At 40.6% G+C, this 859,008-nt stretch overlaps 2 protein-coding genes, 2 long non-coding RNA genes and 1 pseudogene across 17 annotated transcripts; 1 reads left to right on the forward strand and 4 right to left on the reverse strand.

Moving 5' to 3' along the window:
• Nucleotides 1–10,918: 10,918 nt before the first annotated feature.
• ICE2 (interactor of little elongation complex ELL subunit 2) lies at nt 10,919–109,468 on the reverse strand. 6 transcript variants are annotated; one of them, XM_077128077.1, is made up of 16 exons: nt 109,336–109,468; nt 108,228–108,346; nt 106,247–106,351; nt 99,989–100,250; nt 98,903–99,022; nt 93,269–93,406; nt 92,609–92,725; nt 92,293–92,452; nt 91,146–91,327; nt 60,831–61,833; nt 59,943–60,118; nt 54,571–54,700; nt 27,176–27,260; nt 24,261–24,311; nt 20,418–20,676; nt 10,919–11,680 (listed from the first exon to the last, which is right to left on the reverse strand). In XM_077128077.1, the coding sequence occupies exons 2-16, from the start codon at nt 108,266–108,268 to the stop codon at nt 11,552–11,554; spliced, it is 2,958 nt and encodes a 985-aa protein (XP_076984192.1). In that variant the 5' UTR covers nt 108,269–108,346; nt 109,336–109,468; the 3' UTR covers nt 10,919–11,551. The 6 variants fall into 6 exon arrangements, with proteins under 6 accessions (XP_076984192.1, XP_076984193.1, XP_076984194.1 ...); XM_077128078.1 differs by having other exon boundaries at nt 109,320–109,456; XM_077128079.1 differs by lacking the exon at nt 109,336–109,468 and adding an exon at nt 107,461–107,553 and having other exon boundaries at nt 108,228–108,336.
• On the reverse strand, nt 27,268–29,892 carry LOC143656204 (ribosome biogenesis protein NSA2 homolog pseudogene; annotated as a pseudogene).
• An 11,758-nt stretch (nt 109,469–121,226) lies between the features above and the next one.
• RORA (RAR related orphan receptor A) lies at nt 121,227–839,133 on the reverse strand. 7 transcript variants are annotated; one of them, XM_077128083.1, is made up of 11 exons: nt 838,953–839,133; nt 292,141–292,170; nt 152,896–152,981; nt 138,404–138,545; nt 135,497–135,892; nt 130,181–130,302; nt 128,367–128,499; nt 127,590–127,697; nt 126,868–126,978; nt 125,820–125,932; nt 121,227–123,945 (listed from the first exon to the last, which is right to left on the reverse strand). In XM_077128083.1, exons 1-11 carry the CDS (start codon nt 839,116–839,118, stop codon nt 123,781–123,783), a joined length of 1,572 nt encoding a protein of 523 aa, XP_076984198.1. In that variant the 5' UTR covers nt 839,119–839,133; the 3' UTR covers nt 121,227–123,780. The 7 variants fall into 7 exon arrangements, with proteins under 7 accessions (XP_076984198.1, XP_076984204.1, XP_076984201.1 ...); XM_077128089.1 differs by having other exon boundaries at nt 138,404–138,534; nt 838,953–839,005; XM_077128086.1 differs by lacking the exons at nt 292,141–292,170; nt 838,953–839,133 and adding an exon at nt 208,999–209,019 and having other exon boundaries at nt 138,404–138,534.
• Nucleotides 243,356–293,017, forward strand: LOC143656205 (uncharacterized). 3 transcript variants are annotated; one of them, XR_013162427.1, is made up of 5 exons: nt 243,356–243,452; nt 244,035–244,322; nt 246,755–246,833; nt 291,304–292,196; nt 292,263–293,017. It is a non-coding gene; the product is annotated as an uncharacterized LOC143656205 (long non-coding RNA). The 3 variants fall into 3 exon arrangements; XR_013162426.1 differs by lacking the exons at nt 291,304–292,196; nt 292,263–293,017 and adding an exon at nt 256,211–256,593; XR_013162425.1 differs by lacking the exons at nt 291,304–292,196; nt 292,263–293,017 and adding an exon at nt 247,502–248,932.
• Nucleotides 725,255–811,308, reverse strand: LOC143656200 (uncharacterized). Its single transcript, XR_013162424.1, has 3 exons — nt 805,849–811,308; nt 739,123–739,266; nt 725,255–739,034 (listed from the first exon to the last, which is right to left on the reverse strand). It is a non-coding gene; the product is annotated as an uncharacterized LOC143656200 (long non-coding RNA).
• Nucleotides 839,134–859,008: the final 19,875 nt, after the last annotated feature.

Here is an 859,008-nt window from a genome sequence, read left to right on the forward strand (position 1 = left end):
TGAGACATATGGCTAAATAAACCTCAACTCCATAAAATACAAACTAGGCATAAAATATGTTCTATTTCTTACTTGCATAGAAATTTTAACTTAATCATTCAATAAAACTAAGTAGAACCTAATCACTTAGTCATTTATTCTGAACTCATTTCTCACTTTCAATTGAAAACTCGAGGAACAAATTTATATTCTCGTGAAGAATTATGTAGTCAGTGAGACTGTTTCTGGACACAATATTCTATTTATCTGAGTATTATCTAACAGGGTGAAAAGCAAAAAGCCTCACAGTGTACTTTTGGGAGCTTAAGTTGGGCAGAGTTTGTTGAAAGACCAGTTTGCAAAACTGTGGACAACTTGTGTTTATTTGGCAATTGAGAACATTATCTGTTTTGGTTTGCTAGAGCTGTGCGAATGCAACATATCAGAATGGGTTGGCTTTTTCAAAGGGAATTTATTAGGTGGCCAATTTATACTTTTAAGGCCATAAAAATGTCCAGACTAAGGCATCAACAAAGAGAAACCTTCTCTGAAGAATGGTCGATGATGTCTGGGGTTCTGGTGTCACATGGGAAGGTACATGGCGCCTTCTCTTCTAGGTTGGTTTCAGATGGCTCCCTGAGCTCCTGTGGGTCCTTCTTGTTTCTCCAAGGTGTCTTCTTTCTAAGCAATCTCTCTCTCTCTCTCTCCCCATGAGCTTCCTTAGAGGACTCCAATAAAGGAACAAGACCCACCTTGAATTGGACGGGTTACATCTCCATGGAAACAACCTAATCAAAAGGTCCTACCCACAATAGGTCTGCACTCCTAAGAATGGAGTAAAAGAACATAGTCTTTTCTGGGGTACATAATAGATTCAAACCAGTACATTATCTGAAGATGGTGATACCTCAAGAGTTGTGTAAAAGAGCAGGAATCTTCTTTCCAGCACAGCAGTGATTGGATGAAGGTCATTCCCTTTGGTAAAAGATAATTTTTTTATTGTTGTTAATCCTGCTCCAGAAAGACTCACAGACTACCTACTCATGTCCATACAAGAGTTCTAGCTGTCAGGTAGAATGTCTTCAAGAGGTTTGAAATATGTTATAATCCAAATGTTTACATCTGACCAGATTTGTACTTCTTCTGTTGCTCTTGAATAAGATACAGTAACATTAAATGAGTTAGACAGTCTTATAAAAATGTATCCAAAACATGGAGCTTTATTCTTTCTTGAGAGGGAACACAAAACTTCCTTTTTCTATGAAAGTACTATTTCTTATCTTGTGCAAAGCTCACAGCTGCCCATGGTGCTGTCCTTGTTGGTAGGGATGTCTAAAATTGCAGTGAAGATAACTTAGCTACGTACTGGTTCATGGGGAGTGCTCAAGTATTAGCACAATTCAACACTTGTTGACTGAGCAGCTACAGTTTGCCTAGCCCTGTGATGGGTCTTAGGTTAGATACACAACTGTATATAGGCATTATCATTGCCTGTGAGGAGCTCACAATCTCTTCAGAGATCTATACAAAATACTGGAAAGAGAATAATATAACATTTGATAGAATTTGTAATATTATAATAAGCTCAATAGGAATTTCGAAGAGAAAACACTTTTGTGGGCTTGAGTTGTAAGAAAAGTTTCATGCTCTAGACCCTAAAAACAGGACTCCCTGAATTTCTCTGTTTCATCTCTTTGCTTTTGTCTTTAAACTCTGCACGACTTTTTTTTTTTTTCCCTCATCGGTAGGCACCGGGAACTGAACCTGGGTCTCTGGCATGACAGGTGAGAATTCTGCCACTGAGCCACCATCACACCGCCCTACATCCACTTTTTAAAAGACAATTTCCTCAATCTTTCTTTTCAAATAGGATGTTTCTGGTTGTAACAGAAAAGTCTATTCAAACTGACAAACAATAAAAGAGGCATATTGGGTAAAGGAACCAAAAGTCCAGGGATTGTCAAGTGGTTTGAATAGTAGACCCCCAAAATATATGGAATCTGTGAAGATGACCTCGTTTGGTAAACAGCTGCTTGCAGATCTAATTAACTTAAAAATCTCAGGTGAGATTATCCTGATTTTGGGTGGGACCTAAATCCAATGACAGGTCTTCCTAATAAGAAGCGTAGAGGATGCACAGACACAGGGAAGAAGGCCATGTAAAGACCCATGTGAAGATGGAGGCAGAGATTGGAATTATGCTGTCACAAGTCAAATATACTTGGAGCTACCAGAAGCTGGAAGAAACAAGAAAAAATTCTCCCTTGGAGCCTCCAGAAGAGAGGCTGCTGACAAATTTGGTACCTCTGACATCCATAACGGAAAGAGAATACAGTTCTGTTATTTTAAGTCAACAAATTTGTGGTAATTTGTTATAGCAGCCATAGGAAACTAACACGGGGAGAGCTTTAAATATTTATCAGGACTCCAAATCTGATTCCCAATAAATTTCTTGCTTCTTCCTTCAAAGTGTGGATGTCATCTTCATGTTTCCCATTCATAAAATATGGCTGGAAACACCACTTTGGCTATGGTGCATCTTCATTCACAATGAGAGTGAGTGCCTCATCTCTTAACCAGCTAATAAGAGTCCTTTCTAGTGATTAGGCACCACCTTTATACCATTTCCTCAGTCCAAGAGGTTGCCAGGTACTGACAGTTTTATCTGGGTTACTATCCAAATCACAATGGCAAGGAGATTGCATGCACCGAGACCTGCTCTTGTGGCTGGAGGTGGGTCAATTCACTCAGATTACATAGCAGCGATTCAACAGGGGTTGGAATAGATATTTTTCGTTAGGGGGTGGAAGGCAGGAATTGGGGATGAGAGACTTTTTCCAAGTTGAACCTTTATACTTAAGATCTTGATTTTATTTTCCAACTCCATCCATACTCTTTTCCAAGGGTTCCCAGTTGGTTCTCTATTAATTATTATCCCTTCAATTTGCATCTTCATACTGTTTTCGTTTATAGGTGTATTTCTCTTAGTCTGTAATCATAAACAAGTTCACACCATTCTGAAAAGTCTTTCTTCTGTGTTCTCCTTCCAATTGTCCTACCTTCATTCTTCCATTCAACAAACTTCTTAAAATGGCCTTTCCATGCTGCCCCCACCTTGTACCCATGTCTCACTCATTTTCCAGCCTATTATAATCATTGTTGATTGTCCTCCATCACTTCACTGATTCTGCTGTCATTATCAAGTCCAATAGCCCTTTTCCCCAGTCTTCATACTCCTTGACCGCCTAGACCTGGAAACTCCTATAAGCTAACTCTATTTTCTTTCGACATGCCCCCATTATTCTTTGAGCACGTTCTTACTTTCTGGTGTTACATGATGTTTCAAGGTCATCTCGTAAGTTCCTTGCCCCAGTCTCATAATTAGTAATTTATCCAAGGAGCATCTAGAGTCTAGAGAAGAATGAAATTTAGAAAGCAAGATCGGGATGTTGAGTGTGCTTATCACTACTGGAGCTTCATTGCTTCTAGACTCTTCTAGAAGAGTTAGGAAATATGTATACATATGTACATCATAGGTATATATGTTTCTACATCTCTCTTTATGTATATACTAAGTACCATGGATCCACACTGATATCTCCAATTCCAATCCAATACCATAGGGTTTATTTTTGTTTTCCTCTTTCCCATTATTCTCAATGCATTTATTTCTTGCTTAGTTACCCTGAAATGTAACCAAACTTTCAGCCCCATGGCTTAAAGAAAGGGGAAGAGGAGGAAGGTTTAAAAGGAGAGAAAACAAACTTGTTCCCAGACATATCAACCCTACCTTGCCTGGTGCATTGGCCAAAATATGAGCCAAAACATGCCTAACAATTTCTCCTCTTCCCTAACTTGTAGACCCACATATCCAGGGCTCTATTGGACAGTTCTTTATTTGTTCTGCTAATGTCTGGTTAAAAAAATCTGTCATTTCACTTCATCCTATTCTTCCATTATTATTTTCATTTAGGTCAATATGACTTGCCTCTAATATTTTCAGCAACATGCAGGCATCAGTGTGGCTTTGTCCTCTTGGAGTGTGACTCTTCAGATTAATATGTACATACTCTCTTAGATGTGGTTTTTTTGAAAAGCAAAATCTAGGATAGGGAATATAGGAAAAGATTCCTTTTTTCTCCCAAGAAATACATAGTCTCAAGAAAGGGGTGGAAGAATTCAATCCACGAATCACAGAATCTTTAGGGTTCCTTACTTTCAAACAGCAATCAAGTTATAAACTCATTTTTCCCCCATTTGTTAGAAAATTAAACAGATTATACCATGTATGGAGAGTGTGCCAGTTTGAATCAGTTGTGTAGTGCAGAAAAAGCCAAGTTCTTTAATCCTTATTCAATATTGCTGGGTGGGAGCTTTTTGACTGGTTTCCATGGAGATGTGTCTCCACCCATTCAAGGCAGGGATTGCTTACTGGAGTCCTTTAAGAGGGAACTGTTTTGGAAAAAGCTCAGAGCAACCAGCGCCACGAGAGCCCATGCAGCCAGAGATCTTTGGAGATGAAGAAGGAAAAGTTCTCTGTGGGGGGAATTTGATGAAACAAGAAGCCTGGAGAAAAACCAGCAGACGTCACCATGATTACCATGTGCCCTTCCAGCTGAGAGAGAAATCGTGAGCATCATTGGCCTTCTTGAATCAAGGTATCTTTCCTGGATGACTTAAATTGGACATTTTGCTTTAGTTCGGACACTTTCATGGTCTTACGCCTGTAAACTTGCAACTTAATAAATTCCCCTTTTTAAAAGCTGTTCCATTTCTGGTATATCACATGCCGGCAGCTTTTAAACTAGAGCAGAGTTACAAACTCTTTTGCAGCTCCTTGCTTGATCACTTTATTTTTTTGTATGCTGTTTGGGGTGGGGGTGGGGGGTCACATTTCATTATTTTCCCATGTGAGTATCCCGTTATTGCAGCACCATTTGTTGAATATTCTGATTTGTTTTTGCTTGTTTGTTGGATTTTGGGGAAGTGCATGGACCAGGAATTGAACCCCAGTCTCCCACATGGCAGATGAGCATTCTACCACAGAACTACCCTTGCACCCCCTCTTGATCACTTTTTAACAACTCAATATTTAAAAACCACATATACCAATTAAGGTGGACCTTTGACTGTTTGAATATTTTTATTTGATGGGGTGATGTAGAGACCCAACCTGGAAACGTAAGCCTGGGCCTCTGGACTCTTTAAGTAAGTTTTGCTGTTAGATGGCTACAGGATAAACCCAAACCTCAAATTGATGGCTTGTGTGTTTCTGTCCTTAGGTATTTTGTTAAGAAGTCTGGGCATTAGCCGAGGGAACATGGCAAGAGCTTGGAAAGATCAATGCATTCCCTCTACCCACCTTACTTCTACACCTCAATGAGAAATTCAATAAATCATATCAAATACTCTTAAGATTTGATTTAAATAGACTACATACCTTTAGCATACAGCAAATGTCTTCTAATACCTGCATATCTATCAGGAATTTCAGATTAAGCAAGTTGGTAAAAAAAAAAAAAAAAACATCAAGAAGGGAAAAAAGTATTCTTTTCCCTCTTTCTACTCTAAATCTTATATTCCCCCAAATATTCATAGCATCCAAACTTAGAATCCAAGTAGAAATGAGTAAAGGAAATGGACATAACTTTCTGAATAGCAAAGTTATTTCTACTGATCAGCTGGCAATGAAGAATTTCACCGACTCCACCTCATGTCCTAATTATATTTTAATATTTATAAATTTGAGTTCCATGCTAACCACTAAGCACTTTGATGAAACTTCTCTTTTTGAGGCCATGAAGACTTTTTAATTGCCAGATCCAATGGCTTCTTCCTTTCATTGAAGTTCTATGGTTTTCCCAAGGGATCCATTCATGACTCTCTGCTCTGTCATCTTATCCTTTTTCTGGTTTTAAATCACCAGATATAGCAGTGACTCTCAGATCTGTATTGGTAAGGCTTCTCTCGAGTCCAAGATCCAAATTATCAAACTATCTTTGATATCAACCATCTCTACCTCAGATTTAACATATTGGCAATAATACATTAAGAAAAAAAATCCTCTCCTTTCTCCTCACTCTAATCTGCTTTATATCCCAAAAGTGTTCATGGTATCTGTGATAGTTTAAAAATGTGTTCACAAAAGAATACTCCTTTCTAGAAGTGGAGTTTAAGAGCGTAGGCTTAGTTACCTATTACTAAGGATATGGCAGAAGTGAATGTTTGACTTCCAAGACTAGGTGATAAAAGACATTGTGGTTTCCTCTTTGCTTGCTCCCTCAGATTGCTCATTCTGTGGTAAGCCTGGTGCCATATCGTGAGGATATTCAAGCAGATATATGGAGAGGTACATGTGGCAAAGGATCTGGGGCCTCCTGCCACCAACCAGTGAGAAACTGAGACTTCCCTTCAACAGCCATGTGAGTGAGCCTTCTTGGAAGGAGATGCTCCCTCCTGCCCCAATCAAGCCTTCAGATGACTGCAAGCCTGGCTGACAGATTGATTACAACCTTATGGGACTGTGTCTGTTAAGTAGCAATGTTACGGGCTAATTGTTACACAGCAATTCATAACTAGTGTATCATCCTCCCAGAATCTAAGGAGTAGAAATGGTTGAAGGAAATGATCATCTTTAGTGAACTTTCTTCCCATTCCAACCATACCCTTTTTCCTATTTTCTCAATGAATAGTACCATCATTACCCGTTAATCATAGTTGACTCTCTCTACCAAACACATCACCAAGCTGCCATTTTTTCCTCTTCTATCACTTGAATCCATCCCCACTGTTATTAATTCAGGGCCTTACCATTTTCCAATTACTACAAAATACCTAACTTTTCTTCCTCCCTGCAGTCTTTCCCAGTACCATTCTGTTTTCTAGACTAATGTCAACAACAGCTTTTCAATCCCTATTTGATAGCTATTTCACCCAAATCTACTATTTGTTTTCACAGTGCTAAAGGACAAATTCAAATATTTTAGTATGGCATGTTGATTACTGACTTACAGCTTTCTTTCCTATCTCTCAAATTCATATCCTATGATCTGACCATTTTTCAGTCTTTGCATATGCTGTTCTCTTTTTTGGTGGAAAATCTTTTCTTCCCACCATGTGTAAAAGACTCAGCTCAAGCTTGTCTTAGAAAATCTTCCTTTACCAATAGGTTCAGGTTAGATATCTTTCCTACATTACTTTACTAGAGCACTTAACACATAGACCAGTTGTGTTAGTTTGCAAGCTGCCAGAATGTGATATACCAGAAATGGAATGAACAGCTTTAAAAAAGGGGGAGTTTAATAAGTTTCAAGTTTACAGTTGTAAGGAAGTGAAAGTGTCCAAATTAAGGCACCAACAAGAGGTTACCTTCACTCAAGAAAGGCCAATGGCTCTGGAACACCTCTGTCAGCTGGGAAGTCATGTGGCTGGCGTCTGCTGGTCCCTTGCTCCTGGGCTCCATTGCTCTCAACCTCTGTTTCTGTGAGGATTCCTCACTTTGCTTCTCTGGGGGCTGGCTTTCATCTTTTGGCTTCCCTTGGCTCTCTCCAGGTTCTGGCTTGCTTAACATCTCACGGTAATGTCTGCTGGGCTCCAAGCATCTCTAAACATCCACGTCTGTTTTCTGAAACAACTCTTCCCCAAGCATCTACATCTGCTCTCTCTGTGGGCTCTGAGGCTTCTGTCATTTCTAAGTCTCTCCAAAATATTTCCTCTTTAAGAGTACTCCAGTAAACTAATCAAGGCCCACCCAGAACAGGTGGAGTCACATCTCTGCCTAATCAAAAGGTCACATCTACAACTGGGTGTGTCACAGCTCCATGGAGATAATCTAAGAGAAAGTTTCCAACCTACAGTATTGAATCAGGATTAAAGGAAATGGCTGCTTCCATAAGATTGAGTCAAGATTAAAACATGGCTTTTCTGGGGTACATATTTACAAACTGGCACATCAGTGTTATTTATTTTCAAGTTTGCATCCTCCACTTGAAGGTGTGCTCCTGAAAAAAAAGCTGTTTTTGATAAGTACACACTCATCTATTCATGCATCCAACTAATAATCTACTGCGCAGCTACATGACAGAAACTATGTTAGGTGTTTGTTATATAATGGTGAACAAAAGAAATATACCCCTGTCCTTGGGGAGCTTGTAGTCTATTCAAGTAGAAAGAGAATAAATATTATGATAGGTGAAAAAGGAATGTTATGAGACAATAACTTTAGATTTTGTGACACACAGCTACACTCAAAAGCTTACTGAATTAAACTGTTTTTCAAGAGGTGTGTGTAGGCTTCCATCACCAAAGTATAACTTTTTTACCAACACAAGGTTTTTTTTTTTTTTGCATGGGCAGGCTCTGGGAATCAAACCTGGGTCTCCAGCACAGCAGGTGAGAACTCGGCCACTGAGCCACTGTTGCCCACCCCCAACACAAGGTTTTAACCTTTAAAAACTACTTTGCTCCTACCATCAATGTTGGTTCTCTGTATATATATGTGCTTTTTAACGATTTTTCTTTATTGTAAGACATGTATACAAAAACACAATAAATTTCCAAGTACATTTTAACAAGTAGTTATAAAACAGGTTTTAAAGTTTGGTATGGATTACAGTTCCATAATTTTTTATTTTTTCTTCTAGCTGCTCCAAGACACTGGAGACCAACAGAAATATCAATATAATGATTTAGCAGTAATACTCAAATCCTATCTTCTCTGTTATACTCCTCCTTCTCTTTAAATAGCATACATACATAAAGGTAATAAATTCAAAGTACATCGCAACAATTAGTTGTAGAACAGATATCAGTGTTTGGTATGGGTTACAATTCCACACTGGCAGGTTTTTATTTCTAGCTTCTCTAAGGTACTAGAGAGTGAAAGAAATATCAGTATAATGATGCAGCACTCATATTTATTTGTTAAACCCGATCTTCTTTATATAACTCCCCCATCACCTTTGGTCTTTCTTCTACTCTTTAGGGATATCTCGAACTTTTTCATATTGGAAGGGGCTGTCAATAATACGGGGTAGGGAGATGGAACTATCTGATGTTCTGGAGAGGCTGGTCCCTCTAAGTTTCAGGACTTATCTGGTCCAGGGACCTATCTGGAGGTTGTAGGCTTCTGGAAAGCTACCCTAGAGCATGGACTCTTTGAAGAATCTTATATAATGCCCTAGGTATTCTTTAGGATTGGCAGGAATGGTTTTGGTTGTGGTTTGGCAAGTTATGATAGGTAGCAATGTCAAACTGAAGCACATGTAAGAGTCACCTCCAGAGTAGCCTCTCGGCTCTATTTTAACTCTTTCAGCCACTGACTGATACCTTAAATGTTACACTTCTTTTCCCCCTTTTGATCAGGATGGTACTGCTGATCCCATGGTGCCAGGGCCAGGCTCATCCCTGGGTGTCACCTCCCATGAAGCCAGGGAGACTTTCACCCCTGGATGTCATGTCTCACGTAGTGGGGAGGGCAGTCGTTTTACTTGCAGAGTTGGGCTTACAGAGAGTGAGGCCACATCTGAGCCACAAAAAATGGTCCTCCAGAAGTAACTTTTAGGCATACCTATAGGTAAGCTAAGCTTCTCTGCTACCTACACAAGCTTCACGAGAGCAAGCCTCCAGATCAAGGTCTTGACCTATTGATTTGGGTGTTCCTAATGTTTGGCACAGTATCTGGGGCTTCCCCAGTGGTAAAGTTTAATAGTTCCATAATTTTTCTCCCATCCCTCAAGGGACTTTATCAATAGTTTTTTGACTATCTGTGCAATATACTCTCGGATGTATCCAGGCATTACATTGAGCTGTAAAGGATTAAAGGCTCTCATTCTTATTCTGGGCTCCCTGTGTTTGGATTGTTGAAATGATCTATCCAGACGAGTTAGATTATGCGCTACAGAAAATTTAGGTTCTGGTCATAATAAAACTTTCTTCCTTTGGTCTCCAATGTATATATATTTTTATTACCAAAAGTGAAGAAAAAGTACATGACATGATCAAGCATAAGCACAAGGATATATACTGACTTACTATATATACTATCAGTTAAGAGAATTTCAAAATAATTACTTGCAAGACCAATATATTATTATAAGCAACATTAAGAGAATGAAAGCCAAGACTTTCTGGTATTCAGAAGTCTGAAGCAATCATTGTCCAGCTTTATAAAAAGAGCAAATTCCAAGGGAATCCTTCCCTGTGCTCCCTTGATTCACTGCCAAATGATTCACAGCTGAAATATTTCTGGGATCTGTGGAAAAATGACTTACATGAAGTTAAAAAACTATGACTGAATTCATTAAAAAAGAAAAGCTTAATCATTTAAAAAAGAAATGCAGGACAAGTAAATGATATATTAAAATACATAAACAACTTTAATAATTACTGATTAAGTGATCAAAAATATCTTACAACCGACAAGAACAAAGCAAAACAAAATTTGGTGGTTGAAGACAAAAATTCTCAGCTGTTATTTATTACTGTTATTATAACTGTTATTTAAAACTGTTGAGAACCTTTTCAATTTAATTTTTTAAATTAACATCAACGCATAAAAAACATTCCCTAAATAAAGCAAGTATTTCCTTGGACCGGAAAGCCTGTATTTTACAAATAGTATCCATATTTCTGAACATTTTAGCGCACATTAAATAATGGATACAAAATTAAATAAGTCTGTCACTTCTTAAGTAGAAATTGGCTTCTGTAACATCAACTGACCAGGCCCTTTTCCAAATCCATCTCTTTAAATCAATCAACATAGATTAGAAAAAAATACTGTATGCTTTACCATATATTGACTTTGTCAGTTGGACTGGTGAGATTTGTGGAGGACATGTTCATTTCTTTCCTTTCACTAGTGCATTTCAACACTCAGGATATGTGCTAAGAGGTAGAGGCATCTGTCACTAAACCTGTTACCCCACAACAGTTTTTGTTTGTTTTTTTTTTAACAAAGTCATGGCTACCCAAGAAGAAAATGTTATTTGTGACTTTTAACATGCATTTTTTTTTTTACTTTTTATTTTTGACTTTTGTAATGTAATTTTTTCCAAGTTTTCTAAATTATTAGCTTTATTAACCTGCAATAATTCTCATTTTAAAGTAGAATATAAAAATTCTCCCAATAGGTCAGAAGAATGACTTACATTGCTCAAAATTATTTCTCACAGTGCTAAGATTTCACCATCTGAGTCAACTGAGATACAACTCAAATTAGTAACATAATATATAGTGGTAAATGTTTTGAAAAAAGCAAATGGTTTCTTATAATTTTTAGAAAAGGTCTACTATAAAAATATTGTTTTCTTCCTCATATATTTCTTGCCTTGATAATGTTAAAATATATCTAGATTCTCTTCAGGGTTAAGAGTAAAACATTCCACTACAGATCATTCTTTCATATGGCCAATGCATTTTTCAAGGCACTCTTAAAAATTTAGCAAGATACTAAAATAAATGCTTTCAACTTGCATACTGATCTTTTAGGCAAATTTCCCCTCAAACTTTTCTAAACTAAACATTAATGTAACTATTTTTTTCTGAAATTACACTTTCCATGATACAGTCCTTAGGTTATTTTTCTTTTATTTGGAGCCACTCCTTCATTTTCAACTTGCTGAGCAGGCAAGCAACTGCTTTTGGTTTCCATGGAAACTGGATTCCTGTGGCTGCGTGTAAGCATTCTTGTTCCACCAACCTAAGAGATGAAGCAAAGAACAGAATAGCTTAACAAGTTTATAACATACTTCTACACAGTCAGTTCTGTATTACTTACACATGTTCCTTGTGAATGATCCTTTCTGTATTTCTAATCCCCAGACATCTGGCTACTTCTAAAGAAGTTTTACTCTGACAGAGATTTTAAGTCCTAAACTTTTGAATAACAGAGAAGGGGATAGAAGATCAGAGTAGGATGGAGGGAAAAGACGGGTGGAAGATACTCTCCATGTTAAACATAGAAGACGTTAAAATGTTGAATTTGAAAATAAGGAAATGATGGGTCTTTTGGATAATGTGTTGCCTGCAATAATGAAGCTGTAAGAAAAAGGAAAGGAAGAAATGAGAAATATGAAGGGAGGGAAAAGAAATATAAGAAGGAATTCAGAAGTGGCAAAAAGGGAAAGAAACAACGTGGATAAAACAAAGAATAGAAAACACGATAAGGAAGGGAAAAAGAAGATGGCAAAGAAACAGTATGAAAAACAGAAGAGTCAAAGAGGGAAGAAGAAAAAAATGGACATAAAAGAAAGGAAGGGAAAGAGAACTCAAGAAAAAAAATTAAAAACTGAGGGGCTAAAAAAAAAGCAAGAAAGAAAACAGGAAGGAAAAAATTAGAAGAGGAATACAGAGCCACAGGAACGGGGAAGAAGAGAGGTGGGAGAAAGAGATTTGGTTGTGGTGCTGGCTTAATTATTAATGTCTACTCTTCCTCAGCGCAGACTGCTGTTCCCCTCACTTTCAAGCTCACACAGCCACAGGAACAGAGAAGGTCTGTTCCCAGGACATGATCTCTTGCTAATCTTAGTCTTTTGAAGATGAGATCTGGAAATGTTGTTACCTACTTGGTCTCTAAGAGAGGATGACATTTTTTAAAAGGGTAAAGGAGAAGGCCAGGCCTATGAGAGAAGCAATAAAGCTGATATATAACCTGAAATGATTTCCCCAGACCTGCCCATATCTGCCTCTATTTTCCCTACTCTGCTTCTTCACATCCTACCCACTGAATTCCAGGCTTGAAATGGTGGATGATACTGTAACTCCAACTATACTCTCTCTTATTCCTAGCCCAACAGAAATAATACTGGCATTGCTCCAAGGAGGTATTGGCTTACTAAAGAATGGATCAGATTCCAGCTTTCTTACCCAGATTTTCTGTTTCAGTAGGGGCAACTTTTGGTTTACAATTAGACGACTAGAAAGGATCAATCTGAGTGGGGATTTAAGTCTGCCTGTATGAATCTGGTGAACTTTTTAACATATTCATTAGAAAACTGTTCCGACCTTTACATTATCTATAAATGCACAAATCAATGAGTACTCAGTGATATACATATTACTGAATTGCTTAACTTTAATTTATATGCTCAAATCTTGCACATGTGGTATTTCTCCTTGTTTTTTTGTTCTACTAAACCATACTTTGGATCACATATTTCATTAAAAAGATTAAATTATTAAAGTATTTCCAAAGCATAAAGCACCCAACATCATTTTAATGTCAGTCTTTTATCGATAAGAAAACTATAAGGATATTACTTCATTTTTTAAACTATGTGTTATGTAAACATAACACATTTTTATTCTCTTTTAAGTTTTAAAAGTGTCAAGGTATTAAACTCCATTTTCATGAAGAAGGAATAAGCCACTCTCACAAAGAATTATGTTTATGGGTGAGAGACTATAATCAGTTTCCAAATTAAAAGGAAATCATTCTCCTGGAAAGAACATAAATATTTCAAAAAGAATTCTCTGATTATTATTTTTAAGTTAATTGAGACCATTTTGTCTTACAAGTTTATAAAAATCACTAATGTTATTAATTTTAATCTGGAAACAACCAACCAAAACTGTACATAAAATAGCTTAAAATGCGGTGGCGAGTTCCCCAGGCCGCGGCGGCCGGCACCCCTCCAGGGAGAGGAGGGAATTTCCAACAGTGGCAGGGACTGGGTCCAACCAAACACCAATAGGGGCATTAATAAAGGAGCCAAAGGGTCCCCTCAAGCCACGGCGGCTGGCGCCCCCACCACGCGCGGCCCCCGGGACCAACTGAGAGAATTGGATCGGAAATTGCAGGCTGCGGAGAACGGTGACCGGGGGGATCCCTTCCAAACACGTGAGACAAACGTGTGCCACGAGCGCCACCTACTGGGCAGGATAAAAAAAACAGAACCCAGAGATTTCACAGAAATATCTTCCAAACTGTTGGGTCCAACAACCAGGGAAATCTGACTAAATGCCCAGACGCCAGCAGCAGAAGATAACAGACCACGCTCAGAAGATTGAAAATATGGCCCAGTCAAAGGAACAAACCAATAGTTCAAATGAGATACAGGAGCTGAAACAACTAATGCTGAATATACGAACAGAAATGGAAAACCTCTTCAAAAACGAAATCGATAAATTGAGGGAGGACATGAAGAAGACATGGGCTGAACATAAAGAAGAAATAGAAAAACTGAAAAAACAAATCACAGAACTTATGGAAGTGAAGGATAAAGTAGAAAAGATGGAAAAAACAATGGATACCTACAATGATAGATTTAAAGAGACAGAAGATAGAATTAGTGATTTGGAGGATGGAACATCTGAATTCCAAAAAGAAACAGAAACTATAGGGAAAAGAATGGAAAAATTTGAACAGGGTATCAGGGAACTCAAGGACAATATGAACCGCACAAATATACGTGTTGTGGGTGTCCCAGAAGGAGAAGAGAAGGGAAAAGGAGGAGGAAAAACTAATGGAAGAAATTATCACTGAAAATTTCCCAACTCTTATGAAAGACCTAAAATTACAGATCCAAGAAGTGCAGCGCACCCCAAAGAGATTAGACCCAAATAGACGTTCTCCAAGACACTTACTAGTTAGAATGTCAGAGCTCAAAGAGAAAGAGGGGATCTTGAAAGCAGCAAGAGAAAAACAATCCATCACATACAAGAGAAACCCAATAAGACTATGTGTAGATTTCTCAGCAGAAACCATGGAAGCTAGAAGACAGTGAGATGATATATTTAAATTACTAAAAGAGAAAAACTGCCAACCAAGACTCCTATATCCAGCAAAATTGTCCTTCAAAAATGAGGGAGAAATTAAAACATTTTCAGACAAAAAGTCACTGAGAGAATTTGTGACCAAGAGACCAGCTCTGCAAGAAATACTAAAGGGAGCACTAGAGTCAGATACGAAAAGACAGAAGAGAGAGGTATGGAGAAGAGTGTAGAAAGAAGGAAAATCAGATATGATATATATAATACAAAAGGCAAAATGTCAGAGGAAAATATTATCCAAACAGTAAAAACACTAAATGTTAATGGACTGAATTCCCCAATCAAAAGACATAGATTGGCAGAATGGGTTAAAAAACAGGATCCTTCTATATGCTGTCTACAGGAAACATATCTTAGACCCAAAGATAAACATAGGTTGAAAGTGAAAGGTTGGGAAAAGATATTTCATGCAAATAACAACCAGAAAAGAGCAGGAGTGGCTATACTAATATGCAACAAATTAGACTTCAAATGTAAAACAGTTAAAAGAGACAAAGAAGGACACTATATACTAATAAAAGGAACAATTAAACAAGAAGACATAACAATCATAAATATTTATGCACCGAACCAGAATGCCCCAAAATACGTGAGGAAAACACTGAAAAGGGAAATAGACTCATATACCATAATAGTTGGAGACTTCAATTCACCACTCTCATCAATGGACAGAACATCTAGACAGAGGATCAATAAAGAAATAGAGAATCTGAATATTACTATAAATGAGCTAGACTTAACAGACATTTATAGGACATTACATCCCACAACAGCAGGATACACCTTTTTCTCAAGTACTCATGGATCATTCTCAAAGATAGACCATATGCTGGGTCACAAAGCAAGTCTTAACAAATTTAAAAAGATTGAAATCATACACAACACTTTCTCAGATCATAAAGGAATGAAGTTGGAAATCAATAATAGGCGGAGTGCCAGAAAATTCACAAATACATGGAGGCTCAACAACACACTCTTAAACAACAAGTGGATCAAAGAAGAAATTGCAAGAGAAATTAGCAAATACCTCGAGGCGAATGAAAATGAAAACACAACATATCAAAATTATGGGACGCAGCAAAGGCAGTGCTAAGAGGGAAATTTATTGCCCTAAATGCCTATATCAGAAAAGAAGAAAAGGCAAAAATGCAGAAATTAACTGTCCACTTGGAAGAACTGGAGAAAGAACAGCAAACTAATCCCAAAGCAAGCAAAAGGAAAGAAATAACAAAGATTAGAGCAGAAATAAATGAAATTGAAAACATGAAAACAATAGAGAAAATCAATAAGACCAGAAGTTGGTTCTATGAGAAAATCAATAAGATTGATGGGCCCTTATCAAGATTGACAAAAAGAAGAAGAGAGAGGATGCAAATAAATAAGATCAGAAATGGAAGAGGAGACATAACTACTGACCTCACAGAGATAAAGGAGGTAATAACAGGATACTATGAACAACTTTATGCTAATAAATACAACAATTTAGATGAAATGGACGGGTTCCTGGAAAGACATGAACAACCAACTTTCACTCAAGAAGACATAGATGACCTCAACAAACCAATCACAAGTAAGGAAATTGAATTAGTCATTCAAAAGCTTCCTAAAAAGAAAAGTTCAGGACCAGACGGCTTCACATGTGAATTCTGTCAAACATTCCAGAAAGAATTAGTACCAACTCTCCTCAAGCTCTTCAAAAAAATCAAAATGGAGGGAAAACTACCTAATTCATTCTATGAAGCCAACATCACCCTCATACCAAAACCAGGCAAAGATATTACAAAAAAAGAAAACTACAGACCAATCTCTCTAATGAATATAGATGCAAAAATCCTCAATAAAATTCTAGCAAATCGTATCCAACAACACATTAAAAGAATTATACATCATGACCAAGTAGGATTCATCCCAGGTATGCAAGGATGGTTCAACATAAGAAAATCAGTTAATGTAATACACCATATCAACAAATCAAAGCAGAAAAATCACATGATCATCTCAATTGATGCAGAGAAGGCATTTGACAAGATTCAACATCCTTTCCTGTTGAAAACACTTCAAAAGATAGGAATACAAGGGAACTTCCTTAAAATGATAGAGGGAATATATGAAAAACCCACAGCTAATATCATTCTCAATGGGGAAAAATTGAAAACTTTCCCCCTAAGATCAGGAACAAGACAAGGATGTCCACTATCACCACTATTATTCAACATTGTGTTGGAGGTTCTAACCAGAGCAATTAGACAAGAAAAAGAAATACAAGGCATCAAAATTGGAAAGGAAGAAGTAAAACTATCACTGTTTGCAGACGATATGATACTATATGTCGAAAACCCGGAAAAATCCACAACAAAACTACTAGAGCTAATAAATGAGTACAGCAAAGTAGCAGGTTACAAGATCAACATTCAAAAATCTGTAGCATTTCTATACACTAGTAATGAACAAGCTGAGGGGGAAATCAAGAAACGAATCCCATTTACAATTGCAACTAAAAGAATGAAATACCTAGGAATAAATTTAACTAAAGAGACAAAAAACATATATAAAGAAAACTACAAAAAACTGTTAAAAGAAATCACAGAAGACCTAAATAGATGGAAGGGCATACCGTGTTCATGGATTGGAAGACTAAATATAGTTAAGACGTCAACTACCTAAATTGATTTACAGATTCAATGCAATACCAATGAAAATCCCAACAACTTATTTTTCAGAAATAGAAAAACCAATAAGCAAATTTATCTGGAAGGGCAGGGTTCCCCGAATTGCTGAAAACATCTTGAGGAAAAAAAACGAAGCTGGAGGTCTCGCGCTGCCTGACTTTAAGGCATATTATGAAGCCACAGTGGTCAAAACAGCATGGTATTGGCATAAAGATAGATATATCGACCAATGGAATCAAATAGAGTGCTCAGATATAGACCCTCTCATCTATGGACATTTGATCTTTGATAAGGCAGTCAAGCCAACTCACCTGGGACAGAACAGTCTCTTCAATAAATGGTGCCTAGAGAACTGGATATTCATATGCAAAAGAATGAAAGAAGACCCATATCTCACACCCTATACAAAAGTTAACTCAAAATGGATCAAAGATCTAAACATTAGGTCTAAGACCATAAAACAGTTAGAGGAAAATGTAGGGAGATATCTTATGAAACTTACAATTGGAGGCGGTTTTATGGACCTTAAACCTAAAGCAAGAGCACTGAAGAAGGAAATAAATAAATGGGAGCGCCTCAAAATTAAACACTTTTGTGCATCAAAGAACTTCATCAAGAAAGTAAAAAGACAGCCTACACAATGGGAGACAATATTTGGAAATGACATATCAGATAAAGGTCTAGTATCCAGAATTTATAAAGAGATTGTTCAACTCAACAACAACAAAAAGACAGCCAACCCAATTACAAAATGGGAAAAAGACTTGAACAGACACCTCTCAGAAGAGGAAATACAAATGGCCAAAAGGCACATGAAGAGATGCTCAATGTCCCTGGCCATTAGAGAAATGCAAATCAAAACCACAATGAGATATCATCTCACACCCACCAGAATGGCCATTATCAACAAAACAGAAAATGACAAGTGCTGGAGAGGATGCGGAGAAAGGCACACTTATCCACTGTTGGTGGGAATGTCAAATGGTGCAACCACTGTGGAAGGCAGTTTGGCGGTTCCTCAAAAAGCTGAATATAGAATTGCCATACGACCCAGCAATACCATTGCTGGGAATCTACTCAAAGGACTTAAGGGCAAAGACAAAAACGGACATTTGCACAGCAATGTTTATAGCAGCGTTATTTACAATTGCAAAGAGATGGAAACAGCCAAAATGTCCATCAACAGACGAGTGGCTAAACAAACTGTGGTATATACATACGATGGAATATTATGCAGCTTTAAGACAGGATAAACTTATGAAGCATGTAATAACATGCATGGACCTAGAGAACATTATGCTGAGTGAGTCTAGCCAAAAACTAAAAGATAAATACTGTATGGTCCCACTGATGTGAACCGACATTTGAGAATAAACTTGGAATATGTCATTGGTAACAGAGTCCAGCAGGAGTTAGAAACAGGGTAAGATAATGGGTAATTGGAGCTGAAGGGATACAGATGGTGCAACAGGACTAGATACAAAAAGTCAAAAATGGACAGCACAGTAATACCTAATTATAAAGTAATCATGTTAAAACACTGAATGAAGCTGCATCTGAGCTATAGGTTTTTTTTTTTGTTTGTTTTGTTTTGTTTTACTATTATTATTACTTTTATTTTTTTCTCTATATTAACATTCTATATCTTTTTCTTTTGTGTTGCTAGTTCTTCTAAACCGATGCAAATGTACTAAGAAACGATGTTCATGCATCTATGTGATGATGTTAAGAATTACTGAATGCATATGTAGAATGGTATGATTTCTAAATATGGGTTAATTTCTTTTTTTCCGTTAATTAATAAAATAAAATAAAATAAAAAAATAGCTTAAAATGCTAACAACTATCTCTATTCTCTTACTCATTCCAACTAGTCAACCATACTTATACTTTTCTTGGCCAAGCTCAGTTAGGAATGTGGAAGGAGTTCTCATTTTAAATGGATTCCCCAAAAGATTAACATCAGGGAGAAATGAAAATTAGGAGCACTGAAAAACATATAAACAACTTCATTTGTTGTAAATTACATACATAAAAAATTCCTCAACGTCGCATTTTAGCTATCTCTTAAAAAAACCTGGAAATATTTACAGATTGAAAAAACGACAGAATATCCATATGATACAAAAGTAGGCAACCTTTTTGTTGACAAAATGGTCTCAACTAACTTAAAAATAATAGAAACTCTGAGGCAACCACACTGAGGCAATTATAAAACTCAGACAAGAATTTTGATTCAAAGTTTTTTGGTAACAGGGAAGGAAAATAAACTGGATTTTTATTTCCTAAACACTCAGATTCACTTGCTGGGAACAAAACTTTTTGTACAACTAAACTGAAATTAGAATTTCTTATAGTATAAAGAATGAATGACATTGTGGAACACATCACCAGCTATAGCTTTACAAGATTTTGAGACAGGGAAATGTCATTGAACTGGTATTTCTGGGAAGGATTCTATAAAGGATGATACATTATAACTTGACAAATATTTTCAGTTATATAGTACTTAGCAAAAGACAATTTAGTCCTTAATACTTCAGTTTTATCCTTTAATAAGATATGCATTCTCTAATTATTCATATTTCCTTTTATATTTTTCCATATCTTATTTACCAATTTCTAATTATATATATTTATTCTATACATTCTTCTGCAATATATGAAATGAAACACAATATACACAAATAAAAATTACAGGAAATATACCTTGTCTTTAATAGAAATGTAGAGATTTAACTTTGTACATACTCTACCCACTTCTCTACTGGCAAGTCAGTAGAATTTTACACAATCAGAAAGTTCCATTGACCTAAAGACTGGACTTAGTACAGCATAAGACTTTATCTAATCTTTCTGTGATTTTTAGAATGCTACTTTTTAGTTTTTAGAATGCTATGATTAATACGAGAAATGTGGACATCAGATTGAAATAATGCATAGTTGGTGAAATGTCTAAAAAATCTAATGGAACATTTAATTAAAAAAAAATCTTACCTTTTGTTGTGCTGTAGGACCTTGTGATATGGGTGGGAAAGTACAAGGTATTCTTCCGTGATGGATATGATATGGTAGTAAGAGACTGGGATCTAAAGGAACCCAGGGAACTGAGAGACTGGAAGGTATATCAGGAAGAATGCAGTGAGTTTTATGCAAATTATATGCTGTCCTAGTAACTTTTCCATCAGAGCTCTTGTAGATCAGGAGTGAAGAATCTTCTGCTGCATGAGACAGTAAGTAGGAACCTTCCTGCAAGCTAAATGCACACAATGAAACTTAATTCATTTGCTCACTGTGCCAATTTTAATAGCACTTTCTTAATTAATCATGATCTATTTAGTAAAACTGAAAACGATTATGGGAACGGAACACCCATCTTCAACATACTTTTATAACCAAATAAGATTTCTGAAATCTCTTAAACTATTTTTATGCTTTCTTAGGCAATTAAATTTAATTCTTACTCAAAAAGTTTAGAAAATCTGATTTTCTTTACTGTCTTTACTATTACATCAATTTGTAAGATGAGATTTTAGTATTAATGGGAATTAAATAATCTAATTCTCTAATCCATGGCCAACATTTAATTACAGTGAAAAGCATTCCGACTGTATATACAAAGCTACTATACATAGTTATTCACTCAACAAATAATGATTGGGCACCTACATCATACCTGGTATAGGTAAATGTGCCACATCACAGTTGAATAGTTTAAAATAACGTGGCAGAAGCAATCACTGAAACAATAACAATATAATATGAGGTATTATGACAATGATAACAGTAACAATAGCAGCTAATAGGTATTGAATAATAACAGGTACTGAAAATTAATTCGAGCAAACTACTATTATAATGAATCACATGTATTTTCTTATTAAGTCTTTCACAATAACCCTACAAGTATTTATTATAAATCCCATATTAGAGATAAAGAAACAGAAATTAGAGGAATTGAGCAATTTTCCAAAAGTTTGGAAGTGGTAGGGCTTGGGTAAACCCAGGTAGTTTAAACCTTACAGGATATACCCTTAATCACTGTACTCTGTAACACAATAATCAGAGTTATGTCAAACATCAAATCTATATTTTCTGATTCCTTAGAAAGCTTAAAATAATTCAACATTTTACCATAAAGAGTTAAAGGGACAGGATTAATATATTGAGCTTTTTTGGGATTACACACTGCTTTTGATCAAAGGCAATAAAGAGAACACCAGTTCTTTCCTTCAGTATATCATTAAAAATAAAGATTTACCATACTTTAGTTATACAGGTCTGCCTACAAGTCTAAAAAGCTAGATTTTTAACTTTTTAAATGGAAAAGAAATAGGTATTGACGGAAGTAGTTCACAGAATTATTTGCATCCTTGAGAATTTCTCCAAATAATCACTTTTACACTTCCATATAAGGAAAATAATAATAACCGATTTGGTAGTGGTAATACATAACATTTCAAAGAAAGATCAAGTATTTATCAACAAAAATCATGTATCTTAACTACCTTCACTATAAATGAGGAAAGCTTTGGTTTACACAGGAATGTATTTAACTCACTGAAAATAATAAGACACTCCTAGAAATGTTAAATGCCAAACAAGAGCAACGTACAGTGATACAAACTGTGGTAGGCAGAATAATGACCTCCTTACAATGTTCACATCTTAACCCCCAGAACCAACTGATGTTATGTTACATGATGTGCTGGTTTGAAAGGATGTATGTCTCCTAGAAAAGCCATGTTTTAGTTAAAATTCCATCTCACAAAGGTAGAATGTTTGAAAACTGTAATCAGATCATCTCCCTGGATGATGTGATTTAGTCAAGAGTGGTTGTTAAACTGGATTAGGTGATGACATGTCTCCACCCACTGGGTGGCTCTTCACTGGTTTACTGGAGTCCTATAAAAGAGGAAACATTTTGGAGAATGAAGGAGATTCAGAGAGAGCACAGAAGAATAACATAGCCATGAGAAGCTGAGAGCCCACAAGCCAGTGACCTTTGGAGATGAAGAAGGAAAATGCCTCCCGGGGAGCTTCATCAAACAGGAAGCCAGGAGAGAAAGTAGCAGATGATGCCTTGCTCCCCATGTGCCCTTCCAGATGAGAGAGAAACCCTGAATATCATCGGCCTTCTTGAACCAAGGAATCTCTGGATGCTTTTTATTGGGCATTTACTAGCAACTTATTAAATTCCCCTTTTTAAAAGCCATTCTGATTCTGGTATATTGCATTCCAGCAGCTAGCAAACTAGAACACATGACAAAGGGGAATTAAGGTAACAGATTGATTTAAGGTTGCTAGTCAGCTGACATTTAAAATGGGGGAAATTATTTCAGATTATCCAAGTGGGCTCAATGTAATCACAAATATCCTTAAACATGGAAGAGGGAAGAAAATCAAGTGAGATGTGACTATGAAAAGGTCAGTGAAGTGACATGAGAATGACTTAGCTTTGTCAGATTTGGAGATGGAAGAAGACAGCTACTAGCCAAGGAATACAGGTGGCCTCTAGAATTTGGAAAAGGCAAGAAAACAGATCATTTCCACAGCCTACCTGCAGATGCCTTCATTTTAGCTCAGTGAGACCCAAGTCAGAATTCTGACATACAGAACACAATAAGAAAATAAATTTGCATTGCTTTATGCCACTAAATTCATGGTAATTTGTTACAGCAGCAAGAGAAAACTACCAATACACAAACCAAAAAAGATATTAATATGATTTCAAAAAGGATCTAATAAATTACATATAAGCACTGCATATACATATAAGCACTGTATGTGATAACAGAAAACATAAAATAAAAATCCTGTCATAGAATCACAGAACTGAAAAGTATGTAGGCAATTATCAAGTACAACACTGCCATTTATGAATATAAGGGAACTGATACTCAGTTATACAGCAATATGGTTAAATGGGTGACTTAGTTCTAGAATTTTGAGATTTTAACTTAAGTTCAGGCACTTGAATTGTTTTCCATCCTCTCTTTTGGCAAGGGCAAAACAGAAGTAATGCATAAGTTCATATAACAAAACCATCTGATAAATTATTAGGTGGAGAATCTATATTCTAAGATTTGCCATGGACCTAATGACATTTGACCATTAGCTCTATTTTGCTTCCTCATTCTGAAAATGAAAACACTATAGCTTATGGTAGGTCCAAAGTGTGCATATCCTAATCCCCAGAACCTGTGAATATATTATCTTATATGGCAGAAAGGTCTTTGCAGATATGATTATGCTAAGATCTAGAGATGGGAAGATTATCCTGGATTATCCAGTTAGGCCAAATGATGTAGTCACAAGTATTCTTGTAAGAGACCACAAAGGGGACACTACTACAGAAGGGGAGAAGGTAACATGATAATGGAAAAAGAGACTGGAGAAATACTCTCTGAAGATGGAGGAATGGGCCACAGGCAAAAAATACTGTGGGCAGTAGAAGCTGAAAAAGACAAGACAACAAATACTACCTCAAGAACCCCCAAAAAGAACCACCCCTGCTCACGTGATCCCAGTGAAACTGCTTTTGGAATTCTAACCTCTAGAACTGTAAGAGAATAAATGAGTTGTTAAAAGCTACTAAATTTGTGGTAACTTGTAAGAGCAGAAATAGAAATCTAAAACAATAGCCTCATAGGAAAATGTAGTTGCAACTCATCAAATATGATACTATCATATTATCAGTTTACTTATATTTGTACAAATGAACTCTGATAGAATAAAATAAACCCTGTTTTTCTAAGATTTTCTATATATCCCTAACAGAATATTTTCAAGGTTTCTGTGAATTTTCAACCAAGAAATATGTTAAAAAAAAATACTTACCTACTTAATTTCCTTAGGATGTGTTGGAGGATATTAAATAAACTTGAAATCCTGTTAAAGAGAAGAAATCTACATAAAATGACACCACTCAAAACTAACTCTTAACAATTACAGTTCCTCAGGAAGAGCACTGCTCTCAATAACAAAAGGGAACAGTCGATAAATGACATAAGCCAGAACAAAAGGACAAATATTGTATGATTCATTTATATGAAATATCTAGAATAGGCAAATACATGGAGACAGAAAATAGGTTAGAAATTACCAGGGTTGGAGAGAGAGGGGAATGGGGAATTATTGTTTAATAGGTACAGAGTTTCTATTTGGGGATGATGAAATGTTTTGGTAATGGATGATGGTAAAGGTGGTACAATGCTGTGAGTATAATTAACATTACTGAACTGTATACATAAAAATGGTTCAAATGGTTGAACCATTTGTACTGAATTGTATACATAAAAATGGTTCATGATTACAATGAAAATATTTTTAAAAAGGAAACAGTAAAAGGATAAAACATGAAATATCAAAATTTATTTTGATGTAGATTGAATTATAATATTTACTGCCATTTCTGCCATTTCTGGAGTTCCCTTCATAGTCATAAAGTATTAATTTGGCTTTGTGCAAGTCAGAGCAGCTGTAAAGAGGTCACTATTTTATGTTCAAATTATGTACTGTTAAAAATGTTCAGGGTGCAAGGTGGTTCAATGATAGAATGCTCACCTTCCACGTGGGAGACCCGGGTTTGATTCCTGGACAATGCACCACCATCCCCCCCAAAAAAAGAAAAAAAATTTCAGAAGTCTCTAGCAGACCTAAATCTGCAGGAGAATTTTTCTTTTAGAGATGGCAGCGAATTAGCTTCTGAAGAAACTGACTGGTACTTTAAATGTATGCTGCCAGAGAAGCTGCTGATTAGGAGCAGGATAGTTAAAGGGAAATGAAAAATATTACTCTAAATATTTCTTCAGTATCTCTTCTAGGCCTGAACTCTTTATTATCTTTTTTTGAAAAATGATTTTCACTTGGGTGAGGAGAGTAGAAGCAAGGAGCAGGGTATTAAAAAGATTCTCTACTCATATCTGAAAAGAAAAGTTAACTTTCAAGGGAAGCAAACTAATAACAGAAGTGGATATATTTACATACAAGCAGAATTCAAGGTTTAAATCTGGGACCCTTACAAAACTGTATCAGGACCCAAAGTCAAAACTATGCAGCAGGATTACCAAGGCTGTCGATCTAGCTGAGCTGTGTGCTCTAGGGCAAGTCACTTGATAAGTTAGTTTCCTCATATATAAGTGGAGATACCACCACCATCCCTTCTTTGCAAGTTGACAGATTCAAATCAATAATGTTCATAAATTATATTCTTTTGCATTTAGGCACCTGGAGCACTTAACTAGAATAAATTCATTTCTGTCTGTTAAATAATAATACCTGACTTAATATAATACCTGTATACATCCCAGAGTATGTTGGACAGATAATTAAAAAGTATCGGCAAAGTCCCTTAGGGACTCGAGAAAAAATATGGAACTATTAAACTTTCCCACCAGGGATACCCATGATACTCTCTCAAACATTAGGGATTCACAAGTTAATAGGCCATGCCCTTAATCTCGAGGCTTGCTTTTATGAAACTTATTTCTGTAGTGAAGAAGCTAAGTCTACCTATAATTATGCCTTAGAGTTACTCCCAGAAAACCTCTTTTGTGGCTCAGATGTGGCCTCTCTCAAAGCCTAACTCTGCAAGGAAAATGACTCCTCTCTCCTCTATGTGGGATATGACATCCACGGTTGAAAGTCTCCCTGGCAATGTAGACATCCCAGGGATGAACCTAGCCCTGGATGTAGGACTGACAATGCCTTCAGGATCAAAAGGGGGAAAAGAAATATAACAAAATAAGGTATTAGTGGCTAAGAGTTCAAATAGAGTTGAGAGGCTATTCAGGAGACTACTCTTATGCAAGCTTCAGCTAGATATGGCTAACTGCCGAGGTCTGCCAAATCCCAATCAAACCATTCCTGTTAACCTAAAAGAACACCTAGGGTTCTATCTGAAATCCTAAAAAAGTTAGATGTACTAAATTTACTTTCCAGACACCTATAACCTCCAGATGGTTCCTAGGCCAGATAAATCCTGAAACCCAGAGGGGCCAGCCTGTCCAAGAACATCAGCTAGTTCCATCCCCCTAGCCCATATTGTTGACGCCCCTTTCAACATGAAAAGTTAGAATGGGCATAGCCCAAATATCCCTAAAGGTTGGGAAAAGGATCAAAGGAGTTATAACAATAAAGATAGGATTTAATAAATCAATGACTGCTGAATCATTATATTGATATTTCTTTTAGTCTTCAGTGTCCTAGAGCAGCTAGAAGGAAAAACCTGAAATTATGGAACTGCAAACCATACCAAACTTTGAAATCTTTTCTATAACTGCTTGTTAAAATGTTTGGAAATTTATTGTTGTTTTTTTTTTTTGTATATCTGTTATATTTCACAATAAAGAACATTAAAAAAAATGCTTGGCAGAAGAGCAAGCATTTAGAAGTTAGGGTATCCAAATCAGTGTACACAATCCTGAGACCGACGAGTCAGTGACTTTCTATCCTTTACCTGCCCTGCAAAGGGGTAGGTAAATCCTTTTCTATGCACTTCAGAAGATGGTGAGTCCCTCTCATTCTTTTCACTTTTTTCTTAAGGAGAAGGACTGGAGCTACTGGCATTATACTTAATATGGAGATGGAGATGATAATATGGATTACACATTGGGTCAAGGGATCATAATTATTTAAAATAATTTAAAGCCTTGAGAATAAATGATTTAAATTTAACCAATATTTAGAAATAAAGGAAAATTAGGATCATATTAACAAGGTTTCAATTCCTACCGCAACGAAAATGTTCTTACTTGAGGGCTGAAAGCTTTTCTTTTAATTCTTCTGAGGTAATTTCTTCAAGCAGGAATAGCTTTGAAGTAAATGCATCAATATGCCCTAAAATAAAACATTAAACTTAGAAGAAAAAATAATTGTAGGATTTAAAAAGCAAAAAACCAACAAGTTATCCAATCTCCCTGAAGATGTTTTTAGAAGACTTCAATGACATTAAAGGAATTTTAAATACATTCTAGAAGGAGGAGAAATACACATTTTTGTGAAGTCTAGTAACTAAGGCTGTAAATAAAAATGACCTAAAAATTCAGAGTATAAGGAAATATGTATTAACTCTAAAATACTGGCTAAATGTAGAATTCACACATATCCACACAAAAATTATCTCTAACAATGACAACTGTTAAAATGCTGGTACTTCAATTGGTAATTCAATTAAAGTACATCTTTAAAGATTTTCTAGAGAAATATCTGCCTATTATCAAATCAAATCAGATAAAATCAAATTTATAGTATTTGAATGTTCTCTATATCTCTAAGACATACTTGGCTCTTAGGGTAAAAATTAGATTATTAAAATCTGGGTTATTTTAAATGAAAGCACCCCATAGGATTTCCTATGCTTTAAAAACAAAGATAGATACACAAAAACACCAGTCTGCTCAAAGTCTTACTTTTTTACAAACATGAGCTGATTTTAGAATTCCAAAAGACAAAATAGCGAATTTTCAAGGTGGTGCTTCTATTTGAAAAAGTAGTATGTTGACTCTAAGCCCAACTCTGTACATGAAATCATAGCTCTCCCCCCTATGTAGGATATGACTGAAATCCAGGGGTGAAAGTCTCCCCAGTGGCATGGGAGATGACTCCCAGTGATGAATCCAACCCTGGGATCAATTCCATCCTGACTCAAAACAGGGAAAAGAAGTGTAACTAATAAAGTATCAGTGGCTGAGAGAGTTGAAATAGAGTCAAGAGGCTACTCTGAAGGTCACTCTTAAGCAAGCCTCTGTTAGATATTGCTACCTATCATAACTTGCCAACCCCAACCAAAACCATTCCAGCCACTCCTAAAGAACACCTAGGGCAATATATAAGATTCTACAAAGGTTCCATGCACTAGTGTAGCTTTCCAGAAACCAATAACCTCAAGATGGGTCCCTGGACCAGATAAGTCCTGAAACCTGGAGGGCCCTGCCTCTCCAGAACATCAGATAGTTCCATCTCCCTACCCCATATTACTGACAGCCCCTTCCAACATGAAAAAGTCAGAATGGCCATAGCCCAAATATCCCTAAAGAGTGGAATAGAAAGATCAAAGGTGAGGATGGAGTTAAACAGAGAAGGTAGGGTTTAACAAATGAATATGATCAATGAATTATTAAATTGATATTTTAGTCTCCAGTATCTTTTTTTTTTGTCCATTTTAATCCTTTTTTTTTTTTTTTTAAATAATATAACAGTTTTCTTGACAACTGCAGATATGTAAGACTGTTTGGTAGTATTCAGAAACATTATAGCAATGGTGGTTTTCCTGATTGGTATGTAGTCTTCAATAATTAGAAGGAGTTACTTGTATGAAACTGCTGTTAAACCAGTAAAACTGCATTTATGCATCCATCAGGGTTGTTGGTAACCTGGGCATATTTCCCCCAAATAACTTTGCCTCCTTGTGTCACAAGGCCCAGCTTGTTCACATTCACTTCAATGACAGCATGTATATAGCGGGGATGAGGGAGTCTTCTTTACACCAAGTATTGGCAGACAAAAGGTGGCCTTATATTCAGGATGTGTTATGTGTGCCTTCTTGAAACATAATCCCATTGGTCTAATGAATCTTTCATATTCAGGTGGTTTTCAGGGAAAGCCATCTCCAACAAAGCAGACTTTAGTAACCATCCTCTTCCATGTTTTCTTTTTTCTCTTTCCTGTTCAAATAACTTTTAATACTTCTGTTTCTCCCTGGGCACAAACTTTGGGCAGAGGGACTTCCCATTTCCCTGCTTTCTCTTTTCGTTTTGTTTAATCATACTGGAAAGTACTTTAGCTCGGCCCACTCTCAGTTCAGCAGATAAGCAGGTACTGCACCATGGAGTCTTCTCATCACTCTTTTGTTTGGTATTTCTCTTTTCATGCATTTTGATAGTCTTTTTCATTTTATTTTCTCAGCATGGCGCTGTTTATGGTAGAGTTTAGCCTACAGACCAATCATCTTTTTTGCCCTTACTGAACGTTCATGAGCTTCTCAACATTCTTTCTTTCTCTTTTTCTCCTGGTAATCCAAATGATAGCCATAGTGTTTACGGTGTAACTTAATATATTCATTTTGTGGCATGGTGAAGCCAGAGAGCCGCCAAGCGCAGGCATGGGGGTGTGAAGCACCACTCAATTTTCGGGACTTGGAGACCCACAAGCAGACTCCACGCAACCTATGACAGGAAAGGGTCAGTCTCCGGTATCTTTGAGCAGCTAGGAGTAAAAACTTAAAATTGTGGAATTGTAACCCATGCCAAACTCTGAAATCTGTTCTACAACTAATTGTTGTGCTGTGCTTTGAAATGTATTGCTTTTTTGTATATATGTTATTTTTCACATAAAAAGAAAAAAAGTTGATTGTGATGATAAAAAATATTTATTCCTTCTAGCTTCCTATATTTTGGAGCAGCTAGAAGAAAAAATCTGAGATGGGAACTGTAACCCATACCAAATTTTAAAATCTGTCCTATAACTATTTGTTAAAATATACTTGGAAATGTATTGCTTTTTTGTATATATGTTATATTTCACAATAAAAAAATGTAATACAACAACCACATTATTGTAACATAGTTAAAAACAAATTAGCATGAAGAGGGTAACATTAAATGCTGAAAACAATCATTTTTTTTTTTATTTTTTAAACTTCCAATATTCAGAAGAAATTACCTGGAAAGCTGATGTCAATCCTTGGGAGAACAAAAAGAGCACATAATCTAGCATCTCATTTTCATATCTAGCTCCTTTTAATAACTGTATTTGCTTTGTGAGCATAAAAATAATTTAACTAGAAACATTTTTATGAGATGCCTTCCTTATAACAAATCCATTTGTTCTTACACCCGTTTATTATTTCCTGTGTCAAGTTTTCATTTCACCTCTGGATTTCTAACACTGATTTTACAGTGATGTTTCTAATAACGAAAATATATTTTAATAGGTTATAACTGTAGAAAGGGGATATTAAGTACAATAAAATATTTTTAGATATTAACTAAATACACCTTTGAGGACATTTACTAAAAGTTCTTACTTCAAAAAAAAAATCTCAAAGAGAAGTATATATAGCTCAAATATGGTCGTTCAAATATAACTATAGAGAAAATACCACGTATAAGTACTTTGCTGACCTCCTTCTTCAAGGAGTTTACAATACTTCTAATATTGGAGCTTTAAAATCTGTGGAGCCCAAATGAGTTATACGTGTGCTTAAGATATTTATCTCCTCAGCCACTGGGGCAGCTGAGCAAGGCTTGGAGTGGCAACAGCTTCCATGAATAATTTCTCTTGTATATCATTATACTGTAATTAATTATGTGTGCCAAAGCTGGGAAGTACTTCTTCATATAATATACTTTTCATACACAGTTAGTTCTTGATTATTCATGGTAGTTATGTTCTATAAAGTTGCTGTGAGTTCTGAATTAGCAAACACTGAACCATTGCTTCTAGGGAAAATATAAAGGTAGGTTCTGCAAGCCTCAGGTGACAACACTTTAACTGTCATAAACATAACCTTGTTTTACATGTGTTTTTTCTCAAAGACACTTGACTTTATATTGTTGAGTCATTAACATTGAATTCTTGACCAGCAGACCTACAATCATGCCTGAAAGAAGCTAGTCTAACATATCTTCTCCATATAGCATATCACAGCCTTCTTGCATTTAGGCACACTAGATAGCAATTTTAGCACTGGGCCTGGGGGCCATTTTAGATAGTAAAATCACCAACAAAAAGCACAAAAATGCAAAAAATATGACAATAAACATATCATGAAAAGGAAACTTGTTTACAATATAAGACTTGAAACAAGAAGCCAAGAATAATCATTTTGTTCAACCTCAGCTGGGAATGTGTGTGTTGGTGACTCAACTTTTTTGCTCCTCTGGGCTTGTTCACAAATGACTGCAAAAGCACCATGAGTATTGATTTGAGGGTAACAAATTTTAGTACGTAGATAAATTCGCAAATATAGAGTCCATTAATAACAAGAACAGATGGTATGTGCACACATGCATATATTCACACATACATTTATATGCATATATATAGGCAGTCTTTGCTTTGTATGACACTGTGGGACCATAAAAATGACCATGCAAGTTGAAAAAAGGCAAAGTGGTCTCATTTAACAACGGAAAAAATTACAACTATTCCATTACCTTAAAAATTTTTTTGTCAAAACATTTTAAATTCTGTTGATTTTAAATGTATAGGGAAATGAAAAAATAGTAAAACAAATATTTAGTTAGTACACTGATTTAATACATTAGAAATGTTGAGAATTAAAGCATTTTATTTCTTTGTTGAAAACTTATAATCAAAAGTAATTTGAACAGTGCTTGCCATCTTCTTGTCTTTTAACTGATGCTATGAAGTGACTATCTTTTCTATGCTTTGGTGAATTGTCATACTCCTCTATAAGTGAGGATCAGCTTTCAACATTGTATCCTTTGTTAGAGCATCTCTGAGAGTTCATTTAATGTGAAATTTTATGTCAGTGCCACTTATGTGGAACACCTTCATCTTATCTACAAATACTTTTTCCATTTATGCCAATAAGTTTGCCTTTAGTAAGTTCCTTTAGTTGCATATCTACAGTTTATCAAACCACAGCAGTGTCAACATTCCCGCAGTAAGCTACTTCTTCTATAACTCCAGTTATGTTTGAGTCAAATTTCACTTCCAGCATTATCACCTTTTATTTCTTTGATGTGATTTAATCTTTGTTAACCAATTCTGTTTCTATTTTACATTTCTATAAAACTTCACCTGGGTCTATCACTGGGAGAGTACAAGACAACATAAAACTACATGTTTATCGCCCATGCAAATAACAGATGTGCAGTGATGAATCACTCAGACTTTGTGACTGGTCACTGATCAATATGTGTCTGTTATTTACATAGTGATTTGTGGACTCAAGAGCCAGCAGTAAAGTTTGTACTTTATGCAATTATAGTAGATAATATACTGTGGTAACTGAAATTTGTGCATATCAGAAATGTGCAAAATGAGAACTACCTGTCTGTCAATTATATATAATTTATATATATAAAATAAGACTGGAGGGTGGATACGGAGGTATGATTACTACTTTGTAATGACATTAATTCCATTCTCCAGGTTGTGCTACCATCACTACTACCCACTACAAAACTTTTTCATCACCCCAAAGAGAAAGTTTGTAACTATTAAGCAGTACCCCATCTTCTTTATCCCCCAGCACCTGAAATATGTGACTGAAAACTGAATTTTTAATTTTACTTAATTTTAATTAATTCAAATATAAATAGCCATATCTGCTAGTGGCTACTGTATTACACAGCATATTTACAGAGTAACCATTAAAAGAGTAGTAAAGAGTGTATAACTCTCTTGTCATATAATTATCATGTTAATAAAGGGAAAATAGGAAATAATGAAAAATAATCAATCCACAAGAAGGCAGGCACTAAAAGGAAAAAAAAAAAGGTCCCTAAATAGATTAGCCAAATAGAAATCATCTATTAAAATGGTAGACATAAACCCACATTCATTTGCAATGTGTAGCAATTACTATGGGTACTACAAATATTAAAAGAAGATACTACAAAGACTTTATGCCAATAATTTTGAAAATTTAAATAAAATGTATACATTTTTTCAAGAATAAGTACCATGAGTTACCAAATTTCAGACAAGAAATTAAAAATAGGAATAGTTGTATGACTATTAAAAAATTGAATTTGCAATTAGGATCTTCTCACAAAGAAATCTTTCGGTCAAAAAACCTTCATGGGTAAATTCTACCTGGTATGGAAGAGAGAGGTAACAGCAATCACATACAAATTCTTTTAGATAACAGAAATAAGAGGAAATACATCCCAATTCATTTTATGAAGTCAATATAATCTTAATACCAGTAGCTGGCTAGGAAAATTACAAGCTACTCTTGCCTATAAACAGAGACAAAATTAAAAATAAAAATACTAACAAACTAAATCCTTCCATATATAAAAAAGAGTAATAAATCATGTAATATCTGAAAATCAGTCAATATGATTTATCATCTCAATAAATGTAGAAAAAATACTCAGTAAAGCTTTTCACCCATTCATGATTAAAATTATTAAAGTAGGCATAGAAAGGAACTTCTTCATTCTAATGAAAGGTATCTACAAAAAAACCTATACAAAATGTCACACAAAGACTTTCAGGGAAATAAAGGATTAGGGAAGGAGCTGCAGAGCCTCCCCAAAGCAGTGAGTAGGCAGGCAGAAACTGTCCAAAACAACTGTTTTGGGGCTCTGGAGACCAAGGTGCTCTGTAAAACATCCAGAGAAGTTGGGGACAAAGAGACTGAGAAACTATGGTTAGAGACTGTGTGAAATTCCATCTGCGGCTCCTGGCGCTCATCCCCTATCCTCAAGGGAAGCAGTGATGGGTGGCCCAATCCTTGCCTGGGGGGCAGCTATGGACTAGGATGGCTGCAGACGTCCTCCCCCACAAGTACAGAAGGGGACAGGGCCCAACGCTGAGCCAGACATTAGCAGGCAAAGTAAGAATGTGGGAGGCCGCTGGCCCAGTCTGACAATGTTGGTGCCACTGTTTAAACTGCATCAGAGATGGAACTGGCAAAGGGCCAAAACAACCTGCCTTTGTAAGGCTGAGGAAAATAGGCTGCTGAAGAGTACCGGCTACTGGACAGGTAACAAAGTGCAGCTTGGAGACAAGGATGGAAAAAAATAAAAAAGTTTTTTTTTTTTTGAGTTTTTCCTGACCACCTCCCGGAGCCCTCTGTATCTGGCTGCATCCACTGTACAAGTACCAGACCCTGTTATGGCTGAGAAATACTGATGAACTACCTTTCAAAGAAGAGCCTTAAGAAGAACATAATCAACCAAAAAAATCCCAGACAAGAGAAGAAACTAATCTTCAGAATAAACCAATCAAGATAATCAGATAACTAGATATCAGCAAAAAAATCACAAACCATACTAAAACTCAGGAAGATATGGTCTACACAAAGGAACAATTAAAAAGTCAGAAGACATACACAATTTGAGACAATTAATCAAAGATGTTCAAACACATCTAAATCAATTCAAGGAAATGGCTAAGGAGATAAAGGATATTAAGAAGACACTAGTTGAACATTAAGAAGAATTTGAAAGCATACAAAGAAAAATAACATCTTATGGGAACGAAAAACACAACAGATAAAGTTAAAAATACACTAGATGCACACAACAGCATATTTTAAGAGGCAGAAGTAAGGATGGGCAAGCTAGAAGACAAGCAATGAATCTGAACAGACAAAAGAACAGATGGAGAAAAGAATAGAAAAAACTTGAGTAGGGTCTCAGGGAAATGACTGACAACAGAAAATGCACAAACATATGCATCATAGGTGTCCCAGAAGGTAAAGAGGAGGGAAAAACCAGAAAGAATATTTGAGGAAATAATAGCTGAAATTTTCCCAACCATTATAAAAGACATAAATATATCAAAGAAGGCCGAAGTACTCCAAACAGAATAAATCTGAATAGATCCACATTAATTACTAATAAAAGGGGCAATTCACTAAGAAAAAATAACAATTGTAAATATCTATGCACCTAAGCAGGGTAACACTGGTAGAACTGAAGGAAGTAACAGAAGTCTCTACAATGATGTGGGAGACTTCAACACACTACTCTCAGTAAATAAAACATCTAACCAGATGATTAAAAAGTAAATAGAGAACTTAAATAATATGATAAGTGAACTAGACTTAACAGACATATACAGAACATTGCACCCCCAAAAAGCAGGATATAAATTCCTCTCAAGAATTCATGGATCAATCTCTAGGATAGACGACATGCTAGGGCACAAAACAGGTCTTAAAAAATTTAAAGATTGAAATTATACAGAGCTCTTTCTCTGATACTAATGGAATGAAGCTGGAAATCAATTACAGACAAAGAACTGGAAAATTTACAAATATATGGAGGTTAAATGAACACTCATAATCAGTGGGTCAAAGAAGAAATTGAGAGAGAAATCAGTAAATATATCGAGATGAATGAAAATGAGAACACAACATATCAAAACTTCTGGGGATAGGAAAGGCAGTGCTGAAAGGAAATTTATAACAAATGCCTACATTAAAAAGGAAGAAAGCTAAAATAAAAGACCTAATGGAATGCCTGGAGAAACTGGAGAAAACAGCAAACTAATCCAAAAGCAACTGGTGGAAAGAAATAAAAAATATTAGAGTGGAAATAAATGAAATTGAGGACAACAACAACAACAAAAAACAATACAATCAATAAAATCAGAAGTTGGTTCTTTGAGAGTATAAATAAAATCGACCCTTAGCTACAATGACAAAGAGGAAAAGAGAGTAGATGCAAATAAAATCAGAAATGAGGGGGGGGGGGTCATCACCATTGACCCCACAGAAATAAGAAAAAATCCTAATAGGATACTGTGAGTAACTGCACGCCAACAAATTAGACTATGTAGATGAAAGGGACAATTTCCTAGAAAACAAGAACAAGCTACACTGACTCGAGAAGAAATAAAAGACTTCAACAAACCAATCAAAAATAAAGAAATTAAAACTGTCACACACAAAAAATCTCCCACCAAAGAAAGGCCAAGAATGACCAGACGGCTTCAGAGGTGAATTCTACCAGTCATCCTAAGAAGAATTAATATAAATCCTGCTCAACCTCTTCCAAAAAACTGAAAAGGAAGGAATGCTACCTATTCATTCTATGAAGCCAACACCCCCCAATATCAAGGTCTGATAAAGATACTACAAGACAAGAAATTACAGATCACTCTCTCTAATGAATATAGATGCAAAAATTCTCAACAAAATACTTGTAAACTAAAACCTATAAATAAAGTCAACCCTTGTAGGTATGTAAAGGTGGTTCAAAACAAGAAAATCAATTAATGTAATACACCAAATTAGCAAATCAAAGGGGAAAAACATGATCATCTCAATAGATGCAGAAAAGACATTTGAAAAAAATCAAGCACCCTCTCTTGATAAAAATACTTCAAAAGACAGAAATTGAAGATTTTCTCAACATGATAAGGGTATATATGAAAAACCTACAACTAACATCGTACTTAGCAGTGAGAGACTGAAAACTTTCCCTCTAAGATCTGGAAAAGATAAGGATGTCCACTGTCACAGCTATTATTCAACATTGTGCAAGAAATTCTAGATAGTGCAATCAGGCAAGAACGATAAATAAATGGCATCCAAATTGTAAAGGAAGAAGTAAAACTTTCACTGTTTGCAGATCACATGATCCTATATTTAGAAGGACCCCCCAAATTTACAAGAGTTACTAAACAAGTTCAGCAAAGTGGAGGGGCAGAAGATCATGCAAAAATAAGTAATGTTTCTATACACTAGTGTGCTGGTTTGAAATGATGTATGTACCCTAGAAAAGTCATGTTTTAATCTTAATTCCATTTTGTAAAGGCAGCCTTTTTTTCTAATCCCTATTCAGCACTGTATATGCTTGAAACTGTAATTACATCATCTCCCTAGAGATGTGATTTAATCAAGAGTGGTTGTTAAACTGGATTAGGTGGAGGCATGTCTCTACCCATTTGGGTGGGTTTTGATTAGTTTACTGGAATCCTACAAAAGAAGAAACATTTTAGAAAAAGGGAGATTCAGAGAGAGCAGAGAATGACATAGCCATGAGAAGCAGAGTCCAACAGCCAACAACCTTTGGAGATGAAGGAAAATGCCTCCCAGGGAGCTTCATGAAACAGGAAGCCAGGAGAAAAAGCTAGCAGATGACACTGTGTTTGCCATGTGCTCTTCCAGATGAGACAGAAACCCTGACTGTGTTCACCATGTGCCTTCTCACTTGAGAGAGAAACCCTGAACTTCATTGGCTTTCTTGAACCAAGGTATCTTTCCCTAGATGACTTTGATTGGACATTTCTATAGACTTGTTTTGACTGGGACATTTTCTCAGCCTTAGAACTGTAAACTAGCAACTCATTAAATTCCCCTTTTAAAAAGCCATTCCATTCCTGGCATATTGCATTCTGGCAGCCAGCAAACTAGAACAACTAGTAATGAGCAATATGAGGAGGAAATCAAGAAATAATTGCATTTACAAAGCAACTAAAATAATCAAATATCTAGGACTAAACTTAGCCAAGGATGTAAAGGACTTGTATACAGAAAACAACAAAACGTTGCTAAAATAAATCGAAGACCTATGGAAAAAGATATTCTGTTCTTGGATTGAAAGGCTAAATGTCATTAAGATATCAATTCTACGCAAATTGAACTACAGATTCAATGCAATTGCAATATCAATATCCCAACAGTCTTCTTTATAGAAATGGAAAAGCCAATTATCAAATTTATTTGGAAAGGAAAATGACTATGAATAGCCAAAAACATCTTGTAAAAGAAGAATGAAGTTGAAGGACTCGCACTTCCTAACTTTAAAGCATGTTACATGTGGTCAAAACAGTAGTAATGGTATAAAGATAAACATATTGATCAATGGAATCAAACTGCAAGATAAGAAACAGACCTCAGATGTATGGGTGACTGATTTTTTGTTGTTGTTTTGGTATGCTGTATGGCAGGGTCACATTTCATTCTTTCTCCATGTGAGTATTCCATTATTGCAGCAAAAAAAAAAAATCTGCTGAATTTTTGTTTGTTTTGTTTTTTTATTTGTTTGTTTTGTGAAGTGTATGGGCTGGGAATTGAACCTGGGTCTCCCTCACAGCAGGTAAGAATTCTACCCCTGATCTACCCCTGCAACCCCCCAACTGATTTCTGACAAAGCTCCAAAGTTCACTCAATTTGAACAGAATAGTCTCTTCAATAAATAGTACTGAGAAAATTGGATATCCATAGCTAAAAGAATGAAAGAGGGCCCCCATCTTACACCCTGTATGAAACTTAACTAAAAATGGATTAAAAGACCTAAATATAAAAGCTAGTACCATAAAACTCCTAAAATCATGCAGAATGATGAAATGGTGAAAGCCTTTCCACTTAAGATTAGAAAAAAAGCAAAGGGGTACATTATTCACTTTCTATTAAAAAATGTTCTGGAAGTACTAGGCTGTGAAGGCAAGAAAAAATTAAAAAGCATAAAGATTGGAAAGGAAGATATAGAATGGTCATTATCTGCAGAGAACAAGATTGTAAACTTAAAAATTCAAAACAATCCACTGTTAAGTTATTAGAAAAAGTGAGTTTAGTAAGGCATACCTGCTTCAAACTATGATGTACCCCCCAAAAGCCATAACTTAATCCTGATCCAATCTAGTGGAGCCAGATCTACTGTTTAGGGTGGGAAACTGATTGGATTGTTTTCATGGAGATGTGACATACCCAATTGTAGGTGTGACGTTTTGATTAGATGGAGATGTGACTCCACCCAATCAAGGTAGGTCTTGATTAGTGTACTAATCCTTAAGTGTACTCCTTTAAAAGGGGAAACATTTCAGAGAAACCTCTGTTGCAGACACCTGGAGAACAGTTGCTTCAGAGCTGACAGAGACACAGATGTTTGGAGATACTTGGAGCACCAACAGAGAAAGCAGATGCCCAGATATGTGCAGAGTCCAGCAGATGTTGCCATGTGCCTTCTTATGAGATGCTGAGCAAGCCAGAACCCAGAATTGTGTCCTGGAGGAACTAAGTGAAGGTCCACTGATGCTTAGAGAGGAAAACATTGGCATCAGAAGTGGATGCAACGAACTAGGAACAAGGACCAGCAGATGCCAGCTACATGTCCTCCCAGATCAGCCTTCCTTGAGCCAAGGTAAACTGGGACACATTTATGGCCACAGAACTGTAAACCTGTAACTTATTAAATTCTCTTTTAAAAGCTGTTCCTTTTCTGGTATATTGCTTTCCAGCAGGATTAGCAAACCAATACACAAGGTTATTGGATATAAGGGCAATATACATGATTAATGTGCAAACAGATTCTCTATACTAGGCACAAAACCATAAGAAAATAAGATTTAAAAATGAAATATTCATAATATAAATATATCAAATATAAATAAATGCACATTACAAAAGATGTGCAAGATCTTTATTTACATAGGAAAAAACCCAACATATTATGAGAAATTACAGATATAAATAAATGGAGGAATATATAAAGTTCATGGACTGGAGGACTCGTAAGAGTGTCACTTTGTTCCTCTTTCATGGAGTCAACGCACTTATTAACAAAATCCCAATCTTTCATTGTTGGTAGAAATTGACAAGCAGATTATAAAATTTGGAAATGTGAAGGGTAAGATAACAAAGAAACTCTTGAAGAACAAGTTGGCAAAACTTACTCTACCAAACAGTAAAACATTATATAAAGCCAAAATGATTAGGATCATGTGGTCCTACCTCAAGGACGGACAAATAGAACCACATATGTGGTATGCAGAAAAACTAAATCTAAAAATAAAAAGTGTATTGGAGTGGCTAGAGGGAAGTACTTGAAACTGTTGAACTGTGTTCTAATAGCCCTAATTCCTGAAGACAACTGCATAACTATACAACTTTTACAATGTGACTGTGTGATTGTAAAAACCTTCTGTCTGATGCTCCTTTTATCCAGGGTATGGATAGATGAATTAAAAAAATAAGGATAAAATAAATAAATAATAGGGGAGATAAAGTGTAAAAATTGGGCAGACTGAAATAATGTGGGTCAATGAGAGGGAGGGGTAAAGGGTATGGGATATATGAACTTTTCTTTGGAGTGTTGCAAATGTTCAAAAACCAATCATGGTGAAGAACATACAAATACGTGATAATATTGTAAGCCACTGATTGTATACTATGGTTGGACTGTACATGTGTGGGTATTTCACAATAAAAATTTTTTTTAAAAAAAGGTAAAACATAGGCTTCAAGAAGACAATGTAGAGGAAGGTGCCAAGATGGCAGATTAGCAAGGTGTGGGATTTAGTTCGTCCTCCAGAACAGCTACTAAATAACCAGAACAGTACAGAACAGCTACCAAATAACAAGGAACAGTACAGAATAGCTACTGGGGCCATGTCAATGACTGGACACACAGCGTACCCCAATCTGGACGAGCTGGACTGGCTGCGAGCCCCCCCCCAGAACCGTGAGTTTCCCAAGCCAAGGTAGCTGGTGCCCCTCCCCCACAGGCTGCTTCCTAGGAAAGGAAAGAGACTTTACCAGCAGCAGGGGCTGAGTGCAACTAAGCTTCAAGTGTGGAATTAATTCACAAATTGTGACTACTAAAAATGGCCCCCAGCTCAGGTGAACCTGGTCAAAGTGGAGGTTGCTCATTTTTGCCCTGGCGCTAAGGGGGCAGGGCTGACAGAAAAAGAAAAAAAAAGAAACAGGTTTTTGTGGCTGTGTTTCTACAAAGGCTTCACTGCATTTGGATACAGCAGCAGGGCTTCTCAGGCAGCAACTGCCCCAGGTATAGGCAGAAACAAGCCTGTTTGAGAGCTTGTCAGGAGCCTGTGCTTTCCCCAGGGGAGGGGTGAGGACCAACTCAGGTGGAATCCCTCCCTCAAGTAATTCAGACCCCAGAGCTTGGTAATTTGAAGCCATTAAAACCAGCCTATAACCTCTCCTCTGTCTCCACCACATCCCAAGCAGGGAGAGTCTGCCAAAGTTAAAGGTCCCACATCATCTTATGCTGATGGGACCTGCAGGCAGACAAGTGCCACATACTGGGCAGGATAAGAAAAACAGAATCCAGAGACTTCACAGGAAAGTCTTTCAACCTGCTGGATCTCACCCTTAGGGAAAACTGACGCAGGTGACTCTTTCCTCCTGACAGGAGGCCAGTTTGGTCTGGGAAAATCTGGCTTGGGGTCTATAATACCTAAGTAGATCATCCTACAGGTCGGGGAAAAAAGGCACCATACAAGGAGGGCAAGAAACAAGAAAACAAGAACTGAAAAATTCTCCTCTGTTAAACAAAACCTAAGCTAAAGGTCCAGATAAAGCTGAACGGAATGTCAAAGAACAGATAGACAACAAATTCACCCAGCAAGAAAACCCTAGGTAAAAAAAGTGACAGCAATCTCCAGAATAAACTAATTAAGGTAATTAAATGCCTAGACGCCAGCAAAAAATAACAAATCACAATAGGAAAATTGAAGATATGGCCTAGTCAAAGGAACAAACCAACAATTCAAATGACATACAGGAGCTGAAACAATTAATTCAGAATGTATGAACAGACATGGAAAATCTCATCAAAAATCAAATCAATGAATTGAGGGAGGATATAAAGAAGGCAAGGAATGAAAAAAAGAAGAAACTGAAAGTCTGAGAAAACAAATCACAGAACCTATGGGAATGAAAGGTACAGTAAGAAGAGATAAAAAAAACAATGGAAACCTACAAAGTTAGATTCTGAGAGGCAGAAGACAGGATTAGTGAACTGGAGGACAGAACATCTGAAATCCGACAAGCAAAAGAAAATATAGGGAAAAAAATGGAAAAATATGAGCAGGGACTCAGGAAACTGAATGATAATATGAAGCGCATGAATACATGTGTTGTGGGTGTCCCAGAAGGAGAAGAGAAGGGAAAAGGAGGAGAAAAACGAATGGAGAAAATTATCACTGAAAATTTCCCAACTATTATGAAAGATTTAAAATTACAGATCCAAGAAGTGTAGCATACCCCAAAGGGAACAGATCCAAATAGACGTACTTCAAAAATGTCAAATGTCAAAGAGAAAGAGAGAATCTTGAAAGCAGCAAGAGAAAAGCAATCCATCACATACAAGGCAAGCCCAACAAGACTATGCATAGATTTCTCAGCAGAAACCATGGAGGCAAGAAGACAGTGGGATGATATATTTAAATTACTAAAAGAGAAGAACTGCCAACCAAGAATTCTATATCCAGCAAAATTGTCCTTCAAAAATGAGGGAGAAATTAAAACATTTTCAGATAAAAAATCACTGAGAGAATTTGTGACCAAGAGACCACTCTGCAAGAAATACTAAAGGGAGTATGAGAGGCAGATACAAAAAGACAGGAGAGAAAGGTGTGGAGAAGAGTGTAGAAAGGAAGACTATCAGAAAAGGTAAAAAGAAGAAAAACTAAATATGAAATCCAAAAGGCAAAATGGTAGAAGAAAGTACTACCCACACAGTAATAACACTAAATGTTAATGGATTAAACTCCCCAATCAGAAGACATCCACTGTAAGAATGGATTTAAAAACAGGACTCATCTATATGCTGTATACAAGAAACACATCTTAGACTCAAGGATAAACATAGGTTGAAAGTGAAAGTTTGGGAAAAGACATTTCATGCAAAAAACAATCAGAAAAGAGCAGGAGTAGTTATACTAATATCCAACAAATTAGACTTCAAATGTAAAACAGTTAAAAGAGACAAAGGAGGACACTATGTATTAATAAAAGTAACAATTCAACATGAAGACATAACAATCATAAATATTTATGCACCAAGCCAGAAACCTCCAAAATACATGATGCAAACACTGAAAAGAGAAATAGACACTTCTACCATAATAGTTGGAGACTTCAATTCCACACTCTCATCAATGGACAGAACATCTAGACACAGGATCAATAAAGAAACAGAGAATTTGAATAATACAATATATGAGCTAGACTTAACAGACATTTCTAGAACATTATACCCCACAACAGCAGGATACATCTTTTTCTCAAGTGGTCATGGATCATTCTCAAAGATAGACCATATGCTGGGTCACAAAGCAAGTCTCAATAAATTTAAGAAGATTGAAATCATACAAAACACTTTCTCAGATCATAAAGGAATGAAGTTGGAAATCACTAATAGGCAGAGTGCCAGAAAATCCACAAATATGTGGAGGCTCAACAACACACTCTTAAACAACCAGTGGGTCAAGGAAGAAATTACAAGAGAAATCAATAAATATCTTGAGGCAAATGAAAATGAAAACACAACATATCAAAATTTATCGGATGCAGCAAAGGCAGGGCTAAGAAGAAAATTTATTGCCCTAAATGCCTATATCAAAAAAGAAAGGGTAAAAATCAAGGAACTAACTGTCCATTTGGAAGAAGTAGAGAAAGAACAGCAAACTAACCCCAAGGCAAGTAAAAGGAAAGAAATAATGACAATTAGAGCAGAAATAAATGAAACTGAGAACACGAAAACAATAGAGAAAATCAACAAAACCAGAAGCTGGTTCTATGAGAAAATCAATAAGACTGATGGACCCTTAGCAAGATTGACAAAAAGAAGAAGAGAGAGGATGTAAATAAATAAGATCAGAAATGAAGAGGAGTCATAACCCACAGAAATAAAGGAAGTAATGACAGGATACTATGAACAACTTTATGCTAATAAATACAACGTAGATGAAATGGACAACTTTCTAGAAAGGTATGAACAACCAACTTTGACTCGAGAAGAAATAGATGACCTCAACAAACCAATCACAAGTAAAGAAATTGAATCAGTCATTAAGAAGCTCCCAAAAAAGAAAAGTCCAGGACCAGATGGCTTCACATGTGAATTCTACCAAACATTCCAGAAAGAATTAGTACCAATCCTGCTCAAACTCTTCAAAAAAATTGAAGAGGAGAGAAAGCTACCTAACTCATTCTACGAAGCCAACAGCACCCTCATACCAAAGCCAGACAAAGATATTGCAAAACAAGAAATCTACAGACCAATCTCTCTAATGAATATAGATGCATAACTTCTCAATAAATTCTAGCAACACATTAAAAGAATTATACATCATGACCAATTAGGATTCTTCCCAGATATGTAAGGATGGTTCAACATAAGAAAATCAATTAATATAATACACCATATTAACAAATCAAAGCAGGAAAACCACATGATCTTCTCGATTGATGCAGAGAAGGTATTTGACAAAATTCAACGTCCTTTCCTGTTGAAAACACTTCAAAGGATAGGAATAGAAGGGAAATTCCTCAAAATGATAAAGGAAGGTTTTTATATGAAAAACCCACAGGTAACAGCATCCTCAATGGGGAAAAACTGAAAACTTCCCCCTAAGATCAGGAACAAGACAAGGATGTCCACTATCACCACTGTTATTCAACACTGTGTTTGGGAGTTCTAGCCAGAGCAATTAGACAAGAAAAAGAAATACAAGGCATCAAAATTGGAAGGGAAGAAGTAAAACACTCACTGTTTGCAGATGATATAATACTATTATGTCGAAAACCCTGAAAAATCCACAGCCAAACTACTAGAGTTAATAAATGAGTTCAGCTGAGTGGCAGGTTACACAATCAACACTCAAAAATCTGTAGTGTTTCTATACACTAGTAATGAACAATCTGAGGGGGAAATCAAGAAAAGAATTCCATTTACAATTGCAACCAAAAGAATAAAATATTTAGGAATAAATTTAACTAAAGAGACAAAAGACTCATACAAAGAAAACTACAAGATATTGTTAAAAGAAATCACAGAAGACCTAAATAGATGGAAGGGCATATCGTGTTCATGCATTGGAAGACTAAATATAGTTAAGTGTCAATTCTACCAAAATTGATTTACAGATTCAATGCAATACCAATTAAAATCCCAAAAACTTACTTTTAGGGCAGGATGCCACAAATAGCTAAAAGTATCCTGAGAAAAAAAATGAAATCGGAGGTCTCACACTACCTGACTTTAAGGTGTATTATGAAGCTACAGTAGTCAAAACAGCATGGTACTGGCATAAAGATAGATACACTGACCAATGGAATAGAACAGGGTGTTCAGATATAGACCTTCTCATCTATGGACAATTGATCTTTGATAAGGCAGTCAAGCCCACTCACCTGGGACAGAACAGTCTCTTCAATAAATGGTGCCTAGAGAACTGGATATCCATATGCAAAAGAATGAAAGCGGACCCACATCTCACACTCTATACAAAAATTAACTCAAAATGGATCAAAGACCTAAACATTAGATCTAAGACCATAAAACTGTTAGAAGAAAATGTAGGGAAATATCTTATAAATCTTATATAGGAGGTGGTTTCCTAGACCTTACACCCAAAGCAAGAGCACTGAAGAAACAAATAAATGGAAACTCCTCAAAATTAAACACTTTTGCACATAAAAGAACTTTGTCAAGAAAGTAAAAAGACAGCCTACCCAATGGGAGACAATATTTGGAAACAATATATCAGATAAAGGTCTAGTATCCAGAATTTATAAAGAGATAAACTCTTTTCAACTCAACAACAAAAAGACAGCCAACCCAATTACAAAATGGGAAAAAGACTTAAAAAGACACTTCTCAGAAGAGGAAATATAAATGGCCAAAATGCACATGAAGAGATGCTCAACTTCCCTGTCTATTAGAGAAATGCAAATCAAAACCACAATGAGATATCATCTCACACCCATCAGAATGGCCATTATCAATAAAACAGAAAATGACAAGTGCTGGAGAGGATGCGGAGAAAGAGGCACACTTATCCACTGCTGGTGGGAATATCAAATGGTACAACTGCCTGGGAAGGCAGTTTGGCAGTTCCTCAAAAAACTAAATATAGAATTGCCATATGACCCAACAATACCATTGCTAGGTATCTATTCAGAAGACATGGGGGCAAGGACACAAATGGACATTTGCACACCAATGTTTATAGCAGCATTATTTACAACTGCGAAAAGATGGAAACAGCCAAAATGTCTATCAACAGACAAGTGGCTAAACAGTGGCATACACATATGATGGAATATTATGCAGCCATAAGATGGATTAAGTTATGAAGTATGTAACAACAATGGATGGACCTAAAGGACATTATGCTGAGTGAGATTAGCCAGAAACAAAAGGACAAATGCTGTATGGACTCACTGATATGAACTGACATTAGTGAGTAAACTTACAGAATTTCATTGGTAACAAAGACTATCAGGAGATAGAAATAGGGTAAGATATTGGGTAATTGGAGCTGAAGGGATAGATTATGCAACAGGACTGAATGTAAAAACTCAGAAATGGACAGCACAATACTACCTGTAATACAATTACGTTAAAACACTGAATGAAGCTAAATGTAAGAATGACAGAGGGAGGAGGGCTGGGGGCACAAATGAAATCAGAAAGAAAAATAGAGATCGTATAATCTAGGAATGCATAGAGTGTATAATGATAGTGACTAAATGTACAAATTTAAAAAATATTTTTGCAAGAGGAAGAACAAAGGAACGTTATTACTGCAGGGTGCTGAAAATAGATGGCAATTAATATTTAAAAATTTTAACTTACGTGTGAAACTAAAGCAATAAAAATGTTTATTTGGTACAAAATTTATACTTTGACTAGTGCATTTCCTAATATAACTTATGTAGACAGCTTAAGTGAACACCTAAGTACATGGAACTTTCAGTAGGATGAGATTTTGTTGGTTTGTCCAGAGTGATGCCCCAATATATCCCAGAGTGATCTGAACAGTGAATAAAAAAGTATTTGCAAAGTACCCTTCGGTGAATGGTGAGAAAGGGGGAAAATTCAACTTCCCCAAGTTGAATTCTTGATATTTTCACAAGCAGTGTGGACCACCAAAGCTATAGGCTGAGCCCCCAATCTTGGGGTTTGTTCATATGAAAGTTAACCCCACAAAGGATAGGTCAAGCCTATTTAAAATTAGCCTAAGAGTCACCTCCAAGAAACCTCTTTTGTTGTCAGATGCGGCCTCTCTCTCCAGCCAACACAACAAGCAAACTCAACACCCTCTCCCTGTCTATGTGGGACATGACTCTCAAGGGTGTGGACCTTCCTGGCAACGTTAGACAGAAACCCTAGAACGAGCTGAGACTCAGCATCAAGGGATTGAGAAAACCCTTAGAATGAGCTGAGACTCAGCATCAAGGGATTGAGAAAACCTTCTCGACCAAAAGGGGGAAGAGGGAAATGAGACAAAATAAAGTGTCAATGGCTGAGAGATTCTAAACAGAGTCAAGAGGTTATCCTGGAGGTTATTCTTACGCATTAAGTAGTTACCACCTTGTTAGTCAAGATGTAATGGAGAGGCTGGAGGGAACTGCCTGAAAATGTAGAGCTGTGTTCCAGTAGCCACGTTTCTTGAAGATGATTTGTATAGTGATATAGCTTTCACAATGTGACTGTGTGATTGTGAAAATCTTGTCTGATGTTCCTTTTATCTGCCGTATCAACAGACAAGTAAAACATATGGAATAAAAATAAATAATAGGGGGAACAAATGTTAAAATAAATTTTGACTGAAATGTTAGTGATCAATGAAAGGGAGTGTAAGGAGTATGGTATGTATGAATTTTTTTCTGTTTTCTTTTCATTTCTTTTTCTGAACAGATGCAAATGTTCCAAGAAATGATCATGATGATGAATATACAACTATGTGATGATATTGTGAATTACTGATTATATATGTAGAGCAGAATGATCAAAAGTTAAGAATGTTTGCACTTGTTTGGTGTTTTTTGGTATTTTAAAAGAATGTTTTAAAAAAGTGCATAGGAAACATAATAAAAGAATGCACTAAGATGCTAATAATGCTCAAAAAAAAACAGAACACAACATAGAATATCCTCGTGATCTTGCTGCAGGGGAAGATTTCTCAAACAGAGCAAAGAAAGTATTACCAATAAAGCAAATGGGTAATGAATTTAATCCATTAAAGTTAATAAGACACCATTAAAAGACTAAAAAGGCATATTACAGAAGGGGAAAAAATTTTGGCAACATATATATAAGCAATAAAGAACTACCAAAAATAAAATATAAAGAGGAAAAAACAGAAAAAGGAAAAGAGGTTTGAATAGGCAATTCAAAATATGGAACATCCAAGTTGATTAATAATCACACAAATTAGCATCTGACCTCAAGACAAATTAAAACAATAATAAGATATTAGTAATACCTCTCCACCAGGCTAACATTAAACAGACTGACAAGGCTAAATATCAGCAGGGATATGGAGAAACTGTAACACTCATACACTCCTGATATAAGCATACACTGAAACCTTTAGAAAACTTTAAAAAGTTTTTTTTTTTTAATTTTATTGCAAATGTTCTTATTGTTACAACCGACAACTTGGGGAGCAGTTTACTTTCTTTTTTTTGAATCGTTTTTTTAAAAATTTATTAATTAAAAAAATAAACAAAATAAAACATAATCAGTAATTCACAATATCATCACTTAGTTGCATATTCATCATTTCTTAGAACATTTGCATTAATTCAGAAAAAGAAATAAAAAGCAATAGAAAAAGAAATAAAACGAACACAGGAAAGAAAAAAAAATTATACCTACCATACCCCTTACCCCTTGCTTTCATTGATCACTAGCATTTAAACTAAATTTATTTTAGCATTTGTTCCCTCTATTATTTATTTTTATTTCATATGTTCTACTCCTTTGTTGACAAGGTAGATAAAAGGAGCATCAGACACAAGGTTTTCACAATCACACAGTCACATTGTGACAGCTATATCATTATTCATTCATCCTCAAGAAACATGGCTACTGGAACACAGCTCTACATTTTCAGGCAGTTCCCTCCAGCCTCTCCATTACATCTTGAATAAGATGATATCTACTTGATGCATAAGAATAACCTCCAGGATAACCTCTCGACTCTGTTTGGAATCTCTCAGCCATTGACATTTTGTCTCATTTCACTCTTCCCCTTTTGGTCGAGAAGGTTTTCTCAATCCCTTGATGCTAAATCTCAGCTCATTCCAGGGTTTTTCTCAATCTCTGGATGCTGAGTCTCCCTTCATTCCAAGATCTCTGTCCCACGTTGCCAGGAAGGTCCACAACCCTGGGATTCACGCCCCACATAGGGAGGGGTAGGGTGGTGCGACTGCTCGTTGAGTTGGCTGGAGAGAGGGGCCACATCTGAGCAACATAAGAGGCTCTCTTGGGGGTGACTCTTAGGCCTAAATTTTAAGTAGACTTGACCTATCCTTTGTGGGGTTAAGTTTCATATAAACAAACCCCAAGACTGGGGGCTCTGCCTATAGCTTTGGTAAAAAGAAAAGTTTTTAAAAAATTATTACAATTATAATTAATGTAATCATTCCATAATGTATTGCCCCAAAAGTAGACTTCTCATTGGTGATAACGGGTACTCATAAGACAATGGAGTATACCTCTGTATGTTTTTCTACCGAGAGAAAAAAAAAACAAAACTGTCAGCCTAGAATTTAGATAAAAACATGGATAGAGCATAAAGATCATCAGATCTGATGATGAACCTAGAATTCACTAATCCCACTCCTAGGGGTATGTCCAACAGAATAAAAGCAAACTGTACTAATAAACACTTACAAAAACATTCACAGCTACATTGAAATGGAAACAACCCAAACATGCTTCCAGAGTTAAATGAACTGCTGTGTTATCTTACAAAGGAATAAGTCAAAACAATAAAAATAAACTATTGTTATGCACCAACATGGATAAATCTCAAAAACAATGTTAAGTGAAAGAAGTCAGAAACAAAAGAATACTACTTTATGATTACATTTTGTATATGAAGTTGGAAAAGTAAAACTGTTATAGGACAGATGAATGTTATTGTTGGAAAAGAGGAAGAGGACTCTGCTTGGGAAATGTCACAGTTGGGGCTTTTGGGACAGCAGTTTTTTACTTCTTGATCCTGGTTGCTAGCCTATAGGTGCTGACTTTGTGATAATTCCTTAAGATGTACATTAATTTTTTTTTCATTTTTCTGAATGTGTTATATTGAAATTGAAAATGGGAGAGGAAAATATAATATTAAATCAATGGTGCATTTTATAACTGATAATATATTAGAATGGAAGAAGTAATACATACACATTCCTTTTTAAAATTATGCATAAGTATTAAGAAGTTAGTGGTTTGGTTTTTTTTTTTTTTAGTTTGTGCTTTTATTGGCTAAGAAATCCCTTCCTATTCTAGGTCATAAATATGATCTATCCATATTTTTATCTAAATTCTAGGCTGACAGTTATTTTTTTCTCAGCACAGAAACATAGAGAGGTATACTTCATTGTCTTGTGGACACTTATTATCACCAATGAGAAGTCTACTCTTGGGGCAATACATCATGTAATAATTGCAATAAAAAGGATTTGTACATATAATCCTTGAGGCAGACTGGAGAAAGTATTATATCCATTACACAGATGAAAAAACTAAGGCCTAGGAGGTGTAATTTACCAAGGTAAAAAAACAACTGTAAACTATAAAGTACTTATACATGTATCTTCTGACTCCCACATTCAGCATGATTTCCGCTATTCCATTATAGTGGGAGAAGCATGGGCTGTATCCAGATGGCACTTATGCCAAATAAGCCCTGCAATCCAGAGCTATCAGTTTCTCCAAGAACATCAACCAGTTTTATTCATCTATCCCATACTGTCAACACCCTTTTTCAGCATGAAGAAGTTAGAATGGGCATTGCCTAGTTATCCCTGAAACCTGAGAGAATGTTCAAATGAGGGAGGAATTGTAACTGAGAAGTTAGAGTTTAACAAATGATTATGATTACTGACTCATTATACAGATATTTCTTTTTAGTTTCTAGTGTATTAGAACAACTAGAAGGAAATTCCTGAAAGTACTGAATTGTAATCTAGTAGCTTTGACCTTTGCTAATGACTGTATAACTACACAGTTTTCATCTTGTGACTGTGCGATTGTAAAACCTTGTGACTAACACCCCCAATATTCAGTGAACGAGTAGATGAGGAATAAAAGGCATAGTTGAAAAAAAAAGGCTATGAATATGGAAAAAAACCCAACAAATTCAACGCAAACTATGGATAATAATTAACAGTACTACTTTACTAATCTTTCATGAAGTGTAACAACTGTAATTACTATTAAAAAATAGAATTACCAAAAAAAGTACTATCATCAATTGTAACAAATCTTTCTCAGCAATGCAAGTGTTAGTAGTGGGGATGTGTACTGGAATCCTGTACTTTATGCATGATTGTTTCGTAAACACAAAACTTCCCTTAAAAAAAAAGGTATGGGCTGTGGAAACAGAAAGATATAGATACAAATTCCTGTGTGAACCTGACCAACAAACCATCTAAGCTCAGTTTCCTCTGCTGTAAAACAAAGATAATCATCACCTATTTTACAGAGTAGTAGACTAGCAATAATGGATATATAGTCCTTGGCTCACAGTAGGTACACCATAAATGAGAGTAACATTGCTTTATTATTCTTTCTCTCTGTGTGTATATAGAATTTTTAATAGTTTCTAGGAATGACTTTGAAGCATTTCAAGTGTTATCATATATTCTATAATTCTGTTTATGAGCAGTAGGTACAAAATGAACCAAAAGAAGAAGAAAAAATCCCAACAGTATCCTAGGGGCTATACCTTGGGAGGCTGGGGAGTAGCAGCAAAGGGATGGTAGAGCGAAGAAGACAAACATATTACAGAGAAAGTTAAAGAATAAAACATTTGAAAAGTAACATATTACTGCTCAGGTATATACTATAATTCAAATCAAACAAAGTATCATAACAGGTAAAAATAATCTTCAGTTAGCCTTTTATTTGGATGTTAAAGGGCAATCCCTGCTTCTGAAGTGAGACGTCATAGGTTCCTTTAATTCTTGACAATCCATGAAGACAGGCACCTAAACCACTATAAGTCTAAACTATATTAGGTATCACTATAAAATAGACTACTTAATGAGTCATACATACTACTTTATACTCATATTTGATATAACCTATTTTCATTATATTCAGTCATTTAGGCAAATACTACAAAGATAAAATGACAGTCCTTTTCTGTTTTTTTGTTTTTTAAATCTTATTTCCAGAAAGTCAGAACAAAAAAAACTTACTAAGAAGCTCTTTTTCCTCTATTCCCTTTCTGGTGCAACACAAAAAATTGAAAGGATAATATAACAACATTTAAACAAACCCTAAACCCATTCATTCTTTTAAAACAGCTTTTTAAAATGCATTTCCCCTCAGCCAATATATTCCCCCAAATACAAACTACATTTTTTTGCTAATATAACAATATAATATACTTGATATTTTACCAAAGAGTTCTCATAGAAACCAAATACGCCTTCACTTTACGTGTAAATCATAGATTCACTGAGGATAACTAACACATGGGTTAATGATTACGAATTTTATTTTTTAATTGTGGCAACATATGAATAATAAAACTTCCCATTTTAACCATTTTTAAATATACATTTCAGTGGTATTTATTACATTCACAGTATTGTGTGACCATCACCACCATCTCTAATCAAGACTTCTTCCTAATGTTAAACAGAAACTCAGTACCTCTTAAATAATAACTCTCCATTTCCTCCTCCCCCCAGTTCCTGGTAACCTCTAATCTATTTTCTGTCTCTTTTAATACTTTATTTAACTGGAATCATACAATATCTGCCCTTTTGTGTCTGGCTTAACTCAATATAATGCTTTCAAGGTTCACCAACATATCAGAACTTCATTCCATTTATGGCTGAATAATATTCCACTGTATGTATATATCATCTTTTGTTTATTCATTCATCTGTAAATGGACACTTGGTTGTAAAGTATTTTATATATATATATTTGGATATACTTTTGGATATTGTGAATGCTGCTGCTATAAACACTGGTGTACAAGTATCTGAGCCCCTGCTTCCAATTTTGGGGGGTACAGACCTAGAATTACTAATGACTTTAAGGAATACTTTAGATGAAGCATGCCATTCAATTGTTGTAGTTTTTATCAGTTAAACCACAAATTAAAAACAAAAATAACCCAAAAAACTTTAAAATGTCACAGATCTCTACCATTTGTCAGTATATATTTATCTGATAAGTTTTTGTTTGATCCTTTCCAAAAATGGATGTGACCGGTAACTGCTTTCAAGACTGTTGGTATGTTTGCTAGCAAGAGTTCTTTTGCAGGAATACTGAAATCGTGAATACTGGTTGAAAACTACAGAAATTTCTGGAAGACAAGATTAAGGGGTAATGACTCCACTAATAGTCAAGCAGTGCAAAACCCTTTTTTGGGTTAAGCATAGTAAGCAGACCCTTTATCTTACTAATACTCTCATAAAGTATGAAGACAAAATATTAACTAAAATAAGGAAAAAAATTTTAAGCAAATATATATATTCTTTGATTAAGCAGGAAAAACACATGCACAGCATTTATTATATTCAAGGAATTAAGTTAAGCACTGTAAGAATACAAAGTTTCACCAGAGATGGGATAGGTGTAACAGGAACAATAAAGCGGAAAAAAACAAGTCATGAAAGAAATAAAAAGCAATGAATTGAGAGATCAAAAGAAGAAAAAAATTGATAAAGGGGAAGCTTGAGATGGTTGGGATATACAGAGATATAAGGGATGAAGTGAGATGCCTGGGATTAGGCAATCCAGTTGGGGGGAACAACATCAATAACGATGAACAATCATCCATCATGTGAAGTATGTTAAGTATAAATGGACCTAGCCAATGCAAATTAAACCCTGTCAACTCAAAGAAATTTGTTAGAAAACATATTTATTTTTTTCGTTAATATATACTACTAATTAAAATAAAAATTTAAAAAATAAAATGATTATGTTGCCATTTATATATAACTAAAAAATTTAAATCAATTTAAAACATTTGATTTGTGTCTGGCTTAACTCAATATAATGCTTTCAAGGTTCACCAACATATCAGAACTTCATTCCACTTATGGCTGAATAATTTTTATTGTATGTGTAATCATCTTTTGTTTATTCATTTATTCATCTGTAAATGGACACTTGGTTGTAAAATATTTTATATATATATATATTTGGATATACTTTTGGATATTGTGAATGCTGCTGCTATAAATGTGCTGCCCCACACCCCACCATTTAATCATTGGTGAAGGAATGGTGATTTAATAAAATGAAATGTCAACACAATCGGAAAATTAAACTTACAAGAGTATAAAATGGAACCACTTACAATGGAGTTAAATAGTATTATTTAGGCTGGTCCGATGGTAGTGGGTTATCAGAACTTATTAACATTAGTGTCACTAAAGTTGGTATACAACCCCCCACTGCTAAATTTGACTGGCTAAAAAAAAAAAAAAAGTATTATTTACAAGGAAATTAAAATTGAGAACAAAGCCTCTTATATAACTTACCAACATAAAATGAGCAGTTGGAATGCAATAAACTTTCAGTCCATAAGCGACAAAGTTCATTTTCAGTCAGAGCTTCAACTCCATAACAAGCCTGATACTCCACTTTTGGCAATACATAAACTGGAAATTGCTGCAATGCAAGGTTATATTTTTCAAAGCTCTATTAATTTGCTATTAACAGCAAATACAATTTATCTATGTGGTGCTTTGTGGTTTTTAAAATGCTTTTATGTAATTTTATTTCACCCTTTCAAATAGAGCAGGTATCAGACAGGATGGATACACTTGACCCAGATGGACAGAAGAACCCTTGGTAAAATGTGCAAGACATGGACTGGATAATGGATTGGATAAAAGAGATCTCTTTCTCACCCCAACCACCAACCAAAATCAACATACTTCCACATATATGCATATACTTTATTTCTGTGAGAAAATATGATTGACAGTAGAATCCTACAGAACATAGCCTTTTGATACACAATTACCCAAAGGTTCAAAGTTGGATGTGGAAGCAATAACTACAATATATATTAATTCTAAAAAGGATGAAAAAAGGTGGGAATCCAGGTTTTCATATCTTTAAAGCATTAGTTACATTGTTTCAGGGCTCAAGTACTCTGAACACCTTCTTGTTTTCATTCTATGAAAGTTATGAACCGTAATTCCCACATTAATCCTTGAGGATGTCCTTATCTTTATTAATAAAAAGGTTTTATTCCAGACATTAGAATCTGAGAAATTATCCGGTCAGAGTTTACTGATCAAAAGGAGGATATATAAGGAAATACATCTTTGTCTCTGTGAAATAATATGTTAGCTATGCTCAACTGCGCTCACGCTACTACATTTTTGCCAAAGAGAATTCTGCTCTTAATAAGAGTCTCTCCTTCCAGTTGTGGAAAGAGAAACACATGATTTAATGAACTGACTCAAAGTGATATAAATAATGGGCACTTTTAAAAATTATTCCAAGCTTTCTAAATTCATATATATTTGAAAATAATTCATGAGTATTTTTGAATCCCTGATTGTTGCAAAGTAACAAATTTAGTGGGTTTGGTGAAATGGTGTTGGTAAGAAAAATTCAAATTCAGCAAACTTTCTGTTATCAATAGCAGTGAGCTTCATACAGTTAGAGTCTTTTACAACTTTACAGCAAACAGGAGCTAGAGATAAAGAAAAGCAAACTGAAGATGCAGAAGGTTAAGAAATAAGCTCAAGGAGACACAGCTGGTTATAGAAGAGTTGGAAAAAGAACAACTGATAAAGAAGATCCCTATTCTGGATCATGAATGGATAACAATTATTTCTAGTTTTCTTTTAAAAATTAAAGAAAATATAATATTTCTGGAAAGAAAATACTTTGGAGGACTTTCTTTGATCATACTGCCCTATGTACAAAAGTAAGCTCAGAACCTGGTTTTAATTTCTATGTGTATTCTGCTGCCATCTCCAGGAAACCACAGAAAAGAAGAGTGAATATTTTATACTTCCTTAGTATTCTAAAATAGAAATAAAATTTCAAATACAAAGTTTTCATACTATAAAAATCAAGTTTAGGGCACTGCAATGGTGGCTCAGAAGGCAGAATTCTCGCCTGCCATGCCAGAGACCCGGGTTCAATTTCCAGACTCTGCCCATGCGAAGAAAAAAAATCAAGTTTACTATTTCCTTTTCCCCTTGATCAGTAGCTTCTATTCTCCCCAAGTAAAAGCTTTTCTTGGTTCTCTATTTCCCAATTTCTCACATAAACCTTTTACACATTTACATACATTTCTAAATAGATATTATACAATTAGTAACTTCTCACTAATCCCATTATGTACCTTGTATTCTTTCCTAATACTTGATATCTTAAGGATTTGTTTTCCTGGACTTAGAATGCCAATATAAATGTTAAATTACTGGATCTAAATGTTTGAGCTATTTTAGAATACAGCATTTGAGAAACAGTTAACTAAGACATAAGTTAACTGAGATAGACAATCACAGATAATACTGAATCATCCAAAGTTACTCAGTTTAGATTTCAAAATGAACCCTCTTTACTTCATTCCACCCTATGAGATTGGCTGCTGTTTAAATTTTCCTCTGAAATACAGTTCTCATGTATAAAGCAGAGGCTTTTGTTAAGGAAGAATAAATGTCACTGGATATTAAAATGTTAACCAGTATAACACAGAACTGAACAAAGGAAAACAAAAGAGAGATGAGGTTGAGTATTAGGTCAGAGGCTGAAGAGAATTCTAAGTATTCTAAAGCTTTATCTAAAAAAAAGTTGATTTTTATTATTAATGGGTATACTTTCTTAGCTTATTAAGAGTTTAAATAGTACCCCTTATAAAATTTCTTGAACTAGTGGCCTTAGCCTCCCTTAAGTTCTCTTCTTTAATACTATTCCTTCTCACTACTCAATTTTTCTTTTGCTCAATACCTATTTATTGAGGTTCTGTGGTATAAAATATTTGAGAGAAACAGAAGTGAATAGAACATTATTCCAAGGGGCTTACATTTTATTAAGGGATTTAAATCATGCATATTAAGCTATTATGTAATGACAGGTATTATATGATTAGAATTCACTGAAAATTAAAAAAATTTATTTTGGATTTAGCACAATAAAAAATATAAGGTATCAGATAGGTCTTGAAACTCAGACCAGCTTTCAAATTTATCAATTAATTACATCCTCTTATCCTTTAGTGTGGACACCCCTTCTCAATATGAAAATGTCAGAATGGGCATTGCCCAAAGATCCCTATAGATTGGGAGAAGGATTAAAGGAAAAAGAGGAGGTATAACAGAAAAAATGAGATTTAATAAATGAGTATAGCTGTTGAATCACTATATTAATATTCCTTCTAGCCTCCAGTGTTTTGGAGCAGCTAGAAGGAAAAATCTGAGCTGGTGGAATGGTAGTCCATGACAAACTCTGGGATCTGTTCTGTAACTACTTGTTGAAGTGAGCTTTGAAAATTATTGCTTTTTTCACTCTTCACTTTGTATGTATGTTCTATTTTACAATAAAAAACATTTTAAAAATATAGGGCACATATTTACATATTTTCAGGTGTTTGGCTTTTTAAATTACCAAGTTGTCTCTATAAAGAATTAAACAAGTATTCAAAATTTCCCTGGACTATTCTTATTTAAGAGATAATGGTCATTAACAATTTCTAAATTCTGGAAGGTGATAGATAAATACAAAGCAGTATGAACTCACAGGGTAGAAAGTGAAAGAAATAAACTTAACCCCAAAGTAAATCAGACAGAAGGCAAATAAGAATTAAAAATAAAACCCTGAAAATACAATCCATAGCACTGATACCATATGCATTCAAGATGTTCATGTTTATGACCATTAAATTTATTATAGTTTAGACGAGGAGGGAAAAAATTAGCAAATAAAGTTTTTTAATAGAGGGAATATTAGTATTTACCTGTGAGGAGACCTAGGATATCAAACCTATAGCAGTCACTCAACTTTCTTTTGTAAAAAGCAGTTCTCAATACATTCAGTCCAAACACACTTGGTTTCTAATATTTCAAGTTTGAACCAATGATGAAAACCAAATTACAGGAAGTGGGAATTTCATAATTTAGGAATTTCATAATTTATGCATAATCTTGCTATTTAACAAAGGACAAATACAGTATCAAGTGAAAGATATCCTATCCTGTGCACTGGATTCTGATGGCAAGGTGTATGTCCTAGATCTGGATGGGGTAGCCTTAGGTTTTTCATTATTGTCTGATAATGGCAACTTGGAGAGACTGACACTTCCTTTTTTTTTTTCAGTTACTCTTGAATAGGATAAAATAGCCAGAGGCTTGATCCACAGGGCCAAAGCTAGAACATCACTATTCTTAATTCATCTGATTCCTATTCTAAAACTCATTGACATTCTGAAGTGGTCACTGATGAGTCTTATTGGATGATGGGTTAGAGAGCAAGAAACAGAGACACTAAAACTTGAAAAGAACTAAGTGTATTACGACAAATGTAACCAAAGGAAAAATTCTTAAGAAAAATTAAATAAAGAATGTTTAATATTTTCTACATAATTATTAACAATATAAGCTCCCCCTCTATAGTCATATACGAAAATGTGAACAAATCTCAAAGGGATTAAAGTAAAAATATTTTACTTTAAAATATGTTTCTAAAGTAAAAATGAAAATTTCTAAATTTCTTAACATGAAAAACAGCTTTAATTGTTGAAAGAACCAATTATTGAAATTGTGACAAAAAACTTTTTTTCATGGATTTTTACACAATTTTATTCTGATACTATCAATACAATTTAACATTTGTTCTTTTAATCACATTTAAATATATATTTCAGTACTGTTAACTGCATTCATAAGTTGTATTTCTATTACCAACATCCATCATTCCAAATAAGAGCCCTATATATATTTTTAACCTTTTTTTATTGTATAGTATAACATACATACAAAGCAAAGAAATTAAGAAGGAATAGTTTTCAAAGCGCTCTTCAAAAAGTGGTTACAAGATAGATTCCAGAGTTTGTCATGGGCTGCCATACGATCCGCTCATATTTTTCCTTCTAGCTGCTCCAGAATATAGGAGATTAGTGGGCTTAAATATGTTATCACAATCGACTTTTTTTTCCCTTCTTTTTTTTGTGACCAACAATATATATACAAAAAAGCTACAAATTTCAAAGCACAGCACCACAGTTAGTTGTAGAACATATTTTAGACTTTAGGTTTTTACTTCTAGCTGCTCTAAAATACTGGAGACTAAAAGAGATATCAATTTAATGATTCAGCATTCATATTCACTTAAGTCCTATCTCCTATGTATAATTCCACCAATACCTTTAACCTTTCCATATTTCTCACTGGGGTTGTTTGGGCTATGGCAATTCTAAATTGACAAAAACTTCTTTAACTGAGGAAAACATTTATAACAAGCAGCAAAGGAAACAGCAGGAGAAAAAGAAAGATATTTGGTCTTTTAGCAATTCTAGAAAGATTCTTTAGATATATATGAAAGCCCATCTTTCAAAACTTGGACTCCTAAAATAAGTGAAGGAGTAAGAGAGAAAGAGACTTATTTGGAAATCCAAATACACCGAGAAAGCAGAAATATGTATCAATCTAGGTGAAATTCACAATGGTACATTTTTTTCACAAAGCCTGTATTTTCCATGTAAAATGTAATAGACATTCATGACTATTATATGCAATTAAACAATTCACCTTATTAAAATTGATCTCAGTATTTTACTAGAAAACTTCAACCAGAAAAACTACCAGTGTGATCAACTACTTAAAACAGAAGTTCATAAAATGGCATGTTAAATATTTACCACATTCTAACTCCCCAAAGAACAACTTACTCTTCTGATTTTCTTCCGTTTTTTAGAACGTGGTCTTGTCTCTATTCTCTGGACACTGCATCGCACGAGCAACAATAGATCTTGCAGGCTAAATAACTTATAAACAAAATTTCCTTCCTGAGGAGCTAGATATTCTGATGTATCTTCAACATGATCCTGAAGTTCATATGGCAATCCTTTGAAAATAATTATATTTTCTCATTTTCATTTAAAAATATTATCCATTTATCCATCATAATCCAAGCTAAAACAATTCAATTATCTATTAATGGGTTATTCACATAACAGAAAAATCTGTATTTTAACTTTCTACTTCCTCTACCCAGTTGACCCTCATACTATTAACAATTTCTGTTTACTTTTACTGGAATTTAGCAAATGTGCCAATTAAAACTTTAAAGTAGTCATCCTTTTAACTATGATGGTCACCAACCTCAGGCAAAGTATAAATTAGTGAGACAGTATATGAAGTGAGAAGAAAAAAAAGAGTTCAAAATATAACGTTATTCTGAATTCTGGAAGAGCTGAAGAGAAGTTTATATTTATTTTGCAAAATGGAAAAAGTACGAAACTACAGTCCAACATCAAATATAAGTAAATTGTATCTTAATCAATGTTTATGATGATTTTTGATGCACTCCTCCAACACACTGCCTATGGCTTAGCAGACACTGTATCTACTGGACAAACATAGGCTACAAAACCCATATACCTTTGGGTATACACGTAAAGAGGAGGTTTTGGAAGCTAAAATACTGATTAGTAGACTGATAAATGAAACATCAAAAGTACAACAAAGAGAAAGTAAGTGGATGAGAGATAAAAACCCAAGAAAAAGGAACAGACAAAATAGGTAATATAAAAAGTTACTTAAAAATATTTACTTACGTCCTTTTGGTTTTTGAAATGCAGAAGTCTGCCATACAGACTTTGGCCAACTAGAGGCATCAGAAGGAGTAGAGGATTGCTCAGAAGCAGGAGGCTGTTTAGAATTTTCTACATTCATTAAGGGCAATTCAGGCACTTTTCTGGAAATTGGCTTTAAGAGTTCATCCTGCATTTTTAAAATTTCTCCAACTGGATCAAATTTTTTATATACTCTTTTGATCGGTTTTTTTAAAACACATGATTCTTCAAGACTACATATATTATTAGTCTGGTTTCCTACAGAAGCCTGTTCTGAGGAAGAATTTGGGCTGGCTGGTCTAGAACTTAAATTAGAACACAGAACAGCTGTCTTTCCATTACTATTATTTTTATACTCTGTATCAATGATTAAACGGTCTTCATCTGTATCACTATGGCAGAGATTTACATCTTCAGTCTTAGCTCCTTCTAATATAATAGTCTTTTCCTTTGAATTGTCTGAGTGCTCTAGAATATTTGTTCTTGTATCAGCATATACTTTATCAGCAGTCATATCATTTTTATTAGAGGTTTCAATTTCCTTTGCCTTAATAACTTCCAACTGTAAAGCAGCAGAGGTTTTCAATTCACTATCTTGCAACAAAGATTTGTCAGGATTTGATGCCTTATCACTACATGGTATAAATCCCTGGTCATCTTTCTTTTTGAACTCCTCAGGGCTACCATCTATACCAGTCACTAGTTGTTTCTCCTTTTGCAGCTGTTCCATCAGAATCTGAGATAAACTTCTAGAATTAGCAGAAATGTCTGGCACTATTGGTGCCATGGGTTTAGCTGCAACTTTGGAGGCTATGGGAGCATTTGCCACGCTGGGTACTGTGGAAGTACTTGTTGGACTTGGTGACTTTGATGATTTGGTGGTGCTTACTCCAAAAGTTTCGAGTTCTGTGACATCATCATTAAAATCCAGATCAAAATTTTCAAGAGTCTCAATTCTTCGGCATTCATTAACTTCATAAGATATCTGAAGAAAATATATTAATAGACTATTAGCAAAAATTAGCAACAAACTGTAATTAAATAATTTAACTTAACCTGCCCCCACCCCCACCCCAAGTGCAGCCCAATCCACCTCTCTGGCATCCCTCTGAGCACTGCCACCCCTTCCCTGTTCCCTACAGGCTGCTGCCAATGCATAAAGGCTGCGGGCACTGACCTCCGTACCTAGGCTACCCCTGTCCCCCTGCCCATAGTGTCACACAGCCTCACTCCGTCCCTGCTGAGCTCTGCGCATCCATTCATGGCACTCCCAGGCCCACGCATGTGCAGTCATGTCATTCAGCCCTGGGAAACTGCACTTTACAGCAGTTCTAGAACTATGCATGTACACAGCCCTCAGCCACACTTCCCAGCTCTGAGAAAGTGCCGACCTGTGCAGCCAGGTCACATCTGCCTCCAATCCATGAAGGCCTAATGCCAACCTGCTGCCACAGCTACAGGCATGCACACAAAGGGCCCATGACTTAAAACAGTGCACACCAGGGTTACACCCCCCAGACAGGTGCACCCATATAGCTACGTCCTCCCTGTTTGTTGGGCACACACATTCACAAGCATTAGTGTAACATCCCCAACCCACATCAATACCTGCCCTGTAATAAATCACTGCCCTGGGTGCCCCACCCCATGCCCTGCTCCCTGCTGTACAACAATCCTACGAACACAAGGCCTTAGACTACTGAAAGAAATCAACTCCTAAAGCAAATCCATCAAGATCTTTACACGCCATGAAGACAGCAGAAGATCACTAAGCATATCACGATGCAGACAGATATAGCCTTGCTCAATGACCAAAGTAAAACACCAGTGGAGACACAGACACTGGAACAACTAAGCAAAGATGTTCATACAACTCTATTAAATAAAATAAGTGGGATAACAAATGACAGAAAGGAGATCAAGAAGACAACAGAGGAACATAAAGAGGAATTTGAAAGGATAAATAGAAAAAAGCAGGTATCACAGAGATTAAAAACTTTCTTGACCAAATAAAAAACATAAAGAGGCACACAATACCAGATTTGAAGAGAGAGAAGAAAGAATAAGTGATACAGAGGACCGGATAATTGTCTTCAAAGACTCCAAACACCAAATGGCAAAAATGATGGAAAAAATTGAATTGGAACTCAGGGAAATGATAGACAAAACAAAGCACAGAAATATAAGAATGACTTGTGTCCCAGAAGGAGAACAGAGGAGTAACGGGCTAGGAAGAGTAGTTGAGGATATGATGGGGGAAAACTCCCCAACCCACTTAAAGGACATAAATATACAAGTCAAAGAAGACCAAAGAACTCCAAACAGAATAAAACCAAACAGGGCTTCCACAAGGCACATACTAATCACTCTATCAAATGTTTAAGAGAAGCAGAAAATCCTAAAAGTAGTAAAAGGAAAACAATCTACTAAAAACAAGAGAAACCAAATAAAATTGAGTTCAGACTACTCAACTAGCACCCTGGAGGTGAGAAGGCAGTGGTATGATATATTCAAGATCCTGAAAGAGAAAGATTTTCAGCCAAGAATTCTGTACCCAGCCAAATCGTACTTCAAAACTGAGGGAAAGATTAAAGTTTTCACAGACAAAGAAGCCCTGAAAGAATCTGTCAACAACAGATCGGCCCTACAAGAAATTCTAAAAGGAGTTCTGCTGCCTGAAGAAAAAAAAAACACAAGAGAAGGAGGTCGGCAAGAGGGGACAAAATTGAAGAGTATCACTAAGGGTAATTTAAAAAACACAAAGAGAAAGAGGGAAAAGAATATACAGATCTGACAAATAAAATTAAAAAGATGATGGATTCAAGAAATGCCTTTTCAGTAATAACTTTGAGTGTTAATGGATTAAATTTACCAACTAAAAGATACAGATTGGCAGAATGGATTAAGAAACATAATCCAGCCATATGCTGCTTACAAGAGATTCATCTTAGATACAAGGATACAAACAGACTGAAAGTGAAAGGATGGAAAAAAATTTTCCATGCAAGCTATTACCAAAAGAAAGCAGTAGCTATTCTAATATCAGACAAAATAGACTTTAAATGTAAAGACATCATAAGAGACAAAAAAGGACACTATATACTAATTAAAGGGTCCATTCACCAAGAAAATATAACAATCATAAATGTTCATGCTCCCAATCAAGGAACTCCAAAGTACATGAGACAGACATTGGCAAAACTGAAGGGAGCGATAGATGTTTCAACAATAATAGTAGGAGATCAATACACCATTCTCCTCTATAGATAGAACAATCAGACAGAAGATCAACAAGGAAACAGAGAGGTTAAATAACTTGATAAATAAATTAGACCTAACAGACATATACAGGTCACTGCACCCCAAAGCACAGGGATATACATTCTTCTCTAGTGCTCATGGAACATCCTCCAGGATAGATCATATGCTGGGGCACAAAACACTGAAATTATTCAAAGCACTTTCTCTGATCACAATGGGATGAAGTTGGATCTCAATATCACCAAAGAATGAGGACATTCACAAATATATGGAGATCAAATAACACACTCTTAAACAACCAAACAACCAGTGGGTCAAAGAAGAAATTGCTAGAGAAATCAGTAGCTATCTGGAGATGAATGAATATGAGAATACAACTTATCAGAACTTATGGGATGTGGCAAAGGCTGTGTTGAGAGGGAAATATATTGCCCTAAATGCCCATATTAAAAAACAAGGGCAGGCGGGTCATGGTGGCTCAGGGGACAGAGTTCTCACCTGCCGTGCAGGAGACCCAGGTTCGATTCCCAGTGACTGCCCATGTAAAAAAAAAAAAAAAAACAAGAAAGAGCAAAAATTGAGGACTTAACAGCACACCTGGAGGAACTTAAGAAAGAACATCAAACTAACCCCAAAGCAAACAGAAGAAGAGAAATAATAAAGATTAAAGCAGAGATAAATGAATGAGAGAACAAAAGAACAATGGAAAGAATCAATAAAATGAAAAGTTGGTTTTTTGAGAAAATCAATAAAATTGATGGGTCACTAGCAAGACTGACAAAGAAAAAGAGAGAGAGAGGTTGCAAATAAACAAAATCAGAAATAAGAAGGGGTGCATTACCACAGACTGTGAAGAAATCAAAGAAATCATAAGAGGATACTATGAACAACTAATCACCAACAAACTAGACAACTTAGATGAAATGGACAAATTCCTGGATACACAAAACAAGCTACAATGACTCAGGAAGAAACAGAAGATCTCAACAAAACAATCACAAGTAAAGATATTCAAACAATGATCAAAAATTTTCCTACAAAGAAAAACCCAGGGCCAGATGGCTTCACACAGGAATTTTATTGAACATTCCATAAATAACACCAATGCTGCTCAAACTTTTCCAGAAAATTGAGGAAAAAACTCTACCTAATTCATTTTATGAAGCTAATATTTTAATACCAAAACCAGGTAAGGAGGCTATAAGAAAGGAAAACTACAGGCCAATCTCCCTAATGAACACAGATGGAAAAATTTGCAATAAAATATTATAAAATCGAATCCAACAGCACATTAAAAGAATTATACGTCATGACCAAGTGGCATTTATACCAGAAATGCAAGGATGGTTCAATACAAGAAAATCAATTAATGTAATACAGCACATTAACAAAACGTAAGGGAAAAATCACATGATCAACTCGATGATGAAAAGGCATTCAAAAAAATTCAGCATCCTTTTCTAATAAAAACACTCTAAAAGATAGGAATCAGAGGAAACTATCTCAATATGATAAACGGAATATATGAAAAACTGATTAGCCAGCATCATACCCAATGGAGAGAGACTGAAAGCTTTCCCCCTAAGATCAAGACAAGATACCCACCCTGATCATTATTATTCAACATTGTGCTAGAAGTTCTAGCTAGAGCACTCAGGCAGGACGAAGAAATAAAAGGCATCCAAATAGGAAAGGAAGAAGTAAAACTCTCATTATTTGCAGATGACATGATACTATACTTGGAAGATCCTGAGAAATTTACAGCAAAGTTACCTGAGCTAAAAACAAATTCAGAAAGGCGGCGGGATATAAAATTAATGTGCAAAAATCAGTAACATTTCTATACACAAACAATGACCTAGCTGAGGAGTCAGTTAAAGAAAAAATTCCATTCAAAACAGCAACTAAAAGAATCAAGTACTTAGGAATGAACTGAACTAGGGATGTAAAGGACTCGTAGACAGAAAACTGTATAACATTGCAGAAAAAAAAAAATCAAAGGAGACCAAAATAGGTGGAAAGACATTCCCTGCTCATGGATGGGAAGGCTAAATATAGTTAAGACATCAATTCTCCCCTAACTGATCTACAGATTCAACACAGTACCAATAAAAATTCCACCAACCTACTTTGAAGATTTGGAAAAGCTAACTACCAAATTCATCTGGAAGGGAAAGAGACCCCGAATAGCTAAAAGAATCTTAAAAAAAAAAAAAAAAAGAACAAAGTGGGAGAATTAACATTCCTTGACTCTAAAACCTATTACAAAGCCACAGTGGTCAAAACAGCATGGTACTGGCACAAAGATAAGAGCACTGACCAATGGAATCAGGAGTGCAGAAATAGGCCACCAAATCTACAGTCAACTGATTTCTGACAAGACCCCCAAATCCTCTGCACTGGGACAAAACAGTCTTTTAACTATTTGGGCATGGAAGACCTGGATATCAATAGCCAAAGGAATAAAAAGGAGCCCTACTTTACACCCTACACAAAAATGAACTCAAAGTAGATCAAACACCTAAATATAACAATTAGTGCCATAAAGCTTCTAGAAGAAAACATAGGGAAATATCTTCAAGATCTAATAATTGAAGATAGCTTCCTAAACTTTAGCACAAACCCAAAGCACAAGCAACAAGAAAAAAAAATAAATGGGAACTCCTCAAAATCAAAATCATATGCTTCTGTACTTCAAAAGACTTTGTCAAAAAAGGTGAAGAGGCAGCCAACTCAATGGGAGAAAATATTTGGAAATCACATATCAGACAAAGGTTTGATTTCCTGTATATATAAAGAAATCATATAACTCAATAACAAAAGAACAAACAATCCAATTATAAAATGGGCTAAAGAAATGAATAGGCATTTTTCTGAAGAGCAAATACGGATGGCTCAAAAGCACATGAAGAGGGCAGGCCATGGTAGCTCAGTGGTAGAGTTCTCACCTGCCAGGCCTGGGTTTGATTCCCAGTGCCTGCCCATGCAAAAATAAATAAATAAATAAAAGCACACAAAGAGAAGCTCGTTTTACTTGGCTACAAGGGAAACACAGATTAAGGCTACAATGAGATACCACCTCACACCTATAAGGGTAGTTGCTATGAAACAAATAGGAAACTATAAATGTTGGGGAGGATGTGGAGAAACTGGGACATTTATGCACCGCTGGTGGGAATGTATAATGGTGCAGCCACTATGAAAGACTGTTTCGCAGTTCCTTAGGAAACTAAATATCAAGTTGCCCTATGACCCAGCAATAGCACTACTTGGTATATAACCATAACAGCAGAAAGCAACGACACAAACAGACATTTGCACACCAATATTCATAGCAACATTATTCACAATCACCAAAAGATGGAAACAAACCAAATGCCCAGAAACAGATAAGTGGATCAACATATTGTGGTATATATATACGATGGAACATCATGCAGCAGTAAGACAAAATGATGTCCTGAAGCACATGACAAGACGGATGAGGCTTGAGGATATAATGCTGAGTGCAATTAGCCAGACACAAAAGGATAGACATTATATGATTCCACTTTTATGACCAGCATAAGGGTTTAATCAGAGGCTTACAATACAGAATATAGGGGATTTAGAGATACACAGAAGCTAGAGATGGGTAAACTGTTAGCTAATGAGATTGAACTACAATGTAAAGGAATAGATAGGAGTGAAGGTGGTTCTCTAGTGGGTCTATAAGTAATATTACCATATTGAAGATGAACAAGATTGAAAGAGGTTGTATAGACCTACGTGTCCCACTGATTAACACTAGAAATATGAATGAGTTCTAAGAATTACTTCAAAGATATGATTCTTGTATAAACAGTGTTGAAGTCCAGGGTACAGGGGGAAAACTGCTATTGCATGCTATGAGCTATGTTCAAAAGGAAACCATTAGCACTACCACAGCAACAGGAGAGGTAAATGATGCAGGGAGGGACAAGACTAAAGAGAAGGTTTAGATCTCCTATTTGGTGAGGGTATGTTAACTGGTTTTCTTTCTCTTGGGAACAATGAAATTATCTAAACTTGAGAATGCTAATGGACTGTGGACCTTGGGCCCTCTACATGATGCCTGATGAACGCAGGTGGTTGAAGGATGCACTGATGGAGAAGTAGATCGGTGAACAATGGTGTATACTTATGAATGAAGGTTGTGCTGCTACAAAAAGGAACAAAGTTGTGAGGCATGCAACAATGTGAATGAACATGTGGGACATCTGGTGAGACAAAATAAGCCAGAAACAAAAGAACAATGGTATGGTCACCTTTAGAAAATGCTTATAAGAAAACAGGGGCTTAGACTATAAGCTCTTAGAGCAGACACATTAAGTCCGGAGTAGTGATTATTATTCCTGGATTTGAGAGGCTATTTTATATATATAACCTGACATTTAGAGATAAGAACAAAGCTGAACAGGTTGGGGCGAAAGTGATTCAGAACGTGGGGCTAAAGTAATTCAGAACGTAGGACAAAGGAAGATAGTGCCTATATTTTAGAACCACACATACTCTTTGACACCAATGGAAGAAAAGGTTTATTTGGTCTGGAACTGAAATCTTCTGTAGTGAATAATTTAATTCAACCTATCTGTACAGCTCATTTGAACAAATGAAACACAGGGAGTACAGAATAAGAAAGAGGTCCTTTAATTCTATATTGATTATTGTAACGCCTACATACATCCTAGAGCATATTAAGTGATAATCAAAAAGTATTGGCAAAGTCTCCTGAGGGAGGGGAGAAAGAATATGGAACTATTAAACCTTACCATCAGGGAATCCCCTGATACTGTGTCAAACTTAAGGGACATCCAAATCAATAGGCCATGCCCTCAATCATGAGGCTTACTCTTGTGAAGCTTATGTAGGTAGTGGAGAAGCTTAGATTACCTATAGGCATGCCTAAGAGTTACTTCTGGAGGACCTCTGTTGTTGCTCAGATGTGGCCTCAGTCTCTTTAAGCTCAACTCTGCAACTGAAATCATTGCTCTCCTCACTACGTGGGATATGACATTCAGGGGCGAAAGTCTCTCTGGCAATGTTGGAAATGATACCCAGGGATGAATCCAGACCTGGCACTGTGGGATCAATAATTCCATCCTGACCAAAAGAGGGAAAAGAAGTATAATTAATAAAGTATTAGTGGCAGAGAGAGTTCAAATAGAGTCAAGCAGCTACTCTGGAGGTTGTTCTTATGCAAGCTTCAGTTAGACCTTGCTACATATGATAACCTGCCAACCTCCAACCAGGACCATTTCAGCCAATCCTAAAGAACACCTAGGGCAATATGTAAGATTCCACAACTGTTCCAGGCACTAGAATAACTTTCCAGAAACCTACAACCTCCAGATGGGTCCTGAAACCTAGTCCAGCCTTTCCAGAACATCAGACACTTCCATCTCCCTACCCCATATTAGTGACCGACCCTTCCAATACAAAAAATCCAGACTTGCCATAGCCCAAACAACCCTATAGAGGGGGATGGAAAGATCAAAGGTGATGGTGGAGTTATACAGAGAAGATAGGATCTGACAAATGAATATGAATGCTGAACATTGAATTGATAACTTCCAGTCTCCAGTATTTTAGAGGAGCTAGAAGTAAAAACCTAAAATTGTGAAATTGTAACCCATGCCAAAGTCTGAAATATGTTCTACAATTAATTGTGGTGTGTGCTTTGAATATAGCTTTTTTTGTATATATGTTATTGGTCACAAAAAAAAAGAAGGAAAAAAGTCGATTGTGATGATAAAAACATATTTAAGCTCTTTGACCTCCTATATTCTGGAGCAGCTAAGAAGTAAAAATATGAGAAGACTGTACGAAAGCCCATGACAAACTCTGGTATTTGCCCTGTAAATACTCGTTTAAGAGTGCTTTGAAAACTATTGCTTTTCATTTCTTTGCTTTGTATATATGTTATACTATACAATAAAAGAAGTTTATAAAAAAAAAAACAACAAAATTTGATTCTTTAAAGAAAATCAATAAAATTGAAGGACCACTAGCAAGGCTGACAAATAAAAAAAGAGGCACATAAACAAAATCAGAAATGAAAGGAGATTGTCACAACAGACCCTGAAAAAATAAAGAAATCATAAGAGGATACTATAACCAACTATACGCCAACAAACTAGACAAGTCAGATGAAATGGACAAATTTCTGAAAACCCACAAACAAGCTACACCGATTCAGGAAGAAATAAAAGATCTGAACAAAACAATCACAAGTAAAGAGATTCACTCAGTCATCAAAAATCTTCTTACAAAGAAAAGCCCAGGGCCAGATGGTTTCACAGAGGAATTTTATCTAACATTCCAAAAAGAAATAACACCAATTCTGCTCAAACTTTGCCAAAGTATTGAGGAAAAAGGAACACTACCTAACTCATTTTATGAAGCTAATATCATTTTAATACCAAAACTGGGTAAAGAGGCTATAAGAAAGGAAAACTACAGGCCAATCTCCCTTATGAACATAGACGCAAAAATTCTCAACAAAATACTAGCAAATCAATTCAACACATTAAAAGAATTGTACACCATGACCAAGTGAGGTTTATACCTGTTATGCAAGGATGGTTCAACACAAGAAAATCAATTAATGTAATACAGCACATTAACAAACTTGAAAGGGAAAATCATCCGATCATCTCGACTGATGCTGAAAAAGCATTCAGCAAAATTCAATATCCTTTTCTGATAAAATACACTTCAAAAGGTAGGAATCAAAGGTAACTTTCTCAATATGATAAAGGGAATATATGGCAAACTGATAGTCATATAGCCAGCATCACATTCAACAGAGAGACTGAAAGCTTTCTCCCTAAGATTGGAAATGAGACAAGGATGCCCTCTGTCATCACTATTATTCAATACTGTACTAGAAGTTCTAGCTAGAACAATCAGGGAGGAAAAAGAAATAAAAGGCATCCAAATTGGAAAGGAAGAAGTAGAACTTTCATTATTTGCAGATGACATGATACTATACTTGGAAAATCCTGAGATATCTACAAAAAAGTTATGTGAGCTAATAAATTCAGCAAGGTAGTGGGATATAAAATTAATGTGCGTATATCAGTAAGTTTCTATACACAAACAATGACCTAATTGAGGAGTCAGTTAAGGAAAAAATTCCATTCAAAATAACAACTAAAAGAATCAAATATCTAGGAATGAACTTAACTAGGGACATAAAGGACTTGTACACTAAAACTACATAACATTGCTAACAGAAATCAAAGAAGATTTCTTCTTTGAAACAAATAGGTGAAAAGACATTCCTGCTCATGAATAGGAAGGTTAAACATATTTAAGATGTCACTTCTACCAAAATTAACCTACAGATTCAACACGGTACCAATCAAAATTCCAACAACCTACTTTGAACACTTGCAAAAGCTAGTTACCAAATTCATCTGGAAGGGAAAGAGACCCTGAATAGCTAAAAGTAGGAGGATTAAGACTTCCTGATTTTAAAACTTATCATAAAGCCACAGTGGTCAAAACAGCATGATACTGGCATAAAGACAGTACTGATCAACAGAATCGAATCGAGAGTACAGAAACAGACCACCAAATCTATGGTCAACTGATTTTTGACAAGGCCCCCAAATCCACTGAACTGAGACACAATGGTCTTTTCAATAAATGAGCATGGGAAAACTGGCTGTCAATAGCCAAAAGAATGAAAGAGGACCCTTACCTTACACCCTACACAAAAATTAACTCGGGGTGGTGCAATGGTGGCTCAGCAGGCAAAATTCTCGTCTGACATGCCTAAGACCCACATTCGTTTCCTAGAGCCTGCCCATTAAAAAAAAAACCCAGAAAACCTCAAAGTGGATCAAATACCTAAATATAAGAACTAGTACCATAAAGCTCTTAGAAGAAAATGTAGGGAAACATCTTCAATGCCTAGTAATGGGGGTAGCTTCCTAAACTTTACACCCAGAGCACAAGCAACAAAAGTAAAAAAAAGGGAACCCTTCAAAATCAAATGCTTTTGCATCTCAAAAGACTGTTGTCAAAAAGGTGGAGAGAGGATGTGTAAAAAATAAACAAATAACAGGGGGAACAAAGGTTAAAGGAAATCGAGCAGATTGAAATACTAGTGGTCAATGAGAGGGAGGGGTGTGGAGTATGGTATGTATGAGTTCTTTCTTATTTCTTTTGCTAGAGTTAAAGGTTCAAAAAAATGATTACGGTGATGAATACACAACTAAGTTATGATAATGTGAGCCACTTATTGTAATCATGTCAAGAATGTTTGTATGCCAAGAATGTTTGCATGTTAAGTTTTTACAATAAAAATATTATATTAAAAACAAGGTGAAGAGGCATCCGACACGATGTGGGAAAATATTGGGAAATTACACATTGGACAAAAGTTTGATATCCTGCATACATAAAGAAATCATACAACTCAACAACAAAAGAACAAACAACCTAATCATAAAACGGGCTAAAGATATGAATAGGCATTTTTCTGAAAAGCATATACAGATGTCTAAAAAGTACATGAAAAGATGCTGGCATTAGATATAAGGGAAATGCAAATCAAGCCTACAAGTGTTACCACCTCACACCTGTAAGAATGGGTGCTATTAAACAAACTATAAATGTTGGAGATGATGTGGACAAATTGGGACACTTATGCACTGTTGGTGGGAATGTGTAACGGTACAGCCGCTATGGAAGACAGTTTGGCAGTTCCTTAGGAAACTAAATATCAAGTTGCCTTATGACCTGGCAATAGCACTACTCAGTATATACCCAGAAGAGCTGAAAGCAGTGACAAAAACAGATATATAAACCGATGCTCATAGCAGATATGAAGGAGGTTCACTAGTGGGTCTCTAAGTAACATTACTATATTGAAGGGAAACATGATTGAAAGGGGTTGTACAGACCTATGTATCCAACTGATGAACACTAGAAATATAAATAAGTTCTTGCATGAACTACTTCAAAGGTATGAATCTTGTACAAAGAATGTGTAAGTTTGGGGTACAGGGGGAAACTGCTATTGCATGCTATGGGCTATGTTTAGCAGGAAAACAGCAAGAGTACCACAGCAACACCAGGGGTAAATAAAGGAGGGAAGGACAAGAATTAAGGGGAGGCTTAGATTTTCTATTTGGTGAGGGTGTGTTTATTGGTTATCATTCTCTTAGAAACAATGAAATTATCTAAAATTGAGAGTATTGATGGACTGTTGACTTTGGACATTATACGTGATGCCTAAGAATGGAGGTGGCTGAAGGACACATAGACTAAGAAGTAGATTGGCGAACAAAGGTGTAAACATATGATCGAATATTGTGCTGCTACAAAAAGGAATGAGGTTGTGAGGCATGCAGCATTGTGAATGAACCTGTAGGACATTTGGTGAGGCAAAATAAGGCAGAAACAAAAGTGCAATTATTGTATGGTCCCATTTAGAAGATGCTTATAAGAAAACAGGGGCCTTGATTATAAGCTCTCTTAGCAGTCAATTTAGTCCAGAGTGGTAATTATTATTTCTGAATTTTGAGAAGCTGTTTTATATATGTATTATCTGGTATTGAGAGATAAGAATGAAGCCAATCATGTCAGGATTAAGGTAATTCAAACAGGGGTAAGGAAGACACTGACTGTATTTCAGAACCTTGTCTACTCTTTGAGACCAAAGGAAGAAGGTTTATTCTGTCCAGAGCCTAACTTTTCTATAGTACATAATCTAACTCAAACTGTCTGGATAGATCATTTAAATAATCCAAACACAGGGAGACCAGAATGAGACTGAACACCTATAATCCTGTATAGCTTAAGGTAATGCCTAGACACATCCCAGAATATATTAAGCAGATAATCAAAAAGTATTGGCAAAAAAAAGTATTGGCAAAGTCCCTTGTGGGATGAGAGAAAAAAATCTGGAACTATTAAACTTTAAGCACTGGGGAAACCCCTGATACTGTGTCAAATGTTAGGGACACCCAAATCAACAGGCCAAGCCCCTGATCTTGACACTTGCTTTTGTGAAGCTTACATATGTAAAAGAGCTTAGCCTTCCTATAGGTATGCCTAAGAGTTACTTCCTGAGGACCTCTTTTGTTACTTAGACCTGGCCTCACTCTCTTTAAGCCCAACTCTGCAAGTGAAGTCACTGCCCTCCCCTATGGCTGGGACATGACATACAGGGGTGAAAGTCTCCCTGGTGGCATGGGAGATGACTCCCAGGGATGAGCCTGGCCCTGGTTCCATGGGATCAACAATGTCATGCTGACCAAAAAGGGGAAAACAAATGGGACAAGTAAGGTTTCAGTAGCTCAGAGAGTTAAAATAGAGTCAAAAGGCTATTCTGGCGGTCGCACTTATGCAAGCTTCAGTTAGACATTGCCACCTATCATAACTTGCCAAACCCCAACCATAGCCATTCCAGCCAACCCTAAAGAACACCTAGGGCACTATATATGATTCTACAAAGCTTCTATACACTAGGGTAACTTTTCAAAATACTACAACCTCCAGATGGGTCCCTGGACCAGATAAGCCCTGAAACCTAGAGGGTCCAGCCTCTCCAGAACATCAACCAGTTCCATTCCCCTACTCCATATTATCGACATCCCTTTCCAATATGAAAAAGTTAGAATGGGCATAGCCCAAATACCTCTAAAGGGTGGGAGAAAGATCAATGGTGACGGTAGAGTTAAACAGAGAAGGTAGTGCTTAATAAATAAGTATGATTGATGAATTATTATACTGATATTTCTTTTAGTCTGCAGTATCTTAGAGCACCTAGAAGTAAAAATCTAAAATTGTAGAATTGTAGCCCATATAAAACTTTAAAATCTGTTCTATAACTAGTTGTGGTTATGCGCTTTGAAATTTATTGCTTTTTTGTGTATGTTATTTTTCACAAAGAAGAAAAAAAAGTCAATTGTGATAATAAAAAAGAAATATTCCTTCTAGCCTCCAATATTCTGGAGTAGCTAGAAGGAAAAATCTGAGATGATGGAATGATAGCTTATGACGAACTCTGGGTTCTGTCCTGTAAGTATTCATTGAGGAGTGTTTTGAAAATTACTTCTTTTTCCTTTCTTTGCTTTTGTATATATGATATATTATACAATTTAAAAAGTTAAAAAAAAATAGGACATGACATCAAGAAATAAAAGAGAATAATAACAATATTAGTGTTGAAGCAGAATTCAGTGCAAAAAGCAGGAAATAGGAAAAGGAGGAAAGCTATGTTGAAAAAAGATGAAATCCATAATGAATAGATACTGGTCATGAATTGTGATATGCTAAACAAAATCATAATATGCAATCAAAATTTAAAAAGAAACACAATTATACTAGGTCAATAACACACTGACTCTAGGGAATAATAAATAGGGATATAGAAGGTATGAATACTATTAAACAACTGAAAAAATACATTAAATGACTGAAAAAATAATATATGAATGACTGCAAACATATGTGTAAGTCCCTCCAGAGAATCCAACAGGTATTTTTAAAAGTGGACTATAAATTAATCTACAAAGAAAACCTTAATATAGCAAAAAGCAGATGAACTACTAAGGTCTTATTCTCTGTTTAGAAAGAAATTAGAGATCATTTAAGAAAAGTTTACATAAAGAACAGTAAACCTCAAGCACTTGGAAAATAAAAAAGATGCCAAATTGTTGGATAAAAGAGGAAAGCAAAATGATAATCACAGAATATTTGGAAAACACAAGATTTTAAACACTTGACAGTAAAACTCATGAGTTGAGACTAAAGCTACCTTCATATAAGTATCATAAGTATTCATTTAAGTATCATTCATAGCCTTCTCAAGAAAGTAGGAAAATGATAAAATGAAATTGAATAAATATATAATAAAAATTTAATGAATTAAACGTTTTTCTAATTTCCAGCAGAAAAGACAAATACAATGTGAATTTACTGGGGGAAAACCTTTGGCAAATCTAGACAAAGAAAAAAAATAAAGAAAATACAAATACAGAAAATATGGAGCAACAGAAGGGACAGAAACAGATGAGTTTTTTTTTGTTTTTTAAATAAGAGAAGATTGTATAAAACACCATGCAGATACATTTTAAAATCTTGAAATGGAACAAGACCTGAGGCAATTAAATTTTCATTCAAGATTACTGTCATGAAACTAAACACATAAAATTTCTGGTCAAACAGGAATCATCAAAACTGACTAGAAAATTAGAATATTCCAATAACCCTGTGAAAAAAAGTGTGAGGATGGAGGAAATTGGCTTAAAATACTTTCAAAAATAGCACTGGGCTCAGGAGTTTTTATCGGTAATTCTTTTCAATAGCATACCATATGAGATGGTGTCAAAACAAACTGAAAGCTTCAGAATTTATTCTATGAGGTTAGTATAACCTTGACACCTAAACTTGACACAATGTGAAAAAAACAAAAACAAAAACTGGAATCTATGGACCAATCAGGTTTAATGTAAAAACCTCAAAATATGCAGAAGAGTAAAATTTAGCAATGTATTTAAAAATAATACATCATGCGTGACTTTAGGATTGCAAAGACAGCTTAATGTCAGAAGATATATGAACATAATACCTCATATCAGTAACAAGAGCTGCTACTTATTGAAGAACACTATATGCCAGACACTTTTCTAAGCATGTGTATGTATTAACTCATTTAAATCCTCAAAACAACTCAATAAGGCAGGTCCTTATATTATTATCCACATTAAATACTTAGAAAACCGAGACTGAGGGAGGTTAAGAAACCTGTGCAAGGTTACACAGTTAGTGAAAAGTAGTGTCAGGATTTAAACCTAAATTATAGTTTGGCTCTCTTTATTGATCACAACAGAGCCCAAGAAGGCATTTATTTAAACTGAATACCCACTATTGATGAATGAAACAATCAACAAACCCTTTTAGTAAACTAGGATGAATACTTACTTAATGTCGATAAAAGAGTAATTTATTTACTCTAAAAACTAAAATCTTGCCTATTAAAATCCAGTATAAAAAAAAAATCCAGCACAAGATATTCCTGTTCACTAACATCACCATTATATCTGGAAGTTCTAGAGACTGCACAAAGATATAAAGCAAAAAAAGAGATAAATCTGTTGGAAAAGAGAACATTATCAATATTTGCATTTTTTTTTTTTTTTAGTCTAGAAAATCAACCAACAAATTATTTGAATAAGATTCTTCAGTTAGTACACAGATTAAAAAATGTACAAAAATTCCAAGACACTTCCAGGATGCCACATATCATTGGCCCCCACTTCCCTTCTATATTCTCTGATTACATCTTCTACTATCTGTTCCTACATTCTATTCCAGCCACAGTGGCTTCTTTACTACACCAGATAATCCAGGCTCTCTTCCATTTTAGGATCTTTCCAATAGCTTTTCTTTCTGCCTAGAATCCTTTTACCTCTGACAGCCAAATGGCTAACTGCCTTACCTCCTTCAAGTCTCTGCTCAAGTGCCATCTTTTCCACAAGGCCTTCCGGCCCCTATTTTAAACGGCATTTTGTCTATCAGTCTTTCTGTCTCCTTACGATTTATGCTTTGCCTGCATCAGCATATAGTTGGGCTTCATTTTTTAATCAAGTATAGTAATTTGTCCTTTATCTGGAGTAGTTCAGACCATTTACATTTTATGTGATTACTAAAATTTTTTAGCTTAAATCTAAAATCTTAACTATTTATTTTGATCTGTTCCATCCTGTGCGGGTTTGAATCTATGGTGGACTCCAGAAAAGCCATGCCCTTTAATCCTCATTCAATATTGTTGGGTGGGAGCATTTTGATTGTTTCCATGAAGATGTGACCCACCCAATTGTGGGTGGTAACTTTTGATTAGTTGATTTCCATGGAGGTGTGTCTCCAGCCACTGAAGGTGGAGTTGCTTATTGGAATACTTTAAAAGAGGAAACATTTTGGAGAGAATCTTTTTGGCAGAGCCATGAAAAAGTTAGCAGGCACCGCCATGTTTGCCACGTGCCCTTCCAGTTGAAAGAGAAACGTTGAACGTCATCGGCCTTCGTAAACCAAGGTATCTTTCCCCAGATGCCTTAAACTGGACGTTTCTATAATCTGTTTTAATTGGGACATTTTCTCAGCCTTAGAACTGTAAACTAGTAACTTATTAAATTCCCCTTTTTAAAAGCCATTTTGTTTCTGGTATATTGCGTTCTGACAGCTAGCAAACTAGCACACACCCCTCCTGCACTTCTTTCTCTTCACTTTTGCCTCCTTTTGGACTGAGAGAATTACTTATCAGTCCACTTACACTCTTAATAGTTAAGGCATGATGCACTCTTTATTTTATTGATTACCCTAGAAATAACTATATGCATTCCAGAATATCAAATGCTAATGTTAATTAAAAGCTTTACCCTCTCTTATATAAGAATCCTAATATCCATGATCCCTATTTCCCTCTTCTGACTCAATATGCTATTGTTTTATAGTTTAATAATATATGAACATTTAAACATTTTGAACCTTAATTCATGCTTTATACAGCAAATATTCCTTTTGATTTATCCACTTTTAAAAATATGAAAAATTTCAAACATACATAAGATTAGAAAAAGTACTATATGGCCAATCTTGTTTTTTGTTTTATCTATACCTTACCCTGTCACTCTTCAATTTTAAAGCAAATCCGGACACCCTACTGTTAACCTATGTTTTAGTATATAGCTATACAAGATAAGGAATCTCCTAAAACATAATCCTATCACACCAATGAAAATTAATAATTCTTTAATAATATAAAAATATCCAATGTTAAAATCTCCTAGTCTCACAATGTTTGTTTTTTACTAATTCTTTATTGGAATCAAGATCCATACACTACATTTGGTTATGTCTTTTAATTTTCTTTAGTTTGTTAAATGCTTCACCCCTTCCTCCACGCCACCCACATCCACTGTTTATTTGTCTAAGAAACCAGATCAGCTGTCCTGTAAGATTACCTACATTCTGGATTCTGTTGACTATATTCCTGTGAGGCCCATTATCATATTCTTCTACCCTCTGTATTTCCTATTAATATGATCTAGCAGCTGGCACAGATTCAGGTATGATTTTTTAACCTTAATTTGTTTTATGTAGTACTGTGTATGCCTTGTTGTAATGAGGAGCTTAATGAACTTTGGTTGTCTTTTTTTGCGATACACTTCATTAGTGGGTTCAAGTATTGTCAACCAATCTGCCCATCATGAAATTCCTCATTGGTCTTTATGATTTTACTAGTCGTCAATGATAATTGCCTAGATTCACTACTCCTTTGGAAGCAGCAAAATGGTCATATTCTATCATTACCCTGTAGTAAGTTCATATTTGAAAGGCATGATAAATACTTGTTTTTTTTTCTCTCTTTATCAGTTTCAGAATAAGCTGACGCATTAGAATCCTCCAAGGGTGAATAGCATATTTTTATTCTTTCTTTTCTTTTGAAATATCATTAGGATTCATGGATTTTAACTATTTCAATCTATATATTTCAAGGTCAAACTCTCACATCTTTGGCCAGTGGGAGCGCCTTCAAGTTGGCTCCAGCATCTTTTGATACAATTCCAGTGTTTTTTGATAGTTATCTTGCTTTCTGGCTTGACAAAATGTTCCAGGACCCTCTTGTGCATTTCTTATCACAGATCTGGAATTGACCAAGTATTTAGGGAGCCCTGATTCCTCCTATTGGAAGATGGTATTTAGAAGTCTTAATCTAAGTATTATGCATTTTCACTGTTACTAGGTTACTCAATGCATATAGGCTTTTTTCATGGCTAGAGCTGGGAATTACTCTTTCTCTTCTCTTTCCTTTCCTTTTCTTCCTCTTTCCATTACTTTACTTCCTTCAATCCTTCTTTTTTGAAATAAAAAATTCATCATAAATTTACACAAGTATTTTCCTATAGAATTTTTTTCTTAACTTCTTTGATTTTACATTTGTATCGCTCAGGCTGAAATACTTGGCTCCTAATACAAACATGGCTACTTATTTGCCTTAAAATGCCGTCTAATATGTTCAAAATACAGTATCAATAGCAATACCAATACAATTAGTAAATACAGCTTAAGAATTTTTTGCAGGTCTTTTTGAACTTAAGATATAAACCATTATGGATGTACAACCAAATTACTAAATTTCTAATCCCTTGAAGTAATTCTTTGAGTAGTTAAACCACCAATTTGATATATAGTAGGCTCATGTGGTGAGTTAAGCTTTCATTTGTTTTGTTTTTTTTTTTAATTTTTTTTATTAATCAAAAAAAAGAAAAGAAATTAACACAACATTTAGAAATCATTCCATTCTACAAATGCACTCAGTAATTCTTAGTATCATCACATAGATGTATGATCATCATTTCTTAGTACATTTGCATCGATTTAGGAAAAGAACTAGCAAAACAGCAGAAAGATATAGAATGTTAATATAGAGAAGAGAATTAAAATAATAATACTAATAATATATATATATAAAAAAAGGAAAAAGAAAAAAACAAAAACAAAAGATACAAACACACAAACAAACAAAAAACCATATTTCAGGTGCAGCTTCATTCAGTGTTCCAACCTAGTTACATTACACCTAGGTATTATTGTGCTGTCCATTTTTGAGTTTTTGTATCTAGTCCTGTTGCACAGTCTGTATCCCTTCAGCTCCAATTACCCATTATCTTACCCTGTTTCTAACTCCTGCTGGTCTCTGTTACCAATGATATATTCCAAGCTGATTCTCGAATGTCGGTTCACATCAGTGGGACCTTACAGTATTTGTCCTTTAGTTTTGGGCTAGACTCACTCAGCATAATGTTCTCTAGGTCCATCCATGTTATTACATGCTTCATAAGTTTAGTCTGTCTTAAAGCTGCATAATATTCCATCGTAGGTATACGCCACAGTTTGTTTAGCCACTCGTCTGTTGATGAACATTTTGGCTGTTTCCATCTCTTTGCAATTGTAGATAATGCTGCTATAAACACTGGTGTGCAAATGTCCGTCTGTGTCTTTGCCCTTAAGTCCTTTGAGTAGATACCTAGCAGTGGTATTGCTGGGTCGTAATCCATTCTGCCATTCTATGTCTTTTGATTGGGAAATTCAGTCCATTAACTTTTAGTATTATTACTGTTTGGATAATATTTTCCTCTACCATTTTGGCTTTTGTATTATGTATATCATATCTGATTTTCCTTCTTTCTACACTTTACTCCATACCTCTCTCTTCTGTCTTTTCATATCTGACTCTAGTGCTCCCTTTAGTGTTTCTTGCAGAGTTGGTCTCTTGGTCACAAATTCTCTCAGTGACTTTTTGTCTATAAATGTTTTAATTTCTCCTTCATTTTTGAAGGACAATTTTGCTGGATATAGGAGTCTTGGTTGGCAGTTTTTCTCTTTTAGTAATTTAAATATATCATCCCACTGTCTTCTAGCTTCCATGGTTTCTGCTGAGAAATCTACACATAGTCTTATTGGGTTTCCCTTGTATGTGACAGATTGTTTTTCTCTTGCTGCTTTCAAGATCCTCTCTTTCTCTTTGACCTCTGACATTCTAACTAGTAAGTGTCTTGGAGAACGCCTATTTGGGTCTATACTCTTTGGGGTGCGCTGCACTTCTTGGATCTGCAAATTTAGGTCTTTCATAAGAGTTGGGAAATTTTCAGTGATAATTTCTTCCATTAGTTTTTCTCCTCCTTTTTCCTTCTCTTCTCCTTCTGGGACACCCAGAAATATACAACACGTATATTTGTGCGCTTCATATTGTCATTCAGTTCCCTGATCCCCTGCTCAAGTTTTTCCATTCTTTTCCCTATAGTTTCTGTTTCTTTTTGGAATTCAGATGTTCCATCCTCCAGTTCACTAATTGTAGCTTCTGTTTCTTTAGATCTACCATTGTAGGTATCCATTGTTTTTTCCATTTTTTCTTCTTTGTCCTTCACTCCCATAAGTTCTGTGATTTGTTTTTTCAGATTTTCTATTTCTTCTTTTTGTTCAGCCCATGTCTTCTTCATGTCCTCCCTCAATTTATTGATTTGGTTTTTGAAGAGTTTTTCCATTTCTGTGCGTATATTCAGCATTAGTTGTCTCAGCTCCTGTATCTCATTTGAACTATTGGTTTGTTCCTTTGACTGGGCCATATCTTCAATTTTCCGAGCGTCATCCATTATTTTCTGCTGGTGTCTGGGCATTTGATCAGATTTCCCTGGGTGTGGGACCCAGCTGGTTGAAAGCTTTTTCTGTGAAATCTCTGGGCTCTGTTTTTCTTTTCCTGCCCAGTAGGTGGCGCTCGTGGCGCTCGTCTGTCTGCATGGCAGTCGGCCCGGGAAACCGCACGTGGAGGCGGGGGTCGCTGGCCGCCGCGGCTTGGGAGAGTGCCGGTCCTAATTGCCCAGCTGGCCCGAAACGCCAAGCGTGACGGGAGGGCCCCGCTATCCAATGTTCCCAGTCAGACCGGGGAGCCACGTGTGTGGAGGGGACCCCAGTCGCCAGCCGCCCTGGCCGGGAGAACGCACGCCCCTCGGGTATCTCACCGCAGCGGATTCTCCCTGCCCGTTCAGCTGTTCCAGAATGGGGTACGCTGTCTTTTTGGTCTCTGTCGTGACTCCGGGAGCTGTTTCGTATTGTTTCTGTTTCTTTAGTTGCTTTTCTGGAGGAGGAACTAAGACCCGCGCGTCTTACTAAGCCGCCATCTTCTCCGGAAGTCTCTCATTTTTTTTTTTTTTTTTTTATTTTTTTTTATTTTTTAGAGAGAGGGAGGAAGGGAAGGAAAGACAGAGAGAAGGAAGGAAGGATGGAAGGAAGGAAGGGAGGAAGAAAGGGAAACATCTTTAAACATTTTCTTGTTTTATTGTATTTTGTTTGTTTGTTTGTTTTTTACATGGGCTGGGGCCGGGAATCGAACCGAGGTCCTCCGGCATGGCAGGCAAACACTTTGCCCGCTGAGCCACCGCGGCCCGCCCTCATTTGTTTTTATAAATTTTTAAAATTTGTTTTATAGACATGTAAAACATTTACATGGCTCAAAGGTCAAAACTATTGAACTAAGCTATATGCAGAGAAATCTAGTTGTGATTCCTGTCACTTTTACTTTGTTCCATCTCTTCCCCACAGTTAACACTTTTCCTTAACTTTAGGTTTATTCTTCATTCTGTGGATTTTGCCATTTTTAAATACAAGCAAATATGTGTATTTAGATTTTCCCCTTTTCATAAATAAAAAGTAGCATACTACACGAAATGTTCTCTTTTCTGCTTTTTTTGCTTTATATATCTTTGAGATTGCATCATAGCTGTATATTTAGATCTTCCTCAATCCTTTTAATGCCATAGTGTTCTAGGTCAAGGGGTGAACACGTTAGTTTTTTTTCTTTCATTCAACAAACATTTATTCAATCTCTCCAGAGCTCCTTTTTAAAAAAAGTTTTGAGATACATTCATGGATGATAGTATGGTATAACATACTATCCATCTAAAATACGCAATCAATGGCTTTTAGTGTAATCAGAGTTGTGCATTCATCACCACAACCAATTTTAGAACATTTTCATTACTCCAAAAAGAAAAACCCTATGTCCCTTAGCATTCACCTCTCAATTCCTCCATCCTTCCCCAGCTCTGCATAACCACTAATCTAATTCTTTCTCTATAAATTCATTAACATTTACATTTTATATTAATATAATCATAAAGTATTAATATTTTATGTCTGGTTTCTTAAACTTGGTATAATTTTTCTTAATTACTGTTATTTTTAAATTAGAGTTATAGGTTTACAGAAAGTCATGTAAAAAATATATTCTCATATACCCACTATAGACCGTTTGCATTAGCGTAACTTCATTATAACTGCTGAAAGAATATTAAAATATCACCGTTCACTGTAGTCCACAGCTTACAGTAGGTGTACTTTTTCCTATGTACCACCATATTGTTAATACCTTGCGTTCTAGATTACTAGCTGCCAGAATGAGATATACCAAAAATGGACTGGCTTTTAAAAAAGGGAATTTATTAAGTTGCATGTTTACAATTCTAAGGTCGTGAAAATGTCCCAGTTAAAGCAAGGATATAGAAAAGTCCAATTTAAGGTATCCAGGTTGGATACATTGGTTCAAGAAGGCCGATGATGCTCAGGGTTTCTCTCTCAACTGGAAAGGCACGTGGCAAACATGGCGATGTCTGTTAGCTTTCTCTCCAGGCTTCTTATTTCATGAAGCACCACTTGGGGTGCTTTCCCTCTTCATCTACAAAGGTCTCTGACTGTGTGGGCTCTCTCATTTGCTCCAAAATGTTTCCTTTTTTTAAAGGATTCCAGTAAACTAATCTCAAGCCACACTGGGAATGGGTGGAATCACATCTTCATCTAAACAAAAAGTTAATACCCACAATTGGGTGTACCACATCTCCATGGATACGGTCTAATCAGAAAATTCCAGCCCAAGTCACCGAATAGGGATTAAAAGAAGGTTGCTCCCACAAGATTAGATCAGGATTAAAATATGACCTTTCAAAGGTACATAATCCTTTCAAACCAGAATTTGTGATAGGATTGTATGTTTGTTTTAATTCATGAAAGAATATTCTTATATTTGTACCATTGATCACAGTCCATTGTCCACAACGGATTCACTGTTTAGTCCCGTTTGATCTTCTAACTTTCCTTCTAGTAACATACACAATCCAAAACTTCCCCTTTCAACCCAATTCACCAACATAATTTGGTATTGTTGCTTACACTCACAATAATGTGCGATTATCGCCACTGTACATTTTCAAACATTTACAATTAACCTAAATGGAAATTCTGCACAAAATAAGCATTAGTTTCCCTTTCTCTATTCCCATTCTATCACCTATATTCTAGATTCTGATTCTATGAGCTTGTTTATTATAATTGTTCATATTATATATTTGTCCATTTCTGTCTGGCTTATTTCACTCAACATAATGTCCTCAAGGACCATCCATATAGGTGCATACATCGGGACTTCATTCCTTCTTACAGATGAATAATATTTCATTGTACATTTCTACCACATTTTGCTTATCCACCCATTGCTTGATGGACACTTGGGTTGCTTCCATCTTTAAGCAATTATGAATAATGCCACTGTGAACACTGGTTTCAGTTCTGCTTTCAGTTCTTCTGCATATATATCAAGCAGTGGGATTGCTGGGTATACTTAGCTTTCTGAGGAACCACCAAACTTTATTTCACAGCAACTGAACCATTTTACATCCCCAACAGCAGTGATTAAGTTTTCCTTTTTCTCCGTATCCTCTCCAATACTCGTAGTTTCCTGTTTTTTTAATAGTGGCCATTCTAGTAGGCATGAAATGATATCACAGTGTCGTTTTCATTTGCACTTCCCTAACAAATAGTGACACTGAGCACTTTTTCATGTACTTTTTAGCCATTTGTACTTCTTCCTTGGAAAAATATCTATTCAAGTCTTGTCAACTTTAAAATTGGGTTGCCTCTTTTTGAGTTGTAGGATATCTTTATAAATTCTGGATATTAATCTCTTATTGAATATGGGATTTCCAAATGTTTTCTCCCATTGAGTAGGTTACTTTTTCACTTTCTTGACAAAGTCCTTTGAAGAACAAGTTTTTAATTTTGAGGAGATCCCATGTAGCTGTTTCTTCTTGGGATCAAGAAGCTAAATGTAGCTGTTATTTAACAAGACTTGGTAGCCTTGTTAAATAGCAACTGGCCATAGATGTGTGGGTCTATATCTGAACTCTCAAGTCAATTCCAATCGTTACTATAACTATCTTTCTGCCAGTACCATGCTGTTTTGACTGATACAGCTTTGTAATATGTTTAAAGTCAGGAAGCGTGTGTCCTCCAACTTCTTCTTTTCCAAGATGTCTTTGGCTATTTGGGCCCCCCATCCTTCCAAGTAAGTCTGATAACTGGCTTTTCCATTTCTGCAAAGTAGGCTGTTGTGATTTTGATTGAGTTGCTATTGTAAATGGATTTTTTTCCCTTAATTTCCTCCTCGAAATGCTCATTACTACTGTATAGAAACACTACTGATTTTTTTATCTTGAATTTTGCCACTCTGATGAACTTGCTCAACTCTAGGAGCTTTACTGGACATTTTTCAGGGCTTTCTAAATATAGGATCATGTCATCTTCAAATACAGAAAGTTTTTCTTCTTCCTTTCTAACAGGGATACCTTTTATTTCTCTTTCTTGCCTAACTCCTTTAGCTAGAACTTACAGCACAATGTTCCAGATCTGAAAGGGAAAGTTTTCAGTCTCTCACTGTTGAGTACAATGTTAGCTGTGGGTTTTTCATACATGCCTTTTATCATGTTGAGGAAGTTTCCTTCGATTCCTACCTTTTGAAGTGTTTATATCGTGAAGGCTGATGAATTTTGTCAAATGTCTTTTCTGCATGTACTGAGATGATCATGTCATTTTCCTCCCTTCGATTTGTTAATATGGCATATTGATTTTCTTGTGTTGAACGACCCTTCTACACCTGGGATAAAACCCATTTGATTATGGTGTTTAATTCTTTTAATGGACTCAGTTTACAAGTATTTTGTTGAGGATTTTTACATATATATTCATTAAAGAAATTGGTCTGTAATTTTGTTTTCTTGTAGTATGTTTAGCTGGCTTTGGTGATAGGGTGATGTTGGCTTCATAGAATGAGTTAGATAGTGTTCCTTCCTCTTCGATTTTTTGGAAGAGTTTGAGCAGGATTCTTATTAATTCTTCTTAGAATTAACAGAATTCACCTGTAAAGTCATCTGGTTCTGGGCTTTTCTTTGTTGGGAGGTTTTTTGAAGATTGATTCAATCTCTTTCAATTGGTCTATTTAGGTCTAATATTTCTTCTAGTCAGTGTTGCTAGTTATTTGCTTCTATGAATTTGTCCACTTCATCTTAGTTGTCTAATTTGTTAGCACACAGTTGTTCACAGTATACTCCTATGATCTTTTTTATTTCTCTGGGGTCAGTAGTAATGTTCCCCTCTCATTTCTGTTATTTATTTACACTTCCTTCTATTTCTGCTTTAATCTTTGTTATTTCTTTCTTTCTGCTTGCTTTGGGATTAATTTGCTTTTTTCTAGTTCCTCCTGGTGTGCCAGTAGTCTTTGTTTTAGCTCTTTCTTCTTCTTCTTTTTTTTACATGGGCAGACACCAGGAATCAAACCCAGGTCTCTGGCATGGCAGGTGAGAATTCTGCCTGCTGAGCCACCATGGCCTGCCCTCTTTCATCTTTTTAACATAGGCATTTAGGGAAATAAATTTCCCCCCTTAGCACTGTTTCTGCTACAGTGTATCAGCCTTTGACCTGCTCTTCCCTAGCTGTACAATGCTTCCCTGGGCTCTGGAGTCCCAGGACAGTTGTTTCAGAGTTTCTATACATCTACCAGTTGTTTTTGGTGGAGGAATGAGCACTGCAGCCCCTTACTCTGCCATCTTCCCTGGAAGTTCTCAAAACAGAAAAAAGTTTTTTTTCTGTTTTGAGAAAAAAGTTTTTCCTGTTTTACAGACATGTCTTTGTAGCTTGCCTTCCCTTATTATAGGAATGTTACAGCAACTAAATTCTTTTTTTTTGACCTCTGTAAAGGCTTCCATCAACAAGTCTATTCTGTTTGTCATACTGAAGTGAGATGGGTTTTCCCGCTCCTTTAGGAGAAGGCTCCTAGGTAAGGGATAGGCCAGGATAGCTTTCCTAGCTTCTTGATTCTATGTTCATCTTTCATAATTATCAAAAAACATATACGTATGTATGTTGCTTTGTGTTTATACAAGATCTTTGGTACTTTCTGAAATCTGTTTCCTCTTTCCCTTCCCCACAGTTATGTGAAAGTTTCTCTTTTATTTACCCTTAATGTCCTTATTCCACTCAATTTGGATTTTTATAGCCAGTAATTTCTCTTTAGTGCAGGTCTTTAACTTGGAGAGAACTTTGGCTGGTTAGTTTCTAGAGTTCTTAGGGCCAGGTTATCTCAGTACTTAACCTTATTAAGTACTCCTCCATTCACCTATAAATCACAGCCTAGTCACGTTACGTTCACTTTTGTTTTTCATTCCTTCTTACATTTCACCATCCTCTATCTGGGATTATTTTCCTAAATAATATCCATTAGTGGAGATCTGCTGGTGGCAAACAATTTTTACCTGAAAATATTCATTTTTATTCTTGAAGAATATTTTCACTGATAATAGAATTTTAGTAAGTGGGTTATTTTCTCTGAACCAAAATAGATATTGCTCTACTATCTCCTGGTTTCTGTTGTTGGTGTTGTAAAATCATGTCAGTCTAGCTCTGCTCCCTTTATAGATAATGTACCTTTATTTTTTTTAAAATCCGACTGCTTTCAACATTTTTTTCTTAGTTTCTAAGTATTGGTTCTGTCCCATTAGCTCTCTCATACCAGAACTTCTGAGTCAAACTACACATATGTTAGACATTGTAACCGTATCCTCTATACTTTTTTGCCCTATCTTACATATTTTCATTCCTTTTGTATGTCTGTGCTTCATTATGGACAGTCTTCCAGTTTATTGATTTCTCTTTGGCTTTATCTAATGTGTCAATAACACCAGTTACAGAATTTGTTAATTAAACTTACTGTATTTTTTCATTTTCCAAATTGCTATTTGGTTCTTTTTCAAATATGCTACCTCTTTTTAAAGTTTCAAGTGCCTCTGACATTTTCAAGCAAGGATTTAATTTCCTGTAATGCTGTATAATTAAACATTTGGTTTCCAGCAATCCCCATGTGTCTTTCTTTGGGCACTGTGTTGATGATTCTTGATCACAGTATCTAGTCTTTTCCCACGTCAGTTATATTTAAATGTTTTCTGGATACTGTATTTGCTATTGTAGAAATAATTTGAAGTTCAAAATGACATCTTTAAGAAGTATTTTCATTTGTTTTTTTCACATCGCAATTTTGTTTATTATACTCTATTTTCAGTCACTTTTTATTTATATATGCCAAACATATCTACTTTTAGTTGTTATTATTGTTGATGTTGCCATTGATTTCCATTCCTTTCTCTATGATTTCATCTCCTTGAGAGATAATTTTATTGCTCTTTGAAGAAATCACTTTAGAATTTTGTCACAGGCAAAATAACGGCTACCCAAAGTTATGTCCACATACCAGACTCCAGAACTTGTGAATTGTTTTAAGGTAAAGAGAAATTAAGTTTGCAGATGAAATTGATGTTGCTAATCAACTGACCACATACAAGAATTATACAGATCATCCTGGATAATGTGGGTGATCTGAATGTAATCATACAGGTCCTTAAAAGTGGAAATAGGAGGCTTGTACTAGTTGTCTGGAGATATTAGCAACTCAAGAGCATTCTAATCCCAGTTCAGAGCCTGAAAACACAGGTTACAATCTATGAGAAAACTGACTTACTTCTGGTTCCCCTCATTTCTGGGGTGTAGCCCAGCAGGATCCAGGCCCTTGGTAGGAAACTAATTCTGACTTTTGTCTCTCCAGTCCTGCGCTGCTGCCAAAAGCACAGGTTCATCTTCTTAGGTGCCTCTCCAAAACTGGCAAATATTATCCAGGGCAAAAATGAACCCAAGGATTTACCTCCCCGGATTCCTATCTTCCCTAGGATTTCAGCCCTGTAATTCTTTTTTTCTCTTGTTAGCTCTTTGATGCTTTTAGGAAAGAAAGTTCTGTATTTTTTCCAGTTATTTTAAGTTGTCCTCAGTAATGAGGGAGATCCAAATTATCTAGGCTGCCATTAACGAAAGAAGTCAGTCACTCTTTTATCATCCTTCTTATGTCTTGTTTCTTCAAGGCACCTGTTACTTCCTGACATTTATCTCACACCAATATAATTTATAAGTAGATTAAAAATCAAAACATACAAGAAGAAACATTTTTTAAAAGTTGGAAGTGCTTTACAGCTTTATGACATACTCATTATTAAAATATTAAAGAGCAAATAGCCAAGAGAACATAAACAGAAAGACAACAGGCTAATATCCTTAAAATAGTATTAGTTCTTAAGTATAAATAAGACAAACATTTTTATATTTTACTAATTCTGGGTTTGCTCCCTTACTTTATTCAAGTCTCTGTTCATATTTCCTATTCTCTGCAAGGTCTTCTTGATGATTTAAAATAGCACTATCCCCACTCATCTTTCTATTTCTCCTTAGCCCATTTTATTATTCTTCATTGCATATATAACTCTGTGGTTTCTTGCAATTGTTTTAATAATTATGTGCACCATTCCCCATTAACATAAACGCTAAAAGAAAAGAGATTTTGTTCTTATTTATCGCTGTATCCTCAGGGTCTAGAATATTACCTGTTTGATAAACATTTGTATAATGATTGCATAAAATTTTTTGCAAACAATGTCTTATTTTAATAATTATGGAAAAATACCTAAAACCCCACGAAATAATAAAAACTAATATTTATGGAGTGCCAATCACTGCTTGAACTGCTTTATGTGTATTAACTTATCTAATCCCCGTACAATCCTGAATTAGGTACAATTATGATATCCATTTTATAGATGAGCAAACTAGACACAGAGAAGTTTTATAACTTGCTCAATATTACATTGCTGAATGTAATACTGCACCAACTGAACTCATTTGTTCCTTTTACACCTAAAAACTCTTGAATATGAAGGAGACCAATTACATGAAACTTTAAATTAACCACCACCATGGTTACCAACACTATCACTGACCGTGGTCTTAGTACATATATGCTAAAAACTATACTCGGCATTTTACATATAACAGCAAATTTATTCCTTACAACAAACTTGTGAAGTAGGTACTATCATCTTTATTTTATAAAGGAGAAAACTGAAGCTTAAGGAGTTCAGGTTTGCTGCCTAAAGTCTGCCTAAGCTTGTGTTCAATAATAAGTTTGACTCCAAGGCCTGTATTTTTAACTACTAGGGTTAGAGACTTGCAATAAAACTTTATGCTTCAAAAGAATAAACAAGCACACTACCCTAGGGAAAAAAAGAAAGCATTACATACATCCATCTCAGAAACATATTCTTCAGGCTTGTCCATAAATACTGCAGAGACGGGAACAGACGAGCTTTTGGACATCATAAATTTTAATGGAACTTCATGGAAGATTTGATTTCTCTCTCTCATTGTCATTTTTTTTTTAGGAAGTGGTGAATTAATATAAATTACTTTAACTGGCTTTGACCCTTAAAACAAAAACAGTAAAAAAAGGGTCGATTAGTTTCTAGTAATAATATTAAAAAAACAAAAAGAAAAAGCAGAATGCATGACAGAAGGATCACTAAACACAGAGACATAGACAGGAGAATGGGAGAATATGTTTCATATATTTGCCTTGAACTAGAAGATCTTTAAAGTCTTTTAGAGATCTAAGGGCAAAAGAATATGATTGGCAAGAGAAATATATTCTCTAACATAATTTTTTAAAAACCACCTGTTTTTACTATTATACATATATTATCATTATTATCCACCTCTTACAAATGGGTTATATTTTCAAAAAGTGATGAAATTTTTACCACAGAGAATATATTACATTAACTCTATAGATAGTTTTGCTTCACTACACATATTCTTTCATTTGCTATAATTATGTTGTTATATATAACAGTATTAATTCTAGAAGGTATGAAAAAAATTATTAACTATGAACCAAAACAGTAAGAGTGGAATCAGTTGTTGTATAGAGGAATTTCTATGCAAATGTTAGTTTTACTGTCAAAAGATAGACTATTGCACTGTTTATATGTATAGATCTACTTTAATTCTGAATTCCAGTAACAGCCAAGTAAGTCCTAGAAACTCACCCATTTTGGGTTATCAAGTAAAGCACTGAATTCCTTTTATTTCAGTGAAAAGACAGAAGAATCCCACTATCATTTCAGGGATTTCTAGCCACCTCAGTCCATAATTACTTCACCAACTATTCTTCACTTCCCAACATGATCAGAGATACTGTAGACCTAATAATTCAATTATGAGTGCCACTTCTATAAATGAAAAAGTTTCACTGAGCACAAATGTCAAATTAATATCCTCCTTAAATCCAGACTTTTCATTTTTGTGCTTGACAACTACATGTTTAGGCAGCTGAAACGGAACCATCCCAACCTCTTCTTGAAAGCATTACTTGACTTGGCAAACCACAAACCTGTAACAGGTATTACTTGAATACACACTGGAATTTCCCATTGTTCCTTGTAGTTTGGTCCATGATTATTTAATAAGGTAAATAATGATTGACTAGTTAGAGCTATCTGAGGTTGATATCTTGAAACAAGCTTCTCTGCATTTGGATCTTTACTAATATCCTGAAAAACAACACATAGCTTGTTACTTTATTATGAATTATTAATGAACAGAAGGAAAAGCTTGCAAAGGGGATTTTAGAATAATCAAGTTATATGTACTTTGTGAGGTACAGAAGTTGACTTGGAAAATCGAAAGATTTCCACCTTGTTACTTACATCATGCATAGCCGCAGCTATTTGTTCTGGTGTTTCAGTGGTAGATATGCTATCTTTTGAGAGCTGCACCTTTGCAGGCATTGAGGGAAAAACTGTTTTCACATATTGTACATTGCCCTAAAGGAGAAAAGAAAAATGTTTTATTGTGAAAATGTTAATGTAACTTTTTTTCCTAAGGAAAGTATCTTTTCATTATTTGAAATTCTTAACTTGAAATTCTTCACTCTAATAAATGCAAATGTCAAATTTATAGTCTCCTCAAACCCAGACTTTCATATTTTTCTTGACAACCTCCACACATTTTGTTGTTTTTTTTAAAAAAAAAGGTTCAAGAAAAGGATGTCTGGGTACTTTCTTTGCCATTTTAAAATTTACCTCTTGTTTTATGAAGTACAGATCATAATAGGGTAGAGTAGTAATTCTAAAATAGCCTATCCATATATACTTATTTCTTACAGATTACAAACAGAATCCTTTAAAAGAAAAAGGCTTTTCTGCTTGTATTCTATTCAGGAATATTAAGGATGATGGAAACTAAGAACAGAAAATCTTAGTTACAGCTCATTATTGTTTAAGATTTATTTTAAAACACAGTATCTACATAATACAGAAGGTATTTCAGACAAAAATAAATGTATAATTTCATATGGTAAACCTTACCAATGCAAGAAGAGTTTTTTCTAACTTTAATCCCATTTCTGTTCTAAATGGGAAGAATCCCATTAAGCTAGAGACTTCATGGAGAGTATAGAATTCTGGATATTTTTTCACTTGTTCAATGCAAGCTGTTAAAATTTGCTAGGAAATAAAAATTAAGAAAAGTTCACTTGCATTATACAGCTCTAAAAATGCAACAAAATATTTTAGTTACATGTACTTATATATTATTCATTTGAAAAATTATCATTTCTTTAATCTAGCCAACTAACAATTAGGCATACTGTATATTTCTTTATTTGATTTATTTTTCATAACAATTTCTTTTTAACCTAATTGCTTAAAATACTAATACTTAATAACACTAAAATTAGCAATCCTATTAAATTTTAAAATTATAAAGAGAAAACACTGTATTTTCTATTTTATTTAAAAACATGTCAAAGAGGGCAAGTAACATGAAAATTTCAACACATTTTACTGCTATAAAGTTACATGAATGATTAGCAATAAATAATATCCTAAAAAGATTCCCAAACACAATGAATTAATGAAGTAATCATTTTATAGGTTAAACAACATAAAAAATAAATGAAACATATTAATTCAAATGATTATTTAGTATTTTCTTCCTCTCCAAACTGTTTTCAAAATATTAATGTCATACTAGAAGACGTAATCAGGAAGGAAATAAAATTCATAGCTTTACCCAAGAAGAATAGAAGTCACTTACTTAAGAGAAGCATAGCAGTTTGGGAGGGTGGGATTATAATTAAAATACATATATTATCTTCTAAGATATTATTTTTTTATTCTGTCAATGAGCCCTCTGAACCTTCAGGAATGTATTTTATATTACAAAAGTCCTTGGCAATAAACATATCTTTGTAAGAGAGCTATACCCCCCTCACTCCAGACATTGGTAAAATGTGTAAAGTTACAAATAAATAACTTTACTCCAGTTTATTTTTTCATCCATAGTTTCATACAACCTTCTTCTCTTCCCTAACCCTTATCCTCTGCTATCTTTCACAAACCGCCCCCTACCTCCTCCATCTACTCTTTTCCAAGTCTATCTTGATATTTAGTTCAGGATCTCACTTACAATTATAGTGCAAAGATGCCTGTGGGCTAATTTGAAAAAGCTGTTTATAGTAACTACGGTCAACTTCAAATTTATATCTGCATAATCTCTTTGCTCCTTATTTACAAGGTTAGTTAATTTTCATGCTTAACTCTCTCCTCCTACGGCAGTCATTATAAGAATTTAAGCATGCAAAGGAGAGCTCAAACATAGGACACAGACTATTTTGGTTGGGTATTTATTTTTTTTTATAATAATACTATAGTTTATTGTAGAAAGTAAGTACAGAATTTTGGACAGAAAGGAAGATATACAACAAATAACTAATAATTTTTCTCTATTTACTTTCAGTCTTTTTTTAAATATATGTTTTATTTGTTTATTTGACATAGTTGGAATTTTCTAAGTTTGTAAAATTACATTGGAATCACTTCATAAATACTATTTCTGAGGATGGCAAAATATTTAAGTGAATACTTAAATATTTACGTAGCCATTTACTTATCTTTGAACATTAAGTTTATTTTTAATGCTTTGCTATTATTAACTATGCCCCTGTTAATTTCTCTATTACATATTTTTCTATGTTAGCACAAATTTGCTGAATTGGAATTAATAGGGCAGATAGAAGAATATTTATAGAAGATAATATATTGCTAAATTGCAACTCCTAGCAATATATGAAAATGATATTCACATTGCTTATCATGGATTTCATTGTTTTAAAAATATTTGCTAATTATTTAAAAATATTTACTTGCTAATACAGTATATCTATCTCTGTCTATAGTTATAAATACATAAAGTCATTTTATGTAGCATTTTTTACATTTTATATGATGTTGGATAGGTTAGGTATTTTTTGAGACATATTTCTTGGTTTAAACTGTCCTGGATGTTAAAGCGCATTTAAATGAATTATACTTGATTTAGTAATTATGGCAAGGAAAAAGAGTCAAATGAAACTCTAAGACAGTGTTAGACCTGTCAAACAAAATCTATTTTTCTTCAAAAAACATGAACTATAAACACAGGGGATTTAGAGATTCAGGTTCTTTCCCATCATTCAGCTCCTTGAAGGCTATTTACTACTCACTTAAAAATACAAAAAAAGCATATGCAGGTACACAACAACTCAAATCAACAACAAAGAAAGCTGAAAATGACTGTGCTCCCAAAATTTTATGTGGGGCGAGAAAGAAAAAATATGGGCACTATCAAACATGTTTTGAAACTTAAATATTTAGGAGACGCTACTTCTGACATTACAGTAGGGTGCATACTTTGAAGGGCCTTCCCATTTCATATAAAACTAGATCCCTGATAAACATACCTTACAATTTTTAGGTATTGCTGGCTTTAGCAAAAGCAAGGAGAATCTGTAAGGACCATAAATAAACCAAGGCACCAAAAAAAAGAGTAAGCGAAAACAGGAGAAGTGAACAGTTTGAAAATCCATGAAAGATAAAGGTAACCTGAGGGCAAATAGCTCAGCCAGTTCTAAGATCGAGTGGGGAGCTGAACATGAGACTCCTACATTTAAACCTGGTACCCTTACAGGAACTAAGTGGTTGAGAATCAGTAATGACGTGGTTACTAGCAGAAGCATACCCAATTGAGGGACTCAGCATTGTCACAGATTAAGTTCAAGAAAATATAAACTCACACATACATGCAATTATCAAGTATACAAGAAACAGACATGTGAGTGAGGACTGGAAGAAACAGCAAACAAATACAGAAGACTTCATTTGGGGGAATTATAAAATATAGCATTGTAAAACAACTTTATACATGAACTGCTTAAAAAAATAAAAGACGGAAACAAAAATTTAGCCAAGAACAAGACATTATTAAAAAAAAAATGGCAAGGGAGTTTATACAAGATTAGACACAGGTAAAGACAGAAATAATGAACTGGAAGACAGATTTTTAAAATGTAGCTTGTAGTCACTAAAGAGATGGAAAATATGAAAGACAGGTTAATGAACACAGGGGAACCCTGTAAATTAAAAGATACTTTTATCAAATAAAAGAATTTGCAACATATAAAACCCATACAGTTTTTGTATTTATTTAGAACACACAAAGAACTCCCACATACCACTAAGGAAAGGATAAATTCAGTAGAATTAATCCAGTTGAACAGTCAACTCAAGAGGAGATTTAAATCTTCAAAAAGCATATGAAAAGGTGCTCAACCTCATTTTCACCACATCCTCTACAATGACTTAAAACTGAAGCAACTATAAGTATCAATTGTTGAGGATGTAGAACAACAGAACTCTCAGACACTGCTGGTTGGAGTGTAAATTGGTATAACCACTTCAGAAAACATTATCTACTAAAATTAAAGATATGTACACTCTACGATCCAAGAATTCCACTCCAAGGTATATTGCCTAACAGAGATGTATACACATGTGAACCAAGAGATATAAGAATTTTCACAGGACTGCTTAGAATAGCTCCAAACTGGAAACAACTCAAATGGTGAGCAACAGAATAAACTGTAGTTTATTCATGTAATGAAATGTACAGAAATGAAAATAAATTAACTACAACTACATACAACAGGTAAAATTTCACAAATGTAATGCTGAGTGAAAGAAAGAAGATACAAAAGAATTCTGTTCAATAAAATCCAAAACCAGGCCAAGAAAGGTAGAAGAACAACCAAAAAGATGGAAATTATCACCAAAAAAATCGAGATAGTGATTATCTATTCAGGGAGGGAAAATATTATCTGGGAGGGTACATAGGAAGTTTTTGGGCTGCTGATAATGTTTTTTTACTCCTAGACTTGGATAGAACTTATGTAATTGTTCACATTACAAATTATTTGGTAATGCTATATATATATTTTTTCCAGGTACTTTTCAATATGTAAACTACATTTCATGATATAAAATTTAAAAATAGTAAAAAAAATTTAGAAAATATCAATGAGTCTTTTTGAGAGAGAGTTTAAAACAAACAGAAAATGTTGCTGCCAACTCAATGTGGCTAAAAAATAAGGCAATGTTTACTGTTTGCTACCTAATATATGTTGCAAATAAACTTTCGTATTCATTCAACAAGTATTTACGTTGAGTGCTAGGATACTTACCATGTGCCAGACACTATTCTAGGCAATGGGAATACAGAAGTGAACAAAACAGACTTACATTCACGTGTGCGGAGAAAGACAATGAACACCAATAAAACAGAATAAAGGGAACAATGAGGGTAATACTATTTTCTATAGAGTAATCAGGCATGTCCTCATTGATAGGCGACATCTGAACAAAAAGAGACCTAAAGGAATGAAGGCACTGATCCATGCAGATATCTGGGGGAAAAGCTTTCCAAGAAGACGGGAACAGCAAATGTCTCATTGCAGGATGATGCCTGGAGTATTCAAGAAACAACAAAAAAGGCCAGGCAAGTAGGCTGGAGGGGAACAACCAAGAGGGAGATTGGTAGAGGATGAAGCCAAGGTAATGGAGTAAGGCACAGTTCATGTAGAGCATTGTAGAAATTTGCAAAAGCTTTTCTGAGATGAGAAGCCATTTCATAGCAAAGAAATGAAGGATATGATTCATATTTTTCAAAACCTCACTCTGGTTCTCTCAGAGGCACTATTAAAATAGGAAAAATATAACATTCCTTTTGAGTATATCACAACTAGTTTCAGAAAAAATAAAAATAAAAATTCTTCCTTTTAGGCTTTCCTATTCTTCTGGTACATATTAATAACTGAATCCTAATTTTAAAAGGCTTTGTTTGTTTTTTAAACAGTAAAACAAATGCCTCCTCCACCATACTTTATTTATAATGACCAGTTTTAAAGGCTTAAAAATTCAGACTGGTACTAACTAGTGTTTGTAGATATACTCTATCACAAAAATATATCTTAGTAGTTATTATTTAAGTAGTAGGCTCTACATTTCTCCCAGACTCACGGAATGAATACAGGTTACAAGGCAGAGTAATTTACATGCTTGGCTAATAAATATGCATAAATAACTTAAGTGTCAAAAAATAAACTCACTGGTAAAATTTATCATTTGGTGGTTGATGACTATGAAGATAATGAATAGAGGTTTACGTGATTCAGTTCTAAAGAATGATTCAGATTTTTAAGAACCACAATAAGTCCTCCAATATCACAAGGGATATCAGTGAATCAGATAAAATCATCCATGCGACTAAAATATAACTTTCAGATACAACAGTTGGGTCATTGAAAAAAACCCACCACATTAAGAAAGTAGTATAGTAAGTGATTTTAAGGTATTACTATTTATTTTATTTAAATACATGATAAATAAAAGACCTACATATAATTTGGTTAGTAAATTAATAATATTGATATCATTTCCATATGCTTTTTTTTCTCAGCATGGGCAGGCTCCGAGAATCGAACCCAGGCCTCCGGCTTGAGAAGTAAGAATTCTTGCCACTAAACCGCCACTGCACCACCCTCCATGCTTCTGATAGGATCATCACACATTTTAGAATAATACTATTGCCTACTACTTGGCAGTTTGTGGAAATGTGATTGTTTTTACCTCTGTGAAGAGGCGAGCATCATCAGAAAGCATATTATAATCCTGTGCACATTTCTTTGCAGAATTCTGCAAGAACTTTAGGAACTCAGTAACTTCTTCATCCACGTGTTTTTTCATATCCTGATTAGAAAAATGACACATCTTGGAATAAAAATTTTGGATAACAATTAATTCTCAATCAGTGCTCTATTAATTTGGATTTAAAGAATCAAGTCTTACATTCAAAGCAGAAACAACAAAAAAGTTAATAAAAATCATTACATAATAATGGTAAACTTGTTATTAAAAATACCACAAAAATAGAAAAGCAAATTACTAACACTGCAATACATGCTTAGGGATTAATAAGCTTACTTATAAGATGTTCTTACGATAAAAAAATGGCAAACACTACAATGGAAAAATGGGCAGGCAATACGAATTGTCACAAATGAAATAAAAATTGCTCAGAGGACACTGAAAATGCTCATTTTCACACTATTCAAAGTAAATTAAATTAATGCAAAACAACAGACCGTCCTTTTTCACTAACAAATACAGGCGAAAAAGGTAATGTCCAGGATTAATGAAAATATTTTTTAAAAACCACTTTCATACAACAGTGGTACAAACAAATTGAACTTTTGACAGAATGATTTGCCAATATGTAGATGTAGATCAAAACCTTAAAAACATATGGTCCTTGATCTGGCAATTTCATTTTAAAGAATTTATTTTAAGGAAACAATCACAGACATACACAAAGACTTTGCTACATAGATGTTTTACATAGTATTATCTTTATAATCGAGAATTTGGAAATTATTTAAATGTTCAATAATAAACAACTGGCTCAATAAACTATGTAAATTCTATTGCTACTACTTAAAATGAACTGCAGTGAGATAAACTCAGAAGTAGGGCAAAATGCCTGAAGCATTAAAGAACCAACAGAAGAATTAAGAGCACCAACATGCCCTCAAACTCCTTAAAATTCAAGCTGTTAATATGATTGCTTGATAAAACCAAAAAAGTCAATTTAAAATAAAAATATTTCCTGAAGAATTTTTAATTTTTTTTACTGTAACTGAAGAATAGAATACATACCAAGTATTGCAAATAGTCATTTTTATTTACTCCAACAGCTTTGGAATTGGAAGTAATTTTTGCATACTTAACCAACAAGTCCACATAAGTTTTCTGTTCTCTCTGGGAGAAACGAGAGAAATGAGGATAGGGAACTCTTGGTTTTGGAAGAAGAACCATTCCAACTGTGGTTTTAACTTTTTCCTTTGCTTGGGCTGCTGAACTAACTGCCGGCTCATTTTCCACAGAACTTGCTGAGGCATTCAGATTTTCTCCTATACGTCTGGAAAAAAAAATACAATCACAATTTTCACATGAAGATTACTATCATGGAACTTTATGATTCTCAATCACCAAGGAGAATACAGCCTGATTAACACAGTAAATTCTGGATTATCTTCTAACTCTGCCACCTGCATTTTGACGTTCAGTTTTTTTAGTGTAGATTAAATATTCTGCAGGATAAGACCATATTGCAAATTCACCTTCAATTACCTGATGGAGAGGAAGAGGCAGACATATTAGACTAGTCACTCAACTTGAAAGTTTTTTTCCTTTTTATTGAAAAAGGACAAACTGCTCCTGCCATTTATATATGCAGGTACCTCGTGCTTACATTTTATTGCAATGCACTTCCAAAAAATGCCTAACTTCCCTAGTAAGATACACAAGTTAAAACAGTGAATGAAAATCTCCCACAATAAGATACACTGAGGTTACAGACTTCAACAAATTCACTGTGATTCTAAATTTTGTGGTTTCCTCTGCTTGTCTTAAGAATTTCTTAAAAATTCCAAATGAGTACTATATCTTATGAAAGCAGTGATGGTTCTAGAAAAGTTATGCAATCCTCTTATCAATCCTGCAGCACATGCCTGGATCCATGACTCAAAAGCAAAGAAATTGTCTTTATGTGTTTTATGGATGTAAAAGAGAAATCTGGTCATATCTATAGTGTAATGCACTGGAGGAGGAAGTAATGAGTAGCTGGAGAATGTTACCATATCTATTTATGAAATTTTGCCCCTTTACTTTATGAAAAAAGATAATCTAAAGGTCCACAAAAAACTACATTTCCTTAGCCAGCACTGAGTTCTGTGACTCTAACTTCTACCACAGCCACTGTTTCCCATGAGCTGACTCCAAACTAAGTAACAATTCACAGAATGAATTTCACTCATTAAGTGAAATTAATGAGTGACAGACGTCTGTTGATTCACTCTTCATTTCTCCATTTGCTAATGTTTAAGTGACTACCATGTGTTAACTGTATGCTACGTGCTGGAGATACAACATTGAATATGATACAATCCCTGATCTCCAGGATTTTACACGCAAGTGGATCACACAAGTGAATGGGGAAGAAAGAAAAGTAAATACACACATGAATTCAATGTGACCATGGAAATTCTCAGGTTTCCAAACTGAACACGCTGAACCTGTGTCTGAGAATAATCTTAAAGACATGATTAGGGAATAAGAAAGAGAAAGGGGAAGGGATATCCAGAGTCATGTTTCTATATAGGTCAGTACTAATTTTTTAGGGACATTCTGGAAGCCTGTGGGTGCATGTGAATTTTTACAACAAAAGGAGATGGGAGTAGAGATTAAGGCATTTAGAGACCAAGAATACTAGATGCCTATAACGTATAATAGTGGCCTGCACAGTGAAGAATAAAGGCCTGCACAACTTTCAAGGTCTCCCTTGAGTCTTTCTCTTATCATATACAAATAAGTCTGGACTGTTATTACTTATCTGTTACTATCTTAATAACATATCTTACTCTTTTATTTTTCCTGTGAATCTGTTATGGTTTAGCTTATCTTTTACGTCTCTTAAATCCAACCTTACTCATTTTAACTGGCACATCTTACTAAAGTTTTCTACAGCAGTAATATCTATGTATTTATATCAATTTAATATAAATTATATATAATATTTATAATATAAATATATTATACATATTAAACTATTTTACTATAAATTATTTTTAATTTCACTTCTACATGTATAGGGCATTATGTAATGTTTAAAATTAACTTTGTGGTTATAAATATCTATGAATCTTATTTTAGGCTAATAAAGGACATGTTTTATTTCTTATAACTGTTTGCTATAAAGGAGGAGGGTTTTAGTCTGATAAGGGTGAGAATTACCAGTCCCGATAAGTGTCTGGGCAAAGGGGGAGTTAAGTCCAACTCAAACCTACCAGTGATTGTTTTAAATCGAACCTACAATGCTAGAATAAATGTAGTAAACATTCTAAAAGATGAAAACTGAGTTTTTAAAAAAAGATTTATACCCCAAAATTAAAGCAAAGTATTTAGAAACATGCTCTTCAGAGTTAAATTATGGCTGAAAAATTAATAAAGAGAAGAGGTTAGTAAATGGGAAAAGAATTTTGGAAATTAAAAGGAGGATGCTTTGGGTCAGCTCTGAAAATAAAGGTGAAAGAAGACATACTTAGCTACTAAACTTTCTCCAGTAACAGTATAAAAATAAGCATATTTTAAGTTAACAAAATGAATATTAACTGCTGATCTTGGGAGAAGGGTATTACAGCAAATTGATTTCTCACTAGAAAATGTCTTGAGAGCTATTCAAACCTAAACAGCATTGTGCCCATAACTCTTTAACAATACTGCTTCACAGCTGTCGCTCTGAATATGAGAACATGTCTGTCCTTGTGGCATAAACTGGCAAATTTAATTAAGCTTCTGCAGCAACAAGATGCTGACTCAGATATGTCAGCACAGGAATGTCAAGAAACTCTAGCAGTTTAAATTGCTACATTCAGCAAAGAATGAAATGGCAGCACATCAAGATCATTTCAATGTGCAATACTGTCAAAATCTTCATCAGGGTGCAAACCAAAAGCATCTGACAGGGTTTTTCCTACCCACATTACAGCATTATCTTTTATTTCATTGGATAGTTTCAAGTTTCTCCCCCTCATTTTGTCAACTATCTATTCTCCTTTCTTACTTAAAGTTTCTATGAAAAAAGGATAGAATTCAAAACTTAGTTTCTTATACTTTAAATCTACTGGTTTGAGCAGATTCTTTAAAAGCAGAGCTCAGAAATTATGTTTCTACCCTCCATCTAAAATCTACCTATGGCTTCTGAGTCTTATCTACTTTTCTATTTTAAACCCGTTAGAATTTCATAATTTTCTATTGTAAGCTACTTTTCCTCTTGCTGGTCTAAAATTCTGTTATAAATCACTGACACTAGAAATTTCAATTTTAAAAAGGCAAATTAGGAACGTATAGTTAAATGTTTACAGTGATTATTCAATATGCACGGCTCACAGGATATTTCAATTTTCTCCTTTATTCTTAGGTTTACTTTCCAAATATTCTACATGAAGATATTTCTTTTAGGTGCTTCACGGAAATGCAGTACCATATTAATTTCTTAACATTATTCATATGTAAAAACACTATTTAATCTGTCCATTCATTTTACAAACATTTATGAGGTACAGAAAGTAAAAGGAAAGCTTATCATCCTGTAATTCAAGAGTAAAAAGCTTTTCTCTGGTATGGAATAAAAACCACACATTTATGAAAGCAGTATAATTAAAGCTATCAGTATTTTCCCAAAATGTTAGAGAATACAAACAAAAAAATACAAATTTAAGTATAAAAATGTTATATTCTTCCTGTTTATTTATTTATTTTTGCATGGGCAGGCACCAGGAAACAAATCCGGGTCTCCAGCATAGCAGGCAAGAACTCTGCCTAAGCCACCACCGTTGCCTGCCCTCTTTCCGTTATTTTTTTCCATCAAGAAAACAGTTGCAAATTAATACTGTCTGAAAATCTACTTCTTACTGTAAAAAAAAAAAAAACTTAAAAACTTAAGGTTAGGAAAAAGACTGGAAATACAATAATTGTCATGTCTCTTTATTCTTTTCTATACTAAAAGGCAAATAAACAAATACCAATACATTATTTTCTGCTATACTGAAATCTAAAGTAAAATAAGCATATTCCAAGAAAAAAAGATTTTAGGAGTTAAGTATACCCAACTGCCAGCGAAATGTCCTCTCTTATAAAGTTTTGTCTCAAGGAAGCCTGTGAACTGAAAAAGAGCCACTAAAAGAATTAAGAAGCAGTGGCAAGCTGAAGATTAATAATAGATTTTTAGCTTTGAAAGATAAAATCTGACATAAATGTTCATTAAATGGTGGCAGTTAAAAAAAATGTTAAGACAAATATGTTCACTAAATCCCAGGACACTAAGATTGGTGAGTAACTTTTTACTCAAATAAACAAAAGTGATTCTTTATTTGGTTAAGAGTGGAAATTTTATGAAATTATTATCCCCAAGAGTGGTACAAATTGAACAGAAGTAATTTTAAAAAAAAAGTCCATAGGTGCAAATTTATAAGGTGTCCTCAGTATCATCTTACCCTTCTGTAGCTGGCATTAGGAAAAAAAATGCCTCCCACTGAGGATTTCCAGAGGCATTGTACTGAGCTGAGTAAACAGTGATTCTACATTATAGTTATGCAAACATTTATTTTTTGATAGTATTACAAAAGATTTTATAGGCTTTAATGCAAGCTAAAGCTTTATTTAAAAATATAAAAGAGCCTTACAGAACAAAGATTAAGAAATAAATTAAGACTCCTATTGGGCTGCACTTGGGAGGTTACGTCTCATTTGCTTTGATCCTTGGGTCCTTGGGATTTCCACTGGATGAAATCAAAGAAATCTCTCTCACTATCCAGTGGCTGAGGTTCTCCAGCAACTTGTGACTCCCAAGGGATGGATCGTGTATTCATTGATTGTGAAGCTCTTTTCTATAGCAGGAACTCATATATTCTTACTGGAAATATCATTCCCACTGAAACAGAGTATGTGGATACTCCTTTTCATCATTTTTATTGAGAAGCTGGGAAACACTGTTCTTAGGCATTAACAAGATCCAACTCAATTTCTACCTTCAAGTTGATCAGTTAAAAAAATTAGTCTTGAAAATGTCTGTGTAATAAAACTTCTGCTTATTTTCTTACGTGAACTTAGCTATTCATCTGATGGACTAAAATGTCTCAACAACCACGAGTTCACTGATGATACTGAGAGAAGCAGTTTTAATAGAGTACTGAGGACAGAAGTTGGATTAGAGTGGGGTGTTCAGTGAAAGGCAAGTGCAATGAGATTTGCAGTAACTTGAAGTATAGCTAGCACATACAAGTCTCTATAGAACTAGGGCTGAACAGCAGGAGAGGTAAGAAAGAAAGGGAATATGGAGTCCACAGATTTATTTAAGACAAAAAATCTTGAGTATGTTTATATATTAATCAAGATGATTAGAAATGGGAGAGAAGGGAGAACAAAGACACAGGAGGAAGATGGAATGATACTTGACAGTTAAGGATTCTGAGAAGGCAAGAAAAGATGGATTCTCATTCACAAGCAGGTGCGGGCTGTGAAAGAAGAAATAAATGCTTCCTCCATCATAAAAGGAGAAGAGAATGCATGAAAGTAAATGTTGAACTCCCCTAAGGGAACTCTGTAATTCCTCATTTAGCATATTTGCACACTGTTCTCGTAAACCTGATTACTTGATTTTAAGATTTATCCATAATAGATTATAAACAGGCAATTAAAAAAGGAAAGAAGAGCTGCTTACAGACAGGTAAGCAGTGAAAAGTTATATTATTACCTAATAGAAACCTTTGGCAATTTGGAAATATCTATTAAAATATAAAATGTATATACCATCAGGCCAAATAATTCTATTCCCATGAATTTATCTTGTAGAAATAATTACCCGAAGTTTGTTTATAATTATTTAAAAAAAGAAGAACACCAATATTCAGCAATGGAGGACTGGGTAAATGAATTAAAAATACATGTATATAATGAAGTAATATGCAACCACTAAACAGCTTGAACTAATACAGAGAGACAAGGAAAGATAAATAAAATATCCTTTTAAATGACGAACTAATGAAGAAGGACAAGGAAGGATAGACAAAATATTCTTTTAAATAAAATCACAAACTGCCAAAGTGTTTTATTGTATGATCCCATTTTTGTTTTAAAGTGGTAATATGTAAGTATAGATATATATAGTACTTCACATAGGGAGAAAGGTCTGAAAGTATATATACCAATGTGGTACTATGTACTTCTGTTTCTTATTTTTTACATTTCTATTGCTTGAATATTTACTACTGCATACATACATATGTGCATGTATAAATAGTTACCAGAAAAATAATCAAACATGTAAATAAAAAACCAGATAAATAAGTTTATTACCTGTTAGATAAAATACATAGTTCTTTTAAACTTGGAGCCATGGAATGATTGTTATAATTTTCTCGAGAGAAAAATGTCTTAAGGCCATTTTGGGGGGAAACATCCCTGTGAAACAAAGTAATTTATTTGCATTGGATAATTCAACATTTCATGCCAGACTAAGAAACGTAACAGTACAATTGTAATTTATAACCACTTACCTTCCACCCACCCCCTTTCCTGGACAATCACATTTTAATAATTTTAATTTCACGTACCAGATCTTGAACCTGGATGTTTTACCTTTTGGATAGTTTCTAGCCCAGGCCCATTCTGAAATTCTCGTTTGACCTTGCTTTTCTTTTAGTGCCCAATTTTAAAAAATGCCAGAACACTCGAAGGTAAAAGTATAATGAACAGGGTGCATGGATAGTTTAGTGGTTAGAATGCCCGCTTTTCATGCGGGAGACCCGGGTTTGATTCCCTGACCATGCACCAAAAAAAAAGAAAAGAAGAGGACAATGAAGTGAAAAGGACAACGAAGGAGCAGGGTTCACCTCAGGCTTTAAGGCTTAACATTAAAATGTTTGATTTCTGAAGGAAAATGCTCCCCAACTTATTTTTGTTCCATGCATTATTGTGCCAGGCCAAAAGACTCTACAAAGACTGAATATTCTACCTATTTCCATTAACTTGGCAAATGGAATAATGTACCTTTGCTAAAACCACCCTAAGGTGATAAAGAGACTAACATATTATAACCCTTAGTCAATGCTTTCCATATAGTTAACATCCAATAAATGTTTGCTGAATGAAGGAATTAAAAAATTCTAACACTGAGAACCATTCTTTGGAAGGACAAAGAGTTGCAAGAGTCTGTGGGAAAGGAGTCCTAAGATTTCCACATCTGTGTAAGCCTTAAACTACATTTGGCTTCACAATGTCAGTGGTATATCAGAGAATCTGCACTGTCTCGGAACACAAACTTTATAGTAATGGCAAGGAATGCAAACGTTCACATTTCTTGAAACCTACAATAGACAACAGAACGATCTACTCAAATGGCAATTTCTGGCTGGCCCATTTCAAAACCCAACTAGTATGCAAAAACTCTAGCATATTTGCTTCATACTCATTTCATACTGTACTTAAAGTATTTATCTGAAAAAACAATAAGATATTAATTGTAAAAATTAGAATTTATTTGCTATGTACTAGTGAAGAGTTTTTATTACCTTGTCACGGTGCTGTATCTGTGATGTCTCATTAAATTTTAAGGTTTTCGCATATACACAAAGCAAGTCATAGGCTGCAGAGACTGTGAGCTCCTTGGGGATGGGAATATTGTGTGCAACAAACAAATACATATTGAGCAAGTACTGATTTAATCTTCTTTGAGATAGGTACTATTTTAATCATCTTTGTAACCTCTTATGAGTCTTATATCCCTCTTGGTTGAAGTGGTGCGCAATAAATGAATGTTGAATTGCTTTAAAATGACATATGCATTAATTAGACCTCTACAAAACCAATACATTATTTAAATAGATCTTCTATTTGCAAAGTTCTCATACGCTCCTAAAATAAAGTATACAGATTTACATTATTAACTGATACAGACTCTGATACAAAAACAACAACAACAAAAAGCTTGTTTATTTTTAAAAAGAGTCCTTTTATTACTTGTATGGAAATAGGCAAGGCTCTTGGACACAAGAAAATTCCAGCATCTCTCCCTTGCTGAGACCAACAATAAATATATGATGGAATGAGACCTAATAACAATCTGAGAGCTTACTATTGGTCACATTAGGAGTGGAAGTGCAATCAACTATAACTCAAAAGTGCTCAGTATGTGAAGATGAGAACAGGGTAAATTCTGAGGCCCTGAACTGTCTATGTCTTTCAAATTTCTTCAGGCCCAAATCCCTCTCTTTCCGACTCCAACCACCAGCACCCCCTTCAATCCTCTTCAAGAGAATAACAAACAGACGCAACTTACCAGTTCAGTCTTGGTTCACCCGAGGCCATCTTGGAGCTCATTCCTAATATTCTCCTCACAAAAATGCTGCCTGGCAGTTTAGGCTCCAGCTGAGACAAGAGGAGAAGTCCCTCCAGAATCTACGCTCACCCAAGGAAAAACAAAAAGACAAAAACAAAAGCAGGTGATTGGCTTGGCCAGGTGCTGTTAACTCAGGTGAGGAAGATACTCTCCTCAACTCCTACCCCCAAATGATTCGGCACCCGACACAGAATACAGCGAACAAATGAATGTCCCCAAAGTTCTTTGTACCAGAGCAGAAATGATAATGTAGACTGAGTTCTCCATTTCATTTATGGCTAAGAGTGACATTCTTAAGACACTCGCTGAAACAAGGAAATAGGAGCTGAAGCATCACAGTTTGCATACGAGTTCACTTGATGGCATGGAGCTGTAAATTCTAACTCAGCTGTCCCCCCACTCTCCCTTACTACCAATATAAATCAAGCTTCCGGTTTCCCAATCACACGCCGATACGGGCAGATTCTGTTAGGTAATGCAGGACAAATGCTCCCTGAAGATCAAGAATCTCAGACCTGGCGGGGCCTTTCGAAGACGGCGTCACATTTGAAAGAGGCTGAACTGCAGGTAAGTTACGCGACATTTCACAGGGTCACTTATGGCATGATTAGTACTGTGAATCTGGTTTGACAACTCCCTGTTAAGTATTTTCCCGGGGTGAAGTGATAAAGCGGTATACGAGAAACTAGCCGTCACATGTAACATTCTCCGGGCACACCACGCAGCTGACCAGTTCTCCCTCAATCCCCCTCTCAAACTCCACCGAGCGTGGGGCTGAGGACGAGGGAGATGATGAAGGCAAAGGAAACGGCTGAGAGAAGGGGGACGAAAGGCGAAGGGAACGGCTGAGAGAAAGGCCCAAGAAGGGAGATGAGATAAAGGCGCTAGCATAGCGGGGGAAGGAGACGGCGCCAGAGCGGGCAGGGGGCGCTCAGAGGGGGCCGCCATGTTCCCTCCTCCCGTCCCGCACGAGCGCCGCGCCGGTGCGGCCTCCCGTCTGCGTGTCAGCTACAACACAGCCTTTCCGCCCACCTCTCGTCAGCCGTACCTCCGGCCGAGGCCAAAGCCCCAACACTTCATCCCGCTCCTCACATGGGTGCGCGGGGCCGGGGAAAGGCCTCCTTTAAAGGACGTAGACACGCCGCCTCGGCCCTGCGTGATGACGTCGCCGCGACGGAGAGGGCGGGGCCTAGCTCCTGGCAAGGGTTTACCGCATTGGGCGCTTGATTTGTCAGCTGATTTGAAGAAGTTGGGTATGTGCGATGCGGGACGAGGGCATTCTGGACAGAAAGACCAGCACGGGGAACTGCTTGAACCCATTGCCTAAACAGAATCTCGTTTGTGTGCCATCAAAAAAAAACATGTTCTAAATTTTGGAATGATTTCTGGAATTACTAAATGTTGTTAAAAATCTCCCTTGAATACAGATACCTTTCAGTAGCTCATTTAAGCCGAAATGCAAGATGTTTGAGGGGCAGTGAAGAAAAAAGGTTTGGAAAAACAGGTTGATTGCAGACCACGGTAGAGGAGTTTTGATTTTATTACGAAGGCTACAGAACGCTTGAGAAATGGGGTGGGTGGGGAAACTTATAAGCAGAGGAGTGATGACTTGGTAAAAGCTGCTACAAGAAAGTTTACCTGGCAATTTAATGGATTGGAGGCAGGAGGCTGGTTAGGAGACAATGCTTGCATGCTTACATATGTTTGCAAATCAACTGGTGCAATGTCTGGCGCTGTGAGGTAGCATTTGTTATCAGGTGAGCTGTGTGGTAGGAACAGGGATGAACAGTTAACGCCAATGTAGAAATTCAGGTGTGGAGTGTTATCTTACAAAGCATGCAGTCAGGGAGAGTTGGGAATTCCTGTCCTAGTCTTTAATAACTGCTGTAATTGTTTTAAAACTCATGCTGCTGCAATGTACCAGTCATAGTGGTGTATGGTAGCATCATCAAACATGCCCTGTGTTGAGATTCCAGATTATCATCAAACTGTATGCTCTGGTCCCGTGTATCTGCGTTTGGGTAGTTGCAAGATAGCACAAAGAATCAGAATTTTTAGAGGCAGAAGGAACTTGGAGATTATCTAGTTCAATCCTCTCCTTTTTCTGATGAGGAAACTGAGGGCCAGATTGTCAAGCGACTTTTCCAGCATCACATAATAAGAGAGAAAAATTGGTGTTAAGATTCAGTTCTCAGAACTTTTGCTATTACAGTATATTAAGTATAGCATCCTTTCGTCTTTGATACCCTACCTTGTAAACCAAAAAACTTTAGGTGAAAAGAGCACTGGCTTTTGGAGTCCAGCAGATGTAGGTTTGTATCTTAGTGTTCCTGCTTCTTAGCAGTGTGATACTAGGCATGTTGCATCTTGTCTTTGAATCACAGCTTTCTCATCTGAATAATGCAGACAGTAACATCTCACTTACAAGATTGTTGTGAGAACTAGGCGTATGTAAAAAGTACATGACAAGGAATCAGTGTTCAACAAGTGGAACTCTAGTATAGACTTTTTCTGCTGAAAAAAATTAATCAACGGAACAGTGAAGATGGCTTTGTAAAGCAGTGATTGTAATACAAATAAAAAATGGTATAAATATGCACACATATATAAGTTCTACGTGAACACGAGAATAATTTAGAAATCACTTCAGAGAGAAAAAGTAATTGAAATTGTTTCTTGAAGGATCAGTAGTAGTTTATTGGGCTTAGAGGGGGGTGTGAATTTTCAAGCTAAAGGAAAGCACATGCGAAAAGCACAGTGTAAAGCATCTCCACCCCTTCTGGGGAAGGGGGAAAGGCTACTGTGTTGTTTGGGGGAGATGGAGGCCTTTGCCTGGAAAGGGAGAGAAGGGCCAAGATGTGTTTTCATACCATGCTAAAGAATTTGTACTTTATTCTTTGGGTGACGGGGAACCACTGTGCCTGTGTGTGTTTCAAACAGCTTTATTGAGGTATATTAAACATATCATAAAGTTCACCCTTTTTAAGTTTACTGATTTTTAGTAAATGCGCAGAGTTTGCCACCATCAACACTATCAAGTTTTAGACATTTCTGTTACCTTGAAAGATCCTTTGTGTCCTTTTATAGTCAGTCCCCATTCCCAACCCCTGCCCCAGGCAACCACTAATTTACTTTCTGACTCTATGGATTTGCCTTTTCTGAGCACCTCATATAAATGAAACCATACAACATGTGGTCTTTTGTGACTGGCTTATTTCTCTTAGCATAATATTTTTAAGGATCATTTGTGTGGTAGCATGTATCAGTAAGTCCGTCACTCCTTTTTGTTTCTGAATAGTATTCCATTTTGATAATATAAATTGGCTATCCAAATGAATGTTATTCAGTGAGTGGACATTTAGATTGTTTCCATTTTTAGCTGTTATGAATCATGCTGCTATGAACGTTTGTGTATAAGTCTTTGCGCAGATATGTTTTTATTTTAGAACCTTAGGAGTGGAATTGCTGGGTGGTATGGTAATACATGTTTAACTTTTTAGGATACTGTTAAACTGTTTTCCAAAGTAATTGTATCATTTTATATTGTGGATTTTGAAGCAGAAGAAGGGTTAGGGTTCCCATTTCTGCTAAATTAAGAAACACACCCAGAAATTGAATAAGCCCATTTAATTTTAAAATAATTTACATTATTTTAAATGTGTTGAGTTTATAAAATGTTTCATCTGACTAAAATTTCAAAAAGAGCTCTTAAAACTTTAGCAAGCGTCTGGCTAAGTGAAGTTATTGTAGTTGTTAATAGATGTGTATTTCTTTTTTGTAGACCAAAATACGAGACAGATGTGCAAGATCATCTATTTTCTTTTATAAGGACTGTCATTTTCCCAACTCTCAGCCAACAAGCTTCCTTTGCTTGATTTGAGGTGATCTTGGCTTTAGAGTGTATAGCTTGATAACTACTTCACCCAGGTATTTTCAAAATGAGAATCCAGAAGAAGCTCTCTAGCAAAGAGGTTTCAGTCTAGTAATTGATTTCCGAAATATTGGGAAAATTATTGTTGCTAATAGCAGTTTGTTCGAATCAAGCTTTTCCACAACAAGTGGTGTTTCAAGGGGGAGGGAATCATCATTAGTCCTGAAAAACCAGCAAAACGATTTGGCCCAGGAAATGCTGTGGCAGAACAGAATGGATGTTCTGTTCAAATTTTTATATGCAAAAGATAACGCTTTCTAAAAAAAAATTCTGTTGGGTCCTATATTACATGGTCCATGGTCTGAAAAAGACCCAGAAGTAACTGTTGAGCTGAATACCGGCCTACGTCTTCCACAGGGAGAGGTTAATGATAGCAGAGATAATCCCAAGCAGGAAAATTTAAAATTTGTTTATTTTTGTCTTTAGAATGTAATCCATATTTCATTATGGAGGTAGAGAGAGAATGATAGCACAGAGCCATTGACAGATGAGGCAGCTGTCCCCACAGAGAGGAAATCATCCTGGAATTTAAAATAGTACATAACAAGTCCAGTCCACTAAGTGGATAAACAACAAATGGATTGCTGAAAGGTGACTACATTTTACTGGAGTCAATGTTTCTCCTCCTATGGGGAAAGAGCCAGAACCAAATTAAATGTAGAAAGACTAGTTTCTTACCTCTTTACTCCTATACCAGAGGTAGGATTTTCCCCAGCTCCTAACTGGTGGTACAGCGAAAGGACAGAGTGCTTATTAATCTCCTAGAAGAGGCTTCTGCCACTACTGGGAATCTAGGCTTGCCTTAAAAATTGGGAGAGAGGCAGAAGTGGTATGGGGCAGCCATTCAATATGACTCTTCTGGAGTCCAGGAGAGGTGTCCTGACAAAAATCCCCTCCCCTGCCCCCATGTTTCTGAAACTCCTTAAGCATGGAGACATCTTTTTTATTCTTCCTTTCTCTGGCCATTTATGTGACATTAATGCCTTCTCTTGGGCCATGGCCCCATTGTCAGTTTCTTGTTCAAAGAGGGAAGCCAAGGAGCCGAGCCGAGCCACGTCTCCGCACACTAGTGGTTCCCCTCTGCTCCATGTTAGAAGTGGGAGTCTAATTTTCAGGGGCTCAATTGCTTAATTGTGCCCCATGAAACAAAATTTAGTAGCAACAGTAGCAACCAAGACCTTCTTGTGGTCGGGTCTTACTGATTTGTCTGTGGTTATTGCTTTTGTTTTCTTCTCTGATACTTCTAGTTCAGTAATAACCTGACACTTGCTCTCCTTTTGAATTTTCCCTTGAAGTCATTATAAACAGAACTGTGAGTCCTTCTTCTACATTTAAGCTGAGCAAGCTAATCCAAGATGGAGAAGTAAGTGTAAAACACTATTTTTAGGGAGGAGTTCAGGCATAGGTTGGGCAAAGGTCCAGAGGTGCTGGATTACTTACTTTGAACTCCATCGTTTTCCATTGATTTCAATTTCCAGAGACAGTGGGAAATGGAGAATATAACTATGTAGAACTTGACAGTCTATGAAGATTTTGCATGCATAATCTCTCATTTTTCCTTGCCCCAGATAGTTGGCAGTAAAAACAGGATTAGGAGCTGTTTTGGTGCATGCACAGTTTTGGGGATCAATTCAAATATTCATTGAGTTCTCCCTGTGTGCAGGGGACGCACAGGTACTGCAGTATGTATGTGGAGGAATATACCAACTCATTTCCTTTATTCTGACTTCAGAATATCCTACGTTAACTTGAATGTCTTTGAAGGTTACCTAAAAAATAACTTACGAAGTTTTGTACCGTTAAAACAGTGTGATACTTAGTGATGTTAAATTTATCAGTTCATCCCAAGTACTGTAATTGAGAGAAGGGGTGGGCTGGAATTGGGCACTGACAGCTCAGGTAAAGTCAGGTTTTTAGTCTTTGGAATTTCTGACATTCCATTTTAATGACGTATAAAGCAAAGGTGACAAATATACTGTGCATTTAGGATTTCTCCCTCCTACACTCAGGGCAGACATCATTGATCAGTCAGAGCACCCTTTTCCATCGAGACAGGAAGCAGCCTCAGAATCCTCAATTCTGCATTTCAGGCAGCTGCTTCCATTCAGTTGACTTTATCTTTCAAGTTAAAAATACTTTTCTTTGCCATCTCTGATTTAAAGGATAGCTTTAACCTCACAGACATTTTTTTTCCCTGTAAAATGAAAAGTAAGGTTTTTTTAAAAAGTACTATACTACAGACCAGTGCTTTTCAAATTTTAATGTGCATCTCAATCACTAGGGGGATCTTGTGCATCTCAATCACTAGGGGGATCTTGTGAAAACTATATATAGACTCTGATTTGGTGTGTCTCACTGGGATTCTGCATTTCTGACAAGGTCCCAGGTGATGCTGATGCCACTGTTTAAGGACCACGCTTTGAGTGAGCCAGGTTCTCCTAGCATTCCCTGGAGCCAAGATGCTAATCTGGAAGAGTGCTATAGAAAACTATGCACAATGTAACTCTGTAACTAAGAAAAAGAAGGGAAACAAGGCAAGTGTTCCATTAGAAGCTGAAGTTTTATTATAGGATAACAGTACATAAAGCACATCTAAAATTGATGTGTTCAATGCACTTTTAATAAAGGTAATGTAATATTAAAGGTACAGTTTCTAAGTACAATATAACAACATTCATATTAGAATGAAAATTGGAGTATTTAAAAGACAACATTAAATCTCTTTTTCTTTTTACAGCTTGTATTTACAAAATGAACCAAAATATTTTTTTTTTAATTTAGGACTCAGTAAAATAACAGAGCTGGAAATAAGCAGACTACTGTAAGAGTGAATTGAAAAGAAAACCCAATGTAAGTGAAAAGTTGGATGATCCTCTAATAAAGATCATTAGCAAAGTTTTAATACAATACTATTTTTAGGATTCCCGTAAATGGCTTGCATTTTTAGTGTGGAAGGAAAGGAGTTTTTTTACATACTGTACACAAAACAGACAGCATATATTTATAGGTACAGTATTACTGTTTCCAAACTTGGATGTATATTTACAGAAGGCTGAGTTTGTTACTCACAGAGTTTTGTGAAATTTGTGTGCTTAATCCTCAAGACCTACACACAATTAGAGTCAGTATTTCATGTGGTCTTTTTAAATGTGGCTTTTATACTTGGTTGTAGAAGAAAATGTTAACCATAAGGCTTGGCATACATTATAAATTTACCAAAACAACCCAGGAAAAAAGTTTAATTGGGGCACACTTGTTGTCATTTAACATTTATCAAATGCTGACATGTGCTGGCCATTGTGCAGATGCAAAGAGATATAATCTCTTTTCAGGAAACTTAGTATGCTAAATGGTGCTTTAAAAAAAAAAAAGGTTTCAATCTAAGGGAAGCAGTAAAGAATGATGCAATTTGTATTAAAAGAGATTTCTCCCTAAACGGTTGCCAGTTCACTTTAAAAGGTTAACTATTGGCATTAGCTCTTACTAACCACGTATGATTGCATTTATAATTAAGGTAACAGCAAATCTTCCATAAAAATGGAAAATGTCTAGAATTGTGGTAAATGTGCAGTGCATGGAAGCCAAAAGTCCTGGCTTGAGAATTTATCACCTTCAAATTAGAAAAAGTGCAGTAAACAGAAACATTTGCTCTATATTTATAAATTGCTCAAAAATCTTTGCTAAAGATCTTACAAATTCAGTAATATTACAGAACAATTCTAACCAATATTTAATAAGGCTAACTACATCCTTAGTTAGATATTTGATATGCTTTGACTTTTAACAATGCCAATAGATCTTGGGGAAAATAGGTGAAAAAGTTTAAGATCGGTATTAAATGAGTTTTTAAATTTAATAGGTCCTTCACTCAGTTCATAGAACTGGTCAAGGTCTTATGAAAACAGGACATCCTTTCTCATATTTGCTTTAGTGCCCATGTCCTGCAGGTGGATATCTGCATACTTCTTTTGAATCTGGTGGGAAAGGTTTATTCTGCCATCAAGTCACCAAGGATATTTTATATAAATTCCTATTATCTATAATAGGAGCTAAGCACACAACTCTGTCAGGTACCAATAATATAATTCTTTAGGAAGAAAAAAAATAATTACTCCATTAAATTAGAGTGTTTCCTTAGGATCTTGAAGGCCTGACAAATTATTTTGTGGCTCAGGAGATATGGTATACAGCCAAGTAGCAAACATAACATAACTGCTAATAAGTTTTCATATATCCATATTTCTAAACAAATTCACCCTATAGATGTCAAATATCAATACTAAGGAAGTAATTTTATCCTAATTAAATACACTCTAGAATAATTTATATAATGATATTATGTATTTAAAGAGAAAAGCGCGTCCCAAATCCAGCACTCTGATACAGCTGCCAGTTGGGCACAGGTAGATATATATATATATATGTATATATATACAAATATATAGTTTATACTCAGTGAAATTAACAAGACCCAAAGGTGGTATTGTCTAGGAATAAAAGGGATTTTTTTTTGTTCACAAAAGTAACTTATCTAGCACCACACATCAGAAAAACACAAAAATAGCACACTCTAGTTCTAAACAGCTATGTCTAAAATAGATTATAGAGTAAAACCGGTATTATACAGCATATTGTGGTATTTGATAAACAGATAAATATTTGCACTGAGTAGGCTGTTTATAATATAATATTTTCTTATCTATACAGAATGAAAGCCAAAAAGTTAACTGTATAGAGATGTGCAGAACAACATTAAATATTATGACTCAAAAGCAGGGGTGAAGGTAAATTTGAAAGAAGAGGAAGAGAGAAAATGTTTACAGGCCATTAAAAGTTCTTAAGTTAATAGTAAATAAGGAATCAATTGCTCAAGTTGAAGAAAGAAAGCAGTAAACAAGAGATTGCATTTACATGCAGATGTCTAAAATTTGTATTTTTTTCAAATCTATGCACAAAAGTCATTTGTTTTATTGCTTGACATTCATTTATGGCTAGATTATTTAACCTATTTTTTTTTTGTACTTTGGAAACAAGAATATTGTTAAAGGTGCCATAAAAATGGACAACATTGAAAACGGTTTGCAAATAAACCACCTAACACTGCAGTTCTTTATACATTTAAAAGCCTTGTCTGGGGTTTGTCATATGTTAAATATATTTAAATTGGGAAAATATGTTGTAGCTTGAAGCCTCCCATTGGCCCAAACATCCAATACAAAAACACGTCTCCACAAAAGGAGCAGGCAGACAATACAGGTACATTTAAAGAAGCAGCCAGCTAATGTCCTAATGTTTAAAAATTTACCACTGTTTTATATGAGATTTCAAACCACTGTGGATAAGAAGAGAATTTGGGGTTTAGGAAGATGTGTACAGTACATAACAGATTTTGTGTGTGTGTGTGAAATCATGTTCACTATATTGCTCAAGAATTATCTGCATTTATATATGCAATCTGTACAATGATAATCAAGTTCCCAGAAATAGTATTCATCCACATTAAAGTAATAATGAGTGATAAAGGAATGACGCATGAACACTGATAGGACTTAGTTGTTAGAGAACAACATAATGGCATGTGCAGCAGGTCAACGCTAATGGTGCGCTATCTTTCATTAGTTCATAGAAAAAAGAAACATAAGCATACTGCTAATATTACAAAGCACATTAAATGTAAACAGCAAACACGATTCTCTAGGCCATCTATTTAAAATGTTCATATTCACTCTCTCAATACGAGACTTCATGTTATGTTGCATCAGTGAAGAAAAAGTTGCTTCTATTTGGATTGAATGGTCTGTCATTCATTCATGAACAAATGACTGAATGTATTTATTGCTCTAAGTTCGGAGGGTCTGGTTGAACATGGCTATCCCCCTGTTTATAATGGCTGCTTGGTATGAAGCCAGATGTCTGGGTTGTTTCAAAAATTATTCTGAGAGCCTGGCAAAACGGATCTCACTTTAACAAGCAAACAGACCCAGGAGTGAATGAATTACTGTGTGGAAACATTGCTAGTTAGCCTTTTCACCTCTTAAAATCACATGGCATATAGGAGGGTCTCTTGCATCAAATCCAGTGGAACTTCTTTATAATACTAGTGTTAATAGATAGAATGAAGACCTGTATCACAGACTGTTAGAAATAGATGAAAACTTACTGTTACAACTGTATTTCTGAGTACACAGTTCAATCCACAGTAGACAGTTGTTTTTATGGGGTTCTGCTGTATATTTTTACAAGATGTGGCCATTACGTGTTATATGTAAAAATCTTAATAGCTTGTTTATTTATAGATTTCTGCTATTTTCATGTTCTTTATTATCAAAAACAATGTGAAAGTATTTTCTTGATCTGATAGACATGGAGTTTTCCCAAATTATGTTCTTCCTATGGTAGTAAGAAACTATTCAAAGCTTCTTCTGAATATGTATTGCAGCGGCAGAAGACTTGAGGTCAACAATCACGCTGAGGTTGACTAACTTTAAGCAAAGTACTATATGGGAATATTAGAACAGGCCTGTATTTCAAAAATGTAAAATGTAACTAACAAAGCTGTGATACAGACAGGTTTTGTTTTGTTTTTAAACATCACCTCTTAAATTAATGCCAAAGATATAAGCTAGAAATGTGGATATAGAATTGCTTTACATGAAGGGATGTTTTGATTTGGTTCTAGAAGAGGACACAGTACGAATGATAGTATTTGCTGGTATTTTTAAAAATATGTTTCTTCTTTTACTCATCTCACTGTACCAATAGGCAGGTCTCTCTTCTGATCACTGGTTTTTCAAATTTTCTTCAAGAAAATGTAGAATTTGAAATTGTTTTAAATATATAACCCTACAAATATATTTACCATGAATATTTTAATTATCAGAGAAATGGTAATGGAGTGTGCACGACTGCACTTGGAATGATCTTCTTTGTTGGTACATTACAAATTTATCTTTCAAACACACTGGCATCACTTTGCACTGCTTTGGAAGTTATTCAGTGTTTCTAAAAAGCACACAAGACTGAAGAGCACATAAATTTCAAAGTCAACAAAATGAGACGACAGAAGAGTTTACATACACACACGCACGCACGCAGTTCTACACAGTTCACTTGTGCCTTGGAGGGATAGTATTATCATTATTATTAATAAGAAAAAAAACACAATTTGTCCCAGTAGTACTGGCCACCCTGTTTTAAGAGTTTTAGAAGATCCCTGAGCACATTGTTTCTGACTCTTAACCCCAACTCCAAAATGATAGGGCTTCTATTGTTGATATCAAGATGGATTGTCATTCACAGTAAGTCAATCATAAGGTGCTTATTTACCCTTTTTTTTTTCCCACCAATCAGCACAAAGAACTGTCAGAAAATAGCTTTTTATTATTATCTTAAAATAATAGCACTGGAAGGACATACTTAAACAATCAATGTTTGAAACAGTGGCTTTAGGATTATTATCTGGCTGCCCCTCGACAATAACAAGTGATTCAATCGACATTCCTTAGCCAAAAACAAAAAGGAAAAAAAAGCTGTACAATTATGTATTTTTTTCCCTGAGGGATCAAAGTTCACCCGCAAGTGCTCTATGTACATATTGCACTAGAGAGGAATGAAGAACATGTGCAAAAAAGCAACGATGAGAGAAGCTTACATACTACTCAAACCTTTTCATGAAAGAATCTACTAGGTTGTTTTGCATTTTGGAATGTCGGAACACAAACAGCTATTCCTCAGTCTAAAACTAAAAACATACCTCTATATGGCACATTCAATGAAATAAAAAGTTTTCCAAAGACAGATAGACAAATTCCATCAAGAAAATAATACAAAGTTTGTTTGTTTGTATTTGTTTTTTTAGAAAATTACATTACTTTCTTTCATTGTTTCACATTACAAAATCTTTTTTTTTTCTTTACACAAATCACATTTTATTGCAGGAATAGTTCAAGTGCCATCAAATATTTATAGAAGGGTTAAAAAAATAGAAGTCTCTCTAAAGTGGTCCAGACAAGGCTTTGTATAGAATAAATCTTTTTTTTTTTTTCCCATCTTCTAGATTTAAGTATTTTGAATACATTTTCTTTTCCATTGACACTTAGTAGCCTAGAAGCGGTCCGACGCACGCTCATCATATGCACGTACATCACACACGCACGTGCACACACACACACACACACATACACACTCATTCTCCCTCCTCATCTGACTCCTACCCTATCCCCTATGCTCAAAGAGAACTGGGTATCCACACTATAAAGAACAACCAAACTTAGAAGCAGTGTCTTAAGTCGTGTTTCTTTAAGTTAGGAAGGGTGAATTAGGATGCTGAAGACTTTTAAAAAAAAACAACATCGCTTTAACGCAAATTAGGATGCTGAACACTCAATAAAAAAAAATCAATACTTTAACATAATTTGAAAACAGTCCAAAAAGCACTTTCATCTGCACTTCTGTTTTCATTGTGACCAAGGCCAAATTTTTCACAATCTGTTACAACTGTTTGGGCACCATGTAACCAAAGGTATTCAGGCTTTCTACAAAAGCCTTATCTACCCTATTTAAAGTTTATAAAATGTATAAAACGCATTGTCGAAGCAAGATGACAATGACATGGTTCCAATCATGAAAAGACTGTTAGACATTTAAGTTTAGGAAGCTTTTTAACAACTATCAAGAATAATTGTTCTGGTATTATCAAACAGTTTGTATCATCACACAGGTAAGGAATAAAGGACTGCAAAAATTTCTACCTCCTTTTCTGGATTCCATATTTTTTCAATTACATTTTTTGTTTAGCTTCAGATCCCAATTTAGATCGAAATAATAGTTAGTTGTTCCCTCATTTCACCAAGCATGTCTCTACTATTCTGTTCCTATACAGTATACCTTGCTCTTAAATTCTACACTTGCTGTCTTTTCAGAAAGACTTATTAGCAGCATCACATTATTTATCTTGGTTTACACTAAAAGCAATGTCACCACGAGGTGACTATTACTGAGATTAGAGCTTCTTTTTTTTTTTTTTTTTTTTTTTTTGCCTTAGGTACATACGAAACCTCTCTGGAAAAAGGAATTTTTTTTAAGTTGAACACTAAGTTCTCTCTCACCCTTAAAAAGTTCAGTGAACTCTTATTATCTCACAAGTGGACACTGGAATTAGGTTTAGTTGTTCTTTAATGCGCTAGCACCTGAGGCTGGTCATATTCAGAAAGCTTTGGTTAAAAAGAAGTTAATATACTTTAATAATACTATCCCCAAATTTAGTGAATCAGAATGATAAAAACAAAACACAAAACCCCACCATTTCCCCCCAAAGGAGAAAGAAAGATAGAAGAAAATGGACAAATAAATAACTGAATTAAGCTTGGTACTCTTTTCGAAGTATAAATACTATGGATCTTTAAAGGAACTATTCTTCCTTAAATTAAAAATTTGATTTAACTCTTCTTGTCCAAATATAAATACTCTATGCTGACAGCTAACCCTCTATATAAACACTTACATAAAAGTTTATATGTCCATAAGAAATTTAAGTAAATATTATTCTTGTCTTCTATTTATGGTTAAACCCTTACTATGTTTTTGAAAAAAAGAATATTTTCGATGTTATTTAGGCTTCATACACACTCTGTGTAAATAATCCCTTTCCCCTTTCCCATTCCCTCAGGAAACAAATCAGAATGTCAGTGGAGTTAAAAGCAGAGTGCAGGGACCTGGGAAGCCCACGGCAGTAATCATCTCCCTGGGAAGATTCTGGAGAACCCTAGTGGCAGAGGAGACCCTTTCCCGTCTCTGAAAGACTGCTCAGAAAGGTGTTCCCCTTTCTGTACAAATGCATACAGTGGTCTTTGATGTCAGATCAGAAGTTTGAATCCCAACCCTGGTTTGATGAAAATCCATCTTCTAACTGCCTCTATTCCCAACAGGTCACCTTGTTTTAAAAATATCCCACTGGGGACTTTTAAAAATAAAAACAAAACTAAACAAAAACAACTCAGTATTTCTCACCTGAACACACAAGCCAAACGATCTTCTAAATATTTAATAAAATAAATTACAGTCCACAGTTTTCTAGGAAGATAAATACAAGAGTAAATGTTTGCAGCTAGCATCAACTTCACTTTAAATGCTTAAACTATTTAATATTTAAATAAGAGAACCTGGTTCAATACTGCCCCCTTAACGTTCCTGTCTATGGGCTTTAAAATTTGGAGGGCAGTATTCTAGAATTACAGCATCTAGAGGCATTTAGTTTAGAATTAGTTTACTCTGGATAAATCATGATGGTTCCTAGATTATACCAAGAACAGAACAGTCACCAAGTGTATGCTTCATGTTTTCACATGTGGAGTGTGCTTGCTCCAGGTATAATCTTTGCATCCTCCTTATAATAAACGTTAGATTCCAATAAATACTCTGGTTACTGGTTTGTTTCAAAGCATAAGGATTTCAAGTTGAGACTGAATCCATATAGCTACTAAATCGTGTAAGATAAGCTTCCCCTTCTCCACCTCTTTGAGGTGGGAATTTTAAAAGCTTTTTTTTTTTTAAATGTATTTTTAATGTGCATGATGGTATAAATCCACAGCACCAATTGATCATTCAACTTTGTATGAAGCATAAACACATCTATCCTTAAACTTACCGAAAAGTGAAGTTTTATTTAGGGAGAGTTCAGTTTCTAATTCTGGATTCATGTGTTAGGAAAAAAGAATTCAACATGATGATTTCTAGATATGACCAGCCAGTCTTTTAAAAAATAATTTTGTAAACAGCAGCATAAATACCTCCTGACGTACCTTCCGAGCCTTCGCAGTTAAACTTGTGTTTCTGGTGCACATGCGACACGACAGTGAACACGCTAGCATTTAATTTAAAGGAAAAAGGTGCAAAATGAAAGTGCCTTATCAATTCAACAGGAAAAGCTACACCAGTAACTACATTTTTATATTAATTAAAACAATATATAAACAATATCTCTTTTAGCTATATATAGTCTTCATGCCCATTTACCCTGTAATATATTATAATGCTATTGTTGATAGTGCTAGGGACCCTTTTCATGCCATCCTGCGGACAGGCAATAATCGGTGGGGGGGAGAAAAAAAACTTCCTTCATGAAACAAAGAGCAAGTTGTGCAAAGTAATGCCGCAACCTCCGCTATGCACGCCAGTCACCGATTATTGCTCAACGCTCTGCTGTTACTGACAGATTGGCGACTCTGTAGAAAGTCTGTGGGCAGTGAGCTACAAGGAAAGGAAATCCTCCGACTTTAGTACCCTCCTCCTGTGTAAACAGAGGTCAATGATCAAGAAGTCGAGACAGAAAAAGGGTCCATATTTGTAGGCATAATGGAAATCATATGCATGAGAAAAACAAGTTCAACTTTTATTTGTTTTCATTGTTTCCCCTCCTTTGCCTGACCCCGATCACCAAAAGATGTGCAGTGTGTTGGCGCTCCAGGTGTGTGCGGGGCCGTATAAAGTGTCTCGGTTAATTTTTTTTTTTTTCATTTTTCATGTTTGTACTTCGGACATTCTGGAAGTGCTTAGGTGATACATTTACCCATCAATTTGCATGGCTGGTTCAAATTCTGAAGTGAACAACTCCTTGTATAATGGAGGAAAATGAAGCCGTACAATGTCTGGGTATATTGCTTTAAATGCCATAAGCTTTTCTGTATGTCGTCCACATAAGGCTCTTAATGTAGACACCTTGCATATTAACTGTAAGGAGAAGAAAAGACATATTGTCAGGAGGGAATAAGGGTGGGTCACGCTGGCTCAGCAGGCAAGAATGCTCGCCTGCCATGCCAGAGGACCCGGTGCCTGCCCATGTTAAAAAAAATAATAAAAAAGAAAGAAAAGAAAAAAAAGAGTGAAAAGTAAGGAGGGAATAGGCATGAGAATCAAAAATCAGGGAATCTGGATGATCTTCACAGGATTCCGTCTAATGCTGAAACATTTGAAGCAACATAATGCCCACTAATAGAGAACTGTAAAAATAAATGATGATATGGTCATATACTAGAAGACCAGGTCTCAAGCCAATATGATTTTTGAAGATGAATAGCTTAATAACACAAAAAAGATGTTCAGAAGCAAGAGTTGGCAAAGCTTGTTAGTGACAGTGTTGAAATGAGAACCCGAGTCTCTTTCTCCTTCCTCCTATTCCAGTGTACTTTCCGCTCGGCCATCCTTTCCTCCCTGCCCTCTGACAGCGTGGGAAAGGAAGAGGCCTGGTGATGGAAAAGAGGGCAAGGGGCAGCATGGGGGTTGGAGGCCACCAGCGAGGCTAGATGACAGCATCCTCTACACATTCATCTACAGCAGGTGCTAGTCACCTCCAACGACAACACATTTCTTCTCCATTTCGGGGCTAAGCAAGAAGCTCCAAGTGAAAACGAAATAGTTATGGCCTGGATAATAACCATTTACCACGTGAGCATAACTACAGGATTTGCAAAAATGCTCTGTTGACGCTAAAGCACTATACAAATGCAAAATACTTATTATTTCAACCCAAAATAATCTGAAAAATGTGTTTATTAGATCTTATCCAGGTGGTAAGTGCTCTCTATAATAAAATAATGAGAATTGGAAGGGAGAACTGTTAGAATCATGTAGGCAAGAACGAGGAGAGAGAGCGGAGCGTCTGACAGTTCTTCCTTCCAATTCCCTTTTTTGCCGCCATCTCTCATTTAACATGTGCAAAAACAAAAACAAAATAGCAATTAACCCCCAATTTCCCCTTTTTGCCTCAACCTTTGTTATCTTAAACCTCCTAAACTATCAGGAGAAAACCAAACAGGGAAAAAAAACACTTCTCAATTAAATACATAAAATTACCTAAGAAAGAATAGGGGTGATTTTTTTTATCAAGCCACACACCTGATAAAGCAGCACCAGCTACTGGCATGAGCACTGAGGAGTATTAGCATATTTAAAATTGAGATCCTAATGATATTTATTGTGAAAGACAATACTTAGCAAAAATGAGCTTATACATTGAATACAGACAGGGTAGTCATGAGAAGTTGAAAAAAGTCATTTATTTTTTTGTGACTAGTACTGTTGACTACTGATAACTTTAAATGGAGTGAGAGAGAACTAATATTAAAATATATGGTTAATTTGGTTAATTTTTTAAGTCCTTTATACCTTCTTCTAAATTCAAAAGACTTGTTGTCCCCAGCTTTGATAAAATAGGAGAATATATTAATGATTTTTTTTAAATCTGCTATTGGCTTATCATTGCAAGACATTTTTTTTTTTTTTTGGCATGGTCAGGTTCCGGGAATTGATCCTGGGTCTCTGGCATGGCAGGTGAGTATTCTGTCACTGAGCCACCATTGCATCGCCCTGCAGAACACTTTGTAAGCAGTGATAATAAATTAAATTTAACCTGAATAGTCAGTTTGGGCCCAATGGTATTTTTTGAAATGGAGATAATTCTTTTGTTTTCAGGAGCTTGTTTCCTTTGTGATACTTTTGGGGGCTTGTCAGAGGAATCACCTCTTTATCTTAATAAGGGTAGCTAGTGCATGATCTGTGCCAAGAAAGAATTCAGGCCCTGCCAACTCGAAACCTTTGCCTCTCACCTTCGTTAGTATTCCATCCTCTCGGTGATTCTTCTGTAGGACGTGTTGGAGAGCTAGCTGAATTTTCTGTTGCAGTTTTTCAATCTTTACCTTCTCCTGCAGCCACGAGCGATCTAAAAACGGAGAATGATACTTCTTAGTGTTCTTTCTATATGGGGTCAGAAAACCCCATTCCTCCTGATTCATAGACACTGATTATTATGCCATAGGGCATACTTAGAGACTAATGGGGCAAATTCACTCCTCTTTCAAAATGAGCTCCTGAAGGAATGGAAATCTGATTGATGACATCATAAAACAGGATGCTAAAATTTCCTATTTTTACTGATGCTTAAAGGAAGGGAGGCTCCTCCCCTTCCTAAAAGGATAGCCATCGAAATAAAGGTCGTTCCTGTACAAGTGCAAATGGCCCCTCATACCTTCCAGTAATTACATTCCTGGATGAAATACTCATGTTCATCCTGCTGGCCTTCCTGGGAAACAGGAAAATTGCCTTATAACCCAAGGCAATTAAAGATGTCAGCAGAATTCCAAATAACTTAAAGGTAGTAAATTCAGGGTCAAGTCTTTATGTGTAAGAATTCCAAATAGAAGATAGTAAATATGTAAAACTGATTCTCCCCAAAAGGTAGTATTGGATGAAAACAGATTAAATCCAAATAAGCCTGTGGGTGACACCTAAATGGATTTTAATTTTAAAAATATCTTAAAAACCACATCTTATCTTGGAGCTTGGGATTAAGAAGGACAACTCTACCCTACTACAGCATCCAGATTAATTCTGGACTGGGTTTTATTCAATTCTTGTTTTCTATGATTTTATCTAAAAGGCATGAGGTCTGAAAAGGATATAGGCACACACATGTGTATGTGTATATGTGTGTGTAAAGAGGGGTGTTACCTGAAAAAATTTCATTAGGTTTAATAAGGGTGGCAGCCTCTTTTGGTAGCCTCCCACACATTCTATAGTCATTAAAAGTGATGTCCCTTGTAAAAATTCTTTACCTGAACAATTTTTAAAGCATTTTATTTTTATTGATTATCTTACCTGCTGACATCAGGACAAATGCAGAAAATAATGCAATTTCATCTTCAGTCAGGTGCATAGAACATAAACTCTTTCCAAATTCAAACACAAAGCTAATAAAATCTTCACAACCTGCCCAAATTGAAGACAGTTTAGGGATTTGATTATTATCTTAGAAGAAGAAAATGGAAGAAGGTAAAGCGAGATCTAATGGTTGAAGGGCAGAGGGGAACGAATAGCATTTCTACAGTTTAATAGTTTGAAATCTTAAAAGAAAAATCTGTTGCGTCAACCTCACGTTTTACCATCAATATTCCCCTCACCATCACCATCCTCACCGCCATCCTCACCGCCATCCTCACCATCGCCCACTGTCATCACAACATCGCCACCGTCATCATCACTCATGATAAGAGTGAACATTTGCGGTATGTTTACTAAATGTGAGGTACCTCTCTAAAAGATTTCTTCTATTTCAAGATGGAAGGGCATATAACCTAAATTTCTTTGATTACCAGGCAGATAAGATGAAATTCTAGACCCTTACATGTAATAGAGTCAAAGAGCTTTGGCGCTATGTAAAGTTTCTACAGTGTCTAACTACAAAGTAAAATAGGTATACATCCCATAAATTTTTGTGTCCAAATAACCGGTTTCCATTTTGTTCCATAAGAACTTTCATCCAATCTACATCTTTTCCTAGAGCCTTGACTTAAAAATAAAGCACGTTGAGATCTCCTTACCTAAGGATTTGAAGACATCTGGGCTAGCATACTTCCCATCAAAGTACACGGTGTTGTTTTGAGAGTCAAAGGCACGGCACATTCTGATAAACACCACCTCGAGAGAACCTGAAAACAAAGGCAGAAATGGCCTGGGTGATTATCTCTTAGTGAGTTTACTTCTAAGGAGCTAATGTTAATGTCTTTCTCAGACAGCACAGTGGGTGTCGTGTGCAGTTTAGCCAGTGGGCACTTGAATCACATCATCTACCTATCCAGAAAGGATAAGGTTTACTACTGTAATTAAAGACTATTGTGCAGAAGCTAAGGCCTGTTTCATAGAAGAGAGGTTTGATTTGCAAATCGCTTTCTTGGCACCATTCTGTCTTGCCATGTGGAGTCTCAAGTTTGCTAGGAAAACTTCTGTTCATACTGATTAAAGAAAAAGCAACAGGGATGTTTCTCTGAGTCCCACAAACAGCCTTCCTCCTAACAGCTTATCATAACCTTCAGAGGATCTGGAGTACAGGGAAAAAAACACAAAACAAGTGACGGTAAAATTGGGGAGAACAGGTGTCCTTCGTATTAGTCTGTCTACCCTGAGTGGGAGAGAAGTAGAGGGAATGTTTCCTGAAAATAGCTCAAAATCTTTCAAAAGGACTCTGTTCCTGCTAAGAAAAACCTGAGCTATTATCATTGAGAAAAACCATTCCTGACACCTTCCTTATCAAGCATTTTTTTAATAAGCCAATGAAGGCAGGTTAGAAAGAGATCTCAAAATTCTCCAACAAAGCATACCTGCTTTTAGAAGCACAATTTGATCATTTTGACACAGTTCCATAAATCCATCAATACGTTTGGCGAACTCCACGACATACTGTATAGCTTCTGTGATTTTGATGGCACACAATTGCCACATCACCTCCCGCTGCTGTGAAAAGAGAGAAATACAGCAACACATATTTTTATCCATACTGTTGGCACAACTGGCTTTATCGTTCCTATTTTGTAAAATCCTTCTTTATAAATAGATTTAAAAAGCCTAGAGGGGGCGCTGCAATGGTGGCTCAGTGGCAGAATTCTCACTTGCTATGCCAGAGACCCGGGTTTGATTCCTCATGATTTTGGCATGAGCCTGCACATGCCAAAAGAAAAAAGAGCCTAGAGGATTTAAAAACAAAAATACTGAAGCCAGATGACCAGTTTTACTTTTGGCTCTAATGGTTGCATCAACATTGTTTCTCATCTCCTCCAATTCCTCTCTTACATTTTTGATGGCAAAGGGAAAGCATAAGATGTTATAAACATAAGTAGCAGAAGCTGAAGACAAGAGCTAGGAAAAGTAACATGTGCCATTGCTTTAACCCTGGGCTGCTGAGAATAGTAAAGCAGGATCTTCTTTTGAAAAGTTATTTTGCTTTGGGGAATTTAATACTACTTTGTTGGGGGAAGGGAAGGAAATGCAAGCCTCAATTTATTGTACCTTACAATGTGCCAACTGCTTTATGACATCCTGGTCTTATTTCATTTTTATAAGACCATTTTTCTATTTTATAGAAATGCACACTGAAGCTCTCAGAAGTTTCACAGCGAGGCCATATGGGAGCTGTGATTCAAATCCAAACAGGTCTGACTCTGAAATCCCATTTCCCATGCCTTGCTGCTTTCTTGCTTCTTCTTTGTAGCTTTGGCTACCGGTATTACCTGCTACTCAAAGGCAAACAAAGTGATATGTTGCTGTTTCCCAGTCTTTCCTGTTCAATTCCTCTTATAAACTCACTGTCCAGTTTAGTTAGAGGGTGACCTGGTCCTGTTGTGTGGGTCATTTGCTTCTCCAATCTTATAAGATTGTTTCCACCAATATGATGGGGTAGAAGAAACACTGAATGAGGAGACAGGAGTCATGTGTTCCATCTTGATGTTTTCACTCTCTAGCCATATGCTAAGGGAGGATTAGCCTAGATCATCTCTAAGGTCCTTTCCAACCCTAGATTTCTCTGAGTATCAGGAAAAACCACATCATTTTCTTCTATCAAAGGCAGAATAAATAATTAAGACTTGCTATCTTTAGCCTTGCCCTTCTACCTCAGTGGCTTGTTGATTAGAATGTTTGATAGAAAAAAGCAAGAAACAGCACTATTCATCAGTCTCACATTACTAGATTCATATTGGAGATATGATCATAGTTTGCATGTCTTTTAAATATACATTCTCTAAATTCTTTCTTCTTAACTTCTGAAAATCTGAGGCTGAGGTTATTTTATTCCAACTTCCTGACTATAAAACCTTCCACTGTGATACTGGGACAAATCCCAATTCATTTAGACATTGGCAGCCGCTTAATCTATCCCGTTAACAAACTGAAGGAGCTATGTGTATACTTATAAGCACAATCGAATTCATTCATTATCTTTGAAATTGCACAGGCTGGCATTTCAGTAAGATGCCAAAGCCTGGAGTACATGATAAGCTCTGGAGAAAGATTTTAAAATAAGAAAACTGATATCTGATGAAAGTCGTTCTTTCTGTTGTGTACTCTTGACCAACTCTCCTGTGCCAACACACTGTTTTTAATGATGCCTCAATCCCAGGCAAAAGTCCTTGGATTATACCTTGTTTTGATAGTTTTCAATCTCTTCCTGCAGGAAGGTCTGCCACGTTATCTGCTGGAGTTCTTCTCTCAAATATTGGCAAGTTTCCAGATGGGACTTAGATATATTTTGTGCAAGATGTTCTAAGGAGAAAAGAGGAGACCACAAGAATGAAAAAGTTTTTCTCTGGATAATCACTGTTTTTCCTATGTCATAGTTGATTGAAAAACAACCCATATAAAGCAACGTGCTTGAAACAGTTTTGAGTATCCTTACACATTTAAACACTGCACTTATTTGGACTAGTTGTGTATTTTGGAGCATGAGACGGGAGGACGAGCACTTTGCAAAACCAACATTTTGCAGTGAGGCCTGATAACTTCAAAGACCCTCCTGAGTGTGACCTTGTTCTGTGCCTTTACACAAGTGCTGGGAATGAACCAATGTCACCTAGATGTGTGTGGGAAGCAATTGGCACAGCCTCTTCTTGGTATTGTATGACGATGCAGCGGCAATGCGTATTGACCTGGGAAGTATTACTCTTGAAAAATAAGGAAATGATACTCTTCTGTGATGACAACTATGCATTTCTTTTGTTTATCCTGCAAATAAGAAAGTGAGCATTACCGTGGGGGCATCCATATAACAGTGTATAATGTAGTGATTAAGAGATGGACGTTGGAGCCAAAAGCCTGGCCTTGAATCTCAGCTCTGCCACTTGCTGGCTGTGTGACCTTGGGTAAGTTACTCAACCTCCTTGTGCCTTGATTCCTCATCTGTACAATGAGCAAAACAGTGTCTGTTTCATAGCATTGTTGTGAGAATTAAATGAATCCAGCACTCACAACAGGGAGAGTTATTTGTGTGTGTAAGGGGCTTAAAGATATTGAAGAAATAAAATAGATGTCAAAGAAGTTTCTTTGGGAACTTAGAGTCTGATAAGTATGTACGGATACACTGAAAGGACAGTTCAAGACACTAGATGATAATTAAGTAAAACGTTGAATTATATGATAAGAGAAAGAAAAATAAAATGGGTCCTATCAGAAATGGAGAGGCCACTGTTGCCTTGGTGAAATTAGGGGATTCTTCCTGGCAGAAGAAGAATGCTTGAGCTGATCCCTGAAGGTTGGGTAGAATTTGGCAGGCAGAGGCCAGTCACACTTAGGAGGATGGTAGATGAAGGGACAGAGATGAGATTTAAAGAGGGTGGGACCGCTGTGTTAAAGTGATGGTGTCAGAACAGAAATCTGGGTAGGTAAGGATCCAAATTGTGAAAGAGCTTGCCTGTCAGGACAGAGATGGGACCTGAGGTAACCAAAGGAATCAGCAGGATTCTTAAGGAGAGGTGACATGTTGGAAACTGATCTGGGGAAATAGTACCAGAAGTTTTGTGCCTGGTGGGCTGGAGCAGAGACAGGCTGGAGGCAGGGCAACCAGTTAGAGGGCTGTTTGGGATCTAGATGTGAAAGACTAAGAACTTGGAGCAAGTTGGCAATAATTTTATGGAAGGATGAATTTTAAAAAGTTTCATAAAAGAAAACCTGGCAAGATTCCATGAATATAAAACCTCACCTTCCAAGGGTCTTGAATACGTAGTAGAGACGTTATTGAAAAGAATGGTGCTGAATGCAAACTTGGCAACACTAGTAATACCTATTTATTTGGGAATCTGCTACTACTTGAGTCAAACAGAACTAGACTTGTTCGTGTGAAAACAGAGCAGGCTCACCTAAATGAAGCTTGAAACTGGAATCTCCTTAGAGACGCTGAAACATCACAAACCTTAATGGCCCTACCGGCCAGCACACAGACAGCACACACACAAAACAACATAAATAAATAACATAAAAATAAAATATAAACAGAAGGACAGAAGCTTAAATGGAAGAAAGAGGTGGAGAGAAAAAAAGAGAAAGAGGGAGAAGCTAGTAAATTCTATGTCTTAGACTCAATGGCACTTGTGAAGAGGGGAATAAAAGACATAGATGATGGGGAATCAGAAATATTAAAACAGATGTGTAAATAAGTTAGGCAAGAAGATGCTTGGAAAAGAAGGGCCTCTATTTAGCACTTCCAAGAGGGTTCCCAGAATGTAAACCGATTTTTGCAGATAAAAAAAAAAAAGATGAAAAAGTATTCATAAGAAGCAGTTGTCAGGAGGTGCCCTAAGGAGTGAATAAACTCATAGAATTCTCTTTGGATTACATTTATTTTCCAGTTAAGATGGTCAGCATCTTGTTGTTTCACTTAATCTTAAAAAAAAGGGTTCCCAATTCTCCCACCTTAAATAGGTCCATCTTTTAGAAAAGCCAGTAAGAAAGGATAAGGAATGATGCAGTGTCTATGAATAACCAGTAGAGGGCAGTGGCTACATTCTCAGTGACTTACAAAGCCTTTGATTTCAAGTCACAGTTGATTTGGCAAGTCTAAGATATTGGAAACATTGCTATTTTTAAATCTTCATTTCAGCAAAGAAGACTATATCCAGCCTGAGTTAAAGTTTGAAAGAAGTTAGTATGGTCTCTCAGAGGAACAGACTGGAATAGTGAAATACCTTGGAACTATGAGTTAGGAAGCCTGGTTCCTGTCTGAGCTCAGCTGATAACTCATTTTGTGATTGGGGCGAGTCAGTTCACCTCCTCAACCATGATTACTTACTTCATCCGTAAAACCAAGGCCTAGATTCTTTAGCTGTAAAGTCCTGGCCTCTGAGTCACAGATTTTTACAGTGGCAAGGAGCATTAGATGTCCTCTAGTCCAAACTCTCCTCATTTTACAGTTAACATTAATGTAATAATGATGAGAGTAGTTTAATACTTATGTAGCATTTACTATTTGGCCAGGCCCATATTATATATATCAAATATATTTAATACATTTACTATTATATATTTATAGTTCCGCTTTCTTAATCCACATAACAACCCTAGTATTATCACCATTTTACAGATGAGAAAACTGAGGCACAGTGAAGTTAAAGGACTTTTTTCAAGGTGTCAGAGCTGGCAAGTGGCAGAGCCATGATTCAAATCCAGAGAGTTGTGGATCAAATCTAGATAGTTTGGATCTAGAGTCTGTGCTTTTTACTGTCATATTCTATACAAGTGGGAGCTGAGGCTTGCAGAGGTTACACGATTTGTTGGAGTTGTACAACTTGTTAAAAAAAAAAAAAAATCTGGGGCCAGAACCCATAGACTTCTTTTCTCATGCTTTACCTAACATATTGTTTCTTAAGCACAATTAGCTTTAACTTTTTGTTTTTAAATGAACCTAGGTTGTTTATCTAGAATGTATAATTCAAATACTAATTGTATATCAGGACCAAATTTCCTCGACAAAGATGCAGAAGTATTCCCATTAAAATAATGGATTGTAGACACTATTACTGAAAAACAGCATTGGGCTTAGGATATGTTGGTTTATAATTTTTTGCTCCTATTGTCCAGGTTCATTTGTTTAAAATCTGATGACAAAATCTAGCCTCCAGTGACATCAGCGATTTAGTTACAGGAAAAGGAGGACTTGAACGCCAAAGGAAAGGTAAGGAAAGTGTCAGGATTTCCAGACCGTACTAGGAGGCGACAACCGTGGAAGAGGAAACTGACTGATGTGTGGAGTCTGGGGGGTCAGTCTCAGCCTTTCTAAGCTCCAGTTAGGAATTAGTACACTTTTTACCTGATTGTGCCGTAGTCACAGCAACACTTTGACTAAGCTGTAAGGATGCATTTCAGGGTTAAATATTTCATGAGCAAACGGGATAGATTCACTAGTATTTATGATCAGGTGGGTAAACCTAAAGTGAGCCAGGTCATTTTTCATAGTATCATGTCAGTTTTCAATCAAATCCTTATTCATTTTGGAAAATTGGACTTCTATTACAGTTCTGCTTAAGGCTCAGCCATCCAAGATCGCATGGGTTAAAAAAAAAAAAAAGGAAGGTTTTTGTTCTAGTTCAAGGAAAAAAAAAATCAAACCCACCTCTGCTCTGCTTGGCTTCTAGTTCAGAGGTTTCTCTGTTAATCAGAAGAGCTGCCATACACCTTTAATACTGTTTGGTGGCTAAGGACCAGCTTAAAATGTCCCTGCTCTGGAGGATTTAAATTTAGACCCATAAAGAGGTACTTGTATAAAAACCATAAAGAACAGTCAGTTTGTTCTATTTGGAGAAAGATTTTACTGGAAATACAAATTTTCACTTAAAAAATATTTTATGGGGTACAGAGGAGGAGAAACCATCTAAAGACATAACCGCTACTTCTGTGAACTGAGGATTTCTGTGCTGAACACAGAACCTGCTGGGTTTTTTTCTGTCTGAAGTCTTCATTCTCTCCCTGTGTTAACTTAGTCATTGCCACAGCAACTAATTAAAATGTTCCAAAGGGTTATAACCTTATGTGAGGGATCACTGGGAGAGGCAGCTCAAATTCTAAAATGGAAAAGGGTCTTATCAGAGTTTGGCTAGTAATAGTGCCGTGCTTAAACATATAGCAGAGGATGTTAACACAGCTTCCTTGAAATAGAAGGTTTCCCACTCTCTGTGTTGTGACCCAGAAATATGGACATCTCCCGAACAGTGGCAATCTCATGGCAATAAGAAAATGACTTTTTTTTTTTTTACATGGTGAGCCTTATATGAAATATGCCAGTTTTGTCACCAGTATCTATCACCAAAACTTGCTGGCAAGTAAAGAAGCTAATTTTTCTTTGACATGGTATAGTTTACATTATGGTTGAAAACTTTGCTGAGAGGAGCTGGACCTGTCTGAAGGGGTCAGCTGCAAACTGGTACCAGCCGGTTGTTAACTGTTCACACGCCCTGGCCCAGTGTAACCCATCATTTTACTTCTTCTCTCCTGCAAGAACCTGAACGTCTGACCTTTTATGTGTCATTGTCAGGATTTTAAACTTTAGCAGCTGATTCAAAAATTTAAAAACTCGGCTCAGGTCAAAGAAATCTGTAGTCGGGCCAGGTTCCATTTGTGGGCTGCCATTTTGTGGCCTTAGGGATAAAGCAAGACTTAGAAAATAACTGAAATTAACATGGGCATTCCCTCAACCTAAAACTATCTTTGGGATTTATGGACTGTCTTAGTTCCTTCTGTCTCATCTTTGATACTGAGAGAGCAATCCATTTATTGCATATACCATAGGAAACGAGAGACAGCCAAAAGCAAGGGGCGGGATGGAATTACAGGGTAGCCCAATGGTGAAGACGAATTGTCTGTCCAGTTGTATCATTTCGATAACAGGAGCCACTAGTGGAAAACCAAACATATCACTTTTACTTCAAAGGGCATGAGTCGAGCTTCCCAGTAGAAGCATCTGTGCCATTACCTAGTTCTGCCATAGACACGGTTGGGGAAGTCTCTCCATTGGTGAAAGAACAGTAGGGAAAGAAGCCTGATGCTGGTGTGTAGTCACAGATGGGTTCTGGTTTGATTCCATTGATGTCAAGCCCTGACTGGTCGGGGGAAGGCTGTATGTCCAGGTAGAAGCTGCTGACTGCAGAGTCTGCCTTGCTCCCCTCGGGGGTGTGCCCGTCGATGTAGCTGCTGAGGTCGTCGTGGAGTTCCGTCAGCCCGTTGGCCGAGATGTTGTAGGTGGGCGTCAGCGGCTCGGCCTCTCCAGGCTGCTGTTGGTGGTCGCGCTGCTGCTGCTGCAGTCGGTGCTTCTGCACTTCCGCGTACAAGCTGTCTCTCTGCTTTTTGGACATTCGGCCAAATTTGACAGCTGGAAGAAAAAAGTCAGACCACACCCTAGACAATGCTATGTCGGTCACCTTCCTCTCTGGCATGCTTTAGGGTTTGTTTTGAAACCTCGGACAATCTCCAATACCCCATGACCACAAAATGAGGACAGAATTCAAAGGTGAAAAAGAGTCCCACCCCACAAGGGGCTTGCTCCACCCTGTACAGCAAAACAGTTCCCAGAGGAAAAGCTGTTTCAGAAACAGACCTAGACGCCCTGGAACGATGTCTCCCTGTGTTTTCCTGTTTCACAGACCTGAGGCGCCCTGGGGGCCACTGATACGCAGCCTAAAGGGCTAGTGCGCCCTCCTTCGTGCAGCTGGCAAAGACCACGCCTCTCTCCTCCCCATGGTCAGCCCGCTGTCCGGGACGCACAGGCTTACAGGCGCACATCCAGACGGAAGCAGTCAGACCTCACATCTCATTCAGTTCGCTACTCTGGACACTCGAATGAGTTTCTTCTCAAGCAAATGGCTGAATCTGGGGATTTGGGGAGAGGCCTGAATAGATGGAAGAGACCTTTGTAGTTCCCTGAATTACATCCCTGAATCTACCTGACTTAAGTCCCCTCTTCCCACTCATGGGTCATTGTAGTACCTGTGAAGCCCTTGAGCCCGATATTTAAATGACACTTTCTGTGGCTGTCATGGCCTCAAGTAATATGAGTATCGGAATTCTGGAAAGGGCAAACACTGTATCCGATCACTGCTGGGAGGATTTGCGATCACAACGCTCCTCCTTGGGGTGTGTCCCCCTATTTAAAGTATAGCAACAACTGGAGTAACTTGGCAGCTCATTCAGGACCCCAAATTATTTCTCCTGAAATACCCAGGAAATTGAAAAAAAATCTATGATTTCTCGGTGTGAATTCTCCCACTAACCTATTTCATTTCTCCACTGGACTTTGTAAGCACAGAAAAATCCTCTGCTGGAGGGACTTAATTCTAATTGATTGTGGTTAAATTTATACCTGAAGGGGTAGAGGAATTCTTCTATTTGACCATTACCATAGCTATTTGAGTCTAGGGGCAGGAGGTGGGATAGATGGAAATGAGGTTGGGAACCAAGACCCGTGCACTGGCCAGCTGGTGGATCCTTTGTTCTGCCAGGGATGTACTGTCCTTTCACACACAGGAGACTAGAAAGCTGGAGAACACTGGTCAATTCTCAGTTTCTGCGATTCAGGTACCAATTACACACACATTTGGTTGAGGCTGGTTAGACAGCAATCAGGCTGATGTGGGCTCTGAATTTAAAGTCTGTAATTTTACGTCCCCCAATTCATTCCAATAACTTGTACTATTTATTCTACGTAAAATCTCCAGAAGGCATTTTATCATTTTTTTTTTAAAGAATACTCTAGAACATGCAAGGGCAGCAGTACCCAAAGGTCAAGTTTGTTCTGCTGTGATTGTGCAACTGTGTTTTAACTCTTGCACACACCACTTGTGATTTTAATTTAACTTACGAGTTCTTAAGGGCTACCAGAAGATGAAATCCGTGCACTTGCATATCACAGGAATTTCTAAGGATATGGTATGTGTTCTACAACTTCATCTTCCAAAACCAAAAATGTCACTTTTACGCCTACATATCTAAGAGGACACCCTGGGTAACACTAATGAAGGAACATCATAACAGGGCCCAGGCCCGAGGTTCATCTGATACTGGGGAAGGCTGGCTCTCTGAAAGCCTGCCTGGATTTCAGAAGAATTTTTTTCCACCGGCTGGTGCTTTCAGAAAGAACACCACTGGAAGAGTCGTTCCTTTCAAACGACTCTCTTAAAAGAGCCAGCCGGTATATTAGAAAAAGTCGTTAAAATGTACCCGCTGTACTTTATGCCGAGTTTCCATGCATGAGCATAACCGTCTTGAAATCTGTTGTTGATTATTCAATGTACTTAAGATAGTTTTCCAGGAAGATCTTGAAATGTTTTGTAATTGGATGGTAGATGGTCTCTATTTCTTAAAATAGCTTCTTCGAATGAAAAGAACATTTGTCACTGAGCTACGCCTTGCCCTATTTTCACATATTCTGTATGCACAAATATTTGACTTTGGCATGTGATTCGAAATATCCAGTTAGCTTAAAAGCGAATTCATCCCAACTGCCGATAAGTTTACTAGTGTAAAGCACAATTAGCTATATGGCTTTGGGGAGGTGGATCCCACTGGGGACAGGCCCACAGGAGGCATATATGTTAAGGCCCTGAGATGATGCCTATAACCGAGTCACCCACCTGTCGTGTGTTAAACATCAGAACCCAAAGATGCTCTCACCACATGGACACTTGCACCCCCAACCAGTCAGCTGATGCCAATGGACTATGGAGGGGCCAACAACCACTGTGAACTCCACAAAGTCCAGGGGAAACACAGGGTTGGGGATGGGGTTATAGATTTTGTCAGGTCTGCATCCGTGCTGCAGAATGCATGTTTGCAACTCCCACCCTCCAAATGATACTACGGCATAATTCAAGCCGTGAGAGCTCACCATCTCGAGACATCCCTACTGCGAGGCATTTCTGTAATCGGCAGTGCTGGCAGCGGTTTCGACTAGTTCGATCAATCAAACAGTTCTTCTGACGAGGGCAGGAGTAGGTGGCATTGCTTTGCTGACTCCTCCTGAAAAAGCCCTGTGATTCAGTTATAAAATATAAAACAGGTTAGTGTCAGTCTGAGCTGTATGTTACTAAAGGCGCAGTAGACTAAGCACTGAGTGGCATTAATATTTAATGGAGAATTAAACTTGTAGCAGAAGCATCCAGGAGACCATTAATGAAATTAAAGTCACTTCTTTTTCCTTCAGTGAAATTGATCCCCAGAGCCTAATCCGCTGTCCGTTACACATGTGAAACTTTTTTTTTTTAACTTCCACAGTTGCCTATGTAAAAGGTACAGGATCAGCTCTGTGTTTGGTTGTATATGATCAAAGGCAACTTGCCTGGTGGGACAGCAGAGGGACTTATCCTTAACCTTTATCTCTAAGATATTTTTAGTAAAATAAACACAGAAGGCTTCTTTGGGATGTCTTGAGAGGAAGAAAGCACTTCCTGATGTTATCCACCTTCCTTTAGGAATCTCTTAGTCCTACTGTCCCAGGCAGTTAAATGGCAGCTGGTCGGATTATTTGGGCAAATCTGTCAGATTGGGAACATTCCCCAGCCATTCACAGTTTGGAAATACCACGTGCTCAGATTCGTGGCCTTGACAACTTAACAAATCTGATTTGATTCCCGTCAAGTTCTTATTACATGCTGAGTACTGTTTTGGAAATGAGAGGATGTATCAAAACACTTAAGGAGGAGCTACTGACCTCTAGGACTTAATTTTCTGGTTATTATTTTTTTAATGTACTGATTTATCTGTTTAATTTTGCTAACTTCTTGAGCTGGATGCTTAGTTCATTAATTTTCAGTGTTAATATTCCTTAAGCTGAAAGTGTTCCTTTTAGTTGTTCTAGCAGAAATCCACCAGTTCTGCTATGTAGTATTTTTTTATTCTTCTGATTTTCAAAATGATTCAGTCTATGACTGATATATTGTATGTCTTAATTTCCAAATATACAGGGGTTTTCTGGTTACCTTTTATTGAATTATCTCTTGGGGGGTTTGTAAGCTAGGGAGATAAGCAGAGGAAAATAAGGTAATAGTCATTGAAACAGAGCCGTAAGCAAAAATGAGTATTCTTTATATATTTAATGATAAAGATAAATGACCCCAACAAATGGGGGCACTGGTGGAGAGAGAAAAGGTACATCCTAAAGAACTGACAAGATCGTGGGCAAAGAGATAAGAGTACTCTGCACCGCCCCCCCCCCCCCAATGTTTTTTCAGGAGAACAAACTACCAGTTGTACCAAAATCCTTAAAACATGCCTACCCATTGAACCAGTAACAACTCTTTAGGGAACATCTCTTAAAGGAATATTAAGAACGGTGCAAATGTTTAACTAAGGGATATTCATCACAGCACTATCTGTAATAGTAACAAAAAAAATTAGGAAAACCCTAATGCCCAATACCAGTTGATTGGTAGATCATATTATAAACCCATACAAGAGGCTATTTGGCAACCATTAAAAATGGTATTTCAGAAATATAATTATCGACCTAGAAAAGTGATCAACATAATGTAATTCAATTTTTGAAAAAAAAATTAACATAGACGAAAGTTTGGAAAAATTATATCCCAAGATGAAAAACTTGTTGCTTCTGGTTGGTGGAACTGTGGACCACTGACATTTTTCTCTTAGTTTTTCTGTGCTTTCTCATTTTTGTATAGTGCAGAGCAATATTCAGCTGGAAAGGTATGAGCTATGGGGGAAGAGCTGTCTGAGCACATCTGCCTTCTCTCGTGGTGGCGGGAGACCTTAGTGGGCCAAGTCAACGTGGATGACCTCAGGTCCCAGGTCTTTCCTTTTGAAAATCAACCTGCGATGGGAGGGGGCAGGACACAGACCTCTTCTGTTTGCGAACCTCCCTCATCATGCACGGTTTCCTGCAGGGTTTCAGCCTGTTTCTCTGTTGTCCTTTTTTGGGGGGGAGGGGGGCAGTGCATGGTGCAGGAATCAAACCCGGGTCTCCTGCATGGAAGGCGAGCCTTCTACCACTGAGCAAGTACACTCTCTTTTACTTTAAATCTGCTCTATTCCAAGTCTGGTAGTCTCTTTTTTTCTTAAAATATCTAAAGCAGTGTTGTTTAGTTTTGTTTTAGCCTTGTTTTTCATTATCTGTCCTTTTTCCCCTGTGAAAAGGAAGTAGAAGTAGTAAAGCTTTTTCTGGGGCTTAATGGAGAGAAGTGAAGAAAATGGTGATAGTAACAGAGACAGATAATCCTTAGAAAGAGACACCAAGTGATCTCCTGTCTAGGTCTTCATATTAGTCTAAGACCCATAATCTCTGTCAAAGCTGAAAGGTGTTTATCTCTTTCTTGAGACTGTCTTACCACTCAGCCCGCGTGATCGTTATCGTGGAAGTTTTATATAGGGGCTAGGATCAGGGGTTTATTTCTTTTCCTCTAGTGGGGCCTATATTTGGCTTGCTTCACATTAAACCCATTCCATTTTTTCCTTTTGATGACTGACTACAGAGAATGTCTGAAGAGTCGCTTTTTCCCCTTAAGAGGAACCATATATGGTACTTGAAGCCATGTGCTGCATTATCTCTTCTGCAGACCGAACCACAGCCTCTATCACCTTTCTTTCTAGATTCTCTTCCCCCTTTAGTATTTTTTTTTCCTCAGGATCTTCTCCAGTTTCTCCATGTCTTTTAAAAATCTGAAATCCAGACCAGCTCTTGAATGATGGTTGGGTGATTAACAAAAAGGATGCGACGTTTTCGCTACCACCCATGAAACTCAGGCTAACATCGAACACCACTGATAAAGCGCTAGAACGGGAGCACGGAAGCCACATCCAACCACCGGTTTACTACAGCTGAACTCCGAGAAGGCATAATCAGACTGACGATGATGACAGGTGAATCCTCTCGAGCACGTATTACGTGCGAGGCGCTCTGCGCTTATGTCGGTTATGGCCTCTAATCTTGACAACGGTAATGTGACGAGATGCTGTCACTTCCCCAGGTGTAGGGCTGAGGAAACTGAGGCCTAGAGAGGTACAGGGACGTGCTCAGAGTCCCACCTCAGGAATGGGGAAGAGCCAGGGTATGAATTCATGTAGTTTAATTCCAGGGCTCACCCTCTTAGACCCTTTATCTGTTTTTCTGCTTCCCTTGCATACCTAAAGAATTCTTCCTTGGTTGTTTTCATTGTGAGAGGACAACCATCAAATTAGGCGGTGTAAAGGGAGAAGGTATATCCATCAGCAAGGCTGATCTACTCTCAACTTATTGTTTTCCTTCACATTAGCCCCTTCAGCTGACACATGCTGCCGTTACTCAGATGTTTAATCAAGTCTTATTCTCCAGCTGCCTCCTGAAGCAGGGTTAGAAGTCACAAGAGAAAGTCAATCCCTTGACTTCATAATCTTCCCTCATTTCTGAATAGACTTATGGTCTCTTTTATTCACCATACTTATTTCTACATGACTCTGGCTCATTTATAATATATTATATATACTATTATATATATATAAAATTAAAAATATATATATATATTACATCAAGGACATAGGATTACTATCATTAAAGACGTCTGAGTAATTGTGCCATAAATTGCAAAGGTAAATCCCCAAGAGGCCTTCCACGTGGGCTCTGAGTAATTGACACCATGGCTGGGACTAATGTCTGGTGTCCTAGGTGCCCTCTTTGAAGAGGACTCCACTTATTTAGAAATCTGTGGGTTGAAGGGTTTGGGGTCAGCAAGCAAGTAGACAGTCCTTACTTCCTACCATGCCATTTATTCCTCAATTGAGTCAGCTGAACAAATCCCTGCTAAAATATTCTGGGAGTGGCACAGCTAAGAGCCAGAGAAGAGTTCTCTCCTTTGGAATAAGTCAACAGGGGCATATCCACAAGGTGAGCCATCAAATACCAGATGGGTGGGATCAAGTGGGGTTTAAAGCAGAAAGTGGTGAAAGGAGAGACAGGGTAAGGTCTCTGTGACTCAGACAAACCGGGCTTTGCATTTCAGACAGAATGCAGGCTTGGTGTCTGTGTCTCTTTCTCTCTTTCCTTAAACCCTTCTTTTGAACATTCTTTGTGAGTTTGCAGAGGTTAAAGGGTCTGGGAAGTTAACCTGATAAAATACTAAAAGCTAAGGAATACATATAAGGGAGAAGGATAGAAGAGAGAGAAGGACAAGGAAGAAAGGTGGAAATTTGGTGAGAAATATGCCCATGAGTGCAGGAGCAGCTTTACTGACTAGAAAGCAATCCTGGAGAAGGTCTTGCAAAGAAGTAAAAAGTGAGCTGAGAGATGAGTTTGCAGGGGTTGAGGAGTCTGTGGCCACAGAGAGAGCAAGGTCAGCACAAGCCAGTGAGTGGGGTTTGCGGGTGGAATAGAAGAGGTGTAATAAAGGAGAGAGTGCTGAAGCTGTTAGTTTAACTACGAAAGATATTAAACACCTAATTTTAGAGCTGTATTATTTCTCAAAGATGAGCTAATTAATTCCTGCTTTGGCTTGCATAAAAGTTTGCTTTTTATGGAAGTCCACATACAAGGCGATGTGCAATTATAAACATGGTGGGCTTAGCAGAGAGCCACCATGATGGATTTCGGGGTGGCACGTACTTAGTGTGACTGTGGCACACTACCACCACCTAGTGGCAGCATCTTGAGATGTGGTTATTGCAAATAATGAATTAAAATAATACAAATCAAGACGTTTAGAGCTGGAAGAAAGTTGAGAGAGTAACAGTAGTTTTTGTTTTTTTGTTTGCAAGGGCAGGCTCCAGGAATTGAACCCAGGTCTCTGGCATGGCAGGCGAGAATTCCACCACTGAGCCACCATTGCACTGCCCTCACAGTAGTTTTTAAACACTGTATCAGCATCACCTGTGGAACTTTAAAATATAAATATACTTTACATCTACCTTAGATCTACTGAACCAGAACCTCCAGGGATATGTTCCAGGCATATGTATTTCTCTGAATAATATGATGCTGGCTTTGGTTAAAAAAGAAACAAAGGTCAATTTTGCATGGTAAATTTTTTTTTTTTCTCGCCTGGGCAGGCACCGGGAATCGAACCTGGGTCTCCGACATGGCAGGCAAGAACTCTGTCTGCTGAGCTACTGTGGCCCGCCTGCATGGTAAGTATTTTAACAAAGCACCCTGATGACTCTAATGCTCTAATGCCTTCCTTTTGTTAACAACCCGAGATTTATTCTAGTTTTCTGATTTTGCAGAAAACGGAAATAAAGCTCAGCTCGGAATGTTAAGTGACTTGTTCAAGGTCTCTGAGTTGGTAAAAGTCAGCCCTGGCACCTCAGGGTCATGGTTTTAAGTCCAGTGCCCTCTCCTCTCAGTACGTCTCCGTAAATGTTGGCCTAACAAAAACTAATGTCATACAGTCTCGATTTCCTGACACACAGACTCTTGCCTATCGACGTTTTGTCTCACTGTCTCAACACTAACTCTTCTCCAGCGTGTCCTCCCAGAGTTCACCAAGACTTTCATTAAGCTTTACTTGTGATTTCTGCCTTCCTTTCTCTAGAAAATTCTATTGCCTAATTTTTTCCTTTGCAACTATGTCTGTGCCCTATGAAATAGTTCGTCTATCCCAGCAGCCTGGAGCTCCCCAGGCTGGAACTGAAGCAGTGTGTGCAGGGAAAGGCCTAGATCAGGTTGCAGGAGCTGACTGCTAAAATTGTAGGAATTTTGTGAGCCAGGTGTACAACATAACCATTATTAAAAATTAATTTATATGAACTTATAATTAAATAAATTATGTTAAAAACAAAGGTAACATTCAAAACTCATCACCTTCTAATGATTTTACTGGAAGTAATATTTTATAATTATTTCGTTATTATTTTACTATTATCTATGTTCTTGGGGTTATTTACACTGATTCTATCTGGATGGTAGAAATACAAGATGATGTGCTACTGTCCGACTCTTCTCAATCCTTTACTCAGTGAGATGTCATGTGGGTAGCTTGAAATTGGCCACATGGTGGGAGAATTTATACCACAAAATTGGCACATGCTACAAAGCAGGGCTTGATTTATGGTTTTGCTTACTGTCCAGACTTTAACACATGAAGAAAATGATAATGCAGATTAAACTTTAAAGTATGTCATGTCTGTTACTTTCACATTGTGAATATCACCAAAAAAAATTAAGGGAATATATTTCTAGTACTTAAAAACTATTATCTGTTTCAGCAAAGAGGCTGTTCATGTCAGTGGTGAATAGGTCAAGTTCCAGAACATGTTTCGGTAGTTCTGTTTCCTCTCATTCATTAACGAAACCAAAAATATCAGTCAAAGTTCAGAGTTCAGAAAAAATACAAAGTATAGTAGCAATCATTTGTAGGTATGAAAATTTTAAGAGTACTGTATATTATTAACTATATGAAATTATATGTATATTATTTGTAAACTATATGAAATTACATCAGTAAAATATATGCCAAAATTATATCTGCACATGTACAGGCTTTCTGTCTTCCAGAGAGATGGTTAACACTTACCAGCCTGTATCTGGCTATGCTGTATCTCCTGCTCCCCATCAGCCTGTCTGAATGAAATCCTCTCTACTTATAGTACACATTTACCCAAAGTTGTGGTTTGGCCTTCTAGAGACCCACCGTCATACCCCCAACTCCCTCACAAAAACTTCAGCTAAAATTTTTTTTTTCATCCCAGAACAAAGTATTCCTTGACCCACTTCCCATCTTCGAGCTTTATCTCTTTCGCTGTTTTCTTGCTAAGTGAAGGGTACCACCTTCCCCCTAGAAAGATGGGTTCCATCTCATCCTTGCCTTCTCTCCACCCACATCCAAGCAGTCACCAAAGTAGGCCGCTTTTTGCCACCTTTCTATTTCTCAAATCCATCCCCTTTTCTCCATCTTTACTTCGATTATCTGACGGCTTCATCTCGATCACCTCCTGAATTGGTATGTGACCACACAGCCTTCCAAGTATTTCCCTGCTTCCACCTCACTCCCTCCAATCCATTTTTTCATACATTCACCAAAGATCTCTTTCTTCAACTCGAATATGATCAACCCACTCCCCTGCTCCTTAGCGCTCAGTGGCTCCCTACTGATGATGGAGCTGTGACCTCCTGTCCAGGCCTCTCCTCCTAGACTCGATCCTCCTCTCAAAGTCACACCCTGATGGAGCCCAGCTACTAGGCTCGCAGTACCCCAGGGCAAACCCCACACTTGCTGGCTTCCCTTCAGGAGTCACGGGCTAATTCACTTTCTTTGGAAGCCTTCTCTGACTTAGAGCCTGCTACCCTGGCCTTGCTGTATTGATCGATCAATTTACTAGTCTGTCTCCAGTACTGATTGCCTTGTTGGTTTGTTTCCAGCAGCTAACCCAGTACTTAGAGAAGTCAACAAGTACTTGTTGAATGAATGACAAGAGGAAAAAATAATGGTAGTGATAAAAACAGTGGTAAAGACCACGTACTGACACATATTCTCTGCTGGACATCCAGGTAAGACCCTTTGCCAATGTTATTTATTTGAAATTCACATCTATCCCGTAAAGTAGTTATTTTTATATCTGTTTATATTTTACATCTGTTTACAAATGAGGAAATGTAAGTGCAGAGAGGTTAAGCCATGTATCCATAGTCACATAGCAGGTAAGAGGAACAGCCAGGATTTGAATTCCTAAATTCTAGGTGCATTTTATTCCCAAGGCCATACACCTGCTTATGCAACACACACACACACACACACACACACACACACACACACACACACACACACACACACACACAAACACTGAGACAACCAGGGAGGGCAGACTGAACAGACAGGCAAACAAAACAAGCGAAAACACATCTTCAGTTCTGTCATCAAAGTTCCTTATAATGGTTCTGGCACAGGGTGAGGGAAATGGCATTTTATAAAATATTGAATACCAAGTTTCTATGTGGGTAGGAAAACACTTTCATTTACTAGATCTACTTAATGAAAAGCTTTAAAATACACATGGCATTTTCTACTGGGGTTGAGGTTTTGCCCCAAAGTGTGGGTTAGCTGGATGCTGAACCAGGAGTGCGGTCTGGAAGGTACTCGAAGGGTCATGCCCTGGGGGCGGGGGTCCCCTCCTGCCTGGGGCTCCCCCTGAAGCACAGGCTGAAATGCTGATCTGATGTTTGGTCTTTTGACAATTTTCACTTAATGAATTGATTCCTACAGTTCATTAACATACCCACTTCCACTTCTGTATACACATATGTCTTAATTAGCTGCTCATTGGCTGTTTAATTACAAGAAAACAGCTGACAGCTGCCTTGCTGAATCCTAATGGCAGACGCTTTGGAACGGCTACACATTTGCTTTTGACAACCAAGATTTATTCATAACTCTGTGATATATTGTAAATGCTCGGATGCCTGCCCGGATTATTATATTTTCCAATACAACTAAAAACGCGGAATTCGGGGGGCTGTTGAAGTGATTGCACGTCTCTCTCCCCTTCTGTTTCTGAGGCTGACAAAAGCAGGGCATCCTATATGAAAGGATGCACTATGATGCAGTCTTATCTTGGGAATTCTCTGTTGAGAATGTTCAGAAGCATGGGGGTGAGGAAGAAGAAAATATCTTTGGGTAAAATGTGGGCAGAAAGTGAAACTATCTGGATAAAGGGGGGAAAGGAGGATAATCGTTCACTTAATTTCAGTGAGGGGTATAGAGAGGGCATGGACTAAACTCAGGGAGAGAAGGAGGCAGAGGAAATGATAAAATTGAAAAGGGGCAGGAATAGTCGCCCCAGGGAAGTAAACGAGGAAGCAGATCTGTTCTTTACAAGAGATCAGGCAGCCTCATTCGCACAAGTTAGATGAAGCGGTCCCACGCTCCTACAGCTGGCAGCAATAAATCACAGACATGCATGCCTCCTGAGCTACTTTCTCTTTCAATAATGACTGGCCTCCCTGTAGAATTGTATGTGCAAATGATCTCTGATTAAAGCTGACCTCATGTGTCATATGTGGTAAGTGTAGATGTCTGCTTTTGACTGGGATTTGCCACACTCAGAGCACGCTCAGCACCAGCCCTTCGCCCGCAGGCCCGGGGGGGACCCCCTGAGTGGACAGCGCTGAGAGAGGGCACCGGCCGCCGCAGGCCAGGAGCCCCAGGGTTTCTGCGAGTGAAGGGAGGGCGGTGGTTACTGAGACATGATTAAGAACAAAACAAACAAAACATACCCCTCAAGATCCGAATCATCTTGACGCAAGTTGGGGGTCTGACCCATGCTTACCCATTTGTCTTTCATCCTAGGACTGAAAGATTTAGCTAAACAAAAGTTCGTGTTTATCATCTGTAGAAAACAGAACTGAAACTTGGATGCCGCAAGGATGCAATAACAGCTGGCCCTCCCCAAGTCTACTTTTTTTCCCCCCAAGTCTACTTTTTTTTTTTTTTTTTAACATGGGCAGGCACTGGGAATCGAACCCGGGTCCTCTGGCATGGCAGGCAAGCATTCTTGCCTGCTGAGCCACCGTGGCCCACCCCCCAAGTCTACTTTTAATTTTAAATAGCTTGCCCTAATCCTGGGGCTGGCTGTTATAAAGCATTAAAGTAAAAATGTTGACTATGAATGTATCAATGCTGAAAAAGTGAACAAAATTTATCCAGGGATAGAGACATTTCACAGCTGAAATAAAAATATTATAGCCCTCAAAAAGACAAATTAGGTCTGAAAGAAACATGAGTGGATTTTTTTTTCAACACTAGTAAATAATAAGTTCCATAAATTGCTTTTTTTTTTTTTTTTTTAAAAGCATGGGCAGGCATGGGGAATTGAACCCGGGTCTCCGGCATGGCAGGCGAGAACTCTGCCTGCTGAGCCACCGTGGCCCCCCCATAAATTGCTTTTTTAACGATTTGTATTCAGGAAAAAGAAAAGCATCCAAGTATGCTCTCTAGATAGCTTTGAAAAGACGTCTCACCGTTCATTTATTTCATTTTATTTCCTAAATTTCACTGTTAATTTTTTTCACTGTTAATTTTAAAAAACTTTTCGCTGTAAATTTTAAATATAGTTGTTAATGTAAGGAAACTAGTCCAAATTTACCTTTTCTAGGTGAAGAGAGGTTTTGCATAGAACATTATCTTAAATGTATTAAGTGCTGAGTAAATATTTGACCAGCAAATGCTACACTGTTCTTAAGACCTCCATCTTTTAAGAGCAAAGGTCCTAAATATAATCAGAAACCAATTCATTTATCCCAATGTGTGATCATACATTTTCATTTAAAAAGCTGTATTTGAAATAAAGACAAAAAGTCTAAAAGGATATGGACAAGAGAAGGTTGTTTTTTAAATCCTGAGATAAACTTCTCATCAAAATCCTCTGAACAGCAGCTCCTCTATCTTACGATGAAGCTGAATGATAACTGGGAATATAGCTCAAAAGAAAACCTCAACTGTTTAGCAGTTTTCTCTAAACATTTCAGGGTTTTTTATTCATTTGATGACCGAATTTTAACCTTAACATCTACAACTCTTGTTTTATTTCTGGCTTTTTCTGCTGCCCATGTGTGCACGGCCTGCCCTAGCTTCCCTTACACAACCTCACATCACAGCCTACCTGGACTGACCGCTGTCCAGGTGCTCAGATACACAGGTGCTCAGATACACACCTCCACCGACAGGACTGAGCCTTTGCATGCTGGGATCCCTAACACCTGTTCTTCTCAAGTGCAATACTGAGGGCTGAGCAGTCCCACTGCACAGTTCCCTCATTCTTTCAAAAGAATAAGCAAAACACCTTTATAATGAAAACTTTGGTATAACAGAGCCTGTAAAAGTTCAGGGATGGCATACCTGCCTCTGCCTATCTTCCACGACCCACTCAAAGTGACCCTTTGCTCCAGTCACACTGGGTTGCATGCTAGTTCCCTAAACATAACCAAAGATTCCCCCATTGTGGGACTTTGCCTGTCACATGCGCTGCTCCTCCCTACCATCCTGCACTGCCGGAATCCTCCTCGCCTACCTCCCCGTCCCCATCCTAATGCTCGTGCGTCCTCAATGAGACCTCACTAGTCACATCTCTCCTCGAAGCCACTGCTCTTGTGTTACATCCGATTCGTAGTCTCGAATCATTGTTTAGTTCTGGCATTGCTGTTTAGCCTTTCCTATGCATGCCTCATCTCTCTAACCAGACTGCCAAGTGCCTGAGGGGCAAATGAGGTCTTCGGGTCTCACATAGGACTTACCCAGTACCTGATTTCAAGAAGGTACTCATGTTGTTGCTGTTTTTATTGACTGATTCTATATAACAGATGGCAAACAATTATAAAAATCAAGACTGGGCCCAGAGATTTCCTGGAAATAATAATCTGACTTTACAGAGCAATATTATGAAGGTACTAAGGTTTGGCTGATACTGATACTGATACTGATAATCAGAGCCAACACTGAGCTTTGTTACGTGTCAGGCCCTCTTCTAAGTGCTTTACTTAAATGTGTGTGCTAACCCTAGAAAGTGATTACAATTACTGTCTTCAGTTTACAGGTGGGGAAACTGAGGAACAGGTAGACACAGGGAGCTTGGGTACTTGCTCAAGCTGGTCAGTAGCAGAGCTAGGACTGAAACCAGAGTCAGAGTTTAATTAAGCACAGCATGATAACCACCTAATAGGGAGCAGCGGGGACTAGGAGGGGACAAGCTGGAAGCACCCAGGAACAATGGAAAGCTACCAAAGCTTAGGCCATTTGGCTGTGCTTACCTGAATAAATATGGGGTCTTGATAATTATTTTAGCAATTATATGGCTTCAGGTCGTTGATTTCAAAATGTAATTTAAAATACATTGACAAAATGATTAGCTCAAAAAATGACTGAGTCACTTTCTTTCCTCTCATTAGGTATCTGTTTAATATATCTCATTAGAAATTTGCATATGTCTAATTATACTATCACACAGATAAATTATTTACGTTCGGTCACGATAAACCTTCACCTGGTTAGAACAAGATAAATAATTAACATCAATGGCGAAAATAGAAGTCTCTTTACTTTATAACTAGGAGTAAAAGTACTACATAAAACAGAAAGTATAATGGAAAACAAATACTATTTGCATCATGTATAACACATAACATTGTATATGTTCCAGGCTGGGCATAGGCCCAGTACGTCAATAAAATGGACTTCTGTTTGTTGTGTGGTTTTCATCATATAAAGTCAGTGAGACAGAGAACTAGAACTATGGAAAGTTGAAAACTATTTGGGCATTGAGGCTGTACCTGGACAAAATCTAGAAGGACTCTGGAAAAATGACAACTGTGCAACAATAACTGCCTTTTGTTTCCCTACTGCTTTTATTTTTGCCATAAACAAACCTGCGGGGTGGGAGAGAAAATGTGTGTTTGTGCCTATGTAAATACAGCGGTGCTCAGCCAGTCAGCTGCCAGTCAATTTTATGGCAAAAATAAAAGCAGTAAGGAAACAAAAGGCAGTTATTGTTGCACAGTTGTCATTTTTCCAGAGTCCTTCTAGATTTTGTCCAGGTACAGCCTCAATGCCCAAATAGTTTTCAACTTTCCATAGTTCTAATTCTCTGTCTCACTGACTTTATATGATGAAAACCACACAACAAACAGAAGTCCATTTTATTGAAAGCATGTTAATCTTCTGAATTGTTGGGGCATTTCATATGAAGTAGCTGCCACCCCCACCTTGCCCTGCCCCAGACCCAATTCCTAAATACTTGTTTCAGTTTGTCACATAAACCAACTGAAATACTCTGAGAAAGTGATCCATTTCTTGGGTGAAATGAATGTACAAGTAGCAAACTGGAATCCAGGATTGTAGCCTAGGACCCCGTCCCCTTAAGAAAACACCTAGGTGACATGCAATGCACAAACACTCAGTTTTCTTGGAATTCCTGGTAAGGAGGCACTGCTGTCTCTCTCCTCTTGTCATCTCCTACCAGGGCACAGTTTTGGGAGGTCTGCATGCATAGTGGCAAGGCTGGAGGGCAACTGACCTGTCCAGCCACATCAGCCTTAGATCCTGGGCCGGCATAAACCCCACAGTTTATTTTGTTTGCTTGCTAGTTTGTTTTGAATGTGCAACAAGGAAGAAAAAGGGCATGAATTTTCTTTTTCTTTTTTACCTTTGATAAACCAGAACCCTGAGGCCTGGAGGGATTGTCACAGAGACTAATAATTAAAAATCCCCTTTACATGTAGCAAGCTCCCCACACCTAAGAGACAGGTGATTTTCTTTCTGTTTTTTTATTTAATTGTGTTAGTTGGTGTGCAGAAATCACAATAGGAAAGCTTCACCCATCTAGGGATCAACATTTAGCATGTGTACATGTGCAAAGAAGCAATATTATAATGATTAATAGTAAAATGAAAAATTAAAGAAATCACGTGGATAATTTCCCTCCAGTCTGTGATTTGTGTCAGTAGGTGATTTTGCATTTTATGACATTGTACTTTCTAACTTCATTACAGCAAAGCTGACCAAGTTCATGGATTTTATTTCTTGCCTCGGCCTCAAAAAGCCTTAGGGCTAAGTCAGGTCTGGTTTGAACAATCGGATGTCTCCGAGGCCTCCTGCATGTTTAGATAGCCTTTCTCTTGTTTATTTTGTACTGTTTTAGCCTATAAGCTGTCTCAAGGCCCTTACAGTATAAACAGGAGGATTTAAATCTTAATAAACTGAAATTTGACTAACAGAAGCAATCTGGGTTTGGCGGTCTCGAATTATTAGAATAAATATCTCTATTTCTCATTCCCACATTGTACTTATGCTGCACATACTGCTCTAAAAGAAGGTCAGCAATAATAAAAACAGAAATAATGATGATAATATTTAGATTTAAGTAGCACTTCAATTTACAAGGACCTTCACTTATAGTATTGCATTTTCATTCTTGGAATAGTTCTAAAAGGTAGAAAAACCAGGTGCTATGCCTACTTTACAGACAAGAAACTGAGTTACTAAAAGATTAAGACATAGCCAAGATTATATGGAAGGTGGTGGTGCCAGGATCAGAACTCACTTCTTCCCACCGGGCTCCCCATAACTTGAAAAGAACGGTCAACGTTTGTGTGCCAACAAAAAGACTTCTAATCACATTCTGATTACTTACTGGGATACGACGAGATTGTTCATCAGTTTAATCAGTTCTGGGATTGAATGTGAAAATCAAACATCACGAACAATACCCAACCCTTTTGCTAGCCTTCTGATATTTTGGAGGAGGTAGCTAAACTATATATAACTGACTTGATTGTAATTTAAGAACAAAATAGTTATCATTTCCCATCACTCAAATTTCCAAGGAGTTGAATTTTTAGAGATAGAAGTAAAAAAAAAAGAAATCACAAAGATTCTCACATAAATAGAAACAACAACAACAATTTAAAAAGCTTACCTTGCAGCCTTCACATGTAATGACACCATAATGGATTCCTGATGATTTGTCTCCACAGATCTTGCATGGAATAATTTCAATTTGAGCTGCAACAGAAGCACGCAACCAGTTAATTACATTTTCTTTTAAACACCTTATAAAAGTGTTCCCTGATCAGCATTTGTATAGTGAAAACTAATAACCTGCTAAACATTATACTGCATTAACTATTCATTGCTGAACTGTGAGGGCCCCCCTAGAGCCCTGGACTAAATTATGGCTGCTCGTTATATAATAGCTTTCGGGTTATTAAAATGGGTCATTTGAGAAGGTGTTTAAGAATCCACAAGAAGGCTGGAATCAGCATTTCAAAGCCTTCAAGAACTGGAGAGCTCGCAGTTTAGGCCTCAGAGCAAAGCAGATACTAAAACGTTTCCTCCGATCTCATTTTCCATCATTATTTTTAAAAGGTCATAAATCTGTCTTGGCTGAACAGTGTAGTTCGACTGGTAGAGAAAAATATACTCCAAAAAGTCAGGTCTACTTAGGAAAAGAATTCAATTGAAATATTAATACGTTACATATGATAAGCATTGCTTACTCATCTTTTTAAAAAAAATTGATATAGTTGCCATGTGTTAAAAATTAGTCCATTTGCGTAGGAGCAAAACCTTTCAACCATAAAGTTAATATCCTATCTGAATTTAATAATGATGAATCCTGACAAATCGGATATGTAGCTTCTCAGTTATTTACGATGGAAGTGGATTTCCTGGTACAGTGTGCATGTGTTTCTGCCAACTGATTACTTAAAGAAGCCTCATGCTGGAAGATTAACCAAATAATTAAAACAGATTGCCCCAAAGTTCCCAAATATGACAAAGCACGTTTCTAAGCAAATGTATTATATCTCGAGCAGAGTAGGAAGGAAAATAATTAAGAATTTAAAAAATAACCTAAGGAATAGAATGATTAGGCAAAACAAAGTACTTGGACCACCTATTGAATAGAATTTATGTGTGAAATCAAGACAGGATGGCAAGGTTTGCAAATTCACCTGGAATGTTCTATTATGCTAAACTCATTAGTCTACGGTTTTTACTATTGGATGCCATGTCACGTTATCTACTAAATTACACACAAATATAACTGCTAGGGCTCAAGTCTGTTATATTTTGTTTCTTTCCGGGTTTTTTTTTGGGGGGGGGGCAGGGGTGCATGGTCTGGGAATCGAACCCGGGTCACGGAAGGTGCACATTCTATCACTCGACCACCCGTGCATCACGTTACATTTTTCATAGAGCCCGTACTTAGCCCAGGCCTTGCACTGAGTCATGACTATCCCAGGACTACATCGCACGATGGAATTAACACACATATACACACACACAGCCCACTCTTTCACCCCATATCCTAGGATAATTTCAACAGCCACTCTGAATTTGACATATGTTGCATTCAATAGCTACAGAAAGCACACATAAAACTACTGGATTTAACCACCTTGTAACCTAAGTGTACCTGATAACTTCCTTTCAAGGGGATTAGTAAAAGTATCCTGGCAATTTTAGGGAGTGAACCCTATTGTAGAAGGAAGGTTCTTTCTTTATCAACCACTTTTCCCATCATTAATACACTAAGTTACCATGTCCAGATTTAACTATTGTTCAAGATCTCACATCAACATATTTTCCATAACTCCGAAGCATTCTAACATCACAATAATAGCATCTTTGTATACTACCTAGTATGTATATTCTGAGTTATGCATCTTACTGTATTTAAGAGTACATGTAAAAATTATAATTTGCAACTCTGCCTCCCTATACTAGAGCCTAGGTTGATTTTTTTGTTTCAAGAAAAAATTCTTTATGAACACTACAATAATGCCTCACAGTTTTGACTCCAATATTTTTAATATCATTAAGGTAAAGTTTTGTGCCACAGATTGTCTGCAAGTCTAGAGAGAGATGGTTACACCCAACATTTTTCAGACATTCACAAAAGTCAGGTATTGTTAGAAAATTCTGAAAGCTAATATCAGTTGAGAGTTATTTTCTGGATTTTCACACCTGAATTAACTAGTTTATAATAAGAACCAGTTTCCCATAATAATTATATAATATATAATATAATATATAATAATAATATTCAATTGAAATAGTAATACGTTACATATGATAAGCATTGCTTGCTCATCTTTTAAAAAAAATTGATATAGTTACCATGTGTTAAAAATTAGTCCATTTGCATAGGAGCAAAACCTTTCAACCATAAAGTTAATATCATCAAGGTAAAGTTTTGTGCCACAGACTGTCTGCAAGTCTACCCCTAAGTCTACAGCCCTACCCCTAAGGATAGAATAATTAGGCAAAACAAAATGCTTGGCACACCTATTAAATACAATTTATATGTGAAATAAAGACGGCCAGTACTGAGCTGCTTTTGCTTATTGCCTCACCTCAAGTGCAATCACAGAAATTAGAGATGGACAAACTTTGAAAGGCCCCATGGTTTAAGTTAGCGTTAAAACTACCTATGGCAATTAAAGCAATACTATGCATTGGTCTTCCAAGAATCATCTTAATTCTGTCTGAAGAACAGGAAGATCAAGCATATCTATTTAGTCTTTTGTAAGAATATGATGGTCCTGGGAAGGCCATATTGGGACTGCTGGGTAAGCCTGTATTAGGAGCAAATCTAAAATGATTTATTGCTGTGCAGCCTGATTGGACTTTTAGTAGATTACCCATGCGAATGGAAATGATGGCATTAAAGGCAGTGACCAAAATGCCCGCCAATGGCTCCTCTAACCCTGCAAGTTATAGGTATGGAAGTTTGGCATGGAGGGGTCTGCTTGCATTGAGAGGTGACCCCGGGAGCGCCATCCTAGCCACAGCACTTCTGCCTTTGGGATAGCTCCCAGCTGTGGGGTAGGTATAGCACAGACCCAAAATTTGGTGCCTCTATGGCAAGGGACTGCTGGTCTGTGTGAAGCTCGCAAGCCCTTGAGCTGCAGCCATACGCAAGCTTCCCGGGGCTTTGAGTTCCAGAGGACATCTGAACTGAGACAGATTTCACAAAGCATATGGAGACCAGGAAGCTTAGTATGAATGGATTCATTGTAAACTGAACTGTATTTCCTAGACCTTTGTCCCCATTGTATTTGTGCTTAGTTACAGTGGGCAAGGTTGGCCAAAGAATCAGAGTATTCCTTGGGTGGCTCCCTTATCTCAGAAGACAATTTCAGTTGCAAGTGTTCTTTAGGAAATGACTAAAATCCACCTGCTCCAAAAAGCAAACCCTTTGTATGCGCTCTAATCACATGTGTTGGTATTTGCAGAAGGCAAACATTTGCAGATTGGTACAAGGCACTTATTCAGCCTTGCATTTAATCCAACAATACACAAAGTACCCCCTTCCGCTTTAATAAATTTACAGAACCGATGAAAAAATGTCGTCAAAGCCTTGCAAATTCTTCAAAAAGAAGACCGTTTCATACATTTGAATTTCAGTCCAATAAGCAGGAAAAGACAAGAATCCCTATGCCCTTTGCTTTCCACTTCTCAGGCTTCCTCATTTCCTAACACAGAGTGTTGTGTCTTCTCAAAATAATCTTCTTTTAACACAAATTATGAGTCTTGGCCCATATATATACTGCACACATTAACTCAGCACTTCAAAGGATAACTTCTGCCAGACACCACTACTGTCAACATTCACAAGTATATTATTAAATTAGTCCACATACATATTCATCACGGCAAAGACGTTTATTGTGTAGTGGAATATCTGAAGCAAGACATGCACATATAATCATGAATTCACTTAACAATGAACAATCTTGCTTTGAAAAATTCGAATTTGCCCACATTTTCAGCTCTGTTGCTTAAATTATTTGCTCGGCATGCACCCTGAGTAATTCAGGCAACCTCTCCACGCTTGCAAAGGCAAATCTCTGCCGTTTCAAAGAGCTAAAAACAAGAGGTAGACTCCTGGAATGCAAATGTGCTAACTGACCAAGTGGTCCTTTGGCTGGGATGATATTTAGCACTGGACTTTTAGAAAAGGTTTGCTGTTTATTTTAGACTAGAAAAGGAACACGGGCACTGGCAATCTTAACACCGCATTTATTCCTCAGTATCTACCTTGGGAGGTATCTTGGTACAGAGAACAATGCCAGTTTTCCCAGAGAGTTATAAAAAAAAAAAATCTGTATAAGAAATGCTACCCATCACTTCCTTCTGTGGGTGAGTAGTGAACTCCCAATAATAACCTACAGGATTTATGATAATAATTAATAACATCTAACATCTGTTTGTACTTATAGTGTGCTGGCATTCTCTCATCCACTCCAACAACTATGAAGTAGGTATTATTATTATTATTATGCATTTTAGAAATGAGAAAACTGAAGCTCAGGGAGAGGCTATACAACCCACTCACAGTTGGAAAGATGGTAAGCTGCAAAGCTGGAATTGAGACACACTGTGTCTTTCTAGCTAACTCAAAGGTTTAGCTTTTGCTTTTTTCTTTTCCTTACCATGCTGCATTGCCAAGCTAAAGCACACTGCTCTCGGTATGCAACCATTAACCCAGGGTCCAAATACATTGCATAAGCAATTTGATCAAACTTACACCCTACTTAGGAACTGATGTCAAGATACCTTTCTGGGAATGATCTGGTCAGTTTATAACTGCAAGTAATCCTCAAATGCCTTCAATCTACTCTTCTTGATTTTATAAAATTCTGGGTAGAGGTGGGCCACGGTGGTTCAGCAGGCAGAGTTCTCGCCTGCCATGCCAGAGACCTGGGTTTGCTTCCCAGTGCCTGCCCATGTGAAAAAAAAAAATTCTGGGTGGAGTTTTGACAAAAGTAACAAATACAAAGATTTCACAGTTCTTCAGGCTCAGCAAATTACTCAGCTTCTCTGAGCTTCAGTATCATATTTGAAGATTAAATAATATGATGCATAAATGACGTGCTGTATGTACGACCACTTGATGTATATATGATTATTTGATAATACTTATAAAATATATTTGTGCACACAGTTCTTAAAAATAGTTGGCACCTAATAAATAGTAGTTATTATTACTGTTGTTGTTGATAAGAAATCCTGCCTTATAGCCAAATGGAATTCTTTTCTAGAGACTTTAAGCTCTTCCCAAAGTGGGGATAAAGGAAAGCTGCTTATCCTCCAAATAATGACTGGCAGTTTAGACCAGCTACTTCAGCAATCCTGTACAACACTGGCACTTAGCTGTTTGCTGCAACACCAGTGGTATGTTGAGCTCAGTTGCGGGAATTTGTTACTGACAATATTTCAAAAAAAAATTTTTGAAGTTTAAAAAACATTTTAAAGTTTTTTATTGGCTCATGTAAAAAATAAAATAATATGAACACAAGGTTACCCATTCACTGTAGTTCACTAACATAACTGTATATTTTCTTAAGTTGGACTAAACAGGGTGGGGTTGCCAGAAAATGGCCAAACCTTGAGTATTCCCATGAGAGTATGTCCCACAAATGAATGTCAACCAGTTTTGTGTGTCTTGCAAAAATATTCAAGAACTACTGTTTTAAAAAAAACAACTATCTTTTGCTCCAATCAGTGGACAATTTTTTTTTCCAGAAGGGTTGAGACCATGGAGGACTTTTCACTTGCTATGTTACATATCTCTCTAATGTTTGAATTTTTTTACAACCAGCACATATTGCTTTTGTAAGCAGAAAAACCAATAAAGATTAAAAAGAAAAACCCTAAGGCATTTGATTTTATTTTCAGCAAAATGGCCCAAGTCCTTTATGGATTAGTCACTTTATTTTATCCCCATTTAAAAATTGCTGGGGTATTAAAGGCTTCTGCAGCCGCCTGGATGGCAGCCTGGCCTGTGTATCAAGGCCACTGGTGGAGCGCTGAGGAGGCAGCACCGTGCTCCCTGGAGGGGCTCTGGGAGTTCCTGTCTCTTAGACTGAGGATCTGCTCACTAACTAGTTCCAGGGCCTCCAAGGATGGTTGTGCAAATTATGCATGACCTTCTAGAGCCCAGCTGAGGGTGAAAAGGTAAGGGCTGAAATTCACCAGGCACTGAGCCCTGAAATAGCCAGGAGCCCTTTTCTATTTTGTCTGTGCAAGAGGGCTCCTTTTGTGTAACTCACCCTTTCAGAGGTGGCATTGTTTTCTATATTATGCAAAAGTGCTGTATGTGCTAGACGTTGACGCTTCAGAGCCACCTACTGTAAGGGTTTGCAGAGAGCTCCTATTGCATCTCCATGGTGGAACAGACCCAGGAGGGGAACAGACTGTGGGATGGACCTGGGGCTTGGAGTACTGCAAAAATACATTCCAAACCTCAGGCATGTTCCAGGGTCTTCTAGGAGAGCTGTGTTCCAGTTTGCATATTATGCAAACTAATAATCACCATATTTTGCCATTTTGTCTATTAAATAGGTATAAATATTACTAATATGTTTCCTTAATACAGTCTTTTCTTCCACTGTATTTGGATTCTTACAGGACAGTACTTACTCTTTGCCAGAAATCACCAAAACAATCAGACTCTTAATTAGAAAACTCCTACTCCTCTGATAAGCATTCCTATCATCATTTCTGGCAACAATAATAATGCCTGATATTTACAGAGATCTATAGAATTTTAAAAATTTTTGTCCTTATTGGCTTGTCTTGAATTTGGTGCTCACAAAAACCGTGAAGTAGGCAGATAGATGGGTATTATTGTCTTCATTTTATAGATGTGGGAAGTGAGCCTTAAGAGGGTTGAATGGCTTGTTCTTTATGTCTAGATTTTCCAGGGTTTAATTGTAAGAGCTACAAAATGAGACTCACTCTATTCTATGTCTCTCTCCTATTCAGGATTATTTGAAGCCTTTAGATTTTATGTTACCATATGATCTGGGGCTCTGAAGGGGACATGACCCACCCCAGAGAGAAAAAGCTGTTGGTGGACTCAGCTAAGAAATGGAAGCTGGTACTCCTCTGATGCCTACTCACTGGGTGGCCTCAAGCAAGTCACTTACACCTCCACCTCCACTTCCTCCATCTATAAAATGGGCATAATTCTTACCTCCCAGGCAGGTGGTGGTAAAAAAATGCTTGCAAAGCTCTTTGAAGATGAAAAGATCTATAAAGATGGAAAGCTTTAGGAAGCTTGGCATATCATTCTTGGCAAAGACCAGGACGCTGTGCCCTTACTACCCTCAACCAGCTCTGCCACAAAGAGAATAAAGAAAAATACGTAGTACTATAATTTGCATCTGCCTGTTAGATTTTAAAATGTAAAAAAAAAAAAAAAAAAAAAATCATTGGTTTCCAAAATCTCTTCCTGAGGAGCTAGATGCTATTATTTTAGTCTCAACTTGAGAGGAAAAGAACACTTGGATGGGAAATTCATCTCTCTTATGACAGCTGTCACTTGCAAAGAAACAGGACTAAATTTAAACCAGGGCTTGTACAATCTTGCTAAGCATCATGAAAACAGCATGATTCCCATTCATTAAACACAATAAATATAAGGGTTACCCTCTGACATCCTGAGCTGTGCTATTTAGTTGCTATCTGATTCAAAAGAACCCTGTCAAATTATTCCATTAAAAAAAAAATCCTCCTGTACCTTATCCACGTCCCCCCATAAAAAAAAGTCTTGTACTTTACCGATTAGTAAAAGCCACTTAAAAGCTTTAATGGATGCTTGTGATTCTACTGAAAACATACCACCTTTTTAAAAAGACATTTTCAAAATAAAATGTGTTGCCTATTTAACTGTCAAGCAAACACACCTCATGATCAAGAGACCAAGCATTTTCAAATGAAAGAGTTTAAAAAGAAGGCAAAATTGGAGTTTTGGAACTTTGACAATTTTATCCATCTTTATATGTGTAAGACTTGGGTATATAGGAGTTAAAACACTGGGCCAGAATGCCCAGCTAAAGCTGAGCTGTGTATGCAGGAAATCTCTGAAGATGAACGAAGCCAGGCGCATCTTTCATGTGGCTTTCTGTGAACACACAGGTAGTTCTGACAAAGGGAACTGAATATTAATCCTTTGTAGTACTGTGTTTCTCTCCTTACTAGATTAAACTTTCCAGAGTAACTGACTCACACTTCCTGATGGATCTTTGCTAAAAGCCAAATCCAAATGAGCACTTTTGTCCCTAGACAGGGAAATTCTGTCATATCAGAGAGGAAATAGATTTTTCATATAGAGAAACAGATTTCATATAGAGAAATCTTTGATTTTTAGATCCAGTTCTCCCTAGAATTTTCCTACTGGCAGTTAATGCACAGAAATGCCTTAATTTAAGGTGACTGAGTCTTCACCCCTTTTGGTAACTACCTGATAACTGATTAAACCTTGAGTAAAATCCTTGAACAGCAGGAGAAGCAGCATCCGTAATACTTCATTTTACCCATCTAGTGGATCAAATGCTGAATAAATACTCACCCAATAAAAGCTGATGCTACTAAGATCAGCAATTCAAATGCTATTTCTTTTTTGTACTTCCCTACTCTAACCACTCTGTGCCTTTATAAACAACCACATTTGTTGTTAAATATTTGTGAGGTTATGTGAAATCAGGGATGACAACAAAGGTAACTGGCCATTCAGCTGATTTTGCTCAGCTGAGTCAAGTCCCTTTACAATTCTAGAATTAACTATATTTTTCAATATATAGTTCTTGAAGCTCTTCTAGGAACTTGGGTTCAGAATCAAAACAGGTACATCTAACAAAATCCTTCTCTTGAATCTCTCAGTGTAGGTTAACTGTCATTTCATATAGGCCAGAAAAAGAATCTATTTTATCTTACTAAGTGGTTAGAACATGCTCAAGGGAAATTCCTAATAATTTCTTTTCTAACAATAGGTATCCCTCATATAATTCCAGATAATACTAGAAACAAATGCCATCTGACTCACAGAACTACATCTAATCTTTCCTAGTGATCAGCCTCATTCGAGATACCACTACCTTTTCCCTCTTCATAAGAACACTTGTGCCACATTTAGGGTAAATTTTCCTTTGCTTAGGAGAAACAATGGGGTCAACTCTTTGCTTTCATCACTCAAAGTCTGTTTTTCATACGTGAGAAAAGAACGTCTTTAAAACCAAACCAAATCTGGAGATTTTATCTACTTTCTGTGTAAAGTAGACACTTTAATCTTAATGATTGCACTTTATGAAACAATCTTACTTTACATAATTACCCCCAAATTCTCACACCCAATCACTTATTTCACTGCTCTCTTAACTTCACATCTGCCTACGTATAGCTTGAATTATACCCACTGTTCAGTTTCTGGTATTTCAAGTTAGAACTCTCTATTTTTTAAAATGGGTACATGTAGTGTTACAAAAATGAACAAACCTGGTGATTCAATTTCAAGCCCAAAACACAGAAAAATCTTATTGACACAGAAATGGGATTTATAATGCATAGTTTCTTTAGCTTCATTTCTTCTATGACATCATATGAATCTGGCCCATTGTATGTTTAGCACGCAGCATAGTTCACTGAATAAATCAGTTAAAACATTCTGCTTATCTGAGACTACTCCTTAAAAGGCCAAAACCTTCTGCCTAAATGTCAGCCATTGATTGCCAGTTCCAACTGCCCAATTTCCATGACCCCCTAACCTGCCATCACAAAAATCAGGTGAAGTAAAATGTTCAGAAGTGGGTTAAAAAATAAGAATCAAGATTAAGTTATAAGGATTAGGCAAAGAAATCCATTTCTTCCTTCCATTACCTTGTATGGTCTTTTGAAGATCAGTCACTGTTCACTAATTAGTAGATTATGACATTTAAGGTTTATCTCTCAACCAAATCAACTTTGGATTCATAGCAAAAGATTGGAAACAAATTGTAACTTTAAACCTTGAAAATACATTTACATATCTCTTAATATGTAATTGAGATATTTACATATCTCAATTACATACTAAGCCACAGAGTGTTGAAAAGACAACACATCCATCATCACAGGAGCACAGAGTAATGACATTGACTTTTTCTTGATTCAAAGATCATTTTAGTAGGTGAGAAGGATGGAAAGGATGATTCCACAGCCCCTGTCCCTAGCTCCACCTCTGTGCTGTTTTCCATTTCCAAAAGACCCCCCTAGAGTTAACAGGAAGAATGGGGCTTTGGATGAGAGACCAGGGAAAGGTCTGAGTTTTATTAAAAATCAAAAGCAAATTATTTAGGCTTGCCAGAAGCAGAAGTGTAGATGTTACCAATTTACTCATTTTAAGGCTGTAAGACCTTGAAGGATTAGTGATCAACTGCTAGAAGAAGATGCCTACTAATTTCTCCACCTCCACTTTCTAGGACACAGCCAGTACCATCTAAATAGTAGAAAAGGCAGTTTTAAGCTTTCAGATACATCGGAAATGTATTTCCGGTTTGCAGATCAACAATATTTTTAAAAATTCTCTCTTATAATTCTTCTCTATGACAACAAGTTCAGCCAGGCCTAGGAATGACTAGACAAATGACCAGAAGTGATTTTTTCTTGACTCCCTCTCTAGATTCATGTCCTTAAACTTGCTTATTAAAGGAACTCTTCCATTCTTAATAATAATATATTTGATCAGAAAGAGAAAGGATAACAATATTTGCTGCCAGCTAAGGCTTGTTTCTATGTTTATTCCTAGGGGAGAAAGCTGGAGCTGAGAGTTATTTCTTAGTGGGAAAGGGAAATGCAGGAAAAGGCAGCAGAGCCTTGGGGGATATTAAACAGTTGGGAGACACGAGGAAAGAGAATGCTCTGGTCTAAGCTAAGAGATTGCCAGATTTATTCTAAGAAGGTATGGCATCGGAGCAACTATTCACAGACTAGAACACCTAATGTCATTTTTTTTCTTCCCACAGAAAGAAATGCATATCCCAGGTGTTTATCTTGAAGCTACTGATTTTTATGTGAGTCATGCACTAGAAGTGAAGTAAGAACACCGAAGCCATGTAAGATAACAAAACAAAGTACATGGATCCTCCTATTTCATTTTGAGTTTCTGTTCCTATAGCACAAGGGGCTTCTTTTACCTGCAGAGACAAATATTTCAGATGACATTCTATGACTATCCTGCACATTCGCCTATCAGCTACTCAGCATTTAATCATCTGTGTCTTTGTCACTGGAGATAACATAAATGAGTGTGACATTATTCTTGGAATAAGTGAATGCTTCTAATCTGTAACAAAAGTATACCATCCACACACTTTGGTACTTCAGCATGGCAAGGTTTTGAAATTCATTTCACAAGTGATGGCAGCATATTTCACATCTAATGGAAACACACTCTGATTGCTAACAGCTGCTACGGGCACATTTCACTGTCACAGCTAGAGCTCAGAATAGCAGGTCCTTTGTAATGCCAATGGCTGCCACAATCTTAAATCACACCACACACATACACCATGCACACTCTTACACACAGGTACATCCAGCTGCAAGATCTAGCACCACTTGTTCAGAAACTGCCCAACCAGTACCCGGGGCATGAATAGGGCAGATAGAACTCATTGGCATATTTCATCTTGTTACATTTGTTTCCGGGCATATGAATTAAGGGTATAAGGAAAAACTTTCAAAAAAAGGAGAAGGGAGAGAGTTGAGCATAAACTTGAAGGTAAAGTGTAGAATTTGCACGAGCAAACTCTAGAGCAGACTACCTGGGATTGAATTGCTACCCTGTCATTTACTAGCCATATGAACTTGGGAAGCTTTCTTTTTTATAACAGCACTCTTGTTGGGCAGCTTACTCAATCTCTCTGTGCCTCATTTTCCTCATCTTTAAAATGATACTGAACTCATAATTATAGGTGCACAAGTGCAGGGCCTGTGGAATCCATGACTAGCACACAGTAAGTGCTCAGTAAATGTGAGCTATTAGCATTGCCATCATTGTCAACACCTGTGTTTTAAGGAAGGCAGGGACTGCAGCTGGAATTGAGGGAACTTGCAGAAGAATGAAGAGGGACAGGTGATTATATTTCTTTTATGCATATAAACACATGGAGTTTAGCCATCTGCTAAGCAGAAGGCTGCAGTGAGAAGTAATACTAAGCAAGTACAAAGTGTAATTGAGAAGGAGCGGGTGAGTATCATGTCAGTTCCCAACGCTCGTGAGCCCACAGCAAGGTGGCATCGTGGAGAGGTGGTAGAGTGGAGGAAGGGGGAGAGAGCCCGCTAGGAGCTGGGTGGTAAAATGGAGAAAAGATTGAACTAAAGGGTCAGGACAGAGTTCCAATTTCCAATCACCTGTGACACTCTGTGCACCTCTTTCTCCAGGGGTGGTCTCCCTGTCCTGCTCTCCTATACAGTGTTGGGCTAGGGACTCTTCGGATCCAGTCCAGCTCTATTCCACTGTGATATGATGGCTCAGAGTGAGCTGAACTCTCATTTCCCCATCAGTAGGGACATGTGTTTATAGTAAAAACTAGCAAGGTGTCATCCCAGGCAAAGAAAGGTGGTGACGGAGAGTGGAGGAGAAGTTCACCTAGTAAACAATCTGTCCATTCACCGCTGCATTTTCATTTGGGAAAGACAATGCACTGAAATGTTCTTTTTGAGAACCAGAGTAAAAGTGCTGGCATAGCCCAAATACCTCTAAAGAGTGGGAGAAAGATCAAAGATTAAGAGTGGGAGAAACTGGAGTTATACAGAGAAGGTAGGGTTTAACAAACGAGTATGATTGCTGAATCCTTATATAGATTTTCTTTTAGTCGCCAGCATCTTAGAGCAGCTAGAAATAAAAACCTAAAATTGTCGAATTGTAACCCATACCAACTCTGAAATCTGTTCTACAACTAATTGTCACGACATGCTTTGAAATAATAATAATAATTTTAAAAAAGCTTATTGGAGCTAGAACACACTGAGTCTATACCTGGCCTCTAACCCCCCTTCTTGCTTTATTTTTTAAAATAGTGTTTACTACCATCAAACAAAGAGAATTTCTTTCAATAACACATCCTACAATTATATAGAGGAGACAGAGTGATGCAATGCTAATATGGTGCGGATATGAAAATAAAAGTTTTTTTCACTTCAAGGTAAACAATTTCAATTATCCCTGGGACTGAGTTGGGTTGTTTTAATTTTTCTCTCAATCTTCAAAGGCTGCTAATTATGCACTTCTGCTTTAGATCAATAGACGGCAAAGCCCACGGCAGGTAGCATCAGTAATGCAAATCTATTTCCCATCGTTATTCATTTTTCAAAACAAACCTTCCATAAGTGAAGCCTTGTAGGACCTCAGTTACGTGGTTCCCAGCTACAACTGAGGCATTACATGTCAGGCCAAGTCAAGGACCATTAGGACATAGAGAAGTAACTTCTGAGGCAGGCCTCGCTGGCAACACAAGAAATACCAGCAGACAGGAGCCTTCCCTGTGAGATGTTGGGGAGCCATATCCAGAGGGTGACTGGAGTCCCCTAAGAACCCCCAGAAAACTAGCCTAACTCCTCTTTATCGTGGCCTGCCCTGATTTTGCCTTCATGGTTTATTCAAAGGAACCTGGAGCAATTGCTGAAAGCAGTTTCAAGAAACAGAGTATGAAAACAGAGTTAAAGCTTAGAAAAATCATTTGAATGAAGGACTATGCTTCCGAACTGAAACTCTGTATGGGGCATGATTTTCTTGGGTGTATGTATGACCTTTGGTGTGTTTGTTTTTAAAAAACCAGTCACACCTCAAACACACCCACCAATAATAAGCAGAAGAATGGCTAGGCACCTATGAGGAATTATTATTCATTTAAAATATCTTTTGAAATATGTCAAAAGGATTAAGTGTGACAGGTCCTTACCTAATCCCACCTTTAAAACAAACAAATAGTATTTCTACTGAAGCCAATTTCCTGTTCTTCGAATCAGTTCTTTGAGTTGTCAGTTGGATTAGATGCACTGATTACGTTACCATAGAACTTGTCAATAGCAAAGTATATCACTCTACCAAAGCAATATCAAACATTTCAAAATGTTTCTTGAGAGTGAATGAATGCATCTATGAAAGATTTAAGCCCTTCCCCTCTGCCCGAGCTGTTGAGGTAAACGCTGTTGAATGGATCCATTTCACAACCCAATTACAATACAATTGAATCAGCCATTTTCCTTATTCCTCACATTTGGACATTACTCATTAATTTCAAAGCTTATTTTCTTTGGGCCATCATTTTACCTGTAAATGACAGGGTAGCGATTCAATCCCAGGTAGTCTGCTCTAGAGTTTGCTCTTGCAAATTCTACACTTTACCTTCAAGTTTATGCTCAACTCTCTCCCTTCTCCTTTTTTGAAATATTCTTTTGAACCCATATCAACGTGCAAGGCACTATGCAAAAATGCAGTGTCATTAGTAAGACAGAGGTGCCCACTCAGGAACAGTGATAGCAATGGTTTTAAAAGGTCTGTGTGATTTTTATTTAAATTGTTCCAGGATAAAGGTGATTTAAAGAAGACTTGAAGAGGGAGAAAGAAAGATTTGGAAATGGCTTTCAGTCTAGCCTGAGGGACTCAAGAGGCTGTGCAGCTGTTGGCCCACCATCCGGTCCCACCTGCTCTTACAGGGTCTCACTCCCCTCCTAACCGGCCAACAGTGGTGACCATCCCCATCCCTGTTACCCTGCCGGGCCCCATTCAACCATAACTGAAAAATGGGGGCTGGGGGAAGGCAAAGAAGGATTATGTAAGAGAAAGTTGAAAGCCCTGAAGGTCAACTAACTAATTTCCAGAAATAATTATGTACTTTCATATTCTGGGGTTTTAAATGGGCATTTATTGTCATTTGAATTAATGCCTGGTCTATCTTTTGAGAATAATTGCTAAACTGGTGCAATTTGTCGCAAAGACTGTAGGGATGGGAATAAATGGCTGGTGGGTCAAAGAGCCTGAGATCATGAGCGGTAAGTCTAAGAATGCTTTCTCCAGGAATGTCGCCACTCATTTCAATCCAATGGGACTATTTTCTGCAAATAGGTAGCAGGTCTCCACACTCTTCACTGGCATCTAGAAACTAAACTAAAAAACGAAAGTTTAAGAAAGCCTATTGTTATTTCCCCAGTTGCACCAAACCGAGAAACAGAATAAAACAACAGCCAGAGTTCCTGAAGGTCTTCTCACGGGGAAAGTTTCAATGCCACCGCGGAAATTTACATCAAAGTCCCCAGGGCAGCCTTGCCGTGAGCCCCACAGCTGAGTAACTGAGCTCTGCTTTGCCAGAAACAGGGAAGGAAGTCTGTGCTGACTGCAGTAAAAGCACTGAGCTGCCAAGTGACAGAAGCCTGCAGCATCTAGGTGATTTCTGAGTTGATAAGTGAGGTCAGAATTCTCCTGAGACTACTTGCAGATTAGGTCAATGACAGTCACCAATCTGCTGTCCTCTTGGCCTGGAGTTTCCTTTAGCTTTCTCCCTCCAATCTGCGTGTCACACTCATTGCTAATTGTACATACAATCCTGTGAGTCAAGAAAGTCATAATTCTGACACAACAGAAAACACGTGGGAGGAAGGCTGGCGTTCTCTGGACGTGTGACATATACCATGCGTGTAGAGACCCTCCTATGCCCCTGCAGAAGGCAGCCTTTGAATCCCCTTTGCTGCTGTTGCCGGCATCTATTATACTAATTTGGGGGAAGAAGAGAATTAGGGGCAAATATTTTCTTCCAACAAAATCACTGGGATCAGCCTTGACACCAAAATGAGAATTGCTCTTCAAATAGCAATGTTGTCATTGCCCCAAGTAATTCTGAACTGCTCCTTTTGCAACTGCTCTCAGTGCCAATGAGATGGGAAAGATGAGTTTGTCACTTCATAGTCACTTTTTCTTTAAAGAAGGAAAATGGCTGGGCCTGGTTTCTTCACATGCCTTATTCAACAAATCGACTATTGGTCATTTCAAAAAATCAAATCCACTTCTCCGGGAGAGCAATGGTCACCATGGAGAATAATAAAAAGTTGCTAAAGGAGTTGAAGACAATCCCAGAAGAGGAATTTGATACTTGGTGGTTTGGGCAGTGAAAACATAATCGGCACAGATATTTCGCCTCCCCACTTGACATTCACATGAACGCATACCTTTTAGTACATTTGTTAAAGTAAAATCAGTCTCGACACCTAACAACTTAAATCCCTTGTGGGTGGGTGGGTAGGAGGTGTCTGCCTGCCATATTCTATTTTTCCTCACCATGTTGTTTAATGAGTGGACTTGGCGGAAATTCTGGTTTCATTACCCAACACCACTGCTTTCTGATGTCATGCTTTAGAATCAACTAAGTTGTCTGCTACAACTACCTACACACAAATTAGAAAATTATATGACAAGGAGCTTAATACAGCCTGCAGCTGGGACACAGGTTATTACTCAGAGTGGCCGTCTGCATGGTTTCTGGTTTCACAGTAAAAGAAGACGACTTGAAAGGCCTCAGTGGTTTTGATGCTCTTCTGAAATGAAAACATCCAGTGACTGCACGGCCCTGTGCTGTCATTAATGTCAGCCAAGCAAGAACGCTGTCCCCATGCGTACTCTGTCATCCTGCCATGGAGACAGGACTTTCCACCCTCTGGCATTTGGGGCATTGTGCTCGTACTTTGGGCAATCCATTCTCGGTAATCAAACACACACACCACTCATAAATGCGAGGCTGGCCTGAATTTGCTCAAGTCGGCCAATAATTTCCACGGGAGAACATGTCCTTTTCTGAGAAACACTTTGTGTTGATGATGAAATCCTCAAACTTTGGGAGGCAAGAAGTATAAATATTACCTTTAACGGTCCCTAGTGTTGGTTCAAAACAATGTGGTGGGTAAAATAGAAGAATATCAGAGTAGTTTTACATTGCTTCTGTTGAACTTCTTGATATGCACAGTTTGACAAGGTCTTGGCAAAAGGAGAAAACCCTCTGGTATTTTTGTTATGTTTGATTAAACATAGTACCTTTTACGTTCTGTGTGCGTCGCCTGGCTAGATTGTAAACAAGCACGAGGACTGCCGTACTTCATGCCCCAAATTATGAGGAAGTAAGCCCGTTAGATTGGGTGGTATTAATAGAATAACATTCCAAATCAAATTTGCCTTTCACCCTTTCATTCTATGAAAATGAATTGAGCAGAAGAAAAATAAAACTATGTTCTTAGGTAAGGGTGTAAGATTTAGGAGTGGTATTCACTATCCTATGACCAGGATGAAATATATTTTTGTTGTTTTTGTCTTTTCCGTCTCCCATTCCTGGTCCATGAATTAATTTAAGAAGCAAACAAGACATCAGGTAACAGGCTAAATGTAAAAACAGTATTTGCTCTATTTAGTTTCAAGTACTGTAGGAGCAAGGTACCAAACTTTGGATGACAAAAAATATTGTACAATTTCTCAATATATCACGTATTTGTTGTACTTCCTGCAGCGATGGTGTAACATTTTTAATATCACTTTTCATTATAATGATTTTTAAACACCCAAGGTGAATTCTCACAAAAATAATTGCCTGAGGCCAATGGTTGGGGTATCTGGTTTTATTCTTCTGGCATATTTGATTTTGCTTATTTTCTGTGCTTTCAAACTAGAGGTTCAAACTGCAATGCCACACTCTACCCCTTCTCATCTCCTTTCCAATCTTCAAAAAATCAGAATTCATAGTTTATTATTTGTATTTTGAAGCTGCCACCAGAGGGACCACAGATTTTCATAAGTCCTACTTTGTACAAAGTGCCCGATTTTCTTCTGGCTATCTGTTAAATCTCAAGGACAACACAGTTCATTTTATAAAACAAAATATAACTGAAAACTAAACGGCTAAAGGATATAACTATTTATATCTGAGGTGCTTTTGACCTGTTAAAAAGTATAGTAAAGGGACATCTCAGACTCAAAATCTAGATGGGAATTTCAATGTTTTAAGCTGTTCATATCCAACTCAAAACACATGCATCCCACAAAACAATATTAAAGCCACAGAATTTATAAGAAACATATCAGTGGTTTTTCCCTTTAATGCTCACTAAAAAGAAACTTTTAATTTTCATTTTGCTACAGCATCATATCCAGAAAATATCAATGGGAGTATATCGGTTACCAGCGCTCCTCACTTGTACATTAAAAGGATTAAAGTTTCTGACAGCACATAGACGGACAGGCTTTCACTGGGAAATAATTAAACTTTTTTGTTGTTTTTCTCCAAGTACTGTCAGGAAAGGATATAAACGGAGGTATACGCCATCACGTAGACGGTGGCACTCAAAGGAGACAATGAGGAAAAACACAAATTACGCTACCTTATGTTGAAATAATTAAAGCTCCCAACCAATGAATGACTGAATGGACACTTCAAAATTATACGAAATGCAGATGTGCAAAAAATAAGTTAATTATTTTACTTATAAAAAAACAAAAGAAGCATTTTGCAAAACCCATGCTGGTTTTGCCTGTTTTTTCAGCTAATTTGTGCAGAAGATTCACTGCGTGGGTCACTTGTTCTTCCTAACACTAAACCAACATCTTCAGGAAAGATAAGACAGCTGCCAATTAAATAGTATTTTTTTCACCTCTCTCATTTCTGCAAGGAGATTTCATTGGATTCCATAAGTGAAACAATTAAGTAATGACTATAGCTATACAGGGAATACACAACACATCATTATGTCCATGTAGAATATATCCATGCACATTTTATTTTTCAGCATTTGGAAATCACTGGTGAGCGTGATTCAGTGCCCTTTCCTGTTTTGATAATCTCATGTGTTTTGAATAAAAGGAAATATATACGGAATAATAGCTTTAACATCCTGACCTCAATATGGAGTAACATCACTGATAAAAAAAAAAAAGTAGAAGGCAGTCACTTACACAAGTGATTTTGAAGCTTTGGCTCATTCTCGTCTCTGCTCAGTTTCCCGCATCCTCATCAGCCAATTTGGCTCACTTAGTTATAAAACCTACTATTTCTAAGTTTTAAAAAAATTAAACACAGTTTGGGTGTACAAAGAGGCATCTTTGTCCTTATCTCGTTAATAACCTCAATAAGAGTTCATTTTGCACACTAATTGTCCTCAGGAAGGGAAGTTAAAAGATCTCGAATAATTTCTCCTCCTCCTCTACAATGATATCTCCCTGGCCTCCTTCCTTGTCTGAAACTCCTTTTCTGGGCGGTGGAGGCACTGCCTCTAGTGAATCACAGTTTTTGTTTGGTTTAGCTTGGTGTAAAGAGCTAAACCAAACCTTCAAATCACCGAATTCCAAACTTGTAAAAACTACTGCAATTACCCAGTCAAACCCCTAACTTTTTTAGTCCAGACACTGAGGCTAAGAGAGGTAAAACGACTGCCCCAAGATGACCACGCTGGGATGAGAAGGAGACTAAATTACAACTCAGTCTGCTCATCCATCTGTCATCTCTTCAGCCAGGTTTACCCACCCTCCCCATTTCACAGGTGAAAAAACAGAACCACTCTGAGCAGAAGAAATTGACCTGGGAGAGGCATAAGCAGAGGTTAGTCTAGCCAGGTAGGTAGCTGAGGACATGCGGTCTCGGGGGAACTGACCTTAGCAGGAATCACAGATGGTTAATCGTTCGTGGTTAGGGGTGTTAAGGAGAAGCAGGGGCTTTGCACCAAAGGCAGAACCCTGGGGAGCTGGGGGTGCCAAAGGAGCTGTCAGAGGATGTCCTGGGCAGACTGAGAAGAAGATGGTGGTGCCAAAGAGGAAGACTACACTAAAATAAAACTGGTTTTCGTTTTCCCTAGGCTCAATCCTTGCCGCAGGTGAACATATCTAGATCTACAGAAACCTGCCTTTTAAAAATCTCCCTAAATATTTGTCCTACGACCCAAAGGTAATCAACAACCGGAAGCACCCCTAGCCCTCCCCCTCAAGTCACATGCTATTATACTACTGGATTCAGTCTTATTAGGATTTATCACTGCCCGGAATGCTATGACTTATTAGCCACCTCCACTTGTCAGAATGTAAGGCACAGAGTGCAGGAGCCTTCCTTCCTTCCTTCCTCATCCTGTATCCTCAGTGCCTCACTCAGTGCCTGGCATATAGCACTGAATTTTGAATTTATTTATTCAAACGGAATAAATAAATTAGGAGAGGAGCCCTACCACCTGCTTCTACCATGTAATCTCTATCACCCCAGAGGGGAATGAAAGGGTTATTAAAGGCATCCAAGGACAGCCCTAGGCATTTATTTCCTTGCAGCATGGAAATCTACAATATGAACCCAATTAAAGTGTTTCTAATTTATTATAAAAGGAAACAAACAAACAAAAATATCAACTAAGAAAGCATTCTCTTCTGAACTACATTTACTAGAGCCTGTCATCTAAAAATGCCCAAAAAATCCACAGGACTAAACAAACAAAGAAAAAGGAACAGGGGAGGGACTCCCATTGCAAGAAAGACTATAACCAGTCTTCTGATATGTAGGGCTGGGCCACAAGTAGTCGACACATGGGCATCGCCGTGGAGCTGTTAAGATGTCAGGAAGAGTGGCTCTCGGGGAGACAGACCTGGTCCAAAAGCTAAGACTGTCATGCTTGAGTGCTGTGATCATGGGCAGGATATTTGCCTAACCCCCAGCCTTCCTCTCTCTTCCACGGTGATAATGGTAACTACTTCACAGAGTTGTTATGAAGATCAAACGTCAGGAAAAAAAATAACATATCCAAATACAGCAACTAGCTCAGTGCCTGGCACACAGTGATAGTTACTAGTACTAATACTGTATGAGTTATTGGTGTTTTTATTTGATCTCAGATAATGCTCAATAATCAAAGTTAATCTCCATCTGCTTCTCTGAACCAGGAATTACTGCTTTATCCTGGGATTACTGAAAGGTCAAATGGCAAGTGGGTTTCAGCTCATTTGCCATGTCAGATGGATCTGTAGCGGGTAGCTAAGGATGCTTTGAGGTGCACTGTGCTGCAACTGATTGGGACGTCTGCCAAGGGGATGGAGCCAAGTCCCCAGATTTTAATATCAGAATTGGTAAGCCTCTTCTAAGATCACAGAAACCAACAGCTATTTTCATATTGTATAAGGAAGTGTCGAGAAATGGTGAGAATGGGTTAAGAGTTAAGTGGCCTGGGTTCAAATTCCAGCTAAGTGATTTTGATCTAGACGCTTTTCCTTCTCACATAAAATCACTTCCTGTTCAATTCCTGTGATTTGTCAGTACTCATTTATCCTTTACAAATTGTACGTGAATATATATATAGGACAGGGCCTGGCATACAGGAGGTCCCTGATGGATATTTGTTGAGATCATCTGAAAGGAAAATAAAAGCACGAGGCTATCGTACAGAAGTGGAACAGTTCAGTACTTCCTGTCCCCATTCAAAAAGTTAGCCTCTTCCTATTAATGAGAAATAGATTTGAAAGGAGAAAGAAGTTACAGGTTTGGTACTAAGAAAGAGAGTCAGCTAACGCTTAGAGGTTCTCCCAAAAAGACAAGGCTGTTGTGACTATGGCAGCCCTTTAATATCCAAGGCGCTATTTAAAAATAGCTGGAATTAATTACGGGGCTAATGACCCATTGAAAAGCATATTTAAACACCCAAGCCAGAGCTGAACAATCATGGGAAATATGGCTTAAAAGAGTTTTAGAGGGCAGAAACCAGGAACAGCAGTTGAACAAAAAACACACTATCCTAGAACACTAAGCTACTCTGGTGAGAGACACCCAGGATGTGAGAAAGCTCTGGGGAGTTCTCAAGCTGGCTAAGAGAAGCCACCAGCATCCACAGAAAAGCGAGAAGATGACACACAACACGGCCACCTGCTTGGAAAAGAAGGGCCTCTATTCAGCATTTACCGAGAGGGGACACTCCCTCCTCCCCCACTGCCATTCCCAGGCTTGCTTTCCCCCACTCTCACTCTGCTTTTCTGACGTGTGCACCCATTTTTAACCATGCCATAGGATAAAATTAAAATTTCCACAGAGGGGGAAAAATATATTTTAATAAGTCTTTGTGGCTATTTTAGAGCGGCGTTATGTCCAAGAGTTTCCTGTGTCTCAGTCGTCTGTGCCCTGCGTCCAGACCATCATAAGCCAAAGAGGAGGTGATAATCTTCAGCATGGCCTACTTGCCAGGCAGAAGTGATATCGCTGCAGTTCTTAGCTTCTCTCTGTACCAAAATGGCCTTTGTGTACGTCAGTATCCGGGAGCACACCAGGTGGCCAGGGCTGGAGCCGTTTCATTACTTCATTCATGCCCATTTATTAAATGTATTACTCTCACCCTCATTCACCGCAGCCCAGACGTGCCTGGAAGTTAAAAGTAAAATGGAATCTAAAGGTTCCAAAGCCCTTGAGATCTCAAGGTGAGGATGTGGGGCTGGGAGTGAGGCCTCGGGAAGAATACGGGTTTCAAGGAGCAAATATAAGTTTTGGTATAAATTGCTGCTCACAATAACGCTTTTAAACCAGCAATTATTTATACTGTACTACTCCAGAACCCTATAATTATTCTGAAAGCTCTTGCCAAAGTTTACCCTGTTCCGTGATCACCGACATAGCCTCATTCAAAAGAATTAGTGGCCACGTTAAAATTCTGTTTGGTATGAGGTTACTGTTTGAGACAAGAAGTGATTCTACAATTTCGTGATATTCAAGCAAAATGAAATCAATAAAGTAGAATGAAACTGTCTTATATTTACTAGTGGAAATTATTTTACAGGAGAAAACACAGGAGGAGGGAGGAGATTGGGAGGAAATGCGTGTCGCTTGAATTTTTTATTTTTTTTTTACTCTTTTTCCAAGAAATGCTATCATTTGAGTAAAATGACTTTAAGGGAAATTAAAGAAAATGCTTTCATTTACACTTTCCAAAAATGTTAGCTGAAACAAAAGAGTGATAACCCGTTTTTCTCTCTTCCTCACTACACCCTGACGAGAAGTTATTTTTCCCACTTTGGGCTTTTACTCCTGACATTCATAAGCAAATCTGGGTAATGATTGTGGAACTGTGACTTACACGTATCAAAACACTCCGCACTTGACTTTGTTGACCTATTTTCTGCCATTTCTTTCTATTACACAAATCTCCCCTTCTTGAAAGAGTTGCAGTCCCTCTACTTTCCAATAAAGGACAGACAACAAAGAGATTTTGTGTTCTCTGCAATGAAAGCATTTGGAATATCTGGCATTTCAGGGGAGTGTAGAGTGAAAAAATGGGATGCATCACGGCTGCCTCTTTTTTCTATTTCATGCTCTCTCTCCTTCACAGACCCACCACATTCTGGAAGAGGGGCTCTGTGTTCCCCATCCATCCCAAAGGGAACACACGTTTTCTAAATCTACCCTCTAAACTGAAAGTGCTGTGGATAGTATCATAAACAGAAACAGGAAGGAGAAAAATCAGACCTAAGTGACAACTTCTGGATTCACGTCATTTATTCTCACCATTCCCCCAACCCCATTTGTGCCCTGCTCTTTCTCCTTTCTGAACACAACACAGAAAAGAAGAACATAATTATCTGAAAATAAGTTTTGAATTACTTACTTAAAATATTTTAGGGAAATGCTTTTTCCTTACTCCGTGTGGCCAGGCTATTTTCTCGGTTCTTGGGGTGACTCTGCAGGGGAAGATATATCACTGACTGCACCCCACATTTTTGAGTGAGCACATGTTGTCTATGGGCCATAAGCCAAAGCCAGCACCTCTTGTGGTGTCAGAAGTTTGAATCTATTGGCTATGAATCATGTTCTCTGTGCCTGGAAGCTCACAGCTTCCTCTTTCTCTTCATCAACTGAGGTTCCACTAGAGGCCCCATCTTTGATTCAAACTTCACTTCCTCCAAAAAGCCTTTTAAAACGAAGAAACCTTGCAAATTACAATAGCTGTTTCCCCTCACCACTCATATGTCCAGTCTGTACTTCTCTATCTTCCTTTTGTGGATATGCTGGTTTCCCATTCTCCTCCCAGGAACACTTCCTTGTGGTCTCCAACTCAATGGTGAATGACTAAGCACATCTGCACATTACATCTCCAGATGTGTGACCCGCAATAAGTGCTCAATGAGTTCTTCTTAAGTGGCAAATTTCCACTGTGTGATTTAATCCTGCTGTCACCAGATACGTCTTTTTTTTCCCCTCCCATTCTAAAAAATCTTCTCCTACCTCTTGGGAGCAGGGATCATTTTCTAATATGTGTATTCTTTCTGCCTATTTATTCTCTGGTTCTGTGAAAGCTGACCTTCAGATTGTCGTGGAAGAATTTGCATTATCCCTTTATAGTCATACCTAAAATCACCCACATTCTTTTACTAAGATCTAAAATGCACATAACTGTTATGCTGACCTGGGAACTTAAGAGTGGGGGTTTTTGGTGCTAGAAGAGGATGTGTAAAATGACACAAGTGGTTTGGCCTGCATCTGAAAGCAGCGAAAATCACAGAGGTGGTGGCTACGTGACAGGAAGGGCCAGGGGAGTGAACACTGTTTTAGCCAAGTTACTTTGTACCATTACGTAATGAGATGGAAGGTCAGCCTTGCTTGAGTTTAAATAACCAAGGAGTCAACAGTTGCAAACTCTGGGATGGAAGCATAAACATAGGAAATGTTGTACGTGGTCCTTCAGTTTGTCAGGCCAACCATAAAAAATGAACACATTCCCTTGGGGGTACAAGAGAAATATCCTGCAAACTGAACACAAATAACAGTCATTTTCTGGATAGTTCCCTCAAAGAATTCAGTGAAATAAATATTCCTAACTTTAGAAACCCTTGTGAATATGATGTATTTCAGGGCTTAACTAGGGTAAACAATAATAAATCTCAGCTCATTAGATGTTTAGTAAACGAAGCCGAGTTTGGGGTGGCTGAGTTTTCAAATAGCTGGATTTTCATCCAATTAAACACATCAAAGAAGAAAGAGTGTAGTTATAAATATTTTTGATGGAATATTTCTCAAATTATGACATATTTCTCTTTTTAGTGTATTTTGAACATGATTTACTTTCTTGATGATGAATCATTATAAAAACTTATTTTAAAATGTATTAAAGACTGGGCGGGCCACGGCGGCTTGATGGCAGAGTTCTTGCCTGCCATGCGGGAGACCTAGGTTCAATTCCTAGTGCCTGCCCATGTAAAAAAGAAAAAAAAAATTATATTAAAATATATTAAAGACTTACCGAAAAAGTAAAAATTTTTATCTGCTATAACGTTCTTAAGACTTTCTGAGATTTATATGGCATTTTGTCCCAAAACTAAATAGCCCAAGTCTGTCATGCTTTTAATAATTTTTTTCCATCATCTGTTTTTCCCTCCTTCCAGTCATATGCCAGCTCTCCTGAAGCTTTCCCTCTATTTGTAATTAATAGTTCCTCTGAGACGTTATTATATGCTTGAAATCCAGCTAGACAACCAAGCTTGTTATGAGGACCTGTGTACAAACTCATTACGAATCCGGTGAATTGGGTCTAAAGGGATTTCCTTTGAGTCAAGTGTATGAGCTTGAATTCCATGACACCATTTTGGCAGCCCAAAAGCCTTATTTGCTTACTTCCTAAGTTCTCCGATGGCTCTTGATAGAGGAGGTTGCAAGAGGACAGATTTATCATAGGTGAGGTACTGCTGTAGTAAGAAGGCAACAGAGGTAATTGAAATACCACGTTCTCCAAATTACCAAGAGAAAGTGTAACTCAGAGAGTAGGGCAATCCCCTTTCTGTTAGTTGCATTACAGTTTCATAAGCATCAATAGCACATTCAGCCTGAGAAAGTTTTCTGGTCTCTTCCCAATGATATGTTTTAAAGAGTGGCAAACTGACTTAATATTTATTCAAGCAAGGCAAATTCCATGCTCCAAGAAAAAAAAATCCTAAAACCAAATATATACATTTGTTCAAATTTTGCCTTTACAACAGGTAAGGGTTACTACAGTTGTTTTTTCTTTTCTTTTCTTTTTAATTATTTAGATGTATTTATTTTTTAATTATGATACGTAACCATATACAAACACAAACATTCTTATCATATGATCATTCCGTTCTTGTTATATAATCAATAACTCACACTATCATCACATAGATGTATATTCATCATCACAATCATCTCTTAGAACATCTGCATTAATTCAGAAAAAGCAATAAAAAAACAAAAAATTCACACACATGTGCACAAACATGCACACACATGTTAGCGTGACACCTTAATATATGTGTTTTTCTACATGGAATGTTTTTTGTTTGTGTGTTTGTTTTTACATGGGTAGGCACCGGGAATCGAACCCCGGTCTCCGGCAGGTGAGAATTCTGCCACTGAGCCACCCTTGCACTGCCCTACATGGAATGTTTTAACTTGTATTTTTAAGTATTAGAAAATGCATATTTATTATAAATAATTGAGGTATAATTGTAATTGCAAGGACAAGAAGGTAATGAAAAAAATGTTTGAACTCTTTGAATTTTGAAACTAATGCAAAATTTCAACCAGTGTAGATCCAGGAATGAGGATGATGGCTTAACAACGAGATGGTTCCTAGGGTTTTGTTTTTTTGTTTTTTTTTTTACATGGGCAGGCACCGGGAATCGAACCCGGGTCCTCAGGCGTGGCAGGCAAGCACTCTTACCATTCCCAGGGTTTTTGAACTTCCAAAATGTAATATATTCAAACGTGCAAAATACCAATATGTTTTTTATAGGGCTAAGAAATATAGAATGAAAGTAAATGTCAATCCAAAACTATACTCATATAATTTGAAATTTTCCCAAAGCAAACATGAGAGTCAGCCTGCCAAAGCAAAACCAAAATGAGGTAAATATTTGAATATTTAGAGAAAAACCCGTTAGTGAAACAAACCACAAATATTTGCTTAGCACCTACTATGCACAAGGCCTGACTATGTGCAGAAACCAGGTCTGCCAGAAAAGAGTCCAGTCTTCCAGGCTCTTTTGTCTAACTAGACCCATCTGCAGTTTTCCACATGGGATTCCACTTCCTATATTTTAGCTGAATCATATATTTATTCTAATGTATGGAGGATATTCAGTAGACCTTGAATTAGAAGGTGGCTTCCTTCACTTCAAAACAAAGGCCTCCTTGTGATTTTAGGTAGGGAAGCCTCATGAAATTGTAGCCCTTATGTATATTTTCAAGTATTATAGTGGTTAAGAACACTTAGGAGCCCACTTCTGTCTCTTCTGCAGGTCTTAGGGAAATTTCTTTGGGCCTCAGTTTCTTCATTGGTTATATGGGGATCTTACTACTTACCTCATCTCACAGTGTTGTTCTAAAAATGAAGCAGAACAGTGCCTGGGGACAGAGGAGATTCAGTAAACAACAGCTCTTGTTATTATGCCTTAAAGACAGCACCTCAGAGATTCCAACCATGGCTTTTCCTGTGTGGTCATATCACAGATATTGTTGATCAGAGGACACGGCCCCTAGCTCGCTAGGGTTCATTCTTAGTGGTCACTGAGAAATCTGCGATAGTACACATAGGTAATGATGATCGATATATATATTGAACATAAAACACAGGGGCTCAGGTGGTTCAGTGATAGAATGCTTGCCTTCCATGCGGGAGACCCGCGTTCAATTCTCAAACCAAACACCCAAACAAACACGGGACTCGGTTTTGAATGAAACACCTAATAGTGTTCCATGGGCAAGGATCCAGCTTTCACTTTTTCCTATTATGTGAAGCCTTCATCACGCCTCCTGATTTGAGTGTGTTGTCACTTGCTACTTTTTCCCTTTACTCTGTGACTTATATGTCCAGGTGATGAACCAGTGTCTGAAAACCATGCCTGCTTACCATGATTCGGTCCAAGGCGTGGCTACACAGACATGGTTGAAAGGCTCTGGAGTTACAAAGACCTAAATTACAACCCAGTTGACACTGCTGTGTAATCTCTAATTGCTGTGTGACCTCTCTGATCCTGACTGTAAAATGGGGACAGCAGTTCCTACATCATAGAGTTGCTTAAAATTAAATGTGATTTTGCATATGGAGTGGGTGCCTGGCATATAGAAAGGATGCAGTTAGTGTTAGTGCTGCTCTCGTTACTGACTCTATCCTACTATGTGCTCTTCACATTTGGCTAACAAATAAGATCTGCTTTTAGAATTGTTTTTTTACTGCCGAGGGATAATAATTTGGAGAGACTCAATCACATTTTCTCAACTACTTTTACCTTTAATTATGAGAATGCTGACTAAAGTTGGGTAAAACAGAGGGCTGTAATATATTGTTTTCCTGTATTTGAAGCCTGCTGGTCTGTAATTGAATCTGATTTTTTGATCTCATTAGCACAATCTTCTAACCAGGAAAGTTGGGGGCCCAGGGCAGTTGATCCTCACTAGAAAAAGTCATCTTTCGAATTTATCTTTCAACAAGTTTTTCTTCAAATATATTTGGGGGATGGAGAATCAGGAAGAATCTAGCTTAAAACCATTTTCTCAATATAACATAATGATTATTCTAAGAAAATTATACAAGACCATAAAAGAACTGGTATTTAAATGACTTAGAACCCTAATAACACCCGAATTAAAACCCTGTAGTCGGTAGGATAATAGCATTATCATACATTTTTGTTTCACTCTTGAACTGCTCTGGGCAAGCGATGACCTTCGGTGAGCACTGTGGGTATTACCTATTGTGTTCTACCACTATCTCAGCAAAAAGACAGTGTTCCTGAAACCTCAGTCTTTGCATTCATCCATCAGAGCTCTGAAGAACATTGTCTTCTTTTCATGGGGGCTGATTTCAACTAACAACAGAGGACAACACAAACGGTTTTAGATAAAATTGTGTATTCCCAAGAATTCTGCCAGAAAGGTAAATTCCACAGATAAGGCACTGACGTTTCTTTCTTTCTTTCTTTTTTAGTTTTAAAGGTGCTCTTTCTTGCAACCAGAAGCTCAGATAGAGTTGCTGCTCAAACAGTGCTGGCTCCAGACAGTGGTAAAGGTGGCAAAAATAACTCTGCAAATGCGACTCACAGCATGCACATTATATATAATCTATTTCTGTGTACTCACTAGCAGAGACATTTGGAATACCAAGTTGCTGAATAGTAAGATAAACTGCATTTGTCCAATATCTCTCCATTTCCATCCTTTATAGTCAGCCTTGAGCCTAAACCTATGTTATTTAACAGCCAACTCTTTCATTCGTAATGGGTTTTCTCCAGATGGATCTGTTTTATCTTAAGATGAGTGATAAAAGTAGTTTTTTTAGGGATATCGGCAACAGGAACTTCCAAAATCATACCTGAATGGGGATAACTTAATTATTAACTACATCACCTCCAAAGAACCAGGATTATAATAAAACTCAGTTTGGCTCAAATATATACAGACATCACCTCTGTTTTTTTTTGTTTTTTTTTTTAAGTTAATTATGATGTGACCTGAATTGAGAAAATCAACACATCCCCTAAAACAACCACTCAAACACTTAAGGAAAATTAATTGTCCTTGGACTCAGGCCAGGAAGTTGATGGCTTTATAAATGTCACTCACCTCCTGGCTAGAAAAGAGAAGCTAATTCTGATACAAGTTGCTTGCCCACCTACCCCCTTGATGTCGGTACATTGTTAAGTAAGCATTTGAGTAATCTTATGCAAAGTTAATAACAGAGCTCTGTAATTAACACACACTCATATATGCACTCTAAAAATAGGGTATCAACGAAAGTCTTCCTATTAGGCAGTGTGATCAAGAATTAATTGGTTAATGTCTATATAGCTCAACTATGTCTAAATAAAATGTATGATTATTATAATTACGGATAACCCATTTCAAAATCCACTTCAAGTTCAAAGAATAGTAATTTAAACATCTAAGTATAGACGCAAATATTTATGTGTAAAAATACTTATTTTAATGTTATTCCAAATGTTTAATAAGATTACTCATCTCTCTCAAGTTTTGCTTTTTCTTTCTTAACAAAAGGTCTTAGACGATGCAAAAAATAAAAAAAGTCCCTGAGCCATTATTTTAATGTTAAATTTTTTTTTTGAAAAATTAGTCACAGGAAGGGGAAAAGGACATTTTGACCTGTGTAAAGGCACAGGCTGCCCTGTTAATCACAGTGCATGCTAGTGAGTACAGAGTAAGTGATGTAAATTTATTGACAGCTGAATTTATATAGAAGAGAGAGTGAAAAATAAATTAGGTTTCTAGGCACAAAGCCTCATGTATTACTGGGGGAGCAGAGATGAACATGGGCATTGTGTCAAAGAGAGGTTCACTGTGTCTCAGATGAGGGTGGGGTGAAGAAAATGGCATGATGCATGGATACACATTAGGTAGCTAGGCTGAGTAACCTAACACTTGAATCCTCTGCTAAGGAGTTCGGACTGATGTTCTATGTAGCTGAAACTTTTTGGAACAGGGAAGTCCCTGTTCAGATCAGTGTTTCGGAGCAGAGATTTTGTCTATTCTGCCCAATGTTCAATGATACGGAGCTTTAAAATTCTGTTTCTAATACATAATAACCAGAGGATTTCTCACATTAAAGTCTAGATTTCCAGACTCTCACTCAAAAAAAAAAAAATCAAGAGACCTGGCAATGGTAGACCAGTTATTCTAAACCAGGCCAGTTGCTCAGAGCCAAGGGTGGACGCTTCTCCTAGATGACATGCCATTCAGACATTCAGGTGCCTCCCTTGGCTGCCATCCTCACCTCACCTGCCTTTTGGAATTGCATCTTCTCTTTTGGAGAGATGTGTCTTTCACCTAGAGGGGTCTCTCTACCATTGCATGCAGCATAAATTAATTTAAATGAATTAATTTGTATTGATTACTTCTTGCTTCTTTTGCAAATGCCTTATTTCCATTTTTTTTGGGGGGGGGGGTCCTCCATGCCAATGAGGTTTCCCATTTATTCCTTTATTTATAGATGAAGATCAGTACTTTTAATGGTAATTTATTTGGGAAGAAGGTGCAGATGCTGTGTATGAGAGGCCCGTGCTGAACATGAGGTAAAGAGCATGCTCTAGGATAGGGTTTCTCAGTTTAGGCACTACTGACATTTAAGACGGATAATTCTTTGTTGCGGGGACTGCCTTGTTCTCTGTAGAATGTTCAGCAGTGTCCCCACCCGATCCACTATGCCAGTAGCAGTTCCCAATTGTGACTATCAAAAACGTCTCCAGATATTGCTAAACATCTCTGGGTGGGGGTCCCCATGTGAGAACCCCTGCTCTATGGGGAGGAGGGTTTCCAGGAAAATAAGGTCTGAGTTAGGGGAGTGGGGGCCTTGCTGGAAAATGGACAGGATGATGTCTTATACCTCACACTTTTACCTCTGCACCTGGGCCCCTTTCCACTTTGTCAGTAAGAAAGTTTGCCCCAATCACGTGGAGGTAGGACAGTCAGGCAGCCTCAGCTGGTGAGTCCAAAACAGGCCCCAAAGGCCTCTCCTGCCTGCGAGAATCTTCAAACCCCTCCGTGAAGTGGCAGAGCCTCAAAATCCCCTCTCTGTTCTCTACTGTTGACGTAAAGAACATCAACAGTAGAGAAGATGCTTTCTTCTCTACTGTTGAAGAAGAAAAGACAGGAACCAGCATTATCTACTGGAAACCCAAACTTCCCCACTCGCACACTCAGGCTAAGTGTATGCAGGAATGCCTCTGAGGAAGGAAGATGCCTCTTCTCCCCCAGAAGGCAGTAGCCAGGACTTATCAGCTCTAGCTGGGGACAGCTCCCTGCTGCTCAGAGCTGGGAGGCAAGGAGGCAAGGCAGGAACAGATCTCAGAACAGTTCAGACCGAGTCCCGAGGCCTCCCCCTAACACAGAGCTCACCCACCTGAGAACTTCTTTCACTTTTCATGCAACAAAAATTCATCTTGGATCTAAGTATTATTGTTATATTATCAAACTGTCACTACAGTTTCGTATGTTTTCCTACTGTTAGTGAAAAAAGATCAGCTTCTTTTGCGGGTGAGAAGCAGGCAGCTGTTGAATGACAAAGCTGAGAAGTAGGTAAAAGTTTACTGAATAGTTTTGATGGTTTTCATATGGATTTTAGTTTGGATTACTTTTGCCCTAAGAAAAATACCAAGATTATGACATTTCCTGTAGGGTTACAGAGGTAGGCTGAAGACTTGATTTATAAAAGGCCTTTTGCGGTTAGTGTATTTTCACACCTCTTTCTTCTGGCATTTAGTATCTAATCATTTCTCTGTGGTAAGTGGTATTCTATATAGAAAATGTGTTGACTTGAATTAATCAACGAAAGTGGCTTTTTCATTTTGGACCCTTTCTGAAAAGAAACCAAAGGCTCAAGTTTTACAAAATTCAAGTCTTCTGAATGTGCTTTAGCAACTAAATAGTAGATGCTCAGTATGGTTTAGCTAATGGCAACAATAATTCTGGTCCTCACAATAACTTGGGGTGTTAAAGTAAAAAAGAGGGGGTGCAGGGGTGGTTCCGTGGTAGAATGCTCACCTTCCATGTGGGAAACCTGGGTTCAATTCCTAGACCACGCACCACCACCCCTCACCCCCGAAACAAAAAAATTTAAAACGAGGACAACGGCAAAGGAAAATGGCAATTCGTCTCCTCATTCAGTAAATAATGAGTAAATGAAACAGCCGTCATCTCTCAAAACAAGAGCTCATGTTTACCGTAACAAGTCAAAAGGATGGGTGAACTGGCGTGACTAAGAGAGGGTGAATGAGGCAGGGGTGAAAGAGGGACACAGACAAGGAGGGTTTTGAGTAAGTTAAATCTACTGGCGACAAAGAATGTACAGAGAGCAGGGCCAGGCGACTGAAGCATCCTTTTATTCGCAAATCAATGGAACCTATGCAAGCTGATATGGTTTGATTTAGCAGATATTAACTGCAGCTAAAGTGATACAAATACGTCAGCAAAAGGAAAGTAAGATAAACACAAGAAACCCATACTGGTTAGAAAAGGAGACGAGAACAGAAACTGACATTTAAAGACCAGATTAAAAGGATAGGCAAAACTAGAGAAAAGTAAGAAGTAAGCATGACATCCTTAGAGAAAAGAGAAGGGTAGGGGACAGGTCCAGCGATTCCCCTGCTTATTAGCTTCAGAGAAAAGAGAGAGGCTAATTGATTGTGGACTCTAAGTAGCATAAATACAGCATGGGCACCCAATAAATACTTCTTGAATGACTAAAAGAACATGGAATAGTCCTTCCTTTCTGGATTTGAAGATAAATTAGTATTTTATATGCTATCTTATTAACAAGTTTTTGTCCTTTGGAGATGCTTACCTTTTCAAGAAATTTCCATGAGCTTCATCTTGTACTCCTGACAGTGGTCCTGACATCTATTCAATTAGAGGGTCATGGTATAGTAGTTGGAGCACTGGACTGAGAGCCAAGAGACTGAAGTTCTAAAATTGGCTTTGCTGCTAAGTGTTGGTGCTGGGTCAGCCACTTAACCTTTCCGAGTTTCAGTTTCCTCAGGAGTAATCAGAGTGGTATGGGTCAGATAATCTCTCAGGACCCTCTTCCGAGCCAACACATGCAGTGAAGGACATTATCCTATCATTCACATATTTTGGTCTCTCTTCCACCTTGCATGCCCAATGTTGATAGCAGATAAAAGTTCTTTTTTTTTTTTCCTTCTCTTCTCATTTTGTCTCCTAGTGGCTTATCAAAGTACTTTATATAATCAATTCTGGAAATGTTTACCCACCTGTGTTATCTGAGGGTTGTTATTTACTGTTCCTGCTATTATTTTTTTTCTTGGAGTCAGGAAGAGGAATTTCGATGTACCCCCCAGAGGGAGACCACAGCAAACAACAGGCATACACTTTTACAATCACCAGCCTGAAGGGACACCGTTTTGTTGGCTTTTCTGACACAGCCCGAATTTATTGTAATGGTATATTTGAAGTGGTTTCCTGTGTTTTTGAAGACTAATTTAAGCTGGGGTACCTAGGGGTCTTCTCTTGTGCTCTAATTCTTGGCTGGAATTAATTTTTCTTCCCTTTTCTATGCAAATAAAAGCGAAGACCAATTGGGCCTTTTGATAAAAATGAATGGCCTAGTTAGGAAAGAGTTAAATAGACCTAACATGTCACTCAGAGCACTTTTTGATAGAATAATATTACATATAAACTCTTCAGCGCTCGGAGATGAAATATGAACAGCGGAAGACAAGTGGGCTAAGAAATCAGAGTCCCTTAACCTGCCACTAATTTACCCTGGGCAGGGCATTTACTCTTCAACTGTCTGATCTGTAAAGTAAATGGGTTGGACTAGAAGACTCCTAAATTGCTTAGAGGTACAATGTTCTGTCAAGTGATCCCAACAAGGGGACTGCTGTGTTAAGCTACGGCAACCCTCACATCCAAAATTCTGCTCCAGACGGGGGAGTTAGCAAAATTCATTTATCAGAACACTGTGCAAACCACCTTTCTGTCACATTCTCCTTAAAAAGCAATAATCCATGCAAAAGTGCGGCTGTGAGGGTGATTTATAGAAATAGAACAATATCCTAATTTAAATATACCAGCACATATTGCAGAGCACATGTGAGTGGTTCGCAGATGGGGAGAAGAGGCTTGATGTTTAAGTTCATGCATGAGATTCTACAGCCCTTCCTTGGTATCTGCAATTTGAATTTGGGGACCTTAAAATTACATAGCAAAACTAAGTAGCCTTAAATGTAGACGGCAGCTCAGTAAGTGGGTCCAACAGTGGGTTCACTTGTTGGAGATGGTGATTTCCTGCATTTCACCTGGAGGACATGGGGCAGGGAGGGGAGAACTAGAATTCTGTATGTCAGGGGAAAGAACCCCTGAAGATACCAATCACAAAATGAGCATGATGCCCCATATTTGCATAGCTTTCCAGGACTTTCCCAAACACTTGATTAATTTGAGCATATTCAGCCGCAAGAAATACAGAGAGTAAAAAGGGTTTAATAGACCCAAGGCTATTACAGATAGCTGGATAGAATTGCCTTTAGCATTGGCAACAGGACAAGGTGGTGGATATTTAAGTCATGTTCCCTCCAATCGTTTTTAAATATCTATAAATAACATTGAAAATAAAGCTACATTTATTAAGGACTGACTGATGGGCCAAGCACCTTAAAGACATTATTTCATTTAATCCTCAAAACAATCCAACAGGGTTGATGCCATTATTATCTTCATTGACATGAGAACAGAGCAAGTAAAGCAACTGACCCTACAGCGAGGAAGTCAACCCAGCCTCCATTCTGGAGAAATTTGCCAAGCGTTTATCTTGAATACATGGAGGAGAGTCAACCGGAGAAGCAGCTGGCAGTGCTGCTTCTACCTCTTCATGGTTTGGGCATAACTCCTTTCTTCACATGTGTTAGATTACCAACCATATCTTTAAATAAACGTATGCTACAGCAACTCAAATTCAAACAATCTTCAAAGTAATAATTACACTAGCTGTGACACGAGCTCAGCTGAGAGTGTGTTTTCATTTTAACAAGCTTGAGTAATTGCATGAGTGTGGGCTGGGCTTTTTGCTCGACAGTCAATACTTGAAAGCTGGCTCCAACCTTTAATTTAAGCATTCGCTTGTAGCACCAACAGGGCTACAGGGCTTCTAGAATCAAAGACGCACGTCTCCATCCTTTCATGGCCCTACTTCTGTAAGCAGCGTGACTGAACTGCGGCACCAGAGAAACTTGTTTTCCCTCCTCCTGGCATCACAAGCCAAAACACTACTGCCCCATTCATCTTGGCGACATCATAATGAAGTCCCTGAATCGACTTATAACAAGCAGAGTGCAAAAACCCATTGAAGGAGTCGTGTGGCAGGGATGCCTTTCATACGTCTCTCAATGGCACACAAGAAGCAGTGTCCTCACTGAGACCCAAATCACGCCGAGGAAAGCTACATCCAAAAAACCGCCCCACCCCGAACTGATTATGGGAAAGAAAGCTACTGAGGACATCTGATTGTTACTAATGATTCCAGATGCCTTAGAAATCTGTTTGGCGGCCTCCCTGGGGGGCGTCCCATCACCTTCAGTGGAGAGAACAGCTGGCTTTGAATGACAGTGAGGGCCTTTCATGGTGTGAGCCCTGCCAGCCCTGGCTAGCCAGTCCCCACAGGCCACACCGAACTACTTGCCGTCCCCAAACTCGTCACGCTGTCTAGCCTGTGAGAATGTCCACAAGGTTGTTCCCTTTGTTGGGAATAACCTTCCTTAGCTTCAAAGCTCAGCTAAGCCATCACCTCCTCCAAAAGGCTGTTCCTAAACCCTCAGTCTGATGAGGGACCCTCCTCTGTGTTCCCATTGTATCCCGCATTACTGGAATCAACAATTAGGCTGCATAAGAACTTTATCTCCATCTTTGACCCTCACAGGCCTACAAGCAGCTTGACGGCAGGGACCAAACCTTTCATCTCTGTTTCCAGCACTTCTTAAACTTCCCAACACGCACTCAAAATCTGTTTGTATTTTGCCTACCCTCAGGCTACGGAAGTGTGCAGAAAGAGACCCACCCAGTGCGCACAGGGGCCGAACCTCGGAATCCAGGACAATGTAGTTCTGGGACACCCTCACGGTGCTGCGGCTGGTCGGGTCAGGAGAGCCAAGGGGTTAGACGCGCGGCCTTTGGAGTCAGACTCGACCTCCAATTCCAGCTACCTGCTAGCGCTGTGCTCCTGGACAGCGACTCTGCCTGAGTCCCCACCCGCCGAGATGAGGAAGGGTGACGTGAATATGAGATGTGGTGACCCACTTCACGGTGCTCGGCACACAAGGAGCACCTGATAAATGATAGGTCTGGGACACGTGTTACTGGTAACCACTGCAGGACTCTGATAGTGCCGAGTTAGAAGCCTCTTATGTTATACGATGAGAAATAGCATCCAAGCTCCCCATTCTTCTATCTTCTTCCATCCAACCAGTTCAGATAACTCAGATCTTTGGGTCCAGGCAAGGGTCCCTGCCAAAAGGCTAACGTGCACCTGCTAGGTACGACTGGATGAAGTCATCACCTACCTCTAAGCTTGTGTATGTGATGTGTGCCATTCACCACATGTACGTGATGAAGATGGTACGAACAGCAACTTATTCAGTGTCCCCTCCATGCCGAGTTTCCTGCAATGTGTGAGGCATTGAGTTACATGCATTCCATGTGTTACCTCCTCATTGTCAAACCTCCTATGCGGTAGCTTTGTATTAGCTCCAATTTACAAATGATAAAACTGAGGGTTAGAGATGTTCTGTGAGTTATTAAGGATCATTCAGTTAGAGGGTAGCATTGCTGGGACATATACTGATATTTCTGGGATCAAATCCATACAGGCTCTTATGACAGATTTCTTGCATTCATTCTTGCTCATGGATCTCATGTGATTGGGATGAGCCAGGAGACCAGGGGACACAAGACCTCACACTGAATCAGCGGGTGGGGAAGAGGAGGGGTGGAGGAGTCCACCTGATCTGCAGGTGGGGAGAAGGCAGAACTGCCTTGGCTGCTAAGCCAGAAGATCACTGAGGCCATTACAAAGGGGGATGATGGACTTTGAAAGCATAGCCCAGTCCGCCAGCCTTACCCAGGGCTGGAACCTTTAGCAAAGAGCTGAAAAGTGCAGAGAAAGCATTTAGCCTTAGAAGAATTTCCCATTCCTTTAACAACATTAGCATGTCTTCTGATTCACTTTCTCCTTTCCACCATCCTTGTAGACCACTCAAAAACCACTGTAACAAAGTAAATAAATAAAACTACATAGAAAACAAAACAAAATCCAATGAAAAGCTGCTATTGAACCATATAATTATGGTTTTGTATATGTACTTGAAGTCTATTAATGCCTTTAGTGTCCCTTTGCTAAAGTCATAAATTCAATTCTGTATTTGTGAACGTGGTGGTACAAAGGAATTGAGAATAAATATGTCTGTTAAATAGCAGAGTGAAAAAGTGCAAAGTCTTGAGACTAGAGAATATTTTCAGTACTGAGAGGGGATTATTTACCTAAAATTACCAGGACATCCTTGCCTTCAGTGACCTTTTTAATCAAGTGTAATATGCATACAGAAACAAGAACACTCCCAGATGATGAAAAAAATGCCCTTTGGTTTCTTAACAGTTTTCTATGCCTGAGTTAAGATCTCTGTTTTAGTTTGCTAAGGCTGCCAGAATGTAATACACTAGAGATGGACTAGCTTTTATAAAGGGGATGCATTTCATAAACAAATTTACTGATTTGGGAAGGCACATGGTAAAGTCTGCTGGGCTCTTCTCCCAGCTTCTGAGTTCAAACAGATTTCCCGGGGTGGGGGTCAAGGGTATGTGTGTTTCCTTTCTGCATCTCCAAACATCCGGGTCTGAGCCGGCTCTGAGTTGCATTTTGATTGGCTGTGTTGAACTGCTTCTCTTTCTTCTGACCTCTCCTTTTGAGCCTCACTCATTGTGGAAGGCACTCCTCTTAGCCAGCTGCAGATGGAATCAGCCATAGATGAATTTCACATGCTGATGATTTAAGTCCCCAGCAACAGAACAGCTGGGCACCATCATCTGGCCAAACTGACACCTGAATCTAACTACTATAGTTGCTGGACAACTCACAACTGAATGTTTAAAATTTATTATTTTAAGTTCAGTTAGCAGAAAATGCTAGAAACTTAATAAAAAATACTTTGTCTAAAAATGAGCCAAGCTTACTTCAAAGAGGATAATTCTCTTGGAAATTTAGAGGAAATTTTGTTTCCTTTTTAACTAAGAGTAACTAAGAGCATGTGTTCCCTCAACTTCACTGTCTCAAGAGCCTTTCTAAGGATACAGAACAAATATCTCTCCCTCCCATCCTTCCCCCACATTTTAAAAAAAATTTACTTATTAATTAAAAAATTAAGAAACCAAATAAAACATCAACATATATAATCAGTAATTCACAATATCATCACTTAGTTGCATATTTATCATTTCTTAGAACATTTGAATTAATTCAGAAAAAGAAATAAAAACACAATAGAAAAAGAAATAAAATGAACACAGGAAAGAAAAAAAAAGATTATACCTACCATACCCCTTACCCCTCGCTTTCACTGATCACTAGCATTTCAAGCTAAATTTATTTTAGCATTTGTTCTCTCTATTATTTATTTTTATTCCATATGTTCTACTCCTTTGTGACAAGGTAGATAAAAGGAGCATCAGACAGAAGGTTTTCACAATCACACAGTCACATTGTGACAGCTGTATCATTATTCAATCATCCTCAAGAAACATGGCTACTGGAACACAGCTCTACATTTTCAGGCAGTTCCCTCCAGCCTCTCCATTACATCTTGAATAACAAGATGATATCTACTTGACACATAAGAATAACCTCCAGGATAACCTCTCGACTCTGTTTGGAATCTCTCAGCCATTGACACTTTGTCTCATTTCACTCTTCCCCCTTTTGGTCGAGAAGGTTTTCTCAATCCCTTGATGCTAAGTCTCAGCTCATTCTAGGGTTTTTCTCAATCCCTTGATGTAGAGTCTCAGCTCATTCCAAGATCTCTGTCCCACATTACCAGGAAGGCCCACACCCCTGGGAGTCATGTCCTACGTAGAGAGGGGCAGGGTGGTAAGACTGCTCGTCGTGTTGGCTGGAGAGAGAGACCACATCTGAGCAACAAAGGAGGTTCTCTTGGGGGTGACTCTTAGGCCTAAATTTTAAGTAGACTTGACCTATTCTTTGTGGAGTTAAGTTTCATATGAACAAACCCCAAGACTGGCTTCCCCCACATTTTGATGATGAGTTGTTCTGGCACTCGATGATCTCACTCCCTTCAGCCCTCATGATTTGGGGAAGATCACAGAGGAAATGAGGGGCTTCTTTCTCATGGCCGGGCTAGCTATGGGCCATCACACATCCTCTGTGTGAGCTTCAACCTACCTTTAATTGATTAACAAAACCATGCTGGGAGCAGGGGATCCTGATAGGAGATTGACATGGCTCTGTGGGCACCAACTGCTCTTTTCCTAACAAGAATCAGGAGCAAAATCTTGTAAGAGCAGGATGTGCCAAATGACATTTGCTCCCATCCATGTGACAGCCTGTTGAGAGGAAACCAAATGGAACTCAAGACCCTGAGCCCCCATTTGATAATAACCAAACAGGCTGATGGTCCAGCTGAGAATGGGCCATGCCACTGCCTATATATTAGATGCCAACAAAGTGATTATAAAATTAAGAACAAGTATTTGGGATTGCTTTCTGACCGCACGTTATTTTTTCACAAGGATTTCAGTAAAGGTTGAACTTTCACGCATTTAATTAGTACAATGGAACCAATTCTGCCAAGTGCCTTTCTCTGTTGTGCTGGATAGAATCCTTTCCTCGTGGAGGTGTGAAGGAAGGAGGATGATGTGCCGTCTATGTGAGTACCCACCATTTGCATACAGCAGCACCTGTGAGGGTTTCCCATCACCCCACACAGTAATGATATTTCCCGAAGCACCCACATTAGTGGCAAAAACCTGGGATAGCTCTGGAAGAGGTACTAATTGTACAGCTGACTGCTGCTTTTGCTAAATGAGGTTGCAGATGATTAAAGATAAATTGAAAAGCCTCCACGAACCGCAGTTTTATGCCAAATCTCTTCTGTATTAATAAAGAAAACAACAAAAACTCTGAAAAATGAAACCAACAATGATTCTGGTCATTATAAGGAATACAAGGCTAAAAAAATGCATGTTTGAAAGTGTGTTAACATAATTTATGGCTAATATAACACACTTTATGTCTTAATTTTATGTCCCTTCTGTTGTTATCTTGTGTTCTGTCACAAAATCTTCTGACTACACTCCAACGTAAAGCAGTGATTCTCAAACTTTTTGGTTTCTGGATCCTTTTATGTTCTTAAAAGCCACAAAGAGCTTTGTTATGTGGATTAATGTTATTATATTAAAAATTAAAACGAAGAACTGTAAAAAATATTTCCTTTTCATTGAAAATTAACAGCAATAAAATTGTTACATATTAACATAATGTCTTTGATAAAAATATATTTAAAAACAATCAAAAAATGTTAGCAGGAAGAAAGCCATTGTTTTACATTTTCACAAATCTCATTGATGTCTGGCTGAATGAAGACAGGCGTCTTCTCACGTCTGTCTTTGCATTCAATCTGCTCTTATGTTTTTTTGCTTAAGTTAGGTGAAGATAACCTGGCCTCATACAGACATGTAGCTGGAAAAGGGAGGAGTGTTTTAATAGTCTTTTCAGATAATTTTGGATATTCTTCTTTATACTACACCAAAATTCAACAAGTGGTGATTTCTTAAAGATTTGTCGCAATATGGAACCTGAAGCCATGTCGGTAACTTTTTACTCTATCATATGACAATCCATTGGTATGTTTCACATTTTAAATGAATCTTTATCCATTATGCAATTGGTTCACTGAGTTATGTAGCTTTCCCAGATGTTGATACATTTCATTATCAAATGTGATTACATCAAAGAGTCACACTCACTGAATATCACCACCTACATCATCATAAATGTCCTTAAGTATGGAAAGCTGTCAAGTTCATGGCATTGGATGTAAGTTTTCCAAAATTCTAATTTTTACCTGCAAGCTCAAACTTACTGGCAATAAATACTTGCAGTTGTTTCTCTTGAGATGCCAGGCTCACTTCATTCTGAGAAAATGTAGGGCATATACCCAAGTCTGAATAACTATAGTCAGATGTTCTGTTAAGTAAAATAGCATTCCATTCAAAAAGCAGCTAGTTCAGCACTTCACTCAAACAATGGTACAAGTACTTCTCCCTGAAGATAAACATTGTACTTCTGTGTGGAACAGAAGTGCTTTATGCATACTTTCCATTCTGTCATAAAGAATATTAAAAAGACGTGTACTCAAGGGTCAAAATTTAATAAACTTAATACTTTTTACTGCTTCATCATGGACATTCGTAAATGAAACTGGCAATTCTTTTAAACAGCAAGTGCACAGCAACGAAGAAAACAATTACCACCAGTGCAAACTGGTGCCACTGCCTTGATTCCTGCTAAGGTACCAGAAGTTTTACTCATCATTGCTTTTGCACTATTAATGCAAATGGCAACAAAGTAAAAAGGACAAATAATGCCTTAGTATTATTAAGTAAATAGTTTTTATCTTTTGAAATCCTTGAAAAGGCCCCGGAGACCCCCAGGGGCCTGTGGATCACACTTTGAGAACCACTGCTGGAGAGGATAATAACCACATAAATCCACCTTCTAATCTACTCAATTCTTATGCCCTTCTGGGGTTCAAGCAAAGAAGATTTAAATTTTTGACTCCACCCTCCTACCCTTCCAGCCTGAAAAAGTATTCCATTGTGGTAATTCAACATAAATTGTATGTACAGAACAAAGAAACTGCACTACTCTTGCACTCATCAGCATTTTCCTCCCTAACAAAGAAAGCTACTTTAACAAGCCATTGGGAGAACTATCATGAGTTATAGGAAATATGACATGCTCAGTTCTCTCTCCATTCCACCCAACTCCCAACCCTCCTAAACCTTTCAATTGGGGAGTATTTCAGATAAGCATCTAGTAGTGTCCTCAGAAATAATTGGGTGTCCTAATTCAGCCACATGCAAATTAATTGCTCCCCTAAAGAGGCCTTATTATAATTTCCAACCCTTGATGTCTACATAATCCCCTGTAGTTCTTTAACTTCTTGCTTTCTAACTTCTGTTTACCGATGCACTACTTTTGTCAGTTCAGTATAGCATCAATTACTAACACAGTTGTGTTTATTAGGTCTCCCTTGAGCCCTGAGAAAACTGCTTTGTATTTATTAATAGCTACACAAAGCACTACTATTTTTCAATAGCATTTTAAATGAGTAGATTATTGAAGATGAACTATAAAAGAACTTCACATTTCAAAGGCAAGCAAAAAAAAGGGGGGGTACATTATTTCAAACCACCTATAATAATAGCATGGTTAATTTTATTTGCAATTTAATATCAAGAGAGAAAAGAAAAGAGTCAAATCCAGATTATTCTTCCTGTTTACTTTTGGCATTTTGGAACACTCATCATTGAAGTTAGGGAACCATGGCATAGACGTGGTGATTAATTAAGAGCTGGTTTAACAGGTCTAAACTTCATTATCACACACACCTGTTAAGTAACTCACACTTGATTCAGCAAAAATCCACCCACAAGTTTATAAAAAAAAAAATTAAAAGCAAGCAAGTGAGAAAAAAAGGCATAACTCCACAGACTTAGGACCAGTTTTGTGTTCTCATGCATAATTCCAAACAATCAAATTGGAAATGTTTCCAGCTTGTACTGTGCTATTTTGTGAATAATTCCCTGCACTACATTAGGTGACATTAGAGCTGTCCAGACCCGTACAAAAATTCTCTACTCGAGGGAACCAGAGAGACCAATTCCCTCCACTGTGATGAATTTTTTTCCTTACCAAACTTAAAGTGATGGGAAGGAATTACAGCACTCATATGGCCTGCTTTTATATTCCTGGTCATTTATGAGATGAAGACGCTGATCTGTAAAAATCACTTTGCATTCATGAAAGCAGCTCTAGGAGCTCCCCCTGAGGACCCGGCTATGAGGCAGAAGCATACCTCAATGTACTTCCTTGTCTTGTGCTCCCTCTTTGATGTGCAAGTCACTGGTGGAGTAAGCTGCAATCACTTTGATGTTGAACTTCTCGACTTTATTGTTACTAGCATGCCTACAAGGAGAGCTGTCAGTCATTTGTTACATCTGAACAACCATGTTTCTTTACGGCACCTCTTTTACAAGCATCAATCCTTAAATACATGTTTTTGCATTCCTGCTGATTACCACACTACCCTTGTGGGGGGAGGGCTATGCTCAAATATAACTACAGTGCCCACATTTTCTGTAAACACCCGGAGGCATCATCAGATGGCTGCTAACCAACCTGCTTCAACAAGAGAAGCCTGAGTGCAAAACATATTTCTAGCAAATGAAAACACTCTGAAAACACTCAAGCCATCTTAACAGTCAAAATGAGTAGTTTTGCCAATATTTCCCCTCAGCAGCCATTGAAATTACACAGAAAACTTCCAAGCCACTTCAAAAGGGATTCAGAACCCAACAGCAGCAGGGGGCTTGGAAAGTCTGCCAAAACTCTGAGACATTTTAACTCATTTTAAACAACATTGTTTCCCTTCAATGGTGGAAACGAAACACATCTGTCCTACATGAATTTGCTTATGATAGAAACATTAGTTTTAAAAACAATTTCTACAAAGCTAATTGTTTTTTTTCCCAACAATATTGCTTTCAAAAGGTACTCGCTACTATGGATATAACTTAAGCTAGAGGAAGATGGTTTTTCACAATCTTATGTCTAAGGTATATGTGGATGTGTGTACCAAGTGTGTACAATCTCTTTACCACATACGCGCAAAGTAGGCAATAAGCTAATCTTTAAAGACCTTTGTTGACAAAGACATGGCTCTAATTTCATTTACCAGCTCCCATTAGATTTACTTTACAAACTCCTTTATCACTTCTGAACTGCTGGATAGTATGAAACCCCACAGGGAAATTCCACACAAAAAGGAAACAAAGTTAAGGCACTCACAATCAAACCACACTGCTATCTTTCTGAAAAAATGTTTCAATCAAACACAAATTCTTAGAGATATCAGTTTTCAAATGAGGAAATACGATGATAGTTGTCAAGATAGGAACTCAGCTCTGTTCTTTTCCCTTATAGGTTGACAACACAGGAGACACACTGTTTCTACTTGATAATAAACAATGAAAAAAATCCTTAGGAGTTTCAATTTCCTTGGGTTTCCCGCCTGGAATAATTGGAAAGGAATGAAGTAACTGTGATGTGCAATGGTTAAGATTATTCCAGAGTTTCCATTTTTTAGCAGAACTATCCACTCCGACCTACTGGATTTTAAGCCAACCATCAAAAGTTGAAAAGGCTCTGGGCTAGAATTGATAAATAAAGTATGACTGTAATTTACCAGAACTAAGACTGGGCACATTTATTATTAATATTAATGAAAGTTTGCTGGTTCTTAAATGTATTTAAATAGTCAGTAAAATGAGCGCCTTTTTTTTTTTACCTTAAATTTTCACTCCCAGGAGGTACTGATGAGCTGAATGCAGCGCCTGTGATGATTAGGGGCTGAGACAGGGAACAGCCAAGCAGGAGGAACTGCCTTACTGCTTCCATGTGTTAAAAACAGGAAATCAGACATTATTCTATTTTAACAGTAGTGTTTTCATAGAAGTGTAGAGCTAAAGAAGATCCTGGCAGCAATTAAGTCCAAACCTCTAATTTTACCAGTGGGGAAAATGAGCAATTGAGGTAACAATGCAATTATTGAGTAGTCGATCTGGGACCAGAACCCATACCTTCTCCCACCTCGCATAGGGGAGTTTCCACAGGATTGCCTCACTGGGGACTGGGTGGCTCAGGTGTAAAGTAAGGCTGCTGGACTTAAGGAGTGTCTCAGCCGGAATCATCTGGGTAGTTTTAAAAAAAAATTACCAATGCTTAGGCTTCAGTTCAGAACAATTAAATCAGAATCTGCAGGAGTGGGGCCTTGGCTTCTATGCAGACAAGACTGAGGGCTAAAGGACAAGCGGACCCCTGAGATCCCTTCTGAGTCTGTTGCAAAACATTCACCATCAGCTGGAGAAAAGCTCTGTATTTGGTTCCATGACTCTCTTCCATGAGGCCATTAAGCATTTCTATACGATTACACTGTTTTTATATTAGCAGAGTTCCTGTCTCTATCTGTATTTATCTGGCTCCTTTATGTTTTCTTCGATATTGTCTATCTCTTCCCACCAGAATGTACTTTCTGCCGTATTCCCTGTCTTCAGCAGGACATCTGCCACATGAGTGGGATATCGTACTACCATTTTCCAAAGAAGGAGGGGGTTAGAGTTGCTGTGTGGAGGAGCACAGGTTCCCTTCCTCCATATCAACCAGAATAGTTCCTCTCCTCTCTGTCTCATCAGACCAGACTCTCTGCTGCATGAAGGCAGGGCTGTGCCTGCCTGGTTCAAACTTCACCTCCGGGGTCTAGACGTTGCCAGATACACACCAGGTGTTCAGTGCTTGAGAAATGTCAGCTTGTAAATAGGAAGCAGCGACAACCTTGCCAGGCACTGAAACCTTTACTTTGTTGCTGAAAAAAGCAAGACAGAAGAGATATCAGTGTCTTTGCTGCAGTTGGCCCTGTGTCCATTTAGTGGCTCCCAAAGAAGCCAGACTCGGCAGCAGCACACACTGAGGGGCAGAATGCATTGCACACACTGAGGGGCAGAATGCTTTGTGAGCATCATCTGCAGAGGCCAGAGTTCACAGTGCAGCTTTATGAAGAAAAGGGATGCAGTGCTTGGAAAGAATCACAGGCCTCCTGCAAGAACAGCCTGTTCTCTGGTTCTCTCCTGTTTGATCACTGGGGTAAAAAATTTGGAATCTATACACTGGAGTTCTTCTATATAGTTGTTGAAAGCAGATCCTAAGAAAATAGAAGACTATCTTAAGTGTTTTAATAACATCCAAATGGTGGCAGAAATTGCTCTCGTTCAGCACCTCTTCCACTCTGAAAGAATATTTAAGTGGACTACAGTGAAGTTTATGCTTTCCCTAATATCATTTACTTTCCTGGGCCTCATTTTCCTTCTTAGTAAAAGGAGGTGCTTAGACTAGACCTGTGGTTCACAAACCTGGCTAGTCTCAAAATCACCAAAGGAATTTTCAAAAATGTAGGTTTCTTGGCTTCAATTCAGGCCACCAGAAAAAGGATCTGAAAAGGTGCTGATGGAGAATTGCCATTTAATTTTTAAATGTTTTCTACTTGATTGTGAAGATCAGTGATGTTTGAGACCCAGTGAAAGACTAGAGTTCTCCATGGCCCATCCCAGCTCTGGCAGGCTAGTTAAGAGTTCACAAAGTAAAGTAAGCCCAAGGATCACCTTCATAGAAACAAGGGAGACACTTTTTAGACAGCTGCATTACTGGGCTCATTGCCCCCCCCCCCCAACCAACTGAGTCAGACTCTCTAGGGGGGGGGCCCAGAAATCTGCCTTTTAAACAGGCTTTCTGGGTGATGCTTTGCACCCTAAATTTCAGACCCAGTGCCTTAGGCAGTAGTATAAGAGTTGGCCTTACTGAATTATATTAGCATTTAATTGGATTGGATTGCCTTTTGTAAAATTTTCTTTATGTTAAATGGCACAAAGCTCATAGAGACTGTTAACCCCCCCAAGAGTCTAAAAGCAGACTTGTCTGGTTAAATATGGTGCCGATTTCTCAGTACATTTTTTAAATGCTGATTCATGGCTAAAGATATATGCTTAGGGGCGGGCCACGGTGGCTCAGCAGGCAGAGTTCTCACCAGCCATGCCAAAGACCCTAGGTTCGATTCCCAGTGCCTGCCCATGTTAAAAAAACAAACAAACAAACAAAAAAGATATATGCTTGGGATGAAGACATCTCAGCTCTATCAGAAAAGTCCACAGGTGGTATTTGAACAATCCAGCACAGAGCAGGCACTTTTAGATATTTGCTGAAACAAACTTATTTACTTGGTTATTTATACTCACTGTTCTACAGAAGATTTGAAGTGAGATAAATTAAAAGAAGGGGGAAAAAAAACCCAACAAGAAATGAAAATAACATTCTGTGAAAAAGAGAATACTTCCCATGTAGTGAAAGAATCACACTTCTAGGTGGCACAGGTTGAAAAACAGTTTGCTTCAATAACTGATCTGAAACTTAACCACAAGTCTTCACTTCTGAACCACGTATAACTATGATAGAAAGGTCTAAAAGGCAGGTTTTTCGTGCTTATTTTTTCTTGTTTGTTTTTCATGAAAAGATGAAATTTCATGTTTGTATTATGAACACCTGAGCACTGTCATTCTTTAAAGTCCTGGTGATTCCTCTCATCATTATCCAGATCATTTTAGCTTACATCAGAAGCCTTGACTTCTTGAGCACTACAAAATTCATGTAATTTGCATGCTCACACCTCTGTGTAGCCAATAAAAGACTTTTGAGGACATAGGAAAATCAATACTTAAGGCTCTGATTCCAACCCAGAAATCAGATTGTTTTTATGATTGTTTCACACTCGATACACCACTGAAATCCAAATCCATGATAATTAACTTGCATTATCTATTTATTCTAAAAATCACTTAAATGTTTATCTCTACGTCATGCAATATTTTAAAGCTTAACTCTGTTGTTTTTATTTTGTTTTGTTGTTGTTTTTTTTGGTATTCTGTATGGTGGGGCCACATTTCATTATTTTTCCGTGTTAGTATTCTGTTATTGCAGCTTGCTTGTTTGTTTGGTTGGGTTTTTTGGGGGGGGCGGGGTAAGTGCATGGGACTGGAAATTGAACCTGGATCTTCCACATGGTAGGTGATACACTCTGTTATGTTTTAAAAATCTATGTAACAAAATGGGGTGCAAGGATAGTTCAGTGGTAGAATTCTCGCCTGCCATATGGGAGACCCAGGTTTGATTCCCCGCCCATGCACTTCCTCCCCAAAAAACAAACAAAAAATCAACAAGTGGTGCTGCAATAACAGGATACTCACATGGAAAAAGAATGAAATGTGACCCCTGCTATACAGCATGAAAAAAAAATCTATGGAACAAACTTGATTTTACTTGTTGGGAAACTATATATATTTAAATGAATCAAACTATTAACCAAGGGATTAATAGTTTTTGCATCCACGTTTAAAATTATTTTATTGCCAAGAACTGCAATAGTTTACTTCTTTCTAAATGTTTATATATATATATTTTAAAAGTAAGCTCTGCTTCGGAAGGGAAAACACTGGATCTAGATGACCAAAAAAACTGACAACATCGTTTAAAAAAAAATATTCCAGGGTAGGGGGATATATTTGGAAAAAAAAATACAAGGATTACAGAAAAGGTTTAATCACAAACCAAATCCCTCTTATACTTAATATGAAGCCAAACAGAATTTTATAACTCGGCTTTAATTTATCTTAAGATAACTATTTTTCCACTTCTCTTTCTTCCAAGAAAACTTTTAAAATCCAATCTCTCCCACAGTTACATTCCTAATTAAGTATGTAAAACAAGGAATTACACTTTTGATTTCTGGATGCAGAATGTCCCACAGCAATTGAGAAAATAATTTCAACCTTTGACCTTTTCCACTAGCCTGACGGGAAATTTATTGGCACCACTTTGGCTTTTAGCATTCCATGACTACATAACCACTAGAGGGCAGCCTTATCTCAGCTCTGACACACCAACTTTGCAGAAAAATAACACTTGGATGCTTCTAACGTTCCTTTAATTATTTTGGTAACATCTTTGATTTTCCTGGATATTTAATAATCAACTTCAGTTGAACTAAAAGTATCCCTAAACATGTCAAAAATCCATTTCTCAAGTTACAAGGATATCACAAAGACTTGTCATGAGATATGTTCAAAATACAAATGAACCTATGTATCTTTAAAAATTTATAATAAACCTTTTCCTTTTTAAGTCATCTCTTCCTTGGGTTCAGGGTTGAATCAGTCATACTACAACTGGTACTGAGGTTCCATTTTGGGAACCGAAATTTTTCAAGAGGGTGGCACAACAGTAAATCTAGCATAAGAGAAACAACTGAACTATGAATTAGGAACAAACAGAGCAAAGAGAGGCAGCAGAGATAAAGGGTTGGAAGTGTGTGTGTGTGTGTGTGTGTGTGTGTGGGTGGGTGGGTGGGTGGGTGTGTCTTCCATGCTACTGGTGTTCAAGTTACTGGCAACCTTTCATTTGAAAGATGGACTGAATAGGCTCTACAAGCTCCAGAGTAGGAGAGGAAAGGATCTGAATCAAAAGATTAAAAAGTATGGAAGAGAGATGCTTGATATATGAAGATTTTTCTAATTCATGATGGAATAAGTTTCCTCTTAAAGGTACTGAGTTCCCCATCAATGGAGGTGTTCAAGTATAATCACACAATCATTCGGCAGGAATGAGACCTTTGAGCGGCTTTTCAGGTTTCTTCTATCCCTGAGACTATTACATAAGGCACATTTGCTTATTTGCTTTCCTACAAACATGCCTTGGTGTAGCAGTCAGATAGGTGGGTGGGTACCCATGGTGGGTGAGCACCCATGAAATGAAAAATGAGCTTTAACAGATCTATCTATTTGGAAACTTTTGCACTGCAGGTGATTTTCTAAAAGATAGGTTTTCAAGAGTATTATATCTACAATCATGCCCCTTAGCTGTCATGGAAACAAACAGGACAACACTCAAGGGCACAAGCATTCATGACTTTCTACTAGGCATTTTGTATTCTTTAGAAAAGCAATGCTTCCATTTCACCCAGATCCTCTTATTGCAAGCGGACTTAATGAAAATCATGGATGAAGAGAGCTAATGATAAGCAAATAAGAATAACCCCATTTGTACCAAATTGATTTTATTAAATAGTAATTTAAAGATATTAGGCTCAGCAAAGCATTACATAATTGAATCTATTTTTTCCCTTATAAATATCAGAGTTATAATTTCCACTAAGTAGACAAAGTCAAATCCAGGACATTTTCACATCTTCCTCAAGGGGAAGCAAGACGAAGGAAACAGAAATTAAAGCTCTAGCCTTTGCCTCACCATGTATCAGCTGGAAGAGCTTTGGGTACATCACATACCCTCGGTCAGCCTGAGTTTCTCCAACTAAAAAAATATGAGTATTGATGACCTTCTAGGAAGGGTTAATGATATAAAAGTGTTTGTAAACTGCAAAGCACAAAACAAATATAAATTAACATCATCACCCTATTTATTTATGAAATGCCTAGTAAACTTGAGAGGTAAAGAAATCAAAAGCAAAAGGTGAAATCATTAGCAAATCTAGAGATTAAACTTGACATATCTTTTTATACCCACTGGAGCAAAGATTTCAGTTATTATATTACCTTTTTTATGTAATATGATGAAGGTGAACAAATTTCACTTAAAAAAGAAAATCTAGATACAAAAGATTTCAGATGTTTTTTCATATTTTACCCACTGCACATAGCACTCTTAGAATTTACGGAGAAGCCTGTTCTATCACATCACGTGAAGTACTGACAGACATAAAAAAGTTCCGACATTGAATCTCTCAGTAAATGTCTCAAAAGATTTACTTTTGAGAGGTAAATCAGTGGGGAGGTATCAGTGGAGTCTATAGAGGGGCTAGGTGGGAGAGTTTGTAAATCATTCCAGAGAGGTCAATATAGGTCTTTGACATGATATCAAACGTTAATTCACACCTGAGTTGTCACAGGTAGATCTCCCTGTCACAGGATTTTATTTTCAACAGAGAAACATAAAAAAAGAGTAGTTTCTGACTTTGTGTGTCTAACATGCTTTTTAAATTACTACATACGAAATATGCAGATTAAATCATCCCTGATGTCTAAGTAATAGTCATATATGAACATTTCTATAACAAGGTATTGTTATGAGATTCTGTCCATACAAAAGGTTTTATTGATCTTTAAAATACTGTAAGAGAATCTAAAGAATCTAAACTGCACAACCACGTCTGCAGATCTGTGCAAGAATATATGTACATATGTATGTATCTAGAATATATGTATGCAGGTACACAAGTATCTAGAATATATGTACGTATGTACGTAAATAGATATGTATGTATCTATTTATCTATCTATCCATCAAGTTTTACTCCCAGTGAATGATCATTTGCAAATACTGTTTTCTTAGGTGCTTCAGCTTAAGTTAAAAATTGCCTGGGTGCTACTGTAGGTGCTTTGCAATTATTTATTGCTGATCTCATCTCTTTTACTATGATTCACTTTGCTGAGAGGGAAAGATGGGAGAAAAAAGAAGTCAAGTGGCAACTATTAATATTTTTACTAGTATATTTTCTAGGTATATAAAAAGATTTAAATCACACAAACGCACAATTTGAAAGAGAACTATTTCTATTTAGAAATTGTATTTCACAAGCTGGGCAGCGTTAAAGAAATTATGTGGTATTCAATTCAAATAGGGGGCAGTGTGAATTGAGCATGATGTTTTTGCGTGTCAAGTGATTTGAACGTAATATATGTAACCTAAGAGTCTGCCCATAAAAATGGTGCTTTAAACAGGCTTTCTACTTTGTACAGTGTCTAGTCCCCTTCCTATGGACAAACTCATTCAAAGATCCTCTTTTTCTTTAATAGAACTGACCACTGCTTGCCAGATAAGTGCTGTGTTCTGTGGTGGTGACAATCCGGGTTTTCTGTTTAAGATTCAGCTGTCACCCTCTTCCACTTCTACCTATCAAAGGTCACAAAAATGGGACAAAATCCCAGCTAAGGGATATCACTGAAGTGGTGCTTTAAATGAGGCCAGATACAGAATTCAGATTCCCTTTCGTAACAAGGTTCTTAAAAACAACAAAACCACCTTTATTAGAGTTGGAAATACTAGTAATCACCAACATATACCATATTTTAAAAAGTGAGGTGCCTTACATCTGCACACGAATGGAGTGGGGCAGGTGTGGGGAGAAGAATTTATACTGGGACAGAAATTCCTTTTAAGCCTCCCTTCACTTTCATAACTCCATTTACACGAACATGCACTGAGCACTCATACGAAGCCAAACGGGATATGACCTGCTGAAACTGATGAAGTGCTTGCATTTCCTTTAAGTACTTGGCTGCTGCATGACATTTGGCTGCTGCACTTCTACGACGAACAGAACAAGTGCTCCCCTGATTATAAACGTTATCACTGGCTCTTTCTCTGTTTGCTCAAACAGCAATCCAAATGGTATTGGAATTTTATTGTGAATTAAGCAGAAACAAAACTGAAGGATGAGAGTAGAGTTGCTCAGAAGAAGATTTGTTACTTCTAAGAATGAAACCACTTTAAGCCCAAATTTATTCAACAACTAACGCAGAGGAAGGATTTTCTTTTTTGTTGAGTTCAAAAGGCCTGATTTAATGATGTTTAAAAAAACATCAGCAAATCAGCCAACAAAGAGGTTTCTCTTTTATAGTGGCTTGTTGTCTCCTCCGTGGTCCACACGCGTACACATACCAAAAAGCTATATCGTAAAAAGCATTTCTGTTTTACATGACACACCTAATTATACAAACTCTCTTACATATGGAACCACTTTAAGTATTAAAATTGAGCGGCAGTAGGGAAGTATTTAATATGATTCTGGGCCAGCCGCCCCCTCCCCTTATATCTGAAATGAAAACATTTATAGCATTCCTCATTTCCCACAAAATATTTTTCTTCAGTTTAAATTTGCACCAAAGCAAGATAATCCTATTAAAATACAGGATGTTTCAATATTGGGAATGAAATACTCTACTTGTCTAGATGCACGCTATTTCTCGCTCTCTCTTAGGCAGAAAAATTGCATTGCCAGTACTTCTGAGCTACTTTTCTCAAAGCACAATAGCATGAATCTATTATTTTATGGCAGCCAGAGGTCATCCCAAGACAAATGTGTGGGCCAGAGCTTTGGGGATGTGTGTGAGATTCTCATGATTCTATTAGTAAGGCATGGTTTGGAACTTCAGTTTGTAATTGAACTACAAAAGTAAAAGTCTATGTACCAGGAAACATCAAAAATAAATTAAAATATTAAAAAAAACATACTTTATTATTTGTGAGTTGCTATACACTAGGAGAATAGCAGTTTAAAATGCCTTAGCCTCTTCACCCTTCACACACACCAATGTCAACCCAAATCAGACTAAATAAACAGGATGAGTGGCACTGACATGTCCCATAGCAAAATGTGTTTCATAACTTAAACAACCAAAGAAAGTGTCTAAACTACAAAGACTATTCCAGTCCCTTTATGCTTGCAGGGTTAATGAAACTGTAGGAAATAGCATAACAATTTTTGGGGGGTGGGCAAGAACATATTTCTTTTACATAGAAGTCGATGGGAAATTTGCAACCTCCCCTCAAAATTACTTTAAGTACTTCAAGAACGTTGATCACTGATAAATTTCCTCTCTTTTACTATATCAATTGTATACTGTAAAAATGATTAATTCCCATTTCCTACAAACCACAGAGGAAAAGACACTTAGTTTGCCGTGGGTACACCCTAAAGAAAGATTTCATCTCAAGCAGCTCATCTTGGCGTCCAGTACGTTTCAACACGTTAATAATTAATAAAAGAGATGCCACCCAATCTCTAAAGAAGAAAGGCAAAGCTCGGTGATCCGAAAGTAAACCCAGTGGAGATACCGAACCCGCGTCCTTCATCCCGGATTGCAATAAAACCCCAGCCTAGCAAATATTTAGCAAGAGCCCGGAGCCCGCACGGGTGGACAGAACGCGGACAGCAGTCGCTGCGCAAATGCGGCGCGGTAGGGGAGTCCTGCCCGCCGCAAACAGATGGGGCTTTAAATCCCCCTGCCCCGCGCCCGGGCCTCGGCAGCCGCTCGCGCAGCTTCTCGGCCGGGGGGAACTTACAATCACACCACCCGGCAGCACGCTCGGGCTGAGTTTGCCAGGGGCTGTTTGCAACAGTCAAAAAAGAGCATTCGGATTCTCTGCGCCGGCACGTAGGCGACTTCCTGCACACCTCCAAACTTTAGCTTTCCCATCAAAAACTTCCCCGACTTGCCAGGATTTCTTTTCTCCTCACCTGGGAGGGTCTCGAGCCAGTCCCCATCCGACATCCTGCCACCAGCCCGGCCAGGCTAAGGAGTCCGGGTCCGGGCGGAAGGCCGGCTGGCGAGGCTTGGCAGCGCGAACTGCTATCTGTGACTAAGCCGCGCGGGTCGCCCTCACCACGGGGCAACCTTCCCCTCTGCCCGCCAAACCTGTGGGTAGGTAAGCCCTCTCCCCACAGACAGTCACATCTGAAGTGTCAAGTGGGGCTGCGCTGCGGCTGGGGGTGGCCGCCGAGGGCGCCTGGGCGGGCTGGAGGCGCCCATCTCGCTCCGGCCCGGGAGCTTTCGGAAGTGGCCGCGGAAAGGCGCAGCGCGCGGACCCACGGCCGGTTCTCGGCTGGCCGCCTCTCGGGTGCTCCGGGCCGCCGGGGCGGGGGTGGCGCGTGGGGGGGGGGAGGGCGCAAGGCCCGGGGCGCTGACCAGTCCCCGGGGATGACAACACGTCCGCACGGTCCGGCCGCGGCACCTCCCCCAAGTAGGCCTGAGCGGTCCCCGGGTGCGGGCCCTGGGGGCTGGCCGCGGGCGTCCCCCAGCCTCCTCCGAACTCTTCGGACCCTGTCCCTCCCTTCCCGACGCGCGCGGCGCCTACAGCCAACTTTCTTCCAGGAGCCCCGCCCGATGCCAGGCGATACGGGCGACCGACAGGAGCCGGGGGGGGGGGGGCAGCCCCTGCACCTTCGTCCCCAAACAGGAGGCAGGCCGACCCTGCGGCCGGGCTCAGGTGGCGCCGCTGCAAGGGCCCAGGGCGCCCCGGCAGGACTCCCGCGCCCAGCCCCGGGCAGTACGTGCGCTCCGGCAGGCGCCCCCCGCCCCCCCACGCCCCTCCTCCCCGCCCCCCGGAGCAGCCAGCCTCCCCTCGGCCCCCGCGGGCCGCCCGGGCTCACCTTTCATCGCTGCGATCACAAAATACATCATTTAAGCCGCGGTGCGGAGAGCACAGGGAGAGCCGACGATCCGACCCCGGAGCCCCCTCTGCCGCCGCCGCGCCGCCACCGCCCGAGCCACAGCAGCAGCTGCCGCAGCTGCCCGCCCGCCGAGAGCCATCCCGAGCCATAAGAGGCTCCATGTGACCGGCTGACATCACGGCCGCCGCTCTGTTTACACCGCGCCCCTCCGCTTCCTCCCAGGGCGGGAGGCGGGAGGCAGGCGCGCCCCAGCGCCGCGCCCCGCCCCGCCCCGCCCCCGTGGGCAGGTGAGCTGCGGCGGCTCGGCGGCTCCGGCCCGGCTTCGCGCTGCGCTCCGGCGCCCCCAGCCCGCGCCCGGGCCCTTCGCCTTCTCCCCGCCTCCAGGAGCACCTGTGGCCGCCCCGGCGCTTTCTGCGCTCAGCGGCGGCGGAACGCGCGCCTGGCCACTTGGCCCACACCCCGCCACCCCCACCGTGGGGCGAGAGGCGCGCCACCCGATGCCACTGTTCTGTTCGCATTAGGGACCCCCCCCCCCGAGGTCATACTGCGCCCATTCTTAGGCAGAAGAAAGGGATTCGGCCGATGCGCCGCCTTCACCTTCATTTCCCAGGGCGTCCCAGCTCTATTCGGAGGGTACATCTCCCTCCAGGGCTGCGGAGAATCAAACCACGGGGACCGTCTTGGCCTATCAGGGAGTGGAGTAGTTTCCTCCTAAGACTTTCAGGAGAGCCGAGGCCTGGCCCCCGGGAACTCCGCCCACCCAGATCAGACCAAATCTCAGATCGGGTTTACCTCCAGGACCACCGATCTCTGGAAGGAGAACAGAAAACTGCCTGTAAACGCCCACGTGAACTAGAGCCTTTCAGCCCATCTGAAACACTAAATCCCAGGCTCTTCCACATTCAGATTCTCTCTAGAGAACCCATCTACAAGTGAAAACGGGCTCTGGTTCTCAGACTTTAAAAATGAGACCTTGCAGTCCCTTGGACAAGGGAAAAAAGGTCTCTAAAGGTCAACTTTGTGAATTTTAACTTGCAACTAAAACTTAATTCCCTCCAGACTTTTTACTGGCCTTATGGAAACTTAAATCATTATTATTTTACGAATGAATCTATTTACGATGAATTTCAGGTGTAGCATGCACAGAGTCTGCATTATTTAAAAGTCTGGCAAGCTTGTCTCTAATACTGAGCATAACAAAAATTCTCAAAAGCCAAGTTGGAGTACCTACTGTTGTTCCTTTATGTAATTTCAATTCTGATTTCTTTTCTGTTGGCCCTACGTTCCATTTATAACTTAAAATCTTAGATGGTTATTAATAATGTTACTGGCAACATCATAACCTGCATGGTGATTAAATAGGGAGGGTTCTAGCTTTTTCTTTTTTTTCCATCTAAGTTGCACTTGCCATTGAGTTTGGCTATAATTTAAAACACATGCAGACAATTAGCACTGTAGAAAACAAGGATTTATCTACTTCCCACCCCCAATTTCAAGGCAAAATTTAGTCTCCCCAAAATTTACACAATGCTCTGATTTAGATTTAAAAATTAATTGTACCTATAACCAAGCCATGACTTTATAAAAGTTTGATTTCAGGTAGTATCTTAGTTCAGTTTTTTTTTTTCCTTTGGGCTTTTTTTTTTTTTACAAATAAAACCACAAAAATAAGAAAAGAAAAAAATTATAAAAGTGTGAAGTCAAGACCAACCCATTTAACTCAGCTGTCCAGCCATAGCGAAGTGGGCAAGAGTCTGAAATGAATCAGTTATACCTGCTGTGATGTTTACAATTATGAAATTAAATCACACCATGTTCCCATGATGCAACTACATCTCTTTTGCAGGCAACACCCCATGGTTACACTGCCACCATTGTTCAAATTGGTTCTTGATTTCCCTTGGGCTCACAAATGTATAGGCAGAAAGGGTACCACCAAGCCATCCTATAGGGAGGTCCCAGGTGCAATTTTATTTTCCCCTTGTACAGGTAAAGGATGGAAAAATATCAGGGACTGCATGCTCATAGGTATGTTCTTCCATATTCAATGCTCATAGTATTTATTTCCAGGCCATTTAAAATGAAATCAATAATTGAGAATGACATGTAACGTGACATGTGCTCCTGAAGTTACAAGTAGTAGAATAATTTCTCATATGTTCCCAATAGAACTGTAATCTCACAACACTTATTTGAAATATTTACACATTTGTTCAAAACAGACATTTCCAGGATAATGGAATACTGACCTTGCCCATCAGAAATGTATTTCATTTACATCCTACAACTAAGCAACAGAAATTCAGATATTAAGTTTTAAACTTCCTGTGTGGCTCAATGCAATTTGTAATATATTCCTCTGTTAAATGTCCTCAGCTTTTAATCCCGTGTATGTTAATGTTCTTTATATTAATACAATGTTCTTATGAAATTTTGAAAGTAAAAATGAGAAACTGTTTTTGTTTTTTTGAAATGTCCCTTGAAATACAAATTTTCTATGGAATTAAAAGTTCCCAACCAAATAAATCAGTCAGGAATGAAAGGATCCATATCTCCCTTCAAAGTCATCAAATTGGAACAAGAAATGATGCACATGCCAGTGCAAATGTTTACCCAATGTAGGAATAATTATTTGGATTATGTTAAATGCTTATGGAGCACCACTGATGGGGGAAGCAATACTCTTTCAGTTTTTCTCTTTTTATCAACCGTTCTGAAAAAAACATAATAATGCGGCTTACATGAAGATAATTAAACAGGTCTGGAATTCTTTATCAGGAGTGGGATGATGTTATATATTGTCTTAACTTAGAATTTTCTATGGCTAGTTGCAGAAAAAGAAGAGACAGCAAACTTATAAAAAATGTCATTAATGGGAGTACCCCGGAGATGGCCTCAGCCAGCATGTATGCTGGGCCTCACCCTGGCTCTATCACTTAGCAAGGAAGTGAATAAACACTTCTGGATGCCAGACTGTTCCAAAATGCCAAGGCAAAAAGTCCCGTGTATTTCTGCAGGGGTCTAGACTGGAGTATAATCAGTAAATTGGTGCCAATCTTTCCACTTTCAAAAGATAAAGAAAGAAATGATATTTGACTTTATTTAGAAGAGTACATTTGGTTTTTCTCCACACTGGATCTGGTATCATGGCATGATACCCTGAATCACACATATAGTGCAACTGGGAGAATGGTAAAGTAAGAAATCAACAAATTTATCCCAAGTCTGCAACTGACACCCACTACAAAGATGATGTCAAGGTTTGCTTATGCCCAGGAAGCGAGAGAATTTTGACTTCGCAATTCTCTCACCCAGGCTCCATTTGTCTCTCTCTAGTGTGTGGCAGCTTGCTAATTCAATTAATTTCTTTCTAGCTGAACAAGAAAGGGATCAGTGAAAGGTTAATGTGGTACTAGGCTGCTTGATTCAGCTGAAGACTTAGCCACCAACACACTTGTGATCTTTGGGAGCTGGGCCATTGTGGTGGATGAACAGCCAGGGGACCAGGTTTCCTACAGACAAACCAAAAAGGGTCAGATCAGGAGAGCGCGAAGAAAGACTACTTGGGAAATGACAAAGAAGGGATAAATTTACCTTCAATAAATCCCCAGCCTTGTTTAGTTTTGAGTCTGAAAGGAGTATTTATAATACTGGTGAGATCTAGAAACCAAAGAAGGTGACAGAAGGAACCACCTATTTATGAGGTTTCAGCCTGTGTGTCTTGTGTCTTGTGATTTTAAAACAAATATAAATGTAGATTTAAATATACATGTATGTATGCACGTACATATGCTATGACATGTAGGTGAAACAAAATGTACTTTGGTGGCAAGAGATATCTTCAAATGTGTGTGCATATATATATATACATAATCAACCACATTTACTGAGTACCTATTATATGGCTTACACTGTGCTATAAGTTGGAGAATAAAAAAAGAACTAGACAGCAGCTCTGATCTTGAGACGCTCACTAATCAGTTGACCTTTGCTCTAAAAACTCTGTAAGGGCCAGTTCTCAGAGTCAGTTTGAACTAAAGAAGGGCAACTGGCTGCCCACTGAAAAGATAGCACTTTTGCTACTCACAGTGGATAGAGGGCTGCAGCTTGTTAATGCAACTATTAAGGTAATGGTATATCTGAGGTGAAAGATTTAGCTGCATGGAGACACTGGTGCAGGAATTCTGGGATTTCTGGAGCCACGTATCTCATGTACCTATTAGGAAATTCAGAAAAATGGCATGTGTTTTGAAACTGTCACAATGAGGAAAAGGGTAAAGTTCACAGGCATGCACCACAGAGTAGGCAGGTAGCAGGTGCTTTACTATGCACACACCTGCCACAGCAGGATGCAAAAAGATGCAAACAGAAGCCGGAGGGCCCTCCATCCCTCTGTTTGTGTGGGATGTCCTCACGCAATTACTCCTGTCAACAGAACAGCTCAATCAGGAAATTATTATTTTTCAGTTAAGGGAGTAGGAGAAATAGAAGTGAATTTAGAACCTGGAGCCTGGGGACTAGCCTCCCACTTGCCATCAGCTTTTGATGTCCTCTTGGGCAAGTCATTTCACTTCTTAGGAAATCAAGCCCCTCATCTGTAAAATGAGGGGACTGAGAACAGACCTCAAGGGCTCCTGTGACTTCAGCATCCTGTGACTGCTTTCGGGATCATTTCCCATGCACTTTTTAGGGACATCTTCATATTTTTCTCTCTATTGATCCATGATTACTTACTTCTCCAGGAAGCCTTGTTTTATAGAACTCCGTGGTAGGGCAGAGTGAGTTTGGCAATACACAAAGCTGGGCTCAAAACCAACCTTCATCCTACCTACTAGCTGAGAGATCTTGAGCAAACCTTTGTTTCCTAATTTGTGAAAGAAGGATAGTAGAGCCCTGTAGGGCTGCTGCGAGATTTAAATGAAATAATATAAAGAAAGTACAGAGTAATCATCTCTTCGTGGGGCTTGGGAACTGGAGCTGCCATTACTGCTACCGGCACTCCCCACTTTGTTATACACACAGAACCTGTGCCTGCCATGAAATATTGACCCTTAATAGTGATACACTCAGCATGCAGTTTTCTAAGCTCCCTGCAATTACATATATATATATATATATGTGTGTATATATGTATACATATATATATATATGCAGGTTTTTTTTCAACAAGCATTTATTAACCACCTGCTAAATATTAAAGGCATTACACTTTGACCTAAGAAACTTCATGGTATAGCAGGCTTCTGGTGTTATATTTCCTATAAGAGAGTAAGCTCTTCGAGGAAAGAGTTCATGAATGCCACCAGCCATCCAACAAATGATGACTAAGTGTCTCGTGTGCATCACACCGTGCTAGGACATGGAGGGGGAAGTACAAAGATGAAGGCATCAATTGCTCCTTCAAGGAGCTTGCAATATAACAAGAAAATGAGTAAAATGCTTTTAATATAAGGCAGACTGTGACGCATGCTCTAAGAATTCCAGAAATAAAATGCTATGCAAGCAAAGAATAAGAGCTGTTACTTTGTGCAGGGTTAATCTTCAGATTAGTGAGAAAAAGGACTTCAGAGAGGAGGACCATTGAGCTAGATCTTACAAGATGGGTTGCAATTCGGGGTATGGAAATGGGGATTAGAAGGAATGTGGAGCACAGGTAAACGTAGGGAGATAGAAAAGGGGTTTCTCTTTGGAGGAACGACTAGAAGTACAGATTTACAGTAGCATAAAGTCACACACGCAAGCAGGGGAGAAAGCTCAAAATGTAGGTTATAGCTATTTCTTCTGCATTCCCTCAAAGTGCCTAACACGAACCTCTGAAGACTATACATATTCAGAAAGTGATTTTGAAAAACAAATTGAGAGCAGAAAAAGGGAATTTTGTACCTTAGAAAATAAATCTCTTTGCAGCTTGCCTATTTCATAGTCTTATTGTAAGGATTAATGGTTGGATTGGAAGTCATAAAGCTCAATTACACCTAATAAAACACATAGACCAAAAGAGTTCCACATCACAGCACACTGAGGGAGAATAAAACTGGAAGTGGGTCTTATTTTATCTGAGTGAAAACCTAAGCAGAGCATTTTAGGATGAACAAGATAAATTGAACGTTATTTGATTTTGTATCTTATCCACTTCAGTTCTGAAAATCATCTGAGGCAGTTTTATTAGTATAGATGCTTTGTATATAGGCCATGCTTTATTTTTTAAAGAATGATCTTCTATATCTATTTTCAAATAATGGAGAAGAGATGAGCAGTTACAGATGGCTTTACCTATTTTTGTCATGCATGATCAAGGATCAGAGTGTAACATGGGCTTCTGTGGGAAATCCAAGTCTCACAGCTAGGAGAGTTCCAGGAACAAATGCTGGTATTATTTTGCTTTCACAGAGAAAATATGTTTCTGTTTGGTGAAGCAAGGTAATCAATTATTCTGCATTATGAAATTCTCATTTTATAACTATTGACATTTCAGACAGTTGTGCCCCTGTCAATAGAGGTTCTGATGTTCACATTTCAGCTCCAGCTTTAGGATGGGATTCATCTGGGCTGACAGTATCTGATCAGAAGCCTATTCTCTGCTCCCAGAAGTACATCTATTATTAATGTCCAGTACTAGCCTGAGGAAGTAGGTTGCAAGAACTTTGTAAAACAAGAATGGATTTGAGTATATATATATAATATATTTTTTGTTTTAATAAAAATGTTAAATTCTTCTAAATATTTTAAATTTGTATTTAATCAACATTCTTCTCCTAAATGAAAAATGAATATAGCTTTTCGTAAGACAGGGATAGATTAAATTAGGTATTCCACTCTGAGGCTCAAAATCCATATAGAACTATTAGCATCCAATTAAAATGAATGCTCCCAAAGATAAATTTCCAAAATTAAAATGGCTTTCTAATAACTATAGAATACTGCTGCTATGTCTGCTGCTGCTCCTGCTACTTCCCCTAATGGCTAACAATTCCTGGGAACTTACTCCATGGCAGGTACTTTTGGTTTCTTTTTATCATTTGATTCACCCAATAACTTTCTGTACTTTTATTTCTCTCATTTTACAGATAAGGAAACTGAGGCATGGGAAAAACAAGTTACTTGTCCATGAACTGAAGGCTAATAAGTGATGGATCTGCCTTTGCAACCTATGTAATCTGATTCTAAAGGGCACATCCTTCACCATTATATTATGACTTTCAAAAATATTTTTAGTTTTCCCTTGAAGTCAGCACTCCTTACTATTTTGAAAATGGCAATCTGACTTCTTCAGGAACCAAAAATTACTAAAACATTTAGGCATGTGCACAAGAAATTCTTTTATCACTAGCTCTTGTAATTGAGCAGTGTTAGCATGTGTCATTATGAATTGTTGCACAATTTAGTAAATTATTTAATTACTAATGAAGAAACATACTGTATATGGTTGTAATTATACTGTTTGAAAACAATGTTGTCAATTGCACATTTAAGAAATCACTTGCTACACCTTAAGTTAACTCGTGAGGGGAGTTCTTTTGTATTTTAGAATAAACAACTCTAAAGATTGGTAATAGAATGTTAGCGAGAAATGTGAGGAAACTGAAGATTACAAAAGCCAATGCTGGCATTTATAGAAGACTCCGAGCAAAATAGTAAATCTGTTAGAAAACATAAAAAAAATAACAATTTCACAGTTCATTATATTCTACAGAACAAGCATAAGATGAAGACATTCACTGATTTTATTTTATAAATTGTATCGCGGCTGTCCTTTACATAAATAGCTTTTGCAGCATATGCCATATAATATAGCATTTGGTTCACCTATTTTAATCACCCAACAAACAGCTTTGATAGCACAATAATCTTAAGCAGAGCCACTTGATTTTCAGAGCACTTGAACAAATCATTATCTACATTTCTTAAGCAACTATAGCAATGATGGCCTTATTTATACAAAGACAGTACACAGCATTGAAATGTTTTAGTAATACCTCTTAAGTAAAATATAGATAAAGCAATTTTTAAAACATCGTAATAAAAGTGAGAAGGAATTACTTGTTTGTGTAAGCTATAGTACACATTACTGAGAAGCTATTGATATGCATTTTTGAATTTGTTGTAAAGGCTTATGTCAATAATAGCCACAGAGAGCCCAACTGGCCTACTGTTCCAAAGGTTAGGTACAGCTTGTACTGTGAAACTGACTTTCATAAACTAGAATTCAATGGTGATTTGATTTACAACATCTTTGCTCCTTGAAATATAACAGAGATAATGTGACCAAGTCATTATAAACAAGGAAGAAGAAAAAACAGAAATAACAGAGTTGGTAGACATTCAAAAAGTTATGTGGTAGGTCTACCTGCTTCCAAGAAAGGGAGCTGCTAAACCATAGATGTCTGACAGTTGCCTATGATTAAATAATCACATAGAAGTGAGAAAGGGGATATTACCAGATTTGCACTACTGTCTTGTTTTCTCTATTATCCCAATGCCCAACTGCCATTTAACTGGGTAATTCAATCAAACAAGAGTCCTGACCTCATATGAATAGTTCATATATTAAAATTATAGTAGAGCTTGCCGATTTCAACATTTGTCAATAAAACAGTAAGAGACTGTTTCCTGTCACCATGTTAGATTTCGCATGATAAAATAAGAGGAACGAAAACATGTTTTGTATGTTCAGAGGGAATGCTGCTCAATTCACAGTCTAACATAAATTATTACATAGTGTTTATTTTACACGAACAGTATTTTATGGACTAGAGCTGTCATAAAAAACACATGTCGAAAAAAAGCTCTCTGTTTTCACGGTAATATCTGATGCTGTGGGAGACAAGGAAGAATTGAATTTCAGATCTCAGGTTTTTCCCCCCATTTTAAATGAAAATATAATTTACATATGGTAAAATGTGCTCTTTTTGCATACAGTTCTTTGATTTTTTTTTTCTTTTAAAAAGGGAATTTATTACAAGTTTACAGTTCTAAGGCCAGAAAAATTTCCAAACTAAAACATACAGGAGAAGATACCTTGACTCAAGAAAGGCCAATATCTGGCACATGGCTGGCATCTGCTGGTCCTTGTTTCAGAATCTATTGCTTCCAGCTTCTAATGCCAGTGGTTTCCTCTCTAAGCATCTGTGGGCCTTCACTTAGCTCCTCTGGGACACAAGTTAACATCTTATGGGAAGGTACATGGCAACTTCTGCCGGGCTCTGCCTGTCTCTAGACATCCACTCTTCTGACACTCCAAGCACCACCAGATGTCTGTTTGTCATCTTGAAGCAACTGTTCTCTAAGTGTCTGCATCTTAGGTTTCTTGACTTCTGGCTTCAAAATGGCTTTCCTGGGAATATTTTCTTTCTGCATCTTCAAATGTCTCTTTTCTGTGTCAGCTGTTTTGGCTCTACCATTTCTGAAGTTTTTTCCAAAATGATTCCCTCTTAATATAGGAAGGTTTTTATGACTGAATCACTTTACTTGGAATTGGTTTGTTCAGGTCTTCTATTTTTTCGTGAGTCAGTATAGGTTGTTCACGTTTCTAGGAAATTGCCCGTTCATGTATGTTATCTCATTTGTTGGCATACAGTTGTTCCTAGTATACTCTTATTCTTTTTTTAATTTCTTCAGGGCCCATGGTGATGACCCCTCCCTCGCATTTCTGATTTTATTTATTTTTGTTCTCTCTTTTTTTCTTGTCAGCCTAGCTAAAGGTCCATCAATCTTATTGATTTTCTCAAAGAACCAGTTCTTTGTTCTCCAGTTCTTTTATTTTTGCTTTAATCGTCTTATTTCTTTTCTTCTACTTGCTTTGGGGTTAGTTTGCTGTTCTTTCTCTTGTTCCTCCAGGTGACCAGTTGAGCCCTTGATTTTTGCTCTTTCCTCTTTTTTAATATAGGCATTTAAGGCAATACATTTCCCTCTCAGATCTGATTGTTTAAGAGTGTATAATTTAACCTCCATATGCTTGTGAAAGTTTCTGTTTCTTTGGTGATTATTGATTTCCAGCTTCATTCCCTTGTGGTCACAGAAAGTGCTTTGAATAATTTCAGTCTTTTAAAATTTATTAATATTTGTTTTTTGTCCCAACATATGGTCTATTTTAGAGAATGTTCCATGAGCACGAGAAGAAGGGATATCCTGGTATTTACTATCTGTATATGTATGTTAGATCTAATTCATTTTTCACATTGTTTAGGTTCTCTCTTTTTATGATCCTCTGAGTTCTTTGAGCTTTGATAAAGGCATTCGATTGCGTAACCACCAATAGAATCCAGCTATAGAACAGCTATGCCCCACCTCCCCGATTCTTCTGGGCCCCCTGCAGGCCACTTATCCCTCTGCCCCAGACCCCTGGCAACCACTGATCTGTTTTCTCTTCCTATTCTTTTGTCTTTAAAAAATATCCTTTAAAATGTACCCAGTAATTAAGACATTTCCTATGATGTGCAAAGAGCACTGATTCCAAATGGCTACTTCCAAGCCCATTGCTGACCTTGGGTAGATTGCCCTACCTTTCTGGGCTCCAGTTTCCTCAATGCAATGTTATGGGGTTGGAATAGAGTCTATGAAATGAGAACGCATATGACAAGGATAATAAAAAAGATTGATATATGTTACCCCATGGAATTTGTAATATTATTAAATCAATTTTTAAAAACAACCTACCAGTTCTTACTCTGTGTCAGCATTTGGTACATGGCTGGAGATGCAAATATGAGTAAGAAATAATTTTATTCCAGGAGCATATGACAAACATGTTATATACTCCTTTAAATTACAATGTCCTCCCCCAAAAGAAAATCCTTTAAATGGAATCATACATCAAGTAGCCTTTTTTTTTTCAGGCAGCCGTTTGACTCTGATTTCTTCCACAAAATGCATTTGAAATTCATCTATGTCATTGAGCATATCAATATTGTGTTCGTTTTTATTGTTGAGTAATATCCTATTCCACAGTTTGTTTAGGCTTTCCCCAAACGTGGGACATTGGGGTTGTTTCCATATTTTGGCATTTATATACAGATTTTTGTATAAACATAAGTTTTCATTTTACTTGGATAAATACCTAGGAAAGGGTTTACAAAGTCATATAGAAAGTACAAATTTAACTTTATAAGAAATGCAAAATGGTTTTTCAACATGGTTGTACTATTTTTGCATTCTTATTAACAATGTATGAGCATTCCAGTTGTGCCACATCCTTGCCAACACTTAGTGTTGTCAGATTCTCTCTCTCTATATATCTCTTTTCCATCCTAAGGTCTCATCCTAAAGTGACAGTTTAAACGCCACTACTTCAGGAGTCCTTGACCAAATCTGTAGTCTATATCAGGTTTGCTTGGGGGTCCTAGTCCTGTTCTTCTCTTTGTGTAAACCTGACTCTTCACACTATTTGTTGTTGTCGTTGTTGCTGGTAATCCTTTGGTACATTTTTGTCCTCTTCCCTCACTCTGGACTCTAAGAGACAAGGACCGCATCTGATTTATTCACTGTGTATCTCCTGTATCAATAACGCTTAGAACAGTGCCCAGCATATAGTAGATGTTTGATAAATATATATGTTTTAAAGGAATGGATACTTCTCTGAAAGCTTCATGTATGGTAGAAAGAACACTGTATTCAGAGTTAGAAAATCTAGTTTCCCATACCAGTTTTACTATTTAGTGGCAGTGTGACTAAGGCAAGTTACTTATTTTCCTTGTGCCTCAGTTACCTCACCTATAAAACTGGAAAATAACACCTATCTCAAGATTTTTTTTTTAAGATCTTAAAATTCAGACAATAAATATCAGTGCCCAGCATACTACTCAATAAATAGTCACTGATTGGAATGATTTACCAACTATAGCCAGATGTTTATAACTATATGAACAATACAAAAATAAACTGATGAACAGTGAGTTTATTTTTTGGCATCCATATGGTGTGAAGTTGCCATATATTTGATGTTATGTTCTCAGAACACCCAAATGGTTAAAAGAATTTTTCACTTTAGAAGTAGATGGTTTGTCATTACATTAACTTAATCCTACTGTACAGGATTAAAAGTCTTTAGCTCTATAGGATGAATAGTATTGATGATTTATCTTCCACATTTCAAAAATATTTTCCGAACGTTTAAAAGTGATTCTTCAATAACACAGAGTTTGCACTCTCTGGAAACAAGATAGTATTTTTTTAATACTCTTGGAAAAAAACAAAGAATTAAATTTAATTAATAGGCACATTATGATGTGGCCTAAAATGCTTTCTTTCAAAGATCTATTGTGTCCCTTAAAGTTCCAAGGCATAAAAAAATCAATAATTTTATAAAATTATCACACTCTTCCAGTGTGCGGCTAAAACTAACAAAATAAACTAAATGCTGAAGTATGGTGGAAAAAAGCTTAAAATTTACACAAATGATTGCCTTACAAAACTGTGATGATCAGCTATGATAAAGCGATACTATTGAAGATTATTGGTCTTGAGTATATGCAAAATATGATGATTCATTCACAAAGCAAGTTAATGGAAGGGAGGGAGAAATGTTAATTTTGTGAATCTGATAACGAAGCAGAATATATAAGTAAAAACACAGAATCAATAATTACTATTTCATATGAAGCTTTCATTGTTTCCTAATTTACATTTCTATTAACTTTCTTGAGATGATATTTTCTAAACACATAAATTCTCATAAGAAACATAATAGCAGGTCCAAATTAAATCAAAGGTTTAAAACATCATTTCTGATAGGCATCCTCCAAGTATTTTCCATAAAGACATATCGCTTATGATTATTTCCTGGCTATTTTAAATGAACTTGGACAGGGCTACTGAATGACTTGTCAGGGCAGAGGAAAACATTATGACACTTCTCCAGATTTCTTCCCAGAACATGAAATATTTGGGATCGTTCTAATAGAAACAAGGCTAGTTTAAGAACAAGTTAAGCTTCACTTTAAAGCTTTCAGTTTTAACCGGGGGAATACTTCTAACATATGGCAGCTGCAATCTGACTCACAGCAACCTTCAAATTCTGGCCAAAATGTCTGTTTCCTGAGATTGTGTCTGATCTGTCTCCGTATCCCTGGTGGGGCCCAGCAGGCAGTCAATAAATGCTGTTGTCAGAATGAATGAATTAAAAGCTTTCTAACTATCAGCCACAATTCCTCCATCAACAAAACAATCCCATAGGAAAGCTGCAATGTACTTGAAATTCATAACTTTGAGATGAGCCCTATTCTAAGCTCCTTTACACTTTTTAAAAAATCGCTTATGTTCAATTTGATCTTTCTTGATTTTTTTTCCAAAACCAAGGTGTGAAAAGCACAGAATGTTTTCCAGAACATGAAAGACAACTACAGTTCTTAGAAAGTTTCATTTGTATGTAGTCTGTGTGTGATTATTTTTAAATCTCAGTTAATCATTACACATTTTTCTGGGAGCAGACTGTGGGTGAGACACTCTGTGGGATATTTGAAAAAGGAAGTCAAAAGAGAAAAGTCCTACCCTTACTTACACTCCAGAGACTGTCATTAAGACTGGTAGAAGGTGGTGGGAGGGATGAGGGCATGTCCAGTACATCCACCGCAGAAACAAATAGTTATCTAAAGTAATACTAAATTAGAACTGCTATCATACAAATATATGTGATTGCAATAACAGCTTGCATAAGTGGAGATATTTCTTTCAAATGCCTGTATGAAATGGAACATGGCAGAAAGAAAAAAAAGATTCACAGAGACCACTAAAAGTCCAAAAACTGAAGTTCATATATGTGCATTAAAATGCATCCCTGTGAGTGGTGATTATTACTTTGGGATTTTGAGAGGCTCTTTACATATATAACCTGATATTCAGAGATAAGAACCAAGCCAAACAGGTTGGGGTTAAAGTAATTCAGAACATAGGGGTAAGGAAGACAGTGTCTATATTTTAGAACCACACATATTCTTTGAGACCAATAGAAGAAGGTTTTATTCGATCTGGAACTGAAGTTTTCTGTAGTGCATAATCTAATAACCTCTCTGTATAGCTCACTTGAACAACTGAAACACAGGAAGCTCAGAATAAGAAAGAGGTCTTTTAATCCTGTATGGATTATTGTAATGCCTGGAAACATCCTAGAGTATATTAAGCAGATAATCAAAAAGTATTGGCAAAGTGCCCTGAGGGAGGGTACAAAGAATATGGAACTATTAAACCTCAACGTCAGGGAATCCCCTGATACTGTGTCAAATTTTAGGGCCAAATCAATAGGCCACGCTCTCGATCATGAGGCTTACTCTTGTGAAGCTTACGTAGGTAGCAGAGAAGCTTCGACTACCGGCCATACTGCTTCAAGTCCCGGCCATACCGCTAGCAGTGAATGTAACCCAGGCAAAATCAACAAACCTCACATGCCCCAAATATGAGTGTGGATAATGAGCCCTGACTGCTATCTTCCAAGGGCTTTGTAAGCATCCAATACAGTCTTTAAACTGCATTCTCATTAACAACAACAGCAACTTAATAATAACAATAATGATAATGATAATAATAATAATATGAAATTTAATAGCATGCCTAAGAGCTACTTCTGGAGGACCTCTGTTGTTGCTCAGATGTGCCTTCACTCTCTCTAAGCCCAACTCTGCAAGTGAAATCATTGCTCTCCCCCCTTACATGGGACATGACATCTAGGGGTGAAAGTCTCCCTTGCGATGTGGGAGATGACTCCCAGGGATGAATCCAAACCTGGCACTGTGGGATCAACAATTACATCCTGGCCAAATGGGAGAAAAGAAGTATAATTAATAAGGTGCCAGAGGCAGAGAGAGCTCAAATAGAGTTGAGAGGCTACTCTATAGGTTGCTCTTATGCAAACTTCAGGTAGATCTTGCTACCTATCACAACCTGCTAACCTCCAACCAGGACCATTCCAGCCAATCCTAAAGAACAACTAGGGAAATATATAATATTCTACAAGGGTTCCAGGCACTAGAGTAATTTTCCAGAAACCTACAACCTCCAGATGGGTCCCTGGTCCAGATAAGTCCTGAAACCTAGCCCAGCCTCTCCAGAACATCAGATAGTTCCATCTCCCTACCCCATATTAGTGACAGACCCCTCCAATATGAAAAAGTTAGAATGGCCATAGCCCAAACATCTCTAAAGAGAAATATGGAAAGATCAAAGGTGATGGTGGAATTATACATAGAAGATAGGACTTAACAGATGAATATGAATGCTGAATCATTAAATTGATATCTCTTTTAGTCTCCAGTATTTTAGAGCAGCTTGAAGTAAAAAACCTAAATTGTGAAATAGTAACCCATGTCAAAGTCTGAAATATGTTCTACAACTAATTGTGGTGCTGTGCTTTGAAATTTGTAGTTTTTTTGTATATATGTTATTGGTCACAAAAAAAGAAGGGAATAAAAGTCGATTGTGATGATAAAAAAGGATTTAAGTCCTCTAGCCTCCTATATTCTGGAGCAGCTACAAGGAAAAATCTGAGAGGATCATATGGTAGCCCATGACACACTCTGGGATCTGTCCTGTAACCACTTGTTGAAGAGTACTTTGAAAACTATTGTTTTTTATTTCTTTACTTTGTATATATGTTACGCCATACAATAAAATTTAAAAAAAAAAATGTATCCCTGTGGACTTCACTCAGAGACTATTTACTCTTATGTAAGGCATAATCTGACAACCTTGATATTGAATTTTCTAGTACATAGAAGATATTTTAAAAAGCACAACAGAAAGGAATAGAGAGTTTTGCTCATAGGAGCCAGGAGAAACAATAAAGACAGAGGGAAGAGCTGGAAACATGATAAAAATTAGACATAACTCAAAAAGTATGGCAGTATGGGACCATTTTGGATAAGGATAAACAACCAGCCACACCTGCAGAGCTTCCAAGGACATCCTGTATTACAGCATTCTGTGCACAGCATAATAATTAATGTTTATAGTGACTTTGAATCATTAAGAATGGATTAACCCATGAACTTGAAGGAGACAGGGACTTATATAATATATTATGAAAGGTTCTCCTGCTCACTCCCAACTGAAGTAAAATAGTTCAGGCGCTTATAGAAATATGCTCCAGAAAAGTAATATATATGGGATATATCATTTTCCACTAACACCCATGAATGAGGCATTGTATACGCACCTCAAATACACTCCTAATTACTTAAGACTTTACAATCAAGGTCTCAATTATTCCAGTTTTGGTAAGCAATGCTGTGAAGCCTGCTAGGAAAACAAAGAGCTTTCCACAGTAGGATAACTGTTTTATATACAGTATTTCATTCAATTCTAATATTTGCCAACTACTAATAAAATTAAAACCATTCAAATGTCCCCCTGCTAGAGCTAGAATATTTTTGTAAATCACTTGAATTATAAGCGATCAAGGCTTAGGTTTAAATATATTATTATAGTAAGATATTTGTTGTAATTGCTATCTATCTATAAAAGAATAACGTGTGACCTGCTGGAATTCTGAGGAAGAAAAGTCTAGCAGTGACAAGTTTGATGGAAAAAGAAAACGCGGGCACAACTTGGCACTGTTTCTACTTAGCGTAGGTAAAGCGGCAGGTTTTTAAAAGTATACTTTATAAGTGCACACACACATACCTTTTTCATAGCTGCAACAATTCTTTTTCAAAACTGCTAGGCTGTTTCCAGGGCAGCTGCCAAACATCCATGAAAACTAGTTAGTTTATTGGAGGCATGGAATTGCTGCCTCTCCACCTGCCAGGCTCAACCCACGCAGTGCAGCCTCCTCAATGGAAGGAATGGAAGGTCCTGAAATGAATTCTCTTGGCTCCAGCCTAGACTTCGGAAGGGTGAGGGAGCCACTGCTGGGGCCAGAAGCTTAGATACTTTCAGGTTTCTGTTAATTTCACATCATGTGTTATCCAGGCTCTAGAAAAATGTTGATCGTATTAAAACTACCATGACCATCTCCAAGTTGATATTAAATTTCATATTATTATTATTATCATTATTGTTATTATTAAGTGGCTGTTAATGAGAATGCAGTTTAAAGACTGTATTGGATGCTTACATCCTTGGAAGATAGCAGTCAGGGCTCATTATCCGCACTCATATTTGGGGCATGTGAGGTTTGTTGATTTTGCCTGGGTTACATACACCGCTAGTGGTATGGCCGGGACTTGAACCAGAGTTTCTGACTCCTAGTCCAGTGCTCGCTAAATGTTACCACATGCTCGAAATGGAAAACTGACTTCCTGTTCTTTAAAAACGCATATTCTGGGCCAATCAGGCTGGCAAAAGTAAAAGGAAAGTTTTCCATTGGAGAAGCGTTTTTTAAAGTGGAAACCGAGACTGCCTTACATGGCTTCAGAAATTCTGGTCACTAATTAAACCTTTCTTTCTGTTCATACACTTTCATATTATCTATTTGTTCATGCCGCAAAAGATAATTTACATGGCTCTTCACCAATGTTCCATTGATGAATCACCAAATAATTTTTAATTAATTGGGCCTCCTAACAATCGACAGAAAACTAATTCATACACTATAAAGCACAAATTAACCCTCATCGTGGGTTGGTATTTCACAGTTTCACTAGATGGCATGTTTGTGGGAAGCTCTGGAGCCAATCATGACATTTTCTTCAAAAGTTAAATCATACTTTGAAGTCACATCTCTTCATTTTCGTGGCTCTGCTTTTTTATTAATTTATGTAAACCATTCTTTTACCTTCTGAACTTTTATCCATTCAGGAGAGGAAGGGGAGTTCAGGAAAGGTGTATCACATATGTTCACCCATAGCATAAAGAAGTTGTTTCTATGATTGAGTCTAAAACTAATTTCCTTCCATATTTAAGGGATGCTCACTTGGCATCTCTGTCCCATAGAACATTGCGCTTACTACCTTTGTTTGTTATGAAATGCTGAATTAATTTAGAAAAGAATCAAAGTAGGCTGTATTATCTTTTTTAAAAAATGTATATTCTTGGCTCTAGGACTTTTGATATAAAACATGTAAATTATTTAGTTAGGTCATATAACACTCAACATTTATTCCAGGGATTTTACAGGGGACAAAAATGTGGTAGCCTTACAGTTAAATGATTTATATTAAGTCTAAATATTTATCTGTGGAAAGCCTACAAGACGGTAATTAGGTGTCCTACCTTCAATCATTTGAGATGATCAGAGATGAAGCTATTTATAAGATTATTGTCATAACAGAAACTGCTGTACCTCAATAAAAGTGAGAAGACACAGAAGAGGCTGATAAAAAAGAAATCACGATACACTAATCCTTATCCTATCACCAAAGCAATTGCCCAAAGAGGGGTCTCCACAATTGCCCCGATGAAAGGCACAAAGCGTGGACTGCCCACTGTGGAAGCCAGGCCAGAGAAGTAAGGGCTGGCCTCTCCCTCAGAGGCTGAATGGCTGGACTCCTTGAAATGAACAGAGAACACCATTGCTGAACAGACCCTTGAGATGAAAGCAGAGCCAATGAAAACAGGAGAACGGAGGAAAATCATCAAAGTGGTGCAAAATAACAAAAGTCCAGTTACTGATGTGATCAGCACCCACATGCTAAAACTTCAGCACGAGAGAGCTGTTTGAAGCCGCTAAAGGGATTTAACACAATCTGGAATGAACAGAAATTGCCAACAAATAGAACAGAAGGGCCAGCCGAGAGACCTGAAGGAAGGGCAACCTAATGGAACGTGAGCCCTGGAAAGAGCTCACTTTGCAATGTCCTTTTGAAGATCTCAATCATTCTAAAGTGCGTTTAAAACACAGGCAGACACACACACACACACACACACACACATACACACACCTCTTAGGGGTTCGGTGGGGAATTTTGATGGGAGCTGCTCATCAAAACTCTTAAATAACGCAAGGCAATGGCAACCCATCCGATCTTCCACTCTGTGGACCAGGAGCAAAGAACAGACGCAGGTTTCATCAAAGCAGCCTCTCATCTTTCTAGCACATCTGCAATGTCCATCTCCCCAGGGGTGACCTTCAGAGTGACCTTTGAGGGTGATGTGCTCTTTGGTTTTGTCTGTATTGCAGTTTAATTCAGCAGGAAGCAGGCTGTGGCTGGGAACCACGGCACAAAGAAAATCACAGTAAGGAGGGAAAAAATGTGGGGCTGATGGGACAATAAGTGAGATGAAATAAATGACTGGTAGTTTTTTTATGAGACCCGCAGAATGAAAAAAATATATATGGTAGGTTACCACTTTTAAGGCTCATTTTCCATGGCTGTTCCTAAGAAGGCAATGACAGAAACAGCACAATTGAGCAATTGCACCCAGATCAGAGAGATAGAGAAAGAGAGAGGGAGAGAGAAAGAAAAAGAGAATTAAAGGATCGGGGTGAGGGGTGGGCAGGACTTTTTAAGACTGTGTCCAATCCAGGGCAACCATCTGAATAAAAAACTTTCAAGGTCACCCAAGTACAATGCAAATAAATTGCATTGTGGAAGCAATATATATAGACCTGTGAATATTAAAAAAAAACAGCAAAAACCCTGTAGTGCTCTCATGCAGATAACTGTCGATACTACTTCAGGATTGAATGTGCTTTGATTCATGTATGGTATAAAATCATAAGATGGTCAAAAGTGATGGATATATCTGTAGTAGATACGCTAAAGGGTTGTATCACCTAAGGTTCATGAGCCAGTGGGCTCTCCTTTAACTCAATTTCTGACAAAGGTTGGGACCAAGTATTCCTTAGTAGGGACAAGTCAAAGGGCATTTTCATATGGAGGAAAATAAAGTTTCTCTTCCCACTCCATTATCTTCACTCTGTCGGGCTGAGTATTATTTGATAGCCAATGGGGAACGGAAAATTCTTTACTTGTGAATGGGCCCTATCTCTCAGACCTCAATATATATCCCAGGAACTCCATGACAGGAGTGATATGACCTCATTTTGATTTCTTCTGTCTCTAACCCTTGTTGTCCAGTTCTGCACCCCACCGTGTGTCCAGCACTAAACCAGTCCCAGAACAGGACACCGGTGGATGGGAGAAGGGATTTAATTCACAATACCTTTGGCCCTTCTCAAAGTCTTCTGTGTTTTTACGGTCCTGGATGTTCCTATCAAGATGAAAATACATTTTTTTTTCATAATTCCATTCCTGATTTCACTATTATTTTTCTTTTTGGTGAAAAACAATTTACCACCTCTCTCCATCACCAACAATCTTAAATCCATCAAAAGAGAAGGATGGAGTCTTCTCTGCAAGAAGGGCCCAGTGTACTCTGAGCACCTAGTAGGTGTTCAATAAATACCCGCCAGAAGGCAGGGATCGTTCCCCCTGATGGTTGGCCAGGGACGAAAACTGCTTTGGGAAACACGATGAAGAGACCCGCCTTTCTGGCAGAGCCATCCTCACTCTTTCATCACTGTACTCAAAGATATTACTGATGTTGGTCCTCTGGTTTTGCTGCTGCTTTTTTCCTCTGACTGGACTAACCGAGTCTACTCTGTTCACTAGCTGCCACTTCAGAATCCTGTCACGCAGCGGAAGGCCAAAGGACATTTTCCCCTAAGTCCTTTCAACTTCCTGGCATTCCGTTTTTCAACCCCACATTAAAGGTGCTGATGTTTCATCCTAGTCCTACCAGCCAATGGGTGGCCTCAAGTTAGACTAAGGCAGGGCTTCTATCGGCTCTTTCCCTGTTGGGCACAGGGAGAAGGAACCCAGAAAAATGTTCCTTCAAGTTCATTTTGCGATTTTTTTTTTCCCTTGGATGCTATCACTGAAGTTCTGAGATCATTTATTAAGAAACACAGTCAAAGCTAACGCACAACAGATGTCAACCTAGGGCCATAGTTGGCCAGCGAGACCTCGTTCTTGCAAGTTCTCAAAAATAATTTTTTTTCTTTTTTGCTTGCCTTTAATTTTTTTCCGCCTCTCGCCCAACACCCAATCGTCTTATAATCCATTAAAGCTGGGTATACCAATTCTGTTTCTTTCCAAGACAAGACCTGCCAACTGGAAAAACAAAAATGAACCTCCCCTAGTTTTGGCGTGTTCCTCCAAGCCTCAGCTAACCCAGGGCAGAGACTGGTGGATGAGTGCCCAGTTGGAGCCTGAGGTTAGAAACATAATTCTTACCTGCTTTAGTGAACAATCCCCTGGTACATTCTTGAATTTTGTGCTTGGTATGCTGCCAGGCCAAGCTTCAGCACACCGAGCAGACTGATATTTCCTTAAGTTTGGCAGAAGGAGCTATCTGTCCTAAGGACCGTAGGTCCTTGACACCTCTGCTTCCCACAAGGAAATCTCCATCTGCTTCACCCTGGTCCCCAGTGGCAAAGTATTTTCTGCAAACTTTAAATTAGTTTACATTTTAAGGGCTTTGAAATGACTAATTTCTACTAAGTGAAAGAGGGCTGTGTGATTTTCTAACACTCTCCCTAGTGATTTGATCCGTGCTTCTGGGGAGGGTTTAGTGGATGCATTTTTGCTCAGGAGACCCTCACTAATCATTGCACAAAATGCCCTTTCCTTATTTTTTTCTTAAACTAAAATAGCTGCAACTTTCTAGGAGTTTCCTAGGGAAGAAAAACCTAATTGTGTTTTACGTATCTTTAGGACCATTGTGCAGGCATAATTATTTTTAAAATAAAGCCTAGGTGAAGGTGATTATATCTTTCCGAAGACAGTAAAACAATTGTGTTACATAAGGCATTTCAATTCAATTAAGGGAAACAGGTCAAATGCTAAAATATTAGTAAAATCAATTATGAGTAATAGGTCTCCTGCTAACATGTATTACTAGAACCACCTCTCTCATAATATTTGAATAAATTTACATTTGCTTCATATTCTCTGTGTGCCTCTAATATATATGTGTACCACTGACCCTAAAGCTTTCTCTTTTTCCTCCTCTTTGTTACATTTGACCTGGTATACCATGGAAATGACACATAGACTAGCTCTTATTGCTGAAAATGTTACTAAGAGGGGAGAAAGTCAGGTGGCAAAATGAAAAAAGCTTTGGATCAAGCAGGTCCCACTTTGAATCTTACTTTGTCACTTCTGCGCTGGGCAGGCAGCTCCTTTCTCCTGAGCCTTGGTTTCCTTGTCAGGAAGTAAAGGTAATATACTTTTCCCGCAGGGCTGCTGTGAGGTTTAACTAAGATAGCTCACTGCAAAACGCCCACCAGAGTGCCAGACTCAAGGTGTACAATGAATGCAACTTCCTGATCTCTTTTGAAAATCCTCAAAGAATATTAATGAACAAATAGCATAATGATAAAATTTCACATCTGATGACTTTTTGTGTGTGTGCATGTATTAGGATTAGGATCACAGAGGCATATGTAAAAGGGGTGTCAAGGAGGAAGGCTTTCTCCCTTCATCTTTACTGTTTAGTAAAGGGGCACTCCCAAATTCTCACGGGGCTGGCCCTCATGTAGATGAGAAGGCAGCACTATAGGATGATAAATTTGCTGCTGCAACCTGGGTCAGCCATTTCTTCAGACAAAGAGGGTAATGTCTCACACCGAGAAATTTGAGGGCTGCTTATATTTTTGAAGGGTTCAAACATGACACCAACTTGATATATGGACTATGCAGCAATATGGAAAAGTATCCATGATATGATGTTATATGGAAAAATACAACATTACAACATTGTATCTACACTATGATGCCAAAAACGTAAAAGTGATATATGTATATCAGATGATATATGCATATGATGAAAGATAAAAAGGAAAACTGAAAACACTTTTGTTAGAGTAGTGAGGAAAATGGGGACTTTTATCCTCTTTTGTAAACATCCCTGGCCATTCCTATAATGAGGTTTGAACATTTGGGTGGAAATCAGAGAATTCTGTGATTGGAGATTCATCCCTTCATGTTAATGGGCTAACTATTCAAAAGTTTGGCTTTTACTCAGAACACCGAGGGACTGCGATGGAAGTGAGTTGGGGAAGAGGAAGGAAAGACAACTTTGGAGGATGGGCAACCAGCTGAGGGGTGCAGGTTTGGAGAAAGTGGGCTCTGGATAGAAGCTGGAGGGCAGGGACACGGTGGGAAAAATGAAAATGAGAGTGTTATACAGGCAAGACAGACGGGTGAAACTGCTACCTTGCAGAGGCTCTGGTTGGTTATGGAAGGGCTTTGAAGGGTCGATTCTTTTGTTGTGTATGTCTCTGCACATGCATGTTTATTTTGGAAGAAAAGAGGCCTCAATAAGGTGCACTGATGAATTCCCTGTCTCTCAAGAAGGCCCCAAGAAAAGCATTCAAGAGTTCGGAAGGCAGCTCACTGACAGTCTGGCTTATAAAGTCATTGCCCCTGCCTTAGGGAGGCAGCAATGCAGTAGAAAGAACAAGGGCTTTGATGCTTGAGAGACCGAGGTTCAAGCCCATCCCTGCCACCCATCAGCCATGCAGGTTGGATAAACTGCTTAACATCGGAAACTCAGTTTCCTAAAGTAAAGAAATGAGGATACTTAATGCTCATAGTCATCATGAGATTTAAACACACATATGCACATTTACATATGTAAAAAATGCACATAAACAGAATGTTTTCAAATAATGTATCTATTCTTGCTACAGGGAATATAAAAGGAAAGAACTCCTACCCTAAGATAAAAACAAATAATAATGTTACAGATTGTGGCTCATTTATGTTTCATATGTACAAGGAGGGACCAAACAGCCTTCTCAGGGAGCCATGGGTTTAAATAAGCCTCCAGTGGAAATAAAACAGCACTACCTCTGCAGGCCCCCACCCTGTTTCCTAGAATTTGTTGGTGGATTAGCTGCCATCATCCAGAGCTGCAAGTCCTAATGCTCTCTCGTGTTTTTTCATCTTAGGGCTGGAGCATTTGGCTGAGCCGATCGCTCTGATTTCTGAATTTTGAATCCTATAATACCCCATGCTTATGATGCTTGGGGTCAGGGGATACAGATAAAAGGGCCCAGGGTGGCTTCCATTCTCTACAAAGTTCTGAGACAGACGTTTCTAAGTCCTGAAGGTTTTCCTATCTCATCTGAGAAGGCGGTAATAGGAAAGAATTACACCCCGGCCAGTGTCTCTAGCCTTCACCTGTCAACATGTGTTAAAACGAGAATAGGAAGGAAGACTTTTCACTAAGTCATATGGGATAGGGTTCCGAGTACTGATAGGGAGCTCCCAAGGCAGATAACTCTAGACTCAAGGCTCCATTAACAGCAGGGGAGGGGAGAGGCTAAAATGATGGGATTTGAGTTCATCCAGCAAAACCTAAAAGCAGCAATCCCTGGTAGGCGGAGAGAGAATGTGAATGCAAGCTAGCCAAGGCCCGGGTAAGATTCTCCCTGCCAGTCCAGCTCATGAGGAAACTGTTTATGTTTTCTGTTTGCCAAAAAAACCTTGGTGCGTTGCTGAAACCTGTTTGTCCTGAACTCTTAACAATAAACACATGGCAACCAGTTCTCCAGATGACAAGTCCTTCTGTTAATGAGTAAGGAATGACTCTGATGGGGCCCTGCCACCATGAAATCCCTTAGCTGCCTAGAATTTTGTGGACTGAGGTTGCTTTGGAAAGAAGTCTGCTTCCTCATTCTCCATCCATCCAAATGTGCTCTTGCTCCTTTACACGTGGGTGACCTATAGCATTATTGACACGAGCAGGGCTCATGTGGGTGAGACGGATTTATTTCATCCAAAAAAGAGCCGATACTCCAGGGGAAGCAAATCCATCTCCATATGAATCTTACAAAACTCAGTACGGAGAGTATTAGAACATATGTAAAATTCTGTGTGCGCGCACGTGTGCGTATATAAAACACTTTAAATCCTTTTTAATGTGTGTGTGCATACACACATGCGCACATATGCATGTATGGTTTGGGAATCCACAAGAACAAGGTAAATTTGCAAACACGTCAATTGATAGCGTTAAGCAATTAGATAAAAGGGTTGATCAAATCCCACAAGGGTGTGTATTCTCCAGAGTGGTGTTATGACGTGTCCTTAGCATGTGTGAGATTAATGCTAGCACATGCACCCGCTCCCTCTGCTCCCTCAACTTGTTGTCTATTAAAATCTATCTCCCACATTTGCCAGGCACCCACCCAGTTGCTCGAGGGACAGCACTGGTTGGCAAGGATTGAGAAACTTCAACTTCTATTTGTTGTTTTACTGGTATCTGTTGTTAGCTAAAAGTTAGAAAATATTCTTTGTGATTCTTATGAAGGTTCAGAAAGTACAGAGTCTGATAGGGCAGCAAAGGAGTTTTTTGGGGGAGGTCTCGAGGAATTCTAATGGTCACAAGGCTTAAGAGATTCTGATCTTGGAACCAAAACAGACCCCAAACATGTCAGAACGATGTTCCAGGAAGAGGTTTGGGATGGGGAACTTGCAAGGTAAAAATAAATGGATTTTCCCTGGACAATCTTGCACTTTGTGCAAATAAGAATGACCACACTTCTGTTTTATGGCTGGGGCAAATCCAGGTATAGCCGGACGAACTCAAAGGATTGCTGTGTCAATGGCAGAGCTGTAGCAAAGCCCCTTTTTCTCAGCCCAGGGTGACACAATCATCTCTATGGGTAAGTGGATGAGTTCTCAGAGAAACAGTTTGAAAAACACTTGAAGGAAATGCTTGTACTGCAACAGACAAGCCTCATATAAAAAACAATGAATTTTGGGGAAGACTTCCACAATACAGAATTGCTTCAGAAAAACAGACAGTCCCATGCTTTTTCCTTTCTTTTCCATCTTAGTGTCAATGATCAAAGCCAGGAATTATACATATTCCTTGTTAATGAGCCCATTACGTTGGAGTGTGCTGGGTAAGACTTGCTCAGTGCTGTATTTCAGAGTCCATTAGAGTGCCTGCACACAGTAGGTGCTGTTTTTGTTGTTCAAATTTGTTGAATAAGTAAACAAATCACGCGGCAGATACTCAAAAAGTGCTTGTCCACTAAAGGTGGCAAGAAAATTGGACCTGGTGCCCATGAAATTTGGGGCAATTATTTTCACTTCAGAAATACAGGAGCAAAAGGTGAACTCAGTGCTGAGTCCTGACGGGCAGTAAGGTCTGTGGTGGTGATTGAGCAAGAGGACAGCCATAGCAGTGGGAAGCCCTCTCGGAGAACATTCCTCGAACCGGCTCCTTCAGAGGATTGCTAGGGAGAACAGTCATGGGCCAATGTCAACAACTGCTATAGTCTCAGAAAACGGTAGATAATGAGCTGTATTAATTAGGAAGGAAGAAAGAACTGAGCAAAAATACATACACACCCATGGAGAAGAACCTAAAACCATGAGCTTCTTCACAGTCTTCATTTAAATCTTCACACAGGGTGATGGGCAGATTTGCCCCATGGTGGGTGAGAAGCTTAGTTTACTTGGGCCTTGACAACAGCCGTTAAGCCAAAGTTGAGGCAGAGTTGTTTCAGAGGCAGGGCCCAGCTGTGCAAGGGAGCGGGGTGGCCCTGCATGCACAGGGAAAGACAAGGAGAAAGCGAGGGATGAGAGAAGCTTGAGAAGCGTGCTGTACTCTTGAGAGTAATCATGGGAAGCCAAACTCTGGTTCTTAAAACTCAAGTCACAGAGAGGTGACCGGGGCTTACATTAAAGGACAACTTTCATTGAGCAGATAGGGACAAGGACAATTATAGATCACAGATCAGCTGTTCAACAGACACTCTTCTAACATTAACACACATTTTTGTTTTCTTGTCCACTGACCCTCAGCTTGGCTGTTTTTCCTTTCCTGTGGTCCTGAAGCTGAGGCAGAGGTAACTGGGGACTCTCAGAATCTGACGGCAATGCCATTCTCAGAACCAGCGATGGAGAGATACTCGGGCCTCAGCACTCCAGTCTCAGTCAACTTTGACCCCGGCCAAGAGGATCATGACAGCCAGGACAGTTCCCCTCACTGTTCTTCCATTTACCTGCATTCTACCCAATGCACACGTTGTACACACTAATGCAGAGCCCTTACATGCACATGCATACACACGCACACACGTGTTGTACACACTAATGCAGAGCCCTTACATGCACATGCATACACACGCACACACGCGTTGTACACACTAATGCAGAGCCCTTACATGCACATGCATACACACGCACACACGCGTTGTACACACTAATGCAGAGCCCTTACATGCACATGCATACACACGCACACACGCGTTGTACACACTAATGCAGAGCCCTTACATGCACATGCATACACACGCACACACACGTTGTACACACTAATGCAGAGCCCTTACATGCACATGCATACACACACGCACACACACATGCATGCACCTCAAGGCCCATCCTTGAGTGACTCTAGCTGATAGTGTACTCCTGACCATTTCACTTTGCTGTACCTAGACTAAATAAGCTTCACAAGCACAGGCACTGTGTCTGTGAGGCACTATTGTCCCCCCAGGCACCGGGCACACGGTAGTGCTAAATCCATGTGTCAAATATTGAATGACTGGATCAAAATATGAGGAGATAGGGCGCTCACCCAGCCCGTGTATTTGCCCCTACCAAGCTTGAGCTCACAATACCATTTTGTGGATACATCTTTTTTTTACACATGTGTATTCTCCAGGAGTTTTATAGTAGCCTGGATACATACATATTATGTTCCCTGTATTTTAGTGGCAAAAAGAAAAATAACTTATCTTTCATTTCAAGGTGTCAAGAAGTCACCTTTTCTGAGAGTTCTCGCTTTTCAAAACAACCCACCCAGAGCAGACTTCCAAATCTTGCTTCCCAACATTTATATCTTAAGGGGAATGGACAATTTCTTTGGAATTATCCTGTCTTGCCTTTTCCCCAAATCTTGCTAATCTGCTGGGTTTGAAGCTTGTGCAATTTTTTTTTTCCATCTCTCCCAGTGCCTCCTGTTGACACACGCCTAAATGTGCATAGCTTAAAAAAGGGAGTGGTCTTCAAAAACATAAACTAGGTGTTTCTTGTTAATGAAAACTTGACAGGCATTCTCACAGGGAATATTGGAACATTTCCTTCAACAGCTGTATAAAAGGTTAAAACTTGTTCCTGGCAAACGAGGTTACAGTGATGCATCCTACATGGATTTTCCCTTCTTGTGGTTCACTAAACTCTAATTGCAATCATGTTGGACATGAGCTGCTTACCGTAATGTTTCATGATGAACAGTGCACTCCAAGATTCAACACACAATCATGGTTTCTTTGGTTTTAAAGCATAATTATGGTAATTGAAATGGCTACAAAAATTGACACATCTTCAGCAGATCATCTTTCTTTGGAGACAAAGGCAAGTTCTGATGTCTCTCATTATTGAGAATTGAATTTAATTTTATGCATGGTCAGCAGCTATTTTGGCTTCATTTGATTAATTTCGGGACAAAATATCTTGGGGCTACGAATACGGCCACCCACGTTCACAGATGATGTGTCAAAATGATTCCTTTTGGGCCCACTCCTAATCAGCAGGATTGAGGCATTTTTGTCCTGCTTTGCTAAAAGTTAAAAATTTTATTGCACAAGAATATCACAACGGAGAAATTCACTCATAATCCTGGAATCTTAAACATATTAACTACTTTCCTTTTTTTCCCACAGGGTCACAGCACTGAAATCTGCCTGCATACAAGTGGGAGTTCTGCTCGGTCCCAAGCTTTTGTTATCATTACTCCACCACAGCCAGGCTGGATGGCAGTGTAAGGCACAACCATCTCCACCACTTCACCAGGGAATTGGTTGAACAACCAATCCAAGATTTTAGGGCTCTATGACTTTAGGATCTAGCACCACAGGCTTTGCCTGAGGCAGTTTCTGCAGAAAGCGCAAGGCAGCTGCTTGAATCTGCCGGCCTCAAGGAACCAAAGGCCCTGACCTATAGGGCCGACCCCCTCTGTTCTCTGTACCCAAAGATTTTTCAAAGAGCCCCCTCTACTTCTCCAGGCCCTTCCCCAATCCTTCCTGCCTTTAAGACTCTCCTCCTTTTTTTATCTCCTGAAGTTGCCATAGTCAGCATCTCTAACCATCTCCCTTTGTGCCGAAAGTATGATGTTTTGTCCTCTTAACAAAACTCTACTGTTCTCGGTGTGAGGAATATACCTTCTCTCTTTTGGAGTCCCTAGCATATCTAGCACACAGGAAGTATTAATACATGATTTTCGATTCATCCAAATAATACTAGTGATGAGGTAACTGTCAAATGGAAAAGGAGGCAAACGAATATTATTAAATGTGAAAGAGCAGACATTGTGATGTTAATTCAAACAAAGGCCCCGTTTCACCTTCTGACTTCAGTACTGTCTCTGAGCTTCAATGGAAATAAAATTGAAATAATAATAGCACCCACTTCATAGGCGGTTATGAGGAGTAAACGAGCTCGTAGTCTAAAGTGCTTAGAACAGTGCCAGGAGCGAAGCAAACACTACCCAAGCCTTTGTTAAAGAAACACTAAAATTAAATAACATTGCAATGCCCAAATCCACCATAAATCCTGCCGCGGGGGGTCGGTCCTCAACTCAGGTGCAACTTAACTACTGCCTTTGTTTGGTGACTCCTGAATGAGCCGGGGAGGGGCGGCCAGGACCAAGGGGCTTCCGGTGACCCCGCCTTCCCGGAGGAGAATCGCTTGGGAGCACAGTAAGCTCCTGGCTCCACTTCAAGGACCCTGTTAGTTACCAGGTTCTGCAACAAACACGGTTCAGCTGGAGCGTTCCCAGGGCTGGGACGTGTGGCTTCTGGGGTTAGAGCAGGAGGAGGAGGAGGAGGAGGAGGAGGAGGAGGGGGAGCGGTTGCCCTGCACCCTGGCGCCGGGCCGGGGGTGGCGGCGGGCGGGAAGGGGGCCGGCCCGGAGCTCCTCCCCCACCCCTCCCGGCCCGAGCCCGCTCGGAAAGTTACTGCGTGCTAACGTGGCAGGAACGATGGAAAGCCCAGAGCTGCCAAGTGCTGAAATCCTGGGCTGTGTTTCTTACGCTCACAGGCATGGCTCTTCTGAGAGTCTAGTCTATACACGTTCCCTGCACATAACTGTATTCTTTCAGCAGTTAGGGGAGAAAAAGTCTGAGGGAGTGGTGGCATGGCGGAAGCCAAGATCCCCATGTATGAATCCTTCTTGCCCAGAGATATTCATAAAATGAATGCATAATTTCGCCCCCTGAATTGTGTATCTCTGAGCTTTCATGTAGTAGACTTTTAAAGAAAGCAAACTAAGCCTCTATCAACCACAACTCACCAGAGGCTTCCATTGATTTATTTGTCCATTCATCTGCTAACAAACATTTCCTGAGCACCTATTATCTGTCAGTTGCCCAACCAGGCTCGGGGAACCTTAGCAGCTCCTAGTCCAGTGGAGACAGATAGTAAATTTTTGTCGTTATGATATGAAGCGCTGTGAAGGTGCCACACACAGAGGGCTCTGGGACAGAGAAATTAATTCTGCCGGCTGGGGAGGGAGCAATCCACAAAGGCTTGCAAGGGAGTCTTGTTTGAGGACTCCAGTGAGGAGGTCACCAGAAGAACAAGTGGCCTAATTAGGCTGTGATATACATTTATTATCGTTGTTTCACACCAATAATAATTCAGGGGCGAAATTATGCATTCATCTTAGGAACATCTCTGGACAGGAAGAAATCATACATGGGATCTTGGCTTTTTCAAGCAAGACTATAAAACTATAAAAACATTCTGTAAGTTGAATATACAGAGTATTGTACTAATGTTACCCCTGATTATGATAATGGTACTATGGTCTTGGAAGAGAAATATCATGTTCATAGGGCACCTCCATTGAAAAGGGGTAAAGGGACATGTCACCTCCATATATACCTGCACACCTGCATATATGAGGAGAGGGAGGCAGAGGAGATCGAGAGAGCCTAAAGGACACAGAGCAAAATGTACGTAATTGGTAAATTTGGAAAAAGGGTACATGGGAGTTACTTGTGCTATGCTTGCAACTTCCAGAAGTTTGAAATTATACCAACATAAAATATAAACTTTAAAGTACCGAAATGCCAAAACCTTTTCTTTACCATCATTCTGAAAAGCATCAGCAATAATCAGAACATAATTTGGTTGGAAGGATCTAGTACAGCATCATCTGTGCATCCTCCTCACTACCCCACCCTTTCTTATTTCTGAAACTTCGAGATTTGTGAGGTGTTCCGTGAGAGCCGTGAAGCCCACCACAGGTGCTGCAAAGACCCTGAATGGTGAAGGCCGAAAGATGCTGCTTGCTCCTCCACAGAAGAGGGACCCCTGACACCTAGAGGAAGAGGCTCCACGCAGGAGCAGGCCGTCAAGTTGGCAAGAATTCAGTATCTATTGGTCAATTCTATTGCACCTGCGTATGAAATACTTTTAAAAGCAGAATACAAAACTTCATCGTAACAGCAGCTAACATTTACTAAGTGCTTACTATATTCTAGGCACTGTGCTAGCTACTTAACATGGATATTTCACTGATGCCTTCTAACAGCTCCATGAGTTGGGAACTGTTAATATTTCCATAGGACATGGGACACACGGAGATGGGATGGGGTGGTGGGACTGTAGTGAATATATACTTTCATTTTGGTGTTTATCAGTGCTATCTGTGGAATGAGTCATTTATGAGTAATTTTTTTTATCAGTTCTAAACCATTGGTGGATGATTCTCCTGCCTCAGTAGATACATTTGGGATATGTATACCTAACATGGAATTTTTGTCACTAAATAAATTATAGACTCTCTGTGTTGGTTTCTGTATCTGAAATATGAGATAACACTTTTCCCACTAAAATACTTATTTTAAGGTTGACATTCTATATAGGCTGTGTGTAAGATGCAGAAGATAGCAGAGATTGGGGGAGGGTAATGAAAGGTAAGGAGGGATAGGATTAGGTGAAGGCAAAATGCTCTTTATAAGGGCAATTGCTCACTGGTAGAACCAGACATTATACATGAGGCTGGGCTGGGCTTTTTATTCATAAGGTATTGTTCAATATTGGAAGGAAATATCAGATCTGAATTAGGTTTTCTTCCCCTATTTCTTTCTCCTTTCTTCCCTTCCCTTCCTCTCTCTCCCTCCCTCGATTCCTTCTCCTCCTCCTCCTTCCTTTTTTTCTTTTGGTGAACAACTGGAATTGGTGTTTTGGACTGGCAGAGACGCAGAGCAGAGAAAATCTGAGTGCCTGAAGACCTGAGTGCACATCTGTTATGTCCAGGGACCCAATCCCCTGATATAATTTAACCACTTGGTCACATGCATGGAAGAGATACTCTCCTATTTGCTGTGTATACATAGATGATTATTCACTGGAAATGCATCCACAGAAGGCAGAAAACTTGTAGTAACCAAAGAGAACTTGCTATTATGGCTAAAAAATATGCTGGTTGATTTGTATTCTCTTCCCAGCCACCTCCCTGATAATTTGGATAGAAAGCAGAGCTTTCATTTCTGTGCATCATCCATCTATGTTCAAAGATGCTTTTGAGAAAGCCAAGGGAACGATTTAATGCTGTCAAGTGCTTTGAGATCTCAGACAAAGAAGCTCTGTAAATACTGAGAATTACCGAGCATTATCAGTCCTGGTATCGTTCCCCTTAGTATTATCAGGGCTTTGGAAAATTAATGAAGAAATGGGCCCTTGCATGCTGGCAGCAGCAATCACTTCTGGAAAGATTAAGAGACCCTCGACATTGGGGAATGTAGGACTCTGTGAAAACACTCACCCAAGAACTACTTTCGCAAATTAAAACCACCAAAGATTAAAACCTGTTGCAGTATGGAAAAGGAAGAATTAAATCAAAGCTGTTCAGAGAGAGCTGCCTTATTGTTTTAAACAACTGTGTGGCTAGTTCTGGGTTATTTCCAGTCCTTTCCCAATACAAAAAAAGGGCTGCAGTGAATACTTTGACTATACTTGATTTTGTAAATATGCAAATAGAGGTACAGGATAAACTAGAACTGGAATTGCTGGGTCAGTATATAAGTGCACTCGTAATACCTATGGATACTGCAAAATAGTCCTCCATGGAGATTTTACCATTTTACAAGCTCATGGTCACATATGTGAGTGCAGGTCGGATGTGTGTTTGCATACAGAAATTCATCCTGCCCATCTGTTCATGGAACAGATTTCTGAAAGGCTGCATAAGAAACTAGTAACTATGATTCAGGGATAGGGCTTACCTTTAACCTTATACCCTTTTGTACCTTTTGAATATTGTATCAAGCACCCACAGTACCTATTCAAAGGAAGTAGTAATTTCATTGTGTGTGAACCCACTGATTAAATAACAAAACAAAAAGATGAACTTTGTAACATTTTCTGGGGGTGGGGTAGTAGAAATGTGCCTTCAGAGTTGTCCAGTGTTTGTCTCAATGCCTCTCCTCATGGCATCCAAAAGTCCAGGGACTCAGGAAATACCAAGCTTCTTGAAGAATTCCATGTTTCGTCCAATGTTTGACTTTAATATCTTTCAAACTTCTATTGATCCTTCAACACCCAGCTGCAGACATTACCCTCTTCAGTGAATCCTTCCCTAAATTCTTAGAGGTAATCCATCCCTTCATTTGGGCTACTTTTGTATTTGATGCATTTTTCTGCTGTCCTTATTATACTGGACTGCAAATATTTGTTTGGCTGTCTGTCTCCCCTATCGCATGTTAATGACAGAGACCATGTCTTGCTTATTTATTTGTTTGTCTCAATTTAAATAAACTACTTAAAAATAGTTTTTATTTGTAAAAATATTGCTAAAATGATACAGAAAATTCCCCCTATTTGTTAACATCGTGCATTATTATGGTACAGTTGTTACAATGAAAGTATCAACATTGGTAAGCTGCTATTAACTAAACTTCAGAGTTTATTTGGATTTCACTAGTTTTTCCCTACTGTTCTTTGCTTTTGCCCCAGGATCTCATCCCTCAGTCATCATGTCTCCTTAGCCTCCTCTAATCTGGGACAGTTTCTCTGACTTCCAATGTTTTTGATGATCTTGACAGATTTGAGGAGTCCTGCTAAGGTAAGTTGCAGAATGTCCCTCGATTTGGGTTTACATGATAATCTTCTCACAGTTGGACTGGGTTTTGTTTCTTTTTTAAACATCAATATTTAGCTAAATACCTAGCATATACTACCTACATAGACCAGGCATTTGATTAATGCCTATAGAACCAAATATAATCCAAATATTTCCCAGGCACCTCCTCTTTATTTAGAACCCCGGCTGATGTCCTCGGAGAGATCAAGCCTGGAACTCAAGTCCCAGAATGACTTTCCACACTGCCAGATTATGAAAGGCTATCTGCAACCAAGTGTCAATTAAGTGGAACCAAGAGACTGACCTATGGCAGCTTAGGAGATGGTTTAATCAGTGGAGTGGGTGAGGTCAGCAACATCTTTGTGAAAGAAGGGACTGGAAAAGTGGAAAGCATTTGAAAAGGCCATTGTCAGGTTCTCAGACATGTCAAAAACTCCCTACCTGAAGGCCTGCTTACATGCTGAGCCCTAAGTCTGGAGGCTGTTCGACGCCAATTTTCTCCTGGCTGACTTCTTGTCACTCTTGAGGTCTTAGTTTAAATGCAACCTCCACAGACCACTTTATCTATCTAAAACAGGCTCCTCCTGTCACCCTGTCACAGCACTCTGTTTGCTTTCTTCATCACCTTTGACACATTTGGAAGGTTTGATTGTTTGCTTTTTTATTGCCTGTCTCCTTCATTAGAGTTTAAGCCCCTTGAGGGCAAGTGCTATCTTTTTTGTTCACCTTTGTCAAAGGAAAGCCCATTACCTGGCACACAGAGGCACTCAGATTTTCTGTTGAATGAATGAATGGGTTAATCTTGGATGAGCCTGGGACAATGACAAGAAGATATGTGAGCAACTCCTGTAAGAGGCAGAGGAATGGGGCAAGAGTGGACTGGGTAGGCAGATGGGATGTTGCCAGGTCATTAGACTGATCACAATGGTGTCAGGTCATCCCAAATGGGATGACATAATTTGAGCAAAGGCCAGTGATGCACTAGGTGTGGGCTGCACAGAGGTACAGGCCATCCAGTAATTTTCCATCTTGGGAAGGCCAACAAGGGTTCATAGGATAAAGCATGAGGTATTGGGGATAGGGTTCATTTGACAGAGGAGAGAACTGAAGTCCAGAGGGCAGCCTGGCCAAAGTTACCCAGTTGTAGATGGGTGGAATAAGACTTTGTATCTCAGTTTTCCTTTTACATTCCCAGTCCATCTGGGGACATAACGTGGGTGACTAACCACCAAAATTGGCTCTGATTCCACAGTTTGATTTCCCCTTTCCACTTATTTGAATGTATAGCACTTGTTCACCATCTTTTTTTCACACATTACTTTTACAACAACCTTGAAGTGGTCAGGGGGGAAAATACCACCCCTACTCACGCACATCTAATGAAATGCACACAAGATATCTGACCCAGACACCTACTTCCCTGCCAATCTCCAGCTCATATCGATTCATTTCCCTAACAGAAAACAGGTGTCACCTATGCAGGTGCAAAGTCATTTCCCTGCAAATATTACCACAGAGATTACTAGCACTATTTGACAGTTTTATTATTACTTTTGTTTTGAGCTAAGATGGGGAACTTTATCTTTGCAGGGTGGTATGGCAAAAAAAAAAAAAAAAAAGGAGAGCTTTTAACTTTTAACTTTGTATTAGTTTTAACGACAGAGGGTAAAGGAAGAAACAAAGTGCGTTGGCTACATGCCCGAGTACAGCTAAGGGGACCTCACAGGATCCTGGCTTTCCTCCCCACTTCCCACCCACAAAGGTCCAGATCCTGAGACATCACAGTGGGTTGAAGGACTTGCACTGCAGCACTGAGCAGGCAGCTCAGAGGTGGGCAGCTGAGGTGACTTGGCAACTTGTAAACATAGTTATCGGCTCAAATACAAGGAATCCAATTGGAGGGACGTTAACTCGCTCCCTACTTCTCTTGATTTCATTGTAAGTTATTATGCTTTTATAAGAATTCAATCATCTAAATATTTTATATTTATACAAGAAAACTAGACAGCAGAAATACAAGAAATAGACTAGTCTGTTGATAGCCATTTACATGCAGGGGCTACTTTAATTCATGTTTTACTACCCATGGATTTTCTGAAGAGTGTGAGTTGCCAGATAAAATATAGGATACTCAGTTAAATTTGCATTTCCAATAAACAATGGATACTTTTTAAAAAATATATTTAGTATGTTACATATATATATACTAAAAAAATATTCATTGTTAGTGAATACTGGACCTATCAATCAGTCAGTTTATAATAATTCAGATTATTTCCCTGCTTCCTTCTCTTTCCACCTTAGAGTGACTTAATTTTGGGAAGCTTATTAGAGGTTGGAGGGAGAAATACAACTCAAGTGAACTGGATGTCCTACTTATCATCAGCTGAGGTACCCATTTTGGGAGGAGAGTAATTTTATACTTTTGGCTAAAAATGGTGATTATCAGTTTTCTCACCATTACTATGTAGACAGAATTAGCCAGAGACTAATGTTTTCCAGGGCTTTGGATTTTATGGTGAAATGTAAAAAAAAAAGAAGAGAAAAGAAAGTTGTGAAATTGCGGAAAGATAAAAATAAGTGGGTCCAAGTTTAAATTTGATCAAATGATGTTAAAAATAAACCACAGCCACCATCTTCATTAATTATTAATTCATCAAAGAAAATAACATTTTAATATCCAAAAAGGGCGAAGGAAACACTCTCAGCATAAAGAGTAATACTTCTTAAGTAAAGTCGGCAGCTTTACAATGTGTTGCCCTCATTTTTGTAAAAACTTTGTCACCATCTGGCACTGGCCCTGGGATGTAGGAACACCCAGGCCAGATTATGCCACAGTGGCATCTGCAAAATGGCAGTGGCTAGACTGCATATTGTCTGGATTTGTGCTGGTGGGAAGTAATCACAGAGCACCTTCTAGTAAAGGAAAGAGAAGGGGAACACGGCCAGTTTGATTTTTTTTTTTTTTTTTTTTTGCATGGGCAGGCTCTGGGAATCGAACCCAGGTCTCCAGCTCAGCAAGCAAGAATTCTTGCCACTGAGCCACCGTTGCACCGCCCCAGTTCGAATTTTGATGACCTTAAATTATTATCTCATTTGAAACATTTTATATCTGAGATGCATATTATTTGTGTAAATGTATAATATGACTTTTCTCAAATAATAAAACATCTCCTACATTTGTAATATAGAAAGCCTTGTTCTGCATTTTGTTTGGAGCATGGCCCCCTCTCGGATCTCTTCCTCTCTATCTTTATGGGATGAATGCTTCAGACACTGGATAATATGACATTGAGCTCAAATAGCCCCCTCCCTAAGAGTGTTCAGAGGTCTTTAAAACCACAGATAATTAATCCTCCGGGCTCCTGTGAGCTGGCAGAATATGTGACCCCAGCTGAGAGGAGTTGGGTATTTGCCAAAAGTAGGTGTGGTTAGTAGCAGTGCTGGGAGACCAAGCCCTCGAGTTCCCATTTTCCATTGCCCCTGGAAGAAGGGGAACTTCACACAAGTGTAAACTATGGCGTGAACGCGGAAAATTGCCTGGAATTCCCGAGTCATTGATAGACAGCATGATGAAAACCAATTGCCCAATCCAAGTCTTGTACATGGATTCTTCTATCCCCCACCTGCCCAAAAAACACACATAAGGACTTTTAGCCAGGGAAATTCTTCTTCAAATCGGACTGAAATTCAATTCCAAGTGCTGCAGAGAGACTCAAAGCATTATTTAGCAATGATCTCCAAATATTCTTTCTTCTCCTCCCCATGGCTGTGAAGTTGGAAACTGAATATCGTTTTCAGGGGCTCTTTGAAATGCAGAATTAGTCATTTGAAGCACACACATAACATAAAAATATATGCTAGTACATGCTTTAAAAATATTAAGAATACTCCCCACTTTTAACAGTGATAATCCCTGGGTTAGCGCAAAGGAGAGGTTCTAATATATTATGGGTTTTTTACATGTGGTGATAGAACTGTAATTGTCTATTAGTTTTAGAATAAGGAAAAAAGGAAAAAATACACAAAACACATATGCCCCCTTGCAAAACCACTTTAACCTGCATTTCAAAGAGGCCATTCTATATGGCCTCATAACTGTACCCTCTCACAGCCCTCTCCACAACCCATCCTGGACGGCCTGAGAAATTCAGTACCATGGGTGTTTAGACACTTGTCTTTCTGAGAGAAGCAATGCTACCTCTGAGGTTTGTTTGTTTTTTTTTTAACCTCTTCAATCCCAGCTCTTCTGGAATTATGGAGGCCAGATATCCAACCCCCCAGCCCTCTTTAACATCAGCTTGTTTTCATTCCTCTCTCCGTGTTGTCTGCCTTACTAACTCTAACGTAATTACTTTTTTTTCTTTCAGCCTCAACTGAATAGGAGAGAGAGAGATTTTGGCTTTGATTCCAGAATGATGTTTCACAGAAAGTCAACTCTTGTTCCAGGTACTTGATAAACATCTCACTAGCTAATTTCTCACTGTTTCTAAGCAATTAACATTTTGGCTAGCAAGCCCAGGGCCCTTCAGATACCGTTTGCCTCCTACACAACAAGTAAGCTAATGAAACCCGGAATGCTGCCTGGCCCTCCGTTTCCTTTAATGGCTTTTGTCACCCGGTGGCCGTGCTAACCCGCGCAGCCTCAGGGCAGGAGTTAGAGTGCAAATGACCAGCCCGCAATTCCCAATTTAAGGACAGCTGCCTGGTGATCCTCTCCCCATATATTTCTCTCCCTAACCTCCGAGTCTGAGGATAATGTGCTATTTTAACTTATTTTTAGTGGAAAGAACATTAAACCTCAGGGTGATGGTGGCAAATTGCTGAACTATGTGTTTTGGTCTGACTAGAATAAATTGAACAGTTGAGTTTGTTCCCAGGGGCTGGGGGTGGGGTCGGGCTGTGGAGAATGAGGAATCTTGACCCCAAGGAAAGTTAGAGAGATAAAAATATAGATGTTCCTAGTTCCTGGGTTCTAGGTATGAAAACAAAAATAGCCATGATACTATAATAAACTGCAGGAAGTTTTAATCATTAACAGACATATCCAAAATCTATGTGCTCAGATTTTAATTGCATTTGTCTCTATTGTGTTAAAATACGTTTTCTGCTAACAGAGTGGAATTATGAGGTTTAAAGGGAAATGAACACATTAAGAAGCTCTTCTTCAAAGAACCCACGTTTTCTTGGACAGAGGAACTCTCACCCAAGAATGCTATGTGGCATAACAGAAATGAATCAGAACCTCGGGCTCTCATTTCCCTCAGAACAGTAGCATGCTTAAAACTCTGCATTTCTCCTTTAACTTCAACAACAACAAACCCAAAACAAGTCCAAAACACTGCATCTGGACTTGGCTGGAGAAATATCCCAAGCTGGTTCATCCTCCATCCAGTGGTCAAGTCAGCTCTGGGTATAGGATTGGCTACATTTTCAGCTCCTTTGCTTTCAAGACTGGCTCTCTCCGTGGTGATGGTGGGGGGTCTGATTCATCACCATAAGAATTGTCCCTTTAAGACACCAAAACCTTTCTTTAGGTTAAATACTCCCTTTATCTGTTTCTCAGATGAACTTCTTGAGGCAGTATGTTCTGCCTACTCCTAGAAACGTTCTGTAAGAACAAGAGTTGGACAATTTTGACTTTAGTACAGAGACCATTTCTCCAACAGTAGAGGAAATCCACATTCTTCTCTTCAGGTCTGTCTTTACTAGATGGAAGGACAGGTGGAAACAACCTCATCTGTCTACTCTTGGAGAGCGGGAGGGATGTGGTACCTCATATTTACCTGGCTAATTTTACTTGGATCAATTCTGGAAGAAAGGAAGATAACACAAGGGACACTAAACTTCAGGGGAGGAGAAGAGAAAATAGCTACCCTCCCAAATCACCTAGCAGTCTGCCCTTTGAAGGAAGGTAGCAGTTCCTCTCTGGGATGTCAGAACAACCTTACTATCAATTAGAAAGCAATGTAAGATTCTCGAAGGAAAGGGATGCCTACAATTGGTTCTTTAAAAAATTATTTTAGTAGTTCAGATTTTTTTTCTTTCTTTTTAAAAGGTTCTAAGAAAATACATGCACACAGTAGAAAATTTGGAATTTAGAAAAAATTTAAAAAGAGACATGGGAAAAAAAATCATCCATAATCCTAGTAGCCACATGCATCTACTATTACCATTAACCTCTTAGAATTTCTTCCAGTATTTTTTCTTATGCTTTTTTATCTTCATATAACTGAGATCATTTTGTATGCAGAATTTCATGTGGCATTTTCTTGTTTCTACTTCTTTATTTTAATATTCTATCATATGACTGTACTATAATTTAGGAATATTTTCCTAATGTTGGACGTTTAGGGCATTTTTTATTTGAACCATTATAAATAGTACTTAAATCAAACATGTTTTCTTTAATGTACAAATCTTAACATTTCAAATTGTTTTCTTTGGATAATCTACTGGAAATGGAGTTACCTGATCAGAGTATCATCATTTTTAAGGGCCTTAAGAGGTATTACCTTAATAGATTGTATCAGTTTATATTAACACAGTGTATGAATGTCTTCTTGAAGCTCTGACTGCATTGATTAAAAATCTTTGCTATTTTGCCAAGTCCCTGTTATTTAACTTAAATTTCACTAGTGAGGCTAAAAATGATTTTTGGACTAACTAGCTATTTGCATTTTTTCTGCTATGAATTGTTGGTTTTTGACTTTTGTCTAGTCTTATCAATAATTTGTAGAAAATTATATATTAAGGTTATTAACCTTTTTTGTGCCACCTTTGTTGAAAAAAATATATTTTCTCATCAGTTTGCTTTTTGACCTCTGACTTTGTTTTTCCTAATTTCTCACGTGCCAGCATTTTATATTTCTCTATATCCTAATTCATTGACCTTTAACTCTGATTTCTACCATTGCCTTAAAGTGTTTGAAAGTCTTCACCTATCTGCATTAGGTAAACATGCTAAAATTTATTCTTCTAGTTATTTAATTTTTTTCAAAAGAATGATTTCTTTAATCTGCCTAGAACCTAATTTGTTATATGGTGTGAGAAAAATTTACTTTTTCCTGATAAACTAACAATTACCCCAGTACCGCTTGCTGGCTACTTTTTCCCTACAACTTTAATATTTAGTCGGTATAGTTATACACAGGCAAGAATATATGTATACAAATTGTGTTTCATGGTTTTCCCTCTATATTTTACTGATCCCTTTGCCTATTCTTTTATCAGTCGTTTCCCCATCTCCAGTACTTTTTTTTTCCTTTTAGAAGTTCTTTGAGCTATTCTTATAATGGATTGTTCCAGTTTAAAAGGTAGCCAAGATAAGGTATGAAGAAAGCTACCTAAGATTCTTGCAGAAAGAGTTTCTCTGTCTTTAGAGTTTTTGGTCTTGGGTGAAAACAATAGAATGTTCACTCTTTTTATGTCTGTGAAAAGTGGGGTTCCTGCTAGAAACACAGAAAATCAGAAAGGAAGTTGTTGGTTTCTTGATAGTTATAGGAACAGTAATATAAAGAATTAGTTGTTTCTTTGTTCATCTCAAGAAAAGAAATTTTCCAGTGAGGAAATTGAGCTATTTGATATTAAAAGATCATCTCTGCTTGGGCTTCTACAGCACCAGTAAAGATATCAATCCATGTGTCTAGAAAATTGCCAGAAACTGTCACAGGATAAGAAATGAGAGAAAGCATGGATTAGGATTGCCCTGTTAGGGTTCTACAATGTATTTGCCGAATAATTTTGTTTTGTTTTGAGGCTTGTTAACTTTGGTATCAGTATCTTAGGGTGATGGGGTTATAGGTTTAATTTGATTTATTTTCAATTTTTTTCCAAGTTGCATAAAGTTATTATTTTTTAAATGGTGGTCTGTTAATTAACTTTGGGAACACACTATTTATTGGAAGCTTCAGTCCCAAGAAGCGCAACATTATAAAAAATGGATTTTCCATTTCTTAACTTCTTACCTTAGATGCAGCAACGTTAAAACTCATCTCATTAGGAGAGATTTTGTGAAAATGAGGCAGAACATTTCTAAATCAAGTGCTTTACCTCTGAATAAGATTTACCCAAAAAATGAGGTTGGGGACTGGAAGAAAGCATGAAAAAACTACCTCTTAAAATTTCTATTTCTAAAGCTTATAGGAATTCTTTTGCAATAGCTTTTTTTTTTTTTCCTTGACAACCAAGGATTGATTCCTCTTGCATTGTAAAACATAAAAGACTATAAGGAAGTACTCCAGGAATGCAATTAATTTTTTTTCCCATAAAATTCCCATTTTGGGAGACAACTGGTGCTATTTTACTGTCTTGAAGACTTCCATTTTTCTGTAATGGTCTCTACCGTCCTCTTTTCTTAGCTCCTTCTTAATTGCTAAGCTTTTCATTAGTAGATAATTTTCTCTGCCTAACCAACAGTGATGAGGGTAAGAGTCATGGACGATATACTATATCTGGTTTAGTCTGGCTCTCCAAAAGCTAAACTGTGCCTCTTCCTCAAATTAGCCAGTGTAAATAAGTGCTACCCAGGCTCCGCGGTAATGATTTTGTCAGAGTAAGCACTTGAGAATACCTGCTACAATTTTTTTCACACCCCCCCACCCCCTCAAGCAAGTTTATCTTTGCTCTTAAGCCATAAGCAGTTCTTTGCACTTCTTTTCTATGCCATATTGAAAAGAAATAAAAACCAAGCCCCATGCATATCAATTAAACGCATAAACAATTAGGTAATAGTCCATTTCCCCCTTAAACTTTTCATGCTTGTTTTCCTTTCTTAGACTTACACTCAAAAGTCATCAAAGCACCGACATTACCAGCATCTCTCCATTTCAAAGGTGTGGGGGCGTGTTCTGCATGTAAAATCTCTGGTCTACCCTGGCTGGCCACGTAATTTCTTTGAAGGAAGCTACCAGTGGTTAACCCTGTGTGAGAGAGGAAATTTTCTTCCACTCAAATACTTGTCAGGGCCAATGTGCCTTTCAAGAGATGGCCTGGGAGATTCTGAGCATTGACTCTGTAAAAAAAATTGAGCTGGACAGATCCTTGCTACCACTTTTTCTGCTAAATATAGATAAGTTGTCACCGGGTTGCACACACCATTTCCAGCTTCAGCTCCCCAGGAAGGGAGGGGGCACTGAGATGCATACCTCAGGCAGGTGCACTGCAGAAAGCTGAGCTGACCCTACTTCGTGATTGTGAGGAGCAAGGGAAGGGGGTAGAAGGGGACAAAAAGAACGTAGGAGTCATAGTTGTGGTTAAATGTGAGGACAATGGGGGATCTGGAATTAACGATGGTATTTGCTTAAAATATAATTAGGCATCAATACCTCGATACCTCGGAAGAAAAGATACCTAGAGGGAGCCCCACCCCAGAAGTCTGTGCTCAGGGTTCCTCCTCCACCATCACTTTGAAAAAACAATGTAGTAGAGTGGGAAGAAAGATGATGAGGTATGGAATCAGTCTTGGGTTTGGTTCCCAGCTCTGTCCCTTATCCTGTGTTGATTTGGGGTTAATTATTTAAACTCTCTGAGCCTCAGAGTCTGCATATATTAAATATAGGTAAAATACTACTTTCCTCACAGCTTTATTAGGATCAATATTAGGATTAAAGTCCATGGCCCTATTAAGTTCTCAACATTTATTGGTGCCTCTCTTCTCTATCAGGCAGCTCCTTGCTCTGCAGTTGTTTCAATGTCAGCAAGTCCTACTGGTTCTACCTACAAAATACATCAAGAATGTATCCACTTCTCTCTATTTCCATTGCTACCTTGCCAGTACAAGCCACTGTCGTCAGCTCTTGCCTGGACTATTGCAATAAGCTTCCTAATTGGTTTCAGTCCTTCTGTTCTTAAACCCTGCATAATCCCACTCTGCACAGTAGCCAGAGAGAACTTCTAAAAAATGTTAATTGTATGATGCCACTCCCCTACCTAAAACCAATGGCTTCTTGCTGCGCTTGGCATAAAATCCAACCTCTTCATCACAGCCTTCGAGGTTCCATACAATTTAGCCCGACCACTTTTGGGGTGGTGCTTTAAGGGGGACCCTGTGTCATCTGGATCACATCCCAGAGAACTGGAAACCATGCTAGGAGAAAGAATATTCGACGGTTCTCATGAAAAGACAGATTCTGTGCTGTCCATGGGACAAAACTGAAACTGTGGAGTGGGAGTTGCTGGGAGGCAGATTTTGGCTCTGTCAATAGAAGGAATGTCTAGCAGTCTGACTTGGTCTCTAAGCAAAGGCCTGCTTGGAAATACAATGAGCAGCCGCCATCACTGGACATTGAAAGTTCAGGCAGGCAGGCCACCAGCCAGCACTGTCCTACAAGGAATTCCACTTTCTGTGATGGGCAGCACGCACACTTCTGGCAAGTCTGCACTGAAATATCTTCATACATTCTAGGCTGTCTAGTGAGGTCTAATAATCTGTAACACACAGAATGTGATGGGTCTACTATTACTCTGAATTTCCAAAATTAGCCTAGAATCTCACAGATCCATGGCTTCACATTCTGATCTGGAAACAAGTTACTGTCTATTTCTTAGCCAAAGACTTCTAATTTGGGAGGTTGAAGCAGGCTACTGCTTTTCTTGGGGAACCGTAGTTTGTGTTCCAAGAAGAACCCCTGGGTTAAGGGATAAGGCTGGAGAGTGTAGGGGTTGAATTAGTTCCCCTTTTAATTTGCAGCCTAAGGAGTATCTGTTATTTTCTACCTATCCCTTCTGGCAGGGGCGGCTAGTGACTTGAGGCAAAAGCTGATCCTCCTTAGAAACACCCCCCAGCCTGACCCCTCTTTTCTCCTTCTTTCCTTCCCTAGCCTTTCATTAGAATCTCTATGAGTCTTTGAATGCTTAGCATGAAAATGAGCCCATTTTATTTTTGGAACCCACAGAGGCAACCCTGAGGGGAGTTATTGTGTTGCTTTTAGCAGCTAAACAAAAAGGTGTGAAATCATTTGCTGGCTGTTCTAGAATGGGAAAAATAAATAAATAAGCTGAGAAGGAAGGTTCAGGACAGTGTGTGGCAACTTGGATGGAACCTTGTGACCTGGCCTTCTCTGAGACTTATTAGTAACCAAAGTGGTTTCGGGAAAGTCTGTGCATTTTTCTCACCTTCCCAGGAAGTTACTAGAATAGCAAGGGAAGCCACTGGGATTTTTTTTTTAAACAATGATTCATTTTGAAATACTATTTCCATGTTGCTTTGAAAAGGACTTGGGGAGGGAATTAGTTTGCGTAAATTCTTCGAACCCTTGAAAACTCTGTTCTCTGTTCAAGCAGGGTGAGGGTAAGAGGAGAGGACCATTTCACCAAGCTTTTAAGAATCAGAACACCCATCGAATACTGCTGTAGGCAGGTTTGTGAGTCTCTTGATTGATTTAAACATGTAACAGTAATAAGGGACAAAGACCTCAATTTACAAAGACTTGTAAAATTTGACTTTGGGGGGGAAGCAGTGTTCCTGGAAGGACACCCTATTTTGAAATGTCTCTTTATTTACAGAGACAACTTGACCTTCCGCTGAGATCTTTGATATGGGATTCTTTCTTTCTTTCTTTTAACTATGGAATCATTTTTAAACTATAAAATATTGAAAATATCGAGAAAAATGTAGATTGAAGAAATGCACATCCCTATTTCCCAGGATGTCACAATACTTCTTCCTCCCTCCCAAGAGGCAAGGCCTGTTCTGCAGCTGACATATGTCCTTCCAGCCTGGGCCTTCACGCAGGCCCGACCAGAGGGCTGCCTGGCTGGATGAACGTGGCCTTCCGACTGCATGGGCAGCTGGCCTCAGGGGCTTCATTGTCAGGTGGGCATCCCACAGTGCAGCCACTGGGTCGGTCCTACTGAGGTGGCTAAGCCTCCTATTACTCAGCATTCAGGGCCAGAATTCCAATATATAAAAGACCAGAGCGAGGCAAAGCCCCTTTAAAGTACAATTAATTAATTGTTAGATTAATTAATCCATGGAGCAAATAATAATGATGGCCCACTATTATTAGAGACTCTACTAGGTGCTGAGAAACAGTGACTCCTGAGACAGACAAATGGAAATTAAAACCGTCGTTACACCAACATTTCTTTCACAGAGGGGAATAGCTTTGCTTAGGAAAATTCTGTGAAAAGCTATGACCTTGAGGAAGTGGATGAGGGGAGCTAAGAGACGACAGACTGAGCTGAGCAGGATTGTAGGGTGAGGGAGGAGAAAGGAGAGAAGGAGAGAGGAAGAGAGATTCCACCCTAGGAATCTCAGAGCAGAGGGATGAGAGTGGAAAGAAAAAACAAGAAGAAGAGAAAAGGTGACTGTAAAGTGACTTGTAGTGAAAAAAATTCTATGGTGTGTAGTTGCCAGAGGACTTGAACAACAAGCTGTAGAAGAATCAGCTTGAAGCTGTTTGTGTTTTTTTGGAAAAAATCCATTGCGCGCTACCCGTCCTTTACCCCCACCCCCTAAAAGAAAATCTTCAGTGAAGCAGATTTTTTTTAAATTGAATAAGGGGCTGATTTTATATGTGGGGTTCACACGGATTGAAACGTAGGTAATCCTTGGGATTTGATCAGACATTTTACAAACTGAAACAAGAAAAAGCAGAAATTCAGCACTGGAGGGGACCCTGAAAAGGCAGACCTGGGTATCCCACTGCACTCTCAAACCTAAGAATTCTCAGAAATCCGAGCGGGGGGCTTTGGACTTCCATAGGGCTTGGGGAAGGGGGTTGAGGGACATCTCAACGGACAATCTCAAAAGACAATGGGGTTGAGGGATGATCTTATTTCACAGTTTTACCGCGTAGCTTATAGGGAGCATGATTTGAAAACGGGGGTGGATTGTGAAGTCATAATTTATCAGCCCTCTCCTGTAGCTTCCCCAATGCTCTTTTCCCTTGTCTCCAACTAGCAAACTCCTACTCATCTTTTTAGATTCTATTTAAATGCCACCTTATCTGTGGAGCCTTCCCAGCTCCCCCAGGGAGAATAATTTCCTATGAATGTTCATCTCTCTCTATATATATATATTTATCTAGTATAGCATGATACGGAAAAGTAAGACAACAAGGCAGACCTCACGGCACTCTTTGGTATACCTGGTTCTTGGCAAGACATATGCTGCCTTTGCCTGGGTATGTGAGAGTAGAGGAAACTTACAAGTAGGTGCAGAAAGAGCAAAACTGCAATCCCCAGAATTGTGGCAGCACTTTCCTCAATAGTTCTGTTCTTAGCTGACATCTGTCTAGCCCCTTGCGTCTATTTTGAATAAGAACCCATTGCTCCCTTAAGTAAAAGCCCTGTAACAGTGGTTTACCTGTTTATTTACTCCCTGCGCCAAGACCCAGGGTGACGAGGCTGGATTGCACACGGGGCGTGGGTATCAGAAACTGGAAAGTCTCACCCTGCCCGGCCTGCCTGGTTCGGACGCTTGGGCAAGTCACTTAGCTCCTGGGGGACTCCGTTTCCTCACCCAGTGGTAATGACTGGCTTCACAGGGTGGCTGCAAAGCCTAATTAACGATTGAGAAGGAGGCAGAAAAATATGAAGTGTGGCATGCACGCAAATGATTTTCTACCCATATTTATTTTGGGGCTGGGTAACCTGTGGGAGGAAGTATTTATGACCTGGAAGAAGAGTCTAGCAAGGACTGCAACTAGAGAGTCGCAATTCCAAAATGGCTCACCTGGTATTGATTGGGAAATGGGTCACATTGTAGTTACTTCTTTTGCTCTAGTAAGTTCTGTGGCACTTACTGCTGACAGGCTGGTGTGGCTGGATAACTTTAGGCCCGGGTTTCTTTGACTACAAGGACTTTCTCTGTGATTCCTTAGTGCTCAGATGTCCTGTGATGTCTTAAACGTTAATTCAGTTCCTATATCGTCAAACCTCATGTGGAAAGAAGGTTGGTAAATGGTATACACGTTTGTGAGTGAACCCACAAGGGTGAGTTGCTTGAGAGCCAGAGAAGACGGGGACTTGTGAAGCCTTTACAGAGATGACACCCCAACTCGGATTGACTTGGGGGTTCACCAGCTTCTTCTAAGCACTTGGAGACCCTCAGCATTTTCATTCAGTGTTTCCATCACTGCCAGAGCCTGCAGCTTCCTTGCTAATTGTTTGCTGAACAAATTAAGCAAAAGGACAATTGGTTCTGGAGAGAGAGAAACAGCAAATAAACTAACATGGTGGATTGAGTGACTGCCTTGAAAAGCTTTATTACTAGCCTTGCTATTTTTTAATCACAGAGGCTGTCTCTGTGCTTAGATTATTAAGAACAGAAGTGCTCAGAAAGGAGGAAAAGCCCAGTGCCTCACGCACAGCAGGTACGTCAAAATGCCATGTGACTTGTCTATTGTTGAGAAAGGAAGGCATGCCAGAGGATGTTCATTATTTAAGCAGAGCCTCCTCTAGACCCAGGAGAGCAGTCTCACACCACTGCGGCTGTCTCCAGAAACCACGGATCCCATCGGGAGCCTGCTGGGCCAGCTACAGGGATCAGGTGAGGAGAAGGAAGGAGGAGGGAGGCAGCTAAAACAGGTGTGGCAGCTGTGAAAAGGTGTGAGGCCAGCAAGGCTTATATAATGCCTGAGTTGGTGGAGGATGTCGAAGGCAGGCCAAATGGGAGGATGCAATAATGATTTTGATTGACTAATTTACACGAGACACACATCTTTGAAAGCATGCATGTCTCATCTGTAGCCAAGAAAACACTGCGCCTTCCAAACACAGTCCTGAGGAAGGCGTGGATAAATAGAAAATTTGAGATGCAATAAATCACATGCTAGTTCAAATACACAAATGCATATAAGAAGTTTGGTGTCAGTAGAACATGATATATACATATACATATATATATGAATGTATATCCTAATTACATCATTATTGGATGCACTATTACCATTTCTCAACATCATTTAAAAATCGCTTTAAGAGCACACAAACATAATTTTGCAACTAACTTTTGGTGCCCACAGATGATTTTATTGGGAAACTGTGACTATTTGGAATGTTGGAGAGATGTTTTGCAAACCAAAGAGTCCTACCTAGCGTCCTCCATGCCTAGAGGAAGATTTTCTGTGGAAGTACAGAAAAATGCCACATGCCAGGGATTAAAAACAGAAACCAACTAATCATAAAACATGAAAGCAAACATAGTGGGTTCTGAGAAGTGCAAATACGTTGAAATACATCTGTCCTGAAAACTGGTCTTAGCAATTCTCTGAACAATAGCCTTTTTCGCAAAAAGAAAGTGAGGGCTCTCACTTCCTAATGAGGTCAGTTGTATTTGCTTTGATGCTTGACACGAAAGATACTGTGGAAACATCCTTTTAATTCTACCCCCTCTCTTATTTGAGGTGGGGAGGAAAGTTTCTGTGATTGCCCGTGTCTCTTATGTTGAATATATGAAGGATGGAGAAGCAGCGCAAGACAATTCCAACACTTAAATGGCCACTTAGCCATCCAGCTGGTAAAGGAGTTCAAATGAATTACTAGCTACTCCAAAAGAGGTTTCTCAATCTACATCCCACTCCAAGGTCAACTTTCATCACAGGTGCACTTGGCCGTGAGGTGCTGGTAATCTCAGAAGCAGATGCGACTGCCAAATGCACGTCGCCATGACTCTGAATATAGTATAACATTCCCATCCCCAGCCAGAGCCCATAACTCATGTGGCCGTTCAGCTGAGAGCTTTCTTGGTACCACTCTGACTCACAGGCACTGGCCACAGTAAAGTAGCAGGTGAAAGACTTAAGTGTCACTAAGTTGGTTTCCAGTTGCTTCCAGGGGAAAAAAAAATCCATGGCATAGAAAAGTCTCGCTTCTAAAACCTGGCATGTTGTCCACTGTGCTTACAGGCCCCGAGAGGAGATGTGCCCATTGCTGGCATGCCCTCAAGTACAGTCTCCCACACTCTGAGGGGTTTCACGGCAACCTGGGGACATAAGCATTTTGGAAGTAGAGATAAAGCTCTCTACATGCATCCGAAAACTCTGCCAAGCCCCTTGGCCCTGATCTACCACTTCTTCACTCTTCCAACTTCAAACAGTCTGTCTTAGGAGCTGACAATCAGCCCAGCTTTAAGTGCTGGTTTTACGGTGTTGATACACATCTACCAGAAAAGAGGCCAAAAGGAAGGTCTTATCTCCCTAGCTATCTTCTGCAAATGATCTTATCAGTCTGGACCGCAGCCCCCCCCCCCCCCCCCCCCTTGCAATATTGTGCTTTTTCTCCATAGTGTTCTTGGACTATCTGTCTCATTTGGTTTGTGCATCCACGGAGCTGGTTGAACACTGAGGTTCCATGAATATTAAAATAATAAGCAGAAGTGCTAATTACCAATAGATACCTCCCAAAAAGCAAGAGAACAGCAAACTCACTTCAATTTGGCCTTTGTTTCTTTGGCAACTGAAGGCACAAAATGCTGTTTTGACATTTTTGCACAGTCATTTACATTGACATTCCCCCACCCCCCATGGAATCAAATCTTTAATGTAAAAATAAATCTAGAAACAATCTGTTTTCACACATTTTTCGGTGCGTGCACCCGATGACACACTCCGCAAGGTAAGGTAAGCACAAGCTTGATCACTGGCCACATCCTTTATCTGTTGGGTCCTAAGCGTTAGCAGAACTTTATCTTTATGATGAAATGACCTTTAGAAGTGGGTATCACCGAGTTCAGAACACAGCAGCATTACTGAGAAAAAGCATTTTCCTTTTAAACAGAGAAACCAACCGCCACGCACTTAAAGGCCTGAAAAAAAAAAAAAAAGTCGAGCTACCACAAAACAAATAAATATTCAACCCTGTTTCAGGAAGTTTAGAGAGGATCAAACAAAGCTCTTTCTATTGAAGTCATTGCAGAACATTTACCCTGTCTTCAGCTTTAGTTCTATTTATGCTGCTGGCTTTTATACATCAACCTCAGGAGGGCATTCCAACTTCAGATTACTCACAAAGTACCATCAGAAAAAACGGGGCCTGAAAATACCACCTCCAGCTGGGGCGATGAGGGGGAAGGAGCAGAGGAGGGAAATGTCCTCAGATTTGAATTTGTTTCTAAACACCGTTCAAACCACCGTTTTGCCCTTGAGGCGAGGATATCAAAAAAAAACTGGAGAAATTCCACCGAGAGAGAGTGAGAAAGCTTTCTCAGGGTGTGAACATGCCGGTGAAGAGAATGCCTGTCCTTGTGGGATGAAACCAGGAAACAAGAGAGCCTATTTGTGCAGTCCTAGTGAAGTTTCCACTCAGAAGGAGTTTGCAATTTTCTGCTGGTCTCTGGGGAAGGGGATTTGGTATACAATTGTATTTTCAAGCAAATCTTCTACGATAAAGAGGAACTGTGCCAACCCCTTACAAACGATATCCTTGTTTTATAAAACTATTACTTTTCAGCTCTTCATGTCGCTGATGCTTATAGTAATGGTTTTGTTGGTGTTTTTATTCCCATTTCATGGAGTTGATGGAAAATTGAGGCTCAGAGACTCAATAACAATTCCAAAGTCACACAGTAAATAGAAAACCTAAGATTCAAACCTGGGCCTTTCTGTCTCTAATAGTCTGAGTTCATTCAAACATGCTGTACTGTCTCTCAAGTACATCCTTTCGAATAACTGACATTACTTTCTGCGGGAAAACAGAGGAATTTTTGGAGAAGAAAATGAAAGAATTTCGACTGGGGAGAGAACATGGGACAAGGGGAAAGGTTATCACTTAGGCGGTTATTACTATGGCCCCATCTTTTCATGGAAACCTACAGAGGTTGTTCTCTCATACCTACATGTCAGAACTTGCTGGTGAAATTTAAGTCACACCCTGTATATGCTGCAAGTCCTCATGAGAGAAGCAAGAGATGAGAAAGCTGCTGTCTCCAAAAGTGTCAAATCTGAAGGACGCATCCACCTCAACTCACATAAATACCACATGCTGCTGGGCTCGGAAGGTCCCGGTAAGGTTTACCCACACTTCAGCAAGAATAAGTCTTCCACGAGTAGAGTATTTCTATTTAGATGTTTCGGCCACATGCCCAGCTATATAAATATCCACTTGGCTCACTCTGCGGCTTTGAAAAAGTCTCCTGCAAACCTTCATGCTCTCTCTGTTATGATATCATAGATTTTGGTTACACAAAAGACCCAGCAATTCTACGGTACAAAATCAATCTTTCTCCTGCCACCTACCTCCAGCCCCCCCATAATATCAGTAACTCTCAAGTGCCTGAGAAGGCATCCACTCCAGGAGGCTTCTGGGAGATTTCCCACAGCTAGCAGCCTTCTCCCCTCCCCCTTTTAAAGTTGGCACATGTCCATAAAGGCAACTATCCCTTTTGGAATTTTGAACAGCCATTTTAGTCACCTACATCTGAGAGAGATCAATTTACAATCCACTTTAGGTTTCTGTGGGGAACCATAAACATCAGGCTTGAGCCTTGAGGGCTAGAATTTCACGGGTCGCTGTGCGTGTCACCAGGTGGAAAGCTGTCAGTAGCTGAGATTTGAGTTACACGGAGATAACCATAGTCAGCTTGGTTTAAGAAAGCTCAGCCCTGACCACGGAGGGCTGTCCTTTCACTCCTCACCCCAACACTAGGCATCGATTCTTTCTTTCCTCCTCTGAACTCACCCTGCCTCCTTCATTTCTTGTTGGGTCTTTATGACCTGTCTCCCATGCTAGAGAGTTACCTGCCTTTCCCTCACCCCCAGTGAGAGGTTGAGTGATGTGTAGAAAGAACCGGAGATTTGCTGGCAGGCAGACCTGGGTTTATCTCGTTGCATTGCCCTGTAGTAACTATGAAATAAATGCACAAGCTACTTAACCCATCTTGGTTCCAGATTTTCCAACTGCAAAATTGTTAAAGATAATTAATAATATATGAAAGGTTTAACTATGACCAATGGATAGAAATGGTAGGGAGATAGTTTTCCCACTCAGCAGACAGAAGAATTTTCTAGAATCCAGATTGGCTCAAAATTGAATAGGCAGCTTTGAAAAGAAATGAAGTGAATACCCTTTACTAGAGGCATTTGTGCATAAGCTGGATGTGTGGAGGGTGGACTTCGGGAATAGATGAGTTTGGACTAGGAAAACTGCAAAAATCCCTACTATTCCTAAAATTCCATGATTTTATAATTGGCATGTCTTTCCAGAAAAGCCAAGTTCCTTCAAAATCCCCAATATGGAAGAAAAGCAAAATGACATTATTTTTTCATGTACCTTTTCCTTCTAGAAAACTAATCCCTTCCATGTTTTTTTTCTCCTCCACTCAATTAGATGGTAGAGAATCACATTTCCACCGAGTGTACAGAATATATTTAACCATTTTGAAACACTTAACATTTAACACAAATCACATGGCCATAAGTTATAATTACTTCTCATTACACAAATAGTTCCATTTTTAGAAAAATCTAAATGCTCTATGCTGCCTCTTGTTGTCCCTCTCCCCATTGTTTCTTTGTTCGACTAGCTTGGCAGTACTTTCCCATCCTGCTCTCTTGCTGTCTGAGCCCATAGCACCTGCCAATAAAAGTGATGACAGACTTTGATGCTCACACAGGTTTCCAACAACAGAGTTCACTCCGTAATCATGAGAGTTTAGCCAGGAAGCCTGATCTGAGTGACACTTGATTTTTTACCCGAGATGTGACACTGTAGGCTTTCATTTCTACAGGTTATGAACCACTTTGAAAGTGAATTTTTTAGCTTGCTAGGGAAAATGACCCATGAACCTGCAGACAAATCCCAACTGATTGTGTAAAGCCTAAACGCTCGTTAAAGAGCCTGAGCTGGCTTGGAAAATTGGCCGCCATGTATGAGTCAGAGATCCAGGGTCATCCTTTGGGGTAGCGTGTGTATGTGTGTATTTTTCTTAGCATGGGTAAGAAAAGCATGGTTGGTGCACGGAGCCCCTCATAAAAAGCATGCCTTAAAAGACAGTACTTGCTGTTTGGCCACACTGAATATCAAGGGCAGTCTTAAATTGGAGGAGGTCTACAGAAGATGAAAGGACCCGAGACAGCAGGGAGTAAGAGGTATGCCTTGACCAGGACTGCCATCCTAACCCCGACACAAAATCATCGTCATTATCGACAGCTCCCGGATCAGGCAGGCACTATGCAATGTGCAAGCAGAAGCTCGTACACACGTGATCTTGTTTATTCAGCCGGGCACTGTTATCCTCATGTAACACATGAGGCTGAGAAAGGTTATATGACCACCGGTGGTAGAGCTGGAATTTGAGCCCAGGATGATACCTCTGAAGTTCATGACACTGGCCTGCCTAGGTGACTGTTTATTATTATTATTATTTTTTAGGAGAGTCTGGGGTTGGATCTGCCTCCAAGACTCTGTATTCGCTACCTTCTCTCATTTTTTGTCTCTGGTATCATACTTCCTGGCTGGATTCTTCACTTTCCAAGTTGTTCTCTTATTTGCTTAAAGTTATAATCTATGTTTCAGATACCCAAGGGTATCATTTTTCATTTACTGAATTTTCAAAACGATAAATAATTTTAGGGACAATTAACATGCCACTGAGAGCTTGGGTTCCACCAGGAGACTCTGACCTCTGCGGGCAACACATAGATGAGCAAACAGAACCGTACAGCACGAACAGCGAATCCTATGGGAAACACTGGAGTACAGTTAATAGCACAATTCTAAGTGTTCTTTCATGAATTGTAACAAATATACCACACAAATGGAAGGTGTTAATAATAGGGTGGTGTAACGGAATGCTGTTTTTTATGCATGATTTTTCTGTAAACCTACAACTTCTCTAATAATAATAATAATAATGAAGAAATAGCTTCCAATCCTCTCCCATGAAGGCTGCCTTTATGGACAGTTGGGATTTAGAATGTCTACCATTTTAATCAAAGAAGCTGCATCATAGAGCCTTGTGGATCAAAGGTTTTCACAGGCCAAGGACAGAGAAGTCTTATTTCTTTCTGTTTACAAATAAAGATTCAAATCTTTTCATAATGAAATATGGATAATGGAGCAATTTAGATTTATACCCCAAGATATCTGGTGGTGTAGTTAAATTTCTGATTCCAAGATAAAGCCTTACAAAAGGAGGGTTTGTTTTGAATTTTGACACAATTTGAATTTAACAGTCACGTTTTCTCCATATTTTATTTCATAGATTCATTTCAGGTGAACTACATGTCTGGAATAACGTATCAAAAAACAAATAAGTGTTAACATCAAGACTTCTCAAACTCCTCCAAAAATTTAAAGAGTAGGCAACATTTCCTAACTCCTTTATGAGGCATGCATTACCTTGATAGCAAAACCAGACAGAGACTGTACAAGAAAACCACAGGCCAAAATCCTTTATGAACATAGATGCAAAGATCCTCAGCAAAACACTGGCAAACCAAATTCAACAGCATGGTAAAAGGATTATATACCATTACCAAGTGGGATATGTAAGAGTGTTCAGTATATGAAAATCAATCATGGTAGTATACATCAGATCAATAGAATGAAGGAAAAAAACCCACAAAATAATCTCAATTGATGCAGAAAAAGCATTTTATAAAACTCAATAGCTTTTTGTAATAAAAACACTCAATAATATTAGCCAGAAACAAAAGGGCAAATCCTATGGTCTCACTGATATGAACGGACATTAGTGAATGAACTTGGAGAATTTCAGTTGGTAACAGAGACCATCAGGAGATAGAAATTGGGTAGAAATTGGGTAATTGGAGCTGAAGGCATACAGATTGTGCAACAGGACTGATTGTAAAAATTCAGAAATGGATAGCACAAATCTACCTAACTGTAATACAATAATATTAGAACACTGAATAAAACTGAATGTGAGAATGATAGAGGGAGGAGGGTTGGGGGCACAAATGAAATCAGAAGGAAAGATAGATGATAAAGACTTAGATGGTATAATTTAGGAATGCCTAGAGTGTATAGTAATAGTGACTAAATGTGCAAATTTAAAAATGTTTTTGCATGAGGAGGGACAAAGGAATGTCAATAATTTCAAGGGTGTTGAAAATAGATGGTAATTAATATTTTAAAACTTTAACTTACGCGTGAGACTAAAGCAAAAAATGTTTATTTGGTACAAAATTTATATTTTGACTAGTGCATTGCCTAATATAATTTATGTGGACTGTTTAATCAAACACCATAGTATTTGGAACCTTGAGTAGGGCATGAGATTTTGTAGGTTTGTTCAGAATGATGCCCCAATAAATCCCAGAATGATTTGAACAGTGAATAAAAATGTATTTGCAAAATCCCCTTGGGAGAATGGTGAGAAAGGGGGAAAATTCAACTTCCCCAAGTAGAAAAGTCTTGATATTCTCACAAGCAGTGGGGACAACCAAAGCAATAGGCTGAGATCCAGATCTATAGGTTAGATCTATATCCTAACCCTGTAAAGGATAGGCTAAGCCTACTTAAAATTAGGCCCAAGAGTCACCCCCAAGAGAACCTCTTCTGTTGCTCAGATGTGGCCTCTCTCTCTCTCAGCCGACACAACAAGCAAACTCACTGCCCTCCCCCTGTCTACGTGGGACATGACTCCCAGGGTTGTGGACCTTCCTGGCAACGTGGGACAGAAATCCTGGAATACGCTGAGACTCAGCATCAAGGGACTGAAAAAACCTTCTCGACCAAAAAGGGCAAGAGCAAAATGAGACAAAATAAAGTGTTAGGGCGGGCCACGGTCGCTCAGCAGGCAAGAATGCTCGCCTGCCACGTCAGAGGACCCAGGTTCGATTTCCGGTGCCTGCCCATGTAAAAAAAAAAAAAAGTGTTAATGGCTGAGAGATTCCAAACAGAGTCGAGAGGTTATCCTGGAAGTTATTCTTATGCATTAAATAGATATCACCTTGTTAGTCCAGATGTAATGGAGAGGCTGGAGGGAACTGCCTGAAAATGTAGAGCTGTGTTCCAGTAGCCATGTTTCTTGAAGATGAATGTATAATGACATAGCTTTTGCAATGCAACTGTGTGATTGTGAAAACCTTGCGTCTGATGCTCCTTTTATTTACCTTATTGACAGATGAGTAAAACATATGGATTAAAAACAAATAAATAATAGGGGGAACAAATGTTAAAATAAATTTAGTAGATTGAAATGCTAGTGATCAATGAAAGGGAGGGGTAAGGGGTATAGTATGTATGAATTTTTTTCTGTTTTCTTTTTATTTCTTTTTCTGAATTAATGCAAATGTTCTAAGAAATGATCATGATGATGAATATACAAAAAAAAAAAACACTCAAGAAACTAGGAATAGAAAGGAACTTCCTCAACATGATAAAGGCCATATATGAAAAACCAACAGCTAACATTATACTCAGTGGTGAAACACTGAAAGCTCTTCCACTAAGATCAGTAAAAAGATAAGGATGTCCACTTTCACCACTGCTATTCCATATTATGCTAAAAGTTCTAGCCAGGGCAGTTCGGGAAAAAAAAAAAAGAAAAAAAGAAAGAAAGGGCATCCAAATTGGAGAGGAAGAAGTAAAATTATACCTCTTCACAGATGACATGATCGTATATGTAGAAACCCTAAATAATCTACAAAACCCTATTAGAGCTAATAAATTAATTCAGCAAAGTTACAGGATTCAAAATCAACATGCAAAAATCAGCTTTATTTCTATATACCAGCAATGAACAATTCAAAAAGGAAATTAAGAAAAAATTCTGTTTATAATAGCATCAAAATGAGTAAAGTATTTAGGGATAAATTCAAAGTCAGGCCAGACTTGTGCACTGAAAACTATAAAACTCTGCTGAAAGAAATCAAGGAGGCTATAAATAAATGGAAAAACATCCTGTGTTCATAGATTGAGGGACTGAATATTGTTAAGATGACAATATTACCCAAAGTTGTATATGGATTCAGTGGAATCTCCACCAAAATCCAAATGTTTTTTTTTTTTCAGAGAAATTGAAAAACCCATCCTAAAGTTCATATGCAATTTTGAGGGACCCCAAGAAGTCTAAACGTACTTGTGAAAGAAAAAGTTGGAAGACTCACACTTTCTGATTTCAAAATGTACTACAAAGCTACAATAATCAAAACAGTATGGTACTGGTATAAAGATAGATATTTAGACCAATGGAACAGAACAGATATAAACCCTTCCATCTATGGTCAGTTGATTTATGGTAAGAGGGCCAAGACCATTCAACAAGGAAAGAACTTCTCTTCAACAAATGGTACTGGGACTACTGGAAGCTGACATGCAAAATATGAAGTTGGATCATTACCTTAAACCATGATCAAAAATTAACTCAAATGACTCAAAGACCTAAACAAAGAGCTAAGAATATAAAATATAAAATTCTTAGAAGAAAACACAGGGGGAAAATCTTTATGACTTTGGATTTAGTAATGATCCTTAAATATTACACAAAAAGGACAGGTGACAAAAGAAAAAATAGCAAAACTGGACTGTATTAAAATGAAAAACTTTCATGCACCAAAGGTCACTATCAAGAGAGTGAAAACACAACATCTAGAATGGGAGAAAATATTTTGAAAGCATATATTTGATAAAGCTCTGGTATCTACTACATATAAAAACTCAACAGCAAAAAAGACAAACAATCCAATTTAAAAATGGGCAAAGAATTGAATAGACATTTCTCCAAAGAAGATAAACAAATGCCAAATGAACACATGAAAAGATGCTCAATGTCATTAGTTATTGGGGATCAATGAGATACCCTTTCACACTAGGATGGCGATTAGTAAAACAAACCAACCAACCAACCAACAGAAAACAGCAAGTATTGATCAGGATGTGGAGAAACTGGACCCTTCATGCATAGGTGCTAGGATTTTAAACTAGTGCAGCCACTGTGGAAAACAATTTGGTGGCTCCTCAAAAAGTTAAACATAAAACTACCACATGACCCAAAAATTCCATTCCCAGATATATACCCAAAGAGATTTGAAAACAGGGACTCAACAATCTATATACCAATATTCATAACAGCATTATTTACAACAGCCAAAACGTGGAAACAACCCTGGGGTCCATTAAAAGATGAATGGATAAACAAAACATGGTATATAATACAGTAGAATTTTGTTCAGCCATAAAAAGAATGAAGTACTGATACAAGTTACAACATTGTGAATCTTGAAAACATTATGCTAGGCGAAATAAGAAAGACACAAAAGTACAAATATTCTATGATTCCACTTATTTGAAATACCTAGAGTAGGCAAGTTCATCGAGTCGGAAAGTAGATGCAGGTTTACCATGGGCTGGGGGGAGGTGGATGGGGAATTATTGCTCAATGGGTCGAGTTTCTGGTTGGAGTGTTGAAAGGGTTTTGGTAATAGATAGTGGTGATGGTTGCACAACAGTATGAATGCAATTAATGACACTGAAAGCTATGTACTTCAAAATGCTTAAAATGGCAAATTTTCCACAATTAAAGAAAATAAAGCAGAAAACTCACAAATCAAAACAAAGAAACAAAAAATACAAAGAAGCAAAAAACCTACCTTAGTAGTTTTATGTTTAACTTTTTTTTTTTACATGGGCAGGCACCGGGAATCAAACCCGGGTCCTCGGGCATGGCAGGCAAGCATTCTTACCTGCTGAGCCACTGTGGCTCTCCCTGTTTAACTTTTTGAGGAGCCACCAAACTGTTTTCCACAGTGGCTGCACTAGTTTAAAATCCCAGCACCTGTGCATGAAGGGTCCAATTTCTCTACATCCTGGTCAATACTTGCTGTTTTCTGTTGGTTTGTTTGTTTGTTTTACTAATCGCCATCCTAGTGTGAAAGGGTATCTCAGTTTTCCCTTGCTACGAAACTAGAATCTATGTGCTTTGAGGTTCCAAGTGCTGCATACCCTGTTACAGTAGGCTGAGTAACGGACCCCAAGATGTCCACATCCTAATTCCTGGAACATGTGAATATGTGACCGTACATGGCAAACGAGACTTTGCAGGAGTGACTAAGGATCTTGGGAGATGGGAAGATTATCTTGGATTATCTGGGGAGACCCAAAGTAATCATGAGGATCCTTATAAGAGGAAGGAGGGTCCAAGACACCAAAATTGATGTGACAGTGGGAGGAGAGGGACAGACACAGGGACTGGAAGATGCTGCCTTGTTGGCTTTGGAAATGGAGACAGGAGCCATGAGTGAGAAATAGAGACAGCCTCCAAAAGTTGGAAAAGGCCCGAAACGGATTCTCTCCTAGAGCCACCAGAAGGAGCTAGCTTTGCTAACCCTCTAACTTGAGATCAGTGAAACTGATTTTGGACTTCTGACCTCCAGAACCCTCAGAGAATGAATGTGTTGTTTTCAGCGATACACCTTGTGATGATCTATAGCAACATTAGGAAACGGATACACTTGTTCACCATTCATTGTCTCTCTTGTCTAGCATCATGCTTTGGGTGTAATAACTCATAAATTATGATTTATTCAATGAACTGAAAATGCAAAAGAAGGAAAATCATGAGAATGGATTATGTCAAGTTCATGGCTACATTTTCTGGTTTAAAACATGCCCGAGATCTGAGGATGAGAAGGACGTTTCTTTGAGGCTCAGCTGGGTGTACAGCTACCCAGTAGCCTTGGTAAGGCCCTAGCATTTAGGGAGCTTTATCTTAGCTCTTCAGGCATAGCAAGCTCTTTCCCCGGAGCAGCAGGAGGAGATCATATGAGTCTGATAAACAGCATTTCGGAGATGAATCGCTTTAAGAACATACATTTAGCACTTCCAGGGACTCAAACCACCAGGAAGTCAGAGAGGAAGAAGAGGCTGTGTGACTACTACACAACTGACAAATACCAGCACCTTGAGGAATGTCTGGCATGCAGCAGGCACTCAATGAATAAATGAAAGAGTGAATGACATTCACCCTCCCCCTTCCCTGTAGCCAAGCAAACAATCCCTTCTACAGGAGAAGCCAGGCTTCCACCACCTTCTACCTTTTCTGCCTTCCTAGGTGTTCATTTTAATCAGATTTTATTTTATAAGGAAAAGAAGAGCCCTCTCCAACCCGACACAGATACAGATCCCATTGGTTCATACCTCACTCATGTATTTTGGACATAGGGACTGCGAACCACTCTTTTTTTTCTAGTTCGCTGTCATCTGTTTACTTTCTGCACATCTTCTAATTCAAAGAAAAGTAAATTAAGTCTTCTGGCTGATTTGAAGTATAGTTTCCCTAAGGAATTTAACATTTAATGGTTATATTAGCCATTTATGGTAACTTCTCATTCAGGATTCTTTTAGATGTATCATGGAGGTAGAATCAATATCTCTTACCAAACTGGAGAAATTTAGATGGTCCACTTTAGAGCGATAGGTGGAGAGAAAAAGTAATTAAAAGATGGAAATAACTCCAGTTCCCCCAAAACAAAATTTGATTGTCTGTTAAAATCACAATTGAGGAAGAGAAGGGCCTTGGAAACCATCTAGTGTAGCATCCTCATTTCATGGATGAGGTAAACTGAGGCCCAGCTAGAGTTTCACAAGCTCACATAGCCAGGAAGCTGCAGATTCCAGGACGCAGGTCTTCTGAGTCTCCCAGTTCAATGAGCACACCCACCTGCCTCGTTTCATCAGATGAGGGGACAAGGAGTTTGGAGTTCCACAGGAAAAAAAAACCAGACACAAATCCTGCCTTCAAGATGTTCATAATCTAGTAAGGGAGATAACCTTATGCAAAAATATATAGATTAAAGAGGTATATAGTTCCACAAAAGTGGTACAGGTTAAAAAGGAATCTTTAAATCGTTGACTCAGATTATTTTTTCATTTTTCACAGTAGTAACCAGACTTGTAAACTAGTGAACTTCCTTCTTTTTGAAAGTTTCCTTGAAACCAAGTACTTGGAATGTAACTTAGTTAAGGATTTCACAACACACACTATTTAAGGATCAGCTTTGCAAAAATAAATGGCACAGCCACAAAGTGTGTTGGATGGGGCCTTCTGGGCAGGTGTCTCCCCATCTGCACGGGCAAGCCAAACCAAATGAGGCACTGAGTCAAAAAGGAAGGAAGAGTGAAGGATAAATCTATTGACCATCATCCCAGGAGGCCCCAGAGACTCTATCCTCCCCATTAGTGGTGGCTTTGTCTAAAATGAAAATACCACAATCATGCATGATAGCTACAGGGAAGCCCTTGGGTTGCGGCCAGACTACAAAGTATGAGCAAGGAAAGATTATGACCCACTAGAAACTCTCTTCTTGGTATAATTAGAAGAATTGCGAGGCTTGTGAGAAATATGGGTCATGTGCTTCAGCATTCAGTGCTCTCAGAATGGCCTATGTGGGTTGGCACACAGCACCGTGAATATTGGAAACCACAGATCTCCAGGGTTTCCTGAACAATGTAAAAAGATCTTGTCCATGGCTCCCCAGGTTGCAGCTTGGCTCATGGAAGAAGCCACTGAACGCGCTCCAAAGGCATTTCTGTCCTTCTCCCTCCTCTCCTCCTCTTTTCCCCTGCCACCCATTCCCTCTCCTCTAATTTTGGATATGAGTTTCTTAGTGGGTTTCCCTGTAACTTGACACATGTGCCAAACCCCCAGATGCAACCAGGTACTCCCCATGACAACTACTAACTAGAAATTCACAAGCAGCTTTGGACAATGGGACAAACCATATGTCCATGAACAAAACCGAGGGAAGTGGATTCTTTTGCCTCTAGAGGACTAGAGAAGTTACCCCCCACCACCACCACCACCCACTCCAGTCAGATGACGCTTCATCTGGGGACCCAGAAAAGGAGGAAAACCTCCCTGTGTAAGCAACAAAGCTAGTTGTTGAGCAGCTGAGACAGAGTAGGGGTCCCTTAAAACTTCTCTTTGGGAGCCTGACATTGAAACAAAGTACTTCCTATTTTTGTTTGTCCAATCAAGTTCCATACAGGATTATGGAACTTTATGTTTTCACGTATGTACAGTCCATACATGCTATACATGCAATGGCTCACATATCATATAGTTGTGTATTCATCATCATTTTTAGAATATTTGCATCACTCCAGAAAAAAAAATAAAAAGAAAAAAGAAAAAATTCCCACACCCCCTACTCCTCCCTTTTGTTGACCACTATTTTGTTATTTTACCCCTTATCCTCCCTATATTTATTTATTTCTATCCATAGTTTTTTACTCATCTGTCCATACCCTGGATAAAAGAAGCATCAGACACAAGGTTTTCACACACAGTCACACTGTAAAGGCTGTATTATTATACAATTGTCTTGGAGAATCAAGGCTACTGGAACACAGCTCAACAGTTTCAGGTACTTCCCTCCCTCCAGCCACTCCAATACAACATAAACTAAAAAGGGATATCTACATAATGCATAAGAACAACCTCCAGGATAACCTCTTGACTCTGAAATCTCTTAGCCACTGAAAACTTTATTTTATCTCATTTCTCTTCCCCATTTTGGTCAAGAAGGCTTTCTCAATTCCATGATGCCAGGTCCAGGCTCATCCCGGGGTTTCTGTCCCACACTGCCAGGGAGAGTTACACCCCTGGGAGTCATGTCCCACGTAGGGGAGAGGCAGTGAGTTCACTTGCCAAATTGGCTTAGAGAGAGGCCACATCTGAGAAACAAAAGAGGTTCTCTGGGGGTGACTGTTAGGCATAATTACCAGGAGGCTTAGCTTCTCCTTTGCAAGAATACATTTCCTGGTGGTGAACCCCAAGATGAAGGGCTCAGCCTATTGATTTAGTTGTCCCTACTCCTTGCGAGAAAATCAGTTATTCCTCAAATGGTGAAGTTGAATATTTCCTCCTTTTTCCCCAATCCCCCAAGGGGACTTTGCAAATACTTTTTATTCACTGCTTAAATTACTCTGGGATGTATCTGGGCATCACACTAACCTGTACAAACCAACAAGATCTCACACCCTATTCAAGATCCCATGTACTTAATGGTGTTCAACGAAACTGACTATATAAGTTAAATTAGGTAATGCACTACCCAAAATATAATATGTTGCACCAAATAAACATCTCTTCCTTTGGTCTCATACAGAGGTTAAAGTTTGAAAATATGGGCCATATCATCCTTTACCCAGTATTCTTATTTACCTTAGTCCTATCCAGATCAGCTTCACTGATATCTCTGGATGAAGTCTGATCACTTTTTCAGTTTTTATTTAACAGCGGCTGAATGGGATAATGCTGACTTTCATAGCTTCAGGGCTCTACCTCTGAGTCTCAGGTGTCACATAAATACCCAAAGTTTCAGGGAATGACCGGGTTATATACAAATAGCTCAATATCTCAGAATTTAGAAATAACAGGTACAACTCCTGAATATATGTGACTGCCATAAGAGTTTACAGTCTGGGCCCCTTTACAATAGCTCCCAACCTGATAACTCATGCTCTCAACTCCAATTCTCTGAGTTTGTGTACTATAGCTAATCCACATGAGTGAGGCATGGTAATATTGGTCTTTTTGCTTCTGCCATTTCATTCAACATACTGTCCTCAAGTTTCATTACCTAGTTGTAAGCCTCACAACTTCATTACTTCTTGCATCCACTCAGTAGTCTGTTGCATGTATACGCACAGTTCTCCCTTCCATTTCTTAGTCGTTGGACCCTTAGGCCATGTTCATCCATTGCAAATCAGGAACACTGCCACCACAGACACCAGTGTGCAAATATCCATTCAAGTCCCCACACTCAGTTCCTCCAGTTATTTACTGAGCAACAAGGTTGCAGGATCATATGGCAACCCCACCCCTAGTCTCCTGTGGGACCCCCACACTGCCCTCTAAGGGGCTGCACCTCTCAGCTTCCCCACCAACAGTGAACAGGTACATATCTTTCTCCACATTTTCTCTAGCACTTGTTTCTCTGTTCATTTTTAACCAATTTTATTTGCATATCATACAATCCAACCTAAGTAGACATGGGTTTGCCACCATAATCTAAATGAAGACATTTCTTTTCTTCCACATAGAATCCATACCATCCCCCCTTGGCCTCCTCCTTGTTGACATTTAGTTTTGGCATAATGGCTTTCTTACATTCAGTGGCACTTAGTTTGTCAAACTTAAGTTTGACATAAGTTAAGTGGATGTGTTTTAGAAGGTATAATTCTAGAAAAAATAGGAAAAGATGAATGAATTTTTTTAAAAGCTTCTGTATTAAATATACTTTGGATATAGACAAAGAGCCAAGTTTTTACACTGCAGTTCCATTTGCCTCTGCTTGGAATGCCCTCTTAGTTCTTCCTTCACCTTCTTTAATCCTCTGAAATATTAGGACACCACTTTTTTCATCTGATGGGATTCCCAGGATCCCCCCAAATAGGAGAAGGGTGCTAGGTCTCTTTCCTTAGTACTTGCATCCAAGGCACTTATATTGTGACTTTGCATGCTTTTCTGTCTCTCTGGTCCCCTTTTCCAAAAAAAAGATAGATGAGAGGGCAGGTAAGGACTCCATTTTTTCCTTCTATATCTTCGGTGCCTTCAAAATGTTAGGAAGTCAGTAAGGTCAGGATAAATGAATGAATAAACAAAATATACAGTTCCTGAACATCTGACAGACAAGAGAATCCAGAGTTCTGAGCAACGGACAGTGGGAAGACAGCACCTATCTCCATGGCTAGCCTCTCCTTAGACCACACCGCCAGGCTAAGGCCATTCTGTGTTTCTATTTTCCCACCTATTTGCAGAACCATACTTTTAGGATTCAGAGATTTGCTTTCTATAAAATTATTAAGAAGAATGGTCAAAACTTATTCTGTAAATAAGTCCAATGCCAATCTGAATCTGTACTTTTTCCCAAATGGGTTGCTGTAAGGTGCAGTGCAAAGAAGATAAAAACTTTAGCAAAGTTTGCACTTAAAGGGTTTGGGCCACAAATGCTAAACAGAATCCATTTTTTTTTCCCAATGAGAGCAATTTCCATTTGATGTTTGGAATTTTGGCTTAAACTACAAAAGCCTTCACAAGGTATTCTAGAGGTGGTTGATGGTCAGCCAACGGCTCCCTCCTTTCGTCCGAGATGGCCATGTAAGTGTACTGACCCATCCCTGATGGAGAGCCTCTGGAGGCCAGGGAGGAAGGGCACACCACAAACCCGCTCTGGGGGCATTAACAAGAGCAAAATTAAAAATAATAATTCTGGGATTTATCACACAACTTGGAAATGGTGTTCAAGAAAAGAAAAGATAATTTGGGGCCACACTACCTGGAATGAACATCTGACATGCAGTCACTGGTCTGGATTTAGAAAATTGCTTTGATCCCCAGAGAGTAGCTTGTTAATGAGTATTTTACAGGACAAGATTGAGGTAGCAGGCTAGTCGGAAAGGGTGCTGGTTTTGAAGGGATCCAGTCTTGCTTCTGCTTCTGTAAACAGCCAGTGACTTTGAACAACATGCTTGATACCTGCTTGTGTAAATAGCCTCACCTCTAATATGACGGGTGTGGACACAAGATTAACTCTGGTTCCTTTTGACTCTCAAATCTGGGTCTTTATGGCAACCATAGCATTTTAAAGATTTTAAGACAAGACCAACTAAAGATCACTCTTTCTCTCTACCTGAAATAAAAGTGAGGGAACCTTATTATAAAAAGTAAATTTTCTAACTTTATGCTAACAATCAATGCATAATTTATATAACAATGCAAGCATCGCATTGCTTCCTGAATCTGATAAGCTCAACTATGTCACCTCCTTCACGCTAAATACTTGTAACCCAAAGTGAGCAAATACCAAATATAAAAATAATCATCTTATACATCACAGAACAATGAGATGAAAAACGTTAACTTATGATAAAAATGTTCAACCTTATAGTATAATACGTCCCCATGAACCCACTCCCCAATTAAAACAAGCATCGATATTTTGTCATTCTGGTTTCACCTGTTCCCAGCTCCACCCCAACACACCTTTTTTTTCCTGGAATATTTAAAAGTCAATGTCAGACATCTTATTATTTCACTAATTACATCAGTCTTCATCTCTGAAAAAGAATTTTTTTTTTAGAACCACCATGCCATTATTATACCCATCATTCTTAAAAAGAATCCTTAGGGTCATCTAAAATGCCAGTCTATATTCAAACATGTTCAATTGTTTAAAACATGTTTTTTTAAATCTTCCTTTGGGTTTTTAAATTGAATCAGCATCTAAATGAGGTAAGAGGCAAAACATTCCATCCAATTCACCATCCTTTGTTCTTTCAAATATTTATTTTAGATGATGACATTATTTAAACACAATGTATCTCGAACACAGATAAAGTGAAGGTCAGCTTCTTCGCTACAAAATACTTCATTATTTAAAATGTCTGATTCCATGATTCAGATATAAACGCAGTTAAAGGCCCAGAACTGGAAAAAATAACAAGTCATCCTCAGACTTTTCCCAAATGCATCAACTATTTATACAACCCTAATTGCACGCTTCAAAGATATTTTTGTTAAACTGAACAGCATTCCCAGGAAGAAAACACCTGACAAACCCTAAAAGCTTTTATTTTATATAACTAAAAGCAGAAACTCTTAGAGCTTAAAGCAGTTCGATTGCAAAGGGAGCATTTTCTGTTGTAGCGCCACCAGCACTTGAAAAAAAAAAAGTAGGAATGGGACTGAACCTGACGATGAGACCGTCTTCGTAAATGGATCTAGGAGTCTTACACCATCTTGGGACTCTGACTTTTGGGTAGGAAGGTGAACGGTTTCTGCATTCAGCCTCCACGAGGCCTCGCTGCTAACACGCAGGCACAGCTGTGACTCATCACTAGAAATACTGTTTTATAACACCAGTCTGTGTTTTGTAACACACACCGAAAGGGAAAAAACAAAAACAAAACAAAAAAAACACACAAAAAAAGAGAGAGAGAGAGAGACTATTTAGAAAACAAAACCAAGCCCTGTATTTGGGCATTAGTATCAAGATCTCAAGATGTCAGAGTGTCTATTTAATCCAGCTAAAGCAGGCAAGGCCTTATTCCTTTCCTTGGCAAGAAAGTGGAGGCTTCCTGCCTGCTGCACATGCCCAGAGAAGGAGCAACCATGAATTTAATTTTCTTAAAACAGAAGCATTTTCAGACTTGTGTTTTCCTGGACAGCTGCCTAGTGGCTGTAATACATAATAAGGGCGTGTAATTGACAGTAATATGACTCACTCACTGAAATGCTGGTGAAAAAAATGCAGTTATTTTTTTTTTCCAGGAAAAAATTCAGAAGCAGATTCATCCTGTTCACTGAAAGTTGCAATTACTTTACATCTCAGCTCAATAGATACCTTTATATATATATATACACACACATATATATATATCACTCTAATTTGGGCCATCGGCATATTTTATAGAGAAGTGGCACAGTTGCACAATACATGCAAACAGATGGGTTGGGTCAGACAATCTGTGAAAATGGCAAATTAAGATGGGTTACTTAATAAAACATACATGGGATTCCTCTCCCAAGAGTTAGTTACAGGAGATTGTCCCACCAATGATTTGCCACTTGGAAAGCTGGCATCAGCTGGGACCTTGTAATTATTATGGTAATACCCAGGGCAGACTGGCCAAGTGCCACTGGTGTCCATGGGCAGCTTCAGAATTTCTTTCACAGGGACTCGGACAGGGGTCTCGAGAAGAATGGCTGGGGACTTTCCCAGGTAGATACTGTTGGAACCACCGAGGCTTTCAGAGCAGGTAAAAGGTTTCTCCATTCCATTAATTCTCTTTGAATAAGGAAAAGAATAATCTTAATTAACATCACTCTCAACCTGAAAAGGCCCCCTCTTTTCCAGGGCAGAGGCACAGAAAGGAAATAGTGGAGAGCCATGAAGATTTAATTCCAGTTAGATAAACCCTGACTCTATCTCAACTGGAGAGGTTCAGGTGTTGTTGGTCTGAACCTCCAGCAGCTGTGAACTAGAAAGAGCTCTTGCCAGGTGTCTCTAGCTTCCAATCCCAGGGGAACAGGGGTATTCTGAAACATAGAAATACCAAAAACACATGAAGAGAAACTTGGGGCTTTAGAAGACTGAAGGGGGTGTGGGGAGAGCTATTTGGAACCCACGTGGGAAGAATGGAGACACTTGGCTCTTTTTCCACAATAAATGATACTCTATGAAGACAGCTTTGATTTATTTTCTCATATTGGGATTGCCTATGCAATTGAAACCATATTCAACTAAACCAGAACCTATGTAGGGATTTTGAATAATGGAACTAAAATTTATTCTATGCTTTATCACTGACTATTACTGAGCAGATTACCAAGGCAGATACTAGCTAACTTCTACTGGCTATTGGTAACCTTTTTCTTAGTATAACAACAGTTGGTGGGTGTGATTATTAGTTAAAGATGTTTCACATCATTTCAACCACCACTAAATCTCCCATTTAATTCTGAGTTCATTTGCAAGTAATTGCTAAAAGGCAAAATGAGGGTGGAGTCCCAAAAATCATTAAAAGGAGAGATTTACTAGGCACATAAATAGGCCCTGCAAAATATGTCAGATACACTACCTCAATTTTAAGACAGTAGCATACTGTCAAAATCGGAAAAGCAACATCTAAAATGTAGGTCTTTATAGGCATTCTCTTTGTTCCTAAGTGAATACATTTTACATGAGCCCAAATAGTTGGAAATGTGTTATTTATTTTTATAATTGAGAAAAATGTGTTAACTCTCTGGAATGTCCACACGTAGAAGAACAAAACATTATATGGAACTGCACACACATATGATTTATAATACACATATCCAGGACCAGAATTCTAAACAAAGAACCTTATTCAACAGAAAAAAATTTTTTTCTTCAGCATTTGCAACTCTGCTGTACTATAATGCTGAGGCCAAGGATATATTTTATTAGTCCTAGCTAAGCAATAAAATGTGTGTCATTTTATTTATTTCATTTTATTTTTTTGATGGAAAAATTCTTTAATAAAAATGGTACTTTATGTCTTCACTAGAATAAACCTGTTCAAACAGATGACTGGTTTATATACTATTATAGCAGAGTGCCCTCAAAACAATGGGTCCTAGTTCCACTGTAAGACCACTGAAAAGCCAAAATCCAATCATTGAGCTTAAAAATTCAAACTTATCATATATAGATGAAAACAATTATCCATGAAATAAAACATAGGATGCATGTCACACACAACACACAAATACTTGTTTGTTGTCATTGGAACTGAAAAATCACTGGCCTAAAGTTACAATTCTACCTTGTATTAAGTCATTTTCCCATATTCATATAGTTTCAGAACGTGGGAAGTACCTTTTAGCTATTGAAAACCATACCAGAGCTAATATTCAAAATGGTTTAGAAATGTGATTCTTTAGTTAACATATACCTAAAATTTTTAACATTAATTGGCCCTGATTTACATCCAGATATATGAACATACAGACCTTCAAAGCACTGGTAATTGTCTTACTTTGTCTGTTGCCTTAAGTAACTAATGTTTCCAGTCTTTGCAATCCTGTCACATAGAGACATAGCAATGAAAATGAAAATTCCTTTCTAATACAGCCATGTTTTCCAATACGTTCGTTTCCTTATACAGCATTATATTTATTGTGTAAGCATTGTGGATTGAATTTTTTCCATTAAAAAATTCTACTTGAATGACTTCCGTAATGAGTGTGACTTTAAAAAAAAGTGTGTGTTGTTTTAAATAAAGAAAATATGTTTTTACAAAAGTTCAATTGAATGCCCATATTTGCTTCTTGTAGTGGATGCTGGAGTATGCCCAGAGCATTGGTTGCCAATGACTCCTAGCTGAGTTCTTCCCAGATAATTGCCCTTGGCTAGAGGAAGCTGCCTTGCCCAAGGTTATGCTCCTCTCTGAGGGCAGCTGTATCCGATAGCTGGCTGATGTGGGATAAAAGATGCAGCCCCGTTGTCTCAACATGGGACATCTCTGAAGTTCATTCCAGCTTCTCCTTGTGGCATCTGCTGAAGATAGGTTGCACCTGCATGATGGTTCAATTTCTCCTTCCGTCCAACGAGGCTTCCTTCACCCCTAAGAGCACTCACCTCCCAAACCTCCTGCATGTATATCTCAGTCTTTTATTGGGGAATACAACTTATGGCATCCATTTTTTAGTGGAGTGACTTGTTGGGAAAAATTCTGAATCTCAGATGAGAATATGGGAGCTCCTCACTTTACTCGGAGTGAGTATACCTAGCCTAGCCTTTATGCTAAGAGGGTTGGTTCTGTAAGTATTCTAAGTCTGTCATTTTGAGTTGAGCTCACTCAATGGTCATCATACAATATGAGGAATTTTGGGATGAGGTTTAACCATTGCTTCACTACAGATGAACTGTGTACAGTATGCAGAGCTTTTAGGCCATATGGAGATTGTGAGAAGTTGGATCTTCTGAGTATCAGGAGCATATTAACCCAACCTTCCGGAATTCTTCCTTATAAGTGAGACCCCAGAACAGAATAAGGAAGGACCATCAAAAAGTGCCTTAAGTACTAGAATGATCAGTGAGAGGACCACCCACATTGGTAATTTTGTTCTTTAGGAATCTACCCTAAGAGAAACAGGTCAATAGAAGCACAGGTAGAATAATTTAGGGCAATGAAAATATATTCTTCTAAATGATACTGTCCCTAAGTGGCTCCCATAATGAAAATAAGAACATCTTTCAATCTCCCAAGTCACCCCAATTATACCCAGGATTAGGTAACTTCTACAAATCAGGGCATAAAAAGTTCTTTGATTTAGGCAGAACTCTTTCTGTGGGGGGTAGAGGTGGGGATCATGATGTGTTTGTGTATGTGATGGTCTAACAGGTTTTCCTTTTCTAACCTGGAAAACCATAGGTAGACTTGCCTTCTAGGACAGTTTCTATTATGATTCCACTTTGCTAGGTGAAACTGTGGCCAAAAAATGAAGACAGCTACTCTCCGCTTTATTAAGGATTCCCATCTGAGAAAGGAAAAGGGTGACAGAGGCTAGGAGAAATGGCCTTCCTGTTGTAAAATCAACTTCAGAGTCCCCAGAGATCTTCTGACTTCATTCTGTTCTCATTTAGTTTGCTAATAGATGCCTAAGGAGGGAATTATAGTAAAGCTGAGAAAACTAGGATTTGAATTTTATAGGAAGTGATGGACTTTTTGGTCAAAACAAAAGACTTTCATTCTTGTCTTACAATAATTTCAAAGTAGTTCTTTGACCTTGGAAGAAAAATCAGTGTTAAGTCAGAATTGGTTAGGTCTTAGCCTAAGGAGGCATAAAAGGCCACCAGGAAATAAATTAAAATTAAAATAGATTCGTTTATTGGGTCAACTCTCACCCTCTCATTTATAAGCAAGGTTTCCACTTAAAGAATTGATACTGCAGGGAATAATTTTGCTCTTCTTGTTTTGATTCAAGAAAAAGTTACAAACAAAAGTGGGAGGGAGCAGCAGACATAGCTTAAAAGACAGATGACTCCAAGGGAAAGGGGTCAGAAACCAGGGTTGTGCGTGACCAGTCATGGGATGGACAATAGATTTGAAATCATTGGTTTCTATTCCGTTAGGGAAACCTACGTACATTCCAGACCTGACAAACCCAGCAATGTCATGTGCCTTGACTTTGAACAAATAAATGCCATTTATTTCCGAATTTACCCTACTTAAGAAATCGTTTAACATTACAGGGTCACTTTTCCCTCTATAGACTAGGGATGTGCAGGCTAATTCCTTTGATAGAATCCACCACTCTCCATTCTTGGAAGGGGTGGCCAATTCTCTTCTCTAGTTGGTGCTCTTTCATTTTGCATTTAGGTAGATGACAGTGGGAGCAGATAATGTCTGTTTCCCATTTAACTCTATAGATTTGATCGTCTGGTTTGTAGAAACTTTGCTTTCATAATGCAAACAGATGATGTTTAAGAAGCCACTCAGAAAAAGAGCACATTCTTCATTTTTAGAGAGATATACAAGTAGTTTTAAGCCTCCAGGATGAGATTCTGACTTAAATTTTACAAAATGCTAAAGGAAACTTTAAAGCAATCATTTCTAACACTAAGACTCCAAATGTATATTGGTAAATTGCCAGATGGCAACAAGCTCTTTAAATTGTAGTTTGTGTTTTCAAAATAATACAGCAGAAATCTCCCAATATAGTTTCAAATAATACATGTCTGTTCTTTGTTATAGCTGTTGACAATGAAAAGATTACAATTCTTCCCCAGAATCAAATGTGCAAGAGTGTCTGGTCATAAAATTGGGTATACACACACTCACATACACACATACACACACTCTCACACACTTACTTATTCAAAATCTACAAATAGTAACTGAGTGTACTGTAGATACTAATTGCTCTGCTAAATCCAAGGGATGACACAGGTAAGTAGAGTATATCAAGTGGGACAAAGCTACAAAACGACTATTATTCTACCATATATTTTCTGAACCATGATCTTAACAATATGCTTTAGGGGCAAACCGGCTGCAGTAATGAATTTAACAAAGGGGAATCAGAGAAGGCTTTTGCATGGGAGATGCTATTTGTACTGGTGCTTGTTGGAGCAGTAAGATATCTACTGGTACAGAAGCTGTTGAAGGACAATGCAGGACAGGCAAGACAGAGCTGAAGCAAAGGCAATGAGCCATCCTCATGCATGGACTCTTCGAGAAACTGGTCACTGAGGATGGCAAAAACTGCCTAGCATGGCAGAGGTCATTGGAAGGGTTGTGGAAAGATTAATACCAGATAATGAACAGCCTGAGAACCTCGCTATGAAGTTTGGACTCTTCAGGCAGCGTAAAGCCCTAGAAGAGAATTAAGAGGTGGAATCAGAAGACCCTGATGACAGGGCCATCCCACAGCTGGCCGTGGTTTTTCTTTGCTTTTTTATTTGGGAGGTGGTGGTGTAGAAACTGCTGAATAGAGGGTAGTATTTTCTAAGAGCCTGGCCTCAGAGAACAGAGCTTAGCCAGGGCGTGTTCTCAGGACCACGTGAGCACACAATCATTCTCAGCACAACCCAAGAAGTCTCTAATCTCGTCACTAAAAGCTTCACAAAGGTTCTCCTGACTGCTGCTGTTGTGCTGAATTCACACTGGGAGCAAAAGGATTGCCAAGCCACAACTTGAGTACTCTACTCTTGCAGATTTATTGCCTGACAAACCTTAAAGTTAGAAAATAAATATTTCAAGCTGAATCTGTCACTAACCACGTTTACGGTTTGTTGTCGTTTGTTGAGAATGTCTGGCCACGGGGAGACCAAGTCTGAGGGAGATATTTCCAGTAGTGAGCCTTACTGAAAACTGCTCTATCATTCCTTATGTTAAATATACCAGCTTAATTGAAGCACCTTTGAGAAAAAAAGCCATGCTGATGTTTGCGGACAACAAAAAACTGGTTCTTTTCTCTCTCCTAATTGCTCACATTTATTAGAAGTCTTTGAATGCATACAGTGCGTGGGTGGCAAAGAGGAAATATTATTTTTTTACTATGTGATTCTTCTTCACAACAATTCCCTATAAAAAGAAAGAGGTATTACAGACAGGAGAAATCCAAAGTGAAAGAATAATTGCAAATCATTCTTTTGATGGAGTCAGGGACAGACTGGGCAAAAGCATTCCTTGGACACAGCTCTCACAGGGAAACCCGACAGCCTTGTTGCCACCAGAGGTTTAAATGTCTTCAACCCACGTAGATCAATTTGGTTTCAGAGTCCGAATGACAAGCTAAACTACCAATAATGCCTTGCAAAGGGTTTTAAGTGACATAATCAACTGGAGAGGGACTTGTGTCAGTTAGACATTGTCTCCTTAAAAATCAAGAGTAACAGCGGTAAGAGAGAAGTTTTTAACAAGGAGGAAAACCCTAGACAGTTGTCTCTGAGATTCTTCACCACCGCTTCAAGGACAACGAGGAAAAGAGCTGCTATTTGAGGCAACTTCATTATAAAATCATTTTTAATAAGCAATCTTAACAAAGAGAGGGAATACTCTTGTGGAGAAACCCTCCAGGGACCCAGAGGCTGCCCAGTTAAGTTATTAGGAAGTTTCACACAAGGGACCAAACAGCTTATTTCACTGGCCTCGGGGGACAGAGTTTAGTTTTTACCTGTTCTCTAGAGGAACTGGTGTTATCCTGTCTAGGAACAGCAGAGACTGGTAACAATCAATTATCCCGATGCCCCAACTTGGCGAGGGAAAGTGAATTTTCAGTTTTGTCGACACAAAGAGACATGGTGTAAGAAAGACAGATAAATTAACATGGTATGGCTCATTGTCCTGAAGTCTTTTACGAACATGCTGCCAGTGACAGTGCCTCATGTGGAACGAGGTTTTCTTTAGGTGTAACAATGGAGACGCATTCTTGGAAAAGTAAGAAATACTAACAAAGAGAAAAGGAAGTTGCTTCTCTGCTTGCTGTCCTGCCCAGCTGTGTGAGGGAAGTAAGTTATTTGTGCTGATGAAAAAATAACAATCAATGCAGTTTAGGGTGCCAACAATCAATGCAATTTACATTGCCCAGATTGTGAGTAAAATCTGGAATTGGGGGTTCACATTCTTTGTAAAGCTGATTGTGGCTGAATTAAACAGGATTGGAAAGGCATAGGATCCTCCTGTACCATGGAAGCCTAGAGCCAATTAGCAGTGCCAGTGAAAGAAAGCAAGGAGACCCATTAACCACGCAATTCAAAGTGAATATATACGTTTCTGGTTTCATTGCTCATTCCATGCCTCTGATTTTAATGACATGGCAAGAGCCCATCTTACAATTAGACCTTAAGAATAGGGGGCCAGAGAAAAAGCCAAACATTCTTTTTCTTTAATATTCAGAATAATCTTCCCTTTTTAGCCTAGCTCTTTCATGCTCAATAAGCATTGTTTTCTACACAGTTCATCAAAAGAAAGGCCAGAGAAGAACTCCTGTGTAAGGAAAGGAATTTTGTCAGGGCTCAGAAGTGGGGCTGAAGCACAAAACAGTCAGATTTATATAAACCTAACTAAATGATAGTGGCAGTAAAAAATATTGCCTACTGAACCCTCTACTGATTTACCTGTTCACACCTGATCCTCACTACCCTTCCAGAACAAGCTCAGCTCACCAGGTTCAAGTCCGGGGTGCTCTCTGGGACAACCCCAACTCAGACAGCATTTAAATAAACAATCCTACAAGAATCACAGCTTGCATTTTCCTGCAGGTCTCTCATTACTATAAATCCTTTAAGTAGGTCTGCCTTTTCTCCTCAAAAACAGATTAAACTATGAGAGAATGAGGATGATGAGTTAAACTTTCTATATGAAGTATACTATGTGTAACACAGTGCTAGACACAGAGTAGTGGTTAAAAAACATTAAGCTAATAAAATCTGCCTGGCTCCTAGCTCGATAAGGACACAGATGGGGCTACGGGGATATGCGGCTGACTGCTTTCCAGTCTCCCCTCTTCAGATCCCCAAATTATGCATGTCTAGATTCTCCACCATATAACCTTCTCGCCCTCTCCGAAAAAATTCAAGAAAAAAAAAAGATTGATAGATTTAAAATCTGAACCTTAATCTAGCAGATCATATCCTCTCGTTTTCTGCTTCTCCATAAACCTTCTAATCATCATACCTGGCCCTCAACTATTGAAGACATTAGAACCAGGTATCAATGCATAGGAGATCAATAAAGGACTCTCACTCCTTTTTAGGAAACAATGTCTACCCCAAGGCAGGCCTGGAGGTGGGTGGTACCATTCCACACGGAAAGGAAACCCTCAGTCCCTGTCAGGTACAGATACGAACGGAGTATAAGGGAAAGGGACATGTGACCACAAATGCACTCGACTCCTCAGCAGCCCAGATAATGATGATTCCCTTGGAATAAGCATTAACTTTCTTGACATCACAAACACTTTGGCATCTCTGCTTTTCCCAGATTTCTATTCCTTCAGCTGCAGATACCAACAAAAAGAGAAACTGATGTAACGATAAATCAAATTCTAAAGGAGGATATGCTTGAGCATACTTAAAACCTCGATGTTTAATTATCATATATATATATATATTTTTTTTTTTCCCAGTTTCCTAGGCATTCTTTCAGCCTTTTGTTTGTTTGGATTTGGTTAAGTTTCAGGAAGCCATAGTATCCTGAATCATACTGCCTCTGAGTGGCAATTAAAGTTATACATGAATGACCAAAGTGGCTTGATAAAAGGAAAATGTACAATTTCATTATAAACGACATTAATGTCCATCAAAGGCTTTGGTTCAGCGGACATGAGTTCATATCATAAGAAATATGAATTGCTGTTAGTGTAATACAATAATCCCAACAGCATAACTAACCACTTTGAACTGATGCTTTATAATAGGTTCAGTTGTGTTGTCTGAACAGTGACGTGAAATACACGGCAGCTCTGTGATAAACTAGGTTACACTGTTAGAAAGATAAGTGCGGTCATTTTAAAGTGAGAAGGCTGCATAGTTGCCATTTTGTTTAAAGGCAGTTTTTCATATAGTAGGAAGAACATTCCCCTTTCTTGTCATCAGTTGATTTGCCAGGCTTTGTAGGGTAAAAGCAATCCTGAATCAATTGTAGTGAAACGATGCTGCACTGAGCTTTCTTCCTATACTCTGGAGAGAGGAAGGGCTGCTCTAAAGAATGAGGATTTTCACTGTGGAAGCATTTAGGCTCTATGGATTGGCTTTGAATCCTAGCTCTACCACATACTAGCAAACTGTTAAGACCCTGAGCCTCAGCTTTTATCTGTAGAGTGAGGCTAGTAGCAATACCGATCTTACCAGGTTCTGTTCAAGATTAAATAAATCAATAGTTCTAAAATGCTTAGAACTGTGCATGACACAGTAAGTGCTCAATAACTATTAAATACTGTTGAAATTGGAGATAACACAGTGTGGCATTTACATGCAAGCAGAGACAATTTAGTATATGTCGAGTCCTGGTTGAGCTGGGGGATTTAGTATATTATTTCACTTCTCTAAACTAAGCTACTAATCTGTCAGAGCATCTCAACTGGGGTGTAGGTAATATATATATATATCATGGAATTAATGAGAAGATTAAATGAGATAATACATGTGAAGCATTAAACATAATGCTTGGGGTATTAGAATTGCTTAGTAGGTGGTAGTTGCTGCTAGTGCTCTAATTATAGGTATTTCTACTATGACCATTTCATTATCATTCTTGAACTAGAAGTAATGTAGACTTCTGTGATAGATACCTAGCCCATCTTTAAAGATTGACACAAGCATGTATAAGAGTATATTAAATAGATGATGAATCTATCAAGGAAACACGTAAGTACCTGGCAGGCAAGGCATTTTCTGGTTTTTTTTTTTTCCCCCTAATGGGGAACATGGGTTTTAAAGAGTCAATGACAGACTCAATACATCCTTTTGAACTTATGTTAAGAAACGAGAACACAAATCCTTTAGTCCAGATTCAATTAATGAATTCGAGGTCTACTAACAGAGCAAACATGAATCAACCAGATTCTCTAATGGAAACACTTGGCTAAATATTTTCTTTTTCTATGGAAATCATGGATCCCCGCTATGTTAAAGACTATGCAAATCTTCTACCTTGGAAGAACTAACCTGCAGGGCCAAGCGCAGTCCATTTATATCTTAATATGATGAGACCACAGAATCCTGTTAAGCTCATAAGGGTTTGGCTCCAGTCGCACAAGCTGAGTCTAAACAAGGCAAATGTTTCCAGACAGTACGGATATTTTTAAATTTTCTCAGACTGATTTATCCTGAAGGGAACAAACAGGTATTGCTCTCGGTGAGAATGGATAGAGATCAGCAATAGGGATCATTTTTAGCATCTATCTGTCACTTCATTACTATGTATGCTCGCATCATACTATTAGAACCCTTGAAGGTCTATCTAAATCTTTTCTCCTTTTCCAAACTTCTAGCTTGGTCTGCTTTCCGGTTATGAGCAGAATCTTCTGGAAACAGTACACAGCATTTGAGCTTTCATATTGTCTTCTGTGGCAAGTGTCTCTTTCTCTCATTTAACTCCTTATCAGACCTAGCATGCAAGGTCCTTGCAGGGGAGAGAACCTGTCAGCACAAAGTGGATCATCAATAAACAGTTGCCCATTGATTAGCCCCCCGAGAGGTGAGCGTCATCATCTGCAAGCTTAATGTCTGGGGTGGCAAGTAGCCTTGAGAAGTTAAGAAACAATCTTCCAGCTACTTTGGAGACACTGTATTAGACCCTTTCCCAACTGCCTGTCAATCAGAGTGGACAGAATCCGGGTAAAGGTCTTCTCTGAGAACTTCACCAGCATTTCTTCTCATCTCCTCCTAATGACACATCCTGCCAGCAAGTGAAATTATAAGCGTTTTGAGTCACACTGTGAGTCACATGGGCTGTCATGGCAACCTATTACCCATACAACCAAAGCACCTTCCACTAGCTTTGCCAAGAATGGTTCTGGAGCTTTCCTGGCCTGTGAAAATAAAGTGAGTGAGCCCCAAGTTTGGGGTTGCTAAGAGTCTACAAGCCAAAAAAATGGCCTTAAGGAACGGCAAAGAAAAGGAAAAAATAAGGTTACTCTAGCGCTTGGCCTCTCCTGAGTAAATGGCAACAATTGTGACAAATGGTTGGGCTGGTTTTGTGATATCAACAAATGCCTAAGGAGAGGGGGCTGAGGCCTCAAAACTAATTTTCTCTCAGTCAAATTCAAAACCAAGTCTCCAGGGGGGGAAAAATGAATACATTAACCTATTTCACTTTAAATGATTACAATAAACACTGGCTTTATGGATCCGAAAGATTATTTCTTAAATAAATATTCTGGCCTGTGCTAAAATATTCTTACTATTGATAATTAAATTATCTTTATCTTTATAAATAATACAGTCGCTGCTGCAACTTGGTTGAAAATGCATATTTTACCTTTTTTAGCAATTATTTGTAATAAAATTAAAATATTTTAGAAGGTTCAGGAGCATGTTTTAGTTTGTTATTTCTTGGGGAAAACTGACATACTCAAGCTGGGATTAAACTGACACTCTCGAGTGCTTGGTGAGTAACCCACAATTTCTGTACCTTTGTAAGTGCCTGGCCCTGAGTGTGGAGGAAAGTGGGCTGAGTTGAACAGGAGGAACAAAGAATACAAGCAAGGATGAGAACAGAAGGAAGCTGCCATGGTCTTTTGCCTCTAGAAATAGCTGCTTTGGGGGCAGCTCTGAATATATTCCCTAAGGTTATGACTCGATCACGCTAAACTTCCCGTTAGTGGGAAACAGCTAAGATGATTGCTGCATCTTTCACTTCCATATTTGTCATCTCCTAACATCTTAGGGAATGCAGAACTATCCAACTGAATAATATTAAGAAGTCAGGAATAAATGATCAGTGGTCCTTGGTCCTTGGCAAATAGCACAAACCAACAGAGCAGCTGCTTTCAAGAAAATGATATTTGGCCACATGATGCTATTTGAGGAGGAAAGAGAGAACAACAAACTTGTGAAACACCAAAGCAAAAGCAATTTTGAAAGTGTCCAACTGAATACATGTGCTAAATAATTGCCATGAAAATCAAATGAAATCCTACACCACAGTGTAAAATTTATCTAATGCGTCCACAGGTGAAAACTCCCTTTTACGTTCACACATAAAAATCGACAGCGACACGTCCCGCCAAATGACTGAAGAACACGGCGAATGTAAGAATTTCCAGACCAATTTCTACTAGAACCCAAATGTTTGCCTTCCCCACAAGCCACACAAAGTTAAACACAAACACTCCAGGTTCCCTTCTCAGGAACCTTCTGAGTTCTCCAAAGACTGCGAACACCAACTCTTCTAAGGCTAAAAATCAGATTTTCTTTCATGGAAGTTTCAGGCTTTAACTCACCCAAAACACTTTTTTTTTTTTTTTTTTTTAAAGAAGCTATACCTGTGCTTTCCATAACAAGGTGGCCTAAAATATCAGGTGTCACAATTGCTCAGGTTCATTTTGCAGTTGATGCACATCTGAGCAGCGGACCTATGAGCGGACACTCTGGTCTCATCAGATATTCTGCAACTGTACATGTTAATTTGTAAGTTGAACAATCTCTCTGGGAAGGCAGGTAGGAAACCCACACTGAAACTGCTGATGGGGGTGACTTCAGCTGTCAAGGATTATGTCCTGACCGTGGTTTTGAGAGCCCTGGCTAAAAATGGAAGTCTTGAGACAGTTCAAAACTGAACCCATACACTTCACTGATAGTGAAAGTTTTTGAAGAACAGCTGCCAGAATGATTTAATAGGAGCTGGAATGTAATATCTTAAGAAAACCTATAGGCAAGTTAGGATGGTTCAGTTTTCAAGAAAAATCTGACAGATGCTAAAGAAGTCATTCGGGCGACTTTTATTAGAGGAAGAACGGATTGATTTTCTTCTTCCTCGCAAGTTCTGAGATGCTAAGATCAGAAATATGATGGGCTGCCTGCTGAGTTGGGTGAAAAACAGCCTCCACATGTAAGTGGCATAGAGGGCTTTTGCTAACACTCACAGCTTGGACCATTTAATTTCTCCTTGGCATGTGCAAAGTTTTGTGCCAACTCTCTTTTCAGCTGCTATTTTTCTGAACTTGTCATTGGGCCATTTTATCTTTGATCCTCTCCTACAAATCATGAAAGTAAAAATTGATCAAAAAACAAGGTGGTTACTGATCTAAATCTTTCTTTCAATTTAATATCTGAATTATACAGAGAGAGCTCTGTTTTAGGTTTTTCTACATTTTTGTGATGCCTGATGCCTAAGAATTTTCCTGCTCATTTTCATAGTTAGAAAGGCACTTAAAATCCACTCACTCTGGCTATGTCTTGATTTTATTTCAAAACAGGTATAACAGATGGACTTCTTTGAGCCTCTGCTGAAAGGCCGGGTGTCCTCACTAGCCACCATTCCATGCTGCCACCTAAATCCTCCCACGGATTTAAATTCAACCACAGATTAATGTTTCTTCAAATAGGCCAATGCAGTTAGTCTTAGGGATGACAAGTCCTTGAAGGTCCTTGTAGAGAGAAGATCTGTATATCAGCTAACATCCATGGTTTCTATCTTATCTTATTAGTTGAGGGGACTCTTCACATCCAGTGGAGTTGAACTAGTGGTTTTGTCCACTTATCCAAGAGCCGAGTCATCATGCAAATAGCAGCTTTCTATATATTGCCAGGTGGCCAGGAGTCCATCCCCAAACCACCATCATCAATAGGCACAATCACCAGCCCCTGTTCAGGAGAGGCCCAGGACTGAGCTAGCAGAAAGACTGAATTACTTACCACCTCTAGAGTGGGTCCCTCCAGGCCAGGGACGAGCTCATGGGCAAGGCTGTGCAAGGAAGCGCTGTGTACCATGCCTGCCCTGCGGATACACAGAGGACTTCAGTCTCCTGCACTGTCAATCTCTCAGTCATCATGAGCTCAAATATGCACCGACGACAGGGAAAACAACAACAACAACAACAACAAAACAACCCCCAAGAAGCGAAGGGCCACACGCTACCCTGGTGGAGGGACAGCCGACTGGACCTGTGCACTGAGGGATGGAAGTGCTGTCCTCGTGATGCAGCTACATGGGCATGATCTGTTCACCTTTTCTCAAACTGACATTCCGTTGAAGCCCATGGGAGAGCCACGTGGAAAGAGACTGTAGGCCTGGGCCCTAAAAGTCAGGCAACTTCTCATGGAATTTGTTGTGGGTTTTTTTGCCTTTTTTTTCCCCCTTGATTTCTACAAATACAAATATAGACAGACAGACAAACCCAAGACCAGATTTCAAGAATCAACGGAGGCACAAGCTAAACTACATTGGTGTTACGCAGATTTTTTTTTGGTTCCCAAATGTTTCCCACAAAATCAAAACATTTTAAAGGGTAATTAAGAAAAAAACCTGGGGATACATCTTTGTCACCCTAAATTGTGCTGTAAATCTCTCTCTTGCTTGTTCTTTGTAGGATGTCCAAGCGCATCTCATAAGCACAGTATATATCTGGGATCTACAATCAGTTTCAAATTCTAATGACACCATTAGCTCAGTCTCAGTGATAAGCTGGTCAAGTACTATGGAAGCTGACTGCCTGCGTCATGACATATTGATTTCATCCTGCTGTTCGAAGCACAATAAAAATATCGCTGCTCAGCTTGCAGATCCCAACGCCTTACATTGACATGAGTTTAAACTTATGGTGTAGTTTGAATGAAGGAAACTGATGAAAGCAGTTGAACCTGAGAAGTGGTGATGAATATGGAGTGTAAATCCAGCACACATTTCCCCATCAAACTACCGGATGCCATTTACCGAGGCCTTCGCAGGCCATGGCCAGTGGTCAAATGACAGCGCCTCTGTTCCCCATCGGTGTATCTGCTCCACAGACACAAGTACAGACGGCCTAATGTATGAACTAGGGGTGAAGGAAAAGAGACCAGAGTTTACAAGAAATCAAGGTGATGTTTCCTAGAAACATACCATCTTTTCTAAGAAGGATCCAGAGTAAGGGTGATCGGTAAGTAATTGATCCTCCTGGCCAGATGTCCTGATTTTTCAAAAGACTCGTGGCTCGAAACACTACGATTCATCAGACTCTGCCTTCGCCTCTCTCTTCAACATACACTCAGATACAAACAGGTGGAGATGTACCACTTCCGACCAGTACAGGTTGAAAAATACGACCTCTGCTGACCATGGATCACGGCTGAAACATTAGTTTATACTTGGAGGGTCACAGCAGCCAGACATATGTGAATTCCAACTCTCCAGAAAACTTTGGACAAAAGAAAAAGGCATTACTTACATGTATGCGTCTTCTTCGTTACTGAGATACCTGGAAGAGAAGAGATCATGACAGAGGTAAGAGAGGGTGCTTCCCTGGTGCATGTCATTCCCAGTGTGCTCAGGAATGCATTTCATTCACAGGGTGATGGAGAGACAAGATCACTTTTAATCTTGCATGGCAGCATCAACTGGATCCAACCCAAAGAAAAGCGACCCCGACTGAAGGAGGTAGAGACCACTGCCTGCTGATTTAAGAGGTTCTGTGGTCAAAAGCAGCAACATGGACAGTCATCAAACAGGGCTAAGCAGGGTGAGAGGAGACTCCTATTATTATTATTTTTTTTATTTTAAATAGGGGATATGAGCATGTCTATAGGCAGAGTGGGGAAGATTTAAGGCACAAGAGAATAATGTCAGCATACTGAGACACGAGCAGGACAAGCAACAGAGCAATTAATTTGCTAGGGCCAGTGATTCTGTGTTTACATTTTAATGAAAATGACCCTTGGTGTTCTCATGAAGCGTAATTTTTAATGGTGAGGGGGAAACACCTGCACAATGTCCCTGATTATCCATATTCATTAAGGTCAGAAGGGAATGAGTGCTACTTCTTTGTAGATGACACCAAAATGAACAGACTGGATGTAAATACAAGGGATTCATGAATTGTCACCTTTGATATTTCCAAGATGATTTACAACAGGTGACAAACATAACTCAGTCAAATTCAGGTTCTATGACCATGCAAAGATAACACAGATGCATGCTTCATTGCAAACGGTACCATCTCCATTTCAGAAGAAGTATTACATTTTAAATCCTTTATGCCTCATTCTTCTTGGGGACATTTCTGAGACTAAAGAGGCTCAAAGTAATAAAACTGTTGAAAGCCTTTAGCTTGTGACTAAGAACTGTGGTAAAACCTCGAATTTTTTTTTCTTTCAGTTTATTAAGGGAACTATTTAACCTTCCTCTGGAAAATAGAAGTTGAAAAATCTGACACCCACATCAGACCTATTACTTAGCTATGGAACATGTGGTACAGGGAATAAATCCATTCTGAGAATCCACAGTAGACGTAAAAAATATGTTAATTCCAAAGTTGTGCTCCAAGACCAAAATCATATACTTGCTCCCCCTACAACTTTCCACGGGACTTATTTAGCAAGGCTGCAATTATATAGCCCAACTCGAATTCACTTTTTTCCCCTTTTTATTGAGGAAAACTAAACTACTGTTTTTCAACATATTTGAGCTGGCTTCACAGAGTGAAGTTAGAACCTTTTGCAAAGATCCCTGAAGGCTTTCTCACATGGGAACTGCAAAAGTTTTCTAGAATTTTTTAAAAATAATCTTTATCAGGGGAAGGGAACTTCACCCAGCAATAACAGTGAGGAAAGTTTAAAATTTGAATACAATTTGCAACTCCAGCTCCTAACACTGGCACCAATAAATTGATACATTAGTGCTCCTTCAGCATTATGAGAGCTATGTGTGTTCTTTCCTTAGGAAATAATGCTTTCTATAAAATCACTTTGAAGAGAAAGTGCTTATGCTGTCACTCTTGATTATTCAGAACCTCCACACAATTGGATTTAACACAGCCCAAAACAGACCTATCTATATTCGCTGAGTGTGTAACTATTTTCTCCTGACATCTGAAGGCCTGATGAAAATACCACTGCTTTGACTTTTCTACTTAAATTTATTATATAGCATGATGCAGTGCTCTCGTCACATATTTTCATGATTATTACACTGATAATAGATTCTGAAAAACTTTGCAGGGAAGCGTTCTGATCTTTGAAGTTACAGTAGCAGGCATAGAACTAAAATTTCTCCTGTCTCCAGCATAAGGCATGACGTCAGCAATTGCACAAACCCTCGATCCTTTGGATGCAACTGCTGGTTTACGATCAATGAGGGATATACCTACATTGGGCTTGCCAGATTTAGCAGATAAAATACAGGATGCTCAGTTGAATTTGAATTTCAGACACTAAAAAATAAATTGATGTTTATTTGAAATTCAGATTTAACTGGGCATCCTGTGTTTTATCTGGCGATCTTTACACATGAATATAATGCAAATTATATATATATTATATACGAGGAAGAGACTATACCAATCAATTAATAACCATATTGTTATGGAAAAAAGCTTAAAAGACACAGCCCTCCCACAAAGCAATATTTTCTTTAGGCATTCATTAAACATGCATACATGGGAACTATGCATACAACTGTGAATACCATTTAAATTCTTTTTTCACTCAGTAGTCACTATGAAGACAGAATTTTATTTCTCTAGAAAAAAGCAAGCAAACGAAAACATCGCAAACATACACAAGAAAGGAAAACCTTAACAGAACCATCAGAAGATTTATTGGAATCCCCGTCTCTTCTCTTCCTTGAAAAATAACAATTGGGATCATACTTGAAGATGTGAATTTGTGTAATTCCTTTCATTATAGAAGCTCAAAGTACTTCACTGTAACTGACTCCATAGATGTGTTAGAAAGAAAAAAGCAGAAAACATTCTTTGCATTTTACAGATGGGGAAACTGAGGTTCAGGAAAGTTTAAGACAATGAAAAGTTTCTCTGTGAAAAGTTAATATTGGACTGGAAGTTTGCCCATGGCAAGCCTTTAAAAACCTTGATACAGTAGCACTCTTGAAAGTACACACATTCAGGAAAACATTTACCCCGGAGCGCAGCGTTCAGCAGTCAGCTAAGAACAGGACCCTGTCTCCTGGCCTTATCTAAATCAGAGAGCCTCATCGGGGTGTGGGTGAAAAATTTACCCGCACAGATCCTGAGGCAAACACACAGATACAACACTCCTTCCAATTAGAAGCTCGTATTAGGTTGAACCCCTTGGAGAAAGAATATTCTGCCAGGAATCCGGCCACCTGAACTGCATACTTTTGTCCCCATGGGGCCTTTTCTCAGAGAGGAAACATTTGCCTTGGCTTTGCTACCTGCAGCCACTGTCTTATCCATAAATGCAGGCGGGGTGGGGGCTGGGTCTTCCCTTCTCCCTTTCTTTTCACTTGCCCGGAGGTTGTAAGAATCTAATCCTCATCACCACAGAGCTCATCTTCAATGACAGCTGTCATAAGTTGCCAATTTTTGTCCTTACACGGAAGGGGAAAGGTCTTCAGGAGAAAACCAAAAAACAAAACAAACCAAAAAATCTTATCCAGACCTAAGAGCTACCAGCAGCAGCGCTGAGTCAAGAAGTTTGGGGGAATTGCTTTTTCCTAAAGATAAATTATAATGAGTATTTTTAGGCAGCAACGAGCTTTAATTTTACTCAGGAGTGAAAAGAATGAACTTTTTTTTGCAAAAATTGTGGTAGATATTAAATAACATAAAATTTGCCATTCTAACCATTTTTAAGTGTACAGTTTGGTGGTATGAGCTAAGTTCATAATGTTGTGTCACCATCACCACCAACCATCACCAAAACTTTTTCATCACCCTGAACAGAAACTCTACCTGTTAAGCAATAACTCCTCATTCTCCCTCTCCTGAGCCTCTGGCAACCTCTAATCTACTTTCTGTCTCTGTGAATTTGCTTATTCTAAATATTTCATGAAAGTGGAAGGGTGAACTTTTTAAACACAGCTCTTAAGATAACTGGGTTTGGAACCAGGCTGACTTGAGCTTGTGTTCTTAGCCCATGCACTTTCCTGCCTCTTGGCTGAGCAACCTTGGGCAAGTTACTTAACTTCTCTGGGCCTTCATTTCCTGGCTGTTAAAATTGTATGTAATCATAAAAATACCTCAAAAGGCGCTGTGAAATTAAAATGAAATAAGGATGCTTAAAGAGCTTTCCAGACTGGAAAGTGTGATATAAATGTCATTTACTTTGCTAATGGGTAGGCAGCCCACACAGTATGATTTTAACAAAACTGAATTAGAATGGACTACTAAAAGCTCCGCCAAGCTAAGCAAGATTTCCTGGGATCTCACACTCATTCATGGCCTAGGACTCTGGTTTTTGGGCTAAGTGCTCTGATGTGCATGTCCTCGCATTTGATGGAGGAGAGAATGAGACAGAGAACCGAGTTCCTAAAAGCAAGACTACCCTATTCTACACAGTGTACCCCACTGTGACCATAAATTCTCCAAAGTCAAGGGAAAATACATAATCACTAACAAGCAGCTATGTGGTCTGAGTGGGTTCTTGGCCAGTATGGTAAAGCACTTGGATCACCACCACCAAAGGGTGTCAACCAACTCCAGCTGCTGTGGAGGTTTTGGTTCACTTCCAAATGCCTGGGAAGGACACCCAGATCCTTCCCCCAGGTTCTTAGGCTGAGCGTAGAGATTGGGACTTCATGGAATTGGCGGGGGGGATGACAGGGGAAGCACTATTCTAGCAGTAAAGCACACAGAGACCCTTAGTGAAAAGTGAACTTAGATGACTTGAGCACAGCATTGAACTTCTCCAGGCCTTAGTTAGCTCATCTGTAGAATGAGGGAGCTGAACTATATGATTTCTCAATTTCCCTACTGGTTTATCCAGCAATGGCTCCTTGCCCTGCCTCCGAACCATCAAACCAACCCTCCTCTTTCTAAGCATTAGGCAGCTGGACCCGTTTCTCACTGTGAAAAATCTAAAGCAGCTCACAATCAAAGGTAACCCCCTGAAACTTTTTTTTTTTCCTTTTACCTTTAAAAACCAAAGAAGAAAGAAGGCAGTACCCACAAAAGGTTATATAAGTAAAAGATACACTCTCTTGGGTGATCTTTTAAAATGTTCTGGGCTAGGGAAAAATGGTACCTTTGATAAAAGTTGCTAGATTCTTTATGTTTTATTGCATCCATCTACCCATCTTTCTCTGGCACATTTCCAGGTAATGCTTTGGGGTTATTTATAAATGAACAACATGAGAGAAGTTTTAAATTGCCAATTAACACTATTAAAACAAAGGGAAAATTGCCACCAAAACTGGATCCAAAGTAGGGCCTCTAATACAGCAAGACTGCCCGACTCTCTTCAGTCGATCATGCTTCAAATATAGTAAGGGAAATGTCACGAAAACACCACAAATCTATCACTGTCATAGTTATCAGTAGGGAACAGTTTCAGAGTTATAGTTAGCATACACAGAGCACTTTAGGAAGATAATCTGATATTTTCAATCAGTGCCAAATCGTGAACAAATTAACTTCCTTGATGGACTTCTTATTGTCTCTTGGTTTCTAGGCAGTTGTCTGGGTACCAAGTTTATTTTAACTTTTTTATTTTCATAAGAGGTAGCATCTTTCCTCCTCAGACATGCCAATTACTGAATGAGTATTTCTAGACACTGAATTCTGGGCAAGTCTCTAGCCATGAGAGATGCCCCTTTGCCACTTTGCCAATATTCAGTCTGTTTGCCTTCTCTTGCACAAGGAGATAATTCTGAGATAGAGATATTTAAACATGGATAAGTTCTGTTTAGAGTAAAAAGCAAAAAGGAAAGCAAAGGAAAAACAAAGAATATCTAAAATCAAATGCAGTGAAGGTCCTTCCTTCCTTCCGTCCTTCCTTCTTTCCCGTCTCTCTCTCTCTCTCTGTCAGTACTTCCATATGCAAGCACGATGTGTGCAAGGTGAAGTGGAGATGGGCTGAATGACAATTAAGACAGTCCTTAATTGGCTCAACTCACAATTCCATATTAGCCTTGCACATCATTTGATTCCTAGAAAAGGGCTCCAAATCTGAAGACCTTCAAAAAATTCAGGCTCTCTCTATCCAAGATGCCTGAGTCAATTTAGGCCGTGAGATCTTGAGTAAATGGCCTAACCTCTCTGAGCCTCCGTTATCTCATCTATAAATTGGAAATAAAATTTCCAGTAGTAGGTTTGGGATAAGTCTTAAGATAATTGACTTTAAGATAACGACACCTAGCATAGTGCCTCTTGCCTACTAAGGCTGTTTCTAATCGCAAACACTTTGCATAAGATACACAGAGAGTTATCTTTGGGCAGGTACAACATACAAATTATACTGTCTTTAAAGAGGTGAATCATGGGGTAAATTGACGCTGGAGAGCTCAGGACAGAACTTTTGAAACAAAATGTGGGAACCGTTAACCTGCTCCTGACACGTCACTGACACACACACAGCATAAAGGCTTCAGTTTCACCGTCCGCTATGCTCTCCTTCTTTACTTTTTAATTGTAAAGAGCTTGCAGCTAAAACAATCTGTAAGTAGCCCACGAACACCAGCTAAGAAACAAGGCTGAACATTTAGGCGGCAGGCTTTTCTCCTTTTTAAACGGCAAACAATGGTTTCATAAAGGAAAAATATTTCTTGATGCTGGCCCGGGGACCCCCCCTGCCTCAACCCTGCATTGTCCCTGAGCCTGCTGCTTTCCATCCATAGTCCAAGGAGAAAACCTGCAGGAGGCGGAACGGTGACAGCCCGGTATCGGGCCTCGCCAAACAAAATGACGTTGCAAAACAATGTCCTTGTCTAGGACAAAAGAACCATTAATGATAATCAGTACATATTACTGAAAGTGCTCCAAGTAATCTTTAACTTTGTTTCAAAAATTCTTAATGGACACTAATGCTTCGAGTTCACTCAAAAGAGAAATAAATTACGTGCCAGGGTTGCAGGGACCAAGGGCGATAACGCAGAAGGCATCAAAGCATTAGCAATTTTACGACAATCAAACAGTTTATAATTGCATAAAAAGCCTTTAAAATTCATTTAGAAATATTAATTATGAACATAAATTGTACTTTAATGTGGCTTTCTTTATGTTCGATTTATATCAGAGTTTGAGCTCTTTCAGTAACATCATTTCTGCTCTTTTACCAACGAAGGCACTTTTTATAGCATGAAAAAGTTCCATTTTTGTGTGAAAAATAACAGAAATAGATAAGACAATTTTTTTCTGTTTTTTTTTTTAATTTTTAATTTTTTTGTGTGTGACTGCTGTCCAACTTCAGGTTACATGCCTCACATTCAGGTCTAGAAATATCATTTAATATTAGACAGGCCAGAGCTATATACTCTTTCAAGTTCTGCTTTTATACTTGACAAAACAGTTCCTCACCTGGGTTCCCCAAGCAAAGGCAACAGAGAGAGAACATTAGTCTAGATGAGAAAGAAATCTTGGGATTAAACTTATTTGGGAAAGATCCATCTTTTCTCTTACAGATTACTATTCACGCATTATGAAATACCCCATACTTACGGAGGGTAATTTCCTCTATTATCACATGCTGGTGCCAAACTCCAGATCAGTACTCAAGTACAGTAAGAATAGGAAGAATAACAAGAATCCTTGTCTTGCAAATTGATTTCCTTTTACTGAGTCTCTATAGTGAAAATGGAGCCACCCATTAGTTATTTCACAGTTGATTGACATCTGGTCTTGGCGCTCTAAGCAGAGGTGTAGACTGATCATCAACCCTTCTAGCTTAGCCTTCTGAAATTGAGAAGTTTCATCTCATAAGTGAATAATTTGAACTTGAAATCAACAGGCTTTTCCAGGAAATGCTTTCCTTCATGGAGCTCTGAAATCTGTTGAAACTGTTTATCTTTGCCACTAACATGGGCAGGTATTGACTTGAACGGTTTGCAGGTGACATGCTCACATGCTGTCAGACACACAGCTCTAGCTGTGATCCTTAAAATCAAAGCCATCAGAATCAGCTGGGTAAGAATGACCCTGCGCTTATGGGGATGCTGGGCCAAAGCAAGCTAGGCACTAGAGACATTTTGCCTATATACGGCTTTAGAATCAATAACCTAAATCGTACTGTTCGGCACATAGATCCTGGTTAGTGCACCAGGTCAAGACAAGTCAGGACTGAAAAACCCTTGACCAGGTCTGCAGCCATCCCAACACCAAAGTCTGCTCCCGACAGTAGAAGCATGGGTAGTCAGGGGTACGCTAGCTTTGACAAAGAAGAAAAGAACCCCATGGGCTCACCCTTGTCCTGGATCAGCTAGAAAGGAGAGGGAATTGGCTAAAGTGGAAGTAATGGGAAGCTGAGTCTAAATTTCGAGGAAATGAGTTGGTCCAGGATGACTGGTCAGAGCCCCAAGATCCAACAGGATAGCAAACAAAAATTCAGAAGTGGAGAGACAACTTCAGTTATTCCTGAGCATGTAGGATATCAACAGAAGTAAAAGACTTCTGAAAATGTCAGCATTATTATCATCCTGAAAAAGAAAGATGAAAACATTGATTAAACCAACTATTTGTAGCATCTCTCCTCATTTCCGAAGATAAGACTTTGGAGACAGTCTATCCTCATTACTTGCAGATTCCATATTCAGGAAGGTTTCATGGTCATCTGTAGGCATTAGGCTGTTTGTGGACAAGTGCAGAGTGACAAAAAACTGAAGTCTCCTGATGCACACATGTTCAGCTGAGTTTGATGAAGGCCAAGTTCTACCTTCTTGTTTCAGCTCTCATATTGTAAACAATGTTTCAATGTCGCTCTAAAATATTCTGAAGGCAATGATACTGTTTCTAGGTGGGGTTAAATGGGGGCAGTGTCTAAGAGGCTGGAGCTTTCTCGGGAATCATTGTATGTAAACTTAAGAAAGAAGCAGATGTTATAAAAATATCTTTAAACAGAAACACACACAAAAAATGTGGGGACTAAATGTGACCAGAGGCTTGCAAGAACCTAATTCTGCATTTCCCCTGGAGGCAATGGTTCAGTATTGGCTAACTCAGTGTTTCAGGTGACTTTATAGAAGGTAATTTCACTTACAACAAGAATTGACTGTAGTTTGTCTGGATTACCCTGTGCTGGGTGACATTTCAAGAAAAGAAAGCAGTCATCAAGATATCTATATTGCATTGACAAAATTTATCAAGAATATGGAAATTATTATATTAGATGTTTAAACCATTTTTCCATTTGGGATTTAGAGCCAGGAAATTAGGACTCCAATTTTAGCTCTGTCATTTGGCAGCTGTGTGATTCTGAGCAAGAACTTAATTTCCCTGAGCCTTAGTTTCCTCATCTCTAAAAGGAGGGGGAAATAATTTGTTTTTTCATCTGCAATTCCACCAGTAGAAAAGTAGCGTTAGAAAGTAATCATGTCTGCAGACAAGACAGTTCATGTAGTATTGTTTACATGAGCAAAATATTAGGAAGAAAACAAGCCAGATGTCAACAGTAGAGGGTGAGATAAGTAAACCATAATATGTCCGTATAAGGGAATATTCAACTATTGTCAAAAAAATTAAAAATTAATCACATAGAAGGATGTTCAAAATCTATAAAGAGAAACAAAAAAGTCAGTCCCAAAGCATTGTATAATCCCATGTCTGTCAAAGAAGAAAATAAATAAACACGTATGGAAAAAAGACCAAAAACATACACAAAATATTGATGATGGGGGTTATTTCTGGGTGGAAGAATTATGGATTTTTACTTTATCTTCTAAAATTTTTATAACAAAATTGTAGAAATAAAAATTTAATAAGAACAAAGAAAAGTTAATATTAAAATACCTACCTCACAGAGTAACTATAAGGATAAAATGAAATAAAGGAAAATGTGACCTGATGTTAACTTCTATTATCACAGACATTATTTCCTTGTGACCATTAGAAGAGTCCGTTTCCTACAGCAACTATTAATTGTATTGCACCTTCCAGGGAACGCTGTTTGAAGTCTAAATGAGATGGCATAGCAAGCAACTTTCAGGGGGCCCCTTGGGGATGTATAGTCTGCTAAGATGATAAAAATAGTAATCAAATGACTTATCAATATGTTGTATAATGTCTGAAAAATAAGTCTTGTTTAGTTCCTTGTTTTTTACCTAATGCTTCAGAATGCAGTGAGAGACCCAGAGGCTGATGTTAGAAAATTTTCGAATCCTGGGGGAAGAACTATCCTTCAGCTACCAAAAAGAGATTTTGTTTATGCAAACGATTCTAGGACACAATTCTGTCAAGACCCACCAGTGATAAGGTCCACACAGGGCTGGTGGAGACTTCTGCAGGGCAGGTGTAGCCTAAGAGACTGATCACAAATTCTTCAAGGCAAGAGGGAACCCTTTTATTGGCATTCCTGGACAAATTCCTGGGAGTCAGTGCCAAGTAATGTAAAGAGCAAAACTTTGAGACTGAAAGCCCCAGGATGGAACCCAGGCTGGAATCTCCTGGCTTCACCACTGACTCGTCATTTCACTTGAGGTGAGTTATTTAGTCCAAGCTTCAGTTTCAGTTTCTGTGAGATGCAGGTAAGACTACCTTCTGTTGGGTTGCTATGATAATAAGATGGCAAATACAGTGCAAAGCTGGAAGCTGTCAGCTGTCATTGAATTTCATTATCTAAGCAATGCATCTTTCAGCATTGCATTGATAGAAAGGGAAGAAAAAAAATTTTCCAAAAGGTCCATGTGTCCCAGGATTGTGGCATTGAAGTGACATTGAACTTCAGAACAAACCATGGGCTCTGTTTGAGACTGATGATAACTTTTAATAATTTGTTTGATTTCAATCAACATAGCTCGTCTCCCGGGGGAAATTTCTTTGTGTTAAATAGGTAGGAAATTTTATAAACTTAAGGTACCTGACAATACTCTGAGATCTTTTGAAAACAGGGTGTGGCACATTTCGAGCTGCCTCTCCAAATCCATTCTTCCATAGCAGTCAAGCTTTAGCTGGGCACACAGCTACCCAGTAAGAAATAATTTCACTCACATTTCATTCTTACCAAAGAAATGTGAACAGAAGGGACATAACTTAAAAGGAAGCTACTTGCCCTGAATATCCTCTCGTTCCCCCCTCCTGTAAGCTGGAACCTGGGTGGAGACATGACCCAGCTCTAACCATGTGCGTGAAGCCATCTGCTGGGGGAAAGTGGAGCCCCTGGACAGCTCCCTGCTCCTGGTGACACTGCGTACAGGGTCTCTGCACAGCCTCCACTGGCTTCAACACCCCTGGAGGAAGAAGCAAATCTCTGCCTCATATAGGCCACCGTGTTCTTGGGTCTCTTTGCTGTAGCAGTTTAGTTTAAAACCTAATAAAGTAGACTAAATTAGTAAATTTACTCAAGTTTATAGCTTAGATCACCAAATGTTAGATCTAGAAGAGACTTGAGGATTTATACGTGTCCCTGGAAAAAGAGAGAAAATGGGCTCAGGGGAATTAAATGATTGATTCCAAGTCACCCAACCAGTTAGAGGCAGGACACAGGGCTGGACCTGGCTCTGCAGGTTCCAAGGTCTGTGCTGTGTTCCGTCTCCCATCAATGTACAGGACCCGTTGATTGGACCCATGAATGGTTTCACCAGCACCATTTAGAAGTTTCATTTAAACCAGAGTGACTTTTTAAACTGTAAATCAGGTCCTGTCAGTCCCCTGCTCAAACTCTTTCTAGAGCTCATAAGATCCTGCGTGCGCCAGCCTGCCGCGTGCTCCAGCCCCGTGCCATCCTCTCTCTGCCTCGCGTATCTCACTCTTCCTGGTGGCCTTGAATTTTCTCTAAAGCTCCAAGCTTGTTGTCAGCCTTGGGTCCTTTGGGTGTGTAATTCCCTCTGTTTGCTTCAGCTTGATCACTCCAGGCCCCCCTTACATGTATTCCGCTTTATCGTCACCTGCTCCCAGCTTATTTAGTTTCCGGGCCAGCTTACCTGGAACAGTGCCCCAGCCCCAATCCTTCACTTTGCTTTCCTTTTCTTCCCAGTATTTCTCTCCTCTTGGCATCCTATTACACTTATAGGGTTATTGTATGTTCTTTCCAACAATGTCAGCTCTTGAAGGCAGAGACTCAGTGTTCTTGATTTGCTACTGTGTTTTGTTTTGCTTTGTTCTGTTTGGAGCATGGGTCAGGAATCAAACCCTGGTCTCCGGCATGACAGGCGAGCATTCTACCACTGAGCCACCCGTGCACCCTAGGTACTGCTGTGATTTACTGGTATCTAAAATGGTGCCCGGCACAGAGTAGGAGCCCGAAACAATATTTGTTGAATGAATGAATGAAGATGGCTCCCCAAAGTCATGCATCTAATTTACCGATCCTGACCCCAAAATCCTAGTCCTCTGCAAATGTGCTGAGGGCACGACGGAAACACAGACGGTGAGACAAATACTAAGTGAGGTGACTTAGGAGAAAAGTTAGAAGAGGTTTGCAAAGGTGAAGGAAAACCGGAAGGGTACATACAAAGAGTGAGAGGGAGGAGAGCACATACTAACCCCAGGACCCAAAGGACAGTTCGGGCAACGAAAAGAAAAGTTAAAATGGTGCTTTTAAATACTTTGATAAAATCAATTTGGTCATTACCAGAGCTGAACACAGGGCACGTATACCTCATCTGTTAAAAAGATCTTTAAGGTCTTGTTAATGGATCCCTAGCACAGAAGCTTGTAAAGGTTATAACCCAGCTTGTAAAGCTAATCTCATATTGGCTCTGGGATAATAAAGAACCTACAGGAAAATTTCCACTTAACCACATGCTATAGTATAGTTCTTTGCAAGAAGCAGGGCCTGTGTAACTTCCCATATATGGCAATCCACAATAGCTTAACTCTGCCATTTCTGAGATTGAGAAAGCTATCTTGGAGACCATGATTTTAGTTCTTTTAGGGTTCTCATCTATAACAGCCTAGATGTTAACTTGGGTTTAGCAATTTCCTGTCTATTCAAAATGATTTTAAAATAAAAGTCAGGATGCCAGTGAATTATGCCAGGAAACTATTTGCCAAGGTTTGCTTTTTTGTTTTAGGTTTTTTTTTGTTGTTGTTCTTATCAAAGGATAGCTCTGTTTTATATTTTTACACTCTTAATTTTAAATCCTTGGTTTCTTCTTCTTCTTCTTATTGATATGCGGGTTTTAGGTCATTCTTTTTAAATAAATAATACAACCTCATTTCTTGACTCACTGCACCACCTGGGATGGTCTACGGAGGGGGTACAGAAAGCAAAGATGAGTTTACGCCCCCTAGCAAGTCCAGAAAACAAAACTAAATAGCAACTACAAAACCTTTCTAAGTAGCCTTGAAAAAGATACAAGGGGGAATGCAATGAAGAATGTGAGTGAAGCAGGCATTTAATTTCAAGCAAGATCCACAGTGAAATCTGTAGGGATGAGACGATATGTCTGAGATTTGCCTTAAAATGTTTCCACAAAGCAAAAAGGATAGATGGAACAAGTATGGAAAAATCTTGATAAGTCTGGGTTTTGGGTATATGACAGTTCATTGTATTGCTGTCTCTAGTTGTATGGATGCTTGAAACTTTCATAATAAAAAATTCAAGTCAGCAAGGGCTGGTTGGAAAACTTTGAAGAGATGCTCAGTCTCCCTCACATAAAATGTCTGAGTGATTCTTTGCGGGCTTGTGAATTTGCATCTGTAGCATTTCCTCAAAAGTTGAAGAAGGCATTACTAGAGTAGGTTTCAGTGTTTTGGAGAGAGGATACCTTCCAAATGGATTTATTTTTTAATTTACTTTCATTTATTTTATTTGTTAATTCCATTTTATTCCACCCCCCCCCCCCTTCCAAATACTGATTTTCAGTGAGGCTCAATCTTTCCAATCATGACTTTATCAACCATGATATATTTTAGGAATGAATGGAACCTCATTGGATGGTGAGGGAGTATTGGAATTTGATACAGTCTTGTTAATGGATCCCCAACCAAGAAGCTTATAAAAGTTATAACCCAACTTGTAAAGTCAATCTCATATTGGCTCTGGGATGATAAAGGGTGTATGTGGTAGAAAATACATCAGAAAACATAAAGTTTGAATTCCTGCATCCCCGTTTTTACTCTAGTTTTGATTGGTCTGCCTTCCTGGACAATTTTTTGGCTAGTTTCCTTTGTTCTCAGCAGCACATGTTTTGTAGGTATGATTAGGAATCCCACCCATGCACAGGAATTAGCAGCCATCCTTAAAACCAGGTTAGTTCTACTATATAGAAACAAATAGAATTATAGGAAGTCCTCTAAGGCAATGATCCCAAACAAGAAACTAATAAATTGTGGCTACTCTCTTAAAGTGACTATTCTGAGACAGGCATTTGTCTCCAACTTGGAGTTTAGTCCCTTTGTAGATAGTTTCAATTCATCATTCTGAATAGCAATCTTATCCCCATTCAGACAAGACATAGGATTTCCCCATCCAGTTTTTTTCTTTTTTCGAGTCCTACATTTTAACTCAATTGAAGATTATTCAAGGTCAATTTGCAGTAAACCCTTTCAACAACATATTCATTGTTATATGGTCGACAGCATAGTTTCAGTTCACCTTTTGATTTCCTCATCTCCCTCTGTGAAGTAAGTAGTGAAGCCATTGTCAGGCCATTTCTCAGAGAGGAGACTGCGTGTCAGAAAGAGGACAGACACTCTCCAGCTCAAGTGGTTCATGAATGGTAGAACTGGGGCCAGAGCTCAGCTATGTGACTTTTTCAGTGATGATTGTAGCTAATTCCTCCTCCTGGACACCTGGCTAGATTCTTTAAATCTTCCCCTACATCCACACCCAACACAAAGGTATCAAGCAAAAAACATTGGAGATAAACATCTGAGTCCTGGCTCACAGGGTTCCTCGTGGTCTCCTCTGCCCTCTACCAGCACTGAACTGTTTCACCCCTTCGCTCTCCTACCATTGAACTCTTTCACCTCTTTGCTCTCCTACCTTTACATTTTGGTTGACAGTTCATATCTGGTAAATCAGATTTTAGATGGGCTACTGCTGTACACAGCTACCACCTGTATTTGTGGGTAAGAGGTGCTCAGGAGTGGAGGGCCTTGACCAAGACTTGAGGATACTCGTAGCTCTCAGAGTGAGAGACTGGACTCTTACGATGTGTCTAAGTACATATGATCAGCCCCGCCACACTCAGCCGTGCACTCCATTCTCTGCCCTTCACACAGTGTAAAAACAGCACTCTCGATGCCTTTATGAATTTGGAAACCATCTCATCTCCAGTGGGGAAGGTTTTGTTACCTCTAACTTCAGAGTTGCCACTGATTAGTTCCAGAATCTCTTAGCGGCCAGGTCGACAGAGCCAGAGTGAAGCCTGAAACCATTTGAACATCTCATTAATGGACAATCTGATCTTTCAGGTTAAGGTGGAGTTTGTTCAAGTGTGAAAACTCAGACTTGCCATCTAGACTGTCCCTGGTTTACTGCCCTTATTGTTTGTTCTCTCCCTGCCCCGTGCTAGCCAGGCACCATATTAGGTGATGGGCTACAACACTAAAGATAGAAAGGGTCCCAGTATTTATGCAGCTTGAGGGGTAGGGGTGTGGGAGTCTACAGTGTAAGAATGTCAGCCAAAGCCTCAACTGGTGACCCAAATTCCATGCAGGCCACACATTTTCCATTAGTCCCACCCATGTTCCTAGAAGTCATCTCTTCTCCCTAGGGAGCTCCCAACACGGCTCTTCACATCCACAAGCGTCAAGAGCAAGCAGTGTTTTGGCATTGCTGGAATGATGCAGACTACGAAAAACTAAAACTTTTCTTTTAGTTAATGGAGAAATCCTTATCCCAACCAAGTTTCCTTTTAGCTGTGGTCACGTGAGGGAGGCACTGTTGATTTTTTTCAACTACACATACGTACCAAGGCACATGCCTCTAACTCAAAATATTTCCCACTCCAAACATCTTGATTTTTTAACCTGTATTTCAGAAGATCCTGATACGTGATCTAAATATTCCAGATAATTCTTACACTTGCTGTATGATAAGGACAATTTACCCTATTGCTCTTTATTCATACAAATGAAACTGTGTCTCAGTTTCCAAGGTAATAGAACAAATAACAGGCCATTCCCCTGATGGCTGTTAAAGGTCGGATGGCTTTGAACTCACATCTTGGGAATCTTTCACCCAACTCAGCATCCCGTTTTTTTTTTTTTTTTTTTTTTTTTAACTTTTTTGTAATTGCATCTTATAACATATTTGCAAAGCAAAGCAAGAAAAAAGCAATAGTTTTCCAAGCACTTTTCTTTTTTTTTTTTTTATTACATGGGCAGGACCCAGGAAATGAACCCGGGTCCTCTGGCATTGCAGGCAAGCATTCTTGCCTGCTGAGCCACCGTGGCCCTCCAAGCACTTTTCAACCAGTAGTTTCAGGACAGATCCCAGAGTTTGTCATGGGCTACCATACCATCCTCTCAGATTTTTCCTTCTAGCTGCTCCAGAATATAGGAGGCTAGAAGGAATATTTTTTTTTATCATCACAATCGACTTCTTTTTGTCAAAAATAACATATATATATAAAAAAAAGGAATAAATTTCAAAGCACTGTACAACAATTAGTTGTAGAACAGATTTTGGAGTTTGGTATGGGTTGCAATTCCACAATTTTAGGTTTTTACTTCTAGTAGCTCTAAGATACTGGAGACTAAAAGAGATATCAATTTAATGATTCGGCAATCATATTGGTTTGTTAAACCCTACCTTCTCTGTATAACTCCACCATCACTTTTGACCTTTCTATCCCACTCTTTAAATCCTCCTGATTTTTAGTGTTTTCCCCTAACAGTCATACTTCATGCCACTTACTGAAGAGTGCTTTCAGTGTAGGTATAAAAGGTGCAAGGATGAAGCAAGCAAACTTTCAGGATTTTAGTTCCAGCAAATGAAGGCAAAAGTGACTAATCCGAGGAAACAAGACTCAGGAACATCAATCACAGGGCAGATCTGTCTCAGGCAGTGAGTCTGGTACAAGGGACTGCTTCTACGACCAGCCTGTCTCAGACAAACCACCAAGCCGCACAGACATCCTCCATCCCTTACAAGCTGGCAGAAGCCTTATTATTATTATATATTCTGCTGAATCTCTGAGTCTTGCTGCAAGTCGTCATTTCACATAGTTTTCACCATGACAGTCAAGCACTGCCACAAGTGGCACTGTCAACTTTTCCATGAGCACTGCCTTTTCCTCACAGTGACATTCAAAGTGCAGAGTCTCCTTCATCAAAGGGAGCTGTCCTATCAGCTCACTAATGGGGACAATTCATTTAACCTGCACCGAAGTACAGTCACGCTACGGAGTAATATGTATAGGATCCGGGGGGAATCGGTTCTCCCAGCTGGCCCCTCCCACCATTTGATTCATTGAAGAAGTTCTACTTTCTTTCCACCTAGGCTGACTTATAGAAAAAAAAAAAAGGACATTTCAGAAAAATTAACTATTTGCCAGATTTCCTCAAGCTGTTGCCTTGGATTATGTAACAACTCCCTAATAGAAAAGCGAAGGAACGGGAGGCCAGCACTTGATGTGATTTTGTGAAGTTTCAACGCCTGTTCCACTCTCCCCTCCCCTCCTCCCAGCTCCGCTACCCCCTAGCTGCCTTTGACAGTTTACTTAGCTCACACGCCCCACCTAGTTTAATTACACCGGGGGCTTTTGCTTCCAATGCATTGTATCCCGACTTCATAAAATACTTTCCATGACCCTTGCTTGCTGCTTTTGACCCACTCACCAGGTAACGTTTGTAGAGCCAAAATTTTAGCAACTGCCCCTGCAAGGACTAAACGCATTATTTCTGCTGCAGAAGAAAATGCTGAGGCGCAGCGCTAGCAAAAGTAAAAGATCTGGATTTCCAAAAATGGCTATGGGGTTGGAGGTATTTATATTCTCGAAGGACACAGTTACCTCTCTTCTGTTTTTTCACATCACTTTGACGTGTGTGAGACGCCCCTCTCAGAACACTGACATAATAGGGTAAATGTGATCTGCATTTAGGGTGGGCAGAAAACTGAAAAGGGGAAAAGGATTTTTAGTGAAGCAAAAATAGGGGTGGAGAGGACAGGGGACGGCACTCCGTGACTTCTAGAGGCATGATGATCTTCTATACTCACCCTTGATTGGCTGGCTCGAAAAAAAGGGAGAAAGAGAAACCACTTCTGATTTTACAACTCTGATGAACTAAAAACAACTCCAACTGGAACCGACTGCTTTTGTAGCATTCTGAGTAGTATCCACACTGCACACTCTACCTCTACTTATGACTTCCTTAAAAGATAACTAAATGCCAAGCCAGTTCATTCAATAAACGTGCAAAGAGCTACATAGATCCTGACAGACTGCTTTTCAAAAGCCAGAAGCCTCAGTTACATGCTCGGCGTCCCAGTCAGCTGCCCAGGGGGCCTCTCTTCCTCTCATCTGCCAAGGGGACGGCCCGAAGTCTAAAAATGACCTTTCTTAGGATTCTTCACAGAGGATGGGAAAGGCGAGCAAAGCTTCCACTAGGCAGTTATTATTACTTCAACCTACAGAGTTTTCCACATTTGCTATTTCCTTCCAGAAAAGCTGGCCCATTCAGGTCTGCTTTTTTGCTCCCAAACTTGAAACTTCAGAGCCACTCACATATTAGCAGTAATTCGGCCTGGTCTGGATAAAATAACATCTACTCTTGTCTTAAGGAAATCAGGCCTTCTCTGTTATTTAGTAGATTCTGTGGTCCAGGGTGAAGAGAAATAAATTTCTGATTTTTTACACTTTCCTCAAATTTCATAAGTTATTTTGGTTATTTCACAATTCAGCACTTTATAATAAATTTATAGGGTGCCTGGGGGGATATCCATTCATATTATATGGTATCTCATTCATGGTTCCTCCGGGAGAGAAACACAGAGTTATTTCGCTCAGTCAGCCAACAATACTCTCACCTGTGAAGTTTCTGTATAATAATGACAAACGGGGTCCCTGTGGGGATTCCACACACATGTATAATATAAAAGGCCTACAAAGTGAAAATAATGCCACTCTACTCCTGACGTTGGATCAACTAGGAAAGCTGGGAAAAAAAAGCTTTAGTATTTGTAGCCATGAAGTGATTATGTATTCTATTGTAGAAATTGGGATAAAGCATCAATTTCAAGTGAATTTTTTTTTTTACATACTTGATGCTAAATGGAGATTTCGCCCCATCCTTCTTCTTTCCCGTGGAGTCAGCAGAGCCAGTCATGGGTCAAGGAGAGGAGAAAGAAGTAGGAGCCATTACCCTAGTGCAGGCCATAATTTAAAAATAATAATAAAAACCCAACGAAAGGCTGGTTTGTTTTTTTTTTGGCATGGGCAGGCACTGGGAATCGAGCCTGGGTCTCCGGCATGGTAGGCGAGAACTCTGCCACTGAGCCACCGTGGCCCGCCCGCTGGTTGGCTTTTGATCACTACCATGTGCTGACAATTCTAAGCAGTGCCAGCAATAAAATACTGCTACCCCCAAGAACCCATGCCCCCCACCTGCCCCTCATTTATTATGCCGCTATGAAGGCATTCATTATATTTCTTCAAAAGAACACATAATTGTTTTTAATAATGAAGATAGTACATATTCACTGTACAAAATTTAAAAAAGTAAAGGAAAGAATTAAAATTCTCATTAACTTTACCACTTCTTGATCATTATAGCCCTTTATATCATTTCTATTTGGGGGGAAGTTATTACAATTAATTCTATCATAGATATCCTTGCTATATACATCCTGTCAAAAAGGATTTGCGATGTTTTAAAAGCATGCTCCTGTAAGGTTAATTTTTAAAAGAATTGAAAACATATAATCAAAGTAACTTTTAGAAAATATTTATCAATATAGACATTTGAACACAGCTCAACATTTCAATACACCAACACAGTCGAACTTTATCACAAAAAAAGGAAATCTTGATTATTTAATTGACAAAAAATAGTATCTTCTTTTTTGTCTCTGTTTGCTGACTTTTGTATTTCCTCTTTTGTTAATTTCCAGTTCATAATCTTTGGTCATTTTTCTATCTGAGTGTTAGTCTTTTACTTACTAATTTATAAGAATTCTGTATATGTTTATCATATGTTGCATACTTTTAATTTTTGTTTATTTTTTCACAAATGCAAATTTACTTTAATTTGCAATTTATGTGAATTTAAAATTTTCCAGGGGGTGGGATCAAATCTAGTAGTCTTGTATTTAAGGTTTGTGCTTTTGCTTTTATGCTTATAAGGACCTTGTCTATTCCCAAAACATATTCATTTATATTTTTAAAAAATTAGTTTTACAATTTATTTTTCATATTTAACTTAAATATACAAATGAAATTTATTTAGACATGATTTTCTTTTTCTTTTTTCAGCTTAGCTTGTAGATAAATTACTCTTCTCCACTTCTGGAAATTTGAGTCTTAACAATTCACCAACTATCGATGCCTTTTTTTGTTCTCTTCCCTAGTGAGTTATCTGTATCTGCCATGTCAGAAAAAATCAGGAATATCAAATGGCATAGAGCCAAATTCTAGTCCCCAAATTTTATGTGTAGAATTGGAGTCAATTCACCCCTTCTTTAACAAATGAGGCTAAAACATTAAGTTTTGGATCAACCAGTTCTTAAATATGTCATCACTGAAAAAACCCAAGTATATTTCCTGACTTCTTAGTAAAATGGGGGTTATAATATGAGAATCAGAGAACAGTAGTACAGATGTGTAACACTTTCGGTAACACATCACTGGCATCAATGAAAGTTTCCATTTTTATCTTTGGTATATTTAATATTTGCCTGCACTCAAAATTACTGGTGATATTGTAATATTTACCCAAAGTTTCCAAGTAGGGCTGATTAAACATTGAAAAGGCCCCATCTGCTATTTACCTAAATCTGTTCAGATTAGAATTATATTCCAGAAACCGAGAGGGCACCATTCACTGGTTTCAAACAAAGCAGACACACAGAACACGATAGGAAACTCCCTAGGTGATTATACTTGCTGATCTGCTTTTTGTCCAAGAGGAAAACCAGGGAAGTCAGAGGTACTGGAAGGACAATGCAGAGAGGGTTGCCCTAGGCAGATATGGGACCTGTGCCCATTAACAGAAGTAGGGGCTGTGGTGGAAGCACATATTTTCTGAGAAAACTGGAGCTTGAGAAGTGCACACTGGCCATCAAATGGAGTTTTGACTAACAATTTACCACTCTATTCAAAAGTATCTAAAGTAAAATAACCCTTCCTTCTTACCCTCTATTGCTGGGACGAAGAGGTGTCCCAGAACACAATTTTCAGCAGGAATGCATTCCTTAAAGGGCAGGTAAAGACACCTATAAGGGAAGAGGAGCAGGCTAGATGACCTTCACTTTTGTCTGACCATAGCTCCAAATTCTTGGAATCCTTAGCTTTGCAGAAACTGGAGAAAGTAGAGCCAGTGAGATGATGCTTAAGGGAAAGCTTTCATTCCATTCAGATGGAAGAGGATCCAAAGGATATGTTCAGTTTACTTCTCAAGGATTTGGAGATTGAATATAACTACATTTGTTCTCTATATCATGAAGAGAGAAGAATAAACTGAATTGCTAAATCAAGAAAAAAAAATCAGGAATCCTTTTACTCATGAACTTCATCAGCAATAAAGGGTGTCCCAATATAATGCTATATGTAAGGCACCAAGGAACTTACTAATGAAGAAGGGCACCTGGTCTCTCAGCCTTTACAGCTCCCAGAATGTTCCCCGTTCTCAAATGCCTCTGAGTTTTCTGTTCTCTCTGCCAGGAATGCACTTTCCTCTTTCTTTCCGTGCTAATTCCCACTCATCCTTCAAGCCTCAGTGCAGCTTCACTTTGCCATCACACCAGGCTGTGTTGGTTGTCTCTCTTAGGTGCAACCATAACCCAGCTGCTGTGGCCTGTTGCATAGCTTGGTGACAGCCTGAAGGCAAGGTGTTGGTGGAAGGGGAAAGTGGAAGCATGCTCCGCTCACCATTGATGAGTCCAGGTGCATCCACCTCCAGGAAAGGGTGTCTTCCTAAATCACCCAAAGGCGGTCTCCTCTCCCCCATACTAACTATTCTCATAGTGGCTATCACTGCTTTTTTTTTTGCGTGTCTTATCTGTCTGCACACCCCTCTCCCCCATGCACCCTCTGTTCCCGACCATTCTCCCTCCCAAAGAAGATAAAGCATCACTCCTGGCAATTAAAGACAGAGACATCATTTCTTATCCCTGGATCCTAAGTCCCTGCCATTGTGCCTGGTACACAGTGTTGTAAGATAACAATACTTATCTGTTGAATATTTGCTTGATGAACAAATAGTGAATGCCTTAAAAAAATTACAGCTGTGTGTGAGTATCTTATCTCCCTAGAAGTCCTATCACAAATAACATAAAGCTTCCCAGGTTAAGTGTCTGAAGAGAGACACCAGTAAGAACCAAGGGTCAGAGAGGATTGAAAAACTGGGCAAAAGCTGCATGAAAGAAGGGAGATGGTATCACTAACTCACTGCATATCACAGTGAAACCTCTGATTAGAGATTCAGTTTCTCTCAGTTTAGGGCAATCTAATCAGAGGACAAAGTTTTTAGAACTCACTAGTGTTCTGACTTACTTTTCCCTTTTCTACATGAGAACTGACTCATTCATTCATTCACTCAGTGCTATTTATTTATGACCTACTACATGCAAAACTCTGGCAACGCCCATGCCCTCCACCAGGGCACGTGCTGTGATTTTTCCTGTCTTGTCTTTGTGTGCCCAAACTGTTTTTGTATGAGAGAACGATGGTGCCTGCTCTGTCCGCGCTGCTAACACGCTCACCACTGACCTCTGATGGCTGGCGGGGGACTGATGAGGCAGGATTTCTAAAGGGCGCTGGGGCTGACAGAGACCTTCATTAGTCTGTCACTCCTCCAAGGCCCCAGAATACTGTAAGAAAACAGCAACTATTCACAAAGGTCACACTTCTGTAATTCCCCTTGAGCCCCTCCTGAGGAGCCCTTACTTCACCAGAGAACATGCAGGAAACTCTCTAGAAGGCTGTCTTCATGGGCTGGTGAGGATGAAGGACAAGGTCTCAAGGGAGGTAGTGGATGTGTTGAGTTCGAGGATGGGATCAGCGCTTACCAGCTCTGGGACACTGGGCAAGTCACTTACCCTCTCAAAGCCTCAGTTTCCCCATCTGTGAAACGTGAATGATGTTGGTATTCACATGATAGGTTATAATTTACGGATACGAACCACTCGGCAATGGCTGAAATGGAATGAACTCCTTTAGGGGGTATCTGTACAATCGTAAGGAAGTCACATCATTTCTAAAATAGTCTTAATATTACCTAGCTTGGAAGATTTTTATAGGGATTAACTAAAACAATGCAGGTACCTACCGGTGGCTACCATGTGGTAGGTGCTAAATGTCAGTTTCTTAAGACCATTGGCAAGAGGCTTTTCTATGGTGCTATGATGAAAGTTCATACTCTCAGACAGATTTTAAATCAGTTTTGGGGTAGAAGCCCTCTTGTTTGGAAGGGGCTCTTCTCTTGCAGTTTTCATTCAAAATATCTGTGGCAGTGCTGCGGAATATTCCAATATGTCCTCTTGACCTCTATCCATAAACAGCCTTTCTTACAATGAGATGTTCCAAGTTTAGGAGCCTTGCTATTTTCAACAAAGAATTAATTGCAAAGTAATTAAGTTTAGAGCAGGGGAATAGATGAACCCTGTCTATCATAAAGGAGCAGTGCGGATGGTGGCATAATGAAGCAAGGAGACGGTGCTTTAGATTAACACGCACACACACACAATCTCTTTTCTAAAGCACACAAAGAAACCTCCCTTCACTTACATTGACAAGATAAATCTAAGCTGCTTAAAGAAGCACTTAATTTTGTTCTCATTAAGTTGCGGGGCTAACCCTAAACGTTCACGGAAGCCATGTTAAGCTTTCACCTTGGAAAGTTCTCTGAGGCACTAAGCCCATTGACAAATAGGGCACTGAGATGTGTTACAGAAACTCACAGCTGGGCATCGCCCAGCACATTCCCACTAGGCTCCCCTTTTCTCAATGAACACAGGATTTACAGAGAGCAGAGAGGGGTACATGTATCCACCCCTCTTCTTGAAGCATGCTAGCTTGTAACTAACCAACAGTGGACATGGGGTGGGGGGAAGCTTAGATGGGGACAGTTACGAGCAGCTTTTACCACTAGAGCTTTACTAGAGGGTTTAATCTGCTTAATGGTGATTAGGTTGATGTCAAGGTAACATTTTCTCCTGTTGCTTCAGGGATTGAGAAGATGCCTGCTCTTATCACACATCCTTTCTGACCCATGTGAAGAGAGTTGGTGCCAGAGAAGCACAGTTTGGTAATTTAGGATCTATCCCCCGCACATCTGTATTTCAGTGAAAGTGGTACACTGCCAAATATCACATATTCGATGCCCAGAAACATGAGACCTGGGGTTTAAGAAAAAATTGAGCAGAAGAAAGTTAAAGAGGGAGGGGAAAGAGAGAGAGAGAGACAGAGAGAGAGAGAGACAGAGAGAGAGAGAGACAGAGAGAGAGAGACAGAAAGAGAGAGAGAGACAGAGAGAGAGAGAGAGAGAGAGAGAGAGAGAGAGACAGAGAGAGAGAGAGAGAGAGACAGAGAGAGAGAGACAGAGAGAGAGAGAGAGACAGAGAGAGAGAGAGAGAAATGAAAAGAGGAAGAGAAAGGATGGAGGGAAGAAAAAAGATGGTCTAGAAGGAGATTTTAACTGATTATGTCCAGTATTTTTATCTCCTTTCTACTCTCATGTTTTTCCATTTTTTAAAATGAGCATTATTATAGCTTTATAATGGAAACAATAAAAGGAAATTGATTCTGATAATTTATTGAAAGCTTTTGCATACAACATCAATTCGAAATATGCTTTAAAAGCCTCCACTGCTGTCAAAGAATTTTACCCCTAATTCAAGGCAACACGGATGCGACAAAAATGAGTGATTCCAGGCTTAAATGGACAAAGTGTGAAATGATTATTCTTTAAACCAAATGTTTCCAGGTGGGCTCTGTTTTGGTGTCTTTTCCTGGTTTGGGGTTGGAGGCACACTGGCGGGGAGGTTCCATCGTGTGCAGTGGAGAGGAAGGATGGGTGTTGTCACTCTCCTCTCATCACACCCATCCCGAGAGCAAACACAACCCACAAACCCGGTTGCCATTCTGCTTGGGTGGCTCCCCAAAGACGCTGGGTGCACTCTCCTAGAGGGTGGGGCCGAAGAGGCTGGGATGCAAAAAATAAAAACAATCTCCAGGACTCTTTGCTGTCTCCTCTCACCCCACCCCCAACTCTTGGAGGAGACTGACGAGTTTTTTGCTTAAATCCCTCAGAGGAAAGCATTCATCTTCTCAAGAAGTAGAAGAAAGTGAAGTAAAATAATCAAAATAAAATCTGGAACAAGATGGCCAAGAATTCAGTGGAAGGAATGAAGTAATAGAACTGAAGCTACAGGGCTTGAGGCGCATAACGTAGGCCTGTGGGGAGCTAATTCAGGGGGAATTAGCTGTCAGGGGGACAAAGCCAGCCTGGTCAGTTATTGATTCCATTTAATACCATGGCTACCTTCTGATATTGTACAATATTGGCTTGAAGTGCTTCATGCTGATCACCCGTGACTCACATGGCTCTGGCTGGTGAATGAGCTTGCACAGGGCCTAACCTTCTCTCCACACTGACACTATTCTATTTCACTGTGAGTTTCGATGGACGAAGTTCTGATTTGTGTGAGCTTCCACATGTGATTGCCAGGGGCCGGCGAGGCCCTTTGCATGCTGCCAGAGACGTGACAGACATTTGCTCTAGGTTTTCTGCTCTAAAATTCCCCAACAACTCCCTTTCAGGTCTCAAGGTCTCTGTGTGTGTGCTTGGTTTTGCTTTCCTTGTGACAAGACTCTCCTTCCCATCACGGTATTTCTGTGCTAGAATAAAACACAAAAAAAAAGAAAAAGGAAAAGAAAAAAAAAAGGGAGCCATTCTCCACCTATGCGGTGAAGAGAGCTAGGTGCTTTGAACCTCATCGTAATGGGCTATACACAAAACACAGGGTGTGCCAAGCTAGTTTCATTTGAAGGCTGGGTTTGCATTCAATGCCAAATCAGGAATTTTGGCACGATCTGGAAAGCAAGGTGAGCGTAAAATGAACACTGGCTTGAGTTCTCCCTGAAATTTTGGTGGATGGAGTTTGGATTTTAAATTTTCCACTCATAACTTACCTTATCGATTTGTAAAATATCACAATGAGCACGTGGTAATGAGGGCCCTGTGACTTCTGAACAGCTGCTTAACTACACGATGATTTAATCAAGGGATTCAACCATTCTAGGGGCAAAAGGCCAGGAAATGAACAAACTTAGAAATGTGAGTTGTCTTTACCACGTAATTAATATAAAGAAGATAAGGGTGTTTTATTAAAAAAAAAAAAGTAAGGAGATGGTGCTTAAGAACAAACTTCTGGAATTTCTATGGTTAAAAATCCACTCCCATTCCCTGTCACCAACCAACCAGCCTTTTTATTTTTTTAAGTGCATATTCTATTCTAGACTGTAAGAATTAGGAAAACTGGGAGACAATTTCTCTAAAGGGAAGTGTTATTTATTTGCTTAAGGATCCTACAAGGAGCTAATAAGCATTATCCCTCTTAGAAATAATAATACTTTGCTTTTATGTAGAATCTTTCTCCAAGGAGTGCAAAATATATTACAGGCAGTATCTAATTAATCTTCCTTTGGTCCCCAGGTGGAAGGAAGGCGAGGCAGCAGGTATGACTATTCATCAGCACCATCAACATCTCTCAGGTGAGGAAACGGAGCTAACTAAAGAGGGTACACGCCTAGGGATTTAGCCTGGGTCTGCTGACCTCAAAACACCAAATCAATGGAGTGAAAAAGAGAATCAATAGGATTGATACCAGTAGCCAACTGACCCAAACCCTTCCCCCCCCAGGATGGATGGAAAGAATGTTCTGCCTCTCCCCACGCTATGCTCACTCACCATGATGAACTTTAATGACGTGTCAGTGAAAACCCACATTTGCTGATCTTCCGCCTGGCGGTCTCTTCAGAAGGCGAAGTTGGACAGCCCTAAGAGGATGGGTAACTAAATTTTTTCCATTTGCTGCTTGGCACCGTACCCTCAAATAGCATATCAAGCATGAGGCTATGGCGTTTTGCTCGTTGTTCTTGTAAGTTTGGGTTGACTAAGGTTGTGTCTCTTGTCCTCCTGAACGTGGTTTATGTGTGTGCCCAGTGTGGGAAGAAAGGGTTAGGGACCTTGAACAATCTGGCTTGATTGCCCCTACCAAATCAATCAATAAGAGATGCTACAAATCTACATCTCTTGTATCAAATCTGAGAGTCTTGAGAGAGGGAAATGTTTGTTCTGTTGCTTTAAGTGCTGTACCATCTTATTTTAAAACATTCCATAGGCAGGATTCTACTTCCCATTTTTGTAAGTCTCCCTGGAGGCAGAGCCTATGCCAGCTTCCTGATCAATAACCGATGAACGGGGAAAGGGTGCTTCTGCAAAGAGCGAGCAAGCCTTAAAATAAAAGCCGAAGTAGCACTTCCTAAACTTGAGACTCTTTTAGTGCCAAGTTCTCTGGGGAATGAAGGCTCTGCTAGAATCACTTCCAAAAAAGGGAAAACTCCCAAGAGAAAATTCAGTCAAATTAATAAACTAGTTGCCTCTGATGTGAACTACATTCTTTTGACACGTTGTGATAATAAATAGTTTCTGATTTTTACTTACCTGGCTCAGGAGAAGAGTTACTGTTTTTTTCCGGGGTGGGGGTGGGGGTGGCGGACCTAACATGTACAGGTGATGTCATTTGCTTGGCAAATGGAGGTATGCAGTGTGCTCTGAGGGAAGATAACCCTTAGCTCAACATCGGGATTCAAAAGAGCAAGTGGATGGCTCTCAATTGGCCATTGAAGTCTACAGGACTTGGTTTGCCACTAGAAAGGTAAGCATCTTCTGAAGCATCCCTGAATGGCAGACTAGCTTACTGCTGATTATCGCCAAGTTAACACCTCTCACCCAATCCCTGGATTAACTCCAGTCTGCCTCCTGATACTAGCTTGCTCCTCAGATAAGCATCTGTGATCCTTTATTGCTTGGTCATTCAATTAGTCCCTAAGGCACCCCTTATTCTTATCCCCATATAAATCATCTCTTAATATCCTCCTTATCTCCCTTCTCTCTCATAACACTTCTCTCCTTCCATTAAGTTTCCTTTTGTGTTCAGTTCTTAGCTTGCACACTGGCCATTCTCCCAGCTGGTAATATTGCCCAATCCCTCCAAGTTTTGCCTTTCCTCTCCTTTAACACTGGATGCCCACACCAATTTCTCCAAGATTTGCTTCTCATCCTAATCACCTCAGCAGGCCTCTAGGATTTACACAGAGCTACTAATTGCATACATACTTGATTTCATGTTTATCACCCATTTACATGCATTTCTATGGATATTTGCTCAGCCTGCCTGCTCCTTTCAAACTAACTCTTTGTTCTTTGGACTGAGGCTTAAAGTTTAGGTTTCTTGAGGGCAGAAAGCCCACCTATTAGGTTCTTTGACCTTTCCCATTGAAGGGTCCTCAGTATTATTTGTGTTACTCCCCCAGTGGGACTTTTCTAGGCACACAAAATATCACCAACTTTTCATCCAAGCTGCATTCAACCGTGGCTTAGCATCAGAAGATGAGCTTCTCTGGCATTTTCTGCCTGTGTGTTTCCCAAGATGGGTGGAGAGACACTAGGAAATAACTTCTATTGCATAAAGGGCCATAAAGGAATTTATGTTTGCATGACAATTCTTTCACTCAACTCCCCAGATTCTCCATAGAAATTCTGACATCTCCCCTTCCCTCTGAGTCCCTTTCAATTTCTAAAACTTTCTCCCTCCCTGTTCCCAGGGTATAATAGCAACAGTATGGCTAAATCTGTTTGATATTAAAGTTAGAATTTTTATACCTTAAAGCTCAGCCTTGTTTATGCAGTAGAATACAGAGAAGGAAGTGAATCAGGAGACCTATCCCTAAGAGAGCATCCAGGGATGAAGCTGAAAACAAATAAAGGTGATGAGGTTAAAAAAAAACAAACATGCATGACAATAGGCTTTACTATGAACCTTGAATACCACTGCCCATGCAGAAAAAAGTTCTTGATGCAAAGGGCATGTGCCATAATTATTCCAGAACAGTTCCTCAAGGTTCAAAGGGATGGGAAGAATCACAGAGGCCTTCAAGAAACCATTGAGTTCCAGCCTCTTACTCCAGGCCAACCCACCCCAAAACTTACTTTAGAACAATCATCTGTAGGATTCTACCATATAACTTACCCTAATATTTCTTCCCCTAGTTAACTTCATGCAAACTCATCATTGAACTAAATACATTTAATTTTTTTAAGCAGCAATAATTAACAACTGCTACTATTTGCTGAGCTTTTACTATGTGCAAGGTAGTTTACATACTGTGCTGGTTGGAAGCTGCTATGTATCCCAGAAAAGACCAGGTTCTTTTAATCCATTCCTGTGGGGGCAGACCTGTTGTAGGTAGGAACTTATGGTTGGATGTTCAAGCAGATCATCGAGTGATATCCATCTAGGATGTGTCCCCGAAGACTGCTGCAGATGGTGGGAGTCTGGGCAAGAGGATGTTCAAGTCTCAGCCAAGGCAAAGACTGTGTGAAATTGGAATCTGGTTGTTGATGGGCTGGGTCACCTTTACTTGGTATGCATTAATTCATATTCTTATTATTGAAGACCAATTCCACTGCCTGAGCAGGGGGAAGACCATAGCGAACTCTATAGATGGTTCCTGAGGTGCCTCCAAAAGGGAAGGCTCTCCTCACCACACTGGACCCCTCTATGAGAATCCCAGGAACTGTCAGCCCTCTTTGCTCCAGGACGCACATACAGTCATGGACCTGTAGACTTTGAGGATAAAGAGGCTTTATAGATGATCCATCCAATTTCCAAGTTAGTGAGAAAGAAAGTTCCTTGCTCAAGTGGTCACACTGCTAGAAAATCATGTGTTGACACTAGACTTTTGGAGTCCCTTTGACTCCACATTGCCAGAGCTTCCCTGGCTTTCCTCTTCCCCTGCATCCTGATTTGGGTAAATTTATCCTAGAGCAGGTCTTGTCTCCTTTGCAGCTTCACAGGAATGGCCACTCATGCCCTGCCTATATGAAGCTCCCCACACAGCTCCTGTGCCCTCACAACCATGAGCAGCAACTCTTATTTCACCAGAAATGGGAGCCATTCATGTCTATTTCTCACTCCTACTTCTAAACTGCAACCTTTTGCAGGCCTGGGACTATATATTTCTTTTTTTAACTGCCAACTACTTTTTGTCCAAATAGCTGCCAGCACAGAGCAGATAATCAATACATATTTATTAAATAAATGAATGTATAATGAATAAATGTCAAAAATTGCCTACAGTATGCCAGAAGATGGACAGCTTCAAGCAGGAGTTAATTAGAAGCCAAATAGAATAAAGGGCAATGTAAGTTGACTCTTCTTCATTATTGCACCCTACCACATCTGAACCAAAAAGGTTTATTTTTAGAGAACTATTCTAAGAATGAAGAGGAAACTAGATTGAGGGGTGCCTATCTTGCAAGAAGCACCCCCTAATGCTGGCTAACTGATCTTGTTCCATCTACTCCTTGTTCTTTCCCACTGTTTTCTGATCCTACTGAGTCTCTGCTGTCTGGATCCCCTCTAGCGCACAAGCTGTAAAGAAATTACATAGGGAAGATGTAATTTGTCTTTGATTCGCTTCTCAAAAGCCTCCAACAACATACTTTTACCCCTATGACTTATGAGAAAAATCCAAAATTTAAAACACCTCCACTGAAACAAATTATGTGATAAAAATCAAATTCCCAGACTTACTCTCGAGATGCTATACATTCTAACAGCTGCAGTTTGCACGCTCTTTCTTCTGTAACAGCTGAATAAAAACTTTTATTATATGTTATCTAATAATCCATTGATTTTTTTTAGAAATGAAATCTGAAATGTCAATGACAGTATATTTGTCTTCTATGAATATTAGAAATGAGATGTTTGTTATCTGAGAAAGAATGGCTGCTACTTTCAGATGGAACCCATATCCTAAATAAGACACGTTGAAAATATCACTGGGTTGGTTTAGGGATGAAGATTCATTTCAGAGACCACACGCCACTGGCTTTGGCATATTCTGTTTGAATGGAAAGCGGTTGTCGAGCAATTTAAAAAACTGAATTATATTCCAACATGCACACATCTAACATACATATTCCTGTCTTCTTTTGAAAATAGAAAACATGATAATTAATTTGGTCTGAATATGTGGCTGCCACCTTTAGCCAGGGCATGAGCTCTACAGTTGACACAATCTATTCACCCCATTTCCTGCTCTCTAGTGGACCTGAGGCTGTGTGTAAATTGCTCCTTTGCATCAGCTTTTGTACAATGGTTTTGATTTGTTTTGGTTTGATTTTTCAATGTGCATTCAGCAAGGTTAAGGTATCTGTCTGGCTTTCTTACTCATTTAAGCTTAGGACCCAAGTGTATTGCACAGCACGACATGAGGATAGGGCCCAAGTAAAGTTCTGGTAGTTCTTCTGGAAGCAAGAAGCCTATTTCCTTCAAATAGTGCAAGGCCCAGTTCAATTCTGATTGGTGCCAAGATGCCTTTCCTGACTGCTGTGCCCTGCTTTGTTCTCGGACCCAAGACTCCCCTGTAGCCAGCGTGCATGACATACCATTCAGGGATAGGACTCCCATCGTCCCTCAGATGCTTCACTTAGGACGGACTTCCCTCCTCACTTGGAGAAAAAGCTCCTCAAAGATGGGAATCCTATCTCCTAGACTAGAAAGCCCCAAATCTGTCTGCCCAATGATATTGAACCTGTACCCTATTCAAAAGTCATGGTGGGTACTTTGAACCCAGGTTTAGCAGGGAGGAAAAAACAACAGTTTAGGTTACATCAGTCAGCAAGGCAAACAGATTTCTCATTTCCTTTACTTTTTTCAGGCTGTGGCCATGGCTTTGCTGGCAATACATGATCATACCAAATTACTCTAAATTATGTAGAAAGATGATAGCTATTTATCATCTTCCCCTAAGAAAAAGAATGCGAATATACCAGCAATCCCTGCCAGAGGAGACCAGGAATTTCACCCCCTTATTAGAGTGTCCAGTCACCCCGGGAGCATGCAACATGCCTCTGGTCACAGCAATGGGGTGGAAGAGGTCATCTGGTTCAAGGAAATAGCTTCTCAGCTCCTCCTATCCAACCGCCTTTACCCACTAAGAAAACCAATGGTGCCTTTTATCAGTTTGGCAGAAAGACAAAAGGAATGTTTAATTTTGCACTTGAAATTCTTGGTTCCTACTGTCAGCATTCCCAGTTTTCAGGGAACACTGAATGGGTATTTGAAGAGTTTTGTGTAACTGAGATGGAATAGAGGCAATGAGGGGGAAAAGATCCAAAATTAAAAGAATATTTTAAAATACACTCCTCCATGTATCCCACTCTGCTCACTATTCTCTCCTCCCCAACTAACTCATATTCAGCATTTAGGAATATTCCCATGGGAGGGAGGTGATGTCGTGTCCTCAGTTTGTCTGTGTTCAAATCTCAAATTATCCTGACCCAACTGTCTGGACTTGGGTACATGTGGAACTTCTCCATGCCTCAGTCTCAGTATCAGTCAAGTGAGTATACAGGAAGGGCTCAATAAATATGTGCTGTTATCATCACTTCAATTTCTTAAGGAAAGCACTTATTTCAAAGACACTTCTACGACAGGATTTACAATACAGAGTAATAGCTGCCAGTTGGTTGACCATTTCTCCCAAGCCCTTCAAAGCTAAAATTTCACAGGGTAAGGAAGCAAAGTCCTTCAACCACGTCGATTGACTTGGCAAAAAGTGGGCCTTGAAGAGATCCAAGAGTAACTGAATTAACACCGTCTTAATTCTCTCTCTTTTTAAAAAAGAATTTTTTTTTCCCATATGGAAAGTTTGTGTTTATAGGGACTCTTGAGTTGTCAAAATGGGCTTATAACTGATAATTTACTGACATCATATGTGACCAGATAGAAAATGAGACTATTTGCTCACCACACAAGAAATACGATCTTGTTATTTTGTAGACTGAATAGTGTAATCCTTACATTGGAAGGCTCTTTGAGGGCCTCTTTTCACAGAAGTGCTGTCCATTCCTTGACAGTCGAAAGGATATAATCAAAAGTTTCTAACTAGTTAGGAGCAAAGGTGGGACTAGAATTCAGGTATTTGACTTCCTATCAAATGAGTTTTCATTTCACCAAGCTGTCTTGGGTAGCTGGGCTGATTGACTATGCTTTTGGGAAGTGCTGGGCCTTATAAGACTCTCCAATTCTAGCTCCTCCTTGAAAGAACAACTGCATAAAATGTCTCATTCTTTCTCTAGTAGGTGCTGTGAATGTGGATTTCAGCCATGCCTTTCAATGTAAAATTATGGTAGGAATCTGACCCACAAGGATAGAGTGAAGAGGAAAGAAGGAAAAAAGGGGGAAAAACAGAATTTCAGTTGTGATGTAGGTTTGAATTAAATTCATTGAACACTTAGAAGCTTCTGTCAATGAAGTGATGTAGCACAATAAGGTATAAAGTCTCATCGTCTTCTCCTAACTTTCTTATAAAGCTTCCTAGCAACAGGTGATAAACTCTCACAGTGTTTCTCCAAAGACCATCTCGTGGCCTAATGGCAGACTGAAAAGGACTTCCATAGAGATTGTCCAAGCAAAGAAGAAGCCTGGACAAAGGTACAAAAACCATAATTCAATTCATTCCGTAAGGTCTGCAGTCACATAAATTGTGCAAATTGTTCTGCACGTTGAAAAACAACAAAACCAAAGTCATATTTTTTTTGATGGGGTATACATTGAAAACACATTTGGGTTTCCATTAACTATCCAAAAAGTTCTTGGCCGACAGTTGATTTTAATAAATCTGAAGGCTACCTCTCTCCCAATCGTGTATGCGTGTGTGGATGTGCATAAACACACTAATGGTTTAGTTAAAAGCAACTCTACAAACAGCTGTGCCCAACTTATTTTTGACAAGTGTGCCGAGTCTCCTCAATGGGGAAAGAACAGTCTCTTCACCAAATGGTGCTGAGAAAGATTGCTATACACATGCAAAAGAACGAAAGTGGACCCCACCTCACACCAAATACAGAAACAACTCAAAATGGATCAACAATCGAAGTATAAGAGCTAAAACTATAACATAGGGAAAATATCTGCAAGACCTTGTATTAGGCAATGGATTCTTCGACTTTACACCAAAAGCATGAGCAACAAAAGAAGAAACAGATAAACCAGACTCATCAAAATTAAAAACTTTCATGCGTCTAAGTACATCACCAAGAAAATTAAAAGGCAACCAAGAGAATAGGAGAAAATATTTGGAAACAATATGTCTAATAAGGGTTGAATATCCAGAATTTATGAAGAAAAAGGGTTTAATATGCAGAATTTATAAAGAAATTCTACAACTCAACAACAAAAAGACAAGCAGCCTAATTAAAAAAAAGACATGAATAGATATTTCTTCAATGAAGATATAAAAATGATCAATAAGTACATGAAAATTTGTTCACCATCATCAGCCATTAAGAAAATCAAATCAAAATCACGAGATACCACTTCATATGCATTAGAATTTTTTTTTTAAAGGAAAAACAAAATAATAAATTTTGGCTGGGAGGTGGAGAATAGAAATTCTTGTATGTTGTTGGTGGGAATATAAAATGGTGCAGTTGCTGTGGAAAACAGTTTGGCAGTTCCTCAAAAAGTTAAACAAAGAACCACAATGTAACTTAGGAATCCCACTTCTAGGTATATACCCCAAAGAACCAAAAGCAGTGACTTAGGCAGATAGTTTTACAATGATACTCATAGCAGTGTTGTTCACAATAGTCAAAATGTGGAAGTAAGCCAAATATTCATCAGCAGATGAATAGGTCAACAAAATGTGTCCTATATATTACAGTGGAATATTACTCAACCTTAAAGAGGAAAGAAGTCCAGTGCATGCTATTACATAGATGAAACTTGAAGACATCATGGTAAGTGAAATAAGTCACACACAGAGGCAGATATTGTATGATTTCACCTGTATGAAATAGCTAAAATATACAAGTACAAAGAGATGGAAAGTAGAGGGCAAAATAGAGTACAGTTACCAGGAGTATGGCAGGAAGGGGAGTTGGAGAGTTAATGCATAATGGATGCAGGGTTTCTGTTTTGAGTGGTGGAAAAGTTCTGGTAATGGATGGTGGTGAAGGCAGCACAACACTGTGAATGGCATGCTTGGAAGCTGCTGAGATGGGCAAGTTTATGTTGCGTATATGTTCCCACAATTAGGAACAAAACAGCAACTAAAGAGACAGTGGCAATTAAATACAATATACGATCCATGACTGGATCTAGTAATGGAGGAGAAAAGGCCCAAAAGAACATTATTGGGAGATACGAAATAATTGGGATGTAGGATGAGTTGGGATATTGGGACATATGAAATAATTGGGATATAGGATATAGGATTATATCAATGTTGAAGTTCTTGAACTTGGTAATGTACTTAAGGTGGTTTTATAAGTCAGTATCCTTGTTCAGGGAGTGTGATGTATACAACCTACTCTTACATGTTTAGAAAACTAAAAGAAAGAGAGTTAGATAGACATGTAGATGGATTGATAGATGGATCGTTACAATGATAGAGCAAATGTGGCAAAGTGTTAAAAATTGTGCATCTGGATATATGGGGGTGTATGTTAGAGTTGTCGGTTTGGGTTTGTATTATTTTTACAACTATCCTGTTAGAAATTATATCAAAATAAAAGGCTAAGAAAGAAATGAAACCTAAAAAACTTTGGGAGAGAAAAGATTCCTTTCCTAATTCAAGATACCAATTTTGAGATTCATAGTTAGAAGAAAATCTGTTCTCTCTTTTTTTAAAATAAAACATTATGATTCTTGCTCTCAGGCTAATGTAGGAGAATTGCCTTTACCCAGAAACTATCTTAAGCTACACTAAAACTTACTCAGTCAGCATCTTTAATTATCATTTCCAACAAACATCTAGGCCAGTGCTTCTCAAAGTTTAATGTGCAGACGAACTGCCTGGGGAATTTGTTAAAAATGCAGATTCTGATTCAGTAAGTTTGGGGAGGAAACCTGAGATTCTGCATTTCTTACAAATTCCCAGGTAATACCCAAAGTTCTGGTTCATGGTCTAAACTTTCAAGTAGAAAGATTGTAGACCAAGCTTCTTTACATTGCTTTCACGAGGGCAAGAAGGAGGCCATAGACAACTGTGGCTGGAATAGAGGCTTCTTTGATACTATGTTCCGCCATCAATCTTCTCTCATTCTGACACGTCCTTCTCTCCCATCTTCCTTCCCTCTCCTGTAAAGGTAACTTGAGGTCACCAGCCCAAATGAGCCTGGTGCCCTGGCACAGTGAGAAAAGCACACAAATGGGTTTGGATCTCAGCAATACCAACTACTAGCCTGGTAATTCTCATTCCAGGGCCATATCTGTATAATGGGGCTAATAATACTGAGCCTTGAGGCCGTTCTCGTGAATAATGAGAGAATGCAAAGTACCGAACACAGTATGTGGTACACAAGAGGGGTTAAATAAATAGCAGGCCCCTTTTCTCCTTCCTTTAAAGGATGGTGCCAAGAACTGGTGCTTCACTCAAGGGCCTGATCAACACAGGCCCAAGCAGGTGATGAAGTTTGAAATACCTAAGCCTGTCGATAAAAGTCTGCCCATGATGTTGGAAGAAGGCAAGGTGGACAGAAGTCTAGGCACAATCTTCCTCTCTCGGCGCTGGGTTATAAAACTCTAATCCTGCTTCGTTGTCTTCTGTCATCACCTCTAACTTGGCACCCCTTGCCCTTATCAATTAAAATTCATTTTTATTAAGCTCCTTAATATGTGCCAGATACTGAACTAGATGTCCAGATGAAGCCTCCAAATGCAGCCAGCTTCCAAATTAGTTGGATGTTAGGTAGAAAAATATCTGGATAATTGATCATTCTAATATCCGGCATCCTGTAGATTGGATTTATGTCAGCAAAGTGATGTTAACATGGTAAAGTTGACATAGTGAGAATTAATTTGACATACAGGCAGAAATAATTGCAGTCTGGATATAACTAGGTATAGATTTCATCCTTCTCTTCATCTAGCTGTCATTTATTAAAGAATCTTTCCAGAATGTTCAAACTTCTCACTCCATCCCTAATGTACATTTAGATGCAACCACTGCACCTTCCGACTTCCTAAAGGTTTTTTCTTGCAGAATTCAAGGAGAATATGTCAGCAGAGAAGCAAAGATATTCAGCTAGAAAAAGGTGATCCCCACTTTTAAAACGAGACCAGTAAAAATTTAGATTTTTCAGTAAAAAATAGAAAAAAAACCCCCACACTTTAGAACTAGAGTCTTTTTTTTTTTCCTTCTGCTAAATATGAATGGAAGATAATTGTCCTGGGTTTAATCACATTCATATGAATAATGGTCGTTTGCTGAGTTTGACTTTCCTGTCAAAATTGTCACCGTGCTGCAAATAGACTTTAAAACGATAACTGGAGTCAAAGTGCAAGAGTGAGAACTTAATACCAGAAGCTTGGGTAGTTGGAAATTCATCTAAACAGCCACGTCTTGACCTCCTTCAACCCAAAGTACAGAACTTGGCAGAAAGCGGACGAGGAAGTCATTAATAAGTGGAAAAGGCATCGCTCAAAGGCACACCAGGACCGAATACCCTTAACTAATGAAAATCAGAAGGAATTGTACAAATATTTACCACAGGAAAATAGTTAAGTTCTGTCTCAAAGCTGAAGAATTTCCACAATAGATACAGGGCACTGAATCACAGTTATCCATGCAAATTGATGCAGGCTCCAAATCCATTTTGAAAGTGGAGTGCTGGGTCAGAGGTCAAGGACGGACGTTGCTTGAGTTTTTCTTTGATAATCAGCAGTGCAGTGATGGAGCAATGCATTTCTAGGTGGCTGGTTAATGACCCAGTTAAAGCTGCTAAAAGATCTCATGAAAATGGTTCAGAAAGGAATCTTCCTTGTTTGGATCCTTTCTTGAACAAATCAACTATAAGTCTGAAAATATTCTGAGTATCATATCATATTAAAAATTATTAAATTTTTAGGCTCGATATAGCATTATGGCTATTTAACAAAATTTTTAAAACTATGTGAATGGGTTACTTAATGGTGAAATGACATGATATCTGGGATTTTCTTTAAAAGAATCCAGCAAAAATAAAAAATGTGATTGTGAGGGAGGGACAGATGAAACAACTCTGATAAAATGCTGATGGTCGCTGAAGCTGAATGTGGGGTCCACTGGAGGATTCCATTTTTCCCTCAACTCTTGAGTATGTTTGGGAATTTTCACAATAAAAGTTAAAAAAAAAAATCCAAACCCAAAGAAACAAAGATATCTTTTAAAAAGCACTAAAAATAATTCATATAACAATACTGACATTTGCAGTGGAATGGAGGGAATAAGTGCAAAAACCCAGAGCAATAATTAATGACCAATCCTATGTGCATTCCATTAAGTACAAGCAGCTGTCATAAACATCTTAATTTAAAGAGCTGGGGTTTGGGGATTTATGGCACTGCAAAAAGCTACGTCCTGCTGCTGCTCCACAGTACTGGTACATATCAGCCCCCTACATTTTTAAACAAGGCTTTCATGTTTCTGAGAGCTGAAAACCTTTGAAAAGTCAGCTTGTTAGGGAACCCATCGTGCCAACTCCTACTTTAAGGACTGGTTGAGGGGCTTGGGTACAGGACAAAATTGGTTTGGGGGTGGGGTGTGAAGTCTCAGATAAAATATTTGGTCAGAATGCTGAAGATGGAGCAGTGGGCCTAGTTCTGGCTGTATGGAATAATTACATTAGAGCAGTGCCTTTCGGAAATGCAAAATTCACCACCTCGCTAGAAAGGCATTTAGATTCTCTTCTTAAGACTCTCCCCACTTTTACTGTTCCTCTCTCAGTCTCTGTCAAACAAAATAGAAAGAGGCAACAATTAAAAGGGGAAGAAGTTGCTTGCCTTCCATGCGAGACCCGAGTTCGATTCCTGGACTGTGCACCCCCCCCACACACCTCCTGCAAAAAAAAAAAAAAGGGGGGTGGGAGGAGAAACACTCAACTACAAAGCAGGTGCCTAGGACATAGCCTACCCCTACTGCTGTGTGTTAGTGTAAACCTTGAGCCAATAACTCTGCCTTGGAATCTCTTTTGTGACATGGGGGCAATGTCTCATTCTCAAGTGGTTCTCTTAAATCCTTCTGGCCCTAAGACATGGCAGTGGCTGTGATTTGGATGAGAGCTAGGCTGATATCCTTCCCACCAGCATCTGCCTCCCAGAGCTAGATGCCATTCGAGAGGACCATCCAGGTTGCACAGTTTCATGTGAATAGAAAGGGGTAGTAGATATCCAATACAATCTAGGCTAAGTCAAAAATCCAGACTCCCCAGTCAAGAACATCAGACAGGACCCAAGCACCTTTAACCAACATTAAACTTAATCTCTATTAGTGGTTTTCTTCATTCACCATATGCTTTTGCATTTTCCACTTGACCCTCAGGAATTCTGTGTTTAGGCCTAAATAAGCGAGCATCCCGAGATTCTCTGTATTGATGATTCTGCACAAACTTAAGAACGCTTCTATGCAGGCTGAACTTGACAAGAATGGAAGCTTGCTGGCAGCACGGAGCAAGGGCTCCTATTAATTTCTTGAAAGGATTCTGGAAATATTATTATCCAGTCCAGGAAAGAACAGCTCTTGACTCGCAGCATCAGATTTGAATTTTTTTAAACGACGCTCTCTATTGCCCGTAAGAATGACTAATAACCGTCGACCGTAATTTCCCAGTTTGCGGGTATGACTTCTACAGTTTTACTTGGTTTGAATTTGCCATATTTCATCTGGGGGCTTGCTAGAGCTTTCAAACACAATTAACCAAAACCCCCAGCCTGCTCTCGGTTCAGCCGGGAGAACTTTCTGGTACTCTCGAACTTACTACCCTCCCGCCCCCACACCTGAGAGCCTCCCCAAATACTGCTTTCCCTGCATCACACACCATCAATCAGACAGGCAGAGAAACGCAGAAACCTCACTTCTCAACTGCAGTCAATACAACCACCTTTCCTGGGGCAGCACTGCCTTCGGTTTGAAGGTCACAGAATGAGTCAGGGGCAGAGGAGAAGAAAAGGGGCCCTGGGTTTTGTGACTCCGTGTCTCTGAGAGATCAGCCCGTAAGGGAAAATAACCTCATTAAACTGTACTAATTGCTAGTGTGGCAAGGACAATCCAAGTATATAAAAAATCCTGAATTATGGAAATACCATTTTGTTATTTTATATACAGTTGCAAGAACTAGACAAATACGTTTGTCTGGTGTAAGTTCTGATCACAAATAGATTAAGAGGAAAATAAAATGACCAGAGCCACTTATCTAAGGAGAATGGAATATTATTATTCCATTGCAATAATATTCATTTTGCATACTTATGTATATTATTTAAGCATATATTTATTTACTCATGTAGATCGGATTTATTGAGTGCTGCTATTGTACCACTATGCATGAGATGCTGTGGGGAAGATATATCTTGGGTGTTATTCAAGACCTTAGTAAATAGTTATTTTTAAAATACTAGTAAACAAGTTTCTCTTCTAGTAGGAAAAGTCATTGTGGGGAATCTTATTTACATTAGATCGAACATATACAAGGTAATTCAAACAAAGTGGATATATGAAACATTAGTATATGAAGCATTTTCCAGGCAGATAAATCAGGAATCAGTCTTCCTTATTAAAACAAAAGACACAATTCTTTTCAGTTCAAGCAAATATTGTTTCCGTAGAGGCCAATTTCCAGGGCAAGATGCACCTGTTCCCCAAGCATGCATCACCTTGCAGGGGAATTCCTTTCTGGACTGGTAACGTACTTATTCTGCTGAAAGATTCACCATAGATGGTGTGCAACCAGCTCTTTAGAAACCCATCAATTGTTCAAGCAAACGATGCCTATATTTATTTGCTTAGCCAATCATTCTGCCAGAGATTTAGTCTAGCCAGAGAATAAACGATCACAATTAATGAAATTATACCAACACCTTTTCCACTGAAAACCTATCAAGGAAATGACATTAGCTCATGCTTTCACCATTTATTCTTGACCTTTCCACCCTTAACTCCATTCTCTTCACTTTCAATTTGCTAAATACTATTTATTTTCTTAAGTTCTGAATTCCAAGAAAGCTTCTGTGTACAATCAACACATCATTAATGTGAGTGCATTAAATTATCTGCATATCATTAAAGCACTGCACTCGTGTTCCAGATAGTGAAACAGAAGACAAAATAAAATCGCCAAAAAACCTAGCAAAGGAGGCACGACTTCACTAATAGCCCCGACTGCAACGCACTATTTCTAAGACCTTTTATTTTTAATATGTACAAATAAACAGAATGTTTCTGTCCTGCCTTATTCATGCAGAGGACTTACCTGCAGCTCTCTGACTTTCCTCTGGTTCTGATTAACCACTGAGGGATCTGGGTCACCCACATGCCATAGGCTGATGAAACCCACAGAAAGCTTCCTTTCTGAAGACTCAGAGTCCTTGGCTCACTTTTGCTGCTCTTGCTCGCTCTCTGACCTTCTGGATTCAAGACCCTGCCCACTTGGGAATATCATCTCCACTTGCTTCTCCTTGGTTTAGCTGACTTCCCTGGACTCACTTCCTTGTTTGCCTCAACCTGTGATACATGCCAGATTCCTCAAGCAAGGCTGGACTCTGGTCCTTCCTGGCTAGCCTTGTCCTCCTACTGTCATCAAAGAAGAATTTTACAAAAGGGTACACACCCTTGGCCAATGCAGACCTTCTCATTCTCATGAACATTTCCAACATCAGACCCGAGGTCCCTCCTTCCCGTTTCTCATCCTTTTCTCTCCACATCTCCCAAATGAGGCCATTTCTCAAGGACGTGGTCAAGGTAAAGTGAGACCCAGAGCTGAAGGACATCTGCATGTGAACACTTCACCAGGGATGTGGGTCATCCTTTGAGTTTAAGTCCTCAACAGGTCTTTGCAAAGATGGAACAAAACTAGCTTGCAGCAAGCTCTGTGTTCTTTGATTATCTCTCCCAAGTTCAGACTGCTGAGTTCTTTAAGAACGCCTTTCACTAATAAATCATAATACATAGAAATGTTCTTCAGAAATGCTGTATCCATTGTGAAGTAAGTTAATGACCCAGCCTAGGTTTACTAGAGAGCCTGACATCTATCTATATATAAGTATCTTAATATGTGCAGTTCTAGTTCAGTAAATAGTGACTACCCTTAGTTTAGAAGGGCACATAGGTCGAAAGGTTTGTTGAAAAGGAAGAAAAATAAAGACCATCTGCCACCTCAAAACTCATCGAGATTGACATCCGCAACCATATCAACCTACTTCCACAAGAGGAAAAGTCCATTTTCTTTGGAAATTTGTGGAAAGACAACCTTTCCAGATCAGGAAGTGGGGGGTGGGCACAAGGGGTGGGGAGCAAAGGAGAAGACAAATGAGACTGGTTGAACACTTCCTCAGTGAAATGGTTTGAACAATTGAATCTCCCTAAATAAAGTAGATGACAAATTCCAGGCAACTAAATTCTTCATGGAGACACTCAAACTCAAGCAAACATCCAACACACTCATGAGGGGTTAGCAGGACCAGGGTCATCACTCTAGGGAGAACTATACCTAACTCCTTTCCTCCCTCCAGATAAGCTGAAAAGTATTTATTGAGTGCTTACTACATGCAAGGGTCTGTTCCTGGGGCTTGAGGATACAAGAGGAAACAGGCAAGTTCTCCAGCCACAAGGAGGCTGAGGGGCCACAGTTTGGAATATGTACAGGTGTGTAGGTCCCCTCTCAGCCACACTAGAGACCAGGTGGGTCTATCTCTGCAGAAAAACTTAGAGATTATGTACTCTCTGAAGGCTTACCAAATACAAAGTCTGATAGCATGCAATTGGTGTACTTATTTTACCTCTGGCTTCGTTTTATTTTTTCTACCTTTCTTTTCACCCTAATTTATTCACTGAATTTTTACTTTGTGTACTATATATATTAGTATATAAACCACTTCAAATTCTTATGGGAAATAAAGAGGCATGATTCTTAACAAATAAAAACCGTTATCCTACTAGATCACATAATAACAATAACAAAGATAATAATTCTCATTGTCGCAGCTCACTTTCACTGAGGGCTCATATGCATCAGGTGCCATTCCAATCATTTTACCTGTATTTTTTAATTTATACTTCACAATAATCCTTTGGAATTGCAATGACTGTTATCTCTCTTTACAGATGAGGAAAACGAAGCACATGGCTGGTAAGTGGTGGGGCCAGGATTTGAATCTACATATGTTGCTTGTGGAAGGGCACCTCTTCAGTTCTTCTAAGGAGACAGAAGCCCATTTAGTTGGTCTGACTTACCAAGGTTCCCACACTGTTTTTAGGACTCTTATGATATGTCCTACCTGGTTTTGGGGACATTCTCAAATCTGATCCTTTGGCCAGATTAGTAGGAGCTCCCTCGTCTGAGCACTTACAGCTCTAGAGGGCAAACGTCTTGAGGACGGGCTGTGTCCTACTTACTTTCAAGTTATCAGTGTCTGGAAGCATGCATGACTCCAAAGCAGGTGCTTAATAAAGATTGGTGCAGCCTGACGGAATGAATGAGGGCCCCGTCACTCTACTGTAAACACTGTGCCTGAGACCCTACGGCCGCCCTCCAAGAGAGGTGTGTCCAGGTGGTGGCTCACTGCCCCCTGCAGTGATGGAGCTGCAGACTCACCTGCCTTGTGTTCGGACAGTTCTACCTGTGTGGCTGATGCTTTGGAAATGAAGCAACTATTAATCTGTGAGTTGTAAAGCATATGCATTCAGGTTTGATCGAACAAAAGGAAAGCCCATTTTGCCAGGACAAAAATGTTCTTCCTAATTAGTGATTTCAGATGGGCTTGATTTTAATCTAACTTGCCACACTGAAAAGTGACATATTCAAAACTGGAATGGGCATTTTTAATTATCTTGTGAATTCAGGCATTTCAATGTCTTCTTATTCGTGACTCACCTTAGAGCAACGTGGCTAGCATTGAAAGCTTTCCCTTTTTCCTGCTCTGACATGGTCCTTCCTCTCTCTCATATTCTGTGCTCTTATTACCAAGGCTATTAACTTGACAAGTAATCACGTTTTACCTAGTAATATATATCATTGTACCCAACTGTTATTTAACTCTTGCATTGTTAATTCATGATTCCCGTGCTTCTGTCTCTGTGGAAATTTCTTGATAAGGGACATATTAAATTTGTGGCTCACAGACTTGTGCATGGAGCCTGGTCACCCAAGAACTGGTTCCACGGCAGTTTGAGAAAGGCCACGGACTTCCATAAAAGAAAGGCTTTGTCTCTCAAATAAACGGAATATAAATGTCTCCCACTCTTGAGTGGTTGATAAGTGACCTGGAAGGGAGTTCTGCAGAGCAGTCCCCAGGTAGGCCTGTAGAAGGATCAAATGCTAATGGCAAGAAAGATGGGGAAAAGGGGTGGGGGTTAGGGCGAATGGTGATTGTAGTACTGTATTTCTTGAATGGCCCCAAATGCTAGACACTGCCCTAAATGTTTTATGGTCTTCATTCATTTAATCGTCACAATACCCCTCAGATGTTGGAGTAATGCCCATGATGAAACACCCCTTTTATCCATGATTAAAATGAGGTCCAGAGAATTTAAGGAATTTGGTCAAGCTCACATAGCTAGTAGGGAATAAGGCTGAGCTTCCATGCCAGGTTCATCTGACTCAAAACTTACACTTTACCTCAAGCTCACCTTCACTTTTTGCATGCCCTGCTTAGAATCCCTTTTAGGGTCAGAATGGAGGAAATAAAGATTAATGAGGGGTCTATTTAGCAAGTCCAATAAGGGACTCGAGGCAGGACCGATAAGGGAAGGAAGCTTAAATATCTAAATACCTGGTTGTTTCGAGATTACAAAAATGACGGCAGACTGGCTCTAAGCAGGTCAATCCTGGCCAGTTTTAAGCAACTACTTTGTGCAAAGCAGCCTGCCAGGGCGCACGGCGTGATCAGGGTTGGGGCAAGGTCCCATTTTCCTGCTGTGATTTACATTAAAGCCAGCTAAGCCAGAAGGGTCATTTTTCCTTTCATTTCCTCACTTGCAAATCGGCTTCCCATCATCTCCTTAAAGACCAATGAGGGGTGGTTCGCAGCCGTGCTCCAGCATTGGCTACAATGTAGGGGTGCATCGCATGGGGGCCTCAGAGGCGCGACTGTGTCTGGGGGACCCACCCGCTTGCAGGGAGACAACCAGACTTCAGCAAGCAGGGGGTTAATAGCTCATAAAATAAAACCTCTAATGCAAAAATGTTATTTTAATTGTATTACATTGAGGAGCCCTGAGGGTCGTGGGGTAGATAATCAAAAAGGACAAGGAGGAAATTAAAAAAGGGAAGAAGGCAATCAAAAAGGCCATTTAGGAGAGCCCCTTAATCCTCCATAGAAAGAACACTAATTATACTACAGAATCTCCTTATAATTAACCCTGATATAAAGTGTTTTTTTGAGCAGTAATAACTTTCACATTCACAATCGTTTTGATTGCAAACTCCTCCAAACAACTCACAAACAGCAGCTCTCACAGGTTGCCTGGTTTTCGTCCCCATTGAGCCTCGTGGGCACTGTTACTCCTAAACAAAGACAAGTATTTCTGCCCTCAGCTAACTCGACTGCTCCCTTGAACTCAGCCCACTGCTTTTATTTTTTTATTTAGAAGACATAGCCTGAAACTCAACCATATTTGTGCCTCCTTTCCCTTCATTATAATTGCTTCCCTATGCTTGATTTTAACTTTTAATAGGACTTGGAATATCCATGGTTGCAAACTCACTGAATTCCCAACCTACCTTTCTTAGCTAGAGACACCGGCTTAGATTCACCTACACTCGCAGGCCACTAGGCACACAATGCTGTAAAAGTTCTTAACATTTCCAGACAAAACCAAGGAATCAGGTGGACTCTGCCCAAATCTTGTCCAAAATACAAGCCTCACATTCCTGTCCCTGACAGCTGAGCTCTTATGCACAAAAGCTCTACTAGCAAATTCAGGCACAAAACAGAATAGGAGAGAATGCAGGTGGTTAAATATTTCAGGTGTCTAGATTATCAGTGGGAAGAAAGAGGCAAAGGAAAAGGCAACTAGCACCCATGCTGGGAGGGGAGAGAAGGGCATGGGACAGGTTGTTTGGGGCTTTTTTGTTCTGTTTAGTTTTAATGGCAGGAGAGTGAAAACAATCTGTCCCTGTCCTTACATGAACTGGGCATTGCGCTTATCCCACCCAGTAAGAGAAGGAGCAGGAACTCAGATCCCACGAGGTCCCTGGGAGATAGTTTCAATGGGTACCTGCCTGCCAAGTGAAACCCTAGGAGAGGGTCACAGGCCTTCTGACCTTCCCAGCACTCTGAAGGCATTCTTCCCCACTCTGAATGCATGCCTGGACCTGGCGTCATTGCCAGCCTATGAATCCTAAGCAGACATATTTGAAAGCTCTGTTTGCTCACAATAGGATACAATCCTATTTTAACCCAGAGATCAGGAAACCAAGGTTTATGAAACATCGAGCCCAGTGTTTTTCCTCTATGTCAAAAGAATGAATGCCAAAAGAATTTTTCCATTTTTTTTTCTTGCATACTATTGGAACTAAAATCTTAGTTCTTTTTCCATTTGGGTAATTACTCTCTATGTAGAATTTAATAAGATAACTAGATGCTTCCTTTTTTGTTTTTTAAACCAGAATATATAACTGATAGACAAAGGTCCTCTTATGATTCAAGAACCTTGTTTCAGGATCTATAGTGTGCCCATCCCCCGCAGACCAGGCAACATGGAGTGGGGACTATATTGTCCCTACTTTTGTAGGGACGTCCTTGTTCCTATTCCATGATCTACTTGGGTGAACAGAAAGCTATAGCAAATTAACACGGCCAAATAGAGGAGGTTGGTTCGTTTGCGCTTCAAAATATCAGTATTAAATAGATCATCATTCTCCACATATAAAACACCTATAAAGGCATAAATTCACTTAAAGTTGAACAAGCAGATTAAAAATGAAGACTGCACTACCAGTCTTCCGCTTCTTTATTTCACAAGTACAACCAACGCATTTGTAAGTATGATACACCGAAGAGAATTTTAAAAGATTTGTGTGACTATCCCCGGTCCATTCATCAAGGCAACTAGTACGTATTAAGTGCTCTTCATTTCCCAATTCCTAAAGATGAATCAGGCACTGATCTCACCCTCTGAAAGCATAGAGTGTGATAATACAGAAATAAATAAGCAAATAAATAAATAAATAAATGCACTGCCAACCAGAGTGTGAAAAGTACTAGAAGAGAGATGCAGATAAAAGAAAACAAAACAAAACAACTTTATAAAATGGTAAGGTTGCTTTATAAATGTCAGGTATTATTATTCTGTCATCTGGCAGGGATCTTCCCTTAAGTCATTCACTTTGAACAGATATTTTAGTATCTCCAAAGATAAGACATCTACAACTCCCTTTGTGGGGAATTCATTCTAGGCTTAATTAGTATTAGCAGGAGAGAAGCTGGAAGCCCATAGGAAGAGCCAAAGCCGAGGCTGATCCTCACTTCCCATTCACTGGAGTTCTTTGCTTTAGGATGTGGGCTTCTCCTCATTGGGTCCCCCTTCCATATCTCCTCCATCCTGTACTCTGGTTGCCTCCCGCCCCTGGTCTGCCTCCATCAAAACTTCATCACTAAAGATTCTCTTAAATGCCACCAAAGGGGACAATACACTAATTTGCAGAGTTACTCTCTCTACTGCTTTCTTTATTCAACTCCCCAGCAATATATATATATATATATATTTTTTTTTTTTTTTTTTTAAGAGGGGTCTTCTGGGGATGAGTCTGTAACCAAAAGAAATTCTAAATTAGGAGACCTGGAGAGAATGGAGTCAGGAGCGCTGAGTTCTAGTTCCCCCTTAGTCGGTCATTTCCATAACCTTGAACCAACCCTTTCACTTATAAGAACCTCCGTTTTCCTCATTGTTAAAATTGAGAATAACAATAGCAGGCTCCAAAAGTTGTGAGCATTAGGAAGCTCTCTGGAGTTATGTAAATATATCTGGGTGAGAATTCGAGTCTGGGGCAGGGGCTCTTCTTACCAGGAATCTTGTCTACAGTACCCTCTGTGAGGTAGGTTTGTTCTGAGGCAAAAGTTACGCTAAGAAATGGCAGCAAATCCATTTCGCTTGGATTGTAAACGTTTATGCGTTCCCTAGCTAAGGTGTTCCTCTGTGTGTTAAGTCTAAAATCCACCTTACTCTTAAAGTCAGGAGTAGAGGTAGCAGTATAGTACTTTCTATCTAATATCTTACCTCTCTGCCTGAAGGCTAATTGCTGACCATAGATTTAGTTTAGACGTTAAAAAATAGCTCAATTCGCTCTTTTCCAGTTTCACTGCTGGAAGCAGCTGCACTAGCAGCACCAAATCAAGGCAGAGGGTGGTTCTTGCTGTGGCCGATCACCCTTCACATAGGTCTCCTATCATATTAGAATTAAAAAAACAAAAACAAAAAACCAAACAAACGTACAAGGGTAAGCAGCTAATGTTTGGGGTACAATTCTAAAAAGCAGACCATGATAACATTTGCAAACCTCCAAGAGTTCCATGTGAGGTTCCGTTCCAAGCATCTTGTCTTCCTTCAGCTGACCGTAGCTGCTCAGCGAGGGACTGAGCAGATGATGCTGGAAGGTCTTCCTCATGGTAAAGGAAGGCAGCATTCAGCCTGGACTTCATGAGTCCACAGGATCTTTGGACATGATTACTAGCTGCTGCAAACTTTGGGGTCACTAAAGATCAAAGGAAATGCCATTCTTCTTACTCTGAATAACTGGATTTAGCCCAATCTTTTTTTTGGCCTGACTTCTTTTGCTGTTTTACAATTAATTTAGACCCTTCTTTCTTTAAATAATGAAAGTAATGCATGCTGGCTGTAAAACGATAAAAACACAGTAGTGTGTAAAGTAAAAATCCAAAGGCTCCCTTTCACTATCACCTCTACCCCCAGCTCCTCCACAACCTCATCCTTTGCCTCTCTTCCGAGGCAAAACTTCTTAATGTAACTTTTTCTAGGTTGCTTCATATGCCTTAAATAAATGCTTAAGTATACAGTGCCTGCACGTGTGCCTGTTCACAATGTACAATTTTCTTTTGCACATTGTTCTCTGTTTCACTGTACTTAATGGTACATCATGGATGGTTTCCAAGGATGTGTGTATATAGATACATTTGCATCTTTCCTTTGCAGTTTTGTAGTTTTACATAGAATGAATGAAAAGTTGTATTATAATCACAAAAATCCTAGGTCGCTCCTCTTACGTAGGAAAGGAATGCTTGTTTTGATAGAAAAAAACAGTGTTTTTATTGCTTCTTGATGATAATCTGGGATATAGAGAGGCTAACTCAGTAAGTAAGGAAGAAGACACCTTGCTGGGAAAGCAGCCTGGCATTTTTAAGTTGAGAACTCTGATGGTCCAAATGGGGTAAACGACCATAAGTGATGGCCTGTGAATATGGTTATTTGAATTTGAGGGTGTGTCAAGAAAAGGGCCATGCCCCAAACCTCCAAATAGTATGCCTGGATATCATTGACAGAAATTCATTCCTGTGGGCTAAGCATGGTCAACTCCTAGCATTTATTTTAAACATGCAAATGCAACAACTTAGTTTTTTAGGTAATTTCCCTCTTCCCAGAAAGTATGAACCAAAATCTGAGCATGTGGGGTGCTCTCGGTGGGAGAGCATTCTAAAACTGGAAGGAGGGATCCCAAGATAGAGGGGACATGCCAGAAGAAGAAAACAGCAAAACGAAAGTGAAAACAAGACCAGAAAACCGTAAGAGTTCCAAATGAGCAGAAGAATTGGACCCCGTCCAGAGCTGGCCCCAACTACAGACAGCAAAAGCTCACGTCATCAAGTGAATAGAAATATATTTTTAAAGAGTTGGCTGGTATCTTTTGTTAACGAGAACAGTGGAGGAAAGTACAGCAGGTATGCTGACAGCACTCCCCACTCCCAACTTCTTCACTGTGGCAGACACCACCCTCTATGGTGGCGTTTTTTCTCACTGAGCCAGGACTTGGCCTCGTGCTCCTGTGGGCAGCACCCCAGGCAGCCATGACAAACTGACTGTAGTCGGTGCTCAGAATGAGTCTCCAACTCATGACTGTCATTCCGTCTCCATTATTATCCACCACGGGTTTGAATTTCGCAAGTGGACACTGATCGCATAAGCTTCAATTTGCTGCTGGGGTACTTTTTCAGCCAGGCATCTGCATAGGATGACGCATCCCAGGTCATTCAGGTGGTATCTCTTAGCTAATAAATTAGGATATTTCTGGGCAGACTGGAAGCTCTGTGTGGCCAAAAGCTTCATTCCTCTGAGCCGGAGAGAACATCCAACTTCCAGCAGAGGCCAAGATGAAGGGCTGGCTGCCTACATCAATTGTGCAGGAATAGAATACATCTCTAACAGCCATTTGGTATACAAGTTTCTCAAGATTTAAAAAAGAAAAGTTTACCTTAAAAGGTCTTGTTTAGCTAGTGCAGGCTCTGCTGATGCAACCCAAATGAGATATCTTTAAAGGGGTCTACAATGTAAAAATACAATGTAATGCTTTAAAATGTGGTAATCATTTAAAAGCAGAAAACGAATCTAACAGGAGGACATGAGTGTCAAATCGTGGGGTTCTATAGATTGGAAAGCTGGGTGAGTGGTGAGTGTGAGCCAGTGGCTTCCAGAGGCCTGGGGTGGGGTTGGGGGCAGGCTGCCCACACTGCTGCACGGTCAGGATGCCTACACAGAATTCCAGCTAACCTCTGCAGCAAGTGACCAGCTTCCAGAGCCGGGGCATACCAAGGAACCTCACACTTCAGGAAGCCTTCTGGGATTTTCAATCCATGAGTTGTCCTACTCAAAAATATTAAGTCAGTAATACAAAAAAAAAACGGTAACCTGATTTGGCCAGAGTGGTTCAACCATGTCAGAGGGAGGTCAAGCAAGCCCATTGAGCGTGTCTGAGATGTGATGCTCATTCTCATTCTACTTCTCTCCCTCCCTCTCTCACTCACGTACACTCCCTCAGATACACTTATAAACCCCACACACTCACTGACACCCATAGACACACATTCACACTCACCTACTCTCACCCCCCACATCTGTGTACACTCACAACCACAAACCTACACACACCCAAACACACTCACAGATCCACCCACAGATCCACACTCACCCACACCCTTACACTCCCACACACTGCCCTAGTATCAGCCTCCAGAGAGGCAGGTTCAGATCTACGTCCCTCCCCCATCACATTATTCTCCTCCTAAACAAAACTACTCTCTTTTGACAGAAATTTCCTTCCTCTCTCCAGTGGGAGGGCTCATAAACACCAAGCCCCTGGGACTGTGTGGAAAATAAGCCAACACCTGCTCGGCTGCTGGCCCTTTTATTGCTGAGATGGTATTAGCCTGTTCCTCTGGAGGGATTCTGGCTCAGAATTTTTATAAGTAGGAGACTCAATTATGCTTCTTATGAGTTCCCTAAATTTGGAAATGGAGCTAAATAAGGTAATACATTAGTCAATGTCCTTCTCAACCTCCTCCCTTACTCCTCAATCTCTTTTTATTCTCTGCTTCCTTGGTGTGATTTCTTTGAATTAGTAAAATTACAAACTGTAGCAACTGTAAACAGGGCACCACAGTGAGACAGAAAAGAGGATCAGGGAAGAAACAAATGCCAAACGTAGATGCTCAGGGTCTGATCAGTACGGAGTTAAGTTCCCATGGGCAAGTCAGGATCCTTGTGAAGGCCAAGCCAACCCACCTACCACAGAGTTCCACTGAGGAGTGATCAGCGTCATTGCGAGATGACAAGGAAAAGACACATTGGATAGAGGAAAATCTTTAGACTATAACTAAGGTGCAAATATTAACGTTGTCTGTATTAGAGGATTACAGAGGGTGTTTCCCAAGAATGAGTACTAAGAAGGAAATCTTCTGAATATGTAAACGCATCAAAAGAGTATATGATGAGCCTGGCTATGGAAGCAAAGAGAAAGGAGAGCCATGGAGACAAGCATGGGAAGTGCAAGTCTATGGATTTTTTAGGCCTATGGACCCAGTTCCCAGAGGAAACCTTGTTCCCAGAGGCAGTGAAGTTGGGTTACCTTATGTGTATCCACTTACCTGCATATGGGTGAGGTGATGGAGTAGGAGGAGCGAAGGAGGAAGAGAGAGGGAGAAAGGGAAACGAGGGGGAGAAGAAGAGAAAAAAAGGGAGAACGCAGAGGGAGTGGAGAAGAGACAGAGGAAGAGTGAGATGGAGGTTAGAACCGTGACTCTGCTAATCCTACGACTGGCCTCAGTTTCCCAGCCTCTCATTACAGGAACATCTCTCTGCACTTAGTATCATTGTTAGTGTTAAATTCCAGCTATTGTTCATTCAACGTGTTCTCAAAGTGTGGTCCTTGGACTGGCAAAGTCAGCAAAACCTGGAACTTGTTAGAAACGCAAACTTGTGTCCCACCCTAGTCTTACAGAACTAGGAACTCTCAGGGGTGGGGGCCAGCAGTCTGTGCTTGAAGAAGCTCTTTCAGTGATTCTGACACCCAATGAAGTTGGAGAACAATGACCCAAACACAAGCCAATTATTGCATCTGGAGTTCTCCTGAAGAAACAGCTGGATAAAGTTCTCCTTTATTAAATAAACGCAGGGACATTCTGGGAGCTTGAATTTGAGTCTGTCCTCACATTTCTGGAACATGACAGAGACAGGTATTGAGACTGCAGACTGAAAGCTAGTCTCTGCCAATGGGGAAGAGGAGAGGTTCCTCCTCAATCTTCTTGGCATACCTGGCCTCTCCATGTGAAGAGTAAGTCTTCCTCCATTTTCAGATACTTACAGAAAAATGGTTTTCCCTGATTTGATAGAGATCCTCACCTGGATCATATGCCACAGAGAGAACCCATACATTCTTCCAAAAGTCCCTTCAGCACTCTGTACAAAGTCATATAATCAAGTAGCCACTTTGAGGTGACAGAGAGGGCTAGATAGCTCTGTGGCACTTCTGGCAACAGATAACTAAATTGTTTTCCTGCATTTCCTATCCACCATTATGGTGTTTGTTTCCATTCTGCTTTTACTGTTTCATTTTCTCTACTACATGCATTTGACTTGCAGACAACTGCAGGCAGCACAGTTGGGTATAAAATAGAGTTATGTAATGGTGCTATTTAAGGTGTGCATTTTAGCCACTCCGTTTACAAAAGCAAAGCCCTGTTTGGTAAAAGGCACTTGAGGGCAAAACAACAGTCACTGACATCTCTTCTGCAGGGAGAAAGAAGCTGAGTCACTGAGGCTGCAATTCAAGAGGAGGCAAATATATCACCGAACAAAGAATAAACCTCCACCCTGGGTCACAGGACATCTGTCTCAGCGATGTTCCCCAACACAGAAAGATTTGTTGCTTATGATGAAAGACATCTGTGACAAGACATACTGAACAAAGCATCATCTGACCCCTAACTAAACATAGCTTGCTTTACAAAGGGTTATTTTTTATATAATATTGCTGAACACTATTTCTGTAGCTCTTTTAAGAAGACAGAGACCAGTTAGTGTTATTGAATCTGTGGCAGGCATCATTCTCATCTATGTCTGGGAAAATACATGACACCTACACCCTCCCTGCCTAATTTTTTGCTTATGGACAGATGCTATTGCTATTTAATTAGAATAGCCTTAGTTAGCTTTACTGAGCACCTACCACCTTTAGAACTGTGCTAAGCATCCTGAGGAAAAAAGAAAAGGACAGGTGTTCCTTTGTTCTCTGGAACAGACAAGATAAAAAGAAGCTCAGTACTGATAGGTTTGCATTTAGAGAAGTCCATATAAGTTGGAATGTGGTAAAGAAGCCTTCTTGGAAGAGACAAACTTTGCTCAAAGTATGAAATTTCACAAGGAATTTGGGAAGGAACACAAGCACAGCAGCACAATGGATTCGAGGCTCAGTACTTTTAAAGATAAATTGTAATCCCTCATGTCCATTTAGGATTAATTCTTGGGAAGCAGTAAAGCGTCACCTACAAAGGTTGGTTCACCATCAGAAAGAGATGTATTGATGACCATCCAAGCACAATTTAATCCTCCATCCCCAGTTTTAAATACATAAAAGAGGAGATGACTCTAAGCCTTTCATAACTGGGTCTTATCTATCACATTTCGGCTGTAACCTTTCCTAATTATCTCCATCACCTTTCACCTCTAAGAAGTCAACTGGGGATCAAACAGATGCTCTCAGAAGCAGGATGGAGTCTGGGTGGGGAGAAGGTGTGTGTAAGTGCTGGCAGGGAGAGGGAAGAGCTTAGTGATGCTAGGTCACTGCTGACTAAGTGCAGGGGACAGATTCAGGCTTCTGCTTTTTCTCCTGGTCCCAAACCATCCTGGAATGGTCCTTTCTGGTGGGGCTAAAGAGCTTTCACCATGGCAATCTCAGTTGGAACAGGGAACTAAGGCAGATGGCAGAAGAGCTAACAGCAAGACAGAAGGTCAGAGCTATTAAGGAAAACATCTCGAAACATGACCCCCTTCTGTCTCCCTCCTCCAGCTAGCAATGATCAGAGGGGCCCTTCAGCTTTTAATAATATTAGTAAAAGGATTCCTGCACACAGAGGGAAACCTTTACATGTGCCAGTACACTGTTTAGCACTTTTGGCTTCAGTTTCTCAGTTCATGAACTTTGATTTGATATTCTTTTTTTTCTCTCCTAAAAGATAATTGCATTTGAGGTATGATGATTTCTTGAGCACCCCTGAGGAACCGTGAGTCTGTTTTAGTGGCACTTTCTACCATATTATAGTGATTTGTGGGCCTGCTTCACTCTCTCCATTAGAACATCACCTCCCCCAGATGCAACTGTCTGCTTTTTTTCTACCGTGTCCAGCATAGAGATTTGCACAGGAGGAATGTTCAATAAATACACCTTGGCTGGAGGAACACGGCAGAGAGAAGTCAGGCTCTTTCCAGGTTCCCATGGCTCAGAAGACCGAGGTCTCACTAAGCCTTTGCTAAGCCTTTATTAACTCCCACCGGATATTCCTTCTTGGACCTCCTGAGCAGCTGCCCCTAAGTGCCCCAGCATGCAAGTGTGCCTTCAAACTGAACGCCTGTAGTGCCTGCATCCCGGACCATTGTGCTGCAACCATCACATATCCACACAAATTTAGAAGGGCTCCAAGGGGATAACCTGGGAGGGGTAACAATTAGCATGGACTGGGAGCCGGAGATAATCACGCTGATGACATAGTCATTAACACGGCATGGTCTCGTGGCCAAACTGCATACAGCCCTTCTGGAAAAGGGATGGTGTCTACGCTTAAGAGGAAAGGAGATTCTTTCCTCTTTCCTCAGGCAGACAATTCCTATCTTTAAAATCCATTATGTCCTCTACTAACTTCAGGATGGGGTTCCCTTCCACCTGTTAGACCAAGTAAAGGCTGACATCTAAGCTCAGTGGTTCTCAAAGTATGGTCCTTGGAGCAACAGCATCAGCACTAAGTAGAGCTTGGTAGAAACGCCAAGTTCTGTGGTCCCACCCCATTCCCACTGAATCAGAAACGCGGGGCCCCAGCGATCTGGGTTTTAATCAGAACAAGGCCTAGAGAGGATTCTGATGCTCAGTGAAGTTTGAGAACCATGGGGCCAGAGAACAGGGGCTATGAGAATTGTGTTTACATATCAGCTATCAACTTGGAATCACTTGTTTCTTTGATCAAGGTTTTTTTTTTCTCTCTATTGCTGCTTGCAAGGAAGAAATCATTTATTTGAATTCTGGTATTTACTTCAGAAAATTACATACAAGATCCTAAATAACGAATTTGTCATAGCTGCTTCCTTCGTGAGGATTTCAGCACTGATTTCGGTGGCAGCTATCCACTTTTATGGATTTTAACTGAGTAATTAATAGGATAACAGTTATAAGTGCAAATGAAGTGCATATTATTTCTACTCAATTGGGTCATAAATAAGTAATATAGGTTTCGAAAGTGAACAGGAAGAGAGGGTTGATAAGAAAGATCGACTGGGAACTGAACCAGGGAACCCAGACTAAATTTTCTAAGTTCTACCTCCTCATTTTGGGGAAGCAAGTCGTTCCACAAGAGGTAAGCAGAGTCGGTGGTGGAGACTGTTTCATTTTGTGCTTCAGCTATGCCAGAACGTGGCCAACCTACCAAATGGAGACATTCTGAGACTGTCCTCCCACAGAAATCAAAAGACTGCCTCTCCCCACTAACCAGAGGTAGACAGGAAGGACAGCGAGAGCGAAGCTTGAGGAATATTTTGTAACATAGTTAAACAGAATATTGGATGCGTCATCTCTGTTTAGGTACTTGGGTTAACTCTGGCCCTAACCACAAATTCCAGGGCTGCTTTAGCAGTCTACATGCTGCTCACCTACAATTCAAGGCCTCAGGACACATTTTTTTCTTTCCTGGATGCTGGACACTTTTGCTCTATACAAAACTATTAAAACAGATTTTATGACTGTGATGGCATTAAAGTCAAATACAATCCAGGCTTGATTTCCTTCTTATAGACATTCATTATTATTATATTCAGTTTTGCTTATGAAAACTATTAAAATTAAAACTTTTTTCTTTTAACACGGCATGGTCTCGTGGCCAAACTGCATACAGCCCTTCTGGAAAAGGGATGGTGTCTACGCTTAAGAGGAAAGGAGATTCTTTCCTCTTTCCTCAGGCAGACCATTCCTATCTTTAAAATCCATTATGTCCTCTAAAAGTATCGAGGGTCTTGGGCCTAATTTGGAGAAGTCGGCCCTGAGAGGTCTTCTCTGGGATTCTGATGGCCAGATGGAATTCTCCAGAAGCATCAGAAATGTGAGATGTGCCCAGGAGATGAAAGAGGCAGAAGCTGTTGGTTTTGTTTTGTTTTTAAAGGAAATACTTCAGGATCCAAAACACTTGGAGGGGGATTTTATGTGGACGAACTCAATCTGATGGAAGATATGGGGGGAAAGGAGTCCATCCTCTCTCAATGCCCCGCTTCGAACAGGTCCAGGATGAGGCTGATTTAAGTCCTGCCTCTGCTCTGGGACCTACCAGGATCCCAACACAGGGGGATCATTTCTCCAGCCCGAGGAGCCCATCCTGCACGTTCACTGTTTTATCTCTACTGTTCCTTGGAGCTGAACTGTCCTAGGAGGTGAGGAAAAGAATAATTTCATTAAAAAAAATTCAGAATTCACTGGGCAGTGTACTTCTTATGCTCTTTTCCTATGTTAACCCCCCTGCTGCAAAATAATATGCACCTGGCCCCTAGGTCTTGATCCAAAAGAGAAGGGAAAAGAAAGGCTCTCTCTAAGAGAAAGATTTGCTCATCTACGCCTGGAATCAACCACTTTCCTTCTCACCTGACACTTCACTACTGGAAAAGAAAGAAAAAGAGTGAGGGAAATGGAAAGGATACCTGAGATTATGACTCTCTCTCTCTCTCTCTCTCTTTTTTTTTTTTTTGCTTCATTTTACAAAATGAAGCAAAATCGGCTCACTGAAACAAGTTCTTTTTCAGTCTATGGCTAAATGGTTCAATTCCCCAAAGATTCCTTAAACCCACACAACATGTGGGTCACCTCCCCACACCCGTCCACATTCAGATGAAAAATCACCTCGCACAAAAGCGGCACAGTCCGGGGGGGCCCATAAAGGGAGACCTGAAACAGTATATGAACTTGGCCTGTCCGTTTAAAATGCAAAAGCTCCAGCTTACTAGAAGACACACAGTTGGGGCTGGCAAAGTCATTCACAGTCCTTGATGTGACCTGGAGACTAAGACACTACAAAAGGTACCAATGACAATGCCAGCTAAGCTGGGTCAAAAGCTGACCTGTCTCTGAGAAATGGTTCTCTTTGCACAAGCAGGGGTAGATAACAGTGATTGCTTTGTGGGTGTGCACGCCTAAAATGAGGAGCTTTATGTTTATGTGAAGAAGGTGAAGTCATCCTAGGAAGACTTTTTCTCTCTATACAAATTAGAATAAAATAATGGCAGTGGTTACTCTGAGCCAAGACGTTTAGGTCTTCCTTAGCCCACCAAAAAAAAAAAAAAAAAAAAAAGTGATGGTGCCATGTACATACCCAGGACCGAATGGCATTGTCCCTTTAACTGTCTTACTTCTAGCTCTGTATCACAGCTTGGGTGTTTTTAGGAGCTTGTGGAAGAAACTAGCCGAGTTCCCCTTTTTTCCCTCCAAAGATCCTACAAGTTGGTTTACCTAGCAGGTGCTGCCCCCAAACCGAGCAAGCCCAGGGTGGGAAAGAAGCTGTGCATTTTTCCAGGCTGTGCACTCAGACCGTCTATATTTTCCACATGTGTTCAGCAACTGCGAAATACGCATTGTGCTTGGGCAGTGGAGACAGCGCGGTTCAGAATGAATGGGCATTCCACGCTCCAGGTCAGCATATGATAAACAGCTTGAGGTATCCCCACGTCCTCCCCAAATGCCTCAACTGACTAATCATGTACAGTACCAACCACTAGCAAATAACCTGGGACAGGAAGAGAAAGTTCAGAGAACAAATGACTCAAATTCAGTTCCAGCCAGAAACTTCGTGCTGCACAGCATGTTTTTCAGAGAATGGCCTCCTCAGGGAAGGGGCTTCTGCTTCATGTGACCTAGAGGCTGTTTCTAACTTGGGGGAGCTGCATGCCCTCCCAGGCTTCTCCCCCTCTGTCTTTCTCAGACTCTTTACTCTCTGTTCACATTATCACTGATAATTCGGGCTTCAATAGGCCAGGGGTTTCAGGGTTTCTTTCTCGAGGTTATAATAACCAAGATCAGGGGAAAGTGAGGTGGGTACATGCCTCCTCGGAGCGAGAGCTCACAGAGGATGGAATAGGGCAAAGGAGAGGGTCAGGACAACTGTGAAAATTCTCATCAGCACTGCTCAGAGGGCAGTGTGCCGGGCAGACACTGCTGCTACTTTTTCCCTGTCTGGGCCTGGAAATATGGACATCTATACCTTGGCTGTTGGACAAATCCCCACCATTCATTATAGCAGAAGCTGATTCCTCAGCTTCAGGGCAGAGACCCAGGAGCCAGGGCTTCGTTCACCTCTTCGTTATTCACCTGGGAGTTCTCTGGGCAACCTTGCTTTCCTTGTCTTCTTCCCTCACTTCCTGCGTGGCCACAGCCCTCTCCCCCGCCCCCCGCCACTGCCTCAGCACGCCTGTGCCCACCTCCTTGGGAACCGATCCCCCAAACTTCCTCAGAACAGTGTCCCGAGCCTGCGTGCTCCTTCCCTCCCAGCCAAACAAAAGTTTCACTCACAGCATTTACATCACTTCTGAAACCTGACTTCCTCCAGGAAGCCATTCTAGATTGATGAGAGAGAAACACAAATGATTCCCAGCGCCCCAGCTGAACTGAATATAAGTATACCATTTTAGGAGTTATTGTCTCCAACAGCCAATCAAGGACATACTTATTGTCACTTCTCTGCCACCCACATGAAGGCTGTTACTCTTTCAAGAAGTGAAAATAACTTTAATGTTCTACTGATGATAAAAATGTTACCTGCCGGGGGTGCCAGGGTAGTTCAGTGGTAGAATTCTTGACCACCATGGGGGAGACTGGGGTTTGATTCTCGACCCATGCACTTCCCAAACAAACAAGCAAACCATCAAATGAAAAACCAACCAAATCAAAATTCAACAAATGGTGCTGCAATAAGGGGATACTCACATGGAAAAAGGAATGAAATGTGACCCCCCACCATGCAGCACACACACACAAAATAGTTACATGCTCTTGGTAAACCATCAGATTTGTAGGTGCAGTAACCTATCCAGAAGTATGTGGAAATCACACGAAGCCCCACCACACAGAGATAAGATACACTTAACATAAATGCTTTTACTCTGGACTGATAGTGGCCTAGGACACGGGCAAAAATTAAACTGAGGCTAATTTCCACAGCAAAGAGTCGGTAGCTGCTCACTAATTGGTCCCATTTACATGCCTACCACGAAAGGATCCTTTTTCTACTTCAGCGGAAACCTTAAGCTTGACTGAGTTTGTCACATGAAAACAGCGAATGGAAGCAGGCTATCTTCTGTGAGGCAGAAGGCGTGTGAAGTTCAATCCCATTACCACTTGGCTACAGACACTCATGAGTCTAATAAACGTGGGAAACATTAGTTTGGATATAAGAGTGACTGAGCTGACAAAAAATACATATATAATGCAAACAAGGCATGATGAAGGAATCTACCAACCTTTCTATCCATTTCCAGAAAGCAGGAGTCTGATTCCAGCCTTAAATTCGGTGTGAGGCTCTGCGGGTCACATCTTACGCACTTCCTGCCGTGGCTCCAGGCTGCAGGCCACTGTTTCTATGTCATAGGCATGCAATCCTCCTTCCCCATTCCCCACTAGGGAGAAGTCAGCCTCCATCCACTTTGATGCTGAGCCTTGTTGTTCCAATCAAAGTAATAAGTTGGGGGTGGGAGAGAAGAAAAAAAGGAGCCAAGACTGACTGGGGTGTATTGGAGAAATCTGACTCACAGAATTGAAAAGAACAGATGTGGAAAGTAAGGGGTAGGACAAGAAAAAGATAAGAATCAGAAGGCACTAGGTTTGAGAAAGAGTTTGGAGGGATTTTGAAAATTATTAGTATTTTTTTAGTAGTGATTGGGGGCGGTGTCATAATGTGATGGTGGGGTTTTGAGGATGTTATAAAGATATTTTTTCAGAAAATCTGTGGTAACGTATGGATGGAACCTCACCTTTAGCGTTTTCTGAGAGGCTATCTAAAGATTTAAATTGCTTTGACATCTACTTAAGATGTCAGATGTGGGGAAGACGTCCCCTGTGCTGATATGGGGATACAGGGCAGCTCAGTTTTATATGGTTTACAGAGAAACACTTGTGTTGGGCTATCAGTTTCTGGAAGGCAGACACCCATATGCATATGGCCCATTCAGTTGTATCAGGGGAGGCACTCTGTTCGAGTTAAAACAGCACTGAGGTAGGGGCCTAAAGATCTGCCATGCCACTTGACTTTCCTGAGCCCCCAGGTAAATCGGGGGCAATGATGGTGACGTCTGCCTGCACCTTGGACTTCTGTGGGAATCAAGTAAGACACGGGCAGGCTTTGTGACTGTAAAGAGCCACCGAAATCTTTCCTTAGTGTGGCCTCTAGTGCAGCGCGCTAGTCAGAAGCTTACCACGACTCACAATAACAAGGCCAGCCAAGATGGCCCCAGGACTGTTTCTGCCCTAGGCTACTTCACCCCTTCCTGGTATCTTCTCTGAGTTGGAAGCCAGGGAGGAATAAACTCAGTCCTAGGAAACCTACTGAGAATGGGACAACTTCCCTACCTCACCTCACCCGGGGCCTCCACCACTGATTAAATGGAAATGCTGGAGGGCGTGATGGGGCCCTGCCAGGATTCCGTTGAATCCAGCCTATGCCTGGCCACCTCGCCCTGGGCCGATGGTGACTTCATGGCTGGATCCCATCTCAATGGGCAGCTCTTTCTGAAAGGACATTTTGTAACTCGCCCTGGGAGCCTTTCATTCATGCTGGCTGAAGTTCTTTCGCCTTTTGCTCAAAATTAACCCTACTAGGCCCAAAGCAGCCCAAAGGAATCTGAATGAGACTGTGATGAGTGAAGACCATGCACTACAAATTTGTTTCCAGGGGAGTTTTCTCTGCTTTCCAGGATTCCAACAGAATCTTATCCAACCGCAGAGGCAACCACTTGGCTGGAGCCAAGTGTCTGCCTTCTGTGGAGGTCCTCCCAGATGCTTCTGTTCCTCCCAGAGGCAGGTCTCAATGGAAAGGAAGTCAGATAGATATCTACTTGCTGCTTCCGAATCAGAGCCTCTTTTTTCGTTTTTAGCAGCAGAGACCAAGATCCCAGCCTATTTTCTCTTTGGTTTGAGGAAAAGAGTCCTTGCAACTGCTTTCCCCTAGTGCACAGCCCAGAGACTGGTGCAACGAGGAGCTGGCCTGCTTTCCTTGGCCTGACCTTGGTCAGTTCTGCCCTCGCCCTGAGCTGGGCCAGCAGAATCCAGGGCCCAAAGCAGCACCAGGACCTTGAAAAAAAGAAATGGGCAATTCGTTCCACTTTCCTGGCTGCCTCAACACATCTGTCTTGTAGGCCTGTGTCTAAATCCCTTGAATGATTCCAGCTGCTGAGCCATGCTTTCATACACAGGGACATTTGTTCTCTCTTAGAGCACAACAGATCAGTGTGTTCACCTGCTTCATTTTTTCCCTCCTGGACGAGCATGGGAGGGTGGAGAGGCAGCCAAAGACTGAGGCTGCTGATTTGGAGGTTTCCCATTATGTTTCAGTGACTTCATGCCTTGACCTGGCATCTGCTGCATCTTCTAAAGCCACTTATTTCCTGCATCTTTCCAGCGCTCAGCCAAAAAGAATGTACAGTATGAAAAAAATGTCGACTACCCTCAGTTGCAGACCCTCTGGAAAAAAATATCTAGAGGCCTTTTAAATAAAAGAAATAATTACAACCTGCTGAGTGCCTTACAGAATCTATGAAACTCGACCTTTTCCAAAATATCACAGTATTTCCTGTGGCTTCTGTAGGCTAAACCTTCATGGATTTATAAGTACGTGTCCAACACAGTCTCCTGGCCCCCTTTTTTTAAAATCTAAAAGTCAGATTTGAAAAGCACAAGTACAGCCTCTTGGAAGGCAGAGTCCCAAAAGGTGTTAAGCTAAAATCCAGCTGGAAAAATATAGGTTGCCAGCTGTCAGGGGTGGAGGGCCACGTGTTTAAAAAAAAAACTTGTAATGAATGGAGGTTTGGTTTTCTAGCTTGCTGTAACTTTTCAGCCACCAGACATGCCAGGTATGCCCTGACGATGTGTACGGTTGTAGCTTACAACTACATGGCGGGTGCAGAGTGGTTTATGAGCCTTGAAAGTCATAAATTCTAGTCTTTAGAACTCTTTGTATAAACACGGTTGAAAATTGGAAAGGGAAACAGAGAAAGCATTCTGACCTTAAACTACCCATGTTCCATGATCCAGACTCCTGCTCCCTTGTCCCGAGAGAAAATTGAAACCTTTTGAAAGAGAACCTCAAGGAGACAGAAGATTCTACTGAAGTCCTGAAAGAGAAAGATTCTAGGCTTGGGTTCATTGTGCGTGACAATTTCTTGCTAAGCCTACGTGCGAGTAGCCAAGATGAAACGGAGGGCGTAGAATTATCCAGACACTTAAACCAGCACAGACCATTTCAAACATGTGATCATAAAAATACCTTTCCCTTGGTGGTTTGGGAAGATAATTCAGATTATTATTTCAGCTTCACATTGTAGGTTGCCCACGTGAATTGGTTACCATTTGCTCACAGCCCTGCTGTTCTCCCTTTTGCCCCTCTTAACCGGGACCTTCATGAAAGGTTGGCAGAACCTCAGCTGGGGAACATTCCCTTATTCAAATTAAACCTTACCTTGGTTTAGCTTGAATAAACTAAAACTCTATTCTTCTCTAAGCAACCAATAAAGTAATTTCTGTTGAGATGAGAACAGTTGAGTATGGTCCACTGCCCAGAGAACTGCAATATTTTAATTCCCATAAAAAAGTCAGAATCCTTGATGCCAAAGAATGCTGGTGGGGGAAATATTTTTAATTAGGAGATGGGCATGCCCAGCCGTTGTCATCTAACCAGCTTCAGGAATGTACTAGAACACTCCCTGAGAAAGATGGAAGCAAATGCATGCGCTTGCCTTACATTGCACTGTAGGGTTTGAGTGGCTGAACGTAGAGTAAAGGTCAAGGAACAGGTTTTAAAAAATGACATATTTTTATTTAACCTGGACTAGTTAAAGAAAGAAAATGCTAATCATCTACCAGAGGCATTTTATAAAAGCCCTATAGTTTGGACTCATCTCCACTATCTGGGGACTTCAGAATAGGTGAGGCTTTACCATAAGGAGCACAGCAACAGACAGAGAGTAAAAGCAGAGCTGGCCTTCAGATGCAAGGTGAGCAACTCTGGAGGTCACAAGCAAGGTATGGAACAGACTAGTAAGTAGGCGATGGTGAGCTCTTAGATGAATTGTCTTGGGCTCCCAGGTAAGCCACAAATCAAGTATTGGTAAGTAGGTACGTCCTTCATTGTTTCTATACCTCTCCTTTAGGGATCTAATTCTTAGTAAAGCAACTCAGGAAGAAAAGAAAATGCTTCTTTGTTTCTAGGCTGGGATCTTTGTTTTATAATTAATATAGTTTCCCACCCAATACATAAATGTTTAAAGCATCATTTATATTGCATCACCCACTTGTTAAAGTTTAAAATGTTGCAAATAGTCGAGAGTCTGTGCTTTCCTTACAAGAAAACTTGCTCACCCCATGGTCTTAATTTCTGGCAAACAGTGGCATAAATGAACCTTTGGGTCAATTTTGGATTTGCTGCACATTCTCTGCCATTAGAAAAAAAAGATGAAAAGGTCAGGGTTTGAGTCAGAGCCTAGCATAAAATACTTTAATATGAACATGTGCTGGACTCCAGGGTGTTGTGCGGGGGTGCACGGGCACACCTTTATCATATCCTGGGTAGAATATGGGTGAAAAAAAAATGATCCTAACCCAACATTTTTACAGTTTGCAACTAGAGATCTAGGGAGATATAAACCAGCACCTTCAGACATCATTTTACTACCAAGGGAATGGGTCCAAATTTTGAACAAACCATTTGCTTTCAAAGGTCATATGCAAACAGAATAAAGAAGTTCCTTGCTAGGTGGTTCTTAGATATATCAAAGGTGCAAGCCACTTTGGCTAACAAGTCAACTCAGGAGAATATTGAGCAGTGCTCCCAGTGGCCTGCTTTTGTGTCAGTAACTTCACCCCTGTCAGGGCCTGTCCTGCTTCTCTTTCCAGGCCTCCCCTGGTCCCAGCCTGGTTCCTTTCCCTCTTCCTCATCCTCTTGAATCCCAATCTTATACAATCTTAAAACCATGATTTTCAGGCCGTAAGGTTTACTGACCTTTAGAGGGTTATCATGCAGGAAGCATGGAATTGGCCATGGGGAATTGGGGTATGTTTCAGTATACCTTACGGTAATGGGGGATGATTGGTCTGTACTGGTAGAAGACTTACAATGCTAGAGTATTTTAAAGAGAGGAGGCAGCAGTGTTTTCCAATCACAGAGAAATTCCAATCAGCAGCCAAGAAGAGTTTACTGGACTACCTTCACGAGGGAATAGGTGATGTGTTGATATTCTGTAGAGTAGCTGTTCTTAAACTTCAGTGAAACGTAGGAAACACTCGCTTGTTAACATGCGAAGTCCCAGGCTCTACCCCCAAGGAGCTGATACACAAGTTCTGGGGCATAGTTCAAGAATCTTGGACTTGCTCTCCCCACAATTTTCTCCCTTAGATGGAACTTTAAGAAACATTGTTGCATCTATTTACTGAACATCAACCATGTATGAATTAAAAGTTTTATTTTCATACAAACCACTTTTGATATAAAAATATTTGCTAATTAAATATATACTGCAGTGTGCTAAGAACAGATGTACATTCTGTTTTTAATCAACCTAGCGGAAGTTTGTTAGGTCATTAATGTGTTTGGCAATGCACTGTGTAGGTATTCTAAAAAATATATATATATTTGCTATCTTAAAAGTGTTTAGTACATGCCCCATGATTTCATTGCCCCATGAATTATTTTTTTTGAGTATATTATTTTTATGAAACATAGGTGTAAAAGTTAACCTAGACTGATCCAGATAGAATTACTGCAAATTGCCCTTAGAATGAATGGAACACAAATTAATGAGATTTCTGTAAATGCTTGTTTTTTTCCAAACTAATATTCTATTGTGTTGAGTTATGAGGGATACCCAAATATCATACTGTTTCAGCTATTCTAGGAGATTAATTTTAAGGCTATTTTTACACTAGCAAAAAGAAGGAGAACAGAGTTTGATAATCAATTTAAGCAACCCTTGCCTTAATGGACCAAGTTTTTCCAGACAGAGTAGGTATGAAATGAAACTGCCAGAGATAAATGGTTCGGGTGTCTCTTAGTACATGTAGAGACCATCTCCTTTTACTGGGGGAAATGACAGAGAAAATCTGTTCCATGATTTTAGGCACCTGAGGATCTAAAAATAAACAATGACAATAGTAGGTCACGGTACTCAAGGTTTCTCTAGGGGCCAAAGTCTTTTATATGGATTATTTCATATCATCTTCACAACATCTCTGTAGATGGACATTATTACCAACTCCAATTGACAGATGAGGAAACTGAGATTAAGAGAAGTTAAGAAACTTGCTCAAATTCACACAGCTGGAAAGTGGCACAGCTGGAGTCTGCTTGATTCCTAAGACGATACGACCAAGGCTGTGTGAGCAGCTGAGAAAGGCCTTGCCCTCTACACGGCCACTGGTCTCCCCAGTGTTTTCTTTCTTTCAGGCATCATAGCTGAAACTTGCAGCTTGAAAATTTCATGTGGAATGAATGGGTGCATGGAGAAGAACTGTCCAGATAGTTCAGGAAAAAGAAAAAAAAAGATCCCTTTCCAGGATGATGATTATCCAATATCGTGATATTTTCAACAAAATACTTGTGCCCTGGGTCATCACAGGGCTCAGCATTGTCTAGAGCTGGCAGCTAAACCTCAGTTAACCTTCTGCCCAGGTAGAACAGCTGCTTTGGGCAGTCTTATAGTTACACTCCCCACCTATAAAATTTTGGAGGAAGGAGGACATCAAACTGAGATCAAACTAAAGGAAAAAGAGGGAAAGATGACTGTGTACAGCCATCTATTCCTTTTTATGATCAGCATGTAGAAAACAGTTTTAGAAGTAGAATTTTATATATATTTTTCACTTACAATAGAGCTGTACCCTCGTCGAGGAAGGTAAGGAAAAGCAGCAGGAGGTTGTGTTAGAAACAGGGAGATCTTGGAATTTGCTGTCACTTCGGGTTACCTGCTCCACCCCCAGGACGTACACGAGTCTCCCTGTTTTACAGAAAAAGCCACTGAGGTCCATAAACCAAATCACCCAAGGAGTATGGGGCAGGGAAGGAGTTGACCCTCCTAATCCCCAGGCTGGGTGCCCCCCTCACGACATCATGTCATAGGCTATGATCAAAGTAGAGAAGAGAGGCAGGGGGGATTCCAGACCTGAAGAGAGCAGGGAGAGGCCACAGTCAGAGGCTATAAGGAGAAGGCCTCCTAAGACACTTTAGCTAAATGTCCTTTCTCTCCCCATGGTGTGGCAACCCTGCCCACCACATGACTATGTTTTAAATTTGTTCTGCCTCTTCCAAAAGTGACTTCAACTGTGTTGTCCTGGATTGATCACTTATGGCAGGTAAAGTTAGGAGAAACTGGCAGCTGTGTGAAGATAAGAGGTAGCAGCAAGAAGTGGGAAAGGCAGGAAATGGACTAGTATTCATTTTGTTGTTGGATTTAAGTCTTGCTATTTTAACATTAAATAAAATAGCGAGAATGATAATAATGATGATAAACTAATATTTTAAAACATGCTATCTTAAAATATATATATATATATATGCGCTATCTTATTTAACTCTCAGGATATTATCAGTATGATCATTATCCTCTTGCAGATGAGGACATTAAAGCAGAAAGAGGTAAGCAAGCACCTTGACCAAGGTCACTGGGCAGACGAGGTGGTGCTGGGACCCAATTCTACAGGTCTGACCCCAGACGCTGACTCCAGAGCTGTATTCTGAAATCACCAGGTGTACGGTTTTCTGTGTGTCACCTCCCAGCATCCTCACAGCAACACTGAGCTGGGTGGGCATTGCTATCCCCTTCTACAGGTGAGAAAACTGAGGCTCAGGAATGATAACCAACTGCCCAGTGAGAGTGGTGGGGCTGAGGTTCAAAAATAGGACTGCAAGCCATCTACCATTATTCACTCTGTGAATCCACCCTGTGAGGTAAGGACTGGCCTTACTCTTTACTATGACTCTCCAGGTAAGAGAAGAACAGTTTGGGAAGAGGGAAGAGCGCTGACAATTTGTGTTAGGTACCAGGGAAGCTATAAACACTTGACATAGCTTCTGTGACCCCATCGGTTAAGAGAGGGGTCACCTGAGTGAGGTAGGTTTCTTTGACTTCCTAAAAATATGGGAAGGGAGAAGGCAATGCAGGCGGCTTGTGGAGAACAAGGAGGAGAGTGAGGCAGACAGAAGGAGCATGAGGCAAAGACAAAAACCGCTGCAGCTAAAATTTTAGGTATCAACAACAACAACGGAAAACCCACTGGCGCTCAGACACCTCTGACCCCCCTCGGCTCCTTCCCCGATGGTGCAACTGGAAGCTCTGATTTCATATCTCCTTTTACTTCTGGATGATGCACACTGACAAATACAGTATGTAAAACGCAGGGAAGTGTGAAAGCAAAGCGTGGCGTGGGTTGTTTTTCCACCTCCCAATAATAGTGTTTCAATTTGGTACCTAAATAAACAATCTATTTTAGTGGCTCCCCTTTGATATCTCGAACGTTCCCTTCTGTTATTTCTGGCAGCGCCCAATCCTGTGATGTGATGAGAGAGGATGATTACACTTACATAACAGCAGCAAATTAATTTGCCACCGAGAACAACAGCGGCAAGAAACCATAGGAGGTCTCAGGTCCCCCTCCCCCGCGCTCCTCCAGTTGATTTAAGTGACATCAAGGGATTAGAGCGAAGTCGGTCAGTAGAGCACTGCTGGGAAAACAACCCAAACATGGACTCTGACCTTGTAAACGAAAGAGGAACAGAGCAAATAATGAAAAGTGCTGGTCTCAGGTCGGTGCAAGGACCATCGGATCAATCAGCCTCCCAAACACATTTCTCACTGCAGGAGAAAAGAAACAAACTATCTTTCTGCTGAGATGAGATCCATTTTCGGGGGCTATGCATCATCAGTGCAGTTGGTGAAGGTCTGTCAAAGCCGAAGCCACCCCAGATTTTGCTTGTGTTTGCCCTTTGGGCTCCTTTTCAAAAAAAAAAAAAAAAGAGAATAAAATAAATGTTGGCTTGAATTTTTTTTTACTCTATGTGCGCTAGTTAAAAACTAAAAAGAAAGAACAGCAGAAAAAAAAAAAAAAAAGCAGAGGCAAATATTTCTGCCGCTCTTTTTCTAAAAGATAGGAGAACAGTTCAGGGCACTGTAGCTTCTGATCCCACCGCAGGCAGGAAGGGGATGGCGTGGAAAAGAGGCCCATGTCCGGAGTCTATAGTTGCGGATCTTATTTCTCACACCAGCTTTGGACGGTCATTTAAACTCCCTGAACCTTGGTTTTTTCTACCTAGAAAAGCAGATTACTTGCATTCATCTCTATTACAGGGTTGCTGTTCATCCATCCGTCCATCCTTCCACTCGACAAACACCAGTGGGGTGTCGGGAACCACGTGTAGGTGCTGGGAATGCCAGCCCACGGGGTCCCTCCCCAGGAGCTCGTGCCCTTGTGGAGAGTGAGAATGAAGGCAGCCCCGCCCACCGAGGACCTGCGCCCGAGCTCAGCTAGCCTCCGGTCGTTGTACTTAAATCTCACACCTGTCCTGCAAAGGCTGTACCGCCCCTGCTGCGGGAAATAACTCTATCCCTCAATCACATCATTAGCAAATGACAAGATGGGGATTCCAATCCAAATTTGTCTGAATTTAAAGTCATGTCGGTGTCCTTTACGTTTTTTTTGGAAGCTGAGAGACTCCAAAGCACTCTGTGAATACAAGGAATTATTTTAAGTGTGTCTGCACTTACGAGTATCACCAATGCACACTGTTTTGATGCCTCATCCCAGCACCTAATTTTCTTTAAAGCAAATTCACTCCTATATCTCGTTTGATTCTCCTAACAGCCAAGTGATACGTGTGGAGCAGGGGGCTATTATTCCTATAGGAAAGATGAAGAGATGGAGGTAAGCGACCAGCTGAAGCCTCCTGATCTAGACCCCTGGTCAGCATCTACTCACATCCCCAGCCCAGACCTCCTCCAGATAGATCTGTAGCATTTACTTATTAGCTTTTATTATTATATCATCACCATTATTATTATATCATCACCATTCACTAATGTGGAGATTCTATTGAGCATTCCCTAATTCAGCTCTTTTATAAAACTTACCATCAATACTTGGGGTTCCCAAAGCTGGTACTACTCCAGTTAGATAATTTTAACCCTTTGTTTCCTATATGTAAGCATTCATCCATCTATACTACAAAAGCAGATTCATGTCAATTCCAACTTTAGTGAGGAATCTATTCTGTCGTATGACTCTGCTTGCTCACACCTCTCTTAACTAATTCATACAACTGCTGTCAGAATATTCTTTGTACCACTTTACCCTGCCATGAGTTAATTCATGCTAGTCCCTCTGCCTGAAATGCTTGGCTCCCAATTTATACAGTCCTTCATCCTTCAAGGCCAGCTCAAGTCCCATGTCCTCTAGGATACGTTTCCACAAAGCTCCTCCAATACTGACATCTCCTAAACTCATCTCCAAAGCCCGTAGCTTGTCGGAGATTTAATTTACAGGCTTTTTTAGAGGGGATCCAGTTCTAAGCACTTATAGAGAAGATAAAACTGGAGCCCAGAGAGGTCAAACAACCCTCCAGTTCATGACGAAGCTGGAACTTCTGCTCCACTCCCCTGATTCTCGAGGCTGGCACTGCTTCTGTTAGACTTCTCTGCCTTTCCCCCAAATGTCCGTGGACCATGTGTAGCGGGTACTCCATCTAGAATGGCTGTTTGCCTCATGACCCCCATAAATTTGGTGAGCTTCTTGAAGGCAAGGGATAAACAAATGTCCTCTATGGGAATAATCTGCTTCTTCATCTTTAAGACTGTTTGCTAACCTGTCTCTCTTGTTCCTAGCATGGACCTTCAAACACAGCACTTCCCAAGTCACCCCTCCACTCCATTCCACATCTTTTCAGAGGACTTGGCTTTATACGTTGCAGACATTATCACCACACCTTCATTCATTCACTCATTCAGCAAATCTTTGTTCAGTGTCTGTTCTCGCCAGGCACTGTGCGAGGGCACAAAAGTGAACAAAACTTAATCCCTGTCCTTGTGGAGCTTATTGTCCCTCAATTTCACCATACTCTAGCCCTGGGTAACACTTCCCCAGTTGAGGAAAACTTAGGGTTTCATGAAAATGTTCCAGGAATGTTCACATCATTAAAGGTGATAATGGTACATATTTTAATTTCTACTTAAACAACTGGATAAATATAATGACTATTGACATGTGTTTTCCATTTAAAAGAGGATAGTTTGGGATCAGTTTCGTGTGCTCATGACTTATTCACTCTCCACTTAATAGGAATGTCACCCAATATGCTGAACGTCACCAGCAACTATGCAATTTTTAACTTGTGTTGTTTAATGGATTAAGTTATCTAATTTTTTTACCCATGATAGGTAAAGGCAAGTGGTAGAAGAATTCTGAACTAAAAAAAAATTTTTTTTGCAAGGAACTTGGATATTTATTTGAAGTAAAAATTTTAAAAGCTTATTAAGAGCATACATATGATAATAATTCTGCAAATACACTTCAAAATGTTCTTCCCCAGATTTCAGAATTGCATTTAATTGATTGCTCACATGAGCCATCAAGATCTCTCCATAATTTGAAAACCAATGTTACTAATAGAAAATTTGGTGTTGCTTATATGCAATTTGGCTTTGCGATTATTTGCATAGAAGTATTTAAAAATAGCAGCCAGATCCCCTCTTTATTTCATTATTTAGAAGTAAAACAGAATAAAAACAAACCATATTTTTTTTACCCAAAATGCAAGGTTTCTAACATTAGTTATGAAAACAGATTTATGTATATTTTTGTCTATTTTTTAATGCTGTAGTACAGTAACCTCAATTCACAGTTTAATATCTATTTGGTTTCAAAACCAGGTACAATATTAGATGTCATTTTAATATATGTTTTATAAATTGGACCTTTTTTTACATAATTAAAGTAAATTTAACCATGTGCATTGCTTGTTAGATGAGACTTATCCAGAATTTATTATTAAAATCCATGAATATTAGTAAATATTGTATTCAATTACTTTTATAATAAAATCTTTAATATGTAATGCTCTAAAATGAAATACATGTTTTGAATATTAAATCATTTCATTTTGCATAGCAGCAAAATATCAGATGATTAAAAAATTTTCCAAATAATTTATATGACTATGAAATGAATTCACAAGTTTAAAAATGGTTGGAGAATCCACAACAAAGCCACTAGAGCTAGTAAACAAATGCAGCAAATTGATGGGATACAAGGCCAACATGCAAAAATCAGTAGCATTTCTACATACTAGTAATGAACAATCTGAAGGGGAAATTAAGAAAAAATCCCATTTATAACAGCAACTAAAATAATCACATAGCTAGGATCAAATTTAACCAAGGATATAAATGACTTCTGTGTGGAAAACTACAAAAAATTGCTAAAAGAAATTTTAAAAGACATAAATAAATGGAAGGACATTGTGTTTGTGGATGGGAAGGCAAAATATTGTTAAGAGGTCAATTCCACTCAAGGCAATCTACAACACAATCCCAAACAAAATTCCAACAATCTCTGATGCAGAAATGGGAAAGCCATTCATTGACTTTGTATGGAAGGGTAAGGGATGCCAAATAGCCAAAACCATCTTGAAAAAGAAGACCAAAGTTGGAGGACTTACACTTCAGGAATTTAATACATATTACGAAGCCACAGTAATAAAACAGCATGGTATTGGCACAAGAGCAGACATAAAGAACAATGGAATAGAATTGAGAGTTCAGAAGTAGACCCTTACATCTCTGGTCAGTTGATTTTTGTCAAAGCTCCAAATCCAATCAAGGGGGAGAGAATAGTCTCTTCAACACATGGTGCTGGGAAAACTGGATCTCTATATGCAAAAGAAAGAAGGTGAATGCTTCCCTCACACCATATACCAGTACTAAAACTATAAAACTCCTAGAAGAATACATTTTCAGGGTTTTGTATTAGGCAATGGTTTCTTAGACCTTGCACCAAAAGCACGAGCAACAAAAGAAAAAATAGTAAATGAGAACTCATCAAAATGAAAAACTTCTGTGCATCAAAGGACTTCATCATAAAAGTGATAAGACAACCTACAGAATGGGAGGACATATTTAGAAACCTCATATCTGACAAGGGTTCAATTGCCAGAATGTATAAGAAATCCTACAACTCAACAACAAAAAGACAACTCAATTTGAAAATGGGAAAAAGATTTGAATAGACATTTCTCCAGAGAAGATATATATGTGGCAAAGAACACATGGAAAGATGGTCAACATCATTAGCCATTAGGAAAATGCAAATCAAAACCGCAATGAGGGTGGAACAACGGTGGCTCAGTGGCAGAATTTTCACCTGCCATGCCAGAGACCTGGGTTCGATTCCCGGAGCCTGCCCATGCAAAACAACAAAACGAAACAGAACAAAAAACCCACAGTGAGATACAATTTTACACCTACTAGCATGGCTACTATTAAAAAAAATAAAAGGAAAATAAGTACTGGAGAGACTGTAGAGACAGGGACACTTGCTCATTGCTGGGAGTAATGTAAAACGATGCAGCCATTGTGGAAAACAGTTCGGTGGTTCTCAGAAAGTTAATTATAGGATTACCATCTGATATGACAATCCTACTTCCAGGTATATACCCAAAAGAGTTGAAAGCAGGGACTTGAACAGATCTTCGCACGACAGTGCTCAGAGCGGCATTATTCACAAATTTCTAAAACATGGAAGCAACCCCAGAGTCCATCACGAGACAAAAGGATACGCAATATGTGGTATATACATACAATGGGATAATAATCCACTGTAAAAAGGAAAGAAGTTCTGATACATGAGACAACATGAGGGAATTTGAAGATGTCATGTTAAATGAAATGAAGCAGTCATAAAAAGTCTAATACTGCATGATTTCACTGATATGAAATAATTAAAATATACAAATTCACAAAGTCAGGACTACAGTACAGCTTACCAGGGGTTATAGTAGGGACTAGGGAATGAGGAGTTAATGCTCAATTGGCACAGAATTTCTGTTTGGGGTGATGGAAAAGTTTGGCAATGGATGGTAGCGATGGTAGCACAACATTGTGAATGTAATCAACACCACTGAATTATTTATTTAAATGTGATTAGAAGGGGAAATTGTAAGTTATGTATATGTTACTAGAAATAAATAAAATAAAATAGGACTGTCCGACACAAACAGTGAGTCCTAATGTAAACTATGGACTACAGTTAATAATACAATTAGAATAATATTCCTTCATCAGTTGTAACAAAGGTACCATACTAATGCAAACTGTTACTAATAGGGGGTGGTATATGGGAACACTGTATATTCTACATTATTTTTCTATAGACTTATGATTTCTTTAATAAAAAAAGATATTAAAGAAGTGTTTGGGGAAAGTCTTCATATCTGATCCTTCCTTTACTACCTATGCTCCGAGATGAATATTCCTTTAAGCACCATCAATCTCTATTTTTCTCTCTTGCATCATCAATCTTTCCCTTCCCACTGTCTCCTTTTTTTCCAGGCTATAGATATTATCAGATATACCCATTTTAAACAGCCAGCCAACCAAACAAGCAGCATCAGGAAACATCATCCGCAGCCCTCTCTTTCCCTCAAGCTATCACCCTACACAAATTTCTTGGAAGAATATTTTCCTGCCACCTACTCTGCCTCAGGGCCTTTGCACTAGTTCTTTCTACCTTGTATGGCCTTTTGGGGGCTAAGTTTTTATTTTGAAATAATTTCAGACTTATGGGATAGTTGCAAAAATAATACAAATTCCCTAGATACCTAGATCCACCAATTTTAACACTTTGCCACATTTGCTGTATCATTTCTTTTTCTCTCTCCATATATATATATATATATATATATATATATATATATATGTAACTTTCTGAACATCTGAGAGTAGGTTGCACACATCCTACTGCTTGAACACCTGATACTTCCATGTTACATTTCCTACCAGCAAGTACATTCACTTATTACTTACGTAATCCCCATAAGTGCAGTTATTAAAGTCAACAAATTTCACATTGATAAAAAGCTTACATTCTAGTCTCCATTTTTCTTATGTACGTATAACATTCTTTTGAGCCTTTCTTCTCCATTCTTACATCCCTTCCCGTATCAGGTATTGCATTATTTCCTTAGTTTTCCTTCCTTCCTTCCTCCTTTCCCCCTTTCCCCTTTCCCTCTTGCCTTCCCTTCCCTTCCATTTCCTTCCCTTCCCCTCTCTTTCTTTTTTCCCCCTCCTTCCTTTCTTCTTTCTTTCTTTCTTTCCTTCCTTCCTTTCTCTCTCCCTCTCTCCGTCCTTCTGGAAACATGTATATGTCATAAATCTTCCCATCCCATCCCCTCTCATTCAGTGGGATCAGTCACATGCGCAATGTTGCAGTACCCTCACCACCATTCATTACTGGAACTTTTCCTCCACCCAAACAGAATCCTTTTATTCATTATGCATTAACCCTCCCGTTGTCCCTGCCCGCCCCACTCCTATCTCTTTATCTATGAACCTGCATATTCTCTGCTATTTTCTTTATGGATACCTTGGGGCTTAAATTTGGCATCCTAAATTTAAAACAATCTTGTTTGCTTTGCTGCCTTAAACTTAATTCAATAGCATACATAAATCACATTCTTATACCCCATCCATACCTCACCTTTATGTAGTTCTTGTCACACATTACATGATCATATATTGAGTCCAAAACCACTCATTTATCGTTACGTTTCATTCCTTTGCCATTAGATCCATTGCCAAAAGCAGAGTTACAAGTCAAAAATACAGTAGCACTAGTATTTCTATTTACCATGTCATTATCTTTCACCAGCAATCTTTATTTCTCCACGTGACTTCAGTCAATTGTCTAGCATCCTATCCTTTCAATGTGCTCCCATTAACATTTCTTCTTGGGCCAGTCTAGTGGTGATGAATTTCCTCAGCTTTTGTTTATTTGGGAATGTCTTAATCCCTCCCTCGTCTTTGAAAGAAAATCTTGCTGGATACGGAATTCTTGGTTGGCAATTCTTTGCCATCAGCACTTTGACTACGTCTTCCCACCACCTTCTTGCCACCATACTTTCTGAAGAGAAAACGACAATCTTGTTGAGGCTCCCTTGGATGTGGCATGTTGCTTTTCTGTCATGGATTTCAGAATTCTCTCTTTATCTCTGGCCATTTGACAATTTGATCATAATCTGGCACAGTGTGAGTCTATTTGGGTTTATCTGTCGGGAGTTCACTGACAATCTGGGATGTGTATATTCTTTTTTGTTAAATTTGGGAAGTTTTCAGCCATTATTTCTTCAAGTATTCTCTCTGCTCCTTTCCCTCTTCTTCTTCTGGGACTCTCACAATGCATATATTGGTATGCTTAATGGTGTCCCACGGGTTCCTCAGGCTCTGTTCACTTTTCTTTATTCTTTTTTCTTTCTATTCCCCAGACTGGATGATTTCACTTTTCTTATATTCAAGTTCATTGATTTTTTCTTCTGGCAGCTTCAATCTGCTCTTGAACCCCTCTAGGAAATACTTAATTTTTGTTACTGTGGGCGTCAGCTCTGTTTAGTTCCTTTTCATAGTTTCCTTCTCTCTATTGCTACTCTTTTTGTGTTTGTCTACCATTTTCCTGATTTCCTTCAGTTCTTTGTCCATGTTTCCCTTTAGCTCTTTGAGCATACTTAGGACAACTTTTTTAAAATGGAGTGTCCTAGGTTTGATCCTTCTCATTGATGGTTTCCAAAACTTTAATGATCTCCCTTGCCCTGGCTATCGCTTCCTGTTTCTTTGCATGTTGTGTAATCTTTTCTCAATACCTGGGAATTGTGATATTTTAATGTGTTATCACTGGAGTTTAGACTCCAAGTTGTCTGTTTCTTAAGCTTTTTATCCAGCTAGTGTATTGATAGAACTTTCCTTGAATGCCAGGAGCTAACGAACAAACAGAAGAGATGAAGAAGGAAAAATAGAATAAAACACCTTTCTCTCTTCGAAGGTTTGACCTATGCAAGTGTTCTTCTTAAGGACTTATCCATACAATGAGTTTAGAGAATAGCTCCAGGCCAAAGCAATCCTTTCTGAACATGTCTTGGGCATGTGCATTTGGCCTTAGGAATTTTCCTATTTACAAGAGTATGACTATCCCCTCTTCCTTAGGAAACAGTTTCCTCACTGTCTGGGCACTGTATCATATGTCCTACAGCTATCAATCCTTTGCCCCAGGCACCCACTTGACTGCTTTCACACAGCATTCTGTAATATATCCTCGTAAGCCACCTTCCACACACAAGGCACGTTTTGAGCTAGCAAGTCCTTCAGGCCACCACCAGACAGATTGGGCCTAACAAATATGCTCCCAGTATGGCAGTGAGAGTTGCTCTGCTTCCTTTGGAACCCGGACCTATATACCAATGAATTCCCAAATCTATCTTTACATCCTGGAGTTTCCAGATTCCTTTTGCCAACTGCCTTCTAGACAATTTCATGTATTCACATCTATCATCTAGCACAGTTCCTGGGACACAGTGAATGTTCAGTAACTGCTTTGTGCAACGATAGGCACATATTCAGCAACACTCCCCACTTGGATTATCTCCATCTCAACTACAAAAGTAAGACTCACCTATTTGTACTTCTCTTCTTTCAGAGTTTGGGTGGCAACTTGCCAGGTCTTGGGCACAGTACCCATTTGTAACAGGTTACACATTTTGGCCAACTGTTCCACAATTTCACCCTTGAGTTCCTTCAAAACTCTTGGGTGAATGCCATCAGTTCCAGTGACTTATTTATATCTAGTGTCATTCTAGGACATCCTGTCCATTCACCACTACTTGTTCCAAGGTTTTAGTTTTCTCTGTTTTAAAACACAACCGGGGAGTGGGAATTTTCCTTTTCAACTCTTTAGTAACAGCTCATCCGAAGAATTTGCCACAACTCTCTCAATTATATTTTGCTCACCTTTAAAGTGGGGATGATCCAGTGGGTCCAACTTATCCAATTGACCACCTCATTGTCTTACTGGTGTATAATGAAATAATCTTTTATGATTGGTATAGAAGTTCCTTGCAAAGATGTCCTCAAATTATTTCCTGCAGCTCTAAGCCAACTAACTCTACGTAAGTTCTGGCTGGTGACACAGAAGGGTTAAATTGCTTTCACATCCACCAACTCATTTGATCTTTATAAAAACTCTGATTGATTAGAGAGGCTAGCTAGATAACATATTACAGGTAAAGAAACTGAGGTTCAGAGAGGGAAGAGATTTGCATAATGTCACATAGTAAGTAGTAGCTGAGCCAAGGATGGGACTGTTCTGGATACTTGCCATTCAGCTTCCCACCCCGTCCCTCTGTCACCCCACACACGTTGATGCAGTTGAACTGTGCAATCCTACCCTAATCCAATCAAATGCTCAATGAACAGTCATTAGAGCAAATGGAAAGAACAAACTGATGTCAAAATGGTTGACTCAGTGACCACATGCAGCTATGGCCTCATGCAGCAAAAATGTGCTTTGTTAAGAAATATTCCCCCACGAGGGCCCGAGAGAATCCTGCCCCACAGAAGGCAGTCCAGACTATGTCTGAGGATGAACATCACAGCACACATAAATATATACACAGTGTTCTACATTTCAAGGCTTCAAAGTTCTTACTCTTAGATTTTATCTTGAGACGAATTCAATTATCACTATAGGGTCTTCAACTGGAATCCAGGCTGAAGCTAATGCCAAGACCACCTCCAGCAGCAAGTATATCACCAACAAAGGGAGGGGACAACGGTGAGTCAGTAGCAACCACAATTCCCACAAGGGAATAATGAGGAGGCTGAGTAGCTGGAAGGATTGAATACCAGTATTTTGTTTTTAGGATCACATTTTGCATGCAACCACAGCTCCAGACCTGAAAGACTGGCCATCTCGGATTTGCCCATAAACATAGAGAAATCTGCCCCTAATGTAATCTGACATTGCCCCTACTCTGATTAACTATTCTGGGTAAGCCTCAAAGAAGTGCATGCCAAATGTGCTCAGTAGATCCCAAGGACTGCTGATTTCATTCTTCTTCTCTTCTCTTTCCCCAAATATTATCTTGCCTGTTAAGCTGGTCTGGTCGAATAGAAAAGAATATTTTACCATCTTTGCTAAAAAGATAAGGAAAATAAATCATTTGATATCTTATTTCCCCCTATCAAGAAGATACAAGATAATTTACATTATTTTTACTCCAAGTTTTTTTGTTTTTTGTATAAGGATCAGTCTGATAATATTTTGGATTTATCATTCACCCAATAACTCATTATTTAAAAATTTTTTATATACAACCTTGGACTGTGCTTTTGTAGTTTCAAATGTGAAGCACCTGATTATTTCATGAACTGTGCCATTTGTGTTAAAAAAATCATTTCAATTCACTTCATTATAAGTTCTGAGTCTTTATATTACTTCTTTTATCTTCCTTATATACTGAGACTTCCTTTGGAAGAATAAATGCTTTTCTAGTAAATATAAGTTGATCATTGAGACTAAAGTAAAATTCAAAATTTGTCAAGTTGGGGAACTGCAGAGGGGTGCAATGTGGGCTCAACATTCTCTGGCACCCAGAATGTTGATTGGTCTCCCACATTAAAAGAACTAATGAAGGGAGCATTGGTATGGGACCAAAAAAGATCCCCTTGGTCTTTTAATTTACTTGGAATAATTCATTAGCTGACACTGTTAGCTGCGAATTTAGCTGGTAAATCCCAGGTCACCCCAACATTATGTGTAAAGAGGGTAGTTCATTTTTTGTGCAAAAACTTCACGAGGATGGATTAAAGCCCTTTCTCCCACAGTTACCCTTACTTGAGGGAGCTTGTTAATAAAGAACTCTTCGGAGCCTTTCCTTTGTACAGGCACTGTATGAATATTTATGGGATATTCCATCTGTAAACAGCATTAAAATATAAACAGAGACTACCATGAAATAGGAAGGCCATTTTCACCTAACACAGAGCAGAACAGTGACATGCTGGGGTTCCATTTCTGTCAAAAGCTTAGGAACAGAAGAGAAAGAAAAATCACCTTGCTTAACAAGCCAGGGGGGCAGCAAATTACGTGATCTGGTGAGGCTTTGGTGTTCTTATTAATTGAGTCTTCTGGATAATTAAATGATATATGCATATCTACACACACACACACAGGGCCCTGAAATCAGTAATCTTTGTTATTGAGCCATATTAGATCGCTGTGTTTGTAGATAAAAAGGGGTCAAATATCAGAATTTTCCCATGCTTCAATCTAATTGATGCTGCCCAAGTTGCTGGCCCTTCTCTTCTTGGGTTCGGGGAGGGGAGGGAATATGAAATTGCTGTTTACACATGGACTTCAGCTAGCAAGCTGAGCAGGGAAAGGAGGAGGAGGAGGAAGGCGTTCCATGGCCATTCACAGAGACCAATTTCTACAGGTTCCACTGGCAACACCGCCTCCTCCAAGCGGGACAGGGGATATGAGGGGGCGGTCAGCCTGTTCACCAAGGGTACTTCCCACTCCCCAGCTGTGACTTCATGCTCTCGGTTTCAAACTTCTGGTACCTGTTTTGGTGTACTACCAATTTCCAAAGGGATTAGTGTACAATAAAATACACTCAACAAGAAAACCACCCAGAATGCAATGACTCACTCTTTGATGATACAGCAGGTACTTTAGGATCCTGTAGTGCCTTAGGGTCAGTATTACAGACATCAATTATTTTATGGTAAATGTGTAGAAGAGCCAGTTCACCTGAAGCAGTAGTTGAGAAATGCTTGGCAACCCTCTTTTTGAATATTTTTTAAAAAAGTTAGGTTCTCTCCCTGGTCTTCTCTGCTTTAGAGATCTTGCCCAGAAGGTTGCTTCTGTTCTTTGCAAAAATGGCTAATATGTCAGCTTGAAGAAGAACCTATTCTATAGTGTGGAATAGGTAAAACTAAAACTCCCTTATTTTCCCATGAACCATATTTTTAATAGACTTCTTTCCTTTTCCCTCGGCCATTTAAATGTGCCTCTAATTAAGTTTAAATCACTATACAAGAAGTTGGGTCTGAAAAAGACACCTCTCAAATGGTGTAGAAATTATTATTATTTTTAAAATAGGACTCAAGTGGCACACTTGTGCTTCATTAGTTTCAAATGTTCCTACAAACCAGGATGAGCCTTGACTGAGCTCAAGGCAATCATAAGCTGAGTTTCTTCCTCCTTGCAAACCCCGGTGAGTGGCAAAGAAGAAAAACATCTACTTCTCGGAAAGTTTTTGGGCACTTCAAAAATAAATTAATCCAAAACATCTGCAAGCATTTTATCTTTAAAAATTCAGGTGTCTAAAACTTAAGGGGAAAAACATGCAAGAGGGGTTTTGTCAACTGAATTTTTGAAAAACAGGGTTCTAGCAGAACTAAAACCTCAGAACTAAAACACAGTTGACTTTAGGAATTTTTATTTTCCATTGCGGTTCCTCTCTCTCTCTCTCTGTCCTTCAAAAAGGATTGGCATTCCTAGGTGACTCCTGTCAGATTTTCCAAAAGTAACAGTGAAACTATACTAGGAGATTCTGGGCAAACTAAGAGTCTCCAAGAGGCTCATCTATGGCGTAGATTTTTAATCAAGTTCCAGCCCTCTTCAATGTAAATTGTAAGGGAGGCGATCCTGATGCAGCCAGACAGGGAGGAAGATTATGGCGTCAGGCTTTAAAAATTGAAGACAGATGGACTGTCCTTCTATCAGGTGACAGGTATGGGTCTAACCTGAGGAGAAGGGTCATCAAGCATTCAGAGAAAGGAGGACATGTCCCTTGGATGATTGTGTGTCTTTAAAGAAATGTGTGAAACACACACACGTACAGAACGAAGGACATCTTCATGTCACTTGCACACATACATACTCCCACTATCTTGAACAGGGGAGCCTGGAGGAACAACCCAGATTTCAGGATCTCAGGCAATGTCATTTTACTTAGAAGGGCAGGTCCAGGGGGAGGATGCCTTATTGCAGCTTCTTAGCTATATTTCTTAACATATACAAGTTCAATACTATCTAACTACTCTCTAAAATTATGTCTGCAAGAGGGACGCTATTAGTATTTTGTAAACTGCTGCTGCCTCTCCTCTTTCTCTGTTAGACATGGTCTAATGGGCTTAGAAAATGACATTCAAGATGCTGCTTTGCCAATTAGAACCTCCGCTACCTGATTCTTGAAGGACATAAGCATGCCTAATTGTGTGCTCAGGCATTTTATTAAGTTGTTTTGAGCGATGAGAATCTTTTAACCTTCATTTAGACCCATATTCATAAAAATAAGTGTTTCTAGGGAAAAAGAGAAACAACGGGGGTAAAAAAAAGCATTTAATTCTAAATGAAAGTTTTGTTCATTTCTAAAATGCACAGCATTTTACCAGGCTACAAAGCAAAGGCAAGCTGCAGGTATTGAAAACTGAGTTAGGAACAGTGTAAAGATAATTTTCCCAAACCTTTTCTACAATGAGGTAACACTGTTCCGGGCAGCAGCAGGAAAAAGCCAACACAGTCTTGCCAGGGGTAGGACTTACCTCTAAGAACATTTCTGATAGAGAGAACAGAACAAATATGACATCGATGTTTCCACTTCCCTGGGCTAATCGGTCCTTTGGAAGATTTAAGACCAGTGTCTCTTACCAGGGAAATTATTTCATGCAAGGACAAGCCTCCCTGAGCATCCAACTCCACCTTAACTTTCTTTTAGAAAGTTTCCTTTTCAAAGTTTAAGGCGATTACACAGCCTGTTAAACTCTTGACAAGATCTGTGGCAGAGGAGAGACGAGACACAGGGCTGCCAACCTTCTGAGAAAACCCAGTCGTCAACTGAGCCCGCCTGTCACCAGTCATACGGGTCCCCATGAGGGACACACTTAGCGTGGGCACAACCTTGCCGCAGGGAGCATGGGTGGGGAAATACTCCCCGAGCAGAGCACCTCAATTCTCCTGCTCGGCAGGTCCCATAAACTCCGCCAGCTTGCCCATTCAGGGGCACTGCAAGCTCCCACTGGATCAGCCCTTCCAATGCTAGATGGTCCTCGTGTGTCTTCCCACCTCTGGAGGCTTTTATTTTCTGCTTCCTACCTTCTCACCACAATGCCAATCACCGCTCTCCTCCTGCCACCCCCCCTCCCCAAAGGCTCTCTGAGGCTGCTCCCTTTGTGATTGGCATCTCATTAATGAAGAAGGGCTGGTGTCTCTCTCGTTACAGTTACAGTGAGTGAGAGGACCTCAGAACTAATTTACTTGCTCTCACTAGGGAAGACACTTTCCTCCATCAAGAAGTTCACTTTCCCGCTGCCTGTGGCAATAAAAGAACCCGTTTTGTTTTAACATTAATAAGGTGAGAGAATAGAGAATTTCCAAAAGAAATTAAGGAAGGCAAGAGGGTAGGTGCTGGCCCGTGGAAGTTTCCCTAAAGTAGGCCTGGTGCTGGGGCTCAGTGAGGGACTTTTGATTCAGCAACACATGGATGACAAAGAAAGGCCCAGTAGGCGCATGAGAAGCCAGCCAAGCAGAGTCTGGGGTAGACATGGGTTCTAGTTCTGGGTCCGAAGTCCCTGAGTGACCTTGGGCAAGCCTTTGATTTTCTCTGGTCCTCAGTTTTATCATTAATAAAATAAAGGGATTGAATAAAATGGCCTCTTAGGGCTCTCCCAGCTCTAAAATTTTAATAGTCATAAATGTGGCTCAAGACTACTTTAAACTTTTTTCCTGTTTGGAGTGAGGTTTTTTTTTTTTTTAATCTCTGGCAACAAATTAGAAATTCCTACAGAATTAAAGAGCATGGAATGGAAATCATTTGGCTTCTCCAGCTGAAAAGGTCAACTAGATTCAGAAATGTACTCCGAGCCTGTACCGTCTGCGTGGAAACCTAATTAGAGATCATACTTCATTGGCTAAAAAGGATCAAACTTATCCAAGCTTTCATCTGGATATCTATTTTTTAAAAAATTACCCTGAGTTACTAATTCATTTATCTTCTTTCTTACAGGAAATTCCACTCATTGATAAAGCTCTGCTTTGACACTCCTTCTCGCATTAAATACCTTCCTTTCCACCCACACCACTTTAAGATCATGCCCCTTCATCACATTGTGCTTAAAACCATAAAAAGGACAACTTAAAAAATGTGTTCATCATTTACCCGGAGATGGCTTCTGTATCTGCAACCAGAAATGTGCCCTCTCTGCGGTTTGCCTCGATGATAAGAGGGCAGCCTGGAGATTGTTTCCACAAAAGACAGGATCCTGTGTCGCTTTGATTTCGTTTGCAAGGAGAATGCTGGTGTCGAACTTCAATATGGGTGACAAAGCAGTAGAATGAGAAAGGCCCACATCAGGGAAGGGGATGGCTTCATATTGGGGAGATGCTAGGATCATGGTACATTTCTAATTCCTCCTCCCCCAGTACAAACAATGCTTAGTGAAAGGGGAAGGCACTGGCCCAAAGCAACAGTTTGATTTCCTACTATTTGTACCTATTGGCCAAACTAAGCGCCCCTTGTTCCGGAGATCCCAGAGCAAACCGAATAAAAATAATATGTTAAATGTGTACCCACCGAGTTGTGTCTGCGGGTTCCTGAGCCCAACTCAGAATCACGGTCTTACCACTAGTCTCAAAACTATGACACCTACTCCTACTTCATCCTAAGTATTGCCTGAGGGTACTGACAGCCTTTTCTCCTACTTACAGTTTTTGAATGAAATTAAAGCTAATCCTCTCTGGTTTGGTTAGGTCTTGTGTAAGATTCCCACACCCCACAATCAAGGTCTTGCAATGTGGTGTTAGAAGAGATAGCCAAGCTACCACACCTCACCGTGATGAAGACGAGGATAATATTTTTTGCCTTCTATATGGCAGTTTTGAAAACCTGAGTCACAGAACCTCCCTTATGCAAATCCTTACATTTTCATTCTCACTGCCAACACGTTGGCACCTCCTTTAAAATCCGAGCAGAGAGGACGAGCAAGACATGTGGACATGAGAATAAAATTTAAGATCTTCCGATTTCCACCGCATGATTTCTCCAGACCAGTGTGTCCCAGCTTCATGTTTACCTGCATTATAGTTCCAAGTATTAGGTGACATAAGCCTGCCAATGCTGGTATTTAGTGACTGAGTAGGAAAAATAAAAAGAAAGAATCAAAGACAAGAAGGCAAGAGACTGGGGACCAATTTTCAGGTCACCCTTTCCTTCTCAAAGGATGGAATTTCCCTGCAGTGTCTGTAATTTAGATGGCTCTAATGAATGGTTTCTAAATAATTTATTACTCATAGAAAGCTGTAAACATCCCTCCCTGAACCATTATGAAATTATCTGGGCAGGAGTCAAATGGTTCAAACATTTGGCACCTTTTACCGGATTGTTGACGAAAATAGTTCTGATCTGAAACTAAAGCTGCTTCATGCCTTTCTTGCTACTAGGGATTGCGTGTGAGCATGTGGGTCTGTGTACGGCTAATTCACTGGAGATAGTCAAAAGGCATCTTCCCTTTGTAATTTGCTCTTTTACAGACTTCCCACTTAATAAGTGATTCCAAAATTAGCAAAAATAATTAAATTAAATAATAAAAAAGGCATCGCCGGCATATACAAACTGGGTGTTCAAGCAGAGTGTTTGAAATGCCTCAGCCTCGTTTCAAAGAGCCTCCTGCTGCCAAGCGCAAACACCCAGACAGGTAGACTGCTGTGAAATATGTAGGCGAAGGCTGCTGCCGGATTTTCAGATGGCGAGGAGGCATTTGAAAGCATCAAAGTTCCCTGTATAGATGTGTGTACATTAATCCCCGCCTCTCTGATCTCTGCACTCGCCTATTGTAACGTGCTGTTTAATAGATTGCCAAACTTTGCCCTTCACAGACTGCACTTTTTTTTTTTCCCCCCCTTTCTCAAGGATCTGCTCTTCTCCCAGGAGCTTCTTGCTGGGGCCAAGTTTTAAAAGTTTTCGTTCCTGAGCTTGTGCTATGGCACCGGGTCACCCTTTGAATTCCGCACTGTTGAACACCTCCCTTGTTGGCTTGCTTTTCCTCGCCCCTGGTGCCGTTGTCTGTATGGGGCTGGAGTTAGTGCCCTCCACCACGCAGCACCTGGCATGTGCCAGCCCTGTTACAAATGATTAACATCCAAAGCCTGTAAGAGCCTGTCATGTGGTGGGAGAGAGAAGGGAGAGATCAAAGGCTGTCAACTGGCAGCTCATGGGTCGTGGATGGTCCCTAGACACGGGCTGTTGTTTTAAATTCGAATTAGTAGCCAACGTAGAAAAGTTGCTTAGGAAATTGACTTAGAAATCTATACTTGCAGCTTCTGGAAAATTGGGAGATGTGGTTGTGCAGGGCTTCCCTCCTACTGGGAGCCTGTGTCCGCTGAAGTTGAGCAACTGAGGTCATGAGCAGCTTGATTGGTGGCTGCTTGCTGGCCACTGAGCTTTGGAGTTTGTGATCCTGATAATGACAGTCACAGAGGCAGAGTAATAATAATTGGCATGAATGGGGGCCACCAACGGGTACTTTAAAAATGTCCTCTTGTTTGGTCATCAGCACACATCTACAAAGTTGGGTTTAGAATGCCTATTTACACATGAAAATAAAACAGAAGCCCTCTGTTTTTAAGTATCGTGCCCTATTTCACACAGCTGATCAGTGGAGGAGCTGGGGGTTTGAAACCAGAGCTATCAGCTTTGCAGCATTCCACCTTCTGATTCATGATGCCTGCAAACTCATATCTCCTCTTCGACCTTCATTCAGCACTGCTTTAGTCTAGCCATGCCGGAATTCTCACTGCACCCCAGTTATTCTACATCATCCCAGCTCTTCTTGCCTTTTCACTTTCTGTTCCCTCTGCCTTGAATGCTCTCTCCTCACCCCTTCTTCTATACTTGGAACCTTCTCCTAATCCTTCAAGACCCAGTTGAATTGTCACCTCCTTTGGGAAGCTTCTCATGAATTCCGGAATCAGTTATTCTGACTTTGGTTCTCCTGTAGGCTTCGTTCTCACTCAAGTTTCCCACAGTAAAAGGTCTCCCCAGGCACCTGTTTCCCCTCCTGTTCCTTAAGAGCAAGGCCGTAACTCATCCATCCCTGTACCCTCCATACCTTAACACAGTGCCTGACCCACCGTCAGCGCTAAACCCAGGTGGTCTGTCGGGTAGAGGGATTGACCCACACTGCTATCAGGGTCTCTCCCTGGGGAAGTGAAACTGAAGTGTGTGCGCTGGTAGTAAGTTCCATCATCTTTTAATTTGTCTTCTCATACCTCATTACTACACCACCATTTTTCCTCCTCACTTTCTACTTAACAGGACACTGCCACTTGCTCCTCTGTTGCCATATAGTTGAACCACACTCACTCCTTGGAATACCCAGATAAGTTCATCAAGCAATGTCAACTTTGAACCAAATCAGAGACTTGTTGGGCACTAAACAGGTCATGAGGGACTGGCATATGTGCAGTGCAAGATCATGGCAGGCATGTGTAGGCAAGTGAGAAAGACCAATCACATAGAGTCTGTGAAAACACCTGAAAGGATGGGTAGGTTTGCTCAGATGTGGGCCGTGGGTTAACTGAGCATCTCTTTCTTACTTGGGGTATGGGAAACTCTGAATATTCACTGATTTTCCTCCAAAACATTGGCTGGGCCTGAAATGAACTTCCTGTTTTTATGCCCCATGACCGTAGTATTTTCGAACATGTGAAATAACTGGCTCTACAGCTAACCACTAAAGGACTCATTAAAAAAATATTTTAATTTGGAGCAGCATAAGTGTGGAATAAATGAAACCAGAGGCCAAAGCTTAACATCCATCTTACAACTGAGTTTATAAGTGGTAAAATTAAGAGTGGGTGCAGTGACTGGCAGAGGCGGAAGCCTGGCCTGATAAAATGGATTTTATTCTTTCTAATGAACTCATCACTTGCAGACAATGAGAGAGGACTGAGGTGAGAGGGAGGAGTTGACCTTGACAATGTATTAATAAAGGTAAGAAATGTGCCTTCTCCAAGATGATAATTTTAAGAGCAGAGGCTTCAGTATGCTCAGGAAGTTTCGACTGGCGTATTTTCATTTCCATCCTTTCCAAATACTCACTGAATATGTATTGCATATGTGATTGCTTCCAAAATGTGATCAACGTAGCTGTGAAACTTTGTGCATCATCATAATTATGCAACTGATACCCTGTTCAAGATGAATGTATGGCACAGCTTACATTTTTGAATTATTTTTCCTGGTGTGGAGGTAGACTGTTAAAAAAGACTGTTCCTTCCTAGCAGTAGCCCTAATTGTCAGCCCTAAGAAGAAAAGTAATTAACTTCCATTATAAATATTTATTAAAAAAAACTCTTTCATTGAGTGAGAATAGAAGTAAATGTGCAAATTATTTGAGATAACTCTCTTTATCAGCCTCCTGCAACAACAATCCAAAGCAAAAAAAACCTGTTAACTCTTTTTGTCCTTTCTTTATCCCCCAGGGTCAGGTGCTCTGATGTGGGGTGGGGAATCTGAACTTGGAATACCTGGATGAAGTTGCAAGAAATATATATAAAATCCATTCAGTTGAACATTTCGAGCTGACATTTGCACCTATAAGCCAAGATAATTACAAAGCTGCTCTACAAATTTGGTTAGGGTTTAGGGAATAATCTTAGGCCAATAAAATAAACGGTCCTTGAATGTTCTAGTCACCAGGTAGCTAATAAAAGGCTGCTTAGTTCTCAGTGGAGTCCCTATTTCTGGCCTTGTGGAGAATCAGACATGGCATGTTACGAACCCCAACTGGCTTGCCTCTCTAAGGGCCATTTGGAATCACCTTGAAAACCTCAACATGAGCAGTTTATACACGATTCACTCAGTCCAGCTGCTACGGTAGGATCATCGGTGAGCATGTTGGACCTTTTTCTTCCCATCCGATGATTAGCCACCTACTGTCCTCAAATTTCTCCCAACCTCACTTCCCACCCCTTTCATTTTTCTCGCTTCTTTCATTTTTCCTGTGTATGCTGACGCCCTAGTTCCTCTTCTACTAAATTATGCTCTATTATTTCCATAGCCTGGAGAACTCACAGCTGAAGCATTATTTCTAACCTTATTTTGTATTCCTAGCATGTGCTATAACCTGTTTTGAGTTTTATTTGCAGCCAAGATGCTGACACAGCTCCAATTTTGTTTTCATATTTTGATTGGGTAGAAGTGTTCATTACTGTGTGTACCAGAGTAGGCAAGAGAAGTCATTTTAAAAAAGGCACAATTTACACCTTCGTTAAAGGGTTTTTTGATTCTGAATGCTGCCCATTTAAATTCTAAAAACTATAAATGTTCAAAAAAATACATGACTTTTTCCTTGGAGGAAAAAAAAAGATTGTAATGAAATTGTAGTGGTCCAATATTATTTTCCTATTGCACTTTTCACATCATGCCTATTTTTTCCTATCCCTCTTTGTGTTTCTTAGCTGACCAACACATACAGAGAGGCGTGAAAAGCCCAAGAGTCAGGGGTTTGTAAGAGATGAAGTTTTCAAATCCTAATTCAGCTCTGCCCTAATCAGCCTTCCTTGAGACAACTGCTTCATTTATGACACTGTTGAGTTCATGGTTTCTTGTTAAGCTCAGGTAGTTCACATATTTCAGCTACAGAGAACACTTTAGATGGGGCATGTGTTTTCCACCGAGCTTCCCCATAAAAAGTATGACGATGGAGGTGTCAGAGTTCTTGAGGTATGATTCTCAAGCTTCATTTTGGAAAAAATGTATCTTCCTGGGACTCTTCTATTTCAAAACCTTTAATGGCTCCCCAGTTCAAGTTGCCAGATAAAATACAGGATGCCCAGTTAAACTTGAATTTCAGATAAATGACAATTTTGGGGAGTGTAAGTATGTCCCAGGCAATATTGAGGACATGCTTAGTATCTAAATTATTTGTTATTTATCTGAAATGCAAATGTAACCCATATCCTGGATATCTTATCTTTATTTTTTTGCTAAATCTCGCAACCCTAACTACAGTGTATAGGAGGACAGACCCAACTCTTAAGCTCGGACTATTGGGCCCTCCATACACTGACCCGACCCTTTTCTTTCTGCCTTATTTTCTATTAGGTCTGTCTCATCTCTCCCACCTGGCCCCATCTGGAATGCTTCTTTTCCTTCCCTCTCCCTGGATCACTCCAACCTTACCTCCTCAGGGAAGCCTTCTTTGAATACCAAAAGTGCTCTCTCACTCTTTTTAGACCCTAGAGTGCTTTCTGTCTGGGACCTTTCACTGGTGCCTATCACTTAGGAGCTCTAGTTGTCTCTTCAAGTGTATGTTATATTCTTTCCAAGAAGGCCCAAGCTCTAGGATGGCAGTGACCTTGCCTTACATGTCACAGAGCTCACCACTAGGCCTTTCACATAGTTGGCACTCAAAACTGATTTAAAAGGCCCCTACTGACCGTCACTGAGCTATTCTTTTCTGCAGCCCCGACATTCTCCTAGTCATTTTCTTGCATTGAGGGAAGGCCCAATACCTTCTCCACACTGTGAGCTCCGGGCACACAGCCATACACATGCACTCAGGCACATACCTGACTAAAATTTTGACAACCAGATTCATTTCTGGTGGACGAATGACTAAATAATGCAAAACCCAGTAGCATACGGGCAAGGGTCCTTGACCTTTCCATGTCTCACCTGTGAGATAGGCATGCACCTGCCTCCTGGGCTTGTGAAGGATACTTGTGGTTTGGGATGAACCTTGGAAGCACAGTGGTTGGAGAGTTTTTAGTGATAAGGTCAAGAACATGAAATAATTCTCTAAAGTGTACACTGTTTAAACTGGATGTTCAGCTTTCCGATGAGAATTGCAGGGCTAATGCCAACCTCAGATCTTGAAATCATGGCAGACAAGGTGGGACTGACAATTACAAGCAGAGCAGGTGGCAGGATTCTCTTGCAAACCTATGGTACTAAATCAGGGCCACCGGGAATTTACAACTGTATCATGCGATTGCCCGGATTTAGAAATCAACAGAACAGGAAATTCCAGGAAGAAAACAACATCGTAACAACGCTGGGCTTTAACTTTCTTTGCAAACTGCTTTAATTTTTCTTTCTTTTTTATATTTTGCTGTTCCTCATATTAGGCCCCCCATTTGCATGAATGAGCTACTGATAATCATTTCGTGGACCAGGGCTTTCAGAACAGATTAGTATTGCAAGTAGCGCTCTGTACATCTTGTTAGGAGCTTGCTTTTGTTTTTTGCTATGGTTGCGTGGCAGAGCTTTCGTTTACCTGTGCACCGTCACGGCAGGGTGAGCCGCACACTACAGCATGCCAGCCAGGACTGCCCAGCACTCTTAAAAAACTTCATTTCGCTGCTGCGTCTGCAGGCCACGTGTACCGTGATTCCTCATCCTCAAATGCACATTCCAGGCTCAATTAGTGGGATCCCTGTCTTACATCCACACCACAGCAGCACATTAAAATGTCTCCGATTAAGCCCTGGATTAGCATGTGCCCAGACTTTATCTTAATTGCCGATTACAATTAATCCCTCTCGGGAGTTTTCCAGGGCTGCTTTATTATCATGGGGTGAATCATTACACATTTTGGGTTGCAAGTTCCATTTAGCTTCCTTGGACTGAAACGGGAGACCCACACTCTGCCGACCTCTAAGGAAGAGGCTCTTTAGTGCTCTCTGAAAACCTCTCTGGACAGCTCATTTGCACCTGAAGATTTGGGGGCTGAAGACTTGATTCATCTTGACAAGCCTATGAAAGCCCAAACACAGGGAACGACAGGTTTTAGGGCAGGCTCTTGGCCTTAATATTCAGAGTGAACTTTGACCTGAAGAATGATTTTTTTGATACACTAAGTGTTGGCTTTATTATTAATAGGGTCATACCTTCAAAAAAATTTTTAATCTTTTATTTGGAAATAATTTTAAACTTACCCAAATTTGCAAAAATAAAAAAAAGTACAAGTCTACCCCTTTCCCAGATTCCCACATTGTTTGCATTTTACATTGCAACTGCATTTTGTAAATGTTTTATAATTTGCTCTGTTTCTCTCTCTCTTTCTTGGATATTTATTTGTCCACCTACCTGTCTGTCTATCTATCTATTTGTTTTTTGAACGATTTGAGCATTTGCGGATGAGATATATGTGGCATAGTCCTTTACCCCTAAATACTTCAGTGTGTAGTTCTCTTTAATTTATGAATGCTGATTTACTATTTAATCTACTTCACTAAATAATGCTCTGGGTACCTCTGAAGACCAGTGCACAAAAGAGGAGCGGGAATTGAAAGAAAAAAAATAGTATTTTCAGGAAAGAGGAAGAGACACTATTTCCAGGGAAGTTAAAAATCAAGTTTGTAGTGTAAGTAGCCTAGAGATCATCTGGCCCAAACTCTCCATCTTAGAGATGGAGAATAGGGTGAGAAAGGAGAAATAACTTGCTGAAGGTCACACAGTGGCTGCAGAGCCAAGGTTCTGACTCAGAAACTCAGGTAGCCAGCTTGTCCCACCCCCTGGACTTCTCAGTGTTTTTGCAGAATGCAACGGCTAAAGGCACGTGAGGGGCCACAGTGGAGGCAGGAGCAGGCAGAGTGACTGCAGTCCTCTCCCAGGGCAGCCTCGACTGGAGACATTCCAGGCTAGTTACCCAACCCAACTTGACACTACCCCCAGACATGGAGGCTTCCTGAGTTCAGAGGACAAGAGCTCTATTTTTTTTAGGGGTGTGCTCAGCATTTATGTGATGTATAATAAAGACTTGCTGATAGCTGAGCCTACTTCTTAGAAATACATCTTTTTCTCCAGATTTAAGACTATGATTAGCGTATGAATTAACTCCGTAACCACCCAGGGAGGCACACATCAGGAGCATTCAGCAGCAATGTGAAGACACAGCTGAAAGGCCCTGGGATGACAGTATGCGTCTTTGGCCTCATTAGTTGGAGCACCTGCCTGTTACCCACAGCCCTGGCTTCCGGAGATGCCTAATAGGCAGTTCCTGTTATACTCCTCCCAGGGAACTTAAGCCTGTTACTGCCATGGATTTGCTTTTGCCACACTAGCTGGGCCCCATGCATTTGTATAGGGCTTATCAATGTCAAGGCCACTCTTAATGGTCATCATCAAATACACTGTCTGTCCCATGCTGTGATATCTCTTGCTTGAGAATCCGTCCCAATCCAAGAGCCATCATGGGGAACTGCTTCATCCTGGGAGGTTATCACAGATCCTCAAACTCCTCTGAACCTCCACCAGATATTCACTTCTAAGAACTCCTCCTCACTTGGCTGTTGGTTATTCCTGCTTCTACTTAGAGAGGTGACTCCCAGAAAAGAGAAAGTCCCTCTCTCCCTACCCTGCTTACGGCCCCTAGTAGCCACCAGCCTTAGCAGCAGCTGGGAACCTCAATGGATGCTCCCATATCTAAGTCATCCGAACGTCTCCCAGCCTTCTGTTTTCTTCAACACTAACGTCCCAAAACACACCACGTTTGTCACTAGTAATCCTGAGTGGACGGAAATCATTTGCTGGTCTCTTTGTAAAGGTTCTAGTCGGCCCCTCCCACTGTAACCTTATTTTCACCCTGAAGCAGAGCTGAAGCATTGAGGGCCAAAGCTTTCTCACTGTTGAACCCACACTTTAACCATGTTCCTTAGATTATGTTACAAAACAACCATTGGGTCTAACTGGAAACTTGAAAATTAGGGTAATTGTAGTATCAATTCACGATTACTCAACACATTTCCTCAACATCCTTTGTGACTGATATTTTGTGTACATGACTGTACCATTCTCTGAATAAAGTATGTTGTCCTCAAAAAACTACCACTGGAGGCTAAGACACCCTGTACCTCTCAGGTTTCTCACGTGTGAATCGCATGGCTGCCAGAAGAGCTTTGCCCTCTTATTTTTCCTTTCAATCTTTCTCTCTTAAGCTTCCCACTCTTGTGTTAGGCTTCCTGGATTTGCCTTCAGCATTAATGATAAAATGATTCTAAGCGGATGGGATTCCCACATTATTCTGGTCCAAGCTGCAAATGATTAGATTCCCCACCGAGCCCCGATGGCGGCGTTACTAGGCTTTAACTTGATGGGACTGACTTAGTTAATAGAATTCTCTGTTCAGTTGTTTGACTATGTTAATGTTGCTAGAAGGAAAAAGTGGATTTTCCTATATGTAAGCTATTTTCAAATTTGCATGGGGGCTCTCCTGAACAGATCTGCAGTTTTCTTCCTATGGAGACACTACAATTACACGTTCGCTTTTCTTCTTACAAAATCTAATATCTTGTAAGGCACTCTGCCAGGAGTCCTTAGTTTTACTTCTGATACAAATCTTTCTTGGATATTTCAGGTCTAAGCACTAAGACCTCTTTTTCCCTCTTTGCTCTTGGCCCCTCCCTATTACCCCTATTCAAAGCATGTGTGGCTCACACACACACACACACACACACACACACACACACACACACACACACACACAGTTCATTTATGCCTACCTAGCAACAGAGCTGAGCCAACATATTCCCTTGGGGGAAACAAGGGTCTCTTTTCCTATTAATGAACAGTATGTTGTTGCAAACTCGTGGAGGGTTTAATTTAATAAATATGGAAAGATGAATATGCTTATGGGACATCTAATCTCTTTGGGTTTAAAATTACTGACATAGAACAAATGTCTTGTGAAGCACCCCCATCCTTCCATGGCTGGGTCATTATAGAATCCGATGCGGCAGAGAAAAAAGTCCCCTATGTTGGGCTTTGACTCCCTCAATCTTCTGATTCCATCTCCTCCATTCCAAAGTGCAGGGGGAGTCATCAGATCTGCGGACTTCAGCAATGCCTGTGTATGAGCTAGTCCAACCTCAAATTCTGTGGCTTAGTCCTTATCGGTAATTCAATGGGGACCCGAAACTTGGTTGAAGGGGAAGGTATTTTGCTGGCTCAGTTAAAACTAAGTTTAGACAGTCCCCAGGATATTGTGATAATCAACCGGCTTGAGGTGAAGGGATTCATGACCAGCTTCTAGTAGCAAACCTCTCTCCCCTGCCATTTCCAGCGGATACACTTAACACTGCATCTTCTGCATCCTTGATCTTACTATTGCCACTTTTGTCAGAAAAAAATCCATAATAAGAAAAGAGGAATTGGATTCTGCTGGTAAATTTGGCAGTTGACTTTCTGGTATGATTTAATAAGGATCAGTCCCAAAATAGCAACTTCATTGACCAAGCCCCAGGCATGACACCCCAACAGCCCTTTGAATGAAGGCAGAGATACCATCATTCCCCGCCCCTCCCCGTCGTGAACCCGCAGCAGGCATTGCTAGCCAATCACAGAACTCTCTGCCATGAATACCAAACTTACCCTCAAACTCTTCCTTGCCTAGCACTTCAAGCAGCCCCTACCAATCAATTAGAGCTGATATGAGAGCTGAATCTTATCTATGTTCCTGGGTTAAGTTGTTGAATAAGCTTACCCTTCTGGGGCTTGAATCCCAGCTTCACTAATAAGCAGTGTGACCTGAGGCAACTTAATATGCCTCATCTTCATAATAATAACGATAGTCCCTTTCTCTTCTGGCTGTTGTGTGTGTTAAATGAGCTAGTACTATAAAATGGTGACAACAGTATCTGGCACATATTAAGTGGGATATATCGTTTGCTATTGTTCTTATCATTTGAATGCAAACGATACTGAGGAGAAAGGTGTCACAGCCTATCAGCCACTCACATTCCACCTTGGACTGGTCTGTCAGGCAATCTCTCAGCAAGACCTCCAGGAGAGGAGGGAAATAAAGCAGGTCAATTTTGTCTAGGCATTTGGAGATGCAAAAGGCTGCCTGGTGGGGAACGAAGAAACTAGGGAGCACCAACAAAGAGCTGAGGCTGGGAAGAAAGAAAGAGGGAGACAGAGCAAAGACTTCACAATGGGCTTTATTGGAACACACGTGCTTTTCTGATCCTTTCAAATGTTGCAAACCAAACTGAGACAGGCACAGCCCCTGTCTCAGAATGACCCCAACCAAAAGGGTAAGAAGCTTGCAATTGAGCCATGGCTGCAAAAGGCAGAGACAGGGTGTGGAGACCCCAAAGTGAGGCATCAGACCTGGCTTGGGGTGGAGTTATTGTAACGAGATCTCAAATCTTTTTCTGCATCACCCACTGTCTATACACGGAATCAATAAAAGTGCAATTCTTTTCTATGGATTTATATGGACTTATACAGGCCTATCCCAACCACCTATTTAATTTTTTTCTTTTTCCCTGAGCATTTATCACCTTCTAACACACTATAAGGTTTACTTATTTCTTATATATATCGCCAAGTGTTTGTCTTCCCCCCTGCAAGAATATAAGCTCCTTGCAGGCATGGATATTTGTCTGTTTATCTTCACCGAAATATCCTAGTATCTGCAATAGGGAATCTGGTTAATGGTAAGGTCTCAAAAAATATTTGCAACATAAATGAATAAATATTTACTAAACACCTAGTAATTAATCCTTAAAAATAGTCCTCACACTCTAAAACATTGGGACCCCTTTAGGCAGCAGCAAAATCAAAACAAATAAAAACCAAAGCATAATTATAGTGCATTGGCCCTGTTTAGTCTTCTCTAACCAATTAACTAAGTGAAAAACTGAAGAAAACAAACCAGAACATTAGCTCACAAAGAAACTCAGCTATACAGAAACACAGTATCCTGGAGAATTCACTGGCCTAGATATGAGACTGGCTGAAGTCCCTACTTTGGCACAAACCGGCTGTGTGACCTTAGGAAAATTGCCTTTCCTCTCTGGGCCTTAGTTTCTCCATCTAAATTAATCTTGATTGAACTCACATAGTAAATGAGTGCCGAGTTCATCACATCTAGCTCTAAAATAATCACAATCCTTTCTAGTCTAACTCAATATTAAGATTCTAAAATGGTTTACTTCCCACATTTGGTCATTCGTGGAAAAGAAAATTAAAATTGCACCTACGCTTGTTCCCCATCCCATCACCGTGTGCTGCAGCCCCCAGGTGGGTCACACCTTCATTCAGCCGCACAGGCGTGCACTGTGGGTGGCAGACGGGAAGAATCCCTTAGTGCAGCGAGGCTGGTGCTCACCTCTCCTAACCGCTTTTGAGTTAAGAGAATCAAACATCATCTCCCCCGCACAAGGGGATGAGTAAAATGCCGATAGTCAAGGTGCATATTGAACTGCTGAGCAAGGGGTGTGCAAAAACTATTTCAGATGGCTTCAAAAGCATCACAACAATGTAAACAGGCTACCACTGCCTCACAAAGGCACATTGGAGGCTCTCTTTGCTCTCTTGCATCCTTGACTATTGAACGCAGAAAAATAAACGGACTTGCTGTTTTATCCAGTAGTCAATATAAAGTTCTGTAATATAGACTTGATTGGCTTAAAGCTCAAGCCATAGCCTCTGGCAAGAAAAATCTAACGCAACCGTGTAAGTGTGGTATTGATACCTATCAGAGAGTTGTTTTTTCAGTAACAAGCAATTATCCTAAACCACATTTGGTGGGAATGGCCAGTGCTAAAGGATCAATGAAGCTAATGATTTTGATCTGGCTTACTGGAGAGGGGCATAGGCTTATGGTCTTCATGAGATACAGGGGTCCTCTAGCAGAATGAGGTTATGGTGTTGTTTTTTCCCACGCAAAAGAGTTCACTATCCTCGCCACGTTCACACAGAAGGGTGAAGCAGCCCTGCTTCCATTACCGCGCTCTCTGCCACACGTTATGCTGGTGTCAAACCTACCCCACAGCACAGCCCAATTAAGTGGTTGCAGACAAGTGTCAGTATCTGGCTATTTGGCTGGTGAGTGACAACAGGATAAATCAGAGCCAGAAATTAAATTATTTGGGGGATGCTTTAATGACTTACACACAAACCTCTGCCTGGCAGACTCTCTGTTTGGCTTTCTTGGGGACTTAATGAAGGCAGAGCGGTCAAGAACTAAATTTTCTGAGAACTGACAGCTCTTTACCAAAGAAAAAAACCTTCCCACCTTCACAACTTCTCAATTCAAAGAACTGCTTCCTGCTTCTTCTCATGGAAGATGCTACTTTTTTTCTTTTCCTTTGCTTCAGGACTCCTTAAGAGTCTTATGAAGAAAACACGGTTACTGCCTAAAGGGTGGCCATTTTCAAGGAATCTGCTCGAATCTTGCTATATTTTATCTCTTGTTTGGGGGTGTGTGGCAAACTGTGAGGTTTCCTTTGAGTTTCAGGTTTAAGACACACCCCAGAACTCAAAGTAAAGATGATATAGGCTTAATAACAACTTCAGGAAGCTCTTTTCAAGTTCAAAGCAAATGGTAAACATTAATTAATCAATGCCCCCTCACCGCACCGTGTGAGGTATGAATTAGCCCCATTTTATAGATGAGAAAATGTAGGGGATCATGACCGACTCGTTCCAGGCTCAGACAGACCTGGGTTGGGGGAGGGGAGGGTCATGTGAGCCCCTGTACTCAGGAAGGACTTGGTCTACTTTTCTTATTTGCAAAAACTGATGAAAAAGTCCTATCCCATGATCAGGACCCTGAGCCCAACTTTTCTCTCTGGAGTGGCCGGAGTGACTTCCCCCAGCTCAGTGCAGCTACTAACTCTCTGCATTAATCTGTCTGGTCAGAAAGCACCGCCTTCTCCAGCCCCACTGAAAGGGGTTCAGATCAAAGGCTCACTGACAGGCCAGTTAAAGGCTCAAGACGTCTCCCCCTCCTCGCCCCCCAAAACTGCCCAAACCACAAGCTTTCCGTGGAAGGTGCCTTTAATCCAGGCTGCTTCCTGCACTGTGCACGGCAGCCACAGAAGACATTAGAGGGATGTTGTTAGGCACCGCTAAAGGAGTGAATTTGTAACCAAAATATAACCCAGCTGACAATTTTTGTAACATTTCACACTAGAAACCTGTGGGCTGGTATTAGTAACCCTTGAGTCTTTTACAAAAAAAAAACCCAAAAAAAACAAAAAAGCTGGTCCCTATGTGTGAAACTGGACAAGATTTTTCTCACAACAGTCCTAGAAATTGAGCTTCGATTACCTTGAAATGGTTCTACATTTTTTTCTAAGGAATTGCCTCGAACTGATGAGCATTCACTATTCTTTCTATTCATTAAAACATCTTGGCATGCTCAACGGAGCTTTCTGGTTCACATGCATTGAGGGGGGTTACCTCAATCCGGAGGCCAGGGTCACTCAGATTTCAGCCTTCTCTCATCAAAACATTCGGATACATGTTTTCCAAAGTCCCTGAAGGTTTTCAGCAAAGATGTGAACATCTCATAAAAGTAGCTTAGGTGGGAAATGATACCCCTACTTCATAGAACACATGTGAAATGTGTCTATTACATGGGGATAGGGGAGGAGAGGGAATTTTAGCTCAGCCATTATGAATATATGAACTTAAAGAAAAAGAGAAGGAGAGCAAGTTTGTTCTCCACTGCTGTTCTGGAGTAGAAAAGTTTAGCCGGTGGGAACTCAACCCTGATTGTTTATCAGAGCTATCTGGAGAACCCTAGAACCTTCTATTGTTGAATTCAATCCTCTTGAATTTGCATCTCCAAAAGTAGGAGCTAGGTCAGGGTATTCACAATAAGAAAAGACTCTGAGGGTAGCTGCTGTGCAGGCAGGCCTGGGAACCACTTGGCTGGTCTATGGAGTACAGGGGAGGCTGTGAGCACACAGGAGGCCACACACCTGTGAGTTATAGTACCTGTCGCCAGTTAGGGAACATTCAAAAGAGCCATTTCTTTAAAAAGAATTGGGCATGGGCTCCTCAAGTAGTTGCTTCCAACCAGGGTTATAGTTCAGTTAATAATTTAGTTCTATTTGCAATTTTATGTGAGACACGATTTTAAATAGGTACTTCTTTGATCTTATTTTCATTTAAATGACTCAAAAGAAACTATTTGCTTGATAGATGAGCAGGAAAAAGGGATTTCATTACTGACCCAAAAGGAAAATGAAAAGTATTTTTAAAAAACAACAACAAACACCACCACTCCATCGGTGATCCCCGAAGGCCAGGTATCCACACAGAGATTGCATCCGTGTAGTTCTTTATTCACCAAATTTATTGAGGGTCTACTGTGTGTCAGGAAGTATTCTTGATTTTAGCATTGCTGAGATGAAACGGACATCCTCCCTGCATGCTAGGGTCACACATAAGTAGCAGGATATGTAAAAGGCAAAAGCAAAGCGCGTTGTTAAAAGCTGATTTTTATTTGCCTTTTCCCGTGGAGCATGCCATCTTTGAAGGGCTTTTTGTTCCATATCTCATTTAATCCTCCTACCACACTCATGAGGTGGGTTCCATTTTACGTATTTGGAAATTGAGATTAAAGAGCATAAGTAAAATGTTAAAAGGTCTCAAAACCTGTAAGGAGGAGAGCTGGGTCTTTCTGACTCGGTAGAAATTCATACCCATATTTTATTAGGTTTGATAAGTGCATAGAAGGTGTGTGGGGCTTGTTGGATGCTCCTGCCTGGTTGCGTTGGAGGTGTGGTGAGAAAGCTGCCCACATCCTGTTCTTTTCTTAGGCCAGTGCTGCTCCAGATGAGAGCAGACTCAGCATCTTGGGTACCCGCAGCTCTCACGGTGGGTGCTGAGGAATCCCTCCCCCTTGAATTTGCACGCCCAAAAACAGCCTGGGCAGCTTTATTGTCAGCAGTGCCTTGGGGGCCACTCCCTTGAGAGGCAAAAGAAAACATAACCAGCCCAGCATCCGCTGGACTTAGTTTGGTACCCGAGAGTCATTCATTTCAGTTCTAAGGGGGCAGGACTCTGCTTGGCCCGTGTACTGATGTTTCGGTGGCAGGGAGCGGCCAAGGCCAGCTCAGAGCCTTAAGTGCGGCTAATCTGTAACTTGAAGTCATCTATTTATTTTCTAAATGTGCTCCTCCGTTGGCAAGAGCAAGCAAGAAGAACACGCGCTTTGCCCCAGCTCAGTGAGCCGAGCACCGGGCTCCGGGTAACTTGGCTGCAGTGTCAAGTCACAGTTACATAACCCTGGGCTGGATGCCTCCCTGCGGCGGGGGAGGGGCGGCCAGTGTAGGGAGCAGGAAAGACATTATTAGCTTAATGTTAAGAAAACAGACTTTGAAATCTTTCAGTTACTTGCATGTTTGGAGACGCTGGTTTCCCATTTAGGGATCCGCTGTTCTACAACCTGAGAATTCTGTGTATTTGAGTCTGACTAGCCAGGACTGGAGGAGGCAGGGAGTGGGAACTGAGCTCAGACTCTTTCAGGGCAGTGATTTTATTTAGACTTAAAATATGCCCTGTTATCTGATGGTTTTAAAGAGCTGAACTGAACCTGATGAGTAAGAACACAAGAAAATTAACGTACGACTACAACTAAGGAACTGTATCTTATCGTAAGTTTTGCAACTGCAATTTCATTTCTAATGTCTTTTTTTGTTTGTTTCTAAAGTCTTAATGCAGACAATAGGAAAGACTGAAAGAACAGTGGATCGGTGGCTTCCCCAAAGCTCCCTGATACCTTTCAATAAGGACAGTGGGGTAAACAAAGGAGTACCCTCTACTCAAGTACTCTCTATTTTGGGGGGTATGTTTCTTTTGGCCACAAGAGGTACAACCATCTTTTTTTTTAAACTGGAAAGGTCATCATTCGAGATGTAGTCATTCCATATTACATAAATCAGTTCAAGTTTTATTCATTTAGACCCACCCACAGTTGTCATCTGCCCCTCCGGCTATGAGAAGTGAAGGAAGTTTACCCCCTAAACCCATCCTATCCATGTGACCCTAAAACACTTTTAATGAACAGTGCTAGATAAGTGAGCATGAGGGGAAATGTTCATCCTTGTTAGTAATAAAAAATGCAAATTAAAGCAACTTTGAAAAGGTTGCAGTTTAATCCTACTAAATAATACCCTCATGTTGGTCAGGCTGCAGTGGTATGGGCATTGAGTTAAATCAGCATAATTCTTTTCGAAAGAAATATGGCAATTTGTAACAAGAATCATAAAGATGTGCTTACTCTGACCCAGCAATCCTTCTCCTGGGAATTGATGCTAAAGAAATAATCTGACGGAAGCAAAAAGCTATACAAACTGTAGCATTGTCCCTAATGATCAAATTTAATCACACGCACATACACACAAAATTCCAGAAGGAGCCTAATACTCAGTAATTGGGGTGGCCTAACAAATAATAGCATATTGAGAATGGAATATTATGCAATAATTAAACTAAAAAAGGCACTCGGGGGAAGTTTACGATCTAATATCACTAGGATGGTAGGATTTACTTGAACTTTTTTCTTTATCTTTTTTACATAAAAGAAATGAAGAGTATTATAGAGACTGTCCTATAAGTCCTATCTGACAATTATTTTCCTGTCCATGTTGTCTGTAAAAGGGAGATTTTATTAAGGATTTTGCAAATGAAGGGAATGTAGCATGTCACCACGGTTAAACTGGACACTAGTGGAGGGTTTAAAATATTGTATTCTTGATTCCCTATTCTAAGTCAGGTCCTTGACAAGAGAATCTTTTCCATTTTTCCAAATTGGATAACTCTAAAAAGCCCCATTTTAGCCTCACATTTTCTATACCAGCCCATTGTTGTCAATTCCAGTCCTGGGAGAACCTCCAGAGGGAACTCGAGAAAACTCTAAAAGCCATGGTTTCAGAACGCTGCAGATCAGAAATGTGCCAGTTATCAATCCTTTATGAAGGAAACTCAGGTCCACAAGTGGGAGCATCTTCAAAAGATTGGCAAATACAATGGAATATTATTCATCCATAAAAAGGAATGAAGTCCTGATACATCCTAAGGAATGGATGAATCATCATGCTAAGTGAAAGAAGCCAGACAAAAAAGGCCACCTATTGTATGGTTCCATTTATATGTAAAGTCCACGAGAGGTAAATCAATAGAGATAGAAAGTAGTTCACTTGTTGCCAGGGACTGGGAGGAGGGGAAAATGGGGAACATTTTACCCATTGGTGCTTGATGGGTAAAGGGTTTCCTTTCGGGAGTGATGAAACCCCCTATGAGATGGAGGTGTTTTAGAACTAGATAGAGGTCAACTAAATGTGAATATACTTGACACCACTGAATTGTTCACTTTAAAATGGTTCATTTCATGTTGAATGGATTTGACCATAATTTTTAAAAAGTTGAAAAATAAAGAGATTAGCAAAGAAATGAGTCTCTACATATTATGATGAAGCCATCCCACAACTGGTTTCACCCAGGGAATTTCTGGTCAACCCCCTGGAGCCATCCCTCCTTTATCTATCAGTGGTCCTGCATGCCTGTCAGTGAACGGTATGGGCAGGTCCAGGCATGGTTTTCACTGGTCCGTGTCTTATTGGGGAGAATAAGAATCACATCATAACTTTGTCCTAAAGTCAAGTGTATTCAAAGTAAAGAATTATTCCTTACTCTAAGATAATGCCCTTTCAATTTCAGGATGGAGAAAGATGGTGGCAATTGATAGGACTGATTTTTTTAATTCGCATTCTTCCTTTACACATCAAAATGTAGGAACCCTACGTTGGCCTTCCACGATAGTGAAATGATACTGGTCTCTTAAATCACATAAATCTTGGATCCACAGTTTAATAGAGAGATGGAGATTCTGGATATGTAATTGGGCCACACCAAATACTCTGGCAAAAAGTTTTGGTCCCGTGGGCTCTTCACAATGTGCTCTATGGCCATTACAGAGCTTTGCTTCCACTGCTGTATTTGCCTCTCCACCCTGTGGATTGTGAGTGCCTTTGGCCATGAATCAGGGCTTTATTTATCTTTTTTTTTTTTTTTTGTGACTGGCATAGCCTTGAATATACTGTTGTTAAACTATAATCTGCATTTGGATGTACAATGCGGGTGGAATCTGGACAGCTTTCCATGTGGGTTCAGAAGACCTAATTCAAATCCTGAGCCTGCCACTACCCAGCTGTGTGACTTGGGTGGGTTACTAACCCTCTCCAGCTCCAATTCCCTTTCTATAAAGTAGGAACGCTTCCTACCTAGCTCTATCATTGCACGACGGGTCATGTAAAAGCACCTGCACATGGGTTCATTCCCTTTAATTCCCTTCATCTTGAGCACCTTCTCTCATCTAAGTGCCACCCCACCCCCCCACCCCAGCCCTGGCCAGAGAGGATCACAAGGTAGGTCAGATCCTCCAACCCGGGGAGGTGGAGGGCCAGAGGCAGCTGTCAGCGTGCTTCGATTAAAGACAAATATACAAAAAGACAAATATACCAGCAGCATCTGTTTGCATTTACTCATGATTATCATGTTTGACAAGATAACCTGTACCCACTTGTACATTCATTACAGACCTTCTGAAATGATTTTGCTTTGTCTGCTTGAACACAGGAATTTTTAATGCACAGTTTCCGTGTCTGGTTTCATGCACTTGAAAAGTAAACATCAGTGAGCATCTTTCTAACTGGCTTGATCCACACTGTCAGGCCCCAGCAGGGGCCATGTGTGTGTTTAAAACTTTCATCCTGCGGTCACTGCTGCAAACAAGGAAGGGGGACTTTTAAGCCCTCCCTTTCTAGTGATAAATATTTTAAATAAATGAACAGGTAAATGGAGAAGCAATTTGAATTTTAACTGTTCATAAGGAAGGCAAGAAGAAGCAAAGAGAGAGCTGTAACTGTCAGGAAAATCCTTCTGTATTCTTGTGAACAAATTCATTTGCAATTTATCCCACTTGTGGCACAAAGAAACATCAGACACCATGCCTGTTGCAGCCAAGGAAGTTTAAGGTCTTCTCTGACCCCATCTTCCTCTGCAGCTTCATCTCACATTGCTCTTCCCAGTTTCTGAGCTCCACTCACGTTGTCCTCCACCAGTTTCCCAGACACAAAATTCTTCATGTCTCCACAGGGCCTTTGCACTTGACATCATCTTTGCCTGGTTCAGCCCAATACATGTTTAAGATCATCCCTTCCCCAGGGAAGCATTCCTCTCTTCCACATTGAGGGCAAAGTCCCTCTTGAAAGGTGTATCATTGATGGCACTTGTCTGTGTTGTTAGTTTACGATTATTTGGTTAATTCTGTCTCCCCCAGGGGATTGTAAGCACCATGGAACAGGGACAACGTCTGTGCTTGCTCCCCCAGCTTGTCCCCAGCCCCTCACAGGGCAGGAGCTCAGTAAATAATTTTTGAGCACTAAATGAATGGAGTGAATGGGTCCCTGACAATTAACCTCACTGAAATCTCTTTATGATGACTTGCTCCTGCAAGGCATCTATGAAACAAGTTAAAACTCATGGTTGCAGGTCTCTGGGGGTTTTGCCAGCCAGAGATGTCATTTTCACACCTAAACAATATCACTGAGATTGAGAGCTGGGGCTGAAGGGGCACCAGGGAATCCAGGCATGTTCCAAATGGTTACATGCTACCTTGGACAAGCCATAAATCCTTGTGTCCCTCCATCTCCTCAACTGCCAAATGGTGACAATACCAGTGTGCCCCAAACTGAATGCTCAGACCATAGAAATACATGTGCCTTGAAAAGTGTAAATGTTGATTTTGCTTCTTATTTACAAATAATCATTTCCTTGGCCACCTCTACAAAGAGGCTTAGGCCTTACTGGAAAAATCGGATGGGAGCACATCTCTTGGGTGAGATGCAGCAGGTACAGCAGAGCAGGGCTGGGCCAAATCGAAGCACAGCTCAGTTGCTGGAGGGTGGACAGCAGGAGGGGGTGGGGGTGATAGGGTGGGTTGGGTGAACACCTTGCGACAGGGACAGTGAACGAGACTCTTGTGATGAGCAGAGGACAAGACCAGGAGAAAGGGGGAAGCAAACCACCCACCTGCCCTGAGTTCTGTCGTAGCTTGGGCCCTGCCTCACCTGGAATTGCAAACAAACAGGGATCCTCCTTACTACCTGAGGGCCCTCTGGCTCCAGCCCTTGCTCAGAAGTGGCTGAGTGAGTGCAGGTAAAGTTATCTCGGAGTCTCTGCATGTGATAACCATCTAGCAACCTTAGGAGCAGAGGGCTGGAAAGTCCCAAATGATCACCAAGTGAGAACCAGGGTCCTTCTCAGGATAAGGTGGCTCAGGAATCACAGGGTGAGGTGTGTGTGGAAGTTCACAGTATCTAACGAATATACTCAAGACGTTCAGTCCATAGCTCTTAAAAGTGCAATGCCATCCCATTTTACAAATGAGGAGCAGGGAGTTAAACAAATCAACAGCAAGTCCTTTGACCCAGCAAAGATGGGTGCAAGTCCTTCAAATGAGAACTAACAGGATAACTCGGAAGAAAGGCTGGGCAACCACACAGGGGCCATAAAAATGGAAGGCCCTGTTACTGCTCAAACAGCTGCTGCAAAGTTTGGGAGCTCAGGGACTCTGTCCCAGCTGAGAGCCAGAGATGGCAGTCATGGGATGAAAACAGATGCATGAGTCCTTCTCTTACTGGAAAAGCTATACCCTCATCAAATGTTAGCGTGAATTTTGAAGGATCCACTAAATGTGGCATGTCCTATAGCATCCCCTTAAACTGTGTCAGGACTGAGGAGGGATGGCCACAGCCAGCTGTCTTTCTAAGAGTCCTTTTGCAAGGGGTGGAGTAGGGAGAACATACAGTAGTGGGCTAGGAATTTGTTTCTCTAACGGAAGGCTGCTTAACTAACAAACGGATATGGACAGTTGTTTTTACTAATCCTATAATCATGTATTGAACACTTATAAATGCCAGGCCCTGTGCCGAGCACAGAGAACATGAAGCTGAATAAGATACCAGGATTGCTTTCAAGTAGTTGCATCTTCATCGGTGAGAAGGGCACCTGCACCAACACTTACAGCTGCCCTTTGGCAAGCATATCAGTGCAAGGTAGGAGGTGATATGGGAAAGCAGAGGAAGGAGAAATTCTGCAGGAGAGTCTAGCAAGCCTTCTCAAAGCAAGGTATTGATGAAAGAATTCACCAGGCATCAGAAAGTCCATTCATTCATTCATTAACCAAGTATCAGGAAGTCCATTCATTCATTCATTAACCAAGCATCAGAAAGTCCATTCATTCATTCATTCATTCACCAAGCATCAGAAAGTCCATTCATTCATTAACCAAGCATCAGAAAGTCCATTCATTCATTCACAACTTTCAACCAACTCCCATGAAGCACTGACTGTGCCAGACCCCTGTCTGGAGATATAAGGATAAAGAAAGCAGTTCAGTCCCTACCCTCATGGCGCTCAGAGCCTCGTGGGGGCAGTAGGCATGCAAAGAGTTCATTTAAATTTGGAAAGAGTTATAGAGGAGAAATGCAGGTGTCTCAGGGTATCTAACTGGGGGAACTGATCTGGTCTGGGAGGCAGGAGGTGCTTTGGCAAGGACGTGACATTTGAGCTGAGATGGGAAGGATGCTCAGCAGTGTGCCAGGTCAAGAGGCTGGAATAAGGGCAGGAAGAGATTTGCAGGCTGAGGGAACAGCCTGTGCAGTCATTCACTCAACTGGCATTTATGAAAGTCCATGTGTGTCATGGAGGGCTCAGCCTGTGGTCACCATGATGAGCAGGAGATGCCTCTGATCTTGAGGAGCTTGGCATCTACTGGGGGAGGCAAGATAATTGTAATAAGACATGCCATATTCCATGGCTGGGCAATGGGGAAGGCTTTTCCTGGCAGGCAACACTGCAGGTGCAAAGGTCAGAGGAGGTGAGATCATGGTAGCTCTTTTGAGGCATTTTAGTCAGTGGTTGGGGGTTCCCAACTTCCCGGGGTTAACTGCTGAGTGGGGTGGTGCTTAGCCCATCATCTGCTGATCCTTGCTTAAGAACGAAACTCCTTTCTCTACCGAGGGCCTTGATGCTGCTCTGAGAAGCACCACAGCCTGCTAGCAAATGCTGACGAGTACAATTTTCAGTGAGTTGGAAGTACCTGGCCTGGCTCGGCCTGCACCTCCCTCCCACCCTCCCCAGGCAAGATCCGTGCAATCATCAGCATCGTCGGGCTGATTGCTTAAAGAGGGCACCCTCCCTGCCTCATTGCCCAAGCCTGCCTCAGCCCGGGCACTCTGGCCACACCTGCTGCCCATCCAAACCTGCTGCTTGCGGATCGGGGTCCCATTCCACGAGAAAGCCCTGTCCTGCTTCATAATATGTTCCCTCTGCCTGTCTAATTAACTCCATCACTGTATCTGCAAGTCAGATAAAATGCTCATTTCACACCACATTAATTTTTCTCAGCTGAACATTAAGCAACACAAAGCTATCTATGCTTGGTTTAATTTACATACTGACAGACCTACAAAGCGTTACCCAGAGTGGCTGCAAAGCAAATAAGCAGAACTGGCATCAAACAACGCTCTTCAGAACGAAGTATTGATTCACAAGGCTGACAGTAAAGAGGGGTTGGAGGGATGTGGGAGAAGAAATAAGGAGAAAAGGGTAATTCTTCCTTGAAGATCAATTATTGATGTGGTCACCAATAGGTCTCCCAAAGGTCAAGTAGAGGGGGCAGCTGGGATCCAGGAACCTGAGGACCAGGTGGTCACTGACAGTACAGCCCAACAGGCTACACAGCTCCCAGGAAATGGAATCTCCTCGCCGTCCTCCCATCGGAAAGCTCCCCCAGCATCAAGGAGGTTGCACTTAAACAGCAAAAAGCCTTAATCTCTCCCTCCCTCCTTCTGTCTCTCTCTCATACACACACGCACACCACCGTGAAATAGATCTCTTCTAACTTTGCTCAAGTTATTTATCTAGAACAGCTTTCCTTCCCCCATATCAAGCCTAAATCTTTCTCATTTTATATATGCATTTCAGACCACACCTTCTCCAGGAAATCTTCCCTCATCACCTTCCTTGCACAAGTATGTTCCCAATATGCTTAGCAAAGGGTCTACATTGCACCCACCACACGGTGTCTTCATCATCCATGTCTATGTCCCTTTCCCCCCTTCCTGTGTGCTCTTTGCATGAGTAGGTCCGGGTTTTGGGCAACTGAAATTGATATGATTTGGAGGACTCTCCTTAAATAAAAAGAATTCTAAAGTATCTTATGTTGGCAAATATTACCAAAACATATAACCAGGAGAATGCATTGCAAAGACCCCTCCCAGGGCCTTGGAAGAGGTCTGTGAAAATGAGGAGTCCTGAGCTTTATCAGCATGGAGGTGAGTTTTCTTTTGGCCTTTTGAGCCCACTTCCTTGTACATAATAAGCATTTGATAAATGTAGGTAGCATGAATCGAATGAATAAAAGGAAAAGAGCTACTCTTGGATAAAGAGGCTGTGATAGGCACAGCCAAAAATCTTTGGCAGGGGTCATCTCTAGAAATCACCACAGCTCAGATGATTCAGTTGATATGTGTTGGAGCCAGAATTTATATCCAAGAACCAGGTTCCCCCGTCTGAGACCCTATGGTCCAAGAAAGGAATAGAGATACCCCCAAGTGAAAAGACATGTGGCTGTTATTCGTCAGTCTTTAGACCGCTCATAGCATTCATCATTTCACCCAGCCCAGTGGCTCTTATACTGCAGCAGGCACCTGAAACACTGGATTCACTTTGTTAAATGGCATATGCCTGACCTGACAACTAGGGATTCAGATTTTTTATAACTGAAGTAGAGTCTGAGAATCTGCATTTTAATCATGCATGCCCAATGACATGCTGCAGATATTCTAAGACCACACTTTGAGAAACCTGACTCAGAAACAACCGTTGCTGTTGAAAGGAAGTCAGTTGAGAGGTGGGGGGATTGGGTGGGAGCTGGTTGGGAGGGCTCATTGAGAACCATGCTTCCCTCATGAAGGTAGGCTCCATTTTTATATGATATTGGCATCATGGACTAAGGAAGACGTGGATTGACAGATGATGTGAAGACATGCATCTAGACCCTGGAGACTGGAGAAGACTGTAGACTTACTTTGCAATATCTATGCAATCCACCAGTGTGAGAACAACTCTTGTCTTATTGTAACTTTAAACCTGGGGACTCTTTCCACTGAGTCCTGATGAAGACAGGAACGAATACTTTCCACAAAGTCAAGGCAGGTTGAGTTTTCAGTTCTGATGTTATCTTAAGAATTTCAGTGGGTAGCCCCTGAATATGTAACTTATGACACCCCTGTCATAGTTGTATATGATTCCCCAAAAAAGACATTTCTAGGCTGGCTTCAGTTTCACAATGAACTACATGTTGGGGCTTGCAGGTATCAGTTAACTCCAGGGTTGTCACACGTATTTTGCTTTCAACACCAGTATGAAAAGGTGTACTTTCAAAGACATTCATGACCCTTGGAGACCATGATCTTTCCTTTGGACCAAAAAGCTTAAAATAACCAGAATTGTCCTTTGTTTGTTTAGTGACATTTAGAGGGAAGAGAATGCAATCGGAGCTGTAACACTGGAAAAGTCTGGCTCATTTAGCATCAAATGTACAAAATACATAATGTGGAATTGAATCCACAATTGTGGCTTAAAGTCATGGGCTGGACTCCATGCCTGGTTCAACCAGTAAAAAGGTGTGTGAACTTGGGCATGACACTTAACCTCTCTAAGTTTGTTTACTCGCCTATAATATGGGCTTACTAATGTTATCTCTGCCTGACTTGCAAAGCTGTACTATGGGGTCAAAGTGTTTTGAGAAGTCTAAATGTAAGGGTAATGACTTCTGGCAATGGCAGAGTATCTTGGTCAGTTTAACACTCTTGCAAACAACAATCAAAATATCTGCACAAAATATTTTTTAAAAAACTATTTTAAGGGTATTCCCCTTAAAATACTGTACAACCAAAAGCAAACAGAAACTGGAAAGGAGTAAGCACTTGAAAGATAGGGCCTCCATTTGGTGAAATTCGTGAATTTTTGCCCACAGGTATCCCAAGTCTGTATTTTTGATTATGGATAGCTTGAGCTTTCAGAGGGCAAAGTCAGGACTGGCACAGGAACAAAAAATTAAGAGAGAACTTAACTATATATGCTTGAGGAAGACCCTAGGGGTCCTAGGAAAAAAGCAAAAATTGGAAGCTGAAAGAACAGAGCAAAAGTTTTAGTGGCTGCTGACCACAGGAAAGACATAGCTGGATTTTGAGTCCAGCTATGTTAGCTGGCTGATCAAACAAAAATTCTCTTCAGAGGAACGTAACAGAATCTAGAGTCTCTGCAACAATTGTCCAAAATGTCCATTCTACAATGAAGAGTTACTAGGCATGCAAAAAATTTTAAAAAGGTAAAAAGTAACCTGAACTAAAGAAAACGAAACTAAAGAAAAAATAGCAGTCAACAGAAATCAACCCAAAGTTTACTCAGATGGAGCTTTTAGTGGATAATGACTTTAAAGAAACTACTATAAATATGTTCAAGAATTTGAGGGAGATAAATGCATAATTAATGAATAGATGATTAAGCCCAGTAGACAAATAGAAACTATTTTTTTTTAAAGAAAGAAGCAAGTAGAAATCCTAGAGTTGAAAAGTAAAATGATGCCATGAAAAGAAAATCACTGTATGGCAGTGATTAATCTGATTAATAGCAGATTCGAAGATGGCAGAAGAATCAATGGACTTTAAGATGGATCAATGAAAAGAATATAATTCTTAAAACAGAAAGAAAATAAACAAAAGCGATGACAGACTCAGAGACCTGTGGGATAATATCAAACAGTCTGTCTATCATACCTGAAATCAAAGTCCCAGAAGGACAGGAGACAGAGAAAGGGATAGAGATATATTTAAAGAATGGATGAAAATTTTCCAATGCAGTGAAAGACATCAACTTACAGATCCAAGAAGCTCAACACACCCCAAGCAGGGTAAATACCCTAGGCACACCATAATTAATTTTCTGAAATCTAAAGATAAAGGGAAAATCTGGAAAACCTTAGCCAGAGAAAAACACCACATTACATATAGTAGAAACAAGAAGATAAATGACAGCTGACTTCTCTTGAAAAAATAACAAAGGCCAGAAGACAATGGAATCGCATCTTTGAAGTATAGAAAGGAAAAAAAAAAGGTTAAACTAGAGTTCTATATTCAGCAATAATATAGTTAAAACAGAGAACTCATCAACTGCAGAGTTGCACTGAAAGAAATGCTAAAGGAAGTTCTGCAGTCTGAAGGGAAATAACACCAAATGATAACTTGGGTCAACATGAAAGAAGGAGTATCACTAGAAATCTCTTTTTGTAATGTAAGCAGTTATTAATTTTTCCCGAGTAGCAAATTCATCCCACATAATCATACTTTATTCTAGACTAAATGGCACATGACCTCTATCACAGAAGCTCTAATTTCCATAAATTTTGTCTCCTCCTGCCACCACCACCCAAAAAAAGTGAAAAGAAAGCTTGGTTTTGTTATGTAGCTGTGTGATCTTGGGTAAGAAGTTAACTTATCTGTGCTTTTGTTTCTCCATTTAAATAATAAAAGGGTGGATTAAGTAATTTCTGAAGTTCATTTTGGCTCAAATATACTGCGATTCCATGACTAAATTGAAACAGTATATTAGTAATAGTCTCCATTTAACTTTTACCATTTCAATTTTCATTATTATGGTTAAGGCCACCTAGTCTTATTCTTAATGATCAGACGACCTCATAAAACTTACCCAAGAACTAATGAGACTTAGAAACTTTTTAGAGGTACCAAAAGGGTTGCAAAGATTCATTGGTTCTCATAAGGCAAAGATAACCCAAAATACATTCTCACTTCTGCAATCATCAAGTGAGGTATGCCGCGGTACACGTGCTTTGCAAAGCCCTACCTGGATTGAGATGGGATGCTTTTATTATCCCAAGTGTAGCATTCCCTTTCACATGTCCTATACATCAGTGCTGGATATCAGTTTCTCAGTCATCACAAACACCGACAAACTTCACTAAACCATATCAGAATCTGCTTGGCCAAGAGTGGAAGTTCACTGTCCAAGTCCTGCCTGTGTGAAGCAGAGTCAGGCACTACAAAGCCCCAAGAAGGGAGAACAGCTAATTAAATATTTAGTGTGTCTGTCTTTCACTGGGGCTAGAACTTGTGGAATTTCACAGCATTCTGGTTATTGGCCACAGAGACAGACTTAAGCCAGGCTCGACTCCAAGCCTTACAACTGGCCACCACATTGTTGGAGGTTGTCCCTGGGCTGGGCAGATTAAGAAAATTAAGAATTTCCTAAATTCTGATGTAATGCAACCTTCGAGCTGTGCAACCGTTCCCCCCTGCCTCAGTGCCTTTATGACTGCTGCATTAAGCAAGCACCGAGAAGTTTCTCACTTACTCAGGGTATTCTAGAATGGGTTCTTGGAGCACCCGGGTTCCAGCCGCCTCTCTGAGGTGGCAGAGAAAACGTAGCAAAACGCAGTCCCTTTCTTGGCAGTAGCTTTAGAATTCTGCTGAGTGCAGTGTGTTCAATTGTTTCTTTTCTTCCCCAGAAAACAGTTACTGTGAAGAACATGCTGTTTGGAAACAGGTCAACTTAAAATGTCACAATAATATAATTATTTACAAATACTGACATAAATGAAATAAAGTTCTGACTAAAACAGAAAATTTCAAAGCCTAACACTATTGCTTTGATGAATAGGGCAGGGAAATGCTGAATAATTTTCTGCTTATTTCACAGCATTCTTAATAAACCTTTTCTCCCTTCTGCACAGACGTGCCAGGTTAAATTTGCTCCTTTTAATTTGTTCCAGCTTGCCAACTTATGGTACATAATGCAGTCTACACATCACTTATGTTTCTGAATGGCTCTTAGACAGTTTTAAACACGGCCACGTCAGCGTTATACCCGCTTTCATGCTGCCCTTTGGGGGAAAACTATAACATCAAAGCCCCAGGGGAAATGTCTGGCTAATATAATCAGTGAGCCAAAATCTGCTTTAAAATACCCAAACCCCAACTGACGTCACAGGCAAGTGAGTCACCAATGTCCCTGTGAGTTGCCTGCGGGTACCTAACAGCAAAATCCAATCTACTTTCAAAATGATAACCAGAACCTTCTAAGCCATTGGCCACTGGTTGTCAAATAACAGGACTTCCCTTCAGATGATGTGTTCTCATTTAATTAATTAGAGTCAGAGCAAAAGAACCTGGCTTCCTTTTCTGCTTTCTATTCAAAAAGACCCTTTCACTCATCTGCTCAAATCCTTGAGCTAGGGGTTCTGTCTTTACAAATTTAGTCCTTTAGTCCTCCAACCAACTAGATGTATGAAACGGGAGGTAGTGACAGTTCTCAGCGAGGTTTGTCTAAAAACAAATCGTGGAAACTATTTTCTTAAATATGACGTGCTCTCCCACCTCTTGTCAATCACATAAAAACTTCAAAAAAGCACTGCTATCTTTAAGTTTTGGCCTTTATAACCTTTCACCATTTGCCTTGCTTATCCTGGAGTGATAATGGTTATCCCAAAATACTGCCCACTGGATGTATTCTAGTTCAAGAGACCAAAACAAAGAGTCATCTCCTTCAAAAATGTCTTTACCTCTGGATTTTGTGGCAGGTGGTAGGGATAGGTATGGAGAGAATTCAAAATGATGCCCTCCAGCCAATGCCTAACATGGGCTGCTTGCTTTCTGCAGCCCAGCAGCAACTCCACAGCTTCACTCCTCTACTCACCTCAACACAACAATTGCAGGAACAACAGAAAGACCAATAAAGCCCCATCTCCCCGATGGGTTGCTTGATAAATTTGCTCCCACACTCTTCCTTCTATGACCTAGAAAAGGTGGCTGTGGTGGTTTGAAGCTGCATGTACCCCAGAAAATTATATTCTGAAATCTAGTCAATTCCTGCGGATGTGAACCCTTGTGAATACGACTTTTCAATGAAATGACTTCAGTTGAGGTGTGACCCACCTCATTCAGGATGGGTCTTAATCTGATTGCTGGAGTCTTTTATAAACAGAATGAATAGACACAGAGAGAGAGAGAGAGAGGGAGAGAAAAGCCACGGGGGCAGGAAGTTGAAATAATCAAAACCCAGAAGAGGAGGGAGAGACCAGCGGATGCTGCCATATGCTTTCCCATGTGCCAGAGGTGCCAAGGAACACTGGCAGCTGGTCTTCCAGGAAGAAAGCATCGTCTTGATGATGACTTGATTGGGACATTTTCCTGGACTCTAATTATACATGGATAAATTCTGATTATTTAAGCTGAATCATTTCATGGTATTTGCTTTGACCAGTCTAGGAAACTAAACCAGTGGCCAAACCCAGGACAGTGTTTTGGGGTTAAAACATTGACAATTGTACAGGCTGGAAGCCCCCTAAGGGAAGGTTTGTGCCATATGAATTAATTTTTATGGGGCACAATATGACCCCATGAAGGGTGGTCATCTTATGGTGCAACGATGAGGGAAGGATGTGGCAGAGCCACTGAACTTTTAAGACTGCTACTTCAGACAGCTTCCTCCCACACCTCCCCTCAAGGTGAACCAGTCAGATACAGCAGGTTTATTTGTCACCCTCAGCTTATCAGAGGAGACCTTCCTTATGTGCTCACATAAGGAAGTATGCCAATTCGTCTCATCTAGACCCCCATTCTTCCCCTCTCCCCCAGCCATACTAGGTGTGAAGGTGTCCTGTAGACGGTAACACACTGTACCATCATGAAAAGTTTGACAAGGGACAATATAATATAGTGGAAATAGCTCTGGATAATTATATAAATGGCTTTGTGCTTTGGCATCATCTTTAAAATGGGGACCATACTACCTGATGCCTGCGTACATTACAGGATTACTGTGGGTAGCAACATGTGCAGAGCCTATTCTGATAGAACCATTATCATCGCTCCAGTTTTCTATCCTGTGCCTAGTGGGAAGTGAATCTGTAGTTCGTGATAGAGTGGAAAGAAGCCTAGAGGAGGAGTAAGCCAGGGTCTAGCGCTGGTTCAGCTGCAATCTCATTCTATGTTGAACAATGATCCCCACCCCCACCTCACCCCACGCCTCTCTGCGTCCCAGCGAGGGGGGTATTCTAGCTCAGGTGGATGGCACAGGCTTTTTAAGCTGGAAGAGAACTGAAGTGGCACACAGTCAAGAAGCTAGGGGCGCTCTTGAGCATCTCAGCGTGCACAACTCTCTTGGAGGAGACCCTCTGACTTCACCAAATGCAAAAGCCCAGTTCCCAACTTGGAGGTGTGAGAAGGACTTAGAGGATCAGACTGGGTTGGGCAAGGGCAGCGACTTGGCCTACTCAAGCAGTCCACCTCCGAAAGCCATTAAACTGGAGAAACAAACCCCTCCAAAAGAAAGCCAGACAAAGGTGTGGATGAGATGGGGGGATGGGAGAGTTCTGAAGTATTATGAGAGGGAGAAACTCCTAAGACCAACTCTGCTACATTGTGAGTGCACGTCCAAGGGCTGTGTTGTTGTCTTAATTGAGAAATTATTCCTAAAAAATCCCAAGGAGCTACAGGTATTTTTCTTTACAAATGGGAAACAATCATATCTCATGGTAGCTCATTATGTAGTCTTTTGGTACCGTGAGTTGTTTTAAAACCGTGAAATTAGTTCTGGCAGAGTTTACAGAAAAACACCCATGAGATGAGCCTGAATGAGTTATGTAAGACTTTTCACACTCTACAGATGAGATGTTAACTCCTTACTGGCACAACTGACGACATCCAGTGTCATTTACAAAGCAATGACCAGGCTCCTCGTCTGCCAAGGCCAGCATGTGGCTGATGGGAAGGTACAGTGGAATCCTACATTTGCAGGGTCCGGCAAGCAATCCCAGGTCCATTCAGGCCCTTGGTTCTCCACGTGAGGATACTGAGGCTCCCAAATAGGCAAATCGCCTAGACAAACTGGTTACTAAAAGTTGCAGTCTTTTTCCAGCAGCTAAATTGATCTTTGGCATAGAGCGCTGACGGCTTTAAAATCAACCAGATATCTAAGACATTATATAATCATTAGTAGTTTACAGCTGTTCCAGGAGTCCAGCCCTAGCTGGACCCAGGAGGGTGATTAGTTTGATCAATAGAGCTTGAACTTTGGCATTAAGGACACACATATTTCAAAAGTTTTCACCAGGCAACAGTCACTAAACTAATTATGTAAATCTGAAAAAAAAAAGGTCAATTAATGCACAAGCCCCAAATGATGAGCTCATGAGTTCTTCCCAACCCATTTCATCAACTCTTTCTCTCCCTCCCTTCCCCATATGTGTGTATATAACATGTATGCATGTGTGTTTATGTACATGTGTGTATATATAGATATACATTTCTCCTACAAAATTTTACCTAATTAAAATATATTTAAATATACATGGAGTATTTCACCAATATAATGTAATACTTTACCTATTCATCTGTCCAGAAGATAATCAAGAATTTTATCTATTTAGAAAATAGCAAAGAATTAGGAAACCAATAGAAAAAGGCTGCCTAAGATATTTCTCAAGGATCAAGTACTAAACTTAGAGAAGCCCTTAAGCGTTTACTCAAAATCAGTGGACACTTGTTTTACAAATAGAAACACTATGCTTAGTTATCTGGTTCCTAAACCTATGTAAGGTACCCTGTGGTAAAGTACCCTGACTATAGCAACAACTGAAAACTGACCTCCAGAGCAGGAAGGTACAAAAAGGACTAAAAGCAAGCAGATGACATTAAAATATACAATATCCTGGAACCATCTGAAGTGTCAGCAGACCAGACCCACCCTAACAAGCAGTATGACATAGTGGAGAGAACTCAAACTTAGGAGTTAGACCCAAGTTTGCAAGCCAGGCTTTACCACTTATTGGCTGTTCAATATTGGGCAAGTTACTTCCCCTCTCTGACCCCTAGTTTTCTTCTATAAAGGAGGATATATCCCTACTATCAATTGGGGATAAGCATATCCCCCTTACAGGGTTGTTGTGAAAATGAGATAAATCATGTAATGAGTTAACAAAGGGCCTGGCATCTAGTTATTGCTCAATAAAGAACAGTTGTTTTTTTTTTAAGACCTGGAGACAGCCAGTATCATGGCGAAGTCTGTTTATTATTAATGTTCACAATGAGAAACTTGGGTGATCCTGAGAGGGTTAACAGAGCCTGCATGATGTCTGCGAGAGGGTGGGGACCTTCCCTCCAATGGGAATCCTCAACCCCCATTCTTTCCCTAGAGCTCTTGGTATCTAAGGCCTCTGTGCAGAAGTGCTCAGACTCTCTCCCTCTTTCTCTTTAAAACTTACTTTCAGCTAACTGTTCTTTTATAAATCATCTGATACCTCATTTACCCTAAGGGACCAATGCTTGATGACCACGAAAGCTAGCTTTTGTGTGACTATCCTTTGTTAGCAAGGGGCACTGCTGTAAACCAAAGGAATGCATCTCTTATAGTGACATTTCAGCAAAGATGACAGCCCAAGGAAGAATTAGCTGGAAATTTCCTTTTGAGGAGTTTCTTCTTCATGGAGAGCCTGAAATGTTACCATAAGGAGCCCAGAGCACTAACAGGACCCAAGAGTGGGTGCTGCTGCTATTTTGTGTTTCTTTGTAAGAGTTAGATGTTGAAACCTTTGATTCCCCTTTTGATTGTCCATATTCACTTATTTTATTTGCTTATTTCCTGTATTTGATTCAAAAACAATTAGGAGAGGGGAACTGAGTCAATAAGACAAGCAAGTTCATACGCCATAAGAGACCACCATCAAAATACTAAATATATCATTATGCTTTCAGTTTAAAATGCATTGAGACATAACGATCATTTATTTTTCTTTTTCTCATTTCCCATTTCAGTCGTTTGTTCTCTGAAACACCCATGTGCCGGGGACTGCAAAAGCAAAGAGGGTGATAAGAGGTTGCACAGAAAGAGACATATGGCTGAAGCATTTTAGAATTTATCAAGATATGCATTTTGGAATGTCTCAATCTCTTTGTCTCTCTCTCTGTCCCTGAATTTCTGTCTCTATCTCTCAGTCCCTCTGTCGCTTTCTCTATAATAACAATAACAGAAATAACGCTGGGATCAAATGGAAAACATTGTTTGCTTTTCTTATACAGGACAGGAACCAGCCACAACGATTTTGTTCACCCATTCAGCTGCCTGATGTGCTGAGCTGTCCTGCACCCAGCCTTCCTCTCCTCCCAACTTTGCCTTCAATGAAATCACATTGGTTGGCTAAAGTTCGCTACCACGGGAGTATTTACAGCACAGAAATTGGCAAACACTACAAAGCAGGGTTTTTTTTTTTTTTTTTTTTTTTCCTGGAGAGTTTATTGTTAAACATTTATGAGCATACCACTGATAACAGGTAAACCATAAATATTTGTTAAATAAATGAAGGAAGAACTACGAGCTGTCCCATTTAACTCAGCGTTTTCAACACCTCTCTCACCCTCATCACAGCAACTCCTCTGTATATTCTTCTCAACAACAGGGTGACAAGCATGAGGGCTCAGTTATGAAATAGAGACGGAAATGTCAGGAAGACTGATTTAAAACAAAATTTCTCTTTGGTTAAGTATTTCTGACTCAGCTCTGGTGGAAAGTATCAACCTTATAAACCCACCAGGAAGAGGTGAAGATTTCACATCGTTTCTTGATTCTTTTGATGTGACAAAGAGAAGCGTGGAAAACGCGGCGGCCGGGCTCGCGGGGGGCAGCGGGCGGGTCCCCGGGCTTGAGCAGTCACGCACGGCGGCAGCCGCGCCCCGGCTCACTCCGGGGAGTCACTGACTCTCTCCCAGGCCACGTTTCCTTGCTAGACAATCGTAAGTAATCCCCCGCTCTGTCCACCCCCTCAGGGTTGACGCATCGCCAGGCGCCTGCAGGACCCAGTTCACATGCCCCGAGTCCTCAGTTGCCTTAGGAAAGCCATCCCCTTCCTCCAGGACAGCGCCAGTCCCTCGGGGTGGGCGGAGGGCTCGCCCCGCATTCCCGACCCCTGCGCCAGCCGGTGCTGCACCCGGAGGCCGGGCACGCAGGAGTTTATTAACGTGAACCACTGGAAAACTACAAGTGAAGGGGGCTTTTAAACTGTGGGTCTGGCAGATTATAAAGAGTCATTTGCAAGGGCAGACCACAAAAAAAAGGGTGGCAGACTACTGCCAACTTTGAGCGACAGCCCTTCCCTGGCGCAGACCCTATGAAAGCGTTTAATTGCATAGCCGCCAGATAAGATGTGTGAACACCTGGGAGGACCTGGGGGGAAAGGCTGAAGAGCTGCAGAAAGCATTCTTCTAAATAGTGGCCTCCTCTTCCTCCTTCTCCTCCTCCTCCTCCTCCTCTTCCCTCCCCCAGAGTGTTCCAGCGACTTTATTTCAGGATTCCAAACCCTCCCTGCCCACAGGGCTCAGAGGTAAGAATATTATATAAGGAATGAATGCAGCCTTCATTTGTTTTAATAAAAGAAATAGCCCATTTAAAGAAACACAGACTTTAGTGGCTTAGATATTTCTGAATGTGAATATGACCCAGAGGCTCACAAATTCAGAACGGCTGTCTTGAGGATGACCATTTTTTCCTATTTAAAACATTCTGGAAAATTGCTCCGTATCCCCGTGCCAGAATGAAAAAATGAAAAACATAAGGGCTATTTGGAATGTCTCTTCATTTTACAGATGACTTGAATGCATAATCTTATAAAGACATGACGTTCTCTGGCCTCAAATGCCCCTATTTCGGCCGCCCGAAAGCCCAGGAGAGGCAGCTCATCACAGTGTGGAATTTGTGAGTAGACCCCTGCAAAGAAAACTCACCATTTCAGAGGAGTTTTTATCATCGCTCCTGGGCTTTTTCGTTTACAGGAGTTTCCTAATAAAATACAAGCATGCCAGTATGAGGTAATCCCTTCAATGTCTCAACTTATAGTAAGAACTAATGGTGATAATGAGGATGATGATAGTATATCTTGGTGGAAAGAGCTGTTTTCACATATCTTTTGCCTTATTTGATTTGATAGAGCAACCACAGTAGCTAGGCCAGGAATGAATGACTGATGTTAAGGACATGGAAACAGGAAGGCTGACAGAGGGGCCAGGGCTGGAGTCAGGTCTGATGGTTAAGCAGTGACTGAGCTGGCATGAGAATCCAGATCGAATTTGCACTGCCTGGTGGGACTGGGGAGGAGGTGAGACTCAGCCCAGGAGAGCACCAGCATTAGTGGAGAATCTGAAAGATCAGAGGGGCGTGAGTCAGACAGACCTCATTCTGGATCTGGGCCAACGCTATCTCCTCTGAAAATGTGGACAATGAGTACCAAGGCAGAGGGTTTTTATGAGGATCGAATGACCCGGGGCACATAAAGTACAGGGTAGGAAAATATAAATGGTGATCATTCGTATTTTATCATTATTTCTAGCTTTAAACAGAACTCTTGGCCCTTTGAAGGGGATAATGATATTTGTTCTTTGAGTCTGCTGGGTGGGAATTCTACAAAAATATTTCATAGGACCAATCTCTCTTTTTGCCCATTAGAGGCTTACTTAGTAAATGACAAATAGCTCATGTACTTGGCTTCTATGTTCAGAAGGAAAAACCATGACCTGTTAAGGCATTGTGTGTGTGTGTGTGTGTGTGTGTGTGTGTGTGTGTGTGTGTGTGTATGTGTGTTGGCTTATTTTTTCCACTCTCCTTTACTTTGAACTGATATTCACTCGTTGTTGATAAACCATCTTTGTCTTTTTAAGACTATTTCTGTGTCTACAGAGATGTAAACCTTTTCCCAGATTAAATAAGGCAGGAAATCAATTAAGGTTTTCATTTTCTGCGTAGCCTCAAAAGACACGATGATGAGAGAAGGCCTAAGTAAAGAACGTATGTACAGATTCTTGAAGGTTTCACTCTGGGTCTTTTCTAGAAAAAAAATAAAAGAGACAGGAAAAGCCTTATATGTCCTATTAAAAATATAAATGTACTTTCCCCTAGCTTTTACAAAAATAAAAAAGGCACATCAGACTATTCCGATTAATACGGACAACTTTGAAAGCGGAAGGATGCCTCAATTTTTAAAAGACAGCCCTAAACCTAACAGCTTGGTTTTTAAATGCCTACATTTAAATATTTCTTTCTCTGTTCATTTCCAAACCTGGGCCATAAATCACCCTTATGAACACAATGGCCTGTGCCTATAGTCATTTATCATTTGGATAATGTCACCTGTGCAGGTGTACATTAATTTATGCCTCAAATTAGAACTCGGGTTGGCTGGAACCTTCCCTCTCATTTGTACATCCCCAGCAGCAGCCCCTTAAGACCAGCTGTGCAAAGCACAGGGCAGGGAAAAACCCAGGAAATTTTTCACTCTGGGAAAGGAAGGAGAAATCCATGGAAAGCTGGGGCCTAACGGTCCTCTCTAGTTCACTTGTTCAGCCTCTTAGTGTTCACAGCTAATTAGGGAATGTTCAACAATTCCAGCTTAAAGAGGAGGGACATGTATGCAACATGTGTGTCAACTTTTGTTGCTCTAGGAAAAGAGAAGTAACTGATGGGGGGTGAAAGGAAGGGAAGAAGCCCATGAGGCAGCATTTCATATTGGAGAGCATGCCAGAATGGCTGTCCCGAGCTGGAACCCTAGCTTTGCTACTAATTATGTGTCACCTCGGTCAGGTCACATCATCTTGCTGAGCCTCAGTTTCCACAGAAGTGAAAGAAAAGGTCTCCAGGCTTGCCCTTCCTTCTATGACTCTAAGTCAAGAGGAATGGGCCAGTTATTTGTGACTACCTACAATCTCCAACATGTACTATTTTCTCCAGCTCCCCCCAAAAGATAGGGCAGTGATGAATATAAGTTTCTGACCCACAATATGGAGAATCAGTATGTATGCATCTGTATGGAGCCCATATTTAGTCTTTCTCTCTCCTTCCTCCACTCCAATGTTTTCTGTTGTTGTCCCTGTCTGTGTTTCACTGTGTCTTTCTTCTACATCTCTCAGGAGTAGATAAAACTCTCTCTTTGGAACTGGCATTAATATTATCTAACATCTAAAATGTATTTGCTCTGTGTTAGGTATCATGGCATAGTTTTTAAATAAAACTACCTTGTTGGGCATAGTCCGAATACCCTAAAGAACGGAAGAAAAATCAAAGGTGATGGAGCTATACAGAGAAGGTAGGGTTTAACAAATGAGTATGATTGCTGAGTCAGTATACTGGTATTTCTTTTAGTTACCAGGGTCTTGGAGCAGCTAGTAGTAAAAACCTAAAATTGTGGAATTATAACCCAGACCAAAGTCTGAAATCTGTTGTATAACTAATTGTTGTGCTGTGCTTTGTAAATGTATTTGCTTTTTTTGGTATATGCTATTTTTCACACACAAAAAGAAAAAAAGTCCATTGTGCTGATGAATGCACAGCTATATGATACTGTGAGCCATTGACTGTATATTTTGGATGATTATATGGTATGTGAATGTATACTATATATCAATAAAATGAAAAAAAAACCCTCTTGTTTAATCCTCCAAAGAACCTATTGAAGTCCATATTAATTCTTTCCACTTGATAGATGAAGAAACCGAGGTCAGGGTGGTTAACCTGTCCGAGCCCCCCCAGTGAAGAACAGTGAAGAACGGGGTCATCGGACTTCCAAACTAGTGCTATTTTCATAATACTGACGTGAACAAGCTCATGAATAAGGGTCATTTAAGTAAGATGTGGCTAAGTTAATTTGATTGCTTAAGCTCCACGGGTGATTAAGATCACTGGTAGCCAAGAGGCACTACAAATATTTTGAATTTCCGCAAATGAGAGGTGTGACTACACAATTACATACATAGGAGATTCAATGGTTGATTTCAAGAGCCACATGCAAAAATGAGTCTCAGCGCATTTTAGCCAGGTTTTATTATATTTGAAGTGTAAATTCTAAGATCCTGGCTCAGTTAATATGTCTTTAAAAGCCTGTGATCACAGTTCTGAAATTAAAATAGGTTCTCCCTTTCAAGAGTAGGAATCAGAAACCCAAGATCCAAATTTGTTAACTGTTCTTTTTTAATGCCTTTATTGGCCATTTCTATCTGTAGCTTTAAAAATTATTTTTTTTATTACCCAAGTAAAATCGAGGGAAAATGACTTCCCAGCTACAGTCTTTAAATGTACCAGTGTTCAGGGCGTGAAAATTGTGAGAATCCTGTGGATTCAGCTCTGAGCACATCCAGTGTGATGAATCACAGCTTCCACCGCTCACTTCCCCAACATGTGGCCCAAGTTGTCCCAAGCTCCTCTCCGCTTTTTCCCCTGTATGCAATCGTCCCCTCTCACTGTGACGCCACTCTCCTCTGACAGGCAAGGGAGCACCTGCCAGGGGGTGACTTCACCATACCCAGTAACTCAGACAACAGCCCAAATAAAGCTGTGTCATTCAGCCCATAAACAACAATCCAATGGGGATGTGAAACTCAGAGCCATAGAAAAGGGCAGAGAGAGGGAGGGAGAGAGAAGAGGACTGTTGCCACAAACTGTTTAAACACAGGCACCGATTACTCAACTTGGGAAACGTAGGGAAATAGTACAGCAAGAAGGGGAGAGGTCAGGAGTCTGAAAGAACTGGGTTTGAGCCCAGTACTTCTGCTTATTGGATGTGTGACCTTGGGAAAATTACTTACCCTTTTTTGATCCTGTTTCCTTCTATGTAAGATGGAGTAACAAGAGGACCTAACCCATAGGATTGTTCAAAGATTGTGTCTATGTAGGTTCTTAGTCCATAGCACTCAGTGTTAGCTGGTATTATATTTTATTATTTTTAGAGGATGAGATGGTAGGTCTGCTTCCTTCCACATTGGTGAAACTTCTATAGCCCAACATGCGTCTCCTCTGGCAAAATGAACAAAACACCTTTCAGAAAGATCTGAAAGAGGCCTGGGTTCCAGCCTGATTTTATCACTGATCAGATGAGGGGTTTTGAGGCAAGTCACTTTTCCTGGTCCAGTTTCCAATTCTGCCAAATAAAAGGGTGACTGGCTGCCTTCCAAAATCCCCTTTATGGTTCTATAATATGATAGCATTTCCTCTAACGATTGTGTAGTACCAAACTGTCTACATAAGTGGCAAAGGTTTAAATTTTCTGTGTCCAAGAAACCTTTGCTTTAGAGGGCCACGTCTTCTTTCGCCAATCTTGTCCTGCAGCCCCCAGGAATGTTGGAGGTCAACTGGGTAGGACTATGGTGACTGGGAATTGTTTGTAAAAATCTCCCCCTTGAGCGTTTCAGCCAATTTAACTGCATCTCTAAGCAAGCGTTTTAGGCTGTGGTGTGCTGCTTTGAAATTTCTCCTTGTAGTAGGAAAGTCAGAGTCTCAGAAGGAGTCTAATTCTTCTGTTTTTTGATTTTTTGGTAAGAGCCCAAAGGAGAAAAAAATAATGCAAGGGGGTTAATAAAAAACAAACTAGGGTGCACAAGTGGTTTAGTGGTAGAATGCTCATCTCCCACGTGGGAGACCCGGGTTCGATACCTGGACCGTGCACCACCCCCGCCCCCTCCCCCCAAAACAAAACACAACGAAACCAAGGGAAAAGAAAAAAACATCTTCTAGGGCTGGGTGGCAGATATTTCTGAGCCCAAAGCACCCACTTATGCACCTTCTGAGGATACCTTTACCTCTGTGTCGCGGCGGTCATACATCCACCCATAAAGAGCAGCAGTACAGACTAAACCTGGGCCAGACCAGAAGAGAATGGTTCCAGTAGTTCTTTCCTCACCTTCGGGAATGCCACCCTTTTATCACTGCACAAGGGCTTTCATTGGTGTCACAGACAGGCGCTTCCGATCAACTTTACTGCCATCTCTCCCGGGGAGTGGAAGTGGTCACGAGAATTATAGCACCTCCTGCCATCTGCCGAATTATAGCACCTCCTGCCATCTGCGAGGGCCTGACAGTTTCATTAAGTGCTTTCATCTGAATACACTCCTTTGATTCCCCCCAACAACGCCGCAGAGCAAGCCACACAGGTATCATTATCCCCAGTTTACAGACTGAAGACCAGCCAGCATGCCTGGGGAGGGGAAGGGCCCCGCATATGAGGGTGCCGAGTCAGCACAGCCTGCCTTTTTCTGGGTGCCCTCTCCCACACAGGGTGCCCTCTTGCAAAAAACCAAGAAAAGGGGAGTCGCAGTAAGAATAACGAGCCAAGTATCGGGAACTCGCTCGGGTTTTTAGTTTTGATTCTTCCTCTAACTGATCTGGGAACCTTGGGCAAGTCGCTCAACTTCTTTGTGGCGAGGTTCTTGTCTATGAAAAAAAAAAAGTGACTTCTGCTCTCATGTCTCTAACTAATTCCCTGCCTTCTTGGAATGACCAAGCTGAATCAGATTTGAATTGGTCAATTGCATTAACATTGGCCCGAACTGGAACCATTGGTGGAAATTGTTCACAGAGAATCCTCACCTGTTTTTATTTATTTAAAATTATATATCTTAAAATGATTAAAGAATATTATTCAAAGAGAATAGTGATTCTACAAAGCTTTGTAGAAAAAATCAGCAGTTCTCTCTCCCTCCATTTCTCATGCCCCAAAGGCAGCCACTTTCAATTCCTGTGCTGATTCTTTTGAAATGTATCTTCATATCTCTAAAGAACATGTTTATATAACTGCTTCGTAACTGTTTAGTATTAGGCTTTATCTATTGGCCTTCCATTACAGAAGATGAGGTTTTTGCTTTCTTTCATGAGCTCCTGACCCTCTCATCACACATGCACATTTCCTGTTCCCCATCCTTCCAATTTCACTCTATCACAATTTTGATCGATCAATATTCTGTGCTTATATTTTTATAACAAGGTAAATGCCAGTCATCACTGGTAATAATCTTCTTTTTCTGTACAATATAATGATTTTGTTCTAGAGTTAGTAATTATCTTTTTTGTGTACTTAATTTTCCACCTACTTATTACTTATTCAACCCCAAACGATCCCTAGCGATGTAAGACTCAGTATATTCAAACACCTCTGGTATCATAACAATTTCATCTTCTTAAAGCAATTTTCTCAGGAGCCTTCTGACCTGCTGTGTCTGGACTGGTTTTTCTCTGCCCATAGCTGTTGTCTTGTGATGTCCCTTTCTCATGACTCTGGGGACTCCCTCTATTTGTTTAGCCTCCTTGTTTCTTAGAGTCTAGGGTTTTTCTTAGTTTATGCCTTAATTGAATGGAGCATCCCTCAGGAGCCTCCTGAGAAAGGGTGTATGTAATATAAAATTTTGGAAATCACACATATCTGAAAAGTTTTTTATCCTAACCTCACACGTAATTGATAGTTTGGTTAAATATAGAATTCTACATTGGAAATAATTTTCTCTTGGAAATTTGAAAACTTTGCTCCATCATGTTCTAGTTTCCAATGTTGCTATTTTGAGAGGTCTAATTCTCGGCCCTTTATATGAAGCCTGTTATTTCTCTTTGCAAACCAGGGTCTTCTCTCTGTCTTCAGTGTCCTGAAATTTCATGATTCTGCCTTTGAGGATCTAATTTCATCCATTGAGTTGGAGAATTGATAGATTCAACCGAAAACTCAAGACCTTCAGGTTTGAGAAATACTCTTGAATTATCTCGTGGATGATTTTATCCTTTCTGGTTTTCTCTCTCATTTTTCATTTCCGCTGTTATATTTTTAATTAGTTTCAGCTAATTCTTGTTTTTGAATGTTCCTCTTTTAGAACTTTCTGTGCCCCTTCCATGGATGTGATACCTCTACTTCTCTTTCCGAATATGCTAAACACAGGATTTTTCCCCTCAAAATTTTCTTCTCCCTCTATTGTCACTGTTTCCACTAATTTGGTACTTAAAAAAAAATATGTCATTCACATTAGATGCTTTCCTCAAATTCCTGGTAATTCTTAGTTACCTGCTTATAATCGCTTACGTTTAAGAGTCGGGTATTTAAAAACTGAGTATACTTTGTGGCACATGAGAGGGATTCATTCCCTGTTAGAATAATTTATTGGGCCATTTCCTTGGGGAACTCCAATACCAGTGTCTTTTCTTTTCCTCTTAGACTTGTCAGATACTGCAGAGAAGTTACCAATCCTGGCTTCCAGGTATAAACCTGGCTTCCAGTGTTGTGAGAACCAAGTTGGGAGAAGAAAGTGAGAGAGTCTTAAATTACGTTGTGTGTGAATTTACACTTAATCCCACTGTTCACACTTGGGAACTTCCAGCCCAGAGTGCCTTAGTTTTACACTATTCAAAGAATGAACCACCAGCTCAGAGCAGGATGGGGATATTTCCCAGGGGTGATCTAGGATCCAACTGATACTTAGATAGACTTTTAATCGATATCCTATTTTAAGCCTACCTTCTACCCCACTTTGAGAGAAAATGACACCATCAATTCTAGAACCTCTGTAGCCGTGGGTTCTGTGATTGCTAAATTTACCCCATTGTTGGTTTGGGATTCAGCTTTCTTGTTCTGATAAGTCAATCATCTCTATTCTATTTGCTTTTCAGTTTCCAAAATGTTGTTGCTGATATTTTCTCTCCTTTTCTTGTTGGCCTTGTGAGTTATCCCTTTAAAACAACTCTTTACAAATCATTTTAGTGGATTTTGAGGAGAGAGCAGAATTAAATGTGTATTTAGTCTGCTTTCTCTTGCCACTCTAAATTCTATCCTTCTGTCTTCTGTGTATATATGTATATTTACATATAAAAATATATATATTTTAACATGGGCAGGCTCTGGGAATCGAACCCAGGTCTCTGGCATGGCAGGTGAGAATTCTGCCACTGAGCCACTGTTGCACCGCCTCCATTCTGTCTTTAATACAGTAAAATAATCAAACATACTCTTGACCAACAATATAATAATATTGTCTGAAAAAAATTAATCCACTGGAATACTGACCATTTCTTTTTGTCATTTATTATTGCCCATATCTCATTGCTCACGTCTGCCTAGCACATATCTGTAAGGCCTGGCCCTGTGTTGTGGGCTTATAATCTGACTCTTTCAAATATTTATTTGACCATGAATCCAGGATGAGCAATGAGCAAAGCCAGCCAAGAACCAAAGTTTCCCAATTTCATTTATTCTTTTGGGCAGCTAATAATTTTCCATCTCAGTTTATTAATGGAATTTTACATGCTCATTATTTTAATGCCAAAAGGGTGAATTTCTCTAAATGTGTAAAACCTCCAAAACTGAACTAAATTTTCGCATTCATTAGTATTCAAGAATTGTGCACATCATGGTAAAACATAGCATGTTTACAAGCATGGCCGCTGGGGTCACACTAGATTTGAATCCTTGCTGCCCTCTATTTGACCTTGCGGAAAGGGCTTACCCTCTCTGTGCCTCAGATTACCTATCTATAAAATGGGAGCAACAATAGTACCTAATCTAAAAGTGTGTTGCGAACATGAAAGGAGATAATGTAAAGTCCTTTTACCAGTACTGATGCGTGGAAAGCGCTCAAGAGAGGTTAGCTAACACAATTCCTTGTCTATATTTTTATTAAGTTTAGGAATAAAGTCAATTAACATGCATTAAGTGTAGGTGAAGGTTTGGGAGATAATGAGACATTCCCTCATCACTGAGTGATATAAGAGAAATGATAGTACCATCTGAGAGTTAAACTGTAAACTCAGCATGTGGAAGATTAGAGGAGAAATACATAGACTAGTGAGGAAGGAAGTCTCACATCGTAAAGCCCGAGTACAGTGTGACTGATGGACTCTTCACAGTAGATGGATGAATATAATCCAGAATGAGCATGTCTTCTGTTGTATTTTAAAGGGATGCTGTTGGATTCTGAACTACAGTGGCATTACCAAGGCAATATCACTGTCCTGGCCAGAAAAGACTGGGCTTTATACTAATACATAGGTCTCTCAATCTCAGTATCCAGTTAACAGAAAAACTTTATTTCCTGATTCCACCATCTATAGCCCTCCTCCACCTTCTTACATCTGGCAGGTCCCACAGGAGGGAAAGAGAGACAGAGGAGGCACATCCGTTCTCAGACACCTTGCAAAAGGACCTGTATCACTTCCACCCACCTTCCCATTTATCAGAACTCAGCCACGTGGCCCCATCCTAACTATGAGGAGCCTGGGATGGTCATCTGCTTGTAAGTCCAGGCAGAGCAGGCAAGGGGTGACTGCAGAGCACCGGGTGGCCACCCTCTCTTGGCTGGTCAGCTGCCTTCTTCAGGAAGTACCTTTCTATTTCAACACTGAGCACTCATGTTGTGCATGGCAGGCCCAGTCAGTCTCTGCTTGAGTCCTGTGGAAACTATGGGTGGCAAAGACCTGAAACCTGTGTGTTTGGCACTCGCGGTTCTCATGGCATCGGGAATCCAGCTAGTGTGGTCAGAGCTCTCTCCTCTCAGCGCTGAGTGGGTCCTGGAATCTTGTCTGGTGACTGAAACCTGGTATTCAAAACAAGGCCCACTCAATGGGATCTTCTTCTCATCAGCCTGCCACTGAAATCCCAATATGCCCTGTGGCTGAACTGAGGGACCCCTATCGGTGATAGCTGAAGAAATAGAGAGAAAGGAACATACTCTAGAATAGTATATCTTCAGTATAGTTATTTATTAGCTTAGATCTAATAATAGCAATATTTAGTATGGCCCATTATACAAATGCTTTCACTGATGTTGCCTTACCACTGACATGACCCTGGGAAGTAGCAGGGTTATTATAATTTTACATATGAGAAAATCAAGGCTCAGAGACTTTGAACGTCACACTGAAGACCACTCAGTGAGCTGGCGACAGAGGTGTCCCATGAGCCTAGGTCTTCTAACTTTTCCTTTATATCTATTAGGAACACTTATGTCCAACTTATGTGTTGGACATTCCTACTGCTCAGGTCTGTGCTTTGGGAGCTAACAAGGTCTTAGAATGTAAATAACTTGTAATCGATTGGGATAAAGAAGACTACTACAATTTATAAAGTAGTCTAAGAAGATAATGAGTGAATACATAATTAGGCACCAATTGAGCTCTTTTAGTCCAAAGGGATGATTTTGTACAATGAAAACTTGAGTTTTTAAATGGCCCCAAACTCATATAGTGTTACATCTCCATGCCCTTAGCCAGTTTGTTCCTTTTGCCCAGAAGGACTTTTTCTTAGTTCTTAGCCCAGTAAACTTATCCTGCTAAGTGGCTCAATGCAGCTCCCTCTTTAAAGCTTTTTCCAACTCCCCAGATAGAATTAGTCTCCAAGACACCTGGCCTGTCCTTTTTTGTCCTGGAGCACTAAAAACATAGATGTTACGATTCTTCTTTTTTTTTTTTTTGGTGTGGGCAGGGTGGAGGAGGGGGTGCGTTGTATCTTTTCCAAGTGCCAGTATTTGAGTTTCCTGAGGATAGGAATCAAACCTTATTCTGCTCTGTATTTCCAGTGTCCTGTGTTAAGTCCTGAGCTGACTTAAGGGCTTATGGAATGAAAAGTAAATAAATGAATGAATGATCTGGAGGAGGGAACACAGCTTCCTAAGATGCCAAGTGCTGTCCCAGAGGTGTCTTTCCCAAGCTTGGATCCAAGGATTTTGGAGCCAGGAGAAGAGAGCTAAAGAAAATATGTAGAGAAGAAAGGGGCTGCGCCAGCAGATGCTTAAAAACTTCTGGCCTTCATGCTCCTACCCTCAGACCATGAAGCCTCTGACAACAGTGAGCTCTCTGTTCTCCCCACTGCCATCCCCAATTTGGCTTTGTTTGCCATGTTTGATGGTTGCCGTGATTTTCCTCGAAAGGGTTGCCTTTGCCATCACTATGAATCAGCTTCCCTCTGTGCCTTAAGGCCAGTGTGCATGTGGAGGGGGCACATGCATTAGGATTGCTTCTCCTCCTCCATGGTCCTGGGGTAGGGAGGGAGAGACCCAGGTCTCTAGGGTCTCCCCCCATCATGAACTTACATTCTTCGCTGCTTAGGCATTGGGGACATCCACACCTACATTTCTAAGAAGGACACAAGGGGTTGATAAAAAGTAAATCCCCCCAGTTTCTCTTCCTATGGTTTGACCTTAAGGTAGTGAACTAACCCAACAGCACTGCACTTTATTCCTCTATAAAAATATGTCTAATGATATTCTGCCGAACGCATGGAGGAGTGGCGAGGCTTAATTAACCAATGCCCATTCCTCTCAGCACTTGGGATGCCCTCCACGGGCACAAAACCATAGCATTACTTGGAATAATAATAATAGTCCCCCCTAATAATTCTGTGTTATTATTGCATTGAAGGAACTGTATTAGAGGCCTTCTGGATCAAGTTTAATACCTATAAATGTCTCTCTCTGGCAAAACAAAGGAGCATTGCCTGGTGATTATGGTTTGTCTTACATTTCAAAACTAGTCAGTTTAAACCCTCAGCAGGGCCCTTAAAACAGCGCCTGGCCAAGGGAGACCTCTTCTGATCTCAATTCACTGGACCAGCGAAAGCAGTTAACTCTAGCAGTGTGGCTTGCTTTCAAAGCCAAGCACTTGGGAACTCAGAGGGCCCAGCAATGACTGCTGAAGGGTAGGCTCAGAGCACAGATAAACTGGTTTAGCTGCTGATTCTGTGGCCAGAGCAAGGCACCTGTATCACAAGTCTGATCGCCACTGCCCCCGTTAACCTTCATTGCTTCCTCCAACTCTTGGAGTCGAGTGTAATTGGAGTGTAAACTCCTCCCTAGGCCATGCAAAGCCTCCAGGCTGCACCCCTGCTTGCTCGGCAACCTCGATCTTTAGATACCCTCTCCCTGTTTTCTCTGTTCCTCCATCCTAATTGTCTTTCATTTGTTCAAATACACATTGTCTCTCTAACCTGGCAAGCCCTTACTTCCCCATCTTTACCTTCCTAGGGCTCCCATCCACCTTGGTCTCCTGTGCCAGAGCATGCAGCAGCAGAGACAGCCGCACTGGCCTGCTCACATCAGGTTTGCCCCCACAGCTCTGGGGGAGGGGAAGCAGAGCAATCCCGGCAGTGGCATGGAAGGGGCTCAATCACCAGTTGCTGAATCAAGGAAAGACTGTAGTTTCTTTTGCTCTCCTCTTATATTCTTTTTGCTTATATTCTGTGGCCCTGACGCTCACCCCAGTCCTTCCTTTCTCCTCCCGCCTGCCAACGATGGGCATGCCAAATGGATGAAGAAAGGAGAAAATGAAAGCAATGGATTTCAGAGGGAGGAGGAGTAGAGTAGTTGTGGGGAATTAGGAGCTAGGCAAAATGGGAAAGGAGGAAGAATATTTGGGAGGGGAGGGTCTGAAATTAATGTGGGAGAAAGTAGAAGCAGTCTATTATATTAAGATGCTGAAAATTGAGCCAGCCTTAAATTTTCCTTTTTCAGGAATTTTCCATGCAAGAAAAATGGGGAGAAAGGGGGAAAAACATTAGGATGCTTTATACACATTTTCTCCTTTAACTCTCTTGCCCTATTAGAGGGGAATTATATCCACATTTAACTGAGGAAGGAACTGCAGAGGTTTCTGGGGTTGCAGCGCTGGCTCCGGAGCCCACGCTGGGGTGCAGCAAAGCCCACGTGGAGCTCAGTTGTGTCTGATTCCCACCCGCCCAGTTTGAAGACTCGGATGTCTGCTGTGTGGATAGAACCTCCTTCCTGAGGGATCTGAGGACTCTCAAGGGCCCCTTCTCTTCGAGATGCAGAGGAAATAGGGGATGACTAATATCCTGGAAAGGGAACTTCACAACAAGTTGTGTTACCAGACAAAGGCCCTGGATTCTTTGGCTCAACACATTCAATAACCAATTCTTGAAACACCGGGGTTTCAAAGAGAGAAAGAGTATATTGCCAGGCGCATAGTAGGAGAGGAGGTGGCCTACTGGTCCAAAGTCTGTCTCCCCAAACTGCAGTAATTTTGATAGTTTTATTAGAGAAAAAGATGGACAGGGCTTAGGGTACTGAACTCTGTGGCCCCAGATGATGGCATGAGAGGGGGGTCTTATTACTGAGCACGTGCAGATTGATGACATGCCGAGTCACAGGGGAGGAAATGGCAGAATGAGGTATAGGTGACTTTTAGGTCAAAGTCTAAGCTTACTGGCATGTCAGGCGGGTCCATTTTGGTTAGATTCTGTCTTGGTTATCAAGAACTTTGGACTTGGGGTGGGTTAGTTCTGGGCTGACCCAAGACCCGTCATTAATAAACATTAGGGACTGTCTTTAATGATAACAAGACATTAGAATTGAAAAACTGGATAACTGGGTACAAATGAAGGTTAGTCACAAAGGTTTTTACAATCACAGAAGATAAAGGTTATATACATTCATTATCAGAGATCAAGGCAGCTGGATTACAATTTAGAGATTCCAGGTAGTTCCTTCTGTCTACTCCAATCTACCAGAAAGCAAAAAGGAATAGCTATATAATGATTTAGTAATCAAAATCATCCCTGAAATCTAGATTTTTTGTTTACATTAGGGGTTAAATGTTGCATCTCAAAGAGTGGTTTTTGTGCTTCGGTATGAAGAAAGAAAAGAAAAGATTCCCATTTTCTTTCATCAGAAGGAAAATGAATTGAACTGATTTTCCCTGGCTTTTGGTTTGTCTTTCCTATTATTAGGTAGCTGTCTCAGAGTCCCTCTCTGTACACAGCCAGTGAGAAAGTTGTTGATTCCTGTTCACGACTAGGTTCGGTCCTCGCAGACACATCTGTGCCTCTGGGCTCTGGCAAAACCAGCACAAGCAGCCCAACAAGCATGCGAAGAGTAAACTTTCTGTACTGTTGTTTACCTTCCTTAAAAGGCGCAGCGACACCAATTAATAGAGTCTAGAATTTCAGATCATCACTGACATCTAAATAACTTGGTTTCACACTCTGGTTTCCAACATCTAAACCTTCTCCCCCCGGCACCATCCTCTAGGGAATGAGACTGGAAACAAGATGCACAGAGTAACCATTGGTCTTGTCTTTGATTTATGCAATTATTTGAACTGCGGTCTCTGAAAGCAATTCCATCTCCATGATAATGAGGGCAAAGATTTAGTTAACTAATAAATCCTTCAGGAGCATGTTCAGATACTACTGAAGTTTTCATTAAACAATGCTATACGAGAAGGCAAGAAAAATCTTAAAATAACATGATACAGACAGAGACCCACTTTGGAAATGGTCAAGGCCAAGAAATGCCATGTGTGAGAGAGCCAAGATTACCATCAATAACCACACGTTTATCCTAAAAATACTAGATAATGTAGACTTTCTTCATTCCTGGCCTGTCTTTGTAAAGAGAAGGGAAAGAACCAAAACATATCTGTGATTCAATCAGAAAATGCAAATGAGGTCAAGTTTCTTACAGGCTTGTGAGATTTCCCTAGAGAAATTTCCACAGCATGTGGGCTGCTGCCGGCACCCTTTGGAGGCTAAGGCTTGTCTGTGGAGTGGAAGGAAAGCAGTGCTAGCTCCCTCCTCCCTTCATGGGCCCTTGGGACACATGGGTAGTTGAATTCTACAAAAGGGCTTCCTAGAATTTTGGAGAATATCATCCTGGAACCAAGGTCAAACCCAGCTGCAAAACAAAAATGCCTCCTTTTCAGGGGTGGAGCTCATGGCCTGCCCCTCTGCCGTGTATCAGAGTGAGGTTCCTGCACCCCAAATGAGGCAGAAGTGAGGCTGGCTTGGGTAGGCAAATCCCCCCAGGGAGAAGGGATCCAGGGATTGCCCTGTCTGCTCCTGGGACAAGTGACTCCCCACCCTGCAGATGCCATGGGACAATCTGGAAGGAAACCCGTGTGTGTGTGTGTGTGTGTGTGTGTGTGTGTGTGTGTGTGTGTGTGTGTGTGTGGTTGCAGCATCCTCCCCTGGGCCACAGAAGTTTGAAGGCTTCCCCTGCCATCTTGTGATTGGGAAACCAGAAGTTTGGGACAAGCTGAAAAGTGATGCTGCAAGTCAGGACGCTCCTCTCCAACTCCCAGAAACCTGAGGGTGGGTCAGGGTATTTATATGGTTTCTCTTTTGGCTCAGCACATGTCCTAACATGTGTTTTAAAAGTTGCTTTTCTTTTTTTTTTTTATTTTCCTCCAGAGATAGATAAAGGCTGCTGATCAAAGCTATGCCTGTTCCCTTAAGTTTTAAGAGACTGGGCGATATCAGGAACTGGTTGGGGAAAGGGGGGTGTAGAGAGAAGCCCCCCAGCTCTCAGTGGGTCCTGAGGTCTTAAAGAAAGAAGACCCTTGGTTAAATATTTCACATGCAGGAGAAGAGCTGGTGAGAATGAGGCCTGCATTAAATGAAGGGGGGTTTAAGACTTGACATCAAAAAGGTACATGTCTTTTCCTGTAAATTTTTTTAAAATTATTTTTAAGCTAAATGTTACCCCCTAGGACTGCAGCTTTCGCATTGAGAATGAGGACAGGAGGTGGGCGTGGAAGTGGCAGGTGGATGGGTCTTACAGGAAACTTGGAGGAAAACAACACAGGTTTCCCCTAAGCTGTGAAAACTGCAAATCTGGAGGTCCCAACTCTCTGGTTTTCATAACTGAACTCCCCTCTACCACAGTGGCTCCCAAAGTGTGGTTACAGACTACTGACTAGAACCATTGGGGAAGCTTGTTAAAATGCAGATTCTCAGGTCCTGCCCCCAAGGATTCTGGATGTGGTCCAGGGATCTGTGAAAGAAATAGCCATGTCTCTAATTCCAGCCCCCACCCACCCCAGCTCTGCCTGTCTGTGCTTCTAGACTCTCTGAAAAGAAGCCCCACTGGGAACTGCTACTGTTTCACAGCCAGAGTATACCTCACCTCTGCCAGGTGTCACATATGACCTATTCTCACCTGCAGGTGTAGGAGCTGGGCCAACAAGAGCCCAGAAGCAGGGCCGGCTGGCTGTATGAGGGATCCATCTTCTAATGAACATGACTTCCATGCCCTTAGGCTCTCTGCTCTCTGGCTGTGTTTTGTGCTCTGCTTCCAGCATACTCTCCCTTGTTGTCTGTCTTTCTGTCTCCCTGCTCCCTGCTGCCTGTCCATCGGTTTCAGAGCTGACTTGCCTTACTCAGTCTGATCAGCATGATGTTGATGGAACGGATCAGGGGCTCCCAGCCCTGGCATCTTGTGCTCGGTCTACCCCGTCCACTGCCCATTTCCCAGTTCAAGGTCCTCAGACCTTTTGCTCTTCAAAAGATGGGGCCACGTTAAGAAGGGAGTTTTCTACTTCTTCCTCACCACAAAAGTGGCCTAAAGGCTTCCGGGTGGCTGGTAACACACCACCTTCTTTAAAAGCAGTATTCACACACCGTACAATCCATCCAAAATGTGCACTCAGTGGTTCTCAGTATAATCCCAGAGTTAGGCATTCACTAGCACTATCAATTCTAGAACATTTTCATTATCCCAAAAAGTAAAGCCCTATACCCTTTATAAACCCTTAGCATTGGTGTGGTACCTTTGCTACAACTGACAAAAAATATTAAATTATTACTGTTAATTACAGATCACAGTTTGCATTGGGTATATTTTTCCCATATACCACCCTATGGTTAACACCTTGTAATAATGATGTACATTTGTTCTAGTTCATGAAAGATTTTTCTTTCTTTTTTTTTTTTTTTGTATGGGTAGGCACCGGAAATCGAACCTGTGTTTCCGGCATAAGATCTTTCTTATATTTGTCCTATTAACCACAGTCATCGTCCAAATTGTGTTACACAGTCACACGGTTTATCTCCTAGCTTTCCTTCTAGTGACATACACAACCCTCAACTTTCCCTTTCAATCACATTCGTACACATACTTCAGTGCTGTCAATTACATTCACAATAATGTGCTATCATCACTTCTATTCACTTCCAAACACTTACAATCAACCTAATTAGGGCAGTGCAATGGTGGCTCAGTGGTAGTATTCTCACTTGCCATGCTAGAGACCCGTGATTCCTGGAGCCTGCCCATGCCCCCCCCCAAAAAAAACAACCTAATTAAAAATTCTGCAAAAATTAAGCATCAGCTCCCCATTCCCTACCCTCATTCTATCTCTTGGTAACCTATATTCTAGATTCCAGCTCTATGAGTATTCTTATTATAATTAGTTAATACTAGTGCGATAAAAAAATATTTGTCCTTTTGTGTCTGGCTTATTTCACTCAACATGATGTCTTCAAGGTTCATCCATGTTGTTGCATGCATCAGGACTTCATTCCTTCTCACAGCTGAATAATATTCCACCATATGTATATACTATATTATGTTTATCCATTCATTGGTTGATGGACACTTGGGGTTGCTGTCATCTTTTGGCAATTGTGAATAATGCTGCTGTGTTACTTAGGGTTCTCTAGAGAAACAGAATCAACAGGAAACACTCTCAAATATAAAATTTATAAAAGTGTCTCATGTAACCATGGGAATGCAGAGTCCAAAGTCTGCAGGCTGTGAAGCTGATGATTCTGATGGAGGGTCTGGATGAACACCACAGGAGAGGCTCACTGCTGAAGCAGAAGAGAGCCTGTCTCTTCTGAATCCTCCTTAAAAGGCTTCCAGTGATTAGATTAAGCATCACTTATTGCAGAAGACACTCCTCTTGTTGATTACAAATGGAATCAGCTGTGCATGGGGCTGACATGATTATGATTTAATTCTATGAAATGTCCTCATCGCAACAGACAGGCCAGCACTTGTCCAACCAGACAAACAGGTACCACCACTTGGCCAAGTTGACACATGAACCTGACCATGACAGTCCACCCCTTGTCAACTTGGCAGATATATATATCACCTTAAACCATACTTAATTTCTAAATAAAAACAATAAAACACACATTTCTTCTTTCACCTAACAATACTCAACTGTCCTGCATTAAACTGGAAACACATTAAACCTCTCCAGAATAGGGTACAAGTCCTTGGGTAATATTCATTCTTAAACTTGATATCTTACAACTTAAATAGTATAACAGGAACAAAACAGCATTACAGTCCTCGTTTCTGTAACTGATCACATGGTTGTAGTTCATATTTATCACTACCTTCTTTCACTACCCATTCCATGTTCCCTTTACACTCAGCAAGCACTTCAGCTGGCTGTTTTGCCTGGTGGGGTGACCCAAACCATCATTCCTGAAGTTTCAGAGCCATTGGTGGTCCTGCCTGGATTGGGTTGTTGCAGTTTTCTATTGATTTTAATGACAGGGCATGGCAGTACTAAAAGATGCCCTAGGGGATCGCCTATATTCCAAGAAAACTCCTCCTTACTTCCATTGTGTAGTTGCAGTCCTATATCCCCCTGATAGTAAGGGTCAATCACCCCAGACAATAATGTAATCCCCTTCTTGGCTTGTTGATCCAGGGGCATGAGTAGCCCAAAGTGACCAGGTGGCAGTTTGATTACATTGGACCCCTCCCTTCATGGAAGGGGCAGCGATTTGTTCTAACTGGAATAGACACATACTCTGGATATGGGTTTGCTTTCCTTGAATGCAATGCTTCTGCCAAAATTACCATCTGTGGGCTTACAGAATGCCTTATCCATTGTCATGGTATTCCACACAGCATTGCTTCTGATCAAGGAACACACTTCACAGCAAATGAAGTGCAGGAATGGGCACATGCTCATGGAATTTTCTGGTCTTACCATGTTTCCCATCATCCAGAAGCAGCTGGATTGATAGAATGATGGAATGGCCTTTTGAAAACTCATGGAGGCTGAGGTCTGACATCAAGAAGCCTAGGGCCAGGACAGTGGACCTACCCAAGCCCATGGAAAGGTGAATTTGCCCCAAAGGCAGAGGATGGGTCTTCCACCTCATTGCAGTGGAAGAGTTATGCCACCTCAGGCCTTGTAGTGGGTGAAGCACACTCCTTGGGGTTTCTGGGCAGCCTGGCTGCCACCACATGGAGAGGTTGAATGTGTGCCCTGGAGATGGCAGAGAGCCAGGGTGCAGCCCCAATGCCTGGAGAGGGTGGAGCTGAGAGAAAGGTGGTCTCCGCAATGTCCTCCAAGGTTGCATTGGAAGAGAGGCAGGCCTCTGTGTAGGCCTTTGGAAAGGGTGGGACTGCCACTTTCAGAAGCCCTGAAGATAAATGACTCTCAAACTTTGAAATCTAATGGACTTTGCCCTGTGGGTTTTCGAAACTGTATGGGTACGGTGACCCCTGTGTTCCTTCCTCTCTATGGAAATGCATATATGTATCCCATGACTGTTACTCCTTTGTATGTTGGCAGCAAATAACTTGTTTTGAGTTTTTATAGGCCCAGAGGCAGAGGATAATTTTGCCTTAGAACAGACTATGCCTGTAACTAACTTTGATAGGAGTTTGTACATTTTTAACTTTGTATTTCACATGTATTGGTACTGAAATGGTTTAAGGATTTCTGATATCGTTATGAAATTAATGTATTTTGTATATGGGGAAAACATGTCTTTTTTAGGGCCCAGAAGGTGGAATGTGCTGGTTTGAAAGGAGGCATGTACCCTAGAAACACGATGTTTTAATCAAACTCTCATTTCATAAAGGTAGAATAATCCCTATTCAATACCGTATGCTTGAAACTGTAATCAGATCATATCCATGGAGATGCGATTTAATCAAGAGGGTGTTAAGCTGGATTAGGTGATATGTCTCCACCCATTTGGGTGGGTCTTGATAAGTTTCTGGAGTCCTATAAAAGAGGGAGCATTTTGGAGAATGAAAGAGATTCAGAGAGCAGAGCAGAATGACATAGCCATGAGAAACAAAGTCCACCAGCCAGCGACCTTTGGAGATGAAGAAGGAAAATGTCTCCTGGGGAGCTTCATGAAACAGGAAGCCAGGAGAAGAAGCAAGCAGATGATGCCATGTTTGCCATGTGCCCTTCCAGATGAGAGAGGAACCCTGACCGTGCTCACCATGTGCCTTTCCAGATGAGAGAGAAACTCTGTGTTCTCCATGTGCCTTCTCACTTGAGAGAGAAACCCTGAACTTCTTCGGCCTTCTTGAACCAAGGTATCTTTCCCTGGATGACTTAGATTGGACATTTCTATAGACATGTTTTAATTGGGACATTTACCCAGCCTTGGAACTGTAAACTAGCATCTGATTAAACTCCCCTTTTAAAAAGCCATTCTGTTTCTGGTATATTGCATTCCGGCAGCTAGCAAACTAGAACAGCTGCTATGAACATCGGTATGCAAATGGCCATTTGCGTCCATACTTTCAGTTCTTCGGTGCATATACCTAATAGGAGAATTACTGGATCATATGGCAATTCCATATTTTGGTTCCTAAGGAAGCATCTTCCACAGTGGCTGCACAATTTTATATTCCCACCAGAGGTGAATGAGTGTTCCTGTTTCTCCACATCCTTTCCAACACTTGTAGTTTTTTTTTTTTTTTAAGTAGCGGCATTGTAGAAGGTATGAAAAGATAACTCATTGTTGTTTTGATTTGCATTTCCCTAATAGCTAGTGATGTTGAGCATCTTTTCATGTGCTTTTTAGCCATTTGTATTTCTTCCATGGAAAAATGTCTACTGCCCACTTTTAATTGGGTTGTCTTTATTATTGAGTGGTAGGATTTCTTTACATATTCTGGATATTAAGCCCTTCTTGGATATGTGGTTTCCAAATATTTTTGCCCATTGAGTACAATGTCTTTTCACTTTCTTGACAAAGCCCTCTGAAGCACAAAAGTCTTTAATTTTGAGGCAGTCCCATTGATCTATTTTTGTTGTTGTTGTTCATTGCTTATGCTTTAGGTATTAAGTCTTCAAAACCATTGCCTACTGTAAGATCCTATGGATGTTTCTCTACATTTCTTCTAGGAGTTTTATGGTCTTGGCACTTATATTTAGCTCTTTGATCCATTTTAAGTTATTTGTATGAGGTAGGGGTCCTCTTTCATTCTTTTGGATGTGGGAACCCAGTTCTCCCAGCACCATTCGTTGAAGACTGTTCTGTCCCAGATGACTGGATTGGCAGCCTTGTCAAAAATCAGTTGACCATAGGCATAAGGGTCTTTTCTTGAACAAACAATCTGATTTGATGGGCTGTATATATTTATCTTTATGCCATTACTATGCTGGTTTGAGCACTGTAGTTATGTAAAATAAAGTACTTTATGTACTTTAAAGTCAGGAAGTTTGAGTCCTCCAACTTCATTCTACTTTTTCAAGTTGTTTTTAACTATTTGATAATTGGCTTATCCATTTTTGTGAAGTAGGATGTTGGAATTTTGATTGGGATTGTGTTGAATCTGTAAATCACTTTGGGCAGAATTGACTTCTTAATGATACTTAAATCTTCCAAACCATGAACATGGAATGCCCTTCCATTTATTTAGGTCTTCTTTGATTTCTTTTAGCAATGCTTTGTAGTTTTCTATATTTAGGTCCTTTACATCTTGGTTAAATTTATTCCTAGATATTTTATTTTATAAATGGAATTTTTTTCTTGATTTCCTCTTCACATTGCTTATTACTAGTATGTAGAAGCACTACTGATTGCTGCATGTTTATCTTCTATCCTGCCACTCTGCTGAACTTGTTTATTAGCTCTAGTAGCTTTGGTGTAGATTTTTTGACACTATTGATATACAGGATCATGTCATCTGCTAATAGTAAAAGTTTTACTTCTTCCTTTCCAATGTGGAGGCATTTTATTTCCTTTTCTTGCCTAACTGCCCTTGCTAGAATTACTAGCACAATGTTGAATAACATTGGTGGTAGTGGGCATTCTTACCTTGTTCCCTATCTTAGGAGGAAAGCTTTCAGTCCTTCACCATTGAATAAGACGTTAGTTGTGGGTTTTTCATATATACCCTTTATCTGCTGGGGAAATTTCTTTCTATTTCTATCTTTTGAAGTATTTTTATCAAGAAAGGATGCTAGAGTTTGTCAAATGCCTTTTCTGCATCAATCAAGATGATCATGTGGTTTTCCCCTTTTGATTTGTTGATATGGTGAATTACTTTAATTGATTTTCTTATGTTGAGCCACCCTTGCATACTTGGAAAAAAAACCCACTTCATCATGGGGTCTAATTCTTTTAATGTGCTGTTAGGTTTGAATTGCTAGTATTTTGTTGCAGATTTTTGCATCTATATTCATTAGAGGAATTGGTCTGTTATTTTCTTTCCTTGCAGTACCTTTATCTGACTTTGGTATTAGGGGTATGTTGGCTTCATAGACTGTGTTAGGTAGTGTTCCCTCCTCTGCAGGTTTTTTGGAAGAGATTGAGCAAGATTGGTATTAATTCTTCCTGGAATGATTGGCAGAATTCATCTGTGAAGCCATCTGATCCTGAACTTTTCTGGATTTTGATGACTGCTTCAATCTCTTTACTTGTAACTGTCCTGTTGAGGTCGTCTATATTTTCTGGAGTCAGTGTAGGTTGTTTGTGTGTTTCTAGGTATTTTTCCATTTCATCTAATTTGTCTAATTTGTTTGCATATAGTTGTTCATAGTATCATCTTATGGTCATTTTTATTTCTGTTGGGTCAGTAGTAATGTCCCTTCTCTCATTTCTGATCTTATTTGCATCCTCTCTCTTTTTCCTTTGTCAGTTGAGCAATTGGTTTGTCCATTTTATTGATCTTCAAAGAACCATCTTTTGGTTTTGTTGATTCTCCCTCTTGTTTTTATTTCTTAATTTCATTTATTTCTGCTCTCATCTTTGCTATTTCTTTACTTCTGCTTGCTTTGTTGTGAGTTTTAGTTTTTTTTTTTTCCCCTAGCTTTCCAGGTGTGCAGTGAGTTCTTTGATTTTGGCTCTTTCTTCTTTTTTAATGTAGGCTTTTAGGGTTATAAATTTCCCTCCCAGCACTACCTTAGCTGTATTCCATATATTTTGGTGTGATGTGTTCTTATTTTCACTCATCTCAAGATATTTACTGAATTCTCTTGCGATTTCTACTTTGACCCACCGATTGTTTAAGAATCTGTTGTTTACCATGCATATACTGGTGAATTCTTCAATTCTCTGCCCGTTAACAGACTTCAAGCTTCATTCTATTACAGTCAAAGAAAGTGTTTTGAATCATTTCAATCTTTTAAAAATGTATTGAAATGTGTTTGTGGCCCAGCATGCACTATGCTGACAAATGATCCATGAGCACCTAAGAAAAATATATATCCTGCTGTTTTGGGGTGCAGTGCTCTTATATGTTTGTTCATTTATCATTTTATTCAATTTCTGTTTCTTTATTGAGTCCCTGTTTAGATGTTCCATCTATTGATGAGAATGGTATACTGAAGTCTCCAACTATTATTGTAGAGACATTTATTTTGCCAGTGTTTGCCTCATGTATTTTGGGCCCCTCTGGATAGGTGCATAAATACTTATGATTGTTACTTATTCCTGGAGGATTTTTATTCATATATAGTATCCTTCTTTGTCTCTTACAACAGATTTTGCATTTATAGTCTATTTTCTCTAATATTAGTATAGCGACTCCAGCTATTTTTTGGGTTACTGTTTGAATAGGATATCTTTTTCCAATCTTTCACTTTCAACTTATTGGTGCCCTTGGGTTTAAGGTGAATCTCTTGTAGACAGTGTATAGATGGATCATGTACAATTTTTATCCATTCTGTCTATCTGTGTCTTGATTGGAGAGTTTAACTTATTAATATTTAATGATATTACTGTAAAGGCATTACTTACTATATATATAGTAAGTATACATAAAAACCATTTTATCCTTTGGTTTTTATATGTTTACTTTTTTCTCTCTTTTATACCCTTTTAGTTACTCTTACTGATAATCTTCATTTCTACACTCTCCTCCAAACCCCTCTTTTGTCTTTTCCTTTGAGCCTGCAGAACTCCTTTTACTATATCTTGTAGAGTAGATCTTTTGACAATGAACTCTCTTTATGTCTGTTCATCTGTGAATATTTTAAGCTATCCCTCATTTTTGAAGGACAGTTTTGGCAGGTAAAGAATTCTAGGCTGGAAGTTTTTCTCTTTCTTTATCTTAACTATATCATAGTATTGCCTATTGGTTAGTTGTTATGACACTTAGAGGTGAAATTGTACATTTATTCATGTCATGTCTTCACCTAGCTCCCTCCACCCTAGATGATAAGCTTCATGAAAGGAGGTTCTAACCACATCTGTTGTTTTATCCCAGGGTGCCTGGTATCTGACATGCAGTGGGGATGCAATAAACATAGACTCCATGAAGGAAAGAACAAAGAAATGAATGTGGATGTGTATAGGCAAGACAGTTACATTACTGAGTATTTTACTTTCAGAATTTATTGTCTAGACAAAGGACATAAGTATATGTAATAATGCTTTATCTTCCCCAGAAAGAAGAAGGTGTGCTTAATTTTATGTAGGAGGCAACTAGGAATTTTTAGATAAGTATCAGAAATAATAAAAAAAGAACAGACAAGAAAAATATGAACAACAGATACTGGCAGGGAAAAAAAATCAACATTACAGCATTGGTCAAAACAGCAACATTGCCTAAAACACTATTGCTTTTTTCGGTCAGGTCCCTAAATATTTATTAGATGTAGTTTAGCAATGACCAGCATTGATAAGCCCTTCGTAAGAAATAACAAAGTTTAAGACATGGTAATTGACCTTTAAGTTTGTTGGAAGAACAGAGCTTACTGATGTGGAATTATAAGAAGGATAACACAAGTTAGTAAGTAGTCAAGTGTCTTTCCAATGTGCAGGTCTGCTAATGCTTAAATATACATGCGTTTGTCAAGTCAGAGGTCCAAATTTTGATTCAGAGGAGATCCAGGGAAGAGCTCTGCAGAAGGAGAGTATATTATGGGGTGGGATAATCAGGGGGTCTCTGTAGAGGGGAGGAGATCTGGGACTTGGAAACATTCTTGAATCAGCTAGGTTTTGGAAGTTGATTTAGTCAACATTTCTTCCTAGTCCTTACATGAGGAAGAATAGGCCCAGTCTAAGAAGCCAAGACAAACCTTGTTCTCACTTGTGATTTGGAGGTTCATGTGAGGAGAAACAAGGTCTCTGAGTTTTAAATACAGTTTTACAGGGCAGGCAATGGTGGCTCAGGGGCAGAGTTCTGGCCTGCCATTCCAGAGATGCGGGTTCGATTCCTGGTGCCTGCCCATGTTAGAAAAATAAGTAATTAAATACAGTTTTACAGATAGAGGCCATTCTTTGCATAGATATCTTTCTTGGTAAAAGGAATCCTAAAGTGCTAGAAACTGGGGTATTATATACAATAATAAAGTCCATGTTTCAAAACATGGTGTGCAAGTAGCCATAAGCAGTAGTGATGAAACCAGCTAGCAGGATTCAAATCTGAGTTTCTGCCATTAAATAGCTGTGTGACCTTATTATAACGGTAAAACCTCCCTTTGTCTCAGTTTCCCTAATTGCAAAATGGGGACAATAATAATACCTAGTTCATATGGCTGTTGCTGTGAAGATTAGTTAAGTTATGTACGGTGTTAGAACTGTGACTGGCACATAAGAAATGCTACTTAGAAACCAAACCCAATCTCAAGCCCATGTAATCTGCTGTTACGGTTGATTAGCTTATCTGAAAGACCACCTAAAATGAATGGCACGTCTGTTAACGGACAGGACTGCAACTGGCCAAGGACAAAAGAACCTGATACCTGCGGAAAAGGCCACAGAGGTGAACTCACAAGTAGAATATGACACATCATAAAGAATGACCCAAATAAGCTAAAGTAGGACCAAGTAGCCAGGAACTTCTGGAGTTGCCTAGTGTTGCAAGTTGGGGATTCGCTCAAGTGATTAAGTCATTGTGTTAAGGAGAGAAAGTTGGAGATTTAACCCTGTTTTGAAGCAGCTGACTTCCCTCTTGTGCTATGGCAACAGGGCTATCTGGGAAGCCTTCTAAACTTCTGTGCTATTGTTTCTGAGAGGAACCAGAGGTCAACATAGTGGGGATAGCTTGCCACAACCCCTCACAGATTCCAGAACCATACCTGAAGCACATGTTTAGACACTTCTATATCCGCACCGCACATACACGTAGAAGTACAAACACTATTATTGTATAGGAAAGTCGGGCTTGGCATGCAGAGCAGAAAAAAATGATGCAGCTATTCTGTGGAAGTCACTGTGACATTAGTCACTATGTTCACCATTCATTAGAGACCAGAATTTGAACTATGGCAAAGCTATTGCAGAGTCTCATTCAGGAGGTTGGCTTGAATTGCTGAAGTTCCATAGGGGGTTTGATTCAAGGTGGCCTCATTTACAAGTCCCAAGGCCAAGAACTGCAGGCATTGTAGTGAGAGCCTGGCAGAATCTACAGTATGCTATGAGTAAGCCTGCTTCCCCTTCTTACATTTCTGTCCTCAAAGTAGTACGCTGGCCCTAACTCGAAGCCCCGTGAGGGAGAAGGGGTACCAGACTGCACATCAGGAGCCTGACCCTTCCAGTTTCTTAATCTAAAAATAGGGGCATTGAGCCAGCTAATTTGGAAGACCTTTTCCACTCTTAGAATGTGAACCTAAGATTATCTTTGATATGCTCAACGTAGATGCAACTTGCATGTGCTTTGGGCCGAGCAAGCAGCTGAACAAAACATGAGGACTTTTAATCTCCTTGGTGAAAAAAAAATCTCTCCCTGTCTCTATCACAGTTCTTGGAATTTTACTATTATCAATATATTCCTTTGGACATCAAAGGCTTCAAATTCTTAAGAGTCTTCTATTAAAAAGCCAATAACCCTGAAAACAATTTAAGCCGATCACTGTTTCTCACCTTAGAGGCAAGGCAAGCGGATCAGATTGCTTTCCAAACACGATGGCTAAGAGCACGGCCCTGTGGGAACGGAACATGAGTTGATCCCATTCTACTTGGGAATCATCAAAAACGCCCTATTTCTAACATAGGTATTGGCACACGCTTTGTATGCTTTTCTTTAGAAGGAAGGATCAGTGAATGCATGGACAAGGAAGTATTCTTGCATGTCTGACCTGGTCAGTCTGTACCAAGGACACCTTTTTAACCTGGGTTCCAGGTGTTAAAAACAATGCCTGCTCACGAGGGGCAGTTGCTAGCCTGGCAGCTGTCTTCCCTGAGCTCTGAAAGGGCTCCAGACTGTCACTGAGGACGGTTCAGGGACTGAAAGCAGCCAGGCTGCTGCTGTGCTCAGCCCTGCACCAGTTCTAGGCGCTACACTTTTTTTAAGCACTTGATTTAAATGAAGAAAGAAATTGGCTTATATTTTTAGCAGCTCCTGCTACTAAAACTCATTTGACAAAAGTGCCAAAGGGACAGTTAAGTCTGAGTATGATTTTTTTTTTCCCATGGAGGAGGAGGAGGGTATAATTTATCTGAAAATGACTGGTACTTTCCTGGCCTGAGGACATGATTCTACCTGCTCTCTTTTTTTAAAGACATACTCTTTTTTTTCTGTCTTCCCATCAAATTTCAAACTTAAGATATTTACTGTCTAAGCTTTAGTTCCCAAGCCCTAACACAACCACAGGAAGGAAAAGGTATGTAATCTGTGTTCAGAAACCCCATGCCCTCCAATTACCTTTCAGAATTAGAGACAGCTAATTGGGTAGACCAAAGGCCCTGGTGACAGAGATAGAATGTCAGGTTCTTTGTAGGAGTCTAAGATTAAGCCCAATTGGAAAACAATGTTAACTGGGTACCAGGCTCAAGTTATATGGTTTCAGAGTGCCCCGAATCTCCTCTTCCCAAATGTTTCTTTTACTGACTCACCTCTGTATCTGAGACCCTCTCCATCAGAACTATGGATAGAATTACCGGAAGTGGGAAACTCCTTTTTGTTTGACGTTAAAAGTCTGCTAAAATGCATATTTATTACTTATGAAAGTAACATATTAATCCGACAGTGCCTTGACATCAATGAGTTAAAAAAAAACGAGTTAGCTCGTGGGTAGGGAGCCTTGTAAGATTGGGGGTTTTAAGGATTTAGGGTTGGTAAAAAAATATCTGGTGTATATGAAATCCAAAATGAACTCATTTGTTCACTTGCTATTCGAAAGCTTTTTTTACCCCCAGAAATGCAAAGTCATGAAGGGTGGTTACATTCCCAGGGGACAGTTTGCACAAGTATGTTTTCACCACAAAGTCCTTGAAGGATAATGCTGAAGTGTTTTCCCAAACCACCCCCGGAGACAAGGCTTCCATGGAAAACTGCCTTCAGAGAAGTGGGGGATACAGAGCTGCCTCCTGGGAGCCGGGGGCGGGGGAGGGGTGGTGGTGGCTTCTAAGGAATCCTGGAAGAGCAAGGCGCTGCCGGTGCTGGTCCCTGGGAACAGACCAGTTTCATCATGGATGCTTGCTCCTCAGGGACCCCGGGGTTGCTGACTGTTCCTATTCCTGCTGTTTCTACCCAGGATTCTCAAAGACTTCGTTATGGCAGCCAGTACCATTGTAGCAGTCAGCAAACTGTATTATAGCTACTGCCTTAGGTTTCTGTGACCAGCCAGGGACAACCTCTCCTGCATGTCTGCAGCCCCTGCCACCACGACGGGCATGGATTAGGTAAGCAATGAGTACTGGATGGAGTAAGTAAGATCCATGTCCATTTCCGAGAACAACTCTATCAGCTGTGTCGGGCATTTCAGAGTAGTGGGTCACTGTGGTGAAGAGCAGGCAATGCCAGAGAGGAGAGAGAAGAGGAACCCGGGAAAGAGATTTCATGAAGAAAGTTTGAATGAGAAGCTGGGAAAGGGAGCTGAGAAAAGAGAGCCATGGGGGGTGGCGGTGGGGAGTGGTAACTGTGAGAGGTCCAGGGACAGGAGTGGCAAGTGGGTGGTGGGTTTCCAGTAAAGGGAGGCTGGGACTGGGCCCCAGAAAATCATAGGGCGCCCCTGCCCAGAATAAAAAGGAGTCTAAGAGGAGGACAGTATAGGGAAGGCGGAGTAGAAGCATTCTTCAGTGACTGTAAAATCCGGGTCCTGCCTCAGCGGGGTGGTTTAGTCACTTCCGGGCAGTGCTAACAACTGAGGCACGGGGACGAGCCCAGCCACCGCCTCAGCCAACCCTGTACAGCGGCTGGTGCAGGTCACCTCGTCCAGACCCCAGGGAGGTGTGGCCCTTGAAGAGAAAGCTCCCTGGAGGCACTGAGGCAGAAAGCATCCAGGATATCTTTTATAACCTTAGGAAGAAAGTAATAAAAGCCCGGCCTTGGTTAATAGCTTCTCCAAGGACCACCACTTTTACATTTTCCTGCCTTCTCTTCTTCCTGATTCCCATTGATTTTGATTCTCTCTCATGTTCAGACAACGTCTCCTCACCAGAAGCTTCTCTAGTCTCTCTCAAACCTGTGTAAAGGTGCAGAATTCATTTGCATTCATTACGGTCTCAGGGCAACTCATTTACTTTCATCTTGTAATATTCAAAGAGTTACTCATTTGCTTAGATCATTTAAGGATTTCTAAGAGCCCTGCAAAGGAGACCTGACACGTCCCCCCACTCTGCATCCACTCCCCCCAAAACAAACTTTCAGAAGAATTGCAAGCCCCACTGGGGGAGGTGGTGTCATTAGAAAGTGAGCGCCCGGTCAGAGCATTTAGTGAGAACACATCAGGGAGGAGATGTTTTTCCTCTAACCCAACCTAATTCAGTCATCACCTTGGCTCACCTGGATTATTGCCAATCTGGAGACAGGAGATACCCCAGGGCGTTTCATAGCAGTAAGACTTCGTCTCCACAGACATGTATTTATACTTATGGCTATTGGAATTCAGAGGGCCGCTGCTCCCTGGGGCACTGAACTGTTCAACTCTCCCTGCTAGAATGTAAGGTGCTATCCTCAGTTACTGCACTAGTAAGCAAGGGGGAACTGAGGGTGGCACAGGGTCTTGCAGGGCCCTCAGGATCATCCTGGAGGTCCTAACTTCTCCCTCCAGAAAAAAGTTAATAGTCTTCCAAAATTCTCTAGCTTGAGTTCTACGAACTGTGCATTAATGAGGGAGAAACTTCCCGCATCTGGAGATGTCCAGTTCTGACTCCTTCCAGAGTCATCCATTTCTTCCGCAGTACAAGCTCTCCGGGACAGCACATGGAAAGAGCTTGTCAGTTCTTCCATGAGACACTGGTGTTTTATGAAACCATCAACTCAAAGGGTAGGGCCCAAATATTTGAGATTCCTGCAAGGGGATCGTGGGAATCTCACAGAGCAGTAGGAAACTCAGAAGGAAAAGTCTGGACTTTTGAAAAACCCTTGCTTCTGTTTATTCATTAATTCATCCATCCATTAGTTCATTGAGTAAACATATACTGCATTCCCAACACTATGAGACAATTGCCATGTTGCCTTTTACTTAGTTAACTGCACTTTGTTGGATTGCAGGCTTCTCATGGCCAGACACAGGCCTTGATCAGCTTATCCCTCTGTGCCTGGCAAATAGCAGGAGCACAACACATGATCTTGCCTAAATGACTGGCCGAATGAACGAATAAATTTAAAGGTATCCCTTTGAGCGTGTGACTTTGTGTTACAGCATTCAAATGTGAGGAGCTACATTATTAGTCTTTGCAAAAAATTATCTACTTCTATTAATATCTTCACACCTTCATAAAATGAGATTTTTGTCTTTGTTCTTTAAAAAATGAATAGCTTGTCATAGTTATAAATGTAATATTTATTATAAGAGAATTCATAGATATTTATTTAGAAATATGTAGAAAACATAGATCATAGGTAAGGACAAAACCCAAAATTATCCACAATCCTACTGTTTTGTTTAACATTTTGAAGAGTTTCCTTCTAGTCTTTTTTCTCTGAATACAAATTTACAAAATTGGAATATCCTGCTTTTTCCACTTAACATTACACCATGTGCATTTTACATCATTCAATATTCTTTCAAAATATTACATGTAATCGCTGCTTAATATTACATGGCAGCTCTTCAGTTCTTAACTAATGCAGATTTATTTTCCTTAATAACTCTCTGCATCACTACACAGTCAAAATTGTTACCAGGCTTTTGTAACCTTCTCAGTAGCTAATGCAGACTGAAAACCTTTATGAGTGACAAATATTTCCGGACAAGTAAAGCTGTTGCAAATATGGCTGGATCCTGTCTTCAGCTTTTCCCTCCTCGAAGTTGCTAATTCATACAAGCATACTAATGCCTTTGGAATGTTTATTCTCTTAAAACTGGAAGCTCTAGGGTACACAAGAAAACAGGCACAGAGTGTGATGAAAACCACATGCAAGTATCTAGTTGATTCACATAACGTTCGCGATTTACTTGGGCATGAGGGACCACACCTCAGTTTAGGAGCAGAAATAGTTCAGCTCTCTGCAGCAAAGTGATTCTGCCAACAAAAAGATTAAACCATCAAGAAGAGAAACAACCATCCCAAGTCGAAAGGAAGTCACACACTGGGATGATGAGCGAGGTGCTTGGGTTACCCTGTGAGGCTGTGACAGAAAACAAGGTGGCAAAGGGCCTTTACCAGCAGGGAAGACCTTCAGTAAACTGTGTCTTAGACTCTCTTCTGATGAATGACTCATTTCCAAATACTGCCATATTCTTTTTTACTTCCTGCGTCTGACCCTACCCCAATTCAGTCTGCTTTGCCTTGAAGCTGGAGCATAGGATAAGCTAGATTTGAATCTCTAATTAGGAGGATTTTATATGGAAAGCTCACTCCAGTAGAGTCAAGACAAAGTCTGGAGGGCATGCCTGGTGGGGCAGAACTGGTTATCCTCAGGACTCGGTGGCCACACCTCTGTACACTGGCTCCTTCCCTTCTTATGTGTCAGTTTGAGGGCTGAGGTTGGCGTGGATGGGGCACACAGCAGACCTTTGTCTGAAAGCTGTTTCTGGGATCTTAACAAGCAAACACTCAGACATGTTGATGGGAAGTAGAGAAACTTCCCCAGAGGGCAGAGTTGGAGCAAATTCTTTCTCAAGGTTCTCCTCAGCTCTAGTCTTCTAGAAGCTTTCATTATAGATCTATAACTTCTAGAAGCTCGTCTTTAAATGCAAAACTCTAGACCCATGCATTTCTTCCTGCCTCATTTGGATATTTTGGGATGAAGTTGAGACACACCCCACCCTTCCAGCTGAATCTTTCACAAATACTTTCTCATCATGTCATTTCACTACTCCTGAACTCAAAATGATTTGACAACCTACTAAAACGAATCTCAGTTTTCATGTCTGGCTGCAGTGGTGTGTATTGCAATCAGTTGTGAGGGTGTTACAAGAAAAGTCCTGATTAATGTTTTTTTTTTTTTTCTAATAAACCAGTAGGAGTTCAGTGCTATCCCTATAAAGCATAAACCCAAGATATACTTCCTGGGTAGGGAAAAGGGAGAAGTTGTAGCTAATCTGCTAGGAGGTACACAAATCCCAAAGCTGACTTCATAGGACAATACTTGCAGAGGGACATTTAATGATAGAGACACAGAATATGTGTATCAACTTTTGTGAACCCTAGTTTCTCCTCCTAACAAAAATAACTGCATTTAATGGCAGGGACAACTAGTTATGGCCCAATATCTATTATCCCCTTCTCCCACAGGAAAAAAGAGTTTAACTGGGCATAGGGTCACCCAGAATTAAGCTTATAGTTCACAGCTTCCTTTGCAGCTAGCTGTGGCCATTTGACAAAGTTCTAATGAATGGGATATAAGCACAAGTGAAGCATAGAAGTTTCAGGTGTGGCCCTTGAGCTAGGGAGACAAACTCCTCTGTTTGTCAGGGAATTTCCTGGGTTTTTGCACTGAAAGGCTCGTGTCCTGGGTAATTCCTCAGTTCCAGGCAAAAGTGGGATGGCTGGTGCCCTTTCTTGAACAGAACAAGCATACTCTCCCTTTTCTCCCTTCCTTCTGCCTGTTTACTGGAATATGTACAAGATATGGAATTGGATATGCAGATGAAGGCAAACTTCAGGGATGGCAGAAGGAACCTGGGACTGTGTCAAATTCTGGTGGCAAAAATGTGAATTTGCCAGTAGTTATGTGTTATGTATGAGGACATCATCTATCACATTTACTGAAGAAAAAAAATGTTAGACACCTTTTATAGGATTAAAGTTCCAATTCTTATCTAGCATTTCCTCCCCCCCTCCTGATTTTGTGCCCAGTATTTCCCTGCCATGGAGCATTATGTTCTGTCCCAACCTCATCTTGCTCCTCTTGACTGCAGCCCACTGGTTCCTTCCTTTCTTGTCCCTTTGCTAATCTGGTGTTATCCAGATAAAGGTCTCTTCTAGGTTCTCTCCAGCTAACCAAATCCATCAACCTCCATCTCTTTTACCATTATTGGCTACCATGATTCTGCCCTATTCTGGGATCCGTTAACACCTGTCTTTATCATGAATTTGATACTTACTTAATCACAGCATCTTTGCTCTATGATTTATCTTCTCCTGTGTTTAAGTCTTGTCTCCCAGGGACGAGTATAAGATCCAGGGAGGCAGTGTGGTTGAGGGTATAGAGGTTAGAAGACCTGGGTTCATGTCTAGGTTCCAACCCTTGCTGCTAGGACAAGCGTATGTCTCATTTCCTCGTTTGTAAAGTGGGCAGTGAATATAACACCTACTCTGTTACATGAAAATATATTACATCAAGCATTACAGCTGTGTTACTGTTCTTGAGAACAGGTCCTCTCTCCAGTACTTCATTGTATATCTGCACCAGGCTTAGCACTGTGCCAGGCACACAGTGAAGGGGAGCTCCATCAATCTTTGTAGAAAAAAAAGTGAAAGTGAAAGGTGAAAATAACAGTTCCTCAAATATTAAGAAATTGCAAAGAATAAGGCTCTGCTTTCACTGCAAAGAAGACACAAAACAGTGTGCATATGTCAAACTAAGATGTCAGGCCCAGGTTTTCATTTTTGAGTGGCTTTTTAGGGCTAAATTGCCAATTAATTCATGGCCACAGAGTATCAGTCAAGAGAGATCTAAGGTTGATTTCTATGAACAGCGGAACCACCCTTCTCAGCCTCAACGACATGCGCTCTGTACCTTGACACGAGCACAGGTGAAAATCAAAAAGGCTCTGGATGTATTTTGTGTCAGGAAAGAAGCCGCTTCTACTCAGCGAGCTGCAAAGGGAGTTGCTATTATCAGGTGCTCTATAGCTTAGTGGATTACCAAGGTGATGACATTAAGCCTAAGACTGACTATTAATGGAAAGACAAATGTGAGTAATTCAGTGAGGCCACTTAAGTAAACACCAACTGAAAGACAAAAATCACCAAGAAGCTCACGGGGGAAGAACTAGAGATGCAGCTTTATCCAGCAGCCAGGACACAGGCCCTGATCCCATCCCCAGATGGAGAGCCCCTGTCTATTGGGTGAGAAGAAGCACTTGGCTCTGACCTGAGATGGGCAGAGCTTCTCAGCCACAGCCAGCCCTCCGCAAGGATGCAAGCCAGGCCTAGTGCCTCCAGCTCCCCTTTTTGGTTCCCTTTTTTCCCCCCTTCCCACTCCTCCATGGAATATATCTTTTCCTTATGGGACTCATCCCTGTAGTATTTTTCTCCAAAAAAGCTACCTCTGTTCTCAGAAGAGGAGCCAACAGGCCCAGCATTGCTGAGAGGGAAATGAGATAATCACTTACCACAGAAGTATTAGGATTTTCAAAGGAACAGAGGGGTGGACTTAAAATTGTGCACCTCAGCATCAACATGTCCAGTGTGGGTGTGGGGTTGCAAGGGAAAGTGGTTTTGAGGGGAACGGGGACCCCTTACGTCCGGAATAACCATTTGCCAGCTGTCTTGGCTGCGTCCTCAGGAAGTGAGATCAGAACACCGCACACAAATTGCTTGGATCGAATTGGGGGCCCTGAAAGAAGATCAGGCTTGGTTTAAGGGTTCCTGGGCTATGAGTTAAAAAGAATTTTAATAAAAATGGAAAGGATACCCCTGGGCTGTGGTACCGTTTCTCTCTGGGTTGCCGGTGTTCTGTCAGTCAATCATATAATCGTTCTGACGTCAGCAACGTGGGGCGGGGAAGCGAAAACTGTGTGGGCCCAGAAGGGTTTCAAAAACACAACCTGCAGAAAACACGACGAGCTCTCTGATTGGCTCCGCCAGGGCCCGGAGACATTCCTGAAAGTGAAGTCTGCCCGACAAGACAAGAAAACAATCAAAACAACCTTTGTCCAACACACTCCACTGAACAAAAGGAATTTTCACACTCATTTAATTGCCATGACAACCTGTGATTTCGATTTCCTCACCTTCCCTATTCTTACAGATGAGGACCCTGAAGTTCAGGGTTAGAGTGGGAACTCCATTCCGGGGTCTCCTTCCACACGTTCCTTCTCCACGCATTTTGAGCTCAGGCTGCCTGTTGCATCACTAAGGATTTCTGCCTTAGGTCACTCTCTACAGACCGACCTGGAATCTGGCCAGGCTGCCTCATCTGACTCACCTCCAAAGGCTAGAAAAAACCAGAAATCCCTTTCTACCACCAAAAATTGGCACTGCAATGACAACTGAGTTCTGATTAAAAAGCAAGCATTCCCTCTGGCATTTATCTGTTTTTTTGCCTTTGAGATTGTCGTTTTTTGTGGTATGCATACAAATCAATACATAGAGTGTTTCCCAATCACATATGTGCTCCATTACGCTGACTTTTTTGTTGTTGTTGTTTTCCTTGTCTTTTTAATAGAGATTATTTTATTACCTCTATTTAAAAAAATTTTTTTGTGAAAAATAACATATGTACAAACAAGCAATAAATTTCAAAGCACAGTGCAACAATTAGTTGTAGAACAGTTTTCAGAGTTTAGTATGGACTACAATTCCAAAATTTTAGGTTTTCACTTCTAGCTGCTCTAAGATGCCAGAGACTAAAAAAAAATCAATATAATGATTAAACAATCACACTCATTTGTTAAACCTGACCTTCCCTATATAACTCCACCATCACCTTTGATCTTTCTCCCACTCTTTAGGGGTATTTGGGCTATGCCCATTGTAGCTTTTTCATATTGGAAGGAGCTGTCAGTCATATGGGATAGGGGGATGGAACTAGCTGTTGTTGAGGAGAGGCTGGGCCCTCTGCATCTCAGGACTTATCTGGTCCAGGGACCCATCTGGAGGTTGGAGGCTTCTGGAAAGTTACACTAGTGCGTGGAAACTTTGAAGAATCTTATATATTGCCCTATGTGTTCTTTAGGATTGACTGGATTGGTTTTGGTTGGGGTTTGGCAAGTTATGATAGGTATACACTGACTTCTTTTAACATGTCCAGTAGTAGCTGTATTTCTCACAGTTAAAATTTGGTCATAATGGTAATACAAAAAATTTGTGAAATTAAAAAGAATAGATGTAATTCAGCTGAAATATAGTCTATATGGTGACAAATGCTTGTTTAGCCAGCACATACTTACATAAATTACAGCCTGTGTGAGAGAAGCATTACCATTGAGAACTAAGTTGTGGCTTGAAGCATCAATTAAAGATTTGTATTGGCTCATTTTGCTTTGTATGTGGACTAAAAGAGGAGACAAAACACAGAGAATTCATTCTTTGTTTTTGCAAACTTAAAAGTAATAACAGAATGAGAAGAGACCTTAAGGGCTGCAGTGTGGCCCCATCTCTGCTGCAGAATCCTCCCCTGCCTGCCCGTAAAGTGATGGTCCCACAGCTTTCCTTGACAAGCAGGCTGGTGATAGCAAGCCCCATGGTCTGCCTGAACAATAAATAAATCTCCAATTTTAAGCTCTAGACTAGATCTCCTCTCCACCCTCCCACCCCTCTCAGCTTCAGACTCACTCTCTTATGGCTCCCTGAACACATCCAGCCAGTGGTCTGGTGGGCACTCCAGATGTACCAAGTTTGGAACCAAATTCACTGCCTTATTGACTCATCTGCTGCCTCCTGGGTTCTGCAGCTTCCTGCTGCGCTGAACTTCCATTCAATCCCAGCACGAAGGCTGGGAAGCTGTATGTACTCTTTTCCCTCCATCATGGCTCACTGAGTCCCTGAGGATTGATCTCCTAAAGAATTTCCCGATGAGTCCCCACATCCACCTGCCCCATCACCATCCACATCAGGTCTTTGGTCTCTCGCCATGTTGAACATGACAACCCAAACCTTGTTGACTCTGTAGCCAGTGATGCTTCTCAAAGGTAGAGCCCGACCAGGTCTATCCCCCTACATCCCCTTTGGAAAAGTCCATGAATGGCCCTCTGTGCTCACAATCACATACAAAATGCTTACCTCACCCTTTAAGATCTTCTCTGACCTCATCTGCTGCTTGTCCCCCAGGCTATCGGAATGAGAACCAGGGCACTGAGGGGACTTGGCAGGTTAGAAGCAGAGCTGGGGCCAGAGCCCAGCACACTTGTCTCCCCAACTAGTGCCCCTCATTTCTGGCTAGTTCTTTTCCCAGCCCAGATTGCCTACTTCTTTTTTTGTCATTGCCTTGTAGTAGGAAAAGAAAATGACTAGAAAAAATAAAGAAGCCTATTTAATTGAAGTGATTTTAGAAGTGGGATGAAGCTTGGCTAACACAGGCTCATCCACAGGTGGGGCTCTAACAATTATGGAGGGATGAGGACACACATCTATCAATCAATGAACACTACACAGTGCCAACCTCACCCCTCCTCACACATGTCACCAGAGACCTGGAAGCAGGTACTACAGGTTTAACGTGTGAAACACAAGGAGGAAGAAAACAGCCACCTCCTTTCCTGCCTTCAACGGGAGCCCATTTGGAGGGTAGAGGGCCCCACCTACTCTAAGTCATGTCTCCTGCTGGACTGTAGCCCTGCGCTTGGTTTCCACATCTGCCACAAGTTGGGTGCACCGTCCACCCCTCTCAGGAGCTAACTGGAGGTGCCGTCTTCATTATTTCCATCTGCTTTGAAATCACAAAGAGCCCCACCATGAAATTAGCATTGGATTATTTCTTCTCATGACGCCAAAAATCTGGACATTTGGAAACATTTGGAAGCAAGCGAGATGTTCACTTTGTATGCAGGCATTTGTCTTCGTGAAAGTACAGCCTGAAGGGCAGGGGCTGTCTCTTTCACCTCTGTGCCCGTGTTGCTTAGGGGACAGCAGGTAAACATCGGTAAAAGTTTGCAAAGGGAACATATGAACCAATAATCTGGGCCACAGCCTGTGAAGTAGGGCAGATTTGACCCTTCAGAGCTTGCAAGGTTTGGCTTCCAAGCTCTTGTCTCAATTGGCAGTCTGTTTTCTATTGCTGACATAGATCTTTGAGATCTACTCGAGACTCCACTGGCTGCAGGATGATCTGGATTCCCTACCCCACTGTGTCCTCTGGCATTATCCCTTCTCCCTAACACCCTAAGACCAAACCTGCTTAATAACTCTAGAAAACAGTTATAGTTTCTATTGCCCCTGGCTCAGGTCTGAACTCCATCTACCGATTTAAGCCTGGCCCCAGCTCTAGGGTCCTGTACCCTTATCCTGTTTCTATCATTGACCATAGGTTAACCCAGATGTGGCCTGGGCTTGGGACTACCCCAGCTGCGACTACACAGCACAAAGCATCTGGAACAAAATGGAAAACAAAAGGCTGAAAGTTATCCAGATGTTTGGCATGAGGAGGAATGAACCTCCTGGCACCTGCCCCATCTACCCGGGTGTGCTGGCCAGCAGAAAAGCAGCCAGTCAGTTACAGGTCCCAGCTGCCTGGTACCAGCTGCTGGCTGTGGAGTCAGACCCTGTAGTCTGAGCCTGCCACCTTATCTCTGTGCACAGTGAAAGCTGACATAAAAACTACAGAGCTCAAGGCCTTTCCTTCTAAAGCGTTCTTTTGAAAAAGAAGGGGGCAGGGGCAGGAAGCAGCAACTCTGTTCACAATTGAGCCCCACCCACACCGGACACAAAGGCTTCACTACTTGTAGGTGTCAAAAGTGTGGCCAGGTGAAGATATTCCTCTCTGCTTCCAGTCCCCAGGGAAACACGATTCAGCCAAAACCATGTTAACATGTTGCACATCTTCTGGCTCTCAGTTACACTAGGCAATGTTCTTCCTTTTCTTGCAAGAGGGCACTCAACTCTCCACCTGATCATCCTTCAAAATATTCATTCAACGCATTTATTAAGTGCTTATATGTCCGACATTGTGGGAATAATATATCTCCCCTTAATGAACATAATGACAATGAGACTAAACAGCAATTAATGATAATGATAATTGACATAATATTTATTGATCCTTTTTGCATCTCATTGAATAATCTCTTTATTTGTAGTTTCTATTTAATTTATCAAACCATCCTAAGAATAAATACAATTATTATCTCCTCTGAAGCTCAGAGAGATTAAGTAACTTGCCCAAAGACACACAGCTAATTGCTAGTGAGCCCAAACTTGAATCCAGCTCTGTCTTCCTTCAGACGCTATATGCATTAACCGCTGCGTTATTTAATCACACAGCTGCACATTACAGGCAGCAGAGAGGACCCTGGCTCAGTTCCCTTAGTTCACAACTGCAGGGAGCATCCTTCACATTGTACTCTACGAGACCAGGTGCCTGCTGGGCCAGTGCTCTATGGGATACAAGGTGAAGGCCGCCCTATGAGTTCTGTGATAGTGCCCCCATCCCAAGGTCAGTTAGAGGCACTGCAAATATGGGAGGAAAAAATAATCCTATATTACTTTTTATAGGAATAGCTACACGTCTTAGATCACTAGTAATGTCTGATTGGAGCATCCAGAAGTGCTCTTACATTTTTGCTCTTTGCCTAATTAAATGAATACATTTAATAAGGCAAATGGAGAGGGAAGGAGCCCAGTCTGGAAGAAGATGGACTGAGTCTGGTTCTGTGTTGGTTCACAGGATAAGCCAGGACCTGGGTGGGACAGACCTCCCTGCAGAGGGAACATCGTAGGGTGGGGAGTTGTGACAATGGGGGGAGTCCCGGGGGCCCGGGGGTGGGGGTGGGGGTGGGGTCCTGAGATTGATCACGGTGGATAGAGAGGAGCCTGGTTCTGCAGAGCGATGACAACTGCTTTCGGGAGTACGGCCCATTAGCTGGAAACTGACGGTGCCAACTGCTGCCATAACCTAACTGGCCCTCAGTTCTGGAACGGCCTGTTTGGACCTAGGAGGAGCAGCCCGTCGGGAGGAGGGAGGCCTGTTCCTCTGGTTTGGTGGCTCCAGGCACCTTGTCTTCTTATGTGTCTGTTCTAGAGGACAGCACAGCATCCTTGGTGGGCACTGAGGGCTCGGCATGGGGCTGGAGAAAGGCAAATTCTCCCAGATGCTTAGGCAGGATTTGGTCTGAGGTCTGTATCTGACGGCAAAGCCAGGCTCTTCGCCCTCTAGCAAGAAGTCTCTGAACACTGGATTTGGAGTCTTGACACCTAGAATCCTGTCCTAGCTCTAATCTGCAGTCACCTGACCTTGGGGAAGTCAATTCAGTACCCCAAGCCTCCAGGTTCCCGTTTGCAAAAGGATCAGGAGACTGAGACATTGGCTAAGGCTCTTTTCCGCTCCAGAAAGAGACTGCGTCTGCATGTGCCCAGCTGGTCAGGAGAGGAGGGGCTGAGCTCTGGCAGAAGGGTGAGCTGGCAAAATTTCTCACCCAGCCTTTCTCCCTCTACATCCCAGAAACAGGTGGTTTTAGATTCTGGTTTGCGATGAGGGGAAGATGAATTCATTATCTGCCAATGAGTATCTCCATGGCTGAGCAGCCGGCCTGGCAAAGCAACTTGCCTGGCATTGTTGGTAACGAAAATCGCAGCCTGACCAGCGGGATCCGGGTCAATGGTTTTCTAAAGCTGTTGCCCCCCCCCCCCCCCCCCATAAAAGCAATGCTGATTCGGGTGTGGAGATAATTATCTCTGCTCTGTCACACCACACGGGGAAGGCAGCGAAAATACCACCTCCTTCCTTGACAAGAACTTACGGAAGCCAGAGAAATTTGGGCATTGAAAGTAAAAACGTTCAGTGCACTTACCAAAGGTCGAGGGACTCTCCGTTAGCATTTTTCCGCAGAGACAAGAGGGAAAATAACTTTTTCTTGTTTTCTCGCTGTGCCACCCAACAGCTGACCCGGCTGGGAGAAAAAGAGCTCAGCTAGTGACTCGAAACATCCTGACGGGGCTGTGAACTCTCTCAGGGGCCTCAGACATTGCAAAATGCCCTCATAGCCCTCTCTTGGGTTCTGAGACACTGAGGAATCTAGGGCTGAGTGATTCTGTGCTACTAACGAGAAAGAAAGAGAGGAAGCAAAGCCACAAGTTGGATATCTCTGTGGCAGCTGCAGCCACCACCATCCAACCAGCATGTCACCTGGCAGTGCCTACCAGCTATGGGTTTCTTGAAGTCTCACTCTCCCTTTCTTTCTCTCGATTCTTTATCCTCTTTCTCCTCTCTGTCTTTTTTCCTTCCCCCTCTCTTGGGGGAACGTATTGGTTCTGGAGAACAAGGCACTCACCATTGGTTCTTATGTCACAAAGAAAAGGAAGGTTGAAAATAATTGAAGACGCCACTAATAAATACCAGACTGTTATTCTGGAAATGAGACAAAAGATGAAGCTGCTTTTCTGCCCGTTCTGGGAAGAATTCCTTCCTTAGAAAGGCAGTAGATTAGAAATGTCAGAGTCTTAATTCTAAGATAAAGAATAGACGTTTTGGAACTAAACTCCCTCTTTTTAGTCCATTTTCCACCCATCCTCATTTCTTTCTCCCTATCATTATATGTTACTCCATTTCCCATCTTCTCTTTTCTTTGGTTTTTACTCTTTCTGCCTGTTTGTCCTTACGAGGCAAGTATAAACCATCTACCTTGTCAGGTACAAAACTACCTCAAACCTTTTTTGAGAAAAATAGGATATAAACTGAGAAACAAATCAGGATTCACAGTAGCCCCTTTGGGTTTGTGGGACCTGAGTCAGGTGACCTTGATGGTGACACCCCCATACCCCCCCCCAGGACAGAGGACAGCATGATCCTTCTTGCCTTTATTGACTGCCGATGGGTTACAAGCTAAAGCCCAAATGCCATGGCTTGGCAGACAAAATCTGCCCCACTGAGGCCCTAACATACTTTTTCTAGACATAAATAAAAATAGACTTTTTTTTTTAAAAAAACAAGCTTCCATTTATGGGACATCCACTATGCATCATACATAGTTTTAAGCACTTTATGTGAGTTGCTTCTCACAAGGGTCCTAGAAAGTCCTATTATTTGCATTTTACGGGTGAGAAAATGCAAACGGGGGCTGCAGAGAAGAGGTAACTGTGGCAGAACCTATAGGGACCGTGTGGCGGGACCGGTATCTGAACGCAAGTCATGTGACAGCAAAACCCACGCTGTTCCCCATTATCACTTCATGGCCTTTTCTACCTGAACAGGCACGCTGAGCTGTGGCCAACCAGCTACTGTGCCCCACCCTCCACTCGGGTCTGGGGCAACCATGAGCCACACCCTCCAAAACCCAAGCCAGGGCCCAGGAGAGAGGCACCTGGGAAGGCCTCAATGCATGTGAGCTGAAATCCCTCTGCCTTCAAAGGAGAAAATTGGGTGAATAAAGACGATATGTAGCCTGGGAAGCTTTGACCAGATCGGCACTAGGAGTGGCTGCACCATATCTGCTGGATGAAAGTGGGTGCATTTGAGTGGTAGGTCTTTGCACTACCTGCAGTGGTACCTTCTCTCTCCACTTCCCCTTTTTCATTCCCTGCATCCCTCATGAAACTCCCCTCCCTGGGTGAGTTCTCCACACTTCCAAACCCAAGGACTCCTCCATCAGAAAGTTGGATTCTGGCTCCCTCCCTCCCGCTGTTGTTTTGCTACAGGGAGTTGTTGGAATGGGCATTTTCACAGGGCCATCTTGCAATTTTTTCTTCTTTGCCCAAGGCACAAAAATCCCAGAGCCCTCACATTAAGAAGAAATATTTGCTGATCAGACTGCTGCCTAAAAATTAAAGGCAGAATCAGGGGAGGTAGAAAAGGCCCCTTAGGTGTCATAGAGTGCAACCGCCTCACTTTACAGATAGGAAATTGGAGCCTGGAGAGAAACCGCTTGTCCAAGGTCCAACAGCACAGAGTGGCAGAGCCCGGCCAAGACCCCAAGTCCCACGTCTATAGCATGGAACCCTTGCCCTTGCCCAGTGGAGCCACACAGACAACTGTTCCTATTATATATGTGTGCTTAAGCATCCGCTGCCTTCCCAAGGGGCAGATGGGATTTAAGAGTGATCCTTCCTACGAGTCTTTTCAGTTGTCAGTAGGGGTCAAGGACAATTTTAAGATAAACTCTGACCACAATAAGCTGGGTACTAGGAGGGTTAAATGGACTTGAAAAAGGAAAGCCACGGGCTGAATCAGGTCCTGGGGATAGACCCGTAGACACGGCCTTGTCTGGCTGGGGACGGCGAAGCTCTTTGTTTCAGTGACATCCACGAAGGACTCCTCTTGATTTTCCTGGGTTCTCTGGTATACTCAATGGATTTAAATCTGAAAGCACACCCCAACTGCCAAGCATCTCAGGACAATGCAGGACACAAAGCCCTCTCCCAGCTGAGCCAGCCCTTTCTTCCCCTTTGCCCCAGTACACCTGCTCTGCTCAAGCCATACTAAACGAGCCCACACTTACATCTTCATGCTTTTGTTGTGCTCCTCTCTTTGTTGGAAATATTGCTCCCTTCTTTGCTTCACTCACAAACTCATACCTGTGTTTGAAGGTAGAGATTAAATGCCTCTCCCTTTTCATAGCCTCCCCAGGCTCCTTCTCTCCTAGTACCCCTTATCTGTCTTCCCACAGACTCTGCTCATGGTGTCTCCTTGGCCCTTTCTGGGTTGAATTCCAGCTATCTGTTAACCTGTCTTCTGTCTATAGCTATATTGAGAATCTCTCCAGAACAGTGGCTCAGTCATATTCATCTTTGTATCTTGAGTGGCACAGTTCCTGGCACGTAGAAGGGAAATCATAATTACCAGCTTAAACTGAACAGAAATCCATCTGCTTAAGGAAAACATCACTCCAAATTCCCAAGAGAAAGGAATCACGAAGGTTTGTTCTAAGGGTATAGCAACGACCCCCAGAGAATTAATTTCCATTTTATAAGTGAAAGGTAAGGAAATCAGTTTACGAGCTGCTGCCACGAGCAAACCTCATTACGCCTGTGGGCATGTGCGTGTACACACACACACACACACACACACACACACACACACACACAGGCCCTGGAAGGAGCTGGGCGCTCTATGGCAAGATGCAGCAAAGAAGATAAGATCGCCAGGCTGCAAAAGAAGGCAAGCCACGTGATCATGTGGGTAACCCCAAGCACAAATGACACCCTTGGCAGGGCCCAGCTTAAATCTAACCACACTATCTTTTCATGAAATAGACATGAAAAAGTAGGACCTAAACAATTACAAAAAAGGGTGGTTTAGTGCCTTCTTGCCTTGATGGTATCAAAGCTATCGATTCTGGGGAAACAATTCTCTGAGATAAGGAGGTGAACCATCTGCTCAAGAGAATGTGCAGGAAGCCAGGGTAACTGGGCAACACATAATGAAACGGTTTGTGGCCAATGAGCCATCTAAACAAAAGTGTCTCTGGGAAGCATCAATTGTGTAAGCGAAGGAAACCAAACCCACTCTTGTCTCAAAGTGAAGACTCTGTGGGTGCCAATTTCTCTCTCTCTGTGTGTGTGTGTGTGTGTGTGTGCCTTCACTAAACATTATGGTAAAGTGAAATTCACAGCTCCCCCAACTGTGGCTGAGACTGGTATAAAATGAAAAGGTTGAAAAGGTGAGACTAGCTGTCATGCAGCAGCACCTTCGCTGGTGACACTGTGTTCCGTGTGAAGACTCTCTTGCTGAATGACCAGTGATGTTAGTGCAAACTGGGATATCAGCACAGATCAATCAGCATGACCCAGAAAGAGATATTGAATTTCAATATTAAGGCCTTCTGATATAATTAGGTTCTGAATTCCCCAAGCCATAGACGATGGCATTTCTCCTCTCTGAAGTTCTATTCATGCCTGGTCTGTGCTTTATTGGAACGTGGTTTCCTACATCAGCCTTGACCCTTTTTATTCCCCCCCCAAGCAATCTTCTGATGATTTCTTAAAGTTCCCAGAATTATAGAATGTGACAGGTGGGATGAACCTCAGAGAAGTTAATATCTCAAACTATACAGACTTAAAGACCTACTCTTGAATCCCAGCTTTGGCATTAGTTAATGCTCTTCAATGTTGGATAAGTTACTGAACGTAAATCTCAGTATTCTCACTTAGGATAACAGAACTCAGTCCTAGTTAAGGCTGAATTAGGAATATATGAATTAATGCACAGAAAGACTTTGTGAAGTTATAAGCACAAAATTAGACCTCACTCTTTTGAGCTATTATTACCACCATTATAATCCATTCCAACTCTCCCAATTTCTAGAAGAGGATCCTGAGGTCCGAGAGCTAAAATGACTTGCCCCATTTTAGGAGATGAGTCTTAGATAATCCAGTAATTATTGCCTCTGTTAGGTAAAGACCAGGCTCCAGGAGGCATCATTCTCAAGTGGTTCAGTTAGTAGCCCAACTCAGGTCTACTGAATCCCAGACCACAGCCTGTCCCATTGGGCTGCATTGGTGAATGTACTGCTACTTATCATTTCATGGTTATTTCTTTCTAAGTGTTAAGCCCCTGGAAAGTAGGGGGTGCTTGTGCTTCTCAAATCCCCTCACAGAGTATAGCATTTCGTAAGTACCAGATAAATAGTTGTTAGTCTGTTGATTGCAAAGTCTGCTCCTGGTTTTCATAACAAGAGGTTTCCATGTCATAGCCGCTTCTCCCCCACACTATCAGGTCCTCATAATTTCAGAAAACTCATCCAGGAAGGGCTTGTGCTAATGTGTTATCAGAGGGAAATATTCTACCCCTTTTTGGAAAGCAGATATAGATTGCTCCAGATTGCAGGAACACTAATTAGAGTCACTGGTAATTTGACTGATGCTCTAAAGCCCCAAAGCACTCACTGAAGGCACCTTTGTCCTTGTACATTAGAGCTTTTGTCACTAGACATCAAAACGGTCAAGTTGCCTTTGGATAGGGCTGCTGGTACCCACAGCCCAGATGTCAGGGTCGAGATGCCAACCCACCAAATCAATTATATAGAAAGGAGCTCCGTGCCAGCCCTTCTCCTCCTGAAAGGTGAGTGTGCTGCAGAGATCACTAGCTCTAATAGAATATTCCAATAAACATTGCTGTTATTTTAATTGTCTTGTGCAATACTGAATATGCTTCTCATAAGCTAGCCTTTCTGCAAACTACCATGACCTCAATCTTTAATTCCGATCTTTATTCTCTGTTTCATAAAAACTTTTAATTTAATATCGCTGTAAAAATCCAAGTGAATGTACATAATGCTCTGTTGATATGAAGCCTTTTGGGCTACACTTTTACAATTAATATCAGGGTCACAGAACGAGCTCAAAGTCATGAGCATGACTTGGTGGTACCTGACATATACTTCTTACTCTAGCAACGTATACCTGCTCAGTTGCTTCGATGATTTTTTTCCTGTTCTTGACCTCTGCCCTTGTTTTCAGTAATATTGGTATAATGAGTTGAATAAATGGTGCTGTCTACAAGGATACGGGAAGAGTCTGGCTTTAGCTCAAACTTCTTCGGGGACTAAAGGTGGGAGGGTCGGACACAGAGGTAAACTCAAAGAGCAATCAAATGGACAGAAACACTGTATACCCTGGAGAATCCAACCAGGCAGGAGCATCTCAGAGTCTAGCATTAGGGTCTGGGACTGAGCCCCACCAACCCTGCCAAGGAGGTAAATTCCTTTCAATAATCTGCTATTCCCTCCTCTACTTCCTGCAGCCTGCTCAAAGACTCTGAGGTCAGGGGTGGCTAATGGGAGTGATAGACAGCCCACATGCCCTGTGACACTCCACTGGTCACTACCTTTTCAAACATTGCCCAGAGAGACTTTGAACAAGCCTCCGGTAACAATCCAAATGGCAGGCAGCAACTATGTGTGGTAATCGAGTGCTTGAAATGTGACTAGTGAAACTGAGATGTGCTGGAAGTGTAAAACACACAGAGAAGGCAGAAGACTTATCGGTTAAAAAAAAAAAAGAATGTAAAATGTCTCACCAATAACTCTTCAAAATCGATGACATGTGGTGTTTAGATATATTGAGTTAAAGAAAACATTTTATTAAAATTCATTTCACTTGCTTATCACTTTTTAAAATGTGGCTACTAGGAGGGTGCACGGGTGGCTCAGTGGTAGAATGCTCACCTTCCACGCGGGAGACTCAGGTTTGATTCCCGGACCATGCACCCCATACTCCCCCCTCCACCAAATGTGGCTACTAGGAAATTCCAAGTTATATATGTGGTTCACATGATATTTCTACTGGACAGTGCCAGAGAAGTTGTTTCGAGTCAAAAAACTATTGACCCAGTGAAAAACAAAAGTCTCGAGCTCCCTGCCGACTTCCCACCATATTCAGAATGAAAGCCATACTCCCACTCCATCCCTCTGTGATGCTGAGCCGCCTGGGCCCTGCCTCTTCTCTAGCCTCCTTTCCTGCTTCCTGCTGGTTGCTCATACCAGCCACCCCAGCATCATCTTTAGACACTCCAGGCTTATGTCAGCCCAAGATCTTTCCAGAAGAGGGAGGTAGGAGAGCCAGAGTCAAAGAAGGAATTGAGATGATGAAGCAGGGGCCAGAAGGAGGCAGCGCCATGAGCCAAGGAATGTTAGCAATTGCTACAAGCTAGAAAGCTCAAGAAAACGTATTTTCCCTAGAGCCTTCAGAAGGAACACAGCTTTGCCATCCCATTTTAGACTTCCCACCTCTGGGACTGTTAAGATAATAAATTAGTATTGTTTTATAAGCTGAGGAAATGGTGATAGTTTGTTACTACAGTGATAGGATACACCTCCCGATCTGAGACTGTGCACCTCAGCCCCCACAACTCCTCCATCTCACCCTCCTTGTTATACTCTTCATATCGCTGACAGCCATCAGAAAACTTCTACTTGTTGATTCAGTTACTTGCTTATTTTCTGTCTGTCCTAACTAGAATATGAGCTCTTTGAGGACAGAGAACCCCTCTGCTGTGTTTACTACCAGTTACCCTGGAACACAGTGAATGCTCACTGTTATAAATGAATGGTTGAATGAATGCATGGCGATTGACTATTTGAAGGATGCTCTCTCAACCAACTGGACGTCACCTGAAATATTTCAGGGAGAGAGTATACCCTAGAGAGATGAAGTGAGCCACACTGACATGTGTTGGAGAGTGCTTACTATTTACAAGGGAGCTACCCCTATCCCTCCTACTTTTATGAAGAGACGAGCAAAGGCCCTTGATAAACCAATGGCCAATGTGAGGGTTAATGGTTGGCACCCCATCAGGAGTGGGGGTTATATGTAAGCAGTGGTATGCTGGTAAACCAGGTGTCAAAAAAAAAAAAAAAAAAAAAGAGATGTGATTTGGTGTCTGGCCTATCGCCACAGTATAAATAATCCTACAGTGTCTAACTTCAACCCGCCACTGTGATGTCTCTGAATGTGGGATTGGAGTAGGAGAATCTTGTGAGGAAGTGGGATTTCAACTGCGCTTACCAGGTATGGTGGGATGTGGCCGGCCTGAGGAGAGGGGAGGGGGACATGGTATACACAAAGGTCAAAACCTTTTCAGGTAGAAGTGGGGTGTTAGTGGACCCGTGGGGTGAGTTTCCCATCAAGATGAACAGAAACAAGCTACTAACCAGAGGTCACTATGGAGGGGCTTCCTGGAGAGATTCGGGAGCAGAACACTTAATTGCTGGGAGGACCTTTCCAACCCAACCATTATTTTAATGAGCCTGGGGTATAGCCAAGAGCTGCTGAGCCACTGAAGCCCAGAGAAGAAAACTGAACCATCTGTGTCCACTAAGCTGGTTATAGGAAGACCAGACCTGAATCCAGGCCAGTGCCGTTCCTCATTCTGCCTCTCATACATTTAGGATTGAATCAGCATGCAGCTCCCCCACTGGCCTGCCATAAAGATGAGCAGTTAAGTGAACAGAGAACAACCCACTTTGGGACAGTTCTCAAGGTAGCTCTTTCTAAAATGTCCATCTTCATCCGGAAGTCATCTCTCCTAATTCGTAAACCTGGGAGGTTTAATTCAGAGTATCTTAGGGTGGGGTTTGAGAGGTTGGTGTCCAGGGTTAGATGGGACCAGGATTTGAATCCTTACCCTATCACCTCTCAGGTGAGTGACGCTAGGGAGGTTTCTTAACCTCTCTGGACTTTGGGTTCCTCATCAGAGGGTTTTGTGAGGATAATATTAAAAAGCTGTATAAAATGCCCCCAGCACTGTGCCTGGCAAGTTGTAATTGCCCAATAAGCGCACACCATGATGGAGATGATGGTGATAATAATGTTTTCCTTCTTTGCAGGTCTTTCCAGGCAGAAACAAAGCTAATTTCCTAACGAGCCCCATCCCACCATCCGTGGTCACCTGCCCACCTCCTCTGCACTGAGAAGGAGGCCCTCACCTCACATAGCCCCTTGACACCTGGTCCAATAGTCACCACAGTTTCTTCCCTTCCTTGTTGACCACCTCAAGAGCACATGTTTGTCTGAGTGCACGGAGAGATGTTTTCCTTGCTTGGGGTGTGTTTCAATGAAGCACAAAGGAAGGCCATTGTGCGAACACAGGGACAACATTGAAAACAAGCCCGCTTTCTGAAAAGCACCAAAAAGCTTTATTTTGCCTGAATGGCCATTATTTTCATTCTTTTCCCCCACACAAAGCACCGAGGCACATTTCATTCAGTGTGTTGCTGAGCGAGTGGGTGTGAAGATGCAGCACAAACAAAAGAGGTGACCCGTTGCGGTGGTCAGTTCTCTTGTTAGGTGCTCTGCGAGGTGCACCCCGCTTCTGCCAGCCCCCCTGCTGAATCATCAGGAACAACAACGTGTGCGCGCGCGTGGGTGTATAAATCCTACATAATCCTTGACGTGGTTACATGATGATTTATGAGTGGGGAACTGGGTTTCCAAAGCGGGCGGAACATGAAAGCACAGCGTTCTTCCAAAGACAGCAGCGTGTTGTCCTCCCCTCTGACAGTTTTACGCATCAATCCCGCTGCCTTGGAAACGCTGTTCCTTCTGCCCCGCAGGAACGAGGCATGATTGCTCTATTCCTCTGACAAGGCAGGAGCCCTGAGCGTGAGCGAGAATGACTTCCGCTGGGCTGCTCTGCAGGGGACAGCACGTGCCTGGGGGCTTTGAGGCACTAGGGTCCTGGGATGCAATGGGCTCCCGGATGTCCAACGGACAAACCTCAAAGAAGTAAGGGAAAGCCATTCTCTTTTACTCTGATTTTTTTCCTGATAATAAAAAAAGCAATTCTGAACGAGGTGAGTGAAGGAGGAAATCTTTGCTTTCTGGAAGGTGTCCTTTATTAAGGAGAAATGGCTTTATGTTATGAGAGTGTGTGTGTATGTGCGTGTGTGTGTGCTTTTGTTTTCCACAACAGTTTTCCTCTCTTCAGCCTTTGTCAGAAAGGGCACTGTATCATCTCAGAGGTAAGGGGCTGAGAACTTTTCATTGGCTCACGGGACAGTTGCAAGGAAGGAGGAAGTGTTTCCTAGTAACCTCTTGACTCCCTGGGTGGAGAGACTCTTAACTTCTTTTTTTTTTCCTTTAATGATTGTTTTAAATTATTGAGATGTAATCATCTAAAGTATACCATCAGTGGTTCACAGTCATCACATAGCTGTGCATTTACCATTTCAATAGATTTTTGAACATTTTCATTACTCCAAAAACCATAAAAGTAAAAATAAAAGTAAAAAAGAATACCCCAAATGTCCGATAACCCCCACCCTTCCCTATTGTTTATTTATTTTTTGTCTTTTTTTTTTTTTTCTTACTCACCTATCTATACACTGGGTAAAGGGAATGTCAGTCACAAGGTTTTTCCACTCACACATTCACACTCTAAAGCTCTATAGTTATTCAGTCATCTTCAGGAGTCAAGGCTATTGGATTACAGTTCAAAAGTTTAAGATAATTCTCTCTAGCTATACCAATACCCAAAAACTAAAAGGGGATATCTATATATTGCATAAGAATAACCTCCAGGATAACCTCTTTACTCAGCCACTGAAACTTTATTTTGTCTCATTTCTCTCTTCCCTCTTTAGGTCAAGAAGGTTTTCTCAATACCATTATACTGGGTCCTGGCTCATCCTGGGAGTTCTGTCCCACATTGCCAGGGAAATTTACACAACCCTGGGAGTCACGCCCTTCGTAGGGAGGAGGGCAGTGAGTTCACCTGCCAAGTTGGCTTAAGAGAGAGAGGCCACATCTGAGCAACAAAAGAGGTTCTCTGGGGGTGACTCTTAGGCATAATCATAAGTAGGCTTAGCTTCTCCTTTGCAATATATTTGCAACTTATTCTTTGCAGGAATAAGTTACCTAAGGGCAAGCCCTAAGATTGAGGGCTGGGCTGTGTTTCCCAAAGAGTCTCCCTAATACCCAGCCATCGCCCACACTATAAGTATTTGTTGAGAGAGCTGATGAATAAGTACTACTGTTTTGCCTTTTCTCTGAACTGATAATTCCTTTGGAGCCCTGTTAAGGGACCACCAGGCTGGGGGTACACCAGTCCTCAGTGGAGAGTACACCCCTACGTAACCGAGCCAGAGGAGAATTGTGATTAAGAATGCCACATGTGGGTCACATTGGCCTCGTTTGAATAGTTTCTACCACTGTCTATCTACATGATCTTTCCTCTAATTAATCTCTCTGAGCCTTGATTTTTTTTCATCTGTAGAGCGGTGAAGATGATTCCTACTTCTCATTTTCTCATGAAGATTATGTGCAAAATCTTCTATAAGGTATAGATTTTATTTAGCGAATGCTGGCCGCATGCCTGGTGCTAGGTTGTACAAAAAGGGAAAGTGATCCATTTGGGGGGCTCCTTGGAGTGTATCAGAGTATATCCTTTGAAGTCTTCCCCCAGTCCACCCCAACCAGTGTCCAGTGGTTGACATCTGTCTCTGCACCACGATGTGTCTCCTCTGCTCACCAGCTGTGTGTGACCTTGGCAAGTGCATACCATTCATACTCTGTCTAAACCTCAGTCCCTAGCTATAAAATGGGGATACCAAGCCCTAACTCCCAGGTTTATTGTGAGGATTACATGAAGCCATGTATGTAAAGCACCTACCATGGGGCCCACCCAGCACATAGCAGGTGCTTAACAAGTTGTAGTGGCCAGTCAAGCTTCCTTTTGACAAGTAGTAAAAAAGAATCTATCTGGGGAGACAAGATGCACATGCAGAAAGCAAACAGAACATTCTAGAGTAAGAAATAATAAAGAACCAAACAGAGTAAATAACAAAATCTTTGGTATAAGCTTGAGCTGTCAGCAATCTGGAAGGGAAGTGAGTGGTATTAGATGAGTCCACAGCAGACAGTCTCATAGAAGACACAAACCTGAGATAGAACTTGAATAAATGGCATAAGTGGCTGGTTCTTCTTGGATAACAAGAGTTCTGATGGAACAAAACATGTCATTTGGGGGCAAAAAAAAAAAAAAAAGAAAAAGAAAGATCCAAGTGCCAGATTAATTTCACACAACCATGGGATAAAATGAGCATGAGAAAGAAGCATGGGCTGGGCCAGGTGGTACAAAGGTCTCACCTACTAACAGCATCTCCTCCTGAAAGTTCACCACTTATATCCTTTATGTCTATAACTGCAGCAATTAGCAATGACCCCCCCATTCCCTCCCCACCACTGTTACCAGTTTGGCATTGACAGCATTCCCTTATGACACAGCCAGCCAGATACGATCTATCTTTCTACTCAGAGCTCAGGATAGGAGAGAGCAAGGCAGAGTCACATTGTACATCCTTCCAATTAAAAATACAGACAGAGACAAGAAGCAAATGAATGTCACTGGAAAGGAAAATCCTGCCACCCACTCTTGGCCCTAAAGGTTGCTGTGCCTCAGCCTTGGCCATTATCTCCAGCTGCAAAGGTCAGAGGGCTGCCTGCATTTCTGGGGAGCTCGTAGGCTTTCATGAGGCCTCAAAATGACTACTGCTCTGACACCGAAATTAGTGATAAGCTCTCAGCGGAAGATGATAATAGAGAAACGGAGTGACGGTAACCTTTTCCACCATTCCTCTCGCCGGTGCCATGAAGCAGAGTCACAAGCATAAAACGAGGCGTTTCCACATTCTACAAAAGACTACACGGCTGCCGACTCGACTGGGCACGTAACAAATGCCTATACCACTGCCAACAAGAAGACGTCAAATAGGAGGGAACAGGTGACGATGAAAACCTCTCATGACATCTCCTTGGGTCTGGAAATTGGCTCACAGTGTATCTGGGCAGACCTGGCTGCCCCAGTGCAGGGAGTCTGCCACACGGTTCCATCCCTGCTCGCAGCGTCACCGCCCAGACGGACAACAATGCCACTAACGTCCCGAACTTCAGGAAAGTTTAAAGACAGAACCAAAAAAGGACGCTGGACTTGGAGTCAGACAGACCTGCATTCAAATCTCAATTATTGTCGGGATTTGACAGGCAGAATTATATAGTCCTTTACCATCCATGAGCCATAATTCCACAGCATTTTTATGTGGAGAGTCAGGATGAGTTCAACAACTACTGTTCAAGACCCTAGTGAAAATTAAATTTGAGAAAAGTTCAGAAAATCCTTTATAAACAATCAGGTATGACACAAAGACACATGATAACAATAATATTTATTTTTACCCTATCCACTCTAGTAAGGATATTTTATCCTCCTAGGGTCCACTTTTTCTGTATTAGACCTTCCTGGGAGGGAAGATTTTCTTTATTAGACCCTCTAGGAGAGACGATTTCCTACTATTGATGATTCAAGGGAATCTGCAGAATGTTACACACACAACTATTTAGGTGGACTGATAAGTAAAACACTAGAAGAGAAGGAAACCAAGACAGGCAGCATGTGTGAGCATATGGCTAAATGTAGCCTTTGGAGGGTAGCAGAAACAAAATTAGCGACTTGTAGCACTTCAGCTAAGCTTCCTAGCAACTGAAATTCATAAATAAATACTTATGATGATTATCTCTACAAACATCATAACATTAGGATGTGATATGAGTCCCTCCAAGTGTGCTCTAACTAACAACTTTTGGCATTTTTCAATTATTCCAGTTAGGGAGAATCTAAGGTTTAAGCCACCAAGTATACAGGATGAGGAAGGAATGACACTTCGGTAGTTCAAACTATTTGCCCCCTTCTTTGCCAGAAGGAAAACGATTGTGGTATCAGCAACACTCCCAAATGGAGAATCACCCAGCATAGCAATAAGGGTTTTCTTTCTAAAGTTCTGCATCTGACTCTGGTGAACAAGTATGGAGAAAATGCTTATAGCAGTTTTTAACAAAGCACAGTAACCCAAAAGTAGCTGACTCAGGCTCAGAGGCCAGGCCAGTGATTCTGTTTGTCTGCAGAGCTCTCACCACATCGATGATGCTCCTGGCTCTGTCTACTTTATTAGCCTACACTAACTCTTTGATAGACACACAAGCTATTTGTTGAGATGTGGGAGAAATCTGTCCTTTATAGTTTCCTGAAGCACTGGATATCAAAGGACAGAGATGTCTTCTGACCTTTCAAGTTGCAATCTAGAGAGAGATACCCAGCCTCGGAGGGCAGCTAAAGCCTGGGATCAGCATTTACGGTAACATGGAAACTACATGACCATTGCTTAGGCGCCTGCAGAACTTCTGACTTGTTCTCCAGGTGCTTCTGCCCTCTATAGCTTCAAGGATCCATGCTGAGGAGAAAAGCAGTTCTTGCCATGGGCTAGATTTTTCTCTGGAAGTGTATGGGTCCTCTATCCCCATTCCAATGGAATTCATGCATGGGTTTAAGATCTTCATGCTTCTACCACATTTTCTAAGGTACCTCTGCCTCCACCTCCCCCAAACAGTTAAGAGCATTCAGTAGAGTCCCACTTGGTGTAAGCGGTCAGATTTAGTCATGTCACTTTGAAGAAGGACAATGGCAGAAATGGAAGCAAAGGTAGGTCTGAGTTTACTCTGCCATGGTTCTCCTACTGTGCAGATAGAATTTGCCCGGTCTTGGAGGACGGAAGTTCGGTGTCTTACAGTTTATTGGTTACTCTTTCACAATGTTTGCTTATTAAAAAAAAAACTCCACATCTTGTTCATGTATTCAATTTTAACTAAAACTAAATGAAATGCAGATTTCTGCACTCACTCCATATGTGCTAAATCAGGAATCCTGGTGAAGGGCCTGGGAATCAAAACATGTCACGCTCTCAAGTGATCCATAAACCCACTGAAGTTAAATATGGTCTGTGATGATCTGTCTCATAACTACCAATGGGGAAAATGACCAAGTGGAAAAAAGAAAATGTACGAGACAATGAGAGAAACTGGGGTAAAACTACCTCCCTGGCTTATCTCAGGTCACCTTTAAGCGGCAGGAGGTTGAGTCACAGAAGAAGGGAGCCATCCAATGTCTTCCACCATCCAACTTTTTGGTTCCCTTCCAACCCTCTCCCCATCTATCACATCCAACGATTTCACTTTAGCCAGGTCTCCCGTTGGCCAACCAGTCACCCGTTAAGATTCAAGGTATGCTAGCCGAGCTCCTGAATGGAATTTCTTGGAGGATAAAATCCATCACTGATCCTAACATCACCAACTGCTAGAGCCAGTTGTTGTCATAAAAAGACAAGAAGAGTCTTTTTATGTTTTCTTAATATTAGCTTGACAAGATAGCTTTTAGAAAAGGTCACCGATAGAAGCGAACTAATACTCCACAATTAAAAAATACGAAATGTTACATTGTGCATACACCAAAGGGAAAAAGGAGTATTGTGTAAACTGAGAAGACAGGTGAGTCTTGGAAGCCGTATACTTTACTTCAAATAGGGCAACAGAGAACGTGCTTCCTCTCTGCTGGCTAGTTGGGGAGCACTTCCTGGCTGAAGCAGTGTTTCCAGCATCATTTCAGAGGTGGAAGACAGAACCTGACCCATCAGAGGAGTGTGGGGGGTGAGAAAAGCGAGGGAGAAGGGAAGCGATTTTGAATGTTTGGGAGAAGGCTCAGAGGAGAGATGCGCTGGATCAACTGTGCAAATCCGTCAGAAGAGGAAGGATAAGGAATGGCGGCAGAACACTAGAAAGAGAAAGGAAAGTTTTGTTCCACATATGGAGAATACCAGGAGGGTGAACATAGAGAAAACTGTTGTTTCATTCATTCATCCATTTTTTCATTCTATAAACATTTGGGGGGAGAGCCCACAGGAAAGCATGACGTATGGCTGGGGTCCTAAAGGAGCCTGCAGGATGACGGGCCAGCCAGAAAAACTAGCTTTACATTATGGTGGGACAAGGCTGTGCTAGGTGGAGACTCAGGAACACACACGCAAAGCGTGAGCAGACAGAGCATGTTGGGGAAAGCTTCCCAGGTAACATGGCACCTCTGTGGAGGCCTGAAGGAAAGCAATGAACAGAGATGTCAACCAAAGGGGGAGGTGAGGTTATAATGGAGAAATCTGAGACTGAAATGTTCTCTGCTCAAGCACCAAAAATGGAAGTAAATGCATACCATATGCAAGTGTTTGTCCTCTTAAACAACCCGTTGACAAAACATGCCAAGCTTTGAAACACATCCAGCAGTTTACATTTAGTAAAAGGTTTGACTAATGCTGCTTTCCGGGTATTTGTAGTCTTGTTTCTTTCCAGTACAAACCGAAGAACTACGCTGGCCTCAGGTCACAACATGGTAACATGAGGCCAAGTAGAAGTCCTGCCTGGCTGCTGAACGCACCCTGTAAAATGGCAAACAGGTGCTAGCATCCAGCTCTCAACTTCCCGAGCATAACAAATTGAAGTGTGGTGACAGCTGCAGTAAAACACACTCAGAGTTAAACATAATTAAGCAAAATGATTAGCACTGAATAGAAGTTGGCAGTGAAGCACTCTGGTTTCCGAGACAAAATTATAGGATCATAGGATATTATAGCTGGGAATGGGTCTGAGATATCACAGACAGCCACATTCATTTTACAGATGAGAAAATAAAGTCACAAAAGGTGAACAAACAGGGCTAGTGGATGATCTAAGGATGGTCTAAGAAGCTGTATGACATTGGGCTAAGAGTGAGCACTCTGAGGTCAAACAAACTGGCCTGCATCTCAGATTTGGAATTCACTGGCCTCAGCTTCTCTAAGCCAGTTTTCTCTCTATGAAATGAGGATAGCTATGAGGATGAACTGAGGATTTTCGCAGGGCCTGGTTATGGTATGTACATAGCATTACTAGGTAGCATAAGAGCACTGGGTTCATATCCTTGTTCATTGCGTTTCTCTGAGTCTCAGTTTCTCCACCTGTAAAATGGGATAAGAATGTTAGTACCTTCCTAATTGCCTGCGAGGAGAGCTGGAAGTCTTGAAAGTTAGAGCTCTGTACATTTCTAAGCAAGTTGTTGCTGTTGTTGTAACTATGATATAAAGATACATTCTGGGCCCCCCTCCTGGTTGGTGGCAGAACCAAGTTAGGACATCAGGCACACCAGGTGCATTTTCTTCAGCAGAATTGTTGGGTTGCAATCTTCGTACTCTCCAAGTCTGGGTCAGAAAATCTGATGGGCCAGTGAGGAGCTCCAGGGTGAGAAGAGATCTTCAATATGGACCACGCCAAAGGGTCTGATTTCTGGGTGGGATTTCGTGGGGCAGTGGGGATGGGGTAAAGCAGTGGTGAGCAGCTGGAGGGAGAAGAAAGAACTTGGGGAAATCGTACAATCTGGCTGGGTTTCACTTTGAGTTTTCAGATTCATTAAAAAAGAAATACACCAAAAAAAAAAAAAAAAAAAAAAAAACAGAAAGAAAAGGAAGTCAAAAACCAAAATTCCGGTTAGGTCAATCCAGAAGAAATGAAAGACACGGCTGAGAACAGGAATGCTGGACATTTTCACAGTTTCCAGCATCTCATAATACCCTCAGCTTGGTGCTTCTCCTGATACCACATCTCAAATGCTCTAATTATGCACGCAGTAGAAAGAAGGTCTGGTGCCCTCAGATGTGAGGGATTGCTTACTTACCACAGGAATGTTGTGTTTTCTTATGCTTTATTTATTCTATTTTTTTTTCTGGGGCTTTCTACTTTATTCATTTATTTATTTATTTTTCTTGAACTGGGCACTTTCTTAGATACCTGCAGGAAGATGTTGAACTTGTGTTTGGTTTGTGTGTTTATTCAGGATCTTACCCTTGCCTGAAATACTATTTCCTGCTTTCCCTACCTGTTCACCTCCTACTCATCTCTAAGACCAAGTTCAAGGGTCCCCACAGGGCTCTAGTCACCCGAGTTGTCCCATTGAGGACCTTGTAGAGTGGTTATTTTACTATCTCCCCATCAAGAGATGATTCCCTAACAGCAATGGCCTTTTCTGATTCATGTATTCATCTTTGTGTTTCCTGCACTTGGCACAGGCCTTCAGACATGGGTCCTCATTATTCATCATGTGTTTTAGACACCTCCCAGCATCAGGATCACCAGGGAGCTCGTGAGAAGTGTAGACCCTCATGCCCTGCCCTAGACCTGAGGAATCAGAATCTTGAATTTAGAAAGATTCCCAGGTGATTCGTGGCTACATTAAAGTGAAGATACATTGGACTGGGACAGTCAATATTTGTGGAATTTACCCAATGATCCAGTTATCCTGATGAATTTACCTCTCCTCCAGGAGGACAGAACAAACCAGGGGAGAGGACGTAAACCCTTCAAGGCTCTCTGCCCTGCAGTGGATGGCCTGCTCCCACGCGCCTACCACCTACACCTGCTACTTTCAAAAAAACCACAACCTGGACCTGAAACGGAGCTGGATGTGCCCAAATTCCCAATGACATTTCACTGAAATATGGCTTGGCCTGATGAGAAGTTGGTAGGATCAGAGAGGTCAAAAGTCTTCCCTCCTTAGGTTTTATGCTTTCTGTTGCAAATTCAATGGTCTGAATTGAAATCAGATGAGCCAAGTTCAGATAATTATCCAAACCGTTAGATGGGGACTGAAACCAAATCTGTGCTCTCAAACTATTCCAAACATGTTGGTTACTGGTTTTAGTTTGCCTTACAACCTAATCCGAGAGAATATACTCATTTCTCTGTAATATATGCATGATTTGCTCATTGTCCTGGTTTGAAAGGATTACGTACCCTAGAAAAGCCATGTTTTAATCCTGATCCATCTTGTGGAGGCAGCTGTTTTTTTTTTTAATCCCTATTTAGCACTGTAGATTGGAAGCTTGATTAGATTATCTCCAGGAAGATGCGACTCACCCAATGTAGGTATTAACCTTTGATTAGAGGGAGATGTGATTCTACCCATTCCAAGTAGGCCTTGATTAGTTTACTGGACTCCTTTACAAGAGGAAAAATTTTGGAGAGAGCTACAAGAACCATGAGAGCCCAGGCAGCCAGAGACCTTTGGAGATGAAGAAGGAAAACGCCCCTAGGGGGAGCTTCATGAAACAAGAAACCTGGAGGGAAAGCTAGCAGACATCGCCATGTTTGTCATGTGCCTTTCCAGTTGAGAGAGAAACCCAGAACATCATTGGCCTTTCTTGAGTGAAGGTAACCTCTTGCTGCTGCCTTAATTTGGATATTTTTTAAAGCCATTTTGTTTCTGGTATATCACATTCCAGCCGCTTGCAAACATCAACTGAAAATCTAAGTGCCATATCAAAGGTCAAAAGGTGCAAGAAACTTGACACCTCAATTTTGTCCCAAACCTCAAGCTTCCAATAATAAAGGCTCTCAGTCAAACCTTCTGAGGAGAATGAAGGGCATTTGACCCAATATTCAGCATAAATAGGCATGTACGATGCTATCCCTTGAACATGGCTGAGCTCTTTGCCTAGAACACTAGGAAACCAAAAATCCAAACAGTGCCTTCTGCCCCAGAGGACTATATATAGCTCAACCATGGGTCTATGAAACAACAGTTCACAAGTAGGTCAAAGGATGGCTCTGCCACGTACTAGCTGGGTAATTTGGTGCAAGTTTCATTGAATCCTAAATACCTAGCACTGTCCCTGGGCACATGGTGAGGGCCCAGTAAGTGTACATTGAATCAATGGCCCTGATATCTGGAGCAGACATGTTAAAATCTTGCACCTAATACTAGAACCAATCACTGATACTTGTTTTGTAGCTCACAGTTTAGAGAAAGCTTTCATGTCCATCTTGCCACCTGTTCCTTATGACCATATCATAATAATGAAAAGAGCTATCAAGTTTTTAGTACTTAGTAAATGTCAAGTCGTAAAAGGTGAACATTTATCAACTCATTTAATCATCATGGCATTTTACAACAAGGAAACTGAGGCCTTAAGAGTCTATTTAGCAAGAGAGCTGGGAGGCTTAATGTCAATCACATATCTCAGAAAGGTACTTGCATCTTGATTTTTGTAAATCTTCTCCCACTAGAGGAGCTGGATATGTTTGCAGGCCCAACCACTTACATTGGTAAGGTGACTTTCAATTTACAAAGCACCTTTACAAATGTTCGCTCATGAGGACAAGAGGGAAAAAAAGGAGAAAGCAGAAAGTTAAGACTGCTTATCTGGCAAAATCCTTAGCTTGGACATATACATGGGCAAGGACAAGTGGGCAGGAAAAAGTGAACTAATATTTAGGCAAGAAAGCAGAAAGTCAATTGCCCAATAGGAGAGAGTCTGGCTTCAGAGTTTCAGACAGGGCTATCTCAAACTCACAGTATTATGACTCAAGGCACTGATGGGCACCATTGTAGAAAAATGTTGAAAGCAATATGGCAGACACCACTGGACTTAGAAAACTGTATCCTCTCATGCCAACGGTTCATACTTCCAGAAGGAAAAGGAAAGATGTGGGGAGTGAGATGTGTTTGGGGATATGAAAAGAAGCACTTGTATGAGCTTTCAGGTTATTTCAGCATCGCTTCCCAGAGCTTGCCCAGAACAGATATTTAAAGGGGGAGAGAGAACTGTACAAGCTTTTACTAGATTCTTGAGGTCGGAGCCTTAATTAGAGTCACGATTGTATTGTACGTCTATTTGTGTAACTGTTCAATTAGGAGTGTAATAGCTGGGACAGAGATCTTAATGAGCTTTTAGTGTCATGATGCTTTAAGACTGCCTTTTTTTTAGTTATTGTTATTATTAAGCTTTCATATATGCTCTTTCCTCTCTGCAGTCCAATTAGTCGGTTCTCCCTTCAGACAGGTTCAAATGCAAGACTGAGTCTTTGTCTATCAAACGGTGAGTATTAAAGATGGGTTTTTTCCTCTTATCTTCATGATGAGTTTGTAAACAGTTTCTTGGGTCCACCCTGTGTCAATATAACGTCTTGGAATGTGAGAATCTCAGGGTTCCTATTTTACAATGGAGAAAACTGAGATTCAGAAGGATTAAGTCATTGGCCGGACATGATACAGACACTGACAGAGCTGGAGCTGACACCCAGGGGTCCTGACTCTCTAGAAGTAAAACAACGAAAACACTCATACATGTCATACTAAGGTCAATGGGCAAGGGGAAGAGCTGAGTTGAGCTGTCATCCTAATACTACAACTTATACGAGGAGCCAAATTGGACTGTTCATTTGAGAAAAGAAATGTATCTCTCCCCAAATACAATGTTTAGGTGGTTTTAACTCACTGGGTAGTTTGCTCAATTTTTCTCCACCCTTCTCTAGTTAGACTTCGGTACAATTAAGGATGCTATTTTTATTTTGGGTTGCATAAGCATGCTGATTTAAGCAAATCTAATCTATGAAACCTGTATACATGAAATTTAATAAATCAGGAGGGTGTTTGTGCATGTGTTTGTTTTAGAAAAAGGATCTCTGCCTCAGTTTCTTTACATGTAAAACAGGTGTAGTAATGGCACCTGCTTTGAAGGATCACTGGGGAGATTAATTGAAATAATACAGTCAGAAACAGCTTCACACACTATTGGGCAGACAGTCAACCTCGATCAATTCTAGCTGCTTTTGTTCTTACTCTCTTCATTATTACAAAAGGATAGCCAGAAGATTCTGTATGTCAACCAGTCAGAATCATTTTTACATTTTGTAGGGAAAGGTGGAAAGGGTTGCCTGGCATGCTGGGGGTGGTATAACTGCTAATATTTTGAGATTACTAAAAAAAAAGAGAGAAAATTAATGTCAGAACTTGTGAAAATGACTGTTAAGACTAAACAATTATTCTATTATAAATTAACAATGCAGTTCATTTATGATGTGTTATTGAGTGCTTGAGGAATGGATTGCCCTCAAATATTCTTTCCAAAACCCATTTATTGCCCAAGATAAATTTAAGGGTAGTGTCACATTTTGAAAAATGTTATTTCATTGGCCATAATTTTTTTATGGCTCTGATGGGGACCTGGTGACAGCCCAACACAGCAAATGTCCTTCGTGTTGCCATATTTTCTTTTTCCGTAAAGTTGAATTGTCCTGGGACCATTCTAAATGTGATTTATTTGTCCTCGGGCCAGTAGAAGGTTCTGCGTGGGTGAGAATGGATGTTGGGCTAGTTGAAGAGAAATGGAAATGAGTCCCGCAGGCTGACTTATTCAGAAGTAACTGGGCACATTATATCACTCTGCATTTTGACTATCTGGAGTTCTGGACGATTCGTGCCCCTTAGAGATACACATGGACTTATGTGTGATCTATCAGGAAAGAAGAAGACAGGAGCATAGGACAGAGAATGAACATATTTTGAGCATCTCAGCACCAGGCCACGTGATATCTGTTTTGCATGTGTTTACCCACTTAGGAATTGTGACAGTTGAGGGAAGCCGGTATGATTATTGAGGAAACTCAGGTCCGAGGTCAGGCAATCTGTTCAAAAGTCCAGGGCACCAAGTGCCACCACTACTAGAATTTGTACCAATTGGGGGCTCAGGATGATACTGCTGGCAGTAACGTGAGGACTTTGTTTTATCTTGCCTCCTCCTTTAGGAAACAGTGTCAGGTGTTTACTTTCACAACGAAGTTGATGTTGTGAGGAGGAAATAAGAAGCTATAGAAACTCAAGATAAAATCAATGAAGATATGTTCAAAACCTGGTCCTCCTGTTGCCCCGGTCCAGTGTTCTTTCCACAGCATTACAGCTCTTAGGGATGACGTAGCAAGATGCCAGATGGATCTCATGGAATATATATAGGGCTGGCTGTCAATCCAGGCCATTTACCTGACTACCCTCAACCCATCCCTTTGCATCATGTCCCTCTGTCTCCTTACCTATCAGAGGAGGAGGTTGGACGAGGTAAGGCCAATTTCAACTCGAACATTCTATTATTCCATTATCTTTGTGCTCTGATAAGTAGAAGCATGTAGCCCTGGGCTTATTAATATTAACTGGGGCAAACAAGTGAAATTAGCTTATGAAAATAGAGCTGTGGTGGCTCTTTGGAGCCAAATCTGTCTTATGAGACTCACTCTGAGCCTTGGTAATAGGACCGTGAAGCCTCCTGACCAGAGCCCATGGATGCCCTGCAGTTATATTTCCAGTTGGTGCCAAGGGTTAGTGTCCTCCGCAGACACATGAAACCGAGGTACAAAGCACATCATCTCAGCAGAGTTTAAGTGAAAGGAATAAATCAAATCAGTCATGTTCAGCCTGAATCATCTTTAAGCCATCTCCTTCCCCAGTGCTTGTCCAGTTGAGCTCAGTTCAAAGGCCAACCCTTCCTATAAACGGTCCCTTCAAGCTCCATTGTGATGTGCGAGGAGGTCCTGCTTTTTATACTCTTATCATTTATGGCCTGGCATTTCAGGCATGTCAATATGTTTCGATATCTGAGAACCATAGTGAATATCCTCAGAGAAGGCAGGTACAGCCTTTTAGGCTTTTGGCGGGGAGATACCTGGAAGGTCACAGGCTACATATCTGACCTATACCACACTGTTTGCCAAGCTTATTTTAAATGCTCTGCCTTCAGGTTCTAATGAAAGATGCTTCAAGAAAAATCACATTAAATATATTAATGTGTACCCTGTAGAAATTTTGCTAAGGTTACAGCTCACTCGATCTCTCAATGTCCCCAATAAGGAGTCCTATGAGAGAGATTTCTTCTGCAATTTAATTTCAGGAAAATAGCTGCCCTGCTAGGTGATCACTTTGTTAAAAGGAACTGTGAATTGACAGTGTCTCCCTTTTTGTTTTGGGGGCCAGAAAAACAGGACAAACTAACTGATACGCTCTTTATAGTTCCATATAACCTGTGTGGTATTTATTTTTAATTTGGTCATGAGCGCTTTTGATTTTATTTATACTTTCTCTGATCCTGCTTCTCTAGTTTTATTTCTATTTTACCATTGTCACATACCAGGGATTTCCTTTTTATTTGCCCCAAATATCTTTTGAAATAAGATGAACTATAAATAAATACATCAATAAAGACAATAATTTCTTAATCCACAAGGCCTAACATAGTGCTGCAAATGCAACCGGTGCTGAACAAATACCTACTTCTTGATGTCCAGGAGGACACATTTTATCTCATAAACAGGGATTTTTCCGAAAGACAGAGCTGGTCAAAGAAGGGGCACATGGTCCTTTTCACTGGAGGCATTTGTGAATAAACCAGGTAAACCCTTTGCCCAACTCATTTAAGCCGGGGTTTCTTTACCTGTAATATGGGGGAACAGTATTTCCTGTAGATGGTGGGGTGACTAGTACATAAGTGATGAATGTAAGACCTTGGCACACTGTCTAACACATAGAGTGAGCTCTGGGGTAAAAAAGTAGCTATTATTCTTACACAGGACTCACACATTGGAAACTGCTTTATTAGCTTAAGTTCACTTCCCAAACTGACTGTTCTGTGAACTTAGCAGGCATGCCGTCATCCATGGGACCACGGACTTGCAGTCACAGACCAACCCAGCTGGAGGGGGCTTCGGTGAGGGGGATTCACACAGCAAACAAGGTGCCATCTAAGGAGAACTTCAAGGCTTCCTTCCAATGACCAGGTCCGTGGTGTTTGGGTTTTAAATCCACTCAGAGATAGGATATGTAGGTTTGGGGAAAAAAAATGCTGATGTCATTTTATTAGATATCCTTTCTTCTTTCATGCAGACATTTCATTAGAGACCTTATTAATTGAATATGAGAGCAGTTTCCGGGGGTAAAGGACCCAGGAAGAGGAGAGTTGAGGAAACACTGGGCAGCACTTCATTTGTTGCTGTTTCTAAGGAAAGAGCAGCTTTCTACATGGCTTGCCAGACACAGGTTGGCAAACTGATTATTTTCACTGAGCCACAGACAGCACACTACAAACAAGGAAGCTGCCCAGAGCCCACGCTGAATGGGATGAGTGTTCCAGGGACATTACTGTCACCTCAGACCAAATCACTCCCACAGTGCACCCCATTATTCCACACAGTATTTTGAGGCTGGCGTCCTTCAGAAAATGCACCACATCAAGGAGGAAGAGCAGATCAGCTCTCTACATTTCAGCTGGAATGACCATGAAATTGCAGCTCCCCATTGCAGCCATGGTAACCGATTTTTGCCACTGACCTTTGTCTTAAGAGTTGTCGGGCACCCGGATAGGGCTGAACTGATAGGTGAGAAATTTTCTGGAGATAGGGAAGCCAGAGGTTGATTTCATGATTTTAAAGATGGATTTTTCTTTCCATGGAAACTCCAGGAGGAGGGTCTATGACAGAGGTTGGGACACTGTGTGGCACAAGGTAGACTGCCCAACAGCACATCTGTCTAACTGGCGAAGAAATGACTGTCTTAATGATGAAGGACATGTTTCAACCTAATACTCCTGGGTTCAGGCAGTACTTAAGCTGGAGACATTGTTGGCATTTGTTGTTAAACAGAACATCTTGAAAGGTAAGTGGGCAGGTCTGGTGGCACACAGTGCCCCCCACATGACGGGCTGCATGACAGCTGCCTCAGCGGTTCCCAGATCACAGCTGAGACATAGGAGACGCCCCAGGATGCCAGCCTTCCAGGGGGAAAACAAACAAATAAAATAATAATTAAAGGGCAAGAGGGTGACTATAGCTCCCCCTCCCCTTGGAAAACCACAAATGGGTTAAGAAACTCCGTAAATGTTGCTGGCCCCAAGGAGAAGGTTGGCTCTGTGCCTGTGTCACCTTCCTCTTGTTCCCTCTGTCTTTTCAGTGGCCCCCTCCATGCCTCCTACCCTACATCCCAGCGAGAGGAGGCGATTCGGCTAGTCACACACAGTGTGTGACTCGGAATTCGCAGCAATGTCAGGAAAAAGGGACTTGGGGATTCTCTGTTTCCTTTGGTTGGCTGACTGTCTTGTCTCACTCACTGCTGAAAGTTGATCATGGTTGATTAGGCCAAGGAAAAGATTTCCATGAAGTAGTTTCTGTACCAGTGACATTAGAATTCAATCAGATAACTAGCCAGATCTTCCCATAATTCATGATTTCACTCACAAGTTGATAAATAAGACTAGGGTTATTCTGTCATCAGCTGCATAATTGGCTGCCGAAACTAGATGCTATTTATTGAGGTATTTATTGAGCTGCTATTATGAGCCAAGCAGAATGCTAAGTACTTTGGGGATATACAAAGGTGAATTAAATGTAAGTGCTGGCCTCAAATTAATTGTACTATACAAGGAGGAATTAGACATCTACTTACATAACTGGAGAGTGAGAAGGGCACCTGAGAGGCTACACACAGAGTTGTTGAGGATTTTTAGAGGGAAGATGATTTCTCCTTTTTTACAGGTATCTACCAGGAAGAGAGAGCTTGTATGCTTGTCCTTGATGGGTTAAAAGGAAAAAAACCCTGAACCCGAGAAGGTAGTGGTGGTGCAGTGACAGGGGCAGTACGTGACAGGGCAGAGGGAAGGCTTCCAGCCTGCAAATGTCTGTGTATATCAAATGCCAAAGACGCACTTCACTGTCACATTAGACAATAGGTTTGCGTATGTGTTTGTTGATGCTCCAGCACTTTTGCCCAGAAACCTGCAGCGTGCCGCAGAGGCAGAAGACTTGGACAATGGCCTGAGGTTTCTGCCTCCTCACCAGGTATTCTGGTTTTCTACTGTCACAGGATTCCATGTTAGCACAATTGTCACTCTCATTAGTCACAGGTAGATCACTGCTAAGGCCCATTAACAGTCCCTGTGACATTAGAACACACCGGCCTCTGGCCCTAGGGGGAGACAAGTCCTAACCATACTATTCTTTTCCAAGGCAATCATTGTGATCTCTAGTCAAGAAGTATTTTAAAAGCAAATTAACTCACTCAGTTGCTTCACCACGCCTTTTATGAAGACACATCGTAGCTGACTGGTTTGCTGGAAAATTTAAGTTGGAGAATTGTTACTCTGTGCAGACACCACCAGAATCCTCATTTTTCCAAAGCAAGAACTTTTGAAAATGGCCTTTTCAGTACGTTAGAAGATACACAGAGAGCATGAGAATGGACTTCTGGGCACAACGACACCGGTCTAGGAAAGTAGATGGGTTGGACAGATGCAGGCAACAGAAGTTTTGCACACTTTTCCAAATTACATTCCTGCTGCAGGTCAACAGGATGCCCGGGTGATTCAGTGCTCACCTTCCACATGGGAGACCTGGGTTCGATTCCTGGACCATGCACCCCGCCCCCAAATAAATAAATAAAAATAAAAAAATTTAGAACCACACCAAAGCACATAAGTGGAGGCCCAACTCTTCAGGAGCACTTAAGAAGTCCTTGGTAACTTTCCTGCTAAATTTGGAGGTCAGTTTACCAACCAAAGGTGAGCTCAGTATTGACCTTCATTGAACCATGGCCCTAACCAATGAAGCATGATTTAATGGACCAGAAGATTATACCTACATGAGGTTCACAATATTTCATGAGCACAATTTGTTTCAGGAGACCATAGCCAGTCAAATCATCCAAAATGGTGCTCATCAAATAAACATCACCAAGTTGGATTTTGACTCACCTGAATAGGTAACCTCCTTTGGGCTTCCATAACCTCCCCTCAATTCATGATTCAACTCTTCATCCCATATTGTAACTGCCATCTCAACATCTGCCACACCTGACTGTGACCTCTTATGGGTAAAGACTCCTGTGTGTGTGTGTGTGTGTGCGTGTCTTCTAGTATCCCAATCACCCAGCAGAGGATTTTGCACAAAGTAGGTTTTAAGCATAAATGAATGAATGAATGGTCAAGCCAGTTAGGTCTATTCATGTACCTCTAAAAGTTCAAGAGAATTTTGTGTTAAAGGTTAAATATTATTTCTACTAGAATTACACACTCACATGTCCAGTAGTGGGTTCCCATAGTTTAGTAGTACTAACAATATATACAGAGCATTTTGCAGAATGACATAATGAGAATGGCAACATTTTATGACTAAGTACCAGATAATGAAAGAAAATTAATTAATTCACTGCTAAGATAAATGACTATAAGAACTTGGAGGTTAAAAAAAAAAAAGCCGCCATAGCTATTATGTTTCTAATTTTGTTCCATAATATAAAGTACCTTTCACTGAACAACTCCCACCTCCAATTAGCTATATTAGCTCTATTAAATTGGGATACAGCTAGTGATACCCAGCTGCTGTTTTAAATACACTCCACATAACACATTCCAGGAGCAAAAGGCAAATTTTGTAGATTACTGACAGGTGTAAAATACCAGGGACTTTATCTTTACCATAGTAGTCACAAAAGAAGAGGCAAATACAGAAGCAAAACAGTTTGTCTAGCATTCTAGGCATATTTACCAATCAGCTTTACAGGAAATCCACCTAAAACAAATAAACTAGTTTATACTGTCAATATTAATTTTATTAAACCAAAGCATTAGCTCCTGAAAGGGTGAAAAGAACAACCCAAACCAACTGTTTATCCTTCATCTAGCATTCATTTCTTCTTTGGCAAATGCTCAAGAAAATTGATAAAATCTCATTTTATAATACAGTGCTCACAAAATTTATATATTTGAAATATCAAATTTTACAGGTTTTAGGGGGATAGCTCATACTAAGAATCTGCTTATCTGCAGACTAAATCTATGTCAACAGGGTATGGTTGAAAAGTTACAAACAAAATATTTTATTTTGTTCATTTTTTTTTTCAAACTTTGTATTAAGCACCTATTAGGTACCAGATACTGTTCTACAAGCCAGGAATATAGCAGAAAACAGAACAAAATCCCTGGCCATTATGAACTTACTAGCTGAGGGGTAAGAAAACTTTTTTGCAAAAGGTCAAGAGAATAAACCTTTTGTTTTTTCGTTTTGCAGCCAGTACTGTCATGTACAATACTGAACCCTGCCATTATAAAGGCATGCCTTATTTTACTGCATTTTGTAGATACTGCATTTATTTTTTTAATTTTTTTTTACAAATTGAAGCATTGGGCAATCCTGTATTGATACCTTGGCAAGTCATTGGCACCATTTTTCCAATAGCATGTGCTCACTTTGTGTCTCTGTATCATACTTAATTAAGGCATGTACATTCTGTTTTTTTTTTCCTAGATATAATGCTATTGCACACTTGAGAGATCACAGTGTAGTGTAAATATAACTTTAATATTGCTGGGAAACCAAAAAATTATGTGACTTGCTCTATTGTGATATTTGATTTATTGCAATGATCTGGGACTGAACACACACTATATCGAGGTATGCCTACAGTTTGAAAGTAATCAGAAAGAATACGTAAGGAAACGGACATGGTTGTGTTCCAATAAAACTTTATTAACATAGACAAGCGGTGGGCTTTATTTGGCCTGCAGGCACTAGATCTAGTGCATGGAATTTCTCAAGAACCACTGAAACTAAAATGTGGCTTTATAGAACTAATGGAATTACTGAAAGGATTACAGAAATTTAAAGTTGACAAAGGATATCCCCTGATTTTAATCACTTTCTCTCCTGATGAGGTACCATCACATTAAGGATGTGGCTGTGTGGTCAGCATGCTGGGGTTCTAACCTTGTCTTTGCCACTAATCGTAGTTGATTTGGAGCAAGTTATTTAATTTCTTTAGGCCTTGTTTTCTCATTGATAAAAGGAAGAGAATAATAATACCTCTGCCTCAGCAGTCTCTTAAGATAATCCAACTGAAGCACTTCTCAGGGCACCTGGCCCACAAGGAACTCACTACAAATTCAGCTATTCATCATCAGGACAACAACGATACTAATGGTAAAAACAAAAACTCTGAGGCTCAGAAAAGTGACATGATTTGCAGAAGGCCTGCACTTCACGAGTGTAGGAATCAGGATGGGATCCCAGACAAGTGGCCTCCAAAGTTGAGGTCCTGTCAAACATACTTGCCATTCTCAATAAATCACACATCCATGAATAATAAAAATGGGAAGCATCTAAAAAGGGTAGTAGGGCTCCCTTAGTTTCATTCTCCATGGAATTTTAGGGTTGTCCTGTGATGTATGGGGAAGGACTTCAGGGAAACAAGTCTACCCCAAATCTTTCTGTTATAAATGCATCTTCTGGTATCTCAGCAACATGTCCACTGGTGAGGCTACCAATGGAAAGTACCAATGAGAAGAATATGGCTATTCTGAGAATAAATTCTGCAACAGAGGCCCAAGATGAGTGAGAGAACTCAATCCCTCCATATACCAAATGAAGAGAGGCCATCAGTAGGTTCAGTGTGAACCAAAACTTCTGGATTACATTCAAATGGTTTGGCTTCTTCCACCTTGATGGCACGCTCCATCAGACCACCCAACAAGCCCTTCAAACTATTATTTTTCATGGTAAATATTTTCAATCTTTTGCTTGTTTCATTTAAGGATCAGGTTCTCCAAAAACGCCTTAGAAGACCAAAATGGTTCAGCGTATTAGTGTAAACTATCCTTAGGGAAAGAGAAAAAAACAAAATAGCACTATGGGAGCCAAGGGCTTTTTATCACCACACCCTTCTGAAGGCCCACATATTTCTACTATTTCAGGCAAATGGAGCCACAACAGCATAAACGTTCTCTCAAGGAACTTTAAGCTAATTAATTGTGAATGTGGCAGCTGGAGTGAGGGGAATTAATTTCCTGAGGTTGGTCTAAAAAATGTTTAGTGCTTCTGGGATCTATCGTTGTGGGTTCTGATAGGAAGCAGGAGAGCTCGAAGCCCACCACACTATTAGATTTGAGTAGAATTATTCTTTTGACAAATGGTTTTGCTGACTTGAGAAATCTGGGTCATATTGGGCTTAAATTTGATTTTAAGATCTTTCTTCCTGAGCCAAAGACAATGTTCTATTTGGAAGTCTTGGACATCACTACACCGGTGCCCATATATTCCCCTCCCCATTTTTAAACTTTGTCATCAGAAGCACTTGAAGGCCACTCACGGTAATATGAGAGTCACTTGCTTTGAGTCCACTTGTCATACAATGCATTGCACATGTTGAGATTTGCATTGATTTTAGTTTCAAAAATCATTTGAAAGATTTGCAAACTATCTTCTTCAGGAAGTTTTCAAAGGGCAACTTCATTGGGCACTAATGATTCAATTATCCATTCATTCAATAAACATCTATGGAGCATCTAGCTATGCCTGAGAGTTTTTCTTTACCAAAGCTTAGTGGTACAGACAGGTACCCAATTATAATTCAACATGCTAACTGCTTACAACAAGGGTATTTACAACTCTGGGAATATTGGTGGTGAAGATCTTTTAGAAGAAAGGATATCTAAATCCAAGGGCAAGAAGTAATTCACTAAGGCAAGTAAATGAGTTAGTGTACATCAGGCTGAACATACGCAAAACATAAATGGACATTCTAGAACCTCATACAATCTAATATGGTCTTATTTAAAATAGAATGCTTGTGTTCCCTTCATCTGCTTCCGTGTAGTATACTGCTATGCTTCTTACATGTCTCAATCTCCCCAGGACATAGCATAATGCCTAGGGATATTATAAGTATGTAATAATAATGTTGAATGAATTGACTGAGCACTCTTACAACTTTTTTTTTCCATGTATTTTCTCCTCAAGAGCTAGTAACTTCTCTGAAGACAGGTACTGGGACTGTTTTGATATGATACTAGGATATCTACTTGGTTTAACTGATAAGTATAAAACAATCAAGGTTTCTACAGGAGTTCAAAGACAATTCAATTGGGAAAGAATAGTCTCTTCAACAAACGGTGCCAGGGCAACTAGGTATCCACAAACAGAAGAATGAAGCTGGACCCCTATTTCACATCAAATATAGAAATTAACTAAAAATACATAATAGCCTATATGTTAGAGTTAAAATCAAAACTGTTAGAAGAAACCATAGCAGTAAATCTTTATAAGCTTGAATTAGGTAATGGTTTCTTAGATATGACAACAAAAGCACAAGCAACAACAACAACAAAAAAAAACAGACAAATTCATCAATATTAAAATCTGTTTGTGATTCAGAGGACACTATCAAGAAAATGAAAAGATAACCCACAGAATGGGAGAAAATACTTGCAAATTGTATATCTGATAAGGGACTTATATCCAGGATACACAAAGAACTCTGACAACTCAACAATAAAAAGACAACCCAATTTAAAAATGGGCAAAAGATGTGAATAGACATTCGCCCAAAGAAGATATACAGATGGCCAATGAGCACATGGATTGATGCTCTACATCATTAGTCATTAGGGAAATGTAAAAGGAACCACAATAAGACACAATTTCACACTCACTAGGACTGGCTAACATAAAAAAAGATAGATTATAACAAGTATTGGTGAGGATGTGGAGAAACTGGAAACTTCAGACATTTCTGATGGGACTGTAAAATGGTGCAGTCACTTTGTAAAACAATTTGGCAGTTCCTGAAAACATTAAACACAGTTATCGAATGACCCAGAATTCTACTCCTAGGTATATACCCAAGAGAAGTGAAATGTCTACACAAAAACTTGTACATGAGCATTCATAACAACATTATTCAGAATGGCCAAAAAAGAGAAACAACCCAAATGTTCATCAATTGATGAATAGATCAACAATATGTACAATATCCCTAAAATGGAATATTATTCAGTAACAAAAAGGAATGAAGTACTGATACATGCAACAACATAGATGCACCTTGAAAACATGCTAAGTAGAAGAAGCCAGTCACAAAAGGACATACAGTGTATAATTCCATTTATGTGAAATATCCAGAATAGGCGGCAAATCTATAGAGACAGAAAGTAGACTAGTGGTTATCAGGGGAAAGAGGGATAGTGGAATTGAGAAGGTCCACTACAGATAAGGGGTTCCTTTTCAGTGTGATCAAACTATTCTGAAATTGCTAGTGGTGATGGTTGCACAGCACTGAATATCCACGGAATTTTTCATTTAAAAAGGGTGAATTTTATGGACTGCAAATCATATCTCAATAAAGCCATTATATTTAAGAAAAAAACAATCAAGGTAGATGTCATCATTTTCCTTGCCATCATCACCATCACAACAGCCAAGGTTACCTAGCAGTTACCTCATGCCAGCACTGAGCTGAGGCCTTTAAGAAATAATTGGCCATTGTATTTCTCTTTTGAAATGTTAACCCATTGTGACTTTGCTTAGAAGAACCTCTGTATTCTGTCTCTTTGGTATCTTTCCATGTTATCTGCCAAGGTCTCAGACCAGAGTAGAATACAAGAAAACAGTTACCAACAAGCACTGTCTTTCCCCAAGCAGTAACTAGCTATTTTTAAAGAAAAGACTAGAGTTCACCCCAAAGATTTAGTCAATTCCAAAGTCTAAAAATCCACTAACAATTCAAGATCATACTCACTATGATTCCTGATGCCTACTACATTCAGAAGCAGAAGTAAAATAAATAAAATAGCAGTCAAAGCAATAAAAGGGAGATTTCGCTTTTATGCTACAGGATTATGTCTGAATGTACCCATGATTTCCTCTCTTTGCAGATAATGGTAAAATTGTCTAAATCATACACAAGTGGTGCTTTAATGAGACCCGAATTGAATTCATTTCTATTCAAGACAAACTAAACATGTAAAATGTCCTACTTCTGATGGCTCACCATGGTACACAAACTTCAAAAACTGATCCTGCTGAAGTTAGTTTGCACCCGTGAGGAATCAAGTGTGGAGCCTCAATTAATGTAATAGAATTTTTCAACATTAAGTCAGATGGAGTGACTTCTTACCAGCACTCCCCTCTTGACACTCAGAGCAAGAGCTGCTGATTTGGCATCACCATGTTGGTTTCTGGTGTGACTCAAAAGGAAAGAAACTAGAGGAGAGCAATTAAAGAAGTGTTAAAACACCTTGCTCCTTTGCAGGTCTGCCAGCTTGTGCTATGGCTGCCATGTCTGAGGTCAGTCCTGGTCCCTGAAAGTTTATACTTGGAAGAAGGGACCGATCCTCTAGAACTCTGTTTAATTAGCTGTCTTGGCTAAATCCTGACTTTCTGTTGTTGCCCAGATCTTTCCCTGAAAACCTGGGCCCCATAAAAGTAGCAGCTCTCAGGAGCAATGCTACTATAATGGCTTACCATGCTAATTTTTTCAGATTAAGTAATTTGTGCCTAGAGGTCATATCCTTTACCTAATGGTTCTACAATTACCATTATATGGCTCTACTTTTAGGCATCCAGAACTGTTCTCTTGTCCTAGGACCTTTCATCTTTGCTTCTTAATTTGGGCTTCTTAGATTCCAGACCTCCAAGCTCAAGAGGTTATCTATCTGCTCTTCAACCCCAACCCACTCACTTTTCAATGAGAACACATTACGGGGTTGAATCCGATGACCTCTAATGACCCTGCTAGCTCTTGAAGTCAGGCTTTGTGAGGCTACCTAAGTGCAAGCTACTCTACTGCCCAAGCTACTCTACTGCCCAAGCGCAAGTTTTGTGCTACCTAAGTGCAAGCTACTCTACTGCCCAAGTGCAGCCTTTGTGAGGCTACCTAAGTGCAAGCTACTCTACTGCTAAGGGCAAGCTATCTCAATGTGTCAGAGGCTCACACTCCATCTCCACTGAACAGCAGCAAAGAATAGTTACCTGTCTTTCAAGGAGTGCAGGAGTATACTAGGATAAAGAACAAGTGTCATTTGACTCACAGAGCTGAGCGTGAATTTTGGTTTGCTAGTTACTAGCCAGGTGACCTTGAGTAGTTTTTTTTTTTTAACCTCCCTAAGCCTCAGTTTGTTCTCAATAACATGGAATAATAATAATACTACCTATCTCATAAGATGTTGGGTGGGGTCTCTGAGATGATGGGTGAAAACCCCTTAGGATAGAATCTGGCAAGCAGTGAATATTGTCTTACTGTTATTTGGAGAAGGAAACCCAGCAACTGTCAATTCAATAAAATGACATACAAACATCCAGTTAGATGGAACCCAATCATTACATAAATGTATTGTTTATATTATTTGAAGCATTTTTCCTAAAAAGAACATTTAGTTTCTATGGTCAATTATTTAGATTATAGGAACAAATTGTGAGGGCTCACTTTAAGAGGACATATCAGTGGACAGCAGATATGAGAGGGCATCAACAAAATCTACCTCTAACCAGTTCTCATAGAATTAGGGATTTGGGTCACGGTTCTAGAAATTCCTCACCATAAAAGGAAATGCTCTTAAATGTTATTTGGCAGAAGAAAATAATTTCTTTTTCACCACTTGTAAAATCAAAGACACAAACATAAACCTTCCATCTCAATGTGCTATTTTATCATACTACTTCCTTTAAAAACAACTATATAAGCCATCACCATGAATGAGATACTGTCATCTAGGTCACTACAAGAAAGAGATTTATGAAACCTGTGGCTGCATTTCCTGTAAACATGCTTTGAAGAAAGAATCTACTCTGTCACTCAAGGGTCCTCTAATGGGACCTCCACTCAAAGTTTAAGTAAAAGTGTAAAGAACAGAATTGCCTCCCTCCAAGATTTAAAAGCCTTCTTCTGACCAACCACATCTCACTTAACACATCCATTTCCAGCAAGATTTAAGGCTCAAATAATAGCAACTCCTCAAGCCCAGGTGGTCTGTGTATTTCTATTTCCCCACTTCACCCTCTCCCTGGCATTTGTTTGGCTTGCATCTCTGCACTCTACTCCTTGCTCCTCATATTAGTAGACATTATTTTTTAGAGCAGTATTAGTTTCACAGAAAAATTGCACAAAAAAGAACAGAGTTCCCATGTCTCTTCCCCTCCTCCACTCTCCTACTAATACCATCTTGCATTTTTGTGCTACATTTGTTACAATTGACAGACTGATATTGATTCACTATTACTAATAAAGTCCCCAACTTACATCAGGGTTCACTCAGTGTGTGCACAGTTCTGTGGGCTCCTCAAATGTACGGTGTCTTGCATATATCACTATGGTATGATACAGAACAGGCCCGCAGCCCTAAAAATACCCTGGGACCCAACTCTTCGTCTCTTCCCCCTCCTCCTAGACTCCTGGCAACCACTGATCATTCTGCTGTCTATATAGTTTTGTCTTTTCCGTGAGATCATATAATTGGAATCATATTATATGTAGCTTTTTCAGAGCTACATATAATTTGTGCAGCTTTTCTGGCTTTTTTTCTTTCACTAAGCAGTATGCATTTAAGGTTGGGTTGCTCCATGTCTTTTCGTAGCTTGACAGCTCATTTCTTTTTATTGCTGACTAGTACTCCATTGTACGGCTGAACCATAGTTTGTTTATCCAGTCACCTACTGAAGGACATCTTGTTTGCTTCCAAGTTGGGGCAATAATGAATAAAGGTGTTGTAAACATTTGTGCATAGGTCCTTATTAGGCTTAAACAGTGATTTCTATTAGGCTAAAATATATGACATTATCATTTTTGTAGATCAAAAATTGTTAAACAATTTCATTTAACTCAGAGATATATATATATATATATATATATATATATATATATATATATATATATATATATATATATAAAACCACTTTTTTTAGTTTATGGATTTGTTGTAGGCCAGCTCAAAGCTTCTATGAATGGTATGAATAAAATAAAATAAAAGCAAAACATGCTTGAATTTTGCACATATTAAACTTATGGTACAAAAAGATTAAATTTGGTATATACCTGCTTTGAGAAAACCAGAAATACAAAAAGCAACCAAGGGGTTTAACTTTCTTTTTTTTTTTTTTTCTTAATTACATGATACCTTTAATTAGAAACTGAGGCAGGTACTAATGTACAAAACAAATTTTCCTGCTAACTACTCATTTAATACCCCAGCCCCACCACCTCCCACTCCTAAATTTAAATCATGAGGGACCTCTTAAGGATCCCCACAAGCATCATTTAAATAACAGTAATCTAAAGACACAAACAGATTAATTAGAAGCCAATTGGAAACAATGCCCTGTGCTTCAGTTTGTCTATGATGATTTTTACAGACTCTTAACTTTAACATGTCCTTTGGACCCTTAATGCATCTGGAGCCTCTCAGCCTGCTCTCTCTTGCCTCTGAGCGCCCAGCCTCCCATGGCCTCCTGAGCTGGGACCACCTGCTAATGCCCTGGGTACCACCATCTTGGCTGTGTCTGCCCAGGCCAGCATGCCCCCACCCCCCCGCCCAGGCCAGCCACCTCCCAGGCCAGCCAGCCCAGTTGGGTCCCCTGCTGTCCCATCTCTGCCCCCAAAGGGTTTTCTCAATATATCCCCACTCTCCAATCCCATCGTGGGATGAAACATGGTTTTAACACTCAGTATAGGCCGGCACCATTATTTGTAAAATCTGGATGGGGCTTCAACTGCCAAGGGACCTTTCACGCCAGGCTCAAAGCACTTTTCAAAGTACAGAATGGCCACTCTGCCAATTACACCATTTTTAATAATCCTCCAGGCCTCTTTTATCATAAGAAAGAGAAAGAGAGTGAGAGCAAGAGAGAGAGAGAGAGCGAGCGCGAGAGAGCAAGTGTTTGAAAACAGGGTGACTCTTCTTTTCTGAACAATAGTTGCATTAAAAAGTACATTTGAGGCAGAGTGGAAGAAATAACACCTCAAACCAGGGGGCCAATTCACTGAAAGGAGGTTAACATTTAAAGTTCTTTGCAACATGTTTCCCTGTTTTCTGCCTTCCCTTTTCAACACAGGACTGATGAAAAAGAAAGATGATAAATATGTTTGTATAAAAAAAAAAGAATCCATTCAATAACTCATCACCTTGCAGGCTTACAGTATAACTACTGCAAAGGAAATTTGTTTCCTTTGTTTACCTACTCACTGACCACGAATGGACACCTGAGACTTAAATATGGTTCAGAGCACTTTCCTTCCCTGCACAGAGCTCCAGAACTGTCACAGCACCCTGCCCACGCCACTGCCAGGTGGAACCCCCTCCTCACCTTCTGAGGATGCCCTGCTGTTCCCATAATTTACCATATCTTCTGTTTCCTGATACAAGGCATGGTGACCAAGTCCTAAGTTTTGTTTGGTTGCAACCATTATAATTGACTAGAGGTGGAATTATGGCTTTTTTTTTTTTTCAGTCTAAAACAGTGGTTCTTAATCTGGGGCAATTTTGCCCCCAGTAGAACATTTGGTGATGTCTGCAGACATCTTTTATTCTTACCCCCAAGAGGTGGGACGTGCCAATGGTACCTAGTGGGCAGAGGCCAGGGATGCTGCCAAACATTCTAAAAGGCGCAGGACAGCCTGCACAACAAAGGATTACTGGGGTCAAAACGTCAATAGAGCCAAGCTGGGAAACCCTGGCGAAGAAGAAACAGTGAAAAAAAATTGTTAGACCAACCCCTCACTTCACAGATGAAGAAAGCTGAAGGAGGGGAAATGATGGGAGAATTTGCCCAGAACTTCCCAGTTGGGTAGTGACAGAGCCCATTATGGCCCCCAGATTATCTGATTCTATATGATTCCTAGAACATGTTTACTCTTTAGGAATTTATTCTTAAAATGGAGCTTAATTACAGAAGAAAAGAAAGTTTGGAAAGAAACACACCTAAATGTAATCTGTGTTTCTCTCTGAATGGCAGGATTACTCCAAGTTTTCTTTTTTGTTCTATATCCATCTGGGTTGGTTTGTTTGGTGTAATTTTGTTTGTTGTGCTTTCATAGTAGGCATTTATTGCTTTTACAGGCAAAAAGAACAAGAAACTAGTTTCATTTTGAAAAGTTATATAAAATGTGATAATGCTTAGCTTAACTAATTAATGTGCATTGCTGACAAGAGTATATAGCAAGATAAGCATTGCAGAGCTGGGTGGGGAGAAGTATGGAATATAAATTGGGATTCCTCTGGAAAATAATTTGACAACATGTACTAAGAGTCTTAAAAAACGTTCATAGTATTTGACTTAGTAATCACCCTTTAAGGAATTTATCTCTTGGAAAGAACGTAAGTCAAAGATTTATTTACAGAATGTGAACAGAAATGCAATTTGTAATAACTAAGCACTGGAGATAATCTAAATACCTAGTGACAAATGATTAGTATTTAAAAAATACAGTTTGGTTGAACAAGATAGATACATTAGATAAAAAGACATTGTTAAAAATAATCTCAATATATGCAAATGATGGAATACTATGTAGTTGTCAAATAAGCCTTTTATTATTTCAGTGTTGGTCTCTCCATTAAGCTAAAGGCTATGAGGCCAGGAAAGTTGCCTTTCTGATCACTGTTGGGTCCCTGGTATGCAAAGCAGTTTGCATAGTCAATAATGGACAATTATTATTAAATGAAAGAAAGAATAAATATGGTTATCAATGAGTGGCAGTATTACAGATAATCAGCATCTTTTAATTTTTCTTTATTTTTCAAAGATTCTCAAATAAGTATGTGTTTTACAATCAGAAAAAGAACATACAGTTTTCAGTTGTTATCATTTCAAAAAGCAAAAGCACATAGTAGAACTTAAGTAAGGGAGGGGTAAAGAATGCAGGACAAAAGGGCATTTGGTGCCCAGGAAACCCATTCCATGACACAACTGAGGGATAGGATGATACAGCTATGATGCATTCAAAATAGGGGGTTTCAATACAACCCACTGGATGGACTGCAGTCCTATGTCATAACTAGTTTACTCTTTCAGCATTCTTCCCTCATTTGAGCTTTTCTCCCAACAGTAACACCAAAAGCTCAAACAACAGAGAAGCCACAAATCAACAGACCCATGCTCAGAGACACCAGTGGCCACAGGTTTGCAGGCATTGTGGTGGTGGAGGCTGCGGGTGCTTTTTAACGGGATGTGCGCCTATGGCTGACAAATGGAATAAAAGAGCTATACTGTGGTGCCCGAAATAGAACAGAAAAAAAAAAAGTATATATATATATATCCAAAAGAGTGAGAGAGAGAAGAAGAAGAAAATGACACAGACATGAGAGGCAAGCTTCTGGAACAACCTAAAAAGACCAGTGTTAACCCGGACCCATGAATATGATTCTCACATCCTTTGTAGAACATTTTCTTTTCTTTTCACAAATGCCCCATTGGGACTGCAACCCTGAAAAATGTCATCTGCCACTTTCCTGGGATGGCTGTATCTTTATGTTACTTAGGTAAAAAAAAAAAAAAGAAAGAGAAGAGCATGGTAAATTTATGCATGCCACTACTTGTGGTCATCCTGGTGGGGTGACTGAAGAAATAAACATATTAAAAAATATAAATCCACAGGTGTATATGGACAGAGAACAAAAGAGGAAGAAAAAGAGGAAAGGAATACGTTGAAGAGAGACAGGAAGAACGTGGCACGCTCATAAAATAGGTTGGACTCAGCAGTCACCATCTCAGGGAGATTTAGGAGTCCCTGGAATGGTCTGGAGTTTACTGGCTTTGTCAAGGGGCCTCTGCCCAAACTCATTCTATCTTGTCTTCTTTAAGGCAGGCAAGCCCTTTCTTAAAAGCGATCTCTTCATTTGATTCCATGTCTATGGCAGATTAAAGATGGCTGCAAATTCTCTGACACTCCCTCCATTAAGACGTGGGGTTGGGACAGAAGGGTGCAAGGGTAGCTCAGTGGTAGAGTTCTCACCTGCCACACGGGAGACCCGGGTTCAATTCCCAGGCCATGCACTTCCCCCAAATCAAACAAGCAAAACAATCAAAATACAAGAGAAACAAAAAAAATGCTGCTGCAATAATGGGATAGTCACATGGGAAAAGAAAGAAATGTGACCCCACCACCACACAGCATATAGAAAAAAAAGGGGGAGGGGTTGTTTTCCCCTTGCCTTGAATCTGGGACAGCCTGCCATGCAATGATCAACAAATTCTGGCAGAGGTGATGAGATACCCGTTTGGGGCCTTTCCTTGAGGAAGAATCGCAGCTTCTGCCCTGAGCCTCCAAGTAAGAAATCCAAGTTCCGGGGCAGAAACCACACGGGGATGACCTGAGGACATAGGCATGGGGAGAGGGGCCCAGCTGAGCCCAGACTGACCGTTGTCTCTGCCAAAGCTCTGGGCACCAGCAAAGACATTGCAGCCCCCTCAGAGCTGCCTGGCTGTAACTGAATACCAACAAATGACTCCGACTGATGTCACATATATACATATATATATGTAATAAGAGTTAAAACAGTCTGTTCTGTTTATAGGAAATGGGATACAATGTAAACTGTGTCCGTCCTGGAGTCAGACAACTCTTGGTTCAAATTTTAGCATTGCCACTTTGCTCGGTAGCCGAATTAAGGCAAATTATTAATTTCTTCGAACCTCAATTTCCTCATCTATAAAACAGGGACGCAACAGCTATTTGACTGAGTTACAGTGATAGTTATTTGAGAAAGCAAATGGACACGGCGGTGCACAGCATTCTGGCACAAAGGAAGCAGCTCCCGTAGCCTGTGCTCTTTGTACTGCAGTCCCTACCTACACTTGGGTTTCCAGATCTCAGCTAGTTCCTCTGCCATCTCATTCCCTGGACACTCACTTTTCCTGGTGAATCACTGCCCTGCTGTTTGTCTTGCCTATATCTCGATCTGACTTACTGTTAGCCCTTCAGGGAAAGACCTCGTGTTAAAAGAACCCCCTCTGGTAGGCAAGTGAGTCCCAAAGTGAAAAAGAGGCAAGCCTCAGCATACGTGACGATCACATTTCCCCAACGAACTCAGACAACATGATCTGATAATAAGGCAGACAACCTAAACATCCTTAGCACAGACTCCAAAAATAATAGATGTGGAAGGACTGAGAATTGAGATATAAGAAAAAAATAGTAAAGTTCAAATGTGGAGTACCAGTTATGTGACTTGACAAGGATGCATGTACGTGTAGCTTATTCCATTTCTGTATAAGTTATCCCACCTCACTCCCCAGCTCACGAGGCTTGAGACAGTAAGCAGGTGTCACAGGAGACACTGCAACATCTTTTGCCTAGAACCAACCTCAGGAATATCCCACATTAAAGGCCCAAGCTCCATGCCTGGGTGGTTCCTGTGGAACCTTTCCTTACACTTGCTTATCTTAAACTCCTTAGACAGGAAACCTGCCATGGGTCACCCAGGTGCAGTCACGGAGTTCAAGTCCTGCAAAACATCTCAAGCCATTTGATCAAGTCAATACAGACAGCTATGCTCTCCATCTGAGGTGGGCCTACAGTTATGAAAACAACCTTTCTTGCATAAACAATGGTGAGGATGTTGAAAAGATTAAAACTTTTTAAGCACAAATTAAATTGGTATTAGAATTACTAGGTCTTCAGCCCAGTTTCGCCATGAGTATATCGTAAAAGCTATTACTTCTTCCTAGACAACCAGGTCTCTTCCCGGAGTGGCTTGGCACACCTGCTAGGTGACTGTGGCACAGACTTGGAAGGGGGCTAAGAAGTTTAAGATTCCGACCATCTGCTAAGAGGTGCGGTCGCCAATTTGAACTTGACAGCCTCTGGGACGACACAGTTGATGACCGTCTCTTTCGTGCTCCTGGGCTGCAAGGTCGCCTCCCTCGGTACATTTGTATTGCTTGTGGAAATGACTGGCTTTTATTCAGGTTATCATAAATGAAAACCAAGACAAGTCAGGAGAAAGTGGGCTTCTCTGCCAGCAAGATACTGTCCTTTGCTGGAGGAGAGAGAGCTGGAATTAGAAGAAAAGATTTCAAACTGTGACATCCATGATCTTTTAAAAGTGATGGAAAGTATATCAGATTTGCACCCCTGCGTGGCCTGAGGGATCTAGTTATTGGGTCTGTTGCGATTCTGACTGCCGGGCTGTCGCTAGGGTGCATGCCTGGTTCCCGATAAATGGGAGGCAAACTGGGTTTTTATAGGCATTTCAGGACTCTCAGAATGATTGAAGACCCTTACTAGGATTAAACCCAAGTTCCTCAATCCTGAATGTTCTACATTTTACAGAAAGAGCAGAGAAGAAGGCAGAAAGCAAAGGAACCAGCCAAGAAATCAGGAGGACAAAATGGGCAGGAAAACAAAAACACCTTTTTAGGTAAAAATCACCTTTTCATGCTTGTCGGATGTAACCACATTTGTGGTTACTGGGAATTTGGGTGGGCAGGGGATAGGGACGGGGTTTTTAAAAATAGCCCCTTCAGGGGTGGGCCACGGTGGCTCAGTGGCAGAGTTCTCGCCTGCCACGCCAGAGACCCAGGTTCGATTTCTGGAGCCTGCCCATGTATTAAACAAAACAAAACAAAAAAATTAAAAATAGTGCATTCTCTTTGGCACAAGTCAGTTATAGCATGAAAGGCTGGTTGTTCCAAATACCTCATTGTGACCCAACAAACAGATTCCTCACACCTTACTTCATGCAGATTAATCATTTAACGAGAATAAGGCTGACAAGCACTCAAAATGAAGAAGAGCTGAAAATTGGCCCTACTCAGACGACAGAAGGGATCCCCAGAAAACTTAGCTCGGCTTCAGGAAAAAGGTCCGGGAACCTCTTTCTCCATCCGTACCATGCGCCTAGCCCTCGCCTCCCTGGCCAGGCTCGCGATCTCCAGCTTTTACCCCAAGCAGAGAGGAAGCCGCATACACACGCGGCCGCAGATCCTGCTTTGCCGGCTTGATGCACGCAGCACTTGATCTAAGCAAGACCGCTTGCTTGTTTCCGTCTTATTTCACCTGCTCCCTGGTGGCGTCAGGGAGGATATGTCAGGGGGCCCCCGCGAGCAGCTGTCAGGCCTGACCCAAACCTACCCCGGGGGCAGCAGGGCAGCAGACCTGGTCCCAGGTGTCACCAACCCCTGGAGCGGGTTTTCCTAGCAGGCCATTTCAGCACGGTGAAGGGGAAGGGTGCGACTGTCATGGGAGAGCCACACAGGCCTGAGCACCAGGAGAAAGGCAAGGAGGGGCCTGCGCGCGCGCACGTGCACGGGCCCGTACATGCATTCGCATTCCAACAATCTTCTGGGGCTTAGCAGCTCGTGCATGGCCATTTCTCCTTAACGAAATCAAATCAAAGCAAATCACAAGGTAACAGCAGCCACCTGATCGGCCTTACACGAGGTATTTCTGTGCGTGGTGTGGCCGACTACGTCCTCTGTCCCACGGCTTCTTTCAGGGCTGCTATTCCTGGTTTTCCTTAAGATTCTCTTTCTCTTTGACGTTTCAGGCAGGCACTTGTCAATGAAAGTGAGCAGCAGAGAGAAAAGCTGTCCTTGCCCCGGGTGACGTGAAGCCCGCCCTGGGATGGCAGCAAGGTCTTCTGCCCAGAGGGGACGGGGCAGGTGGACCAAGCTGCAGCCTCACATCCCTTCTTCTCAGAGGGGTTGGAGGCGGGCCGCAGAGAATGGCCCTGGACCACAAAGAGAAAGCTGATGCGTCTTCAACATGCATAAAATCGCCAAATGCAGAAGATGGTCACACCGATGAGATATGTAAGAATAAGACAGAAGCCAGTTCAGGAGTACCTTTGCTGGTCCTTCCCCAGCCCCACCCCAGCCGTGTACTCTGAGTTAGGCTGGCCCCCTGACCCTACACGCATCCCGTGTCTACCCTCCCCCCCCCCCCCCGCCCCGCTATTATTCTGACCTGAAGCTGACTGTTTCCCACCAGACTATGGACTCCAGATGGGAAGTACTAGACCCTCCACCACCATGTGTCCAGCACCCTGGCACAGACCCTGACAGAGAGAAGTGCTCAGTAAATGTTTGTTGATGACTGATTGTTTAGCTCAGCCTCCTTCTGTAGAGACAGAGAAAAAAAAAAAACCACAATTGATATTTAGGGAGGAGGAGAGGGATGGAGGAAGGGAGGGAAAGAAATCAGTGGACCAGAGAGCATCTTGGGTGTCTGACATTTACGAATTCGTTTTCCTCCCAGAACGCCAGTGAATTAGGCTTCGCTGCCCTCCGGCCCTGCTCGTGAGTGTGGGGACACAAATTTATTTGGGACGGAACAAAACACAAATGGTATAAATTCAAAGGGTAAAATGATTGAGGAGAGTGACTGTGGGATAGGAGAGCATCAGAGGCTTCGTGGCTAACCAGAGCCAGGAGCACAGAGCTATGCACAAGAGGATCGCCTGTGTGGCACCCATGCCCACGGGAATTTAGATTTGGCCTGCCTTGCAGGCAAAGATCGAGAATCCTGAAGTCAAAATGTTGAAGGGCAATAGACCAAAACCCAGAAACACATGCAATCTCTTCTACTCCCTCTTCACCTTTACCCACTCACAGAGTCAAATTTATAGCAGGTTTGAACTCAGACGTAAAAACCAATATACACTGCTGCTGGGAATGTAAATCATTATATCCCTTTCAGATGGCAACGGATATAAAAATACCTGAAAAGTATAAGATTACTGCTGAAATACGGGAACAATTCATAAAGAGTACAACATTATAAAATAGCATCAAGTAATTTCCCAATTTTGAAAATAAAGAAAAAAATATTTATACACAGACTCATATGTCCTGGACGCTTCCCCACTCTATAGGGATTCCCAGCCTCCATCTATGCACCATGAACACTTCAGGGGTCACGGTCTTATTTTCCAATAGTCTGTGCCTTACCGATAAGTGTCCCTGCATTATAGAGCTGAAGGCACTTTCACGATAATGCATTCCACCCCGCCCCCACCGCCTTATTTTACATTTGAGAAGATTGAGAGCTCATTGCGGTTTTCTCAAAGTTAATAGCAGAAATGGGCCTAGAACAGCGCCTACTTTTAAAATGGCTCGAACGCCGCTCCTAATTAAAGACCATTCCAACCCCTCTCAGAAGGATGTAGGTTACAAATCTTAAAAAGAACGAAATGACCGGCTTGCCACTGAGAGAGCTAGTCCATGCCATCCCAGCTCCTTTCTTGCCCCAGATGCCAGCAGCAAAGCTGTGAGGACCTGAGCCTTGGGGGACCATGCTCCAGAGGAGAACATATCTCCCTGTGGGCAGGGCACAGGCAACCCCAGACGGGCTCTGGGACCCTGGAGGTCTCTTCAGGGCAACTGCAGAGAGAAGCTGTGACAAGATGTGGCCGAGGGCTGGTCTGTTTGTGCCATTTTTTGTGGAGCTGGAATATTATGCAAGGAAATCGTTGGTATTGCAGTAATCCTGGATTATAAATAATTTAGCATATTTCTTTGTAAACCGCAGTCCAGAATCCTTGCAAATAAGAAAAGGATTAACTTTTTTAGAAGTACTTGCTCTTGAGACTTTCAGTTCAAGGCAGAACAATGCTTGCCGTGGTAATTCCATCTATTTTAAGATCACAGAATCATGCCAAGTTGAAACCGGAGCAGAAGATATTAATGCAGTGCTCTCTCTGAAGTGCCCAATAGTGGGACGAGAAAGCTTTCAAAGGGAATTAAGTAGACAGAGAAAGCTCCCTGTCCATGTCCGAATCACAAGGAGCAGCTGAATAGGCTTCCCAGTTCTCCGTGGGAAGGACCCACAGCACAGTCAATGTTCAAAACAGGGGGGAAATGTCTTGGGAAGATCAAGGACCCAGCATTCTGCTGTCAGAATCTGCTGCCTGCCCATTAGTGCCTCAAAAAGACCCTCTTCTATGGGAGTGCCAATACGAGCCTGCAAATGAGCCCACTTTTCTTTTGCAACCAGCCTAACTCTCTCTGAAGGAAGCTGTCATTATGTAATATTTCCCAAATGCCCTTGATGTGAGCTTCAGATCTACATCTAGGGTACATGTGTGCGCACGTGTGCTGCGGGGAGAAGGACGAGGGGACAGGGGAGAACTGATTGTGCATACAAAGGGCGTGCAACCAGGAGTGTGGAAAAATGGACATGCCTTCAGCGTGAGCCTCGGGATAAGGTTAAGTCACAGAGGATGTACGTAATGAGAAGCACAATGTTAGTGCTAAAGAAGAGTCAAGTTAAGGGCCAGTGAGAGGCCAAATGGGCAACCAGAGGCAGAGAGGCAAAGACTCAGAAACCAGCAGTCAGCAGGTGGGGGCCCAAGGCAGGGGAGCACAGAGGACTCGAGGGACAGGTCAATGACACCACAACTCCAAAGCCTGACCACCCAGACCTCCATGGTCTGCTCTCTGCCTGTGTCCCAGCGTCATCTCTGAAGGCACCTGCAGATTAAAGGCACAGCAGACTCTGTGCTGTTCTCCCAGCTTCTTGCCTTTTTTCTTCCTATGCTCTGTGCCCAGAAAGCACTTTCTCCCTTCTCCTAATAATTCCTTTTACGTATCAAAATCTAGCCTCAGAGTCACTTCCTCCTGGAAGCCTTCCCTGTTATCCAAACCTTTAGACTGGGCTAAGTGCACCTTCTGAGGACTTCTTACCAACTTCTGAGCTTTTGCCTAACAGAAGACAGGAAACAGGTTTCATGTCAGGGATCAGCCCTTCTCCTGAGCCCTGCATTTGTGCTTTTCTCCGGTCAGTGCTGTTGGCGCTGCCAATGCCTGTTCTCCAAGGGGAAAAAAAGATATTTTAAATATAGAGTCAAAATTGATGTGTGGTCCTCTGATGAGGGAGCATGGATAGAGGACTTGAAGCCCCTTCTCCAAACTGTATCTTTTACTCCTCACCCTGGAAGATGAAACTTTCCAGAGAAAGAAATACATACCAATGGTCTCATTAGATACGCTCTTTTCCTGTCTAACTGTGAAAGGAATTTTCCAGTGGGCTTCAGTTTTAGGAGGTTACAAGGTAAAAGAAAAGGAAAGCTGGCAGGCTTCCAGCCTGACAAGGAGTTGTCACATTGCCATTTACTTTAAATTTAGCCAGAGGATCTTATATGATTCTATAATGTACGTTCCTGCACCATTAAAAGGAAAAAACTAAAATAAAATAAACCTAGCCTGCTTCCTCTCCTCTCCCCAGCGGTTCAGTGAGGGGTAAGAGTTAGAGATGAATTCTCCCAGCATGGCCTAAGCTTGCAAAAGATGATCTAACCTTTAAACTTCAGGTCAGAGAACCAGGCTGAAGAGCGACACCAGGGTATCTTCCTGTTATGTGCTTAACATCAAATGACCTGCTTCACCGGGTTACCCAAGGACACAGCTCTAACCAAAGACATGACAATTCCCAGGTCTGGAAGCAAATGCAAGATGATAGGACATTCCCTAAACCCCCTATCCCAGGATGCTCAATAGCAATTAGCAACCACGTCCTTTGTCTCACCTCCGCTGTGTTTTTAGCAGCTTGGTTTCTTCAGAGGACAAGGCAACAGGGAATGGGATTACGCTGGGAGCCCTGATTTTTCTGAGGGAAGAGGGTATTAAATGTTTCATTTCAAGTTTCTTTGAAGGGTTTCTTGGACAGACACCTGAGCCCCTGAGCCCCCATCATCTTGGGGTGCCCCCCTTACTCCTCCACAAAAATCAAGCAGCACATTTGCAATTGAGTTCCCATGCTGCAGAAAAGAGGGGATCCTCTTGTATCTGTTTTTTTTTTTTCAAGCCCTGTGAGAAAGAGGCTCCTAAGGAAAGGAGAAGGAAGGGAAAGTGGGTGGCAGAACCTCCAAGGGAATCAATAAACTTGATTGCTCCTTTGCATTCGGGGAAGGATGTTGCAGGGAGCCAGCCAGATGGGGGAAGGAATCCCAGAATCATAAGTTTTAAAGCTGACAGGACCCTAAGAGGTCATCTGGTCTAACCTCCTCTATTTTATAAGTGAGGAAACCAAGAGTCAGAAATGCTAATGGACTTGCTCAAGGTCACACAACTTGTGAAAGCAAGCCAGGCCCCAAATCCAGCTCTCCCAGCTCTCCAGTCCAGTAACTTCTCTATGGTTCAGAGCAGCTGCCACCGCCAACCAGGCATTTGGAGCACCAAAATGCCCACAGGATGACCCCATGTCCACCCAAGGAAGCCTCCCATAAAGCTCCTTGCCTCCAAATCAACGTCATGGCTGCCCACTTTCTCTAAAACCTGGCCGCATGGGCACAGGGACAGGGTTTTTCCCGTGCCGAGCTCTCACAGCTGACTTTTTATGTGAAGCTGGCGAAGTTGCTTCGGTGATCATTTTTTAACATGGCAGCTCCCTGACAGGAGGCATTCAAAAAAGCCCCGAGAATAATTTAAAATGCAATGTGTTAATACTTGTCTAGGGTTTTGAACACTTTCCTGAAAAGTCATAAATCTCTCATGCCACACCCTAACGACAATTCTGTAACTGTCATCATGTTTGTTGAAATTAAGAAAAAAGGAAAAAGATAAAAGATAGTCACAAATCAGGACAAGAAACTTCATTGTACAGATGAAGCTTAGAAATGACACACCAAATTCAGGTGTGACGTCTCCATTCCATTCTGGGAATTTTTGTGCGAGTGGGAGCACTGCCTCCCTGAGAAGGGGCAATGGATGAGAAAACTGCTTCTCCAACTTGAGCAGGCATCGGCAGCCCCTGCAGCGCTGTTTACAACACAGATTGCTGGGCCCCGTTCCTAGATCTTTGGAGTCAGCAGGTCTGGGGAGGGTCCTGTGAATTTGCATTTCTAACAAGTTCCCAGGTGCTGCTAATTGCTGGTCTGGGACCTCCCCCCCCACCCAACCACGAGGTGTGAAAGACACCCTGAGGCTCCTGCTGGGGTGGGACTTAGTTAAAATGTGGGAGATAGAAAGTGAGGTGGAATATTTAAAACCCTTCATGGGCACAGCAGGCAGGGAGGGAACGAACAACACAGACGTGAGCGATCTGACTTCAGAGTGTCATGCGGTCCCTTTAAAGGCGTACTCTGGCTCTTTTAGTCACCACTAAAAAAGATAATGCTGAGCCAAAGCAAACACCGGGAGGCTTAAAAACCCGGGGTCCCCATGCTCGTTCCTCAAGCAGGAGAAATTGTCTTTATGTAGAGAAAGTGCAGTGTAAATAGAAAGTAGGGCTCGATTTCCACAAGCTGAAGTCAAAGAATCTGCTGAGAAGGCCACATGACACAGGAAATGAAATCCAGGTCCTTGATACCCGGAGGCAAGAAAGAGAGCAGAAGATCCAAGAAAATCCAAACATTCCTGAATTTCTGCAGTAAACACTTCCAATCAGATTCTCCTGCTATACTGAAACATACATGAAGTTCATTAACTGGCATCCATTAAAAGAGAAAAAACAAACAAACAAACAAAAAAAACAAGGGTGCTGCAGGACAAAGCAGTAATTGCTCCTTTAGAGCCAACCAAAGTTACTGAGAAAATCTCCTATAAAGGCTCTGTCAAAACAAGTCACTTAAGGCTTAGTGAAAGCTAAATCCTCCGTCAGAGGGATTTTTCTCAACAGTCGTAAATGGGTTTTAGTATCGGAAAATCTTAGAAAATATACTCTCCCCGCCCCCTCCTTCCCCCTACCTCCAATTCCCTCTCAGAAACGGTCCTTTCAATAGCTTGGCATCCTGTAGAAACAGTATTTCCTTACGCTGAGGCTTCCCCTCTAAAAAATAAAATAAATCATGCCACTCACAGCAAAGTCAGTGGCTGAAAATAAATTGTTAAAGGCACCTAGTCCATTTTTTCGGAGCCTTGTCCTTACAATACATGCTCAAGTCCAGTCTTTTCGATCCTCAGTAAGTCCCCTGATAACAGTTAACTTAGAAACTCTTACTTGAGCTCTTTGCCTCAGTTTCCATTTTGGGCTCTTTCTTTAGGGTTTAACTATTCAACTTATTCACTGGGTGAAACCAAGAGTTTAAACTACATCCTTAAAAATGTATAGGTGGGGCGGGCCACGGTGGCTCAGCAGGCAAGAATGCTCGCCTGCCATGTCGGAGGACCCGGGTTCGATTCCCGGTGCCTGCCCATGTATATATATATATATATAAATGTATAGGTGACTCAGCTTTCAATTAGAAAAGGCAGACAATGATAAGACCAAAGCTCTTCAATGGCAGCCTTCTAGGCGTGCACATTTGAAGTCTTTCAGTAAGGAATCATCTTATGTACTGTGTAAATAGCACCGTCGGGATTCACATCCTATTTCTGAGCAGCCTCTGGCATTTCTTTCCTTGACTGGGTTTTGGAGGGCTGTCTGTCCACTGAGCTCATGGGAAATGCTCCGGCACCTTTCCCCATGAGAACTGGGTTTTTCTTTTTCTCATATCATCTCTCAGAGCTAATGCAATTTGAACATCATTGGTGCCAATCAATAGAAAACCAACACACGCCCCCAATGCTCCACGTGTGAAAAAGGATTGATTTCACCCCCTTGGACAAAGACTATGTTTCTAATCTTTTCTATGTTCACCATTAAACTCATTAGACCCTTTAAGAACATATGTTTTCCAGATATTGGTATTTCTCTCTGCCGTAATAACCATACAGCAGGCCTTCGTCACAGGCCTGGTTTTAGGCATACTACAAGGCTGTTCCTTAGCAGGCTGTGATACGAGATGATAATCCAAAATCCCAACCAAAATACATTTCCCTTCCTAATCTACCTTCTCTCTAAAATGTCACCACTGAAAAATGCTGAAAGCCATTGTAAGTCCAGGGATTCCCTTTTAATAGTAAATTATGCCCAGAGAGGCAAGCCATTAAATCTACCTAGTCAGAAAGACTCCAGGGGTTGCAGCAAGGTATTCAATTTGGTTGCACAGCCGAAAGAGTTTAGGTTTAGGATTCTTCAGATGAGACAGAATCTTAAGTGCCATCATGTCTTTGCTCTGTGAACTCTGGCCAAGTCAACCTCTTAGCGACTCAGTGTTATCATCTGTAAAAGGGGAATAATACTGCCTACCTGTGAGAGGTAAATGAAGACCCAGGACACTGTATGGCCTGTCACCTGGGTGCTGCTCAATAATGTGAATTCCCTTTCTGGGTGGGCTGGCCAGGCAGGAGAGTTCATCCTCCTAGGCCTGAGAAGAGATCCAAGAAACACATGGCACGTCCTGCAAAGGGCAGCTGCAGGAGTGGGTCAGCAAGTGTGCACGCCTGTGTGTGCATGTGTATTTGTGTATGTGACAGTGTTTAATTGGCAGCAGTAGAAACAGAGAACGTATTAGTCATTTGGGAGAGAGGAGAACAGAATGGAGGAAACAATTATTAAAAGGAGAGGAAGGTATAATGTTGACATCCCTTTTCAACACAAAGAAGTTAGAATGTCCATTGCCCAAATATCTCTAGAGTGAGAGAAGGATCACAAGAGGAGTGGTATCAGAGAAGATAGGCTTCAACAAATGAGTATGACTACTGAATCATTATACTGATATTTCTTTTTAATCTCCAGTGTCTTAGAGTAGCTAGAAGGAAACATCTGAAATGGTGGAAATGTAACCCATACCATACTTTGAAATTTGTTCTAAAACTACTTGTTAAAACATACTTTGCAATTTATAGCCTTTTTGTATATATGTTATATTTCACAATAAATAATGTTAAAAAAAATGTAAAAAGGGTGGTGTGACGGTGGCTCAGTGGCAGAGTTCGCACCTGCCATGCCAGTGACGTGGGTTCGATTCCCAGTGCTTGCCCCTGTGTGTGTGTGTGTGTGTGTGGGGGGGGGGTGTTAAAAAAAAAAGGAGAGGGAGGAAAGAGGCTAGAAAGGGGAATCTTTAGCCTACCCCATCTGTCTGCTGATAGGTAGTTCTATCCACAGTTTTACAAGTTTCACTCTAGGGCTGCCTTAACTTTATTACGTATCAGAGCCTTGCACTCATAAATGACATCTCAAGATCTTAGCCTGTGGGACTAATGAGTAATCAGGATGTATCACATAAATCTCTACTGTGCTAAAGATCAAGTTAAATAGTTGCCTCAAATCCTTTTCTTGTATGTGGGAGGGGGTATGAATCTTAAATGAATATGTAAAGGAAAGCATGAAACAATGACACTGGTGATGGTCCCGGAGACCAGGAATGTCTGTTTTCTTGGGTGCAGATAAAAGTTTCTATGAGATTGACCACTGCATGGAGAGGACTCTGTATTTTTGTGTCCCAGATCCAGTGGACAGATATGCTGTGGCTAAAGACACATTTTTGAGCCCCAAATTGAGGCATTTGGTTTTCCAAATAATTTGTGAATGTCATTTATGAGGAAGTTCTTATGAAATTGCACTTCTGTTTAAAGATGGGAGGTTACATGGAAGGGATGATTCTGGAAATTTTATGATGTCTGCCCATAGATAATGCTGACACGGTGAGGGAGCTAAATCTCTTCCAGGATCAGTCTATCCCATTAAGCATTGACAACTGTCAGTTCCATTCATTCACTTCAATCCTCTTGGCTTCCTGTTAAGCACCCAAGTCATGCAATAGGGCAAAGAAAAGCTACGTGCACTGTACAGAGTGGAAGACTGGGAGAGGAAAGATAGGCTCCATGTTGAGTTTGAGAAAGGATTTTGATGTTTGTTGAGATAGAGAAAGGATCTGATGTTTTCCTCCACCATTACCTCCTTCCATTATTTTCCTGGAGTCAGGCAAATGATGAACAGTGGATTTTCAAGCAGTAATGAAAAAACTAAAAGATGAGCGAAGGAAGCTATAATGCCTGAGCATGTGCTAGGTACTTTATGTGCACTAACTCACCTAATAAATTATATAAAACTCAGTAAAGTAATTCCCCCTCCCCCTCTTTACAGGCAAAGAAGTAGAGGCTCAGCAAGGTCAAGTCCGTTATTTGTAAGTGAGAGAACTAAGGTTCGAACCAAGTTCTGATTACTACAAAGCACATGCAGGATGAGATCAGGATGAGCTTTCTGCTTTGGAAGCCTTCTGTTCATTGGAGTTAGAGACTTAGTTCTAGGTTCAAAAAAAGAGAGAGGAAACCAAACTGGTAAATATTTCTGTATAGTTTAGTTACCCCCAGGGTTGGAGAAAGGAAGGCGGGCAGGGCAGAACTCCTCAGAAAACAAGGCAATCCTTTCTGGCTTTATTTCTGGGAAATACCACATGGGGTTGGATGCTGAAGCATTCCAAGAACAATTACTGTGAAGAGGTTCTAGCTAGCATACAGGTTTCAGGGATCTAATATGAGGGCACAGGGGATGAGGTGGGGAGCAAGGCATGATCTCAGGCTTACCGATGGATGAGACCATGGTACACCTTGGAGCTTCCAGGAAGCAGCGAGCAAGGAGTCTGAAGACGTGACTTACATGTGACTGTAAATCAGCACTGGGGTCAGGGGTGGTCAACAGCCTACTTAGAGAGACAAGAGTAGCATCACATTTCCAGGCCACCAGGGGTTGTCCGTGGTGCCACAGAAACCATGACTTAGTTTTGATAGGGCAGCCGATATATGTCTTACATGTTTACAAACTTATCTTCTTTCTTCTATCCTGCTTTAGGAGTTCCTATGCAAGATGTCAGAGAAGTAAATGTGAATAAAACCTTCTCACAAGCCCTGAACATGGAGATAACTCTGCATTCAGCCACCTGGGCAGGTCCAAAGCAGCTTTGCATGTAATAGGCCAGAGCATATGTCCCAATATGCATGTGGTACCTTCACAGCCCTTATCTGATTGAAATGCACAAATGTGGATTGGAAATGACATGATTACTAATTTTCTGAGGGGGATGAGGGGAAATCCAGTAGAGTGACTGGGTGAAAAGTTAGTAATAAAAGGTAAGTCACCCAGACGGGGAGTTTCCTGAGCAAGCATAATCCAGTAGTGTTTAGCCACACTTCTTTCATGGCGTACTCTTAAAATTAGGTTGACAGATTTCTGACCCAGTGCTTGACCATCTACTGAAACCACCTCTTAACCATTTCACCAGGTAAGAACGTCAGCAAAAAGCCTTTTCAGCACAAATGGCAACCTACTTTCTGAAGCAACTCCCCACACATCAAACTAAACAAACAACTAAGTAAACCCAGATTAAATTCAGCTTTATCAGGATGGAGTTTGAGTAATCTCTGAATCAACAAAATCTGGCAAATGTGTATACAGAATATCCATTATACAAATGTCAGACCACAAAGTCAAATTCCCTTTTTTTTGAGATGCCGTTAAGGACTCCCTAATCCAGCCAATTGTGGACAGCAAGGGAAGTTGACAGGGATTGCAGTTTCTACCCCAGAGTCTGGTGTTCCTTACGCCGAGACAAGTAAAGCAAATTTTCTGCACAACTTTTTTAGTTGTCTTCTGGAAAGGACAAGATAGCCTTTTCCTGTTAGAAAGAACGGAAAGCTCTCCTTCTCTGACTCTGTTTAATTGCTTGGGTTAAGCTTGAATATCCCACAGCCTTAAAACCCTAATACAATGGCCATCGTTGGACGCTTTTTAACTTTGTTGGGGTACAAACTACAAAGTCCAAAGACTAAAAGGGTCCTTTATTGTCTGCCAAATAGATTGTTTCAAAGTGAAATGATCCAGCCGCCTAATTAGGAGGAAAAAAAGAAAGAATTAAAGTGCACACTCACATAAGTATGTTCAGAAAATAATCAACAGAAAAATACAAACAGTTGCCCGAGAGCACAGAGTGACATGGATTGTCCCAGAAGTCTGACAATGGCATCTTCTTCATCTGTGTTGAAACATGTGGGCTGCTATTTCCACTCTGCTGCCCTAAGAGTACAGTGCACTGTTAGCATGAGGCCAAGTGTCCTTCGGTCAGCCAGACCTGGGTCAAATACTAGGCTGAGTGCATCGGAGATGTGTGATTTGGGACAATGATCCCATTTCTGAAACTGTCTTATCATCTATAAAATGAGGACTACACAGTCTTCTTTATAGGTTTTATGCAGACATAAGACTACACGCGAAGCATGTGGCCCTGGCACATCCTGCTTCCTTAACGTGATCCCTGTTTCCACCCCACCCCCACCCCCACCCCCACCCCCATTAGGGGAAGCGTGTGTACACGTGTATGTGTGTTTGTCTTTAATATCAAAATTACGCCTACATGTAGTAGCCACACTAGAAGTTCTTTTTGTCATTTATTCAGACAAAGTCCTTAGTGTCTCAGTACATTTTTATAGCACTCCTGTGCCAAAAGAAATACCCTGTAGTTCTTGTTTATGAAGTAATTAGACCCCAGTGACTTAATGAGTATTTACGTCTTTGGAGCTTCGGAGCTTTTCAAAAAAATCAGACAAATGAATTGAAAGATAAATATTTGCAAAATTGTCATTTCATTGTTAAATTATCACAGGTACTTTCTAATGAAACATACGTGCCTGTTGGGCACTGTACAACTTTTCAAACCTTGGCATCCTCATTGGGCATCCTCACTCTCATTTCCTGTTCCACACTGATTTTCATGTGGTACCTACTTTTTATTACAGTAACTGTCCAAAACCTAGCTTCACAAAGATATGACCTCACTGAGAAAAACGTCGTGCGTTCCAATATTGAAACTGTGAGCTCTCTTGAGTTAGTAGTTCACACGGTATCTGACAGATATCAAGAATTGCTGTTTTATCCTCAAATTTTTAAACTCTTTCCTGGCACCCGTTTGAGTTTACTGCAATGCTCCTATGTGTCTTCGCTCATAGTTTGGGAACCAAGAGGTTAATCAATCATATCGAATCAGATTGTTCTTCTACGCTAGTGCGTTACTAAAATATGAATTGGACAATACTATAAACACTGAATAATAATGATACTTGTTATAATGGGGTTATAATTGTATTTCTATTTCACTTTTCAGCCTGTTGGTATTTCAACCTTTTAAAAGTTGTCCTAATTGTATGATATAGTCATCAGATAAATTCTACAGTAAAGATTCTGGGTCCTTAGACAGATGTTTATTTATCTGGATTTTATGATTAAAAACAACAACAACAATAGAATATCCTGAAGTTCACCAGCTGAGCTTTCTCATTTAATCTGACTTGATGAATTGCGGATCAGCTTCCTACAGGACATTTGAGATGAAAGAAGGGAATGTCCCTGTATGTCTGAGAACAGTTCAAAACCTGAGAACTCTGCTTGTATGGCTGCTGTCCTGCATTAGAACCCAGGCCTCAGGAAGCAACAAGCCTTCCCACGTGTTTCTACACAGATGACACTGCATGGGTTTCATTGGCACATGTGCAGAGATGAAGGGCAGTTTAAACAGTGGTCAAGAAGAGGATGGTGAGGGGGCAGCAGAAGATACGCTGATAAATGCTTAACAGAGGTGCTTTTAAGAGGGAAATTCTTGATTTGTAGCATTTGCTGGTTTCTGGGGTATAAATACTCCCACCATAGTCTACTGCAAGCCACCAACTGAACATGGAGTTAGGAAAAGATGCCCGTAATCAGCTCTCCTGAGCTGGCTCCAGCCTTCCACCGCGCGAGAGGGGTTTTCTCCTCTTCTACAGCTGCCTGGAGAATGCTTTGAATTAAGGAACATGCTCTGCTGAAAGGAAAATTTGCAAGTATTCAAGTTTATGAACTCCTAATTGAGGCTTTCTCCCAGACACAATAAATAAAGTTGAAAGAAAAAAAAAAAAAGAGTGCTTTGGAGAGAAAGGATGCTAATCCAAAGTATTTTCTGCAGGGGGGGAAATTCCTTTCCTCTCCTCTGTGTATGGGGGAAGCTGCCCTGACCTTTCAGGCTGAGTCTACCAACTTAGCAGTGGTGTGCCAGTGGAGTAAAGTCAACAAGTAGTCATCAGGCACCAACTGCAGCCCGATATTTACATTAGTTGTTTTGGAGGGTCCCAGGAGAAGACCTTGCAGACTCTGTCCCGAGGAGATGACAATTTAGCTGGGGAGAAGAGGCTTAATACACATGAGCAAGCAAAACCCTGCCCCAGACTTTTCTTACTGCAACTTCAGAGTAAAACAGGAAATAGTATCTGCCTTCCCAGGGGCATCCTTGACAGAGTCCAGCAGATCTGTTGTTTTTACTGTCAGATGCATTTACGGGCCCTACCGGCCAATTTGGCAAGAAGCTTTATATAAAATGTCTTCCGGAGTCCCCCTGCTCCCTGTGACAAAGTGAGCCTCAGAGCCCCAATTCTGTCTGCTTTGCACCAGACCCCCCCACCCTCCCACCGTTTCGCTAGGCCCCAGGCACACGCTTTTCAAGGCTCAGTTTCATTTTGAGATTCAACTGGCAGCCACCTATTTCCCCAAATGCTATATATTTCAAGGTGGCAAACTTTGCAGCTCATCGTTCAGAGTGCACCATGCTATGTGGACGTAAATTCACAGGTGAGCAGACTCCTTACTTAGAAGAAATGGAAGCACAAAAGATATTACAAGGGTAATATCTTTGTGGGGATCTCAAATTCAGAGTTAGGCAAAATAGGAGGCCAGGCTCCAAAAGTTCATGAAAAAAGTGATTTAAATAAGGTAGTAATGGGAACAATATCTTCTAACGCGCTAAACTTTCTACAGCAAAACCTGCTAGCAAGTGCTTTGCTATATAATTGATTTGATAAGCCTGTGGGGATATATTTTGCATTTACATATAGCGATACATAAAGTATTTTGAAAAATGAAAGGCCAATAATAACAATCCTTGGGTTGCTATGATTTCCATAACATTCCTATTGCGTGTCTACTAATTATGGACCCTAAGTTCAATCCCAGGAATAGCGTTTATTTTGCCCTCGAGGAACTGGCACACTAGTTAGGCATAGATGCACTTCGTAAACTTTCAAGTACCATAAAACACATCTGACACAAGCAGATTATTATGCCATCTGCACTTTCATCCTCCCCAAGTTTTATCCTGGATTTTCCTAAAACCCTGCTTTCTTGTACGGTTTTCTGTGATATGGGGACCAGAGCTGAGCTTCAGATACATGGTATATGCAGAATAAGATGGGACCTTCTCCCTGAGAGCCCAGCAGACTCCTGTTTGGGGGAGGGAGAACTGAACTGTAGCAGCAACAGAGATTCAGGCATGAAGAAACAAATATAGTTTGAAGAGGAGAGAGGGGACGAAAGTCAGAAGCTAGGGATGAAAAACAAGGTCACCATGACAAAAGGAGAACCTGGTCTGGCTATTACCGATTAGACTCTGCCGCACGTCTGCAAGTTAGATGGGAAGGTGCTGAGATGGGTTGGATGTTCTCCTTCATTACGGTAGCTGGTGTTTGAACGTGACCGTATCTACCTTCCAGGGGCTGTGTATATGTTAGCAAGAAGCGATATAAACTGAAAAACTTGCTTGCCAGGTTCTAGAACAATTTAGGGCTCAAACTACTTCGCAGTGATACCCTCCTAAATGAGCACCGCCAGAGAAAACTTTCTCACTTTAACTGCTAGCATGGCATGGTAATAAATGATTTTAGAGGATTGGTGGCTGTGGGAAGGAGGTGAAGTCTATAAGTAATAGTCAAGAAAAACAGAAGTGATATGGTTTGGGGTGGCCAAGGTCACAGCACTTGCTGAAATCAGAGAAGCGAGCAGAGTCCAGTCAGAAGTGGGAGCCCCGGTAAGCTCCTTAGCACTTGTATGGGGGAAACCTATTTTGGGACACAAAGAGATGTTGAGGCTGGGATGTATATTGGAAGGGCTTGCACTACCTGTGCTAACAGCTGAGGGCTCCAGGCTCTGAAGGCTCCCCTTTTAATGCTGAGACTCATTTGAACCCCTCCCATTTGGATGGAAAGGCTTAGAAACACTTTGGTTGCATATGTCTTCACAGGGCCCTCCCCATCTTTTTAATTGACAAGCAGACTTGGCTCTCTTATCACTTCTGATCTTGGACCAGCCCCTGAACCAATGCCTCTTTCTGAAAGGTAGAAGAAATATCAATTCCCTGGTTTCCTTTGGGGCAGTTTAAGATTCCTTAATTTGCCTGAGTGCAATGCACAATGATAAAAAAAAAAAAATGCAATTCTTAAGACATGTCAAAAAATGCTCATTAGATCAACTTTTTTTTTTGTCCTGTGTATGTGTGTTTAAACAGGGACCACCGTGCTTTCTTTCAAGTGACAAGAGTTGTGACAGCTGCTCTATAAGGTATTCAGTGGTTAATTAAGACACTGGTGTCATTGCTGAGCTCTTTTGTATTTCGTAGAAAGCAACTGCTAAACAGATGGAAAGTAGGTCTGAGGCAAGGGGTAGCATAACTATTATTTCAATTAATAAATCGCTCTAAAAGTGAAGGAAGTGATAAAGGCCTCAAGAGCATCTGTATCTGCCCTGGTTCTGTCAGGAAAATTAAACAGAGCACTGGTGATTGCCATTGCTTCTGTTTAACAGATCCAAGCAAGTTGGGTCACCTGTGCCGTGCAGGTGAGAACCTGCCTGGTTCTTGGGGCACCCCCTAGTGACACATTAGTATACCTTGGCACATTTCGTTCATTGCTAAAGAAAGAAACTGCCAAATTCACCTCTTTTTCTTCCATCTGCATCCTCTCCTCCATTCTCCTCCTCCTGAGCCCTTCCACCAAAAAGAGCCCTAAAATGTATTTTCAGACAAATATCAGGGAAGCGTTTATAAATATTTCAGAGGCATTTCATGAATAAATAAGCAAATCTACAAAAAGACTTCTCTCTTTTAATGAGGTCTTGGCTGTGGTATATGTCTTTTATTTGAGCATCATTAAAACCAGTTGGGGAGGTTTTCATACTGGACCCTCTTTTGGGGGTGGTTTCATAATATATGAAAAAGCCTGCTATGCATCTCTGAAACTTGTAACTTCGCCTCTGACAGATTAGGCAGCTCTGGCGCAAGGGAATAGCTTTTACTCTTTTTAAAGTAAATACTAATCAATAGCAACTGTACCGACACAAACCCTCTCGCTGCCTAATTGCACCACAGCTTCTCATAGACCCCAACAGAATTTTCCCCTGGATGTAACAAAATTAACTACCGGGGACTGAGCCAGTGAGTTATCGCCATCCCTCTATTCAAATGTAATTAACACAACCCCCTAACTGCCACATGTACCATTAGAGGATCATTTGTCAGCGTAATCGCCAAACAGGGGTCTGCGAGTCACACCCACCTTGATCTTTTCACCACTCTTGTCTGCACAGGAAATCAGACTGGCAGGGAGGTGGTTCCTACCGTTATAGGGAAGGATTTTCTCTCTCTCTGAACTCTTGTTTTGTCGTTTCTTTTCCACCACTTAATGCCCTCTGGGGTCTCTTCGGCCCACGTCAGAAATACCCAGGCTGTATCAGAGGCAAAAGAGTTATTCAACTGGTCTTAGCAAGCAAATCCAGTTCCTAGCTCTGGCTTATCCAGCTGTGCTGCTGGTTAGTAGGGATCAGGGCAACTGCTTGGGCTCAGGTCACTTTGGTTATTGCACGTTAGGTTTTCCTATAGATTTTTACCTACATTGTCTAATTCATTAGTAATTATAGCGATAGCAGTGGCTATTTATTGTGTATAAACTATTGGGCTAATATAGATATTATTTATAAAATTTAATGCTTACAACTACCTTATGAGTTAGGAAGTGCTACCCTTATTTTCAAACCAAAGAAACTGAGGCTCAGAGAGACTAGGTGACTCCAAATGCTCCAAGCAGCTAGCAGGAGGGAGCATCAAGATTTGACTCCAGTTTTCTGACTCTCAAGCTCTTGCTGGCCCACTTCCCTGCTCTGGGTGGGAGCTCGTCATCGCCGCCACCACCATCGCCATCACCACAACCATCAGTGCCATTTGTATTTCATTGAGATCGGTGAGATCCAGACAGAGCAACTTGTTCAGGGCTACATAGCGCGGAGGAGTTGGGAAGAAAAGGCTCAGAGGCAGGAGAGTCAGACGCAATTGTGAGGAGTTAGTGAAATCTCTGTCTCTCCAGATACACGCCACATCACAGCCATCATACCACTTCTCCTCTTTAGGGATCGGTAGACTCTGCCTAGAATCCTGTACCAGACACTAGCTAGCTGGGTGACCCTGAGGCAATGACTTCCCCTCTCTGAGCTCAGTGTCCCCAACTAAGGAAACAATCAGTTAGACTAGAAGATCGAAGTCCCTTCCAGATCTAACGTTTTAGGCTCTTCAATTGTGAGCTTTTTGTAGAGGCTATACATGGAAATCTAGCATGGCATTATTTTCTCAAAATTTGACCTAAAATGCCCCTGTTATAATCAAGATAACTGTGCTGTCACAAAGTCATCTCTCTGTAAAAAGAGGAGTAATGGGCTGAGGATGCCTATGTTTATTCTTCTTTCAGGAATAAGTAGCCACTTGAGGAGTCAAAAGGTAATAATAGCCTACATTGCAGCCCGGCAAATCCCCGAGTGTGATTTGGCAGAGCTGCCCCATTTGTGAAAAGGTCCATGCAAAGTCACTGAGGTTTGTAACTCGTTAGAATTTAAGGACTGTCTTTCTTCAGCAGCAGACTCTGCTGTCAGACGCCTTCCTCCCAGGTGCAAAGTTAACACAAGGGGTCCTTCTGTGATGTGAGCAACTTGATTTCCCTCCATTCAGAGAAGTCACACCTGGTACTGGCGTCTGAGCCCGTGCACGGGGTCTGCCTGAAGGCTCAGAACCCCCTGCCTCTACCTAGAAAGTCACGTGACTCCTTTGCTCTGGCCTCTCTCCTCAGATGAGTTTATAATTGAGCCATCCTGGCCAGGCCGGCCCCGAGGCAGCGCCCCATCCACTCAGCCCCAAGGGGACTCACCTTCATGCCAGAGCTGACTCTGCTAAGGACCTTTGGAATCCAGAAATCCCTGCTATCACTTTATTTCCATTTAAAAAATTTTTCCCTTGATTCAGAAGGAACCACGAGGAACAAAAATACTCATCAAAATGGAATGCAAATATTCAAGGCTCCTTTCTCTTAGAAAATGCCCTATTTTTCCCCCCTCCATGGTACTAATGTTTTAGAAATAGAAGGGACCTCTGGAGAGACAAGATAATACCAAATTTTAAAATCGTAGGAAATGAGTACAGGGGTAGGTGGCTCTATTAGTGCTACTAAAAATAAGCTTTGGGAAGCTACAATAAGTAGAAAAAGCAGAAGACTCATTCCTTTTGTAAACTGTATTGTAAATCCTGGATGTCCAGGAACCATCTTCTCTAGAGATTCCAACAACAATACTATGCATTCAGTAGGCATTCCTACGGTGGTCTCTCCCTCATTTTGTCCCGCTCCCCCACTAATGTGGTTTGAATATTGAGCTTATTACCCCTTCTGAGAGCATGGTTCTGGCAACTGAATATTGTGCCAGATGCCATGGCAATGGAGTGATTATAGTCAGCTTGCTGTTTGGTGTACTGAAGGCAGGATTTTTTGTTTGTTTACAGAGTTCCAAGGTTCACTGCAGGCAAAGGACCAAGTGCTGGAGAGAATGGATGTCTAGAAATCCCTTTTAGATGTCTCCTTGGGCTCCGGGACTCTATCATTCCACGTAGCCTGGTAAGCCTGCCTAGTCTGTGTTTATCCCGGGATAAACCTCCGCATCTTCACCCTGGGTGGGGTGGGGTGGGGGGCAGAGGGACCTGCCCACAGCGCTAATCCGGAGGCAGGGTGGCGCGTGTGCCGAGAGGCAGGGCCAGCCAACACCAGCTCCGCTTTACTAAGGAAACAATTGCAAAAGCTGTCTCAGTGGGCGGCAGAGGTGGGTGTAACTGAGCCACCCCTCCCCACCCCAAACATTCAGAACACAAGGACACCAGAGCCAAAATGCAACTTTGATTTCCGAGCACCATATTGGGCATCTTCTCCAGCCTTGGTTGCAGACTCCTACCTGAGCTGTTCTGAAGATTCAAGGGATTTCCAGAATTTTAACAGAAAAGCAAGAAATGGTCTCTTTCCAGGTCCCAAATATTAATGCTTTTGAGGAGTGGCTTCTTAGCACCTGGGTAGACTAGCAGGAAAATAAAAAGTTCACAGTGAACTCAGGACCAAAACTTATTCCTGCTTTTCCATCTTCTTGCAAATTTCAGCTATAGTGAAATAGTTCATCCTCACACACATAGATGGAGAAAGAGGTGCTCTGAGAAAATCTATGGGTGATAGAATCACAGAGTATTTATAAAGAGAGTGTGAAAAGCAGTTCATCCTTTTCCCTCATTTTACAGGTGAAGACACTGATGGACACAGGCCTTTAGGTTTTGAACTTGGTCACCATTCAGTGTGTGTCAGACTTGGGAACAGACTGCTGGTCCAGGGTTCTGGCTCCTAATTCAGAGATCTCACCACCCCACAGAGACCTTATCGTGGTTTCTCATTTGAATTATAGAGCCTTCAGCTAAGAGCGTGGTCTCAGGTGGGTCAGGAGCGAAAAGCCAGGATTTAGAATGCTTCCTTCTTTTTTTTTAACCAGGCGATCTCAAATGTATTATTACTTTGTCTTTCTTTGTTTCAGTCCAGGCACTTCTGCCTCTTGAAAGCAGTTAACCCTTCACGATGGAGGTGATGCAGAAATCTACCAATAAAGTCAGCCTGAAAACCTTTTGCTTCCTGCAGAAAAATCTATACGGACCCTTCAGCCTCATAATTGAGTTGCAAAAGGGAAAAATAAAATTGTTTCCTAGCTACGTAGAGCCATTCCACCCAACACGCCAATAAAAAAAAAAGCAAGTGGTGTTTTGTCCGTGGGATGACCGGGTTCAAAGCAGATCTATGAGGCTAAACAAGGCTTAGGTTATTACCAACAAACGATTACACTCCGGGATGTATTGAACAGAGGGAGATGCCTGTACTCTGGAGACTAATTGGAAGGGTTCTGAAATGTCAGTGTTGATGTTCCCTGCCTGGACGCCCTGAACCAAAGTGGAAACTAACCCTGAAACTTTGAAGTGCTAGCTTCCAGAAAGCCTCACGTATTAATAAGGAGATGTGAATATTAGTCCTAGGGAAGTCACTTAGCTAAACGGCATCCTTTTTGGTCATCAGCTGGATGGGTAATAATCATCTGCTATATCTTTTACAGAATATTAATAGGTAGATCAAGGAAATAATAATACTTTCTATGTGAAGGACACTTTGACTTGTAAAAACCACTGTCCGGTCCTTAATCTCAGTGACTCCCAGCAGCATTTGTAAACAGGCTAATATATTACCTTCCTCAAAACGACCCTGTGAAGTTGGGGGTAATAATCCTATTTTAGAGACAAGAGGACTAAGGCTCAGTGGGGTTGGGTGGCTCATCTAAGCTCCCACAGCTAGAGAGCAGCAGAGAAGGGACAAACCCAGGATGCCTGGTTCCACATCCATGGAATCATATTGCTTCTATCTTGGTAGAAGCAAGATGCCTTTAAAGGTTAAAAGAGTGACACTGTAATAACTAATTAGATTCACTGCCATACTGTCAGTCATGTCTCCATGGACATAAATCATCTTTACAAGTCTCTGACTGTCTTTATGACTACAGCGAGCTCCTCTGTGATGGAAGCATCTGGCTGCATCTGATTCACTGATGGATGAATGGATAAAATGCCTGCACCAGTCTTACAGCAATACTCACTGCTCCCACGGCCATTTACATGGCTAGATCCGAGAATACGGGACCAACCCAGTCTTTCATCAGATTCCGTCAGTTGATCTGACTTGCAGACAAAATCAAAATTTGACTTGCTGCCTTTCTGTTGTGATTTTCAGGTTCTTTGAGGAGAGCCCTTCATCTTCAATCCCCTTCTATTCCATTCCCTTGCCTGGGGATTTTAAAAAAGCATTCTACAATGAGACACAGGTTTATGGTGCAAATATATTAAAGAACTGATACAGGGCAATAGACTTATTCACCAGTGGATAAGAAGTAAAATGCTGAGAACTTCTTCCTGGGAGTAAGAACAGGTGAGAGAGAAGTGGGCACCAAGGAACTGATATGGGGAAAGGTCAAGAAGTAGGAAATGTATAAAACAAGTTTATTAGGAACCCAGAAGACAGTCTCCTGGTGAATTATTTTGCTTGTGGGGATGCCTGTCAAACCCTCTGGGTTCTGGAGAAACGGTCTGAGGACCCATTAGGACATTTGATTATTTTTTGCAATTGTTTTAATAGCTTTATTGAGGTGTAATTTACATATCACAAGATTTCACCCATTATAAATGTACAGTTCAATGATTTTAATACATTTATAGAGTAGTGCAACCCATCACCACAATCCAATTTTAGAATTAGGTTTACTGTGAAGAAATATTACTAGATAATACCACTGCTTGTCTATCATAGCACTTTATAGAATTCATTCTTCTTGATTGCTGCATAAATTAGACTCCACCGAACCATTGGATAAGGGAACCAAGTTTTAGAGCTTTTCCTTGGCTTCCAAGCTAGTATGTGCCAGGATTTGGGGGTGAGCTAGAGTCCCATCCCATAGCACTTAACTCAATCAGGGGGGCCTTGATACTGACACAAGGTCCACCGTCACTTTCATAGTCTCCGTGCTCACGACATGGAAAGCTTCATAGCCCCTGATCGCATCCCTAGTTTCCTGAGCCAGGTCAGCAAATCTCCACCCACACTGCCTGGCTCCTACACTCACCTCTCCTTGGGAAGCCTAAAGGAAACCAGCCAACATCTTTGGCAGTCCATTCTGATTGCCAACACCCTTTTTGTTTCTGCATTTCTTAGATCCTGACAGTGCCACTTCATCCCTGCCCACCATGCAACAGGCTGCTGCAGCCTCCATATCTCCAGGTACCAAATGACTTACCTCATTCCAGGTCTTTCTGTTTCACTGCAAGTCAAGTGGAAAACAGAAAGCCAGCCCTATTTTAAGTCAAACACTAGAACAAAGACACTGCTGTGCTTTGCTGGCATCCGTGAGCAGCAGACAGGGTAAAGAATGAGTATGAGCAAATATTTGGTTATGTTTAGAACCTGCTTAAACACTCCGAGTTTACTGCATAGGGTCAAAGTGACGATTGTGGAGTTACGGTCTGTTAGAGGGAGTCTGACCGAAGGTATAAATACCTTTTACAAATGTTCTCTCTTTTGAAACTCTTCTTTCCTCCTCTTGTCTGTCTTTCCATCTCACAGTTGCTCAAACCCAAACAATTCACACCTCCTTTTTTCCATTTCACTCTTTCCTACAGAATTTCTCCTGGTGGATTAGGTGTTTCTATTTTGTGTCCATCTCCCTTCATGACTGTGAGCTCTGGAAGGAAAGGAACGTGTCCCGCTCCCCTTTGTAGCCCCGCTATCTGGCTCAGTGTCTGGCACATAAAGGCCATTCAACAGATGATCTGAGCTCAACTGACTTGGAAAGGGCCATGAAGACAGAGGGGCTGTCTTCCCTCTTCAGGGAATTGTGCAAATTTGTCAGGCTTTAAACATGGCCAGGAAAGGATTTGTGATAACTTTTTAAATTAAGAAATTGTGTTGAATTCAAGAAACACCAACATAAACTGTGATGCTGCATTACAAGAGAAAGGGCCGGAGGCTTGGGGGAAGGGGTTTTCTCAAAGTACTTGACCTGTGGAGAAGACTGGGAGACTGCAGGTTGCTGGCTAAAGAGAAGAAACGCATGAATTCCACAGCCACACTCTGTCAGAAAGAGGCAACCACTCTTCTTTATAAACATCTAAAGCAAACAGGTATCAAAGATAAGAAATACAAAAGTGTGCTTTCCACTTGTGGCTTAGGGGATTGCCATCATGATTTTAATGTTGTCTATTTTACTCACTGTTCTGTCCCCAACACTTACCACCACCCGGCACATAGAAAGCACTTGTAAATATTTGTGCTGTGAATGGATATTTCAGAGTCTGGCTGGCTTCTTTCCTCATAAAATGCGTGGGTTTTTTTCTGATGCTTTAAAAACACAAATGTCCTGAAATGAATTTTCCACCGAACATCTTACTTGGCTAGGAAACGACCCGTGAGCATGATTAATAAATGGATACTAAATCCATGGGAACCAAAGCCTGAGAGTTGCACCATTTAGAAAATAAAAGCAGTGAAGAATCAAGATCCAAAGCATCCCAAAGTGATTGTCTACCTTCTAAGAGGTTCCGGAAACTTCAGGGGACTCTGCAAACTGGCGGGTCATCCAGAAAGAAGCATGAGTGAAAGCGAGAGAAGGGAACTAAAGTTTCTTTGACACCTACTCTGACTCAGGCATTGGGCCACATGCTCTCACCTCTCACCTCTGTTCTCCTGACCAACCTTACTAGATGGTTATGGTGATCCTGACTTTGCAAAAGAGGAGGGGACGGATCAGAGAGGCTACATAGCATATTCAAGGTTGCCCAGCTAGAGCTTGAGTCTCATCAGAATATGAACACAAACCAATCTAACTCGAAAGACCAGACTCTTTCCAGCCTACCGTGTATCTGGTCTCTGCTATTCTAGTTTTGAGTCTCAGCAGGGCAGAGTCAAATCTTATTTATCTCTGTATGCTCCTTTCTCCAGGGAGGGCCATCAGACACACAGAGACATGCTTTCGGAACTGCATTCTGAATCACAAGCATTGACAAGACTTATTCACCAATAGGTGGTCCTACAGCAGCCCAGATACCACCTGAAGGCACACACCTGGAGAGTGCTGGCCACCAGAGGAGCTGACTGGTAGAGCACATGGTTTCACCAGAGAGCACACAGAGAGTGTGCTAAACACACACTTCAGCAGAAATAATCCTGGAGCCCTGAGAAGGGTCTTCTAGGGCAGGCAGCATTCCAGGTCCCCTCTATGGCTAGCTTGGACAATTCAGAGCCTCCCGGGTTTACACGCAACCTTCCTATATCCATCCTTACAGAATGACTTTGAGTGGCAGGTGTGGTCCAATGTGAAGGGGCAAGAGGTCAGCATTTGGAAGCCCAAGTTCTGCTTTGCCAGAGCAGCTGGTGAGGGTAAGGGTGAGGGTGGGGGTTGCAGAGGTGGAGGAAGCAGAGAGAAGGTGGGGGGCAGTGCAGGACGGGGCGATTGGCTCTTAGGCAAGTCACTTTTCCCCATTGGACTTCAGATGCTCATCTGTAAGTTGAAGAGATTGGATAGATTTTCTAAGCTCTAGAACTTTCTACGAGAGGCATACACGCTATTTTGCCACTGTCCCATCCAGTAGTCACTAGCCATATGTTTATTGAGAACTTAAGATGTGGTTAGTTGACTGAGAAACTGAACTTTTAATTTTATATAATTTTCATTAATTTATATTTAAATGTAGTAGCTACCACATGGATGGGGAAGAGAGGAAACCTCAGCTCTAAAAAAGTAGAGAAGGAAGTAGTATAAGGTAAGATGAAGAATTCCAGCTCACACAGATATGGGTTAAAATCCCGTCCCACAGATATCTTATGAAACTTACAATTGGAGGCGGTTTTATGGACCTTAAACCTAAAGCAAGAGCACTGAAGAAGGAAATAAATAAATGGGAGCGCCTCAAAATTAAACACTTTTGTGCATCAAAGAACTTCATCAAGAAAGTAGAAAGACAGCCTACACAATGGGAGACAATATTTGGAAACGACATATCAGATAAAGGTCTAGTATCCAGAATTTATAAAGAGATTGTCCAACTCAACAACAAAAAGACAGCCAACCCAATTACAAAATGGGAAAAAGACTTGAACAGACACCTCTCAGAAGAGGAAATACAAATGGCCAAAAGGCACATGAAGAGATGCTCAATGTCCCTGACCATTAGAGAAATGCAAATCAAAACCACAATGAGATATCATCTCACACCCACCAGAATGGCCATTATCAACAAAACAGAAAATGACAAGTGCTGGAGAGGATGCAGAGAAAGAGGCACACTTATCCACTGTTGGTGGGAATGTCAAATGGTGCAACCACTGTGGAAGGCAGTTTGGCGGTTCCTCAAAAAGCTGAATGGTATTGCTGGGTATCTACTCAAAGGACTTAAGGGCAAAGACACAAACAGACATTTGCACACCAATGTTTATAGCAGCATTATTTACAATTGCAAAGAGATGGAAACAGCCAAAATGTCCATCAACAGAAGAGTGGCTAAACAAACTGTGGTATATACATACGATGGAATATTATGCAGCTTTAAGACAGGATAAACTTATGAAGCATGTAATAACATGGATGGACCTAGAGAACATTATGCTGAGTGAGTCTAGCCAAAAACTAAAGGACAAATACTGTATGGTCCCACTGATGTGAACCGATATTCGAGAATAAACTTGGAATATCCAGCAGGAGCTGGACTCTGTTACCAATGACATATTCCAAGTTTAGAAACAGGGTAAGATAATGGGTAATTGGAGCTGAAGGGATACAGACTGTGCAACAGGACTAGATACAAAAACTCAAAAATGGACAGCACAATAATACCTAATTGTAAAGTAATCATGTTAAAACACTGAATGAAGCTGCATCTGAGCTATAGGTTTCTTTTTTGTCTGTCTGTTTGTTTGTCTTTTTTTTCTTTTTTTTTTTTACTATTATTATTATCTTTATTTTTTTCTCTATATTAACATTCTATATCTTTTTCTGTTGTTTTGCTAGTTCTTTTCCTAAATCGATACAAATGTACTAAGAAATGATGATCATGCATCTATGTGATGATGTTAAGAATTACTGATTGCATATGTAGAATGGAATGATTTCTAAATGTTGTGTTAATTTCTTTTTATTCTTTAATTAATAATAAAAAAAAAATCCTGTCCCACCACTTGCTGAGAAGTTAGAAGTCAGACATGTAACTACTTCGGGCCTCAGTTTCTTCCTCTACAAGAAGGAGATGATAGTGGCCTCCACATAAATTTGCTGTGGGATAAAGCACTTGGTACATAATGTCATATAATGAGGGCACCATACACGGAGGTTACTATAACAGGTCCATGAAATGGCCCTGGGGGTAGGGGATTTCTTTCCGTGATTAAAACCCAGTATTTCATTCACCATGTCACATCTAAAGTTGAGTGTAAAAAAAAAAGAGGTTTAAAATCCCCTGGGAGGGGCAGTGGAGGGGTGGAGGATAATGGAAGGAAGGGCAGTTTGTTTGCATTACCTTTTTCCCAGGGCATCCCTGTCCATGTCTTTTGACTGATTCAGTTAAGTTACACAAGATCTGGCTGTATATTCAGAGTCCCTCAGATATGTCTGTGTTGGGTAGTCCTAGCCGCCATGTGAAGGGACTGCTCTGACTGGCCGGGGATTTTACAGGAGGCATCGTCTCCGGGATTTACAACTCACTGCAGACAAGGGTCCTTGACATTCTATGACAAATCCTCTGAACAGCCTGAAACGTCACTTCCTGTGCTGTTTAGCTGGTGTTTTCTAGTGAGGATAATTAAACAGAGAGCTACGCATTAGACTACAAGAGAAAACGCTGATGTGAAAGTCGGTCCCCAGCCCCATTTCTACCCAAATCTGTCCACCCTGAATAATTTATATCTGCTCCATCTTAATGAATAGCTTCCTACCTGTCCAGCGCTTGGAAACACCATTAGAATCAGCTGGAGAATTTTCTAAAATCCCAATGCCCAGATATAAGAATATTTTTAGAGCACCCCAGGTGCTTCTAACATGCAGCCAAGTTTGAGGATGACTTGTTTTGAGGCCTCTACCTCTCCGCTCTATCTGGGTGGTGACTCAGGGGTTAACTACACGGCGGGCCCTGATCTGTATCAGACACTCCAGGCCTGATCAGATCATGCTGATGTTCTGCTTACCAGATATTACTTCTTACTACTCGAATATTTCTCAACCAACATCCTCTTTAGTAATGTCTAATTTAGGCCAGTTCCACATTGCTAGTGTTGACAAGGTAAATTCCTCATCGAACTGACGATGGGAGGGGGTGCCTTAAAATCAAGCCTCGAAGAGGCGATAGCCAGGCTCCCAGAGCACGGACGTCCCCAGCAGAAGCTTCAACAACTTCTGCTTGCTGCCACCTGGTGGGGCCTGGTCCCAACTTCACAGTTCCTCATCTCTGGGCTCCCACCCCCTCCCCCAAATAGACGCAATTTAGGAAAATGTCATGCATTTTCAATCCAATTTACTGGTGCCTTCCACATTGATCAGACTTCCTTCTCCTTATTCCTCCCATCTGGTTAATATAATTATTGCTTTCACACGGCAAAGCCATTTTATGTAATAGCTTTGTTTGTTACTATGGTTACAAGTTTCGTAGCACTTTGGAATACAAATCTATCATCCCCGAAAGGAGCTTTCTGTTTGTTGAGGCGCAGCTCCTAGATGCATCAAAAAGCAAGCTGAAGAGCAGTATTAATTTTTGGTCTTAAGGAAAGTAGCCTTTCTGGGTCTGATTGTAGTTGAAAGTCCTTTGAGCCTAGTATAGACACTTCTAAAAATTGCTGGGCAATGTCTCACTTTCTCCCTCTGGAACTTTCCTGCCTTGAGTGAGGCACCCCTGAGAGAGCTATCTGGAGAAAGTAGGAAAAGTCGGCTGTGGGGTAGCTGGGGTTGCTGGGCCACCGCCCTCACACCGCGGGAGTGTTTTACTGGTCAGTTTACCCTTGGCTGGTTTATTTCCCAGCAAAGGACAAGGGCTGAGACCATAATCTCTTAGGATTTAAATTTCTTTGGGTGTAATCCCTTCCTCTCACGCATCTGAAGCATCATCCCTTATTTCCTGGTGGAAATGGCGTTATAATCTCTCTTCAGAAATTGGCCCAAGTTCAGAGCTGGGTTCAATCTGTCACCCTCAAGTGACAAAGCGTGACAGTGTCTCTGCTTTGACAGTGTTTCACACCCAATTGAATCAGACTTGTCCCCAAGAGTACAGGAGTTGTGCAGCTTGTGAAATTGGGTTTTCTTCCCATTCTCAGCCGATGGTAACAGATAATGCAGGAGAGCTGAGTTTATGGCAAGTTTTCACGTGTCAGCTCTTCTCCTCCTCATGAGAGCCCCTGGAGGAATGCATCATTATCACTCAGGATCACTCCCAATCTACAGAGGGGAAATCGAGGCTCAGAGAGATTAAGTATTGTCCTAACATTGCACAGCTAGTCAGCAGCTAGCTAAGCTGGGACTCATAGCGTTTGGACTCTGAGTTCTGTTTATAGTTTAGTGTACCCTGGCTGTCAACAACAGAGGATCATTTTCCAGATTCAAACGGGAAGGGCTAAGAGAGAAGTAAGAGCAGACAGTATCAATGCCTTTCCTAAGACCTTGATTAAACCAAACTGAACAAACTCCAACCATCTCCTTCCCCTTCTAAGAGAAAGTTAATTGGTTGGTAGACTATTGGTGAGTTTCCCACTGCTACTAACTAGCTGACTTTGTAATTAAAATTTGATATCACAGAGCAGGTATATACTTATTTATACCACTCACATGACAGGGTGGTTTGCAGTTATATCATTTCATGGTAATTACAACTAGAATTGCCATATAGAAACTGGGCACTTCAGAGGCCCATGATTACTAACAACAACCTTGGAATTACCCATTAATGACATGATCAGTTGTCATTAATGACCTTATAAGAAAAGTTGGGAAACTCTTAATTGATGGAAAAAGCAGGAAGCTTGGAAATACTTGGAATCTTTTTTTTTCTTCTTCTGGCAGGGTATGATGTAGTTGTGCAGGTTTCTCCTGTTTCTGGGCATGTCTGAGGTGCCTTGGTGACAGGGAGGGGACAGAAGGAGTTGTATGAGTTTTAGCAAAGGGTGCGAGCCCTGAGTTGTACCGGGCTGGTCTCCATACCTGTTGAGCCAGAGCACAGATGGGAATTACCAACCTGAGCAGTGACTGTGGAATCTAAGAGTACCTAAGCTTGGGCTCAGTGGTGCAAGAGTTAGAAGACTTGAAGGATTGCCTGGTCCCTTCCCCCTGTGAAGCTCAGGGGAATATAAGCTATAGAGAGAGAGCCAGAAGTAGTAGAGACGGCATATTTTCTACATTAGGGGTGTTAGGAAAAGGCATTCAACTCGTATAACTATACTGGGTATGCAAATCTCTTCTTTCCCCCTTTCCCCAAAAGTGGTCTGCAGGTTGGTTTGTACAACAGTGTTTTCTTTGTCCCTTCCTCTCATCCCCCTCAAGCTGACTATTCTCCTCTGAGGTTTCTATCTTTGTTTATTTCTACTGTCTTTCACCTGGCATGGGGAGGAAAAATCCACACAATATGATGAGTTCTCAGCCCTCCAGGAGGACTGGGCTTGTACCAAGTGTGTAGAATAAGAAAATCATGGGATCTTAGAACTGCAAGGAGCCCCTCTTTTACCAGAGGAGAAAGCCAGGGCCCAGAAAGGTTTAGTGGCAGAGTCAAGTCTAGAACCCACATGGGCCACCTCCGAGGGATTTTCCATAATGGAACTCTGTCACAAGGGAAGAGGTGAGGCTTTAAAATAGAGACTAGGCTAATATGAATCAAAGCTGTGTGGGGAGTGTTTTTGCATCCATTATGGAAGCAACCCTGGGATAATTTTTTCCTTTACCCTTTTTAATGCCCTTATGTGAAGTTTCCTGTATCAGATTCCTTTTCGTGGTCAAGGCCAGGCAAAGGCTTGCTCCTCCTGGCCTGAAATGCCTCCTCCCCATGACATCCAGGGGTGAAAGTTTCCCTGGCAAAATGAATAGGATTCCAAGGGATGAGGTTTGCCCTGGTACTGTGGGATCAACAATGTCTTCCTGACCGAAAGGGGGAGAAAAGTGTAACAAATAAGTTATCAGTGGCTGAGAGGGTTCAAACAGAGTCGAGAGACTATTCTGGAGGCTATTCTTAAGCAAGCTTCAGCTAAATATTCTCAATTGCCTTGGTTTGCCAAAACCCAACCGAAACCATTCCTGTTAACCCTAAAGAACACCTAGGGCTCTACCTGAGAGTCTACAAAAGTTTCATCCAGTAAGATTCTACAAAGGTTCCACGCACTATGATCACTTTCCAGAAACCTACAATTTCCAGATGGTTTGAAGGCCAGATAAGTCCTGAAACCCAGAGGTGTCAGCTTCTCCAAGGCCCTATCCTATACTGTCGATACCCCTTTCCAACATGAAAAGGTTACAATGGGCAGAATGCAAATACCCATAAAGGTTGAAAGAAGGATCAAAAGGAGAAGGAGGAGGTATAACAGAGAAGATAGGATTTAACAAATGAGTATGATCGCTGAATCACTATACTGAAATTTCTTCTAGTCTCCAGTGTCTGAGAGCAGCTAGAAGGAAACACCTGAACTTGTGGAAATGTAACCCATACCAAACTTTGAAATCTGTTCTACAACTACTTCCTACAAAGAACTGTGAATTTTTTTTTACTTTGTTGTATATATGTTATATTTCACAACAAAAAATGTTAAAAAAAAAAAAAAAGACAATGAGAACTCTGCTATCCCCATTGATTCCCCTTTTCCTCCAGCTGCTCTAATTTTCTTTGGGCAGGAATTTTCCTTATAGTTTGCTTTTCTTCTATGTGGTTTGGTACCTGTGTTTATTTTATGTAAATTGTTCTGATAACTTTGTACTTGTTTTTTTTTTTGGCATGGGCAGACACCAGGAATTGAACCCAGGTCTCTGTACTTGTGCTTTTATTATGAAATTTCTGGATGGAGGTTGGGTTAACAAAAAAAATCAATGAATAAAAAATAAGCAAATAATATCAACCACGCAGGATTAAATCTTAGAGAATTTACAGAAGAGCTGTGAAGGCTCACGCTCCCTCCTGTGCCATCCTTACATATAATGGAAGGACAGGAAGGGGCAGTGACCAGAAGGGAGAAGAGGCTGGTCCTTCACCAGCACCACCACAGCCTCAGCAGCAGCATCTCACCCCACTAACCATAACATCCAGAAGGCTCGACGGCAGAAACAGGCTTCTGGAGACCTTGGAGTTATGTGATTTTGGGAGAGAGCCAAAATAACTTGGAACACCTTTAATAGACAGCAAAGGAAAGCAACTGATATTTTCTGCATGCTGAAGTATGCCTACTACTACGTGTGGTCAGTCTGTCTGTCTATCTATCTAATCATTTTATCATCCACCCCTCTACACCTTTCTAGTTAACTTTCTTCTAAGGTTGACTTTATCATCCATAGTCTTGAAGAGATAAGGAAGTGGAGGCCCAGAAGTAAGTGATTTTTTTCAAGGTCTAATGAGAAGTAGGCATGGAATTTGAACCCTGACTCATTCGTATTGAAAGTCCACATTCTTTCCGCCATATCATCCACATCCTCAGATTGTCACTGTCACCTGCAGCTGTCATCGGGAGCTGCCCCTTTTAGTTCTCTCTTAGGCCTCAGGTCACCAGACTTTACCAGCATCCAAATTTGGCTCTCAGGAAAAACAGAGGGAGGCCATGGGTGCGAAGGAGGAGAATGACCCCCTAAGAAAGGGGAGAAGCCGTTTCCTGGGACCTGTTGTTAACATGAGCTATTACAGTAGCCATTTCCATCTTTCACAATGAAATTGCAACGACACCATTGTTATAATATTGATAGATCTTCACATATGCTAAATGTCAAGATGGATTTTACTGACATTTCTGTTTGAGATATATATAGATACGTATACATATGTATATCTGATGGTTTAGACAAGACAGTCATGCTTCTCTGCTGTGTAATATTTGGTGTCCTTGAATGACATGCCATTATATTAAATCACATGCAGGAGACTTCAGAACAGTGTGCTTTTCTTACATTAAATTTATTTCAAGGAAGACAAATGAAGTCCTGAAAGCCTGAATTGGGCCACAGGAGGTTGGTTCATCAATCCTAGAACAGAATATTCAAGGTTCAAATCCTAATACTGGTTCTCCCTCAGAGCATTCCAGGATCCCATGCTATTGCTCAGTCTTATGGAATTAATCATAAAAGTAATTTCTTAATCTACTTTTAGAAACAAATGTGTGATCTCACAGAAAGAAGAAAGACTGTATCCCTGGCTAACGTGTGCCTATCCAGGCCCTGCATTCTACTCCTAGTAAAACTTCCGATGGAAACATCTACTTTGGTTCACCCAAGGACATACAAGAATGTTCATCGAGTCACTATTCGTAATAACCTCAAAGTAGAAAACACCACCAGCTCCTCAATAACAGAATGCATAGCTAAATTGTGGGCATTTCTACCATGAAATACTAGTTAGCAAGGAAAAGGAAACAGAGATAACAATGTGGATGGATTTCTCAGATACAAAAGAAGACACACCCAAAAGCATATATACCACATGATCCCATTTATATAAAGTTCAAAATATATGCAAAACTAAGCTGTAAGGCTAAATGGCAAGCCAATGGTTACCTCTGTGGAGGGAGAGTAACTGGCAAGGTAACCAGGTGGTGTCAAGAATCTTGGTAACTATTCTGTTTTTTGATCTGGGTATAGGTTTCCTATATATGTGCGTGGAAAATTTAATCAGGTTGTACCAATATGATTTGTGCATATTTCTGTGTATGTGTTACACTTTAATAAAAAGGTAAAGACAAAGCTCAGGGTTCAGTCGTCAGCTCTCTGCCACTCACCGTCATATCACCTTTAAGCTAAAGCTTCTTCCTTATCCAAGAAACTGGCATAATGCAAACCACTTACAAGCCTCTTCTGAGGATCTAATAAGACAATGTATGTAGACCACTGAGCCCTGAACCTGAACCTAATACATGGTTGGTGCTCACATCCAGTCATTCGTTCTTTTATAAAACATTTTAATGTGGAAATTTTTGAACATACACAAAAGGAAAGACAACAGTATGGCAAACTCCAAGCACCCTTCACTTGGCTTCAGTAATTATCAACCTAGGGCCGATTTTGTTTTAGCTCTGTCTGCCTCCCAAACATCCTTTTTTTAAATAGCATATTTTAAAGGTAGATACTTTCACCCATATATACTTCAGTTTGCATAGCTAAGAAATAACACTTTTTAAAAAAATAATTATTAAATGCTTCTGCTTCTACTACTTCTATTTATACTAATAACCAAGTTTCCTCAATTGTCTCAAATGTCTTTTTCTAACTGGTTTGCTCAAATCAAGACTCAAACAAGGTATATTTTCATTCATTCATTCATTCATTCATTCTCTTTATAACACAACACAAGGTGATGAATAGGGATATTTTCTATGACATTTGGCTACCAATCACAGAATAATCTGTGGGGAAGGAAAGGGGGTACCGTCTTGAGGGCTCTTGGAAACCTCCAGAATTCTGTCTAGTGCACTGCTCTAAATTATTGTAGAACCATGAACGGCTGCTGTCACTGTCAAAGCTAGATCAAATGTAATAAAGGAAAGAACCCTTAACACAAGACTGTGAATACAAATTGAAGAGTAGCAACTATTATCACACAATATACAGAGGAAATTCTGTACAGAGAGGCAAGGTATCTGGTCTCAGCTATTTAAATGAAACAAATGTTTTAAGGTCCTCAAATAAATGCACTGCCCAAATTAGGCAGACAGGATACATATTTTGTACTTGGTATCTTTTTACTCTGCTCTTTCAACACTACCTAAAGAACCTTTAGTTTCCATCCCCTTTGCATTGTCTTGCATACTGGATCCCTTCCTCTGAAATATGAGCAGAGGAAGTACCGCATGCCCAAGCAGGATTTTCCCATGTGCTGATTCCTTTAAAAAAAAGAAAAGAAAAGAAAAGATTGTCTCCTGGATTGCATGCATCTAACAGCTTTTGGAGCAGAGATGCATCTCATCGTATTTTATTAAATAACCGGTAAATAAATAAATAACCAGGTAACGTTCCTCTCTCCTCCAACTAAATCACAAGTCTCCCACAGAAAGGGCCCTCCTTTTATTTATCTGTGTATCCCCCCATCCCAGCATAGTGTCTGACACATGGAAGGCCCTAAAACAAATGGGTTTGGGGATAAATTAGTGAATGGGAGCGAACAGAGAATGTGCGAAAAGCACATGTGGAGGTCTGAAGTTGGGTTTTCTCCTGGGAAGACCTAAGGCAAGTCCTTTAACATTTTAGGCTTCAGATGATTTCTAGGGTCTCTTCTTAACATTTTAAACAAGGTTTACAATTTTAGAATGTATTTACCTTACTTACTACTCCGCTGTATCATTCCATCTATTACTTCCCACGTGAAGACTAATGAACTGCTAAGCAGAGGGCCGATGCCTTTCAGAACAATCTACAGCACAGAACAGTTTTGCCAGTTGCCCTTTTCCCATTGCATTTCCACCACCAACTGCAGTGGCAATTGTCCCACCCGCAAGGCCAACGTGACCCATCCTGTGTAACTCACCACGGGGCAGGCCGGGTGTCAGACACAATGGAACTAAGTCACTCTGGCTAAGCAACTCTTTCCCCGTCAACCCATGTCTGACTGTGCCATTTGCACAGCTGTGAGGCGGGCACTATTATGTGCAAGTGCAGGGCCATGTGCTTCCAGAGGTGAGCATGGGCAGGTCACCATGAGAAAGTGGCATTTGCTCTTCTTTCTTCTCCATCCATCCCACATCCCATTCTGGGAGCCTACGTAGCATCCCATTCTAGAAAAGGAGAACTCTGGCTCTTAGCTTGTGGACAACTCATGTCCTGAAGACATTAGCTGATGACTCTCTGAGGCTTAAGGTGTGACCCTTATGCATGCTGGAAGAACAGGAGGGAGGGGTTGAGTTACATTTATTCAGTCCTTTATCACTCATTTAAAACTAAGCACACAACTGGGATGAGTTTTCTCTTAAATTTTTAAACTCTCTAATTGTACCATTAATATATGATCACAGTATAAAAGTATAAAAATACAGATTAGAATAAAGAAGAAAATTAAAGTTACTACATGCTATTTTAAATTATAGAGACTTTCCAGATTTTTAAATATTCCTCTATGTTAATATATTTCTTATACGTCCATAAACGTACTTCCATCCATCATGTTTAATGGCTGTATGGAATTCTATTATATGAACATATGACTGCACTTTTAACTCACTGGAGTGGAGACCTGCATTTTAAGGGGGGATTCTGAACAACAGAAAGCTTCCAGGATCCAAAGGAATGAATGTTTGGTGGTAGAACAAATTGTCTTCCCTAACCCACCTTCAAATCTCCAGACAGAGGGGCCTCTTTCCCTGCCGACCCTCTCAGCTGGCCATGTCTGTGCTTGACCAGTCTTCAAACACAGGGGGCTACAAAGGCAGATGGAGGGAAAAGAGCTGGACTGGAAGTCAGAAAACCAAGTTTCAAATCCCAACTCCATCTCCTGCTAGGTCAAGGACCCTGGACAAGCCACTCAATAGTTCCATCTCCAAGTTCCTCATTAACGAAACTGGGTAGACACTGATACAACAGGTACACAAGAAGGGAACCAGGTAACATGGTGAAAATATTGTATAAACTATAATGATTGTAGGTATATAAGGACTGATTACTGATAAGACATATTACCATTTTCAAGGGCTCAAAGTTGATCCAATGATTACAAAATCTCCTCCATACCCTGGCACAGACCCTAGCTGCAACCACAATTGTAGAACATTTCTCTCAATAGCACTTTTTGAAAGCTGTCAATTTTGGAATGCCTCCCAGCTCAGAGTTTGTCACCTTCAGACAGTCTGTCCTCTCTAAAGAGGATCTACTTCCAAGCGGGGCACTTTATGGGCTTCTGCATTCAAACTCAAAGGAAACAGTTCAACCAGCTGGGCCAGGTAAGAGATGTCGTTACCTGCATTATTAGGGGCCACAGAACACTGCTGCGTTTGCCCTGCACCTCCCAATCCCACAGCACTGACAATCACTTGTCGGTGCGGCCCCATCATAAAGGCTCCAGGCTCTGCCTGACTGGCTGTCCTCAACGGCCAGCTGTGGCCATCCCCAGAGAGGCCAACATGGAACTCTGGCCCTCCGGCAACACTGCTCAGGAAAAGAACTCAACGCCCAGCCTGCGGAGTGATCAGCAGACTGGCCATCTGGGAAGAAGCACGTTGCCTCTCAAGGCTTCAGTTTCCTCAACAGGAATAGGAGATGGTTGGACCCCATGAGTATCGGGATTCCTTCTTGCTCAAAATGTCATCAGCCTGGAAGTACTTGCTTCTGCTTGTGTTCTGCTCGGCGCCTAGCACGGCGCTCACGATACAAGACGTTCTCAGTAATATTTGTTTAATGTATAAGTGGATGAATAAATGAATGGAAACACTGCGTTTGCCATGAATGGAAACAGAACAGCTGAAGAATTTGATCGATTCATCCCGCCACATTAAAGTAGCCTGTGGTGCCCCAAAACACTGACCCACTGTCTGGCCTGCACGGTCCTACATGCATGGAGAGAACATGAAGGCAGAGGGATGGGACATACTGAAATGGAACAGGTCTTGAAAATCCTGACCAAAAAGGGTACCATATCAGTGACCAGAAAACATTGTTCTGGAGCCTGGAAGAAGGTAATGTAACCAGACAGCTATCCTGCAACACTTTGAAGGCCTTTCCTTTATTACAGCATGTGTATGTAGTGACCCATCACTTTTCAAAAGCCAAATGTCCCCAGACTCGGTGTCAGCCATCCTTGAGCTGAACCTGAAGGCTCCTATCTGACCTGGCATCAGCTTGCACCCTGGCTCTCTTTGCCTTTCTTTCCACAAGCCCTTGGCAAAGTCTTACGTCTCCATCAGGCTTATGGACACGGCAGCACCTGGGGGAAACGGAGTCATCAGAAAGATCACAGTTCTTTCTGCCTCCACTCTGCCTCCCAACCTCAACCATAGCATATTAGTGAGACAAAACATTCAATTACATTTTAAGTAAACTGGTAAATATTTCCAGGGAGTGTATTTGGCTATAGGTAGCAATTTTTTTTTGAGCATGCCTACACTTTGTCCCTAAGCTTCCTTTTCTACCAGATCACTGGGAAAATGCATTATTAGATGTTCTAAGGACTGTTTATAAGATAAAAACTGGCAGTAACTTAAATGTCCATTAGTATTGATATATCATTGGAATATGTTATATTTTATCTATGAATGAAATACCATATATCATAACAAATGATGATGCACAAATATGTTGTGAAAGATGTCCACAAGTTATTAACTGAATAAAACCATTTACGTGATATAAGCCCATATGTATAAATATATTCAGATATATACACATAGAGATACGACTTGGAAGAATCCTTAGGGAAGGGTTATTACTTAGACTTTGAGATTTGGGGTGAGGTTTATCTGTTTTTATGCTTTTCTTTATAGTTTGAATTCTTTTGATTCAAATTCAAATGAGCATGGACTTTTTTAATATCAGAAAATAATTTCTTTCATTTTGGAACAACAACAAAAAAATCAGTGGTAGCCTTGGAAAGTAAAGAGAAAGAATGAAGATCTTTCCAAAGAGTTGAAGTGAATTCCTTAGCGTGCAATAGTCATGATTACCCTTTCCACCCAACCGACCAGATGCGACCCTCTCAGGATTTGCGGGCAATTCTTCTAAGACCGTTCCCTTCAGGCTTCTAAGTGAATGATTCCTGAAGCAGAAAAGGTTTTTTGCAAAGTATGTATCCCAAAGAAACTCTATCATATGAGCTTTGGGTTGGAAGCAAAGGACTTCCCCACTATCTTCTGTAGCAGGTATCACACTGGCCCATGTTCATCCTTAGCAGATATACTGCTTACTTGGCAGTAAGTAGCTGCTATTTAATTATTGCTATTAAATAGCACTCCTCATTTCTAAATTCAGTCACTATATCTTCCTCCTTCTTCCTGCTTCTAACTACAGGGGAAACAGAAAACCCAATCCTTGTAGATATGTGACATTCAGAAGGGACTTTGGAGACTATCTAGTCCAAAATCCTCATTTACAGATGAGACTACACATCCTACAGAAAATAAATAATCTGAGTTAGATATTGACAGAGCCCAGATTAGAACCGATGTCTTCTAGCTCCCAGTCCTCCACCTTCCTCACAGACCTGCCCTTGTTTGGGACCCATATTTTCTCTTACTTGGACTACTGCAGTAGCTATCAAACAGGTTTTTCCTACACCAATCTCTTCCATGCTGAAGTTTGCTCCACACTGGTACCAGAGGATTTTCCTAAAAACTGATCTGACCATAATTTCCCCTGAATAAATTCTTCAAATGTTCCTTTAGATCCAAGGCCAGCCTCCTCAGCGTTGTACATAAGCATCTTCAAATCCTGTGTCAGCCTCATCTTCCCACACTATGCTTCCCACCTCCTAAACTCATGTGGACCTTATATTCCAGCCAGCTGAAACTTGCAATTTCTCAAATAACTGATGTATATACTTGTGCTTTTGTCTTATCTGGAATAAATTCTTCTAGAGCTTGTTTGGAAAACTCCTAACCTACCTTCAAAACCCCAACTAAGTCTCTTGGAAGCCTTTCCTAAGCCCCCAGACAAAGTTATGCTCCTTTCCATATACTCCCATAGACTCGTGTAAATGACTATAAAACCACTCAATAACTATGGAGTGCATTTACTTACCCACCAGTGTATAATTTCCTTGAATTCTTGAATTTTATATCATTCATCTTGGGGACTACAGATCCTGATGCAAAGATGAAAGTAAACATGCAATAACATCTTGTGAAATAAAAGAATTGCTAAATGAGGAACACATAGAATGATAAATGAAATCACGTTGCCATTCCTTTTATTCATAAGTACTGTCCACAGGACAGAATCTTCTGGAAGGAAAGAGCACCAGCCAGAATACTTGACTCTTTAAAGGACAGTCTTTTACAATGTATTCCTGGATCTGACACCCTGTAGAAACCTTTCACACACAACAGCTGTAAATACGGCATATTCCCTCACTGTCACATAAAGGAGATTATCATCTTAATAGTTTAAGTGTCAGTCAGCTTCCAAATGCCAGACAAAATTCTAGACTGGAAGTTCCTGGAACTAAGAACAAAACTGCAAAGTCCAAATGTCTGCACACCCTTGGGTGTGCGGGAGCTCAGTCAATACTATTTGCCAATTGAAAAAATTAATCAAAATCCAGGAATAGAGGTGTTAAACCAATACAATGGGAAGTGAAGAGCAAACTGTTCTTTATTTTCTTAGACCCTTTAGAACTGAAAAGGACTCTGAGATCATCCAATCCAATCCTTTTACTTCACAGGGGAGAAATCTGATGGTCAGAGAGATCACATGACCTCCCCCAGAGTCCCAGAGCGAGTGTGTGGAGGCAGTAGGCTTGTGCCAGGTCTGCTGAGGGAAGCTCTAAGCCATGCTGACTTTCTAGGCAAGTGAAGCAATGCTGCCAATAACTCCCAGGGCTTTAGGCACAGTCTTCTCTGGAAGGTTCTAGACAGCTCTGTGCGCTTTGGGTGCGAAATGCACAGCTAATCATCCCAAGAGAGATTCACTTGGACCACTAAGATTTCTTTTTTTGTTTCTTTAACACAACTTGAATTCTTCAGTGAAGAGCGTCCTGAGTCAAGGAGCAGAAACACTTGCGTGCTCCCCTCCTCCACTTCCCTCCTTTGTTCATCTCTTTGAGCTGGGCTACTGGAGGAGCATTGTACGGTGCCCCTGCTGGGTCTACACGTCCCCTTTTCAGTTCAATTAATGAGCCATAAATAACCCAATGAAGGTGTCAACAAAGAGGGTAATTTATCATACCTTGTCAGAAGGGCGAGCCTTGTGAGGCAAACGCTCATTCACAGTCTGGTGCGACATGTTAAGATTTATTCCTGGCCAGGTCCCTCCTCTTCCATCCCCCTCCCCCGCCTCCCCAAACAAAATTTATCTTCTACAGGAATCCTCACAGGTGTGCTGCTTTGACAAATAAGCTATGAAGTCTGGTATTCATCACTGGCTAGTCTTTGTTGGCATGAAGGCAGCAGGAAATAAATTTGTTTTAGAGGGAAGGTACTTGTGATTCAAACATGCTCAAGGGGAGCAAAGAGGTTATTTCCATCCTCCTGGTTCTGCAAAAGGAGAGCGGGAGATAATGCTAGAACAGCCTCTTTCTTCATTATTTACCACTTAGTAAAAGAATGGTCAGGTCTTTACTGATAGGGCACCCTTAGCTGTCAATCTGGAAACTCCAGTCACACACTCTTGGAAATACTGGGTGGAAAATCTTACACTACAGTGCAAACTGCTACAAGACATCTCAGACACTCGGGATCACAATATCAGGAGGCTTTCCAGACTCTTTATTCAATGTCTAGCTTCCCTGTGAATGTGGATTCTCAAATATGAATTTGCATAATAGCCATCTGGGAATGCTCTTTAAAATTCAGATTTCCAGGCCCCACCACTAGGGAGTCTGATTCAGGAGGTCTAGGGAGGGGCCCAGGAATGTGTCTTTTAACTAGTTCTCCTCTCCCCCTGCCTTCAGGTAACTCAGATTTGTGGACCATGCTTTAGAAATGCTGCTTGAAATTTCCAGTGCTGTTCCTTGAAGGAAACATTCCAGATCTGCACAAATACAGTAGCCAGGAGGGCTACTGAGTGCTTGAAAGGTGGCTGGTAGGAGAGCAGAACTGAAATTTAAATAGTCACATGAGGCTAGTGGCCGCCATATTGGAAAGTGCAGCTATAGCCTATCCCTGCATATTTGAATTTTAGAAAGCATCAACAAACTTAAAAACTTGACGCACATAAGACCTGATATACCAGTCTCCTCCCACTCCCACTTATTTGCTAGCTAGTAAACACTGCAAGGCCCTGGGGTGTTCCCTATTAAGTCACTTCTGGACAGAAGGAGGAAGCATCTCCTCCTACGTTCATTCCCAAGTTTATCTGTACAACCAGTTAAGACAGAGAGATTCAACTCCTTAAGCACCTTCTGTGTGGCACTGCTGGGAGATGCCTTGGAGAATAAGATATGGTCCTTTGACCTTGACCTCCTAGGTCAAGTACAGAAGACCAATACACAAGGGACCCAACAGCAGGTGGCAGGCTATGGCAAATTCTCTAAGAGAAGAAAGCCTTGAGGTTGTAAAAGAAAACAACCCAAAGAGAAGCAAGGGGCTAGGAGTCCTCAGCCTCCACCTGATAATGTTGTGAACACTTTCAGACGTGAGAAATCCCTTCCCCACTTTGGAAGTGAGACAGCCTAGCAATTGGGACGAATTCATGAGAGAACTTAGAGAGTTCTCCATTCCTTCCTTGAAATGTAGGTAGGTTCCCTCGTCTCTGCCATGTTGCAATGGACGCCCAGCTCTCTGGTGACACTCAGCATGTGGTGGCTGTCATCACCTCCTCCCCAGCTGGACCACAACTGACCGTGAGCCCTGGGAGAAGAGACCAGGGGCTGTTCATCTCTGAGACCCACGGCCCACCCCAGGGGCTGGTGCTGCTGGAAGGGCTTAGGGAGGCCCCTAGAGTCTTACTTAAGGCTGTCAGTCAGATGGGCAGGTGGCTCTGTAAGGCAGAAAGTGGCCTGCTCTCTGAGGGTAAAAGGACATGGGTGATCCCCCTTTAGAATGTTTTGAAAAGGACTCATCTTGAGACACATACACAGTTAAATGTTGGTAAAAGGAAGCCATATGGAAAGGTGATTGATTGGTCAGGGTCTGAGGAGAATTCCCAGTCTGTGAAAAAATCCCCACACGGAAAAGCAGAGGGTGTGCCTGCAGCAGCAGCAGCAGCAAAGGTTACAGGTCCACAGGTGGGTGCCAGGCAGGTCTCAGGGAGCACGAAGCACCAGGTCGTACTGGGAGGAGAGCAACCCTGGCCAGGGGCACAGAGCCCCCATCACAGAAGGAAAGAGGCAGGCCACAGGCCTCCATTGGACTCCCCGTTCCCATCCAAATGCAGCTTAGAGCTGCAGCGGGAATAGGTGGGGAGAGGAGAAGCCTGGATCCAGCTTCCAGAGCTTTAGCTCTGCCAATCTCCCAGACTTCTGGAGTCAGTTCTTTCTTTTCATCCAGTGGCCTTATTTTTGCCTCCAGAAAATAAGCACTGGTATCAAAAGATTTGTGCCTAATGCCAAGACTTATTAGTGCACCTGAATATCTTCCATGGGTCAAAACTGCCTCTGTCCTGAGCAGAGAAAATTTGTTCTACAGGGGAACTCCTTATGGGTCATCAGCCACTGTATGTAACTGATAAACAAATGTAGGGACAGGAAAAGAAGGAAGACAGTCTGGCATAAATCTCAGCCTTCTTCTCAAGCTCTTCTGCCTTGTGATGCTAGTAGCTCAAGCTCAAGGCAGTTGACTGAGTTATCCAGATAAATATTTATTAACTCAACATTATAGCGATTTTAGGAATATTGCTAATAATAATAATATAGCAGTATTAGCCCTGTTAAGCTATTGCATTTGCTTGACACTCAGTTCAACCCAAAACTAAATACAGGAAGATTAGGTTTGGAATTTACCAACAGGACTTAAGGATACCTCTCTTCTAATCTTGAATTCTAAAATCAACCTCCAGAGAAATATTGAGTAAAGAGATGTTTTCTACAAAATAAGATCCAACAGTGGGGCATGGGGGTACCTTCTATTTGGAATAATATAGAAGTACCAGTGTCTTTGAATTCACCATGAAAAATTAACTACAGTATTCCCCAGAGTAGAAAGACTGTATAGTGTTTGAACATTTCTAACCATGTGGACATCTGAAAGACCTGAGAAGGTGAAGTTGCTAGGGGGGCAGTGGAAAAATGTAAGAAATGAAGGGGCCATGAGCAGACTTGGACCAAATTTCACTCCCACCAGGAACCTCAGGCATGTGGTGTGCAGGAGAAGACAGATTCTTACAAACTCTATCAAGCGAGATTCGGACTAGAACATTCTTGACCTTCCTGGGGAGAAACCATTAGGAACTTTCAATTCATTCAGAAATCACAATTGTTCATGCAGTCTAATAAAAAGGATCCATTGTGTTTTAGAGTTTGGAAGGGTCTTTGGCAATTTCACCTAAAGCTTTCACTTTCATAGCTGGGCTCTATAGAGGCTGAGGCCTCCCTATGATCAAATAGCTGACAGGTAAGTAGAAAAGTTTCATCTGTTTATGTGTTGCTGACAAGTGCCAAGTTTCTCTATGCAGAGCAAGGAGACAATTTCCACGCAACAGCTAGAATGTGCAACTTGAGTTTGCCTGAAGCCATGGCATGGTGACTAGGCGGCTCCCTTCAGATCTCACATGCTACCAGCCATTTGGTGGGGTAGGTAACTGGTTGGGAAATCTCCCAGGAAACCACAGCTCCAGTGAATGACTCAACAGGTGGTTCCAACTGCTCTGAATCAGAACCAAGCCCATGATCCAGCCCCATGCCAAGACTCCCTGGCATTTTTGAGATGATCTGGAGCTGAGCTGGCATGGAATACTGAGGACCTCTGGTGTTCAGAGCTAAAGGGAGTGCTCATTTGGTAGGTGGACAAGGCCTATGGACCAGAGAAGCACTTGAGTTCACTCAGTGGCCCTTCTCTCTTGCCTCTCAATTTCTGGAGCGTTTTGATGGCTTTCTATATCAAGCAACCTTTAATATAAAAGCTTACTCTGACTTTCTACCAAGGAGCTTCTAGATTCTCTCCCACAGTGATGAACTTGTGGATACAGAACACCTAGTTCTAGCTTTGATTCTCCTGCTGCCTAGGGCTGTGACCTTGACCAAGTCTCTGAGGGCATACCTAAAGTCCTACCCATCCCAATTTCATCATCAGCCCATCTATCCTCTAGCACCATGATGTTCATCCCAATTTCCTTACCAGAAGCCTCCATTGGCTCCCACTGCCTATAGGATCATGCCCAAACTCTCTAGACAGGTATTCAAATCCTAATCTACCTTTCAAACCTCATTTTTCTCTATTACTTTACTTGCACCCTATGTCCTGGACAAACTGGACCACTCACTGCCTCAGTGCACTGTGCACATTCAACCTCCCTTGCTTTTGCAGTTCCTGTCACTTGAGGTACCTTTTCTTCATCTCTTGAAATTCTGCCCATCCTTTAAGGCCCAAAATGAATACCCCTCTTCCATGCAGCTTCTCTAGATCAGCTCTTAGGAGGCTCCTTTGATCTCTTATATCACTTATTGGTACTTTTCTCTTGTTCTGATTTGCAGACATTTATGTGAATGACTTAACTCTCCTCCTGGATGGCATACGCCATCATGCCTGTGTATACAAATCTGCACGCATGAACAAATTAATGAATTCAGAACTTCTAGATGGATGTTCTAAAATTATCTAAAGCTGTGGCACTTCATCCCAGAAGTGGCTGCACATCAGCAATAAAAACCAGCCTGACCACAAGCTTTTCTTTCGGGAAGAAGAGGCGTCAGTTTGATCCATTCCATTGGCCATGAAATGTCCTTGGGTGTGTGCACAGATTCCTATCAACCAGATGCAACATCTCTTTTAAAGGGCCCTGGAGAGGCTTGCCTCTCTCATTTCTCAGTGGGATGAGAGCCATATTGGAGGTTTGCAGCTGACAGTCTTTCTGGAAAGAAACACCTACTTAGCATAGCACTAGCTCCAGCTCCACACCATATGCATCACCCAGGGTGGGTTGCAGTGCCCTGTTGGCAGCGAGCCAGGCAGAGATTTGAGGTTTGGTTTTGCTGTGCTCAAGAGGCCATCTTGATCTGCCTTAACAAGGCTCCTGCTTCTGTGTGACCAGCTAATAAGGAGACTGCTGCCTGCCGCATGCTGGGACACCCTCCACAAAGCCTTCCAGCCTAATGGCACTACCCCAAGGGCACCTCTGAGCCTGCCCCACACTGGGCCAGTGGAGGCCAAATAAGCGGGCATGCGTGCGTGCGTGCGTGCGTGCATGCGTGCATGTGTGTGTGTGCACGTGCATGCTCACGCGCGATGGGGGTAGTTGTAAAGCTCCCCCTCCTACTTTCTCTCAAGGGGCTAGAGCAGCAGTTCTTACTTCCAGGCTTGCTAAGCACAGATTGCTGGGCCTTAGCTCTAGTGTTCCTGATCTAATCGCTCTGGACCCAGCTCAAGAATGTGCTCAGGTGATGCTGATGGTGTTGGTCCGGGGCCCACACTCTAAGAACCAGTGCATTAGACTATCCCAAGAAAGCAACCGAGAGCCATCAGAAGCTGGACCAAGAGAGATGTAATTGCCTCCTGCTCCAGGCACTTCCCCATTACAATTTGCCCCCCATTCTGACACCAAAACAACTTCTCCAGAACACACATCTGCCTACACCATTGGCTCCTTTGCCTCTTCATTGCCTATAAGATAAAACCCACATGCCACAGCCGAGCAAGTGAGACTCCCTCACAATCTGACACTGAACCTTCTCTCAGCAGACTCCTTATAGTCACTGCACTTGGTGAGAAACAAAGGGGTGGGGGCAAAAGAGGACACACGAGCCTCCAATAACACACCCCAGGGAAGAAAAGTTAGCAGTTGGAGATAAAAGAGTTGCCAAAAGCTATGTGAACAATGGCTGGTGATCTGTCTTCCTGCTTCTGCCCTTGCTCTCGGAGGGTCCATACGCAACTCAGCAACCAGAGGCTCCTTCAGTGGGAGTCAGATCACCATACCCTTTCCTCCAATGCTCCCATGGCTTCCCTTATGACTGAGAGTGAAAGCTCATGTCCCTCTGATGGTCTATGGGGGCTGGCACACACCCTTGGCCTCCTGTCAATTCTCTGACTTCATTTCCATCAAAGTTCCACCTCGTTCAATCCACTCCAACCAAGCTGGCCTCCTCGTCGAGGCCTCGGGACCTTTGCTCTCCCCTCCCCCTGACATGCTTTTCCCCCAGAAATCTGCACAGCTCACTTCCTCAAGCTCCCCAAGTCTTTGTTCAGATGTTTGTTTCCCCGGGGCCTTCCCTGATCATCCTACAGAAAACAGCGTTCCTTATCCCTCTTTTCGGTTTATTTTTCTCCAAGCACTTAGCTTCTAGCCTACTATTCAGTTAACCTAGCCTGTTGTCTATGTCCTTCCACTAGAACGTGAGCTGACACAGCAGGGGTTTCTGTCTGTTTCATTCGCTGATGAAGCCCTGGCACTTAGAACAGTCCCCGACATATAGTAGGTTTCAATAAATATTTGTTGCAGAATGAATGGCATACATCGACTAAGCCCCAATTGTGTCCCAGGCACTGTTCTAAACCCTTTATACATACTAACTCGCTTAATCCAAATAATTTTGTGGAGTAGGTAATAATATGATCCCCATTTTAGAAAAAAGAATCCCATAGTGGGGCCTCAGAAAATATTTTCTGAATGAATGAATACAGGGACATAAGCATTTACATCATGGACTACAGAAGACTGCTCCCATGCCAAGGGAAGCCATCAAAGAGTGAAGAACTGGCTTGCCAACCAGTTATTTGTTCCTGTGCTATACCAAATAACCCGCTCGCCTGTAGTTGGCTGGATATTCTGGCTTTGTGTAGACATCTCCTTGCTGGGAGGAAAGCCAGAGTTAATCCCTGACAAGAGTTGTTTAATAATAACCAGAAACTGAAGGAGAGCAGAAAGGAACATGATGATCCCACGCAATTTGAGGAAACTAGACTGTTCAAATTCATGGTGCTGGCAGTGCCAGCAAGGGCCCATGGTGTGGCCTGAGGCTTCTTAATTTTTATTATAAAAATAACACAGGGGTGTGAAGGTGGCTCAGTGGCAGAGTTCTCGCCTGCCATGCCAGAGACCCAAGTTCGATTCCCGTGCCTGCCCATGCAAAAAAAAAAAAACACACAGGAATACATATCTCCTGATTAGCCACCAAATGCAGCAGCAAAAACATCTACAGATGCATATTATTCTAATGCGACCCTAATGCTTACTTTGGAACAGAAAACCAGGTCATCTTTAAAGTCTATAAATGGGCAGTCCACTCTGTTTATTACTTATTTATGTTCCCTGCCTTTTACTTAACTGGCCTGGAGGCCCAAACACAAAAAACACCCCATACATAAAGCCACCAGTACAGATAAATAAAACATCAGACTCAAACTGGTAGCTTCATCCTTCACTGCTTCGGATGAGGTGGGCTTCACCAGCTAGATGCTGCACAAAAGAACAGAAAACAGCATCCTTTGAGACCAGAGCAGGTATGTCATTCCCAAGATGTGAGCTTTTTCAAGAAGCTACTCAGCTTTTCCCCTTCTGTAGGACATTCTTGGTTGCTGCAGGGCAGGGAAGGGAATGATCACAAAGTGAATTTCAACCCAAATATCTTCGAGGTGAGCAAACTAAGACTGACATTGAACTCATCTCCAGCTGAAGCTTCTGGTCACCTCCTAGGGTTCCTGTGCCAGCCTGCCCTGCAGTTATCCACCTCAAGGTTCACCATGGTAATAGCCATGGGGGAGTGGACACATGAGAGAAATGATCAGAGTGCCCCTGCAAAGTCCCAGCAGAAAAATGACATCAGGCTTCAAACGATGTCGCTGCAGTATCCCTGACCCCGGGGGAAGCCCTTCTGGGTAGAGTTAAGACCCATCTCTGACAGCAACATGACCTGCTTTGCTCCTTAGAACTTTCCATCTGGCTGCTCACAAGAGCCCTCTCTTAGCTAACAAACTAGGTTACTCTCATCCAGTTCTAAAGCTTAGCCCTGTGCTATGCAACCCATGGAGCATCTCTGATAGAAGAGATCTAGTGTTATAAGCAACAGGGGGTATGTTTCCAGAAACAGCCTGAACAAAGCAGAGAGTGTCCTTACATGCCTGTCAGGACCTTAGCCTCTGCCAAACTCCACCTTCTCTGATGACCTCTGACAGCAACAGCTACGGAAGTGAGAAAGTTTGTTCCTGCCTCCATCACTACCACCTAGCACTGCAAGCTCGGATCACAGTAGCTCTCTCCACCCCAAGAGCGACTGTGTGGAGAAGCCAGTAAGGACCACATGCCGTTGACCATACAGCAATGGTGGTAGTAGCTAAAAAAAAAAAAAAAGCCCTTGTCCCCTATACAGCCTCTTTCTCTGGTGCAGAGAATTAAATACCTCACAGCTAGTTAGGAAAATGAGCAGCTAATATTGATAAAAGATAAAATACAGGTGCTTTGATAGGGTCAGGGAAGACCGTAGAAATCTTCAGAGGTCAGGGACTCCATTTCTGAGAACCCTCCAAGAAAAGCCACTTCAACAAATATAAAGGACTGTGCCAGCCTAAGGCTCGACTGTTAGAAAGGAGCAGGAATAGAACATAAGCTCTGGGAAGGGAGGGGTGTGAGTCTTCAATGTTTTAAGGTACTGGAGGGATTGCTCTGTGTTAGAATCTCTCATTTAGTCCTTTCAACTTCACAAGGTATCAGCTTCCTTTAGCAGTTGAGGAAACTGAGGCATGCAACTTGTAAGTGGTGGAACCCGAATCAGAACTCTTTGAAGGTCTGCTCCAGAGCTCGGGCTGCCTCTGCTGCTGCACTTGTCTTTCACAGAGCTCAGGGAGGGCACGGCCCCCACCCCGCTGGCTCACCCCCAGAGCCTCGACATCATTAGTACAGAGCTGTAGCACAGCAGTAGCTCAAGAGTGTTTCCTCTCTGAGCAATTATTAATGCTCATTTTATAATTCTTTCATCTTGCTGAAAAAAGTCTTACCCTCATCCAGCTGGAAAGCCAAGGTCTCCCAAGCTTGGAGAAGCCCCACCCTGATTAAACCCCATGAGCCATCAAGCAGCTCAGGAAAAGCTTATCAAAGATTTCCTGAAACTGGGTGTGACCATTCCATTCAAAGTCTTCATAACTCAGGTTTTTTTTACACATTGGGGGGCAGAAAATGTGTCATTGGTCCTTAAAGCCCATTCACGCGGGTGATCACTCCAACTCTCCAAACTCCAACTCAGCTCATCATAAAACCAGGTAGCAAAGGTGTAACTGAGAGAATTTTCACTTTTGGGGTTAGAACACCTGGGCTTAAGAAGATGAGGCTTAGGGAGAAAGAAGTGGCAGATACAGGACTCGAAAGCAGGTTTTTCTACCTCATACCTTTTCAAAAGAGGCAGTATCACTCCCGAGGTGGTAAAAATGGACTCTTGGAGGACAAAAACATCTTGTTTCATACATAAAGCACAGATATACCCGTATACAGTATATTTGTGGTATTAAAATTTCACGGAAAGGATGATAAAGGAAAAAAAAGTCCAAAAATTTCCTTAGGAGGTGATGTTGGAAAAAAAAGTTGAGCAACACTGATCTAACTCTACACCATGCTGTCTCCCAAAAAAAAGTAACGATAATTCTTATAATTATTGTGGCATTAGGCTCCTGCAATGGAAGGCTGGATGCTATATTCAGACTCAGAACCAGAGCAGGTAGTGGCCACTGTAACTGCCATCATTAATAGTCTAGCTCAGAAGTCACTTGCAAAGAAGTAAAATACATTCACACTTCAACTCCAAAGGGTAACGCTTCTGCCAATTAAAATCGAAAGTTAATGCATCACTAATACTATCCATCTTCAAACCAGGATGGGATATATTTAGATCAATTTACACAAACTACAAGACAGAAAAACTCATTTTAAAAGTATAGCAAAATATTGGGAAATACAAAAGTGATAGAATGCATTTGGATCATTGACAGTGAAGTCTGCCTAGGTCTGCCAAAGGGCACAGAGATTGCTCCCTTTCCTTTGGCTACTGAAAAAAACTAGAAATTCACTTGGAAATGCCAATCACTATCTGTGGATTAAAAAAAAAAAAAAACGAGGGGGGGGGGACCTGGCTCCTCCCTCACTTCTTAAATGAACCAAACCTTTTCATGAACATGCCTCCAAGAACATGTAAAAGTCCAGTCACTGGCAATGGCTTGACCAATGCAATTTGCTCAGGCCTTGCCCATTTAGTCCATGTCAACTTGCTATATCCTGCTTTCATCTTCTTGCCCGCCCCCCCCCTTGGACATCTCGCCTTGGCATTCAAGTTCCTGACACCCAACTTGGCCTCTTCACCCTCACTTTTCAATTAGTACTCTCTAGGAGACCGCTTGGCATTCCACTCATGGATTAATTTCTTTCAATCATTCATTCATTCATTTCCTTTCTTCCTTCATTTTAATGTATTCAACAAATAGCTTCCAAGCTTTCACATTGAACTAGGCATTCTTTTAAGCAGATTGGCCCTGCCTTCCACTCATTTCGGAGGCCCAACCTTCTGGGCCAGCCTTGCCCAAATGCCCCACCAGAGGAGGGGGGCGTGGACAGGAGGGTCTTGCAATTGTCAGTGATTTCATTGTGTACAAACTGCCTTTGATGTGTTCTTCTGACTGAAACACGGCGGGGACACATGTGCTCCCTTTAATGCCAGGCCAGGCTGGTCCTGAGGTGGCTGCGATAATCAATCCAGTTGCCATAGCGGCCGTAAGTGTTCATTTACCACTATGCGACCTGGAGCAATAATATATTATGTCTTTCGCCCACGGGAGCTGCGCCAGCTGCAGCACGGGGCAGCTGTGTCGTCCATCAGTCACCACTCTCCTGCACAACCTTTTGTTCCCCACTCATTATGATGAATTATAACGGAGGACAGCACATTTTTCAGGAGAGTCTCCTCTGTTAGGTCGAAGTGCTAGCCTGTCCCAGGTTGTTCCAAGGCTGCTGCACCAGCCCTGTGCCTGTGTAACATTTAAGCTAGAGGTGGTGCCATCCAACTGGGCTTTCCTCTTTGCCCTCCCCCAGCACTTAGAACGGCTGAAAAAACAGAATGTGTACAATTTTCTATGACAGAATTAAAAAAAAACCTACTCAACCTATTTACTATGGCTATCGGATACTGCATTTTGTTGTGCTCTGTCATGTTCCCAAAGATCTGTTGTGATAGTAAATTACATTATTGTGGACTAAATAGGCCATCTTGTCAGCGTTGGCATTGCTTCTTCGAGATGAGTGGAAGGCCCTTCCAAAGTCACAGAAGGGATGATCGGGGCCAGCTCCTCTCCCCCAGCAGCACCTTCTGAAAAGGTTTCACTGTCATAGTGATGGGAAACCATGTGTGATCATACAAATCAGAAGCTGGGTCAAGGAATTAGGGGACTCACTTTGTTGTCCAAGAGAAATCCAGGATAAAATTATTAGCTAAGATTATTCCTGAAAGCCCAAGACTGGATGCAACCCAAATGGCCATTGCATGGTGAATCGAGAAACAAACTGTATAGCCATCCTATGAAATACTATTCTAGCAATAAAAAGGAATGAAATGTTATCAATACATGCAACAACATGGATGAATTTCATAAACATTATGCTAAATGATGGTGGTTACATGATTACACTAAATTTCATCCAGCTGTACATTTAAAAGTGGTGAGTCCTATTGTATGTATATAACACCATGATAAATGGAGACACCAAACAAAGGGGAAAAAAAAAAGACATCGACCAAAAAGACTCACCCTGATTTCCTTCCTATGTCTCAGAAGTTCTACAAGTTAGAATCGGTACTGTATACGAAAATAAGTTACAGTCGTTGGGGAGAAAAATGAATACGCCAACTTCTGAGATTGAACTTGTAGAGCCCAAACCCTTCCTAATCTCTGTGGTATGATGATAAGCTACACAGGCCACCATTGTGACTGAAAAGTCTGGTCGGTTTCAGCTCAGCTCTGGCGTGAATAATTAACCAGTGGTGTGATCTGAGGTAAGTGGTCTCACCCCTTTAGGCTTCAGGTTCCTGGTCTTTAAAGTGAAGGGGTTTGGACAAAATGGTTGTTGACTCTTTTAAACAATACAACGGTGTCATTCTTTGATTTCTCCAAGTTCTCTAAAACGTTGGCCTCTTACAAGTCCACTTAGCTCTTGGGACCTGGATCCAAATCTCACTAGGTCCCCAAATAATCAATCTGTAGGACACGGCAAAGGGCCTTAAGCTGCCCAGAGGAAGTATTAGCTGAGCTGTAGTCAACTGCAGACCCTAGCTGTGAGACACTCCTGAGGCTGAGCTCCCTGCCTGGACACAGTTTCTATTAGCTCCCACCCAGAGGTGTTCTTGGAAGATCTCTAGTGGCTCATCTACTTTATTTTTAGCTCCTTTTAGTGCTCACTTTGTAGTCCTAGAAAACTTTGTGAGCCCAAGAAGAGGAATTTTTGATCTCACTTTTTTATGCAATCATGGGTCATTCAGCATGTTAGCATCTGCAACCCAAGACCCTCTTTCATCACTGATCTATGTTTTTCATCTCTTCAAAGATTCTGGAGGTAAAGCAGGGCTTTAAATGTTTGCCCTTGAAAAGAGAAGACGTGAAAACCCAGTGCTGGCGACTAGCATTGTAGTTATTATCAAGAAATGGCTTTCAAAAGAGGAGCGTCTACAAAGTTAATTATTGATTTTTGCATCATCCGCCGGCGTGGTGAGCGGGCAAATCTCCCATGCATAAAACGTGCTAAGTCTTCAAGAAAAGCCTTCCTTCGTAAAAGGCTGAGAGAAAAATTCATTCTTAATATCCCTGGAAGATTCCCCTTAATATTCTGAAAGCATTGAATTTCTTTTTTTTCTTTTTTCACACAATGGATCTGGCTGAAAACTAAATACTAGCAAAAGCCACAGCTAATCTTAAAAATAAGTCTTTATGGGGCCCTTAAATAATGGTCAGGTACTCCACACACATCAGATCTTTCCAGCTTTACAACAACTAGATGTGGAAACTAGTAATTCACACCACAAGCCCAAGGCCACATGGTACATAAGAAACCAGGGTGGGAAGATACCCATGTCCAACCAATTCCAAAGTCAGTCTCTTCCCTCTAGTGCTTAAGTTCAAATTCGAGACCCAGTCTTCTGTTTACATTTCTATTCACACGGCTAATTACATGTGTGAAGCAAGATGTTCCATAATTATTCACCCATGGATAAATAGGTGTATGTTTAGGTTTCTCTAGTGTCTTGCACTTTATTTCACCTTAGAGATGTAGCCTCAGACATACGTTCATGTGAGCACTGACCTATAATCAGGTCATATGATTATCACTTAAAAGGATTGTCCTGGCACTGATAACATTTAGAGCCCAGCTGTTAAAATGCTGTGTGCATATCATATGCTCATAACGCAAACACCTATGTTGTCTCTTTATCCTGGATCTTCCTATATTCCTTCGAAACATATACCACACCTTCCATTTGTAGGTCCATGCGCTTTCCCTTGCTGTTCTTAGACATTCTGGAAGAAACTAGGTTAATAATATAAAGCCCACAAAGCCCTGCTTGAATTACAACAGGCAGCTCGCTGAAGGTCAAAGTTATTAGAATTTCTTTGCCAACCTTGTAGAACGGTGGGAGAACAACCTCCTATTTTTAGCATACATTTTTCTCTGCAATATCTTCACCCAGATCAAGAAAGCTGGAGACGGGGTACCTGCATCCGTCTTTGCTGGCATCCTGTTCTAGTCCAAAACCAGGCAGCTCTGAGCGGCAGTATCTTTTTTTGAGATATGGTTCTTCAATTAGTGGTTGAGGAAGAAAGGGGGCTCTGCTGAGATGCTGTAGGGAGCTGAGGTCCTGCAGGATATTTTTGAAGTGGACTGTTAGGTATAGGGTTTCGTTTTTTACATTTCTCCTATTTCCCACATTTTAAGTTAGCTCACAAATGTCAATTCTGACTCCGTTTACTCTTATTCTGGCTCCTTAGTTACTCTTATGCATTACTGTTCTCTGCTTGAACCGTGGTCATACTTAACGACGAATGCTACTCTTTGATCGGGTGCTCTGAACCAAGTATGTCTTTAGTGTGAAAGTCCAGCCACCGTTTTGGAGAACTGTACACAAGAGGACAGGATGGAGGGTCTCAGCCTGATGAAGGCTTGTTTCTCTCTCTGGACACAGTTCTGTTTCCCAAGGTTAGCGAGGATTCCTTTAACGTTAGCCAGCTGTTGTGCAAAAGTGATTAGCTGGTTCAAAGGGAACCAGACCAGAGGGTCTGTAATATTAGCACAAATATGTTGCTCCCCCTGGCTAAACAAACCATAAAACAGAGGCCTTTGCCACAGTCAGGCAGCTGATCATCACTGTGGAGGGGAGAAACCATGCATACGGTGTCATTTGGCTGTTAGAGGAAAAAATCCATAAATGGAGAATTAGAACATGGATTAAATGTGAGAACCACCTGGGGAGCTTTTAAAAATTCCTGAGGCCCAGCCCACTCACCTCCAAGCCCCCAGCTCCCCAGAGTCTAATGGAAAGGCTTGGGCATCAGGATTGTTTAAGAGTCCCTTGGGAGAGTCTCATGTGCAACTACGGTCAGAAGCAGGTCCTCGAATGTGCCAGCTGTCGTGAGTGCAGCACCAGAGGCTCTGCACTGACCATGGGGATGCAGCTGCAGGTGGGAAAAACCGCACGGATCTGTGCACAGTAAGCAGCATGGCCCAGAATTCCTGAATGATGCTTCTCGTATTCCCAGAGGGCAGAAAATCATTTCCAATGATTGTCCCCGTGGAAGCTAAAAATATGTCAGCAACAAGACTAACACTTAAAACTGCATGCCAGCCCCCTGTGGCTGAGGATGCTATGCGCCCAGCGTGGTCCGAGTTCCCACTGACAGTGACCTGGGTTTGGCCACAGGAGGAGTAAGCAGACACGTCAGAGTTTCCACAGGGTCCACTGCTAAGAAACCTAACAGACGTCCAAAATGAGCAAAAGGGATAGAATGAAACAACAAAAGCAAACAATGCACTTTGATTTTACAGTGGAACAAGCCAGGAGCTAATTGGCTTAAAAACAGTGATGAGAAAGCCAAAGTTGGAAATACTGAGAAGATCCAGCTTTTGGGGGCTGGAACGCAGGGACAACCTGTAAAAATTCTTCTCCTTTCTCAAGCTCTCTCTGAAAATCCAAACTCAAGATCATATAAACTTTGCATGCTATGAGGATGGGGAGGGAATAGTAACTCTCATCTCTCTCATCTTTTTTGTAAGAATGAAATATGTATTGCAAGGTTCCTGCCGAAAGGAGCTATGCATTGCAGGGCTGGCATCTCTGGGGACACAGCAAAGTGCTGGCTTCTTGCTTGCAGGCAGATGGTGCCAACTGGCCAGCACAAGGGATTGGCTCTGCTCCAGCAGACAGTGGCTTGCCTGAGCTCCTGTCAGGGAAAATGTTGTTAGATAGTGGCTGCTGCAGAGGGGAAGGTGAGGGAAAGGATGAGGTTCTCCAGGCTACAACTGCCAAGATCAATGCTTGTTAGAAGTAATAAACCTTTTCACCATTATGGGAGGAAAAGGGCTTTTTCAAATTTCTTCCATTTGTACCCATCCCCCAACAAACACATACCCAAAGATGTTACATCAATAAGTGTATTCAAAATGAAGGAATACAGTTGAAACTGTAAGGGAAAAGGGAAAATAATTGGTTCATAGGGAAGGGGCATTTACCCGGCAAACCCAAGGCAATTCACTTGGGAGCACATGCTTATCTGCTACAATGCATATGGTGAGACCTGAAATGGTGACGTCACCCCTGCTGATGGGAGAGCCAGGATAACTCAAACTCACCCAGAAGACGCAAGCCAACCTATCAACATACTTTTTTTTTTTTAATGTACTTTTAAATCCATGAAGTGAACTGCATCTGCCCTGCTCCCTCCAGGTAATAGTGGCCATGAATTTTCCTAGCAGCTGGATGTTTTCAAGAGCCAGCAGGGTAGCAGCATCCCCACCCCAAGTGTGGGCTGGGCTCGGCCTTGGATTCAGGGAGGTCTGGAGGCGAGGTGATACTCAGTGGGGGGGGTGATATACAGAAGGGTCCAGGAAGATTATGCATTCCAAGGGGAGACTGAGTCAAAGAGCCTCCTTCTGAAGCAAAGAGCCTTGGCCAGGACCAGAGAGAGAGGTGATCCTGAGTAGCATATGGTATGCCTTACTCCAGCCATCCTAAGTCCCATGGAGGAGTTAAAACAAAGTGAGACAGAAGGGAGCCATTTCCCCAAAACATAGGGAGCAACTAATGCGCTCCAGGGAGGTGTCAGCTGCTTTGCTCCCTGCAGCCTCAGCAGTGGGAGCTGGCCCCTGCGGGGGGGGGTGTTGGTGGGAGTGAAAGCCTCCTGGGGGGGGGGGCAGAGGGGGCAGAGGGGGTGGAGGGAGAGCTTGGGGCAATTCTCCGGGGGGGGCACGAGATGCGTCATCAGCGCTATCAACAGGTGGCAGTGACTCCAACACCACTGCTGTCCACAGGCATTTCTGGGGCTGGGTGATGCTTTCCATGGATTCACGGCAAAGCTGTTTTCCACAGCAGCAGCTTCAGAAGACGTTGCTACGGAGAGCTGCATAAAAAACCAAGGTAGCTGAGACAACCAGGTCATAGGAGATACTGGCCTGAGCCTCCCAGGTGAACAAAAAGGTGTTTGGGAAGGGGACAGGATTCGAGTTCTTTTCAGAATGGATGAAGACAAAACTACTTGGTGACCCTATTTTTTATTCCTGGGCTAATGTGACCTAAGAAACACAGGTCATTGGCATTAAAGAAGAAAAATAAAACTGAATGGAAAAATGCCTCTTCTTTTCTAGTGATGTAAATGCAAGGCACCATTCATTGAAAAGAAACAAAATCCATGTTTTTTGCTTTCTGCTCCAAAATGCCAACATTTACAAATGAGTTAAAGGAGTCACTTCTGGATGGCAAAATACTCTCCATGGTTCATTTCCTCAACCCCTCAACAAAGAGTAACTTAAAATGTATGAAGTTCCCAGCTGGCACTAGCAGTGGGGAGGGATAAATAACAACAAAAATAATATTTTCTTTTTGCCAGACACTTTCACAGAAGCAACCTTATTTAATCCTTATGCTCACCCTGTGGCAAGCACTAATTTTTCCTATTTTAAAGTTGGGAAAACTGAGGCTTAGGGAAGTTAAACAGCTTAGCTACGATCATACAAATATTATGGGACAGAACTAGGTCACACACTCGGATCATCCACTTCTAGCCCCAGATTCTTTCCATCCCCGACAATAATTCCCCACACGGAGTACAAAGCCGTGGACCTATTCTTTGTCTGCAAGGAGCCAAGAGAACAAAATCCACTAAACTATTAGAAATTAGATCCTGGTTACAATCTGTTCTGGTTGCAAAGACGGAGGCAGAAGGGAGCGATACCATAATCAGATAGGAGAGAGTTGTCAGGGAACTGTTCTAGAGAAGGCGAGGCATGAGGGTTTGGATACACAAACAGAAAAGAGGCAGAGTTGAGTTGAAGTGTATTCTCAATAGCAAACGAGGAGAACGCACGAACTGTCATTCCAAGCTGAACTGAAGCAATGGAATATATCATAATGAAGGTGCCTGCACTTCATCCTCTCCTTCACAAAGCACCTAGCATGTGCTAGGGACTACTGTGTGAGACTGAGGCCTGTACATTAGGCCTTGGGAAGCGAAGGGCCTACTGTGGTGGGAAAGCGGAACCCCACGTGGTCCCCAGGTCAGCCAAACTATCTCCTCTTCTCCATAATGACAACATTTGAAGTTGCCAGCCGAAATCTTGCTTGGCTTCTCAAGTTAGGCTGCTTATCAGCACTGCTTCACAGAGATTAAACCGCAATTCAGAGATAAGTGGGGAGAGAACTCAGCATGGAAACATAAACTGCCCACATTGTCTTCCCTTCCCTGGGGGCTCTGTTACCACACACCTGAGGATGCCACGCAGCTCTGGAAGAGATCACTGGGGCAGCCGGTCAAGTGCAGACACAAAGCTGCAATGCAGAAGCCCCTCCAACTTCTCTATCTGTTGTAGCCTCATCTGAACTCTGAGCCTGGATGTGCCATTGCAGGATACAGGGGACTGGGGGCTGGGGGTGGCTTTTCAACCGTTTTTTTTTTTTTTTTAAGCTGGTGTCTTGTACCCCATACTCCTTGTGAGGTTTGGGAAATGGCACTGATACCCTTTCACAAATCTTTCGCATTACAGTTTCCACTCTGCTCCTCCTTACGTCTTTATAAGTACTCAGTTTATAAGTGGAATCAACCGATAAAGCTTCCGTTTCATATGACCTATTAGGTGTCACAAACTCTGGCTTTGTAAAAGGGATGAGAAGGCTCTTTTAAGGACTCTCAAAACTTTCAGAATAATTTTCAAGCTGTAGGCTAGAAGCTAAATTTTACAGAGACACTGGAGATACTTAAAGGGAAACTTGCCATAGGTATAAGGGCAGGACTCATATTCTCCTTTTAAGTGGATAGTGAAAGCTTTTGCTCTGTGGAGGAACGTTTTGGGAGGAGAGTCATGATTTGGTCCCCAGTGGAACTGGCTCGATCACCTACTGACCTATGTATGGGTTCTACTGGATTTAACAGAAATGAAAGCAGCCTCATGCCAGGAAACCTCAAGGGGAAATCCTAATCAGCCTTAGCATTTCAGGTGAATTGCCATCTCTTGGTGTCTGCCTTCTCTGGTGTCTGCCTTCTCTGAGTCCTCCCTGGGAGAACCAATGATTTCTCCTGAGCTCCTCAGGTATTTTACTTCATGCACCTCCTTCAGTTTCCATTGCATTCTGAGCTGGACATGAACTCCTTGAGGGCAGTGATTTCTTCCTTTTGGGGGCCATCCGGTAACTAGAAAAGTTTAATACAGTATGTAATTATTGAGGGAAACTTTTTTTTCTCCAATTATCTCTTGCTTGGATTTGCTATGTTTATGTGGAGTTTACATCTTTTTAAAGATTATCTTAATTTATATATAGTATTTCAGATTGGTAGAATTCTCTCATTTGTAAAAACTAACGAATATTATTACATAAGAAAATACAGGTGAAGCATTTAGCAAATATCAGTTATATAGTAGGTGCTCAATAAATGTTAGCTGTTGTACTGTTACGTATACATTAACCTAGGGCTCTTAAAACTCATGGTTCTAATGGGTGTACAAATATTTTCAAAAGATGCAAAAGAGCTTTCTCCGCCGGCCCGCCGCGCGGCGCCCACGCACCGCAGCAGCCGAGCCGCCCGCCCTCCTCCTCCCCTCTCTTTCTCCGCCGGCCCGCCGCGCGGCGCCCAAGCCCCGCAGCAGCCGAGCCGCCCGACCTCCCTACCCCCCTCCTCCCCCTCCTGCTCCGGCTGCTCTCCAACCAACACGGTGCCCTCTTCCCCCGCCTTCACCGGCTCCTCCACCACCAGCCTCGACAGCCTTGCCGCCCTCACCTTTCCTCCTCCAGAACAGCTACTGGGGGAGTGGAGATAATACAGAGCAGCTCCCGGAGCCACGAGGGAGATCAAAGGGACAGCGTACCCCATCCTGGAACGGCTGACTATCTGGGAGAACCAGCTCCGGTGAGATCACCAAGGGGCACGGGCTTTCCTGGGTGGGACGGCAAGCGACCGGAGTCCCTCCATTCCACCTTCCCGGGCCAGCTGGTAGAATTGGACAGGCGGTCCCCTTAGGCCGCGGCGGCTGGTGCCCCCACCACATGAGGACCCCCGGAACAACTGAGATAGTTGGGTCGGAAATCCCCAGACTGCGGAGAACAGTGACCGGGGGATCCCTTCCAAACACGTGACTCCCCCGTCGGCTGGGAACAGTGCACTCTCCCGGGCTGCGACAGCTGGCGCCCTCCCGCCACGCTTGGTGCCCCGGGCCGACTGGCTAATTTGGCCGGACGCTCTCCCGTGCTGCGGCGGCCGGCGACCCTCCCCGCATTCGGAACCCCAGGCCGGCTGGCATTCTTCCAAGACGCTTCGGCTGCCGAACCTCCCCTACGGCGAGAGTTTTCCAGAGTTGAGGGACCCACAGCAACTTTCGCTGGTGGAACCCACAGACAGGCGTGTGCCACGAGTGCCACCTACTGGGCAGGATAGGAAGAACAGAACCCAGAGATTGCACAGAAAAATCTTTCAACCTGTGGGGTCGAACACCCGGGGAAATCTGACTAAATGCCCAGACGCCAGCAGAAGATAACGGATCACACTCAGAAAATTGAACATATGGCCCAGTCAAACGAAGAAACCAATAGTTCAAATGAGATACAGGAGCTGAAACAACTAATGCTGAATATACGAACAGAAATGGAAAACCTCTTCAAAAACGAAATCGATAAATTGAGGGAGGACATGAAGAAGACATGGGCTGAACATAAAGAAGAAATAGAAAAACTGAAAAAACAAATCACAGAACTTATGGAAGTGAAAGATAAAGTAGAAAAGATGGAAAAAACAATGGATACCTACAATGACAGATTTAAAGAAACAGAAGATAGAATTAGTGATTTGGAGGATGAAACATCTGAATTCCAAAAAGAAACAGAAACTATCCGGAAAAAAATGGAAAAATTTGAACAAGGTATCAGGGAACTCAAGGACAATGTGAACCGTACAAATATACGTGTAGTGGGTATCCCAGAAGGAGAAGAGAAGGGAAAAGGAGGAGAAAAACTAATGGAAGAAATTATCACTGAAAATTTCCCAACTCTTATGAAAGACCTAAAATTACAGATCCAAGAAGTGCAGCGCACCCCAAAGAGATTAGACACAAATAGGCATTCCCCAAGACACTTACTAGTTAGAATGTCAGAGGTCAAAGAGAAAGAGAGGATCTTGAAGGCAGCGAGAGAAAAACAATCCATTACATACAAGGGAAACCCAATAAGACTATGTGTAGATTTCTCAGCAGAAACCATGGAAGCTAGAAGACAGTGGGATGATATATTTAAGTTACTAAAAGAGAAAAACTGCCAGCCAAGACTCCTATATCCAGCAAAATTGTCCTTCAAAAATGAGGGAGAAATTAAAACATTCTCAGACAAAAAGTCACTAAGAGAATTTGTGACCAAGAGACCAGCTCTGCAAGAAATACTAAAGGAAGCACTAGAGTCAGATACAAAAAGACAGAAGAGAGAGACATGGAGAAAAGTGTAGAAAGAAGGAAAGTCAGATATGATATATATAATACAAAAGCCAAAATGGTAGAGGAAAATATTATCCAAACAGTAATAACTCTAAATGTCAATGGACTGAATTCCCCAATTAAAAGACATAGACTGGCAGAATGGATTAAAAAACAGGATCCTTCTATATGCTGTCTACAGGAAACACATCTTAGACCCAAAGATAAATATAGGTTGAAAGTGAAAGGTTGGGAAAAGATATTTCATGCAAACAACAACCAGAAAAGAGCAGGAGTGGCTATACTAATATCTAACAAATTAGACTTCAAATGTAAAACAGTTAAAAGAGACAAAGAAGGACACTATATACTATTAAAAGGAACAATTAAGCAAGAAGACATAACAATCATAAATATTTACGCACCGAACCAGAATGCCCCAAAATACGTGAGGAATACACTGCAAACACTGAAGAGGGAAATAGACACATATACCATAATAGTTGGAGACTTCAATTCAACACTCTCATCAATGGACAGAACATCTACACAGAGGATCAATAAAGAAATAGAGAACCTGAATATTACTATAAATGAACTTGACTTAACAGACATTTATAGGACATTACATCCCACAACAGCAGGATACACCTTTTTTTCAAGTGCTCATGGATCATTCTCAAAGATAGACCATATGCTGGGTCACAAAGCAAGTCTTAACAAATTTAAAAATATTGAAATCATACACAACACTTTCTCGGATCATAAAGGAATGAAGTTGGAAATCAATAATAGGCAGAGTGCCAGAAAATTCATAAATACATGGAGGCTCAACAACACACTCTTAAACAACAAATGGGTCAAAGAAGAAATTGCAAGAGAAATTAGTAAATACCTAGAGGCAAATGAAAATGAAGACACAACATATCAAAACTTATGGGACGCAGCAAAGGCAGTGCTAAGAGGGAAATTTATTGCCCTAAATGCCTATATCAGAAAAGAAGAAAAGGCAAAAATGCAGGAATTAACTGTCCACTTGGAAGAACTGGAGAAAGAACAGCAAACTAATCCCAAAGCAAGCAAAAGGAAAGAAATAACAAAGATTAGAGCAGAAATAAATGAAATTGAAAACATGAAAACAATAGAGAAAATCAATAAGACCAGAAGTTGGTTCTATGAGAAAATCAACAAGATTGATGGGCCCTTAGCAAGATTGACAAAAAGAAGAAGAGAGAGGATGCAAATAAATAAGATTAGAAATGAAAGAGGAGACATAACTACTGACCTCACAGAAATAAAGGAGGTAATAACAGGATACTATGAACAACTTTACGCTAATAAATACAACAATTTAGAAGAAATGGACAGGTTCTTTGAAAGACATGAACAACCAACTTTGACTCAAGAAGAAATAGACGACCTCAACAAACCAATCACAAGTAAAGAGATTGAATTAGTTATTCAAAAGCTCCCTAAAAAGAAAAGTCCAGGACCAGACGGCTTCACATGTGAATTCTACCAAACGTTCCAGAAAGAATTAGTACCTACTCTCCTCAAACTCTTCAACATAATCGAAGTGGAGGGAAAACTACCTAATTCATTCTATGAAGCCAACATCACCCTCATACCAAAACCAGGCAAAGATATTACAAAAAAAGAAAACTACAGACCAATCTCTCTAATGAATACAGATGCAAAAATCCTCAATAAAATTCTAGCAAATCGTATCCAACAACACATTAAAAGAATTATACATCATGACCAAGTAGGATTCATCCCAGGTATGCAAGGATGGTTCAACATAAGAAAATCAATTAATGTAATACACCATATCAACAAATCAAAGCAGAAAAATCACATGATCATCTCAATTGATGCAGAGAAGGCATTTGACAAGATTCAACATCCTTTCCTGCTGAACACACTTCAAAAGATAGGAATACAAGGGAACTTCCTTAAAATGATAGAGGGAATATATGAAAAACCCACAGCTAATATCATCCTCAATGGGGAAAAATTGAAAACTTTCCCCCTAAGATCAGGAACAAGACAAGGATGTCCACTATCACCACTATTATTCAACATTGTGTTGGAGGTTCTAGCCAGAGCAATTAGGCAAGAAAAAGAAATACAAGGCATCAAAATTGGAAAGGAAGAAGTAAAACTATCACTGTTTGCAGACGATATGATACTATATGTAGAAAACCCAGAAAAATCCACAACAAAATTACTAGAGCTAATAAATGAGTACAGCAAAGTAGCAGGCTACAAGATCAACATTCAAAAATCTGTAGCTTTTCTATACACTAGTAATGAACAAGCTGAGGCGGAAATCAAGAAACGAATCCCATTTACAATCGCAACTAAAAGAATAAAATACCTAGGAATAAATTTAACCAAAGAGACAAAAAACCTATATAAAGAAAACTACAAAAAACTGTTAAAAGAAATCACAGAAGACCTAAATAGATGGAAGGGCATACCGTGTTCATGGATTGGAAGACTAAATATAGTTAAGATGTCAATCCTACCTAAATTGATTTACAGATTCAATGCAATACCAATCAAAATCCCAACAACTTATTTTTCAGAAATAGAAAAACCAATAAGCAAATTTATCTGGAAGGGCAGGGTACCCCGAATTGCTAAAAACATCTTGAGGAAAAAAAACGAAGCTGGAGGTCTCGCGCTGCCTGACTTTAAGGCATATTATGAAGCCACAGTGGTCAAAACAGCATGGTATTGGCATAAAGATAGATATATCGACCAATGGAATCGAATAGAGTGCTCAGATATAGACCCTCTCATCTATGGACATTTGATCTTTGATAAGGCAGTCAAGCCAACTCACCTGGGACAGAACAGTCTCTTCAATAAATGGTGCCTAGAGAACTGGATATCCATATGCAAAAGAATGAAAGAAGACCCATCTCTCACACCCTATACAAAAGTTAACTCAAGACTTCCGGAGAAGATGGCGGCTTAGAAGACGCGTGGGTCTTAGTTCCTCCTCCAGAAAAGCAACTAAAGAAACAGAAACAATACGAAACAGCTCCCGGAGTCACGACAGAGACCAAAAAGACAGCGTACCCCATTCTGGAACGGCTGAACGGGCAGGGAGAATCCGCTGCGGTGAGATACCCGAGGGGCGCGCATTTTCCCGGCCGGGGCGGCTGGTGACTGGGGTCCCCTCCACGCACGTGACTCCCCGGTCTGACTGGGAACGTTGGATAGCGGGGCCCTGCTGTCACGCTTGGCGTTTCGGGCCAGCTGGGCAATTAGGACCGGCACTCTCCCAAGCCGCGGTGGCCAGCGACCCCCGCCTCCACGCGCGGTTTCCCGGGCCAACTGCCGTGCAGACAGACGAGTGCCACGAGCGCCACCTACTGGGCAGGAAAAGAAAAACAGAGCCCAGAGATTTCACAGAAAAAGCTTTCAACCAGCTGGGTCCCACACCCAGGGAAATCTGATCAAATGCCCAGACACCAGCAGAAAATAATGGATGACGCTCGGAAAATTGAAGATATGGCCCAGTCAAAGGAACAAACCAATAGTTCAAATGAGATACAGGAGCTGAGACAACTAATGCTGAATATACGCACAGAAATGGAAAAACTCTTCAAAAACCAAATCAATAAATTGAGGGAGGACATGAAGAAGACATGGGCTGAACAAAAAGAAGAAATAGAAAATCTGAAAAAACAAATCACAGAACTTATGGGAGTGAAGGACAAAGAAGAAAAAATGGAAAAAACAATGGATACCTACAATGGTAGATCTAAAGAGACAGAAGCTACAATTAGTGAACTGGAGGATGGAACATCTGAATTCCAAAAAGAAACAGAAACTATAGGGAAAAGAATGGAAAAACTTGAGCAGGGGATCAGGGAACTGAATGACAATATGAAGCGCACAAATATACGTGTTGTGGGTGTCCCAGAAGGAGAAGAGAAGGGAAAAGGAGGAGAAAAACTAATGGAAGAAATTATCACTGAAAATTTCCCAACTCTTATGAAAGACCTAAATTTGCAGATCCAAGAAGTGCAGCGCACCCCAAAGAGAATAGACCCAAATAGGCGTTCTCCAAGACACTTACTAGTTAGAATGTCAGAGGTCAAAGAGAAAGAGAGGATCTTGAAAGCAGCAAGAGAAAAACCATCTGTCACATACAAGGGAAACCCAATAAGACTATGTGTAGATTTCTCAGCAGAAACCATGGAAGCTAGAAGACAGTGGGATGATATATTTAAATTACTAAAAGAGAAAAACTGCCAACCAAGACTCCTATATCCAGCAAAATTGTCCTTCAAAAATGAAGGAGAAATTAAAACATTTATAGACAAAAAGTCACTGAGAGAATTTGTGACCGAGAGACCAGCTCTGCAAGAAATACTAAAGGGAGCACTAGAGTCAGATACGAAAAGACAGAAGAGAGAGGTATGGAGTAAAGTGTAGAAAGAAGGAAAATCAGATATGATATATATAATACAAAAGCCAAAATGGTAGAGGAAAATATTATCCAAACAGTAATAATACTAAAAGTTAATGGACTGAATTTCCCAATCAAAAGACATAGAATGGCAGAATGGATTACGACCCAGCAATACCACTGCTAGGTATCTACTGAAGGGACTTAAGGGCAAAGACACAGACGGACATTTGCACACCAGTGTTTATAGCAGCATTATCTACAATTGCAAAGAGATGGAAACAGCCAAAACGTTCATCAACAGACGAGTGGCTAAACAAACTGTGGCGTATACCTACGATGGAATATTATGCAGCTTTAAGACAGACTAAACTTATGAAGCATGTAATAACATGGATGGACCTAGAGAACATTATGCTGAGTGAGTCTAGCCCAAAACTAAAGGACAAATACTGTAAGGTCCCACTGATGTGAACCGACATTCGAGAATCAGCTTGGAATATATCATTGGTAACAGAGACCAGCAGGAGTTAGAAACAGGGTAAGATAATGGGTAATTGGAGCTGAAGGGATACAGACTGTGCAACAGGACTAGAAACAAAAACTCAAAAATGGACAGCACAATAATACCTAAGTGTAATGTAACTAGGTTGGAACACTGAATGAAGCTGCACCTGAAATATGGTTTTTTGTTTGTTTGTTTGTGTGTTTGCATCTTTTGTTTTTGTTTATTTCTTTTTCCTTTATATATATATATTTTTAGTATTATTATTTTAATTCTCTTCTCTATATTAACATTCTATATCTTTTTCTGCTGTTTTGCTAGTTCTTTTCCTAAATCGATGCAAATGTACTAAGAAATGATGATCATACATCTATGTGATGATACTAAGAATTACTGAGTGCATTTGTAGAATGGAATGATTTCTAAATGTTGTGTTAATTTCTTTTCTTTTTTTTGATTAATAAAAAAAATTAAAAAAAAAAAAAAGTTAACTCAAAATGGATCAAAGATCTAAACATTAGGTCTAAGACCATAAAACAGTTAGAGGAAAATGTTGGGAGATATCTTATGGATCTTACAACTGGAGGTGGTTTTATGGACCTTAAACCTAAAGCAAGAACACTGAAGAAGGAAATAAATAAATGGGAGCTCCTCAAAATTAAACACTTTCGTGCATCAGAGAACTTCATCAAGAAAGTAGAAAGACAGCCTACACAATGGGAGACAATATTTGGAAATGACATATCAGATAAAGGTCTAGTATCCAGAATTTATAAAGAGATTATTCAACTCAACAACAAAAAGACAGCCAACCTAATTACAAAATGGGAAAAAGACTTAAACAGACACCTACCAGAAGAAGAAATACGGATGGCCAAGAGGCACATGAAGAGATGCTCAATGTCCCTGGCCATTAGAGAAATGCAAATCAAAACCACAATGAGATATCATCTCACACCCACCAGAATGGCCATTATCAACAAAACAGAAAATGACAAGTGCTGGAGAGGATGCAGAGAAAGAGGCACACTTATCCACTGTTGGTGGGAATGTCAAAGGGTGCAACCACTGTGGAAGGCAGTTTGGCGGTCCCTCAAAAAGCTGAATATAGAATTGCCATATGACCCAGCAATACCATTGCTAGGTATCTACTCAAAGGACTTAAGGGGAAAGACACAAACGGACATTTGCACACCAATGTTTATAGCAGCGTTATTTACAATTGCAAAGAGATGGAAACAGCCAAAATCTCCATCAACAGAAGAGTGGCTAAACAAACTGTGGTATATACATACGATGGAATATTATGCAGCTTTAAGACAAGATAAACTTATGAACCATGTAATAACATGGATGGACCTAGAGAAAATTATGCTGAGTGAATCCAGCCAAAAACTAAAGGACAAATACTGTATGGTCCCACTGATGTGAACGGACATTCGAGAATAAACTTGAAATATGTCATTGGTAACAGAGTTCAGCAGGAGTTAGAAACAGGGTAAGACAATGGGTAATTGAAGCTGAAGGGATACAGACTGTGCAACAGGACTAGATACAAAAACTCAAAAATGGACAGCACAATAATACCTAATTGTAAAGTAATCATGTTAAAATACTGAATGAAGCTGCATCTGAGCTATAGGGTTTTTTTTGTTTTTGTTTGCTTGTTGGTTTGTTTGTTGCTGTTGTTTTTTACTATTATTACTACTTTTATTTCTTTTCTTTATATTAACATTTTATATCTTTTTCTGTTGTGTTGCTAGTTCCTCTAAACCGATGCAAATGTACTAAGAAACAATGATCATGCATCTATGCGATGATGTTAAGAATTACTGAGTGCATATGTAGAATGGTATGATTTCTAAATGTTGTGTTAATTTCTTTTTTTTTTCTTTCCGTTAATAAAAAAAATTAAAAAAAAGATGCAAAAGAGTCTTGAGAATTCAATATAATAACAGGAATTCACATTTACACGGCGCAAAAGAGTTGACAAAATGCTTGGACACATTTACAACTGCTGTACTTTGCTCATGCAGGGCTCTCAGCTAGTGTACATGCCTCACTCAAGGTCACAGAACCATCAAGAGGCAGAAGGAAGAATCAGACTCAAGCAAGAACTCTGACTTCTAGTCTTGGCAGTCCCAATGCTTCTCTGGTTTTCCCCTGCCGCATTCTAACATGTTTTTAGTTTATCCATTTTGCTTATTCCACTGGGAAAAGGACAGTTTACGTACATCTACTCTCCAAAGGGGCCAGGTGCTGTCTGAAATTACAATAATGGCAGACAAAGCTTTTAAGCAGGATGGTGTATTATTGAAAACAGTTAGAAAATCATAAACAACTTTGTAATCGCTGGCACAATTTTAAGCAAGATTGCTTTACCTGGTTTTGTTTTCTTTCTTTTTTGTTCCAGGGAAGCAGGGGAAGCAGATTCTCTTGCTAGAAATTTAATAGCATTATGTTCAATGATGAAAAGAATTATTTCTCTTATTTCAATCATGCCTTACCCACAGTATGAATTCAATAAATACTTGTTCAATCAAATTATTACTGCAATGGCTTGTTGCTTTTTTCATCAGGCAATAATAATTTCCATCTACATGATGCTTTATGGCTTACAAAGCACATTCTTCACATATTACCATTTAATTTCACAGCAATTCCAAAAGGTAAATATTAATTTCTTCATTTTACAATTCAAGAAGCAGAGACCTAGGTAAGTTAAATAATTTGCCCAAGGTCGTAACTGCTCATAGGCAATGATCTGTTAAGAAATGATGACAATTGAGAAAAAAACTTGGTTTTCAGGGAAGGAAGGATGGCAGAATGTTTAAGAGGAGGGGCTTTGAATTTAAACTGTCCAGGGTTAAATGCCTCTAGCATGAACTAGCTGTGTCTATTATGTAAACGTTCTGTGCCTCAGTTTCCTCATTTGAGAAATGGCAGTAACAGCAACGGCTACCGCATCAGTGTATTACTGTGTTAGGAAGACTTGGCTAAAGTGCTTGGCGTTTATTGGGCACTCATCTCAAGGACTCAATAAATAGTAGCTGACATTGTTATTATTATTACTCCCTCCATCCTGGGAAAAGGACCTTCCTACGTGCAGTTGTCCCTTCAATTAACAAACACATACCTAGTATCCTATTAATTTTAGAGAAAGCTGGGAATTAGGAGTATGAGTCTTGGTTCTGTCCTTTCTCATCTCTGAGATCTCAAGCAAGTTATCTAATCTTTCTGACGGCCAGTTTCTGTATCTGTGGAATAGGATAATAACTCTAATCCTATCAACCTCACATTGTTACTGTATAGATTAAGGTGAATGGGGTCAGATGCGAAAGTACCAAGTAACGTATAAGGAGTGATGCAAATTCAGTCATTCATTCATAGCCTGTTGGCTGAGTGCCCGCTAAGTGTCTGGTTCTGCATTAAACAGCAGTGATTCAAAAATGAGTCAGTACAGTAGGGGCGACAGACATGAAAAATGACAAATGACTGCATTATGATACTAATTCAAAAGTTATCACAGTGTGCTTGTAACTGAAACAAGGCACTGTGGGGTCTACAAGTGATCTTTAAAAATGCAAACTCAGCCCCCAGTCTCATGGGAGAGGAAAGACTAACATCGTCTCAATACCCACAGTTAGGAACTTTGTCAAGGAGGGCAGGTGAGGACTCCACTGCACCTGTCATTTCTTAAGCATGGAGGAAGGAGAGAATGCAAGAGGGCTTTTGAGCTAGGGTTCTCTCAATTCTATAACACCAGGTGACCATTCGGCTCTTTCTCCCAGCAACATTGTGGTGGGGCCCATTTTAGCAGGGTTGGTTTTAATTGCTTTAAGGAGAGGCCTACATATGCGCCTGGTATAGAAAAATGGAAAGGTTACTTTGCCTAGGCTCTGAGAAGGCCTTTTATTCAAAATAAGGTGTTCAGGTAAGCAAGGGGCTCAGGGTTAAAATGGAGCCCACCTGGAGGTCAGAGAAAGCATCCTGGAAGAGGTAAGACCGAGTCTTAGTCTTATAGGGTTAGAGTTAAAAAAAAAAAAAAAAAAATTTCCAAAGACTATGGTGAAAAAGGAAAAGCACAACCAGAAGATAAAAATCACTGTGGAAAAGCTAACCAATTATCCCAGCAAACTGTCACATTTTCTGCTCAAATATAAATATTTGGTCCCCAAAGATAATCACATTATATCCCCTACTTTTCATGGTTTATCCTATAAGGAATTTTGTAAACATAAGACACAAGTAATATTCAACACGACATGCGAGGTACGTTTTATTTCAGTATTTTTAATTTTTTTTCAGAACGAAGCAACCTTGAGAAGGAAATAATTAGTGATCTGCTTTGATTCAATATCTCCTTTGAAATAGTTCCTCTACTCTATTTCTCCAATTGAATAAATAAATTATTCAGAAACCTGACTATGCAACATGCAAATCTGAAATATGAGCTGGAATTTTGGTAGTCAAAGGTTCATATTTCATTACAGAAGATGTTTGAAATAAATATTAATTTCCTAAAGTGGTGATGGCAGAGATTTCATACAAAGGGATGTTCATATTGGATTAAACATCGGGCTCAAATTACCTGAGCCCTTGCATGTACGGAGAATCAAATTCCATTTCATCCTGATAAGAAGCTGCTGCAGGGAGTCATTCTAGACGTAGCTGGCTAACATGGTCCACTGTCTCTACTAAAACATAGGACTGAGTTCTTGCTAGCCACCTAAGAATCTTTTGCACTGAGCTAAGCTACTGTACCAACCTGCTGGGTTGTCTGGGCTTGTGTTGTATCTCACATCCTGACCAACAATCAGGAACCTTCTTCTCACATGGTACCTTTTCCAAACGATGCACCATGGACATTAGCAGCTAGATTAGCAAAGGGAAAAAATAAGAAGAGGGATTATAATTTCCTATATAACACAAATCCTGCCCCCATAAATGAGCAGCCATTTATTAATTGCCTAGAGCGGGCCAGTGTGAAGATAGATGCTCTTTCCATAAATACCTCACTGTGCTCCATATTCCCAACCATCATGGGAGGGTGGAATGTCATTCCCATTTTACAGATGTGAAACTGAGGCACAAAGGGATTAAACAACTTATTCAAGGTCAGATAACTAGAACCTAGAGTACCCCAGTGGAGACTGGGATGAATTAATGAAATAAAATATATGCAAAATGCCTAGTTTGGCAACTGGTAGATGGTTAGCTGCACAATTACGGCAACAATTATCGTCCTTAAGAAAAATCTAGCTGCTAATGTCCATGGTGCATCGCTTGGAAAAGGTACCATGTGAGAAGAAGGTTCCTGATTGTTGGTCAGGATGTGAGATACAACACAAGCCCAGACAACCCAGCAGGTTGGTACAGCAACTTAGCTCAGTGCAAAAGATTCTTAGGTGGCTAGCAAGAACTCAGAGAGGCAAATGGCCCTTAGTCTTCTAGGCTAAGAAGCAAGCATTCCAGCCTTGCTGTTCTCTCCCAACAAGCTAGAACATCAAAACTCCTCAGACCTTGCCGAACTGGAACACCTATTAAAGTTGTATCTCCTAACAGAGTCTTATGAACACATTCCAAGATTAATTATGTGCAGAGCATGGGACACTTCAAATCCTGTATTACCAGCCTACATAGTACAGCCATTTTATTGGACATTTTTGTACAGAAAGAACACAAGTAAAGTGTCCCTTTCTCTCTCTTGTCTATTAAACAGAGAACTGTATTAGACATCAGATAGTCTACGGCTGTTTGGTGTGGTGTAACAAATAGAATGACAGAAATACTGAGCCCAAAATAATACAAAAATATTAAACAAAATAATAATTATAAAAATTGTTTTCCTGAAACATTCAGACAATGGCAGCTCTCTGATTCAATTCTTGTTCTCTGAAGGAAAGGCTCAGGAGACCTGGGCTCCAGGTCTAGTTCAAGGATTAAACTTGATAGTGAGTGACTTTGTTCCAATTTCCTCATCTGTAAACTAAAGTATTAGACAAAATTAGTGGATCCTAAAATTCCACAGAACCCAAAAGCTGGGAGATGTTCCCAGGACTCCTAAAGTAACAACAACTACACAAAACATGACTTTGCCTCCTATTTACATTCCTTTCTTGGAGAATCACAAGGTTCATTAGCGTTCTAGATTGTTAGCTGTCGGAATGTGATATACCAGAAACAGAACAGCTTTGTACAGGGGAAGTTATTAAGTTGCAAGTTTACAGTTCTAAGGGTGTGAAAATGTCCCAATTAAAGCAAGTCTATAAAAATATCCAAATTAAGGCACCACCAAGAGGTTACCTTCACTCAAGAAAGGCCTATGAAGTTCAGGGTTTCTATCTCAACTGGAAAGGCAAGTGGTGAATATGGCGATGTCTGCTAGCTTCCTCTCCAGGCTTCTTATTTCATGAAGCTCCCCCAGGGGTGTTTTCCTCCTTTATCTCCAAAGATCTCTGGCTATTTGGGCTCTCATGGTTCTCCTGGCTCTGTTGCTCTCAGGATCCCCCAAATGCTTCCTCTCTTAAAGGATTCCAGTAAACTAATCAAGACCCACCTGGAATGGATGGAGTCACATCTCCCTCTAATCAAAGGTTAATATCCATAATTGGGCGAGTCATATCTCCGTGTAGATAATCTAATCAAGTTTCCACCCTACAGTGCTGAATAGGGATTAAAAGAAACAGCTGCCTCCACGAGATGGATCAGGATTAAAACATGGCTTTTCTAGGGTACATAGTCCTTTCAAATAAGCACAATTAGCATATCAGAGACTCTGAAATTCCTGATGGAAACAGATGTGTAAAGATCCTTCAAGACATCATTTCCAGATTTGTAGACCATGAAATGCAACACCTTGGAACATTGGAAGGTGGCAGAACGCACTTTAAGGAAGAATGCATTTAACCCCTGAAGAGTTGGTTCTTCTGCTGCTGAATCCCATGATCTCCAGAAAGGGTTTCATTTTGTCATGGAATTTTAAGGTATAAACACATCTGTGAAAAGCTCTCACTTCTCTTTCCCTTCCAACACTGAAGACCATCTCATCAGCACCCTTTTCTGGGCTTAGGCAGAGTCGGGGTTCATTATGAGAGGTATGATTTTCTGCAGCCAAAAGGGATTGCAAAAATTTTCCACAAAGGCCCCCAAAATAAATGGAAATAGTACCTTTTCAGAATGAAAGAGGGAAAGTGCCTGAAAGTAAAATTCGGGGCTCTGGACACTGCCTTAGACTACACTTCCTACCCACTATAAAGTCACCTGATTTCATATCCCTCTCATCTCTACAAAGTCTGGATGACTTTTGAGGTCCCTTTCTACTCTAACCTCACAAGACTCCATAGAGAGAGATTAACAAATATTCATGTCTTTATCATAAAATCATTAGCTATGGCTGATGAATTTAACAAGCATTTTGCTCAATGAAATTCCTATGGCAGAGCTATGCACCAGAGCAAATAAGCCAGTCAATTTTTGCCCTACAAGATATGTAGAGCAGATGAAGAGGTAGAGCTGGGGTTTAAGCATAGGCTGTCTGAAGTTCTGATTCTTCCACAGGCATCTTATGCTTATCCATCTTATCCTCTCCTCCAAATCTGACCAATCCTTCAAGGTCAAGAGCAAATCACATTTTACTTCTGGAAGCACTTTCTCAGAGGTCTTAGCCACAGTGCCCCCCATCCCCCACTCCCCTTTTGCTATATCCCTCACACACCATTTCTGCTTCATGTGCTTTGCTGATTTTTGCATGCCTGGATTCTGATCACACTGTGACCCACCTAAAGACAGGACCCCTCAACAATTATTACTTCTGTGTGCTGCAGTGCCCTGCTTGGCTCATTACACAACAGAAACCTAAGTGTGGATACGTTCTCTGATAGCCATACAAAGGCACTGGGCCAGTCTCAATCTTCCCATACCTGAGATGCAGACACACCTGGTCCTTGAAGCCAAGATCCACAGGAAAGAAACATAAGTTAACAACAAGATGTTTATCACCCAATGATATGCATGCAGATACTTAAAAGCCAAATGTTGAGTGTATGCAGCTTCCACACTCGTCATACTGTGTCTCTGTTGTTACTTTAGATTTGGCTTAAAACATGAATGGGCAGGAGTCCTTCCCTTTTGAGAGCCATCCCTTGACTTAAAGGGGCCAAAGGAAGAGTGGAGGGTGGAGGGGGGAGAATCCATATAGCTTCAGTAATTTGATCGGCAGATATATGTTGTCAACCAGCCCAGCCTCCAAGAACCACCAGCTCAAGCCAACACAAGCACATGCTAAATTGATGGGCAGCATAACAAGACACAGATTGTATAACTGAGGGTAAGCACAATGCTCTCATTAGGTTGATGCTCCCTGGGGTCCCAGCCAGAAACAGTAACTGATACAGGCCCCACATGGATGGGTTTGTGCTTACAAACATGGAAGGTCTGCAAATAAACATGCGAAAAGACGCTGGGTGGGGGGAGGGGGGTTGCATTTTGCTTGGCATGGAGCAACAGCCGCAGATGGATGGATTCTGTTGGGTTATGAAAAGGTGTCTCAATCCTGACCAAGTGCAATTTTCTTCTTACAATCGCCACAAGCCTGTGCAGCATAAGTGGCCTGCTTGAATTCCGAGTGCCTTTGCTTTTCTGGAAGTTTTTCAGTTGCGTTTTCCTTTTTAATGCCTCCAGTCATCACAGTCCAAATGATTATATTCCCAGCACCTCCACCCAATAGCCACAGAAGTTTGGCATTTCCTGTATGACTAGAAAATGACCTGGCAGCAAACCGAGCATAAGCCTGGCTCTTCAGAATTTTTTTCTGATGTGGCTTTTGATTCATTCTCTCCCACCTCTCTCTCTAACTGCTAGAGAAAAAAGAGATTAGTGCAGATGGATGGAAATATATTTTTTTCCTCTTTGGCATTTGTTGTCAGAACCAAAGAGGGTCTCAGTGTCTTGGGCGGCATAGAAATTTCCGAACCCATCTTAAACTATAATCATCTGGTTCCAAAAGGAACACACAGACCGAAAAATCTGGTCTTTTCTCTTAAATCAGACCTTTGCATGACACAAGAGGGCTGCTTGCTTGCACTTTTAGCTGTCTGTGAGCTGAACTCACCACGTTAGTACACCAGCTTAGACACCATGAAATGAACACTTGGCAGCCTTACACTTTCACCTACCCAAACACAAATGTAAATATTCACTGAGCAGCTCCCCTGAGCCACATGCTGGATGGCTCACTGGAAAGGTGATGGTGGTGAAGTGGTCCCTGCCTGAAAGGGCTTAGAATCACACTGGGAGAATATAAGACTTGCTCAGAAGACCTGCAAAAGATGAAGGCCAAGGAAGCGGCACAAAGTAGAGTGACATGAGTTCAGCGGAAAATAAATGGTTGCAGGAGACTAAACAGATCATATGGAGGTGGTGTGTTTATGGTCATTGAAATCAGGCATGGATTTAAAAGGTGGGGACAAAGTATTCTTGTCGGGGAAACTGGCATGGGTAAATGCATCCAACAACCACCATATGCCCACTGCCAAAACACCTACGTGCAAGACATTCAGTTAGATGCTATGTATGCATCATTTCATTTACTCTTCACACTTGTGAGGTAGATCTGACCATCCTCATGCACATTTAGATGAAATTGAAGACTTCAGAGACTAAATGATTTGTCCCCGTACTGAATGGCCACTAGGTGAGATCAACTCTGATTCTAAAGGCTATGCTCTTAGCTGCTGCTCTAAGGCATGGAAGTTAGAAAACTAGAGGATGCTCGTCTTACTCAGGGGATGCTGTTGCAGGGGAGCCCCTTTTTCAGAGCATGAGGATAGGGCATGGGCCATAAGGCCCAGTCTACTAAATGGAGCTCTTAGGGAGGAACAGCAGTAATGAGGAAAGGTGGAGGAGAGGGCTGGGAACAAAAGGTTGAGAACAACCAAGTTTAGAGGGAGCTGAGAGAGGTTTATGTTAGTTTCCCTATGACCTAGAGCAATTCATCATTTCTTCACGGTGATGGGAAAGGGGGCTGGTAATATCTAGTTTTGGCCTCCTAGCCTCCTGGGTGTGGTCAGCTGACAAAGAGGTTGTTCGTACCTACGATGCTTTCTCCCTTTCTTCTGCTCCCTGCTTAGCTAACTCTCCCCAACGGTACCTCCCTTTCTGGGGTCCTCTCTGAGTATCATCCGTGTGTTGATGAAAGTTGTCTTATTTTCCCAAATGCTAAAACAAATACCACACAATGGGGTGGTCTAGGCAACAAGAACTTATTGGCTCACATTTATGATGCTAGGAGAGGTCTAAATAGAGGGGTCAGCAAGGTAGAGTTCTGAGACTGGCTGCTGGCAATCTTTGGGTCCTTGGCTTCTCTGTCTCATGGCAATATACATCCTCCTCTTTCTTTTCTGGGTTCTATTGACTTTCAGCTCTTCTCCTCTATGTGGCTTTCTCTTCATAAATCCTCTAGTAATAGGATTAATGACCAGCTTCATTCAGTTTGGCTACACTTTAACTAAAAATAGCATCTTCAAAGGCTCTATTTTGGATGCACATGATTGGGTTAAAATTAAGGTGTTTTTTTTTCCCCTGGGGTACATGATACAGCCTACCACAAAAGTGTTCTACTGAATGTCCAGAACTCAGCAAGAATGGCCCAGCAGGCTCTATTAGCATATTCCAGGGAGGCTCTGGTAGGCAGGTGTGGATTTCAGTCCTGGTAGGCACAGAAGAAGCTCACTTACTTATGTGCCCCCACTGTGGTGAGAACTCTTCAAGAGGAACTTGGCCAGGATGTTCAAGGGGAGGCTCCTCAGTGGAGTCAGAGACTTGTATCAGTTTTTTTCTTACTCCTAACTTAAGGGAATGGAAAGATGAGAAAACCAAGGTGGATTTAGTACCTACCCTTTGCAGGCAGCATTCTCCCCTTATTTCACTCATCTCTACCTTACATAGTCCTGTGAGACAAGAATTATCTGATCTAACTACTGAAAACTGCAGTCCAGAAAGTCTGAGTGATGTGCCCATGGTCTCAGAACCTCTAAGGAAAATAGTCATAGTCTCGTCTGCTCTTTTTTTTATGCAACAAGGATCCCATCTGGAGCCTGAGTTGTATTTGCCCTAAGAGTCAAGTAGGTGGGGTACTGCCTCTTTGCAGGAGGCTCTGGGGAACCTCCTGGAAAAGCACCGATCCTAAGGGAAAAAGTCATGAGAGGCACAGCATTGTTTAAGGACAAGGGCCAGGGCCAGAGGGGAGAGTGTCATTCTGAGATTTCTTTCATTTCCACTTCCGTGTCTCATACCTGAGTCTGAGGAGTGAAACTACAATAAAAGTGCTGGTAGGACTGGGTAGTGTGAGGAAGGGAGTGTTGCCTTGTGGCAAATGGAGGAAAGTACAGCCAGCAGGTATTGGGTTAAGGTGTCCAGCTTCCATGGCAGGTGGTCAGCCAAGCTCACCAGTGGACAAGGATAAACTTGGGGAAAATAATGGTGTCCAGTTTCAGGCATGGCAGCCCTAGCAGCCAAGAACATGGCAGATGCTGATGTGGGGGGAAAGGAAAATGGCAGCCTAGAGGGGCAGCTGAGAGGACAGGCATCAGCAGTACAGTTGAGTCACTATTGTGGGGGAAGTAGTCAGGAAGGGGGCCATGGGTACAAACAGTTTCTAGAGAATGGATGAGGGTGGAATCAGGGAAATCTTATAGCTTGAGACTCTTGAGAACCAAAAGTTACACTGCTTAAGCCACAGTAATTATACCATAAGGAGTGTTTCTTGGACCAAAGACAAAGTTCCTTTTTCTCCTTCTTCTTCCTGTAGCGAAGATTTATTGATACCAGCTATGTACCAGGAAAAGTTAGGTTCTAGGGGTATAGATATGACCATAGGACTTTCCTTGTCAGTGAATATTTTCCATTTGTTGAGAGAGACAGAGAAGTAATGAGCAATTATAATGCAGGAGATCCTTTGATCCTCTCAGCATTCATCCATCTCAGAGTACTTGAGCAACTCCTCTCCCCTTTCACCTGGTCTGTCTGATGACCACTGAGACAGGACCTAATATCTAAGTCCAGGGATTCAAGACAGGAAGGAATGGTATTATGGGGGGAGGGACAATGGGCTTATTAACTAATGCTAAAGGCCATCAGACCATTTCACAAGAATGTCTTAGAGTCCCAGATGAAGACAGCTTCAGGGACCAGCAAGACTAATGAAGGGGCCTCCGGGCCTACAGCAATGTTTAGGCCTTTCTGAGCACCACCGAAGTCCCATGCCATGACACAAGTGTTTACAGTGTTTGACTTCACGTTTTGGAGCTCATGCTCCACCTTTCCCTTTCATACTTAGTTTTGCAACACCCTGCCATAGAGCATCCCAACAACAAAGCAGGAATGGCAAAATATCACCATCTCTCAGTTCCATTGCTTCTCTCACCACCTACTGTTGTATGTCCTGACGTTGTCCCAAGTGGTCTGGGCATAAATCCAAACGTGGCACTAGCACTAGTCTCTGACCCCTGGGCTTCAATTCTAAAGCCCAGCATTCAGGAAATACCTGAATGCTGGGATAAGGTATTTATGTGTATAATTACAATGGACAACGAGAGCGTTAGGAAGAATTTAGTATCTGGATGTAAAGGAGGGATTAGCTCAAAATGAAGCCATTTTGTCTCTTTGTAAAACAAGACAATTCAATATACATGACACTAGGAGGAATGGGTCCTCCAGAGAGAGCTGAAGCCTCTTTTACATTGATGAGGCTATTAAAATGCGAAGAGAGTTGCATCTTGATTTCTCTGTTTGCAAGCACTGTCTTATTTTTTTTTTCCTGAAAACACCAATTATGTCACCTTCCCTCCCACTCAAAACCTGACCAATTGTCCACCCTATCTCACATCTTTGTCTCTGCCACAAACCCTCCCCAGTTAGGCCAGTCTATCCTCTGTCTACAATTTAGCATTTAATGTATTCGATAGCAATGGCTTACTGATGGTATTCTGAATAGGAGTTTTGACTCTCCAACTAGAATATAAGTCCCAGTGAGGCCATTCATTTCTGTTTTCACCAAACGTAATGGTTAGTTGACATAACACTTAAAACTTGCCTGGCACATGGCAGAAATGCAGTAAATGCTAGATGAGTAAATAAATGACCCAAAAGTTACATCACTGGGATAACTTTCCTGTGATCTTCCAGAGACCTGCTTTTACAGAGTAACCTGATCTTGGCTTTCACCATAAGAAAATGTTATGGGTAGGGTGGTAAGCCATATTTGTGGTAAGCCTGATATGTCTAAATATGTTGCATCAGCCACAGAAGTAAAGACACGCTAGCAATCAAGCAGGTAGTCATAAATATTCTTTGGATGTTATTGAATAGAATTCTGTTTATATAGTTCAGCCAAGGAAATCATTCCAGCGCAACACAATTTTCAGGAAGTCAAAGCCAATCTGAGCACTTAAAACTGTGGGTTCTCTTCTTGACTACTGTGAAGTTTCCACAGGGCTATGAATCCCATGCCATACCTTTAGAATAATCCACTCTTCTATGATCTCAGCAGAATTATCCTGAAAACATCCTAAAGCAAATGTATTACTCTACATGATTTCTATAGATCCAATTCAGGCCATCTACATGTTTTTAACAGGTATGGATTCTAATCAGTAGCAGGACCTGAAGTTAAGAATTTCTCAGGGCCCATCATTACTTAGGGTCCTTGTTACTTCAGTATATTTTGAAGGGAGTGAAACTGAGATTTTTTAAAAGTATGTGATATATAATTATTGATATCAACATGCATGTATATTTATGTTCAGGCAGATTTTGTTGTATTTATGGGTATGTGCTTGTGAACAGGTGTTTTAGTGTTTGCATGTGTTTTTGTGAACATCTTCTTCATCACTTTTCCTCCAAAATATTAACGATCAAGAGAACAAAGCACCCACAGAATGCGACACCATCCAATGGAGCTAGCAGAGGTAGAGGCAGTCATAGCAAAGACCTCCCTAGCTAGGGCTATCATTCTGACGTGCTCCTTTCTCCATCCAAAATGACTGATAGGCCTGTAATCTGTTGTTCCTGTTGTTCTGGCACACATTTGCAGAAACAAACTTGTTCACGGTTCCCCTGCTGAAAGCTCAACCATTCAAGTGCCACAGGAAACAGACTTTGGCATTTGAGCTATTCACAGGCTGGGTCATCCATAAAAGTTTAATTTTCTAAAAATATTCAGCAAGGTGCTTTTCCTGAATGAGATGGCTTCTGGCTCATCAGCGAATTTATGTGAGTAAATAGAAGGACGATTGGTAAGTCAGGAATCTAATCAGCTATCATCCAGTCCATCTGGTTTAATTAGAGAGCCCAGCAGCTCGTGAGCACCTTTTAGTAAAAGGCTTCAGAACTGATTCCTGTAAGGGGGTGGGGGTGCTTCTGAATGTGGTTTCAAGTGCCTATCATCTCCCCTGCCTTCAGAGAACCCCTAATCAAACTTGAGACACATCACTGCAGGTCTCCTAAGGACATGCAAATGGAAGTGTGGCCTAGGGGGAGCACTGGATATCACCACCAATTCCTCAATTCCTTTGAATTTGATGAGCATCAATTACATAAGCATAAGGTGCTGACTGTATGCCAGGAAGTAGATGAACGAGACTCAGACCAGCCATGGTTAGGGAGACAAGTGTATAAGCCAAATCATTTCTAAACTCTGAGATGCCTCAAGGATGAGGGTCTGAGCTGACCCTTGAAGGACAATTGGGAGTAAGTATGGACTGAAGAGGAGTGGAGATTATGACAGGAAAGGTCTAGGCCAATGGATCTGAAACTCAAGCATGCACCCAAAGCAACTGGAAGGCTTGTTAAAACAGATTGCTGGGTTCCACCCTGAGAGTTTCTGATTCATCAGGTCCGGGGCTGGAGAATTTTCTGGAGAGTCCTTTTAAAAGACGCTAGTAAACTACTCAAGCCCCACCTTGAATGAGTGGAGTCATGTCTCCATCAAATCAAAATATCACAGCCACAATCAGGCGTGCCACATCTCTGTGGAGATAATGTAATCAAAAGTCTCTGCCCTACAGTATCAAATCAGGGGTAGGATCAGAGAATTTGTATTTCTAACAAGTCTCTGAGTGATGATGATACTGCTGGTTCTGGGACCATACTTAGAGCATACACTATGGGTTCTCAACCCCAGCTCACATTGAAATGACCTGTTGAGCTTCAACAGCCAAAGATATGTGTATCTCATCCCTGAGGTTTTGATTTAAATAGCTTGGGGTTAGTGTTGGTTTGAAATATTATGTACCCCAGGAAAGCCATGTTTTAATTCTGATCCAATCTTGTGGGGGCAGTCATTTCTTTGAACTCTGATTCAACACAGTAGGGTAGAAACCTTTGATTCGATTATCTCCACAGAGATGTGATGCGGTCAATTGTGGGTGTGATTTTTTTATTAGATGGAGATGGAGATGTGACTCTACCCATTCAAGGTGGGTCCTGATTAGTTTACTGGAGATCTTTAAAAGGTAAAATATTTTGGAGAAACTTCAGAGCAGATACAGATGCTTGGAGAGCAGAAGTGATGGAGCCTACACAGCTAGAGACTTTTGGAGATGCAGGAGGAAAACACCCCCCAGGAAGCCTTGTGAAATGAGAAGCCAGGAGAGAAAGCTAGCAGACATCGCCAGGTGCCTTCCCAGCTGACAGAGGTGTCCAGAAGTCAGAGACCCCAACAAACGCCAGCCACATGTGTTCCCAGCTGATAGAAGTGTTCCAGATCCATCGGCCTTTCCTGAATTAAGTTATCTTTCCATGGATGCCTTAGTTTGGACATTTTTTATAGACTTAGAAGTGTAAATTTGTAATAAATTCTCTTTTTGAAAGTTTTCCGGCAGCATTAGTAAACTAACACAGGGTACAAACTGGACATGAGGGATTTTATTTGTTTGTTGTTTTTAAAACAGTCTCAAACTTAGAGAAAAGTTGAAGGTATAGTACATAAAACTTTTTTTCCTGAATCATTTGAGCATCAGTTTGTTGAACTGATGTTCCATTACCTCTTTTACAGTGTCCATTTTCCTGCAAACATGAATATTCTCCATCATAACTACAATTAGGAAATGCACATTGATACACTATGACCATCTAATCTTCAGATTGCATCCAAGTCTTGCTAATGTCTCAATAATTATTTTTTATAGCAATAAACTCCATTCAGAATTCCATGTTGCCTTTAGTCATCATGACTCTTTAGCCTCCTTCATTCTGGAACAGTTCCTCAGACTTTCTTTCTTTCATGACCTGAATGCTTTTGAAAATTACAGGCGAGTTATTTTGTAGAAATATTGCTCAACTTGGGTCTGCATGCTGTTTCCTCATGAACATCTTTGACAGGAATGTCACAGTAGTCACCTGGTATCTCTTCCCGGCATCCTATGAAGTATCATTCCATTTTTTAGGATATCCGCTTTGGTCACTTGATTAAGATGATGTCTGCCAGACCTCCCCATTGTAAATACATTCACTTTTCTTTTGTAATCAGTAAGCCTTTGTGGAGAAGTGCTTTGAAACTATGTAAATATCCTACTCATCAAACTTTCAATCTAATCACTACATAATTTATAGCATCATGAACTCATGATTTCTTATTTTGTTCAGTGGGTTAAAATCTGTTAATATCACTATTTCTTGATGCCAGTGTGAGCCTTTCAATGTGGCTCTGACATCTCTTTGCCTTAAAACATGCCAAGTGATTCTAATACGCTGCCAGGGTTGAAAAACATTGTTTCAGGCAGAGCAAAACACCATATTCAAAGGCATGGAGTCAACGACAAAAGCATGGGAGAAGTGGAAGGATTTCAGTCCGGCTGGAGTGCTGGATGGGAGATGGGGAAAGCAAGAGATTCAGACTGTCTCTATTGACAGGTCCTATCCCTCCATGAACATTAAGCTGCAACCCTACACATCCTGGCAGTACTGCCTCACAGTTAAGAGTACAGACTTTATGATAAGGGGGGTTTGAGTTCCTGTTCTGACATTTCCTGGCTATGCAACCTTGGGCTAGCTACTTAACTGCTCTACGCCTCAGTTTCCCACCTGTAAAAGGATACTAATGTCCAATCTCACGGAGGTCTAGCGAGGTTTAAATGAGAAGGAACTATAAAGCACTCAGCACGACACCTAGTACCCAGTAAACGCTTACAGTGTAAGCTGTTTCTACTAGTCAAAACGTGTCCTCAAACACTCCCTGCCCAGTCCCACAAACATTTTTGAGCTAATCCTTACTGTGTGCCAGGGACTGTACTAGGTCCTGGGGATGTATAGTACAACAGACATTACTTCAAGTCCAAATCCAAGAGTGAGGAAGCCGCCCAGTGCTGGCCTCAGGGAGGTGGTTTGATTCCATTTTTAAGAAAGGGGCTGATTCACAAAAGGAAACAGAAAACTTCATTTGGAAACTGTTTCACGGTGTTGGGGTGCTGACAACATGAGTAAATAATAGGATTAGATCCAACAATACTCCATGCTCTCCCTTGGTTTTATTACATTCTATGGTAACAACATCTTCTCCCAGCTTGCCACTAATCGGTAGAGTGCTAATCCTCCAAACTAATGGGGTCTTTTATATTTTCTTGGCTGTCAAAGAGATCTTTTCCCTTCAGTGTTGGTTTCAGGTAGATAATGACACTCTAAAGTGAAAGGAACCTTAAAGCAATTAAGCAAAAATGGAAGCACCTGGCTATGCTCCACTGAAATTCAGACAAGGGAGGGATAGAAAAATTCTGGAGTCACACGCAATCATGACTTCAATGAAAGCAAGAGTTCAACTGACTCATGTTGGAAAAACAGCACAGTCACAATTTTATATCTCCTTTGGGGGTATAAACAAAGAAGTAATTTCTTCTCTTTTGAGAAGAACTAAGCTAGGATGAGAGTTGTAAACATGAGTTTGATAAGATAAAAATTGAAGAGTCCAAAATTTCACCCAAGTCCATATTTAAGAATTGAAAGGGACATCAGGCCACACATTACTGGGAGCCTAGCTTTCATGTGGATAATTTTGCAGAGGCTCTTCTTCTCTGAACTCTGCTGTCATCCCCTACCTTTCCCTTACAGGTTTTTAAAAATTTCCTCTTTGATTAAGAGTTTTGTACATGCTCTTTACTGGACAGTGAAGTCCTTGAGGGAGGAATTCCAATCTCACAGATCCTTACTTGTGTCCCCAGAGCGTAGCACGCAGCAGGTACCCATACACTCCTCCCAGTAGCGGTAATGGGAGGCCAGGTGCAGGAGAGGACACAGCAGATGCCCAGCATTTAGCCTGGGATCCCGACTGCAAGAACCTCCTACTCTATATGTTTTTCTTAATATCTTTCTGATTCTTTTCCTCATTCCATACTAATCCTTAAAGTTTTTTCTCAAGTCTTGGCTTCTGGAGTGGCCTTTCTATTTTATGGGCACCAAACTCCCTCTTCTTCTTTCTTTAAAGCATTTCTGCAAACCTCTTAAAAGTCTCCTGCAAACATGAGTGATGGATTAAAGACCCTGAGTTGGCAGCCACCAAGGATCACATTCTCCTCCCTTGCAGCCAGAAAGAATTTCTAGGACACATGCATGTGTCTAGGTCTGGCGGTGCTTACAGCCCAGAGGCTGACCCCACTTTCCCTCAGTCCACACGAAGGACTTGCCTAGCTGTGCTGGTGAGGGGGTGTGAAGCTCCTGACACTGTCCCTCCCCCACCCTGGGCAACCTGGACCGGGGAAACGGTTTTCAAACTGTGTCTCCTGGAACCTGAAGCTTCCTTAGTGGTACAAGAAAGACAAGAGAAAAGTGTGTGTAACGGTTGTGTTCCCCACTTATGGTTCAAACAAGGAAACTTGGCTTTAATCTGCCTTATAAATCGGGCTTCTCTATAAGATTCCAGTAGGAAATTAAAATGGTTCCACTGATAAAATATTTTGCTGGCTAATGAGATAGTGGGAGAAAACATACTGTCAACCAGGCCAGTTGAATGGTGGCAAATCTTTCCATTAGGGGTACACTGGATTTACATATTGGAAACAGCCAAAAGCCACGTGGAGCCAAGCCTAATGAAAACATAGGTGAACATAATAAGTAATGCCACTGGAAGGTAAAATAACAACAACCATAACAGAATAAAAAATGGACTACGGTTATGATATAAAAATACTGCATGTGTGGGTATGTGTGTATGTGCTGGTTTGGAGCCGTTACGTACCCCAGAGAAGGTCATGTTCTTTTAATCCACCCCTGTGCATGCGGACCTATTGTAGGTGGGATCTTTTAGTTCAGATAATTTCAACTGAGATGTGACCCAGCCCATTCAGGGTGGATCTTAAACGTGTACTGGCACCCTTTATGAGAGCACAGAGAGAGAAATGCCTGGAGACATTTTGGAGAGAGCTTAAAGAGAACAGAAGCCAGGAGAGAAGGGGCAGTGGTTGCTGGTCATACACTGTGGCAGGGGAACCCTGGATGTCAGTAACTTTTCCTTACTCTGAAGAATAAACCTTCCAGCAGCTTTAGTACACTGAACTCTAAGTGTGTGTGTGTAGCTCATGGTACGTTCCCAGGAGCTGTTATGTCATTGTTGGACCAAAAACATAATTTGATGTTACAAAGCGATTGTTGAAGTTCAAAACTCTTTCCTACGTATAAATTCTCCCATTGTTTATGAGTATGGCTGAATGTGTGTGTGTGTCTTAGCCAGTGGATGGTAATTTTACATGGGGCCTTACTTTCAGCACTGCTTTAAAATCAAAGTCCAGAAGTTCTCTAGTTAGTCTTTGAGGAAAGAAAGGATACCTCTTCATTTTTAGTCTGGTTTCAAATGCTGCTCCACCACTTACCAGTTGTGTGATCCCACAAATCATTTATACTCTCTAAATTCAGGGTTCCCATCTGCATAATGGGGAAAAAATGTTATTTATCTCAGAGGGTTGTTAGGAGATATAAATGTGGTAAAATATGTTATTCCCTCAGCACAGGACCCGGTACACAGTAAGCATTTAATATTTGTTGCTGTCATATTGATGATTGCTATTATCATTATCCTCTGACTTAAGAATTCTCCAGCATTCATTAAGGGGTCCCCAAGAATCATTCATCTTAGTCCTCCTAGGTCTGTACCCGAAGGATTGGAAACAGGAATTCAAACAGATACTTGTATGCCAATGTTTCTAGTAGCATTAGTCACAATAGCCAAAAGGTAAAAACAACTCAAGGGTGCATCAACAGATGACCGAATAAACAAAATGTGGTACACACACACAGTGGAATATTATTCAGCCTCAAAAAGGAATGAAGTCCTGATATACGCCATAACATGGATGAGCCTTGAAGACATTATGTTGAATAAAAGCCAGACGCAAAAGGACAAATCTTGTATGATTCCATTTATACGAAATATCTAGACTAGGCAAATTCATAGAAACAGAAAGCCAATTAGAGGCTATCAGAGGCTAAGAGGATGGGAGCCCTGGGGAACATGCTGGCTTGAAAGGATTATTCACCCTAGAAATGCCATGTTTTAATCCTGATCCAATTTTGTAGGAGCAACCCGTTCTTTTAATCCCTACTCAGCACTTTAGGCTGGAGCCTTGATTGGATTATCTTCATGGAGATGTGACTCACCCAATTGTGGGTATTAATTGGGATGTTTTCAAGGCCTTAGAACTGTAAGCGTGCAACTTAATAAATTCTTCCTTTTAAAAGCCATCACATTTCTGGTAGATTGCATTTCAACAGCTAGCCAACTAGAACAGGGAGCTTTTGAGTTTTGTGGTAGTTAGATTTAGTTGTCAACTTGGCCAGGTGAAAGCACCTAGTTCTGTTGCTGTGGACATGAGCCAATGGTAGGTGAATCTCATCTGTTGCTAATTACATCTGCAGTCGGCTAGGAGGCGTGTCTGCTGCAATGAGTGACGTTTAACTTAATTGGCTTGTGCTTAAATGAGAGAACGCAATGTAGCACAGTCTAAGCAGCTCGGCATTCCTCATCTCAGCACTTGCAGCTCAGCCCAGGCCCTTGGAGATGGAGAAAGAAATCACCCCGGGGAAAGTTGTTGGAACCCAGGGGCCTGGAGAGAAGACCAGCAGAGACCATCTTGTGCCTTCCACGTAAGAAAGAACCTCAGTGGAAAGTTAGCTGCCTTTCCTCTGAAGAACCAACAAAATAAATCCCCTTTTATTAAAAGCCAATCCGTCTCTGGTATGTTGCATTCCGGCAGCTAGCAAACTAGAACAAGTTTCCATTTGAGGTAATGAAAAAAAATCATGGTAATGAACGGTGTTGAGCTGTACAACACTGAAAATAATTAATGCCACTAAATTGTACACTTAGAAATGGTTAAAATGGGAACATTTATAACATATATATTACCACAATAAAATTTTTAAACTTTAAGTGTCCCCATCTCCCACCAGTTAGTAGACCAGGTCCTACTTTAACTGTTTAAGCAGCATCATGAAAGAGGCAGCTTTGCTAAACCACCTCTTTCAGTTTGTAAAAGCTACTGGAATGCAATATAGAAGAAACGGAATGGCTTTTAAAAAGGAAATTTATCTTGCAAGTTTACAGTTCTAAGCCCATGAAAATGTCCAAATTAAGGTAAAGCTATAAAAGTGTCCAAACTAAGGCATCCAGGGAAAAATATCTTGGCTCAAGAAGGCCGATGATGTTCGGGGTTTCTCTCTCAGCTGGAAACGCACATGGCAACACCTGCTAGCTTCATCTCCTTATTTTACAAGGTTTCCCTGGGGGAGTTTTCCTTTGGCTTCTCCAAAGGTCTCTAGCTGTGTGGGCTCTGTCAGCTCTAAAGCTGTTTCCCAAATGGTTCCCTCTTAAAGGGCTCCAATAAGCAACTGCACCTTGAATGGGTGGAGATACATCTCCATGGAAACATCTAATCAAAAGTTCCATCCACAGTTGGGTGGGTCACATCTCCATGGAAACAATAAAAAAAGATCCTACCCAGCAGTATCGAATAAGAGTTAAAGGACATGGCTTTTCTGGGGTACATAATAGCTTCAAACCACCACACCACCTATGACGCATGGAAATCTTGGGTTAGAACTAAAAGTGGAGGCAGCCTGGACAGCTGGGCATGGGGAAGACACAAATTCAATCTTTGTGCATCTCGGGGGTGGAGGTATTGAATAACAGGTAGGGAAGGTCTTGGAAAGGGGTTGCAGAAGATGCTGAAATGTGAAAGATTTTTAGTTGGAGGTTCACTGAGTGTCAGAGTTGAGATCTTCAAGAACCCTCCATCCATCCACAGACAGTGAGACATTCAGTTACTTGCCTAATTGGTGAAAAAAGCAGGATTAAAGCTCCTGTCTCCTGATTTGCTGGCCACTGATTTTTTTTCCTGCCACCTGCCCGATTTTACTCAGGCTCTATCTGAGTAATAGGGCCTGTAAGGGACAAGGAGGGGTGGCTGGGCAGGCTTAGCCTGCTGCGCTGCAAAAGCTCCTTTTTTCAAGTCTGCACCCTCAAAGCATAGCCTGCAGTAGCTCTCCTGTCTTACCATCTACTAAAAATGTTCACTCTGAAACTTGTAACAGCAGTGACCTCTGACAGACTGGCACGCCCCAGCTGTGAACATCATTCCACTTACAACAGAGGTTGCCCTCGAGACCCTTGTAGCCAGGCCCAGGGAGGAGGTGACACTGCCAGGATCAGACCTCAAGGAGAAAAATTCACCTTGGCACTGAGGGTCTGAGAGCTGCTGGCAGCTCAATTGGGCTTCCTGCAATCACTGCCTTTTGTAACCGTGTTTGGAGATGTGAGATGTGGCCACTGGACTGGCCAATTAGACCCTTCCCTGGGGCTGCAGAGCCCCACACACTGAACCCCTATGAGCTCTCAGCTGATGGACGTTCATTTTATATAAGGGGACTTATTTTTAGTACACTGTCACCCTTTCCCTTGGGCCAAACCTTATGTCCCCAATCCATACCCGAGTTTCATGGCATGGCTTTTCAAGCCTATTTTAATTGACTTCATTTAGTTAATGTGCTGCTCCCAGAGTCCAAGGGGTGAGCTACCCAGATAATGATGACCAATTCAGAGAAAGTCCGAGGACAATTTAGGAGGATCGACACCCTAGCCTCCCCCTTCCCTGCCCCCATGGGGCTCACCAAGCAAAGAAGCATCAAATTCTCCTCCTGCTTAATCCATCCGTCATCCCTGAGTCCCCTAATGGGCCTGAATTATTCCACATCCTGCCAGGCTGTTATGAAGGGAGGTGTGGCGGGAAGTACAAAGACTACACCTATCCTGCAAGCCAGAAGTGGCCCCTTCCCCAGCATGCCTTCGCCAGCTTGTTTTAGTTACGTTGACTCACCTGATCCCTGCCTCCCCACCTCCCCACTTTACACAGTTAGCCAGGTCAGTCCTGTGAAGAGCACTATGCCTGATAAGGGTGTAAAATATTACACCCTTGGGTGAGAATGGGATTTAATCACTCCGAGCTTGACCTTCATGGCTCCGGAGTTATAGGACCCTCGAGAGGCAAAATGTGAGAATTATGCTAAGGCGTTCCAGCCCTGCAAAGACCTCATTTCCCCATGCAGTGAGCCTCCCCTCTGTGCCAGGCCTTGTGTATACAAAAACCATAGACAAGGCCCCCCAAGAAGCCCACAGATGAGTGGATGCATTGTGTGACTGAAATGTGGGAACTCGGCCTCATCATAGGACAGCTTTCACCTGGGGGCATCAGGCATGCCTTCTGAAGGGGTCTTCTCCCAGCTGGTTTGAGATGTGCCAGGATTTAGCCAGGGAAGGAATGGGAGGTGGTCATCTAGGCCTTGGGGACAGGAGGTGGAAAAGCCTAGCACACCTGGGGAAGAACAAGCAGTTCTGTCTGGCTGGTGGTGGGAACAAGTGTAGGCCAGGGAAGGGATGGGCTGGGATGGGTGCAGAGAGCCTCAATGCCCACACTGGGAGAATTGGGAATCTTCCCCAAAAGCGAGGAAAGGTGGGCAAGCACAGGGATTTAAACAAGAACAGTGGCAAGAAGAGGTGCATGTCTTAGAAAGTTCATTCTTGGAGAGCAGAGGGTGGAGGGGCCCAGGGTAAGGGGAAAGCAGATGCAGGGTGACAGCCTAGGAGGCTGCTGCGGCAATCGAGGCAGGGAGCAACGAGTGCCCAAATAACCCCAATGGACCATGACATACAGCACGAAGATATGCAGAGACTTTGAAGGTGAGGTCTGGAAAGAGGCAGCAGGCCCACAGAGCCCTGGATTCCAGCTCTTGGATTGCCCCAGCCTGCCGGGTTCCTTCCCAGGCTCTCTGCATCCCACCTCCATCACGGCCGCGTCCTGGGCTTGCGGAGCAGGGTTTGGGCTCTTGCACATCTTCCCCAGGAGAGCATGTCCAGTTTGCCAAACTGAAAAGACTGTCAGAAAAGGTGACCCCGAAACTCATTATGAAGAGTTTTGCGATAAACATGTGGGAACATATTTAGGACATGTTTGCCTTGAGTGTGGTGGAATCTGGGCCATCTTTGAGGAGAGCCCCCATAGTCTAGTCTAAGCTGGATCTGGGACACTCTCAGTTTTCATCTAGGAAACAGGGATAAAAATACATGTGTCCGAGTTGTCAAGAGAATCAAAACAGTGAATGGGTGTAAAATATATGATACAGTCCCCGTACCTGGCACACAGCTGGGTGCAGAAAATGGCACGCCCCTGAAATAGTTTGGCCTCTCTCCCTGATTCTTACATGCCTGTTATGTGTCCCTTTGATTTCACAACCCACCTCACCACCAACCATACCCACACGCAGTCAGCACACACCCCATCTCGATTTTGATCCTCAGTTAACACAATCTCTGAGGATTTCTCGGGCAGGGGCCTTTTCAGAGGGCCTGGATCTCACAATTTTCGTCTTTTCTCCTGCCCACTGGCAGAGGCTGACATGGATGATGACAGCTGGAAAGACTGAGGTAACCATTCTTTCTTTAAAGAACCGTCTGGATGTTGTGTAATTATTGCACAACCCAGCTCAGGGAGGCAGCCAGGAGATGGCCACTGAGCTGGTGCCACCCGAGACCACAGCTCAGCAAATCTCCTGTGGGAAGCAATGCCTGTGACCCTTTGGATTTTCACCTGACACCTCTGCAGATTTCTTTCCTTTTGAGAATCTCTTTCCCCCAATAAAACGGAAGCTTTATACAGAGTCCACAAAGAAAAGGTGGACAATTCCTACTTCAGTAGAGGGGGCATTAAATGGAAGATCCATGATCCTTTCCAAGCCTCAGTTTCAGTAATCCAGGAAGTGTCTTCAGGCAAAGGAAATCAAAATAGAGAATCCTGAAGATCGATTCTTTAATAAACATCCATTCTGTTTGTGACTGAACAGCTCTACCCCCCAACGGCAGCAGTGACAGTTCAAATGCATCAGAATGATCTAACCAGGTGAATTTTTTCTCTCCCATGAACCAGGTGAAAATGGGGAAGGACAAAGATGAGCAAAGCAGCCCAGCCTAATCTCAAGGCCTTTCTTTAGATGCATAAACAAGAAAAGCACTAATAATCATCGGAGGAGTCCCTGGACAGGCACAGGGAAGCCAGGGAAGACCCTGTCCCGCTTACCCACTGCACAGAAATTCTAGCCCCAGTGAGCAGGGACTGCAGAGAGTCCACTGGACCCAGTCCTTCCTGCTGTGAGGGAAGGCAGGGCAAAGCTCACCACTCCCACCGACAGTAGCAGCAGCAACACAGCTCTTATGCTTTTAAAACAATCCTCCCCCCCCACTCCAAGTATATTTTCTTTTGCGGGGGGGGGGGGGGTCGCAGGGGGTTAATGGTGCAGGAATTGAACTCAGATCTCCCGCATGGAAGGCAAGCATTCTACCCCTGAGCCACCTGTGCACCCTCCCCAAGCATTTTTAACGAAATCTCCAGTCACGAGTCTGTGGCTGGAAGCAAACATCACCTCTGCTCTAGTGGTCGTATATGCTGGGTCCCCAGGACAGGCTGGTCTAGATCTGTGTGCCAGCATCCCAAATGGTTAGTGCCAACTGTCATACTCAAATGTGTCCCACCTGGTCAATAAATTATGGGGTTACCTAGGCTTTACCAAGTTATTGTCAAAATTGTTTGGAGGGCAGGAAAAAACCCTATAGAGTCATCAGTTCTCACTGTCTGATGCCATTTCGATGTTCAAGATGACCAGAAATTTTGGTCCGTATAAGTGATCTCTTTAGTTTGAGGTGTGCATGGGGAGAGGATAAGAATGTGATTTAGTGTTATATATAACCAAGGGTGGTATACTCTAGCCTTTTTTTAAAAACAGATGTCAAGTTGTCAACGTAAAGTGCCCTTTATTAAAAAAAAATGTTGTTAAAACCAAACAATGTTTATTCACACTCATTTACAAATATTTTCCTAGAAAAAAAGGCTTTCCTGTTTTTTTAATTGAGATGAAAAGCATATAATGTAAAATTCACGATTTTAACCAAATTACACAATTTAGTAGTTTTTAGTGTATTCACAATTTCATGCAAACATCATCAATATTTAATTCCAGAATATTTCCATCACTCCAAAGAGAAACCCTGTAACTGTTAACAGTCAACCCCAATTCCCCTATTCTTCTACCTGCTGGCAACCACTAATCTACTTTCTGTCTCTATTTATTTGTAGTTCAGGATATTTCATATAAAAGGAATCATACAATATGTGGCTTTTTGTGCCTGCATTGTTTCACTTAGCAAAATAATTTCGAGGCTCATCCATTGTGCTGGTTTGAAAGGATGTATGTCCCCTAGAAAAGCCATGTTTTAATCTAAATCCCATTTTGCAATGGCAGAATAATCCCTATTCAATACTGCATGTTTGAAACTGTAATCAGATCATCTCCCTGGAGACGTGACAAGAGTGGTTGTTAAGCTGGATTAGGTGACGACATGTCTCCACAAATTTGGGTGGGTCTTGGTAAGTTTCTGGAGTCCTATAAAAGAGGAAACATTTTGGAGAATGAAGGAGATTCAGAGAGAGCAGAGAATGCTGCAGCACCACAAAGCAAAGAGTCCACCAGCCAGTGACCTTTGGAGATGAAGAAGGAAAATGCCTCCCGGGGAGCTTCATGAAACAGGAAGCCAGGAGAGAAAGCTAGCAGATGACGCTGTGTTTGCCATATGCCCTTCCAGCCAAGAGAGAAATTGTGACTGTGTTTGCCATGTGCCTTCTCACTTGAGAGAGATCCTGAACTTCATCGGCCTTCCTGAATCAAGATATCTTTCCCTGGATGGCTGTGATTGGACATTTCTATAGACTTGTTTAATTGGGACAATTTCTTGGCCTTAGAACTGTAAACTAGGAACTTATTAAATTCCCTTTTTAAAAACCATTCCGTTTTTGGTATATTGCATTCCAGCAGCTAGCAAACTAGACCATCCATGTTGTAGCATATATCAGTACTTCATTGTACATAATACACCATTGTATGTATATACTACATTTTGTTTATCCATTCATCAGTTAACAGGTTGTTTTCACTTTCACACAATTATGAATAATGCTACCATGAACATTTATGTACATGTTTTTTAAAATATTTTTTACTGAGAAATCTTCACACACATACAGTCCATCCACAATATACAATCAATGGTTCACAATATCATCACACAGTTATGTATTCATCACCATGATCATAATTAGAACATTGGCATCACTCCAGAAAAAGAAAAAAAAAAAAGAAAGAATTCATACAACTCATACCCCTGACCCCTCCCTCTCATTAACCACTAGTATTTCAATCTACCCAATTTTTTTACCCCTTATTGCCCCCCTATTATTTATTTTTTATCCTTATTTTTTACTCATCTGTCCACACCCTTTACATTTCCACCAGCAGTGTATGAGAAATTTCTACACATCCTTCTCAACACTTGCTATTTTCCATCTTTTAAAATTATAGTCATCCTCCTGAGCATAAAATGGTATCTCCCTGTGGTTTTGATTTGCATTTCCCAAATGATTAATGATGTTAAGTATCCTTTCATTTGTGTGGGTGTACACACACACAAACATTTATATATACATATATATATATATATCTTCTTTTGGAGAAATGTCTGTTTAAGCCCTTTGCCCACTTTTTAATTGGGTCATTTGTCTTTCTGTAGTTAAATTGTAGGAGTTCTTTATATATTCCATACACTAGATTCTTTTCATATGCGTGATCTGTAAATAGTTTCTCCCATTCTATAGATTCTCTTTTCTCTTTTTTTTTTATGATATCCTTTTGGTGCAGATTTTTTTTTTTTGATGAAGTTCAATTTATTTATTTAGATTGTTTATGCTTTTGGTGTCATATCTATGTATTCATTGCTAAATCCAAGATATTGTAAATTCATCCTCATGTTTTCCTCCACCTTTATGTTTTCCTCTAAGATTTTACTTTTGCTCCTACATTTAGGTTCTTGACCAATTTTGAGTCAATTTTTGCATATGGTATGAGGTAGGGATCCACATTATTTCTTTTGCATATGGATATTCAGTTATCCAAGCATCATTTCTTGAAGAGACTATTCTTTTCCCATTCACTGTCTTGGCACCCTTGGTGCCAAATCAATTAACTATAGATGCATGCATTTATTTCTGGAGTCTCCATTCTATTTAATTAATCTATGTATCTACACTTTGCCAATACCACATTGTCTTGATTACTTAAGCTTTTCGTAGTGAATTTTGAAGTCAAGAAATGTGAATCCTCCAACTCGGCTCTTTTGTTTTCAAAATCATTTTGGCTATTCAGAGTTCCTAGCATTTCCACATGAAGTTTAGGACCAGTTCGTCAGTTTCTTGGAGGAAAAAAAAAAGGCTGTTGGAATTTTCATAGGGATTGCATTATTTCTGCTGATCAGTTTGGAGAGTATTTTCATTGTAAAACTATTGACTATACCAATCTGTGAACAAAAGACATCTTTATTTGGCTCTTTGATTTCTTTTAAAAATGTTTTGTAGTTTTCAGTAGACAGATTCTTTGTTATTTATTCCCAAGAATTTTATTCCTTTTGATGCCCATTCCAAATGGGTTTGTTTCATTAATTTCATTTTGGACTATTTATTGCTAACATATAAACACAACCAATTTTTGTATATTTACCTTGCATAATACAACTTTGCTGAACTCATTTATTAGCTCGCATATTTTTGTAGATTCTTTATGACTTTCTACATATACGGTCATGCCATTTAAAAATAAGAGAGAGTTATATTTCTTCCTTTCCAATCTGGATTTTAGTCTTTTTCTTGCCCAATTACCTTGGTTAGAACTTCCAGTGCAATGCTGAACAGAAGTGGGAAGACAGACATTCTTGCCTTCTTCCTGCTTTTCAAGGAAAGATTCTCTCTTCAGCCATTAAATATGGTGTTAGCTGTAAGTTTTTCATAGATACCCTTAACAGACATGGGGAATTTCCGTTCTATTTCTAGTTTGTTGAGTGTTTTTGTCATAAAAGGGCATTAGATCTACCAAATGCTTTTTCTATATCCATTGAGATACCATTTTTCCTCGATTCTATTAATATGATACATCGATTTTCATATGTTGAACAATCTTACATTTTTGAGATAAATCCCATTTGTTACTAATTACATCTTTATATATTATGTACCCATCAACATAGATCTATATTTATTAATTTAGGCAGTTGTCTTTAAATTAAATAGGAAAAAAAGAGAAGTTACAAATAAAACATACATTAATACTATCTTTTATATTAATCTCTACCAGTGTTCTTTATTTCTTTGTATGGATTTGTATTAATGTGTAGTGTCCTTTCCTTTCAGCCTAAAGGATTCCCTTTAGCATTTCCTGTAAAGTAGGTCTAGGAAGAGTTTGGCCAGTATTTCTCCAAATATTCTTTCTGTACCTTTCTTTCTCCCTTCTCCTTCAGCATTTCCCATATATATGTTTGCACACTTGATGGTGTCCCATGGGTCTTTTAGAATCTGTTCATTTTTCCTCATTCTTTCTTTCTGTTCAGATTGGGTAATCTCAACTGACGTATTTTCAAGTTCACTAATTCTATCTTTTGCCTAGTCAAATCTGTTGCTGTCTCTCCCCCAGTGAAGTTTTCATTTCAGTTTTTGAACAACATCATTCTCATACTTTCCTTTAGTTCTTTAGGCATGATTTTCTTCAGCTCTTTGAACATATTTAAGAGATGTGATTTAAAGTCTTTTTCTAGTCTGGGCTTTCTCCAGAACAGTTACTGTTGATCAACTTTTTTTTCCCTGTGCAAGGCCATACTTTCTTCTTTCTTTACACGCCTCATGATTTTTCTGTTGCAAAGTGAACATTTTGAATATTACGATGTGATAACTCTGGAAACCAGGTTCTCCTTCCTCCCCAAGATTAGTGTTGTTGCTGCTTTTGCAGTTGTTTGTTCATGACTTTTCTCAACTAGTTCTGTGAAGTGTATTCTTTGTCATGTGTGGATATTGAAATCTCTGTTCCATTAGCTTAGTAGTCTGCTAATATTTTGACAGAGATTTCTTCAAATGCATGGGATGAACAAGTCTCACAGTCTCCGCCAAGGTACTCTGGGTACATGCGGGAACATCCCTCAGCATTCACCAAGCAGTTTATCACCCTGCCTTGGCCTTCACTTTCTGGTTGCACTAATCCTGAAGGTCAGCCAGAGGTGAGGGTTTTGGACCTTCTAAGGTCTTTTCTGAGCATGCACACAACATTGGGCACGTGCATTGCCTTCCAGATCTCTAGGAACAGATGGAGCTTTTCAAGGTTCTTATTCACCCAAACATCTCATTCTCCACCCTTTCCTTCAATCTTTTTGGTTAATCTATTGTTTGCTCAAACTGTTATCTGTTGCCTCAGGCAGCAGAGACTAGAACATTTGCCTATAAATGTTTCTGAATAATTGGCCCTGGGGTAGCAGCTTTAGCACTAGTTCCCAGTCAGGAGAGATAAGGACACACTTTTTGATCTGGTCTTCTAGGGAGCAACCAGACAGATCCAATAAGAATAATGCTTCCTCAGGTACCAGTATGGAAATGGGAGTGTTATTTCCAAGGCAACCACTGTGATGCGGAACAGGGAATGAGACTGGGCTAAATTAAGATGCCACAAAAAAATCACCTGGGTTTTAAAAAAAATAAACTCTCTTCAAGTGCTGCATGCTTTTGGATAGATTTCAGAATTTAAAAAAAAAAATTGATTCTGATAATTCTTGCCAGATTGTTCATTACTTTTATGGAGGGGTGGATTTTTGAAGTTTCTTACTCTGTTTTCTCTGATGTCACTCACCCTCCTGTTTTGTTGTCTTTCTACCATTACTGCAAAAGCACCTCTTACTTCTGGGCCTCATAGCTACCTGCATAGTCCTTGGAAGAAACTGGGAGATGAAGGGTAGAGCTTGGAAGTTTCTGGGAAAAGAGCTGAATTCGTGTTTGTTAATCTGTGATTATGTAATAAAATTGTAATGCTGTAGTATTTTTTCTCCTAAGTACTCCTATGTCTTGGAATATACAGGGTAGAGTACTAAAAACTATTTTTTAGCATATGTTAGCTAGATGAAAACCAGGATGTGGAAAATATGCGCAATTACGGAGTTTCCTATATGCAATTTTTTAAAATTCACTTTACAAGAAAATATAATATCCTGATCGAGTAATGATAATTAACAAGATGGTTATATTTCTTCAGATTTAAAAGATCACACTCATCCTAAAAGCCAGATTTTAACATTTGGGTATTTTGAGTATAATACTACTAAAAAGAGGCTGAAAAAGAACAAGTTCTGGATATATTTTCTTGCTGTTTATAAAAAGAACAGTAATAGTAATAATAGTAATTCATCGATATTGCTGATAGTACTACTACTTATTTTAATTATTAAAAAAAAAATCATCATCATCATCATTGTTATTACTACAGCCAATTACCTACTTACCAGTCTTAACGTAAGGAGCCGGGGGATAAAGATTCAAAAATATGCATGATCTAATTTTGCCCATTAGTAATTCACATAATATACTAGATAATACATGCATAAATAATGAAACAGTACATGTAATAACCAGCGCTACTCAACATAAGGTCTGTGGCCCAGAGCTAATCTGCAAGCTTATTGTTACTGGTTTGAGACAAGACAAATATAGAAATTGAGAGCAGGGTTTAAAAGCTCATAGCACGTTGACAATGGACAATAATCCCTCCAAAATGAAAAGTTTTTTCTTTGAATTTAATTATAGTAACTCTGGGCTTGGATTTTGTATTTCCTTCCCCTTCCCCACTTTTCATTTTCCTGGTAATTCATTTCTATTGTTTTGTTTGCATTTTTTTTGCAAAAGCATCTGTCTTGAATAAATTGTGTTAGGTGGAGGAACCAGTCCTTCACTACCGAAAGTTTGAGAAGTGCTTGTTTCAATAATATATGCTATTAGGTTTGGGAAATGAAGGGTTCAGGCAACACTAACTGTTTGAATTTGGAAGAATAGAGAATTCACTATGGTCAATAGTGGTTTGAAAAGAATTTATGGGAAAAGTGGGACCTGACATTGTTACAAAATGTAGGAGACAAATGGAGGACTACCCCAGCATCAAGGTTTTTAGAGTTTGGAAATGAAAGGTGTGTAAATTCCTCTAACATTTTGCATGCCTCCTGTCTGAATAAAAGCACCTCTTTCTACTCTGATGGATGAGATTAGAAAATGGATTAAAATCTTTTGATTTCCTTTTTGGCTTTGAAGTTTCCTAAAGAAGAGATTTAGACTTAACTAATGTGAGTAATCGGTAGTATCTTTTAGTAAGGGAGAAAATGTTAAGGAAGTGCTTTATTTTCAAAATTAGATGAACTTGTTCCCACTTAAGAGAAAAAGACACTAAATTATCATGCTTTGGCACTGAACATAATCAGAATAATTGATCCAAATGGAGAACCCTTCTTAATGTTAGTATCTTTATTTTCAAAAGCAATCATTTTGTTTGGAAATGAGTGAAGGGATGGTTTCCCATATATGAAAAAATAATCCTGTGTCGAAGTTAGGCCAGGAGCTCATCCTGATGTCTTATATAAGTCAGAAAGTTCTTCAAAATCCAAAATTTGCATAAGCTTTAAATTAATACCTCTATAAGAATCAAGCCTGTTTTCATTTAATTCTCCTAAGAGCTAAAAGGAAGAGGAAATGTTTGATCCCTGTTTATCGATGAGGGGGCAGACTCGGAGCCATTGGTAACTTGTCCAAGGCCACACGGTTAGTTAACTGCCATGATAGATTTGAACCCACAACCCAGTGCTCTGGACTCAGTAGGTATTCCAGTGCAAATACTTATTGATGGATTAGCTGAGCTCCACACATATCCCTGGTCAGACTGCACCCCTCTCTTCATCACACCTACACCTGCACCCCCTGCTGCTAGGACACAACTACACTGACCCTGCTTTCACTCTTGCCATTACGTTGAGCATGAGCATGATGAAATACAATTCCAAGGACTCAGGCAGTTAACAAACGTATTTTACTGGACTACTAAGCGATGAAAATGAGAATACGATGGCAGGCAGAGCCCTCTAGCAGGTCTGAAGAGGGGTTGAGAGAAGGAAGACATCGGGGGCAAGTGATAGATGACCTATTTCTAAAAAACGGGTAGAAATATTGATTCCCCTAGGGGTAGAAAATCAGGCACAAACGAGCCCACAATCAGTCATAGCATGCTAATAGCAGGGGAGTCACATTGGTGCTTCTGGAAACAAACTGATAACGTCGTAGGTCAGAAGACAATTATCTTCATCGAGCTCAGGAAACGCCTGTTTTTCAACTAGCAAGTGAACTGTTTGGTGACTTTTGTTGTTTGGTTGTTGTGTCTCTGTTTGAAAGAATATATAAAAGTCATAGCCAAAGGCAGAACACTCGTCTCACTGACAAGGAGTCCATCGACCATGGCAAATCTGTTGCTAAACTATTAGAATTATGACTCACTGCTTTCCTGGCAAACGCCTGCCCTGGATCAAGTACTCCAGACATGGCTGCTGTCTCTGACCACTTCCACCCTCCAAAGATGCTATGATGTTTAAAGGCCACGTGAAACACTCTAAACAAGATACAGAAAGTGGTTCGATAGACACTAACATCTTAAGGAACTGAACTAGATTTATCCAGTCCAGGTGCACAGAAAGTGGTATTTTGTACCCTTCCTTCACCATTTCCCTTTATTTTCTTTTGAAAAATACTGTGATCTTACTCTTTTCGTTTATACCCAAGGGAAGATGGAACCATCCAGAAAAGGATGGGTAGGGGTGAGGAGGGTAGGATAAAGAAATGGAAGTGGATTTTTTGAGGGTTTACTATATGCACTGCGCCCTGGTTTAATCCTAGTAACTTCCAGGGTGAAGTATTCTCAGTCCTGTTTTAAGCTGGGGAAACTGAGGCTGAGACAGTGTTGTACCCTCTCCAGCATCTTTCAGCTCGTTAGTGGTGGAGCAGGAATGGAACCTGTGTCCACCAGGTTCCGAACCCCCCAGTACATTCACTATACCTATAGCTACTTTGGCTAAAATTCACTGAGTAATTATTTTTGTAAAAGATTTCTAACTTTTAACCTCAAACACCCTGAGGTCATATGATTAGTAGCAATAATTTGAACTCATGGAACCGGTAGTTGCCTCTGGCTCAAGCCGAGATCTGAGCTTTTTGTTTCCCGGGCAAATCAACAGCAACAAATTCTATCTTGTTAGATCAAATATAACTTTTATTCTAAAAAGCTCCAATTAGGCCCTAATGTAGAGTATATGCACTCAGAGGTCTTAATGAGATAATAAATGAAATTTTAATTGACAATTAATGGTATAAAAGTGTTAGGATACTGTGGAATTAGGAAGGCTTATATGTGATTTTCTGTTTTTATTAGTCATTGTATTAAGATACAATTACACTTGTCTCTCTTTATGAATGGACAGTAACTCAGTCATTAAGAACTAGAAAACAAGTAAATTTCTATTCCTATGCTTTTAGCAGCAAGTTTGAGAACAAAATGAAAAGTAAAATATAATCTGGATGCTTAAAGATTGTTTAAAAATGGTATAATGTCTTCAAATCCAATTATTCTGGGATTAAAAAATTGGCTGGCCAAATAGTCGACACATTTATCCCAAACATTGATCAGGAATTTAAACTTGGTAAGACAGGGAATTCTGGAAGAATTCTGGGGATCTGTGAATGAGGAACAGATAATTTAAAATATTTGAAATATACATACTTATATATACATGCATATATGGTTACATGGTTATTTGCTCATAAACCTATATAGGTACAGTACCCCCACCCCATATCTACACAAACACCCTGAGCAAGTTTCCCAGGCTCCGAAAAGAGTAAAAAATATTTGGACTGTTATTTTAACATGCACTTACTCAATACTTGAGGGTACTGAGCACTAGATGCTCCAAAAGAGTTAAAATAAATGGAATCTCAAAACATGATTCAGACAGTAACCAAGTTTTAAACCTTCTATTTTCTTAGCTAAAGTGAGTCAGTGACTATGAAGTAAAATTGTTCCCTCTGTCACCCAATCCCTGCAATCCTTAACTAATTATGCTGATTAAAACAAATAAATTTTTTAATTAGTGAAAGCCAAGTCTCACTGACTTTCATTTACTCAATTAGATGCTTGTGTGAAAAAAAAGTAAAATTAAAAAAACAAATGGAAAATACCTAATCCCTGGTGTGAGAAGACACTGATGTCACCCAGGAAAGGAGGTGCAAAGAGACTAGACCTTCCTGTACCAAGCTGACGCCTAACCAAAGACTAAAATCTAAAACTAATAATATCAATATGAATGAATGAATGTAGTGAACACCACAGACAAAATAAAGAAATAAGTGGAACTTACTTGGAAATTACATATGGGGTGAGGGGAGTTTCAGTGTGGTTTTCAAGGAGGTGACAGAATTAAGGAATACGTCAGCAAAGGACATTTCCAGGCTACTTTAGAAACAAACCAAAATTAAATTGTTGGCAATAGTAGTGATAGTATCTTGATCATCTCCTTCCTAATAAGGAATGACAATGCCTCCTTACCTTTAAAAAAATTATGTCACTTAAAAATCATGTTAACTCCTCTATCTTCATACTTTTATGTCACCTTGATTAAATAAAGAACCAAAAAAAGAAAAAAAGGTGGCATGACACTTCAAAAGTGTTAAAAGTTTAAGAGGATTTTTAGCCCCATAATACTGCCCCAAAGAATTTTTCCTAAGAAAAATGATACAAAAGATGAAAAAAAAATTTTTTAAGTAGTAAGTCTGAAAAATATACTACTGTTATTTATAATATCAAAAAGTTAGAAATGACCTAGAAGTATAACAATAAGAAAACTATAAGTGAATAAACAAAATGAACCCAAGGAAAAGCAGATGTGAAACAGTGTTAAGTGAAAAAGGGCAATATAAAATTTTTATAAGTACTAATACATATGCTTTTAAATATTACCTTATTAAGAAACGTAAGAGCTTCAAACAAGGGAGGGAAATGGATTTCTGCTGGCACAGGGAAGGACCGCGGGTTTGGGAGAACGAGGAGAAGAGGAAAAATAAAGAAACTGGTCTGAAAGAGAGAGTCCTAACTAATAGAATTTTGGCCACACTCATTCCTGGTTAAGAACTGATCTAAAGAGAAAGCTAACCTAAGCCTCTACAGAAAAGCTAAGTGCAATCTTTACTAAGAAGATTGTTAAAAGACAAGAAGACGGAGGGAACTGCCTGAAAATGTGGAGCTGTGTTCCAGTAGCCATGTTTCTTGAAGATGATTGTATAATGATACAGCTTTCACAGTGTGACTGTGTGATCGTGAAAACCTTGTGTCTGATGCTCCTTTTATCTACCTTATCAACAGACGAGTAAAACATATGGAATAAAAATAAATAATAGGGGGAACAAATGTTAAAATAAATTTAGATTTAAATGTTAGTGATCAATGAAAGGGAGGGGTAAGGGGTATGGTATGTATGGATTTTTTTCTGTTATCTTTTTATTTTTTTCTGAATTGATACAAATGTTCTAAGAAATGATCATGATGATGAATACGCAACTATGTGATGAAATTGTGAATTACTGATTATATTGTAGAACGGAATGATCAAAAGTTAAGAATGTTTGCATTTGTTATATATTTTTTTAAAATTAAAAAAAACAAACAAAAAACAGACACGAAGACACCACAGTCCCTGTGTTTTGGGACTCATAATCCAGTACACATGTCCATGCAAGGAAATACAAATGACTGAGGGGGCACAAAATAAACTAACAGCCTGATTTCCAAAGGCCTGAAAACAGAGGCCACACCAGAAGGTTTTTATCTGAAACCACTAATTCCAGAACAAACTGGCCAACCATCTGCAAGCTGGTGCTGTGGGAAAATCTTTCTGGCTGAAAAGCCACTGTCGCATCCCCATGCTCACGGGCTCACAAAGGTTAGTTTCTGCAGACAAAACTCTAAACTGGGGGAATACAACATAATTTTCTTGGAACAACTAAGGTGCTTTGATTAGTCATCCTTTTGCAACCTCTTCTTACACCTCCGTCCCACCGGTGACCTCTCCCTCCTTCCTAACATCACATCTTACTCAGCTCTGGGGTGATAAAGTCATAGCAGGAAATATGGATCCACTTGAATGGCCAGGCAAAACACATTCTACTTTCACAGAAAAGATGACATTTGTCCACGACAGATTTAAAACCACTGCCACATTGCTGGCTCCTGCAGTGCTGGAAGAGCCATGTGTCATGTGCTCATAATTTACCTAAATGTTCTCTGACAGCTCAGCATTTAGGTAAAATATTTCTTTGTTTCCATAAGAAGACAAAGGAAAGTGGTCCTTGCAAAACTACTAAGATGTACCAACCTAAATAAAAATAACCTTGTGTTCTGAAATAAGTTTAGATTTACAGAAGCATTGCAGAGATAGTACAGAGAGTTCCCAAATACCCTTCACTCTGGTTAATACCCCCAAAGGTTAACATCTCATAGGACCATGGTACATCAATTAAGACTAAAAATTTAACAGTAGTACAGTCTTCATTCAGGTTTTACCAGTTTTTCCAGTAATGCCTTGCCCCCACTCACCCAGCTTCCCTCATTGCATTTAGTCATCATGTCTCCCTATTTTCTTCCAAACTGCGACAGTTTCTCATGACCTTGACATTTTTGACGAGTACTTGTCAGGTATTTTGTAGAATGTCCCTCAATTTGGATTTGTCTGATGCTTTCTCATGATTAAATGGCGCTATAGATTTTGAGGAAAACTACATCAGGGGGTGAAGTGCCCTTCTCATCACATCATTTCAGGGCACTCATGCTTTTACATAACTTATACCTGTAATATTAAATTTGATTGCTTGTTTAAGGTGGTGTCTGCCAGGTTTCTCCATAACCTAATTTTACTTTCAGATAGGGTTGCTAGATTTAGCAAATAATGATTCAGGACATCAAATGGGACATACCTATACTAAAAAAATATTTGTATTGTTCTGTTTATCTAAAATGCCTATATTTTTTTCCTAACATCCCTACGTTCAGAAATAAATTCCCATTATGTCATAAATGTTTACTGAGCCCCTCGTCTTGTGCACGGAACTGTTGTCACCCCACCTTCCACAAGCACCCCTCCCCCCAAAGACTGGAGTATAGACGAGCATCCTAATGCTTAGTCAGTGGTCCTCAAACTTAAGCATCCATCCGAATCACCTGGAGGGCTTATTACACATTGATTTCTGGGTTCTACCCCAGTTTCTGATTCAAGAGGTCTAGAGCGGGGCTCTGGAATTTGCATTTCTAACAAGCTCCCAGGTGATGCGCGTGCTGCCAGCTGGGGACTACAGGTTGAGAAGTACTGGCATTCATAGAGGGAATCTGAGTATTCGTATTTCCTACACTTGCTGCAGGATAAAAGGTTTACAAAGCACAGGCATTACAAATCCATCATTCCAGCTCTTGTAGAGTAGGTTCTAACCAAAGGATATTCAACTTATGGATGACCCCTCTGTAAAAATGGGGCCGAAGAATAGTCAAGACCAGATCTTTCTCTCTCCTGTGGGGAGGAATCCTTTGTCCCCTAGTTATATAGTTGAGAATTAATTAGACCCAGATCTAGGTAGGGACCTACATCTACAGTGAGATGACTCTCGCTCCACACCCACTGCTGCAGTTGTTGAAAGGGTACGAACATCTCCCCATTTGTTGTCATCTCTTGATCCCACACTCATAGTCTCTGACAACATGGAGCTTGTGAGAGAGCCACTCATATAGGTTGTGGAGAAGTAGGAGAGGGATGTGTGTCTGGAAATCAGGATGCATTGTCTTCACAGAAAAAAATCCTGTAGAGAATGACTAAGACAAGTCAAATTCAGCTTGTGTTAAAGAGGTCACTGGGGGCTGGTCTGGGTATGTGATACTCAAAATGCTGGTCCTAAAGGAAAAGACTTTCTTGGACCCAATAAAAAACTTGCAAGTGTTCAGCAGAATAAAACAGGCCTCTAAACTGGAGACTTCCCTTCCATCCCCTCAGATGCCAGACTGAGTTACTAGACTCATTGAGAAGGAAGGCATGATTTTCTGGCCAAACTCTTCTGCATCACTTATCTGTCCTTGGTAGCAGTTACCTAACAATGTAGATAGTCGTTGGCTACCTACAATACTCTCATTAAGCTCAACTCTTACTCGGACAGAGATAACTTCCCCATGTTGAGAAAGTGCACTGCAGGTTTTCATAGAATGCTGAAGTCACGTACCACATGCCAAGGATTCTATAAGGCGCTTCATTTGCAGGATCTCATTGAATCCTCATGTTCTTAGGAATAACATAGTTACAACAGCAAGTAAATTATAGAGTTGAGATCTAGCTTCCAGGTTGTAGACATACCTTTATAATCATCACTCCATTTAAATCTCATTCAACCCAGTCCAGGCTTTTTTCAAGGGAGCTAACTTCAAAAATGTAAGCCATCAAGGAGATGGTCTTAAAGTGATACCTACAAATGTTCCATTATTAGGCTGGTGTAAAGTTAATTTAGGGGTTGTATCCCTATTTACTGGAAGAAAATCTGATAAGCTTTTTTTCTATTACCTTCCTCTAGACATAAAATTTTCAAAGGGAAACAAACAAACAAAAAATCCATATGTAAAAATCCTAAAACCCATGTAAAGGTGGAAAGGAGGGCTTGACCTTAGGGTTACCCTCATCTGATTCCCTACAGCCACTTGGTAGCACTTTGGGTTATCTAAGAAATCAACACGAGGACAATGAAAATCCAATGTTTTGTCCGAGTTTGGATTGGACAAGTGGGTTTATTTCTAAAAGACATCTTAGAGAAAGAAAGGTCACTAAGAATGGTTATTTAGCCTGTTTGGAATTTCTTTGTTTTTGAACAAAACAAAGGAAGAGGACTGAGTGCCATAAATCCTGATGGGGAAGGTCTAAACCATTCATGATTTCATCATATTCTGAAGACTTCAGCAAGGCAAATCTTATAGGCTTTCACTGTGATCCTTCAAATGCGGCTGCTATGAATGTAAATAACCTATTAACAATTGTCTTTTAAAGGGCTTAATAGAATGTAACTGTTCTAGTTTGCTAGCTACCGGAATGCAACACACCAGAGACAGATTGGCTTTTAATAAAAGGGGATTTATTTTGTTGGTTCTTCAGAGGAAAGGCAGCTAACTTTCCACTGAGGTTCTTTCTTATGTGGAAGGCACAGGATGGTCTCTGCTGGTCTTCTCTCCAGGCCCCTGGGTTCCAACAATTTTCCTAGGGGTGACTTCTTTCTGCATCTCCAAAGGCCTGGGCTGAGCTGCGAGTGCTGAGATGAGGAATGGGGAGCTGCTTAGCTTTGCTACCTTGCGATCTCTCATTTAAGCACCAGCCAATTAAGTCTAACGTCACTCATTGCAGCAGACACGCCTCCTAGCCGACTGCAGATGTAATTAGCAACAGATGAGGTTCATGTACCATTGGCTTATGTCTGTAGCAACAAGATTAGGTATGCTCACCTGGCCAAGTTGACAACTGAATCTAACTAACACAGTAACCAAACGTTCATTCCAATAATCAGGCCTACATGTCCTCTCTTAAAGTCTGTTGAAAGTCCTTCCCTTTTCCTTTCCTTACCACTTCATGAGCCCCAGGAAAACGGACTCTAGTCCGACTAGCCAGGTCTTGTCGTCTCCATCAGTCCTCTTCCTCTTTCTTGGCTTTAGCTCTTTCTGTGCTTTCTGTAGATTTGACAAGAAGAAATCCCATCCTTCTGCCCCAAAGCCTACATGGTTAGAGCCCAGGATTGGTGGAATACAGAAACTGTGATCCAGAAATGAAATGGTCCAAGAACGGGGAAGGGGATCCCAGGGAGAGTGCTGCAGGTGAGGTTGTGACCAGGATGAAGACATCACGACACATATCTTACTTTGGGTCCTTCCATGCCCCAGTCCACTGTAACTTGAATGGGCTCACGTGCCTCCTAGGAAGACCCATTTGAGAAAGCCAACTTTATCACCCTTTTGAAGACCCTTCGTTTTAACAAGGGTAGTTATTCCGTTGGGGCTTTGGGGTGTCAAGGGCCAGCAGCTTTAAAAAAGAAAAGAAAGAGAAGAAAACCAGGAAGTGGTTTAACAAAGGGCTAATTATAAGGGAGGAGTATCTCTCTACAGACAGGTCATGGAAAGATGCCAAAGGCTCTCACCACATAAAGGAAAAGATTGTTATAAAAAGATTTTTTGAAAAAGAAGAAGAAGAAAGGAATGGCATGGAGACTAGGAAGGGGTGGAGCAGAGAATAGGGAAATGAATAAGAATAATGACTTAAAAGCTTTTTTTTTCTGGTTCTCTGCTTTCCTTTCTGCAGATGCTCAGCTGAGCCAGTGCAGCTGGCTCCCTGACAAATGTGGGAAAATCAGCCAATTTAAGCTGGTTGTTAGCAGGCCATGCACTGAGGCTCAGATGAACGAGGGTCTGCCTCAGGTGTGGCACCAGATCTTCAGGAGCCATCCCTCAGAGAGTGTCTCAGCCAGCACTGTGGCCTCCTAGCCTCCTGGCCTCCTGGCCTTCAGAATCTCACTAGCACTCCTTTCTACCTTTTTGCTCTGTTTTGAAAAAGTTAACCTTGGAAGAAGGATCTTCCTCCATTTGTTCCTCCTTTCTACCCCCAACATCCTCCTAAATGATAATATCTCATTTCCTTCAAACCTTCAGGGCTTCCTCCAGCCCACTGAGAGGAAAGCACCAGCACCCTGTGCCCAAGTTCGTGAGCCTGTTATCTGCAGGAAGGTGCACATCTTATGGTTCAACTCAAGGCACTCTAGAAAATGCCGGAGGAGTGTTCAAGTCACCACATCAAGTCCACAGAGCCTGCTGGTACCTTGGCATAAAACCCTGGTGTTTCCCCATAAGATTATGAGGACTTCTTCGTAAATATCCACTACAGCTGAGAAGTAGGCCCCACAATGATTTACACATTACATGTCCACACAGAGTACAGCCACGACAAAGGTAAAGCACATCTGGCCAACCGGTTTGAGAAAAGCCAGTAACACCTTGAATCAAATTCAAGATTCAGTCTTCTTGTAAGAAATGGTGCAAGGTCCTTACTTGTCGAATTGTCTACTTTTCCTGGGATTCTTTTTTATGGACTGCTTGAAAACAAAATTAAAAAGGACAAAAGTGGGGGAACTAAGATATAAAAATAATTTTCTAGGGGATGGAAGTATTGTATATTTTGTTTGAAGTGGTGGTTACATGGGTGAAATACAATTGTCAAAACTCAGCTGAACTGAACACTAAAGATGTGTGCATTTTGTTGAGTGTTAATTAAATCAGAATATAAAAACAACACAAAGTGTAAGTGCTTATAGTCCAGTATCATTCACTGAGTTCTGCGCCGGCATATTGAAGTGGCAGCTGCTGTACAAATGCACAGGCGAGTGGGCCACGGTAGCTCAGCAGGTAGAGTTCTTGCCTGTCATGTTGGAGACCCGGGTTCAATTCCAGATGCTTGCCCATGCAAAAAAAAAAAAAAAAGGTGCACAGGAGGTACATGTATTGTGCCACTTCAACAGTTACCCTTCACATAATAGAACATTTTGAAAATAATATAAAAGAATTCCTATGTCATCTACAAAGACATTTTAGGAGCCTATCCAGGTTGGCTCAGAATGATTATTTTTTGAAGGAAGAGATGATATCGTTATAGATATGTTACACATGAATTGCCTCGCTATTATTATTCTTGTAATCTGATAGTAAAATATACTTGATGCTTGAATTTGCTGGTCTCAAAAACCTCAGTATGGGAACTGACTGGGAGTTTGGAGGGGAAAGCAACATAATGAGTCTGTTTGAACTACACTGATCCATGGACAGAATTAGAACACTTGTTAGATCAAGGAAGAGAATGATAGAACTTCAGAGGTGAAAAAGCATCATATTATTTGGTCCAGTCCCCTAATTAAATCAAAATAAATAAAGTGGCTCAGAGAAGGAGGGCAATTTTCCTAAAAACGCATAGCTATTGTCTGACTAACATGGGTATGCTGGCTCTCCCATCTATTCTCCTCCCAAACGACATCCTCTCCTAAGACTCTGAAGCAAATAAGATATTTATATCTATCATTAACTTTCAGCAAATACTAATATTAAAAAACATCTTCAGAAAAATGTTTATCCCCCGAGAATAATTGTTTCTCTAATAAAGTGTGTTTTAAAAGCTTAAGATAGTCTAGACTTAGACTCAAGTACTCAAGTTTATCTTCTTAGAAAGTACTCATGTATAATGTCTGTATAACAGTTATGGTTTTAAATGCTTTAATTCATGCTTGCTGTTAGAGAAGATAGGGAAGGCATTTTTATGACCATGAAGCCACATATTCTCCTATTTGGACTGTAACATTCCTTTATCTTTGTTTCAAAGATTGGCCAAGTTATCTTTGCCTTTGTAGCCTTAAATTGCCTTTGACAATGCATAAGAGTCCCACGATCTAATGGAAAACATTTATTGTGTTTAATTAAAAAATACTCTTGCTTATGTCTTCAACACATTGTGGAGAGAGTGATTCACAAAGAACAGACACTAATAGAATATCTGCATCCTCACCAGACACACTGAAGATGGTGATCTACAGCATGGAGTGGAACCGTGCTGACCCCAGAGACCAAATGGGTAAAGGTCAAGTATAGCTTCAAAGTCTCAGAGGAAAACTCTTCATTACTTTTAGCCAAAGTTACCATCACCACATGTATTTCTGGCAGTACACTTTCTCAGGCTGATGACTGTGAAAGTCTTAAATCCTAAATGCCTCTCTGAGCCTGGTCAGAGTCCTTGCACATGTTTTTGCACATACCCTCCTGTAGATACTCAACACTCTTGTACTCTGGGAGACAGACAAGATGATTTTCATTTTACAAAGAGAAGAGAACTGACATGAAGCTATCAAAGTGGCCTTGGAGAAAGAATGGACCACCTTCCTGTCAATAGGAAAGTGAGCCTCTCTGGGAAATGTTGAGGACACTTAAACCAGTGAGGTTGTTGGGGGTTTTACAAGCCCAGGAATCCCAGGACCAACCCTAGTGGCTTCTGATATTGTCACAGCATCTGAGCTAAAAAAAGAGCTCAAAAATCATCAAGTGTGGGGAGGGCCACCGTGGCTTAGCAGGCAGAGTTCTTGCCTGCCATGCCAGAGACCCAGGTTTGATTCCTGGTGCCTACCCATGCAAATAAAAAAGAAAAATCATCAAGTGTGATGATTTTGAGGACCCTTTTTTTTTTTTAAAGAAGGAGAATTCCTTTTTAAATTAAATTTTATATGGGCCCCTGCCATAGAAAACAATTAAAATTGAGGGCCAGATTGCTAGGCAGTTAAAAATCCTCTCTGCCTGGTGAGAAAGACTCATTTCCTTGCTTACAGGCTGGGAGGTTCCTCAGAGCACATTTGAACATGAGGGTTCTCAAAAAAAAACATACAAAAGAATGAACAAAAACATGGCAGGAAGCTCAATCCTCGAAGATTTCTTCCTTACACAGACTTGAAATCTATCTCTGGGGAGCTTATATTCACTGATGGTAGCTTACCTTTGGGGCGAAGTGAAATATGTCATATATCTATTTCGCAGGTAGAAACATTCATATATTCAACAGCATGATTTAGGCTGTATTATAGACATGCCCTTCATTATATGGCAGGTTGTGTACAGCCTCTCTTCCCTCCCTCTTACACATGTGCTCAAACCCAAAACCACCTCTGTCCCCACTTTCTTCTAATTAAGGCTTCTCATACATCTGTCCATGGGCTCAGCATTCAAAAGAACCCACGGGTATGTGAGGGAAATCCACAAGCCTTTGACTGTACATATGGAAAAGAAGGGATTTTGCTGCTGGGCTCTTTTTTTTTTTTTTTCCTGCTAGCTTCAAAGCAGGCTCCACCCTTTCTTAATAGAGGGCCATGAAAGCTGTCCCCTAGCCACATAGAAGTGCATCAGATTTGGGGGGCAAACTCAAAGCAGACTTTGGATGTTAAAATGAAAACAGCTGAATTGCAGACAAAAATTAATCTGTCAAAAAAGGGGAGGAGGGTGGGCATCAAAACAGTTAGAACTACTTTAAGGCTGCAAGGAGACTTCCTGTACAACCACATTAAATGTTTCGAGCAGATCAACAGCTGGAAAGGCAAACTTCTTTTAGTGTTATTTTACAGTTCAAATCACTTAACAGATGTAAAATTATAGGATATACTTAGCATTCAGTTTTTTTTTATTAGCTAAAGAAGATCTTTTTGGAAAATACATCTGATGGTTATGATGGCAAGACATTTTTAAAATTTTAAATGTTCATTATACTAAATCATACTTGAATCAACTTAACATGTGGCTTATCCAGGTTCACCTAAGATTAAGTGGGCATTTGCAGGCACTAAATATACAATTTTTAAGGTTGAGGGACAGGTTAGCCTACTGACCAGGTGACTAATCTAAAAGATGAGAAGCACCAAGTCTGAGGATGGTTTCATACAAAAAGTGCCTATTTTGTAATTGAAACTGATAATCACATTTTCCAGAGAACTTTGAAATCGAGGGATACCCAGGCTCACAGGCTCAAAGGCAAAGAGAACTCTGGACAGGGAGAAAGCTTGGGATAGTAAGGAGAGGCTATGGCTGGACACTGCTCTTTGCACAGGCACAAAGTGAGTGAAGAGAATTCATACTGGAGTAACAAAAGCCACTAACCAGACAGAAACTTTCCTCACTAAATGGTGAGGAAAGATTTGTGGACTTAGAGCAGCTATGACTTCAGAAAAAGAAAGAAAAAGGGCAACTTGATCACTTTCTTCAGGCTCATGACTGACTATTCTAAGGGACTTGAGGGAAATAAAATGAAAGCAGAAGGAATTCAGGTGGGCATTTTGGGAGGGAGACCAGCTGAGCAGGGAGCTACCTGCCAGGAAATCAGGAGGTCTGGTTGCACCCAGTTTATTGCTAAGAGAGACCCTGGAAAGTTGTCATAATCTCTGTAGGCCAACATTTCCTCATCTGTAAAGTATTATGAAGTTTGTAGCAAATTATTTCTAAGATTTCTTCCAACTCATATGACCTTTTAATTAAAAAATGAAAAGATAGCAGTAATCAAGTAGAGTGGTACTGACATAAGAACAGACATACAGACCAATGGAATAGAATTGAGGGGCCAGGCATAAACCTTCACATCTATGGCCAACTGATTTTTGCCAAGGGTGCCAACACCATTCAATGGGAATGGACAGTCTCTTTTACAAAGGGTCCTGGGACAACTGGATAACCACATGCAAAAGAATGCAGTTGGAACCTTACCTGACACCATTTACAAAATTTAACTCAAAATGGACCAACTACTTAAATTAAGAGCTAATACAATAAACTCTTAGAAAAAAACATAAGGGGGAATCTTTAGGACCTCACATTTGGCAATGGATTCTTAGATATAACACAAAAAGCATATGCAACAAAACAAAAAATGGATGTTTGACAATCAAAATTAAAACATTTTACACATCAAAGGACACTGTCAAGAATGTGAAAAGACAACCTGCTAATGGGAGAAAATATTTACAAAGCATATACCTGATAAGGGCTTATTATCTAGACTATATTAAAAAATACTATGACTCAACAACCAAAGAATAACCCAATTAAAAAATGGGTGAAGGATTTGATAGACATCTCTCTAAAGAAGATATACAAATGGCCAATGAGGACATAAAAAGATGCTTAACATTATTAGCCATTAGGGAAATGCAAATCAAAACCACAATGAGATACCCCCTTACATCCACTAGGATGACTATTATTAAAAAATGGAATCAAACAAATGCCTGTGAAGATGTGGAAAAACAGAGGGTGGAACTATGTGGAAAACAGTTTGGCATTTCTCAGACAGTTAAACATAGAATTACATATGACCTGGAAATTCCACTTCTCCATATATACTCCAAAGAACTGAAAGCAGGAACTCAGACCAACACTTGTACACCAGTGTTCACAGTGGCATTTTTCACAATAGCCAAAAGGTCCACCGACTCAAAGTCCATCAACAGATGAATGGATAAACAAAATGTGGTGTATACACACAATGAAAAATTATTCATCCATGAACAGGAATTAAGAAATGACACGTTACAACATAAATGAACCTTGAAAACATTATGCTAAGTGAAGTAATCCAGGCACAAAAGGAAAAATATTATATATGATCCTGCTTATACAGAATATCTAGAATAGGCAAATCCATGGAGACAGAATGTACATCAGAGTTTCCCAGGGGCTGGGGGGCAAGGGGGGAGCTATTGCTTAATGGAAACAGAGTTCTTGTGGGAAAGAAGCTTTGGTAATGGATGGTATTGATGGTCATAATTAATACCACACAGCTGTATACTTAAAAAAATGGCAATGGCAAATTTTATATTATATATGTTACCACAACAAAAAATAAATAAGATAAAAAAAAAGCCAAAACCTCTCTCAACTGAGAAGGTTAATATAAGCTATAAAGTAGATGGCGGAGGACTCTCCATCTTAAATTTCCTTAAGAAAATAACAGATACAGTCTGAGTTGATGGTTTCTCGCAGATCCTCCTGACATCCTGACTTTGGCCTGCTTTGTCACTGAGTCCCCGCCCCATGCCGGTCACTGCTGGGATAAACACAAAACTTACCAAACCCATGCCTGTTAGAGGAAATGATGCCTTTAAAAATTACTTGTATATCCTTGTAGGAAAGAGAGAGAGTGCTGTAGAAAAGTCATTAAAACTTCACCTCAGAGCTCAGCTTCTCATCTGGGAGCATGGACAAACTAAAATGTGCTTTCTGGCTGAGTGGGGCGTGGGCTCTGAGGGCAGGCAAAGCATTTGAAGCTAAAGTCTTAAGTCCCAAAGATGGACACCAGCAGCATCACGCATTGCGTTGGGCTGGTTTACTTGTAATAGCCTTAGTTCTCACCGGGAGATAGGTATTTATTACCTTCATGTTATAAGCAAGGACTCTAAAGTTCAGAGAAGTCCAGAAGCCTGCCCAGGGTCACCTGGGCACACTGAGGAGTCATCCTTTCAACAATCATCTACTGAGTGCTTCCTGTGCTCTAGACATCGTGGGAGGTGATGCGCGAAGCCAACGCCATGCCTTCCCTGGTGGAACTTACTTCCTTGTGAGAGGAACAAGCAGATGAAAGAACACATCTGCTAATTGGCAGTGATGAAAGATGATAAAAATGGAACCAGGGAATATAATCAAGAATGACAGAGAGGCTGCTACTATGTGGCAAAGGAAAAGGAACTCTCAGAGGAGGTGACATTTAAACCAAGAGCCAAATGACAGGTAGGACCCACCCATGCAAAGATGTGGGGAAGAATCAGATCAGGTGAGCAAAAGTGCAGGCTATGGAGTGGAGATGGCACATTTCAAACAGATCCCAGCCAGCAGAGGATGGGATCTGGCCGATGGACAAGAGGGGGAACTGATAAGCTGGCTGCTGTCTCCCCTGGGTCACCCGTGGGTCGATGGGTTTCATCCTTCGCCTTTTAATAGAAGCAATGGGAGAGAAACAGAAACCATATCCACATAACAATATGGCCTGCATCCACAAAGGAGGACTTAGTCACAGGTAGGCGGGGCACTGCATCTTGCTACCCAGAATGGTTTAAATTCCTGTCTGTTTCATGCATCAGCTTAACTCTCAGCTTTCATCTCCCAAGGCAAGTTGAGTCAGTATGTCAGAGCTGCATCATCTGAACCAATAAGCCACCTCTAAGCAACAAAGAAGCAGGGTAGGAAGGGAGAAACAACATCCCACTGAGATCTCAGCCTTATTTCTGCCACATGGCAGGTTTCATTTTGTTTAATTTAACAATAAACTCTCATTATATTAACTCAATTCAATAGAAGCAGCAGGGGGAGTTCTCCTAATTTAATCTTGGGCTTTGAAGATCCTTGCTCAGTGCTAAAACAATGCCATAGAGAGAGATTAAAGGGCTTGTATCATATCAAAAGAATACCTCAGAGTTTCTGAAAGCAGCCTACCTCTAATTTAAGAACTAGTCAGCCCACTCTTCTTACTTTATCCAAAGCATCGTCTAGGCAGAGAGTTAATCTCTGCAAGCGAATCATTCTCATGAATGACGCCGCTTTAGGGTGTGAACTCCATGAAGCAATCCTTTCATCCTTGGATCTGAAACTCCAATTTGAACAGGAGTTATTGGATGCACCCAGCCAGGGAATATAAAGGTCTTGAGCTTGCCAATGCCACAAAACCGTTCTTCCATAAGTCACTTGAAAGTACAAGGACAGAACTATCCTTGTTCACTCAAGTCTCCTTCCCCATTCTGATACGCTATAATGTATGCAGCCTTTTCAATGGTTATTTTCTTATTAAATATCACTATAAGAAAGAATTTCTACACTTTTTACAAATCTTGAGCAAGGGAAGAGACTACATAATCTGCTGATCCAGTGATTTGAAATCTGGGGATTCCAAATTCACACACACACACACACACACACACACACACACACACACACACACAATAGCTGGAGACCAAACAATGGTTTTTGTCCCCAGCTGGCAAGAAGAATTAACACACTCATTAATTAGGATCCCGTTTATGCTTGTACTGAATATATATGAATTCAGGCCCACTAGAGGATTCCAGCTGGAGGATGCAAACTTTTGAAATTCAGAGACAATATAGATATATTTTTGGCACCTCCTTATATTTACCTTGGCCACACTGGTCATGCGGGCTTGTGTGTATATCTGAGGCCACAGAATATTTACTGATCTGAGCACATTTATTTCATGTCTTTTTAACTACAAAGTGGAAAATAAGGCCAAGCATGGGAGAGGGAGGTGGTATGAGGACAGAGCCAGCTTTTAGAAAGAAATTGCCCTTCTATCAGACTGCTTTTAGGAGAAATGGCTGAACTCTGCCATTAGGTACAGATGCTAGTTGTGATTCTCTCCAGCGGTGCTTATCGAGGTCTGTCCTCTTATGCCTGGTAGGAAGGAAATGCAACCGGGGGTCAGGTGGGAGAAAGGCTCAAGCTTTAGGCCTCGCTGCTGCCTCCTATCTCTCTGTCACTCTGTCTCTGCCTTGTCTCTCTCTCGTACCCATGCTGGGTGAGAAACCTTCTCTCACAGTCTGTCCCAAAAATTCGAGAAAGAAAAGAAGACCCCGTTGCAGAAGAGCTAAAGCATCAGGGAGTTTCCGTAACAGGTTTCAGATCCCAAAGTGAAGGGAACTCAGACCAGATGAGGTTTCAACTCTTGGCAAAGTAAGAAAAATCCTACTTACCTTGTCAATTTGTAAACAAGATTTTCTAGGTTTGGGATATTTTCATCTATTATTTAAATTACTTGTTGGGTGTGTGCTTTCTTTATCGATAGTACTTCTTCTCGTGGAAAGGTCTGATGATTAGTTTGTCTTCTAGAGACAAACAGAGAGGGAGAAGTCCTAATGCCCAGAATACAAATAACATGGTAAGAGGGCATCTCCTCTTATAGAATTCTTCAAACTTAAAATGGAGTCTTATTTTTCCCATCTGAAAAAAATAAGCCTGTGACCTTTTGCATCCTCCAAGCCATATATATTCCTGCAACATCCAGAGTCTCAAGGCCCACTGGGCAGGGTGAGAGCTGAGGGCTGTCTGGTCCATGTCCCCAGGGTTAAGAAGTACACCTGTCAGGGAAGAAGCAGCCAAATGCAAAGAGAAAGACTCCACCGAGACCTGGGAGGGCACTCAATCTGTCAGCTATTGGTCAGACCCCTTATACATACTCACCTGCTCTAGGAAAACTGAGTTTTAATTTTATGCCTCTTATAGAACAAAGAGATGGGTGCAGACATGGGACAGGAAGCAAATTACACTAAGCAACACAGGAAGGATAAACACCTGCACATATTCTCACTGTTAGATTGTTTTAAAAGTCTAAAGAAAACAGACCATGCAACCTCACAATCAAAGAAAAGCAAAAAAAAAAAAAAGTTATACATATATATGCAAACTAAGATGTGTTTGCATATATATATATAACATGTTTTAGTTTGCTTACATATATATTTTTTCTTTGTTTTTTTTGGTAAAAATTTCTCTAATTAGCAAAAATGAGAAAGAGAGAATACCAGGGTTGGTGAGCATTTATGCAAAGAGGCATTTTCATAGGTTCAGAGTGTGAACATTGATTAGAGTCCTACTGGAGTTAAATTAGGCAACATTTTGCAGATGCCTTAAATATGGACATTCCCACGCAGCAATTCCACTTTTAGCAATTTATTGTATCGGTTTCATGCAGGAGGATGTTTAGATGTTCAACACAACATTGTTTAGGACAGCAAATTGTTGGAAACACTCTGAGCATCCTAAAAATGGGGCAATTGGTTAACTTCAGGTGACTCATGTTAATACAATAGATGTGATTAAGTCACACGTAGAGAAATACATAACTAATGAAATGGCTAAGTGTTCAGGAAATATTGCTAACCAAAAGAAGCCTAAACAATTTTATATAGACAGAGGTGCAGATACAGGTACAGATATAAGTGTAGGTACAGGCATAGGTATATAGACATGCCTCTGTACCTGTAGCTTCTGTAGTGCTTACTGTGTTGTAAGCATTTAGTTAAGCATACATGCATTAATTCATTTAACACTTAGAGCAAACCCACGAAGTACATACATCATTACTGCCCTTCACATGTGCAGAAACTGGTAAAGGGGGCAGTAAGAATTTAAATCCACATAAGTGGTGACCTAAACCAGAGGAATTTTCTACTTCTAGTAGAAGTGTGCGTATGTTTGTGCCCATGTCCAAACACACACACATGTGCTTGCACACACACATCTACCATAAAATGTTCAGAATCATCTGAGTAGTTGGCTTAGAGGTTATTTTTGTTTATTGCTTTTTACTTTTCTATCTTTCACGATTTCTACAAAGAGCATGTATTTCTTTTGCAGTTAAGGAAAAATACACAATCAGCACTTCTTCTGAGATCTTCTTTTGACTACACTTATCTTCTGACACCCCAGGATTCAGAAGGTTTCAGGAAGAAGGGGAAAGGAGCTAAGAGAACCATTTTTCCAACATGGGCTCTGGAGCCTGGCATAGTCTAGTTTAATCCCAGTTTGGCCACTTACTAACCGTGTGCCCAGGGAAAAGGTCACTTAGCCTTAAAGTGAGAAGTAAATATGATAAGGCATGTGAAACCACTTCACACAATACTTGTTCGATAGATGCCATTTGCCCTTCTCTTTCCAGTCTTCTGTGCATACCATTTCCAGGAATGGCATTCTCAAGCCTCTGCCCAATGCAGAGTTTTCATTGGACTGGGAAGATCATTGACTCAGAACGAAAGGGAAGTACGCTAAACCTGGAGAATGCCTTTTCTCAGAACGAAAGGGAAGTACGCTAAACCTGGAGAATGCCTTTTCAGTGCCCACTAGATGCAACTGGCTTGTCTCTCTGCTCCCACGTTTTAGCCTCGTTGAATTATAGTCCTTAGTTTTTTTGAGATTATTTATTTTTCTATTACTTTGATCTTCAAATGAAGGTATGCATATCTCTGAAGTGTCACAAAATTCTACCAAGAAGGACATGGACACACATAGTTTTAAGGGGATTAATATCCAGATTCTCAGTTTTCCTAAGATTCTTTCCTAAATCTATCTGAGAATGCACCAGTGGTCAAGGGGTCATGCCACAATATAATTCTCCCTTTTCACAATCATCCTTCTACTTTACAGCTGGCAAAACTTTCACCCAGCCCAAATCCACTATGGTGCATTGCCCATGGCTACGAATACCAAAAAAGCACCCCCAAGAAACCTCTGTTCAATATTTGGGTTAAAACTGAGACTCCTGTAATCAAGACACTGTAATGCCAAGGTGCATAGGAATGTGGGTCTTTTGTGAATGATTACAAATAGGATATTTTCACCTGTTTGGGGATTCAGATATATGGAGCAGAATGGGTAGGAATGATGACAATTATGGTTTAACAACCCCTCTTCTTCTATCTCTCAGCTATTATCTGAGACCCCATCACAGCAAAGAGAGTCGGTGAGAACTACTAACAGCTCTGCAGCCTTATTGCAGCCAGGCCACAAGCTCCGGGCAAAGCACGATCCATCTATGTCTCTTTGTGTCTTTCCCACTTACCCTCCACCCTGCTTCCCGCCCCCCACACCTCATCTCTAACTCTAGGCCTCCTTCTTTCAGATAAACATTTACTGAGTAACTTCTCCCCCTCCAAACACAAGCAAGCAAGCAAGCAAGCAAGCAAGCAAAACTCTGCCCTCGTAGAGATACCTTTTAGGGAAATGCTAGAATAGAATTAGAATGCAAAAGTGATATGGTTGTTACAGGGACTCATATTAACATACTGAAAAATATATTCATTGAAAACTGAAGTCAGATATTTCATGACACAAAATAAATGTGACTTAACTGGTTAATTAAATAAGGAGGATAATTAGGATATATTTTCTATATGCTGAATGAGCTAAGTCTGCAGATCTGACAGGTGGATATGTGTTTAAAGGACGTGATAAAAGCATTTTTATAATAATTATATAAAAATATTCTCTGGCAGGCAAAAGCATATTGAAATTATCAGTATTTCTAGATTGCCAACACTTTCTAAGTAGATCCGGTTAAGCAACGTGTCACTAACTGAACGAGTAACATAATTTTTAGTCATTTGACAAGTCTTGGTAAAGCTGTTATGATATATTTTCAGTACACACTGAGAAAGTAGACGACTCTAATGAAGGGCTAACATGCTTCTGGAAGCCCGGTCCACTAATTTTTGGTTTTCATAAAATCAAAGGAGGAATAAATCAATTTGCCAACTGAGAGATCATTAAATAGAAGTGTGGCTGTTGTTGATGGTTTGTTCAGAAGTTCAAAGATGAAAATGATGTAGCTCTAACAAAGCATATAATATGTAGACAATATTCCTCAACATTTATCTTGAAGCTATATGTAGAAATGAAATTGATGTCAAATTCTTAGTAATTAATAATATTCGTTCATGGGTAAATGAATTAATTGGGAAAAAGCCCAGCTAGCTCTTTAAGAATGTAATTCCAATAAATTTTACTTTTTAAATTTAATGATAAGGATAAAATTCAACAGGGGCAATACAAAAGAACTACAAATTCAAAGGGAAAAATGATGTAAAATTTTGAGTGTTGAAGAGCTTGTTCATGTATTTTTTAATGATTGATGGTGAATATCCACCATTGATTTACCCCTTTAAGTCTTAAAAGCTTTTTAAAAAATACCACCGCTTTTAGAAGAAGAACCTTATCTTGGTGTTCTCCATTCCACCCCTGTCCTGATGCTGCCTCTCTTTCCCTATAAAGTATCCTGTTTGGGAGGAAGGATGGGTGTGGAGAGTAGCTGCTAATGTCATACACAAAGACGGGGAAAAAAAAGATTAAAGGCAGAATGACATTTCAATGAAAACTTAGGTCAAAGAGCCCTAGTTTCACTGCAGTGAAAGGAACAACTTCAATTCTTCTTAAACAATTCTTCTTAACTTTGTTTTGGCTTGGTGTAGGTGTTTACTCCAAGATGAAAGATGCCTCTTTACCTTGATTCACCCTTGTGACACAGGAAAGAACAACAGGCAAATTAATGGAGGGATTATTTACACCTACAATACCAAGACTAACTGCCGATTAAATCAGACAGCCTGAGTCTTAATAAAGCACTAATCACAATGAAAAATGGAAACACTTGATTGGTCCTGTGCTTAGCTCTCACATATCTTGAACTGTAATCCAAGAGCCAAGACGAGTTAACATTTTCTTTATTTCTGAGAGTGGTGCCAAAGCTCTCTCTTGAGACAAAGCATTATTAGCCCTGATGCTATTAGCCTGGACAATTGACACATAAAAAGGATCCTAATTCATTAATTGATGTTCGGTGCTTTGGAAATGGGCATCAACACTGTCAATCTAGTGCTTATCAGTAGGAAGTAAAGACCAAAATTGGGTATGCAACTATGGATCTGGCTGCAGCTCAAGGAAAAAAAAAACTGTCTTAAAATTCTCTGAACATGAAAATGAAAAACACAACTAATAAACAGTTGTGTTGCCTTTTAGTCTTTGCCCCCAACTGTACTGTTTCATTTTTAACATATGTTGAACTGCTATTTTTTATTAAACTCATATTTAGGCAGAGAGGAACAAGCTTGCCACATATGCTTTGGGTTATATATTAACTACTCCCTGTCAGATGGCAAGTTAAAAAGAAAAGGCAATGGAAGAAAATAATTAAATGCAAATCCAGCTTATAAAATTCCCTTGCTTTGGGGTGGGGAAAGGCCCTATTTGAGAAAATTTGGGGGGTGCTTGTCCATAGAGAATTTTTTTTAGGCACACTGGAACCTGAATCTAACACTGTCATAGAGAGATTGTTTCAAGTAGAATCATCTAGAATCCCATCCAAAAAGCCTCTGAAATAGCAGAATCACCCCTTAAGTGTCCATCTATAAGATGGTATACATTCTGCATTCTATATTTGGCTTACAATGTTCTTATGAAAATTAGTGATCTGGTGATAAAATTTTTGAGTGTTGAAGGGCTTGTTCATGTATTTTTTAATGATTGATGGTGAATAACCATAATTGATTTATCCCTTTATGTCTTAAAAGCTTTTTAATACCAACGCTTCGTGGTAATAAGGTGCTGTGCAATGCATGGTAGACAGTAGAGCTGGACCATGACTCCTCAGAGCCTGAAGATGAACACCATTGATGGGGAACACTCAAATGCACTTATCCCCTGAGATGCTTCCTTCTCATTTCTATTGATGCCATGAATGTTGCCCAGTGGTTCTGTTCTATGTTCATTCTAAGACAGTGATTCAAATTCCTTGTAAATTTCTCAATTAAGTCAAGTACCTTCCCCACTTAAACACCCTGATGGACTAATAGGATTATTCCCACATGATGTGAAAGGAATCTGAGGAAGGTCAATTGACAAACCAAACATCGTGCAGTCAAGGTGTAGATCTGGGAAATGAACCCAGATCTTCTGATTCCAAAACCAGTATTCATTCCTGCCTCCTCATTCCATTGCACACGCATCTGGTTTCTTAATCCTTCTTTCTTATGTCCGTTTCATATTACTTTGCTTCTCCTCCCACTATCTTAATCTTTCATATTTTCCTTAATCTCTTCCATTATAAGCATTCATTATCTCATTACTCAATCAGCTTCTCTCATCTTGTAATGATCATGTAAAGGTATTAAAGTTCGTGAATTTTAAGAGAAGGATGGAAATTTGGGAAGACATTCTAATAGTGATGATACACCAAAACTAATAATCCTGACTGATGAAATGATAATAGGTTTTGCTTTTGTTATGTATTTTTAAACATGTAAGCCTTATCTACTTTAAGTATGTGCTACAATACTGATCTATGAAATTATAATCAAAGAGGAAACAGAGTGGCATTTCCTTCTGTTCTCTCAAGGGAGACACTGGGAAAATACTCTCACTGAAAGTATATCTGCAGAAACTTCCTACACGTTAGAATTACTCCAGATATCGCTGGTTACCTGGCAATTTACAAAGGTCACTTGAGCTGTTCTGATTTATGAGGGTTTAACCCTGAATAGGGTAGGTTTAACCAAGCTCGCTATAAGTGCCCACTTTTGGATTTTTTCTACAAACAAGTGGAAACATTCTTTAGCTCAAGTCCATGCATGGAGCCTCTCCAGGATTGAGGCATTAACTTCCAGAGAAAGTGCTCTTGGTATTTTTTCCCACAGCTTACCTCACTTTACATCTCTATCAAAGAAACAGAAAGAGCTGGGAGGTCACCTGGGCCAGCCAACTGCATAGAAGTCAAACATTCCAATGTGTAGACCTTGCATTCCCGGGAATGGACCAGGAAAGGGGGTAGGGGAGCTCCACTGGCAGATAATAGAACAAAATGATTTTAATGTGCTAACTCCACCACATTTACCGTGAGCCTCTGTGTTACAAATAATAATAGCACCTACTTTAAGAGTAGTTTGGAAGATTAAATGAGTTCATTCAAGCATAACACTTACAGCAATACCTGGAAGATGGTATTAAGTACTCAATAAATTCAGCTCTCCATTTCTTCATACATAATACCCACAAAGTCCCATAAACACGAGGTTGCTATTGCTGCTTATTCCCTCTCAACTGTACCTTTTGCTAGTTAAAAATCTGTCCCAACAGGATAACTGGACAATGAATTTGTAAGCCACCTAATGTATTTCCTTTCAAATGAAATTCACATGTCTCAAGAAGATTCCTGAGTGATGACTTTAATAACGGAAATTTCAGACAATCAGAGAGATGCTTTCTGATCAGATTCCCAGCTTGGTACCTGGCAAATACTACCTCACTACACCAGGTAGTCACCTAACTTCCTTATTCATCCGCTCCAAATTTTAATCACCATACCAGGCAAATGGTTTCATGGGATGACCAATTTCTCTGAAATATTTCTGGGGATGTATCTTCAATTTAGTGCATCAAGCACCAAACTATGAACCAGAGAAACTGGATTCTGGTTCCACAGCCACTGTTTAGTCATTGAGTCTCACTGCGCAAGTGACTTCACTTTTCTGTGCCTCAGTGTCCGCATCTGTATCATGGGAATATTATGGACTCATATTACTATGGTCCGTGGGCCCAAAATGGCCTGCACCTGTTTTTGTAAATGAAGTTTTATCAAAACACAGTCATGCTCATTCTTTCACATATTTTTGATGGCTGCTTTCGGACTGAAAAAGCAGAGAATGCGTTGTTATGGCAGAGATGATAAGGCCACAAAGCCAAAAATATTTAACTGTTCAGCCCTTTACAGAAAATGCTTGCTGACTCCTGCTCTAGAAGGCTGTTGCAAGAAACCAGTAAGATCTAGAAGTGCTTTGTACACTGCCAGTATTAACATAAAATGTAAACCTTTATTCCTAATTTTTCCATGCTTATAGGCAATGAGTGTGTCACTCACCAGATAGCTGTATTCTCTCTTTAACTAAGCAAGACCAAACACCTTGAGCTTTTTTCTATAAGGCCAATTTTCCATTTCTTTCACTAGCTTTTATTTCTGGGTGGGGTATTTTTGAGCCTGCTCCAGTTTCTCCTATTCATTTTTCTTTTAAATTTTAAATTAATGTATGGTATACTGGAAAGATTCTCAAGTGAAATCCTCATTAATACAGTAAAGAATTGGGTTGGCTTTTTAAATAACAATTCGGTAATAGCAGAAAGAGCATGGTCCAAAACCCAGTTAAGTCCTTACTAACTGTGAACTTGAGCAACATTATTTACCCTCTGTCAACCTCAACTTTCATATCTATAACATGAGAGAACCAATTAGATGGAGCTTAGAAAGTTACTATAGAGATTATTACAAGTATATTTATAAATAAGTTAACCTCTACAAAATACCTGGCACATAGTAGGTCCTTAGATAAATTTACGATGCTATCTTCCTCAAGCCTTTGGCCCAGATGCTTTTCTACCACAATGGTGCTCAGACCATTTAAAATTTTTGAGCCTGTTTATTGAACATAAGTATCCTATCTTACATTTGTCCCCATTGAACTTCAACATGCTTTTGATTTATTGAGGTCACTTTGCCTTCTATTCCTGTCTTCTGAGGAGTTAGAATTTATGCCTTTCCAAATTTGTATTCTGTGGACCTCATTTTCAAAGGATGAAAGTACAAGAGAAAACACAGGTTAACTAGGGTCATAAGGCTAGCTGTCTAAGGCAAAATTAAGTGTAGATTTGGCACAATTATTCAATATGACAAGATCTATCTAGCCTTAAGCAGCAAGATATGTTTTCCTATCAATTTTTCACTACACACTGATAACACAGAAAAGCCTAGTGAGGTAGAAAGACAAATGGGTGGTCAAAATTAACAGCATGGTTAGGGAAAAAGAAATGGGAAAAAAATGTGGCATTCTTCTGCAGAAAACCCTGATTTTTAAATGCAGCTGTCTTAGCAAATTTGTTCTGAGATTCCTTTAATCTGAGACATTTTATCTACTAAAGCCTTAATTTTTCTGCTCCATTTCCCCTCAGTACCTTTGATTCTCAGCACTTACAGCAAGCATAGGATCTCCCCACTAGCCTGAAGCTTGTTTAACTACCGCAAAATAAGACATAAGCACCTCGTTAATTACCATCATCAAGAGAATTTGTACGCTTATCGATAAACGCAAAAGCTGCAGATTCTTCGTCTGAAGAACGAACCTGCCATGCACAGGTATTGGATGACTTCCTGCCTAAGACAGACCTCAATCACTGAAAGCAAGGAAAACCCTGGCAGCAAATTCTATTTTAATCTAAGGATTTGGGGAGGGCCTTCTTTGCCAATTGAGGATTAGGTTTTTTCCCACAGAGTCTCGTGACAGTGAAAAGCAGCTAAAAATGCCTATCAATGTATAAAATGCCTAAATCAGCATTGTGAGAATCATTTTTAAAGTACTGACAAAGCTGCTCTTATCAAAACATTAGTTCAAGTTCTTTACCGTAAAGTAAAAATTACACTGAAATGCACAGAAAGTTTGGAATAGAACCTTTTTGCTCAACTGTCATTTCTAATTTTTCAATAACAACAATAACACTGGTTAATATTTATTGAACAGTCATTATGTATAGGATACTGTGTCAAATACTGTGCATGTTAAACTGGTCCCAAATCAGCTCTCTGATCAATGCTATTATTATTTCTATTTTGCTCACCAGAAAACCAAGGCTTAAAAAGTTTCAGTAACTTGCTATATAGGTCAAAAATCTCATTTTTTATATACAAAAAAAAAAATCAGCTATGAACCTGGGGAGGGAGGTGGGAAGGACAGCACACAGGCAAGAAGATATATTTTTATATGTGGGGAAAAGTTTACACAATTCTGAGAACATGTTCCACATGATACATAAAAATTATAGACCTGTCAAGAGCCATTGTAGACTGAGGCTGCATTAACTGCAGAACAATTAGAATGAAGGAGGTGATGGTGTTCCCTACTCTTGGGACTTCAGCATCCATCTGGAGGTCGGTGTCTACTACAGTGAGCCTAGTTTACATGGGTGCTTTAGTTTGCTAAAGCTGCCAGAATGCAATATACCAGAAATGGAACAGCCTTCAAAAGAGATGTATTAAGTTGCAAGTTCACAGTTCTAAGGCTATGAAAATGTCCAAATTAAGGCACCAACAAGAGGCTTCCTTCACTCAAGAAAGAGGCTGATGCCATATGGGGACACCTCTATTCACTGGGAAGGCACATGGTGATGTCTGCTAGCTTTCTCTCCTGGCTCTTTCATATGGCTTTCGGGGGTGGGGGTGGGCATTTTCTTTCTGCATCACCACAGGTTTCTGGCTGTGTGAGCTCTTAAGCTTATTCTAATATGGTTCCCTCTTAAAGGGAAGCAACCCTACCTAGGTTGACAACATATCTCCATGGAAACCAGCTAATCAAAAAGATCCCACCCAACGGTATTGAATGAGGATTAAAGAACATGGTTTTTCTGGGGTTCACAGCAGTTTCAAGCCAGCACAATGGAATATGGTTAAGCCAGGAGCAAAGTGGCCAAGATAATGAAGAGACTTGAGTCCTGACATATGAGGAAGTAATGGAGGAACTAGTGGCAGTAGCCTGGCAACAAGAGTAAAGACTTTGGAATAGATTGGAAGTTGCCGGAAGACCTGCTATGGAAGAGGGAGTGCATTTATCCTAGCTTGTTCCAGAAAACAGACCTAGAATCAGAGGGCAGAAGTTAAGAGAGGAGTGGGTGTTGGCAGGGTGGGTTGGAAGGGGAGCAAATCCAAGTTAAGAAAAGGATGAGCTGACTGACAACCTACCTTCCTTCCTGAGGCGGCCACAGCCTCTCCATCAGTGCATGCCCAGCAAAGGCTGGGGGGCATCTGCTAGGCTGGAGTGGCAAAGTACTCTCTGGATGTGGTGCTGAACTAGTTCAATTTTCCAGTCCCCTCTTGCACAGTGTAATAAGTATGAGCATTGACTTGGGTTCAAGTCTTTCTCTTATTAGCAGCATGATGGGGAATAAGTTATTTCACCTCTCTGGGCCTCAGTCTTCTCAGCTCTAAGCTGGCATAATAATAATGACATTTAACCTCATAGGGTTCTTGTGGGAATTAGATGACGTAATGAAAAGAAAGCTTTCACTACTGTACTGTACAAGAAGTACATTCAAGAAGCTCTTAGCAAATGCTATCTGCTGTCACTCTTGTTGCTACTGTTCTTCTTTATAGTTCTTAAAATAGAATGGCAATTTCCCAAAATTTCCAAAATCACTGCAGAAAGCTAATCTCCCAGGGTAAATAGATGGCATGCCAGTGAACGGCTGGACAATACCAACTTAGGGAAGATTAAGCAGGCGTGTTACTCTATGCATTGTGGCTCTCTCGGAAGGGGTTAAAGTATGCAACAACTCCCAGCGATGTTGGGATGGGACCCTTTTTAAAGAACATTCCTTGGAAGAATGTTCCACAGAACGAGCTTTGTGTTCCCTGATTACAAAAGAGCCCACACATAGTAAGCTATGCCTGTCATCTTCTGATGTCAATACTCCATGCACCAGAGAGTCTGTCTGGAGGTCTCGGGACCCACAAGTGGAAAGAATAGATCAGAGTGGCAAACTGGGGAGCAGGCTCCCCGGACAGGTGAAAACACAGGGCTGGTAGGCACAAGGGCAGAAGGCAAGCAGCAGCTCATTCTAAAGAAACTCGTGGAGCAGTCCCCTGGTAAAAGCTCACTTTTAAAATAAAATGGCCCAGATAAACCCGAGATTCATTAAATGAGAACCGGAAATAAGGTTGCCCCATATAGACTCATTCGAAAACGTATGAATGAATAAAGAAATGAATGAACACTTTTATCTCAAGGTTATCCCCACCCCTTAAAACATCATCAAAAGCACACCGTTATTATCACCACTGATTACTATTAGTGTTAAAATCATAAACAGTATCAAAAAGAGTATCAATTGAGCCTTTCTTTCCCATTCATATGATTGAGTATATCCTACGAATAGGACTCTTTCGAGTCCCAAGTCTTTATTTGTTGGCTTAACCTCAAGGATTCTGCTGGAATTAAGTGTTTTATAAACAAATTCCAAATGTGAGCGATGAAACAGAACCCAGGACAGGTTTTGTGTAGATATGGGTTTTCGCATACTTATTCAAAATATTTGCTGTCTATGGTACTTGGTTAAAGTGATTGTTACATACAGCAGGGCTAACTTTTTTATGTAAATGAAATGCAAATGTATGCAATGTTATCTTTAATGCAGATGTAGCAGAAAGTATTAAGATATGCTGAGAGCCTAATTAGGTCCTACATCAAAAAACTATATATAAACTTGACTCCAATGTCTCAAGAACACAAATTGAGTCTAGAAATCCCAGTCTGCAAGCTTAAAAAAAAAAAGATGTACATATATATATATTTTAAATCAAAGTTCTTTTTCTTCTCCCTTCCCTAAGACTGAGTACTTAAAAGATGAGCTTGGGCAGATATTTCAGCTTGGGGGGCTCGGGGGTGGAGCGGGTGGAAGAACACATTTCTTGCTAACCAAAACGCAGGAAGCAAGAAAAGAAAATCCACCCCAACCCCCCAAAAAGGCAAAACAAAGCTGTCTTGTGCTTTCAGTCTTCTCGTGAAAAATGATGATTTGCCAGAAAAGCATATTTTAAAATTTATTTCCATTTCTAAACTTCCCAGAGACAGGCACCTGTGCATTCTTCTTTAATTGTTGTTCAGTGAAATCTTATACATTCCCGTTCCACTAATTCTCCATGCTGATAATTCCAACAGGGGTGGGAGCAGAAGTTTACTTTTATCTAAGGGGTGAAAGGGTTGACGAAACAACCAAATATCATAAACAATATTGTAAAATGCATAGCCAACCTATATGATGAAATAAGCCATTTTTGAGCTCTTAAAATAAGTATTCTTTACATATAAAATTAGTAAAATTATTCCATTGTCTTTTCTATTTATTACAATAGTTCCCCCCTCCAAAAAAAAAAAAAACACCTTTCCTATGTAATACTTTTGTTAGCCCATTATATTTTACTATGTGTAGTAGAAAAGTGATAAAATATTCCTTATTGTCCATAACCCAGGATCTTCAATAACTCGGCTATATACTTCTCAGCAAAGTATAATGGGCTAAAAGCCACAAGTTTTCAGGGTCTCTGGCTCTAGCTGCAAGTTGGTCTGCATACTTGGACAGCTTAGAGACTAAGAGCTTCAGTGGGCTTATTTCCTTTTTCTTTAAGGCGCGTCACTGCTCCCATCAATCTTCCAGGATTGCTTTGAAAATCAAGTGAGGGTAAAAGGACTGCAAAAACACTATCAAAAAGTATGTAAATTTACTTCATAAATGGAAGGTATCAATCATCTCCCTATTGTGAGAACGTGAGTGTGTAGTACATTGAACACATATACCACATGTATACACGTATATGCATTTGCATGCATGAATATTTACATGTATTTGTATATATGCATGCATGAATAGACTAAGCTTGTACCACATATGTGCATACACGTGTGTACAGGTATCAGTACACACATATATGCATATTTTAATATACTGACCTCAGAGTAAAAATACATTTATAACACCTGTGGTACATATGAATATGTTGACACATGCCAATACACACATTAAATGTGTATGTATCTGAGCCAATTAACCACTGCAATCGAGGGTGCCTGAAATGGCCCAAGACTAAATCTAGACTGAGGGGCTTAAGGCGAGTAGGTTTACCCAGCTCTATTCCCCTCTGACTTTTCTTCCATCTTATCTAATACACCCTCTGAAAGGAAGGATCTTTTTTAGTTCTGCTAAGATCCCCAAATGCTCTTAACATCTCCAAAGCTCTCTAATACAAAAGGGCCCAGTTGCTGCGAGGCACAAGAATTGCACTGGCTTCACAGCTCCACAGAAGATGCCCAGCGGAATACATTACACACGGCTCCAGCACAACGCTTCTGAAATTGATATTGCTGGCATCACTCGCCCCAAATTTCTAACACTGTCATGATAACCCCATTTGTTCTCAGGCTCTGCTTCCCACATTTTAAAGGAACAGAATTTTCTCCATGTCTGTCCTTCATCGTGCCCTTTCTTTAAAGAGGAAAAAACATCTTTTGTGGGGTTTCTCCTCCATTTTGTGTATGAATTCCTGCTGCTGTCTATCAATCAATGATTAAGTATACGTGAGGCACTATTGCCTTCTAACATAATTTGTGGAAGACATAAGACTTACACCACCACCATCACCCCACCCCCCAGACGTTAGAGGACAGAGAAGATTTAGTCTTAGTGCTAACTGGGTTCAGATGGCAACTGCTATTGATGTTCAGAAGTGGCAGAGCGTATACTCCACTGGAGTGGTTAGGGAAGAGGAAGACACTGGGCCAATGCCCTCCCTCCACCTTTCCGGCACTCCTTTTAAAAGAGTATTCAGCTGGGCAGTGTGATGGTGGCCTAGTGGCAGAATTCTCGCCTGCCATGCCAGAGACCTGGATTCAGATTCCTGGTCAATGCCCATGCCAAAAAAAAAAGAGTATTCAGCTACTTCAAGTCCCTTGCAATCCCCTCCTTAACCTCATGCACCTTGTTTGTCCTCTTCACCCCTCTACTGAAAATGCCCTCCATGAGGCTCTCTATGGTGTATCACCCTCTCCAGTGGCCTGCCAATCACCTGTACTAGCTACCAGCACCCTCTTACCTTCACCTCCAGAGTATCACATTCTCATGGTTACTTTTCTATTTCTCAAAAAGCTCCACTCAATTCCTGCTCTGGCTCCAAGTATACTCCCATGTCCCAATCACTGTCCTCTGACCTCCTCTCTTCTCACTCTATATCCTTCCCCACTACTCTTGGGGCATAAACCATCAAAGGAATCACCAACTTTTCTCAGAAACTCCACATTCACATTTCCAAGTATGTGCTGGACAGCACCACACAATGTCCTTCATAGATTATCAGTGAAACCCATCCCTGGATGCTGAACCTTATCTCCAAAACCCACATGGGTCACTATTGTTGGAAAGGCCTCAGAGTTGTGTTTTTTGATTCTTTCTCTTCTGGCCCCCACATTAAGTCAGCTTCCAAGCATCACCTCACCTCCACATCGCTTCTCACAGCTGTCACCTACATTGAACCACTCAAGTTCAGACCTCACCTGGAGCCCAGGATGAAAGCAGCTTCTGTTCTCAGAGGCAGCATCTTATAGTGGAAAGCACACATACTCTGGACAAAGATGAACCCTGATGCTAATTCAGAATTACTTTTCCACAAACTGAATTTTGACAAGGGACTCCACTGCTTTCAGCCTCAATTTCCCATCTCTAAAATATGAATGAAACTCCTTTCATATCTGCTTATTGAAAATATCAAATGCTTGGTTATTGTTTCAACCACCAAGGTCTTCCTTCTCCAATGTGGATGTTTTCCAAACTTCTACCTTCAGAGATTCTGATTTAGAATACCTGACAAAAGGCCCCCTGAAATCTACACTACTGAAAAGTTCCTTCAAGTGATCTTGATACTCAATTAGATTTTGGAAACTGTTCTAATCCATCATGGACGGTGAAGCCAGAATTAGCTTCCTGAAGCATAATTCAGATCACGTTACTGTCAGGTTAAGAGCCCTTCAAGGGCCCACTATAACTTTCTGGGGACATTTTAGGCCCCCTCACCCATCTTCTCTCTTTTTTCTCTTTAAACACAAAGGCTGGAGGCAGACGGCTTTGGACACTGGCTCAGTGGTTGAACAGGCCACAGTTCCAGGCTAAGCTGGTGATACTCTTGGTCTTCCCCTCCAGGGAGGAGATGATAGCAGAAGCCACCGTAGTAGTAGCAGCATCAAGCCTCAACTCCATACCAGTATTTTAGTGCAGAAAGAAAGAGCACTAAGCAAGGGAGAATCCTCAAGGGCCCCTTCTCTGGTCTCATCGGCTATGACTGCATAGGACACATGGCTACAAGAGAGGCAGGGAAAGTGAGGATATGATATCTAGGTTTAAGCCTCTTTAGGGGGAGACTGACAAAGAAGGGGGGTGGCTTTTGTTAATGGTATCTGAGTAGCCAATCATCAGAGTTCCCCAAATGCACCCTAGATGTCACTGCCTAAACTTAGAAGATCCTTCCTTTCTTAACCTGAATATGCATAAATAATAATAGCTAACATTCAGGAAGCATTTACTATAGCCCAGGTACTGCTCCAGATGCCTTTTACAGGCATTAACTCTTAATCTTCACAGTAGCTTTGGGGAAGGAAGTATAATGATTCCCATTTCACAGCTAAGGAAACTGTGAAGTTCAAACAGGGAGCCTGACTCTGAAGCCTACACTCCTAAGCCACAACACAATACCGCCTTGCAAGGAGCAGCTTAAGACAACCTTCTCCATGCAGAATATCTTGCATGCAATCTCCCTGACCAGATGTACCCTTTCCTCCCTCAAAACCCTCCTGATGGACTTCTCTTATTATGTTGCCCTCTTATATTCTTCAAGGCAACAATATCATTCAAATCAGGGCACGTTTGAGAGAGAACAGTGTTACAGGTTAATAATCACACCAGGAAAACATGCTGGGCAAGCCAGGATGTATGATTACCCTACCTGTGCTTCTAACCTCAGACTAGACCCCTCGTGTACAAGTCATGCTCCATCTTACTAGTACAATGGGATTGTGAGGGCAGGGATTATGGATTAAGGGTACTTGCATCCCCCGACATGCTTCATGTGATGCTCTGCTCAGGGTAAGTTCTGATCTGTGGGTGCCTGGGAAGGTGGGTAGGATTTGGTTACACAAAGGACCATAGGGCAGCAACTGTGAGGCACGGGTAAGAGATGGGCTTTACAGTCAGACTGCCTGTATTTTTTGCATTCCCTTGTCAACCACTCATGATTTTGGGCAGCTTACGTCACCACTTTGTTGCCTCAGTTTCTCTATTTGTAAAAATGTAACAAAACCACCCACCCCAGAGGACGGCTGGGACCACTGAGTGAGCTAATGCATATAAACATTAAAAAATTTGGCATCAATGAACAAACACCAGTGTTAGCAGACATGTGAGTGAAAATGTGCCTAGTAACTGTGTTACATGCTAAGACATTGTAGGGAGTCTGGTCTGGATGTGTGGATGCTGAACTTGACCTGACAAGCAGCACCATTTCCCCAACGTTTTTCAGAACACAAGTCCAATTTAGCAGTGCCATATTTGTTGTTAGTGCTAGTATGGGCAATGGTGTCTACACAAACTCACATCATATTGAAGCAACATCTACTTAAGATGTGGCAAGGTGGGACCTTGCCCCATGGGATGAGAAAGCCTTCTTGACCAAATGAGGGAAGAGAGAAATGAGACAAAGTAAAGTTTCACTGTCTGAGAGATTTCAAACAGAGTCAAGAGTTTATGCTGGAAATTATTCTTTTTTTTTGTTTTCCCTACTAAGACTTTTTTTTCCATATAGCTGTGCATTTATCATCACAATCGACTTTTTTTTTCTTTTTTGAGAAAAATAACATATATACAAAAAAAGCAATACATTTCAAAGCACATCACAACAATTAGTCATAGAACAGATTTCAGAGTTTGGTATGGGTTACAAATCCACAATTTTAGGTTTTTACTCCTAGCTGCCCTAAGATACCGATGATTAAAACAAATATCAATATAATGATCTGGCAATCATATTCATTTGTTAAACCCTACCTTCTCTGTATAACTCCATCACCTTTGATCTTTCTCCCACTCTTCAGGGGTATCTAGGCTATGGCCAGTCTAACTTTTTCATGTTGGAAAGGGGTGTTGATAGTATGGGATGGGGGGGTGGGAAATGGAACTAGCTGATGTTCTGGAGAGGCTGGGCCCTCTGCATTTCAGGACTTATCTGGTCCAGGGACCCATTTGGAGGGTCTGAGTTTCTGGAAAGTTATCCTAGTGCAACAAACCTTTGAAGAATCTTATATAATGCCCTAGGTGTTCTTTAGGATTGGCAGGAATGGTTTTGGTTCGGGTTTGGCAAGCTATGATGGGTAGCAACATCTAACTGAAGCTTGTGTAAGAGTGAGCTCCAGATTAGCCTCTCGACTCTATTTGAACTCTTCCTGCCACTGATACTTTATTAGTTACACTTCTTTTCCCCCTTTCGGTCTGGATGGCCCTGGAGGTTATTCTCATGCATTACACAGATATCCCTTTTTAGGTTATGGTGTATTGGAGTAGCTGGAGGGAAATACCTGAAACTGTTGAACTGTATTCCAGTAGCCTTGATTCTCAAAGATGTTGTGTCACTATATAGCTTTTACAATGTGACCGTGTGATTGTGAGTAAAAAAAAAAAGACTCGCATACACACATAATACCTGCAGTGCATTACAATTCATGAGGCCTTAATAACAAATTAGACAAAAGCAAAAATAAAACGGGTGGGGCGCAGCACTAAGAATTGGGATACTGCTTCATATTTAGAGCTCTGGGGTGACAAAGGGGACAATTTTCTGCACTTCTATGTTTTCTTATTTCAAAAATAGGTTTAAAAAAAGAAAAGGATGACCCCTGAGACACATTATAGCAAACATTAAACAGATTTAAGTAAAATGTTTAACTGAGGGTCCAAACTAGCTAATTCCCATCTGAACCATATTTGTAGTCTACACAAGGGTAGGCGAAAATGACATGAAAATATAGTCTACATCCAAGTTTTCAGTCCATCCTCGGGCCTCCGGGAAGAGATGCAGGTAGGCGGAAGGAGGCCTCGTGGTAACCAGTGTTTAAGAAATGACAAAACTAGATGCTTAATTCCTGCAGGATTATGAAGAGATAGGGCTACCTCAGCTTCCACTACAAATTTTTAAAACTTCAAGCCTGCTGTCAGTGTTTCCCCACAATTCTAGTTAAGGGCTTTGGATATGTTTGTCTAAACAAGCTTCGGTTTCCCTTGGGGTGATGGAGACAATAAACTAAACAAACGGTCACTCTATAAAAAGATGTACCTTTATTCAGGAATTTATTCACAAATTTGGCTCCTCCTTCCAAACTATTACAGGGGATGAGAGAGCTCATCACAGGCCTTCTTGGCAAGGAGAAAGTCCCAGTGACTTAAGAAATGAAAGTATCCAATTGGTATCTTTCAGAGCATACAAATGATGGTGTATCCAAATACACTGGTATACACAACCACAGTGTTTTCTTGCCTATCTTGATCAAACTCAATTCGGAATGCCCAATTATGTTGCATTGGGGGCCCGTTAAACTGGTCTCTAAAGAAGCTATGGAAGAAAAGAAAGCAGGGACAGGGAATGAGAAAGAAAATTAACCAATGTGAAGAGGCCCGTTAAATACTTTTGTTTATTTGCTACACACAACCCCAGGAAACGAAAGCGGCAACCCCCTGCGCTGGGTTTCCACACAGAGTCCCCGCTGAGGACATCAGCATAACAAGGTACACACACAATTTAGGAGGAAGTCATTCAGTATTTCAAAAAAAAAAAAAAGAAATCATAGAAGTAGCATTCATCCTAGGGAAAAAGAAAAACTTTGTTTGAATTCCTTATACTTGTTTTATGGTTTATTTTTGGTTTGCTTGTTGTTTGTACTACATGATTGGGAATGAGGCAAAAAGCAGCCCATCTTGGTTGCCTGAGATCTCCAGAAGCCCTCATGTGGGCCCAGATTCCACATTTAATGGGGCGAGGAGCCAGGATTCACACTCATGACTCACTTTAGATGATTACATGGTCTGTGCATATGTATGAATAAATTTTAATTTTAATTTTATTTAATATTTAAAATAAAAAGGTACCACCCTCATGCAAATTTGCAATAAAAGGGTATATTTGGGGACTCTTAATTTCTTTTTCTGTAAACCTCAACCTTTCTAATAAAAATGTTTTTATATTTACCTATAAAAATAAAATTTTTACATATAAATGCCCCCTCCTGGGTCCACTGATGAGCTGGTATCAGGCCCAGGGATGTTCCTCAACGTTATGACCATTCCCAGGTCCAGCACCGTACACTGTGCACACGCGAATGGCTTCTAGACCTTTATTGCTTATCAGGCTCAACTCCTAAGTCACGCATCCGCCCATGTGTAAGGCTAAGTATCACAAAGCTTCTCTCTCCGGAGACCTTTCAGGACCCCGAGAGCCAGTCAGCACCTCGAAGGGAAACTTCCAGGCCCCAACTATCCCTCAATGATGTGATTCAGGGACAACACCTCGGAAGCAGCAGGACAAACCCCAGTCATTTCCGAGGATTACACTGCTTGAGTCATTGACTCATATTTCTAGGACCTTTTCCTCACCTCTAGAAATGAAAATGCAGCTCAGACCTTTTTTTAGGACCAAGAACCGAAGGGAGAACACAGGCTACACTGGAGCTACTGGGTTGAAGACACACTGTCTATAAAAGGTACCTGGATACATTTTTAATTCAAAAGAGCCACCTGAGGTGGTTCGGACTTTAAAAGCAAGAGAAATAGGGTCCAGTATGAATCGAGCTTTTGAAGGTAAGAATTAGCGCAGACAAATTAAATGAACAGATGAAGGAAAAAGTTTAGAATAAAAGAAAACCCCTCCATGATCTTTCACGAAACAAATGTTCGCGACATTGGCTGGGATTGCCTTTTACTAAAGGAGTGTCAGCCATGCTAGCGGGCCTGCCTTGTGTGCATTATTTGCCATGCCTACATTCTTTCAGGCACCACAGTAATGTTCCTAGCCGCGTATTTGAATTAACCAGACCCAGAGGATAAAACTTTCAAATTAAACACATTCCTAAAGGATTTCAGGCTCATTGTGTATGCACCAAGGAAACATAACATCCTAAAAATAATACATACACACAGAGGAGCACATTTTCCACGAACATTAAAGTGGAATATGAATTATGACCCAGCTCATGGGAATAGACATCTGATTACATGCAAAATGGGGCTTTTGTAAATAACATCAGTCTTTGTGAGCTACCCCAATTATTATCAACCATTTAATTTTACTCCCTAGCAACTCATCCATCATTGTTAAAACTGTCCACTTTTGTTTTTTTCTTTTCCTCCTGATTCATGAGGCTCCAAATTTTATAAAGTTCACTGTTAAAACTCTGTCGATTACTAACCCAGCAGCGAAGGAGTTCACAAGATTATTAGATTCACCAAAGCATACGCTGCATTGTATATTCTGCTATTTCGGGCTGTACTTTGCCGGTGAATTGCTAGAAGCAGCAGAATTACAATGGTAGCCGCTCTGTTTGCTTTTTTATACAAAGGAATCATGAAAATGTGTTTAAACTTTTGGTATTTGAATATTTAAGAGCAAAGTTGACCACCAAAGAGATTAAGTAGAGTCAACTCCCTTTGTCTCCCTCGCCCCCAATACGTGACACTATTCCATGAAATATCACCAACAGTTACAGTTGGCCTGTCATATATAATGTGCTTACCTCATAAATAACAAAATAAGCCACTTGTTGGATTCCAAAATTCTATTCCACAATAAGATAATGAGAAATGTTTGTCAACAGAATTACACCTTTCCAGTTAGCTCCTAAATTTGTCCTTACTCTACCCTTTTTATAAACTTAAATATCAGGCACAGGAAGTATCTTTGGCTAATGACCTTTGGTTACTGGAGGAGTCGCAAGGTGGGGCATCTGCACGATACCTTTTTTTAGTACCTAGTGGGAGACTTGGCCTCATAAAAATGCACTGAATTTTCTCTCCATTGAAATTACATTTCAATCAGGAGTAAGGATTTCCGTTGGCCCCCAGAGGCCTTTGGGTTTTAACTGCATCAGAAGCAACTCAGAAAGCCTTTTGGCCTACAGTACAAATTAAAAAAAAAAAAGTTAGATTGCCCCATTCAGTGTCAGGGCCTTTCCCACAGGAAGGGAGCTGCATTTGGTTGGACTGGAAAGCCTGCTTGTTTGTCTCTCTCCTATTGCAACAGGACCACTATGGGGACAAAGTCCTCTACTACTATATTCATTTCTGTGCACATGAAACACCAGGTATAGTGATATTCTATGAAATGAAGTGAAGAATATTGAAGGAAATGATGTAAGTTTCTATCTCTAATAAACATTTTAACTTCTTAATGCCTAATTTCTTCCTATTCTTAGCCTCAAAAAATACTAATTGGAAAGGCTAGCCTCATCTTGACACTGAAGTCGTGCATTTACATATCATTACGAAAGAAGTAGGGAAAGTGTGTTTTGATTTTTAAAGCATCTCCTTTGTGTGAGGCATGATTTGGGATTTTGTTTATTTTATTTTCATTGAATCCCTTATTATACCACTGAGACTGGAATAATTATTTGCATTTTTTTAAAATTAGGAATTGGGGTTCAAGGAAAGTAACTCATGTGCTCAGCTGTCAGTGGTAGAGGTGGGAGTGGAAACCAGAGTTCCGACGCTTGGCCTATCCCATCTACTCTGCCACAGAAGGTTATTGTTTTATGCAGATATCATCACTACAGGCTTTTAATTCTACCCTGTAATTCTCTTTCTCTACTTTAAAACTTCCAATTAAAAGGAAAAAGGAAACCTCAGATCTGCCAAAATTGATGGGTAGTGCCTCAAACTATGGTAGTTAACCTAAGATTTAGAGTTAGAAGAACTAAGGGATAAAGGTCGAGTTACTTTTTCTTCTCAATGCCTCAGTTTATTCATCAGCAAAATGGGGATAATAAGACAAGGCAGCTGGGAGAGTGTGGCACAAAGTCTAACCCACAACAAGGGCTCCATAAGAGGTAATTACTGGGCGGGCCATGGCGGCTCAGCAGGCAGAGTTCTCACCTGCCATGCCAGAGACCCGGGTTCGATTCCCAGTGCCTGCTCATGTAAAAGGAAAAAAAAAAAAGGCAGTTACTGTCATTCCATAGCTAACCACTTATTCTAACAAAAATTTCTCTCCCATAAATTATTTCCCACACTCTTAAGACAAAGATGAAACTTGTTGAAAACAAAACTTGTTTTTCAAATGGATACATGTCCTGGGAATCCCATTTTTGTTTCCATCTGACAGTAACCTAGGCCTTTACAGCTGGGCAAGTAGCTTGCAATGCATTAAATTCAGCATGCTTCTCTCCTTTTGCCTCTCACATTTACTTCTGCATTTTTGCAATTTAATTCAAATAAATGTATACAATAAATACTGAACTTTATTAAGAAATACAATGGGATACAGGAATTCTGGAGGCCAGAGGAAGAACTGAGTGGTTTGTGGAGGGCTCTTCTAATCTGTGGCACAATAGAGGCCACGTCTGTCAAGCAAATTCATAAAAATAGCCTAAAAGTCTAGAATGCCTGAAAATCTTGTTTTAATGAACTGAGTTAGGATTCATTCATTCAACACATATCTAATGAATAACTACAGTATGCACAGACCAGGGCTAGGTGCTCGGATACAAAGGTGAGTCAAAACAGATAGTCCTTACTTCTGCTAGTTCACAGGCTGGTGGAAAGTGCTAGCAGTAAATTAGGCCAAGAATCATGAAAACAAATGTAAAATTGTAGACATAAAAAAAAAAAAAGGAAGAAAATGCCACCAAGGAGAGAGACGTAGTACGATTAAACACCATCAAGGAGAGAGACGTAGTACGATCAAACACCACCAAGGAGAGAGATGTAGTACAATCAAACACCATCAAGGAGAGAGACGTAGTACAATCAAACACCATCTAGCATGATGTGACATAGACACACAGCTCAGGAAAGTTCTCAGAGGGAGGGATGCATGAGTCAAGATTTGAAGGCTGACCCAAATGTCCATCAAGTGATGGCTTTAGATACAATCTGGTATATCCATGCAGTGAAATATTATTCTGCCATAAGAAGGAATGAAGAACTGTTTCATGCTACAACCAGGATAAATCTTGAAAAGATCACACTGAGTGAAAGAAGTCAGACACAAAGGGCCACATGTATGATTTCATTTATACGAAACATCCAGAATAATCAAACCTATAGAGATAGAAGGTAGAACAGCAAAGGTCTAGGGCTGGGCAGGTGGGCTGGTGGTGGTGGAAACGAAGAATGATCGCTAACGGTTATAAATGTGGAATGACCATACCCATTTGTTATTAAATTATTCTGAAATTAGATCATGCCGATGGTTATACAACTCTAAACAGAATAAAAACACAAAATTGTGTACTCTAAATGGATAAATTGTATGGTATGTATCTTATGGCTCAATAAAATGATTACAAAATATTTGAAGCCTGGGGAGACGAAAAGCTGAGGATGAAGGGTCCTGTGTTTCTGAGGAAGGTTAGATAGGGAAGGAGGAAGGGGAAGTGACCATAAATTCCATAACAAAATGTTTCTATTGGCACGCACACACCTAGCCCTCACTCAGGCACCTGAAAAGAACCAGTGAAAAGTGCAGTTCATCAATCCCTTACTAGTGGGGAAAGGCTCTCCCAAGTCCTTACAATGCAAGGATCTGGGCCTCAGACTGCTCTTCCTTTGGAGAATGCCCAAGCTCATCCTTGAGTGTGTACCTTCAGTGCACATTCAAGTTCTGAGCGAGTCTTTGGATTCTCTGGCTGTACACACTGACAAGTCCTTGAATTCTTTTCTGAAACGGAGTCAAGGACTCTTACAGTGCCAGCCCTTGGTGGAGGTCTCGATTTCTCCGAGTACTCCGGGGCTGTCGGCTTCAGTTGAAGGAAACACAGTAAGTACAGCTGGAAGGGCAGAAAGCAAGCAAGCAAGCATGGCCAGAGCAGGCAGTATCAGGTGTGACATCAGGCCCAAGAGGGAAGCAGGGGCCAGTCCACAGTGTGTCCTATAGACTTTGTTAATGTTTTCTCTGTCCTAAGCAAAACGAGATGCTATTGAAGGATTTTAAGCCGTCAAGGTGGATGAAGCAATCAAGTTTGCATTTTACAAAGATAATTCTGGCTGGAGTAAGGAGAACAGAGTAGGAGAGAGCAGAGAGCATGGACGGGACCAATTGACAGGCTGTGAGTGTCTCAGGTGAGGGTGGAGGTGGCAATGGTGTGCAAAGATGACAGATTTTTTTTTTAACTTTTTTTATTAATTAAAAAAATTAAAACATTAAGAGATCATTCCATTCTACATATACAATCGATAATTCTTAATATCATCACATAGTTGTATATTCATCATTTCTTAGAACATTTGCATCAATTTAGAAAAAGAAATAAAAAGACAACAGAAAAAGAAATAAAACGATAACAGAGAAAAAAAAGAGGGCGGGCCGCGGTGGCTCAGCGGGCAAAGTGCTTGCCTGCTATGCCGGAGGACCTCGGTTCGATTCCCGGCCCCAGCCCATGTAACAAAAACGGAGAAACAGAATACAATAAAACAAGAAAATGTTTAAAAATGTTTCCCTTTCTTCCTTCCTTCCTTCCTTCTATCCTTCCTTCCTTCTCTCTGTCTTTCCTTTAAAAAAAAAAAAAAAAAAAAAAAAAAAAAGATTATACATACCATACCCCTTACCCCTCACTTTCATTTACCACTAGCATTTCAAACTAAATTTATTTTAACATTTGTTCCCCCTATTATTTATTTTTATTCCATATGTTCTACTCTTCTGCTGATAAAGTAGCTAAAAGGAGCATCAGACACAAGGTTTTCACATTCGCAGAGTCTCATTGTGAAAGCTATATCATTGTTCAATCATCATCAAGAAACATGGCTACTGGAACACAGCTCTACATTTTCAGGCAGTTCCCTCCAGCCTCTCCACTACATCTTGAACAACAAGGTGATATCTACTTAATGCATAAGAATAACCTCCAGGATAACCTCTCAACTCTGTTTGGAATCTCTCAGCCATTGACACTTAGTCTCATTTCACTCTTCCCTCTTTGGTCGAGAAGGTTCTCTCAATCCCTTGATGTTAATTCTCAGCTCATTCTAGGGTTTTTCTCAGTCCCTTGATGCTGAGTCTCAGCTCATTCCAGGATCTCTGTCCCACGTTGCCAGGAAGGTCCACACCCCTGGGAGTCATGTCCCATGCAGAGAGGGGAAGGGTGGTGAGTCTGCTCGTTGTGTTGGCTGGAGGGAGAGGCCACATCTGAGCAACAAAAGAGGCTCTCTTGGGGGTGACTCTTAGGCCTAAATTTTAAGTAGACTTGACCTATCCTTTGTGGGGTTAAGTTTCATGTGAACAAACCCCAAGCCTGGGGGCTCAGCCTATAGCTTTGGTTGTCCACACTGCTTGTGAGAATATCAAGAACTCAACTTGGGGAAGTTGAATTTCTCCCCACTCTCACCATTCCCCGAAGGGGGCTTGCAAATACTTTTCCAGTCACTGATCAAATCACTCTGGGATTCATCGGGGCATCACTCTGGACAAACCAACAAAATCTCATGTGCTACCTGAGATTCCAAGTACTTATGACAGTCAATCAAACTATCTACATGAGTTATATTAGGAAATGCTCTAGTCAAAATATAAATTTTGTAACAAACATTTTTTGCTTTAGTCTCACACATAAGGTGACATTTTAAAGTATTAATTATCATCTATTTTCAACACCCTGCAATAATGACATCCCTTTGTTCTTCCTCAGGCAAAAACATTTCTTAAATTTGTACATTGTACATTTCGCTATTATTATACACTCTAGGCATTCCTAGATTATACCATCTTGATCTTTACCATCTATCTTTCTTTCTGATTTCATTTATGTCCCCAGTCCTCCTCCCTCTATCATTCTCACATGCAGGTTCATTCAGTGTTTTAACATAATTACATTACTGTTAGGTAGTATTGTACTGTCCATATTTGAGATTTTATATTCAGTCCTGTTGTACAATCTGTATCCCTTCAGCTCCAGTCACCCAATATCTCACCCTATTTCTATCTCCTGATGGTCTCTGTTACCAAGGAAATATTCTAAGTTTATTCACTAACGTCAGTTCATGTCAGTGAGACCATACAGTATTTGTCCTTTTGTTTCTGGCTAATCACACTCAGCATAATGTCCTTAAGTTCCATTCATGTTGTTACATACTTCATATCTTTATTCTGTCTTACAGCTGCATAATATTCCATCTTATGTAAATGTCACAGTTTGTTTAGTCAACTGTCTATTGATGGACATTTTGGCTGTTTCCATCACTTGGTAATTGTTAATAATGCTGCTATAAACATGTAAATGTCCATTTTTGTCCTTGGCCTCGTGACCTTTGAGTAGAGACAGCATATACATGGGTCCTGTTTTTTAAACCATTCTGCCAGACTATGTCTTTTGATTGGAGAGTTTAATCCATTAACATTCAGTATTATTACTGTATGGGTAGTACTTTCTTCTACTATTTTGCCTTCTGGATTTTATATGTCATATCTAATTTTCCTTCCTTTTACCTTTACTCATAGTCTTCCTTTCTGCACTCTTCTCCACACCTCTCTCTTCTGTCTTCGTATCTGTCTCTAGTGTTCCCTTTAGTATTTCTTGCAGAGCTGGTCTCTTGGTTACAAATTCTCTCAGTGATTTTTTTTCTGAAAATGTTTTCATTTCTCCCTCATTTTTGAAGGACAATTTTGCTGGATATAGAATTCTTGGTTGGCAGTTTTTCTCTTTTAATAATTTAAATATATTATCCCACTGTCTTCTCGCCTCCATGGTTTCTGCTGAGAGATCTGCACATAGTCTTATTGGGCTTCCCTTGTATGTGATGGATTGCTTTTCTCTTGCTGCTTTCAAGATCCTCTCTTTCTCTTTGACCTTGGACATTCTGATTATTAAATGTCTTGGAGTATGTCTATTTGAATCTGTTCTCTTTGGGGTTCGCTGCACTTCTTGGATCTGTAATTTTAAGTCTTTCATAAGAGTTGGGAAATTTTCAGTGATAATTTCCTCCATTAGTTTTTCTCCTCCTTTTCCCTTCTCTTCTTCTTCTGGGACACCCACAACACGTATATTCGTGCGCTTCATATTGTCTTTCAATTCCCTGAGTCCCTGCTCATATTTTTCCATTTTTTTTCCTATAGTTTCTGTTTCTTGTTGGATTTCAGATGTTCTGTCCTCTGGTTCATTAATCCTATGTTCTGCCTCTCAAAATATACCATTGTAGGTTCCCATTGTTTTTTTTTTTCATCTCTTCTACTGTGTCTTTCATTCCCATAAGTTCTGTGATTTGTTTTTTCAGACTTTCAGTTTCTTCTTTTTGTTCCTTCCTTGCCTTTTTTATATTCTCTCTCAATTCATTGATTTGGTTTTTGATGAGGTTTTCCATGTCTGTTTGTATATTCTGAATTAGTTGTTTCAGCTCCTGTATGTCATTTGAATTGTTGGTTTGTTCCTTTGACTGGACCATATCTTCAATTTCCTTAGTGTGATTTGTTATTTTTTGCTGGCATCTAGGCATTTAATTACCTTAATTAGTTTATTCTGGAGATTGCTTTCACTTCTTTTATCTAGGGTTTTCTTGCTGGATGAATTTGTTGTCTATCTGTTCTTTGACATTCTGTTCAGCTTTATCTGAACCTTTAGCTTAAGTTTTGTTTAACAGAGGAGAATTTTTCAGTTCTTGTTTTCTTGTTTCTTGCCCTGCTTGTGTGGTACCTTTCCCCACACACACACTTAGGAGGGCCTGCTTAGATATTATAGACCCCAGCCAGATTTTCCCAGACCAAACTGGCCTCCTATCAGGAGGAAAGAGTCACCTGCGTCGGTTTTCCCAGAGCATGAGACCCAGCAGGTTGAAAGACTTTCCTGTGAAGTCTCTGGACTCTGTTTTTCTTATCCTGCCCAGTATGTGGCGCTTGTCTGACTGCAGGTCCCACCAGCATAAGATGATGTGGTACCTTTAACTTTGGCTGGGGGTTTGTTGGAGACAGAGGAGAGGTTGTAGGCTGGTTTTAATGGCTTCAAATTACCAAGCACTGGTGTCTGAATTCCTTGATGGAGGGATTCCACCTGGGTGGGCCTTCACCCCTCCCCTGGGGAAGGCACAGGCTCCAGATAAGCCCCCAAAAGAGCTCACTTCTCTCTATGCCTGGGGCAGTTGCAGCCTGAAAAGTCCTGCCGCTGTATCCAGAGGCAGTCAAGCCTTTGTAGATACACAGCCACAAAAACCTGTTTCCTTCTTTTTTTTCCCCCTTTTTCTGTCAGTCCTGCCCCTTTGGTGCCGGGGCAAAAATGAGCAATCTCCGCTTTGATTGGGTTCACCTAAGCTGGGGGCCTATTTTTAGTAGTCAGAATTTGTTAATTAGTTCCACAATTGGTGTTTGATTGTGCCCAGTCACTGCTGCTGGTAAAGTCCTTTCCTTTCCCCTCCAGGAAGCGGCCTGTGGGGGAGGGGCACTGGCCGCTGCAGCTTTGGGAACTCACGGTTTTGGGGGGTGCTCTCAGCTGGTCCAGCTGGTCCACACTGGGGTACGCTGTGTGTCTGGTCACTGACATGGCCCCAGGAGCTGTTCTGTACTGTTTCTGGTTATTTAGCAGTTGTTCTGGAGGACGAACTAAAACGCGCACGTTGTTAAGCCGCCATCTTGACCTGGAAGCTCAAGATGACAGATTTGAATGATGTTTAAGATGTTAAATCTACAGGAAAAGGTGACGGATTAGAGTTAAGGATAAAAAAGAATGAGTTATTGTTTCTGTTTTTTTTGTTGTTGTTGCAATGGGTTAGCTGGTGATGGCACTCAAAGGATGAAGGACATTGCAAGAGGACCATGTTGTCAGGGGTGGCAGGGGAGATAATGAGTCTGGGTTTAGACACAAAGTTGTGAGGCCTTTTATAGCCAAGTGGATTTATTAAGCAGACATTTTGTCCTATGAGTCCAGAGCTCACTGGAGAAGCCTGGGCTCAAGATATGAATTTGTGAATCACCTACAGAGAGGTGATAATCGGAACCATGGATGTGTATGCATTTGCCTCATGAAAAGATTTTGAGGAATTACAACATCTGTTCCTGCCAAAAATGCATAGCTGGAATCTAATCATAAGAGAAACCCACACTGAGGGGCATTCTATAAACCAACTGCCTATAATCTTTAAATGTGTCAAGGTCATGAAACTCAAGGAAAGACAAGGTCAAGAAAGTCAAGGAAAGACATTTTCCACACTGAACAAAATTAAAGAGGGCAGGACAATTAAATGTACTACATGATTCTGAACTGGAATCTTTTGCTATAAAAGGACATGATTAGGACAAGTTGTCCTAATGGAACTTGAATGGGATTTGAAGGGCAATTTCCTGACTCTGATGGTTACATCACAGATACACAGCACAAAGTCCTTGTGTACAGGGATTACAGACCAAAGCAATCCAGGAGGCCTGAGGTTAGCTATCATTCTTAAATGGTCAGGAGAATATGAAGTTCTTTGTACTTCTCTTTTTCTCCTTCTTGCTACTTTTCTGTAAGCCAGTGGGCATGCTCCATTTGAAAAAGAGAGCAGATTATAAGAGAGATGGAATAACCAGTGAGGCCCAGATCCTGAGAAGGGAGAGTTTGCAATAATAGGAAGAAAGTTGAGAAGAAATCTGAAGTAGCTGTTGTGTTGTGTAGGAGAATGAGTTGATCAGAGAAGTGGAAGAGGACTGCCAGGCAGGGCTAGGGCCTTTGTAGGATGGTGACGGTGGATGAAACTACATTCGAAGACTTTAAAAATGTAACATTTTAAATTGATTCTTTAAGATATATATATATATATATGTACCACTTCATTAAAAAGTTTATTTCTAACAATAAACTATATTATATGGTGACTCTTCCTCATTAATTTTATTCGATAAAACTCAAATTAACAATTGTGAATTAATACTGATTTTTCACTTAATGGTTTACTAACCTTTCTGAAAAAAAAAAACACAGTTTAAAACACCAAACAAATTCAGTGTATGTATACGCTTGTTTATATACGTATATATACATATAATATGTATACACATGTATTTCACGTTAACAGTAAAGCTACAGAGGTTTCAAAAAATATCATCATCAGGGCACTCACTTCAGGACCACTGCAATTTGCATTAGTAATTATCTGGTAAATAGTTTCTGAACTAAACTGAATTCATTTACAAACTATTAGCTTTGATGATATTTGGGCAATGGAAAAGGGTAAGAGAAGTAACTGCATAAAAATATAAAAATCAAAGGTAGCATTGGCTAGTTGAAACTCAATTATGATGTTAAGGAAACTTCCCTCTGATTGTCAAACTCATTGAAAGGAGATATTTACAAACTTGTAACTTAGTTGTCTTTTTCTGATCTCACTGGTCTCCACATGAAGGGTACCTCTATTTTATGCATATTTGTCTAACATCTACAATTCTCATAAGAGATCATTGTTTCAGTTCATTTGTTACTTCTCTGGTCTAAACCGAATGGGAATATTCTCTTGGTTCCATTTCAGCTCAGCTGCATATTTGAATTGTCACTTGACTTAACTCAGAAAGCAACCAACTTCCTGGACTACTGTCACTAAGTTTGGGTATACAATATGGTTGTGTGTGTGTATTCTAGACTTGCATGGGTAAGACAAAGATCTTAGCATATTACTGGGGAAGGATATGGTTAGAACTGTATTACTGAGTTCCATAATGAAAAAATACATATAGTGTGATTCTAAAAAAAAAGACCAGACAAATCTCATATATGTAGCTATATATAAGTATGTCTTTAGCAAGGAAAAAGACGGGAAAGGATAGAACCTTGTTCTATGATGAGGTAGGGGTGAGGGATGAGGGTAGAACCACAGAAATAATTAGAGCCCATCTTATGTAAAGTATTATACATAGATATTTATACACAAACATCTGAGAGAGACAGAGAGGTGTTCATAATTTTATTCTCAGATGTACGGATTTCCCTTCTGAAAAACTGGAGGCCATTTGTCCCTTCTACTATTATCCTCCCAATAGGGTTATTTATCATTGATCACCTGAAAAAGTTTGTGTGCAGTTCGAGGCTGTTATGTCCCCCAGAAAAGGTCACACTCTTTCAGTCCATCCCTGTGGGGGCAAACCTATCGTGGGCAGACCTTTCGATTAGGTTGTTTCCATTGAGATGTGACCCAGCCCATTCAAGGTGAATCTTAATCCTTCAGTGGAGTCCTCTATGAGAGTACACAAGACAGAAAAGCCAAGAGAGCTTGGAGAGAGAGCGAGAGAGACACCCTGGAGATGCTAAGAGAAGACCCACAGATGCTCAGAGAGGAGGTCACTGGGACCCAGAACCAAAAGCAACAAGACCCAGGAGTGAAGGACGAGCAGACACCAGCCATGTGCTTTCTCACATGAAAGGGAAATCCACGATGCCAGCAGCCTTTCTTCAGAGAAGGTATCCCTCTTAATGCCTTAATTCAGACATTTTCATGGACTTAGAACTAAAAATTTATAAACTAATAAATCCCCATTGTTAAAAACCAACCCATTTCTGGTACATTGCATTCTGGAAGCTCTAGCAAACAGAAACAGTTTGTCTTTAACTAAAAGTGTCTTTGTGTCACGGGGGAGAATATTATGTGAGAAGGAGATGCTTCATGTAAGCGAGGTATGTCAAATTCCGCACACACCCCAGCTATGAAGAGTACTTAAGCTAATTGATCAGTTAGCAAAATTACACACACAGTGCTTGAAACTGTGCAGAATTTCAAAGAATACCCTTCCAAGTGGCTCACATCACATTTAATCAATTGTGGTTACCACTTTTATGGATCATAAAATAAGCTATAAAATGTGGCCCATATATAATCTCAAGCAAAGACTGTTGAGCAGAACAAAGATTTCCACCCCCTAAATGAAATGGAATCCTGTAAGAAGTGCATTTCCGGGCATGAGAATGAGTCAATGTGAGAGTTTATCAAACTCCCAACTTTTAAAGTCAGTTACAGAAAATAAATAATAAAGATTTAGTTTTCAAGAAAACCACAAAAGTCAAACCTAAGAATTTCACCTAGATTTGGTAAGCACAGTAAGGCCAAACCACACCTGTCCCACCTTTTCACGTCCCTTTTCTAATGATAACCATAAGGAGTTTAATCACAAGCAATACAGCCAGGATAAACCAACTATAGGATGTTAGAAAAATTTTGTATTCACAGGTAAAGTCATTTTGAAAAAATGAAAAAGTAGAACCTTAGTTTGACACACACACAGGAGTTTTTCTAACACAGCCCAGCCATTTATTATTCCTGCTCCATCTTCATCCCAAGTTATCTTTATATAAGATCATAAACTAGGGAAACAGACTTTTTTCACCATATGGTGACACAAGGGATCCTTGTGCATAGAGCCACAGAAGCAGCTGGGGACAAGAATTAAATAAGGTATCACTTGTGACCGTTTCTGCTTATAAATGATAACTATCATTTATTGACTGCCTACTATGTGTCAGGCATTCTGTCAGCTGCTTATGCACATTATAGTATTAACTCCTCAAACAATGCTGCAAGGGAGGCATTTTCTTTTCTGCCTTACAGAGGAGGAAACATCCCTATCTGCAATTTGCCTCAAGTTATGCAGCTGTTCAAACCCAGGGCCATCAGATTCTAAAAGGCCATGCTCTCTTGGCTATACCCCAAGGCATCTGTGCATGTTCCTAAGGATGCTTAGAATGGATTTAGTATTTAGCCAAAAGGTACAGCACAAGGCAGAAGAGGCAATGTGGGTCTGCATCATGGCAGGAGCTGCCCCAGGCAGTCAGGGGAGAGGAGTACTGAGGTTTCCTTTAGTCCAGATGTTCCTTCTGTTTTGAGGTTGTTCAGAAAGGACTGATTTTTCCCAACAATCCCTGCCGTTTAGTCCTGACTTACTTGTACCAATAATGGGAAGACCATCAAGAGAGAATTCTTATGCAAGTACAACTCAAGAGCCGCAAATCTGTGGTATTATGCTGAGAAAACAGGAAGACCAGTTCTCAGCCACACCTTTCAAATTTTTAAGCCCTCTCCCCTGTCCTATCTCCATAGCTATCACCAACCAAGTGAGAACCAGGGGATGATTTGATTCCTCCTTGACCTCCAAACTGAGCTCCTAGGTAATAGCTCCATATACACAAGAAACTCAAACCTCCAGAGTGTGTTTAGTTAACCCTGAATCCTCTTCAAGTATTGTTTGAGGATGTTCTGTCCAATATGGTAGCCACCAACCCATGTGGCTACTGAGCACTTCCAATGTGGCTCGTCTGAATTAAGATCTGCTGTAGGTATAAAATAAACACCAGATTTCAAATACTTAGTATGGAAAAAAAAAAGAGAGAGAATGTACAATATCTACTTATAACTATTTTATACAGGCTATATATTCAAGTAAAACTATTAAGGATATTTTAGATATACTGGGTTAAATAAAATACTGTAGCACACAGGCCCCTGGCAACAAGCAGGTTCTTTGTTTACTGAAGCTGCCCCCTCTTCGGAAAGTCTCCCAGCCCCAAGGACAGCTGAGAGCCTGCCCAAGCAAAGACAAGAGGCTTCCATAGGAGCCTCCTCCCCCATAACCGCTCCTCCGCTTGGGTGAACTCAGCTTTGCAATCCTTCTGGATCTGATTGCCCTCACGCAGCCAACCCTCACCCTTGAGCATCACCAGCTACCCTGTCCCAAACGAGCCATTTTGTCTATAAAATCTTGTATGGGCACCTGCTCGGGGCTCAGACTTTCAGAGGCTACTCAGCTGAGCCCTGTGGCCACAGACTAATAAAACCAACTTCCTGAAGCTTTGGAGCCTCGATCCAGGTTCGTTGTGTTTCCGTATAACGTTCCTGGAGGTTTGCAGAGCCTCGTTCCTGCTTTCGCGTGACACTGTAATATTAAAATTAACTTCACCTGTTTCATTTTTTTAATGCCACGACTAGAAAGCTTAAAATTACATATGCCACTTGCATTTTTATTTCTATTGGACAGTGCTGACCTGGAATGAAGGCTTGCCACTGCTGTCAAAGACCGCTAAAGAACTATATCATACACAGGTTCTTTTATTTGGGTCTAATCCTAGCAGAAGAACGGTATTAAAAATTGTGGACTGAAGCTAAGGGGAAAAAAGAGGAAGTAAGAGGGATTGAAAGGGGAGAGAGAGAGAGAGAGGGAAGGAAGGAACTCTGAAAGCCTATCAAGCCTTTTCTTTAAAAAAAAAAAGTGGCTCTTGATCAATTTGGTGGCATAAAGGAATTTTCAAAAGTATATCAACAGCAAGGGAGAATTAAGCTTCTTCTTAATCTACAAGATTGAGTCAAGTAATGTTGTTATTGCTGGGCCGTGGTTGAAAGCTACAGCCTTTCCGGTTGTTTAGCTGGTCACTTCTGAATGATAATTATAGCACATTGTTGTCCCCTCTTAAAAACAATTAACATCCATTCAAAAAATTATAGCTTCCACTTCAGGGAATACTTATGTGATATTTATAGTCTGCAAAGAAAACCCTCAGGAACTGCCAGTAAGGAGGATTATTTATCAATTTCTCATTCTTCAAGTTAGAATTTGAGATTTGTATCCAAAGGACATTTACAATCTCAAATAACTCTAATGTGTGCTATAATTTGGCATATTGGTCAAGGTCAAAGAAAAATCCTTTTTCTCTCTAAGATGATGAAATACTAATCCCACTAAAAACATCACAGGCCGAAAAAAATCCACTCAAGGAAGTAGGGTTACAAACTTGAAGAATTTTCTTGAAGTTAGCCAAGAAAAATAAAGTAAAATCAAGGAGGAAAAGCTGGAGTTTCAGTTTCTGGAGATTGTACTTCCTGGTGCTATAAAAACAAGTTAAATTCAGAAATATTCAACTCTGAAGTTAGCATAGCATAAAACACAATAGAAAATATTTAACTATGTGCATATGTTTGTACACAAACAGAAATAGATATAAACAGACCTTAATTAGCGTTGTAGACTTTAATTATCTTTGTACAGTAATTGGGAATGGTTTTGTTCTGATTTATTCCATAACGCTTACTGTGTTCTGTTAACAACTAATTTTTTTTCCCCTCACAGCCCATAATAGAAGGCTTTTATTGCATACTTTATTGCATCTGCTTCTCATTTAATGACCATTGTTCTGGTCTGTCAGAGCAAGCAGCTACACAACTTTCCAAATCTGCAAGATTAAGCAAATATTTTGACAATGCCTAGTATTTTTTTCTTCTTCTTCTTCATTTTTTTTTAGCAGAATGAACAGAAAGAATTTTTACTTATCCACAACGTTAGGAGAGCTCTTAATCAAAAAAGTATAAAGAACCAAATGGCAAAACACATCAAGCAATTCTTCTGGCCAATTTCTCTTCAGAGTCCTAACAGTCCTGCCTGAACCACACAGCTAGGGTCACCAAAGAGCTTTCAGGGACTGCAAGGAGTCCCTGGACCCCTGGGGCAAACCACCTGGAGGCTTCTCAACGGCAGTGAGCTTCTAGAACAATACAGAGGCCTCAGGCATTTCTTGAAAGGCCAGAGTAGGTAAGCTGAGTGATAGGGGCCTGAATCACTAAGAAATACTAATTTTTAAAAATGTTCACACTGCACACAAACGTAGCGTCCCACTGATGGCAAAAACACCAGGCTGCTGATTCCCCACCACAGAAGGTGGATGGCCACCTAAATACAGAAGCTTTCTAAGAGATTGGGGATAGCTAGAAAAAATTGGAGGAAAGGAATATAGAAAAGTCCATTAATCAGTAACCATTTATTCTACAAATATTCTAATGGTGGAAGACTGAAATAAATAAACCAACGAAACAGAAATAAATGCTAAGCGCTAACCATGGTCCTGGTACTTGGAAGAGGCTGTTTTTTTCTGGGAGTGGGGAAAGGAGGGTAATAATAGAATAATTTAAAAGAGCATTTCTTCCCCCTCTAGAGTAGTTTAGGAAATAAGATAAGTAAGATAACTAAGGATGGAAAGCAAGGTGATAGGCGGGACAGAATTGGGCCCCTCCCCTTGGAGGCTGGACCAGGCAGGGAAAAGTCCTGCAAGAAAAGGCCTCAGGTGCTCTGATCAGGCAGAATTGTGCTAGAAATAGCAGAAAGGAGAGGAGAATGGGGCCAGGATAATGTAAGTGTAAACAACTCCTCTTTGGAGGACGTAGAGGTCTGTCTCGTTGACATTCTATCTCCATTGGTTTGAACTGACTACAGAGAAGAAAAGACAAAGGTATATAATTCAGGAAGCCCAAGTGTAAGACCGTCAAGTTCATTGGCGAGCCACTGGCAAACTGCCTGTGGTTGGGGTGGGAGCCCTGTGGAGGGCTTCTAGAACAGTCCCTCCACTGTGAACACCACTGGCTGAGCCCTTAATTGGAGCAGGTCTGTGCCTTCTAAGAACATTTTTGATGAGTTTTCTGGACTGTTCCCTCAAGCACTCATTCTACCAGAAAGGCCTGACAATTCATTTTCAATTTCACGTTACTACTTCCCGTTCTTTCTAAAGTTAAGTAGTACAAAGAAACAACAATCCAAAAGCCTTGACTTTGCAATTGAAGTCTCAAGGAATATTTCTAGCTTAAAGCAAAGATTTATAAACTTATATATTGAAATTACTTTACCTTCCTACTTACAAGAAAAGCAACCAACAGCAAAGCACATGAAGAGAATAAAACATCTTGGTGCAAGCATTGTTTAAAAGGCAGATTTGTTGACCTGAGCCAGAAGAATCCAAAATGGTAAGTTGGGGGTATTTGCATTTAAATAAAACTCTAGGTGATTTTGATGGAGGTACTTCCAGAATTAAATTTTGAAAAATACTTTTGTCAAAAGGCAGCATGGTAAATGGTTAAGAGTGGGGGTTTGAAGCCAGACAATAGGGGTTCAAATTCCAGCCCTACCACTTACTAACTGTATGGCCTTAGGAAAATTACTCTCTGATTCTGTGCTTCAGTGTCCTTATCTTCAAAGTGGAATAATAGTAGTAATGTGTAAGAAGTGGAGAATATATAAAGTACTTAATACAGTGCCAGGCATACAGTAAGCTCTCAAAAAATGTTAGCAACTACTAATAGTGGATTTCATCCAAAGAACTTTTAACTAATAAGCTAAATTTGGGGGGAAGGATGAGCCAAAGCCAAGTCCAATTGAACCAATGAATGAACGCAGCTAAGCATAAAATTGAATCCTTACCAGGTATCCTCCCACTATCATCTCAGTACAGCCAGCACCCTTCTGGAAGCTGTACAGATATCTCATACAATAGGATCCTCCTGTAGTATAACATTTCTTAACAACCCTCAAGGGTCCAGACACAGCTACAGGGCTAAGCAGACAAAGCAAGTGAACCACCGAGTAAATGTTCCACTGTCTTGAATCCACTTCATGAGAACCCCATTAATTACTAGCCTCGGAAGAGATGACCTCATAATGCAAATCCTGTTTATCCAATTCAACAAATACTTTTGAACCCCTGTGAAGTATCTGGGAACGCCACTAGATGCTAAGGATGATGTAAAAATGAAAAAAAAAAAAAAGAAGACAAGAAAAATGATCCTGTCCTTATAATCTAGAAGGCTAAAAAGATGCCTGTTATTTTAATGCAAGGTCGTTTGAGATGAATGCTGTAATAGAAGACGGGAACATGCCATGTAAACACAGAGGAAGTAGGAATTAACTCCTATGGGGGCAGTTAGGAAAGGCTTCCCCTAAGAACAGACATAGAATGCCACTGGAAGGGATCAACAGGGCAAGCCTATGAAAGTGTTTATTACTTTTTCATTCATGGAAACAACCCAGAAGCCTGAGGGGTATCCCTGTCTCTGCACTAACATGTGTATGCTTAAGATTTGATTAAGTGTTTGTTGTCACTGTAATAGGTTACATTTTAAACTACCAGTATGAACATTTATCTACTATTCTGCTCTTAATAGAAAAAAAAATCACTACAATTTTTTTTTCTGAAAAGCAAAACCACTGAGTTATTAACAAAATAAGAATGGCAAATTATTGAATGCATCATGCCTGCATTTATTTTTATGTAGCAGCATTATGACTAAACACCATAGGTTTTTGGGTTTCCTGAGGTTTTTTTGTTTTTTTTTTTTCCTTTTTTATATATGTCTGCTTCTTTCTACAGGACACAATCACTACAATATCTTCAGACCAGCACAGGAAGCAGGTATTGATCACAATAAACCATCACATCCACAAACACCTGCTACAGCAAGTTATGGTCTCCATGGAAACGCCCCAATAGAACCAATCTGAATTCAATTTCAGAAGTAATGAGAACAGATAATTTTACACTCAATCAATCACTGTCAGCCACCGTTATCAGCCAATCAGTCATTCTGTCAGTCAGTCACACTTTCAACAAACTTCTTCTGTGGCACGGTCAGATGAGAATGTTTTGACATCCAGTAGCAACATAATCAAACTGGCTCATCTCTCCTGGCAAGAAGCCAAAGACACAAGAATGCATTGTGTTAGCCGAGGCAAGAAACAGACCAACCAAAATACATTGTGGTAGCAGAAGATTCTGGGCAATAGTTTCAGTAATTGTCATGCTACTTAAGACACAGATGTACTTTGGACCTAAACATCATATGATTCAATCCCCTCATTTACACATGAAGAGACAGAGGACTGGAGACGTTAGGATAGCTGCCCAAAGCTACACAGCAAATTGGTGGAAAACCCAGGACTAAACATTAGGTTTTCTTCCAAACTGTGCTCTCCCAGCATGCTGTTATCAGCTCTCCTTTGACACAAGAGGGTAGGGATACTTGAAGGTGAGGTTCTAATTCCCAGCAGAGCAAGTGAGTAGAATCTTTCCAAGGTTCATAGATACGGATGAGGTCTGTGTTCTGAAGACAGGTCAAATCTCCTATTCTTTGGGGTTAGTATGTCATGAGCCAAATCCAATTTCCTGCCCCTAAAGGGATACAAAAGATTTTGAAATACCATCCAGCTACCAAATCACTGTTACAGAATGACATTTTGGTGAGCTTAGGGCAGGACTACCAAGAACACATGGACTAAAAATGCACGGGGAGGGCTAAAATTTGAGAAGAAAATTCTCCTTCTGGCAAAATATACTGGGATTCCTGCCAACCTCAAATATTACAACAGTCATTTGGTACTTCTGAATAAACTGAAAGGTATTTGGTTGAACCATCCTTTTGAAATACAGGTTTAGTCCTAGCAGTTGCAAATATTCCCAAAATTCCTCGGTATCTTCTCTAAGAAATTCTTCATTAATTTTCTTCCCTTATTTCATTTCATTGTTTTGTCCATTTCTCAGAGTCAGTGTTCTGAGGCTGCTGCTTACATTCTTTCTCCATAAAATGATTCTCAAAGGTTAATGTGCATGAGAACCTATGAGGGGGTGGGGGGCGTGCTGCTGGAAATGCAGATGCCCAGGCCCTACCACCAGAGAGCCTGCCAGGGCAGGCAAGGTGGGGACCAGGAATCTGCTTTTTGAGCACGGGCCTCAGCTAATTTGGACCCACTTTCTCTGCCCACCATATTTGGGTAATTAATGCCACTTAAGCAAAGAATATGGGTCACTTTGTTGACGGGATCCTTCCAATTACATTTCTCCCCAGTAGCTTTCAACTTCAGATGTTGTATGCAGCCCCTGTATCACGAGAACACCATTTCGATGGCTGTACACATCGGATCACAGGCTTTTATACATGCATAACCACTTTCTATTAGTTCCAAGCAGGCTTTATCTTAAATAGCTGGATGTTATACGGGACATCCTAATTTATCCCATCAAAGACTGCGTAAGCCGAGTGAGGTGGAAAAGCAAAGTAAAAATACAGCTTTGGGCTTGATATGGGACCAGTAATTGCAGCAAGGGATTTGGATGCTTTATCAAGAAGCTGTTGTTCCAACCCTAGTTTGTTGCATGACCTTGGCTCAAGCCAACTATTTTATCCTCCTGCACAAAAACCAGTACAAGGCATTTTTGTTTCTAGACCAGTAATACTGATTGTCTCCCTGCATTCCCTTCTCAGTGCAATTTTTACCTCTTATGTATCTATTTTGGGACATTTGGTGGGCCTTGGGGTGTGTTTAGATGATGTCACTATATAGTGTATATAGTAGATAGACTACTCACTCAGTAAGGACTTTATTTTTTTTCACCATTGTAGCCCCTGAACAGGGCACAGGGCCTGGCACATAGAAAGTCCTCAATAAATGTTTGTTGAATGAAAAAATGAATGAAAGTATGGCTGGATGATAGACAGCAAAGAAAACGCACTTGTCCAAATACTGTTTGAATGAATTAAGCTAGTCCAAAAGATCTATATTTTATGGTGTTAACCCATGATAATTCATTTTGTCAAAGGACAAGAGAACACAACACTTGGTTGGCTGTTGTTTACCCCACAGAAACCAAAAGCAAATATAGTATTTTAAACATGCCTTCCTCTGCAATACTAGTTGTCATTCAGATTTTTCTCTTCTGTATTCATTTCATTTGTGTTATGGTTTAAACTGAAACATTATTGCAAACAAAATAAATCCTATACATTGGATGCACGTGTGAGTGGCAGGCATAGGGCAGGGGAGGTAGACAAGGCAGGATACAGGAGGAGAGATGACAGGAAAAAAAAAAACAGAAAGGCAAATGTCACCAGGATATTTTGGGACAGGTGCTCTAGAAGTCTGAAAAAATTAGGACAGTTTTGCAGTCTCTGTGCTGTGGTCACTACACTCTTCCCACAATCACAGACTCTGGGGAAGAGGGCATCTCAGTAGCGGGCTTCCAGCCTCATGACATGACACCACAGAAAACAACTTTAAATTCCCCACAGAACAAGCAAACTAAAAGAATCTCCACGAGCTATCAGAGATTCCCTCCCATCCCATTAGGGAAAGAAGGAAGAGAGGAAAGCAGACAGGCAGGCAAGGAGGGAACATTACCATTGTCGACCACCCATTAGCATCCAGGGGCTGGCATTAAACTCTTCTTAGGCAAGACACCATCCGCTTTGATGCTGTCTGCATTTCCAGGAGGTGGAAATGATGGTGTTCATTTTACAGGGGAGGGAATCAGGGAGCAGAGAGGCCCATGCCTAAGGCCAAACTGCTAAAAATCAGAAGCCTGGAGCTAAAGTAATAGCAAATATTTACGGAGGCTTCATCAACTCTTTCAAGCATGTTAAGTATTAACTCATCGAATCCTCATTTTAGCCTTATAAGGTAGGTATCTCTATGTCCTTTTCAGAGACAGAACACTGATGGAGACAGAGAGGTGAAGTAACTTGTTCCAGGTGTCACAGCTGGTAAGTGGCAGAACGGGGCTGCAGCTCAGATGGAGAGCACTGGACTCTATTCTCTTTAATACCAATTCTCTATAAAAGGGTCCAGTTGGCTTCTTTCCAAAGGCCAAGTTCTTTGCAGGTATACATTTTATTTTTCTAAAGAAAACAAAAATATTTATACCTCAACAAAAGCCTATTAGATGCCTTTCCAGCAGTATGAACCACGCATCTTTATTACATATACCAACACACCCTGTACTTATAATTAAGGTGCCCATGCAATTTATTGTCCACACCAGGACACATCTGAGAGTGAAAGAGGGTGCTATTAATAATTACCTGAGGATGAGAGGAGTCACCTGGAACCTTCCCAGCGAATAAGGATGACTGGCGACCCTGGTCACACATACAATTAGATATAATCTGTCTTAGATACCTTCTGATAAGAGCCATTGGACTACAGATATCAAATGAAATACCTTCTGACACCGTGCAAGCCCATCTCTCCACTCTGAGGGTTGCCAGCCCTTCTTAGTCTAACATGTTTCTTTTAACTTGTGTCCTCACAAAAGACTTTGTGGAATTGATCAGCCACAAGAGATTAATTCGTGCTTAGCTGGCTAGGCAGATACCATGATAACTCAATAGGGGACGAGGCCAGTAGACGGACAAGCTGCTGGTCTATGGAAGCCTGGCCACCCAAATGTCACATCACCTGTCCCAAGCCTGATGCCCTGGAAACTGCTGGCCAAGCCCTTGACTTTATTTACCTCATCGTTGACTGTCCAAAGGAATTCTGACATGTGGTTTTCAGGGTTTTTCATGGGGCCTTGTTTTTTTTTTTTTGGCAGGAAACTGAAACCCTGGCAAAAAGACCTAGGCTTTCCCCTTAAAATAATGCAGAAAAGAGTGAGGGTAATGGGTACACGGCTGGCAGGGAAAAGCAGGGCTAAGCAAGGAAGCCGTGCTGGTTGGAAAGTATCATGTACCCCAGAAAAGTCATGATTAGATTATCCCCACAGAGATGTGACACACTCAACTGTGGGTGTGACCTTTTGATCAGATGAAGATATACTCCATCCATTTCAGGTGGGTGGTGATTAGTTTACCGAAATCCTTTAAAAGAAGAAACATTTGGAGAGAGCCAGAAATGACAGAAGCCTCAGAGCCCACAGAGAGATCACACATAGATGCTTAGAGAGTAGCTGCTTCAGAGGACAGACATGGGAATGCTTGGGGCCTAGCAGATGCTGCTGTGAACCTTCCCATGAGATGTTAAACAAACCAGAACCCAAAGAGAGCCAAGGGAAGCCAGCCCGGAGGGGTAAAGTGAGGAAACCCCATGGAAACAGAGGCTGAAAGCAATGGAGCCTGGAAGCAAGGGACCAGCAAACGCCAGCCATGTGACTTCCCAGCTGACAGAGCTGTTCCAGATCCATTGGCCTTTCTTGAATTAAGGTATCTTGACCTGGATGCTTTAGTTTGGGCATTTTCATAGGCTTAAAACTGTAAGCTTGTAACTTATTAAATTCCCTTTTTAAAGGCTGTGCCATTTCAGGTATATTGCATTCCGACAGCTTACAAACTAAAACAGAGGTGATCACAGGTCCTTCGTCCTGCTCACATTGCTGACAGCTACAGTCGGACACTGGCCACCAGACCACGGATGATCACAATGGAGGGGACGATGATATTAACAGTTGCCAGAAGTTACATAGCACGTTCCCTAGATGAACTCATTCAGCGCTCTCATAATCTTTTGGGGCTGGCACAATGACTGTCAATTTTAGAGCTGAAGAAACTGAGACTCAGAGAAAATAAAGAATGAAGATAAAGAATGTTCCCCAAATCCAACTCAGACAACTTGGTCTCAGAGCCAATGCTACCACCCACGGGTCTCTAGACATTCAAATGTACAAACAAACCCCCGACAACAGATGTTCGAGACAAACAGGACTGTAAAAATCCACCCTTCCCACCTCCTTGCCTTACAGATGAGGAATCCTGCCCACTTCTCCTTTCCACCTCCAGAAAGAACTTACCTGTCACAAGAACTTTGTAAAAATGAGATGAGATAGTGTCAACAAGCTACATAAACTAAGAGGTGCTATAGGCACGTCAACTGCTCTTACTACACCAGCTCTTAAACCTTATTTCTGAATTTCTATTACTCTCATGGAGCCATTTACTATTTGGACATCAGTCACAAAGCCTGAGAAAATTCCATGAAAATGCATCGTGTCCTGGGTTTGTGCCTGTCATGCTGTTTTAATTCACAACATGTCTATGTTTGCCACATTCCAATGCACTGTCAACAAAGACAAAATACTTTTAAAAGCAGAGAGTACAGGGGGCAAAGGAGAGGGAGGGAGGCAAAGAAGTAAAAGGATTTTCTGTTTTTTTAAAACATCCCATCCTCCCCTAACCTGGCCCCTTCCTTCTGATGGGCTGGCTCAACAGGTGGTGATGGTGACTCATACACCCCTGCCCTCTGCTCCTTTCCCCATTTTACTGAGCAGACTGGAGCATCAAGAGAATTAGCAGGAAGGCACAAGTCAGAACTTGGTTCCCGGAGCCAGTTCTGCTCGAGGGTTTGATGTCAGAAACAAACCTGGAATAGAGTCATACCAAACAACCCCACGCTCCTCCTACTCTGCTCCCGAACTCAACTTGGGGCTAAAGAGATTCCAATTTAATGAACGAGGATGAGTGTTACATTTGGGATGGAAAGGAGCCCTGACCTACGCAAAAGCAATTAGCTTTTCTGATTGGAAGAAACCTGGGCTTAGTGCGGAGGTTTTCATTTCATCTTTTGACAAGGGGGTGGGAATTGGGAATTGGCTGGTTTAAGGGTCATGTCTTTGAGGCTGCTCCATAACTGGTTCTGTAACTGGAGACCCAGACCCACAGCAGTCCCTTCCACCCCTATTGGAGAGTCACTTCCCTGAGTCGTCCAGCAATAAGGGCATCTGCCAGACCTGTGCTGTCCTACATGGGGCCGCCAGCAGCAAGTGGTCAACGAGCACGTGGAATGGGGCTCATTGTATTAGCTAGGGTTCTCTAGAGAAATAGAATCAGCAGGAGATATCCATAGACATAAAATTTATAAAGTATCTCACAACTGTGGGGATGTAGAGACCAAAGTCTGTAGGGCAGGCAGCGAGCAAGCAGCTCCAATGAAGGTCCTCAGTGAACTCTCAGGAGAGGCTGGCTGGATGAAGGAAGAAGAGTGACTGTCTCTTCTGAATCCTCCTTAAAAGCCTTCTGGGGATTAGATTAAATGTCATTCATTACAGAAGACACTCCCCTTAGCTGATTACAAATGCAGTAAACTGTGGATGCAGCCAGTGGGATCATGATTTAAGTCCATGATACATCCTCATAGCAACAGACAGGCCAGTACCTGCCCAATCAGACAATCGGGCACCACCACCTGGCCACGTTGACACAGGAACCTGATCATGATACTCATCCAAACTGAAATGGGCTGCAAGTGTGAAAGACACACTGGAATTTGAAGACTCAGTGAGAAAAAAAGAATAGAAAATATCTCAATAATGTCTATATTGATAAGATATTGAAATGATAATATTTTAGATATACTGGTTTAAATAAAACATCTTCAAAGTTAACTTCACCTGTTTCTCTTTACCCTTTTTAAATACAGCTACTAAAAAATTTTAGATTGCAGACATGGCTAGCACATGTGCCTCACACCATATTTCTATTGGACAGCTCCTGTCAAGACTGTTGCCTGCTTTGATGTGCTCACTAGGCCAGCAATATCAGCACCAACTGGGGGTTTGTTAGGAACACAGCATCCTAGACCCTAACCCCAAACCTACATCAGCATCTACATTTTAACAAGATCTGCAGGAAACTGCATGCATATTAAAGTTTGAGCAGCATGGCCCTAGGTTGGTCCATAGTCGGAACTTAAGAAATATTTGCTGAATGAATAAATGAGTTATCTCTAGGAGGCTGCTGTACATGGGATACTTGGGAAAAGAATAAGTCCCTTCCCTACCTCTCTCCTTTGCTCATTGATATTGATGTGCTCAGCAGATTAATCACCTTTCAGTGTAGCAGGCTCGTGGAAACAGGCCTTAGGAGAACAAGGTCCTGGAGAGAAAGCATGGTCTGCAGACTGGCAGCTTTGTTATCCCTGGAGCTACTTAGAAATGCAGAATCCTGAGTCCCTCCCTAGACAACTGATTTGGAATCCTCTTTATAACTGTCGACCCAGGTAACAATCTTTAACATATAAGCATGTTACAGATGGAGAAGCTAGGGTGCAGAGGGCAAGGTGCCACGTGCAGCACAAAGCAAGGAGGCCAAGAGTAGGTCAGAAGTGGGGAAGATGGAGCCCAAGGTGGGCAGAACTCTTCAGATGGGATCACGAGATATCCGTATCACTCCAAGGGAAGTACCAGGAACAGAGGGGGAGGAGACTTTAGAACAGGCGCAAATGGAGCAGTAAACAGAATGGGGAAAGCCTGGGCCCCAAGGCACACTGCAGAGCCCGGCAAAGCAAATATCTGACAAGGAGCTTGGTCTGTAGCCCAAGTCTCATTTCATTCCTTTCTAGACCTAAAATCCTCAACACAAATGGAATGTCTGATGGCCTTAGCTATAAAAGCATATTCTCCTAAGCCTTTTTTTTTTTAATCAGAAGCAAATGCTCAGGGAAAAGGATGTCATTGCCTGCAGAGAACAAGAGCCACAAATGTTGCCTCTGCCTCCTGGCACTCTCCTCCAGACATGTGCAGCCTCCACCCGGCCGACCTCAGACCAGGAAGAGAGACGGGTAGAGGGTCAGTGGAGGGCAGAGAAAAGAAGACAGGCTGGGAAATCAGAGAACAGCAAGGGGGATGGAGAGAAGGAGAGGAAGGAGTCAGGCCAGGAAATTCCATCAGAAGCTGTGTGTGTGTCTGTGTGTGTGGGAGGGAGGGGGAGAGATGGTGTATGTGTGATATGAAGGTGTGTCTTAAATAAACTTCCTTTTTAAATTGCCATGAGAAATGAGGAAAAAGGATTCTATGTATGACCAGAGAACACCAAAAAAAAAAAACCAGGGATGGCCCTTACCGAAACTCAACTTCCTCTACCCTCTTCTCAGGAAACACTGGCCAGATCCTTTTTAACTAGAATACTCGTCCTGTGGCAGCAGGTTCCCCAGGAGCAGCTGTGAGCCTACAGCCAGTAGGCTTCTCTTAGTGGAACTGCCTCTCGTGAATGGGAGGGCGGGCTTGGGTACACAGAACTGTGTACCACAGCATCTCGCTGCCGCCATGGTGGAGCAGCTTGGAACTCAACCTGTGCCACGTCACAGCCAGCCGGAGGTGAGCCACAAGGAGCTCACAGCACAGGTGTCTGTGCCAAAAGGTGGGTGCTCCCTAAGATCCTTCACCAAGCAACAGGACCAGGCAAGTTCCTTTAGCATTAGCTCAATATTTGTTTAAGAAAATCAACGAGCTCCAGCTGGACTGGCACTAGGCAGCAGGACCCCGAAGAGAACTGGAGAAAAGGAGGCAGAATTGCTCCCAGGTGGACTCCAACAGACCTTCAGGAGAAAGGAAAGGAACCAGCCTCCTGTGGAGCAGGCTCTTCTGACTTTGAGGCCACTCCAGGGAAACCCAGGACCTTCTGAGGACTTCCTGCCAGAGTCTAGTCTGCTGAAGGGGAGCTGATATTTGTAAGCTCAACTCCCTTCTTTGAGAGCATCTTTTGCTCAATCTATGGGGTGGCCTGATGAGCTCATTTTAGGCAACTCCGCCCAGAACTCGCACAGCCTTTAGTTGATTTCTTACCTAGAATGGGGCAGCCAACCATACCTTCCCCACCTCTGCTGTGAAACCCATGAAGATTTTCTCTGTTTATTCTGGAAGCAGGTGGGGATTTTCCAACCTGCTGGGAAGTAGTAATATATGAATTTGCCCTGGCAGCACACTGGGTCTCCTGTGGCACCGGGAGTGAACAGATTCCAACTGCCCACTGTCCACACGTGGGCGTTGAATGCCGTCTCGTCACGCCACCGGGCACACGGCATGGGTCTCCTGCTGAGCCCTTCTCCACACATGATGAAGAAATGAGGCAGCTTTACCAGGTAGACTGACTTGTGTCCTCTGAGTCGGGAAGAACTTCCAAAGGAAGGCTACTTTTCCCACTCTCTACCCACATTTTACCCGAAGAGAAAAAAACCACACAGCTTGGGTGTTCACAAGTAGGAAGAAATAAAACATCAGTACACACAGAGGTGCCACTAGAGGGTTTGGAAAAGAGCAGCCTCCAGTGTATTCTCTGCCTTTCAAAGGGGCGAATGGAACATGTCTCCTTGGAGTGCGTCTTGCCTTTCTCAAGAAATGAATCAGAGCTGGTGGGCTGAGAGTGGTCAAGAAAAAAAAAAAAAACAAAGAAAAATCATCTCTCTTTTTGCTGCAGTTTCATTAAAAATTGACAGTTCTGTTTGTTTGGTGTTTTTTGGTATTTTAAAAAAAATTTAAAAATTAATCAAAAAAATTAGAATCCACATAAAAAAATTTGACAGTTTTACATTTTTCCTTTTTTGCATGTCTGATAATACGCAAAACACCCCACTCCTTTGTGGCACAAGATTGTTCATATCCTGAGTAGACTCGGAAAGAAAAGCAAAGGAATTGTGATCCTCTGGCCATAAGCTTTTTGCCTTGGCTTCCCCAACTAAAGGGGGGATATAATCATCCATTCAACAAGCATTTTCTGGGGAGGGAGGGGACCCAACTTCCAGGATAGACACATCCTATCCAATGCACAGTTCCCACGGTGAAAAAATGAGTACCTTTAAAACTTCTCAGGAAGTGGAAGATATATATATATATATATATGTTTACATAGCTAAGTATTTAGGCATCGCTCTGGGAAGGAGAACGCAGGCCCTTTTAAAAGGGCAAGCAGCAGCCTAGTAAAGTGTATAACTTGAGTGTGCAAAATTGTGCCGAGATTCACCTTGACACATGCATTTTAAACCACCATCCTTTATAACCTCTTCCCATCAAATTGTATTTAAAACTAAAATCACATCACCAACACCAAAGTATGATTACACAGGTATTACTCATTAAATTATAGGAAGGTCTGGTTCACAAGCCTTGGCTAACTTGTTCCTGGGTATAAAATTTCACTTTACTCCAGGAAGCGAGAGCTGAACACGGTGTCCTGCTTTCTGCTTTCTGCCTAGCCAGGCTCACGGGGAGGGTAGTAGCCCAGCAGGGCCCCCGCACTGAGGAAGGCACAGAGAAGCCTGATACGGGGCTGCTTCTCTCTGTCAAGAGCCACCCACAGAAGAGAGGGCAAGACCCCTTTCCCTGGGGACACCGTTCCCTCCCACCCCACATTCCAAATCTCCTGGTGGCCTCTATCCCGAAAGCTCCCGCCGAGCATCACGGCCCAGCAGCCAGCCTGTTTCTGATTATTTTGCTTGACAGGAAGGATCTGCTGGCATGTGCAGTTTTAGACATTTGTTAAGCTCAGGACTTGAGAAGACGTTGACGTCAATTCCAGCAAGACCCGTGGAGTCCCCTTTAACCACTGTCATCCGTGCAGGATGCCTAAGGGGAGGTTGTAAATAGGGACTGGTGGTGAAAGAGGGGCCTGGGCTTGCTAGTCTCTTCTGTTTAACAGCTTTCCAAAGCGCACACCACTTCCGGAGCCAACTCCTGGTCTCAGAAACAGCCAACGGTGACCCTGCTGCAAAACTCAGAATCACCTTTTACCCTGTCTCTCCATGCCACCCTCCACTTACGTTTTCCATCCCGCTTTTGTATTCTAGACAAATCTCCACCCATAAATCCTTACTTTCAAAAAAATGCCCTCCGAGGGAGCCACTCTGAGTAGTGCCCCATTGGGGTTGAAAACCCTCAAGTCCCCACACCACATCTGCTGAAGTGGACAGGACCTGGAACGCTGGCAGCTCAGTGTTTTCGGAAACTGTGGAGAGTTCTCTCGCCACAATTCTCTTGTTGTCGTCAAAAGCAATTACATGTTTCAGATGATGAAAAGCACTGTCATGAAGAGCTGGCACAGCAGCCGAGGAGACAGATGTATTAAACCACATGGCTTCTAAGAACTCCCACTTAGGCTGAAGCTCAACACAGAGATGAGCGTTGAGATGTACCCTTCTCTAATGGCCTCCTTTTTTTAATGCAATGCATAAGGCTCCTATCTGAGGAGGTGCTAAATTCTTTCGATGCACAAATACAAAAATGCAAAAGTCGGTCATCCTACAAGGCCATGCCCTCGAAAGAAAATAATTTCATAAAGACAAATGTCATACCATTAAAAAATAGAGTAGGTTTGATTTTATTGAGTCAACATGAAAAAACCTTGCATTTCTGATGATGTGAGGAGCACAGACCTGCAGGATGTTAATTAACTGATATGCTCTGTAAGATACATTCTTTGTTACATAGGAAGGGAAACAGTAGGTTAAGCAGAGTTAGTGCTTCTTAACTGCAGGACTTCTCAGTGCTTTTAATGTGGTAATGAACACCATGAAGTTCGAAGATTCAAATCAGAATTTAGCACACTCATTTGATTTGACCACAAAACCCATTTACTATAAACCGTATATTTTTAATCACCCTCCTCCCTCATGGCTTGAGTTGGAAAACCACCACCCATCTGTAAAATCTAACCATTATCTGTTTCGTAAATTGAGTTTTACTGGAACACACGTATGCTCATCCATTTACATATTGTCTATGACAACTTTCACATGACAACAGAAGAGCTGAGTAGTGTGCCAGAGAAAGCACGGACCTTAAATCCTAAAGTATCTACTCTTGACCCTTTAAAGGAAATATCTGCTGACCCTTGTGCTATAGAATGCAGTTTGGATAATCTATTTCATTCCTGGTATCAACATTTCCAACAAATCTAAAGTCGACATTGAGATCTTTCTGTACTTAGAATATTGTTTAATAACTACACAGAACAACTCTTTCATTGACTATTAAAGCATTGTGGCAATAACATAGAAAGGCATTGTGCCATTATATGAGGTCTCTGTCTTCAAAGACTTCACTAGTTTGGAGGCATATATGGGAAAATATACCATGAAGCACAGATAACGGAGTGCCAATAGGTGTTCTAAACAATAAGAGGCAATATGGCAAAGTGGAAAGAAAAATGGAGTGAGGAAGAATGAAACAAACGCAGGATTTAGAGTCCAAATAGTTGAGGCTTAATTTTGCCTGTGATACTTTCTCCTTTGATAACAAGACTAACCTACTTTTTTATTGAGCACTTACTACATACCAGGCACTATCACGATTGCTTTATATAATATCTTGTAATTCTCATCATAATGAAGTAGGTATTATCGTTTTACCAGTTTATTGGTGAGGAGACTGAATCTTAGGTTAATTAACTGGTTAAAAAAAAATGTACATGGCTAGTAAGTGCTGACCAAGGACTAAAAACAAGTACATTCGATGGGTAAGAACTACGTACAGTATCTCCTCCTCAGGGATGTCACTTAACCAGCACATCCGTCTCACAGAGGAGGGCAGATGCAGTGTTCTCTAAGCTGTGCCCCTCGGCTCACGTTCACACACTCAGCCACCACACAATGAAAGGGCATGGGCCTCGGACCGGAGGGAGGTCAGTGTGAAATGGACAGTTCACACAGAAGCCTGGGGACGGAAGGACAAGAGGAGCAAGGGATCGAGGGCACATAGAACATCATAATGCCACACCCTCAACTTTGAGGGAATCAGGAAAGTTTTATATATAAATGTGTGTGTGTATATGTATACACACACACACACACACACACACACACACACATATTTGGGGGAAGGGGCAGGGGGAGGGTAGAGACAGCCAAGCCTATTGGGACCCATTGCTTTATAAACTTAAAAGCCTAAACTCCACTCAGCAGCTCAGTCTCAGCAGCAGCGTGGGCAGGAGTAATTGCGGTGGGGCCGGCACTTGCCGTGACAGATCCTAAAGCGTGGCTCCTCTTCCTCCTGCAGTCCCTCCTGCAATCCGCAACCTGACTAGAACGAACCACCTCGGCCCCTTCTGCATAGGAGTCCTGTCAGGTACATCATCAAAGCTGCCCACGGCAGCTCCAAATGTGGTTCCAGGAGAATACTACACCAGGGCAGTTATGCCACCTAGTGATGTTTGCATGTACTGCCATCCACCCAAACGGCGACATTTGCAATTTCTGGTCAACACTTCCCCATGCAAAGGCATCTGAAGTGTCAGCCCTGGCTTGGAAACATTCTCTGTGTCTGTATTAACCATCCCGAGAGCCTCCAGGGACAAAAGTGACTTCACGCTAAAAAGGAACAGCACGACTCTGCAGCACTAACTACCAAAGGACACACAGCAGACACCCCTGCTTCTGCTTTCCAGCATCATCTCCCACATCTTATCGTGGCTACGATACCCTGTTTTCTTTATTGCATAGCCTGGAAGTCTTTGGCACCAAGTATGTGCTGCTTCCTAACCTAAAACTGAAATCCCCGTGTCTGCCATCAGAAATAGAAGACAGGAGGTCTGTGGGGACCATCAGTCCATTATCCGAAAGTGGCAAGGAGGGGAGGTGCTGAGTATCAGGGCTGCTGGGCACCGCTTACTCACCCAGAGAAGGGGCGGTGTGTTTCCCCCCTCCCCTCCACAAAAACACAGCAGAGGAGGGGATCTTTTAAGCGTTATCAAGGTTGAGGAGAAACTTTGTAGTCAAAGTACACTTTATTTTCCCTTCCCCATTTCAAGTTCCTTACAAGGGGTCTGCTCAAGCTCTAGAATTCTGGAAGTCCGCATGGCAAAGCCTCGTGCTTAATGCTTTTCGTCCTTTGAAGTACAGAGACCTGTAACTGCCCCACTAACACGGCTTTACAGTAGCGGGTCCAGCATGATAGAGCGCTAAGATGCTGCACCATGACTGTGTGTGTTCTGTAAGGAAGGGAAACATCGGCCCAGGAGAGAGACAGAAGGTGAGTGATATCAGAGTGTAGCTTCTGAAAATGAATCAAAGACATCACCAATTCTGTGGGAATCCAAGATATCCCCAATGTGTGTTTTGAAACTGGATAGCTGATTCCCTTACTGATTGTTGCGACTCTAAGTATGTATCGATGCACAATTAATCAATAAGAAGAAAGCACAAAAAGTGCACAGGATACCCAATAGGGAAGAGAGAAGTTAAGATTCAGCCTTCTGGCAGTGTGCCACATACAGCTGGTTAGGTTGTGCCCTGCACACAAGCGTCCAGTCTGTGCCCCTCGCCTCTAGGTGTGCTCCTCGTACAGTATTACCCATGACACTTTCTTCTACTTCCCTAAATGTCCCTTTGGGGTTCAATGGCAACAGAGTATAAATCAAGCCACCTAAGGAAAAAAGTCTCCATATTCACACCCAATGCGATATCTTAATGATTAAAAACTTGACCACATATATCACTGCTGCTTTTGTCCCTGTAATAACCAATGTCTGTATTATCAGGAAGAGAAAACCAGACTTGATTGGAGCTACTCAATCACTTGGTCTTCACCCAAATCCAATAGTCTTGATTCCCGATATTTTAAGATGCTCACCGCCCTGCACTGTTACTGTTCGCGTACAGCTGTCAGCTGTGAAAACAGTTTTTTTTAGGAAACAAAAATCTGGCTTTTGGCCCCCTCCTCCTGGAGGAGATGGTGGCATACTGACGAAAAGGACAAAAGCCCTGGTTTCCCTTTGATTGCCCCTCTCCATTCAGAGGTAATTAGGCCTTGGACAGGTGACCCCGTGGCAGCTGAGAACGCTCAGTGTGGAGGCCCTGTCTTTGTGCATACACCATCACAAAAGCCACTGTGTGGGCTCTGAGCGGTTACAGACATGCAGACGCCAGGATGTTCCACCTGATGCCCCAGCACTGCCAGCTCCCAAAGCTGGTACCCTGGGAGGTGAGGGACGGGGAGAGAGGCAGAGCCCCAGCAAAGCGGGGGAGGTTCTGTCTTTAAGCACGCCTCTCAAAACCAAAATTCTTGTTTAGCCCTTTTTCAGGGGCTAGACAGAGGTAACACAGCTGGTGGTTATTTTTGTAGCCAGATAACAAATAGTGTAAGAGCTGGGAATGCATTTCTTTAAGGTACTATGCAGGGTGAAGAAGAGTGCTAAGCCTTCATTTTTACCTTTGACACTCTTAGCAGCTTTAAGTTCTTCTTTCTTATTTGAAGTCTGAATTCACCCTTTGTACAATGAAGTTTAATATCATGGGTTTTAATTTGTTGCATGGGTTGGTTTTAGTTCAAAGTTTCCTCACTTGTCATTACGGTAGCTCATGAAATAAGCACAGCTACACTGAGGGACCAGGCTGTGGTGAGCATTTTTATTTCATGGCTGATGTTTGCAGAGCACCTTAAGCTGTTGAGCAGTCACCTCGTTTCCCAAAGGCAACACGCGTTAGCCTCACTTCTCTTACCACCTTGACTGGCAATGCCTGTGCAGTTGTTTTGGCTTCTTAAAGTGTTTGAGACATTTGGGGCATCTGCAAGGCAGATTATTATTTAGGTTCACCATACGAATACCTTTAGAAAAGGGCTGCTTCTTAGTTGTCGTCTGGTTTTTGAAAGCAATATTTAGAGAAAGCGCACAGGCAAAAAAGTCTGATCATCCAGAACTGTTATTGCACATCAACATTTCCTGTCCTTATTTTTATAACAATCTCAGTTCTAAAAATGCCACTCAGGTATCAAGTGGCATTGCTAGTGTCTATAGGCAACAAACAGAACCATTAGGGTTTGGAAAATGTTTTCAGAAAAAAAGTGGCTTTTGATAATTAACATCATGCCACTCTTCTTCACTTCATGCAGTAGAGCAAATGCCTCTCAGCAGATCATATTCGTTTATCTAAGGCTGTAACACCACTTTGTTCAAGGCACCTATGTTATTGGAAAGCACACTTTAATTTTAAAAATTTAGAAAACTGTGCTGTTCGCAAGTCATAAATGACTATTTAATATTCAATAAATCAGCTATGAACTCGAATGCATTAGAATATCCACATACTACCCCTATTTTTTTTTCCTTTTTTCTTTCTATTATTGTTTTAATTCTTATTCTGTTGTCTTTTTATTTCTTTTTCTAAATCGATGCAAATGTACTAAGAAATGATGAATATGCAACTATGTGATGTTATTAAGAATTACCCCTATTTTTTTTAATCCAGAAAAGTCAAAGGAAAATATTAAGTATAGAGTGAAAGGAATTAAAAAAAAAAAGTAACAACTAATCCAGCAAATAAGAAACTAGGAAACAACAATACGAATATTGGGAACCAGTCTTGGAATGGCTGTTATTAATTAGCTGACTCCTAACTGGGCACTCTTACACAGGTGTTGACAGTCCTCCCCTAAATCCTATGAGGCAGTTATTAATATCTTTATATCAGATGAAGAAACTGAGGTTCAGAGAGGGCAAAGACTCCAGAGTGGAAAAACTAGAATTGCTACCTGGTTCTCCTTCTCTCTGAATCCCATGTTCCTGTCACTATTCACACTGCCTTCCAAATTGCAGAAAGGAACAAAGGGAGGAACTGTTCTCCCTTTGTTAGCCTGACCGGTCCAACAAGACAAAATCCAGGATTATTCAGAGACATTGAATCAACCATATTTTGGGTAAATATGTGTTTTCCAGCCATTGGATCAACCATGATGTGATTCTAACTGGCTTTTATGAAAGCCAAATATACCAGATGGATCATCTTTCAATCTGGTGTTTTTGTCATCTAAACACAGTCCTTGAAATCAAAACAAATAGAAATATAAAAACCATTTAAAAATACATATGAGTGACTTCTACCTCAGAATAAAGGCAAAGAATGAAAAATAGTTACCAAAACCTGCCCTAGAAAGGAGAGGGCCCATTTAACACTATAAAAAAAAAAAAAAAGCAGACATCCATACAGTTTTCCTCTGCAAATAGTCAGCAGCCACCGTCTCTACTGAGCAGAGCTAAAAATACCCTAACGTGGCAACCCCAGTGCGTCCAATGGTTAAGCGGCCTGTTCAACTTTTCCATCTACCTTTTGCCCCCTGACGTTTTCGGGTGTGCCATGAAAAGATGGTGACTTTAATGATCCACGTTTGACAAGACTTGAAATTAACCTTTTAGTGAAATAGCAAGAACGGGTAGAGATGTGACATTTTTGGGTAGGTGAGCACATCAAAGCCACCTGCTTCCAAAGAGCTCCTTGAACACCCAAGGCTACCACAGGCTGCCTGTCTTCTTAGACTCGACACACACAGGATACTCTACGTAGACTGGAGGTATTCTAATCCACTTCCAACTCAAACTTTTGCACTTCATTGCTCCTGGCTTTTAAATATTCAAGTCTAAAAGAGTCATACAGGATAAGAGACAGAGATTCTTATTTCTGACGGTCAGGAACCCTGAATGCATAAGTACAAGAAAACGTGACTTCTAGCCCTACTCGCACTCATTGTCCTGCCAGCATTTCTCAGAATGATCATGCTTAGTACTTTCCGTTGGGAAGGCGAATGCCCTCAGCATTTCATGAGATGTCATGAATCATTTTTAAATGAAAGCACATGACATTTGGAGTGCGCTTATAACACCATCATATATGAGCGTAACAACAAATAGTTGTATAACAATACTTGTCTCTAGGGAGCTCTTCCTCCTGTGCCCCCACTTGCCACGTCTAATGTCCACCTTTGGCAATCCACAGAAACTCTAGTTTCTTTGCCCTTTCTATTTCTCTTTCTTTAAAACAAGGAGCTTGAGGGTGTAGAAACCCACAAAACATTGGTCTTCATACACCCTTAGGAGCCTTCACTCACTTGAGTGCCTCACCCAAATTTACTAAAAAGCAGTGATTAAGCCAACAATAGGGGAGATTCTAACTCAAACTTTCTCTCTTTGTTCAGGAATTCATCCTTCTGCAAGAAATGCTTCTTAAAACAGACCACTATGGATGAGGTGGTTTGAAGGATTGGCATTTAGTTTTGAAAGAAGTTGAAGAAAAGACTCAATAACAGATTCAACGGCACTAGAGTTTTGTGAGTCGTCCTTACAACGAGTATGGTTGCTGCTTTTATGGATTGAACCATGTCCTCCACAACGGCATGTTTAAGTCCTAACCCCTAGCCTTATGGATGCGAACCCATTTGTAAATAGGATCCTTGTTATTAGTTATGATGAGTACAAACTGAATCAGGATGGGCCTTAATCCAATGTGGCTCGAGTCCTTATAAGCAGAGGGAATTGGACACAGTAGGAGAGAGGAAGAGACAGAAGGAAACAGATGGCCATGTGATGGAGGCAGAGATTGATCATGGGTTGCCAGCTTATGGAGAAAGTATGATCCTGCTGACAACTTGGTTTGGGACATTAAACATCCAAAACTGTAATTCAATAAATTCCTGTTGTTTAAGCCAACCAGTCCATGATATTTGTTGGAGCAGCCCTGCCAAACTAAAACAGCTACTGACTGAGCAGGGGAGTGTTCTCTTGTTCAGTTCCATCTCCCCTATAGGATGGAGTAGTTTGGGAAGCCTCGTGGGAAAGGCGAGATTTGAATGGGACTGTGAAGGGATCACTGAATATCTTGGTGGGGAGGAAAGCAAAAGCAAAGTAAGAGACAAGAACATACAATACACGTCGCAAGACTGTGAGAAAAAAAGCATTGGTTGGAAGGTTATGCTTAGGTGGAGGAGATGGACATCAGAACAACAGGGTTTGGCTAAGCTGGAAAAGACTATACCGTCAGGCTAAGGAGTTCAGGATTCATTCTCTAAGCAATGGGGTAGTTCTACAAATACATTAACTCTTTGCTTAATGAATGAGTGTGAAGGAGATAAGCACTCAGGGGGAAGGAAATGTTTTAGGGAACATTAATCTTGCTACAAGTTGGGGATGGATTTGAAGGGAGTCAGTTCATGGACAGGGAAATAAGCTTAGGAAGCAAGGAAAATAATGTCGGTAGGAGGGAGTAAGCCCTGGGTTCGGGTGGTGGCAGAAGAAAGCAGAGGAGACAATTCGAGAAATGCCAGGAAGGTTACAGACTAATTGAAGACCATCAGGTGAGGTAGGGAAGAGAGGACAGTTGTTGATAACAGGTCTTTAGGAGGAGTGAACAGAAGAATGATGACAGCTCTGACAGAGACAGAAAATTCAGTGTCACTTGGTCCCTCCTTCTAGGACCTATCACTTTGTATTCTAACGCGATAAGTAGTCTGTGCTGCCCATCTGACTACAGACTAGGCAAAGACAAAGGCAGCTCCCTTGCCACCATACATTCCAGTGCTTCACACCAAACGAGCATTCAATAATATCTATTGCATAAGGCAGGTTCCATTTTGGAGCCACTAATCCAAAACAAAAATAAAAAGGTGAAAGGTGAACTTATCATTCTAGAATATTTCCATAAGTGTGACTAATACTGACGTTTAGGGGAAAGGTCATCTTTGAACCCTTCCTTTCATCTTTAACCACTGCCAACTTTTCTCTTAGGAACATACAATGAGTTCTGCCCCTTGCTTCCTAATATCTATCAGTTACCTCTTCTCCTTTCCAATGGGCATATGAAATGTTACAGCTGTGAGGACAGATCAGTCTTCTGGAGAGAGAGAGAGGAGAGAAGAAAGTGACTGAACCCCAGGGGATACCTCCATGTAGAAAGCAGGAAGAGAAAGAGGCACACAGCCCCCAGATGTGAGAATTAGAACAACCAAGATCCTTGTGTACAGAATAAAATACACAAAATGCAGTCCACCTGAGCCATCTGCAGAAGATCTCAGAAGAGGCACACCTCAGAGTGACATTAAGTTGATTGTAGATAATGATGTCACTTTTTGAAGGATACATCACTTTATGCTCCCTGCCTCCCAAAGAATTATTCAAATGTACCTATTTATTATAAAACTATTGTATGACCAATTATGAATGTTTCTGGAAGAATGAAGGTTTGTAGACATCTTCCTTACTCCATTCAAAATCTGCTTGGGATAAGCTGTTGGGCTTAATACCAACAGAACTTTCCTCTCCTGGGGGAATGAGAGCCCAGGATTTCCTGTTATTTATGGGCTATAATAAAAGATTCTTCTTCTACCTTTTCTTTCCTCGCCCTGTCCTACATCGGGGTAACCTGAAAGGTGGGGCAAGGACATACAATATCAAGGAGAAAAATAAAAGTCAATTCAAACGTCCGATTTAGACAGCCAACAGCTCTGATCGAGAAGAGGAATCTGGTTGCTTTCGATAATAAAATGATTCATAAAATGTAGAGGATGGATTAAACATGACCATTCCACTTTTGCTAATAAGTCCCACCAGCCTCTCAGATAGACTGAGAGGCTATCTATATGATCTGCTTTATCCCCATCTCCTAACACTGGGCATGGCACCAAAGAGCTGTTCAGTCAATACTTGGTGAATGAGTAGATTGCAAACTAATTCCTTGCAGGTGAGACGGATTTCACACCTTTTCAGGATCCTTCACCTTACTTGGCATCATGCTGTGCAAAAGTGAGCACCTGATAAACATGCTCCCTGCTATACTGGTGTCCAGACTACAGTTTCACATTTTCTTTGTTCACTTTCCCTTCCTCATTCCACACCAGCCTGAGTCAATCCCCTGTAAGGATCTTGCTTCTCCCTGGCCTGGTCCCATGTGATGACAACACACCCCAAGTGCAGATGCTGACAAAGGCCTTCCCCATACACCTCAGAGTAGGAGGGGGTAAGGGTGACCCTGAGGTTCAAAGCAGGGGATGAGATGAGGAGATGCCAAGCACGGGTCAGTAACACCTCTTACTACTGGACCACCATAAGCTACTCAGTGAAACTGTGCACTAGAGTCTCTGCTTTCTCATACAAAAGAACAATCAGGGAAAGTGGCTTGGGATGTCTTGACTGGTCATGCCACTTAATCCTTTTCATTGAAAGGTGTAACGTGGCTCGAATCCAGCTTCCAAGATGATGTAGAACCTCAAGCATCTCTGGCAAGGCTGCCTCTAAAAGCAGGCATCCCCAACACTCCTGGGAAGAAGGAGATGCTGGTCTTCCTTCCCTGGGTGTTTGGTGCTGTTCTTCCTTCCCTGGGTGTTTGACATTATAAAGCATAGCTGGAAGTGCTGCCATGGAGGCATGACAGAGGTGGAATTGGCAGATACGCACGCTGCCTGCTGCTATCAAGGCACGGATAGCGTTGGGGAGAAGGCGTTGGTGGCATGGGGTAGACAAGTTTACCCGGTTGCCCTCACTCTGCAGTTAAATCCCCAGACTTTAAGTATCTATGTGCACCAGCTCCAAAGCCTTTTATGGGTTAGCCATCCCCAAATATATTAAAATTATTCAAGTTTACATATGGCAAGAGTTAAAAGGAACTTTTCAAATATCTGCCTTAGTTGCTGGGCACAATAGAGCCTGCAAAGAGGTGGTGTTTTATGCACCATTTGATGAGTTGTCTTATACATAGTAAGTGCTATACAAGATAAATTGAAAAGAAATACCATGTGCCAGGACCACCTCCCCTAGGGCACTGACACCTCCTGACCAGGGACACCTGGTCTAAATGTCCTACACGGCACATGGGCACCATCAACATTCAACAGGGACAAACACGAAGGCAACAGACAGGGCTTTTGGCACGCTCTTTGGCCAAACCACAGAACTGAGGAGATAGCTTTGGGCCACAGGCTTTCCACTCCTTTCATAGCCCTTACCTTAAAGTTCCCGCTCCTTTCTTTCTCCTCAAACCTTCCCAACACTCAACTGCCTTCTCCTTTTCTGCAATACTGCACCATTGTTTCTGCATGTCGTTTGGAAATTACAGGGTGCTGCCTCTTTGTACCAATCCCCTTATGAGATTCGCCCCTCTCTCCCAATCCAGATATAAGCTCTGGGATGCCACACTGCAGCTCCTGGCCTGTAATGCTGAAGATTTCTATCCACATGCCCTAAGCAAGCAGCCCAGACTCTAAAGGAAGCAAGAAAAGAATTAGCCTCTGTTCCCTTTGCTGGAAAGAGTTCCTCAGGATTTGTGTTGCTCTGGAGAGGCCTCTGGGAACCCTAAAAAACAGGCCTGGTCAAATAGATAAAAAAAAGTTATATCTGAGCTGAGTGTGGAGGCTGACCAAGGTCAGCACAGAGCATGTGAGCAGTGGGCAAGGGCACCCCTCCCCAGGCCTGGAGGGGTCAGGGAAGAGGTCTTGGAGGAAGGAACCTTGAGCAGAGTGTTGAAAGGCAGAAGGAGTGAGCCCAGGAGAGGAGGGCTGGAAGCCTGGCCAAAGACACAGCATGCCTGTGACCTCTTCTCAGAAGGAGTCCCTAGGCTGTATTTGGATGTCATGTGTATATTCATTTATGTATTCAGTGTATATATGGCATTAATATTGGACAGGATGACAGCTGTTTCATCTTCTCTCCCAATGCATAGGGGCACGGCAGGAGTTTCAGCTTTGCATGGAAATGCAGCCTCCGTGCTTGAGCACATGGGTATTTGCACACTCACTTTTGAGTTTCAGGGACATGTTCCCCAAAAATAGTCTGTGATAAAGGATGGGATTAGAAAAAAGGCATCCTGACTAAGTATGAGCTCTTTTTCCATACTTGCTTTTTGTAACTGATTACACTAATCTGAGAAGGATAAATTTCATATCCTTGCTTTAAAATTTTTATTTTGTGCATGGATAGGCACCGGGAATCGAACCTAGGTCTCCAGCACGGCAGGTGAGGACTCTGCCCGCTGAGCCACCGTGGCCCACCCAATTTCACACCTTTTCAGTATAGTACCTGAGACTGAAAGAACACAAGAAAGATACTGCAATAAAACGTGACCAGTGGGGACTTACGGATAAAGTTCTCGCCCGTGTGTCCATTGAGGGGCAGGACACAGCTCCAGGCACCAGGCTGGCCTCTCAAAGACCCCAAATCAAGACACACAGGCCAAGGGCACCCCATAGCATTACCATTTATTTTGACACAACTGCGCCTCTCCTGAGAAGTAACGCTTGATGGTGTCACATTTTGGAGCTGCTGATGTTTCTGACTAAAAGTTCAAGTTTCACAGAAAACACAGATTCTCTTCCTTTGGAATTACCTTGTTTATTTTATAAGAATAAAGCTTGTAGAAAAGATGTTGGGAGACAAAAAGCAGATAGAAGGCAGTCACTGTCCAGCGAGAACAAACAAGAGAATACTAACGTAATTAAAGCATAAAAAAAAATGAGTCATTACAATTTGGCATGGAATCGATGTTTAGTAAACTTTCCCATTTATTATCTAAATATAAAGAGTAATTTGAATAAGGTTACCTGACCTTGCAGCTGTACAAAAGGAGTTTTTGTACATCAGCATGACCAGCCAACAATATAATACAAAGTAAAGTAATACCCTAAATTCAGACTGCTGGCCTGCTTGAAGACTTAGGGCTTCTGTTTATGAGATGTATCTCTTTGAAAAGGTTCTTGAAAGTTTCTAAAGCCTGTGTTTCCTCATCTTTCAAGTGGGGGTATCTGCCTGTATAGGACTGCTGAAAAGATTATGTGATCAATGCATTCGAAGTGTTTAGCACGCTGCCTGGCACACAGCACATGCTCAATAAATACTAACCATTGTTATTATGAAAGGATAAGAACACTCAAATGACAGCTTTTCTATTTAAAAATCCCAGGCGATTCCAAGTCAGATTTCCTATGAAAACAATGAAAAATGAGCCAGTATTGAAAAATAAAATAACAGCATGGTTGGCCTAGCTATCAAAAATGGGGGAAAAAGTCGGGAAAGCCAAGTTCTAGTCCGGATCCTGAGCCATCTTTCTGTGTGGGCTCGGGTACCTCCTCTAATGCGACTGGACCTTTAGTGTTAGATAATGTCTCAAGCCCCTTCCAGCCACAGCATTCAGGAGTCAACCTCCAGGGCAGCTGTGATGGCAAAAGTCAACACAGTACATTTTATAAACCATAATTAGAGGACAGAGTGATGGGGCATTATGTAATTAGACCTCTGCCTCAAGGGACAGAGTGCTTGTGCAATTATGCAATCACACTTTGAGGAGAAAGGCACCAACTCACATTATAAGCCCTGGTTTGCCTGAGCCACAGTTTTAACCTACCAAGGCTGCCAGGGTAATTTTAGTCTGTATCTTCTTAGCACCAAATATTTGGATTGTTCTTTAGTTTTACAATAGACCTTGTAGTACAAAGGGCGCATTTACAGGACCCACTCTTATTGGCTTTATATCAGTCTAATGCGTTTCATCTCATTATACCTGGGCTATAACCTGGCATAGCCTAAAATAGCCTGCATATCCTAAAATCCTAGTTCCAACTGAGGGTTCTCAAACCTCAGAGTGCTAGGGAGTCAGCCAGGGAGCAGGTTAAAAATGCAGACCATCTCTACCCCCTGCTCCCCCCTCCACCCACCCCAGAACCACATAACTTCTGCAGGTCTGCTTGGGAACCCAGGAATGTGCCTATTTTAACAGGGGTCCCAAATCTGTCTGCTGTCCGTCATCCACGCTCTCTCTGAACCACATCACGGATGGCTTTGGGTGAGGCCATGCCAGGTGGTTAAGGGAACATCATTGCTGAATTGTGGCTTCTGAGCTCTGCTGAGTGAGCAGGCACCAAGAGAAGGGACTGCCCCATCTGTCCATCCTCTTCACAGGCACAGAAGTGGAACTGGAGCATTTCCAGGAGAGAAGCTGTCTTGGGAGCTATAAGCAGTCCCCAAGCCCAAACTCTCTCCCCTTTTTGCCTCTCACACTAATGCTGCTTTACTGCTTGCCTTGAGCTAGTCACCCCTCCCAGTCACCCCTCCCACCCCACAGAGACCAACAGGAATCACTCAGTGTCCTCGGTCCATCTAACATGGAAAATTTGAGTCCCAAGCAATTGCAAAAACAATGCACTTAAGGCTCCAGGATGTCTCACAATTAACAGTAGTGTGATCATTCAAAACTCAGCTCCTATGTTACTTCTTCCAGGAAGATTTCCTTGAGGACAGCCCCTCCTCTAGAACCTGATTTAGATTTTCCCTCCCTGATGATAACATCTCCAAGAAAACCTTCACCATGGGCAGCAGATATCACAAACACTGTAACTGCTTGAATTAGATGTTGAGCACCTTACAGGTAAGTACCATATTAATATCAACTTTGCATCCTCAACAACCCTCTGTCCAGCCTGGTTAACTTCTAATGATCTGGGCCCAAACTCATTTTCTCAAGAGAGCCATCTCTGACCCAAGTCAAATCTCCTTATCAGAGATGTGCACGGCCCTATCTTCCTTGGCCTTCCAATACTTAATGCAGCTGCCATTTTCCATGAATTTAAGGACTGACCTATTGATGCCTCTGTCCCCTACCAATACATGAGGGCAATAAAGAGCCCAACACAAAGTACTGAAAAAACATCTCTTGAATGAGTAAATTGATTCAGAGGTCAATAATAGCAACCGGGGATGCTGGTGAACAAACATGGGACAGGCTGATACGAATACATAATGACAGTGGCCAAAGACGTGCTTTTGGTTTTGATTCCAGCACCCCCTCCCCCCACCACATCCAGCACAATTGCCCTTTCGTAAGAGTCTTAGGGAACTGTCTGCAATGATTTGTAAACTCAGTTAACTAGATTATCATCTATCAATCTGGTGGCCCATTCTCTAAGTAGAATTTGTGTTATTTTTTTCATAAGCTTTGTTCATAAGAATGTCCTTCTCTTTTTCAGAACATGTGGCCCCTGTCAGCTTAGTATTTTCCTACCAGAAAGATCCAGAAGTTTTATTAAGCACAATTATATGAAAGTATGAAACCAGATCAGCCCTAGCCAATACCTAAGGGTCTGTACTGTTTATAGTTCTCCATTCAGAAAAATGACATTCTATATCTATCCATTGTTTCCTGACTCTAAGAGAGTTTCCATCCATGACAGTGTTTCCTCCAATATGCTCATTAAGAGGTTTAGTGGGAGGGAATATCTGGAAAAACTCACTTTTCAAATTGCATTTACTTACCAAATTCTCATGATAATTATTCTACCATTCCAAGTTCTTTGACATCCTAAACCCGACTTCAAAATACTTAATTGTGCTGTGCAGCTCAGTGTTTACAAGTCAGGCAGAGTAGTGGCTGTGCAATCGTCCTGTAAGTCTGAGCCATCCACTTGTCAATTCAGATCATTCTGGGAAGACTGGGATTACTTTGCCCACATGACAAGTGAGTCTCAGCTATTGGGAATAACCCCGTTCACCCATGCACTATATCTGCATGGCCCTATTCTTTGGTTTAGCTCATTTAGCTTAGATCTGCAGCCCATCACCCAATAAAGTAGCAACAAGCTGTGGCTTCCAACAGTTAAAGCCATTCCTCCACTAGATAAGATGCCGACACAAGTGCTCTTGGAAAAACAAAGAGAAATTAGTCTGATAATGAAAAACCACTGAAAGCAATTTATGAACCATTCCCCTGACAGTATAGAAACTCTTAATATACCGTACATACTTCAGGCCTGGCCCTTTTTGATCCCTCCCTTCTAATCATACATCTCTCTAGCAGCAATACTGACACCTGAATCTCTTTTTCCCCACCATTTCAGAGGATTATGCTATGCACTGAATAAATCTAAAATCAAAATGCTATATACTGAATAAATCTAATGGCTTGTGCTGTTTATTCAATGGTATGCCTCTGAGAGCTAAAAAAACAATAACAAAGTTAATCAACCAGTTGTGAAATTCAATATTCACAGATTTTAAGCACTTGTATAAAACCTAAAGGTGTTGTCGTGTGCCCTTAGAAAACCGAACTAGGCAATTGCAACAAATACAATGGAATTTAAATGGGCAGACTATTATTTCCTTAAAAACTATGAAAGCCAAGACAAAAGTTTTGCAAAATAAAATTGGAGGGGGGAGGAAATAAAACAAAGGGGAGCCATGTCATCCCAAAGGAAAGAAAGGCAAAAAGGAATTTCAGAAAGGATAACAAATTAGTTTAGCACAGTCACAACGAGAGAGGGCAGACAAAAATAAAGGCAAAGGATGTAGCGTCCAGGGAAGGAGAAGGGGCGAGTGGAAACAGCTGGAATTGTTCAGCTGTGTCAACATTCGGCTGTTTCACAGATTGACTAGCAAAGTGTCATCTGAAACCAATTACATTCCCAAAACCCCACGGACCCAGTTCATAACATTGATTAATCCACATTGTGAAAAAGTCCCCAAGCAAAACTAGAACAGCTGTCAGCCCTTGGAGCTCAAAAAAACAGCAATTGCTTGAGAAAAAAAAAAAAAGAAAAAAAAAGACAACAAAAAGCATCTCTTGAAATTTTAGTGATTTTCAGAAAGTTTGCCTACTGAAATAAAAGATAGATTTAAAACTACCATGCCGGTTAAGAGTCTCCAATCTCTATTTGAGCACCACTGACTATATTTAGAAGAACATGGGTCATTTTAGTATAAACCCAAAGTCCGTTCCTGAAGTCAGGACACAACTCCCTTCAAGTCTGTAGTACCTTGTGTTTTGGGCTCCCGTCTAGAAATAACACTATGCATTTCATTCTTTAAAAAGTGTGTTTACTCTTTTCTTCTCATTATTTAAAATGCACTAATTTATCCTCTTTAGGCCAAGCAATATGTAGTTACATTTAATAAATATATTTTCTTATAAAGAAATGTTTGCACCTTCTATGACATTTCAGAGACAGAAGTATACACAACGTCTCTGATTACTATATAACTTAGGCATGAGTCAACCACACAAGTGGCCATCATCACACTTCTTCTCTGACCACCACTACCCAAGAGGAGGCCTGCATTGATGTCCCTGGACACCATTATGCCCCCCATAAGATCCACCATCCTGTGCCGTTCAGAAAAGCCTCTGATCCAAAGGTGACAGAACTCATGCCAAAAAAACTTGGCTCTTCCTCTGAGGCTACTGCAGTTATAAATCCAGCTGCAAAGTGCTGCACAGGAGACCCCACACCGTATAAACTGCCGCAGACGTCTCCTTGAGACCCCTGTGGGTCTGTATTTCTGTAGACCCACCACTATGAAGGTAAGGAGGTTGTAGGAGTCTCCCGACCTTTGGAAGGATGTTTCCTAAAGAATTAAGGTACATATGTATTCGTGTGTCCATGCATTCAGCAAACATCTATCGAATGTCTACTCTATATCAAGTATAGGGTTGGGCCCAAGAAAGCAATTATCTTGTTTACAAAATATTCTTACTTTCTGCATTTTGTAGAAGAGTACACTGAAGCTTGGAGGGGTTTAGTGACCTACCCAAGACCATACAACTAGTAGATGCTCCAACTTGGATTCAAACCCAGTGCTCTCCGATACCTAATTCTGTGCTCTTTCCAGAAAACCATGTCACTTCTTTATGCTTGACAGAGGCTTAATTAAGCTAGCTGAGGAAACCCACAGGGGTGCAAAGTAGAGTTCCAACAGGGAAATGCATTCTGAGTTGCAAAAACCAGGTATAAATTGGACTTTAAGAACCTAAGCAGTTCATATATTTAGATTCCCATCTATTTTTGTGGCCCCCTCTGTAACTCTAATGATCTCCTCTGTTGGAAAACCACTCTGTGACTGCAAGTTTTATAGAATTGAAATACAACTCTGATAAATTGATCCTTTCTCTTACACAGACTTATGCATGGGTTTCACAGCGCTAACCAGTATTACAAGCACGACCTTGGCTCTTTCTGATTCAAACTAGATATAGAAACATGAACTTGGACTCAACTGGTCCATTCTTGCATTTGCAAAAGAGAAAGAGAGAAAAAACACACAGTTCACAATTCTTAGGAATCCAGACTTTTTCTTTGGATTCCAGGATTGGAAGATCAATGTTAACAATAGCAACAAGTGATTTCAGATGTAAAGAAAAATTATTGTTGAATATTGCTTCCCAAATGCTAACACTTTCAGAGCTTTGCATTGAGTTTTGTAGGATATTGAAGCGGGGCGGGGGGGGGGGTGAGGCAGGTACTAAACATGTAGCGATAGGAAGGGGGTGTCAAGATGCTCAAAGACATAGTAATAAGAACCAACAACTGCAGTCTCTAGACAGATTGTCTAACTTCTTCCTCTTACTATTTTTTTTCACCCTGGAGGATATTTATAATTATCGTTTTTTTCAATGCGCATGGTATCACAGATAAAGAACACCAATTGCTCCCAACAGAACTCTAACTACAGTATGTGTTTATAAGAGCAAATTACTGTTTATACATGGACAAGATTGTAAATGAGGGGAAGAACATTACAAATTATATGTTACTGAAAGAAAGCCAAAACATTTCAATTTCTTTCTTTTTAGGAAAAGATTTCATTACCTGCATCATACCCCCCTTCTCTCAGTCCCCTCAACTGAAATTGGCACTGATCAGCCTACAAGAAATGTAATAGTAACTCTGTATTTTTATGTTATGATTTTAGAACAAGGGATAATACCCAGAGTGATGGAAAATAAATAGCTTACATTTCCACATTCCAAGCTACTCCAAGAATCATTAGAGCGCAGGGTATATAAGTCTAAGTGCTGAATGGAGAAAACGTCTGTCTCAAGAACCATACATGCCCATTACCTTCAAATGAATCTACCCTACAGTTAAACCTTAAAAGAATCCAAATGACATCTTGTATAAGTTGGGCTCTTTTCTCCTTATATTTTGGTTAACAAAAAGATATTATAAGCTACATTGTTTTTATTTTCTTATGAACAATTCTTATTTTGCAAAGCCCAGTCCTTCTCCCAGAAAGTCTTCCTGTGAACAAAAGGGAGTCAAGTGAGGGAGCCTGGCATAGGACCCCATGCAGGACCAAAGGATCACAATTAAAAAGAAGGAAAAAAAACAAAAACAAAAAACATCACCCTCATTGTTATGAGGTTAAATGAGTTAGTAAAATTAAAGCACCCAGAACGAGGCATGGCCCAGAGCAAAAAGTGTTCAAATGTTAGGTGTTCAAAGTCAGTGCTTGCATTCTTTTGGAGTTTCAGGAATTGTGAGTCCAGAAATTTAGGCCTGGGTATCCCAGGGTGGTTTTGTCGCAAATGAAATACAGACTTTTTAAAAGTCTATCCACTTCTCACCACCACCAAATGCCTCTTTTCTGAACTCACCGTGGATACGGAAGTTGAGCTGGAGTAGGCAGCACATGTGTACTCTGATAGCAAGCGACAAAGGACCGACCCTGCTTCTTCCTTGCTTCCGGGTTGTCAGTGGCTCCTCTGAGCATGCATCTTGAGATGCATCTGTTAGAGGGCTTTTGCTTGATTTTGAGGCAAGGGAAAGAGCAGTGAGCTGGTGTACTATTTGTCATGAAAGTTTCCTCACTGCTCCTCTTTTATTTGAACCCAAGAAAGTCAACGACCCTGTGGGGTGATTAAAGGTACATGTCTCAAAAGCACGGCCTCGCTCAGGGTGGGAATGGGTACCAAAAGCTGCCTCGGCCCATTTCCCAGCAGTGCTATCGGTCACTGCTCCGTGGTTCAAGTTTCTCAAACGGCATCAGCTGCCTGGCCATCGTACCATTGCTTATACTGCAGGGCTGTGGCTTGCCTCAACCAAGGGGCTTTCAGTGACACTGGCCTAGGGGATAGAAGGGAATGGATTTTTCAAGAAAGTCTGGAAAAGGGGAGAGTTCACATTCTCATCTCGAATTGCTGGTTAGCTGAGATAACATAAGGGTAATATTAGATAGGAACTGTGTATGCTGCCTTCCCAATCTACTTTCTACAAGGCCGTGATTGGGGTCCACCCACCTTCAGTTTAGAGACAAGCAATCCACAGTCGACTTATTTCAAAATCCCCCCAAAAAGGTTGTGGCTGTCTGGACTGGCTCAATTCCCCTACCACGTTTTACTACCACAAATGCCAATCATTGCTGAATTTCAAAAGGTATTTCCTAGTATCAGGCTCACTAGTTTTCCAGAATATCACCGTTATTTCAATGAATATACGATATGATTTCTTAGTTTTGTTTTTTTTTTACCACTAAAAGCTCTGTCTGACCACTTATAGCTGAGTCTAACCATAAAACATGGGTGGCAGTGAGGCTCCCTGCCTCCTACTCAAGAACAGAGTGGAGACTACACAGTCATGGGGACCAGGCACGTGCCAGGGCCCGAGGCGGCTGCAGTCTAGAAGCAAGGAGAAGAGAAGGAAGACCAAATCACACTCCAGGCCCCAGCTAGTGGTGGGAAGAGCACTTCTGAGGAATGGCCAGGTGAAGCCAAAAACGTGTTATGCCCCAGCATTTTAAACACAGCAAGCTCACCCGCTAACCAAGCCCCAGCTGCTTCACAAAAGTAAATAGCAAATACCTGCTGCCACCATTTGAAACGTTCATCCATGATCCCATCCCACCCCCTCTCCATGCTGTTTCAACGTGGGCCTCTTCCTCTTTGATGATGGCACTTATTCCTATTGCCTCTTGCCCTCAGCCTTCCCACGCTATCTTGTTTCGCCTGCTCCCTTGGAACTGCCTCAGCACCAATGCCTCAACCAAGCTGACCTAGCTCGACATCCACCACGCCACCAAACTCCACTCCTCCTCAGCCTGCAGGGAAAAGCCAGACCTGCTGCTGAAGGTCAAAGTCTTGGTTTCCCAGCTGCTATGACATATACCACAATTAGTTCAAACAATGGGTCAGCGTAAACAAAGAAATGCTTTGTCTCACGGTTTTGGAGGCTGGAAGGTTTGTTTTCTCCTCAGTCCACAGCATTCTTGTTGGTCAGTAATCCTTGGGTCCCTGGGATTTTCTGTCACAGGGGGCTGTCCTCTCCTTTCTCTTCTGGGTTCAGCTGACTTCCTGCCTCGGGCTCTTCCCCATGGCTTTCTCTTTACGAGTCCTCCAGTAATAAGTTCAAGAGCCAGCCTGATTCAGTTGGCTACACATTGACTAAAACTAATACCTTCAAATGACCCTGTTTACCCAAAGAAACGGGATGAAGATGTAGATCAAGTTTCTTCTGGGGTACGTAACTTAATCCACCAGAGTCCTATGGCCTGCTACTAGCTTGGGAACTCAGGAACTGAAGTATTACAAAACTGCATGTATATAAATCATCAGCATTTTAAAAGTGTTTTCTTAGCTACTGAGGAAGGAGGAAACATCTCTCTTTCTCCCGCAGTGTTTGTACTATAAAGAAGGAGAATTTCTACCCATCCCCTCTCTTTAAGGGCCAGGTTCAGACCTGCCTGAACACCCTGCCCTACTTGCCGGCCCCCTTAATGGGGGGAGGTATGTTCATGCAGTTGGTTGGCGCCTGCCCAATGCTGGGCCCCATCACTACCAGGCAGACTTACTGTCCTCCATGCCGCCTTCCAGGCTCACCTCCCAATCTTTCTCTGGCATCTGTAATTGGCAGAGTCTTTGCAGGTGCTTGTTTCTATGTGGTCATCACATCCTGGAATTGGTCCTGCCTGGGGTTCCAGCCGCTCATCTGTGGGTTGGTTGGGTGACTGGCCGTAGAATCTGCTCCGCAGGATTGAGATGGGAGGCCTAAAGGAGGCTGATATAACTCAACCTTGCATTTCATTACCACTTACTAGAGAAGCCCTACAGTGTGCATGTGTGAATGCATCAGTTCAATAAATTAACAAAGTACTTTGTTCTCCACTGGGCTTTGATTACTGTTATTAGGGTGCCTTTATCCAGGAATCTGAGGGAGAAGATTTGGGCAAAATTCCATCTTAATCTCTGTGTCAATTGAGCAGAACGTCCTAAGAAACAGTCGGAGCAGATATAATTATGAGTGCTTGAGATGGGGAAACTCCGGTCCATCTGAGTTTAATGAGGTTAATGGATTTTCCCAGCCTTCCACAGCTACTGAAGCAGAGCTGTGTCTTGACCCAAGTTATCCATGTCCAAACTTCTTCTCATCACACCACAGCTGTTCAGATTTGGAGCATAAATTAGTACCACTCTCTGCCTCAACATGTGCACTCAGTGGAGAAGCAAGGGTACATTCCCTTCAAGGTAAGAATTGTCCAAAATCACACTCACACGACCTTGTGGGAAGACTTTGCTCCTTGAGCTGCCAGGCAGCTCCAAAACATCCAAAGGAGGGCAGGCAATGTGATGCCATGCTGTGGAGGCAGTGTCAAAGTCTGCTTTCACCTGAAGAAGCTCAGTCCCTACCCATCTCGTCTTGCTCCTCCCCTAGGTTTCACACCTCTTCACAGGAGAAAGTCTGTGAAGATGCTTAGGGGCCAGAGAGGATGCAGGGAAGTGATCCTCACACTTGAGGTTACATCTGAATCACCTGGAGGACTTACTAGAGATGGCTGGGCCCCATTCCCAGAATCTCGGTGGAAAAGCCGATGGCTGTGCATTTCTAATATGTTCCCAGGTGCTGCTGCTGGTCCAGACATTCCTGCCTTGAGAACCACCACTGATGAACATTGACTTGTCTCTTCCCAGGGCCTGACTTTTTGCTCTGCATATAGTATATGCTTGTTGAGTGAACAGCAAGGTCACCCCTTTACCACCTTAATCAAAACTTGTAAGCAACTATTACCATCAGCAACGTTTTAGGCCCACAGTGCCTGCCATCTAAGAACATATATGCTGGACACAATTCATGTAGACAAGCATAGGGAGGTGAGACCATCACAGCTCTCACAGATGAACACAAAAAGCTCACAACTGAGACTGCAGGGCTCTTCAGGAGGTCCCTGAGGTTTGCACTTTTTGATTTTCAGTGATACCATCACCGTGCCATGGATCACTGCGCACATGCTTACAATTGTGGTTAATCACAATCCTGACGCTGGATCGGGCTGCTTCGACCTAAATATGTGAGACCCCAAATCGCCATCAAGGGCTCCGGCGGGCAGGCGTGGCTGCAGAAGGCAGTTGCAGAGATGGGCTTAAATAGGGGTGACTCATGTATCAAAGATCTCTGAACTGTTCAGCTAAGCAGAGGAATCATTAGAATAATGATCATTTTTCACTCCTACCCCCTCCCTAGCTCATTCACAGAAAAAAAAAAAGCCCTTAATTGCTTCTTGAACTACACACAAGTGGGCCGTTGACTGTGCCAGTAATTCAGCATAGAGAAGGAAAACGCTAAAACAGATTTCGTGGAGGCAATGTCTTCAATGGAGAAAACACTGCAGTGGGATCAGCAGGCACAGAACACTGTTAACAGAGTGATATCTTCTTAAAGAACAGCTTGAGATAATGCCGGCAGTGGCAGTAATCTTGAATTGTAGATGGTTCCAAGTGTGATCAATATATATATATTTCTGTGTGTGTGTGTGTGATTCCATTTATTTGAAATATCTAAAATAAAATAATTGATAGAAACAGAATATAGATTAGAGGTTACTAGGGGATGGAGGGGGAACTAGGGAGTTATTGTTTAAGGAGTACAGAGATTTTGTTTGGAGTGATAGAAAAGTTTTGGTAATGGATGGTGGCAAGTGTAGTACAACATCGTGAACACAGTTAACATTATTGAGTTATATTTTTTCATGTAGTGGAAAGAGAAAATGTAGGTCATACTTAACGGTTTTTAACAAGAAGCATAGGCCTGTACAACATAACAGGGAACCATAATGTAAATGGTGGACTATAGTTAATAGTACAATTATAATAATCTTGTTTCATCAATTGTTGCAAAGTTGCTGCACTAATTCAATATGTAAATAATAGGGAAAACTATACTGTGTGTTTATGGGGGAGGTATATATGGAAACTCTGTATTTTCTGCATGAACTTTCCAAACTCCTATGACTTCTCTAAAACAGCTAAGAATAAAATAAATCAGTGCCCATGTATTACCTCGCAGTTTCCATGGGCCATGAGTCCCAGCATATAGGGTCCTCTTCGTAGGGTCTCATATGACTGTGACCAAGAGTCAGCTGGGCTTGTGTTCTCATCTGAGGCTCAACCGGGGAACTGTGCACTCCCAGCTCCCTCAGTTTGTTGGCAGAATTCATCTCCTTGCAGCTGTAGGACTGAGGTCTCCATTTTTTATGCTCCTGGAGGCTGGCAGGAACATCCTTTGGGGCTGAGAGCTAAGTAGATCTTTTTGTCCCAGTATTCAGCCTTTGGACCTTTCTCAAGAATTTCCTGCATGGAAACATCTGGAGAAGGGAGGTTTGAGTCCTAGAGAAAAGGCCAGTTTTGGAAACCAAAACCATTCCAAAGGATCACGTTCTGAAGACCAGGAGAGCAAGAACTAGATCTTCAATGAAGACAAAGGACAGAGAGCAAGGGGGTTTGGGAGGCAGAGCCTGAGAGGCTGGAGGGGGTATATATTTAGAGGGAGGGAAGATGAGGAGAAACCATTTTAGAAGGATACCATGTTATGAATGGCCTAGAAGATTCAGATTCCTAATGAAGAAGACACTGTTTAAGGAAACAGAAGAATTCTGGATTCAATCTTTGTCATTTACATTCCATCTACATTCATGGCCCAGATAAACCTTCTATGTATATCTTGAGGCTTCCGAATAATTTTCTTCAGTCTAGACTGCATCTACCTAGAAAGGGTTACACACGTGGAGAGGCAGAAATTGTTTTGTCCATACTGCCTGTCATTTCACCAGTAGTTTAATCCAAAGGTATGGCCATCTCTATATAGACAGCACTGGCTGCACAGACTGGGACAGGGCTGTCCTGCCACTGAAAAGCTTCCTGCCAGCCAGGTGCAGTTTTGTAAAGCTCTTTGTCCCTGTTTTTTACCTAAGACACAGACAGTCTAAAGAAATCTCCTTTTGAAAAATGTGCCCGTTCTCTGTGTGTTAGGACCCTGAAATAAAAATAAATGCCCAGCATTTCTCTGAAGCTAGCCACCCCGTTCCATCCAGAGGGATGTCTTCTTTCCTTAAACTCTGTTGGTAGCTCTCCCACATTTCTACTTTCAGGTACGGGCCTGTTCTCTTACCTGACTGTCTGACATTCCCTGCACCAGGCGAAGGTAGGCAAGAGTCCCCACTTGTCCAGAATGACTATGAGAGGTCTTGAATAACACTGACCTGCAACTTCATTTGCAAACCAAGCCCCAGCGATGAGGGCAAGTACGCTTGTAGCAGGAAAAGTCTGACATTCTACCTAATGCATTAAATAGGAGCTGCCTGTGCATAGAAGGGTAGGCAAGAAGTCAGTGGACAATCAAACCACATCTTCCTCTGAAGCTAGCTTTATAAGAAAAAGTAACTGAGAAGAATTGGCATCTATTGAGTACTTACTCTGAGCTGGGTCCATATTAAATGTCTTAAACACATTCTCTCATTCAATCCGAACAACAATCCTACTACGGAGCTACTATCACTATCTGCATTTTACAGAGAAGAAAACTGATGTTCAGAGAGGATAAACAAATTCCCTGAGTCACAGTGTCACGAAGTGATAAAGTGATGACCTGAGTGTCATGCTGTTCTACTCTATTTTTTTTTACTATCAGATACTGTGCCACAATAGGGACAGCCCAAAGGAAGGTGTGGATTTTCTTCTATTCATCTACCTCATAGGATCAGAGGCTTCACTGTCTCCTCTACACTAGGCAATGGCCTAGATGTTCTTCATATACCATCACTAAGCCTTACAAATATTGCTAAGCTTTATCAAACAAGAAAACTGAGAGTCCATGTGATTGAATGACCACCTAAGTTTCCACAAGTAGAGAAGATTAAATTAGAACTCCAAGTCCACATAACTCCCAGTCTGCCACTCTAGCTCCACTTGTCCAAGATGCCTTTATTTACCAATTAAAGATTTATTACCATCCTCCTCTTAATTAGGAAAAGAAAAATAGTAGTAATAATAACTCTAGCCTAGAATTCTGCTGAGACCATATCTGTGAAGATTTTATATACCCTGAGCATCAGAAATGATGTCACCAATTCATTTAGACATTGCCTTCCAATTTCCATATAAAAGGTATTCACTATAAAAAATGATAAAATTGAAATTTATAATGGTGCTATTATTAATAGATCAATTAAAGAGATTTAAACCCCTTATTTCATTGCCAGGTCTGAGATGCAGTTATATATTGTTCAGCTGGTTCGTAAAACTTTTCCATGACATAAGCCTGACTTTATTTCCCTTTTGGCAGGATATGCTCTCTTCCTCTTGAGCAATTACAATCTCACTTGCATAACTAAGTAGCATACGAGGATTTCAAGGATTTCTTAATAGAAACTAAATTTCTCATACATCAACCAGCTCATCTCCTACTGATTCACCCACCCAGTTTCAGAAGACTTACATAAAAACTGCGTAAATGCAAATGTCAAGTTTCCTTCTAAACTCTTGCAGAAAGGATGAAGAAAAGGAACAAGAGGTGTAGTAGAGATTCAGTTAGCAAATATTTACTGACAAAGGATAAGGTAGCCTGATCTTTCTTGGGCACTGTGGAGAAACCCAGAAGAATAACCCTGATGCTCAAGGAGCTGGCATAGAGTTGGGAGAGACACTCAGACAAGGCAAACTTGATTGTCAGACTCCACAAAGTTTGCTCAGGCTGGACTGTGCACTTCTGGATGCTGGTGGTGGAGAGCTCATGTTTTAGAGTCAGACCTGATTTGAAACCTTGCCTTGCTGCTCTTTCTTTGCTGTGCAACCATGAGCAAATTCTTTAACGTCTATAGGACTCTGCTTTCACATTTGTAAATGGAAACAATAATACTTAAAATAGGGCGGGAGGGTAGATTAAGCGAATCATGTATTTTAAGAGGCCAGCATGCACTTAGCATATAGTGAAGAATTATTAAAAGCAAGGACCTAGCATGCAATTCAGCAGAGGGGAACTGGTTTCTTGATGCAACATCCAGAGCTTTGCACTCTCTTTCCTGGGCTGCAACCCTCTTGCTCCCACCTCCCAACCCCAAGCAAACTTTACCTGGCTAACTTTTATTCATCTTTCAGCCTAACCTAAACCTCCCTTCTTTTGTCTTCAAAAACTCCCACCCCATCATAGGATAGTTTGACATCCTATATTATGCTCTCATAGCACCGAAGCTTACCCTATCTTAGCATCTGTCTCTCTTTCCCTTGAGATTCCCTAATTTTTTTACCTATACCCCTTACCAGACTGTAAGAAACTGGAGGGCAGGACCATGTGTGAGTGCTATGTCACCAGGTCCTAGCTCAGTAAATAGACAAGCAGCAGGTGTCCAGTAATGATTTTTTTTTAGAAGATGAAAGGCTAAATACAAACAGATACCGTGTCAAAACCTGCATAGCTCTGCCCTTAATAACACATCACATTCTGCTGCCCCATCTCGTGCTTGGTGTTATTACATCCCGAGATGAGAAGCAGAGATGATCTCGGTGTCACTCTGACACCTTTTCTACGATGACATTTGTTCCTTACCCTGCCTACGATGGGGACAGAGTACCTCATGGGGCTTGGCTGACTCTCTTTTAAGATCACCACTGCTAGATAAGGGTGTTAATGTGGATGCAGTTCAGATGTTTATACCAATATCTGGCATAAATAAATGTGGAAAGAATGCAGGTCAGTCCAAGCATTAGTCATCATATCTTCTTGCTCTCCTGGGAGCTGTTTCAGATTTTGGATCCATCCCTACCCCTACATAAAGAGCCTGGGATGGGACTGCAGCTTCTAGAATTACAACCATTTTGTCAACTTGTCATTTGACTCACTGTCTGGCTGGAGCCTCTCTCTCTGGACCCGGAGACATTCTGCACAGGAAGAAAGCAGTAGAGCAGACAATCACAGGGCCGATGCATTCTCCAGTCTTCAAAGCACCTTGCACCGTCCCAAAGTTCGTACATATTTCTGGCAAGCATCATGGAAAGCCACACATCTGTCACCTCCTGCACCGCTGGGAATCAAAGCACTTACCCCACGAGATGTTTTCTAAAGGCTGGAGGGCAGGGGGTCATTTTATCCTCACTCCCTTGGTGAGCTTCCCTGACTATATGAAAATACCCGAAAATGAGAACTTTCTTTGTTTCTTATTGCCTTAAACATAAGTGTACTCTGACCTTTAGGGATTTATATTTGGAAGAAGGAAATGAACTAGATCTGGCTTATAAAAAGACAGGAGGGTGAGTCATTTTCAGAAGTATTTACAAGCTTGGGACCAAAAAATATATTCGTAGACTGCTGCATGCCATTGGTCTTAGAAAGAACTAGAATAGTTCTTTCTCAGTGTATATTATACATTATGTCACGTATCTGGTACTTTTCAAGGAAAACTGAATGGGGCCTGTAGTAGGTACTAGAAACCTACCTGATTAGTAGAGGAACCAGATTTATGACCATTAATTAGAGTTGGCCATAGGAATAATAGCTAGAGTTCTAGAAGATGTGGAGACAAAAGACATATGTTTAGGCTTTAGCTTTACCACTTATATATCATTTTTCAATAACTTAGGAGATAACACAGGCAATTCATAGCTTTGCCGCGATGACCACATGTAAAAGAATCTGGGTAAAATGCTGTACTTCTTAGTGGTAACTGAAAGCCTCCTAGTTTCCAGAGAGGGTTTAAGGGACAGACCAATAAAAGTGCTCTTTCAGGGAAAGAGTTACACAATCATATATATATATATAAACATTTTATTTAAAATTGGATTTATAAATGAAGTGCCAGTAGTTATTTATTTTTTTAGGTTCCTTTTGGCTAGACTTCTAAGAAAAGAGGTAGCATAGGAATCATTTACTTGGCCAGTTTGTTCAATATTGAGTCAAAGAATCAAAAAATGTTGTCCTCTCAGTAGAGCCTTAGAAAGCAGCTAAATGAGCACCACTCATTTGACTGATAAGGAAAGGGAGGCCAGAAGAGGCTAAATGAATTGCCCAAGATGACACAGAGAATAACAGAACCAGATTTAGACAGAAAGGCTTTCGACTCCCCGTTCAGTGCCCTATGTTAAACAAAGCCTTCCTTTTCGAAAGGCTTTCCATCTGAAGCCGGTGTTCAAGACCATAGAAGCTTCCCTCTCAAAAATGTGTAGAATCTCCATGAAAGCTGGGCCTGGTGCAGAGGGCTTTCTCCACACCTGCACCAGGGGGCAGGTGGCACTGATCTTTCCATTCCCTCAGGCCCGACACACACACTCTCCTGCCCCCCGAGAACACGTGAATGGGTCACATCAGCTTCACCAACAGTGACCTCGTCATTCAAATCCCAGGCAGAAACTAAAGTGGAAGATTACGGAATGTCTAGTTGCAGCGGGTATCAGGGGAAAGTGGAGAATTGTTCATTTAGACTATTTGGGCTTGAAGCGAGAGTTCCCAGAGACAAAGCTATTCGAATCCACTGACTTTCTGGAATGGGTAATTAATTTCTTAGCTCCTCCAAATCCATGGCTGGAAATCTCTCCGCATTCAAAAAAGTTAATATATTTCACCAAATCATCCAGTGCAAAAGAAAATCCCAATTTTAAACAGACCCAAATAACATCAGGAAACACTGTTGCCAGCACCACATCTGTTGCAGTGTTTGTTCATCTGGAAAAGGATTCTGTAGTTGTCTAGCCTTAAAAGGGAAAATCTGGAAGGGGAGAAGAAAAAAAATCCTCAGCTCACACTTCCTCCTACTTCTCCCAAGCACCTTCTCCCTTTGGGGATTCTCCTCCCCAGGGAAAGAAAATAGTCAACCTTACTATGCAAGACAAATAGAAGCTGGGAGGATATGGGCCTCTCTTGATTATTAATTCTAAAAGCATGAAGAAGATTGGAGCGAAAATAAAAAATAAGGGATAATTCAAGAGTCATTCCTGTTTGGCTTCAGAATACTAACACCCATGCACAAATTTCAAGCCTTGGTCTCTGTTCCTCCTTCTCCCTGGTGTAACCAGTCTTTGAGGCCCAAGATTTAGCTGGGTGGGAAGTGGGCAAGAGGTTCTCTACTACCCAGATAACTCTCTTGCAGCTAATCTGAAGTGAGAGACATATGATGGGTGACGGTGGCACTTAAAACCTCAGAATGGCCCCCAAATGGAACCATCTATGCCACTCTCCTGCTCAAATCATCTGCCAAGCCTTTCGCTAAACAAATTATCTCTCCACTTTGAAATTCTCTGGTCTATTGTGCTCTTTAGGTGCTGTTTGGAAAAGCACAAGATTCGTCTAGATTCCATGAACCAGGCTTGTTTCTCAAGCAGCCTGTTAGGCTGGCATACACACAACATGGCAACAAAACACCTTCTAAATACTTAATCATACAGACTTGAGGTCAAAAAGTGGGCGCAAATTGCTCGCCCATTCTGGGGAAAATAAAACACAATTTTGCTGAGGTCTCTTGTTCAAGCTCAAAGATAATTGGAAGAGAGGGCAGTTTATTTGACCTTTTTCAGAGGTGCCTAGAAACAGGGAAATAAATGCCCAATCCTCTTCTTTGGGATTTGCTGTATCTTCTTAGAAGCTAAGAAATCTCTCCTCTCTCTCTTCCCTCTCTCTTTCTCTCTCTCCTCTCATTTTCTAAATTTCAAGTATTCTATTGCCAGTTTGAGTTCTCTTGGCAGAACCTTCAAGTGTTCTCAGGAACAGATGCCTGGAGGAGAGGGATGCAAGGCGTCTGAAACAGAGCAATGCACAGCGTTGGGGAAGCAGCTGCTCTGTTCTAGTCACTGTGTATACAACTTCACCAAAAGTGTTTAGGAAACAGATCATTCTGAAACCTATTCCACCTATTCAAAATTCAGGCGCTTTCAGTTCCAGCCATACTTTTTTTTTTTTTTTGCTATGCTGTTTGTTTTCTGCCATGAGTTTTAGCAATCTGTTTATGTTGTGTGCGTGCGTGCGTGTGTGTGTGTGTTTCCCTCTCCAGCTTGGCTGAATTATCCCCAAGTGACTCTTAATCCTCAACCGTAATTCCCAGTGATTGCACTGACATGATGATAATGGGGGAGCACGTTTTCCTCCTGCCCCCTCCCTTCTCCCTCTCCCCTTGTTGCTAAGCTCAGCCAAGGATGCTCAAGGAAGCTGTTCACTTAAAGGCGGAAGTTCGACAGCAGGGTCCCTAGGCTCTACCGTGGAGAGAAGCTGCCCAGGGTGCGAGAATAGCTCTCAGCACACGCCCTTCCATTTCTCTCCCAACCCTCGACTCTCTCCACCACAGCACGGACAGCGACGTGTGCAGATATGGCTCCCAAGCCATCCCTCTCTGCGAGCCTCTTGGCCTCCTGGCAGTCCACCTAGGCCAGCCGTGTGGCTGAACTGAGCCCGGGTTTGGGAGTCAATCACTGGTTTCCTGCCCCCAACTTGCTGTTTCATGGTAGGCAAGTCACTGGCCCTCTATTGCCCTCAGTTTCCCCAACTATAAACATGGGCTAGATCGATCTAATCTCATGGTAAATAAAGCAGTCCTTGTCTAACTGTGTGGACATAATGATCATTTGGAGAGCTTCTTAAAAACAGGTTCCTGGGCCCTATTCACAAAGATTCCAATTCAGTAAGTTGACCATGGGGCCTGAGTATTTCTAATGTGCTCCCTGATGATGCTGACGTGCCTCGGTGAGGCTACACGGGTCCGAGGACCACACTTTGAGAACCACTGATCTAAGGTATCTTCCACTGGTCTCAGGTATCTTACACCTCTAATATTCCACTGCTCTGCCCCCAGTAGGACACAAGAAAAGCTAGACCAATCATGGCTGCAAGCCTCTCCCCCAGCTTTACTGCAGTTTTTCTCTTGCCGCCAAGAGAAAAACCCCTTTTCTCTTCACCTATTTGCAGAGACAGGTAGCCAAGATATGGGTGAGGAGAGCTACTTGCTTAATTTGAGCTGCTAGCAGTTGCTACACCTGTGAGGGCATCGTGACAACAATTTGAAATTACAAGATAGAAACAACTCAAAATAGCAAAGGAAAGCAGGAATAAAAATAAATAATATATTGTTACTCTAGGTCCTTACTATAATTGGCAATACTTTGCCAACTGCATAAGTCACAGGGGGCAGTGCAATGTAAATCAGGTGCTCTCACATATTAGTTAGAGATGCATGAAAAACAGCTTCAAAACAATAGAACAAGAAGTACTGTAATGTACACTCTCAGGTATTTATCTAGCTCCTAGTTCTATAATCCTTTTCAAACTGTACAACCAAAAGCCTTTCTGTCATTCTAACCACAAACCATCAGACATTTGCAAATTCCTGCATATGTCCATTCTCACAGAGCTATGTGGCTCAGGGTGAAATGGAGAGAACACTAGTCCAATGGATTTAAGCATCACTGCATTCGATGGAATTACTCCTAAGAAGGAATTCTGCTTATCCTGCTTTCTGATACCTACATATTTATGCCCAGCTGAAATTCCATTCATTTGAATGTGAAAGCTCATGCTAAGACAGTTTTAAAAGAGAACTCAAAAAATAAAAAATAAAAAGGAGAACTTAAAGAGTTATGCCCCTGACATTTTTCCTCTCTAGTGTTTCCCAATCCCTTCCCATTTTTGACAATTATTATTGTAGCAAGCTACTGTAACTAGGAATGCATCATATGCAGTAGATGAATGAAAACCAAATAAATATTGAGAACCCTTGCCCTAGTATAAATAATACAATTTTGATTTAAAATTGTACACTTTAACTTACATTTTGACTTGGCTACTTGACAAATTTCCAAACGGAATGGAAGACAGATAAGGAGTTTGTTTTCAAAAGTTCTAAAATAAAAGTGTATTGAATTTCCCAATAGATTTTGAAATCTCCCAGTAGATTTTGAAAAATCTAGATTTGTTTGAATCAGCACACTATAGTCAGCAGACCAAATCTGCACCACTGCCTATTTTTATAAATAAAGTTTTATATGAACACATACACAAACATTCATTTACATATGCCTATGGCTGCTTTCGCTGTACAACCACAGAGTTGAGCCATTGCTACAGAGATCGTATGGCCCACAGAGCCTAAAATATTTACTGCCAAGCCCTTGCAGAAAAACTTTCCCAACCTCTGGTTTAAATAATAGAAAGGAAATAATGATGGCAATTTAAACCTTAAGACGTGATGTACAACATGCATTCTCCAACCAATTACCTTGTAAATTAATTATAAACTTGTTGGATCAAAACCTCAGCAGCCAATGTCAGAATTTATTCCTTTTTCCTAACTCTCAGACATGTCTTCGAATGTAAAGTAATATTGCTTTGAAATTTACTCAGCTGCTTGACAAACTTTTGAGAGCCTCTTCTATCCAAAGTGCTGAAATCAATTTAAGTGCTGAAAATTTACACGTACTCCATATCCCACTAAAATATAAAAACAGAGCCACACTAATCACAAATTTCTGCATGTGATTCAAGTCATATAAAAACAACATTCGAGAAAGGAGGCAAATTGGGTCTTTAGAAGCCATAAGTTTGTAGTTGGCAGATAAAATGCCATCTCAGATAATCACATTCAATTGTCACTAATGTTAATATATGTTGGTAACAGTCGAACGTTGCACACCAGAGGTTAGCTTTACTGCTCATATGCAGATGTTTGCAATACTGAATCTCTGCCATAACCCTGTGGGAATGGCATTTTTTATGTGTTCTGCAGTGAATTTATGGCCAGGGAGTCATAAATGTTATAGTTCTTCAAACCTTTTGCTCATGGAAATTGTCACAGTGTTTGAAAAGTAGAGAGACACAGATGTCTTCTGTTAGCAGACCATTTTGAGACCTGCTCAAGGATACAGCCTCTGCCAGCTTCTGAAGTGCATGCTGTTTATATTATCAGTGACACAAAGGATGGAAATCTCCCACTCAAGATCTGCTGAGAGTCACCAAGGTCTGCATGTGCCAGTTCTGAGCCAGGCTCTAAGACAAGGCCCTTGATCTCAAGGCTCTCACATTTGGCCTGGGTGGCAGACCATACACAGAACATGACAGGGTGCGTGGTACAAACAGAGCCATGCAGAGTGCCGCAAGGGAACACAGCAGGGAGACGGGACCCATCAGGGAGGGGAAAAGACAAGAGCTCTGATTAGTTTGCTTGGAGGAGGTCATGTCTGAATCACGTTTTAAAAGCCCAATACAAGTTACAAAAGCAAAGATAGCTCTGTGTGTGTGTGTGTGTGTGTGCATGTGTGCATTCATACAAGAAGAAGTATGAACAAAGCCACAACTGCAAGAAACTGGATGATCTGTTCATCATGCATTTAGTTTAGTAACTGTGAGGGAATAAAATGGTGGGAACTGGAGAGACACACAACTGTCTTGTGGGAAAAGAATATGGGCTTGGGAGTGAGGGAGATCTGGATTTAAATTTACAGAGTAGTACAACCTTGGGTAGCTTTCCAAGTGTCCATGAGCTGCAGAGTCCTTGTCAATAACATGTACCTCAGAGGGTTGAGATGAAGATTAAGGGAGGCAGTGGATGGGTCCTGAGAATGAAATGGTCGAGGAGCCACTGATGAAGTAAGAGTTTTGTTTTTTTCTCCTATTAAACTAACCACAAAGCCACCAGGGGGGAATATACCCGTCCTGTACCGTAAGAAAAGATCTTTATTTTTTTCTCAAAGATTTCTATCAATAGCCTGTTCCATCAGCACTGAACAATGATGGAAGGAGTCATTCAAGAGGAACTCAAAGGCACAACAGTGATGCTTAAATCTCACATTTTCTTGTGTTATCATCACACAAGTGAAAGGAAGACAGCCAGGGAGGTGATGAGTCACAAATACAATTGACACGGTTCACATCAGTAGCTACAGGAGCACCAATGCCTCAACCCAACCCGAACTCTGTTCATGTCATATGTCCCCATGCCATGAGGGTGTGTGAAATAGACACAAAATCAGCTTCTGACATGCCAGGAGCTACATGACAGATACAAAGTTTCTTTCAAGACAAATGAGTCATCACCTCCAGCATAACAAAAGGAATTATTTTAGAATGTTCAGTTACCATGAGCCTTTCCATTTTCTCTTAGGGTGAATAAAAAGTCCCTGATGATTATAAGATGACTAAGTCTCTATGCCCTGGGAAAAAGTCAAGGTTAGTGGTCACCCTCTACCAGGGCTTCCTTAATTCTTGTGTGAGTAGGAATTCCACAGAACATAGGCCCGTTCACCTGGGCTGGAAAAGGCACTCTTCACGCCCGCAGGGTTGAGATCTTTCAAAAACATGGTACAAAGCAGACCGGATGCTTTTCGCCTGTCTGAATACACAGGCCGCCCTTGGGGACCTCTTTGACATGGTCTCTGGCAGAAATCCAAGGCACCCAGGAAGACGTCCTGGTACCAGCCCCAAATGGGGCAGATCTCCCTGATTTAATGGCCCCTTAAAGAAAGAGCCACCCTTTTTTTATGGTGGAGGGTAGACCCCTACAGCAGCAGCCCAAACAATCACTGCCAGCTCTGGGTCCCTGGGATTGGTTGGCCGGGTTCTACTGCAGCCAGCCCAGCAATGATGAGCAGCAGGCACCAAGTATACCCTGGGATGATGGGTGGGGGGACTGCCTTGCCTCACTGCTGCTAAATACAGCTTTCCAAAGATGGTTGGTAAGTCAGAAAATTCCCACTTGCCATGCCAATGACCACGCTGAGGGTGATATGAAAACAAATGAGCCATGTGAGGGCCACCCCTGACTATGAAGTTTGCGGGCTGGGATTCACACTCTAGTTCTAGTGCCCACTTCTGACTTTCAAAGCACCAAATGCGGCAAGTCCTGGTTTTTCCCCCAGTGACCTTTTCCCCCGGAGTGGACTCTGCTTTCCTGACCTTCAGTAGGTGAGAGAAGGATGCAGGATTTTTGTCCCAGAATGGGGTAAGGTTGGGGGAACACCAGACTAGGGACCGGGAGCCTGAATTCCAAGGGTTAACCCTTTCACCAACTGCAGGGTGATGCTGGGTGAATCTCTTTCCCTCTTGGACCCTCACTTTTAAAAATCTGCTCACCGAGAGATTTGAACAGACTAAATGATCCTAAAAGTGTCCTTCTAGTGCTAAGGTTGTGCTATGACACTAAGTGAAAATACATATGGGTATGAATGAGGCCATTGCCAAAATAATGTCACTTGAGGACACTAAAAACAAAATAAAGCAATACCTCACCCTCCATTGGAGATCCCTGAAAATTCGGCCATGGAGCGACTGCATTGGAAGGACTGGCTTGGACTGGAAGCTGCTAAAATGTTCTCCTTGTATAACTGTGGATGGGTGACGACTAACTCGTTATCAGCCGTTTAGTCACCTACAGAAAGTAAGTTAGCAAATAAGTCAGCCAAAGGTGAGGTAATTTAGCCCAGGAAGATGATGGCAGTCACAATCCAGAAACTGAAATGACCACGGAGCCCAAGACAGGATGGGACAGGAGACAAGCTGTTGAGTTAATGAGAATCCCAAATCGCTCCCCGTGAAGCAAATCGGTGGGCTCCAGCTCTCGTGTCATCCAGCCAAGCTCACTGTGATCTGCCACTGTAATTCGCCCCTGCCTGATAGCCTTTGTCACTCCCCCAAATGCCCTGGAAAATTCACCGCCTCGACACACAAAGTCATTTGGGAGTCTCAGAATAGCTGAAAGCAGTGTCTGAAAATCTCGCCACATCGTTCTGTCCCTCCTATTACCTAAAATGGTCCACTGTTCCATTTACACAGGCTTTTCTTCAGCAGATTTACAAGGTAACATCTGCTTCAGAAACAGATGTTTATGCCAGAATTCTATTCTGCTCATTAATGCTTTTCCGGTTAACATCTAACTATCTCACTCATTAGTTCTTAATAATACTTTTTGTATCCAAGCCATGCCAAATACGCACTCTTTAGAGCTCTGTATTATTGTTGCTTCTGCTGCTGTTGAATTACGCTGCTGAATAAAGGAAAAGTAAAAATAAGTCCCTCTAAGAAGGCTGCTGTGTGTCAGAGCTCTATCTTTGTGAACCGAACAAGCTGAAATCAATTAAAAGTGTGTGTTCAGAGAATGCATCTCAGCTGTCTAATTGCACCACCTCTGCTTTAGGGCCAAAGTTTGACTCCCTGCCAAATTGCCATCCAAATGGGCATCCGCTAGTGCTGCTGCACTGCCACTGCCTGTGTCTGATTGAATGAAGGAAGCCCAGTGCGCTCCGGGGTTTGGCGCACAAAGCATGCCCACTCCCGGGGCTGTCCTTGGCTGTGGTGCTCAGACAAAAGACACCCCAGAGCCTCGGGCAGAGGGTCCTGGGGCTGAATAAGTTGCCCCACCCAATATCCTCAATATGACAGCCCTAACAGATTAACTATCGGAAAGCTTGTCTAAGCTTCTCTTATACACACAAGCAACCAGGCAACTTCCCCTCAGGGTAATGAACTCAGGCAAAGCAGAATTTGCAGACCTTTGTGGGTGGCTAGGGTGCCCAGGATGGCTAAGTACTTTTATGTCCACTATGTGGTTCAATAGAAGAGGACGAAGAAAAAAGACAAACCTGCGTTTCTGAATTGTGCTACGACGCCATATGTTAAAACTGTCTTTTAAATACTTTTAAACACTTTTTGAGACACTTCTAAACACTCAAAGCATCCCCAAGGCTGGCTTTCATTTTTCAAGATGCCAACACCATTCGTCCAACAACTAAATAAAACGTGATATAAATAAAACGGAAACCAGCCGAAACGACAGAGGAAAAAACCCAATCCTCTAGGGAGTTTGAGCCAACACAATGTATTGTTTGGGATCAGAAGAAAGAATGCTTAATAAGTCATCAGCAGTAGTTGCTATGGTTACAATAAATATACAGTCACCTATATTGTTTATCTTTGTGCGACCAATGCTACAGGCAAGAAATCAGCAAGGGCCTTGGGGATAAGCGAAAATGAACCCCACATTTAACTTAAAGGATGGCTGAGTGCCCAATAAATGTGAGATAACATTTAAATTTATGTCCAATCAAGCAAACTTTTACTCTACAGACCTCTTGGTAGCCAAAGTCCCCTGGTGCCAATGAACTACACTGCAGCTCCTTCATGGTCTCCATTGTTTTCATAGTAGGCTTTTCCCTTTCTGCCCAAGTGGTTGTTTTTCAGCAAAACTACTTGGCAAATACAGTTTTATCAAGTATAAATCAGATATGCTACTTTGGAATCTAAACCCACAAAAACATGCTCCATAACACTACATAATAATGAAAAGTAGAAATACTGCATTATTGCTGCCAAAAGAAACGGAAAAATCTGAATGACAATGATTGCTGGGTGTGTCTTCCATGAGATTCCACTTAAATAACATTTCCCATTTACTTAAATCTCTACAATCTGATGGGTTTTCATGCTGCAAAATGATATAAAAACACATTTTATGAGGAAATTAAAATGTTATGAACTGCCCTGGGTGGTGTTGGCACGGCACAAAGAATGGATGAGCACTCAGCACAGCGAAAACCTCCTTTCCCTCCAGTCAACAGATTCCATCTGAGGCTTCAACCGGTGTGTTAAGGGAATTCACACTGGCGAGTGTGGGGCTCTCCCACAGCTCCTCGCTTCAGGTGAACCCTGGGGGCATCTACGCCCACTATTTAGGTGATGATGATGTAGGTGCAGACCTAGTATGACGTTTGGCTTCCAAACATTCTTGCTATTTCAACACTCCCACTTCCAGACCCTACTCCTGCCTCCTTCTTTATTTGCCCAATTACCCCGGACTTCTCTTTCGAAGAAATATCTTTGGTTTTTGTTTCTGTTTTTGTTTTTTTTTCCCTTAAGATTCTCTGGTTAGACTGATGGCTAATACCTCTTTCATATGACAAAGGTCACCATATTTTCTCAGTTATACAAGGACGAGATTAGTGAACAACCACAAAAAAGCTATGTTTTCCCATCTTTAATAATTTCCTCAACTACCAACTAGAAAGAAAAGCTTACTTTCCTGTGACTGGGTTTCCTTCAATATAATTGCATTAGGTGCCATAGGAGACAATCCTGGACATAAAGCTTCCCTAACATAGAGCTCAAGCCTTGACCCAGATGGCTACCAGGTGGTGAGACTGCCAAGGGCACCAGCCAAAGAAATGAGGTAGGATCAAAGCCACACGGTAGATGATCGGGGCATTTTCCCCTCTGCCTAGAGATGTGGCCAAACAATCCAAGTCTCTATCTCTCTGCTGCCAATGTCTGTGGAGCTGTCAATTTTTCATCCCTGTGGTCAGTGGCTACCTTGGACAATGGGCAGTTGCAGAAAACCATATGGGAGAAGCCCACACACCAGCAATGACCTAGCACATCACGGCTACGGGTGGGTCAAGGACAAGTCACAGCACTCACGTGGACTCTTGTGGGGCTGTGGCTCTTCTCCTTGAGGAAAGCATATTTCCCATCAGTCCCTTGGTAGTGGTAGCTACAGCAAAGCTGTCTTCATCACGACTGACAAGTCAACAGCTCTCTCTGAAGCTGACAAACTGAGTGGGAGAGGATGGAGCAAGGCGTAGCCATTCTCTTGCTCTCCAAAGTCTAGAAGGGGTTTACATGCTGTAAATCTGTACTTGCAGCTGCCCACCCCACGGAGTCCAGAGCATCGCGAAGGAGCTGCAGGTGATGGCGGTGCTGGATGCAAGGGAGTCGACCACACTTAGGGGTTAACGGAGGACAGAGATTACCTGACTATCTCAGGGGAAGAACTACAAATTTGTCTGTTTTGGCTGCCAAGTACTATGAGGTGCCTGTGGCCTGAGAGCTCTACCGAGGTCCAACGAGGCCCAGGATCTCCAAAAGGGGTTCATCACACCTGCGAGATTTTGGCACAGGGGAGAGCCCCACACTGATGAACTCAGCAGGTCAGACTGTGATGCTTGTTGGAAAAGTCTAGCTTTTCTCCCAAAGAAAGGGCATCAAGAGATAGCCATTCCTGGGGTATCCACTCCTGTGGGCAAGTGAACAAAAATAATGAAAGTTCTAAGGATTCCAAGAATTCCATAGGTTTAAAGGAGCTCTCAGGATGGTGAGATCTGGAGACTTAGGTGGCAGATATTCAGCCTCCAGTTAGAAGAAGGAAGAGCCAGATCATTCAATAGACTTAGAAGTGATATTTTTCCCTGACCCACACTATTTCATCAAATATGGAAGTACAAATCAAACAGAATCTATGTGGCAGGTATTTCAGACATTGTTACATTGTTACATATTCTATTTTAAGAGAAGTTAGCACTGAGTCCAGCTTTTTCTCTGTCCCACCCCAGGTGAGGCCCATTCACTGGATAAAGGACAAATTGGGAATGAAGCTCACTTTCTCAGAAAAGAAGCCTCCTTGGCAACAACATCAGATCCCTGAAACGGGCGTGATAAGGTCCACAAAAATATACCAGGCGCACACTACGTCATGGCTCTGTGGGGAAAGTAAAGATGAATCAGACAAGAAACCAGGCCTCTGGGAGCTTACGTTCCAGGAGAGAGAAAACAGCTATCCAAGTAACTATTCTAAAAGTGGAAAGACCTATGTGTCATCAGGGAAAGGGATAAGCTATTTCCAGTTCAGACAGGAAAGCATGGAGCAGAGATTAGGGAAGTTTCTTAGAGGAAATGGGAAATATTCTTTCAACACTTACTAGACATCCAGGGCTGGGACATGATGACAAATAAGACCCAGTTGCTGCCCTCCAGGGACACAGTCTGCACAGTAGACAAATAACTACGACAGCCCTAACGTAGGAAATGAGGACTAGGCATCCATGCAAAGTGTCTCAAGAATGAGCAAGGGGTGCTCCTTGGACTGGTTACTGAAGATGAGCCCACATTTCAGCAGACAGAGAAAAGGGGAAGGGGACTGCAGCAGGGAGGCACCACATCTGCCAGGGCAGTTTCTTGAGGACCCATACTTTTTTCCCATGTCCACCTTGAGTCTTCAGTGCCCGGCACAGAACATCATGGGCATTCGATAAAGGTTACTGGATGAAGCAGAGAATTCAGGGCCTGTATCAATAGACTGCCCTTTGATTGTGAAGCTGTCATTAAGGAGTCACTGGTCTGATCATCACTTCCAAAAACTTGCTCCAGTGGTCTAGAGAGTGGGAGTGGACAAGGTTGTCCCGAGAAAAGATAGAAATGCCCAGGATGGAGGCCGCTTACTGAGGTCTGGCTATTGGGAAGGTCGAGATGTACAGACATTTTAGGAGGCAGAGCCCAGATGTATTTTAGATACTTAAGGTAGAGATTTGTTTACCAAAAAAAAAAATATTTTTGAAACATTTATTTAAAATTGAGTAGATTCAAATACTAGTGATCAATGAAAGGGAGTAGTAAGGGGTATAGAAAAAAAATAGAGGTAACAAATGTTAAAATATATTGGGTAAATGGAAACACTAGTGATCAATGAGAAGGCAGGGTAAGGGGTATGGTATGTATGAGTTTTTTCTTTTTTCTTTTTATTTCTTTTTCCGGAGTGATGCAAATGTTCTAAGAAATGATCATGGTGATGAATATGCAACTATGTGATGATATTGTGAGCCATTGATTGTACACCAAGCATGGAATGTTCATATGTTAAGAATGTTTGTGTTTGTGTGTTGTGTTGTCAAATAAAAAAACATTTATTTGTACACACACAGCTCTTTTAAAAAGGCTCATCTTATTGGAAGAAACAGCTTTCAATAACATGTACTAATGACTTTAAAGGAAGTGACATGTAAAACAACTAATAAAGAGACTACATACAACCAAACAGAGCCAATAGTGATGCATCCTCAGCTGAGGAATCCTGGCTACACTGAAAATATCACCTCGGTCTCGGGGCTGGGCTCCAGTGACAAATGGCATTTTCCAATTTCGCGGAGAATGAGGTAAGACACTGCCAAGATGGTGTAAGAATACAAAACCACAAAGTCCATAAACTAGAAGTTATAAACTCTTCCTCCTTATTATGTAAGCAGCTAAACCCTTTCCTTAAATAAAAACTCTATAGGCAAAACATAACAAATAAGGATTCTTTGTTGGGATGGAGGGTTAGGGGGCTGGGGACCCCAGGGCCCTATGTTCTCTGCCCCCTCCACTTCTCCGGAGACAGTCTATGAAGGACCTCAACAAATACCCAGGAACCCTTAGAATACAAACTACTCCCCAGAAGTGAGATAAACTTCCATACTGCTCTACCTTTCATACCAAAAACCTGGTCCTCAGAATGACAAGATGTGCCCCAAAGGCATCTTGATTGTTACTTCCCTTTGCCAAGTTTATAAATATGAATCCTGGGTTGGAAGGAAAAGCTCCAAAAGTTTATCCACAAATGGGAGATTTGAGAGTGGCAAAAAGACTGGCTCCTCTGGATGAATTCCAGAACTGGCGTGACCCTTTGTTGTTTGCATGGGAGGAAAGTGTGGCCCCAAGGGGACAGCACCTTGCCCAGCCCCAACCCAACGTACCCACGCAGGCGTCTGAGGAGAGCCAGGTCTGATGTTCCAGAGACCTCTGTGTGGCTCTGGGGAGGGGCTGCGTGCCCGTGTCCCTTATGGAGTTTCAGCCTTCTCAGGAAAAGCCTGGAATTGGGTACATTCCATAACCAGCAACCCAATATAAGTCTGCAAAGCAAGGCAGTGGTTCAGTCCAAGGACATTTTGTTCTTTGACAGAGACTGACAAGCTCATTTAGTAGCAACAATTCATAGTCCACAAGAAAAGGCTGAGTCTCACTTAGAGACAGTGAAATTCAGGCAAAGACAGCTAAACAGCACTGGAAGCTATTTTAGACATGCCCATTTTAATGCCATAAATCTTTATTTTTTTCGAAAAAGAAAATCTCTCCCCAAATTATGTTACAACAAAGTCCCTGTGAGAGAGGGTATAATCCCACTTTATGGATAGGGAAACTGACATGTGCAGGCTCCCAGGGACAGTGGGTGGCAGGGCTGAGACTAGAGTCAAATTCTCCCTTACACACAGCCGACAGCGGAGCTCACACAAAGGAGCTCCCACAGTCAGCAAAATGCAGCCTCGGGGAGGAGGTGCAATCATTAAAAATCGGTCCTGTCCCATTTCAAAAGGACATTTGGATAAATATTCACCAGGGAGACATAACTAGCTGGCTTACCTGAGGAACTTAATCCAAGGTTGCTTTAAATTCACAGTACTTATGCCCTGTTCTGTGGTTCCTTGCTGACAGGGTGGCAATTCTGTACGTACTTCACAGGAGAATTTACCTTACATGTCTCTCTTGCAAACCTTTCCCAGGAAATAAAAATTAAAGCCACTAACTGTATAAACCATCCCTATCTAAGCAGTCTTCCCCACTCTTTTTGATTTTCTTTTCCTGATCCCTTTAAATGGATTTCACACTCCAAAGGTTGCCAGGCTGACATCCGTGGGGACCAGTCATATCCGTTTATGTGCAGAAGCCACAAAAGACGTGCCTCCCCTCTGCACACAGTCTCCACGCAGAGGTGGCGGGAGGGGGCGGGGGGAGGGGGATGGCAAGAAAGATGTTGGCCCAGGTGCCCAATTAACAGAACCGAGGGTCTGCCCCACGGTAAAGCACTGCTGCTCTGCTCTTAAACTGGCCTATTATTTTGAGCAAGGCTTCTCTGAAATAACAGGGAACTATCTCCTATTTTCCTAAACCAGCTCATTATGACATGGAATTGAATATGCAGCAATTTCTTACATATTTGCATTAAATGCAGTGACGTTTACTAAGGGGTTTTAGATAGTGTGTATACACACACACACACACACACATACTTTTATGTTGCTATTTTGTGAAGTGGTGTGAGGTGATTGACATGATGCGATGTAATTATGATGTGATGTGATATTAAGCTCCTCAATGTAGCACAAAAAGCCTTCTGGGATTTGGTCCTGGCCTACTCTTCAATCTCAACTTCTCCTCTCCCCTTCCACAATATCTATGTCTGGGCCACACCATTAATGGCGCATTTCTTTATCTCCATGTCTTTGGCCCCATACAAAGCTCCATCTGCCTTAAAAGCCCAGCCTCTCCTTGGCACAGCCTTTCCCAACAAGCGCTAGCAGAGCTGATTGCCCTCCCTCTCTGTGAGCCACACGCCGTGCACACTCCTCTAGCTCCCATTCACTGTACACGATTACTTGCATGTAGCTAGCTCGCCCTTCCCCAGACTATCAGGTCCCTGAAAGCAGGGGTGGTACCTAATTGCCCTTGGTGCCCGCAGTAAAACTACGGAAGCAAAGTGCCGGACACAGAGTAGGCAATTGAAAATGCATGGGGTTTTTTTTGTTTGTTTATTTTTAAAAAAGGAAAATGCTGTTATATTTGACTCAGCAAAATTCCACTTAGAGTGGTATAGTGGTATGTGCAAAGAGCTCATTGTATAGTAAGAATTGGAAGCAAGCTGGCCTTCAAATAGAAGAATGTGTAAATAATATATCACATTATGGAATACTGCGTAATCATTAATAGAATGAGGCAGATCTATAAGTACTGACATGAACAAAGGGAAATGGACTACCAGGTGAAAAATTCAGGAATAATGCACAAGGAATTCTTGGCAGCAATTCTTAAAAGGGGGTGAGATTTGGGATAGGAAGTGTGATTTTTTTTAACTTTGTGTATTTTCTTGAATGTTTGAATTTATGCACGTTTGTATTACATTTGTAGTTTTTAAAGTGGGGAAAAAATACTCTCCCCTGAAATGGAATTTAATTCCAAAAGTGGCAATTAAATGCAAATTTCAAACAACCCTCTCCATCAAATGTATCTATTAAATGAAACGATCTGTAATTGACTCACACAGTTCCTTGGAAAGTCAAGACACACAAAAACGAAATCATTTTGTGAGTACTCATGATGTGTTTTCCATCGTGGTCTCAGATCGGTTTCTCTCTAGAGCAATGCTTCAGAAAACTGCTCTCAGCCTGATGTCGGGATTTGAGCTATTTCAGCTCAATAAATATTTATCGGGCATCTCCCATATATAAGGCGCACATGCACAGCAGTGGATTAAAGAAAAAAAAAGTAGTAACATAAGGTCCTAGCGACCCAGACCAAGGGAGACCTGGTGGAAGAATTCTTTTTTTAAAGGCAGAATGTGAGAAGTACAATAAAAAGGAAAACACCAAACAATAAACAGGAGTGGGGAAGGTGCTCCAAACAGGAAGGCTGTGGGAGGACACTGGAGGAAGTGAGATTTGAGTAGGGTCCAGAAAGAAAAGTAAAGTCTTTGACTAGCAGAGACAGGAAAGTCAGGAAAAAAAAAAAAGACACCTGCCTTGTTTTGTGTGCTTTTCTAGCATGCTGGAGCGCTGATTAAATATCTAAATTTTGCATGCAGGGCTTCCTGCATGCAAAATAATCAAAAGAATTGTTACCTACCTGAAATAAAATCCAAACTCTTTGCCAAAGATTACAAGGCCCCACGGTTCCCCCGCATGGCCCTTCTCTGACTTCCTTCTCCCACCCCTCTGTGCAGCCACCCTGCCCTCCCCGCTAACCTGGCCCCAGGGCTTTACAGGTGCCATGCCCTCTGCCTGAAGGGTGGACTCCACCGGAGCAATGACTTTAGTTTACACTTTTACTCTCAGTGCCTAGCACAGAATTGTAGCTCAATCAATAGCTGTGGAATAAATAAATGAACAAAGTCCCAAACCAGCATAGAAAAGAGCCAACAAACAGAGAAGCTCTGCTTGGGTAATTTGTCTGGATGGTTCAAAAAAAATTTTAAACAATTCTATCTGGGCTAAAAATCACTCAAACCTGCCCTATACAAAAAGGGCTATAACCACTATTAAGTCTGATACACCATTACCTTTCATTTGCTAAGGATTTTTGCAGCTTTCACATAAAGGAGCAAGCTTCCGTCTTTCCAAAAAGACTTGGTATTCGAGTTCCTTCTTCATGGTTGAGAAAAATGATACTGAAGGCAAAGAATCTTCTCGGTAGACAGAGCCCTCTCCCTGGTCTAAATCCTTTTCCCTTCCACTAAACCTGGCCTAAAGGAGAACTGCTACTCTTATTTTTGACACCCGGCTATAAAGCACTTTTAGTCTCCAATGATCTAGAAACACCATCATGGAAATGTATCAGCAAGGGAATGTGATGCAATTTGAGGAAAACCTCGCCCTACAGACAGGAAACACTAAGCAAGTTTTGACAATTACTCCTCATTTGCTTTGCTTTAAAGCCAACTTAACTCCTCTTGATTACTGTTATCGGAATGTCTACGCTTTTTAAAATAATAAGTACCAATTAGAAGCAACTGTTATTTTAACTGTGAATTAAGATCATAAGTCTTTTGTTTAAAATGCAATTGTGTGTTCTAGCAAACACCTCCAAACATACAGGGCTGAAATTCCCTTGCAGGCAACGTATGATTCAGTGAAATTTTTCATTTGTAAATTAGGCTCACTTATGGCAGAAAATGAAAAATCGTCATCAGACAGGCACCGAAGTGGGGCCATTCCTTACCCGAAGGAGCAATTAGCTGAAACATCTGTGGGGAAAATGTACCTTTCATATATTGTCGATTTTACAAAGGTATCAAAGAAACAGGAACATAAGTAATTGCAGTTTACCCCAGTGACCTATCATATCTGCCCGTTTACTTTAATTGAAATGGGAGTGACAGAGAGTCTGTGAAAGAGCCCACAATATGGAATTTATTGAGTGGATTTCAGTTCACAACTTCCCAGTGCAGGGATTGCGCAAAATCATTTTGCATAAATATATCTATACGTAGGCAGATGTCCCACTCTATGTGAGTAACACTGTCTCCAAGAGGGCAATCTCTCTTGTCCCTCTCTAAATGCCCAGCAGGGGACGGAGAGAGCTTTCTTAAATATTTAATTTTCTAGTTAAGTTAGGAAAGAAAGGAGAATGGGAAGGTTAGGCTCACACTTCACGGGAATTCTTCACAGCTATAGGACATTAGGCGGCTGATCAAAATACACACTGGCTGTCATTTATAAAATGTTATTGCCTCCAAAACAGAGCAACCCTGTGTGACTGCACAAACACACCGTACACTCCCTCATTTTTTTTCCACCAGGATTGTGTACCACGTTCAGCCGTGAACATTTTAATCTCCAGCAAGTTGAATTGATTCCATTTTAGCAGAACACTCTTAAAACCGATGGTTTGAGAAATGAAGTCAATGGGCTGGAACTGGATTATCATGAAATACTCATCAAGTCAGGAAATAAAGTTCTAACTCTTCTACCCTTAGGTGAATGAAACTTGTTTGGAGCACACTCTTAGAGTCCCACCTAAAGGTCCGCTCTCTGGAGTTACTGAAGACAGTTGTCGAAATAGTAGACTTGGGGTCAGCACTGTTATTTCTTGTCAAGTATAATTTTTAAAATTGGAAACAAATGTGATTTACTCAATCCATTAAAGGGGTCAGTCATCTTAAATTACAGAACAGAATTCAAAAGAGCCAGAAGTTACCCCCTCCCCTCTCCCCACCAATACCTGGTTATGAGTGGTTGTGGTGAATTTTTAATGTGTTCTACCAATTTATAATAGCATTTTGAAAGATAGAAGAACTGGGGTTCTAAGTGAAACCAGCAGAATAGTCTGTCCTTCTCCATTGCAGAGCTATTTTTATCTGAAGATCTAGGACCACTCCTCTGGAATGAGAACTCTCACTTTCCCCAACAGTGAGGAGGGCACAAGCTCCTGCTTTCTAAGGCTCTGGTTTTCAATATTCCTTATCAGCCACCACATTATCTGTCACCACAGCATGCCCCCATGCTACAATTAACTAGATCACAGCTTATCTTACACCCCTTACTCTTGAGGTTAATGGCTTTGTGATGAGATTTGAGAATGGTAAATCAGGTCTGAGGCACACTGTTTCCTACCAGCTTTAATTTGTGAAAATTAGACTAAATAACCTACCCGGAACCAGCACAAATGACCCTGCACACAATCTACCTTGTCTATAACTTTATGATAACACTTAATCCAATATTACTTTATAAGACTGTTTCTTTCACCAGAATCCCCTTGAAGACAGGGAATGTTGGCTTGCACATACTAATTGCTCATTAAATGTTTTCAGAATGCACAAATTAAGTAAATAATTAAAGAATAACTGCTTAAACCCTCCCACATGGAAGTATAAACAGGGACATGGCAACCTGCAATAATTTATTCATTTAGTCATTCATTCCTTATCCAACCAAAATTTAATGTGTCCTGGGGACTTCAAGTTGAACAAGGCAGATATGATCCCTGCTCTTAGGAGAATGTTTATAGTTAATGGAGAAGACAGGCACTGGAGAAGTGATTACACAAATGAATACCCAATTGCAAACTGTGATACAGTAAATGAAAGACCAGTAAGGAGGTTAATGAAAGACCATAAGAAACTGAAGATTGCTTATCCTGAGACTAGAATAATGATTAGGAATGTTCCAGGGAGAGAGAGAGAGAAGATAAAGTTTTCCAGGGAGTGGGAATAGTATGTACAAAGGCCCTGAGGTGGGAAATAGCTTGATGCATTCAAGAAATTGATAGATCAATGTGGCTAGAATTTAGCAATATGAACATGAAGCAGGAGTGATTGTGCAAAGATTGGCAGGAGCCAAATCATGCAAGGCTTTGTAAACTAAGGCTTAAGGGTTTTAAATTTTGTCCTCAGGAGACAAAAGAAAGCTACTAAGCAAGAGCATGACAGGATCAGATCTGCAATTGCAAAGAGAGCATTCTCCCTGCCGGATGGTGGCAAAGGAAAAGGTGAGGAATAAGCGCAAAAGTTAGAGGGGGCTGGAGGGTCCCTGGAAATCAGTGGGGATACAACTAGGGTCTAGGATGAGAACAATGAATAGGTATGGCACACAGGTTGGAAGGAACACTCAGGGATTTGGTGACAGATTAGATATGGGGGTGAAGTAGAGGCACAGCAGGTGGCCGTGGGCTCTCGCGTTCTTTAAGCTAACCCAGACCAGCAGGCCCATCTCCCAAAACGTCCCTGAGGTGCACATCTGGGGTGGAAGCTTTAGTTGAGCATATACTAACAAGACCTGAGTTTCCTCTCTGGATCCTAGTTCTGGCACAGGCTGCACATACATTTCACCCAGCCCTTGTCACAAGAGTACTGAAGCCAGTGGATGCTTGAGAGAACGCATGCACTCCTCTTCGTCAAATGTCATCAAACGGGATGTAGATGTCCACTCTCGTGGTTTCCATACAAGAAGGCCCCTCCTCGACCCTACCAGCTTGACATGCTCAAGTGTTGCCAAGGACTGAACTGCAAAATGTCACACAGACAGTGAAATCTCATCTCTCCTTTTCCTTGAGTGGCCCACAAACATCTTTCCTTTAGAAAAACAAAGCAAAAGCCCTGCTTCCCACCGTGAATCCTGGCCTTGGCTGCCCCAACTGTCAGGGCTACAGCTGTGGACCTCTGGCCTCCCACGCTTTCAGATTTTGTGCTGTATTCCCTCTGCTCCATTCCCCTGACATTCCAAGCTCTTCTTAAAACATGCTTTGATATCCAATTTCCCTTCTATATGGCCCCTACTGTCAAAAGCACATTTCTGTTTTCTTGCTGGAGCACTGGTCCACATTCTCCTTTTGTGTACCCACAAGTTCCTGGGTCTGCTCTCATTCCAAGCCGCTCTGCTTCATCTTCACGATCAGCAGCCCTTCCTCCCTCTCTAACACCACCTCCCACTCTGAAAGAAGCACCTTTTTCTCCCCCTTTAATCTGAAACACTCCCTCCAACGTTTTCTAGAAAGATCATTCTCTTCCCTACATAGCAGCATTTTACAAAATCAGATTCGTCCCGGTTAATGGACAGGATCTTTTCTAAGAGGGATCACTAAGTTTTTCAAAGCCCCTGCCTTGCTTTAAGAATTATTCTGCACTTTAAATCTGAATTTTGAAGGTTCAGAGGAGCACAAGCTGGACGAAAAATACTGAATGATTACTATATGCTTGGCAGAGAGATACCTGTATACTTCATGTCTTTATTCAAACACCCTCAGATTTCCTCTGCTCCTTCAATCCTTTCACTGATTTTAGGTTGGTAACTCCAGCACAGTGCATTCTGGAGCATCTGGGAGGAGAAAGCAGTATGCCTACTAAGCACGCGGAAGGCACCAGGATGGCCAGGGTGCCCTCCCCTCTTGAGCAGGGCTAAGGAATTGGGTGGTGTTAGAATGTTTGGGACAGGCAGGTGGAGCTCTGACTGTGATTACAGAGGTGCTCAATACTCAGACAATTAAGGGTTAACTGGATATGAACCTGAGGTTATCTGGACCTTCTTTTGCTCCTCCTCCCTCCCTCCCTCAACCCTGGTAGACTCAGAGCTGATAGTGTAGGCTTTCCACTTTCCTGGCTTAGGAACTAAGAAAGCACAGGGGTGAGTGGTTTCTGCATGGTCTCACAGGGAGGTTGGTGCTTCCAGGGGCTGAGTGCAGGCCAGCCCACCTCCCACACAGAGCTGACTGTACAACACAAACACCTCCGCGGACACCACGCAAGAATGGCCAGCAAGGCGGCTGTCAGCTCCAACACCTTCCTTGCTGTCTAGCCCCCATGAAGATTCTGTCTGCCACTGCCTGGGGATCGCAAAGACCTGAAGACAGCGAGTGCAGCCAGCTGGGGACTCCATTCCAATTCCCATGGCATTCACACTGTCCTGGCAACCCGTTCCCCAGAGCAGATCCCAGACTCTGTGGCCAGTAGACAAAGAACTCTACAAACAGGCAACCCCAAGGGCATTTGCATGCTGGGGAGAGGCCATCCCTGGCCCATCCATTTACACGCACTGAATGTGCCCTGCCACTTGGACAGAAATGGTCCTCTGCAAACACCATGCATTTTATGAATCCCAAAGGGAAAACAACAAATTCAATGAGCTAGAGGAAAGAGGAGGGAGTTTCTTCCTCTCCTCTGATATTTATTACATTGTTTAAGTTTACTACTACTGCAGGAAATGCAATATACCAGAAATGGGTTGGCTTTTATAAAGGGAATTTATTAAGTTACATTTATTAAGTTACAAGTTTACAGTTCTTAGGCCATAAAAATGTCCAAACCAAGGCACCCAAAGAGAGATACCTTGACTCAAGAAAGGTTGATCTGGGAAGGCATCTGGCTGGCATCTGCTGGTCCTTTGGCTTCTGGTTTCAAACAGCTTCCCTGGGGGCGTTTTCTTTTTTGCACCTCGAAACATTTCTGTTCCCTTTTAAAGGATTCCAGTTAGCAGATTAAGACCCACCATGAATGGACAGAGATATAACTCCATGTAAACCACCTAATCAAAAGGTCCTACCCATAACTGGGTAGGTCACATCTCCATAAAAACACCCTAATCGAAAGGTTCTACCCACAACAGCTCTGCATTCCTAAGAATGGATTAAAAGAACATGTCTTTTCTGGGGTACAAAGCATTCTCAAACCAGCAAATATGCCAACTATGGAATAATTTGCGAATTCGTTTAATTTCTTTGGGAACTATGGACACCCTGAGTTCATAAAAGTTAATTCTCTGCTAGAAGAAAAATGAACCTTTAACAAGGTTACTTTGCAGAAGGTGGGAAAAGCCACTCAATGTATGTTCTAATCTTTCCCTTCCACACAACTCACCTGTCATCCTTCCTTTGCTTCCTTATTGCAAAACCAGCATTGCTTGCATGGTCGGCTATGCACAAAATATCCTTCTGTTCTCCTGGTCACATCAAAGCACCTTCACGGTATGCAGACAGGTCATAAAGGGAGTGAAGAAAATTAACACACCCACCCAGGTTATTTCTATTCAAATTAACCCCTCAGCCTGTGAGCTCCATCAGTTTCCACAGAACACAAACTCTGACAAGTCCACGGCAAACTCTTAACCTTTCGAGGTTGTGTCAACAGCTTGCCAACACAACAGGAGGATGGGGCTTCTGAGTTCTGCCTTTTCTTTTGAAGTAGAGAAGATATCAGGGTTGGTCACTAGGGCTGTCATATTCATCATCCCCCTGCTCACCACCAGCTGCCACCTATGGAATGCACAACTGTTTTACTAGATAAATTCCAACATTCTACAATGGCCTGCGAGGTCCAGAAGAGAGTAAGCATTTGCCTGCTTCTCCCACCACATCTTGCCCCACTGCCCCACTTCACATTCCTCACTGAAGTTGGTCACTGAAGGCTGCCTCCAGGACTTCTTCAAACAGGTCAAGTTCCTCCTGCCACAGGACCTTTGCATTTGCAATTCCTTTTCAGGAGCCCTATTTCAGTGTGCCCAAGGCTGCTGAAGCAGATACCATGAAATGGGGTGGCTCAACAATGGGAATTTATTAGCTTACAGTTTTGAGGCTGAGAAAAATGTCCAAATCAAGGCATCATCAAAGTGATGCTTTCTTCCTGAAGACCGGCTGCCAGCGATCTTGACTTCTCTGGTGCAAAGCAAGGCCTGTGGCAATGTCTGCTGGTCTCTTTCTTCTTTTCCAGGTTCCATGGCTTTCAGCTTTTTGCCTCCATGGCTTTCTCTCTGCACGTCTTCATTCCCTTTTACTCCAGTAAAAGGATTAAGTCTCGTCCTGAATAAGGTGGGTTACACCCTAGGCTCATCAGAAGGTCCTATTTACAATGGGTCCATTCCCGTAGGAGTGGATTAGATTTAGGAATATGATTTTCTGGGGATATATACAGCTTCAAGCCACCACAAGCCACTTCTCAATTTGTTAATCCTTACTGATTCCTCTGTATTTGAACTCAAAAGTCACTACCTCAGACTAGGGAGGGTTTCACATGTACCTCTTATAGCCCTTGTACATTTATTTCAAAGCACGTTCCACTATTGGTGTTTATAAATAATATTTAGGAGATTATTTAACTAAGTCCCGACTCTCCCCTGCCAGAATAAAAGTTTTATGAGCACAAGAACAATGTAATTTGCTCCAATGCACTAGTTGCCACATAGTATGATTTCAGTAAGTATATGTTGCTTTATTCGTTAATTAATAATGTTATCATGGCACTCCTTTAGTTAAGAATTTTCCAACGGCTCCCTATGATTTCTCATAAAATCTTAAGTCTTTCAGAAACCTTTGTAATCCCAACTAACCAGAGAAATTCAAGATTATTTCATTTTTTATCACCCCCTCCCTCCAAAGGTACTCTCAGCTTCTGCTAACATCCTTCCAAATCCCACTCATCTAAGGTCTTGGGCAAATCACACCTTCCTCATAAAGCCTTCCTTAACCATTCTGGACCAGTCCCACTTACCACCCCCCTCCTCCACCTTTTAAAAAATGTTTCTGTTGTTCATGCTGCTTTTACTACTCATTTGATACTTGCATCGCCTGTGCTGTCAAAGACAATCATCTTTTATTGCATAACTCATAACTAAAATTGTGCCTTGATCATCTCTCCTCATCTGAAATGGTCTCTTTTCTTCCCTCGGTCTCTTCTAATCTAGTCTTCCATGAAGGTATATTGTCATTTGAATCAGCATACACAGTGGAAAGAGTACAATGCTGAATCAAAATCCTAGGTTCAAATTCAGGTTTCATGGCCATTCACATGACCCTGGAGAAGCTACTTTAATGCTCCAAGTTTCTCTCTTGTGAAATGGAAAATGTCATATCTACAATGCTATTGTGAAAGTTAAATGAAATATTTAAAAGGACTTAATGCACTGCCTGACACAGTAGATTCTAGGTAAATATCAGCTCCCTTTTAACACAGTGTGGAACAACAACAACAAAAAATCATTCTCCAAGCTAGACTGTTTTAAATCAAAGCTCATATACCTAAAACTTGACATATTGTAGAAGCATGGACCAAGTTCATATGCAAAATCAGTTACCAGGAAAATCAAAAGTTATTTTCAGAATCCAACAAGGAGTCCCTCATAATAGGTACATGAGCTCATTCCCATTTGAGTCAAGCAGTCTCCAGAGGTAAGTCTGGACCTTGTGGTACAAAGCAATCCACAGCTATAAAGACTTCTTTCTCAAAGTATTCAACAAAACACTAGTTTCCATCTGGGCTCAGCACTGTGTGTTTTTGGCCCTCTTGTTCAATAAGGAGGAGGGTTCCGGGTGCATCTGCTACTTCCTCAACATTCCAGGGGGTGTCTTAGAGGATGCAGAAATCGTAAACATGGACCTTTCCTACAAGACATTAATAGTGTCGCCAGAGAGAGGAATAGTCTTGCTAACGTGAGACAACACAGAGTGCGATTTTCAACTGTATGGCATAGAATAAGTTCAGAGAAGAAAGAAATGGAGTCATTCATTCACTTAATAAGCATGCATTATATATCTACCAAACACCAGGCAATGAATTAAAAAACTCAATACATTCCACTCTTCAAGAGCTTGTAGCTCTGACCACTAGGGATCCCTCTTCCCCATCCTTCCAAATCCCACTCATCCAAGGTCTTGGACAAATCACATCTTCCCCCTAAAGCCTTCCTTAACCATTCTGGACCAGTCCCACCTACCCCCCACCCCCCACCTCCACCTCAAAAAAAAAAATGTTTCTATTGTTCATGCTGATTTTATTGCTCATCTGATCCTTGTATCGCCTGTGCTCTCAAAGACAATCAGATATTATTGCACAACTCATTTCACTTTTTCTCAGTATATAAATCTCTCCATCTACTTATGCATCCCATGAAGGCAAGGTCCCTCAAATATCTCTACAGCAGCTTTTAAGACAAATGTATTTTTATTTGAAGTAAAGCAGGTTTTATGTAAGAGCAACTTAAAGGCGAAACAGGGGTAAGGATGGAGGGTAACATTTATAGCCCGCATGCTATATGCTGGGTCCTTTACTGAGACTCATTTAAATCCTAATAATCCTAGAAGAAAGTGTTGTGGCTTCTTGGAACCCTTTCTCCCTCCTACACACGTCTTCCTGAGCACGGTCGCTGAACACCAAGCATCTGTCCATTGACCCTGGCTACATTCATTTCTTGAGTGGGCGTGTATTTAAGTGTTTCCAAAATCACTGAGGTAATTACTTGCTGTATCCAATGGGCTGGAATCACCCCTGCTCTCTTGTTCCTAAGACACCCATCAACCAAGTTTAAACATAGAGTCCACCGATAGAAGAGAACACAGGCAATTTTTGCATGACTGCCTATTTGAACAAATTCAGAAAGGTTTCAAAATGCAAATAAGACCATCTAAGAATGCAGAAGTTTAAAAACGATGGGTGGCAGTTTCGCCAGCATGTGCAGAACTATAGTACTTTTTTTATTTTAAAAGGAAGTCCCCTATTCTCCATTTCCCCAAAAGTTCTTTGTTCTTCCCCTCTAACAGAGTAAATTATTCCTCACCTTGGGCAAGTTGGCAGGAACGTGAGAAAATTACATTAAATCAGACATCCTTGAGATCAAAATGGATTGGAACAGGGGTTCTCTTTGTTTAAAATAGTTCTTCAAAGAGAAAGCGAAAGAGCTTAAGGGAAGAAAAAGTTGTCAAACACCCTCAAGCACTTTGGAAGAGCCTAAGATCTACAAACTATTGATATGTTAATTAAAATTTACTTTTATCTCTGATAGGTGTTTGCTGGTCACGGTTCCATTACCCTGTGGTACTTTTGGCCTCTTGAATAAAATTTCATTTCTTGAAAGACATTAAGAAATGCTTCCTTTTCTCTATTTCATATTGGCTTTCTCTCCCTTACTTTAATTCAGTGAGACTTCACTCTTGTTTGGTAATATTATAAAGCTGATCAACAAAATCCTAGGGAGAACACAAAATCCATTAAATCCATCCACCCCACCTTTCTGGCCAGATCACATAGCAACGACCTCAGACAAGATAAGGACAAAAGTTGTATTTTTAATCAGTGAGTAATTAATAGTGGTGTGTTGACCAGGTATCAGAGAGGAACCTATCTGGAATTTAAAATGTCTACATAAGGAAAATCCTTTTCACTGCTGAAAATTCTTTCTTGTATCCAACATAAAGTCTGTTGTGACAGTTAATCTTCTCTGATTCTATTCCAGGAAAGATGCCCTTTCCAGATTCCTGAAATGTCTTCTTTGAGAGATCCTTTGCACTAGTCTTGGTCTTAAACCAAGCATGAAAGCAGGTCATGCAAAATAGGAAACTTAAGCCATTGAGGGTCTACTCCAAACTTTTTAAAGTGTCTGAGAAGGAGGCTGTGAATCTGAAGTGTCAATGTTATTGGTTATGTTGGCTTATATTTTCTTTTATCGTACAAAGCTGATGCCATTTGCAATGTTCTCGCTAACAGAATTTCTACTGTCTTCTACAACAGGCGTCAGCAAACTACAGCCTGTGGGCTGAATGCCTGTTTTTCTAAATAAACTTTATTGGAGCACAGCTAAACCCATTCATTTATGAATCATCTACGGCAGCTTTCCTGCTGCAGCGGCAGAGTTGAATCGTTGAGATAGACTGCTTTGTCCACAAATCATAAAGTATGTACTACCTGGCCCTTTATAGAAAAAGTTTGCATACCCCTGTTATGACCAAAATGCCACCACTAAAATACGCAACACTGAAAGCACTAGCCGCAATGCCCAAAGGAACCTTTTGGCGATCTTAAAAACTGATGCAGATAGCTGTATGATTAATTGAACAGTGGTCGGTGTAAAGACCACCAAAACCATGTTGCATGATTGAATCTGACATCACCACCTACAACATCCTGTTTTCTCACCTGATTCAACATGCCTCACCAAAAAGTTAGGCATATGCCAACACTGCCTTTAAAAAGCACTAAAAGCAGCCTCATATGACAACCACAACGGATACCATAAGCACTATGCTAAGCATGTTACATATATTATTATGTAACTGGGATAGAAGCTCCGTGTATGGCATGTTGCAGGATTTTGTCTGTTTGGTTCTCTATTGAATCACCAGGTCCTGGAAGAGTAGCTAGCACACGGCAGTAACCCAATAAACGTTTGCTGAACAAATGAATGAAAGTGAGTTCTCATCAAAATTCTCAAGTGTTTGTCCTGGTATTAGCTTCATTGTACCCATGGGGAATCTGAGGCTCTGTGAAGTTCGGCTCCTTGCCCCCGGCTTGCACAGCTAGCAGATGGCAAAGTGAAGGTGTAAAAGCAGGTGGACTGACTGACTTCAGTCTCTTACTTGGTGCCTTACTTCCTCTCTTAATACATGGCTCAACTAGCAAGCCCTCCTCCAACCCATCCAGTTTTCAATTAAATAAAGGCCCTTTGGAAACGGGCAAACTAAAACTAACCTAATTAAATGACAAGCATTTATTGGGGGTTATTTCACTTAGCACTGTATTAGAAACTACAAGCCTAAAAAGGAACGTAAGATTTTTCTGCCTGTGGCAAGTACAAAATAGTATAGTGGTTAAAAGCATGAACTCTGAACCACTTCCCAATGTTCACATCCCAACTCTGCCACCTACCTGAAAAGGTGATCTTGGGCAGGTTATTTAATGTCCCCATGCCTCAGTTTCCCCATCTGTAAATGAGGACAATTACAGTATCCAACCAAGAGGGTTTGTTGCAGATTATCAGTGCCTGTCACATAGTAAGTACTAATATATACATGTGAATGATTTATTATTATTATATTTACTTCATTCCATGATTGGGAAAATAAGAAACTCATACCCGAGGCAGTTACTGGGAAATAAAGCATCATATTTTGCAATCCCGTGTGTTGGCAGACTAAAGCCATGACAGTGATAATTAGAGAAGAGAATCATATGTCAGTCCTAGCACACTCTACCCCTAATGCTTCCCTTGACTAATTCCTTCTCATCCTTCATGTCTAAGCTTAAACATCATTTCCTCAGAGCAACCTTTCTTGACCTCCTCTCCCCCTGATTGGGTTAGTTGGCAACCAAATAGTACCCCTGCTTCTTGCTCACTGCACTTCCCTTTTTAGCCATCCATGGCTCCTGTAATTGTTTGTGCAATATACTGCCAACTCTGTGAAGACTGGACCTGTTTGTCTTGTTTATTTTCTGTACTCCTTCAAACACAATAAACCTCCATAAATGTTTGGAGGGCTTGAAAAGTCTGGAGGAGATGAGACCTGAGGTAGTGAGAAAGTAGGAGAATGGTTTGGAGGTCTTGTTTTTGGTTTGTTTGTTTTTGTTTTCAAAGCAAAGAAAAACACAGTAGTATGTCATCTCTAGAGAAGAATGTACAGAGCTTATACTCAAATCCCAAAAACTCCTCTAAGTGGTTGGTTATAGAGGAGGTTGAGCTGCGTTTCTTTACTGTTGGGATAGAAGTAGAGATTATTGAAAGCATCCCTGCTCGCTGATGAACTGGTTCATTTTCCCACATCCGTAAGAACTACCAGAGTGCATTCCTCTAGGAGAAAGAAAATCTTCCTAGGGAGGTTTTCTTTACCATCTAACATTGATTCAGTGATTGAAGGCAATACTACAAAATAAACATTTACTTTTGTTAAAATATGGTTCTTGAGTTGTAACTACTCTTGCCAAGTTCATATACATAAAAGTATATCATCTCTTTCTCCATCTCTCTAATTAGCAATTAATAAATTCAGAAATTCTGATTCTCACCAGAAGCACAGGTATGCACTCTCTAAAGATTTTCATCTGTCTTGTTGTTCAGGATATTATCATGCAAACTGTATTTTCCTTGGGTTCACAGTGTCCTTTACATTCTGGTAAAAGCATAAACTTTATCTCCATTTAGCGATCAGAGATACAGGGGGAAGCTAGGGAAAGGACTGAGTCTTAATATGCATGCAAATGCGTGAATTTCATAAAAGGCAAAAATAAAAAAATAAATAATAACAATCCCTTTGGCATGCCATTCATTAGGAAAATTCTTCCTGCGGCTTAGGAGCTTTAAATACGCTCTACGTAGTTTGATTGTTCATTTACTCATTCAATTCACATGATATTTAGTGTGCATTCATTTATTCATCCATTCATTTCAGCTAATTTACCGAGCACCCTCTGTGCATAATGCTCCTGCCAGGTGTGCGAGGTTGAGTTCACTGAGGTCACTGGAAGAGATGTGTACTGAGTGTGCCAGCGTAGGTGGGAATGCGGCACTCCTGCTACCTGAGCTACTTCAGGGACTGATGCTGGTTCTTGATCCTGTTATTATCAGTCTGGAGTGAGAGAAGTGCAGAGATTGAGAGTAAGCCTTTAAAAACTGTGACAGACATTTGATGGTATCGTTCTATATTTGTTGGCTCTGATAATAAAAAAAAATTGGGGCTTGCATTTAAAAAGTTTCCTTCTATATTAATTGTATTTTATAAAAGTATTGATCCATGATGGACTATGGCAGGGAGTGGGGTAGGGATTTGACCACAGAAAGTCCAAGAAGCATATCTCTAGGAAAGGCAACATGGTCTAGTGCCCAGGAAAGAAAGAAGAGTAAGAGCAAAAAAGTGAACACAATTTGAGTCTGGGGAAGGGAAGCAGGTAGCAATCAAAACAGCATTTGAGCGAAGCCTAACCAGGCTATGGAGAATTTGGAGGCACAGACGGGAGAAAGGACACTTGGGAGGCAATGAGAAAGATTTTAGCCAGGAAGTAAAGGGTTTATGCAGAGTGCTGTGCATATGTAAGTCTCTGAAAAGCAACGGGCAGGGGAATAATAGTGATAATTATTAATAATAGGGATAATAAGTGGTAGCTGCTACCACTTATTAAGTACTTACAGTCAGCCATGCTCTGTGCTAAGGATATGGTGGAAATCATCTCACTTGTTCTTTTCAACTACTTGCAGGGATGCTGATCTGTGAAATTGGTTTCCAGAGGATATTAAACCAGAGTTGAAGGTGGGCCTCAGGGGAATGGGCTTCAGGTGCAGGAAAGCAGAACAAATAACCATTCACGGGCTCCTGGATATCTACCCTTTGGTGTCCTCCTGGACAAGGATGTGACCACAGGAGGGCCGAGTCTGGTTTGTAAATATTCTCTTTAAAAGATGGGCATAATGCGTCCCTGCAGTTTCTTCTGGGACGGTGATGTGAGCCCGAAGGATCAATGGGCAGGTGGAGCAGGAAGCCCCAGCTTCCTAGATCCAGCAAGCCCCATCTCGCTGCAGACCTGACACCTCAGGGACACTGGGGAAAGCTCCACTGAGGTTTGCTGCACCTGGCTGTGAGCACCCAGCTCATATGGGTAAGATCTTGTGTCTGACTAATTAAATAGAGACCTTAATGCAACCTAACGGACTTGTGATCTGCTTCTGCCAGTGAGTACGGAAAGGCTACACTTGGCTGTTAAGTGTGAAGTGATTGGTTTAGAGGATTCAAACCCAGGCCTGGCTGCCTCCAAAGAGGTGGGACCTGAGATGCCTGGAGGCCCTGAATCCCAGGCTCAGGCTTGCAGACTTTGATTCTGAAGACAGTAGGGAGCTAATGCAGGTGGGTAGAGTATAAAAATCATACGGGAGGTTCTTTATCTCAGCAAAGAACATTCTCTTACTCAGCAGGACAATACTTGGGGAAATGACAAAGTTACTTATGTGGCCCTAGGTCCTGGGCTTCTTGAAAAGAAAAGAAAAAGTTGGGGGGTGGGGGGGAGAGGCAGTGGTGCTGAAAATTAAGAGTCAGCACTTCCTAAACCAGATGCCTTCGATGCCTGCAATAATTCCTGAGTTCACATTTTGCAGACAGGGCCTTAAAGTCTCTAAACAGGGAGTACCTGTCCTGTAAAAATAAAATTATATATATATATATGTATATATATACACGCATATCTCCCCACCTTTTCCTGAGATACTGCACATTAAGGCATATTTGGTCTGGTCTGCTTAACAATTTGTGAAGCACCGCAGCAACTTTTAAGATGCGAAGTGCCATAAAATCAAGACACCGTTAATGTGGTAAATTGGCCTTCATTGCTAAAGCAAAACTAGAGACAGGGTTAACCATGGTAGCCACGAATAGCTGTTCTTTGAGGGCCAACATCATGATTTTCAGTGTTTTTCCATTTGAAATAGGGAAGCATTGCTCGCTAGAGCCTGAGATGGTTTCCTGTCCTCTGAGGGTAACTTCCCATACCAGCTATACGGTCCTGGGAGAAGTCCTTAAAAATTTTTATTTCAGTCAACAAATATTTAAGTTTAAACTGTGAAACTGAAAATCTGGCTCACCGCAGAGGCAACTGGAGAGGGATGTCACTGCTTTGCCTATCCAGTGTCACCCCACCCCTCTCCCCAAAACCCAAGTGAACTCTGGAGAAAGTGACAAAGGGCTGAAATTTCAGCTTTATCCCATGACCCACACACGCTTCCAAACTCATTTAGTGCTCAGGTTAAGTTTCAGTTTTAAAACACTGGGGGGGGGGGGGGATGGTAAAGACCAGATAATTTACCCCATTAGAATCTATCCCATGCAGGGATGGGGAGGGGGGACCCCACTAGATTAATATGATCTTTAGCAGAGAAATGCATTGCTGCTAAGCCTGGTTCTTATGTAAATTTCTTTACTGCAAGCATATTTACTGAAATGTGTGTTGCTATGACTAAAAGAAACCGGGCATTATCACTTACCTCTGCTGGACAAAAGAACTTACCATTCCTGTTCCACAAGAATTTGGAGTCAGGGATTCAAGAAAAGACTATTGACAAATTCTACACCTACAAAATGATTTAGCAAGATGCTGGTCTTTAACCTCTTTGGATGAAGTCGGTTATATGATTGGCTTTTCAGCATGGACAGTTATCTTTACATCTTAGCTCTTCTCCTCTGTCAATAGGCCCAAGCAAGCTTATGCTTTTCTGATCGAGAGTTGTCACCGTGTTTACCCACACAGGCGTGGCCATGGACAACCCACAGGACCTCTTTAGGTTGGCTCCTTAGCCCAGAGAGTACAAGAGCCCCTCTGTCACATCAAAACATGTAGAGTCGGGTACACGGGTGGTTCAGAGGGTGCGTGCGTGGTTCAGCGGTAGAACGCTTGCCTTCCATGCTGACCCGGGTTCAATCCCCGGCCCATGCAACCAAGCAACAACAATAACCCATGTAGAGTCCCATATACTGAAAGCTATCATCTTAGCCCATTAATTTTAAAATGTTGACAGGTTATTTAGCAGTACCTTAAAAAAAGTTACTTATAAATCCCAAGAGCCTCTACATTTATTTGAAACATATTAGTGTAGAACATGTTATGTGCACAGTCTGCCCGGCACTCTGTGGTGGTGAGAGGTGTATGGATTCCTAGTCCCCTCATGAAGACTCCGGGAGTCCGCGGGGATCCGGCACCCACAGGTTTGGAATCCTGGGGCTTGGGGCCAGCCCAATAAGGACACTGCTCTCTTTTATGCCTCCAGAGTGCACGAAGGAGCTGGCTTTCAAGTCTTTTAATTTTCCTCCTTTTACCGGGAGGTGCTCTACTATGAAGGCTTTGTAATGGATATTGCAATGAAATGCAAATAGGAGCCACATTCAAGGGCACCATTTAAAAGGAAAACCCACATGAGATCTATCAACAAACCACTGACTTGAAAAGGAGTCTGGCTGACTTGAAAGACAGGACACTTGATCCTGGCTACGCGGCACCACAGGGTCTGCCTGCCACTGCTCTGCTGGTTCTGACCGTGGCATTTCCAAAACAGACTCCCTCAAACAAAGCCAACAGCACATTTTTGTGGCTCCGGAGTGAAGTGAGGTTTCTCTTTATTAGAGAGATGGCATTGCTAAATGGGCTTCCTTTGCTCTCAGAGAGGCCATCTCCCCGTGGTGCAAGGGTAAGGGAAATGCCTTGGTTAAGGGACCATGTGGTTTGGGAGACTCAAGCTGGCCCCAGAGAGCCTTGGGAAGGAAGAAGTAACCCAGCACCAAACTATTCTGAAGGTAAGAGCGCCTCAACCACGTCGGCATCCGAGTTGAATGACCCAGTAATTATTACACAAGGAGCACCCAAGGGCCAAAAAACCCTCGATGGGAACAGCCATAAGCTAAGTCTTATACTGGAAGAGAGAAAACCTATTTGGGTAGGTGGGAAAAAGTGAGTCATGGGTAGGGACAAGAAGATAAATTTGTGACAGAGTTTTGGTAGGTCAGTTGATTTGGAGGTGATCTACAGGAACCCACTGTTGACTCTTAAACATTTTCTCAAAAAACTCTCTCCCTATTGGAGGATGAACCATTTTAGCAATGGTAGGAAGCATGAGTTGGGAAGGCAAAGAGACTAGTTATAAATCTGTGAATTATCGTTTGCGTGTGTGATATAGATACCATCTGAATGAAGATGGCAGATACGGAAATATACATAAATTGGCACAGCTGAGAGATGACATCCTGTGAGTGTCATCGGACCTACCCTCCAACTGTGGACCCGGTTTTAGGATTTTAGGTGTAGACAAAACAGTCTAGAGGTTGATCATGTGCACACTGACCCAAAGTAGGACCTACAGTCAACCTAGAAAAGGAGGACAGCATCAGTTGACTCTTCTCTTAATGACCTCACAGGATAATCCTCCATTACTACCTTCTTGGACCCTCCATATGATACAGCCATTCCTTTGAGATGAACCAATGTGACAAGGTAATAAAAAAGAGAAATTACCCAGATGATTACAAATCACTCCCACTCATTGAAACGTGGTATATTCAAACTGGAGATGACAGAAGGCTCAAGCACTGTGTTCATTTCATGAACAAGAAAGAGAAGCTGACAAATCTACGCAGTTTCCTCAGGCTTTTGAGAGAGCTGGACTCGAGCGCCAGGCAAGTTCTGATCCCGGTGCCACCAACGACACACCGGATGCTGCGAAAATATTTTTTTTTTTAATTTTTCCTAAGCCTCAGCTTCTGCATTTGTAAATTAAAAAAAAAAAACAAAACAGATATAACTAAATCGCTCCTAGGTCCCTGCTAGCACTAACTTCTTGTGTGATCAGTGCTTCTAATATTGTGATGTGTCCAGGCAGGGAAGTTCATTTACCCCCTATCTGGTTTTTACTCACTTAAGGGAGTGATTTCTTTCCTCTGAGGCTCTCATATTGCCCATTATTCAAAGTGAGCTGCCTCCTGGTGTGCTGTCAAAATACATCAGCTTCAAAGACACACACACACCTTTCAATCCCAGGCCAAGATAGTTTACTGTATAATTTATGATAATGTTAAGTCTGTTTCTCATAAATGTTAATGGTGCCACTTTTTTTTCATAGATGGGTAATTCTCAGAAAAGCAGCTGGATGTTAAAAGTTACTTTTTTTAAAAAAAACCAACGTAACCGCCTCAGTCAACGAATCTGATTAAAACAAAACAAAACAAAAAACTCCACTGAGTTGCAGGCTTAAAGATTCTGTGAACGGCAGTAAGTACATCCAAAATAGAACCATTCAAAGATTCTATTCTCATAACTGTTTATCTACAACAATTTGGTTAAGTTCATGTTCACAGACTTTTCTCCATTTTAACATGTAGATGTTAACAGAGAAAGATTACCTTAATCCTTTCTATTCCTATAAACTACTGAATTTGTTATACATTAATATTAATATGATACAAAATGCGTAAGTACCTTCCGAAGTAAATTATTTTCCAGCTAAAAATATTTTGCCATCAAGAATTCGACCTTTATCTCATCTATAAGAATTGCAAATATTCATTTGAAATAGAAATGCCTTCACTTTGTTTCTTGTACCCAACAGAATTATTTTCATTGCTAAATGTGTCTGAGCTTTCTCTCAGACACTGGGAAGTCGGGTTTGAAATCATTTGCCTTTTTCAAAGTCATCCCTGATAAAAGCAAATGAGTCCTTAATTTCAGTTTAGCTACTGTACTGGGCTTCAGAAATTCCAAGTTTTCTATTTGACACATCATGTGATGCATCAAAATGAGAAAATAAATATTCTTAATTATTGATGCTGTCAAATACAATAACAATAAAGAAGTCCAATAAATACAATTTTTAGCATAAAAAGATAGGATTACAAAAGTCCACAATAAAACATCCAGACAAATATGTAAAAGAATTGGGTTAAATTCCCTCAAATTCCTCAGGATCAGGATATCTGAATTTTAGTTCCTCTTCTCTTGATAACTTGTACAATTTCTTTCCTCCTTTCTTTCCTTCTTTTTAATAAAGATAAACTAAGCTTGATATCAAGGCACTGTACTGGGCATTGGTCGAAAAAAAAGAGAGAGAATACAGTCTCTACTTTCAAAAAGCACATAGTCTAGTGGGGAAAAAGACACATAAACAGAAAACCCTACCATGTGGTGGCTGCATTGATAAAGATGTGCAGAGAATATTAGAACAAATAAAGGGGGGTGGGGAGGCAATGTCAAGGTTTCTTAAAGATACTGATGCCTCAACTGAGTCTTAACACCTGCCCTGTCTCTGCTTCCCAGGGCAGACGTGAGGCTCTCACAACATAAAGCCTGGGACAGGGCTCTGTAAACTACAGCACAGAGGAGCTGCCCTGGGATTATTTTCCATGGTGAGAAACAGAAAACTACAGAATAACGAGTGAGTTATTCCGCTTCTCTGGCTATTAAGGAAAACATCCAAACATGATGTGAAACAGGACTTTTGAAAATACAGTTTCACCTGATTTTCTCAATCCTATTTGTATTTATAGGAAGGACGCTATATCTCCATTTCACAGATGAGGAAATGTAGGCACAGGGGCCCAGAGGGTTGGGGAAGATTCTGGCAGGAAAACTGGCCTCAGCGAGAGGTCAGAACGAGCTCAGGAGCCCCGTGATATGTGAATGTACACGCACACGTGTGTGTGTTTGTGTGTGCTTGTGTGTGTATGTGTGTGTGTGCGGGGAGGCAGCAGCAGACTGGGGTGGGAGGTGTTAGATGGCATTTTTTCCCGTTATACTACCCTCAAAGATGATACACCCCACCTCAAAAAGGGGGAGAGGGTACATTTTCTTTATCTCTTGTTCATAAAAACAAGGAAATAAAAGCTACCTTAAAAACTCCCAAAATGCACTGTGAAATGATTTTTTCCTCCATTTCTTTCCAGGCAGGCAGAGCAGGAGTTAAGGCTCAGTTCACCTTTTCACCTGAAAGGAAGGTGGCACTGACAAGCTTCTCTTGAGCAACCATGATACAATCTTCAAGTGCAAGAGGGAAGTCAGAACGAAAAAGTAAACAAGGGATCCATGAGGGCTGGAGTTCTTGGAATATGCTATAAAGATGGGATGTCTGCGTGAGCTGAGCGTTGACATCTGAGAAGATGCAGAGACTGAGAATGAGCAGAGGTGCAGGCACCATCCCTGGGCCTGCCCGGACAGAGGCCAGCTTCCCAGAGACATTCTCGAAGGAGCTGTGGGAACAGGATTTGCCCCACTGCTGCTCCTCAGGTTGACCACAATAGCCACAATCAAAACTCAGACCTAACCGCAACCCATCCCATTACAATAAGGGCAAAGCGAATGGCGGCGGGAGGGCAGGGGTGTGCCAGAGTTTCTTCATTTAGTCCAGTTAAATCATTTAGCAATTAAATCAGAATCTAATATGCAAGTAGGGTTAAGGCTACTGTCCTAGGAGGAGAATTAAAAAAAAAAAAAAATCCCTGGTTCCTCCCCTCACTTAAAGGCCATAAATCTTTTGAAACAGGAATTGAAGACTGATATTCCATCGACTGCTCCCTAGCTAAATAAAAATTGCTAAAATGTATTGAGGGTCCCATCAGTGCTCTTTATAAAAAAAAGCCTTATCGCTAATCCTTAACATCGTCCTTTAAATTAAGTGGGTTATGACAGTCCCATTTTGCAGATGGGGAAATTGAGGCTCTGAGAGGGTCCTATCTTGCGTTCACGTAGGTGGTTAATACGAACCAGAACGGGGGGGTAGGGGGGTTGTGTGTGCGATGCTGGGGTATTTCTTTTGATGAATCCAAGCATCCTTTCTAAAAGGAATTACCAAATACCATCAAATGACTTTGGTAGCCCACCACGTTCTCTCTCTGAAATTCTAACGACTTCTCCTCAAAGAGGGAAATCTGCTGCAGGAATATTTCTGCAAACCAGCAAGCCTGAAGTTAGCAATGATTAAATTGCTCCTTGAAGCCCTTAGACACTTGCATGTCTCTTTGTCTTTGGGGTCTCATCTCAGCCATTCATTCCAGCCCCAGACTGTACAGAATCTCAAATCTGTCATGCTGAGGGCAAGAAGAAATGCCCTCCTAACAAGACTCTGGGCATAGCTGGGGCTGCCTGCAATCTGGACTTCCAAAGACTCATATTCTTCATGGGCAGGTAATGACGCTCACAGGACAGGAGAAACCGCACAAAAGCAGAAAATGACAACTCAGAACGCAGACCCACTGAGTGACAACGGTAAGGAAATCCTGAAAGCCCTCAGCAACGTAGCTGCCGAAAGAAAAAAATATAACGTTTTATAAAAAAGGCCCAAGTACAAATCCTAATAAGGATTCATAAGCATACTACAGGTTATGAAAATTATTGCCGCATTAGAAGTGATAATAGCCTAATGTCATCTAGTGTGTATGAAATGCCGAACAACATAAGATGGGTTGTTTAAGCAGAAGGCTAATACTGCCTAGAAACACTAGGGAAATAAGAACTGCATGTAAGAGGAAAAATATTCACTTGGTATTTCTAGATCACCTCTCTTGGTGTTTGCAGATGAGCAAACAGCGTTTCCGGATGGCACCTCAGCAGTTTTCTGCACTCAGAGAACTTCTTTCTTTCTTAAGCCAGGTTCTGCTGTTGGCGCTGAAATGTTTGGAGCGGTGGTATACCATGTTATTCCTTCCCTCCTGGTCCTATTTCTAAGACTTCACGATGGATAACAGTCCATCTTTTCTTATAATCCAGACATAAGCACTACAGACCTAGAATACAATTTCAAGTGCCCCCGCCCCGGCCCCCCACAACCTACTTCCCAATTTAAAAGATGAAGAAACCAGGGCTCAGGACAGGGAAGTGATTTGCCTGAGGTTACAGAGCTGGCAGCTTCACCGCACAACTTCTCAGTCATAGCTTCCATTTTACACAGGGCTCTATCATGCTTACAGCCCTTCCCCAGTGATGATCTCATCAAACACCCTTTTTCCAGATGAAAACTCAGAGGCTAGGAGAGATTTTTTTCCTAAGCACACACAGCCAGTAAGGGACGGTCTAGAAGTCAGGCATCTGGAACCCTTCTCTTATACCCAGAATACTGTCTTCGTGTCGGATGTGTGGCTCACAGGCAAAGGTTCATGTCTGTACCAGGTCTCATTAGTCCTGCTTCTCCCCAGATGAGGGTGAGCCATTCCTCACTGTCCACACCCCAGTTAAGAGGAAGAGGGCATTACTGAGTAGAATATATTCGGGCAGCTTCAGGCACATGCTGTACTGAGAAAATTGAGACAAAAGGCTAAGGATGTCTGGGCACAGGCAAGAAGCTGTATTACAAAGGTACATCACTTTCATATTCATTTGCACATTTTTCCTCCTAAGAAAATTAGGCTTTAATATAACCTCAATTTCAACCTTGTTGCTTTATCGCCTAAAGCCCATTAGAGAGCTATTTCCCAGGGCCAGGAACTTCTGATTGGAGGTCAGGAGGCTGGGGTTTTAATCGACTCATGATGAAACTTCTTTCCTGAGGCTTCACTCCTGTCTCGGCTCTGCCCCATTCTCAGAGGGGATGATTCATCCTTTTCGGATAGTGAGGATTTTTAATACACTGAAGGCTGTGTAAACTGCCAGGGGTGGGGGTGGGTGGGGCAGGGGAGGCCAAGCTTTCACTGACTCAGACAAACGTATGTAAAAACGGATCAGCGGATGCCTGTAAATGTGCCATCTTATCCTTTTTCCTCTTTCTCTCCCCCCAAATCCCCCCGCCCCTGACACTGGGGCTAAACCAGATTGTCTAATCCACTTTAGGATGCAGAGAGAATACAGAGTTTCCCATGACCCGAGACAACCAATCCGGATGATCCCTAAAAAAATGTCTTGGATCAACTATCTGCAGATCAGGAATGTGCTAGCCTCCTAAATGTAGAAATGCATGTTGAAAGCACCTAAATAATCCTAAAAAAAATCTTGATGCTTGGGTTGCCTCTCCCTCCAGGGATTCTGACGTCATTGGTCTGGGGTGCAGTGCTGGGATCCCTCCTCCCCCATCCCCCCAGGTGATTCTAATTTGCAGCCCTCTTTGAGCAGCTCTGCTCCAGCCTAGGCCTACACAGGTTCCCCAGCATGCCTCTGGTCTAAAACGTTTTCCCGCCCTCCTTCTAGCACCTCCGGAGGAAGGAAGAGGGCAGGGGGTGCTCACATCGTCCACTCCCTACCATTGCAAGCCCCTGGCACTTCCAGAGAGAATGCTATTGAGACGACAGCAGCTATTCACCTCAGACAGCTTCAAAGTCTCTCTGTTTATTCTCAATAAAATGCTTATCAAGCCTCAGACTTCAGAAAGTACAGGTGAACAGACACTGGAGGCTTGTGGGACAGTTCTTTACCCCTCAAGCCCCCAGCACCACAGCAGCTCTGCTGATTCCCTTCAAAACAGATTTCCCTCTCTGTTCCCTGAGGCCGGCCTCCCGCCTCTCAGCCCATTATGCAGCCTCACAGCCCCACGAGTTAGGTATCAGCTGCTTTTCCTTCAAGCAATTCCCTTATCTGGGCTCAGAGATAATGCAAACACTAGGAAAATACTATTTTTATATTCTAGTGGGTACAGCTTATAATAATTCATGCTGGTAGGTTTTGTCCTATATATTTGGATCCTGACTGCATTCTCCCTTCAGGCAGGAACAAAATGGATGCAGATGGAGGTAGCAGGGAGGTACAGGTCCGTCTGATGCCCATTCGGCACCCTGGCACTTAAGAGCAGCGTGTAGAGTTGAGTTCACAGTTTGCCCTCTCCTAAGGAAGCTCAGAAAGACCAAGAGCGGAAGCCAGCTGGACTTAAACATGGCTCTCTAGCCAAAGAAGCACATGAACAAAATAATGTTTGTCACGAGTAGCTCTTTAAAAGCAATGTCTTGCCTTATGCAGCCATTTTTAAATCTTTCTTTTGCTTTTCTACATTTATAACTTGTTCTCCTTTACTTTTCAAATCCTGCCTGGGAGCAGTAATCCGAACCTAGGCTCTAAGGCTAAGGAGCCCTGTAACAGTGAATAAGACCAGACCCCCCTCTTGGCCTCAGCTTCCCCACCTCATGAGGAGACCACATTTCACTAGATGACTGCTAATCTTCCATCCTGACCTCACAAAGCTCTCTGTCTGTAATCTTTGGGTCTCCTTTCCAGAATCAAATCCATGGCAGGTGCTAACATTGATATATTTCCTTATACAACCCATCCTTGTCCAACCTGCCAAAAAATGTTTTATGGGGGTAGGGGTGGAATCATTAAGCTTTTTCCTAATTTTTTTTTTCTATCATTGTCAATCCTTCCTATTATTTCAGCATTGGTGAAGAAAATACTTTGACTATAAAACATAAAATTGTTCCCTTTCCCCACTAAATGTCAGATTTTACATCTATTAACATTAGTGTTATATCAAAAGCCAACTATCACAGTATTGCAAAAAGCACAGCTTATGAGGACAAAAGGGATGAGCATAGTATAAAACATGACATTAAATACCCTATACATATTTATGTAAACTGATGGAGTTTGGGTAATATTCTTGGTATTGCAGGTAGAAAGGCACTTATCAAATTACAAAATAGGGGAGTTTGGGTAATATCCTTAGTATTGCAGGTAGAAAGGCATTTATCAAATTATGAAACAGGGGAGCAGCTCGTTTCTTTTTTGTACCAATGGATTCCAAAATATGTATATGCTACTATTCTGGCATAAAGAACACAATGGTGTTCAAACAAGTGGGCACAGAAAGTCTACTAATTTTGTTTGAATGTGTGCTTATTTCAATTACATCAAATCATTCAGTTTGTCAGATTACAATGAATGCCTTATATTATTTGGTCCATGACATTTTTCTTTTACAAAAATTAAGTTTACAAAAGTAACATCATACCACTTCAATTTTTTTCTATGAATGGATTTATTTATTTTTAAATAACAGTCCTCTGAGTCCTTTGTTTAGCAGGTATTATTATAATTTTGCTTCTTCTACTGTCTTTACCCAAACCTCCTCCCAATTTTGAATTCAATTACAAAAGGAATGAACGTAAAAGTCCTATTTTCCATCAAAGCCCTGATAGCTAACCCTTTTATTTGAATAAAATCAATGTCATTATCACATTTTAAAAAATTAGTTGGCCAAAAGGCAATGAAAACGAGTCACATTTGTTGGAAGCACTATTGTAATAGCTGTAGGAATTCTGGCTCAGGATCCAAAGAGCAGAATTTCACTCTGGTAAACTATACTATAATCCCAATTGACACAAATATTAATGTTGCAATCTTCCTGAAATCTCATAGTACATTAAATTATAGCTTTGCAGCTGAGTAATGAGAGCTAGGACGATTTCTGGTCACTTTTCTTTAAAAAGTCCCTCTTCTGAGCCTGTAAAAAATTAACCCTGGCTAACATTAACCACTCCTCCAGCCAACAACAGGGTCTTGGCTCTCATACCTTCTAATCAACAAAAGCTCTCAAATGTCTTTCTTCTTCTTCTTTTTAAATGATTAATATAGAGACACACTGAAGAGTACTAAATGAGAAATTGTCAATACTCAAAAGTTTTAATTAGCAAGTTATTAATTGTTCACTTCCTATTCTAGATGCCAGATACTTTATATGGTTATCCCATTTAATAAATATCGCTATGCCCATTTAACAATGAGAAAATTGCAACTTAAAGAGGCTAAGTCATTTGCCCAGACATTCAAGGCTAGGAAGGAGAAAAACCATAACTGGAGCTCCATGCCTCACACTCCCTCTCCATGCTGCGTTGCTGGGGTGAACCACAAAGCCAAGATAAAAATAAAACAAAACAAAGAATAAAGTGACTCAAGTTGTGAAGTCAATAAACTACAGCAAACACCCCTGTATGCATTTTATTCTTCTAATATATTTTTGGCAGAGAACAAACTGCCCTGGGAGAGGTACTGTATAATTTCATTTGGAGCATTTGTCCTGGTAGCAGCAAACTGAAACATACACACACACACTAAAATCAGATTGCAATTAAAATCCAATTAGAAATATATTACTGTATTAGACACCTACCCAGGAAAGATCCAGCAGGGGACCTTCTCTGAAAAGCCGCATGTCACAGTCTTCAAAGCGCTTCCATGTGTAGCTCTGACTGTGCCCTATGACCCTGAGTGTGTGTTAAACAATGTTTGCAGACTTATTCTATGAGAAAAAGGACCCTAGTTTTCATGACTAAGGGACGTTAATATCACTATGACCAATTCATTTTAGAGGACAGCCGTGAAGAATAGGAAACCTTGTGCAGATTATTAAACAAATTCAACTCAGCACTTAAACTGGTGGGATTCCAGATATGGAGTGTGGATGAAGTAAAGAAACACAGGGTCAAGGAAAAGTCTGTAGTTGGCCTTCACCTCTCTCTTCTTTAGGCCTTCATTCAAACAATTTGTCATTTTGCTGATCTGAAACACTTAGCAAACACTTATCCCAAATAAAGGAGGCAGTCATTCCCCCATGCCTGAGATTGTCTTTTCTTATAACCTGATTTACCAGCAAATTAAAGGTGATGTCAACTATGCAGCATATCTGATGATCCAGGGATTTCCTTCCAGTTGCCTTCTAGAAGATTTGCACGGCTGGCATTTAAGTTGATTTTCTTTGATTTGACAGAATATTTCAACTACAGAACTCAGGCTTCTGACACTTTTTCAATAGTTGTCCTGAAGTTCCTTTCCATCTTTAATATTAGCTTTCCAGACAGACTGCCCAGCACAACTCTGTTCTCCTGTCTGGCTCTCCAATGAGGACACACTGCTCATGTTGGCTTTCAATATTTTTAATTTATGAAAATGTTGAAGGGCCAGACGCTGGAACCCCACAGTTTCTATTTAAGTGGTCTGGCAGAGACTACAAGTCCACACGGTTTTCATCAACTTCATACAGCTACAGGACAGGTGCTAATTAATCTACCTAATTATGCAGTCAGTGGAAGAGGCTTACCCATAGGATTCTAAATCTGGAAGGAAAAAAAAATAGGAAGGGGAAAGGGAGGGAAAATGCTTTTGGTTTCACACAAACATAATTTCAGGAGTCAGCTTACTTGTCATTTCCACTTAAACTGGATTGATTCGTGTATTTCCCCTATATCACAACTGCTGTGGGTTTCATTTCATTTTGTTCTGTTTCCTCCAGGGGTACACTTAAAAAGAGCTGATAAAAAATGGTTAACTGACCTGAGAATTATTAGCTTACCTTTATTTTTTAAAACTGCAAACAGAAGCAGGAAAAAAATAAATCCAAACAGTACCCAAACATAACACCGGTGACATGGAATGTGCAAGATCCCAAATGACGCTTGTAATTCCTGCAGGCTCTCGTTTGCAGTTAACCACTTACAGGGCCAGTCACTGGAATTCCCTGGCTATCCACACAAATGAACATAATTACAGATACATAAGCACAAACCTATGAGGCTGCTGATTAGATTAGATAACTTAGGGATAGAGGAAGAAAAAAATCCTGGGATGTGCAATCAATTTTGTCACACATACTCCCTTGGTCTTTCCGAACTTTACAGAAGGGTGGAAATGTTCTTTCCTCGATTCTCAGCTGCCAGGGACACATGAATTCTGTGATATCTGTCAGGAAAGGGGAGAGGAGAAATGCTTCTGAATTTCAGCCAGGGGAGGAAAAGGAGATCACAAGGGATCTATTCTCCTAGGGTACAATTCAATACTGGCAATGCAACCCTGGAGGAAAGAAGTGATGTAATAAATGAAGTCAATCAGCATAAACACCCTGTGATTCCCAGGAAAGCGAACTGCCAATTCAGTTCTGCATATTAATTTACACAGCACCTAGGAGGACAGACTGGACACTACAGCACGTTCTTGCCTATTTCCCATTCGCTTCTACAAATACCTCTGACCCTTTAAAAAATCATTTAATGTCATGAATTAAAATGGCTGAAAATAATTTTTAAAATGAATAATTTAAGAATTCATGTGTTTCATTAATAATAAATGACTTTCCAGCTGGGCAGAATATCAAAATCTACGTTTGGCAGTTTTACAAGTTGTTATGGAAATATGTCTCTTCCTTATTTGATCTCCTATTGAAATCTTATTTCAATATATCTTCCTTACTGCTAGATATTTTCCTCCTCTGTATGTTACAGAAAAATACCGAAGAGCTAAAGAGTCAGGCACTATGTGTGATTTGACACAGGGAGGGCAGAAATGTGATTAAAATGTCATTTGATTAAAAATGACAATGTTTTCTTGAAAACAATATGTTAAGTGAAAGAAGCCAGGTACGAAAGGCCACATGTTGTATTCCACTTATATGAAATACCCAGAATAAGCAAATCCATTGGGAAAGAAAGCAGATTAGTGTTGCCAGGGGCTGGAGAGTGACTGCTTAACTGGTATAGGATATACGTTTGGGGAGATGAAAAATTCTGGCACTAGATTGTTGAAAAATATAGTGAAAGTACGCAATGCTGCTGAATTGTACACTTTAAAATGGTTAAAACGGTAAATTTTATGTTGTGTGCACTTTACCAAAATTTTAAAAAATGATATGTTTTAAATGGCAGAATTCAAAGTTTGGGTTGTAATGAATGACATTTTGCTAACCCTGCTGATGGGGTTCTATGAGGGACTAAAGACGAGAAGGACAGTGCCTTCAGTAACCTGGTTTCCTGCTTTACCGTTCTAATCCTGAGGTCTGCTTGCAACTGCAAGAGATACAAGACTGAGAAGAGAGCAGTGAAGAGGGAAGTCACCACCTTCTCCTTCCTTCCTGGCGGAAGAGCCCTCAGAAAGAGTCTAACTAAGCAGGCAGCTAACAATGTTTCAAATGTATTTGATTTAAGAATGTTTACGAACCATGGGAAATTGAAGATTATGGCTCCATAATGTTCTGCAGGGTTACACCCTAATCATGTGCCCTTTCCTTATCAGGAGGGAAGGAGAAAAACAGGAAGGGAGGAAAGGAAATAGACAGAGAGAAGGGGAGATGACAACATCTGTAGACACCTCCTCTTGAATCTTGAGCGCATAATGACTGTTTTCCCATTGCTGTGAAGAAGAGGATAATAATGTTAGATCTAATTACATAGGCATAAGCATCACTGGTTTCTTCGTCCATGAAACAGAGATAACCTACATTTGTTTCGGAAGGGATGAGACGAAGATACATATCTGATGAGTGATGATGATGGCTGACTCTACGTGATCTCAGAGCTGGAAGAGACTTCAAAATCTTCTACAAAAGAGAGGCCAAGGGAGGTAAAGGCAGGCCCCTGAATATCTGCAAAGACAGTAGTTTATGATGGGCTTTAAAGATTTTGCTCCTATGAAAACGGAAGAATCAAGTGAAAACTCTGTCATTTAGCAGTTTGAGATGTTTTTGCAGAAGGGTGCAGAGATTATATCCACAGACTTGACAGCTAACTGGGGTTCGTATTGGGTTATACACCTAACAGTTGAAAGTACTCTGAGCAACTCATCTCATCTCTTTGGGCCTTAATGTCTTTATCCATGAAATGAATATATCTATCTACAAAGTCATTAAAAAGATGAAATGAGGAAAATACAGGCAAAGTGCTTATATTGCACAGTACTTTGAGCATAAGTACTCAGCGCCTGTCAGTTGTCGGTGGCCTATTTTCAGAATACACTCAAGGATGTGAAATCCCTCCAACTTTTCTGTATATTTCAAAATTTTCATAATCAAATGTCAAGAAAAACATTATAAAATACAGTTCTTTATTTCAAGAAGAAATAAAGGAGAGCAGGCTGGTATGTACCTTTACAGTGTAGTCTTGGTTTCACCAAGACTCAGCCAGGTTATAATCAGCTCATCCTAAGTAGCTGAGACCCAAGTGTCCTGTATCCAAATATAAAAAAAAGGTCTTCCTAATATACCACACATATAAATAATCTTAGCACACGCATTTATTTTGAGTATGCACCCACTGCTCAACCCTCTCTAATATCCAGTGAGGCAAAATACAAATCATCCAAGAGCTAGTTCGATAGCATGCTTTGTGGGAAGGATTAGTGTGCTTTGCTAATATGACTGGCCAACACAGTCATATCACTTTCGAACATTACGTGCTAACTTGACCATCAGCCTTTATCATACCCAGATCTTTGCTTTCATGGGGGCCTATAACTATCTGGATGATCTGATCCTACTCAAAAAGTTGTTCTGAAAGTTTTTGAATCATCTGTAGCAGCATGAATCTGGACTCTTTCGTCAAAGAGTGTTCTAGTAGATTTGGCGCAGGGTGGCCAGACTTCTGCAGGGGAGAGGCCACAAAACACTGGCTGCAGAGTCCTTGGAATCTATGCATTTATTGGTGGAGGGACCAGGACTGAGCGATTGCTGGAGATGAACTAGGGAGAATATAAAGAGCTTTGGTCATTCACTGGAAAGCTAGAGAAACTGGGATCTAATTAATTTTCCTACAGAGGTAATAATATGACAAATAGCAGACCTATTTATACTATTTACCCTCTGTTAGACAGTGTTCTGAGCACTTTTCATGTATTAACTTAACTTATCACAGATGAAATGAAAGTCAGTATCCAAAAATTTAATTCCAAACTGGGTAGAGGAGACAGCACAATAAACAGAAGGTCCAGTGCTGGCATGGGGAGGGGTCGGGGGTTGGTGGAAGAGCAGGCCAAGGAGAAAGGGTACTGAACTGGCTCTTTTAGTTCTGCCACCAGATCGAAGCGGAACTCTAGGCAAGTCATTTCCCTCTTTGGTAAAATTTTATCATTGGCAAAATAGGAAATTTTAAGAGGCAAAAACAGCACTGTAAGGGAACTGGAGGTGGATGCTGGGACTCTGGTTACTGAAGTCGATGGAAACTTCAGGAAGAATCCAACCCCCTCCAGGCATTCCCTATTGCCTCCCCCTTTCTCCTTCACTCCCTCTCTCTCTCTTTTAAAAGCAGAAATTATATTTGCATTCAAGTCTTTTTAAAAGGGAGAATTTGTTCACTAATCTTTCTATTCTGGGTATAAAATGGAAGTGGAGGTTCATTGAAATGCATAATTCAGAGTGGTTTACAGAAACAAGCACCAGTCCTGAAAAATAAATTCAATTCATCTTAATTTCCCCAAAGTGTAACTACATTAAATGCTAGTATATATACATGTCAACAGGAAAATTATTAATTTTTTATATCTTAACGGATGTTTGAACAATCAATAAACCATGACCCTCATCATGGGAAAACAAAGACGATTCAGCAAAGTGTCTTATATGCTAGATTGTTATTGCTGCATGTGCTTTTTTAAATTTATCCTTTCACAGTAAAGAAAGGACACCCATCCTTGTTCCTATTTTAAAGGTATTGATTATTCCAGTTCAGGCATTTTTTCTTCTAACATTATCTTTAATTAATACTCCCATGGTACTCCAATAAATAATGTCAAAAAATGAATAATGAAAATGTAAATTTCAGCATCCTATAATTACAATTCTAAAAAAAATTAAGCACAATAATTAAGGGCTTAATTTTTAGTGATTAAAAGCGTAAATAGATTTCCTTTGGCTTTTAGGTACATTTAAAGTCTATTATAACAGTACTGCTGTCAGAAATGCCAACAGCTGAAAGAACAAACACTGGTTTTACCTACTGTTCTATAAATAAGGTCACTACTACAGGTGGGGTAAATGCGGGCCATTAAGTTTGGTACCACCACTTGTTTTAGTAGGCAAATTTACATGATTGACCTGTATAAATGTGTGCTGTTTTCACTGTTAACACCTTTATAAATATAAAGAATTTGTTGAATAAATCTAGCTATAAGTCTTATTGAATCAAAATGGAACACTCCACTGTTGTGAAATCTGGCAGTTAATAAAAATAGCCCACTTTTTATTAGACTCATCCAATTATGGGAACATAATTTGTTTAATAGTAACCAGACATCCTTCAATTTAAAAGTAAAACTGTAAATACTAGAAAAGGTAGAAAGGAAATAAAATCTTTGTTCCTTGTCCCTAAACAAAAGTTGTTAATTGTTTAAGAGGAAGTGCCAAAATTATTAATGTGCATATTAAATCACATCAATCAGATAATATATAAGTTTCCACATGGTAATGCTCGCTGGGGTGGGAGGTAAGGAGTAAGCAGTTCTTAACACATTCCTAAACCTTTAAACAAGGGAGAGCTACAAATTTTCACTGTTTGGCTCTCACAAGGTTTAAGGTGGTCATAGTAACAGTAAAACAATTAAATTGACCTTTTATATTGACATAACCATCTTATTGTTAAAACAAAATAAATAAAAGCAAAAATGAGGCACAGTACAAAGGATCTGGAGAAATATATATTTGGATCAAGAAATGCAGAAAGCTGGACGTAGCTGACTGATCAGAAAAGCAGAAGGTCAGTGACCTGTGCGAGGTCATGAAAGCCAAGGCAAGAAGTCAGGTCCCAAGTTAGAATGGTCAAGGAGAACCTTAGACAGACAAAAGGTTCATCGGTTCCAACGGAAGTACTCTCAGACCATGACTACAAATAGAGAGACATTCACAAAATAAACTTATTTCTGCTGTCTCCCAACCTGAAATAAACCAACCATTTGTTGAAACTGATTGGTTGCTCTGGCATCATAAGTAAGATTCGTTTCCGCTCCAGGAATCTGAGAACATTTGCCTTGATGTCATCCTCCTACCTTTTCTAACGCTCAGCCTTCCTCCTACTGCTTCACTAGGCTACATGAATATAAATCTCTGACTCTACCAAAATACACTTGAGTTTCTCCTCGGTGAAGGAAATTTCTCATGAACTCCTGGCCAAAAGGCAACGTTTAGGATATGCCTGATTTCTTGCAGACCGCAGGCAGGAAGGTCATTGATTCATGGAACCACAATTTACCAAGTGAAGAGCCCTAGACTTCTCTCCCTCTGTATCAGGGATTAGACCTCCTTTGACACCCACATTTAGCATCCTGATTTAGCCAACGAGGGCTCATTGAAACTTTACATCTCTCAGAAACCTTCCAAAGTCTGAGGATTGGCTTCTGCCAGGTCAATCTGAAAGTGCAGAACGGTCTGCTGGAATTCAGGGCATACTGATGAACAAGAGTGTTAAGAAACTACGTAAAGTTTCTTAATCAGCCTGGCTTAAAAATGATTTCCCTTCTCACATAAGCATATCTAGACTAGTGTTAGCAAAGATGATGGATTCTGCAGCCATCCTGCTGGGATTTAAATACCAACACCCTTCTATGCCTCAGTTTCTCATTTACAAGGAAAGAGGATAATAATAGTAGCTCACATACCCTATAAGGCAGTATCAAAAATAGGGGTAAAGCACTTGGAGCAATGCTAAGAATAGAGCAGGCACTTAATAAATATTAGCCTTTATTCTGAACTCATAAGGAATTGAGCAAAAATTCCTGTGTTCGATCCCTTGGATGAGAATAATGATACAAAGCCATGAAATGGTCCAAGATTGATTTATAAAAATGTAAAGGTGCATTACATTTTAGATTACCAAATGTGCATCCCAATTTTCAAATCTGATTCAGACCTATGCTGGTTGTCCTTACCCAATAAACATGGCACTAGCAAGTATCTCACAGGTGTGGTCTTGCCTTGAGATGCTTCGGAGTCTTGTGGCCCTACAGAAGAGCAGTACTTTCCTTCTTCAGCATCTTACCCCCTCTGCATCTCATTCTTCACTACTGCCTACAGAAATGTGGGCATTTCCAACATACCACTGTCCTGAGAGACTTTGAGCAAACTCACCAGGTAAGCTTATTTTGTCTTAAAGTAGCAGAACTGACGACTTAAACAATTATTTGGTCTATTAGGAAAAACACAGAAATGATTCTTCTTACTTTGGTCTCAATCACTTGTTTAATCAAGGGAAATATGTTTTACTCTTAGTTATCATATAAACACTCAGTTCTTCCCTTGGCTTTGTAGGATGCACACGAAAGTCAACACTCTTGGTTCATAATTAGCTTCCTTTGAAAGATGGGAACCCTTTATAGGAACAGAAATCAAACTCAACTATACTCTACTTGTATTCAGACCAGAAACTGCAAATTAATGAGGAAACCCACAGTTTATTTACATTAATATCTCAAATGTAGGTGGAATGCATTTAATAGTGAGACGAGTCAAAAGTCATTTTTTTTAACCTTGACACCCATCAGTTATAAAATAAATTTTAAAAAAAGTTAGTATCTTCATTAATTTTTAACCGGGATCTAAGTCACCAGTGTTCTTTAGTTCATTCAGAAATTATTTGTGATATGGATTTCCATCTCTTCAATATTAGAATAACTCAATTTGACTGCATTTTCTTCAGGCCACTTGTAAGGGATAAAATTAGGAACTCTTGTGAATCACAAAAATTATCCCTTTCCCTTTTGTTTTTTGTTTCTTTACAATAAGGAGTTTAATTTCTACTTCTGTTTTATATGGTTTTGTTGGGGCAGATGTTCCAATTAACGTTTGCTTTCACAAAACTTTTGTGCTATCTGTTTATATCATAACTTCAGAGGAAGAATATGATATATTCCACTTACAGCAAGTGCAGTCAAAACCTACCAATAAAGCCTATTTTGTTCCCAAAAGTGTGAGAATAATATCTAAGTGTGAGAGCTTTTCTCACACTTTGATGTTATTCTCACATTTGTAACGTCAGAGCCTTGTATTTCTACATTAAAAAAGAAAAAAAAATACCACCAAATCCTAAAGCCATGCAGCTACAAAATGCCAGCACTACGTAAAGCTGCTTTTCTCCTGGTACCAGCAAAGCAGAGAGCAGGACTACTGCGAACCACAGAGGACAGTAAACTAAACGGGACAGTTGAAATTGATAAACCAGGCCAGTGGCAAACCTAATGGACAACAAGCAAAACTGGGACTCAGATCAGACACATCCTCTCAGATTAAACAAGAGAGGGAACCAAATAAGCACCAAAAAGACCTTGACTCAATTGTCCACCACTCTGAAACACTTGTAAAACTAACCTATGGTTGTGTATATTAATCTAGATCAGGGCAAACAAATAAAAATTGGAAAGCTTGGAGCGGCAGTGGGTATGAACAGTTTCTGGTTCTCCAAAAAGTTCAAGAGAAAAGATCAACAAAGAATCTGATTGACATTTGTTCTGAACATCTCTGTTTATCATCTGTACTCCTTTAAAGAATTGACCCAAAGATTTAAATTTAGTGTGCCACTTTCAGAATTTATTCTCCACCACCCTATGAAAGAGCGTAGTATTTTTCCTACATACAAGTGCAGAATCTGTGTTTCTCATTATCACCCTCCCACCCCACCCTCTGGGCCCTGTCCCCCGCCCCCGCCACCCCCAGGATGCCTTTCCCTACTTAAAGTATCTTCTTGTAAGCCATCCCCCCCACCGCCCTGTCATTTTTCCTTAAATGATGGGCACTGCCAGCTGTTATATTTGACCCTAAAGATGATTCCATTTTAGTGGTGATAAAGTTTATAGCTGAAAAAACTTGCCGCTAGTATCTCACGACTGGGGACCTATCTACAATTACTATCAACAACACAAGCTAAATCAGTTTGGCACTTTTTTCTCTATTTAAGCGTGGTTACTAATTTTTTCATTAAAGACAAAAAAGAAGGCATGCAACGGATGACAATGAGACAAAATAGAATGGGCACATTGTCAACACAAGACAGAACTTGGGAAGAAAAGGGTTTTGATTTCTTATAAAGAAATAATAAATGGACATGTATCAAGAGGACAATTCTTCAGAATAAAGGGTTTCAATTATTCCAATTCAGAGCTACTAGGATAGATGAACCAAACTAAGACTGGCAGAAAGGATGCTGATCACAGTAACAATGACAATTATAACAGTGTTATTGTCAAGCCCTTGGAATTTTGTTAAAAGCATTTTCATGCGCAGGATATCATCTCTTCCTAAAGTTTACATTCTTAAAAGAAGGCTCATGAATATCATACTTATTTTGAATAAAAAATCAGCGTGGCCTCAGCTTTGCATAAGACGTTTCCTGGGATTTGCTATGCTGGCATCCACCCATCCCAAGAAGGGATGATCCAACATCCAAAGACTGGAAACCAAAGCTGACAAGAGTGGAAAAAGAAAGTGTAGGGCGGAGTGGGGAATGGGATGGGGGGAGGTGGGATATCTCTTCATGCCAAAATTCAATGCAACCAACACTTCCCAATATAAATGAAGAGTAAGATCCCAATGAAATCTAGATCTTATTTACTCTAAAACTGTCTTCCAAACACTACAGACTCTAACATGTTTTATTTCTCTGCAGGCTCTTTATCATTTATGTAGTCTGCAGCAAAATACAACCCAGAGAGAATCCGCAATAGCAGGTACAGGTCTAAATTTCAAAGACGTTTTTCTCCAGAGCCCAAGGCAGCCCACAACTGAAGACTCTGGCTCAAGTGCCTTTTGTTTTTGAATATTCACTTTCTTAAAGGAACAGACCTTACACTCTTTTTCACAATATCACCATATTGTACACACTTTCCTCATTAGTCAATCGTCCCCTTCCCAGGCAGCGTGTGCCCTAACCTGACTGAGCTTGTGGTTGAAAGAGGTGCTAACATGCAGCAGTGAATTGCGGTGCTTTTGCCAGTATGCTGTGCCTTTCCAAACGCAGATGTTCTCCAAAGCCACAAAATACACTTCTTCTCCATGCTCACAATGGAGCTAAACAACATTTCGCGTTTTAACATTTAAAAGGTGTGCTTAGATGAGTGCCAGTCTTGCTGAACAATCAATATGCATTACATTAAATTAACATAGTAATGGACAGCTATAAAATTGCACATTTCATGCATTAAATTTAATGATGAAATAATAGGTAATAACAGGTTAGCGATTCTGATATAAATATCACACAATCAGTAAATCCACTCAACAGTAATGAGTAATTTTTAACATCTTATTTCCCGGGCAACCATCTTGAAAGAGGAGCACACAAATTGGAAAGTTATTGGCCATCATGAGAACATAATTATGCTGGAAAGGGACATATAAGAGGTTGTTAACCTGAAACATATGGTTACAACAGACTTTTCCATGCTTTATTTATATTGAGTCATTTGGGAGATTTTAATACAGTGTCACCTCTATTTTGACATGTTGTTTCCATATCATTCATTTTTATGGTTTAAAAAAAAAAAGCTAACTTGCATGCTTGGAAGAGGATCAGAACAAAGGTGATAGTTCTTGGTAATCCAAGAAAGTGAGAAACATATGTATTTGGCTCTGAAGATTCATTTGGGTTTTTAAATTAAACAACATGATTTATTTTTACTTGTCTTCTTTTTTCTCTCTCTAATTATCTATGTGCATGAGACACTTTTTAAAAAAGAAGTACTTAAAAAAAGTGACTCACATAGACGTGGGATGGAGCTAGATGGTTCCGTGCATGCTGAATGATATATGAATAAAAATATTCGGAGAGCAGACTTCATATAAAATGAAAACTTACTGCTTCAGGTTGGCTGTTGTTACGCCCCTGGGGCAAAGAGGACCACTCGAAAAATGCTCAAGTTGCAGTGTTTGCCTGTATTTAAGCACAGTTCTTTGGAACAAAGTTTGCAGATTTGTTATATCACAAGAAATCCAAATCCCTTTGGGCCTCCAGATCAAACTACAACCATCAGCAAACAAACTCGTGAACCCCAGATACAGAAGCTTCGACAAGAGGTCTTGTTTGGCACCACCTCCATGGCATTCTGTGCAACACTTGTACCTTCAGGATGTTAAGAGGTGCCCTTGTGGCGGGTTGGGGGGGGGGGTGGTCAGCATCCCAAGCAAAAAATAGTCTTGCAAATGCTGGGCTCTACAAAATGAAAGACCTTTCTTTTTTAACTGTAAACTTCTCAAAGTCTTTAATAAGCTATGTGCACTGGGAAGCAACAATGGGGAGATACGGCAGACAGTGTTTCCCTGAACTAAATTTATGACAAAAATATTTCCCAGAACAACCACAACGAGCTCACCAACCACAAGTCTTCCATAGCATACAGTTTGGAAGCATCTGTCTCATGGATCAGAAGGATCGATCCATACCTTTTGTCTAAAGAGACCCAAAGTCTTGTTTGCTTCCTTAGGAAACAAAAACCAAACATACCAACAAATAAAATAAAAAGGTAAAAATTTTAAATAAAGAAAAGTCAGAATGAGGCAAAAGAGGAAGGTCCTAATATGCCAACTTTTGGATAAGTTAATTCAAAGCTCTTTGACTGGGGTGTATGGGTGGTTCAGTGGTAGAATTCTGGCCTGCCATGTAGGAGACTTGGGTTCAATTCCTGGCCCATGCTCCCCCACCCCCACCTCCCCCAAAAAACAAACAAACAAAATGTCGTGAACAAAATTCCCTATAACACACCTGCCTCTGTATGTATAGATATAGAAATACATATATGTTGGGAGACACATAAAAAAAATTGGCAAGTGAGAAAATGTGATTGAGTCAAACTAGAGGCCACAGAAGCTCTCAGCACCACGGGACCCTGTGGCTTTAAGGAACTACATTCCTTCGGGGGGGAGGAAAGCACTTTGGAGGATCCAATGAATTTGACTAAGTGGAGAGAATTGAGCCCCTTGCTCACCAATCTCTTGATTAAATCCAGAGGCTCAACCCCAGGACAAAGCAGTCGCCTGCTATCCTGCCACCATGGGCAGGGCAGGGCCAGTGTGAGGCTAAGATGTGATGAGAGAAAAGAAACTAAAGATAAATCATAAGAAAAAATAAAAAGATTCTTCCAAAACAGCTTTCAGTCTTGTTTTCCCAAAATTCTCACCCCTTTTCCTAGGTTCTCTTTAAAAACAGTTAAAGGAATTTTTACCTGATTGGAAGTTCCTCTCACACCAGAAAAGTTCTGCAAGATGCTGGAGGACACCATTTGGCACTTCTCAGACTTCATTTGCACATTCTCAGTTGTATTGCTATAACTGCAACCACCGATATGCATATACATTCACAGCACACTGAATGCACAATGTCGAACTTATTTTTCTAGAATTTTCTCCTCAACACGTCAATTGTCTCATTTTACAAGTACCTGCTCACTTCCAAAACTGCAAGAACAGGGAAAGAAAAGTTGGTTTTGGCCCCACTCTCTTTAAGTTTAGGCAGAAGGCCAAAGACAGTACCCAAATTTTTCAGTGATACTGTGATTCCTTTAAGGTCTTCTGGAAATGTGTGTTTTTGAAAGTAGGTTAAGGAATTATGCTGCCTAGTAGAGGTACTTAACACACCTGCACAGGTAGGTTTGCCCTGTTACCATCAGTCAGAACTCTACTCCATTTAAGATCCAATTTAAATATTGTCTTCTTCAATAAAAATTCTATGCTCCCTCCACCTGGATGTGACCCTGTTCTAATTTGCTAGGTGCTGGAATGCAATACACCAGAAACGGAATGGCTTTTAAAACAGGGAATTTAATAAATTGATAGTTTACAGTTTTAAGGTCGAGAAAATGTCCCAATTCAAACAAGTCTATAGAAATGTCCAATTTAAGGCATCCAGGGGAAGATACCTTGGTTCAAGAAGGCTGACAAAGTTCAAAGTTTCTCTCTCAAGTGGAAGGGTACATGGCAAACACAGAGTTTCTCTCTCATCTGGAAGGCACATGGCGAGCACAGCATCACCTGCTAGCTTCCTCTCCTGGCTTCTTGTTTCATGAAGCTCTCCGGGAGGCATTTTCCTTCTTCATCTCCAAAGGATGCTGGCTGGTGGACTCTGCTTCTCGCGGCTATGTCGTTCTGCTCTGCTCTCTCTGAATCTCCTTCATCCTCCAAAATGTCTCCTCTTTTATAGGACTCCAGAAACTTATCAAGACCCACCCAAATGGGTAGAGACATGTCATCACCTAATCCAGGTTAACAACGACTCTTGATTACATCACACTTCCAGGGAGATGATCTAATTACAGTTTTAGACATACAATACTGAAAGCAGATTAGAAGAAACATCTGCCTTTACAAAATGGGATTAGGGTTAAAACATAGCTTTTCTAGGGGACATGCATCCTTTCAAACCAGCACAGACCCCCCCACCTCACTCCCTAATGCCCTGATACAAAACAAGAGAACTAGGAAAATGAAGTTCCAGTGGTGGACAGAGGAAGTGAAGTAAATTTAGGCCATGGAGGAAGGAGCTGGTGAGATAAGGCACCCACAAGGAAATACAGAAATCAGCAAGGAATAGGGATTCAGAGTCCGGACAGGGAGTATAGAAATCAAGGGGAGAGGAACAGGGCATACTTCATGGAGGTTTCGCCAGAGGTCAACCCTTTTGGGTTTTAATAATGGTTTAAAAAAAAAATAAAAGAAGAAGAAGAAACTACTGTATATTCATATTAGGGGAATATTTTTAGTCTTGTGTTTTTGACGTGCAAGCTGCCAGCACAAAATACACCAAACACCTTTCTAACTCCCTCAAACCAAATAAATAAATGAAAAGAGAGGCTGTTGAAACCTTGACAAGCAGCTTGTCAAGAAAAGCTGTTTTTCACACAAGAAATCTCCCTTCAGAACCCTAAATCCTACCGACTTCCATTCTATTTGCAGTACCCTTACCTGTTAGTATCAGCAGGGGAAAAGTGTAAATTGGACCCCCCAAAATAGCTTTTTTTAATTTTTAAAGCCAAAAAACTGATCAAAAAGTCCTCATTTCAAAACACTGTATTCATATTTAATAAACATTTTAATACAATTTACAAAGGGGTGTAATACTGGCTTCTGGGTTAGATGCAACATCAATAGAGTTATATATTATGTTCCTCAATTTATATTATTGGGAGTAAGGCTTTTTTATGGTCAGTTAAGTTTGGAATCAATGTTGAATTTGGAAGAAAGAATTTATCAGAATAATTTGTGACAGGAACAGTTTAAAGCCAATACACGTGTAATTATGTAATCGTTTGCCCTGTTATAAAGTCTTATACAATTGTTCAGAACTAGCAGAAAGAGACCCAGAGAGCAAAAGAAAATCTTAAAAAGCTGCAAAATGATCCAATTTAATCTGTCCAACAAGAGAAAAAGGAAAGAAGAAACCAGAAAAATGCTATTTTTATTTTTTTAATTTTAGAAATCTATTGGAGGAGAAGCCTCAAAAAGACTTTACAAAGGGAGTCAATACCATCAAAGATTTAAGACTTCTGAGGCTGAATCAAATGGTGTCATGACTTGATTTCATACGTACAAAACTGACCCTACCCATAATAGCCAGAGTTAGAAATGAGGAGTGTGGCTCCATCGGCCACACAAAAAAGACCTGCGGGCCTGCTGGGTAGGTCACCACCTACTTATTTGGGTTTAAGGATTCTCAGACGTTCCTACAAAATACAAACAGGTGACTTGCAAGAGGCACAGCAACAAGCCATCACCACCAATTTGCACTTGAGCTTGACATGGCCAAACAGTTCCTTGGCATGGAACTGCTCCATAAAGGCGTTGGTGGGAAAGCAGAAGGGACAGAGCCCTGATGTTGAGCACGTGACAGCCACTAGATAGATCCTGGGCGAGGAGCATGGAGGTAAATTACAGGAGAACTCCAAGAGCGCAGCAGAAGGAAACTGAAGACAACATTTATACGCATTTTGCCACAGGACAACCAGATGCATACATAAAAATTCAAAATTTCAGATTGCACACAACAGAGTCCCAATTCACAAGGTTTTTTTTTCTTTTTTGGTCCCCTAAATATGTTCAGGACTTTTTTAAAGTATTTTTTAAAGTAACACTTTTAATATTACAACAGTACAAAAATTAGGAGAGAAACAACAGAAAGAAACAAAATCACACCACCCATAGATAACCATTCACTATATTCATTATTATTCGATAGCAATGGTGAAACAAAATCCATAAACAGATCCTATTTATTCATTTCTGTTCTCCTTTATCAGTAATCCTTCAAATGCTTTGGTTTAATATGCAAATTTTACAGAATTAAATTTGTACACCTAGGATTATGTAATTAACAATACATAATAATTAGCAAATGATTATGACAAATAGTTACAGTTACTATTTGTGCCAAACCCTTGTCTCTGGCTTAGGAGACACAGGAAGGATGCCTAATCAAACAATCCAGATCGGAGTACCAAGGCTTGGTTAGAGATTATGGTTCTCCATTTAACTTCAGCCCTCTTTTTGAGCTCCAAAAGCATCTCTAGCTGCCTACTACACACAGGCAGTTTAATATTCCAGGGGCACCTTAAACTCAACTTGTCCAGAATTGATTTTATTAGTTCTTCCCTCAACTTATTCCACGTCTTTTATTTTCTATTTCGGGTAGCTTCAACCCCAGCCACCACCAGTCTTTTGTGACATGAAGCAGGGAAGAAAGAAAGGAAGGAGATGCCCAGCAAACAAACACAGACATCAGCTCCATCTCAATCAAGCAGAAACCTTAGAGATTATCCTCCATCAATTCACTCTTTCAGCCGCCTCGCCCAATGATTGCCAGGTTGTGCTGGTATCTCCTTCTCACCATTTCTAGAGTCTGTTCTTTGTTCTCCATTCAGCCTTTCACCATTACTTCCTTGGACAATGGCAGTTATCTCCGTCCATTGAGTCCATTTTCCACACCACCACCAGAGATATACTTCTAAAGGATGGATTTATTTTAAAGCCTGAAATGGTTCTATATCCACGCAGGGTAGTGATGAAAAGATGGTCTCTAGGGTCAAACAAAACTGGATTCCTATCTGTACTCACTTGTTGTATGATCTAGACAATCTGCTTATATTTCCTGTGGTTCAGTTGCTTCATCTGTAAAATTGGAATAAATAATACCTTTCTCATATGGTCTTTGGGAAGATTAAATAAAATAATACTTGTAAAGTGTTTTTCACACAGCCTGACACATGTTGTTATTATTCTTGTTAGTAGTAGCACTGAAGTTCATATTTCATCACATGTTAATATGCTCAAAGTATTTTGGCAGCCAAGAATAGCAACTCTTTCTTTGAGGAAACATGTCTCTAACCCCAATTAAGCATTTCTCGTGGAGGCAGCTAATAAAAGACTCCATTTCTTTTGCTACAGGGATGGGGATTGATCCACTTTTTATTGAACATAATATGTTATCTTGGTCTCAGCATTTGGTTCAGGGTTGGGCTTATGAGCAAAATTTAACCCATCAGAATATTTCCCTGGGTCTTTGAGACCTTTTTCTGGATTTCCAGAATGTTTCTGTTGAACTCCACATCTGCTCACCTTCTCTCAGCACTTGCAGGCTTCTCTGGCTTCTCTCACTTCCTCAGGGGGATATGTATATATTTATATCTTCTTCTCCATCTTCATCTTTCAGCTGGAATAGGACAGCTCCAGCTTGACAATTACTGATTATAACTCATCAAATATTTTCCCCTAAAAACATATTTCTAGAAGTACTGAAAAAGACCACTAACAATAGGCTTTACATGCTGAATCACACTAAAATACTTAAATATATATTGAGGAAAGAAAACCTCCAAATTATTTCTTTCGAAACTGTAAACATTGATTCTAAACCTGACAAAAATAACCTAAGAAAGAAAATCCAGATCAATCTAAGTTATAAATAGTGTTGCAAAATATTAACTGAAACATAAGCAAGCAGAATCTACCAGTCCATTAAAAGAATAATATACCCTGACCAAATACGGCTCATTATAGGGATATCAGGATCCACCAAGAACAGAAACTCTACTTTAATACTTCATAATGTTAATAAGGAGAAAGACCATACGATCATCTCCAGAGGTGCTAAAAAAAAGAATTTGATAAAATAAAAATCCATTCTGATCTAATAAGCCGTTAATAAAATAGGAATATATGAGTACTTCCTAATATGGAGAATATAAATACATCTGAACTCAAAAGCCAGAATCATGATTAATGGTGACAAACAGGAAGCATTCCCACTATGACAAGAATGGGCACTATAAATACTATTGTGCAACACCATTCAGTTTAGTATTAGCCAGTATAATTACGAGAAAGCAATGAATGATAAAAATTGGAGCACAAGAGGCAAAAATATCATTATTTTTGAGAATGATACATGTATATACCTAGAAAACCAAAGACATCAACTGGAAATAATTAGAAACACCAAAAGAACTAAATAAGATAGGTGATACAAAACCAGTAGACAATAATTAAAGCTTTTCTTATACAAACAATGGCAAAATAAATATGATAGAAAAACACACTATTTTAATTTAAAAAAGGGCATAAATTTTCAAGAAATAAATTTGGGAAACAGAATTGACAAGGAGAAAATAACCTTCACTTCCTACAGAGAGATGTAAAAAAAATGACAAATTAATGCAAAGACATATTTTTCTCTTAGATGGAAAGACTCAATAGCACATGATTCCAATAAAAACACCAAACAGGAATATTTTTGAAACCTGACAGATTAATTCTAAATGGCATATGGAAAATTAAGCTGTTAAAATTGCCAGGAAAATTCTGAAATGCGGGCTTATTAACTCTACCGCATATTAAAACATACTATAAAGCTAAGGTAATTAAAACAGTTTGTTACTAGCAAAGAAACAAATAGTCAGAAAAATGGGGCAAAAAGTAGTTCAGAAAAAGACAATACATTATTGCCCAACTTTTTTCTGCCCAGTCCTTGCTTCCTTCCCTCCCCCCACAGGTCTGATCCTGGGAGCACACACCAGTAAACTTCCTGCATACTATTCTCCATCTCTGTTTGCATCCCAGAGAACTCAGCCTATGGCACTAATTTTACCTATGCTGTGTTCCTGGTCCTTTTCTTAATGATTTAAAAGCACCTGCTTAGTAGAAAAAAATCCTCTTGTCAAGCATATGAGCTGCACATATTTTTACCTCTTTGCCATTTGTTTTGCACCTTCTTGATGGTATTCTTTGCCTTTTAAAAGATTCAAACAATCTTAATGAAAATTTATCAACTTTCTTTCTTTTTCTATTTTTTAATCTATAGTACTTGATGTTTGGTCCTTGCCTAATATGCCTTCCTTTATGCCAAGAATTTTTTTTAATGTTCCTGTTTTTTTTTTTCTAATAACTTTATTTTTTACACTAAACTTTTGAGCCAGCTGGGGTTCATTTGGATATTAGGCATGAGAATGGAGCCCGTGTTATTTCTCCCATCCCCAATAACTGGTCAATTGTAACAGCATTTTTAATAGAATAATCCATCATTCCCCCACATCTGAAATGTTATCCTTATTACATAATAACTTTCTTCCACCACCCTGCAGAACTGACTGTCCATGATTCCAAATGGCCAAACAAACTGTCAAGAAGGATCTCAAAGAGGATAGAGCCAGCACAGCACAGCACAGCATCCATTGTAGGTTAAGAGGTAGTTCAGAGTAAAACAAAAACAAATGGTTAATAATATCTAAAAAGTATCTAAAAAAGATGCTCAACCACATTCGCAACTAACAAGTTAAAACAAGATTAAAAATAAGCAATAAAACAACGAAATAAAATGAGAGAGTACATCTGTCCTATTACATAGGCAAAGATAAAATGATTGTCAATACAAGAGTTTGTTAATACCCTTAAACACCACTGAGGGAAATGTGAATTCCGACGACCTCTTTGGAGGACAATTTGGCGTATCTTTTTAAATTGAAAATGCATATCTTTACCCAGCAATTCTACTTCTAGGAATCATTCCTACAGACAGATTCATATGTCTATACAAAATACACACGAAACCTATTAACACTGGTTGCTTTGGGGAAGTGAGACTAGAAGTCAAAGAAGGGTCAAAACCTGCTTTTCAAAATATACCTTTAATACTATTTGAATAGTTTAATCCTGCATCTGTTATTTTTAAAATAATCATCACCAAAAAAGAAAATCTGAACCTGAAATTGAAATAAATATCTACAAAGATACCATGATGGTCTATATCTATGTTAGTATCTTTTAAAAAACTCTTTTTTCTCAAACTACTATAGTTAAAATAAGTCCTGGATTCTCTTATAATCAATATAATAAGCTTAGTCCTCCATGTAGGGAAACTGAAATCTCCAGGTGTTTTTCTCTTCTGTATAGCAAACTACACTAATTTAACTCAATCCTTAGCAATTCTTCATATTTTTGGAATAGAAACTGAGCTACCATTTATTACGATATCAAGGGTCCACTGTGTTCATTTTATTTCTTTTTCTATTGTCTTTTTATTTCTTTTTCTGAATTAATGCAAATGTTCTAAGAAATGATGAATATGCAACTAAGTGATGATATTGTGAATTACTGATTATATATATTGATGTTTTATTTGGTTTATTTTTTTAGTTAATAAATAAATTTAAAAAAAGATATCAAGGGTCCATTATACCAACAGGAACTCTAATACGTTATCTCATTTAATCCTAACAACTCTGTGAGTGATGTCTTATTATTCCTATTTTACAAATCTGGAAACTGACATCCAGATTTGATGACCAGTTCCACATCATATAACAAATAGCAGAGTCCAGTGCATAGCTAGATGTTTACCTCTTTCTGCTACATCACCTTGCCTCCCAGAGGACTTTTTTGGGCTTCCAAAATATTTTGTAAGTAATCATTGGCAAGCAAAAATAAGTGGTATGATTTCCATTTTAAAGATGAAAAGGTCGAGAGAGGATAACTTAGGTAACCGTCTTTCTCTAGCTCAAAGCTCAAGTTTCACATATTAGAACGCCATTTTGGCATTTTCCTACTATCTCCTTTTGAGTACGCTATAATCTGCCCATAAACCCTTCACTAACTGAGAGTTCAAAGTAGGTGGGATCTCTGCCCCAGTCTTCCTTTCTGGACTGCCATCAGAAGAAAGATTAGGGGAAATACGTTCAGCCAAGAAGAGTTTAGGAGTCCAGCAATTGTTCTCCTTTTAGTCATTAACTCAATGCCATGCAGTGGAAACCTATGTCTGGGAAAACTATTTGAATCTGTGGGGAGAAAGGACAGCTCAAACTTCCGAGTTAAAAAAAAAAAAAAGCAAAGGGGGTACAAAGCGAAGGATGCATCTTTGAAATGTCGGGACAATTTACTTAAGAGTTACAGGATATAGTTGTGTACTCTGAGTGAGTTTTTGAATATCCAGTGCAACTGCTTCCCACATGAAAACAGCCGATGTTACTAAAAATTAAGACTTGGGCCAGCAGCAGAAAGCTTTTACAAATTATTTTAATTGTAAGTAATCAGAATGAATGATGGGTTAGTTTCAAAAATATTGGGGAGTTTTAACCTAGATACTGGTGCTGCTATCCCGAGGAGGGAATGCTATTGCTTCTGCTTCACTGACACTGTTTATCATTTTGCCCAGAACCTTCAATAGAGAGTGCTCTGTTTCTCACTGCAGACCATCTGTTGTCATCCACATGAAGGATGTGCATAAATCTCTCCTAGTTGCTGTACTTCAGAAATGCCCCCCTCCCAAAGAAAATCATAAATCAATTGCTTCTACTTTAAAACTCCGAGAAAAGGGAATAAATCCAAATACACCTCCCCCACACAGGAGCTCAGATACACACAGCTACTTTCATCTATAATTTAGAAAATGGTTGCAGTTCAGCAACAGTTAAAGACTAATTTCTTACGCTTTTTTTTTTCTGGGTGCATTTACATAATTGATTCGCTAGATACTGCACTCTGCTTCCTTATTTAATAAACATGTTAATGATTTCAGACAATTACTCAAAACTGCCTACAAGTGTCTGCCTAAGAAAAGCAACAAAAAATAATTAAAATGAAAATACACACCAAAAGGCCCATCCTTCATATCACATTACACAAGATATTAAGTCAATATGTCACCCTGTCACCAGTCACTTGCTACCTGCTGTTATACATTTATTCAAATTCTAATTTATTAGCTGAGGCTGATACATTGGTTAGACACCCAAGCGGGCAAACACACAGAGCGAGAGAATAAACCTGGTGCTTTGTCAGGGTAAAGGCAGTAAAATAGCAGCAGCAAAGGAGGGGGAGCCAATAACACACAGGACAGAAACAGAAGGTTGAAGCAGACGCTCTCACAAGAAAACCCTCTTCAGGCTATTCCTGGTGGGGGGCAGTCACGGGGGAACTGAATGGATTCCATTTCCTCCGCCACCCCTGAGCGCTTGGAGAGTTCCAAGCAGGCCAACCTCACAATAGGTCCAATTTTGGCAGATACCTCAGGCGTTCTGGCCATTTGCAGGCGTCTTATTTCATACCCCTCAACTCTCACAGGAGCAAACCACAAAGCCGTGAACCACAGAGAACTGGGGCCACTCTCCCCCCACCCGCCCTCCGAGGGAGCCGTGGGGGTGCAGAGAGCACCAAAGATGCTCATCTGCTGGGCAGCTGGAACTCGCCCCACCCCCAGTGGTGCTTCCCAGTCCTGCTTGCCTTGGCTCTTTCAGCTCATGCTGGAAGCCAAGTTCCTTGGGCACAGCAAGTCCCAACCACCTTCCCCAACCCCCTGGGCAGAGAGAGAGGAGGTTAGCCTGACAGATGCAAGAGTATGCTGAAGGAAGAACAGGGAAGTTTCCAGCCCTTGCTAGAGGCGTGTGACTTTGGCTCAGGAAGTCCTTGGCTCCACCTCTCCCAGAAGCCGAAGGAAACAGATGAAATTGATGGAGGAGAAAATGGGTCTTTCTGTCAGGAACTTTTTATTCTGCTAGTGAGGGGTGTAGGAAGAAATATTTCTTCATCAGGTGACACTCCTTTCACATTTCTGAGCCTAAGTGTCCTGGGTAGAGGACATGAGCTCCTTCAAGGAGTTTAGCTCTAAAACGGGAGTTACAGGTAATTAGGTGAGTGTGAGTGTGTGCATGTGTTCATGTGTAAGTGTGTGTGTGTGTGTGTGTGTAGGAGGGAGCTGTGAGTAAAGACAGAGGTAACAATCTAACTGGATATGGGCATCAGAAACACTTGCTTGAGTCCAGTTTTTAGGGTTTTGATCTGACTGCTTCATTGTATAAGTTCTACCTGCTTATGGCTTGGGTCTGGAGGAAATGGGGAGAAACGCAGCGGGGCAGAAACAGGCCAAGGGTGGTTCGTTCAGGGTCCCCTTAAGAAACACGCACTTTATGGGGGAGGTTGCGGAGAGCCTCGGGGGGTGGTTTAAAAAGAGCGACAGGATCCTACGTGCTTCCTGGAGGGTTCATTCTGGTAATAAGTTGGAAAATAGTATGAATGGGGCAGAGAGACCAGTGAGGAGGTTTTCAGCTCAACCCAGGTGAGAGGAGGAGCAAAGGAGCACACCAAGAGAAGGAGTGGGCCGAGTAAAGCGGACAGCGATGTGGGGGTCAGGGAGAAGGGTCCTCTGGGATCCAAGGTAGCAGCCCAGGGTAGCGAGGTAGAAGGTGACACTGGTCTCTGATGGTTGGGAGGACCCAGGAAGAGGAGCAGAGGGTATGGGTGGGTGTGGGGGAGGCACAGCAAGGTCTGCTTTGCACATCAGGGCTCAGGAGGTGTGTGGTCCGTCCACACGGAGGTATTCAGAAGCCAAAGCAGGATTTTGGGCTTCTAGTTTCACTTTCCAGAAACTAGACAGTCCCCACAGGACTACAGAGGCAGCAAAAGGGTATTTATTACCTGGGTCTGCATTGCCTTCCTCATATCACTTCAAGAGTAATTTCTAAATTACTCTTGGAACAGAACAATAATCACTGCAACCACAATTCCAGTCTCTTCCTAATCTGTGGAAACAGCCAAGGTCTGAAACAATGGATCTGCTCCTATCAAGGATTATAAGAGACTGAATGAATAAGTTCAATAAAACCACCCCTTCCCCCTGCCCCACCCCCAGAAAAAGAATAAAAATGGGATGGGGAACAATTGTCCATAATGATGTTTGTAGCATTCCTGTAATTTTATGGCCAATTCATTCAGACCAAAAAGTGAAGCCAATAAGGCCCTGACCGAATGTTCAATATTATCCAGAAGTCTTTATAAAGCTACTCAACCGTTCATTTAAAATCAGATCATGATTGGATCGTGCCGTCTGGCTAGGCCAAGACGAAAGGAGGCCTGGATGAACCTTTCGTACAAGGACACATCAACCCAGGTGGCTCTTCTCAAAAGCCAACGAAACAAGGGGAGCTCAGGAACCCTGCCTCAAAGCAAGACCACGGCAGAGAGGAGAGGGCCGCTTGCAGGGACAGATCACGATCCACTGGCTGATCAGACAGGGCTCCCTTTCCAGTGCTGCTGGGGCTTCATATCAGACAACCAGCACTGTTCTCCTTGGCAATGCTCACAAAAAAATGAACAGAAGTTACCTTCAGGGATTCCAAATGCTGAGGTGCATTTGGTATGTTAGGGACCTCACCCAGTAGAATTGATTCCGATACTGTGCCCTCTCCTACAGAAAAGACAGCTCCATCGCCAGCTTCCATGAGAAGTTCAGTGACTCCTGACCCATAGTGATCACTCCTGTAACTAAATATCTGCGGGTCACGGGGAGGAGTCTTTCTAAAGCTTTATAAAAGCTACATGGAAAGGGGTCCCCATTAGACAGTCCCCTCCCATATCTCTCCGTGTCCAGTTCCCCCACCCATGGTCCTTCCTGAACATCTTCACCTACAAAGAAACCTCAGTCTTTGGTTTGAAACTTGGCTACCCACAGGCTTCCACCTCTCCTACACAAAGCCCATCAGGCAAGGTTCTCATCAAAAGAACCTCGCCGCCACATTAGAAAAGAATTTATTCCAACTGCTAAGGAGATAACATTTTCTCCAAATGTTTATTAATTTATTTATTTTTAACTCAAATAATTAAATTCAATTACTTTTTAAATTAAAATTATTTTTAATTTATTCATTTCCTCTCCAATCTCCATCCAAAGAGGATTTGACAAGCTTACCACGAAAGACAGACGTACAAAAAAGAAAAATCACGTTCAAGGGAAGGAAAAAGCTAATGTATTAACCCCATAATGATTAATATAACCGTTGAGACACTACATGAACTTTAGCCAGGAGCTTCCAGGTAGCCAGAGCAAAAGGGAAAGCACTATTAGGACATAGCTACCTATTCCTTATCATCAGAACTGACAAAACATGCCAATATCCCAGAGGAGAAGCAGCTTTCAAAGCATGAATATGGGAAGGCCAAATCCCTAATAAGAATTCTCATGTCTTCTCTGTAATATCCATGTTATTTCACACTGATTTATACTGTCTTTATTTTCTCAATTATTTGAGAAAAAAACTTAGAGATTGGACAAGGAGTCTAGAGCTCCTGGTGTAATGCCCAGCTCTGCCGTTAGTAGCCATGGGTCCTTAGGCAACTAGAACAACCTATCTATTTAAATGGGAGTCAAGAACCAAATGCAGTCCTTTTCATGGTTTCAAAATTAAAATATTTGTTTTTTAAAGAATTTAGGAATAACATGCATGGTAAAACTCCTTCATATGTGGAGAGGACAGCACTAACATCCTCCTAAATTAACTCAAACTTTTATAATAAAATGGTTTTGGAGATGTCATATGACTCAACAGTATATGATTACATGTGACAATAAGCTACATGTGACAAGGATAATTGTGCCATATTTGTAAGACCTAAAAAGAATGCACTACTCGAAAATTACATGTGAAGGGTTTATCGGCCTCATTTTGTTGATCCAGTTTGGGGCTCTCAAAACTCTATATTGATTGCCATTCTTTAAATTGGGGAATACAATTAAAAAATAATTATTGTAGAACTATCGTTTGCACATAGATGAACATACAGAGATGAGATATACATGCAAACAGATCATCTCATAAATTTGGTCCATATATAATGACCTTGCTTCAGCCCCTCTCCATGCTAACCTTATTATATATAACAACTTTTATATAAACCCACAGTCAAAAGAAAACATCCCAAATGAAACACAATTTCACATCAGAGTTAAATCTGTCTCCTGAACCAAAATATACAAAAAGCTTCTTGCTTATATTTTTAAACTTCATGTGACTTATTTAAAGAATGAGACATACAGGACTAAATTTTCATTTAGGCTAAATAGTAACTCTGGCAGAATTCTCGTGGTGCATTTTTGACTAATTTCAATATTCTTCATCAAAACACAGAGACATTACTCTGCCCAGGGGAATTTATCTTTCTTTTGTTCTTTTTAAGGCCAATGGTCTGGGGGAAAAAAAGGTGCTTGAAGGAAAACTACCACTTCTCTACTTACGAGTAGGCATTATTACATTGCTTCATTTATAATTATTACATTGCGTTAGTTGCTTTCTTGTGCTTTCATTTTTTTAATTAAGTTAAATTAAATTAAATGCATACCTACAGAGGTTTTAACTTCTTGGAAGGAAAAGACCCAACTTTGTAGATCAAAAGAATACAGGCATTAGAACTTCATAGATTATCAGGCCAGGATGACAAAATTGCACATATGCTATAGCTCCCTAACCTGCAGTTCACAAAAGATAGCACCAAACCATCACATGTAGCATTTTTTTACTCTGAGCCAAAATGTGCCCTCAGATTCCTCCTCAATTCAGCACTATGGGCAGTTGATACCAATGAATAGTACCTGAGATGAGACCTTTCTGCATTCTATGATGTCATCCATGCCTGATGTTTAGTTTTCTAGTTGGATGTGGTCCAACTGAGCTGTTTTTAGTTTTCTAGCTGTCAAAGCAAATACTATGTGATGGATTGGTTTAAAAAATGGGAATTTATTGGCTCACAGTTTTGAGACTAGGAGCAGTTCAAACTGAGACACGCTACAGAGATGCTTTCTTCCTAAAGACTGGCATTCTAGAGTTGGCTACCAGTGATCCTAGGTCCTGGGCTCTGCTGGCACATGGCAATGCACATGGTGGCCTCTTCTGGCCTCTCTTCTTTTCCAGGTTCCATTGACGTTCAACTTCTTGCTCCCTGTGGCTTTCTATCTATCTGAATTTCATTCTGCTTATAAAGGACTCCAGTATGAGTATTAAGACCTATCCTGATTGAGGTGGCCCACACCTTAACTGAAATAACCTCATCAATACATCCCATGTTCCATGAGTTCACACCCACAAGAATGAATTAAGTTTAAGAATATGTTTTTCTGGGGTACATAGCTCCCAAACCACCACATCAGTGTTGTCTAATTAATATCAGAGTAGTTAAGTAATAGAGCCAGGGCTAACCCCTGAACTCTAAACTCCTTATCCAACACTCTTCCACTAGACACCAAGCATAGTTTTGTACACTTATCATTAAATGGGCTAAATTAGTAAGTAAAGCTTTCCCCTGGGTTCTTCAGTATCTTCCCCCTTTTCTTTTGGGAAGACATATCTGGAATAAAGTTCTTAATTATTGTTAAGTCATAATATTTGGGTACCAAATGAAACTTGATAAGTAAATGAAAAGTGCTGAAATCCATTCAGAAAGTACCAGAACATTCCATAGGAACACATTTCATGATTACCAAGGTAAACAGCCCACAAGTTAAACACCACAGGATAAATTCAGCATGACAAATCCTGACTTTTCTACTGTAGATCTGTGAATTGAATATCCCCCTTTCTGTGCACCACCTTCTTCATATGTTAAATGGAAGGATTCAAAGATCTGACCTTTAACACCCTCCTTGATGACAAAAGTCACCAAAAAGTTAAGTTCTCAGCATTTATTAAATGCTTACTGTGACTCTGAGTGCTATGGTAGGTGCATAGCGTAATCAATGAACAAAACATGGGCCTTGCCCTCCAGTTCCTACATCAACTATTAGCACATGGTTTATCTTGCCACTTGCCACAACCATATCCTAAAGAGTCCACTTTATTTTAGAGTGGGTGAAAATAGCTGCTCTTCTTTTTCTGTCAAGCTGTCAGTCAGAGTGGCTTGGGAAAAGTTCCAGCACTATTTCATTCTCTGCAGTTCAATAGCTTCTCTCCTCTATATGCAAACTAAAAACAAAAAAACAAACAAATATTGCATCCTGCCCCCAAATCTCCTGGTAGAGAATGATAAGCCAGGAAAGGCAGTGGGAAAAAAGTAAATGTTACAAACACAGGTTTATAACAGGTATAAAAATGGATATTTTTCTGAAGTCAAAATTCCCTTAAAATTTTCCCAATTCCTAAGTTGGAGAAACAGCTCAGCTCCTGCCCAACTATCAATGCTGAGAAATTACTAGAAGGAAGTGGGGATAGGTAGTCCTAAGGTTTAGGAAGATTGCAGCCATGACAATCTAAGTACTATTACAGATACTGGGTCATTGAGCAATGAACAAAATATACAGACATCTCGGCCCTTATGGAGCTTACATTTATATAATAATAAAACCAAAGAACGCAGCATTTGAGGGTATCTATCTATGCATGCATCAACCCATCCTTCGAAGTCATTTATTAGATAACTACTACATGCCAGGCTCAAGCTGGGAAAAAAACAAGAACATAAGACCCAAGCACCTACAGGTAAGTAAGCAATTCATACAAAATAATGGGCTGATTTACTAGAGGTATAGACAAAGTACTGGGCAGAGAAGGAGTGACCAAAGTTCCTTAGATTTTAGGGGAAGACAGAAGTCTTAGTTGAAAGGTGAATAGAATTGTACCAGATAGACCAACAGGAAATGCCTCCCGATGGAGGATCACATCAGAATGGAGTCATGACAATGCACAGAGGGCTGGAATATCCATAAGAAGCTAGGGGGGGCTGGAGCACAGAGTGGGGATTTGGAAAACAGGATTCAGGAAAGGCAGACTGTAGCCCCAAGGTGCTGGGTCTCAATGTCTCATCAGGAGTTCGCCCTGAAGCCCGAGGTAATGTCACTATCACCCCATTTCAGTTAATAGCCTGTTTGAATAAGCTTATGCTTTTTATCCCTTAAGTATATAGGGTGAGACAGTTTGTCCCTCAATATTTTGATTCTCCTCCCCACCCCATTACTAGACAAGTGATGGCAATTCTGCTAATTCTTACTAGGAAAGGAAGAGATATGGATTTCACCAGCCTGGGCTGGATGGGACCCAACACTCCCAGAGAGACAGTATTTTCCTCCTTGCAATCGCCTCATCCAGCGAGCAGCTGCTAACCCACTAGCAGTGCCAGAGAGACTCAGTGGGTCTGATGGCTGTTAATGGGTTTTATTACCTTGTTGAGTACCTAAAACTCCAGTTACTAATTACAGGGCATTGGCTTGAATGTTTGGCTATATAATTTTTGTTAATTGATTTGCATGAGGGCTTGGGCATGACACACTCTAAATATTCTTCCAGCTCTAAAACTCCATGACTTCTCGACAGCTACATGCATCAGGAATGGCCTTGGGCATTCTGGATTGTGGGTTTCATGTATGGGTTCCCTCTTCAATCGCTAAGAACCCTCAAAAGCAAAAAGTGTTTTGCAAGGGCATGCCGTGACTGGAAGGCCAGGTGAGAGCAGAACACACAGCCACTATCACTAGCTTCCACTGAACTCATACAAATTGTCGCAAAGACAGGCCATTTCCAGCCACCTGGATTGCCAGCAGTGAGCTCACACAGCTTATGGACATGAAGCAGGTGGTTCTGCTTGATTTGTGGATCTTGAATGCTTATATTCTGCACTTCCTACCCAAACTCTTTCTCCCTTTCTCCCGTGTCTTCCAATACCAAGTCTTTAACTTACCCCTTGATTCATGCCCAATTCACTTCCCCAAAGACTACTGCTCATTCTGAAGGCATTGTTCCCCACCAATAAAATTGCTTTACTCTTTGGAGTCTGAAAATGGCATTCTCCCTTTTAGCACATCCTATTTATGGAATGAAAGGTGATACAGAAGGAAAGGTCAAGATAGGAAGAACCAACAGGTAAGATGAATCAAAACTTACAGTCCAGACTTCCCTGAGAACATCAGTCAATTGTAAGTCTATCCAACTCTCAGACCCATCAGCCTTCTGATACCCTAGCTTTCAAGGTGGAAAGTACATTGATTAAGAAACTCTAAGCCACAGAACTCCATTACCAGCTAAGCTTCTGGGCAAGAGGTCTATGAAAAACAAAACATCTACAATAGATATAAGTAGTTCTTGGCATCTCTAAGTGACCTGTCATCCCAGATGTGCTATAAGCCATTTATGGCTAAGCACAGCACAAATTCTAAAGTTTTCACATAATGAAGACTTTCTTTATAAACTAGAGAGGACTTGAGGTTGTCACATAATAAAGCCCCTCTGACAATCCTGCATTCTCATGTTTCCCCAAACGGGAAAGAAACAGTGGTATTGGAGCCAGGGTATCTGATGTGCCTCGGTGGGCACCTGCACCCCTGATCATGTCTATTGCAGCAGAAAATACACATTGAGAACCTCAGGTGGCACAGGAATAGAGAATGGACTGAGAAATGGGAAAGAATGACAGTTCTGCCTCACGCATGATGAAAAGGTCATGTGCCCAACTATGCTACTTCCCTTTCCAAGATATGGAAAGAACTTCATTTCCTTTAGGCCTGCAAACCTTGACGCAGATGAACCACAAAATCAGCCAGATACAACTGAAGGGAAAGGCACCATAAGTGTTTCCATATGGAGAAAAAAAAAAAAAGGAACAAAAAGAGAAAGGTGAAGGAGCAAAGCTGGAAACCTTGTTTGTTTCCCCTCTTTAAAATGGATATGTGGAGACCTGTGGGCTCAGGCATAGGAAGATCTACAGAAGATCTGTGGACCATTGGGCCACAGGGACGGTTCAAATTAGGAAAGATTAAGCAGAACACATTTGTGTGTGATGCCTGACAAATTCTGTCTCATCTTCAGCTGTGAGGGGAAAAATTCATCGTTTCCTCCAATAACATTAATTATCCAACCACAACAGAAACTTGACAAAGGCTGATGATGTGTTTAGAAACAGTGAATGTGGTGAATCACTGGGCCCAGGTCCAAGGATTCAGACACCTCACAGCAGCAGCTTTTTCTGCTCCCCAAACACAAGGTGGACAGAGACTCCTGCCAAAGTGCTCAGGAGCAAGTGTGCACTCCAGACCTGGTGTTCTAGAAAACAGCCTTACTTATACAGAGAAAGATGCTTCAGGATGTACAGGCAGGGTGTTAATCCAGCTCAAACCATGAACCCTGTTCATCTACAACTTTTCTGGAAGATGCTCCCTGTGACTTTTGCAGAGGAAAATATCAAGAGCTGCTCAAAAGCCAAAGGACTATTCCTACCCTTTACTGGGTGAGAAGCTAGCTGCTTATCATGTCTTTCTTCTTCTTCTTCTTCTTCTTCTTTTTTTTTTTTCAGAGTTTAAAAGAAAGAAAAAGAGGGGAAAACAAGAACAAAGTCAGAAGGGATGTATTAAGATATTTAAAAATCTGTTCATGTTACCATTTTTAGTATAATTCTACAGGTTTTTTTTTTGTTTGTTTTGTAATTTTTGCAAATGGTCCAATACTGTTGTGTGGAAGAGGCGGCTGCCCAAGATAGTGCATTCCTTGAGATATTTCTTTTAAGCAGAAAGGAGCAAACAAAGGGAAGTTTCCCTTCTTCCCCCACAGGCCAGCACCCCCTACAGTACATGAGTCATAAAATAGCTCATGGAAGAGGCAGCTCCATCAAATCTTCTCAGCTCCTCTCTATTATCTTCCCCAGGGACTGAGAGAGATGGCGCCAGAGAACAGCTCGGCAGGAATCTGTGGGAGTGAAAAGCAAACAGGAAGCCGGAGACCCTAGGAGGTAGAGGCGGTCTGGGAAGGAAATTCTGGTAGCTATGGTATTATAAGAGCCATCATTTAGGGATATGAAATAAAGCCAAAACTTGGGACTATTATGACCCTTAGAAATTAACCAAGACCCTCCTTCTCCAAACCTCTCTGTTTTACGGATGCTGCTAAATCTGAGGTGAAAAGAGGTTAATCAATTTGTCCAAAATCATACTTCTAGGACTTAGCCAGGCCCGTAACAAGGATTTACTTTTTAAAAAGGATTTCCAGAATGTAAAATACAGCCAGTGCAGATTCAGCTCAATACCATCTATATTCTGAAATGGATGATGAGAAGGACATTTCTATTGAAGAGCCTGTGTCTTGCCGGAGCCTCAAGTACCTTCTAAATCACTCAAGCAAGCGCATGATCACTACATTTTCAAGGTAAAGTATGATTTATCCTTTTCCAAACTTTGAAAAGCAGAAGAACCACTCGTGATACATGTAGTAGATCTTAGAATATTTAAGTAAATGCCTGGCACGTGGTAGTCCCTCTTACATATTTGTGGTACAGGTTAATAATTGAAATCAAGTATTTTGGCCTAATGGGAATAGTTGATATCACCTAAAACGTTAGGCTTTTGCAATCTATTTGGGGAAAAAAAATCTCTCTTTTAGCCTGTATATAGGAAACACCACAAAGGTAAAAAGAGAGTCAGTAGACAGTTCTATGTTGGGCAGTACAACCAAAAAGCTGTGTGATAATTGGGGAGATAAATTAGTTTCTCTGTGATTCACTGAAAAAGGAAATAAGAAGAAAAAATCATTTTAAATGGATTTTTTTTGTGACAACCAAGTGCTATAACGAATATGAAACCAAAATATAAAGCTGAAAATGCTGGACAAAACTAGGTAGTTGTGCTACACAAACACAGTATATTTGGTTCTCATAGCACTCTGCACCTAGCTGTATTATAACACTTATGCCACTGTTCTAAATAGCCAAAAAGGGCACTGTGGAGGGCACTAGACCTACACAGATGAGATAAAGAAAGTCCTTGTGATTGATTTTATGCTGATCTTCCCCATTAGTGTATATACTTTATTTTATTCTTTTTTGTTTAATTTTTTCTTTTCTTTTCTTTTTTTTTATTTATTTCATGTATACTTTAAAGCTACCTGATTCCCTTTACATTCAGGCCCCTAGCTTAGTTCTGCTATATGATAGGCTACTACTAGATACCTGTTGAATGAATGAATGAATGAATGAATGAAAAATGAATGGATGAAAATGAAAGTGGCATTGGGACAATTACTTCATTCCTCAGACCCAGATGAGTAAAATCCCATTACATGGGGAACTGAAGAGAGCAGCAGTGCTCAGCCTCTGAGGTATGTGTATGTTCCTTGACAGGTGCCAAATCCCAACCCCTGGAGAGCATGAGAAGCCACAGTTCAATTCAGGAGAGGATGTGCCAAAGTGCAACGCCAGCTGCACATTGACTTGTAGGAAAAATCACCAAATTCCCTTCCAGAAGAGTTTGCCGTGGGCACTGTCCCAAAGTGAGTGCTGATCACATGTCAGACCTGGATGCCAAGACCCTGTCCACATGGTGCGGGATGAGCAATTCCATCCTGCCAGATGTGATCCCCAGAGTACTGGCTGTGACAGTGCGGAGTTTTCCACTCCTGCAGATGGCAGGGAAATACGTGCTGACCTGACTTGGCTTAAATCAAGGTCCCACAGTCTCCTCCTCCCTGCAAGTGTCATCTCTACTGGAGACCAGCCAGGACATTTTTGCAATAAGTCCCTGGGTTCTCAACTTTCTAGATCTGGTGGGTGTTCGGTAATCCAGAGTGCTAATTGGATATTAATCTTCCATTCTTCCTCCAGGGTGGCGAACGTTGGTCACAAGCACATTGATTTATAAATTTCAAGTTAATTTTGTCTATACACACTCCATAGCCACCTGACTCCCCCTGCTTCCTCCCAACTCTCCAAACTCCTGCTCCCCAGTAACCTCTAATCTACTTTCTGTCTCTGCAGATTTACTATTTCTAATCATCTTTTACAAGTGACATCATGTATCTGTCCTTTTGCATCATGCTTATTACACTGAACACAATGGTTTTAAGGTTCGTCAGTTTTGCAGCATTTCCCAGCACTTCATTCTTTGTTAAGGCCGAATAATATTCCATTCTGTGTATGGACCACTTCATTTATCCATTCATTTATTTATGGACACTTGAGTTGTTTCTACCCTTTGGTTATTGTGAATAATGCTGCATAGATGTTGGTATACTTTCTTTGGGTATATACCTAGAAATGGGATTGCCAGGTCATACGGTAATTCCATATTTAACTTCTTGAGGACCCACCATATTCCACATTGGCTGTCACATTATTTCTGATCTACTGTGTTCAACTGGCTACAGAGTTTTTTACTTCCTGGGTGGCAGCCAATGTTTGCCTTTATTTAATAAACTTTTTTTTTTTGAGCCCTTACCAACTACTTTTCTAAGTGCTTTACAAATACATTGACTCCACCTCCAAACCTGTGAGTTAGGTACTCTTACTTCCCCCAGTTTGCAGATGTGGTTACTGAGGCCCAAACTGGCTAAGAAACTGCTCACTGCCTGGATATGGTGGGCGCCATTGTGTCAGCTGAAAAGACATTTTCAACTCTGCACCTTGGAGAATAAAAGGTCTTCGTTCCTTTTTAGGGGTGAGTCATTCTGAAGCAGATTCTATGGCATTTAAGGGGCAGAGGCAGGGATGGAGAGTAGAGGAATACAAAGAAAAAGTACATGATTAATATTGCATTCACATTTTACATCAGCACCTTTAACCCGGGACAGAGGATATAAAGGGAAGCATGTGATTGAGATGTAAAAGGACCCTTCCTTGGGTTCAACCTCAGTCACTGGGGGACTAGACCTCAGTAAATTGCAATCACCGAGCACCTTACATGTAAATCAGGGCCTCTGAATAAATACATTAAGAACAACCACCTACCCTTCATTAATTGGAAAATAACCATTTCTCACAGGTCTTCCTGCACAGAATGCAAGGGGCACATTACAAGTTCCAATTATTGGCCTTTTTGAAGGAAAAGTACATCTTTCCAGATACTTTGCCTCTTCTCTTAAAGAAGTAGCTTTGCTTTTCCTTTTTACTCAAATTATACTTTCTGAACAGCATTAAAACACTAAGCTTTCATTTAACCTAGGTGGTAAAATTTAACCCTGAAAATCCACTTCCTTTTTTTTCCCCCCTTACCAGTTTATCACTTACAGCTATCTGTTTCTTCTTTCAGAAACCCTTGTCAAAAACTGATGGTTACTGCATGCTAATTTCACCACAAATACCTGATCTGAATTTTAAGTAATTAGCTAATAGGGTAACCTGCAAGATGCTGATCTTTTTTTATAACCACAAAAAAGCTTGTCACAGAGGATATTTTAGTTCAAGAACATTTCCAATCAGGGAACCTAACATCGTGCTCCAAAATACCACACTGTGTTGCATTCATACACTCAAATGTACTGAGGGTAATAACGCATCTCCACTGTCAGTCACGCTGCATTTTGAATGTGCAGTGCCAACCAGGTGTACAGAATGCATGTTTACAAGTTTGGGCAGCTGTCCACAAATAGGGATGAACTGTTTCCAAAATTATTTCGCGAGGTTCGGTTTTCTATTGTGAATGCAAAACATGTGTTTGTTCAAGTAGGAATATATATACGTTTACTGAGGATTTTCATTTTGTGAGGATCTGAAGACAGGCACATCCAGAAAATGAAAGACCCAATTCCTACATAGCTTATAAAAACTACTGGGTAGTGAACTCTGAGACAGAAGATGATTCATTCCATTCCCTTCTCTGGGATGATCAGCGATGTGATCTCAGTTTCGTCATCTATAGAATGGAAACACTGATGTTTACCTACATTTAAAGAATGTTAGGAAGAATAAAAGAAATGATGTGAAAGTTTAGGCAGACTTTGGAGCAGTGCCCTGGATAGGGTGTCATGTTACTAACAAGGATCACAGATCATGAGCTTACAAATGCTAGTTCAAACAAATAAAAAATAATAGCGACATACCATAAACCTGTCTCCAGAAACCAAGGCTGTACTTGCCAAAGCATTTCCCCGTTTATAAATATTAGCTTCCTAGATGATATATGTAAAGTAACCATGAGGTGAGAAAGATAACTTTCATAATTTACAAGTTCACATTACATTACATATTTTTCATGGCATTGTTGTTTTAACATCGAACCACATTTCACACTATAGTATTACTGAGCTTGAACACTCAGTAAATAAGTTATTAGTATTTCAAATAAATGTAAAACTCCTTTGAAAAATAGCATTCTACATACGCAAAGCATAGAAAGAAGGCAGAAAAAGGGATATTGCTGAGGATATAGTAAGAGCTTTTTGCTTGGTCTGTAACTGGTGCTCAGTAATGTCTTGATGAGTAAATGTACGAGTAAATGAACTGCTCGATGAGAAACATGGTGGCAGGAAGAGAACTTCAGAACTGCATGCTATTTCTGAGCTATCATAACTGATCACAGACAAAGATGAAGAACTCTCTGAGTGGGAAATCAAATCTTAGGTGGTTATAACGACAACTGTCTTCATGAAAGAAGACATAAAAGTCACAATACAGAGTTAATACAAAGAAAATCCTCTTTATTATTTTCACTGGTGTTCAACAAATGAGTGTTTCCATTAGAAATCTGGGAAGGACGTTTCAGGAGGAAGTCCTAATCTAACAAGGCCACTTTGCATGGGGGTGGCCCCAGACCTATCTTGAGGCAAGTTCCCATGGAAAGTCAATCACATCCGAGTGAAGCCCCCAGGGCAGTGGTTTGGGTCCATTTGGCGGTGGTGGAACAAAGCATCAGGGGTAAGGGCATAGCAGCTTCTTCAGAAGCCCAGGAAGAACACCAGAAGAAGTCGAGTAGCTGTGGTTGAAGCAGTAGGGGAGGGAAGATGCTGGGCTGGAGGCACTGCAGATCCGCCCATCCTCCCAGGTTCTCGGGGGTTCCAAAGAGCAGAAAACCACTACTCTTGTAGGTTATCTTTCTGAATTTCCTCTACAGCTTCACAATGCTATGTGGCAGGGAAGGACACAGAAACTACCCAGGATCTCTTTTTAGGCAACACGGTGTACATTATAGGAAGAATGTGGATTTGGGATTTGACAGACCTGGATTCAAATGCTGGCTCTGTTGGTTTCCAACCAGAGGAACTTGAGCAAGCTGCAAAACCTCTGTGAGCTACATATAATATCACAGACCGGTTCTGAGATCTTAATGAGAGGATATATGTGCTTTCACATAACACGTGCTCCGTAAATGTCTTTCCTTTCTGTCTCTTTCGTTAGTGTATTATTTGTATTATTGTATTATTTGTTCTTATCTCTGCTATTGGGTTTGGCACATATGAGTACAAAACTAGACTCTCCCCAAAAGTCCTTATCCATTATCTGAATCTTTAAATATCAAGAAACTTAGATTGTGCATAGAATAAAAAATTTGAAGATTTTAATTACTGGCAATTTTTTCTCACAGCCAATGCGAACTTCAAATCTGTTAGTCCAAAGACATATTTATCTTTCTACCTACATAGGCCACTGAGAAAAATCTCATAAGGTCTAAAGTAAAAATACTTTGTTACATGAAATTATGGGACAGCCAAAGGATGGAATAATTCTATTCAAATGGGAACTGCAAAAAACACATTGGATTCAAAAGACAGACTATAAATACAAAATTTTCTAGAAAAAATAGAAATGTATATATTTAAATGTGCTTATATGCTAAAAGTTATTATTTTAGGATATTCTGTTGTTTCCTATTCTAAAATGAACACACATTTTGTTTATAGTCAGAAAGAAATTAAAGACGGCATTTAAAATATAACTAATAAGGCTTCCATAAATTTTAATGAATTTGCTTTTCAATATAATGTGCAGCTTTCCCCTGTCACATGCACACATGTAAAATTGCCCTGGGTCATGAGCACTCTACAGAAAGATATATTTTGTTGTTTTGTGATCATGTAGTTGAGTCCTTGGTTCTAGGTCATTATAGTGTTGATGGCTTCCGACAGCTGATTTTTCTCTTGATATAGCACGAACTGAAAAAATTTTAAAGGCAAAAGAAGAAGAAACATCTCAATAAGTCTATTTTTATTGAAATCAGGCTTGACAAAAGGCCTGTCGGCTGCACATGCACAACACCAGCCACTGGGGCTGGAATGTTCACGAAGGAGATGCCTCCAATGGAGGTGCGTCCAGTGCTAAAGTACCAAAGGCACCTCACACTAAGCTCACGGACAGGATGGTCTTGGTGAGAGAAGCCATAAACCCTGAGTAACATAATAGGACCAGTGAAGGCAATCTGTGAGCCCCTCTTTTAGCCCTGAAATTTCATAATAATTTTTATAAATTAGAATGTTAGAGCTGACATTTAGATGAGTTGCCTCTATGGCCACAGAGTTAATGAAAGAGCTGAGACCATAAATGAGGTCTCCAGACCCACAACTCTTTCCTCCTTCACCTACACACAAGCTGCTTTGGCTTGCTCAGAAACAGGGTTTTCTGTTACCAGTTTCCAGCTACTGTAATCCACATTACAAATCTTCAACATAAATCCAGAAAGAATCCCACTATTACTGAAGAATTTGGCAGAACACAGAATTTGTTTTATGCTCCATTTGATAAAATCAGAGCAGGTCTTCCCACCTATCTGTCACTGATTACACCCAGCAGAGTAGCTGATGCGGTGCATGGACCCAATATACGTTGGGTGATAAGTCAATGAACAAATGAATCAATACTAATGGTTGTAAGTAGCACCAGAAACACATTCAAAACAGGAACACATCATGATTTCCTTCCATCCATTTCAGTGGGCTTCCACCAAACTCTATTTTCCAATCACCTATCTTTCTCCACCTGTGATGTCTGTACACTGAAACTGATGCTCAGTATCCCCCCATGCTGTGATATATCAGTACATCACAGCATGGAAGGATAAATAGGAATTAAGCAGGCAAAGGTCCTGGGCCTTTGAGAAGGAAACAAGGGAATCACTGCTGCAATAGACACACATTTGTCAGGGTATGTCAAAGTCTAGAGATCAGTGTCATGCTGGGATGGGACACCTATGAATATCTGTTCAGAGGTAAGTCAGCACTCCAGAAGCCAGAAATCCCACCAGGTAAAGTGAAGGCCTCTGAGGGCAGGACGTGTAGAAGGTGACTGGAATCTGACAAATTAGATAAGGCAAGGAAACAGCACCAGCAACCAACAGAGACATGAGCATCTTCAAGTAATTCATTATTTGTACTTCCTGCTGGGGGTGGGTGGTATTGAGGGAAGAGACAAAAAATTGAGATCAGACATGTACAGACTTGGGTGCACAGGTGAGACCTAAAAGAAATGGCAAGTGGTAAGGGAATAGAGAAATCCCAGCTGCTGGTTTGTTCTGGGCCATACACAGACACACTTATGCAGACTTTTTTCACAGGAAATCTGGTGTCATCTTTTCCACTCAAAACCACCTTATAGCTCATCTACAATCACAGCTAACATTCAAAGAGAGCTTTCTGCATAGAAAGGACTGTGCTGATCTTTTTACATATCTTTTCTTTCTCTAAATGGGGGTTGTCATCTCCATTTCACATGGGGGAAACTGAATCTTGACTGAGATGAAAGGACTGGCCTAAGGTTTCATATGAATAGGTGACATACCAGGGACCAATTGCTCAGACCACTGAGGCTGAGCTAAGTAAACTGTTAGGTAGTCTAAATATCTGTGCAAACAACTCCTTCCCAAAACAAACAAACGAAAAAAGGAGGAAAAGATCCACAAGCGCTTATAATGGAGGTTTCATCTCTCATGGAGTCTCTGCATCATGGAATACCCAGCTCACCCGGCATTCATGGCCAGACAGCGGTTGGTTGGTCCAGATGGCTCAGTGGCCTTCCTCAGATCTAAAACACGTGGAGCCCACATTCTTCATTATGAGCTAATATGTGTTTTTTCTCTGACTGTGAGTGTCAGACTTCATCTGAACTCGAGACATTTTCCACGTCTGTTGTCTTTCTGTACTTCCCTAGCCCATAAATCACCAGCCTCTGCTCCCAGACTAATTTTCATACGCGACCCAACCTTTCTACTTCGGACTAATTAGGGAGAAAGAGAGCTGAGGGTCAGGAGGAAAAGAGAAAGAAAGAAAAAGTGTCCGTTTTTTTCCTGAACAAGCAGATGCCATTCTCTATATCAGGACGATTAACACAAACAAAGATAATGTGACACAGCTTTTGTAGAGGTCCTGCTTTAACAAAACAGTGAGAAGGATTTGTCATTAGGACACCACTTTGTACGCTGTTTAATACCTAGAAGTACCTTGTTCCTGTTGGGATCTGTGCTCCCTTCGGGAACTTGTCTGGCGAGTCACTTCCTCCTGAGCAGGGCTAGTTGGACCTTTGCTCTACCTCTGATACATTCTCTCAAATCCAGATTCAGTAAGGTCAAGATTAACATGTTTTTCTGGGACCAGATCTGCAAATTATTTAAAGGGTTCCCATTAAGGGCTAAAGAGATTTGGAAGCTGAAAGGTAGATTTTTGAAAAATTAAGAGAGAGGTATGGAGGTATGGCTGCAAAAAGAAAATTGTTCCACATAATCACCATAATGGTAGAGGGCTTCCAAGGAGATGCCACAAAACTCTAGTGCCCGTCAATACTAAAGAGTACGGTGCTATTTACTCCACGGCAGAGAATCATTTCAAAGACAGAGAGGACCCTTGCCCCAAGTCACCCTGCACCCAGCACCGCCTATCCCACTCCCGCAGCTCCTTCACACTCTCCCGTGGCTCATACTGAGAAGCAGGCATCCTGTTTCTCTCCCCAGGCCCTCCTCACAAACCCCAAAGAATAACTGTGAAACAGCATTTTCATGTTGCAGAGAGAACACAGTTTCATTCTTTTCAGCTTCCTGCTGCTTCAGCCTAGGAAGTAGCTTCCCCAGGTCAATCTCCCAGCAGGAGGCTGGTGACAGAAGTCAGTTTTCCACCAGCTTTTGGCTATGAAAATGCCATCAACTGAAAAATGACCATGGCTGCAACTCCAGCCACCTTCTCCCAGGGTTACTTCTTCCTGGAATTATAGGTCCATCTTCTCAACGGCACAGAAGTGGCTGTGTGCATCGAGATCCACTCTATATTCCCAGAGCCATTTCTGTGATTTTATGAGCTACACCTCACCAAAGTTCAGTCCTTTACCTAATTCCTTCTTTGGATCCAGTGTCTTTATCCTAGACCAAAACTAGTGGTTGGGGATTTTTAAAACTCTTCCTCTTTTTTTCTGTAGAGCCTTTATCCAAAAGAAACCCATTACCAATTCCAATATGTAAGATACATCAAAAGCAAGCGATTGGATTAGAGCAGAGCTAGGGACCTGGTGTCCCACCAACCCCCAATCTTGGAGAAGCCTGGGGTTCAGTAGATCACTGAGTCAGGTAGCGGCAGATCCCTGAGAGCAGAAAAGAAGGAATAAGACTAGGGTGAGGAGAGAAGGTGAGTGGTGGTCATGAAAATGAAAAGAGGCAGAAAGCAAAATTTAATCTTGAACTTTGAAGCTCACAATCCTCAACATATCTTTCATTGCACAGGGCGGGTGAAAATGTTCAACTCACAGGCCTGCCTTACAAAAATGAATATCTACCCCTAATACAGGTATGTATACATACTACAGTTAATCCCTACAATTACTCTCTGTGGCTTATCGATTTTCAGCTTAAAAAAGAAGTAAAGCTCAGCAAGTTTCATTTTCCCAAGGTCACACAGATCCTTGGTGGCAGAATCTGAACTCAAGCCCATGCCTGTTGGACTCTGAAATCTTTCCCCCCTTATAACCTGCTGGGCTAACTTCAGGTACAATTTCTTAACTTCTCTGTGTGGGGGTCACTTAACTGTGAACACATCAGCCTAATGAGAGGCTATTCCAACATGTGAAGGAGAAATGTAACAAAAATAAAGGCCAAAGCGTTTTAAATCTGTTTCTGTAGGAGGCTGTTGAGGATCTCGATGAAAAGAGACACGAATGACACAATGACACAGTCAGACCTGTTAAACTGACGCATACCTCCCACATGCCAAAGCCCTGAAGACATGGAATAAGTCACAACTTTCAATGTCTGAATAATTTTCCCACGCTGGCCTTCTGAATCTGACTAGGGAAAAAGGCTCAGGATGAAGACAGGAAAAGAGGAATTGCCTCCCAGCACATGGAGGGCTCTATATTGAAGCAGATGGACTCTTTACTTGTTAGCCACAGCTCCAGAGCCATGATCAGATTTATTCCTCCATCCTAACCACCCACCTTCCTCATCAACAATTATCTGAGCTATGATCATCTCTCACCACAAGCCCTATGACAGAGACTGATAAAGAAGAATCATGGTTACCAGAAGATATTGCCTTGAATTGGTTGCAGTGACATCAAAATCACAGATTGGCCACACCCCAAACCCTTCTTCTGTTCAAAATCCAGTACTTGTTGTAATGACAATTAGGCCACGGAATCGGCAGAAACCACTGCTTCTATAAAAGTCACTGCTTGTCTGGTACGTGACAGTTAAGTCTCTTAAATGTCAACCTGGTAGGCTTTATTAAGGAAGATTTCTTTCTCTTTCATTGCAAGTTTCACAGCTATTGAGTCCTCTCAACTTCCAGCTGAGCCCATATATTTGTGTGTTCCAAAGGATATAAATGTTCCTTCTCTATCGGGCAGGTTTGGACAATTTTGAGTTGCACAAAGAAGCAGTGTCCGTATCATTAGAGACGCTCAGATTAACACCAAAGCATTCATTTCTTTATTCAGATCATTATAAGCCTTTAAAAGGGGGTACAGATAACTGGAAGACTTGGCTTTGAGGAAGAAATTTATCTACATCTCAAGCTGTGACAAAGCTCATTAGCCCTACAATTTGGTGATGTGACCACGAGGTGGTGATAGTGTGGCAGGAATCAGAAGGGTTTCACCACACTTTCTACATATATATATATATATATATAAAAACAAAACCAACCTTTAAACAGAGCCATGCTTAATTTTCTACTGCATTTACATTGTCATTATAAGGGACTCAAGGTAGCACCAACCCACTACCCACAGTCACACACACTCCTACTCTCCTATACAGTCTTCATATCACAGCCACACTTAAATCCTTATTTTTTTGCACAAACACACAGACTCCAAAATAATCCTATTATCTGTGTTTCTGTACATTTGCTTTTGCTCTTCTGATATGTCTCGAAATCTCCCGATGTCTACCCATCCTTTCAGCCTCCTCTAAAACACTAAGAAATCTTTGCTTAGGCAAAACTCCTCCAAAGGGATTTTAAAGCCCAGAGTTCTATTAGTTCCATTAGCATTTACAAATACGTTACAGGTTCCTTATAGAAAATTTGTAAAATAAAGATTAGCAGAAATAATTTTTTAAAAAATGACCCCCAACTTCAGAGCTAATTGATAGCATTATGGCATATTATATATTATATATATATATATAAACCTTGATTTTTTAGGATAAAAAAACGTGTGTGTTCATAAGAGTTGGATCACACAAATTGCTTTATCCACTTAACTATGTCTCTTGAACATCTTTCCACGTCATTAAATAACACATGAAGCATTTTATGATTTCCCCCAGGAGTCAGTGCAATGTGGTGGAAAGTACACTGGGCTTGAAACCAAAATACCTACTTTCAATCTTGATTCTGTCATGGATTAGCTGTGTTTGGGCAAGTTCTGTAACCTCTCTGAGCCTCAGTCTACAAAACAATGTACCCTTTACCTCAGAGTCTCCAGAGCCCAAAGGGGATTATTTATGTGAAAATGTACATAAATAGTTACCAATTTCTTCCCTTTTTACCCAGTAAATGTGACTTCTTTCTCCCCCTCAATCCCCACAATTCTTTGTATCTCCTACACACCTCTATCCTGCCAGACCTCACCTTAGAGGGATTTGTGAAATTGCTGGATTTCCCTACCCAGAACATAAGACGTCTGAAGGCAAGGCCGGGCCCACTTGACTTACCCGACGTGGCTCCTGGAGCACCCAGGCTGTGCTGGTCCCCAGAGGCAGCCGTGCCTTTGACATCTGTACAAGCGTAGCAGGCATCCAGCCTCCTTCTGCCTTAGTGATTGCCGTTCTGGCCCTCCCTGTACACAGCTTCAAGGAAAGTCTGGGCTGCTAGTCCTGGCTTCCTTGGATGTTGAAAAACACTCTGTCTGGAGCTTGGTTTTGGGGAGTTTTAATGATGTTTCTTTGCTTGGCATCCTCCCTCCATAGCTTCTCTCTGCTGCCATTCTAGCTTCTCTTTTCCAAGCTCTTTGTGTCTAATCTGCCGAAGATTAAACTTGCCAAGAGGAAGAGCAGCATCCCCTCCCCAACCCCTTCCCCAAACCCTTTCCCTTTCCTTTACATGGGAAATAAAGCTTCAGCGAGGCGACAGACCACTCTGACAGCCAGACTTTCTCCAGCCTTAGAAGGATTCTCGATCTTAGTGTTTTGTAGTTTGTTTGCTTCTACCTCTAGGAGAAAAATAATGCACTTAAATTTTTTTTTAAATAATTTCAAACTGAAAGGACAGTCACAAAAATAATACAAAGCCCACACAGAAAACTCTAACGTGCCCTCCATACAGACACCCAGATCTACACTTTTAACATTTTGTCACATTCTGCCATCTCATTCTCCCTCTCCATCCAGCCATCCTTTCCTCTATCCATCATATATCTGTCTGTCTACGGATCTATTTTCTAAATATTTGAGCCTTTTTTTGCTCTTCTTTTTTTTTGGCTAATTAATGCATATTGGGTTCAGAAGCTGATTCTAGTTTTCCTTTCAACGACTTCCATAAAAACTCCTTCAGAAAAGAGAAGGCACTCACATTAATGGCGCAAAACATTTAGGAAGAAAAATGCACCTGATTTCATCATTGATTCGAGTTCGATGTTCCTTGGGCAGCATGGCAGGGCTGACTGTTTTGGTGACCCTGTTGGGTCAGTGAAATAAAAAAGAACCCTCACGAGGCAGTGCAACCACGCAGGGCAGCTAGTCCCAGAGGGGCAGTGCTTATCCTAGTAGGTCTAAGGATGGGTTCTGGTGTCAGAGTTGGGCAGAGTCTCTGTTCTGTCATCTTCTGGCCCAGTGACCCAAGGTGAGCTGCTTTAACTTTCTGATCCCCAGGCTTAAATCCACATAAATGTTGTGGCTTAAATCAACACAAATGTTTTGTCGAACAGCTCTGGACATTAAAAGTCATCAAATCAAGATGTCAGGAGGTCAGATCTGTTTTTCTTGCCTTTTCCAACTGCTAGAGGTTGCCTGCTTTCTTTGGTTCACGGCTTCTTCCTCCACCCTCAAAGCCAGCAGTGTAACATCTTGGGATCTCCTACTCTGCTTCAATCATCACATCTCCTTCTCTTCCTCCGATCACCCTGCCACCCTCCTATAAGGACCCTTATGATCACAGTGGGCTCACTTGGATAGTCCAGGATACTCCTCCCACTTCAGGGTCCTTAACTCAACCACACCTGCAAAGTTCCTTCTGCTGTGAAAGGTAACATATTCACAGGGTCCAGAGATGAGATTACGGCATCTTTGGAGAGGCCATTATTTTGTCTACTGCACTTGCTACAGGATCATTATGAAGATACAGATAAGATAATACATTTAAAGGGCTCAGCACACTGCCTCTCAGACAGTAAGTGCTCTGAATACATTAGCTATTATAGCAATAAACTAGTACTAGTATTAGCAGCAGTAGAAGTGGTTGTTAATGCCTACTTACGAGAAGCAAGCCATCTGATTCAAATTTTAATGGGAGCAAAAGGCAGTGCTATTGGAGCTGAGCAGCGTCCATAAACAAACCTTTAAAGTTTCCTATCCTCATCCAGTATTTTATAAGAAACAAATATTATTAGGTACCCACTAGGTACCAGTACTTTCCATTCCTCCTAAGAGTCCTGTTTAGCTGGTAGCATAGCTCTCCATGTTACAGGCAAAGGCAGCTCACGTAAAGGACATTCAGCTAGTGACTGGGGAAGGCAGGGTGTGAACCCTCTTTCATCCAGCTCAAAAGCCTGCCCTCTTTCTGGGCCCCAGCAATGACACAGCATCAGCTCGTGCACGTTCTGGTATGAGAGCTCTACCAGGCCTGCCCCACCCTCAGCCAGGGCTCTCTTTCAGGGCAAAACACAAGTTCACGCTTCTGCCGTGTCCTCCACATCAGTGGGCCAAAAGGTACACAGTGACCTCTTCATTATTTTGGTAGGAAAAGGAGAATCCAATAAGATGGGTAAGCACTTCCAGGGCAGTGGTTCTCAAGCCTGAGTGTGAATCCCAATTATACAGAGGAGCTGCTAAATCAGATTGCTGGGCCCATCCTCAGAATTCATAAGATCTAGGAAAGGGCTCTAGAATTGGTATTTCAAAGTCAGTACCTAAGTGCTACTGCTGCTTCTGGGGGTCCAGGTCCACACTTTGAGAACCCCTGTTCTCACACTTTGAGAACCCCTGTTTCGGAGTGCTCTGGAGGTAAATTCATTAGAGGAGAATACACTGCTTAGCTGTGTGCTATGAATGCTCACTTCCCAATCCCTCTTTTACCTTTTGATTTTCCACAGAGCTGCTCATGCTACTTGACTAACATCACCCAGCACCGGGGCCAGGGTGACCTTCCCCATATAACTTACAATGTACCGGTCGCTCTCTCCCACTGCTCCCCAAGGGGAGCCCCCATCTGTAGCCTTGGCTTTACAGGGCACATCTTCAGAAGGGAGGCCTGGGTCATCTGTGCTCCTGGCCTCTGCAGCTGAGCCAAAAAATGAAATATAACACAAGACACCAGACACTGCTTCTGGAAATGGGGCAGTAAGGTTGAGGAGCAGCTCTTTTAAAAGGGCAAAGGTTGTTAAAGCCACCAATCCCCAACACCTCACCCACAGCTCAAAGTCATGAGCAGGCCAGGGTTCAGGGAATCTGGAGCCAAGTTCTCCGGTTGTGCCCTGGTGATGTTATTTAGAGGTGACCCTATAGGCTGAAGGGCATGCATGATTAGCATATTTTGGAACAGCTGTTGACGAAGATGTTAAGCTTTGCTCAGGGAACCAGTTGCAGTGAGGAGCATTTTATGAGAACAATACATATTGTAGACATCTGAACATATTTTCCTGAGAAAATAAGGAGGAAGGAAATGAAAAGATGGTATAGCATTCTTACACGGCACATGAATATTTAATGTGCTGGGGCTTATCTTTAAGAGAAAAAAATATCTTCTTCAATTTTACATGCTTTTTACAATAGCCATCCACATACAAAGTGATGAACACTGCAGCCACCCGTATAAATACCACGTATTTCATTATTCCCTTATTACAGTGGCACAAAGACCAGCTGCTACATGAAGTATCATGAAAACATAAATTACTGGTTATAAATAGCACATTTAAAACATGAGGCCATCTATAAAGGGATGGTTTAAAAGGCTGCCTAGAACAAGTCTGAGGAATTGATAGGACAGGCAGGGAAAGTCACCCGGATCTGCAGATCACAGGAGAGCCACCAGCGGAAACTCCAAAAGGGGCTCTTGAAACAGAGTTAAAGGGGGATAAAATGGATTTCTCAGGGGCCCAGAGGAACAATTCTACTTTAAGCTGACCCTTGGCACCCCAAGAGGGACCAATTCATAGAGTGCTTATCACCACTATTTTTAACTTCTTGGCAGTTTAACCTAGTGCAATGGGAAAATCGCCCAAAGTAAATACACACTTTCTCATTTGATTCTTCTCCTGGCAAGTAATTTTCTATTATTTTCTGTTAGAACCATTTCCAGGACAAATCATGCTCCAGAGGCAGAGCTTAAGTCTGAAGGTCTTCTAAGGAGGATATATCCTAGACTGGGGAGAAACTAAGAAAAGGCACGACTTTACTCTCTCTGCTTTAGATGGTGTATCCAAACGATTTCTTTGAAAAGACTTTCCAACATCTTCACCCCTTCATGCCTTCTTTGTTATTATTCTTATTTCCTTGAGTTTTGCTGCTGAACAAAAGCGCATGTATTTAGTAACATGCAATTATTTTTCCATGAGACAGCTTAAAATTAATGACGGCAGCTAACATTCTTTGACCATCCTCTTTATGCCAGGAATTGTAGCTGCATTATCTCATGCAGTCCTCACCACAACCTTATGAGCTGGGTGTGCCTCATCCCATTTTACATATGAGAAAACAATATGACAGATTATGGTGGCTTCGAGTCCTGTACTCCAGGAAAACATGTTCTTGATCCTAATCCATTCCTGTGGGTGTGAATCTATTGTAAACAGGATCTTTTGGTGACGTTACTCCAGTTAAGGTGTGGCCCAACTGAATCAGAGTGGGTCTTAATCTATTACAGAAAAGGCCACATAGAGAGAGAGAGAGCCATGGAAAAAGCAAGAGGCTGGGAATCAGCAGTAGAACCCAGAAGAGAAAGGAGAAGATGTTACCATGTGCCTTGCTATGTGCCGGAAAAGCCAAGGACCAAGGATTGGCAGCAGGCAGCCCCAGGATGGCACAGTCTAGGAGGAAAAAGCATCACCTTGCCGACATCCCGGTTTTGGACTTCTTCTAGCCTCCAGGCCCAATAAATTCCTGCTATTTAAGTCAACCCATTGCATGATATTCGTTTTAGCAGCTGGAAAACTACTATACAGAGGTTAAGGAACTTGCTCAAGATTGTGCAGTGGGAAGTCAGTGGAATGAATCTACAACTCACATCTATCTCCAACATCCATGCTTTTAACCACCACACTGTACTCCCTTAGCTTACCTGAGTTACCACAGTGCATTAACGCAGCTCCAAACCAAAGAAAGAACTACTTAAAATGGTACACATGTATGAAGGGTAAATGCATGACTTCCGTTAGATTTTCCAAAACACCTAAAATAATCTGAGGATTCCCATTAAATCCTCATGGACCCCCAGCTGCCCTAGACCTCACATTAGGAACCAATGACCTAGAACCATCTGAGCATCATTGGCAATGTGAGTCTTCTAAGTCTGCACAAAAATAGCTGGTTAAAAATATTGCCTGATGTTCTGGGAATAACGTCAAAGCTCTGACTGCCCTTCACAGGCTCTTCTTTAAATTGGCCCTCACTCTCTCTTCCGATTCATCTTCTAGAACTAGTGACAATCTCTGAGCCAGTAGGTGAGATGACAATCTCTGAATCACTAGGTGAGGTTCCTGAGGATAAGCCCTTTTAGCAAACTCAACTAGGCACACCAGCCACACTCTCAGTTTTGAGCCATTGCTCATATCCATTCCACAGACCAAATGCATCCTGCACTCTACCTCCCAGGCCCAGTTCAAAGGGCCCCTCTGGGAAGCTGAGCCGACCGCCTTCTGTTAGAATCGGCCACGTCCTACCTACGCCCCCCCCACCCCCAGCACCCTGCTTATATTCTCTCTTCTATTCTGATGAGCTGTTCTGGAGTATAGCCCAGTCGACAGGAAGCTCTTTAAGAACAGGTCTGTGTTCTACAACTAATGGTTGCAGTGTGCTTTGAAATGTATTGCTTTTTTTGCATATATGTTATTTTTCATAAAAAAAAAAAAAAGAGAGAGAAAGTCGATTGTGATGATGAATGCACAGCTATATGACAATACCGTGAACCACTGATTGTACTCTCTGGATGATTACATGGTATGTGAATATATAATATATATATATATATATATATATATATATATATAAATGCATTAGAATTAAAAATAAAAAAAGACTAGGTCTGGTTCTTGCTAGTCTTCTTGCTCTCCCTATTCTTAGCAGAAGTACCGACCACGGCAGGTTCTTAATAAGGATGAGCAGGTTTAATGTGTCCTTGGAGGCCAGGAGCAGCCACGGCACTGGAAAGAGACCACTCGCCACGCAGACAGCGTATGCCATTCTTGAGAGTGGGAAACCAAAGAGGAGAAAGGGAGGGAGAGAGCAGGAGGGGCACGCACACAATTAAACAAAGGGAGAAATGAAACATCATTTCATTTAGAAATGTGAGCCAGGATTAATTAGTGCACAAGCGGTTCTCAGGAACTAGTATATCACTATGATCAAAACTTCCTGTAATAAACTCTGACATAATGTTTGAATATTTGCATTTGTCATCATTATCATCAACCACTTGCAAACGTGAAATGGAGCAAATGTCTCCTGAACCCAAGCCCACCTTTACTGAGGCTCCAGTGAACCTCAGCCAGCCAACTCCACATTTTCAACTTACACAGGATTTTACGGATTACCAGCTAATGTTTATTGAACACTTACTATTCCCCAAGGACTACAGTCCATTTACAGCTATAATATTCACTCCTCACAATGGCCTGCTGAGGCATTATTATCATCATTGTTATAGATTTTAAGCACAGAGAGGTTAAAGAACTTGCCATTTCACACATCTAGCCAAGCTGGGATTTGAACCAAAATTGGGCTGACTGCAAAGCCCATGTTCTTAACCACTGTGCTTATTTTTTAATAAAGGATCCTTACAGTTCTATAGGGTATAAGTAATGACACCAAAATATAAGTGGAGGGGTGCAAGGGTAGCTCAGTGGTAGAATTCTCACCTGCCATGTGGGAGACCCTGGTTCGATTCCTGGTCCATGCACTTCCCAAAAGACAAACAGGCAAAGAAAGAAAGAACAAACAAACAAAGTTCAACAAATGGGGCTACAATAATGTGATACTCACATGGAAAAAAAATGAAATGTGACCCCTGCCATACTATATATATATAAACTCAGGAAATGTACATGGAGTTATTAAGTGTTTAAGAAGCATGATGTAAACAATCTACTCTCAAATGTTCAGAAAATAGGTAGATGAAAGAGGGAAAGGGAAAGAGAGGGGAGGGAGGGAGGAGAAAAAGAAAGAAAGTGAGAGAGAGTAAAAGCAGGGGAGGGAGAGAGAGGAGGAGGACAGACGAAGAGGAAGGAAAGGAAGGAAGAAACAGCAGGCAAATAGTGGGAAGATGTTACAAGTGGGTGGATCTGGGTGTGTGGGCAGGGGATATGCTGGAGTTCTCTGTATGGGTTTTGTATTATTTTTGCAACTGTCTTTTTTATTATTTCAAAATAAAAAGTTTAGATTATTATTATTTTTTAAATACCACACCCTACTGTACAGACTGAACTCAAGATCTCTGCCATTTCTTCTTCAAGAATTGCAGCCAGTCCAGTCAGAACAAAAGAATCACCATCCTGAAACCCCATGAGCCCAGGGTCTTTGTCTTGACAGTGGCACAAAGGGATACTTTATGGCAGTACAGGAATGCTCTTCAACATTTCAACCTCAAAATGGTAAAAACGTGATGCAAAAAAATGCTTATTTAACAATGGATTTGTAACCTATTAAATTACTCTCACAAGCACAGTCTTCCACACGGTTTCACAAAACAAATGGGCCAGAGAGACTTGGGAAATACCTGGTCCCATTCTCTGAGTTTAAAGATGGGGAAGCTTGGGTTCTACAGGTGTCTGTAGAAGTTCGGTGTTTGCTCAGGTGACATAGCTAATGAGCCACTAGCGTTAAGGCTTAAATCCAGGTGTGTTGCTCTGAGTCAAGCTTGTCTTTTTTCCTTAACCTTCCCCAACCCTCCCTTTTTTTTAATCACAAAAGAAAATGGGATCATGGTAGCAATAAAACAATAACAACATATACAAAAAAAAGAAAAGAAAATCTCCTTTATTACATTAACCCCAGTCTAACGCTGTCTAGTGATCACCATTGTCAGTGGTTTGGTATAGCCACCTTCATACTATTTCTTAAATGTATATAATATATGTTTGTATAATATATACAAACATATTTATAGATTTTTTTTTTTAACAAAAATGGAATCTATGCGTATTTGTTTCTTTCTGAAAATCTTATCACTTAATGGGCATCTACCAGGTAAACAAGATTCGGTTTCTTTTTATTAAATGCTATCCAACCCTCCACCGTCAGAAGGTTCCATGATGCCAGCGAACATTCTCTGACCAGTGGGCATTCAGACTGCCCGGTGCTCCTTCTGTGCACCACGTTACTGCCATTTACTTATACCCCCTGCTGATACAGTTTTCTCACTCATTTGGTTTCACACAGGTCAAAATGAGAATTCCGTCTTGTAAGTAGGATTGACTTGGGGACACTTTGTTTTCAGAGGGTAGTTTCCATTTCCTGGCCCATCAGATGGTTAGTCCTTTAATTAAATCAATATATAAAAATGAAATATTTTTATCTACTAAAAAGCCTTCTTACTAAGCTGGGCAAGCTTGAACAAACTGCAGTTTCTTCATCTCTAAAATGGGAAAACAATAGTACTTACATTATAGAAGTGTGAAACTTATAATTAAATTAACACATACAAAGTGCTATTTATGCCTGGCACATATAAGCATTTAATAAAAATGGCTACTTGATTGTTATTGAAATTACAGCTGGCATTTATATAATATCAAAAGAGGTATAAAGGTTTTCTAATGACTGTTCATGTGTCATATGTCTTGGGCTCTTATTAACATGCTTTGGCCCCTGGAACAGTCACCACCCCACATTTGTTGAATGCCTACTTACACAGGTGAGGGGGGAGGGGTGGGGAGGGTTGCAAAGAGTAAGGGCACAGGGTTGGTGGACCTTAGATGGATGCTGGTGTTTGGAGAATTAAAACACACTGAGACGTAGTCTCTACGTGGCCGTTTAGTGTTTATCATGGGTTCTCTCTCTGTGAAATGACAGAAAGAGTTCTGCTATTTGAGTCTTGAGCATTTCCACCTCCACCAATAAATTTCCTTCCAGCATAAAAGAGGAGGATTCTGTTGCTCTGAGTTTAGGTTAGAGAATCAAAGTAAGAACATGGGGACTTGAGGAAAACGCAATTAGAAAAGCAGGTAAATGAAGATTATGTTTCCAGGAATTTGTTTTTAAAAATACTAATGAGCTCAGGTTCTTCACCCTAGACATTTAATAACCTTGAATACGTTTGTAATCCACATAGTCTGTGTACTCCAGATTTTGTTTTGAAAGGGGGAAGTTATAAATCACTATTATTATTACCATAAATAACTGAACCAAAGATTAATTTGTGGTTACACACATGTTCACAACCATGTGGAAAATACCACTGTTTGCACCAGGGCCCAGTTTCCATCAAATTATTGTTTTTACATTTTTATTGGGCATTCAAATATTGCAAATCTGAGAGAAAAAAAACATAAATTTAAAAAAAAAAGCCAAAGAATAAAGAAGGAAGTAAAGGAAAGAAGAAAGGAAGTAAGTGAATGATGAAGGGAGGACAAAAAAAATCTTCCCTCCATTTTCTTATTCTTAGCCTTAACACTTTGGAGAACACCACTGGAAAGTAGGTTTAGCATACTCTGAGTCTCTGCAAATGGCATTAAAAAAAAAAGGCAATGAAACTAATGTGTGCTATTCAAAATTCTTTGATTCTAAATCTATTCAACTATAAATCTGGGTTATTACTTTAAATGCTCAATACATCCTGACTTCCCTAAAGTGACAGAAAATATGCAATCTCAAGCCAAGAAAAATCCCAACGCAAGACTTACAGAAGTCAAGGAAAATTGAATACAGAAGCGTTCAACTTGAATTATTTGTCGCCAAGAAAATTAAAAGTCTTTCATCTGCTCTTCCCAGCTAATACACTCCCCTAAACATTTCCAAATGTAATCCGAAGGTGATCGAATTCCACTTTATATGCTGAAGAGTAGAATAAATATATCAAGTTTATCTAGAATACTTGTGTCTGTCTCCTTCATAGATACTAGAAAATACTGACACGGTACCACACATATTAAAATGTTTCTAAAGTCCCCATTTGAAAATTCGAAATAATTTTAAGAGGTTTGAAATAAACCCTCACCCCCAAATGCTTCTTAAAGACAAAAAATACTTTTTTGAAGAAAGTACAAATGATGATGCCGTTTTATCGATACACACAAAACTACAGAGAAAAAGACAGCTTGCGAATTAGTTAAAATAGAAAACAAGCCTATACAAAAGCAACAAAGAAAAACCTACCAAAAGACACATGCTAGACAGAGACACGATGGCAACGGCAAATCTCTGCTTAGCTGTATCGAATATACATAGCTTTTGAAATCTCTTTAGATGGAATGAAAATGTTTTGGTATACCTAATCCATTATTTAATGTTTTTACATGACCCTCTCCCCCCATTTCCTTAATTTTTCCTTTGGTACAAAGAAAACCTAAACACGTGTAGCCTCTTTTCCTAAGTGGATTCAACCTAAACAAACACAGTCACATGAATTATTCTCGGAGTAATCCATCCAAGCGTAATGCAGACCAAAGGTCATGGGTTTGCAGCTTGCCTCCCTGGGTCCCTTTCAAGTCATCTCCACTCTATGGAAAGCGAAGACAGCATCCGGCTCAGTGGTTCTCAAAGTACGATCAGCAGACTTCTGGGGGCCCCAGAGACTCTCTCAGGAGACCAGGAGGTCAAAACTATTTTCATAAGAATATATCATACACGAAGTAGAGTTATCCAGAGTCTACATGATTTGTGATATCACAACAGACTGAATGCAGAGACTGGGAATCCAGCTGTCTTCCATTAAGCCAGACATAAAAGAGATTTGTAAAAAAAGAAAAACAATGCCACTCTTCTTGCTAATTGTTTTCTAATAACAATATGTTATTTATGTTAATATACAACAAATTTATTATTTTTAATGAATTAATAAGTGTTTTTAAAGTTTTCTCCATTTTGATTTCTAATACAGAAAATATCAATAAATATAACTCATGCAAACAAAAGCTATTCAAGGGTCTCAGTAATTTTTAAGAATGTAAAGGGGTCCTGAGCCCACAAAGTTTGGGAACCACTGATTTACCACAATGCCTGGTATATTGAAATGGTTAATATATCTGTATCAAGTTGGTGAATTGATTCATTAATTACAGGGCATTATGATGATTTTAAAATATGCAAGAGACTTCAAAGTGCAACAACTGGAAATGGCCAATAAAGACCCTTAGTCCTTTGTTCCTACTTACAGCATGATAAAAAAAAAAAAACTGGCAAGAGACAAAACTGTAGAGCAGCAATTATTATTGCATTAAAAATGCTGGTAAGTATAGCTTAAAGACAAATAAAGGAAATAAAGGGAGTGTCCATGTAAGAGGCAGGTATTGGTGAAAATAGACCCTGCTTATCAGTGGGCTTCTTTACCCATCCTATCACCACTTATTTTTCATTTCAAAGAAACAAAATGAATGAATTCAAAGAGTATGTCCTTTGAAACGGTTTTATGAGGTTTTAATATCCAGCCTAATTAAACCATGCAATACCTTACATGATCCAAGTGTGTAGGGCCCCACATGGCATAAGGTCATCTGTATGGACCAACAGGTTAACTTTACTGTGTCCCTTGGCCATAACATTAGTATTCTTCTCCTATTTTTCTCTCAGGAAGTGTTTTATTCATCTTTCAAATTCCATTTTGGACAATACCTCCTTGAAAAAGCTTTCCTGGAATTCTCCTTTCCCAGAAAAAGTTAAAAATTCCTTCCTCTATCTTACCCCTTTACCTTGTACATATGTCCTTTGGAGCATATTGAAATTCTTCAGTTTTACTATCTCCTTCACTTATCCACGAGCCCCTAGAAGAGGGTCTCGTGTACCCACAAAGGTGTACCCATCTTTGCCTTCCAGCATGCATCACAGTGCCACACATGGCCACCAATGAAAATGCATAGGTTGACCGTCAGAACTGAGGGAGAAAACCACTGAATTCCGTGATGCTGAGAAAACCTTCTTGACCAAAAGGGGAAAGAGAGAAATGAGACAAAATAAAGTGTCAGTGTCTAAAAGATTTCAGAGTCGAGAGGTTATCCTGGAGGTTATTCTTATGCATTATATAGATACCACCTTTTTAGTTTATGGTGTATTAGAGAGGCTGGAGGGAACTGCCTGAAATGCAGAGCTGTGTTCCAGTAGCCATGTTTCTTGAAGATGATTGTATAATGATATAGCTTTTGCAATGTGACTGTGTGAAAAAGGTTTGTGAAAATCTTGTGTCTGATGCTCCTTAAAAAAAAAAAAAATTGAGGGAGAATGGAAACAAATAATAAGGGGGTAGCAAATTTCCATTATTTTCCAGCCCAACTAGAAACTCAGTATGTATCTTAGTGATGGTGAGTTGATGCTGCCAGGTTTGAGGATGAAGGGCAGCCCACTTAGAGAGAACCTAAAAACATACCCCCTGAAAGAAAATTTAGCTTTTTTCATCCTTCTGAAAGAACACAAATTACAAATGATACAGACATGGATATCAAATGATAAATTAAACCAAGGTAGAAAACTCACAAGGCAAAAAACAGCACTGAAGTGAAAAGCTGTTAATCAGCAGAAAAGAACTGAATAAGAGGGCAAATTTGATGATCTGGGATGTTTATGCTACATCAGAGAAGTTTGGAAATGCATGCTCCAAAATCAATCAGACTTTGTTGCCACCTCTTTAACATGCCCATCAGGAAGAACACATATTTTCATTAGAAGGGCAAAAGAAGTTTTTTTAATTATTATTTCTAGGATTAGCTTTGGCAAAGAGATGGAGAAAGCAGGTCATTTCTGTGTTCGACTGTAAGAAAATAGCTATATGGCAAGAATTAATATGTTGCCAGAATCTGATACAGAAGGCATATCTACACACCTCCAAAAGACAAGGAAATAGCAGTTGCACTCTACTGAAGATCTGAGATTGGGTAACTAAGGGCAATCAAATCTTAGGAAGAGCCATGGAGAGTAAAGAACTTGGAACATGAAGATCTTGCCCATCCTTACTAGCTCCATTAAAATTAGATGTTTATCCTTTTGTCCGACTTTGAAAATAGCAATTTATTTCTCATTCATTAGTCTGATTTCAAACCAGCCTTACTGAACGTCTCAATTAACAGAGACCCCAAGGTCACGATAACACCAGGACCCTCTCCATATCTGTTTTCTGTACCCTATTGTATAACTCAGCTCTCCTCAATACAGCATGAGTTTTAGCTCAGGGGGAAATCTCATTGTGGAAGCACAGAATGTTAGGGATGAAAGTTAGCCCAGGAACTGTCTAACCTAACCCCATACGCTTCAACAAGATAGATGCCCAGAGATCTCAAGTTCCTTCTCTGGGGTCACACAGCTAACTGTCAGAAACAGGCCAGTACTCGAATCCCCCTTTCTCCAGTTTAGGGCTGTTTCCATGAGACCAGATACTCTTTTGGAAATTTGTGTTTGGACAAATCACTAGTCCGAGCACCATTTCTTCTCTACATAAAGAAAAACAACGTCATGTTCACATCGAGAACATCAGTCCTTCGTGTGTATTTATTCCCTGGGGTGAAGAATAGGGGAGAGAGCATACCATTGAAGCAGACGGCTGTTTCTGGAGGAGGACAAGGGTTTAGGGTGAGGCAAGGCACAGCCTCAGGAAGTGGCCCATGTGAAAGTGTAAGGAGAAACAGGATATTTGCCTAGTCCCCAAATACTTATTGATTATAAAGGGAAATCAGGTTTTAGAAAAACCCGACGGACAGCACCTTCACCAGGGGGTCAAGGTTAGCATATCAGAAATGGGACAAATAGATGCCATGTGCTCCTGAAATGATGCCCTGAAAAAGGCCCTTCAATTCTGCAGCATTATTTCTTTCAATTCATGGCCTCCATTTAAAAATGAGAAAATACCAGAGCCCAAATTGGGGGACATTCTGCCAGGTAGCTGACGAGGGCTCTTCAAAAGGGTCAAGGACATGAAAGACATGGAAAAACTGCAGATCCGTCACAGATGTGAGGGGTCAAAGGAGATGGGATGACTAACTGCAATGTGAGAGCCTGGATTTGGATCCAGGAACGAAAAGTGGACATTGGTGGAAAAACTGGTGGAATTTGAGTAGGTCTGTAGTTTAATTAGTGGCATGGTGACAAAGCTAATTTTTTAGTTTTGATAATTGCACATAGCTATGTGGGATGCTAACACTGGGGAAAACTGGAAAGCTCTTTTTTGTACTATCTTTGCAACGGCCCTGAAAGACTAAAATTATTTCAAAAGAAAAAAACTTTTTAAAAAGTGGCTCATGGATGGGCAGGAGGTACAGATGATAACTTTCTGATCACTCTTTTTTAAAAAAAATATTTTTATTAATAAAACAAACATTCTTCCTGCCCATGTAAAAATAAAAAAATAAAACAAACATTCTTAACAGACTAACATTCTATACATGGCGTACAATCAATGGCTCACAATATCATCACATAGTTTTGTATTCATCACCATGATCGTTTTTTTGCACACTTAATCCACTCCAGAAAAAGAAGTAAAAAAGAAAAAAGAAAAACTCATCATATCATACCTCTTACCCATCCCTCTCATTGACCACTAGTATTTCCATCAACCCAATTTATTTTAACCTTTGTTTCTCCTATTATTTGTTTATTTTTAAAACGTATTTTTTATTCACCTGTATAAAACGAACATACCCTGGATAAAAGGAACATCAGACACAAGGTTTTCACAATCACACAGTCACACTGTAAAAGCTGTATCATTATACAATCATCTTCAAGAATCAAGGCTACTGGAACACAGCTCTACAGTTCAGGTACTTCTCTCCAGCCACTTCAATACACCATAAACTAAAAAGGTGATATCTATATAATGTGTAAGAATAACCTCCAGGATAACCTCTCGACTGTTTGAAATCTTTCAGTCACTGACACTTGATTTTGTCTCATTTCTTTCTGATCACTCTTTTCAACACCTTGTTAGAATCAAACACTTTTCTCTACATTCTTTCAAAACCACTTTGCTTAAATCTCTTTTCACAAGCTCCCTTTTCTCATTTGTTTTGGTTATCTTCGTATTTATCTTTTTAAAATGATAGTTTGTAAGGGCAGAAACCAGGGGGTAATCTTCATCACTACTAAGAGCGTCTAGTCCCATGATGATTTCCACAAAGTAAATGCTCAGTAAAATGTCTGATGCATGAATGAATGAGTCACATTCAAAAGACCCATACTTCACCTTTTCATGCCTCTCCTTCCTGCAATCAGTCAAAAAAGACACTGTCAGACAAACATGCCCTGTCTAAATCTGTCAATCCTTGGAATTCACAGAGATAAGAGGGTTCCCCCAGTTTCTCACATCCTTCTGCCTGATGCAATGGCCCCTCCCCTCCTCATCTGGGACTGAGCTGATACAGAGCCATCTCCTGCTAAAGTGGTCAGCAGAAATCACACACAGATCTCTGGACAGCTGATATTAGGAATGCTCCTGCTTCCCCTGGATGAGTTACAGATGTTCTTCTGTATTTCATGACTTTTCCCCATCTCTCTCTCTCTTTTCTCTGGTAAGTTAAACACACAAGTTGTGTCTGCAACCATGTCTGTCTCTCCACAGCATCCAACACAGAACACTGTCCTCACAACACTAACCACTAAGAGGCTGTGCAACATTCCCTGGGCTCTTTGTCTAGAATGCCCCTCACCTCCTAAATTCCATGCACTGCATCACCTCTTCCAGGAAGCCTTCCCTCCACATCACTCTCACCGCCACCCACCCCACCCCTCCACTGCCCTTAGACAATCATTTCGTATTCTCTGGTACCTGTGTACCGGCTGCATAATTCTGTTTTAATACTTAAAACAATCTATATTAATTGTCTATTTGCACATTCATCTCCCCTCCTATAACAAGAGGTGTTTGAGAGCATAACTTTGCTTTATTTACTGTACAGCCTTAGTCCCTTGAGAGTACTTGGCATGGAGTCCACTGTACAATAAATGTGTGCTGAGTCAAAGAATGAATGTTATTTCCATTCTCTGACTTTTTCCACCCAGAAACTTACCAAGCTAGCAGATACATGAAACATGGAGGTGTGGCATGAAACAAATGAACACAGGTTACTAACACATTCCACAGCCCTTTTTGCTGTTGCAGCGAGCTTAAAGATTTGGTCCTGTCACTCTATAAGTGAAGCCTTAGCACACTGATGAAGCATGCAGTGATTACGTGCTGACACCGATTTCACTGAGCCTCTGCAGCAAACTCAAGGATATTTAGTCTTCAGACCTGTTGATCTCGTCTTTTTTTCCTCCTGGAAGCTTTAATACTAAGAGGAGCAGGAAATGAATTTGTGGAACTAGACAGGTAGGCTCTCTAGCGTTACCAGGGTTACTCTAGTATAAAGAATTTGAAAACTGGCCAAAATGTTCTCACTCAAAAATTTCATCTCCGCTAACTGCGTGTTCAGAGTAGTTTCCTTCTATTTAACCTGATATTGGTGATGCCTTACGATGGCTCTGATACTTTTGGCTAGCTGCATTGTTCTCTCACTGGTCCCCCAAACTGGAAACCTTAGATTTGTCAATTACTTCTCCCTCCCTTGGTGCCCAAATCCACAAGAAATCTTATGCTATTGATTCTACCACTGAACTAATCTAAACTAAATCTCTTCTCCAATCCGGTAAGAACGATTCAAATCCCAGGCTTCATCTCCTACCTGGACAGTGGTGGTTTCCTTAGCTATAGGCCACCCCCTCTGTGGTTCAGGCCAGACAAACCTCAACTCCTCACAAGGCTCAGATGGTCTCATCAGGAGGAGGTGTCTGCATCACTCCCCTCTCCGCCATCTCTTGCCCAGGCCAAGATGTGCTCTGCTAGACGCTGTGGTCTGGCTAACTCCTCACACCTCTGCTCTGGAATGCCCCACCTTCTTTCTCTACCTGATAAACTCCTATACATTCTTCACAGGCCAGTGCTTAAGCTACTTACTTTCCACTGCATTGGTTAACCCTTGCCCAGAGGAAAACACCTCGCATTATTTAGCATTCAATCCTAATGTTTTCTGTGGCTGGCCCCTCCTAGAACTCGGATAATTTGCCCATCCATGAATTGTCTGCAGTGCATAATACCTGCCAATAGCAGCCCCTTAAAAGAAGTTTATTGAATTAAATTTACTTAACTCTTATTTAACTTTTCATGTGCATATGTGTATGTCTTTGACTAGACTGCAAGTTTCTACAAAGGCCTTTGACCTCCTAGCTCAGCACCCTACTTAGTGGAGGGCATTCAAAAAAGATGTGTTGGTTGATTGAAGAATAAAAATCATCTGCAGAAACTGAAGATGTAAGTACCAGGATTATACTCATAGTCCTCAGACCCCGGTGTGCATCAGAATCAGATGAGAGACGGGTTAAAAATGCAGAAGTTCTGGCACTGGCCCTGTAGATTATGATTCAGGAGGATGGGGGAAGGTTTCAGAAATCTGTGCTTTCCACGAGATCCCCCACCTCTGACAATGAAAGTGTGCTGCTCCCCAAACTTGAGAACTACTCCTTCACACTGCCTGCTTGATCAGCTTCTGCCCTCTACTTGTCCTTCAAGCATCCCTCCCTCTGAGGCCAGAGGTGAGAGGTGAAATCAGGAGTCACAAAAGAAGAGAAAAAGACCAGAGACCTCTGTTACCACTTCTCTCAGAAACCAGCCCCCCGATCTCAGAGGCAGCCCAAGCGGTGATTGTATCTAGAGAGCACACAGCCTACTTATCTGCTCTCTCTGAAATGCCAGTGAGTTTGAAAGGCACTTTGTCCAATTAGAAGTGTGGAGAAATATTCATCCTGTCCATGACAAAGATGAAGTGCTTCTTTCAAAAGCAGCCGTGGCAGCCTGCCAGGTTTAAGGAGCCCAGCTATTCCACACCGAGCCAGCAGTTATTAATTAGTTTTATTAGTGGCAGGTCCTTAATGCAAAATGACAGAAGGGGAGAGAGAATATCCCCATCACTACTAAAATACAAATTGTCCAGATTTAGGTTGTATTGCTCCCCAACATGTACAGGCGGCTGGCCAGGCCGAGTAGGGAATGGAGGATGCAGCCAAATGTCTCTCTGCAGAGTTCCGGAGTATTAATGGCATGACAAAGAGCCTTGGGTGCTTACCTCAGGTAGCTCTCTAGGGGCAAATCCAGCAATTTTAATTACCAAGGAGGAAGAGCCTCCAAGGGGAAGGTGGAGAGGAGAGTTCTGGTGGGGGGGAACCAAGAGCTGGGTTAAGCTGGGAATGGCAAAGAGGCCCTGTGCAAGCAACAACTAGCCCAGGGATACTTTCCTGAGAATTAGTCTTACACTGTCAACCTGTTTTTTATGACTATTAATCACATTTGTACTTATAAGCACTAAGACAGGATAATCAAATCTCATGCTTCAAAGCATATGTTTATCACCACAGGCATAAAAAGGAAGGGGAAAAAAAAAGTTTACAAGTCTGCACCGCCGGCAAAAGCACTGTTTATCTGGTTGCTTTTTCAGAAGCACCCTGGGGGGCTCTGGAGAACATTTTGTAAGGGAGAGGACAGAACTGCCCAGCTTCTCGCTTTGTTCCTGTTTCTCCTTCTTTCCGCACTAGACCCGAGGCTTGAAATTAAAGGCAGTCCTCGAACATCCGGCTGCCCCCCTCCTCACCTAGCACCCTCCCCATCTCCTTTTCCCAAAGCCTGGCAGACCTTCCTTCTTTGCCCCAAGAGATGGGGGCCCCCGTCAAGTTCTGGGGTGATGCCTTTCTTTGATACACTTTTCGTTTAGCAGCTTGTGGGCTTCTTGTTGTTCCCCCGACAATCTGTAACCCAACCTCAAGCTGTTTTTGCTTTGAAGAGGTTTTCCTACCCCACCCACCTTAGAGCAAACTTCCTCCAGACCACGGCAAGGACGGGCCAACGTCTGCAAAAGAATCAGATAGTAAATAGTTCAGTCTTTGTGGACCATACGGTGGTCTCTGCGGTAATTACTCAACTCTGCCACTGTAGTCTGAAAGCCATCACAGACAACTCATAAGTGATCGTGCACATGTTCCAATCAAACTTTATTTCCAAAAACAAACAGTGGATGGGCCAGATTTGGCCCATGGGTTGTAGTTTGCTGCCCCTCATTCTGCAGCAGCAGCAGCAGCAGCACCCAATTCAGGTATCCAGGTACTAATGAGCTCTGCAAAACTGGTTGGAATAGTTCAAAAGTTCTTACAGAATAGGCAAATTTGCCCTCATCACATGTTACAGGCAAACCCAAATCTCTAGGATGAAACCATATCAGCCCCTCTTGGTAACAGCGACCGCATTACACTGACTGGCAAGCTCACTATGTTTGACATGCGTAAATTGGAAGATAATCATTAATAAGTATAAATGGATGATCAAAATATGTATAAGTGTGAGGCCCAGGATGGGGGAAAGCAAGTAATAAAAGTGGCTCATGCTTGTTTTCCTCCTTTCAACTGCGGGGTGGGGGAGGTCTCAAAAACACCTAACAACACATACTTCTCTAAGAGATTCCCTCAACAGTGCTTAACTGTTTCTTGAATGAATAAATTTTTATACCTATGCTACATGCTCTAAGATATATGAAAATGAATACGAGACAATCATTGCCTGTGGTCGTTAGATTCAGGTGTCAACATGGCCAGGTGAAGGTGCCTAATTCTACTGCTGTGGACATGAGCCAATGGCATGTGAACCTCCATCTGTTGCTGATTACATCTGCAGTCGGCTAGGAGGTGTGCCTGCTGCAATGAATGATCTTTGATTTAATTGACTGGTGCTTAAATGAGAGAACACAATGCAGCACAGCCCAGGCAGCTCAGCATACCTCATCTCAGCACTTGCAGCTCCACCCAGGCCTTTGGAGACACGGAAAGGAATCACCCCAGGGAAAGTTGTTAGAACCCAGAGGCCTGGAGAGAAGGCCAGCAGAGATCACCCTGTGCCTTCCCATGTAAGAAAGAACCTCAGTTGAAAGTTAGCTGCCTTTCCTCTGAAGAACCAACAAAATAAATCCCCTTTTATTAAAAGCCAATCCATCTCTGGTGTGTTGCATTCCGCCAGCCGGCAAACTAGAACATTGCCTTCCTAGGGTTAATGGTCTAATAACGGAGAACATAAAAGGATAAAGACATAAATAATATACAGCATCTATATGCAGGTACTTTATTTGTAGGTTTCACTCAACATCTATTGACGCTTGTTTTGGAGAGGATATTAGCCAGCCGGTTCATCTGGCTTCCCAGCTCACACACAGCAGACCTTATCAGACAATTCAAAAGAGGGTAGAAGAAGGAGCCAAGGGAAGCCAGCGCAATGTCAGTTTCCCAGCAAGAAGGAGAGCTGCAGCCTAAAAGGGGCCAAGACACTAAAGATAGAACTGACAATCGTAATTATGAATAGGGATGTTTATCCCAGCATTGTTTGTGATGGAAAAGAAAAACAGTGAAAGCAACCTACATATTCATTAATAGGGATGAATACATTAAGGTGCATTTATGGTTAGGAAAATTACGCAGTTGTTAACAAAAAGGATAAATTAGATTGGTATCTCTTGCCTTGTATCTCGTCCATGATACATCTTTAAGTTCATCTGTTCCTCATCCCCAACTAACCTGTTGGCGCTAATTCCCATGTGTATCTATAAAAATGATTTTCCTCTATCAATTGGCATTGGTCCAAAAAAGAAAGTATCACCGTGCCCTGCTGTAAGAATGTCAGTGTGCTTAGATCCAAAATTAGGAAATGCACACACAAACATCTGTAACCCTCCCTTTGCAAAGGGGACGCTCCCCATCAACAAGAGGGATGCTAAACGACTTAAAATTGAGAGCATTACATGGTGCATGGAAAGCATGCTGCCTGTGGAAACTAAACTGATGTGAACTTTACAGACATCTGCATAAAATGAGGACCTCCTTTAAATATTAGAAAATGCTTTCATTAATAAAAATCAAAAGTCGCAGTCATAAAAGATAGGTTACATAAAGGATTCAAAGGAGCAGTCATATATCACCCAATGGTTATACTATAGAATGTTTCCAAATATAAATATAAATATATATCCTATTCTCCCATTGTCATCTTTTTTTAAAAAAACCAAGCACGTGACTGAGCTTCAATAACACTAGTTTTAAGGTTCTTATCCCTTCAGCTGAGAAATTAACAGTCTATAAACAAAGACTACATCATCAGGGAGATGATTCGTGTATTTGGGTCTACATTAGAGAAGCAGTGTTGTGTAGTGGAAAGAACATAATCTTAAGAATCGAAGAGGCCTTTATCAAAATGCTGGCTCTAACACTGTGAATCTGGGAAAAGCTCTGAACCTCTGTTTCCTCATCTAAAAATAGGAACAGCAGCACCTCCTTTGCACAAGCTTCATGCAAGATGGAAACGCTGTATGTGAAGCCTCTGGTATAGCCCTTGGCACAGAGCAATAATCGTGACCTATTATTATTATTTCACAAATTGGTATTTCTTAAAGGAAAGCACGTCTATACTGCCATCTCTCCCCTTGTAGCAGAAAAGAGAAATCAGTTCTGATCAAGGGCACACCTAATAACTGAGAAGAAAATGGGAAGATGACACCACTGCACAGCCCCTTTCTTGTTCATTTAGCTATGGCCCCAGGACACTAAGAGGCTGGTTGCTGTATTTCTTAGGCTGTGTCCAAACCATTTATTTGGACCCAGGGTTTTGCCGATGAGCACATTCACACCTTCAAAATATTCACCTTCCCCTTTCATTCTTCCTTCATGTGGAATAGGGAAACTGACTGCTTCTCTGGTCTTCCTCTCTAAACAATAAAAACCATAAAGTGCTACTCATGCAAACACCACACACACACACACACACACACACACACACACACACACGGTAATCCAAGGACACACTCTTTAGCCCAAAGTACAACTCTATCCATCGAGCGGCTTCAGCAAGGCCCCAGGGGATCCCAATGCGCTCGCCCAAGAACTCTGTTTCCCCACATCCTATAGCCTGCATCTGTCTCGAAAACCTGGTGGTAACAGGAATATTTAAAAATCAGGTCTGCAGAGAACTATAAAGTCTGAATGCCAAATACTATTGCCATTCAAGCTTCACTTCTCTCAAAAAAGGCTGCCGAGAATGACGATTACAACTGCAGTCCGGGCTCAATCTCAACCTTGTTTAATGGCGCATGAGGCGTTTAGGTTGATAGCCAAGGGATATGTGCAGCTTTTGGGGGGTAAAGTTGTCAACAAACAGAGGTCACATCAGCACATGTCCCTCTTACCAATGCATTAAGCTATTTAAGTAATTGTTACCGTGCAGGTTCAGCAATTTTGATTTATTGAGGAGGGTGCTATGAATAATGCAGGAGGACTTGACCCTTAGTCTTTAATTCCTCTCACTTACCCCAGCTACTCTTCACCATAAAATAGTCATTCTGTAAATTAATGTGTTTTATGTAAAAAGTGACATGGTGTCCTGGTTTGTGCCTAAAGGCAAAATTACCCTGGATGGCCAGTCTCCCAACCAAGCCAGGAGAGACCTAGCCCACTTCTCCCCTGGTAGAGGGGGAAATCTACCAGGTGACAAAAGAAGACAGAACTACCCATCCCACATGAGACCGCACGTCCTCCGTTCCCCAACAACGGCACACCTGTTACAGAATCAGGGGACCAATGCTCATAGCTGGGGACTTCGCTGCAACTCAGTGCTGGGTCCAGCCTCATCTCCCTGGAAGTGATCTAAGGTGGCTCTTCTCTTCTCTGAGAGACCCACAGCCATTCAGGCAGGGAATCAGCCTATCGCTTTACCTTCATTAACATTCGGTTTCTCACTTGGGGGAAGGAATGATTGATGCACAGGACTGCCAGCGTATACCCAACTCCTGATTACACGATCCGATGACCAGAGACTTGCCTCCATCTCCCGACTCTGTGACTCTGGCTATCACAGAGCTTGAGTAAGTCCTTTAACATCTCAAAGTCTCACTCTTCTAACACAGAGAGAACCAATAGCTGCCTCACAACAATATCTGAAGTCGAACTGACAAAGTACCTATGGCAGTGACCGGCCAACTGAAGATGCTAACAAATATTAGTTGTTGCCATTCCTGTTATCCTTTAAGCCCTCGCCCAACACTCTCTACCACCAAGCGAATTAACAACCACACCCCAGCCTAGCAAATAAGGTCTTGCCCAGCCCATTCTCCTCCTCCTGCTTATCATCCTATCTCCCAATATGAAGCATCTATTTAACCATAATCCTCAACCCCATCATGCCAATTCCCACATCTCACACTTTTGTTCAAATCATACTAAAATTCTCCTGTCTTCACCTCAGTCTATCTAAAATTTATCCGTTCATTTAAACAACAGTACGTATCTTTAGAATCTATCACATGCTCCACGAGGGTAAGGCACCAGGCCATTTGCTGTACCAAATTAAACCCCAGCATACAGTTGTTGGCGCAGGGACTGTGGGTGAAAAATGGGTTTCACACAACCCAGCCTCAGTCAACAAGAGTCTTTCTAAGGATTCATCCAGGCCCGAGGGAAGAGAAAATTGTTCTCTTTTCTGTAGGATCTCTTAGAGAAAGAACCTATTGCTGGAGAGAGATGGCCTGAGAACGGAGAACGGCCATGTCAGAAACTTTCACTCCCTGATCCAGCCCTTCCTAAAGCCTGATCCGTCCCTTAAACTTTCTAGTTACATGAGCCAATTGGCCCCATTTTTCTTTACGTAATTTTAGTTTGGGGTTTCTCACATGAACAACAGAGAACTGTGACCAATACCAAAACCGACTGTATTTCCACGTGAGTATGCAAAAGCATTATGGTTAATTGCCTCACGTAAATGATGTATTTTAATTCTCCACTTTTACAATTATGGAAAATGAGACCCAGAGAGTTGGATCGCTTTCTGGAGGTAATACACTTAGGGACAGTGTCAAGTGTCAAGACTCCATTGCCCCTGATGCCACCCTTAGGACACTAACCCTGGGGGACAGCTCTGGAGTGTGGAGGAAGGGTTGCTGGTCTTCACAACAGCCCGATTTGGAAGAACTGACTTAGTTGGAAGGGCCTCCACGCAGTTTCCTACTGTCCCGAGGTATGGGCTTTTACAAAGCACCTCAAACTGCCCTTCACCTGCCCTGCTAGCAAGGCCCAGACTGTGGTAATGAATGGCAGGCGGGAAGGACGTGAAGTCCAAAGTGAATTCAATGGCAGCACTAATGGAATTGTTTCCAGGTCTAGAGCACAAGCTAAACAAAATTCCTTTTAGAGACTTGGGACCCTGGGCCCTCTCAAGTGCCCAGAGAAAAAAGAAAATGCATCGTGCATGGGAGAACGTGGAAGCAAAACATCACAAATAATTTCTTCTATTAACTTAAAATATGAAAGCATATCTCAGGATTGTTGGAGAAGGCAATAGTCTACTAAAGTTAAAAGATAATGGAAACACAGGCTGTTGCTGTTTTGCATTATTAGTATTTTTGAATGACACACTGTACATTGGACATTTCAGTGTATTGATGAGAGTTTCCTAAACATTAGCTGATCATACTTAAGGCTTGGAGGTTATTAGGTGATACAGAGTATGTGGTAAAGGTGAAGGTAGAGCTACGCTGCCCAGGATTGTCTGAGTGCCATATTCCAACTCTGCGAACTTGGACAAGCTAATTAACCTCTCTGGGCCATATTTCCTACATCTGTAATACAGAGATAATAGCAGTACCATTCTCCTCACAGTGCTGTGAGGAATTAAATAAGATAATCCCAGTAAAATGCTCAACACAATGCCAGGTGAATATTATTAGCCCTTTTGTTGTTATGGTCGTTGTCAATAATAACAGTATTATTAATGTTATTATTTTAATGCTACCATTACTATTTTTTTATGTTGCCCTACATATATGTATATCTATATATTTTTATACATACACACACACAGAGAAGGGACAGATTTGTGATACATATAACATAGGGAATTTTGTTCACAATTCCTGGAGGTACATAGGCCAGGAAATGAACACTGGTCTCCTGCATGGCAGGCCAGAATTCTACCACTGAACCACCCATGCACCTCCCATTGTTAGTTTTGTAAGACAGTGATACCTTTGGGATCTAGAGAGACATACAGGTCAGTTTACCCCATCACTAAACGGGTAAAAAATTGTAATATTTTTTCCTGCTGTTTGTAGCTCCCTTGACTATGTGAAATTCAGACTGTTACCTTTACTGCACTCAGCATGGGCATTGTTTACATTCCCCTTTCATTTGAAGATAGAGCCAAGCTTTTTAGAATTATTCATTCAACAAGATTCATTACCATTAAGCCTTGCAGTAACTCTCTCCACCACTAGAGGTCGATCACTCATTAATGGGTTTCTTGCTGCTTTGGGCCTCAGGGAGCTTTGCAGGTCCACCTGCAGCTCCAGGATTTTACAAGCCAAACCACACTACAGAAGGCAATGATTTCCTCAACCCGGCGTTCCAAGCTCTCCACCAAGGGCCCCAATCTACATTTCTAACCTGCTATGCCACTATCCACCATAAACAAACCATCACTCCTAAATATATATGCTCATTGTTCTCAAACGGGCCTCAAGCCTCTTCATCTCTGTGCCTTTAAACACACCGTTTGGCTGCACGGAAAAGCAATCCCCTCCCCCATTCCCCTCTCCCCTCCCCCACACGCAACATGCCCAACAGTCTCTCCCTAAACTTTACTCATCCTTCAGAGGCTGGTCGAGGTCCATCTCTTCCTAAAGCTCATAAAGCATTCCCTGCATTCCAGTTTACCAGAGATCTATCTCCTCCTTCGAACCCACTGAGCTTTAGGTTGACACCAATCACCTGTCAATTAGTCACGGCCTACCTTGTACCTTTATTTAACTCATCACTTATTGATGATTTGCCTTCCCAAACCCTGAAGTCACATAGGTCTTTCTATCTCTCAGAATATCCAAGGGCAGTAAAAGGAAGGTCTGATTGTTGAGCACCTAATAAATTCCACGCATACTGCTGGTCAGTTGATAATTTTGATTGATAAGCCAATTAGTTAGATATCTCTATTCTCTACTGAGACTTAAAGAGATAAGATGGCTTGGCAAGGACCTCATTGCTGCTAAACGATGTGTGACCCTGTGTCCGGCAAGGCCCATTCTTTTCAAATTCAAGTCTGCTCTCAAAGCCTTATATCTCCCCTACCCCATTAGATTACACCTATTCAGCATTGCGTTCATTATTTACTAAAAAAATATTTAGAGGTTGCTTGATTAATTAAGGAGCAGCTCATGGTGAAAATCTGTGATATTAGACTATTAACCAACCAGTATCATGGATCACCAGTCCTCAGACCCCCAGCGTCTCTGTGTGACAACGCAGGCAACCCAGCAGATCATGCAGACAAGCCAGGGCTTCTTGAAAATTGGAAACGCCTCCTTCTCCCAGCATTCTGGCAGTTCTGAAGTCACAATGTCTGGCCCCACTAGACCATTACAGGTTGCCAGGATCTAAGGATCTTCTCAGATGAAATGTGGGGGGAGGGGGAATGACAGAGAAGTGGCGCCCGCAGTACACAAAGCGTACTTGGAGGCTTGCATGCACATTTTCCAGTAGCGCTAAGATTCAGTGTGGTAGTAGCTTTGCAATTCCAGTAGCACAGAATTCAGTTAGCCATAATATTATGAAATATGTCGCAAACAACTGGATTTCCTTTCAAACGGCATAAATGAACAAATTGCACATATGCACACAGCATCTGCTAACCTAATAATTAAGATATTAAAAAAAGTCACCTAATGGCACCAAAGTCAGGATAATGGGATAATTGTTACAGTGCTTTAAAAAATTTAAAGACATATAATCCAGTCACCGTGTAATGCGCCGAAAGGGAGGGTCGCTTTCTCATGGTCTCGTTGAGCGCGGTGTTTGGATTAGCGCGATGTGAAAAGCAGCAACTGCTGTTATGTAACTAAACCCTGCATATACAGTTGTCAGTCTGGGTAAATTTAACTCTGCAGGTTTAAGGCTGAGCTCGCTTGCCAGAGCAGAACTTAGGAAACAACAAGGATTTAAAGACATATCGCCGCCCCGGACCACAGGGAGGGCCGGTTCGGGAGCCGTGCAGACAGCAAGGTGTGGATGGCCAGCGGCTTGCCTGTGTCATATCGGGGCATTAGTCCCGGTAATAGCTGGTTTGAAAACAATGAATACTGACAAGAGCATGGTTGTTCAATTACAAAGCTGTCTGCATTTTCTCTCTCCCTACATGGCAATAAAGTCACTTAGGGGGCCTAATGCGGTTCGGAAGGAAAGGCAGCGAAACCTAGAATCAGGGAGAGGCTTTAATAACAGGCTGCCTCACAGTGAGAACAAAGTGGAATCCGGTCTCCAGACAAGGGCTCCGCGGTTCCCACGGCCTGGCGGAGCTGCCAAGAACGGAACCGAGGCCTGGGTTCTAGTCTGTCTCCATCCTGCAATCCTGCTGGCCTGAGAAGAGCCCCTGTCCCTCCCTATGTCTCTGTTCTGCCAGATGCAAAACAAAGGGTGATGGTTAAGTCATCGGTAGTCCCTTCTGAATCTAACACTTTATCTATCCATCACCCTCCCCCGCCCGGTTTTTATCCATTACGCACAGGAAATAACTCTATATTCTAAACTGGGCAATGTCAGGTGAGGCTGAAGAAGGACAGTCGCTGGTAACTGTCTCGATGTCAAAGAATATAAGCCCACTAGCCCATGTTTCCAATACTCACCAGTATCCAGCTGAACTCATTATGAGGCAAGTGTGCCCTGGACCCCATCCAAACAGATTTGGTTAAATCAGTCACAACAAGGAAGCTCCCACTCATGAGATGTTTTCACCATGCACATCTCAAAACCATATGGTGAGGAGTAATACCCGGGAAGAAGCCCTCATCAGACACTGAAGGGAATAAATCAGTGGGGCCTGAGTTCAAAAGAGGCTTGAGAGTTGGGTTTGTTGTTTGCTTTGCATGGTAGGAGGGACATGGTTTGGAAAGATATCATTCGATTGGAAAAGATGTTTTGGCAACTCACAGCCTCTAGATGAAGATTTTTCACTCTGTTTTGTAAATGCAACAGGGCCAGACTAGGATGAGGGGAGTGAGGCACTCATTTCAGGTTAAATTTTAACGGGGCACCAAAAAAACCTCATAAGATCAATAATATTTATTTCTATATTTTAAAGATTGAAACTAATGAAAAAATCCACGATGAACAAAATATCAAACTTTTAAAGACCGCATCATTCTAGAAATAACCATACAGCCAAGTTTTTTTTTAAAAGAATGGATCTGTTTCACATAAACTATCATAACATCTCCCAATCGCACTTTAAATTTAGATCTAGGAAAATAATCAGAGGAAATTAGTGCTGATGACTTATCCACATTCTCACTCTTCTCATATCCACATTTGCATTTGCTAAACATTCTGATCTTGAATATTTGGGAATAAGCAATGAAAGCCATGGACTCACCCCGGGAGGATACGCCAATGAGAGGGTATATGGCTTCCATCTTCTAAGACCAGACTAAGCCGAGATTCTCAGAGACAACTACAGGAAAACCTGCATCCTGGGAGGAAATATTTTCCACAAAACTTTTATTCTTTTAAATACTCACTATTCAAGTAGTGATGAAACTTTGGCTTTTATTGTATTTCCCCCTCAAAAGAAAAGAAGCATCTATATGCCCATATACACATATTTTCTGGAAGTGAAGTGCTGATCACATCTCCCTGAGCTCAAAAACTTTATATGGCTCCCAAATGCCTACAGACCTAAATTCAAACTCCAAAGCCTGGCAATTGAGAGTCTAGCTCTCCACACTAATTCCTACCATTCCCCTTTCCTCCACCCACATGCCAACCAGCCTGTCCCTTTTACCCACTCAGGCTTTTCAGTCTTCCTGGCTTTGTCTCTGCTGGTCCTTCCTGCAGGAAAATCCTTCTCTTACCTCCCCCAACCCACCTCTCCTTTTCTAAATGTATTCATTCTTCCAATCTCAATTCTAAAACAGCCTTCTCCACGAAGCCTTGAACCTCTGGTAGGTGCTAAATTATAGTACAAATTAATGTAAGCAAATGATTGTTCCAAGTAGCATTTGCATTTCAGTTTAACCCTACATTAACCAAAATGCTTAATTTTCCAAGGCGTGCTGATTAATCAGGTGCCCTCAGGAGTGAGCACCATGAGAGGAGGGAAAAAAAAAAATGGAAAAAATAAAACTCCTTATCTTCACTGACTCCTCCTGGAACTAAGCACTTATTCAATAAATTAATGAACACATAAAACTTTGACAAAGTACTAAGGATAGAAAAGAGATTCAAAAGACCCAGAATTCAGATAGAAATCCAAGTTGACTATTCTCTGTATCCTGAAAATCCCACACGTAGAAACATACACACTCTTGGCCCAAGCAGGGGAAGGAAGAAAAATTCCATTTTGAGTCCTAAAGCTGGGCTGCAGGCCCCCAGCTCTCCCAGGCCTGAGTTGCCTGCCCGGGTGATTAGCTCCCTCAGCGAGAATCTGATGCTGGCAGCCCGAATCTCCCCCAACAGAGCAATTCAAAACCATCTTGGTCACACAGAGAGAAGGTGAAAGTATATTCCAAGCAAACCACCGGACTGAAGTCTAGTTTATCAAACCAATTACACCGAGATGTTCCGGGAAGTGGGGGGAAATGTAATCACATATGACAGGGATTATCAAAACTGCTTACACAGTAAATCAGGAAACTGATAACAGGCTGACAGCGGCATATACCTGATGGAGAAATTTCAGGCTCAAATTCCCCCGGCTTACAAAACAGAGCTAACAACAGAGAACAAGCTGTGTAGCACCGCCAGGGACCTGGGTGCCTCTGGGGTGCAGGGTGGAGGGTGGGGGAGGCCTGGCCCAGAGTGAGGATGAAGAGAAGGAGCCCGTTTGAAAGCCTCTCCTGCAAAACCTTATTTTGCAGGAAGCCATTTCTCACTACACTTTTCAAAAACATCTTAATGGGCCTGACCTTGGACACCACAGAATTATAGCAGTGACTCAGGGCAGAAAAGAGGAGCATCTTAGGAGAGCCAAAAGAGGCAGACGGGAGTCAAAGTTGGGCATTGCGGTGAAGACTGGAGACAACTGGGCCTCCAACCCGATGGAAAAGAGTCAGGAGAGGGCCGCACTCTGTCAGGTTTCTGGGGTAAACCGACTTTCTGAGCAATGGCCTAAAACCTACATAGGGCTTCTTGACCTATGAAGGTACCACCCACGCTGGGAAGGTCTCTCTAAGTTTTCTCACCCCCCCATTGCTTCCCATAGAGGGTAGGCAATAGCACGCAGAGAGGACTCATTCTGTACCCCAAATAAAATAGTAATAAATTAACTTTTTGGAACGTGAAGGCACTGCAGGATGCACGGGGCCCAGAGCAAACAAACTGCAGGGGATACCTAATGAATCACTTACAGACAGGACACCAAAATAGAGGCCCTAAATAAAGCAAGTGACCTGGAAAAGGAAATAAATGCCTACATTTTAAAGGAGGGGTCTCGTAGGCCTCTCCACGCATCATTAGGTTTTGTTTTTGCTCACAGTGTGGCACCTTGAAACACCCTAACAGGTTGGGCTGACTCAGGGCGCAAACTTTAAACGTTTTATCAATGCTGGCAACGGCCTTGATTTGCATCAAACTCAATGCTGTCCTTTTGGCAGTTGTTGCACTTAATTGAGTGAAAAAAGCTGTCAGTCTAAAGCCCCGATCCCAAGGTAAATTCACTCTGAACTAACCATCTGCCAGGGCTTCTCCCAGGGTAGTCAGCACTTATCATCCGGAGAACTGGATTCACTTCCTCATAATTAGATCATTCCTGAATTAAATTGACGGTCCCAGAGAAAAAAAAAATGCAAAACATGTTTGGAGACCAGAAAGCAGAAGCTGACTTGTTTTAACAAATGCAAAAGACTACATATTTTTTCGCAGTGATAGAGCAGAACAATAAATGATTTTTCTAAATTAGGCTTCACAACACTTATTATCTTCTATGCCACCCTCATAATTTATATTCGGGGGTTTTGTTTTGAAAGTTGAGGCATTTCTTGCAGGCACCACACATAAACCCTAAGGGTGGACAGCTATTGTTTGCAGATCCAGGTGCCCACAAGTAAGGGCAGACTGGGTTAGCCAATCTTATTAATTGTTGTGAATGTCAAAGTCTCTGTGTATTTGTTGGCACATTCAGGAACTTGCCGTGGATTCAAAATAATAGGAAAGAATTACAGGCGATTTCTTATATCCCGTGGTAGCCATGCTGGTTGGAGAGGCTGGGAGGGGTAGGCAGGTAAAATAATCCACTAAGAGATAAACCTGGGTCCCGGCCCCAAAACCAATGCAATCATGCTCCAAGCAGTAAGATGTAAAGAAATGAAATGGGAGGAAATTCTGAAGGTTTCTCTGTAAACACGATTTCATTCTCCACCAATAATTGGGTGATTTGCCGCAAGTCAGAGTCAGTTTGCAGGTACTTAACTGCACAGGGTTTTTTCAAACACCACGTGTTAACTCAAAATTGTCCAGGAATATTTTTGAATTAACTAAAGTGTTCATTCATTTTTTTTTTCTGTTGTTTTTCAAAAGTCTGCACACCACTTAGTTATCACTGTTTCTGCTGATAAAAGAAAGAGACAGAAACTAGTGAAATCACCACCTCACTGGGCCTTCTCCAATCATGAGCCAGGAAGGATTAATTTTAATCAAAACAGAATGAGATGCACTTTTTTTTTTTTTTTGCCTGAATCATTCAGATAAGAAATTTCAATGCCCACCTTTGTAGGGATGCGATGTTAGAGGTGAGAAAAAGGAAAATGAACAGAGAGCCATTTAGGTCCCAATCAAAGGCTAAGTAGAATTTAAGAGATCACCATCTATAATATTTCCAAACGTACCTTATCTTAATATCACCTGAAGCATTTAATAAAAACAGGAGTTTTAGCCTTTCTTCGAGAGATTTAATTTCAGAAGTTCTAGGCTGGGCCTTCAATAATTATTGAAAAAAAAAAAACTTACCAGTGGCCAAAACTCAGGGTAAAACAAAGAGGCAAGAAGCAAAGTGAAAACTTAAAGTCAGAAAAGTAATGACCAGGCGACCTAACGACTGCTTGGTGTGGGGGGAGGGGCACTCACACCTACATATACACACACACCTCGGCAACCAGGTGTTGAGCGCCAACAGCCACACAGGACCGGAGAAATGGCCTTGCCTCTCATAGGGAAGACCTCTGTTAAAATGGGGATCCACTAAATGCTGCCCCCTTCATGAAAGAAAGGGTAGAAGAATCGCTGTCCCTGGCCCAGAAAATTGAAAAAGGAACCTGCCATCTGCCTGGAATTCCAGGTGAAAAAAAGAAAGACTCCAATGGAAGCTGACACTCTAAGTCTGTACAATGTGCAAATGTGTCTGGGGTCTGAATTTACACTACCTTTGTGTTACAGGAATCCCAAGCTGAAAAATAAATGTAAAACTGAGATCACTAAAAGTTAAACCCCTAGGGCTCTAGCAGAACCTAAATTAAAGACATGATCAGGACACTTCCACAACTCCAGACACACAGGACTCTCTGGAGAAAAAAAACAACAAACTTCTGATGAAGATGAAATCACAATAAAAAATTTCGATCACACATGGAAATGATCCCCTTGCATAAGATGCAAAAAACAAAATTAGCAGCACAAGTACTTGAGATAATAGAATTTCACATGTAAAATAATCCCCCATTTTACTGCATTAAACCACCATCAAAAAATCCAGTGGTGAGTTTAAACAGCAGATTAGACAAAGGGAATAGGAACTCAAAGAAAGAACCAATAGAAGTACCCAGAATACTGAACAGAATAAAATAAAAAACAAGGAAGTCTAAAATCATTAAAAAGGTTTTAACAAGGAGGAAAAAGAAAACAAAATGAAGTAACAGAACACTCTGACAAAAGAAAAAGCAGTTTCGAAAAAGAACCAAATAAAATTTCTTATGATAAAAAATGCAGTTTTTTGAAATGAAAAACTCAAAGGACAGGACACAAAAGAATGCATTTTGTATGTTTCCATTTACATAAAATTCAAGAAGAGGCAAAACTCATCTATGATGGTAGAAATCAGAAGAGCAGTTAGCTTGGGGAGGTTAATGCCTGGGAGGAGCTTTTCAGGGGAATTGAGAATGTTTTCTCTCTTTATCTGGATGGTCATTTCATGAGTATATTCACGTTTAAATTATCACTACTCTACTGCATATATGTTAAACCACCATTAAAATAATTCAATGAGCAGTGTAAATATTAGCCAGAGAGAATAAGTGAACTCACAGAAAGAACCAATCATGTTAGATTGAGGGAAAAAGGGATAAAAGAAATGAAAGAGAAGTTAAGAGCAATAGAGGATAAAATGAGAAGATCCTTCTTATATCTAATAGGAGTTTCAGAAAGAGAGACTGAGAAAAGAGAAAGTGTCTGAGAATTTTCAAGAATTAAGAGAAAACATGCATTGTTTGAATGAATAACCACAACTCCTGAGCAGAATAAATAAATAGAAATCCATGCCTAAACATATCACAGTGACCCTGCAGAACACAAATAAAGAGCAAGTCTAAAAAAGCAACCATGAAGACAAATTACATATAAAGGAGCAACAATTTCATTGACAGCAAAGTATCATCTGCAACAGTAGATGCAGAGGTCAAAGGCCACAAAGCTGCTGGAAACATGGAGAACAGCTTTGCCCAAACTGACTGCAAAGGCATACATCTTCTCACTGAGACCTCAGTGGAAAGGCATCTTTCACTGATTTCTTCAACAGTTTTTTTTTTTTTAATTCAGCACCTACTATGTGTCAGCCTGAGCAAGGAACTTCCCTACTCCCACCGAGGTCAAAATTCTGGATTCAGGTAAGTTAGGAGAATTGTGATGGAGGAAACAGAGGTGCTTTAAAGAGCGAAGGAAGGATGTCAAATCTAGAGAGAGAGCTCAGGGAAGCTTCCAGAAGACACAGATCCGAGCTGAAATCTATCAGGTAAACAGGAATTAGCAGATGAGGACTAAAAGTACTTGAGTGTATATCCCTGTCTGTCTGGGCACGACTATAGCTCTGGGATTCAGGATGGGATTCAGAACCTCCTGGCATTCAGAAGGTATTTCTTAAATGCACACTAATGAATGAGTGAGTATAGCAGAAAGGGAAAGCACATGGAGGCGAGAAAGCAACTGTTTGAAAACTAAAGTTCGGTATGGCTAGAGTACAGTATGTGTGCGAACGGTGAGTGTAGGAGGGGGAGCGTGATGGGGAAGGACAGGTGACAGATGAGGCTGGAAGACTAAGGGGCCAACTTAAATTATGCCAAAAGGTTTGGGTTTAATTCCTAAGAGCAATAGGAATCCAATGAAGGTTTTTACTCAAGGAAGTAACATATTAGATTTGTATTTTCAAAGATCACTTAGGTCCTAATGTTAGTGTCAGAGAAGTTAGCACTGTTCTCTAAGAGGAAAGAATACTTCCTCACTGGTTATATGAAGCACAGCTTTCAGACTGCCATCCAAAAAGAGCTACACACACACACACCCCTACAGACACACGCTCAACCACAGTTAGGGAGAAAGAGAGACTGACTGCAGGAGCAGGTCTAAGAAATAAACAAAATCCTGGCTATCCAAATCCTGCAGTGGGTGTATTTTCTAATCAGTCCCGAAGCTTATGGCAGAGATAAAACGGGAAAGGACTGCATCCCCAGGCCCAGATGAACATTCTGTTCAGGCTTTTCGATCTAAAAACTTCAATTTGCTGATCAGCACCATTGCTGTCCTGGTGTTGTCTGGACTACATAGAGCCAAATCCTGCTCCAAAATATCAATGGGTCACATGGAGGCCCAAACGAGGCTTACTAGCGTTTATAAAGTTGGAGATTTCCCCTTCATGCAAAGGCAGTGAACTAAAGAACGGTCCATGGTAATAATGATGGACTTCTTCTTAAGGACAGCTTCCTGGAAGGGACAGCAAGCCCACAAAAGTCTGGCTGAGTAAAGCTATTCCCCAGCCAATGCCAAGTTCAGCAGCTTCCATGTTAGCAGCTCCCATTATGGCTGCAAAGCATTGAAGGAGCTGCGGAGGTTCTGAGGATGTGTCATCCTTGTGTTTACTGCCCCTGTGTATCTTAAACGCAGTGTATTTCTTATTCATAGTCCACAGCACATGCACTTGCCAGCCCACAACCACAGGTTGTTCTCAACAATCAGTTAAAGTTACTTGTCAGAACCGCACGCAGGAATTCCTCCAACAAGAGTGGGGTTTCACTTTGTCTAGTTGACTGGAAGTCAGCTAAGACAGTGAGGAAGAGGGTTAAATCTCAAGGAGCTCCCTCGCTTGACCATCTCAGGCCTAGGAAGGGAAACAGGATACTAAAGGAATGAAAGGAAAACCTACAATGAGAAGGATGAAAAAGCTGCCACAGGAACAGCTAGAGGGCAAGAGACAGAAGAAAAACACTCTCAACTTGGCTGAGTGCTGCACAAGTCTAAGGAGCATCAGTCACCTCAACTGCAACTCCACTTCCAGAGATGGAGACAGACAACCCCAGGCATGGCCCTGGGGCTGTGTAGACACACTTAACAAAGATGAGTGGAGAGGATGGGGAGCCTTGGTAGATGGTGGGGTAGGAGCTGTGAGCCATGGTTTAGAGTAACACTCTAGACTCAGGCTAACCAAATCCTTGGTCCTCAGTCTTCTCATCTGCAAAATGGGATAAATCATATCGCTTGCCTCCTAGGGATGTAGCGGGAATTTTAAAGACAGAGCCCAGTGTGCCCGGGGCCTAGAGCAGAGTATTTGATCAATAACTAGAACCTCATCACTATTATGTACTCCTTCCGAATCACATATCAAACTCCAAAATAATTTTTCTTATAAACTCAGTGAGGACAGAGATGATATCTTATTTCATGTTTGTAACTTCAGGCCCTTGCACAGTGCTTGGCGAGCTGAACACATGTTTGTGGAAGGAAGTAAGGGATGGGGGAGGGAGGGAAGTGGGAAGGGAAATGGGGAGGGAGTCTGTAAATCTTTGGCACCCGGCAACAGTATCAGGCACTACAGTAAACACCAGCATACTCACAAATATTGTTTGTTGCATAGAAACAGTATTTATTCATCATCTATTTATTCACAAAACAAAAGCCCAGTGCCCGCTGCTGGAACCCTGGAAAACACAAAAGTAACTCCTCTGTATCCCTTTCTTTAAGGATTTCACAACTTAGAAAGAGACTCATACAGAAATAAGCCCGATCAGTGATCTGTGATAATACTGTATTATAGATCCAATCAAGAGGGACCATTAACTTTCCCTACTCCATCTCCCCAAAGAGATATGACATTGTTTTGTAACTAATTCCTTAACAACAGAAAGACATACAACCCAGTTAAAAAACGGGCAAAAGACTTGAATAGACATCTCTCTAAAGAAGATAGGCAAATGGTCAGAAATCACATGAAAAGATACTCAACATCATTAGCTATCAGGGAAATGCAAAGCAGAACCACAAATGGGATACCACCACTTCACATCCTTTAGAAGGGTTGCTATTTAAAAAACGGAAAATTACAAATATTGGAAAGGGTACTAGTGGCAATGTAAAATGGTTCAGCCACTGTGGAAGATAGATTGGCAGTTCTTCAGAAAGTTAAGTATAGAATTACCATATCACCCAGCAATACCACTACTTAGGTATATACCCAAAAGAATTGAAAGCAGGGACTCAGATATATGCACCAATATTCATAGTGGCATTATTTGCAAATGTCAAAAGATGGAAACAACCCAGGTGCAAGTGTCCATCATTCAATGAATGGATAAACAAAATGTGGTGTATACATGCAATGGAATAGTATTCAGCTATAAAAAGGAATGCAGCCTTGATACATGCAAAATCATGGATGAAAACATCATGTTGCATGAAATAAGCCAAACACAAAAGGACAAATATTGTATGATCTCACTGATATGAAACCAACAGAATTAGCAAACTCAGAGAGACAGAATCTAGGATAGGTTACCAGGGGACAGCGTAGGAACAGGGAAGGGAAGTTAAGGCTTAAAATGCATTAGGTTCTGGTGTCAACTTGGCTAAGTGATTATGCCCTGTTGTCTGGTCAGGCAGGCACTGGCCTGGCTGATAAACTGAAAGGCTGATATATTAAATCATCAGTCAGTTGAATGCATCTATGGCTGATTACATCCATGATCAACTAATGCGTGTCTCCAACAACAAGATACTCCAATCAGTTGAAGGCTTTTAAGGAAGAAAAGAGACTCTTTCCCTGCTTCTTCAGCCAGTAAGCCTCTCCTATGGCATCTGTCCAGACCCTTCATTGGAGCTGCCAGGTGCACAGCCTGCCTTATGGATTTTGGACTCTTCCATTCCCAAGGTTACATGACACACCTTTATAAATCTCATATTTATGGATATCTCCTGTTGGTTCTGTTTCTCTAGAGATCCTAATAGAGGTTTCTATTTGAAACAATGGAAATATTTTGGTGATGGGTAGTGGTGATGTGACCGTAATTAACGCCACTGAAATATATATCTGAACATGGTTACAGGGGTAAATGATAAGTTGCACATAGAGTAACAAAGCACATTAAAAAAAAAACCATGGAACTGCACTACGTAAACAGTGACCCCTGAGCTAAACCATGGGCTATAGTTAATAGTACCAGTGTAAAAAGGTGCCCTCATCAATTATAACAAATGTTCTACAGCAAGGCAAGGGGTTAATAATAATAGGGCAGAATATAGGAATCCTATATTTTATGTATGATTTTTCTGTAGATGTACAATTTCTGTAATAAAGAAAAATAATGAAATCTGTAGCAAACAAGAATGAGAATGGGCTGCATGTGGCTTGCCACAGGCACGCTACATTCTTGCTCACCCTTAGGAAGGCCAGGCACCACACAGCCCTGGGACGGGCTCCTCTCCCATAGCTACTCTATCTCAGGCTCCACACAAGGGATGATCTGAGGTTTGCAAAAGGAAAAGTCCCCGTCAATCTTTCTCTACAGCGACCTGCCATATGGATTTAAACAAGGCAAAGCTTTCCCAGGACCCAAGAGGCCAGGTGTGATGCTCAAAAGAACACTGCTACCATTGGGAATAGTAAACCATCTAACCTCTAAATCCCAGAAGATATTACTGATACTGTATATAATTAGTGTGCTAAATAAAACTGAGCCAAGCTGTTGGCTTTCATAGGCCTAGTCTTATGCGGTGGGACGAATATGCGTATTATGTGTGTGTGTTACTTGTTGGGCTCAACCTTCCTGAAATTTAGAGTAAAGAATGCCTAGTAAACACAACCACCATATGAAGATGAGACAGGCGAGTGGAACAGCCTTTCCCCTTCACCCTGCATGACACACTAGCTAAACACGGATTCCAGGAAATTGGATGGATCTGGGAAAAGATGAAAACTGGAACATATTGCAGATGAACCTGATTTCCAGAGCTAAACTTCAACCTGGAGAACCACTCGAGGAGCACACTGAATACCGAGTTGCTACGTGCCATTATCAAGGAGTTTATCAAATGGAAATAAACATCCAGTTTTCAGACACAAAACAAAAAGAACGCCAAATACCTAGCACGCTAGACTTGTCTAGCCTATGGATTCTCTTTAAAGCAATCAGCAGCCCAAAGACTTTACTCAGTCCTCTTCTCATTCTCTCCACCTTTCCTTAGCAATTATATTTAGCAGGCTTTGTGGTTTCCAGCTGAAAAGCAAAAGCAAAGAATTTCTCTGAAACTATTTCCCTCTGCGAGTATGTTGTTGTTCATAATAATCTTGACAACTTCTAGAGAAAAATGCTGAAAGTGACATTACTAAGTCAGTCTAGCAGCCAGAGTCCTTTAACTCTTTCTTTCAAGTATTTCATCACCCAATGTGTAAAACAAATGCAAAGTAACAAGCAGACTGTTATTGGGGAAGCTTTTGAGACCCCTAATGGAGTACACCTCACATTTATATTAATTACACATCACCAAAAACTATCTACAGCTTGTGCTTTCACATTTACGGTTAGTTACTACATAGCTGTTTAATCACATTTTCGATGCCCCAGCCAGCTCAGACCACTGACTTGGAAGTTTCAAGCAGTTTAAAACACAAAACTCTAACCTCTTCTGCAAAGGAAGGTCTGAGATAAAGACCTTGAATTTCTCTGAAAGAGAATGTTCTTTCCCAGTGAGGAGTGGGCTGCAGTGAGAACAAGCGCTCTGCAGGACAGAAAAGGATAAAGGAAAAAGGAGCCCATCAACAGATGAATGGATAAAAAGTGATGTGCATTCAGACAATGGAATATTATTCAATAATAAAAAGGACTGAGGTACTGGTACATGATACAATATAAATGAACCTCATAAACATTATGCTGAATGAGAGAAGCCAGACACAAAAGACCATATAATGCATGATCCCATTTATACGAGATGTAAAGAAAATTCAAATCGATATAGCCAGGACATAGATCAGTAGTTGCCTGGGGCTAGGGGTAGGAAGGAGGAGTGAGAGCAAATGGGCCCAAGGGATATTTTGGGGTAAGGGAAATGTTCTAGAACTGGGCTGTGGTGATGGTTGTACAACACTACAAATTCACTAAAAATCACTGAATTGTACACTTGAGATGGATGCATTTTATGGTATGTAAATTATGCCTCAGTAAAGAATATGGAACAATTCTGATTGCCAGTTCCTTTAAAAAGTTGGATCTTAGTCACCGAGTCATAGAACAGCAGAGCTGGCAAGAACTTGTAGCTCAGTGGACCCACATGGGGATGGAGAAGGTGAGGCCTGGGGAAGAAAGCTTTTGCTCAGAGCCATTTACATAATTCATGTTCCAGCTGGGTCGGAACCCAGGCCTCTTGATTTCCTATCCAGGGAACTCTTTATAGTTTATCATCATTGTTTTGTTTCATGAAAGCTCCCAGGGAATTAACCATATGGATTCAGCTGTGCCTGAATCGAAGATCAATACGTTTTTGGAGCATATACAATACAGGCTAGCCCACAATTTCGTTATCCTTCGTTTGCAATAGAGTTTATATATTGCACTGCCTTGTCTTCTCAATATTTGTTTTTTGAGGTGAAACCTTTGGCTGTGTATAGGCTTCAGATTAAGAATCTCTCCGTAGCCCAAAGACTATAGATGAGTTTTTGGAAGCAATATCATCTCTAAGGTTCCCTGCCTCAGTATAACCAAGAGCAAACACCCTAATTCAGACCTAGCCACAGGGGTTTGTCTTTCCAATAGAAATGTTAAATAGGTCTTTATTTCTACAAAATTAAAACGTCATCCAATTACGCAGAATATGAAGGAATTTGTTGTTAAATTAAAAAACAAAAATAAAAAAAAAAAACCCCCACACACTCTAATTTAAAACAATGATATCACAGCCTTAATTACCTTGAGCTTTACCACTGTAGCTTTCAAAAAGTACAGGAATATGATGAGACACAGGCATGCTGAAGATAAAATATTCAGAGAAAAAAATATGACTCTGTTTAAACAAACAAATGAGCAAGTTAAGAATTATTAACAACTTTTCAGAGGCAAATCGACCACCCTGAAAATTATTAGTAGTATGTTTTAAGCATCAGCCAAAGATTTCCTTTTTTTTTCAGTTATGTAGACCTCTGTACTATTTATTACGGTGATCAAGGTTAAGTGGTTGCACAGCAGCCCTTTCTCAGGAACTCAATCAGGGATTATTTATTCATGTGCATTAAAATATGTGAGAAAATATTTAGCCGCCATAAATTTGCAGTTTGCAAGGGGCTATTCTTGCAAGTGACTTACTTATACATTTATAGTCTATCTCCCAATGCTTTTTGCCTTGGCATAAAGTGAAAATTAAAATAGAACTGCATATTTAGCTCAACTTCCCTGTCACAGATCTAGTCCCTAACTTTCAAAAATGTTGGACTTTTAGATGCAGCCTGAAAATGATGCCTATCTCCAAACCGTTTCACTTTTTAGTTGCCGGTATATACAGGGGCCAGTTGGACGGAAGCACCCACCCATGCCATGGCTCCACAAGATGCAGGTGTCTCCTTCCTCAGAAACCCTAGGGAAACACTGACAGTTAACAAGGAAGGGCAGAGCTTTGCTGACCAGTACGTGTGGAGCCTCAGAATTGAAACTTACTAGTGACCTCACACTCAAGGCTCCAACCAGCCCCTAGGGATTAGAATTGCCCCTAGGGATCAGAACTTGTCTAGCCAGTCTTTCTTTGCTTCTCTCACAAAGCCCAGGGCTCTTCCTCTGCATGACCCAGTTGCTACCTAAAATGGGAAGATAGTACTTCTGCAATGAGGGCAGTCGGAGCCCTCAACGAGGTGGCTTTGAGTAGGGAGATAAGGATTCTGTCTCAAATCAGAGATCCATCCCATACCTCTTGTAATGGAATAAAATAAAATAATTCCGAACTGCACACCTATAAATTATCAAACCCTGAAAATACCCTCATGCTTTCAAATGACTCAAGTTACCGACGTTATAGAAGGAAAAAGGCAGAACCAGGAACGAGAGAACTATGCTGGGGTGGGCTGAAGCGATGCCTTTTTTCTTTATGAAAAAGGGATGGTATAAGTTTATTAAATGAAGGTGTTGAAAGCTTGAGTAGTGAAAATGAAAGATCCTCCCCAAAGCCCACTACTCTAACACAACCAAACCAATGGCCAAAAATGTCTTCTCCAACCCACTTTGGTTCAGGCATTTAAACTGTTATAGATTCTTAACGTTTTACAAGCTGACACATAAAACATAACCCAATTTAACCTTCTTCACCATGAGCCATAAATTCTCCTCCCGTGTTTCTGCAAGCAGAAAGGCTCTGACCCACAGTCTCCAACTGGCTCTTGGGATGGTGGCCAAGGCAAGAGAAGGCAAGCTTGAAAACTCCCCAAGGTGGTTCTCAGGTAACCAGCTGGTTAGATTTCATCTTGTGAGGGTTTAGCTTTGCCTAGCTAGGCAAAGGAGGCACTTGGCCTGGGTTTTGAATGATTTCTGTTTAGGTTTCTTCAAGGCTCAGTTATAAACAGCCCAAATAAAGGCTCTGCTGTCTTGAAGGGCACCTTTCAAGAGAAACAAAAATAGGAGGTTTGCTTAACAAAAGGGGACTGTTTGGCCACCAAAGACCTGAAAAGGGTCTGACCCTACAACTGGAGCAGCTTTCTGCAAAGTTAAAAAGACAGAGAAGAAAACAACAGCAAGAAAAGAATCATCACAGGATCCCCCACTCCAAACCATCCTTCCCCCTCAGAAGTGCCAACGGATAAAATATAAACCTCTTTGAAGAAAACTCCAGCCGGAGCTCAGCTTTCAGATTTTAGAAGACACTGGCATCCCAAGGCCTCCCCACTGTTAGATCAAACACATACAAAATATTTCCCTGGTATTTGCCCGGTTTCCCCCACACCATAAAAAACAGGCTTTCGTTTTAATCTACTTATCCCACTGTGGGTGAAGGCCTCTAATTTCACAGCACAGAGATAACACAAATAATTCATATGACACACGAGTGGAATATCTACAGGGAAAGCATTTAGTCAGAGTCACTGAAAACAATCAGGAGCTCTGCTCCTGCCTCAGAAGGCAAAGGGATGGTTCTTCCAACAGCGCAAAGTTCTCCGACCCCACCCTGCCACACTTCACTGGAGTTAAAGACAAGGTCAAGCCTATTAGTATGTGAATAGTTTTAAGCCAACAGGTCCCCGTAATTATGCAATACTGTAGCATTATCAGCTGTCTCCCAGGACTCCCAGAAGTGACTGAATCTGTGAAAAGACCCTTGAAAACAGTGCCATGACCACGCAGCAGTGGAGACTCCACTCATCTCCCCTGTATCATCAGCATCATTTTTACCATCACCATCACCACCACCTCTGGATTCTGCTGTTGGGACGACGTGCCTCCCTGCCCATAAATGCCTGTCCATTTCTTTTTCTCTTCCTGGTCATCATAAAAAAAAAAAAAAAACTGCAAAAAAAAATCTTCCATTTAGTTTCCCATGGCTAGACCCATCCTTTGAAGATCTCACACCCTTTCTTAAGACCCTCTTTCAATTTTCTCTCCCATGAAGCCTTTCTCCCACGGCAGTGCAGAGACCTCTCCACAGCCACAATTCATTCCATTTCTCTCAACCTTGAGATTCTGCCAAGTGTAAGGCAGATTCCCTTTTGAGACAGGACAAATCAATGCTGGACTGTGCAGAAAGTTTTTTTTTTTTTTAAAAGGGAGGTGGGGTGGGTAGAGCAGCAACTCCTTAATCATCAATTAGACATGTTGGTAGGGAGACCACTATCAAAGCCGCACCATCACATGCTAAGAAGTATATTAGAACTTGACTTTGGATTGTAAAACATGGTATTTTTTTTTTATGCCTTTAATATGCAGTATCTCCAGGTTTAATTCCAGTTTTCCAGAGGCTTTTCCCCCTGTCACAGCCCCAGGGCATTCCCTTCATTTTCTCAAGCACACCCACTTGGCCTTCTGACTTTGTCCCTACTGATATCACTTTAAAATCCACGAACCTGGCCTTGTGGTTGCAAACCTGCACCTTGCAGTCCCCTGCTAAGAACGCTGCTCAGAGCTGTATCTACATTTGCCTTCAGCCCAGTGGTCCCTCTTGAGCTGCAGGCACTCGCTAAAAACATTTCTGTTTCCTAATTCCTCGGGTAACATGCTGTCACATGCTCCCCGCCATGCATATTTCCGGTCACCCATCAGACACCTCATCCCCAAATTAAGCCCATCCAAAATGGAATCCATTTCTTCTTTATTCACATCCCAGCCCAAACTGTTCTAGCCAATAATTCAGCCCCAAACTCAGGGACGGACTCCTGCCATTACTTGAGTTGTACATATCCAATTCCACCGCTGAGGAAATTTTACCTCAGAGTTCCCCCATCCCCTGCCTCCACCAAGTCTCAGCCTGTAACAATTCTCTCCAGAATTATTCCAGAAGTCTCCTATCTAGGCTCCTTGTCTACACTGTCAATTATCCACACTCAATCCCAACATGCTTATACTTAGTAATCTTTCCCAAAAGATACTTTCACTTGTTCAAAATTTTGCTATAGGAAAAGGTCCAAAAATGCTTAGCCTAGTCCCTGCCTTTCTCCAGCCTCACTGCCTCACCCTACCCAACATTCTCTATGCTCAGGCCAAGAAGCTTCATTCACGTTCTCTGTGCCATGAACTCTCACCTCTTGTGCCTTGGCATGGCATGCCCGCTCACTTTTACATAGAGAATCTATCACCGTTTTTCCAAAACCTAGGCAAATGTAAACATTTCATTGAGACTTCCTTGATTCTTCATGAAGTTCCTCTGTGCACTCTATATTTTGTTAGTATCTCCATTATAGCACTTCTTTGCATTTCTGAAAAACTCTTGAAATGATGAGTTAACATTAATATGCACACTTGTTTATGAAGCAAACTTGCTTCCTATATTTTGGTCATCATAACCAAAATTATAAATCTCTGCAAGTTAAATATATTCAAAACTACATCAAATCACAACTCTTTGGACAAGGTCTTTTCTGAAGTTCCATATTACCAGGTGGTAGTAGTGTTGACAATGCTACAGAAGCAAAGTCCTTGAGTGAAGGTGGACAAGAGGTGGCAGGCTACCGGTAAAATCTCTGCACATTGCTTCTAGATTGACACTACAACCAGAAGGGGACAGGGATGGGCTGGGGGCAGGAATCCAGACTGGAGATAGTCAAGGTTAATTTTCAGGGCCTCCCTGGAGATACCATCTTAATGGTTAGAAGCTCATGGACATTTACTACCAAACCACACATCTGATGCCAGTGCTTCCAAGGTGAAGGAATATAGTCACTTGAAATGAATCTAATATGTTCTTGGGCTTTTTAATTTATATGTCTCATTGGGAGCAACTGCCTTCTCAGATCTTGTTTCTGCTTTTAGGATTGGGTTATAATTTAGGCATAAAATTATGCCTCTTGGGGTGGTGTGATGGTGGCTCAGTGGCAGAGTTTCCACCTGTCATGCAGGAGACCCGGATTCGATTCCTGGTGCCTATCCAAACCAAAAAAAAACATATATATATATATATATGTTGGAGATATATATATGCCTCTTGGAGATCTTTCTGCCATGGAAGAATTTGTTTGGCCAATGTTCTTCCTTGAGAGACAAATGACAAAATAAAATGACCATAGTTCCTGGGCCTCTCAAACATGATGAATATAAATTAATAGAGTTTCTCATGCATGGTAATGAGTTAGAAGAGGATGAAACAAATATATAAAGCCTTGCTTTCAAACCCTAACCTTGGTAGTATTATTGACTTTACCTGTCATAATGTTATCTGTCCCCAGGCAAGCTAGTCAACTTATTAAAAGGCAACTTAAATCAAGCATTTTTATACTGAAGTGATAGATCTTCTTTATCTACCAAACTGGCACTATATGTAATAAATACTATATATATATATTGATATTTATATAGCAATTACTTTTATATAGATTCACTTTTCCATTAACCAATGGCTTATTTTTATTCACTGACTGATCAATATAGCATTGAGGCTTTTCAGCTAAAATCTGTTTCTTAAAGACCAGCCACTCTAAGTCTGTATGTGTGAGTGTTACCCACACTGTCACAATACGAATTAGACAAAATGATGCTTAATGGTGTAATTCACTTGACAATGGCACCATTATTACAGCATTACTCTATTTTCATTACTACTGCATATTAGAACCAGCTTATAACATGTTTCAGTGAAGAAATAAAACAACCTAATCACAGTGCCAATTAATTCTGTAAAAGTCATGTGGTAGATCAAAATAAAACATTTTCTCAGCATCCTAAAAAGACAGGCTTTCATTCTTGGTTCACTTTCTCAAGCTGCTATGTCGCTAACCCTTTTATTCCTTGACCTACCCTAGTCCAATTAGAAGCCCAAATCAATAAAAGACCCTAAGCAAGTTCTAATTGATTCTCTAAGAAAGATATTATAATCCATCAGCATACTCTTACCTTGTGCTAACATTATTTACCTTTCACTGGGTTTACCCACTAGCATTGTGGTTCCAATAACTACTCTTTCTCATGCTGCTCTCTCATCAGCTCAAGCTCAAAGACTGTAACAGCAGAGCAATTTCAAACAGGTTGTGAGTCTCTGAGAGTATTGCTTGCAAAGTGCATGTAAATTATTAGATTACATTACAAGTGAAAGACTCAGCAGTGGGTCACCATAGTGGAACATTAACGTATAGCAAATTGAATGGAACCCTTGCAGATAAGCTTCTCCAATGTGATTTTTTGGCAGGAGGAGAAAGGAAGTGAAGGGAAAGGGAGGCTGAGAAATGATGGGCTGCTGAGAAATGAGATGTGAGACAGAGTGAGAATGAGATGGGAAGGAGGGGGCTACCTCAGCCTCAATGACTGGAGGAGGTAGTCAGCGGGTTCTGTGGAAATAGTGGGAGCAGAGATAAGGGGGACTACAGGCATGGGCTGACAGTGTAAGATGTAAGCTGCTGCTGGGGTTGAACTTAAGTGATTTGTCCATACTTGGTGAGATCCAGTCCTCCATGGTGGGTGACATAAGGCACTGGGGCAGGAAAGGGAACTGGCTTTATGAGGAAAGGCTTTAGGGTCTCCACCAATGCTGAGACTCTTGCTTATTTCACAAAGCAACCACGGAGGAGAGATCCCAATATAGGGAGCTGAAGACCTGAGGAGGAGACAGAGAAAAGGCGGCAAGAGGGCCGTACAGTTCATCTGCACCACCATGATCACAGCTACACTTTATTAAGCACTTTCTATGTGCTAGGCATCTTGCACAAGTGCTTCACATGCATTATCACACATGGTCCTCCCAATAACCTTGGGAGACCGGCATCCTTTTCCCAGTTTTCAGACGAGGAAACAGACTGAACTGATTAATGAACCTACCTAACATCACATAGTTAACTCAAAGTAAACCTGAGGCTCTGGCCCAGTCTGTCTCACTCCCAGCAGGCTTGTAACAACCATGTACCCTGCTTCCCAAATCGTCCAGCCTTGGTCTGAGTGGCTCAAAATTGCAGCAGGCCTGAGCCTGCAATTGAGGGGATCAATGGATCTGAGAGAGGCAGAAGTGGGACAAACATACCCAAGGCCCAGTTAGAAGTATAAGCAAGTCCCAGCTGCGCTTGCAGAGTCAAGAAATGCTGATCTGAATCTACTGAGAAAGCAAACAGCTCTACAGGGCAGTGTGGGAGAGATTATCTGCACAGTTCATGGGCTCCTACTTTATGCAAAACACCATATAGGGGTGCAACATAAGTACACTGTGCTGGTAATGAAAAAGAAAATATATGAGAATATGCAAGCTTACAGAGACAGAAAGCAGACTACAGGTTTCCAGGGGCAGGAGGCAAGGAGAATGGGGAGTTAATGCATAACGGGTGTGAAGTTTCTGTCTGGGGAGATGGGGACATTTTAGTAATGGAAGGTGGGGAGGGTTCTGCAATATTGTGAATGTGATTAATCCCACTGAATGGTATGCTTGGGAGTTGTAGAGATGGGAAAGTTCATGTTGTATACATATTCCCACAATTAAAAAAAACAGAAAGAGGCACTAAAGAGATAATAACAATTAAATGCATTATTTGATCCTTGAGGGTTCTAAGAATGGAAGAGAAAAAGGCTCAAACAGACATCACTGGAACATATGAAAACACTGGAATATAAACTATAAGCTTTATATCAATATTCAATTTCTTGAACTTGATAACTGCATTTATGGTGGTTACTTAAGTGAATAACCTTGCTCTTAAGAAATGCACAGTTTTAAGTGCTCATGGAGCATGATGTATATACAACCTACACTCAAGTGTTCAGAAAATGTTCTGACAGATTGACAGATGGATAGATGGATAGATGGATTGACAGATAAAATGCTATGGCAAATGTGATAAAACGTTAGAATTGGTGGATTTGGGGATCTGGGAGTGGGCAGGGGTATGCTGGAATTTTCTGTATGGGGGTTGTATTATTTTTGTTGTAACTGTCTTGTAAGTTTGAAACAATCTGAAAGTATCTCCAAATAAAAGTTAAAAAACAAAGTACACCATGTTTCTGGGTCTTCTTGGGCAGATCAGGCTCACACCTAGAAAATAATACTATAAGTGGGAACCAGGCACAGGAAGAGGTTACATATGTGTTGAGTGAGCAAAACCCATTAGGTTGACTGCTATTAAAAAGCAAAGAAAGAAAGAAAAGAAACAAACATAAAAACGGTGATCAGGGGAACAGCCGGTGGGAGAGAATGGAATCTTATCTGGAGCTAGAAAGATGGTAGAATTTCAACAAGCAAAGAAAGACTGGGACGCAGGACAGGGGATTTAGTTGGGGTGGGGGGAGCAGGAGGAAAGGAAGGGTAAAGACATTTATATGGCATAGAGGAGAAAAGTGCAAAGTCCACAGCATATTTAGGGAGGGAACACTGGAAGTGTCCGGCCAAAGGTGACCCAGCCAGGAAACCACATTGAGAAATGCCAGCACTAGAATGTCAGATCCAAGAAGAGAGCTGACCTCACTTGTTCATTCTTTGTCCCCAGATCCTAGCACTGCTCTGGGAACATAGAAGGAAGGTGCTCAATAAACATCTGTTGACTAAAAGAATGCCACCCTTGTTCTCCAAAGGGGCAATCCCAGAATTTATATTTTAAGCCAGACGAGGCAGATGCACATCTAAAATTACCATCAAGTTCAAGAAAATCACTAAAAGTGGCTTAAAGATACCATATGGTCATAAATAAGTATTTACATTCTATTCCCCGCCCCACCTCCTCCATGAAATCAGAATGAGTAACACCTGGAGTTCAAGATCAGTGACTGTGAAGACCCTCCCTCCCTCCCCTTGCCAGGCCATGGCCATGCTTCTGGCCCATGCCCAAGCACAGGGTTTTTCAGACTACGAGGAACAACCCATAAATAGATCATGAAACCAATTCAGTGGCTCATGACCTGTGTTTTGTCTTTAAATAAGAGAGCAAAAAATAACAGAGGGCATCCCAGGTAAAGAACATTTCATGTGAAAGTTCCTTACAGTTGTGCACATGTATGTATGCGTGTACTCTGGATCACAACATGATGTTTTTCTTATCATGACAAAAAGACACTGAGGAGACACTGACCTAATGGAGCTAGACATTCGGGTATTAGGGAGCTCCTCTAACATTCAGGTGGAACGATCCTTGTCTTCCTGGTTGAGCAGGAGTGTCAAAAGATACTGTTCTCTGGGCTAGGAAACCTGGCCCATCCCAAAACATCAAGAAATTCTATGAACAAGCTAAGACCAGTATCAATTCTTCTGCAGTGTCCCCAGTTTCACAACACACAGACACTCTTAAAAATATATATATTTATTTGTGTCTAACTATAAAAGTTATACATGCATAATGCAAGAAAATCAGGAAATACAGAAAAGCACAAAGGAAAAGAAACTTGCAGGTTATCCCATCACCCAGAGAAGACCACTTTATCATATAATCATTTAGGCATATATGGGGCCAATTAATTTATTTTTGCTCATCTATCTATATATATGCAATATTTTGTACAAGAATATCGTTGTGTGCATATTATTATGAAACCTGTTACCTCTCACTTAGCAACAAATCATGAACATTTTCCTCCATCAGTAAATACTTTTCTCCTACAATGCGATTTTTAATGGCTACGTAGTAGTCCATTAACAGATTCACTTTTGAGCATCTATAAATAGCACAGCCTTAGACCCTCCACCTTGTGGAAAGATCGCTTCTGAGAGACAGGCTACTGTGCTCACAGGCTGGGTCTAGTTCTTTCAAGCACTAAGTACAAGATGCTGCACTCCATGCCCTGTGTTTTACTTTTACTGAATCAGAGCATAAGACTCAGCCACTATTTTCATTAAGCTTTAGAGAGAGGTTTGACTTACATAGCCAAGAGCGTCACTGGTTACATTTTTCTTTTTTTGCATGGGCAGGCACTGGGAATCGAACTCACTGGTTACTTTTTAATTAATAATAAAAATAACATAACAATCACTGACAATGTTCCACTATTGATGGGTAACCAGAATAACTCATGCTGACTTTCATACACAACAACTACACTGGATTAACAATTGAATATCCTCGGGTAGTATTCCCGGAGGGCAGGGACTTGATCGTGTACCTTATTTCATCTCCTGAGGCTCTCGGTACCGTGCACGAGTGGAAGGAGGTTACATAAGGAAGGAGAAAACCAGGGTTCTAGTCCCAGCTCCGCCGCTTCTTAGCAATGTGACCTCCGAAACAGTATTTCACCTCTCCGAGCCTTGGTTTAAACGGAGACTAGACTAGATGATTTTTAAGGCCCCTTATGGTTCTAAAAGGCTTTAGCTTAATAAAATATGACCCAATATCATCAGCGGGCATCCTATGCCTAACACATATCACCAAGCTCCAGATTAAAAAGCAAGCTTTAGAACTTTCAAGAGCCCTTTCCTTGCAGCCTCAGTTCTTCTACTGATTCTCTGGGAAACCTTCAGAAAGCTGTAGAACCTCACTAATCTTCAACCTTCCTCCTTCACACTGTGAAATTTCACAACTTTAGGTTTAATCACCAGGTTTATAGAAATGGCCCAAGTTTCCAATTGTCTGCATAAACGTGCTCATCTGAAGTGGGTCATGAGTGCTAGAAAAGATAAACTATAACTGACAAATTTACACTTGTCATCAGCTCAATTAATATGATCACGAAAAAATATTTTTGATTATTGAAGCATTTAATTTCCCTTTACTTTCCCAATACTTCATTACTTGGACAACTTAGAGCTATGGGCAGTTCACCCTCCATTTTGTCCTGTACTTTCAGATATAATATCCCTGCCACCCACACATTCACAGGAGAATGTGCTCCGTTGATGCCACGGCCTTCTCACCATTCACTGCTTTTATAATTATACAGTGAATTGAAAAACAATGCAGTTTATTTAAGAAGTTGTAGACTTGATAAATATACACTTGTTTCCTCTGTGATTTGGATGCTGCAAATCCATTAACTTCCATAAAATTCCTCCCCATTACTGGCACCAATCGTGTGGGATGCAATGAGCCTTTTTGCTTCTTGAAGAGCCGAATCACAACTGGTTGCCTTTTCTCCATCTTTGTCCATTTCTTCAGGTTTCTTTAAAACTAATAGTAAGAGTCAATAAACACGCCCGCCAATTCCCTTAACACACTAGGAAGCAGATCACGGTGCCCTTCAGACCTGTTCTTGCTCTCTTTTTCCAGGTATTCCCTTACCTGCCTCTGTCAATTGGTATTCTCGACAAGTTCGTCATAACTTCTCAAAGTGTCAACTTTTCCTCTTTTCATTGCCCTTGTTAAAGATAATTTAAAATTAGAAAGTCACATTCGCAGCCATTTCAGAGTCAATGCTAATTTCATCTGCTTTTGCATAGAAGTCTCTTTTCCCTCTAGGGATTCCCTTCCTTTATTCACAGCCCCACTCCCCAGCCCCAAACAAACATTCTCAATCTCTGAATGCACTACTCCATTTCCCGGTTTCCCCCATTCTTATCTTTCCCTCCCGCCTTCCCCCCCCAAAAATACTTCACCCAGTGAAACACACTTTAGCTTGTGGTTCTCCTTCCTTCAACTCCACTTCTGAGAGAAATGTCTGTGTCTGGAGATTGTAAAGTCACCTTCAGGAAAGAGGCATACAGTTGGCTGTCAATTAATCAGGATAAGACAGAAAAAATTAAATCGTGTGCAGCTTTGCTTCTCAGTACATATATTTATGCTTTGGGGATCAAGAGGATTTTTCCTACACAACCTAAAATACATATTTATGCCTTTTGTTTGGCGATAACTAATTCTCTACCTAACGGCACAGTAGTTAATAGTCCGGATTATTTAAAACAGCGATTACCATACCTTATTACAAATTCAAGTGTTGGTCCCTTATTTTTCCCCCTATTCTGCCTCACCTCTATTCTTTGCAATATTTATCCTTGCCTATTTATCCCTGATAGTGTTCTTTGCTTATAAAATAAGTCATGTGATTTTATATTCTATCATTTTTAGTCCCACGTCTGGTTTGTCATACAGATTTTAAGTCTGTTTATTTTCCCCCATTAAGCAAAGACCCAAACGTCACCATTCTTGTCACGTATACAATTTCATCAAGTTTTAGAGTGTCATTTATACACAATTTTATTTCTTCTTGCTTCTTTCACACACGCCTACCACTTACGTACAGCAACTTCACTACATTCATATTTCATAAACTTCATCAGTATTCAGCCAAATCCTCCCCCGAAGTAAGCTAGGTATTTTTAACAGTGTGCTGCCTCTTTCACTGGCTTGAGGCTCCTCTACTAAGTGCACCCTTCCTTGCATCCTGGAAAAGTTCATCCTTTAAGGTCTGTTTGTGGGTGGAGGTACTTCCAAATTGGTTCAGAAAACTTTCAGGTAGTTCATAATTAAATCTCAAATACCCAACAATATAGTTCGAGATGACCTGAAGCTGGGGAGTCATGTTTTCTACTCATTTCTAGCCTCTGCCTGAGTTTCAGGGAAAACAGCATTGGCTGGAAACTCAACCTGGACACAGCCTGCGCATCCTCCACCACTTATAGTTGTGGGAAACCTATAATCTCAGCTCACCGGACACTGCAGAGGGCTCCTCAGCTGCTTACAGATGCCACAGCTTGGAGGGCCCAAGAAGGAAAAAGTGGACATGACAATCACCAGGAAACCACAGTGCCAGAGCATTTAATGTGATGAGATAGTTTGCAATAGTGACATGTCAGTTAAGACCATAAAATAACTGCTAGGGAGAAAAAAAAAATAGAAGAACATTGTTCTTCCACCAACACAAGGGAATTGTTACCTGTAATTCCTTTTAGCATTAGCATGTAAAAGCCAGAACTAAAAGTAAGGCTGCCTAAGCCGTGAGCTGTGGCACATTTATCTCTCATCATTCCCCTCTCCTAAAGATTTCTTTAGACAACCTCCGTAATTTCTTTACTTCAAAAGCAAAAACAGACAATGATGAAAATAATTGGGCTATCACAAAAGAACACCAAAATTCCCAAGACGAGTTTCCAACCCTATGACATCAAAGATATCACAAGATAACTGCAAACTATTATCAAGTCAAGTGGGACAGCTTGGAGACAGCTGGCCTCTGATGATGTGCTCCCAGGGATGCCTTCCACTTTGGTTCAGTAACTGAGACCTACACTGAGATAGAGGGTTTCCTCTGGGGAAATCATAATCTTCTTTAGTGACATTATTCTAACTCTAGAGTTTCTTAACTTTCAGGATTTAAGAACATCCTACCAAAGCCACCTCTTCAATATATCCAAGCAAGAGGCAAAATTTGTTACCATTTCTATCTACCATTATACAGGGGAGAAGTCATACTATGTAATGACTACTCAATATGCAACTTATCTGTAAATACAAAAGCCTTCATTAATATCTGAGAATGATGTTACATCCTTTGCGACTCCAGGGAAAGAATTAAGAAGGGTCTAGACTGGTTGAAATTTTTCTAGAAAGGAAGAACCTCAATTAACCAACTAATTAGAGTGGATTTCTATTTTGCTACTTGAAACTTGAAAAAAAAGGGGGGGGGAGGCAAACAACAAAATACACTGATATTGAAGACCTAACAACAACAAAATAAGAGAATACAATTTCCAAGCTGGGATCAAGACAGATTTAGCCCAATCTCTGACACTGTCTCCATTTACAGTTCTATAATGTACAATCAGAATTCATGATCAGGGCAGTGACCCTGTGGCATCATAATATCCTCAAACCTCAAAGAAAGACTCAGTTACTTTCTCAAGGTTCTTTCTAGGGTAGGAGAGGGGACCAGCACATTTTAGAAACATTCAGTAAAGGAAAGGTAAACAAATATTTCTGGTTAATCTACTTTTAGTCAGAAAAACCATTACATCATAGAAAAATTGTTGCTTATTTGTATTTATCAACATTTAATTGCAGATTTTCTGTTTTTTTTAAGAATTAATTAAAAATACATAATTTTATTTTCCTTAGCATGCATTCTAATATGATGAGTGAAAAACTTTATAGCTCATTTCCAAATCAACACTTCCTATTATGAATTAGATACCAAAAAAGAATTAAAATTATTAAAATAACATCCAAAAAGCAAAAATCAAAACTTCACATACACAAAAGCATAGAAGAATGAACAGCATAAAAACAGACAGAAATAGAGGGAGATAAAAACAAAAAACAACACAAAATGAAAAAACAGCATATCTATTCCTAAATTCTGAGCAAGGAAGACCATCTTCATATTCAGAAAGGTATTCCAAACTCTAGGTTAGCATTCACTCCAGCAAGGAAAACCTTTCAGAACAGATTTTCCTTTCTCCAGAAAAACTGATTGCTAATCTGAAATGAACGGACCAGGAATTTCAGGGAGGGAGTGGATGCTATTTACCTAATAGTCTGTGCACACTGGCTCATGACAGACAAAAAGGATGCACAGCATCCTGTCATATTAAGAAGAACCACATCTGCCATAAAGAATAAATAAATAAAAACGGTTTTTGCACTGGGGCAGGCACAATACATACAATTTTTTCTATGGCTAATCTGAAATATAGTTATGTATTTTGCTCCTACTGACAGAAGTACATACATAATCTACAAAGCACAATTTGTCAAGTAGAATAGGAAGAGAAGGGGGCGGGGCAGGAAACTGCACTCAGTAAAAGTGGCATATGCTTTAAGAGACCACACCACACAAACAGAATTTTCAATAACGTATGGCTCAGTCTGTCCCCTCAACACCGCACTTTTCCTAAGCGCAAAAACGGACAGTGATCTGGAGAAAAATGTGCATCTTAACGCTTAAGTGATCAGAGTACGAAGAGGAGAGGAAGCCCCGGCTTGTCTCCCTCTCTTTCCAAGGGTTGGCGCTGGACAGTGGTCAAATTCCCTCCAAAAGCAATTCGGCTGTCACCAAAAATCCTCAGAACATTTTCATCTGGAGGCACGACTACTGCAATTAACATTCTTGCACCTTGCTGCATCTACTTTAGAAGTCTGGTATGGAACCAAAAGTGTGCACTGTACCCCCACCACCTCTGCTGCCTTGAAACAGCTCATGGATCTCCCAACTAAGAGGTTTCAGTGCAGGCCCCACATTTCACTTTCAGAAATAGAGACAGTTTTTAATGCCAGTAGGTTTTGGAAAATTCCAGCAGGGGACTAACATAAAAAGAGTCTGCTGTAAATGTTTTTAGCCACTCAGAACTCGGCTTCTGGATTAATAATTCAATTCTTTTTAAGAAATAAGGAGGGTGGATAACGGAAAAGGTTATTATAACTATCATCAAATGCATTTCCTAAAATTATTCTATTACATTTTAAAGGGTATAATCATAAATGTTTTTATGAACAATTTACCAGAAAATTAAAGTCCCTTAGTTTAAAAAATAATTATTCCATCCCTCTAGCAAGGATTTTATCCCGGCCAGTAGCTCTTTCAAACTACGGGGGCATCGCTTGTTCACCGTGGACAGCCAGGTCCATGTGGAAAGAGTCAATCCGAGAATCAATCTCTAGGAAGAGCTCTAAATTGCCAGACCTACTAGAAAGAGAACCAGCCAAGACTGAAGGGGTGTAGGAAGAACAAGCACTTTCAAAGTCAAAGATTTATGTGGTTCTAGAAGTCCTCAGGGTTACCAATAAACTCCAGGGCCTGTTAACCGATTTTAAATCAATCTAAGCTGAGCTTCCAGGGGGTTCACTCTCAACCCCACTAAGCTTTTCAGCATTAATCCCACCTTTTGGTTTCGATTTTTCCCTTAGGTAGACCTGCTCTAAAAGCCTTCAACCTTCAGCCCTGGTGTAGCAAACTGATAGTATGGTACACAGCCCCGTGAGGATAATTTTAGTGAAATAAAACACATAAGCTCCTGGCATGCATATAACAACAAGATTTTGGAAACTTTTAACAACAGTTTTGTCACAATGCTTGTGGGTCCCTGTAGTTCCTGCAAGCCTTGTTAAAGTAAAGATTCGCTGTGGTTTTTCACCCCTCCCACTTCATTCTTACTTCCCATCCTGCCTCTTGCCTTTCTTTTTCTTTTGTTTTTCCTTCCTTTCATTATGCTCTAAAGATGGGATTGAATGACGGGAGCCATCATTAATACCAACTGGAAAACTGAACAGTTTCACTGAAACTGCTAACATCCCTTGCACAAATTTAAGGATGGGGCAAAGGGGTGTCTTTCAGATTATAAAGTCACACGTGATTTTGGAGGTTCAGGAACTAAGGGTACACAGCCAACTCAAACTCAGATTCCCAGAAGTTTAGAATTCAACAATATCCTCAAGTCTATCCAGTTAAAATCTCATGAGGTCACCTCAATGTCATGAGAACCCAGGCCATAATTTCTGCGGATTTCAGATGTTTACTGGTTAGAAACTAACTCGGGTACCCCTTTGGAAAACATCTTCCAAATCAGAACGCTTCCCATTTCACCCAACACCAAGAACTCCACTTAATCTTTCTTAAGATTGAAAATGCTAATTATAAGACGATGATGTTTGCTTTTCTTTTCTACTTGTGTGCCTTTATATTTTAAGTATTAAAAAGGCGTAATCACCTAGTGTGTAGGTTAATTTCTTTCCAATATTGTAATTTATGCAACATTAATACTGGATGCCAGCTCCAATTTTCTTTCTGCTTACACTCTGGGATCCGACTTGCATATTCTGCCAACTCCATTACATCATCTGAAAACCCAAACATTTCCCATTTTCAATTCACTCATCCACCAGGCATACTTACACATTCTCTCTTTTTCTCTCTAGCTTACGCACACAAAGACGGGTACCCCTGAGAAGCAGATGCTCCATCTGAGGTCAAAGTCTGCAAATGCACATACTTTCTGGAAGCTATTACTACTGCTGTGTTAGCTAAAGGATGCCTCCATCTCTGACCTTCCTTTTTCCATTCAGACTGTTATATAACCTAGTGCCTGCGTGCAGGATGTGAGTTGAGTGTTTGGGCCTTACCTCCCCCTCCCTCCACGAAATCTCCTAGGAGGAATGGACAAGGGGCTGGTTCAAAGAAGAGTGAGGGGGAATGAGTGAGGCTCTGGAGGGCAGGGGGATGTAGGTCAGCAGGTCAGCTGTGCAAGATACATGCCAATTCTACTTTGTCCCTATCACCTTTGTGCTGAATCTAGGGGGCTGGTGGTACAGAATGCCCCAGCGTTATATAATTTGCAAAAACAGCAAGTTACGGATTTGCTAGTAGGTTCTGCAGCCTGCCACCATGATCTCTTGCAAGAACACCTTCTGGCAACAATGACACCTGAAGATGCTAATAACACACAGAAGGGGTGCGGGTGGGGGCGCGGTTAAGCAGCAGGGGGATGGTGGCACAAACCAGAAACTAGTGCGGTTTCCTATACACTGTAGCCCCCTCTCCCTAAAAAAAAGCCTCAAAAACACATGAAGGGGATTTTCTCCAGTGTTTCTGATTAACCCTGTTACATAACCCGCTCACATTCCAAATCCACCGTCTCAGGGTCTAAATATACTCTTTGCAGCCAAAAGCTCTCCTCACACAAACTCACCGAGCTGGCGGCAGGTCCGGGCCCCCAGCCCGGATCTCGCTCCCTCCCCCTCCAGGGCCCCGCTGACCCCCTCCCATTCAAACTGTGGTTCGGCATGGTCACTCTTCAGAAATCGCCTTTAATTAAATGTTTTTCGCGTGTGTCATCCTGATGGCTTTTACTGTACTAGGATTCCGTGAATGGGAAAGCGCCCGGACAGGGGGTGTGGCTAAAGGGGGGGGGGAGATACTGTAAAACAGCCAGCACACACATGATCAGCCATATTCCTACCTCCAACTATAACACCGAGAGGAAGGGAGCGGCTCCCGGGGGCCCTTACTTGCCTCTCTCCGGCGCCCCCCAATCTCCGCCCGAGGCAGAGTGGCAAGGGGAGGGGGCCCGCTAGGCCGGTGCCGAGCCGGGCAGGAGATTCTCTCTGCCCCCAGCCCGGCGCTGCTCCTGCGAGCCAGCTTCCTCCGAGTGACAGGCGTGATTTATACATTATTTACAACAGTAATTAAAGCGGTAGCTTCCTCCAGTTCTTTGCAAACTCCAGGCGCGTTCAAATAATCCTCCTCCCTAAGAAAAACCCACATCAGGTTCTGACAGCCTTAAGAAAGCGTGCTTTTCTCAATTCTCTTCTTCAACTAGGGAAAAGCAGAAAGGGGTCGGCAGGGCCCCTCTTGCCCGTACGCACACTAAACACCAAAATGAAGTGGAAAAAAATCACCCCGAGAGGGGGAACCATCGCACGCACCATCCAACCAGCAGTCAGCTTGCACTGACCGTCCCCAGGTTCCTGCAGAAACGCTTGGAACCTCAGAGGGGGTAAGGATTCCCAGAGCAGAAGTTTGGGTGCCTTTCGAGCTTCTTTTTCTGCTTGTTTGCTTTCGTAGACGCACACTCCGAATGCGAGTGGAGCGCCCCACAGGACCGCAGCCCTCCGCGCGCTGGCGCGCACACGCCCCCTGGTCAGCCTGGGCACGGAGCCCCGAACCCCAGGTCTGCAAACTTGCGCATCTCCCCTCCCCGCGCCCGCCAGACAACTTGGCGAGCACCTCGCGTGCCTGCACCGCGTTTCCTCCAAATCCAAAAACCCACCACCGTGCTCAAGGGAGGGCGCCCACGTTGCCCCCAGACCCTGGCTGGCCTCCTCTCCACCCCCGGGGCTTTCAAGTCACTCACTTCATCCACCCCCTCCCAGCTCTGCTGGGGGATCGAAAACACACCCCACTCGGGCCGCCAGGGCCGAAACTGTCAAGAGGAGTGAAGGTAAAGGGGGGGAGGAAGGTGGCCATAAACAGATTTTTTTCCCCCTTCTTAAAAGGACACTGCCTCTTTAAAAGTTTCTTTCCCGGGCCCCCACTCTCCGGTTCTCCGAATTTTGGGGTAACGTATTTAATGTCGACAACGCAGATTTCCTCTTCTCTTTGCAAAAAAAAAAAAAAAAAATCAAAGCCAGAGGTGAGCCTGCCAGCTGTCAACCCTCCCGCCACCTCCCCCGTCCCCCTCTCCTCCCGCAACCCGAGAACGGGCTGCAAAAGTTTGCAACATTTCTGGGGGGCGGAGGGGGAAAGGGGGAGGGGTGCTCCGAAGTCCGGGCGCCGCTGCAGGCTCGCGCGCGCGGCGGTGGGACCCCGCGCCCCCAGCGCCCGCTCCGGGCCGCCCCCCGCTCTGCGCCCCGGCGCCTCTCGCCGCCCCCTCCTCAGTCCCTCTCCCAGCCTCCTACCTCTGCTGGTGCTGGAATAGCTCTGTCTGCGCACCGGGGCGGCCGGCTCGCTCTTGCGGGCGGATTCCTGGTTCAGCGGGGTCTCCCTGGAGCTGGCGGCCGCGTCCGCGCAGCTGCTGCCCGGCTCGCTGGCGGCGGGGTCGGGGGCTGCCGGAGCTGACTCCATGTTTTTTCCCAATGTAGAAATCGCTGGAGATGGCGAGCTCCGAGACTCCCTCTATCTTCTGTTTTCAGAGCAACTCTATGGTACCAAAAAAAAAAAAAAAAAAGGGAGACGGAGACCGGGGAAAGCAGGAGTGAGAGAGCAGGCGGCGGCGGGCGGGCGAGAGCGCGAGGGAGCGCGCGGAGTGTCTGGGTGGACGTGTGTGCGCCGGCGAGGGGATGGGAGGCGCGTCTGGCCACAGGCAGCGCTAGCGAGAGCTTCTCCAGCCGGCCCCCACACCCACATTCTCCACCCTCCAGACCCCAGACGGAGAGGCGCAGACTGGCTGCCAATTTGGGGAGGTGGGTAAATGAGGGGAGGAGGGGGCCGCCCCTCTCCTCAGCCCAGGGACGAAAATTTTTTAATTCAGCGAGACGATTCTTTGCCTACTTCTGAGACTGTCGGGGACGGAACTTCGGTCCCCATCCGCACCCAGCCTGGGAAGAGACAAGTGCGATTATCCGCGTTGGGGGATCGCAGGTAGCCAGCCCAGGGATGAGGAGAAACTGCAAAGGCAGGCGGAGGATGGGAGGACGTGGCACTTTCACTCTGGAATGGGACGGCCAGTGGGTTTCCAATATTGGTTAGATAGGTCTGTATCTAAAACAGATTTTGTGAGTCTAGAATCGCCATGGCCAGCCAGTTTCCTGTGGGTTGCAAGAGCTCCTTTGCTGTTTCCTCCAGTAAGGATCAAAAAAACCATTTGGCATGGCGCTTTACACTGAAGAAAACTTTGGCCTGTTTGATCAACGATTATCTGAGCTGGGTGAAATTTGCCACACAGCATGTAGTTCATGTGTGGCTGCTAACAGACAATTCCCACTGGTACTTTTACTATTAAATGTACAGTCACATTCATAAAAGATAGATATGCTGCAGAGGCATTGGCAATGTCTGGATGATAAAATTCCATAATTAACATCTCCTAATAAGCTTCATCATTGTAGACATGATCCCCCAAACACATATGCGTGCGCGCGCCACACACACACACATACAAACACATTCGTACTGAGCCACCCTCATCACATGGAAGGTGCTTAATGAATCCAAGGAAAGCAGAGAATTGCATCGGTATTACCTTGACTCCAAACTACAACATGAAAGAATGGTATAAATTGGGTGGAAGGAAACATTCAAATGATGTAGGCTGCTTCCCGGGGCCGAGTACTCAATCCACCATTTCCGCTGGCTTGTAAAGACAGATGAAGTCAGCCCATTTTTAACACCCTCCACCCTTCTTTAAGAAGCCTCACAAATTTTGACAATAAAAAAATATTATTATATACCAGAAGGTGGCATAAATATGTGTATTTAAGGGGTGGATGGGGGAGGGAACTGGGGAACATTTTGCTTTTGTTAACTTCCTGGTTTGGGAAAATGTTTTTTTTAAATAGGGGGGAAAAAGCCTAATTAGATAATAGTTTGAGGCGCCTCCATATACCAAACTTCACACATGGTTTGTGCTACTGTTACTGATCTTGGTCTGATTTCAAACACAGGTTATTTGCCATGGTCTATGTGAGCAAAACTGGTGGTTCACTTTTCAGGGTAAATGAGATGTGAGCAGTTTTGATACCTGAATGCAGTTTCTGCAAGGATCCCAGGCTTTTGTCACCTACAAACAATGTCTTGATTGCCCCTTCCATCCCAAATTAGGCATGTAAAGTCCCCCATATATCCACACTCTGATCTCCAGAGCAATCTTCACACCATTTACCACTCATGAATTGACCCAGCTTGTCACACTTAACTTTTCAAAGTAAACAGATATTTCAAAGTGCACCATTTAATAAACAACTTCCTTTGGGATAGTGCCTGTAGTAGTTAGATTAGTTGTCAACTTGGCCAGGTGAAGGCACCTAGTTCTGTTGCTGTGGTCATGAGCCAATGGTACATAAACCTCATCTGTTGCTCATTTCATCTGCAGTCGGTTAGGAGGCGTGCCTGCTGCAATGAATGATGTTTGATTTAATTGGCTGGTGCTTAAATGAGAGAGCTCAACGTAGCACAGCCCAAGCAGCTCAGCATACCTCATCTCAACACTCACAGCTCAGCCCAGGCCTTTGGAGATGCAGAAAGAAATCACCCTGGGGAAAGTTGTTGGAACCCAGAGGCCTAGAGAGAAGGCCAGCAGAGATCACCCTCCCCATGTAACAAAGAACCTCAGTTGAAAGTTAGCTGCCTTTGCTCTGAAGAACTAACGAAATAAATCCCCTGTTATTGAAAGCCAATCCATCTCTGGTGTGTTGCATTCTGGCAGCTAGCAAACTACAACAGTGGCCATCTCAAAATACATGTTCCTATTTGGTCATCTGGAAAGACCTTCCTGAGACTGGCCCTATGACCTTAATCTATTCAAGTAGACCCTTTATTCCCTTCAGCCATAGATTCCTCTGTGACATCTGCCCCTGCTTTTTACTGCCATCATTCCAGTTCCAGACATTATTGCTCGCCTAAACAGTTACAGTAAACTTCCAAATAACTGGCCTTCGGTCGTATTAACACTCTAATCCATACCAGATAGCACTGCCAAGTTAATTATCCTGATCTATGGTTCTATTTCCCACTGTGTCACTTCCCTGCTTACAAGACTTTAATGGCTCCCTATCGCCTATCCAATTAACTACTAACTGGTCAACACAGTGAACAAGGCTCTACCTCATCACTGCACTCCTACACCAGGGATGGCAAGCCGATCTCATCTCATGGACCCACTCCTAAGGTTGGTTGGAAAGGTGTGGGTTGTGATTGATTAATGCTGCCTCCCATGGGTGGAGGATAGGAAGTGTGACGCTCGTGCCAGGACTTTGCCAAACTACCTAGATACTTACATAATCCCTATAATCCTTGTGTAATCCTCAGACCATGCCACATGCTGCCTACTCCTCCTACTACTTACAACCTACTAGATACATGAACATTTGTTGATGCCTTTTCTCTTTCTTCCTGACTCCTGTTTACTGAAATCTTATCTTTCTTTCAACATCCATTCACAATGACAACTGCTTGGTAGAGCCTTCCCTGATCCCCAACCAAATATTTGAAATGGCTTAGGACTTTGCATCCCTCCTCAGACTCTACCTTGTACTATGAATATTTGCCTTCTCCTCCATGGTGGAAGATACGTTCCTTGAAAATAGGCACTGTGCCCTGCACACAGTAGGTACTATTAGAGTTAGTGGATTTGGGGAATGGAATTGATGAACTAATCATAAGCTAACACATGCACACAGTGATTCCATTATAGAACGAGAATGAAAACCTAAGCATTTCAACTTTCAATCACTTGAAATAAGCCTTTCCTTCCTGGATAAGAGATTAGTTGACATGTACGGGCTGTTAAAATTTATATATATAAAAAAAGTTGACAGTTATTTTCTTTGCATTTCTTGGAGAGGGAGAGAAAGAAAACGATGAAAATATATGGTTGAATTTCCTTGAAAGAGTGGAGTTTTCTGCAACACATAAGAACAAAGAAGAAAGAAAATTAAAACCGAGTGACCAGATAACAAGTTTCTTTTCTTTCAAAAAAGCATCAAGAAGCTGAAGCTGCACCATAAGCTGAAAATAGAAGAAACTCAAATGGAAATACAGTTCTGCTCTTGGGCTTGGGAGGGGTTCCATTTTGCTGCAGGCATTGTAGTCAGAACCGCCCCTAGAAAATTCAGAGTAAGAAGAGGCTTCTGTGAAAAGCAGAGAAGGAATGGTGTAAACCTGAAGTCCTCTTGGGTGGAAACAGAAGAGCCAGGTTTGCTAAAAACACTAGGGAATAAATAGGTGGATTAAAGCATGCCTTGTCGAACCTGAATGATCCATTCCCCTCCTTCCGCATTTTACAGAGAAGGAAACTAAAATGCAGAGAAGCAAAGGGACTTGCTCAGGTGGCCTCAGAGCCAGACAGCCTGAATTTGAGATCCAACTCTGCCCTGTACTAGCAGTGCAACTGATGGCATGTCACTACCATCTCTATGTGGATGTTTCCTTACATATAGACGAGGGCTGTTAGGATTAGATGGGATCACCCTCCTGAAATGCTCAGCACTCAAAATTTTGCTCTTATTATTATGTATCTTGCAGGATTCCATAAGATACCGTCTAGAACTTGCGAGGTCTAATACACTAGTCACCAGCTCCATGTGGCTACTGAGTACTCAAAATGTGGCAAGCCCAAATTGAGATGGATTAGAAGTGCTAAAATACATATTGGATTTTGAAGATGCAACATGAAAAATGCAAAATGTCTCATTAGTAATTTTGTATTGATTGTTAAGATGACAGTGGTTTGGATATACTGGGTTAAATAAAATATATTATTAAAATTAATTTCTTCTTTTACTTTTTCGATTTGGCTACTACACAATTTTTAAAAGTGCTACTCAGCCTACATTGCATCTCTATTGGACTGCTAATATGAAATATATTTGACCCATAGTAGGTTTTATAAATAATAAGACTAGTTGCTAAGGCTCAGCTAGGGGAACCACTGGGCCAAGAACAAAACCCACCTAGTCATTTCACAAAATCTTCATTGAAGTCCTATTACTTGCAGGGCATTGAGCTGGTGTTAAGGAAAATAGAGACAAAGCTCTTGTTTTGTAGAGATGGTGAAATATGCACACCCAAACTATGTGGCATTGTGAGCTCTCTTACAGGCATTCAGAGAATAGGCTTAAACTGCCCCCAGAGACCACTGTAAAGGTGGTCTCAATCAGAGCTATTGATTTCCCCCAGGGCACTGGGACAGGAGGAGCCCAACCCCAGGCAGCTGAGGTTCCCTTGGATTAATAGCCTCTGAAACTGGGGCTGTGGACTTCAGTTTACTCTCAAAAGCCAAGAGGGGTAGGTTCCCTCTAGCCCAATGTTTCCAACAGCTCCACCTGAGCTTCACCTGAGTATAGTATATTGACCTGAGGTTGTAGTCAAGAACCACGATGAGCCTACCGATTGAACTCCTTAATATCTTTGGTTGGCTAGATTGTAAGCTCCTTGAGGGCAGAGACCATGTCTCACTTGTTCACCTGTGCAACTCCAGTGCCAAGCACTGTGCCAAACATATGGAAAATGTAATGTTCGTTGACTGAAGGAATGAGTGAGGTATGGTTTTGAAAAAAAGGAACTTGTGAATAAGTCAACAAAGAAAAGAGCGGCATTTATTGAGTGCCTATTTGGTTCTAGATACTTTCTCATTCTCATAGTTCTAAGGTTAGGCCCCTCCACTTTGCTATTCAGCAATTTAATGAACTTCTCTAAGGTTCCATTTTACCTTCTATAAAGTGATCCTGTTGAACTCCCCCCCCCCCCCATTACTTACATAACGACAGTGTTGTTACGGGGCAAGATAAGATAGCACAGCTGAAGGTGTTTGGGAAATTTTAGAGTAGTCTCACCAAAAGAACCATATCCGTACTGTTCAGTATGCATGCCACAAGCCACATATGGCTGTGGAACACTTGAAATATTTCTGGTGTGACTGACAAACTGGGCTTTTAATTCTATTGAACCTTAGTTAATTTAAAATTAAACAGCCACATATGGCTAACAGTCATCATATTGCACAGTGTAGGCTCTACATTTCAAGATTTAATTTTTTGAACCCCTGAGCCATCTTCAGATGGACATTCATTCATAGATTCTAGAAATATTTATTTTGCACTTGCCATGAGAAAGACACTACAGGGGATTCTAAGAAAAATCAGATCATATATCCTCTATGAGAAGCTAACACAAGTCCAGCCCCTGCACTTTTAGATATGAAGTACCAAATGCCATAGGGCAGGTCCAGGTGAAGGGCAATGCTTCTTGTTGGAGAAATCAGGGAAGGCTTTCTTGAAAAGGAGGCATTTCCTGAGATGTTTTCCTAAGGACTAAAGATATAAATGTGGGAAGTGGTCAGTGCAATAGATGAGCTTTTTGCCAAGAGAGTTGAGTTTACCAATTCCATCTGTATTCTCCAGATGGGCCTATTCTTAGTGTTGCACAGAGACATTTTTTCCATTAAGAAAATGCACACGAATCTGCTCTGTGCAAGACAATATCCTAAACAGAATATACTAAATACTTTTCTCCTCTAGAGCAGTGGTTCTCAAAGTGTGGTCCCCAGACCAGCAACATTAAATCTGGGAACATTTTAGAAAGGTAAATTCTCAGCTCTTACCCCAAACTTACTAAATCAGATACTCTGGGGCTGGAGTGCAGCGATCTCTGTTGTAACAAGGCATCCTGGTGATTCTGATGTATGCTTGAATTTGAGAATCACTGCCCTAGATTCAGGACCACTTGATTCATAAATGCATATACATGGACCGGCTCATGAATCTTAAGGGAAATGATCCATGCCTCTGTGTTACCTAACGGTCTTTCAGCCTATGACTGCAGCACATCCACACAATTCCTATTACCTAGCATAACAAAGTCTATCTGTCTCTCATCGTTTTAGTGGTAGTTAGAGAGAGCTTTTTTTTCTGTTCCTCCATAGAAAGACTTGGATACAGCTTACATTTGAAGTGGGGCGGGGGTGGGGAACAAGAAAAAGTAAAAGAAGAAAAAAAAAAAACATGCTGTCAAACTAGCCTGAGGCACTGATGATTCAGAATGCCAGTTCTGCCCTGGTGAAGACAGATATTTAGATGGAAGGCCTGTGTGAAACCGAGTAAGAAATCAGCAAGAAATATTTTCTGCTTATCAGATCTCAAGGGTGACAAAGACAGTAGCTTGGTTCCCAAAGCTATAGCATATAGATGTTATGGACCAAACTTTCCTTTAGAAATAGTTCTGAGTGGTGCCTCCCTCTCATGCCAGAAGACACACCCAAAATGTAGCTGGTAGCCATCTCCCCAATTTTTTTGTTTCTACTTTAGGTATGTCAGTTGCACTATTACATAACAAAGCACCCCTAAACTCAGTAGCTAATAAAAACAGCACTTCTTTCTCATTCTTGGGTCTGAGAGCAGGCTCGGGTTCGGCTGGGCTTGGCTCCAGGTCACTGATTGGGGTTTGGTCTTTCATTTTTCTTGAGACGGTGGTTAATTGAGGTTTTCTTCTTCTCACGGCAAAACCCAGGGGCACAAGAGGGCCTGCCTATCCACACAAGCACACATCAAGCTTTTGCACCCATCATATCTGCTAATGGCCAAACTCAAAGTCAAGGGGTGCCAAGGACCCTCTACCTACCAGGATGTGATGGCAAAGGTATGACTGTGTAGCGCTACTGCACGGGAGTTAACCACGGAAACCAATCATTCAATTGCCAGGGAAGGTTTTTCTAGAGATCACATATTGTAATCACTTGGGGAGCTGTAAAAAGTCCTGATGCCTAGGTCCCACCCCCAGAGATTCTAATTTAGTCGGTTTGGGGTACAGCTCAGGGTAGGAGTATTAAAAGCTCCCTAGATGATTCTAATGCTCCCCGAAGTCTGAGAAGCACTGGTAGTAAACCGAATGCTATTGATGAAACAAACAAATAATTTCGACCACTACATTCCTATTCATTTTGGGAATTCCCCATCTTTTAAGACATTTTACAGTTAAAGCACATTAATCTGTCAGATGCAATTTCAATTTCCTCCAGTGAGCAGCCTCAGGTCAGATTCATAAGAAGGCATCATCAGAGATTTTCTTAGCATTGAATCCTAATGAATTGCCGGTGATTCTGTTACTTATCTACCCTTAAAGTGAAAAATACACCTAGTGTAGGTGCTAATTGCTAAATATCTACATTGAAGAACCCGAGTACAGGAGCATAGAATAGTGCTGCCTTATCATTAGAAGTTAGAGTCTACCTTCTCAAAGGATAGGACACTTGCATACCTGATGTATGAATTTATTTTGCTTTGATTTAATTTCATATTTTCGGTGTGTGTGAATATAGAGAAAGATTTCAATTGTTTGGTACCTTCTGGCATGCAAGGTTCTGTAAATACATGGAAGTTATAAAGACCCTAAAACTTTTGAGGACCTTATGAAGATCTGTTCTAAAGGGGTATCTTTTCTGCCATATACTTGGGGCTGATTAGAATTGGCAGCCCCAATCCTTTGTAAATCATGCTTCTTCCTTACAAATCTTTTGCCACTTAAGAGTCTTTGTGTATTTTTAGTCTTAAAACTCAAGTCATTTATTCCACCACTACTTTTCTTTCTCAGCTTTCAGTTTAAGATCTTTCTAAACCTCATGATGGTACTGTGAAAGTAAAACTATTGCATTAGTACCTCCATTTTGATAGTGTGGGTATGTGCACATGTGTGTATAAGTATAAGAAAAATGATCTTTTAAAGACCACTCTATGCTTCGGAAAATTCTTCATATCTTTCAGGGATCTTCTAGATTGTGTGATCAAGGAAAACATACTCCCACTCTTTCCCAATATGTTGTCTGGCTCACAGACGAGCTCATTTGTTGGAAAAAGAAGATAAATCATCAGTTGCCATATTCTTTTCCCCCTCAATTCATTGCTGGTTGCAGGATCTTTGAGATGTTGAATAACCAGTCAAATTATTAATTTTTGGATGAAATTCTATAATGCTGTGGGTAATTATGGATGTATATGCAGATTTGGGGGGAAATATGTATGGAACAACAAAAATCTCAATGTCTAAGAAGAAAAAAAAGATACATCCGCCCTGCCTATGAGTCACTGGGAACATATTGGATACATTTATCAGAGTAGGAAGCCCTATAGAGTCAATAACATTTTGGTTTGACACTTTCTTCACATCCAAAAGTTAGATCCACAAATATTTTCTTCCCAGGGACATGTTGTCATAATAAAGAAAATACAGCCTTGGGTTTGCACAGCTGTTACCTTGCACATTTATTTCATGAAGGCATGACCAAAAAGGAAAGCATTATCATGAACTAAGCAACTTCATCACAGAGGGCTGGAAGGCAGGGGTTCTAGAACTGCTGCCAAAAAGCTGGGTGACTTCAGTGAAGCTGCTAAATGTCTCTGGGTCTCTGTTTTTTTCATGTGATTGGCTAGACGATTGCCAAGACTCCTGTGCAATTCTGTGATCTAACTGCCTAACGAACACTTGGCACACTACAAAAGACACAGCATTGGAGGGAGCTGTGCTACAAAGGATGGATGAAAGCAGATGCTCAATATGGAAGATGTTATGGGTGGAATGCTCAGATGCTGAGGCAGTTCATTAAACAGAAAAATAAAATTGTAGATTGATTCAGTGGTAAGAATGCCCGCCTTTCATGTGGGAAAACCAGGTTCGATTCCTGGACCATACACCATCCCCCCCAAAATAAATAAAAAATAAAAAACCTGTAGATTCAGAGAATAGGAAGGGTCCCTAACTGTCAGCAAAGAAACCAAGGACTTGGCCTGAGTCACTCAGGGAGCTGGTGACTGAATGAAAGAAGGACCCAGAACTCCCTGTGAGTGTCCTTTCTCTCCCGGGATGATTTGTAGTCCCAAATTTAGGAGTCCTGAGTTTTACGGGGAGCTCTTACCATTTGGCTGACAAAAGATCACTTTAAATTTCCATTTGTTTAATGTTAGCAAAGAGGTCGTCGCCTTGACATAGCCTGTAAGATGGGAGTGAGAACTATCCCAATGAATGTGGCTGCACAGTGGCCAATATTTTAAAGTTTATTGGGAGCTGCACTTTAATCATGTGACTACAAGATTAGTGATAAGCCTCCATCTTAACCAAATGATCTGGCTGGATTCTAGCTAATTTAATTGCGCTGTCTTGGTCCATTTGGGCAAATGGTGCCACTATTTGATCTCAGGGGTGACTTAACACTGCCTCCAGAGGAGATAATACTAAGTCTTAGAACCCTTGTCTTCATGGTCATTTGGGTTGAATGATGCTAAGAGAGAGATCTGGGGGAAAAATCAGCATATATTGAACACATGTTGTATTATCTACATTATCGCATGAGACCCTATATGCTAGGAACTAGAGGATGGTTTGATCTAGGCCTGCCTTAATTCTAGTGCCCAAGTTAAGTTCTTTTTTCTCAAATGCAAACAATAATAAAATGAAAAATAAAATTTTGGCCTAAGTCTTAGGCTGTGGAAAAGAAAAAAAAAAGGAAATCAAAGATGAATTAGTAGGAATAAGAATTAAGAAACCTGGGTCCAAATTCTGGGTCTTTCTTCTTCATCATCATTCCATTCTCCTTATTAGCACGTATTAGATACTATTATAAAACTAACAGTTAACTGAGCACTTACCCTTGAAGTGCTTTAGGTTTATTGCCCATACTTCACACATACTTTCCTATATCACAAACCAACGAGACAGCTACTGTAATCATTTCCATATTGTGGTTGAGGAAAGTGAGGCACAGAGAGAGAATACGTAACATGACCAAGATCATATACTTCATCAGTAGTAGAGTTGAGTTGGGACAGCCTGTCCCCTTCCCCGTTCCATTTCAGGCTGATTCTGGATCTGCCCGTCACCATTCTGTGTACCTGCTAGAACTGTTTGGAGTCCCTAGACAAATCACTTTCCTTCCCCAGACACCACCTTCATCATCAATCAAACCAGATGATTTGTGGGGTCCTTTCTAAATGTAGCATTGGTTGATTCTATGTGATTAAGATGGGAAGACTTTAAAAACACACACACACATGGTTTAAAAGACAGTAGAGTTAAGAAGGTGAAAGGAGAGGTGGAACAATGGACTGGGAAGTGGTGGTATGCCTTTCTTCCCAAATTCACCAATATATTGCCACCCCCTACTCTGCTCCTTTCCCCAGAACAACTCTTCAACATCACACCAGCAGAATTCTCTCAAGGCAAAGGGTTCCAGCTCTTGAGGGCTCTGAGAGGTCTTTGAGAGCCAGAAGGTCAAGCCCTGTGCTCTTTATTGACCTGTCAGCATGGTGGGACTTCCTCTGGCACCACAGAGAGTTGCCGCCCACTAATACCTTCTAGAGGGAAATGAACCTGCTCTTTGTGCGATGGCTTTTCCTTCTTGCTATAAGGACATGTCAGACTGCAGGAGCCGAAAGGCATGGCTGGGCATAGCTTTTTCAGAACTCAATAGTCTCATTGCCCAGAAAGGAAATGCTCCCAGGGCTGGTCTTTGGCCTGAGTGTACCAAGCGGATGCTACCTATGAAGCCAAAGAGGACCTAGAGACATGGGGGAAAATGTACTGGTCTTGAAGGCAGGAAAATTGAATTCAAGTTCAGGTTTTGCTCCAACCTGCTCTGTGACCTCAGGTGAGTCACTGTTTATCCTGGGCCCCAGTTTACTCGATCCTCAGTAACCACAAAGCCCCTTTCTCTTTTAATAGACAGTGATTGGACGGAAAATATAAACTTCCCTTCTCTCCAGTACTTTACCTACTGAACTCTGAAATATTTATAGTAAGATATAGAAGACTACCATTAAAATTTTATTTTTTTGAGAGGAGTACATTAAACATATATATGTTATCAATCCCTCAATAGTTACTTGGTCATTTATTTACTTATGCGTGGTCATTCACTCCATGGACAAAAACAAAATTACAGTGTTATAAAAGTAAAAGTAATATTAGTTGCCATTACTTCAGTGGCAAGTAAGCACCAGGCATTTTCTCAGATATGATGATAAAGATGTGACAATCTAGAGTCTCAGTTTTTAAGAAGCACCTGATGGGGTGGGAAGGAGGAGTGGTATGGGGGATGTGATATAAGATATTCATGTGAATTAGTGTATTAGTTTGACCTCATCCATCAAACCACCATTCTTCAAAATCCAGCCATCAGCAAGTAATGTTATACAAAAGACATGCGTTTAAAAACACAGGACATAAGTTCAGATTGCTAGCTGTGTAACCCCAGGTAAGTCTTCCCTCCTTTTCTGATCATATCAAGTTGTGTTCCTTATCAAAGAACAGGAAACCAACTCAAAATGGCCTAAACAAAGAGGAAAACTTGCCATAATAACAGAGGTTCTACAGTAGGATGGTCCTGGGGTTATTTACTTTTGTAGCTCGATGATGTGTAGCTTCTCTGTATCTTCTGAATGACAGCTTGGGCCTCATGTTAGCTGATCTTATGGTGACAAGATAGCCACCACCTCTCTAGGTATTGTGTACAGTAAAAGAAAGACAAATTTCTCAGAATTCTCCCTCCCCCAACAGAATTTCCTTCATGTTTGTTGGCCAGAATTGAGTTATAAGCCCACTCTTAAACCAACCTCTTAAAAAAGAAGTGGGCGTACCAAAATTGGGTTAGACTAATTGACTTTTACTCCTATTCCACTATAGGAGTGGGCTATAGTGGGGTGGGGGTGGATGCCTGAACCCCAATGTACTCCTGCTAGCAAGCAGGGAAGAGATAATGGCTAAGAAACTATCCATTTTTGCTAGAAGAATGTCTATTCCTCAGCTGAAAACGGAGGGAATAAGCATTCTTACCTTGTAGGACTGTTGTGAATATTAAAAGCATGTGTCAACACTTTATAAACTCTAAAGCACTCTGTAAGGTACTATTATTCCTCTAATCTAGAGCAGAGGTTCTCAAACCGATTAAATCTTAGAGTCACCTGGAGGACTTTTTAAATCATATTGCTGAGTCCCAGAGTTTCTGATTCAGTAGGCCTGGATAGGAGCTAAGAATTTATGTGTCTAACAATTTCCCTGGTAATGCTACTGACGATGGTCTGGGAACCACACATAGATAATCACAGCTCTAGAATATGAGTTTCTTGAGTATAAGAACCGTGTCTTATTTATATCTCTAGCACTTCAGTACCAGGTACTTACAGTAGATGGCAAATATTAATAGCTAAAAGATATTCTGTGCTCAACAATTTATTAAACTTTTTACATGCATAGTTTCATTTAAACCTTACCTTACCATTATTTCCCCTATTTCACAGATGAATAAAGTGAGGCATAGAAAGCAGGAGGCTAATAAATAGTGGAACCAAAATTCAAACTCAGATCTATCTGAATCTAGGACTGTGCAAATAAACTCTGTCCTGAATATAATAGGTGATTATTAATTGTTGAATGAATGAATGAATTTAAGATCCTAAGAGAAGGCAAAATGATACAATTATACATTGATGAGGTGAGAGAGACAGGGCAAGATTAAAGCCTAAGCCATCTCCCTGGTAAAGCCTTTGATATTTGGGATCCTGGGCAGATGAGTGGCAGGCAACACACAAGGCTTCCTGGTGGGGAAGTTGCCCCACAAAAGTAGTTCTAACCAAGGGAAATGGCATGCACTCAGGAGCTGGAGTTCACCTCCTTCACCTATGTATCTTGGCTTATCATTCACTGACATAGCAGCGCACCGTGAGAGCGTAATAAGAACCTAAGAGGGGGCAGGGGGCTTTTCTCTGCCTTTTTTTTTCCACCCTCTGTTGCCCATGCATTTCAGGGACAACTCTGAGCATGCATCCTGGATATGAAGTAAGCCCTTTTACAGATGCACACTCACTCTTTAAGTCACCAGGGTACCATTTGGTAAATTGCTGCTGCAAAGCAGTGAATGGTACCCTGGCGGCCTCACAGACGATCGTATCCCTAAAAGTGTTTAGTTTATCTCGGGGGGGAATTTACACCCTGGGAAAATCTGGTTAAATACATAAATGAATTTCTAACTAGCCAAGATTGAAGATATCATAAAAATCATAAAGCCAGAAGGCGCTCCTTGAGAGCAGCAGGTCCAGCCCCACCTCTCTGGCACACCCTCCCTTACACAGTCTCAGACAAGGCTGATGTGTTTGATGATTTCAAGAGCATCAGGAAGGAGACTCCAGGATGTTATTCCACCATTTGACCTCCAGCAGACTTCTGCTCATCTAACTTTAATTCCTTGGGTCATGGCCTGGGTTCATTTCAACTTGCTTAACAACTCTCCCTATCATTCCTCACTGTAAAATAAAAAAGCCAATAATTACTCCATCAGCCACTTTAAGGAGTGTCTAAGCCAGGATAGACTGTTATCCTATGGTAGCAAACAACGACCACATCTTAATGGCTTAAAGCAGCCAAGGTTTGTGTCTTACTCTAATGTTCACTGTGGGTCAACAGTGAGGGTTCTACTTTTCACAGTCATATCTCAACCATATCTGATCACTTTGCATGAACCAAAGCACATCACGTGGCCACATCTAACTCACTAGTGTGGGGAAGGGAAACCCTGGTATGTTCCCAGAAGGCATGGCATAGGAAATACTTGGTGATCAAGACTAATGGTGATCACAAGCCATATGTGGGAACTTATTTAAAATGGCATTTTTCATTACATATATGGATGTGGATGAACCAGAAGGAAAAAGTTCAGTAAAGTTGTGAATCTGTGAATGCAACAGGAAAATGAACCTATGATTCTCTTTGTGACAGTATGTGCACTTTTCTTTGAAACTATGTCTATTCCCAAACCAAAAAAATATTCCCATCTCCTGAAGTGGTAACAGTTCAGGGGCCAATAGAGGGAGAGGGAGATTTAAATTCAGATGAACTAGTGCTTGTTACTTGTTACATGTCTGACCCTATACTGCATGGCTAAACTACAAGATGAATAAAAAATTGTCCCTAGTCTTAAGGAATGGAGAGACCATGAGGGAGATAGTCAAATTAATAAATGCTTTATACCAGAATGGTTAAGTGCATGACCTTTGGAATAAAAAAAGATCTAAATTTGTATCCCTGGTTCTGGTCTTCACTACCTGAAAAACATACTCAACACCTCTAAAACTCAGTTTCTTCTTCTGTAGACTGTAGTAATAGCCTCCTTCACAGGGCTGTGAGAATTTAAATAGGCAATGAAAACATTTACAGCATATAGTAAATGCAATGCTCAATATAAGTATTTTATGGGAACACAGGGCTATGTTGTTACAGGAGCACAGAAGATGCCTTAGTCCAGCATTTGAAAATGTTGCATTTTCAGAGGTGAATAGGAATTACTCAAAGGAAGAAGAAGGTTAAAGCGCTTCTCAGCAGCAAAAGTAATACATTGATGGTTCAGGGCTTAAATCAGAACCAGGACAAGCTGGGTACCAACCACTGTGTAGCCACTTGCAAGTTATGTAACCTTGGGTGAGTTCTTTCACTTCTACAAGTACATCTTCCTCATTGGGTTGTACCACATTTGAAGCCAGCACTTGGTAAATTGTAGATAAATTAAATAAAGTCTACAACATGTGCAAGGAACGGAGGTGTGAGATACCAGTGCTCTTGTCTACACATTTTCATCGATGCCACCATTTTGCAGTAAAAATCATGAGGTGCTTACCATCATTATTTTCATTCTCATCAGGAGTAGTAAGAGAAAGCTGTTTCATGGGCCAGGGTTGAGGAGAGGATAGGGAATAGAGTTGAATGTTTGTTTTCAGTTGCAAGTGGTAGGCTCCTTGGTATTAAAGAAAAATAATTAAATAATAGTTCCCACTAAACTTAAGAGGCTTTATTCTGTGCCAAACAAAAATTAAATAATTAGCAAGGAATGTTCAATGCCAACATTCTCAGCCAGCTGCCTATTTCTCCATAAAGATGAGCCCCCAGGGAACAGAGGAAGCTGTAACTGCAATTAAATGGGCACATAACCCTTGCAGAGAGCTGCCACCGGCAGTGCCAGAGATTAGTTGGATCTGTTCTATAGCACTCACCATCCCCATTCACAACGTGCTCCAAAACACATCAAAATGATGGTAAATTTGTATGCAGAAAACTACAAAATATTGCTAAGAGAGGTTTAAGAGACATAAATATATGGAAGGACATTCCATACTAACGGATTGGAAGATTAAACATTGTTAAGATGACAATTCTACATGAAGTGATGTACAGATTCAATGCAATCCCAAATAAAATCCCAAAAATACTCTTTGAAGAAATGGAAAAGCCAATCAACAAATTTATGTGGAAGGGTAAGGGATAAGGGGACCCAGATAGCCAAAGTCATCTTGGTAAAGAAGAATGAAGTTGGAGGACTCACATTTCCTGATCTTAAAACTTATTACAAAGCCACAGTAATCAAAACAGTATGCTACTGGAACAAAGACAGACATATAGACCAATGGAATTGAACTGTGAGCTCAGAAGTCAACCCTCACATTTATGCCCAAACTAGTTGTTGACAAGGGGGCAGAGACCTCTACCTGGGAAAGAATATTCCTTTCAATAAATGATGCTGGGAAAACTGGATTTTCATTTGCAAAAGAAGGAAAGTAGACCCCTTCCTTACACCATATACAAAAATCAACTTCAAATGGATTAAAGACCTAAATATAAGAACCAGAACTGGAAAACTCCTAGAAGAAAAATTAGGGAAGCACCTTCAGGACTTCGTGTTAGGCAATGGTTTCTTTGACTTTATACCAAAGCACAAGAAACAAAAGAAAAAGTAGATAAATGGGACCTCATCAAAATTAAAAAGTTTTGTTCCTCAAAGGACTTTATCATGAAAGTAAAACAACAACCTACACAATGGGAAAAAGTATTTGGAAGCCACACATCCGATAAAGGATAAATATCAAGAATATATAAAGAAATCCTTCAATGCAACAACAAAAAGACAAACAACCCAATCTTAAAATGGGCAAAAGTCTTGAATAGATATCTCTCCAAAGAAGATACACAGATGGCCAGCAAACACATAAGAGATGCTGAATATCCCATTAGGGGAATACAAACCAAAACCACAATGAGATATACCATTACACGTAAACTAGAATGGCTACTATTAAAAAAATGGAAAATTACAAGTATTGGAGAGGATGCAGAGAAACAGGAACATTCATTGCTGGTGAGAATTTAAAATGGCACAGTTAACGTGGAAGACAGTTTGGCAGTTCCTCAGAAAGAATTACCATATGACTCGGCAATCCCACTTCTAGGTATATGCCCCCCAAAATTGAAAGCAGGGACTCAAATAGATATTTGGACACCAATGCTTATAGTGACATTATACAATTGCCAAAAGATGGAAGCAACCCATGTGTCCATCAACCCATGAATGGATGAAAAAAATGTGGTATATACATGCAATAGGATATTATTCAGCCATAAAATGAATGAAGTAACATTGATGAACCTTGAAAACATCATCCTGAGTGAAGTAAGCCAGAAACAAAAGGGTAAATATTGTATGATCTCACTGATATGAAATAATTAGAATAAGCAAAAGCATAGAAATGTAAACTAGAGTATAGATTACCAGTGAATGAAGTAGGAGGAAAGAATAAAGAATTAAAGTTTAAATTATACAGAATTTCTATTTGGAATGATGGAAAAGTTTTAGCGGTGATGGTAGCACAACATTGTGAGCATAATTAACAGCACTGAAATATATATATTTGAATGTGGTTAAAAGGGGAAATAGGTTGATTTATGGTACTAGAATAAAATTTTTTAAAAAAATCCATGAAACTGCACAATGCAAACAGTGAACCCTAAGGTAAACCATGGACTATAGTTAATAGCACAAGTATAAAAATGTGGTTTCATCAGTTGTAATAAATGTACCACACTGATGCCAGGTGTTAGTAATAGGGTGGTATATGGGAATCCTGTATTTTATGCATGATTGTTCTGTAAACTCACAACTGCTCTTATTGAAAAAGAAGCTGAACTTGGAAAAAAAATACCTAAAAGCAAATCCTGGAATGTAATCAGTCTATATTCCCTGCACTGCAGGCCTGACACAAAGAGAATAGGTAATGACAATTTCTAAAGCAACTGTGAAATGATGGATTGATGTGGAGCTTCAAGAAGTAAGACATAATATCAGAGATACACTTCCAATAATATGTAATGATCATAACTTGTTCAAAATAATAAGCAGTATATATGGCTTAATATAAAGGGTGATAAGCTAGGACATATGAACTTTAGGCTTCAAAATATCACACCAGGTCATAAACTGCAGAAGAGATCTTTTTCCCAAATAGCATTTTTAATGCAATTTTATTGAGATATATTCATACACCAAATAATCCAAGTAAAGTATATAATCAGTGGCTTACAGTATCATCTTACAGTTGTGTATTCATCACCACAATCAATTTTAGAACATTTTCATTACTCCAAAAATAATAAAAATAAAAAAGAATACCCCAAATATCCCATATCTCTCATCCCCCCTATTATCTATTCAATGTTCCTTTTTTTATTCATATGCCCATACACTGGATAAAGGGAGTGTCAGTCACAAGGTTTTCACAATCACCCGGTCACACCATAAAAGCTATTTAGTTATACAATCATCATCAAGAATCAAGGCTATTGGATTATAGTTCAACAGTTTCAGGTCTTTCCTTCTAGCCGTACTAATACACTAGAAACTAAGAAGGAATGCCTTTATAATGCATAAGGATAACCTCCAGAATGACCTCTCAACTCTATCTGAAATCTCTTAGTCATTAACATTTTATTTCATTTCATTTATTTTCCTCTTTTTGATCAAGAAGGCTTTCTCAATCCCATGATGTCAGTGCCAGGCTCACCCCTGGGGCTCATGTCCCACATAGTGGGGGAGGGTAGTGAGTTTATTTGCAGAATTCGCTTAGAGAGAAAGTCCACATCTGAGAAACAAAAGAGGTTCTCTGGGGGTAACTCTTAGGCATCATTATAAGTAAGCTTTGCTTCTCCTTTGCAGGAATAAATTTCATAAGGGTAAGACCCAAGGTTGAGGGTATGGCTTATTAGATTATGAGTTCCTAATACTTGCAAGAATATCAGGAACTCCCCAGGTAAGGAAGTTTAATATTTATAAATTTTACCCCAGCCCCTCAAGGGGACTCTACAAACACTTTTTATTTTTTATTTTGGGTAGAAAAATATTGTATTGGGGTATTACATTAACCTGTACAGAATAACAAGATTCCATTCCCTATTCTAGGTTCTACATATTTATGTTGTTTAAACAAACTGACCAGACAGGTTAAATTAGATACTGTGCTACAGAAAATATTAATTTTGTACCAAATAATAATCTCTTTCTTTGGTTTCACAAAGAAGTTGAAGTTTTAAAATACAGTCAATATCATTCTTTACACTGTATTCTGATTTACCTTAGTCCTAACCAAGTACATTTCATTCATATCTCTAACTGATGTCTGATCTCTTTTTCAGTTTCTTTAATAGTTGCTGTATGGAGTAATGCTAACTTTCAGAGCTGCAGAACTTTATCTCTGAGTCTGGTGTCACACAGGTACTCAAAGTTCCATGGAATTACCGGGTTATACCCAAAAAACTCAGTATCTCAGAATTTAGAAATAACAGTTAAAACTCAAGAATACATGTGACTGCTGTAAGAGCATACAATCTAGGAACCTTTATAATAAGCCTTATTGAACAATCTGTACTCCTTAATCATTTGGTTGCTCAATCTCTGCTCACATTCAATCCACTGGTAACCGATGCTCTTGAATTCAATTCTCAGAGTTTTCGTATAATAGTTAGTCCCTATTAATGAGGCCTCACAATAGTTGTCCTTTAATTTCTGGCTTATTTCACTCAACAGAATGTCCTCAATGTTCGTTCACCTAGTTGCATGCCTCACAACTTCATTTCTTCTTGCAGCCACTCAATATTCCATTGTATGTATATACCACAGTTTGCCCTTCCATTAGTCAGTTGATGTGCCTTAGATTACCTCCTTCCATTGCAAAATATGAATGATGCTGTCATATACACCAGTGTGCAAATGGCCATTTGTGTTCCTGCTTTCAGTTCTTATGAGTATATACCTAACAATGAGATTGTGGGATCATATGGTAACCTAATACTTAGTCTCCTGTGGAACCACCACTCTGCCCTCCAGAGGGGCTGCACTGATCTACTTCCCTACCAACAATGAATAAGTATATATAGAGATCTATATATATATCTTCACACTTCTCTAGTACTTGTATTTTTCTGTTTATTTTTAAACAGTTTTAT

The sequence above is a fragment of the Tamandua tetradactyla genome, chromosome 14 (assembly GCF_023851605.1).
Source record: "Tamandua tetradactyla isolate mTamTet1 chromosome 14, mTamTet1.pri, whole genome shotgun sequence".
NCBI lineage: Eukaryota > Metazoa > Chordata > Mammalia > Pilosa > Myrmecophagidae > Tamandua > Tamandua tetradactyla.

Excerpts from the sequence above, each read along its gene's own strand:
- RORA (XM_077128083.1), bottom strand. The coding sequence starts at position 839,118 with ATGGAGTCAGCTCCGGCAGCCCCCGACCCCGCCGCCAGCGAGCCGGGC. Across the intron at positions 138,546-152,895 it reads TTACATGTGAAGGCTGCAAG|GGCTTTTTCAGGAGGAGTCA; the intron begins GTAAGCTTTTTA and ends ACTGAATCACAG. Across the intron at positions 135,893-138,403 it reads AGTAGGGATGTCTCGAGATG|CTGTCAAATTTGGCCGAATG; the intron begins GTGAGCTCTCAC and ends TTTTTCTTCCAG.
- ICE2 (XM_077128077.1), bottom strand. The coding sequence starts at position 108,268 with ATGAGCTCCAAGATGGCCTCGGGTGAACCAAGACTGAACTG. Across the intron at positions 61,834-91,145 it reads AATATGTTTCTGAGATGGAT|ATATCTTATGAAGTTAATGA; the intron begins GTATGTAATGCT and ends TATTTTCTTCAG. Across the intron at positions 24,312-27,175 it reads GAAAAGCTTTCAGCCCTCAA|GATTTCAAGTTTATTTAATA; the intron begins GTAAGAACATTT and ends TCTCTTTAACAG.